The following is a 1153433-nucleotide window of genomic DNA, read 5'->3' on the forward strand; positions in this document are numbered from 1 at the left end:
TTTTCGACGTTTATTTTTCGGTAATTTTCAACCGTTCGGTACCCGAATCATTTGTCGGAGTTTTTTTAAATTTTGTAAAGTTCACTTGTAATTGGCCTACTTGAATGGAATTATTGAGAACTTGAAAATAAGATTTAATAGTTTCCATAGTTTCGAGGTCTCTGTTCAACACATTTATAATTTTCATAATAATAATTGAAGTGGTGTGATGTGTTGTTGAGTATGTAAAAATTGTTAATTAAAACGTACCTATAACATATAGATACATTCATGTTAGTATGAAGACCTTGGATTTAACGTTTTATATAAAAAAATAATATGAAAAAGATAAGTTAAATGTTTAGATCGTATTTTTGACAGTAGACGTTCATGTATGACATTGCATAGACGTAATATTTTAAAAATTTGATTTTTATTGTTCGATCGTAAACTTTTATTGATAATTATAATTTTTACAACAATGAGTAAAGTACCAACAGTCAAATTAAACAATGGTGTTGAAATGCCTGTGTTAGGTTTGGGAACGTATAAGGTAAATTTATTTTTCATTCAATTTAATTTTAATATTTATAATTTTTATAACAATGCTTAGAATTTTTAATTTGTTTTAAACTTAATAATTGATAACCTACTTAAGTATAAGTTCAATAACAATACTTAATCAATTTATTGTAATACACATTTATTTTTTTTAATATCTATTATGTTACAAATTTATTAGTTATCTGTTTAGACACTTTTTTTTATAAAATTTAATTGTTAATTTATTTCAATTTGTTGTTATCTGAATGTTGACTTTTTTATGTTTATACATAAAATTACTTTTTATGCAATTTTTTATGTTTTATCATTTATGCGATAATCAATAATATTATAACCCAGTGTATTTAAGATTTATTTTGATAAACATTTTCGAAAAGAATTCTCTTATTTATTATTCAATGAATTTAATAAATTTTGAAATTGTCATAAAAATTGTTTTTTAAAGTTTATTGTAAACTTAATACACTATAATTATTATGAAAATCTTTATAATCTGAAAATCTTTATTAAGTTTGCGTAGTCAAATGATAGTTTTTGTTATTTTTACCCACGTTAAAGTCGTAATATAAGTATAGACGAAGCCAACTAGTTAGAACAATTTCGATCTAGTTTTTATGCCCACCGCTATGTTGCGGTTGCTAAAACATGAATGTAAATGAGACTTTACATGATAATAAGTATTGCAAGTTTACATACTGGTTTTCATGAAATTAACTTGCCTATATTTTACGTTATTCGTTAGAAATAAGTAAACGGAAATACATAAGGGGAGAGACACTTAGAAATAATGATGGTAAAAACAAAGTACAAGTTTTCATTAAGTATACTCATTAATCTAATTTAGTGAACAAAAATAATGACTTAAGGTTTTGAGGCGCTACAGAAAGAAACACCATTAACTTTAAATTTTGAGAAATTGTTTTTAAAAATGTTAAGAAGTTACAGTTAAAGATTTAAAATTGTTAAAAAAAGAAGTTGCTTTTTATTTATTTATTATATAAAGAATAATATATCCTATTAAAAATATTAATGTTTTCTGAAAATTACAATATTAAGTATTTAGGAAAAAAAATGCAAGAGAAAATCGTAATTTTATTAATTCCCATAGACCTAAGTTAATTTATGGTAACTTATTATCTGAAAAACTTGCATAATTTTCAGACAATCTTTTGAAAAAAATAAACATGTTAATAAGAAAACAAAAACATTCCATACACGTGTTTGGAATCAACACGCTATTAATAACAAGTTTTTCTCTCTTTCTTTTTTTTTTTTTTTTAATATTTATTTTAAATAAAAAAATTCATACAGCTTTTTGTTTTTGAAAATTTGCATAGATGGAAAACATAATAATAAATTTTAATCACCCTTTTATAAATGAGTTTCAATGATCCGATCATTATTTAGATGCATAAATCCATCCACTTGACCTACTGAACGGTATTAACGATTTCCTGAATCAAAATAAATTACCTAATTATTTTTGAGGTTCTTTAGCCAATTGGCAAAAATGAAACCCTTATATATTCTTTTCTTAAACTACTCATAATAAATCCGTCATATATCGTACATTTTTTATGAAATTAGTGTCTTTACAAGGTATAAGACCTAAAAGCCCCAATTATTCCTTCTCTACCCACGTGACTTAGAGAGTTTCACTTCGGAATCTAACGGAATAAGCCGAATTTTTGTGCAAACCTTTATTTTGATAGTACAAATGCTGTCTCAAAATTCATATATGTTCACGTGTGCACGTCCTTAGATATTCAAGGTCAAAGGTCGCAAAGGTCGCGCGTTTTTTTGATAATATCTCGTTTCCTTTTCTTTCCATCGTATTTACACTTATTATAAAAGTTATACATGATTCTCTATAAATTTTCTTTGAAACCTTTTTTTTATACGTTGAACCGTTTTCGGAATATAGGGCGCAAAAAATGGATCGCTCAGTTTAACGTTCTTTAGTGCTTGGTCAATATTTATAAATATAAGGTATTAAATAATTATTCAGTAAATATTCGGAATTGAACGAACTGTTACGAACGAATGCCTCAATAATAAATGCCAAGGTAATTTTTTTTAATCATCTTTAGATTGACTTCTAGATCAACTTCTGGATAACATAATCTCTAGATCCACTTCTAGAGATCATCTTTAATATTAAAGTTTTAAAATAATGTTTTAAATCTTCGGCTTCGGCTTCGGTCAAAGGTTGTGGCGATAGCCGATTAATCGGCTTCGACTTCTTCCTCGGCCAAAAGTCGACCTTTGGTCGGACACTGGCTATAAGTTTAAATTAGAAACATTAGACAACAAAAAAATTAAACTAATGCATCGAATTAGACCATATACGCAATTATGGTCTTACTATTTAGATAAGTATTGAGGTAAACTGCCATAAATTTATAAATAATTGGGAAATATTTTATAAACTTCAAACTGGCATAACTAGGCCAAGTATTAAATTCGATCATACGTGCATTGTTCGACATGTTGTTTTTTTTTTTATCTACTTATTTCACAATGCATGTTATCAGCGAAAAATAATATTGTTTAATTCATACTACAAATCACAATTTCATTCCAAAAAAACGCTATTTCTCAGTTGATTAAACCTTAAAGAAAATTGAGCACTGTTCCATTGTACTTTCTTTTTTTTTTTTTGCGTAAACGCAATCAAGAAAGTCGAACTAAATTTAAAAGAGTTGGCTATAGACAAGTAGATAATTAAACGTAATCGATCCAAATGACTTCCTTAGCTGTTTGATCGAATTGCTGAATATTGTTAAGGTCGCTAGTTTATTTAAAAGACTAGACTGTTAATAGATGGGCTAATTCAGCTAGTTGGCTGCGACAAATATATATTGATTATTTATCACTTTGACTGTAATAATATTTGTTCTAAAATTAGAAATATTATATGAAAATATAATTTTGGCTTTTATTCAAATATTTAGTCACAGCCGAATGCAGTTACCAAAGCAGTAGAAGATGCTATTGATGCAGGATATCGACATTTTGATTGTGCTTTCTTTTATGATAATGAAAAGGAAGTAGGTGATGGAATACAAACTAAAATAAAGGAAGGAGTTGTTCAACGAAAGGATCTGTTCATCTGTTCAAAGGTAAGTTTGTTTCTTCCACTGTATATGTTTTGTGAAATATTTTTGTAATTTTTAACTCTAGTCATGCAGTTGGGTTTTTGGGGTGCTCTTTTGAATGTCAAAGTGTGTTTTATGGAAAACTTTTCCTTAGCCCGGAATTTGGACATAAATATAAATTTTTAGCCAAAATTTAATTACATATTTGGTAGATTTTTATATTCAATTTCTGTTTTTATTAGAAACAACTTCCTAATTTAAAGTTTTCTTTTATCTCTTACCTGTACCGAAATCTAATATGTCTTTAATTTACCTTCCTTTTTGCTGTATCTGACTTGCCTTGGAAGGAAGGCCTCATTAAAGAATGTTTAAACTGGGGCATACTGTATATGTTTTGGTTCATAACAGGATTTACATTTTAAAACAAATCTAATGATACTGGAGCTCGCTCGGCAAAACAAGAATTTTATTATGGCTGATTTTATGATATGTTGTTCTTCTTGCTCTTTCAGTTAGAGCTTGGGCCATCTGGCTGGCGGTAGTGGCTGCGTTTAGTACTTCGCAGTCTAAATGTACATAAAAATATTTATACAGCCTAAAAATATTTTAATATATCTGTAATTTTAACTTTATGTTATTTAAGTATACAAAACACAAAAAATAAATAATTAAAAAAAAATTCAATAGAATTATATAAGATAACAAAAAAAAAAAAATGCTGACTGCTGCTGGATTCGAACTCGAAACTAGTAATCATTAAAATAATACAAAAAATATTGGCGCCTTATCAACCGCAGCCATTTAACACACGTGAAGCATAACATAAGATCATCATTAGCATTGCAATATTTTTCATAACTTTTTCGCTTTTATTCAAGTTTTAGCAACCGAATTAACGTCTGGCAAATTAATTTTAGGTTTTTGTATACTTAAATAACATAATATTAAAATTACAGACATACTGAAATACTTTTAAAATTTAGGATTATTACTTATACATTTAGGCTGCGCAGTACTAGAGCAGCAACCACTACCGCCAACCAGATGGCCCAAGCTCTAACTGAAAGAGCAAGAAGAAGAACATATCATAAAATCAGCCATAATTAAATTCTCTCTCGAAAACGTTGCGAGCTCCTATACTATAATAGGAAAACTAAAAATATAATCTAAAGTTATTAATAATAATAATAAGTAATTGAATATGAATTAAAGTTGATTTAATATAATACAAGTTTATTTACTCATTAATAATTTATTTAATTTAAATCAGAAATTGTTGAGTATATACAGATTAACAAACACGTGTTTGATACCATTCATTCCAAAGGGATCGTCCAGTGGCGTAACCTTTGAAAATATGCTAAATGGAATTGGCAACAGAGGGAGAACCACCTCTCAAAGAAGATTGAGAAGGATAATAAATGCGAGAGCATGATTATTAATGCGCATGTTTTAATATACACTATAATATCTTGGCGCGTATTTACAACATAATTGCCATTTAATAAATAATATTATTTAATAATTCAACTTAACTAACCCTGTGATACATGTCTACTTTGAAATATTCTTTGCAAATAAAACAATATCTAATCATTTTTTAGAATTTTAACACATAATTAACTATTGAAGCAGATGATTTCCGCCAATACGAGCGAAAATGTACATACTTGGTACACGTTGGACCTATCTAGTGATAGGTGCTCTAAGGGCGTAACTAGTATAGGGCGTAATTTTGACTGTTAAAATTGATATTTTGATTTTATTCCAAAAATATAGTCAAATGTGATTTTTAAATATTAATATTTCACTATAAATGCAGAATATAAAATTGAAAAATTATTCTGTTAATAACAACATATGAAAAGTTTTTTTTTTTTATAATTTTTTATTTTATTGGAATTGATAATGTCATTTTCATGATTGTATTTGGGTCTTTATGTTTAATCGTTTGCGAAGATTGGACTTTGCACAGATGCTTTATCTTTAGCACCCGAGATCGTCCACAAACATGAGGGGGCCTTTCATGAAGGTGATTGACTCTAAAGAGGTGCCAAACATGGTCATAAACAATTCTTAAGAACTAATAAAAAAAAACTCTTATTTAGCAGGTTTTTGGATTTTGATTATTAATTTATTAAACACTTATTTTAATTTACAACTAATTGCTATTCAATTATACCTATACAAAATCGATTATGAATTTACCAATATTTTAAAATTGTTGTAAAATTAATTATGTCTATATAAAAATTATCAACCACTCCATACAAAATAAGAGTTTAAAAGTCAAGACCACGTTATACCCTTCAAATGCCTTGCCCTTAGTTATCCCACTACTATAACACTCGAAATAGGGGTAGGGATCGTTTTACACAAGTAAAATATATGTACAGATTTCAATATTTTTAAATGTTATATAGTCTTGATTCATTGGCCATGTATTAGATTCATTGTATTTCGTTCTACATTCTTTAGTATACCATCCTTCACACCCCCAGTTAAGACTGTAATAGTATTATGTTACTGCAAAATAAATAAATATTTATTTTGTGATATACTTATTATTTTTAAAAGCAGTTCAAATAACATTTAATTAATTAAAATTTTTTGAAACAATAATCAACTAAGTATTTGAATAGCTCTTGGCTGTAATTAAATTATACATTATTTTGATTCCTACTTTTTGATAAAAAAATAATGAATGTATACAATAATTAGTAGAGTCATTAACAAATTGTTGATAAATACTTATTTAATAACTGAAATTAAACACTGTATTATATTTACGTTGTTTTCTATTTTAAACATTATTCCAAAAATTCAAATCTTAAGATTCTTAAGTATTTATGTCTATTTTTAATTTTCCGTAAAAATAGATAATTTAACAGTTAAAATAAGTCCGAGCAGAATATGAAAATCGAAAAAAAAAAGAAAGACTGTCGTTGAAAAATAGCTATTTTAACGAAAAATTTTTAAAATCTCAAATAAAAAATTGTTTTTTGGTTTAATAAAAATACATGCTTGTTCTGCATTTTCAAGTTCATGAAAATTTTCGCATGAGAAAAAAAAATAAAAACGAAAAAAACACTTTTTCGCGATTTGCTCATGGAATTTGAGATTATGTTGAAAAAAGACCCCACAAAAGTTTTCCAATTTATTATTATCAAGAACTTTCCTGCTGAACATTTTCCGCTAAGAGGTCATTTTTTGCCCTAAATCGCAAAAAAAACTATTTCAACCCCTAAAATGAACCCCATTTCATAATTTCCAAGGGTCTCGAGTTTAATTGTTTTTTACTATGTTACTTACACCCAAAACTCACATTTCCACGTAGTCGCTACCTGTTAAAAATTTATTAAATTATGACAAAAAAAAATCTTAATTACACTACACTATTAAATAAAAGTTACGATCCGAAAGAAAGTTGCAAAGGATTGTTCAAAATTATTATGGAAAATATCCTTCGATCAAATTGGATGAAAATATTTGGTAAAACGTAGTTCTTAGCATGCTGCTTAAAATTGTCAATGAGTCGAAAGTGTTCCCAATGAACTGCATTCGAATTTTTTTCGGGCGTGGCCTGACGAGATGATAGGCTGCCAATCATTGAAGTGGTGAATAATTGTAACAAGAGCGGACTTATAAACTCGAACGAAGTTAATGTAAGAGTGATAATCTGCACGATTTTCACATACCATTTTAATATGAATATAGGGGTATTTATCTCTTACTGCACGATTTTCCGTGCAATGCATGACAATTTGTCAATTAATTACCTTACAAGCAGACACACGAAAGAAGCGATTAGCTATTTGTCGCATCATAACGAAACTTAAGTTAAAATTAGAAACGATAGCAATCAAAAAATCACTTTCTTCATCCAGATTAATTCGTTTGAGAATCGGGGAACCTTAAAACTTAGTGGAGAATTAATAAGCTTTAAAAGTCATGATAGTTGATGACGAAATTTTTTTTTTTTTGAATGTTGTAAAGTTATAATTGGCTTTAAATACTTTTCAAAAACTTGGAAGAAATTTCAGAAACAATCGGAAAATCTTTTAAATATTTTCCAAAAGGCCTTTAAACATAGAAGTACGGAATGCAACAAACAATTATATTATTATTGTTAATTCACTGATTATTTAAAAATTATTCAAGTAATTATGTTGACTTAGTATTAAATATTATAAAATTCTTAGAATATCTTATTTAACATTTTTTTTAAATAATTATTATTAATTTGATAACTATACCATAAGTAGAGCACATATATCAATCAGGAAAAAATTTCGGATTTGATTTCCTTGCATATTCCCATTTGAAAGATATTCCTTAGTAAAGTTCAACACTTGAAAATTTGCAGGAAGCTTCAACTAGTGTTCTTGTGAAACATTCTCGAAAAATGAACAAAACCACCTCTTTACTTATATGCTAAAAAGATTGGGTTTTTTTTGTATTCAACGCAAAATACCTGAAAAGTAGAAGCTTATGCGCAGTTGTAATGTTCAGGACTAACCAGCGCCCAAAACTATTAAATGATGTCAAAATCTGTGCACACACTTACAAAACATAAGGATCCTGTAATCACAGTAGCTCTGCAACCAAACGGAGTAAAAAATTATGGCTATAGTTTTCAACGCAGAGCTAAGGCCGAAGGAAGCCTTGGGGTCAATTGCCTTAAATGCAAATCAATAATTTTATAATTAGAAAAATAACCAGCGAAGCGGGTGTTTGCAGCTATAATACAAAATAACTGTTTAACTTAAAAAGTATTTATTTATATCTTCAACGGATAATTTTTCCAGAATTGTAATTACTTATTAATCGATGTTGCTGTAAACGTTTCGCAGAATTAATTTTGAATAATAAATACATAAATAAAATAAACAAGATGTCAACGATAGACATTGTTTAACAAACTGGTTGTATTACTTTATGGTTGTTATTTTGATAAAAAAAAACCTAAAGTTAAAATTTTTATTATTTACTCACTTGATTTGATAAATTGATATTTTATATTTATTATTTTCATTACTTGTAAATTATTCATTAGGTATAATTTTTCCATTCGTAAATAGAAAATTTATAATAAAATATAAAAATATTAATGAATTTTGAAGTTTATTTATACAGAGTGGTCTATTAAAAATGTAACGGTTTTTTACAGACGACTTTATAAGTTTCTGATACCGGTAACTTTTTGATTAAGTAAATTAAGCAATAACGGAAATTTATACACCGGGTTATTACTGTTTGATCTGAAGATTTTAAGAAAGTTTAAATCAATGGAGTTTTTTTGCTGATTTTCAGGGCGCTCAGAACCTATAATACGATTGATTAATTATATATATAGCAAATTACCGTCGTACGTAGTTTTGATCGGAGATTGCGTGCAGAGCAAGATCTATATAAACCAAAGTATAATTTTGTAGCATGTATATTTTGAAAGCAACATCGCAAAAAAGTTTTGTTCGCAAAACAGTTGAAAACATCGCAAAAGTTGAATCAAATTGCCTCTTCATTATTAGTTTTTTTTAAGGCAAGAATATACGGGCACTATAGTGTGTTTCGCGTGACTCTCACGTTAAAATAATTTGGAGTAGATAATTAGCGTCAACAGAAAATATTATCTAAGTTTTTCGAGGAAAAGTTAATCGTTTTTCCGTGTGATTACGTTCATTCACTGATCCAAAAAAGGTTGGTCATGCCTTTAATGGGGTCGAGCTAGCTCGGGTCTGCGGGTTTCTAGGCTTTTTGGTTAACATTATAATTAAACACAATGAGTTCAAAATTTTAATATTATTCTACTACACTTGGAGCAACCGAAATGGCTAAATTTAACCCTTTAGTGACTCTCAAATGCGTTAACAACATATAACATGACACCCGTAAAATATAATTAGTTAAAAATGGTATTACCTATATTTTTAAATAAATGGAAATTATTTTTTATAATGTGAAGTTGGTAAATTTCTTACCTCTGGCGAATATTAGATTCATGAAAATTAAAAAAATTGAAACAGTAACCTTCTGGAAATTTATATTTATTTATGTAAACATTTTACTATTATTATTTTTTTAATTTTCCTTTTGTGTGTCATGTTTTTATTTAGTGACTTACTTTTAAACACCACTCTGTGTAAAAGGCTTAGCATTCTTTTATGGAATACTTGTGAAGGTCGACTTTTATCCATTGGAATGTATTTTCCCACTACTTTTAATTATTCTATTTTATGTCGAGTAGGTACCATCGATTTATTAAACATATATGGTAGGGTAGTTGATAGCAGAAATTTTCGCACAATTTGAGTAAGGTTGAGAACAAATTTTGTCGATAGTGTTGACCCAATACATGAGTAACCTTGTGGTCTCCCAAACCGTATACGTTGCAGAGTCCGGGCGCGAGACCGAAATGCCAAAAAAAAACATTTTTTAATTTACAATTTTACCATAAATGAAACTTATTTTTAATGATTTCGCAGAATTAACTATACGAAATAACAATTTTGAGTAAAACTTTTCAGTCCGTTTTTGCCTAAACTGTACGGTTTGCGGGAAAATGTTTCGAACAATAAATTTTACTTTTTTAATCAATTCAATAACAACTTTCTAATTTAACGTGCTCATCTATCGATTACCAATTATTGAATAGAGTGAGCTTTTCATTGAGCTTGAAAACCTTGGTCAGGTTTAATGTCTGCGATAAAAGTTATTTTTCGGGTTTCAAGCATATTTTAACTTAAAAAATACACCCTATATATTATGTTCATCAGGACTCAAGCTACAAGCCACAATTTTCATGTTTTTTTAAAGTTCATTAATAAAATGCATATAATTTTCAGTTATGGAACAATACACATTCACAACAGTCAGTAGTTCCCGCATGCAGAAAGTCATTAGAATTATTACAAACAGACTACTTGGATTTATATTTAGTTCATTGGCCTGTTGGATTCAAAGTAAGTTATTAATGAATTAATTGTAAACCAGGCTTATTTGGCGTAATCGCAAGAAAACTTTTCGGTAAAAGTATACTTTAGAGAATACAACAAATTTAGAATTCAAAGATATAGAAAACCCTTTTAAAGAGCATTATTTTATCGTTTTTTTGTGTGCCCAAATGTAATCATTTTGAGTAGAATAAGAGTTGACTTCTATTTTTGTGTTGTGAAAATCCTAATCGTTTAATATCGAAAGTTCCCAACCAAGTGTGTGAGAATTGTCAGCTCCTATACTAGAGGTATAAATAAAACGGTCGCAGTGTATCTCAAAAAGGGTGCGAGAATAAAAAAATAAACTGACCTCGAAGAATTTTCTTACGAGTTCACCATCTCAGCTTGGCTCTGTTACTAACTATACTATTTAAATAATAAATTTAATTAAAATATTCTTGTATATAAAAGGAAGGCGATGAATTAACACCTAAAACAGAAGACGGCAAAGTTGCCACATCTGATATTGATTATATAGAGACATGGCGTGGAATGGAAGAATGTGCTCGTTTGGGTCTGGCTCGAGCCATTGGTGTGTCCAATTTTAATCATGAACAGCTAGAAAGAATTTTATCAGTAGCTGAAATTAAGCCAACAGTAAATCAAGTAGAATGTAATCCAAATATTAATCAAAAGAAATTGATTCAGTATTGTAAGGAACATGACATTGTCGTAACTGCATATTGTCCTTTGGGTAAAGCTGCTGAAGCGAGAACTAAACCAGGTGCACCAGTAGCATCAATGGAAGAACCAGGTGTCATTGAAATTGCAGCCAAGTACAAGAAAACTCCTGCTCAAGTTGTATTGAGGTATTTGGTAAGTAAAAATTCTAAATAATTACTTGGCAAGTTTTTAAATTCCTTACAAGAAGTATTTGATAAAACCTACAGTAATTAATTTTTCGAAAATCTGAAATGTTTTAAATTTTACTGATTAATTCTGAAAAAGTCTTACTCTTACTTTCACTAAATTTTCCAAGTGGTGAAAAATATCATTTTTCTATAAACATTTTCGGATAGTTTAAGACCCAAGTAAATAAAATTCGTGCAGTACATCGTTATGATTTCGAAATTATGGGAATTTTTTCGGATTAAAATTTGAGTAAATACATCACCAAGCCCCTTGCTCTATCTCAAAGACATTTAAATCGGATAGACATGAAATTAATACATACATTAATCAGATTTAATGTAGAAGTTCATACCTTTCAATAACGGTCTTACCCTGGTGGAAAAAATATTTGAAAAAATAATAAGTCTGAAAATCTCTGAAAAATTCTGAGGAACTCTGAATTTCTCAACGTTTTTGACTGCCTAATTCCAAAGTTCCTAAGAATTTTTCAGAGGCATAAGACTTATTAAGATTTAATAAGTTTGGATAACTTTGAATTAGACAGCCCAAAAACGTTGAGAAATTCAGAGTCATTCAGAGTTCCTAAGAATTTTTCAGAATTTAAAAACTTATTTTTTCTTCAAATATTTTTTCCACGATGGTATTATGTTAAATATTCATAAATTACTTTTTTGTTTTAGATTCAGCATGGAGTAGTTGTAATTCCAAAATCAATAACAAAATCACGTATTATTGAAAACATTGATTGTTTTGATTTTACATTGGATCAAAAGGAAATGGATTATTTCGATACTTTAAATAAAAATATTCGACTTGCTACATTCAAGGACTGTAAAGATCATAAATATTTTCCATTTAATCTAGAATATTGATCTTATTGTGTTTAAATAAAGGATTTTTCTAATAAATTTGTATTTTCTTTCAAAGAACCTTACTACGAATATCTATTTCTAAGATGGACTTATCAAGCATAAAATTGTCGTCCAGATATACTTAATTAACAAAAAAAATTAACAGACAGCTCATTCGAAACTTTCGAACAGTCAAGAAAGGTCTGGGAAATGATTACAAGTATTTTTGAAAATCAAATGCTTAAGAGTAATAATTTTGAAAATCAAATGTTCAAGAGTATGTACTATAATTTCCCTAACGTGTGGAATAAAATCTTTTGAGATTAAGCTATAGACAGTGTACGTCATTTTTGTAGTTAACCAATCAAAAAATAACTTAGACAACAGTTGCAGAGTTTGAGTGTGGACATCATGTTCTGACATTAGATTGGAGCTAGTTCTTCGGGTTAAATAGATTCGTTCGCAAAAACGCTCTGTGCAAACCTCAAATATTATTGTGTAGGAAGTCCAGGCTAGGGTACGATAAAAATTTGATAATTCTAGCTCTAAGGATACTTTGACTTCTCTTTCTGGCGTTACTATAGTTATTATTTATTAAACCATTTTAATACTGTATTGACTTATTTAGAAAAGTTTTATTCTTAGGAAATTTTAGTTTTAATTTTTACTTAAAACATGAATTTATTTATCTTTTAAATAGTTATTACAATAATTTGTAGAATAAATCAAAAATTTTTTGTTTCTTTCATTAATTAATATACAAAAATAATGTCAATTCCTACTGTAAAATTAAATAATGGATTGGAAATTCCAACAATGGGGCTTGGAACTTTAAGGGTATAATATTTTGCATTATAAAGGACTTGCGTCAAATAATATTATTACCTATACAACGAATTAGGTCCCACCAGAGCATGCAAAACAAATAATAATGGAAGCAATAGATATTGGTTATCGTTTATTTGATTGTGCTTATAGTTATCAAAATGAATTACAAATTGGCCAGGGCATTCGCGCTAAAATAGAAGATGGCACAGTTAAACGAGAAGAATTAACCATTGTGTCAAAGGTGAATTTCATTTTATCAAGAAACAACATATAAGGGGAATTGATTTCCCTACAGACAGCGTCTGTCTGTCTGTGGTATCGTAGCGCCTAAACGGATGAACCGGTTTCGATTTTTCTTGTTTCGTTTGAAAAGTAATTTAATGGAGAGTGTTCTTAGATTTGTTTCAAGTGCGAGTTTAGAGTTCCATAACTGAAAAATTTGTCGCGGTTTTTTTAATTCTGTAAATTTCACTTGTTTTTGTTAACCATATGATTTTAATCGGTGCTTATTTACTTAAAAGATAGTGCTTTTATAATAAACTATAACTAGCTCCATCCGTGCGGAATTCCGCTCCCGTAGTTACCGTAACCCGTTTCTAAAAACAACAAATTTCGTAGAAAAGTGGTGAAAAAATCATAAGTTCTTAAATTAATATTAAGAGAACATGTATTAAAAATAGTTATTATATGTCTAGAGCATTAGGAAAGCATCTGTTAAAACTAACATGTTTGCCCAATAAACTTATTATTTAAATTTATGATATTTTTTCGTTCAAATTATTTGCCGTGTGTTTCCTAAGCGGTACATTTTTGGACCGTGAATACATTTTTTGTCAAACCTAGGTCTAATAAGCTTGAAAATGAGAGGTGAATTATGAAATTTGATAAAGGAATAAGAAAGATAAGGGTAGGACAGAAAAAAATTCTAGAGTAATATTATATAAGATTCCTTTAGGTATGGAATACATTTCACAGTCAATCAGCTGTATATGAGAGTTGTCAGAAAGCTTTACAAGTGTTTGGCTTAACATATATTGATATCTACCTTATTCATTGGCCAATGGGCTTTAAGGTAAGATAAATATGACATTAAAAGTTCGTTTGAACAAAATTTACACAATCTTAATATGATCCGTAGAAGAAATTATAATATATTTGTAGGAAAATAAAGACCAAATTATTCCAATTGAGAAGGGAAATGTATTATTTTCTGACATTGATTACTTGGAAACATGGAGAGGTATGGAAAACTGTTTTAGAAACGGTTTAGTCAAAGCTATTGGTGTATCCAATTTTAATCAAGAACAACTATCACGTTTAATAGACAAATGTTTTATTTTACCTACAATAAATCAAATTGAATGTAATCCTCACATGAATCAAAGTGCTTTGAGAGCATTTTGTAAGGACTTTGGAATTGTAATAATGGCATATGCTCCATTAGAACGTGGTTTAAAAATTCAATTTGGAAAAATACCGTCTTTATTTGAGGAACCAATACTAAAGCAATTACAGAGAAAATATAAGAAAACATTATGTCAAATAATAATTCGTTATTTGGTAAGCAATTTTGAATGCTCTTATACTGCAGAAGTTCGAACGGTACCAGATATATCAAAATCTGGTCAAGGAACCAGTAAATCACAAATTATAAAAAACACTGCAGTTGGTCCTTTGTGTATTTTGCAGCCCTGGGGCTAATTGGAGAATTTTTTGTTTTTTGTGAATTATTGGCATCTTGACCAAAATTTGACCTCACAACTGGTTTCATTCGATTTGGCGTAAAAAATACATCACAGAAATGTTCAAAATAGATTCAGACCTACACGGGACCACTTACGATTTCGTAATCAACACTGGCTATACATGGTATTTCAACAATTAACTCAGTCAATTGTTTGTTTGCACTTGTTTAGATTCAATTAGGCACCATTCCAATACCAAAAACGATTAACAAAAGAAGACTTAAAGAAAATATTAACGTGTTTAATTTTAACCTCACGCGTATTGATATGGAAAAAATAGATACTCTAAACCATAATATAAGACATTATCTATTTTTGGAAGCTGAACAACACCAACATTATCCATTTGACATTTATTGGAATCGTCAGTAATTTCTTAGTCTATACATTTTTTGTGTATAGACTATTTATACATTTTGTGTGTAAATGCTGATATTTTGATTCAGAAGCATACACAAAATTTTAAGAAATACCTGATCTCTTAGCTGGAAACATCAAATAGATGTTTTCAACTCTCCTTTTTAATAAAAGGACTTGGGACAACTAAGTAATTTAGTCATCATGACCGAAAATTTGAGCCGATTAAAGAAATATATCTTAAATCAATAACATTTTTTTTTTTTAAATAATTTCCTTATGAAAATAAATATTTAACTGAATTCTTTACAAGTTTTTTTTACAAAATTCTAAACGTCTTATCCTAAGCTTTTATTATCAGATTGTGTATGCTAATTTTTATTAAATTTGGATAATTATTTTTTGAGAACTGATAAATGGTAAGTAACCTGGTAGTCTAAATTGGAACTACAGTAAACGGGCCGGGCCCATTTCCTGTTTTAATTAGTTCGAATTATTATCGCCAGTTGATGGGATTCTGATTTAAATTTGAATATCTTGATATGTCTTTAAAAATTGTAAGTACAAGTATTATTGCCATCTGGTAGTCTAAATTGAAATTACTGAAAACAGGCCCATTTCCTGTTTTAATTAATAGTCTCCCAGTTATCAATAGCTAATTTTGCTAAATTTACCTAGGAATCACATGGAAGTTGGATTAGGAGTTGTCCTGGATGACAGTCCAGCAGTATTACCGCTGATCCACCAGGCAGACAATTCAGTATAAATTTTTAGTATATCTAACGACGATTAAAATTTCATTATAAATGAAACTTAAGTATTTCGTGTCAATTCTTAAATTATGTTATTTGTTATACATTTAACTTATATTTTTCTTTTGAATCAATTATCTTCTAGATCTTAAATAGTTGCTTAGTTAAATTTAAAATTATATCCGGTTTTGAAATGATGTTCAGCTAAAGTACCTACTGTTGTCTATTTTAAGTATATTTTTAATTTATCTAGATATTTTGTCAATCAAATTTTCTATCATTAGGGAGAATATCTTTTGTTATAAACGATTGTAACAAAATTTTCGATGTGTAAAATGTCGATTATCTTGTTTTTAGTTATTCATATCATAAATAATAAAATATATCATTTTGTTAAATTATCACGATAATTTATCTGACTTGTTGATATAAATAGGAAGGAAATATGGACATTAAATACTAGATGTTACCCGTCATTACATTCGTGCCATACCCCATTATATTACCAGAAAGGTTAGGTAAAAAAATACCAGGAATCAAAAAATGCTGGGAATAGTCTATAATTAAAAATATGATCGTTTTTTTAATTGAAAAATAAAGAGAATATGGTGTCCGGAAGTAGGGTACTTCTGTTCCACCCTACAGGCGTAAATCGAAAAAGCACAAGTTCGCATGAATATGACTTTGTTAAGTACACGTGGCAAACATTTTCCACCGACTCCCATACAAATCGACTGGGGAGGAGTCGCTTCCTTGGTCAAATATTCCATTTCCTACTATAAAATGAATCACTTTGTATTTATAAAATATAAATCAAATATGCAGTGTATTGTAATTTAAATTTAGTAAATTACTAATTTATGTATGAATTACTAATATCTGTATTTAAACGAAAAATTTGATCAAATCAAATTCAGTATTTATTAAAAAATGTGTCGAAATAATCATTCTCGTGAAAATCGATTAATACGTTTAAATGAAATCATACGACCATTACATACATTATCAAAATTTTTTGGTTTGGCTCCATATCATTTAAATCTAAATTCAATTGAATCCATAACAATATTAAGTGTGGTCGCATTTTTAATACCTTTTTGTATAATATTTGGTATATTAATATTCATTGGCCATTATATGGAATCAAATTACACGGAAACAAATATTATTGGGTTGATATTACGTGTAGAATTTTATTTTGGATTAATAATGATGGCAACAAATATTATTTTTGCTGGAATCAGACAAAAAAGATTGCAATATACGTTAAATCAGTTGAAGGGCATTGATCAAGCATTTTCAAATTATGGTATACATTTATCTTATACTTATGCATTGCGTGTATCGTATATGGAAGTGGTTGTTATCATACTGATTTTTTGCATAATTGAAGGTTAGCCGGGTCAATAAACGGTGAAAATGATCCAAATCCTTTAATCCTGAAGAACAGTTTCCGTTTTTATGATTTTTTTTGGAATGCTTGTTTTTGTATGTTATATAAATAAAAATAACACGAAAAAATTATACCGAACTCGCAGCGACTGCATTTTAAACTACAATCCCATGCTAAAATCTTTTGGGTAAAATGACCTCCCAGGAATCATGTTAAAAAAGATGCCCCTATATGTAAAAGTAAGTTTAAGCACTAGCAAATATGTAAAGCGTTGCTGGAAACAATCTCTGAAGCGAATTACATAAACGTCGTACAGAAATAAATCACGCAGGGCTTCGAAAATTGACGAGATAAAAAACTTCCGTAACCGCTGCTTTTACACTGCACTAGGTTTCCCGTCATTTTTAGAAGGTTCTCCAACACACGGAAAAAATACTTCATCGTGACTTCTCATTTGTACCTGAGACGGCATAATTCTCACCTATATTCCTGGTGGGTCATTTTATCGATAAAATAATAGAAGATAAGTAAAAACCAGAATAATTGGCGGAAAATTTGTTGAGCTTCCGTGTGACCACCATCTCGAAAGTTTATTTTCTAATTTTATACCAATAAATAATAAAATACATTTATACTAATAAACTATTTGATCGATTCTGCCTAATGTATTAATTAGCTTATAAAAAATCGCTCTTTTCGAATGAAAAATATAAATTAAATTTTTCAAATAATAATATTTAAGGTTATTCAAATTAAGATAAGCATTTCTGTGGGCTGTATTATGCATTTTGTTAAAATATATCCCCTTCAGGACCCACATTAAAAATATTTAGCTAGATTTATTGTGGGTCCTTTTTTTCAATATATATTTTTTATGATCTGAGCAAAAAATAGCAAATATTTTCATTGATTTCCAAATGGAATAACTATTGTTTTTTAAGAAAATTCGTAGAATGTAAAAAAAGTGTTTACATTCTCTCTAAATCATTGAGAATTTTCTCAAAATTCGCTAAAACTTAGATACAAAGAAATTTATTATAACATTTCATAAAAATCATCTAAATTGGGAACTGTTCTTAAGAATCAAGAAAAAAAAACTTTTAAATTTTCTACTAGGTGTGATTCTATTAAACGACACATTAGACTATGTTCATATTTTGGTCAACAGTGCATTAAATTTAATTGAATTCTTAAATATCATTGTTGTCATACAATTTGTGAACAGTTCATTGCTGTTGTGGCAACGTTTTAAATGGCTAAACATGAAAGCGGATGACTTAAGAAATGCAGAAATCGATCTTTTTAAAAATGATAAATATTTAAATTTAGGGCCATCATCTATAATTGAATCGCAAAATAAAATTGAATTTGATAAACAGTATCATATTTTTATTATAAGTCAAATTCATGATAAATTATGTGATGTTTCCAAAAATTTTAATGGGGTTTATTCTGTACAGTTATTAATTTCAATGGCAGCACGATTTATAATAGTTACAGCTGAATTAATTAAAATGTATAAAATTTTCAATAATTTAAGTGATACAATTATCGTTTCATTAATATTGAGTTTAATTCGATTTTTATTACATACATCGAATATTTTTATGATTGCTAGTGCTTGTTCATTAACTGAGAATGAGGTAATTATGATCAAAATGTGGGTATATCTTACACAATAAATAAATTTTGGTCCAGTAGACCCAGAGTTTATCCGCTACATACACACATACACAAAAAAACAAACTTTTATCTCTTTATAATATTAGGGTAGATGGCGAATAATCCCGTTTGATCTTTTCTCGGTTGAAATATCAATGAAGCACATAATTAAATTTGCATAAATACTTATTATTTTTTTTTTAAAACAACTGATTTAACTTTAGGCAAAACAGACGGCAATTATTTTGCATAAGATATGGGATCAATCACAGAATTTAAAATCACAAGTAAGTTGTTTTCTATTTTCTATTCAGAAAATAGTAGAATTTAGCAAAAATTTATTCAAATCATCATCGATTTATTCTCGTCCTCCTGTATTTTTATAAAATTAAGATTTTTATTTCAGGTGAAGTTTTTTTCATTACAAGCACAACATCAATATGTGAAATATTCCGCTTGTGGATTTTTTAACTTGGATTATACTATCATATACGAAGTGAGTTGAATATATTTGGAAATAAGTTTTATATTTATTCAATAAGAAAAAATTATGCCATTTTTGAAATTTACGTATTCTGAAACACGCGAATATTTAATAAAATAAGGAACCTTAAAGCTCCCTAGAGTTATACACTCAAAACAATTATTACTGTAGGTACGGCTGCGGCCGATACGAAGGCAAATATTACTTTACAATAAACATATGCAAGTACAAAATAGTACGTCGGAAAATGAATGGACTGTGAAATCAATTTTAAGATAAAAAGATATTCATTTTTTAAAAGCAATTTTTGTTCAAAATTGTTTTTTCATAAACTCAATTGCTATAATTTCATACTAAAAGTCCTTTACGAACCTATACCATTTTTAAAATTTTATTTAAAAAACCAAAACAGCCAGAGTGATTTAACTTACTTGTTTTGAATAGAACTTTACTTAGAAGCTGTTTTATATTTTGATTTATCGTTATAACGAAATATTTTTAATTTACGTTTTTTTTTTTAAATTTATGAAATGTTTGATTTTCATTTTATTTGTAGATGTTGGGCGCTGTTACTACATATTTAATAATAGTCATACAGTTTGATTTATCCAGACAACAAAATGAAGAAACAATGTGCACTCAAATTTAAAAATCGTGACATTTTCACGTCCTATATTCAATGGTATTGAAAATACTTCTTAACAAGCGAAAACAAACAATTGACTGAGTTAATTGTTGAAATACCATGTATAGGCAGTGTTGATAATACATCTAGGCATATAAATATCGCGAGTATGACAAAGTACATGCGTTAAGCAATGCATCTAAGTAAGAGATATTATAGATGTTATATGAAATTGCAAAAAAAGACTTGTATCGTGGCTTCTATGTCTTTTCAGCTATACAACAGTTCTTCTGTTGTGTGCCTGCATAGAGTGGGAGAGAACACATGTATATAATACTGCTCACTTAGATGCATTATATAAAAATTTCAGCTTGATATGTTTTTTCGTTTTTGAGTTATCGTGATGACAGATGGACAGACAGACCGAAAATGGACTAATTTAATGATTTTATGAACACCTATACCTAAATTTTTTTCATAGCATCAAGATTTTTAAGCGTTACAAACTTGGGACAAAACTTAGTACACCTTGGTATATTTCATATACATAAACTAAAAACTAAAGTACATAAACAAAAAATCGAAAAAAATTTATGGTTTCTGATTTGAATGAAACTTAGTATATAAGGTAATTTTGACCCAAAAAATTCAAAAATCGTATTCATTTGGTGATTGGAAGCATAATTTTTGAATTATCACCCATTATCCCATATTTTGGCTCGATATCTCCGAAACTAGTTGCCTAACCGTTATATTAATACGATTTTTGAATTTTTTGGGTCAAAATTACCTTATAAACAGAGTTTTATCAAAATCAGAGACAAAAAAATTTTCTCGATTTTTTCGATTTTTTATAAAGGGGTACCCCTTAAAAAAATTCCAAAAAATCGAAAAAAATTTATGGTTTCTGATTTGGATAAAACTTAGTCTATAAGGTAATTTTGACCCAAAAAATTCAAAAATCGTATTCATTTGGTGATTGGAAGCATAATTTTTGAATTATCACCCATTATCCCATATTTTGGCTCGATATCTCCGAAACTAGTTGCCTAACCGTTATATTAATACGATTTTTGAATTTTTTGGGTCAAAATTACCTTATAAAATGAATTTTATCGAAATTGGAGACAAAAAAATTTTCTCGATTTTTTCGATTTTTTATAAAGGGTACCCCTTAAAAAAGTTCCAAAAAATCGAAAAAACCAATAATTGTAATTTTGGAATAATTAATAATTTTGTAGTAATAATTTTGAATGGAATATGCAAAGTAGAGCTGCCTATTCGTTTAAATAAATTTTAGTAATTTTTTTATTATTGAATAGTTTTAATATTTATGAAGAAACAAGTGAAAACAAACAATTGACTGAGTTAATTGTTGAAATACCATGCATAGTCAGTGTTGATTTCTTTATCACATTACACATACAAACATGTGACACATACATAACTGATAATCAAGTATAGTACATATTATAAAATTTCCGCCTAATTGGCGCCTGGCGCCCTCACGGGTAAACAGTGATGTTTACGAAAAAATGTTTCAAACAAAAGTTGTTTAATTTTTGATAAGGAACATTTTTTACATTTAAACTTTTGTTCTATCTCTATTGGTTTACAAGATGGGTCCTACGGACCCAAGACCCAATTGACCTATTATGCTCATTTACGAACTTGACCTCACTTTTTACGTCCTGAGTACGCTGTAAAAATTTCAGCTTGATATCTTTTTTTGTTTTTGAGTTATCGTGTCCACAGACGGACGGACGGACAACCGGAAATGGACTAATTAGGTGATTTTATGAACACCTATGACAAAATTTTATTCCTAGCATCATTATTTTTAAGCGTTACAAACTTGGGACTAAACTTAATATACTATGTATATATCATATATACATGGTATAACAAACTTGGGACTAAACTTAATATACTATGTATATTTCATATATACATGGTATAAAAAGCCAGTTCTTTTATATTTAAATAAATACAATATTGATATTTAAATAAGATGGCAATTATACTTACCATACTTTCAAAAATTTGCCTCTACTTTTCCGCCGAAATGATTTTTAAAACTCTTAATTTGAAACATTTTATTCAACTCCACTGTCTTGTTTAACCGCACATTAAGGCAACTTACTATCAAACCATGTTTCGTTCAGTTTTGGAATTCTTTTTCTGAATATAACATTAACAAGTGAAAACAATATTTAAAAAAACCCCGACAAATTTTTTGGATACGGAACCCTAAACTCGCACTTGAAACAATCTAAGAATATCCTCTATTAAATTATCTTTTTCTTTAAAGCCTTTTCCAAACTGAGCCGATTTTGAAAATCATCGTCAACTTTTAAGTTTTTTCAGGTACGGAACCCTAAACTCGCACTTGAAACATCGCTAAGAACACTCTAGGTTAAATTCACTTTCAAACGAAACAAATTCGGCGCTACAATGCCAGACAGACAGACACACACACATAGCGGTCAAATTTATAACACCCCCTTCTTTCGGGGCTTAAAAATAAGGACTTTTTTCTATTTCAATTAGAATATTCATTTATTTTTAAACAAAACATATAAAAAACAATTAAAATGGCTAATTTATGATACTATTCGACATTTGTAAACCATTAAATTGCCATCTACGTTCCATATTTGCACCAATACCAGATAATTCTTGTTTAAAAATGGTAGGGAATTTTGACATAATATTCTCAACATCAGATGGTTTTAAACTGGTTTCCATTTTTTGTAAATACGACCAAATATAATCAACACCAGCACCAAATGGATGAACATGTAAAAATATTGATATAAGACCAATTAATTTTGCTTCACGTTCAGAAATAGCTGGTGACACAGATGAAGTGACATTCGATAATTGAGATTCATCGGATTTGGTAGTAGGAGAATCAGAAGCGTCTAGATCAATTATAGTACATTCTTTATCTGGTGATTTTGACTCTAATTGAGCCTGTAAATCTTTGACTTTAGCATCATCCTCTGATTGTTTTTTCATTGAATCTAACAATTGTTTTTGCATTCCTTTCAATGTTTGTTGTAACATTTGAAGTTGTTTTTCTTTGACATCCAAACTTGACTGTAGATCTGAACGTACAAGATCTACTTCATTTTTGTAGGCTTCTAGCTGACATCGTAAACTATCATTTTCTTCTTTAAGATGATTTTTTTCATCAGAAGTTGTATCAGCAACTCTTTGTCGTTTACGTGACACAGTTTCATTTTCATCATTATCCGAAACATCCATTTCTTCGTCAGCTCGTTCGTTGAAAACATCTTCCAATTGAACAGATTTGATCTCCTGAAAATAATTACTTTGTAATATACGATTTAAAAATGAATATGATAAAAATTTATTTGGTTTAAATTACCAAAACAAAAAAGGAAACGATATTAATTTTATATTTAAAAAAAAAATCAATGCATTTCTGTTAATTACCGGTGCATTGAGATCTATGCTTTACAGGTTAATATATAAATTACAAACAAAATTTTAAAATTAATAAGATTTGACGATTACAACAAAACACGGACAATTAAGAATTCTGTTGAAAAAATGAAGACTGTGGTTTAACTAAAATTGCCAATATATTCAATGGTTTACTTGAATTACAGCGTGGAGTTATGGCGAATCTATATAGTCGTTAATTTTATGGTTTCAAAACTACAAATGTTTTGCAATAATATTGTTGAAAAAAGTTCCTTGGCACCTAGTCCCACCGAATTTACGTAAAAATCGATTATGACAAAAATTATTGCATCAACTTTTGTTCTTTTTGCTAATTTTGAATATTAGTGTTAAAAATTATAGCTTGAGGAGTGGAAACACTTTTTTTGATTTTATGATATAAAATCATTACCCATAAAAATGTAAAAGTAGACTTGATACCATAGAAAAATTTGAGAGTAAAATTAAAATTGATTAAAAAACGAAGAAGTTTTTTCTGCCCGTGTAGAGAGAATTTTCCATCTGAGTGATAAAAAATAAAATTTTAGTCATAATCTCAATTGAAGTCGAAAATAGGCATTATAATTGGAGGGTTCAAAAATAAGACTCGTGTCGCCTTTCGCTCTTATTTTGGAATATGTTTAGCCATGCAATGCCTGTCTTAATCATTTTATTGTTTTTATTACCATTCCGTATTTTATTCTAAGCAAGAAATCGTCTCCGCAATTACAACATTGTATCCAACATTGTAGAAAACGAGTTTGGAACACAATCTATGGCAAAGCAAAGTCTACTGAGGTTAGTAAAACTTAATCAAAAGATTTAATAATGTTGAACTCCTACGAGGATCGTACTTAAATAATTTGATATCAAAATAGAATATGTGGCAATAATAGCAAATCTGCACAGTAGTAATAATAAGAGAGCAACTCACCCTTATTCATATGGCCCAACAAAAACTTTTTTTGCAAACTCTTTTTATTCCAAAAATTAATGAAAATATGTGCCTAAAGATTACTCTAAACGGAAATGACTTCGCAGAAATTATGACAAAAACGCAACAAATACCATCGATCAACCACGACATTCAACAAATTTGGCCTATTTTACAGCATTTTGATAAAAAATCGAGTTGATAAAATCAAATTCGTTGAAGAAACAGTAGACTATATCGGGAAGCTTCTATAAATTGAATCAAATACAGGAAAAACGCTGATAAAATTTGATATCGTTGTGGTAATTTTGAATTAAATGAGGCACTTTGAGGGGTAAAAATAGAAATTAACGACTGGGCGCAAATTGTGTTTTATTTAATAACATTTTTTAGCACAGCAAGTCTCAAAGTTTTCAACATATTTCAAAAATATATTGATGGTTAATTCTCAACTTTTATGTCATATCTGTTTGGTCTATAATAATCTTTCACCAAATATTTCAAAAATCATATAAATTGCGAAGTTATCTTAACGTTATCGTTTATTGGGAGTGTTTAGAACACTTTTTAAAGGTGAGTTGCAATTTTGGAAAAACATGATTGTCATTTAGGAAAATGTGAAAATTATATTAAATTTTTTTGTTGACTGCATACCTTTAATGGAATGAAACACTTACCTTTCTAACGAAGAATAGATTTTAAGTAATGTTAATATAATTTTCACATTTTTTTCACTCTTTCCACAAACTTACCTGATTTTGTAAAATATTTATAAATTACAATAATTGAATTGAATTAGATTTTTTATTTGACTATACCGACCTCAGCATCAACTAAGATTACTTTTCTAGTCATACTTACAATATACCTACCCTATCACTAAATTTGTACATTTTTGAATACAGATCGATTGTAAATAAAATTATTTAATATAGTTATTACTAACATTGACTCTTTACTGTCATTTTTAAATATTTTAGATAAAAAAGGAAAAGGTGGGTCATTTTAATCTATAATAGCTAATAGCTCGTTTTGCAGTTAGGCAATCAAAAAATAACTTAAACGAAAGTGACAGAGCTTGATGGCGGACTTTCCTGAAGAAATGTTTGGGTGAGTAGATTAAAATGACTAACAACCATGTATGCCATTTACAATAATTTTTATATCAGATAATCTTATTTACAATGTATATCCAGTGATGGAGTTATGTTTCTATGCACTATTGGCCACTAGTTCTGTTTTTAGAATCTTTTTCATAAAATATCCAAACAATTTTTTGGTAGGAGTGATTACAGGTAATTTCTATGGTCAAAAAGAAAATATTTTAAAGAACATTGAAACAAGGGTTTGTAGCTCAGCCGAAAATAGTCCGTACGCTTAGTAGGCGACAGACACTAAAATAATGAAAAAACATAATATACATAGATAACCGTCATTAATCAGACAAAAAATTTCAACTCTTACTAAAAATCTGAATCTCGCATTTAAAAAAAATTTAAAATTACGAAGCTTAAAACAAAACTAATTTAGTGCCTATAAGTACCATCCAATGGAGATAGGTATTTCTCCAAGGATGGTCCGGTCGTAACGGAAAATCTCATCTTCTTGGTAGAAAATCTATGATCAAACAACATTTTTTGCGTAAAAACATAATACAGAAACCGATATAATCAGGCAAAAAAATTTCAACTCCTAAAAATCAAAGTTTCGAATTGAAGAAAAATGTAAAATTCAAAAGTGAAATGACAAGGAGTGAAAGACAAAATAAATTTAGTCCCCATAAGTAACACCCCCTGGAAATAGGTATTTCTCCAAGAATGGTTCCGGTAGTAATGGAAAAATTCATCTTCTCGGTGGAAAATCTATGGATAAACATTATTTTTCAACATTTATGATAATATTTCCAAATTTTTTTTCCGAAAATATATAAGATAAAAGGTTGCAGAAGGTTCAAATTGTTAGTTTATTGATCTTAACTAAAAGAAGATCTGATCTGACAATATAAAGTAAGTGGGTGCAACGATTTTAGACATTCTTTTCTGAGGGAAAAGAAAAACATTTTTTAGGTACGATCTTTAGAATCTATTATGTTTTGATCAACGTCAAAAACTAAGAAATTTTATGCGTTTTTCAAGTTTTATAATTCCAATTTCCTTTTAACGTGACTTGAATGGATATTTTATGACGAAAATAACAGAAAAAAGGCTCTGCGATTAATAATACGTACATAAAAAGAAAAAAAAGAAAGAAATTCGTTTAATATATTTTATTAACCATCACTGGATATAAAAAATGAAAATTTCAGGTCCTAAACCGATATTTTTTTAACTGCGAGTATATTAATATTGATACTCTGTTAAAAATAATTACCATATTAAAGAAAAATTTTCGTTTGTTGATCTCGATTGTGTCCTGTTGTTGAATTTTTTTAAACTGGTCTCCCAAAATTCGTCTATCATAATGCCAGTTAAAGTAGTACGATAACAGTAATTACTAAGGTAAATAACACTTTTCTTTCTAAGAACAAAGCGTACTAATTAATTTCAAAGTTTGAGGAATGTTTAAAATTTTTTAATTTTTAAATTAAAGATTTACGAGCACCAAGGCAATAGTAAAATGGTAGATGGATGATATGTTTTCATTGATTTCTCCAAAACTAGTCGGTGGAAATTAAAAAACAAACTATTTAAATTAAAGTTAAAACCTTAAATTATTGAAAATAAAAAAAAACCCGTTGTGTTCGACTAATTAGAGGGATGTATGAGCACGGTAGTAGAGACACAAATTTAAAATAAATATATTTTTTCAATTTTGATGGTGAATTATGTTAAAACTTGACAAATATAAGACGAAAAGTAAGAATAAGATTTTTCGATATCTAATTATTTAGCTTTCAATATTTTGAAAACAAAGGCAGATATCGAAAATTTTTATTCTTATTTTTCGTCTACATACATAAAGTTATAACAAAATTCAAAATCAAAGTTGAAAATAAGAAACAAATAATTTTAACCCTAAATCTATAATTGCCTCGGTGCTTACTTTTGCTACCTTAATAGAGAGTGCTTTTCAAAAAATCTTTTGACGTAAAGCACTAATTTTCTAACCTCAAACTTGGTTGTTCGATCAACTTTTAACCAATTTCAATTAGATCGGAACTAGTCGACATGTATTTTTATTATCTATAGATTATCCTATAACATACTGTCAGCAAAAATTAATATTTTTTAATTTTTTCCCGAAATCTTTATTCGCGCTATACCAAGAAGTTGTATGCTAAAAATGATCTATAAGTGTTTGCGATCAAAAATTTTTATTTATCGGGATAATAATAAAGTGTAATGTTCTCCGAAAGTGTTTGCTGGCTTAGACAGATAATAATTTTTTTATCCTACATAAGTAATTTTTTTCTTCACTATGTACTGTTATCGTTCTACTTTAACAATAAAAACGAAGTTTTCAAATTCAAAAGTCAGTCATAATATGATTAGTAAAATTTTAGAAATGTATTAAATCGAATAGCAAAGGACAGTTGAAATGTCATCAAAATTTAGTAATTGTTTCAAATATTAATCAACATGTACATTATTTAATAAAAATTTACTTGATGCAGTCCTTTACTTGATTACATACCTGCGTCTGCTTCTTCCACATGTCTATGTTCTTTCGCTGAGCTTTCGTGAAATGATCCCAAACCTTCTTGTGTGAGGCGGCCGCAAAAACACGTTCAATTTGTCCGACTGGTGTCGCAAAGATATGGTTACAGTTAATTAAAATTACTATTATAATTATATTACCCAATTTTGTCTCTCTTATTCCCACAAAAACGAAATGATTGGTTATCTGTCTGTTTCATTACCTTCTTATGCATTTAGCGTTTTTATTTTTGGATATACTTACTATCAAAATTAAAAATATGCTCTTTTTTAACAAAAATTTTGTATTTTGTATACTTTTGTCACCTTAATTTTTAAAGGAATCTAAGAGAAGACATTGACCGGTATGCATCAAAAGTAGTAAATGCTAAGAACAAGCGTAAGTTGGGTACGATATCTTATTGGCTATTATATATAGGGCGTCCCAATTAAATTGAAATTGAGCAATAATTCGATAAAAACTAAAAAAAAAATATTTTAAAAGAAATTGCCTAGCTACAAAATTTTTATTGAGGCAGTATTATGACGTTGACCTAAACTTACAAGATCTTCCATAGTTACCTCTATAATTGAGACAGCGAGTGAGTTTTATACGCATTAACCTCTGTAATTTTGAGCCTCAATGACCTCCAGTTTTAGTTTTGCTTTACATATCATACAAATGTTTATTTAAAAAATGTCGAAACGAAGGCTCAAATCGTTATCAGTACGTGAAAAATTGAAGTTAGTATCCGTTATGAAAGTGAGAAGACATGTAATGAAGTCTGTGTCGAATTTAATGTGCCAAAATCTACTCTTTGAAGAATAATTCATAATAAAGATGCAATTTAATCACAATGTTCTGAAGGAAAGAAAACTAAAACGTGCACGTTTATCAGAATATCCTGAATTTGAACAGTGTTAGCTAACATGGGTCAAACAACTTCGTAACAAAAACGTTCCGGTAAGTGGACCGATGACTAACGAAAAGAAAATGCATAAGATTTCGCGCGAAGGCTTGGTATTCATAATTTTTGTAGCAGCTATGGTTGGTTGAAAGTTTGAAACCCTCTGTAAATGAGACAGATATATAAATATCTGGATATCTGAGACACTAGGTAAGTAAAATATCTCAATAAGTGAGATACATTTGCAGGTCCCTTGATGTCTCAATTAACCACGTTTCACTGTATTTTGAACTTTTTATGCGAAAAAGTATGCATTTTAAAAGTACGAATCTTGAACTGGCCGTGAAAGACAAATAATACGAATTCGCCCAGTATAAGATCGTATCCGATTTACGCTTGATCCTAACTATACGTTTTTTTATATTAAGAGACAATTATGATTTTTTTAAACAAAGTCTAGTATGTTTCTGTAGCACATGAAAACCAATCGAAGGTCTACTGATGAAGGTTATAATATTTCCCGTCGCTACTGGTGTTCAATGTATTTCAGTCAGTCAATAGGGATATAAAAATGGGTTCACATTGCAAAAGGACATGGAATGTGATAAAAATATGGAGTATTTTAAGTCACAAACTCAGTTAATTTCATTTACATAATTTACTTAATTTGGCTCATTGAAATTTAACCAAGTTGCAAATAAATATTTTATTTATTCTAAAACTAGACAGTTACTAAAAGGACGAGGTAACACCAAACGAAGTCGAATTCTGAATTTCTTAATTGGTTTTTTATTATAACAATATCGTAGAAATTCAATTATTTACCTGCTTATAAACATTCCTACTGCATTGATTTGATAGTTTTAGAATAAATATATCATTTATTCTAAAAGTAGGCAGTTACTAAAAGGACGAGAGTAACACCAAACGAAGTCCAATTCTGATTTCTTAATTGTTTTTTTTTAAACAATATCGTAGAAATTCAATTCTTTACCTGCTTATAAACATTCTTACAGCATTGATTGGCTTGTTATTCAGTTATATTTTAGTACATTCAGGAAAAAAATACACATTTATCTTTAAGAAATAAACAATATTGTGCAGTCTGTATTGTGAATCAATGGATCGATTTCATTTTTTTTTTATCATGGTGAATAGAGAATTTTATGTTCTTTCAAATTATGTATATTGTAAAAGGGAAGGCATTCCAGTTGAAATTTCAAAGTTGGGGTTGAAACTTAAAATTTTCTAGGTATCATTTTTGAACTTTCCCCTCGATATCTAAATCGACGTGTTTTAACTCAAAACAATACTCACATCAAATCAAGAGTTATTAAGGGTGGATACTTTTTAAATGATCACACTGTATAAATTTGTGAATTGACTGTGGCTACAAGAATATAAGACTTATTTTAAAACGACTGATTTTAAACAGGAAAGTTGACTGTTAAATTTTTATACAGGGTAGCTGCTTATTGGTTTATCAGAACTACATCTAAAATATACTAGGTGAAAATAAAAATTTTAGCCAAGAAATGTTGGATATGAAACGGAGAAAAAATAACATTATCAATTTTCATTCAGAAACTCATCAATAATAAAAAAACTGGTAGCGAAATATATTTTCCCATAGACAAACCTTTAAAGACTAAAGAGTGCAATATGAATAAAATTACTGGAAACAACCGTACGCTAGCGACACTATTGAGAGTTACATGAATTTAAAATATTGATGATGTCATCTAAAAAATTTTTATGATGGATTAACTAAGATTTGAACTAGCTATCTTCAGAATCAGATGTTACATCATCTCGGCTATGTAAAGGATAGTCAGAAAAAGTGTATTTATGGAATAGTCAGAAAAGATGATCTTCAAAATAGTTCGTGTAACCCTCAAGAGATACGCTAGTGTCGCTCATTTCCATTTCATTATTATGATTGAATCGTTTTATCAATATTTGTCTATGATTTTTCCCTTCAAACAAAACTTGGAATCAATATTCTCAAAAATTCGATAATATAAAAATCTGATTTATAATTAATTGAAGCTTGTGATTTTAAGTAATTTTGAAACTGAAATACTGATGATAAATTGGAAACGGGACACCAAATGGAAAACGCAGAATTTGTACCATCCTTCTTGTATTCAGATTTCTAAAGATCGTGCGAAGGTTAACAATGATGTAAAAAAAATAAATATTGACAGTAATATCGACCAAGTAAAGGATGATATAGAAAGTTGGTGCGAACGAGATGCTAACAAGTCTTTTTGAATGAAAAAATATTTATTTCTAATCGTAGACTTTAAGAAGTTTCAATTTCAAAACTTTCGAAAGTAGGAGATACTACATTAGCATTTTCATGTAATCTTTTAATTTAAAATGCGAAATTAAAAACAAAATGAGTCAACTACCCTGCATTAAAATAGTTTTTATAATAGTTAAAATTTTTAAAACCATATACGGGAACACTTAACATAAAATTTTGATGAGAAAACTAAATAAATTTGTATCTACAAAAATAATTCTTATAAGAATTATTTCAACATGTTTTACCTTTTCTTTAAAAAAATTATCAAAATTTTTCATTAAAAAATATAAATACTCAAATGTGTGTTTTGTAGTAAAGAATCGATAATCCGTTCCGCATGTTTATAGTTTCAATGTAATACCTTATTTAATCAAGTACTAATTATGTTGTCGATCCGAGCATTTTTAAATACATGCAATACTTACATTGTATTAATAATCCTTGCATTCGCCCCTTCATAATTTCTTTTGCTTTTTGTAATTCTTCTTCGTATTGGGTTTTTTCAGCAAGTAATCGACGAACATGAGAATTTGTTGACTGGATCATTGAATAGAATGTATTTGAATTCCGTTTATTACAATCACCACGTTCGAGCCATGTTATGATCACCTGAAAATAATTGTATTTTCATAATTTTAAAGTATATTGGAACGGATCTAAATTGACCAGTTTTTTAAATTTAAATTATTCACGGTTCCAGAATACTGAGCTCGCTTCTACTGATTTAAACATGAAATGGAGAGGAGAGTGTAAACATTATCTTAGAACATAGAAAAACGCCATAATAAGGAAATTTCTATTATTAAATAGGGTATCCTACTATGTTTGAAAAAGTACTTAAAAATGTTGATTTTCCTAATAAAAAGTCACAAAAATATATATTTTGGCAAAATAAACACGCTTCCTGCCATAAAATTAAATTAAATTTTAAACCTTTTTTATTCTCGCATAAACGCTGTCAGCCATTTTGATGACGTTATATTGGTTAAAACAATAGTCGTGAATGTAATTATTATATGCATGAAGAATGTAGAACAGGAGAAAGATCGCTATGTACTAAAGCATTAGCGTACCTGTCCCTAAAAATTTGTAGAATTTATAGTTCATTTTCAGCCACCAGTCGCGCTGTCAACAAGAAGTTGTATCTGTGAAGTTAGCTGTTGTTGTTAGCATAATGTACAAATTGATATATCATTTGAAATTAGCGCACAACAGACCGCTTTTATTGATACTACATATTGATCGCAGCGCCTCACTTATTTTATACATATTTTGGGGACAATATTTTCTATAGCGATCGTTCTCCTGTTCTACATTCTTCATGATTATATGTGTACACAAAGTTGATGGTAACATAACCTACAATTACTATGAAAACCATCAACAAATTAGTAATTAATGCACATCATGGCGGATCGTGTTTTAGGTCACGTGATATGCAGATTAAAAATTACGACTTTTAATTTTAATATCATAAGAAAATAATGTGTTTTTTATGACTCAAAATTATAATATTTCTACATAAATTTTAATCAAATCATTTCACAATTTATTTTTCACTACCGAAAATACCCTATTGACTTGCGAGGTAGATTTGTAAATGATTATATGTTCTATAATTTTTTATCTGTTTATACCATGGAGATGATGTTTATACCTTCTTCAACAGCCATTAAATTGCCACTAAGTATAGAAAAATCTATGGAATTTTTCATTGTTTGAAAGTTCTGAAAACTAACTGAATTATAAAAAACGACTTTTCGTGAATAAAACAAGTTTAATCGAAAAATATCTAATGTCAAAACTTATCGAATGAGACATTTAGTGTTTAAATTGAAAACACTGTTGAAAATTGCCTTTATTGTGCTGCATCTTTTTGATCCCTAGCTAGTAAAGAGGGATGTTATAGGTTTAACGTGTCTTTGTACCTGTGTGTCTGACTGTGGTATCGTAGCTAATAAACGGATGAACCGATTTTGGGTTGTTTTTTTTCGTTTGAAAAAAATTGTTTTAGGATTCCGTGTCCGATAACTGGAAAAGAGGTGATGATCTTTAAACGGCAGAGCAAATTTTCTTGAAATATAGTTAAAAACTAATTCTGGTTTCTTTATGTGTAGTTAAAATTTACATCTAAGTACTGGCTATTTATTGAAATAAATTTTTGAAAATTTTCGTTGAAATGTACTAAATGTGAGCAGTCTACGAAATATAAAAAAGATATTCTTTTTTTTACAGACATAAATAAACCTTGATTTTGTTTCCAAAGTGAGAGCGTGTAAAGAATACTTACTTGTACAGCTTTGGGAAACGATTCATCTTGCTTAATTTTATCTGCAACTGTGGCAGCTTCGTGCTCAGTGTAATGTTGAACGGGAGGCGGTGAGGGTGGCCGTAGACGTTCTTCTTCCATTCGTTCACGATGACGTTGTTCACGCATTAATGCTCTTTGTTTACATTCCCATTCATATTGATCGTCACGAGCCTAAACATAATATAATTAATTATTTGAGAGTTTTTCTCAACATTTCGAGCACTTAAGATAACTGAATTATCATGTGATGCATGCAGGTGAATAACATGATTTGTCACACAGACATTAAACTGAGATATTTGTAATAAAAGGTTTCTAATTTAAATTTTACGCGAAATATATCAATTTCTAATTTTGTAATCTTGTTCTAGTAGTTTGGGCCAATCATTGGAGATTGGTTGGGTTAGAGTGGCTGTCCTGGGACGGGACACACTTAGATCAAAATTTTGAACATATAAAGAAGTAAATATTTATGTCTTTGGGATGAAAATATTGACAGAGGCAAGTTTTGGGACATCCTTTTATAATAATATTTACTTAACATTATAGACAACCGTAATAAAACTATTTTATTTTAGACTAATATCGAAGTCATTTACGACACTGGTTGATTTGTGTAAATAAACTTTTTTATTAACGTAAACAAAACCGTTAATTTTATTAATCGATTAGGTTGAAAAGCCTTGTTGCCTGATTATGTTGGTCTATATTAAAAGCCCGTTACCCTATGTTAAACTTCCGCTTTCAAACATTTTTAGCTATTTTAGCAAAGCTCTATGCCCGTTCTTTTCTAAAGACTCAAGAACGGCGATTAATCGAAATAAAATTTGCACGCAAATTTTAAACAGTCAAACAGTTTTAACGAATTATACAATTTTATCAAAAAATAATAAATTACCTGAGCATAATCCACGTGCAGTCGACCACTATTTGGAGGATCAGAATTGTTTCCAATGCGTATTCGATATCCAGATAAATAAATAGCTGCATCTACAGACGTTTCATACATAAATCGTATGTGACAAAAATTCTTCTTACTTAAGCGTAGTGTTGTAATTTCCCCACATTTTTCAAAAACTTCTGTTAATATCTCCTCCGTTATATTCTCTGGTAATCCTGAAATAATGAAACATTAACAATAAATAGTTTAATTTGTAAATAGGATAGGCAGCTTTTCAGTTGCTGACATGTTAGCATTCAGAAGTAATGTAACGCGTTATTTACTAAGTTTTCCGCCATGACAGGACTCACCTTTTAAGGTGATAGTTTTATCGAGGAGACACTTTAAAATAAACCAGCTTTGTCTGTGTTAATAATATCATCAACAGAATAATTGCGCAAAAGAACTGGCAGGTCTTCAATCCATTGGCTATATTTTTTACCATCTACAGCATTACTTTCTCTACAAATTGCTTTGAAAACTATATCTTTCTTTTTGAAACCTTGCAACCAGACATTGCTGTTACAAAAATTATGAATACCGAGCCTTCGCGTGAAACCTTATGCCTTTTCTTTAATCATCGGAGCTCTTACTAAAACTTTTTTGTTACGAATTGCTTGCCCCATGTTTGCAAGCACTGCTCAAGTTCAGGATACTCTGATAAACGTGCTCGTTTTAGCTTTACTTGTAATTCAGAGCATTGTGATTGAATTTTATCTTTATTCTGATTTATTCTACAAAGAGTAGATGATGGCACATTAAATTTGACACAGACTTCATCGCGTGTCTTCCCATCTTCATAAACAGATATTAACTTCAGTTTCTCACGTACTGATAACGATTTGAATCTTCGTTTCGGCATTTTTCAAATAAAAAACCGTATGATAGTAAAGCACAACTAAAACTGAAGGTTATTAAGGCTCAAAATTAGTTAAGTGCTCAGTTCTCATTTTCAGAGGTTAATGCATATAAAACTCACTCGCTGTTTCAGTTATAGAGGTAATTATTACGATAAAATTGAAAGAACGAATCTCAGATGTAAAGGTTTGCTTCGCCAGACTAACAGAGGTAATTCAGTGCCACCTAAGTGTTGACACCTCAGCACGAGTTCTAGTTATGGAGGTTTCTCACTTATCCAGGTTTCACTGTATATCGTTCCTCAAATATATTTCTTGTTTTACAATATAAAAGAGAAAGTTAATTAAAAAATTATTAAATAAAATACACACCTCCAACAAAAACTGTACGACAACCTGGTGGTCTCTCTCTTGTTGTGGGTACTGGTGCAGTGGGACTAGGTGGGTACAAAGTGCAGGATTTGCAATGAATAACTTCTTTAACCATCGGACCAGCCGGAGGTATCTACAAAAAAACAACAATTAAAATTTTCTGTTCCTCCACACACCTTTTTTCATTTGTTTTACCAATGGATCTATTGATGTGTCTGCTGGTAATAATGTTCCATCTGGTTGTATGATAGGTTGCATTAAAGTACCATAATTGTTCATTCCCATAATATTTGTGGGGTCCATAATCATTCCCATCATGGGATAGCCCATACCTAAATGAAAAATAATTTTAGAAAAAATCCAAACACTACATGCAAACTATTTCGAACGATTTAACCTAAGGTTAGTCATCATACGACATTTTACATTCAATGTCTAGAAATAGACAAAAACAAAATTGGTCTTTATATAAAACATTTGTTAAAAATTCAGAATAATCCTCAGAATTGCTAATTTGGTTTGAAACTTGTTTTTAAAAAACTGAATGAATTGTAATTATATTGTTTAGTTTTATATAAAATAATTACCCATTACACCGCTCCACATTCCGGGATTAATTGCAGCACTAGGCTCTGTTCCTCTTTGTAAATTCCCTGTTGTAGTGCTTGTTGGTGGATCTTCGCTGCTACCTCTACGACCATCTTTGTCTCTAGTACGATCACGCTCTCTCGAGTTTCGTCTGTCTTCTCTCCGATCTCTAAACACGTACCATAAAATAATAGGTTTATATTATATATCATCGATCTACATATAATAATAAACAAGTGAAAACAGTGCTTGCATTTTTTTTAATTGGAACCAACAAAATTACGCCATTTATTAGGTTTTCGAAAATTTTTGAAGGTAATTACTAAAAATTTTAAGACCACTTTATAAAGCTATCTGGAAATTTTCAATTACCTATCTTTTATAGTTTTGGAGAAAATGGATCTAATTTGTTTTAATCAGTGATGTTTACGAAAACAAGTGAAAACAAACAATTGACTGAGTTATTTGTTGAAATACCATGTATAGGCAGTGTTGATAACTCACATTTCACATTCATACATATCTGACATATTTAACTGATATTCTCATATAATGCGCAAGTGTTGATGCGCATTCGTTTGTTTTTTTGACGTCACGTAAATAACAAAAGATATTCACTTTGATATTCCTATATTATTAATACATACTATAAAATTTGCACCTAATTAACGCCCTCGTGTGTAAACAGTGATGTTTACAAAAAAATGTTTCAAACAAAAGTTTTATATTTTTTTATAAGCAACATTTTTTACATTTAAACTTTTGTTCTATCTCTAACGGTTTACAAGATGGGTACTACGGACCCATGACCCAATTGACCCATGTTGCTCATTTACGAACTTGACCTCACTTTTTACGTCCTAAGCACGCTGTAAAAATTTCAGCTTGATATCTCTTTTCGTTTTTGAGTAATCGTGTCCACAGACGGACGGACGGACGGACGGACAACCGGAAATGGATTAATTAGGTGATTTTATGAACACCTATACCAATTTTTTTTTTGTAGCATCAATATTTTTAGGCGTTACAAACTTGGGACTAAACTTATAATACTATGTATATTTCATATATACATGGTATAAAAATACTTTAATTAAAAGTTGTCTATTTTTTTATAGGGAATATTTATTACATTTAAACTTTTGTTCTATGTCTAACGATTTACAAGACTCAAATGACCTATTTTGCTCTTTTACGAACTTAAACTCCCTTTTTACGTCCTGAGCACGCTGTAAAAATTCCAGCGGAAATGGACTATGTTTAGTTCAAACTTGGGAATAAGCTATGACTACCACAGGGAAGATGGAGATTTTGAACGAAAAAATGTACTCCGCGAAGACTCAAAATATAGTGCGCTGGGATAAAAATTTACCCAATGAGATTAAACTTGCACAAAAATGTTTATTTTTAATACCTCCCATTATATCTGCCTATCGCTCGAATCAACAATAATATTTTTGAAAATATTTTAAAATATAATTACCGTTCACGTCTGTTATTTCTCCTGCCACGATCTCTTCGCATATCATTTTTGTTAGAATAATCATCATCACTGCCTGCACGATTTGCTGACGATTCTAAAGGCATTGGTGGATTGTTTTTATTCATATTAAACTCTAATGGACTATCATTCATTCCTGGTCCAGTAGGTAATATCATATTTCCTGTTGGTGGCTGATTTGTAATCATTGGATTCATAAAACTTTGTGGTCCTCCTGCCATCATGGGACCCGTTGGTCCCATTCCCAAATTTGACACTAAAATTATTATAATATAATGAATTTCAATTTAAACAGAAAATATAATTAAAACTTACTTATGGGAGTCATTGATGTTTGAGGTACACCACTATAATTATAGGACATCATTAAATTTTTACGAAATCAAATAATATAAAACTTTTACAAATTATTTATGTTCTGAAGTCACTCTGAAGGATAACAATTGATCATTTTATTTTTTAAACAATACTTTATTTTTATTTTTAACCGAGTGTTTTATTTATTTGTTCGATAAATATTTATAATTTCTATTACAAAATTATCAAATTAACAAATGTCAAGAAAAACTGACAATCGTCTCTTGCTACCCCTTAAAATTCACCAGCGCTAACTACCGAACCTAAACAAACTAAATCAGGTTACCAGCGTATCTCAAACATTTTTATGTACGTTGCGTACATTAGAAATTCTTTGTCCAATTTCTTTGATGAAATTAGTACAACTTGGATAATTTTAGATGGCAGTGTTTTCCATTTCAAGGGCGCTATAAACAAAAATATACTCATCAAAAGTATTAAAATTTTTACCAAAATTTCAAACAGCTGTTTCTCTCCGAAAAAAAATCTAATTTAAAACCGCAATAGCTTACATTTGAAAACTTTCTAGTTCTGGAATCTATTACTCAAAAATTGTAACCACTCCTTGTTGCTTTCTACGGTGGGTTTGATAGAAAGAGAAATGTTAAAAAAATGTTAAAACCTGTCCTTAAATTTTATATAAAGTTTTATGCACAAATCTGCTTGAAAGTTGTTTATTTAATGAGTTATAAACACAGCTCACAAAAGTTCAATTGTATACAATATATTTCTCACTTTTCCAACCCTCAACCCTAAACTATTCGTTTTACAAACAAATGTTTGCATATTTATAAAGAATAACTTTCTAATTTAAAACGTTCCTCTAATTTTTTGACAGTTATGAATCAAAGTGAAAGTAATATTTTTGCGCTTATATTTATATTTATATTTATATTTTTGAATATAAATTACATTATTATCTAAACAATAGATTCTGTTGATGTTAAATTTTCAAGAATTTCATTCATAGCACTAGGATTATCAGCAGGCACCATATGTCCAGAACGGCTTACCCAATAAAATGCAAAATTGTTATACTTTTCATAAAGCCCTCAATTATATCATTTACAATTAATGGATCTCGAGATGTTGATAACCAATTTTGTTTGTCTTTAAAATTCATGTCCATAACCCATTTGTATGTACCTTTTAAAAAACGAAAATAACTATTTTATTACAAAAAAAAATCACAAACAAAATATATGAAAATTAGTAATGATTGGACTTATAAAATTAATTGAAAAAATTAATTTTATTTTCTGCAATCCCTACGTATAGGTATATTATAAATGTGAAAGTAAGGATGCTTGTTTGTTTGTTTCCTTGCTTGTTTGTTACGCTTTCACGCAAAAACTATGAATGGATTTGAATAAAACTGAACAATAATGTAGCTTATACATCAAAATAACACATGAACTATAATTTATAAAGATATATTTAATCTGACATTTTACTACTTCTTCTATGGTTATCATTTTGAACCGTAAATTAAAGATTTCTGTAAAAACTTCTTGTTTTGGCACAAGGCTTCGCGTTGGCTAACGCCGGAAGTCGCTACTTAGTTTAATTTCAAAAAATTAAATACTGTTTTTTCACCCCCCCCCCCTTAAAATTAGATGTTACGTGTTTTCGTTTTTTTTTGATTTTTCATTCCGTTTTCTCAAGAAATTAGGAATCTAGCTTAAAATTTATAAACACTGCGAATTTAACCAATTCACGCTTACCTGGAGTGTCAACTATTAAATCCAACTGCCCAGATACGACATATACTTTTAGCGATGTTGTATTCAATACTTCTTCGACTAACATAAAACAGAAATGATTAGTAACAGATGTTTACCAGTATGGTAATAAGCTCGAAATTATTCACTAAGTCATTAACTAACAATATTTAAAACTTATTTCTCGAATCTTACCCAAATGAATAGCGGGTTTCATAAAATCTTCAGAAAACTCATGAAAGACTATCCGATTTGTTTCTTTCCAATCAACATGATCAGGGATATTTAAGGTATTCTTTACATCAGTATTCATCAATTCTGTTAAAGTTTTGGGCTTATTTAATTCAGATGGTAGATCTGAAAATTAATTCTTTTAATAACATATATTGTACTTAATTTTTATTTTTAATTAAAATAATTATAGCAAAATATTTCTTGGTTCAAACTCTTTTTGTATCCCAAATACCATTAAGAATTTAAGTTCAGCGCAGAATTTGAGAATTTAAGTCCTGGTTGATGTATAATTTTGAGTTAGTTGTAAGACATACTTTTGCAATTTCATATAACATCTATAATACCTCTTATTTAGATGCATTGCTTAACGCATGTACTCTGTCATACTCTTGGTACGTCTATGCCTAGATGTAAACTGAACGATTAGTATAGTTTCTTTAAAATACCAAAAGTGATTGGAATACACCCAATTTATAGGATTATTGTAGTCGTAAGTTGGTCAAGTTAAAATCTCTGGCGCGAGCTTTTTAAATGTAAATCTAAATGCAAATCCTCTACAATTTAATCATATAGAAGCTGAAAATAATTCGATAGCTATCCGTGTGCGCCAATAAAAAAAATTGTATACCTAGAAAATCTCCAAAGCTATTTAGTGACGTATTGATTTTTGATAAAATATTATAAAAATCAATATTACGGGTTATACGTTGTATAGTTATTTCAGTGGCTAACCATTGGTCTGTGGCTGCCTCAAATTTTCCTTCGTTTAAAAATTGTTTGCATAATTTTGCTTCTTTGTCGATTTGAATGAATCCATCATTATCAATACTTCCCTGTAGACATATTAAAAATAAAATTAGATTTAAAATCTTTTATCTTACGATTCTACGATTTCTAAAATTGTAATTAATTATTTTAATAATATCTACTTACCACTTGTAATAAAAATGATGCCCAAGTTGTTACATAATCAATTGGTGATATCCAAGAATCAATTAAAGCGACGCCCTTGATATTTGATTTGATTTGCCCTTGCTTAATTGCCTGTTATGTTAAAATTTTACTTAATAAATAATGCTTTTATAAGGTTTTCCATTAACAGTGACCTAACTTTAAACTTATTAAAATTTATTTTACGAAGTTCTAGCAATTATCAGATTAAAAAACATCCTGTATATCACAGAAAATGGCACGAAATACGCTTTCAAGTAAAATAATGTTTTAATGATATCTCGTAATAAAATTCGTTAACTTCCCAGTAAAGGAAGTAATTGTAATGGGCACGATTTTCGAAATCGAAAATTTCAACATATTTTTGCGTTTCATCGTAAGTACAAGACATTAACACCAATTTGGAGGAGAAATATGTGTGTGTGTGTGTACGTTCGTACGTCCGTAGTCATTTCGCCGTCGATATCGAGCGAACAAAATATGATATCGACTTCGTTGAGGTGCCGATCGAAGCGATCAATATGATCCGAGAAGAATTTCTTAATATTCGATCGAGTCGTTTCGAGTCGGGTGATTTTTTATTTTTTATTACGTTTTATTATGCTGAGAAGTTATTCATGTGGACCTCAATAGTCACACCAGACTCTACTGACGGCTTGTTTAAGTTTAAAGTTTGGATACTATTAATGAAAAACCTTTAACATTTATTAATTTAAATCACTTATACCTTATCTAAAAGTAATGCAAATTCGATAGCAATTTTTCCACCATATGATTGAGCAGTAATATAAACGGATGAATTTTGAAATTCTGGTAATTTCTTATAGAATCCACGTAAACATTCAATCAAATCTAGAGCGGCTTGTGTATTATTTTTAGTTAAAGCAGATTGATTCTTCACGTAACTGAATCCAGTTCCGACCGGACTGTCGATAAAGAGTACATTATATTGTTTTACCTAAAAAATTTCTGAATTAAGTTTTGTATACAAAAATTTGCAAAAATGAAAAAAACTTTATGTTATCAAAATTAATTGCAAAGAATTGAGAAACGAGATTTTGACTAAAATTCTAATATAATGTTTATATCTAAAATACCTGCGCCTAAGGTGGCCCTCGTTCAAAATCTCTATGTCATTTCAAATTTGAATAATTATATTACATTATACTTACCCAAGTACTATTTCTAGGGTTTAATTTTGAATCTAATGGTCCTAGTTCTTGAAAATTTCCTATCCCTGTTGAAGACCCACCTGGACCACCTTGCAACCATATTAATAATGGCTTTGATTCTGGTCTTGTAATATTTTCAGTGTTGTAATATAGCCACCAAAACATATGTGCATCTGGCCTTACTTCTACATAATCCCAATCTTGTTCACCAGGACCAAATCCTGTTTTACCTATTAATATTTTACATGTACGTGTTTTGTTAAGGTTGAAAGCCATTTATTTTATTTTAGATATTTTTGTTAGTTAATTTTTTTTTTGGTCTTTCATCTATTTAAAGCGTATTAACGAAAATATTATACATAAAAAATTTCATCATATTCGGTCAAGTCGTTTCGATTCGATCGAGTTTTAAGTCGCACCAGACTCAATTCACGTCTTAATAGCTAAAATTCACTTTTGTGTGAAATATCAGTATCAGGGCCCTACTATTTTCAAAACTTTTAAAGGATGGTTAAATTTGATCATAAATTCAAAAAGTATTACCCAAATTTAGAATAATTCCATACTTGGTTTTTTAAAATTAGATATAATTTGGATGTGATAGAACAAAATTCAATTTTTTGGGCTTTGATGGCGTCATAAAGTTAAAAAATCAATTTCTTTGCATAATTCACCCAAACTTTATCCCATCCGAATGCAATTCTTTTTGAAACCTACTAATTTTAGGTCAAACTTCATTTTAGATTCATTATTTAGCGTTAATTTACCCTTGTGCGAAATATCGGGTCCAGGTCCCTTCTATCTTCAAATCTTTTAGAGATAGGTTAAATTTGACCAGAAATTTGAGAAGTACGACCCAAAATTAATATAACTTCATACTTGGAATTATGGCGTCATAAGCTATAAATATTTCCGTTAGAATTTTAAGGATTTGAATTATTGTTGATTGTTTGAGGAGATTGCAGTTCTGTGGGGACTAATTTTTGCCTTTTATGGAATTTACACAAATAATGATTATTAATATAATTTTCAAGCTTGTTAATTAATTAATTGTAAAACAAAAATGTTCAACTTACATTCACAACAATAAATTATAACAAATAGCAGATAAAATATATTTAACAATAGCCGCATTGTTATCACTATAACTTTTTGTTTGCTAAGTTAAAATACCTGTATTTCAAATTTTCTTTAATAAATTGATAAGACTTGAGTAGAGTAGCTAAAAACGTTTTTGGATAGACTGGAAATTCCATATTTAAAAAAAAATTCCTACAAAAAAATTTAATTAAGCGTGTCCTAAGAATATCGGTAGACCGATAGCGTGTGTGGCTGCGATAGAAATTATTCAGTTACCATGGATTGCGTCGTATTAGTTAATTCGTTGTGGGAATTTGTCTAATATTTAATCATAATTTTGTGAACTATATTTTAGTAAATAATAAATAGCTATCAATAAAAAGATATTCCAAAAAATTAATATTCTAACGTTTTAAGCTGTGCAGCAGTTCAAATATATTGTGTTAGTAAAAGATTGCATTTAAAAACTATTTTTTACTTAAAACCTATTTATAATTTTATAATAAGACAATCTACTTTAAAAATAAAAATCATCACTCAGTGGGTCTCCCCCAAAAGCATAGCTCAGAGTAAAATTGTCTTAGGTAACGCAAAAATAACAATGACAAAAGAAAGACTTTTTGCTTGTTATATTTATATCCTTATACCTCCATTCAAAACGCATTTCTCTCAATAAATATTAGACTTACGTAACGGCACTACAGTCCAATGCAGGTGACCCCTTTACAATTAACCTCCAACGATGCCTATCCTTGATTCCTTGGCAGTAATCACAGTCGAATTGCCTTAGATGACACAAAGCAACGACTAAAGAATAACTTTTCGGTGGTTGATATATTGCATATCGTTGTACCTATATGAAATACAAGCCTGTCCTTGAGTGAGCACTATATCGTGATCTTTATTGCATGGAAATCATATACGATAATGCCGATCTAACGCATCTTTGGCCTTCATACCTTAATCATAGACTATAGCATTAGCAATTTTCTTCGGTATTCAGGATTCATTACTTCGTTTAAAATGTTTAAACCATTGGTTTTTGCGAAAGATGTGTTGAATCTGGTAATGTTATTGTTTTCTGGGTCATTTAATGAGGGTTTTTTAGATTTAAATTATTTCAGAATAGGTGAGAAGCCATTTCTTCTTTAAATTCTGCTTGTATTGTGACTTTTATAGACTGAGCTACATTATCGAAAATATACCCAAAATATTTGAATGAAAATACATAGGTTCTACTACTTTTCTTTATTTAAAAAAAAATATCTTTCTAGAGAATAGAGAAACAATGGAAGAGAAACCTGTAGACACCTACGGATCTTTTTAAAGACAAAAAACGTTTACAAATAAAAAATAAATATGTTAATTAAAAAAACAAAAATAGTAGCCACTCCTTCTAGTATAGATTCAACTCCATTGAGTGTTGCAGGTCATCAACTTTTGTCTAAAGTAATACTTGTATCCAGTTAAAAAAAAAAAAAAAAACTTAATATTTACTTATTTATTTATTTATTTAAACAGAAAAGAGTCATATATTACACTAACATTAAGGCCGTTTGATACAGGTAATATAATGAAATTTTTTAAGCATTTCGAAATTATCAGACTAATACCAGGCTTACAGGAATTTTTTACATTCAAAAATATTTGGCTTTACTAAACATTAGAAGATTTTCAGTGTGCAAACGAGGATAGCTCCAAATTTCTAACTTAGTGGACTAGAAACGTTTCAGCCTATAAAATGGATTTTCTTAGTTTTGGTATCTTAGACAACAAGTTAAAAAGAAGTTTTTCTTGTTATAACTTGAAAAGTTTACCTCTTACAATTTTATTCTGATAACGAATTGTTAAAGATGCGAAGCATACTTGCCTCTTGATAGACATGTAAACTCTATATGAAATTTCAGTGCATTTACACAAATTTGCATGCACAAATCGATTTGCAAATTTCATGAGTTTGTATTTCCAACCCAAACACTAATCATTTTTTAAATTTTTAAAGAGTCAAGTTAATCACTGGTATGGTACTACAAATTATCTTCTTACTCGTTTTTATCATAAATACATATCTCAAGAGTTTCTGCGAAAAGGGCTAACTTTGCAAGATGGATAAAATTTTTGTTAGTCTTTATGACTTTAGAGATGATTGGCGCAAAATTGATTATTTTCTTACATCACCCATTCTATGTAATTATCTGAACTATAATCGCAATTCTAACGACATTTTATTTTGAAAAATCAGTCTTGAGTTTGGGATAAAAAGTCATAATTGGTGGCATAATAATGCTCATAAAACCAGAAAAATTAAATGCTGCCGAAAATTTACGAACCTCGAGTTAGATTAACTTCAAAGTTTTTCATGTAACGTAGCTACATTTTGTACGCCATAGCCTTTGTTTTGCATTAACTTTGGACAAATGGAGATTTTTTCTAATTTTTAAATTCTGGTTCGTAATTGGACTATCAATCATTATTTTCCCAAAATTTCATTTGTTTATAAAAATTTGATATAAATAATTGATGCTACCGCTTTTGAACATTCCTTTTTCAAGATTCGGAATAAGTGGATAAAAAAAAAATAATAAGGAAAAGGAAAAGGGTACACCAAGCACGAAGCAAACCACCCTAAGCCATTGTATACTTAATGTCACAAAAAATGCTCGTTTTACATATAATATTATATGTAAAACGACCATTTTTTGTGACATTAAGTATACTATAAAAGACCGTATTGGATAGGATGGATAATAAGAAATTGCGTATTAAAATTGTTCACACAGAGATATATTAGACGCCTTTAAAAATACTTTACAGCAAATTTAATCTATGAAGAATGTTAAATTTTCAAGTATTTTAGCCATTGCATTGGGATTGTCTGCTGGAACCATATGACCAGACCGTAACACCCAATAAAGAGAAAAAGTGTTGTATCTCATATAATAAGCTTCTATGTAGTTATTAACAGTTACTGGATATCGTGTTGCGTTAAAAAAAATTTCCTTGTCCTTAAAATGCATATCCTTAACCCATTGATAAGTGCCTAAAGAAATAAAAAAAAAGAAATTGTAATTTATTTAGAAACATATTGCAGACTTTTGCAATACGCATGTCACAAGTCAAAAAAGTATTATTTTTCATTCGAGCTTGTTAAAGTTTTTATTTCGAAATGAGATATTTAACTCATGGAATTTTTGCACATTAAAAAAACCAGTTCTTAAATTGATAAATTGTTCAAATATTGCAACATTGTTATGAGTTTTGGCGAATAAAATTAGCAAATAGGCAACTTGTATTACGAATAAGTTAGTTGTTATATATGTATAATAATTTTTCGATTATTTGACAAACACTTACATTTACGTCACTCAAGTTGCCTATTTATTAATTTTTTTAGTCATATTTAACATTGATTGTTTCATTGAATTAACATTAAGTACAATTTTATTTTTCATCAATAAAATGCATGACTTTAAACTAGAATTAATCTCTTTCATAGAAGTAATGATTTTGTTTATTTAACTTCAGTGATTTTGTATTAATGAATTCATATTTTAAATTCAATCCCATTCTATTGTAGATACAGATATTTAGCTGTACTTGTTCCAATCGTTAGGAACTCGTTTGAAAGTATTTTTACTTTTTATCAATATGAAACGGCCAACTTCGGGTTTGAGGTTGTCATTCCTTACCTGGTGTATCAACAATTAAATCCAACACTCCAGAGACAACTTGTACTCTTATTGAGGTGGTATTCAGTACTTCTTCAACTGTTGAAAAATTTAAGTTTTATTTTTAATTTAAACTTAATTTATTAAGTTTTATGAATTATACAACCACTTACCAATTTGAACGACTGGTTTCATAAAGTCCTCGTTTAATGCATCAAATACTGCGTCTGAATCTTCCGACCATGTTACGTTGGATGTTAAGTTTAATGCTTTTTTTACATCGTTGTTCATTAGTGAATTTAATTTGTCTGATTCTTCAGTTAAAGATTATAATTTATATAAGAAAGAAAAGCAATTAAAAACAAGTGAAAATAAACAATTGACTGAGTTAATTGTTGAAATATTCTGTATAGAACGTGATGAATGTCAGTGGTTGATTGATTGATTTTTTTGTTTTTTTTTTTTAAATTAGAAGAGTTTAAAAACCAGCACAATTATGGAGGTCATTAATTTGGTTAAGTATTTTGTAGAATTTTTTGTTTCACAAGACCACTAGTGAAAGCTACCTGCAAATTTATAACTCCCTATCTTTTATAGTTTGGAGAAAAAATAGATTAAATGTTTATAGTAATTTGCGCCCTCACGTGCAAACTATTATGTTTACGAAAAAATGTTTCAAACAAAAGTTGATTATTTAAACTTTTGTTATATCTTTAATGATTTACAAGACAGGTCCTATGGACCCGAAACACAATTGACCAATCTTGCTCATTTACGAACTCAAACTTATTTTTTACGTCTTGAGCACGCTATAAAAATTTCAGCTTGACATCTCTTTTCGCAAGCGGAGTTGAATTAATTATAGGTTATTTTATGAATATATATACCAAAATTTTGTTTGCATTGTCAATATTAAGACCATAATTTAGTTATTTTTGGGGAATTAAAATAATAAAAATAATAATAAAAATAATTAAAAAAATATATAAAATTAAAAAAAAAATATAATCGATCTTTTAATTGTGTTATGTTTTTTTTCGGTTAGCTACAGCCTAATGTTAATAGTTACCTCAGATTAAAAAATTTCCTTAATTTGAGTTATTGTTCATTTAGTTGGCCTCGCAAGTAAAAGCAAACTTACCATCAGCTCGTAAAAAACAAAAATTTCTCTTTGTGGGAGATGCAGATACTTTTGTGATAATATTATATAAATCGATATTGTTAGTTACTATGACAATTTCTTTTTCAGTAAGTAACCACTGTTCCGTCGCTTCAGAGTACAAAGCTTCGTCGACGAATTTTGCACATTTTTGTGCTTCTTTATCAATCTTTTTAAAGCCATCGTCATTAATTAATCCCTAAAATAATTAAATTATTAGAAATGTAACAATTTCGACACTCTGAGAGTGTTTCATTCACACTAAAAATTTTTCATGATTTTAAGGACTTCGAAAGCTACTTAGTTATTATTATTATAATTTTTTTTTTCAATTTACTGATTTCCTATACATATAACATAGTATGTTTATATTTTAGTCAGATTTAAAACATAAATAACTTTTATTTTTCAAATGGCATATGTGGTTGAAACTTTGTCTATCTTCACATAATTTTATCAATTTTCGAATTATGAATTTTTTAGATTTTTTCAACCTATCTACAGTTTTTAAAAACATATTTTTTTCAAGTACTTTAGAAATTTTGAGAACTTCTCTCAAAACGAGAGTAAAGATGTAAGAAAAAAAACAAGTAAAACAAACAATTGACTGAGATAACTGTTGAAATACCATGTTTAGATAGTGTTGATTATACGCAATCGTTTCCACTCTTAGATAGCCACACATACATACATGTCACACAGTGTGTGAGGTTAATGAGCAACCCTGAGATCTTGAAACGTCAAAACGCCCCTGATAGCATAGGGTTGATTAGTATTTGAATATATTTTTCTCACAAATAGGCTTCAGACCATCATGTACCCATAAAGTTAAGAGTAGGTATTATGATTTTACACCTATATTGCTTTAAGATTTTTAAGTGAAATGTTTTTAAATTTCATAATTGTTTTCAACTGATAAGAATTTTTAATATTTCGGAAATAAATAGTAACACGGTATTATCACGTGATCTGTTATTTAAATAAGAAAATGTTTATTATGAATTATTTAAAAAATAATTTGATTAAAATATTATTACTTACAGCTCCTAATAAAAACGGTGCCCAAGTAAGTACCGAATCAACTGGCGAAATCCATGAATCAATCAGGCTTATTCCTTTAAAATTTGATTTGATTTTTCCTTGTTGAATTTCCTAAAAAAATATAACAATCTTTTGAGGAAAATTTTATCTCTACTGAAACAATGCATAGTTGGGAAAAGAAAATGGGAATTCAGCGGCGATTATATAGTGTTAAAATACATTCTCATTGAAAACCATTCTAAAATTTGAATGAAAATTAATCACAAAATATCTTTCAATTAGTTTTGATGATTTTCGATTCATTTTCATAAAAAATCTTAAAACGATTTTATTTTAATATTTAGTATCTAGTATTTTCTTTATATCCGGGTATTTTCAAGGTCAAAAAAGGTCTACTCTGTTTTTAAGAAGGCAGTATATATTATTTTACACAGTTTTATTCTTTGTCGAAAAAAGCAAGCTTTTGTTTGAACAATTTTTTCTCTAAGTTTCAATTTCCGGAACCTAATTTGAAGTATTCGATATTTGCTGGTTAAATAGTTTCCACCAAAACAATTTTTAACCCAGGAAATACACTAAATTTTGCACAGAATTTTTATCTTTTGTCGGAAAATTAATGTCTAGGATTTTAATTCACATATATTTAATTTTAAAATATTTGCGACTAGATAGGTCAGGCTTCTTAAAAAACAAGTAGGCCATGTCATTATATGAACAATTTTTTGCAATTGCATTGGCATTAATTAAACTATGAAAAAATAAAAATACATTTTAATAATTTTATGCAAATAGAGATTGCATTTCGAGAATTTTGTTTAATTTACCTTGTACAAAAGTAATGCGAATTCGATACCCATTTTCCCACCATACGATTCAGATGCTATGTAGAGAGGTGTGTTTTCAAATATAGGAATTTTTTTGTAAAAAGATCTTATACATTCCAGCAAATCTTTGGCTACTTGTGTATTGTTTGTAGCAAGTTGTGCATTTGAATTTGTATAACTGAATCCAGTCCCAACTGGGTTGTCAATAAAGATCACATTGTAATCCTTTACCTACAATAAGTGTATATATTTCTAATATTTAATTTATAAATTAATTATATGGTACCTCCCCTAGTAAAAAGGTCCCCTTCATTTCTTATTTAAATGAAACAGAAATCGATATGAATTGGAAACTGCGTTTCCGATTCAATCCTATTCAAACCCATTCATAATTTAGAATAAGTATAAATGGGACTCAACTACTTTAAATCAGAATGAATACGAAATTAAAATTTTCTATCTGATATTCCCATTAATTTTGATTAACTTCTGCCTTATTGATTGATTTCATTTGAATAGAAAATGACAAATTAATCAGACTTTTTACTAGGGAACCAAAATATGTTATTTTACCCAAGTATGATTTCTGGCATTTAAACTTAAATCTAATGGTCCCAATTCTTGAAAGTTTCCATACCCCGTTGACGATGAACCAGGACCTCCTTGTAACCATATTATTAGCGGTTCTTTTTGGGGATCTTCAATATTTCCAGTGGTGTAATATAACCACCAGAACATGTATGCTCCTGGTCTAACCTGAACGAAATCCCATTCTTGTTCACCAGGTCCAAATCCAACTTTGCCTAAAAAGTTTTATTCGCACATTTGAATCTTAAAAAGAAGAATATATCTTAAAAAAAGAATATATTTTACTTACACCAACAAAAGGAAATAATAAATAAAAATAATATGAGTAACTTCATATTTAAAACTCTGCAGTTAACTTTCTCAAGAAATAAAAACTTTTAATAATTGTTATTATATTGAATGATAAGAAAATTCATATCAATAGATTGATTTTAAGTGGTAAATGCATATTTCGTTTAAAGAATAAGAAAAAAATTATTCACTGGCAAAATTTAGCAATTCTTTCTTTAAGGTAAAATTCTTTCTTAAATTTATTAGGTAGTGTGGGAGTTGAGTTAATTTGAAGTTGCCTTTGCAATATTTTTAGTATTGTAAGAGACAAATCCCAAAAACTATTTAGAGAGAGCCTAATGAAATCTGTCAAAATGCTCTCGAGCATGTGCATGTTAATGTTACTCTAAAACGTAAGTATGCACAAGACTGCAGTCTTGTCTGATCAGTCCACCAAAATACTCCCTGATTAATCTAACTCAATTATATTTATCTGGCAATGGCATACACACATGTGTGTGATTTTCGAAATATCGAAAGCTAAATAAAGGCTGTATTTTTATATATTTTTGATCCATTGTTTACACTGTTATAACATAACAAAAATATAAATAAAATGCTGTAATAAAGTGTAAAAAAATATTTAAAATAGAGAATAATTTAGAGAGTTTGAACGCAGTCCTTTTGCGTTCTCTGTTGATGACGTATTAATATGTGTCCTGTCAGTTGGTGACAGTTCAATGTACTGTATATACAGGTGTAATACCCACGTATGTAGTAATTATAGTATATATCCATGGTAATACCATACAGAATATAAGTAATAAATACCATACAGTATGCCAACAAATCTGACAAGCCACATTCTATGACGTGACGTCCGTTTTAATATTTGAATTTCCGTTTTAGAAATTTGAATTTCTCTCACTGAACTTTTATTAATTATTTTTAAGTAATTAAACATATATTAATTACTAAAATAATGGTTTAGTTCAAATGTCCACTAAATAAACTTATGGAAAAAAAATATTTGAAACAAATTTAAATTTCATGAATATTCCGTATTAAGCAAAAATTTTCATTTTCGATATTTTGAGAATTACTCCTGATTTCGAAAAATTTTAGTCTTACATTTCGTCTTATATTATCAAGTTATAACATAATTCACCATCAAAAATACAAAAAAAAATATATATTTTTTAAATTTGTGTACCCACTATCGTGCTCATAGATCGTTAATTAGTCGGGCACAACAATTTTTTTTGTTTTCAATAATTTATTAAGGTTTTAACTTTAATTTAAGTATTTTTTTTTTCATTTCCAACGACTAGTTTTGGACAAATCTATGTAAACAGATCATCCATCTACCGTCTTACTATAAAAAATGTTAAATACGCATACTTCAGCTTACTTCCTTCCAAACATTTTCAGAATTGATTTAGTCTTAGTCAACTTATAAAAAAAATCAAGCTCTTTATTTAAAATTACCTTTGTGCTTGTACATCCTTAAATAAAAGTAAATAAATAATTTGTAAATATTGACACTGACTAATTTTTTTGTGTGTATTTTAATGAAATAGTTAAATTAGCCACTTAAAATCAATTGATATAAATTCTATATATAGATAAAATTTTTATCCATTATAAAAATATAAGTAAATACAGGTTTCCACATGTCGGAAAATTTTTTAAATTCTATTATAACCAGTCTCCAATCAGGTAAATCAATTATTGTGTAATAATTTAAAAAACAATCTTGCTCACCGGGGATATTAATGGAAGTTGTATATAAATATATTTTCATTTTATTATTATTGGAAATTGAATATTTTTATTTAAGCGCCCTTCTGAAGAAATTTGCACGGACGCCCATGCGACAATAAAATTAATATCTAATTTTTTTTTATAATTATTGAATTTGATATTTATAATAAATACTTAGGTAATAAAATCAATGTTCTTTGATTTATTTATCAGTTTCACCATAAAATAACTCATATGGAATTTAAGTACAAGGAAAACTAAAACTAAAATAAAGGGAAAAAACAATCAGGACATGCAGTACGCATTTTATAAATGATATTGTAATGGGTCTAGCGTCTAGTATTATATATATATATATATATATATATATATATATATATATATATATATATATATATATATATATATATATATATATATATATAATTTTGCATTAAAATTGCAATATTTAAAAAAATATATATCCGTAACTGGCGGAACTTTTTGAGTATGTTGCCAGTACCTAAAAAAAGTAACTTGGAAAGTGGAAAGCATTAATTTTAGTTCCCGTGGTAAATCAGTTTTTGTGCTGAATAAAACATAAAAAGAAAGGTACATGACTTTGTTTTCATTATAGCTTTGTTAATTTTATGCAAATTACTTGACTTGGCGAACTGTAACTGAAGTACAATAAAAGCTGGTCCCTTAAAAAGTCTTTTTTATTAACATTTTTATTACCCACATGAATGCTCTTTTTAGTTATAAACAAGTCTGCAACTAGTCTGTTTCATTGGTTTGTTGAGCATTAATTTTATTTAGATTGGCCAATTAATGATTATAAACTGGCTTGGGAATTAAGGTAAATAAAAAATTTTAATCATTTATTTTTTAAATAATTTATTTCATTATTTTGAAGTCAAATTTTCAAGTATTTTAGCCATTGCTGAAGGATTATCAGCTGCCACAAAATGGCCCGCACGATTCACCCAATAAAATTCAAATCCGTTATATTTTTTAACATAACCTTCGATATAATTATTAACTAACAATGGTTGTCGTTTCGCATTTAACCAATTTGTTTTATCCTTAAAATCCATTCCCATAATCCATTTATATGTACCTTTGAAATTTATTGTAAATTAATTTAATATTTTAAGAATATATTTTGTGTAAATAATACTGTACCTGGTGTATCAACAATTAAATCTAATTGTCCATTCACAACTTGCACTTTAATTGATGTTGTGTTCAAAACTTCTTCAACTGTTAAAATATTTTAATTTCATTAGATATACACCTAAGTTAATTAGTCGAGCTTTGGCGCATAGCTAGTTCTTTTCTTTTGGACCTAATTGTTATCTTTTTTATATTTTGAAGAATAGTTAAGTTTTCCCCGTACGGGAAATTTTTTGTGGGATTAATTTTTGATTAAGCTAACTAATTAGCAATTCTCATAGAAAAAATTCAACCGAAAACATTGTTGGTATTAAAAAATTTTTTATCTGCCGGATTTATTGTCGAAAACAACTTTTTTGTTTTTATACGGTGTGCCGCGTTTAAGTTGAAGACACTCTAATATTCATAGAGTGTCTAGTGCCATACAGGGTGATGAGGCACAATTTCAAAAGTTGCTTAGAATATATTTTAGATTTTCATGGTAAAATTCGCATTTTTAATTATTTCGTTATTTTGAATTTATCATGAAAATCGGTATATGAGTATAAACATATAATATAAGAAACTTTTTCTAGTAATTTTTTTCCTCCAACCATGTTTGGCGTTAGACAAAATATTAAGAATCGGCCCTTTGTCAATTTGTAAGAGGTTGAGTTTAAATAAAATTGAGCAATTTATTCCAAAAGAAGAAAACGTCGAATTATCTGCCAATTTGCTCGACTAATAAAAAAAGAATAATGGAACACGGGCTGGAATAACTTTCATGCTTACCAATATGAATGACTGGTTTCATAAAATCTTCACTCAAAGTTTCCATTACCTGGCCACCGGATTCATCCCAAAATGCACTGGATGGTAAATTTAATGCCTTTTTTACGTCATTATTCATTATAGAATCTAAACTAACTGCAGCCTGTCGAGATTCTTTAATAAACATTCGAAATGAAAAAAAAATGCTTACGCACGCAAGAAAATATATTGCATTAATACGATTGAAGTGTGTAAATGTAATTATATTTCTATTATTTACTATAATGAAATAGTTTGACTGTCAAGAATTAAAAACTATAATAATACTAGCTATTACTTATTTCAAGGTATACTCATTTTAATCCAAGTTAGTAATGCTTAGAAATGTTGATGATACGAACAAAATTTAGGTATTGGTGTTCAGCAAATCACGTAATTAATTCAATTTCGGCTTACCACCTGCCCGCGAGCCTGTCTGCGTCCGTATGTCTCTTCGTGATCACGATTACTCAAAAAAAGACAACTTTCGCAATTTTTTTCGTAAACCAAAATCATTGGCGGCCGAAATGTCGCCATAACTGTGTTTTAATTTATTGATCCTACGAAAATGCCTCAGCCCAATTTTGTTAAACAAGTTTTGATTGATTGGACGGAATTTGTTTTCGTGTAATTTGATTAGCAAAGGGCAGAACTGATTTTATTGAAATTTCGTGATACCTTGAATGGTGGATGAATTTATTCTATTTTTATAAGTCACAAAAGGAGTTAAATGGAATGAGAGTGGTCGAAAAAGTTTCCATTGTACATACTAAGTGAATACATTTCAAACAATTTGGTTGAAAATTTCTTCGGCGAAGTACTTTTGAAAAAAAAGATCCAGATAAAAGTTATCGTACTCGGATTGATTTGCAAGGATAAATTTAAGGTTTCGCTTAAAAATTGAAGTATGCTCATAACTAATAAGATATTTGAATACTTAATTATCTAGTTTAAGTTATTCTTCATAAAACAACCAAAAAAGCTTAGCTGGGAACATTTTTTCGTAAACCTTATTTATTTGGCAGAAGCCGAACGAGGAAATTTGTCATTACTCAAATGAAATTGTATGTTCGGAATTCTATTTTTTGGTAATGAAAAGACATAGAGGAAAACTTAAAATAATAAAGTTACCATTTTACCAACAACTTTCATAGAAAACATTATTTAGTTGATAAATAGTTGATAATATAATTTTTTAATTGATTAGCCTCCGTGGATATCTAATACAAAAAAAAGTACTTATGATAGATTTTTGCATTCGATTTCCGCTGATAATATTTACGATAAAATATTTCTATCATAAGTTGTTTGTTATTTTATACAAAATAACTTCTTAATTTTAAATTTTCTTCTACCTCTTATCAGTTATGAAAATGAGTTGGTTTTTATAGGACCTTGTCAGTATAGGACAAGTTGGCTATGGCGTTTATTAACTATGGTATAACCCGTAAAAATTCGTTGAGAAGTCATCATGGAATTTTGGGGTGGAAAATATAACTTCTAAATTACTACTAATATAGACGTTGTGTCCAAATTTTGTCAATCTGGATATTTAGTACTTTTGAAAAGTACTTACCAAGAGTGTCTAACAATTTCGATTTATTTCGTTCTTGTTCTTCTACTTCCATTTTTATAAGAATATTATAGAAATCTATGCTGTTGGTTACTGCGTCAATTTCGTCTTCAGTGAGTTCCCATTGATTCGATGCTTCAGAATATAATCCAGCGTCTAAAAGATCTTTACATTTTCTAGCTTGTTTCTCAATTCTATTATATCCTTCAATATCAATCATTCCCTAACAATAACAAAACGAGCTATATTTATTGTGATTTGTATCTAATAAAAAATTGTTGAGTACTATATTATGAAACTGTTGGTATGTCTGTTTGTTGAAGCTTCACGGAAAAACTACTGGACCAAATTTGATGAAATTGGATTTGTTTAAAATCTTATGGTTAGACTTGAAACTGGTATATATAAATTTAACGATACTCCAATTTATTCCAAATGATCGCATGTCTATACGAAATATCTACGAAAATATTCAAAATACGAAAGAAATTATCGGCAATTAATTTAAAGAATATATATATATATATATATATAAAGAATAAAATTGTACTATATTTATGTGGAGTATTTATTGGAAGTAATGCTCGGCGAAGTGGATGAGCCGCGGATTGTACTTGAAAAAAGAATCAAGTTCTTTTGAAGATAATCTTATTTACAATAAAGAGGATAATCTTATTTACAATTTGAAAGTATACAGATAGTCTCAATTCTATCAAAATCGGTTTTTAACCCCCGAACCAAAAAAAGTGGTGTTATAAGTTTGATCGCTATGTGTGTCTGTCTGCGACATTGTTGCGCCAAAACGGATGAACCAATTTGGATTTTTTTGTTTCGTTTGAAAAATAATTTAATAACGAGTGTTCTTAATTTTTAATCTTAATTTTTATGTGGGCTTTTTTGTCCCTAAAAACTAGACCAATATACCCAATTTTAGAAAAAAAGCATTTTTCGCTTGGAGGTAAATTATAAAAAATAATTTCAAAATTTAAGCAAGCAAGTATAAGCTGCCTCACCTGCCTTAAAGACCAAGCTAAGTTCATATATAAAAGTACTAGCTCAAAATCATTTGTCTCTTTATTCTGAAGTGCGTCCAGGTTCTAGTCGAATTATTAAGATTTGAAAAAACCTGGATTTCAACTATTAGAAAGATATTTGGTCTTTTTCGTACTTTTTTAACTATATTCAAACTTTTCATAGTTCAAGTTCTTTATTGAAACAGATTCCAATGAGAAAAATTTTAAATTTCGAATCATAAACTTAAACTATTCTTCGCAAGAGTACCATTTTTGTAGTACAAAACTTACTGAATCCAAATTCAATATTTTCAATCCTTTACATCCATAGGCGTAGAAATGTAGGTAGATGGAAATCTTAAAGTCCCATGGTCTACGTCAGTTAATTAATAATAAACTTAATTTTTATGTGAGCTTTTTTGTCCTAAAAACCAATGTCAATGTCAATACCCAATTTTAGCAAAGTAGCATTTTGCGCTAAAAGTTTAGTTATAAAAAAAAATTCAAAATTTCAACTTTAGGACCGTCAAACTCCCAAACGCAGCAAATTGGTATTGATTCAAATTTAGCTAAATAGACTTAATTTGAGTTGTCCTTTATCTGGTAGAGACCTTTTGAGCACCCAGTGTAATATAAAACTGAAAACTATAATAAATAATCTGTACTCACAGTTTGTAATAAATATGGTGCCCATGTTAGTACCGAATCAATTGGTGATATCCAAGAATCAATCAACGTTACACCTTTTAAATTTGATTTGATATTCCCTTGTTTAATTTCCTACAAAAATTATATTACAGTAAGTATAACACTCTTCTTTATAGCTATTTGCAAATACCTCATCTAAAATTTGTGCAAATTCGATCGCCATTTTTCCACCGTAAGATTCACCTGCAATATACAAAGGTGTCCCCTCAAATTTCGGTAATTTTTTATAGATTGATCGTAAACATTCTATCAAATCATTTGCTATTTGTGTATTGTTGGTTGTAAGCAATGAATCTGACTCAACATAACTGAATCCAGTTCCAACAGGATTATCAATAAATACAACATTGTAATCTTTTACCTAAGCAAAAAAATTATTTATTTACAGTTTTTTATGGTAGTGCTTGTATTCATTCGAGTCCAAATCTAAGGCATTCGAATCCAAATCAAATCTAATTCATAAAGTTTTGATTTGTCAGCCTATATCCAAGGCTTGGTATTAAGTTTAATAAATCAAGCATTGGCCAAGAAAAAAAAATCAAAAATTGTTCGCCAACCCTTGTAGAAATCTCAACTAATTAAATAAACCATGTCTAGATATGTCAATCGTTGCCCGACCATTTGCTTACGTTAAAAATTTAGTCTTAGATTGCCAGCTCTTGCCATGATCACAACTAAATTAAAACAAAAATTTTGATATTAAAATGTCATATAAATTAAGTCTTGGTTTGCTCCCAGCAAACACATCTTATGAATGGAGATATAAAAAGTCTAATTTACATCTAACAATCAAGCCTTATATTAATTTTATTATTAGACTGGTATTCCAGGCTCATATAGTTTAGCTTTCCCGGACAAAGCTGAGAAAATATTCCTTACGTTTGGCTTTGATAATATTAGTATAATCGCATACCCAAGTATGGTTTCTTGGATTTAAATTAGTATCCAGTGGACCTAATTCTTCAAAATTTCCAATTCCAGTTGAAGATGCACCTGGACCTCCTTGCAACCATATTATTAGCGGTTTTGATTCTGGAGTTTCTGCATTTGATGTAGTGTAATATAACCACCAGAACATATGTGCACCTTTTCTAACTTCTACATAATCCCAATCTTGTTCTCCAGGACCAAATCCTTTCTTGCCTAAAAAGTTCTTAATGAATTTATAAAAAATTAACATTCACAAAAATTAATAAGTTTATATTTAATTCCATTTTTTGTTTGTCTGTTTGTTTGTTCGGGTTTCCTGATGAAATTTCAGATGTATATCGGATGACAATACAATATTAAGACAAATACAAAAAACATATAGTGGAAAAATTTAAATAACGCAGCAAATGATTCTATACGAGGTTTTATTGATAATTTGGTTTTTGCAATTTTGAATCAATCGAAAAAAAAACCGGAATCAAATAAAATCATCAAAATTTTACTTTCGATTTGAATAAATAACAATATTAAAAATAAGTGAAAACAAACAATTGACTGAGTTAATTGTTGAAATACTATAGACAGTGTTGATTACGCAATCATTCGTTTTTTACGTCATGTAGGTAAAGAAATACTAGTAGAAAGACACAACTGTGTTACGAATATAAAATGTTTCTAACTTAATTTAAGATCTGACGGGTAAACAGTGATGTTTAGAAAAAAATATTTCAAACAAAAGTTGTTTGTTTTTTTATAAAAAACATTTTTTACATTTAAACTATTGTTCTATCTCTAATGGTTTACAAGATGAGTTCTACGCACCCAGGGCCTACGCACTTTTTACGTCCTGAGCACGCTATAAACATTTCAGCTTGATATATCTTTTCGCTTTTGAGTTAGGACAGACAACCGGAAATGGACTAATTAGACGATTTAATGAACATCTGTGGCAAAATTTTCTTCAAAGCTTCAATGTTTTTTCGCGTTACAAACTTGGTACTAACCTTAGTATACCTTGATATAAATCATATGTGTATGGTATAAAAAGCAAATTTACCAGCATTTACCGGATTAATCGATTTTGATGATGTAATCAAGCGCGTTCTAAATGAAATAATCTAGCATCTAAAGTTTGCATTATTCTATTATTACTAGTTTAGTATTAAGTATTAAGTATTTCGTATTGTAAAATGTGACGTCATCATGCTGGCCAGTATACTAACACTAATAAAAGAGCGCAAACAAAGTAAAGAAATTAGTGCCATTACAACAATTACAGCAATACTGCTGAAGTACATGCGATCGATTTAATTTACTTACACCAACAAATAGAAATTATTATAAATAGAGATAATATCACCAATTTCATGTTTTATACTTGTACACTTCACTATAAAAATGATGAGTACTTAGTTATTAATTAATTTATATAATGGTAGGTAGTCAATGTTTATGATAATGATAGTATGATGATTATATTTATTAATTTTTATGTTGCTATTTTATCACAAAATACACATTTCATAGATACTTACTACACGAAAATAATCAACCGAAAACAAATGACTTTAACAGTCGAATAAAAAAATTATTTAAAAAATATCAAAAAACCCGACTGAGTTAAAAATAAAATGAAAAGAAAAAAACAATTCCAGCAGTTTACATAGCGACTTTAACAGTCGAGACCCATTAAAATCTAAACCGACTCAAATATTCCCAATAATGGGTCCTGACTATTGAAGTCGCTGGATGTAAACTGCTGGACTTGTTTTTTTCTTTTCAGTTTATATTTAACTATTTTATTTTATTTTACTCTTTTTAGCTAGGATTTTCAAATACCTATTCAACGAAACCCCATTTCCCATAGTTTGACGATTTTTATTTTCAACCTGTGTATGTATGTATGTATGTTTGGTTCTTTGAGACCAAAAGCGTGAACAGATTTTAAAGATTATTACGTTAATCGATTTGTCTATTTAATAGCTATTCAATGATACCCCACTTGACGTAGTTGACATAATACAATATGGCGTCACATGTATATTCTTTTCAAAATATGGAGTCTGGTAGTCACCATATTGAATTTTCATCATTGTCATATCTTTAGTAGCACTTGAAAGGCTGAGACAAATTGATTGACGTCTGAATCATAAAAATTGGCCTATGCGTTTGGTCTCTAGTGTGCCACATAGGAATACACATTTTCACAATATGGTGTCTATTGGACGCCATACTGAATTTTCATTTTTGCAATAACTTCAGTAGCACTCGAAAGGTTAAGAAAAATCGATTGACGTCTGCATAATAAAAATCGGCCCACGAACACAAATATATAGCTGATAAACACATTACCACTCCTTTGCGTTGCTCAGTCGGGTAAAAATTATCTTTAATTATTTATTATTTCATCAAGTCAATTTAACTATTTCACAATATTAAATAATAATTTAAAAGTACCGTTTAGATCAGACGCTGGATGAATTTTGGTATACAAATATCGCGAACCGAAATATTCTTTTTAAGTTTTTTATATTGATTGCGTGCGTAGTCACGGTAGATAGAATCAGCTTGCTGCCAGCGCTTCCAGTGGATAATTTCGGCGATTAAGGATAGTTATGGAGATCCATGAGGGGCTGTTATTTGACTATTTTTCAATTGTTTACTTGTAAATGGTATAGTAAATATCAAATTAAAATTATTGAAAAATAACAATAACAACAAATAACAACGTACTGCATTAGAAAATAAAAATAAATTAACATAATTACTAATTTAAATTTGTTAGAAAATAGTATTAAATTTATTAAACCATATATACAATCCACAGAATTATATGTACATCCATACAATTACATTAGTAAAATAGTGTGTCGTTTCTATGGTATAATCCTGAAATAAAACTCAGGCACGGAGCCAATAAGAAACTCCATCTTCTCGGAATAAAATGTGTTCAGTTTGCATTCAACATATCTTATTAAGATAGTAACAACTACTTTTTTTAAATAACACTAAAACCTAATATTCGAAAACTGGAGTTCAAAGTTTTACAACTTTGGATAATTCTTTAAAGAAAATTTGTTCACTTTACAAAATAGGTGCTCCTTGTTCAGTTCTATAAATAGTGAGTGGAAAAAATACTTTTTAAAATTTCTGGCTCAAATAAAAATAGTTAGGATCGCACTTATTAAATCCACCCAGCGCTTATACTAAAGGAAACTTTAAGATAATTGTTAACTTTCTGAAAGAAAAATATTTTAGCCACTCCCAGAAAACCAAAAATTATATTTTATGAATTCTATACATTCGAAAAGTAGGAAATTCGAAATTTCACTACAAATAAACATTACAAATTTTGTGAGGGATGAAAATCGTAATAAAATCGTTTTGAAAATTTTACGAATTTTTTGTTCGAAAACTGGGGGGTTTACAGAAAAATGTCAAAGAATATTTCTTGTTAATTTTGATCCCGCTTAAATGATAATTATTTATTTGTTAAAAGTATTCATGCTCAATGACGGAATTTACCGGTCTAATTTGTCAAAGTTATTCTTGTTTTCGTAGGTGTAAGTAAACTAGAAATATTTATCATAAGCAAAGTTGTAGAAAATAAATTTTATTATAATTCATGAATGAATTTCCTCCTCCGAAAGTTATTGGTCAAGCTAAAGGGTCATAGTTATCAAGTCTGGTTTAACATTGCTTAATTATTGGTAAATTAAATCTAAAAAAAAATTTTATAATTCGAATTTTGAACTCCGTTCATCCTTGAAAAAAATAAGATGTTAATTACCTATACCATTTTTTGCTCCTTCAAGATAATAAAATTTGTATGAAATCATCTTTTAATCTGACAAAAATTATTTGAGAAATTAAACTGGTAAGTTTTCAAATAAACACTCAGTATCTTAGAAAAACCGACTAAACATTTACCGATTGTAAACTTTCTCGTTAGCCAAATAAAATATATGAAGTAAGAAGAGTTTTTATGGGTAGTCTTATGTATAAAACAAAGAATGTGTACTGTGTGTTACGATGCGTTATGTATAACTTCAAGTGTACAAGTATCCGGTAGTGTTTGTTACTTGAATGTATTATTACTTTATGCATGACAGCCATTAATAGGTCAAATAAAACGTGATTATTGAATGGTAAATGCAGATCACAGAGCTGGGCAACGGGACGTAATCGCAAGATTATTAAAATAATCTGTAACGCTAAATTATTTATTTTTTTATTTATGAGGGTTTTGTTTTTTATCCGATCCAAATTGCTACGATGCCCCTTCAAAGCTGCATGTTTGAATAACTTATCAAAAATGATTGGTTATAAAAAAATCAGTCAATAAAATAAAGCTAATAAATGGTCCTGCGATTACTAAAAACTTGTCAAAAAAGTAAACACAAACATTGTCTAAAAAGTAAACACAATGTCTCCTATAACTTAGAGTTTATTTTATACCATAATTAACTGTTGGGAGTATACAGAATGTTCGATTTACATCTAGGCATATAAATATCACGAGTATGACAGAATACATGCGTTAAGCAATGCATCTAAGTAAGAGGTATTATAGGTGTTATATGAAATTGCGAAAGTGACTTGTATCGTGGCTTATCTGTTGTACTAAGAAAGTACAAGCTTAGTTTAATAACTTCATCTATTCAACTAAGAAATTCCCACTCTCCAAGCGTCTTCATCACATGTGTATAATACCTCTCACTTAGATGCATTGCTTAACGCATGTATTCTGCCATACTCGTGATATTTATATGCCTAGATGTAAATCGAACATTCTGTATATTGGTATACTCTGCGTCACAAAATGTGCACGTGTTTTACCATTCTAACTGATATTAATATATAATATGTTATAGCTGTATCACTTAGAATGGTAAAACGTGTGCACATTTTGTGACGCATATTATACAAAAAGTGTACTGTACTAAAAAACTGTCTAGTTAAATTAATTGTGTGAAATTCTTAACTTAAGGTAGCACGAGCGCCAAGGCAAGTTTAGACTTGTGGTTGAAATGTTTTGTACCTTATTTATTTCAACTTTGATGATGAATTTTGCTATAACTTCATGAATATAGACGAAAAATTAGAATACAATTTTTCGATATCTACCTTGGTTTTCGAAATATTGAAAGCTAAATAATTAAACAAAATTTTCAATTTTTGTATTTTGAAAATTACTGCAGATATCGAAAAATTTTATTCTTATTTTTCGTCTTATATTGTCAAGTTATAACATAATTCACCATTAAAATTAAAAATATAAATTTTTTTAAATTTGTGTCTCCACTACCGTGCTCATACATCCTTAATTAGTCGGGCACAGCGGTTATTTATTAGTATTGGGAATGGGTATTTTAAATAATTTTTTTTTAAGTTCCGACGACTAGTTTTGGAGAAATCTATAAGAAACCATATTATAAGACCACTGTTAAATATGCCTACTTTTGAAGTAATTTATTTATCTAAATAATCGAGAAACCCCTAAAATTTTCAGAATTTATTGAGATTTAGTCCAATTTCATATGGAAAAACAAACCTTTTATAAAAAAATTACCCTGGCGCTGATACATCCTTAACCGAGATATCCTTATGTAAAAACAGTAAAAAAATTCAAACAATTGGCTAGGTGGAACATACTTATGTTACTAAAATGACATTGATTAAATATTATATTATTATTCTTTATAATAACAGATAATTATTTAGAAGTAACTATTCAACTGACTACATACTCAGTTGTGTGCGAATTTTTGTTAAATGAGCACGATATAGTTGATATTAAAATAACTTAAAAATGCAAAGGGCTTTGGTTCTCCTTAGTCAAAATCGAGACCTTACATTTTATTCTTTTACTTTTAAACGTTTTATTTGATAAGCTTATCAAATAAATAATAGTTTAATAAAACTAAAGAAAACACGATTTTGTAACTAACCAGCTGAACTAAAAAGTATAGAAAATAATTTATAGACCTTAAAAAGATACTGTGATTAAGAAAAAAATTTATCGTAAAAAAGCGGGGGATGTTTTTCAATTATTGTAAATATTTATTTACAGATATTGGTAAAAGTAAAGTTATTATAAAATATCTTAAAAAGCACCCCACGCTTTTTTATGATAAAATGATTTTTTTCATAAACACATTTTTTTTTTGAACTTTTGAACAGAAATCAATTCTACTTGTTAGTTTCTAGCTATAAAAGCGTGTTTTTTAGTTTTTTTAACAATCATTTGTTATTTATAAATTTGTATCGATTTTTTGCAATTTTTCCAAGAAATTCCAAAATCGAGTTTATTTGGCGATTGGCCGAGTAATTTTCGAATAAAACGATATTTCGGATCGATTTCCGGTATTATCTCGAGAATTATTCGCCCAATCGTTAAATGAAACCGATTTTTGTATTTTTTGGGTCAAAATTACCTTATATACAGAGTTTTATCGAAATTGGAGACGATAAATTTGTATCGATTTTTTGCAATTTTTTCAAGGGGTACCCCTTAGAAAAATTCGAAAAAATCGTAAAAAATTATTTGTTTCGGAATTTGATGAAACTCAGTTTATAAGGTAATTTTGACCCATGAAATTCAAAAATCGAGTTTATTTGGCGATTGGCCGAGTAATTTTCGAATAAAACGATATTTCGCATCGATTTCCGATCGATTTACCTATACCAAAATTTTTTTCGTATCATCAGTATTTTCAAGCGTTACAAACTTGGGACTAAACTTAATATACTATGTATATTTCATATATACATGGTATAAAAATATACCTAGTGCTCAGTTTACATCTAGACATAGACGTACCACGAGTATGATAGTACATGCGTTAAGTAATGCATCTAAGTAAGAGGTGTTTTAGACATGTATTGAAGCTTCGATACGCGTTGTGTTAGTTGTAAGACGCTTGGAGTTGTAAGACATACTTTTGCAATTTCATATAACATCTATAATACCTCTTATTTAGATGCATTGCTTAACGCATGTACTCTGTCATACTCGTGGTACGTCTATGCCTAGATGTAAACTGAACGATTAGTATATTTCACATTTGCAGTATTGACTCATATTTACACCCCAGTATCATGTTCCATAATTTGACCCTCATGAATGTGATATTAAAAACACACAATCGTATATTATTTTGGACTACTAAACTTATTTTTTAATTTAAATAAATGTTTTTTATTTTTAATTTAAATAATTTTTTTTTTTTTTTTAAATAATTTAATTATTATTACAGTTCGTATTTATATACAGAGCATTTATTGACATTCTGCATTGTATCAATTAATCAACACTTAAAGCATATAATTAAATATATTACCACATTTTAATTATTTATAGTTAAGAAAAACAAAATACTTTAAATTGGTATTGTCTAGTCAGCAAAAACTATTTTATAATAATTTTAATAATTATTTTATACTGTAAAACAAACCTTCGTTTGACCTTAATTATTCACTATAAAATATTTTAAAATGATTAACAAATTATACTGTAATTATACAACATTAAAGATACAGAAATAATAACGCTTGAGACAAGCATGTCATCTACGTCAACGTTTAAATTGATAAAATAAATTTAGAAAATATACAATTAGTTCTTAAACAATAAGCTACGAAATATTACTAGTGGTATATTTGTGATTTATTTGGTTTCCTTTCAGCAATATCGAAAATGGTTCCAACGATTTTCATGAAAATTACTATGCAGGGTTTTTTGGAGCGAAAAATCGATCTAGCTAAGTATAAACTTTTGTGCTTATGTTATTATTATTATTATAAATTATGGAAATGTTTTTTTTAGAAAATGTAATCAAAAATTGTTTAAACCTGTTTCGAAAATATAATTTAAGGCATTTATGCATGGTAAAATTATTTTCCCAACAAGTCGTTATATTTTTATAAAAGGTAACGTACCTACACGCTTTTTTAAAAATATGTACTAGTTATGAAAGTGGATTTATTAACGTTAGAAAAATCACCATTGTTGCCTTATTAATAAGACAACAAAGATGAGGAAATAGTAATAGAGGTAAATAAAAAAAATTTGGCTTAAATTTTTAATAACTTATTTTATTCAGTTGTAAGATTTTCAAGTATTTTAGCCATTGCATACGGATTATCAGCTGGCACCATATGACCAGAACGGCTCACCCAATAAAACTCAAACGTGCCATATTTCTTAACGAAACCTTCTATGTAACGATTGACTAACAATGGTTTTCGTTGTGCTTTTACCCAATGTCTTTTGTTCTTAAAATACATACCCATAACCCATTTATATGTTCCTGTGGACAAATATTCAGTCTTATTTTAATCTTTTAAGAATAAATGGCAGTAAATAATACATTACCTGGTGTATCAACAATTAAATCTAATTGTCCAGACACAACTTGTACTTTAATTGATGTTGTGTTCAAAACTTCTTCAACTATTAAAAGATTTTAATTTTAATTAAACAAGTTAAAATTTAATGTTAAGTTTAAATAAAATAAAATTATATTTACCAATGTGAATAACTGGCTTCATAAAATCTTCACTTAAGTTTGAAAATACCTGCTTATTAGATTCTGACCAATATACATTAGATGGCAGATTTAATGCCTGTTTTACTTCGTTGTTCATAATTGAATTCAAACTATCTGAGTCTTGTCGAGATTCTATTAATCATTCAAAAAGTGTTGAAGTCGAAACGATATTCAGTTGACTTTACAGTAAAATCAAATGCTACTTACCAAGACCGTCTACGAAGTTGGATTTATATCTTGTTTGGTATTTTACTTTTGTTAAGATATTATAGAAATCTATATTTTGCGTTACAGAGGTAGTTTCCGTTTCAGTTTGACCCCATTGATTCGTTGCTTCAGAATATCTGCCTGATTCTACCAGATCTTGGCATTTTCTTGCTTCTTTATCAATTTTCTCATAGCCATCAATATCAATCATTCCCTAAACAAACAGAAATTAATTAGTTAATATTATTTTTGGAAGTACAGCAATAATAAAAGTGGGCACTCAAGTATTTTTAAGAATAATACTATCTATGTATGCATATATAAATAACAGAGAAAGTTATAAATTTAAATTGTTTTCTCACCGTCACCAATAAAAATGGTGCCCAAGTTAGTACCGAATTAATTGGTGATATCCAAGAATCAATAAGAGTTACACCCTTTAAATTTGATTTGATTTTCCCTTCTTTAATTTCCTACAAAACGAATAAATGGAAATAATCTTATTAAATTTGTTCTTTTTAATTGATATTTGATGGCAATTACCTTATTTAAAAGTAACGCAAATTCAATATTCATTTTTCCACCATAAGACTCAGAAGTGATGTATAAAGGTGTGTTCTCAAACTGTGGTAATTTTTTATAAAATGATCGTAAACATTCTACCAAGTCTCTTGCTATTTGTGCGTTATTGGTGGTAAGAAGTGAAGTTGAGTCAACATAACTGAATCCGGTTCCAACAGGATTGTCAATGAATATAACATTGTAATCTTTTACCTGCGTAAAAAATATAGTTTTTTTTACCTGCGTAAAAATATAACATCTTTGGGAAAATTTTATTATGGATATTCATATTTTTATTTGTTTAATTGTTTAGATAAAATATAGTTTTCAGATTTTCGATATATAAAGAAGCATTCATATCATACCGCTTGTGAGAAGAATAATTATATTGTAAATATAATGTATATCAAAAAAACTTTAGTTGCAGTATAACATACGTTGATCTGAAATTATTTACATAGAGTTCCTATATACAAAATCCACATCCCCTTTTTAACCCCTTAGGAGATTAATTTCATAGGTCATTTAAGGAGCGTGTGACCAAAATTTCAGGCTGCTAGACTAAGCGGTGTAAGTATATATATATATATATAATACGGTTTTATTCTTAGTACAGTTTTTTTGGTTCATTCTATTAGAAAAATGAATTGTGACTGACATTACAGAACAAAGCGTGAATGATAATACCGTCACTTTGGATTGGAAAATAGTAATATCTTACGATCTTAGAAATATATTCCTGTGACTTGCGAATTCCTCAATGCTATAATCTCTTACCCAAGTATGATTTCTACGATTTAAATTAGAATCCAAAGGACCAAATTCTTCAAAATTTCCAATTCCAGTTGAAGAAACACCTGGCCCTCCTTGCAGCCATATTAGTAACGGTTTTGATTCCGGATTTTCTACATGTGCTGTGGTGTAGTATAACCACCAGAACATATGTGCACCTTTTCTAACTTCTGCATAATCCCATTCTTGTTCACCTGGACCGAACCCTTTTTTACCTAAAATGTTTTTAAAGTACGTATTCAAAACAATATAAACTACGAAAGATTTAATTTACTTACACCAACTAACAGAAATTATTAATAGAAATAATATCACTAATTTCATGTTTAAATAACACTTGCACATTTAACCATTTAACGTTTAGTAATGTTTAATCGTAAATCTATGTGTATTTATTGATTTTGTATTATTTATTGACATTAATAATCGAATATTATATTTAATTATTTGTTATTGTTTTATTTAAAATTTTTTATTTTTATATCAGTGTCGTATTAAATATCCAATGTAAATGAGTCAGTCAATCATACGCCCACATACGATATATCGATTTATGTGCCATACACATTTATTTCATGATATTGGGAGGTTGCAGGTTCGAATCCAGGCAGCGGCCGATCAGTTACAATTATAATTAATGGGGCAGTAAATTGGTCACAATGTGGTTGTTACACAAGAAGGTAATTGTTATATGTAGTTTAAAATAAAATAAAGATTAAGAATCATGTTGTAGGTGGCCTAATGTTTATAGTTGGATTTATAAAAACGGAGTTGAATGAACGAGGTTAAACTCCATTATTTATTATTATTGTAACTTAAAGAGTTGTCGTGGGACACTCGGTAGGAATTATGTTCCTATCGTATCTTCGTATATTATAAATGTAGCGCGTATTTTTTTGCTGGTTTGAATGATTGATTATGCACATGTTCAATTTTGTAACATCATTTTGTGTTTTTTTCTTCAGTCTATATTTTTTTTAAATATTTACTGTGACTTGTAGTCGATTTGCTATAAAAAAAACACAATTCCAAAAAAGAAAAATATACAATAAGATAAAAATTATTCGAAAATACAAATAACTGTATTAGTAATTAATTATTATCATTTTATGAATTAATTGTAATATTGGTTTAAAAAGGACATACTTCTTATTTAGTAGTCAACACAGTTTGTGCGTAAATTACCTTCATTTGCCTTGATCAAGATATTTATTATGACATAACATAGAATATCCTTGTACTTACTTTAAATTATCTCCATTATCTTTAACTTCTGATAAGTCACAACTCATTTTTTTGAAATGAAAAAACATAAATTTTAGACAAAAAATACAAATTGACAGATTGTAAGATATTTTTTCATAATCTCAAAATACAGTGCATGCTGAATCGATTAAAAAAGTTTTAGTTTCATAGGTAACGTACATGCCGGTCGTTTTTGGGTCGTTTTTATTTGTTGCACTTTTTTTGGTTTTACCTCCCAACCAGCAAACAAATTAGAACGTGCGAAAAGAAAAATAGTTCCAGGAAATACAGGATGTTCATATTCGCCACTGAGTGTATGTAAGTAAAAAATTAATTTTTCAAATAATTTACTAAAAAATATTTTGCGTAATGGCGATAAAAAACCCAAATAATTATAACCTACTTACATATTCATAAATTATTTTGAATGATAAAATACATTGTGTAATATAATTAGACAGACAACTTAAGTTTACTTCGTACATTGTGTATTTTGGATGTAGAGGAGTACATACCGGCCCACCTGCCGGGAAAAAATTTTGGGTTCAATTCCTATGTTTAAGGTCCAATAAACAGATACTTTATTCTCATTTTAAATCTTAAACCTCAAGCATAAATTTTACATTTACATAATACAGTTAATTTTTGTTGAAAATTTTTCGATAAAATCTGAGAAATCCTGTAATTCGAACGTCACTTTATAAGTTGTGAAAATGGTTTTTGGTGAAAACTTTTAATTGGAAAAAAATGTGATGATAAAGAAACTCTAATAATAAAGTAGCACTCATACGCGCAATTTTAAAACAAAAAAAATTATTAATTTTTTTTAATGCAAATGTGTTTGAATTGAATACACTTTTTCGATTTTGTGTGTTGCTTTGTGTGATTATGTGAAGTTGAATGAAATTTGTGTAACATTTTTTCAAAAGGGCAGCATAATCTCCCTTGTTCCCATAATATTATTACATAACCAATATAAGTTACTAGGGATGGAGGTAAAAATTAAAAAATTTTTAATTGAAGTTTTTAATAATTAATTTTTTTATTCATTTGTTAGATTTTCAAGTATTTTAGCCATTGCATACGGATTATCTGCTGGCACCATATGACCAGAACGGCTAACCCAATAAAACTCAAACGTGCCATATTTCTTAACATAACCTTCTATGTAACGATTGGCTAACAATGGTTTTCGTTTTGCATTCAACCAATTTCTTTTGTCCTTAAAATGCATATCCATAACCCATTTATATGTTCCTGTGAAAATTATTCATAATTTTTTTAATCGTTTATGAATGATGGGTATAAAATAATATTACCTGGTGTATCAACAATTAAATCTAATTGCCCAGACACAACTTGTACTTTAATTGATGTTGTATTCAAAACTTCTTCAACTATTAAAAGATTTTAATTTTAATTAAACAAGTTAAAATTTAATGTTAAGTTTAAATAAAATAATTTTATATTTACCAATGTGAATAACTGGCTTCATAAAATCTTCACCTAAAGTTGAAAATACCTGCCCATTGGATTCTGTCCAATATATATCAGATGACAGATTTAATGCCTTTTTTACTTCGTTGTTCATAATAGAATTCAGACTATCAGAGGCTTGTCGTAACTCTATTAAACATTCAAAAAGAAATAATTTGTGTATTCGAAACGATATTCAGCTGACTTTACAGTGAATTCAAATGCTACTTACGAAGGCCATGCACGAAGTTTGAATTATATCTTATTGGGTAACCTTTTACTTTTGTTAAAATATTATAGAAATCTATGTTCTGAGTTACAGAGAAAATTACTGTTTCAGTTTGACTCCATTGATTCGTTGCTTCAGTATATCTGCCTGAGTCTAAAAGATCTTGACATTTTCTTGCTTCTTTATCAATTCTCTCATATCCATCAATATCAATCATTCCCTAAACAAATAAATAAATTACTAAATATTCTTTGTAGAAGAACAACATAAGTAAAACTTTTTACATTTAAACATTTGTTATATCTCTAATTGTTTAACATAAGCAAAACTCAAAATTTTAACATTTCTGAAAATTATGTAAATTTTTCAAGCATCATATTTCAAAAAATATTAGACATACAGAGCTGTTGGTTGCCTTCAATTGTTTCTAATTTAATATACTTTCAAAATGACTGGCAATTAATGTTAAAAGCTCATCGTTTTTGAATTAAATTGCATAAACTGAAAAAAGTTTTGCAGTTTTTCCCGGATTCAAGTATTGGAAGGTTTCGTTATAGCTATTTGTGAATAAACCCGAGATGAAAACAAGTAGAAAGAATGCAAACTATGGATTTTTAAAAAATTTGTTGGAAAAAAAAATTAATCGCAAACGAATTTAAAGGAAAAAAAAGTATATTAAATTATGTTTGTGTTTTAACAATTTTCAGAAATATATTAGGAGTAGCTAATAGTTTTACTCACTGTTTCCAATAAAAATGGTGCCCATGTTAGTACTGAATCAATTGGTGATATCCAAGAATCAATCAGAGTTACACCTTTTAAATTTGATTTGATTTTCCCTTCTTTAATTTCCTGCAAAACGCATAAATAGAAGTAGTGTTGCTAAACTGATATCTATTTAGTATTACCTACCTGATCTAAAAGTAACGCAAATTCAATATCCATTTTTCCACCATAAGATTCAGAAGTGATGTATAAAGGTGTGCTCTCAAACTGTGGTAATTTTTTATAAAATGATCGTAAACATTCTACCAAGTCTCTTGCTATTTGTGCGTTATTGGTGGTAAGAAGTGAAGTTGAGTCAACATAACTGAATCCAGTTCCAACAGGATTGTCAATGAATATAACATTGTAATCTTTTACCTGCGTAAAAAAGGATATACATCTAATATTCTGCATAATCACAATTTTTATAATAAACAAGGCAATATGAAAGGAAACAAGGCGATATGAAAGGAATTCATTGTATGCTAATTCGCTTTATTTACTGTATCCTATCCAGAAGTAGTCACATGCAGTTTCTGCGATGACCAAATTGGTTATCATTGCCACTGGCCGTTGGATATAAATAGCCATGAGCAGCAGTGATTTCCTTTGAAAATTTTTATTAAATTACAGTAGAAAAAGAGCAAACTTCAATTATTCTTGATGTGTGCCTGTAGGTACACAAAAACCGTTTATTTTGAATATTAAAACTCAGGACTGAAATTGTTGCTGTTGTGTTTTTCTTCTGCTAAAAGTAATCACTTCCAGTGTTTTATATGCATGGAAAATTTTGTATTGCTAGATTGTAAAATGACAGATTAAGGTGCCTCAATTTCTTTCTTCTATCTAGAAAAAGCTGAAAATTATCTGTTTTCATTAGAATGAGAAAAAATTTTCGAAGTTCTTCATTATTTTGTGGCTTTGTCATAAGATCTGTAAACGGTCAAGTAAGATCAAGGACAAAATGAAAAGCTATTTTTATATACCATTTACGCGAAAGCTATGACCATTCTTGGTAGAAAGGATTTAAGTAAGACATCCAAACCGGTCACATTCCTACGTTCTATGTTTAGAAATATATTTCCGTGGGTTAGTGAATTCCTTCTGCCACACTTTACATATTAATACTTTAATCCCTTACCCAAGTATGATTTCTGGGATTCAAGTTAGAATCCAAGGGGCCTAGTTCTTCGAAATTTCCGTATCCTGTGGAAGAACCGCCTGGACCGCCTTGTAACCAGATTATTAATGGTTTTGATTCCGGTTTTTCCACATCTGCTGTGGTGTAATATAACCACCAGAACATATGTGCACCTTTTCTAACTTCTGCATAGTCCCAATCTTGTTCTCCAGGACCGAATCCTTGTTTGCCTAAAAAGTTTATAATGTACACAATAAAAAATTTGCTATATTATTGCAGATAAGATCGATTGAATTTACTTACACCAACAAACAGATATTATAAATAAAAATAGTATCACTAATTTCATGTTTAAATAACACTTGTACATTTGATTACTAAAATGATGAGAAAAGATAGCTCATTTATTTATATTTACTGATTTTGAAGTGGCAATTTTATCGGTAAATACATTTCGAAGATAGGTACCGAAAACAATTGACTTTAACAATCGAATATTATCTTTAATTATTTGATATTGTTTCAAATATTTTTTTGGTAAATCAGTGTCGGATTAAATTAGTAATATAAATCAGTCAATCAATCATACAAATGATCGATCAGAAAGCTAAATTCCATACACATTTATTTTTGTGATATAAGGCCATAAAGAACTACAATTTGCAAACCATCCTTACCCTGTAAAAAAATAAATAAACCTCTTTTAAAAATTCACATTAAACCATTTTCGGCTTTCGGCTCTTGGAAAATGAAATTTACTTATTTTTCAATATGAATCTACGCTGATTTCTGTGCCTTTTTAGTGTAGTATGCATCTACACCAAAAATGGTCAAACGTTTCCTCTTCCATATCACATTGTTTGCCCTAAATTTTATGGTGTAAAAATCTCGATCTATCTAAAAATTGTTAAAATTTCGTTTTAAACATTTTCCAGGTTTTTGGAAACTTTATTACTTTTCCGATATTCACTCGCTTCGCCTGCGGTGTACAAATGATCTAACATTTTATTTTATTCTTCTGCTTAAATTAAAGCTAATTGAATTTGCAATATCATCTTTTCTTATGATTTTATCCACAAAATGAGTATTTTTTCCGATATCAAAGTCGAAAATAGACCAAGTATTAAAATTTCACTTTGTTCGAAAAAATTGCCGATTTTCGGAGAGCTAGATCTCGGTAAGTATTGAAGGTACAGAGCTGGTTTTGATCTCAAATTGTAGCAATTTTCTTCTATTTAAAAAACTTAAAGAAAATATTTAAAAAAAAAACGCATAGTTTTGGACTTATATTGGGAAAACTAAAAAAAGGGCAAAAATTACTAAAGTAGTACATAATACATTACCTGGTAAATCAACAATTAAATCTAATTGTCCACCCACAACTTGTACTTTAATTGATGTTGTGTTCAAAACTTCTTCAACTGTTTAAAATATTTTAATTTTAATAAAACACGCAAATATTTTACACTCAACAGTAATAAATATTCATGTGAAAACTTATGCTAACGAGGCACATTTGAGTGAAATATCTTTTGGGGGTTGACTTACTTACCAATGTAAATTACTGGTTTCATAAAATCTTCACTTAAATATTCAAAAACCTGCGAGTTTATACTAGTCCAAGAAACATAAGATGGTATATTTAATGCCTTTTTTACCTCATTATTCATGAGAGAATCGAGCGAGTTATCGTTGTTTGGTTCTAGTTAACATGAATAATAAAAAAAAAACTATGTAATACAATATTTCTAGACCATAAGAAGAATAAAAAGCAAGATTAAGAGATTTAGATTAAATTTACCCAGGTCTAGTGAAAATTTTAATTTAGTCTTTCTCGTACTAAGCTCCGCTTTTATTAAAATGTTATAAAAATCTATATTTGAAGTTACTAACGTAATTTCATCTTCTGTTTTGGCCCATTGGTCCGTTGCCTCAGAATATAAGCCAGCGTCTACGAGATCTTTACATTTTTGAGCTTCTTTATCAATTCGCTTATATCCATCAATGTCAATAAGACCCTGCAAGTTCAAAATTATAAATTTTTTATAAAAAAAGAGCCTAAAATTATGTAAAATTGTTGACAATATAAAAGTGTTCTTTGAGAAGGTAAACATTTCGAAATGAAGCAATTGACATAAATTTTGAATGACTTCTGCTTGAAACATGTCCTCCAAGGTTAAATAGCTTTGTATCAGGAAAACTTGAGGTAGTAATAGCGCCAAGGCAAGAGTTTAGACTTGTGGTTGAAATTATTTGTACCTTATTTTCAACTTTGATGATGAATTTTGTTATAACTTCATGAATGTAGGCGAAAAAAAGAATAAAATTTTTCGATACCTGCCTTGGCTTTTGAATTATCGAAAGCTAAGTAATCATATTTTTAAAATTACTCCAGATATCGAAAATTTGTTTTTGATATCTTATTTTTCGTCTTATATTGTCAAGTTATAATATAGTTCAACATCAAAATTGAAAATATTAATTTTCTTTTAAATTTGTTAGGTTGTTAGAGTGCTGAGATGGTTATATAAGGTTTTGTTAGCCGCTTCTATTATTATACTCACAGTCTGAAACAGAAATGGTGCCCATGCCAAAACTGAATCAATTGGAGATATCCAAGAATCGATCAAACTTACTCCTTTTAAATTAGCTTTTATTTGCTTTTCTTTGATTTCCTATAATAAATAAATACATTATCAATAAACTAAAATATTCAAAATTTCATTTTTAAATGTATCTACCTTATCCAAATTAAGAGCAAATTCAATTGCCATTTTTCCACCATAAGATTCAGATGTGATGTATAAAGGTGTATCTTCAAACTGCGGTAATTTTTTGTAAATTGATCGTAAACATTCTATCAAATCCCTTGCTATTTGTGTATTGTTGGTTGTAAGCAGTGAATCTGAATCAACATAACTGAATCCAGTTCCAACAGGATTGTCAATAAAAATGACATTATAATCCTTCACCTGCAAAAATAATCATTTACATGTAGATCACAATTTAAAATTTTATAAGGCCAGCATTCACTGGCAAGCTAACGCGCTTCGTCAATGTGTGACAAACCGAGATTTTTCTGACGAGCCGTAATGTTGGTTGCATATAAAATGAAAACTTTTAAATATATTTTATATACCTGTCCCAAAATATGTCATTTTTTATGTACTCAAATATGCTTTATTTTAGTACACATTCAATTTTTTTGTGCAGCAGTTTTGCTTAAAAAAATTTTTAGCTTAATTTAATTCTTTTGTCAGTACTTATATATCTTAAAGAAAATGAAAGCAATAATATTTTTGAAGTGAAAACTTCTTTAGGCGCGTTGAGCACTTTTTTGGGTGAACAAAATTCATGGAACTCGCGTAATCGTCACGCTCCACAGTGAAAACATCGGTTTTCACCCAATCACTGAAGTAAAGCTACATTGAGCACACGTAGTTCTAGGATAGGTGACCGCTTGAAACACTGTGTGTTATTTCTGTTTTATTATCTATAATAGTTTATTATACACACGTTCATAATTTCAATTTACAAATTATGAAATTTTAATTATTTATAGGATAATTAATTTAAAAAAATCCAATTATTTTAAAGTTTTATGTTTTAATTTCCATCGACAGTCCCTATGACTGACTACCTTTTTTTATGTATCGATATTAGCACTAAATGTGCTTGATTTTAATACACTGTTCGATTTTGTGGGTAGGTACTGGAATTGTTGTGTTGGCTTAATAAACCCTGCAGAAAAATCAATTTTTAAAGAATACTATAATTTAAAGTGTATTAATTGGTTTATAACCCTGTCTTTTTCTGGTTTCAACAATTGATTGAGCTTTTCCTATTTGTTTTTAATTTAAATTTATAGAATATGGTTACATACCAAAGTGTAATTTCGTTCATTTAAATTAGGATCTAACGGACCAATTTCTTTAAAATTTCCTAGACCAGTTGAAGAACCACCTGGACCTCCTTGTAACCATATTAATAATGGTCTCGATTCTGGCTTTTTCTCATTTGCAGTAGTGTAAAACAGCCACCAAAACATATGTGCACCTGGTCTAACTTCTGCATAATCCCAATCTTGTTTGCCAGGACCGAATCCAGTTTTACCTATAATTTTTGAAATATGTTTTTACAATAACTCACTAATATTTTATGATTTACCATGCACACTTACAGTCATGGGGAGATAAAGTACATGAAATAAATAATAGCAACAACTTCATGCTTAAACTTCAAGTCAAATTATAAAATAAAAAATGAACCGATAAGTAGATTTATATTTATTCATTTGAAAATCTAATTTTATCAAAAATATTTGAAATATTTGTTTACAATTAACAGAGAGTCATAAGGTATAAATATCTCAAAATTTCGAAATCCAGGGTTAGTCAATGAATCTTTATAAAAACGAGTTCGTTTCATTGTTTAAAGTTTACTTAAAGAAGTGAAAAACAAAACTTTGTGCGATCTTGCCCAGGGAGAAAGAGTCACATCTTCTCGGGGGTGGAAAAATTTATGTTGAAAATGAATTCTAAGCAAAAAAGTCGTTCAAGCATATTTCAAAAAATCAATACTTTCTGAGTTATTAGCGATTGAAATTCGGAGTATTTAACTTCAAATAACTGAAAAATTTGCAGTTTTTTAAGCAAGTATATCATAAGCTTTTTAAATTACTTAAAAAACCATGAAAATGACAAAAATTTCAAGTAATTTGCACTAAAATTAACGGACTAATAATGAAAACAAAGTTTATCGTACCGATCTTTTCATGTTTTATTCGGCACGAATACTGATGAATTTACCACGGGAACTAAAATTAATAGTTGCCCTGTTCCAATTTACTCTAAGTATTTACCGGCAACATGCTCAAAAAGTTCTGGCAGTTGCTGATATATATTTTGTGTGTTAATATAATTAAAAGCAAAATTTTTTCCCCTAACTATTTTGTTGTAATTTTAATTATTTTTCGTGTTATGTAACGATAAATTACAATATTTCAAAAAATAAGTATGCGAAACTGCTTGAACTTTTTGAGAATGTTGCCAGTACCTAAATAAAATGAATTAAACAATGCAGTCAAACAGTTTTTATGAAGATTCATAAAAATCCCGAATTCCGAGGTTTAAATCTAACGGCTCTCCACTAAATAGGGTATTAATATTTTTTGATTAAAATTCAAGTTAATTATAGAGTAAAAATTTTTATAAAAATGTATATTTTGTTTGCAAAATTTTATCTATAAACATATTCTGGAAATGTAATTCTAATTTGCTACTAAAAATTTACAATAAATAATTGGCAGATAATGCCAGCGTAAATATTCCAGTGCATTTACGTAAATCATAGAGGGGTAACCCAAAAGTTTGTGACATTATATTTTTTATTCATTCATTCAATAGGGAGTTGTTTGGAGACCTTAAATCTGATTTGGCGTATTCATTAACTCTTTCCATTCGGGAATTAAGCCATAATGGCAAATGATTTTTTTTGCGTTTTGGCTCATATCTTGCGTTCTATTCATTAAAATTTGATAATTTTGGTGTCTCTGTCAAGAGATATTAAGCTGTAATAAGTGATTATAGCGCGTTTAGGTCGGTTGAAAAAAAAGAGCAAATTAAATATTTATTTTGGTTTTGAGCGGTTTTAACAAGTAAACTGATTGGATGAAAATCTGGTCACATGAAAAATTAAGTCTGAAAGTCATAAAAACAATAACTAATGAATATCATTCGCAATGTAGGAGGGGGCGGGTTAGTCAATCACTTAATCAACAAAATGCATGTAATAGGTGGTTCAAAGGACATACACATGCAAAATCCCCATACCGATAGATTATCACCAATTTTTTAAACGTGGGCTCTAGGTCTAAAAATTATATATTCAAACATATAGTTGAAAATAATTAAAATCATGTAAAAATTGTAATTAAGTCAAAAGCTAATTGCATGTAAAAGTCATAATTTCATAAATTAAAACAAATTATCAATTTTAAATTAGTTTATTTGAATTAATAATAGAATAGCACCATAAACAGGCAATGGTAGTGCGTCCAATGTATCTATGATATATAAACCGTAATAGATATTATCTTCGGTGTCCAGACCAATAACTTGATGATTATATAAATCATTGCATTCAATGATAAGTAAACTTTAAAAAATATTAAAAACACTTACCCTGTGCTCTTTGGTTACTGATGATGACATAATTACTGACACGAGAGGTGTCTAATGTGCTATTGCGAGTGCCCCAAAGAGCCCTATCATTAAGTTAAAGAAACACAAAAGGCTGTTAATTGCGAAACACTGATTATATTTTGTTAACATTAAACCAAGATAATTAAATAAAATACAAATATAATGGATGTGCAAAACATTAAAACTATAAAAAAATAGATAGCCAGTCACAGGGACTGTCGATGGAAGTTAAAACTTAAAACTTTGGAATAACTGTGTTTTAATTTTTTCGTAATTTCACTTCAAAAACCGTTCTTATCCTGGGAACTTCCATCAAATTATGGAAATTATTCGCTTTAAAGATTTTTTTACATCGCTGGCAACACTCAAGACCCCGTGCCTAAACCTCATTAATCGTGGCTTTTTGCTGAAAAATTTTTAAAATTGTATATACTTTGTTATCTCACTTTTTTTCTATGGAAAAGAGGCACTAATGTGCTGACCTGATGATATTCGTATTTCCCATTGATTTTTAGCAAGCTGAATTAGATCCGTGGCTACCATATCAGAATGTTACATTGGCTTTCTATTTCTTTATCATTATTGTTAGTATTTGATAATAACTTTAGATAAATTGCCAATTTCATACGGGAGAGTCTATACTCACACAAATAGTAACAATGCGGAGAGAATACCTACTTATTCCGCAATTGGAAATTTTGGTTTGTACTCTTTGAGGAATTATAGTTAATTCAACTTTATTTTAAACTAGATTGATACCCGTCCGTTTCACTGGGCTTAAAAGTAAAAACCACCGCTTTATAGCCTCCGTCCTCTCTTGATATACACCTTTTTCAATTTTCTTAAATGTATAATAGTCATAATTCATTGAGTATATCAGAATAGTTGGCCATGATTTGTTTGGCATTTGCTATTTTAAATTTTTACAGAATTGTTAATCATCATTTTAAACCAACCATAAACTAGAGATTTCAGTAAAAATTTAAAAGAATTTAAATGTCTAATTAAATTTTATTTTTTAACTTTTTTTTAACATATCTTTATAAATTATAGTTCATATGTTATTCTGATATATCAGCTATATTGCTATACAGTTTCATTAAAAACCATTAGCTAGTTTTAGCGTGGAAGCGTAACAAACAAACAAACATGCTTACTTTCACATTTATAATATAATATAGGGATATAGGAATAGGGATCAGTCATTCAAATATACAGTAAATTGATGTGATGTGAGAAGTTAGCCTAAAGGATAGTTAAATTATAATTTGAATTTCATCATGGTATTTAGAGATATGAATTAAATATTTAATATTTAATCAAATATCACTATTAAATTAATATTAGTGTGCATTATTACAAAAGAGTATTATAATTATCATCATATTTATTTATTCATTCCTCCTACAATATTTACATAGTCCAGAAGAAGCTGGCTTGCATTTTTATGTGAAAGTATTAACAACTAAATAATCGGTAAGCTATTTCCTCTACACTTGGCTGGAAACCCAGATTTTTTTCGATGTTGGGCCTTAAAAAGGAGAGTTTCAAAACTTTTTAAGTTAAACTCATTTAGCTTCGAATATATTTTGTAGTGGACGATGCCTCACTATGCGAAAAGAAAACGAGGGAAAACAGCAAACTGTGTATTATACTCTGTATATGAAATATATATTAAGGTATACTTTTGGCATACGTGTTCATAAAAACACCAAATTGGCCCATTTCCGTTTGTCGTTCTGGCCGCCCGTACGTCTCCAAGATAACTCAAAAACGAAAATATATCTCAAGCTGAAATTATTATAGCGTGTTCAAAACGTAAAAAGTAAGTTCGAGATCGTAAATGAGCAACATAGGTCAATTGGGTCTTGGACTTACCAACCATTAGAGATAGAACAAAAGTTTAAATGTAGAAAATGTCCCTTAAAAAAAAAAAATAAACAACTTTTGTTTGAAACATTTTTTCGTAATCATCATTGTATACTTGTGTGGATGCAAATTAAGACAAAACTTTGTTGTCCAGTTTCTCCTAATCTATAAACGATAGGGAGTTGAAAAATTGTAGGTTGTTTCAACAAATGTTTTGTGAAATAGTCTCGAAAAACGAAAAAAATTGTAGCAAATACTTTCGAAAATTTTTGAAATTTTCTAAAACCAAAATTTTCTAATTTATTAAAAAAACGCAAGCACTGACATTCAATACTTTCTATACAGGATGTTTCAATATTTAACTCAGCCAATTATGTGTTGTCAATTGTTTTTACAGTCACTTTAATCATTTAAACTAGCAGAGCAAATCTGCTTAGCCTTAAAATTTTTCAAAGAAAAATTTCAATCGATAATATAGTTAAAATCCTATCAGCAACCCTTAGTTGTAAACCACATAGAGGTGCAAATTCACATGAACATTAATGAATGGCTCATTATTACGTGATTATTTTCGATTTAGCAGTTAGGATATTATTTTAACCTCTCTTTTAAAATGTCCAATATCATGAAAACGGCGGAGTTTCAACAGTCTTATCTTATCGTCAACTACCAACTTACCAACCAGCAGACGACTAGTATTTTCACATAAAAATGTAGGGCAGCTTCTAGACTAATTATAATAGAACAATACATAGTGTCCCAAAAACATTTAGAATGAAATCATAGATGTAGAATTTGTTTAGTCAGCGGATATGTTCAAATTGATGTCCATTTCGATCCAAACATTGCTGTTAACGTAATAGAATCGCATAACTAACGAATAATTTCATTGGGAATTTCGTTGCGTTCTCTATAAATTGTCGACTTCAATTGATCGACTGTTGCCGGTTTCGATGAATAAACCTTATCTTTGATGAGTCTCCATAAAAAAAATCCAGTGCCGTGAGGACTGATTCGATGGTAATTTAATTGTGAAAAACTGCGCACGAATACTTGACATGATATTTTCCTGCAACAAATTCAAGTACACAGCACCAGTCACAGTTTTATCAAAAATAATATTCCAATTAAACCCCACGCTGAATCTACACCACACTATGTGGTAAATTTAAATTATGTTATTCTATAACATAAGGATTTTTGGGTGCCCAGTAGCTGCAATTGTGACAATTGATCGACCCGATTATGATCCGTCGGTGGATCTTCCTTCACTCTCTTCTTAGCCGTGTTTGCATTTTAACAACGTTCTCACAGTGACATGACGGTAGCACCTTAAAATAAAAGTACGTTTTTCAAAGTCTAGTCTAATATTAGCCATTATTTTAAATGGGTTGTACCTAGAAAAAAATAATAAATTAGAAAAAATGAGGTATTAAAGTGTGTATACATTTTTTTGGGACACTCCGTATCTATCCACAATAAACCAGGCACACTGATACGATATTGTGTAAAATAACAGCCAATAAATTTTGTTAATACAAATAAATCTATTCTGAATAATTGGTAAATGATTTATGTGTCAATTTGCAATATCATTGACACATATATACACAATAAATATCTGAGTGTAGTCTAGTACTTAACAAATAAGCCAATCATATTTAGAAACAAAAGAGGGACCGATGCGATGCAGTTATAATAATAATAATAATAATAATAATTATGATTATTATGATTATTATTATTATTGTTCGAGGATTTCTGTATTTGCAGCCAGTAACTGATAAGCATTCATAAAATATTTACATTTCCTATATGAAGTATAGCATACAATACGTGTAAATAAGGTACTGAATAATTAATCTAAATTGGTAACAGTACTTTACTAACCAGTAAAGATTAGATTATTTGAGGATCTGAATGTTACATTCAAATAGACACTTGGTTATCCAAAGAGCAGATTTAAAAGTAAACAATAATAAAGAAATAAAGAGCATAGAATGTTTGTCGTGTTCGAACAAAATATTGGTTAAAATCGCCACTACATTTCAATTCGATTCCAAGACTTTGTAATAGGGGGTAATTCTGATCTCGAATTGGCTATAGCACCAAATAAAAATGTAAAACTAGACTTGACAAAATTTGAAAATGAAACAGAAATTGATTAAAAACCGAAAATGTTATAAGCAATGAAAGATTGCATTCAAATGTTGCCTACCCCCTTTTAGCAAAACTAAGTTTCATATGTAATCTCTATGGCGATACCCACGTATGAATTCACTAGTTAGTATCTTTCTTTTTATTTAATTAGAAATTTTAAACGTTCATATCTTGCATACTACTTAGTAAAGTTTATTTTTAAAAACCAACTTCACTTTTCTATTCGTGAAGTGAGAATTCTTCATCTGAAGTGATAAAAAATATTTTTGTCCAATCCCCTATTAGTAAAAATACTATCTTAGTACACTAATTTGTGTTCAAAAAAAAAGCGAACTTACAATCTTTCTAATAGATCGTTTATAGAAGTCTTTCAAGTAGTAGGTCGTTTCAAAAGTTTTGTACGTTTTTATGAGTCTACTTTAAAGTGTAATATCCTAGTGAATACTCATTCAATTTATTCGAAAAAAGCGCCATTTTAATCTATGTACTTTTTCCAACGTAAGGTCGATTAATTTCGTAATAAAATTGGGTGCTCGGGATTCGATGAAGAGAAATTGCGGGTGCATTTCGTACCTACATTTAATCATAATAGGCCTCTGGTGTCATGATTTGGCCTCGTTGCAAAAAGTTATGATATACTCACTTTTCCAGATGACCTTTAAAATATTTTTAAACCATCAAAGAGGCAAAAAATTAAAATTTGGGACAAATTGAATAGCATCAGAATAGATCAGTATATACCACGTTACAGTTTGATCTGCAGTTTTCCTATTTGAAGAATTTAATCTGTTCTTCCTTTGTGACGCTTTTGAACTTGAGAACAGTTTTAAAATCGCCATTTCAACTAACACCAACTGTATAATGCTAAAAATTTCCATTGTATAATGTTTACAATCAGTGAGATGTTCATTGATAATAAAAATTACTTTGTGGTTTTTAAAACTCCTATAGCTTATGAAAATTTTGTATGTACAGTAAAATGTCCTGTATTTTTATTCGAGAAATTTACATTGCAGATTTTACTATTTTGATTATAAATGGTGAGAACAATAATTTATTGATCTCATGCCGTGCGACTTAAGCTACATATAATGCCTACATACATACTTGTTTTGTTATTTTACCATAGTTATATGACATAATGTATATTTATCAAATATAGTCCAATCCAACATCAGATTGGACCTAGTTCTTCGGGTTGCTTTAGTAGCCAATTTAGATTCTAAACGTTAGCTCTCGGAGGAAATGCGACTAAAAGTTCTTTTAAGATTACTCGACAAGATATTTATCTATATATAGTTTACGCTGTTAGTATCATAACAAAATCGTCAAATATAATCGAGAGACTTTGACGGTAAAAACATATTGTATACATGATTAAAGTAATCAACACAAATGAAAAAAGAAAAGAATTGCTTACTCACTGAAGTGGTTGAACTGAAAGAAGAACTAAATTTTCAAACATAGATGATGAGCTATCTTAGGAATCTAGTTGCCCAAGAAGACCCGTTATATGTATATAGAAACAAGAGAAAACAAAAAAATGACTGAGTTAATTGTTGAAATACCATATATAGATAGTGTTGATGATGCAGTCGTTTGTTTTTTGACGTCACGTAAATAAAAAAAGATATCCACTTTTAAAGAGCCACACATACACATAACTGATATTCCCATATTAATACATACTATAAAATTTGCACCTAATTTGAGCCCTTGTGGGTAAACAGTGATGTTTACAAAAAAATTTTTTAAACAAAAGTTGTTTATTTTTTTATAAGGAACACTTTTTACAGTTAAACTTTTGTGTTATCTCTAACGGTTTACAAGACCCAATTGACATATATTGCTCATTTACGAACTCGACCTCACTTTTTACGTCCTGCGTACGCTTTAAAAATTTCATCTTGATATCTATTTTCGTTTTTGAGTTATCGTGTTGACAGACAGACGAGCAGACGGACAGACGGATAGACGGACAGACAACGGGAAATGGCCTAATTAGGTGATTCTATGAACACCTATACCAAAATTTTTTTCGTAGCATCAATATTTTTAAGCGTTACAAACTTGGGACTAAACTTAATATACTATGTATATTTCATATATACACATGGTATAAAAAATCTGTGTAAAATTATATTTGATTGTGTTTTTTTATTAATAAGTACAAAAGTTCATTTATATTTATACCATGTATATATGAAATATACATAGTATGTTAAGTTTAGTCCCAAGTTTGTAATGCTTAAAAATACTGATGCTACGAAAAAAATTTTGGTATAGGTAAATCGATCGGAAATCGATCCGAAATATCGTTTTTTTCGAAAATTACTCGGCTAATCGCCAAATAAACTCGATTTTTGAATTTCTTGGGTCAAAATTACCTTATAAACTGAGTTTCATCAAATTCCGAAACAAATAATTTTTTACGATTTTTTCGAATTTTTCTAAGGGGTACCCCTTGAAAAAATTGCAAAAAATCGATACAAATTTATCGTCTCCAATTTCGATAAAACTCTGTATATAAGGTAATTTTGACCCAAAAAATACAAAAATCGGTTTCATTTAACGATTGGGCGAATAATTCTCGAGATAATACCGGAAAACGATCCGAAATATCGTTTTTTTTCGAAAATTACACGGCCAATAGGCAAATAAACGTGATTTTTGAATTTCTTGGGTCAAAATTACCTTATAAACTGAGTTTCATCAAATTCCGAAACAAATAATTTATTACGATTTTTTCGAATTTTTCTAAGGGGTACCCCTTGAAAAAATTGCAAAAAATCGATACAAATTTATCGTCTCCAATTTCGATAAAACTCTGTATATAAGGTAATTTTGACCCAAAAAATACAAAAATCGGTTTCATTTAACGATTGGGCGAATAATTCTCGAGATAATACCGGAAATCGATCCGAAATATCGTTTTTTTCGAAAATTACACTTCCAATCGGCAAATAAACTCGATTTTTGAATTTCTTGGGTCAAAATTACCTTATAAACTGAGTTTCATCAAATTCCGAAACAAATAATTTTTTACGATTTTTTCGAATTTTTCTAAGGGGTACCCCTTGAAAAAATTGCAAAAAATCGATACAAATTTATCGTCTCCAATTTCGATAAAACTCTGTATATAAGGTAATTTTGACCCAAAAAATACAAAAATCGGTTTCATTTAACGATTGGGCGAATAATTCTCGAGATAATACCGGAAATCGATCCGAAATATCGTTTTTTTCGAAAATTACACTTCCAATCGGCAAATAAACTCGATTTTTGAATTTCTTGGGTCAAAATTACCTTATAAACTGAGTTTCATCAAATTCCGAAACAAATAATTTTTTACGATTTTTTCGAATTTTTCTAAGGGGTACCCCTTGAAAAAATTGCAAAAAATCGATACAAATTTATCGTCTCCAATTTCGATAAAACTCTGTATATAAGGTAATTTTGACCCAAAAAATACAAAAATCGGTTTCATTTAACGATTGGGCGAATAATTCTCGAGATAATACCGGAAAACGATCCGAAATATCGTTTTTTTCGAAAATTACACGGCCAATAGGCAAATAAACGTGATTTTTGAATTTCTTGGGTCAAAATTACCTTATAAACTGAGTTTCATCAAATTCCGAAACAAAAAATGGTTTGATTTATGTCTGTACGGCATTTATTTAATTCGCTTAGATTACTTATACTGAGGTGAGACACCAAAGAGTGTGACATTCATATACTCACCTGTACTTTTATTTAAAGGAGCACCTTTTCAAACATGATTTTTGATGGGCCATTTCACCCGAACAATTCTTTCTTGGGCTTGTAGTCTATAACCTTTATAAACATATTTAAAAAAAATTTCTAATATGATTTTCGATAAAAAACAAGTAGTAAAATAAATTTGATGCAGTTAAATTGCTGAAAGGTAAAGGTAGAAAGTAGAACATAGAAAGAACGTTTCATTTATCTCTATATAGAAACTATTGTAAGACAAAACGTATGTATTATGAAAGCAACCATTTGTGTGTCGCAAACTAATAATGCATATTATTTTCTAATTATTTAAGAATACCTCACATATATACAGAGTGTTGTTTTTATAAGGATAATGGTAATGTCAACCAAACAAACAGATTACACTCGAAATATTTTCTCATGAATTGATAGTACTTGTACTCATACATTCCAAAGTACTTGTACGAACTCAAAACCGCTAAGCAAGTGCTTTGGGTTTGGGTCACAATCTTATATTAAAAGTTTGTCAACTTTATTTAAAAGTTTGTCCTATAATCGTCTTCAAAATGATACACTAGCTAATTACCTTCAATAATGCGATTTATTAGATATTTATAAATGTTATTTTCGATACAGTGTATCCACTGAAGTTGGCTCTATATAGAAATCGTTTTTGTTATAAGGTTTACGAAAAAAGTTATTCTTTATAAATAAAAATACGAAAATAGTAATACGCTAATAAAAAGTTAACCAAACCTATCGATCAGGGTATCAAAATGAAGGAAATTAAAAGTGGATCACAAAAATATATATGTTATATGTTTAAACTTACATATATTTTTATAATCCCCTTTCAATTTCATTTATTTTGATATCCTACTCGATAGAATTGCTTAATTTTTTCATTAACACGTTACTACTTCGTCCCAAAATCCACCAGTTTAAGAATAACACTTGAGTTTTTAAGACGAATGTTAACGATACCTTAACTGTCGAAATTCCCAGAGCTGTTTGGAAGATACGAGGTAATAAAAAAATTTACAAACAATTATACATACATACATACATTCATACAAGATACGCCCGAAAAACTTAACCACTGCTTGACAGTCGGGTAAAAAGTGATACACTTTTCTATGCAGAATTTTGGATAATTATTTTAGTTGGAAGACAAAAGTCTGAAAAGTCGTGATGGGCTCGCTAGAAAATGTACACATTAACGGTGCTTTAAGAGGTATTTTTGTCAACATGATTAAATAAATAATTTTCCAAAATAGTAGATTAAAAAAATTTGACCGGAATGTAAAACCCATATGAGTTTTTCATGGTTCATTATTGTCGGTTTATTTTCATTTAATTTACAATTTAATAATATATATTGAATATTTAATTGAAAATATTATGTCACAAATACAATTATTGTATTGTACATACATAGTGAGTGAGTGCATTGCATAGCATAGTCTACCCTCTACGGTTGAAGTAAATGTATATTTACAGTTGAATGAATTTGCATATTATTTGTATACAATATAAACTTAGAGACTACAGTTGGTTGGATGGTATACAAGCTACAAAATGTTGTTTTACCTACATAAATATACAAACCACCTTATACGTGAGATATTTTGGTAGAATATTATTATATACACTATAAGGTAATATGGTAGCATCCTTGAATATTGATCCTTATGAAAATGCTTAAAGGATTTTTTTTGACAATACCATTCAAAATTAAATTTCTATGAATTCGTCGAAGTGTTTTCGAAATAAAGTTGTTCTGCAGAAATTCGACATATTTATTAACCTCTAGATTATTGACCAATATTTTCTGACACATCCTGTATATTCCACTTGACTACCATAGACTTTTATTGGAGTTCTGTTGTTACTAATATACAATTTGTATCAATAAATACAATTTACTATAAATAAATGAAATTTTTGATTGATATCTAATCGGTTACCAATAAGCTTTGAAATATCAGTTCACGATTTTGGATTTGAAATTAACGAGTTCGGTCTATATTTGACTTATTTTACTGAGGACAACCTTGAAAAAAACAAAGTAGGACAAAAAGTAAGAATAAAATTTTTAGATATCTGGAGTAATTTTCAAAATATCAATATTTGAAAATTTTGTTTAATTATTTAACTTTCGATATTTCGAAAACCCAGGCAAATATCGAAAAGTTTTATTCTTATTTTTCGCCAATATTCATGAAGTTATAAGAAGATTCATAATCAAAGTTGAAAATAAGGTACAAATAATTTTAACCTTACTAATTTTAGTCTAAACTTGCCTTGGCGCTCGTACTACCTTAATTAGAAAATGAAAGGACCATATCGTTAGCCTCTTCATTATTTTAGATATTTGGCATGCAAAATCATACTTTTGTGAATCCTTTTCCGAGTTAATAGCTAGAAAGTTAAGTATGCTTAACTTTCTCCGAGTTAAGCATACGAAATGATCAACATTGGATGGAACTACTATATATATGATTTATCATTTTCTCAATTGAAGAAGAAAATACACAATGATACAAATAACAATGAACATATGTGCAAGTTATTCTATACGTTTATTATATTATTGAATATAATAAGTTTCCATATTTGTTGCAAGTAAACTATATTGTTTATCTCTATCAGACCATTATATAAAATTATTTTATTAACAATTATTCATTGATAAACTATTATTTTAAAAGCAATCGAGTTGGAATTCTACTCTATCAATATTGGAAATAACAATTAAGTCAAGCCTTGAAGGAGATTCTTATGGATTGGGCCAAGTCTGCAAAACAAGACTTGTCCAATCTTGATTTATCTCCGAGTGATAAAATCATGCCAAGATTTTCACTCATACTTGAAAGTTTAATCCAAGTCTGGTTATCTTGTTTTTGCTCAAGACTGGTTAGTCTACCAGACTAATATATGAGGATATGGTTTCGTGAATAACACTCTTATGAAACTTCGTGAGTGGCTTCATTTCAGTGTAACCTACAACGTTTACATTTACGAAAACTTTGGAAATTTGGGCGTTTTCATTGTGGAAAACGGAAAACATGTAAATTAAACAACCTTTTTTTATTTAATTTTTATTTGGCATGTAATACTAATCAAGTTATTCAATTCTTATAATGTAGGTTAGTAACAAAAAAAAAAAAGAAAAAAAAAAGAAGCTAAATTAGACGTCTCTACACTGCAGGGTGTCTAGCTAAGTCGGCTATATATGGAAACCTATTTTATTATACGGTTTACGAAATTCTGCTTTCAAAAATATTTACATCTACCTATTAACGTTTGAAATCGAAAACACAGAATATGCAAACTCAACCTACATGCTCCAACGGTACCTGGGCAGTCTTTGAGCAAGTGCGCGACCGATTCTATTCTCGGACACAATTTACAAAGCCTTTCCCCATTTACTTTTTTATTTTCCGAGGCTATGCAAATTTAACATCCAGCTAATTTTTACAGAAATGTTTAATAAATATTAGTAAAATTGAATGCTCATACTGGCCTAAAAATTTCATGAGTCGTCTTTTCAGACCTATGCCTATGCCTTAAACATGTCTGTTTAACGACTATATGTTTTATTAACGGCTATATAGTACATAGTTAGAGTAATATTTGTTGTTTAATTTGATTTTTAAACAAGATATTTTTACTATTAAACTTATTTAGAAACATAATTGTTTAGAATTTTACAATTTATAAATAAATAATTATAATTAATACTAAAGTTTCACTACTTGTTTATCATGGGAGATCTAGGTATTAACTCATCTATTTAGTAAAGTTTAATTTACTCATTTAAAATGTTTTAAAGTAACTTTAATTTATATTACCGGTGTACGAACTACAAATGATGTTCATATATGTTTATATTATATTAATTTTTTTTAACTTACTGTTGGAAAGTTTATGTTATTGTCTCGAAAAATGGAACGTTTTGTGTGACCATATTTGTCAAAATTCCTTAATGGAACTCACAATCCAAAAGTCAGTTCGAAATTATGCCTGACAGAATGAACCTATGTAGGCTTCGGCTGCAATAAATAAAGGGCTTTCAAATTAAATCTAAGACTAAATATTAAAAATCGTATACAACCTCATTTTGATTCTGCCTTCCTTTGAAGAAAATAAGTTAAAATATGAAGTAATAGTTTCAGTAAAAGAAGGGTTTTCTTGAAACAAAAGGTATATATTACACCGACGAAAAATCGTTCGAAAAACGAATAATTCCCGACTTAACCTTAGAGACTAGGTACTGAGACTAGTAGAATGATTGATCGAAATTAACTTTCATTAGAATTTCCAAAGACGCTACCAAATCATTCTCATGTGCTTCAGGGAAAATGGTTTGAAAACTCTATTTAACACAGCAGATTAATAGAATAAAAACATAAAATAAAATAGAAAAATAAAAATAAAAAAATGTAAAAAAAAATTAATAGTTATTAATACATTAGATTTTTTTCAATTCTGATAAGAAATAATTAGAAATGAATTTCTAAGTTTGAATCTTATTCAACTTCGAACTCACTTGCAGATTGAGTTGATTGTAGGTACTTGTATCCTAATGGGACCAGGATAAAATCCACTTTGTATAAAAATTTATACTATTTTAAACTTTTTAGGAACAATATTAATTTTTTCCAACTGAGAAATTGCTGTTCAGGCAATGCAATCGCTAATTACTGTGACTCCAAAGAATTTTAGTTTTTGTTGAATTTTCCATTTAATACATTAAAAGTGGTTTAATATTCTTAACATTATACCTTTATTTTATTAAGGTATCTGTCTCCTTTCCATATTAGTAGGGCACGACATCGCGACAGAATTGGTCTCCGAGGTATCTGGTGCCCAAAGTAAACGGTATGCCCCGTCGTCTCTTAAAGTTTTTCGGAAAATCTGTTATATAATCAGTCCAAACTCCTAACTCCTGTTTCTTTGTATAATAGGCTGTTTCTTTGTATAATAGGGGATCGGACTAAATTTTTTTTATCACTTCAGATGAAGAATTCTCACTTCACGAATAGAAAATGAAGTTGGTTTTTAAAATCTTTTCTAGTATGCAAGATGCGAACGATTAAAATTTCTAATTAAACAAATATTAAGATACTTTTTTACTTATTTAAGACCTGCTACTGACTTCATACGTGATTATCGCCATAGAGATTACATATAAAACTTTGTTTTGCTATAAAAGGAGATGGACGACCTTTGAATGCAATCTGTGATATTTTGTAACTTCCTCGTTTGTTAATCAATTTTAATTTCACTTTCAAATTTTGTCATGGTATCAAGTCTGGTCTAATATTATTATGGGTAATTAATTCGACATTAGGAGTATCCCTAAATGATTAATGATGCGATATCTATCTGTAACTTCCTTTAATGGTTCCATTTCGGACTTTCGGTATCATGGATATTATTAATAGGTAGATAGATATCTATAATATCAAATTGGTTGAGATACATATGTTATTTTGTTTATTTCCAAAATAACAATAATCATTAACTTCTAGTTATTTTAATGTTTAATGTTGTTGTATGCGTATAATTACATGGTAGTAATAATGTAATACATCCATCCCATATGATATGAAATTCATTAATTTATTTTTAACCTTTCTGAACTCGCGTATCGCACTATGTTAGTAAAAGTCGCAGATTTTGTCAAAACTTTTTTGGTGACAAGCAACTAAGACTAGCACTATTTATAGTCTAGCAACTATAGAAAAATTTACCATCCTTCTTTCCCAACAAGTGAAATTTACAAAATTTAAAAACCGTTCGACGAATGTTTCGGGTACGGAACTCCAAGCTCGCACATAAAACACAACTAAGAACACTCTCCATTAAATTACCTATTTCCTTATAGCTCTCCAAAAAAGGGAACCGATTTTGAAGGTCATATTGGTTCTAACCTATAACAACCCTTTTTTTGATTCATGGGTTAAAAAATAAATTAATAAAAAATCTGGTTTACACGGTGGAAAACCTCTATACGCAAAATGGTAAAAATTATTTGTATCTAATAACATTTAATTCATTTTTGTGCTCACTACATGTGCTTCAATAATCTACTGCTCACTTCAGGAGTCTATACTGTAATTAACTAATATTATAGTAATCAATTATTAGGTACATACTTTGTGTAAAAGGTCTACCAATAATAACTAAAGAAAAAACAACAATTTTATTTCTATGTTCACATAGGCAAAATTAAATTAGTAAACCACAATTAGTTTAGTTAACAAATATTTAATAATTGTATTTACTTTTGAATGTACTGACTAATTAGTCATGATAATCGTAAATTCACGAAATATTTACTGTGGGCAGTACATTTAAATTTATAACAATGTCAAATCGATCTATGGTACATGTTTTACAAAGTAATATAATTAATATATAATTTAAAAAAATAACTGAAACAAAAGTTGTAGAGTTTGGTGGACAGCCTGTTCTAACATTATATTGGACCTACTTCTTCAGATTTCTTTAAATGAGAAAGTTGATACTCATAGAAAAAAACCAACAATATGGGGATAATCCTGATGTCAAATTGGTCTTATTACCAATAAAAATGTAAAACTAGACTTGATAACAGTGAAATTTGAAAGTGAAATTAAAATTGATTTATTAAAAAGCGAAGAAGTTCTAAGCAATCAGAGTTTGTATTCAAATGTTGTCCACTTTCTTTTAGAAAAACAAAGTTTTATATGCAATTTCTAAGGCGATACTCAAGTATGACGTCACTAGCGGGTATCTTCCTCTTTGTTTAATTAGGAATTTTAGTCCTTAATACCTTGCATACTAGTAAAGATTTTAATAACCAACTGCATTTTTCATTGATAAAAAAATGTAGTCCGATCCCTTATTTTTGTTTAAAACATTTTTTTTTTCGAAAAACGTTAGCTTTCGGAGGAAATATGACTTAAAAATATGTCATTATTGCATTTAGTTGAAATAAAACACACTATCTACAAGGAAAAAGGCTTTCGTCAAAGGCAATAGAGGACATTCGTCTGTGTCCACGACTTTGACCTACAAAAATCGATAAACTTTAATCGTATTTTCTTTCGATTATATGCAAAAATGATATATTTTTAAGTCGCATTTCATCCGAAAAAATGTTTTAAACAAAAATCGTAAACTTTTTAACAAGGATCAACTTTCAAATTTAAAGTGTTATTCTATCTCTTACCGTAAGTGTATAAAAACTATTGATGGGTATTGATGTTGCTATGAACAACATGTTGTCTAGCGATGCTGTGGTTTCTTATTAAAAACAAGTGAGTATCTCTTATTTAGAAAACCCAATATAGTACAGTTAAAAATGTTACAAAAATCGGCTAATAAAGGAAAGTGACAGAAACCGCTCGCATTTTGTTAAAACCACATTGAATGTGTTTCTTAGGTATCAAATATCATTAGCAACGCCCGAGTTAATGGTGCAAATGTTTCTATTTGTTAATAAACAATAAATTGTTAATTCAATGAAACGATCAATGTTACAGTTGACTTTCAAAATTTATAAATTGGTAACTTGTAAGGACGTAAGTGTTTGTGAAGTAATCGAAAACTATTATACATGTATAACGTATACGTAATTCAAGTTGCCTATTTATCAATTTTGTCAGCTCGTTCCATTGAGTAAACAATTTATTGTTTATTAACAAATAGAAATATTTGCATCACTAACTCATGCCTTACTAACGCTATTTGACACCTAAGAAACACATTCCATGAGGTTTTAGCAAAATGCGAAAGGTTTCTTTCATTTTCCATTATTTGTAACATCTTTTACTGGATTAATACATTAACATAATACTAAACAATTTGTAAATAATTTTTGTTAAATGTGTAACAACAATGTGTTCGTTATACGCATTTATTGCCTGAAGCATCAAGTTAACTATCTGTTTAATATAACTTTCTTTGAATACTATATACGCCATAATAATAATACAGGTACAATATACCTACTCTCATTCTTAAGAAAAGGATTTCTTCTCATTAATGTTTTACCTAGAATAGTTTGTTGGTATTTAATCACGAAACATGTAAATCTTGAATTTAAACATTATTTTGAAATGTTGATTTAATTTATTGTAATCACGATTGTGTATTTACTGCGTAAAACATGTTTTATACAAATCGTAAAACTACACTAGTAGTGGTAAGAGTTTATTTTCAACGAAATTAAATCAGAATTTTATTGCTTCAATACACCTGAGAGGGATTATGTTTTACTTATTTGGTAAAGTAATTGCGTTATTACTTATTTATTTTTATACAAGTACCGAAAAAATGTAATGTAATTATATTTTAGCAAAAATCTCGTCATTATCTGAATTGTTCTTTGAACTTGCAGGTGATGAGCTTTAATGATTAGACTGGAATATCTTAAATAATTGTTAGTTGTGTAACAATGTAAAAGATTTTTTAATGCGAAACCTTAAACTTTTTGAAAATAAAAACAGACCATATTAAGTGCTGATAAAGTGCTGTATTCTGTATATGAAAGCATTTTTAAAATAGATTAAGTATTGGACTCTGAACTGAAAATGACACATAACCATAAAACACCATAAGAACGTCCATAGAAACTCTTCTTACTTCATATATTTTATATGGCTCATGAGATGGCTTACAATCGGTATACAGAATGTTCGATTTACATCTAGGCATATAAATATCACGAGTATGATAGAATACATGCGTTAAGTAATACATTTAAGTGAGAGGTATTATATGTATGTGTTGAAGCTTCGTTATGCGTTGAGATAGTTGTAAGACCCTTGGAGAGTGGGAGTTTCTTAGTTGAATAGATGAACTATAACAGATAAGCCACCATACAAGTCACTTTTGCAATTTCATATAACACCTATAAACGCAAGTATTCTGTCATACTCGTGATATTTATATGCCTAGATGTAAATCGAACATTCTGTATATGCCTACTATAAATTTAAAAAATGTATTTTAATGTTATCAAAGAGGATTCACAACGCTTATCTCTGGACAAATAATAAAGCCTTTTACTGTAGCTTTGTGGGGTAAATGAATGTTGGAGGAGATAATATAATTCACATACGCAAGGATGAAAAACACATGTATAATTCATACATAATATTTGAACATTATACCTGTACATTCGCATATAAAAATAATCATGTTATAAGTTAATTTTTAATTTAATATCAAATAAAACACGTTTAGAAACAAGTTGTTGAGAGCTCTGACGTTTATAATCTCGTTTTTTGTTTTTTTTTCTGCTGTACTGCTAAAATAATATTTCTATACGATGTCCAAAAATTGGATGGCGAATATTTCGTAATGCCTTTTAATATAAATATTCAATTAACATGAATGAAACTCAACACATGAACTTACTAACATTGTAAATATAAAAGTACTACCTTGATACCTGCCCGCTTCTTTGGACTTAAAAGTAAAAACCAACGCTTTTTAACCTGCACCTCTTTTGATCTCACTTATCAACGTTACATATCACTTGAAGGGATTGTTTTACACAGCTAAAAGATATGCATAGTTTTCAGTTTTTTAATATCTGTATCTTTTTAATTTATAGCTCATGTGTTATTCTGCATGATGCTTGAGCTCTATTGCTGTACAGTTTCAATAAAAACCATTCGCTAGTTTTCCGTGAAAACGTCACAAACAAACAAACATCCTTACTTTCACATTTATAATATATAGGAATAGGAATAGGGATAGGGATAGAGATAGATGTTGACATCTTTTAAGCAATTGTTACACGAAATTCGTGGTTTAAGTATCTACCTATGGCTTAATAAACACTTGGAAGATGGAATACAGAAAATTAGCAATTACTTAAAAAGCAATCCTTAGAAGTATGTCTTTTTTGAACTAATATTACAATTAATTCATACAGTAAAAACTGAAAGTAGCTATAAAATCAAATAGCTGATTATTTCAATCATTAAAGAGGCAGGAGATATACTATATATTTTTCTATCGCTAGATGGAGTCTTTCTTAGCATTAAAATCCAATAAGAGCAATTGAGCTCAACCTTAAATCGTATGAAATCGATATTTATTCCGATGAATAGATAAAGTTATTAAAATAACTAATATTTTCGTGGTACTTCCAGTATAAGCACAGAGACAATAACGAACATTACACTAATCTTATTAAATTACAACATCATACTAAAATGATATTTTGGACTCATGGGATCTGGTTTAATTCTCAATTTGACTACTCATCATTTCTCTCGCGAATACTATACTGGGTAGTGAATGGATGGTATGTATATAGTAATAATATTTAGTTGCAATTATAATTGAACAATACAATTTATGTTTGTATCAAGTGTGTATTGAAAACGTTTGCACTATGGTCAGATTTCCGCTTGAAGCCCGTATTTTAAGAAAATTTGAATTACCAGTTTTTAGTTTATTTAAGACTGTTCTATAAAAATTATTGATTGGCGCGATATGAGGTTTTAATTGGCGTGAAACTTAATAATTATTTTAAGAATCATTTTCACCACTCATTGGTGAATAAAAATTAAAAAAAAATCGGTTTTCCAGATAAGAATAGTTAAAGTTACAATTGAATTTCAAACACTGCGATTATACCCCTTACTCTATCGATTTGAAAGGATATGTTATAATTATTCATATTTTACCTGATCGGGGTACTTTTATTTTTTGAAAATCCTGTTAATTTTCCCAATTTTCATTGTTCACTTTCAGGTAATTTCTCGTTATGCGGCTGTGTCTGGATGTCAACAATGAAAATTGGGAAAATTAACAGAATTATCATTAGTCTTTAAGTGAGCAAAGTTTCGGCCGTTCTAAAATCACTTTCTTGGTGAAACAGAACTGACATTTTACTAGTTCAACCCTACAACTAGCATTGGGGACGACCAATTCAACCTGGATACATACGCTACTATTTTCTAATCTCTATGGTCCAAATCACCTCCACCCCACCTCTTTGCTTTGAGAATACAGAGTCCCACGGTACTACGGAAAAGCGGTACTAGCTAACAACTTCGAAAGTTCCTGCCGTTCTGAAATGACTCTTAAATATTGCGCTTGGGCATAGATCTAAAAGTGGATGGCATTTTTTAAGAAATTGATCTATGAAAATTGTGGATTAAGTGTTTTGTGTCATGCCTTAATGAGCACTTGGAATATACACGAAATGAGCAATTATATAAAAAGCAATTGAATATCAACTAAGTAGGTAGATAATAAAAAACTAAACTCAATATCAAGGGAATGAGGGAATAAAGTTTACTACCATTTATCATCCGACAATTTTTTCGCAATGTCTGTATATTATAAAACTTGAAACTTTTATTTCTCGTTTTTTATTTTAATTAAATTAATGTTCTTTGGTCAAAGTATGGGGCTAGTCTACATTTTATTCGATGTATATGTCTCGAAATATTCATTGGAATTTTTTTTAGCCTGAGGAAGGTAATGCAAGTAAAAACAAACAATTGAATGAGTTAATTGTTGAAATACCATGTATAGACAGTGTTGACTACGTAATCGTTTTTTTTTTCACCCAAATTCCACACAAATACAATACGTTTATACATACTATATGTTCCTAACCTAATTTGCGTCTTCATGGGTAAACAGTGATGTTTACGAAAAAATGTTTAAAAAAAAGTTGCTAATTTTTTCATAAAGCACAATTTTTACATTTTAAACTTTTTTCTACCCCTAAATGTTTACAAGATAGGTCCTACGGATCCAAGATCCAATTGACCCACGCATGCTATAAAAAATTTAGCTCGATATTTTGAGTTTCGTGGTGACAGACGGACAGACAGATAGACGGGCAGCCGTAATATCAATATTTTTAAGCGTCACAAACTTGGGACAAAACTTAGTATACCTTGATATATTCCATATATGTATACATGCTATTATAATACAGGAACTGAAACATAAGTTTGAAATTAATTGATTAAACTTTAGTTGTATGAAAGATTTGTAATACACAAAGTATACAATATCATAGAAACGATCGTTATACATGTAGTAAGGAAGGTTACTAACTATATGCTCACAGAATATTAAGTGTACCTACCTGAGTTTAACTGATGGCAGTTTACAGTAACGGTCGATTAAGTAAACTTGGACTATACTCTTTGATTTAGGCTAATAAGATACCTTTCATTTGGATGAAATAATTATATAATGTTATACATATGTATTGTGTAAATTATATTTATTGTTCCAAACCAAATAAATATTTTACAAAACTAAATATAAATTACTAATTGTGAACTATTCGCTTCGCTGGGAAACTTCAATTTTAAATACAAAGATTATTGTGTTACAACCTTCACTTCATATGCCGTCACTTGGTTCATAATTTCTTTTCATCTCTAAAACTATCAGCGTTTACTATACATGTATAATACATAAAAATCTTCCTCTTGAATCACTCTATCTTTAAGAAAATTGCATCAAATTCCGCTGCGTAGTTTTAAAGATTTAAGCATACATAGGGACATAAGAACTGCCAGTGGGAAGAGACTTTGTTTTATACTATGTATTGATATAATTTTTATAATTGGATATGAAAATCGAAATCATTCAAGTGACTACGAAAAAGTAGATAGTAATAAAATTATAGTTTGCAAATTTTTTAATAAAATAACTTTTTATTCCAATCAATATTCTGAATTACTGAAGTGTTAGTAGGCTACTTAACAGTATGCAAAATTTCAATATGTTTGTAACATCACAAATTTTAGGGCCTACCATATATTAAAAGTACTAATTTAGGATATGGTGCCTAAAAAAAATCTATGAACCCTAACTTTTTGCAGCGTGGTAAATAAGCTTCTTCAAAATTGTGTCATAGGACATATACATGACAGAGAGGGGGTTTTTCGCAAAGTTTGTATATTATAAAACTTGAAACTTTTATTTCTCGTTTTTATTTTAATTAAATTAATGTTCTTTGGTAAAATTATGGGGCTAGTCTCTATTTTATTCGATGTATATGTCTCGAAATATTCAATGTAATTTTTTATCTCAGAAAATTAAGATTTAAGGTTACTCAAACAAATTCCGATACATCAGCCGGGTTCCGTAGCGAGAGAACAACCTAAAATAAATTCCTTTTTCCATACAGTTTGTGTTAAAAATAAGATAAAAATGAGTAATGTACAGTGTTTATTCAAGTGCCAGGACCCGTCTGGGCAATTGTCCTCGGATTACTGACTGATATTCAAAATTTACCTTCAAACTGTTGTTCTAAGCGTAATATAAAAATATCAGCCACGTATTAGACCGTTGTTTTTATCGGATCAAACCTTCCACTTAGGGATGACTTAAATCTCAAGTGTCCCCAGATATCTGGCTGACGTTTTGGCAAACGTAACGACAAACTGTTTTTAACATTACTTTTAACATGCTCATAAATCAGCCACATATATGATCGTGGCAATTAAATTACAATGAAGATTTAAATGACGGTTAAAAGTAAAATTAATCAACTTACAAAGAATCATATTTATTATATATGACACAAGTGCTGGTTAAGGTTTAGAAGGTCCATAGGAGATTAGCCAGAAATCAAGCCAGAATTACTGGACGATAGTTTGTATCACATCTCATGATAAACTTTTGTTATTTCGCATAATGTGTTTGAAGAATTTGTGTGCATCCTATCCTCAGATTTTTTCAAGTTAGAAGCTTCATTCACAACCAAATGATGGCTTATTATCTTTTGATAAATCATTATTACAACTTTATAAAACCGTTGTGATTCTAGACGCCTCAGGAAACATCCTGTAGGTATATTTTATTGATGCATAAGTTAAAATGTGTAAACAAGTTTACATCTAAATGTATGTATAATAATTATTTTATGTTTATAATTATTATACATTAATTTCTATAAAATAGTAATTCCATAGTTGTTATTTTCATGTTTAATTGATGTTAAACTGTCAGTATCACCTGACGCCATATTATATGTGCATATATGTGTATATATATTACATATAACTACTATGGGTACCTACTATTAATAAATAAATAAATAGATCAATTACGTAAATCGACATGGGAAACACCAATCAAACAATCAACATATGTGCAAAATATATTCGTACAAATGAATGAATAAAATCTGTCTGTGAAAAAAAAACCAATTATTAATATACACTATCTGCATTTTTATGGCAAAAAACAACATGTACCTACACATGTAATAATCAAAATCCCAAAATATTCACAAGAGATTACAAATTGATCACTGTACATTTTATTTATTTCAATTCCATTGCTAGAATGTCAAATACCCTTAATAAAATATACTATATTTTGTATTTATTCTTTATCTTGAAAATCACTGTTATCTACCACAATTTTCCACCTTGAAACTTTTAATTAATTTACCAACGCCTATTAAAATTTTGTTTGTAACATAAATATTTTTAAGGAGATGTGCAAGGATTGGATAAAACTAGGGATTTCAATTAAATTTTATAAATAAATTTTTGATTAACAAAGTTTCCAAAAATCACAAGAAATTCCTAGGTCACCGGGCTTTTTATTATTATTTTATCGTTCAAAGTTGGCTGAAAAAATAATGCATCATGGTTATCCTTTTCAATTGGATATTTCTATATCAAAAAATCTAGATAGTGTGATAAAAAACTATCGAAAATATTTATACAATCTTGTAGTTTATAATAATACTATAAAAATATAAGATTGTCGATGATATAAAAACTAAATTGTAATTTAATTTTTAAAATTCGAAGATCCATCATTTGATGAACAGAGACGACTATAGATATATAGTTACAGTATTGATGATTGAAGAGCGATATCTATATTATCAAATTTATGAACACCTATACCATGGTATAAAAAATACATCTAATTATAATTGTGATTGCTTACTTTTAATATAAAATCATTATTTTAATTATTCATTTTATATTGCTAATATTTATATTCGTTATGTCTATCTTTAAATACACAATATTATTGTCAAACTCATTATTTTAATTATTGTTAATTAGAATTCTTACGTACAATAACTGTTCCATGGTTTATAGACGTACATTTGTAATTGTCTGACGTATATGGTGCTTTTCGATGAATGAATGAATATATCTTTATATTATGATTATCAGATATATTGCGTCTGTAGTAATAAATGGGCGAAGATTTATTTCAGAGCATTTTTTTGGAGTTTGTTCAGAAAATACTCATGTAATTTGAGTTGTTGAATAAAGAATAAGACGTAATTTTCTTTATTATATTATAAATATAATAAAGTATTGAGATCGAAAAAGAAATCGATATCGGGGTTTCAACGGAAATACACGTTTTCAGGTTCCCTGATTCCAAAAAAGTGGTTTTTAAAAAATGTTGCGTCCGTCGGTATGTCTGTTACAAATATTCATGCTTTTTCAGCGTAATAAGCTTGGGTGAACTTAGTATATAACAGTACACTTTCTAATCAATATGACTTTGTTTTGCACACTCATACGAACATTTTGAGCTGGGTGCCATAAAAACTCATATTGTCCCATAGAATTTGCAACCTGATGACCTTTTTCCGGCTTTATTTCTTACAGTAAATGTATATTGTACTTTACGTTCAATTTGCTCATTCAGTAAGTGTAAATATTTGTGGATGTGTACATATATGTATCTGTTGTATTCATTTTGATTATTAAAGATAATAAATCATCTTTTAGCTGTTTGGTATTTATCAAATATGTTTTACGTACATATCTACGTATACACACATACCTAAGTATGTACAATCAACCTTACAATTTTCATTCAAGCTAAATAACGAAATATGTCATTGTGTGTACCTATTTATATACCGGATGAGCCTATCTTTTATCCTAGAGAAAATTCTTATCGATGGAATTTATGTTCGATTATCATAGATTTGCCAAATATTTATTTGTCTGTGCTTGTCCAATCCTTAAACAATAGTAAAAGAACTTATATATTATTACTTCTAGCAGGTTCTATCCTTATCTTCCTTATTCCTTTATAAAATTCCATGATTCACCTCTCATTTTCAAGCTTATTATTTCTAGGTTTGACGAAAAATATACTCTTGGTCTAAAAATGTACCGCTTGGGAAAAAAACACGCTAGACAAATAATTTAAGCGAATAAAAATAATTGAAATAATAAGTTTATCAGGCAAATCTGTTAGTTTTTACAGATGCTCTCCTAATACTCTAGACATATAATTATATTTTTAATAATATTTTCTCCTAATATTATTAATTCAAGAACTTTTGATTTTTTCTCCACTTTTATACGAAATTTGTTGTTTGTTGTTTTTAGCCATGGGTACAGGGAAGTCACGGGTTACGATAGCTTTGGGAGCGGAATTCCGTACGGGTCGAGCTAGTTAAATCTTAATTTATTATTTTTTCTTGTTATTATAAGGGCACGGAAAATGATTGTGCGAGCGGAAGTGTTTCACATAAAGTACAGTGAGTCAAACACTGTTTATCAAATATACTAATAATCAGTATCAATATCAGATTATCAAAGGGATAATATATAAATAAACAAATAAATATGACACCACGAAAGCAGTTTCAAAAATTGTGTTTCACCGCCATTGTTAGACTTTTGTACAAAAAAACTGCATTATTTATAATTATAATTTATTATTATAATTACCTGCATTACTTGCAAAAGGGGTCTGGCTTCTTAACGAACTAAGGAAACCATTGAAGTGAACGACTTATCAAAGACAAATTTCAGTGATCTTGTGATAAATTACATGGTTTTTAACACAGATTAACGTAAGGAGTGCTGGCTTCCAAGTGAAGATCATCGGTCTAGCCCATAGTCCTTTAAATTCTCAGCATTGCAGCAGGTACCGCAGAGAATATATTGCTAATCTGTTTTTGTTACATTGAGATGCAGATTGATGAGATGACTCAAGCTATACAGAAAGGTCCATACATAAACCTTCGCTACATACCAACGAGATAAGCTGCGTCACGCCATCTTACCGAGCAAACTTACTCGATTGGGTTGTAAATAAAAAATAAATATCAATTTTTGTATTCTACGAATGAAAAACTAAAAACAGTTTTGCTATAAAACTTATAAGCGATCTTTCCATTTTTATCAGAAAAAAAAATTATGTTCAATAACTCAATTGGCGTTTGTCATAACAGAATTGCGTGGATTTAAAATATGCATTTTAAAGACTCATACTGTACATAAAATAAACTACTTCCCAAAAATTATAAGAGATATAGCCCTTTAATTTAACTATCATAAATCATTTTGATTGTTATTTATTAAAATATATAGAAGACCATTTTGAATCAAGTTGAAGGCAATTATATGTGTACACAGAAAAGTTTTAACTGATAATTGAACAAATTTGTTGAAAATAAAATTTGATAATGAACAAAAATATTCAATTTAAAGGTGATATGATAAGTCTTTTCAACATTGGTTTTGTATTTCATTGTCTGGTTTAAGACTTTGATTATTGATATTTTTGATTGTCTAAATTTTTATAAACTACTAGTTGCTAAACTAAAATTTAAATTTTTGTGAATTCATAAATCTTTCTATTTTTCCCATAGTTACATCTCCCGAATCAGGCCTCAGATCGAAATTTGGTATAGAGCTTTTCTATTTGTCTTGATAAGAATAATTTTCTGGTATAATTTTCTGCTATCGATAACATAAAACACTTTATACTGCGTGAATTACCAGTGGATTCAGTAGAGTCATGTCCCACTATTTTACACATGAATCTTTGGATTGACGACTTTAGCGAAAGAAAAATGAATGTTGACTATAATTATATTATCACAAACAGCTCTAAGCTAGCTTACATCATTCAGTTGAAAGTTATTTATCAAAGTATAATATAACAGCGATGGCTTTTATGTTTGATAAATTTGTACCTACATTGCAATGATAGATATTTGTATTAAATAGGTAAAATAGAACAATAGATAGGAATACAACATGTAAATAATACCACTACCAACTGTGAATTCGATGCAACTAGAGTACGTAGGTATACCTGGGTGGTCTCTTATTATTATTATGTGTACTATAGGTATTAAACACTTCACTTAACTATTCATACATGTATAATAATATGCACATAAGGTAATTAATTCAGTACATATGTCGAAAATAATATGTTGGTAATTTAATGACGATTAGGTTGGTAACAGTACCTACATATCAAACATAAGATACATACAGGATATGAGATATATGTCTGTATGGTAAGTCTAGATATGTATCTTGGTTTGTATTGTTTGTATATTCTGTATATTAGCCATCAAACAATAACCTAAATGACAACAATGTTTTAATCAATTGTTACATATAAAAGATGTTTTGTTTACTATTATCAGTACGAATTTGATATGGTATTTATCTACGTTTGCACTGGAATTTTAACAATTTAAAATTTTTAGAACGGTTTTTTGCATTTATTATCACCTTCAAGTTGGAGCAAGTTGGTAGAAAAATAATTGAACAAACTAAGCAAATATTATTACTAGCCATGTTCAATTAATTTTTTTTTTCATTTTAATCCATTGACAGGATAATATATTATGGTAAAAATATTGATATGAGTTCCTCAATAAAAGATACCTGTTAAAATAAAAACAAAGATTTAGAGGTGTCGTGTGACACCCGGTTGGAACTACTTTATAAATGTAGCGCTAACTTTTTTTATTTAAAAGATATTTTTCTGAAAATTTAAGAAATTAATTTCAGAAGTCAAATATTTGTTTGATTCTGTAAAAAATTTAATTTTATAGCTATTTTTAGTTTTCACTGCATGAAATATTTGTAGTATTAGTTTAAAAAAGACATACTTTTGATTTAGCTGTCAACTTTATATATCGTACATATACGTTTGGATAGATTAGGGTATTTATTATGACATAACATAAAAATTGCATTTTACTTACTTTAAATTATTTCCTTAACTTCTGATAACTTAAATCTCATTTTTTTTAAAGGATAAAACAAAATTTTGACAAAAAGTACAAATTCATCGTTATAAAAAGAATTTTTGCATTTTGTCAAAATTGATGGCAACCTGTATAGATTGCAAAAGTTTTAGTTTTCTAGGTAACCTAGATGTCGGTTTTTCGTGTCTGTTGCAGTTTTTTTGGTTTTAACTCCCAACCAGCAAACAAATATCTTGCGATAAGAAACAGAGTTCCAAAAATTAAATAGTCCGACAAAATAACATTGAAATTATAGTTGAGGAATTTCCTCTTATAAGCTTTTTGGCGAAAATATTTGTCTCAATCTATTGACTTGTGTGTTAATCTATTCCTTAATTATCGTTTTTAACAAAAGTTTTAAGTTTTTTAACAAAATAAAAAATTTATTTAAAATTGCAACAGACTAAATTAAAATAATTTTCTATTTTCCATTTTCTAAATGTAAATTGTTATTTGCTATCCAAAATGTGAATTCATCATTTATAACATACCTTTTTCTCTCAATTCCTGGCATTTGTTATTACAGATTACGTGAAACAAATTTAAATAACAAAGACAAAATAGATAGTGTTAACAATGTTAGATTAGACATATGAATATTTATACATCCGACAGAAACTAGATTATACAAAGGGACCAAGTTCACAGTTGGTTTAAGTGGCTTACTAGAAAAAACTGAAATTTATAAAATTTAAAAACCTCCTGGCTAATTTTTCGAGTGCAGAACTCTAAACTCGCATTTGAAATTTATCTAAGAACAATCTCTATTAAATTACCTTTTCCTTAGAGGTTTCTCGGTTCTAACGGAGCAACTATTACGAAGGCACGTGTAGCTAAATCGAATTATTTTGAGCTAAGCTTTATGTGGTACAGCGTTGTAAAGACCTTTTAGCGACATGCTGTATATTAGGATTTATATGTTTCCCACAAAAAAAAAAGCTTTAAATATGTCGCACATATAAAGAAAAAGAGCATATACCTTTGAAATTTCTATCCAAATTCATTTTCAAGTCGACCTTTTTAATACAATTTCACTTCTCCTGTGTTGGCTTAAAATAGCAATCCTTGTCATTCGCCACGGCTCAAGGTATGCCATTAAACATAAGAATCGGTCTAGAATAATTACTTTTGTATTCCCAATTTTAACATACTTTTTGTATTCCCAAAATTAAAATATTCCGTGGGAGTAAGTTGAATCAATTTGATCATAAGTTTGAGATCAGCGACTTTAAAAACTCCCGTACATGCCTTAAAAAGGATGAACCACCCAGCAAACAATTTTTTCGTCGGAATCAAAAATTTCTGTTCTTTTATTGTACTATATGCATTTTTCTCGAACTTGTTTACTTAAATCTCATGTGTTTCGTTATAATACTCTTACTATAGAGAAAAGCGAGGGTTTCTTGGATAATTTTAAGGTAATTTAACAAACAATAATTGTTAGATTATATTTTGATACTATTCATGATGCTAAGTAGAATTTACAATCAACACACACATAAGGATAGATGAATGATAGGAAAGATTAATTTATTTACCATATACTTCAAATCCTTTAAAATGAGATACAATTTGATTTAATAAATTTTAAACTCTGTTAAAAAACTTTTTGCATTTGATTATGGATTAAAATTTATTCCAAATATTTTGTTGCAAAATAATTCCATTATACTTAGAAATATTGAGTGTTTTTAGAACTGGATTATTTTTTAACTAAACTGAACGTGTTACAGCGTAACTATTATAAGAAACAGTAACATATTCGTTGTGTGCGTGGTCATGGTAGGGACAATAAAATCGATGCCAGCACTTCCAGTGAAAAATTTTGGCGATAAAGGACGCTGTTATGACTTATTTTCAGTTCTTTACATGTTAATGTTATAGAAAATGTCAAATTAAAATTATTGAAAAATACTAATTAATTAAACTTAATGCATTAAAAATTGTGAGAATATGAAATCAAATTGCACAAATATTATTTTTCAAATATAATTTATCATAATTATTCATTTAAATTTGTGAGACAATAATATTAAATTTTCAATGTAAGTCATAACTGCAATCCATACAATTATATATGCATCTATACAATTCTATAATTAAAATAGTGTATCGTTGTCATGGAAACGAAACTCGCGCACTTTGCGAATATTCTCATTAAATTTTTGTGCAACTACCTTAAGGAAATCTAGCTCGTATAATATTTACATTACTTAATTGTCATGCTCATAATATACATAAGATTTATGAAATAGGTAATTACGTAGATAAAATTCATTTCGTAAGCACTTGTAAATAAATGTAGTTTTGATCTAAATGTTTGTAAATAACACTTTACTTTGTGCAAACATATGTTTTAATGTACAGTAGGAAATCTGAATAAGATAACCCGTCTATCTACTTGTAGACAATATTTGATGGAGCTTTGTGTACTTGAAAACATATATTTGCTATTTGTACAATTTTTGTGTGTGTTATTTTCGATAGATTTATATGTTACTTCTATAAACTGATGAAATCATCACTACAACGAAAATAGATTTTGTTTGTTTGAATAAATTTTTATTTAACAAGTGAAAACAAACAATTGAATGAGTTAATTGTTGAAATACCATGCATAGACAGAATTGATTACTCTATCACATTACAAATACATATATGTCACACATACATAAGTGATATTCCCATATAATACATACTATAAAATTTACGCCCTCACAAGTAAACAGTGATTTTTACGAAAAAATGTATCAAACAAAAGTTGTTTTGTTTTTTACATTTTAACTTTTCTATTTCTAATGGTTTACAAAATTTACAAGATCCAATTGACCTATATAGCTCATTAACGAACTCGACCTCACTTTTTACGTCCTGAGTACGCTATAAAAATTTCACCTTGTTATCTTTTTTTTTTGAGTTATCGTATCCACAAACAGACGGACAGACAACCGGAAACGGATTAATTAGGTGATTTTTGAAAAAGTGAGGTTGAGTTCGTAGAGGAGCAACATAAGTCAATCTTCTAAACCGTGAGAGATAGAAGAAAAAAGTCTAAATGTTCCTTATAAAAAAATAAAAACTTTTGTTTGAAATTTTGTTGTTGACATCACTTTTAATTTATAAAAAAATAATACAAGCACTGACATTCAACCCTTTCAATACAGGGTACTTTCAACAATTAACTCAGTCAATTGTTTGTTTTCACTTGCTTGTTATAAATTCTATCTTTTCATTATATTCTTAACATATGCATTTTGTCAACCAAATCTTTCGTCATTTATGTAATAATATTGCCTATATATTTAAATGAATAATATTATCATTTGAAAATATAGGCAATATTATTACGCAAATGATAAAAATCGTTGGAAAAACTCATATTAATATTATAATGAAAAGATACAAAAGACGAATTTTGCGCGGTGCAAAATTCGGGCCTGGACGTAGCGGAATAGGTGACTCTGTATAAAAGCTTAAGGGCTACAATTTCTTTTAAATTTTTACCGCAATTAGAGCTTGTACTTTGAAAAGTATATTTTACTCAAATATTTTTTAGGGTTTTAAATGTGATGGCATGTTTGGAGCTAAGTTGTAACCTACCTGTCATACTTACGTGTTGTGGCCTTATTGTTTCAAACATTTGTACTGAAAAATAATTAAATAAATAAAATAATCAAGTATTATTTCAAATTTTTATTTACAATGACAATATTCCTTTTAATTACTGTTATAGTTAACATACAGGTAATAATTAATATTAATTATTAAATATTACAATAATATTAGTATTATGTACAGTTGTTATTGTTATTTCTTTTAAATTAAAACAATATAAATTTTAATTAATACATTTTTGGCAATGTTTTTTTTTTTTTATTGTTTTGTATATAAATAAACAAATAAATGTATATATAATAAATATATTATTATTTTATTTACAAATTTAAAAATGTCATCTAATAAAATTAAAGTAATTATTATCATAGATCAATACATGAATCGATAATAATAATACAAAAATTTTAAAATTTTTTATACTACTTATACCATTAGAGTAACTACTAATATTTTCATGTTCAATTACACTTTGTCCTCTGGCTGCTTCTGCAAGACCTGTAATTAAAAACATTCCATTAATTTTTAAACTACTATTCTGAAAATTTTAATAAATACTTCCTAAGAATATATTGACTATTACTAGTAAATGTGTGCAAAATTATCCAATATTAAATTTAATAAAAGCCCCATTAACTTTTTTTTATAGATCGATCATTGACCTCTTGAAAGAAGTCTTGATTCTGCTTATGTCCTTCGCAAAAAGCTCTTCACTATCCTTATATTATCCAGAATGGTCCAAGTTATAAAAGCAGAATTTCATCAAATAATACATACAAAAGTAGAAAAGTAAATAAGCGAAAAGTACAAAATTTTGTATTTTTTCAAAATAAAAAATATTTTTGTAATTTTTGATCAGTCTTAGGCAAAAAACTACTAATTTTTTCTCTGGGCGCTTAGTTTTTGAAATAAAAATTCTTGAAAAGTTAGAAATGTAATATTCGATTTTAAGAAAAATATTTTTTTTCCATCTCTAAGGAAATTCGCTTTGCTTACGCAGCTTCTGTGCTTTTGTTTTTTTGTTTTATTATCGGTGTTAGAAATGATAAATGTTTGAGCATAATTATTTTATTGTCAATATAAGTCAGCTTATGTTAGCATGGTAATATTGTCAATCGTGTCTTGATAAAAGGGTGTATCCCTAGAAAGGTTTTAACTCTATTTTTAACCCCTGAACCAAAAACCCAAAGGGTGTTATAAGTAGACCGCTATGTGTGCGTGCCTGTCTATTTATCGGTCTGTCTGTCTGTGGCATCGAAGCACTTAAAAGGATGAACCGATTTTGTTTTTTTTTTTTTTGAATTCTTTTGAATGGTAATTTGATGGTGAGTGTTTAGGGTTCTATACCCGGAACAACTAAAAAATAGGCCATGTTACTCAAAATCGGTTCGGTTTGGAGAAGGCTCTAAAGAAAAAGGAAATTTCATGGAGATTGCTCACAGATAAGTTTCAAGTGCGAGTTTAGGGTTCCGTACCCGAAAATTTGTCAGGGGTTTTTTAAATTTTGTATATTTCACTCATATATTTTACATCTATAAATATTATTATTATTATTTATTTATTTAAAGTCACTTTTTAACATCGAGGTCATTAACGACTACTATTTACAAAACATTAATTTGCTAAATTTTATCTAATAAATTTGCACTTTTAAGTAAGGCGATAGGTCGAAGACATTGTTCTTGCATCTATAAATAATATAGTAATGTTTTTTGTTTGATTTTAAAATGAGTTTAAAATAGAATATTAATATCAAGAAACAGCAGAAATAGCCTTGTAATAAAGTTAATAATTACAGTAAAATATCTTATTGTTTTTATAGTTATTTTCATCAAACATAAAAATAAAAAAAACCAAATAATAAACATTTATAGATTTTAATTAAAACATTACAATGTATAGGAAGTTTTTGTTTAATAAAATAAAATATATAACGATAGATATGCAATTAATAAAATATAAAATACCATCCTCAACGATGTGAAAACAAATTAATTATAAAATGCAGAAAATAATTCAATATTAATTATTTTTAAACGATCATACATAAAAACAGAGCTGATTCTAGTAAGAATGGCTCTTTAAAATATATGTAACTCGTTTATCCCCTTTCTGTAACACTCGAAATAATGGTAAGGATTGTTTTACACAGGTAAAATATATGTATGGTTTTCTATTTTTTTAAATTAATAATAGTCGTAATTATTCATTGAGTATATCAGAAAAGATGGCCGTGCAATATTTTATATTGACTATTTTTACAGAAATCTGTAATTTATGGTAATTTCAAATGACTACTTTTACAGAAATATGTAATTTATGGTAATGTCAAATAAAATTAATTTTTAATTTTTTTTTTTATTTCTTAATAAATTATAGTTCATGTGTTATTCTGAAGTATGAGCTCTATTGCTGTACAGTTTCATTAAAAACCATTCGCTTGTTTTAGCGTGAAAGCTAAACAAACAAACAAACATGCTTACTTTCTCATTTATAATATATAGAGATAGAGATAGAGATGTATCAGGATAAGGCTAGCTAACATAAAAGCTCATATTTTAGAAAATCTACTCTATAAACAAACAACATTCATGATGGGGCTTTTCATTAAATACATGTTATATGTGTATTATATCTGTACCGAGCACATAATTATGGAAAATGAAAATTATGCAATAAATGTATATTCATGTTTATTATTTTTTCTTTTGTAAAGTTTAATATTAAAAATATTTTATAACTTTATTGAAATTAAATCTTCTTTAAAATTCATATTTCAATTTATTTATAAACAATTGGTTAATGGAGGGGGGCAGGGTCGGAATTAGACTATCACAACTGTTATTGTTTCTGTTATTTTTTGAAAAACTGCTCAAATGTCAATAATACCCGACTGTAAATTTTTTCATACTTGGACAATTAATTTTATATTTGTATAAAAATTTCCTAGCGAGCGCCCTTTGGACACGTTCCTACTCTGACTTATTGATAATTCCTGTGGGAAGCTGCGGTTTCCGCAGCGGTGTGTTTCGGGGAAGGGTTAAACTGGGCTCCGTATTGTGATAATGGATCGGGCATTAACAATTTATTTATAAAAAACACATTACGGCATACTTTGGATTTGAGGGGGGGGGGTAGTGCGAGTGGTCTAAGTATCAAAAAATTAGCGTAACTCGAGAAATTTTTGAAGTGAACCGTCGCTGTGTTTGTAATTGAGCTAATTAAAAATGCGTAATTTTCCAGTTATAGTATCCACTCGACCTGCATTAACAAAAAAATTAACAAAAAGCATTACGATTTTTCATGAAAAGGGTCTATTGTGTATTCAGTTAATTAAATTTTCACTTCTATCGGTAGTCCCCAAAAACTGCCCGAATGTTTTTTTTACAGACATAGAAGGTCTGCTAAAACTTTTGATGAAGCTTTATAATACACAGTTTTAAAATTTAGCCAATTTGAATCAAAGTAACCAGTTAGGTCGCCTAGAGATTAGAGCACCTCTCTGTTACCGTCAGAGAATTTCCCTAGTAATTCAAACCAACACTTTTCAATATTCCTTGATGTGAAAAAAATATTGAACAGACTTCAGATCGGTTTATGCTAAGTAATGTCTTAGACAAATTTTAAAGATAAACGAAAGACATTACGGACAAATTTTAATGATGAATCTGTAGTCTTTGGAAATCTTTGTTTTTGTAGTAAAATACAGCGTAACCCAGCCAAACAGATAGAATAGCTTTGCAAAATTATATTTCTATTTTGAAGGTTTATTTTCTATATATATTTAAGAAATTAATTAATCAAACAATAGACTTGTTGAAAGCTAGTGTCTTTAAAATTATCAGTTTTGAAACTAACCCGGGAAACGACAGACATTACAGCTACTTAGAATTAATAAGTATCTAGCCAGTCAATTATTTATAACGAGACACCAGTATCAAAGAAGAAATAAATCCAACTGCATAATTGTATACTTTATTTATTTAATAAAAAATTATTTTGCTAAGAGCAAAATTTATTAATAACCATATAATAGTATACTTTGGCTTTCTTCAAGTAGATTGTGTTTCATTTAAAAAATATAGTCTTAACCCTTAGCGAACGGAAAATAATATCCTTAAAGTTTTCAATTTATTTTTTATTCCTTTATATAAATTTAATAAAAATTTTAAGTGTATAACGTATCTCGAAATGCTTTACTACTTGCAACCATTAGACAATAATATACACTGTTTGTTAAAATAATTTTTTGCTCCAAGATAAACAAATTAATCAAAACTATTATTAATACACTTAATAAGTCGGAAAATGTGAAAGATTCTTTTTTTTATGTGTTCCCTAGGCTTTTAGATACGTTCATCACCACTAATCTCTGCATTACTATAAAAATTGAGAAAATTAGAGTAGTTTTCCAACCCCGAAGGCACTCCAAATAGTACCAGTTACTAAAAAATTTTTAATTTCAAAATTTCACCTCTGAAATTGGCTTATCGCGAATCTGAGGTCAAAAAGCATCTTAGGATAGTTCTACTCCCAGAGATGACAAAGTGAGATAAAACAATTTTTTGAATTCAAAATTGCATCTCGGAAATTGCCTAGCGGGGATTTTAATATCTAACTGTATTCACACATATTCCGGGGCGAAATTTCAAATGTATTACATTTTGATGCCATGTGTAGGGGTGGTTTTAATGTGGTTCCAATTATTCTATTTCCGTGGTAAAATTTTAAATTTTTATCACTATTACTGTTTGGAGAGATTTGAGGGTGGGAAAACTACCCTAATTTTTCATAGTAATACAGATGTTAGTCGCGATGAATGTTTGTAATGATTTAGGGAACTACAAATGAGAATTTTTAAAATCGAAACTGTTCCGCAACTTTTACACATTTTATGGTATTTTCCGATTTATTTACTATATTATATTGTATTTCTTGGTCAAGTACATTATTTTTATAAATATCAAAATGAAAAATACAATTTTCACTTTTGTCTATTATCTGAAAAACGGTTTTTTCGAACACTCCTTCCTCCTTCTGTGATTTACATTTTATTAGACTTTACGCGACCTTAGTGCTCGATGAAAAAAGTTAACTAAAATAAGAAATCAAGAAATACAACTAAAAATTATACGGAAAAATTTGATCTAAATAGATATAAAATTTACGTAAAAATAGAATTTCCTTTTTTTCCGAGATCTGGTCCTCTATGGGTTAAGATATAGTATAGTTGTATAATATAATAGCGTATATTGTTATCTGCTGGTTTTATTTAATGATAAAATAAGAAACAGAGAGATATGGTTCTTCTTATTACCAATAAATTATGATTTAATAAAAAAGTTTTTTTATGAAAAATATAAATATATATATATACAGTTTTATTTCATATATGAAAAATCACGTGACAAAGGAGTATTAAGAGGCTTAGCGTATATTAAAGTCACACGTCAAATAATTGAAGATTTTAAGGGATTTTTAAATTTTTTCATAGTTTTAATAACGAGATAATAAGCTAGATGGTAAGTAACATTTTTTCTTGTAACGGATGATTGATTCTACGACTATGTAATGGCATTTTGTACACATGTACATCAGACTCCATAGTTAATTTTAGAAGACGGTGCTAGCCGGTTACTTCATGCACAGAGGTGGCGGTTTCTACCTAAAAAATTAGCCTTTCCCACAAATAGTTCAAAATCATGCATTAACTTTAAAAAATCTGTAGAGTTTCAAAAGTGTAGTTGCCATTATCAGGTACATTTTGTTTTCTTATACGACATTTTTAAATGTCGATTTTGGATATGGTTGTCGAAAACTGTACATTATATCGAAAAAAATGTAATGACAAAAAATAAAGGTAATAAAAAAAAGAAGATATCAGTGTGTGAGTTTCTGATACTTACGAAGTTATGGTTTAATTAATTGTTAACATATTATTGACTAAAACCGCTAAGGTATTCGAAATTAATCCTGCAGACATGATCCAGCAATGGCATGTGGTACAAATGTAAACTAGTCCCTTTGAACGTGATGCAGACTGATCAGTCCGTCCAGTCACGACGCAAAAGGTTTTAGTGGAGAGTTAGGGAACTTGTCCTTTTATTTTGTGATTAACCAATGGCATTACTTACACTTGCTCATCAGACACCAAAATCAATTTTAGGATGTGGTGTCAACCGATCAGACAATTTTTCGAGGTAGGATATTTGCCTATTTTAGAGCAGTAATTATTTGTAGCAGTAACTATCCGCTGACCTCTACATATTACTTCTTTGGATTTTAGCCTAGGCCAAAATTTATTTAACAAATTTTTAAAAATTATAAAAAAGTTAAAAAATTTACGGGGAAAAGGTAGAAATTGAAATTAAAAATGAAAAAATTATCCAGGCCAAATTTATTTATTTTCTGCAAATTATTCTTCTGAGCAGGGCCGGATTTAAATTTCTGCCGCCCTGGGGCACTTTAGAAAATGCCGCCCTATGACTGAAATTTTATTTTAATAGTTTTGATATCTTATTTAAAAAAAAATAGAATAACTAATTAATTGCAGAAAATTTATTATGTATTACATATTATTTATTACTGTTCTTTTAAATTAAAATTAATTAGTATTATTTGATAATTCTCCAATTTTAGGAAAATTCATTGATCGATTAAAGTTTCTGTTATCAAAAAGACATACATAATTTGAAAATATTTTTAATTCTTCAAAAAAAGTATATTAATTTATCAATTCCAGAAAATAAAAATATCAAATTTTATTTTTGCAAACCTTTATGGAAATAAATTAATTAACTATTTTAATAGTTTTCACTTAAATTTCCCATATTATAATATACAAAATTTTGATTTGATACATAATGCATAAATTATATTTCTTGAAAAATAAAATGTTTATTTAAAAGAATTAGTTAATTATATATTGTATAGAAAATATTTTCTCACATTCCAAATTTTGCCGCCCTAGAAAATTTGCCGCCCTGGGCACTAGCCCCGACTGCCCCTAGTGTAAATCCACCACTGCTTCTGAGTAATTTTGGGTAAAAAATTTAAGAAGGTGGGAACTTTCAGAAAATTTACCCCGTATAGGTTAGTAAAATGGAAATATTTTTTATAATTTATTGTTATTTCGCTATATCAACAGACAATATTTTTTAAATAAAAAATATTGTACTTATATTTTCCACAATGAACATTTGATCTGTATGTAAAATTGAAATCTTAGTGTAGAACCTGCATCATAAAATGGAAGCGTTATATTAGTTTTATATGTAAAATGTGTGACTATTATTAGTGTTCACTGAGGCGTTAGTTTAATCAATGTGTAAGATGTAATTTCCTTTGTTTAATGTAATGTGCTTTTGATTCACGTATAGGTGAAAATTGTTATGTATAAGTTGTATGTATGTATGCATGTATGTATATTAACGTCCGTCCGTCCATTTATATTTGTACCATATCTTAAATGAATAGCATCTACATATTTACACGATAACGTTTACGTAATAGTAAGTGTAACACATAATGCAATTCTTTTTTACTCGCTTGTACAAAGTCAAGAAACGCACACAAAAATTATGTCGAGTTTTATTGGAAAGGTCCATTTTCAACATGCTTGATTTTGTAATAGTTTCGGAATGAACAAATTTATGCATACGTAATTGTTTTACGAAATTTAACCCGTCAGCACTCCCATAATGATCATTTTGCTCGATTTAAAGTAGGACGAACGAGCCCCAAAGCCAAGTTTAGACTTTGTACCTTATTTTCAACTTTGATGATGAATTTTGTTATAACTACATGAATATAGACGAAAAATAATCATAAAATTGTTAATTTTCAATTTTCGATATTTTGAAAATTAATCCAGATATCGAAAAATTTTATTCTTACTTTTCGTATTATATTGTCAAGTTAAAATAGAATTCACCATCGAAATTGAAAAATATATTTTTAAATTTATGTCAATACTACCGAGCTCATACATCTATATTAGTCTTAGTTAATCTAGTTTTGGCGAATCTATGAAAAACTATCATCCATCTCACGTTTTCCCATTTATTTATTTAAATAATCGGGCAACTCCCCTTAAAATTTTCAGAATTGATGCATACTTAGTCCAACTTTACATTAAAAAAAATCAAGCCTTTTATCCAAAATTTCCCTGGTGCTCGTACATCCTTAAAACATTATTAATTTTTTAATTTTTCAAATAGTATATGTGATTGAAAATTTCTCATTTACATATAATTTTAGCTATTTTCGAATTATTATTTTTTCAGATTTTTGCAACCTATCGACAGTATTTAAAAATATACTTTTTTCAAGCCTTTTAGAAATTCTGAGTATTTCTCTCATGATGAAAGATGTAAACAAAAAAATATTACTTTCGGAAATTTGCATACTTCGTGGTTCGTGTACTTTCGTTACAATAAATATATTGTCTCTATTTATTCGTCCTAATTTATTCCTAAACCAAAATTCATAAATTTCTTTCTTTTACATGCTTGTAAAAAAGAGTCATTGAATATTTTGTGTGATTAAATTTAAAAAGGTTTCCAGCTTTCTCAAAAATGAGTTGGAATATCAAAAAACAGTAAAATGGGAGTCTTTTTATGTCCGGAAAGATCGAAACAAATGCGTCTAGTTTTACTTTACGAGGGCGCTTTCTGGGTCAAACGATAAGCAACTTAATTTTTTTAATTCGACTTAGGTACTATTCTTTAAAGCTACTTTTACATGGAATTTTTTTTCCCTAGACCTCAATTTTCGGTACCGTGTAAATAATAACGTTATATCTCTAACACTGATGCTGTCAGCATTCTAAAACCGTTTTACATTATAAGCGTAAATTTAACATACAATGGTGTAATAGTTGATCATATCGTTTTGATGTAGTTTTAGAGATGAGTAGTGTTTGAAACAGTGTTATTAAATCAAATTATAGTGCTGAAATAAGAATTGTTGTTAATTCGGCAAGTCAAATTTATTATTATTTTAATCTTATAATAAGTTTAGTCTCAAATTTGTAACGCTTAAAAATATTTCTACGAACAAATTTTGGTATAGGTGTTCATAAAATCACTTAAGTAATCCTAATGAAGTTAATTGGGTCTTAGAAATAAATCAGAAGTTAAAAGTAAAAAAAATTATCAACTTTTGCCTGAAAAATTTTTTGTAAACATCACTGTTTACTTTCGAGGGGTGCGGCACACAAATTGTCTAACGTATGTGTTGTACACAGTTTTATACGAAAGTGAGTCGACACGGCGCTTGTGTCTAGAGGAGATTTATTTTTGAAGTGGTTTTTAATGCTCAGCGTATTTTTTTGTAGGTGGAGATAAATACATATTACTGTATGGGTTAAATAAAGATTAATCTGACTGAAGCCCCCAGAATTGAATTCGAATCCCCCAAACTTCTTAGGTACCTTGAACGCTGCTGAATATGGTGTATCTAGTGATATCTTGAAAACGAAGGAAATTTTTTGTTTTGCTTGGATTTTTGTTATACAACCCCAATAATTCGAACCTCAAGGGAAATGCAAAAAATTTCGAGGTAATGATTTTTCGACTTAACAAGTAGTTCGAGATACAAAGGATTCAATTGCTAAAATATCGACTAAGAAAGGCGCAATTCTATTTTACTAAATACAACGCCATTATATTTTGCTAACTACGACTTGCGGAGTTTGCTTTTTGACATTCGAGTTACGGAGTATGTACTACCAATACATCGCAGGGATCGAGGTTCGAAGTATAAACAATTCGAGATACCGCGCACTTAAGAGTTCAGTGGTCAGGAAATAAATTTTTTTCGACATACACTGTATACAGACATATCTCGAGTTATCGAGCTTTCGCTGTATAAAAGGTTAAATATGGTGTATGGTTCATGATACAAAATGTTTTTTTTTCGGAATGATATCTATAAGTATGAAGCTTAGTTTCTTAAAAGACTTCGTTATGCCAAGACTTCCAACATTTTAATTTATGAGAATTATTGTAAGTGATATGTTCTCTTTCACGTGGAAACTTCACTTTGATGGATATCCGGTTTTTGTTATTTTATACTTCAATAGGCAGATAATTGAGTAGTAAATGTAATAATATAATTTTTCCGACACCTCTATTGCCAGTGACGAAAGTAAAAAAAAACGATTTTACATTAATTATACCATTAGTTTCCAAAAAGAAAAACAAAAAATCGGATAAACGTCGAAATGAAGCCACCATAATGCTTTTCATCCCGAAAGAAACATTTGGTCCCGAACTAATTACATTTCAATCTTCCTATTTCCGACATGTAATTTAGCGTAGAGCAAATGTTGGGTGATTGGACCTTGATATAATTTACTTTCCTTCTTTGGTTTTGAATTTGTTGAAAATCCATCAATATTTGTTGAAAATCATCCATCAATAAATTCATATAAAGTTATTAGTGTTTAAAAAAAATAGATAATTACTATTCGAGTGCATAAAATACATTTTTGATTATTGCAATAAATATGTTACATTAGAATAATATTTGTGTAAAACATATATAATTATGAAAATGAAAATTCAACAAGTGACCGGATGGTGTGCTTAATGTGAATGAGGGGTTTTAACTAAACTGTATTATACGTGCAATATAAAGTGTGTTCATTTATATTAAATAAAATATTAACAGTGAATTTTATATTGGCAAAATATGAAAAAAAGTTTTTAGAAACATTTCAGAATTCCATTTTTGTAACACTCCTTACTAGAACTTAATTTTATCATTTATCGCACCGCAATAATGCTCATGTGAAAGTAATATTTGTCTTTAATCGAGTATGGAAAACGTATATTTTTATTGTATTACAAAAAATTAAACTAGATAAGCAAAATTGGAGCACACGCTTCTATTTTTAAAGCACTCACATCAGTGCATACAATATGCTATTTTTAAGTATTGTTCTGAGAATTCAGAGTGAAAAATATTTATATTTTTAATTAATTGTAATAGTACAGGAGTCCAAGTAGGATCGATCTTCACACATCGTTTTGCTGAATGCAAGGCTTATTTTTATGTAAAACGCTTAGAAATATTCCTGTAATGGGTTGCTTAAATGTGGTCAAGATTACTTTTAATATCTGCTGCAAAAGTAATTTTTTTACCAATTTTTCGTAGAGAATCATACACCACTGTATTTGCAAGAAAATTATCTTTATTTTCATATGTGATTCAATGAATTAACAGATGAGTGTAATTACTATTATCAACTTAAATACATTCTGTGTACACTGGAAATCTTTCTTTCCAGTGTACACAGGATACAAAGTACTTCAAAAGTTACCCAGAGACATTCGGATGGAGCAGAAATTTTCTTAATTTAAACTAAAAATAAAAAAGTATTTTGTAGAATTAGTTACTTATGATCTCAATAAACTTCTTGAAATCTAATTTATGTACGACTGACTATTTGAATACCGATATTGGTCTTTTACAAATAAATTATTATTATTTTTTGTAAGGTTTGCGAAAAAAAGCCATTCTCTATACAAATCTCTGCTTTCAAAAATATTAACATTCAGTTATTCTCTTTTGACATCGAATGTGTAAAGTTCGATAGGAATGTCAATGGCTGTTTAGAAATGAAAACCATTTTGAACAGATAATAAGGGAAACGGTTTAAGGAATCGTTCCCGGGATATGTAATGTATGTAATGTGTGAAAAAAAGATGTTCTGTATTATTAATTAATTAGTTTGTGATGAAATAGAGCATTTGAAGTATGATGACTGCTTGATTAGGAGAACAGATAGCGTGTTTTATAAGTAGGATTTACAAAATTTAATTTAAAATTGAACTGGTCAAAACATTCCCATTGTTAACAATTCATTCCTAAACCTTTGCGTTCCATACAAGTTATCGTTCTTTGAAAATTTTTTTTAATTCACTCCTACATATCTCGTAAGTGATTTCTTGAACCATTTTATAACTGTTCTAAGAATGGCCAATATTTCAAAACGATCATTAACATTCCTAACGACCTTTTTCAATTTGTGGACACCCTGTATATTCAATGATCCAATGAATTGCTGAATGTCAATATTTTTGAAAACAGAGGTTTTTATAAATAATAACATTTTTTTCGTAAATACAAAAGCTTATAATACAAAAGCTTTTTGATATGGAGCCAACTTCAGTAGACACGCTGTATATTCGATAATAGTTAACGAAAAGAGGCAGGCTTATTATTTATGGTTTTTACTTTCGAGTAGACCATTTACCCAACCAGTCAGAGAAAAATTTAAAAAACTCTTCTGTTGGTATTTATATTAAAGGTAGTTTTGATCACATTTTTCTAGGCAACTCGTTGCAGAGGTGTTGTTTAACCTTTTATATTTCATAAAAAGTAAGGTCGAAGGTCGATCTTCATTTGGCTCTTAGACTATAATGGATTGCACATTTAGGATATATAATATTTATCGAAATAACAATTTAAATTTTTTTGAAAATTCATAGAATTTATCGAAATATGATATATCTAAATATACATAATAAAATAAAAGACTAGTTTTTCGTATTTTGAAACCAATGATTTAATACTATTTGTTTGAATTTTAAAACTTTGCTTTTTTTATGCTTTTTTATTAATACGATTTGTATTTGAATTAAACGCAACAAATATTAAAATTGTAATACAGGGTAGTAATTCGATTAGAACTAACCTCATAGGCATTCAAAGTTCAGTTTCGGAGAAAGCTCATCAATTTTTAACTTCCCAGTTAAGGAAGTTATTGTAATGGGTCCGATTTTCAAAATTTGCAACATATCTTAACGTTTAATGGTAAGGACAAGGCATAAACAGCAATTTGGAGAAAACGTATGTGTGTGTGACACTGTGGTGTGTGGGTGCGTGTGTCGTACGTAAGTACGTTCGTGGTCATTGTTTTTGAATCGTATTAACAGCAAAATGTTTCGAGTTAGTCAAGTTTTCTTTTAATTTTTTCCCGATAGATAACGCGAGAAGAAAAAATTATAATAGTATGAACGACAATATCATCCGAAAAGAATTTCATAGCATTCGGTCGAACTTTAACTTTTTTTTTAAATATTTATAACTATATTCATTATGCTAAGAAGTTATTCGTGTGGACCTCAAGCGTCGCACCAGACCCTGCTCACGGTGTTTTTTTTTTTTTTTTACAATTTGTTATGTTGCGAAGCTATTCCTGTGGACTTAAAGGATCGCACCCTACCCTACTCACGGCTTGTTTTATTATAAAAATAATGTATCGTCATGGGCGAGGAAAAACTGACGGTTTTTTATACTAATTGGCAGATTTAATCATGATTTTGACATGGAATTTTGTGTCCAATGGAATAGTGTCACCATACCCAATTTCAGCAAAACTGTGTTCTCCGTTTTCAAATGTGTTTAAAATAAGGATTTCAAAATTTCAACTTATGTCCGTCTAGATTCCAAACAGAGTAACTTTGTAAGCAAGTTTAACTAATTCAACTTATTTTGAGGTGTAATGTAGGGTGACTTCTAGTCATCTCTGAAAAATGTTTTTGTCTAGTCAAAATAAGTCAAAAATCTTATAGATCTAGATCATTTTTGATTCAATGCACTAGAATGAGATATGGCTCTGCTAATTTTTAATTTTCAGAATTCTGTGATTAATATTAGAAAATTTGAAATTTTTGTAATAAACAGAAAATAAGTTTCTGCTACATTTTATTACAGGAATTTTTTACTCCATACAATCGAAAACTTTCAGACACACAATTTAAAATCAATTGAAAATTTTATATTTTAGAAATTTGAGCGAAAATTTCTAGATGGTAAATTTTAAATTTAGAGAAAAAACCGTGTGAATTTGTTGTAAGATTGGCTTAAAACAAATTTGTTTCTTATAAAAACTTCGCTTTTTCTAATATTAAGCTAGAAATTCACAAAATTATGAATGAAGTCCTATTTCGTTCATGGTACATGAGATTGCAAATTTTAAAAGGGCTTTGGACTTAATGTGATTTGACGATTTTCGCGAAGTAAGCGTGAATTATGATTCACTCTGTGTACAAGTTAATGCCAATAGGAAAATCACAAAATTATGGAGGGTAAGTAAAACGATGCTGCTATTTTTATTCTCGAATACAAATATATTCTGATTTTTTGTTATTAATTTTTGGAGCTATTACTTGGAAAAAACTTTTTTTCATTTTTGTAAATAAAAACCTGCTTATAAAATATTTAATATGAACTGAAATACACATAATTCAATAATGGAATTACAGACGGTTCGATAAGTCAAAAGCCTAAATAAAATATTTGGTTGAAATAATTTGATGGCATCCTGTTCGAAATGTTTTTTTGTATAAAGTGTAAATATTACCAGTTGAAAATTTGGTCCAACTTAAGCCAGAAAAAGTTCTTAGCTATTTTCATAATGTTGAAATTAAGGTGAGTAAGGAAAATTAGCAGAATTTATCAAAATTTTGAGCAGAATCTTTTAAAAATATATTTTGGTGTTGTATAATTGCTGATATTATATGACATATTTCTAATTTTATTTTATACTTTTTTAACTGTTTAGAAATTAGACTGTCGTTAGAAACAATAGACAAGGTATAGAAGTTTTTCGTGATTATTTGAATATTCGAGCGATTTACCTTTAGAAAGTGTTTTGGGCAATTAATGGACATATTCTACAACCCTGTACAACTTTTTCAAAATTAAAAATTTTTATTTAGAAACACTTAGAAATTTTTTTAATATTATTTTCGAATTTTGAATATGTTCTGCGGAAACCCGTTGAAAATGTAGCTGTAGAAAAAACGTCATAAAGAATTTTTTTGTTTGTACCTAAAAATTTGTGAATGAAACTGAAAAAAAAGTTTAAACAATTGCACTTGACTACATTTCAATGGTAGGATTAAAGACTGCAACAAGGGCTTTTATATTATATACAATAATGCATTTCGAACAACATGCATAAAAAAACTCCATTCACGTTTTATTCAGGCTCATGATTGATTGGACCCGATCTGTATTGAATTAAATTAAATAATCTATTACATATTGTATTATATTTAATAAAAACAACTAATCTATATTTAGTGCCCAAAACTCACCTCCCAATATATTAACATGACTATCATCAGTTGTTTCATGTTGCACTCTTGTATAAACTTTAATTTCTGAAAATAAATAAAAATATAAAATGAAATCTAGAAATTTTTGTTGCATTTTTCTTATAATATTATGAGGTTTCAAGTCAATATTATACAATATTCAGGTATCGAAAACAGTTTCTTAACAATAACTTTATAAAAAGTTTTAAAAATTAACAAATTCGCGAAATGAATGAAATATATTTACAATAAATAACTTTTTTCATTAACTACATTCCAAAAATTTATTTTCCTCGAAGAAGGCTGACGTTCCTTTTAGATTATAGAATACCTACTTAGAATTCATAAGGTTTTTTCGTTTTTAAAGTTAAAATTATTTTCTTATTTATTTTTCAATGTATGAGGTTGAGTAAATTGTTCTATTAGAAAATGATGGTTCATCTTGTACTACTTTTTGCATTTCTTGTACCTGAAAAAATTGACCAATGTTCTTGATTGAAAACGCAAACTTTATAAGCCATTTTCATAATTAACTTTAAGAGACATTAATATAATGAGTGCTTCATTAATCTAAAATTTTTTGACGAATTTTACTAATTTAAAATCCTAATTTTTAATTCCTATTAATTACTTATCGTATTCCTATTTTAATTCTTCTAATTAAATTCCTTCCTGTTTCCTCAAAGCTCTTGCATATCAGCGACTGCCTATTGTTGATTATCTAATCATGAATTTAATCTTAGTCGTCTATATTGGTTTTACCCACAAGTTTGAAATTTTAGAATACCCTTTTTTTGCAATAAGCAGATTAAATAGTAATAAATGGAAAAACTATTTTGTTCGGCATTGAATTTAAGGATTTGATCGACATAAATTGTAATTTTCAAGATGCTGGTCAACGGACATCCCGTTTTATTGAATGTGGTACTATATAATTCTAGCATTTGCTATTCGATGACTTCCTGTTAAAATAACAAAAAAATTATATCTAACAATTTTATGCTTGTAGGCGTAATCAAAAATTTTTCGAGCCACATAAAAGAGAATGCCATACGAGCATTAAAAAAGTCTCAACAGTGAAGCAAGCACAAAGTTTTGTAAGTGTGGTCCTGTTATGTGTGAACTGATAGTTGTATTAACACCATACAGGGTGCTTTTTTACGTTGAACTAGACTTGAAACTTGAAAATTAAGTTTTATCGATAAAAATGTTTCAAGTAAAAATTGTTGGGTTTATAAGCGCACATCTTACGCAGATATTAAACTTGACGTAGGTGTCCAGGCAATATGAAAAACTGATTCTTTTCCATACCAGGTAATAGATAGACGAACACTTTAAATTAGAAAGTTGTTATTGATTAAAAAAGAAAAATTTTTTGTTCGAAAGATTTGTCCGTAACAGTCTAGGCAAAAATTGACTAATAAGTTTTACCCAAAAATTGTTTTTTTCGTATGCCTTCTGCAAAATCTAGACACTCTTCAAAAAAAATTTTCCCTTAAAAGTGGCTTGTTTTCTATAAAGGCCATTTTTGTCCAAATTGAATGAAGAAGCGAGCAAAAAGCTATGATATGCAGTTTCTTACAGGTTCTTATAGGGTATTTATGCTATCCATTACTGTCTAAACTATTCGGTTAACAAAAAAAATGTTTCAAACCAAAAATGTTTCCGATTTTAAAAAGAACCACTTTCTAATTTAATATGTTCATCTAATGTTTGCCACTTATGAATTAGATGAAGGTTTTAATTGCACCGGTAAACTTAGCTTGAATTCAATACCCGCAAAAGATGTGTGCCTTTGAAATTAACATTTTTGGTTTGAAAGATTTTCCTCAATTAAACATATTTTTCGAGTTTCTCGAGTATGACAAGACGCCCTGTATAAGCTTTCCACCACTTTTTTATTTTCATTAAAAAGGCCAGCAACAAAGTATCAACTTTCATTATATTTTAATAAAACATTTACTATTTACTATGATAATTAGATTCCACCTTCGGGTAAAGTAACTTTTATTTATAATGTTTTTAAATAGTCTAAGTAACGGGTGTTCCATTAAGAACACCGATTTTGGATTGCGCGCCATTTTAGAGTCATGGTTTTCCAAATAATGGCCGTTTTTTAGTACACAGATTAAGTAAAATGAAGCGCTACAATACAAAACAACGAATTCTCATAGAGAAGAAATATTATCAAAGTGGTAAAATCTTTTCGAAAAATACGTACAATAGAGAAGTTGCATGTTTTTTAATTTATTTTTATTCAAAAGTTTACTAAAAGTTTCTAAGAAAAATTTTTTTTTAAATTCATTTGATTTTTATGTGTTCTAGAATGGAATCAGAATGATAAATGGTTTGTCTAATTTAACGTAAATTACCATAGAAATAAACAGCAAAATTTAATTTAGCGTGATTCTGATTGGCTCACAGCCTCCAAAGGTGTCAATACGTCACTATAACCGTTCTTTTTATTAAAAAAATATAACTCTTTTTTATCAATAAATTAATAACAAAATGGAATTGTTAATTTAATGAACAAAATTACTTAAATATACTTTAGATGAATTATTCTTTCATGTAGGTACAAATGAATTTGTGGTAAAAAATAATTAATGCAAGTTCTCCAACAAGATTTGAAAAAATTGGGTCTGTAAATGCCATTGATTTTCTGTCTCTCGCCATTGACGACCGTCGACTACCTGCAAAATTGACTAAATCGTCATCCCATCTCGTTAGAAGATATCGTTTTCTTCTGGTAGTCTAGTTAACTACTTCAAATTTATGAAACATAGAAATAACGGTTATAAAAATACTTGATCCGGAATGATGTCTAGAAAAATGTGTCAGAAGCGCATATAAAATTGCAAAAGTTATAATCAATTAAATAGGAAAAAACGGTATTTCGTTTTTCGCCAATATGTCATAAAATATTTATATATAAGAAAGAGGACAGGTTAATATTTAAGAAATAAGAAGGAAATTTCTAATAAAAAACCCACACTCCTGGAAGTGTACCTACATCATTTATAATTTTAATTTAATGCTGAAAATAGGTCTTTTTGCGTAATTTTTAGATTGTTGTTATATCGTCAAAAACGCCTATCTCACATTAATAATTTTTTAAGATATTAAATATTAATTAAAAAAAATCATGGTGTATCCTGAACAATCTAAAGAATTTATTATCGTTGAAAATTTATCTTAAAAATAATTTTAAGTTAGACAATTTAGAAAATTTGTTGAAATTTTCGTTTCCATTGTAAATTTAAAAGAAATGTTTAAATAATTGGTATACAATTTTTTGGCTTCATGGAGCCCTTCTTATTTAAATATTTAACAAGAACACATCAAAAGAGTTTTAAGTGTTTTTGTAATTTTTTTTACATTTTTTGTTACCTTTCGATTAAAAAACTTTTATTTTTCAAATGGTATATGTAGTTCTAATTTCATATAATTTTATCTATTTTCGAGTTGTGTATTTTTCAGATTTTTTTAACCTATCTAAAGTTTTATGTTTTTTCAAGCCCTTCAGAAATTGTGACAATATCTCTCATCACGAGAGTAAAGGTGTAGGCAAAAATGCTAACTTCGAAAATTTTCGGGCCTGTTCGTGTAATTTTGTTAGTTTAATATAAATCGTACTCGTATGTAAATTAAAAATATTTTTAATAGAAATATGGTGAAATAAGTTAAATTGAATTTAATTATTTAGATTATTTTCCTGCTCTTATATTTTCACTCCCAAACATTGAACATGAATACATGAATAATCACATAATCCAACTAATTTAAACGCTGCTCGAACTCACTACTATTCTCATGTCACTGAATATATAAACACAACCTATGATATTTTGTGAGGGGTTGAATGAAGTCTGTGGTTTGGCACATAAGATCAGCTTAAGTATCGGATCTTGAAAGCTGCATCAACTATCATTCCCCTGAGGCTATAATTATGTTCTGTTAAAGTAATCCTAGCCGAAATGCAACATAATAAATCACATTTTTGGGTTAAAGTCAGAATTTTTGGTTACGATTAAGATGATCAAAGATAAGTTTAATTTTGAAAAGGCGGGATGCTACTGCGTGAGTTTTTTTTTTGTAGTAACTGCTACACTATTGATTTTAGCGAAAAAAGTGCAGAGAATATTTTTGTCGAGGATAACATTCTTTACAAAAATGATCCCACGTGTTTTTTGCGTAAATCACATATTTAACAATCTGCTGAAAAGTTAGTGCAATATTTGCGATTTCAGCATTTTCGGCGAAAAGAATGAAAAAAAAGTCTCAATGAAAGATATAGACAGTATATAACGGGCAATAACATTTAGTTAAGCAATTTTTTACTATGGCTCGTTGTTCTCGCCAGAGGTCACCAAAGTTGCGCACTCCCGAACAAATCACATACAGAGTTATTTAAAAGACGCTTATGCGCTTCTAAAACATTTTAAAACGCTATTTGAGAGTAAAATACAAATATTATATATTGTTGCTGTTATGTAATTATTGTGTTTATGTGAGCATCGTAAAATTTCAAATTATTTGTTTCCAATTTTGCACTAACTTTCCAGTAGATTGTTTAATATGTGACTCATCCAAAAAAATGTAAAGAGCCCTGCATACGCAATTTTTTGTTAAAATCTCACCCCCTTTAACCAAGATGGCAGCCTTTCCTATAAGGATGGCATCCCGCTTTTTCTATAATTTGAACTTATCTTAGACCATCCTAACCGTAACCGAAATATCTGGCTTTTACCTAAAAATGCGATTTAAAAATCTAGGATGACTGTGCTATCCTTCATTCTACTTGAGGCAATCTAAATAATGGATTACTTGAAGAAGAATCAAATCTGAATCGAAACTAGTAGCGACCAAGAAAGTGTAAATAATTAACATTAAAATACCCAATAAATCTGCTAAAAAACGTTTTATTAATGATGATATTCGGGAAGTATAAAAACAGTAAAAAAAAAAAAATGAAGATAATTTAAAAAATAAAATTTTATACATACCATAAAGCCGTAGCGTTCCATCTGCTCGTCCTAATGAGTTAGTTGACACACAGTTATAGGTGCCAATGTCATTGCTATTAAATGATCTAATTATTAGCCACATGAATACCTTATAACCAATCTTCTCTTCACGTATAGAATATTTAGGCCTGAAAAAAAAAGAAAATATATGACATAAATACAACGTAACTTTACATTAGTCTATTGTGCAACAAGTGACAATAACACAAGAATGTAATTGGAAAAGTATTGCATTCGAATGTGCAATCCCTCTATATTATAAATGCGAAAGTAAGCATGTTTGTTTCTTTGTTTGTTTGTTTGTTACGCTTTCACGCTAAAACTAGCGAATGGTTTTTAATGAAACTGTACAGGAAATATAGCTTACACTTCAGAATAACACATGAGATATAATTTATAAAGATATATTAATAAAAAAAAAAAAATTATTAATTAATTTAATTGGACATTTGATGTTACCATCAATTACAGATTTCTGGAAAAATAGTCAATATGAAATATTTCACGGCCATCTTCTTTGACATACTCAATGGATAATTACTATATATATAAAAAAAAATAGAAAGCTATACATGAATTATACCTGTGTAAAACAATCCTTTCCATTATTTCGAGTGTTATAGAAAGGGGATAAGCGAGAGCAATCTTTATATTTAAACCCAGCAAAGCGGGTGGGTACCACTTTAGTAGGTAATATTTTTTCATGTATGTAGGATTAGTTTTCTATGACTGCACAAATTACATGTGCCATAGCAAAAGTGTAACTGTTAATTGAGTGCGATCAATTTACTTGTCGCACAAGGTTCACGACTGCAATAGGTGATGAGCAATTTGTCGCATGGAAAATTGTGCGGAATGAGAGCATTTATTCTGCATGAATACAAAAAAATACCATGAAAAAATAAATTAATTATTTTTTATATTTTATATCCGGCTATGTTGTAAAAGGGACTTATGTTTTATATAAGTCGTTTTTTCACTTATTGTATATTACAAATGAACTAAAAAATATTAAAATATGTTTGTCTCTGTTAAATACCGAGTATTTTAAAATAATAGAGGCATGTATATTAAAAGAAAATCATCCTATAATTCCATAAAAATTGAAAAACAAAATATTTTTTTAAATTTTTGTCCCCACTATCGTGCTCATAACATTCTTAATTAGTCGCACAATGGTGTTTTTTTGTTCTCAATAATTTTGTTTTTATTTTCCACCGACTAGTTTTGGAGAAATCTATGAAAACATATCATTCATTTACAGTTTTACCATAAAACCAATGTTAAATATGCCTTCTTTTGAAGTCATTTATTTATTTAAATAATCGTGCATCCTCACTAAAATTTGCAAAATTTAGACTTAGTAAACTTTATATAAAATAAAACATCAAGCCATTTATATAAAATTTCCTTGGCGCTTGTACATCCTTAATATTAAACCGATGAATAATGATTAAAATTTTTAAATTCTTTGTAATATTTTTGTTTTCGACAACCTGGATAATTGAAAAATAACAGTCGAAAGCTTACATTAAAAATGCATAACGTATTTTATACATATTATTATATTCTACAGTTACACAACATTGAATATTAAAATAACTTCAATATAAACTACCATTATAAAAAAAAATAGACTTATAAAATATAATACTAGGTGTAGTAAATAGCGATTATGTAGAAGGTATAATGAAAAAATAATTTCCGTTGTTAATAAAAATATACGTGACAATTTGAAAAGACACACACACATTTTTTCAATATCTTTCAATATTATTTTTAAATGTTAAATAAAAAATTGAGACATAAATATTGACACCCTTCCACGCATTGCCTTTTACTTATACACGTTTTATAGTTAATTTCTTGAAAAAGATAAATTGTCATTTTTTGACCGCAATTTCTTCGAAGCGTTATACGGTTATCGAGTTATTCGGGAAAAACTATTTAAAGTTTGTTGTTTCGCGTTTGGTACAAAATAAAAAAATAATGAGAGTTTTCGTGGGGACTATATTCATTTCGTAGCTCGGTACAATAAGTACATTAAAAATATAGCGTTTACTTTTATTATTTATAAAAGATTTTCTGAAAAATTAAGGTATTAATTTTAGAAGTCAAATACTTGTTTGATTTTTTAAAGAATTTAATTTTATAGCTACTTTTTGTTTTTACTGTATGGATTAACTGTAATATTAGTTTAAAAAAGACATACTTCTGTTTTAGTAGTCAACCCAATATGTGCGTACATTACGTTTGGTTTGATCAGGATATTTATTATAATATAATTTCATTGTACTTGCTTTATATTATCTCTGTTATCTTTGACTTTCGATAACTTTCACAACTCAATTTTTGTAAATGATAAAATATAAAATTTTGACAAAAAATACAAATTGACAACTATAATCATATTTTTGTATTTTCTCAAAATTCATGGGAAGCTGAATAGATTGAAAAAGTTTTAGTTTCTTAGGTAACCTAGATGAAAATAGTCGGTTTTTGATATCGTTTTTTGTTTTGTAGTACTTTTTTTGGTTTTACCACCAACCAGCAAACAAATCAGAACGATCCTTATAAGTACTAAAACTTGGACAACTTTCATGTGTGTAGCTCGTTGCGACTTGTGGGTAGAAAATCCATCCCCACATCTTTCCCGGGGGTGGTATCATGGAGGGGGGGTGCGGAATCATGAATTGAAGAGTCGATGGTGGCACTCATCCGGATTAGCTTGACAATTTTCATTTGTGCCAAAATACTTTGAAGACAAATGGAAAAAGTTGCACAAACTATTAAAAGATGCTTGATCGCCGCACTCGATATTGTTAAATGCAGCTTGCCTGCTTTTAGGATGTATGAGCATGGCAACAATAATAGATTTAAATACTCAAAACTTATTTATGGGTAGATTTTTACTCAAATAATGTGTGGTTCAAATTTCAGCTTGGGTATCCATGTAAAATTTGTATTAAAAATGTCATTGAAAATCGATATAAAATAAATTGCTCTTATGGAGAAATTTCAAAAAACGACTTATTTTGAAAGTTTTTGATAATTTTCACTTGGATTGAATGAACATAAATTTTAAAAACACTTTTTAATAGAAAGTAAACATATAAGCAATGGCATAGAAAATAAAAAGCTAAGTGTCTTCGTTCATATAAGGATGTACGAGCAGGGTAGATTTAGGATTAAAATTATTTTTATCTTATTTTCAACTTTGATGATAGATTTTAGTATATCTTTACGAAAAATAAGAATATAATTCTACGATACTTGCCTTGGTTTACCAAATATCGAAAGTTGCATAATTAAACAAAATTTTCATGTTCGATATTTTGAAAAATACGCCAGATATCGAAAAGTTGTATTCTTACTTTTCGTCTTATATCGTCAAGTTATAACATATTGAAAAACATCAAAATTGAAAATTTCAATTTTTTAAATTTGTGTCCCCATAACCGGGCTCATACATCCTTAAAAGTATAAAATAATAAATTTCCATTCGCAATTGATTAGTTTTAAACCGTCGGATTGTAAAAAAAAAAAAAAATCTATCAAATTGTTACAATGTTATTATGTTAATGGTTTTATCAACGCCTAGAGGGGCTTAAGAAAAAAGTTTTTGAGAGATAATCTAAAATATTACATTACTTTTTTTCGATTCATATTTCATTTTTGACGAATCACCTTGTGTTACATTATAGCCTTATAGCAGCTACTCGATAATATAGTTATAGAATTATAACGTATGATAAAATATATTGAAGTTTCACATAAAATACATGTAGTAATCATTAATTTATGTATTTCATGTATAGGAACGATTCGAAGTTTGATTGATTATTGAAAATTAATGATTGATTATTTATTATATTGTCAACAACAATGTACAAGTGGGAACAACTTTCAAATAAATTAAATAATCGAATGTGAGCTGAAAATTATCTATATGATATTGTTATATCTAAAAATAGCATGTGAAAAGTATGTGAAAATTCAAATTTGTTTCTTTCCAATTATTATGATGTTATTTTATAAAAACTTAAAAAAAATTATTTCCTTTTATTAAAATTAATTTTTAACAAATTTTTCTCTCAAGGGTAATATCTATTGATTGTGAAGTCAGTTAAAAACAGCGACAACCCGTTGAGATTTTTTTTAGGATACAAAAATTCTGCAATAAAAGGTATTATGGCTTTTGGTATTTACATTCAGCATACGTAGCGTATTTCATTCAGCAGCGATACTGAATCAATTTTTAAAAAATAAGTCCTGTAATTTAATGCAAGAAAAAATTCTCTATTATCTGTATTATTATACACACACAAAGTATTAGTGGGGAGTAGCTTAAAACACCTGCTATATAGAACATACAACAACATTAAAACTAGATTAAAAATATAGCCAAGAAAATTTGAAATGATACAACAAGATGTTTTTATAACTTACAAGCTAATAAAACTAATAGAAATGTAAAGATACATTAAAATTTTTGTTTTTATTTCATCATAGCTGCTGAAAGATATTGTCATCATAGAAAATAACATATATATAGGTTCTGGGTAGGTAGATTGTATATTATATTAAAGTTTAAAAGCATAATAAAATTTTTTATTATTTTACGAAAAACATAAAATAATATACCTACTTCTCATTCTATGATATTTCTTAATAAACTGGGGCTAGAAAATTTTTCATTATATTTTTCTTATTCTATCCAGTATTTCTATTTCGTATATCTCACCTATATCCGAGTGGTTATTCCACCTAGATATCTTGCAAAAATAAGTTCTGTGAACTTATTTTTAGTTAGATAAGCGAATTTTCTCAGAAGATGATAAAATAACACATTTTTCTTAAAATCGAATATTGAATTTTTAATTTTTCAAGAATTTTTATTTCGAAAACTAAGCTTCTAGAGAAAAAATCACAAGAGTACTTTTTTTCTTAAAACTAATCAAAAATACAAAAAAAAATTTCATTTCGAAAAAAATTGTATATCTGTTGATTTTTCTCATAACGAACTTGACCTTTCATATACCAACACCCTTCTTGATACCAAATTTTTTAAAAACGGTCTTAAATTGCGACCGCTAGAGAGAGTAGGTACAGATAACACTGGTCAACACAATTTTGGCACAGAAGCATGACTTTACTTTTTGAAAAGTACTTGACTTGCTGAATATGATACTGAGCGCAAAATTGCTTCATCACGTCACGTTATCGAGAAATTCGTCCTTTAACATGAAAAAAACTTGTTCTTCTTCTTAATTCGAGGTCATATTTCACCGGTTAATAGTTTTTTCTCACGAAAAAATTTACGCCACATATATGGTGGTGTTACGGAATTTCGAATATAACAAAGAAATGAATTTTTTCCTCTTTTAGCTAAAAATATTTTGAAAACCTTACGTATTAGAGAAATTCTGAATTCAAATTCGAATTCAGCATCCTCAAAAACTATAAGAAATGTCTCTCGCATCAATGTGCCAAAAAAAAAAAAAACAAATTTTGTTAACCAGTGTAGTTAACTGAAATTAAAAGTCAATTAAGTTTTTTAATAGCTCCACCGCTTATGCATTTAACATTTTCTGATTTGATATTGTATTGCCATCAGAACCAAATAAATTCAACAGTTTGAAGCATGCATGCTCTTAACATAAATACATAAACTAGATACATAAATAAGTTAAATAAAAGTTGGTAATATAAAAAGAATAGATAGTTTATTTTACTAACCCATCTAGAAGCATTTCACTTTGACTTTTAACCCAGTAATTGATTGTGTTGGGAAAAGCTTCGACGTAACATTCTAATTGTACATCTGTGTTTAGTGGTGCTCCTAGGAGTTGATTTGGAACTTTGATTGTAGGTGCAACTGTAAAAAAAAGAAAAATTTTGTTAGCATTTGAAAATCATTAGATATACGTATTCAATGATTGTAAGCAGTGATTATAAATTACTCCAAAAACTTAACGTCGAATTCAAAATGCATTAGGACTTCCATTAGATGAACAACATGAACCCGTTAAAATCCGTCATTGAGCATGAATAATTTCCGTATGTAGTACAGGTTGCCGGTAGGTAGCCCGGTACGATATTTTTAAAACAAAAATTTTTTTAACAAATAAATAATATTGACTTAATTGCTTTGGAAAATATTTTATCATATAATTGGAGTCCAAATTAACAAAAAATGTTTTAAGAGGTGTTTTTCTAGAAACCCTCCAGTTTTCGAATAAAAATTCGTAAAATTTGAGACTTAAACGATTTTCATCCCTCAAAAAGTACGGATTTTCTATTCTACACATGCTAGAAAGATGGGATTTTCACCAATCGACTTGAAATAAAGTCAATTAACATTTTCGATAACGCAACCCCTCTCCCGACAAATAAAGTCGATTGGTGAAAATCCCATCTTTCTAGCATGTATAGAACAGAAAATCATTTTATTGGGTGGTTTTTCGCGTGCTCTTTTAACAATTAACAATCAAGCACTTAAAATCCAATTAGGTCAAAATTTTTTGTGGGATGTAGTTGAATACCCCTTACACTTCAAATAAAAACTTTATGCATACTAAAAATTTGATTTTTTCATTTCTAAGGGATGAAAATCGTAAAAATCGCGTTTTTCTAAATTTTACGAATTTTTTACTCGAAAACTGGAGGCTTTAGAGATGTCTAAGAACATTTTTTGTTACTTTTGACCATAAATATATGATAAAAGTTCAGATTCGGTCTATATTGTTTATTTGTTAAAAAAGTTACTTAAACAATATCCTACCCGATTACCCAGCCACCACCTGCACTTTTACGTTCAGAAGCATATTTTAAACGGAATCATGCTAAAATTTACCATGCGAAAATGAATCATGATCAATGACGGATTTCGCCATATCTAGACAGCATATTTGTAGTTTATTTGATGGATGCTTTAGTTGTAAAAAATTAGCTATGGCGCTCTGATTATATCCGCATTTAGCATATTTATTGTTGGTCAAATAATCACTCATTATAAATTTAAATAAAACGAAAATGTTCTGCATGATGATTTTTCAATTTACCCTTCCTCAAAACTTTCTCTTCAACATCAAACAACAACATTAAATGCTTAGAGTTATTTCAAATACTAAATAAATATATTTATTTTACAGTGTAATTATAAAATGAAAAATAATGTGCTTTTGGCAGTTATATTTGGTACAGAAAAAAAAAAAAAACGTGGACAAATTGTTACCGCTAACATGAGCCATTTATCTATTCACATTACCACACTTAGCGGCGTCCACTCTGGCGTTACTCATACTTTGTAAAAGTATTTTATCGAAACAATTTTGAAATACTAAAATAGGGCATCTGGCAAGTGGTGGTTGAAATCCCACCTGCCAACCTAAGACTTTTATTTAACAAATGAACAACTTTTACACAACGGACGGCATCTTATTAAAGTTAAAACTTTTAAGCAATAAACCTACAATTACTTAAAATTGAATTAACTTCTTAAATAGCTAAAGGCGATCAGTAGTAAAATGAGAGATTTGGAAAAATTGATGATGATGAACCGATTTTAAAAAATTTTTCACTTATAGAATGCTACAATGTCAGCAAATAATGTGGGCAAATAGCAATATTTTATTTTCTAAAAAATTGGTGTTCCGCACCAAATAATGTCCAGCGAACCAAACATAGCTGATAGATTGTACGAAGATCGCCGGGTCAGCTAGTTTATAATAAAAGAAATTTGTTTAGAAACTATGTAATTTTAGTTCGCACAGTTATTTTGAGCGAGATTTTGAAAAATTCTTTTTGATTTTGCCAGAAGAAATTAAACTACTTGTTTTGAATTATCAAATTATATACGTTTTTTTCTGATATTTTTGGTAAACTTTAATTGTGTACTATATTTAATCTCTAATATTTTAAAAATAATATAAGAAAATGTAAGCACGTTTGTATTCATATTATCCATTATTTCATAATAGATAAATGGCTAGACTTAACGGAAACAGCTGATATTAAATTTATTAATAAATTTTATTGATTGTGAAAATATTGTGTTTTTAAATTAGTAAAAACAAGTGATGTTTTCAATTTAGTAAAATATATACATTTTTTTTTTTGAGATAATATCAACAGTCATACCATTGACAAAATCAATACATACCTACCCATAGGTAGGTTCAAATAAACATATTCGAGTATTTATCGAGACTATGTAATGGTCCAAATTTTTAGGTTATTTATGTAAAAAATAATGAACCGGCTATAAATACAAAGTGTACTAAAAATTATGCGAAAGATGGAAATCATCTTGGAAATTTAAATGCAACGTTACAGAAAATAAATCTATAAAAAAATTGCCTTTTTTGAATTATAGAAGAAACTGATATACAGTTTAATATGACGTCCTCTTTTATAAATTACACGTAAGTAAATTCATGCTTTTTCGCATTTCGTTAGCGTTGGACGAAATCGTCTTTTTAAATGAAATAAAAGTTAATGTTTCTCAAACTTTTAAAGTTCCTTTTACAATTAATTATTATCAAGAACTTTTCTGTTGAATATTTTTCGCTAAGAGATCTGTTTTGCCCTAAATCGCAAAAAAAACTTTTTCAACCCTTCAATTAACCCTCATTTGGTAATTTCCAAGGGTCTCGAGTTTAATTGTTGTTTACTATGTTACTTACACCCCAAACTCACATTTTCACCTAGTCGCTACTTGTTAATAATTTTATAGCTCTCAAACCTAATTAAATTAGACAAACCGTGAATGTACTTGGTATCTTTACAGATACCAGAAGGTATCTAACTATTGACAAAGAACATTGTACGAAATGGCTAAATGGATGTTACAAATTTTGTTTTTATAACAAAGTCTGGAAAACGTTTTTTCAAATGTTAATAGAATTTTGTGTTTTGATCAGAGTGCAAATGCTATGGATGCCACTGAATCAAATTTTTCCACTTTAGATACTCAAATGTGGCTTGAGAATTAATGGACGGTAGACTTTCGATATTTTAACAACTTTATTTTTAATAAGCTTGGGTAATAAGCTTGTTGACTAAAATTTTATCACTTCAGGTGAAGAACTCTCACTGAACGGGCAGAAAAGTGAAGTTGATTTCTGAAAATCTTGAGAATTAAGCAAAATATGAATGTTTCAAATTCCTAATTAAACAACGAGGAAAATATAGGTTAGTGACGTCACTGTCACTGTATCACCATAAAGATACATAAAAAATACATATAAAACTTTGTTTTGCTAAAAGGAGATCTTTGATTGCTTATAACTTCTTCGATTTTCAATCAATTTTAATTTCACTTTCAGTTTTTGTCATGGTATCAAGTCTAGTTTTATATTTTATGCGTAATATGGCATCGCAAGCAACTACCGTTTATTTTGTAGAACTGTGTCATCTATGCCCAGTGGATTTTACGAATATTAATTTTATAGACTAGAGAATCAATGTTTTTCATTTATTTCAATTCTGATTTAATTAAATTGTCGAAAACATTGTATGTTTATTTTATGGTTAATATCCAACTGTAGCATAAAATATTTATTCGTTGTGTGCGTAGTTATGGTAGGGATAAAAAATCGATGCCAGCGCTTCCATTTTGGCGATAAAGGAGGCTGTTATAACTAATTTGCAGTTCTTTACATGTTAATGTTATAGAAAATGACAAATTAAAATTATTGAAAAACACTAATTAATTAAACTTAATGCATTAAAAATTGTGAAAATAAGAAATCAAATTGCACAAATATTATTTTTCAAATGTAAATTATCATAATTATTTATTTTAATTTTCGAGACAATAATATTAAATTTCCAATGTAAGTCATAAATGCAATCCATACAACTATATATGCATTCATAAAATTCTATAATTTATCGTTATCAAAGAAACGCCTTCAATAAAACTCACGCACGATGCAAATAGTTTTATAGCTAAAATTAAAAATAGTTTTGTTAAAATGGCTTATAGAGGTAACCTTGGTGAGATATTTTTGTAAGCTCATTTTGTTTAAAAAATGCATCAAAACAAACAGTTTTACAAATACCACAGCAGCTAATTGAATTTTATGTGGATATATACTGAGCGGCAAATGATGATCCAAGGATGAAAGTCTTTGGCGTTTGTCGACTTTACTCAACGTAAACGAAATACCGGGCTCTATTTTTTTTTTACCTTATTATATTATTTTAATTTTTGGAAATTTCTTAATTTATATGATCATTTCCCAGTATAAGGTAGTTCGTATAATCGTTACGAAAATCCACATAGAAATTTTCGATATATCTTTGTGTTTCATGGTCAAAACAATGTATTAACATCACTTTAAGATTGATAAGTATCTGGTTTTACGCTTGTGTATGTGTAAGGGGGATCTCGGATTTGTGTCAATGTGTAATAGTAGCAAAACGTGTGAAATTTGAGGGAGTTCGCCAGTGTCGTATTTTTATCATCTGAGAAATTGACTGCGTGGAGGATCATGAGGGTCGTACTTACATAAACAGCTTGTTTATATAAAAATTGTTTACAGCTAAATTAAAAATTTCAATTCAACTCATATTCATTGAGAACTTCCTAAAAATAAGAAATATAATTATCGTAGCCCATCCTGTAGCTTACGACTTTTGAGATCTCTTGTTTATCAATATATTTTTCATGCTCTGATTTGATTAAAGTATTTTATAGAGACGTCAGTATTTTTTTTATATTGCCTTCTGTAATTTTATGTATTTATTTTGGGTATTTATATACCTGTTTTTTTTAGTAGACAATAAAAGGCTTCGGTAACTCAAAGCATTTAAGGTAAAATTTTATCAATGGCTAAAACGTACCTGCGATATAAACACAAGCGAATTTCTGGAAAAATTCACAAAAAAGTGCTTTTTTGTGTACAGTTTTGTTTGAAAACGATTACAATACAGATGGTACAATTAACTGATAAAACTGTTATACTTACAATTAACGCTGAGTGATATTCGTTTGCTCACTGCTGGAGGAACATCATTGCTGGCAATGCATAAGTATGCACCCATTTGTCTGCGATCTAGTCGCCAAAAATGTAAACTACTGCCATTGTACGTGTCAACTGAAAAAAAATAATTAAGTATTACTTAAAATAGTATAAAACATTTATTTGAAATAAAAATTCACATAGTGTTTTGAGATGTTCTTAGAAAGCAAGATGTTTTCGAATTGTACTAAATCTTTGGCTTAAACTTTGCTCATAGTACATGTACACACTCGACAACGCAACAAAATTTTAATTGTCCGAAAATAAGAAGTCTAGAAACGTTTTGTACTATTGATAAATGGTAAGTAATCAAGCGGTCTAATTTGGAACTACTGAAAAAGTGGCCCTTTTCCTGTTTAATAGTACAAATTTTTATCACCAGTTGGTGGGATTTATGTGAATAAATTTGAATATTTTTATTGGCCTTAACAAATGGCAAGTACAAGTATTGAAATCTGGTAGTCAAACTAACTACTGAATTCGGATCTACCGCTGATTTTAATTAGTACGATTTTTTATCACCGAGTTGCAACTCCCAGTTATCAATTCAAATCTATTCATTAGTTTTTGCGTGAAAGCATAACAAACAAACAAACAAACAAACATTCTTACTTTCACATTTATAATATATAAGGATAAGGATAAAGCGAAATAAGATTTTGAATTACGTTTAGTCGGTTTAAAATATCAACAAAAAAAATGTTTGTTTCCCATTGAGAATAAATATTTCGTCCTACTTATAAAAATTTCAGTTTTGCAGTCTTTATGAAAAACTAAGAGATATCAGAGCAAACATATTCATAAAAAATGTATATAATATGGCATATTTTAGTGAAGTCACGTGGAAATCACAAACACATATCTTCCGTTCTATTAAGAGTAAATAAAAATCTTTTGTCAAAATCATCTCGATATAAACTTACATATTTATTAAGTTCCATATATTTATAATACTGTATGTATTATACAATACATAATATTTATTATAAAATATATACTTTGTATATGAAAACAAAGTATTAATCTTTAAGAAATAATATATAATAGAAATTTCCATATCGGATATACAATTTAATATTTTATTTATAACGGCATTGTTTATTTATTTCATATTACATGCAGTGAAAATCTTTTATTTCGATAACGTTTACAAGTATAAAATCAGATACTCCGCAAGTAGAAATACCAAAACTTGACGATTGCCATGTCCCAGCTGGGCCGAAATTGGGCAGTTGAATTCGCGTAAGGGATAAAGCATCAGTCAAGTTCCAAAAAAACAATTCTTGATATTTCAGCTTGGGCTAATGATTTCATCCTATTTTAAGAACCAATCCTTGTTTTTCAAGCTTTAACCCAAACTTTGATGAAGGATTATAAATTAAGTATTAAGTCATAAATCAAGTATTGGTTTTACTATCCTCTGCTTAAACCTCAACTAAACAAATTTTTGACAGCCTTTTCTGACTAGTTTATTGAACTTTTAGTAAGTGTATTATCTCGAGAATTATTCGCCCAATCGTTAAATGAAACCGATTTTTGTATTTTTTGGGTCAAAATTGCCTTATATACAGAGTTTTATCAAAATTGGAGACGATAAATTTGTATCGATTTTTTGCAATTTTTTCAAGGGGTACCCCTTAGAAAAATTCGAAAAAATCGTAAAAAATTATTTGTTTCGGAATTTGATGAAACTCAGTTTATAAGGTAATTTTGACCCAAGAAATTCACAAATCGAGTTTATTTGGCGATTGGCCGAGTAATTTTCGAAAAAAATGTTATTTCGGATTGATTTCCGGTATCATCTCGAGAATTATTCGCCCAATCGTTAAATGAAACCGATTTTTGTATTTTTTGGGTCAAAATTACCTTATATACAGAGTTTTATCAAAATTGGAGACGATAAATTTGTATCGATTTTTTGCAATTTTTTCAAGGGGTACCCCTTAGAAAAATTCGAAAAAATCGTAAAAAATTTTTTGTTTCGGAATTTGATGAAACTCAGAATATAAGGTAATTTTGACCCAAGAAATTCAAAAATCGAGTTTATTTGGCGATTGACCGAGTAATTTTCGAAAAAAACGATATTTCGGATCGATTTCCGGTATTATCTCGAGAATTATTCGCCCAATCGTTAAATGAAACCGATTTTTGGAAATAGTGGAAAGCAGTGATCCAGCAATGAAAGCCTTCAAATCTGCCTTAGTTGCATTAACTTGATGTCTACATATTTGGACACATTGTGATACCTACTGCCCGCTGGGTGAATTTAAGCTACTAATTTATTGTGAGCATATTACATGCACTACATCAGTTCATCACAATTATTTAACTTGTTTTTGCGTTCGCAGGAATTGATTTAATAATCCTGGGAAAATCGCATACGGTTATTGGTACACTTTAAGCAACTGAGTCATCTGGGAAAAGCTTTTGTTGCTATCAAACTCCGGATCTCTTGAGCAACTTCTGATGTATAGTAGCTAAAACAACAACTGTTTAAATGTAAAGACGTATAGAAAGAAGATGATAAATAGATTCGAACATTCATATTATTATTATTATTATAAGTATTATAAACATAAATTATATATTCAGTTGACGTTTAAGTTGTTGTACAATCGTAACTATAAAATAAAATTGATTGTATACATTTACTGATAAATTCAGATTGACTAAAACCGTACGTAAATCCAAAGGCAAGAGTATGTGAAAGCCAAGTCCAATAAGTTAGTCAATTTCGCTTTCCTTTTAAACAGCATTAAAGGTAATATATAGATATTGTTTGTATTATATACTTGATATCTTCTGAATGCAAGGTCACAGGTCAATTGAATGCTTGCGGTCAAATATATTTTCCTTTCTATTTTGATTGAATCTTTCTTAGAATTTTCATATTTGTTGCTGTAAAGTCTTTTTAACTTTCATTTTGTTGTTCTTAATTTCTAATATGAAGATATACTCAAAGAATCCTCACATTTTCAACTTTTTGGATAATTTTTTGAAAAATGAAGCAATTGAGTTGTAATTTTGGAAAAAGATATAACTTATGATCATAAAAAAAAGTGTGAATTTGGAATTTAGAAAAATTCATTTCAAGTTACTTTTACATTATTTGAGTGTACTTTTGAAAGTAGGCACAGTTGAATTTGGGTTATTCTTTATTTAGGATTTATTTTGATCTGAGGAATTATTTCCTGATACATAGGGCATGACTTTCCATTCCCTCTGTACAAAATAAGAATACCCCAAAATAAGGACACGCCAAACAAAAATGAATGCAGAAGGAAGAGATTTAGGGCATGGCAAACAAATTTCGAATAGAATCAAATTACTTCTACAACTTGAAATAACGATACAATTAATAAAAAGAAAATCTATAAGTCTAAATGCTATCTGCTCTGCTGAAAAAATCCTATTATAAGAAGCGAGAACTTTGTACTATTCTTATATGAATTTTTTGGTTGAATATTATCTAAGTATGTAGTTTATGTATAATAGTATGTTGTATATGAGAAACATAAAAGAGGCAAAGATAACAAAATATCTGTTCAAATAACACAAACAAAGGACGTCGCAGCATATCAAGATTACGAATCCACCGTATTTATTTATAAAGAAAAAGGAGAAGATATTACTACATATACACATAAGAAGTTTGTATCATAAGAATAGTATGTAGAATTACATCCAGTGCCACTAGATCGACTACACATATACCTCTAACACGAGAATTATAAAAGCTTCTGTTTGTTGTAGGACTAGTGAAGATAGAACACAATACAACAAGCAACAGCCACCATCCATGGCGCAGAAAAGCATCATGATATTTGAAATAAGAAATGTATTTGTTCAAAGGTGAGTGATATATATTCTCCCATGAAACATATGGTTTCATTTCTTTAAGGAATTCAAATTGTATTTTGTGTATATGTTTATGTATGGGTTTGTATATGCATTGTATAGTGGTATCGAAATATGCTATGTATACTTGGTGATCCAACGAAAACCTAATTTAAAAACAAAATTATTTAAAAATCAAAAAACCGACTAAGTGTTAGCGATTTTAACAGTTGGGACCTGACTGCTTAAGTCGCTATCTAAACCGCTGGACTTGTTTATTTCTTTTCAGTTTATAATTAACTCAGTCGATTTTTTTGATTTTTAAATAATTTTTTTTATTTTATCCTTTTCAATGATTATTACGTTAATCAATTTGTCTATTTAATAGCTATGAAATGATACCCCACTTGATATAGTTCGCCTACTTTCATTTTTTATTTTTCACAATATGACGTCTGGTGGTCGCTATATTTAATTTTCATTATTGCCATATCTTCAGTAGCACTCGCAAGGTTAAAACAGATTGACTGACGTAAGAATCATCAAAATTGGTCCACAAGTTTGGTCTATAGTGTGCCACACAGGAACATATATAGACTGATAAACACTGATTACCACTCCTTTGCCTTGCTCAATTGGATAAAAACGAATGCGCATCCATACACGAAATTCTCTGACATGATGCCTTGTAATTGCTATGAAAATAACTGTTTGTATATCTGCTCATTCAAAGACGTGTATAAATTGGTAATTAAAACCGGGTAATAGTTCGAAAGCTGATACTTAAGTTTCTGAATTAGTGGATCAAAATTGCATGTCCTCCCTTACTGCATTGTACGTTTGGAGGAAGATGCGATACAACAAATTTCAACAAGCGAAAAAAATATATCATAATCCATATTATTTAATGATTTATTCAATTTGAATGATATCCTTCGTCTCAATGGATCTTACGATAAACCAAAAAGCTTCTGTTTTGAAACAGACTTTTTAATTACACCTTCAGGAGCATTTTGCGCCAAATGCATCAACATTGACTACAAAATGAATACATTCATTTAATGAATTCGATATTTACTATATATTTATTTATTTAATCATATTGACAGATATATTTTATTAATAAATAGCAAATCTAATAGAAATTAAATCTTTAATTAAGTTATCATACAAACACCCCATCCCAAACACTTGTTGTTTTCATTCTAACAGTTTCATTCAATCAATGATAATGATTATATAAGTATACAGAATGATTCAACAAAAATATTTTAGAAAAAACGTGGAAAAACAACTGAGAAATACGTTGCTCATATTTAGTAGAACGAAGATTCAAGGATTCAATTATGTTTTGATTTTTCATATCACAATTTTTGTCAGCGAGTATATTTATTGCAAAACTTTTAAGTGTAAATATTTTATTATAGGAATCATTTTGTTGGTCCCTACAATCGATTCGACGTGTTTTTGGTACATCGAAAAATTTACTGGAAGTGTCTATTATGGCGAAGCCGTACATCTTTATAATATTCTATGTCTATAAAGTGACCTGTATAAAGGCTCCAATTAAAATCGTTAGATAGAGTGAGCCTTCCTTAGTAAGATTATTCCATTCTGGATTTTATACCTATTGTCATAAATATAACAATGAATTAATTTATCCGTCACTGACGACATTTTCGCTAGTGTGTGTGAAAGAGTACTTAAAAAATAATTACTTTTAAACATTGATGTTACTAAAAACAAACTTTCACAAACACAAATTAAATGCTATGGTACAGATTAAATTAAACGACATATTTTTTGTATGTCGTGATATAATTTTTTTTTTATCATTTGTGATATCCTAACCCTAATTAAGGTTTGAATTTATTAATATCATAACGACCTTATAATTATTAAAGTAAGTTGTAACTACACAATCTGATGTATCATCTCTACTACTAACTTTAGTTAATTTTAACATACAAAAAGTGTTGTCGTTTTATAAAATGTATTTTACCTTGAGAGGTAACAGACATAGACAGGTCCACAATTTATTACAGTTTCAAGTCATTAAAACCTAATAAATTAGAAACGATGTGCTATACATCTATCTATATCTGAATATGTGTTTATTATTCCTGTACCAATTTTCTAATGGTCATAAAATAAATCCCTATAACCGATGTTTTTACCTGTTCAAGCTGTTGCCATTGAAATAAGTCGTTGGAATATTAAAATTGCAACGAACAGTAAAAAAGCCAGCTTTTGGGCTAACAGACAGTGTTGTTGAAATAAGAAATAGGGGCTTTGTATTGTGAAAAAAGCATATATTCTTCAACGTTTACAAAATATTCAGAACTTAAAATCGAATGTTTTTATTTATATAAAAATGGAAACAGATTTAATTATCGATCAACGCTGAAAACGTTGAGTCTAGAAACATGAAATTTCACATAAACGCTTCTTTAATAACTTGAGTGTGCATTATGAGTATCAAAACGATAGTTTACTGTCAAAAAATGCATTCTTCACGGGGCTAAAGTAGAGTCGAAAGTTTTTATGAAACTTTGATAATTTTTTAAGTTAGAAATATACAAAAGTTTACTGCATTACTTTTTTATTTCATTTTTTAAGGGAGCGTAAGGAACTCTATGTTAAAGTTGATGTTTTTTAAAAGTTCTAAAAAATGGTTAGTAGTTGTTTTGTCTGCAAGGAATATTTGTATCACAGATTAGAACAGTTTAATTATTAAATAATATTTATTAAACGGCAATTATTATGTTGTAAACACGTGCCAGGATATTATGGTGTATAATAAGACATGCGCATTAATACTAATACTTTCGCATTTATTATCCTTTTAAATCTACCTTGAGACGTGGTTCTCACTCTGTTGCCGAGTAGTGTATTTTCAAAGGTATTAAGAGAGCATCTGTAAAAACTAACATTAACACGTTTGCCTAATAATGTTTTGAGTATTATTATATGTCTAGGGTATTATATGCCTAATAGACATATTATATACATTTATCTAGCGTGGTTTTTTCCTAAGCGTTACATTTTTAGACCGTGGGTATATTTTTCGTCAAACCAAGACATAATAAGCTTGAAAATGAGGGATGAATCATGGAATTTGATAAATTAATAAGGAAGATAAGGGTAGTACAGAAAAAACTTGCTAGAGTTATAATATATAAGATATTTTTTCTCAAAAACTTTCCTTTACTAAAATCGTATTCGCTCGAATATTAGTATTATTACTAATATATTAGCAAAATGTACCTTTTATACAATTAATTTTATAGTGTAATACTACTTTTCGAAATACACATAAAGAAAATAAATGCAATTTAAGATACATAACTTATAGTATAGTTACTTACTATGTTACAGTTAAATTTGATTAAGGTAGCAGGTTTGGTGTATATATCGTTTGGTTACAATGTTACTATATATGTCTGAAATTCAAGCCTTTTAATTTTACACATAAAATAAAGCTATTGAAGAACACAAAAAGCATTCATTCTATACTCACATATTTAAGTATAGTTCTCTACACATGCAAGTAAAATAATTTAATATTTTTGTCTATATACATACTAGTTCCTATTAGACCGGATTCAATCGGTCGTGAACTAGGTAAATTATTCGGGAGAAAGTTTTTTTTAGAGTCCTGTTCAAAGTGGAATACTGTTTATGTTCTGCTAAAAACATAGGCGTGCATTTTTTAACTTATTGTGTAATCTAAATTGCCTCCCTTTTAAAATCAAAAATTCGTATTACAGTAGCTAAGCGAATTCCCTCAGAGGGGCTAAGCGAATTTCCCTAAACTAAGCGTTTAGGAAAAAATCACAAAAGTACTTTTTTGCTTAAAACTGATCAAAAATATTTTTTATTTTGAAATAATTCAAAATTTGGTGTAAACCAGTATAATTTCGATTATTTAGAGTCAGCAAAATTAATATTTAATATTGTTCATTTTACGTCACAATGTTTAATATTTTGACCAAAAAGTTTATTTAAAGACTCGCTTAATGATCGGTAATTACACAAACCTAGTCATCAATATACAGTTATTATACAAACTTATACAGTAATTATACAACTTGAACCATACAGTTATTATGATACGATAATCCATATACTAAGACTTCAAAAGTTGAAAATTTATCATTAAGAATTACAAATTTAAAATAAACAACATATCAAGTATTAAACGAATATCAGTGTTTGTGTTTTGTATTTGCTTAACTATAAATTATCCTCAGGGGTTTTACCAGTCCTTTCCTTAAAAATATTCATAAAATATTCAAGACTGGTTGGTGGCAGCATTTCCCAGGACCCTTAACCAAGTGGGCATACAGCAATATTCAAATAAATATATATATACAAATTTTATTGATGGTCATTTTTGATATCTATTAGGTAGGATCGATGAACATTTGAAGGAATTTTTTCAAAACTCTATCATCAGTACAAAAACAATAGCTCCATTTCCTTCGGCAAGGAAATTTAAAAAACGAAAAAAGAACCACCTAAAATAATAGTTTATTATCACAAATCTTTTATTTTGTTTAAGAAAATGCCGAAGGTCAGGCCGTGGCCTGTCCAATAGATAGGAGTAAAATTTGTGTTTAATTGGATGGGTTTAGTAGGATGAGTATAACCGAATAGGTTAAGCGGGGTGGGTTAAGCGGAAAGGGTTTAACGTGATGGGTTTAGCGGGCAGGCATAGTATACATATTAATGAACTGGACTTAGGTTTTCATAAAACAACGTCTGTCGGGTCCACTAGAATATTGATTCAAGTATTTTTTGGAAAAATTTTTTTGGTTCAAGTATTTTTTTTTCTGTTTTGGTTAGAGAAAACTACGTAAAGGCACTCTCTGTTAGCTTTGGCTTAAAAATAGGGAATGTGGAAAAGGGTGACAACATGCACTTTTAGACACAGTAGTAAATTTCAAAAATTACTGATTGAACCCGGTCTATATAGTATCCACGTAGATGTTCTTTGCTTTATAAGAATATAAATCAAATTACTTCCTCAGAGTTGGACTAGACTATTTTTTTCATAAGAAGAAGTACTATAGATACAAACATAGTTCATTAAACATTTATTTCCATTTTTTGCATAAGTAAAGGAAGTTTGTATCCGATAAATTGTGAAAATCTTTTATACGGTACAAAAATTATATATACATATATACATTGTAGAATAATAAATTAGTTATACATTTTTAAAAGAAAATAGTTTTAGAAAATTAAAGTTAATCTACAGGAAGTTGAATTAAAAAAAAGTAGTCATTATTATTCAGAAGAGCATCCATATACTTCAGTTCAATGTGTACAACACGATTTTACTTTATAAAATAAAATTATTATTAACAGTAAACTTGTTTAGTTAAAGAACGTGGTTCTTCTTTTATATTCTATTTGTTTAAAATACAAAAAAGTTAAACTAAAAAAAAATCAATGTTTTCTTTTTTTAAATCATTTATATAAAATGTGAATCGATAATCTATCTATACCTGAAAATATATCTTTTATCCAACGATTTTCTTTTAACATTTTTCATTGTTTTTAAATGAATGGCATAGTTCGTTTGACAGTATATATGTTACCGGCAAAGTAATTAATTATGTGAAACACTTAGGCATATGACATTCTTTTTTTTAACTCCCAAATTACAAAAGGGTATGTTTGACCCCTGTGTTTGCCTGTCTGTCTATTTTTGTGGGGAGTGTTCTTAGCTATGTTTCGAACAACTAAAAACTAGGCGATGATCTTCAAAATCGATTCAGTTTGGAGAAGGCTCTAAAGAAAAAGGTAATTTAATGGAAAGTGTTATTAGATACGTTACAAGTGCGAGTTTAGGATATTCAGCGACATTAACACCATACCGAAAATATTTACGTGCTTCGGGATTTGATCCTTTTTTATGGCGTCCAAACCACGTCATATATCATAAAATGTTTGTGAATAACAGGCATTTTAAGGTATAAAACTGCACATACGGTTGTTGAGGGTTACGGCAGAATAACACAACTAACACGAAAAGTTCATGGGCAGTTCGTTGTATTATTAGGATTAACTTTCACAAAATTATTTCCTCTATGTAATATTGTATTAGCAAACAAATAATGTTAAACAATATACGTATATTATTAATAAATATATTATACTAGCGGCCCCGACGGACGTTGTCCCGTAAAAACGTAACTCCAATTCATGAATACCTATACTACGTTTAGCCTGTCCGCTAAACCCATCCCGCTAAACCCCAATTTAACTCCTATTTATTGGAGTGGCCTGACCTTCGACCTTTGGCCTGACCTTTGATAGTAGAGCTCGCTGCGCTCGCATATGGCTCTAATAAATGCCTATTGACAATACCTGAATACTATTAAAAATACATAGTACACATAGTATACATAATGTGATATGATTTATATGTGCTCCCACCATTTAATGAAATTTCATTTTTTTGGTACGGAGCCCTCAAAAACAGTTGTACTGGACCAAATTGTAAATCTAAATCATTCTCGAATCTCCACGAACACACACACAAAATTTCATCAAAATCGGTCCAGCCGTCTAGGAGGAGTTCAATTACATACACACGCACACAAGAAATATATATATTAAGATATATTATAATATATTAATAATATGAGAACATTAATAATTAAATAATATAATATATTTCAAATAATAAACAAATGATATTTCATAATATAATTCATTAAAAAATCTAGCTAATATTACACGATGAAATGCATTATTACATTCTGCAAGAAAAAAAATTAAAAAAATTTTGACGTGTTTTTCAAATAAAACAATAGTAAAAAACTGACTATCATTCAACACGAATAAATACGATCCGAAATATAAGTAAATCGGCCATGCCGTATTCTACATATTTTCAATTTGCGATTTAAATCGAAAGTGGCTTTATTAGACTCGCTCTCGTTACTCTCGCTCTCTACTTGTTGACCAAAAATTCAAGCTGCAGTAGAATTTGTTTTAATTCGCTCTCTGAATGTGAAAATAGGACTATGTCATCTGCAAACCGAATATTTGACTAATGAACCCCAGGTTTTAAAGTATTAGCTGATTTCATATATTTGTTTATACTAAGTATTGTGGTCAGGTTTTCTGTAAGATCTAAATACTAAGATCAATCTATGAGGAATGGTGTTTTCCAAAGTAATTTAGTTTGTTCCTTTCATATTTATTACTATGAAAAGTTAGGAAACAGTGATAGGGGAGGACAAAGTGCATATCTACATAATGTTACCTAAAGCGAGGATGATTTGATAAAAAGCGTTATGTGCTTTATAGGCGACCCTTAAGGAAAATTCATACTTTCGTACTAGTGTATTTATTGAATGTTTCATGCATTATGCTTGATATTGTATATTTCTACAATTGAGTATATTTTATTCAGTTTATAATGAATGGTACAAAAACATTTTCTGTGAAAGATGTTACCAAGTGATGAATAAAATTATGATATAATTTAATAAAATATAATAATATAATTTGTTAACCTTTTGTTACATCACGAGCACCACGTTTCAATAAAATTGCTTCTCCATCTTCACGCCGCCATGTTATTCTTGGTAACGGATGTCCTGTTGCATGGCACCATAATGTTGCATTCTCGCCTTCTGAAACGGCTATATCACCACTCGTATCGTCATATACAATGTCCGGTGGAACTGCAATAAAATAAAGTATTTTTATTAGCTACGAGTTTTTTTATTCGATTGTGTATTTAAATATTGTAAAAATTCTAAGGATACAAATTTAATTATTTGTGTATCATTAATTTAAGTTTTCACAGTAGCTACAAGTTCGCTAAAATAAACTGGAGGGCAGAAATATTTGGACCTAGAGCCAATATATAAAAAAAAATTTGGAAATACAACCTATTCATTTCCTATCCTGTGTAAAAAAAGGCCGTAACAATTTCTTTGAAGGAACTTCTTTTTAGCATGAAGCCATTGTAGTTTTGTGTGTTAAAATTTCTGAATAAATAATGACTGTGTGATAAAGTATTTCCAGTTAATTATGAAAAAGGTTAATTATAACAGAAATATAATCGTTTTCGAACCACTCGAGGTTTGTATGATTATTTAACACTGTATTATAATTGGTGCATAAACGAGTATAGCATTCATTTTAAATTAAAAATTGTTATTTTTCAGAAGATAATTTTATTACGAAAAACTTCCAGCTTAAAATCTTTAAATTTACATAGTAACCTTTGTACATACTAGGTTTTAAACACTCGTAGTATAGCCTCCAAATAAATTGACTTCAACTAATAACCTCTTCTCATCTAGTTAACTGCCATGCTATAAAGTTGAAGAGAGGAGATGGCTTGTTGCAGTTAGTTTGAATTTTATATTAATATTATTTAACTTTGCATATTTATAAGCCTTGATATTGGCTATTTCGTTTGAACAAACCATTTCCTTTTTTTTTCGTAAAAATGCCATAAGAGAAGTTACGTTCGTTTATGCAGTCATTTTGAATATAGTATTGAACAATCAAAAAATGCTAAAGGCTTGAATTTACAAGTAGTTGTAAAACGATTATATTTAGTTATTCCTTTTTTTTTTTTATTTAAGGCTGCTGGTTACTTTTTATTATGCAACCACTTTATAGATTTAATCAAAATACTATTAAAATGAGTGAAAGTTGGAAATAGTTCAAGCAATACTTTTTAAAGAATTATCAAAACCCTTTTTTCATATGATAAGAACTGCATTTGATTGGTCATAATATTAAATAGGAAATATTATTTTATAGCAATATAAAATTTGTTAAAGCTTATTAAAGAATACATTATACAGAGTGGTCAAGGCTTCAAAGAACTGCATAACGTTAAAATAATGTCGATTTTTCACTACCGGGAAAAGGATCATTTTTCAAATAAAAGGTTTCTAAATTTTGTATGAAAAGACGATTTTTTAACACGCTTTTATTAGCTTCATACGTATGTTAGCATGTAACGGGAACTTTGAACATGATTTTGATCCCCTTCAAACCGTCGGATTAACTCGAAATTTGGCATACTTATCCAGGATCGATGACAATACAATAATTTAATTAATTAAAGTTTTTTTTGTTTATCCTGATCAGTATTTTCATTAACGATTTCAATATCTGAAAATATATACATTTATTTGCGCTCCCACCATATTTATACTGAATTTTTGATAAATAAATAATAGTTTAACAAACTTAAAAACACGCTTTTGTAAAGAGCTGGCTTAAAAGGTAGAAAATAATTTCATGAAATTCAAAAAAATCATTTTATCGTAACAAAACGTGCAGTGCTCTTTAAGAGATTTTATAATGACTTTACTTTTACCAATATCTGGCTTTAAAATATTTACAATAATTGAAATTTTGCACCCAACGTTTTTTTACGATAAAATGTTTTAATAAAATGGAATAACCTATTTAATGCTGAAGACATTCTTAATGTTGGTTACCATAAATTTATAATGGATGTAGCTAAAAACTTGCGTTTTATTTCGATAAAAGAGACGTTTCAACAAGTGTTGATATTTTTTTTAGTGTGGTTATTATTTTCAGTAATATTATTCATGTTGCTAATATTTTTTATATTATTGTTATTCAAGTTATTGTTATCCATATTACTGTTATTCATACTGTTGTTATAGTTATTCATATAATTGTTATTATTGTGATTTTTATTACTGTTATTGTTATTCATTTTATTGTTATTATTATCCATTTCATTGTTACTTTTCGTAAAATTATTGTTATTGCTATTCATATTATTGCTATTGCAATTCATATTATTGTTATTATTGTTAACGTTATTTAATATTTTTGTTATTGTTATTCATATCATTGTTGCTTTTCTTATAATTATTTTTCTTTGTATTAATATGTTTCATTCTATTAATCCTTTTGGTTGCAGAAACTTATCAAAAAGTTCCATTAATTCTAAGTTGTATATTATTTTCATATCATCGTAAATTTTAGTTTCATAGCATCTTAACTTTAAGCATTATCAGAAATTTATAAGTTTATTAAGCTATATAAGTTTTTTTTTTTTTTCTACTTGTTATAATTTTTGTAAATATTTTGTTTTGTTTTTCTTGACTTGCTCATTAGAGCATATCATTAAACACCTACATACATGTTGCTAAAATGCTAAAATGCCTACTTAGGGACAATTCAAAACTTTACATCTTGATCAAAAATAATATTGAAATAACGGATAGGCAAATAAACAAAAAGAGTGTTAGAAGACATTTATGTTTGCAGTTTTAATGATCAAATGATTAATAACTAAAGTACCCGACTTAACTAAACATTACTAGTAAAATACACAAATCACATCAATTGCATTTATTGTCTCCGTGATGTCACGAACATCACATTTTACTAAACATTCACGTTTAGAACCATTTTAATACTTTTATATAGAAAATATTGAATGACAAACAATAAAAGCAAATAGTAATTGTCTCTTACAAAACAGTTGTTAACTTACATTAATATTACAAATAGAATTTCATTTTTCTTTTTTCGTTAGTATATATTATTGTTTTAGTATTCTATGTATACGATGGATAATATTATGGGTTTAGTATTTAGTCTTTCGGAAATAAGCATTGTACCTAAATACTTAATACGCCCAGTTCTTTTATTGAAACATGTATCAACAAATTGTTCTGTAATAAGGAAAATACGGAAGCTTGAGAAAGTGGCGCTACACTAGCTTATTTATTAAATGTGTACTACCCACAAGTATAAAACAAACTTTTAAAAAGCCACTAGCTCACTTTCAACAAGTGCACTTGTGACTTGTGGTATAATGGAAATGAATCTTTTTGAAGATGCCAGTCGGTGATGATCATCTTGTAATTAGACACTACCGAAACTATCTGGAATTATTAATAATTATTTGTCTAGATTTAATAATAATATGTTAATGTTTATAATTTGTCTTATGGAGTTAGTTCAAAATTTTCTTTAGTATTATTTAAAATATATAATGCTTTAATTTATGTTTTTCTTTTGCATCTGCACATTTCTAATTTCTAACCTTTAAAAGTATTATTAAATGTTTATTATGACGTTAAAATTAAAAATCTGCACATGACAAAATACCGACATCTTCAAAAAGGTTCGTTTCCATAATACCACAAGTCACAAGTGCACTTGTTGAAAGTGAACTTGTGAACTAGTGGCTTTTTAATAGTTGTCGCGTTGTCTCGCGAAATTATAACCCCAAAATGTTTTAAATAAAATAAAGTTCGAAAACTAAAACCCCGACAATTACAGAATCGCGCTCTTAAAAGTATGAAAACAAGAAAATGTTTTCATCTGAAATTGTGATGATCAGTAAAATCGCCATTACAGTCGGGGGACCTCTAAGATTATACAGTTTTCCACAGGACCGAAAAGCGCTCCCCCGACTGTAATGATGATGTTACTTATCATTACAATTTCAGATGAAAATGTTTTCCTGTTTTCATACTTTTAAGAGCGCGATTCTGTAATTGTAAGGGTTTTAGTTTTCGAACTTTATTTTATCGTTTTTTTGTATCACATAAAATTTTAAAAACCAAGCATTGTCGAAACTTTTAATAAATTTTATTACTTGATTTTCTAATATCTATTCTAGTGTCAAAAAATAAATAGACATAAAATAAATTTAGTGAAAATATTAGAGAATCAATTTTCTCAATGTATCGTAAAATATCATAATAAATTAATATATTCGCCAATATCGATAAGTTAAGTTTCCAATATTGAACAACATATGCTTCTTACATCATAAATATGTTCTGTAATGTGTATTTTCGAGTTTAATGTTCCATCTTAAAACTTCTCTTTGGAATTGGTCTTCGATGGTCGTTCACCGTCAACGATACTGTCTTATGGTGAAAGTATATAGTTCACCAAAACTTTATACTTTTAAAAAAGGGGCAACGTTCCCAATTGCTTAAAATGGTAATAAGGTGTCTAGACAAAATAGCTTAATGTGTACGTTTTGAACTGGTGTTTTTATTTTGCTTAGTTAACTCATGAGGATCAATTTAATCTTTGGTTTGTATGGAAATCATACACAAGGCTCCATCGTGTAAAACATAAATTTCCGCGTCTAATTTTTCTTTTCAAGATTAATGACTTCTTTATTAATAAAATTGTGTGTATGAACACATAAGTAAATAGTTTGTGTAGCAAATTTTATAAAATAGGTCCGACTTAGCTGCCCCTTTCTGACTACGCACAGAGTCAATAAGTTGCACAGAACAATGGATTAAGTATGACAAGAATAGTGGTTCGTAAAAGTACTCAAGTGCTCATGTATATATGCATACACATATGTATTTTGCGCTGGAACTTGGTGCCCAATATATCTTGAATAAACACATAATCATACCACAAACAGTTCAACCAAGTATGCAGTAGTACATTTGCAATGAATTCTATATTCAGCCTGTCTATTGACGGGTTCTCGTTATTCTACGACAGTGTTTCTCTGTGTTTGCTGTCGTTCGGAGAATATTTGCATACTTAAGTTTGTTTACTTTTACCATATAGCCAGCCAGAGCCATTCCAGTCCCTTAAATATAGTGTAACATTGTAAGCATATATGTGTACATCTGTGCTGTAGATAAGTTGTGTTTCATTTAATTTATCGTCAGATTGTCATCATAATTGATTTCTTCTACCATTATATTATATACGAAATAAAACACTTTTAGCTTCTATATTCACCACACAAAACAATACACAAAAGTGCTCTTATGAGGTTTTACTATATTTCATTTTGCATATAAGATGTTTAGTAGATTTACTATACAAGCTGATTTTAAAAAAAGTTCCACTCTTCTATTTCGGAAATGGATGGCAAGGAAAAAAAATGCCTATTAATAAAAAAATAAGTATAATCCTAAATGGATTTTATTCATTCCTCCTAAAAATGAACCGAAATGTGTTTTGAGTTTTTTTGTTTTCCAATCTGTTTTGGAAATACAAGGGCAGAAACTTAAAAAAAAATCATCTTGTAGGTGTATATGTGCTGATAGTCGTCTTTTATTTTGTTTGCCAATTTGAAAATTTTATGTCATGGTATAAAGTCCAGTTCACAACGGTTTAATATTTTTGGCAAGCAACGAAAATATTGATTCAGTAATTTACTCAATGATATAAAAATATACATGAAGCTTAAATTATTTGATATTGGATAAAATACTTTTCGAGATTGTATTTCGTAAAGTTTGTGTACAAATATTTGTGATTACGGTTTCCAATTTTGATGATAAATTGTACTTTTTAAAAAAATATTCATTGCCATGCTAATGATATTAAAACATCATTGTAATGATCTTCGAAGGAATTAAGAAGAGTAGTGAATCATGAAGAGTAATGAACCAGAAATGTACTAAAATTAAAAGTTCCTCCAATGATAAGAAATTTGCGTTTAAAATAGACAAATATCCAAGTAGACGAAATTTATTGTCGCAAAGAAATATTATTGCCTTAAAAAAGGGAGAAAGGTGTTTCTAAAAAACATGGAAGAATAGATCAAACTGATCCTTCTACAAAACTGATTTAAGGCTCCCAAATTTAAATATAATCCAACTTGAGAATCACTGTCTAAATAAGATACGTTTACTAGCAAAACAATCTTATATAAAATTATTAACTCTTTCTTTATTCATTTCTACATAATGCTTACTGTCTAAGATAAATCATTGCAGACATATTTTTTTACGTTTAATAAAAAAAAAACGATTTTTCTTTTCACTACACATTTTTTGCATTGTATAAAATATGATATTACCATAATGTTTTCGTGCAGAAAAAATAAATGTACTAAATTAAAATTTCAATTAAACGCTAAGAATACATTTTATTTATATAGGATGGTTCATAAAGCGACAAAAGGGATTAATCCTGATGTCGAATTGGCCATATTACCCGAAAAAATTTAAAATTTGACTTGATACCATGACAAAACTTGAAAGTGAAATTAAAATTGATTAAAAAAGAAAGAAGTTATAAGCAATCAAAAATTGTGTTCACAGGTTATCTCCTTTTAGCAAAACAAAGTTTTATGTGTAATCTCTATGGCAATACTGACATCACTAGTGGATACCTTTCTCTTTGTTTAATCAGGAATTTTAAGAGTTGGTTCAGATTGTTAAAAACCAAGTTGAATTTTCTATTCGTGAAAGGAGAAAGAATTCTTCATCTGTGATAAAAAAAATTTAGTCTGCTATTCTAAAAAATATATATCGAATAAATCAAAAGAATGCATTAAGGTTATTTCTCGCTATCTCATTGCTTCTCACAATCAAATCGACGCCAGCGCTTCCGGTGGACAACTTTGGCGTAAAAAGTGGCTGTTAAGACTAATTTTCAATTTTTTATATGCAAATGTCAAATAAATATTATTGAAAAATGACAATTAGTTATTTTTAAATTTTTGTTTAAATTTTCAATGTAATTCAAATGTAGAACGCATAACTCTAGTAGAGAAGTGTATCGTTACCATGGAAAACGTCACCGAGAATACTGATGCATGGTACGAATAGGGAAAAATTTTGTCGAAAAAAAATTACTGTCTTTTCGATAAAAAGTAAGAATATATACAAAAAATTATTGTCATGACAGTTTGTTAACGAGTAACGAAAATTGAGGCCTAGTAAAACAAATTTTCAAATAAAAGTGTTTGAGACAAGGAATTAGTATTTACCACAAAAAGTATGAAGTAATTGTAGTTTTCCGTCGTTTTTTAATATTTAAGCACATCTTTTTTTGAAAAAATTAGCTGGAAACTTTTTGAAGAATCAATCTATATACAGGGTGCTAAGTTGGCTACAAACTTTTTTTATTATAATGTTTACGAAAAAAATTTATTCGTTAACAAAAGCTCGGTTTTCAAAAATATTAACATTCAGCTAGTCACTTTTGACATCGAGTATACAGGGTGTCCACAAATTGAGAAATTTCGATAGGAATGTTAATGTTTAACGTTTAGAAATGTAGACCATTTAGAACAGATAATAAGGGAAACGGTTCAAGGAAGCACTCCCGATTTATGAAGGAGTGAATTTGTAGAAAACAGTTTTGTAGAAAAAAAAAAAACAATGTTGAGGCAAAATCGAACTGAAGATAACTAACTATTTTTACTTACGTCAACAATAATAATTGCAACGTAATGTATGAAAAATAAATGTTCTGTATTAATTATTTTGTTATAAATGTTTCAAATTTGCAAATAAACATTTTAAGTACGATGACTGGTTAATTTAGATAACAGATGACGTGTTTTATAAGTAAAATTTGCAGAATTTAATTTAAAATTGAAGTGGTAAAAACATCCCATTGTTAACAATTTATTCCTAAACAGTTACCTACAGTTCGTTTTGGCCTCAATGTAAAATTGTTTAAATACACTCCTACATATCCCGGGAATGATTTCTTGAACCGTTCCGCTTATTATCTGTTCAAAATGGTCTGCGTTTCTAAACGACCATGAAAAGCTGAATGTTAATAGATATTTTTGTAATCAAATTTTTTTATAAAGAATAATTATTTTTCGTAAACTTTTTTATAAAAAAGTTTTCCATATGTTGCCAACTTAGGTAGTAGCCAGCCTGTATATTAGTTCCTCAATTTATATATTTTAAGCATGGATCATCCTGTATGTATGTGTGTTTGAGATTAGATGTACAATAAGCAAAAATGTATATAAATAAATATTATATGAAATTTAAATATTGTTTATTCAATGTTGACTTTTGTGGATGAGATCGTAATATATAAAATGTATAATAAATACATGCATACATACATATACATAGTAATAATATAAAGTACTAGCTTTTACCCGCGACTTCGTCCCCATCAGTTTTTTTGTTTTCTCCCGGCTGTAAGTCCCCCTGCAACAATGTCCCACTAAATTTATAAGTAGTTACTAAATACTAAATTTTTAAGTAGTATAATAAATACTACTTATAAATTTCTACTTATAAATTTTAAAAATATAAAGAAATTTAAATTTAAAATAAATTTTATTCTTTAAAAAAATTTTATCTTACTTACTTAACTTAATTAGTTTTCTGCCTACTGCCTACGCCTTAAGTACGATAGCATGAATATTAATAGCCCATATCCTTTTCTAGGTTACTATCTATCACCTAACTAAATTTCATCAAAATCCGTTCAGCCGTTTAGGCATGATAGAGCAAAACTCCCAGCAAAAACCATAAAAAAATCACTAATTCAATTCAGTTTTCTGCCTACTTCCTACCCCCTAAGTACGATGACGTGATCATTTTGATCTTATATCCGTTTTTAGGTAACCATCTATTACCTTACTAAATTTCATCAAAATCTGTTCAGCCGTTTAGACGTGAAAGAGGAAAAGTCCCAACAAAAACGACTAAAAATCACTAACTCAATTTAGTTATCTGCCTACTGTCTACCCCCTAAGAACGATGGCGTGATTATTTATAGCCTATGACCATTTCTAGGTTATCATCTATCACCATACCAAATTTCATCAAAATCCGTTCAGCCGTTTAGGCGTGAAAGAGTAACAGAGAGACAGACAGACAGACAGAGTTACTTTCGCATTTATAATATTAGTATGGATATAACAATAATATGTATATAGGTTTGGTAGTTTATGAATTTATTACGCCCACAAAATAATAACTTTATGTGGTTTATTATAATCACTTATTTATGTACTAAAACTACTAAGTCCTTAACAATGTGAACATGTGAATTTGTTGTATGTTCTTTATTACATTTTTTTTTTAATGTGTGCTTGGGAATAATATATTTTATAGACTATGTTAGGAAAAACTTTTTGTTGTGGAAGTTGGTGCCAATATATTACGCGCCTTGAGAGATTAAAATTGGATATAATTTGGATGTCATCGAGCAAAATTCAATTTTATGGATTCTGATGACGTCATAATAAGTGACATAAAAATAAAGAGCTCGTTCGGTAACTTATTTTTATAAGTTACCGAACGAGCTCGGAAAAAATGCTTCTTTAGCCCACCGTGCTCTTAGGTTCATTTTCTACCCCTACTCACGCGGATTGTTACGTCGTACAGAAAGTACGACATTACAATACGCGTAATATTGTCAAAAAGAAAATTGGCGATTACAAAAATACCACATTAACTAGTTAGCTGAGAATAAATATGATCCTTACATCTCGCTAACTAGATGTTGAAAATGAACCTACGAGCACGGTGGGATAAATATAATCCTTACGTCTCGCAAAATAGGAGTAGAAAATGAACCTGCGAGCAATAAAAAAGCACTTTTTTCCGAGCTCGTTCGGTAATTTATTTTTATGTACTTTGTCACTAATTATGACCTCATCAAAATCCAAAAAATTGAATTTTGCATCACAACTAAATTATATCCAATCACATCTAAATTATATCCAATTTTAATATACCAAGTATGGAATTATACCAACTTTTGGTCATACTTTTCAAATTTGTGGTCTAATTTAACCTACTTCTAAAAGTTTTGAAGAAAGTAGGGCTCTCGTACCGATATATCCCACAAAAGTGAATGTAAGCTAAATTATGACATGAAAAATGAAAACTTTGTCCCAAAATTAGTACGTTTCAAAAATATTTCATACAGATCGGATAAAATTTGGGTGTGTTATGAAAACAATTGATTTTTTGAACTTCATGGCGTGCTCAAAATCCAAAAAATTTTGCTCTTTTACATCCAATTTATATCCAATTTTAACGTTCCAAGTATGGAATTATACTAATTTTTGGTCATATTTTTCAAATTTAACATACCTCTAAATGTTTTGAAGATAGATTCAAACTGATACCGATATTTTACACAAAGGTGAATGTTAGCTAAACAAGCTGGGGGTAGAGTCTGGTGAGACTAAAACTCGACCGAATCGAAACGATTAAACCGAATATGATGAAATTTTTTTCGTATCATATTGCCGTTAATACGCTTTAATCGACACCTCAACGAAGTCGTTATCATGTTTTGATCGCGTGATATTAATCTGCAAAAAAATTTAAAAAGTTCGTCCGAATCGAAACGACTTGACTGTTTCAAAATCACTCTTTACTCTGCTCCATCCTTTAACATTTTACCTAGAAATGGTCGATACTTGATAACATACATTATATTTGCATAAAATAGGTATGCATATAAGTACAATATCTACATCGAAAGCTGTTTCGTTCGGTAGTAAAACCATAAGACTACTGTATATTTCCAAATTTAATCTTCTTTGGCAAAGACTTTGTTCATAAATTAGATAAAATGTGAAAAGAATTTGGTAGTATTATTGGTTTTTTTGCTCTAATTATCTCTATTTTAAAAGTGATGATATAATATACATTATAACATTCATTGCTAGGGTTATATATTTTAATTAGTTTCTTTATAGTACTCGTTGATTTAAAGATAAGGTCTGTAAATCAAGTTAGAGAAGTTGATTTATAGTAATTACACTCAAAAATAGAGATAATTGAGCAAAACTTACAGTAACATGCTTCTTTTTATGAGTTCAAACGGACTATGATACATTTCGCTTACGGGAATACCGCTCTCACAGCCCTTTTATGGGGAAAGGGAGGCGAAGTACGACTTTTAAATAGAGGGGGGATTCAATGATGTCTCATTTGAAATGGCTTCTTGAACTGGTGATTCAAAAGAAGGTTTTAGTTATTTTTTGTTACGTTAAGGAAAAAAATACGCATAGCATACACAATAGAGGATAAGAGACAACACATAACCAAAAAATCACATTAATCATCATAAAATCTGGGAAAAAAGGCATGTATGTACATTTATGGTTATGTGTGTGTCATAGAAAGACAAAGACACGTGGTCGTCATTTACTATATTAATTTACTTTTAGCCCCCTCTTTATTTACTTTAAGCCCTCTCTAGTGTATGTGTGTTCTAAAGCAGTTATTTTTTATATTTGTTATTAGTTACGAATTTCCCAAGTAAATTTTCTGTTGTCTCCAATTTGACACTATATGTAAATAAATTCTCTAGTTTTGCTAATCATTGAGAATGTTAGGTAGGTACTCGATAATATTTGGGTAAAGAATGTAATAACTTTTTCCAGATTTCCATGTAATTGAGATAACTAAAACTATAACTACTTAATGATAACTGTAACTACTTGGGGGTAAAAGACTGGTACTCAACTTGCTCAACTTGCTTCTTAATTTCTTGAAGTTATTTAACATTTAAGGATGTACGAGTGCCAGAGCAATTATGGCTAAAAGGATTGATTTTTTTTATATGACTAAGGACTAAGTTTATATTAATTCTGAAAATTTCAAGGAAGGAGGGGGGAAGGACCGATTATTTAAATAATTAAATGTCTTCAAAAGTAGGCATATTAACATTGGTCTTATAGGAAAACGATTGCAATTTTTCGATATCTGGAGTAATTTTCAAAATATCGAAAATTTATTTAGTTTAAATATTGAACTTTCAATATTTCGAAAACCAAGGCAGATATGAAAAAATTTTATTTTATTTTCGTGTACATCCATGAAGTTATAACATAATTCAACTATAAGGATGCATTTTTGTTGACTTCGAGTTGAGACATATTTATTGAAATAAATACCACGTTATTCGAAATAAAATTGTATATTAGGAAATTCTAAAAAACATCTAAATTGAAAATAAGGTACAAATCTTAACTTGCCTTGGCGCTCGTACTACCTTAATTTCATAAATAACTATATATTCGTTATTTGCCGATTCTTTGATAGTATTGGTTAGGAAAATGGATTACAATGAGCTTTTACATTTTCTCGATGAGTCTGGTTTTTTCAACGAGAATCTCGCTTCATTTACAATTTAAACAAACAAAATATAAATAAATATAAATTAAACAAAATTTCTAGTCATTTCTTATCTAAATATTGCAACTTGCATTTAACAGAGTAAATAATAAACAATAGAAATTATAGTATGGGTTTACTGTTTTCTAATAATATTTTAAAATAGCTATTACATATTTTATAAGTTTCTTACAGTATCTTTGGTAGTTTATGCATCCAATTAATTAAAAACTATAGCTGTTACTCAACGCAGGGAAATTTCAATATTAAAAACAAGCCTTCATTTCCTTTGTCCTCACTTATCTCTTTTGTTATTAAGTATACGCAGATTTATAACTTTGAATTTTAATGGCCGAAGCTGTGAAATCGTACATGGACATATTGAAATTTATCGGAGGGTTTTTGGTTTCGCTGATCACGAAGCCAAGGTCAAAAAGTAACTTAGATGGTTGGATCCCCATAAAAACTACCCCTAGTAGTGTCAATAAAAAAAATTTTGAATTTCACCTTCAAAAATTTTTTTATTGACACTACTAGGGGTAGTTTTTATGGGGATCCAACCATCCAAGTTACTTTTTGACCTTGGCTTCGTGATCAGCGACCCCAAAATCCCTCCAAAAGACGATATTCAATTCAAAATAAAAGAATGTAATCCTACTAAATTTGGGCCATATTTTTCAAATTTATGATCAAAATTAACCTAGCTTTATTAGGTTTCAAGAATGTGGAGGCCTGGTGCCGGAATTAAGCTCATAAGTGATAACTAGCGAAAAACTGAGATCACAGCTGAAAAAAATGACCCAAAATTAGTGGGTTTCAAAAAAAATTCCATTAAGATCGGATCAAAATTACCTGTATTATTTAAAAAAATCGAATTTTTGAACTTGATGACGTCATCAAAATTCAAAATATTTAATTTTGCTCTATTACATCGAAATTTTATCCAATTTTGATAAACAAAGTATGTAATCCCACTAAATTTGGGCCATATTTTTCAAATTTATGATCAAAATTAACCTAGCTCTATTAGGTTTCAAGAATGTGGAGGCCTGGTCTCGGAATTAAGCACATAAGTGATAACTAGCGAAAAACTGACTTCACAGCTGAAAAGAATGACCCAAAATTAGTGGGTTTCAAAAAAAAATCCAATAAGATCGGATCAAAATTACCTGTGTTATTTAAAAAAATCGAATTTTTGAACTTGATGACGTCATCAAAATTCAAAATATTTAATTTTGATCTATTATATCGAAATTTTATCCAATTTTGACAAACAAAGTATGTAATCCTACTAAATTTAGGCCATATTTTTCAAATTTATGATCAAAATTAACCTAGCTCTATTAGGTTTCAAGAATGTGGAGGCCTGGTCCCGGAATTAAGCACATAAGTGATAACTAGCGAAAAACTGACATCACAGCTGAAAAGAATGACCCAAAATTAGTGGGTTTCAAAAAAAAATCCAATAAGATCGGATCAAAATTGCCTGTGTTATTAAAAAAATCGAATTTTTGAACTTGATGACGTCATCAAAATTCAAAATATTTAATTTTGCTCTATTAAATCGAAATTTTATCCAATTTTGATGAACAAAGTATGTAATCCTACTAAATTTTGGCCATATTTTTCAAATTTATGATCAAAATTAACCTAGCAATAATAGGTTTAAGAATGTGGAGGTCTGGTTTCAGGATTAAGCACATAAGTGATAACTAGCGAAAAACTGACATCACAGCTGAAAAGAATGACCCAAAATTAGTGGGTTTCAAAAAAAATTCCAATAAGATCGGATCAAAATTGAATGTGTTATTAAAAAAATCGAATTTTTGAACTTGATGACGTCATCAAAATTCAAAATATTTAATTTTGCTCTATTCAATCGAAATTTTATCCAATTTTGATAAACCAAGTATGTAATCCTACTAAATTTGCGCCATATTTTTCAAATTTATGATCAAAATTAACCTAGCTCTATTAGGTTTCAAGAATGTGGAGGCCTGGTCCCGGAATTAAGCACATACACATGAATAAAATCAAAATATAGATACAAGAAACATATTACAATAATAAATGTTTATTAATTTTAAAGTAAAGAACAATTATGTCAAGTGAATGATTTTAGATGTGTTATATTTAAATATTTACCGACAAATGAAACTGAGTGAAAAATAATTTTCAATTATGTACGTACGAACATCATGTAATATATGTTGTTAATATACATACATACGAATACAAATGTAATTTATTTTAGTGTATGGAATGCAACTAACTATTTATTCAATAAAACTCATCACATCAACATTCCCACAAATTTGTGTAACTTAGTTTACTGTAAAACATATACAAAACTTGTTCTTTTAACTACTTTATGTATGTAGAATTATATAATATACACAAATATCATTAATAAATACACTTTAGGTCATACAAATTGATATTATTTGAATAAAGTCCGATCATTTTAGTCAAAAAAAAAAAGATCAACCTTGGAATCTAATGGAATAAGCTGAATTTTTGAAAAACAAGTGAAAAAAAACAATTGACTGAGTTAATTGTTGAAATACCATGTATAGACAGTGTTGATTACACTGTCACATTACACATACATACAAGTCACACATGCGCCCAACACAGTTTGCGCCCTCGCGAGTAAACAGTAATGTTTATGAAAAAATGTTTCAAACAAAAGTTGTTTATATTATAATAAGAAACATTTTTTACATTTAAACTTTTGTTATATCTCTAACGGTTTACAAGATGGGTCCTACGGAGCCAAGACCTAATTGACCTATTTTGCTCATTTACGAACTCGACCTCACTTTTTACGTCCTGAGTACGCTGTAAGAATTTCAGCTTTATTTATTTTTTCGATTTTGAATTATCGTGTAAACAGACGGACGGACAACCGGAAATGGACCAATTAGGTGATTTTAAGAACACCTATACCAAAATTTTGTTCGTAGCCTCAATATTTTTAAGCTTTACAAACTTGGGACTAAACTTAGTATACTTTGCATATTACATATATGTATGGGGTAAAAAAATTGAAAAATTAAATTAAATTTACGGTAATGTCAAATTTAAAGGTATGTCAAATTTAAAAAAATTTTATTTTTACAAAAAATAGTCAATATAAAAATTGCAAGGCCATCTTTTCTGATATACTGAATTATGACTATTTTACATTTAAAAAAACAGAAAACCGTACAATATATATTTTACCTGTGTAAAACAATCCCTATCATTATTTCGAATGTTATAAAAATGAGATAAGTGAAAGCAAGAGAGGTGGAATCTATAACACGCTGCGCGCTGGTCTTTACCAATATTTACTTTTAAACCCAGCGAAGCGGGTAGGTATCACGCTAGTATATGACATTAAATGCATAATACAGCCCACATAAATGCTCATCTTAATTTGAATAATTTTTAATCGTGTCTTAAGAGAGAACTTTATGCCCACCTTCAAATAAAATATCACAAAAAAGGAGATGCCATTTGAAATTTCAAAGTTGAGGTGGATGGGTTGAAGGAATGAAACCTAAAATTTTCTAGGCATCATTTTTGAACTTAACCGTCGATATTAAAATTGACGGGTTTTCACTCAAAACAATAATCACATCAGGTCATGAGTTATAATGGGGGATACCTTCTATCTTCTGTGTAGCCTGTATTCTGAACCAATCGATCGATAACATTGTTTTTTTAATCAGGTCAAACTTATAACACCCATTTTAGGTTTGAGGGTTAAAAAACGGACTGATACAAATTTTATAGTTAGAACTGTACAAGTTCATCATATGTATTATATAAGTATAAGGTTTTTGTATGCATAATGAATTAATATTATTCCAATGTTTTGCTATTTACTTTAATATAACATAGGATTGTCTAGGTACGATTTAGAATAGTATTTGTACAGTTCTGCGGGCACATAAATGATTTACTTTGTTTCAAATTTTATTCATTTATTCTTAATAGCCTAACACTTACCATTATTTGTTATGTACTATTTTTGATTGACTACTAAATGGTTCGTATTAACATTCACGTCTAAAGATACTATTTATCCAACTGCACGTAACAAGAATTGTAACAACAATCATGTCATTTGAACTGCCTATTTTATGAGTTCAGTAGATTGATGATATAACCCAATTTTTAACCGACTTCAAACAAAAGCGAAGGAGGTTATCAATTCGACTGTATTTATGTGTGTTACCTGAGACCTTTTGACTGGGGAACCGATTCTTTATCTGTTTGATGATTCTTTATCTGTTTGAAAACTGGCACTTCTCGTTTGGTCTCATTTCATTTTGGTTCAGTTCTGACAACGGCCATGAGACAACCATAAAAGTCTTAAATTTGCAGCAAGTATGCACGACAAAAGGACGAATAACTCAATATCAAGCCAACCGATTTCGATGGTTCTTTTTATAGAGACAAATTAGTTAGTGTACGTCAGATTCACTAAAAATCACAAAATAAAAATAAAAAAAATATTAACAAAAAGAAAACCGACTTCAAAAGAAAAACTTTTCCAAAATAAATTAATATGCCCTAAAAAGTAAAAAATAACGATAATATATTGCAGTTAAAATTATTGTTATATTGTTATTTTATGAGTCGGTATCAGCCAAGCTAATGTAGCAAAGTGTTCTGCCAGAGTTGTTTCCTTGACTGACACCGACTCCAAAAATAACAATAATTTTAACTGCATTATATTATCGTTATTTTTTTACTTTTTAGGGCATATTAATTTATTTTGCAAAAGTTTTTCTTTTGTAGTCGGTTTTCTTTTTGTTAAAAGTTTTTTTTATGTTTTTCAAACGTATATGTCAATACAACTTGAGTTGTGGTATTCCGACAAGACAGATAAAAAGACAATATTGGACTTATCACAAGTTTATACCTTTTTTATCACATACATGGTACATAAAAGTCTCCCGTAAAACATATGTGTTCGCAACAAAGATACCAAAATCAGTCGGAAATCACTGCAAAACAAAATATTTGCAAAAAAGTTATGTAAAAAAAGTACTTCAAACAATTTTTGAAGTGTTAAATCCTTTAAATTCACTTAAATTTCCAAATTTTTCTACATCATGTCCCAAGAAATAAAGAAGACTGTCTAAAAATATACCTTTTTATGACACAAAACACAGTAGTGAGTTAAGTTGGTAAGTTGTGGCACAAATATGCTGTGACCAAGAATAACTCAGCTCAGAGGAAGAGTGTATTAAAACTCTGAACATGTTGATTGAAACCGCACATTCAATACATACCTACCTGTATAGTTTTAATATAAAATAAACACTTCATTGTTTTTAGTATTATCACAGTCAGTTTAACAATCAATCGTTAATTGAACAATTAATTTGATTTCCATGTTTTAAATAAAATTAGTATGTGTATAGTCAATAATGGTCGGATATTTTCAAAAACAATTATACTTATTTCTAATGGTTCTAAACCATATAATATCCGCAATAGGCAAAAAATGTTCAGTCAACGGACGAAACCGGTATTCGACTTAAGTTTTTATAGTTGCTTATAAATAAACAAAGAAATATCCTGTAATATGAAATCCTAACTAACTTTAAATAAAAACAAGTGAAAACAAACAACTGAATCAGTTATTTGTTGAAATACCATGCATAGGCAGTGTTGATTACTCTATCACATTACACATAAATACATGTCACACATACATAGCTAATATTCCCATCTAATACATATACTATAAAATTTACACCTAATTTGCGCCTTCACGGCTAAACAGTGATGTTTAAGAAAAAATGTTTCAAACAAAAGTTGGTTATTTTTTTATAAGGAATATTTTTTACATATAAATTTTTGTTCTATCTTTAACGGTTTACAAGATGGGTTCTACGGACCCGAGACTCAATTGACCTATGTTGCTCATTTACGAACTCGACCTCGAAATTTCAGCTTGATATCTTTTTTCGTTTTTGAGTTATCTTGTCCATAGACGGACGGGCGGACAACCGGAAATGGACTAATTAGGTGTATTTATGAACACGTATACCGAAATTTTAAGCGTAGCATCAATATTTTTAAGCGTTACAAACTTGGGACTAAACTTAGAATATATATTTGTCAAAAAATACAAATATACAGTTATAAAAAGATTTTTGCATTTTCACGGCAAAAATTCATGGCAACTTGAATCGATAGAAAAAGTTTTTGTTTCCTTTTTAACCAAGATGTGAGTTTTTGGTGTCTGTTGCAATTTTTTTGGTTTTAACTCCCATCTAACAAACAAATATCGAACATAGCAATAAGGAACATAGTTCCAAAATTTCTCAGTTCTGTAGCAACAGAACAACCTTAACAAAATTAATTGAACCATTACAATAATTTCTTGAACCATTACTAAAATTTCTTGAACAATCTCAAATCATTACAAAACATTTCTGCAAAAATACTGCTTAAGTTTTTTTAACTACTTGGTATATAGAAAAGTCATTGTAAGGAAGGGCAAAGTATTAATGAACACCGCTAGATTGGTATATGTATGACCGTTCGCCCGTAGACATTTTTTCGTTCATGGCTTCTCGTAAACGACAGGTGATGACGATCGCGAATTTGCGCAAATCGTTACGTTATCAGGATGAATTGAGAGAATGATAGAAACGTTAGGAATTAGAGTGATTTGATATGGCACGTTAGGAATTAGAGTGATTTGATATGGATTGATTTTTATGTGTTCGATTTAAAGAAAATAATCCATAGATCTTACATTACTTTCCAATAAACCCAATATATTGAGAATTCATATTATTTTTATGTGTATAATTTCGATTTAAAGTTTTTCCTTTTAATAAAAACAAACTTTGTTACAAACTTTAATTTATTTACAGCTGTTTGCAATGCAATAAGTGTAGGTGGTTTCAGTGATAGCTTAACAACATAGCAAGAGACATTTAAAATAAATCTTAATACAGTAGAACCTCGATAACTTAAACCTCGGTAACATAAAAACCTCTGTTACTTCAAAAAATACTATGTTCCCTTCCCATCAGAGCCCAAAACCTCTATAACTTAAAATACGCAACCTCTATAACTTAAATAAATAATCTCTGTATAGGCCCTCAGTAACTACATAGAAACATGTATACATACCTCTATATTAACTAGGGTACATAGAAACATGTACATACCTCTATATTAACCTTTACCTAACATAGACCCTTGATAACTTAAAACCTCTATAACTTAAAATATTTTGTGTTTCCCTTGGACTTTAACTTATCGAGGTTCTACTGTAATTAAGTCGGCTGATTGACTTAATTTAAAAGAATAAGATCTCATTTAGCTTAAATCGAAGACAATAAAACCAATAGCAGGTTCCTTGTTTTTGGCTCTACATAAAAATATTGTTAGTAAAATATGAAAATAAAATGAATGAAACAATTAATACCTCCATATTGTCGAATATACATATTAAAATTTATAATGCTATTTTAAAAATAAATGTTTTAAAAATAAATTATTCAATTAAAATATACAATTTTGCAATAATTTATTAATTTAAAATTGTTGTATTTATTTATGTATTTTAAATTTTATCTGTAACATTTAAATACTACCTACATATTTATAGGTGAATTTATGCAGAAAATGTAAAATATATTTTATTATACCTAGGATGATTCTTATTACTTAATTCTACTTTCATTGAAATTATTGTCATTAATTATCAAATTTACACTAGAGTTTAAATCTGTAGTTTTTTTTTATATACTTCACCTTAACTTCCTTAAATCTAAAATAAAGCAGGCGCTAGAAAGAGTTGAGTGAGCAAAAGTCAAGGACCCAATTTTGTCAATTGATTCTTGTTCAGAAAACCTTATAGATTATTGATCCAATTTGTATATATCACTTCCCCTCCATAAAAACACTCAAATGTCAATTTTTGAACCAAATAAAGCTACCTGAAGTTTTTTGAGTAATTTTACGTCAAAAAGGCTCTTGGTGATTTTTTCCTAAAATGAACCTTAGTTTTAGTTATTAACAGTTTAATGTTTGGAAAAACCCCAGTAAGGATATTTTCAATGCTGAAAAATAATAGAAATAAATTGAAATTTTGAGCTTTTCAAAATCTTAAAATCATTTTAGAATACATTTTATAAAGTTCTGAAGAGTAATTCTAGATTGTTTGGCTTTAAAGCCTCAATTTTAAATTGTTAAAAATTGTTTAACATAATGTTCGGATGCTCTTGTACGACACTTAAAAAGTAAATAAAATAAATACAACACAACTAAGAAGCCATTTTTCGAACACCATGTATTTTTATGAAATTCATTAGATATTAAATAAAGATATACAAAAAATTAAAAAAACTATTTTAGATTCAACTAATGAAACTTACATTTTAAATTAATTTATACTACATCGACAAATTTTTCACTAACATACAAACTAAGCAGATAACAATGTTTTCAGGTTGCGTGTTTCTAACATGATATTTTTATTTTAAAATTAAATTCTCTATTAAAAATTTTATTTTAGTACCTAACTAAATTTTTTTTTTTTTGCAACTTGTTGTTTTTAATATGGTTTAACAATTAGTGTTGGATAAAAATGTATAATTAGTTTATTTAGCTATAGTAAAAAATTAAATTACTCACGCGCGTTAATTTTCACTGCATTCTTGGAAATATTATTATTATTATTATCATTTTTATCTGATGCCAGAGCTTTATTATAATAATAACTATGGGAACAAATAATAGAGCGGAAAAAATGTTTATATGTACTCTACCATACACATCATATTTACATATTTTTGTTGAATATCCACTGCATTTCCTAATAGTGTTGAATACGACGCAGGCAGTTGAAATTTTCACAAGAACGTAGATTTTATCTTTTAATATAGTTAAATTATATTTTATCAAATTTGATCTTAAATTTGCCATAACGTTGTTTATATGTTTTTTGTTTTAACTATTTTACAAAAAAAATTTTAAGATTTTTCTCCTCTTTTAAAATAACCGCTTCTCTTGTTTTTAAATAAATTAATCAAATTTTTGTCGAATCCAATCTACTTTCAAAACAAATTTGTTTAAAGTTTTCATATTGTTTTACATAAAATCTGATCTTGTTAGAGTAAATACTATTTCAAACAAAAAACTCATGAATTTATTATTTTCGGCTAGGGTAACTTCAGTGTTTGTATCAGGCTTTTGAAAAACACTTTGGGACAAAAATTTCACATTTTCATACCCTGTATACATGTAATATTTATCACGGTACACTAAGTTTAGTCCCAAAGTTGAAACGCCAAAAAGTTTTGAAGCTTTACAAAATTTTGGTATAGCTGTTCATATTTGATATAGCTGTCCGTTTGTGGCAACGATAACTCAAAAACGAAAAGATATGTTCAGGTGAAATTTTTATAGCGAAGATACTCAGGACGTAAAAAGTGAGGCAAAGTTCGAAAATGAGCAACAAAGGTCTATTGGGTCTTGGGTCCGTAGAACCCATCTTGAAAACCGTTAGAGATAGAAAATAGTTTAAATGTAAAAAATATTCCTTATAAAAAATAAAAAAATTTTGTTTGAAAACACTTTTTTGTAAACGTCGCTCTTTATCCGTGACGGTGCAAATTAGGACAAAATTTGGTGTCCATTTTCTACAAAAATATAAAAGAGAATTAAAAATTTGTAGATTGCTCCAAATAGTGGTATTGTGAAACAACGACGAAAAATGAAAAAAAAGTCTAGAAAAAATGAGAAAATTTTCGAAATTTGCGAAAACTAAATGAATTTTGCCATAATTGCGTTGGTTTTTTAAACTCTTCTACCAATTCTAGACAGGGTATTTCAACAACTTACTCAGTCAATTGTTGTTTTATAATAGACAGAATTGAATCCTGTAATAAAAAATACCATGTTCTATTATTAGAAAAAATGCACTTCTAGTTTGATACTCCTATTTTCAGATCGAACACGTAGTCGAAAATTGCATCATTCAGAAGATTCTTTTAACTTTTTTGAAACAACCTTTTCCAAGGCATTCAAATGGGTGGTATTAGTGATCTAAGGTACTATTCAGCGACTTAGATTACGTGAAATAAAACCTGAAAGTGAATCTTATAAGCTTTTAAAGTGTAAGTTATAAAAAATTTAAATAACACATAAGATTTTTTTAAAAAATGTTTCTAACTTTTTTGAAACATTTTTTCCAAAATCTATACATTCAATCTGTGGGTTGAAAATCACCTTAAAAATTACTACAATAAATTTATATATAAACAGTTCAAACTGATACCCAAGTTTATGCAGGGAAAAATAGTCTTTTGTCGAACCAATTCCAATTTTTTTGTAAACTATTTTAAATTATTCTTCTAAAATCTGTAAATAAATATCTAAAAGATAAAATTTTCTTGCATATAAAAAATTACATATGTTCTCCCCATTGTAAAAATGTAGAAGTTATAGAAATAAGAACCCATTATAAATAAGGAACTATTTTCAATGGGTGTTTCATTTCGTATTTATTATAATATCCTTGTAGTAAACATGCCTAACATATTATAATAGTCAATGGAAATGGAAAATTAAATGGAAAACTTGAAAATGGCATTTAATTCAATTTCACAGTCTATTAAATATAAGTTTAAATTAAAAAAACCTTAGCATGCATATACACAATTATCATCTTGGGTGCAGTTTTAGTATTTCACTTCTTATGATACATTAAAATTTAAATACTCTACAACCTACTATTAAATGCTAATGTCTTACACTACAGTAAAATTATGGCAACATTGTTTTACAATTTTATTTTTAACTTTACATCGAATAGTTTCACTTCTATGTACAAACGGATTTAAATGATGGATACGGAACAAAATTCGTTACACAGTATTCGAGTAGCAGAATAAGTTTGCCAGGATCCTAACTATATATCGGATTAATTTATCAAACTGTAAACTAAACGATAAAATTGCAATATGCACTACTAACTTAATACCCACCCGCTTTCCTGGACTTAAAAGTAAAGACTACCGAAACGTTGAGAACAAGATAGCCTTCATCTATCTTGTTCTCAATTTTTTAAATGTAAAATAGTCATAATCCATTAGTTTTATCAGAATAGGTTGCCATAAATTTCATATCGTAAACTATTTTTACAGAAATATTTAATTTTGCTTCAAAATTATGTTCATAGATGGTGCAGTGAAATGTCAAAGACAAATATAATTTTTTTTAAATATATCTTTATAAATTATAGCTCATGTGTTATTCTGATGCATATTTTCATTCAAATCCATTCAGTAGTTTTTGCAGGAAATAGTAACAAAAAAATAAACAAGCAAACAAATGACTTCCACATTTATTATATATATATATATATATGGATAGGAATGTGATATATGTCACCGATTTTGGTAGTTTTACGCAACGTATAGTCACGTTACTGTTAACAAGATATTATAATTTTTTGAAGCGTTGCCTTCATAATTGTTCAAAGTTGAAAATAAAAAAGTAACCGTATAACTGCGTTGCTCAAATCGTGATCTAATGCAAAATTTAAAAATTTTATATCTTTCGAAAACAAAAATTAAATAGCGTAATTATTCAAAAAAAATAATCTTATGAACAAGACCATAAGTAACACGTACTCAAAAATAATGCCATATTTCAAACTAATACATTAAAACATGTTTGTGTTTTTAAATAAGTAATTAAAAAAATTACTCACTTAATGTTAAAATATATGTGTACATTGTTAAAACCCATTATTACTGTCCAGTTAAATTGAAGCATAATGATATAGTCAAGAGGGTAAAAAGTATTATACAAAAAATAAAAAAATAATTATCATAACTAGAACATAAATAAACCCTTAAACAATTTAAATGCGTTAAATTTTAAAAATTATGTTTCTTGTTTTTCAAGTACATTCTGTTTATAGTGAAGCATGATACTTTTCGTTCGGGGGATGTGCGGGAAACATCCACGCCATATGGCTGGGTCGAGATTTTAATCTAAGTCAAAGATAACGTCCTTCCTAACTGTTGCTTTAAGATTCAATCTTGAAGCCCATTCAGAAAGGTCACAGAAATCCTCTAAAATTGAAAAAGCTCCGTTGAAGCTTTTTCGACATGGCTGCATCGCAAAACACGTAGAGGCATGTGAAGATAGACCTATCTACCACTTGATACCAAATTTATTGAAACAGGAGATTTTTTGACAAACTTTATGGGCATAAATCTTCCCATTGACAGAAAAAAGGTAGGCGAAATTTGGTGCAAATTAGCAGATCAAGCATTTGAAATAGAATAAAAAGCCCCCCTGAACTTTGAGAGCTAATCTCATATGATTGGGGCAACGAGATTAAATCCTGGTGGCAAGTGACAGATAAGATGATATTTGTGACTGATGACGGCCATTTTGTACGGATTTTTCCCGTACATCCCCTGGACCATTATATTTCCTCAACGTTATTAATTTAGAAAATATCTTATTTATATTGTAATATTATGAAGGATTTATGTTATTAAAATTATAATTTTCTATGTCTACAAATATTTTGTGAAAGATGTAACAGAAACAATGATTATTTTAAGTCTTAATTTTCGTAATAATTGAGTAGATAAAGTGTAGTCGTTGATATGTTGTTTGTCTCATGTTATAGGGAAAAACAAAAGGATTTCCCTACCAAAGAACTACTAAATTGTATCAGTTAAAATATTCATTACAGTCGGGGGCCGTTCTGTAGAAATATCTCAAAGGTTTTAGTTCTTTTTGAGTAGGGCAGTCGTGTTTTTTTGCAGTTTTAATTATATATATTTATTTTGTACATTTAAGTGACAAGTTTTATTTTAAAACTTGTAAGTCCATACATAAACAATATTTACCATCATACACAAATCGGAAACGAACGATAAGAAACAGTTCCAAAATTTCACAGAATTATTATGGACCATTACTAAATAGAATTATTTTAATATTTTTTTTTTTTTTTAAATAGGCATTTCTGTTTCATCTTATATAAATGTTGAAAACAATTATAGAATGAATACCAGGAAGCAAAGAAGGGTTATAAATACATACATTAGAGTATCTTAATTCTGTGAATGGAAAAACATGTTTAAATATTTAACCCTTTAAGGATAAATGTCAATTAAATTGAATACGATAGATGTAATAATATTTTTGAGATAATTCCACAGAATGGATAGTAAATTAAAGTGGATACCCGTTAAAAACCTTCGAACTCATTTTTATCAAAAATTTTGACTCTGAATCAGATTTTATTTTATATTATACTCAGCGAATACCTGTGAATTAAAAAAGTTTTCATCCTTGCACATTGAAAACGGAATACAAAATGAAAATAAAATATCTAGTCTCTGTGTACGAGAAAATCTATAAGACCGCAAAGAAATCTACTCTGTTTTTTATGAAAGAGCTACATATGTATTAAAGTATGCTTGTCGAATTTTTTTCCTAAACCCAAATTAAATTTTTTTATCAACAAATTCTCAAAATAATAATTTTTATAAAATTATTCTTATAGTTTTTAATCTTTAAAAAAAAAAAAAGAAAATCTAGTCAAAATTGAAGTCTTGGAAAAAAAATTTTCAAACAAAAAGAAAAAAAATCTCATACATACAAGTGAAATTGACAAAATTGAAAAAATGCCGGACAAATTTTTCGCGTACGGAACTCTAAGCTCGCATTTGAAATATATCTAAGAACACTCTCCAATAAATTCATTTTTTTTGGAGCCTTTTCCAAGCTGAGCCGATTTTGAAAATCATCGCAAATTTTTTAGTTTTTTGGGTACGAAACCCTAAGCTAGTCCTTGAAACATAGCTAAGAACACTCTACATTAAATACCCTTTTAAAAGAAACCAAAAAATTAAAATCGGTTCCTTCGTTTAGGCGCTACAATGCCACAGACGGACATTCACACATACATAGCGTTCAAACTTATTGCACCCCTTTTTTAGGCCGGGGGTAAAAATACCTCCAACCGTAAAAAAAAATTGAATTGAAAGTAACTAATTTTTTTAAAGCTGCAATTTTATTCACAGTCTATCTGTCTGGTATCTTTCACTAAACTTTAATTTATCTTCTTAAGTTTTATGGAATTATGAACAAGAAGCAAGACAAAAATTTATATATTTAATTGTATTGACAAAATATTTCATAAAACCAATTGAAGAAATAATTATCTTTCAATTGGACATACAAAGCAAAACAACATTTTTTAAGTATTTAGTTCTTATGACAAAATATTGGATAAAACTAATTGAGGAAATAATGATCATGAAATCATTTAATGTCAGATTATAATCGTAATTTTTAGATTATAATGATGAGAAGGGTCTACTAAATAGGCTGTTATTATTAGATTACAATGAGAAGTATCTACTAAATAAAAGGACCCTACATTTAATTGTTTTTCGAATCTTTCGAAGCTAGAAGTATAAGACTTGAATTATTTTCTTTCGAATCAATGGCATATTTTTAAATCGCATTTCTTTTCCTGTAAAACCTAACAATTTTCGAAAAAAATGTTTAAAGTAAAAAATTTTAGGTTTTTGTATGGGGATCAACTTTCTTATTTAAAGTTTTATTCTATCTCTTACCTTTTAGAATTCAAATTGACCAATAAAGCAACACGGAGAATTAGGTCCATTCTGATGTCATTACAGAATGTAACTAATCAAACTTTGAAATTCGTATTCTTTTAGCATAAAATGTCTTCCATACGCTGTAAGTTCTTATTAAATCACCCTGTATTTATAATAATATTTTAATAATATTTAAAGATATTTTTTACACTAAGAAAACGTAACTCTGAACATGAAAAGAAACAAAAGCCTTATACGTGATTGGTAAGATACGTATTTTTAATGATAATAACTTTTCCTGATTTAAATATATCTTATTAATGCCATCTTTTTACTAATTTTTCCTTACCACATATCATAAAATATAAAATAATCTTTTATGTAGTCAAAAGAAAAACTTATTTATTGCGACAATAAAATTTGTACTATTAACTACAATTTGTATTTTAGGCACGAAACAAATTCATTTGGATCTTGAATATATTTATATTCGCACATGTAAATGGATTTATAATAGCGATGAACAAATGTAATAAATATTTGAGAAAAAAGTATACTATTTTTCGCAACGGCAATGCCACAATCATAATTTATTGAAAGACTGGAGCAGGTTTCATAGAATTGATAACTGATTACATAATTTAAGAACATGACACAGTGAAATAGCGCAAGAATTTTTCTATAACAACCCCATACATTGTTGAAAGCTTGTTTTGCCATCAAAATTGTGCTAGCAAAAAATATTTCTAATAAAATTACTAGTTACAATTGTTGATATATGCGTTAAGCATTCATATTATTTAATAACAAATACAAAAATAACTTTTTTCAATAAAATAAGCCCTTATTTCATATAACGAAAAAAAAAAAAACGAATAAATATTTAAGAAAAAATATTATTAATTTTCAAAACGGAGATGCAATAAACACACTATACTGAGTGACTGAGCTTATGATAGCAAAGCGAACCACGCCATGTGTAATTCCGCAAAGTCACTTTGTTTGATAAAATGAGCCCTTACCGGATTCGTCATGCCAATTCAATTTTCGAATCTGTTGCTCGGTACAGGCGAGCATAACACTAATTTATATTTTTCTAACAACCTATATATCTGACAAGTTTTTTACCGCATAGTTTCTAATATAATTATAAGTAGCTTTCGCTCGAAATGACTGAAGTTTGAATGCAATTATTGACATATGCCTTTAGTAGGAGTATATCTTCATAAAAATCACAAAAATAATTTTATTCGATAAAATAAGCACACTTTAAATAAACCAAAAAGTTATTTGATATTTCTTTTACTTATTTATGAGACTGTTTAAAAACAGTAATTGATTAATTACCACGTAACCACTAAATTTTAAATTTTCCTGATGCAGTGAAAAAAAACCACAATTTCTGTCAATGAAAAATACCCAGGCAACTTTTGCCAACGATTTAAAAAGGTATAAATTTATAATTTTATTTATAAAATTAAAATTAATTTAGTACAACTCCAAGTCTAGGGTACAAAATCTAATACTTGAATAGAGAAATCTGTATATTGGGTGATATTTCCACAGACTGTGTTGTGTAAATTGAATTTGTTGAAAATTCATAATCAAATCCATCAATTTTCTATAAAGTGGTAGAACGCATCAAATACAAAATATAGATCAAGTGTGTTGGTTTTGAGTAGGCAAAGTGTGCAGGAAAACATTCATATATGGTATGTTTTTATTAGAAAACCAAGTTTACATTTGTTTTCATTCTTTGTGATTACTTTCATCATGTATGGGTGTATCTTTCAAGGTCTTAAATCCGACATATTTCATTTTCTGAAATTCTTTTTTAATAATTAAAAATTCCAAACGAAGTTATTAGACCAAAAATTTATATTTCGGTGAATAAAAGAGACAACGCCAATATTGGATTTTGAATCGAAAAATCATCGTTTCATGGTCAAATGGCCATGAAACATGGCTAATTTTGAGACATTATGAGTAACTATAAATAAATATTAGTAGAAACCATTTATTAAAATCTTACATTCGTTTCAGTTAAGTGAATTTTATCTCGCCTCAAATATAAATACACAAATGATTTGAACGTATTAGTCTAACTAAAACTAACTTAGCAACTTGCAATTCTCATTACTGTACCTTCAGTACATTCGGTGTAAGAAATGAAAAATTATAGTGCATGCACTTAACTGCAAATTGGACACTTCATTAATTCGTTCTAGTAACTTAGTAACATTCGTTCTAGTTCTAGTAACAAGTGAAATTTACAAAATTTAAAAAATTCGAGTTCCCAAAACTTCTTCGTCCTCGGAACCCTAATCTCGCACTTGAAACTTATCTAAAAACAGTCTCCATTAAATTACCTTTTTCCTTAGAGCCTTCTCCAAACTGAACCGATTTTGAGGATGATCGCCTTTTTTGTTGTTGTTGTTCTGCGCACTTGAAACATGGCTAGGAGCACTTTTCATTAAATTACCTTCCAAACGAAACAAATCCAAACCGGTTCATCCGCTTAGGCACTACGATGTCACAGACAGACTCAGATAGCCGTCAAACTTATAACAACCCTGTTTTTGGTTGAAGGGTTAAAAAGAAATTCAATTTATTGCATCGGCTGTGGCTGTACAAAATCTGGTTCATAATTGAGGTAAATGTGATTTAACAGTAATCGATACGGAATGCTAATAAAAAGTTATTCCTTCGTGTGGCTCAAAACACATAATATATTTTTATTCAATATTTCCTTGTGAATATTTACAAAAATCAAATCATCGTTATGCATGTAGATTTTAAATTTAAGTTTGAGAACAACTGCCCTTCTGTGCTTTAACATATCCAGCTATAAAGTCTACTATATAGAGTTTTATTATACACAGTATACATTTTATTCATAAAGATTTAGTATATTTTTTGGATGATTCCCAAAATTTTGAATTAGTAGTTGTGAAACACTTTGCGGTGTTGAAAAGCATTCATGTTTAGTTCGCTTATATTGTTCTATATATTTTCAATTTGGGTAATAAAAGAAAATCAAAAGAAATTTCCATTGGATACATTTCATATATTCAATTCTTAATAAATAAAATAAATTTTTGGTTAAAATCAACAAAGGAAAAATCCGGTAGCCCATCTTAGAAAAGGGAACAGTGATAAGCATAAAAATATTTTGGATGCGGGAATTATACCGTTACCAGGAAGTCATAAACCAATCACTGAATAATCAGCCAGGAACCATGGCCAATAGCGTACTGCATATATCAGTGCTAATAAACCAAAACAAACGCTTACATAATAACATTTGATGAACTTACTGTAAAATTAACACTTTGGACAGAAAGGTCATATGCAAATTCCTATATCCCTAGTTCATACATCAGATAAACACATGAGCTATAATTTATAAACATATATTTTAAAAAAACATTTTATTAATTGTTTTGACATTTCATAGTACATGGTGAGGTGGATAAAATTTATGAACATCTTCAACCAAGGTTATCAGCCATACTTTTTACATTTAAAAGAAAAAAAATTGAAAATTGACTATTTGATACACATACTTTTATCTGTGTAAAACAATCGAAGAAATGTAAATTGTATCTGCTCCACACTGTTGGTTTCATATTACTTTATTTACTTGTAATTCATGGGAAAAAACGCCGACGAAACGCGGGTAAAAGCTAGTATAAAATATCCATGTTTATACGCCTCAAAATAATTTCAAAATATATGTTAACGTAAAATCTGCTAACGTAAACATATTGGAAAATTTTTACTGTTTTCATAGTTTCCGGTCGGTTTCTGTAGTTTAGACTTTTCATTTCTCTTGCAAACCGGTAATAGTATACTGATAAGCAAATATTCCCAAACAAACCAAAATTTGCAGCCATGTATGCCAGTCCTGAAAGAATAATATTTAGTGGAATGATTACGAATGTTAAAAAAGGCAGTATTTACTCAAGGGGAACTATATAGATTTATTGATAATATTTTTTGTGGAGTCGTGAATTGTTGTCTGGATGTTTTCCTGAATAGTAGACAGACTATAATAGGTGTATATTGTTGTATATATGTTATATGGAATATTCAAATATATTCTGATCAGAGAGAAGAGGAAATTTTTTTCTATGTGGTTGGTTTCACCTTGAATATAAAAATATTTTACAATTTATTCTAATCCTATGTATATCAGAATATACTACATACGTGGCAATATTCAAAAATTGACATAAATGACTTAGTGTACCGTAACGGAAATAGCAAGAATATTTTTTTATGCAAAGATTCACTTTTACTATACATTTCTGTTGTAAACATTCTTTCCGATTTAAAAAAACAACGCGAGAAAGATTCTCAATACAAAGGATAGATTATAAAGGATGATTCTTTTGTCTATATACGTTTATAGCACTTTTGATATTATTTAAGTTTTTTTTGTAAATTTCCATGCAGAAAATATAACTAGTTTTGTACCCATTTGTATTTATTAACCCCGGAACCAAAAAAAAGGAGTTATAAGTTTGATCGCTATATGTGTCCGTCTGTCTGTGTGTCTTTCTATGGCATCGTAGTGCCTAAACCTATGAACCGATTTTAGTTTTTTTTTTGTTTCGTGGGAAAGGTGATTAAATGAGGAATGTTCTTTTAAGTGCAAAATTTGGGGTTCCGTACCCGGAATAACTAAAAAATAGGTGTAGATCCTCAAAATCGGTTCAGTTTTGAGAAGGCTCTAAGGAAAAAGGTAATATAATGGAGAAGGTTCTTAGATACGTTTCAACTGCGAGTTTAAGATTCCGTATCCAAAAAATTTATCGGGTGTTTTTTTAATTTTGTAAATTTTACTTGTTTATGTAAACAAATGCTGCCTACGATTTATTGCCACAATTTTTTTTTTCAAGGCCGTAGCAAGGTATGTGGCATTCAATTCTCACCTGTACTCACTTGCACTTCGCAAAACTGACGCCATGGTTTTTAAACTTATTTTTATATAAAAGCGCATCTTTTTCTACACCATTAATGGTGGATTATTTAACCCGAAAAATTTAAGCATATTAGTAAGCTTGTAGTCCAAAATTGAAATTTTAGAAATCTAAAACTACCTTTACAAGACAAATATTTATTTAGCAGCGTTGTTTAACGTGTATAAAATAAAATTTTTATAAAATAAATAAGATATTTGAACTTCATTCATTTCTACAACATAATATTTATGAATATAAATTGGATGAAAAATACAATATAATTTGTAAATACAGAACATGTCATTAGATATGAAATATGGTCATTGAACCTTCATATTTATAATAATCATATAAGAATATTACAGAAAATATTTTATGTTGTGAAATATTAGAAGATGTAACAGGATATTATTTTATATAAAGCAAAGTATTTATATAGAGTGGTCGTTTTATTCAGTAGTAAATGTAATATTTCGATGGTTTTTAAACAACTTATGCTCGTGCTTCTCAGAATCCTTATATTTTCATAGCAATGCATGTATATCGTTTGTATACCACCTATTAAAAACAATTTTTAGCTCCTTTTTTTCCATACGTTTTTTTAATCATTATGTTGCCTAACTCAGAAAATCACGAATATCTAGACGATGTTGTATGATGCAGTTTTCCAGCAGATTGTTAATCTCTGTTCAAATCGTATAAGTTAGAGGACAAAACAAGTACATAAATGCAAGCAACATAACTGACAAAAGAGTGGCTCTTATAGTTTTTTAAAAATGGCATTGTGTATATCCTTCTATCTACTGTCCGTACCCTAAAAGCCCGAGTAAAAGTTGACGCAATACATATATTGAGATCCAATTGAACATGACTGGGACATCCCCAATAAGTCTCTTTCGATCGAAATCTGGTCGGGAACTTCTTCGGAATGTCCAATAAAAAATGATCTGAAACTAGTTTTTTCTAGGTGTGATCTAATTAAGGTATCCAAAATGTATGATATTTTATTATTTTTTCCACTCTGGGATCTAGTGAGGAATTTGTTGGAATAATCCATTACAAAAATATATTGATACCAGTTTTTCCCAATTGGGATTTGGCCAAAAACATTTTGGACTATATTCAAAAAAATTCCATTTTACATATTTAAATATTATAAGGTCAGTTAAGGCACTTTGGGACGTTTATGGGAAATAATTGAACATATCTGACGTTAGACTAATGTAATATTAAAATTAATAATATATATTTATTCCAGGTTAGCATCTGAGTGGGAGTATAGTGAGATAATCCACCACTAGAATAATTGAAAAATTATCGGTTTTACTTCATAATTAGATCTGTCTGGAAACTCTTTGAAACAACCGAATGTGAATTTTTTTTTAAAGTAAGCTCAATATTGCTGCACTGAGACCTACTCGATAATTCAATGAGAATTTGGGTTAATCCAATTCAAATAGTCTATAATTTTTGACGACCATAAACTGTAATTGTATAATTAGCAAGTTTGCATTGCTTTCCGATCATCGATAGTTCAAACACCTTGGTGGCCATTATCAAGATTAGATTTAGGAAAAATAAACCTAAAAAACTTTCTGTTATAGGGTCCCATTTTTAAACAAAAGGGCTAAGAACTTTAGAACCCAGCCAACTCCTATAGTTGACAAACTCAATCCAACCAACTCTTATTTACAATAATACTACGGGTCTATTAAATTTTTGGTCTATTTTTTCGGTCAATTTTTTTCGGTTCCGTTTTTTCCGATTACCATCAAGATTAATTAAATATTTTGTATTTTATATATGTATATCTAAAACAAAGTAGGTATTGACTAAGTAGCTTGAGAGCGTACCTTAGGTGGAGTCTGGATAGAAATAAATGGAATTTAATTTTGGTTCTTACTGGGAGTTGATCGGCATTTCTAGATCGGGACTCTACTGTTCATATCACTGGTATATAATGCTGTTTGACTCAAGGAACATGACTGGGCATCTTTTTCAAACTTTGCCTCCATAATACTCTACAAATGTTTTAAAAATGGCATAACTAATACCTTCCACAAACAACAATATAATAGATAGACTGCGATTTTAAAACACAATACTTACATTGTGGATAAATGAACAGTAAAAGCAAAATTTTCGTATTTATTTAAACACAAAATACAGAACCTATTGAATTTCTTGTTGCCTTATTTTTATTTTAATAAAATTTTTTCTGTACAACAGATTGTTAGTTCTGTTAAAGGTAGATGTGTAGATACATAAAATTTATATTTTAATGCTTTTACAACAATTAGGTAAATGTTGTGTATAATGCATGTGTATATATAAAGTTAAATGTTGTACCTTGAAGATAATATACTCAAGATCACTCTCTAGTTTTTTGAAAATGGTATCGATGAGACAGCAAATATTTGAAGTCAAAGCTTACTTGTTCGAAAGCAAGAAATGAAGTAATATTTGTCCGTGCTTTTGTTTTTAAGTAAAATATAATTTTTTAGTTTAAAAGGTTTCGTTCACTTTTTATATATTTACAAATCATATTCTATATAAATCACTACTTATATAGGAATTTATTTTTATTGTTAGGCCATATTTCAGTTGTAAAAATAGCGTAAAAGAGTTTTTAAAAACACAAGTACCACACAAATAGAAATATAAGAAAGTCTACGGACTGTCTAACAATTACTGGACGCTCAGAGAAGATGAGGTTGATATCAAAAACTTACATAGTGTCAATATTTCAATCTCGTACCTCCTATAATCCGTTCTTCAGAGTCAAATTAATCAAGACATATACAGATTCATTGAATGGGCCACTTTCAGTTACAAGTAAAATTTACAAATTTATAAAAACCCTCAACAAATTTTTCGGGAAAGGAACCCTTAGCTCACACTTGAAACAAATCTAGGAACACTCTCCAGGAAATTAGTTTTTTCCTTAGAGCCTTTTCCAAACTGAGCCAATTTTGAAGACCATCGCCTATTTTTTAGTTTTTTCGAGTACAGAACTCTTAACTTGCATTTGAACACTCTCCGTTAAATAACCTTTCAGACGAAAGAAAAAAATTACAATCGATTCCTCCGTATTGGCGCTACAATGCCACAGATAGACAGACAGACAGACATACTCACATAGCGGTCAAACTTATAACACCCTTTTTTTTAATTCGGGGGTTAATAAAATAGATTGGAAAACAAGTGTAAATATTGATTCAAGGTACGGTGCTTCCCCTATTATATTTTCCATATGTATATAAACTAGGTTAGATATATACCTTTATATACCTTTATAATACCCTCTTCATTAGAGAGTCTTTTCGATGGGCATACTTCATTGGAATAAATAGATAATACAAGTGTACTCCTAGATTTAATATCCTGTGTCTTATTTTAACATAATGACGCTTAAAGATTATTATTTTGAAAGGTCATTCAGAGCCTATTATATCAGAATTTTAATACCGACAAAGTAGCTTATGATGATGCTAAAAGATTGACATGATCACAATGTATAACAATGGCGGCCATGCTACAGTGATTTAAGTGATGTTAAAAAACAATGATAACTTGGTACGAGATTAAGTGGCAATTCAAAATAAAAATAGTACGAAAAATTATTGAAAATGGAAGGATGGTTGGCATATTTTAAAGTCTGCTTTAGACACAGTATCAAGGTTAGGTTAGGATAGAGTAGCTGGGTAGGGACACACTTAGACCATAAGGTCTGTTGTGATACCGAAAAAGGGTTGGCCATCCCCGGCCACTACTCCATGAACCATTTGGAGCTGTTTAAGAACAGCAGGAAAGCTTTGACGTCGACGGACTTTAGGTCACACAGTATCAAGAATATAATTGATTTTTAAGCTGCAAAGCTAGAAGTTTCTTATTGAGGAAATTCGCTTAGCTAACGTAGCTCCATGATGAAATAATACATTTGACCGTAATAAATGACTTTGAACAGCATGACGCTATTCGTGTCACGATTTTTATAATTTTGAGTGAATATTGGAATAAATTTATATTTCCCATAGGTAAATGAACTTGAGCTGAAATTTTAAAATGAAAGAAATATTCACAGATAAGTAATTCATTTTCGTCAACTTAGTAATAAATTACACTTCCACACTTTTTGAGACAGATATATTCTTGTTTAAATGAACACTTTGACTGTGAGCTCATAATGAAGCATAATATCCATGATTTTTTTGTTCGCGTTTTTGAGGATTGATAAACGTAAGTTTTCTTACCAAGAAATTTGAAGATTCTTTGTATTTTTGGAACTTTGTTCCTTATCGCACGATATTTATTTGCTGCTTGGGAGTTAAAAATCTAAAAAACTGCAACAGACACCAAAAACCGACATCTAGGCTACCTAGGAAACTAAAACTTTTTCAATCGATTCCGGTTGTCATGAATTTTGAGAAAATGGAAAAATCTTATTATAACTTTCAATTTGTATTTTTTGTCCAAATTCTTTGTTTTATCATTAAAAAAATTTATTTGTGAAAGTTATCGGAAGTTAAAGATAACAGAGATAATTTAAAATAAGTAATGCATTTTTATGTTATGTCATAATAAATATCTTAGTCAAACCAAACGTAATGTAATCATATATTGGATTGACTTCTTAACCAGAAGAATGTCTTCTAATACTACAATAATTTTATACAGTGAAAAGTAAAAGTAGCTATAAAATTAAATTCTTTAATGAATTAAACCAGTAATTGACTTCTAAAATTAATACCTCAAATTTCCAGAAAAATATCTTGTAATAAAAAAGTAAGTGCTACAATCATAATGTACCAAGGTACGAAAGGAATATAGTTCCTACCGGGTGTCCCATGACACCACTCGGATTTTTTGTGTTTTTTGATGACTTTTTATGTCTGCCGTATATATTAAAATAAAAGTTACTGACAACAGAATAAGTGGAAAATGGCAGAGAGTATATAAACTTCGAAAGGATTGGAAAATGAAGACCAATTCTAAAAAAAATAAAACAAGCTTTTTTCTCTATCCTTCCGACATAATCTACCTTTTTGTCACACACATTCTGTTGATAATACTTTCTCGTCAAAAAACATGAAAATTGAAAAAATTGATTACATTAAAAGATTACAATAAAAAAATTGTCGGATTTCGCTTATGATGGGCTCACGGTTGATACGTTTAACAGAATTTGGTTAAATATGGAGGTACTATCTACACAAACATTCAAACAGTTCTCTTGTCTTCTCTTTCGCAAGAGTAACATTAACAAAAAAGCATCCACGTATACATGTTGCTAGACGTGTTGTATCTGGCTGTGTGTTTGTGTGTGCACATGATCGAGATGTTCTATTTCCTACACTTGCTTGTCTTTTGGACTGCATTTCCTATAAGCACACAAACATGGATGGCAACTCTACACTATACTATTAGCCGCAGAAGCAAAGGAATGAAGTTCGAAAAGTTTGAACAATAAGTCGAATTTCAAGGTAGTTTTCGGTATTCGATTCGTTAGATCGTTGGGAAGTTTTGTGACCTAAATTGATTTATAAGAAATTTAAAATATGCAATTTGGATAAATAATATGCATTTTGTCAGAATGGGCCTTCGAGTTACCTGGTGCTAAGGGTAAACGATATGACCGTCTTCTCCTGGAGCTTTCGAAAAATTCGTTATATAATCGGTCCAAACTAATTAATCGGGAGTTTTTAAGCTCGTGTTTAGCGTTCCCAAAAAATTCCGAATAACGAATTTGGGCCGATAATAAAACAAATTTCCCGAAAACTCCACGAAACGACTGTAATACTATTTACCCTGGGCACCAGATACCTCGTCCCATTCTGACAAAATGAATGTTATATATGCAAATTGCATAGTTTTAATTTTTTATAAATTAATTAAAGTCACAAAATGACGCTATAAAGAATCGAATGCCGAAAACGGCATTCAAATCCGATTTACTGTTCAAATTTTTCAAACTTTGACCGTTTTTAGGGTTTTGTTTCTGCGACTATATGATGAAGCGGTAGTATTGGTACATTGTCACTATTCGATGAAGCCGGTAGATGTTATAATAAAATATTCCCATATGTAAGTTTTGCAAAAATATGCTGCAACATTCAATGCAGTATTACAATAAGCCTAGGTAATATACCTAATAAACATATATAAAAATATTTGAAAAAAAATTTGAGATCGTAATTGTTACCTTTCTTTTAGACATCTATCATGACCCCGCCTCGACGGGATTTTTTTTTTTTTGAATTTATATAACAATCCAGGTTACCATACCTTGTCGAAAGCTTGGCTGATAACAAGAAACGTTGCCGTAGAATATATTTTTTCTTTAAAAGCATTGTTAATGCCACTGAGAACTCTTTTTCAATTGTTGAATGTTTGGGTCTAAAACGGAATTGATGATCAGGAACAAGATTGGCTTCTTCCGAAATTGGTAAAAATCTCCTTAGAAATAATTTTTCGAATATTTAAGATATAGTCGGAAGGAGACTTCTTGGTCTGTAGAAGGTCACCTTGTTTATAGGTCTTCCTGGTTTTTATATCATTTGGTTTTTGTAACTTCGAGTGTAAGGAACTTTTCATAAAAGTTAACAGAGAGACTGCATCGAACAAATACGTTTCCATATAGTATTTTTAAGGATATCTTGATTGCACAATCAACCAAAATTACATATAATAAACATATACATTATACATATCTATATAGATAGATATATTATGTACAATATTTTCTATGAAAATAAACATTGAACAGCTGCTACCATCAAATACCATGGCAGCCAACCAGCGCAGCACCATGTATTATTTCAAGTAGTTTCTATGTTATAAGTTATACATTATTTATAAATTCTTCTTTTTTTTTCTTATTTTGTATTGTTTAATAATAAGTTTTATATAAGTGTTTATATATAAATATATATGATAAAGGCTGGTTCTTTAAAATTGTCGATAAAGTTTAAAGACCGGAACACATTCATTATTTGGCAACAATACTTTATACAGGGCTAAAAACTTGATATGTTTGTCGAAGAAAGGGCAAAATGATTTTAGAATTAATGATGAAATTACCTTCCTTTAAAAAACAAAACATTGATATCGTTAAACATGAATTTCATGCATGTGGCGCAATTCAAAATTTTTCGGGCATCTTGAAAGACAAGGTTTTCGTTATTAAAAAAGATCAAAAGGATCAAAAGGTCGTTTTAGTTGTAGATATTCGTATAATGCACACCGGGTGGTCGATCAACTGAGTTGATCGTAGCGCTCGATGCGGACAAAATTTCGTTAAATCATGCCCACGTTCAGAATTTAAATAAATTCAACACATATTAACTAATGTTCTAAGAGTATGATTTAATGTTGCCGTCAGATGTCATTTTCAACGCGCTCTCTATCAATTGTAATTTTTTATAAATGTTTTCTTGAATGCATACACCATTGCTGTATGCATTTAAAACTGCATTTAACATTAATACTGACCCCCCTCTTGGAATCAATAATTTTATGGCTGCAAAAAAATATCAAGGCCCCAAAATGATTCGAAAAATAATGGTTTTAGAAGTTACCACGAAATCCTAGAAAATCGCCGTCTAAGTCAAATTCAAGGTTATAACAACAACATTTTGAAGGATTTAACTTCTGTGAGTAACCTTGGGGTTCCAACTTTTTTACACCCCGTATACGCCCACATAAAAGTAAAAATAATCGAATATGTTCTTACTAAACACCCCTTTTATACTGACTTTTATTAATAAAATTGCGTTTTGTTGCTATCTCTTTTTGATATGGTACTTTTTTTGTTGGTTTGATTGATGAAATTTTTTATTTTTGTAATTTTTTTTTAAGCCAAAAAGGTTTTCACTTCAAAACATGCCTTCGAATTTAATTCGTTTTCTGTATGAAGACATGATTCGACTAACAACCTATTTTTTATTATTGTCTAATTCAATAAAGTTGTCTCACATTGAAAATATTTTTTATAAACAAACAGTTCCGTTGAAAACTGTCAAATGACTACACATTATTATGAACTTTCTGATCGAAATTTATTGTTTTCAACACGAAAATCCTCTAATGTTACAATAACTGGTTTTTAAAAAACTTTCTGTATGGTTCACTTTCTTACGCTATAAATGCTAAAAGTCGGAGCTTTGAAAAATAAAATAATTATTTTGAATCGGGGTTAAGATTTTTTCTCTTGGCTCACACTTGCTTCTTTCTCTCCTATAATTCTTTTCAAAAATGAAAAGAAAGTTGAGGTCTTTATCTTACCATAACAAAACCACGGATCTCGGTGATGTTTAAGAAGGAAAATCCAAATTTATCCACATGAGAAGTAGAACTATCGAAAAGTGAAGTGTTTCGAATAAAATGCTGTGTCAAAATTTCCCAAAACATGATAAATTTATCCAAACAACAGAAACGATACTATAGTGTACAAAGAATGTAATTTGATATGCATGCAACATGAAAATGTATGTACATCTTTCTAAAACTATCTAGATGTTTATTCATCATAAATATTACATCTTTTGGAGTGCTATCGTCACTTTCTTGTATGACGTTGATAAAATATGAAAAGGTATAAGGTTTATCTTTCCTGTAAGTACAATCAGTAAGATATCTATATTAGAATTTTGAAAATCATTCAACTTACTTATTCTATACATAAATCTATGGATAAAATATGCAATTTATGAAGGAAATGCTTGATTATGCATTATTTGAAACGAGTAATATATCACTGGAAATATCTATAAATGATCATTCACATGCAAATGTTTATAAAAAAACACTAACACAATAAATTACTTTTTATTCTAAGAGGACTGTTTATTGGGATGTTTTACAAACTATTGATCATAAAATTCATCGCGTTGTTTCGGTGTGAAGCGATTTATGGTTAAAATTATACTAAATTAGCGTTTCAAAAGGCTGGGTTATAATGAAAGAGCCAGGCCAAAAATAAATTCGTTGAAAATAAATTCGTTAAAGCTGATAATTTGACGATTGGTTATAGTAGTTGTGTACACACATATACTGCGGTCAGTCAAACGAACGATAGAACAGGGGTCAGATATATGCTATCGAAACCGTTAAGTTTTCCGTGGTACTAAAATAAATTTACTAAAGATGAACATTGTTATACATATTGTATAATGCATATAAATAACAGTCATGATTGTCAGGTTAGTACAGGGATGGTCAGTCAGCCCTTACTTATGAACAATAAATAAATAGATTCATTTATGATTTCCGTGGTATTAAAATGAATTTATTAAATGCTGAAAATTGTTATACAGCTTGTATATTGCATATAGATAACAGTTGTGGCATGCACAGTTTTCGATAAACCGCTTGACATGATGATTACTAAGAATTTTATTTAAGGTACAAAAGTTTAGACCCAATTATAATTAATGATTTTACCACATTTCACTCATTATTAATTCAATTGAAAAACATATACATTTGAATTGATATTTTATAAAACTGAAAATAATTATATGTACAGTTATGTATAGTTATGAATATCGAATGTCCGGATTTGATACATTTGATGAAAGTATCACAAAACTGAAATAGATACGAGAAACTCAGATTAATGGGACAAGAGTTTCTGGATATAATATGTCCAATGGTGAATAGTCATTTATTGGCTTATACTTCTAAAATTGAATAATTAAATATTTAAACCCGAAACTGCTAAAGTACTTCTAGGTGTCACATACGATTTGGAACATTTAAAAAATTGACCAAATTATTGGTTACCAAAGTACTTATATAATAAAAATAATAATGGGGTTTAACCTCCGTTTTTCTGACGTACACCTTATCACAGATGCGACTCACATCATTACTTGTTCATCTTTATTTATTAAATTACAAAAATGTTTACAATAACATTTATGATGTGGGTGGAATCGGTTACTTGGTTCTTATCCAAGAGACGACAATGTGATCAATTTTTTTTTTGGTTTGAAATCGAATAGGACATTAAAAAGTCTAAAATAAAATAAATAATTAAAAAACTGAAAAACCCGACTGCGTTAAATAAAATCTGAAAAGAAAGTAACAAGTCCCGTAGTTTACACAGCGACTTTAACAGTCGGGGAATTTGTTCTTTCTTTTCTTACTCTTAATTGTTTCATATTTTCAATTTTTATTTATATTTTTTTTGTTTTTTTGTTTTTTTTTGTTTGTTTTTTGTTTTTTCGTTCACAGGTAGTCAAATTCTAACTTCCTCGTTTTTCGCTAAAAATTTGATCAATTTTTCAACTGGCTTACCATCATATGTTTAATATTTACTATAAAATTAAACAAAAAAAAATATTCTAGAATAAAAAATAAAAATGTAAGAAAAATTTCCATAATTTGTGTGGTGTTAGCAGGCGTTCTAAACGTAATCCAACATAATATAATATTTATTATACTCGTATAGTACATTTCAATGACGTTATAAAAACTGATTTTATCATATTAAAAATGTCAAAGAAATGTACGAGTGAAAAGTTATTAAGTCAATTGAAAGTTTTATCATAAGATAATCTTTAGAATGTTTTACCATACATAATTTTTAGTTTAGTCGAGACACAAGAAAATTATTTTAGTAGAAATTGTGCATATTCAAAATGTAACTCTGTAATCGTATAATAAAAAGAAAATCTGGTATGAACATCACACTACCTCGGTATGTAAGTTTCCATGGCCGGTTAAGTTATTATATTTTAACAAGCCCTTCATTTTTTAAATTTATTCTTGAGTATCTGGAGCAAGGAACCGGATCGTGTTCATAGACGTTATGAAGGAGTAAATAACGAAAAAGTGATATTTGTTCCCCATTTCTGCTGACTGCTACGGCTTTACTATTCTTATCAAAATAATTTTTATTTTTACTTAATAACCTGTCAGCAAAGTACAACTTGGAATAGTTGGTGGGTAAATCTACCGTTTTTTGAAAATAAATTCGTAAAATTTTGCGAAATGACTAATTTTTTCCATAGGTTTCTTTAGTTGAAACAGTGAAAAGTAGTTTTCCGGTTCCGGAACGATCGGTACGACCGTCTGTACGCGTTTTAATCTCTGCATTCTTTTCTTTGGTGACGTTTTCTTGAATAGCTCTGCTTCTACTGATCAGATTGAGCCGAATGAAAAAAAATTGGTTGTTATGAATTTCTGAATCGACCTTGCCTATCGAACCCTGAACATAGCAAAATAACCTCAAAATCTCAAGAAAACCGCACTTCTCTAATATTTTCTACTTTCTCTGATAACATTTTGAAAAATGAAAGAATTGAGTTAAAATTCTGAAAAGATGTAGGTAACTTATGATCATAAAAAACTGTGGTAGATTTTAGCCTGATACATAACATCAATTTTCAGAAAAACAAACAGCTCGGACAGTTCAGGCAAACTTTTTTTTGACTTATCTTGACATTTTTTGGTTGTACCTCCCAAGCAGCAAACAAATTATAAAGTGCGATAAGCAACATAGTTCCAAAAGCCATTATTGGTTAACCAAATACTCCAAATTATATACTTTGATGCAGAGAGTACATATAGAGGTTAAAAGTAATTAAAGTTAGTGAAAGTGTTTGTTCTATATTTTTACATTTTGTATATGAGCGAAAACTTATACTTGGATTTTGAATTACCTTATTAAAAAATATTATTATATTGTCCATTCATGTGGTGTACATGATAATATTATCATTATCATCCCATTATTATCTTAAGTTTTACAAATTATTTCTGTAGGCTAGCATTCTTGAAATACAATGAACTAACAGATTGTTTTTTCACTGTATACCTAATTCTACAAATGTGCTAAAGCTCATTAAAACTTACTTTAAAAGCCATGAGTCTAACCATAACACTTTCTTTTTAATTTGAATACATGTACGAAAAAATCTGAATAAATCTTCATAAGAAAAAATTTATGAAAAAAGATTTTTCACGTTATTCCATAAATGTATTGAATTTAAAAAGAAAGTAACGAGATCAAACTAAACGATGTACGAATGTAAACCTTATGTCACTACAAAATATACATTTTTTGCAAAGAATATAACCAATTGGAAAAAAAGCACAACAGTGTAAAACATAATTTAAAAGTACCGACACCAATCAATAATGTCCTTATGAGCAATTACGCAATTAAAAACACAGGTAAGTCATTCATGGGGACTGTCGACGGAAGTGAAAACTATGGAATAACTGGCCTTTGGCGTGGCTTTCGGCTTTTGGCCTGGCTGGAGCCTTCGGTAGTGGAGCTCTTATAAATTCATATTTACAATACCTGAATAATAATGAATAATACCTCAATACTATTAATATTCAAATACCAGTTCACAATTCTAACTAGATATGGTGGGAGCGCAAATAAATACATTTGAATAGTAAGGTGTAATGTAATAAATTTTTTATATGCGTTTCCACCATTTATTTCATGGGGTTTTAATTTTTTGATGCGGAACTCTAAAAAACATTTTGTAGTGAAATGAATTGTGAATCTAAACCATCCTCGCATCCATTTGAAGACACACACAAAATTTCATCAAAATCGGTTCATCCGTTTAGGAAAAGTTCAATTACAAACACACGGGATGACGTTGACGGTGACGATGACGATAATTTTTTTTTTTGGTCACCCGAAAAGTGTTCCACGTGCCAAAAGTTTTACTTCAAAAATTTTAATTGAAAATTATTTGATTCAGGTTATTTCATGTCTTTATACTCAAGGCGCTGTTGAAATTGTTTGGAAATGGCTGGGACTCTAAGCATTAATCTAAATAATTTTGTTACTTTAGTAATAAAAATCCATTTGAAAAGTTTAGCGGTTTACCTTTTTGGGTGCAGAGACCTTATATTAAATTTTAAAGCAGTTCGTTTTACAAAAAGAAGTTGTTAAACGTCATTGTGTATTACCAAGTCCACAGATATATGAATATAATTTAATAAACTAGGTATGTGACAGACAAGTACACGATTCTGTTATCTATATGTCGCAGGCAACTAGCTTAATTAGCCGTTTAATTCGAGCCTTTCCTTTTTCTAAACGATGCCGTTTAACTAGCGGTCTGAATATATTCAACCATTCAATTAAACAGTTAGCCGAATGACTTGAATCGATAGCGTTTAACTAATAGCAAGCATGCTGTGAATCGGTGTGGTAATAATAGATGTGCTTGTTTTAAAAACAAAGTTATTTACGGAAATGCTATAGAAGTCTATATCCGTATCTGGAATTATTTTCAAAATAAATTTTTTTAATTAATTAGCTCTCAATATTTCGGTAGATATCGAAAAATTTTATTTTATTCATCATTAAAAAGGAAAATTAAAAACTCAGGCCGCTAGTGGAACGGCGCCATTTAATAAAAAAGCTTCATCCTCGTTTCCGGGTGACAAGTCGTTCTCCAGAAAGCCACAGAGTCACCCAGTAAAAAAGATAGACTATTGATTGAACTGCTAAATAAGCTAGGTAGCTGTGACATATATATAGTTACATATATATATATATATATATATATATATATCTATATATATATATATATATGTCACAGCTACTTAGCTTATTTAGCAGTTCAATCAATAGAATTGCAAAAAATCTACGCATTGGTATGACTTTGTACATTGCCTAACCAAAATTAAATTTTTCAGTCTATCATGTGAACTAAAGTAAAGTCTTTCGACTCTAACGGTAACACAAACACAACCCATGTCTTTTTAAAACTATTGTTACAATTCTCAAGCGATTACAATGGCAACAATCACTTGTGGCATGGTGAAACTATATACATATTTACTTTTATTTAAAATATATCGTATAAAATGTATGTGAAATGGGCTTTTACTCAAACATTGCAGTCATTTTTTGTAATGAAATAAAATACGTTTAAAGTTTATACAATAATGAAACATTATATTGCTTCATTTTCAGTCTATTCATATTATGTTTTAACGTTAATAAATTTAAAAAAATAACTCATCCACTTTTTTTAATATTTAAAAATTTGTTTCTTTGCGAGAACAACTTGAAACATACGTTATAATTTGTAGTCAATCTAATAAAACGTAACAGTACGCATCAAATTAGATTTTCTGTTAGAGTTAATTGAGTGTTGGTTGCATGAGCTATTCCATACAGAAAGTTTTACAAGTGTTGCCATGCATGATCTAGACGCAAGATGGTACTTGGTACTAAGGTCCAGTCGAATTAGCACCTGAGCATATCAAAACGACGAAAGTGGTATTTTCGATATATAAATGAGGAAGTTTTGCTGATAACGTGCGAGCTTGTAAACAACATAAAAACAATTAGTCTAATATACTCAGGTGATCGAATTTGGTATAGAAAAATTGATAAAATTATGCCGCTTTAAGCTATTGACAAATTTACTGATTTTCTTTAAATGATTCTTTTTGGTTTTTATTATTTCGCGAACGACTTATTCAATTGAAACACATCGAGAGGTTGAATATGTAGAAAGTACGGAGAAATAAAAGTTTTTCATTTTTAATGAAAACAGAAAATCGGAACTTTTCGGCTGTGTTGTTTTGGTCATAATACCTTCTTCTCTGCCTTACAAAACCGTGTGCAAAAAATTAAGGTTGGCATGAAAGCGGAGTTCATCGAACGAAGTAGATGCTATTTATAAGAATATGAAATAAATTTGATTTTTAAAACCATCTCTGAATGAATACAATAACTCTATTTGCCAGGAAGTTATCACACTGACCCCTAAAGGCCATAACCACATGGCTTGTTATAAACTCTGAGGTCAGATTTAATGTAAATGCAAGCAAATATTATACAGTGATGGGAAAAAATTTGGAAATCCATAAATTACCTTCAAACAATTGAAGGTAAATAATTGAAATTTATCCGAGCATTATAATAAGGATTGGAATCGTTTTAGCGATAATACCAATCACTTTTGAAAGACTTTTTAAGTGAGTAGAACGAATTTTGGAAAAATAACTATACAGTTTTAGTAGTTTTTTTGTTGCATTAAGCGCAAAATAGCACACTAGCACACACCAAAGGGAGCTTCGAGTTAATAATTATAGTGGAAATGCTGAGTCATGGTGTCCTTGTCTCTGCTATGACACAAATCCGTTGTATATAAAGAATTCTTACAAATGAGCCATCCCTCGACAGAGCGTTACATTTAAAAAGCCTCTTCCTGACTCCTTGGATGGTTGCGTGAAGGCTATTCATGAAAAGATCCATATTAAAGTCTTCTTGAACTGATTAAAATTTCAGGACTTCATCTTAAACCGATTAAAAGTAAATAAAGGATTGTTAAACTTTTTCTCATCGCTGTATAATAATGGTATTGACTCAAAGAATATATTATTCTTTTTCATATTTATAACTTGTATGTACCTACAGTAAGTTTCAGAGGTCGTAAGCAACTCTTTTCTGAGAAAAATGCTGTCTATTACCTTAAACAAGAAAAAATACTTCAAAGAAAAGTTCTAGAACCAGAGATGATAATCTTAAAGGTAACCTTGGTTCATATTAAAGTTTAGTTCGCAATTGGTAAGATTGATATTTATTCACAAGTAAGCAAAAATATAAAGCAGAAATTGAATAAAAAGCAGATAATTTTGTGTTCAAATCTTGTCGAAAATATCCATATTTTGAAAAAAAAATTCAATCCAAGAATGTACGATTTTGTACAATGAATATCTCTAAAATTTAAAGTCGAGTCAAGGTAGTTATCAATTGGTGACACGCGTAATACATATAATTTTTTCTTGCCGTAAATTACAGGAGTCTTATTTGAAAAAAATGCTTTCGTATCGCGTGATGAATGTAATGTACAAAATTCTCTGCTTTTTAACATGTATAAAATCCGAACAAATTTGGGTGGCGGAAAAACCGCTATTTTAAGGAAAATTGACTTATATATTTGTAACCGTGCAAAAATGATAATAACCTTTATCGTTAATTATGTCACTATCATTTATATGCATGCCTCTTTTTTATCAACCTTGCATCCGGTAGTGCAACGTTGAACGCGTTATGACTTCATAAATAATAATTGTGGAAAATTAAGTTTTAAGCAAGAGTTGTAGGAAACTTTTTGGTTAAAAAAGTTCAGTTCTTCAAATTTTATGGTTTAAAAAATAATTAGCAGAGATATCGGTCAAAAAAGCAATAACTTAATCTTCGTTAATAGGAGATAGTCGTTAAAAGGGGATAATCTTGATGCCGAATTGGTCATATTACACATAAAACGCATAGTTTATCAAAAACATATGTAATCTCTATTACCCATTTTGGCCGAAATCGTTTATCTTAAAATGGCAACTTTGTAAGGATTTTGCTTGGTTTTTTTTTTGATATTGAACACATTTATAAAAAAACTCCTGTAATTTAGTGCATTATGGACAAGGGTACCCGAGGTTGCTTATCACCTGTATTAGCCTTAAACTAAACTTTTGTTTGAAATACTTTTCTTTTATCTAACATATACTAAATATTTGTTATTACAGACTTGCTAAGGCCTAGGTACTAGAACATACTATATACCTACAGTAATAATTTAGTGTGGTTAAAATACATTTTAATAACATTCACCGTATCTTTAATATTAATTTAATAAATAATAATGTGTTGGTGTTGGTGTTGGTTGAATGGTTCGTTACGATACGATGATTATTTAATGTTTTATAATCCGAAAATGTATAAAACCACCTTTTATTAAAAACAATATTTATATAACTTTTATAATATACAGCATGTTTCATACATTCAAATAAATATTCTTAAATCTTTAATATCTTAGATAATATAATGCTTCGTTTTTGAGGATGATAAAACTTAATAACAAAATTTGATAATGATAAGTTAATTATGGTCTTCAGATTTTTAAGATATTCAATCATATAGATCGTATGCCTCGAAATTGAATAGCCTTTCAGCTTATTTTATTACGACTTTATACCATGTATATGAAATATATCATGGTATATTAGGTTTAGTTCCAAGTTTATATCGCTTGAAAATATTGATGCTACCAACAAAATTTTGGTACAGGTGCTCATAAAATCACCTAATTAGTCCGTTTTCGGTTGTCTGCCCGACTGTTTGTCAACACGATAACTCAAAAACAAAAATAGATATCAAGTTGAAATTTGTATAGCGTGCTTAGGACGTAAAAAGTAATGTTGAGTTCGTTAATAAGCAACATAGGTCAATTGAGTCTCGGGTCCGTTGGACCCATCTTGTAAACCGTTAGAGGCCGAACAAGAGTTTAAATGTAAGAAACGCTGTTTACCCGCGAGAGCGCAAATTAGGTTCTTTAGTATGTATTATATGGGAATATCAGTTACATGTGTGTGACTATCTATAAGAGTGGATATATTTCTTTATTTACATGATGTAAAAAAAACAAACGATTGGGTCATCAACACTGTCTATATATGGTATTTCAACAATTAACTCAGTCAATTGTTTGTTTTCACTTGTTTTTTTTTAGAATTTATCTCGAAAAGAAGCGTTTCAGTGTTCACATTTTGGAGTTTAATATGTTTTTTTATAACACCTACGACTTCTGCCAAGTTTGTCAGTGTATTTTTGAAACGCCCTATATATTTATATACAATAAAAATATAAAGTTGACTGGTCAATACCTGTTGAAAAAAAATTCTCAGTTTCATTACTTATTGATAACGGAGAACTAAATCAATTTCAATTTAATTCAATTTAATTATCTTTGTATAATTTATGACATTTTAGTATTTATTTTTGTTTTTTGAAAAACCTATTTCTGTCCGCTAGTGGCCATTACCTGAATGCAGAAAAATTTTCTGAGCTTTTCTCCCAATAGATAAAAGATAGAATGTTGAAAATTTGTATGTATATGGCTTAATTTGTTGGTCTATAATTTCTAATTTCATATCAACCTCATCTGATAATATTAAGAGTGTGCGTGCAAAGGGTTTATTTCTCCAAATGTCCAGAGGGTTTTAATGGAAATATAAATGAAACAAGGTTTCAAATTTGTGAGGAACTTCGAACAGTAGCTTTCTTAATTTTAATATCATCTGATAGTTTTAACGAAGTGAATAGAGGGCTCGAAGCAAATTATGTAACTGAAAACTCCAGTAAAGCATATTTTTAAATGTACATGTATTTGAATAATGACGACTCATCCTCAGATTTATTTCAAAATTTAATTAATTTAAATTTCAACAATCGTACATTGGATATACGACATTCAAGAATTTTATGTATAATACGTATAAATAAGCTAATGTAAATGAAGAGCCGAAAACTCAAATTCAACAATTTCCAATGTTACAAAATTTTGGCAAGGGGAGTGGTTTCACTGGCATATAGCCATTATATATTTGCAATAAACCCACGCTTTAAGTTCTTGCTACCAGTTACATAATCAGAATCAAGTTATTATTAAAGACACAGTAATAAAAAACAGATTATTTGTTAAACTTCTCATTTTCTGCAAACAATGATCAATTTTGGTGCCATGTAAAGTTTGAACAGTAGAAACCAATGAAATTTTCATCTCTAGCATAAGACCACCATTAAAATTTAGGACCTTTTCTGTCTAAAATAACTTAAATATCTCCTAATGTGAATTGGTTCTTCCAAGGTGAATTCAATCACAAATAATAAAAAGTTATGATAATTTAAATATTTTTTGCCGTTGGCTAGAAAACGTAAATTATTTTTTAGTAAATATTTATTCGTGGTGACTTATAAAATTCAACTCGGTAACACTAAAAGCAAATTTTTCTACAGTGAAATTTTTTATGTTTTCAAGACACTTTGTATGCCACGGTCGTACTGTTTAAAAAAACTAAGTTGCATCCAGCCTCTCAAAATAATTGAGAAGCTGACAAATGAAATTATCAGCGAAAAAGGTGGTAAAACATATATATGGTATCACAATGGGCTCTAAAGCCCACGATAATTATTTACTCTAAGTGTGTCCTTCGGTGACACCAAATATAACCCAACCTTTCTTAACCTATGGATAGATAGATTTTTGGATGTGAACTCTTGGACTAAAGGACAGTGTATATTGTATATATTGTTTACCATAATATTGCATATTTAATACTTAAACAAGATACGTTAGCGTAGACTTTAGAGGTATGGGTATGAGCTATCTGTTGTGATAGAGTTAATGCCAGAAAATGTTTAATGTTTGTGTGAGACTGTACAATAAATAATAAGCGTGAGAAAATGAAATAGAACAGATTCGTATACAGAATGAGTTATATATTTTTAGTTTAATCATCAATTTCTTCTTAATTTAAAACAGCTTTTAACTGTGGATAAATCGAAAATTGAGAGCTAAGAAGTGTACAACCGAACCCGGACTTCTTGGATTGGAGAAGTCCGGGTTCGAGTGTATTTTTTTTTCCATTCTCTTTAATTAAGATTACTATACAAGATATTTGTCAATATTTAATTTACGCCTGTAGGTAGCATATTACATTAAAAATAATCGAATAGACCATGATGTAAATATCGTGTGCATAATTATAAGTAAACAACAACAAGTAATAATAATAAATAAGTGGATAAACAAATTAAAAAATTCATTGAGTTGAAAAAATTGCATTCGTGTCTAGAACTCGAATAACCTAATTGGTAGGGCGCTTGACACGAATCCAAAAAGTCCGGGTTCGAGTGTATTTTTTTCAATTCTCTTTAATTAAAAACGTTTTTCCTATTTTTTTTAAATTGTAGAATTTTTAATTATCTTTCGATTTTATAATTAGTTGCATACCCGTAAAATGACTCCTTGATCCATATTTTTGAGAAAACGGAAAATTTAACACTTTCTAGAAATAAATGTTTGGGGGGTGTATGAACTGCCCTTGGGGGATGTTTTTTGCTTTAGCTTCAGAAAACAGCCAAAGGTTTTTTACAAAAACCAATTCCCTCCCCCACCCGCTTTCATATTTTTGCAAATTCAGAATTTTTATGACAAATACTGGGGTTTTAGGGGTCGCTGATCTCGAATTTCATTGTTCTAGATGACTAACAAGTCGAAATGTACATAAACAAAATATTTTGATTGACAAAATCTTAATTTTTTATTTTAGGCATATAAAAATGTATTTTATTAATACTAATAACTTCCACAAATTAACGCTCTCAAACTTAAATTTAAAAAAAACTTTTATAACATTTACCAGATCCGGAAGAGTTTTAAAGCGTCAAAATGGAAATGAAATATTAATGGAATATTAAAAAATATGAAATGAGATGAGGGTTGGGGTACTTTCTACTCATACTGTTCACTCTAGTGAACACTTCATAGAATTGCACTATCCTTTAAATATTATAATGAAAAATCCATGTTAAATTTTATAATTATTTCGACTCATTTCTCGTAAACCAAGAAAATAATTTTATGAATTCACCAGATTAGATTTCCTTTGTTACACGTTTACACTTTGTGACTGTTTACAACCTTTACGGTACAAGTTAAAATAACTATACAATTACTTTAAATTATTTAAAGAATTTTGAACAGATTCCTAAAGATAGTCTTTAGGGAATTATAAGAAGAAGGAAATACTTAACTTTCGTTTTCTTGTTTTTGGTGTATCTTATATAAATGAAGCTCCCTGTGTACCCTTATATAATATGTGTCTTACTATATGGCTGCATGGTTTTAAATAAAATGGTCGAGGGTACATAAATACATCCAACCTGTGATGTTACAGTAGATGGGGTAAGAATCCTAGTCGAGGATTTTTAATCAATTATGTTAAATACTAGTTTTTCGAAAAGGTAGATGATTATACTCTTTCAAAAATGTCTTTTTTAAATTCTTTTCACCTTGTTTTCATCATCGAAAAATTCGGTAATTGATTTTTCGAATGCAGAATTCTTATCGAAGTGAATTTTCCCAAAATCTTTTTAGGGTTGGAATAGATTTCAAATATTAATTTTTCCTCGATTTCCTAGATCAATTTTGTATTATATAAGTAGTATGAATTAGCTAATCGCAATTAATATTATAGTGTATGTTATTCGTAGCTAATTTTTGGACAATCAGAACCGTGGTGTCTTGGTGTGTATACAATTTATAATTTTCCTAATATATTGTGACGTAGGGTAATCAGTTCCGATCGGAGGATTTTACATCACAAAAATGATCATAAAGTCGAAAATTATAATTTAAAATTTTCAAAATCATTACCCAACTCAAGCTCATTGAATGCTTATGAAAGCTTCTACATTCATAAACTGAGAAAATGAAACAATGAAATACGGTAGTTACCTGATGTCGAATTTTTATAAAAATAAATACCATAATTGTGTTAAAAGCGAAGGCGTTATCAGCATTGTCGAATTGTTGTTCCATATCTTTTTAGCAAAATTTATCTCTATGGTGATACCGGTTAATGACATCAATATTCTAAATCATCGTCTTTGTTTAATTAAGAATTTTAATCGGACTTCATTTTTCTGTCCATTCAGTGAGAATTCTTTACCTGAAGGGACAAAAAAAATTTAATAAACATGCCTATTGGATATGGGATCTATTCGAAATTTGTATTTTGTAAAAATTTCGAAGTCAAAATTGAATTTATAGAATTAATAATGGATTTTGAAATTCAAAAATTATTTACTTTCATAATTTATTTTTGATTTGTTTTTTTTTTTTTTTAAATTTAGACTTTTAATTTGTATTGAACTTTGAAAATCATATGTTAAAATACTCGAATATTATTGGTCTAGAAACAGATCACGCTCATTGACCAAAAACTGATCATTTGATTGAAGCCGATTAGTCGACGTTCAAATGATATAAATTTGAAAATCTCTTTGGTGGCCAGGGCGGGTAATAGCTTATTATAATACAAAATGATATACTAATTCCTGTTTAAAAATAATCAATGTATGTTTTCAATGTATTGAAATATATAGAATAAATACAATGTTCCGATATATGTATAATCATACTAGACTCATTATACCAAAACTAGGAAGGCATGTTATTATATCGTATAGGAAATTCAAATCACCATCAACTCACGATTAAATCCGTATATATTGAATGCCATGATATCCAAGTTTACTGTAATTTATAAGTATTTTAAATTTTCATTTAGCTTTGTAAACCACTTGCATCTCTACTTGAATACGTCTCTTTCGAAACTTTTTTCGAAAAACGAACATATTCAATTGAATATAACATTATCTGTGTACACGTGAAATTTACAAAATTTGAAAAACCCACGAGAAATTTTTCGGGTACGAAACTCTAAACTTGTGTTTGAAACGTATCTTAGAAAACTCTCTATTTTATTATCTTCTTCTTTAGAGCCTTCTTTAAACTAAACTTATTTTGAGCATCGCCGATTTTTTAATTGTTACGGGTACGAAACCCTACACTCGCACTTGAAACATAGCTAAGAACACTCACCCACAACCCATTAAATTTCCTTTCAAATGAAATAAATTAAATCCAAATTGCTTCATCCGTTTAGGCACTACGATGCCAGAGACAGACACACAAAGAGACATAGCGGTCAAACTGATGACACCCTGTTTTTGATACGGCAGTTAAAAATATTACATAAAATTTCTAGCAGTTAGGTATTTTACGATTGAATTGTGCTGTTTCATTACATGAGCTATTTCAAAACTGACAATTTTTCTTAACACTATGAAATTGCGGCGAAATTCCTCGACTATAGGACACAAGGTTGTATTTGAAATGTTTCTATGTATATCGTCGTATATATTATATGTACAGGAAATGTTGAGTGACAATCCGTGTCACTAAACAATCTAACAATATGTTAAAACATATACAACTCGTTACATATCTCTCGCTTGCTTCTATGTTTGTTATGCTCTGGCAGGCTGGTTGCTTGCTTATACTCTCTTCTTTCGTTTGCCGGTTACTTGATGAATACGAAAGTATTACAACTCGACTACATGCATGCATGTTTTCAGTATTAGACCGTGAGCACATATTGATTCTTTTAATCTGGAATTTGAAAGAATGGTAGTAAAGGATTATTTTTTTTGAATGAAGTTTGACTAAGTCTAAATAAATTCTGAAAATTTTAGTGGGTGATGCCTTGCATGATTATTTAATTAAATAAATTATTTCAAAAGTAGGCTTACTTAACAATGGTCTTAGGGGAAAACGCAGACGGATGATGTTTTCATAAATTTCTCCAAAACTAATCGGTGGGAATTAAAAAAACAACTATTTAAATAGAGTTAAAACTTTATTATTTAAAAGACCCATATGTCCGACTAATTAAGGGTTTGTGAGCACGGTGTAAGGAACAAATTTGAAAAAGTAGATCTTTTCAATTTTGATGGTGAATTATTCTATAACTGGATATTATAAGATAAAGTAAGAATAAAATTTCAAAATATTGAAAATTAAAAATTTTGTTTAATTATTTAGCTTTCGCAATTTCAAAAACCAAAGCAAATACCGAATATTTTATTTTTCGTCTACATTCATGAAGTTAAGACAAAATTGAATCGTCAAAATTGTATAAAAGGTAAAAGTAATTTCAATCAAAAGTCTATACCTGCCTTGGCGCTTGTACTACCTTTGTAAGTTTGTAAATTTAGGCAAATCTAATTTTTCAATTAAATTTGCCTGTCGTTTGAAGAATAGCGTGCAAGTTTGTAAATTTTAAAATAATTTTCAAAACTTTTCGAAATTCACCATTTGTTTTGAAAAAATAGATTTTGAAAATAAAAGTTTTTTTTTGTGTAATAAAACTTATTATTATCAATTATGGGTTCCATTATGGGCTCACGGTCTATATTATAAATATGGGTGTGTATCATATATCCATCTGGATGTGGTGTATTCAATCTATTCGTCTGTCTGTCTGTCGGTCTGTCGGTCTGTTGTATTTTGTTTATTCATTTTTCCTTTTCTATGTTGGCATTGTTAAAAAATAAAATCAAACCAATGAAAATATTGTTATTATTATTACTATTTCTCCCCTGTTGTATATTCATGAATGGCATTGTAATATTGCAATGTTTGTAATGTCATATACAAATGAGTTACATATACAAACTTTCCAACAACTGTTTCATGACTACACATCCATGGCGAAAAAAATCACGTCGAAGAATTTGATTTCATAACCAAACAAATCAATTAGAGTATTAAATGGTGGAAAAAGTAAACGACGCAAACTTAAACCACATATTAATCACACCAATTTTGACTCCCATCCACCAACGCATTGTTTTCAGACTACCATCACAACACTGTTGAATGAATCCAACAGAAAAAGTTTCAAAATCTAGAATCGTTTTAAAATTAATTTCATATGTAAATTTTCTCAATGGTTGGGAAATATTCCATCATTCCAGTTCAATTTTTTCCCTGGAAAGATGTACATGTTAAACAATACACGAATGAATTGCTTAACTTTATGAAATTAATACATATGGTGGACGCGCAAATAACTACATAATACTTATCAAGAACTGATGTTTAGTATAACTTAACTGCGCGCCCACCATCTCTTAACTGCATCTATACAGAAATGTTTATTATATTCGCGACTCCAAAATACTGAGATGAGCTTTACTGATTTAAATATGAAATAGAGAGGAAGTTGTAAAAAATATTTTAGAACATAATTAAATGACATAAAAAGGGAAATTCTATTAATTGACTCAAGAACTAGATTTGTGAATGATATAAAATAAAATACATGTTCTATGGTATTTTTATTTGTTTATACCATGGAGAGAGATGTTTATGTCCACTTCAACCGTCACTACGGTGTCACCTATAAATTCTTCGCCAGTAACAATCTCGAGTAAAATTCACAAATTTCTTTCAAAAAGTTTAATGTTTTCAAAAATAAATAGGTACCTGATTTCTATGTTTACAAAAATTAAGGAATTACATTAGAAGTTTTTTGCCTTTTTATTATTATAAATTGTAATTACATATATATTTAAAATCAAGTTTTTTGGGTTGACTTCACAAGAAGCGTAATGTATTAGGATAGGATACAAATTTAAATTTAAGTTTTAAAACGAAATTTTTGGTTTCAGAATGTCAAAAATGATATCAACGTTTGTGAAAATTCATAAAATTGGGTCAGTGCTGGCATCTAAGGACTGAAATGAAAATAAATGCATTTGTATATTTAAAGAGAATGCCAGGAACAAAATAATAACTCTTTCAATTTTTATTCATCATACAGCATAATGAATTACAGTGTAGGTTGTTCATGCCCTTATGATGTAGTTTTTACTTCCTTGTAATAAGTATATTAAAGGAATTATTGCGATCGTAAAAATCTCAGAATCTATTTTGCATCATAGGAATTTGAAACGGTATTTTTAGGGTTTTAAAATGTAGAAATTTTTTATTTAGAAAGGTGCCTCTACTTATCATCATGCCTACTTTCTTGCACGTGAGAAAGGCGATTGTTTTCAATATTTTCTTGTTATCTTTTTCGATTATATCTAAGTTTATTGTCATAACTTTATAAGTGTACAAGGAAGTAATTTGGTGCCTTCATTAGATTTTCCTTTTTGGTTATGAAAAAACTTCTTATACCTTTTATATGAACCCCACAGCTACTATATACCAAAATATTGGGTAAAATAAATTCGTTTCACGTTATTTTTCATTTATGTACCGTATAATACTACTAAACTGAATATTTTTATAGTTCATAAAATTTTCTATAAAACATTCAGCAAGAGCATATTATTATCTATTTTTCAAATATTTTGTCAATATATTGTTTTTATGTTTTGTACGGTCTCTGTAGTTTGGTACCTATGTATGTGTACAATTACATTTGAAAAGCATCTGCGTTGAATTAACTTCCAAGTGTGAAAAAGTAATATATTTATTTTATACGGTATGAGCTAAAACCAACGAAAACCTACAATAAAATTGAAATTTCCAAATGTGTATTTTAAGTCGGCAATTTGGTGAAAAGATAAAGACATGTTTAGTGATAAAAAAGAGAAATGAAGTTTAAACTGTGATGAAGTGAAGGAATTGATACATAACCTATCCGATGGCAGAAAACGGTATTATTCTGGCCACTGAATGAAGTTACAATCAAGTAGTCGAAAATTATCCAGTTTCGATTGGTTCATTGGGAATTTAAAATCACATTTTTAATGCAGGTTATTTTAACATTTATTTTTTGTGAAATATGATTCAAAAACCATTTCATAACATTCAGACAGGCTGTTTCGAGTCGGGCGAGCTTTTTCTTAAATTTTATCTTTATCGATATGGCACGAACAAAAATGTTATCCACTTCGAACCGAACTCACGGCAGTATGATCCGATTCGATCGAATCGTTTCGAGTTTTTATTTTTTAACTTTTTATTATACAGGGAAGTTATTCGTGTGGAACTCAAGGATCGCACCAGATTCCATCCACGGCTTGTTGAAGGTAGTATTGAGTCTAAAACTGAATAAAAGTTTTTATGTTACACCCATTTATCAAAACACGGCAGTATGGACTGTCGGTCTTTTACATTATAATTTTCTACTGCATTTTAACTACATTCAGAAAGATGTATGTGGTTTTCATTGTATATTTTACATATAATATAGTTAGTTGCTTGATATCAGTTTTCTTCAGCTTTATTATTATAATAATAAAATATTATTATTATTTATTTACAAATTTATTCATATAATAGAATTTTATATACGAATAATATATCTATGTTGGTTTTTAAATGATCTACTCATATCATTATTAATATATGAACAATTTTATTATGTTATATAATATAATGATGCAATGCAATTGGTTCAATGTTGTTGCAAAGTTTATTCATCTAGTAAAAAACAGACTAGGATTTACATAAGAAAAAACTAAGGCAAAATGATTTTGGCACAAACGTCTACTCGATGCGCGCAGATCCGAATTTATCACCATAAATAATAATCACCGTAATTTTCAGACTATAGATTAAATTACAGGAATTTTTTTTTTATTTAAATAAGTTTAGTATCACATACTGAATGTAAATGCAAAAAATCCTTACATAAATAGAGGGGGGGGAGTGCATCTATTATAAGTAAGAACGTTTTGGGCTATATCTCCACAACCGTGCAGTTTAGACCAAAAGAAATTTTTTTTTGTAGATAATTAAATTTTCTGTCCATTTTTGCAACAATTTTTTTGTATCACTAACCGTTTATGATATCTACGGCTAGGACGATTTACATATTGACTATTTGACCGATATCTCTTCTAATGTTTGTTTAAACAATAAAATGCTAATAACTTAACTTTTAAATCTAAAAATTTGCTATTGTTAACTTGTTTTTCTAAAAAAATATTGTATGTTCGGATTCAATTTTCTGCTCCCATATCTCGAGAACAAATGGTAATATTGATATGAGACAGTTTCATTTAACGCATAATTATGTAACTTAGACCCTGATTAGGTTTTGAACAAAATCGGTCAGGCCATTTTTTGTACCGAATGAAAAATTGTATAATTGTCACTATTATCACTTATCATTTATATAGTTTTAACGTCATAGGGATGCAGAGGGTGAAACCCCCGCTGGGGGGTCCGCGGCAAAACGAAGGTTACAAAACTTTTTCTTAAAGTTTTTTGAAAAGGTCACAGAATTCTAAGTCAAAGTAAAAAAAACATTCTTGGTAGCAAACTTTATATTTCGATCATTTCGATCAAAAACCGTTCGAAATTTTCAGTTTGATTGTTTTAATGAGACACCCGGTATAAAATTATATAAGCCACAATTTTAATTGCAACTTTAAAAACAAAAAACAAGGCAAATTGCTTTTAATTTTTTTCAAAAATTTTAAGGGACATGCTTGAATGTTATGGTCTATAATAATTTAGGTTAGATAAAATAGATTTAAAGTACTTTGAAACATTTTGTAAGACTGGTGGTCTGTTTTATAGTTTCTCCTTAAAATCACCCTATTAACCACTGAGTTTAAAGGTTCATCTTCACCGAAATTTCAATGAAACTGGATACAAAACAAAATAAACATATATTTTGTCTTTTCTCTTAAAAAATAATACCTGGATATAGTTCCTATAAAAATACATAGTGTACAAGTTTAACATAAAACATTGTGTCATATTGTTGGAGCTATCCAAGAATTAATGGTGGTTACTTTTGAGCACATTAAAATGGATATTTTCATTTTGAATCAACGCCGAATTGGAAAATACAGATATCAACAAAAAGTGATTCTTCCAAGGTGGAAGTCAAGGAAGTAAAAAAAAATACATTTCTTAAAACGAAGAAGAAATATTATGTTGTCAGAATTTTACAGTCAGAAGTCAGAATAAAATGCCCTCAAACGAGTAATTTCGTATCAGCCAGAAAATTGAATTCGTAAACAAGGCTTAATTAAGTGTTTAACTTAACACTTCTTGAGGTATAGCAATTATTTTAAATTCCATACAAATGATTTTGAAATCAAAAATATCACGCTTGCTTTAATAACAATGTTACTAAAGATTATAAAATTATGACATTGAAAAAAATTCAAGTTCTTGCTTGCGATATGTTGTGACAACTTTGTTTAAATGGAGGTAGGTAAGTGTTTAAGTAATATGTGAATCTGCAGAAAAATAATAATTAACTAAATAATTTATTTTCTAATTAATATTTAAAATTAAAAAACTTTTTTTTATTAAATAATTCCGCACAGAAATTTCATGGATAGAAAAAAAATCCAATTGAATTTTGAACACATCACAAAATTCTTCTTCCTGGAGTTAAATGCGACCAAGAGGACTATACTTTTTGCTAGGAGACAAAGAAAAATACATTTTTCTTAAACCATTCAGATCTGTTGATTTTTTTACTATCAAGAAATGATATTGGATATAAACTGTAGAAAATTGTTAAATAAAACAAAAAGATTTAGAAGTAGCAACAATCGACAAAAATGTTGCTACAAAAGATAAAAATAATACTTTATCCACAGCGTTACTGCAGTTCTTACGCTGAAAGACTTAAATTTTAACATGGAATCTTCTTTAGTGTTGGACGCCGGATACAATTTTAGATAATAATAATTGCCCCTCCTTACAGAAGCGTCATTTCTATACGAAAATGGTGCTTTCAACAAAGACATAGAATTATTAAACATCCTATAAAAATAAATTTTTTCTTCTGCAAAGATTATACGAATGTAAAGTTATCTAGAGTTGTTTATTGATTATTAAATTTATTTCAAACCTATTTCAACAAACAATGTCCCTTGTGTGAAAACATTTCGCATAAGGTAATATAAAAGTAAATGTATTCGATTAAGTTGAACTTGTTTCAAACTATTTACGTGTTCGTGCAATACAACAGAAATCTTTTACATTTACTACTTGTATCGTATTGTATCGTAACGTAAAGTATTTATTTTTCATTCGTAGATTATTTTCAATCTGATTTTAAAATCATATAAATCTTTTTATACAGCAAACAGTACTTACAGAATTTTTAATCAGCAGGTGGAATTTCCACAAGTGTTGAAATGTATCATGTTTTATGTTTATATTCTATGTACATTTATATTATGAAACTATTTAAGAAATAAATTTAAAGGGTATAATGTTAAACCGCCTTCTCTAAAATACAAATGCATGAATCGAATTTTTTAAGACTGAAATTTATGTAATATTTAAAAATCATTTCAGGTTTGTTACTGATAAAATTTAGAATTATAATAAATTAGAATAACAGTAAATTGTTATTTTTTTTTCCACAAAAAATGTAATTTAACTTATAACAATAAAAATGGATTTTAATTTTTGGTGCGGGACCTTAACTTTTTTTAAAATAACATACAGCCCATGTTAATTTATAATAAAGTAGCATTCTATAGGTGAAATAATTTTTTAAATCGATAAAGTAGTGAACTCAAAAATGACGGTTTCATTTTTTTATGGAATTTTACTCTTGATGTGGAGTTTAAATTTTTTTGGAAATAAATAAAGCCCATATTTTTTGCTGATAATATTGCTTTCTATAGGTTAAATAATTTTTAAAATCGGTAAGGTAGAGAAATCAAAATGAATATTTGTATATATTCTCATTCATACTTTCATCCCCTATTTCACCCTTTAAGGGGATAAATATCGAAAAATTCTTTCTAAAATGACACCTACAGTATAAAATCAATATCCTCTCGATTTCAAATTTCTATCATTAGCGATTAGGGCTAGGTGTCGATATACCAGTCGCGACATTGCATTTTCCCCCTCCAGATAAATTCCCCCCTACGAAAGGTTTTTGATTTTAAATAATATATAAAAAGACACATTTTTTTTTTAAATAATCAAAATCGGAGCTGTTATTGAGGATTCTCTAAGAATGGCTATTTTATGTATTCCTTTATCCGACTATAAGATCTTATTAATCTTGAGAAAATGTGAAAGTCATTATTATCCATTTATTGACTTTTAACAATAATGGAATAACTTTATGTTCAAAATTTGTGATTTGTTTAATGTTTTGTTTACGATTTGATCAAGTATTTATACTAAATATGATATATTTCAACCACAAAATACATTGTTATTGTTATTATATGTCCATAATATTCAATAGTGTAAATCTTTTACGCTTTGTAAATTTGTAGCATTAATACTATAAGGTTATATAACTTTAAGTAAAGGAAACTAGTTGAATAATCAACTATTTAATTTCTAATTTATTAATATTTTAAATTTTAAGACAAGCAAAATTTCCATCTAGAATAGATAAAATTTACTAGGGTAGAAAAACTTTTCGAAGTAAGTCATGTTTTGGGCACAAAATAAACTCGAACCAGGACTTTTTGGATTCATATCAAGCGCCCTACCAATTAGGCCATTCGAGCATTTTGAATTTATATTTTCACTTTGCGTATTCACTATTACTTTTTGTTTTTGTTTAGTTTTAATCATGTATACGAAATTTATTTACATCATGATCTCAGGATTATAATTGACGATTTTTATATGATACATACAGCGTAAACTAAATATTGACAAATATCTTGTCTAGTAATCTTAATTAAAGAGAATTGAAAAAATTATGTATTTTAGTTGACTTCCTTTAATTCAACATTATTCCAACAAATGTCAATTTAAATAAACTTAAATTGAACATGAATTCATTTTTTATGTACAGTTTTTTTGAAATTTTATTGCAGCACTGAGGAGGGCGGGAAGTTACTTATGTTTTACATGTACCTGTTTGCTTGCTAATTCTAATAAAAGAACCTTTTTGTAAGCTTGTAAGGTATTGGAGGCGGTTGAAGGGAAGATAAAACAGTTTCCAATTTTTCTGCTATTTTAACCAATTGAATTTCAGACCTCGCATACTTCGCATAATATAACGATTGAAAATTCAGATAAGCCACACAATGCAGCTTACTTAATCCTTAAAATTTTTAATTAATGGAGTGTGGACATGTTCATCGGACATTTTGAGCATACACAAGCGAAATAAAGCCCCCTATATATACATATATATATAAATTGTGTTGGAATTGTAAATGTTGGTTTCTCAGTTTCGGTGAGGTATTCGTTCTGGTTGGATAATCCAGTGGTTCAACTACTTCTGTTTTGTGGTTAAAACTGAATTTAATATAAGCAGGATACGAACACAGATATCATAAATTAGAATATAGTTTTGTTTACAATTTAGATAAATTTTACAAAATGTACTTCGTTTATGAATATTTTATACCTTATAAGTTCTTCTTTAGTTGTCTTAAGAACTTTATATTATTTGTTTGTTTTGAACCATTTTTGTGGTGATTATACAGTAACACAACATACACCAGACCATTATGACTTTAATCTGCTTTTACCCGTGTTTGTTATGTATCTGAAATTTATTTTTGTTTGTCTAGTTTTAGAAATATAAACTTTTAGTCTATCATTTCAAAAGAAGTAGCAATTTATGAATAGAAAACATTCATGAAAAATAGAAAATTTAATAGCACTTTCATAGATCACTTTTAGTTTTATTATACAGGTTCTGCTATTTCACTTGACATTGAATTGTGAAAAGAAAAAACATTATTTTACAAAAAATACTAACTTTGATCAATGTTTCACGGTTAAACAATTGTAGTATGGAATCGGTTACTTGAACCTACAAACTCATTTAAGCTGTTTGGCTTGATACAGTATTGTAAATTTTGATTAATGCACGGTTAGAATATATAAGCTTATAGTGAAACAATGTATAATTTTTATCTCTACTAGTCTACTAGTGATTCTTAACTGTTTATCCTACAAGGATTTATTTAAAAATTATGTTAACATAGTTACCTCTCTTCGACCACAATCCTACAACTATAGTCGTTTCTCTTCAACAGTAAAATTCATTAACTTTTCGTGATTATATTTCAACAACGAAACAGTCAATAATTTTGGAATGATTTTGTTAATTCAGAAAAAATAAACCAATGTTCAGTTAGTTTTTTTTTTATAATTAAAAGATCCTCTTCCAAAGACTCTTCTCCTTTTTTCATACCCGCCAAAATGGAGAAATCCGCCAAATGGAGAAAAAAATTATTTTAAGACAGATCTTAAAATCGTAATAGAATAAACGCATGTTCATTTAAATCAAACAGATTAAAAGTAAAAATAATTTCAAACCAAAAAATGTTTCAAATTTAACTAAATAGTAGGTACCAAGAATAATTTTCTTGTGGGCTAGGCTCTGAAGTCGGCGCCAATTTTCAGCTAAGGATATAGCAGGCGTCGACTTAATCTAAATCGGCTCAAAACTTAATTGTTCTCAAGTAAATTATTGATAACATTGTTTACTTAATTTTTTTTTTTTTTGAAAATTTTTTTATCGGTTCAATTTTTTGCATAGCAAATTTCATTTTTTACAATTAAGACTGATCTAAGGATCTAGATTCGTTCGTTTTAATAACTGTAGTCACGTAAAAATGGAAACTTAATATAAAATTTTCATCCCGTTCCCTTAGTTTTTTATTCTCTACGCATCTGCTTTGTTTTTGTTTTTGTTTTTTTTTGAAGAGTAGTTTTTAAATGGGACTATTCCAAAAGCGTAGCGTATCCAATAGAAAAAGAATCATTATATTTGGTTAACAAATAGCGAAGATAACGTGTAATACACACACAAAACACAATCGAATTGATAATCTTCTTGTTTTTCGTCAGTGAAAAACAAAATCCAATTTTATCTCTTTAAAGTTTCATAAAGAAGAGTTCAAATCTTGTGGGACATATGATGATAAAAATATCACATATGTCTTTCGAGAAACTATACAGAGAACATTAATACAATAATAAAATATATTTTCATTTATAATACAGGAAAATAAGTTCAGAGCTAGAAATTACAAAAATAATGTCTAATATTCTTAAAAAAATGTAAAAAATGCACGTTTTATTAAAATTAAAAATAACATTTGGTTTGTGGATTGCTAAAATCCGCCATAGCCTTCTACTCTGAATCGAACTTTTATTTAATAGAAACACACTAAATTCTTACTCACATAATGTTTTTGTTTCTTACTCACATAATAGTTACTTGCACGCTTTGATGGGCAATTTCAACTTTAAAAACAAAGACGTTAAAAACAAATCACGTTATAGTTATAATCTTTCTTGCCATTACGTATGCCCCATCCATATCACTTGCAATGCAGACAATGCCATGTTTTAAGACTACGATTAAACCATCACAAGCTATTCTGCAACCCTCTTGCATTACTTTGTAACGGACTGGTGATTCTTATTTCTTTTTGATCGTATGCAAGATAAATGAGATCCATGGTTACCATCTCGTATATATTACTTTGGTTACACAAACAACCGATCGCCTTCAGAAAGTATATTTAAGACATCAATTAGTCGTTGTTATTTCTTCACCATTTCATATCTACGTCCTGCTTGAGAATGGTATTGATAAATTTAAATGCCGGATTCTTGATCAGCAACCAAAAAAAAAAACCCCGGGTGAAAATAAGGCAAAATGTTTATATATCAATTTTCGACCAAAAAGTCAGTTTTTTGACCAACAAAAAATTGAATCCCATACTAGAGTTTGGTATTGTAATTTAGGCATCGCAGTGACCAAAAAACCTTCCTTGAAGAAAATCTCGTAGCAAAACGTTATTTAAATTTTAGCCCAAAAATTAAGATTTTTAAACAAATATGACAATAATACCGTAGTAGTGTGTGGTATTGTTGAACTTAGAGGAGTTAAATCTCCCCTCAATTTTCATATGAAGGCAATTGTTAGTGGGGAATGTTCCATAAGTTCCAAAGAATGCGTTGTTGAAATAAAAGAATTTTGTAATCGGTGCTGCCCGACATATTTTTTCACAGTATTTTACGAACTATTTCCTCGACTAATAGGGCCTATTGATTATATAATATTCTTGACAATAGATAGTTGATATTTGTTGTTTGACTTGGTTGATGGCGATAAGATGATTAAATAACAATATTATTAAGATAATATTATCATATTATTGTTAGTTAATAATATATTATATTATGGAAAGCCTGTTGAAAAATTCCCGTATATCTTTTTTAAATATCAGGACCTAGATGACCGAGTTTTACTTCTTGGATTCGTGTCAAGTGCCCCACCAATTAGGCTATTCGAGTTCTAGACACGAATGCAATTTTTTCAACTCATTGAATTTTTTTAAGTTTGTTTACCCACTTATTTATTATTTTTACTTTTTGTTTTTTGTTTACTTTTAATCATGCATGAGTTATTACTATTTACATCATTATTATACAATTTGTGATAATTTTTAATAGATTCTTTATGAATTAGAACTTAGGAATCGGATTATGCCTTTCGTACATCGGACATTAATGACATACCTACCTGAAATGATAATTTTGGGCTATGAAACATACCTATTGTTAAATACAGAGGTTATTTAGTTGAAATTTATAAGATATTACTCATGGGGAACCAACGTTTATAATAAAGACAAATGGTACGACATAGACAACGTAAGCTAATATGGTAATTGTTATGAGAGATTTCATTAATTATGAAGAATGTTATTCTAACTATTACTACAGATTAATTCAAATGTGTGTTCAATGGCCAATAGAGGATAATTCTGATGTCGAATTGACCATATTATCCAAAAAAATGTAAAACTAGACTTGATACCATGGCAAAATTTGAAAGTGAAATTAAAATTGATTAAAAACGAAGAAGTTATGTAAGCAATCAAAGATTGGCCGTCTCTTTTAAGTAAAAACTTCACTTTTTTATCCGTGAAGTGAAAATGCTTGAATTGATAAAAAATTTAGTCCGATTCTCTATTATATAACAAGAGCCAAATCCGAAAAGCGTGAAACTAACTAAAAAATCAATTTTCAAATTAACTACTTTGGATATCCATTTTAGGGTTCTGTTTGGATTAAATTGATGTAATGCTGAACCTACACAAAGTCGTTAGTCGAAAAATTATCGTTCATTTTCCGATGCCTGGTTAACGATGGTTGGCCGATCACAAGCTCATTAACTGGGCCATATCTGGTGAATCATTGGCTATTCATCGGTATATACATTGGGGTGTTTATTATCATATCAAATTACGGCTCATCATTGGCCAATAAATGTTATTCAATCAACAGTCGTTAACTGGCCTAACTTGGGTAAAAGGTACCATCGAAGCATGGGCCTAGAATGTCAGCCAAGCATCGGTCTAGTATACCAGTCACACATGGGAATAAAATGCCATCAAAACACTTTCCTAGAAAAATTCTAGCCAAGTATAGGCCTAGAATACTTGACGTTTTTTAGGAAAAATATTTTACATTCTTGGTCCATTTCATTGTTTTGTTTTGTTTAACTTTTTGAAAGAAATTTTCACAAATAACATTTTTGCCCCAAAAAGAGATCGTAAATTAACGCGAAAATGGAGAGAATACATTATTTAACTTAAAACATGCCCTGGGTTTTTGGAAAATTCTCAAAATTATAAAATAGAAATTGTATAAAATATTAATTAAATTACTACAGATGGATTATTCTAAAAGAATAATTCAATGGTACATACATTTTCAGAAAATGAATTATTATAATAGGAGTGAAGTATTTATTATTGAATTTTCATTCAATAATAATAACAATATTTTCATTCAGTCTTTCTTCAAAATCCAAATCATGTTGTCTTCAAAATGGGTCAAGAATGAAAAAATCAGATGAACTTTTCACACATCATCCTTGTACGCTAACATTGGCGTATCCAGTCTTTGGTCAGAACGTGGTGCAAAATAGTATTCTTTGTGTTTAGGGGGGCAAATAAGGTATTTTTGAGCTTATATACAACAATATTTATCCCTTAATATACACTTAACTCAATACGCTCATGAAAAATATACTTGAATACATACTCTATAGATTTAGAGCTGGAAAAACGAGCTTTTTTTTGGATATGAAAAGCGGAGTGTTGCAAGCCCCAAATTGGAAGTTTTAAGATGGTAAAACATTAATTAATCCAAAATCCTAATATTTTACGGCTAAGAGCTCAATAATTTTTGCAAAATATTGAAAATTTTCAATATCGCTACATCAAAAAAAAAAAAAAAGGTTGCTGTCGGGGGACCGTCACTTGGAACGAAGTTCCTTACAAAGCTATACAGAAACAAATGCAACCTTTAAATAAATACATATAGATAATCTGTTTAGTCTATAAAATCAAGTAGGTAGGGTTGCAAGACGCATATAATAAAAGTACAAGGGTTTTGCCATGTTTGTGCTATTTACATCCAAAACTAGTTTAGCACATGTATCCATAACTAGTTTTGGATATAAATAGTTCAAAATGCAAAATTTGTATACTATAATAAAAAAAATAATACAAAGTACGATAACATATCGTGGTTATCATGGATATGGCACACACACAAAGCATATCTCATTTTGTTACGTGACGGTTTTTGCCAGTTTGCACACCATGGTAAGCCGCGTTAAGGAACATCGTTCCCAAAAAAACAATAGGTGATGTTCACAAATGGATTTCACCGTAGTCCCAACTACAAAATATCAACACTCTGCTACTTCAGGTTTGTAATTAATGCGACATTTTCGAAATCACTGCAAACATGTTAGTACCGTACATGATAATATTATATGTTATGGCGGGATACAAAATTCACACGGTACCTAAAACTTTCACGATGAAACTGTTAAAGATTAATTTATCGATGCAAAAAATGGATTTTTCATACTTTCTTTACTAAGTGCAAGGAAGTCAGAGGATAAATTATGTTATCTCAAATAAAGGGTTGTTCAATAACATGTTGCCACAAAATTTTATGAAATTTTGTATAAAAAACTGTTACTACTTAAACGGAGGAGATACTCTAAATAGTTAAAAAGATTTGTATTTTAATAATATTATATTATATTTATAGTCTGCAGGCCCACGGCCCAAAACTTTAACTTCTTTACCTACATTTTTAAAGTATACTCATTGAAATGTGTTATATCATTTTCTACAGCGTGCTTCTCCGATTTACGTGGAACATCTTTTTCGACAAAATTTCTCGCATTTACGTTGTGAAACATCTTATTGAACAACTCTGTACAATGATAGATTGTGTTTATATTTTATAGAAATTGTAACAATGTTTTGTTGTAATGTTGTATTACACTCTTTTCCGATATTAACGGAAAAAACATATATCAATATTTCTTGTATTTATCATTAAAATGTATAGTCAATTGTTCTGCTATACACCAGGTGTTCCATTTTAAACTATTGAACTGAATAATTAGAAAATAAATAATTTTAAAATATATATAATAAATAATGCTTTTGGGAAGAGAATATCTTGCTCAAATCTTGAATTTGTCATTGAAAAAAAATTTGATGACAGATCTTGAACACTATTGTTGATGGATTGGAGATTATGGCCGGATTAATATATTTGAAGAAAAGAGTTGTTTTTAACAAGTCGGTTGTTTTTAACAAATCTAGTCGGTTTTTTTTATAAAGTTTGAAAATTTAAAGTTTCACTCTATCTGCATACTGTTAAAAGTTTTTTCTTCTACCATAAAAAATAATTTTTAAAAATAAAAGCTTATATATACAATTAGTCCTATAAAACGTTTCTTTTTCTCAATATGCTCGATCTAGGTAAAAGGAACAGCGGGGTAATCGGTGACGCCTTTGAACAACAGAAGGTATTCACGATGGTACCTTTCACAACGTTGGGATTTATATATTTCAGACTTCTATTTTTTTATCTTCATAGATGTATTGAAAAACTAATTAAAAGCAAAGCAGTTTTTGTTCTTTATATAGATTCTGAATTTTAAATAAAAAAAATTCCGTTAATTACTCGAAAAACTATAACACAAATCAAAAAACTTGTTACTACTTCATTAGTTAATTTTAAAATATTTTTGCTCGTATTTAATGAAACAAATGTAACAAATATAATTTTTGATAAATTAATATTTTATTATTTTTATAAATTAGCCTGCAATGATTCCAATCAGTTTAAAAAAAATCAAATCTGTGATTATGCTATACCGAATAACTTTCCTAATCTAGGAAACAGCTCTTCTCAATTAAGAAACAACTTTAAATTCATTTCACATTGATAAGGTAATTAGATTAACTTTCAATTTTGCGAAGTCATTGGATTGATGGTTAAAAAACCATTTTCATGGTACACTCAATAACTAACAACAAGATTTATTGGAGAGATTCAATAAAAATTTACAAATAAACTTTGATTTGAATTCATTTTACGTTTTTATAACATACAGGTGGTCAATAATTTTTAACATTTTAATTCATATAGTAATAAAAATTGATTTAATGTTGGTTTAATGAAAGATAATCCAAGAAAGTTTTCTAATACAAGCGCCAAAGGATATTCAAAGATATGTTTACTTTCTGAATTTGTATTTAAGGCTAATCTGTATTTAATAAGTAGTACCAAGTTAGGTTTAAGAGCGAACCCACATATGCACGAGTCATTTTAATAGAGTTATCCTATTTGACAACCCAAATAAATTTTGGTTTTTCATAAACATTCCGAATAGTCATGTAAGATTTCATCGATTATTTTTATAATGCGAAACTTTAAATGTCCAAAATAATAATAATATCAAGCCGTGGATAGAGTCTGGTGCGATCCTTGAGGTCCACACGAATAAAAATAAAAACTCACCAACAGACTTGACTAAATGTAATGAAATTCTTTTCGGATCATATTTATGTTAATACGCTTCGATCGGCACCTCAACCATATGGTTTTTTGTTCGCGCGATATCGATCAGGATAAAATTTAATAAAAAGCTCGCCCGACGATATTGCCTTTAATACGCATCGATCGACACCTCAATGATGTCGATATCATTTTTTGTTCGTGCGATATTGATGACGAAAAACATGTCCACGGACTTACGTACGTAGGTACACAAACACACACACTCATATACAAACACATACTTCTTCTCCAAATTATTGCTAATGCCTTGTCCGCTTTACCATGAAAAGTAAAGATATGTTGAAATTTTCGATTTCGAAAATCGGACTCATTACAATAACTTCGTATAGTGGGAAGTTAATAATCACCTGTAATATATGATATATATTTATGAATTTGTTTGGAAATAATGTATAATTGAATATTTTAAATATATATATTTTATAGTTTACAAAATGAATAAATATTTTATATACGGATATTTTAAAATATATCCGTATCACGTAGATTTGCTGTAAATTCAGCACCATTCGCCCTCGAGTTAGACTATGTTTGCTCGTTTATAATATTGATAGTTGATTTTCCCGTACTGATAACAAATGACAGCAAAATGAAATATTACTGTAACGTATTGAGGTATAAATAAATATTTTCAAGTTAGTAGTAATACCACACACACTACTATATATTCTATGCTTTTTAAAATTTATTCTGCATTTATCTATATTTTGATTGTTATTTGAGTATGGCTGGCTAGTAAATAGATTGTATACGATTTCGTAGTATATTCTCATAGTATATGGATGATAATACAAGTTGTTTGAGTAATACGGTATATAATATACAGACAAATAATATTTTTTGAGCTAAATGGAGCATGATATCGATGCGGTTTTAAACAAGGGTATTCGAGTGCAGTAAAAGGAAATATATATTCATTAATTCTGTACTGTTATAGAATCGAATTGATTTCAGTACCCGTATTTTGTAATTATTTAACAATGTCATTCGGTTTCGTTTTTGGTAGAGACTTAGTTTTGACGGTAGCAGTTTTTACAATGTTTCTATCATGACAATTATCAAAATTAACATCACCGTCTAAATCAAATCTGAAGTCGTAAGATAAATTGAACCTTGTGCATAAAGCGTTGTTGGATAAAATATATTTGAATTATTCCATTGTTTTCGAATATAGGGAGAGTTTAGTACCGTGGATCAAAATTGATATAAATGTTCTCTTTACGACAATTATTTCTTTACAATGAGCATTTTTTGAGAATTTAAATATTAAACTGCTATCGACAAAAACGTGAGATCCATGGTAAAATATGATAATATATAACAATAATAATGGGGTTTAACCTCCGTTTCTCTGACATATACGCCTATAACAGAGGCCACCCACATCATTATTTGTTAATCTTTATTTATTTAACTACAAACATATTTACAATTATATTTTGATGAATTCTGCACTTCCATTAATTATAAATTGTTCACACTGCCGATGCCTGGATTCGAACCCGCAATCCAAGTCTAAATGGACAAACAGATAAGGATAAACGTCTTAGACCGCTCGGCCATTTAGGCTCTGATGATAATATATATTACACATCCTTATGAACCCAGAATCACTGCCATCGATTGCTCTTGAAGCCTCTCTCTTCAATACATAATATTTGCAGTTCATACAATGGGTTATGATGCGAGGTCAAAAAAACACTAACGAGTTTTTTTTGGGACGACCATTTATTTTACATAAATATAAAAAATGTTTACATATAGGACATTTCTTTAATTTTAAGATTCCGTTGTTCTATTTCAAAAATTTGATACGGTACTGCTTTTGTAGATCTCCTGGAGGTCCTCCAAAAAAGGTGTCCAGCGGTGAACACCATTATTCAGAAAATTTATTAAGTCGATAGATTATAAGAGGCATTAATCGAAGGAATAGTCAAAATTATAATTTTTGACATTTTTGGCTGTTTCGAAAAAAAAAAATAGTAAACTTTAAAGTGGTCTATTAATACCTGGAGAAAATATCTCAGTGAAAACTTAGCTTGTTTGTCTTCAAGGAAAGGCTCACAGCTGCACTGGCTTAAAATTACTATTTACAGACACTAATTCTAATCAAAAATTCGCTCTTAGCAGGTCACTGTTTATTATTTATAGATTAGTATTCTAGAAAGAAATTTTGGAGAAGGCTCCAACCAAAAAGGAAATTAAACGTAGAGTGTTCTTAGATATGTTTTAAGTGCGAGTTTAGGATCCCGTACTCGCAAAATTACTTTTATTAGACAATGATGAGCTTTGACTCAATGTTTTGGCTACCAATAAGTTTAGCCGCTACTCGGATATAGTGGCTAAATGCAAATTATATCCGGGGTGCCACACCTTACCCCTAACTATGAGAATACTTAAAATATATACTTACTATGGTACCATTAAATAATCGATTACATTTTTTATTTAATTTTTTTTTAAATTATTTATTACTTAATGTTTATAACCGGACATAAAAAAATACACGACAGCACGCTATAAATTATTTCATATACTTGTGTGTAATGGATATCACCCTGTTAAATGTTATAACAGATCGTAAATTATATTTGCGCTAATAATTATATATACGAACACCAAACAATCGCTTTAGGCACTGTTCATACTTATAAGTAATGATGAGCGGTTTTGTTGAGAATACATAGAAATTTCTAAGTGTAGATATCAACAATCTTATACGTTTATTTACCCAAGTCTAAATATAATTTGAAAATAATCATCTAATAATCCACAGATATCGCCTATCGATATCAAAGATATCGCCTTAACTGCCGGATTGCATCAAAACTGGATCTGGTTACGCCGGTCACGAAGAGTGAAATAATTTCTAGGAGACTTTAAATTTGGTTGCTTTGCGAAACATGGAAAGACAGGTAGTGATGGACCAATCAACCACACTTTAGACTAAAGTACGTTCACCTTCCTTCATTCAGATGTTAGAAACTACGTCATCGATTTTTGGTACAAAGGGCGAGTATGGCAACTTCTTTGATTGGTATTAAAATCAGGTATGAATGACTAGTAGCGGGTTCGATTCCCGCCGTCGCAACAAAATTAATTTAATTAATAGTTGTGATGGGCTGATGTAGTGCATGGTATATGCATGAAGTAGGTCCACTCAACCTCTGAAATTGAAGAACTGATAAATGAAATTATCAGCGGAAAGGTGGTAAAACACATATATTGTATCACAATGGGCTCTATAGCCTAAGTGTGTCCTTCGTGGACAGCCAATATAACCTAACCGAACCGAACCTAAGACCGAGACATTTCGGCTTGTTTTATAATGCCACAATTAATCACATAAACACATACCAAATTTTTGTAAAGGATGCAAGTATGTTTATAGCCTCAGACATTTACCACACTATTTTGTTTGATGATGTGTGCATTTTATTTTCATTTTATATAACAGAAAATTAAAATTTTGCATGTCCTCGTATTTGAAATAATTGCTATGGATTAAAATTACGCTACAGATAGTACGACTTTAACCACGAAAAATTTAGTTTTTTTTTCGTTGTTTTCTTTTTTTTTTTTAGTTAGAATTTTGAATGGGTATTTGAACTATTATATTCTATATATAATAGTAATAGTTTTTAGTATAACAAATTGGTGTGATGCCACGCAAACTCTATTAGTCGGATAAAGGAATACATAAAATGGCCATTCTTAGGGAGTCCTCAATAAAAGCTCCGATGTTTCAAAATGATGCTTTTTATATATTATTTAAAATCAGGAACATTTCAGGAGGGGGGGATAAATTTGAAGGGGAACTGGCAATGTCGCGACTGATAGATAGACTCACAGCCTGAATCGGTAATGATAGAAGTTTCAAATTTTGAGGAGATATTGATTTTATACTGTAGGTGTCACATAAGAACGGGTTTTTTGAAATTCATCTCCTAAAAGGGTGAAATTTTGTATGAAAGTATATAAAAATCTTCATTTTGAGTTCTCCAATCAACCGATTTTAAAAATTTCGTCGCCTATAAAATGCTTTATTATCAGCAAGTAACATGCGCTGTATTTTATTTTCAAAAAAATTAGAGTTCCACACCAAAATTAAAAATTCATTAAAATGTGAAACCTTCATTTTTGAGTTGACTACTTAACCGATTCTAAAAATTCTTTCACCCATGGAATGAATGCTACATTATCATCAATTAGTATGGGTTGTATTTAATTTTCAAAAAAGTTAGACTTAATAACAATAACTCGTAACTCGATTGGACGACACACTACATTTATTTAAAATTTCTGGACAAAAGTCAGAAAATTCAACTCTTTTGTTTTGCATTGAAAGTTGTTTTTTGGTATAGTCAGATAACTACTCACAAACAGGTCACTTGAGTTACCTCAACCGTGACTTATGTCACTAATTTTAGGCAAGCATAATTTGATTGGAAGTAATTTTTTATTTTCGTTCCAACACACAAGTACCTCTAAATTATTTATACGGAGGTAAAAGTTAGACACAGGCAGGAAGTAAATTTTCACTTAATTGTTTTCAGTCAATGCTAGGCGTGGAAGGTTGCTGATGATTTTATAATTACAAGCAACAATCACTCATCAAACAACATATTTTGGATATCATTAAAATTATTTTACCTGAACCTTTAAGTAAGTTGAAATGGTTCACCGGTGATGTAAACATAATAAATTATTTTTGATATCCTTATAATCAAAATGCAAGACGTTTAAGTTATAATTTTGATATAGCAAGTAAATACACGCTATTTAAATGATTAAACACTATTTATACTACAGTATTTAAATACTACAGTAAAAGATGTAACAAAAATCAGGTAAATAAGGAAAATCAAATAAATTGCTTACTTTTTGCTAAAACGTAGAGAAATGTGTTTGTAAGGTGTCAAATATCATTCGCAATGCGCAATAGTTTTTATTTGTTAATAAACAATAAATCGTTAATAAAATGCAAAGTCCACAAACAAGTTAAAAATTAATAAATAGGCAACTTTTATAAAGCATAGTACAAGTACAAAAGTTTTCAATTATTTGAAAAAAAGTCAGCCATAAAAACAAATTTTATACATGTATAACATTAACATAATACATATGGCCTATTTATTTACATAATACAGGCTCTCTGTTTTCAAAATTAACAGTTTCATTTAATTAACAATTTATAGTTTATTAATAAATAGATTCCCAGAAAAAAAATCGACCGAAAATTTTATAGAAAAGGAGTATTGTTGTAATTGGTTGGATTGATTTTGTCGATTTAGGGATATAGGTTGGGTTCCGAAGTTCTAGTCCCTGCGTTTAAAAATGGGACGCTATTGCAGAAATTTTTTTGGTCTATTTTTGTCGAGTCCATTTTTTCCTAAATCCTCTTACATCACGGCTACTAAATTTCTCACCTTATTTGACTTTAACCTTCTGTATTTCGATTATTTTTTAACATGTTTTGAGTATGAGAAGACTCATAAATAGTGACGTATAATTTTGAAACACTCTGTACAGTTATAAATATTACAAGTCTTGCAAGAGTAAGGTCACGAAACCTAACGGAGCTTCGTTGCACGTTTATAATTGAAATATATTTGATTTGATAGACTTACCAGTACACGAATAATTTAAAAAAAAAAAACTGGTACTTACCTAGAAAAAAGAAAAAGTACAATCAATAAAGCTCAACTATGAAAAAATATAGATAAATAGCCTTTGTTAACTCTATGAATTATATTTTCTGAAGCAGTAAATTAATATTAACACTTCTGGCGAAAAACTAAACAAGAAGAGATATTTAATAATCAAGTGATGGAAATGTTTGTGGATAGGCCACACATTAAGGAAACCTACGCCAGATATAATTCGTAAAAACTTTGACTTGAACACCCAAGTCAGTAGGAACAATAGTCAACTTTAAGATGGCAGCGTGTATAAGCCGGAGAAATTATAACCCTGACCTAGCCTACGAAGCCACACTGCTCGTATATGGTATGCATACACCTACATCTTTGTGGGTGTTTTACTGCCCTCAGAACCTCTAGAGGGGTTGGGGGGTTAGAAAATCTGACGCCATTAAGATATTACAAGTTCACAAGGTATAATCAAATTTCACTATAGTGATTAAAATAAACAGGTGAAAATAAACAATTGACTGAGTTAATTTTTGAAATACTCTGAATAGACAGTGTTTAATATCAATGTTTGTATTATTTCTATAAATATGATAGGTAAAAATAAAAGATTCAGGTGAAAAACATATTTTTTCTCTAAAAATCGAATGGATTTAATATGAAACTAGAATCAGCTGCCTAACTCTTATAGTTTTTGAGTAAATAGAAACAAAAGTTTGGCATAAAATTTCGACCTTCACGGGAAAGTAAAAATATTTACAAAAATAATTGCTAACAAAGCTGATTACTTTTTCATAAGAAACAGTTTTATATTTTAACTTGTGTTCTCTACGGTTTACAAGATGGGTAAACTTGATAAATGGCCAAAAGCCAATAGACCAATGTAGCTCATTTACGAACTCAAACTCACGTTTTACGTCCTGTGCTCACTATAAAAATTTCAATTCGATATCACTTATCATTTTTGAATAATCTTGAAGAATATCGGACAGGAAGACTAATGGGCAAACGAACATGGACTTATTAGGAGATTTTCATACAATGTTCGTAGCATCAATATTTCTAAAAATTATAAACTTGGGACCAAACTGAATATACATAAAAATTTTTCATGTAAAACGTATACAAATGGCAGTAAATAATTTTCTTCATATATACCAACTAGTGGGAATGAAACATTATTTTTACAAAAATTTTAATTTGAAATAAATTTTAGCGTCTCGGTAGTATAGTTTGCTTACCAACAAAATACAATGATAAATAATATGAAACAAAGTTGTTCATATATAACTCAGGAGAGCTGGATTTTGTAACCCACCATAACTTCACTCCTTTTCCAGTATAGTTTTAGTATTCAGTATGCCATTCAAAACATCAGAATGTTTTATCTTAATAAATTAAATACCATTTCAACCTACCACTTCAAGTTGACAGATTTCGAACCTGTGTCTTGCAAAATGCTACTAATTTTAACAGTAAACCATTTACTTACACGAAGATAATTTGCTGTCCCATATACCTTTATACACAATAGCATTATACTAAAATAATAACTTCAGATATTTCCACAAAAAATATACCTATTCTAGCCGTCTCAGTACATTGTAGCCGTACAGCTCAATCAAAAAATACGTACTCTGAACTTATTGAAAGTGTAGTTTATTGCCATTCGATTCCGCTTTGCACCGAGAGAGTTTTTGCTCACATTATTTTGCAATGGATTTTTAATAGAGCTTTTCTTGCATCCGAATAAAGATCATCCCGGTGAAAAAACTTCACTTTTGTTTTCCTGGGATATAAATAGAGAAGTATATTATATATATATAAATTAACATCAGTTATGATGACCGTTAAACACCTAATGAAAAATATAACTTGATTTCCAAAAACATTTAATATTTTATTAATATTGATATTGAACAATGATACAATATTACATTAATATAATTCCATAATATATATGTAACGTAATCATAGATAATACATAGATAGATGATATTAAATCCAATAATAATTGTATAAATTTTAATACGATAACATATAATGTAGTGTGTACCTATAATATAAATGATTATATTTTTACACTATCAAATTTTGGATAATATTTATGTACCATATCAGGTATTAAATAAAATGTTCAATATTCAATGTCGTAAAGCTGCATTTATTTAGTATTTGGTTATATTTTGATGCATATTTGTATAAAATATATTGGAATATTTAAACCATAATACTACAATTGTAATGTGTACAAATAGTGTAGAAAGTGAGGACTTTATGATGAGATATAAATATGTAGGATTAATCATCCGTTCACGAGTGTTACATTTTCTCTATTAACTATTAGTAGTTAATAGCTTAATGTAAATACTTCCAAAAGCAGGTCTTTTTATAAACAATAACTTTTTTTCGTAAACTTTATAGTAAAAAAGTTTTGAATATGTAGCCAACTTAAGTAGACAGCCTGTATAAACCAAACCATTCAAAGAGCCATTATAATTTTTAAATTCTAGGCTGTAATAACAAAAGATTCTCGACAAGGTTGCGCAATCTGAGGGTAAAAGCTGTAAATATTCAATAAACGAGGAATTTTGTTCTGCTTAGTAACTGTTTCAAATATTCATTGAGAATTTGGTTAATTCAATTCTGAAACGAGCAGTTTCTTATCGTTAAGTGGTAGTTTTTCAATATTTTAGAAATTTTCAGGTGTTGGCACTCCAACAGTACTTTGTTACAAAATATAAATCACATATTATATACGTCAATAAAAACAAGTTAACGAAGAAAAAATGAAAGTAAAATACTATAATTTTTTCCCCTGTGTTATAATGAATTTAATTACTTTTCGAGTTATTTATCGATAAAGGCTTTTTTTTGCGAAACATTTTTTTGTTTAAATTCCAATAATTCAAAAAATATAATTCCGAAACAGATAGGACTTTTTGAGCATATTGTCATTACCTAAATAAATTAATTTTAGTTCCCGTGGTAAATACATCAGTTTTTGCGTTGAATAAAACATTAAAAAAAAAGGTACGAGAAACTTTTTTTTCATTAAAACTCGTAAATTTTCGTAAAAATGACTTTAAATTTGGCTATTTGGTTATAAATTTGGCCGCTATGTGTATGTGTTTATCTGTGTATCTGTTTCTCTGTGGCATCGTAGCTCCTAAACGTATGAACCGATTTTGATTTTTTTTGGCTTTGTTTGCAAGGAAATTTAATAGAGAGTGTTCTTAGATACGTTTCAAGTTCGAATTTAGCGTTCCGTACTCGAAAATTTTGTCCAGGGTTTTTTAAATTTTGTTAATTTCACTTGGTATAGTACTTTAAAAGTGTATGATATAATTTTTTCAAAAAACGTTTGTTGTTCAAAAAAAATGTTCGGTTATTTAACGTTAAATACTCCGAACTTCAATTGTCAATAACTCGAAAAGTATTGAATTTTCGAAATATACTTTACTGACATTTTTTGCTAAAATTTCATCACTCGATTTCATCGATTCCCATTGCCAATTTACAACATATTTTTTTCCTTCCTCTAGAAGAGGTGGTTACCCCGTGGGCAAAAGCACCACTTGGTACCATATAACTTGTGATCTAGAGGGTGAACAAAAGTTTAATCCTAAATTTTCATCGAAATCGATGCTATAGGTAAAAATTTAGAGAATTCGTATTTTTTCTTCTCGTTTATTGGAGTAATAATAACATGAATGATGCTCACATGATCACATAGCCATCATCATTTTAAACAAATAAATTCCTAACATTTACATACATACAACACAACACAAGTACGTACAAATGTTTATTAAATTATATTGTAAACAACACACATTAATGTGTAAACCAAAGCTATATAATTTGGTTGAAATAAATCAGAACTGTATTTAATAGATTTTCAATAACCGACACTAATAGGAAATTATAGATGCAAATTGATATTTATAATACCTATATCTATCTACATTCACGTTATGTTTGGTTTCATGATAAGTTCGTTCGTTGTTATTTAATTCACATAAATGTATTATGTATGATGATGCATGGTTAGCATTCTGTTATTCATTCATTGATTGTAAGGTGGACAAAAGCAGTTATAAAGAACAATAAAAATAAATGTATACATATAGTTTTTTTTTGAAAAAGTAGAACTGACTCCAAAAAAATGTATTTGCAAAAAGTAAAAATTACTTTTAAAGTAGTCCAGCTGTTTGGGCAAGTACGATTAATTCACAGCAAACCAACATATACAGGAAACCAACACACACTGGAAGGTACATTAAATCAGGTTCCAAAAGCCCACCACCATAAAATCGCCCTATTTGTTCAGTTGGTTAAGGTATAATCAATTCCTTCCGGGGTATGCTAAGGATAGCGGGTTCGATTCCCGCCTCGCAACAAAATTAATTTAATTAATAGTGCATGGTATATGCATGAAAGAGGTGCACTCATCCTCTGAAATTGAGGAGCTGATAAATGAAATTATCAGCGAAAAGGTGGTAAAACACATATATAGTATCACAGTGGGCTCTATAGCGTAAGTGTGACCTTCGTGGATAGCCAATATAACCAAACCTAACCTATCCTAAACTAAAACTTCCAAGTGAACAGATTAATAAAAATACCATCCAGCAAGTCACAATATACAACGAATTTGATCCAAAAATAATCCGAGAATTAATGCAACAATATGATCCGAGAAACAAAATACAGAATACAAAGAAACAATTAAACAACGTTGACCAAGAACAGAACAGCATCGATAAGAAGAAATGGTGCAAACTTACATGTTTTCAACCATGCATCTACAAAGTAGCAAAAAAACTTGGAGAACATAACCTGAAAAAAGCTTCCATCAATAGAACTAAATTGAAACAATTACTTAGAAATCCGAAAGATAAAGTTAACAACGAACAACAGCACTTCCAGTGAAAAATTTTGGCGTTAAAGGAGGCTGTTATGACTAATTTGCAATTCTTTACATGTTAATATTATAGAAAATGTCAAATTAAAATTATTCAAAAACACTAATTAATTAAACTTGTGAAATGCCTTAAAAATAGTGAAAAAAAACCAAATTGCACAAATATTGTTTTTCAAATGTAAATTATCATAATTATTTATTTAAATTTGTGAGACAATAATATTAAATTTTCAAAGTAAATTATAAATGCAATCCATACAATTATATAATTAAAGTAGTGTATCGTTTCCATGGAAACGCCTCCAAAAAAACTCACGCACGGTCCGAATACAGACATTCAAACATTCATACAAACACACATACAAACATAAATACATATATGGTATATTTGTTTGAAAACACTACATGTGAACATATTTCAGTTCCAATATTACATAGATACTTGTCGAATTAATAACCTCCTTTTTTGAGTCGGTTAAAAACCATATTTGATAGAAGTCAACATCACGTACTGCACTTGCCATCGCGATGATGGCTGTGCTAAATCAGCCACCATTCTATATTCGAGTATAGATTGGTTATTGTCCTCTCACGTCACTCATGTTTCTAATTGGAGAAAATTCAATTCATCCAACGAACGCATCTATAGGGCTATTTTATTTATTTTAACAGTTTCTACCCTTATATTGCCAAAACGGAATGGCGAATATCAAAACGAAAACTCTTATTAGCTCATTTTTTGGTGATATTAAAAATCAAAATCCGGATTAAATTTTTTTTATATGTAGGGAAAACAAATTTTTTGTAGCAAATTCTCTCTTGTTTCTTGCTGCAGAAAGCAGCAGTAGACCTTAATTTTTGGCACACGGTTTGAGGTATTTTCAGTTTAAGAACTTTATACTAATATAATTTTTAATCAGTAAGCTATCAAAGTAATTCTTTTGACAAACTGATGATTTATTATCGAAATATTAGTAACTTCAAGAAAAGCGTCTAGACAGGTACTAGAAAAAAAGGTATTTCAACGAAATTTTTCGAGAAAATGGAGTGGAGGTGCAAGGATTGTATGATAGCGGTTTTTAAGGTAGTACGAGTGCCAAGGCAAGTTAAGACTTGTGGTTGAAATTATTTATACCTAACTAATTTTCAACCTTGATGGTGAATTTTGTTATAACTTCATGAATGTAAACGAACAATAAGAATAAAAATTTTCAATATCTGCCTTGGTTTTCGAAATATCGAAAGCTGAATAATTAAACAAAATTTTCAATTTTCGATATTTTGACAGTTACTTCATATATCGAAAAATTTTATCCTTATTTAGGTCTTATATTTATATTTTTTAAATTTGTGTCTCCATTACCGTGTTCATTCATTCTTAGTTAGTCGGGTACAATGTTTTTTTTTCCAATAATTTACTAAGATTTTTAAATTAAATAGTTTTTTTTCTTTTAATTTCCACCGAGTATTTTAGGAGAAATATATGAAAACAAATCATCCATCGAACGTTTCCCCATAAGACCAATGTTAAATATGGATACTTTGAAGTCATTCATTTATTTAAATAATCGGACAGCCCTCTTAAAATTTTCAAAATTGATTTAAGCTTATTGATTAAAAAACAAATCAAGCTATTATTCAAAATTGCCCTGGATGGCGCTCGTACATCCTTAATACGTGGTAGAGAAATGTCTTTTGGTAAAGAAATGTAATTTCTGACTGGAAAAATATGTCGATTGAACATATTTTTAAACAGTCCGAACGACAGTTACGTATCACAGAATAAATATCTTTCATTGTTGCTTGCCTCTTTGCATAATTCCTGGTACTTATGCCTCAGCCTTAAGCAAATGTAAGATACTTTTAGATAAACTTAGATTATATTTGAACCAAACAATTATTCAACACTAATTTTAAATATGTATTATAAATATATATATATATATATATATATATATATATATATATATATATATATATATATATATATATATATATATATATATATATGTATGTTAAACTATCGTTTAAATTCATTCTGCGTATAGTTTGCCAAGGGTAACAACAATATTCCCTCTAGCTATTTATTAAGATACTAACTCCATGAGTTCTAGATATTGAATATATAAGTATATATACATGTGATCGAAATATACAATTTTCTATAATGAATATTATTAGTCTATCGATAATAGAAGGTTTAAAGTAAATACAATATTATATTCTGTATTATTAATGAAGATATATATTATATGCATTATAAAATGGAGATTATATTGAATTTTATATTATTGATACTTTGTATTTGATTTTGTGTTTTATATTAGTTGAAACTCGTAAAATAATCGGTGGAAACTAATTTTTTTTGGAGCAAAGAATTTGTTTTGTCGAAATTTATAAAAATTATTTCAGTCAAAGAAGCAAGAATAATTTTTAATGGTTTCCGTAAACGAGTGAATCACCTACCGGTAGTAAACTAAAATTGGTCCATTTGAGTCCCAAATTAGCGGGTAATGATAACATCGTATTCACTTTCTCACAAAAGTATGACTCAAGCTTGTCTGAAAAACTTTCGAAAGTTTGAAATACATGCCCGCAACTTGAATATAGGCATCAAGTATATTTTTTGGTATATATAAAACAAGATTCGGTATCGGTATTAAGCGGTAGACTAAGGGCACTAAATCAATAGTAATCCATATCTCGCTGGTTCAAATCCGACTCAAAGAATCTGATTTATTTTTTTAATAAACCCAATAAACCTGCTCATGTGGTTGTGACAATCACATAGGTATTTTGTTATAATATTTATAAATGGTAATCAAAAAAAGATTGTTTAAAACTATGTTGCATTTCAAAACAACAATATTTAAAATTTGTTAGACAGTATATTACTTTCATACAAGCAACTCATGCGTTTGTGTCTTCATCACTCAACCCCGTCTGGTAGTTGTAGCACATTCGTGACATCATTCGCCATATTTGATCTCGCGATGAGCTTGAGACAACCTCATATCAGTTGGTATTAAGAATTTAGCTCCTTTTATTTGCACGACACTTCCAGGAAACTATAAAATAGTGAAACAACTGTATTTGCATTTTAAAACGCAAAATAAAGCCACAACAACAAATATGTAAAACAACTAATTATTTATTGATAAACTTGTTTTTAATTAATATAAATATATACAAACAACTTTGAAGGAAATACAGATTTTTTCAAAATAAATACTTACCTATTCATATACGTATAATATCCTGGCTGCTGTGTTATTTATTGTAAAGATAAACAAAAAACACAATGTACACCACCCCAGAGATACATATTATTATACAACACATCTTTTCATTTTTATAATGAAAATATAAGAATTGTATGATACATATAAAAACGATATTATGTTTATTTGAATAAAAATTCAATTCCTTTGATAATTAAATATAATATCTTTGTAAAATAATCCTGTGCAATACAGGTATACAATATGTTTCGAAAGTCCCGAAAATCCGTTACAAACCATCTAAAAATGTCGGGACTGAAAAGATCTTTCTCTTAGATTAGCCGGGTGCACGTGATTTTTGTGTAAGTTTTAAAAAAACCTTTATTATAAAAACAAAATAAAACTATTTTTGATTAAAAATGTAGTTTACTCAGAAACAAATTATTCAACACATTCTTGACATTTGTCAATTTCGGCGTGAAAATGCCGTGAAAACGACGAAGCAATATTGTTCATATTATTATCCTACATCATTTTAGCAAAATACCAGAAGAAAATCAGTCGAAAAAATTTTTGATAGCATATAAACTATTCGAGTATATTTTTAAGAAGCGCCGCGATAATTTCAATGTGTTACTATAATTAACAATCATAACTATGACGTTGGCGTACATCTTTATAATATTCTATGTCTTATAAAGTGACCTATTTAAAGGTTCATATTTAAAACGGCAGACAGAGTCTTTCTTAGTAGGATTGTCCTATACTCCTTCCTTTTTTGATGTCGGAAAACATAGACCAGGCAAAAGTTACTGATAATGCTACAAAAATTAATTGTCTAAAAAATTTCTCTGATACTATTTTTCAAAAGAACTATTTCTTGCATATTGCAATTTCAAAAGTAGGCCAAGACTAATTCTGCTACATAATAGGGCACAAATTCAATCACCTCTTATTTTACAAGCAATTGTAGTACAGTATAGTAACAAATTATAGATTATTGTACTACAATTGTATATACTCTTCCCATGCAAATAAACCAAAACTTTTTTTACAATATTGTTGAAAGACAAACACCTTAAGACATATTAAAAATTAGCACTGCCACTTTAATGTACACGAGAAACTATTATCAATAAGAAACTAAAGTTTTCTTTCAATTGACTCTGAAGTCCAATTTAATTAAAGTTAATTATAATATTAAAACACATTTTTAGCGGAACTATTTTTTTAAAACATATTCCTGTATTTAACTTACCATACAACATATGCCTTGGTTAATGGTGGTTAAGGACTTTTCAGACATACTCTATATGAAGAGTGGGATATGTGTAACTCTTAACATGTAGGTTATCGAAAGTGAATATGCAAGATAAACAAAATGTACCAAAGTACCTTAAACTGCTAACATGAAATTCTCTTGTCCCCGGAGCGAAATGGCTATCATTTTTATTATTTTTATAGATTCTAGCCTAGAAGTTCATATTCAATTTTTCAATTGGCGTGAGCTCTCGGTTACTCATAATTTCTTAAATACTGGCAGTACGAATTGTCATAGTTAGAGAGTTTTGGTTTAAATTTAAAATAAACACTTCCCTTTGTGATTGGTTCTCTTTAAAGCCACAAAGATTTTAATATTTTGCATTTGAAATTGTCTAGCTTCCATATTTGACATAAATTAACTCGACAACAAATTAACTCACCAACTCTCCCGGCTTTTAAATGAAAATTCGAAGTAGATTAGTAACAAAGTACCTGCAGCTGTACTTTTTTGTTCAACTATGGTGAGTCTTTAAATATTTATTTGTTGTTAAGAAATTTCTTAAAACTATGTGTTTCAAGAGGAAACGATATAGAGCGAAATTCGCAGGAGCTGCGTTAGCTGGGCGAATTCCTTCGGAGATTGAAAAAATAACACATTTTTTTTAAAATCGACATTTTGTTTTCCAATAATTTTTATTTCGAAAACTAATCGTCTATAGAAGAAATCACAAGAGTACTTTTTTGCTTAAAACTAACAAAAAAAATGATAAATATATATAAATCAATGATAAATGTATATAAACTTCCATTTGTGCAACGAAGCGAGCGAATAACGGCCAGTTTTGCTTCCGTTTTTTGTGGATATCCAATATTCTGTCAAATGTCACTATACATAAATGGGCATTTTAAATATGTAAAGCTTGTTTTTTTTAATTTTTGTGTCTCCTGTATGTTTGTTAAGCAAAACAAGCAAAACGTTTTCAATAGAGGTTACAAATAAACTACATAAAGACTTTTGTTTGTATGACATTCATCATAACATATGTAATGAAACATATAACATAACATACAAGTACTTTCATTATTCTTTATTTAAATTGTAATGCAATATTTGTATAATTCATTTCTCTATACAATGCGTTAGAAATAAATGTATGTGATACAAAGACAAAAAAATCGAGGAGTATCGTGGCACACTATAAATGTAGCGCTTACTTTTTTTAATTTAAGGTATTAATTTTAGATGTCAAATACTTGTTTAATTCTTTAAAGAATTTAATTTTATAGCTGCTTTTAGTTTTTACTGCATGAAATAACTGTTGCCTTAGTTTAAAAAAGACATACTTCTGATTTAGTAGTCAACTCATCATGTGAGTACATTACGTTTGGTTTGATTAGGATATTTATTATGACATAACATAAAAAGTGCATTCTACTTACTTTAAACTTAAAAAAAAAAAACCAAAAAAATTGCAACCAAATAAACGACACCAAAAAACGACATCTATTATAGGCTACCTAGGAAACTAAAATTTTTCAATCGATTCAGATTGCCATGAATTATAGAAAATGCAAAATATATTTATAACTGCCAATTTAAAAATCGAAATTTTATGTTTTGTCATTTATTTAAAAACCATGATATTACATGAGTGCATGAAATTGAATACAAATAAATACCATTACACATTTTAAAAAATTTGTTGTTTTTAAAAAATATCTATTTAAAAAGTTGTAAAAGTTATCAGAAGTTAAAGACAACAGAGATAATTTAAAGTAAGTACAATGGAATTTTTGTTATGTCATAATATTTAAATTAAAAGCTGTAAATTTTAAAGCCATTATATTACATAAAATTTTAGTTTAATTTATAGAAAAATTTGTTACTGGGTATTTATCCATATAAAAATTAATAAATGTCCAGATCGAACCCAACGTAATGTAGAAATATGCCTTTTTAAAACTAATACTACAATTTATTGATACAGTAAAAACTAGAAGTAGCTATAGAATTAAATTATTTAAAGAATCAAATAAGTAACTGTGAAAAATATCTGATAAATAAAAAAAATTAAGCGCTACATTTCTGATGTACCAAGGAACGAAAGGTATATAGTTCCTACTGGGTGTTCCATGACTGGGTGTTCCTCTCGTACTTTTATTCTTATAAAAAGTGAACTGAATTAATAACAAATAGAATAATAATTTTCTGCAATATCCGCTAGAATGAAGCCTCGTACAACCCCTTTTTTAAATTAATTACATATATTGAAAGTTTTCGTGTTGCTTTGAAAGACATTTTCATTAATAATTTATGCAGGTGGTAAAAAGAAGTGGATGCAATTAAAAAGCAGCAGGTCCTCTTCATGTTTGCATTTATACAAAGTGAGTTAGGAAGAGGATATTTAACCCCAAGCTGAGAGAAAAGTATTTAATTTCTAGATTTTACACTGGAAAATAATGTAAAAAAGCTCATATTGTTACTCGATTGTCTTTTTTTTCCAGTAACATATTTTTTAACTTAAATTAGAAATGACCGCTACATTAATTGTAGTAAATTTTATTGCCTGTAGCTTTACACATCATCAAAATTTCAATTTTCATTATATTAATTGAGAAATTCTCAAAATTCAAAATTTTGATTTTGAGCATTTTTCGATTACTAAGTTTCAGGAAAGTGAAGTTTAAAAATAAACAAAATTGGAGCTAATAAAATTTGAAACAATTTATTACCGTTCTTTTTCTCTTTAAATTTAATATTCACTGAATCATTTACATATTAGTACAGTTAAAGATGTTACAAATAAAGGAAAATGTAAGAAACCGCTCGCAATTTTACTAAAACCGCATGGATGTGTTTCTTAGATGTCAAATATCATTTGTAAGGCATGAGTTAGTTGCGCAAATGATTTTATTTGTTAATAAACAATAAATTGTTAATTAAATGAAACGGTCAATGCAAAAGTTTACTTAAAAATTAATAAATAGGCAACTTGTAATACATAAATGTTTGTGTTTGTTAAATACTCGGAAAACTGTTATGCATGTATAATTTATGCGTGATACAAGTTGCCTAGTTATCATGTTTTAATAAAACTTTTGCATTGACCGTTTCATTTAAATAAAAATTTATTGTTTATTAACAAATAGAAACATTTGCGCAACCAACTCATGCCTTACTAATAATATTTGACACGTAAGAAATACATTCCATGAGTTTTTAGCAAAATGGAAGCGGTTTCTTTCATTTTCTTTTATAAGCAGACTTTTGTAACATCATTTACTGTACTATATGTAATACTAAAATAAAAAATTATTGGACGTTTAAGGATGTTCCAGCATGGTATTTGCAGTTTCTATGTTAAAGCAATGGTACAATTTTTTTTTCGACAGAATATAACGAAAAATTAAATTTAAGAATTTAATAATGCTTACTATTAATTCCCAAAGTTTCAGAAATTTTGACCGTTTAAAATGGGAAATAATTATGCCAACGTCCCAATTTCGATCAATTTACGTCAAAATTAATATCTCGAAAGTGAAAATTAATTTCTAAATTTTTTTTTTAGAATTGTATTGTATAAACATTTTTTTCTACTTTTTCTTCAATATATAATAATATCATAAAAAATTGTTGGAGAGACCGGACATTTTACATGCTTTAAATGGGACATGACCCTCAAAATCGCGAACTTTGTCTTTAAATATCTCGCGATCTAAACGGTCAAAAATTATGAAATTTTAGGAATTCATAAATAAAGCTATTATAAACCCGAGAAAAAAAATTCGGCCAAATCTGTCGAAAAGTGATTTCATGCTGGTACTACCTTAAGTATATATAATATCTATAAAGTGTTTACTAGTATAATTTACAAAAACTTGTAAGTCATATTGTAACATTACAAAATGGATATCGCAATAAAAAGGAAAAAAAACCTTTAAATATCGATAAAACAAAACGCATTAAAATTTTTAAACATACATACGCACACTAAAAAGAATAAAAAAATGTAGAGATCAATATTTTTCGAGGTAAGTTAGAAGGTACCAAGGAAACTAAAATTCAATTTGAAATTTTTTTAATATGATAGTTGACATGAAAAAAACGAAGACGCATAAACAACTTTTTTATATCATTATACGTTGAGAGGTTAAGTGTGGAATAAAATGAAATCCGTGCATAATACAATAATTCATATGTCATTTACATCTGCAACAGTTTCGATCATGATTGCATGTTTTAAAGCTTTAATTACGGACATAGTAAAATATTTTCGAGTAAGAAATTGTAGATCCTGCTGTCTCATTTCATCAGCTCTCATTTTGTTACATATACGTGCAAGAAGTCTGAAAAGCATACCGTAATCCCTTATACCTTTCGTTTATCGATATTAAGTTTTATCACAGAATTCATTTAATTAACACTGAAGAGTGCTGAAAAGATTATATAAAAACAACCATTTTCAGGAAGTTTGAATGTAAGCCACGTGATCCTTCTGTCCAATTTTCCCCCCCAAAATAAACTCAGCTTTTAAGTTTTAACCATCGCCCAATTCTTTAATGAAAGAAAATGGCACAGCAACCTTAATCTTTTCACCGCCTAGGATATCTTACATGCACAGTGATAAAGTACACAAATAAAATTTACAAAATTAAAAAAAACTCCCAGGAAATTTTTCGGGTATGGAATATGCAACTAGCACTTGAAACATAGCTAAGAACAATCCCCATTAAATTACCTTTCAAATGAAACAAAAACAATCCAAATCAGTTTCAGCAATTAGGTGCTACGATGCCACAGACAGACACACAGACAGACAGATCCACATAGCGAGATAAATATAAAGCGGGATATAAACTTATAACACCTCTTTTTATGATTCGAGGGTTAAAAAGAAAGGTTTGTCTAAATTTGGCTGAATTCTAGGTTAAGATCTTGAACCGTTTTTGAAGAAAAATGCATTTTTTTTCGCTCTCCGTGATTTCAGCTCAATATTCACAGGAAAGGAAAACTGTACAAAATATTAATTCATTACCATTGAATAATAGAGTGAACAAAGATTTCGTTTATAGCTCACTTGGTTACGCGTTTAATGACGTGGTGACTTATAACTGACTAAACGGCTCTGCTTGTCATTACTCAACTAGATACTCTCTCCGACATATCTTTAGCTATAAACCGATTGTAAGCTATCTCCTTAGCCATATAAAATAAATGAAGTAGAGTTTTTATGGACGTTCTTATGTATAAAACGAAGAGGGAATGTGTACTGTGTGTTATGGTTATTTTTTACTGTATGTGATTGGTATTGTGTGTATATAACTTCATGAGATGGTCATGAGACCTTTTCGGTTCATGTATCTACATATTCAACCACTCTTTGTTTTATACATAAGAACGTCCGTAAGAACTCTATTTACTTGATATAATAGAAATGGCTCACGAAATTATTTACAAATTGTGTATTTGAAATTCACTACTTTCCTCGCCGCTCTGCATTACAGTGAATTAAAGATTTGTAAAATTAAAACGGAATCCTAGAAGAAGTAGATGGTAAATTGTAATATAGGTACCTTTTAGTTCATGTATACCATATTTTTTAGTAGTCTCTTGCAAGTAATTTACTCACTGATTGTGTTTTTCTTTCATACATCAAAGAACTTTGTTATACACTATATCTATAGTAAATAAAAAGTTACAAACTCTAATATTTTATTAACGGAGTTTATCCGTACGTGAATATAAGTATAGTTTTTAGTATTAGGTAGTTCACAGTACCGTGACTATAATATTTATTTATTTTATAAAAATAAAATTTATTTTATCATTTTATATTGTAAATATTAGTCGGGTGCTTTTAAATTTTTAACCTTGTAACGCGTCTATAAACAACTGATTTGAATAATTTTTGTTGTTGCTATATTACAAAAAAGCATACAAAAAGTTTATAGTGTATACTATTATACAGTGTGTCGCATTTAAGATTAAGACACCCGCACACTTAATTCATAGGAATCAGTCATTTATAGGAATGTCGATTTAAAAATTTGGGGGATGGGTCATACAGGGGGATGGGTCACATTTTTTGGGATATTTAACCGTAACCTGAACTTTAAACTCAACCTACTACAAATGGACAAATAGGGAAAATTCTTGAAATTTTGTCTAGCGCCAGAGATGGTAAGAGAAAATTACTCAAATATAAGAAAAAACTTTTAACAAAAAGAAAACCGACTTCAAAATAAAAATTTTTCCAAAACAAATTAATATGCACTAAAAAGTAAACAAATAACGATAATATAATGTAGTTAAAATTATTGTTATTTTTGGAGTCGGTGTCAGGGAAACAACTCTGACAGAACAGTTTGCTACATTAGCTTGGCTGACACCTACTCCAAAAATAACAATAATTTTAACTACATTATATTATCGTTATTTGTTTACTTTTTAGTGCATATTAATTTGTTTTGGAAAAATTTTTATTTTGAAGTCGGTTTTCTTTTTGTTAAAAGTTTTTTTTTTCTCTCAATATTTTTTTACTGATAAAACTAGTTTTAACAAACATAAGACAGGTACATACTTCTCAAAAGTTGTATCAAATGATTTTTTAAAGAACTCCTTAATATGAAAATTCTTCACAGTTATTTGAAAAAATCAGAAAATTTCTTTGACAGTTTTCGGAAAGGTTATAAAGCAGAGATGTAGTGTATAAAAAATAAAAATTTGCATCAAAATTTTTAACGATTTTTCCAGTTTTGCAGAATCAGTTTGACATTTTGGAAGTTAGTTGGTATGCTTAAAACATTTGAAAGTCCTGCTTGGAAAATAATTTGTATTTTAAGTTGAATTTAGATTTGAATGCTAAGGAGTGATTTGAGAGGAACTATACGAATTTTTATTCTTTTTAACATTCAAATCATTGACTCTTGTCTACTGAAAATACTTGTTTACCGAAATTGGTGTAACTAAAGTCAGACAATGAATGAAATCAGTTCTCTATGAGAGACTTTGAAGTAAATTATTTCTTACAATACAGAAAGATGATAAAATTGACAGAATTCAATTATTTTAAATTTGTTCAAAGTAAGTACGATCTGTTACAAATAATTTAATAGTATAGATAATATAAAAATATATTTTTCCCCATTTTCATTTCAACATTATGATTAAACCAATTTACAATAGATAATCTAAGTTTAAGCCATGTACTTGATATCATAGTGAGCAAACTTACTCACTAAATAGAAGAACTGATAGGAGAAGTATCAGCAGAGAAGTGTAGTATTGTGATGCAACTTACTTCATTCATATAATATAAAAACTAGATTATTTATTTAATAGGGTCACGTCTGCCCTATTTTTATTTTCTACTGAATCCGTTGAACACAGCATCATAGTATTACACAACACTGCCTACGTAGTATATGCTATATCTACACTACGATCTTCTTCCAAGCTTTCTTCTTCGTTTTTTCAATAGTTTATTTTTATGTCTATTATGCCAAGTCTTTACGCTATGTTTAACATTTTAAGATGTTTAGAGTATGTGTATGTTTTCTATACATTTTATTTTCATCTGTTTTTCCTTTAACATTACAAAAGTTTTCACAAATAAAGGTGTCACTTTGTGTACGTATATGATGTTACAAGAATTGCCTTGATGTAGGGTGTCTCGCAAGAAGTACTAATACCGAAACTGCAAAATTTTTTATAACTGTCAATATTTAATGACCAAAAACTCTCGAAATCGAATTTAGCATAGAAATTGAGTTAAGAAGAATTAATTGACTATTATACATAAGCGAAATACCAAAGAAAGCGATAACTACGTTGGTTTTTGCTATAATTAAATCCACTATGGTCTAAGAGAGGGTATAAGGTTGAACTTTACCCATCCGATAAACAGATGAGACATATTTTTATGAAGTTTTCTTGATTTATAAACACGCCTATCATAGTTTTTCAATCGTAAAGTGATCATGCCTATTTAAAATTATATTAATTCTATTCAATTATTTCCATGAACTGGTTTTTTCAATAAAGTCTATATCATTATTTTCGTGATTAAATCATCGTTCTTCTGATACCAATTTCGATTGATTAACCGATCGGTGTTCTTACCTATATTGACTTTCCTGTTCATATGGTATCAGAAGAAATACTGATCTGTTAACCGATCGAAACTGGAATCAAAAGAGAGATAATTTAATTACGAAAATAATGGTATATGCTCGCCTGAAAAAAATCCACAAATTGATTAATTTACTGAAAAATAGCCATGAATACTTTTAGATAGAAAAACTATAGAAGAGTGTTTAAAAATCAATAAAATTTCATTAAAAATATGTGGTTATCTGATGGATGGGTGATCAAGTTTTGTTCACATGAAGCTTTCGATTCTTGAAATAATTTTTCAAAGACTGTGGTCTAGTTGATATCCTCTGTTGCTTACACCTTTCTAAATGAACATTTATTTTGCGTTATTACGTTTATTTTAGTTTCACATTTTGTAATTACTCCGTAATTCTCTCTATTTCTTCTATAATATTTTTTTTTTTGTTTCCATAAGCTTTTTTGCTGAAACCATCACGTTTAGGTTTAGGTAATATTTATTTATATCAAATCTAAATCCTACGAAATAAATTTCAACCATCTAGCTTAAAAAGTGACGCAATTTCCTTACATATATCCTCCGTTTCAACCCCTTAAAGCTCTTTTTTCGCATTAAGTAAAGCAGCCGATGCCCTTTCTCAGGCTCTAGACTATCTTTGTGTCATTCAATTAAATCGGTTCAGTAGTTTAGGCGTGATTGCATCAACACATAGACAGATAGGCAGTCTGAGTTATTTTCGCATTTATAATATGGGTAAAGACTAGTACGGATTAATAAGGATAAAAAGGCGTGTTATTTTGGAGATCCATTCTGTATATTAATTACGTCATATACACAGATTTTAGTCAAAGTGTTTGTAGGCATGTTTTTAACAGTTTTTATTTTAAAATTTATAACAAGCTGAAGACCGTTAGAAAATGAAAATGAACAATATGATCAAGTATTTAAAGCTGCATTTAGATAAAAGAATAGATATCATTCACAAATTATAACGATAGTTACAGCAAATTTTCATTTCAAAACAAATTCTATTCCGTATTCCAACAAAATTATATTTTTTTGTATAAATATATGGTTCTCATAACGTTCAGTCATTGAATATATTTGTAATAATATAAATAGTATTCCATATAAAATTTCATTTCAAATTGTGTTAAAATTGGAACATAATTCATGGGTAATATACATAACATATATGACCAAATAAACTGTGTCACATATGTGTAAAAGATGTGCCATGGGGAAGGCTTTGTAGCTTTATGCCATCAAAAATATAATATTATCCAGAATGGATTGTATCTGGCTGGTTAATCTTTTTTCTTGCTAACTTTTACGAAAAGGAAGTTTATAATTTTCTGTTCTTCACTTATGCAGAATAAGTATCCTCTTACTGCACTGGTTTCTGTGTGACAGAATAATTATTACCACTGTGGTAAGCCAAGTTTACTTGTTGCAAAAAAAATGGTTAATTACCGAGGTAACTTACCAGTCTGAAAGTTCAAAAAACGTATCTCTTAAACAAGTGAAATTTACAAAATTAAGAAAACCCCGCCAAATTTTTCGGATCTGGAAACCTAAACTCGCATTTGAACCATATCTGAGAACCACTCTCCATTTTATTGCCTTTTTCCTTAAAACCATTTCCAAACTGAGCCGATTTGGAAAGTCTTTAGTTTTTTCGGGTACAAAACCCTAAATTTGTACTTGAAATATAAGTAAGAACACTCTCCATTAAATTACCTTTCAAACAAAACAAAAAAAAAAAAATAGTTCATCCGTTTATGCGTTACGATGCGACAGACAGACAGACAGATAGACTCACAGACAGACACACACACATAGCGGTCAAACCTATGACACCATTTTTTTTAGTTTGGGGTTAAAAGTAAATTTCTTCATCGAAATCAAACTACTTATTTTACTTCAGAATCGTTAAAATTTCTAGAATAATCAGATTTGAACATAGACTTCAATACTTATTTTATTGAGCTCTTTTTTTTTTAATATTTCTGTTTCTATTTCTAAAAAATTCCTCTTAGTTATAATAATGTTTTTTAAATGTAAATATTTGCATAGCTCAATATGTTATCAAATTAAGCCGGATTATGCGGATTATTTGATATTAAATCAATGCAATGTGTTTAATGAGGCTTTTTTCGAATGATATTTTTTGACATTCACATTTGCACAAAATTCAACATTCGTTCCATCACTAGTATACAATAATTATACTTAACAAACTTATCTTAACCTACTAATTTTAATATTTTAGCCTTCATAAGAAGCGCGACCCTATGGCTGTCGCAACCAAGGTCCAAAGTTAAAGTAAATGGTCAATTTAACACTTTCATTCCAACTCACACAGTATGTTAAAATCACACTGATATTCCTTGAAATGATGATACTTTTATAACAACAATCTTAGAAGAATATAAACTCATTATCATTACCCTCTCATGGCGATACTTATGGTATAATATTATATTTTGGGGTATAAATAAAAACAACATAAAATTCAAGTATAAAGCTTTGAATTTCATAAATAAACCATGAGCAAGAAAAAGTATTCTTTTTGTCGTGTTATTTTTTCTTCGTGCATTTGTTTATAGAAAAACATCTATTTAATACTTCAAACAAAATATTATTTTAATAAGAAGTTAGCAGATAGAAATGGATTCAGAAAAAGAGAGAACCGTTACCTCTAGAAATTTTTAACCCCTGTGTGTCTGTCTGTCTACATGTCTGTCTGCGGCATCGTAGCGCCTAAACGAATGAACAGATTTTGATTTTTTGGTTGCGTTTGAAAGGTTATTTAATGGAGAGAGTTTTTTGCTATGTTCCAAGTGCGATTTTAGTTTTCTGTACCCGACAAAACTAAAAAATTGGAGATTATTTTCAAAAGCGGCTTAATTAGGAAAAGGTTTTAAAGAAAAAGGTAATTTAATGGCTAGTGTCTTTAGATATGTTTCAAGTGCGAGCTTAGGGTTCCAAACCCGAAAAATTGTCTGAGGTCTTTTAAATTTGGAAACACTTGTTTCAAACTATACTATATCGGCTTTTACACTAAACCCTATTTTACGAGTCATTTGAGGTCAAGGCTAAGGCGAGCAAAGTGTGAGGTGCAATAAGGATGAAGTTATTTGTGTCAAAGTCTTCATGCAGACTGAGTGGAGTGTTAAGTAAGTGTTGCAGGCGGTCAATATTTATATCGAAGAAAATTAAAACATCAAAGATGATTCGGAGCGCTAAATTTTGACAAATGTTCATGTACGGGTAATTCAGTAAAAAAATTAATATTTTAATCAGACTCATAGTGGAAATTATTTGTACCTTTACCGCCCTTGGTTTTCCAAATGACGAAAGCTAAATAATTAAATCATATTTTCTATTTTCGATACTTCAAAAATTACTCCAGAAATCGAAAAATTTTATTTTTACCATTCGTCTTATATTGTCAAGTTATAACATAGTTCATCATCAAAATTGAAAATATACATTTTTTAAATTTGTGTCCCCACTACCGTGCTCATATATATCCTTAATTAGACGAACTATTTTTTTTGTTTTCAATAATTTATTAAAGTTTAAACTTTAATTAAAATAGTTTTTTTTTTTTTTTTTTTTAAATTTCCACCCACTTGTTTTCTAGAAATCTATGAAAACATATCATCCATCTACTGTTTTACCATAAAACCAATGTTAAATATGCCTACTTTTGAAGTCATTTATTTATTTAAATGGTGGGACAAACCCCTAACAACTTAGTCAAACTTCATATAAAACAAATCAAGCCTTTTATCCAAAATTGCCCTGGCGCTCGTACTTCATTAATTTTGTTAAAAGTAAAAAAAAATTTAACATAAAATCAAACTTTTAATAAAATCAAAAATTTATGTTTATTTATTTTAATATGATGATGTTACACAGTATGTTGCAGGTAGGAAACTAAATAAATTTTACTACATCGATAAGGGAAAATGGAATTGATAAAGGCATGATCATCATTATTGAAATAGTCTTATTTTAAGATGTATAATAAATATCTTTATTAGTGAATATAACCAGCCATCACTATTTTACTAACTTTACTAAATCTCACATAATCCATCATTCTACATGTATACCTTAGTGCCTTTCAAAGGGTCCAACGCACGTATCAATTCACAGAAGATTTGCTTTTATCGAACTATACTTCTACTTGTGTTTCGGTGCGTGTGATGCATTAACTAACATGTATTATTAGGCATTGTCAAATAGACGCAACAAGAAAACTTTATTTTCTTTTGTGATTTATGCTCCGTGTAAAATTCTATATTATTCGTTGAGTTTAAATATTTAGATTTTATATCTTATTCTTAACTCGATGATAAGTATTTTATTTAGGTTCATTTCATGGACTTGTTTTTCTGTTATAGTGTTATATTATAAATGTGAAAGTAAAATTCTATCGGCCTGTCTGTTTCCTGGCTTCAGAGCTAAACGAGAGAACCGATTTTGACTTCTGACTTCTGAGGTTGTTATGGTTATATATAGTTATATAGTATTTGTAAGGTCGCATTTAGACATATTTTTCTTTGGTGATTTGCCAATATTCGATCCACCATTGAAGTTGGATATTTTTATATATCAAAGAATTCTTTATATTAATTTCAAAAATTCTTTTGTTTTTTTTTTTTGCCTTTCTACATTTTTTTTTTTTAATGGGATTCTATCCTACGATAATTAATTGGTGGAACTGCAAATCAAGCTCTTCCACTTTTCTATTCATCGAAAACAAACAAAACATCGGCAATCATTATTACCTTCCCAGTAAATGAAGTAATTGTAATGGGTCCCATTTTTGAAATCAAAATTTTCAACATATCTTTACGTTTTATGGTTAGGGCAAGGTATTAACAATAATTTGGAGAAGAAATATGTATGTGTGTGTGTGTATTTGTGTGTGTGTGTGTGTGTGTGTGTGTGTGTGTGTGTGTGTGTGTGTGTGTGTGTGTGTGTGTGTGTGTGTGTGTGTGTGTATTTGTGTGTGTGTGTGTGTGTGTCTGTGTGTGTGTATTTGTGTGTGTGTGTGTGTGTGTGTGTGTGTGTGTGTGTGTGTGTGTATGTGTGTACGTACGTAATTAAACTTTTTTTTTGTCGTCGAGGTGTCCATCGAAGCATATTAACGTGCAATATGGCAATTAGGTCGGACGAGATTTTTCTTAAATATTTTTCTGCCGATATCGCACAGACAAAAAGTGATATCCACTCAAGGGTCGCACCAGACTCTACCCACGGCTTGATTTTGTATATATATAATTGCAGCAACAGCAACATCTTTACAAAAACAAAAGGACGAGTTCTAAGGGACTTTTATACCAAAATATTCTATCCTACTTGACTGCAGAAATGATGAACAAAAAACGCCTTCAGAAGTCGAAAATATATACAATTTGACTTAAAATTTTAAATGTAGGTTATTCAATACTTAACTGAAACTTTCAGTCAACTTTCTTGATATAACAAATAAAAATAAACATAAATTTTTTGTTAAAGTATTAAATCACAAAATATATAAAGGAAAAACACTCAGTTAAAGTATCTATAGGGGAAGGTGCTGTGCCTAGATTTAAACCGTGTAGCAATAGTAGACAATGTGGTTAATTCATGTCGATGATTGTTTTTTCAAGGTACAGGACCCTGCGTTGTTGAAACTTTACCTCCTCGAATGCCTCCTGCTTATGTAGTTGTTACAATCTCATAAGTATTTTGTAATAATATTTATAAGTGATCGAACCAATAAAAAAAAAAAAGATTGTTTAAAACAACCAATCAACTTCGTACGGTAGTTGTATCATATTCGTGGCACCATTCGACATTTTTGATCTCGTGATGAGGTTGAGACAACCTCATATCGGTTGATATTAAGAATATTTTTTACAGTACAGAATTATTCAAGGTACGTTATGCTCTAGGTACAACATCTCACCCTCTATATTTATATATTATTATTATTGAAGATGAAAAAGCATAGTAATAATAATAATAATAATAATAATAATAATGAAAATATATATTATCATTCAATAACACACAACAAAACAGTCTTTATATATTCAAGTATAACACTAACACAAATAAGGAAAGCAAGGCAAGTGCTTATTTCTAAGATAAATAATTGAAAGATGGGTAAAAATAATACTATGATGAATAATTCAAAAAAACATTCAATTGAATGGAAAACTTTGGTGTCAAATACTCTCATGACTTCAATCTACCAAAAGTTAACCACTGATAATTAATAATGACAGGCGACCTGGAAGTTAGGTCGCGAGTAAGTAATGTAATGTTTTTGATAAATATCAGATTATAAAATTTAAAAAAGTATCTATGTAAGTCTATTGGTGGCATCATGCTACAGCCCTGATTGTCCATCAATGCACTCATTCACTGACTATCATTCGATAACCAGTAGCCAATGATAATCAGTAGATATTAGTAAATTTTATAAGAGTAAATTTTATTTAATTTTATTCAACTAATTATCAATGCAATGATTGATAAATACACCCATAGGAATAGGGGATCGAAGTAAATTTTGTTTTATCACTTCAGATGAAGAATTCTCACTTCACTGATAGAAAAGTGAAGTTGGTATTTAAAAATCTTTACAAGTATGCCAGATATGAACGTTTAAAATTCCTAATTAAACAAAGAGGAAGGTATCAAATAATGACGTAATGCGTGGGTATCGCCATTGAGATTACATATAAAACCTAATTTTGCTAAAAGGAGATGGGCAACCTTTGAATGCAATTTTTGATACAATTTTAATTTCACTTTCGAATTTTGTGGTATGGTATCAAGTCTAGTTTTACATTTTTATGGATAATATGGCCAAACTCGACATAATCTCCTATTATAAAGCCAAGCCTAACAACATTTTGAAAATCTTGGAAATCTTGATCTTTCAAAAAAACTGTAATAGCTGTTACACTGTAATCTTATTAACTGTTATCAAATCTTTCTGTCATAACAATTATCTTTCTGTCAGAATACTAAATTCACCGAGCACGCAAAAATCTTCTGCGGGGCACATATCATTTAATAAAAAAACTTTTACAAAAACAACCGATTTCAAAAAAACTATTCCAAAACAAATTAATACCTATGCACTAAAAAGTAAAAAATAAGTGCGTATTCTTTTGATAACAAACAAGAATCAAAATATGTTTCAGATTTCTCCTAAGTAAAATGAAAAAAAAAAAAATTAGACTACTTAAAAGTCAATTCAATTATTACGATAATATAATGTAGTTACAATTATTTCTATTTTTGGAGTCGGTGTCAGCCAAGGGAACAACTGTAACAGAACAGTTTGCTACATTTACTTGGCTCCAAAAATAGCACTAATTGTATTAATGTAACTACATTATATTATTTTAACAATTTAATGGTCTTTTAAGTAGTCTAATATTTCTTCTTTTTCTTTTTAATTTATTTTTAGAGAACTCTTTTTGATTATTGTTCCGAAGGTTCGATACTATTAAAACACCAGAGAGTGAATTGTTATTTTTTACTTTTCGCACTACACTGTTATGTGAACTATCCATGTCAACGGTCCATAGTGAATATACGCCATTTCCATGGAAACCAGGTTAACTTTTTTTGTTATCCACGGCTACCCTTCTTTCGTTCCAAACTTAATTTCAATGGTTTCTAAAATATAGAAGTACATGAAATAAAAGAGAAATGGGACGCTACAGTAACAGATAAATATAAGGAAATACATTACTATTTAATGAAATATTATTATTATTATTATGATTATTATTATGTATAAAAGCAGAAGAACTCTTTTGATGATTGCACGAAAATATTGTATACAAGTATAGAATATTTCTAAAGTAAATAAATAATAAATGATTGATATTATTGATAATTGAATTGGAATTCTTTAATACAATATGAAATAATTTACATGAACTTTTAAATCAGTTTCTTTCACTTTTGTTGTGTATACATTTATTTGTGCTATTACCTACCTATCTACCTACAGCTACGTACATAACATTGGTATATAAATTATTGATAATAAAGTTATGATCGTCCTCATCATATTTTCTTTCTACTATTATATCATTCTTACTATTTCTTTTGATTTCAAGTATTTGATTTATTACACTTGAGAGCTAAAGAATACATAAACATACCAAGTGTCTTACGCTCTGATTCTGTAGTCACATAACGTTTTTAGAAAATAGTAGAATTAAAATAAGATTTGACTCAAAAAACATAAGCAGAACCAAAAATTCTGGTTTAAATATTGTGTGGATTTGCCTGTTGAACATACTTAAAATTTCCCAAAACTTTGCTACGGTTATATCTTGATAAAAGTGGGATATTGATATCAGTAAAATGAGTATATGAAAAAAAAATGCTATTGATTTATAGGATGTATTATGGGTACATATAAACGTCCAATAAGTTATGAGATATGAATATATAAAGCTTCAACAACGGCCAGAAATTTCACATGCAAAATTTGAAATGCATACAAATACTTAAAGTTTAATTTATATTTAATAGTCTGGAATGTTTAGCTGTGAATAATAAAAAAAGTACCTACATATTTTTAAAATCTTTTTTATAATTAAAAAACAAAACTTTAGATTTAATTACTGTTCCCTTTTTAGACCCGGTAAAATCCGTCTTTGAGAATGAATAATTTTCGATGGAAAATTTTTTGACGAAAAATTTTATTTTCGAAACTTTTCTGTTAATATGACTTTATTTCGCGTCGATTAGTGACAATCTCATTTTACTAGCATTTATATAAAAGAAAATCGATATTTTGGGTGTTTTTTTTTTTTTGGCGAGATGTTGTTGAGTAAGCTTTACACTACAAATAAAAGTATTATACAGATGAAAGTATTAGAGAGATGAAAATCATAAAAATCGCGATTTTTTCAAACTTTATTAATTTTTTGCTCGAAAACTGGAGAGTTTTTAGAAAAATATCTAGGGTTATTTTTTTTTTTGTTAATTTTGACCCCAATTATATGATAAAGAATATCCTACCAGATTACCCATAGGCAACCCGCACTTTTACGTTTAGGACCATTTATTAAACGGAATGGTTCCAAAATTTGCCATGCTAAATGACGGATTTTACCGAGACTATTTGATTTTAAAATTAAAAATTCCATCCAATTACAAATCTACAAATATCACAAGAAACAACTAATGAAGATCATTAAATAAGATAAAAAACATTTATTAACAGAATTCTTCGAACACACCACTAATTAGTGAATGCTTTAATTCCCAATAGATACCGAGATGATTTCGTTTAAATCCCAACATAGATTCGTACATAATCCTAATTCAAGATACACAGAACAAATACAAGAAGATAAAATTCTTTCTTAATGTATATGTATATACATTCTCAATGTGCTACACTGAATAGTTAAGGCAGACATATTTAAATCCAACTAACTTAAGTATAATTTGACTGCTATATTAAACAGAAAATTAGCATTCATTTCATGTAAATATTTGTCACTATATAAGAAATAAGAAATTTGATACAATTGGTAATAATAATTGCAATATTTTTAACAAAATATTCTGTAAATATTAAACTTAAAGGCCAAATGATCGGTTAATAAATATATGTTTATTTTTTTTTTTCAATACCGAATTCTATTTTATGCAGTATAGGTATTCGATAAGGCTGTTAGAGAGGCTGTAAGATTTAAAAGGTTCAAAATTATTTACTAATATTTCAGAAACTTCTTCCACTGGTTTCTATAAGGACAAAAAACTAACATATTTTGAAAAGACGTGTATATATGTGTGTATGAACGCAATCAAAATCAAAATTTGCATTTCGAATAATTTAGGAGAAAGTTCTGAGCTATATTTCAAGTGCAAATTTAGGGTTCCATAACCAAATTTATTACAAACTTTTTGTGTGTCATTATAAATAATAATTTATTGACTGGTTAACAATTTAAACCAACTTGGTGTTTTGTAAATTTTACTAAAAATGAAAAATATAAGTAGCTTTCCAATTTAAAAATATAATTAAAATTTAAATTATAAACACTCTTTATGTTGCAAAAGACTATAAAACATTTTATCGAAAACAATTATAGTTAGTCACTTTAACGAATGTTGCTTTGGCGACATAAAAATATTGCTTGGCGAGAATATTATGACATTCTCCATCAATTGATTGAAGGAGGATTTTCTGATCTTGAAAAATGTTGTCGGAGCGATAGGAAAGTATTTAGAGGTTTAATACTCGTTTACTGGAGTATTAGTTTCGTGTTACAAGGTTAAGATTTTATTGGATCCAATAATAGGGCATACGCTCGCTATTAACAAATGATAATTAATATTATCCGGTATAAAAGTTTCGAAAAAATATGGACGATTGTTTTCTTTATTATGTGCCGCAACCGAGTAAAACAATTGTTTGACGTTTATAATAAACATTGATTTATTTATACTTCTTACCTCAAAGTGTTATTACATGTTATTCTCTATACCAGTGGTATACATACGCCAAAGATTTTATTAATTTGAAAAGAAACATAGAAATACCATAATTGTTTCATTAATATTTTTTTATAACTGTAATAAATCTTCAAAAAAAAAGTAACATGAATTGTTCCCGTTTTTCTTTGTCCTACGTTTTGTGAAACTAACTTTGACAATTTTATTCGAAAAATGTTAATTTATATGTTTTTGTTATCGTTAATAATTTTCTTTCTTTGTAAAAGAAATTTTTTTTGATATATTATTTTTTTCATTTAGCAAATTTCGATATTCTATTCGCACGATTCATTAGGAGATATAATAATTTTTTATTTAACAGATGTAATTTATGTTTTATGAAGCAATTAACGAACAAAATCATTAACCAAACATTGAGAATGGTCTAAATTTCTAGCTATGGAAACTCACAGAGATCCATTGAAGATCGAAATTTATCGCTAGTTGAACTGTCTCACCGAGATATTTCGAAAATAGAACTCAAACCAAACAAATTTTAAAAAAAAAAGTAATTTCGTGATAAAGGTAAAATTTTATTGGCTTTATATATGCAAATCGATGTGACAGATCTTTCTGCCATAAGAGCTATCACACCAAATTTTCCCGCAAATAGATAAAATTTGTAATAAATAATGGTCTATAACAAATTAATTTCCATGAAAGTGCAAAAAATTTCTGAAAGGATAATCTCTGGCACACCTAATCTATTTTGTATCTATCGTTAAATAGCATTGATTCATATGCGAAATTTCTAAATCCGTGCTAGTGCATTTGAAACTTTGGTATTCTTCACAAGTACCTTTTGGTAGTGACATCTGATGGTAAAAATTCTAGCTATAGTAAAATTGCATGGGATGCTTTCAACACATAGGATTCATTCTATAAATTATAAAGAAAAACAATTAATTATTATCAAACTAGAATGGAAATAGTTCCACCAGACCTCTTCTGTTAGTTCAAAAGAAAATTAATGACGAAGTTAATAAATTTTTTAAATATTATTTATAGATGTTAAACTCCGAAAAAAAGTTAAAAGAGACAGTTTAATGGCTTTACTTACAAAATAGTAAAGCTGTCACAAAATGAAAAGTAAATGAATCACGACGCAAGAAACATTAATCGAAGTAAATAATATCATAACTGATACAAAACACATGTATTGTTTTCAAATTAGCAATCTAAAGGCAACGATATTTATCAACGCCTCTATATCGGTTGTCCATAAAGCTTCACTAAATTATGAAATACTTCCTACACAAAATCTTATAATAAAAAAAGTTTAAAATGATGATAATATTAACAATAAACTTACCATGAACATCCAAACATCCAATTTGTTTCTTCATAGTGCTCGTATTTATTTGGCACATGTAACAACCACGATCTGATTCCTTTAATTGTCTGATACGTAATTGCCATGTATGTAAATTATCATGTGTGACACTAATACGTGAATTGTGCGTGACAACGCGTGTATGTAATGTTAATATTGTTTGATCTTCTGCCTTTAACCATCCCACCTGTAACAATATAACAACATATTATATAATATAGAAGGTAAATAGATATTTCTAAAATGTAGCTATATTATACAATTCAAATACCAATAAAATGCGTACGCTATGATTTAATAAAAATGCACTCATCTGAAATGATTGGTTATCAACATCATTTTGAACATCTTATAAATTCATTGCAGACACTTTTTCGGAGAATTAATTTAAATAAAGGTTTATTTACATTTAGAAAGCCAGAAATGTAATTTCAAAGTTTGTTACGCGTGCGCTCAACAAAAGAAAATGAAAATTATATGAATCTCGTTGACAAATGTATTTAGAAAAAAAAATCTAATATGGATTATACATTGCTGATTTATGCATTGATACACCAGTGAAAATGAACTCAGGACTAGTAAAATAGTAAAAATGTATTTTCTATCGAATCCCGAAAAATTTCAACTTTTTAGGACTATGTATTGTATTTACATATCGTGCCAATTCATTACGGGAAGAAAAATTTTGCACAAAATTTTACTTAAATTTTAAACAGCTGTATCTCCGCGAGAAATTATTGAATTCCGAACTTCAATAGCTCATTTGAAAACTTGTACTTTCTAGTTTTGGAATCTATTGATCAAAAATTTATTACCCTTTGCCGCTTTAAACGCAGGGTTGAAAGGGTGAGAAATGTTTTCCCTAAATTTTATATAAAGATTAGAAGCATATCAAAATTTTAAAAATTATTTTACAAAAAAATCTATGTACGACGTCACTAGTAGGAATCTTCCTCTTAGTTTAATAAGGAATTTTAAACGTTCAAATCTTGCATACTAGTAAATATTTTTCAAACCAACTTTTCTATTCTTGAATTGGGAATTCTTCAATTGAAATGATAAAAAAATTTATTCCGATCCCCGATATTGGCGCTTCGACGCAATTATGACCAGGTTTATTATAGATGCGTAACTGCATAGGTCTATCGAACCATGAATGTTGGAAATTCAATGATAAAAGGAATTCCTTGCGAAGTTTCGTACAGGATTCTTTAACCTCTTTGATTAGGAGATGATCAGATTTTATGATCATGAGTCTTCCTTCCATGCATGTTGTATATTGAATATAATTAATTTAATTTAAGTTTTGAATACAATATCATTATCAAATTGTACCATGCATAGGAACAATAATATTATTCTGTATTCTAGGAGGTGTATGTGTAGGTACCATCATCCTGATCCCATATGGAGGTAGTACACTGAACCTACATGGAGGAAAATTGATGTAGATACAGACTATATTCTATTTCTAGGAATAATTTTGAATTGATATTTTAATTAAATTGAAATTTTGTGGTAGATACATGAAAATAGACATTAAAGGGAAACATATATGAGAGATAATTATTTATTTTATATTATGAAAATATTTTTAATTATCTATGTCAACCACAAACTAGCAGGTACAAGGAGTTTTTGAATAACTCAATAAATGAGTCATATTAATGTTACAAAGAAGCGGTATGAACATCGTCGGTCCTTGATACAAATCAAAAATTCATAACCATGTATGTGTAGAACTGTCATTATACAATTATACACTAGCAAAATATTTTTGACGGATGACCTTTGCGCCAACTCGTGTTTTATTTTTATACCATGTATATATGAACTATACATAGTATATTTAGTTTAGTCCCAAGTATATGTAACGCTTAAAAATATTGATGCTACGACAAAAATTTCAGGTGTTAATAGAATCATCTAATTAGTCCATTTTCGGTTGTCCCTCCGTCCGTCTGTGAACACGATAACTCAAAAACGAAAAAAGATATCACGCTGAAATTACAGCGCACTCAGGACGTAAAAAGTGAGGTCGAGTTCGTATATGATGAACATAGGTCAATTGGGTCTTGGGTCCGAAGGACCTATCTTGTAAACCGTTAGAGATAAAACAAAAGTTTAAATGTAAAAAAATTTTCCTTATCCAAAAATAAACAACTTTTGTATGGAACATTTGTTTGTAAACATCACTGTTTACTCACGTGGGCATACATTAGATGCAAATTTTATAGTATGTATTAATATGGTATTATTAGTTATGTATATGTGACATGTATAGGTGTATGTGTAATGTGATAGAGTAATCAACACTGTCTATACATGTTATTTCAACAACTAACTCAGTCAATTGTTTGTTTTCACTTGTTTTTAAGAAGTGTTTGGGCAGAAATAGAAGGAGAGCTTGTAGATATTTGTAGGTAGTTTGTAGCTTTCTGAAAAATCGCCAGATCCTAATCTCATAATATTGTAATACAAAAATGCAGACCTGGCTGTAGGATAGCGGTATCTTTAGAACCCTATATTATCAAACATATAGAATTTTTGTTTTCAAAAATATCTTTGTGGCAACTTGAAATTTTTTTTAAAAGTAAACTTAAATATTGAAAAATGAAGAAAATAAACAAGCCACAGCATTTGCGAGGGATTTTAACCCTGCAAGATGCTTGCAAAAGTTGGTTTTATACTTGTGGGTAGTTCACATTTAAAAAATGAGCTAGTGTAGCGCCACTTTCTCGTAAATTGATTGTGAGCCATTCAGGCTTCCGTAGTTTTTCCCGGAATCATTTTTCCTTTTTCTGTTGAAAGTGAACTAGTGGCTTTTTAAAAGTTGGTTTTATACTTGCGGGTAGTTCACATTTAAAAAATGAACTAGTGTAGCGCCACTTTCTCATAAATTAATTGTGAGCCATTCAGGCTTCCGTAGTTTTTCCCGGAATCATTTTTCCTTTTTCTGTTGAAAATTGCACATACTTCTTTCTAGTTATGAATAAGTTCAATATTCCAGATTAAATATTCAACAGCAGTGACTAGGAAAATGCATAGATTTTATAATGCTTATTTGATACGTACCTACAATATTGTTTATTCAGAATTTATTCTATACGTCAAACGTTCTATCGTAAATTAGTACGAATTAATTAGCAGAGCTTTGATGCGTAAACAAGTATGGATTACAAATTTATGTGTAAATCACTACACCAATAGCTAATTATGATTAAGCTGATAAGTATAAAAACATCGTTTATTAGAAATAACTAGGTTGTGCATAATATGAATGTTGCAAGGTTAAAAATGATTTATTTCTAGCTCTTATTTATACACGAATCTGGTTGAAAATTATCCACAAAAGTACTTTCAATTAAAAACAATATCATAATCTTGTTCTGCATGTCTAATATAATGGGATGGGGCTTTCTTTTGATTGGTAGTTGTAATATTAGTGTTCATACAAAACATATTACATAAATGTAATTTGCATCTAAAAAATTGCTATTAAAAAATGGTGGAAACAAATTTATTTATACATTTTATAGAAATTTATAAACAAACTAGCGGCCCCGACGGACGTTGTCCCGTAAAAACGTAACTCCAATTCATGAATACCTATACTACGTTTAGCCTGTCCGCTAAACCCATCCCGCTAAACCCCAATTTAACTCCTATTTATTGGAGTGGCCTGACCTTCGACCTTTGGCCTGACCTTTGATAGTAGAGCTCGCTGCGCTCGCATATGGCTCTAATAAATGCCTATTGACAATACCTGAATACTATTAAAAATACATAGTACACATAGTATACATAATGTGATATGATTTATATGCGCTCCCACCATTTAATGAAATTTCATTTTTTTGTTACGGAGCCCTCAAAAACAGTTGTACTGGACCGAATGGTAAATCTAAACCATTCTCCAATCCCCTTGAACTCACACAAAAAATTTCATCGAAATCGGTCCATCCGTCTAGGAGGAGTTCAGTCACATACACACGCACACAAGAAATATATATATTAAGATATGCATTCATACATACAAACCACTAAACATAATAAAACATACATACAAGATATGCGCGAAAAACATAACCAGTCCTGAACATTCGGGTAAAAATAATATCATCCAAACCAATTTTTAATAACGTTCTTGTTATCGTTTTTGTTTTTTTTTTTTTAAGTTTGAACCAGTTTTATTTTCGATTATTAGAAAATTTTAAATTCAATTATATTGAAGAAAATATATAAGAATTATTTTTGCCTGGTAATATATTGTAAGCGGCCCAATTCAATTATCGATTTTCCAACAAAATTCTAACACAGCTGTGTTTACATTCCACCTATGAAATATATAAGTATTTCTTTCCATAAATATTAATATGTGGAAAGCTCTACCACACCATACGAGTAACATGTATTTGAAAGAACATGAAAAGTATGATGATAAAAATTTAGTTTGTACGAGAAGTATATAGGTATGACTTTTTCAATTTATGAAGTTTAACATAGAATATGAAAGGTAATAACAGAGGTAATGATTAATGTTTTTACTATGAAATGATATTTGGAAAACTGTTAGAAAAGCTATTAATTTCAAATATATTAAGCTGCAACAAATATACAACTTTTAGCTTCTTACCGTGTGCATATGACTTTATACAGTGTCATTAAAAGTTCCCAAAACAAGCAACTATATTTTCATATTTATAAAAAACCAGTGAAAACAAACAATTGACTGAGTTAACTGTAGAAATACCTTGTAAAAACATTGTGAATTACGTAAACATTTGTTTTGACGCCACTTAAGTAAAGAAAGATATCCACTCTTAGATAGCCAGCCACTCTTAGATTTTTTTTTTCACTATTTTCTGCTATTTCGCCATGGTATTAAAAACAAAGTTGAGAGTAATTCCGATTAAATCGCAACCAATTCCGCATTTAAAAATTGAAAACACACTGATAGTCGAAAATACAAATTCTTTTTGTTATTAATTCCAAAATAAAATGTTATACGATGATCCCTTTTTGAATAGCACTGTATAACTAACTAGGAGTATACAATTAAATACAGGATGTTGTATTTAAAAGTTTTATTTTAAAAACTTTTAACGCCACTTCGAAACAAAATAGGTTAGGTATATTCATCTTCATTTTAAAAGTAATAAATAATATTATTTAACTGAAATGTTTCTTGTTGAAATAAAGAGTAAGGATTGGAAGTGTTTAGTTGTAACTTTTCAACAATGTATTGTTTACGATTTTTATAATTTATTAATTTTTTTGTTTCGAAAATATTTTAATTTCCTTTTATTAAGTGGAGAATATTTTTATCGACACTAAAATGAATATGCATTGAAAAATGAATAAAAAATTTGGAGTAAATAATTTTTATGAAAAAACTGTGTAGGTGTAAGCAGAAACACTTTTTATACCATGTATATATGTAATATATATCATAGTATATTCAGTTTAGTCCCAAGTTTGTAACGCTTATAAATATTGACGCTTATATATGTGTTCATAAAATCACCTAATTAGTCCATTTCCGGCTGTCTATCCGTCTGTCTGCCCGTCTGTCTGTCTGTCAACACGATAACTCAAAAACGAAAAGAGATATCAAGCTGAAATTTTCATGGCGTGCTCAGGACGTAAAAAGTGAAGTCGAATTCGTAAAAGAGCACCATAGGTCAATTGGGTCTTGGGTCCGTAGGGCCCATAGTATAAACCGTTAGAGATAGAACAAAAGTTTCAATGTAAAAAATGTTCCTAATTAAAAAATATATAAATCTTTTGTTTGAAACAATTTTTCGTAAGCATTTCGTATGGTTCATTAAATATTGCATTTTATTCGTCGACAAATGAAGTCAATTCATTCAACCTTTTTATTTTCATTTCTTATTGCAATATCGAGCTCGCAATCAACTGAAAGGCTTTGGTTGGTTATTAAAAGTTCATAAATAATTAAATATTTTGCACCTTTCACTATAAAAACCGATACTGGTTTGGAGTAAATGTATGAATATGGAAGTAACAATAAAATTGGCATATCTGATAATTTGTTATATAAATCAGTAACATAAACATGGCAAAAATGGTAAAACAATGTGTGGAGAAAAAATATTCATGTTTTTTATGTTTAAAGAAATATTTATGTTGGTATTTCATACTAAGGAATAGTTTGATAAAAACATGACCTGACTAAGGCATCTAAATTATTAGTTTTACGTTCATTAATATAAAAAAATAAATAAAAAAAAAACGAATATATAAACTGTACGAGCCGGCACTAGTTTCTTCAAATGCATTTTGATAGGTATACAAATAATTTTTATATAAACCATAGTTTTAGGTAACAAAATGATAACTTTTAATAAAGTAACTTTTAACAAAAAAAAAAGAAAAACAAACTTCAAAAAAAGTTCCAAAACAAATTAATATGTACTAAAAAGTAACAAATAACGATGATATAATGTAGTTACAATAATTGTTATTTTTGGAGTCGGAGTCAGTCAAGGAAACAACTGTGACAGAATAGTTTGCTACATTAACAACTTGGCTGACAACAACTCTAAAAATAACTGAATCTGAAGTATAATAACTAATTTGTCACTAAAAAAAGAATCATCGAAATCGGTTGGCGTGATATTGAGTTATTCGTCCATTTGTCGCGCCCACACTTAATGAAAATTTAAGACTTATATGGTTTTCTCATGGATGCCATTTTCAAAACTGAATCAAAGTGAAATGGGACCTCACGGGAAACACCAGCTGTCAAATCGGTTCAAATCATCAAAAGTTCGGAGGTAACAACAAAAAAAAAGTCGAATTAAGAACCTTCTGCTTGAAGTCGTTTAGAAATTGGTTACAAAAAGGAAAAATATTTTAGAAATAAGGTTCCAAAATCAATACTAAGTAATAATTCATAACTTCTTTGTTCAAAGAGCTTTTATTTGTATGTTGATGTTTATAAAATTAGTAAATATTTCTTGAGCGAACAATTTCAAGAATTCAAGAAAATAAGTATTTGACTAATTAAAAACTTGTATCAAGAAAATAATTACTTGCTACCATGTTAACATCAAGTGGAACTAATAATCTTTTGCAGCAATGATATTCGTAACTCCAAAATACTAACGTGGCCTTTACTGATTTAATTATAAAACCGCGAAGCAACGTGGCAACATTACTTAAGAGCATAAAAGAAAATTATAAAGTGTCCTTTTTTTGTTGAAGTCGGTTAAAAATGATTGCATGCCAAATCGTGTGTCATTCAAGACGCTATGATACTCTCCATTTTTTCCGAAGTAAATTTGAATTGGTTTTGAAAATGCAAAATACATAAAGCAAATAGTTTTTTTTTTCATAATAATTTTTCGGTGTAAATCAGATACTAATGTATCGTATAAACCCATTTACGTTTAGGACGAAAGCCTATTTTTACTAGTTGGCTTATGAAATAGGTTAAATGTTTTTTTGTTTATTTATCCCATGAGAAGAGATGATTATACCTCCATCAATGACTAAAACAGTACCACATATACCTTTTTGAATTCAAGTCATAACTTATTAAAGATGTCATAAAATTGCGAGTAATCACAATCATACCATCAAAACATTTATTCTGAATGATGAAAACTTTAAACGTACCTACAAAAACTATAAAATACCAAATCGAACGTATTTTATTTACAATTTATGACGATTTGAACACACAACGGACATAAGTTTTTAAAATATGGTTTTCTTGTTACAAAATGTATAAAAACAGATATTTCATTCAATAAAGATATAAATAGATATACGGAAATTGAATATTTGTATATATCCTATATGGTATGTCTTCCCATCGCACCTGGAAATGTTATAATAGGTAAGTATGGTATGTAAGGGAAATCGAGTCGGGATACTTCATTAAAGTTAGTTATAATAAATAAGTAAAGATTAATACCTAAGTAAAGATCACCTTTTCATATGAATGTCACACAATTGGCATTTGAATAATAATTTGTATATACCATGTATATCAGAATTGATGGTCAATATTCAGGAGATTGCGTTTCCAAAAAATGTATCTACTTAAAAGTGTTTGAGAATGTTGCATAAATTATAACTTTGCATATCCTTTCGAGTTTGTATACATTTGGCGTCTTAGCTCAAAGACCTTGTTGGCACCTAGACTAATCGAATTAAATCAAATATCAATAAATGAATAAATCCGAATATCTATAATTAATTGATAATACAGGTTTCCATCAGATTGTTTAATCAATCGACCCTACCCGTAATGTGTCAGTCCTAGTTAGTTTAGTAGATATACAAAAAAAAAATTAAACATTCAGGCGCGCGTCCATACACAATCTCTTAGGTTTTCGAAAAAATGTTTCATACAAAAGTGATTGGTATTTTCATAAAAACATTATTGGAATTTAAACTACCCTATCTTACTCTATCTCTTGCAACTTATGATAAATTTGCCACATACCTAAAATATATAAAATGCTCTGTTTTAACAAAGAGTTAGAGGTAAATCAAAACTCCAAAATAGAAAAATATTTCTAATAAAAGCACCAACAACTTTTGTTCAAAACAATTTTTCAGAAACAGAACAAATTTAGCACAAATTTTGAAAAAAAAGTCAAACTTCACAACAAAAGTCAAACAAAAAGTCTACAAAAAAGTCTGTAGCTACGAAGAGAGCCGCCTTCGCTTAACATAACATTCGCTTTTTCAAAACATATCATGAGACAATTATGTCGAGCGATTATTGAGTTATGATTAACAAACTCAACCTCTATTTCCATATATTCCCCATTCCTCTCGTACTCTTTATTTTACAGTCTACAAGCGGTTGCTATACTTTTGCCAATTTCTAGCGCCTACACAATAAATTCATTGAGTCCATGGTACCCCGGCTCCCCTATGTTTGTAACCGTTAGTATTACTCCAAAATTGTGTATGGTTTTGTACATTACATAGCATAATGTACGTGTATAATGCATTCATCGTTTACTTCACCGTCAACTGTTATATGATACTTTCTTCTAAGTTCTATGTATCGTTTTCTACCAATATTTTGTTGATATTTTGTTTCCATCACGTATGTTGGTTGAACGAAAGTACATATAAGTAGTCTAAAAGTTATCGTAATTAATCTAACTTTCTGTTTCGTTGAAATGAAAAATTATACACATCTGGGGTACGTTCTTATTACGTACTACGTGGTTCTCTTTGAAGAGAGTTGGCTTCTTGTCTTAAAAAGAAATGCTCTTCAGAGAACTTAAAATCCAATTATATAAAATGCTACATTTTCAACAAGTAACATGGGCTTTATTTTATTTTCAAAAAAGTTAACGTTCTGCACAAAAAGTTAAATCCATTTTTATTGTTAGTAAGTTAAAAGAATCATTTTGAAAAAAAAAATCATCAAAATCTGAGGACTCCTGAGTAAAAACATTCAATGATGCGACTATTTTATGAATAATCTAAAACCTCAAAATTTTAACATTATTTAAATCTTATCTCAACGAAAAATTTTAACAAAAAATAAAAAACACACATGAGTGTGATGGTGCTACTTATTTCACAGAAAATGTCACCTCTTTTTGTCATCTCTTATACTTCCAAGCCCTGCAGTACTTAGATATCCGAATACTAAAATTATAAAAATACATGAAAGTTTAACCACATTAGTTTTTATACTAATTATTGACTTTCTCAGTGGCGGGAAAGGACATCGTGAAACCAAATAATGCTTTTATATTTCTAAATATATCCTATCTAAGTATGACCTCAGAATCAACTCAGCTTTAGGAACTTGTTAAGATCTTAAGAGCTTACCTCAGTGTCAACTCAGCTTTAGGAACTTGTTAAGATCTTAAGAACTTAAGTAAAATGAACAAAATAAACGCTATATCGGCGAAACGATGGATGGGTAGATAAAACCTACATCCCGCCTATCTAGATGAGGCAGTCATCCACCCCCTCAGATGTTTACAACCTTAAGGCTATACTGACTGTATGCAAAGTTATCGGCGAGTGCAATTCTAATTTCGAATTAGATAGTATTGCTTTTACGAAAACATATAATTTTCTTTCTTCTTGCATATACAACCACGCTATTGTTTGTTTTTCTATAAAATGGGCATTTTTTGAGTTATTTAAGAAACGGTCCTCATCTTTAGAGCAAAGTAAATTAGTGGATTAGTATATAATGGTAGAAGCTTGTGAAACTTGTATATAAATAATAGGCACAGGATGTATACCTATTAGATATGTCTGTTGAAGGTTTTCATTTAAGCAAATTAAAAACCAAGATTGGTTTGAGCCTTACGGATAACCTCCAGACTAATATGCTTAGTTATAGTTATTATATTCAAGTATTCATGTCAATGTTTCATTTTCATCTTTGAAGTTCTAGTTTATATTTCTATCGTTTGTTATTTTGTATTTTATTTATGTCATACAAGTATGAAAATATATAGACTGTGAACAAAACTATTTCCATTAGTAACATATGTTAATATTATAGCAAGTATTGACTTTATTCATTTTTAAAAAACAGACAAAATGAGTGTTGAATGTCAATCTTTAATACAAAATCATTTTCGTCGCGTTATAAGTATAATAAATTATATTTAAAAACCCGCATCAGTTTTAGAAAGCCAAAAGAAAAAAGTGGATAGTAAATGAATAAAAACATGTTTTATTTGGGTTAGCTTAGGTTATGTTGGCTGTCCACGAAGGACACACTAAGGCTATAGAGCTCATTGTGATACCATATATGTGTTTTTCCACCTTTTCCGCTGATAATTTCATTTATTAGCTACTCAATAATTTTTAAAGGCTGATTGCACCTCCTTCATGCATATACCATGCCCATCACAACACCAGCCCATCATAACTATTAATTACGGACGGTTTTATTTAGCAGATAAGACTAGTATATGTCCAATCATGAAATTAATCGGATTTTTATACTTTTTGGATCAAAATTACCCCATTCACTGAGTTTCGTCAAATTTCCTTACAAAAAGTTTATTTGCTTTTTTCTCGATTTTTACAAAGGGGTACCCCTTAAAAAAATCGCAAAAAATCGAAAAATTTTTGTTGTCTCCAATTTCAATAAAACTCAGTATATAAGGTAATTTTGACCCAAAAAGTGCAAAAATCGGGTGCATTTGATGACTGGTCGAATAGTTTTTGAGATATGGACTAAAATATATCCAAATATTGCGATATCTCAGAAACTCTGCATCTAATCATTAAACTAACCGTATTTTTATACTTTTTGGATCAAAATTACCCCATTCACTGAGTTTCGTCAAATTTCCTTACAAAAATTTTTTTTGCTTTTTTCCCGATTTTTACAAAGGGGTACCCCTTAAAAAAATCGCAAAAAATCGAAAAATTTTTGTTGTCTCCAATTTCGATAAGACTCAGTATATAAGGTAATTTTGACCCAAAAAGTGCAAAAATAGGGGGCATTTGATGACTGGTCGAATAGTTTTTGAGATATGGACTAAAATCGATCCAAATATTTCGATATCTCTCTTCTAAATTAAAATTTTGCTTTTTCGTTTCATAACATAAGCCACTTATATTGAACGTAGCTATATTTTTCAACAAGTTAATGTCTAATTATTATACAATAATTACCAATAATGACAAACATGTACATTAGAACCAATTAGTTATACATAGAATTGAACATTATTATCGTTCAATGAACTAAGTCACCTCATACTAGACATCTGTGTTGACTATTTAAATAAAAAAAAATTAACATAATTATTACTGATTACAAGAAACAAATAATTGAATTAACTTAATTGGGTTCTTCGAAATGTGTCATTAACGTTTAATTGCCAATCATTATAATGAATATTACCCGATACCGATATACACAGTATTATAACTAATCATAACTAACTTTTATTGTTCAAGTGGTATCTGTCGATTATGGAAAAAATGGACTTGAAAAAATTGACCCGAAAAAATTTCTGTAATAATGTCCTTTTTTTGAACGCAAGGACTAAGAACTTCAAAACCCAACCAACTCGTCTATAGTCGTAAACTCAACACAACCAACTTGAAATAACAACAATACTTCGGGTGTATAAAATTATTTTGTCTATTTTTTCGGTCTCGTCAAATTATACAAAGACCACCTAGGCGTTTATCGATTACAGAAATATATTTTAGTTTTAGTATTATGATAAAAGTTTCTAGGTACACTTGCTTCCTGTAGTTATAACGAAATGTTTAGATTAAAACAATATTTGGAATTACGTACATAATTTTTTTGTATGTATTAAAACGTAGAAAATTCCAAATGTTTAAACAATAACAGTGATCAACTTTTAACAGAACCTGAAAAGTGGATAAAACACATCATTTATCAATGGAGATAATGATCGTTCCAGCTTAAGCTGCAGTACAAGTTCGAAGAATAATCTATGAAGGCTAAAAAGACCTTTTTTTAATCTTTTTTCCCTCTGGTAAGTTAGTAGTGTGGACTACAGGGGTCGCACCAACACGACTTCAGTACCACACCGACTATGTACTGCCAATTTATTTAAAATAAGTTTTGAGAAAAAAACTTAGACTAAAAAACTCTTATGTGACTAAATTTTATTATATATATTCATATTTTAAATTATTTAAAATATTTATATTTAAATTAATATTCAGTTGTTAGAAAATCATTACTATTCTACAAACAAATATTCTGTTTATCATCTTTATCGTAAAAAAAAGTAAATGTTTTATTCATAAAACCATTATTTTGTTGTTTATAGTCTATTTTATTTTTAAAAAAATAATAAAACTGTAAAAAATAATGACAAGTATGCATGTAAACACAACAAATTTTATTTAAAAAATGTAAAAAAAAGTACCTTAGCAATATTGTTAGAAATTACCCATAGAAGAAGTAAGTATTGATTCAAGCCTGGTTGGAGATTATTAAGCAGGGGGCTAAACGAGTCCAGTTTTGTATGAAAATCGAATGATATTTTCGTACATCTTGAGTCTATAGTATTGGCCCGAACCTGGTTTGAGACTTTCTCTCAAAAAAAAAAACAATTGTTAAAAAAAAAATTGTTAAAAAAAAAACTACTCGAGCCTAAATGGCCGAGCGGTCTAAGGCGTCAGTCTTTGAACGTTGAACTATTTAGCAGCATTCAAATTCAAAGTTCGTGTCAGTGCTCACCACTTGAACTATCTAGCTGCACGATAGTTCAGAAAACGAAAAATGACAAATATGTGAATGAAATACATAAATTTCTAGTATTTTTCATGTATTTCGAGGCCGTTACCCAATTCTGTATGCATTTTTTTAACTTTAAAGAAGAAAGTAAATTTTTTTATTATCAAAATACACAGTAACTTCCATGTTACAATTTATTTACTTACTGTTCGCTTTATACAAAAGTTTTCGACAATAAGGGAAAATGGCATAACTATAACATATAAATAGTAGTAGTAACACATACCGAGAGTTTATAAATTATTCAACGTATGGAATGGAATTCTACATTTAAAGATTCGTAATTTTAATAAATAAGCAAATAAAAAATTAAAGATTATTTATTAAATATAAGTATATGATACCCGCTTAATTTTGCACCAAAGATGCTGCAATATCCGCCAACGTAAAAGTGAATGTCCAATTATAATCACTAATACACCATGGGATACCATGGGTTTTTTTAAATGATAAATACATACTTGAAACTTAGTGATTGGCTTCCTTTTGACAAGTCTACTAAACTTTTCTCTACGATTATTTTAGGAAAAACTGCGTTTGCAAATGAGCATGATCATGTCATGTTTTTGTTATCGTTCTGAAAAAAACGCAGCAGGGAATTTGACACACACTAAACAATGAAATATTTTTCCCGACAAAAATACTGCAACCATGAGCTTTTATACCACCTCGAACATGACGTACTTAAGAATTTTTGTTTTTGAATACGTACATGGTTCACTTTTGCTGAATGGTTTAATAATTATAAATGTTATCAAGGGGTCATGGTGTCCGACAAATTCCCTCCTGCGTTTTTTCAAAAAGATAACTCAAATATGACGTCATCTTGCTCATTTGAAAACGGAGCTTTTTCCAAAAAACTTAGAGGAAAGTTTGGTCAAAAGAAAGCCACCCAGGAAGTTTCAAGTATATCATTTTATGTAATTGTTTTTATTTAACACTAAAAAATATAAGTATGCCAAATACAGAGGAAGCGATGGGAAGCCCATCGTAGGTTTGGACTCAGGTTATGCTTGCTGTAAAAATGCATTGTTATAGAAACAGAACCAATATGTCCAATTCCCACTCCGTACGATAAAAGCTTGAAAAACAGAAATTTGTCGTTTTCAATTTTATCTTATTTTCTGGAATTTAAAAACATTTTCAGTACATTAATTATCTTAGCTTATTTTATACATTTAGATAATTTAGATCTTTCTATTCAGAAAACTTTACTTTGAAGTGCTAATTAAAGTATTACCATAAAAGTCCGCAATTCAAAATTATTAAAAAAAAAAATTTAATTATGAAATATCTCGAATTATGTGTTATATGAAAAAACGAATGTTTTACAGAGAATTGTTACCAATATTAGTTAGTAATCAATATATCAATATCACACATCACATGTTATTGATGTACCAATATTAATTAGATAAACAAGTAAAAACAAACAATTGACTGATTTAATTGTTGAAATACCATGTATGTGTTGATGAGGCAATTGTTTGTTTTTTGACGACAGTTAAGTAAAGAAAAATATCCACTCTTAGACAGCCATACATTCATTACTGATATTCCGATATAATACATAATATAAAATTCCCACCTAATCTGCGCTCTCTTGGGTAAACAGTGATATTTACAAAAAAAAAAATGTTTCAAACAAAAGTTGTTTATTTTTTTATAAAAAAAAATTTTTGACATTTAAACTTTAGTTCTATCTCTAACGGTTTACAAGATGGATCCTACGGATGGAAGATCCAATTGATCTATGTTGCTCATTTACGCACTTAGCCTCACTTTTTACGTCCTCTGCACGATAAAAATTTTACCTTGACCCTTTTTTGTTTTTGAGGGATCGTGTCCATAGACAGAGGGTAGCATAAATATTTTTTAGCGTTACAAACTTGGGACTAAACTATATATACTATGATATATCTCATATAAACATTGTATAATATACAACTTGTCATGTTTAGGTTTAAAACGCGAGCGTTATTAATGAATAACGTATAGTTTAAAATCAAATACAAGATCAATAAAAATTTTTCAATATGATTAATAAAAATTGACAAACAATTATCTCCCACTGTCATTATTTATTAGCAATCTTAAGTTAAATGTTCATTATTTATGAGCTTCCTGGTACCTGGTATTGTAATAAAATGGTACCTATACTATACATTTAATATTCCATTTAAAGTATTATAGGTTTGAACTTGTGTGCTACTTCGAATATATAGAAACTTGGATAGTTAGTATCATTGATTGCCAAGTGTGTTTTCCTAATTTATGAACATTTTACTTAAACTTTCCTAATTATTGTTAAAATAGACACTAAGATGTATACACTATAACTATTATATAAAACTATATGAACGTCACCTTTACCTAACTTTTACCTGTGTTATATATTTCGTACGGTTTTTAAGATATATCCATACGAAAAGTTTTTAGTTTAATACTTTGACTTTAATTATTTCACTTAATATTACATGCATTAAAATTGGAGATAGGTAATGGCGCTGTATGCTAGTTCAAAAATATTTTATGTTATCATTTTTTAAATGGAAACTACCTTCATTTTTTGGTATTTTAATACAAGCATTACAGCCAACTATTCTTCAGGAGCTTCAAAAGTTCTTAAAAATCGGTGAAAATTGGATTATTGTATTGTAAAAAACAAGAAAAATTTGAAAAAAATGCATTGAAAAACCAGTTTTTCTAAAAAGATAATACAGTAAGCTTTAATTGAGAAAAAATTCATACAAAAGTTGTAGTTGACGTATTTGTGCACATTTTGAACTCACAATTTTTTAACTTCCTAGTGAAAAGTTATTGTAATGGGTCCGATTTAGCAAATTGACAATTTTGACATATCTCCACGTTTCAAGGCCCTGAGAGTCGAATAGTATGGTTTTTAAAAGTATGTCCGTGTGTGCACATGTATGTATGTATATTCGTATTCAATTTTCGGCTCGCGTATCTCGAGAATAAATAATGATATTGACATTGGACCAGTTTCATTTAACGCATAATTATGTAACTAAGACCTGATTAGATTTTGAGCAAAATCGGTCAAGCCGTTTTTTGTACCGAATGAAAAATTGTATAATTGTCATTATTATCACTTATTATTTATATAGTTTTAACGTCATCGGGGGTTGCAAGGGCCGAAGCCTCTGAGGGTGCAGTTTTGATTGAGAAGTATTCGATCAATTGTATGTATAAAAAGGTAGCACAATAATTTCTTTACGCAATGGTCTTTTATAAAATATAAATGTTATTTATCCCTCAAAATTTAAAACTCTAATAAAAATATAACGAAGATATAATGACATACTTGTCCATAGTTTATTTCCTGTAAATTATGCCGCCCAACGAGCGAGGGTTCACATAGAATTCAATTTAAAAATATGTAATTACACAATTCAATGTCTGTATCAAACAGGTAAAATAAAATACGATCTTTAAAGCTTTTACACAGTCGTGTAATTATTTAAAAATAAATAAATATATATTTTAAATTTATTTCCTTAAATATTGCATAACACATTAAAATATTTCATACGATTAGAGACTTTAAAAATTTGTATTTTAACTACTTCAGAGGAGATTATAAAGTTAGTTGTACCTTAGTATTATCATCAAAGGAAAATTTATTATTTATTTGTATGTTAAAAAAATTAAAAAGAAAAATGTTATAATTATTGATATTCCGGGAAAAGAACTTGTAACACTTCATAATTAGATATATCAAAAAAATAATAATTGAATTTTCTTATAAAAATATTGTGAAAAGCTTTCTTTGATATAAAAATATTCGATGAAATAATTTCTAATTAATTTGTGATACCAAGAAAAATTAGAAAGCTTTTAATCTTTTAATATTTTACCATTTTATTTTTACGAAATAATTTCTGTGCGAACAATATACTTTTAAAGGGCGTTTCTGGCCAGTTGGCCAGGGTAGTATGTTAGTGGATTGATATTAATTATAGTTGAAAAATGTAGGATATAAAAATTCTAAATCTAAAATACTCAAATTCGGGGATTTTCAAGGCAAAAAACTATGCGGAATTCCAAAAACTTACAAAATTTGATCTAAAGGAAATTATACATTAGAAAATAAATTACTGGCATTTTAATTAATTTCCCGACTCTTCAAGAAGTTACAAGTGCACTTATCAGCCCCCTCATCTTGGCGACGTCTATGATATTAACTGTAATGTATACTCATGTGTTTAACTAACCGTCCACATAACACTAAAAAATTTCCCACAATCAATCACTTAACACTGAAAAAGTGAACACTACCAATGAAATTAGGTAGTAATGGACTCTGAAACTCTTTTAATGGTAAATGGCTTTCGATCAAACTACAGTCAAAGACAAAATTAATCGACCACTCCACAATTGCAAATTTTTGAGTGGTTTTTGTAAGCTGCAACTTCGTTAAGAGTGGTCGTATCGGAATTAAAAGAAAAGCATTTACAAGCTTGCAATGTCTTATTTTGAAATCTTGTAAGAGACATTTTCAACGACCAAAAAAATAATTCATACATCACGCTTGGCGGTTTCAAAAAAAAATTGCCGCATTTACTTAGTTTTTTCATAGGAAAGAAAAGAGTTCTCCGTCTTACCGAAATAAATTTTGTAATTGAACTTTAAAAAAAAATTAATCTACGTACTGCAAATTAAGTAAAGAATAAATTTTTTTTATTGCTCAAAGTTGATAAGAATAATTGGTATAATTACTTTGTAATAGCTTCGAATTATCTAAGATAAGTTGTCATAAAGAAGTTTCGTCCAAACAAAATGATTTTCTTTTACACACAAAATGATTTTTGAAATAATTAGAAATTTTTTAAACTGATATCACACTGCTACATGGATCTTAAAAACTACCATAACGTAAACAAAACTTAAAAGTGTGCTCTAATGGTTACATTATTAAATAAATTTAACAAAGTTATTCGTCCAATTGCTTTAATGGAATTAGTACAACTTGCGTAGCTTTATATGACAGTATTTTATTGCAAATGATTATACTTTATTGCAAATTATTTGTCTATTATGTGACAGTCACAATTATCTGTTAGCTCCAAATGATTCTAACAGATGGCGATATCTGTTGACTGGATTGAGTAAGTATTCAATAGATAGCGCTATGTTAAAAATACAAGCGTGTCATATAAAATAACCACAACGTGTTGCTGAGGCTAAGGTATAGCCTAAATTTATTTTGTAATAATCGAAATACAGTGAAATTTAATTGTTCTAACTTTTTCAACTTTTGGTGTTGGTATAGACACACACGTGTCTCATGGTAAACATATAAATAGCATTTTTAATTTTAGCCATGTATTAGACTTTAAAATGATTAATTAGTCGTTGAATATATCGTATAATTTAATAATTTTAACTTTTATAGTGTAGAAAACAGCTCCATTACTTTTTTACCATTGTTAGATACTAAAATGTTTTACTCTGTACTTTAACTTATATCAATATTATTTATTTGTACATACAGAATGTATAAGAAGGAAAAACTGTCCATTATCTCATATTAAAGTCTCAACTCATATTAAAGTTTTATTTTGTAATTCAATAAGTTATAAAAAATATCACTTGAATTTTTATAGAGTAAAATTTAAGTTCATTTTGTTGTGTCAAATTACTATTTTTAATGGGTGACTCGTATTTTCGTGATATAACAATGGTTTAATAATACTGATATTCTAATATACGAGATTGCTTTTTTGAAATTTGCCAAAAATTCATATTTGCATAAAAAGCTCCGAAAGTGCCAAAAAAATGTATAGGTAATATTATTTTTATTTGAACATTTCTGTAACAAAAGCAAAGCTTCTTTTCTTCGAATTCTAAGCTGCCGCTACTTACTTGGTTTCTATAATATTTGTTCATATTGTGTTGATATGTGCACATATAATATTACATTTCGAACATGCGGTGCATTAAACAAAATGATCAAATGCCAAATAAATTATCTTCTTTGTGTGCTTTCAAGTGATAAAACAGATTTCTATTTGTCTGTATTATATCGAAAACTTCATATATATGGACATTGTCTCAACTCATTTGCAGTTTATTGGTGTCAAAGAATCAGTTATACAGGGTGAGTCATTTCAATCTATAATGTCTAATAGCTTGTTTTGTAGTTAACCAATCAAAAATAACTAAAATAAAAGTTGCAGAGTTTGATGGGGAACATCATGTTCTGGCATCAGATTGGACCTAGTTTTTCGGAATATCTAAAACGGTAAGATAGAATAACACTTTAAATTAAACAGGTGAATCATCCTACCAATCTCATAAAAAAAACTATCATTTTTTTATCAAGACGTCAGCTTTTGTAGGAAATGGGTCTTAAAAATATGTCACTAACGGTAACTACGGAAAAATGCTTAAGACAAAAATTGTCAAAAGAAATAGAGGACATTCGACTGTGACCATGGCTTTGACCTACAGTTTTCGATAAAATTTAAGCGTATTTGTTTTCGATTAAATTCAATAATGACAAATTTTTAAACAAAAACTGTTATTTAATGAAGATCAACTTTCTAATTTTAAGTGTTATTCTATCTCTTACCTTTGAGAACCTAATTGGCTATTAAAGCAACCGAGGAACTAGGTCCAATCTGATGCCAGAACATGATAGGTTTCACGTACACAATAGCTAGAGGGCGAGATCAAGAGGTATAAAATCTCCAATGAAGTGCTTAAAGTTATCCTAGATTTTTCCCAAACTTGCTAAGTTAGAGCAGTATGCAACAGTATATTCTGAATAGTTTTTACACAGAGATATTTTTGTGCTGTGTGGTTCTTTTATTCTAAATAAATTATTTCTGTCAACACTTTTGACTAACTAAATCATACCAGAATATGATGTCAACCATCAAACTCTACAATTTTTTTCAAGTTATTTTTTGATTGGTTAACTACAAAACGAGCTATTAGCCATTATAGATTAAAAAGACCCACCCTGTATACAAGACAATCAAAAGAATAATAATTTGACACATTACTCATTCATTTATACATACATGATTGGACAAAGTTCTAGAAATATGAGCAATTTTCAAGAAGAGTGTAATATATCAAATATTATTATTAATATATTTTTAAATACATTATTTACCATGAAGGTAATACATAAAGTAAGCCTAGATTGTATTTCATTGCTCTAGAATATTAGTTCTTAGTCAAATAATAATGAGATATACAGCAGAAAGAGAGTATATTATATAGGTTATCACGCATGAGAAAGACTCAATGGAAACTCAGGGAAATGAATGGTCAAATAAATCGGACTCAATTCATTTTGTAAAGTGAAATAGTAAAAAAAAAAAGGTAATCCAAAACAATGATTCAAAAGAAAAATTTGTCAAAAAAAAAAAGATAGCTCTCTAAGTATCCTTTTCATCTCATCTGATGTTCTTGAGCATCCCTTTGTTTCTCAGTGGCATCGTAGCCTTTAAACGGTCGAACCGCCTTGATTGAGAACATTTTATAGCTAAACCAAAAATTTTTTTAAATTTTGTAAATTTTAATTGTTAGCATAAAAATCCCTTCATTATATTTTGCCCGGAAATATGGCATAAATACTTCACTGTGCACCACTGTGTTCTCCGATGAAATAGAAGGATTTTAATTGTTCTTTATACATAAAGCATATTATACACAAAGTATATTTATTATATATGTTTTTTTTTTTTATAACATCGATAGAAAATTGCACACAATGTTATAAAAACAACAGTTTAATGTCGTGTTTTTGTCTGTAAAACAGCTATTATACCTAGTCGTATACTATTTATAAACATTATTTTCTAGTATCAAGTTTTCAGTTTTATTTTTATGGCTGTTTTGTAATAATACACTTTAATAACGACATACAGATCGTTCATAAACCGTCGCGTAGCGCTCTACGTCTTGTTAATCAAACGGTTGATTGTTTGTTGACAAAAATACGACCAATAAACCTTTTATGTTCCGGTAAATTTGCTAGGTGGTTAAATATGAACAGTATTACACTTCATCGATTTAGACTTTAGGCGAAAACGAACAGATTAATTTTCAAATATCAACCCGGCAAGACATTTTATCCCATTATAAAGTACCTATGAACAGAAAGGTCAATTTTCAAGCAAATGACTTGAAACTTTTTTTTTTATGGTTTTTTATATCTAGTAGGTACATTAAAAAGTTTGATACACTTTCCTCAAAATACTTGCAATTTTCAATTATTTGACGTTATATACTCCGAATGTCAATCACAAATAATTCGGAAAGTATAAACTTTTCGAAATATACTTGAATAACTTTTTTTGCTTAGAATTCACCCTTCTATTATTTACCCTTGTCATTTTTGGCAAAAATTTTTCCACCCCTAAGAAAAGGTGGCTTCCGTCCCCTGGACAAGATCGCACAAATTTCTGTTTTTAACTTCTTTAGGTAAGCCTTAAACAATGTAGTCAAACAGTTTTTATGAAGATTCATTGACTGGCCCTGGATTCCGAAGTATAAATCTTATGACTCTCCACTACATCGGATTTCGAGTGCAGTAATGTTTCTTTTTTTTACTGACTTCAAACAAAAAAGGAGGAGGCTATCAATTCGACTGTATTTTTTTTAATATTTGTTACCTCACAACTTTCGACGTGCTTCCCGTGTGGTCCCACTTCATTTTGGTCCAGTTCTGAATATAATGTAGTTAAAATTATTGTTATTTTTTGAGTCAGTGTCAGCCAAGTTAATGTAGCAGTCTTTTCTGTCACAGTTGTTTCCTTGGCTGACACCGACTCCAAAAATAACAATAATTTTAACAACATTATATTATCGTTATTTTTTTACTTTTTAGTGCATATTAATTTGTTTTGGAAAAGTTTTTCTTTTGAAGTCGGTTTATTAAAAGTTTTTTTAATTTTAACATTTTTGTTATTGAATTTTTCAATATAAATGTGCTATCTTTATTCGACTCATCAACTATATATACTAAATAAGTTGTTTTATTCAGCTAAAATAATATTTTTTAAGTTTAGATGAGATAATTTTTTTTTTATTATACATCTGAGATGTCATTACTACTCATCCACTTCTCTTCTATAAAGCCAGATAATTTCTTGAATTTTCACATTTTCTCTTAGTAAAATCTTTATATAATACATTAAAAAGAACTAGCTATATCAGTGCTGCATATATCTTGATAGAACTGAGTTCATTCAACCAAAACAAAACACATATTAACAGAAACCAATTCAACTAAGTTTAACTTATAAGTTGTAATATTTCGAAACAGAGAAAAAACATAGCTCTGGCATTTAAGAAAAAATTAGAAAAAATGAATAAAATTCATTATATTCCTAATATCGATTCGATTTGTAAAAAAAGCTAAGTCATCAACGTGAAGTACTACTGGGTAATAATTTTTATATTTTCTTTAAAATTCAGTTTTTCTCTAACATTTTTTCACTACATTTTATTTTCAATTTTTTTGGAATGATAGCTTTTTAACCAGAAAAAGAGTGATAAGATTTCATTTAATATTTATGTGTGTGTGATTTGAATTGATCGAAAATGATGACATTTGAATAATTGTTGAATTTTTCAAGTTGACAGACCTAGATTTCAATTTTGAACTTTTCATATTTTCCTTTGAAAGTATTGTAAAATTTTTCTGTAGAATTATTAGAAAAAACAGATGAGCTTTTGGATTAAAAATGAAATAATTTTAAAAATATAAATTGTCCTTTGAAAGGATCCCATACACGATCATTATGGGAAACGACTTCGGTTAAACTTTCTATATCTGTGAATTCTGATTAGTTCTTGATGTTGTTCATAAATCAATGCACTTAATATTAAAAATTTGAATTCAAGAGTGTAGACCTGGTGTATTTTTTACTGGATGAGGTAAGTTATTCTGTTTAGCGACCCCAAAAACTCCCGAGTAACGAGTTTGGATCGATTATATAACTAATTTCCCAAAAACTCCAGGAGACGACGGGATTATCATTCACCCTGGGCACCAGCTATTTTGGTGACCAATTCTGAGTCGATATTCTTGTTCAGCGACACCAAAACCTCAGAGTAACCAGTTTGGAATCACTATTAACCGAATTGTGAATTTAGTTTATTTACGGTCAATTTAAAATGCAATTATAAAATGCATATTACTTATGCAAATTACATATTTTAAATTTCTAATAAATCAATTTAGGTTACAAAACTTCTTGACTCTCTAATGAATTGAATGTAGAAAACCGCATTCAAATCCTTCTTCTTGTTCAAATTTTTCGAACTATGACTGTTTTTAGTATTTCGTTTCCGCGACTATCGAAAGGAATGTCTCATTAAAGAGACTTTATTTCAATCATTGAATTTATGTGTCAACAAAATATGTGTCGAATAGAACTATAACGTGTCATGACATTTCTTCTCTATGTGAAAATATATATCGATTTCAACTTAATTATAAAGCATACAGGAAATCATCTGGGATTTTTCAGAACAAATGGGTGGAAAAAAAATTTTTCACATAAAGTTGTCAAATAATGATATAAGGTTACCTTTTTTTTTCATCCTTTGAACGAGAAATAAAATCAAATAAAAATTGTACCCACATTTTAAGGAAAAATAGGATATATGTGTTTTCACATCTCTGTATATACACTGTGAATCGTGAATTGTGAATGGTAATGGTATAGGTCTACCATATGAAAATATTTTTCTAAGAAAAACGACGTGTGCTGTTTTGGTTTTTTTTTTTGTAGTATTTTTGACTGTATTTTTTATTAATTCATTCAAAACTAACTGCGTAGTGTTCATTTTACTTACAGCGTGCGTTAATTATATGAAAATCGTTCGAAATCTTATGATAGGCGTAAAATTTAAAGATATTAATTTTAGTCGCTAACAATTTTGTTCTAGACACAAACAAGCAGAAATTAATTTATTGTTATTACTTCGAAAAGACATTCCTTGTTTTACATTATATAGGCTTAAATTACCCTTTTTCGTATTAAGACTTGGGGGGGAGGGCAGGTTTACAAATACATTTTATGAGATTATGATATAGATGTAAATCTAATAACATAAAAAAAATTAATTTATACAAAAGTATAATTTGCTATGTTTGCGTTTAAATTATGAAATATAAATTATAAATACATTCAATTAAATAAATCAATAAATTTAATTTTTCATCGATTTTTATATCATAATCCCATAAAAATGAATAGGCTTTTGTCCACTAACAAAAAATTAGTTGAATAAAAGTTCCCAACGATTAATCATAATATGTAGATAACAAAACACAAAATTAATTTTAATAAAATTTAAGGATCATTAATATTTTTAGATACAAATTTTCATAAACTATGCAACCGGTCACGTAAACGCAGATCAGATATACTTTCATGGTACTACGTCACATCATATGAAAGATTGTGCAAGCTTACAAATGCAAACATAAATAACTCGCAAATACTTGTAAAGATTCATATACATAAATGATTACATGTCACGAAGTGGCATCATTCAAAAGACGCCATTACATTTTACACTGTGTAATACTTTCTTGGTGTAAATCAGATACCTACTAATGTAACATATGAACCAATTTTTCAAATTTAGGAAAAAAGCCTATTTGTACCCCCCCCCCCCCCCCCCGCCCAACGTCTTCAGAGGAAAGAAGCTTATTGAGCCACAATCATATAAAAAATAAATAAATCTTAATTTTTAACAGAAATTTTTTCATGTGGTTTTTGGGCTCTGCAAGAGCTCTAGCAACAGAGGACACCTGACACCCGAAATTTGTTGCGTCGCACAGGTACGGTCTCTTCCAAAATGGTCAACAAAAAGTATTTGCACAAAATGAAATTATATGCGGAAAATTATTAAGCCGACATATCAGTATTCGTACGTCAGTGATTAACTGTGGTTGAGAATTTTTAGCGATACTAAAGTTTCATTTATATTGCAACTGTTACACACCCTCTAACATGCTGTAGTGAAAAATAAGAATGTTTAAAATAAAATAAAATAAAATAAATGTAATTCAAAAAAGAAAAAATCTATTGTATAAAAAGAAAAAAAGATTAATGATTATTCATATTTATTGATTCATATTACTTGATTTAAATTTGAGAAGAAATTCTATTATTATCACAGTACTGTGTGAATACGTTCTTTTGTGTTGAAAAAAAATATATTCCAGTTATTTTTTTGACAAAATAATACCGAAAAGAATTTGAATTTAATAAATAAGATGAATTGTCACAGAAGAGAAAAGAGATTTTATATGTCAATTGGGTCGAAAAGATTCCACTCATTATTATTCTTTTACATTTAGAAATCTTTTTTATTACAAAAAAAATCTTTAAGTTAGTTAAATAGTTCTAAATGAAATTTTGTTGATGATTTAGAACAGAATGATCGACTTTCAAAATATTGTACGATATTTTCTATTTATAAGAAATTTTGAATCGATTTTAAAAATATTTATCTACTCTCATGCAACAAAACAAGGGATGTCTGTTATGGCATCGTATGGCTCTACGGATGAAATGAATTTGATTTAACTTCTTTTTTGTTTTTGAAAGGAAATTTCGTGGAGAAGGTTCTTAGCTATGTTTTAAGTTCAAGTATAGTGTTCGGTACGCAAAACAACAAGTAAAAACAAACAATTGACTGAGTGAATTATTATGTATAGACAGTGTTGATTACACGTACATACATGCCACACATTCATAACTGATATTCTCATATAATACATACTAAACAATTTACGCCCTCGCGGGTAAACAGTGATGTTTACGAATGACAGACAACCGAAAATGGACTAATTAGATGATTTTATGAACACCTATACCAAATTTTTTTCGTAGCATCAATATTTTTAAGCGTTACAAACTTGGGACTAATTTTAGCATACCTTGATATACATGACATATATACATGGTATACAATTGCGGTGCTCTTCAAAATCGGTTCAGTTTGGAAAGAGCTACAAGGAAAAAAAACACATTTTTCGGGTTGGTTTTCATATTTCAAACACACCTTTTTCGAGGTATGTAAGTGAACCAGTTCACAAAATCTTGATGGTGCAACATAAATCACTGGAACATCGACCAATGGTATACGAGTATATTACTTAAGCAGAGTGAATGATGTGTCCATAAGTTTTTTTGGTAATTCAATGATGGGCATCGATGCAGCAAGGGCATTAGGCTTGATTACAGCTTACTTGTATGACATCGTCGTTCATGGATGTTTGGCATCGTCGTCCCAAAATAACAAAAAACGTAGATTCTCCAGTTTTGGAAAAATTAAATAAAGATTATGATTTTTATTAAAATATAAATCTGAATTGTGAGTTCATGATATTACATGAGTGCATAAAATTGAATTAAATTGTTTGATATTATTTTCTAATAAAGTAACCTAGGTTTGGTTTAAATATATTTATTATGTAGATGCCTAGATTTCTATAAATACCACTACAAAGTAATTATTTGTTTATTTAACGGGATTTTTAATCAATGAATTCATATTTTCAATTCAATCTCATTCTATTGTAAACACAAATATTTAGTTGTATTTGTTCCAATCATGAGAAAATTGTTTGAAAGTATTTTTAATTTATTTCAATATGAAACGGCCGACTTTGGTGTGAGGTAGTCATTTTTTTTTTTTTTTTTTCAGTGTGCTTGACTGTAAAGGCCCAACTACTTCAAATTTTTGGCTAGCCGACCTGTGCATTAAAATAATTTCAATTAACAAATTTGTTATAATTACACAAAATGTGTTGATTCAAAATGATATAATTATGAATAAGAGGTGTGCTTTATAAAATACCTTTTTATTTGTTTATCGTAATAATGTTTAATGTTACAGTGGATAAGCTTAAAAAGATTTTTCACTAGAAAAGAGAAATAGGACTGACTATACCTACATTGTAACATTTATGTTTATTTTAATCTTATTATGTATGTATTTGTAGCATTTATGTACGTTAAGTAATATAATAATGGGTTATATTTAATTAACAACGATTTCAATTAAATATATTAATCTGTTAAATTTATTATTTAGCTACCATAAATTCTTTATAAATTCCTTCCAAAAAGTAAATCGTCATAGTCGTATAAGTCATAAACGGTTATTGATACAAAAAAAATTGTTGTACAAAAACGAAGGTAATTTTATTGTGTGTAATAAAGGCTATCACCATTTTTGGTTTTCTTTTAAAACGGTTTTCCTTAAAATGGAGGCACTTAGACCACCTATTTTTGGAAGGATTTTGTGAATTTGCATTCAGTTCGTGAAACTTCAGTACGTGATTTAATTAAAAAAATAACTCCTGTAATTGAATGCCGAAAAAAGTTCTCTGTAGTCTGATGTACCAGATGTTTTATCATTTTCTTTTTATCTGACTGTATTACATATTTAATTATATTTTAAAAAGCTTCTGACTTATGAAAAGAATGATTTTCCTAAACTATGTTCAACGAAATAGACCTTAATGAGACTTTAAGGGCAAATGAAATTTATAAAAACCCATGTCGCGTAAACATAAAGAACCTGTTAACATTACAAGATAATAAAATTTTTCGGAGACAAAGTTACAAGAAAGTATTTCCTGTAAATGTTCTTCTTCTATTACATTTATAACTGAATGACTGACTATATACATATATTTACCGTCATGTAAATAAAAGAGAGAAATATTGTTAGTGAACAATGGGATGTCAAGATAGAAAATGCACAAAATCAAACAACTTCCAAATGCTGATGCTAGTTTTAAGAATGTGATTTGTATGTAAAGTAACGCATGCATTTGACAATATGCTTAGATTTTTATATTTTTATACTACACTCATGCTCAATTTGTGTGCAAATCTTTTTATTTTCTGTTACTATAATTTCTAAGAATTTCACCAATTGCAAATTAATACATTTTGATACAAGATTAAACCCAGATTTGAAGCAAAACCGATGTCTTAGTTTTTTCAAATAGAAGATTTTCTCGTCTAAATTTAAAACGGATTCTTCCTCTGTTTGGTTTGAGCTTTATTTAGTAATTTTAACATTTGTACCTCAATCGATAGTGCCATGAATTAGATACAAGTTTACAACATTAGGTTTTTATTATTTTGATATATTTTAACCCCCGAACTAAAAAAAAGGGTTGTTTGACCACTATGCGTGTGTCTGTGTGCTTGTCTGTCTGTGGCATCGTAACGCCTGAACGGATGTACCGATTTTTATTTTTTTGGTTTCATTTGTAAAGGTAATTTAACGGAGAGTGTTTTTAGCTATGAGTGAGTGACTTTCAAGTGCGAGCTTAGGTCTCCGTACCCAAAAAATAAAACATTGGCGATGATCTTCAAAATCGATTCAGTTTGGAAAAGGCATGACGTATGAATAATTACTATGGAAATGAATGGTCAAATAAACCTGGTTCAATTCATTTCGATAAATTGTATTCTTATTTTTTCGTCTACATTCATAAAATTTTAACAAAATTCACCATCATGGTAAAATATGGTACAAATGCTTTCAACCACAAGTCTAAACTTACCTTGACGCTCGTACTACCTTAATGTAGCATTGACAGTTTCAATACTAGCGATGGCAAGTTTTTAATTTATCCCAACAGTATATTCGATCGCACATTGAAGTTTTGAAAACGAAATACTTTAGAATATTTTTAACAAAGCTGAAATTTTTATAAGTTATTAATAAAAAGCCGTTTACCTACCAAAAACCGTTATGCTTAGCCGTTACCGAAACTTTTTTTGTAAAATTACCATATAAACTTAAAACAATATATATACGTGAAATGATGCCGTAAACACTCGCTATATTTTGCAGTAATTTTTACAGTGATATATAACTAATTGTGAATGTAAAATAAAATTTAACAAGGGATGAGATGTAAAAATTAGTCCATACAGATGATAAAACGACTTTATTGATACCGCTTCCAAACATGAGTAAATAACACACAAAAGCTTTTAATAACATTATTCAAAACATAATAACATAGACAACGATATTAAATGGTATCAAAGTTAATTTGAAATGATTATACTATTAAATCCACCAATTTAATGTTGTCTTTCTATAAATTCTATCTCTAGAGAAAGGCTATGACTAGAATTATACCCACTCGCCATATCTAGTAAAGATGAAAAGCAGAAATAATACAGTCATTTAAAACAGATTATTCCTACAGCCTCTTTTTTTTTGTACACAAGGTAAAATTTTGGTGACATATTTGGGATCTTTTCTGCTCAGAGAAACTTCAATTTCCAAAGTAATATCTCTTTTTATGCGAATTCAAAGTTCCTCGATTTTTAAATCTTACTATTTTATGTTTTATTTTTTATGAGTATTTTTTGGGAAGTAATGCATTTTACATAAAAATAAATAACATATACATAGGACATTTCTTTAATTTTAAGATGCCGCTGTCCGATTTAAAAAATTTGAAGGAACTACTCCTGTAAGCGCTCTCCTGGCGGTCCTCCAAAACAGGTATCTGGCGGTAAACAACATATCTCTCGGATTTGAAGAAAAAACTTTCACTTTTACTCAAATCCTAAATTATGGAGTTCCATAAAGTAAAGATTCTCTCTACAATTAATCATATCTAAAGTTTGGATTATCCAAAATGAAAAAATCAACAAAATATCTTTTAAGAATAGATGAATACAAGTTTTAAACGAAGAAATAGTGAAAAATAGAATTTTTGACAAAATGGCGGCTTCCAAAAAAAAAATCAAACTTTTTCATAGTATATCCAACTTCAAAGTGGTCGAAATAGTTCATTCAGAAATGTTATTCCTTGAATTATAACCTGGAGAAAATATCTAAGAGCATTGTGTTAAAATTTGAAACCGATCGGTCGAGCCGTTGCGGAGTAATCTTGCTCACCGACTTTGAAAATGCTGTTCTGGGAATGTATTTAATATTTCAGAAAACGTTTACCCTCTGTTATCACTCCGTCCTCCTATCAGGTAAGTTCGAAGTATTACCGTTAAAAAAATTGTGTGATCATCGTTTATATAACCGTTCATAGCTTGGAAATGAAAATGCCCTATTCCAATACAAATTTTTCTGAGAAAAAAGAAACCAAATTTGTATCTAGAGATGTAAACTTTTTAATTGATCTCTACTCACCAAGCTCTGCAGGTCACCGAAATTCTGCCTTGTATGCAAAAAGTGAGAGGTTGTACTATAAACTATGGTTGTACTATAATACGAATAGAAAAGAGCCAACAACATATTCACTATTTCAAGTCACATTTCAAGAAAGTAGGTATTTTAGACTTATGTCTACGTCTATGTTTAGTGTCAGACATTCATCTTTGCTGAAGGAATTATATGCATATTGTATGTGTAAAAGGTGAATATGTCGTATCGTCTTCTTCTACCAGAGACAACGACAAAGTGTCATAGAATTAATCACATAACAAAATGCAACTTGAAAATGATTATATCCTACCCAAGATTGTAGAGAACATCATCATATATTCATACATCTGCAATTTTCTGCAATTTTGTTTACTTGATGTTTTCAATTTCATTTCTTATCATTTGTAGATTTACATCAGGTTGTTGTCTTACCTTGATTTTCATTACTTAGTTTTTGTAGAATACTGCATTGTTTTCAACTATTAGTTTGAAAATAGTTTGCTACATATTCTTGTTCTATTCTAAATTGTTTTTAAAACAAAATAAATTGTTTTTGTAAATAACCGAAGTTAAATTATATGTTCATTTGATAACTTATTGTATGATAAACACAACATCAAAGTTATCAGATTCAATTTTTAAAATTCATTAATTCAGAAATACAATTTAAAAAAATCATTAATCACAAAGATCATTATAATTTCTAAGACTTGTAATATTTGACCCCTGACCTCTGAAATTCACACACACTAGACAAAAGACAAGTTATATGCATTTTAACTTTATTATTTTTCGAAAGTTTACTATAAAAATTGCAAAGGAAAAAAAATTTTTTCTACAAATTAAAACACCAAGGATGTGAACACGTCGTTTTACAAAAACGCCGCCGCACCACAAAGAAATGAATACAGAATGATAAATTATTTGTATAATTAAACGTAATTTTCCAAAGTAACAAAATGAAAAACGTAAATTTAGCGTTATTTCGATTGGTCCACAGCTTCCACGGATGTAGATACGTTTTATTAAAAAAAAAAAAAAACTCTTTTTTATTAATAATTACGAACAAAATGAAATTATTAATTTAAAAAAAAAATTACTTAATATAGATTAGGTTAGGTAAGGTTATATTGGATGTCCACGAAGGACAGGCTTAGGCTATAGAGTCCATTTTGATACCATTTGTGTTTTACCAAGTTTTCTGCTTTTTCGTTTATCAGCTCCTCAATTTTTTTCAGAGGCTCAGTACACCTCCTTCATTCATATTCAATGCACTACACCAGTCCATCACAACTATTAATTAAATTAATTTTTGTTGTGACGGCGGGAATTGAACCCGCTAATCAAGGCATACCGGGAACAGAAATGGTTACCCCTTAACGAACTGAACCACTAGGGTTGACTACTTAAAAATACATTAGATGAATTATTATTTCGTTTGTATATGAATTTTTGATAAAGAAAAATATTAATGCAAGTTATCTATTATACTGTTAGTTTTCAAAAAATGTACTAGAGTGGAAAATTTTGATAGCATTGCTAAAATAGCATGTTACCACTTATATAGTGGTACGTAGTTTTTAATTTTTTTTTCAGAGTATATTAGTTTGTGTATTTAGCACCTATAAAAGATCAGGATTGTGCTTTCCTTCGAAATTCACAAGTTATTTTTGCTGAAATCTTCTTAATAAACTACAATTTTAGGAAAATTCATAATTCCAATAAAATAATATTAATTTTAAAAATATTGTATAGGCAGAGTCAATTGTTTGTTTTCACTTGTTTTATTTGATATCTGTAAGTATCAGGATTATCCTGTATTTTCTACTCATAATTTCGATACTTATCGCACACTTTTTATCTTTTTCAGTTTTTATAAAATCAACAGACGCTAACCAAATCATTGTTAATAACGCTTTTATTACACTTACAGTCAAACATTGTTACAGTCAAGAAGCATATAAACTAAAATCTTTCTATATTAATATTCTAGTATTAGAATATCTTGAATAAAACAAAGAGAAATGCACTTCATCGGTCATGTTTATCTTCCGAAAGTCGATTGGAAATAATAACAAAAGCGTTGATTGTCAATTGCAGTCAATTCTTAATCCAAAAATCATATTATTTAAGAATCATTTCAGTAAGGTGAATAGAAAATAGGATTTTGATTTTCTCAATTTCTATAGTCATAAAAATATTTATATAAAAAATCAACACATCAAGCTTTACGCCTCTCTCAAAACAGTAAAACCAACCAAAAATGTACGTAACATATATCTAGTAGTCTCTCTACCATATGAACTCGGAATTATGGACTGCATAGATGATAGCCAGTTTAATTTGGAGCACTACTTTTTTCGAAAATTTAAAACTAAAATCAATATATCCAAAAAAACCTAACTTCACCGTTTAACTGTAAATACTACATTCATGTAGTTGGTTCAAATAAGAAAATATTTGTACTAGAATATAATAACAAAGGTAGGTTAAATATTGTAATATTTCAATAAAAAAAAAGTAACCCAAATGTAAGTTGTTCATTCAACATTATATATAAAGCCATATTTTATAAAAATACTCCTTGAAACGATATTTACAAGGTAATTTATTGCGCATTACTTCCAGTACTTGAATCAGTTCATTAAACACGTCAAAAGTTTAAAATATAATACTTTTACGGTACGTATATAGTGTACCTGCTACTAACGTAGTAAGAAAGGTATTACAAATATTATATCGATAGTGAAAACATTCAGAAATATAGAAATTCTAGATCATATTTTCCATTTTCATAATAACATATACTTCCATTTATTTTAACAACCATTGAATATTCTTGAGGAAATATCGAAATTAAAACTAAAGTTATATTTGTAATAAAAATGAAAGACTTGTTTTTATAAAGTTACGAAATACGTTGCTAGTTGATTCGCTCAAACAAGACTTCCAGCGATAATAATAAAGTTAAAGATTTATCAAACGTTCACGCAAACTTGACAAGTGTATATGATCAATATTTCGGTGGAAAATACTTGACGGCATGTACGAAAATTTTGGTCAAGTATTTGTACCAACTTGCTTTGAACAAATAAAACTCAATGCGAGAATCAGAGACATGTAGGCTTGTACAAACTCTGGTTTTGTAGGAATGTTAAAACTTCTCTGAGGATCATATAATTCTATTTAATCAAAGATAATACCAGTAACAAAAGTTTCAATTCCTAGGTAATTCAATTCGTTAATTAAATTAATACTGCAATAGGTTTTTCTTCTCATTAACCGCTCTTTCCACTTGCCTTTCTTAGTTTCTTATGTTACCCATTAAGCTCTAGGCAAGGCTTGCTTGTATCATTAACATGGCCATCTTTATGCAAAAAATTTTAGACGAAAAAACTCATCAGCAAATATTTAAAATAAAAGGATCTTCAATGAGAATGCCTTCTATCATAGAAAGAAAGGGTACTAAAATAAAAACGCGAAGTGATGTATGTTTATCTTCTTAAGTGAAATCGAAAAACTAAATAAAAGTAATTTATTTATAAACAAAATTAGATCGCTCCAGGTCTTAATCAGCTACATTTATATGAGACTTTCATGTACCAATCAATCGGTTTATATGAACATATATGAATATCAATCATCCATTACACATATATCCATTACCACAAATTTTCGATTTTATATACTATCTCAGTATCTGGATTTTTAGCAATAAAGTTTAAGAATTCCCGACTTAGTTCTTTTAAGGGATTATATCCAGTTAGATTTATCAAAGAATCGATTTTTTGCATTTTCGGAATATATTTAAATATACCATTTGAAAATTTCAAGTTGATCCGGGAAATATTCACGAAGACAAACGCATCAAAAAAAGATAGTCATGGGTACTGTCGATGAATATGAAAGCTTAAAACTTTGAAATAACTGTTTGAATGAAAGTACACCCAAAAAAGGGTTTAACGCGCTTAAAGAAATTTTCACTACAAACATTTTAATTGAGTGTATAAACGTCTTTCAAAACTTTAAACAGGTTTTCAAAGTCGGTGAGAATTTCTCTGAAACGGCTCAAAAAACATAAAAAAGTTTTTTTTTTTTAATGATTTAATTTATTTTTATTTTACCGATTTAGATCATTTTACCGATTGAGAACATGTTGGTAAACAGTGCATTGAAAATGGAAGTATTGTGTGATGTTTCATATGAAATCTATACATTTTTTTCATCAACTTTGCACATTTATCACAAACATATTTATTATCAAGAGTGAGGTATGCTATCGTACATTTGTTTGTATGTTTGTTGTTGGTCATTCAACCAACTAATATTATATAATGTATTCAGCATTCATTCATTTCACCCCACCTGGCTTTCTACTATCATCCCTTGCAACCTTCACTCTTCACTCACTAGTTCACAACATACAGTCATCATAATATTTAAACAATGTAAAAATTTACTGTGTTTGATAGGCATATTCAGTGATCATGCAAAAAAGGGCTCAAGATCTCGATTTTTTTAATACCTTTTAGCATTGAGCTTAAAACAGTTTTACATAGTGGAAAACTTATGTGAACAAAAAATATTTAACCCCTTCCTGATTTCACAAATATCCGTATAGCAGAAGCTGGGTTAGCGAAGCGAATTCCCTCAGGAAATGAAAAAATAACACATTCGTCTTAAAATCGAATTTTGTGCATTTTAAATTTTTCAAGATTTTTTATTTCGAAAACATAGCGCCTAGAGATAAAATAACAAAAGTACTTTTTTTCTTAAACCTGATTAACAAATACAAAAATAATTTAAAATTTTGTACTTTGTGCAAAAATTTTAAATGGAAAAATTTCTTCAAATTTTCATCGATGCTACCTAATAGACGTCAAAAATGACCATCGTTAACATTTATATATTTGTTTATATATACATATGTATCCATACGTTTATATGTCTGTACCCTCTCTACCGGTTGCAATTTCAGGCCCATTTGAATAAAATTTGGTATCAAGAAGGGTTTTGGTATTTGAAGGTTCAAGTTAGTTAATGAAAAAAATCGACAGATAAACAAGGGGTGGGAAGGTACGCAAAGTACAAAATTTTGATTTTTTTCATTCAATATTTTTGTATTTTATGATCAGTTTTAAGCAAAAAAGTTCTCTTGTAATTTTTTTCTATTTTAAGAAAAATGTGTTATTTTCAATCTATGAGGTAATTCTCTTAGCTAATGCAGCTCTTGCGTTACGAATTTTTGAAACTTTGAATTGAATTGTTTTTCGAATTTTTTTATTTTATAATTTTTAAATTATATACTTTTAAAACAAAAAAACTTTTCTTTCTTTTCTTCTTAACATCCTTACTTTCCAGTTTTGTTTAAATTAACGCACTGGGCATTTTTTTTTGAATTGATAGGGATTCAGGGTTTATAACATCACGCAAGTAAATAAATATTTGTAAACTTGAACTTTGATAACGCATCTCCGTGCATTGGAAATATTATTTCGAAGGAACGCACATGCTTTAAACCAGTTCGTTGATAGTTATATATTTTTGTTGTTTTGTTGTTTGTTAATTTTCGGTTGATGATGGATGAGGCCTTTTAGGCGGTATTTTTTTAAAGCGTATTATTTAGTTGTATAATTTCATTTGATGACAAGTATATTTCAGGTTTGTTTTGTATTTTCAAATTTAGGGAATACTGGCATAAAATTTTGAATACTTTGATTCCCTTATTCCAATTTTAAAAATACGTTTAATAATGTTGTAATCTAAAACAATTATAATCACAAATTTCTGAAAAAATGCAAATAAAGTTTGCCCAATATTTGATATTAGTAGATAATTGGCATTCTAAGCATGTGCCTTTTTCACAAAAATAGGTAAATATGGTAAAAACTAGAAAATTTTCACTTTTTATACAGTTCACCTCCAGAATGCACATTTGTTGCAGATTTGCTTTGGTTGGGTTGGTTTTTATAAAATTTGGATTGGCTTTCAAATATGAGTAAATATGGTATCAATAAAGATTTTGTCCGTAGCATCAATATTTTTAAGCGTTACGAACTTGGGACAAAACTTATTATACCTTGATAAATATTTCATATATACAGAGTATAATAATAATATTATTCGTTGCGTAACCATATGATTTAAAAATATTGTTCGAACTGTTCTTTGTTGCTGAATGATGTTAAAATTAAAATGCCAAAATTTAATGAATACCATGCATATATGACATGTATCAAGGTATATTAAGTTTAGTCCCAAGTTTGTAGCGCTTAAAAATATTGATACTACTAACAAAATTTCATATAATAATTTGTTCATATAATCCATTTTCGTCTATCTGTCTTTTGTCTGTCTGTTAACACGATAACTCAAACCGGAAAGAGATAACAAGTTTTTATAGCGTTCTCAGTGCGTAAAAAGTGAGGCTATATTCGTAAATGAGCAATAAAGATCATAGGACCCATCTTGAAAACAAACTATTAGAGATAGAACAAAAGTTTTAACAAAAAAAATGTTCCTTATAAAAGAATAAACAACTTTTGTTGGAAACATTTTTTCGTTAACATCACTGTTTACCCGTGAGGGCACAAATTAGGTTAGAGTATTATACATGTATTACTGTATTGTATCAAGTATACATTTATTTTATGTATGCAGATATTTGTTAATTAATATTTCCACTGAGAAAGTGAGAAGAGAAATACTCTCATTACTTTCTGTGTAGCTGTGACCACATTTTTTTACTTACATGTCATAAAAAGCAAACGATTGCGTAATCATCACTGTCTGTATACATGGTATTTGAACAATTATTTCAGTCAATTGTTTGTCTTCACGTGTTTGATTTAAACAGTGTTAAATAAAGGTTGTCTTGAACAAACATATTTGATATTAAGATATTACAACGTTCATTTTCTTATGACGCAATTAATTATAACATTCGTAACAATAGTTCTCACGCACATGATCATCCACGTGACGAACAATGCCATACTTTATGTTATTATGTAATCAGATGAAAATACATAAACAAGTCATATAAAAATGTTCGTAATTATTAAAATAAATAATTAAAAAATCAGACAACCGATAACGTTAAATAAAGTTTGAAAAGAGAGAAACAAGTCCAGTAGTTTATAAAGCGACTTTAACAGTCGTGGACCATTATTGAGTGGCATTTTAAGAAAAAAAGGCATTCTTTATAAAAAATTTTGCTTATTCTGAAAAGTTTGTAGGAATATTTAAAACTTCTAAATGATGTACAGGGTAGCCAAAAATCTGGTATCACTATTTTTTTTATTTTTTTTTTTTGTAAACTACCCATGCTTTTTATAAGTTGACAAAATGTTACTAAGAAAAGTTGCTCGAAATTAACAATTATCACTCTATATAAAATTTCAAGAAGATCTTTCCAACTTTGACAATTTCATCTTTTTAATTTTCTAACTTAGTCCATAAAAAAAATACACTCTCGAATAGTACATGTTAATTGATTTCTTATTATTTTCTTTGACACGTTTTTTTGTAATTACAACTTTTGTTCAAATAAAAATTGCTTTAATTAAAGGACACGGATCATCTTGATAAAGGGTCATAATTGTTAATTGCGACCAACTTTTTTGAATAACATTTTGCCTATTTATAAAAAGGAAGGGTAGTTTACCAAAAAGAAAAATAGAAATTGTAATTTTTTGGCTACCCTGTACATTATTTAGAAGGTTTTAAATATGCCTACATACTTTTCAAAATAAGCAAACAATTTTATAAAGAATTTTGTTTTTTCTTAAAATGAAAAATAAGAATATTTACAAGTATTGTTACCTCTATCCGGGGACATGATAGTTTTAGGAGTTTCTAATGTGTTGTCGTAAATAAACACATTTTTGTATATAAAGACATTCTGTAGTATATTTAGTATCAGCACCCGTGCAAATTGGAAATTAAAATGACGGGTTGCTGGTAACAAATAAATCAAAAATTCGTAAACATTTATTTACAAAATGATCAGAGAATCATAGTCAGAAATTTCCCAGTTGCTCTTCTTTTATGTAAGATGATCGTTTACTAACTTGAGTTTAAAATTCTTTTAGTTGTATATTCTGTATTTGTAGCTTTCTCTTTCTTAGAACCTGGTGTTTCATGGAAACAAGCATTTTCAAAAATTTGCTGCCAAACATGGAAGTTAAATAAACTGATTGATTTATTTTGTTTTTGAGAGTACCTACTCATTACTATCATATTGAATTTAAATAATCGATTTTGGCTTATACAAACAACTAAATTGAGTTTATTTTACCTAGAATACTAATTATGGGAGAGAATGTAGTACCAGGAATCAATACTCGCACACTAATTTGTCTAGGATCAACCTCATCGATTTTACCTCTCAACATAAGATATTTACAATCCTCTTTTATGAAAAGCATCACATAGTGAATGTGATTGACACATTGAAAATCGCACCTGTTAAAGGCAACCTTTTCTCTGACTATTCAGCAAAGGCCTCAACTGATATTTGTAATGGCCGGAAGGAATCAGAATGCCTCTTTCCGCTTATATAAAGCCTACCAAAAATTCGTAACCCATGAAAAAGGACCTCATTATTGTAAAATTTAGTGCGATCTCTTATCATGTTTTATCATGTATCAGAGATATATTTTAGGTATTATTAGATTCAAGGTAGATGACTTTGAGACTTTTGTAACTTTACTCCCTCAACATTTTGAAGCTACGCTTGAAATTAAAATATGGTATAACAAAATACCCGCCACTAAGCAATAAGCTAGGCAAATTAAAATTTAAAACACATATAGCATTAGTCAACTTAATAAATTAAGAGTAACAAGTTAAACAAACAATTGACTGAGTAAACTGTTGAAATACCATGGGAATTATTTCATATAAGTAAAGAAATATAGTCACTCTTAAGTAGTCACAGTCGTGTATATACAACGAGACTCTTGGGTCACACATATACATAACTGCTAATATACCCATACAATACATACTACAGTAGAACCTCGATAACTTAAACCTCGGTAACATAAAAACCTCTGTTACTTCAAAAAATACTATGTTCCCTTCCCATCAGAGCCCAAAACCTCTATAACTTAAAATACGCAACCTCTATAACTTAAATAAATAATCTCTGTATAGGCCCTCAGTAACTACATAGAAACATGTACATACCTCTATATTAACTAGGGTACATAGAAACATGTACATACCTCTATATTAACCTTTACCTAACATAGACCCTTGATAACTTAAAACCTCTATAACTTAAAATATTTTATGTTTCCCTTGGACTTTAACTTATCGAGGTTCTACTGTATAATGTTCTAATCTAATTTGCGTCCTCGCGGGTAAACAGTGATGTTTACGTAAAAATGTATCAAACCAAAGTTGTTTATTTTTATATAAGGAACATTTTTTACAATTAAAATACTGCTCTTTCTCTAACAGTTTACAAGATGGGTAATTCAGACCCAAGATCCCATTGATATTTCTCTTCGTCTTTGAATTAGCGTGTTTACAGATGGACAGACGGACATACCAAAATTTTGTTCGCAGCATCAATATTTTGAAGCGTTACAAACTAAGGACTAAATTTAATATACCTTGATATATTTCATATATACGTGGTATAAAAACAAAATTTTTGTTTGCTTGCGTTCCAAAATTAAACTTTGCATTTAAATGGTGTTTCTCATTAATAGCGATATCTGGCAAGAAATTATTCAATGCTGCAAGGTAAAAGTTAGACAAAGCACTACACTTTACAATATTCGATTTAAATATATTTTATACATTCAATCAAATGCTTAAAATAAGCTGCAACAAATGAGGGCAGGTAGCGATTCTTCTGCTAATTAGTGTAATACTGATATATGATATACTTTATGCTTATTATGTATGATTTATACAACCTAAATCCACGTTTCGTCAGCAATTAGTCCAATTTATCTTCATTTCATTAGATCGATATAGACGAATTGAATTGAATAAACAAATGTTGAAAATATATCTTGCCATTTATATGTTCAACATCATGATAATTTGTAAGTTTAGAAATGAACCCATAATTATTCTTGTTTTTCTTTGCCTAATTGAAATTACAATGTCGGTACAAAAATCGATATTTTTTTCCAATTTTTCCAAATATTCTTTCTACTATCTTAAACTACATAAAAATCATTTAAGGCAATTATGTATTAAATAATACTAATTATGTTGCGTTTTTATACCATGTATATATGAAATATATCATAGTATATTAAGTTGAGTCCCAAGTTTGGAACGCTTAAAAATATTGATTCTACGAAATAAATTTTGGTATATGTGTTCATAGAATCACCTAATTAGTCCATTTCCTTTGGTTGTCTGTCTGTCGTCTGTCTATTGTGTGTCTGTCCATCTGTCATCATGTGTACTCAAAAACGAAAAGAGATATTGAAAGCGGGCTAAGGACGTGATAAGTGAGGTAAGTTCGTAAATGAGCAACGTAAGTCAATTGGGTCTTGGGTCCGTAGGACCCATCTTAAACCGTTAGAGATAGAATCAAAGTTTAAATGTAAAAATGTTCCTTATATAAAAATAAACAACTTTTGTTTGAACATCACTGTTTACCCGTGCAAGTGCAAATTATGCGCAAATTGTATAATATATATTATATGGGTATATCATATATATGTGTGACATGTTTGTATGTGTAATGTGACAGAGTAATCAACACTGTCTATACATTTCATCGATGAGCTCAGTCAATTGTTTGTTTTCACTTGTTTAATAAATTTTCTTGTGTTCCAATTATGTAAGTGAATTATTATTGGAAAGCATTAGGTCATTCGTTTCTTTCGTCTCTCTCGTTTTCCTTGTCTTTTATCCCATCACAGCTCGGGCTCAAACGTTTTTTGCCTAATTTCAACGTATTCAATATACAATATGTCCACGGATAGAGGTAACTATACTATGTTCTTATTAGGCGAAAAAAATCATTGTTTATTAAAAAAATTTTGCTCTTTCTGAAAAATATGTAGGCATATTTAAAACTTTTAAATAATGTACAGGGTTGCCAGAAATTTGGAATGACTGAATTTTGAATTTTTTTTTTTTATAAACTACCAATACTTTTTCTAATATTCTCTATACAAAATTTCAAGAAGATCTTTCTTTGACAATTCCATTCTTAGTGAAAAAAATATATAAAAAATTTAGGGTTTTGGTTGAAAAATATGTTATGGTAGGAGAAGAACATGTTATTTGATTTATTGTTATTTTATTTGTTACCTTTTTTAGTAATTTCAACTTTTTTTTCCAATAAAAATGATGTTTTAATTAAGTATTTAGTACCTAAACGGATCTTCTTGATATTTTTTATCGAGTCATAATTCTTAATTGCGAGCAACTTTTCAGAATAACATTTTGTCAATTTTCTTATTAACCTTTTCTCAACTTATAAAAAGGAAGGGAAGTTTAGGAAAGGTAGTTTAAGAAAAAATAGTGATTCCAAATTTATGGCTATCGTGTTCATTATTTAGAAATTTTAAATATGCCTACATACTTCACTATCACTACATAGTATAAAACAAAGTCGTTTTCTCTGTCCCTATGTCCCTATGTCCCTTTGTATGCTTAAATCTTTGAAACTTTGATGCGGTTTTTTTTAATAGATAGAGTGATTCAAGAGGAAGGTTTATATGTATAATAACAACCATTAAATAGTGGAGAAGTACTGTTATTTTTGAGGTTAATAGTTAAAAATGTAAAAAGTAAATAAGTAAAAATGTAGTGTATGAATTTAGATATTCCAAAGATAACAGGAAATCTTCATGGTATAGGGAAAGGGGGATTGTTTTACTCCAAATTTAACGCGTGCGGGCCACGGGCAGTAATGAATAAATCAAAACTACTGGATCGATTTTAATCACATAGGCTATATATTTTATACCCGTGCGAAGCCAGAGCGGGCCGCTATGTTTTTATATACAACGTTCACAGTTTTTCTGTAGTGTATTTAGTATCAGCATTGCACCCGTGCAAAGCCGGGGCGGGTAGCTAGTATAATATATAGGAATAGGGATGTGACACTTTAAAAAACAGGTATAAGCAGTTTATAAAGGTAAATTGGTTTCGAATAACTTAACACCCAGTACACACAGTGCATGAACAAACATTGTGATTAAAAACTTTGGTATTATTATTATTGTTTTATATGGTTCTATTCTTCTGCTAGTGACATAACATATAACATAGGTACATAATATATATATATATACATAACATTATTTATTAATAATGACACTTTAAAAGCGAATAATAATATTATTTTGAATTGATATTACAACAATGTTGTTATATTATTAAAATATATTATAATATTAAAAAACAAGAAATACATATATATATATATAGAACATTATAAATTATGACATTAAAAACACTAACGAACGAACCGAATGTTGTTATGTTACGTTGGTTGTGTTGATGACCAACAAACAACAACCATATTTAATTCATAAAACGACATTAAATTTTAATTATAATGCGTATGATTAAAAATTAAATAAACGTGAAATTAAAATGAGACAAGTAGTGTAGGAGTAATAGTATATAATATGGTATAAATGTTTATGTTATGTTTAGTCGCGAAAAAGGAACACAAAAAACAGTCAAAGATTGAAAATTTTAACAGTAAAGTGGATTTAAATGCGGTTTATGGCATTCGTTTCTCTAGAGCGTCAGAAAATTTTTTGTTTCATAAATTGATTTATAATGAATTAAAATTAAATTCGGTTAATAGCGATGAAAATGATTCCAAACTTCTTACCCGGGTGATTTTTGTGGTCAGTGAGCACGAGTTTCGCGAATTGGACTCCGAGGTACCTGGTGCCCTGGATAAACTATATTCCCGTCCTCTCCAGAATTTTTCGGGAAATTCATTATATAATCAGTCCAAACTCATTACTCGGGAGTTTTTGGGGTCGTTGAACACGAATATCGTAATAGATTTGGATTTGGCCTCCGAGTTACCTGGCGGAGATATCTTTCACTCCGGGAAACCCTGAACCTTGGTTAATATATATATATATATATATATTAACCAAGGTTCATAGGGCACCAGGTAATATCGGTAAATTCTTTCCCGATATTCGTGCTCAACGACCCCAAAAAATCACAATTAACCGAATTGTGAATTTATTATTTACGGTCAATTGAAAGTGCAATTATAAAATGCATATTATTTATGGAAATTGCATATTTTAAATTTCCTCTAATTCAAGATAGGTCACAAAATTTCCTGACGCTTTAACGAATCGAATGCATGCAATTTCGTCTTAGATTTCAAATTATCTAATTCAGAAGCTTCGTTTCCGCGGCTAGCTGTTGATGTTGTACGAATGGCTATGTACAAACTACATAACAGAGGTATTCTACATTTGTTTTTTATTATTTTAGAAAAAAATTATATGTTAAGAGTGTTTAAATCATTTAAACTTAATGGTTAAGTATTTTAGAAGCCTTCTCTCTGTACCCCCCGACACACTTCGCTGTAGGACATAATGGTTGCATGGGTGAACTGATTTTCATGTAACTAATGATTATAAATTCGTAAATGCGTTTGGTTGGCCCACGGGTCCAATAACTTAGTACTTCTGTAGGGAAATGTGTCGAAAACAATATATTTAAGATTATTTTATCTTTTTTTTTCATGATCAAACCAATCTTCATATGAAGAATGTAAACCAAAGATTCATTGAAAAATTTTGGTTTCCTACTTTCGTACGTAAAAAACGCTTCATATTTTTCTTGAACTTTCCGATTAAAATATGAGAAAATAGGCGGAATTGTTTACGCCTTAACCAACTGAGCTAATAGGGCGACTACTTACATATTGTTATTATCAATTTTTGAAATTAGAATGCAGTATAACGATTGACCAATAGCCAATGATTCACGTTCAGTTTACTTTATAAAACGATATGCAATTGGCAGCTTTTAAATGTACAGAAATATGAAAAAGATTTTCTTTTTTCAATTAAAAATTTAATTTGTCTTTTATTCGATAACAAAACCACAATGACAATCTGTCCTCAGTTAACCTGAATTGTTATAAAATACCTTAATTATTGTCAATAGTATGTACTATATATTACTTTAGTAAAGGTAGTGGTTAAATATTTATTTATAAAAAAGAAACGGAATTCTAGAAATTTCTATAAAATGAATATAAATTATATGACTTTTGAGTTGCAACATCCAGTGAGAGTTATGGATGAAGATTTATGTAAGAGTAAATATATTACACAGTGTTTTTTTTTTGTACTACACGTAAATCTCAAATGTATTTGAAATGTTTCATAAATTAAGTTTTTTTAATCAATTTTTTTGTCTTTACGTAGACTATGTCAAATAATTTCTGACATCAAACACATGAAAAACATGAAAAAACTCATTTAAAAAAAAATCTCTAATTATGTTGTATCTTATTCAGATTTACAATATTAAGCCCAAAATAAAATCCGGTAAAGCTTTTAGTGTAGGTAAACACAATGAGAAATATTTTTTTTTTATAGAAAATTATATATTTAAGTACACCGTGACTGCTTTATTTTATGAATTACATCATGCTAGCATAGTCTACGCTTTTCTCGATTTATATCAATAGACCTTTATATTTCCTACGTTATCAAGTATGTTTACCCTTGCTTGTTGCCAGACTCCAGACTTTTTGGTGCTCAGTGTGCAGACGGACCGATTTTGATGAAATTTTGTGTGTAGGTTCAAGTGGTTGTGAGGATGGTTTAGATTCACAATTCGATCCATTACAAAATGTTTTTGAGGGATCCGCACCAAAAAATTAATACCCATGAAATACATGGTGGAAACGCATATAAAAAATATATTACATTATATCTTACTATTCAAATTTATTTATTTGCGCTCCCACCTTATTCATATAGCCTTGTCAACAGCTATTTGAATAGTTTTCAGGTATTATTTATTATTATGTAGGTATTTTGAATAGGCATTTATTAGAACAAAAGCAAACGCAGTGAGCTCCACTGCTGCCAAATTCAGCCAGGACGAAGACTAGGTCAAAGGTAGGTTATTTCAAAGCTTTAAGTTTTCACTTCCGTCGACAGTCTCCATGACGACTATCTTTTTTTTACTACCTGTTGTGTTATTTTTATGTATGTTTGATTCCAGGAGTTCTGTGATTTCATCAGAATATAAGTTATAATGATAACTTCACCATTCTCACAAATGTAATGGCTATGGTTTATAGATTAATCTAATCCGTCCAGTACTTAAACTTTCATTGTTATTATTAATGTTTTTCAAAACCCACTAAATACCTATTTACTGCAAATGTACATAAAACATACACATAACAAAACCTCCTATTTAGCCCAGCATAAGACAACTCATATAGGTGTATATTTTCCATAACTACCCAATCTAGATTACAATCATTCATATACATTCTATTCATGGATAGATGATGTATGTGGGGTTTTTGCTGGCGTAGAAAATATTCCCATAAGAATTGGGTTTCTTTTCGTATTTTATCAATGATATGTCAATGATTTTGATTTTGCAATTATTTATTAGGATAGATACTCCTAGCAATGAGAACAATATGTTTCTCTAAAATCAAAAACAAAGATTTGGTCCCACTCATCATATAGGGTACATCAAAAATTTTTCCAGATTTAGAAAATACTTTTTTTTAGTTATCAAACTCAAAAACTAAGCAAGAATTCGAAATATTTAATTTTTATTGGGAACTTATTTCGTCGTGTTTCGTAAAGAATCAAGTTTTGCAAATCTCCTTTCACCTCCTTCAAATTGATCTTGGAATTTTCAAAAACTTTCAGTGTAATGAAATGACAAAAATCTGTTAGATTTACTTATCTTTCTGGCTCAGAAACCAGAAATATTTTCGGCAGGGCTACGGTGAATGTTAATTTGTTTGCTGTAAATGATAGTTCAAAGTCCCTTGATCACAATAAACACAGTTTTTGGGCCTCTTGCGTGGCAGGCCCAAATATATTTGTGGAAGAAATATCAATAATTTTAATTATACAAAAAATAATCGGTGAAAGAGCTTCAAAAAAGTTTTCATCAAAAAGAAAAATTATCACAGAGTCTTTTATGAAAAAAAAACAAAAAAAAAACATTATCATTTTTTACTTTGATTTAGAGCATTTTATTACATTTACGTAATACAATTTGCCTAGTTATATACACAGTTGACTACACAACAGCCGAACTACCTTAAATCAAGTACTCTCAGCTTTGTATTGGCATAAATGGCACGAAATTTAAAAAAAAAAGTTTTAAAGCGTTATATTTCGATGTAAACGTGATTAAAAGTTATCGAAGCTCATAAATTTTTTTGAGGGATTCTAACAATTAATGTGAGTGGTGTCTAGAGTCTTGCGGAGCTAGGTAGCACAGATAAACACTTTAATCTTATAACACTCCTTCTTTAATCAATATCAAAGTGATGCTCAAGGATATCAGATGAGATGAAAAGGATAATAAGAGAGCTATCTTTTTTCGGACAAATTTTTGGAAATATTTTCATTAAATTGAAATATTTGACTTTGTTCTTTTGAAGTATTGTTATGAATTGAGCCAGGTTTATTTGACCATTAATTTCCATAGTAATTATTTATAAGTTTAAAATTATATGTCATACCTTTTCCAAACTGAATCGATTTTGAAAATCATCGTCATTTTTTCATTTTTTTCGGGTACAAAACTCTAAGCTCGCACATGAAATATAGCTTAAGAATAAATTAAAATCAGTTCATCCGTTTAGGCGCTACGATGTCACAGACAGACAAACTCACAGACACACACACACATAACGGTCAACTTACACCCCTTTTCTTAGTTTGGGGATTAAAAAGAATACTCAATAGTTTTCAAAAGATCTTTGCCAACCTAGCTAACAATGCAGACATTACTTGTATGAGCTAAAATCATATAAAATATGTGTCATAAACACAATATTGGTATATATGGACGTTACAAATAATATCTGTTATATATGTTTTCAATATTATGATTATTATTATTATTATTTTCATTATAATTATTAATATTTATATTATGAGTGTTAAATTATCAAGTTGTTATCATTTTATATAAGTGTTTATTATTTATGGATACATCGACAACAATATAACGCCATTAGTGTGTTAATTATACCAAACATGAACAATATCGTTTATGTCTAATTGCAGTATTCTAATAAATAATTTAAACAAAAATTATTTTTATTATTTAATTATTAATGAAAGAAAAAATTTTAATATTTGATTTTTTTCATTATCCCACATTGTCATCCATTTTTTAGCAATATTCAAACTTCAAGTTTCTGTCTCATCAGGAAGTTAGTTTCTTCAAAAACTGTTTTTCTTAAATAATTATTTTTCTCGTCATCCGCTCATTATCATTTCTAACTTATCGAACACATACGAAATCAAATTAATAAAACTAGGTAAAATGTTGATCTCTATCTCTATCTCTAGATATTATAAATGCGAAAGTAAACATGTTTGTTTGTTTGTTTGTTTGTTTGTTACGCTTTCACGCTAAAACTAGCGAATGGCTTTTAATGAAACTGTACAGTAATATAGCTCATACTTCAGAATAAAACATGGGATATAATTTATAAAGATATATTAATAAAAAAAATAAAAAATAAAAAATTTAATTTGGCATTACTAAAAATTACAGATTTCTGTAAAAGTAGATATTTGGCATAAGCATAAATTACAGATTTCTGTAAAAATATAGTCAATATAAAATATTTCACGGCCATTTTTTCTGATATACTCAATGAATAATTACAACTATTATACATTTAAAAAAATTGAAAACCATACGATTATTTTACCTGTGTAAAACAATCCTTACCATTATTTCGAGTGTTATAGAAAGGGGATGAGCGAGACTCTTTATCAATCTTAACTTTTAAACCCAGCGAATTGGGTGGGTATCACTCTAGTATATAAATAAGTACTCGAGAAAAACGTCAATTACTAGACACTGTAATAAAAATGATAGGAGAGTTATAGTATATCGTGATTTTTCGTCGTTTTTATTTATCTAGTGTGATACCACATTTGTATTACAGCAATCTTTTTTGGCGGAATTAACTGACAATATAGTCACAGAAAATTTACTTCCAATCAAGAACATGTGAACTGTTTGATCAGTGATCAGTTTCGTTGATCCACACCGCTCTACTTGAATTCGTAACCGATGTTTCATTTCACTCGTTTAATTGAATATTTAGAATTGTTGAATATGTATAACAAATTTGATAATATGAACAATATTCATAACAAGTAACAACAGACAATTCACTGAGTTAATTGTTGAAATACCATGTATAGACAGTGTTGATTACTCTATCACATTACACATACAAACATGTAACACATACATAACTGATATTCCCGTATAAAACATATTATACAAGTTACGCCTAATTTGCGCCCTCACGGGTAAACAGTGATGTTTTTGAAAAAATGTTTCAAACAAAAGTTGGTTATTTTTTATAAAGAATATTTTTCACCCTTAAACTTTTGTTCTATCTCTAACGGTTTACAATTAACCTATGTTGCTCATTTACGAACTCGACCTCACTTTTACGACCTGAGTACGCTGTACAAATTTCAGCTTGATATCTTTTTTCGTTTTTGAGTTATCGAATTGACAGACGTGCGGACGTACGGACAACCGAAAATGGACTGATTAGGTGATTTTATGAACACCTATACCAAAATTGTGTTCGAAGCATCAATAAATATTTTTAAGCGTTACAAACTTGGGACTAAACTTAGAATACCTTGCATATTACATATATGCATGGTATAAAAATCAGATTGCAAAAATAATGATAAGCACTAGTTTATACGTAATTTAAGCAAACATATAAACATATATAAAATTGTTATAAACTATGAAATGTGGTTTTAAAATTTCACTATATATACACTACTGGCCATAATTCAAGAAGATATTTTCCAAAAGCCCATTACTTTTTTTATTCCTTTCTTACTTGTGCCGAGCGAGGATTTAGGTAAGGTTGAGTTAGGTTAGGTAAGGTTTTATTGGCTGTCCACGAAGGACACACTTAGGCTATAGAACCCATTGTGATACCATATATGTGTCTTTCCACCTTTACGCTGATAATTTCAATTATCCGCTCCTCAATTTCAGAGGCTGAGTGCACCTCCTTCATGCATATATCATGCAATACACCAGCCCATCACAACTATTAATTAAATTATTAAGCATACCGCGGACGGAATTGCTTACGCCTTAACCAACTGAGCTAATAGGGCGACGAGGATTTAAGAGAACAAAAATTTTCTCTACTTTTATGAATATAAAAAATTTGCCCCGGGGACATCAACAATTTTCCAAGAAAAATCCAATCCAAATCCGAAGCTTCTTATTTTCTCGGATCCAAATTTTATTTAGTTTTGAGTTTTTATTGAAAAAATGACTTTGATATGTAATAACGCGGTTAAAAAAGCGATACACAACATGAAGAGAAAATAACAAAGTATCGGATGTTGTCATTATATTTCTAATAAAATAATTTCAAGCGCGGAGTCCAAGCGCAAGCTTTTCAAGCCCATAAAAATAGCATATTTGATATGTTTTAAAAACGGAAATCAGAAAGGGATGACAAAATTTACCAAATTTAATAAAAAAGTTTGAAAGCACTTTCAGCTTTCGAATGAGAACAAGAGAGATTTCAGATAAATGAGTAGACTTAACTCAAAAATGTTATGTTGGCTTTGATATTAATAGCTTGGACGTCAGCAAACAAATGAAAATTTTGCAAAATAAAATAACAAGCTTTCGTGTGATTATATTAGAATTCTTACAAAATTCTTACATTTAAAGGTAAAATAAAACAAAAAGAAAATTTTCATAACAAAATTGTTCAAACAATTGAGGGAATGTTGTGCCATTTAAAAATATTTTATTTTCTAAGAAAAACTGTACCTAATGTACCTGTAATTGTTGCTAGTAGTGTACTTTTTGTTGTTAATTATTTTAACAGAGAATTGTTTATTAATAATTAGTATGTAAATTTTAATAAATGAATGAATAACTCTAGTGATAAATTTTAGGCACTTTATATTAAATATACAAATTTATAGTAATTGCCATTTTTTAATTATATTATTTTAAGTATTCATTAAAATATTAAAATAAAGTAGTCATGGTAGATTTTGCGATGCAAAACGTTGCCGCAATTTTAATCCACGATTTCTAAAACGAATCATACTAAGAAAATTTTTTTTGTTAACAAAAAACTAAACCTTTAATAGTATCAGATGGGTTTGTATGAAATAAAGCAGTGTAGACCAACTCAAAGTTACATACCAACCGGTAACCTGCTTTCTTAATTTGTCCAAAACTGCAAATTTCGAAAGAATCATTTGAATAAAAACACAATTTAGTGCATTCAGGTGCAACAATAAGAGACGCTTCTTTAATAGAGAAGCCCAAGCTATTGGCTTATTGTTCCTAATTTCGTATCAATTCGATTTGAAAATCTTAATGGGGTAGAATAATGTTATTTCTTCCTTAATATTATTAAATGGGGTTGGTATTAAAAATTAGACACTAAGGCCAAAAACGAGTAGCCACATATCAAATTTCAGTTTTCTATCTGTTATAGTTTCGGAAGTATCCAATTAAGACGCATTTTTTTATATCGCGAAAGAGGCAGCGTATCACTTGATGAATCATGTTTGCATAAAAAAATGTTTATTTTAATTATTAATTTCCCACTCATCAAATAAATTCGGATTAAAGCAGTACGAGCGCCAATGCAAGTTTTGACTTGTGGAAATTATTTGTACCTTAGTTTCAACTTTGATGAGGAATTTTGTTATAGCTTCATGAATGTAGACGAAAAATAAGAATAAAATTATTGCTCCCTTGGTTTTCAAACTATCGAAAGCTAAATAATAAAACAAAATTTTCAATTTTTGATACTCTGAAAATTACTCCAGATGTGGAAAAATTTTTCAATACTTTTTGTCTTATATTGTCAAGTAATAACAAAATTCACCATCAAGATTGAAAATATATATTTTTTTTAAATTTGTGTCCTCGCCGTGCTCATATATCCTTAATGAGTCGGACACAACGAGTTTTTTGTTTTCAATAATTTATTAATGTTTTAACTTTTATTTAAATAGTTCTTTTTGAATATCCGCCGACTAGTTTTGGAGAAATTTATGAAAACATCAACCATCTATACTATCGTTTCCTATAAGACCAAAGTTAAATACTTTGGATGTCATTTATTTATTTAAACAATCGGGAAAACCCCCTCCTTCCCCCTAAAATTTTCAGAATTGACTTAGACGTAGTCCAACTATACATTTAATAAAAATAGCAAGCCTTTTATCCAAAATAGCCCTGGCGTTCGTTCAAAAAATTTTCAAAAGTGGTTTAAATACAATCAATTGAATAAGACTAATAATAATTGAACCACAAATTTATGATCATATGTTCACCACCTACCTTGTTGTATTATGACGATATTTGAAGCTTCCAGTCGATATTATCAAGAACTACACTCGTATTTATGGAACAATAATTGCATTGTGGTTTCACTTAGATGATAATAATGATTTACAAATGCTATTCAATTCTATTGAGAAATTAGTATTAGGTCAAGTTTTAATACATAAACTATGAAATCAAATAGTTGATTTGACCTAAATATATCAACATTGCATTGTATTTATACTAAATTTCCGGACCAAAGTCAGAAAACTCAAATTCTTTTGTTTTTCATTAAAATTTTGTTTTTTGGTGTGGTTAGGCAACCATTCCATCAGAAACAGGTCCCTTGAGTTATCTCTATATTGAATACGAAGGTTGGTGCTTCAAATTCAAAATTTTACAGTTGTTCTAAAACTCTTTATAAACGAAATAATAAATTTTTTTAATAAAATACAAATTAAATTTTACGTTTTGAACAGATAAGTTATTCCCTAAAAATGGTTTGTTGTATAATAATAAATAGTACTTTACTCTTCCAAAATGTTTGTTTTATAGATTTTTTTAAATTTTTTCTTCGATCGCAATTCTAAAAGCAAGGGAATCTTGTTACAAAACAGAAAGTTCTTCTACGATAGTTGTCCATATTAATTTTGTTTTTACTTTTGATGAGACTACAAAACATTCAATTTCATTTTGACTGAGCTATATCTGATTGTGAGTAGTCGATTGAATAGCTTCTAAAATCTTTTCGAATACTTACTTATTCGAGTGTGGAATTTAATAATAGTCATATTTTAATTCTTGTAACCATTCAATTACCTGAAACAAATAATTTACTAAAATTAGAAACAAAGAAACAAATTAAACTTTTATAATCAAAAATATAAAAATTGTAAAAATTGAAACTACAAATTTTCCGCAAAAAACTTGAAACTATACCACATACATACAAGGATGTGGTGAGTCATTAAATTTGAACCATGTAAGTATATTGTATGTGGTATTTCGTTTTTCAAAATTAATGCATATATATATAATAATAAGAGGAATTCATGAATGTTGCATGAATGAACAACCTATTTTAATTAAAGTGTGCATCTAGCAACGTAAATATATATTCAAATTCAAAAAAACATGATCCTTTTCAATGTTTGGATATATAGGGTTCGCCTGGAAAAAAACAGACAAAATAATTTTAAGAGTTGGGTATAATCTAGCACGATTTTTGTTCGATAGAAAAATATATGTATCCCTAGCAGTTATTCAGACGTTTTGCTGCGCTGCGTTATTTAAATTTTAAATACATACAAATACAATAAATTCTGTTAAAAAATGTTTATGCAAAATTTAAATTAAATTGGGCCAAGGAATCACGCTGTTTCACGTTTGCCCTCGTTTTTCATCCTCTGAGGGGAAGAATTTTGGAAAATACTTTCTTATCGCATTGGTACGTCATACAAAGAATACTCTCTCAAGTTTCAGATCTCTACGATCAGCGGTTTAGGCTGTGCGTTGATCTGACAGACATTCAGGATAAAGCATTTTATAAGTATAGGTTAAATATAATATTGATTTCAGTTGTGATAAAGGCTTTCATCCTAATAATATCCATTTGCAGGATACGGACAGAGATAAAAAAATTCTAAGCCAACAATTGGACCAAGATTATAAGAGCCGAGCAAAAGCTGATGAATACAATAGAAAGGAATATAGAATGACGGCCCGGTTCCTTTAGTGTCACACTTTGATCAGCCATTTTTAACTTTATCTCTGAATTTAAATAATAATTACAAAGTCATGGGATCTATTTATTTTATGACGTACTAACAGAGCTTCAAATGGTTCAAGTAGTAATGGTTCAAAGTTCATGGACTTTAGATACTTTAACCTACACTACCGTTACCCAATCATAGCCTATCCATGATTATTCGTAGAGTTTGTTGTAAATAGTTGAAATTATTATTCAATCGTAGATTCGATATTTTTGTTCAATAAAGTATCATCACATGAAACTGTTAAACAGCATCTAGCCTAGCTGATCGTATACACTGCTGACTGCACTTCACTACATATAGACAGACACTTCTATCGCTCATATAACAGAGAATTATCATAATAACAACCAACTATGTTATATTAATTTATAATAATAATAATGGTTGAAACACTTCAAAATGACCAAGTGTTTTCAGGAGTGTTTCATTATCAGTTATAATATAGTACATGTTTACCATTTAGGGGTGGCATGGCGGTGGCATGTACGTATGTTGAAGTGTTTTGCAACCGCTAGATTTTAAGGACGTACCATAAACAACATATAACTAGGTACAATATATATTTATTAATGAATATGTGTATATTGTATACACACCGAACACCGAACTTGCATGCTTGTTTCGTTAAGTATTATATAGAGTGAGTCATTTTAATCTATAACGGCGAATAATTCATTTTGTAGTTAACCAAAGAAAAATTACTAAAAACTAAATTTGATAGGGTTATATAAGATATGGACTTAGGCATTACTCTCTTGCATCATTTGTTCTAATTGAATTTTTATTAATATTCTTCAAGCATTAAAAGAATGTTGCGATCAGTCATTTTATTTTGCTTTGCATACAATTGACGCTTCAGAAGAAACAGTCAAGTACACGTAAGACGCTGTCGTCAGCCGCATCATAGAAATCATACCTTAAAGGTTAATTAATCTCTCAACAGTCAACACACAACATTGGTATACATTTTGACACCAAAATCTTACTTACAAACCCTCTACTATAAGCATGGACGAGTTATTTTAAGTCGAAGTCACCATTGTTTTAACTTTTTTTGTGTGTCATAAACTTTATTGCATCTCTCTTTATCCAAGTCCGCATTGCTCATAGCGAGACGAGTATACGACTCTTCTACCTATCTCAGTTTCTCTAATAGTAATGACATAGGTAGAAAAAAAAATGATGTCCCTCTGTCTTGCTCGTATTTTAGTATACCGCTGGTTGGGTTGTCACTGTCTTACTCGTACTTTAAGTCCGAGAGACATCTGTAAGTCCCATTTGCCCATGCCTGCTCTAGTAACATAATACGTGTCTTGAAAGTGAACAATACCAACTATATCTGTTACTTGTTATATATTTTGAGTGAAATATATTTGAAAAATGGAAAGAATGATGCTTTGAAAAATATTTCATTATCACAGCATAAATTTTTGATTAATTTGCCATCAAATAATATTCTATAAAAACTCTTACCACAAATTAAACGAAACAACGGTAGAGAGTAACAAGGAATTCTATTAAAATCCAAATGAATAATTTGAATATTAATTCACATCAAAGTGACATTCCCATTTTTTAAATAAAAAATTAAAAAAATGTATTTATTTCTTCAAGAAATTAACGATATAAAAATATTTGTCAAAAGAGAATTTAAAAAGTTTTTCTACAATTTATTTATTTGACACAATATACAAACAAAAAAATTTTAAACATAAAAAGAATATATAAGAAAATCACACAAAAAATAAACGAAAAACAATAACCTAAATGAAATTATTTTCTTTTAATATATATGCTGTGAGTCAGTCTAAATGAAATTTTGGTTAATTGATTAGTTTCAGAGTCGTATGGCTCACCCTTTTATTGGTCTTTTGTGAAAAATTCGTATCGATTCTCTGTACGATTTATGAGATATGGTATATATGATAATAATCTTTATTTTTTGTTATTTTGATTACGTCATCAAGTTCAAAATTTCGATTTTTTTAATAACACAGGCAATTTTGATCCGATCTTATTGGAATTTTTTTTGAAACCCACTAATTTTGGGTCATTCTTTTCAGCTGTGATGTCAGTTTTTCGCTAGTTATCACTTATGTGCTTCATTCCGAAACCAGACCTCCACATTCTTAAACCTATTAGTGCTAGGTTAATTTTGATCATAAATTTGAAAAATATGGCCTAAATTTAGTAGGATTGCATACTTTGTTTATCAAAATTGGATAAAATTTCGATGTAATAGAGCAAAATTAAATATTTTGAATTTTGATGACGTCATCAAGTTCAAAAATTCGATTATTTTAAATAACACAGGCAATTTTGATCCGATCTTATTGGAATTTTTTTTGAAACCCACTAATTTTGGGTCATTATTTTCAGCTGTGATGTCAGTTTTTCGCTAGTTATCACTTATGTGCTTATTTCCGAAACCAGACCTCCACATTCTTGAAACATTTTAGTGCTAGGTTAATTTTGACCACAAGTTTGAAAAGTATGGCCTAAATTTAGTAGAATTACATACTTTGTTTGTCAAAATTGGATAAAATTTCGATGTAATAGAGCAAAATTAAATATTTTGAATTTTGATGACGTCATCAAGTTGAAAAATTCGATTTTTTTAATAACACAGGCAATTTTGATCCGATCTTATTGGAATTTTTTTTGAAACCCACTAATTTTGGGTCATTCATTTCAGCTGTGATGTCAGTTTTTCGCTAGTTATCACTAATGTGCTTATTTCCGAAACCAGACCTCCACATTCTTGAAACCTATTAGTGCTAGGTTAATTTTAACCAAAAATTTGAAAAGAATGGCCCAAATTTATTAGAATTACATACTTGTTTTGTTAAAATTGGATAAAATTTCGATGTAATAGAGCAAAATTAAATATTTTGAATTTTGTTATAACTTCATGAATGTAGGCGAATAATTAAACAAAATTTTCAATTTTCGTCATTTTGAAAAATACTTGAGATATCGAAAAATTTTATTCTTACTTTCCACTCCCCTAAAATTTTCGGAATTGATTATGATTCAGTCCAACTTCATATAAAAAAATCAAGCCTTTTTTCCGAAGTTGTCCTGGTGCTCGTACATTTAAAACAGATTTTTGACAGTCAAACAACTTGGTCGACATGGTACGTAATGAAATACTATCTATAAATCGAAAATTTAGTAAGGTACACTAATTTCATCTGTATACGATGTCGAATACATATTTCTTTGTGTAAAGTAGTTGGAAATTCTCCAACCATATGAAAATAAAATAATTAATTATAAAATTAAATTAAAGAAGAAAATGTATTTTGATTTAATACTCTAAGTTGTGGAAATTGTTACAATCAAGCAGCAAAATTAATTTGATTATTTAAGATTAGCTATGGATAAAAACGTTAGACCGACTTCTTAAAATTACGCATTCTGGATGAACTTTTTGCACTATTTATAGTTCATGAACCTGAAAAATATTATAAAACACAAAACATTTAATGAAATATCTAAATTTATATTATGGTTACAACACAATATAAAATATACCATAATATAATATAACATACATATAGCAAAGTATAAAGCTTTTAACAATCTAAAGCTCTAAAGAGAATGGTGTACACGAGCTGTATAGCTGGTATTATAAGCAAGCAATAGTAAATAATACATAAAATATAGAGGAGAAAATGAAGTACCAGGGAACATTAAATTAACAATGTACATAGTGTCTGTTTATAGCAGCACTATTGCACATTTTTTGATAATTTACATTTTAAACAGACACCGATAAAAACAATGATGCAAGGTGTGAGACCATGATAAAAGATGATAATGTACAATAAGCCTCACCTTAGTGAACCAAGAATCATCTTCACCGGTTATATCTGAATGCGTTCTATAGAAGATATATGTGTTACAGTTCAGTCTCTCAGGGACCAATAACATCATTTAATATTTCACGTACAATGTAATTGAAGAATTGACAAGTTTTTCTTTCACGAAATTTCTTGCCTTAGTGACTAGTAACAGAAATATAAAAATAAAATAACAAATTCCTAAATACATAGCAATCTTTAGGGATTAATAAAAGTACAAATTCAGTGAGAGAAATTCAAATTTTAAAATGGACATGACGTCCATAGTATGCTTCTTGTCCAAAGAGGTTATATATAATGTTATTACTTATATGGGCTTGTCAGACTTGTTAACATACAGTATGGTATTAATTATTTATATTTTGTATGATATTACCATGGATATATACTATAATTACTACATCCGTGGGTATTAGACCTGTAATAAAAAGGACATTGAACAGTCAAATACTGACAGATCGTATGTTACTACGTGATCAACAGGGAGCGCCAAAAGGACTTAGTTTAAACATCTCAAAATTATGCTCTATTTTAAATATTTTTTACAGCATTTTAAAACATTATTTATATTTTTACTATGTTAAAACGGTGTAACCATTGAATTAAAAATATAAATAAATACAAGAATATTCCCTATTACCTATAAAATGATTCAAGGTAAATTATATCCAGGGTAAAACACCTTACCATATAAAATAAACGTATATATTATGTACATTATATACGTTTAGTAGAGACATACTGTGACAGTTAAAAGAATTGTTTTCTCTATAATAATTAATTGATTTTGTATTATTTACATTGTATGAAATTACTTTTTAAAATTTTCAATTAATGAAAATGACATCATTGATAATAACACAATAATAAACTTTTTAAAACTTATTTCATTTTTCATTAGATATTTATAATAGGGGGTATAGATACCTAGTGGGTATATGGAATCTATTTAAGGAAAAAAAAAAGATTTTGATGGCTTGGATACAGTTTTATGTAGCAATGTTCTGCTGCTAAAAGCATTTTATTATTATTATTATTATCATTGTGTCTTTATTTTTATTATTTCTGTTATTATTATAATAAACATACATATAAAAAATTATCCATATCTGTGATTTACTTGAAGGATAGTAAATATTTTAATGGAATTTTTCTATAAGTTACACATTTTTTTTCAAATAATGCATGTCAACTTCATATATACAAAGTGTTCAAAAAGGTTCGAGACCCCCTAAATTTTAGAAAATAATGGTTGAAAAAAAAATTGACCAAGGTAAAAGTTGAAGAATAACGCTCGTATAATCTAATGGTGGCCTTGCATTTGATGTTAACCGGGCAAAGTCAAGTCGACTTTTTAAAATGATTATTCAGTTCTTGATTATTATAAGGGAGGCATAGAATTTTTTATGAAATTATTAAAAAAGCAATTCGTAGTGCACCAGTACAAAAGTTCGATGCGAAAAGTGATCTAAACTGTCTGATAGTTAAATTTATTTGGTTTTTTTAACTGACTTCAAACAAAAAAAGGAGAAGGTTCTCAATTCGACTGTACTTGTTTGTAAATGGTTGTTACCACAGAACTTTTGACTGTGTCTCATTTCAATTTTCCAGTTCTGACAATGGCACCTATGAAAAAACCATATAAGTCTTAAATTTTCATTAAGTATGTGCGCGACAAATGGACGAATAACTGAATATCTCGCCAACAAATTTCGATGATTCTTTTTTTAGTGACGAATTTGTTATAGTGTACTTAAGATTCACTAAAGATATAAAAATAAAAAAAATAAAAAAACTTTTAACAAACAAAAAACCGACTTCAAAAAATAAAAAAATAAAATTGCACTAAAAAGTAAAAAAATAACGATAATATAATGTAATTTTAATTATTGTTATTTTTGCAGTCGATGTCAGCCAAGGAAACAATTGTAACAGAATAGTTTGCTACATTAACTTACCTGACATCGAAAAGTAACAATAGCTGTAACTACATTATATTATCGTTATTTTTTCTTTTTAGTGCCTTTTTAATTTTTATGCCAACGTTTTTCTTTTCATTATTTTCTCCAATGCAGGGGGGAGGGCTAGAGGTTTAATATTTTAATAAACCGTAAACAAGTTTGTACTTTATTGATCAGAAAATTTTTTTGTTTGGATTACTTTTCAAAATTCTTCACGAAATTAAACGATCCGTCCTTGACATATTGCCATGATTTAAAGTTCCAAGAGTTATTTTTGGACTTTCGGTTTGTAACTTTTGATATATAAGTGTATCCTGAATCGCTCCCGATGCTAATGCCTGATACAGACTACAGGACAGTTGAAACAAGCATATGACGTTTAAAATCATTCCCCAAAATAATTTAATCCAAGACATTAAAGTGCCCAAGATGGTTTTCAATTATTCACAATACATCGTGAAATTTTTGTTGCAGTAAAATTATTAAAGTTAGCCATTAAAAATGTTTTTTTACATTTTTACGCAATTTTGTAATCTTTTTAGTATTTGGGAATAGTTTGAGTAATTCCATAATATGGTTTTATAATTCCCTTCTGTATTTTACATTTTCGTGGAAATTAATATCGCATATAATAACATATGTTCACATAATATGGTAGGTATATCATATTATAAAATACACATTCGAAATATAATTAATATGTAAATATTATGATTATTTTAAATCTGTGTTACGAATTTCAACAAAATATTTAATACTATACAGATTTCATCAACAAAATGTTTATTGTGTTTATATTTTAACACACAAAAATACGTTTCCTGTGATCACTGTACATATGTGTGAGTGAAAATAGAGGCTGCCCCACATTTTGAATCGGTAAGCTAGTGGTTATTTAGGCACTGGGAACTCTATGGCTGTGTAAAAAGTCAAAAATTCAGAATTCTATTTCCGATGAGGAAAAATAATCGATATACGCTCAATTAATATTATGAAATATTGAAAACTTGTTATTGAAAATATGAAAATATTGTAAACACTGACAGCAGCAGAACTACATTAATCGAGTTGGAGTCCAAGACGGCGAGGAAATATTTATATTAATCACTAAAGAACAAGTGAGGCTTTTGAGAAAGCAATTAAGGGGCTTTATCCAGTTAGAATTTTTAAAGAATCGATTTTTTATATTTTCGGAATGTACATTTATTAAAGTATATTCTTGAAAAATTTCAAGTTGATCCGAAGTGCTAATATATGTGAATAAATAATATTCACGAAGCTAAACGAATAAAAAAAATTAAACTGACTGTAAACGTCTTTTAAAACAATAAACGCGTTTTACTCGAAATAGCATTTTTGAAGTTGAGTAAGATTTCTCCGAAACGGCTTGGCCGATCGATTTTGAATTTTTACACAATCTTCTTAGATATTTTCCCCAAACAATGATCGAAGGAATAATATTTCTAAAAATTATTTCGATTTTTTAGACCACTTTAAAGTTTTGAATTTTTTTTTAGGCGTCGTTTTGTCAAAATTATAATTTTCACTATCCCTTCAATTAATGACTGTATTCATCTATCGGCTAAAGAAATTTTCTGAATTTTTTCATATTAGATAAACCAAACCAGAAATATGGTACTCACCGCCAGACACCTTTTTTGCAAGACCTCGAGGAGATGCCTATAGGAGTAGTATCATATCATATTTTTGATATCAGATAACAGGATCTTAAAATTAAAGAAATGTATACTATATGTAAATAATGATCTTCACGAAAAAAAAAAAAAAAATTCATAAAAATTGCGCTCGTAACTGGATATGGCTCCTTTAGTTAAGTGGAGGCTCAAACCTTTTAAAATATACTAAAAATTGGGTTGTTAGAATGACCTACACCTTATTCAAGCGAGGTCATTATTTGAATAAAATATTATTCCGTTTGCAGCCGGGTAATTTACTCTTAAAAATAAGAAAACTTTTAAAAAAGCTATTAGTGGTTAATAAAAAACTATTCGTTATGTTACATTATCTTTTCGGAAACCAACTTGATTCCGCAAAAATCGAAGATAAAACCACTATTAGAAATACAAATCATAATTTAACACTTAAATATCTTATTTCTACGGAATCTATTCAACTTCTCTAATTTCTAATACATTTATGATGAAATATTCACAATACACTTTTTTCCGAGCAAAGTTATTCGTACGTCATTGTTATACATCTATGGTTAAGGGCTAAAGGCTAAATAAGGACTTATGGAACATAGTGTATGTATGCATTATTTATACATATGCTTTTTCAAAATATTACAATCCCTACCATTTGTGTTTGTTCGTTTGTTTTGTTTGTTTGTTTGCTTTTTTTGAAGCCTTAAACAATTTTAGATCTGAATTAATACCTTTATATTTAAATTCATATATTCAAATAAATTAAATGTAAAATCCTAAATATGACTAAAATTTTATTTGATGTACGAAAGAAGTGTTTTATGAATTATAGTGCTCTATAAATATCTAAAATAACTACTGTGTGTCCCATTTCAATTCTATTCTGTAGGAGTTAATATATCCACAAGAAAATTTGTTGTTATCGCCACAGATTAATTTTTGTTATTGAATAAGCTTATTAAAATTAAAAATTATTATTTGTAGAAATATTATTTTAATATTGACTCCAAAGAATCAATACTACTACACATTAATGACTCATTTTATCTTAAATAAACACAAGTTGTTGTAAAAATTATTTTGACACTTGTTTATTTACAAGTAGATGCCATTTTTGCGTTATTTTATAGATGCGCAGAAAAATTACCTGTTTTAGTTGGAATTTAATTGGTTTTTTTAGTTTGAATTCAATTGTTGATGCGATGGGCAGATGGGCATCATCGACACTTTATAAAATGTAACCTTGCCTTTTTAGAATTGCGTATAATAATGATATTCTAAGATATTGTTCGATTATTAGATTGGTTAATGGATTCCGCCGATTTAAATAGAAAATTGGCTTTCTGTGAAACTTTTTCAAACCAACATCAAAATGTTTTTCCTTATCAGAAGCTATCACAAATTTTTTTGAGTATTGTTTCATATGTATAGGTTTAATACCCCGTCTCGGAAATTGCTCGTCAACAATTTTTTTGCCCGTGAGAGGTCTTGATCAAAACGATACGAATAATATTTGGGGGCGCTTGAAAAAGTTCACAAATCAATAATTTTCTAGTAGACTTGATATATTAAAAATCCGCAGTTAACCGCTTTTATATTACTTTTCTGCCGTAGCATTTTTTTTTTTTTGCTTAGTCTGCTCAAATCTAAGAAATAACCATTTTTATTATATATATTTGATTTTTTTATGAAACATATTTGAGTATTTTTCACATAAAAAAAGCTCGTAACCGACTTAAATAAAAAAGAAGGAGGTTCGAAATTCGACTATATTTTTTTAATGTTTGTTCCTCAGAACTTTCGAACCGATTCGAGGACCGATTTCGAAGATTCTTATTATTTTTGGAAGCTGAGCCAAGCTAATGTAGCAAACTGTGCTGTCATAGTTGTGTCCTAGGATGACACCGACTCCAAAAATTACAATAATTGCAACTACATTTTATATTATCGTAATATTTTGTACTTTTTAGTGCATACTAATTTGTTTTGGAATAGTTCCATTTTTGCGATGTAATTTGAATCACAGGAGGTCATGATATGATTACTGCAACTTAACTAGATCTAATAGGTCTCTTCAAATTGCTTTTATTATGAAAAAATTACTGAAATCGCTGTCTCGTTTCCATAATGTGAGGGTAATTAAAACTTGATAGCCTGTATATAAAAAAAACGGGCCTCCCTGTATACAAATAAAATACAACATATATAAATGTTATTATATTTCTACAATAAACACACAGTTTTGTATATAATTTGTGGCTATATTCTCTTGTTATATATATATATATTATTCACAGGAAGCATTTACTGAAAAACCTTTTTAATATTCAAATGTCATAAGTCGTATTTCAACAAACCAAAAAGTTATGTATGCCGTTAATATGTTCTTATTTTATTTCCATATGTACTTAAATATATTATGTATTATCAAGAATTCTAAAAATTTTACCATGTCAAATTTTTACTTCATATCAACGTTAACTTAAACAGCTCCTGGATGACCGAGCTTTGCTCGATATTTTTTTAGTTAAAAAGCCACAAATTTTATCACTAACATAAGAACCGTTTAAAATATCTCCACACAAATACCAATTTGAATGTCCCGCTAATGTACTTTATTTGGTTAACTACAATAAACACCAATAGAAGTCAGAAAGAGTTGTATTTTGCAGTTTGTTTTAGTTTTCAGTTTGTTTCAGTTAATTAATGAAATTCGCTATATGAAATGAATAATTTAATATAAAGGCAATTTGTATTACTTATTTATGGTTATTCAACCAAATATTACAAACTTTGGTATACAGGGTCGCTTGTTTTGGGTCGCTGAATATGATCCTGAACAGAAAATGGAAAAATTGGCGGATGTCGGTCGGAAAAATAGGATTTTCTGACTGAAAATTTAGTCTATGTTATTTTTTGTTAAGATTTAAATGATGATTAAATATATGATTCATAATAAAGATAAAATATGATATTCTAAGTTTGGATATTTTCTTCTATTATTAATCTGAACGATGTGCATTTATCAAATTCGTTCAATCAAGCATATCTAATTATTCAGTCTATATTTCAAAATAATTGTTCATTGCAAAACCGAATTTGATACATTCAATTTTTGTTTTATTTTTATGATGCAATAGAAATTTTTATTAAACAAGTTTGAAACATTTTTTTTATTCATTGATATTAAAATAGAAAGACTCCAACGTAATTTCCAGTGTACATGCATACACAACAATAGTTGTAGTATGGATGCATTTATTAGAATAGCATTTATTTTCTACGTGAAACGACAACAAATTTTGAGCTTCTGTCCTACATTTTCCATGTGTATACACGTAGCAAGAGTGTTGTTATTAAAAATCCTTACATATATTATAAATACGAAAATAAATCATTTAACTAATACTCATTTTTCGAAATTTATGATATTGAAAATGCATCGAGTATCAAGGGTTTTGAAGAAATTACAATAAATAATATGAATTGAGCATTCTTTAACGAACAATAAACGGAATCAGTAATCATAATGTTGTCTATGTGTACATTTTTGTAATTTCTAGATGACTTCTACATTTCAATAGCAGTGTTACTTTCGAAAAAAATTAATTTGTGATTAACTAAAACTCTAGAGAATAGAATGACTTACTACTGCCTCGCAGTTGTAATATCGTTGAAGTCAGCTTTATACCTTTGGGCATATTTTGATATTCCTAATTTTAAACTATTATTATGAAATAAATATATAGCCATGCTTAAACCTATTCAAGTGTATGTCAGTATCATTATAAATAAAAGAGTATAGAATGCCCTTTGAAAAATTCAACTGTAAGCACCAATTGAAAAACTTAGCCGAAAAATTATTTAGCCCTAATCCCGAAATTAATGTTCAATGATTTATTACCCACACGCATACACAAAACCCGTGTTTTGTTATGCGAGTGTTAATCTTTATCAAATCATCTCATTCTGATTTTTGAGTTGTAAATCATACAAAAGACGTCATATGCCCAAGACCATCTGTCTTACGAGGTTGTCTTATAATATGTACAAATTGAATCTTAATTTGTAACCACTCGACTACCAATTTTCAAAATTAGGGTTTCCCAATTGGAATCCTAAATGTAACGGAGATAGGTACTTGGATCCCAATTGGTCCTCGATTAAGAAATCTCACTTATCTCTTAACAAAAAATGAAAGCCCAAATGGAACTGGGCAAGTCCAATATCGAATTATGGATTACAAGGGATTGTAGCCAAATCAGATTGCCTAACGGGGCATATCCCATGAGTACCTAATTGGGTTCCAATGTGTACTTTGGGCCAATTTCTCTCTGGGAAAATATTCATAATATACATCTTATGTAGAAACAGCTAGCATGTAAATACCGAACGGATTGGAGAATTATTTTGAAAAATCGACAAATTACATTCCACTTTTCAATTATTTCGACAGCGGCAAACTTTTTACCCATTTTTTTAACTAAAAAAGAGGGGTGTTAGAAGTTTGACCGCTACGTGTGTGTCCGTCTGTCTGTGGCATCGTAGAGCCTAAAAGGATAAACCGATTTTGATTTTTGGTTTTGTTTGAAAGGTTATTTAATGGAGAGTGTTCTTAGCAATGTTTCAAGTGCGAATTAAGGGTTTCGTACCCAAAAAAACTAAAAATTGGCTATGATTCTCCAAACCGACTCAGTTTGGAAAAGGCTTAAAAGAAAAAGGCAATTTAATGGAGAGTGTTCTTATATATGTTACAAATCTGAGTTTATTGTTCCGTACCCGTAAAATTACTCGGAGGTTTTTCAAATTTTGTAAATTTCACTTGTTCTTTATAAAAACAAACTGACCTTTATCATTCCTCCAAGGGGCAGACAAAAATTAAAAGAATTTCGAGTAATTATGGATTCACAGTCGAATATGTGAGAAAATCGGATCGAGAGTATCACACCGAGAATATTCTAAATATAATGTTAATGATATTTGTACATCACAACAGTCAGTCAGTGTGGTAGTTATATGGATTGTGTCATGATGGTACGACCTACTAACAAGAATCACATAACACACATGCCGTGATTTATTTATGAATTTCATGAATTTTAAAGAAATTTTTATTTGAAATGTTAGTTCCACAGCTTTCCAATACGCTTGAATTAAATATATTTTATATGTATTTATATTTTTCACCTCTATACATTTATTTCTCTAAATATCATGGATGACTTTTTTCCAAATATTTTTTACGCAAAAGAAATTTTCACCATTTGTTTTTTGTCGAGACAGAAAAAGTAAAAATTATGACATTGAAAATCCGTGAAACTGTTCCTTGCAGAAAGAAGTGTGTAATAAAAACAACCCAAGAATGTGTTCTAAAAGCAGTTCGTTCTGCAGCTTATTTCAATCAATAAAGACCATATGAACTGTTATAAAGGAATACAAGCCTTTACGTTGCTCAAACCTTAAACAGTTAAAATATGGGGCAACAAATCATGAATATTTAAGGTAGTACGAACGCCTAAGCAAGTTAGGAAATGTGGTTGAGATTATTTGTACCTTATTCTCTACTTTGATGGTGATAACTACATGAATGTAGACGGAAACTAATAATATATAACATAAAGGCTTAAAAGCATAGGAAAATTCATCCTTTGCCTCGTAGCCTATCAAAGCGCTATATTAATATTTTGAATTATTGTATAAACACGTGAATGTCTGTGTATTTCATAAAGGTAATATAAGATAGACGAAAACAGCTATAATCGTACTTTTTTTAGGTCTCTCGCTATAACCGTTTTGAGGCCACATTACGGTTTATGTTATTAATTCTATGGTAAAAACAAACAAGCGCTACTTATGGGTGTTGTGTGGCGTGTATGTAAAATATAACTTTAAAAATAAACTGTGTATGGAGAGTGTATGGAGTTTACACAAGATTGTTTTTTTATCAAAACTTCCTGTTTTAAATATTTTTCACATTCATTGAATTTTATAGTCAATACGTACTAACGTTTTATTTCTATACAAATTATAATTGTGAATGTATTTTTTTATATGTAAATATATTTGGAATAATATAAATGTCGTTGCAAATTACGAGATACATAAAAGTTTTTTTATTTCTGTTTATCATGTTTCCTGTTACTATTCAATTCTAGTTTCAGAAAGCAATGAAAGTTGTAATTGTAAGAGAAAACTTATTGGTTTATTTGTACTATTGACTTTTAGTATTGACTATGCATTACTTTAGAAACATATTCAATGAAAAGTGTTTATTAAAAAATTTCTAAAAGAAAATTTGTTTTGATTATTAGTTTTGGTTTAAATTACGCAGATAAATGATGCCTAAACCCATGAGTCAGTGATTTGAACGTAATAATTAAATCCTTGATAGAGAGATTATTAAATTTATTAATTATGTAAATTAAGTATTTCATTTAACTTGAAAAATGTATCAAATAAAATTTATATACATCTTCAGCTGACAAAAATCCCGTTAATATTATTGTATCGATTCGCCATGATATTGTATTTATAGTATAATGTTTAGTTTTACGAAGATCAAACCTTTACTAAACTGATATTTGCCATGACCGGAGTTTTAGTATAGGCTTGCTTTAAGTTAAAATCCAACAGTTAAACATAACCAAAACCTGAGAAAGGGCTGGCAAAGCACTCATAAGCTTTGACCAACGCGTGAAACAATCAAGACTTATAAGGTTTGATCACTGCTTGGGAAGGCATAATAAACAAAACCCCGAATAATTATCCTGAACATAATTTAAGGATAGCGCGGGCTTATCAAACCACTCTAACTTTACCATTCCCTTTATAAATTTTTGACATCGGTACCAGATAGGGGTTAGGCTATCCACGAAGCACACTTAGGCTAGAGATAGATAGGGATTTAATGCTAAAAAATCTCTATTTAGAAGATTTGAGAATTAAATTTTCACTTTCGACTCTTGACGCAAAAATTTTGAATAACGCAAAAATTTGTTTTTATTGACATATATTCCATGCATTTTGTTTAAATATATTTAAAACTTTATTGTGGGTCCCAAAGAGGAAATATTTTTACAAAATGCATAGTAAAGCCTATAGAAATGCTTATCTTACTTTGAATAGTTAATGTATTTCGTATTTTAAAAAACAAACGGTAAAATGATTAAGTTGACACCCTATAAAAAATATATACTACTACTACATACTCGTGCATTTTCTTATATAATTGTTGTAGGAGTGAAAACTACCTCAGGTTTTCCTCTTTAATAGAACATTAAACTTCAAAGAAAATACTTATGTATTCCACGTTTCATGTATGTGAAAATTAATAATACGTTTAGTTATTATAATTATTATTATGAACTTGGAATAAAATAGGGGAAGATGTAAAGAAATCAAAATTTAGATTAATGCATTTTGTAAAGGCAGACATTAAAATATCACATACATGGAAATCGTCTCTGTTGAAACAAATGCATTAGGCCAATAAAATTACGGGTTGTACGTGTTGTTCTTGGTTACAGGTCAGAAGTGGTTTTGTCTGTGGAGGGGGGTACTCACATTATGGACCTGCCGAGTCCGCTCGCCCGGCACCTGGGAACTGGAGTTATTCAGCAAGAGGTCTATTTTTTAAATATGTCTTTGCGAAGCAAATTTTCTAAACCGCATCCCGTTAAGTTGAAAATTCGTTGAGAAAATTAAGTTTGCAACTAAGGAATTTTCGCCATTTTTTTAACCGCTGTTCTCATAAAATAACCTAATTTCTATACAAATTTCTATATTAATATCTGCACGAAACACGTTTTAAGATATATTTGATTCTAGGAACCACATCTTACCCTATATGTATTAAATATTTTCGTCCTCTGTCCTCTCCAGACATTTTATATAAAACTGTTTGTCTCTTAAATACCACAGCAATAAAGCTATTAAAACAGCAAAATATGAAACAGAAAAAATGCTTCAAGAAGAAGATCTAAGAATAAATGTAAGAGAAACATGTGAACATTTTTAGTTTATTTTTTTTTCTACCATAAATTCTACAACATGTTTCACATCTTGTTTAACATACTGTTTAACAAGGAATAACTTGTATATTTGCAACCACGTATATAAGAGAGGTTTTGATTATTTCATTATTTTGTTTATAGTACTTATTTATGGTGGTTTTAAAGAAGTTCTAAATTATTTATCTGGAAGAGTCTGGGCTGCAATTGATAAACTAAAAGTTTTGAATATGTTCTTTCAAGTATTTGATAATTGTCGGTCTTAAATGTTTCTACCACATGTAAAATTGAACTTTTTAACTTCCTGCAATAGGGTAATGTTGTTGTAGTGGGTCTGGTCCAAGGGTCAGAGGTAAGAATGTTTTAACACCACTTTTAGATGCATTTGTGGATATGTGAGTATATATTCTTATGCTCTTTTTTTTCCTACTCTATTTTTCGGGAACGAAATATTATCGAATGTAAGAGCTTGCATTATTTTTAATAAGTTATAAAAGTTTTTCATTCGCTTTCGTTTTCGAAAATTTAAAAAGAAAAAAGATTTTCGAAAGTATTTCCTAGAACTTTTTGACAGTAAGCTATATTAGAGTAGTAAATAAGCCGGAAAATACCATCAAATGTGGTAAGGTAATTTTGATCCGATCTTATTGGAATTTTATTAAAAAGCCACTAATTTTGGGTCATTCTTTTCAGCTGTGATGTCAGTTTTTCGCTAGTTATCACTGATGTGCTTAATTCCGAAACCAGACCTCCACATTCTTGAAATCTAATAGAGCTAGGTTAATTTTGATCATAAATTTGAAAAATATGCCCCAAATTTAGTAGGATTACATACTTTGTTTATCAAAATTGGATAAAATTTCGATGAAATAGAGCAAAATTAAATATTATGAATTTTGATGACGTCATCAAGTTCAAAAATTCGATTTTTTTAATAACACAGGCAATTTTGATCCGATCTTATTGGAATTTTTTTTTGAAGCCCACTAATTTTGGGTCATTCTTTTCTGCTGTGATGTCAGTTTTTCGCTAGTTATCACTTATGTGCTTAATTCCGAAACCAGACTTCCACATTCTTGAAACCTATTAGTGCTAGGTTAATTTTGAACACAAATTTGAAAAGTATGGCCCAAATTTAGTAGTAGTAGCAAAATTAAATATTTTGAATTTCGATGAACTCGAAAGAATAATTTGGTAAATAAGATACCAGTGATCTAAGACTGGAGATTTATTTCAATTTGAACTTCAAAAATTCGAACCTCAACTTTTAACCTATTCCTATTTGTATAGAATTTCAATCATTTTCTCACTCATATTTAAAAAGTTTAAGATGTTTTCATGTGAAAAATAATACATAAACCCACTAAAATCCATTTCACAATATCGTTATTCTTTATTTCTGTGTTGATAATAATAATTTTGACTTGATCTTAATACATAATATTATTATTTTGAATAAATTCAATAACATACAAATTGATTTACATATGAAAATTTTCAGTAATGTATGAGTTGTCATATGTTACAGGAAGACGGAAGGTAGTGGAAATGAAAGAAAACGAATGAGTAAGTTTTGATGATATGTAAATATATCTTACAAATAAATTTACAATGTACATACATATACATATATAAAGGATGATTTTTAAAAAAGTCTCCATCCTTATATTACGAAAACGAACTGTAAAATTCCGGGAAATTTGAGGTGAAAAACTGTATTTAGTTTTTTATTCTTCGAAAGTCTAGATGGTTATCATGTGGTTAATTTGGATTTATTTGGTTTTTTCAATGGAACTTTTCTTGATGGATCTGAAAGACCTTGATAATGGTGCTAAAAATTAAGCTAAAGAAAAAAATTTTTCAAACAAAAGTTGCAAAAAATATTTTTTTCAGACAAAAAATAGCAATCTACTACATAAAATATGTATAAATCCCTTACGTAGTCATTAAGTATGAAAAGGGCTCAATATTTATACTGTGACTATAAACGAGGGTGGAAGTTTCTTAAAAAATCACCATGAATACACACAGTGTTCATGGGTATCACAGGATGGCCATTATTCTTAACATTTTATGCCTGCATCTCAAGAAACAAATTAAAAATGGTTAATAGTGTAACATGTAGTGGCGTCCGAGTGTGGAAAATTTCCCTGCGAAACTCAACCCGTTTTTAGGTCACGTTTTCTCCCCTAGTTTTTATAGGGAAGTGAAAAAAAAAACGTTGTTTTGGCCTAAAAATGTGTATACGTGAACCATTAATTTATTCAAAAAGGGACCAGATTTTATTTTACTCAAAAATAGAAAATAATGTTTTTTACTTTTCAAAAGCGTTCAAGGAATATTTCTTTGTAAGTATTGAGACAGTTACTCGTGTGTGTCACCCAATGTATCTGAGTATCTTTTGGTTTGGTTATATGGGTACTATTATGTATATATTCAGTGAATTTAATCTCTATTTGTTGCATTGCAGTATTAAATATATGTGAAGATATGGGTCTATACTACTTTTAGAATATTAGTCTTATAAGGAACAAAATGTGGAACACTTCATGTGTAAATGACTATCCCTATACATTCTGTATCTAGTACCTACATATTATCATGTATGCATACATTTATTACATTAAAGCCATGATTTTTTAAAAGGTTTCCATCAAATTATGAAAATATAATATTCAGAAAATTTCTATATTATTGAAAAAAAACTACGTAGTTTTTATTGCAGAGGCTTGTACTTGACCTCAAAAGAGTGGTTAAAAAATTTCCTAGATCATTTTCACTTTTATATACGGCGAACAGTGCCACGAATGTGATACAACTACCATACGGTGTTGAGGGGTGAAGTAGAACAAACGCATGAGTTGTTTGTGTGAAAGTAATAAACTGTATAATAAATTTCAAATTATTAATAAAATATAATGTATTATAATAAAATACTGATGTGATTGTCACAACTACACGAGCAGGTAAAAAAAATAAAAGGTTTATACCTGCTAATAGGTTTATTTAAAAAAAAAATTGATTTCGGATTTAAACCAGCGATATATGGATTACTATTGATATTAGTGTCCTAAGTTTAGAGAATAACACACTGTGCAATGGATGCTTGTTACATAATTATCAAAAAAATATAATAAATGTTATAAGAATGATCAATATGTTTATTTCTCTGTTAACAAGTAACAAAAATCTTCATAAAGTTGCTTCAATCACATATGGACTAGACATGATAGATATGTTTTCGTACTAACCTAATTCTACATTTAAAGCAAACGTAAAAATATGGTATTTTAAGTTGTATTAAATTTCAAAAACGAAAATTTTTTTATGGCTTCGATATCGATAAAACTCATTATATAAGATAATTTTGACCCAAAAAGTCCAAAAATCGGGTTTGTTTATTGATTGGATTAATGGCTTTTAGGATATAATCCAAAATTGGATCCAAATAGCGATTTTCTCAGAAATTATGCATCCAATCGATCCATAAACCTGATTTTTGCATTTTTTGGGTCAAAATTACCTTATATACCGAGTTTTATCGAAATCGGAGAAAATCATTTTTTCTCGATTTTTTCGATTTTTTCTAAGGGGTACCCCTTGAAAAAATTTCAAAAAATCGAAAATTTTTTTATGGCTTCCATATCGATAAAACTCATTATATAAGATAATTTTGACCCAAAAAGTCCAAAAATCGGGTTTGTTTATTGATTGGATTAATGGCTTTTAGGATATAATCCAAAATTGGATCCAAATAGCGATTTTCTCAAAAATTATGCATCCAATCGATCCATAAACCTGATTTTTGTATTTTTTGGGTCAAAATTACCTTATATACCGAGTTTTATCGAAATCGGAGAAAATCATTTTTTCTCGATTTTTTCTAAGGGGTACCCCTTGAAAAAATTTCAAAAAATCGAAAATTTTTTTATGGCTTCCATATCGATAAAACTCATTATATAAGATAATTTTGACCCAAAAAGTCCAAAAATCGGGTTTGTTTATTGATTGGATTAATGGCTTTTAGGATATAATCCAAAATTGAATCCAAATAGCGATTTTCTCAGAAATTATGCATCCAATCGATCCATAAACCTGATTTTTGTATTTTTTGGGTCAAAATTACCTTATATACCGAGTTTTATCGAAATCGGAGAAAATCATTTTTTCTCGATTTTTTCGATTTTTTCTAAGGGGTACCCCTTGAAAAAATTTCAAAAAATCGAAAATTTTTTTATGGCTTCCATATCGATAAAACTCATTATATAAGATAATTTTGACCCAAAAAGTCCAAAAATCGGGTTTGTTTATTGATTGGATTAATGGCTTTTAGGATATAATCCAAAATTGAATCCAAATAGCGATTTTCTCAGAAATTATGCATCCAATCGATCAATAAACCTAATTTTTATTTTTTGGGTCAAAATTACCTTATATACCGAATTGTATCGAAATTGGAAATAAAAACTTTTTCCCGATTTTGTCTAAGGGGTACTTCTTAAGAAAATTGCTAAAAATCGAGACCCAGTTCACCTTACGTAACTTGACTTCACTTGTACGTATTAACGACGTTATGAAAATTGCCGCTCTATATCTTTTTTCGTTTCTAAGACAGACAAAATTTTGTTGAAAGCATTAATATTTTTAAGCGTTACGAACTTGGAATACTGTATTTCTTCAAACATGAGCCAAAAGGTGTTTTCGCGTCTTATGATTTTCTAATCCATTCTCGAAATATACGAGTGGAAACTTTAAAAAAAATTGCCTTATATATATAATACCAAGACAATAAATTTGTTTTGTGCGCCTTTGGTATCTTAAATACTGTACACAAAAATCCATAAAAACAATAAAAGAAAATGGAGCGAATATGTGTGTAATATTGAGGACATAAAATACTGAAAAATATTAGGATTATAATTCATAAATAAACACCTGTAGCAAAGCTTTGCATGATAATTTAAAGAAATATTAGCTGATATGTGTTTTTAAAAATATGAGTGAGACATTAGTCGATTCTAATTTTTAAAAATATGAGTGAGACATTAGTCGATTCTTCGTTTTCTTAGCGAAATTAAATATACCATAAAGCATAATATTCTTTAAATATTTTGTGGAATTAATAATTAGTGTAAAACTTTTATAATTAGACTTAAAAAAGCAACGCATCTGCATATTCTAGAATCCAAAACTAATCAAAGTTGGACAAATCTTTTTGTATATTAAATATATTTATTTAAACTAAAATGAAATATAATGAAGTGGTTATTTAGCCACACTACTCAAGGTTCGTACGTATTATGATGAAAACACTGCAACGCATAAAAGTGACGCACTTAATAAATTTTGAATTTTCTCGAAATTTCAATCCGAAATATCTCCGCGAATAGTGGTGCGATACAAATGATTGACAGTTTAATATGAAAAGTTTCGTATTAAGATCAATATAAGCGCATTTTAAAGAAAAATACACAAGCTTTCGAAAACACATACTCAGTTTCTTGTATAAATTCTTATGCACCTTTTCCATTTCACGCGTGCATTTACTTTTTTAATAAATTTCTTAAGCGTTCCAGTCCTGCGCATTAGATATTAAGTTATGATAACAATGTTTAAGATATTGATTCAAAAACTAGAAATTATTAGCTATCGGGTGATATATATTTCATTCAGAACAAATAACTTTTCTCCTGTTATAATATTTTATCCCCTTATATTTATAGTCTGTTTAAGCTGTTCATGTAAGTGCGACCCTTATGGTCCACAAATAATTTCCAGATGAACAATTTTCTCTAACAGCCTAAAAATACTGCCATATTAATTCTTGTATGACATCACAGATGTGAAGCTTAAGGGAAAATCTGCGCTTGTTATGGCAATACGAACTGAAATCCACACCCGGTCTCGGTTGAATTTTTTTATATTATTCAAGTTAAGAAAATCATATATTGTAAAGGGAAAAAATAAACCTGATGTCATCGTTTTAAGGGATTTTCTCCAACTTTATTAACTTTTAAATTTACAGTTTCTTAATATTAACAGAAAAATTGCAAGTTTAAGTACCCTCCTGATCATACCCAAATCTCGTCGCACTGCTCTTGGCGCGTTGATGTCTTTTCAGCACATATTGATGTTATTAATTAACGATTGCTTTTCACACATGCATACACACAGACATCAAACTTAAAGTGATGTTAACACATTGAATTGGCCATGAAAAATAAAGATATGCGGAAATTTTACTATGGATTTTCGCACATAATACAAGAAATTTCCTATATTGAATATTATCATTTAACGTTATAAAATATGGAAGAGATGTTCTATGAAGGATGAAAAACAAAGAAAAAGAAACTTTTGATAATAATTGAGTCTTTTTAAGAATTTTCACAAAGGAATGAAAGTATAAAGTAGATTATGTTAGCTACTATCTCAACGTAAAACCATATCTGTATACAAAAAGCTTGTCGATCGATGGTTCTATTTTGGCGTTGAAAATAAATCAAGTAATTAACATTGAGATATATTAAGGAAAATTGAAACGTTTTGATTATGAGTAATATTGTAAATAAGGGAACTATTTTCGCTGACCATTCCATATATACCATTTTATATTATTATTCTAATCAAAATCATTCATAAACAGGAATTTTATAGAATAAAAAAATATCTTTTATAAAATAACAAACATATTTATCAAGGTTCTTGAAATTATCCTATGAAGCATAAAAAATTCAACATCATAAACAGAAACTGTTTTCTAATTTAAAAATGGTGGGAAAATGAAGGGTTAACATTTGTTTTCTAAAAGGAAATATTCCAAACAAAAACATTATTTAAATTGTTATATTACAAGACAATTCCCTTAGGGATGATATTGTTTTCAACCCTTAATAATAAGTTATATATACGTTGGGCGTTTTCCAAGCAATCTAAATGCTGATAAGCAACTGCTTTAAAATTAAACTTGGTAATGCATAATGTTACTACAAGTATTATATATTGTGTAGTCCCGTATATCTAGAGTACGATTGCCTAAAAGTACATATTGTTCAAGAGAAATGCACTGGGGTTAAAATAAAATCCATAATTATATAGACGCGATATGGCAATATAAACTAATTGAGGCTTTAATAATTACGAAAATATTATTACAAAACTGGTTTATAAACTTTGTACAAGTTTATATGGTTAATTGGTTGTTATAATTGTTTCAAATCAGCACAATATTTTCATAGATAAAAGGATATTCTACTTTGTTTGAAAAAGTACTTAAAAAATGTTGATTTTCCTAATAAAAAGCCACAAGAATTATATTCTGGCAAAATTAACACGCTTTCATGCCATAAAATTAAATTAAATCTTAAACCTTTTTTATTCTGCCAAAATCGGTGCCATTAATTTTGGTGACGTAATATTGATAAAATAAACAATCATTACCTCAAAAATTTTGAAGTAGTAATTCTTCCCATAGCGGAACTCGTACCATAATCCATTTCTATGTTGGTTCTTGCTCCCTTTTTCTGCGTTTCTAATATTTATGTCATTAAAAAAATGCGCTATTTGTTTCAAAAATTTATCACAATCATTCCTTTTGTTACTACACATTAGGTAATGTAATGATAGCATATCTATAAATTTTTTTGCTCACGAGCTACTTTTTTTCTCACGAGCGTAGATAAAATATTTTTTCCGACAATAATATTACACCGATGTGTTTGTCTACCACCTCGAACATGACGAACATGGTTCACTTGTGCTTGTTAAATAATTATTAATTTTGTCAATTCGGTATAGTATCCACCAAATTCCATGCTGCGTTTTTTCATACCCATAGCTTAAATTATCATGCCACTCACGAAGTTTCAAGTATGTATATGCAATTAACAAAGCCTTGATATAAAAGACAATTTTTCGAATACACGTTTTTGAAACTAATGTTAGATATTATGAAAAGTACACTATGGCTTGCCGGCTCCGATTTCCAATCGAAGTATACTTTTCATAACGGCTAACATTGATGTTAAAATAACGAGTAACATTGATGTGAAAAGTGTCCAAATTTCCTATCCTATATTTACTCTAATTTCAAATTAAAGTAAATTCTAGTTACCTCGTATAGCACTCGCACTTCATAACTATAAACTAACAATGAATGATAAGAAGTTAGTATACAAAGAAAAATATGTATAACAGTTGAAAAATAATGAATATACGGTAGTCTAGCTGGAACACCTCTGGCCCGTGAGGCTTCGATCCTCGCTTGAAATGTAATTTTTATACATCAGACTTTTACTTTAAAAATATTAAAAAACTGTTTTCGATAAGTGTGTGAAAATGATTTTTGAATTTGGAAATTAAATCAATATTGACGATAGCCAACCTGGATGAAAAAAACATTGGCCTGAAAGAATAAATGTTATTCCGTGACTCAATTTTTCAGTACCTTGTTGAACTATGACCAGTTTCTAGGAAATAATTTCTCGTTTCTTTAAGCATGATACCAGTTAGTACGATCTCATACATATTTACCTATTTCCCATTTACTACGATCAGATCTCCTTCGATAAAACAAATAAACAAGGCGTATTCTAAGGCAATATTACTATATTTTATACATGTACTATGTATAAAACCAAAACAGTGTAGTAGTTGTTATTTAATTCTTTGTAGCGGATAGACGTTTAAAATATAAATGTGGTAAACATTGATATATAAATAACTACTATTTGCTCGAAATATATAATGAAATATTTATATCTTCTAGGCAAATCATTTGAAACTATTTTATTAGAAAAATAATAAAATATGAATCGGATATTAATATGTTGAAACATAATATATTACTATTTTAAGGAAATATATAATACTTTATTTTAAGGAAATATATAATACTTTATTTTTGAAGATGAAATACCACTTTAAACATACTTAAGATAAGACACGTTAAATATTAAGTACAGAATTTCAAAATAATTAAGTAGAGAATAAACAGTGAAGGTATGCAAAAGTTTTTTTTCAACATAATGCATAATGTTTGTTTCAAAAGTTCTTAGACACCTCTAATGTGTCGATAAAGCTTGTAGAGTTTTAGACCCGTGCTGTTACTGAGTTTAGAACTATATTCATTATCGCACGTTATGATTTGTTTGCTGATTGTTAGGTAAAACCAAAAAAAATGCAACATAAAAAACGACACCCAAAACCGACTATTTTCATCTAGGTTTACCTAAAAATTTTATTTAAATTGTCAATTTGTATTTTTTGTCAAAATTTTATGTTTTATCATTTGAAAAATTGAGTTGTGAAAGTTATCAGAAGTTAAAGATTACAGAGATAATTTAAAGTACGTAAAATGAAATTTGTATGTTATATCATAATAAATATCCTGATCAAACCAATGTACTCACATATTGTGTTCATTACTAAATCAGAAGTATGTCTTTTTTAAAATATGACTACAATTAATTTATACAGTAAAAACTAAAAGTAGCTATAAAATTAAATTCTTTAAAAAATCAAACAAGTTTATGACTTCTAAAATTAATCTAAAGTTTTTAGAAAAATCTCTTGTAAATAAAAAAAGTAAGCACTACATTTTTAATGTACTAAGGTACGACAGCAATATAGTTCCTACCGGGTGTCCCACGACATCTCTCGTTTCGTTTCATATCAATAATATTAAAAAAGAACACTATTATGACGCGAAATACAAAAAGAAAACTCGGAGGAAATCGTTAAACTCAACGAAAATTATTGAATTTCAAGAATAAATACAAAAACATTTATTCCTGTTTATTTTGACGTTCTTCCACAATGTTTTCAAGTACAAACAATGTTCACACGACGTTATAATAGACAATTTTTTTATTATAGCTAGTTGAATAGGATATATTTACTTATTTACACAATATAAAACTTTTCAATAAATGTACGTTCCTAAAGTGTATTCTTCGGTTTATAATATAACCTATAATAGCTTATTGACATTGTCATAAAACTAAGAAAAGTTTTTTTGTTATACTTAATCTATCTAGTGTTGTTTTTTCATGTGTTTTATTAATAATAAAATTCTAATAGTTAAAATAATGGAATTCGACTTTTTATGCCTACTAATGTACAGTACAAATCAATTTTTCTTGGAAAAAGTAAAAGAACCAACAATTCAGTTACCTTTTTTTATTTAGTTTTTATGAGTTATTGTCATGACGGTCTCCCAGACGGCCGAATTTGTGGAAATGGAGTTACTTGATGATATTATGTACACCATCAAGGAATTTTGTTATACTTTGTTATTCAACAAAATATACAGTACAACAAAAAACCAGCGAAAAGAAAAAAGGAATTTCTGCTTCGTTATTGACTCACGTTTAATACCATTACCTGCACCATAGTTATAAATTCAAAAAAAAAAAAAAAATTAACAGCGGTCGTCACATAAAAGATGAAAATAAAATATAAATAAAAATTAATTTCATGTTATTTTATAAAAACAAATAATAACATATCTAATTAGAAATATATTACGGTTACCCGTATATACCGTATTATATAAAAAAGAAACTCGTGAGCAATATAGCTCCATCACTAAAGTCGTATTTTCCCCTCCTTACGTACCTCATTTTATACTATTATTTTCTTTGAAATACGATTTATTCATTTAGAGAGAGTGTATACACTGAGCCTACAAAATCTCGAAAAAACATAAGTATAAAAATGGCGAAAGTTGGTCGGAAAATTGACACACTCTTAAAACACCTATGTTACACTAACCAAATTTACATATTAATTACTAACCCTCTAGTTCAATTTTGAAAAGATATACAGACGACCAAAGTCATAAAACCACCAAAAACGAAGTATTTCGATATAATAGGTAGACGGGGCATTGAAAAGTAAAATTTTTTACCGTAACCTAATCTACATTCCAATTTTTAACCCTCTAGTACCTTCCGTTTTTATAACACCAATCCGGTTGATAAAAAAAGTTATCAATCCGATTTGAGTTCAAAAGCACCGCTGAAGATGCCCAAAAATAGCGAGATGAAAAGAAAACCATAAATTGCGTTTGTTCTTGGAGCCATAAAACGAATTTATAACACACCCATACAGTGCATAAGTCTATATTTTGGAAAAAAATATTACCTAAAATAAAATTACACAAAAGAAATTCTTATAACGGTTCAGACATATAAAACAAAGAGTATGGACGCCACACATCGTCTATGTGTCAAATTCTAAATCATTTGAATTTGCACTACTCCTTAAATTTTTTGATAAGAGTCTATTCTTCCGAAAAAATATACTACACTATCTCGGCTACAAGTGCTCTTAAGATGACAAAATGGTGTGTCTACATATTGTTTTGTACCCTTCGGTTATAAGGGTAAAGCTGCCACCACAGAAGCCTAATTATATGGAGATTTGGAATGGTTTATTGTTGGAATCAAATTTGATAAAAAACGCTTCTTTACGAGTCAATGAAATATATTTAATGGAAAATAGTTTGTAAGTACAATAAAAATTTTTAAAATCAAGTTAAATTAAACGTTGAACATGCTGTGAGTTTGATACAATGTTTCAATCTGATCTTAATTGTGAATAATTACTGTATCTTGTTGTTCTAAGCTTGTATAATCACTGAAAAATAGCAAAATTATATAATAATCAAATTTCATATCCATTCCCAATATTTGTAATTTTTTATGCAATGCAAATTACATATTTGATGTAATATTGTGAAGAAGTTGTCTCATGCACGGATGAAAATGATAAAAATTCAAAAAACTGAATAATTGAAGGAAAATTTATAATTTTATACCCTGCATATTTCATACACATGGTATAACAATGAACAACGTAACGATCGGCTCATTCAGTTGAGAGTTGCTGCCATAGACATATACCAGATTTATTTGGTGTATCACAACAAATGATTATCAACATTTGATTGGCTAATAGGATGTCAAAACTTTCTACTTTTTTTGTGAAAAGTTATAAATCCAATAAATTCTCATGGCCGGTTTTCGAGATTGCACTAAAATATTTGTATAAACTTTTTTGATGAATGTATACATGGATGTGGGACGGTAAATACATTTATTATTAGGTAAAGTAAATATACATATATAAATGAATACGTGATAGTACTTAAAATATTAAAAACCATTGATACGGGAGCCTAGAAAGCTATAGGTACAATTACCAAAATTTCGGTTCTTTTATCGTTATTTTATTAGAGCATTATCACGTGAGACGAATAATATATATTAAATAAAATAAAAAAAACGTGTAGAGAAATAATAATAAATTTATTATTTATTAAACTTTGGTATACAATACTTATTCCTATAATACACATGTATCAGACAATATTTAAAATATATATTCTTATTATTTATTTCTGCATCGTTTTTCAAATTTGTTTTACAAGTAACTTTATATATACTTTAATGAACCGATGCGAGAGCATGCCTTACTTTTATTCATAATTTACAACTTAATAGCGTTTGTAAGACCTGGATTGTTGTAAACTTAAGCAGATTTTAAAATATCATTCGATCGTTTTCCAGCAGATTTATTTTGTATGGACTGATATTCAACACATAGCAATATTACATGCCTATAAATTATAAATGTGAAAGTAAGGATGCTTGTCGGTTTGTTTGTTTGTTTATTACGCTTTCACGCAAAAACTACCAAACGGATTTGAATGAAACTGCACAAGAATATAATTCGTACATCAGAATAAAACATGATCTATAATTTATAAAGATAAATTAAAAAAATTTTAATTATAAATATTAAATTTAATCTGGCATTTTACGACTTCATCTATGATCATCACTTTGAACCATAAATTAAAGGTTTCTGTAAAAATTTAAAATAGTAAATGTCAAACAATTCATGGCTATCTTTTATGATAGACTATGTATATATTTTAACAGTAAAACAAAAGAGGTGGGGGCTATTAAGCGGTGGTTTTTACTTTTAAGCACAGTAAAGTGGGCGGGTATCACGCTAGTAATTTATATATAAGCTGCGTAATCTATAAATGTGAAAATATATTGTCGCGCTTTCTATAATTCAGGAACAAAACGCATTCGGAAAATTTTATTAAGGAATTTTTGATATAAATTATTAAGGTAGTAAAATATATTAAGTTTCTTATAATTCTTTAGATTTATTAATTAGTGAGTGCAATATCGAACGAATTTTCCCAAAAATGCGAAATGTTGGGAAAAATTAAAATATACAGAAAGGTTGGAAGCTTTATACTTAACAACATTTACTAGAAGTAGTTGTTTTTTTTTTTTTTTAAATGAACAATTTTTAAGAACATCTTGAACAATGAAAAAAAATGAAAAATTTTTAAGAAAATCTTATCTTGTCTTATGGTCCCAATTTTGTTTGTTATACTAAACTGTTTTTGCTAAAATAAAAACTTATAAAAAGGTTATTTGAGTACTATAAACAGAAATCTCACTTTCAATGTCATACAATCAAAAAAGAAAATGGTTGAAAAAATAAAATATGGAATTTTATAAAAGTAATAAGGATTTTGTGCACTCTTCTTATATATCGAGAACGCCAAACACTAGAATATCTTTTTTTAAATGTGTGATAAAGAAATTGACAGATATTGTATTTCAGAAGAGATTCTCTTTTTCACAAATAAAGGATTTGTCGATACTACAAAATGTATCAAAATTTTGTGTTAAATTTTAACGATAGGTTTTAGGTTTGGGTTTAAGAGTCTATATTCATTCTTGAGTAAAGGTAGTTAAAAAAACTGTTATCCTTTATACTTTAGAAAACTGTTGTCTTGTTGTTTTATTTTCGATCATCATTTTTGAAATTTGAGCAAAATTATAAAACTTTACGATTTGCATGTGGTCAATGAATTCGAAAGGCGAAGTGAGATGGAACACAGAATACGCAGGGACTATCTTCTACCTAATTTTATTAAAATAGTTCATATTTTACAATGAGTACGTGTTTATGGTAAAGTCAGGTGTAGCTCCGTTACAGGTTAGTATTTATATGTGGATATCAATTCATCGAAGCTTTAAACTATAACTATATAACTTTTTATACCATGTATATGAAATATATCAAGGTATACTTAGTTTAGTTCTTAGTTTGTAACGCTTAAAAATATTGATGCTTCGAAAATATTTTGGTATCGATGTTCATAAAATTGCCTAATTAGTCCATTTCCAGTTGTCTGTCTGTCAACATGATAATTAAAAAACGGAAAGAATTATCATGCGTTTAAAGCGCGGTAAGGAGGTAAAAAGTGTATTCGAGTTTGTAAATGGACAGTATAGGAATATTGGGTCTTGGTTCCGTAGGACCCATCATCATCTTCATCTTCATTGCATCAAGTATACATGTTTTGTATATATGTATGTGTTTGTTTATGACTATGTAGGGGAGCGTGGGGTAATTGGCACCATCTAAGGAATTTTGTTAATAAAACTCATAATTTCTATAATTTAAATTTGTACTTTGCATGAACCTAAGTTGTACTTATATGGTTACCAAAAAATCATAAAAAAATCTTAATCTTCAATCTTAACAATAATCTTCTCGTACAACTGAATGAGTGCAACTAACTCATTGTGCGTTTTAGGCTAGCTCTATCAACCATAAACAAAACAATCGAACTTCACTTACATAATTACGGGCATTAGGGAAATCGATTTTGGAATCGCGTCCTTTACCCGCGGGCTCTCATTACCCCATGTTCTCCTACACTAAGGAAGTTAGAAGAAAGGTACTCTTATTACTTTGCGTATAATAGTGCACATTTTTCTTTACTTACATGAAAACAAATGATTACATAATCAACACTGTCTACATAGAGTATTTCATCAATTAACTCAGCATACGGTTTAATTTCACTTTTTAAATACACTGTATAGAGCTACTATACATATGTGTGTGTAATGACATAGCATACACTCACATACGCATGCTTTTTTCACACATGAGTGACTTCAATAGATATAATTTACAATAGCAGTTAAAGAACCGATTTATTGAAATTGAATGTGGTAATTGTGATCAGTTCTTATACAAATAAATAATACTAAGAAGTGATAAATTATTTGCTAGTTCATCATTTGATTTCAGTAATACGCATTTGTAAATAACCAATAATGCATGGTAATAAATTAAAAATTCATCATGAAAAGTCAAATCTACACAACTATTATCCTAACTTCTTATAAGGTAGGTATAATATCGCAATTAAATCGTATCACGATCACTTGAAATTAATATTTTTAGTACAGTCAAAGATGTTACAAATAAAGGAAAATGATAGGAACCGCTCCCATTTTGCTAAAACCTCATGGAATTTTTTTCTTAGGTATAAATATCATTAGCAAGGCATGAGGTATGGGTGCAAATGTTTCTATTTGTTAATAATCAATTAATTGGTAATTAATGATTCGCTATATGAAATTAACTTAATTGCTAATTTTTTTTCCGTTAGAATTTCTACAAAATATTAAAATTTCAATTTTTTTTCCCCAATAGGTCGAAATGTCAGGTTATTTTTTAAGCCCCTGGTTTTCTAGTCTATACTTAACTAACTAGAATTATGGAGGACAGTATTAATAATGGTTTCTAAACTTAAAAATAATATTTTTTCTAATAATTCGCTGATTATATGAAGTTAATGATACAATTATAATGATATTATGATAAATGAAAGCAGCGATAATGCTTTTGTATATTACCAATAGAAATAGAGGGCCAAATGGAAGGGGCAATCTTTTATTGTTGATATTATCTCAGGTATGTCGATTTATTAATTCTTAATTATATTCATTTTGATTATTATTTAAATGTATATTTGATTACGAAGATTTGGAAAACGGAGGCAATCAAGGAGTCAGAACTATAAAGAAATAATTTCTGCAGCATAAGACTTGGAGTTTGAGCCAAGTTTACTGATAGTTAAGTTAATGATAAAAGTATACACATTCTTTTATCCTTTATAATAAAAACGATTAAGAAAATTAATAAACTCTTATCATATTTAGTTCCTTCTTTTCCTAGTATGAAGTTAGTTGTTTGTTAATTTAGAACAATCACGCATGATTCATTCCATTATGGATAAATTTATTTTACGTTCATACACTCTTGTCTATAATGTTTCCACCATGTTTAACAATACTGTTAGAATAACACTAAGTAAAAATGAAGTATTGTTCGACAAAGTTTAGTATTATACAGAGAAAACAACTTTACTACTTACAATAAATGTTATCTAGGTCGATGATCTTTGGACCATTGTGAATTATGTATTCATAATACTGGGGGGTCAGTTTTGAACGTTACACCTCTTTTCTTTTTCTAAGAGTACGTATTTTTGAAAATTCACAAATACAAGTTTATCAATTTTTATCTAGTTAATTTTAAGCGAAAACTTATATTGTCGTTATTTTTTTACTTTTTAGCGTGAATTAATTTCTTTTGGAATAGTTTTTTTTGAAGTCAGTTTTTTTAATTTTTTTAAAAAAATTTTTTTATTTTGTCATTTTTAGTAAATCTGAAGTATACAAACTAATTTGTCACTAAAAAATAATCGTCGAAATTGGTTGGCGTGCATAATTATTGCAAATTTAAGACTTATATGGTTTTCTCATGTCATTAAAATCGGTTCACCCAACCGAAAATTCTCAGGTAACAAACATTAAAAAAAATACAGTTGAATTGAGAACCTCCTCCTTTTTTGAATTATTTTTAAAAGTAATTATTCAAACTGCACTCTATGCACGCGTAGGCCTTAGGCCTGAAATTACACGTTCGAAAAATAGTGCATTGGAGTCCGGAGACCAAAGTGGCTACTGGATTGATCTATGTGTTTCTACTACTACTTTCTTTGGTAATGACTTAACGTGGCTTGCCTTAACGTGGTAAGCTGAATCAGTTACTTGCATATTTAAAAATGCCATAACTCCCGAAAAATATAAGAAATTTGGAGAAAACAAAATTTTTTTGTACAGTGGCTCAAGTACTTTTAAATTTTCAAAATAAAATTTAAAGATACATTTTTAAATCAAAAATTGGATGCTTTATTTCCTAACATCAACAAAAAAATAACTGTATTTTATTTTTTCAAGACCACTTGAGGAAAAAAAGGGGTGGAGAGTTTAAAACACGCCATCCGGTATATTTTACATTAATAGACGTGCCTAGTTTAAGTTTCTAATAAATCTTATATTATTTCTAAAGTTCGAATGTTATGAATTCTCCACTTTGTATCTTTAATACCACATCTTAATTGAATAAAATTTAGCGAGTTTCTAAAAAAATAGGATCAGAAGTATGTAGATTTATTGGATTTTGGACAACAATGTGCCGTTGTTCAGTTGTTTTATTTTTCGAATTTCTTAACAAAATATGAAAAAAACCGTAAGCGAGATGGCAAAATGTGAAATTAAAATAAAAATCGGCCAAGAAATACGAATGATATAAGTAAGCATTATAAAAGCAGGTATTAAACAGAGAGATCCGATAAGAACAATGACGTTAGTATGACTGTTAGCAATATGCTACTCTATGTTAAATTCTGTTTTGCTAGAATGAGATAAAAACAAACTTTGATGGCTTTTATCTTGATTGTTTTTATAGTTATTCAAAAAAAAATTTTTTCTCGGCTGTTTGTTACATGAATCAACTTTATATTTGTTTATATTTTTTATTGTCTGGAAAATTGCGCCCATACATCAGAAGATACAATTTGTCGATCACGAATTTTGAAATATTTTAATTCATGCAACAAATATATTACAAATTATCCTCTTCGTATAAAAGTATTTTTCTTAAAAATAAATTTTTTCAGAGAATCTATACATACATATCATCAGAGAGCAACAGACTATCTGTATAAAATGAAAGATAAATTTATTTATTTAGAAACATGGTGGAAAGAGTAGAACCAAATGTGCATACCACCCACAATTCCTTTTTTTCGTATTTTGTGTTTAAATTCGAAAATTTAATAAATTACAATATAAATTTTATTATGAGTAAATGACAAATATAAATATAGCAAAAACTGTATACGTTGTGCAATTTCATAAATATTGTCGTATAAATTCAATGTAGGGTAGTACAAGATGATTTACTTATTTACTGACAAACATTTAGAACGACTTTTTTGCATCAACAGGGACATAAAAGTTCGTATGGATACTAGTTTACATTTTCGACATACATGGGGAAAGTTTAAAAAAAACCACTATTATTTTGGTTACTTAATTATTTGTTTGAAATTCCTTGTATACAAATCACAAAAAATTTCATTGTTACAAAACTTTATGATGGAGTTTCTAAAAAATGTTAATGGACAACAGTCGTTTTTTACGTAGATTTAAAAAAAAAACTTTGAATTAATCTCTTAAATACCATAAAAAACACCTGCGAACAGAACATCAAAAGAGTATATCTGCAAACTCCATAAGGAACTTTCGGCATAATAAATTATAAAATTTGATAAATTATGAAATTTGATAAAAATTAAAATTTATGTAGAAATATACTTAAATATTCTGATTTTGAGTCATGAAAGCACATAATTGTTTTATTATGTTAAAATTACAAATTGTAAGTTTTAAACTGTATATCATGTGACCTAAAACACCAACGAGCCTTGAAGTGATGTCATATAGGCAAAAACTATCAGTTTAGTGAAAGCAGCTGGGTACATATCTGTCTAATTTAACAGTGTCCTTTTGCAGTGCATTTCATTTGTATCTATTTATTTATTAACATGCAAATAATAATCACTAAGGACATGATAAAAAAGAAGGTAAAAACTGGTGAAGGCAAAAGTATTGATACAGTGACATTTGTGGTAGAAGATTTTTTTACAGAATCAAAAAAAAGAAAAATTACTAATGTCAATACTTAAAACATTTTGTTTGCAAAAAAATTCATTACATTACCTAATGAGTAGTAAAAAAAGCAATGATTGTGATGAATTTTTGGAACAAATAGTACATTTTTTTAATGACATAAATATTAGAAATGCAGAAAAAGAGACCAAGAACCAACATAGAAGTGGACTATGGTACGAGTACCACTATGGGGAGAATTAGTGCTTCGAAATGTGTTGAAGTAATAACTGTTGATTTTGCCAATTATACGTCACCAAAATGAATGACAGCATTTTTAACAGTAGAAAAATTTTTAAAATTTAATTTAATTTTATGGCAAGAAAGCGTGTTAATTTTGCCAGAATATAAATTTTTTGTGTCTTTTTAGTAGGAAAAACATCATTTTGAACTTTTTCAAACATTGTAGAATACCTTAGTGTAACTAGGAAATGAGCTAATGTAGCCGAAAAGCTGGAGATGGAACGACATCATTTTTTATGATTGCAAAAGGCACTGCAGTATATCAGGTATAGTTACTGATGGTTTATTCTGTATCCAAGTAGGTAAATATTGCAGTGTAATGGTTAATACAATAGGTTCCGTGTATTCCAATGGTTTTCAGATCAAATATTTGATCAAAACCATATCGTCAATTTTGTTGATGCTTTGATAGCCAAATTTTAGCCTAAAAATGCGAACTATTTCTTATTACATTCAATTAATTTTGAATTTTTACATTTAATTTATTGTGAACCTCAAAAATTGACTCTTAAGTTTAGATCAAAAGTAAATATTTTTTTCGAAATATATCAAAGCTTTGAATAAATAATATGATTAAAATGAAAGCGATCACACCGTTCATTTTCAAGACCTTTATAAGTATTTGTACAGAGTTGATAAATTTCGTTTAAAAAAGGGAAATAAAAAATAAAGATGTAATAGAAAAAGTCTTGATGTGAATTACTTACAACTACTACATAACATAATAATTCTTAGTTTTATTTTTATTCAACGCAAGTTTGTCGAATAATAAAAGACATTTTTACATTTAAGTATAAAAATAGGGACGTTGTAAGATATACATTTGTTATTGAATGAAATGGGTGTGCAAGTACGGAAGCCTGAATGGATCACTGTCAATTTATGAGAAAGTGGCGCTACACCAACTTATTTTTAAATGTGTACTACCCACAAGTACAAAACCAACATTTAAAAAAGTCACTAGTAGTTCACTTTCAACAAGTGCACTTGTGACTTGTGGCTTTATGGAAATGAACCTTTTTAAAGATGTCAGTCTATGATGACTATCCTTTAATTAGACACTACCGAAACTGTCTGGAATTATTAATAATTATATGTCTGGATTTAATAATAATATGATAATGTTTAAAATTTGTCTAATGTAGTTAATTAAAAATTTTCTTAGTATTATTTAAAAAATATAATGCTTTAATTGTTGATGTTTTTCTTTTGTATCTGCTCATTTCTAATTTCTAACCTTTAAAAGTAGTATTAAGTATTTATTATGATGTTTATTAGAAATCTGCACATGACAAAATACCTCCATCTTCAAAAAGGTTCGTTTCCATAATGCCACTTTTTTTAAAGTTGGTTTTATACTTGTGGATAGTACATATTTAAAAAATAAGCTAGTGTAACGCCCCTTTCTCATAAATTGACAGTGATCCATTCAGGCTTCCGTACGCAAGAGCAAGTTCACAAGTTCTCGGATCGAGAAGCTTTAGTTGATGTATTATATACTATATACATATAACTAAATTGACTCAGGAATCGATACGAATTCAATTTAAATTATTCTTATACATATACCTACAAATTCATTTAATTTTAGGGAAGTAAAAAAGTAGTTTAGATAATAAAAATGAAATGAATTGTAAATAAATTGAAATGTATTTTTTTGTTACATATAAAACGAAGAAACACATGGGTTATTTTTCTTTTTACATGTCAGTCAGTTTTCTTCGGTTTCGTTTTTGATATATTCTTCTTAAATTTTGATCAAAATATCATGCTGAATTCAATAAATAAAGTTTATAGGTATAAAGCTATAGTTTATTTTGGAACTATGTTTCTTATATCACGTTATTGTTATGATTTGTTTGCTAGTTGGAAGGTAAAACCACAGATTATATGTTATTTCATAAATAGATAGGCAAGTCTACTAAACATGAAATGTTGTTCAAAAAGCCCCCTGGAGCAAGACACTTACAGTGCACTATTTTTTTCTTTTTAAATTTCGGGAATTAGGTACTATTTGAATTATTTCTATTCAGTTTAACATTTTTTATAATTTTTTTGCATTTATTTGTCTTATAAAGTATTTTTGTCTCTTATTGTATTTGTATTTTATTTGTCTTATAAAGTTTGTAAAATAAAATAACAAGTATAAATAAAATAATAATTTATTGTTATATTTGAAATCAAATTTCATTAGTTTTCTTATTGACATTATTATTAACAATTATTTACTAGTTTGATGTAAGTTAAATGCAACGTCTAACCAGTTAATTCGTTAATAGTCAATAAAATTAATAAGACCTAAGCACTAAAATAACCTCTGTACATACAAAACTACTGAATATGTACGTTTTGCAACCAATCAGATTGTTGCACTCATTTAATAAAGTCAATATACGAAAAATAAATCTTCCTTGCTAATGGGTAACTATCTATTTAATATCAATAGTATTAATAATTGGTAATCATGTGTTTCAGTCAAGTGGAATATGTATTTCCTAGATATAATTATTTATTGGCACAAGATATGCTTTCTACTATTCAATTATGACTAAGGTAGTGGAACCATTTAAGGCCCATTTAACTTCAAAACATCATAAATTCTCAAAAATAATATTTTTTTTAATTGCTTTGAGTTAAATAATTTTTAATGTTCACTGGTAATACAAAATCTATAAAACTTGTCATATTTAAGTCATTCTAGAAGTGTAAAAAAAAAACTAAATTTAAAAAGAAGTGGTGATGAGCTATTTTTGGAATATAGTTGCCCAAGGAGGCTCGTTAAAATCAGAAAAAAAAAACTATGGAAAATTATCATTTGATTGCGTTTTTTTATTCATACATAAAACATAATTTTTTTTCTTAAAATAAAAATACCACATATGAAAAGATCTATCATATTCATTTATAACAAAATACGAGCCGTGGGATAGGTCTGATGCGACCCTTGAGGTCTCCTCGAATAACTTCCCAGTATAATAAAGGGTAATAAACATTTTTTGTTCTGAATCACCTGGCACTGAACAACACAGTCAGGCTGATCTGGGTACCGGGTCACTTTGGCGTTAAAAGGAAAGAAGCAGCAGGCTCGTTGGCACGAGAGAGGTCGTATTCCGATAGCATGATGCTCTGTAATTTACCGAATCAAAGAATGGCTACGAAAAAAACTAGAGCACAGATAAGAAGGGTGGTGGGACTCTTGACAGGACACTGTCGATTGAACTATCACCATCATAATATGGGGATCTCTAATGATCTCATTTGTAGAGCCTGTATGGAGGATGACGAAACCTCCATACAAGTTTTTTGCACCCGCAGAAAACTGCAGGACATTCGATTCAGAATGTTCGGGTTCGAAATCTTGGATCCATCTTTCCTGTGAGAGATCCGGACAGAGAAGCTGTGTTCTGTGTTGCAACTGGCCTATAGCTTCATCTGAATTTAATGGCGCCTCCTACCCGAAGACGCCTTGTTTTCGGATGGCAGTCATTCTCAAGGAGGGCACAGAAAACTTTTGGTCTAGGCCCTAGGAACCCACTTGCGGTCCCCCTCTTGCGTTTTATAATTATTAACATTTTTGGTTCAAGCGATATCGATCTGGGAAAGAGAATCGTCTTTTAAAAAAATCGCTCATCCCTTGCAATGTATCGCCGTTACAGCAGCTTTAATAATATCACGATAAGTTCTATTTACCAAAGAAATTAAAAATATACATATTTTCTTAAAAGTAAAATAATTCCAGTTGTGTACTTGATGGATATGAAGAAGTAACTATTATCACAGGAGTCGCTAGGCCTTTTTTTTCACAACATAAAATAAGTACACATACACGAATGGTATTAAGTAGAGTAGAATGATAAACATTTTAGAGTTTTAGGTAACGAAGAATGTATGTATGATGTAGGTACTACATCATACTCTGTACCCTTTAGTTCTAAAATTTAACAACCGATATCAGATAAATTTCTATCTATGCCCCAATTTCCAAGATAAATTTTGTCTATTATATACATACGTATTTCGACTGTCAAGTAGTCATCATCAATATGAATTACCTAATCGTAATTACTCTTACTGTGTATGTTACTCGTTGCTAATTTGGTGGCGGAGTGCGAGCAACGAGTAACATACGATTAGCTAATCCATACTGATGATGACTACTTGGCAATTTAAATACGTATTTATATAATAAAAAAAATTGATTTAGGAAATTTGTACAGAAATCAAAATGTATTTGGAAATATCAGAGTTCTCATTTATTATCTTTGATAATTTTTATAAACCGAAATCATGACAAATAATTTTTTATACGAGTGATATTATTCAGTTTCCAGCTAATTTAAAAAAAACGGCTTGGAGTATCAGAAATCGGTAAAATACTGGTCTTTTTTATTTTCGTGGTACTTTGAATATTTCTGCTTTCAAAAAATTCTATTTTCAAATAATTCTACTTAATTTCTGTCAATATAAATTATCATTCTTTTCCGCGGTTTTTGTAATAGCTTGGTGGTTTTTCTTATTTTCGAAAAGGTTGCGATGGAAAAATTTACGTTTATTTATTTATTTGCGAATTTTTGAAAGAAATGGAGCCATTGTTTTGGAGCTACTGATGATGGAATTTTGAAAAAAGTTTTTCAAAAAATCATCGAGCCCACCGAATAGATGTCAGAAATGACTATCGTTAAAATGTTAAAATTTATAACAAAATCACAATCACAATTTTAGTCCGATTGGAATAAAATTTGGTATCAAGAAGGGTTTTGGTATTTGAAAGGGCAAGTTCGTTATTGAGAAAATTCGATAGATAAATAAAGAGTGGAAGGTTGGTACAAAATACAAAATTTTGAATTTTTTCAAAATAAAAAGTATATTATTTACTTATATTTTTTTATCAATTTTAAGCAAATAGTACTCTGTGATTTTTCTTCCAGGCGCTAAGTTTTCGAAATAAATATTCTTAAAAAAATTAAAAATATTCGATTTTATGAAAAAAGTGTAATTTTTCCAATCTCTTATGTGAATCGAATTTTTTATATTTAGACTTACGCATATAATTTATGATTATTTTTATAATTTTTAGAGACTGTGTTACCTATATGTTTGCAAATAGCTTTTATGGCACATATTGTCTTGGATGACAAACACTATTGAAAGTTGTCTTAAAGTTTGGATCATTTTTATCGAACTCAATTGCGTCGTGTTCTAAATAAGTATAGTTGTGTATAGTCAAAGAAAATCCCATCTTAGTTAAAATTGTACATATGTTTTAGATGATAATATGTTAAGTATAAGATAAATAAGAATATGTGTGCAATGTTGGTATATGCCGTTGTTGTACAAGTAAGCCTATTTAACTATGTCTCTGACATTTAAGGCTATTAACTTTTAGAAGGTTGTGTGTGTTAGCATGAATACTTGTGTCTGTTTCGTTTACTTTTTTTCTTTTTGGCTGAATACCAAAGATCCTTTGAGACTTAAAAATGTAAACTTTAAAATTATGTATATGATATTTTCTTAATAAAAGTTTTCGAATGTGTATGATCTCAAAACTTTAATATTATAAAATTGTTTATTGTTTAGTTATGTGATAATATTTCGGGCTCTGAGTAAGGTAAAGTTGTCTAGCTAGTATTACTGAATTTGAGATATAGAAAGGCAGAGAGACGAAAGCAAGAATCTCTAGTTACCGAAAAATAACAATATGAAAGACGATATACCTACATGGCAATTGTTTTTGTCGTAAATGTAATAAAGAAATTTAAAGTTTTTTATACAATTTACAGATGAACTCATTTGAAACTGAAAACTTGAGCCATTTATGTGAAGCTAGACAAAAACCTGATATGTGACTGTAATTTTAACCAATCTGTGATGAGATCCAACAGATATGATTCAATGGGGGCACTGGAGTTAATATTATGTATCTTTAATCAGTCGCCTATTTTACGTATTTTTAACACGCTTTTATTAACTTCAAACGCATGTTAGTTTGTTAGTACATATGCTTGTATGTGACGGAATCTTTAAACATGAATTTTCAATTTTCATTAATTTTGAAAACTACTCCAGATATCGAAAAATTTTATTATTATTTTTCGTCACATATTGTCAAGTTATTACTTCATTCATCATCAAAATTAAAAATATATTTATTTCTTTAATTAGTGTTCCCAGTACTGTGCTCATACTTATTTAGTCGATCACAATGGTTTTTTTTTTGTTTTCAAAAATTAATTAATGTTTTTACTTCAATTTTTAATATTATTTTTTTATTTCCACCGACTATAATTTTGAGAAATATATGGAAACATATCATCCATCTACCGTTCCCATAACACCAATTTTAAATTTACCTACTTTTGAAGCCATTTATTTATTTAATTAATTGAGCAGCTCCCTCTGAAATTTTCAGAATGGATTAGGACTTAGCCCAACTTCATATAAAAAAAATTAAGCCTTTTATCCCAAATTGCCCTAGCGCTCGCACATCTTTAATACAAAAGATTTCCTCCTTTCATATATTTGATAAAATTGAAGATTTGGTATAAATATCCCAGTATCCCATATTACATTCTTTTATTTACATTTAATTTGTGAAGTAATGGAATTTTTCGATAAATAATTAATATTTGTTCATATTTATTTTAAGAAAAAATTAATTACTTCATAAACTTTTTTAATAAAATAAGGCATGAAGTATTTAGATAAATAAAAATTTCTTTATTTCAGTAAAATTAATTGGTTTCCACTGTATTTTTTTTTTTCGCTAAAACTTTGCCAATAAATATTTACCACATACTTAAATAAAAAAAATTATTAATATTTTTAGATGAAATAAATTAAATATTTTTAACAAACTTCAATATTTGTACAAATAAATGTTGTCTACAGAACCAATAAACGTCTTGAAAACTCATCGCTTAAAGACAGAAAAAGCGTGTGACAAATGAAACGCATCGTAGGTCAAAGTAGAAAATCTTGCATATGAGTCCGATTATGTTTGATGTTCGGCGTACCACACGCTAAACAGACAATTAGGTGAGGGTGGGGAGCACAGAGACATAAGATATTACATCGTGGATACACGACGCCATATGCCATGATATGTAAGTAGCATATGTATAACTTACAAGTAAGCGTGATACAAGTAGCATATTTATTGTTTTTTAAGAAAACTTTTGCCTTAACCGTTTCATTTAATTACAATTTTATTGTTTATTAATAAATAGACACATTTGCACAACTAACTCATGCGTTATTAATGATAATTTCGTCAATTTGTATCATAATTATCTACTCAATTCAATTTTTTTCTCCGAACTCGGAATTAAAAAATTCAAAAAGTTAATTTGATCACACTATACTATTTGTCCATCTATTTGCCTGTCAAAGCAAGTGCTCATAACGTAAAAGGTGAGTTTGAGTTTAAAAATAAGCAACAAAGGTCAATTGGGTCTTGGGTCCGTAGGACTCATCTCGTAAGGACCTATCTCGTTAAAGATAGAACAAACAATTTATTGCAAAACTTTGGAGTTCATTTTCTCCAAAATCATAAAAGATAGGTAGTTGAAAAATTCCAGGTAGCTTCAACTAGTGTTCTTGTCAAAGATACTCAAAAGACGAAAACAATTCTAAATAATACTTTCGAAAATTTTCGAAAACCAAAACAAATGCGGCCAAAAGCACTGACATTCTACACTTTCTATACAGGCCATTTCAACAACTCCATTGTTTGTTTTCATGTGTAATTGCAACATATTTTATTTGGTAACTTTTTCTTAAAGTAAAAAATTTTAGCTTAACGGTCGTCTTGCATTCAAACGAGGCAATGCTTTAATAAAGTCGCAGAACGTTGTAAAACAAGTTTTAGATTCACGCTATACGTTTAGCACAATTAAAATAGAAAATAAGCTTTCTCTTTTACATTTCCTGCACTCTTAGTAAAGATTTTTGCGCAAAGTGCATTTGAACACAAAAATTTTCTGCAGTTAAATTATTCAGATTAGTTTGAAATTGTGTTTTTTCACAAACACATTGTATTGGACCTAACAACTGCATGATATTCTTTCTACCTTTGAAAGTTACTTTTTTTTTCCAAACTACATAAATTATAGTTTACTACGTAGTGTAATTTTTTTCTGGTATAAAAAAATATACATTTTTTTATTATTATTCCAGTACATATTACCTGTAGTAGGTAGTAGTAATAGTCAGACAGCAGTATATACGAGTTTATTGTTGAAAATGATGCCTGAAAACTTGTTCACTACATTTTATATCTGGCCTGTTTGTTGTTATCATCTCCACTCCACATACCCATGTAAAAGTAAATATAGACTTTATTATACATAATGTTCCATAATAGTTCATTATTGCCGCATCAATGAATGTTTTAACTCAGGAGTCCTCAATAACAGCTTCGATTTATATGATTTTTTTAAAAATGATTCTTTTTGTATATTATTTAAAATCAGAAACATTTCAAAGAGGAGAATAGGCAATACTGCGATGGATATATCGACGCTCAACCTAAACCTTGATTTTATAAAAATCTTTAGAAGTACGCAAAGTATGAACGTTTAAAACACTTAATTAATGAAAGAGAGATCCAAAGTTCCTGTTTAGTTCGTTAGTTTAGAGACACTTTGTTACAGAATATTTATAGCATACACTGTATACAGAATATTTAAAGCATACACTATGTTTCTTGTTTTGGTCTGATTTTTACTATTTTTGATACGCCGTTCTGTCTAGTGTAGTTTTTTATAACATTTTTCGATAATGGTTTGAATTACATGGAAAATCTAGAATTAAGTTACGTTAAAACTAACCGCTCAATAGATAGTAACATTTATGAACTGTATTTTAGGTTGGCATGAATCGTAGGTAGTTAAATAAAATATGCTTTTTTTTTAGGTTCTGAGTTTTATCGTGATCAGGATGAAAAAGATGAATTGCAGTCGTCCACAGAAAGAGCCTGTTCAACATATTCGTTAAATAATTGTTCTCGTTGTAGAAACTTTCGAAAACTACATATATATCTGATTTTTTTTAATACAAGAAAAACGTCTGAATATGTAATTATTAACTTCAAATAATTTTTATGCAGGGTTGTTCAAAAAAATGTTACCGATTATTCACGTTTTATTTAAGGGGTAACCATGATAACTATAAACTAATTTATTTACCATTTACATATGTACGATTGAAAATTAGTCATTATTATAAGCGCTGCGATCAGTTGAGATTGTGAAAATAAATGATTTAAATAATTTGATTAAATCATTCCAATCAACATTTTTCCATACTCAGTTTTTCGATCAGTATGAGTATTTAAGTGTGATTAGATTTGTTCAAAAGTCGATTTTTTTGTTCATATTTTAGTTCTAGAGGCTCTGTTATTTTTTAAAATTAAAAACGTGTTTCTTATTTTTTGATTAAAATAAAAAGCTCCCGGAATTACGTACTACCACGTAATAATGTACATTTACCTTTGGTGGTTTTGAAATTATTTTAAAATTTTTTTATGATCCTCTCTTGGAACCATTAATTATTTTGCTTGTTTCTGAAAACGCTTAAATACGTATTTCAGCGCTTTTGGAAATTCACAGTCTTTGAATAGAAAGGCGATGTTAAAGTTGGCACAACAAAAAATACTGAGGCCTCGCTAAATATTTCGGATAGTTCTTCTTCCATGAAACATTTTATAAAATAATAATATATATTTTATTGAACATATTTTCCAGAATTTATCATTCATGTTAAAGCGATTAATTTGAAAACAAAAAACAAAATTCAAAAGCTAAAACAATACCACATTAAAAAAAATAAAAAATAAAAAACTAAATAAACCGTATTTTAATAATGTTATCATTGAATTTTATTATTATAATTTAAACGATTTAAAAATATTTAAAATTGAAACGAGAGATGTTCATTTATTTTATTAAAATATAAATTAAATTATTAAATAAATAAAATTACCGGTTGAAAAGTATATATAAAGTCAGAAATATAAAAATTTAATATTTAGAGCTTTTTATATCGGGCATGTCTTAACATATCACATTTCACTTGAGTGATTCTTAGTAATAAATTATTTGTATTGGAATGTGATCTTAGGCCTTTCATGTTGTTGAACACAGAAATATTTACATAAAAGGGTAGGAAGTTTTCAACCCTCTACCTCAATTCCCAGAGTTTGTGGAGATACACAAAACCTTACAAATAGCAAAAATTTATGATATTTTACCAGTAAAATTAAAATGGTGGGTTACGAAATTAACTCCCACAAATGTAATTGTTCTTGTTGTAAAAGTAAGCTATGTACCGATTTCCAACCGTCCAGCTCAATTTTAAGGAGCTGCACTGGTTTTTTTCCTTAGTAATTTGCTTGAAGCTGCTAAAATCGGCCCCAGCTTTAATAGCAATATATAGGATACGCCAAAGTAACGGATCCATTCAGCTTAAAAACATTAACTTTGAAAAATGTTAAACATTTTTATTTAAATGTTTTATGTAAAATTTTTTGGATAGGAATGTGAGCGAAAAATGATAGGGATACACGTGATCCTAAACGTGGATTTAATTGTCCTTTCCCGATTTTAACGTTTTCTGTAATTCTACTTAATAGAATTATAAGTAATTAATTTTACTTATGATGTTCGAGTACATTCAACATCGAACATTTACATATAAACTGAAATTTAAAAAAAATGATATAATTAAATATATTTGGGCATTTTGAAATTTTATGTGGGTGCTTTAAAAATGAGCATAAACGCCGCACTCCATCTATATCTACTTACTATATGTGTACATTGGGCTTCATATTAGATTAAAGATCGTGAGCTCATAACGAAGCGAAAATTAATTCAATTGTTTTATCTTAATTACGGAGAGTTATTTTAGATTTTCCTGCTTTGCTTTTCTTATTCATTTTTGTTTCATTATATTCAAGGACTATGCACTGAAAAAAAATCTTAATACCAGCCGATATGAGGGTGTCTCAACTACCGTACGAGGTTGAGTGATGAAGTTGGCACAAACACATGAGTTGTTTGTATGAAAGTTGTATATTATCTAACAAATTTAAAATATTGTTGTTTTGAAATTCAACATAGTTTTAAATAATCTTTTTTGATTGGTTCTACCACTTATAAATATTATAACAAAATACTTATGTGATTGTCACAACCACATGGGAAGGTTAGTTAAGTATATTTAAAAAAATTAAATTGCTTCGAGTCGGATTTGAACCTCTGCCTATTAAATATTATAACAAAATAGTGATGTGATTGGCACAACCACATGGGCAGGTTTATTGGGTTTATTTAAAAAATATTAGATTGCTTCGAGTCCGGCTTGAACCAGGGACCTATGGATTACTATTGATTAAGGTGCCTTAAGTCCATCGCTGTACCAACTGGGCTAGCGATTGTTGGTTTATATGTATTAAAATATGGCATATATAATAAAATGATCAATAAGTTAATTTCAAACTCTCTATTAGTTAGTAACAACAATCTCCATGTAATTGAGACAACCACGTATAGACAAATATGTGTTCGTAATAAGCAAATCCTCTATTTAAAGCAAAAGAAAAGAAATTTTTTAATTCATCAATTCGCTTTATTTACTCGATAATATATTCTAACTTAGTACAATTTTATTTTCCATCAATAAAATGCATGACTTTAAACTAAAATCAATCTCTTTCATAGAAGTAATGATTTTGTTTATTTTACTTTAGTGATTGTGTATCAATGAATTCATATTTTAAATTCAATCATTCGATTGCAAATATAAATATTTAGTTGTACTTGTTTCAATCATTGGGAAATGGTTTGAAAGAATTTTTACTTTATTTCATTATGAAAAAGCCAACTTCAGGATGAGGTTGTCATTTTTAAAAATTTTTTTCAGTGCACTCAAGAATAACATGGTATAAAGTTATTTAAAAATTATATTTATTTGCGGCTAAAGTTTCAAGCCGCATTCTCTTCTTTTGTCAACATAAATCATCTTGAAACTAGGGTAGAAAACAAATTTATCTTCTCGGAAAATGCAAACATTTCTTTTATATTATATCTTGCCTTTAATTGTAAAGTATCGATTTTTATTTGGCGATTAGCGTACAATATAACGTGTGAATTTTAACATATATATAACGTTACAAACCGTGCATATAGAGGTAATAAATATTTTAAAACAAACACACACAAAAAAAAACAACTAAAATGGCATAAAAATGGGGTTTATTATAAATGTATATAAAAATTATTATGCAAATATAATAATAAAACATTATATTCAAATAGTGTGGTGCGCGAAAGTATGTACAATAGGTATATGAATTTAAATAAACGGAAAATGGCAAAGGGAATCACACTGAAAATACAATGAGTTTTCAAAATATTTACGCAAGAAATAAAATTCGTTAGTTCAAATCGAAATGTGTGTGTGTACGTACGCCAGTAAACATTTTTTTCATCGTCGATATCTTGCGAACAAAAAATGATATCGACTTCAATGCGTATTACAGGTAATATGATCCGAAAAGAATTTCAAAACATTCGATCGAGATGTTTCGAGCCGGGCGAGATTTTCTACGAAATTTGTTGTGGTTTTTTAATCACGATCACAGGGCATGCATGTCGAGCTACAACATATAATTCTGCTCTAGAGTAAACCAATCTCGTATAAATCTATTAAAAACAAACATATCAGTCTCTAAAAAGCAAAATTCAGTTTTTTTTTAATTTGAGGTTAGTTTATTGCAATTTGCCTAACATGCAAATTTAACAGTGATTAAAAAGTGATATTAAATATGAGTAAAGTACATATTAGAGAAGTTTGGGGTTATTTTGCAATTTATGATACAAAATGATGATGATTTTTTGTCAAAAACATTCGCAAAACGTTCGAAATTAAAATTAAAAAATACGTGAATATTCGCGAATGTGAATATTCACCCCATCACTAGTGCTGATCATTTTCTCAGTCAGAGCGTTATGAATTTGGTAACTTCCAGTACAAAACTTTTAAAAACTGAATCTAATTTCCACTTCAATATTCTGTAAACTTTCTCTATGTGAATGATATTATATTATTAAAACTGTATGTTGTTGTGTCATGAATGTATTGTTACCATGCAAAATTTTATAATTTGATTTTAAAATTTATTTGATAATTTAATAAATTAATTATGAAGGCTTATAAATGTTTTACATAACTAACTGCTATTATTATTTTATACACATATACTCATTTATTTGTTTAATGTAGATATTATCAAAAAATTATATTAATCAGGGGCAATTAAAACAACGTTTAATTCATTTTATTATTTATGTTCATGATATTCATTTGGGTGCTCTTAACCTACTATTGTTTGTTATTCTTAACATATTTTTAAAGTATCGTTATATTAATATGTTCTTAGTACCTAAGTACTTATTATGAAAATTATAATTGAAGTTTTCATACAAATATGATTTCAAATCCATACCAATGCGATCAGACATTTAGACAGGGTGGGCAGAAATTTTTAAAAGCTACTAATCAAAAATACTGCATGTTGGTTTTGGTTCACCGTCATGGTGAGTAAATAATGATGTAGGTATTTGCATCCAAAAATATCGATAGATTGGTTGATCTTTAAAGATTAGAATTAAATAACTATTTAAAGATGGTGGTGTGAGTATACAGATTTTTTTCCAAAGGTATGATACTTAAGGGAAGTGTTTTTCAGATTGATCGTGTTTTTTGCTTTTGTAGAAAAATTATGAACATTGTTGCAATCGTTCCAGATGGTTTTATTGTTGGCAAATAGTAGACAAGAGAAACAAAACAACTGATTGCTGATCAGACCGTTTTGAATTTACAATTGACTTTATCTTTAGTTTGTATAAATTGCAAATCCGGTGTACAACAACCTTTCACGATCACTTGTTTTTGTGTTCGAAAGATAGTTTTGAAAAAGCATAATTTTTTTTTTTATATATACACACCATCTGAATAAGTTTGTCAGTGAATTATATCCATTTTTCTCTATTATTAACGTTAAAATCTTAAGGTAGTACCAGCATGAAATCACTTTTCGACAGATTTGGCCGAATTTTTTTTCTCGGGTTTATAATAGCTTTATTTATGAATTCCTAAAATTTCATAATTTTTGACCGTTTAGATCGCGAGATATTTAAAGACAAAGTTCGCGATTTTGAGGTTCATGTCCCATTTAAAGCATGTAAAATGTCCGGTCTCTCCAACTATTTTTTATGATATTATTATATTTTGAAGAAAAAGTAGAAAAAAATGTTTATACAATACAATTCTAAAAAAAAATTTAGAAATTAATTTTCACTTTCGAGATATTAATTTTGACGTAAATTGATCGAAATTGGGACGTTGGCATAATTATTTCCCATTTTAAACGGTCAAAATTTCTGAAACTTTGTGAATTAATAGTAAGCATTATTAAATTCTTAAATTTAATTTTTCGTTAAATTCTGTCGAAAAAAAAATTGTACCATTGCTTTAACATAGAAACTGCAAATACCATGCTGGAACATCCTTAAACCCCTGATAAAATAACCACAATCAAACCAAAACAATCAATATTGGACTCGACTCAGCATAAAAAGAATAAAATGAAAAAGTAATAGTGTGTTTATATGCATAGATCACTAATCGTTATAAATTATGGAGATCAACTCACAACTGATCAATCAAATACTTGTAGTGTGGGTGTATTTAAATGAATAAGAAACGAAGCTACTTCGGTACATGTCGTAGATTGTCGTGTTTTAAAAGACACTGTCTTAAGTCTGTCTTTCCATGCGTTCGAATGTGTTATTATTGTATTAATACGAACACACGCACGTACGATTATGACTGAACACATATAAACATTCAGGCAAAAATAGTTCGTGTCTTTGCCTAGAGGCACTCAGAAGCGTTAGTGCAGTGTAATGCGAAGTTACTTAACATTGAATGTATGCCGTATAGAATTATAGATGATACCTGTTAATTAAGATGATGTGTTTATTGATAGTACTCGTAGATAAATAATATTAGATATTAGAACAAGATTATGCATATTTGTCTGAATTATGTAGAGTAGACAGTGCCTTCCTGTCTATATGTAATGCACACCACATACTTCAAAATAACACATAGGCTATAATTTATAATTTAAGCCTCATCAACCTGCATCACAACATTATAATTGTTACTAAAGGTTAATCCGGAAAAAAATTGTAAAAGTGAATTAGCAAAAAACATAATTAATTAGATTTGGTTGAGGCTTTGTCTAGAGCTGGTGAAACAAGAATTGATTCAGTGGTCTCGACCATGGTTTGGGTATGGTCTGGCAAACTAATACTTGATTTTTTATCTTGACTAAGTTTAAACAAATCCAAACTTGATTTATTGAGGCTTTCAAAAGGACTGGCAAATCAAAACTTGATTTATTTTCCTTGATCCATGTTTGGGCAAGAACTTTGAATTTTTTTGAGGCCTGACCAAAGGCAGAAATACAAATGAAATACTGGATTCTGCAATGCCAGCAGTTTATCAATCGCGATTTTATCGGTAAACTTGGTATTCTATAGTTAAATAATAAGAAATTGCAAACATCATATTTGAAATGGTATAAAAACATAAAATTAATATTATTTTAATAAACATGTCATATGTTTATATTCACACTTCATGTGAAATAAATTTTGGCATGAATTTATGATATATAACAGAAAAAGAAAGAAAAAAGAAACTAATATTAACCAAACAACTTCTTATATTCATCACTTCATATATCACAAACAAAAAGTAATTGATGAATTTCGAATGTTCGATGTTGAATTATAAATAAAATAATATGTATACTATATTATATTTTTGATATCCTTTTGTGTACTCATGCATATCGCCTACATTTTCCATCCAAACGTGATAAGCTTTACATTTTATTTTGATATATTATTCTTATATTTTTCGATATTTCCGAATGTGTTTATTTTCTATGTACATTTAGTGAAATTATCAAATTCATAAATATAATATTTTCTGTTCGTAATGATATTTATTAATATTATATCTTAATAGATAACTTTATGACCACATCAATAACCAAAAAATTGAATTTTGCTCTATCATATCCAAATTATATCCAGTTTTAATGATCTAAGATGGAATTATACTAAATTTGGGTCACACTTTTCAAAATATTGGTCAAATTTAACCTACTCCTAAATGTTTGAAAAATGTACGGCCCTGGTACCAATATTTCGCACAACAGTGAATGTTAAAACTAAAAAGTTTGACGCAAAACTTGTCGATTTCAAAAAATTTCATTCAGATGGGATGAAATTAGTGTGTATTATTAAAGAAATTGATTTTTGAACTTAAAGACGTCATCAAAATCCAAAGAAAATTGCTCTTACAGGCAAATTATATTCAATTTTCATGAACCAAGTATGAAATTAGACTAAATTTGGGTCATACTTTTTAAATTTGTGGTTAAATTTAACCTACCTCTAAAAGTTTTGAAAATAGTAGGGCCGTAATATCGATATTCCACACAAAGGTAAATGTTAGCTAAAAGACGACATCAAAAATAAAAAGATTGAACCAAAAATGTCGGTTTCAAAAAAAATTTCTTTGAGTTTGGATAAAATGTAGGTGTATTATGGAAAATTTTGATTTTTGTACTTAATGACGTCATCAAAGAAAAAATAATCAAGTATGTAGTAATATTAAATTTGGGTCATACTTTTCAAATTTGTGGTCAAACTTAACCTATCTCTAAAAGTTTTGAAGATAGTAGGGCCCTGGTACCATTATTTTGCACAAAGAGTGTTATTTAAAAGAAAAGTTCAAAAAAGAAAACGTCAAAAATGAAAAGTTTTACCCAAAATTAAATTTGGGTGTATTAAACAAATTGATTTTTGAAATGAATGACGACATCAAAATCCAAACAATTGCGTTCTATTACATTTAAATTATATTCAATTGAATTTGAACCTACCTCTAAAATTTTTGAAGATAGTGGAGTCTTGATATCGCTATTTCGTACAAAGGTGAATGTTAGCTAAAAGATAACATCAAAAATGAAAAGTTTGACCCAAAATTATTGGGCTTCAAAAAAAAATTAGTTCCTAAATTGTTTGTTAAAACCTTACAAATAGTAATAAAATTGTAACCTACGTTCATTCATTATTAACAACGGTGAATAAAACAGTAAAGTATTGAAATATACTCCCACTTTGTTTCAGTTTTACATTTAATTATATGTTCGTTATCGTGAACGTTATCGTACGTTACTACAGAACAAAATCACCGGAGGCATATTCACTTTTCAAAGTCAGAGATCAAAATGTTAAAGAAGTTATATATTATTTTATACAGTTACAGTTTATATGTACGAAGTGTCACACAAATTACATTGATCAAAAATTTTATAATTCGAGTGAAAGAGAACTGCCTACACTGCAAAAAAAAAATTAATACCAAGCAATATGAAGTCTCAACCTCATCGCGAGATCATATATGGCGAATGGAGCCAAGAATGTGATACATTTACTGTTCGGGGTTGAGTGGTGAAGTTTACACAAACGCATGAGTTGTTTGTATGAGAGCAACAAATACTATCTAACAAACAAATATTGTTGTTTTGAAATGTAACATAGTTGTAAACAATCCTTTTTTTGATTGGTTCTATCACTTGTAAATATTATAACAAAATACTGATGTGAATGTCACAACAACACGAGCAGGTAAAAAAAACTTAAAAAAAATTAGATTTCTTAAAGTTGGATTTGAAATAGTGACGTATGGATTATTCATATTGATTATTGGTACAGGAGCTCGCAACGTCGGCAAAAAAAAGAATTTTATTATTGCTGATTTTATGATATGTTGTTCTCCTTGCTCTTTTTGTTAGAGCTTGGGCGGTCTGGCTGCCGGAAGTGGCTGCGTTTAGTACTGCGCAGCCTAAATGTACAGGTCATAATACTAAATTTTAAAAGAATTTTATTATGTCTGTAATTTTAATATTATGATATTTAAGTATACAAAAACCTTAAATTTATTTGCCAGACGCTAATTCGGTTGCTAAACCTTGAAAAAAAGCGAAAAAGTTATGAAAAATAAATGCCATTTGTTAAATATATATCTTATTTTATGTTTTTTTCAAGTGTGGTAAATTGCTGTGGTCGATTAGGCAGGCGCTAGCATTTTGTAATTATTTTAGTGATTACTAGTTCCGAGTTCGAATCCAGCAGCAGTAACAATTTTTTTTTTCAATTTATTATCTTATGTAATTCTTTAAATTTTTTAATTTTTTTAATTTGTATTGTATTGAAGGTTTCATATTTTATTTTATGATAACTCTGTATCGTCTTAGTTACGAAGTTTTAATTATTAGGTTGAATTTGTTCAATAGAGGAATTGGTTGAGTTTAGTAGTTTTTATCCTTTGCGTTCAAAATGGGACACCATGATTTTTTAAAGAAAGAAGAATGGGTCGATTTTTATTGTTTGTAGTATTTTATTTTAAAATTTGAAAATCTAAAAATAAAAATTAGATACGGCGTACATTAATCTAAAACTCCTTTAAAATTTAAATATTTGCATAGCAAAATCTAACATGTTGCCTTATTTCGTGATAAACCGAACCAAATTCTTTACGGTGGGTGGGAAAATTCTCACATTCGGTCGGCTCTTCTAAATTTTATGTATTTTATATTTACATAAATAGGTTTCACTACTGATTTAGTAATAAAGCAATCAAATGAAATTAAACGTACCTACATATTTAACTTATAAAACATACACATTATGCGCAAAGGGTAATAAGGAGAATTCGTCTGTAAAAAGAAAGATTAGACATTTCAGGTATAAAAAAGAAATTCCACTATTATGGGACTAGTCGCATTAAAATAGCCATTATTATTTTGTTTATCAGAAACATCAAGGGGCAGTGAAATTTGGCCGGCCAAACTAGATTTTAGACTAAACTAGTTCATTAAAAGAATAAAATAAAAATAATTCATTTATCGAAATTGATTTAAGCCATAATCACGATATTCATCAAGCAACTATAAGTAGTCCTCAGTGCATAGGGTGAATTCTTATGATTTTTGGTGACGCTTAATCGAATAAGACCTGCGTGGGGGCTGATATGTGTACGAGAAGCCAGAATTTTCCAAAATTTTGTGCCCCACTCTAACTCCTTTTGGAAATTTGTTGGTGTTAACACAGTGTATTTATTACACTTACTGAATGGAATAGATATGATCCGAAGACATATCTTGACCAAGTAAATATAAATAAATAAAATAAGGAATAAATTATAAAGGCAGCATTTTGACTTAAATTACGAAGATGAATATTGCTAGTGGTTCAGGGAATAACGCCATTCGAATCATTATAAAAAATTACGTTAGAAATATCCATAAAATCAAAAAATTAACAAAATAGACTAGAATATGATCCGAAAACTATACGTTTTATGTAATTTACTGATTAAATAAATTAATTACTGATTCCTAGATCTTATTTCTTCATTGAGACCGGATGTATTCGATTGAGCGTAAAAAAATTAAAAATATATTCTTAAAACTATCAAAATTAATAGAAAAAAAAACATTAAACTGCATTAGGATCGCAATGCCTACGCATTAGACTTAATAACGGATTCTTTTTCTGATTTTTAAAGCTATATAAATCTACGTATAATATGTATACCTTGATGAACTTCTTCTGATTAACAATCTTCTTACTTAGGTAAATATAATCAAAATACATTATTAATTTATGTTAATTACGTTTGTATGTAGTCAATTTCTTTATTTGTTCAATATAATTATTACATTTTCAACTAAAGCTTAACTAAATATATTATTATACTCTCTTATGCAAAATTTAAGAGTAAATTCTCTACAGTGCCCTACATCTTAGTAAAAAAGTAATTCCAATTTAGTTGGTCGCAGTGTAACAGACGTTGTTTTCATTACTCCGACTAATTAAATGAACTCATACTCCTTTTTACTTGTTCCTTTCTACGGTCAATAACCTCTAAATTAACATACAAAGGGCCGTTTTATAGGTTCAATTTTTTACTGCCCGATTATTTGAATAAATAAATTGGCAGTACATAGTCGGTGTGGTACTGAAGTCATGTAAGTGCGACCCCTGTAGTCCACACGACTTACTTCCCAAAGGGGGAAAAACATTAAAAAACAGGTCTTGTTAGCCTTCATAGATTATTCTTCGGACATGAACTGCAGCTTAAGCTGGAACGATAATTATCTCCATAGATAAGTGATGTGATTTATCCACTTTTCAGATTCTGTTTATTCAGTTTTTTACATTTTTTTTATTACCATTAAAAAACGGCTCAACTAATGCTTCCGAAACTCTGTCAGTCCTTAAATACGCGCTTACGCGTTGAATAAGCCCAGTCACGTGTTCATGTCATAAATGGTTCGCGAGATAACCGAGGCGAAAGAATTCGAACGAAAATACACACACACACACACACACACACACACACACACACGACAAATAAAAGAATTAACAATAAGCTTATATGTCAGTATGTCATGGTTTTATTTGTATAATAAAATGAAACGGTTTACCCTATATTGCGGTTTAACGTCTTTAAATATGTATGCATAAAGACACGACGTTGCCGTTAACATTATCAAAATATTATTATTATTTATCATAATGATATCATTCATATTATTTATAATTTCAACGATTGGTTGTACTTTTCGTGACGATAAAATACTAGATCATAAATTAAACACGCAAACAAGACGGAAATTCGATAATATATAATACAAAAAGATACAAATATTTTTCTAAAAGCATACATACATAAAATTTTTCTGTGCAGGCATTTGTATAGGTTGCCTCTAAAGCTTCAATTTTTATTAAATAATTAATTAATTAATATAATAGGGGATCGTTCTAAATTTTTAACCGACTTCAAAAAAGGAGAATGTTCTCAATTCGACGGTATTTTTTTATGTTTCTTACCTCAGAACTTTTGACAGGGAACCGATTTTGATTATTATTATTTTTTTAAAGCTGGTGCTTCCCGTCTGGTCCCATTTCAATTTGGACCAATTTTGACAATGGAATTGAGAAAACCAGATGAGTATTCAATTTGCATTAAGTATATTCGCGACAAATAGACGAATACCTCAATATCACGCCAACCGATTTTGATGTTTTATTTATTTATTTTTTTTTTTTAAATGACAAATTAGTTAGTTTACTACTTCAGATTCACTAAAAATCACAAAATAAAAAAATGTTGTTACTATTATTGTTATTTTTGGAGTCGGTGTCAGACGTTAATGTCGGTGTGTTAATGGAGCAAACTGTTCTGTCACAGTTGTTTCCCTGGCTGACACTGACTCCAAAAATAATAGTAATTGTAACTACATTATTTTTTACACTTTCGTGCATATTAGTTTGTTTTGGAATAGTATTTTTTTTAAGCCGGTTTTTTTTTTTGTTGTTAATTATTTTTATTTTTATCACTTCATATGAAGAATTCTCACTGGAAGTACAGAAAAGTTGATTTTTAAAAATCTTTACTAATATGCAAGATATGAACTTTGAAAATTCCTGATTAAACAAAGAAGAAGATACCCACTAGTGACGTCATACGTGAGTATCGTCATAGAGATTGCATATAAAACTTTGTTTTCCTAAAAGAAGATGGGGGCAACCTTTGAATGCAATCTTTGATTGCTTATAACTTGTTCGTTTTTTAATCAATTTTAATATCACCTTTAAATTTTGTGATGGTATCAAGTCTAGTTTTACATTTTTATGGTACCTATTATAATTTAGTTTAATTATTAACAATTTTCGCCCCAATATGAATAATTAATGCTGTTTAAGATATCATTAAGATGTGAATCAGCAATTATAAAGATATTTCAAATGAAACTATTTTAAAAACATGCTCTCCTAATATTGATTTAATAACTTTTGATTTTTTTCGACACCTTTCTACGAAATTTGTTGTTGTATTTTAGTCACGAGTACAGGATAGCCACGGAAGCGGAATTCCGCACGAGTCGAGCTAGTATTTAATATTATATTTGTTTACATATTCTTATTATGATTGAAAAGTTTTCCATATGATTTGAATAATAATAAAAGTCAAGGTTTAAAAAACTAAGTATACAGGATGTTTTTATAAAATGTCCCTAAAAATTCTTTCTATATTCGTCCTAACTTTCTATATTCATCTCTGGACGCCAAGTCTCGAAGACCTGCTTTTCTCAAAATATAAAACACGGCATTCTTTATGGTAAAATAACGTTTCAAGCAAGCGATGAAAAATATTTTATTTAATGTCACTCAAAGAACGGCATCTACAGTTTGGCGGACATTAACGCGAGTATGTTTATCCAACACGTGGGCTTAATTACACATATATGTCTGTCTGTCGACTATGTTTGTACACAGCACAGCATGGGCTATAATACAGCATTGCTATGCTGTATATATAACCACACATTAATAGTGGAAGTGACTATCTATTTTAGTTTGTATTAGCTACAGAGGCCGATACACATTTATCGTTTCAATTTTTTAAATTCAATAAGGGAGATTTAGGAGTTGACCAGATGGCTTCGATACATCTGAATTGCCACTGTGTTGGCAACATTGGAAAGTCCGAGTTTGCTTTCGGGGTAACGATCCGCCAAGTGAGTTGTATAGTTAAATTTAGGAACATTAAGACTTATTATTAATTAACACCTTCTAATTTAAAATAATATAATAATAATAGCCTTTCTTTTCCGAATTGTAGGTCATTTCTTAAAAGTTTATATAACATCTCTCAATTCGATGTGCCTTTTGACATAGGCCTCCTCCAACTGTCTCCACTGTATTCTGCCTTCTGCAACCCTTGTCCAGTAAGGTTCCAAAATGAGGCGTATTTCATCATCCCATCTTCTTATTGGGCGACCATGTCTTTTCTTACTGTCTCTTGGGTAACATAAAGTAACCTGTTTGCTCCACTTATTTTCATTACACCGTTACATTTGGCCGGTCCAACCCCATTTTTGGTGATCAATACGGTATAGTATATTGGATACTTTTTTCTGTTCCTTATTTCGAATGTCTAATCGTGTCCTTGAGCTTTACTCCAGATATACCTCTCTGCATAGCTCGTTAGCAACTTACTAGCTTCAGGCGATGCTTTTCAGTGAGTGTCCAAGACATATACCCATACGTTATGCAAGGAACAATACACTTGTCAAATGTTTTTCTATTAATTCTACTGCTTAGTTTTTCGCTATACATTATTTTCTTAAGTGCCCAGAACTTTCTCTAACCACTTGCTATTCGTTTGTCGACTTCCTTCATATCAGTGGGAGCAATTATTTGTCCTAGATAAGTATACTCCTGAACACATTCAAAACTAATATCATCCTTTTTTATGTCCACCATTATGGAGTTAATCATATGTCTATCATTATGGAGTTAATTTTGTTTTACTAGGGTTTATTTCTAGGCCGACCTCTATACTTTTCATTTCAAGTAATTGAATCATTTGCTCTTGTATCTTGGGATCTCCCTCAATTAATATTATTATTATTATTTTCTAATATAAAATATTGTCTCTCAAAATTTGATTGTTATCGAGTAATCTATTTTAGACCATCCTATAGCAAAAAGAATAAACACAAAACATTTACTATTATTTAAGAAAGTACATAGAAAAACTGTTTATTTTACTTGTCAACTATGTTTAACTGACAGTTTTAATTTAAAATAAAAAAATAAAAAAAAACTTATTTGATTTCTTATCTTTTTTCATACCCATTTTAAAATAAAAGAAAAAAAAGGGTTATGCAAACTTCGGTTGGATATGTGCGTGCTTAAAAATATATATTGTTTAACAAACCATATATTTTAACTAAATAATCTCTATAATACATATAATTCACCTTAAACAAAACCTGAAGGTGAAAATTTAACTTGTATTTAATTGAATACAGTCGTTTGTTTTCTATTAAGTTTTTAGTCACATCATCTCCGAAAAGAAAGACATATATACTTGTATCAAAAGTGAACAGAGATTGATAAGTGTGCGTTATGAATCAGTTGTACAACCCTTCTCTGTATATTATAAATGTGAAAGTAAGGATGTTTGTTTGTTTGTTTGTTTTGTCGAGGGGTTTGGACTTAAAATTCCGATTATTTTTTTCTTTCAGATAAGCCAATCAGTAGAAATCGTATAGGAAGTTAGCGTCTTTTTTTGAGGCGGGTATCTTCAGGAGTGGTACAACATCCATTCCAATGAAGACTTTTCTTTGAAATTTTTATAACATAGTTTTAGAATAAAAATAAATAAATGATAAAAACTTCAAAATATCTTTTCATTATTCGTCAAAAAAATGTTAAAAAAATGGGCTGTCGCACTGGGCGATCCCCTTAAGTTTTTACATTGTAAGTAATTGAATGATTAACTAATTAAGAAAATTGTTTTAACAGATTTTGAGTTTTTACTGAAGATATCACAAGCCATATTTCGATTAATATCGAAAGTGACACCCATTTTAATTAAGAAAGGAGAACGTTAGATTCGCGTAAAAAAAAGAGTTCTCAACGTCCAGAGATAAAAGCGTATGCATATCTTAACTAATTTATTAATAACTAGCTCGGCTTGTGCGGAATTCCGCTCCCGTAGTAACCGTAACCTGTGACTACCCTGTACCGATGGCTAAAAACAACAAACATCAAATTGGCAAACTGGCATGTTTGCCTAATAAACTTATTATTTAAATTTATTATATAAATTTATGATATTTTTTCCTCAAAATTATTTGTCCAGCGTGTTTTTTCCTAAGCGGTATATTTTTAGACTGTGAGTATATTTTTCGCCAAACCTAGACATAAAAGGCTTGAAAATGAGGGGTGAATCATAGAATTTGAGAGTGGAATAAGGAGGATAAGGATAAGACAGAAAAAAAACTTGCTATATAAGATGTGGATGTAAAACTTGCTTATTATATTATTATTATATATTTTTATTCCCACAAATTCGAGAAGAAACTATTAAAGCAAAAATAAATTCGATGAATATATTTATTTCAAAATAAACAAATAACAGAAACATTATATTTGTACTGAATCTATTACAAACTTATTCCTCAGAGACATATTGAAAACTTTTGTTCTAATAACTATTTTGGAAACTAAAATTTAGATACCAGTTCGATCCAACGGTAAATATTTGAACAATGTACAGTACACTATACTTTTGATCGCGATAGTACCTACAAACAACAGTTTTATATTATTAACACAATAAAATTCTTACAAATAGAAAATCAATAAGTTATTTTTCATGGCATGCGACACAAAAACAAAACATATTTGTAAACATAATGTTCTGTACGTTTATAGTTTTGTGAAATAATATCCTATGAAACAGATTAACGAAGGGCCCAAGTTCTCGGTTTACTAAATTCATATAACTCACCGTATCATTCTCTCGGATAAAAAAAAATCAACCCATAACTTACTATAATATATCCCTATATATTATAAATGTAAAAGTAAGGTTGTTTGTTTATATGTTTGTTTGTTTGTTACGCTTTCACACAAAACTATCGAATGGATTTGAATGAAACTGAACAATAATATAGCTCATACATCAGAATAACACATGAGTTATAATAAAAGACTCGGGGAGCCAATATAGCACAGCACCTTAAGATGTATAATGAAGTAGGCATCTTTAGCTTTTTTATTCAATGAAAAAATCAGCTGAGTGTTTAAAGTATGGTTTACACTTTTTTTTCACTCGTGGTAGCGTGCTGACATCTTATCGTTAAAATCGAATAATCAAATTGGCATACATACATTTTTCTAAAAGCTGTTATAAAGCACTCCCGTACTTCAGTGGGTATACTTGTGTGTGTGTGTGATGTATAGACATAATATTTTTAATTTTATGTTGTAAGAAAAAAGTCAGAAAACAAACAATTCACATTCATTGAACATTATTATAGAAATTGTATGATAGAAACTTTCTGCTTTTATTATGTACTATCTACATGGTTATTGTTTTGTCCATTCTTTTGTTTCATTCAATTGTTAGAAACAAAAGCTTCAGAAAATTGTAACAATAATACACATGTTGTGTTTCATTCGAAGAGAATTTTAATATAATAGAAAAATAATTTGAAGTTAAATTGATAAAAAATAAAGTTTTTATTAATATAAAAAATTCTTTTAATTCGTTCAAAAGAATAAAATAATTTGTACAATCGTTTGGCAAAAAAAAAATTGACTTGTTGGAAAAACGTTAAAAATGAATTTAGGATAAACAAGTTGGGCCATTATAATCTACGTATCTGAATATCTCGCCAGAGGCACCACCTATTATAAAATGACTTGAAAATAACTGTAGGGTTTGATGGGGGCATCATGACATCAAATTTGACCTACCTTTTAAAGTTTCTCTAATAGATTTAGATCTTAAACGGTAAAAAACACAATACTACTTTAAATTAGAAAGTTGATCCTCATAAAAAATTAACAATTTTTGTATAAAATATTCTTTCAAAATCGTCAGCTTTCGGAGGAAATGAGACTTAAAAACATGTCATTACTGCATTTAATCGAAAGAAAACACACTTACTACGGAAAATGCTTTAGCAAAAACTTTCTAATTTAAAGTTTTATTCTATCTCTTACCGTTTAGAATCTAAATCTCGTTTACTGGTAAATTTTTTTGCAAATTAGACGTACCCTCCGTCAAATAGGGCATCCATAAAATTAAAGAGCAAATGTAATGTATAATTTACCTAACGACAAATGAATTTCTGTGAATCTCTTAACTAAGAACAGGAATTTCTATGAATATCGTAAAAGTCGACACATCACTTCTCCATAACATGATTACAGTCATATCCTTTCAAAAGATGCAATTAACTTTAAATCCACCTGATGCAGAAAATAACTAGAATTCATATTCTCATAATTTTATAATCTTTGATATAAATATTATATATTTATATAGGTATTTAATGAAACTATACTTACCACCAAAGAATTTGGCTCGAATATTATCAAAAATATAAACAGTATCTCCAAGCAAAATGATCGGATTGGGATCACAAACAGCAATTTCGAAACATGCTCTTTCATGTTTTTATCACCCAATGACACTTTGTGTCAAGGGTTTGAAGAGTGATAAAAATTAGCTTTTAATTTTTATAGTTTAAGATGTCTAAAGGGAGTGAAATGATAATTTTTACAAATATTCAATAAAAATCCGAAAGCTTATTTTTATCTCTTTGAAAAGCGCTATCATTATTTCAAACTTTAATGTTTGGCTTTCTATAAAAATTTCTTCGTTTGTTAGGGTGGTTTAAACTTTTGATCCCTGGTCCATGAAATATGTTGCATAGTCACACTCTAATGTTCCTAAACTGATTGTACCTAAAACTGCCCTCTTCAAAATGTAATCCTACCTTTCCACTTAGTCGCTACCTGTTAAAAATTATATTGCTCTCAAAACCTAATTACGTTAGAGTATTCGTTGTGCGCGTAGTTATGGTAGGGAAAAATTTTGGCGATAAAGGAGGCTGTTATGACTAATTTGCAATTCTTTGCATGTTAAATTAAATGTCAAATTAAAATTATTGATAAACACTTATTAAATAAAATTAATCCATAAAAAATTGTGAAAATAAGAAATCAAATTGACAAATATTATTTTTCAAATGTAAATTATCATAATTATTCATTTAAATTTTTGAGACAATAATATTTAATTTTCAATGTAAGTCATAAATGCAATCCAAACAATTGTATATGCATCCATACAATTCTATAATTAAAGTAATGTATCGTTACCATGGAAACGCCCTTTATAAAACCCACGCACGGTGCGAATATGTTTAAACACAGACATCAGACAAAAAACATCTAACTGAGAACTTTACACTTTCATCGTAAATATATGAAACAAAACAAAACACTTAACTTATAAATTATCTTTGTGGTTGACATTATTTTTTTAAAGTCATTTATCAAATCTGACATAATGCAATTTTCCTAAACTGTTTTTTTTTCTTTTTTTAATTTTTTATTTTTAAGTATCAAAATAAATACTTTTCTATAGTACCATTATTTTTAAATTTATACTTGCACACTAGTTTAGAAAATATATTAAACTTTTAAGTAGTAATTCTATAGGGTAAGGTGTGGTACCTCGAGTCATGTGTATCTTAGATTCTTAGTTTCTTGAAAGATTTTCCTATTTTTGAGTCTGTAACTCTTTATCGAGACAGAACGTCCTATTTTTGAACGCAAGGGCTTAAAGCTTAAGAACTCAACCAACTCCTCTATAGTCGAAAAATTCCACCCAACCAACTTCGGACCTACAAAATTTTCTTACATTTGATATTTCAATTACATGACGGGGGTTTTCGGGGTAATCAGAATTTCTATAAAATCTCCCTCTCTTGGGGTAATTTACCTCGCTGGTTCAAAATTGCAATATTCTGTAAATATTCAACAAAATTTATAAAAAAAAGTATACTCAGGGGTTTATGGGATCACTGATCACGATTCTGAAGTAAAAATGGGGATATTATCCCCCCTTCTTGGTTTTTTTCGTCTCACGTTGACCTAACACTGCAATTTTCTGAAAATATTCATTTTGGACCAGCGGGGTGAATTACCCCAGGAAAGGGGGAGTATATCGAAATTCTGATTTCAGAATAGTGATCAACGATATCGAAACCCCCAAATGTACGTTTCTGGCCCCTTTTGTTGCATATTTTCAAGGTTTTGAAATTTTCAAAAAATCACTTATTACAATAATGGGCTTTTTAGTCCCATAGCAATGGCCAAACTTTCTAGCGGCAAGAAGTTAGATGTAGATTTTGATATATGGACCTTCCTGAAAATTAAAAAAAAAAACTTGCTTTATGGGTGGAGGTACATAAAAATTCTTCATTTTAGCTTTTTTTTATCTAAAATGATTCGTCTATAGGTAATTAGCGTAAACTAATAGCAAATAAAATGTATTTTTTTTATTAAAATGAGTTTTTCGCTACATTTATACTGTAAGAGTTAAATTTTAAATGTATTTTGATACAAGACGTTCTTTTGTTTTTAATAATAAAAGAGATTGTTTATATAAATATAGGTTTTGATTCCAGGTACTTAACACTCCCTTTTATACTATTATATGCAAATACCATCTACAAGTGACTCTTTCTAGTTGTTTCTAACTATTTGCTCGTTATAAAACTATATTAATACAAAGTTAGCAACGAAACTATGACAACGATGATGATACTGATGATGATGATTAAAATGTTGATAACTACTCTAATTTTACGATAGTAGCATGAATACGTCATTTAATAGAAAATTCTATGAAATATGTTAAACAATTTCTTTTTCTTTGTAAATTTTGTAATAAATAATTCATAGAATCATAAAACGAATAAAATTATAGAGAAATTAAAATACTCCGTTTGAAAAACAGATTCAAGGGATAAGTTCTGCAAAAAGAGGTTGGTGAGTGGCCTTTAACAGCAATTGTGAAAGAAATGGGGTAAAATATCATAGTTCAAAAACTTGAACTTGACTACGACATTTTGTTTTTTGAACAAAAACCAGGTAAAGCGAAGCAATTTATTCTTGTTTTTAAAAATAATACGGTATTGCGATCAACGTGGGGACATAGACATCTGTGATACTAAATAATTTCAAACATAACAGGGTAAAAAATGAAAACTAAAACCATCGTAACAACTGAATTAATTGGAAATAGGTGGTGTATATTGAACATCCTATGGGTTGTACAAAGGTCGTTTAGAAATATAATTAATTGTTTTGAAAAGATGACACCAATTAGCAAAACAAAATCGAGTAAACATGATTTTCTTATTACAACATACATAGGGTTTTGAAAATATTGAGAGTTAAGAAAGTTTTTATCATATTTAGTAAATTATATGCTACTTGAAAAAATTTGGGTGATCGTTTCTTCTGTTAGTACAACAGTGAAATTAGTACAAAAGTATACACCGTGTTCTGTTATTGACTGCAAAAATAAAGCTTACCAAAATAAGCTCATCAAGAGCAAAAAAAAAAATTATTTTCCAAATTTGGATCTGAGGCCTAATTTGGAAGATACGAGTAAAGCAAAAATTGGTAAATTCTGGTAGAGTATAACTGAAATCCAGTTATTGGAACCCAGTGCCTCAGTTGGTTAAAGCGAAACCAACTCCGTACGCGATATACAAAGGTAGTGGCGTTGGATGACGTTACAACAAAAATTAATATAATGAACTTGTATGCATGAAGCCTCTCATCTAAGTACACTTCCGGAGCCGAACTTATGAGCAAAAAGTTGGTAACACATAATGGTATCAAAATGGGTCCTATAGTCTAAGTGCGTCTTCCGTGGACAGCCAATATTACCTAACCTAACATAACCGTTGATTTCATTAAACATTTATTAAAGGAAATAATCACGCAGCTGAAAGACACTAAAATTCAAAGCGGGATACCATTTTGTGGTCTCTTTAAATTCCTTTTCCATATTCTACATCATATTATATGTTAATGATTATAAAAAAATTAACAAAATTCTATTTATATTTAAAATTTCATAACAAATTTTTGTGGATTAATTTTTATCAAAATTCATTAACCATTTACTATTGTTTTTATAAATAAATTATTTGGATTTACTCTTTTTCATTTACTATTATTTTACTCGATAACTTTTTTAATTGGACCAATTAAACTTTATATGAATACTATACAGGATGTTACAAGATATGCAGCGGCCTATGTTGTATCGGATTTTACAGATAAGAAAAAAAATGTGCAAAAACTTATTTCTGCTTAATATATCCTATCTGACATTTTGTTTTTTCAGAGAAATGTAATATTTTATAAAATCCTCAAAGCAAATCTCTTACAAAATAAGTAGATCTCTAAAAAAAAATTCTTTTTTTCCAAATCCAGACAAACTTTCAAATAGCAGCCTTTTAAATATTTTTAAATCGACTCGTTTTAATGTTTAGAATTCGACACTGAATAATCCGTTACGTATTTTTGTAACTGCTTCTATATACACAAAGCTGGCTTATAAAAATTGGGCTTAAAATACATATCAAGATATTTTTAAAAAAAAGGCTGCTTATTGTGTGTCACAAGCCTGTGTGAAAATTTTTAAATGGAAAATTCAGAATATTATCTAAGTTAGCAAATTTTGTGTTGAAAGTAGCATATAACATAAACACAAATTTTGGTTTTATACTGGACTTTTGACACAATAATACATCCATTAGTGCAAGCAGTACCTACATACTCTCATCTCACACGTAACTTCAGGTGACAAAAAGCATGTGAAAGAAATACGTCATCTACCAAAATCAATTTTTAAAATAATTTGTGAACTTTGGAATATAGGAAGCCATGAATATAGGGTGTTCACAGAGAAATCATAAAATAAAATAGTGAGAATGTTAAGACTTTAAAAGTTAGATAGTTTTCACTCACTATTTTTAAAAATGTTTAACACTCAGTATTTCACTAATTCTCATTACTCAGCAAACATAAAATAAATAAATTTATACATACATATAAGGTAAGGTGTAATACTCCGTCTATAGTAGAATAACAGATATCGATATCTGTGAGACAACAACTATAGCAAGACAGGGTTAATTTGCTAGAAGACAAGCAACCGAGAGAATGACTGAATGAGAATTTTCGTTTTTGAGTTACCGTGTTGGCAGACAGCGGATAGACAACTGAAAATGGACTAATTAGGTGATTTTATGAACACCTATACCAAAATTTTCATAGCATCAATATTTTTAAGCGTTACAAACTTGGAACTAAACTTAGTATACCTTGCATATTACATATCTGCATGGTATAAAAATGGCTTTGAAAAACGGAAGTGTAAAATTTGATACATGGTCCTACAGTATCTCCTACTGTCTTTAAACTATTTCGTAATGTTATATCCTTGATTTATGTAAAGATATATTCGAATGTACACAAGTGCGTGTTATTGATAATCTCTGAGAATCTCTACCTATTCGTGAGTATTATAAATAGTTATGTAATATTATGGGTAGGTACCGTTGCTCATAAAATATGGTCTTAGAGTTTAATACCAATGATTTATATTAAATGAAAATATTTTGTTATATATTTCAAAAAGTCATGTGAATAACTTCAAATTCGAAAGATTTACAATAGAAGTATTTATATTTTCCTAAGTTTCGACCTCTCCCCTCGGAAAAAATTGCGATAAAAAATCATTATTTGGTTATTGGAACTGGAAGCGATCTTATCCCTTCTCAGCCCTTAAGAAATATCGCACAGCGGAAAATATCACATATGTGGAAAAATGAAACAATATTGTTTTAAAAACCAACATTTGACTTTGCTAGAAGCAATTTTCTCCTCTATCAATTTTCATTTTTATAACATATCAAAACACCATTTTGTCATCTTTTTTATAGTTATCTTGTTGGCTATCTTGTCGGCATTTTGTTATTATTTTGAGTGTTACTGGCAACTTACAAAAATTTTAACTTAGAGTAAATAGCTTAGTTTTGACACTTTCAAATGTGTCTACCTTGGATTGGGGTCGTTCCAAGTGTCTATCATCCAGCAATCGAATAGCATTAAGACTATATCGGGCAATGTAAGTTTTAAATACTTTTTCGAACTACCGTCGAGCTAATGATTATTCATCTTTTATCAGTAATTCAAGTGTTTCATAGAAATAATATACGTGGTTATTGTTTGAAAATAATTAAAAAACTCTTACCTTGTATTTTCCTAAATTTCTAACTGAACATGATAGGACAGCTTCTCGACCCACTGGAGTTGTTAAATTTCCTATTGGTGATTCAAATTCTGGTTCTTCAGTTAGTATTTTTGTAGTTATCCCATCATCTGAAAATATTTAAAAAAACAAAATTAAAAAAATTAAATTTACAAAACAAAAAAACAAACAAAAATTCGGTTAAGAGTGGTGTCCTTCTCACGCCTCTATTTTGGAGAAGGCTGAAAATAATACCTCTTAAAATAATACCAGACTAATAAATTAGTCTCTAACCTCAAGCGTGATAGTTTTTCTTTTTTTGGAGTAATTTTAACAATTGATTTCAATGAGTCAGAGTTTTGATCCATTGGTACCACCCTATAAAAAGGACGCGAAAAGTAGTAAATGTGGGAGCAGTCAGCGTGGCTATCATTATACAGAACATCTGAGATTTTGTAGGCACAGTGACCGAATACGCGCACGGTTTCAATCAAATATCATCACATTCTCATTAAAGCTCAAAGAATGTTTAGAAAAATCTTCCACCACTTTGACTCTCTATTTATTAATTTAACATTTATGTTGATCACTTGAACTGGAGTTTCAAAATAACGAAACACACCTTTCAAAAGTTATCATAATGTAACGTATCTAGTATAGTGGGCGGTTAAAAAAAATTGAACATGGCTTTCATAGAAACGACAAACATGAGCGATTGTAATTCTGGATTTGCTATGAAAATAGCAAATCAATTCACAATAGTCAGTTGATATGGAAAAATAGACGATTGATACTTCGAACTACCAAAAAACGAACTATCTAAATAACAAGAAAAGTGCGAAAAGTGGTTGCTGAACTCATAGGTATGAGTTGAGAATATATTTGGAAAATCTATTGCAAATTGAATTTGTGGAAGAATATGTATCTTTGCAATAAATTCTCAAATAATCCAAAGTTTTAACAGAACTAACTAATTACAAACAAAGTTGCAATATAATATAATAGAAAAAACAAATCTTTTTTCATAACTGTGACGTAACAATGATTAACTAACTAAGATATTTTCTTAAAATTTATTTTTAAAAAACACAACAATTTGGACACACGTTGAACCATTATATTAAAATTAAATTTTTATTTGAATCCCTTAAGATATGTTGATACAACACATCTGTCCTTTTACCTCTAAACGTAAATAGTACTGTCTGACTTGAATAAGTTTGTGACGGCAACAACGTCGTTTTATTTCTTTATTATGTTCATTACTTCTGTAAAACTTAATTTCATTATTAGCATTGGGGAATTAAGAAGTGGATTCTTTCAAGTATAGTACACTTATATATATATACAAATTTAAGGAATAACATCCCTTAGTGACTGTTATGATAATAACCATAATTAGTTATTGACGTTTAGGTAGAACAGATAAAAATAAAAACTGGAATTAATAATGTATATTGTTCTTGTAATAGGTACACTTGCAAATTTGCATAATGTCTCAAGTATTTTTATATTAAGGATGTACGAGCACCAGGGCAAATTTGGATAAAAGACTTAATTCTTTTTATATGAAGTTGGACTAGGTCTAAATAAATTTTGAAAATTTAGATTACTTAAATAAATAAATGACTTCAAAAGTAGGTATGTTTAACATTGGTATTATGTGAAAACGGTAGATATATTACATGTTTTCATACATTTCTCCAAAACTAGTTGATGGAAATTAAAAAAAAACTATTTAAATTAAAGTTTAAACTTTAATAAATTATTGAACTCAAGAAAAATCGATGTGCCTGACTAACTAAGGATGTATGGGCACGGTAGTTGGAACACAAATTTAACAAAATATAAATTTTCATTTTTAATGATGAATTTTGTTATAACTTGACAATGAAAGACAAAAGGTAAATTTAAAATTTTTCGATATCTGGAGTAATTTTCAAAATATCGAAAATTGAAATTTTTTTAAAATTATTTAGCTCTCAATATTTCGGAAACCAAGGCCGACATCGAAAAATTTTATTGTTTTTCGTCTACGTTTAGGAAATTATAATAAAATTCATCATCAAAGTTGAAAATAAGGTACAAATAATTTCAACCAAATGTTTTTATATACAACGTTCACAGTTTTTCTGTAGTGTATTTAGTATCAGCATTGCACCCGTGCGAAGCTGGGGCGGGTCGCTAGTACTCTTATAATCGTCTAGTCATTCCAGAGACTACTGATATTTTTGTGAATTTAAGCCTGCTTATGATTGTCATTAAAACATTAATTTGAGCATTAAAACTTCCATTTCGTTTTTAATGCTAGTTCTTTGTTCATTAAATAGAGTAAAGCAGTTTCGGTTATAACCAAAATTTTATAATCTGAGTGGTTTGTGAATAAATAAATAATATACGAAGATACAAAAGATTCTAACTTGATGATTTTAAAATTATAAATGATGATGAACCTTTATAATTCTATATTATTTTATATAATACGATATGTATATATATAAAAGAATACTTGCTGACTGACTAACATATCAACGCATAGCCCAAAACTTCTGAGACCAGAATTCAGAAAATTAGCATGCTGATGTTCCTTGACACTGAAGGGAATTTTTGTAAATTTAACTTCTAATTGGGTGAAAGAGGGGCTGAAAGTATGAAAATCATTTTTGTTATATTATTTCACCTATAGAAAGCTACATAAGTAGCGAAAGGTGTTCATAAAATCACTTAATTAGTCCATTTCCATTTAAGCACGAAACCTTAAAAACGAAAAGAGTATCATGCTTAAATTTTTATAGCGAATTTAGTATTGGGTCAGTAGGATCCATCTTATAAACCGTTAGAGATAGAACGAAAGTTTACTGTTTAAACGTGAGGGCACAAGTTAGGCGTAATTTCGTGTAGTACGTGTTACATGGAAACACTTCAGATTTGGGTGTGTGACTAGTATGTATGTGTGACTATCTACGAGTGGCTGTTTTTTTTTACATACATGACGATTCCGTAATCAACACTGTCTATAAATGGTATTTTAACAACTTACTCATTCAATTGTTTATTTCTATTTCTTTTTTTTAAATAATTGTTCCTCAGCCAAAAATTAAAATCTATGAAATGTTGAACAAAATAAGTGACCGGAACGGAAGTAAGGGCTATAATGAGGTGGTTTTTGTTTTTAATACTGTATGTGACCAATTCGGAAGGATTTTTGGAAATATGACTCCTAAGGTGCCGAAAAAGAGGATAAAAGTTTGACGAATATACGTGAAATTTTTGAATCCAAGGTAGTTTAATTAAGTATAGATACTAGATAATTAAGAATAACTCTAGCTACTTTCTATTCAAGAAAAATAACAAGGATTGAAAAATAATGCCCATTAAATTCGGAAGAAAAGGGGGGTGATTAATGAGAGCAAGGGAAGTAATGTAAAGGGCGAAACGCGTTAGTTATTTTTTTTTTTTTAAAGTTGAAACATCCAGCGCGGCGGGTGGGCATCTGCTAGTAAATATATAAAATATTATAATGGTATAAAGATGAATACTTATACTATTAAAGACCAAATACCCATTTTAGTCAGTGGGCTATGAATTATTTAATAAAATACATATTAAAATATATCTCTAAGGAAAGTAAATATAAAATACGTACCTTTTCAAAAAGTTTTTGGTGTATTTATCATGTATCAAAATGTCAAAACAGTTATTATTTTAATCGTATTTGTAATTCGTTAGAGCTTATGAGATAAAAATTTTTATCAACTTATATAATCAAAAATGTCTTATTATACTCACTATATTATAAGTATATGTCAACTTTCTTATATAGAATTAAAATTTTATTCTATGTATTATTCTAATTAACATACAAGCAGATGCTTGTAGAGTAAACGATGAAATTATTATTCAAATAAGGAAGACTCCATAGCGAAATGTATTTCAAAATAAATATTTTACCACGTCAAGTTCAGCCCAAAGTAAGCATATTTAACCAAACATATTTGGTTCAACAAGGCTCTGTTAATACTAATTTAAAACTATAGGATCGCCCAGTACCCAAACGGAGTAACTTGACTAAGTTTGACTACATCGGCTTATTTCGCTTGAATTGTACGTCGTAGAGAGTTATAAAGGTCTTTTAGGTCACAAACACTGTAAATATAATGTTTCCAAGGGTCGTCAACAACATCTTTTACTATACCATGAACGGTCAAAAATTATTGTGGATGTCATTATGTGAGAATCTGTGTGAATGCCATACTGATTTGACCATTAAAGGAATAATAACCTTAGCAAGTTATGGCCGATAATAACATTAGTTATGGCGGGTGAGTTAATGCAGTAAGGGCGTTAAGCACATTATTTTGTGTAAAAAGTTTGACCGCTACGTGTGTCCGTCTCTGGCATCGTAGCACCTAAACGGATGAACCGGATTTCTTTTGTTTTGGATTTTTTTTTGTTTCGTTTTTTGTTTCGTTTGAAAGGTAACTTAATGGAAAGTGTTATTTGTAATGTCTGAAGTGCGAGTTTAGGGTTCTGGACCTGGAACAACTGATAAATAGGCAATGATCCAGAAATTCGGTTCAGTTTGGAGAAGGCTCTAAGAAAAAAGGTAATTTAATGGATAGTGTTCTTAGATACATTCCAAGTGCGACTTTACGACTCACTCGCTACACTTTTAGTAAAACTGGCTCGACCCGTGCGGAATTCCGCTCTCGTAGTTACCGTTATCCTTGGCTACCCTGTACCCGTGGCTAAAAACAACAAACAACAAATATCGTAGAAAAATCAAAAGTTCTTAACTTAATATTAGGAGAACATGTATTAAAAATAGTAATTATATGTCTAAAGTATTAGGAGAGCATCTGTAAAAACTAACATGTTTGCCTAATAAGCTTATTATTATTACTAAAATTTATGATATTTTTTCGATTCAATTATTTGTGAAACGTGTTTTTTCGTAAGCGGTACATTTTTAGATCGTGAGTATATTTTTCGTCAAACCTAGGCATAATAAGCTTGAAAATGAGAGGTGAATCATGGAATTTGATAAAGAAATAAGATAAGATAAGGGTAGGACAGAAAAAAAACTTGCTAGAGTAATAATATATAAGATTTTCGGGCTTTGCTAGACGATAATGGAAGAAAATAATATTAAAAAGACAGTTCTTCGCGAATGAGGTGAGCGTATATTCTGGAAATTCCACCAGATGTCCTTGTAATCGACGATACCACTTTCAACGAAAAATGTTTACCAAACATCACAGAAAGAATTCGGGGACAAGAAACAGAGAAACTGCATCAAGTTTCAAGGATCTTGATACCACTTTTACTCTGTAATAGATAATGTAATATATTATATATTTGAAAGAAGAATAGAAACAAGTGAAAACAAACAATTGACTGAGTTACTTGTTGAAATACCATGTATAGACAGTGTTGCTTACTCTATCACATTACACATATACTTATACATGTCACACATACATAACTGATAATCCCACATTAATATACTATAAAATTTGCATCTAATGTGTGCCTCGTGAGTAAACAGTGATGCTTACAAAAAAATGTTTCAAACAAAAATTGTTTATTTTTTGATAAGGAACATTTTTACATTTAATTTTTTGTTCTATCTCTAACGGTTTACAAGGTCGAATTGACCATGTGGCTCATTTACGAACTCGACTTCACTTTTTACGTTCTGAGTGTGCTAAAAATTTCAGCTTAATATCTTCTTTCGTGTTTGAGTTATCGTGTTCACAGACGGACGGACGAACAACCGAAAATGGACTTATTAGATGATTCTATGAACACCTATACCAAAATTTTGTTCGTAGCATCAATATTTTTAATCGTTACAAACTTGGGACTAAACTTAATTTACTATGTATCTTTCATATATACATGGTATAAAAACATATACTTTAAATGTTGTTTTGAATTGTTTAATGTAGAATTATTTGATAATACCATGATAATATTGTATTGTTGAACAGTATAAAAGTATAAATTCCTTGATGAAAGAATTTGTGTTTCATTATCACATGAAGTTTGCAAGTTAGTATTAACAATTTCATAAAAGTATTTTGCTCACTTCTAATTTTGAGTTTTCTACACAACAAAATAAAACTGAAAGTTAAGGATTATTCTAGCTTGTTGTTAAATTACTAATAAAATAACAAGAACGCATGTATGAGGCACCAGTTTTATAGTTTTATAGCAAATAGCGAGGTCGAAACATTGCATTGTTATTTATGAACAACTGAAAACAATGACATTTGAATTATCAAAAATAGAGATTACATATAAAACTTTGTTTTTTCAAAAGCAGATGGAAAACCTTTTCATACAATATTTTATTGCTTATAACTTCTTCGTTTTTTAATCAATTTTACTTTCACTTTCAAATTTTGTCATGGTATCAAGTCTAGTTTTACATTTTTATGGGTAATGTGGCCAATTCGACATCAGAATTATCCCCTATTCTGCTAAATAATTGTAACTACATTATATTATCGTTATTTTTTTTACTTTTTAGTGCATATGAATTTGTTTTAGAACATTTTTTTTAAGTCGGTTCTTTTTGTTAAAAGCACCTGGAATAATTGCATACAATTTTTTTTTGCTTTCAATTATTGTAAATTTAAAGTTAAACAAGTGAAGATAACTGAGTCTTATCCCCTCAAAACCGATCATTTTTATAGTAAACAACTGTTTTTTCACGAAAATGCTTTAATTATTGCATTAGCGTAGAAAATTTGAGATTTTTATTTACTGATACAACCACATTTTACGCAAACGAATTTATGTTAATTATGATTTTGAAGATGACTTTGATTTTCTGGCAAATTTTAGTAGCACCTCGTATTTGAAATGAAAAAATAATTTCTATTAAATATGATTTCTCTTTCATTGTTTACATCTTATTGATATAGTAAATATCAAACAAAAATTATTGAATAATAAAAATTAATTTAACATGCAGTAGACGTAAAAATTTAATCTCTTGGGAATGAACGAAAGTTCGAAAAATTTTCAGCTAAAATAAAAAAAAACTTGTACTCATCCAAACACCAATAATAAAAATAGTTATTATTATTTTTTAATTATTGATTGTATTATAGTATATACCACCAAAAACCTAATATAAATTCAATTAGTAAAAATAAAAGATAAAATTGCGTAAGTAAAATTTTATAATGTAAATTAACATAATAACGTGAGATATTACTAAAACTACTTCAATAAAACTCATGCACGGTGTGAATATAAATAATAGATGCTTGGAGTAGAAAAATTTAAAGAATATTTTGATTGACCACCAGTATACAGAATGTTCGATTTACATCTAGGCATATAAATATTACGAGTATGACAGAATACATGCGTTAAGCAATGTTTCTAAGTGAGAGGTATTATATACATGTGTTAAAGCTTCGATATGCGTTGAGAAAGTTATAAGACGCTTGGAGAGTGAGAATTTCATAGTTGAATAGATGAACTACCACAGATAAGCTACGATACAAGTCACTTTTGCAATTTCATATAACATCTATACCTCTTACTTAGATGCATTGCTTATACTCTGTCATACTCGTGATATTTATATGCCTAGATATAAATCGAACATTCTGTATATACACAAGTATTTAAAAAAAAATTATAACAAACCCTATTTGAATAATAATATTAGTGACTTAGTGTGAAGTTGCACTCAGCGAATACTGTAGCTGTAACTTTACAATTTGATGCGTTGTTTTGACCTTCGAATTCGCTGCAAACAACAGATCCTGTATATGCAAAATGTATTACACATTCATTTATGTATGTATAGTAGTAATGACAATGGTAGATGGCCTACGTACTTCCTGGTAAGCTGCATGTTTAAATCATTAATCAGTATGCTATTGTTCTAATATTAATGATGTGGAGTAGATATTATTATCCCAAACTATTGTAAATTTAGTTCGGTTTTCAAATTGAAATGCTGCTGATTTTCATGCCTAACCATAATTTTGTAATAAACTTCTACGTATTATAATAACAATGTACATACTATTAGAATCAATGTAAAATTAATACTACTCACAATATGCATACTTTACAGAAAATGTATGTTGTATATGTATACGGGATGGTGCGAGTTTTAATTCTGTTTTTAACTCCCAAAACCAAGGCCTGTGTGCCTGTCTGTGGCAGCGCCTAAACTGATGAACCAATTTGGATTTTTTTGTTTCGTTTGACAGGTAATTTAATGAGGAGTGTTAATAGCAATGTTTCAAGTGCAAATTTAGGATTCCGTATCCTGAGCAACTAAAAAAATAGGCGATGATCGTCAAAATCGGTTCAGTTTACAGAAGAATCCAATGAAAAAAGTAATTTAATGGAGAGAATTCTTGGATAAGATTCAAGTGCGAGTTTAGGGCTCTGTAACTAAAAAATTCCACGGAGTTTTTTAAATTTTGTAAATTTCACATGTTCAATTAAGATTTCAGAGCCATAATGTCACAAATATTAACTATCATCCAAGTAAATTTTATTGAATTCGATTTTAAGATCACATATTACAGTTTTTAATTTAAAACAGATCTGCAACTCAACAACAAAAATTTTAACTATTTTAGTTCTCTGAAGGTGTCTTACTCTAGGTGGCTCTATATGTTATAATCGTGTAGGCCCATCTATTAGTTTGGATAATAATTTACCTATTTCAATCGTTATTGGGGAAAAAATATTTTATATATTTTTAAATAAATACCTAAACAATACGCCTATCAAAATTCATTTGCATGTCGTTAAAATTCTTTAATATTCTTTGTGTGTATTCTCAATTGATTGCGTTTATTAACATTTTGTGGACCATTTGTGTAGTGATTTATTTAAGTGTTTAGGCCGTTTTCATTGTACCCCTAGCGTTATTTAGTTTAGGTCGTTTTAGATGTGTTTATATTATTTTCTGATTTTTTTGAGGTATGTACTGATTTTCATTTGGTCTTAAGGTCTTATTAATCGCATTAATTATCTTTACGTCGTGTTTATTTGTGATTATTATTGAATATTAACAAGTATTTACATCAAACTAGTAAATAATTGTTCATAATAATATTAATATTAAAACTAATGCTATTTTGTTTCAAATATTTCAAAAAATAATTATTTTGTTAATACTTACTATTTAAAAAACTTCACTTTATTTTATAAAGAAGACAAATAAAACAAAAAAATTTTTAAAAATGATAAACTGAATGGAAATAATTCAAATAGCAATTAATTCCCGCCATTTGTTTAAAAAATAGTTAACTGTAAGTGCCTTTGCCCTCCAGGGGGCTTTGTGAATAAGATTTCATATTCAGTAGAGTTGCTTATCTACTTATGTAATAAATTATAATCTGTGTTTAAGATCAAAAAGCAATTGCATATGTTATTTTAACACCATAGAAACAAAGTAAAAAAAATTTAAAATTATTAATATAATGATGTATATTGATGCTGTTGTTAACAACAGCAGGTGTTTAGCGACAACGTTTGTCCTTATTTAAAACGGTAAACAGAGTATTTTTAAATTTGAAAGTCAAATAGACACGCTTGGAAAGTTTTTGAGGGATTTAATTATGAACAAGCATATTAATTTTGGTGTATAATGCATCGTTTTCAAAAAACAGACTTGGAAAACGAGATATTTAATAAGATATTTTCATAGGAAATTCACAAATTAAACAAAAAATTGTTAGAAAAAAGGCTAGCTTCTCAACATTTTTGAAAAATATTAGCCTGTAGCTCCAAAAGATGCCGCTGTCAGCATCCTTATTTCGACATACCACTTTGAACACACAGCATACTACAAAGGCTCTTTTCTTCAATATAAAATGGTACTATCAATTCTTCTAAATATATCCTCTTCGTCCTGAATTAGGACGAACTTATTATTTGAATTCATTTAGGACGACATCCTATACATATATTGTCTATATGTTATACATAATATGTGTTAAAATAACAGTTGCTAAATAATACCTTACATAGGCTGTTTATATTAATTTGCACACGTGTTAATCTTATTTAATATCGAAACCCTTTAAAAGATTCAATTCAACTAACAATATAGATAAATATTATGATTAGGCAACTATGTATGTGTAAAGGGATGAATATATATTAGTATTAGATCAAATTCTGTTAGTGGTATAGTACAAAGAGTTTAGTGAACCTTCAAAGTTAAATTATTTCAATGAGTTTACTCATTACATAACGCCATCCAAAAGATATGTCACATAGTCTACCAGTTCCTAGTTTACAAACTATCCTTTGCCCAAGCAGTCTAAGTATACAACTAGATAATAATTTTTCTAAAGCCTATGACCTACAACAGTAAACATCTAAAATAAAATAGAATTTTTAGCATTACCATTTTTCTTCCAAATCTTTTATTTATGGATTTAAACTACAATTAAAAAAAGCTCATGAGGTGTATCAATACACCCGGTAGGCACAAAGCATTCTTCGGTAAGTATTATTGATTAACTAACAGGAACTATTTAATAATTTTCATTAAAAAAGTTACGAAATAACTATATACAAACTCACAGGATTAGTATGATATATATGTAACATCCAACACAGCGCTAAAAAGTTTCGTGTCGTTAAATATGTTTCTTTTTCTAGCCAAATGTGTAACGTGCGATCAAAATCATCGTTCCTAAAATTAACATTTTTCAAAAATAATTCAAATTTTTTAATTAGGACTTAAAGCGCAAAAACAAAAGTTCAAGAAAAATGAAAAAATTCAAAGAAAATATGAATTGAAATAAATTTTATTTTCTACAAGTTATTTTCTATAATAGAGAACTTGCGTTCATTTTTTTTTTTGACATACACATTCATTCATATAAATGAAAGAATAATTCATCTAAATTCTAAAGTATATTTAAGTACCTTTTTTTAAATTTATAATTAAATTTTTTTATTAATTATTAATTAAAAATAGTTATACTTTTGAATAAACAAAACGTAAGTTACGTGTTTACAACCTTTGACGCTTTGAGTTAATCGGTTTTTATGGAAATATGCATTATTATATAGTAAAAGACAGTTAAGGGACAAGCCATTTATCATTATTCATATTATTTTATCATTTATCCGTGCGAAGGCGTTACGACAGCGAAGTGTTGACGTCACTGCTGTTTGAATTAATAGTTTAGAAAAACCATTTTCAATTGTAAATTTACATGAAAAATTAATTTTTTTTAAAACTAACAGTATTTTTATTAATAATAAAAAAAAAGTATTTTTAGTTAACTTTCGAAAAAAAAAAACATGCAACTTCGATTCTTCGAAACTAATCGCAACTTATTGCGATTAGATTTCAAATCTTCATGTTAAAAAACTTCAAAATAATCTTTGCGAAAATTTTATTTTATCTAGATAACATCTAATCGTTAGAAACTACGGATCTAATTTCGAATATATGGAATGGTAACCCTTCTTTCAATTTTTTTTAAACTTTAAACAACTGATACAGATTATGATGTTTGCTTGTTTACTTGAAATAGTATTTATAATTAATAAATAGTATGGATTATAACCAAAAACTTTTTGGAAATAATGATTTCGAGGAAAAAGGTTTTATTTAAAATTTGTTAGTATAATGAGTTCGTTATAATTTTCGACCGTATATATATAGTTATAATAATTTGAGATAGATTTTATATAAAATAGAAATGACGTTTAAAAGAGCATTAGAAATAATAATTAGTCTTAATTCATCAAGGCTTAAAATTTATAGATGATTTTACCTATTTCTGAAGAGTTTGAAAATTTTTCGATTCTTGAACTAATGATTCGTTACTAAAATGAAGTTTTGTTAGTCTCGAAAAGAAAATGGACTAATTAGGTTACTTTATGAATTTTATAAATTGATGCAAACGATCAATTTCTTTTCAAGCAACAATGATCCTTCTTTGCCAACTATATATATATATATGGTATGCTCATCGAAAACAAACTTTACATATGAACACATTAAATAAAACCTTAACTGTACATTCGAAGACGTTCTAAAAGCATAATAACTTAAATGGGGTTTCTTTTAATGGTAGCTATTTTATAAAACGCAATGTAACGCACCTGTGTTATTAAAGTGTTTTCAAATAAAATTGTAAATATTGTTACTAACTGTATCTTAACATTGTTATGGGTATAACAATTTTTATTTAACTTTTTATTTAACTTTTAACATTAAAAAAAATATATGATCCAAACAACTCATTCTCCTGTTCGTTTGCACACACAAAAAAAGTTTAATTAAAGTATAAAAAACCCAAATAATGAAATTTAATAGAACATATTTTGTATGGAGTATAATAAATAAGTACCGACTTACATACGCTATATATTTAATTTTTTGTATTTTTGTTTTTTCAACCTAATGGTATGCATTTTACTATAAAATTTTAAGTTGTGAAACAGTATTTTAATGTTGATACTGTATACAATTTAAATATTTCACAAACTTTACTTCCGTTATATATTCGAGAGAAATTTATTTGTACGAATCACCTTAATTACAATCATACTTTTTATTCATTTCGATATAGTCTAATCAATGAATGTTTTTACTCAGGAGTTCTCAAAAACAGCACCGATTTTGATAATCTTTTTTTCAAAATGACTTTTTTTTTGTATATTATTTAAAATCAGAAACATTTCATAGGGGGAAATAATCTTGAGGAGGAAAAGGCAATGCCCCGACTGATATATCCAAGTACAGCCTAAATCGCTAATGATAGAAGTTCGAAATTTCGAGAGGATAATAATTTTATACTGTTAGACTTATTTGAGAAAGGATTTTTCGAAATTTATCTCCTAATGGAATGAAATATAGGATGCAAGTTTGTATGAAAATGAATACAAACCGTCAGTACACTACTTAATCGATTTTAAAAATTCTTTCACCTATAGAATGCTACATTATCAGCAAGTAACATGGGCTATATTTTATTTTAAAAGAAAAATTAGGACCCTGCACCGAAAATAAAAATCCATTAAATAGTGAAACCGGCATTTTTGAGTTAATTTCGTAACCGATTTTAAAAATTCTTTCATCAATAGAATGCTACATTATCAGTAAGTGGCATGGTTGTATTTTTGTCCAAAATAATTAGGGATTCGCACTAAAAGTTAAAAAAATGTATTTTAACTTAATAACAATAAAATGAATTATTACTTTTGATGTGGAACCCTAACTTTTTTGAAAATAAAATACAACCCAGGCTTAAAGGTGGTATTGCAGTATTCTATAGGTGAAAGAATTTTTAAAATCGATTAAGTAGTGAACTCACTACTGAACTGTGAACCTTTTAAAATTAATTTGATTAAAAATAGGCGTGAACATTTTTCGATAAGGAGTGTTAAAAAATCAATAAAATTGCATAAAAATATATCTTAGGTATATGGTTATCAGAACGATGAAGATCGAACTGCTTTTAGCAGAGTCAAATTCTATTGTAATTTTTTTTTAAACTGGATTTAAAACACATAAATGTTAATTGAATTCAGGTACTACACACTCTCCTAAATTAAATGTCTCAGTCTCATTAGGTACAGTATAGGTACTTATGTCAAATAAAGTGTTCGTATGTATGTTCGCAATACTTTTATAAACCTGGCTGTTACGTACGAACTACCTTAAACAAATGAAGTGGAAATTTCCCACAATTTACATAAGATGGAAGTTTGTACGATGATATATTGTATTAGTCGCGGTATATTATGTATATTTATAGGTTTGAGTACAAAATATTTTATCTAAAAGTAGTATAGTTGGCTCGCAATGTAGTGTAGACAGAGCAAGAGGTGTGAACGCCATAAAAATGAAAACAAAACAATTTTTTTATGGGATATTTTAATCCACATTTCATCAAACATAAAATAAATACATGTTCTATGATGAATTTTTTTATTATGTGTTTATGTTTAAAATACGATAGGGTAGGAATTTATTGTTCCAATAATGTAACAAAAAAAAATTTTTTTTTAAATTTTTTATTGGAAGTTTTAAATTTTTATCTTAGATATGTAAATTTTTAATTTCAATATTTGATTACAGTTGAAAATTGGGAAATTTTAAATTAATTTAAAGCAGCAGTTTTCTTAATGATTTGGGAGGTGCATGAGAAAAATCAGTTTAGGGATTGAAATATCAGCCAAAGATATCATCGTACCTGCCTTTTTGACTCCCGAATTATAAGTTTCACCGCTATGTGTGTGTGTCTGCCTGTCTGTCTGTCTAATTGCCTGCTTGTTGCATCGGACCACCTAAATGGATGAACCGATTTTGAATTTTTTCGTTTCGTTTAAAAGATGATTTAATGAAGAGTGTTCTTAGCTATATTTCAAGTGGAAGTTTAGGGTTCAGTATCCAAAAGACTAAAAAATTTGCAATGATCTTAAAAATTGGCTTTGTTTGCAAAAGGACAAAGATAATTTAATGGAGAAGGTCTTAGATATGCTTCAAGTGCGAGAAAAGAATTTCCTACCCGAAAAATTTTTCGGGGGCTTTTTACATTTTGTAAATTTTACTTGTAACTTTAAATAAGGAGCAAAGTTTCCACATATTCAACATCGCTGCAAGTTCAATTAAAAAAGCTGAAATGATTCTGGGGAAACTTAAGATGGCTTTGTTGCAAAACATCGACAGATGAGTAGCAATATGCCAATCACCACTTTGTAACAAATTTCGAAAACATACCTTCTTGATATTTTTTCTCTCTCTGATTGAAGATAGATGACTTGTATAAAGTGGCATGTAGGTCTATCGCTAACTATCTAACCACCTATCTCAAAGCAGTTATCTTGTACGGATTTGCACTTCCTGTATCATATAATCTCGTCGCAAATATCAATTCATGATCAGATTAACTAAACACTGACGCTGTTTTTATGCAAATTTATGTTCTAATGCACTTAAATATTACTTAGGACGCCATACAGTCAATATATTACATATCAAAAATCTTAAATCTTAAAAAAAAGTTAAAAATTTCAAATTTTGGAATTAAAAAAAAAAATTTCTTCAATTGTTTATCGATTCTACCTAAGCAAAAGTTCCATTTCCTTCGGAAATTCAGTAAAAAAAACAGCGGAGAGCTTTCGAATGAGTAGATCGTTGTTTTCGAAGTTCAAAGCACGAACGTTTTTTAATAATATATGCTTAACATTTTATTTTGTTGTTTATGGTGAATATAAAAAAGCATAAATTATTTACAATAAAATATTATATACATCATTTTTGAATGACACTAATAGGATTAAATTCTAGATGATTCGACTACTTTTTTTTTATCTAAATTGGGTTGCTGACACAACATATAGTCAATATGTAATAAATGTTGGTTAAGTTTGAATAGTTATTAGTTACTGGTGTAAAAGTGAGTGCGTGTGTTAGTGTGATAGTATATGAAATATCATGGCCGGTCTAATATATTCTATTCTCTGTCAAAATATATCTTCAATCATATAAAATTAAAAAAATTTATATCTGCAGGTTGATAATTAATTCTTTTAAAAGATCATCACGATGAAACATATTTTAACACCCTTATATATGAAATACATATCGAGGTATATTAAATTTAGTCCCAAGTTTGTAACGCTTTGAAATACTGATACTACAAACAAAATTTTGGTATAGGTGTTCTTAAAATCACCAAATTTGTTCGTGTATACATGCGTCCGTAGTTCCGTCTATGGGGGAGCATGACAATTTTAAAAAGAAAAGAGTAACTTATGAGAACTTACATTTCCCATTTTCTCAAAAACTATAAAAGATAGAAAGTTTAAAATTTGTTGATAGCTTCAAATAGTCAAGTAAATTGATTCCAATTTCATATTAAACCTATGTGATAATATTATAGGGGTCAAAATTGTCTATTTTGTGGTAAAATGATTTTATTACTTTTTGTTTTTGTTTACTTTTATTCATGTATACGATATCTATTTACATCCTGGTCTCTCGATTATAATTGATGATTTTTAATATGATACAATGGCCTAATTGTTGTCTTCGGAGGTACCAATTTCAGTTGGGAATTTTACTACCTGAACCAAATGTTGGTGTCAAAGACTTGAATATCGATATCCAGGCAGTGGAAAAAGTGGTTCAGATTTACCGGCGATTTATTAATGGTAGGATATCAACTGTTATAAATGAATACCGGATGGCCGAACGGAAAACCGCATGTGCTAACAATTCCATCCGACCAGAGTCGGTAGCTCATCTCATCGAAGCATGCGACCACTATTTGTATCCTAATATAAAAATGTTCTTACAGTTACTGACTACTCTTCCGGTGAGTCTAACTATCGTAGAAAGATCTTTTTCTATACTTTGCGGGGTAAAATGTTGGTTGCGTACCTCAATAGGACTAGACAGAATATTCGAATTAACTCTCCTAAACATTTGGATATCGATGACATTATCAGCTCTTTCGCAAAAAAAAAACGAAAACTTGAATTTGTTATTTAAAAAATGTGTACTAGCATTTAATTTTATTTCAAGACATTTCATCAAAATTTGTTCAGTAGTTTAGAGTCTAAATGTGACGATATATTGATGTGCAAACATTTACTATCGTAATTTTTGTGAGCTAAGAAATTAATATCCTACAGGTTGATTAATTTACTAGCGTTTGCCCCACAAGGACTGTACAAAATCGTGGTCAAGGCGTTATATATTTTGTAAACATCTCCTTTGTAGAAATGTACTATATCGATAATGAGCGAGTTCATAATCCGACTCGCATTTGACAATTTTCGAGTGGCTGTGCCGTTACCATCACCTGTTCTGAGTGCTGCATCCCCGCATGCTATACAATGCATTAGTCTATATTTTCGGAGAAAATATAACTAGAAAATCGTTTATAAATATGATCATTATAGTTGGCATTATCTCAAAACATTGTGCCTACATACATGGTTGATGAAATATTATAAACTTAAAATTATTATAAAATACAATCTTTAACGTGTATTTAAAGTATATAATAAAGCTTCAACTTATATCATATATCATGCATTTACTTTCATCACTTCTTTTGAAATTGTTGAGTGAAAGGAAATCGCATGACATAACAGAAATGTGAAAAAAAATTTCTTTTTACAAGAATTTATTTCAATACCAAACGACAATCCTTCTTGATTTTTATTTTGATACATTTTCTATGAACGATGGATATAGTAGAGTTTACAGTGTCCACCATTAAAATCTATACGTATCACCATCAAGTGACATCACAATACTGAATTATTATTTATATTTATTTTGTTTTGTGTATAAAATGTCAACATATACTTAATTAATATTAATAGTTAGTTCAGTTAAAAGTTAAAATTAATATACAGTGATGGGAGACAGTTTCGTAACCCTCAAATTACTTTCAAACAATTCTAGATAAAGTGCTCAAATTTATTTTAGCTAATGGAACGGGTAGTAGAGCAATGTCTCAGTTGAAAGGATTTTCAAGATGAAAACAACAGATTATGGAAAACAGGTGGTATGACATTCTTCGTGAACACGATAATTTAAAAGTGGCAAATTTTGTAGTTTTTGTTACATTTAGCGCAAAATAAACCACATGTCAGAAGGTGTTTATTGTAAATACGTAGAAAAGACGAGCCATTTAGTACTAGAGCTATGACATAAATACTAATCCACGCGTATTATTTATGGGGCTTTATTTAACTATTAATGTCATTTTTAACTACCGGACTAAAAAAAGGCGTATTATAAGTTTGATCGCTATGTGTATTTGTCTGTCGCATCATATCACCTGAACGGATAAACCAGAATTTAATTAGTTTGAAAGTTAATTTAATGGCGAGTGTTCTTAGCTTTGTTTCAAGTGCAAGTTTATGGTTCCGTAGTTACCCGGAACAACTAGAAAATAGGCGATGATTCTCGCCTATTTGGGTATAATTTAATGCAGAGTGTTCTTAGATACGTTTCAAGTGCGAGTTAATGGTTCCGTACCCGAAAAATTTATCGGAGTATTTTTAATTTTGTAAATTTTTCTTGCCATGTTATGTATTGAATCTATGAACACTATATGGCGGCCAAGCGCGTTATTTTTTTTGCGCTTAATATAAAAAAAAATTTCCGGAACCAACTTCTATTAAATCATTGTCCGCGAAAAAAGTCACACCGAATCGGTTAATGTTTTAGAAATACGTTGTATATTTCTTGAAAAACTATTTCAAACAGTCCATCACTCGATCCCATGTTTCATTTAAAAATTCTGCGTGATCTGTATTTTTGTTCAGCGATCCGCATTATAGTTCTCTTGAAAATTTCAAGCCTTTTCTTGTACCACTTGAAAGTAACTTAAGGGTTGTCAAATTCGTTCCCATTACTGTATATTTGGAGCTAGTTTCACAATAATTAATGTCTACCATAAATTATTATAAATAACATTTGCTTATGAAACAAAATATAGGTTTATATTCCGATGAAAGATAATAAAAACCATATCAATTCATAAAAATATTTTTTAGCTTAAATAATTTTTAGGACATATCGGTGGGTACGATGCTTACATACTGGACTAATACCTGGTATTTTTTCTTTTAAATTAAGGCTGTTATTTCGCTATGGACACCGTGCCAGAAAGTTTTTTTATACTGATAAAGAATTTTTGTAATAAAATTACCATAATAATTGGAAGTTGACTGAGCGTCTCTAACTCAAGATAAACTTAACTAAAATTTAGATAATAAACATGGAGAGCATAGGAGAGTTGTTAATAAATTTTGTTATCCTAGATTTAATATATTTTCAAAAAACTAACTGAACATAAATACATTTGTTCAAAGCTTAAAAAAATAAAACCAAAATAATTGACCATTTCATTATTGAGATGTAATAACGCAAGGATAATCAATTTTATTGTTGAACAGAAACGACAATAGGTAGAATATTTGTGGTTGAAGAAAGATGTCCATATTAACACAGTACTTGTTTTACAATAATTATTATGACAACTCGTCGCGCAGTACATTGGAGTTAAAGATATCGCATTGTTTGACTATTACCGTGCATATAAAACAGAACATTTTTACATAAATCGAATAAATAATGCTTTGATAAATATGTAATAAAAACTATATTTGTAAGTTTTGCTACAGATAAATATTTCCAATTAATAGAATCCAATAAATTACAAGTCTTGTAAGTAATAAATAATTATCTTTATAAATTAGTCTTAAAGGAAATATGATAATTTTGAAAGCTACTTTTGTTTTATTTTGCTGTTATAAAACTTGATCGCAGACACTGTATTATAACGTGAAGTTTTATTATAAAATTGAGTGAGCTATTTGATTATTTTTCAAATATTTTTGACATTTCATGGATTATATTTTCATGTTGAAATAAACTGTAATCCTACACACATACGTCATTGTTTCTCATATTGTTGAAATGATGATTTAATTGTTTTCATTTTGTAACAATAAAAGTTAAGGCTTGGTTGAAGCAGAGAAAAATGACATGTTGTAAAAAAATATAAATAGTTTTCATTTATATGAGATTTATAGATATGTATATACAAAATTTTTTATTGAAATAACAAACACACTACAGGCAAAAGGAGCGCTTTTGGAAAATACTCAATATTTGCATTTATATTACTCTAGGAGAAGATAAGTGATCTCTTATTTTCTGGACGGTATCAAAATAAACATTTGTTATGAAATTTATGATATTTGATATGAAGGTTGTTCTCATTTTTTCCCTCTATATGTTTTTTTCCACTTACCCTCTAGTAGAATGTCAAATATTAATATTCAAAGAAGTCAGCTTTTTTTCCACGCGTACCTCGTTGCACATGTATTTTTTTTTACAATTAAGGATGCACGAATGCCAGGGCAATTTTGGATAAAATGTGTGGTTTTTTTTTGTTATATGAAGTTGGACTAAATGTAAATCAACTCTGAAAATTTTAAATAACTAAATCACTTCAAAAGTAGGCATATTAAATATTGGTATTATGGTAAAACGGTAAGTAGATGATATGTTTTCATATATTTCTCCAAAATCAGCCCGTGGAAATTGAAAATAAATACTTAAATTAAAGCTAAAACCTTAATAAACTATTGAAAAAAAAAAAAAAACCGTTGTTCTCGACTAATTAACGATGTATGAGCATGGTAGTGGTAACATGGTAGTGGGGACATAATTCATGGTAGTGAATTATGTTGTTACAATTGAAAATACAGTAGAACCTCGATAAGTTAAAGTCCAAGGGAAACACAAAATATTTTAAGTTATAGAGGTTTTAAGTTATTAAGGGTCTATGTTAGGTAAAGGTTAATATAGAGGTATGTACATGTTTCTATGTAGCTACTGAGGGCCTATACAGAGATTATTTATTTAAGTTATAGAGGTTGCGTATTTTAAGTTATAGAGGTTTTGGGCTCTGATGGGAAGGGAACATAGTATTTTTTGAAGTAACAGAGGTTTTTATGTTACCGAGGTTTAAGTTATCGAGGTTCTACTGTATAAGACAAAAAGTACGAATAAAATTTTTTGATATCTGGAGTACCTAATTTTCAAAATCGAAAATTGAAAATTTTGTTTAATTATCTAGCTTTCAATATTTCGAAAAACAGAGCAGAAATCGAAATATTTTATTGGTATTTTTCGTCTGCAGAAGTTATAACAAAATTCATCATCAAAGTTGCAAATAAAGTACAAATAATTTCAAACACAAGGCTAAACTTGCCTTGGCGCTCGTACTACCTTAAGTGATTTTTTTTTCAATAGCTTAATATAACATCTGTATATATAAAAATAAATTGCTGTGCGTTAGTCTCGCTAAAACTCAAAAACGGCTGGACGGATTTTCAAAATTTTTTTGTTTTGTTCGCTATAGTTCGGGGATGGTTTAGAAAAAAAATCATTTTCATTTTAAAAATTGATTACCTTTTGTTTCGGACAGTTTCTCAAAAAACTAATGTAATAAAATGAATAACAAATATCTTGGGTCTTTGTCCAACTTATTACTGTGTGTCCGAAACAGTAATGAATCGTAATTGAAATGAAAAGGACAATTTCGGAATAATTAGATTCAATGCGGAATAATTTCAGAGACTGAACGGAATGAAAATATCCCGAAAATTACTCATTTAATGGTCAAATAAACACGATTTTTGTAATTTTCGGGTCAAAATTACCTTATAAACTTAGTTTTATCGAAATCGGAAACAAAAACTTTTTTTACACTTTTTGCAATTTGTAAAAATCGAAAAAATCATAAAAAATTAAAAAATCACAATTTTTGTAATTTTTGGTTGGGTTGGGTTGGGTTGGGTTGGGTTAGGTTGGGTTAGGTTGGGTTAGGTTGGGTTAGGCTGGGTTAGGCTGGGTTAGGCTGGGTTAGGTTGGGTTGGGTTGGGATGGGTTGGGTTGCGTTGGTTTGAGTGTGGGAGTGGGAGTGGGAGTGGGAGTGGGAGTGGGAGTGGGAGTGGGAGTGGGAGTGGGTGTGGGTGTGGGTGTGGGTGTGGGTGTGGGTGTGGGTGTGGGTGTGGGTGTGGGAGTGGGTGTGAGTGTGGGTGTGGGTGTGGATGTGGGTGTGGGTTGAGTTGGGTTTTTTTTTCAATTTTATTGATCTGTATATATAAAAATAAATTGCTGTGGGTTAGTCTCGCTAAAACTCAAAAACGGCTGGACCGATTTTCAAAAACCGATTTTTTGTTTGTTTAAAGGTTGTCATAATCACGAACCAAAAGTTGTAAAAAAAAAAAGTTGCAGGTGATACGAAGTTCACCGGGTCAGCTAGTTTAATATTAAAATTGCATGTAAACAACGCAAGACTAAGTTCTAAATCAAGAGGTTTTTCTTTTGCAGAACCACACCTGTGCCGATGAAAAGTTTTTATAAAAGGGGGCTTTTTATTTAGGGGGCTATTTGAAAGATGTTTTTGCGATTCTTTAAATTTATTTCAAAAAATGAACACCGGACATCCCCTGTATACGTAATTAACTTACACAACAGACAACATTAATTATGAAGTCATGAAGCAGCATACCCACCACACCAGTGTTACATTAATTAATCATCATAAAGTAACAATGTAGAAGAACAAACTGTATAAGAATCTGAAATTATATCATTTCTCTGTAAGTATAAACTATTGAATTGTAAATAGAAAAAGATATAATACCCTCACGAAATATTGCAGTGAATATTATTGAAATAAATCTGAAAATAACTAAGCCACTTATGAATAAGGTGTCAACCCTCTAATCGATATCTTGCAAGTGGAGAGAGTAGTCTTGTTGTATACATACCTACATGAGTGAATGAATGTCACAAAAACACATTATCCAATAAAATTCAAGTTATGAAAACGTATAACACAATAAACTGAAATTGATTACAGGAAATTGTTTTTTAAAAAGACAATCTATTTCTGTTTTCAGTACCTTTTTTATAATACCTCAAGCTATATCTAATAATATAAAATCTATAGTGTTTTCAACGAAACATCATTCTGATACATTCTAAGGTATTTTTATGAGATTAGTTTTAAATAAATAAATATGTGAACATATTAAATTGGTAGCAGTAGCACGATTACATAATTTTACTTTTCCAGGTTTTTATTCCCTGTATATATGAAATACTAGAGTGATACCCACCCGCTTCGCTGGGCTTAAAAGTAAAGATTGATAAAGATTGCTCTCGCTTATCCCCTTTTTATAACACTCGAAATAATGATAAGGATTGTTTTATACAGGTAATGTATGGTTTTCTATTTTTTTAAATGTAGAATAGTCGTAATTATTCATTGAGTTTATCAGAAAAGATGGCCGTGAAATATTTTATATTGACTACTTTACAGAAATCTATAATTTACGGTAATGTCGAATGACTACTACTACAGAAATCTGTAATTTATGGTAAATTTAATTAAATAAATTAAACAGTCGAAAAAATTAAATGCAAAAAAAAGTTTTTTGAGAAATAAACAATTTTTGAAATAAATTAACCTATGCGTATTGTAATTCCAAACCCAACCATTCCATAGTGAAAGGTGTTTATTTTTAGGGGGCACATTTTTGGTAAGAACGTTATCTCAAAGTAGATAGATTCCAAGTTGTGTTTGCCGAATTTTACACTATGAGATCAAATAAACATATTTATTTCTTCCCAATAAGTAAGCCGTTCTGATTTCTTCATCAATTTAACTATGATATTCCTAAATCTACATTAGTGTCTATTCGAAACCTGATACATGAAGTAGAAATCATCGTAAGGAAACGTACTTGGATATAATACTCTTTCATTTATATTTACTTGTTCGTAAATGATTGCTTAGCTACACATACCACCTGTCTTATTAATTATAAAATTTAGAGGAATAAACATCTAACCACCTCTTTCAAAGTAACGAATTTCACGGGAAATTCCGAACTGTAAAAGACTCGAAAATCTGGAACAAATTTCACCTTATACGTCTATTAACCTGAAATTTGGTCACTGTAAATTCGATTGAATTCAGTTTTATCTACTAAGAGTAAATGGTTAATTTTAATTTCATGGTGATACAATCTTACTGGCTTTTGCAGCCCTTCCAAAAGCAAGACTTATTTTGGTCATCATTAATGCGTATTCCGAATTATACGTACGGTAGATTACGTCGAAACAAGCATTCTAGTATAAAAAAGAAGTTTCTGGAAACAATCTTTTTCGAAGATACGTGCTTCAAATTTTAACGTACCACTTTGGGTTTGTTTTCGAATACGTTGCTTGCTTATTGAATATTTATTCGGTGATATAAGCATATTTTTCCCTCTCGTTTTCAATTCAATATTGCATTTTTTTAGTGGCAAAATAACGAAATTTAAAGATAAACCAAAAGTTCAATGAAAGACGAAACCCAACGGATTTGACGGAAATTTAAAATTTGTTGGAAAGTTTACACCGACTCCAAAAATAACAATAATTTTAACTACATTATATTATCGTTATTTTGTTATTTTTAGTGCATATTAATTTGTTTCGGAAAAGTTTTTATTTTGAAGTCGGTTTTCTTTTTTTAAAAGTTTTTTTTTTAGTCAAACATTTTAATTATCGATAAAACTCAAAACACTCTCATGTTAATGAGAATATTAAATTAGAAAAATATTCAATAAAAGTACTCAAATCCAACAAGAACTACGAAACGATAATAGAGGCGAATTTCTCTAGAGTGTTTCACTTTCAGTTTATATCCACCCATTCAACAATAGATTTCTTACAATGTCAATAATGTTTAAATTGAGAGAAAACAAAAGTGGTTTATTCAATATAATACTCGATGTATATAAACCTCTAGATTATATGAAAAGCACATTAAATGACCCTATGAATGAAACATGAATGAAAAGTTTGAGTTTCCGTTTTTCACACTTACGAAATTTACATAAAACTATTTTGTTTATATTGTATATTTTACCTAAATTTTTATTTAACCAACACTATTTTCATGGTTCGTTATTATTAAAATGTCACGAATGGATTGGCAGTGGTGGGTTTATATCTAACGGATATTATTAATATTAAATCTGAAGAAATATTTATATAGTTATATATTCGTTGTGTGCGTAGTCATGGTAGGGACAATAAAACCGATGACAGCGCTTCCAGTGAAAAATATTGTCGTTAAAGGAGGCTGTTATGATTAATTTGCAATTTTTTACATGTTAATGTTATAGGAAATGTCAAATTAAAAAAATTGAAAAACACTAATTAATTAAACTTCATGCATTAAAAATTGTGAAAATAAGATCATAATTATTTATTTAAATTTGTGAGACAATAATATTAAAATTTGAATGTAAGTCATAAATGCAATCCATACAATTATATATGCATCCATACAATTCTATAATTAAAGTAGTGTATTGTTACCATGGAAACGCTTCCAAAAAAACTTACGCAGGGTGTGAATAGACAATTTTCAATGGTAGTAAAAGAACTGCGTTTGGCACTTGATATTTTTTAGAGGTAAATAGCAATTCAATTTTTTTTAAAATTTGTTGTCAAGCATCAAATTGATACATATTAGTATTAATCTGATATGTGACCATCTGATAATTAAAACTTTGAGAGTAGCGGGTGAGTTTTATGACATTTTAAATTACCTAACAAAATTTAGATGGACCGTTAATTCATCCTGTAAAAGTTGAATTATAAAATATCATTGACATTTGATAAAGTACATTTACATTTTACTCTATCCAATGCGGAATGAAGTAATTTGTAAAATATACATAGTATATTTATAGCATTCCGTAACGTTAGCAAAAACGTAACTCTTATTGTTTCGGTATTTTATTCAGCTCCTATTGTAATATCCTTAAACTCATATAAATCCGCCAAGATATAGAAACATCTCAATCATGTGATTTAGCAATCTGGACAAAATAAAGATAATATAATACTCCAAGGATTTTCATACAAAAATATTTTGAATATATGACGCTTATTCGAAGCAAAAAAGGCTTTTCTTGTAGTATTATATTTTTTTAAGGTTGAATATCAGGTCTCTCCTCAGAGGAAAGAAAATTTATACAAAAAAATACTAGAAATAGTCCTTCTAAGAAGAGTATTTTAAACGGGAAGCATTAATTTGGAATGAAAAGAGGTATAATCAAAGATCATCAGAGTATTATTTTATCTGAGTTGAAGCCACATAAAATGTTTAACCCATTTTTAAATTTATAGCATGAGTTGGTGCCAGAAAAATTTCTACATGTTAATGATGAATGAAGTAAGTATAATTTAAACAATTGAAAACAAACAATTGACTGAGTTAATTATTGAATACCATGTATAGACAGTGTTGATGACGAAATCGTTTGTTTTTTGACGACACGTAATTAAAGAAAGATATTCACTTTTAGATTGTAATATTCATAACTGATATATTCCCATATAATACATAGGTACTATAAAATTTACATTAATTTGCGTCCTAGTGAGTAAACAAAAAAATGTTTCAAACAAAAGTTATTTACTCTTCCTCTAATGGTTTACAAGATAAGTCCTACGGACCCAAGATCCAATTATCCTATGTTGATCATTCACGAACTTTTTACGCCCTGAGCACGCTGTAAAAATTTCAACTTAAAATCTGTTTTCGTTTTTGAGTTATCGTGATGACAGACGGACAGACGACAGACAGATAGACAACCGGAAATGGACTAATTGGTGATTTTATAAACATCTATACAAAATTTTGTTTGAAGCATCAATATTTTTAAGCGTTTCAAACTTGGGAAAAACTTATTATACCTTGATAAATTTCATATACATGGTATAAAAATGTTGTTAAAAACAGTTTGTTTGAACAAAGTTTTTTATAAATTTTTCACCAGAATGTATTGATTGTACAAAAATCAGACTGTAATGGTGACTAGTAAAATAAGTGAGCAGAAATAAACGTGTATGATACACATAAACACATACACACAAACCTGAACCTGATGCTGCTGCCTACATCAGGTATTTTATTTTAAAACATTGGAATAGAAACAAAGAGTAATGTTGCATTGCAGTTTTTATAGTTCACATTTTCTACAATTACTTTAATGTAATTATTACTTGTAGGTGTGTACGTATATGTGTGTGGTATAGTCTGTACTCAGTACCGTCATCGCATAAAAATGATTTCCAATTCCTACAAATCAAACTAGCCGTTGGGCGGGCTTATATATAATACTTTTTAGAGCACAAGCTTTTATTGCACTAATAAATAGAAAATAATTTTTTCTATGCGTCACTTATACATGACTATTCGTAAAAGCCTAAGGCGCTCAATATAAATCTAAGTTGCAATATTCAACCCGAACAAACATAGCTACATGCATACATACATGTGCTCCGATTCATTTTTGATATTTTAGATTGAGTTTTTACGAATAGTCATGTATGACTGACTCATAGAGAAATTATTTTCTACTTCTTAGCTTGTGTTAAAAAAAAATTTTATCTTAACTTTTTTAACTTCCCAGAGGAAGTTAATGTAATGGGACCGATTTTGAAAATCTCCAGTTTTACATATTTCCGCGGTTTCAAGGCTGCAATATCCGAATCAAACCTTTTTAATGTGATGTCTGTCTTTGTGTGTATGTGTGTGTGTGTAATATTTACTATTGAATTGATTGGTCAAATAAATCTGGCCATTCATTTCGAAAAGTGAAATGGTAAAATAAAAAGGTAATTCAAAAGAACAAAGTCTACTCAAATATTTCAATTTCAATTAAAATATTTCCAAAAATTTGTCCCAAAAAATGATAGTTCTCTAAGTATCCTTTTTATCTCACCTGATGTCCTTGACCATCACTTTGATATTGATTTAAGGAGTGTTATAAGTTTAAAGTGTCTAATTGTGCGTTTGTGTGTTTCTCAGTCGCATCGTACCAAACGGTCGAACCGACTTGATTTAGAACATTTTATAGCTAAGTTTCCAAAAATTGGTTTACAAGGAATAAATTCCATTTGTCGGGGTTTTTTTAAATTTTGTAAATTTCAATTGTATTAGTTCGGGTTTAAAAACACTCTTCTTCATAACTGGAAAGAGATAGAATTATTTTTTATGAGAAAAGCTCTTTAAAAAAACATACATACGAAAAAGAAAATAATATTTGAACAGAAAATCATTTAGATTCAGAAATATGTATATGATGTTTACTGTACACTACACACAGAGACAATGATGCTTACCAACCAATATTTTACTTTAATACTGGGCAATGTTTTCAGCAACGATACGGGTCGCTGACGCTACAGAAGATGATATTAAATTTTTAACGAATAAGTTCATCATCTATCCTTGTCGTCTTTCTTCATGCTGTATGCATTCAAGAAAAATATCTATGGGGAAAAAACATTGTATCGTGATTTTTAATACATGTTCCAAGAAGAAAAAAACTTGTTTTCTTTCACTTATTCTTAATGAGAAATAGGAAATTCAAGATTTTTTTAATTAGAAAAAATATGTAGATCATAATGATACAAGAATTATTTTCTAACATATTTTTGATGTTTTTTTCTTACATGCAATGGAGTTCTCGACACTTCCTTAAGAAAAACACTTTTTTTTAGAGAATAAACACCTGTCTCAACTAATTAATGAAATGAACACCGAACTAAATATTTTTATTGGTAATGTTTTAATATTATTTTATTTTATTCGTTTTAAAAGTTTGGGCAATTTTAATTTTATTTATTAAACGAGGTACTTTAAAAAAATTATTTTTATTATGCCGTCTGTCGGTTGCCATTTTGAATTTTCAATACTGCAAAATCTTCAGTGGTATTCGCAAGAATAAGATAAACCGATTGACGGCTGAATCATCAGAATCGGCCCACTCGTTTGGTCTCTTGTGTGCCATATATAGACTGACTCCTATGCGTTGCTCAGTCGTGTAAAAATAATACCTTTCAGATTTAATTTCAGTATTGCATATATAGTTTGTGTGGCTATATAATTTAATTTCATGTTAAAACATATTTAATAAGAATTAAACGAAAATTAAGCGTAGTCGTATAAAATGTTTGATGAGATTATTATTAAATTATATAATATGTTGTAACAAAATTTAAAAATATTATATAATATTCAAAAAGTAAATATGTGTAAAATTATGTAAATTTAAAACCTTACTCATTTTACATACTGCACAAAACAGTAGCAGTATTAAATAAAAAAAATAAAACATTTATGTAAATAAATAATATTTGATTACTGTAAACATTATTTTATAAAACACTGTTTTGTAATTAGCTTTCGAATTGGCAATAAAATTAAATTGTGTACACATTTTGTATGGTTTTTTTTTTTTCAAAAATAATAGATTTACATCGACTTGTTACATCTACGAGTAGAATACGATAACGTCGTTTCGTTAATAATACCTTTTCTATACGGAATGTAAAATTTATTATTTGCCTATGTTCCAACGTGACACGATGATCTGTGCTTTGGCTACTCAATTTTGGGACAGATGTATTTAAAAAAACATTTTTGATAAAATCATCTCAATCATAAAAAATTTATTTTATCAAATTTTTCCCCCGGTACGGAAGGAAAAGAAGCACAGTGAATTTATTCAAATTTTTGGTGTTCTAAAAACAAAATATTCAATCTTTGTATAGCTTTCAGGTAAAATATTTAAAGTACTCCTCTCGTATAAAATTCTGTATGATAACAAAAATTTCGTTGTTTCACAGTGCCCTATCAGCACTTTTGTTGTGGAATAATCGTCGAATACTATTGATGTTTGAATAGGTGTACTTTCCTATGATGAGCATTATGAAAATACAACCAATAACTAGAAAAATACGAGCATTCAACGCAGGTGAAAAATTTTTTAATAAAAATGAAAATATAAAATTGAAAAATTCTTAATAGTTTCAGCATAATTGAACAATACACTCATCAAAGAATAAAATAAAGAATTAAAAAATTAAAAACGTGGCTGCGTTGAAGTCGCTACGTAAACTACTGGCCTAGTTTCTTTGTTTTCAGATTTTAACTAACGCTAATAACGGTTTGTTAATGCTTTAATTATTAATGTTATTTTATACCTTTTCGTGTCCCGGCACTAAAACAACCCTCTTATTATACTGTATTAAAACTTTTTAATCCAATTTTTTATTCCTAATTTACTATATTTTTTTTCACATAACATATATATATATATATATATATATATATATATATATATATATATATATATATATATATATATATATATATATATATATATATTTGTAATCCCCTTTTATTTTCCTTTATTTTGATACCTTACTCGATAGGTTTGGTAAATTTTTTTTATAAACGTATTAATATTTCGCGCCAAAAATCCGCCGTTTTTCAAACACCTATCTAAAAACACTTGGGTATTTAAGACAAATATAAAGATACCTTAATTGTCGAAATCCATCGAGCCGTTTGGAAGATACGAGGTAATAAAGAAATTTACAAATAAATATACATACCTACATGCATACAAGATACGCGCGAAAAACATAACCACTCCTTGATAGTCGGGTAAAAAGGAATATACTAAGAGTACAGTAAAATGAAGACCTGAACTCATTATAAATCAGTGTAATTATATCGTTCCAAAATTACTCTTGGAAAAAGATACTCTTAGAATAAGTTATAAGTTTAACATTTACATTCTTAACTACAAAATAAAACTAATTTTCTTTTTTAGAATATTGAAAGCTTCCACATGAAAAGTAAAGAACTGTCTTATTAATAAATAAGTGAATTTTAAAACGAAAATTTCGTAAATGGTAGATACATTAACACGAAAAACTTCTGTGCACTTTTCAACTTAAAATTGTATGATTGAATTTTCTGAATCGGGTCATTGCATATCACTTCAAACACAGGCATTCAAACACTAATAATATAGGTTTGCCACACATTCTGTATTAGCAGGCGTGGTTCATATATAGAGGTTGTGTGGGTGTTTACGAAAGATTTAACATATAGATAGAAATTTGTATTTATTTGTTTGTGGTGGCAATTCATGAGTAAACATACAATGAATAAGCTCAAGTTAGAATTTGATACACAGTGTGATCATTTCAAAAGTGTCCACTCTTAATAACTCTTGACCTGATGTAGTTATTGTTTTCAGTGAAAGCACGTCGTTTTATATATCGAAGAGGAAGTTAAAAATGATACCTAGAAATTCACCCCTTTGCTCCTATTCAACCCAAATTTTAAATTTCAAACGACTATCCCTACAAAGTTATACATCATTTGAGAGAACATAACAATATCTATTCACCACGATAAAAAGAATGAAATCAATCGATTGGTTTTCAAGAAAGACTACTTTGAAGATGGAAGGTATCCATCCACCCTTAACTACTCCTGACCTAATGTGATTATTGTTTTGAGTGAAGACATTTCAATTTAGGTATCGACGAGAAAATTCAAAAATGGTACCTAGAAACTTTTATATTTCATTCCATCACCCCACCCACCTCAATTTTAAAAATTTCAAATGCACTTCCTACTTTATAATACCTCATGTGAAAGGGCGTACAGACTAACACGGAAGATATGAATTCTTCTGAGCAGTTTATCTAATCGATCGTTTTCATTTTTTATCATGGTAACAGAGAGAATTTTATGCCCTTTCAAATGAGGTATCAGAATGTAGGAAGTGCCATTTGAAATTTCAAATATGAGGCAGGTATTGGTGAAAGAATGAAACCTGAAATTTTTTAGGTACCATTTTTAAACTTTCCCGTCTATATCTAAATTGACGTGTTTTCACTCAAAACAATAATCACATTAGGTCAAGAGTTATTAAGGATGGATACTTCTGAAACGATTGCACTGTACAAACATTTCCATTACGACATGTAGCAATTTTTAGCAAAAGTATAATGATTGCCTCCAGAATACGATGACTCGAATATAGTTAGAGTCGAGCATTATACACATGCGTATTATTCGTTGCGTGCAGAATTGAATTTAGCGCCGCATGTTATGTAAGAATATAACTCATATGTTTATACAACCCAAGGACAAAGTTAATCGCCCAAAACAGTTTTGCAAAATTTTGATAGACTTCTTTGATAATAATCTTATCAAGGCGGAAAAAAGAATTTTTAACATCATGTTCGGTTGCTCTAAAAACAAAATTGTGCAAAGAAAAAAGAGATATCAACCTGAAATTTTTAGAGCTCAGGACATAAAAAGTGAAATTGAGCTCGTAAAAGAGCAACATGGGTTAATTGGGTCTTGGGTTCGTAGGGACCCAGCTTATAAACCGTTATAGATAGAACAAAATTTAAAGTGTAAAAAATGTTCCTTATAAAAAAATTTAAAACTTTGTTTGAAATTTTTTTTCGTAAATATCACTGTTTACCCGTGAGGACGCAAATTATATAATATGCATTAAATTGAAATATCAGTTATGTGTGTGTGACTTGTATGTATGTGTGACAATCTAAGAGTGGCTATCTTTATTTACTTACATTAAATAAAAAAAACAAACGATTGCGAAACCAACACTGCCTATACATGGAATTTGAACAATGAACATGTCAATTGTTTGTTTTCCATTGTTTTTTTTTTTAATTTTTCAAATTTGTCCTTAGAGTAAAAACATTCCTATTCACCCAATTCTGGGATCACTTAGTTTGAGTCTATTGTGTTGATATATGTTTTTAAAGTGGAAATGATTCAAGCGAAGTGGACGGGTTACGCCTAATTTTACTATATTACTTTCAACCATAAAAAAAGTCTGTTTATTTCTTCACAATACCTTTCTTCTAAAGACATTCTTTGATATCTATTAAAAAATATCCATGTCGAAAACATACAGACACGATAATAAGCATATTTTGATTGTGATTCACTGGTTCATGTTTATTGCGTTCGACTATACCATGTAATAATAAATTATTTTTATATATTATGAAACAACTCGAATTGGTATTTAAAGCAATAAAATAGAGTTTTAGTACGAAAAATATTGTATGTATGTTTGAAATATATATCATGAAAATAATAATATTTTATATTATATAAAAAACTATAATGTAAAACATACATAAAAAGTCTGTATATATTTATATAGGTACGGTGAAGGATACTCGTAGAAAAATCTTAAATATAGCTTAATTTTGACATAATATTTTGTTACAGATCGTGCCATATCTGTAAACCGTGATTAGTAAGCATAGTCTTAAGATATCCGCTATCATTACTATGAGGCAATCCTACTAAGGAAGACTCTATCTACCGATTTTAATTGGAACTTTTTATAGGTCACTTTAAAGACAAACAGATGTACGGCTTTGCCATAATTATGGTAACACATTGAAACTAAAAATAGAAAATTTATAAGAAACACACAACACACACGATCAAATAGTAATAAGTACAAAATTTGTATAAAGCTGTATCCAAATACACAAAATAGTAATATCAAAAGTATTTTCAAAAACACAATAAGCAATATTTTTAAATAACGAAAAGAATCGCCTTTCAAAACTCAAAAGCACGCTTTCAACAGAATAATAAAAAATTTCTACAAAATAAATAAACATATCAACGCATTCTACAATCGTTGCTGTAATCATTTAATTCAATGAAAACGATCAGCTGGGTGACCGAATGAAAAGTTCTACTATTGCGGCGTTGAAATTAAAAAATATACTCGAATAACTGTGAAAAATTCCCGGTAATTCTTTTTTGTAAGATAGCTCGCTTTTTGATTAAGATTATGAACAAAATTTTTTAAAAGCCAGTAATAACTTCAATGAAAAAAAAATCGGGGATTTAAAATCTTCGAGAAAAAAATATGCATTTGAAAAGCAAATATTGATATTTATGGTTCTATTATGGTTCTATTATTTATGAGGTAAAAAAAGATTTTATAAGGGCATAATTTTTATAGTTTTACTCAACAGTCCACAATTCTTTTATGTGGGCAAAACTATTCTAACCTGTTTTTATTTATTCCCTTAATTTATTTGACTTACCCCCTAAATATATTTCCATTCCTAAGATTAACGGATACCGCCCTTTCAAAATAAATAATCCAATATCGGGGTGTATGGTTACTAGTCTTTGATGCAACAATTGATTTCACTTTCCAATCAGATTAATATCTCGATTAATGCAAATTTTGTATCAATACACGAAGAAAGTTTCAAAATTGATCTTCAACGATTGTTGTAAATATAAGAGTCCCAGGGCAATTTTTGATAAGAGGCTTGATTAATTTTTATATGATGTTGGACTAAGTCGTAATTAATTCGGAAAATTTAAAGAGTGGGCGGGTTGCCCGATTATTTAAATAGATAAATAACTTCAAAAGTGGACATATTTAACATTGTTATCATATGGGAAAACGGTAGATGGATGATATGTTTTCATAGATTTCTCCAAAACTAGCCGGAGGAAATTAAATTAATATACATTATAATTAAAGATAAAATCTTAAAAAATTATTTAAAACAAAAAAATCTGTTGTTCCCGACTAATTAAGGATGTATGTGCCCGGAAGTGGGGACATAAATTAAAAAAAATATATTTTTTCAATTTTGATGGTGTATTATGTTATAACTTGACAATATAAGCCTAAGGGTAAGAAAAAAAATTTCAAAATACGGAGTAATTTTCAAATAACGCAAATTGAAAATTTTGTTTAGTTATTTAGCTTTCGATATTTCTAAAATCAAGGCAGATATCGAAAAATTTAATTCTTACTTTTCATCTACATTCATGAAGTTGTCACAAAATTCATCGTCAATTTGAAAATAAGGTAAAAATAATTAATTACTACCTTAATTAACACATGTGTAGAGGTTCTTAACTATTGAAACTAACTTTAAAAATATTTTAATATAGAGGGAGGATGTTGATGCATATTCAAGTAAATGATTATACACGTAAGGACTGGATGGGCTTTGCTTATGTGTATAACGTTGTATTATTACAATGAAAATCAATAAAAAATTTTTAAGTATTTTTTAATCTATAGTATGTTAGCTCATGTAGATAGTAAGTACTATGATTTGTGTGCTAAGGACTTAAAAGCAGAACTATGTTTTTTACTAGACTTATAAACTTTTTAAAAGCATTTTAAAATATAATAATGTTCTTTTATTTAGCAATCAAATATTTCAATATAAGTTATTTAATTCTCTGATGGTCGGTATGTTGTATCCGTTCTTATAATTATTACACGATTGCATTATGAACTTATTTTCCCAACAAAATATTATACAAGCTGTCCCTTAAAGATCTGCACAATGTTTACCAGATATATCAATGTTGAAATTATGAATCTAATTTTAAATCTTCAAACCAAAAAAGGGATGTTATAAGTTTGACCGCTATGTGTGCTAGTTTGTCTGTGGTATCGTAGCGCTTAAACGGATGAAACCAACCCGTCTTTCGAATTTTTAACATATTATGGTCAATGGTTTTGACAGTAATATACTAAGCCTCAAATATTTTACTTCTTACAACTAGAATTCATTTTATAAAAACGTGTATTTTGGATGTAATTTTCTTCATTATATAAAAATTTACTTCAACGAAAGTTTCGACTAAAATTTTTATTTCGTCTAATCATATTTTTCTTTATTAAAAAATATAAATATAAATATAAACAATTTTACTTTGTATGTAAATCAAATAATTTTCATAAACAAAATTTTATACACAGAACTTCCAATTTATTTTTATTGATTTCAAAAGAACATACACTGATGAACTGGTGAATAAGTTTTAGGTATATATATTTGTTTAGTTATATAGAAAAAAAAGTACGTAGAAGAAAATCAGCACGTCTAGCTTAGTCTGTAGTAATGGTTAGAAAAATATGATTATATGATTTGTATGAACAATAAAGACAAATGTACAAAATATTTATTTCTTGGGTAGTTACAGCTGTATACACAGATAAGGCCAGATTTGCATAACGCCTCTTGGGGTATTGCAAATGTATTATCAAAGTTGAAATTGAAATATTTCAAAATTTCTAAAGAATATGCAAAATAATATTTTCGTTTCGAGAAAGAATTATCAACATTCAATATAAAAATTGACAATGATAAGGAAGCCTGAATGTTTCACTGTCAATTAATGAAAAAGTGACGCTACACTAGCTTATTTTTTAAATGTGTACTACCCACGAATATAAAACCAACTTTTAAGAAAGTCACTAATTCACTTTCAACAAGTGCACTTGTGACTTGTGGCATTAGAGAAACGAACCTTTTTGAAGATCCCGGTATTTTGTCATGTGCAGATTTCTAATTAAGCGTCAAAATAAACACAATTAATAATAATTTTAAAGGTTAGAAATATCCAGATGCAAAAAAAAACATAAACAATTAAAGCATTATATTTTTTATATAATATAACATTATAAACATTATCATATTATTATTAAATCCTTATATATAATTATTAATAATTCCAGACAGTTTTGTCTAATTATGGGATGTTTATCACCAATTGACATCTTGAAAAAGGTTCGTTTCCATAATGCCAGAAGTCACAAGTGCACTTGTTGAAATTGAACTAGTGACTTTTTTAAGAGTTGATTTTATACTTGTGGGTAGTACACATTTAAAAAATAAGCTAGTGTAGCGCCACTTTCTCATAAATTGACAGTGAGACATTCATTCCGTACAATGAAATTATGACAATTATCGAGGTTTAAAATTTGTACAATGCTATTTCATAGTATAAACATATAGAATACGTCATTGTCTTGTCAAAGTTTTACAATTTCTTGCTTTTTAAGAATTCATGTGCAGTTTACTCTTGGAAAAAATAAAAATAATGACATATCGTTAATGAGAAGCTATTTTCTTGAATATCAGATAATGTTAGCCCGGTTTTTGCGACTTAATAGAAAATATTCATTTGAAGCAGTTTAGCCCGGTTAAAAAAAAGGGAAACGAGAGAGACGTGACATTTGTTGTTTTACTTCATACAGAAATCACATTTTGAAAGAGAAAGAAGTATATTGTAAATTTTTCACATTTCTTGATTTTATTTTGAAATGACTTTTCTATCAATGTATACAATTTTATATAACTCTTGAAAGTGAATTTATTTTAAATTTAAATTAGTTTGGGGATACAAATGCATTTGATTTACAAAATGTTATTTATTTTTTGTAACATGTTTTTAAATTGACAATACTAGACATGGAAATTGAAGCCGCGATCAAATACACATTCATCATTAAAGTAAAGACGATTATAATCATGCGTTCCCCACAAACATAGGAGCTACGGTCTTTTAAATTTTAAAACTTGATAAAGAAAAGTTTTATTAAATAGGAAAAGTATGTTGGATGTATAGCCCTTTTGTCATATATTTGGTCAATTTTCATCGAAAGTTAATTAATATTAATTTTATATTTTAATCAAATAATAAGTTCCAGGCAAGAAAAGTATGAATGTTTGAATATTCAATTTTCTACTCCCCATATATGTCATGTAATATAAACGATAGTCACAGGATCCTATCTTGCATTTTGTTCACAAGGTTCGTTTATAAAACAAGGAAAATTGTTTGCGCCGAGATGTGAAAATCAGACAAAGCCGTTTGTTTTAGTTGCAAATTAACCTGGCACAATTCCTCTTGAAGATCAAGGCTGCTCGTTCATGAACATTGTGAATGTTTTTTATCTTATTTTTTTATCTTTTTTAAGCGGAAATCTAAATTAAATTTTAATAAACGAACCTCCATAGCGGTTTGAAATACCCCGGCTTTTGATAAAATCTTATCTCTATATATTATAAATGCGAAAGTTAGCATGTTTGTTTATTTGTTTATTTGTTTGTTTGTTTGTTACGCTTTCCCGTTTTAACTAGCGAATGGTTTTTAATAAAACTGAACAGCAATTAAACAGGCAATTAAATTTTACTCCTCTGACTACTTCCGTTAAAACAAAACCTCTCTGGAAGTTCATGATTCCTGCAATGTTTTTTGTTCAAGATAGAAGCTGGAAAAAACAAAAACTATCAAGAGATAAAATTATTTAATTTTGCACAATTCGTTAAAATTTTTTCCTAAAAATGGTTCGTGGCTATTGTTCCTTTCCAAACAAAATTCTTCGAACTATGTCTTATTAATATAGGATAGGAGGATCGCACATTTTAATATACGTTTCAACGTAAGTATATTTCCACTTTGACCTCTTTTTAAGCCGTTTAACGTTAAAACTGTTATGTTTATTTTTTATAAAATAATAAGTACATACAAATACAAAAACAATCAAATAAGACTATATATCAAAGGAAATGAATGCTGATATTTTATTTGAAAATATTTTCGAACGTATTTATTTGTAGGTAACTACACGAAAAGGAAATAGGATTACAAACAAAAAACAACGTTTGAATTTTATTACTAATATATGTTGTTTTTGTTAATACTAATATTATTTTTCTTTTGTGGTTAATTGGATTTTTTTCAATGTACATTTACATAAAGATATGAAAGAGAATTCTGCGTTAAAAACATTTCTAGCTTTTGCCATTCTCGATTGAACATATTTCCATGTTTGTGATGGAAATCTTTGTATGTTTCCATCTTTTTCCATTGAATGCGATATCTAAAAATAAAGTTTTATATAAAATTCCTGCCTACCGTAATAAATAAGACCGAGGCCACGATTAAACTTGGGTTTTGGAGATATATTGAGTGTTTAATGAAGCTGTTTACGTAGACATAAATGTCCACACACTTCAGGGCTCTATTTAACACTATGGAGGTAATTTTAACCAATATGTGTCTAAATCGACACTAGTCTAAGCTAAACCCAAGTTAACATTTTATAACTTCCCTTTTCTGATTGGATTGTACTAAGAAGTCGAAAATACTAATTAATTCTGAGTCACTCATACTGCTTTTATAAGCATCTAATTCGCTAAAATTGTATACTGATTCTAGAATACCGTTTTAAGTTCGATTTGTTAATTTTATCATGATTAGCTTCAATATCCTCAATTAATAACTGTAAAAGGTTAACTTAATTTTAAATCAGCCACTGCATTCTAAGCTGTTCAAGCGTGCTAATAAACACAAAAAAGTTATCGAGTTGATACAGTCCCTACCCAAATAACCAAATGGAGATAAATTGGACGATCGAAATGGGTGTTGAACAGGTGCAAAAACTAAACTTCTTATTATAAACATTTTTTTATTTTATGTTTTAGAGCACATAATAGTGCCTTGCATTTTTTAAACAACTTGTAAATAGCACAAAGTTACAAAATACTGTACCAAAATATTTACTTTTTGCTTTTTAAATAAAAGTTCAGTTTTAAATAAACCATTAATTAAAACTATTTTAAATTTAATAAATGAACAAACCAGTAATTCATTTAGAAATAAATCATATGAATAAAAACCGTATTATTACAACTTCAAAAACATTAATTTTCTTCTTAAAAACTTCTCGCTAAAAAGGATTTTGATTAAATTTAATTTGTTTTTATTTTAACAAAACTTAAACTCATTTATTTCACAACTAAAAACTTCACCTACTAATAAGAAAGAAAAAGACAGATATACGAACTGTCTCGTAATCGTAGCAAATGGATAAAAAACACAAAGTACAAAAAAAAAATTATCTGTTTAAACGTCGTAGTTTGTAGCAAAATGAAAAAACAAATGAAAAAGAAAAACATGCAGTCTTTTTATTGGTGACCTAAATTATTCTCTTTCGAATATTTAAATGTATTTAAAAAATGCAATTAAAATAAGTCGTGCAAGGACTATTTAGTTCCTTAAAAATGCATGGATATTTATTCCTTGTATCCTATGACATTTAATTGTTCAAATAACAAAAATTGAATCAATAGATATTTAACTTTCTTTAACAAATGCAATTTTTCCTAATAGTTGAGTATAAGGTGTTTCAGTCATTGCTTCGTTGTGATTTCATATTTCAAGAGTCCGTGGCCGTGGGACCGTGGGACAGAAAGTGTGCTTTGTAAACTGATTAATACATACTTGAAATTTCATGAGTTCTGTTGGCGAGTCTACTAAATTTCTCTCTACTACTTTTTTTCGTAAGCACTGCGTTCTCAAATAAGCATGATGGCGTCATAATTAAGCTACCGGTCTGAAAAATGCAGCAGCAAATTTTTCGTACACTATACACTAATTATTTAAAACTTCAGCAAAAATAAACTACGTATGTAATGAAAGGCAAAATATTTTCATCGGAAAAAAAATAAATTTTTGATTAATAAGTATTATAGTTAACAAGTGCTCATAGTGGCCGACAAATTTCTTCCTGCGTTTTTTCAGACCGATAGCTTAAATAAGACGTTATTGTGCTCATTTGAGAACATAGTACTTTTGAAAAAAGTCGTAAAGGGAAGTCTACCAAACTTCTCACCAAAAGGGAGCAACACACGAAATTTAAAGTATAATAGTATTAATCATTTTACAAAGCACCGTTTCTGAACATTACCAAACAATTGGCGCGAGTGCTGACGGGTTAAAATTAACATGTACAATAGTTTTTTTATTTCAAAACCCTAAGGGTAATCTTCCATCATATATGGTATTTTTAAAATGAATTATAATGATTTTTAAAACGAAGAAAACAAACTTTAAGATAATCCCTAAAACGTCTAGTATCAACTAAAGTATTGTATGTGATCTTCAACTATTGCAGTACATATCGATGTTGTGTCACGTTGTTGTATCGAAAAGATGGGAACAAAGGAGATTTAAAAAGACACGTATTGCCCATTACTTTGTCTCTATGGAAATAAAATTGGTAGAATTTGTAAAAAAAAAATCTTCGACTAACCTTCTTTATATGTTGTATATAATACATATATATATCTACGTTGCACAACTTTTGTATGTATACGTCGTGCTCTCTTAGTGAAGTTGTGCTTTTGAAGATCAAAATGAATGTATTCACCTATTGTCAATAAAATACATAATTTAAAAAAATCAGAGACCCGACTGTGTTAACGTAGTGCTATCGGTAGTTTAATGTTGCAATTACCGGGTGCAAAATTAATGAAAAAGAAGTATACATAGCTTAATGATAAATATTCAATAAATATATGGAAAATTTTAGCGTTAGTTAAGTAAATATCATTTTCTTGTTTAAGGTAGTACCAGCATGAAATCACTTTTCGACAGATTTGGCCGAATTTTTTTTCTCGGGTTTATAATAGCTTTATTTATGAATTCCTAAAATTTCATAATTTTTGACCGTTTAGATCGCGAGATATTTAAAGACAAAGTTCGCGATTTTGAGGGTCATGTCCCATTTAAAGCATGTAAAATGTCCGGTCTCTCCAACTATTTTTTATGATATTATTATATATTGAAGAAAAAGTAGAAAAAAATGTTTATACAATACAATTCTAAAAAAAAAATTTAGAAATTAATTTTCACTTTCGAGATATTAATTTTGACGTAAATTGATCGAAATTGGGACGTTGTCATAATTATTTCCCATTTTAAACGGTCAAAATTTCTGAAACTTTGGGAATTAATAGTAAGCATTATTAAATTCTTAAATTTAATTTTTCGTTAAATTCTGTCGAAAAAAAAATTGTACCATTGCTTTAACATAGAAACTGCAAATACCATGCTGGTACTACCTTAAACAAATATTAGACATATCGGTAAAATAGTCAATAAGTAAATCGTCATAGTCGTATAAGTGATAAACGGCTAGTGATACAAAAAATAGTCAGTTTACATAAAAGATAATCAATTTAATTTTCTACAGTAAATGTTTTTACAATTTTTGGTCTAAAGTACACAGTTATGGAGATATAGCCTAAAACGGTTTTCCTTAAAATGGAGGCACTTTCCCGCCTATTTTTGTAAGATTTTGTGCATTTACATTCAGTACATGATATTGAAGCTATTTAAATAAAACAAATAACTCCTGTAATTTAATGCAGAAAAAATCGTATGTAGTCTGAAGTAATTTGAAAGCATCCCAAACAGTACCTACAGTAAAATTAAAATACTCCTGATTTATATAAATGCAGGAAATAAATATTGTGTTACGTAAACACTCTGTTATAAAAATTTATAATTCTTAAAAGAGAAATTGAAATAAATGAGACATTTTCTATTTAAATAATTAGCATAATGTTAAACATTTCGTGAAAAGATTCTTTTTTTAACTTTGATATAAGATTAAATAAAATCTTTTCACGTTATAATTTTAATGATAAATAACGACAGTCTTTGTATATTAGTAATATAATATTTACGCAAATTTAAGAAAAGTTAAAACGAATGGCAATAAAAAATTATTTTGAAAACAAAATTATATCACGATATAATTTAAATTAAATTAATAATTTTGTCTTTATAATATAATAATTTTGATTGTTTTGCAATATTTCTGTAAAAGCTCATAATAATAAGCGGTTTTATATTCAATCTCATCAAAATAAATATTACCAAGTGTACAAAAAGTTATTGAATTCTTGTATGCCACTCACAATAAGAAAAACACACATTAATTTTATACCATGTTTATATGAAAATATCAAAGTATACTATGTTTAGTCTCAAGTTTGTATCGCTTAAAAATATTAATGCTGCAAACAAAATTTTGGTTACCGTTTTAAAATTTTTACAGAAATCTTTAATTTATGGCTCAAAATGATGATCAGTCTGCTCCATCTGTGATCATCATTTTGAACCATAAATTAAAGAGTGTTATTCTGATGTATGAGCTATATTGCTGACAAGTTTCATTATAAACCATTCGCTAGTTTTTGCGTGAAAGCGTAACAAACAAACAAACATGCTTACTTTCACATTTATAATATATAGGGATATTAATATACCGGTATAGTTTATAGTTCAAATTTATACGTTACATATATTATGTACGTGTTTGTTTGTTAATATTCCTTTACTTACATGAGGTAAAAAAAGAAACCAATGCATAATCAACACTGTCTATACATAGGCAATAGGTGAAAACCACGTTTAAAGATCCCAATTCGTAGATACGTGAATATAGAGATACAATGGATACATACCAAGCTAATAAAAGCGTGTTATAAAATTATTGGCCGATGAAAATGATTTTATACTTCAAATTACTATTTCATTTTCTATTTCAATTATAATGAATATAAGTACACTAACAATGATTTGACTTAACAATGATTAGAACTTTTGGAATACATTGTATGCAAATATTCTCTGTATAAAACACATAAGAAAATATACTTTTCCAATGTCATATCATTTTATAAAAGACAACATAAGTTCAAAAGTTTTTAGAAAAGTTATTTAGCATCTGATCGCCTTTATAGTTAATTATCTTATCAAATTTGTTGACATAGACTATATAAGAAGAATATATATATACTATAAATATGACAGTAAAGAAGAAAGAATACGTCATGTAATAAACTTTACAAAAGTTTTATTAAAATACACTTCATTAACCCTTATAATAATTATATCCTGAATGTATAACATACATATATATATACTTAATATATGTACATGCATTTTATACTCACATTTATACATGTATATGCCTTGGCATAAGTACAGTGTTCGTTATTCTGTAATATGATATAATGATTACTTTTAGTTTGAAAAATGAAGTAATTAAACTGTAACTGACTAAAAAATCTGTTGGAAATACTAACCAAATAAGAAAAAATACTCTACTGTCTATATGATGGATAGGAAGAAAGTGCAATAAAAATTTCAGAACAAACTTACATATTTTAAAATTTTCTCGCTTTCGTTTAAAATATATTTAAATAATTTGAAATTATGTTTGTTATTTGTGTGAAATGAAAGACGAAAACAAATTAGCGATAAAGTAGATGTATGTGGGCTACTTTCTTAAGAACCTATTATTAATTGAAAAAATCCAACGCCTGGCTGTGAATTTCGTGTTATGGGTGCACTTTTTTTACATTCTTGATACATTTTAAAAAAAATAGCGTTTTAGAAATACCGCGCTTTTCTTTTCGAGGGCTGAAAATATAGAATTTTACTATAGCATCCTCCACTCAAAAATTACTGGAGAAACCTATACGAAGTATAGGGATTCAAGCTAGTCTTACATAAAGAAAAATTGGCTTGTAAATGCCTGCTTCCAGTTAAATCTACACATCCTATCCCGTAAAAATACAAACCTATTATTAGTTTCAATTACAAACTTAAAGATGAAAACTTTTTTTCAGTCATTGAAACAATCTATATGAGGAATAAATCAATTTAAAAAGTTCACGAAAAATCGAAAACGATACTATCCTGATTTACAAACTTAGTGGGTGAGCTTTAAATTAATTTAAAAATTCCAAAGGTAACGTGTATCAGAAAAAGTTTAAAAAAAAAGTATTACCAATTTACCAAACAAACAAAAAATTTCATTGCATTTTTAATTACCCATAACTCAAATTACTTAGTTATTGTCACAAAAATGAGTTCATTATTCAAAAGAGCAAAAAAATATTATACACTGAAAACTAATTACGATGTTTATCTAACTGAGAAAAAAAAATCATTTAAGATAATTGCTTTTGTGTATATAACAATTGTAAAAATTTCCATATATAACTACATAATAATGCAAAAAAAAAAAAAATTCACTACATACAATAGTAGAGGAATTTATCGGAAGCCGTTGTCGGATGTAACTAGGAAATGAACATTATCCATCTTCCTTTTCTATTCACAATTACGCTTTTCAATGTCCTTTATATATCATCATCATCATCATCATCACATTCAAGTTTCAGTGATGATGGTGCTGATGATAGAATGAATGCTTTTACGCCTATTGAGAGGCATAAATGTCAAAGTGTCGCTTTTTATTTTTTCATTTTTATTTTTTTTTGTCTTCTATTATGTAGTTGTTATATTAATGGAAATTTCTCAATAACAATCGTTGTATACCTGTCAATTAACAATCGTACCATTTAGACTAGGTGGGATAGGCACTGTTTTTTATACAAGGTGGGTCATTTTAATATGTTATAGCTAAAAAGCTCATTTACAGTTGCAGTTAACTGCAATGAAAAAAAAGCTTTTTGATGGAGATCATCATATTCTGATATCGGATTGGATCAAATTCTTCGGATTTCTTTAATAACCAATTTACATCAAATTCCCTATCCCAAAGAGACTGTACTGAGGTTAAAAACCGTCGAAAAAATCGGTAGAGTCCCGAAAATCCAGTAAAAATTTTAAAAATTGGTCCGATTTCATATCATCAGTCCGCTTTATATACAACTCTGCATACGGAGTTTCAGCTAATTTCAATTGACGGGGCTCGTTGAACCCATAAATTATCTTCAGGAGTCTGGAAGGTTTCAAGTCGATGTTAATGTTTTCGTTTTAGGGGACCAAACATTTCGACACGTCGGAGAAGCGCATATAGTTAATATGCAATCGAACGCACAGCTTTTACAGTTTTGTCGCCACGGATTGTTTCATTGATCTTGTGTTGAGTGTAGGTACGTTAGTTTTACAAAAGTTAATTTAACACTAAAAATTGTTTCTTAATTTCAAATAAATTATTCATTTTAAGTAACGTCAGGTAAAGAAAGGTTGTAGTTTATCTGTTAAAACATTGAAAACAAATGCCCTCTGTCTATTCAACTAATTTGTTAGAAGAATATTTTCTGAAGCTCAAATGATGAAGCTTAAATTGTTAAAGATGTGCGAAAGTTTGACGCCTGTTTAAATAAAGTGAGCTGTTGATAGATAAGAGCTACTTATAAAAATTACTCGTGTGGACTTTAAGGGTTGCATGATGCCCACCCCACGACTTGTTTCATTCTGTTTTAATGTAATGCAATATTTTAAAAGAATATCATATATTTATCAATTAAAATTATCTCTTTTGAAATTAATAAAATTAAATCAGACCCTCCATAAATATTATTTACATAATTATAATACTAATTTGTGTTAAATTCATTAACATTTTAATTAATTAATTTAATTAAAATATTAATTAAAATTTATTGATTACGTTTAATAATTAACTCTATATGTGTAGTAAGTATTATATTCTCTTTTATTACATTCTCTTTTATATTTACTCAATTTTTTTTCTTGAATACGTCATTAATATTTTATGCCATCATCAAAGAAACTCATAAAATACATTTCTTTTTTTCAAATAATATTTTCGATAATAATTATTTGAATGAATTTAATAAATGTTGAAAATACAAACTACCTAAAAATATGTTTTATATAATAGCTTACACTCTTACGTTACCTACTACAAGAAAGAAAGATATTTTTTATTCGATACATTTTCCGTGAATATAAAGAAAGAAGTTTGATAATACGGAATGTTAAGACTTTGTTTTTACATTCGATTTCCGTCAATTTTTTTTAATTTTAATAAATTTTCCTCTATTTCTTAGCAGTTACGAATATCTGCAAATTTTAAGCATTTTGCGCTTAGTAGGCAGAGTCGAAATTGGAAGCTAGTGCCATTCAACACATTTTTTTTTTAATTGCATTGTTGTAAAGCAGAGCTTTTGACTTGTAGAATAAGGATTTACATACGTACCGAAACAAAAAAATTTCTGCAGTGTTTGACAATTTACCCAAAAACTGTGCTTTCTTTGAGAAAAACACTTTCTTTCAAATAAGTAGGACATAAAACTTTCTGCCATAAAATTTCAAAATATCGTCACTAGATTGCGTAAAAGAAACATAAGTAGGTATAACTATTTAAAAATATCTTAATATGATAAATATCTTGATATGATACTAATCGTTCAGTTTAGATCTAGGCATAGACGTTTACCACGAGTATGACAGTGTACATGCGTTAAGCAATGCATCTTAGTAAGAGGTATTATAGATCTTATATGAAATTGTAAAAGTATATATTAAAACTCCAAGCGTCTTACAACTAACTCAACGCGTATCTGTGCTTCAACACTTGTCTATAACACCTCCTTCTTAGATGCATTGCTTAACGCATGTATTTCGTCATACTCTTGGTAGGCCCATGCCTAGATGTCAACTGAACACTAGGTATATACAACACAATGTTTCTTTTGCGAGCTCTAAAAAAACGAAAAATCACCATTATCTTCTTGCATAGTTGTTCCCAACTAAGCATATATGGCGTTGCTATTTTTAACTTTCTCAATTTACACCTAGTTCGGACGGAGTAAATAGTACAACTTTCTAAAATATTATCATGTTTAAATTATTTCGTAACGAGAAATATTACTGTCTTGTTGTTTATTCGCATTTATAAATATTTTTATGAATATGAAATATGTTTATTTGTACATTTGTTCGTTTGTTTGTTTATCAAAAATATTTTATAAAGATTTAAGGATGTTCCAGCATGGTATTTGCAGTTTCTATGTTAAAGCAATGGTACAATTTTTTTTTCGACAGAATTTAACGAAAAATTAAATTTAAGAATTTAATAATGCTTACTATTAATTCCCAAAGTTTCAGAAATTTTGACCGTTTAAAATGGGAAATAATTATGCCAACGTCCCAATTTCGATCAATTTACGTCAAAATTAATATCTCGAAAGTGAAAATTAATTTCTAAATTTTTTTTTTAGAATTGTATTGTATAAACATTTTTTTCTACTTTTTCTTCAATATATAATAATATCATAAAAATTGTTGGAGAGACCGGACATTTTACATGCTTTAAATGGGACATGACCCTCAAAATCGCGAACTTTGTCTTTAAATATCTCGCGATCTAAACGGTCAAAAATTATGAAATTTTAGGAATTCATAAATAAAGCTATTATAAACCCGAGAAAAAAAATTCGGCCAAATCTGTCGAAAAGTGATTTCATGCTGGTACTACCTTAACTTCAATTTTATTTTATTTCATTAAATTAAAATTTTGTTATTTTCAATTTTAATGGTACAAAAGTTAATTTTGACAGAAATATACAGAGAAAGTCTAATGGTATGTAATGAAAATGTATTCTGGGCTATCAAAAACTTTTTTTAACTCAAGAAAAAAGTATTATGTAGAATGTTCGATGCAGAATTATAGCATCATTTTTTTTTGAACAAAAGTTGTAATTATAAAAAAACGTAACAAAGAAAATAATAATAAATCAATGAACATGTACTATTCAAGAGTGCATTTTTTTGTGTACTAGGCTAGAAAATTAAATAGATTTTCTCGGATAAACATTAACTAGGAATGGAACTGTCAAAGTTGGAAAGATCTTCTTGAAATTTTGTATAGAGTCATAATTGTTAATTTCGAGTAACATTTTGTCAACTTATAAAAAGGAAGGGTAGTTTACCAAAAAAAAAAAAAAAATAGTGATACCAAATTTTTGGCTACCGTGTACATTTTTAAGAAGTTTTAAATATACCTACATACTTTTCATAATAAGCAAAACTTCTTATAAACAACGACTTTTTTTCTTAAAATGCAAAATAAGAAAATTTACAAGTATAGTTAACTCTATCCGGGGACACACTGTATATACATGCCTATGAACATGACTGGGCACCGAGTGTCAAAAACAATTTACTAGGATTATAATTAGATATTAAAAAGCTAAAACTGACCACTGATGTGAGATTAGCTAGAAAATTAAACCAGGATACAAGGTAGGTAACTGGGTAGTTCGAAAGACAGTTTTACTAGAGACTAAAGCTCATACGAGCTCCTTTTATACTGCTCTTACTGTATAATTTAGAATCGTTCATAACATAATAATTCTCTTCATTTTATGAACAATACTTTTTGGTTTTATTCCCTTTATCTATCATACTACACATACAACAAGCACACACCACTCAGTTTTGAAATTAGTTTTAATGAGCTTTGTGGTTTTTTTGGGGTTATAATTTATATATTCTAGAATGAGATAAAAACATTGATATGGTTTATTTTTTGTTGCCGAATAAAATTATTCACATATAATATATAATCTTAATTAAAATTTATGTGTAAATAAAAGTGAAAATATTGCGTTTTTTAATTTGCAATTAGATGCGGGAAATTAACTTTTCTATTTCAAATATAACCAACATATACATAACATTTTTGTGCGAAGTTTTTCAGATGAGTTATGATGGATTTTGTTCCTTCATCAATTAACAAACCATTCCAGTTATTAATTTTTATACCATTTGTATAATGGTATAATTACCGGGTAATATTATTCGAGTTTTTGCGTAAAATCAGTTTTCCAAAATATTTTAAAAGTAAATTTAATATCAGTTAATTAAATTCTAATCAATTTTAAGTGAAAAACAACAATGGTTGAAATACTTACTCATAAATCGTATACCTTTTTAATTTTTATCCAAATAGATCGAAGAAGAAAAGAGTACACCCTCATATCTTATGGCAAAGAGAACGAGGTACGCTGTATGTTTCATATTATAATCGTCAATTATAATCGAGATACTTTGATGTAAATAAATATCGTATACATGATTAAAAAAAAGTAAACAACACAAAAAATAATAATAAAAAATTAGGAAACAAACGTAAAAATACAAATTGGATGAGTTGAAAAAATTTAACTATGTGGCAAGTATCCAAGAAGTCCGGGTTCGAGTCCTGGTTCGAGTGTATTTTTTTTCAATTCTCTTTAATTGAGGTCTATTAACCTTTTTTCTATGCAACAAACCTATCGCGGTATCTGGTGCCCGATTTTGTCGTGATATTCGTGTTCAGCAACCCCAAAAACCATCGAGTAACGAGTATGGACCGATTATTTAACGAATTTCCTGACAACTCTTGGAGATGCCGAGAATACCGTTTACCATGGGCACAAGATACCTCGGAGACCAATTCTGATACAATATTTGTGTTCAGCGATCCCGATACCTTCCGAGTAACAAATTTGGAATTATTTCCATCACTATTCACCGAATTGTGAATTTAGTATATTTGCGGTTAATTTAAAATGCAATTATAAAATGCATATTATTTATACAAATTGCATATTTTTAATTTCTAAAAAATTAATTTAGGTAATACATTCCCTGAGGCTCTAACGAATTGAATGCCAAAAACCGCATTCAAATCTAACTTATTACTGTTCAAATTTTTCGAACTTTGCCAGTTTTTAGTGTTTCGTTTTTGCGACAACTTATTTAAGTTAAATAATTAATTATGAAAATATATAACTTTGGGACAAATAAACAACGATGGACACTTAAACTTCAGGGAAAATTTTTGCCTTTGTATTTTAACTACAGTATAAAGAGCATCGTCTTGTTAGAGATATTAGAGTAGCTGATACGTATTTAATTACTTATATAATATAACGATGAAACTAAAGAAGAATACATCTTATTCAGAATATTGTTACAGTCCCGAAACTTCATTATATTGCATTCAGTACATATTAGAATGGATATTTACTTACATATTAAAGTTTCTGAATAACTTTCGGATTATGGTATATTTATTCATTGTTCGATAGAAACTTAATATATGGTAAAAGTTCATGTATGTAAGGTATTTGTGTTACCTATTTACTTCAAAATACAATAGATTTACATCAGAATGTCTGTATAATTTTAAGATTTTGGCTTGATGTAATATTGTAGAAGATATTGCGTTATTCTATACAGAATTTTTACCATCCACCGTCTGGTAAATACGTTTTTTGGTCACTTGAGAGAATTTTTTCCAGTCATATACAGTATGTTTTACTATAAGGATAACCGTTCATGTATTTTGGAGTAAAGATAATGATTTAAATTAGTTTTTGTGTGTAATATTTACTATTCGAGGAGACGTATCGGATGCTGGAGTTTAGCTCTAAGAGATTAACTGGATCGATCATTTCGTGTCTTCGAATAATTCGAGTAGCATGGTATAAATCAAGTAAGTTCATTAAGTTACTTAAATACTCTAATTTGAAATACCATATAAAAATTATTGGCCACATATTTCTCAAACTTTTAAAAGAAGTGAAAACTTCTTTTGCCACGTTGGACACTTTTTGGATGATCAAAAATCATGGGACTCACGTCATCGCGTATTTGTTATTTCACCTAAACGGAAGGGGCCGATTTTGATGAAATTGTGTGTGTATGTTCAAGTGGATGCGGCAATAGTAAGATTCACAATTAAAACTCATGAAATAAACCTTGGAAACGCATGTAAATACTATATTACATTACATCTTACTATTTAAATGTATTTATTTGCGCCCCCGCCATATCCATCTAGAAGGCCAGTTATTCCAAAGTTTTAAGTTTTCAGTTTTTTTACACTTTTGACTCTAAATCTTTTCCGTTCACTGCAAATGGTGAGAGTACATTGTCTTTCGAAATATCTCCCACGATCTTACTAAAATACACCATTCGGTCGTGCATACATGAGGTTCAATTTAAGCGCATTCTAAGTGTTCGATTACAAAATTAATCAATATAGATAATTAAAAAATTAGTTCCGCTAGGTTTGTTAACTTAACTAACCTTGAGCAGTTAGTTCTTCAAATTAAAAAATGGTTACAGCAATAAAATGTCATGCATTCTACATCACTACATAGTATACAACTATGACGCCTCCCGCTGTCTGTCCCTATGTATTCTTAGATCTTTAAAACTACGCAACGGATTTTGATGCAGATAGATATTTTTTTGATAGATAGAGTGACTCAAGAGGAAGGTTTATATGTACAATACATGTACAATAAAGTAGAGAAATACTGCTAATTTTAGAGTTTCTAATGTGATGATGTAAATAAACACATTCTGTAGTATATTTAGCATCAACATTGCGTGCAAAATCGGGGTGGATCGCTAGTTTACAAAAAAAAAACATTGATGCTAGTGCAGGGTTTGATTGTGTTACTCTGGTATATCATCGGACAGTATCTTAATATTGGAAAAAATGGCCAAATGAAAGTACAATATGATAGACATAGTTCATACATGATTTACCCATTTCAAGGTTATGTGTAATAGTTTACGGAGCTATATTTACCAATATCTGGAATTTTTTAGAAGCTATATTGTGAATATAACATAAATTATCCTACCACATAAAATTCTAGAGTTCCAAATATTGTGAGATAAGTTATAAAACGATTTTAATGTACTGAAATTTTATCTACGTCTCCACAAAATGCATTAGTAATAAGTAAGAAAACTAAATTAAAAAAAAAATAGACTATTTCTATTTGATTTATAAGGAAGTTATAAAACTACCATCTCTCGAATACGGTTTACGATGCACATCGTAATGGTTTTATATATTGATCCATTAGCACCTGTTATATTTCGTTAGTCTTTTTATCCATTTATTTTCCACAATTTAGATTCAATTTAAAATAATTTTTACATACACGTAAAGTATCTTTTTTCCTTGTATGTTGGGTTTTCACTTTATCACTCCACATATATATTTATAAAAGTTAACAGGGTTTTGCAAATAAAGCGGAACAATTGATTGTTTCGAAGTAGAAAATTTTAGTATAATAGATAGGAAAAAAGACTCCAAAATAGCAAACAAGTGTTTAATTTTAAATTCTTTCTTCGGTGTAAACGCAAATTTGTGAATTTAAATTTATCGCTCATGCATTTTTTTTAAATTATAGAGATAGAATATGAAAAGATCAAAAAGGACTGTTAAATTATGCGGCTATGCAAGATAAGTATCAGTCCGAGTTCAGACCAATATCAGTCCGAAAATAGTGATCCTGGATTCAAGAGTTCGATAAGTGTTCGAGCAAAAATGAATTATGAGTAATTCAATGACATCAACCCTAGTAGGTCAGTTGGTTAAGGCGTATCCAATTCCGTTCGCGGTATTTCTAGGATGTGGGTTCGATTCCCGCTGTCAAAAAATTTTTTTGTTAATAGTTGTGATGGGCTGGTGTAGTGTATGGTATATGCATGAAGGAGGTGCACTCAGCCTCTGAAAATAATTAAGAAGCTGGCAAATGTAATTATCAGCGGGAAAGGTTGTAATACACATATATGGTATTACAATTAGCGCTATAGCCTACGTATGTCCTTCGTGGACAGCCAATTAAATTAATCTAACGCAACGTAATTCAATGATATAAATTAAATTTTAAATTATATTACCCTTAGTACCTTAGTCATTATTACCGCTCTTGCTCTTACTTATTCCTCTTACACAACATTGAAAATAGGGATAGGGACAAAGGTAAAAGTATATGGACAGGTTTCATTTTTTTTTACATGTAAAATAGTCAGAATGCATTGAGTATATCAGAAAACCTTGGTTAAACAGATGGCTTAAACTTGTATCTCGTTCACCCCTTTTGACAGGAAACTTTAATTAATGATCTTAATGATCAGTCAACTTTTACATCAATCTTTGCCTTTTCGACTCTTTTTTATACTTCTTGGCCACTCACAAACCGACTAAAGAAAGTCGTCTTCTTGTTTTTTCGCCAAGTCTCCAGTGAGTTAAAATCTCTTAGGTATTTTATCACAGGTATTTTTAACTGTTTTACCTAAAATTATATTTTAATGTGTGTGCCAGACTAATAGTGTAATTAAAAAACGTTTAAAAATAGTATTCTTCTTCGAATGTTTCGTGACTCTTACCCAACCCTGTATAAATATACACATATATAAATTTATATGCTAAAACCATTATCGTTTGAGAGTAATCTATTACCCTAGAATTCAATTTGCAGATGAATGTGTACGTGTTTGAAAGGTGTATTAATATTTTAGTATCATTACTGTTTTGTAATATTATCCAATTGTAATTTGGTTTTTACCGATATTGTATGTATTTCTCATATGATATCACATAAAAAATAACAAAAGTACAAAATTTTGAATGGTTCCAAAATAAAAAATTCGTAGCGCAGGAGATGCGTTAACTAAGGCAAAATGGCGACCGCTATATAGAGTTTACAGGCACATAAACATGTAGAAATACATGTATATATATATATATATATATATATATATATATATATATATATATATATATATATGTATATATATATGTATATATATATGTATATATATGTATATAAATTACAGAGTTACACATTAAACATTTAGGTACTCAGAAAAAATAACCTTGAATTTTTTTATAATTAATGTTCCGAGTAACTTCTAATTTTGTGCTTTTCATCTCAACCCTTCTTTCTGCTGCCCTCTGATTTTGCTAGCGACTTTCATGTGTATATATCAACTATCTTGTTACTAACCTCAAAACGTACAGGTATTATAAAATTTTATAATTTCTCTTTTCGAGACTACAAAAATAGCTAGTGTTGGCATAAAAAGCTAGTATTAATGAATTGGAATTCGAAGAGTCTGTTAAAAAAACTAAACAAATAAAAATAAAAATTAAAAAATGAATAATCACTGGAAAAATTTACAGTTTTGAATTTTGCGATATAAATCGTTTTGATGATAAAAATAACACTCAATTAATTTTTATCAAAATATTTTTATCAAACAAATAATAAAAAATATTTTAAAATTAATCTCTCTATATCAAATATAATCAATGTGTTATATCAAATACATTTAGACATTGTCGGATAGGAGGATCTACGAATTGAATATCGTTGAAAAATAAATTTACTGAAAATGAATATGTCAAACCATTCCTGAAATGAATCACCACCCACCTCATATATTTTCTTCGATACTATCCGATAAGGCTGCTAATGGTATCGATATATCATAATGTTGATAGTAATGTTGCCAGCAAAAATTTCAATTCTAAAGGATAATTTTTGAAATTTAAAAAAAATTGTGCTAAAATTGAACTTTACAAAAGGGTACAAGTACCATCATGTATGCAACAATTCCAATTCGATGACGTAGATTTACGTAACTTTTAATATGTACTTCTAAACACATTCATTCAATTAAAAAATGCATTTATATAACTTTTAATTTGTGTTTGTAATACATCCAATACGCATGCTAATTATATGAAAAGGTGGACAAGTTAGGTTTGGTAAGTTTATATTGACTGCCCATGAAGGACACACTCAGGCTTTAGATCCCATTGCAATACCATATATGTGTTTTACCACCTTCTCCGCTGATAATTTCATTTATCAACACCCCAATTATTTTCATAGGCTTAGAGCACCTCTTTCATTATACTATGCAATAAACCAGCCCATCACAACTATTAATTAAATTAATTTTTGTTATGACAGTTGTTGTGACGGAATTGCTTACGCCTTAACCAACTGAGATACTAGGGTTCATAAATAGTAGATTTACATGCGTGGGAGTGAAGGGTAACCATTTCGAGCTATGTATATTTTATACGTACGTATGCAAAAATATGTTCTCTACTTTTGCTTTATGACTCGTTCATCTAATGTAGGTTTACGGTCAATACAATTAACTGAAAATAATATTCAAACAACAAATAAAAACTGTGGAAATCATAATCATTAAAAAATTTTATTTAAAAATAATCATCGTCAGTAGCCTATGTAACCTGACACAACGAAACAAAACCAAAAAAGTTTACAACCAATGTATAATACAAAAAAAAAAAAAAAGAATTATTTTATTTGTAAACATCATTAATAGAGCGGTATAAATGCACGTAAAGCCATATCAATGAAGCGGATATTTGATTCAGTCAGTAAAATGAATATAATTCGATCGCTTAAAGATACCTGATTTTATCATTGTTTTATGAAGCCTGGAACCAAAAATCGAATGTTACAAGCCTGACCGCTATGTGTGTCTCTATCTGTGTGTCTACCTGTGGCATCGTAGCGCCGAAACGGATGAATTTAACGGGGAGTTGAAGGTGTTTGTAGCTATGTTTCAAGTACGAGTTTAGGGTTTTATATCCGGAACAACTAAAAAATAGGGGATGGTTCTCAAAATCGATTCAGTTTGCAAAAGGCTTTAAGGAAAAAGATAGTATATTATATTTTGTAGATCAATTTTTAAGTTTGTTTCAAGTTTTCTAGAAGAGTATTTTAAAGGAAGCGAGAACTTAGGCCTATTTTACATTTATCATAGCCGTTGAATGGGATATAAATAACAGTACGAAGCATACATTTATTGTATTGATTGATAGTAATGCAATTACGAGTTTGACAACTAAAATAAAACAGTACATACCAAATGGTATTATTAAAAAGTTTATAAAACTATCAAATTTTTTTATATTGTTCTAATGAATATGTATATCCCTCTGGGCATCCAATTTAATATGAAAATAAAATCGATATTCTCGAATAAAACTTTTTTTTTATAACCATTGCCCGTCAAAATAAAACGAACATTAAAATATAGGTTTTAACAAATATATTTATTAACTGTACAACATGATTTATTAGAACACCGATATATTTTACTGGATGAAAGTTGAAAGATTGATAGCCATGGTCCATATACATTTGTCGCTCAACAAAATTTAATGAGTTGGAACCAATAATCGGTACAAAAAGTAAAATATTATTTGAACTGTCACAGAATCGATACGCCAAGTTACAACGGATGATTTATCTCCGACCGCATTACTCACTAAAAACCCATAAGAAGTTATGGTATTCACGTTTGTAAAGAATAAGCACTTATATGTCAAATTGTATAGTTTAAAGTGTTGTTCCAGGAAAAAATAGATCCAAGTTGAGGCAATAACGAATTTGAATGAGGAAAAAGTACTAAGTTCGCGTGAACTTGCTTGATGGATCAGTAGATCGCTGCTGGATTACCATTCAAAAAATCTGCGGAACCCAACCCAATCGAAATATTTGTTTATTATTTATATTACTTGTTTATAATTTCAATTATTTCAATAATTTTATCACGTTCATAATTTAAATTTATAAATTATAATATATATATTAATTTTGTCACGTTCATAATTTAAATTTATAAATTATGCAATTTTAATTAATTTAAAAATACAAAAAAACATAGAGTTGTTGCGAAGTTTTCAGTTCTGTCAACAGTCTCCATGACTAATTTTCGTTTTTTAATTGCTTAAATTTTGCGATTGCCTCAACTTGGGTCATTAATCCAGGCAATCGTCTTTTTCCTTGAATAACACTTGGATGGTATTGGACCTCTATATGCAAATCTCAAAAATAGATCAACAGTTTTAAATTTTATCGATCAGTGATTATATAGGTCCAAATTGCTTTTTGTTTTTTGAATAATATGTTTTTTTGTTTGTTAGTTCACTAGCAATAGTTCAGCTAGTTAAACCGCATAGATATATAAATTATTATGTATTCAACAACTTAAATATTTTTGCAAAATAATTAATACTTAGCGCGCTTTAAATACCAAAACAATCTAAAATTTTAAATTTTTCAATTAGGGACTATTAATATCCACTGAAAATTAAAAAAAATAACGATAATATAATGTAGTTAAAATTATTGTTATTTTTTTACTTTTCCGTGCATATTAATTTGGTTTGGAAAATTTTTTTTTTTGAAGTCTGTTTTCTTTTTGTTAAAAGTATTTAAACAAAGGAAATTACAATTTTAATTTTCGTGTGATGAAAGTCCAAAGAAAAAAGGTGGTTCGAAAAAGCCCTAGAGCAAGATCAAATTTGGGGGTTCCATTCAAAAATCACTCGTTAAAATGATAATATTATAAATATTTAAAATAAATGGGTATGTGCATAGATTTAGATACATATTTGACGTATATCAATTGAAGTGAAGTTTGAAGTAATTAATATAGCAAACGCTAGGGGCGCTAAATTTAAATTTAATCTACAGCATTGCCAGCCAATAATTTTGTGCATCAAAATAAAATTGGTAAAAATTATTTTGCTCACAATTACTGAACTCTAACTAAAATATTACATGTAGGCGCTCACCCTTTCTATTAAAAATTACTAAAAACATTTTTTTACAATTAAACGTTCATTCATATCAATAAATATATATAATTACTTGTGTTAGTGTTTGCAAAATCAATAAAAGTCTCCATGAATACAGAAAATTAAATTAAATTATTTATTAAATATTTGCTTTCATTTGTTATGTAATAATTAATATATTCATAAATTTTAGTTTATTGAGCTTATTATTCATCTTTTTGAATTAAATATAAAAATATTATTAGTTATAATACTGGAAAAACACTAATAATACATTTTTTTTGAGATTTATGAAAGGCTGTTCTTCAGAAATACAAATAATTTCGAAAATCTGAGTGATTAAATTAATACTTGATTTATTTGAAAAGCAATTAAAACAAACTGATTAAAGATAATTTTATTGTGCCACATTTGTATTCAAATTATTAGTCATTTCAAAAATTTTCTGAAAAGTTTGACCATAATAGTTATATATTTGAACTAAGTGTCTTGATTAACTCTATTGCTAATATTATAATTTTTTGCTCATTATTAGCTATTCGAGTTTGTTTAGCTTTCCTTTATAATTGCTGTTTATTTCGCCCATAGAAAATTAAATGAGAATTTTATCAATCTTAAGTTATATGTTTAAACGTAGTAGAACTGTTTGTTTCTGCGTTTTTGTCTTTTCTTTGCCATTTTTTTAAACCAAGTATATGAAATATACCAAGGTTTACTAAGTTTAGTCCCAAGTTTGTAACGCTTAAAAATAATTATGCTACGAACAAAATTTTGGTATAGGTATTCATAAAATCACCTAATTAGTCTATTTACGGTTCTGCCTGCCTGTCTATGTCTGTTGTCTGCCTGCCCGTCTGTCATCATGATTACTCAAAACGAAAAGAGATATCAAGCTGAAATTCTTATAGCTTAGGACGTAAAAAGCGAGGTCGACTTTGTAAATGATCAACATAGGTCAATTGGGTCTTGTGTTCGTAGGATCCATCTGGTAAACCGTAGGAGATAGAACAAAAGTTTAAATGTAAAAAATTTTCCTTATAAAAAATAAACAACTTTAGTTTGAAACATTTTTTTGTAAACATCACGCTCTCACTGTTTACTCGTGAGATATACGCAAATTGTATAGTATGTTTTATATGGGAATATCAGTTATATATGTGTGACATGTATGTATGTGTAATGTGTCAATTGATTGTTTTCACTTGTTTTAAATAAATAATAGGAGCGGATCACAGGTATACTTCTGAACATCTTATATATGGCAAAATTTTCGTTAAATTACTAGTTACATTATGAGCACACACACATCTATCGACGATGGAATATTAAATTTTTGAGAAACCATCTTTTTTTTACTTTTAAAACGTAAATCAATAACAAATAAATAATGATTTACCCAAAATTTACTTTTATTGTTTAAGTTTAATATATTTTTATTGATTAATTTGTTTCATAGTGTATAATCCAAATATTTTTATTTGAAAACAATCATTTCATTGAATTAAAACAATTATAAATTATGCCAAAATTTAGCCGAGTAAAACCTTCATAATAAGTTTTAGTGGCTTTAGCTTCATTAGACAACTTTATTAATATAATGGGTATAGTTGGTATTTTGAACCATCGGTACTTCGAACTATACAGTAATAAAGGGTAACTTCTATCTATTGAGAACCAACTAATAAGAGGGATCAAAACGATGTTAACAAGCAGTGGGTAGGGTCCAGCATAATAAATAGTTACAAATAAAAAACTCGACCGACTCAAAACGACTCGACCGAATGCTGTGTTGTGTATTTTTTTATAAAGAACATTTTTTACATTTCAACTTCTGTTCTAACTCTAATGGTTTACAAGATGGGTCCTACGGACCCAAGACCCAAGACCTATGTTGCTCATTTACGAACTTGACCTCAATTTTTATGTCCTAAGCACGCTATAAAAATTCAGCTTGATATCTCTTTTCGTTTTTGAATAATCGTGATGACAGAAGACGGGCAGGCAGACGACAGACAGGCAGGCAACCGGAAATGGACTAATTAGGTGATTTTATGAACACCTGTACGAAAATTTTGAAAATTGCACGCTTTAATTAGCAGATCCAACATTATTTATTAATCATTAGTACAAATGAAATATATTATACCATAATAATCCCACCTTTACCATATGTAAATTATACATATATAAAAGTAATAACATTCGCATATAAAAGTTCCTTTACAAATGTTCACTGTATTAATAATATAATATTGCTTTTTCATTTCACAGTTCATGTGCATGGGTTTATAATAATAATATTTAAAACACGCACATCTGCTGCTTTATGCTGCGGTTATTATGATTTCCTTGCTCAACTGCAAAGCACGTAATATTTATTGATAATGTATTTCTATTCAGTTTTACAGTATGGCTCAAGGATAGTTTTTTATATATGCAGAAATAACTATTTACATATTCTGAGGGTTTTCATTTTAGATAAGAAATATTACGTGATGACCTTCCAATTTTGCTTTCTTGTATAGAAAATTTTTTTTTCTATACAAGAAAACCGAACTACTAATTAGCCAAAGGTATACTTTCTGTTTTCTAGACCTCCTTTCACTCTTCGACATTTTTAAAGACCTGTAATTACATGTTGTTAGATACAGTTGCAAGTTAGATACAGAGCGCATTATTATGAAATTTAAAATGCGCTTATCCCAAAAATCTGTTTTTCGACCCACAAACTCAATTTCAAAGTATTACCAATGGAAATCGACTGCCGTATAATGTCTACAATAGTGGATTAAGAACCAGGCCAAAAAAAATTCGTTGAATTTACTAAAGCTGATCATTTGAGGATTGGCTATAGTAGATGTGTACACAGTTACACACACATACTGTGGTTAGTCAAGCGAACGATAGAACATAGGTCAAATATATGCTATCGAAACGGTAAAGTTTTACGTGGTACTAAAATGAATTTACTAAACCTGCAAATTTTTATACCGATTGTATATCGCATATTCATTTAGGATTTCCGTTATATTTAAATGAATTTGTTAAAGCTGAAAATTGTAATATAGTTTGTATATTGCATATAGATAACAGTTATGACAGTCCGTTAGTGAAATAATAGAACAGGTCTGGTCAGTCAGCATAGGGGCTGACTGACCAGCTCTGTTCTAACACCTAACTGACTGACGTGTTGTTAGGTGTTAAATGTTATTTATATGCAATATACAATCTGCATAACAATTTTCAGCTTTAGTAAATTCATTTTAGTACCACGTTAAACTTAACGGTTTCGATAGCATATATCTGACCCCTGTTCTATCGTTCGCTGGAATGACCACAGTATGTGTGTGTACACAAATACTATAGTCAATCCTCAAATGATCAGCTTTAGTAAATTCAACGAATTTTTTTTTTGGCCTGGCTCTTCCATTATAGAATGTCATGTCTATTTTTGGATCTTTCTGTAACTAGTTCATAGCTTTTCTATGTTTTGTCCTATCATTCGAATATGATGGTTATTATTATGATATGTAGTATATTATATATTATAGAGTTGTTGATCGTCATTTTGCCTTGACTCGACTGTAGTAATATAATGTGTTATTTAGTTATATACATCTTTGTTGTTTTAATTTAGTTAGTCATGAGTTAGTCATATCATCGTCATATTCTATATATGAGACTATGCTTATACTATATACATGTATATCTAACCGTATAATATAATCCCACGAAGCGAACTGTTTCGTTTATCCGTCATCCGTCATTGACGTGTAACGTGTTTATTAAAGATGGTGTCGGCCTGTGCCTATCTTCTGTCGTTGTCGATTATATACAATGTGATTTATTGTATCATGGGAAAATCTATTTCGAATTATAATTATTTGTAACACCATTTTAAGATTATATACCGCATAAATGCATATATCATAAAATATGTTTGCATAAATAGCATGCATGTGCTTGTATAAACTATATTACAAAACTTAAAAACAATACATTATAGAGCGAAGATAAGCCAAACTTTATATAGGTTCTGAAGTAAATTTTAAGAAGTTAGGTAGAATAGAGTTTATCACACACAAAAAAGTATATCGCGCAAGTCAAAAAGGTAGATTTGATTCAAAACATCAAAAAGACAATAGTCCACTATTACTTGGCTTATGGTGTTTTACACAGAACTGACTTTAAGCAATAATTTCCTTGCGAGCAATTCCGCTTTGAACTTAACTGACTATCCTTAACTAAAACACTCTTTGGCGTCGACTTCATAGAGTAATTGCCCACAAGGAAATTTTTGATTGGAACTTTAAAATTGGTTTTTACTTTTCTGTGCATTTTTTGTCTATTATATATTTTGCACAACATTTTTACTTTATACTTTTAGTGAGTTTTTATCTGATTTTTTACCTAATACAAAGTCAAATGCACGTATTAGTTCATACCTCAAAATTTACGAACCGATTTTGATAAAAAAAATTATGGAATCACTTGAAGAGTATACTCTTTTAAACAAATTTTTTGAAATCAATTCATAGATGAAAATTTAGTGTACAAACAATCAATCGTGCTCTATTTTTCTATCCTTAGCGGTGAAATTTTTTCAAATGTAGGACTTTGAAGTATACCCTATTCAATAAAAAAATAATTACCGAAATGAGACTACTCTGTAAAAATTTATGCGTGACCCTAGAGTAATATGTAATCAAGAAAGTTAATTCAAAAGCAATACCCAACGATGAGTAAAATTTAAGGAGTGTACAGGAACAATGTTTTAACTAACGTGTGCAGGCCGGTTCTTAATAGTTAACCCGGAGACCAGAAACCAAGCCTTGCATTCCAATAAGTAGGACTTCAAATATAACTCTTCAAATCCATTCGGTCTTTGCGTGAAAGCGTAACAAACAAACAAACAAACATCCTTTCTTTCACATTTATAATATATAGAGATTGAATTATTTAAAGAAAACTTTATCCTGTTTTAATAATTCGATCAAATATTTTTTTTTTTAAATAATTTTAATAATTGCCGGATTATACCCTAGAAACTTGGCTGCCATTGCGATTGTTTTATACGTTACAATTGATCATACTTTAAACTGTTGTTGATATATAAAAGCTGAAATATGAAAAAAATATCAAGGCATTTCATGACTATTAAACATTGTATATCACTTAGTATATTTATTTTATGTATACCGTGACGTGTTGCAAACAAGATTTTCTTCGCCATTTAAACATATATCCATAAAAAAATTATAAACGACAGAAGTATATTTTAAGTTGATTATATTAGAAATTTACACGAAATATTAAAAAATATGATTTAAATATTAATTCGTCAGGAATTTGTACCAAAAAAAAAATCAAATTTCTTCGACATAAATAAAATATAATTTTTCAAACGTGTATACTGATTGTCCCATAATAAAGTGAAATGACGAAAAATGCTGTGAAAAGTTATTAGTCGTTTTTGAATCGGATGTACCGTTACAGTGATAATACTATTAGTGTATACCATAGCCTCCTTTTTTATAAGTGATTACAAACAGACTGAAATATCTAGTGAGGTTTCGTTTTGTCGCTTCTAAAAATTAAAGACAATATTGTTTAAAAAAGTCGGGAGATGTCACATAAGTTTGAAATACTCCACTTTCCGCGTTTAATTCGCCTTAAATGAAAATTATTCCCTTTAAGAGTGTATTATTAATCTAATAATATCCATGTAAATTGTAACATTAACTTAAGAGTTGTAGGAAATAAATAGAGATAGAGATAGAGATAGAGATAGAGAATTTTATTGTGGGAGTAAGAGTTACTTTCCCTTTGTTGGTTCTAATTGAGCAACCTTATTGAACATCGGATAGCAAAGAAAATAAAAAATAAGTAAAAAAAAATGAAATTTTTACTTAAAAATTATATTTTATCGAATCCTTAGCTCTTAATATTAATTTTACACTTACCCGCTGTTACTACTTTTATTTTATTCCCATGAGCTTACTTTCGTTATTAATATGAGAGTTTAAGATGTTGTTGGAGGCTATGTGTAATATTTTAATACTTAAAAAATTGTTTTTGAACAAAATTTAAAAAAAAAAATCATGGAAACAATTTCATTTATTGTATGATGGGTGATATCTCTTCATACATATCTTAAATCTAGCTTTTAACAATTCCAAGATGAAGATATATATAAGTTAAAACTCTGATGTAAGTAGACACAGGTTAGATAAGGTTAGGTTATATGTTGCTGTCCAAGAAGAATATACTTAGGCCATAGAGCCCATTATGATACCATATATGTGTTTCACTACCTTTTTCGCTGATAATTTCATTCATCAGTTCCTCAATTATTTTCAGTGTACACCTATTGATTAAACCAAAGACTGAAGCTACAAATTAAAAATGAAAAAAGAGGAAAATTTTTTACAAATTTTTATTTATATAAAAGAGCTTAAATTTATTTACACAATGTTTTAATCAAGGAATATAAAAGCGAAATTATTCATTGTTGAAGTTATTTGGTTAAAAAATGTTTAATCGACAAGTAAAATCCATTGAGGTTTTTTTTTTTTTTATATTCTATATTTTAATTTTGTGTATTTGAAAGCCATCATGTAATGAGGGGTTGGTTGTATAATACTTTTGCGTTTCATGTAATTATGTTGAACTGATGATATAAATAATTTTTGACACATCATCTATCTACATCGAACTGTTAACACACGGTATGTGTGTACTTCAGTGTGGAGACGCTCTTTTGGGAAAGTTACCCTCGTTCTCAAACTAAATAAATTTTTAACACCTCTCACAGAGAAAAGTTTTTTTGTCTACCATCAAAATTACACTCTAATATGTACCAATCTTAACTATAGAATTTAAAAATATTTAATCTCGTTAAAATTTTGGTTACAGGTTTTATTAAAGTAGGAATATTCAAGAAAATTAAACCACTTTGAAAAATAAAAGTTAGCCGCCTAAAGCCATTATGAAGTCTCTTAAAGGAAGCCTAGATAGAGAATCTTACAAAAGGTTTACCAGCAACAAAAATAGAAAATTTTTATTAAATTGTGATTGGAACTTATTTTTATGCTACATATTAAAGGTTCAAAGAACCATTAACAAACTTGGAAGTAAAAATTCATTTTTCAGGGTTATAAAAACGCAAAATTTATTAAAAATTGAATAAAGAACTTTAAGAAATATTTCAATAAATCATTTTATACCGACTAAAATTGATAAAAATAATAGTTTTTCGTTTCATTGGAGCTCTGAGCTTCAGTTACACTAGCAATAGTGGAGCCCAAAGACACTGCAGGTTGATGGAAATTTTTGTAATTTCATGCCGTGTAAAAATTCATGAACAAGCCTTGAAGATCATTTTTGACTAGAAAATAATAATCAGTTTGAGGACAAAGTCCAGTTTAATTTAAGAATATTAAATTTTATCCTTTTTAAATTTAAATTCAGCGTCAAATTTTTGAACGTTAGAATCATCCTCAGTAGGCGCTATAAATCTGAATCTGAAATATAAATCTGACTCTGGATTTTATAAGCTTACAAGAATTCAGCTGATTAAATTTCAATGGGTATAAAATGACTTCATACTTTAAAAATTTTTGCATGGCATTCTTTTAAAGCTTTTGTAAAAAAATTTAAATAATTCTAATGAATTAAAAATTTTATTTAAATTGTATAACGACAGTCTGAAAATGTCTGTCTCACCCAATAACCAGAATCCAGAATGCTACGTTTTCTATCGAGTATAATCTATATATTATAAATGCGAAAGTAAGCATGTTTATTTGTTTGTTTGTTTGTTTGTTAGTTTGTTTGTTTGTTACGCTTTCTGTACTGAACTACAGCTAAACTGTACACCAATATAGCTCATACTTCAGAATAACACATGAGATATAATTTATAACGATACATTAAAAAATAAATAAAATTTTAAATTAATTTAATTTGACATTACCGTAAATTACAGGTTTCTGTAAAAATAGTCAATATAAAATATTTCACGGTCATCTTTTTTGGTATACTCAATGAATCATTACGACTATTATACATTTAAAAAATTAGAAAACCATACATATATTTTACCTGTGTAAAACAATTCTTACGATTATTTCGAATGTTATAGAGGGAAGGGGATAAGCTAGAGCAATCTTTATCAATCTTCACTTTTAAACCCAGCGAAGCTGTTGGGTATCACTCTAGTTATATATCGCTGTCGGACTTATATGCACAAAAGTATCCATCCATAGGCATCGTCAAATACACTGTATTCTGTTAGATATGCAAATATTTTATATTGTACAATGTGAATAATATAAATCTCATTGTTAATATCATTCGATTAACATTTTAAATTTTTTTATCACGTCTTTTTTACAGACGAATTTTGTTAAAATTCACTAAAAAGTGTTCTCTTAACATATAGTAACGATAAGGATTATGAAACCTGGCATTAAACGTAATGGCTGTATAGCAAACTATTTTGAAAATATGTGGTGTTTCTACTTTAAATAATATAATAATGGGGTTAAACCTCTGTTCTTCAGACTGATACGTCTATAATAGAGACCACCCACATACTAGAGATTTCAATAAAACTTTATAAATACATTTTTTGATTAACAAAGTTTCCAAAAATCACAATAAGTATAAGTAGTTATTGTAAAATATTTATACATATCTTTGCGTTTAATGGTTAGGACGAGACTTAGGACAGCAATTTGGAGAAGAAGTATGTATGTGTGTGTGTGTGCGTACGTTCGTGGTCATTTTTTTCGCCATCGATATCGCGCGAACAAAAAGTGATATCAACATCGTTGGGATGTCGGTCGAAGTGTAGCAACAGAAATATGATCCAAAAAGAATATCATAGCATTCAATCGATTATTTTTTTATAACTATTTATCAAGTTATTCGTGTGGCTTGTTTAAAATTTTTTTCTACTAAATATAGGTATACAGTATATGTTTCCACAAAGTTTGAATTTTATGGAAGTTTGTGAATAATACTGTTCTAAATTAGTGTATTAAAATACCTTATTGCAAGAGGTATAATTTGAGAAGTTTTTCTTTCCATCTAAAAAACATGAATTGTAAAGATTCCAAGACTAAGGTAACGTATGATACAAGAAACCATCGACCGAAGCAGAAACGTACAGTTGTCCTCAAACAATATAATTAACATTATACAAGTGAGATAAAAACAACTTACATAGATAAATCTAAATTTAGTGAAGACATTAAAAAGAAGAGCAGATTTCATTATAGGATACCGACAACATTTTCCTATGTAGGGTATGGTATTATGTATTTCATTTGTTTTAGAATTCGTTACCATCATCATCATTTTCGTCTCTATGTTTTATTTAATTGTTTCAACATTCCTATTTCTGTTTTATAAAAGTTAAAACATATATATTTTGCTGAATGCGTGATTCTGATTACATTTGTATATTGTATTCGATAAGGAAGTGTACCATCGTGAAATATTACCTGGAAAGATAAGATTTGTTAAAAAGTTTCAACATGCAAGTTGAGCTTTAAATTTACTTAATGAAATTCAATTATATAGAGTGAACCACTTATTTGAAATATTTTTGCCTATATAAGTGTTTTAATTTAGAAATAATGCTTTCTCAATAAGATTTCAACGGAATCTTAAGTTTTAAAGACATCCTTATTCCAAAAGTAACAACTTTGGACGGTCAGATACCTGTCTCTGAATTAATAAAATGGACAACTGTTAAAGGTCAAGCCATAAAACAATTCTCGTCAGCTATAGCAAACTTGGACACACCCATCTCACAAACGATACCGAATTTTAGATATAAATTGAGTTCGATAGAAGAATTTGCCAAACCCACTAAATAAGTTGTTGTGAAATGTTTATAAAAAGTTTGGTGGCATTGAGAAATTTTTTCTTCAAATTTGTGATAATTTTTGTATTTTTATTTTTGTTAATCATTACTGTAATTGTTGGTAATGTTTTGTTTATTTATTTTTAATTTTGTGTAAAATGTTTGTAATGTGTTATACGAATAAATTTTGCTACTGACGATGATTGCGTTAGTATTTTTTAAATCGAATTTCTTAATATACAATTTTATCGTGGTATTTATTTCAATAACTAATTAGGATGAATTTCAAAGAAATTGGCTATGAAACCTAAAACCTTGTATTCAAAGTAATTAATATCCTTGTTGAATAATGCATTCATTATTATACACTCACAGTTGTAATGCTTGAAGGTTAACGTTAACACCAATTAAATATTGATTTACAGTCATGCTTTTAACGGATGCTATGTTGCTATTCGAATCAATAACGTAAAGCGAAATTTTATGTTTTCAGCAATTAATTTCTTTTGTAATTCTAAAACTGATGTATTTTATGTTGTACGTTATTTTTTATCGTGAAGTTTCTCTTAGAAATTGTAGGTAGTGGGTTTAGAAAATGTGATGTTTTTATGAAGCTAGTGGTACAGACGCCCACGATTTGATCCATACAGCTTTCAGCATGCTTGTGAAAGGGCGAAATCAAAATACGTAGGTACAAAGGGATTAAAGCAGAAGAAAAATTTTCAAAATTTTTCGTTTTATTTAGGTTATTTAATTTCTCAAGGCAAATAATTTTCTTAAAATTTTTGAATAATATTGTGTGTGTATTTTTTAGGAGTGAATCACCAAAGAATAAGGTTTCGAAACGTAAAAGTGAAGCTAAACTTTGAGGGTAGAGCAATAACTTTTAACAATATCTAATACAGAAATTAATGTAACACATTATATATAATAGAACGGACAGGTAATATTCATTTCTCTTGTCTAAAATCCCATACACATGTACAAAAATATATCTATCTGTACACTTGAAAGCGTCACATTTTTACGTCTATGTATAGACTCATGGCTCATGTTGTATAGCCCGGAATTAAAATGGTAAATGTTACGTTTTTATGACGCTGAATAGAATGAAATCGATTTCGAGGATGAAATATGATCGAGTAGTCAATAATTTACAAAATATATCAAAACTGATTACATTTTTTTCACGTTGGGTCGGATAAACTATTTGAGGAAATATGTCCATTTTTAAATTTTTTCAATAATTCCTGCCGTGACCATGATTCAGACAAGAGATCTAGTTTCAATCGATTTAGTATCCAAAAAATTATCAGAAAAGCTTTCGAGATTTATTTTTTTTTAGATAAAAACTGGTTAAAGTAGGATCCAAAATACACTTAATTTTGGTAGAATTTTTCAAATTGCTTTAAGACTCCATTTGGGCTCGGATCAGACAATAATAAATAAATGCTTACAAATTTCCAAAAAGGGTTAGAATAGGACGCTAATTGCATTCCAACGCCATAAAATACACACGGAGCTCTCTATTGCTACCACTGAATTAAATTATTATTTGTAAATGAATTTTAAAAGACGGTTTCAGGGACCATGCAGATTCGCAAATGAATTTCATATGAAAATCATGTAGTTATTCCATATTTTTCAATAAATCTTCATGTAAAATAATCCAAACCGTTTTTGAATAAAAATATATATTTCAATTCCAGGTTTCAATTATATTTGTAATTTTTTCTCAAAATTTTTCACTTTATATACAGGAATTATCCTAGGAAATTTAAATATATTCAAACTAATACAAAGAAATACATCTTTGACTCTAATTACCTAAAAAATTGTTCTTTGAAAGGTTTTCGTACCATTGACATTTTTCATCTGCTTAATAAATTGCATCTTTTGAATTTTACTAAATTTTGAAAACCTTTTTTCACAAGCATTCTTCTCTAATCCCTTGTTAGAATTTCTATTGTTTTCTCTAGTCTTTATACAGAAGTCCTGTGGCATTCAGGTGAATTTTTAAATAGACATTATAAAAGCAAACTGAACTAAAATGAGATTATAAATATTTTTATACCATGTATATATGAAATATACATAGTATATTAAGTTTAGTCCCAAGTTTGTAACGCTTAAAAATAATGATGCTAGGAAAAAAATTTTGTCATAGGTGTTCATAAAATCACCTAATTAGTCCATTTCCGATTGTCCGTCCGCCCGTCTGTGGACACGATAACTCAAAAACGAAAAAAGATATCGAGCTGAAATTTACAGCGTACTCAGGACGTAAAAAGTGAGGTCAAGTTCGTAAATGAGCATCATAGGTCAATTGGGTCTTGGGTCCGTAGGACCCATCTTGTAAACCGATAAAGATAGAACAAAAGTTTAAATGTAAAAAATGTTCCTTATTAAATATTAAACAACTTTTGTTTGAAATATTTTTTCGTAAACATCACTGTTTACCCGTGAGGGCGCCAATTAGACGGAAATTTTATAATATGTACTATACATGATTATCAGTTATGTATGTGTCACATGTTTGTATGTGTAATGTGATAAAGAAATCAACACTGACTATGCATGGTATCTCAACAATTAACTCAGTCAATTGTTTGTTTTCACTTGTTTATTCATAAATATTTAAACTATTCAATAATAAAAAAATTACTAAAATTTATTTAAACGAATAGGTAGCTCTACTTTGCGTATTCCATTCAAAATTATTACTACAAAATTATTAATTATTCCAAAATTACAAGTGTTGTTTTTTTCGATTTTTGGAATTTTTTTAAGGGGTACCCCTTTATAAAAAATCGAAAAAATCGAGAAAATTTTTTTGTCTCTGATTTTGATAAAACTCTGTTTATAAGGTAATTTTGACCCAAAAAATTCAAAAATTGTATTAATATAACGGTTAGGCAACTAGTTTCGGAGATATCGAGCCAAAATATGGAATAATGGGTGATATTTCAAAAACTATGCTTCCAATCATCAAATGAATACGATTTTTGAATTTTTTGGGTCAAAATTACCTTATATACTACGTTTCATTCAAATCAGAACCAATAAATTTTTTTCGATTTTTTGGAATTTTTTTAAGGGGTACCCCTTTACAGAAATCGAAAAAATCGAAAAAAAAATGTTGGCTCCGATTTCGATAAAACTCTGTTTATAAGGTCATTTTGACCCATAATTTACAAAAATCGTATTTATATAACGATTAGGAAACTAGTTTCGGAGATATCGAGCCAAAATATGGGATAATGGGTGATATTTCAAAAACTATGCTTCCAATAATCAAATGAATACGATTTTTGAATTTTTTGGGTCAAAATTACCTTATATACTACGTTTCATTCAAATCAGAACCAATAAATTTTTTTCGATTTTTTGGAATTTTTTTAAGGGGTACCCCTTTACAGAAATCGAAAAAATCGAAAAAAAAATGTTGGCTCCGATTTCGATAAAACTCTGTTTATAAGGTCATTTTGACCCATAATTTACAAAAATCGTATTTATATAACGATTAGGAAACTAGTTTCGGAGATATCGAGCCAAAATATGGGATAATGGGTGATATTTCAAAAACTATGCTTCCAATAATCAAATGAATACGATTTTTGAATTTTTTGGGTCAAAATTACCTTATATACTACGTTTCATTCAAATCAGAACCAATAAATTTTTTTCGATTTTTTGGAATTTTTTTAAGGGGTACCCCTTTACAGAAACCGAAAAAATCGAAAAAAAAATGTTGGCTCCGATTTCGATAAAACTCTGTTTATAAGGTCATTTTGACCCATAATTTACAAAAATCGTATTTACATAACGATTAGGAAACTAGTTTCGGAGATACCGAGCCAAAATATGAGAAAATGGGTGATATTTCAAAAACTATGCTTCCAATAATCAAATGAATACGATTTTTGAATTTTTTGGGTCAAAATTACCTTATATACTACGTTTCATTCAAATCAGAACCAATAAATTTTTTTCGATTTTTTGGAATTTTTTTAAGGGGTACCCCTTTACAGAAACCGAAAAAATCGAAAAAAAAATGTTGGCTCCGATTTCGATAAAACTCTGTTTATAAGGTCATTTTGACCCATAATTTACAAAAATCGTATTTACATAACGATTAGGAAACTAGTTTCGGAGATACCGAGCCAAAATATGAGAAAATGGGTGATATTTCAAAAACTATGCTTCCAATCATCAAATGAATACGATTTTTGAAATTTTTGGGTCAAAATTACCTTATATACTACGTTTCATTCAAATCAGAACCAATAAATTTTTTTCGATTTTTTTGAATTTTTTTAAGGGGTACCCCTTTACAGAAACCGAAAAAATCGAAAAAAAAATGTTGGCTCCGATTTCGATAAAACTCTGTTTATAAGGTCATTTTGACCCATAATTTACAAAAATCGTATTTACATAACGATTAGGAAACTAGTTTCGGAGATACCGAGCCAAAATATGAGAAAATGGGTGATATTTCAAAAACTATGCTTCCAATCATCAAATGAATACGATTTTTGAATTTTTTGGGTCAAAATTACCTTATATACTACGTTTCATTCAAATCAGAACCAATAAATTTTTTTCGATTTTTTGTTTATGTACTTTAGTTTATGTATATGAAATATACCAAGGTATACTAAGTTTAGCCCCAAGTTTGTAACGCTTAAAAATATTGATGCTATGAACAAAATTTAGGTATAGGTGTTCATAAAATCATTAAATTAGTCCATTTTCGGTCTGTCTGTCTGTCGTCTGTCCATCTGTCATCACGATAACTCAAAAACGAAAAAACATATCAAGCTGAAATTTTTATATAATGCATCTAAGTGAGCAGTATTATTTACATGTGTTCTCTCCCACTCTATGCAGGCACACAACAGAAGAACTGTTGTATAGCTGAAAAGACATCGAAGCCACGATACAAGTCTTTTTTCAATTTCATATAACATCTATAATATCTCTTATTTAGATGCATTGCTTAACGCATATACTTTGTCATACTCGCGATATGTATGTGGCTAGATGTAAATCGAACTAGTGGTATATGTGTGACATGTATGTATGTGTAATGTGAAAGAGTAATCAACTCTGCCTATACATGGTATTTCAACAATTAACTCAGTCAATTGTTTGTTTTCACTTGTCTTATTTAAAAATTGATGACGGTAGTACATGACAGACAAACGGATAGACTCTTAAACTTAGTGATTAAAGCTGTATAATATAATATGTTGGTTTATATAACATCACAATACTACTGGTATTCCGATATTCCTTTTCATGCATATAAAATTAGTTTTATTAGAAAATAGTAATAGCTTAAAGAAAAACGTAGACAACTTAAAATTTTTTATGGTTTCCATAATAATTTATTTTCTGTTTAATATACAATTTTTACGGATTGTTAACTTTTATTTAAATTATGAGAAATGATTCTCGTTGAAAAACCAACAGTCCAAAAGTATTTAAGTAGGTAAGATTGAAAAAATGATAGTAACTCTGAAGTTTTCGATGTAGATAATTTTCAAAATGACTTGAATATGAGGTCCTTCTTTTTTTTTATAAAATAAGAAGGAAACATTTCCAATTTTGTCTAGAAAAGGTCAAATAATCATAGGGGTCATATCGAAAGCAAATTCTTTGCGAATCAAAGAAAATTAACTTCAAGAGACCTTGAAGACACCTCTAGAGTCAAATTCTGGGTCACCTTGTTGTAGGCAACCACTACAATTTCAATACTAGTCAATTTTCTCTAGATATGGCCGATGAAGAGTTAATCGACGAAACTAAAGCCTATTTTGAGGCCAGAAAAATCTAACATACTACTTGCGAGAAGATAGTAAGAATCCCTTTTGTAGATATTATAAGCCCTATGAAGTTCAGAAAACCTTAGTTACATTCACATTCTAGTAAACATTGGCCAATATTTGTCCTTAAAATTATTTACATGGGGGTTCCAACAAACTATAATTTCCTTTTTTACCTTTCTCAGAGTTGGGGGTAGAAGAGCGAAAAATACTTTATGACCTATTCTCATACCTATCGAATGTACAAAATTTCAATAAAATCGGCCAAGCCGTTGCGTCGAAGTTGAAACACAAACACCGTGACACGAGATTTTTATATATTAGAAGATGGTAGTAACAAATTAAAAGATCATTAGGCTTTTTGATACCTTTAAAAAAGAGCTTAATTTCTTCCGTATAAGTTGTTAGTATAGAGTAAAACGATTGGTAAAATTATATTATTATAACTGTTTTATTTTATTCATAAATTTATTTAATAAGCATTTCACTATGTTGACAACAAAATTATCATTAATATCTACTCAGATTATATTAATATGTTATTATCCCGATTATCCCGTCCGAAAATGTTTTTATAAATATTAATTTAAAATATATATACACAATATATTTATTATTCATAGAAAATTTATATATTATTTTGTTGTTTTCAATTTTACCAAATAATAATAATCAGCTTATTATCTGTTGATTGATGAAAATTGCAGATTTTCAATTTTATTATACAGCATACTTTGAGGACCTTACAGCTACATACCAGGAAAAAGGCTACATAATAGGGTAAGATGTACTTCCAAATGTATTTGGAATTTATTTGTGTGGTTCCCAAATTAATCCAACTTTTCTCAAATTATTTCTGTTTCTTAATTAGGTACACTTTCACTAACTGAGTACACCTTCTTCATGCATATACCATGCATATCTTCTACATGCATATCAAGTTCTGGTATAGATAGGTTCATGAGTAATTGTATGCTCTGAAGGATCAGACAGGCAATTGGACAACTTAATCGTCACATTCATCAACACCTTGAATCATAGAATGTAATTGACGTTGTAGAGAGAACCAAAAAACGAAATTTGTTTCTTGAACTTAAAAATTTTAAAAAACAACCAAAAATTAGAATTTGATATATATCGCACACCAACACTCACAGATAAAACTAACTACTCCACCTGCTTACTTGTCTTGGTAATTGTCAATTTTAGTTCTTTTTAAAACGAGGTTCTTTGACGCGGCTTGCCATGGTGAGCTAACTGGCAAAAACCGACCCGTAACAAAATGAGATGCTTTGTGCGACACAATATGTTATCCTACTTTGTATTATTTTTATTTATTATAGTACACTAATTTTGCCTTTTTTGTACAATTTATATCCAAAACTAGTTATGGATACATATGCATAACTACTTTTAAATATTAATAGTTCAAAAATGGCAAAATTAATTAATACTATAATTATGAGCGTCTTGGAACTCCGCCTACTTGACACTAGAAATGTATTTATTTAACGTTTACATTTGTGTATATATAGCTTCGTAAGGAACTTCATTTTTAGCGGGGATCCCAATGCCGCAATAAATTTTTTTTATGTACATATTATCAGAATTCATTGAAGTTTAAAAGTTTCTTCCTAAATGTGCTAATAATTGGACAACAAAGATATTGCCTTCAAACCACTGCCCTAAAAGAAATATTAAAAATTTCAATTTCAACGTTGATGTGGCGTCAGTTAACCCTGACGAGGGCGTACCCAATAAAAATATAATAATTTTTTATAACAAACGATAAAAGATAAGCTGTTTTTCTTAATGATATTTACAATAAGCTATAAAATTCCGTAATTTTTAAACACCTGTATACAGTACTTACGTATAAGTGTATATAAAAATAATCGCTTTTTTATTTCTTTGATGCACTGCTTCAAATAAATAAGTAAGCATATAATATATAAATTGAGTTTCTCGTATAGACGTGACAAACAGAGATAACAAAAACAACATAAGAAGATACGAACGGGAAAATTGATAGAAATCGCACATGAGTTTTTCAAGAGAACGAATATTATTGTAGTAGAAAGGAATACTACTTCGACTACTCGTTGTTATTTATTTGTTTGCTTTTATATGTATAATGTCTTCTGTATGTATGTCCATATTTTGAAAACCAAGAGATAACTTTCGTCATTACATTCTGTGCTTTACTGTGCTTTATAGTAGGTACGTACTCAACTAAGTTTTTTTTTATATATAGTTTAGTTCGTTGTACAGGATGTCGGGGCCCTTAAAAATATAACTTAGCGAGAGAGCCACCTCGTGTTGAGGAGTATCTACATTGGATTTCAACGGTCTATAAACCATGCTCGGCACATGTCAATTCGATAAGCGTTACAAACGTTTCTGATATATTTTTGGGTAAATTATTTATAGCGAAGTCGTGTGTTAACGCGAATGGAATCATTTTATTACCCCTTTGCTGTTATGGAAACGCGATATAATACTAAATTTGAATTTCTCTCAAAGTTTACTCTTAAAAAAGCACTAAAGAACTCAATTTGAATATTTCAGAAAAATTTATCCCCATCATTTTCATACTCGTTTCACGGTTTGTTTGGCAACATTCGGGTAGTGCGGCAATAAATGTTACTGAATATATTTTGAGTTTACTAGAAGCGGTTAATAATTGACTACACTATGTGAGTGTACAGTGAATTTTTTTGGCTTGTCTCTTAATCCATTATGCCAAATGAATGTTTGAAATATAGGTATTAATAACAACAAAACTATGATAGGCATGTTTAAAAATCAATAAAATTTCATAAAAAATATGTCTCATCTGGTTATCAGATTGGTAAAGATCGACCTTATGCCGTCTCTTAGACCATATACACCATTTTTTTTTTAAGTTTTGGGCAAAATTTCTCGAAAACTGAGAACTGTTGAGCCTTTGATGTTTGCGAGGAACCTTGTCAATACACCCAATACCTACATTGAATGTAATTAGATAATGTTTAGAATCATTTTGATAAAGAATAAGTTTCTGCATTAAAAAGAATAAGTGTCAAACGGTAATTGAAGGATGTTCACCTAGAACGTTCTGTAATCATCTTAGATCTACCAGTAGAATATGAATGCACGGTTTATATACTTAGTGAATAGTAGGTAATACACAACACTGTTTTTTTTTCTTTTTTACTTTATAAAATCTCTTGTTAGTTTAGTTGTTTTTGTTGTTGTTCTTGTATATTTGTTTGTCAAACTTTTCCAGAATTTTCACAAAACAATAAATTGGTCGTGGTTTACAAGTTGTGAATCTTTCCAGTTGTAAATTTACGTAAAGTCTATTATCTATACAATGAATAATGTGTGAAAATGTGAAAAGTATATTAAAAATATCAAAATTACAATAATAAAATAACAACAATAAAATAAAGATGACAAATTTTTCTTTTTCATGTTTTCTTTTCATAACGTATAACTTGTTTTTGTAAGCGGATTTCATTATTACTTTCTTGTGTGAAAAGTTTCTTTTATTTCATGTTTCAATGAGGAAGTTTAAATTAAACTTCCAATTTTGCGTTAACATACACTCATTTTAAAATACTTGACATTTTGAAAGAGAAATCAAAATATTTCGTTTCTAAGAATCGATGTACCTATGAACTATTCACAATTGTCGTAAAGCGTGGTAAGTGTTGGTAACGAGTAAAGATCAATAATTTAAATGATTTTGGAAGAATCTTGCATATAAGATAAGAAAATGACTTTCTGTGAAACTTTTTCTAACCTACATCAAAATGTTCTTTGGATCATTCTGATCTAAAGGTTTCACGGACTTTCACGGGCGAACGAAACATTAAAAATCATTTCTACTACGCATTTTATTTTCTCCCAAAAATTGTAATAGTCCGGGTGCTAAACAGAACAAATTTGTAGAAGATGACTTCATGGAGTTTTTAATACCAATCAGAACTATTTCTCTCTTAGCCGTTTTTTACCAAGACCCGATCTCGTAGTCACAGTCAGGGGATACGATGAATCTCCGATACTTTTCGATTTGCTTGCGAAACATAGACAGATACAGAGTCACACACGGCAATTCGTATATGCTCGAGGTGCTCCGAATCATTGTTGATATTATATATTCAGTGCCTCAAGCGTCATCACATGTGGAAGCGATGGGGAAATCAGGTTAGTGCCATTCAAATGCAATGTAATCCGAACTAAACCTTTATACAAAATTTCAGCTCAATCGGTTGAAGATATCTACTTCAAAATTAAGTTGCAAGATCCTACCCGAAGAAACATAGTAACATACATACAATGTAATAAGTGAAATAAAGTTAAAGATAAGTTAAATAAAAGCCTATAACAAATGATGGCGATTTTCGGGATAAAAGGAAAAATTTTCCATCAATGTATAATAATAAAATTGATTATTTGTTTTGTCTTGTCATAAATGTCGAGTAGTAACATAAGAATAATTTTAATAATGATAGTAATAATGTAAATACAATTACAATAGAAAACAGAACAAATTTTTATTTATTAATATGGTAACCTACAATATTTATGAATTTATTTTGTATGTTCAAGTGTATAAAAGGAAGTTTAGGATTGTTTGACGTGGAAACCAATTTTATTTTGAAGTACGGATATGTATTAGACTGTTGGTTTTCATCCCATCAGAAAAATATTAAAAATATAATTAACCACGTAACTTCTGTGTTTCTCAAGCAAAAGAGGTTTCTCATATCATTATTTTTATAAACATCACAAGGTTATTAAAGTACAGTTAAAGATGTTACAAACAAAGGAAATTGAAACAAATCACTCGCATTTTACTAAAACCTCATGGAATGTGTTTCTTAAGTGACAAATATCCTTAGTAACGCTTGAGTTAGTGGTGTAAATGTTTCTATCTGTTAATCAACAATAAATTGTTAATTAAACGAAACGGTTAATTTTAAAGTTGACTTACAAGATTAATAAATAGACAACTTGAATTACGTATACGTTATGCATGTTATATATGTATAATAGTTTTCGATTATTTGACAAACGCTTTACAGACAACGCCATACAAGTTGCATTACTAATTTTTTAAGTGAACTTTAACATTGATCGTTTCATTAAAATTAAAAATTTACCGTTTATAAAAAAATAAAAATATTTGCGCCACTAAATCATGCATTACTAATGATATTTTTTACCTAAGATACATTCCATGAAGGTGTTTTAGCAAAATGCGAGCGGTTTCTTTTATTTTCCTTTATCAGTCGATTTTTGTATTATCCTTTACTGCGCTATTATTAGTATTCTGAAAAACATAAAACATAGTTCTTTGACTTTACGTATTAAATAGGGAAGTGTGTGCTTATATTTGATAAATTTTATTGGTATTCTATTGCTTCATTTTGGCGTGAATGAAAGGCAAACAAAAGCAATAAGTAAACTGACATTGAGCAATATTAATGTAGATTAAGACAAGAGCTTTTTCTACCTTTGATGTTTAACAAACTTTCTTTACACCTGTGTATATTTTGTGTTTGCAAAAAAATAATAATACAATATAATCGAAATGTATATATTTGTAACTTTGTAAATAAATATATACAAAAATACAAAAAAAAAAAGGAAAAATACATTTAAACACAACAATGGGTACATTGTATTGTTCCAGTATAAATTATTGATATTAAAAAGATTCGGAACTGAAATACAATAAATTATTTATCGTATAGCATTTGTAACATTAATTCTGAGATAAAATCTTATTTTAAGCAAGCAACCAACCATTCATGAACAATTTACACCATAAATTTTCTTTTTCTTTTCAGAATTTTGTTCCTACGGTAAGGCACTACTATTACTTGTACAAATAATGCAGTTGTCAGTCCTCTATACTTTGACCTTAGTCCAACTAGGCCTTATTTGGACTATGAGCTAGTGTCCGCCAAACTTACGCTATTTGAGCAAATCGTATATCATAGTCAATTAATCTCTTATAACAGCTGCCATGCATGACGTGGGGATAGATTATCCTAAACGGTGGTACTTATTGATGCCGCCAAGTAAGAATGGCATAAAACCAACATTATAGAAGCAGAAAGAAGGTACACTTTAAAAAGTTCGTAAATATTTTGGGCTATTTTAACTAAGCAGAACTACTATACGTCTTTAATAATATTACTAGGTTATACAAGGTGGTGTCCCAGAAATTTTTAACGATTTTGTACACTCATAGTTAAATATATAAATATGGACCTTTTTAGGAATTTTTTTTGGTAAATGGATTTACTTAAACAACTTGATCAAAATTTTGCCATATATTTTGTTGTGTTTCTCGAAAACGATTAAAAAAATGTGTTAAGTATGGCTAGTCTGATTTATAGCATTTGTTAATGAAAATTGTTCAAAATGTGCACAAATTCTCTTTTTTGGTCTGTTTTCTTTGTATATGCATCTGATAAGATCTTAAATTATGCCAAGCACTTTTTTTGCCGTGATACACCTTGCTACGGTATCTTTAGTTTTTCAACGATTGTTTCATGTGGTAGCATATTATATAAAACGACCTACCTATATGTTCTATAGTAAATACTACCTACGTATGTATACCACAAAGTAGTTACTAACGGTATATGCCAAGTATATTTATACGAAGGCTTTCTTATTGCACAATATTTAATGTTTTTTTTTATAAGGATTCTGTATTTTCATATCAAGTTTATAGTATATAGAATCATAAATATTTTTTGGCACAAAATAGCTACAGCAAAATTAGTATCCTAAAAATTTCAAATAAAACAACGCATCATTTACCTAATTAAAATTACTCCTCAAAAATTATCAAATTATTTTTTGAAAGATAGTTTTTATTTATTGATTTTGAGCATACTTCATTATAAAACATATTCATTTAAAAAAATTTATTTTAAGGTAGTACGAGCGCCAAGGCAATTTTAGCCTTGTGGTTGAAATTATTTGTACCCTATTTTTAAATTTGATTATAAATTTTGCTATAACTTTATGAATTTTTCGATATCTGCCTTGGTTTTCGAAATATTGAAAGCTAAATAATTAAACAAAATTTTCTAAATATTACTCAAGATATCGAAAAATTGTATTCTGACTTTTTGTTTTATATTGTCAAGTTCTAACATAATTTACAATCAAAATTGAAAATATATATTTATTTAATTTATGTTTCCACTACCATGCTCATACATCCTTAATAAGTCGGGCACAATAGTTTTTTTTTTTTTTTTTTTTTTCAATAATTTATTAAGGTTTTAACTTTAATTTAAATAGTTTTTTATGTTTTACCGACTAATTTTGGAGAAATCTACTTCTTTTGATATAATTTATTTATTTAAATAATCGGGCAAAAAAATCAAGGCTTTTATCAAAAAAAAAAAAAACACTTTGTGAACAGAAATTAAGGATGTACGAACGCAAAATTATACACCAACTCTGCGTTCGTACATCCTTAATTTTTGTTCACAAAGTGTTTTTTCAAAGTTTAATAAAAAAATATTAAAGAAAAGCAACTTCTTTCTCTTTCAAAAAACCAATATTTTATATTCCTTAAAAATTTTTACTATTTCATTTTATCTTCAAAATAGCCGAAACGTTTCGAGTGCACAATTAATTTTGTTGAGAATGATGAAAAATAAAAACTTATGCTTCAAATAGATTATTACGTATAGAGAAGGTATATGAACCCTTGAGTTACGTTCTTGACCATATGTAGGTTCTTTAGCATTATACACCAACAATATACGAGAAATTTTCTCCATTAATAAATTCTTTGGTTACAGGTCATGGAGTATGGTAAAAAGAATATATTCTAAAACTTATTTTGTATGGAATTCAATGTAACTAACTTATTTAAAAAAAAAATTCTTTCAAATTACATATCGTACTTAAAATAAAATCGAATTATTTTTCAAAAATTTTCCAGGTGAAAACACAAACTTTCTATAAAAAAGGTAATAATTTCACTTGATTATTATCTGTATCAAATACTCGATAGCTATGAGAATAAAAGAAAATAAACGAATTACTCCGGAAATATATAATAATGTATGTAGGTATATGTTTTTTATTTCTAATAAATGATATGTACTAATTTGTTTTCCCTTGAGAGAGATACATCCAAGTTGAGATTTCTTGTAAAGGTATACTACATACATTATAAATATTAAAATATTCTCCATTCATTATTTATTTATAAAAGACAGTCCTGATGTTGTTGCCTAAAACAAAACGAACAATTATTAGCTTTTCTGATTTTCGTTACAAACAAACAAAACATCCGTAGGCAGAAAGATATTCAAAAAGATATACATATGCTTTTAGCTGCTAATAACGTTACTAACAGCAACTAATGGAATTAATTCTCGAAAAGTAATAAAATAATATTTAACTTCGTAAGAAATTAATGAAATAACTGATAGAGCCTTATTAATAACGCCAGTTTACCTATTTGTCCCTGGCCATTTTATAAGAGAAATTACACAACTCATATTTTACCAATGCCTCGTGTAAAATTCTCTAGACTTATGCTTGCTTTTTATCAATAAAAAATCGGGGAAGTTGTTCAAAAAAGTTAATGAAAATAATAATATTTAACAGTATTGGTCCATGATTTAGCTTAGCATAAGGGTCGTAAGAAATACGCGGTACATCCTGTAAGTTGTAGATTAAAACTAAACGTTTCCCATAAAAGTCCAGATAGTAGTAATTCTATATTTATAGAGCACCATGCATTACATTTTATTATTCAGGACTTTTAGCAACATCCATTTTCTTCGTTTTAAAATAAAATGTAAGTCTTAGTGTGATATTATTTTTAAAATATCTATAATTTTTTAAAACTTTCACCGACTCAGTTCTCTTGAGAGTTTCGATATCATATCTTTTATGGTATACATTACATATGTCATTCTGTACGCCATTACATATCGATTTTAGTTGGTAACTTTGAATCATGAAAACGTCCAAAATAAATGTTTTCGATTCGTTCTTTAAGTTAATTCCACTCAAACTTGAATGATGTGTGTACATCAGATCATTATCTTTTAAGGTCTCCTGATTCGTAAAATACCATTTTAATCATTTTTTAACCGTTATGACTATCTATATCCCTAACTCCACATTTGATATACCAAAAACTCTAAATATATTTCCTTCGAGTCAGTTGCTTTTTACTATATTTTATAAGGACCCTACACTTGTTTAAATATTTAACCAATGAAGTTACGACCAATTTATTAACGACCAACTATTTATAAGATTTGATGTCAAGCACCCCAAGGTTTTACACAGTGTGTCGCATTTCAGATACAGACACCTTCATATTTTCGTAATTTATAAAAATATCGATTTGAAATTTTGTACAGTCATACAGTGCGATGGGTCACATTTTTAAAAGGCACTTAACGAAAATCAGAACTTTAAACTCAACCTACTAAAAATTGACAAATAGAAGCGATTCTGAATATTTCGCATAAAAACTATAAGACAAAGTTATCGCTATTAAATTATCAATTTGTCCAGTTTTTACATTCCATAGCACACTAGCTATAAAATTTTATTTTTAAAATTTATAACTAGTATGCTAAGGAATGTAAAACTGGACAAATTGATAATTTAATAGTGTTATGCATTCAAGTATTCAACTTGTTAAAATTTTGAGTATAAACCAAAAACATTAAAAAAAAATAGTGAAATGTCAAAGACAAATTTAATTTTCATATGTTGGACTGATGTATGAGCAATATTTTTGGTCAAGTTTCATTCACAATCCATTCAGTAGTTTTTGCGTGCAAGCGTAACAAACAAACACAAAATAATTATTTTAAGTTTAATTATCATTTATTAAACTACTTCAATTTTATTAAATTGGTTCAGTAGTTTTTGTGAGAATAAGTTCCAAACATACAAAATAAAACTTATAATAAAATTAGGATTCTACCAATAAATCTTATTTAGGAATAAAGAGAATTAAGTTTTGTGTTACAAAAAAATTATCTTGAAAATTTTAACTGCTGTAAGCTAATGATATAATTGTCTCTATACTTTTTTAAACAGAATTTCTTTTGTACGTTAACGTACAAATTCATCGTCAATTGACAATGACAAGGATATCACTGATTGTGTTTCAATGCTCTCTTATATATTAATAGTCGCAGAAACGTAGCAAGGAACCTAAATTGATTTATAAGAAATTAAAACTATGCAATTCGCATAAATAAATGCATTTTATAATTACAATTTAAATTAACCGTAAATATACTAAATTTATAATTCGGTTAATAGCGATGAAAAAGATTCCAAACTTGTTACTCGGGTCTTTTGTAGTCGCTAAACACGAACATAGCGAAAGAATAGGGTCTCAGTACCTAGTAGATAAATTCTGTCACAATATTTGTGTACACTGACCCCAAAAATCCTCGATTAACAAGTTTGGATCACTATTAACCGAATTGTGAATTTAGTATATTCACGGTTAATTTAAAATGCAATTATAAAATGCATTTTATTTATGCAAATCGAATAGTTTTAATTTCTTACAAATCAATTCCTGGCCTTCTAACGAATCGAATGTCGAAAACCGCATTCAAATCCGACTTACTGTTCAAATTTTTCCAAACTTTGACCGTTTTCAATGTCTCGTTTCTACGACTATAAAGTAAAATTGTAGAGCGAACAAACATTTATCTTTAAAACAGTATGTAAAACCTTAAAAAAATTAAATTTCTTCCAAGCATCCTTATGATATGTTTATGTACAATATATAGGGTTTTTAAAAAGTATTGGAACTCCCTCTGATCTCAAAAAATTGCGAACTCTCGATAAAAAGTTCCAAGGCTAAAAATATTATACACAAAAAGGTCAAATAATTCTAGCCATTAATTCGACCTTGAAAATTAGGCTTATTAAAAAACTTGATTGTATCACTTTTTTTTAAACTTAATAGAATCCACGACAGAAATTGATTCCAAAATAGTCTTTAATTTTATTTTGTCATTAGTTTTCTATGGAGTCAAGTTAGTTTTAGAAAGAGTGCTTTTAATAAAAATTAGCCTTATATCCAGGAGGGGTCCAATATTTTTTGAAAACCTTGTATATAAAAGATATACAATCATCTATACCAATATGTTAAGAATGACTGGAATGTTCGTTATATGAAACAAATTGCAAATACTATAACAATTCGGAACGAATTTATTTACTATAGAAAGTTAAAGTTTTTTTCGCGTTAAGAATGTTATACAGAAACCATGGAATATGATAAGACTATTTAACAGCAAATCTAAAAATGTATAGTTTATGTTGCAATTCTCAGATAAGACATCGAACAGATTTAAGAAACATTTTGTTTCTGTAAACTTCTTGAGCTAAATTGAAAAAAATCTTCATACTCCTCACTTTTACATTAATTGAATTAACTTCTGATAGTGAAGACATTATCAGAATGATAAATATTTAAGAACTATATTATCTAATATTTAAGAACTATCTTATTTTCAAAACGGACATGTGTCCAAATTTTACGAGATTTTGGGATATTCTTGTCTATTAAGCAAGGAAAGTTTTTCCAGCAGTTCTTTACTCCTAGAGGAAAACAAAATTCAAGATAAACGAACATCGTCTTACTTTTATAAAGAAACGAATCAATAGGAAATTTCAAGTCGTTTCCTATTACTAGTGCCTCCACACACTACACGGTTAAAGAAGAGAGTAGAATATTCTGGAACGAATGATCCAATTTTGAACTAAGATATCGTACTAAGCCACAGTATTGTAGAGGGAATAATACCACAGAGACGCAGACAAATAGACTTTTTGTGAGGGAAAGAAAGGAATAGTTATTCCGCCGCAATCAACTTTAAAGATACAATTTTAACCTTTGGAACAGTTATAGTGTGAAATATGATTACTAGAGATATAACTAATACAAATGACTGGACACGATTTTCAAAGCTTATACTTCAAGCTTTCATTATGATAATTTATCCTCACCTACAACGCCCATAATTTATAAAATGGCACAAATCTGAGATTTCTGTCACATTTCATTCACTAAAAATTGTCAACGATAAAATGTCCCTAAATACAAATACATAAGGGCGTACACTCAGACTTCCATCTGAAAGTGATGTTAATACAATGTCCTGATCATGAAACATAAAGATATGTCGAATGTTTCTATTTGGATGTTCGAACCAATTACAAGAACTTTCTTAAGCTGCGAAGTTAAAAATACTAGTTTTTTTTTTGAGACCCAAATTTTGATATACACTAACTCGCACTCTTCACTAAGAGGATGAGTCTGAAAAGACAGGTAGATAGGCATATGAAAGCTACAAATAGCCATACGAAGTTAAATAGAAGCTTGTTAAAGAATATGAAACCTTAAAACTACATTTTATTAGAAACAAAGAATAATACAAAAACAAAATGTAGGTGTTGTTTTGATGTCACTGATTATTTGGCATAAAATAAAAATAAAAATGAAACACCACAATGTGATGATATTCTTCATGTTTTTAGAAGAATCAAAACATTGTCTCTCTAGACAATAGATGGTCGACATCAGTGTATCGTTATGCGAGATTTAAAACTAATAAAAACACCAAATGATAAGAAATATATTTCCACAAAGCTTCGAACCTAGAGAAAAAAATTTTTACTGATATAATCATTTTTTATTTCAATCTTATCGATCCATAAAGTGTACATAATATATAATAAAATTGTAGTTTTGACGGACCTTTCTGTTTGTTTAGTCTTGACGAAGATGTTGCAAACTTAAAAAAAAAATGTTTTTTGTTTATTTCCTTAATTTTTCGAACATTATTTTTTCATTGTCGAAATTACCATTTTCTTTGTTTATATAATACGCTATCAATTGTTATAGCTTTGTTAATAATAATCCACTGACTTATGTATCTCGGAATAGCCAGTATATTGGAGTTCAACAGTGAGGTTTTGTATGCATGTACATACAACAAAAGGATTTATTGAAATTCTTCTCGATTATATGAGTCGAATATTTTTCAAAATTGTGCGTGAGGCCATATAAGTGCTTTTTTCATTCTCCTATTGTGGGGGATTGTAAAAAGTAATTATTTTACACTAAAACTATAACCCAGTTTTGCATTGTACTGTACAATGTTATGCACTTTCTATTTTACATTTTTATTAACGTATTATATGTAGCGGGCGGAAATCACCTAGTTCAAAAATGAAAACAACTTAAATAAGAACGACAGATGTCACGGAATACCCGGTTAGAACTATGTTCCTTTCGATATAAATTATGAGTAACAAACACAATGAAGGAATGGCAATAGAACAGTATTAATAAATTTTTTAAAGTTTTCGTTTATTAAGATATGAAAATGGACATTTTCTAATTAATTATTATTTTAAAAGTATAAATAAATCATAAAATTAATCATGTTTTAAATGTATTATCAGAAACGCTAACTATAAACAGTATTAAGAAATTTCCAGAGATCAGAATCACATAGTTAACAGTTAATTGTACAGTTTTAATTATTCTTGCATAGATGTCGTCTTTTTTGTTGAAAAAGTTTTATTTTCCCAGGTTACGGTGTTACGTTTTTTTGTAATTGTTACACATTGTTTTGTTATTATTATTATTTTTTGTTTGTTTAACTCCCTCGGTAAATTATTAAAAGAAAAAAACAGCTTAAAGACCCACTTCGGTGTTTGTTAAGCTATGTCATTGGATGTCATTATATATACCTACATAGTGTAGAGCGTCGAAAGCAGACGCCCTGATATTAGTTAGACTGTAGGCCTTCGATTACATGGCTACCTGAAAACCGGATTTCGGCTTTTTTTAGTAATTTAAAATTTTTATTAAAGATATTTTGGAACTATGCGATTTATTTTATTTCAATGTACCTACAGATATTATGAAAACTCATGCTAGCAATTTATTTTGTATTTTGACTTGTATTACTACAAGAACAATATAATTAAAACTAGAAAATCAAGTACGCTCAATTAAGTGCTGCAATATGTCTACAATTTATCGAATATAAGTAAAATTTCCATTTACATATATAGTAACAATAGATCTATCTATAAGAGAAATATGTACATTCAATAAATTAATAATCCAACTGATTTTATTGTACAACAATGTTTCTTCAACCACTTAATCAAATGGTTGAAATGTCTCTTCATTTATGAATAACATTGTGAAGATCTATGAAACCAAACATTGTATATAATAAATTGTATTACTCAAATAGAATTATTCGCACAATGTATTTAAAAATGAATGTTTTGTGGGAATATTGACATAACTACGTTAAAAATTAACAAAAATTAATAAAATTTGCGAGAAAATGTTCATAAACGTATTCTCTATAATATTGCTCTCACCTAAATTTATGATAAAATGACAAGAAAAAAAGGGCGCCAACCCCACAAACTTGGGGTTAAGCCCCCCCCCCCCTACATGTCCCACAAATAAAATCGCGTCCTCCAGAAAATGTTCAGTCAATGTAACATTTCAATGGACTAATTGTAAAGTAGTCATAATTTATTGAGTAAATCAGAAAAGGTATTCATGAATTGTGACATTTACTATTTTGAATTTTTATAGAAATCTTTAATTTATGATTGAAAATGATTATTATAACTCCATCTGTGATCATCATTTGAACCATAAATTAAAAATTTCTGTAAAAATTTTAAATAGTAAATGTCAATTTGTTTTTTTAGTATCTATATTTTTTTAATTTATAGCTAATTAAAAACCATTCGCTAGTTTTTGCGTGAAAGTGTAACAAACAGACAAACAAACAAACATCCTTACTTTCATATTTATAATACAAACCGGTCCAGTGGCCGAGCTCGCTAGGGCGTCTTAGCTTGCTATGATCACTGGCTGGGAGGTTGCGGGTTCGAACCTAGGCAGCGGCAGTGTGAACAAAAATAGTTAATGGGGTGGTAAATTGATCACACTGTCGTCGCTTGGGTAAGAACGAAGTAACCGACTCCACCCACATCATGAAAATGTAATTGTATATATTCGAATGTATTGGAAATAAATAAAGATTAAAACATAATGATGTGGGTGGCCTCTGTTAGAGACATAAATGTCTGATGAACGGAGGTAAAACCCCATTATTATTATTATTATTATTATTATTATTATTATTATTATTATTATTATTATTATTATTATTATTATTATTATTATTATATTTATAATACATAGGGATTATTCAAAAAGAATTTAAGTAAATTCACAACTATCATGAAACCCTGATAGATCAAATACAAATGGTTCCTAATATATTATTTATTATTTTTTAACAGATACATACCACTGCTAGTTCACACAAAGTAAAAAATGTTGGAAACATTTATTGTATCACATAAAATCAACAAGTTACATATAAAATTATTACTTTATCTTTGACAGCAAAATCTGTGTCTCATCAAAATAATTAAATAGAACATAAATTTTGAGCACAGGGTAAAATTTAGTTTCAAAAGTGTATGTTGTTATGTATTTTGTAGGTAGTAAAACACATTGGTAAAAGCAATAGAAACAGCAGGCACATATTTATATGTAGTAGGATGGTCTGGTCTGGTCTGGTCGATCGTTCGTTTCATATAATATAAAATAAAATAATATAATAAGTTAGTTGGAATACATTATAAGTCCACTTTTGCACCAACGATGATGGGTTTGGTATGGAATATGTTCAATAGTTTTATGTTTCATATCGAACAGAGTTTTATGTTACACAGAAAGGTTCAATGAAAAGGTGCAACTTCTTAAAAGCAAGAATGATATCTCTTTTTATATGTGGATCTGAATAAAGGAGGATGTTGGAGAAGGGAGTTTTAAGAGTATCTATTAGCTACCATTAAAAATTCCCTGAACTTTACCCAGAGCCCGAAATTTCCACGCTTGGTTTTTTATTACAAGCTGTTAACAATTAACGTGAATTTTTAAGGGCTGATTTCTGCGGGACGCTTTTTATGCCAAAAACTATTAGGCCATATGCAAATGGCATATAGTTTGTATATGCATTGCGATACTTTGGCCGCTAGGCAATTTTCGAATATTAGATTGCTTTAAATCGAACAAGAGTAGGCTCAAACTTTATTCCTCTAAACAAATATCATTGAGGTATTTTTCAATTTTACCATTTCATTTTTGTTGACCACTTTGTATATGTCGAAGGAGAAGTATGTTCTACTTTCTTCTTTCTATATGTTGTACCATATAAGTGATGTTGTACTACGTAGTTTGGGGTATGGTGATTTCCGATAAGGAAGTACACCCGAATCTGGAAATACCAGATGTGTTCTCTTTTGGTACAGTATATAGTTATACTGAACTGATATAAACATACATATCTCTAGTTTAACACAAAATAAATGCACATATAAAGTTCAAATCGTATAGTTTGTACAATTTTCCAATACACTGTCATTGCAACTTCCATGTTATTCCCAAAATTCGATTTATCTATCAAAATACGCCAATCGACTCGTGTAAAGCAGAACCAGACAAATCAGAGATATCGACCACTTTGTGTTTGGCCGTCTCAAAAAATCTTCCATGAACATTAAGTTAATATATTAATTTAACTTGTTTTAATTTTTCTACAAAATTAATGAAGTTTTTTATATATTTTTGGAAATAAAGTTACAAGTTACTTGGACATAAAGTATACTTCAATGCATCTTTATATAGGGTAAGTTTGCTAGCTAAAGGTATACAATTTTGTTTAATTCCTGTATTCAGGGATTAAATTAGAATTAAAAATCACACAAACTCACACAAACTCACCATAAAACGACAGTTTATCTGCTAAAAGCCTTAAAAATATGACACAGGAATCCGAATTAATTTTATTGGAAATGGTGCTCGATCAAACTTGCTCATTATTAAATATTTTGTAGGACTTGGCATCAGGATCAAAAGTGAGTACTTAAATGCAAACGTTTCTGAACTATGGGCGTTTGACTGAAATTTTTTTGAAACCCCCTAATTTTGGGCCAAACTTTTCATTTTTGATGTAATTATTTAACTTACCTTTGTGGGAAGTATCAGTACTAAGGCCCTATTTTCTTCAAAATTTTTGGAGGTAGGTTAAATTTGATTCCAAGTATGATCAAAAGATAGTATAACTCCATACTTACCTAAAAATTGGATATCATTTCGATGTGTGATAGAGAAAAATTCAATTGTTTTGATTTTGATAAGTCATTAAGTTAAAAAAAAAAAAAAACTTTTTTCATAATGCACCCAAATTTTATCCGATCTGAATGAAATTTTTTTTAAACCCACTAATTTTTGGTCTAATTTTACATTTTGGATGTTATATGCTATAGCTAACATTTAATTTATAAAAAAAATAATGCAAGCATTGATATTCAACACATTATATACAGGGCATTTCAACAATTAACCCAGTCTTTTTATTTAATCTCTTGAGAATGAATGAAAGTTCGAAAAATTTTGAGATAATATAATAAAACTTGTAGTCATACACCAATAATAAAATTTTTTGTTAATTATTTATTGTACTATAGCACGTACTACCAAAAACCAAATATAAATTCAATAAATAATTATTTTGTTTTCAATATCCCAATAATATATACAATATGGAAGTTAAAAAGTATAACTAACCAATGTAGGTAGGTAGATAGGTACATGATGACTGTACCTACTAACAACGTATAGTATATAATAACATTAGTTTTGTTATCAATACGATGATGATATTACCGTAGAATACCGGTGGTAAGTATTGTTTTAGATAAAATTAATATTAATCTTGATTAATAGTGTTGTACAAATGTTTTGAATTATTATTTATTTAATAATAATATAGTTTATATTTGTTTTAAATCAAATGGATATTAATTCAATCGATTTAACTTATTTTTATTATACAAACTAAAACAAAGGGAAGTCATTATTTATCTCTACATCATTCAATAATAATGGGATACGAATAAATTATGATGTTCACTTTGTTGTATTAATCTAGGTATTGTATTTATATGTTAGTTTGGACATAAATGTACAAATAATTAAATAAGTAATGTTATTAGTCTATATTAATAGTCTATAGTACAGAAGGGGTATGATTTCGTGACTAAAAAACTCACGAAATTTCGTGAGTGGCTTCATTTCAGTGTAACGTAAAACATTTGGACTTACGAAAACTTTGAAAATTGGGGCAACAACTGACAAGTTCAAGACGTAGATCTGAGAAAACAGCTCATGAAATATGTAGGCCCGTATGTACACTTTTTTTTAATGAATACTATAAGAGAGAATAATAGTGGCCTACAAAAATATTGGGCTGTTTGGTTTGACCTTCACCCCCAACATGACGGAAAACGGGGTTATGAAAATTTATGAATAACTGGCTAATTTTTAATAAATTTACGTATAATTAAATGTACATACTGACTTACATGTTTCATGAGCCGTTACCTCAGACCTACGCCTTAAACATGTCTGTTTAACGACAATATCTTTTATGAAATGCTTACGCCCCAATTTCCAAAGTTTTCGTAAATAAAAATGCTGTAGGTTACACTGAAATGAAGCCATTCACGAAGTTTCGTCAGTGTGAGAGTCACGAAATCATACCCCCTCCACCCCATTTTTACTGTAGAATGAAGGCCTTGAAAAAAAATTCCAGAAATTCATAAACCAGATATCGAAATAAAAATTGAGTATGTACAAACTCATTTCTTTGTTTCTGTTTTTGATTTTCTTTTATTGAAGAAAAGTTTGTGGAAAAGGAGTGTTGTGGTTATAAATCTGTCAATGATATAAATCAATGATTTTCAATTGATGAATAAGCAAAGTAACCTTTATGGTCATTAACTTACACACCATGTTATCAAAGCTCTCACACATAAAGCTATTAATTACATACAATATCAATCAGTATTAATTAACGTTAATAATTGATGGTTACTAGAATGTTAGTGGTTCAAATTTATTATTAAAAGTATTAATACGAAATGAAACGTGTTGAAAATAAATATTAAATTAGTAATCATTTTCGACAAACTGGGTCTTTGTAATTTTACACGGAGCACTAAAAATCGTTTCGGGGATGATCTTAAAATCATTATCTTATACATTTACCAGAAATCCGTAGCCTAAAATCGTACCCGGAAAGCTGTAGTTCATCTGACAAATTTGGTGAATTGAATTGTTTGAAAAATTTTTTGAGGGCATTTACTATACAAAAATTTTTTGTTTATATCTTTTATTCATGATTTCCGCCGACAGATACTAAAAAAATACACGATACTTCCTTATTATAAAAGCGGCATAGATGCGGCTACGATAATTATCATCCTGTGAGTCATGGCCCCCAGGCACTTAATAATTTGAATAAAATAATTTGAACGGGCAACGGATATCAGGGTAATTCATCGATTCACAATATTTTACATGAGAAAATGATACTGTAGCCAGTTATATTGAAATAAAGTCAAATTAGCAAAGATCCTATTTTACAATGTGATCATTTCAAAAGTATCCACCCTTAATAACTCTTGAACAGGTGTGATTATTGTTTTGAGTGAAAACACGCCGGTTTAGATATCAAGGGGAAGTTCAAAAGTGACATCTAGAGAATTTGGAGTCTCACCCGTTCGCCGTTAGCCACCTCAACTTTGAAATTTCACATGGCACCCTTTACCTTGTTATACATCATTAGAAAGGCCATAAAATTATCTTTTTATCTTAAGACTACACAGAAGCAGTGTCGGAATAAGCTAGTGCGGGTCCTGTAGCAAATTCTGTCAAGGGGCCCTTGGTATGCTTTAGATTCTCATTTTAGGGTATTAAATAAAACAAAACTGATACAAATAAACTTTTCTGGATTGAATATGGGCAAATTTAGAGATTAACAATTTCAATATCGACTTCTTTAAACAAATCATGCTGTATATTCAACAAAGTGAAATGATTAAGATGTTCTTATCCCATCGTGTTCCCTAATTCATATTTAATACATTTTTATGTTGAAGAAGAACGTTCAACTCTGCAGTAAGTGATCATAAGAGATAAGTACATGCGCACGACAATTTATAAGTTTGGGAAAATGATTATAAAGAATTATTTAATGAAAATTTATAATTTTCTGTTCCAGAGGTTTCTGTTTCTTGCTGTCAATAACAGTTGTCATGTCTGTTTTCAGCATCTCTGCGAACTGCAATAATTCGCCACCTAGGCTGTTCTAAAAAAATCATTTTTTTTTTTTTACTGTCAGACAGGCGTTGGAGTGTGAGGCCCCCAAATTCGCGGAGCCCGTAGCATTTGCTACTCTTGCTACGTGGCTGATCCAGCACTGCACAGAATATGCAATTCATACTTTTCATCTTCTGTGTAGAGTATCTTAAGAACCAATCGATCGATTTTATTTTTTGTGCCATGGTTGAAGAGAAAATTTTAAAGGAGGTATCACAAAAAATTTCAAACTTGGGATGGATAAGGGCGACTCAAAACAATATTCACATCAAGTCAAGACTTATAAATGGTGGATACTTTTGAAATGATCACATTGTATAGTTAAGGTAAAATAGGTTAGCAGTATAAAATTTATACACTCTACAATAGTTACTAATGTAATGTAGTTAAATAGTGGAGCATTGGGTTACACAAAAGAGTTGGTAACTAAGTAGGTATATCAGAGAAGTTAGCAGAGATTTCCTATTCAATCGTACATCCTATTGGTAATTAAATAAAAAGCCTTGAAATACCTGTAGTGTTTCAGAATTTTAGACGTAAACATTTTCGTATATTTTAAATCCAACGAAGAAAATCCTATTTTATGAAATAGCGTTTCAGTGAATACCGCCTCATTCTCTGCTTTTAAAGTGTCATCTTCCAAATTTTCATTGAAAACAAATAAAATCTTGAAATAAAAATTATTTTAAAAAAATTATGCATGTGAAATATCGAAACTATTTTGTAAAATAAAAAAAACTTTTAACAAAAAAAAAATTGACTTCAAAAAAAAAACTTTTCAAAAAATTTTAATGCACTAAATTAGAGTAGATAAATATTTTCTCGAATATTTATCCGTTAAGAAATACCAAGTTTAAACCATAAAACGATTGGTGTGGTTAATTTTTTAGAATCGTCATTTTACTTAAATTTTAGTATTTATTACTTATTTATTTCCCCCTAATTCTTAGTAAAAGTTTTCCAAATTTCATATTTCATTTATACTCCACAATAAAACCGAAAAAATCGCATACAGACTTATCTATTAAACGTAGATACTTATTTTATTACTTTACCTTTTTCATACTAATAATTAGTTATAAAATTGTCACTTTTTTGTCACTTTTAAATTTATATTCTTTAAAATTATTCTTCATTTATTTCACTAATTTATGTAATGATATGACACTGTAAATTACAGCATACAGCAGACAAACTTACAAAAAGTATGGCTAATTTACATTTATAAAATTTTATAAATACAGGATGAAAAACACCTAAGGGGTCATTTTTTTACTAAATATAATTTACCGTCACTTATATAATCCAATAAAATATAGCTCCGCTTTCCTCCCAAAATGGTGAAAATAGTTTATTTTGTAATAAAGTTTCATTTTGATTTTAAGCAAAGCTTCTGTGTGAATACGGGACTAGCCAGGTATAAATCTGGTAGAAACATTCTAAGTTAATTTTCACTTTGAATAATCTAGGAAAATGATAGCTGAATTCTGAAAGATGCTTTGAGAAAAATTAGGTGTATAAAATGGTATGTGAATAATTTGGTGTCACAGAACAAGGGTATCATTAAGAATAAAATTTGTAACATAGGGATAACTGTTCCTTTTAGATTATAAAAAATTTGACATCACTTGCTCATTCTCCAAAACTCAGAGAATAGAGAATATAATGTATTTTTTAATATTTTAATTTATTGTTGACACCATTAGGTATAACATAGTAAAAAATATAAATACTGTTTAAAAATGCTGTAATTTAGGGTAAAAAAATATTTAAAATTGAGAATAATTTTGAGATGTTTAAACGTAGTCCTTTTGGCGCTCTATGTTGATGACGTATTAATATGTGATCTGTCAGTTGGTAACAGTTCAATGTACTGTTTACTACAGGTATAATATCCAATAATCTAGTAATTATAGCATATATCCATGGTAATACCATACAAAATATAAGTAATTAATACCATACGTTATGCCAACAAATCTGACAAGCCACAAACTATGACATCAAGTTCGTATTAGAAATTTGAATTTCTCTTACTGAATTTGTACTTTTATTAATTAATTTTAAGTAATTAAAAAGATATTAATTGCAATGGGTTAGTTCAAATGTCCACCCAATAATGTTATGGAAAAAATAAAAATTAAATTTCATGAATATTTCCTATTCTTATTTGGACTAAAACAAACTCACTTTTCCATAACGCATTAGTATTTTCTAACCTTGCCGTATTTTGAAACTTGATGATTGCGTGGATTTTTTAAAACTAGTCAAAATTGTCCTATCTGCTATTTTGTTTCAAGATAGGACCTCATATTCCCAATCAGAGAAGAGATGCTAACTCCAAAACTGAATTAGTTCCGAAGAAGTTCTTGCAACAAGGATGATTTGTGAAACTTGTAATTTCATGTACTCACTCTCAATCAGATAGGAAATATACGCCCCAAAAGTTTTAACAAAAATTTTGGAGTTTATAAAAGCAGAAATACAAGAAAAGACGCCGTTTGGCCCAAAGTGGATGAATAGTTCATTGCTACAAATCTGACTATAGATGCAACCATGTCGAAAATGTCAGCCCGGAATTGTAACAATTTTGGGGGATGTTTTCAGTTATGAGATCGAGTCTTGGTGCAAAACATTAAATAAAACGATATCTTTAACTTATCTTAAAATCTGCACGCAGCATTTCTTAGCATAAACTTATTATTATTCTCTCTCTTATACCATTCCCAACCTGTATTCATATATAAACATGAAGAATTAAATAAACATGAATACATCAAGAACTTTTGACGTATCTAAATTAAATTAAAAATTAATATAACCCTCATTTAGTTTTATAATTTCATTTTTTTTATACATATTTTTATTTTGTAAATGTTTTCTAGTTTTCATTAAAATTGTTATTTTAAATATAAATTTAAATAAATATATGTATAATAATAAACTAAAAAAAAAACTTATTTCAATTAAAACTTAGCATACAGAGCTGCAATACAAAACGCAAAATAAATAAACTTTCAAAAATAGGAAAAAAATTTTTAATCAAGAACGCTTTTGTGGTTGTGCAATTATAGTATATAAATATTTTTTTATATACTTTTTGTTTTTCAAATATATTTTATATAGTATTTAAATAATTTTCTACATTAATTTCACGAAGTTCTGTTTATTGTGACCTACTTTTTAGTTGGTGCATCACTTTTGATAGTTTTTGTTTGTAATTTTGTTTAAAGACAAATATCAAAAATTTTTTTATTATACAATTGTATTATTTAGTTTAAATTAAATTTTTGGTGAGCAATATCACAGGATGAACTGTTTTAAGGACCTAAATATGGTACGCTGAGCTGTTGTAGCGTTGAGTACTCATTAACAAAATATTTTTGAGATAAAAAAATCGTGCCGCAGGAGCCGCGTTAGAGTTTCTCAGAGATTGAGAAAACGTATTTTTCTAAAATCGAATTTTTAATTTTCAAAAAATTTTATTTCAAAAACTAAGCGTCTAGAGAGAAAATAACAAGATAACTTCTTTGATTAAAACTGATAAAAAAATACAAAAAGATTTTTATTTTGAAAAAATTCAAAATTTTGTAGTTTGCACTTTCTGGAAGATAGGACAAATAAATCCATATTGGCTTTTTTCTCAGGGATTGCAAATATTGATATTTTCTCTTTACTTAATATTAAGCCCAAAGAAATTGATGCCGTTTAAGAAATTTGTTAACCTTTATACAAAAAATTTAATCATTGATTGTAGCTCCTACTCAAAAATTTTAATAAAAAATTTTTAATTAGTATTATTTCCTTACCCAAATGCTGAAAATGTCCCATGAAATGTTATAGTAACGAAAAAAATCATACCTGCAAAAAAAAAGAAAAATATAATTTTTTTAAATTTTTACCATTGAAATAGGATTATTGATTTACAAATATTAAAAGCTAAGAACAAGGACAATCGAGAGAAATTTCATTTTGTAATAGGTAGCTAGAGTCTTTTTCCTGATAACATTCCTTTTATGAAGAGGCCAATAACTTTTATATATTAACTTTAACGAAAATCTTTGTAAGCAGAAAGTCAACACCAAAAACTTGAAAACTGATAATTCAGTAATAGACCCAACTGAAAATATCCTGCCAAGAAAACCAACTGATATTACTTTCACAAAATGAACTTTGTAAAAGTATATATTTCTATCGAAAGTTCAATTTCTGATTAGTAAAAATATGAAAGAACTTTCAAACGTTTGTCGAACATTTTTATGGGATTAGTCTTTTCTGGCCAATTACCACAGCAACGGCTGAAAGGTCATTTTCGTCACTCAGACGTCTGAAAACCTAAGTAAAATGGGAGAGGATATAGGCTAGCAAGATTGGCTTTGATGGCCATTGAAAGACAAAAAACAGCTGAGCTGATATCAGATGTAAGACTCGATATGTTGGTCGAAAAAGTTGCTATGCATGTTAGAAGAATTGATTTAAAATAAGATGGGCAGATTTATTATTATTACTATTGCTATAATTAAAAAAAAGTTGTATTTTTATTTTTCTTATTATTATTATAAATTAAACAAAAGACTTTTATTAGCAGAAGATTTTTTAAAGAAAATGCTGTTTCCTGTAATTCTGGTACAATTTTAGAAAAAGATGATGTTTTTTGTATTTTTAACAATTATTATGATTTTTAAGCATGGCAAATTTTTTTATATTATTATTTTCATTATAATTTTAAAAAATGCCTATTTTTTATTGTTGTCGTAAAATAAATACTTAAAATTTATAAAATGTATATTTAACTACATGTTTTTTTTTTTCAATTAACTATCCATTTTTTCTATTGATGCCCCCCCCCCTCTCAAATAATTTGATCAAGAATATTAAATTTTGAAATCGAAACTAGGTATGAGTTAAAAATAGTGTAAATGAATTAATAAAAATTCAAATACTTCCTAAAATACAGTTGTATTTTTCGAAATATTGATATTTTAAAACGTCCTACTATTATAGCAGATAGTTTAATATTGATTTACAGTTCATAATATTTTTTGAATAAACAATTCATATATAATGGATGTTATAATCTACTGCGCTCAAAACTTTTCCTTCAAAATTAATATTTAATTTTCTATAGGTATGTATGTATTCCGAAAACAATGGTCTGTGTTATTTTGCTTATTTATCTTTAAATCAATAACAATGTAATACCGCATATTATATAAATAACTTTCTATTGAAAAATCATTTCGTTCTGGTAGTGTTTTATGCTAAAATAAATAAAGTATGAAAATAACAAACATATGTTTATTTGTCTAAAAGCATGTAAACAGAAATCCAGCTTTCCCGTTATTCCAAATATTTATTCATTATATTTTACTTTAATTAAGAAGAAAATTACTTGTATCAAACTGTTTCTAGCTTTCGAATTAATTTTTGGTCTTAGAAATATCATGTTCAAGTTTATTTCATTCTTCAATAATTAGGGAATCAGATTACTATACTGTGGTGCCCGAAATCGAAAATGAAACGGTGTTTGACGATAGCAAAGAATTTATTATATTTTTACATCTATAGAAATAGCTACCTTTATAACGTTTGTTCTTTGTTTTCCTTTTTTTGAAACTACGTTCCTTATCGCACGATATTTGTTTCCTGGTTGGTAGTTAAAACCCAAATAAAAAAAACTTTTACCAAAAATAAAACCGACTTCAAAAGAAAAACTTTTCCAAAACAAATTTATTTGCACTAAAAAATAAAAAAAATAACGATAATATAATGTAGTTAAAATTATTGTTATTTTTGGATTCGGTGTCAGCCAAGGAAACAACTCTGATAGAACAGCTTGCTACATTAGCTTGGCTGACACCGACTCCAAAAATAACAATAATTTTAACTACATTATACTATCGTCATTTTTTTATTTTTTAGTGCATATTTATTTGTTTTGGAAAAGTTTTCTTTTGACGTCGGTTTTATTTTTGTTAATTTTTTTTGATTTTGTGATTTTTAGTGAATCTGAAGTACCTACACTAACTAATTTGTTAGCGGGAAGCTAACAAATTAGTTAGCTATATATATATATATACTAGCGGCCCCGACTCCAATTCATGAATACCTATACTACGTTTAGCCTGTCCGCTAAACCCATCCCGCTAAACCCCAATTTAACTCCTATTTATTGGAGTGGCCTGACCTTCGACCTTTGGCCTGACCTTTGATAGTAGAGCTCGCTGCCCTCGCATATGGCTCTAATAAATGCCTATTGACAATACCTGAATACTATTAAAAATACATAGTACACATAGTATACATAATGTGATATGATTTATATGCGCTCCCACCATTTAATGAAATTTCATTTTTTTGGTACGGAGCCCTCAAAAACAGTTGTACTGGACCAAATTGTAAATCTAAACCATCCTCGAATCCCCTTGAACTCACACAAAAAATTTCATCAAAATCGGTCCAGCCGTCTAGGAGGAGTTCAGTCACATACACACGCACACAAGAAATATATATATTAAGATATATATATATATATATATATATATATATATATATATATATATATATATATATATATATGTATATATATATATATATATATATATATGTATATATATATATATATATATATATATATATATATATATGTATGTATGTGTTTTGTATACGTTTATGTACGTGTAAAATTCTCCACCGGTCGCAATTTAAATGTGATTTGAATAAAATTTGGTATCAATAAGGGTTAAGGTAATTTTTGACATCTATTAGGTAGGCTCGATAGACATTTGAAAATTTTTTTCCATAATTCCACCATCAGTACAAAAGTAATAGATCTATTTTCTTCGGCAATTCGCTAAAAGGAGGCAACGAATAAAACTTCCTACGAGTATAGCGAGCTTGATAGCTGAAGAAGGCAAGAAAAATAAACGAGAATTCTCCAACGAGACGACCGGCAATGGCTAGTAAAACATTAATCATGTGATTTCAGTATCAATTAAACCTACGTACATTTTTTACATTTTTTGGTTAGATATCGTTAAATCTAATCATCTTCATTGATTTTTATGCGTCATATAGGAAACACAAGATTAGTATTAAATGGAATCAGTATAATCACTTTATTCTAAGAAAATTAATTGGTGTTTGACATGCTAAATTGTAATTATAATAAAATTGAACTCTGCATTAATATCATTTTATATTGAGTTATTCCTATTCTAGTTTTTTCTTGTGAACAACATTTTCTTATAAACGTTATATGCATTGTGTAGTTTTTATTATTCAACCCACAAATATTTTTTTATACCATGCATATATGTAATATGCAAGGTATATTAAGTTTAGTCCCAAGTATGTAACGCTTAAAATATTAATAACCCACGATAACTCAAAAACGAAGAAAGATATCAAGCTATATTTGCATATCAATGCATAAGAGCATCGTTGGTTCAGTGGTAGAATGTTCGCCTGCCACGCGGGCGGTCCGGGTTCGATTCCCGGACGATTGATTAATATTTTTTAATGGATTTCTAATCTTTGGAGAAAGGCGGAATCATTTTATCAATGGGCGGAATTTAAAATAATAATGTGTGGGTTCTTCGATAGAGAGAGGGAGTGGCTTGTTCGACCATGAGACGTACCCAACTCTTAACTATCCAGCCCGGTTTTCTGAATCAGATAGCGTAGTTTATCTTCCTCTGTAAGATTATTTAAGTTGGAATATTCTATTTCCACGTTAACATTGGCGAGAGTGCGCAACTTTTTATACCATGCATATATGTAATATGCAAGGTATACTAAATTAAGTCCCAAGTTTGTAACGTTTAAAAATATTGATGCTATGAACAAAATTTTGGTTTAGGTGTTCACAAAATTACCTAATTAGTCCATTTCTGGTTGTCCATCCGTCCGCCTGTGGGCACGACAACTCAAAAACGAAAAAAGATATCAAGCTGAAATTTTTACAGCGTACTCAGGACGTAAAAATTGAGGACAAGTTCGTAAATGAGCAATATAAGTCAATTGGGTCTTGACCTATGGGTCCGTAGGATCCATCCCGTAAACCGTTATAGATACAACAAAAGTTTAAATGTAAAAAATCTTCCTTATCAAAAAATAAACAACTTTTGCTTGAAACATTTTTTCGTAAACATCACTGTTTACCCGTGAGGGCGCAAATAAGGCGTAAATTATATAGTATGTATTATTATATGGGGATATCAGTTACGTATGTGTGACATGTATGTATGTGTAATGCGATGGATAATCAACACTGTCTATGCATAGTATTTCAACAATTAACTCAGTCAATTGTTTGTTTTCACTTGTTATCTCATCAATTTGTACGATTCTACCGAATTTAATCGACAAAATAAATATGAAACTATAATTTCATTAATTTAAAAAAGGAGGCGAGGGACTCCAAGTAGGAGTCCCACGACACTATGTTTCTTTCGTACAAATAAAACTCTATTAGTAATTAATTATAAATATTAGTTTTGTGGTACGCCAACTCGCAGGTTTGGTGTAATTACTTTCTTAATTGTCTTTTTTTCTCTCGATACTTTTTGCATTTCTGTACGTTGGTAATTTTAGGTTTAATTGATTTTTTTTTTTTAATTTTAGTTGCACAGCTTTCTAGCCGATAACCGCCTTTGCTGGCCAACTTCAATTTACATAGAATAAATACCACATTAGTATTTATTTAACGTTTAAATTTCTTATTGTACAGGTTTTATAAGGAACGTTCCTAACGGGGGTTCCACGACCGCAATCTTTTTTTTTCTATTATACGTTTTGTCGTTAAATTATTGGTAGGTAGGATCATAGTTATAGAAAAGTATAATTAATGTTTTAGTTGTTAAAACGAAAAGCTACACCTATTTAAAGACTATCAAATATTGTTGAAACTAAAATTTAAACTCCAATATTATGACCAACAACTATAATCATTAAATATAACGGTAAACATAAAATGCTCTCACATAAAATGTATCATACTTTAATCAGAAAATGTTTCACACCATTTTTAAGTGTTAGTTTAACACATAGTCAAACGATATGATCCATAAAATTGGCATTAAATATATTGGCTTTAGAATTGAAACAAACTATAGGATGTTTTTTTTTGTAACTAAACATATGTTAGGTTATATTGGCTGTCCACGAAGGACACACTAAGGCTATAGGGTCAATTGTGATACCGTACATGTGTTTTACCACCTCCGCTGATAATTTTATTTATCAGCTCTTCAATTAAATTATGAGGCTGAGTGCACATTCTTCATGCATGTACCATGCACTGATCCAGCCCATCACGACTGTGAATTAAAAAAGTTATTGTTGTGACGGCGGGAATCAAACCCGCTACCCTAGACACACTTCGAACGGAATTAGTTAAGCCTTAACCAACTGAGCTACCCCGGTAGACAAAACATATGTTAAAAACTTGAAAAATAAGTTAATTTTGGATCGGAATTATACCTAAGCTTCGATCCTTAAATAAAATTTCACTCTGATCGTAATTGATAAGAGATAGAAGAACACATCATTCTTAATATATATTGAATGTTAAATTATTATAATTGAATGCGAAAGACACCTTCAGGCGCGTTTATAATTCAATTTATAAAAAAAGTAACAAATAAAGAAAAAATTTATGTAACAAACAACTTTTATTAGAAAAAGCAGTTTTTGCGTTAAGTAAACTATTAAAAAACAAGTAAAAACGGATACAACCTAAAACTATAGACAAATTAGTAGAAAAGAAAATAGAAAAATTAGTTTTAAAGCATGGTTACAGTATAAATGATACAAACAAAGAAAACAATTGGGCTTTTCTACCGTATACAAGTTTTGGATCGCACATTGGGCCATTTTAAAAAATATATAATTACAACATTATATTATAATCGCTTCTCCACATAGCAACAGCTGTAACTAAAATTTTTATTTGCTCGGGGTGAACAAGATTCCATTTTTTTCTATTTAAATTAATTGAAATTAATTGATTTGATTTTTTTAAATTCAATTAATAAATAGTTGATTGATTTTTAGAATTTTTATATATTTAAAAAAAAAAATAAATAAATAAATATATATTAAAATGTTAAAGCACGATTCCCGCGAATAAAACTATTTAATATGAACTAGGTAATTTAAATTGAATATTTCACTCACATTTTTTAAATGTATTCCATTGATAAAAAAAAAAAAAGCACAATAAAACAAACCAAAAAATACGCCAATACGACAACAAACTGTCGTTACATCAAAATTAGTATTCTATTTTCAAAATTAGTTTTTTTAAAAGCTTTGTTTTATTTTTTTTGTTTTAATTTCCGTGCATGATATTTTTTTAAATAAAATTATTTTGTATGCAAATGGAGTTTTTTTTATAAATGATAACAAAATAATTTGTTTATTTAATCACGATTAAAATCAAGTGAATTATATGAAATCGTCGTTCATTGGAAACTACATAAACCTGAATTAATACATTGAAATAAATAACAAAATAATTCAATTTCAATCTCTCTCTGCTTACTGAGTGTCGTAGTTTAACGGACCAACATAATAAAATTTTTCAAAGAATTTTTACCCACACCGTAAGTAATAAATGTATTATTTTACTACTATAAAGTGTAATTCCAACTAAATATTAATAATAATTATGTTTTACGTAAAATCAATCACACGTGTGAAATTGAAAAAAAGAATAGATCCTTCGAAAAGAATACTGGTACATGTGCTACAGCCGCTAAAATTTTAATCTTCAGTTAAAGTTTTCCAAGAGATTATTCGTCAGTTTTACAGACAAAATAAAAAAGAAGAGCCGAGATTTAACAGATATTAACCACCCAATATTTTGAATTTTATATTAAAACTAGTTGACACGGTTAACTTCGTACCAGTCGATTCTTTTTTTTAAATACTTATTATCCTAAATTGCCAGCAAAGCGAGTTCTCAGACCAAAATCACGCTAATACTTTCTTATTTATCTTCCTGCATACCTTTTTTTAAGGATATAACCACTCAGGGTACTTTATACCAAGCCTCTAAATTGATATATTTCGTTGTTTCACTTTAGATTGATATCACGATCCATAAAAATTCTGAGGTTGGCGGACGAAGTCAAAAGTCAAATTGGGCTACTTTTGGACATCTTTTGGAGATGGAAGTATATATAACATATTTCAAGCGAGGCGAGTTCAGGTTTCGAACTGGTACATTTTCTGGATATCCAACGGACAAACGGCAGAATATTATATTTTAGTTTTATTTATAATTTTTGTATAAATACAAACTGTATAAATTATAGGCAAATTGTAATATTATAAAAGTTTGTTGTAATTTTACATGTCAAGTAAGCATAAGATAGGATTACATTTGCTATGAACATATAATGTACCTTCATGATAAAAAGAAAGATATACTAACTTTTAGAAATAAAAGTTCTGACGCAACAATTTTTAATGAATAGTACTTATTTTTCTTGTGATTTTACGTAATTATAAAAGTTTTCGGAATAAATTTTCTGAAGTAAAATTACCAATGTTTTGCATATAAATATTTAATGTTACAAAATATTTTCGAAAGTATTACTGAATCTGTCCAAAAATATAAACTCGTGTAGTTATAGGACAAAATTGAATGTAAATATCAGCTAGTTTCTTTTTCTATTGGACAATAATTCGAGATTAAATACTAGTAAGTAGACGTTTATGTTACTGTTTATTGGTAAACAACAGCAGAAGACACACATGCGAATTCCACCATAAAAAACGGTTTAAATGAAACTCATTTAAGAACATTTTTTTATTAAGGGTAATTAATTTTTAACCTGACATTACAAAACATGTTGACTTTTTGAACAAAATATTGTATGAAAAGAAGTTTGGTTTTTGAAAGTATTACTTTTGCAAAAATTAGCGTTTAATATACTATAAAGGTTGATTATTGAGCTGGGATTTTTTTCCCGAAAATTCGTACAATGTGATAGTAGCAATGTATAACAAAATCATCCCGTATATGAAGGAAGTTAACATTCTTATATTATTTAAATTAACATAAGAAAGAAAGAAAGTATTTTCTGCTATGCTAAAACATTTTTAAAATGTAGTTAATTACAAATTAATTGATATGTCCTTAACAAGGAAATTTTCAACACGCAATATTAATTTTCAAACACATATTAAATGAAACCGATTTTTAAAAACAATGACATGTAACATGTAAAGGTTATTTATCCACAAAAATAATATGTCAATGTCATTATTTTTTATTTTTTTGCTAATGAGTAGACTTCATGAAGTAGTCAAAACAATCATGTGTATGGTAGCTTTTTGCTCTCTATCTTGGATCACACTATTTATATATTTTTAAATGTCATTCGTAATTTTGTTGTGTTGATAAATATATTGAGAAAAAAAATTAAGTTCTGAAACATCTCTTCGTTAAGACTCGGACGTCTTCGTTTTCTCTGAAATGAAGTCATTAAGACAATTTAAAAACTTTTAAAGTCCGGTTGTGAAAACAATTACAGCCTTTTCCAGTAAAAATGTTCTCTCTTAATCATGCAAGCTGCAAAAACTCAACGAATCCTCTTAAAAATAAAACCTTATACTGTCCCAAGATTGTTTTAAACTCTGAACCAAAAAGACAGGTGTTATAAATTGACCGCTATGTGTGTGTGTGTGTGTGTGCTTACCTATGACTATGCGAATTTTGGTTTGATACTTACTATCGATATTCCTAAAAAAACAAAAATATGAGGGTGTCTTCATCTTAAATGCGACTCACTGTAGAATCAAAAGATTCAAGGGAAATAAAATAATTTGATAGATCAAAACATAAAAAAGCTACCACCGTTCATTGACTTTTTTAAATCAGCGCTTATATGGTTAATAAGTTGATAGATCAAGATATGTTCCTTACATAAGAAAGTAACCATTGTTCATTGATTTTTTATGGTTAAATATTAACATGCTTATTTTCAAACAAGGGTATACTTCATCAGGATATTTTTCATAGATACGTCATCATCTTGTATTGATTCATTAACGTTAGCTCATAAATAGTTAAATATTAACATGCCATTTTTTCTATTTTTTTGTAGATTAAAAAAAATGTTTTTTTTAATAAAATTTTCATTTTAAAAGTTTTACAAATATTAAAAACGCAAAGCAGTCAGTAAGTACTTTGAATAGCAAGCAAGCAGTATAACGATAGAAGCTTCTTTTTCTTGCTTATAAAGTGTATTTCACATACAAGCAACATTTAAAAGACAAGATGCTATATAGATGTGTGGCATGGTATTATAAACAATAATATTCCACTTGCTAGTATAATCACTTCTTATATTACTTTAAGTTTATATTGCGTGGAAACGTGCAAAGCATATTGTGTTTAAAACAAAATAATAGAACAACGTCAACACAACATGTACGTAAAATGCTGCATCGTTTTATTCGACTGCATCCTATCTTGTATGTGCTGGTAGAGCTGCTAATGCTTGCATCTACCATATGTTTTACCAAACATGGAAATAACTGGCAGGGTGTGAAACGACGTTATAAACGCCAAAAACGGTGAAGAACCTATCAGTGGACTTTTAAGTTAGGCGAGGATGACAGCCCATTTGGAATGCTCTTCATTGTTGACCTGGGAAAAGGACGATAGAGGTAAATCTAGATAATATTATTTCGATTGGTACATGCACTTGCTCATACTGATAACGATCAGGTTATTCCTTGCTATACGAATATTTTCAAGGAACTTAAAACAAAAACAAATGAAAAAAAAAACAATTGACTGAGTTAATTGTTGAAATGCCATGTATAGACAGTGTTGATAACGCAATCGTTTGTTTTTTTACGTCATCTAAGTAAAAAACGATAGTCACGTGTGTAAACACTACTGTGGTGTCAGACACACATAACTGGTATTCGCAATATATTAGCGCTTAGCGGCCTAAAACAAAAACTTAACTGGAATAAAATAACGAAGAATAAGGTGAACCAGATATGTAGAATAGATAATTGATAATGAATAATAGATCCATGCAAGAAGATTTTTAACTCTCAACAATGGGTTATAAGAGTTCGTGAGATTCTAGACACAAATGGATAGGCAAATGTGGAATAATGGAGGTTAAGGGTAAGGCTACGATTTAGTAAAATAGCTGCTAGCTTAAAGGAATGACATCACAATTTTTGTTACATCAAAGTGTCTTTCTTTTTTAGTCACCCTATTAGCTCAGTCGGTTAAGGCGTAACCAATTCCGACTGCGGTATGCTTAGGGTAGCGGGTTCGATTCCCGCCGTCGCAACAAAATTAATTTAATAGTTGTGATGGGCTGATGTAGTGCATGGTATATGAATGAAGGAATTCGTATATTCACTCAGCCTCTGAAACTGAGGAGCTGATAAATGAAATTATCAGCGGAAAGGTAGTAAAACACATATATGATATCACAATGGGCTCTATAGCCTAAGTGTGTCCTTCGTGGACAGCCAATATAACCTAACCTAAGTGTCTTTTTGATACATGAAAAAAAGATTCAATTTTTTTCTTAATTGCTAGTTTTGAATATCTGCTTAAGATGCCTCCTTTTGATATTCAGTTTTTGCTTACCTATGTAAGGAGATGTTTATCAATAAACTTGGCTAAGGAATGATAATTTGTGACATATGTTCTCTAATGACATAAGATTACGAAATATATATTTGTTGGTAAGTCAAATTCATCAATATTAACATATACAATTCGTCGGTCTTCGCACTGCTTGTCATAAACGACTACCTCGTCACAAAAATCTTGCTTCATATGTTTGGGGTAAACCAGTTACCAATAAAGTGCAAAAAACTATAATTTATTCCAATAAAATGAACGACATCAACATAACAAATTTTGTTAATCTTTTTTGGATAAGGAAAAAAAATTAATTAATTATAATAAAATGTGCAAGCTAATATCCTTTTTTATAGGAGTTAGTTCATGTAACAGAAAATACAAAAAACTAAAGTGCAAGAACTTTTGTCGTGAAATTTACGTTTGCAGTTAACACGGTCTTCCGACATTTGTAATATTTTTGTACCCTTTAAAACTCTCAAACCATATAAACATAGAGGAAGTTACTGCTAGTCTAGTAATAAATGTTAGGGTGCAAGAGGCTACGTACAAACACACACACAATCTACATTATATGTATGGCAGGCTAAACATTGAATCTGTAATATCTTGATATAACTGCACATTTCAATAAACAACATAAAGTGATTTTCTCTAGACTCTGTTAAAAAACGTATTGTATCCCTCATTTTTCATAAGAGTACCTGATTATATAGCCGTTTTCAACCTTAATATTTAACGATATCGATCAACCTAGTATCGATATTACATACAAAGTTGAACGTTAGCTAAAAGATAACATCAAAATTGAAAGTTTGGCCCAAAATCAGTGGGTTTCAAATAAATTTCTTTCAGATCGGATAAAATTTGGTTGTAGGAACCTATTATGAAATATTTTTTTTTTAATTTATGATGTCATCACAATCCAAAAAATGTTACCGAAATAATAACATCAAAATTGGAAATCTGACCCAAAATAAGTGGGTTTCAAAAAACTTTTCATTCAAATCATACACAATTTGGGTGTATTATGAGAAAAATTGATTTTTTTTAACTTTATGACGTCATCAAAATTGTGGTACCGATATTTCGAACAAAGATGAATGTTAGTTTAAACATAACACCAAAAATGATAAGTTTGACCCAAAATTAGTACGTTCAAAAAAAAATCATTCAGATCGAATAAAAATGGGGTTTATTATGAAAAAAAAAAAGTTTAAAAAACCTAAAAAATTTAATTTTGCTCTATCACTTTCAAATTATATCCAATTTTAATAAACCAAGTATGATATTATGCTAATGGGTCATAATTTTAAAATTTGTGGTCAAATTTACCCTTATTCTAAAAGTTTTGAAGAAAGTGGACTTCTGATACCGATATTTCGCACAAAGGTGAATGGTACCTAAAAGCAAAAATAAAAAGTTTGACCCAAAATGAGTGGGTTGTGATACATATTATAATGTGGTGGATTTTACAATAGTTATGTGCGAGTGTGGAGTGTATGAGCATGTGAGTACAACCAATGTAAAACAGCACCGCATTATCAACTGTCTGACTAAACCAACCACTATATTTAAACAAAATAAAAAATAATAATAATGAAATTTATGCATTTAAAAGATAATTTAGACTGATTAACATGAAATTGCAAACAAGCACAATAAACAATGCTTCCCCATTCACACACGGTTATTATAACATGAAAATATATACATCTGAGACAACAAATATTTGGATATTGCATGTTAAATATGTAGGTCTGAAACAGGGTTCTATGTTAATAACTTTTCTTGGCCTACAATACACAACAATCATAAAGAAGCGAGAATCCCGTGACAGTAAAACTGCACTTACACGGATTTCAAAATTTCGCATATGAATCAATACTATTGAACGATAGGTGCGATATGGACTAGGCCTGCCAGGGTTTATCCTGGCAGAAATATTTTTTATAAATATTTATATTTTGAATAATTGTACCTACTTTCATGGAAATTAATATGTAAGAGACCATTTTATTGCAAATTTTATCATTTTCCAGGAAAAGGTGTGGTAGCTCTTATCGTGGCAGAAAGGTCTGTCACACCGATTTTAAATAATTTGTTCGTTTTGAGTTCTACTTTCGAAATATATTGGTGTGAGAGCACAAAACTTGACCAAAATATCTGTCACGACAATAAAAAATAAAAAAATCCTGGCAAAAATATTTCCCGGGTACATCTAATCCATATTGTGCGAAATTTTGAAACTCGTGTAAGTGCAGTTTTACTGTCACGGGGAGCAGGGCTAAGATGTCTTGTTGAGGAATATGTTTTTAAAAGCCAGTGTTTTTCAATATTATTCTAAAACCTCAACAATAAATTTGCAACCGAGAAAGATGATGCCGGGACTTTTAAACTAATATTACAATTATTCCATACAGTAAAAAATTGAAGAAGTTATAAAATTAAATTCTTTAAAGAATCAAACCAGTATTCGACTTTTAAAATTAATACCTTTTTCAGAAAAATATCTTGTAAATAAAAAGAGGAAGTGGTACATTGATAATGTACCAAAGTACGAAAGGAATATAGTTCCTACCGGGTGCTCACAACACCTCTCGATCTTTTTTTGAATTTATATAGGATGTTTTATTTCAAATGACCCAGATACTTTGCTTCGCAAATTTCCCTCTTCAAAAGTAAAAGAAAGAAGAAATGTGTTACGCAAATCAGATTCTTTTTTATTGAAGACTTTCGAAGTGAAATGAAGGTCAAATGCTTTTTTCAAAAGGGAACCCCATACTTATTACAGCAGGCTTTTTTCGTTTGTTTTGAAATATGAAAGTTTTGTTTGATTTTTTTTCTTTAGGCTTCAGTTTTTGGCATGAGAGTGCCAAATAATTTCATTTTAACGAGTTTTTACAAAATAAAGTGAAAAATTAGAACAAAAATGTTACCAAAAAAGTATTATATTTTTGCAAATCAAAGTTCTAAGTTCTAAGAATACCAACTACAACCTGACTGCAAACGATTGAAAAGTACTAAACCTTTGTACTTTTTTTTGCTCTGTTGTTAAGGAGTATACAAACAACCTCGTAATAGTTTAATATTCTTTATGTACCTACTTAGATACAAGTAAAATACACAAAGTTTCCCAGTATAGAGGTAAGAACACCTTTCTAGAAAATAATATTATATGAACCAGACGAAAACACTTGAATAAATTGAAAATTAAAAATATAAATAATAATATAAAATTAAATAAAAAGATCAACATAGTTACCTGCATTTAAAAAATTAATGAAACATTCCGTGGTGGATAAAACGTTTAGAAGTAACGACACGAATTTCTTACCAAACAAATTTTTAATAATGCCATTATTGTTGGTTTCTAATTTTGAAGTACTTCCGATAACCATAACCTTACAGAACTTCACTATTTAAAATTGTTCGTCAAAATTTCAAATTGTTAGTATTATTTGTTCAAATATTGCTATCTTTTAGGTAGATCGGAACGAAAATTCGTTGTGTGGAGCTTTGGACAAAATGATTTTTGCATTCGATTTTGATATGCTTTCTTACTAGAACAACAAAAGAAACAATATTATTCATTTTTAAGTTTTTTTGTCGGAACTGCATTCGGAACTTGTGCTTAAAATCAGTTATTCTAGGAATATCCCTGCAACTATACTAGTGGGCTATGCCTACGCAATTTTTTTACTTGCTGCACATAATTTCAAAATAAGGTTGCTGGCTGTTTACCTATTGAAAATAACGTATAATTTTATATTTTATTATTCGGGGTGAAAAAATACTTTTATGTTAGAAAGTTAAAAAGTATTATTAAATTAAATACTATATTCTGCATTTTTAAAGTGTTATTTAAAATTCCACAATTATTACTTAAATACGAAAAAGACAAACATAATTAAATTAAAAAGCATTACATTTGTATTTCATTGTATAATAATTAAATAAATAATACTATTAATGTAAATAATATGCAAGTGCAAATACTTTCTATATAAATACTAGCAGTGTCCTGCCTGTTTCACTTGATAATTCCGTTATATTTTCCTGGACACCGCAACATAAATGTCAACAAAACAAAAATATTCATGAATATAGAGAAGTAAAATTTAATATCTATGAACACCTTAAGCTTTCGATGTTGCTTCGATTGAAGGAATTATTTTGTGGTTGATCCTCCTTGCTATTGTAAGTCGATCATATCAATCGATAAGTTCTCGAAGAGGGCTTTCTTTTCACAAAAATATGAAAATATGGTAAATTATTGTAATCTTAAAACCAACGTAGCAGCATTCTAGCCGCCATGTTTATGAAAAGAAATCTTGCGTGAAATTCCACCTTTTCTTTTAAGACTAAAATAAGGATAGAGACTAAGATAGCTTAAGTCAAAAGTGAAAAAAAATTCCAAAATCACCTAACTAAGAAACAAAAGCAAGCGTAGATAAGAAAAAAAGTGGTTCAGTTTGAATAAAAAAAAAAAAAAATTAAACAAATTGAAGAAGATAATGAAATAACTGACTTTGAAGATTAATATGATGAAGACGAATATAACAACAAAAAATATTTTTATTATTGTCAAATTAAAGGAACATTTGCATCTAAATAATCTTTTGAATCAACTTTGAAAATTTGATGTAAATACTTCGCTGTGTCATCCAAGAACACCTGATGTATCAAAAACGGATCATTAATTTTGGAGATAACTCTCTATCTACAGTCAAAAAACAAACGAACAAACAAATAAATTTGATCTGTTTGTAATATTAGTGTAAATAAATAGTACAAAGCTCTACTTAGTTTGTGAATGTTATGACTTCCATATTGTTTATATTTTTATGTGAACTATTTATATTCAATTTAAGTGTCTACGTACAAAATGTTGTTAGGGAAAATGTTCTCTTTATACTAATAAAAGCGTGCATTTCATTCGTTAACATATTCTTTTAGTCAAGCAAGCTATTCAAGTTTAAACCGGAATGCACGAGGTTGGTTTTTTATTGTTTTGCATGATACAAAAAAATTAAGGTTTGCATGATTTAATATTTTGGGCAAATTATACAATTTTCGTTAGAAGGATTATTTTCATCCGATCTTCCCGCTAATGCCCCATTTTTTAAAATTAGAAATTGTCTGTGATAATTTGAAGTCTGGCAGTGGACGTAGAACTGGAAAATATGGTTTAATATGATGAATTTTTCTGCCGCTTCATCTTTCGAAAAATGCATTTCGAAAAATATTAGTGTCATCAATTTTTTGTAACTATGTATCTATTGCACATTGACGTTCTGATTTGCTGGTTGGAAGTAAAACCAACAAAAAAAGTGCAACAAAAAAAAGACACCAAAAATCAACCATTTTCATCTAGGTTACCTAAGAAACTTAAAACTTTTTCAATCGATTCAGCTTGCCATGAATTTTGAGAAAATGCAAAAATATTTGTTTCATGTGTCAATCTATATTTTTGTCAATATTTATATTTTTTGTTTTATCATTGAAACAAATTGAGTTGTGAAAGTTATCAGAAGTTAAAGCTTACAGAGATAATTTAAAGTAAGTACAAGAAAATTTTTATGTTATGCCATAATAAATATCCTGGTTAAACCAAACATAATGTACGCACATATTGGGTTGACTACTAAATCAGAAGTATGCCTTTTTTAAATTAATATTACAATTAATTCATGTCGTAAAAAGTAACAGTATTTACAAAATCAAATTCTTTAAAGAATCAAACAAGTATTTATCTTCTAAAACTAAAACCTTAAATTTTCAGGAAAATATCTTGTAAATAAAAAAAACTAACTGCTACATTTATAATGTATCAAGATGTGAACGGTTTTTTTTTTTATAAATATGAATTGAGATCGCCTTCCAATTAGTAATCAGTTTGATATTTGAGAGCTCTAAACTATTTATTATTTTCTTCTCAATCTTACATTCAAATTTTTGGATTTCTTTGCCCCACTTTTCAATTGAACCGAACATCTATGAATTTTAAATATTATCAAAGATAATTTATGAGTTGTAATCAATTTAACGTTGTTGAAATATATTGTTTTAGGCCTGACTAAGACAATTTATTTTCGAAAGTGATAATTTAAGAGCTGATGACACATTTGGTTTTTTGTAACCTAACCTATTTAACATAGACTATTAGAAGGACTCCAATGACGCCTTCTAAAATTAGTTCAGGCGTTTGTAACCCACACAGACCACACACTACAACCATATGAGTTAGAAAGTTGAAATAAATATATCTGTTCGATGTATAATAAAACTTCCAAGAATTCAATTATTTTACAATGGCCATTTAGAAGTAGATTTTACAACGAATGGACAAAAGGATTAATTGTTGGTATAATTATAGTACTGTATTGAATGTACTTTGTACTTACGTTTGTATGCGCCTAATCATTGTATTTAAATTGTATTGTATTTATAGTAGAATAATAGAGATTTAAATAATTGGTTGAACATTAATATCTTAATGAAAGATTACAACAAAGTGTGGTCGATTTAATCAATTAATTTAGGAAATATCTATGCATTTGTTCAATGTATTGATTTCTATTTAGTGGATATAGAAAATACCCATAGAAACAGATCAAATCATTATCAATAATTCCGTAATTAAGCCATAGGCGTACAGGATACACTACAAATATGTTTAACTTCGGTAAAAAATGCCTGCTTTTGCAGATCCCAGATTTTGGAGATCCCTCAACAAATGCTTCGGGAGATGTATAGAAATTTGTGCGAAATGGCAGCTTGAGATTTTAATAGCCTTGAGATTTTTAAAATATCGTTACTTCCACTATCGCTATTACTTCCATTTTTTCTCGCACAGTCTCTTCTAATAGAGCTAGTAGTGGATTGTTTCTCCATTTAAATTTTATTGAAGGGATCTTAGCAAATAAAGTTAACATATTATGTTACTTCACCGTTACAAAATAATTCATTATAGAGAAGAAAAAGCGAACTAATTATTTTGTTTATAAGCTCCAACAGACTCAGTAATTATTTTCATTTGAGATAAATATATCAATAACGTAAATAAAAATTTTTCCAACGAAGTCAGAAATATGAAATAATTGACATGAGATTGGTTAGTTACATGGGTATAATATATCCGGCTACAACGGCTATGTACTGTTTTGTCGCCGTGTTAAGTTAGGTTTACTTGGACGACAAATAATTTTACTACACACTCTGTAGATGAAGCTTGTTACACACGGATTATACTTAATAATCTGTTCTAAGAAGGAGCTAAAAACCATTCTGATTAAATATTTAATTTTTCTCCAAAGCATTTTATTCTTCGAATAAAAAACACTACCTTGAAATCGAGCTATCCATTTGAAAGCTTTGATACCACCCAAGGATAGACAGACAGACAGACACATCAAACAGGTATAACACTCCTTATTTAATTGAGAATTACAAATAAGTATGTTGAACTTACTAAACCCACCAACCGGATTTAACTCATACTTCAGTTTTAACTTTTTAATTGGAATTAATGATGCACTTAATGATCAATTTACCTCATTTTATAATTTTAAAAGCAGTTTATTGCTATTTATAAATATAATTTACCACAGTGTTTAAATTAAAATTGATATTGCTCATTAACTGAATACACATGAGATAAAGAAAATTGCTAGAAAAGTTTAGTAGTTTTATACAATTTTACTTCACTTTATATTTTATGGTATACATTGCTTTTAACTATGCACTTTATAAATTCTTATTAGTAGTTTTATCAACCGCTAAACATAAAATCGAGAAATATATTAAGTATGATACAGAGACGTATACAAAGTACATTTATTTAATATCGTAAAATTTTATTTAAGGTTTGATAAATTTCTTCTTTTTAACCCCCAGCCTAAAAAAGGGGTGTTATAAGTTTGACCGCTATGTGTGTGCGTCTGTCTGTCTGCCTCTCTGTGGCAACGTAGTGCCTAAACGGATGAACCGATTTTGATTTCTTTGGTTTTGTTTGAAAGATATTTTAATGGAGAGTATTCCTAGATATGTTTCAAGTGCAAGTTTAGCGTTCCGTACCCGAAAAAATTGTCGGAGGTTTTCTTAATTTCCTAAATTTCACTTGTTATAGCATTAATTTGTTTTGTTTAGAAACTGATTTATTTAATATTCGTTTTCAAGATCATGCATTGCTCAACAATCATTCAAGATTAAGAACCAATACGAAAAACGGCAAATTTGTGCTAACCTAGTACAACCAGTTGATATTTCTTTTAAAAATACAGCATGTTTATTTTCTAATCCGCTTGATGAAGAAAAATTTATGGTTTGTATAAAAAGATGTTGTTTTTACAAAACTTTGATTTGGCTGATTATACAAAAAGCACAAAGAGATACATCAAAATGATTCGCTACGAAAATATATTCTTGGATCCATTATTATAAAATTTAAAAAATTCACAATTTTTTCCTCGAACGTCGCCCGTTAGAAAAGTTTCTCTGATGATTTAATATACAAATATCAAAAAGTAGACATTAAAAAGATAAATCGAATGAGATTCAGCTAAAAAAGATTCACGTATATTTTTCGAAAAAAATCGACAAAAACCGCCTACAAGCTTTTTCCAAAACAGATTCTAATTAATAATAATATTAAATCTTTTTCTGGGGTGTCTTTTATACCCTGTATATATGAAATATTTATCAAGGTATACTAATGTTAGTCGCAATTTTGAATCACTTAGAAATATTGTTACTCCAGTCCTCATAAAAAGATAAACAACTTTTGTTGGAAACATTTTTTCGTAAACATCACTGTTTACCCGTGAAGGCGCAAATTAGTCGTAAATTGTATAGTATGTATCTATTATATGGGAATATCAGTTATATATGTGTGACATGTATGTATTTGAAATGCGATAGAGTAATCAACACTGTCAATGCATGATATTTTTACAGTTAACTCAGTCAATTGTTTGTTTTCACTTGTTATCTAACATTATATTAATTTCGTTGTTTTGTTTTATTTTTCTTCGTTTTTTTCCATCGAGAACAGTTTCAAATAAAAACAGAAAAAAGAATATTGACACAGAAAAATATAATATTCTCCAACGACGTACCTGATTTCAAATGAAAAATAAAAAACTAAAGTGTATAACAATTCTCCTTGTTTATTATTACGCGAATATGAACTGATGGCGTTCCAGAGTCATGATTTTCTTTTGTCTAACCAACAATTACATTATAAAATTATTCTACCAACTCAAATAACTTTTTAAATAACATTTAACTTCTTATAAAACTTTGGGGAATAGAAAATATGTATTGTAATTGAAGTAACTAGATATGTATTTGAACAAAACAGATCACCACTACTACATCTCATGTTGTTATTGTAGATACTTTTATATGTAAAGAAAAATCTAGGCGATAGACAAGTCGATTATAAAGTTAAAAAACTTAAAAACATCATGAGATGTAAACGTAGGAATAAAAGCAAACAAAAATTATTTTTTAAATATCTTGTTAGAACATACAATTACTAACTACTTACGTTCTTAATACCTGGTTTAACACAAGCTAACAATAAAATAAATAATTTAAAAAATCAAAAACCCAATTGCATTAAATAAAATCTGAAAAGAAAGAAAGAAGTCAGTACATATCGACTTGAAACAGTCGGGGCCCATTATTGGAATGATATAAGCCGATATTAATTTTAAGAGACCCCGATTGTTAAAGTTAAACTTCATTTTACTAAATTAAAATTTTGTAAACCAATTTTTAATTTATAAAATTAAAACATATAGGTATATAATTTATTAATTTTTTCTTTACTTTGATATCCTACTCGATAGGCAGGGATAACTATTTCAAGCCAAAAATCCACCATTTTGTGTTTTTCTCTTTTCAAACACTTGTCAAAGGACGCTTCGGTTCTTAAGACGAATATCACGATACCTTAACTGTCGAAATCCATTGAGCCGTTAGGAAGAAACGAGGTAATAAAGAAATTGACAAACAAATATTCATACTTACACACATATAAGATACGCGCAAATAATATAATCACTCCTTGACAGTCGGGTAAAAAGAGAAAAAGTCGAACATCAATTCCTAAAGTATCATCATCTCTACTTCTAAGTAGTTTATCTAGTGAAAACTGTTTTCCTATTTTTACACTCTCTTTCATTAAGTTTCGTGACCTTATGAGACTCCACCAAAATACTTATTACCACTCAAAATTTAAAAAATATATAAAAATTGCCTCATTATACTAACAAAAAAACCCGCGGAGATGTTAATGTTATAAAAAGGCAAGATTTTCTAGGAAGATTTTGGATTTTAAATATTATTTTTAATAAAATAGTCATGACAAACTATGTACGTTTTAGTAGTCAAGCAAGAGGAAGATCGGATTCCATTTGAGAGAAACTGAACATTTCTTTGAATCCTTGCGTATTTCAATAATCTTAGAAATTATTCTAATAATTGACGAACTTTATAACTATCCTGTTTGTTTATGTTTTAATATTGATACTATGGTATTGGCAATTTTTCATATAATATATTTTTATTGGTTTCATAGATAACATATAGTTTGGTTACGTTTTTATTACTTTTATAACACCAAACGTTGTAAAATAGTTTTGCACTGATTAAATACAAAAAAATGTCATTCACATTTCTGACAATGGCTCTCTCATACCTGTCGTGCATGATTTAGTCTGATCAATAATAGTCTGACTGATGATTTCAGAATAGTCTGACTAAAAGTGTTCCAATTTGAAGGGTGTAAAAAATTTAGTTAATAGTGCAAAAATATTTTGCAACAGCCATGAAATTCAGCTTTATTAAATATGAAAGTCACAGCAAAACGTGTTTTAGCTAGTATGTTAATTATTTCCATTTTTAAAGTATGAAATTTTTTTATTATGCATAAGATAAATATCGAGAGTTTATTTGAGAATTTATTGTTGCAGGTGATTCAATTTGCGGATGAAATGGTAGCGGGAAAATTATCGTGTGGTGATTTATTTTGCAATACAACTCTTTTTAAAGGTAAGTGACGACCTATATTTACTAAATTATAACTGATCTATTTAATACATGCAAACATTAAGTTCATTCGGACGAATATAAATTATCGTATATGCCAAAATTAGATATTTATAGCAGCTATGAATATTAATAAACATATAGGTACAAATGTATCGCCATAAATACTTAATAGATATAATTAATAATTAATTTGACATTCAATATGTTTCCCAGTTCATGGTTATCATTTTAGCAGCAATGCTGCTTTTAAATTCATTTATCTTTTCTATTAAAACTATTGATTAAGTCTTTCTGTATTTTTTAAGAGTTGCGTTGATATAATTGTATTTTGTTCGAGCTATTCGTAGAGAGCACATCGCATGTTCGATCAACTTAGTCGATCATAGCGCTCGATGCGGACCAAACTTTCTACTTTTTTAATATATAATTGGCATCCAACACATATTAACTAGATTTAATGTTGCCGTTAGATTTCATTTTCATCGTGTTCTCTACGAATACTGTAACGTTCATCGTGTTCTTCCTATTTTGAGAGGACTCAATAATATTTCATTGTTGAATAAAAACTGGAGAATTTCATTGCTAAATAAATTGTGTATCACAAATTACGTTTTTCAGGGATTTATGAATTGAACATGGCTCGACAAACTACAAGATCTTGGAAATAAAATAAAGCCACTATCATTATTCCTTTTAAGGCTACGTATATCATTAAATAATGATTGTTTGGTCTTTAATGTAAAGATTAATAATTATTCACTTACATTGATTGAATGGTAGTATATTATATTTATTATTGAATGGAACGAAATTTTTCTATATTCAATTATAAGAAAAATACACAATAAAAAGGAAATATGGTGAGATTTATAACGTAAATGATATGTGTAAATTTACAGGGTGCTACAATTTACAATATAAATGTATACAAGATAACAAAAAAAAGAAAGTATAATAAGTATTACAATGAGTCTAGAGCAGGCATGGACAAATGTGTCTCATTACTTTTAAAGAAACTGAGATAAGTAGAAGATTCGTATACCCGTCTCGCTCCCTTCTCTATGTGCAATGTAGACTTGCATAAAGAGACACAAAATAAAGTTTATGGCACTCAATAAAGCTAGAACAATGGTGACTTTGACTTAAAATAACTCGCCCATACCTGGTCTAGAGGATATATAAAATAAATAATAACCATGAAGTACGGATAAATATTTACAAAGAACTTTAGAGAAATTTCAAATCCAGTTCCCATTTACAACAAGCTTTTTGTTGACGTGGATAAACCTATGTTTTTGTTTGTAATAGGGATCATTTCGTGAACAGGAGCTCAGCCAATAAGGCCCACAAATTGCTTTGAATAAGTGAACGAAGTAAACATAATATTCTACTAATATATTGAAAATAAGCGGTGGGTGAAAAGTTCCATCTGCCGGTGTATTAGTGAATGAAGTCGGTAGGAATAAGATCTACTATATTGACAATTAGCGGCGGTCGAAAATTAATTAAAGAATTAACTAAGTATACTCCCGGAAATAAATTTTAGTAAGCAAACAAAAATGATAAATAAATAAGTTACTGTAGACTAATCAATAAAAATTTAATTCGATGAGTTGAAAAAATAACACTCTGTGTCTGGATCCTTGGCATGAATCCAAGGGATTCGAGTTCAACTCGTGGTGCGAGTGTATTTTTTTAACCCCGAAATAAAAATAGGGGTTTTATAAGTTTGACCACTATAAAGCTTTAAGGCAAACGGTAATTTATCTAAGAGTGTTTTTAGATATGTTTCAGGTTCAACTTTTGAGTTTTGTAGCCGATAAATTTGGCGGAGGTTTTTAAAATTTTGTAAATTAATTTCACTTGTTAATTATCTTTCATTAAAAATGCATGAGTATTACACATGATATCTCGAGTTCCAATGATCCGATTTACTTGAAATTTGGTACAGATCGCCCCTACTATCTTCTCAAAATTCTGTGCTTAAGGTAATATTTAGAAAATAATTTAAAATGAAATATTTTCTCAGTTACTATTTGGTGAAAAAAATTTTTTACCTAGATCTATAATAACAGCCTTTTTGCTACGCATGGTAATTCAACCCAACTATTTCATCGCCTAGATCAGAGATCCAATCCATTTTTAACTATATTTCGAACGTTTTTTATTCACTTCCAATGAATTAGTGTACCCGGTTAAAAAAATCATTTGCTGGAACTTTTTGTATATAACATACAGTTTGCTTCAGCTTTAAATTGACTTTTAGAACGTATTATTATTGTTATAATTGTGTGAGTTTTTCTTTTGTGTGTTTGCCAATATTCTGAAGTGAATTCATTTTTTATTCAAGTTTTTGATCGAAAAGATTCTAGTTATTTTTCTATAGTCGTATAGTACTGAAATAAAACTAGCAAATACTTTTTTTTGTGTGTGTAAAATTTAAGCATTGTAATAAGTTATATGAAATTATATACGCATTAATGGTAGAAAGGTTTAGTTGATTTCCGATCTTTTGTTAACGATCCATATAGTTATAACTTTGTCGGTAGGTACATACATATTGTACGATATCAATTTATCGTTTAAATTTCACTGATTAAACAAATAGAAAGTTCAAACTGTTATCTACATTCTGTATCGTTTATGTTTAAATTAATGGCATTCGAAATGATCAAATGGCTTTTAGAAAATAAATAGAAACCGATATGCACAATATGCGCGTTTATATAACGACCATTTTTATCAGATTCGACTTTTTGTTTTCCGAAATTGATTTTATTGACTCAATTTGCATTATGAACCACAAGACAACAATTTTTAACCCAAATCTTTAGTCGCGTGATGAGAGATTTATTCACGCATTCTGCAATGCGGCAAATATTCTTTAACTTTTTAAATCATAACCTCTACATAATTTTATATCAATTTATTTTTTAATGGTCTAGCCAATTCAAAATAGTTTGATTAGGTGATTATTGAATGATTATTCAAATAAAGGTGTACATGCCTGTACCCTTCAGCTCAAAGCGGCTCAAAACGAATGCTTAACGATTTTGTTATAGATACTTATACTTAAACAAATGTAATTAACAACTATTATATAATACAACGTTAAAAAGATTAAATTCTCCTCTTTTTCTCATCTGTTACAAACATAAGCATTTTTTATCCACTGTTTGAACGGGCTTCTCCTTCGATTTTTTGTATTTTCTCGTGAAAGTTTTGGTATATAGTAGTATTAGAAGAAAAATCAGGTATGATTTCAGTGGCGTAGCTCGCCTTGGAGGGGCCCCGTATCAAAATTATTTGGGGGGCCCAAATGAAGGGTGAAGATTTCTCACAAAAGAAACAAAATTGCTTGCATTAATCTAAAATAAATATTTATTGATTGATTATAAGTTATCACTTCCTCCTAGAAATTGACCTAGCCAAACAATTCAAATTAAACATACACTTTTCTTGCCTTTTTTCGGTAAATTGATTTATTGAAACATGTAAAGCTGAGGACGATTTCAGTTTGCTTGCAAATGTAAGGGGCCTCTGTAGCTCGGGGGCCCCGAATCATTGATACGGCTGATACGGCGGTAACTACGCCCCTGTATGATTTATCAAAAACCCCAAGAAAAAAAATATTGCTACAAATATCACCTGACACACAAGGAAAAGATATCTTTGAAAAAAAGTTTAACCCAAGAAACAAACAGTTTTGGGCTGCTATTTTCGAAAAATAGCAGTCGTTACATAGCATATTTTTACAGACCCATTGGTATATTCATTAGTAAGACCTAGTAGTATATTTAACATAATAATGGCGCTAAAACAATTAACTGCCCGCTGCATTTTATTTCTTCCCATTTTTGAACGGTAGGAGAAATTACTAGCGACCGCCAATAAATATACCTATACGCCATTATAATCATTTTCCGAAACAACGCCACGTATTTCGTTCTTAACATACAATTTATTTAAATACGAAAAATAGTCTCACAATTTAAAGCAGATTTAAGTATATTTTAAAAATACTTCAATATTTGTCTTAAATTTATCTTTTTAGAAATATAAATGGTTTGAGAGAGGGTATAAAATGCGTGTTAACACTTATATTTTATGCATGTACTACTTATAAGAAACAGCAAAAAGCTTTCTCATATATCATCACCTAGAAATTCTCAAACATAGAACATTGAATATCTAAGTGGTTAAAAATTATAACTAATATATTAAATTATCGTCAATTTAAGAAATACATCCATGTGCTCTCTTCTCGATGTCGTTTTGGATTGTTTTGGTAAATAGTAAAAACAATCAAATTCAAACGAACCACTCTAATAAAATATTCAAAAATATGAACTTTCAATTTTAAAACATGATAAAAGAACAATAAAAAGTTTCTATCACATGTAAAACAGGTAATTACTTTCAGATTAAATAATAAAGAAAACCTATTATTCTACAATACCTATTTAACTTTGTCATCAACCAATCACAACTTACCTTGAATTCCTCCTCACAATAATTTACTAATGCTAATCTCAATATATTATAAATGCGAAAGTAAGCATGCTTGTTTGTTTATTTGTTTGTTACGCTTTCACGCTAAAACTAGCGAATGGTTTTTAGTGAAACTGTACAGCAATATAGCTCATACTTAAGAATAACACATGGGATATAATTTATAAAGATATATTAATAAAAAAAAATTAAAATTAATTTAATTTGACGTTACCATAAATTACAGATTTCTGTAAAAATAATCATTTGACGTAAGCATAAATTACAGATTCCTGTAAAAATAGTCAATATAAAATATTTCTCGGTCATCTTTTCTGATATAATCAATGAATAATTAAGACTATTATACATTTATGTAAATAGAAAACCATACATATATTTTACTTGTGTAAAACAATCCTAACCATTATTTCGAGTGTTATAGAAGAGGGATAAACGAGAGCAATCTTTGTCAATCTCTACTTTTAAACCCAGCGAAGCGGGTGGTATCACTCTAGTGATTAATAAACGCAAAATGACGGGTTATCTAAATCAACTCAGGCCAAACACCCGCACATTTATGGTCTCGTTTTTTTAAACTCCCACCACAAACAACATGCAGCATAAGAGATGGTAGAAACGAATATCTTTGAGCCTTTGGAGTAAAATACATAGGCCACAAATATAAAAGTTTCGTAAAAATTTTTAGAGCTAAATAACTGTTGCATAAAGAAGTCATATATGATTTAATAAGTTAAGAGTAAATAACATTAAATTATGATATTTGTGGAAAGTCAAATAGCTGAATTGAGCACAAAGTAAATAAATATTAAATAAAACAAGAACTATATACACAAGAAGATATATTCTGTCTAAATTTATTGGCATATATAATTTTGTACTAACTAGTCTAAGAGGCAATACTAAACAGCTGCAGCCTTATACAAAAATGGATGTAATTACCAAGTTGTTGCAGTTGCAAAATAATTTCATTTACCTTAAATATTTTGCTTGTTAAATCTTATCATAATTTTAACCTGCCTCATGGCTTATTAAGTTTCAGTAAAGTTCTGATAGTCTTGTATGTCAGCAAATGGACAGTGGTTCCAAGATTTTCAAAAATCGATAGTTGAATTCTATGTCATTCTAATATCTAGAAAGTTCAGATTTCATGAAAATATGAATTAAAAGTCCTAATTTTGTTCTTCTTATTGTCTTTTCCTTCCTGATTGTTTTCAGTCATAAAATGAAAAATGCAGACATTATATTATCCGTCGTAAATTATCAATTACTTAAACAACTATCTAGGTGAATTTTGCTGATTTTGCTCGGAAATACATGAGTAATGAGTAATTTCTTTTTTAACTTTCCAGAGGAAGTAAATGTAATGGGGCCGATTTTGAAAATTTCCAGTTTTACATATTTCCGCGGTTTCAAGGCCGCAATATCCGAATCAAACCTTTTCAATGTGATGTCTGCGCATGTGTGTGTACATATGTACGTATGTTCGTTCGGATTTTTCGCCTCGATTATCTCGCGAACCAGTTATGACATTAACACGTGATTGGGCTTATCCGATGCGTTATCGCGTATTTAAGAACTTTTCAACATAATTAGTGAAGCCGTTTTCTAATGGTACCAAAAGACTGAAACAAACTGAATAAACAGAATTTGAAAAGTGGATAAAACACATCATTTATGTATGGAGATAGTGATCGTTTCAGCATAAGCTGCAGTACATGTTCGAAGAATAATCTATGAAGGCTAACAAGACCTTTTTTTTAATGTTTTTCCTCCTCTGGGAAGTTAGTCGTGTGGACTACAGGGGTCGCACTCACACGACTTCAATACCACACCGATTATGCACTGCCAATTTATTTGCAGTAAATATTGAGGGCTTATGTGTGTAAGTATATACTTCCCACGAACAAAAGAAAATGTTTTTATTAGCGAATTTCCGAAGGGAATGAATCTATTTCTTTTGTACTGATGAAGGAATTTTGAAAAAATTTCTCAAATGTTCATCGATCCTAACTAGTAGATGTCAAAAATGACTATCATTGGTATTTGAAAGACCCCATTGATTTCTTATTCGGTTTAATTACTCGTTAGCAACTGTTATTTGTATGAACCTTCAGAAATTCCACTACAAATTTATTTATTGTGCACAGGCAGATATACCCATCATTAGCACACCCTAGTAACTTTCCTACAGTCTGTATATTTCCTTACCTATTATCTTCCACTTTCTTTCCTTTCAGCTATACACATGTTGTCCATTTGTTAAAATCCTCAAAAAAGCTAATGAAATACTTTAAGGTAGCTTTTTTCTTCTATATTCGATTAGTCACTGTTATATTACTTAAAATCGGCACGAATCTCCGAAGAAACCGTATAGCTTTAAAAGAACGATTTCGCCACATGAACATTCTGAAACTTTTTTCTAGCCGACATCAATTTTTATTATTATGAACGCCTCTCAGACTACATGAATTTCATGTTGATTACAATAACCCTGATTGACGCGTTACTTTAATACTGTTAAGTAGTATCTACGTATTTAATTATATATTGCAGTAGATAATATTTACCATTAGAGTAGCTGTTAGTAGCATAGCTCTTTCACTTTAACATTGATGTTATCAACATCAATATTGCAGATAGAAATTAGATATTCTTGTACATCGTTATATTCATTATATTTACGACATGCAATATTATGGAACACGGAGAGAAACACAAGAAGCATCATCATTGAGGTTGTTGCTATTTAAATTGTTCATCAGTGTCTATACTGTTTAAAAGTGTATAAATAACGTTAATAATATTATGACAATGAACATAATTGAACGTTAAGCTTTAAAATGATCTCATTATTATTATTTATAATATTAGTATTATTATTATTATTGTTATAAACCAGCTTTTCCCCGGGTCATTATTAACTTCCTGGTATAGGGAACTTCTTGTAACCAATCCAAAAATCCAAATCGAAATTTTCAATATTTCTTTACGTTTCATGGTCTGTGCACGTATGCGGATGCATTAGTGTAAGTTCGGGAACATTTTTTCGTTCACAATTTTTCATGAATGAAAATAATCATAATTCATTGAGTATATCAGAAAAATTGGCCAAAATTTTGACATTTAGTATTTTAAATTTTTACAGAATTCTTTCATTTATGATTCAAAATGATGTCATAACTCTGATCCATCTATAATCACCATTTTGAACCTTGAATCTTGACTGCATTAAAGATTTCTGTAAAAATTTGAAAAATGATAAATGTCAGATGAAAGTCAATGAAAGCGTAACAAACAGACAAATAAACATGCTCACTTTCACTTTTATATTATATAGGGATAGGAATTGTAAATTAATGATATTCCATAAATTAGGTAGTTCTTTTATTTAAAATTAAATTACGAGCTTTAAACAGAAAACTATATAGTCATCAATTTTATATCGAAAAGATAACAAGCAACGGACACAAAGGTACCTTCAGCCTATACTTCATGTTATTAATATTATTATATCTTAAATAAAATATTTTTGTATATTATTATGAATGTACGTAGAGTTTTAATTGTCATTAAAATGATAAAAAGCACGCAATTTGATCGTAAATGTTTTATTGTTCACTTTATAAAAGTACATAATAAAATTGTACAGTAAATTAAATTCAGACAATGTGAATACATAGAAATAATTCTAGTTCAAGTCGATAAACAAAACTTTCGAAAATTTATTATTGTTATAAAAAAATTACTTTTACTAAACGTTAGTTAGTTTTTTATACTTCTTTGCGTGGCCTGTAGATAAATATTTAATATCCATTATAATAAATAACTTATGTACCGAATGTTATGTTTTCTAGCAAGGACAAGTTTTGTGTCAACAGCAAATCATCAACCTGTGATTGTTTTCATTATTTCTACCTCGATTGTTTTTACTGTCGAAAGATTTGTTTATAATAAACAATCCTGTTTTCCTTACAATATTAGTTCATTTAATAAACTTTAAAAAAACACATGTATTAAATCGGATGGCATTAAAATGTTCAGACATAAATAAAAGAAACTTTTAACCAAAAGAAAACCGACTTCAAAAGAAAAACTTTTCCAAAACAAATTAATATGCACTAAAAAGTAAAAAAATAACGATAATATAATGTAGTTAAAATAACTGTTATTTTTGGACTTTTTAGTTTCGTGAGCTTTGACATAATTTAGTTCTGTAACTATAAATTTACGACATTTATCTAGAAGCAAGCTTTTTTAAGCACCATATGTTTGATAATAATCTGGCCTAGAACTTGCTTAGAACTGAACCCTCGGTTTATCGGTAAAGTACTTAAACGAATGCTTGGCGAATTACTTTTTTATACCAAATGAAGTTTTTTTACTATTCTAAGTCTAAGGCATTTAATTAAAATTATAAACGACTGTTTTTAATAATATGATTTTGTGTTTTATGTGTGTGTGTTTTTTCCAGTTTTTGTATGTTACTTGTGTGTATTATACTTTTCTTTGTAACTATAAAATACTTAAACTCCTCTGGGAATTTATAAACATTACCTTCTTGAAAAGAACAAAAAAGTCTTCATGGTATAAATTTATTTCACAGCGAGAATTTATTATGATTCATCAACAGCATAATAATTTTATTTCATCTTTTACAATAAAAATTACATTTTTTAATTTATATGTGGTCTATGCTGTCCTGTATATAACAGCGGAGCAGCCAGAACATAGTGCACCAAAACAATATTTTGGTCGTTATCAGGTCGTTATCGTTAACTTAATAGTCGAAAGGTTAAACTCGATTCAGCTTTAACTCGCTCAGCCACTTAGCCTCTAATATAAGTAATATATCAATAAACATGCACTGCTAATGGATTTATGAATCAAATTCGAATCTGTTTCATACGGGACCATCGAGAGACCAGCCAACTGCCTTCATGGAATAAGGATTAATAAGAATTTTTATCATAAAATGAACAAAGATGTGCCCTCATCACTTTAAATCAACTATAAATATCAGAAAACATTATGAATTACTCGATTAGATAAAAACTGCGCAATATCATCATTTGTTACTCCTCAGGAAAACCACCCTTGGGAACTTTTATATGTTTACTCTTAAGTTTATTACCTATTTTACTTTTTTCTAGTTTTCTAAGAACATTTTGTTTATTTTAATCCATACTGAACTGCTCATTTTCCCGAGGCACAATGGAGTATTTATATCAAATTTCTGGACAATAGTCAGAAAACTCAACTCTATAGTTTTATATTGAAAGGGGCTTTTGGTGTAGTAAGATAACCACTCCATCTTAAGCAAATCGCTTGAGTTATCTCAAACTCACCTCCCGCCTGATTTGTAAGCAGCAATCTACCTGCTCATATGGATGCATGTTATCGTGTCATTCAATTTACGTTTATTGTGTTTGCTAGTACAATAAATGAGGAATTTTTATTATATTGAAGACGAAAGTTTGTGCTTTATTTATTAGTATTTAATGTTACTGTTTCTATAAATATAATTAAATATTTGTGATTTATCTAGCTGTTAAAAAAGGAAATTTTTTTCATTAAATTTATCATACTCAAAGCTTTTTGTTTATGTGTCAGGCGCCTTTTCTCTTCAGACTAAGGTAAGGATAGAGATTAAGATATCTTAAGGCAAAAGTCAAAAAAAGGAACAAGCAGTTTTCCAATGCAACTTTGTATCTTATAATTCCAAAATCACCTTGCGTGGAAACAAAAGCAAACTTAGATAAGAAAAACAGTGGCTCAGCAGCAAAAAAAATTTAAGAAAAAATTTTTAAAATTTAAAAAAACGAGGAAATTATTATTACCAAAAAAGTCACCCTATTTTATGTGAATATTACCTAGTAATAATAAAAATATATGATTATATATAAATTTTAAGAAGAATATAAATTAATAAAGTTGATTCTGTTAGTGAAACAAATGTCGTGTTAATTGAAAAAGACCACCACTCAAACGCAAAAGTAACAACACACACATATAATACATTGAGATAGACCGACATATACCTACAACATAACGAACAGAATTCATTTAAAGTGAAATTATGAACACCCAAACATCAAACGAGCTGTGGTGATTAGTGCTTTAAAATGAACGTTAAAAACATACTAGCAAAAACAAATGACAGTATTTCAGCACAGCAAAAACGTTTTAATAAAGTTGGCGTTGACAACTAAATATAATACTGTTTGGTGTTTAATAACGTATCGTATGCGTTAGAATTTAATTGATATTCTTACGGTTTAATTTGTTTTAGATAAATCTACGTAATATACTTTCTTTGTTTGTGTTTTTAATGGCATAATTAAGTTGTTAAAAAAAAAATTAAAGGTTTATTAAGTAGGTATATAGATTATCCCTTTGCTATAAAAGGATTAAAGTTTTTTTTTCTGGGCCAATTTCATATGTTTGATCACTGAGATTAAGGCTGTAAACACATATGACTGATAATAAAGTATAAGTAATCAACTCTGATGGAATTTTCAATACCGCAAAGTACCAACTACGATAAGTGATAGTCTGTATCTTGAACACACATTATGTATGCAGCGTGTTTCAGAATAGCTAGTCTAAGGCGTTTTTAAAGGAGGGGCCATAATATAACATAAAACTATTTTTTAATAGTATTTTTACATTGGAATGTGTAAGAAACAAATTTCATGTTTATACAAGCTAATTATTTTTTTGCAAATAATAATAATAATGTAAATAATAAATTTTATAAATTAAGTATTGAAATAAAAATATTATCCATCCGCTTTCTAATATTTTTGTTTTCAATTCTAAATTTCTACAATGATTCTATCAGCAACAAAATAATTACCTTGTATAAACATGGAATTTCTTTTTTACACATTCCAATGTAAATATATCATTAAAAATATAGTTTTATGTTATCTTTCGACTCCTTAAAAAACGCCTCAGGCTATCTATGCTGAAAAACTCCGTACAACATGAATTTCGCTTTGTGGTTTTTCCAAATTTGTCACAACATATCATAGACATCATAGACAAGTGTCATAGGACGAATTTCAAGAAGTGGATGTTTTAAATAAAACTGCAAACACTTGGCGAGCTATTCCCTCGCTTTCCTAGCGTTTTCAGTATTAATATTAAAACATAATGGTTTTGAATACAAGAGAAGACTCTATCTAGCGATAATAATAGAAACTATAGTTTGCAACGCCCAAAGACCGCCCATATAACTTAACAGAAATTTTTGTTTAAAAGCTTGCAAATCATTTGCATATAAACATAGAAAAGATGCTAACGCAACAATTTTTAACTCTAAAATTTTGTTACAGAAGAAGATATTAATGCAACAATTTTGTTAGAGTAAATGGTGAGTTAATTTTCATAAATTTCCATATTGTTGTCTGGAAATAAAAATTTCACACACAACTATAAAATTAAGACTAAAAATGTACATGAAACTATTTAACCTAAAAGTTAAATGTTCAAAATGTAAATCAAAAATGAAATTCCTCCTAAATTTGTATGAAAGAATTATATGTAAAAAATTCATATAACAAAACAAACTATAAAGTTTATATAAGAAAGTGGAAAAACTTATCAAATACTCGGGGAGGAAATATGGCACAGCACATTAAGATGTATAATGAAGTAGGCATCATTAGTCTTTTTATTCAATAAAAAAATCATCTGAGTGTTTGAAGTATGGTTTATATCTATTTTTACTACTACATAAAATATTTTGAAAGCAGCATCGATTCCAAATATGGCTTGAAAATAATGCATTTATCAGTTAATCTTTAGATTAAAGTTTTTAAGATTTGAATATTCTTTCCTGGCTTGTAATCTAAAACAAAAATTGTTTTTTATCAGTAAAAAATTTTTTTGTACCATATTGCATGAAAATTATTAGTTGGATGTATTAACAGTTTGGAGTGTATAAAAAGTTATAATAAGTTTTATATATATCGGAGAAAAACATATCAAAGTTTGTTATACAATCTATTTTTATAAAATTGGAGAATATGCAATTGATATTGGATGAAAATCAATGGACCTACATAACATACACACACACACATATCCGTACATGCTCAAGTGTTTTACAAACTTTAGCGTTGTTCTTCGTGATAACGATTTATACAATTTTTTTGTGTCTGCTAATAAACAAAAAAAAGTACTGAAAAACTTGTATCCCTTTAAAATTGAACGAAAAAGAATACGTGTAATACTGATTGGCAAACACGATTAAATTTTTTTTTTTTTTTTTGAATATACAAATAATTTTCTTTGATATTTTATTTTATACACGTGACTAGACCATTCTTTTTATAAATATTATCGTGTTTGTTTTGTTCCTAAGGGCGGATATTATATGTCATATAAATAAATGTTTAACGATTAATTATCCTGTTATACACCGTATTCATACAAGAGACGAAAAAAAAATTTTAATAGCGTAGTGTAAAATGTTCGTTTGCTTCATATATTTTTCATAGATATTGTAATCGGTGTCACAGAATCTCAAGATACCCAAACCGCATAAAAAAACTCTTTTTTTAACCCCCAACTAAAAAAAGAGTTGTTATAAGTTTGGCCACTATGTGTGTATGTCTGTCTGTGGCATTAAAGCGCCCAAACGGATGAACAGATTTTTTTTTTTTTCGTTTGAAAGGCAATTTAATGGAAAGTGTTATTATACCTAGGTCTCAAGAGCAAGTTTAGGGTTCCGTTCGCGATATTACTAAAAAAATTGGCGATGATCTTCAAAATCGGCTCAGTTTGGAAAAGGTATTAGGGAAAAAGATAATTAAATGGAGAGTGTTCCTAGTTTTGGTTCAAGTGCGAGTTTATAACTCCGTATCCGAAAAATTTGTCGGTTTTCTTTTTTAATTTTCCAAATTTCACTTTTTACAATACTTTAGAGATTAGAAATCGAGACAAAAACTTTAAAAATAAAATTATTTTATTATAGACAAAATAAAGAAATCTCTAGTCTGCTACATGCAGTAAATGTATTACTCTCAAAGTTTATTTGAATCCCCCCCCCCCCATTGTAAATAATATAAAAGAAATATAAATCTTCTTATTAACTGTTCATTACACAGTTTTTGTTAGTGTCGCGTTGTTTTCGCTCTTTCTGAATATTTTTATTTAGCTCATATAATGTTCTATCAGCCTATCTATTCATACTATTTATTTATTATGAGGTATATTTCTTTCTGTACGAAATTATAAAGTTATATAATTAGAAAATTAACCTCCGACAAAATAAATAAAACTTTAAGAAAACTAAAAAACACGCTTTTGTAACTTGTTCACAAAAAAAAAAAAAAATCGTTATAACAGTCGGGGGTCCTCTAAGATTAAACAGTTTTCCATAGGACCGCAAATAAGTCTCCCGACTGTAATGACGGTTTTACTTATCATAACAATTTCAGATGAAAATATTTTCTTGTTTTCATACTTTGTAAGATTACACGGTTCTGTGAGAGCGTCGGGGTTTTAATTTTTGAACCTTATTTTATGTATGCTATTTTGGTAAAGTTTGGACATAAAGTATTACATTATATAATAAAACTATTTTGCAGTTATAATCTTGTGATAAAGTATAACACTATACAACGTGTTTTCTTATTGACGACAGAAACTTAATTTCCCAAAATAAGCTCATCAAGAAATGAAATTTACAAATATCTACTGATTATCATTGGCTACTGGTTATCGAATGATGGTCAGTGAATGAACAAATTTATAAATTTTTACCATATCCGTATCTCCCAAATTAGACCTTAGATCCAAATTTGGAATAGATTTTTTGTTGCTCTTGATGAGCTTATTTTGGGAAGTTAGGTTTCTGAAGTCAATAACAGAACACGTTGCATATATTTTTGAAAAGTGCAAATTACACTTCATTTGATACCTAACACGCTATCATTAAACCGAAATTTGTTTTTTGATCATAATTATATGTTCGCCATATTCAATTTAATGTGATGTCACATAGCCTATACCCAGCGGATGATAAGACGCTTTTAGCGATACCTCATAGGTCAAATTATGATAAAAAATTAAGAAGATACGAGGGAACAGATGAACAACATACATGCATACCGGTCAAACACACAACTCTCGCCATAGTATATACTATATAGTCCTAGTCGGGGTAAAAGTGATAGATTGTGTGAATACTATATTTGCAATACGAGTTTGTTTTATTGCCACTGTGTCACTGAGATATTCACTTAAAGAACCCAATAACACATCCACATTTGCAGGTGTAAGAATTAACTTTAAATTAAACTAAATTTCATTTATGCATAATATAGAACTTTTCTACAATAATTGTCAAAATGATAAACGTTTATTTAAAGGTGACATATTGTATAGTTTGATCAATTTTATAGTGGAAAATGTCAGAGTTATCATCGTATGTCTAACGTAGCTGGATACCATAGTCGTTTTATTTCTATACCTACATGGGTATCCATACATATAAATATATATTATAATACACGTAAAGTGTTACTCTAGTTGGATGCAAGTCAGCTTTTATTGGTTATAACAGCCAAACCATTTACCATTTCAATTCCATAGGGTAATGTATTGCCTGGAGCATTCTGCCACAACAATTTAAAGCTATTTTATACTATCAAATTCAAATAGGATTAAAAAAAGATGGTGAAAAGATTGGATTTTTTTTTTATTTTATACTCTTCCAATGAAATATTATTCCATATAATAAATGTCATAAACGTATTTTAAAGCTTTATTGGGCAGATATAACAAAAAAAGTATCGTAATATTCAAAACAAACTTGTATGTTATAAAACTTTATTAAAAATATAATTAAAATTTTTGGTGGAAACCAACGTAAAACCTCTATACACAGGAAAAAAGTTTATCCGTAACGGTTGAAAGAAAGAGTCAGATTTTTTATTTTCTTTAAATAGTATATATTATTACTCTGGGAAGTTTTTTTTCTGCCCTACCCTTATCTTTCTTATTTTTTTATCAAATTTCATGATTTACATCTCATTTTCAAGCTTATTATGTCTTGGTTTGACGAAAAATATACGCCTACCATGTAAAAATATACCGCTTAGAAAAAAAATCACTAGACAAATAATTCGTACGAAAAAATATCATAAATTTAAATAACAAGTTTATTAAGCAAAAATGTTGTTAATTTTAACTGATACTCTTCTTACTCCTAGACATAAATACTCAAACATTATTAGGAAAACATGTTAGTTTTGACAAATGCTCTCATAACACTCTACACAATTACTGTTTTTAATACATATTCTCCTAATATTATTTTTAGAATATATATATATATATATATATATTTTTTATAATAGGGTGGCCATTGGTTACGGTAACTACAGGATCGGAAAAATAGAAAAATAATTTCTATTGATTAAAAAGTATGGGCAATGTTAGTAAATAAAAGGAAAAAAACTGTTTAGATATTCATAATAAGTTATTATAATATATTACTGATTTAATTGTAGTCTACAGTAAAGAGGAGGGTATGGTTTCGTAAATAACACTCTTACGAAATCTCGTGAATGGCTTCATTTCAGTGTAACCTACAACGTTTACATTGACGAAACTTTGAAAATTGGTGCGTTTTCAATGTGGAAAACGGAAAACATGTCCTGTTGAAAAAATATAAACAACTATTTGCTTTTTTCTTGAATGCAAGATAATTGAATATAATAAAAGAGAATCATAGTGGCCTACAAAAATATTCCACATTCAACATGGCGGAAAAACGAAGAATGAAAATTTATGAACAACCGGCTAATTTTTACAGATTTGTTTAATAAACATTAGTAAAATTAAATGCTCATACATGGCCTACAAATTTCATGACCTACAGATTTCTTAGACCTACGCTTTATACATATGTCAATTTAATGACTATATGTTTTATTAATAAAATTACCTTACCTTAAATAAAATAAATAAATAAATAAAAATATAAAAACTTCAGATTCAGATTTAATCTATTCTTGGACGTTTGAACGATCTGAAACTTTGAAAAACGAATTAGAGCCGATGAAAGGGGTAGTATCATATCCCAGATAATATTTTATACAAAAACTTTTTGTTGTTATGGTGAATTACCATATATATTGAAGTAATTGAATGTAAAAAAATGTTCCAATAAAGAATTTTAGATACATACGTACTCAGGGTAAGCATTACCAGTGTTTTTCAATTTATTTAAATAAAAGGAGTGTCTACGACCTACGTCAAATTTGTTCTGAAGTTTAATGGTAATGAATGAACAGAAGGAATATAAATACAAAATGTAAAAATTGCTAAATTAATTTTTGCTTTAACTAATGGACCAATTGGAAGGGCCTAAATAGATAAAATGTAAACCTATATCAAAGTTGGACATCTCAGAACAGGATTTGTTTGATATATTCCAACCCTGGGAAAGCTTGTGGAAATTGTAAATCGGTAATTTACATTGGGGATTTCTCAAACCAACTCTGTTCTTAAAAACCTCTTTCTCAAAAACAATATTTTTGTAGCAATTTATGCTGTTGTAACTTTTGTAGACTTTGAGCAAAATTTTTAATAAAGTTAAGAAGTTTTTTGGACATTTTCTGATATTTTTCAGGTTCCTGAGCTCCCAGGGATGTGAGTCGAAGCCCCTTATGTTACGAACAAAAAAGAAAATATATCATATTAGGTAATTATTTTGTGCAATAAATCAAACTTCTGTAGAGTATTTAACTTACTAGGACACGCATAACCGGAGCACTATTTCATATATATAGAACTTTGATTTAAAAACCAACACGAGATTTTACATGAAAAGTTAGGTTTTTGTTCGTAACTTAACATCCCTCTCAAACCCCTGATAGCTCAGGTACATGAAATTCATCTTTAGAAGGGTCAAATTTATCTTATAATATTTCTTAAAAATGCTATCGATACATCACATTTAATTTCACTACAAAGTCACATGTAGTTGTATACGTCCTTGTTTTTTTGTTTAAAGTTTTTTACTGTTTCTGTATAAAAAACAGTTGGTTGTTTTTAAAACTTTTATTAATGCTGGTCTAAAAAAGTAACAAAAAATATCAGCAGTTTACTCAGAACATTTTTTAACGAAGAGGCGTCCTAGAAGTGAAAGGTTGTTGTCAAATTAAATCAAAATTGCATGGTACTATTTCAAACACAGCACTACTGACGGTTTATTTTTCTTTAGTCAGATGTTAATCAAGTGCGAAATCAAATAGCCTTAGAGGTTTAAGTTTTAGAACAAGAATTGAATATTGTTACTTGTTTGACACAAGATCTTCTTTTATTTTCAATTTTTTTTGAAAATAGAAAAGTTTGACAAAGCATATCGTGGAAGCAGCAAAAACTATAAAAAAATGTCCTGCTGTTTTGTTCTTTCTTTAGTTCTTAAGAGGAAACATTCTTCATTTCAGAGGAAACAAAACGGCGGCTACTCTACATAACTATTTCGAATGTTATATTGCTAAATAAAAATATCCCATGTCTTAGTAATAAATCTATCCCGAACATGGATTTTCAGACAATTTTTTTTGAACTGTTATTTTGTTTATTTTGAGTAAGAGAACACTCTATATGATCTGCAATTTTACTGAAAATATCATGATATACATCTTTGCATCCTTTTCTTTGATGTTCCGTTTGTGGAAATATTTGATAAAGAAATTTCTTAATTTACAAATTCTTAAAATTTTTTTAAATTATTTTCCTAAAATAATATTTTATACTTGTAAGGAACAGTGTTGTACCTTAATAATAATGGGTCTAAAATGATTTGGCATGTACGGAACAGCAAATATATGGAAACAGAGTTGAGCTATTTAGTAGGCAGCAACCGATGGTTGTTCATTTAATTTTGTTTTGTAGTAAAATAAGAATATAATGTTTTGGCGAAAATATTAAAACTTCTGCTTGAACGGTTGGTTGATCTATGAACAAGTTATTTTCTTCGAAGTTTTCGAAGTTCGAAATCAATATCTGCTTAATCTACTATCTTAACATAACGTAGACTATTGGGGTGGTAAAGTTTGAAATGACACACGATGTTGCACCTTCATCAAATCAATATCTTCAATGAACAGTCAGTGCTTAGTTCATATTGATAGGTACTCAATTAATTCAGTGCTTAATTAACATCAGTAGTTACAGTTGTAACTAGACTCTCATGGAAGGGGGTCCCTAAAACATACTATACTTGTAAGCTTTTTAATGTGTCAATTACCTCTTTCATGAATTATAATCACCTTTCAAACAAAACAACAGAATCAAAATCTGTTCATCCGTTTAGGCGCTACGATGCCAAGACAGACAGACACACACACATAGCGGTAAAACTTATAACACCCCGTTCACAAAAAAAGTTAAAAAGTTAATAGCACATCGAATTTTAAACTTGGACCAATTCGGTCAAAAATTGTTATACCAGTTTGAAGTTTCTATAAATTTTTCCGTTGGAAACTAAGATGGCATTTGATGATGTTTTTTACCGTGCTTCTTTAAAGAATGAAATAAAAGTGTGATACAGCATACTTTTTTCTCAAAGCATGAGCACATAAATCAATTTATACAATCCTACCTTTAAAAATGACAAAGTTTCATATGAAGTTTCACCTCCTACTTTAGCCCCTTTGACCAATGACCTTTGAACAATGAATTTTTCGAAAATGAATTTAAAAAAAAAACTAAAGTAACATGACAAACATGCATACGTTGATCTATATTTGTCTATAAAATTATTAACATGGGTCAATCGGATTTAACCAATTCGGTCAAAAATTGTTATACCAGTTTGAAGTTTCTATAAATTTTTCAAGTTTTAGTGAAAAAATCAATCTTTTTAATTTTCAAGAATTGGGTATACTTTTCCTCCTAGTTGAAGTTTGAACGCAAACGTAAGGACGCGTTTATTAAATTATTAGTCTAGCTCATATTTTGCATGTTTTTGAAAGTGCGCTTGCAATCCACATTAACTTTTGCAAAGGACTTACCTTTCATGTGTATTTTGGCAGTGTAGACACCATTTCACCTTTTATGAGCAGTTGTCTAAGCACATTTTTGTCTTGAAACCGTTAACTAACGTAACTACTATCAAGTATACGAAATTTTGACTCGTTAATATAATAAACCCTTTGTAAAAGTCATTCGTAGCCGTATTTTATATGTAAAAAAAAAATAATATAAATTTACTGTGTTAATAAAAGGAATCAGACGTTATATATTTGTTGTATTTCATCTGAAAATAACTTGTATAATCATTGTTGTCATAAAATATCCAAGATTATTATACACTTTAACGGTCACTAGAACTGCCAGTTACGAAAATCAACCAACAGCAGTGTGTATTTATTACGATAGTTTATTAACATGGGCTATATATAATTAAGGTTTTTTTTGTTTCTTGATTTTATTAATTCTTTTCGTAGGGTGGATGAGTGAAATAAGTATTATGATGTGAATGGTTATAATATATAAAACTAGCTTTTGCCCTCGGCTTCGCTCGTGATAATGATTCATTTCAATGTATTCCATAAATGATTCATTTAATGAATCGTTGATTCATTTAGAGAATCAATTTTAAAGACTTAGAGAACAGACTTTAATTACATCCCCTTGGAAAACGACGTCCCATTCGTCCATCATTGATTCATTAGTGAATCAGATCCAACCTTTACCTTACTTATCACCTCTTTATACTGCAATATACACAAGGTCAACTTTGAAGACAAAAATGCTACCCTTCAATCCGCTTAACCCGCTTGTCTTCGCTTAGTCCGCTCCCTAAGGGTTAGCTTTACTTACATCCCGTTGGAAACTAAGACGGCATTTGATGATGTTTTTTACTGTGCTTCTTTAAAGAATGAAATAAAAGTGTGATACAGCATACTTTTTTCTCAAAGCATGAGCACATAAATCAATTTATACAATCCTATCTTTAAAAATGACAAAGTTTCATATCAAGTTTCACCTCCTACTTTAGCCCCTTGAACAATGAATTTTTCGAAAATGAATTTAAAAAAAAAAACTAAAGTAACATGACAAACATGCATACGTTGATCTATATTTGTCTATAAAATTATTAACATGGGTTTTCCATAAACAAAATTCGAATCCCCTTTTTACCCCCTTAAGGGGTGAATTTTGGAAAATTCTCTCTTATCGGATGCCTATGTCATACAAAGAACATACTCTCCAAGTTTCAGGTTTCTACGATTAGTGGTTTAGGCTGTGCAATGATTCGTCAGTCATTCAGGACAAAGAATTTTATAGATATAGATTGTGACTTTGTTTTTATTATTAAACAATCTCGGTTATATAACCAACAAGGTTGATTTCTTACTGCCTTGCCTCACTGTTGATAAAAATAACTGTTTTATTAAAAAAGTAATAAGGGGTAATAAAATATAAAACAAAATTATTTTTAGCGAATTACCAAAGGAAATGGAGTTATTGCTTTTGTACTAATGATGGGATATTGAAAAAATTTCTTCAAATGTTCATCGATCCTACTTAATAGATGTCAAAAATGACCATCGTTTAAATTTACGTATCTAGACATTTATGTATCTGTACGTACCATCTCTAGCGGTCGCAATTTAAGTCCGATTTGCATATTATTGGATATCAAAAAGGGTTTTGATATTTGAAAAGTCAAGATCGTTAATGACAAAGATCGACAGATAAACAGGGGTTGTGGGTGAGCAGAGTATAAAATTTTTAATTTGGTCAAGATAATTTTTTTTAATCAGTTTTAAGTAAAAGAGAATTCTTGTGATTTTCAAGACGCTTAGTTTTCGAAATAAAAATTCTTGGAAAATTAAAATGCAATTTTCGATTTTAAGAACAATGTGTTATATTTTCAATTTATGTTCTGAGGGAATATCAATGAAAAATCCAAGTCAAAAATTATTTATCCAGAGATCTGATCATGTTATTATCAATATTTTATATTTTATTACAATTGAGCTCTTAAACTTTATTGTTATTTACGAATGAATAAATAACAAAAATGAATTGAACATTTTTCATGAACTGTCACACACGAATGAATTTTTGTAAGTTTAAAATACTTGAATGTACACAAGTAACCGAAAATTTTCACTGTACCCATCATTACAATAAAATGTGTGCAAAACAAAAGATGAAGTGTGTAGAACGCACAATTTTCTGTATAAGTATGTGTGTATCTACGTTTAGGGATAAGAACAGAATAACAATTCTATTATTTGATAAGTAAAATATACACTTTTGTACAGTGTGCATGAGGTGAGAAATAAAAGTGAAATTTATAAAATTTAAAACACCCCCGAGAATTTTTTCGGATACGTAACCCTAAATTCGCACTTGAAACGTATTTAAGAACACTCTCCATAAAATTTCCGTTTAACTTAACCCATTTTGGCGATCATCGCCTATTTTGTAGTTGTTCCAGGTACGGAAACCTAAATTTGTACTTGAAACATAGCTAAGAACACTCCCCATTAATTTACCTTTCAATCGAATCAAAAAAAAATCAAAATCGGTTCATTCGTTTAGGCGCTACGATACCACAGACAGACAGATACACAGCAAGACACACACACACACACACACAGCCCTCGTCGATCGACATTCAAAAATAGGCTCTTTTCAAATGTCCATCGAAATACTTCAGTTGCCAACAATGGTTCTGTGACCATGAAGAGATTGACAAGGGATTATATTCTACGTTTTTGACTCGCAGAACCGATTATGAATGGTTTCAGCACGGGTCGTCTGGTCTGGTTGATCCAAATATTTTCTTCTTAGGGTTTGCACACCCTTCGTGCGGTTAATAGTAATTCTTATACGTTAAAAAACATTTAACATTGATTTATGTCCAAATTAACTAACGCATTTTGTACATAGGTAGAGTACTAAAAAATACAGAATAAATAAAAGAACACTTTATGTAATTAAAATGTGAGCTCATTTTGCCTAAATTACAAAGTTTTTCAATTATTGCTTGTGTTTAAATCTGTAATGTTAATAACTTTGTTAATAACTCTTTTAACTTTTAAGTTTAAAGTGGTACAAGGGGGATGATTTTGGGTTTAGGAATGATGATAACAGATAATTAAATGTAAGCTCCTTTTTTTTAATGTATTTATTTTCAAAAACATACATGCAGCTTATTTTAATGACAAGTCTTTTTTAACAAGTATTTGATATTTTGACTTATAAATACAATTAAGAATTTCGTGAGCACTTTTTTAAGATACCTTGTTGATTCAACGCACTTGTTCATTTAATAAGGGTTGTGGAGGTGCTCAAAGCCTTAGATACCGTCAAAGAACGTAAATTTATGGTATTATCATGAAATTTATAAAAATTTAAAAAAAAATACTCAAACAATTTTTCGGGTACATAACCTCAAACTCGCACATTGAACATATCTAAGAATATATGGTATCACAATGGGCTCTATAGCCTAACTGTGTCCTTCGTAGACAGTCAATATAACCTAACCTAACCTAACCTGTATACCAAAACTAAATACAATACAATTTTTTTTTTAAACTTTGTGCAAATCACTAAGTTTATAGGAGGACAAAAACAGGGAGTGAAAAGAACAGACGCTATGAACTATAAACACGTATGGGAAAAATTTTAGCACGACAAAAAGTTATGTTTCACAATCTCTTTTAATATTAATTAACATTAAACAAAAGATTGTAAGACAACATGATGAGAAGACTTGTTTATAAATAATTAATCAAAGTATGAATCTTTCAATGTGATCTAACACCTACTTTACATACATGAACAATGTGCTTTATTCATCATAGTATTTATAAGCAAAGTCATCTACAGTTGCAACTCCAAGTGAATGAAGAGGTTCAGATATCTAATTCGTGTGAAGTTTAAAATTACAGAAATCTTCAAACTACTTGGCTTCTAGCAAAATTAAAATGCCCCAAGATTTTGTTCACATAAGTACTTGTATATTTGATACTTGAACTCGAAAGGCATATCGTTGTGGGTGTAAAAAATAAAAAATAAACAAGTTTAAGACAATAAAAGTTGTTTATTTTTGATAGTTGTGTACAGAAAGTGACTCGAAGTTACCGTTTACGACTATTATTTGTTTTTGAGTTGTATTGACTGAACCTATTCTGGCGGTTGCAACTATCTGCCAAAGGAGTTGGTCATACGCTCAATAATCGTCTGGTAGATACTTGCAACCGTCAGAATAGGTTAAATCACGTTAACTCTTAAAGGAAAAGAGCGTAAACAGCAGCTTTGAGTTTGTGAAGTGTCTGTCAGACGATCATCCAGCGTCATGGCCATAACATCGTTCTCTGGCTGACCCTATTGGTATAAGAGCTATTAGAAACAAATAACTAATAAAAAAATTAAAAAAAAGGGTTAAAAAAAAACAAAATACAAAATTTTGTTAATTCGTCCGAACAAAATACAAAATTGTTAGGTATTCGAAGGAGGGCTATGGGGACACTTCAATTGGATGAATTTCTGTCAAACGAGAAACTCACCTTTGCACAGTACGAGGTAAAATGTGCCCTGAACATCGAATTCGCAACAAAAATTATACGGTTGACGAGAAAGAAGAAAAAGTTGTCGATGTCAAATGTTTTGATTATTTAATTATTTTTGCTGTTTTGAAGTAGTGTTCGGGAACATAGGCACAAAACACTGTCATAGCCGGTTTATTTCATTCGCAACCCGTATATATATAATAATTAGTCAAAGTCAACTAACGAACTGACGTCACAGCGCCATTCGTATAACTTCGTGAGTTTCCGGATCGTTTTCGAATTTTCATGATTTCGAGACATTTACTTTCTTTTAAAAGAAAAGAACAAAAATGTGATAAAGGTCTATGCAGCTTTGAAAGAAAAAGTATACTCATGTGAACATAATTTATCCAAACTATAGGTAGCTATAAAACATATTACTATGTGCAAGCATATTTAATTAATTCTGGTTAATGAATTACTTAACTGGGTACTGTGTAATAACACAATTATAAATACTATGCGTGAAAGAATAAAAATAAAAAACAACTAAAACTAAACATAAGTGTTAGTGTATTAATCTTTTCATATTTAGTGTGATAATATGAGGAAGTCAAAATCATTATAATAATGTATATAAACTAACTAGTAAAACGTATGTTTAATCGCAATAACGTATAATGAAAAATAAACACACATAGCACGTACCTACCTACTGTACTGTAGGTTAAAACAAACATTCATCATTAAACTTTATTCATAAGTGTAATTTTGCATATCATACGTTATAATCATTATTGCTATGAATAGTATACCACACAAAAATATTTCTAATATAAAAATTAATTTGAAATTTTACTACAATCATTTAGCGTTCCCGTTAATTATCCTGGATAATATACTAAACAGTTAAATAAATTAAGAAATAAAATTTAAAAATCTTAATAGAAGATATTTTAAATATTTATGCCCATTTGTAGTGCTTTGAAATAGGAGTTGGACTCGGCATCAGTGACATCATTATTCAAAATCGAATTCTTACCTATATCTAACAAAAATGTGTCGTATGAACTTAGACTGTCATGGATAAACATTTTTTAAGAGCATTTTTTATGTGAACAAATATAATGCAACTCGCGTCATCGTTATCGTAATCGTCATCGCGTTTGTAATTGAACCCCTTCTAAATCGATGAACCGATTTTGATGATTTTTTTTTGTATGTGTTCAAGTGGATGCGAAAATGGTTTAGATTCACAATTTGGTCCACTATTAAATGGTTCCGCACCAAAAAACTAAAACTCGCACGAAATAAATAGTGGAAACGCATGTAAGTAATACATTACATTACATCTTACTATTCAAATGTATTTATCTGCGCTTCTACCATATTTTATTTATTATTGATGTATTATTTATTATTATTCTGGTATTGTGAATAGGTATTTATTAGAGTTATATGCGAGCGCAGCAAACTCTTCTGTCGAAGACTCCAGCCAGGCTGGAGGTCAGGTCGAAAATCAGGCCAAGGGCCGAAGGTCAGTTATTTCAAGATTTTAAGTTTTCACTTCTGCCGACAGCTCCCATGACTGATTATCTTTTTTTGTTCAACGCCAACGTTACTTTTGCATCCAAATTTTCTTTACATGGGTGTAAAAACTATTTGCATGCGACTATTTTTATATGAATGAATATTTATGTAATCAATTGTAACAAAAATGACAAAAAAAATTCCCCATCACACCAAGGGTAAAAGTTGTAGTGCACAATAATTTGACATTAACAAGAAAACCTCGAATTGATCCCAAAAAATTCTAAATAAGCTGCAACAAAATTCCATTGTATTTGGATATTATGATAAAATTGTAAAAATAATGATACAATGTCAGTAGTTTTCGGAGTGTGGAAAGGAGAAAATCACGCTTTTCTTTTATTATTTCTCCAAGGTCCAAATCATAATACAATTGTTAAAATGTGCTACAACTTGAAAAATCGTAGAAATTTTTTACTATTTTGTTAGAAAGTTACTCCTTTCCGTTTTAGAAAGTAATTTTGACATACTTAGTATTTAACAACTACAACAGAAAATATAAAAAACAAAGTTATGTCTGCGTGTTAATCGGATACTAACCAGAATCTAATGATGAAGTTAAAAACCGTTTGATAGATTTATGTATTTGGCTTGAAAAGTTTTTGCATCATGTAGTCTGTACTCATAAGTATGTATATACTCGTAAACGTAGGTAGTCTTACTTTGTAGGTATAATATAAAGGTTAATAATGTAAGTCATGAAGAAGTTTCGCCCGCCACAAACATATACACCACCGTGGTGTGGTTACATAATGATCACCTTTTACGATAATTATTTTCAAACTTAAAATGATTAATATTTTGGAGGTGAAGAGCTGCTTGTTAATATACTGACATAAATTTAAATGTTGCTAAATTATTTTATTTAAGTTCATAACGTTGGGCTAAGATTTTCGTAATAAAATATATTTTTTTGGTAAAATTCGATTTTATTGTTCAACATATTTGCCTTCCAGGGCGATACAGCGATTATAACGGTCATACAATTTTTCGATACCATTTTTATAGTACGATTTGTCTGACTTCAAAGTAGACTTCAGTTTCGCTATTGTCAATTCATCAGCACCAAATCTCTTTCCAGCGATCATTCTTTTGAGGTCTGAGAATAGAAAAAAGTCGCTGAGCCTCAGATCTGGAAAATACGGTGGATGCGGAAGCAATTCGAAACCCAATTCATGCAATTTTGTCATAGTTTTCATTGATTTATGATACGGTGCATTGTTTTTGCAAGTTCTTCATTCAAAATGATATCTCTCACAAGTTGATAGTACGACAGCTGTCAAATTTATACACATGTCTTTTGAAGGTTAGGATTAACTAAAAATCATATGGACCATGAAGGTTATAAAGAAGGAGAACGATCGCTACGTGTTAAAGCATTAGCGCGTCTGTCCCTGAAAATTTGTAGAATTTATAGTTCATTTTTCAGACACCAGCCGATCTGTCATCAAGAAGTAGTATCTGCGAAGTTAGCTGTTTATGAGTACAAGTAGATGAAGTTAGTTGCATAATGTACAGATTGATATATCATTTCAAATTAGCGCACAACAGCCCGCTTTTATTGATACTACTTAGCGGTCGCAGCGCCTCACTTATTTTATCCATATTTCGGGGACAATATTTTCTATATCGTTCTCCTTCTTATAACCTTCATGATATGGACTTAACACTAGTAGCGCCACCTATGTGTCAGCCAAATAACTTATCAGCCCACCTAATATAATCATTTTATGTATTTTATTACGGCGTATATAATTTTGTAGAGAATTTGCAATCATGTAATTCCCTTACTTTTTTTGTAAATTTTGTATATGTACATTTATGTAATCACGAATATGGTTTTTGTAATCTAACAATACGTCATGACAAAACTCATCAAATATCACGCATCAAACAAAGCGTGTAACTTATTTGTGGTATATAAATAATATTGATACTCTTTTCCGCATTTTATATTACCTACAAAATTAGTTACAGAATATCAAATTGCAAATACATAAATTGACAAAGATCTTTATCAAAATTATTGTCTATTAATTAATTTTATTTAAAAAAATTAATTTGATTTAATAATTAACCGAGACTTTCAAATTTGGTGCTTCAAGCTTCATATAAGCCCCTTATGTAAACGCCCCCGATTTTATTATTTTCAATAATCCAAGTATAAATAATACGTCGAACTAGTCACTCTGTATAGTAATAATAATAAAGGGGTTTAACCTAATTTTCTCTGACATATACGCCTATAACAGAGGCCACACACATCATTATTTGTTAATCTTTATTTATTAAACTTAAATTTATGATGTAGGTGGAGTCGGTTACTTCGTTCTTTTCCAAGCGACGACAATGTGATAAATTCTACCGCCCTAATAATTATAATTGCTCACGATGCCGCTGCCTGGATTCGAACCCGAAAATTAAGTCTAAGTAGCTTTAGGTAACTCAGCCACTTAGGCTATCACTCAAACACTCTGTATAGTGTCGTTATAGTATAAACAACAAAAATTAATAACTCCTTGCAGGGACAACTTATTTTTAGATTTTGTTGCACCCTACCAAATATTTCCTCTGATAACGTATGTTAGCTATGTGAATATTATACGACAAAACTTTTCTCTTAATGTTATAACTAACTTTGAACTAATACATGTTACCAAAAAAAGAAAAAAATTTATCCTAAAAGTCAACTTGAAAAAGAAAAACCTCTCTAAAACATAAACGGACAAAAAGTCATTGGGGAGACGAAAGTTTGTTTTTTTTATTTCTGTTTTTTCTTTACTTCCAATAATAAAACTCACATTAAAGATAAAAAATATTGATAATGTTTAGAATATTGACTTTATCGTTAAATACTGAAATAATTTACGTAAGGGCTTTTATTACAAAGAAAAAAGATTATTGAGTACATTTATATCATGTGGATATCAAGCTAGTGTACATTTCTTAGAGTTATTTGAAACTACAAGTCTGTGTGGGCATGGCTTTAGTGAAGCTTTTCGGATTCTCACCCACTATTTTGAAATTTCTAGAACTTTTTATTTGCTTGTTTTTCGAAATCCACTGTTTTGAAACGAATTCTTAAACAAAATATTTTTCTCTGAAAATTTACTATTTTGACCGCCTCATTATTATACACTGTGCTTGGTATAAAATTTAATTCAATAGACTCACTATTTTAATATACCTTTTATCTTCCATGGGTTTGGAGAAAATGCAAGCTTGGAGAATTTTGCCCTAAATTGAATCCTTAAGGGTGCACAAAAGTTGGTTATAATTTTTTTCAAGATCATTTTTTATATTTAAAATTTTCTTCTAGCTTTTTATCTGCCATGATCTAATGAATTTTTCTATGTGTACGTTGTTATATTCTGGTAAATGCTTTTGTTTATCGTGTTTAAAAATTTGAAGATAAAAAATACGATACAGTTCCTGTATTTAAATCCTTCCCCGTAAAGGAAATTACAATCGGGTCGATATAAGTTCAAGTTGGATTGGAATATTATATAAATATCATTCAACCAATGCTAGGCATACCTCGATTCTATCATCATGTATCGATGGCATTTCCTATTTGGATTATACCATTTGACAATTTTAAATTGTTCGAATTATATTGGAAGTACAATATCTCATACCAAAAATATATTTATGAAAAAAAAAATAAGAGAAAATTTTAATCAAAGATACAAAAAATATGAAAATATAAAAATGTATAAGCAAGCACTTACCTTGAAAACCAGCATTTGTAGGTGTTAAACAAATACACAGAATCAACAAAATATTTAGTATTATTACTTTTACGATAATTTTATTAAAGTATGTATTAACCATTATCGATTATATTTCAATTATTATATAATATTCTTTTAGCTCAATGGATGGTTTAACGTTTGGTCAAATTGTATTACTTTTTTTTTAAATGGACACTAATATACTTATCATCGTTATTTTTTATTTATTATAATGGTTTTTAATCTTTTTTGAAGCACCCACTTTAGTAATGTTTATGTAATCACTCATTGATGGCCGGTTGGGTATAACTTGTGTTTTTATTCTACATAAATCGATAATTTATTATTTATGTGAATTTGTTTAAGTGTATTTAGGTATGAAGAATATTTTGATCTAAAATGCAGTAGCGTTGACAGGCTCTTTTGATCTAAAAGTCGGACAGATATAAAACAAATTTATTAAAAACCTACTGAAGTCGAACATTCAATTAGGATTTTTGCCATATTTGAACAAATGCCATATTTGAACAAAACTTTGAACGGCATAAGGTCGATCTTCACTCATCTGATGACAAGATGATGAGACCAAAGATATTTTTTATGAAATTTTATTGATTTTTAAACATGTCGACCATAGTTCTTCTATCGAAAAGTGTTCATGGCTGTTTTTAAATAAATTAATTTTTTCCATGAACGCTGTTTTCAGGCAAGCTTATACCATTAATTTCATCAAGTTACCTCATCAAGTATGAACTGATAAGTCATACTTGAAAGTGATCATATGCAGTCGAGTAGATTGCGATATATTCCAACGAAGGAACAAAACTTTCATTGCTTTTAAGGTTTAACTTAATGATATTAATGAATGCTAAAGATTAATTAATTAACTAAATGTATGACTAATTAAAGTTACAATAAACAGATGTTAATTTTGAAATCATTTTTTAAGTAAAGGAACAAAATGATATTTCCTATTTATCGAAACAATACGTGAACTCTTTTAGACTAAAAAGAACGGTCTATCTACGCTACTGTGTTCCATATGATTACAAAAATATAAGTAATTTTTGTTTATTTATAAAACATAAAGTGTATTACAATTTATTCACTAAAATGTGTGTCGTTTGTAATGTTATCAAAACATTTTCTTTTAATATTATTTTAAAGATCAAACATTGAAAAAATAATAATATTCTTCAGACCTAGTCGTTAATTTTCATACCTTACACAGGATACTTCAGAAAATATCTGAAAAAAAAGAAAATGCGATTAGTTTATGGAATATTATGAAAAATTACAAAATTTGAAATAATAAAAATTATTATTTTTTTAAACAAATAGAAAGAAATAAAAAAATTGCACAAAAATCGAAACTCGAATCCTGATTCTCTAAATATTCTGTCTGAGTGACAAAATTATATGTAACGTCTTCGCAGCCTTATTCTATTTGTACGTTTATCAATTACTTTGTTTATCAAAATTGGATAAAATTTCGATGTAATAGAGCAAAATTAAATATGTTGAATTTTGATGACGTCATCAAGTTCAAAAATTCGATTTTTTTAAATAATACTGGCAATTTTGATCCGATCTTATTGGAATTTTTTTTGAAACCCACTAATTTTGGGTCATTCTTTTCAGCTATGATGTCAGTTTTTCGCTAGTTATCACTTATGTGCTTAATTCCGAAACCAGATCTCCATATTCTTGAAACCTATTAGTGCTAGGTTCATTTTGACCACAAATTTGAAAAGTATGTCCCAAATTTAGTAGGATTACATTCTTTGTTTATCAAAATTGGATAAAATTTCGATGTTATAGAGCGAAATTAAATATTTTGAATTTTGATGACGTCATCAAGTTCAAAAATTCCATTTTTTTAATAACACAGGCAATTTTGATCCGATCCTATTAGAATTTTTTTTGAAACCCACTAATTTTGGGCCACTCTTTTCAGCTGTGATGTCAGTTTTTCGCTAGTTATCACTAATGTGCTTACTTCCGAAACCAAACCTCCGAATCCTTGTAACCTATTAGTGCTAGGTTAATTTTGACCACAAATTTGAAAAGTATGGCCCAAATTTAGTAGGATTACATACTTTGTTGATCAAAATTGGATAAAATTTCGATGTTATAGATCGAAATTAAATATTTTGAATTTTGATGACGTCATCAAGTTCAAAAATTCCATTTTTTTAATAACACAGGCAATTTTGATCCGATCCTATTAGAATTTTTTTTGAAACCCACTAATTTTGGGCCACTCTTTTCAGCTGTGATGTCAGTTTTTCGCTAGTTATCACTTATGTGCTTAATTCCGGGATCAGACCTCCACATTCTTGAAACCTATTAGTGCTAGGTTAATTTTGACCACAAATTTGAAAAGTATGGCCCAAATTTAGTAGGATTACATACTTTGTTGATCAAAATTGGATAAAATTGCGATGTAATAGAGCAAAATTAAATATTTTGAATTTTGATGACGTCATCAAGTTCAAAAATTTTATACGTTAGAAAAATTATTTTATACTTTTTAGTACAATAAATGCTTGTGCTTGTAAAAAGAATTTTTTATTTAAATTTTTAATTTAAGACTAAAAACCAAGCATGTATATCAAATATGGTGGAAGCGCTGAGAAAATCAGGATGCCGCTTACTTTACCATGTATTGCTGCTTCAAAATTGAGTTGCAGTATTCCGACCGGACAAACATCCGTTCATACGTTCATACATACATACATTGCAAGTTAAATAAAATCTTGTAAAACGTAATTTTGTCTTCAAATAATTGCCATTTCCTATGTAATAACATTTTTCGAGAAACCAAGGGTGGTTGCCAACAGATGACAAGACTTTTGTCAACGTGTAATAAAAACTAAATTAAAATAAAATAAGTATTAAAAACTAAATTAAAATTATAGATTGTTGTTTATTGTTCGTAAAATATAATTAAGGATGGATCGTGAATGTAAAAATTGTTAACACTGTATGTTGTCATTTATTTGAAATGCTAAACTTAGTGTGAAATTAGAAATGTTTTGAGTAAGACAATTACCTATTCAACGTTTGGTAATTTTATAAATTATAGTAATTTACATATAAACATTTATTTATTTCTACAGTTTGATTTACTTTAGTTTAAGCAAAATATATCTCACCAAAAACATAATTAACATATAATAAGCTGTAGTTGTCACAGAATCCTCATAAGCTCAATAACGTCAGCCCAAAAGGATATAAAATGTCATAGCGAGATATTCTTAGTCAAAAAAAAAATTAATAAGACTGATTTAAATTTATTGAGTAACTTTTCCGTAATGAAGCACTTAAGTAATACGAAAGAAAATTTTCGGAGACACATCCCCATCCAATTCTTTATAACCTACTCCTTCCTCACAACCCTCTAATAATATGACGTAAGAAGTTCTTCATAACTTTCATTAAACATCAAAATTTAAATTTAAGAAATGAAATTTTCCTATTTTTCTTTCAAAATCTTGGAATTTGGAAGTTTTCCTGGGGTATGATTTCGATCTAATATATTTTAGCGAAAATTGTAGGTTTCCAGAATTTCTAATTTTTGTTCTAGGTTTATGTCCGTGAAAGACTTTTCTTAGGCGTGATCGATTTTTGAAGCGTCATTGCTTGTATGAAATTGTAGTTTTCAGAACCATAACTTAGTGACAGTTTTTCAAATCTCCCCCTGGGGGGGGATATGACACATAGAAATTCGAGGAACCTTACAGGGCCTTATTTAAGGCTCAGTAGATGGTTACCATAACCATCAGTAAATCATATGTACATCTCTCTAACTATACATTATGATATAACATAGAAATGGCATTGTATCAAAATTCATGGCAACCTGAATCGAATGTATTAGTTTCCTAGGTAACCTAGGTATGGGTTTTATGTGTCTGTTACAGTTTTTTTATTTTAACTTCCAACCAGCCAAAAAATATAGTGCGATAGGGAACACAGTTCCAAAAAGAATATAATTCGTTTATAATACGTTTTATTTAAAATGATAAATGACATAATATGAATTTTATTATTGCACAAAGTATTACTTTAACTATTTTTATCGATTTTACATTTATATGCAGATAATCATCTCATGCTAGATCTATAAAATAAAGCTCTTAAAATTCTAATCATATCAACTTGTACATAAAATTTATGGTTTGAAATGTTGTATATAAAATATATAAATGGTAAGAGACCATATAGAATAGTGGTTTTAATAGCAGTAGTGTAGCATCAACAACGAATATATCAGCAGCAAACAAAATCTGTAAAGTGTTACGAAAGGTGATGGTTACCTTTTGTTTTTAGCGAATTTCCTCTTTAAAGAAAATATGAGTTATTGTTTTGTGTAATATCGAGTTTACAAAGGTGCTACGACAGTGATTGAAGCATAATTTTTTGAATTTTTGGATAGAACTATCTAACTACAATTTAAATTTTATTTATTTATCATCTGACCATTTGCCGTTAAGTAATGAAAAGGAATGAATCGTTTAATTAAACATTATACATTTATTAAAAATTGATTATATACATTGGTCCTTATTCGTTGCGTGTAGAACGGAATTTAGCGGAAATATTTATAACTTCACGATATATTCATTAAATTAGTTAGTTTGGCAAACTTTTATTATTATTTATTTAAATAATATGCCTTTTGTTTAATATCCCAATTTCCCTTTGTGTTGTTTTCCATTGATAGTGTATTTTTTAAACGTAATTTGTAAAAATTGTTCTATTTATACATATAATTGAAATTTCGCTTGCCAACAAATTCATAATATGTTATTGTAAGCCTGAATCTTGAATCTATGAGTTTCAGTAATGATATTGCCTTGAGGCAGTTATTTTAAGTACCATAAAGTTAGTAAAGTTGATCTACGTTCTGATGCCAATCCAGTTCTGCATCTAACATTCTACACTATAATTTTCTGGTTGTGACATTGAACTATTAATCAATTCTTCAAGAATATGCTTTGTTCTCCTTTTCTTTAAGTTTAGATATTATAATTAATTTTTAAAATTTCTCAACAAGTTACAATACTATTTATAACCCGCAAGTATACACCTGCAGCGCCGGACGCTTCTAATCCTAATGAATATTGAGCTCTTAACTATCTTCACCACTGTGACACTCCACTCAATTCTCTCCTGTGACAGAACTGTTCCATCTCGTTTTTTCGCTATATATCACCTACTAGATTGATAACCGCCTGTTTATGGGTTTAAAAGTAAAGAGTGGTAAAGACCGTGCTGTAGCCTTCACCTCCCTAGCTTTCACTTACACCCCTCCCTCGTTACATAACACGCGAATAAGAGATAGGAATTGTTTTACAAAGTTAACAGCTTTCAGTTTTTTAAATGTTAAATAGTCATAATTCATAAACTAAATCGGAATAGATGATCGTGAATTGTATTTTTACAATTTTTACTAAAACTTTTATCTTATGGTTCAAACCAATGCTCATAGATGGCGCAGTTAAATGTCAGAGTAAATTTAATTATTTTTATTTTTTTTGCTTTTTTAATACATATTTATAAATTGTAGCTCATGTGTTCTTCTGATGTATGAGCTATATTCTTGTTCAGTAACAAACACTAAACAAACATCCTTACTTTTACAATATATATAGAAATATTAAATTATCAACACGCATTTAATTGATTAGCGAAAAAAGTACAAATACAGCCTTCAACTCTATCAATTTCAAGTTTAGTTAAATAATCTCAAGTTTTTTAGTTTCAATTGTACAATTTTATTATATTACAAATCTTTTTCATACCTTTTACTCTAATTCAACTGTTAAAGTTTCAAGATTTCAAGAAAACAAAATAGCCGTTTTATAGACAGGAATCAAAGTATCTGCGTACCAAATTTTGATCAAAATTGGTTCGGACGTTTAGCTTTAAAAACCAAACAGATAGCCACATAAAGCTACTTTTGAATTTATAATATTAGTAAGAAATATTCAATAAAGTGAATTCTCTTAGTTTCCTCATCTCTAACATGATTATTTTTTTGTTACAATATACTCAAGCTTATAGTCTAGTTTTGTAGCCAACTCTATCTAGTACAAGTAATAAGCATCCACATAAATATATGGCTAGTATAGAGAAAAGTTGCTTTGTACTACGTTGGATAACAGAAATATATTTGACATAAAAAGTAATGGATAAGTATCGTTCGTACACAAGCAACTTTAAAAGTTTATTTTTGTTTTTAATATAAATTGGATATAAATACACTAATAATGTTTTTCCTCTGCTTATATAATAAATTGTACCACCATAATAAATTTTATCCAAATTGAAAAACTTGTTTTCTTTACGAAAAAATTATTATTATTATTTTTTCTTTTTGTTTGAGTGAAAAATCAATTGTGTAATGTATTTTTAAATGAACATTCAAGAAGGGATAAACAACTAATAAACAATTCTGGTGGTAATAAATTAAAAATGTCGATTATGTTTTGTAATCGATAACAAATGTTTAATCTAATTTAAATTTCAAATATAATATGTAAAATGGAGTAAATACATGTTTCTATTGTATTGCTTATATCAGAATCATTTATTTGAGCGAGGAAGTAAAAAAAGCTTGTGAGCATATTTTCATTTTGTTTTGTTAAAAAGATCCTCAAGGTACATTATTACTATCCACGACTATCAGTAACTCGTTTGGTAATTTTGTATATACATATTTATTTTGAATTATTTGCAACAAGTCCAAATTTTGTTGCAGTAGGGAAAAAATTTTCTAACGTAGTCCAACAACAACAAAAAATATGGCTTTTTAAATTACAAATATATATATAAAAAAACGAGAGGAGTCGTGGACACTTGGTACGCATCTATATTCCTTTCGAACCTTGGTAGATTATAAATGAAGCGCTTACTTTTTTTATTTACAAGATATTTTTTTTCAGAAGTCAAATATACTTGTTTGAATTTGTAAGGAATTTAATTGTATGGCTACTACTTTTGGTTTTTACTGTATGCATTAATTGTAGTATTAGTTTTAAAGAGACATACTTTTGATTTAGTAGTCAACCTAATATGCGCGCACATAACGTTTGGTTTGATCAGAATATTTATTATGACATAACATAAAAATTTCATTGTACTTTAATTTATTTCTGTTATCTTTAACTTCTGATAACTTTCACAATTCAAAAACAAAGCGTCTGTCTAGAGAAAAATTACCGGAGTACTTTTTTGCTTAAAACTGATTATAAAATACAAAATAATAGCCTGATTTCAAATTAAATCTGTCTACTTGACTTAGAAATTTCTCTTGTAATAATATACGAAAATTACATTTGTTCCACTATACCCCGTGTTCTACTGTGTCCCACCTTCTAATATTACGTTTGTTCCACTATACTCCGTGTTCTACTGTATCCTACTTTCTCCTGTATCCCGTAGAGTTTCTGTCTAATTCGTGTTTTTTTTTCTAGAGAATTATTTTGTTTTAAATTTATAATGTGTTTATATATTTACAAATTAGAAGGTCACTGGATGCAGGCTTTGTTATAATAAAAAGGACGCGTTAGTCAGATTAAAGAGATACCGTTAAACTCCTATAGAGTTTTCGATTTCAGACCATGAATATGTAACTGTATTTTGTATAAAAAATATTTTTCATACTACATTATTTAAGTCTAGATTTAAATTAAAAATTAATAAAATACCCAAGAGAAATCGGACCCCTACACTGTCCGATACTGAAAACCATTTTTTATATTAAAATACAAAGTACCCATCTGTACGAACCACCATGTTTACATGTGTATAAATTTGCTTACTAAACGGTTGGCTGGTTTTTATGGTTTTCTAGCTTTTATGGTAGATATACATTACAAAAAAAATAACATTACATTTAAACTCTACGAAATTGTGTGTTAAACGTTATTACACGAACTACATCGACTATCGGAATTGGTAATATTGACATTAAATAGAAAATGCATTTTAAGTATTATTGGAAAGTAATTATTGGTCAACATGAGACAAAAGGAAACTTATTCTACAAAGTTAGATTCAAATTATACTGAAAAGATCAAAATTTTTGAAACTTTGTTCTTTATCGCTCGTTATGATTTGTTTGCTGGTTAGGAGGTAAAACCAAAAAAAGTTCAACAAATAAAAACGACCCCAAAATCCAACATGTAGGTTACCTAGCAAACTTGCTTTCAGCTTGCCATGAATTTTGAGAATATGCAAAAATATTTGACAATCTGTCTTCAGATTTCGGTTAAGTATTTTAAAAAATGTGACTCATCACCCAGTATGACTGTGCAAAATTTCAAATCTTCTGAAACATTTTCGAAAAACTAATAAATATTCTAGAAATTACTGAATGAACTAATCATGTTCGAAATAATTTTTGTTAAAATGAAACATGATTGAAATGAGCTAAAATAGAAGCCTTAGAACGAACCTATAATGAAAGTATATTATTATAAGAAAGTATATTATAAAGTATTTATATAATAAAGAATGACGCCCACCTATTTTATTAAACTTAGAACTAATTTTAAATTAATTTTACTCAAATCAAAGTTGTACTGGCTTCGCTCTTTTGCACAGAGCGCAATATTATTGATTGTATAAATTAAAAATTGCTTTATTTGCGTGGAAATATTTCACCTAACCAAAACGAACTTAACGGGAATGGCGTACTCCACTACACAAGAATTGGAGATAAATGTTAGTCCATGCGGAAACAGATAAAATTTTTGTGTATATAAACGTTATTTATAAAATTTGTGTATAATCTTTTTTTCGACAAGCGTATAGGTAAAATTGGGATAGAAATGTCCATTATTCTAACAATAAAATTGTCAAAGAATAACATTATGTAGATACATATGGGGAAACTTGGTAGAGTCATCATCCTATAAAGAGTTCGAATCGAACCTTACAAAGATTTACTTACAATAAATGATTTGATAGGCATTTGCCTCGAATAAATACTTGAATAAAATAACTCATACATATATACAGTGAATAAAATTATGTGGATTAAATGTTTAACCAAAATTACAAAATTTGAACACGACTTGGTTTTTTTCTTTAGGGTTATTTATTAGTCGGATCAATAAATACAAGCACTTGTCGATTTTAGCAAGTTAAAGGGTCTTCAAAGGGTGAAAGAAATATGTTTAATCTACGCTCGTAAGATACTTACCCACTCATTATGTGAGGGATAAATAGTCTATTTTCGCATGGTTTTTTATTACCACGCACATTTTCATTCAATCGAAATCTAAACTAATATCAAGGTACTTATATAATTAATAATTTAATATATATACATAATTTAAAATATAATAGGGGATAACCCTGATGATCAATTGGCCATATTACGTATAAAAATGTAAAGCTGGACTTAATACCATGACAAATTTGAAAATTCCATTAATAATGATTAAAACACGAAGAAGTTATAAGCAATCAAAGATTGCCTTCAAGTTTTTCCATCTCTTTTTAGCAAAACAAAGTTTTATATCTAATGTCTATGACAATACCCACGTTTGAAGTCACTAGTGGGTATCTTCTTCGATCTTTGATTAATTAGTAATTTTAACGTTCATATCTTGGAGATGTTAGATGATTAAAGGACGTAATATGTTGAGTGTTTCATATAGAATGTGAGCATTGTAAAAGAAATTAACATTTGTTTAATGTAAAGTTTTGTATATGCAAACATTCAATACATGAATTTTAAATTTAATTTTTAAAGTCAGTTTGAAACGTTCAGTGAAGCGAATAACTTTTAGTTTGTAATATTTGCGATTGTTAAATTATGAACCGGATTTAAAAAAAAAAAAAAAAGAATTATAAATCATGATAATTAAATGTAAAGTATTGCCATCGGGTATTTGGATACTTACTTCTTTGTGATGCATTCATCAAAGTATGCGTTTGATACATATACAGATTAATTTTTATTACAAATAGTTTTAGAGAAGTCTTCTAAATATATGTTATTACTTTTTACTTTTTAATCTAGTTTTTTTTTAATTGTTTTTTGGATTTATAAACTCAGTTACAAAAAATGGGAAAATTAAAACGAATAAATGAACCCAATACGATGTTGCAGCTTCTTTGAACTAAGGGAACCGCAATAAGGATTTGGGCGGGGTTAGGTTTAAGAAAATCAAAATTTGAAGTTTATTAAATACGTAAAAAAATTATATGTATTTTTTTTTAATAAAATTATGTTAATACCTATATTTTATACGATAATTTGCATAATAATAATAATAATCTGCATTTGGAAATAATAACGTGTGCTATTTGGTCCCAGTCTTCCCCTATTAGTATGTAATACAAACATTATATAGATACAATCACAAAAAACATGAAACCATTAATTTTATTTCGCTTTTATAAGGGTAGTTTTGCTGACTAATATTCAAATGATCAGATTGTTTTAACGAGATTTTAAGTATTCTAAATGACTTGTCATTTTATGCAATAATAGTGATAACTACTCCATTAAATTAGATGTATTTTTATCAAATTTACGAGGAAAAAAAACCTTGTTGAAATATCAACGTTACTTGATTATAAACAAAAAACTAAAATAAGAAATTCTTAATTTGGTTTTATTTTTTGTACGTATTTAGTGCAATATTTTCATAAGCGTGATTATGAAACGATTTTAATAAATTCGGTTTTTTAGTTTTTACTAAACTGTATATTGGATTGAGTACTAAATACTTCTGATTTAGTAGTCAACCCAATATGTTTGGTTTGATTAGAATATTTACTATGGCATAACATAAAAATTGCATTGTCCTTACTTAAAATTATCTATGTTTTCTTTAACTACAGATAACTTTCACAACTCAATTTTTTTAAATGATAAAACATAAAACTTTGACAAAAAATACAAATTGGCAGTTATAAAAAGATTTTTTAATTTTGTCAAAATTCATGGCAAACTGAATCGAATGAAAAAGTTTTAGTTTCCTAGGTAACCTACATTATTTGTGTCAGTTGCAGTTTTTTTGGTTTTAACTACCAACCGCCAAACAAATATCGTGCGATAAGGAACATAGTTCCAAAACCAATTGAAAAGGGGGGCATTTACAATCTTAGAATTACATGTTGGATTTGAATAAAAAAAAAAAACAAGATTTACAATAGTCATTATTTATTATAAGCATAGTCATAAATATTTTTTTATTAGAATTATGTTTAAATATATCACAGTCAATAGATAACATAAAAATGAATGATGCGTTCACCTGCTCGCCTAAGTATGAATCAATTTTTTACCACGCAAATGTAACCATCAAAGCAGCCGTAATTCAATTTTCAATGTATAGGTACATATGTATAATTTAATAGCAATACAACACGCAAATCTTAAAATATGTAGCTACATGTTGAATATTATAACGTGGTTTAAAATAAGTCTACCGTTATATTTTCGAGCAAATAATAGCGATAAATCCGGAAAGTTAGAAAAACTATTATATCAATGTTAGAAGAAAATATGAAGAATTTATTATCACTGATCATTTCAGATTAACCCAACGTAGTTATCATATGGATGTGAACTGAGTTTACATTTTTTTGCACTAGCAGAGAGCATAGTAGGTGGGGGGGGGGGGGCAACTATACGAAGTTATTTAAAAAAATTTACTTTAAATACTGCGTCTTATTTAGAAATATGACTATTTACTTGTAAATGGTATAGCAAATATCAAATTACCTTAATTTATTGAAAAATTACAATTAATTATCTTGTTGAATTAGAAATGATGAAAATAAGAAACCAATTGCATTGATAGTGTTCTTATCTTATATTATGTATTTGGTTTTCTGTGCGTCTGTCGTTACGATAACTCAAAACAAGAAAAAAGGGATATCTTGCAAAAATTTGTAAATCGTGCTCAGGACGTAAAAAGTGAGACTAAGTTCTTAAATGAGCAATAATGAGGTCAATTGGGTCTTGGGTTTCTCAGGACCCATCTTATAAACCGTCGGCGATAGAACTAAAGTTAAAATGTGAAAAATGGAAACTTATAAAAAATTAAGCAACTTTTGTTTGGAACATTTTTTCCTAAACTGTTTACCCGTGAGGGCAGAAATAAGGTGCAAATATAAATATGTAGTAAATATATATTATATGAGAATGAGTTATGTGTGTATGTGACATTCATGTATGTGTGGCTATCTATGAGAGGCCATCTTTCTTTAGTTATATAACATAAAAAAAACTATTCCGTTATCAACGCTGACTATACATGGTATTGCAACAAGTAATTCAGGCAATTGTTTGTTTTCACTTGTTTAAATGTAAATTAACATAATTACTTATGAAATTTGTTAGCAAATAATATTAAATATTCAATGTGAATCCCATATGCAATCTATAGAATTATATTTCCATCCAAACAATTATATTAGTAAAGTAGTGTATCGTAACCATGGAAAACGTCTGATATAAAACTAATGAACGGTACCCTTCCTCTGTTTTTCCATCTAATAGTGTGAGTAGTTTATTACATTGTCGGTGCGATGTTTTTGTATACGTATGTATTTCATCAAAATTGTTAAAATTATTCAGTTATAGTACTTAATATCTGCTTTAGTAGAAAAAAGTACTTTACATCTGCTTTAGTAAAGATATAAAAATTTTAAGTAAAATTTCATACTAGAATCACGATTGAGCCAAACCACTAATACTTCAAACATATTCTTACTAATGATTGCACGCGTTTTAATGAATAAAATGTACACATGATTCACGACATTTATTTTTTTAACAACAAATTAAGTATTAAAAGTTTTGTCCAAGTGTAAGTTTGTATAATACGAGTAAATCAGTGCCACGGTACCAAAAGTATTATGTTTTTAATAAATTGAATGGTTTTAAATAAGAGAATTATGATTCACCGTAAGTTATAGGTTTCTTTCAGAATATTTTATATCATACCTTCTGATCGTCTTTGCTTACTCGTTATGATCGCTGTTGGCCATGATTAACGCGTTGAATGCATAAATGGAACACCATTTTTGTTAACAAAAGTTGTTAATTATGCCTTTGCCATCCTTGTCGATCGTTGACAATGTGGAGAATATCTGAACTTGATTTTTTGGAATTTAAGGCAAGGATTTTCCGGAAAAGGGTTTCTCTTGATAATATGATACAATAGTTATTTTGGCTAAATCATAGTGCCTTAAACAATTCATCTAAACATTACGATCTTAATAATCTCATTATTATTTTTTTAGATATCTCAATCTGCTACAGCCTATTAAGCCAAACCTATTTCTAGTTTTCTAATCAAATAACATCACTTGCGATAAAAAAATATTTAGAAAATCTCAGTTTCAAAAAAGTTCCGTGTAGGTATTCATTGCCTGCGTGGTAGGTGGAATAAAAATTTGATACTAAGTAAGCTAAAATGTGGTAATTAGAGTACAATGTACCTTGAATCACACTGTAGTTCCTGGAGATATTGCTACATTACATTTCTTTACTGGACCGCACTTGCATTGGCAAAAATGTATTTTGCCAGAATGCAGGCAGGTTGAATGTTGGACTTTTTCTCCCTCTCATAGGATTTTTCTTTTCTTGCTTTCTATCCCCTCATAATTTTTTTTTTTTTTTAATAAACTGAACAGATAATTTTTTTTCAAAAAAGAATAAATTTTTGATTCTTTTTACTGTCTACTCTTACTGCATATAGTTTTTTAAATCCTATTCAACGTAAATTTTTGGTAATTGGTAAGTTCCAGTTTAAGTTTAAAAATTAAATGAATTTGAGAAAGTAAATTTTCAATTATATGCAAAGTGATGTACCTGAAGTTTAATAACATTGTTACATTGTTTGCACTAAATTTTACAATTATCTTCTTGTTTATTATGGATTATCAAGTGTAAGTGGAAAAAAGAAGACTCTTTCACCAGAGTATTAAATATAACTATGAAAGCTGCAATAATGGATGCTTTTAAGAGAAACGTGCAAGGTTTTCCATGTTTCAATGATCTATATTTTGTTGTTGTTTCCCAGCTTTCCCAGAGTATAAAGATTACATATGGAAAAGAGCGCATGCAAAATGTAAAAAATTAAAACAATGAAAATCTCATCCCGAAGTTGGTCGTTTCATTTTGAAATAAAGTACAAATACTTTCAAACAATTTTCTAATGATTGGAACAAGTACAGCTAAATATTTGAATTCACAATAGAAGGGGATTGAATTTAAAATATGAATTCATTGATTGAAAATCACTGAAGTTAAATAAACAAAATCATTACTTCTATGAAAAAGCATTGATTTTAGTTTAAATTCATCCATTTTCTTGATGGAAAATAAAATTGTATTTAGTAGGAATATACAACAGTGTAAATAGAGTGAATCGATTAAAAGAAAATTTCTTTGAGTTTGCTTTAAATATAGAATTTGGCTATTACGAATTCATAGATGTTATGTCTAGTTCGTATGTGATTGTGCCAACTACAAGGTTGTAGTTACTAACTTACTTGCATTTCAAGACAACAATATTTACTTTCATACAAACAACTCATGCGATTGTGTCAACTTCACCACTCAACTTCGTACGGTATTTGTATCACTTTCGTCGCCCCATTCGCCATATTTGATCTTGCGATGAGGTTGAGACAACCTCATATCGGTTGATAATGAACTTTTGTTTCAGTACATGTACATTCAGTGATTGTGATCTCAGGTACATTAGAGTTGCGTTTCAGAGAAAATTATCATATTGTACCATGGATATTGCACCCTTTTATTGATAATAGTTTAGTATTTATAGTATCGAAAAATAACTTAGTTTGAGGAATAACATTGTTGTAAACAAAGACAATTCATATTGTTTAAAAACTATTCTATGTAGTTTTTAAAAAATCATTTATTCTTAATTTATAACTAGCAGAAACGAACGGTCGATTGGTGAAAAGTTTTTGGTAGAGTATTTTTGGTGTTCTAATTTTTGTCCACAATTTTTTTGTAATTTCTATATTTTCATACATAGGTACTGACAATCCAATTGTGTTCGAGGTAGAAAATGTCATTTTCCAGTTCTCAGTCAGAGTTGCTACCACACAACACAAAGTTACTTAAGGACATGTAACTACTTTATTATGAAACATTGGTAATATGATTCTCAAAAAGATAAAAAGATAAAATTTTGTTTCACTTTGTAGTGCATATTACGTAGAAAAAACGATAAAGAAATACCTATATAACATAATATTCTTGCTTCATCTTTAGTCGCCTGACACTTGTAGTTTTTCAAATCATTTCACAGGCAGCTTGAATTCTTTTATAAAATTCTTCACAAAAAGTGTTTCCTTTTTATTTATTATCACATACACATAGATACATACCTATGATGTAAAAAGGGGTAGCGTACTACTGTAAAAGCACAGAAGCACATTATGAAACTAACCATAGCTATAAGAGTGTATGGCCTCAAAGGAACAGACCAACAGCCTCCTGGAAGTATAATTTTTGTATATTAACTTTACAATTCTTCAGCGATTGCATTTAAGTCGAATTTGAATATAATTTGGTATCAAAAAGGACTTTGGCATTTGAAAGGTCAAGTTTGTTAATGAGAAAAATCGACAGATAAACAAGGGTTGGGAGGGGCTATGCGCAAAGTACAGAAATTTGAATTTTGCATCATAAAATATATTTTTGCTTTTTTTTATCAAAATAACTCCAACGCTAGGAAGTTTTTTGTTTAGGTTTTTTCTGCATTCCTATCCAACTTAACAAATTTTATCAATTTGTTTTAGTGTTACGACTTGTGTCTTTAATTTTTACAATTTTCTACGAGAAATAGTTTATTATAAACCAGGAAATTATAAATTTCATGCCAATAAAAAAAAATTTTTGAGTCTTCCTAATTTAATTGCCAATCGATGTCACTCAGATTCCAAGTTAAACTTGAAAAATGATTGAATTATTCGTATTGGAGCTAATTTAGCATCAAACGGACACAAGCATATATTTTCGCATGATGAATACCTCAAATCTATGGAGTGTAGAGGGAAGGAAGCACAATCTCACCTGGCTGTATGACTCAAAAAGTGTCACAAAATGGCATTGAATAAAATGGCTAGAATGGCGCTCGTGTAGCGTAGTGTACGACCTGAACTGAACTGTATGTTTAAGTATGCATGGATCTCGGGAACATCTTAATTTAATTTGAGGGACGCTTTTTTAACACAGAGAATGAGCTCCTTTAGCTATACACTCCATACTCAAACCTTAAAGCTTTATTAACTGTTTTCTTTTCGGGATGAAAATAACATTTTCCAGATAGGCAGTTAATAAATATGTTATAGTTTTGGATATGTATAGAGGACGACTAGAACTTGACTAGAGCTTTATGTTTTCTTCTCATTTATCCCCTGTATGTTGTAAAGTGGTATTTATTTGATAAACGGCTTTATATTTTATATGTAGTACGCGATCAAGCTGAAAACCACAACCTATCAAATGCATACATACCTATACACGATACGTCATGTACCTCTCTCTATACCTTACTTATACTTTTACAACTGTTACTTGTATCGTAATATCATCATCAACAAACGACGATTTTATAATGTTATGTGAAAAACTTGTTTTCAGCAAATTAATAGTTTCCTTAACGGTATGTATGACAGAATATTACCTTTCTATTCAAGTTTATTTTGCATTAAATTAAATATATACTTATACTGTAAGTTTATGAAGCTCTAGATACGGATTTCATAAAATATTCAAGGGAGTTAAATGTTTTACCCTTAGAAATACAAATATATAAATAGGAAAATAAACCTACGCAAATGTATACAATAATGTTTTATTAAATGCTCTCTTTAAGGAAAGTAAGACGCTATAAGTATTGTATCGATGATAAAATTTTGCGTTTCTTTAAATATCCATTGATTCTATCAAGCGTATATTGACAATCACCTACGTAAAAATTTTCTTATATGGAATATTTTATAAACATAAAAGGCCTCAATTATATATAGTCCGATCAGAATGTAATTGAGTACTTTTTCTGCGTTTGGTAAATATAGAGCAGCCAAGATCGTTAATTCAACGAATCGGTGTGTATATAAAGAAGATAAAAAAAGAGGTAGATTTTTAAGTCCTCAAGCTTTCTTTAAGTTTCTAGTTTAAGCAAAGCTATAAGTTTTCATATCAATACGAAAAAAAAATTTATATAAACATGTTATAACAGAAGATATTATAACAGAACATTTTCGAGATATTCGAGATCATAAAGCCTTTAGATTTTTGTTTCAAAATTTAATGCTTAAATTTTCATATAAAGAATCATAACCAAATAGTTCATTTAGCATTTTTGTCAGCATGTAAAATTATATATTTAAATTTTTAATAATATTGGAGCTGATGTTCAATCCCCTAACATACGCGTTAGATTTCTTAGAAAAAAAAATTTTTTATATGGCCTACAAAGTAATTACCTGTTTATATAACTATATATAGCTATTTATATAACTACTTACAAAATGAAAGCATTTTTTTCTCTAGATAAATAGTTTTGCATGCAAAGTGTATACTTTGAATAGAAATAACACTTGCACGATTATAAATAGCGTGTTTTACAAGTAAGATCTGCAAAATTTAATCTAAAATTGAATGCTGATCATTGCGAAAGCAGAGATTTTTATGAATAAAATAAGTTAAGTAAAGGGTAGCGGATTCGATTCACACCGTCGCGTCGCAACAAAATTAATTTAATTAATAGTTGTGATGGGCTGGTGTAGTGAATGGTATATGCATGAAAGAGGTGCATCAGGTGCAATCAGCCTCTGAAATTGAGTAGCTGGTAAAAGAAATTATCAGCGGAAAGGTAGTAAAACAAATATATGGTATCACAATGGGCTCTATAGCCTAAGTGTGTCCCTCATAGACAGCCAATGTAACCTAACCTACAATTTATATTTTAGCGAATATTTCGAATTTATGGTCATATTGCTATTGTTCTGATGATGGAATTTCGGAAAAATATCTCAATATCTGAGGGAATTTGCTTAGCTAATACAGCTCCTGCGCTACGAATTTTGATGTGTGTGAAGTTGTAAAATTTGGTATGACTCTAATTGGATAGAATGCTGCCTGTATAAAAATGTTTTACAGCGTCACTTCAGAATAGATAATAAATTTTAAAGCATAAATATATATATTGTGAAAATAACTTTTATAATATGATAAAAAAATGTACGATATTCGTAATAAATATAATAAAATAAAACTTCCAAAAGAACGCTTAAAAACAGATATGTGTGTAATAAAACTTCTTGTTCGATAAAAAGTTGAAATATAGTGTTCCATAAAAAATATTATCGCTAATTGCAAAAGTAAAAAAGAAAAGAAAATAAAAGCGAGAAAACTATTCGAAATTTATTGTGGAATATTTTGATAGCTATGCGATGAACACAATTCGTTGTGTGCGTAGTCATGGTAGGGACAAAAAAATCGATGCAAGCGCTTCCAATGAAACATTTTGTCGGTAAATGAGGGTGTTATGAGGGATTTTCAATTCTTTGCATGTTAATGTTATAAAAAATGTCAAATTAAAATTATTGAAAAACACTAATTACTAATAACTTAATGCGTTGAAAATTGTGCAAATAAGAAATCAAATTGCACAAATATTATTTTTCAAATGTAAATTTTCATAATTATTTATTTAAATTTGTGAGACAATAATATTAAATTTTCAATGTAAGTCATAAATGCAATCCATACAATTATATATGCATCCATATAATTCTATAATTAAAGTAGTGTATCGTGAACCATGGAAACGCCTCCAATAAAACTCACACACGGTGCGAATACTTAATAAATCATTGGCTTAAAATGTACATATTCAAAAGCTTACAAATTTTTATTCCTAGTATAAATCGTCTGTGCTTAACTGGGGTATTAATAAATATTGACGTTTGGTTGATTATTCAGGCCACTACTTCGATTTAAAATCTTCGTTGACATTTTACATTTGAAACTAGAAGAACCAATCTTTGGGTTCAAAGAAATAACAAGTTAATAAATATTCTCGAATATTTCAAAATCTTCTTGTATTTAAATGTTTAGGTAACACTATCAATATTGATAGGGAATCAAAGTATATGGAAACCTTTAAGATCCTTAACGACACTATGTAGGTAATCCGTTTAAACTAATGTCTATCTTAAAATTCTAAATCAAAACATTCTTAAGTCTTGTTTTCTATTTATTTTATAGTAGATAAATTAATATATTTAACAAGATTTATTTGTGTAACAAGATACATATAGAACATGTAATACCTACTCGTTTTATTGAACAAATGTTGTATTCGAAATTTCAATCCGAAGTTCTAAAATTATCAGAAGGCATTAAATTATTCTATGGAATGATAGATACAAAACAATTTTTAACAAAAGTAATGCTTAATCCTCCCATCAGACGGTATTATATTTTATAATTTTGGAAAAAAAAATCGTTGAGTTGAAAAAATTATACATTGTGTCTAGAGCACGGGTACTTATTAAACAACCCTATAAAATGAAATCAGGATCGAAGAATAGGTTGATTGATCGTTGAGGGGACCTTGTAAGTTGATGAAGGGAGAGACTTAACACGATGAAAATTGGCATCTTATCTTACAAGACAAAATAGTTTGAAAATGACTTTGTAAAGCTAACTTTAACTCTGATTTTTGAGCATTTTCTTTACGATGGAAATTTTACAATATTTCGAGAATATTTTGTGACAATTGTTATACTCATTGGGTCATTAATAAATTATTATTTAAAAACAAAACTACAAAACTAATACTTAACGAATAAATTACATCTTTGCTACGATTCATACCAAAGATTTGTGGGGCCACTAGGAAAATTTGTTCTACACGAAATAATTTAGAATTTACAAAAAAAGCACTAACGAAAAACAATAAATTATTATTGAAAATAAAAACACAATGAACAAAGTAAATGAATAAAAAATATCTTTTAAAACATTAAATATAATTTCCACAGATAATGTTCTGCTTCCTAACATAACGGTATTCTTTCCAAATGCACAATATAAAATGAACACCCACTCCCACATATACAATTTATGTGTAAAAAAAGTTCATGTGGTAAGGTATTCAAGGTTTTATGTATTCTAGTATGTGTTTTGAAAATATTAAAGGTGTTAAGTTGACTTATTTCTTCAATTTATATGTTACTAGAGTGATACCCACCCGCTTCGCTGGGTTTAAAATTAAAGATTGATAAAGATTGCTCCCGCTTATTCCCTTTTTATAACACTCGAAATAATGGCAAGGATTGTTTTACACAGGTAAAATATATGTATGGTTTTTCCATTTTTTAAAATATATAATAGTCGTAATTATTCACTGAGTATATCAGAAAAGAATGCTGTGAAATATTTTATATTGACTATTTTTACAGAAATCTGTAACTTATGGTAATGTCAAATGACAACTTTAACAGAAATCTCAAATTAAATTAATTTTTAAATTTTTTTTTTTATTTTTTTTTAAATATATTTTTATAAATTATATCTCATGTTTTATTCTGAAGTATGAGGTATATTGCTGTACAGATTAACATTAGACATTAAAAACCATACGCTAGTTTTAGCGTGAAACCGTAACAAACAAACAAACAAACATGCTTACTTTCGCATTTATAATATATATATATAGAGATAGAGATACTATTTGCTTATTTTATATGAATATTAGAAAACGATTGTCTTTTATACTTTCGGGAATCTTCGCTTTTACTGCATTATACGAAGGAAAGAACTAAACTATGGAGTGAGGAAGCCGTATGATAGTTTTATGTTAACATACCAGGTATATTTCTACTAAACTAATTATTCTTTAATTCAATTCTATATAAAATATTCGATGATAAATCCATCCCTATTATATAACTTTCATAAAATATTTTTTAGAAAATTATCTATAAGCAACACCGATGTTTGAAATCATACGAATAAATATTTCATTTTAGTTCAAAAAATAATCCATGAGTGGGAATTTATTATCTGATATCTAATATTTGATGTATATTATAGTCGTAAAAGTTTGAATGGATGTTTTGCTACTCAATCACGCCAAAACGGCTGAACATATCTCGATGAAATTTATCCCGGTAAAATGTTTGGTTCCCGTTTGATAGATCAGTTTTAATTTTCCGTAGACCAAATGATCAACATGATTTTTTCCATAATTAGTGGTAGTTTGGGGGTCAGGCAATAACAAATATCACGGTAAAATGATCTCTTGCTACCGGATAGCATACAGGAACCGTATTTTTTAAATGGTTTATTATTTTATAAAGATTTTAATTACATTTTTCTCAAGAAGGCTTGGTTTGGTTAATTTACACAGTATCTAACGATAAAAACTCTCAAAAACTCTTTTAATCGCGGGTAACACCGCGGGATGCAGCTAGTTATTAATATTTTTTAATAGTTTTATCCTACTAAAGAATTTGAAGTGAAAACAAAGAATTAACTGAGTGATTTGTTGAAATACCATGTATAGACTGTGTTGATTATACTGTCACATTACACATGCATACATGTCACACATACATAACTGATATTCTCATATCATACATACTATATAATTTGCGCAGACAGACAGGCAACCGAAAATGGACTAATAAGGTGATTTTATAAACACCCTGGCGTTACAAATTTGTGACTAAACTTAATATACTATGATATATTTCATATATACATGGTATAAAAATTATAAGAAACTAATTACACTAAACCTACAAGGTATCGTACCACAAAACTAATATTTATAATTAATTACTAATACAGTTATTTGCATTTTCAAATAACTTTTATCCTGTTGTATATTTTCATTTTTGAAGAAATTGTGTTTTCTTTTATATCGCTGAATATTTACCAAATATAGATAGAAAAAAAAGCACAAAATTATTACATAATTGAAAATGTGTATAATCAATCATTCAAACCAGCAAAAAAGTTAAAGCAAATTTGAGTACAAATGTAAGTGCTACATTTATAATGTACGAAGAGACCATAGGAACATAGTTCTTACCGGGTGTCCCACGTCACTTTTTTAAAAATCCATATCACGTGTAAAAATAGAATTAAAATTCAAAAAATTTTTATTCTAATAATAATACAGTTCACGTAAGCGCCTACAAACTACTGGCATGTATTGCTGTTGCTGTGAATAATAACAGTTTTTTTTAGAGACAATGTGTTTTCTTGTTTAAAACGATAGACAGAATATCTCTTAGTTGGAAAACCCAAAAAATATTGCAAATTTCCTCGCTTTTTTGCAAGTTAAAACGTAAGCAGTCATGGAATTTTCAAAAACCTTCTGTACGTATATCCTTCACATAAGGTAATATAACAAGTGGTTCGTTGTTCATACACTATTTTTACGTTCCAACGTCGCTTCCCGTTGATGCTGGTTGCTATTCGAGCGAAAATATAATAAAACAAAATACATAAATGTGTAAAAACTTTTGATTGTATAAGTTTTTTTTTTCGTTACTTTGTCTTTTTATGTCGTTGATTTTTATCCAGATGGTTAGTTCTTTTTTTTTATTTAAGAATACTATTTTAAACGTTGGCATTATATAAATGTCACATAGCTTATCCTACTTTAAATTATTTCTGTTTTTCTTTGGAAATGACATAACTTACTTTGATTTATATTATATAATATTATGTGATATGAGAAGATGTGTTAAAAAAAGTAAATATTAATAGTTTTTACTCAAGTGTTTAACTTGGCTCGGCTCTCACATAACCTTTAAGTAGCACAATAGCATTGTGTACTACCTTTTGTACCGTTTCTGATTTTAGTCAGGAGGTTAGGGACTCTTAAACTGGTATAAAAAAATAATGCTATTGGGTTTTTCATTGATATTTTAGCGCCATAATGTCATAAACATAAACCATCGTCGTTCCTAAAGCAGCTATTTCTTGTTTACGAAATTTTGTTCGTCTGGTCAAGAACTCACTGAGAGCCCACTGCAAAATGACTTGACTCAAACTTTGTAAAAGCTCGATAATCAAACCTGAAAAACAATTGGATATGACAACCCCACCAGGCCTGCTGCAAAAATGAAGAAGTGAGGGGGGAATATATAAAACAAGGCTTGCCATACTTTATCGACTACGTGGATCTGGCAAACTATTATTTCTTGAAAAGGTAGATTGAAACCTTATGGCTCAATTTTGTATTGAAAATTGCTATAATTCTATTGTTTTTACGGGCGTATTGCCGCCTTATTACAAAGTTTGAGTCGGATACCGATGGGCCAAGTGATTTTGTAGTCCCCTCTCGGACATTTAGATGGAAAATCGGTTAGCTTGTATACTTGAGTGCTGTAGACAAAGGAACTAAAGTTTGAAACTGATAGTAACGTGACGTGACGTGACATCTATTGTTTGAAACTATCAATAACCTCACGTACACGGCCCATTATGCAACACTCAAGGGGTTAACTCCATTTGTGCTTCGTAACTGACAAATCCATTTATTCTATAATTAATACTTAAACAACAATGACAGATTCCTTACAATTTCGCAAAAACTTCAAAATTATTATCATTTTTATTTGCCGGAGGTTAAAAACAGAAAATACAGTCATTTTGTGCTAATTACATTCCTCTTTGAAACGCTTTCAATTTTAACTTTGTTTATATTACCTGAAAGTATCATTCTTGTTTCAAAAAAAGTATTTCTATTTTCTGTACCTCACGGACTAATGTGTGTTTGCTTGTAAGTAGAGTATTATCGTTTTATGTTCTCATGGTCTAAGTGAATTTATAATTGAGTGTTATGTAGTAGTTTTTCCAAGAGCAAGAGCTGCAACATATACGATATACAACTACTATTCATTAGTTTTAGTCAAAAGAAAACTTGAATTATACAACAAATGCTACTATTATTTAATATAAGTAGAATACTTATCTTAAAGATATAATGAAATCAAGTTTACTGTCAAATGTATAATATGGCAGTGTCATATCTGTAAGCAGTTAATTATATTTGTATGTTTTAAACGATTAAAAAATGTAATTATTTTGTATTAATATTTTATCCATAATATAAACATGGATAACAAAAAAAAGTGAAAGAAATCTTCCTGTTTCTCATATGTTTTTTAAAAGTTGCGTAAGCTAAGCGAAATTCCTCAGAGATTGTAAAAATAGCACATTTTTCTTTAAATCGAATATTGCATTTTTAATTTTTCAAGAATTTTTATTTAGAAAGTGTCTAGAGGAAAAATCACAAGAGTACTTTTTTGCTTCAAAAAATACAATAATATTTTATTATTTTGTACTTTAGTACCCCCCCCCCCCACCACTTGCTTATTGGTCCCCCCATGGAAACCACCGTTAGGCATTACTTACATTATTACGAGGAGAGGTTTCATCTATCGTTCTTGCTGTTTGTGTGTGTGTGTGTGTGTGTGTGTGTGTGTGTGTGTGTGTGTGTGTGTGTGTGTGTGTGTCTGTCTGTCTGTCTGTCTGTCCGTGGCATCGTAGCGCTTAACGGATGAACCAATTTTTTTTTCTTTAGCTTGAAAGGTAAGTTAATGGAGAGTATTCTCAGCTTAGTTTTAAGTGCGAGTTCAGGGTTCCGTACCGGGAACAAATAAAATACCTACAGGTGATGATCCTCTAAATCGGTTCAGTTTGGAGAAGTCTCTATGGAAAAAGGTAATTTAGCGGAGAGTGTTTTTAGGTACGTTTCAAGTGCGAGTTTAGGGTTCCGTACCGGGAGATCTTTAAATTTTGTAAGTCTTATTTTCCACCGTTTATCATCTAAGCTTAAGTCTACATAACTAAAGCCTCGATTAATATGTTCCTATTTTTGTAGTTTGTTTATATTTTCTACTTTATTTACAAGATTGGCGGCAAAATAATACTTCCACACGGTCAGACAAATATCAAACACCGTCTCTGGATTCTTCTGTTTTGAGTTTTCAATATAATCTCTTTCATTTTAATAATACATTATGTTTACTCATGTTACTATTGCATTTATGTTTTTTGAATCCGACGTAAGTAATACTTTCTACAAAATAAAATGAATGTTTTATTAAAGAAAATAATTTATATTGTTAATAAAAAGTCTGAAGTAATTACTGCATGTAATGTATTTTTTTTACAGAGTATGTGTTTCAAGTGAACTTTTTTAGTCATTTTGATTCTGAAAATATAGACTTATGCTCCGCATTAAAAGACAATTGTACGATTTAGGAGGATTTTTGAAGCTGTTATTATTGTTTGTTTACACTTTTAGTTCAAATGAGCTTAAATTTGATATGCATAGGGTTGTATATCAGGACGAACGGGATATAGAAAGTTTGGTGGTCGATTCCAGCAGTTTATAGCATTTTTTATTCGATTAAAACTTCTTTTCGACGTTTTTATAGTTTGACTTGTCTGTTCAACGTTTCTAAATTTATCAAATTATATATATTGTTCCAAAAGTCAAGGCGAGGCGATCCCACCCCACTTAAATTTTATTTAATATTTTAGGAAAAATATTTATTTATTAAAAATTATGTAAAAAATACTAAATAAATTATAAATGATACAAAAATTAATCAGAAATCCAGAAAATTATTTAATTACTTTTTGTTTTATAATTTAATAAAATAACGTAAATTTAGTTATTACAATATTATCATATTATAACATAATAATATTTATAGAAGTTGAAATAAGAATTGTTGTTTATTGTCATAATCTCAACATCTCATCCAAAAGATAACAGTCGTATACATGGGTGTGCTTGATACTTTTATTTTGTAAGGCCAATTGGTTTTTTAATTTACTGTTTTCATTCCAGGAGTCATAAAAATTTATTTAAAATTGCTGTTAAAATTTTTTCTAGCGAGTTTTTTTAACCATATTACATGAATTCATGAATATTAAGTTAAAGATGGTGAAAATTTTACTATCTTTTATTTAGGTGAGGCCGAGGTCAAGGCGAGGGTCCTTATAAAAAATACGAGGCGAGGCGACGTGATACCAAAACCTTACCTCGCCTCATACCTCTTAAAACACTAGTTAAGACCGTAAAAGATAAAATTCTATTTCAAGAAAAATCATCTCGTAGTAAAAATCAGCTAAAGAAGAGAAAATATGACCTTTGTAATAGAGCTCTGCTGCTTACGGGCTTTTTTTTTTAATACAAAACATGCTTATTAAGTATAAAAGTTTTCATGTATTATAAATTTTATCACCGCCGGTAATACATATATAGTACTTTTATTAGAAAATGTAAAAAAGATCAGTGAGGGAATGGGAATGATATTTTTTTCCATCTAAATATATAATCATGAGTTATTTTATGGTTGTACTTTTTAAATTTTTGTCAGCGAAAGTACTAACTCCTTGAATATCCTGAAGGTATAAAATGAAAAATATTTATGTTGCAGTAGGTATTGTTAGAACCACGTGGCTTATACGAGATAAGTTTAAATGTTTAACAGTATCCATTCTAAAAACATTATCCATATTTGTTGTTTCCTTATTGTAAGAAATTTGGTGAGTGTGCGCACAGTACAAAATTTAGAATTTTTTCTAAATAAAAAACTAAAAATGCAATATTCGATTTTAAGAAAAATGTGTTATTTTTTTCAATCTCTGAAGGAATTCGCTTAGCTAACGCAGCTCCTGCTTCACGAATTTTTTTAGTTTCCATAGAAACATGCCAATAATTCAACGTTAACAAATGACAATACATGTTATTTCAATGGTAGACTTTAAAAGTCGATTACTCTCATAACCTAAGCCGAAAGGTGAAAATTGGTACTCGTTATTTTTGATTTGTTTTACTATGTAGAACAATATTCCATTGTCAAATTTAATCACCACGAACGAATATCATAATAATTCCGAAATCTTTATTCAAATCAAGAGAGTTTATTCATATTCCATTCCCAAACTTCCAATGTTAGTACGAGTTCAATAATTATACAATTTTTAGAAAAAAATTGACTCACATTTTCTTATCATTTATTATAAATTATTATCATTCATTATAAATAATTGTAAAGAAAAGCATTAAAAGCCTTTATCGAGTTTTTGTACCTTCAAAAAAAGTGCAAATTTTCGCCCAAGGAAACGTAAAACAATAGAAAATATCTCGAAGTTTTATAATTATCTTTGTACTAAATATGAAAATTTCTGCGAAAATTACAAAAACAATATTGAAATTTTTAACAATACTCTTCTAATTCGCCATATTGTGTATAAGGAAGGCAAGGAAATCTCTATTTTACACCAGAAAGTGTAAAATATTAAATTGTTATTTGGTAGTACTATAGAAAGTATAGAAAGTTTATTTTCATCTTTTAGTACTCTAACGACTGGTCTAAAATTGTGTAATAGAAATGGTAGTGTTGGTAAGATATTATATTCCCTTTTAAGCAAATGTCCCGGAACGGAAGAAAAGGACTAAAAATGTTTTTTATCAAAAGACAATGGATAAAAGAAATGTGTATGTTTTTATATACGGTAATAGAAAAAGGAAAATTAGTATGTAATTATAGTGAACACATATTCAATTATAAAAGGATGTTTCTGAAATGATTGTTAAATTAATTTTAATACTCTTGCTAAAAACAGAATAAATTCAGTGTTTTATCTGGTGTAAACCATAAAAACCTAGAATATCTAAATAAATAGTTATTTAGATACTCTAGGTTTTGAATAGGAAGTTTTTGAATAGAAATTTATTTTCGACTTGAAATAGTAGTATTGATCAGAAATAAATTTTAAATTTTTCGTTTGGGAATAATTTAATTTGTACTAGTCTTAACTTGTAAGTTTATATTTAGGCTTTGATTTACTATTTGTAATGTACATAATTGATTTGCAGTTTTCATCGCTTAGTCGGTGAAATGTGTTTTATTTATTTATAAAACTGGCAACTTTTTGAGTCATCCAAACATGAGGCTTGAGTCAAAGACCACATTCAATACCCAAAGGATTTTAAATTGAGCATTTCAAACTTTGGCATACTCTCTACAGAGGTCATTTGGATAGATAAATGTAAAAATCTCCAGCTATAAGAATACGATGCAGAAAAAATTATTCGAAGAGAGTGTTTGTATTCTGACCTTGAATTTATTGTAAGTCTTCGGGGCTATTTAATAGTGTTTTGACTTGAATTCACTATGATTGAATAGTCAGAGTATCTTCAAATTAGATTTTTTGTCAGATTTAATGTAATAGAGTATCGCTTTCAAACTCAATAATTTTTGTATGAACTAGATAGCTGGTGTATCTTCTAACTGAAGATTTTTGAATATATTAATAGACGAAGAAACGAGGGAATAAAGTTCGAAAAATTTGAGCAGTAAGTCGGATTTGAATGCAGTTTTCAGCATTCAATTCGCTAGACCGTCTGGAAATTTTGTAACCTAGTTTGATTTTTAAAAGTATGCATTAGCATAATTAATTTGCATTTTACTGTGCAACAGTATCCCCTTCACCTCCGGGAGTTTTCGAGAAATTCGTCAAATAATCAATCCAAATTCTTTACAAGGGTGTTTTGGGATCACTGAACATGAATTTCGTGACAGAATTTGTCACAGAGGTACCTAGAGCAACGGTATTCCCGTCGCCTCCTGGATCATTTTTTGTGCTTCGTTTTTTCGTCTATAACGTTACCTTGTTCAATCTATTACCTATGTGTTAATGTAAGGGAGACATGAAAAACATAACTATTTGATTTTTAGAGCAAGTCTCTAAGACAGAGCAATAAAAGCGTTTTTTCTCGACAGTTTAATTCTCCACTTTATCAGATATACTTTCGTTTTGAAATAGAAGATATGTGCCAAAGATACAAATAGACAAGAAAGCAGACAAATGTAAATTTTGCAAAGAATGTTCAGTCATATAAGGTTCTGTGCATTTTTTTTATAGTGACAAACATTTCTCTATTTCGAAATAGATTTCTATTTATTTATTATTTACAATATTTATTATTGAAAGTTCCAAAAGTCAGATATTTTTTCTTGTCGACTCATTTAAATTTCTTCAATTTTCTTACTCAAAATAAAATTGATTGAATCGGCACACATAATGATATCATTCTTGATCAATAATAGTCTTCTATATGCCAACGAAAAGAAAAACATTAATATTACTGTTGACATCACTTGCATGAACGTATCATTAATTTTCTATTACATATACAAAATATTCAAGAAAGTTTTTCATTTATTCGGAAAAACTTTAAAAAAGCTTGCAGAAGTTTATTATTAAAACCACGTAATGCCTATATTCTATACACAAAACATTGCGTCTTTGTGAGGTTACATTCGCTCTATGTATACATGGTACCTAGAATTATATTATATGCAAAATATGGTGTGAGCTCCGCACGACCTCAATACATAGTCCAGACACATAATACTTTTATATTTCATATTTTTAGAGTAATACGAACACAGGTTAGTTATGATGTAAGTATTTCAATCATTTACGTAATTCGAATTTTTTCGAGAATCTTTAGACACTGTGTATTTTTTGAAAAAAAAAAAAGTAAATTTTTTAGTTGATGAATTCTTTTAAAGTTTGTTTTTAAGATTTTTACTATAGTATGTACCATTTTACTTTAAATGACACAAAAAGCAATTACAAATTTTTTTATTGCTTTTAAGAAAACGAAAAACCAATCTCATTCCTTGTTTTATAAGCTTTATTTTGTGATCGTCTTAAAAAAGTAAAACTTTCTATAATTATTATTAAAGGCATTTTTGAAATAAACAACTTTTATTTGAACAAGCTTTTCCAAATATCACTTTTTTTGTTGTTGAAAAAATAGAAAAAATTCGATTCATCGTACCCTTCCCAGCAACAAACTTTTAAGAATCGTGAATTTAGTAGGTACTCTTCTAATCAACACCTTAACCTAGTTTAAAACTTGAAATTTTTTATGTTTTTTATAACATTAATTATTTTAAATATTTTTATATGCTATATTTAATTTCTGTTGCCATTTTTCCCTCGTTCGGTAGGAAATGTACCGAAAATTGCCTCAGCGGCAACCTCAGCGGAACTGGTTAACAGAGGAGATCCGATCATGATTCATGACAACCCTCGTTGAGCGCCGAAGTTTTACCTCATCCATCCATAGTCCCCAGACCTCTCGGAAATCGACTACCATTTTCTCAAGTACTTCGAAAACTTTCTCACCGGCAGAACCTTTGCCAATCAAAATCAGGTCGTCGTCGACTTCATCGAATACCGAACAGCCAATTTTATGAAAAAAAGTGGACTGATTCAAATGGCTTAAGTATTCACTGAGATATTGCAATTTAAAGTAGACTCATAAAAACGGACAAAAATTTTGAAACAACGTAATACAAAATAGTTCGCATCTGCATTCTTTATTGCAGTGTTTTGTATTCCTGTCTTCTCATGTGAGACTGTTTCACATATTACGATTTTGAACCACATTTCTCCGATCTCTCTTAACTGTTCTTCGTGTATATAGAGAATTTTAGAGACTGGCCGAAGCTTTACAAACCACCACTATATCTTCGCGATAGGTTCTATCTCTGTACAACGATGGCAATGGTGGTAATATAATGTTTATTTTTACATTTTACATATATTTAGATTTACATTTTTATTACATTGTGAATTATTAACAAAACATTAAACATTGCCATTATTATTTTAATATAATAGCAATGTTCAGATTATTTATATTTATTTACATATATACACACCATACAATATCGAAAAAAGAACCCAGCAGGGTTATTATTTTATTCAATCTAGAATGAAGTATGTCTCACAAATTTAAAAGTTTTAAAAATAATCATCAAAAACATATATAAATTTATTTATTAAAATTTATACGGTATAATTGAGGGACCTAATGGAATAATGGCGTAATTTTCCTGGGCTTCCTTTTGCTCCAATTTTTTTTTTTTTTAGATTATTGTTGTTTGCCTGCCTTAATAATTTCATTATGGTATGACTGAAATTGTATCTGAATGCGCACATACACCCTTCCATTGATTCTCTGTATGACGCCTTATTACATTACAAGTGAAACATATGAAATTTAAAAGATCTCTGAGCATTTTTTCGGGTACAGAACCCTAAACTCGCACTTGAAACGTATCTAAAACCACTCTCCATTAAGTTACCTTTTTTTCTTAGAGCCTTCTCCACACTGAACGGATTTTGAGAACCATCGGCTATTTCTTAGTTGATCCGGGTACGAAACTATAAACTCGCACTTGAAACATAGCTAAACACACTCCCCATTAAATTTCTTTTCAAACGACACAAAAAAAATCAAAATCGGTTGACCCATCAGGCACACATAGCGGTCAAACATATAACACCCTTTTTTTGGTTCGGAGGTTAATAAAATACTGGCTATTCATTGGCTCACGGTTGGCCTAAAATAACTATTTTTAGATGCTAATTATTTATATTAAAACTTAGCTCATAGCTGTCCATATATTTTTCGCCTCTCTGTTTCCAACTAATAATTAATAATCAAAAATCAGTAAATAGTGAAAGAACGAAATGGTTCTGTATATACCATGAAGGGCTCCTAATCCGTAGAATGATTCAAGTCCATTTACCGTTAATATAATTGAAGCAAAGTATAATTAATTGTAGTTATAATTGTATCGAAAAGGCAATTTTGAATTATTAAAAGTTGAATTGTGCACAAGGAGAGTGGAATATTTAAAAATTTTCTTCCTTCGAGTCATGACACACTCAAGTTTTTAGCAAAATATTGGTCACTTTTTGTAGTCATTTAGCCAAACTAGACAAAACAGTATAATAGTGAGACATGATTTGTTACTTAAATTACGCAATGATGAGGTTTGATCTAAATTTATTAGCTAATCGCTGGCTAGCACTGCAATTCTACTATAATACGCGACTAATACGAATAATACAAGATCATCTTACTCCAAATGAGTGGTCAAACTCGGAATCTAACGGAATAATCTGAATTTCTGTACAAACCGATAGTACCAATGATATCCCAAAAGTCACACATAGTCACGCGTGCGCGTCGTTAGATATTACAGGTCAAAGGTCTCGAAAATCAGTTTTTTGTGAATATCTCGTTTCTTCTGCCTACAATCGTATTCATATTTTTATAAAAGTTGTAGATGATAAAATTTTCTACAAATATTGCCTGAAACTTTTTTTTGTATTTTGAAGCGTTTTTGAAATAGAGGGCGCACCTTTGCGTAGAGTCAATATTTATAAATATAAGGTATATCATAATTATTTAAGTAGTATTTAATCGATAATTAAGTGAAAAAACCGTTTAATAGACAGAGTAAATCGTGAATCCTCGCACCATCTTCAGAGCCCTCTATTTCAAAAACGACTCAACGTACAAAAAAAAGTTTCAAACAAAATTTGTAGATAATTTTATCTTCTACAACTTATAATGGGTGTTAATACAATTCAAGGCAAAAGAAACGAGATGTTCACAAAAAATTGATTTTCGAGACCTGGGACCATTAATATCTTTTGAGACAACATTTGTACTTTCAAAATAAAGATTTTTACAAAAATTCAGCTTATTCCTTTAGATTCCGAGGTGAAACCCTAATATAGTTGGATTAATAAAGTATAGTTATTTATAACAAAATGCTTGATCAGTACCTATTATCAACATCAATCGAACATTCGTTTTGAAAAATATTTAAAAAATTGTGTTTCTTTACACACATCATTCGATTTTTTTATCCAGAGGGCATACTTTTGAATCAATGTGTATTATATGATATAGGCTATATTATAATCGTAAAAGCGTCGTGCATATATTTGTATGTTTTATTTAAATACTATCGCCTGTTGTTTTTCATATGGATGGCGTTGTACAGTTTATTTAAAATAATACTTAAAACAAGAATACATTATGTTTTTATTTTGTATATGTACATATTTATTGTAAAGCCTTTACAATCGATTCATTAATTTGCTAATGGATAATAAAATTTCAGTTTTGAATAACAGAAATAAAATCGATTCCAAAGTTTAACTTTATGTTGTATTTATAAATATAGATATTTATTATTCAATGAGTAAATTTTTCCTCCACTATAGGTATGCGGGGAACTATACCTTTTAAAAAAAGGTTGGTTACTGAGCGATTATTGTTTGCTTCAGAGATCAATCAAACCATAACCTACACGAAGCCATATGCTCCCAAAATTATAAGCTTAGTCCCTTCTGTCCTCTAAGTAACGAATTGCGATTTTGAGGAATTATTTTCCTTGAACATCTTAACTAGTATTATCAAATTGAATGAACTAAAAAAATTTTTTTAACCATTTTTATTAAACTTTTTTTTAAAATTTCATATTTTTTTCATGAAATGGCATATTTTTTATAGAACAATATTATCTTTATAAAGATAATATGAGTTCGGGATTAGTTTTGGGTGTGATACCAAAAAAACCTTTTTCTGACGAATCACTTCCATCCAATGATTATTTTTAAATACTGTTTAAAAAATATTTTCCTTCGTTTTTTTTTTCTGCAATTAGACCCTACTGCTAAACGTGTAAGATGAACGCTTTCCCAAAATCTTTGCGCTTTTCGGAAAATCTCTTAAATAGAAAAACATATTTTATTTGTGAGGACAATAATACACGCGATCAAATGAAAAAAAGTCTGTACTGAATCAAAATTTACGAGGCTGAATTTCAGATATTGATATTATTATCAAACAGAAATAGGAATGAAGTATGACATTTACCTCAGATCAGTTACGTCAATTGACGCTTGAAGCGCGCAGTAAAGCTACCGAATTTCTGCCTGACAAATTGACATTACATTCTTGAATTATAAAACTGAATTACATTAAAATTTCCGATACACTTGAATGATTTAATTTTATTTTTCATAATTACCAGAATAATATCTTGGTGTTACCTACAACGGCAGTTATAATATTGCTAAAAAAAACTTGAAAAATGACATTGAGAAATGGCTCAAAGTAATTTAAGTTAACAATTTGACAACTTTTACAGTAATATGCGCTTGTAAACGCAATAAACGCTATCATCCTCACATGCCAGGCCCATTTCTCCCTTGTCTAATTTCTAAGAAAAGAAAAATCTAAAATTAAAACGACTTAAAATTTCATTGCCAAAACTTTTTCATTGCCATCTCTTATACCAATAATATTAAATGAAGGATAGTAATTTAAAACGAAGAAAGACAAAAACTGCTTTAAATATACGAAAATAAGCGTAATTATGTAGTTTAATTATGAATGTTAATAGTGTTAAAATAAAAATAAATAAAACTAATTTATTCTCAATTGTACATACGAGTATGAGACTTGTTTATAGGATAGATTTACAGAACACATTTCATGTGTAAATTTACAGTCATCAAAACTGATCCTACCCAAATAAGAGACTTAAAGGAAAAAGCATTCTACTTTGTACTTATTGGGGCTTTCAGAGTTACAATTTTACATACAACTTATCAAAATATAAAAATATCCTGTTCAAGTTCCCAACTATCTCAAAACAGAAACATCTCAGTATTTTTAACTTCTCAGTGGGATAGTTATTGTAGTGGGCCCGATTTTGAAAATTGCAAATTTAGACATATCTCCACGTTTCAAGGCCTTTAGAGTCGAATAGTATGGTTTTTAAAAGGATGTCCGTGTGTGCACATGTATGTATGTATGTATGTGTGTATGTTCGGATTCAATTTTCGTCTGGCATATCTCGAGAACAAATGATGATATTGACATGGGACCCGTTTCATTTAACGCATAATTATGTAACTTAGATAGATTAGTTTTTGAACAAAATCGATTAGGCAGTTTTTATGTACCAAATGAAAAGTTGTATAATTGTCACTATTATCGCTTATCATTTATATAGTTTTAACGTCATGAGAGTTTAGGAGCGAAGCCCCCGCTGGGGGCGCAAGGGGCGAAGCTAGGGGGCAAATCCCCCGCTAAGGGGCCCACGGAAAAATGAAAAAAAAAATTTTACAAAGAAAGTTATAAATATTAAAACATATGATATTTTTTTTTACTTTCCACTGGGAAGTTAGTCGTGTAGACCTTTCGGGTCGCACCTAGACCGCTTTTTTATTCTCTAATATAATACAATAGTTGTTGGATTATGATGAAGTGATTGGTTTGAGTATTATTTTGAAATTTCCAAAATAATAATAATAATCTGGGGTATTAAAGCTTTGTCGAAAAGACAACAGGAAGATTTGGTAAATTAAACTAATTCTGAAAATTTCTTCTTTCTATTTATTGAACTGCACAAGTACCAAACGTCAATCTACACGATGTAATCGAGGCTGGACAATCTTTAGATATTCCAGTATTGTGATTTTTTAAATAACTAACAGTAAATATTTCACTTATTGACCTAACCTTTTCGAAATCTAAGACACGAACCCTTGGTTGGAATTTCGATCGATCTTTTGCCATGTACACCACCACCTGTCTAAGCCTTGGCTAAGATGTTATATTAGAGAATTATTGCCAGAGGAAATTACCCTTGTAAGTACACAAAATATATAAGGATACATCGCGGTTTGGTTGTAGATATTCTCCCATAAATTGTCTGTTCAATTATTGTAAATTGATGTGTACGCGTTGTACGTACATCTGTTTAGCAATAGTTGGTTAGTGTGTACTATGTGGTGTATTATTATAGTTTGCTGTGTGAATTTACAACATGTGTATATACAAGAGGAAAAATAGTGCAAATAAATCTCTTTTTAATGCATTTAGAACATCAATACATACATTTCCCAACACCTACCCACGTATCACTCACTCCCCACACCATGTTGTAATATACAGGTTGAAGCAAATGTTGTAAATCTTTTGATAGAATTCATTTATAGTACAATAATTAGTTTTTTTTCGAAAAAAAGATAAAATTTTAACGGTCGAAGATGGTTTTGTTTTAAATTGGAGGTGGCTCCGAATTACTTCACTTAAGTTTTCCTCATACAAATATAAAGGTCATGTCAATGTTTAATTTAAGGAAGTTTTTTGACCTGAAAAATTATTTGAAGACTAAAATAGGCTAGGTTAATTTAATGTGGCTGTCCACGAGTGGCACACTTAGGATATAAGGCTTATGTGATACGATACATGTGCTTTATCACTTTTATTGCTGCTAGTTTTTTTATCAGCTCCTCAATTATTTTGAGTGGGTGAATACACATCCTACTAGCATATATTATTCACCATTGTGCAAAATATCGGTTCCGGGGAACTGCAATCTGCGAAACTTTCAAGATATGTTAAATTTGAACAGTATGGCCACAAATTTGAAAAGTATGGCCCAAAGTTAGTAAAATTCAATACTTGATTTATTAAAATGGTATATAATATGGATGTGATAGAGCAAAATTCAATTTTTTGGATTTTGGTGACGTCATAAAGTTTAAAATTTCAATTTTTTTCGTCTTGTTGGCAGATTTTGATATTTTTGCATAATAGACCCAAATTTTATCCGATTTGAATGATATTTTTTTGATACCCACTAATATTGGGTCAAACATCAGTTTTGATGCCATGTTTCAGATAACATTCACCTTTTTGCAAAATATCGGTACCAGGACTCCACATTCTCAAAACTTTTAGTTAGAGGTAGGTCAAATTTGAAAAGTAAATATGACTCAAAATAATATAATTTGGGTGTGATTTGTGAAAATCAAAATTTAAATAGGATTTCAAACTAAAAATAGGGTAACTACATACTTGAATATAACTAAGAACCGCATGAGATTTATTTTTTATTTTTTACACAAATTCGGATTCTTTTAAATTATGGCGTTAGTATTGCAAAGCAAGTGTTTAAGCCCGTTTTTCCGTCATACTGTATAAAGTTTATATGATTATACAATATTATGCTGTAGAGTGGCAGCAGTATGGTGATGTTTTTATTTATACATTTATTCAATATAACAGGATGGTCTCTCAAAAATATTATTTTTTTTCATCATTCTGATAATTTCGGTCAACGCACATTGTCAGAATGCATATGTTGAAAGCTGTAACATATTACAAACAGTTTTTACATAATACAAACTAAAATTAAAACACGGTCAAATAATGCCCTTCCATGAATTTGAATCTGTACAATTATTTCATAACTTTAAAATCCGATACAGTCAAGACCTACAGTCTCACTCAATCGCCCAGCTGTACTTATGTGTTAAGCTTTTTTTAATATATGATTGTCAAATATACCACCAGAATAAATTCATTCAGTCATAGCTTTTGTCATGGGTAGATCCAGGTCAAAAAATACAAAATACAAAATAACAAACAAAATTTAAGGATTTTATTCATTTTTCAAATGGTAGAAAAATACGTGGGTACTAATGGCTAAGACCATGTTTCATATCGGGTCAAAATGAGAGAAGATTTTATTCGAGTAGACAGTAGACAAATTTCTCTAATCTTTTCTTTCTCTAGTTAACCAACCTACGACTGATTCCTAAGATATTTCATTAGAATATACATATGCACAACATTTTTCTCATTTTTTATAAGAAAATATTATCCCACTATACTTCTGTCATTTTACTTCAGCTAACATAAAATATAATTACCTAAGCAAACCCACGCTTTACCATTAAACTGTTAAAAGCAACGACGTTATATTGTAAATAATACAATTTTTATTTGCGTATAATCCTTGAAGACAAGCAAACATATTCAAAATGAGAAGCGATATACTAGTTTCAAAGTACTACGAGCGCCAAGGCAACTTTAAGCTCGTGGTTGAAATTATTTGTTTATTTTGTTCTTATTATCAAAAACGAAAAATAAGAATACAATTTTTCGATCTGCCTTGGTTTTCGGAATATCGAACATATTTCAGATATCGAAAAATTTAATCTTTCTTTTCGTCTTAAATTCCATCCCCACTATCGTGCTCAAACACCTTAAAAAACCAACCTTAATTAGTCGGGCATAAGGTTTTTTTTTTTTAATTATTCATTAAGGTTTTAACTTTGATTTGAATAGTTTTATTTTTTTTTTTAATTTCCACGTACAAGTTTGGGAGAAATCTGCGAAAACATACCCATCTTCCGCTTTCCCATAAGACCAATGTTAAAAATGCCTACTATTGTCATAAGTCATTTATTTATTTAAATAGTCAGGCAACTTCATACACAAAAATTAAGCCTTTTATCCAAAATTGTCCTTTCGCTCGTACATCTTTAACACAATGATAAAGTGAAATCACATTTACATGCAAAATTATCATTAATGACGCTTTTTTGATGGCCCTCTCCTGGAATCTTCGAATTCCAACATACTTAGGTCAGTGTTCGTTTATCCCTGAATCTCTCAAAACCTTGGTCTTCATTACTAACTTATTGAAGCTTCCTACAAAATTGAATGCAAAACACAGTTGAAAATCAATATGTTTCAAATTAAGAACATTTTATCTTCTATTTTAAGCTTTAAATGTTAATTCGCTAAATTCAATTCCATTAGAATATTGCCCTGTCTCTTGAACCATTTACTGACTCTCCACCTCATAGTTTGTGTATAATTTATATTATTCTGTATGCAAGCAAGCTTCACACCTTTTCACCTCAAAGCAGTTAATCACTGGTATTGATGGCTTTTCTATAGTAAGGTGGAAGTGAATTATTTAACAGTTTATTTTAAGAAATCAATACATTACGATTTTAAAAGCATTATAGTATTATATTGTTGTGTATTGGTTTTAGTGTTGAATTTAATTTATTATTTTAGCGTTGGCTTTATTTGGCAAATAAATATCGAATACATTTTTATCAGTGACTGTTTATACAAAGACTTCAACTTGCAGAAACAACACTTGATATCAGGAAAACTGTGAGTCAAGAGAGCTGTCAACAAGCTTAAATATTCGTTTTATGTGGAATTAAACACAAAATGAGCATTAGTTATAGAGCTGGTCATATGATTTACTGATGGTCATGGTTATGGTGTGCTGAAACTTAAATATGATAGTAGGTAAAACACAAGTCTCCCTTCAAGGTTACTGATCACTTGGTTACTGATCAGTGATAGTAGACTGGAAACTGTCTTCTTGTTTGATAATTCATTAGATTTAATTTTGAACAGTCATCTTGTAAAGTTTGAGCGCAACAAGTGGTCCCAATCCGGAATTATGCTGAAAAAATCGAAACTGCTACTAAGTGATGGTTCTGGAAACTGTCTGTTTGATTGATTATTCATCGGATGTGATTCTGAACAGTCATTATGCAAAGTTTGATTTCAGCAAGGGATCCCAATCCGGAGTTATGTCGAAAAAAACAAAAAATTGACATTTTCGGTTATTTCGGCCGAGCTCCAGATTGGGACCACTGGCTGCACTTTGCAGAATAACTGTAAAGAATCACATCTCATTAATTATCAATCAAGTGGACAGTTTAGGACAGCTTTTCAAACTCCCCTCTGGGGGAAATAATCCACCTAGAAATTCTTGGACCTTCATAAGGCGACTTGGGGCATTACCTACTATCATATTAAAGACTCAGCAGGCCGTAACCATAACCATCAGTAAATCATATGGCCAGCTCTCTCACTAATATACGATATAGTGCCTCGACTCAAACGTACTTTAATAATCTGTAGTTTTTCGGCAGACATCGTTATTCGCTGAATAGTAATTGTACTGAAACCAAGATATTTTTTGAGTACGCAAGTAAACAATAGACTGACTAATAGCCAATGAAGTTTTGTTTTCAAATAATTATATTTTTTGCGAAAAATGTAAAATATTTTGAATTTTCTGGATGTTTATTTACATGGTGACCCTTTCTTTTTGTTTTATAAATTATACTAAACATAAATCCTTTTGGCATTGATGAGTAAATTGTTATAATATATGCAAGTTAAACATAATGATATATTTTGAGGTAATTAAATTTCAAATATACCTTGAATCTAACAACCTGATGTACCTTTAATATACCATTGCTAATGTGTCTTATTGGTTCCCAAGTATAGATTAGCAAAGTAAAAGTGTAAAAAGAAATCTCATGTATCCGAAGTAATTGTAAATAAAATTTTAAGTTGTTGTTGGATGCTCAGAGAAGTGGATGCTTATAAGAGAAACGTGTAGAATTTTCTATGTTTCAATTACACATTATACGATGCTTTTTCCTAGAATAAATTATAATGGTCTCATGTTAAAAAAAGCGCCTTTAGTTAAAGTAAGTGGGAGTGGTTCTAGGTACACAAGAAGTAAATATAGAGGAAAAGTTTAAAATAGAAGTTATTTTTTTTTTAAATAACTAACAGTAAATATAATTACGAACCTTAAGTAATTTAAAGGCAAAAATTTATGGATTATTTTTTTTCAATCATATAATAAAATTTTAGTACCCCGACTGTATTGACGATTTGACTTATTTAAACAATTTCAGATGAAAATATTTTCTTGTTTTCATACTTTTTAGAGCGTGATTTTGTAATTGGCGAGGTTTAAGTTTTTGAAATATGACACGAGCATTTTGCTTGGTGATCCAAAAATCATTCAATCATTCGTATTTTTAAAAAAGTATAACCGAACTGGAGAAAATCAATAATATTTGAAAAATGGTACGATATTAGCTACTTTACTCAGTATTCATTCCATGCAATATCTTAAATTTTAAAGTTTAATTTAATTAAATATTGAAAATAAAGTGTATTATTTAATCTGAATTAAATTGTTCGAATTCAATTAGTTATGAAATTTTTGAAATATTAACATACTAATTTTTCTTCGACATCTTCTGAAACAATGAACGGAAAAACCTAAATCATATTATACACTTTCAGTTCTGTTAAAACTTTAGTTGAGAACGGAATCGGTAGACACACACACATATATAGTTTATTCAATATAACTTGTACAAAACAGAGTAGTTTTGAAACAATGATTAAAATGGAAACAATAGACGAATGTTGTCCCATGTTATCTGAAGTAAAATAACAAGTTGCTTATAATCGCTTCTATGTATTATCAGATGATATAGAAGTTACTACCAGCTTGAAGGGTTAAGTGTTGTAGCTTTGAATGGATCAAGTGTTAGTTTCTTAAAAGATATTGCTATCTAAGAGGCAGCAACTTCTTGACTATAAAGTATACCTTAACTATCAAAAAAGTGTTCGCGCCCTTTTGTTCTCAAGTAAAATAAAATGAGAAATGTAAAAATTTTTCTTTTACTATATTTATTTACAAGTTGAATATTTCCTTAATTTTTATACCATAAACATATTAAATATATCAAGGAACACTAAGTTAAGTCCCAAGTCTCTATCGCCTAAAAATGATGATCCTACGTACTAACTTTTGGTATAGATGTTCATAAAATCATCTAATTAGCTCATTTCCAGTTGTCCGTCTGTCAAAATCATTTATCGATTTTCATGACAAATTCGCTTTTATAATTTTTTCATGATTTTGGTCTCAAAATTATTATAAGTTTATTGAAATTTTTGTATACATAACTTTATATTAAATTATCAATTTGTCCAGTTTTTACATTCCATAACAAACGAGATATAAAAGTTTAATTTTTAGCTAGTGTGTTATGGAATGTAAAAACTGCACAAATTGATAATTTAATAGTGTTATATAGTGAAATATTTCAATAAACTGGTATTAATTATGAGTGTGGACCAAAATAATTGAAAATACGAACTTTATTATGAAAATCAGTATTTAGACATTAAAAACTATGCTATGCTTTTTTAAATAATTTTTTTCGATATCTCCAACCATCTCCTCTCTTTGACTCTAGTCAAAATATTAAGAATCGGCCCTATATTTGTCAATTTGCAGTAGGCTGTAGAGTTTAAATATCAAATTTCGGTTAAGGTTGTTAAAAAATGTATTCATCGCTCTGTATGACTGTGCAACATTTCAAATCGATATTCCTTTAAATAACGAAAATATGAAGGTGTCTTCATCTTAAATGCGATACATCGTATAAATGTAAGTTGTGATTCAAGGTACGACACTCTTGTCACAAATATATATTAGTATTAGTAGGTATTTGTTTCTCATGACCTGTATTCTCAGCTCGGTCAATACAATTATACATTAGTTTTAATGTATATCTACCTACATTTTATATCACGTGTTTTACCATATATTTCAAGGAATGAAGAAGATGAACCATGGCAACGAGAAAATATCTTCAAGAAAATAATAGATTCTCAAATATACGAATATATATAAAATTCTGTTGAGATGAAATCAACTAAAAAATAATAATTTTGAATGAATACGATATAGCAATTAATTAACTGTACGCGTGGTATAAGATAAACAAAATAATTTTGCCTTTTAAATACAAGTTGATATTGATTAAGAAAATACACTAGAAAAATGGCCTCTTTTAACAAAATTCGAATATTTTTTATGTATCTAACCAAGTAAAATGGTCTAATTGAGATAATTCACAACTCGTTCGGTTAAAATTTTAAGTTTTTGACTACCAAAGTGAACTTTTCTTATCAACTGCCATCACTTTGAAACCATACACGGAAGGAAAAAATTATTTTGCAAGATATGCAATAACTGCAATCGAAAGCTTACATCTCTGTGTAAAGTTTGCTTGAACGCAATCTAGTGACCAAGTTACAATTGTACTTGTTGTCAAATTTAGAGCTACGAATTCAAAAACGGAAATAAGCTGAATGAAATTGTCCCAATTAGACCATTTAACATGAAGGGCTATTTAAAAATTCGCAAATAGTTTTTTTTTAAAGGATCGATTTTTTAATGGAAAGTGTGTTTGAAATTTATTATTATTATTGTATTATTAACTCATATCACTTATGATACGAGTCTTTTAACCATAAAGTATACGAAAGCGGAAATATGCCATTCGTGCCGTTGTTTATTCGTCATCAGCACAACTATCAAAATGGAAAAAAATGACCAAAAAATATACTTTGATATACGTGACACGATGTGATATATTTATTAAAATATCCTTTTTAAAAAATTATCGTCTCCAATTTCGATAAAACTCTGTATATAAGGTAATTTTGACCCTAACAATACAAAAATCGGTTTCATTTAACGATTGGGCGAATAATTCTCGAGATAATAACGGAAATCGATCTGAAATATCGTTTCTTTCGAAAATTACTCGGCCAATCGCCAAATAAACTGGATTTTTTAATTTCTTGGGTCAAAATTACCTTATAAACTGAGTTTCATCAAATTCCGAAACAAATATTTTTTTACGATTTTTTCGAATTTTTCTAAGGGGTACCCCTTGAAAAAATTGCAAAAAATCGATACAAATTTATCATCTCCAATTTCGATAAAACTCTGTATATAAGGTAATTTTGACCCAAAAAATACAAAAATCGGTTTCATTTAACGATTGGGCGAATAATTCTCGAGATAATAACGGAAATCGATCCGAAATATCGTTTCTTTCGAAAATTACTCGGCCAATCGCCAAATAAACTGGATTTTTTAATTTCTTGGGTCAAAATTACCTTATAAACTGAGTTTCATCAAATTCCGAAACAAATAATTTTTTTCGATTTTTTCGAATTTTTCTAAGGGGTACCCCTTGAAAAAATTGCAAAAAATCGATACAAATTTATTGTCTCCAATTTCGATAAAACTCTGTATATAAGGTAATTTTGACCCAAAAAATACAAAAATCGGTTTCATTTAACGATTGGGCGAATAATTCTCGAGATAATAACGGAAATCGATCCGAAATATCGTTTCTTTCGAAAATTACTCGGCCAATCGCCAAATAAACTGGATTTTTTAATTTCTTGGGTCAAAATTACCTTATAAACTGAGTTTCATCAAATTCCGAAACAAATATTTTTTTACGATTTTTTCGAATTTTTCTAAGGGGTACCCCTTGAAAAAATTGCAAAAAATCGATACAAATTTATCATCTCCAATTTCGATAAAACTCTGTATATAAGGTAATTTTGACCCAAAAAATACAAAAATCGGTTTCATTTAACGATTGGGCGAATAATTCTCGAGATAATAACGGAAATCGATCCGAAATATCGTTTCTTTCGAAAATTACTCGGCCAATCGCCAAATAAACTGGATTTTTTAATTTCTTGGGTCAAAATTACCTTATAAACTGAGTTTCATCAAATTCCGAAACAAATAATTTTTTTCGATTTTTTCGAATTTTTCTAAGGGGTACCCCTTGAAAAAATTGCAAAAAATCGATACAAATTTATTGTCTCCAATTTCGATAAAACTCTGTATATAAGGTAATTTTGACCCAAAAAATACAAAAATCGGTTTCATTTAACGATTGGGCGAATAATTCTCGAGATAATAACGGAAATCGATCCGAAATATCGTTTCTTTCGAAAATTACTCGGCCAATCGCCAAATAAACTAGATTTATGAATTTCTTGGGTCAAAATTACCTTATAAACTGAGTTTCATCAAATTCCGAAACAAATAATTTTTTACGATTTTTTCGAATTTTTCTAAGGGGTACCCCTTGAAAAAATTGCAAAAAATCGATACAAATTTATCGTCTCCAATTTCGATAAAACTCTGTATATAAGGTAATTTTGACCCAAAAAATACAAAAATCGGTTTCATTTAACGATTGGGCGAATAATTCTCGAGATAATAACGGAAATCGATCCGAAATATCGTTTCTTTCGAAAATTACTCGGCCAATCGCCAAATAAACTCGATTTTTTAATTTCTTGGGTCAAAATTACCTTATAAACTGAGTTTCATCAAATTCCGAAACAAATAATTTTTTTCGATTTTTTCGAATTTTTCTAAGGGGTACCCCTTGAAAAAATTGCAAAAAATCGATACAAATTTATTGTCTCCAATTTCGATAAAACTCTGTATATAAGGTAATTTTGACCCAAAAAATACAAAAATCGGTTTCATTTAACGATTGGGCGAATAATTCTCGAGATAATAACGGAAATCGATCCGAAATATCGTTTCTTTCGAAAATTACTCGGCCAATCGCCAAATAAACTAGATTTTTGAATTTCTTGGGTCAAAATTACCTTATAAACTGAGTTTCATCAAATTCCGAAACAAATAATTTTTTACGATTTTTTCGAACTTTTCTAAGGGGTACCCCTTGAAAAAATTGCAAAAAATCGATACAAATTTATCGTCTCCAATTTCGATAAAACCGTTTTTTCATAAGATGAATGTAAAATAAACCTACTTTTTAAGTCATTTATTTATTTAAATAATCGGACAACCCCCATTCCTATCCTTATAAAAATTTCAGAATTGATTAAGACTTTGTCAAACTTTATATTTAAAAAAAAAAAATGAAGCAAGTTCTATCCAAAATTGTCCTAGCACTCGAACATCTTTTAAGTTAAAAGTTCAATGTTTTTACTCAGATAGTAAGATTTCATTTCCATGAAATGGATGACATACGACTATCGCATGAAACTACATTGAAACTGAATTCTTATTTACATTGTTATTTTGTTAGTTTTTTCGTCTTCAGAGAACGAGAAAAAGTTTTTTGTAGTTGTTTGTTGACGATGAAAGTACACTCGAAACGAACGAAATGATAAAACCATTAGGAGGAATTGTTCTTATTCGTAGCACAATTGATTATCACTTTCTTATGTATGAGTGTATGTGTATATGTATGCGGTTGATTACTAACAGACATAAAATACACAAGAAGAGGTTAGGTTGCTTTCTACAATCCCCGAACTAACCCGTATAATATACTAACAATACAAAACTAGCAAACATTTATTTTTATCATGCGTTGTGTTTTTTAGTATTGTAATTATTTTATCATAATAGAATGCTTGCTTGTATGTGAAATGATAATGTCTTATCAATGTCAAACACGTACACAATACTTTGTTAACAAGCTGTTCATGTGAGTCGAACCCCTGGTGGTTCACAAATTCAACTTCCCAGTTGATGACACTAACTTTCTATAACTGCTTAAAACATTTCAATATTATTTATTGTATTTCTAAAAAGATTTGTAGACCAGACTATTGCACTTGGAACCTTTTTTTTAAAATGTTATCCTAAACTTGATGTCCCGGTGAACTAACTTTCACCTACAATTCATTTAATTGTAACTATTGATAAGCGATTATTAATCTTAATTGAACTGCAGCTCCAATTCATTACTTGCTATACTATGCTTTGCCCACCCTCTGGATCAGCTGAGCCTATCCTCAACCCCGCCCTCTGCTTAGCCTGACCGCTAAATATAAATTTTACTACTATCTCTTGGACAGGCCTTCGTTGAATAGGTATTTATTAGAGCTGTTATCCACTCGCTGCGCTCGCATATAACTCTAATGAATACCTATTCACAATACCTGAATAATAAAAATAATACCTTAATACTATTCAAATACCTGTTTACAATTCTAGAATATGGTGGGATTGCAAGTAAATACGTTAGTATATAGTAAAATAATATAATGCATTATTTATATGCGTTTCCACTCAATTTAATGCTGGTAAAAATTAACACAACAAAAAAGGACTATCGACATGATATATATAAATATTATTAATAAATATCTATTATTATTATTATTATTATACGGGGTGTTCCAAACCACCCGTCCAGGCTGATTATTCTGAATAGTTTTTAAAAAAAATTGAAACGAAAAAACACGTATCAAATATTTTTTGAAACTCTATCTAACCATACCAAAAACACCCTCCACCCTCAACCCCTGTTAGGGGTAGGGGGTGTAACTTGAAAAAATCAAATGGAAACCCCTATTTTTTTCTGCAGATTTGGATTCTTCAGAAGAAAAGACAAACATTTTGTCTAAGAAATTTTTTCCGATTTTCGGTAGATCGCGCTACAATCGACAAAAATCGTTCTTTTAGATTTGGCATAAGAATTGCGCCGTTCAATGACAAAAATCAAAACGAGTAAAAATAAAAATAAAAACACAAACACACAGAACCAAAACAAAAACAAAACAAAAGCAACACAAAAGTTAGAAATTCAACGAAAATAAAAGAGAAGCGAAAATGTCGAATTGCGGTAATTGAGGTAAACCACTAGACAATTGGGAGGATGCTAAATAAAGCTCTTAGAAAGAATTAGATATGAATCATTTTAGATTTAATTTTTTTTCAGACTTTCCAAAATAAAAAAAAACATTTTTACAAAAATAATTTTTCTAAATCATAATAAAATATGAAAAACAAAAACAGAATAGTCTTTTCTTCAAAAAAACAAAAACAAAATTGAAAATAACTATTCTCGACTCAAAAAACTTTTCTCGCCTTCACTTGAACTGCAATTCTAATGCCAAATCTAAAAGAACGATTTTTGTCGATTGTAGCGTGATCTACCGAAAATCGGGAAAAATTTCTTAGACAAAATGTTTGTCTTTTCTTCTGAAGAATCCAAATCTGCAGAAAAAAATAGGGGTTTCCATTTGATTTTTTCAAGTTACACCCCCTACCCCTAACAGGGGTTGAGGGTGGAGGGTGTTTTTGGTATGGTTAGATAGAGTTTCAAAAAATATTTGATACGTGTTTTTTCGTTTCAATTTTTTTTGAAAACTATTCAGAATAATCAGCCTGGACGGGTGGTTTGGAACACCCCGTATATTATTAGATTATTATTTTAAAAAAAAACTCTGAAATCAAATAAAGTAAATTAAATGTTGAAGCAATTTGAAAAACAAATCCAAATAAAATCTCTTATTAAAAACATAAATAAAATAAAAAATTTTATATTGTTGTAAATAGATTAAGAGCGAGTGGAAAATTGTATTTTTCCCATAATGCGTGCAATTTACATGCTGACATTGTAAAAAAAGAGAGTTATTTGCAAGAAAATGGATGTGGCTTTAAGCTTTATTTAATTATGGATGAGGTATTTTACTCGAGTTTGCGACGCAAAAGATTGGTAATGTATTAATAACTCTATCAACGTATTTGTGACGAAACGCATGGACCAATTTTGATGAATCTTACGTCAATCGATTTGTCTTTGCTACTTAAAATATAGAAGTAATGAAAATGCAATACTTTGACCAACAGAGGTCTTATTGTGAAACAGAGAAAAATGAAAGGCAGAAAAAAAAATATTTAGTGGGGTTTACTATTAAATATGCAAATCAATTGAATTTTATTTATCAACTTGTTTAAAATAATTTGTTAAAATTGAAATCTTATTTAGGTATTTTATAGTCGCCCTATTAGCTCAGTTGGTTAAGGCGTAACAAATTCCGTCCGCGGTATGCTTATGACAGTGGGTTCGATTCCGTCGCAACAAAATTTATTAATAGTTGTGATGGGCTGGTGTAATGTAGTGCATGGTATATGCATGAAGGAGGTGCACTCAGCCTCTGAAATTGAGGAGCTGATAAATGAAATTATCAGCGGAAAGGTGGTAGTTAAACACATTTATGGTATCATAATGGGCTCTATAGCCTTAGTGTGACCTTCGTGGACAACCCATATAACCTAACCTATGTATTTTATGTAAACCAAAGAATTCAATAAATTAATTTTATGTGCCAAGTCATTTTCATGAAAATGTCCAATTAATGTTTCACACTGAGACACTTATCTCACAATTTTTGTTTATTAATATGTATTTATAATGCATTGTTTCACTATAATAAAATAAAAGGTTTTTTGATGCTTAAAACTTTTTTCCGAGAAAAGACAAAATAACAAAAATTACTGAAAGATGCTGACTCGTAATAAATATTGAATAAACATGATTTTTTCAAGCTCTAAAAAGAGAGTTCGATTCTATAACATTTTGCTTACTTTGATGGATCCTATTAATGCTAAGTCCTTTTGCAAAAAGTAGCCTTTACACAGTCTAACAACTAACAATTTGACTGCATTAGTTTGTTTTGTACCAGAAATGTTTGTTATAACCACCTTAAAGATAATAATATAGATAAAACAAATTTTATACCAGCTCTTAAACTATAATGTCTTTTTTAATGTTTTGAAATTCATTTAACAAATTTATTTCTTCGTATATTGTAATTATATTATATGAAATTGAAACATGCAATATTTATAATTATTTTACTATACCCAGCAATTACAATATTCAGAAGGGTAATATATAGTACCTAGGGTTCAATATACCGTGAATCATTATGTGTTTCTAAGCAAATATTAACTGAACAGCATTTTTATTAAAATGAGAATAATTAAAATACTCTAATATTTTAAAATTACAAATTCTTACGAGAAAAACAACAAATTTTTGTTCATCAGACCTTCCATTTGACTTAAAATTTGACCATTGTTTATTGTTTTATAAATCATACACATCGAAAATCATTGGTTATTGGTATCATTTTTTTGGTGTTATACTACATTCCAGTGTTAAACATGATGTTAAATTTTGAAAAAGTAAAGTTGCAAAAACGCAAAGTGGTGTACCTTGAAGCTAATAATATAATGTGCATTGGATTCCTACGTGGTGGTATATACGCACTCTATTTTACAATTATATTCTTGTTTTTTATGTATAGGTAAGTTATAATCAAGTATAGGTAAGAGAAATATAAATAGGGAACGAAATCTCATTCAGTCCTAATTATTAAAAATACGAGTTGAAACTGTTCCTGGATTCTCAAAGTAGTGGATGCCAATGAGAGAAACATGTATGGTTTTCAATGATTCAATTACATATATTCTATGGGACACCTTTAGGAAGAATGGAAGTGATTTTATGTAGATTAGAATGTGAACCATGGTACATTATGATGTTTTACAGTAGTTCACAATCAATGGACATGTTTTTATCGGCATTTAAATTATAAAAAAAATTCATAATGCTGACCAAAAATAGTGCTATAAATGAAACAATTTATCTTGTGATATTTTTAACCCCCGAACCAATAAAGGGGTGTTTAAGTTTGATCGCTATATGTGTGTGTCTGTCTGTCTGTCTGTGACATCGTAGCTCGGAAACGGATGAACCGTTTTCATATTTTTTGTGTTTTAAGGGTTCCGTACCCAGTACAACTAAAACATAGGTGAGGAGGCTTAAAATCGATATAGTTTGGAGAAAGCTCTATGGAAGAAGGCTATCTTAGATATGCTTCAAGTGCAAGTTTAGAGTTCCGTCCCCGAAAAATTTGCAGGAAATTTTTTTAAATTTTATACATTCCACTTGTTATGCATTAATGTATGAAACAATTGTAAATTTTGTATCTAGGTATTACAGCTTTACCTATAGTAATAATAATAACAATATTTGAAAATTGTACTTAATTGGTACATAAATAAGTGTTCATTTATATTATTATTATTTTAAAATGTATTTATTTGAAAATAGTAGGTATCAATGCAAGCATATACTCATTTTCGAATTCAATTTGATTATTATTATTTTTATTCTACGTAGAACCATGCACAAGCAGTATGATTTTAAAGTTTTATTTTAAGTATGACTTTTCCTCGCTATTTTTGAAAAAGTACGAAACAAAAATCTCACATTGTATAAACATTATCGACTTTGCCTCGGTCGACGAATCATTTATATAAGGAAGTACTCGTTGCAAATAATTTTAAAATAAATTGGTATCATTTTTATTTACTAAATTTATTCTTAGCTGCGTTAGCAAAGCGAATTCCCTGAGAGATTAAAAAAATAAAACATTTTTCTTAAAATCGAATTTAAGCTCGCCCGGCTAGTTTTGTCTGAGTCCGACATACCACGCCGTAAAACTATCCGGGCGAGCTTTTTCCTAAATTTTATCCTGATTGATATCGCGGGAACAAAAAATCATATCTACTTCGTTGAGGTGTCGATCGAACCGTATTAACAGCACTATGATTCGAAAAGAATTTCATAATCGATCGATTCATTCAATCGAGTCGGTTGAGTTATTTTTTTTTTAACTTTTATAACTTTTTTTATACTGGGAAGTTCTTTGTGTGGACCTCAAGGGGCGCACCAGAATACTATCCACGGCTTGTTCATTTAGTTTTTTTTACTCATAAAAATAAAACAATGCATTATAATACATTCATGTTTTTTTTTTATTTAAACAAAGAGGTGTTCATTACAAAAATAAATACTCTTTGATGTATCAAACTAATAAATAAATCGAAATCGATAAGTAGAAAGAGATGTCAACATTACAAAATATGACATATTACTAATTGAAATAAACAATAAAAAATATCATCAAATATTAAAAATGATATCAGATGTACACAGATATACTATAATGTGTCACTAGGTATATCACGGTTGTAGATATATAAATACTGCAGTTATTTTCGATTATGACATTCATTTTTTTCTGAAATTCCGTACCATATATCACGTTCCATAACAAAAATCGAAAGAAATTTTTTAGAACCATGACAAAATCATTATCTGAGAAATTTTGACTCTAATAGAACCATAGAACCTTTTTTTTTTTTAATATTGGTAAAGAAAAAATCCCTCAGAATTGTCCTCGTAGGATTATTTACTGAATTCTTAACACTTATCAATACGTTAGATCACTCAGCAGAGTGACAAATTATCGACAAGAAGGTAGAAACTCTCTACTAAATTTGTAATTTTGATATGTTATACAGTATGGCAAATGATAGCTTGAGGCTTTTTAAATTGTATGTGAGTTGAAAATCAAGACGAAAAGTAACATTACCTTCGATATACAAACAGTGTTCCAAGTAGTAACAGCAAGTCTTCATCAAATGGTAAGTAAATTACAATTAAATAATGACAATTTTTAAATACACCTATTGATAACTGGGAGGGCAACAAACTCATACTAATTAAAATCAGAAGTAGACCCGATTTCAGTAGTTACAATTTTTACTAACAGAGAGCTTGCAGCTTGTACTTATTCTAATGACATTTTGATGATTCGAATGATAAGTATTATATTCGTATGAGGTTAAGGATGGTAATTAGGGTTCTTAGCACAAAGGTCTTTTAAGGAGGGAACAGGTTAAAGAAAAAGGGAAATATTGTGTGATGGTATTTGTTTATTAATCTGTAATGTACCCAGCGAAGTGAACTGGCTACGACTAGTTTAAAATTAAATTTCAACTTTTTAAAGGTATTGATAAAGTTTTATTCCATTTATTATCAATATGCAAACGAAACCATATTGATCATAGAATTCCCATTGAACGCTCGAACATTTTTATTTAAAATAAAAACTATATATGTAGGTATACTCACTGTCAAAAAAATGCCACAGTTAAAACATTCTAAGCGTACTCATCATATGTTATGTTATAATAGTAACACTTAGAATGTTTTAAAACGAGAATTTTTTTTGACATTGAGTATACGTATAATATGTTCATATTCCAAAATATTTTATATTATTTTTGAATGATTGAAAAATGCTGTTTAGTTAATAATCATTGCTTTGACATTTATTGTTATTGAGAGAAAATTAGATTATGTATTGTTTTTAACTAAGTTAGCCAATTTAATCTTCCTGGAATTGTACCATATAAAGTTTACTTTGATGATTATCTGTAATTACAACCAATTATCAATTATATATTTTTATGAATCAGAATTTTAGACACAAGTAAATGTTGACACAAGTAGCAATTTATCCAATATAATTTTCCTGTCATGATATATCCATAATCCTATATGAAAAGAATGATATTGAAGTGAACATTTAACGATAAAACCGGAGAATATTTGTATTAATCAATTAAAGGGTTCCGTACTAGTAAGACAAACAATGCAATCCTATCTAAGACTCCGCTGTTTATCTCCCTATCTATCAGCGAGCTGTATCTCATAAACCGCAATGGTAAGACAGATGAAATTTTAGAGAGGATGTGCATTACTTATGCTGCTAAAACAAGAAATAATAAAAAATTATAAAAATAGCAAATTTATAAACTAAAACCAGGGAAAATTAAAATTTACGAGTAGTTTTTATTTATAACAATAAAATAATAATATCCGCATTACGAAAATCGGATTTCTCTATAATTATAGAGGGTGGTAGGTAATAGTTTTTGTATAATTAAATTTACAATCATATTTTTTGTCTATAATCATGAATGGCTTTACAATGATAGTTTTATATACTAAAAAAAAAACAATTTTGTGTATATATGTAACGCTGTCTAAATGATTTGTTTGAATATAAAACTCCTGGAATTACAAAATAAAAATCAGATTAAGTACGTGTTTAGGATTCCGCACCAGAGAGGTATGGTCCTTTTTTTCTTTTACAAACTATATTTAATAAAAATTACATGTTATGTCTTGTACGATGGTACGGAACCCGTCGTTTACGATTCCGATTAGAACTTGAACAAATTATTTGGTACAATTTGGTAACCGACCTTAAATATAACTCAGAAATTATAATTGTGTTAGTAATGTTTGGTTTTTGGGTTTCTGTAGGTGTTCATGTAGGTTACATTTATGTTACGAGACCTTTTGTCAAAACAATTTCTTAGATAGGTGTTTGAAAACAAAATAGCGGATTTTTGGAGCGAAATCGTAACACGTTAGTGAAAAAATGTTAACAAAACCGAGTAGAATCGAGTGTGGTATCAAAATAAACGAAATTTTTAGGGGGATTACAAAAATTTATATGTTATTTATATGTTAAGAGAAGTCACTCAGACTTCTGTATCTAATATACGAGTAAGACAGTGATACCCTTACCAGTGTCAACCAATAATACGAGTAAGACAGAGAGACAATATTTTCATTACTATTAGAGAAACTGAGATAGGTAGAAGAGTAGTATACTGTTTCGTTTTCTCCTCTATGAGCAATATGGACTTGCATAAAGAAACACACAATAAGCTTTATGGCACGCAATAAACTTATAACAACGGTGGCCTTAGCTTAAAATAACTCACCCACGCCTGCTTTAAAGTTTTAATATAATATAATAAGAGGGTTTTTTTAGTGCTGGGCCACTAAAAAGTCTAAAATAAAATAAAAAATAAAAAAACCCGACTGTGTTAAATATAATATGAAAAGAAAGAAACAAGTCCAGTAGTTTACATAGCCGCTTTAACAGCCGGGACCCATTAAAATCTAGACCGACTCAAATCTTCCCAATCATGGACCTCGACTTCAATTCGCTATGTAAACTACTGAAATTGTTTCATTCTTTCCATATTTTATTCAACACAGTCGGGTTTTTTTATTTTGTTGTTAATTATTTACTTTATTTAATAATTTGTTGAACATTGTAGAATGCCATCTTATTCAATATAATTCATATAATTTTTGTTGTTTGAAACTTAAATTTTAACATTAAATATAAATAATTTTTCCTGTAATTATTTAATTTTATATAGGTAAACCTCTAATGTTACATGAAAGACAAATTTAGTATTTCCTGTAAACCAGACATTCAACAAAATTTATAGTAATAAATGAATAAAATTATGTTTTAGTGTTTTGGTATGTACGTGTATGTATATATGTATGTATTTATGTATATAAGTATGTACAGAGAGCTTTTAAAATATGACATGTAAGTTATATCTAACTTTCAGGGGAAAACTAAGAACTATTTAACCACCAAAGAACTAAAATCAAGTAAATCAAATCATCATGCAATCTGTGAATTGCACAACTATACAACAACCAATGTTGTGTTAACTTGACGTTATTGGTGTGACATTTAATATATGCTATTCTATTTCAAAAAGCATATGCAGAGTTGATTGTCTTAGATGAACTCGATATGTTATGTGCGATGTTAAATATAACTTTAAGGTGGGTGCACAACAAGTGAAATTTACTAAATTTTAAAAAACCGCACAAATTTTTTGGGAACGGAATCCTACAGTCGCCTTTGAAATATATCTAAGAGCACTCTTCATTTTACTAACTTTTTCCACAAAGCCTTCTCCAAACTGAACCGATTTTGAACGGATCATGGCCTATTGACCGGATCATGACATATTTTTTAGTGGTTCTGGGTTTGGAACCCTAAACTCGACATAGCTAAAAACTCTCTGCATTAAATTTTCATTGAAACGACAAAAAACAAATCAAAATCGGTTCATTAGGCGCTACGATGCCATAGATATACAGACAGACACAAACACAAATTGACTCACTTGTCTCTCCGTTTGTTCACAATTTCAAAGGTTTTAATTTGTTGGTGCAGAACCCTTATTTTTTAGAAAATAAAATCAATGTTATATAAAATTAAGACTACTGCATTATAACCTTTACTTCCCATGCCCTCACTATGTCATGGATTTTAATTTTCTGATGCGGAACCCTAAATTTTTTGCTGCCATGGTAGCATTATATAGGCGAAAGAAATTAATTTTCAATTTAAGAATTTAAACGAATATATATAAATATTATGTTTGTTTGTGTATTGCTTATGGACTCAAAAATGTCTCCATCGATTGATCTCGAAGTTTTACCCAATATACAATCTGCTTCGAGGATGGTTTTTATCTATATTAGATTGTTGTAATATTGTAAAAAACGAGTATTTCACACTAAATATTTTTTTTAAAGTATTAAATATTAATTTAAAAATTTGAAAAAATTATGGTGTCTTCGAAATACTTTAAGGAATTTATTACCTATAGAAATTTATCTTGAAGTTAATTTTGAGATCTTTCTAAGATTGGCTATTTTACCTATTAATAATTCATGCAACTAGGTAGGTTTAGTATTATTATATAATTATGAATACGTGATAAGTTTAGGTTTTATGCAGTATTTTCTATACAATGGCAAATTTTATATGCGATAAGTAAATTTTGTGCTCCCAATGTATAATTAACTATTTATTGCTACAGAAATGTATAATTAAAACAGTGGGGTAGTAGAGATATTAGAAAAAATATTAATTATTTTTCTAGTAAAACACTAGTAAGTTAAACGTAGATATTATGTCGTTTCTCTTTTTTTATACCATGTATATAGGAAATATATTAAGCTATACTAAGTTTAAAATATAAAGTTAGATTTTGGGACTAAGTGTAGTCCCAAGTTTGTTACGCTTAAGAATATTGATGCTTGCTATTGGTGTATGTGTTCATAAAATTACTTAATTAGTAATTACTTTATTTTCGGTTGCCTGTCTGTCTGTCCGTCTGCCGTGCCTGTTAATCCAAAAGGATAATCCAAAAGGAAAAGAGATGTCCAATTTTTATAGAGTCCTCAAGACGTAAAAAGTGAGGTCGAGTTCGTAAATGAGCAACCTAGGTCAGTTGAGTCTTGGGTCCGTAGGACCCATCTTGTAAACCATTTGAGATGGAACAAATTTTGAATATAAAAAAGGGCCTTATAAAAAAATAATCTTTTGTTTAACACTTTTTTTCGTAAACCTCACTGTTTACCCGTGAGGGTGCAAACTAGCCGCAAATTATATAGTATGTATTATATATATTAATATCAGTTATGTATGTTAGAGTGGCTATCTTTCTTTACTTATATGGCATAAAAATATAAACGATTTCGTTACCAACACTGCCTCTATATGGTTTTTCAACAAATAACTCAGTCAATTGTTTGTTTTCACTTGTTTTTTACTAATTTAGTCGTCGTCATTATTTAATAAACTCTGTATACACTAGAAGTATACTTCGTAAACTATATGGTTTAGAATCAAAAGTTATTACATGATATACTTTATGTAGTTTAATTTAAGGTAAATTCTAAATATTACCACGTAATAAAATGAAGTGCTTACTTGATTAGGTAACATAAGAATGAATGAAAGATGAGAGTCTTTTCCTATACTAAAACCTTCTATTATGATCCATCTATATGTGGAGAAGACTTGTAAGATTAAACAAAAACCACTTCAAAGTACAATCTGCCTTCTTAATAAATAAATTACTGCAATTATGTTTATTATCTTAGAAAGTAAAATGAGCTCACGGTTTTTGAATCAAAGTTATGCTGAATTTGACGCATATGGATTATATTTATAATATTAAACTAACATTTCTTTCAGGAGCAATAAAAATTTGATAATAAATGATATTATTGAACACTAGAAATCGATTACAAAACTCGTTTTTCTTAAAATTAAAAACGCGTTTTTCTGGCAATTTTTCAACACGGTTGGCATGATTTCTCAAGTTTTAATGAACCGATCTATTTGAAATTAAGTACCTTTTATTATATATTTGACAAAAAAAAAAAAAAATTATAAAAGACTTCTTGCTTTAGATAAAAAAAAAACTTTGAACAAAAAGAAAATCGTCTTCAAAAGAAAAATTTTTCCAAAACAAATTAATATGCACTAAAAAGTAAAAAATAACGATAATATAATGTAGTTAAAATTATTGTTATTTTTGGAGTCGGTGTCAGCCAAGCTAATGTAGCAAACTGTTCTGTCAGAGTTCTTTCCTTGGCTGACACCGATTCCAAAAATAACAATAATTTTAACTACATTATATTATCGTTATTTTTTTACTTTTTAGTGCATATAAATTTCTTTTGGAAAAGTTTTTCTTTTGAAGTCGGTTTTCTTTTTGTTCAAAGTTATTTTATTTTTGGATTTTTAGTGAATCTGAAGTACACGAACTAATTTGTCACTAAAAAAAGAATCATCCAAATCGGTTAGCGTGATATTAAGTTATTCGTCCTCTTGTCATGCATACTTAATGCAAATTTAAGACTTTTATGGTTTTCTAATCGATGACGTTGCCAGAACTGGACCAAAATGAAATGAGATCACGCGGGAAGCTCCAGCTTTCAAATAGATAATGAATGATCAAAAACGGTTCACCCAGTCGAAAGTTCTGAGTTAACATACATTATAAAAAAATACAGTCGAATTGATAACCTACTCCGTTTTTGTTTGAAGTCGGTTAATTATGTCATACAAGACACCCTTTTGTATTATCTCCACTTTTTTTTTTATGGATACTAATAATTTTTTTAAAAATTTTCCATTTGAAAATGGATAATTTTTTTTTATTAAATTCAAATACTAAATATTAAAATGAAATACGATCGCGATTTGTTGAAATTTATTTGACATTATTCAACTATTATACATTTAAAAAAGGACGGAATTAATAAAAATACATTTGATTAATTATGGATAATTTTTATTGTTATTAAACAAACTTGACTTTTTGATATTACTCCTATAATAAAATTTAAACTATGATAGATAATGTTGATAATATGAAAATAAAATAAATAAATAAATAAAATAAAAAAGTATTCGAAAAGAAACATTTAAAAAATTACATGTTCTATGTTTATTTACTTTATTATTTATAATCTGATACAAATATCTGAACACGCAACTTTAAATTGCTTTCTATTTCTACTATATTTAGTTACCGTTAGTCGATCTATCTACATTTTTATTTAACCTCATGTTCCAAGATGATATTTTCTAGTCAATCAAATGTAATACCATCTATTTTCTTTAGATATTTTGATTTTTAACACGATTTTTATTTTAACAAGTGAAAATAAATTCAATACCAGTACTTCCATTATTTTTTGTAAATTTCATAAATTTAAAAAACACACAAAAAATTATGTAGAGAATGTAGAATTTTGCGAAGTATACAACGTTCTCCTATCTTTATAGTTTTGAAGAAAATGAAAACTGAAAATTTGCCATACTTTTTTTTTCACTCTTTATTTTCTCAGAAAGAACTTTGTCTGTATTTATACTTTTACGGTTTAAAAAAGGGGTATTTCGGAACTGCGTTTTTACAAACTCTAAGGCACTTTTTACTTCGTGAAAACGCTATAAAATTTGCAGCTGTGTTTACTTACAAACGGCTGTAAAGGATAATGGGGCATGAACTGATTTCAAAGCGATACGAATTTGCTTGTAAACTTGAGATAATCCGAAAAATTTTGAGAAAATCAAAAACTTGTAGTCATACATCAATAATAAATTTTTTTTTTCTTAAATATATTATTATTTTCAATTATTAATTATATATTTTTTTGTGGATAGAGGGTGTAACATTTTTCTAGATCAGTAACTTTGCAAATTATATTTAGTCCTGAACATCAAACACTATGTTCCCACAAATTTTAAATTGCAGTAAAAGAATAGTGGCAACCTACTCATCAGAATATGTTAATCACATTAATCAAAACATTTCTATAAAAGCTTTTCTAAAAACTTTTTTTTATCTAAAACATGTATAGAAAATTTTTTTAATTAAGTTTGTGACTGAATTTGAATGCACTGTTCATTTTCCAGAATTACATTTCATGAAATTATATTTTTATTATGAAAGCTTTTAAAAACAACTGAAAAACAAATTCTTGAAATGCAATTTCTTGGAATAATCGTGTGAAAGGTTTTTGAATTATTACAGTGTTTTTTAACTTATCAAACAAAGAATGCTTGAACCAAAAAGAGGTTGGAATTACCAAGCTTATCATAAGCGGTCAGAAATTCGACCTGGGTTTTCAGGTTCAATGAAGAGTTAACTTTGTTTGATAACTGTCGGGAGGTATAGGAACACTTAAAAATAGAAATTCTTTATAAAAACTCCAACAAATAGGTATTGTCTGAAACTTTGTTAAAGCCGATTAGTTTAGACAAAAAATTGAAAAACATAATAAACTAATTCATACAGAAACGTTTTCTATTCGTAAATGGTAGTGTAGTGCAAGCAAATTAATTAACAAACATAAAGTGCTTTTAACCTATTTATATAATCAATAATTACAAGGCCAATACAAATTGTACCAATTCTTATTTAAATATTTAACTTCTTTAAATATATTATTTCACACAAAACCCATAACATACCAAGATAATAAGAGATAAAAGTAATAATGAAAAAAAGGTTTTTACGAAATCTCTTTCTAGATGATGTTTGATTTATTTTCGTTATAGTAAAACTTATGTTGTGAAATTTCCTCTGACCACATAGGTTTGGGCAAATAAGAAAAGGCATGTTCTGTCGCCATAGAATTTCGGAGTCGAGTAAATATTAATATTAAACGAACCAGATAGGTGTCAGTTGTTCGTGCTTTTGACTAAGGATACAAAGTACCTCAGTTCGTATCAAAAGCGGGATCCCTGGTAAATTAAGAAAAAAAATTCATAAACACCAACTTTACAAATTTTTTTGTCATAATTTAAAAAAAACGAACCCAATTGTAATGCAATTTTACCGTTAATCTAAGTCAGCTAAGGACCAATTGAGCAAAAATCAAATTTACATTCTATTTTTTTGTTGTTATTTCCAACGGCGGTGTGGTAGGCTTGGTAGAGTGTTGGACTTCTATTCCATAGGTTTAAGGTTCAAAGCTCATGCAAGTCGATCACCGTCAATGGTTCAATCAATACACAATATATGATCTGGAAGTGGTTATCTGAGGAACGCATTACTAAGGGCACTGATGGCACAGTTCCGATTCGTCTCGACGGTAGTACAAGTACGCTAAGAATAACCCGCATCAGATCATTCTGTGGCCAGATTGAACAGCTGTATTGAAGAACAATTGAAGAGCCGTTTAAGCGACTGTCTGATGGTGATAACCTCATCATCACATACAGTTTTTGTTTAATTTTTTGAAAAAATTTAACAAACGAACCAGATAGGTGTCAGTTGTTCGTGGTTTTGACTAAGGATACAAAGTACCTCAGATCGTATCAAAAGCGGGATCCCTGGTAAATTTAAAAAAAAAAAAATAGGTCAACCGTTTTCCAAATTTATTTATATAGAAATATCGAAATGAAAACGATAACCTGTATGATTCATCATTTTTTCAGCCAACTTTAAAAGATAAAATAATAATCCTTGTCCAACGTCCAACGACCTTGCAATTTTTTGTGATTTTTGGAAACTTTGTTAATCAAAAAATGTATTTATTAAGTTGAATTCCCTTGTATTATTCAATCCTACCATATCTCCTTAGTTTTCTAGGTAACAAATTAAATGAATAAAAAATTTTGTTTATGACGATAATTAAATTTATATTCTATATGTATTTGACTATTCTGAATATTTATGTAAAATTATCAGCTTGTGTTACGTTATGTGTGTACACGACGACATGTTTGGATATTTGTTCTAGACACATAATTTATAAATTAAAACACCCTTGGGGTGTTAAATTTTTTTTTTTTTTTAATATTCTGTAGCTTGGTGTACATACAATACATATATATACAAAATGTTAATAGCTAAACATAATTTATAACGTAAAACATAATTACTTAATTTTTTTTGTATATAAAAATCCATTTATATGGTAATTAAATTAAATCAAAGTAATTACAATTAATCATAAGAATAACAAGGACGTAACGTGAAAAGAAAGGAAGGAGAAGAATATACATTATATACAATTTTATAATATTATAGAATACAATTTTAATTACTTTATTCTAATTGAAATAATCAATTCAAAACTGACATAATTTTACTTTTTTTTTTATTATTGCGTTTATAACTTTTATAATTCTATTTATGTAATATATCTGTAGAGAATATAATTTTTTAATATGCCCCAACATGTTGGAGGAAAACATCTGTGATACTGTTAGTATTATTATCATTATTCGAGTTGATCATAGTAATTCCTTCCCGTAGCCCAAGAAAATACGAACGGAACTACAAACGGAACTTATTACAGAAATAATAAAATGGTGGCTTTTAATAGTTTTAATAGAAGAAAAAAGTTGATTTTTCAGCTTTTAACCAGTACCTACATAGCCAGGATTTTGATAGAATAAAAATTTGTACAAAACTTATGTACAATCGTCTAGAGTTTTTAAATGCTTGTTTCGGCAGGCAAGGTAAACTTTTGGTTACAGAGTTTAATGGCAATATAAAACTACATCTATAACGTAAATCCAACAAAAGACCTCTAATTCTAGTAATTTTTAAAAACATTCGTTTTATCGAATTAAATCAAATTCAGTTAAGAATAATTAATAAGACACAAATAAATGATAAAACAAGTGAAATTTACAAAATTTAAAAAACCCCCGACAAATGTGATTTATTCTTTGTGAACCGATTTTTGTAAAACTTAACTATAAAAAGTTTTCAATCAAGTCGGTTTGACCGTTTAGGGGCTACGATGCCACTGAAAAACACACAGGCCTAGACGCACAGATAAACACTTTAAACTTATAACTCTCCTTAAATCAATATCAAAGTGATGGTCAAGGACATCAGATGTGATAAAAAGGATACTTAGAAAGCTATCATTTTTTGGGACAAATTTTTGTGAATATTTTAATTGTAATTGAAATATTTGAGTTGACTTTGTTCCTTTGAACTATTGCTTTGAATTACCTTATTATTTAACCATTTCACTTTTCGAAATGAATTAATCCAGGATTACTTGACCATTCATTTCCATAGTAATTATTTACATGTTAAAATTATATGTCATGCCTTTTCCAAACTGAATCGACTTTGAAGATCGTCGTCAATTTTTTAGGTTTTTGGGTTCAGAAACCCTAACGCGCACTTAAAACATAGCTAAAAACACTCTCCGTTAAATTGTCTTTCAAATGAAACAAAAAAAATCGGTTCATCCGTTCAGGCTCTACGATATCACAGACCGACACACACACACACATAGCGGTCTAACTTATAATACCCCTTTTTTGAGTTTGGAGGTAAAAATGGCGAATTTAATACCTTTAATAGAAGAAAAGAGTTGATTTTTCGGTTTTTAACCAGTGCCTCCTAAGCCAGGATTTTGATAAACTAAACCTTTGCACAAAACTTATGTACAATCTAATCGTATTGGGTTTTCACATGCCTCTTTCGACAGACAAGGTAAACTTTTGGTTACACATAGAGTTCGATGAGCAGAACGCAATATAAAACTACTACTTGTTATTAAAATGCAGTCGTTTTACCGATTTAAATCAGATAAGAATAATAAATAAAATCACAAATAAACGATTAAACAAAATAAAATAGGATAAATTCTAGGATATATCACATAAATAAAATCCATGAACCCTAACTTGTCGCTTGGAAAAAGAGCTCCTGAGTCGATGTGGAGCATTTTCTCTCATAGGACGTACATATGGCAGAATGGCCATTTTTGTGATAAAGGGAAAGGGAGAAATAAAATGAATAAAAATTGAAAAAAGGTTTTGCTTCTTGCCAAAAAAAAGTTCCCTAATGACCGCACAAATGTTACATAATGCTAGGAGACATATCCCTCTTTCTCTTCCCGACTAATGTCAATCAAACCTTTCCCGGGCGTTTGGAAAGAGGGAGACAGTGTCTGCCTGCAGTATGAAACGTTTGTGCGTATCGTAAGGGAGCTTTTTTGGTTAGGGGTAGAAATTTTTCTTAATTTTTACTAATTCTACTTCCTTCTTCTCCTCTATCTCGAAAATGGCCGCTTTGCTAAATATGTCCTATGTGAGAAAATGTTCCACATCGACTGAGGAACTTATTTACCACGTGACAAAAAGTTAGGATTCATTAATTTTTTTCGTATTTTATCCTAAGTTCATTAAATTAATCAAACTTTCGTGTTACTAGGGAGGATTTACTATGATCAGCACTCCTAGTTTTTTTTACAATTGATAAGTTCGCACTTTATTATTATGAAAATATTATATGAAAAATATTTAAAACAACTGTTTGCAATAAAAAAACTGTGTGTATTAAAATAAATATTATCATTATTAGGAATATGTATATATATATATATATATATATATATATATACATATATATATATATATTTATATTTTTTTTTTAATTATTCTTACCATATAATTATGAATTTAATATTTTTGCATAATTTTGTAGACCCTTAAAACACGAGCTACCGCCATAATTGCTTTAGAAATTTTCACCTATATCTTGAAGGCTTGAGGCGCTTAATATCAAGGATGAATCGAAAAATAATTTGGCATGGGGAGTAGATGAGACGTTCCGAATCATTTTTGATATTTTAAATTAACCGCTTCAAGCTTTTACAAATAGTCGGGTATGAGTGACTTATAGATAACATTATTTTCTACTTTTTAGTGCAATAAAAGCTTGTCCCTTAAAAAGTATTTTTTATTAAAATTTGTTTCCCTGTATTTTTAGTTTCCGAGCCATAAGCTTTCATCACACTTTTGGATAAAATTTTCACAAATTTTGAATGTCGTATTTATTTATATCTAACCAGAACCCTAAATAAATTTATTCAAGCTTCTAGCTTTAAATATGACGTAATTCCCATACAAACTAGCAGTCCCTATTTCAACCCCTTACAGTCTTTTTTCGCAATAAAAACTAGCTTATGTCCATTATCAGGTTCCAGACTATTTTTGCACCAAATTTCATTTAAATCGGTACAGTATTTTAAACGTGATTTCGTAACACACAGACAGACAGGCAAAGTTATTTTCGCATTTATAATATTAGAAAAGATTGTTTTGTTTTATTCGTTAATAAATTTTACTGGATCGTGAATTATTATGTCATAATTATGGACTTTTATAAATAATTTTATTTTTAAAAGCACTTATTTAACCTGTTACAAACAACACATTAATTTTTCAACGAGATTGTTTGATAATTGTAAAAATAATTTTAATTAATTTTAGCGTATATGTTTCTTTGGTTAAGTTTCCCAACTCTTGCTGTTTTTTGCTCAATAGATGCCAGAAATACTAAACGAGTCCGTAGAATTTCAGCAAAGTTAAAGAGAAACAACAAAGAAATTCTAAGGTTTTGGTTTTAATACTTGAGACACAGAACCGTAAAAATAAAAACTCTTATAAATGTAAAAATAAAAAAAAACTTTTAACAAATAGAAATCGACTTCAAAAGAAAAATGTCCTAAAAAGTAACAAAATAACGATAATATAATGTAGTTAAAATTATTGTTATTTTTTGAGTCGGTGTCAGCCAAGGAAAGAAACTCTGATAGAACAGTTTGCTACATTAGCTTGGCTGACACCGACTCCAACAATAATAATATTTTTAACAACATTATATTATCGTAATTGTTTTACTATTTAGTGCATATTAATTTGTTTTGGAAAAGTTTTTCTTTTGAAGTCGGTTTTCTTTTTGTTAATAGTTTTTTATTTTTTGTGTTTTTAGTGAATCTAAAGTACACTAACTAATTTGTCAGTACAAAAGAATCATCGAAATCGGTTGGTGTGATGTTGAGTTATTCGTTCTCTTGTCATGCATACTGAATGCAAATTTCAGACTATTATGGTTTTCTCAAGGATGCCGTTGTCAGAACTGGACTAAAATAAAATGGGAAGCATCAGCTTTCAAATAGATAAAGAATCATCAAAATCGGTTCACCCAGTCGAAAGTTCTGAGGTAACATTTAAAAAAATACAGTCGAATTGATAACCTCCTCCGTTTTTGTTTGCAGTCAGTTAAAAAAAATATCACAAAAAACAGTGTATTTCTAGTCAAGGAAAACATTATTTTCTGATAATGACGGTAGGCGTAGATTTCACATCAATATTGACTAAATGTATAATCACCGAATATTAATCATTTGAAGCGAAGGTTTTATTTTCAACAGAAAGGCCATCCGATTATACACTCTAATTAATTAATATATTATTCAATCAATTCAAGTATCGATTCTTTTGCTCTTTTTGTCGAAAAATAGCTGAAATTTCTTTTTTGGCGTAATCTTTATTCGGAGGAATTAAGATACTAATACAGGCTAAGTTTTTCTTGCATTAAATTACAGAAGTAATGTTTTTTTTATTTATTTAGGTTCAGTATCACGTACTGAATGTATAAATGCACAAAATCCTTATAAATTTGGAGGGAAGGCCCGGCACTTTCCATGTATTCGTGCAGTTAATTTTTTTTTTTTTGTATCTTAAAGTTATGTACTGCTAATGTTGTCACAATCAACAAGTTACATTTTTTGGTAAGACTAATGGTTTTTAAGAAAATTCGATTCAAAAAGTTGTAACGTACAGTATCCTTAACAGTATCTATGTTTCGTATATTTCTTACTAAACGCTTAATTCAGTAGCGGTATACAGATCGATGAGAAATTTTCCGAAGTGGAATGTTTTTTCCTCTATATTAACTGATATTCTTAGTATATTTAAAATTAAGAGTAAGTTGTCAGTCGTTCAAGTACCGAAATATATTTCACATCAAAAACTATCCTATTACACCCAGTAAAACGTTGTTTATACGATTTTTATAATCAAGTAAGTACATATATAAAAAATGGGAACAAACATATATAGATATATAAGTTAAATAGATATACATGTATGCCAAAAAATAAAGGTGACAAAAAAGATTGCAACAGATGGATGGCGTGGTATCATCACATTAATGTCGGTCGTCATGACTGAACACCGAAAATTTCCAAGTATAATAGCATATTTAGCAAAATATATCTATCTATATATCTATCTATCTATCCATATGTATGATTGTATAAATGTGTGTGATATGTGTTGGAATAATAAGAGAGTAAAATAGGAATAGCTCACAACAGAGTTATAGAGAGTAGTGCAATATGTCACCACACATAAACTTAATAATATAGTGTGGTGTTTGTTGTTGTGATTCAACCAAGGCAGCAAAACACACGACTGATTAATTATATTGGATAGAATTAGTCAACCGAAATTAATGTAATTTTCATCTTGTTCGCGACTATATATGTATAACTGTTACGGTGATTTCTTTGTACGTATATGTACAGGCTGTTTCAGGTACAGCAATATTCAAATAAATGGTAATCTGGAGTTTAGAAATAGTAATAGGTGATTCCATTATTGAAGAGCAAACATTTAGATACATTTAAAAATGGATATTTTCTAAATTTTATTTAAGTATTTTTTTGTGTGCTATAGTTTACTCTGTGGTTGCTAGATTGCTTCATGAAGTTAGTGAAAATTCATGTAATCTGTCGATTGGGTCTATATAAAAAATGAAAAGAGCATGCGATTCCCCGATTGTAATTAAAGGCAAATCAACTGCAATAGGAACAAATTCTTTTATAACTTTGTTTTTTTAATCTATCTCATCCGTCAATAACCTTTCTGGCAATTTCAAAAAAAAAAAAAACTTATTTGGTAAATAATTTTGAGCGCTCCAACTTTCAACGGACCATTTTTATGTAGGTCAACAAGTTTTTGGGTTGAAAAACGGTTTGTACGGTAATTTTGGTGTTAAACTGTCGAGAAACCGATATAATTTTCCTATTCTAAGTTATATTTATTTATTAGTGTGGTGTTTGTTGTAATAACTCGCCCATTTTGCTGGACGATTTCACTTACAAACTCCCCCCCCCCCTCATGAATAACACTCGAAATGCATGTAGCTTTTGAGTTATTCTGATTTATGATCTATATTATTATAAAGTTTCAATAAAATCCATTTATTAGTTTTTGAAACCATCCAGCGAAGCCGACGGGTAACTGCTTGATCTTAAAAGATTCAGGTCTCCCTAAAATAAAATGTAATTTAAATCAAAAGCACAAGGAGGAGCATGCATATAAACTTCGATGTAAATCCTCCCCAAAATATCTTTCTACTCCTTTTTAACTCCGATAGGCGATGAGTTTCAACAAAATACGAAACATGTCCTTCATCAATGCTGTTCAAATATGTTTATGCAAATTTTGAAGTTGGTAGGACCAAGGTATCACAAACTTTGCCCCCGTTTTTCACCCCTTTAGTAGTAAAAAAGTAGTAAACTAATTTTTTTTCATTAATACACATAATCTAAAATGTAGTAATACATACATATACGCACTTTCTATAAAGTAATCTCAAATAAAAACTAATGAAAATTAATATGCAAATATAAGTATTGAAAATCACTCAAATAGTTGTTATATGCACTTGTTAATTACAATTTCACTCTGCCCAAATATTTACCATACTTTACTACTGACACACGCTGTTTATTTACACTTCATCTCACTTCCTTATTTCAATGATTGCTTCAACTATATTAATAACAATTGTAACAGCAAATCTGAAGTAAATAATACTCAATGTTAAATATAATCCAAAATATTTAATAGCCCTTAAAGGCGTTCTAGAATATTCCTTTGTCACCAAATATTGATAGAAGGATATTTATATTTGATATAAAATTAATAATAATCATTTCTCATGCCTGAGTAGGAAAGTTGTTAAATATATTAGAAATCGTTCGAGAAATCTCAACGGTCGAATTAATTTTATTTTGTATGGTTGCAAAAATTCCTTTTTTTTAAGATACACATACGATGCTCTTTGAGACAAATTGATTATTGCTAATTAGTTATTAAGTAATTTTTTTCCTTACTTAATCTCCTCTGCTTTATTTAAGAAAATCTATCAGACCTATGAACCAATTTTCTATTCTATTTTAAAATCTCTCATAAGTTGGTTTCGTACTTATTTTGTAGTAAAAATCATTATTCTAGCGTCATCAAACAGCTTTTAAATTTAACCCACCAGCACTCGCGTCATGAGCACAAATGTGGTTGAAACTTTTTCTATCTTCATATAATTTATTTTTTTTTAGAATTTTTCAGATTTTTTCAATCAATCTAAACTTTTTTTTATATATTTTTTTAAAGTCCTTTAGAAATTGCAAGAATGTCTCTTATCACGAGAGTGAAGTTGAACCTAAGAAAAAAATATTACTTTCGGAAATATCCGTGCACTTTCGTTAGTTAAATAATAAAATTTTTGATAGAAATATGGTAAAATTAGTTAAAATGAATTAATTAATTTATATAATTTCTCTGATCTAATACTTTCCCTCTCAAACATGATTCAATAATCGCGTAATCAAACTATTTTTAAACAGCTAGTGCATTAAAAACTAAAATTATTTAGAGGTTTTCGAAATATTTGTCGCATGTGCGAAACGCTAGCGTGAGCAAATCTTTCATCATTCAACTAAAGATTACCGAACGGTTGACGCGAGTTCTGACGTATTGAAGAATATAATTATAAAGCTTGTAAGAACTTGCTCTTACATTTAAATGCTGGAATACGGAGAAGAAATAACAACAATCATTTGACGTCTTAAAATCCACTTTTCTGGGAACAATTGGTTGTTTGTGTAACCAAAGTAATATGGACGAGATGGCAACCATGGATCTCATTGATCTAGCATACGATCAATAAGAAACAAGAATCACCAGCCCGTTACAAGCTCTATGACTCAAAAGCTGATGTTTCATTTCGTCAAGTTTTATCTATGGTGTGACCATACAGAAGATAGATTTACCTAGACCACAATTATTTCTTTTCCTCTACTTTAACCATGCTTCATTCTTCCATTTTACCAAATAAACTTGATACGTTCATCTATTAAACTTAGGGGAGAGTGTCGTACCTAAATTGAAACATTGCACATACCGTTTACTACACTATCTGCCTTGACCGACTCTTACATTTGTTAAGCAACCAGTGAATGCTCCAATTATTTTTTCTTACCTATAACAAAGAAAAAAATTGGTTAAAAAGTTGTATAACTAACTCGATTATTCCAAATGGATGTAGTTTGGGTAAAATAAGGATATTTTTCCTTATACTTTAGAGAATTTGTCGTTATATTTTAGGGAATTTTTCCTTATATTATATTTTTAGTAATCATAATCTGAAATCGATAGTTATACTTATCGTTTCATAAGCTTTATATATTTTCATTTAATATTTCATACGTTTTATTTTTATACCATGCATATATGAAATATACATAGTATATATAGTTTATTACCAAGTTTGTAACGCCTAAAAATATTGATTGCTACGAGCGGTTGAACCGTTTTTGATTTCTTTTGTTCCATTGCAAGGTTATTTAATGGAGAGTGTTCTTAGCTATGTTCCAAGCGCGAGTTTAGGGTTCCGTACCCGGAACAACTTACAAATGGGCGATGATCTTCCAAATCGGATCAGCTAGGAAAAGGCTCTGAGGAAAAAAGTAACTTCATGGAGCGTGTTCTTATATATGTTTCAAGTGCGAGTTTAGGGTTCCGTATCCGTAAAATTTTGTCGGGGGTTTTTATAAATTTTATGAATTTCACTTCTTAGTTTTTGCACTCAATGACTAAGCATTCTCTTTGTAACTTACACTTACAGTCGGTAAGGACACTAGCCTTATACAGAGTAGCGTTCTCAAGGATACAAATATCTTTTATGAAATTGAAGAATGATTCAAAGACATTCTTCCCATGATACAACACTTTACCTTATTTGTACGGTCAACATTAGAGAAGCAAGAGAGCTTACACTCGAAATATTTCAAAAGGTAAGTACCTACATACAGTAACGAACTCTGTATTCTACAATACTATATATTTTGATTTTCTACCCATACAAATCACACTTATAAATCAATCTATTAACCTAAGTAAAGATATTTTTTAGCATTTTCTTTTTATCCAATACATATACAGTTTGGTACATTTATATATCGACGTCACATGTATTTGGCTTTTTTACAGATTATATAACTTTATTTCCGCATATATACATATAATATACACACAAGAGAGTAGAAGGTAGTTTATAAAGGACAAAACTTCTGTTTTCGGATGTAGTTTACTTGTTTGACTCTTAATTTTCTTCTTCTTTTATTATACTTTAATCATATTGTTAATGAATTTGTTGAACAAAAAGGATGATTGGGATTTGATATCAAAATCCAGGTTGATTTATGAACTTTATTTCTGTTGTGTATTACAACTAAGAGATGGAGACGAGTTTTGCTCGTAATCTGCAGTCCTTCCAATGTTGCTGTCGTTATGTAAAGAGAGTGCGAGGGTTAAGGTGAAAATCTGCTCGTGATATGTAATATTGCCGCCTTTTTTTCATTGGAAGGATTACAGATCACGAGTAAAACTCGTCTCTATATCTTCGTCCATTATGAGTTTCTTGATGAAGAACCTCTAAAAAATTGCTAATGTAAGAGTTATACCATGCGTTTAATTTGCATCTTGGAATAGGCATCTCCCACGAGTATGACAGAATACATGCGTTAAGCAATGCGTGTACGAAAGAGGTGTTATTGGTGTTATATGTTTCTTGCAAGTGTTGTAGCTTCGGTTCCCTTTAAGCTGTACGATGGTTCTATTGCTGCTGTGTGGACTGTGTACAATTCAATGCGTATCGAAGCTAAATTCAACTAATAGAAAGAAAACATGCCTACAACACTTCTTTCTTGTACACATGGCTTATTGTGTACATACGTACTCTCTCATACTCGTGGAAGATGTACTATGGCAAGATGTAAATTAAACAACCAGTATATTCGTAGCTTAGGAGTCTTAGCTAATTTTCTTTAAGTTTGTAAGGTTTTTTTTTATAGTTAATTATCATATCGGGGATTATTGTAACATTGTGGATTATTAATATTTGGAGAAAATCTGCGATTTAATATTATTTGTGAAATTAATCACGATCTGAAATATAAATTTTTCAGGGTCATGTTGCAAAGTTTCGAAAATAGTTTTAAATGAAGATTTAAAAAAAAGAAAAAATAAAGTGTTTGGTCTATCTCCAACCGTTCACAAAATCAAATTTGAAGATGCCACTTGGAATGGTACGAGGTATATAGCAAAAGCACCAAATGAAATGAATGTCTCATTTCATTTTTAGAGTTTCGTTGGCAGATTACAAAAAATTAATGAATAAAGCAAGAGCACGGTAGTTCTGAAACTTACTAGAAGACCAAAGGTGCATTGCGATATCCCCTGCGTGTTTTTCCACTTTCCCATTTTTTAATGCCGTTGATTATTTTAACAGGCTAAGTTCATCTTCTTCATGTATATTGTATATAATATAATCATGCACAATAGTAGCTCATTAAAACTGTTAATTAGACAATTTTTTCTTGTGACAACGAGGATCGAAACAGATACCCTAGAAGTCCGGTATTTAGAATTATTATTTCATTTTGCATAAGATTTAGTATAAATTTTCGTTGAAGCGCACCCTATTCTATAGTTTATAGATAGATTTTCCAAAAATAAATAAAAAATGTCCAATAACAAGAATTTTGTGCATAAATCATTCATTCCATGTGTAGAGGAGCATATTTAAATATTTTGAGAGTTTACGTGAAATATTCACCGAAGGAGAAAACTCAAAATTTTTATGCATTTTTTATGAGCTGCAAAGTTGTTTTGCCAATCAAAGATGCTTTTTTTATTTTATTTGATTCAGGTGAATGAAAATTACCTACAATTACTATTCATCATGTCATCTCGTTAAATAACCTTTTCAAATGTGCATCAAATGACGTAAGATAATTTTAATGGAAAAAACTTCAAAACGTCAATGTTAATTATTTTCACAAAAACTGTTTATTTATATAAATGAAACAAATCAAGTGCAACAACGTTTCAATTTTTATAAATATTTATCATTATACTTACGCAATACTGTTAGTTTACATTATACAGTTTATATCTAAATAAAATTCCATACGTGCCATCTTTCGGTACAAAAGCATAGCTAACACCGGATATGTCATTTGATCATACAAGAATAAATATATTTCCTTTTTACTACCCTGACAAAATACATGTATTTTTAATTCTTCCACGAATTCTGCGGATCTCTAACAAACATAATAAAATACATAGAAAGAAATTTAAAAATATTATCCCATGAACATACTACAGCTCAAAAGTACTTGTACAGAGGCATGTGGGGCATAATGGAAAAACATTTGTCTCATTTATCCCAAGAAAATTTCCCCTTTACATCCTTGACCTTATAAGTCTACTGCCATAATGAGTTTTGTTAAGCTCAGTTTAGCCAATAATTATTTAAATTTGTTATTTTCTGTAAACAAAAAATTTGAGTTTAACCATTACAAAAACTTCTTATATTGATTTAACTACCCAATATAAGAAGGTATTGTAATGGGTCCGATTTTCGAAATCAAAATTTTCAACATATCTTTACGTTTCATGGTTAGGACGAGGTTTTAACACCAATTTTGTGAAGAAGTATATATGTGTGTGTGTGTGTACGTACGTACGTCCGTAGACATTTTTTCATCGTCCGGAAGGAATTTCATATCATTCGGGCAAATCGTTTCGAGTCGGGCGAGTTTTTAAAAAATTATTTCCTCATTGATACCGCGCGATCGAAAAATGATATCAACTGCTTGAGGTGTCGATCGAAGCGTATTGACGGCAATATCGAGTCTTTTAGAGTCGATCGAGTTTTTTTTATAACTATTTATTTTTCTGGGAAGTTATTCGGGTGACCACCTCAGGGGTCGCAGACCCTATCCACACTTGTTTATCGGAGAAGAAAGCCTTTTAAGTAAAAATTTTCATACTTTCGATTGATTCTTACTATAAACTTTTTAAAAATTATGTAAGGAGATATTTAAAAAATCGCTACATAATTACAAAATGGACGACTTTAAAAAATAGATTGTTATTTAAGACATGGTCAGAGATTTATTGTCTATTTTAGTGGATTCAATGAATGTTTCTGTAGTAAAAACCTGTGTTTATCCCACTTTTTATGAATAATCCTGTACAATGGTGCTCGTTATAGAAATGGATATGTTAGAGTAGTGTATTGTCCGATTTTAAAAGACCTCTTCTTGTTTCGTTTTCCTGACAAAGATAAATATGTATACATTTTTATAATTTGTTTTGTTTTTAATATTTTTTTTAACATACATATATATTACTTAACTACACATTAATCGTTAATAAAATTGCAACAGTGGAATGATCAAACAACTACCCTACGGGAAGCGAATTGCTCACAATTATAAAAGTCCTGTTTGTTTAGTTTCCATGATAATGATAAATGTATCATTGTTCATACCATTTGTTTTGTTATAGTTTTTATGCGGAAAGGGTGTAGCAAAAAAATATGGTATGTTATTTGAACAGAAAAAAAAACAAATTAGAAAAATATTAAATTCTGTTGAAACAGTGTGCCAACTTTCAAAAATTTCTGCCAAATATGAAATGAATTTTGTCTTTATGAATTACGGATTACCATCCCAAGTGTATTGCCCAACAAACTGGATATCAATACACTATTACAGACTTCTGAATTATGGTACATTATTCCATACTATTTTTAACCCCCGAACTAAAAAAAAGGGGTATTTCTTATATTTTATCCTAATCGTTATCGCGTGAGAAAAAAAATGATATCGACTTCATCGAAGTATCGATCAAAGCGTATTAACGACAATATGAACGGCAAGAAAATTATTTTATAACTTTTTATTATACCAGGAAAGTCGCATCAGACTTATCCACGGCTTGTTTTCTTTTTCTTTTTTGATATTAAAAATATTTCAGGTTTAGAATTTTGTATAAGAAAATGATCTACCAAAGCCTATATGTTAATCGTTGCTTGATTAAAAATATCCTCAATCTTAAAACGTTGTTTACCAAATTGACAAGAAACGTATCCATCTGTAGAGCAAAATGTCTTAAGAATAATTATTATTAGCTATATCCTACTTATAGATTATTACATTATCGCTGAAATACGTAATTGATATTTTGCAGTTTCGATTTGCCTTCAATTTTCTATAAGAAAACTTTTCTATTCCCTATCCATTGCTTAGCAAATTATTTTGAAGTTCTGCCTATGTATATGCATATGTATAAATAAATGATCATATTATGACAACAAGTTGCATGTGTTATTATGACAGCTCACATAAATTGACATATAAAGGGAAATTAATCAATCTAATTTTTAAATCCATTTATTATAACAATGAAAAATGTATGTTTTTGCAGTATTGTTGTATGTAGGTTTTGATATAATGTATATTTCTAATTTATAGTGACGCAAAAATAAAGCAGCCTATATCACTCAAAAAATCTAAATAAATATTCTAAAAGTAAGAAAAACTTAAAGTTCTAAAAATTTATTCTGTGAAATACTCTTAACCTCATGGAATAGTACCAATTTAAATATAAATAAAAGTAAAGATGAGTAAATTTTTTAAAGAATCACAGGCATATGCTTTATGATAGTTGAAATTATCTTCTATTACAAAAATCTCTCTCCTCTGGAAATTTATCAGTGACAAATTGCAGACTTATCATTAGTATGGAAATACTTCCAACTTCCGTGCTCAGACTTTTTTAACTCAGACTTTACCATCATACCGACTTTGGTTTGCACTGATTTATTGCGCAGACAAAATTCTATAGACGTCTGCGTGAAGTTGGTATCGTGTGGACCTACCATTATGGTGGGTCCACACGATATAGACTATTGTTTGTACAGACTGAAAGTCTGATTAAAAATGTTCATGTAAGACTTTACCATCATACCGACTTTTGTTTGCACTGTGTGAAGTTGGTATCGTGTGGACCTACCGTTACATTAACATTTTTACTCAGACTTTCAGTCGGTACAAACAAACTAGTCTTTGTCGTGTGGATCCACCATTAAAAACTTAGGATTAAATTTAATATGCTCCTGATTTATTACATTAAATTTAGGATATCATAAAATAAAAGAATTGGAAAAATTATAAAGAATGTTTTAGCAGAATTTGTGAAATATTCAATTAAATAATTTTTTTATAAATGTATAATTAGAAAATTGGTTTGTATTACATTGCTATAGTATTAATATGTTACGTAAAGATGTAAATTTTAAAGCGTTCCTATCATTTCAAACAGTTGAACTAATAAACATTCCTGTGCTCTATCGGACTTAAAAAATTCAACTACCATCTTTTTATTTTATCTGTATATAAAAGGCACGCTCAAAGGGAATAATCGATGGATAACCATTAGGTCTTACATGTCACACATATATAACAGATATTCCCATATAATATATATACTATACAATTTGCGCTCTCATGGGTAAACAGTGATGTTTACGAAAAAATGTTTAAAAAAAGTTGTCTATTTTTGTATAAGCAAAATTTTTAAAATTTAAACTTCTTTCTTTCTTTAACGATTTACAAGATGGGTCCTACCGACCAAGGCCCTATTGACCTATGTTGCTAATTTACGAACTCTACTAAAATTTCAGCTTGATATTTCTTTTCGTTTTTGAGTAATCTTGATGACAGATGGGCAGACGACAGGCGACAGACAGACAGGCTATCGGAAATGTACTAATTAGGTGATTTTTTGAACACCTATACCAAAATTTTGTTCATAGTATCAATATTTTTAAGCGTTACAAACTTGGGACTAAACTTAGTATACCTTGGTATATTTCATATACATGGTATAATAAATATTATGTATCTCGAGAGTAAAATTAAATTGATTTCGATTCTGCACTTACCGATTATTTTATAGTAGTCGATCTCAGCATATATTTTTATGATTATTATTTACTTTTCTCGTAACATTTACACCAAATACAAAACATGTTAGGTGGGTGAAGCAACCAATATTCCAAGCATCTGAAATACTGATTCGTTTTTCGTTTTTATATTTTACATTGAATGAACGTAACGAAAAACCGTTGAAAATTTGAAAATAATATTCTTAATTTCATAAAATTTGAATATTTGTTTTTCAATTGAAATATTATCTTAATACAATCAACGGTTAACAAATCGAAATTAGTTAAATAATTAATTATCAACTCTCTAGTATTCGTTGTGTGAAAAATTTTGGCGATAAAGGAGGCTGTATAACTAATTTGCAATTATTTACATGTTAATGTTATAGAAAATGTCAAATCAAAATTATAGAAAAACACTAATTAATTAAACTTAATGCATTCAAAATTGTGAAAATAAGAAATCAAATTGCACAAATATTATTTTTCAAATGTAAATTATCATAATTATTTATTTAAATTTGTGATACAATAATATTAAATTTTCAATGTCATAAATGCAATCCACTCAATTATATATGCATCCATATAATTCTATAATTAAAGTAGTGTATCGTTACCATGGAAACGCCTCCAATAAAACTCACACACGTTGCGAAATAAGTTATTGTATTGGGTCCGGTTTTCGAAATTTTCAACACATCTTTAAGTTTCATGGCTAAAGCAAGGGATAACCATCAATTTTGAGAAGAAGTATGTGTGCGTGTGTCCTTGGTAGTTCTTCAGTTCATTTCATTGATGGATTATTTTTGTACAAAACATCAAAATAGTGACCCCTAGATAAAACCGCTTGGCAGAAAGATTAGTAACCGACTACACGGCTTATTGACATGGAATGCATCAATTAGTAAGTTTTCTAAAAATTTTTGCAATATTTCTGCGATCATACTGTATAAGGAAAATAAAAAATAAAAAACCCTTCACTTAAACTAAATCCATCAATTTTATTTTATTTCATTATACGGTTTTAAAAGTATTATTTATTTAAAAAGGCCTCTACATACCGGGTGTATTATACGGTTTTAAATGTATTATTTATTTAAAAAGGCCTCTACATACCGGGTGTGTCGTTTTAAGCTAAAATTAATGTCTTATCGAGCATTAGAGATGCATTAAAAATGATCAATTAAAATTAAGTTCAAAGTGAGGCATCCTAGATAGTCAATTTGTCACCTGAATCTATTTGATTTGGGAAAATAGGTGCTGGTTTTTTTTGTAGGAGTATACCTTCTTTTTTAAAGTGTTAGTCGTTTTTTTGGCACTTACGAGCCAGAATAAAAAAAAAAAAATCACTGCGATAATTTCTCGAAAAGATACTGGATTTAAAATACAAAAGTTTACTTGGATAGTAAATATTTTGATCCGCACGAGAAGTTCTTATTTTCAAGAAAAAAAAACAAGCTTTCAAACAGTTCTTACAAATTTGTTTTAAACTAACTTTTAAAATTTTGGTAAGCTTCTTAAATTCAAATACAATTTAGGGATAACATTTTCATCGTTAAGTTCCTCAGTGCAAAGCGGTAGGGGTAATAAAAACTTTTATCGCTCATTATCAAGAAAAATAAACAAACTTTCGAGTGGTTTCAACAAATTTTTTGTCAAGTAAATTTTAAAATTCTAGTACGCTTCTAAATTTTATTCTTTACCTTTAAAATTTGTAATGGAGCCCAAAATGATCAAGAAGTAAAAAAAATTACGAGCCCGCAAATGTCGTGCAATTTTAGCGAAGGAAAAAGTTGTTTTACCAATTATAGATTTATAGATTGAAATGGTACACTCTGTATAAATTTTACTTGTAGGTATATAAGTAAACAAAACGTATACCTTTATATTACACTCACCTAAACAGTAAAATTTGATAAATGATTGTTTGAAAAAGTGTTTTAAAATGTAAAACATGGCTAAGTGTAAGTAATATTAAAATGGATTTTATAGATTTTTAAACTATACGTGTGGGAAATAATACTTGAATAATATTAATGTATTTCCATGACCAATACTATGTATAAGTACTAAATCAATCTTTTTGCAGGTAGGTACTACCTATCATCATATGGGAAATAATATTTTACATTACTTGGTTAAACGATAAAAAAAAGTGTCATCATCAACAGAAAATATTTTGTTTGATAATACGTTTAAATGTTACATTTAGAATACTAGTCGAAAATCTTGGCAACGAATCATAGTTACATTGAGATTTATAGTATTTTTAGATAAAAATCTGAATTTTTAACATGTAGTAAATAGTTAAAACAACACATAAAATTTAATTTTAGAGACTTGACACATTGTTATATAATAATAAATAGAATTTTAGTAGTGAAGCATACATTATTCTCCAAATAACAAATGCAAATAAAAAGAAAGTGAGTTGTCATAGGAAATCCGGTTGGAACTATGTTCCTATCGTCCTTCGTATATTAAAAATTTAACGTATATTATTTATAAATTTTTACTAAGATTTGCTTTGATTTTTTTGCTGATATAAATGATTGATTATGCACATTTTGTAAGATCATTATTGTTTATAGAATTAGATATCGTAGCTACTTTAACTCAGTTGCAAAATTTATTCGTATAACACATTACAAACGTTTTACACAAAATTAAAAATAAATAAGCAAAACATTACCAACAATTGCAGTAACGATTTACAAAAATAAAATACAATAATTATCACAAGTTCTCAAGACCACCAAACTTTTTGTAAGCATTTCACAACAAATTATTTAGTCAGTTTGAAAAACTATTTTATCGACGTCAATTTATATCTAAAATTTGGTATCATTTGTGAAATGGATGTGTCCAAGTTCGCTATAACTGACAAGAGTTGTTTTATGGCTTGACCTTTAACAGTTTTCCATTTTATCAATTCAGAGTCAGATGTCTAACAGATATAATAAACTTGGCAGGTAGAATTTTGTGCACTGTGTTTAGAACATGATCCGCAATGCAAGATTTCTCGATTCGATGATTCTTGACATCGCTTATATTTTCTTTATCGCGAATTGACACCTGTTGTTTGGTTTGCCGCAAACAAATTTTAGGACAATTCGAGCAAGAAATTTGGTAGATACCCGATTTCTGTGCGTCTGGAATTGGATCCTTGGTTTGACCCAAGGAGTGTTGTAATTTCTGAGATGCAAACCCAACTGAAATTCTTGTTAAAAATTCTATCTATCATGTTATTACAATGATGGTTAAATATAACTCTAGCCCACTTACTCTTTTCGGAAACTTTCTCAAAGGAGGTTGTATCCCTAATTCCTTTACGTCATTGGGATTTTCGGAATATAGAATCTTAAACATCGGTTGAGTAACCATTAAAAACGGCAACGTTTTTAATGTATTAATACTTACTTTTTTATAAAGACAAACAGCTTTTGTTAAAAAGTTCTTACAATCAATAGTTATAAAAATATTTGACTGAATTATTTTTCTTTTCGCTTGCAATATTTTGAAAGTCATATTTTCCTCCTGTCATGAGAAAAATACTGATTTAAATTTTGTGAAAGTAAAATTTTTTTTATACTCCTCTCGTTTGTTGAAAGATGGTTATATAAGAATATCAAATCATTTTCGTTTAGAACTATTTTATTATACCAACATTTTTTCAAAATGATAAAATAAAATTGTGAAAAGTAGTAAGGAAATCTTAGAAACACAGAAATAAACTAACTAATCTAATTTAAGGTGTTTTTCTATCTTTTAGCAGTTATGAAACAGAAAGGCCTTTTAGTTAAATTTGACCTAGGTCAATTTATTATCTGAGAAGAGGGGCATCTTTGCATCCAGAATTCTTTTGAAGAATTTTTCGGGATAAAACTTTTTTGCGAGTTTCTAACATATGTCAACTCAAACAATACCATTCTGTATAGCATAGACTAAAATTGTTTTAAACATATCATTGTAGACATAAATCTATTTCCAGTGTGTTCACATTTTGAATGACATTTTGTCTTTTGATATAAATGAATCAGATGTCAGTTTTTAAACACATATTCGTCGTGATGTATGTTTAAAAAAAATAAAAAAGAAAGGAGTCAAACAATTGATTTTAATCAATTCTTTAAACACCCCTATGTGTGTTATGTTTTGTTGATCAGGAAATGTGTTTTTTTCTACAAATTGATGAATTACACGACACGCAAGAATAAAGTGGACAGAAGAGCTCCATCATTAAGGTCATATTTCCCGTTCATTAAAGTTTTCTTCTTATCAGATACTTATTCTTGAAATGGAATTTTTTTCTTTTCAGGACATTAAATTCAAGGGCCCTATTTAAGATTAACTCAATTCACTTTCAAATTTATAATGCAACTGTAACACTAAACCCTTGGCAGAAAGCAATGGTATGTGAAGTCTTAAAAACTGCGTAAAATCATACGAAACTAGCTCAACGTACAATTTTCAGCCTTCTTCCACCTCTAATTTCCTCTCTTCCCTCCAAGTTGCTGAAATCGAATCCCACGGTTGTAACATTGATACGCGAAGTATACAAACCTACACAGGAACATCGAATAACTGCTCTTGTTGATTAAAAAGGGCTATATCGTACATTCTCAGAAATCGTGTTCAATGGACTAGAAAACGGGTGTTAAAATGCACCCTTGCTCTTCTCTTTGGATCTTCGATATAATTAATGAGTGTATATTGTTTGAGAAAATATGATTAACAAGTGAAAACAAAGAACTGACGCAGTTAATTGTTGAAATACCAGTTAGAGACAGTGTTCTGTGTCAGTTTATTTTATGACCAGATAAATGTAAAATATTTATACTCAACAATTTGATTAAAAATAACGCTAACTTTTTGTGACATTATTATGACAGAAGGAAATAAAATTCTTGATAATAGCTACGAGTATTTCATCAAAAACTTAAAAATTATTCGTTTTAGCCTACATTGTACAAGTAAGTATTATACAGTGATGGGAAAAAATTTGGAAATCTTCAAAATAAATGGCTGATTATTTTCAAATTCAAAAGTTCAAGCGATTATCACTCATACACCCCTTCACCGGTCTCACAACTTCGAATATCGGCAAGACAGGCAGATACAAAGTTCCCCCAAAGTGGATCCCATCCCCGTTATATTTTACTAAAACGAAATGAAATCGAAAGGATTATTTATTTGATCGAGTTTTTGGGAGAATACATTAGATTTTTAAAACTTTTTAGAAGTTTTTGTTGCATCAAGCGCAACAAAAACAGATTCAAGCATTACAGGGAGGAGCTTAAAGTTAATAAATTACGTTGAAATGATATTTATAATTACTAAGCCGCCAAAAATATCGAGTGTATTAGTGACAAGAGCAAAGAAAAGAACTTCATGCCCTTTATCTTAAGATGTTTGATAGTAATTTGAGGATTGTCGAACTTTTTTCCGTCTGTGTATATTGAAAAGTATACACTTATTATAAACTATAATATTTCACAGCTTATATGTCAAAAACAGAGTAACATGATAGCCTTAAGGTAAATTCGAAATTGTATACAAAATACAGTTGTTGGTTGTTACATAGAACTGTTACAAAGAAATACAGTTTCTATTAAAACTTAAAATAAGGAAAATGTCTTACATACCATAATAGAATTTCTATATACAAGTTGATTTCAAACGAATGAAAATATAACTTCAATTATATTTATATGTAGTGAGAATTTTATACAATCGAAAAAATAATACAATGATCGATTGACTACACCAATTTCTTTTTAAACAGGTGAGAATAATAAAATGATATTTTTCTAGTTGATTTTTAATCGACATTCAAAAACGGTCGTTTTGATTTCTTTTTTATTTCATTCATTACAAAACTGTAGATTCAATAATTTATTGATTGTAAAAAGAGATACAAAAAATCAAAAGATTCTTAAACTTCTATTAAAAGTCCTTAAAGGATTTATTTCTGCTTCTAATCTAATATAATTTAAATATGATGTTGATTTACATATCTTTCAAAACGACATGAGACCGTTTAAGAGAGCTTGTAGATTGGTGTATCCATTTGTACGCATGCATATACAGTCTCTCTTAATATTCGGTCTCAATTCGAAAATTCTAAGTTTGATTAGGTTATGTTGTATTATTGTGTTCTCTAAATTGAAACTGAAATAAATCTTCTTTTAGTTACGGTATGCATAATTTATTTTAATTATTAGATTGTAAAAATAACATACAGTCTCGCTTATATGCTATGTAGTATAATGTATTAATATGACAAAAGCTATGACTTTGACTTATATAAAAACAAAGTGCACTTCGTGGTGTTGCCCTCATTTAAAAGAGAGTGATGTTACACGCGATTAAAATAAATTTAGAAAGTTTTTAAAAATTCATTTCACGATCTTTTACAAAACCCTTTAAAAACACGGCTTCTGTATGCTATCCCATCGAAAACGAGCATTTTTCCGGAATAAAAACTAGCCCATGTTATTTTCCTAAACTGCCACTAACTATGCAAAAAATCATATCGATCCTTTGCTCTCTGAAAAAATAAAACAAATTTATCCCACGACAAAAATATATTTTATCGGAATAAAAAAGAGCTTATATGCTATTCCAGACTATAATTTATCTATGTGACAAATTTTATCAAAATCCGTTAGGTAGTTTTTGCGTGAAAGAGTAACAAACATCCACCCATCCATCCAAACTTTCACGATTACAATACAGTGTGTTACTTTCAAAAGTATCCACCCTCAATAACTCTTGACCTAATGTGATTATTGTTTTGAGTGAAAACACGTGTCAATTTAGGTATGGAGGGGGAAGTTCAAAAAAGGTACCTATAGAATTTTAGGTTTCACCCCTTCGCTCCTACCACTCCAACTTCAAATGGCATCCCCTACCTTGTTACTCCTCATTTGAAAAGGCATAAAATTTTCTACTCATCCATGGTATCAAAATGAAATCGATCGATTGGTTCTTAAGATAGAATGCACAGAAGATGGAAGAATTCCACCCTTTATAACTCTTGGCCTAGTTTGATTATTGTTTTGAGTGAAAAAATGCCGATTTCAGGTTTCCCCCAACCAGAATATGGATTTCATAACTTCTTCCTTCAGTGAAGTTTATCTTAAGAATCAATCGATCAATTTTATTTTTTTTTACCATGGTTGAATAGATAATATTATGCCCCTTTAAATGAGGTATCGCAAAGTAGGAGATGCTATTTGAAATTTCAAAGTCGGGGCGGGTGCGAGTGAAGGGATACGACTTAAACTTTTCTAGGTCCAACTTTAGAACTTCCCGTTCAATTTATAAATTGACGTGTTTTTACTCAAAACAATAATCACATCAAGTCAAGAGTTATTAAGGGTGGATACTTTTGAAATGAACGTATATGTCAGATTCACAAAAATTTGAAACAAATGTACATTTGTTTTATATATAAAAGTCTTTGCTTAATCATTTTGTTCGCAATTATCAATGAAACGTTCTGTATCTTTGTCCTAAAATACTTTGTTGTAGATACCAACGGACAGTAGGTACTACATTTCTGCATAAAAAGATCATAATAAATATATTTTTTGGTTTTATTTTTACAATCTTATAATGAAAATGAATTATGCATACAGTAAATAAAGAAAGATACAAATAGGTTGGATAGTATGGCATAGCAAATAAGCATTGTGTACCCAACAAGGTATTGTCAAATTTTCGGTAATATTATGCAAATATTCTCATATATATCTCATGTGAGACATCTGTATTTTAGTATGTATATATGTAGAACTTATTATTATGAACAAGTAAATATATTACAAGAGATCACACAGTGACGAAGGATTTTCAAAGGGGTCTGCTAAAAATATTTACTAGATATATGCACATAAGCATCAAAATATTTTAGTATTTTACTTACTGTGTGGTTAGGAAATGTATTATTATTGCCACAACTTTTCTTCTTCGTACATAAATATGACAAGTACATTACAACTACAAATACGACTAGCCTAGTACTCGGCCATTTCACTGGGCTTAAAAGTGATAATCAACGCTTAATAGCCTCCTCTTTATCTCATTTATCCCCTTTCCATAACACTCGAAGGGATTGTTTTACACAGCTAAAAAAATTGAACAGTTTTCAATTTTTTTAAGTGTAAAATAATCACAATTCATTGAGTATATCAGAAAATATTGAATTTTTGCAGAAATCTTTAATTCATGGTTCGCAATGATGATCATAGATAGAGCAGTAAAGTGTCAGATTCAATTTAATTTGTTTTTTTTTTTATAAATATGTTTTTATAGATTATTGCTCATGTGTTATAGTGGTGTATTAGCTATATTTTTGTACAGTTTCATTCAACTCTATTGGTAAGTTTTTGCGCAAAAGCGTAACAAACAAACAAACATCTTTACTTTCATATTTGTAATATATAGGGATAATATTTTGAATAATGAATATTTTTTACATATTTCTAACATCGCAATTTTGTCAAGACAATAATGCCAGTAGGCAGGGAATAATGTCACTACTGACCGTAATGCATTTGCATATAGAGCAGCAATTTATGTTTAAATGAAAAAGGGGTTGGGCATTTAAGTTTCAACGCCTATCGGATAAATGAGCAGTTTTACTGTCTCTCGAATAACAGAAACCATAAATTTGATTTGAGTGTCTGATTCGCATCCTTTTACGAAGAATGCACTCTCGAAATAAATTATTGCAGAAAAAAATATGCCTAAAAATAATAAATTTTTATTTTTGCTTCGAATCTTTGAACATATCGATTACAACACGGTTTTCAAATACCCCACTTTTTTAAATACCCACAGCTTATTATCGTCCTATTGTAATAAAAAAATTAGGGAATTACCTGAAACTGATACAAGTGAAAGAAATCATTGACTCAGTTACTTGCTGAAATACCATGTATAGACAGTATGGATTACGCAATCGTTAATTTTTTTTTTCGTTTGTAAGTAAAAAACGATAGTCACTCTTAGATAGTCACAGTCGTGTATATATAACAAGATTACGATGTAATACACACATAAATGATATTCCCGGTATACGGAAAAAATAGACCCGGAAAAAATAAACCAAAAATGAGACCGAAAATTTTATGGACCCAGAGTATTGATGTAATCAGCAACTCTACTAGGAGTTGTTTGGGTGGAGTTATTCGACTATAGGCGGGTTGGTTGGGTTCCGTAGTTCTTAGACCTCGCGTTTATAAATGAAACACTATTTCAGAAATTTGTTTCAGACCCAAGATCTAATTGGCTTATGTTGCTCAATTACGGACTCAACCTTGCTTACGTCCTGAGCACCCTACAAAAATTTCAGCTCGATATCACTTTGGGTTTTCAGTTATCATGATCACAGACGTACAGAGAGACGCACAGAGAGACAAACAACCGGAAACGAACTCTTTATAGGTGATTTTATGAACTTCTATACCAAAATTTTGTTGGAAGCATCAATATTTTTTAGCGTTACATACTTGGGACTAATAGTAGGTTTACCTTGATATATTTCATATATTCATAAAAATTTTGTCTATGAAATTTTATTATTACAGAACTATATTGAAATTGTGCAAAAGTTCAAATTGCATAAATTCGTTTTTAGAGAATATATGGAAATAAGTTCAAAAATTATTTTCTCATTATAATAATTATTTATTCTTGAAGAAATTGCGATTTTTTCTTTGACCCGAATATTTCAATCAGTCATTAAAATCATAAAACCTAATTTTTACATAATGGTTGAAAAAGGGTTCTTGCTTACAAATGTATATATCTTATTTTAAGGACTGCAAATGATTGCTTTATACGATATCAAGCAAACAATAACGAGATATATATAATCATGAACATCTTGAATGTACGTTTCTTAAGTATCCACTGTCTTCTGTGCTCTATATCCAATATACATTATAGAAGACAATATAATCCAATCGTATTTCAAAAACAGTAAAATGTCTGAGTAAATTAAACTTTTTTAATATATCTTTCTAAATTATAGCTCATGTGTTATTCTGATGTATAAACTACATTGTTGTTCAGTTTCATTCTAATCCATTCATTAGTTTTTGCGTGAAAGCGTAACAAACAAACAAACAAATAAATAAACATCCTTACTTTCACATTTATAATATATAGGGAGAACGTAAAATTTCATTAGAGTAATTTAGTTTGACTCTTACACGCATAATAACTTCCTTACTGCGTAGTTCTAGAAAAGCCGGATTAAGTATATTGTTAATTTTTCAACGATTTTAACTTCATGTATTTATGCAAAAGAGATATATTACATGTATAATGTTATCCATGTACCTTTATGTTATTACCTACCACAGCTATCATTTTAACAAAATTATTTAATCATATATTACTTTTACTTATAAATAATATATACGGGCTGATTTCTAAATAGGCGGTTTGAAAAGTTATGTGTTATCTTTTCACCACCACGTCCTCATTCACCAGGTTATGCATGCATTTAAAATTCTAATTGTGACTTTATACGTAATATTTAGTTGGCAAACACACGGTGTACCTTTAGGTCATACGTGTTCTAACATTTATTTAAATATTACCAAAAACTTTTTATTTAAAAAATATTAATGGAAAGTATAGCGATTACAAAAGCAACTGCGTCGTTGGGTGGGTGCTTGAATGTTATTAATTTCATTTAAAACTTAGAATGACAAGATGATCGTTCTGCTTAAGGGTACACGTTCACTTGGAAACCATAGTGTCGACAATGTGGTTCTGTCAATGACATATTACCATTGAACCAAAATTAGTGGGTTTTAAAAAAAACTTCATTCAGAACGGAAAAAATTTGCATGTATTCTGAAACAAATAGATTTTATACTAACTATATGACGTCATTAAAATCCAAAAAATTGAATATCACACACAAATGCTCAGTCAGTTACACATAAATTATATCAATTTTAATGATCTTAGTACGAAATTATACTACTTTTGAGTCAAACTTCTAATATTTGTGGTCAAATTTAGCCTACCATTTAAATTTGTGAAGAAAGTAGGGCTCTGGTACCGATATTTCTCACAAAGGTGAATGAAAGCTAAATAATTAGATCACAAATAAAAAAATGGCCAAAATTAGTGGGTTTAAAAGAAAATTTCTTCCAGATCGCATAAAATTTGGGTGCATTATGCAAAAATTGATTTTTTGAACTTTATGACGCGTGATATTGAACAGGAAAAAAAATTTTAAAAAATTCGCCCTACTCGACTAAATTTTATGAAATTCTTTTCGGATCATGTTGCTGTTAATACCCTTCCATCGACATCTCAACGAAGTCGATGTCATTTATTGTTCGCGCGATATCGACAACGAAAAAATTGACTACATACGTACACACACACACATACTTCTTCTCCAAATTGTTGTTAATGCCTTGTCCAAACCATGAAACGCTAAGATATGTTGAAAATTTCAATTTCGAAAATCGAACTCGATACAATAATTTATTTTACAAAGAAGTTAATAAAGTTGTGAAAAGGCCTCCGAAAATCTCATAGAAACGCCACCAAAGAACTAATGCACGGTGCGAATAAAACCAATAATATTTCGCATACAATCTATGTTAACAATACAATACCTTAAGTTGCTGTGTTTTCGAAAACTATAAAAGGATCTAGCATGATCTTGAATCAACCATCGATCTATGATTTCTATGAGCAAAAAGAAATATGTTCAAATTTCAAGTAGCAGCTTTCGGACTACAGCTCTTTTTAAATTCCACTTTTCTATGTGTAAGAAATAACGACGCAAATAAATGTGATGTTGAAATATTGTTAGATTGGTGGCTTCTAGAAGAATCGCAGATTGGGGTAGTAAGCAAAATGTAAGTGAGTAAAATATAGAATTTGTGCGAATATAGTAAGACAGTCGTTTATATATTATATACTCCCAAAAATAGTTTCCCATGCTCAAATTATTCTGTACACTCTGTAGACACATGGTAAGATTATTTTGTAAACATTATGAAAATATTCCTTTGTTTAAAAAAAATAACATAAATTTTGAGTATTTATTACTTTGTTGTTCATCTAAGACGTTTTATGTTTAACACACATATCAACGGAATGGTTATAAAACATAAAAAAATGGATGAATGCTGTAAACAATTCACTGTCAACAATTCAGTTTTTAAAGGGTTTGTCATTTTGATCAAACTTTATGTTTAATTTGTATCCGAGCTTTCAAAAAATGTTGTTTTGATTTGGAAGAGTATTTTATGGCAATTTCATTGCATTTATAAAGAGTATAGACAGAAATCAATACTCTATTACTGTAGGTGCAAGTCAATATATACCCTAATTTTTTTTAAATATAACCACTTGCTAACATTAATAATTATTAAACACTTTTGGGAAAGTCGTAGAGAGAAGTTTGGCAGACTGGCCAAAAAAAAAAAACCACTCATAAAATTTCAAGAATGTATTAATAATTTTACAAAGCACCCTTTCTGTCTCACGGTCTATTAGTAGTTGTTATTTCGTAAATATAATTGGAGAGAAAATTTTTATATTATTTTCGTTTAAAAATGAAAATGTTTAGATAATTTTATGAAGAAATTTTTTTTATATAAGCCTGTATAAGCATTTCAAAGAAAACAAAGTAATTTGTGGGAAATTAATTGTTGAGAGCTTTTAAAATTTTCAGTAGTAACTTAAAAATACCACTTAGATCTTATGAATTCTCATGAGACCTTCTTAAACACCCCATGTTAAAAGAACGAGTGTTATATATATACTGATGTAACAAATACTAGGTACATACACCACCTCGTTACAATAAATAGATTTCACATGAACGATACGCCCACACTTATACGTTACATAAACACATAAACTGTTTTAGTTTAGTACCAGATATGGAGATGTTATACAGTGTAACCTGGGTAAGAGAAACATAACGGGTCCTGCAAATTTATCTCACTTATAGAGGAAATTACACGTATCCAGTGTCTCAGAAATCCAGATATAAATAAATATCTATCTTGTTTACTGAGGGTTTCATTAAAAGAGGTTAGAATACATGTTATTTCAGTGATAGAGGTGCGATTGTTAAATAAATAACGTATTATCACGTATTCAGGTATTATTGCAATTGTTGAGGATGCCTAGATTCATTGCATGCAACTTACTTGTCGCATTCGCCTATAGATGCACGAGTTTAAAGTGGTTTAGCTCGAGCATATTATTGTGAGTAGTACAATTGTCAACAAACATCAACATTTTTTGTTTCTGGGCGTTCATTTGTTGATTCACATTCTCCAAAAATCGGATAAAATAGTATATGTAAAATATGCTTTTTTATTATTTTGGTAGTTCACAGACAAAGTTGAACACCTTTCAAACATCTTCAAGTTATCCGATTAAAAGGATAGGCAGCTTTTCAGTTCTTGACATGTTAACACTCAGAAGTCTTACTAAGTTTTCCACCATGACAGGATTCTTTAAGATGAAAGTTTTATCGGACAGACACTCATAAAATAAACTCGCTTGAATCATGATACAAAATATTGTTTAAGTTCAGGATATTCTGATAAACGTACACGTTTTGGTATATTAAATTCGACACAGACTTCATCGCGTGTCTTCCCACTATCACAGACGGATATTAACGCACAACAAACAAAACGATGTTATCTCAATTCTCAGTTACAATTTACTAGCTGTTTTCGTTTTAAGGGTAGCTATAAAATTGAAAGAACTAATCCCAGATATAGAGAGATGTGCTTCGTCCCACTAACAGAGGTAATTCAGTGCCAAAGTGTTGGGACCTCAGCATGAGTTCCAGTTAAAGAGGTTTCTCACTTACCCAGGTCCCATTTAAACAAGTTGCACTGTAATATAGCCATACGATTTGTCTTATAGGTAATAGTACGACCTAGGTTGTGATAAAATATATGTACTATGTAAACGTATGATTAAAACACTATCGATGCACCTGAGGTCAGAAAAGGTAGGTTATATACCAAGCGTACACACTTGAATAATATTTCATTGTGATATATGTCAGATAGTGGGAACATGATTTGTATGAAACGTAACACATCATGACAATTTTTGATCGGTCATGTGTTAAATAACTCTCTACCCAAATAATATATGGTTTATTTTAGGTATTACGGACACATGCCGTTCTGAAGGTTCTTAAATTTGTACAAAGTATTATTATAGTATAATCGATTATTTAAATTTGCTTAGATTTTTTTTAACGAATATTGGATTGGTTATATTATTTGTATAGGCAAAGGAAATATTGATACTTATCACCATCATTATAAATATATTTTACGTACAATTTATAAAGGGTGCACGCTCTTATTCGAAACTTTTTGGATTTTTTTTCAATATCGGAGTTTTTTTATTTCAATCAAAGCCCAAAACCAATTAGACTGATTTCGCAAACCATTGGATTATTATACCATGTAAATATGAAACGTATCAAGGTATATTAAGTTTAATCTCAAGTTTGTTAAGCTTCAAAATGTTGATGCTGCGACCAAATTCTAGTATAAGTGTTCATAAAATCACCTAATTAGTCCATTTCCGGCTGTCCGCCTGTCTGTCTGACAAAACAATAACTCAAAAACAAAAAATAACTGAGTGTTTTACAACGTGCTCAGGATGTGAAAAGTGAGATCGAAATCGTAAATGAGCAATATAGGTCAAGTAGGTCTTGGGTCCATAGGACTCATCTTGTAAACCGTTCGAGATAGATAGAACAAAAGTTTAAATATTAAAAATGTTCCTTATAAAAAAATAAACAACCTTTTTTGGAGCATTTTTTCGCAAACATCACTGTTTATCAGTGAGCGCGCAAATTACATAGCGTGTATTATATGAGAATATCAGTTATGCATGTGACATGTATATAAAAGTGATTATCTCTCTTTGCTTACATGACGTAAAATAACAAACGATTGTAAAATCTACATTGTCTATACATGGTATTTCAACAGTTAGCTCAGTTAATTGTTTGTTTTCTTTCAGTTTAGATGAAAATAAAGTGTATGCTAAATAAAGACCTAGACTAGAAATCTAGACGATAGAACTTATTATATGTGTGAAAAAATATTTAGCCATTTAAATGCATGCCTATAAAACGAAGTGTTGTGGACATATTATTATTCATATACCGGGTGGGTCATTTTAATATACAATTGTTAGTAGCTCGTTTAGTAGTTTACCAATCAAAAAATAACTTAAACAAAAGTTGCAGAGTTTGATGGGGGGACATATGTTTCGTTAACTATAACATACAAAAAATTTTGATCGTTATCCATTAATTAATTTTTTCTTTGACTGCCGAGGGATCGCGGATTTAAAATAAATAAATATGTAATTGTAATTTTCCTTGAAATAACAATATTTAAAATAAAAAATAAAAACAAGTAAAATACTTCAATAAGCAATAACATCTAATTATAGCATCATTACGATCAATTCTCGGAAATGAAACGAATATAATAATGTTAATGCCTTCTATGGAACTAAATAACACCAAATAATGACGTTAATTGGATAGATAAAATTATATTTTCGGAAATAATAAAAAACTAAATAAAAACAAAATGAGTCTAAAATCTAAAAGGTCTGAATTAATCAAATGAACATTGTATTTGTGTAATCAGAAAATCTATTACGTATACAACTATAATTAACAAAAGTTACATAATTAATAATAAAGTAAGTGTTCAATAATTAATTGCGATTCAATTGAATAATATTCCTAAATCCTTCGGTATAAACTGAAACAACATAGTAAACTTATTAAACAAATTATACAAGTACAACAAAAACTATTTCACATACAGGATAAGAAAAGCTATGATTTTGGGTTTTTTTTTTTGAAAAGGGTGATTTTTTTAACTATTTTGACAGCTCGCGCACGTTTATGTTTTGTGTCATTGTCAAATATCTTCAGTTTGGTCATTATTTTACCATGAATCGTCGTACAAACGAACATCTCTTGCAAATCATTGAATTTTATTATCAAAATGCGTGCTCTGTTAAGAAAATTCGTCGCGCGCTTCTTCCATTTTATGGTCAGCTTAATCAACCTACTGAAGCGGCTATTTGGGCTATTGTAATTACCATTTTTATTAACATTTGTTTAAGTTTTGCTACTCGTAAATAGACTCTTACCCTGTAATAACTGACCGTTTCAATACAGAATTATTATTATTATTAAAGTCAATTATTTGACACAAAATACAACTTTCTGGTTGATTAGTTAATTAGTTGTAAGGTTTTGTAAATCATAAATTAAAACACAAAAAAATATATAGCCAATATGATTAGAGTACTCATCTAAGTTCTAGGAATCCTCTTCTATTCTAGTAAATTTCAATAATATATAACCATAATTAAAATTTAAATGGGCATATAATGCATTTATATGTATAATATACATAGATGCATATTACATTATATACATATCGGAGAATATCTAGTAGTATAATAATAAAAGTAGAGCTTCATTGAGTGTGCTTTGACCGTATAATATTCTCATAAAACATACATGAATACGGTGTATATGCATACGTGTAGGTATGAAATAAATGTATGTGAGTGTCCTAAAATTAAGGTAGTACGAGCATCAAGGCAAGTTTAGACTTGTGGTTGCAATTATTTGTACCAGATTTTCAACTTTGATGATTAATTTTATTATAACTTCATGAATGTAGACGAAAAATAAGAATACAATTTTGCGATATCTGCCTTAGTTTTCCAAATATCGAAAGATAAATAATTAAACAAAATTTTCAATTTTAAATATTTTAGTTACTCCAGATATCGAAAAATTTTATTCTTACTTTTTGTATTATATTTTTTTTAATTTGTGTCTCCACTACCGTACTCATACACCCTTAATTAGTCGGAAACAACGGTAATTTGTTTTTGTTTTTAATAAATTATTAAGTTATTTTAATACCCACCCTTTCCGAATCCCTTTTTCGGGAATTCGACTTTTATGCAAATAAATTCGGGAATTCGACATTTACGGAATTATTCCCGAAATGTATTAAAAATGATAAATGAGGATGAATGTTCCAATCTTGGGTGGTTTTTGGGCTCGCTGAATTCAAATCTTACCATAAAAATGTGAAAATTACTACTAGATTAAAACAAATATATCAACAAAATATCAACAAAATATTTTTATTATTCTAACCCACTTCTGGAGGTTTTCGAAGTCTCTGAATTCTTATCAGATGTTTAAAAGTTTTAAAACCCAAAATGGTGGTCGGAAAATTAGGTTATTAGACAAAAATACCCTTTTTTGCCAATAATGATAAAAAAATTACAAAATGAATATATCACTAAAATGGTATCTATAAGTGATTTTCGTGGTCGCTATATTCAAATCTGGGCTTATAAAATATGAAAATTCAAAATAGTGGCCTGATTTAGTTTTTCGAAAAAAAAAACATACTTTGAACCATCAAAACATAAAATTAAATTAATTTGGCACTAAAATTTAAAAAAAATATTACACGAGTTTTTCAAGATAACAAAAGTAACATTTAGTGTAAAGAAGGTGAAAAGTCTTAATGAAATTTTTTTTAAATTTTTTATGATTATTTTAATGAACTTTTTTAATTTTTTATTACACGCTTAAGTTTAATGTTTTATATGCAATAAGACTACAAAATGAAAAAATATAATAATCATGACGTAAATAAAAATTAAAGCAAGCAAAAGTTATAAGAATAATAAATTTTAATTATTGATTTATTTATTATTAAAAATGAAATAGTTTTATTTAAATCACTCTAATCACTATCTCTGTCGCTTAGAACGACAGAATATTGCAAAAAAATGTATTTCTAGAAAAGGATAAATTTTGAAAGACTTTAATTACAAAACCATTGGGTCTACAGAGACAATTATAGCAAATTTAGTTTACTTGAAAAAAGTCTTATCAAAAACGAGTTCTTTAGGATTATAGTCGCCAAAATCTGGAAAAAAAAACAAAATTTTCACGATTTTTTCGATGATTGGAAAAGTTTTGTTCTGCACTTGGAGTCACAAACTTGGATTATTCATTGGGCCAGCATCATACAGAAGATTGCAAAAAATCAGAACTAAAAATATCAGATTTGACGCAGACTGTAATGTATAAAGTTATATATGTACGAATAAAAAATATAAAATTACAACCAGGTATAATTATTTTCATTCCTCGGTTATACCAACCCAGGTATGAATTCGTAAGATACGATATTCCTATAAGATGGTTAAGAATATTTTTAGGACATTGGTATTTTTGTCTGCAGACAGATTGGTATTTTTGTTTATAAAAATTGCTCAAGTCTCTGATTTGGACAACACTTCAAATCAATTAGAAAAAAGCCTCCAAAAATTCTTTTAGCCAACTCCGATAAATTTCAATCACCACATTTATGAAAAAGGTTCATGCATTTGATTTAAATTGAATTTTTCTTGAAAGTTTATCTCGTTCTTAAATATGTAAAATCTTGACGACATTATTCGTTTTGTATGAGTTTTTCATCTTCTATCGATAGTGTAAGAGTCAAGATCCATCTTTTTGGGTAGCAAAAAAAACCATTCTTATTTTACATAAATTCATTAAAGAAGACTTGATTGAGAAGTAATAATTATTTTAAAATGGATTCTAACAACTTACAAATGGCTTCAAGATCATAGTCTCGATCCATTTTTCGAGTTAAATACCAGTTCATTATAAATTAACGGAAATTTTCGAACACCCGATATATAGGAAAAGTAATCAGACATTTATGGAGAATTTATAAAACCCAACAGTCGGATTAAAGAGAACGATAATTGGGTAGGTTCAATTATATAAAAGAGTCGAACAGGGATGAGTAGGATACTCGACTGGTGTTATACTTTACATGCTTGCTATTATATTATTATTACATATATAGTTCAGGGTTATTTACATGATACTATTTAAAACTTCTCTTGTTAATTTTGTATTATGGGTAACCGAATTTAAATTAATTTCATATTAACAATTTCAGATTAAACTATATCTTTTACTTTAATAACTATATTCTAGAAACTATAATGATTCCTAGCATCCAATTTATCGCAAGAGCATTGACATCTGACGAACATAGTTTTTCAACAGGAATGTATTTTACAACGTTACATTTTTATTATCAAACCAAAACTTCATTTGTTTCAAATTTTTGTGTGCTTTGCATAAATCAAAGACCCTCTTATAGCTTTTTCCATATTAACACACTGTATCACATAATATATGAGGATAGGTCCAGACACTTTAATGGATCAACGCATATTTCGTATTTTAATTTAAATAAAGACGATGAAACGAAAATATTTCGCAAGAACTGGGACTCGAACCTGAGTTAGATAATCGATTTGGGATGTTGCCCCCTCTTCCCTCTCCCATATTGTCTCTCCCCTACTGTTGTTATACGTAACTTCGTTACTCTAGAATTGTAATAACTTCTTGTCCACAGTTTCCAATTATTGATTTTTTTTAAGCTTGTAACAGCAATGACGATTAACAATGGTGTTTTGTCGGAATCTTTTTGGAAATTAAGTCGAAAATTAATGATATAAGACTATGTACATTCTAATAGATTAGTAATACTAATTAGAAAAATTCACCTATAGAAATCTAAATTATCAGCGAATAACATAAGCGGTATTTAAACCGTTCAAATTATGAACAAAGCGGGGAATAAGTGAGGGTAAAGGAGCCTATAGCACAATTGTCTTTGTATTCGAAGTTGAAGTAGCTAAATAATACCTGGTAATATACTTTAATTAAGACACTTAAAATATATATTCGCTTATCATTCGCCATTTTGTGTCCAATAGTAAATAAATTATATAATTTGTATCCAAAAATATTTGTGTCCAATAATAAATAATAGTAGATATAGTTTTTTATATAAAGATGTGTTGTAGGTCGTTAACACGATTAAGGTTTGAATTTTCCATAGCATATTCATAGATTTCAGCAGACCTTCATGTACGTTCTTAAAAAAACATGTTACATTTGTCTGTTTCAAATTTTGTATAATATCTTTTTTTATGTTTTAATTCTTCAATATCATAATCCTTAAAAAACATTTCCCGCTTTTCCCCCCAAAATATTGTTTTTTTCTCAAATGTAACATTGTAATATTATATTTTTATACCAAAAAATTTTTCTAGACAAAAGCCAAAAAAAGAAGAAACCCTCACCTCCATATAGAAAAAAAAAATCAATCATGGGGACTGTCGACGGAAGTAAAAACTTTGGAATAAATGTGTTTTTTTTTTTAATTTTTGAATTAATTACAGTATAAATAATTAAAATTCCATAATTTGTAAATTGAAATTATAAACTTAAATAAAAATAAAAATAAAAAGCTAGCTTCGCCTCCTCCTAATGAAAAGACGTTCTTCGTTGATTTGTACGAAATGAATTTGAACCAATTCGTGGAAAACGAATTTATTTCTTTCTAGTAAGAAATATTCATTTTCATAAAAAAGAAATTCGGTATATTATATAAAAATATTAAACAACGATTATTAATTAATGTTTTGTACTAATTATAAATATTGAAAAAGTAATTTTTTATCTTACATAAGTAATATTCTCCCGCAGCTTTTATCGGCAAAAGTAAGAAAATATTGAGCTCCCCCCTCCCAAGCCTATTTATGTAATACTTGAATGGCTAAAATGGCGAATGAAACACCTACGGTTTTAGATATTTCCATAATGTTGATTGTGTTCCACGAGATAACAGATACCTACTTTAATTTTTAATATCTGGATGACCGAGCTTCGCTCGGTTATTCGCCAATAGATGTCAGCACGAGTCATATTTTTCACTTTAGACTACTCAAACGCCTCCTTTTTGTTATGTTATAATTTGCATTGTATATCATTAACTACATTATACACCAATAGATTCTGATGAATTTTTCATGAAAAGACGGATAAAACGACATTTCTGATAAATGAAACCTAGCTAGATCGACTTATCGCCCCAAAAAACCCCTACATACTCATTTTCATGAAAATCGTTGGAGCCATTTCCAAGATCGTTGATATATATATATATATATATATATTTATATATATACAAGAATTGCTCGTTTAAATATATAAGATAATAAGTTTCACTTTAAATACATTTTTCTTAAACACCTAAACTTGTAAAATAACTTTCGTTCTATAGTTCGTTCTATAGTGACCATTGAAAAAATAACTTAAACAAAAGTTGCAGAGTTTAATGTTCTGACATCAAATTGGATCTCTGATTTCTTTATAGCCAATTTCGATCCTAAAAGGTGAGAGTTCTGTTTAATATTTAAATTAGAAAGTTGATTCTCATAAAAAAAATAAAATTTTTTCGAAAAACGTTAGCTTTCGAAGCAAATGTGGCATAAAAATATGTCATTGTTGCATTGTGGTGAAGAAAAATTCAGAAATAAAAACATCAAATAACGTTCTTAATTAAATCAAAAGAGTGAAGTCAAAAAATTACCGGGATTTAATACCTTTATGATAATGTTTAATTAAAAGCATAAACATTAAAGATAAAAGTAAATCTGCTCATTTTCAAGTTATTTTATAAAAATTAATTAATCGTAAGAAAATTATCAGTGATTAGTAATAAAATAACGATTTCAATAAAAGAAAGTAGTACAATGGGTTCAAATGTTGAAAAAGCAAATTTTAATAACTTAAATCGACAAACACAGTATAGCAACAGGTAATGTTACTTTTCTTACACGTGAAGGATTTTAAAAACGCAAATGTTGAAGACTATTTAATTGTACTAAAGCTTATTAGCAAATTGCCGAAGGAAATGGAGCTATTGCTTTTGTACTGATGATAGATTTGAATAAAATTGGGCATCAAGAAGAGTTTTGGTATTTGAAAGGTCAAGTTCAGACAGAAAAACTCTTATGATTTTTTTTTACGCGCTTAGTTTTCGAAATAAAAATTCTTGGAAAACTATAAATTCAATACTCGACTTTAAGAAAACTGTGTTATTTTTTTACTTTATTATATTATAAATATAATAAAGTATTGTAATCGAAAAAAAATCGATATCGGGGTTTCAACGGAAATACACGTTTTGAGGGTCCCTGATTCCAAAAAAGTGGTTTTTAAAAAATGTTGCGTCCGTCGGTATGTCGGTAAGTCTGTTACCAAGCTGGAGCCTTCAATTTTCAACCTATTTTTCTCAAACTCGGTACATAGGTTCAGTTTGTCCATAATTCCAGACCATTTTTTCCCTAGGCCTTTTTTAAGGGTACTTCCCTCTACGCCAAAACAGGATTTTTGGGGTTTTCTCAAAAATGGCTCAAACGATTTCGATTAAACTGGGCACAAGGCGACACCTTAAAGTGTTCCTAGAATTGGTACAAGAAACATATCCGGGAAAATTCACGAAGGCCCACATCCTTGGGAAAAACTTTTTTTTTGGGGTTTTCTCAAAAACGGCTCAAACGATTTCGATTAATCTAGGCACAAGGGTAGACCTTAAGGTGTTCCTAGGATTGGTATAAGCCACATATCCGGGAAAATTCGAGAAGGTCCACACTCTTGGGAAAATTTTTTTTTGGGTTTTCTCAAAGACGGCTCTAACGATTTCGATTAAACTGGGGACAAGGCTAAACAATTAGGTGTTTCTAGGATTGGTAAAAGCCACATATCCGGGAAAATTCGTCACACCCTAGGGAAACATTTCAAAAAATGGGATTTTCTAGGGATAGACTGAGGGGGCGGCAGTGAAAGGTCCTAGGTTTGATATAACTACCCTCTGGGACCCCGTCCCCTGGAGCCGTGTAGCTGGAGGGAATGAAATCGTCAAATGTGGTCAAATCAACTATACCCAAAATTGATAAAATATTATTAAAAATGTTTTTTTAAGTAACTTTTGTAATTTGCTAATCTTTGCTTAACCTCACCCTTACCAAACTACATCCTTCTAAATATTATATTACCCATTATATTACACGAATAATATATCAAAAATATATCAATTTTATAATATAATAATGTCTTGTCCGATGTTTCGGACCGTTTATTTAATCTCTGAAGGAATTTGCTTAGCTAACTCAACTCCTGCGCTACGATTTTTTTATCAAGGCGGGCTGTTATTTCGCAAAACTGAAAAGTCTTTGCTCATAGTTTTGTTATTTTTTTTTTCATATTTCTGAGTGTATGAAATCAAACTTATACCCCAGAAAAGAAAAATCTATCATATTTGAAAATTGAAGTGTTAGATCACTCAGTAATGTATAAAACCAGACGAAAATACTTTACATTTATTTGAAAATGAAAATTAGATATTTTAAAATAATTGGAGTCATTTTACTAGACCATTACTGGGCATTAGTGATGCTCAATTGATCTAATTTCAAATCTCTTTTTCTATTCATTCGCAAATAAAGATGACCATAAATGGTCTGTTTAATGGTCTTGATTGTACACACGATTCAGTTTTTAAATGACTTACTTTTTAAAGAGCCATTGCAATGTAAAGTATTTTAACCATTTCATGTCACTGACAGATAATAATTGTTTTCAACCCGAAATTCGAAATAGTAATTTTTATAATGTCTTCTGTCTAGAGACGTTCCAACTAATGCACATACAATTAAAAAATGTATATGTTGGAAAAATTTCGCATTTTTTCAGTGAAGTTAGGATTAGAAAGAAATATAGAATGTTTCGTTTAGCAATAATCAAGTGGAAATTTGGAAAAGCAAACTTGTAAAAAATAAATATTAAAACAAAATTATGAAGAATTCATCAATAGGATTGCATTTGGTATTGGGTTCAGTTTGTCACTAAATTAGCAACCAGTAACATGTACAATTATTGGCCCTATTGGCTCACTTAGTAGCGGGCTCGATTACCGCCGTTGCAACAAAATTAATTTAAGTAATAGTTTGATGGGTTGATGTATGTGCATGGTATATGCATGAAGGAGGTGCACTCAGCCTTTGAAATCGAGGAGCTGATAAACGAAATTCAGCGGAAAGGTGGTAAAACACATATATAGTTTCACAATGGGCTCTGTAGCTTAAGTATGTCCTTCGTGGACAGCCAATATAACATAAGCTAGCATGCACAATAAGAGTTATTACGATAAGCTAATTCATACTGATGAGGACTACTTCGTAGTCGAAATACTTATTAGAAAAGAGTTAAGTGAAAATAATTATTGTGAATTGTGGTTAAATATAATTTTGAATTTGAAAATGAAGGTAGTATATTGCTCAAGGAGATATAGAGGAAAAAAATTACAGACTGTGTGTAAATCAGAGATAATATAATAAAATGACATTAAAACAAATTAATTCCGGTGTAAGAGAAAACTCGGCTGATTATTTCTTCCCCATCGATTCCACCATATTTTGTTCAAATACACGTTTCAGTTTTTAATGAAAAATTTTTTTTATTTTTTACAGCAAACATATTTCATTACACTGAAAAATAAAGTTTTCTAATCAAGCTCACTAAACACATGACTGCAGTTAAAGGTTGACCCTCAATTGAAAAAATACGGAAGTCTTCAAGCTTTTACATATAGAAATAATAGGTGGCTCCATTAAACAACTATTTACTTTTTAGTGCATTAAAAGTATTATATTTATTTTTAATTAAATTTCTTTCCTGTAAGTTTATTATTGACAGCAGTACTTGCAATTCAAGTACATCTAAGCGTTTATAATATTTTGAGAAAAGTATGTCGTAGGTCACAAATATTCTTTGCAGGTACATACAAAAATGCAATGCTAGGCTTTACAAAATTTGCAAATACATTAGTGAATATAAGAAAATAATTTTCCGAAAAATAATTGATCTGACCTGTAAAGGTCATATGTAATATAGCTTTTTTTTATTATTCGTATTGAAGATATATCCTTGTACGATCTCAAAGGATTTGTACTGACAAAAACGAATATATTTTTATATGATAAACAGATTTCGATGTAGCTTTTGAATTTAACCCTACATGATCACAAAACATGTTATTTTTCTCTTAAAAATATATATTAAAGAGGTTATAAATTTTGAAAGACACTGTACAATGTAAATTAAACTTTGAGTATGATACAGCTGTGTAAAAAAAATTATGCCTGCAATTTAAAAAAAAATAAAAAACGGAAATTACTTCCCACAATTTTAGAAAAAAATAATATATAAAGAAAACAAAGTAAAAAATGAGAACTTGTTGAAAAAATAATCATAATTTAATACTGAAAAGGCTTTCAGTTTTTATTATTTTTCATCTTTCTTTTTATATTAAATTGCGGTAGCCTAAAAATAATACAAAATGTTAATATACAAAGGCAACACACAACGATACTTAAATATTCTCTTTTTATAAAATTACCCAAAAAATACCTATGTATTTACTTATTTATTTATTTTTTGTATTCCTTAAATGAAAATTGTGAGTCGTTAGTTTAATAAAATATACATTTATAACTAGAAAAGAATAATTACCTCAGAATAAAAAGTTTGTGTTAATTTATATATCAAAATAATTTTCACATTTTTTTAATTTTTTTTTTACTTTGCATAAAACCTTTTTACAAGCACGAAACACGATAATAATAAAAAAAACAAAAAACACTCACTGACAAATATAACACGCGCGAAATACAAATGTATGTGTATGCAATCAAGAACCACGCCGTCACAATCGTATAAATATATTTATTCTCGATGGCACAAGGTTGATACTCGTACGGTATGATCGTCGAATGATAACTAAAAGCTTCCCTTAAAACTGTGTCCGTTTGATGCTCTCTTACCCAGCTGCTGAAAGCTAAAGTTTTCATATAACCATTAATGTAATGTGTTCTAACCAGACATGCGTATAATCGAATTTCGTATTACAAACAAGTGTAGCACTATACTATAGTGTAGAAATATCTATGTATAGTGTTAGTGAAATTATGACTGCATTTATAAGGTGAGAGTATGTGTTTTGTGAAATACCACACACACATACAATATCGAAAAATATCGTTCAATTGTTTTTACCATTTTATTTTATGTAAAAAGACAATAACAACAACAAAACCTTGGCTATAAAACCATTCTCGTTTTTTTTTTTCAACTTCCTGTTAGGAAACTATTGTTTTCATCTGGTAACAAAATATAATTTTATGACATCTTTACGTTTTAACGTGTTTCGATACCAAAACGCAAATGTTACCAAAAAAAAATCAAAATTTGTTTTCCAATCAATGAGTATTTATTACGTTTTCTGTATAAATTTCAAGTCAATTCTCTGTACAGTTTACGATTTAATTATTAAAAACAGCCCTTTTTACATGGTGGTATTTGAATAACTCTTAATAAATATTGATTTTTTTTCAGGTTTTAAGCTTTAAAATCATACCATAAATAAATAATATAACTGTGCATATAAATGAAAAACTTTTTTTGGTAAAAACACTGACTTTGATAGTTAATTTCTCCTAAACCATACAGAGAATCGATATGAATTTTTCATAAAAGTAGAATAAAAAAAAAAGATTAATTTCTCTCTATATATATTATAAATGCGAAAGTAAGCAAGTTTGTTTGTTTGTTTATTTGTTTGTTACGCTTTCACGCTAAAAATAGCGAATGATTTTTAATGAAACTGCAGCAATATAGCTCATACTTCAGAATAACACTTGAGATATAATTAATAAAGATATATTAATAAAAAAATTATAAATTAATTAAATTTGATAACATTACCATAAATTACAGATTTCTGTAAAAGCAGTCATTTGACATTACCATAAATTAAAGATTTCTGTAAAAATATTTAATATAAAATATTTCACGGACATCTTTTCTGATATACTCAATGAATAATTACATGTGACTATTATACATTTAAAAAATAGAAAACCATACATATATTTTACCTGTGTAAGACAATCCTTACCATTATTTCGAGTGTTATAGAAAGGGGATAAGCGAGAGCAATCTTTACTTATTTTTACTTTTAAACCCAGCGAAGCGGGTGGGTATCACTCTAGTTGATAAATAAAATAAAGTCTTTGGTATCATTTTCATTTTTCGAATATCGAAATACCTTAAAAAAACTATACCATTTAAGTTTATCCGAGTGGTAGGTCCTTTACATTTTAGGTAAAATTGATAAGCAGTAAAATCAGAAACTTTTGAAGGAGTAAACGCAAAACTTGAATCACTTTATCGAATTGAAATTTTAAAGGTTTAAGTTTTTGATAATTTTTTTATGTTTATCATTTTCTGCTATATTGAGAATTTAAGAAAAAAGTGGAAATTTGGAATTTATCATTATTAGGAAATTGTACTCATACATTCAAATACAAATTCTAAATTCTAGATTCAAATTCTATTCATTTGCAATATTTTACGTCTGTAAAAGTTGTTAAAATAAATATTTAACTTGAAACAAAACGGTATTAAATATCAATATCAATATTTGCTTAATTTTAGTTGTTGTTTCATGTTATGTTTATTCAAAAAATGATTTATGAAGCGACTTCAAACAAAAAAAGAGGACTTTTGACTGGGTGAACCGATTTTGATATATTTAAAATTTCTAACACTTACTAAGGGTCGAATACACAAAAATAATTTTATAAGTTTTAAAACTAATAAATTTAATAAATTAAAAAAACTTGAAAAACACGCTTTTGTAACTACTTTAACTAAAAAGTAGAAAATAACTTCAGATAAAAATTGACTGATTACGAAAATAATAATTTTATCGTAAAAAGGCGTGGGGTGCTGTTTTTTTAGATATTTTTTAATGACTTTCCTTTAATGTAGTACAAGCACCAGGGCAATATTATATTTAGGGTTGAAATTATTTGTACTTTTAACAAAATGATGAATTTTGTTATAACTTCATGAATGTAGACGAAAAATTAGAATACATTTTTTCGATATCTTCCTTGGTTTTCGAAATATTTAAAGCTAAATAATTGAACAGAATTTTCAATATTTGACAGCCTTGAAAATGATTTCATACTAGAGTGATACAGACCCGCTTCGCTCGGTCAAAAGGAAAGATTGATAAAGAGCACTGTGTTATAGCTTCTACCTCTCTTGCTCTCACTTACCCCCTGTCTGTAACACTCGAAATAATAGTGGGGATTGTTTTACACATGTAATATATATGTACGGCTTTCTATTTTTGAAAATTTTAAATAGGTATAATTCATTGAGTATATTAGAAAAGATGGCCATGATACGTTTTATATTGACCATTTTTACAGAAATCTGTAATTAATGGTATTATTAAATTTAATTTAATTTTTTTTTAAATATATCTTTAAAAATTATAGCTTATGTGTTATTATCATATAAGTATGAGCTATTGTATAAGTTTTCTCAAATCTATTCATTTTTTTCGTGAAAGCGTAACAAACAAACAAACATCCTTACTTTCATATTTATAATAATTGAAATCTAGCACTGCACGCTGTTTTTACTGTATTTGTATTTCCATAGAGATAACATGTAAAACTTTGTTTTCCTAAAAGAAGATAGGAAACCTTTGAACTTCTTCGTTTTTTAATCAATTTTAATTTCTTATTTAAATTTTGTAATGATATTAAATCTAATTTTACATTTTTATGGGTAATATGGTCAATTCAACACCAGAATTATCCCCTATTGTTTTGAAGATAGCAGATTATTGATGAGGCTCCTACAGATCATAGACAACACGAGTGGATATTTTGTTGGTGATACATTTAATTATATATAAAAAGGATATCAAATACCTTACGAACAGGATAGATTCATTAATATTTATAGAGCAGTACCTATGTAGACAAAACGTTTTGTCTTCTTCAAAGATTACCATCTACAGACATAGAATAAGAAATTCGTATACTGTAAAACTGTTGAATATCTGTATTTCTTATCACGTTTTCTTTCCCAATTCAGCTACATAAATGTTCAATCTGTAATTTATTGACTGTTAATTTATACTTTAAATGATTTTAAAACCGACAAAAATTTTATTTTGTTTTTATATGGCCAAATTAAAAGTTTGCAAAAAATTATACCTATAGTTCGATTAAATTATATCTTCCATGAATGTTAAGTATTGTGCGTTAGGTTATAGATTTTTTAAAGTATAAGCTAATTTATAAAAGCTTATGACATTAATCGCATAAAAACCTAGTTTCGGTTTAAGTAGTGCTAAAATTTAAAAAAAAAACGATAGGTGGCGTGGGACACCCGGAAGGAACTATATTCTTTCGTACCTTGGTCCATCATAAATGTAGCGATTACTTTTTTTAATTTTTCTGAAAATTGAAGGTATCAATTCTAGAAGTCAAATACTTGTTTCATTCTTTAAAGAATTTAAATTTTATAGCTACTTTTAGTTTTTACTGTATGAATTAATTGTAAAATTGTTTCTGTTATTAGCTTTAAGTTCTGATAACTTTCACAACTCAATTTTTTAAATTATAATACATAAAATTTTGACAAAAAATACAAATTGACAGTTATAACAATATTTTTGCATTTTCTCAAAATTAATTACTGAAAAAGGTTTTTTTAGTTTCCTAGGTAAGCCACATGTCGGTTTTTGGTGTGGTTTTTTTTGTTACACTTTTTTTTTTGGTTTTACCTCCCAACCATCAAATAAATCAGAATGATAACGTGGGATAAGGAACATAATTCCAAAACATTTACCTCCATAATAATTTTAATAATATTTTCCTTTGGGTACAAATACACCCATTCTTATTTTCTCTAAACTTGTCTTAGTATCAAGTAACTTCAGTTGGGAGCAAGGTGGTACTCCCATACTACACGCGGTAGTCATATACAATAACTACCTATAATATATTCAGTGGATCGCATTTAAGATGAAGACACCATCACATTTTGGTTATTTATAGGAATATCGATTTGAAATTTTGCACAGTCATAAAGAACGAGTAATTTTGCACTGACATTTTTTAAGATAATAAGAAATATACCAAGGTATATTAAGTTTAGTCCCAAGTTTGTAACGCTTAAAAATATTTATGTTATGAACAAAATTTTGTCATAGGTGTTCATAAAATCACCTAATTAGTCCGTTTCCGGTTGTCTGTCGGTCTGTCGTCTGTCGTCTGCATCATTTTCGTAAGCATCACTGTTTACCCGTGAGAGCGCATATTATGCGCAAATTGTAGTATTATATAGGTATATTAGTTATATGTGTCTGACATGTATGCGTGTACAATATCACAGAGTAATCAACACTGTCTATACATGGTATTTTAACAATTAACTCAGTCACTTGTTTGTTTTCACTTGTTAATATTTGCCCTAGCGTCAGAGATGGTTTGAGGTATAGGAAAAATTATCATAAGTATACCGTTGTTCACAACAAAATTCACATTTTAATTTTTTCATTATTTTGGTCTTACTCAAAATAATTACACCTGTGTTGAATCAAATATTTTCATCCGCTTAAAACAAAATTTAACAAATTTTTCTGTATACTTACAGTACGAAACATAACATATTTAACAAAAGGTGTGAATATTCAGTCTAAAGTAAATATTTTTGATAATTTTACACTAAGAATTTTCATATAATTGTATACTATTTTAATAAAACAATTTGTATGATATTTAACCACAAGCCAAAACACATATGCTGACCATTTTTGTTTTGAATGTTTTCATATATTCCATGTATGTGTATGTTCAATTATGTAAATTTAAATAAATATATTAAATCTAATCAGTTTTGTCACTGAATCGAAACAGTTTTGTAAATTATAAATAAATTCCACATATATGTAGGTATATTTATTGTTCGAGTAAATTGTTTAAAACATTTTTATAATTAAAAAATTGTGCATCCATAAAATTTATGTCTTTATTAAATAATATTATTTAATAACAAAAACAAAAACAAATCCCATGTGATAGTCATCCAACCTCTGTATGGAATAGTCAGTCTACTGCTAAAGTATCTAAATGAAAATAATATACATACTTTGTATTTTAAATATTTTATTTTAGCAAAGATTATTGTATAAGGTTTTCCGATTAGTGATTGCAATTTTGGAGCAAGCAACTAAGTCGTCTCTTTCCTTGTTTTCCCGTGACATTTTCAAAAATTGATTTTTTTTCGCACATTTTACATTTTTCAGTTTTTTTTTTTTTTTTTTTTTTTTTTAAATCAGAAAAGAAAGTCAGTAGTTTATTGGGAAGATTTGAATCAGCATATATTATTTTGTCCAACTTTCAAATAAACATTATTGCCCTTTGACCGAAACTTTGAAAATAGCAAGTTTTTAGTGTCAGTTAACGGAGTCGAGACATCTCAAGGGTGGTATAATCAGTATGCTTTTAGGCTTGCGTCTATGAAATATAAAATACCATCTTTAATGAAAATATACAACGAAAGATCACTAAAATTTCCTCGATGGTTGGAAAATTAAAAAATTTGAATTGCAATTGCATTTGGACAATTCAGGAAATCACATGATTTCATTTTAAGCGGAAAACTGAGGAAATATAGGAAGTACATACATATTGCAATGCATAACAGGTGTTCTGTTTTTGACTGCAGAACGTGGACCTACAGAATAAGCTCATAAAGACGAAGGAAAAAATTACTTACCAATTTTGGATCTGAGGCCCACTTTGCGAGATAATTAACAAAATAAATTAATATAATATTAATTATCAGTAAATAGCTTTCTCGAATCAGTCTTCAATAAAATATTGAAGGCTGGTAGGAGGTTGTCCTACATTCTATTTACATGCATAAAATAAAAACACGTATAAAATAAAATAATCAACATAGCAGGTCTGAATCAGTTTAGTTTATTGTAGGCATATTGATATTATATAGTAGTGGGAATGGTTGTATTTATGTTCAATGTAACACACCTACTGTCCTACTTATTCTTCTTCTATAATACCAGCCTTCAATATTTTATTGAACTGTGATTCGATAAAGTTATTTACTTTTTATTAATATTATATTAATTTATTTTGTTTTTTATCTCGCAAAGTAGGCCTGAGATTCAAAAATTTGCCTTCGTTTTTATGAGCTTATTCTGTATGCTCACGTTTTGCAGTCAATAACAGAACACCCTGTATGTACTGTCGTTACCATCTCGCTTTTTAAATTTTTTAATGTATTTTAAAAGGTTTTGTTTGTTATATACGTAGTTATAATATTTGCGTTAAAATTATTGATCGGTGGGGAAAAAATTTTGATTATCACTGAGACAAAAGTTTATTGTTTTCTCTTTAAGCATCAATGTAGCTCCCATATGTGTGTTAATTGAGTTAAAAATAGCGTGCTTTTTGTGTTTCATAACAGTGATGAAAACTATATGTCTTTATCTTAAATTACACAATTCATACATTAAATACACAACGTTGACGTCTATACATGGAGGTAAAAACTTGTTTACCATTTAGAGTATATAATATGAAAAATTTTTGTCTTTTTTGTTCTGAATATGCAATATAAAAAGAAAGCCAAATACAAAGTCATTCAAAAATTTTATAGTTTGAAATTGAAATAGAATTTTACTTTTGGGCAATTAAATTTCATTCCAGTTTGTTCTAACGTGTGGAATAAAGAGGCCTGTTTCAACACAGCTACTAAACTATACTTTATAGGTACATTCGAATATTTAGTCGGATATAGGAATACATAAAATGCCATTCTTTGGGAGTCTTCAATGACAGCTCCGATTTTGATCATTTTTTTTTTTTATAAAATGATTCTTTTTGTATATTATTTAAAGTCAGAAACATTTCAGTTGAGGGAAACAAACTGTAGGGGTAATAGGCAATGTAGCGACTGTTATATCGAGGCCCAGCCTGGATCGCTAATGATTTAGAATTACGAGAAGATATTGATTTTATACTTTATGTGTCCCACATGAAAGGATTTTTCGAAATTCATCCCCTAAAAGGCTGAAATAGAGGATGTAAGTTTGTATGAAAATATATATAAACCAAGTCATTTTTGAGTTCACCACTTGACCGATTTTAAAAATTCTTTCATCTATAGAATGCTTTACACATATATTTTATTAAATATATTTTTATACAAACTTTCATCCCCCATTTCACCCTTTCAGGGAATGAATTTCGAAAAATCCTTTCTTATAAACCTCCAGAATATTTCCCCATCTGAAATATTTATGATTTTAAATAATATACAAAAAGAATCATTTTGAAAAAAATCATCAAAATCGGAGCTGTCATTGAGGACTCCCGACTGAAAACATTCATTGATTGTACTAATGCGACTTATTAGTACAACAGGGGAGTTGCTGTATTTAAACAAATACAGTTTCAGCCAAGAAATAAAATTATGCTCCCTATGCAATAAACATATTGAAGAAGATTCCATTTTATTTGTATCTGCCCTTGCTTGCGAGAAATAAGAGATATAGATATACTTTCATTCAGGAATTTAATAACTAGAAGTGAAGATTTGATTTAATTGTTTTTTTTTACTATTTCCTTATAGCTCTTGATTTTTTTTGATTGTTATTATTGATTATTTTTGTGATTGCTCTGATAACCTATGATCGTTGTTATTTATTTATATTTTAATATTTACTTTTAAATTGTTACTTTTTTATTTATATTCAGGCATTATGTTATTATTGCTCTGATGCCCTATGATTGTTATTATTTATTTAATAGTTACTTTTAATTGTTATATCCTTTTTTATTTATGCTTGGATAATGTTATCATTGCTCTGATGCCCGATTATTGTTGTTACTTATTTAATTTTTACTTTGAATTTATACTTTTTTTATTAATGCTCTGGCAACTTCTCAGACGGTCATTTGACCATTGGGTATCTTTTATTTTGTTATTATTGTTTTATTATTACAGCAGCAGTCAATCAATAAAAATCAATTAAAATAGTAAATTTCGAACAAATCATATGCTCAATGAATTATGACTGTTTTACAATTAACAAAATTCAAAACTGTGTATATCAAGAGAGGGTGGAGCCTATAAAGCGGTGGTTCCAACTTTTAAGCCCAGTGAAGCGGGCGGGTATCAATTTAGTTATTATTATATTAGTACATCTTGATTTTAAGCTAAAAAATTACGTGACAAACTTGGTGACGCTATATCATAGAATACAAGGAAAATTAACATCAACAAACCAGTTATACTCATATAAATTGTTTCTTCTACTCCGTCAGTTTTAGCGAACATCAATGTACTTCGAACGAAATAGTTTTCTAGAATTTTGCTATTTTATCCTTAGTTATATGACATAGATAGTTATAGTTGTAGTGTATATGTGATAATCAGGCTAGTTTCAAACACAGAAAGTATGCATTGTTTCAGTAGTGAAATTGTAATTTTAATTAAATTTTATTACTCTTATCATCATAATCACATTACTTTGTTTGTTACCTTTTTATTCGATGGATAGTGACCTCTACAAAATTGTCACTATAGAAATAAATACTTTTGTGTGCACGTATAGATTTTTTATACAATGCAATTATATTTAATTTAATTTTTTTTAAATTCTTCAAGAACTGTTATTTTTTGAAGAGTCGAACAAAAGTCTCAATGGGGTCAAAGGTAAAAATTCTTACTTATTCAGATATATTTTACCTAGAAGTTTGGATGACATAATTATATTATATGAAGAAAATTACTATTAAGTTTTGAGATTACTTGTAAAGCACAGATCTTTTTCATCAAACTTTTGAAAACTAAGAAGGATTCGTGGGGCTAGTTAAATAATTGGGTAAGTTGTGAAATCAGAAGTCAAAGTAAAATAATATTATTTTATTTTTCATTGAATTAGTAAATTGTACGGATAACTTGTAAATTTAATCGCTGTTGAAATTCCCCCTCTTTATTTAACCCATGAGTAACTGCAGTTTTACAATTTCAATTTTTGTAGATAAATTCGTGGTGGGGAATGTTCAGCGATTTTGAATAGAGTTACTTATTTGAGTTTTTATAATTTTGAGAATTTTTATTTAACTTTAAGATGAAAATCTTTAAAATGAAATCATGAAAGAAAATCAACCAAGAGCTCTGCTACTAGACTTTAGTCACTTCTGATATTTGCAAAAACTTCAACGGATACAATTTTTTTTCTTTTTATTTAAATAACTGTTAATGTGTCAAAGTTGAACATAATAGCTCAATAACTAGTATTAAATGTTATTATAGTATTTAATGTCAGCTCCAACCATCGTCACTTTCTATAAAACTAGAAGAGATATTCGATCGAATATCGAATACATATACAAAATTAGTGTCTCATAATATCCCAAAAGCCACTTTGCTTTTAGATCGCTGTAATTTTTGCTCTACTCTTTTAAAACTGCCCTAAGTCTGGACTAACAATTTGACCGGAAAATTCCGATTAACTGTAGAAACAATTCAAGTAGCCAAGAGTAGCCCTTTTTTCATTTTCACAAATATTTAATTGAATGGAATCTCCGCTAAGTAAGAGAATGAGAAATGTTGGAGTTTTGCTTAAAATTTCTAATACAGACAGTCGGTGTATTTGAGTTCTTTCAAATTCGCAATTCCCTACCTTTTTTTCGAAATTTTAATTTTGATATTATATGTTTCGATATATTGATATAAAATGGATATTGCTTATGAATAGTAGGTGGAGTATGCCCAAAATTAAAATCCCAAAATGAAAAGATTTAAAATTTGATTTTCAAATGTCCGCTGCTATGAAATTTCACAAATTTTTATTGAGATTTGCCTGAGATGTTCGGTTTTTTTGCACATGGTATACATGGTATAAAAAATTAATCATGGTGATGACAGAACGATGATATGAGGGTTGCTCGAATACAGAATACAAATTCAAGACTGTAATTATTTTGAAAAGTTTTAAATCCGTTCTATTTTTTTCCAAAAAAATTATCAATAATAATACTAAAATGTTTCAAACATAAGCATTCATGCATTAGTTGTGGAATGTCTAAACAATTAACTCCTTTGGTTGTTATTTTCATTGGTTTAATATACATTTAATAAAAACATTAAAAAGCTATCCCTATGGTCTATTTTAAAATGTATTGTGAGTAGACAATTTGGTATCTAGCCTACAAATATAAACGCGTTTGTTCAATTTCGTTTTTATTACATACGAATGAAAGCGCAAAATAATACTCGCTCACGGGCTTGTGAGTCCACTTGGTTTTGTTTCGATAAAGTTGTCAAACGCATAAATAAGAAGAAGAAAAATCAATATTATATAAAAATAGGTTTTCCGATCAGGTACATATTTTGAACAACATTATTTTCATTCACGAATCGTGCCTACTGTTTTTAACAACTTTCATGTAGGTTTTAGGTTATATGAAGTTTATCAGGTCATAAAACATAGTAAAGTATTGAAAATACCAATTAACAAAATTAACTGTTTAAATACTGTGCACTTAATGAAATTATTTAACAAATTTATAGTTATTAAGATTAATCATGAATTTTGTTTCTATAAGACAAAATTTTAGACTTTTACCATTTTATACTATTTTGTTGTAAATATTTTTTTTATTAAATTCTTTGAATTCTCTTGAAGTCGCTTTTTGGACACACAGGGTGGTCCCGATTTCATAGTCGGACTTTAGCACATGATAGATAATGTTAAAATAATGATTATTTTTCAATATACTTAAAGCCGGGAAAATTCCAATCTTGGCACAGAGTTTCGAAATTTTGAAAGAAATCATTTTTAGTATATTTCCAAACCGGGTGCTCAGAAAAATTACAATTTTGGTACACAGTATGACCTAAGGATCCTTCATGATAAAGAGCTTGGATGTGCCATAAGTTCTCTTTTGAAAAATCGCTAAACAACTGGTTTCATTGAAAATGAAAGAATACTTAATTGTATTCGTTATGAAGTCAGTGGCGTAAGAGGTTTTTTCGAAATTGGGAAACACCCATATCTCCATTGCAGTCTTTGGTTATTTTATAATTAAGGGTCCTCTTGAGTGCAAATTTTCCAATTTTTCTAAACAGCCACTTTATTTACTTCTTATTTACTTAAATTTTTCTTTTTTTTTAATTCCACACCCTGTATCTAGATATGGTGGCTTTCGGCTTTCGACTGTAAGTTTGTTGAGACACATGATTGTTTTAACGTTTCCTACTATTTACTGAAGTCCTACTGTCGTAAATTGGACCAACTCGTATAACAAGTTATTAAAATTTCAACCTTCAACCTCTTCTAATATTAAAGATTAGGCAATCTAATTTTAGCATAGATAGTTATCCTGGATAGTTGACGGCAAATAAATTGTTTGTATGAAAGCAAAATGGCATATTTACCTGAAAAAACCAAGAAAAAATGTGTATCAAGATATAATTTTTGAAAATATATCAATAAAAGTTACAAGTTCCCTCAGATCTTGTGAGCTGTTGAATTTATACTAATCGAGAATTATAACTTTGGTGAAACATTTAAAGATATGATAGATCAATTCCGTAAATAATTATATATTTCCACTTTCATGTAGTCATCATCAGTATGCAATAGCTAATCGTTATAGGTGCAGTCCGCCACAAACTAGCAACGAATGACAAAGATGCAGGCTAATTAAATTAGCAATGAGTAAGATCCACTCTTTATAAGTGTTATTACTATTAGGAAATTCATACTGATGAAGTATATTGTAGCCGAAATATGTATTAAATATTATAAAATTAATATGGGTTTATTAGTTTGAAATATCTTAGAGTTCTGATTTATTATCTTTGATAATACTTATATGGTACATGAAAGTGATATGTGAGTGTGTTATAAGTGAGCCTAAAAATTTTTTCCCTCCAATAACCCTCAACGCTAGTGTTTCTAACCACAAAATGTCAAACCATATTATGTATATAAAAAATGATGAATATACAAAGTTTTTATACCCATATATACAATATACAGTATGTTCCAGAAGTATCTTAGCCAACCTTTAATGAGAAACAAGACGAATAAGTTAAACGCAAAAAAATGTTTCAAAGGTTAAAAGGACTACATTAAAAAAATTTTTCCTTTAAAACAACCTTATATTTCTTAGAAAAACTTTGATAAAAAACCAAAAAGTGAAATAAAAATATAGGTAGGTACAAGAATTTTGGTTTCCAATTTTGCCGAATATGTTCTTATATGGAAAAAGAGATAAAATTTATTAAGTATTATCCATTTTTCTTTAAGTATTTTATTTATTTAAGTATTTTTCTATTATCCATAGCCCGCCCAAGTTAATTTTACCCTGAAGGAAAAAACATTCGTGGCTCGTGTAAGATATCACTCCGCCCTCTTTTAAATTCAATGTTTTTTTCTTTTTAACGAAACTTGTAAGTTTTATTAATAAAAAAAACATTTCAATGCCTTATAAAGACAAAAATTCGACCTTTGCTTTCGAGTTCGATAAAAAGCTGTTCTGCCTCATAACTGGTAAGAATTAGAATAACACATATGTAAGAAAGATGTTTCACCTTAAAAAGGTAACGTTTTGTGTTCAACAAAACATTTTTACAAAACCTGTTTAGACAAAAAATGACTGCAAAAACAAAAACTGACTGCTCTATATCTTACTTTTTCAAAAACTGAATGAAAAAAAAACAAACAAAAAGTTTGATTTTTGCATTTAGTTCCTGTCCAAACTATTGGTCTTACAAAAAAATGTTTCAATCATAAAAATGTTAGTTTAAAGCTTTTTGGAAAGAAAAACTTTCTTATTACAAGCGCTGTGCTATCTTTTAACATTTATGAATAAAAATGAAACTTTGCTTGAACTTAAAAGCTTTGATCGAGTTCAATTCCCGCCAAAAATAATTTTTGAGCCTTATATTTCTTGTTCCAAGCTTGATTTTGGCTTAAATTTATTTTTCGAGTTTCACGCAACTATTAATTAAAAAAACACCCTCTATCACAAAACAAAGTAATAATAGACTTGTCCTAAAATAAAAATGAACTCCTATCGTAGAATTATTACGTCATATAGAAACCAGTGCTCTGTATGGGTACAAGTATATATTGTGTATAATAAAAGTTGTGTGATCTGATCATGAACGCCCGAAGGAAAAGGTCAAATTTTCCTCCACAGTTAACCCTTCATATATGACCATATATACACTCAACTCTCATGAATTCTGATATTGTACAATATACCTTCTCTTATCAATAAATTTTCATAACACCTATTTTTTGCACTTTGTATAAAAATATCTTCTGGAGACATCAATAAATAAATAAATTTCATGTTAAAACAAACATAAAGTGATTATTTACAATAAAATAAAATTTTGGTGACATAACATCATGTGCGTACCACCTACCTCTCTCTAACATATTATTGACCCAAAAATATATTAACTTTTGCAACTACTGAACCAATGTTCCTTAACGAACGTTGTCGTTCTGATTTGTTTGCTGTTTGGGAGGTAAAACCAAAAAAGTGCAAAAAAAAAGACCACACCAAAAACCGACGTTTTTCATCTAGATAGAACTAAATCTTTTTCAATTGATTCAGCTTGCCATGATTTTTGAGAAAATATTTTTATAATTTTTCAATTTTTATTTTTTGTCTAAATATTTTTAAAAATTGATTTGTGAAAGTTATCAGAAGTTGTAGATGGCAGAGATAATTTAAAGTAAGTACAACGAAATTTTTATATTCTCATAATAAATATCCTGATCAAACCAATAGTAATGTACGCCCATATTGGATTGACTACTTAATCAGAAGTAGAACTTTTTTAAACTACTATTACAATTAAATACAGTAAAAACTAAAAGTCGCTATAAAATTAAATAACTTCTAACATTAAAACCTTAAATTTTCTGAAAAATATCTTGTAAATATAAAAACTACGGGTACGAAAGGAATGTAGTTAATACCGGGTGTTCCACGATACCTCACGATCCTTTTATTTGTTTATTGGATGCCTGTACAGAAAAGAAGATAATTTTCGATGGTTTTACTGAAAAATGTATAAGGAGGTTCACGACCTATACAAAGATTCAAAAGTGTGATAACCAATAAAAATATCATTTATATTGAGGACTAGAAGAGTGAAAAAGAGCTTCGACTTCCAAAGAATCACGATATGATATACAAAACAATTGTAGGCTTGTAATCGAATTTAAACCTACAGTGTTTTTTCCCAGACAGGGTAGGTACATTGTTTCGACTGTGTGCATGTTGTAACAAACAAACTTTTTCTTGTATATCCTTTATGATATTTTCTAATTAAAACATATTTACATTATCTTTTCTTGCATTTTGTAAAGCACATAGAGGGAAGAAACGGGAACGCTGACTCTTTGTTTAAATAAAATTTTAGTCGAGTGTAATAAGATTATTACATTTGTACTTTTGTAAATCGATTTTTGATTATTATTTTTACATAAATTTAATCAATTCTTTTTTACTGATGCGTTTTATATAAAGGATGTTTTTAAGTCATAAAATTTTGCATATTAAGTGCATTTGGTGCTTTAGTGAGAGATTTGACAAATGACAGACAATACAGCGATATTTGCAATGATAATAATAATATTCGCTTTTTCGAAATTTTAAAAACCCGTTGTGGCTAGTCCTTAGACTAAAGAGCGTACGGGCGATTCATTGTAACAAACGTCAAAGTAACTCTGCTTTCAATATGTTATGGACATAAATAGAACTGTATTTTTCTTTAGTATTAGAGGAATTTCAAGTAACAACAGTTTTTGGAAGACTTCTACATTCATCCGCAAATAGCTACGATAATCTTTTAACTCTACTAGTAATAGTGTATCAGTGTATTCATTTCTCTTTAATCTCTCAATCCTTACCAAACTATTTGTTTTGTCTTATTCACAGCCCAAAAAAATCTATATACTAAGTTATTTACTATATAAGTAAATCTGTATCTTTTTACTTCAACAAGTGAAATTTACAAAAATTAGAAAACCCCCGACAAATTTTTCGGGTATGGAAACCTAAGCAGGCATTTGAAACGTATCAATGAACACTTTCCATTATATTGCTTTTTTCCTTAGAGCTTTCTCCAAACAGAACCGATTTCGAAAATCATAGTTTTTTTGAAATTTTTCGGGTATGGAACCCTAAGCTCGCACTTGAAACATAGCTAAGAACTCTCCCCATTAAATTACCTTCCCCAAAAAATTCAGGTCGGTTTTATTTTTATTTATTTTAGCTGTCAAATTTATATCACCCCTTTTTTGGGTTCAGGAGTTAATAAAATTAGATTTTGTCAATGTGTAGGACCAATTTTTCAGAAATATTTCGTGGTCACAATTTTATCGACGTGTTACTCTTTACTTTCGAATATTTAGTAAAACGGGTAACTTATTCGAATTTGTTCTAAAAAAGTATAAAAAACGGAATTGCTTTGGTATTTCTTATGTTTAATATTCCCAGACTACTAATATTTTCATTATCGTCGTCTACACGGTTCCACTTAATTGTATAAATATATAAGTGGCGTAAAAAAACCTTTCCAAATCTAATTAAATTTGTTTTTCTTTCTTTTTTTTTTTTACAAACAAGGTACATTATATAATTAAAAGTATTAAAATTTTTGAATAAAATCTTAGATTTGTGTTTGTATAAACACATGTACATGACAACCACAGGGATTAATATTTTTCTTAAAACGAAAGGAGTTTTTTAAAGTGTATTAATTTAAATATTTTCCGAAATAATTGAACAGTTTTACTAGCAATATTAGGCATTTTGAAGATTTTGATATCAACATGATAAGTAAATAGATAGATACTATAGGTACTTTCAATAAGATCTTTTAGTGAATATCTTCCTAAGGGTCTTTCCTTTAAGGTAGTACAGGCGCCAATGCAAGTTTAGACTTGTGTTTGGAATATTTTATACCTTATTTTCAACCATCATGATGAATTTTGTTATAACTTCATGAATGTAGACGAAAAATGGGAATAAAATTTTTCGATATCTGCCTTGGTTTTTAAAATATCAAAAGCTATATAATTAAACAAAATTCAAAATTCTTCCTTTTCATCTCATATTGTCATGTTATAACATAATTCACTATCAAAATTAAAAATATTTATTTCTTAAAATTTTTGTCCCCACTACCGTGCTCATATATCTTAATTAGTCGGACACATTTAACTTTAATTTAAATGGTTTTTTTTTTTTCAAAACATATCATCCATCTACCGTTAACCCATAAGACCAATGTTAAATATGCCTTATTTTGAAGTCAGTTACTTATTTGAGTAGTCGGGCAACTCCGCCTACAATATTCAGAATTGATTTAGACTTGGTCCAACTTTTATGAAGAAAACAACAAAGGCTTTTATCGCACTTAAGTTTATCCGGTTAGAATCCACTTTTCGTTGCTTTCAGGCGATTAGGGTCAACTTTTTCCCCCAGTTTTTTACACCCCACTCTATCTCGAAAGCACCCGATCTGCCATATATATGTATTTTGAGAAAAATGGCCTACATCGACTCAGAAGCTTATTTAATATGTGATAGAAAGTTAGTGTTCATGGATTTTTTTACGCCACATCCTAGAATATATATGATTTGGCTAAAAATAAAAATACGTAAAGTTTTTAACAATCAAACTAGAAGTTAACAAATTTTATGATGCCATCCATCATCGTATTTTGTGGGATTGCCAGCTTGTTAAAAAACGAATCCAAAATCGATTATTTTCACTTTACCACGACTCGCCTATAAAGTTAATGATTGTTTGGTTATAAAAATGAAGTTTCTTGCGACAACACTATTAGTTGTCGATGTCATATTTGAACTTATGATATAACAAACTAGAAAAACAAAGTTTATTTCCCGTACTCATTAATATAAATAACTATGTTGAAAAACTATTTTTTTTGTAATGTTTTGAAGAAAGTTTTTTATTTTTTTATTTAAAAAATAAATAAAAAATATTCACACCAATTATTACTTGAACAAACTATAAAAATGTGTGAAGTTCATAACACAATACAAAGAAAAACAACATAACAAGAAACTTTAAATCAACATTCTCATATTACTTACTTACTTCACTGTAGATAATCATATTATGATGGTAGAGTATAAAAAGTTATGTGAAAAGCGTAAATTGTAAATGGGGAAAATATGAATGAATAAATGCAGGACGACCACACTTGAATTGCAAATTGTAAAAACCACATAAAGAAAAACTTGAGAGAAGAGTTAGTCTTAAAAATCTGATTCATTACAGATACAGAATCAATAAACTAGCGTAGTGTGCAAACCTGTAATTAAGATTTATTGAGATATCTTTCCGTCTGTCGACACGTATAACGATACCTAAACTGTCGAAATCCATTGAGTCAAATGGATGATACGAGGTTATAAATAAATTTACAAACAAACAAGATACGTGCGAGAAACATGACCACTTCTACGGCAACAAATCGCTTCTCTGCAACAATTAAAAACCCTAAATTCCGACATGTAGGCTACCTAGGATATCTACTTAAATTTTTTTTCCCATTCAGCTTGCCATGTATTTTAAGAATATGCAAAAATATTTCATTTGTATTTTTGTCCAAAATTTATAAAAAAATGAGTTGTGAGTTATCAGAAGTTAAACACAATAGAGATAATTTATGGTTAGTACAAGTAAATTTTATGTTATGTCATATTAAATATCCTGATCAAACAAACTGTGGGTACTGTAAGCACATATTGGGTTGACTACTAATCAGAATTATGTATCTTTTAAACTAATATTACAATGTATTCATAAAGAATAGAGTTAAAGTAGCTATAATATTAAATTCTTTAAACAATAAAACAAGTAATTGACTTCTTAAATTTATACATTAAATTTTCAGAATTTCCAATGCACAGATATGCTGTCGTGCAAGAATATATGAAAAGAAAAAAATTAAACCTAAAATTTTTTTAAATCACACTTTAGTGTTCAAATCGCTGGCCACGATAAAACAACTCAAGTATAAATTTATAAAAAACCAAGATATGATAGGAACATAGTTTCCACCGGGTATACCACGACACCCCTCGTTCTTTTTTGTTTGAGGTTATAATGATTTTTATGTCTTTAAAAGTCAAGAATTTTGAGAAAATTTCGTATAATGAGTTATTGAGTGCACTAAATGCTCACTTCCGACATCGAATGGATATTTTTGAAAAAAATAAACGGATAAAGTTACCGTGACAAAAATTCCCTTTTCACCAACAAATTGTGGCAAATAATTGCTTTGGACGTAAATTTAAAATACATGCTGCCGATGGATCCTGGCTTCAAAGAATTATAGAAATCAGTTTTAATGAATCTAGTAAAATTTATTTTTATTTTCTTATTATAAATTTATTCTTCTATAACCTTGCTCATCGCATATACTACCATTTGACTAATATTAATCGAAAAATTCTACTTCTTTCAGTCCTTCAACATCACAACGCATCTTTTTTTTCGGAAATGTTTTCCCTTAAACAAACTTAATGCTAAAAGAATTCCATTTCTTGTTCAAAATTAAATGAGCCACCCAATACAACAATGTCTCGGTATATTGTTGTCAATACAGTAAGAGATCATATTTTAGCTACATATTGATTTTTAAAAGTATAATGTGTTTTTCTTTCTTGTGGAATAAAAGAAAACTTTTTAAGTAAACGAAAAAAGAAAAGAACACTAAATTATTATTTCCTATTATATGTAGTAGAACAAGTGTCAGGTTTTCAGTGTTATACCAACCAAAAGTATATGAGTTGGATTTGAAAAGTATATATGAATGTTGTAAAAATGAAAATATTCAAATTTATTATAAAAAAAGGAGTAAGTCAACCATGAAAATTCATATGGCTTGTGTTCCACATCATAAACGAAGCATTAGAAAATGAAGGGGCTAAACGAGCCAAATTACGATTTTAAATATAGTTTTTTATTTTTTCTTGAAGTTTTTTTATAATAAGATTCATAATTTTTATAGCATTCATAATAAAAAATTATATATAAAGAAAACTACCCCTTAAATAACACGAGGGTTTTACAACAACCAAGTGATTCAATAATTAATAATTATATTCTATCTATTGTTTAATTTATTATTCTTTGTCTGTTTTAATTTATTCATACAAAAAAACTTTCGGTTTATGTTGTTTTACAATATATACAGACCTTAAACCTTCATTTTATTTCTTATTTTTCGACATACCAGAATGGCTGAATCAACAAATTTTTGTAAATACATCTTCAATACCCATTATTTTCGAACGAAGTAAAAGTTGAAAAAATAGGTCCTGTGCAATCACTCGTTTTGTAAAAAAAGTATAATAAACGAACCTTTTTTCTTCGAAAAAATTGTTTGCTGGATGTATTGACTTGAGATTTTATGCATTGGCTTCAAAAAATCATCCTAAAAAAAGTCGAATGGTTTAATCCGGAAATTTTAATTTTTAACCCCTGTGCTATCTGGATCAAGGGTGTTTAAATCGTAAAGTAAATCAGATTTCACAAGATTTTAGAAAGGTCAAAATGCTAAAGTAACCCGAAATTTAAAATATTTTTATCCATAAACTCATGCACCTCCCTCCCATCTCTCGGGGGTCTCAAAGACTCTTAAAATAAAAAAGACCATTTTTTTTTTGCAAATTAAGACTTTTAATGACGTAAAAGGGGGTTTTTGAAGTCATGGATCTCGAATTTTCAGTCAAAATGTTTAGGTTGTCACCTCTTCAACTCTTTTAGCTTACCTAGGTGGACCTCCGAAATAAAAATTACCTTTTTTTCAAAATTTAAGCTTTTCTAGGCATGTAAGGGAGTTTTTTGATAATGAATTAGTGATCAAATTTATTCAATTTTCTTTTACTTTACGATTTAAACACTATCACCCCAATGGCGTGGGGGTTAAAGCTTAAAAGTTCCGCTTTAAACCATATATACTTTTTTTAGTATAATATTCCGAAGCCAATGCAAAAAAACACAAGACGATAACCCAGCAACAATTTTTCAAAGAAATAAAAAATTCTAGGTTCGTTCATTATACTAAAAGTGAGGAAAATTATAATTTAAGGGGCATTTATTTAGTTAATTATAATGAAGCAAAAGTTTCAATATTCGTTTTTAGTTTTTCTTCTTTATAGCATCAATTATGTTTTATGTCATTTTTTTGTTTTGCATTTCATTCAAAAATGTCAGAATCTCTGCCAGATTCTTATTATTGTATGGTCATTTGGCTTTAATGAATATCTAATTATGACTGCTTTTTTTAATAGTACCTGGAATATTATTCTTGGGAAAATAAACTCTTGGGAAACCTATTAGGATACGGTCAGACTATTCTTTATTATTTCTCAATGAATATTAATTAGATTGAAAAGTTGTACAATAAAATTTATTACATTTTCTAGTTGATATTGTTTCTTTCATATGGAAAGTTCTAAAATAAGACTATGAAGCAAATATAAAACTATCCACTTAAAAGAAAAAAGTGTAAAATATTATCATAAAAATTTTAATTTGACTATAATTAATGCAAAAATTCTCAAAATTGCAAGTAAAATGCGCTATATCGTATCTTTAAACAGAAGAACATATTTCTGCTTTGAATTGTATTCTTTATATTACTTTCTCGACTCTTCTAAAATTCTCATATATTCACAAATTAACTTTTATTTCTATATGCTGCATTTAACAATATATTTTAATTAAGTATGTGGTATATGCATCTTCAATTCTTCTTGCTTGAATAGGTAGGTACTAGTTTTTACAAGCTTTTATTAAGTTTCACCTGTCCCGTTGTCTGTCTGTAAACAAATTTTGCAAGTCAAATTTGATCCATTTACCGGTTTCCGATTGAGCTAAAATTTTGCATGCACATTTAGTTTGGATGACAATGCATGGTAGTAGTAGAAATTAATTTTATTTATGAGTCACTCATACCTGAATAAATGTAAATGATTGAGGCGCTTATTATCAAGAATGAATCGAAGAATAATTAGGCATGTGGAGTAGATGAGGCGTTTCGATTCATTTTTGATATTTTTAATTGAGCGCCTCAAGCTTTTACAAATAGTCGAGTATGAGTGACTCATAGACAAAATTATTTTTTACTTTTTAGTACAATAAAAGCTTGTCCATTAAAAAATATTTTTTATTAATAATAATGGGAGTTTAACCTCTGTTTAGACATACACCTTATCACAGAAGCCACCCACATCATTATTTGTTAATCTTTATCTATTAAATTACATACATATCTACAAATACATTTATGATGTGGGTGGAATCGGTTACTTCGTTCTTATCCAAGCAATGTGATCAATTCTGCACCTCCATTAATTATAAATTATTAATATAACTACATTTTTTACAAAATTACATGATGAGATAACTAAAACAAAATCACCCTTTCACAATGTTTTAAACATCCTAACATAGTTTTTTAAATAATGAATGTAAAAATTTATCATTCAAAGCTCGTATTTGAATACATATAAATAAATAGAAATTGATGCGTCTAGTGTGAAATGGTGTGTTGATATTTTATTACATTTTATATATGTATTTAGGAAATCGAAAAGAACAATTCGATATGTATAAACTGTTCCGCCACATAAAATTATTACATAGAAAAAATACATCGTTTGTTGGCACAAACTGTTTCGTGTAATATACAATTAGTGTGTAAGAAATTTTGTTTATTATATGTAATAATCATATACACACACAAAAATATGTCTCAATCAAGTTTTAGTATGTGCCAATTGGAATTGTAAATTTTCTAATAAAAAATCTTGTCACGCTACGATTTATACAATTTTAATGTACACTTATTACGGTCTCATTTTTGCTAGTTGTACCCGGCATGCGTTACAATACCACATAGTAAAAGAATGTTTGATATTTTATTTACAAAAGTACTTTTTGATACACATTATTTTTAACCCCCGACCTAAAAAAAGGGGTGTCATAAGTTTGACCTTGTGATGTGTGTGTGTGTCTATTTGTGTGTCTGCCTGTCTGTCTGTCTGTCTGTCTGTCTGTGTCATCGTAGCGCCTTAGCTGATGAACCGAATTTAATTTTTTTGGTTTCGTTTGGTAGGTAATTGAATAGAGAGTGTTCTTAGATATGTTTCAAGTGCAAGCTTAGGGTTCTGTACCCGAAAAATTTGTCGGGTGTTTTTTAAATTTTGTAAATTTTACTTGTTGGTTTTTCTGTCTTGTGGAAACACGGGACAAGTAAGTCAGACGGTTTTCCGACTGGTAAGCAATTAAACTCAATTTTATGGACTGATGACGTCATAAAGTTGTAATCCACTAATTTTGAGTCAAACTTTTCATTTTTGATGTTATCTTTTTGCAAACATTCACCTTTGTGCGAAATATCCATACCAAGGCTCCACTATATTCAAAACTTTTGGAGGTAGGTTAAATTGGACCACAAATTTTAAAAGTATGACCCAAAATGAGTATATTGCCATACTTGCGGTATCAAAATTGGATATTATTTGGATTTAATAAAGCAAAATTAAATTATCTCAATGACGTGATACAGTTAAGAAATCATTTTTTCGCAATTTTGAATGTATCTTTACGTTTCATGGTTAGGACATGGCATTAACACCAATTTGTAGAAGAAGTATGTGCGTGTGTGTGTGTTTAAGTACGTGCATACATCCGTAGGCATTTTTTTCGACGTCAATATCGCGCGAACAAAAAGTAATATCGACTTTGATGGGGTGTCGATCGAAACATATTAACGGTAATATGATCCGAAAAGAGTTTCATAACAATCGAGCCGGTCAAGTTTTTTTTTTTTTTTTTTTAAATATTTATAACTATTTATTATGCTCGAGTGTTATTCGTGTGGACGTGAGTGGTCGCACTAGAACCCACCCACCGCTTGTTTTAATTGTGGTACATGTGTATGTCTAAATTAATCCAGAGAATTAATCCTTGCTTATTGGAACTAAAGTTTTTTCCCTCGTGTATGTAAATATTGTCACATCCTTTTTTATATAATAATTATGTAGCCACCACAAATATATGAAAATATAATTATAAAAAATAATAAATATTCATCCCATTTTCTTTCTTGTTTTCTACAAGTTTTTTATATGTATTCAAAATTTATCGAAATCAATCATAAATCATTCTTCTTTGTTTAATTTCGTAAGAATGATGGTGGGTGCTGTTCATTGTTTTTTACTCAATATTGCTAACATCTTATTAAAAAAAAAATTATGATTATTTTAATTTAAATAACAAAAGAAAAAATGATTTTATTTTCTGATCACACAATCTTTATTCTTGAAAAAACAATTACATAGGAATAATATTAATTTTAAACATTAATTGTTAAAATTTTGACATTTGAATGAAGTATGTTTGAAATGAAAAATTATGACTGCCACTCAAAAGATTTGTGGTAATGAAACATATATACCGAGTGTCGAGAAATCGCTTATATATCTCGATGAAAGCACTTTTTTGATTCGTGTTATACGCGATAAAGTTTATGTCAGATCTTTACCTCACGTAAGCAATTACAATAATGTCCTTTCGTCCAAATTTATGTAAATTTGAGTAATTTTAATACTTAACGAATAGAATAAATCAGAATTACCAAAAAGCTCAAAAGCTAGAATATTTTACCAAGAAATTGAGAATAACTTACAATATTATATACATGTTCCCAATCAAAAAGTGTAGTGATTATTTTAAGTAAAAATCATAATATTTATTTTTTAACTTTTAGGCAAACTATCTGGAAAACAAAAGAGTCGTAACGCAGGAGATGGGTTAGCGAAGTGAATTCCCTCATTGATTGAATCAAAAAATTTTATTTCGAAAACTTAGCGTATAGAGAAAAAACAGAAGTGCATTTTTTTGCCTAAAACTGATCAAAAAATATTTTTATTTTCGAAAAAATTCTAAATTTTGTACTTGACGCAATTTCCTTGTTTATCTGTCGATAAATAATACCTGTTTCTAATCTGATTTCTACTCCATAGGTTAAGGATTTACGTCTAATCCATAGGTTTAGGGTTCAAAGCTCCTGCAAGCCGGTCCCTCTTACTTGTTCAATAAATATCCAACGTGATATGAAAGTGGTTTTCTGGAGAACGCATAACTAAGGGCACTGGTGCAATCCGCATCAGATCATTCTGTGGCCAGATTGAACAGCTGATTTGAATAACAATTGGCGAGCCGTTGAAATAACTGTCTGATGTTGATGACCTCACCATTACAAACAGTTTTTTTTTTTTTTTTTAAATAATTATTTGAAATATTTTTAAGCATGAGCCAGATAGGTGTCAGTTGTTTGCGCTTATGACTACGGATAAAAAGCACCCTAGCTTGTATCAAAAGCAGGGTCTCTGGTAATTTTTTTTAAAAAAAGTTCATAAACATTAAATTTAAAAAATTTTGGGCTATAATTTAAAAAAGGCAACTTAATTGTAACGCTAATCTAATTCAGCAGTACACCAATTGAAAAAAATCAAATTTAAATCAAAATCAAAAAAACCAAAAACCTTTTTGATACCAAATTTTATTCAAATCGGACTTAAATTGCTACATCGCTAAAAACAAGTAATCTCTGCGGCCATCAAGCTTTTTATAATTTTCATAAATTTTTCTCAAAATTTGACCAAATGCTATACCCAATGAAAATGGTGCGAGACGTTTCGCACTGTTAAATTGTTCTTTTTTTCAAAATTTTAAAAACATGCATTAAAAAACAATGTTTGCTGTCATAACGATATCCAACGCATCGTCTTTCCCAGTGTAACGGGGATTGAGCTTTGTTGAATGATTGCTACAGCTTAAAACATTTAACAACTTAAAAATGTTGAACTATTTTTTTGTTTTTCTCGAATTTGTCCTCCGATTCCAAACTTTATGGACACGGTGTATGATATGTGTATAACAGTACACAATATTTGACGATAACCACAGTGAAGAAAAGTTCTTTCACAATCAATTAATACAAGTTTTATTTAAACATTTAATAAAATGTTTTAATGTATCATTTTCAGGAAATGTTTTATGATAGAGAAAATATTGATAAAGTTTTTATACAATTCAATTGGTAATGGCAAACAATTGTTAGTGGTTGGGAAAGTAAAACTTTTGTTTGTATAAAGTACGAAGAAATTCTCAAATCTTTATACATTGCATTTTATACATACACACAAAATTTTAACCGTCATTTTACTAAATATGTAATTATTTCAATCAATAGTAATATGAAGGCACATTACAACTAATAAATGTACAAATAATTGTTAACAATTACTTAAATTGTTGAGTTACTCAAATCAGATCATTGAGATTTAGTTCTAAAAAACTTTGACTTATTATTTAAATTATAAAAAATTATTTAATTGAGATGTTTTCACTAGGCCAACTGTTTTTTGGTAGTTCCCTCCATATAACAAAATGCATTCCTACCACGCAAACTGATTTTCTGTGCCTAGTAAATGGTTTTCCAAGAAAAATATTACGGATGTTAGGCTTCAGATCGAAATTTGGTAAAGCGCTATTTCCTACATTTTTATAAGCTTATTTAGAAAGTGTATAGTTCTGCAGTCAATCATAGAACACCTGTTTATAATAAATATATTTTCATATGCAACCAACATTTATTTGCATTTTGTTGTAGTTGGAGTACATACCACGCAATGTGTTTCGTGCAACGAATGGTAAAACCTGGTTTGTGCAACGAATGGTATAAGCACATACTTTATAACATTGATAAGTATTGAAAGATAGATTAATTTACATAATTTACACCCCTAATATTGTAAAACTCTGCAAATGCAAATCTTTCGTAAATATACAAACAAATAAATTGAATTTTCGTTAGCTACTTATGATGTATATATGTACTTACACTTCACTTTTTTTTACTTCCCATTTTAATTTGTTAAAACTTTACTTATTAACTTTTTGAAGGCGAATAGAGAAAAATTTTTTAAAATAACTCATAAACTTTTTTAATATTATCAGAAAAAAAAATTTAATGGATGAATGAATTATATTACGTATTGTGTGATAAGTTTGTATAAAATATTTATGGAAAATGCTTTATACATATAGGGTAGCTTACAAAAAAAAACAAAAAACATAACTTTTAGGCTTTAAGGAATGTATAGTCAAAAAAACCTTTCACTATATCAATTAAGGAGCTATAACTATAAGCAAAATTAACTTTAATAGTAAATGTGGTATGTAATACAAATTCGAGGCAAATAATCTTCTGTTATAGGTTTTCAATTTGAAGAGCAAAAAATGATTTGCGGCACTAATAGGTCAGGCGTAGTTTTAGTGTGTCATTGGTCTCATCACGGTGCCAAAGATGTAGCGTCTGTCTCAAGTTTGAACTGATTTCAGAGAGCATAGAAACAGTTTCAATAAACAGATATTCCAAAAAAAGTTTGATCGATCTGGGACTGCCCACAATGGCTGTGGGGTGAATGAGACGATTCCGTGTCATCATTAATTAATTTCAGAATGTCTGAAAATGTACCCACACGAAATCTAAAAGCCCAAAAGTCCTGTCGTTCACAATGTGTGCGAAAAATTAAATTTTTTTGTATTTGCGGATTGAATCCCCCCCCCCCCTCACCTACATTGCACACGATATGATTACGATTCAAGAAAATCATCGGTTTTTTCTGATCTTGTGCCATGGGCCAGCGCAAATCGTAACTGTATTTACCTCTGCTTAACCTCTCCAAACAGTATATTTTTTAAAATTCATCAAAAACTTGTTTCTTGAAAAATTGTGTCCTATTAAAAAGTCTATACCTCCTGATATATTGGTGGAAACATTGTAGGAATCTGGATATATCAAAATATCAGAATTACTTCATATCTATGCTCATAAATTAGAGCTCTTTAAATAAGACTTTTTGAGATACTTTATAATTTCTATATCATTTATACAACTCGTACCTCCTTAGTTTGCGATTTTACTATTTATACGTGAATCACCCAGTATTACTGTATACTTGTAGGTTGAGCATGAATGAGGGGGGGGGGTTATTTGTTACTGTCTATATTTGATGAAACCGTGTTTGTCAATTTATGGTTTTCAAATATTTTAACAGTAAAACTATACAGAATATAGTATATGATTTGCTTACAAAGCTATATAATCTGCATATTAGGCTCATTTAATGAAATTATACATTTCATGGAGAGAATGGACTGTTAGTAAGTTTATGTAATTTCACCAGTTTCCACTATCTGAAATAATATTTCGCGAAGAGATGCATCGTAAAGATCTGACGCATGGACAGAACGCTTGAGCAAATCTCTCATCACGTGACTAAGGATTACAGAAATATTTACGGGAGTGCTGACGTGTTGCAAGATGGGTTCTCTACGTACCCTAGACCCAATTAACCTGTGTTGCTCATTTACGAACTCGATATCCCTTTTTATGTTAAGCATACTATAATTTTTCAACTTGGTATCTCTTTTCGTATTTGAGACAGTTGGAGTTCACCAAAAATTTGTTCATGGCATCAATATTTTTAAGCGTTACAAACTTCGGACTAAACTTAGTATACCTGGATGTATTTCATATATTCGTGGTATAAAAATATTTCATGACACTTTATAAAATGTTTATTTCAATCTTAAAATATTATTATTTATAATTATTATTTTTCTACGTGAATAAAATTTGATGTATCAATTTTTGTGTACAGAGTAAAAAAATGATATACTTTTAATTTAATATATTTCAAACGGTCTGTCTGATACAACGCTAACGCAGTTAATAATGGCACGTTTAGTTTATTACAAATATTTAAGTATCATCACTACATAGTATAAAACAAAGTCGCTTTCTCTGTCCCTATGTCCCTATGTCCCTTTGTATGCTTAAATCTTTGAAACTACGCAACGGATTTTGATGCGGTTTTTTTTAATAGATAGAGTGATTCAAGAGGAAGGTTTATATGTATAATAACATCCATTAAATAGTGGAGAAGTACTGCTATTTTTGAGGTTAATAGTTAAAAATGTAAAAAGTAAATAAGTAAAAATGTAGTGTATGAATTTAGATATTCCAAAGATAGCAGGAAATCTTCATGGTATAGAGAAAGGGGGATTGTTTTACTCCAAATTTAACGCGTGCGGGCCACAGGCAGTAATGAATAAATCAAAACTACTGGATCGATTTTAATCACATAGGCTATATATTTTATACCCGTGCGAAGCCAGAGCGGGCCGCTATGTTTTTATATACAACGTTCACAGTTTTTCTGTAGTGTATTTAGTATCAGCATTGCACCCGTGCAAAGCCGGGGCGGGTCGCTAGTATATATTAAATTTATTCAAATCTTAATGAAAGACGGCAGAACTACATGCTGTTTTATATAATAGTGAATTTTCTAAAAACGATATGCCAGGATAGATTTGAATTCCTCGAAAATATGAGCCTCCCCCTCTCATTCTAAGCAGCTCGGTATTCTAAGACATGTAGTATTATATTCGGGAGTATCCTAAATACAGCGGCTATATAAAATCTTATTTAGTTGCCTGTTTAAGTTAGTCTCTATCTTTCGAAAAGAAATTGTTACTATCCAAAGTGAAAATTAATATATTACGACCCTAAGCAGCTCGGGATTCTAAGACATGTAGTATTATATTCGGGAGTATCCTAAATACAGCGGCTATATAAAATCTTATTTAGTTGCCTGTTTAAGTTAGTCTCTATCTTTCGAAAAGAAATTGTTACTATCCAAAGTGAAAATTAATATATTACGACCCTAGGCTAGAGAGACGAATATACTGGCGTATGTTATCGTAAAGATGACGACCAATAAACTTTTGAATTTTATCTAAAATTAATACTTCTATACAAAAAACTTTCGCACCGTATCATAATAATATATTCACAGTACTTTTAGCACTCTTTAAACGCATTTCTTGAAATAAAAGTTGCTGTAGGAAGTTGCTGTATATTCGTCAGCTTTAGTATGACATATTTATCTGATTTATGTTATCAGACTTTCTTGAATATGTATAGTCACAATCGCGACAATCTCGATGGAACGAAGGTCCCGCTATTCTCATCTTTCCAAGAAATTCAGATCTCTACCATAACTTTGCTATCTTCTCGTTGGGGAGCAAATGGTTCAATGGGGCAGCAAAAACTTTGGTTGTCTAAAATACCGAAAGTATTTAAAAAAAAAAAAAAAAAAAAAAAAAAAAAAAAAAACTCCTCCAGATATAAAAAAACACCTCTTTGATTAGGAATCTATAACGTTAAGGTAGCACCATCAATTATCTAAATCGATTTTCAGTGCCTTTACATGATGAACTATTTAAAAAAAAAAAATACCAATAAATTTTTCATTTCTTCAAAAAATTCAAAACCTTTTTCTCTCTATTTGGTCTTAATAATTGGCATTGAACATTTTCAAAGCCAAATTTCGATGACTTAAAGCCCAGAAATATTTTATAAAAAAGTTTTAAAGTTAACTTTTTCACGAACTCCGAATTGACATCAGAACTCTTAAAGTCGGAAATTTTTAAAGTCGATTTTCGGTGTCTTAATGGAATGAAATGCTTTTAAAAACTATAAAGATCTCATTCTATTCTTCTCAAGACTGATTTTTTTAGCGTAAGGTTGACACCACCAATTTCAAAGTCAATTTTCAATCTTTTTATGACCGCAACTATTTTTAACGACTATCATGGACTCTCCTTTTCTCCTAAGGGGCTTATCATGGTGGTTATCATCATCTTGAAGTAGAATGTACGGCCTCAAACTTCGATATCTGTTAAACCAGTAGTCGTTCATTTTTACCAGTTGTGGGTGGTTCATTTCTTGTCTTGGTATTTATTTTTATTTCATTGTACGGGATAAAAGAAGGGTTGTCCATAGAATGTTGAAATTTCAGATTAAGGACTCTTGTAACATCAAGGAAAGGGCGAGCTAAAACTTTTTTTAGCAAAAAACTATATGAAAGAGCATGAAAGGGTTTTAAAACACTTTAACACAAATCGAGAACTCTTCGGTTTTAATTGGCAAAATTGAATTTTTACTTTAAGTAGAAAAAATAATGATTACTACAGTTTAAAATCTAATCATTTGTTCTCAAAGTATAAATTTTACTTGCTCATAAAAAAGTAATGTAGCCGTTTCGATACTCGAAAAATAATCTAGAATGAAATATACACAATGATTTTTGTGGGTAATTTACATTTATAGTCAAAATAATTATATGATTAAGAAACGTAAGCGTGATAACAGACATTTCCAATTTAAAATAGGCAGTTTTAATTCTTGTTTTGTTTTAAAACATTCTTTGTTTTCGTTTTAATATCATTTTTTGTGTGTGCATCCATCATAACAGAACATAAAAATGAACAAAGTTGTGATTAAATTTTATCCGATTATTATTTTATATAATATTTGACAGGACAATGTTTCTCTTGTGAATAATTTACATCAATGTTGACGATGAACAAACATACAGTATTTAAAATATATAAATATCGATTTGTGCTTCATACAATTTTAACGTTTTATCAACATATTATATAAATGATGGAAAAATATATTGAGAGAGTTTTTAGAACAGACCAAAATTTAATTAGAAGCCTTATCGAATATAAAACAGATTTCTCGAAAACAAGTAAATATATTATTCAAAAGAATTTTATTCTGTTTTTTAATTATGTGATATAGAGGGAATCGATGGAACCTGATTTTGTGTCGGGGAAACAGATTTCATCCAAATCTGTTCCGTAGTTATGGCGTGAAAAAGTAACAAACATCCCTCCATCCAAACTTTCACTCGTCAATTAACTAATTATAGCTGCTAACTCATAATTATATATTTTAAACATACAAGACATGTCGCATTTGAGAGTTACAATTAATCGGCTATTTTTCTTTAAATGCTGAACTATTTTTTTTAAATCCCGATTATATACTGGCTATGCTTGCCTCTATACATAATTTAACGGCCTCCATACATAATTAACAATATAGCTCATACGTCAAAATAACACATGAGCTTTAATTTATAAAGATATATTTTTAAAAAAATAATAATAATTTAATCTGACATTTTACTGCTCCATCTATGATCGTCATTTGGAACCACAAATTGAAGATTTCTGTAAAAATTTAAAATAATAAATGAATTCAAATAAATTCATGGCCATTTTTTCTGATATACTTAATGAATTAGGTATGACTATTTTCATTTTCAATAATTGAAAACTGTGCGTATATTTTAGCTGAGTAAAACAATCCCTTCGAATTTTATGGAAGGGGGATAAGTAAGGTCAAGAAAGCTGAAGCGGTGGTTGTTACTTTTAATCCCAGTGAAGCAGACGGGTATCAAGCTAGTTAAATATATCCTTCTCGGCAATATATGATAAATTTTCATTTTGGTGCTTGTATTGTTATGAGTATTATGAATGCTAGTTATTTTTTAAAACTAGTAGACTACGCATTGTATGTGTAAAAGTGATGGGCCTACCCAATCTAGGTACTTGACTCCTTGCACTCGGGATAAGACGGTCCATTATTGGGATACTTATATACCCTTTCTTTAAGATACTCCATATCTATTTTAAAATATATTTTACTACGTGTAATTACAATAGAATTTAAATTAATTTTTTTTATTGTTATTTAAATAAATCAATGGCATAACTCTACAGAAATATATTATTACTTTGTTCGTATTTTTTAATATATCAAACACAAAGGTTCATAATTTCATTAATAATCAAAATCAAAGGCAGATAAAATTGTTATACCTATGTGATTTATCTTAGACATTGTAATTACAAATAATTAAGATTAGATAAATTACAGACTAGAATATGCAAAAGACATTATTTGAGTTATATCAAAATGAAAATACAATGTGGATTATATAAAGGACTCATGTATTAGTACGAAGTTAAGTTGAAGATGAGGTATTAATGCGTCAAATAATAATAATTATAATAATAACCCTTATTGGGCAAAAGGACTCCTTCAACAACTCCCACTTCTTTCTTTCTTGAGCCTTTCGCAACTATGGGCCACCAACATATTTCACCAATTCATCCTTGCACATGATTTTCAGGGGTCCACACCGTACTACGTTATGTCCATATTCCATCCTCAATTCTCATGAGTCCATCACTTTGCCTTCCAGGCAGGGACTGATGTTGCTTTTAAATATTTTTTTTTTTGAGCGTCAAATAACCAATACTAAATTCAAATGTATAAAATTATATATTCAATTTGTTACATGTAGATCTGAGCTGACGTAGAGAAATCATTTTTTGAAATCAACAGATCCTTAAGAATATAAGATTACCTTTTAATTATTTTAGTCATAAAATGGGGAAATGTCGATTTGTTTCATTGTCCGTTTTCGATTCATCTTACTGAGAAACATTGTCTTTACTGTTGTAAAGAGTACAATTGAAGACAATATACTCAGCATAACTAAAACTCTACATTTTTTCCATCATCAAGTTGAACACATACTAAGAAGTTGGTACGAATAATTTCACTTTTCTTCGTTAAAAATACACAAATTTTGAATACTAGTAATATTTTTGATCTTGATTCAGGTTTTTAATCTCTGGGAATCATTTAAAAAACGAATAAATATATCGCGAAGGCAATCGGAAGTTAAAATTCGAAATAACTGCTGGATGTTGCATGGGCTCATAAGACACACATCGAACTAGAAGGGAAAATAGAGGTTTTGAAAAGAGCTAGAATATTTTTAAGGGATGAGGGTTACGTTACGGCAAAAATTGTTCTCAAATACTCTTGAATTTTCGATAATATATAAGTATCAGTAAATAAAAATATCCTTAGAAGAACTACAAAGATTCAAAGGATTCAAAATTTCTGATTCCTTGAATTATTTTTTTTATCTTGGAGTATACGCACTAATAAAACTCGAGCAGATTTTTACAAAAAAAAAAATTTTTTAAAGTTTATTAAAAGATTTTTATAAATTCAGAGTGCATTTTTTCTTAAGATTAAAAAACTGCACTATAAAAAATAGTTACTCTCGTAACAAAAAAAACAATGTAAGTACTTACTTCAAAAACGTACCTTTGCCAAAGAACATTAATGATCTAGTCTGATATTAAATGTTGCATACAATATTTTTGAAGCAGTATTTAATGTGATCAACTTAGTCGTTACACAAAGTATTCAAGCCGATGTGGTTATGATCTATAGACGCCATTTCAATAGCTTTATGATCAAGTAAATTACGATAATCTTTGTACGAATATAAGGATATCTCATATGCAACTGACTAATAATGGTTTGTTGATGTTATAATACGATTTCGAAACATTCTTGTCATATAAACTATCTCATAAAATGGTGTATAAAACGACAAATACCCGAATTTGACTCGATCACGCCTATCGCGTATTTTTGAGGTATTACTATACTATAGTGATTTATGGTTTATTGAATTGATGAACGACAACCAATTGATTTAAGTTTAATTTTTTTGTTTGGTTTTTTTTTTTATAAGATGAGACGGACGAGTTCGGTTCATACTTTTTTTTTCAATTAGCCTTAGTTTTCGTTCAAATAGCAAAGCCGGTTCCTTCGATTAATATGTTTAATTTCGCAAAGTGAAAAATTTTGAAAGTTTTAAGCAAAAAAGCCCTGTAATTTTTTCTTTACACGCTTAGCTTTCGAAATATAAATTTTTTGGAAAAACATGCAATATTCGGTTTTAGGAACATGTAACATTTTTTCATTCTCTGAGGGAATTCGTATAGCTTACGCAGCTACTGAGCTTCGAATTTTTATACATTTATTTTTGTACTTAATTGATACATGAAGTATTTGAAATTTTTCATTTTCTATTAATAACTCACTATAAAAGAAGAAGTGGGAGCATTTTGGTAATTTACGCATAAAAAAAAGGTGCATTTAAAATTTTTGTTTTTTAAATCTACTTATCTGATGCAAAAAATTGCTACTTGAGATTGATGTCAAACTGCAGTTTTTTTCAACAGCATTCCGTCCGGGCTGTAATTTTGGTTGGGTATTATTATATCTATTTGTTAATATTGTAGACTCAAAACGTAAAAATAAAGTTTATTTAATAATTTATTATTTTGATTTCAGGATGAAAAACCACAACTTTTTGTCAGTTAAGTTAATAACAGCTAGGTAGGTGTAAGTAGGTACATATTCACATAAAAAATAATTGGTTGAAATAGTTAAAGCACACGAGTAATTAACTAATGAGAATAACAATTTCAGATAAATAATATAATATCAAATACCACATTTATTGTAATGATTACGAGTCTAATTTGTTTAAATAAACGGTAAGACATTTTCACAGTTGAACTGGATGGAAAATCATCCAACCATCTCTCGTTGTTTTCACATTGAAGAACATGAAGTAAAGTATTTGGATATAGAGATGAACGGTAAGTGAAGAGAGAAGGGTGCGAGGAACTAGTACCAGACAATATATTATTATACTTGTAAAATATATTATTAAACTAGCAGAGAAGAGGTAAAATATACAGGGTGTTCTGGAGAGATCTATTTAACACTCAATTTAACTAATCATACTTCTGTTGAAATTCATGGGGTAAGGTATCTGGATGCTAGAATGAACTAAATATCTTATTAACGATAATTGAACAATAATCTGAGATTTTCAAAATATTTGGAATATCATAACATAAATGTTTATACTTAAATTTTAGAGGTGTTGAAACATACTGTTAGTCTATAAACATCAAGTAACCTTTGAGAGTAATCCAGTATCTTCGCTATTTAGTAGTATAAGAAAATAAATAATTAGAATAATAAAAACCCCGACTGCGTTATATAAAATATTTTTTTATAAGAAATTATAAGAAATATTGTTGAATATTGATTTGTTTAAACGGTAAAAAAAATTATAATAATTCAAACGGGCAACGTTTTCTTTAGTAAAGTCTAGCTAAATTTGTTGATATTGTATCTCGAAAAATTTAAAACATATTTTTATTTTTTTTAAATTTATTCTTTACTACATAATTAGACTGATTGTTGAGATAAACTAAATCATAGTGTAAATTTTTAGCTAGCATAAATTGCACTTAATTAACAAATTAAAAATAAACAATAAACTAAACAAACTATACTTGCACAGCTATTATTATGTCTTTAATTAAATAAAAAATAATTAATTAGTAAAATTAAATCAACAAAATTTCTAGTACGCTTAGATAACTAAACAAATCATAATTAAAGAATCAACTTATCCAATAATCAAAGAAATCAAATGTTAATTCAGAGCTTTTTTCTTATAAGTATGCTTTCAGAAATATAAGAGCATTAACAGCATCATCTGATAAGCTGGTTCTTATTTTATTAACAATGTTTCCCGATAACGAGTAAACACGCTCATTCTCCGTTGATGTTAGCTTAATTGTCATTGCAGCTTTGTAAATTTTTTTTAGAGTACTCAAACTGACATTATCTTTTTATTAAATTTTTAGTGATGTGGGTGTCATTGGTTTTTTCAGTAATTTCAGCAGTCTCAATGGATTGTTTAACTGAAGTTCGAATACTTCATTGGCAAGTTTCAGGTTTTCTTTATTGTCTTGGTTTACGTAGGAAACTTCGGTGGAACCAGAATTAGAATCTGGATATAATCTATTATATAATTCTTCGTTATATTTAAGCAAAGTCGTTTTCTAGTGTTTTAGTTACCTAGCGAACGGAATTTATTTCTCGAGTTCTCGAGGTATTGAGTTTTTTTACATCTTGACTGTTGTCAAATTTATCGAGATTTCTCGAGGCGATAATTCTCGAGGAGAAACCCTATACAGAACTATCAGAGACACCCTTTCTATGTCTGTATGTATATATGTTTGTATGTATTACCAACTAAGCAATAGGAGTAATAGTAGAATAACTTTTTCCACAAGACCTAAAATTCACATGTCAAATTACCTTGTTCAAATATAGTAGAATAATAAAGTCATTTTTAACTAACTTTTGAACGTCTAGGGAAACATAAATTCTCATACACGGTATAAATTACGTAAAAGTCATCGTAAAGTGTGACGAAGAAAATTACGTTAACCAAACAATGAAAAATTAGTAAGTAAAAAAAAAATTGCTTGTTATTTGGTTGGTAAAGACTTTACGAAAATTTTTTCTTCGTTTTCTCTTTTGTATTATTTTGTTATTACCAGGTATTCAACATACGTTATTGCAGTTCTATTAGTTTTATTTATTCCGTTTTATTGAATTAAATTTTTTAAAATAATTTACACCCCCCGTGTGATTTGATTCGATAAAATAGAGACTAAAAAATATTTAGGGAAGAGCACAAATTAATTTATTTTAGATTAAAACTGTTTTAATTATTTGTTAATTAAAAAGAATAATTTGAAACAATCATGAGTATTTTAATATGCAAAGCGACCTTCCTAGGTTAACCTAGTCCGTTAACTGAGTTAAGTTAACGTAATGATCGACTTTTCTATTTCGAATTTTCCATCTTCCATGCAAATAATTTTCCGCTCATAATCCGTACATTTAACTTTACTTACATAAATTTAACTTTATACTAAGTTAGAGGACCACTATCTGTATGGGGTCTTTTACAACAGAGGCGGGAAGAAGTACAGAGCAACGAAGACTAATAAAAAAATTCAGGGATCTGCTTTAATAATAAATACAGACGTTACTAATAATAAATAGAGAATTAAGAATAAAATTAAACATATCAATAAGGATGAAAATGTAAGATTAAACCAATTTCATTCAGTTGTTTAATATAATTCTATACTATTACTTGTAAAAAGTTTTTTTGAACAGGTTTAGCTGTATGTAAATAAAAAATTGTTACAAAGGAAAATATTAATATAATACTCAAAGACTACAATTGATATTATAATTAATGTATTTATATATTATTATATATAGCCACAAGCGTTTTGAAGAAATTTTCACGTCAGCAGTACCACAAATGAAAAAATATCCTGGTAAAAACTATACTTATTAAAATTTGCTTATAAATTCAAAGATCTTTATAAAAAATAAGTAAAGAAGTTTTGAGAAAAGAGAAAAAAACATGGACTTTTTTCGCATTTTTGAGAATAAGCGCTTTAAACATGGGAGGTAGAAGTTCTCGTTGTTAATCAAGAACATAATTAAGAAGGTGCTGGTAAAGTGGATAAAAGAATATTTGCGTGGAATATTTCGAAGTAAATCTTAAAGTAAAAAGTAAAGTAAAAAATACTACGTTTAAATTTTTAAAACAAAATTACTAATTGGTAATTTACCATCACCAGAAGTATTTTTAAATTAACTAGTTCTATTTTACGTTATCCATTTTCAAATTTATTATTATTGTTTTTTATAAAGTTGAAGGAATACACATAAATTCCATAACAGAAATTTCCAACAAAAGGCAAAAAAAAAACTATCGAGTAATTCAAATAATGCATAGACTCGTTTTGGATAAATCCAATATATGTTTTCCAGAGAAACTTTTTTTTTATACTAAATTGTAGTATACATGAAAATCAAACATGAATTTAGAATATTTTCCTAACTTTACTATCTACTATAATAATAACACCCCTTTTGCGCTCACTCCCCATATTTATTAAATCAACAACAACAAAAAAAACAATTTTTGCAACCACCGTATAATGAAATGAACTGTAGTAATATGGGCAGAAAAAACAGAACAAACAAATGAATTGGTAACACTGCTGCAATGCGATACACAATAGTTACCTAATAAATACAATAACCATCCATACATAGGTATGATAGAGAGAGTGTTACGATAAATACAGACATAAATATACAAAGAGTTGAATGATATGGTTCATATAGAAATACATTGCTTGAAAGTTATCGGCTGATGCTTACCGAAAGTTTATAATTCATCGATGAATTCAAGTTTTCTCTTAAAGTGCTAAATTAATAAACGCTAGGGGTATTGTAAATCGAAGGTGTAAAATCTAAGAAATCTTCATAAAGCATGACGACATTGTGTAATCGTGTGATGAATCTTTCAAGAACATTATTGTAAAGTAATACTACAGTAAATAAGCCGGAAAATACCATCAAATGTGGAAAAGTGGTGGAACAGCTCCGATTTCAAAAATTTTTTGTGTACGTGTTTCTTAGACCTCTAGGAACATTCAGCCGCACTAACCTTGGCATTGGAAAAAAAACTGAGAAAGTTAGGGTAGTTTTCCCATCCCCAAATAGTAACAGTGAAAACCAATCAATATTTCACCTCAAAAATCGTCTTCCGAGGGTTTTCGAGGTCACTGATCATGAATTCAAGGTTTAAAAACAACTGAAAATGGTTGCAACCCCATTAAAACTACCCCTAGAAGTGTCAATATTTAAAAAATTTTGAACATTTTGAATTTGACCTCAGAAATTGTCTTTCTGCGGTTTTTGAAGTCGTTGATAATGAATTTGAGGGTAAGAAGCAACTGAATGTAGTTCCAAGCCACCCCTAAAAGCCACCCCTAGAAGAAACAGAGATAAAATTTTAAATTTTTTATCGAATATCGTCTTTCGGGGGGTTTATGGCATCGCTGATCACGAATTCAAGGTCAAAAAGTAACTTGGATGGTTGCAACCTCATAAAACTACCCGTTGAAGTGTCAATGATAAACAAGTTTAGAAAATTCTGAATTTCACCTCAGAAATGGCCTCTTTGTGGTTTTCGTAGTCGCTGATCATGAATTTGAGTCAAAAAGCTACCGAATGTCGCTCCATTCCCATTAAAACCACCCTTATAAGTGAAAGAAAAAAAATTTTAAATTTAAAATTTCTCTTCGGTTATCGTCTTTTGAGGGATTTTTGGCGTCGCTGATCACGAATTCGGGGATAAAAAGTAATTGAAGAGGGTTGCAACTTCATTGAGACCAACCCTAGAAGCGACAATGAAGTTATTTTAGAAAATTCTAAATTTCATCTCGAAATCGTGTCTTGCTGGTTTTCGGGTCCGTTGAATCAAAACACTACATTGAATCAAAAAATCTCACGCAAATCATATTGGACGTTGAAATTTTTCAAATTATACCCCGGATTCGTGATCAGCGACCCCGAAAACCCTCAAGAGACGCTTTTCAAGGCAAAATTTTAAATTTTTTTAAATGTTTAACATTTTCACATCTGGGGGTAGTTTTTTTGGGGTTGCAACCCTCTTCAGCTACTTTTTGACCTTGAATTCGTAATCAGCGCCCCCAAAATTACCCGAAAGTCGATATTCGAGGAGAGAATTCAAATTTAAAATTTTATCTCTGTCACTTCTAGGGGAGGTTTTAATAAGGATGCTGTGACATTCAGTTACTTTTTGACCTCAAATTCATGATCAGCGACTCTTAAAACCGCAGAGAGGCAATTTCTGTGGTGAAATTCAGTTTTTTTCAAAATTTATTTATCATTGACATTTCTAGGGGTAGTTTTAATGGGGTTGCAACCATCCAAGTTACTTTTTGACCTTGGATTCGCGATCAGCGGCCCCTTAAACCCCCCGAAAGACGATATTCGAGGAACAATTTTAAATTTTTTCTCTGTAACTTCTAGGGGTGGCCTTTAGGGGTGGCTTGGGACTACATTCAGTTGCTTCTTGCCCTCAAATTCATTATCAATGACTTCTAAAACCAGAGAGAGACAATTTCTGAGGTGAAATTCAGAATTTTCAATTTTTTTTTATCATTGACACTTCTAAGGGTACTTTTGATGGGGTTGAAACAATCCTCAATTGCTTTTTGACCTTAAATTTTTGAACATCTTACCTAAAAACTCCACGAGACACGATTTCTGAGGCAAAATTTTGAATTTAATAAAGTTTTTGTCTCTATCACTTTAAGGGTAATTTTAATGGGGTTGAAACCATATTCAGTTGCTTTTTAACCTTGAATTCATGATCAACGACCTCAAAAACCCTCGGAAGACGATTTTTGAGTTAAAATATTGATTTGTTTTCACTGCTACTATTTAGAGAGTTTTGGGGATGGGAAAACTACCCTAACTTTCTCAGTTTTTTTTCCAATGCCAAGGTTAGTGCGGCTGAATGTTCCTAGAGGTCTAAGGAATACGTACACAAAAAATTTTTGAAATCGGAGCTGTTCCACCACTTTTCCACATTTTCCGGCTTATTTATTGCACTATAAGTCAGATTACTAAATATATTTGATAAGCTTTCATTCAAGTTATATAAATTAAATTCTTGATTACGAATATAACAACGTCTAGATAAAAAGAGTTTAAAAACCAACACTAATATGGTGGCCTCTTGTCCGCCATTTATTTGGCTTTCGAATATTTTCAAAAGTATTTTCTACAATTTTTTTTTCGTTTTTCGAGAATTTTTCACCAGACCACTAGTGGAACCTACCCGCAAATTTTCAATTTTCTATCTTTCATAGTTTTGGAGAAAACGAACACCAAAGTTTTGTCCCACATGTCATCAAAATAATTTGCGCCCTGTCGCATGAACAATGACGAAAACATGTTTTAAACAAAAGTTGTTAATTTTTTGATAAGGAATATTTTTTACATTTGAACTTTTGTTCTATCTCTAACGGTTTGCAAAATGGGTCCTTGGGTCCTACCCAAGACCCAAATGACTTATGTTTCTCATTAAAGAACCTAACGTCACTTTTTACGACCTGAACACGCTATAATAATTTCAGCTTAATGTCTGATTTCGTTTTTGATTTATCGTGTCTCCAGACAGACGGACGGACAAAAAAGTGAAATATCAAAAATTTGTTCGTAGCATCAATATTTTTAAGCGTTACAAACTTGCGTCTAAACTTAAAAAGTATACTTGATATATATTACATATGTACAGAGTGTAAAAATCTGACTGCTAAATAGTGAACATAGTATAAAGTTTCTGTTTATACAGTGGTTAGTACCTAATCCAATACCATTATCTAAAAAGGAAAACATTTTCACGTGATGATAATACCACGTTATAGACAACAACAAAAAAGCTACTACTTAACGAATTTCTCCTCATTTTACAATTCATGGGAACTTATTAAACCAAAGTTCAACTTTTTTATTGATTTGTTAAATATAGGATACCACTCATAATTGAATTGCCAAGTTATAAATGAATGTTGTACCTAATGGCAGGAATATATTTAGACGGTATAATAGCTAAGAGAAAGAAGCGATTGGTATGAAAGTGGTTCAACTTCTTTTTCTTTTTTGATTACATATTATGTTGCCCCTTCATTAAAAATACTATCAGTTTAATTTGTTAATATAACACAATTTCATGCAATTTGAGTAGCTGGCTGAGAATTTCAATAAATGTTCTTTTTTTGAGTATTTTAACTTAATTTGTTATTTAAAATTGGCTTTCATATATTTTATGACAGGAATTTACACTAACTAAAAGCCAATGTCTTCAAAATCGCATTGAAAAAAATCTATGTATTAATGTTATTGAGACTCCAAAACAACTTTTGTTGATATTTCTGAATCTGGTATAATAACAAGAAGTGGATACGAATGTAACAAGCGAATGGGTAGGTACCTACCTACACAAATATCTACCTTACTTATATTTACAATACACACACATATATTTATTTTCCTTTGTTCCGTACAAATTCACCCTCTTCAAGTCAGTGATGTATCAAACTCTCCACTCTTATTCTTCTTCTTGATAAATAAACAATTTCGAATCGATTTTTCTGCGGCTAAAATATTGACATATGTCGATCACCTGAGAATCCGGTTATATAGAACAATTCTTCCAATTTTTACTGTCTAGGATAGAGTACGTACAATGATTGAAACCCATTGAAAATCAAATACATTATTTTAGATAAGAACTTTCAGCTATCGAGGAAACCGACTTAATTGCAAGAAGATTCTTAAGTTACATTGAAGGCCTGTGGGTTGTACCGCCTCAAGAAGGTATATTTAAAAGTTGATCACCTTGTTGCATATAGTCTTGTTTTCAGAATAAATGTTTTATGATTTCTTTTTTTGACACAAAAATTTTGTAATGGGTCTCGATAAAAGTAAAGGCTACAATATATATATGCTTGTGTAATTCATTTATTGGGATATTGATAATTTGGAGTTGTCAGTCAAACAGGAAGCAGATCCGTTTTCAGTAGTTCCAAATTAGGCTACCAGATGGCAACAATTGTACTTAACAATTTTAAAGGCTAATACAATAATTCAAACTCAAATCAGATAAAACCCACCAACTGGCGATAATAATTCGTATTAATTATTAAAACAGTGGCTCCAATGTAGACTTTCAGGTTACTTACCATTTATCAATAGCATTACATATTCATAATTGACTGTTCGTTATGCCAGTTAAAACAGGTTAAGGAAATTATATTCATATTCAATAAGCAGGTTTCAAGTCAATCTGCTTTTTTGTACAGTTTTTGGGCCGCCCCGTTACTTTTATCTATATAAATTACTGTTCAAACTTCTTGAATTACTATTAGACACGGTGCACATCAGCATGAGTTGCCATTGATAAAATGAATATGCAGGTGAAGGGACTATTTTTAACATCCTTGGATACTTTTTGAAGACGTTTATGAGCATCGGACAGTGAATGTACTATTGAATTAGACAATATATATGATACCTTATACTTATATCTGCACTGTTATATTTCTATAACAACAGCAAAAAAGAAATTATTCCAATCATGTCACTCTCTTTTATTTACTACCAGCAACCTTTCTTGCATTACATTTTGAAAGTTTTCAATCTTTTAAGAATTATTATCTTATATATTATTTCCCTAGCCTGTTTTTCCCTAGGTCGGTACTATCTTACTTGTTATCAAACTCCATTTAAAGCTTATTTAAAAAAATCATTTTAAAGTTCATCTTGTAAAGTAATCCACCGTTTTATAGCCTCCACCTCTTTTGATCTCACTTATCCTCCTTCCATAACACACAAAGGAGTTGTTTTACACAGCTAAAATACATGCAAAATTTTCAATTTTTTAAAGTGTAAAACAGTCATAATTTTTTAAGTTTTCCAGAAAAGATGGCCATGAATTGTTTTACATATAAGTTTCTAGTCTAGTTTTTCATTATCTTAACTTATCTTACATGATCCTTTATTTAAAGTGCGATTTATTTTCTACTATATTTGGATTTTATGAATGTTTTTCAAAAAAGAAACTGATACAGGAAATAACAATCCCCAAACTCCAAAGTAAAAATACACTTTCTAAATCATAGACACTTAAGGGTATATAATTTGAATTGTCTCGCGTAATCGTATGCTTTCTTTTTTCCCAGTGCATATTTAATGATAAATTGAATTGTTTGTATTTCATCTACAAAAAAAATTAAAACTTTTGTTGAAGGAAGTAAAATTATGTTCCTAAATAATTTATTCAATGTCAAACCTGTTCTCTAATTTGATAAATAATACCACTTTCTGTCAATCTTCGCACAAGTTGATTATATTTAAGTAAAAATGGAGAACTCTTACGAAAAATAGCATGACTCGCTGAGTTAAAAATTTCTTGATCCATCAATTGTAATGCTTTAATGCCCTGTTTAGATATATAATCAGGAATTTTATAACTACCTAAAATTATAAAATATTTGGTGATTACTGCGAAGCAAATACCTGGAAAATATAACATAAACATGGAAAGTAGGCTATATAGATAATAGCCAAGGATCGATCTTTCGAACAATCAGAGTCTATGTACCAAAATATCTATGGTAGGGTGGTGGAAGACCAAGGGATGTCCAATGAGAATACAGACTTGTAAATCAGCCACAGATTTTACCCCAAATGGCAATTAGTAAACGTACAAGTTTTCAAACAAAATATTGTTCATTTTGGAAATGGCCAATCTTGCACGATTCTTATTCACAACCTTGAAATTTCACCAATTTCATCGATTGAATATCTTTAATAAATCAATCAGCCAAAAGGTATTTTGTAATTACCAAAATAAATACAAAAACATAGTTTTTGGTTGCAATAAAGTTTATAAAATCTGCAAAATTATGTGAAAAAGGTCCAATACCTCATGGAAACCTTTGAAAACATTACTTAAAGTTGTACATATTTTCATTGGGTCTGTTATTTTTTTGGAAGCTTGAAGATTTATCGGAAATCTGAATTAGTAAACTAAAAATAATAAATTATTAATTATCCAATAAAATAATAAATTATAAATTATACAAATATCTTTAGGCTCACTGATTTACCATAGATAATCAGTCAATAACATTGACGAAGTTTCAAAGTATAAGTAAAGGAAAAAATTTCAAGATTGCGCATTGCCAAAATGAATATCACTTTGTTTGACGAAAAAGCCATGACGAAGAGTCAAAAAAGAATAATAACAAAGAGACAATAATGTTCCATGAAATCAGAAACAGAGGCTTGTTTAGGCTGTGAGAAAAGCTAAAAAAGTGGATTCAGGAAAAAAGCTATTATTATTATATCAAAAATTTGCTACATACAATCAAAATCCGAAATTTCAACATTTTACGGTTAAATATACAGATGTCACGCGGAAACTATTAAAAAAAAAGAGTCAGGGTATAATGAAAGTTACAATGAAGATTGTCGTTAAAACGCCATCACCGAATTTTTTTTCGCGGCTACAACGCACCCTTTTCTTTATATAAAAGGAAACAAAATAACATTTTATGATAACAAAAAAGTCATACGTACCATCACTGAGGGCCACTACAATATATGCAAATGTTCGAGGAGGTAAATTTCGTAATTTCTCATCATCATATACTCTGCATGTTTTTAATAAGATGTTAATTTGGGACTGTGGAAGAAAGAAATAATTTTACTACTTCACTTATTTGAGATTAAACTGTAATTAAAAAAAAAAAGAAGTTTTTAACAAAATTGCAGAGCCTAAAAAGCTGTACCGAATCGAGGCTGACCTTACACTATCATTCAAATTCAAAAGCCAACCCTTGCGCAAAACAGATAACATTGAGGCATATTTTAAATTTTCCTGCTGATCTTCAAATCAAAGCCTACTAAATCAGAATTTTTTGTTCGAAAAATGAACACATTCATTAGAAATCTAAAGAAAACTGATGGTACTAACTTATTTTTACCGAGGTCCTTTTATATGTGAACAGAACACATGCTCTTGTTTTATTAAAATATTCGAGTATTTGTGTAAAATAAATACCAAAGAATCAAATAAAGAATAATTTTTCTTTCGATTTGTTATAATTGTATTAGTTTTTTAATAATATTTCAATCAAAACTATTTTTGTTTTAAGGCTTTGTTATGAGTTTCAGCAAAGAGCTAGGTATGCCTTTTAAAATACTTCAACTGAAACTCATCATGCTGTCACAGTACAAATATTTAAATCTAAAATTTCTTCTATATTTTTTTTTTCGAATTGCAGCTCAAAATTTAATAAGGACACCTTATATATAAAATATTATTAAGAAAAATTTTTTTACAATTACTCACATGATTTGAGTTAGCAATCGGATAAATATAAGCCATATCGTGTGTTCCCCATTCCATTTTACTATCGATCAAATCTTGTCGAGTTCGTATTGGTTGCTCATATTGTGGTAATGTCAGAATTGCTGCTAAGCCTCCTATATAAGCTGCGCTTATCAGTAAGGTGTGAAAGAAACTTAACGCATAGAAAATACGATTCGAAAGTTTTGGAATCATAAACTTTTTCGATATAGGTTGTAATAAAGTTAAGTAACAGATGATTAACAAAGATTTACTGCAACCATTTGAAACTTCGCTGAGAAATTTATTTATACCAATAAATGATACGTTTTGTTTATTAAGTCTTGTGTGGTTTTCATCGAATAATTGTGCTTTATGCGTTAAGAAACTAAGCGTTATTGTTAAAGTTATTATTGAACATATTATTGCCAACCATAATGATAAAGTAAACGGGAAAAACACAAGTAGAAATTTATTTACATTCCTAGAAGAAAAATTTGTAATTAATTTTATTATTGTGAAGGACGACGCACGTAGTAGCTACATGTAATTTTATATACTCGTCAAATTTGCAAAAAATTTATGGATACGAAAATGCTCGACGAAATCATATCAAACATTGTACAAGACACCAACAAATTCTGTGAACTGCTGGAGGTCAAAAGGTTTTTTGCAATTTCCTACTGAACAGATTCCCTTATTCTTACATCTTCAAGGGTGTGCCCCGAATATAAATCCAAATTGGCAGTGGTGGAAAGAGGCTTAAGCATCAGCGGCCATATTTGAAAACACGTTTTACCAAATATCTTGTGAACCGTGCATTGTACCGCAAAAATAGTGGAGACAAATTTCGTAAATAAAATTTGCTATAACTTTTATTTAAAACTTTTTTTCTGTATAATGCATAGGTTTATACTTAATATTTTTTCAATGTGGTTCTTGCTAAGTATATAAGACTAATTTTACTAAGTAGCTGCAGACTAACCCATTATTTTAGCCTTCTCAATAAGAGCATATTATCGCATCGACATGATATGAAGTAAGAATCAATAAATTCGGAATAATAAACATTCATTAAACTTTCATAGTTTTGGGAAAAAACGTCTAGAATTCTCTAAATTCTTGAAAGATGATTCATTTACATCGATGTCTTGGAAAGTATAACAGCTAGGAAAATGAAAATTTGGACAATATTACATCGAAATGATATCAAGACGATCATATTATGTTCCAGTTATGTACATTTTTGAAAAGAAGCGCTTTTTTGACCCCATATTGTTCTTAATATCATGGAGTCAAGCAGGATTGCAAATTAAAATTAATAAACTATGTGCATTGAAACGCGAATCCTCCAAATAATTAGGGTAAGAGCTAAGGTATAGTAAAAATGAGAACGAAAAACAAGAATCGGTGCTTTAAGACCAATTCAAATCGAGTTGCCCACTACTGTAAACATTAATCATAAAAATTATTCAATATGTGTCTGAATAAATAATTCACAAATCCACTTTTCTTACCTAGGGATTGGCACAAGACAAATGATACGACTATCAATTTCCGCATTTGCATATTCAACGAATTCAACAGCCCTTGCCGAAAAAGTCATTGCTCCTAATTGAAAAAAGACAAAATTAAATTAGACAGCTTGTTTATAAACTTAAATACAATTAGTTTACCTATAGCAGCATTAAATCTACTTTCTATTACATCGGCATATACACCGTCACCTGTGCGATTTGTATATATTTTGCCCCATGCATTTTCGTTAATTGTAAAATTTAATATAATGTTATATCGATTAGCATATTCACGAAAAATTTGTACTTCAATCCCATCAACAATCGTTGCAGGTTCTTTGTTTGGATATACAATTACGTTTTCTGTTTAAATAGAAAATAATGCATCACAAATTGTTTTTCAAAGTTATTAAAAACTCACTTTCGATAATTGAATATGGTGGGAAAATTGGTATTGACGACACATTTAATGTCGTTCTTTGTAAATTTTTTATTTTAAAATTGAATAAATTAGCATCGTATAAAAATGATTGATTATTTGTAAACCATAAATCCAACAAAACAAATTTTGGATCATCCATTTCACATGTGATTATTTTATAGGCTTCTTCATCACACATTGTAGATTGAGTGCCATCAAACAAATTACGATGACTTCTGTTTGTATTTAATTCGTCCGGATAAATTATAATAAAATCTGGTATATATTTAATTACATATGATTTTAAAATATCATTGATTATTTTCAGGTCTATCTCATTGTAATTAAATATGAAAATCAATTTTCGATTATAAATTTTCTGAGCTGTTATTTGTACATTAATGTTGAAACTGACAAGAAAATCATAAACATTCGAATTATAAACAATAAATGAATCACATCCAGAGTCAAGAGATTTTAAAATTAATTCTTGGAATTTAAGATAATTTGTAGTCGTTTGATTCGAATATATTGGTGTTGTTTTAATTGTAATTATAGGCACAATAAAATTAAAGTTTAAATCATTATTTGAAATAAAAACAGTACAGTACGTTTGATTTACCATGTATGTTCGAATGATTGTATTTAATAATATATGTAAGTTGTACATTTTTAACCGACTTCAAAAAAGGAGAAGGTTCTCAATTTGTCTGTATTTTTTTTAATGTTTGACCTCAGAACTTTTATCTGGGTAAATCGATTTTGATTCTTTTTTTATTTGTAAGCTGGTGCTTCCCGTGTGGTCTCATTTCAATTTGCTTCAGTTCCAACATTGGTATCCATAAGAAAACCATATAACTTAAATTTACATTCAGTATGTGCGCGAAAAATGAATGAATAAGTCAATAGCACGCCGACCAATTTCGATGATTCTTTTTTTAATGACAAATTAGTTAATGTACTTCAGAATCACTAAAAATCACAAAATAAAAAAAGTTTGAAAAAAAAAAAACCGACTTCAAAAACTATTCCAAAACAAATAATATGCACTAAAAAGTAAAAAAAATAACGATATATAATATAGTTACAATTAATGCTATTTTTTGAGTCGGTGTCAGCCAAGTTAATGCCGTAAACTTTTCTGTCACAGTTGTTTCCTTGGCTGACACTTACTCCAAAAATAACAATAATTGTAACTACATTAAAGTATCGTAATTTTTTTACTTTTTAGTGCAATAGTGTAATTAATAGTTTTTTAAGCCGGTTTTTTTTGAGATATATGTTCGTTGAGATATGTACGAGTTATTTTTTTGAGAGATATTAAAAATAAATAAATAATTTTTTTTTGTAGAAGGTTTTTTTTTTTTTTTTTAATGTTTTTTATATTATACAGAGCTCATAATTTAATAATTCAGTATCGAAACACCAGAAGTGTTAATTAAAAATATTATTTTCTCTTTTAATACAAGATTTCATTCGAAGGTATCTCAATAATTTGTGCATTTTACTAAATTGTAATTTCTGCGACTGCTTAACTTGCGTTTTAAAATAAAATTTAAATTTGAGCTAATTATCAAGTAAATGCAAAACTACGCGATACGCACTAATTCTTAATATACTCTTTAGTTATCTTGAGTAAAAATCTAAACAAAATGATCGGCCTTCATTCGATAACCAAGTTTTTGTCGCATTACGTTTTACGATGAAAACCAATTTATTATCATAATTATAAATTGTGTTATTACAGTGTTAGTCCAAGGAATTATCATACTAATAAGAACAAAATCGTACAAGCACGCAGAGATTTGTGTGAGAAGAATACTTTTAAGAACGATTTAAGCAATAGTCATTAGGCAAAATACCACCCAGAAGGTTTTCGAGGTCACTTAAAGTGCATCGTTTGAACATAAAAAAATGTAAAAAAAAAATTACGAAAATAATATTGTCCTGAGAGTCTGTTTAGAGGATGTAGATAGCCTCCCGGAAATTTTTTCGTAAAGAGGTGGGAACACCGAAAAGTTTTATTATTTCGAATGTGTCTTTGTTTTTGTTTTTTCTAATGAAATGCACATTTTCGTAGCAGGTATATTCTTTGCCTTTGTTCTTTAGGCCAAGAAAAAATCATTTTCAAACTTTTGTTGATTTTCTTAAGACAAATAATATCCTACTATAAACTTGGAAGCTCTCCCCTCTCAACTATAAGTTTTCCACAAAATAAGCACTGCTCAATGAATGAACCATCCAAAACGCTGCATCCTTACGCCAGTTTGTCTGAAAATTTTATATCTATTGGACTATATATCATTATATATAATTATAAACATATTACTATAATGTTGATTTACCATTATCAAACAAATTATAATAATAAATTGTCTTAAATGTTTTCAATAAAACATCGGGGTTCGAAAAATTGAACGTAATGTAATGCCATTTCAAAAAAAAGTTTTATCAAAAAAATTCTACAACATAAACGTGTTCCCTGATCGCTTATCTATAAATAATTGAAAATCATAAATTCAGTTAGAGCTTTCATCGCAAGGTGTAGGTCAATTTTTTTTGTTTACCGCTCACGAATCCAGGTGCTAAGTTTAACAATACCACACTAGTACCGGGTTATTCATCAAAGACCAATAAATAATACAATTTATTCCAATAGGAATAGTTTATTCTTATTACTTTATTCAAATTTGACAAAATTGGTACCTAAATTTGTTTTGATGTGTTCAAATTTTTAGATATGTTCAAATTAACTATTCAATATTTCTTAAAAAGGATCGTTTTGGCCGACCTTGTAAGGAAAGTGGGTAAAATGATCCCATTGCATTTTTTATCAAACATTTAACATAATATTAACTGTTCTTTTACATTGCATCAACGATTAGTATGAAAACAAAAATAACTATCAATTTCATCTAAATCAACTGTCTTACCATAAGTTATAAGCAGTAAAATTAATATATTTGCTATGAAACACAAACAAGCTTATACATCACCATAAGTCTTTGTTGAACGATTAATTTGATCGCGCGGAAAATATCTTTTGATAAATATACTGGAAGGCTTTAATGGTTTACTTAAAGCAACGAGGGATCATTTTACACAGAGGGATCATTTTAGACCTAACCTTTAGTCAAGTTTTTAGTTTAAACGAATTTCATCTATTCTTCAGGACAAAATGGCAACCCTTTGCTTTTGTATCCCAAGTAATATTGCTTGGTCATATTTTGCAAAAAGTTTGTTGGTGCATTGATCGGGGTTGATGGTACGTATTGTACATCTTTAAATAATTAAAAGCTGCTTCTACTTTATACATAATATTAAAACTATTATTACTGTTATATACATCGTCACTCTTATTTGGATGAGGAGAATTTTCATCAAAACATTAAATGAGATGAAGTTAGCAGCTGCTAGTTTCACAGAATATGAAAAACATGGTTTTGTTCATGTAATGTGTATATGATAGTGATGGCGATGCAATGCTTTTGCAACACTCACTTTAATGTCACAACATCACCTCTATAGTTACTACATATATCTATCCTAAGCTTTATTTTAAGTAAAGTTTGTATACTAGCTTATACCGATGGTGTTTTATTACGAGTCCCTTTTTTCACATGCAGAACAACCGGCGAAAAATTTCCAGACAGCACCCTTATATTTACTCACTTTAGTTTTCGAATGAAAAGAATATTTAATTCAAGGTAATGCATAGTTAGCAGCCTGCAGCAGAGAAAATTTTTAATTTCAACCTCATCCATCAGCATTCCTACAGAAAGGAAGTTTTTAAATATTAACGTGGCTATACCCTGATTTTACAGCCAAGGAAAATCAGGGGTCTAGTATTTTCAACAGCGATCCGGCTACAAATCATCGAACAGTGAGGAACTTTATCTACAAATGTTTATAAATTTCTTACCTATAATATTTTAATACCATTAAAATTTTCCACGTAGAAGAGATCAATAACGAATGTCTCTAAAAGATTGGTGATATAAACTTTGTGTAATTAAAGTTGTATGTTTTTGAAATATGTTAGAATCGATTAGAACTGATGATCATGGAAGAAGCTTTCAAAGTGTAGCTTATTATAATTTATTATATTTTGAAATTTAATATATTGACCTAGTGTTATTATTTAATAACTTTTGCTTTCAAATGTAAAAAAGTTTTCTTATAAACCATTTAAATTCAAAAATTATAAAAAAAAGTCAATACCTTTAAACATTTTCACGAAGATTTTTTATTATCTTTTATTTTCTTTTATTTTAATTTTTACCTTGAAAAAAGCTTCAGCAAATGATTTGTTAAGTTAAAACATTTATTGTCATACCTCAAGCTCGATTTGTAGTTAACCAATTAAAAAATTTTATGTTTCCTTTTGCTAGGTGTTGTAACTATTGTTTGGTTACCAGTTTGAGTTTGATCCGTATGGAGTCCTAGTTGTTCTAACATTGCTCGTGCATAATGAGTTTTTGCATAACAGCTAGTAAAACAGTAAAACTATTTTCTGAGTTGCTTACTATCTGGTAAATAAAATTTGCCTTCACGATCTTCATGTTACAACCTAGATCAAAGAGGTACAATATTATACCCTATAATGTAATTTAATAATAATAATAATAATAATTGTTATTTATTATTATTTATTTACATTAGTTTGTTGGGGCTAGGTTGGCATTTACTGATTTAATGTTGACATTTTTTCGTTGACAAGTCATGGATACTTAAAAATCTAGGTTAACGTCATTATTATTATATTAGGGTTTACCTATCATATATAAATTGAGCATACAGAAATAATTAACTACCCTACCTCAATACAGGCAATTAATTACCATATTAAAATATGGGAAGATCAGTTCAGGCATAGTTTTGTATTTTGGAAATACCTTTTGTTTCAGAAAAAAATTTCAAAAATCTAACACATATTATTTCAAAGGTCTAGAAGAAAGAAATCTCGCTAATTGATTAAATAAAAATGACTAAAAGTAAAATTTAAAAACTTATGTACACAAAATTCAAAAAATGCACACACAAAAAATTCGAAATACTTTCGATATAAATTTTCTAACGAGCAGTTACGTTTGAATGGTTACGAACGAATCGATTTTTCGCAAAGCATAATAAATAAATAATAAATATTGGTTAGTTACATAAATCTCAACTTTCAACTTGACAGTCCGTATCATTGTGTACTAAAACAACATGTCCGAAGATAACTTTTATAAAGTGTTGCTGCGATAGCAAGAATGGAAAATTTTGAGTGAAAAACGATTTCTACTCTGGAAAACATTAAAATAACCTTTGAGAGACGCACATACTTGAGGTGTGTATATATATATACTTTTGAGGTTTTCTAAGTAAACTACCTATAGCTGAAACAAAATACTCCACCGATAAAAGTTAATTAATTTTATCGTCATTAGACAGAAAACCTATTCTGAGAATATTGACGCCCAATAGGGGAGCGTGTAGTTCCTCGGGTTATTTGAACCATTTCATAGAAACTTCATTGACATTGATATACCTGCAAAATTCACTTTCCAGAAGACGGAAGACAAGCAACCAGTGGAGTAAATGTACATTTGCTTTCAAGTAAAATAGTTTAAAATTTTTAAGTGCAAAAAAAGTTTTGCTGTTACTGTTTAGTTTTACAAGCTGACTATTGTGTTTCATGTTTTAGAATGTAATATCTACTTGATAAACAGCTTAAATGCAGGTTTTTTGTTCTGCCATATTTCTGCCTTATGCATAATTATGGGGTAACAATATGATTGTTACCATCATACACGGTTTAGCATGGTAACAGTAGAAAGAAGATGCAAATATCAGATGCAGTAGAAAGAAAATGCGATAAAAGCAAATTATGGGTTTTGCAATCACATATACATTAACTGTAGCTCTTGAAGAGTGTTTTGGGCTTGGGGCTCTATCCATGGTACTTTATGATATTGTTCCATGGATCGCGAGTTAGTAAAATATAAATGTGATTTTTATCCATAAATGTTTAATAATTAAATTCGCAAAAACGTAAAACGTCTAGGCACTACACTTTCATCTATATGCTTTTTTCCTACAGTACAAAACATGTACATGTCAATAAAAATCATTATTATTCAAAATAAAAAGACAAGGTATTATTTTCATACAAGTGAAAACCCGTTAAAAAATTAGACAATGAATTTTTATGGCAAGCATGATGAAAATTTAATATTGTTTTTATTACCAAAATCCTCGTCGAATTTATTAAATTTTTTGGCAACAAATTTGTAGTTTGCTGCTCTCTAGATATAAAACTTCCGGTTTCTACCTGATCTCCTTGGAATAAAAACTGCGTACGCTCATGTTAAATATCTCTATAGATTCTTGAATTTTTTATACTCTGAATGGATACCCCTTGCTTAATGGGAAAATTGTGATATCAATTACCGAAAAAAAGTTGTATGGAAAAATGGAAAGATATATTTAGACAGGGAGCAGAGAATTATTTCAAAAATTCATTCACACGATGTAAATTATTACTGATAAATTATTCTAAAATATTAAAATTTATATAGATGACTGAATACGAAATAGATATTATTGAATTATTAATTTTGAAGGTAAATCAATAATATAAAAAATTGTCAAATAATACTGTCATCGAGTAATGTGTTTTTCGATGTCTAAATATATAACATAACTTTTTTGATATTCAAAAGGAGACAACTATAAAGTTGTATGAATGGAAGAAGACACTTTCAAGTGTCCACTACCCATAAAAGAAGTAGTAACTGGACAAATATTGATTCAAACAGGATGATTTCTAAGCACGGGGCTAGCCTTAGAAACCAACACTTTAACTTTTACCCGGTCCTTACCCATACCAAAATAAGATTACAACTAAACTCGACTCGTTCTATCGGGATTGATCTCTTTGATAATCCAATGATTGTTGTCTACAGTTAGATGTGATGTTTTAGTATATTTAATATAACGAATTAGTCATAACCTGAATTTGAACCAAGCTGTTAATGTTTTAGCTGATAATGTCAACCAACAGCTAAAACCATAAATATTAATTCCTTTATGGGTAAAAGCAAAGTAGGCAGTCGCTAAATAAAGTTATCAAATGTTTAAACCATAAGTTCGCAGAATAATAGCTTAAAGGCACTTGATTATTGTCTACGGATTCCAAAAATTACTTTATCAAATGAATTAATCAATTTTATTGAATGTTATTTTAATCGTACTATTTAGGAAATAAAAAAATTTTGGGAAATGATATTAATTATATTCATTTATTAAACATGTTTTACAAAAGTTATTTATTTAATTATTTTATTCAATTTAATTTTACAATTTTATCGACATGAATAACAGTGCCGTACCTATCAGGAGGAGAGTATAGGAAACATCTGACCAAAAGTAAGGGAAAATTTTCTACCTAAAGGAAATTAAAATTGTTCGACAAATTTACCTACCGAAAGTAGAATGTCATTTATCATGCAAATATCATACTTACAATTGACTATTAAACCGTGTCGAAGCCAAAACAAAATAGGAGGTATTGTATTAACTTCAGAACCATTGTGTCGTAGAAAGCTGCAAGTAATCTCACAGAACTGACAAATAGCGGCATTATGAAATAGGCACACATAATGAACCTAATACAAGTGAAATTTACAAAATTTTAAAAACCCCGGCGAATTTTTCGAATACGGAACCCTAAACTCGCACTTGAAACATATCTAAGAACACTCTCCATTAAATTGCCGTTTTTCCTTAGATCTTCTAGAAACTAAACGCGATTTTGCGGATCATCGCCTATTTTTAAGTTGTTCCGAATACTCAAACTTGCACATTTTTATAGAGTTTAATTTAATCTGATATCATAATTTTCACATTAAGAACGAGTTATCCATTAAGAGTATCAGACATTGAAGAAGCTATAAAGCTATATAACATGGGCGTACACAGTTTTTATCCCAAAATCGGTTCACCCGTTTAAGTGCTACGATGCCATAGACAGACAGACAGGCAGACACACATACATAGCGGTGAAACTAATAACACGCCTTTTTTATGGTTCGGAGGTCAAAAATAAGAAAACTTCACAGTTTCTTTTCAAATTTTATCTCGCGCAATTTACATAATTCCCACTAACTTTGTTTACACAATTTGAATTATTATAACAGTTTTTCTCTAGAAGTCTTCTGTCAATGTCTTTTGAAACCACATAATTAAATTGGACGAAAACGAATAAAAAAATATACATAAACAGACATTTATTATAGCAAAAGACTACAATTCTTGCAACGAACGAAGTCTCAACCCATTTTTAAGATTGTAATACTAATTTAGGTTAGTTACACACTGAAATGTTAAACAAAATTCAGTGATGCATAACAAAATCAAATCAAAATAAACGAGATAGTTTGTAAAAATATTTCACAAAACAAGAGAGAAAAGTATTAACTTTGAATATTCAAAAGTCAGGCGCGGGTACAAACAAATTCAAATTCGTGGATTCAATCTGATATGAAAAGCAATTTGATTTCATGAAATATAAAATATTAACGAAAAATGTTAATCTAATTACGTGTGTTGAAACCGTTTTTACAGACATCCATGTATAATAAACAAAAAACTTCATTCTGCCCTTGGAAACGCATCCTTTACTCAAGGCTAGGAGTAAGTTGTACGAAAGTCTGAAACATTGATTTTTCAAGTCATGTATCCGGCCCGTACTCACGTATACGCGGCCCCAATCTGGCCAAATATTGCTCCTTCGCAGCAACGTTTCGAAAGTCCCGCTACGATATCCGGCTGAAGGTCTCCACAGAGAAACTGGGCACCTCACAATCAAAACCTTCTTCCAAATAAACCATTTCAAAATCCTATCTAGGAAACTAAAACTTTATAATACAAAAAACTTTTTATAACTGTCAATTTGAATTTTTTGTCAAAATTTTATGTTTTATCATTTTAAAAGATTAAGTTGTGAAAGTTATCAGAAGTTGAAGAAAACAGAGATAACTTAAGTAGAATGAAATTTTTATGTTATGTCATAATAAATATCCTTATCAAATCCAACGTAATGTACGCAAATATTGTGTTGACGATCGGAATAAATCGGAAGTAAGCTATAGAAACACTTATAGAAAGAAGTGTTTGACTAAATACCTTAAATTTTATGAAAAATATTTTGTAAATTAATAAAGTATGCGTTATATTTATAATGTACCAAGGTACGAAAGGAATATAGTTCCTACCGAGTGTCCTACGACCCTCCCCTTTTGGTATTTAAGTTGATTTAATTCGTCGAGAAATTCGTACATACCAATTAATTCACTCGGCAGAGTGGCTAGTGTTCCTGGCGTCCAGATAAAGAGTTCATCGGTAAAAATCTAGTACTTTTCTCCAAATTTGTAACCCCCATAAAAAATGTCGTCCCAATAAAATTTTCTGAACAAACCTATACTAGTATTGTAGATATTTTAGTTAGACTTGATTCAACATTATTGAATGAAACTGTATTTCGCAATGTACTACGGGTAATTTTAACTGTAGAAGAAAACATTATTTTTACTAGATATTTTTTACAAACGGCAGCACACACAAATTTCTTTGATATATAAACATTTTCAAATGCATTCATGTTTGGCTAATTCACAAAGTTTTCACTATATTATGTTTTTGATGATGATTATTATTATTATTATAACTACATATTATCAAAGCATTAAAGTCAGTTGTTTGTAATCCTATAGCGATAATGAACTGAAAATTGTTTATATTTTAATGTTGGTGGCGGTACTTTAATATGGTACACTGAATAAGGACGATGGATAGATAGAGGTAACATCCTCTTCTCATACTTTTTAAGCATAACTCAGATATTTTACATTCCTGTTTCGTGCAATGGTTTACTTTTACCAATGGTAATTAAAAGCACAATCCTTCAAGGAACAAATATCAAAAAGAAATATACTGAATATATACTTTTAAATACTTAAATAGAAAATATAATGCACATGACTTCTGACTTATTTGTATCATTTAAAATTAGCCAAACAATGGATAATCAAAAATTGATATCTAAAAATTTACGATATCGCCACCTACAAAATAGAATTAACAGTTGAATTAATTATCAAATAGCGTTATTATTAAATTGGTTCAAAATATTCATAAATGCGAACAGAAAATAAGGAAAATTTATAACCTATAACTAGGCTTTATAAAAATTGAAAAAATTGTGTTGAAATCTCTCTCTGAACAGTCTGAATCTCTTTTGTATACGTTTCCAAGAAATAAAGCAGTGCAAAACTATTTATTATCGTGTTAAACTCAAAATTTCAACAATTATTACTTACGGTTTTCGAATTATGCGTTCAAAAAAATTGTTATTCTTAATACACATGAAATAATGTATTCTTATTTTAGACACACTTAGAAATATTGATAATTCGAACAAAAATTTGTTAAATGTGTTCATAAAATTACCTTATTAGCCCAGTTCCATCTATCCGTTAGCCAGCCCGCCCGTAAGTTTCAGTTCGTAAATGAGCAACATAGGTCCATGGGTTCTTGGGTTCGAAAAGCAAGTAAATGACCATAGTTTTAATGATTTTTTAAACTTATCTAATTTTTTTTTAAAGAATGCAAGCGTTTACATTCAACACTTTCTATACAGGGTATTTCAACAAATAACTCAGGCACTTGTTTGTTTTCACTGGTTTCCTATAAGTTACTATAATAATCAAGGCATGAAAGATTTGTATTAAGATTCATCCACCCATGATAACTTACTAAATAGAGAAATTGCATGTTTTTTAATTTAATTTTTTTTTCCAAAAGTTTACTAAAAATTATTAAGAAAAAAAAAAACTAAAATTAAAAATGGTTTTTTTGAAATATAAATTCAAACGAGAGTGACGTCAACACATAGATTCCGATTGGCTCACTGCCTCAACGGGTGTAAATACGTCACTACTGTGTTTTTTATTCGAAAATGTATCAATTTTTTATTAAATTGAATTAAAAAAATGGAATATTAATTTAAAAAAAAGTTACTTAAATAAACTTTAGATGAATTATTCTTTCATTTCTATATGAATTAGTGACAAAAATTAATGAAAATTCTCTATTGTTTCGAGCGCTGTACTTGCAGTTCCAGGAGTTGCGGGTTCTATGCCTGCTCATGTGTATATTATCTAGCATTGATGTTTAAATTTTGAAAATTCCTTATGATTATTAATATATGACGCTTAACTGACGCTAGTTAGTTTTGAGAATGTAAATACTCAGTCTTATCAAAATTTTCCCTAATTACTTATCATTGCATTCATTCCTTTTTGAAGGAGTCAAGAGAATGGATAAAACTTATCCAATTAGGCTACCGATAGTTCTCAGTCCTAATATGAGGTCAGTGTCCTAGAGGGCGAAAAGTTGTAAATAACATGTATTTACAATAATTCTGAGGGAATTTCTACCTAAAAAATTGTAATATTGAACTGTTTTAAAACTTTGAAGAAAAAATATTTAATTGTATTTTACTTAAAAAAATAAAGCATATAAATAGCAATTTCTCAAAGAACCTGAAGGCTAATTCAAGAGACAGCGCATCAAGGTACATCACTTTATCCTATTGCATTATACATTATATATGTTTTTGTTAGAAATAAAATTAGTGATTAAAAATTTCATATACATAATACATTTTTTATAATTTCTGTTCTAATCCACTAAATTAATCTTTCATAATGATTAAAAAAGAATGTTTTTTACATAAAATAAAAAATTAACATTAGTCCCTTTGAAACTTTTTAATCATAAAAAAGAAAGGGGATTAAACAAAAAAAAAATTGTACATCACCAGTATATAAATAAAACATTGTTGGACATTTTTTATATTTTTTTTTTATTAATTATTTATATCTAGTACTGAAAGAATTATAATTTTCTTTACTGTCACTTATTGTTTATAAACACATCTGTAAAAAAAATGTGAAAGGCATTTATTATCCTTGGTTCATAAAATAGTCCGGAATTCATTTCTTTTTAAATTCATATTTTTAAATATTAAACTTTCATTAGTCTCTTAAACATTATTTTAAAAAGAATATTTCTATACCATGTATATGAAATATACCAAGGTATACTAAGTTTAGTCCCAAGTTTGTAACGCTTAAAAATATTGATACTATCAACAAAGTTTTGGTTTAGGTGTTCATAAAAACACTTAATTAGTCCTTTTTCGGTTGTCTGTTTGTCTGTCGCCTGTCGCCTGTCATCACGATTACTCAAAAACGAAAAGAGATATCTGAAAATTTTATAGCGTGTTTAGGACGTAAAAAGTGAGGTCGAGTTTGTAAATGAGCAAATAGGTCAATTAGGCCTTGGGTCTGTAAGACACACCTTGTAAACCGTTAGTGATAAAACAAAAGTTTAAATGTAAAAAACGTTCCTCATAAAAAAATAATAACTTTTGTTTGAAACATTTTTTTGTAAACATCACTGCTTATCTATGAGGGTAAAAATTTTATAGTATATATTATATGGGAATATCAGTTACGAATGTGTGGCTATCTAAGAGTGGATATCTTTATTTACTTACGAGACGTCAAAAAACAAACGATTGAATCATGAACACTGTCTATACGCGGTATTTCAACAAAAAACTCAGTGAATTGTTTTTTTTTTCACTTGTTATAAATCACTGTTTACAAGAGTTATAACATAAATGAACTGTGAAACTGTTGAATGAACTGAAATTTTTAGAAAAAATTGTAAAATGGTGCATAAGTCTCTGTATAGAAAGCTAATTAAAAATTTTTCTAAATAGTATGTAGGAATCAAAATTTGCTGATAAATAAATTTGAATGAAAACAAAACATATTATCCAATGGAATAATATTATTGATACTGATTACACAAATTCCTCTCAAACCAAAAATTTATTCTACATAATTGTTATTTAGATAAATTGAGTCTCTAATACATATATTATTGTAGGTATTGTGTTTGTATGAAAAACAATATCAAATACATGTATATCTATCTATATACGTTATTATAAAGTGATAGCCGGTTTAATCTTTGTGCGTTAAACACTTTGATCACTTTGTTGGAGAATTATAATCAAACTATTTCCAAAACCTCTAGAAATTAATTCATGAATGATAATCCCTCTGTCACGAATACCTTCAATTTTAATTTTAAAAAAGTCGATGCTCAGGAGTTGCGTTAGCAAAGCGAGTTCTCTCAAAGATTGAAAATTAACAAATATTTCTTAAAATCGAACATTGCATTTTTAATTTTTGAATAATTTATATTTCGAAAACTAAGCGTCTAGACAGAACATCACAGAAAACTTTTAGCGAATTGTCAAAGGAAATGGAACTATTGCTTTTGTACTGATGATGGAATTTTGACAAAAATCGACCGATCAGCAGGGGGGTTGGGTATCAGTTATGTGACATGTATGTACGTGTAATGTGATAGAGTAATCAACGCTGTCTATGCATGGTATTTCAACAATTAACTCAATCAATTGTTTGTTTTCACTTGTTATGAATAAATTCAATTTTGAACACCTAATTTTTTCTCTTAATAAGGCTTATAATAGTAAAAGGTAGATACTGAAAATTAATGATTAGGTAACAAAATATTGCTTTTTTTCCACAGAGATTAATATTGGCTTAAACTTTTGATGAAATACACTCTGTAAGTATTTGTAAATAGAAGCCCGGTTCATCTGTTAATTTACTATATCTATTTATATACCTATTTCAATTAATATTTTAAGACTGATATTAAATGGCAATAAGACCAAAGGTTCATGGAAGAAGACAGAGTGAACAGAACAGAGAATGTATAAGGTAGAAGTAGGCACAGAAAAAATTCTTATAAAACAGTAATGTTAGAAATTCACTTACGAAGTAGCGGGCATCAGCTATTTTTCAATCCATACGAGTACTGTCAGTCTATTTTACACATTGGTGAATACAATAATTATTGAATCGGAACAAACCAAATGGAATGTATGAGAAACACATAAATTTTCACATTATCCATCATCAATAGACCTCTTTATATTGTTTTTGTTTGACTCTATCTGCTTCCATTTATTTTATATTATATGTATATTACATATTTATTTGTGATACATTCATAGATATTTTTTCATAAATAAGTAAATTGAAAATTCACTCATCATGGATTTACAATCAACGTATTATTATTAATATTAATTTTATTTATATTGTTTAGATAAATACATATACATTCGACAATTTAAAAATAAGTGAAAATAAATAATTTACTGTTAATTGTTGAAATACCCAATAAAAACAGTGTTGAATATCAGAGTTTGTATTATTTTCATTAATATGATAAGGTTAAAAGAACAAAAATATTAAAAAAAAGATGAAAATATTTTTATAGGAATTTTATTATCGAATGGATTTAATATGAATTTAGAATCAATACTCAATATTCCCAAGTTTCCTACAATTTTCAACTTGCCATCTTTTGTAGTTTTTAAGAAAAAACAACTTAAGTTTTGTCCTTATTTTAATTCACGAGGGAAAACGAAGATATTTACGAAAAAAAAATTTTAAAAAAATAATTATTCTAGATGATAGAGTGCAAATGTCAATGGATTTTAAGTTCCACAAAGCAATACCACTGTAAAATTGACATCTTAAAAAAACAAAAATATTGACCCATAGAGAAATCAAATCCTTTTACGTGTTGAAAATATCATTTATGTTAGTACTTATTATCGATAAAATATATAAAATAAAATAAGGTTAAATATGTCAATTCTTAAACTGATTTACATTTTTGATAGAGATAAATGAAATTTTTTGGATTCTGATAACGTGATAAGTTCAAAAATTCGATTTTTTTGATAACACAAGCAATTTTTATCCGATCTTATTGGAATTTTTTTTGAAACCAACTAATTTTGGGTCATTCTTTTCAGCTGTGATATCAATTTTTCGCTAGCTATCACATATGTGCTTAATTCCGGGACCAGGCCTCCACATTCTTGAAACCCAATAGAACTAGGTTAATTCTGATCATAAATCTGAAAAGTATGGCCCAAATTTAGTAGGATTACATACTTGGTTTATCAAAATTGGATAAAATTTGGATGTGATAAGGCAAAATGAAATTTTTTGGATTCTGATGACGTCATAAAGTTCAAAAATTCGATTTTTTTGATAACACAAGCAATTTTTATCCGATCTTATTGGAATTTTTTTTGAAACCCACTAATTTTGGGTCATTCTTTTCAGCTGTGATATCAATTTTTCGCTAGCTATCACATATGTGCTTAATTCCGGGACCAGGCCTCCACATTCTTGAAACCCAATAAAACTAGGTTAATTCTGATCATAAATCTGAAAAGTATGGCCCAAATTTAGTAGGATTCCATACTTGGTTCATCAAAATTGGATAAAATTTGGATGTGATAGAGAAAAATGAAATTTTTTGGATTCTGATGACGTCATAAAGTTCAAAAATTCGATTTTTTTGATAACACAAGCAATTTTTATCCGATCTTATTGGAATTTTTTTTGAAACCCACTAATTTTGGGCCATTCTTTTCAGCTGTGATATCAATTTTTCGCTAGCTATCATATATGTGCTCAATTCCGGGACCAGGCCTCCACATTCTTGAAACCCAATAGAGCTAGGTTAATTCTGATCATAAATCTGAAAAGTATGGCCCAAATTTAGTAGGATTACATACTTGGTTTATCAAAATTGGATAAAATTTGGATGTGATAGAGCAAAATGAAATTTTTTGGATTCTGATGACGTCATAAAGTTCAAAAATTCCATTTTTTGATAACACAAGCAATTTTTATCCGATCTCATTGGAATTTTTTTTGAAACCCACTAATTTTGGGTCATTCTTTTCAGCTGTGATATCAATTTATCGCTAGCTATCACATATGTGCTTAATTCCGGGACCAGGCCTCCACATTCTTGAAACCCAATAGAACTAGGTTAATTCTGATCATAAATCTGAAAAGTATGGCCCAAATTTAGTAGGATTACATACTTGGTTTATCAAAATTGGATAAAATTTGGATGTGATAAGGCAAAATGAAATTTTTTGGATTCTGATGACGTCATAAAGTTCAAAAATTCGATTTTTTTGATAACACAAGCAATTTTTATCCGATCTTATTGGAATTTTTTTTGAAACCCACTAATTTTGGGTCATTCTTTTCAGCTGTGATATCAATTTTTCGCTAGCTATCACATATGTGCTTAATTCCGGGACCAGGCCTCCACATTCTTGAAACCCAATAGAACTAGGTTAATTCTGATCATAAATCTGAAAAGTATGGCCCAAATTTAGTAGGATTCCATACTTGGTTCATCAAAATTGGATAAAATTTGGATGTGATAGAGAAAAATGAAATTTTTTGGATTCTGATGACGTCATAAAGTTCAAAAATTCGATTTTTTTGATAACACAAGCAATGTTTATCCGATCTTATTGGAATTTTTTTTGAAACCCACTAATTTTGGGTCATTCTTTTCAGCTGTGATATCAATTTTTCGCTAGCTATCACATATGTGCTTAATTCCGGGACCAGGCCTCCACATTCTTGAAACCCAATAGAACTAGGTTAATTCTGATCATAAATCTGAAAAGTATGGCCCAAATTTAGTAGGATTCCATACTTGGTTCATCAAAATTGGATAAAATTTGGATGTGATAGAGAAAAATGAATTTTTTTGGATTCTGATGACGTCATAAAGTTCAAAAATTCGATTTTTTTGATAACACAAGCAATTTTTATCCGATCTTATTGGAATTTTTTTTGAAACCCACTAATTTTGGGTCATTCTTTTCAGCTGTGATATCAATTTATCGCTAGCTATCACATATGTGCTTAATTCCGGGACCAGGCCTCCACATTCTTGAAACCCAATAGAACTAGGTTAATTCTGATCATAAATCTGAAAAGTATGGCCCAAATTTAGTAGGATTGCATACTTGGTTTATCAAAATTGGATAAATTTGGATGTGATAGAGCAAAATAATTTGGAAAACGGTTGACCCTGCAAGTCATCCCTGTAACTTCCCGCTAAGTCTTGACTGATATTTTTTAAATTTTCAAATCGCGATAACTTTAGAATGAATAAACCGATTTTCACGCGGTTGGTGACATTCGACGCAGTTTTTGAAGCTTCATGAAGAATCTGTAAGTTTCAATTGATAGAACAAAAAATTTTGAGGTTATTCCGAAAAAACGCTTTTTTGGGTTTTCTTTCGTCAACGATAATTCACGAACGAATCAACCGATTTTGACCGGACTGGTGGTGATCGACGTGGTTTTTTGATTTTGTTTTTTGGAATTGATCGATACAGCCGTTTAAAAGTTATTAAAAAAAAAACCACTTGTTATTCAAAAATTTTTTTTGCAGTTTTTTTGAGATTTCTCGAATCGATGCAACTAGGCCTCAAAATCTAAGTTTGGGCAAGCCCTTTCGAATGGCACCAACCGCGATGTTATTCGAATGGCACCAAAGTTATGAGAGGTTTACATACTCACACACACACACACACACTCATACATACATACAGCCATACAGTCACCCTCGCGTAAGTAGTCAGGGTAGCTTCCTGACACCTTAAAACGTCGAGATCTGATGAAAACTCGATTTTGGCAAAACGGGGTGAAAACAATAACTTCCCTATTTTCTTAGCGCAAATGTCAATGGATTTTAAGTTCTACAAAGCAATACCACTGTAAAATTGACATCTTAAATTAACAAAAATATTGACCCAGAGAGATATCAAAAATTTACGTGTTGAAAATATCATTTAGTACTTATTATCGATAAAATATATAAAATAAAATAAGGTTAAATATGTTAATTCTTAAACTGATTTACATTTTTCAAAAATTAACCCTAAATACCACATAATGCCGGAAGTTTAGCTATTAACGAAAGATGTTGTGTTGTTTTATATACATAGGATACCATACACACAGTTCGACCAAATTCAAAACTTATCTGCATAGCGGGCTAGGTGCTAAAGTAAAGATTAGAGTTGTAACGAATATCCGCTGTTGGAACTTTTAAATACACCTTACCCCCAGGAATACCTCTTAGTTACGAAATGTCTTAATACTACTTGATGTACCTGGGGACTAAATTATCCTGGTTACAGAGCTCATTCCCAAGATTTTTCACAAAATTTTTGATACAAGCATATTTATTATTTTTAATCTTGAAAAACCCCGAGTACCGATTTTGGGTGTATATCGTGGCTATTTGTGAAAAACTTTGGAGACGAGGGAACTACAACCCCAAGGTACACTAGGAAGCATTTTAAACATCATGTACGTGATCAACGACCTCGCTAACTTCCTGGTAATCAAAAACTCCCGGAAAACAAAATTTTAAATATTTACCAAGTAATTTTTGCACTTAAGAAAATTCATAATGGCGATGCCAAAAAAAATTTCATGGATAAGCCAAATTTTGTAATTGACTTCCCTAATCGAATGGAAAAATTCGCACCTCGATCTGTCTTGCCCAAAAAAGAATTCGATCTCAAATGATTTATCGTCTCGCCTACTTTCTATCGCCCAATCTCGTTAGTTCTATCTAAATCTTGGAAAAATATAAGAAAAAAAACATTTTGTCTTATCCGGTCATATTAAATTTGAGTGAAGGTACAAAAACACCATCAAACTTGCTTACCGTTCCGCTGAAAATCCCGAAAAACTCGTTTTTTGTACTTTTGATCCATCGAAAATTTATTGATGGTGCTTTGATCAATCCTACCAAATTTCAGCCAAGTGAGAATTTTTGTACCTTCGTTTGTTTAAATTGATCGGATAACTGTTCAAGTAAAGAAGAACTACATTTTTTTCATACGACCTGATGTTATATGGCTCATATGAATTTGCTTTAAGCACTGTTTACCTGTTGACTCAATATTTTATTATTCTGGTTGCATAATGTTGTTAACATTAAGACCCTTCCCAAATTTGTTATTTTCAACTGTCTTTCGAATATTTATCGAAAATCAGAATTTTTTAGAGCTGTCCCGTCTTGCAATTACGTCTCGTGCATGTAACGTCGCTGAAGGTGAGTTGCAATCACTTGAAAGCGATCAAACAACTGGTGTAAATTCGTTGCAACCCTATTGTACAGTACAAACAGGTACAAGTAGAGGAAATACAGTACAACATGTTTACACAGTTCCTGGTCAGGTATATAAATGTATGTACATGAAGATTTTCATATAATAATAGTAACACAATACTGCATAACATACTTAGTTTCCATGACAGTAATGAATTATCCAACAATCTTCTAAACAAGTTTACTTTGTTATATACTTAACGTCATATAGTAGGTATAGTGCCTAGGTGTATATACCTATATCTACCTGAGTTATATATAGTAAATATATGTAGTTTAAACATTCAACAACCTGGGAATATAATATGAATTATAACGGAACTAAGAAATAAACATAGACGCTTGTCTTTCGACAATAACTTACAACGAGAATATTGAATTTTGTTTATATAACTTACGTGAGCTTATAATCGTATAATGATTCTAATTCCTGTTACTTACATCTTACATGTACCTAGAAGTCATATCATAAAATAACTTTATTGTATATCCTCTATCCACTATGCTCTATTCAACGACCTCTATATATGATGTCCATTATTGCACACAGAATATTTCGCAACTTTAGGTGGAAACAAAAATAATGCGCATAAAAAGGAGGTATGCCGCTCAAATAACGTTAAATGCATTTACTCTTTCAGAAAAGAAACACATTTTGCATCTCATTTGCAAAGATTTGTCTAATAATATCCCACGCAATTGGGTGGTGAAAGTAAATTTACAAAATTTAAAAACCCCAGACAAAGTTTTCGGGTACGGAACTCTAAACTAGCAATTCAAACATATCCTAGAACAATCTTCATTAGATAACCTTTTTCCTTAAAGCCTTTTCCAAACTGAACCGATTTTGAAGATCATCGGAAATTTTTTAATGTTTTTGGATACAAAACCCTAAACTCGAACTTGAACAAAAAGAAATGGTTCATCCGTTTAGGCGCTACGATGTCACATACAGACAGATACACACACATAGCGGTTAAACTTATCACACCACCTTTTTTATTTCGTGGGTTAAAAACTATTGCTCGTCGCGTCGCTGATAATGATAGTCCGTTTCTCTGCATTCAATTAACATATTGTATCGGAATTTGCAATCGGTATATGAGTTTTATGGAATTTTTCAACATCATCTTTGGGGTAGTACACTGTACTTCATTATCAAGAAATTTTTTTTTATGAAAAAAGCAAAATAGTTTTGACTGTTAAAATTATTCTACAAAACTCCGTAAACGTAGCAAGGACGAACTATTATTTTTACATTAATTTTCAGGAAGCCTCAACGTCAGAAAAAAATTTCCTTTGAGATATCTGTTCATTTAATAATCTACTTTTCTTTAAAATATACCTTAATCGGAGTCTATAATTGACCCAATATATATTTTATAGGGTAATTGTGAAAAAATTTGAACAACAACTTTACTGGAGACATATTACGGTTAAAACCTTTCAAGCACTATTACTTGTATAAGTAATGCACATCGTTCACTTGCCTAAGGCTTAAATAATAAAACAGTGCTTGAATAGTTGTCAACCATTTGATTTGTAGAATGTTCTGAAGAAATAGTAAAACTAAGATCATATATAATAAGGACATGAAACGCCTTATAAGATATAGGCCATTATTGATTACTCTTATCATGCCAGACACCAGATAGACGCCAGAGAGGTCTCTCGAACGAGAGAAAAAACAGACATGATGCGCAGTACAAAGTACGCAAAGAGGTAGGCTCCTTTTTTCCTGCTACCACTCTAATTATACGTCCTTAATATATGTGTTCTTGAGTGAAAATACGTAATATGTATTCTGAATACCATTAAGTAATTGGAGTAGCAAAATCAAAGATAATTTTACCAACGAGTTTCAATGAATATTGTAATGTGCAATGCTAAGTCACTCTATTATTGAAGCATTCAATACAAACATGTCATTTTAAATTTTAGGACCCTTTACTTATGCAGTTCCTTGTAAATATGTCTTAGTAAAGATTAAATTGTTAAGTTTGTATTACATTAAACATTTTAAAATGAGATTATCACTCAATAGCTGTTTTGCTTCATAAATTGACTCTTCTGAAATGTTTTACAAATATCAAGAATTCTGATAAAAGCAGTAAAAACAAATGAAAACAAACAATTGATGAGTTAATTGTTGAAATACACTGTATAGAAAGTGTTGAATGTCAGTGCTTCCATTATGGTTAAATAAATTATAAGAGTTTAAAAAAACAATATAAGTATGGCAGGCTGCCGGACTTTCCGCATTTGTTTTGGTTTTCGAAAATTTGTTACTGTACTTTTTTGAAATTTTCTTCATTTTTTAGGAATCTTTTACAATTCGACTGGTTAAATTTACTTGCAAATTTTTAACTTCCGATCCTTTATAGTTTTAGAACAAAATCGACACCAAATTTTTATCCGAATTTGCATCCACACGGATAAATCATGATGTTTACGAAAAAATTTTACTAGGTGAATTTTGTACAGTTAATCTTTTCCTCTATCTTCAATGGTTTAGAAGATTGGCCCTACGGACCCAAGACCAAATTGACCTATGTGGCTTATTTATGTACTCAAACTCCCTTTTTACGTTCTGAGCACGCTATAAATAAAATTTTAGCTTCAATTTCTTTTCGATTTTGAATTATCGTGTTGACGGACGGCCGGACAGGCGGACAACCGAAACTGAACTAATTACATGATTTTATGAACACCTATACCGAAATTTTTTTCCTATAATCAATATTTCTAAGCGTTACAAAACAAAACTAGTATACCTCGATATATATTTTATATATACAGGGTATAACTTATTTGAACATTTTTTTTTATGACAAGTAGGTTTTGGATTGCTACTTATTTGTTTTTACTCTGTCAGTTTTTAAAACTCAGACAGATCCAAAAACACTTTTTGCAACCATATTCTACCAGTTTAATAATAAGCATGGCTAAGAAACTTTTTTTTAATTTTCAGGAAAAATTAATACCGTCTATCAACAAATTTTGCATTCCCTGTAGCTAGATGGAAAAAAAGAAGATTTTACCCTACGTAATAAAGTATCTTTATTGTTATGACTTGCATATTAAGAAATTATTTAGTAGATAAAATCACCCTTCCAAAACATTTATCGTTTTTCTTTTTTTAAATATTGATGAACCATAAAAAAAATATTTATATTGAATACTTTATTATTTTTATCAATTATTTATGATTTGTGTTCAACACCAATCTTGATGTATAAAACTTTTTGCTTAGGTACTTCCTTCACCCCAAATGTACAATATGAGTTTATTTACAAAATATGAATAGTAAAAAAGCTCTAGACAACATCATCATAGAATATACGTGATTGTAACATTGAAAACCCCCAGAAACAGCTTTAAGTAGTACATTTAATAAATCGGGTTGAATGAGACCTCTTTTTTATTATCATGTATCAGTGATACATTATGTTGTTAAATTCAAGGTATACCACTTTTGTGTAAATTTTATATCTATAATTTTATATATTTTATACATAATTTTATATTTCATATTATAAACTTTATATTCTCAAAATTTAAAACTGCTTGCTTGTCACGATCTAATAATTTATAATAATAATAATCGGGTTTTACCTCCGTTTCTCCGGCATATACGCCAATAACAGAGGTCACCCACCTCATTATTTTTTATTTGTTTGTATTATTATCAATTTCAATAAAAGAAATACTAAAATTTATAATAGTTATTTTTGAGAAAGGGCCTTGTGTAAGTTCAAATGGGTGAAGCCGTATGGCGATCGGTAAAAAATATTTAACAATTTCATGAAATAAATTTATTTATAATAGTCTTTTATTTCATTTCCTTCAAAAGACAAATTTCGATTCATATCCAGGCGTTGATCGATTACCTCACACTACTAAATAATTCCAGTTCAAGGAGGAATTTTTATTGAAGAATTGAACATTGAGAATTTTATTTAAATAAAATTACGCAGATCCGGCCAACCTGCAGAATTTTCAAAATCGAAAATGTTTTATCAATTATTCTCCAACCGACCTACGGGATAATAAAATTTTCCCATTTCAATACAAATGCTGCCCAATATTATATAGCACTATCTGTCGAAAAAGTATTGAAAGATTCATTGTATTCTAACTTCTACATCTTACCAAACTTTATAATCAGCTTTTTTGAAAGTTTAAGAGTATTTTTTATTTAAATAACGTTTAGATTATATCTATTCTGTAAATATATATTTGGACTATATGCAATAATTTATTTTATTTATACAGAGAGCACGTTTTTTGGTCATAAACAATAACATTGTATATTTAAATAATCTTTAAAAAATATATCTTTGATTGCAGAATGGGAGACAGGAGACAGAACTTTTTCAAAATTGGAATGCAATTTTTTTTGTAACCCACTAATTTGGGGCCAAACTTTTCATTTTTGATGTTTTATCTAACATTCACCTTAGTGCCAAATGTCGATTCCAGGGCCCTGCTCTCTTCAAAACGTTTAGAGGTAGGTTAAATTTGAAAATAATGACACAAATTTAGTAAAATATACCATATCCATACTTGGTTTATTAAAATTGAATATAATTTGGATGTAATAGAGCAAAATTCACTTTTTTGTATTTTGATGACCTCATAAAGTTCAAATAATCAATCCATTGTTTTGAAAATCTCCAATTTTGCGTCAAATTTTCCATGTTTGTTGTTGTGTTACAGCTAACATTCACCTTAGTGGAAATATCGGTACCAGGGCCCTTCTATCTTCAAAAATTTTAGAGGAATATTATATTTGATTACAAATTTGAAAATAATCCAATTCGAATTAAATTAACCAACCGGAATGAAATTTTTTTTGAAACCCACGAATATTTGATCAAAGTTTTCAATTGTTTTTGTAAATATTTAGCTTACATTCCCTTTTTGCGAAATATCGAAACCAGGGCTCTATTTTCTTCAAAACTTTTAGAATTTTTTTTAATTGTTATTCTTTCCATTTGTTATATCAATGCATTGTCATTCACTTCTGAGCTTTGGTGCAAATATCAAATCTCTAGTTCATAGGGAAGTTAGTATAAAATCAATTACGAAAATCCACCAGGACATACAAAAAGGGAGGTTATAAAAACATGTGAAATTTTTTATGACATTTCCATACTATTCATCATGTTATGAAAATATAGATTTATGTTGGATTCTAAATACCGTAAGTATAAAGGAAAGTTGTTAAAATATATTCAAAATATCTTATTTTAATCTTAAGTGGCAAATATCATTTTATTCGAAAAGTAAATATGCCAACTTAAAAAAAAACTAACATAAAATATTGTTTTCGTGAAACGTTATAAAAATTATATAACCGTAAAAAAATGGAGACTACTTTTTCTAGTGTCGTTTATTCTGAAATATAAGTGACATGTCCTTTTTTATGTTTAAATAATGCTTGGACTTAAAGAGATAACGGTTAAGGGACACTTTAAAATAGTTTGCGAAGAAAATTAATTGTGCATGTAAACGAAATTGGTTAATGTTATTATATATATTATGACTGTTGAATACTAGTGAAAACACACATTATTCTTATTTCGTACATACCTAGATCTCAAAAATATTAAAATACGAGTTACCTTTACCTTGAAAAGCTATTCGACAAAACTATTTTATTTTAATCGAGTACTCCTACTTCTAAGAGAAGTACGGCTAAGCACTTACTAGAATGTAGTTATCTCGTGGAATATTATTTATCCAAATTCATTATCATTAATTATTAATTTCAAGTAGATACTTATAGGTATATTACAGTACAATTTGGCTGCTACAGGCAAGCGTTGGTATATTGCTGTGAAGGTCACATCTAACAACATGTTCTCTACGAAATTTTGCACAGTCGGCCGGAGATTTTTGAATTATAAGGGAAGAGGATTGTTGTATTCGCACTGTTCAGGAGTTTAATTGGAGGAGTTTCCAAGGAAAAGATACACTACTTTAATAAAATAATTGTATGGATTGCATTTATAATTGTGAGGATTGCATTTATAGCTTATATTGAAAATTTAATATTATTGTCTTACAAATTTAAATAAATAATTATGATAATTTACGTTTAAAAAACAATTTTTGTGCAATTTGTTTTCATATTTTCAACATTTTTAATGCATTATGTTTTATTAATTATTGTTTTTCAATAATTTTAATTTGACATTTACTATAACATTTACATGTAAAAAATTGCAAATTAATCATAACAGCCTCCTTTAACGCAGAAATTTTTCACTGGAAGCGCTGTCATTGTCACATGTCAAAAGAAAAAAGAATTGGAGAAATCTGTAAGCCCTAATTGATAATTTTTAAGGTAGTTCGACCGCCAAGGCATTTTTAGACTTAGAGTTGAAATTATTTGTAGCTTATTTTTAACTTTGATAATGAATTTTGTTATACCTTCATGAATGTAAACGACAAATAATAAAAACAAATTTCGTTTTTTGCCTTGAGATTCGAAATATTGAAAGATAAATAATTAAATTAAATTTTCGATTTTCAATATTTTGAAAATTACTCCATATATCAACAAATTTTATTCTGACTTCTCGTCTCATATTATTGTCTTCAAGTTATATCGTAATTCACCATCAAAATAGAAAAAAAAATATTTTTTAAATTTGTGTCCCAACTACCGGGCTCATCCTTAATTGTTCGGACACAACGGTCTTTTTTTCAATAATACATTAAAGTTTTAACTATAATTTAAATAATTTTTTTTTTTAATTTCCACTGACTAGTTTTGGAGAAATCTATGAAAAAATATCATTCATCTACTGTCTTTCCATAAAACCAATGTTAAATAAGCCAACTTTTGAAGTTATTTATTAATTGAAATAATCAGGAAAACCCTCCCCCCTTCCTTTCCTAAAATTTTCAGAATAGATTTAGACTAAGTACAACTTCATATAAACAAATCAAGCCTTTTATCGAAAATTGCCCTGGCACCCGTATATCCTTAGACACTAGTTTGGAGTATAAACTTTACCCAAGCTTAAAGAAATAAAATAATTTGAATAACTTCCCGTAATATCCGTATATCATTTACAGTGGATTTAAATTGCTCGAACTATTCCAACATACTTCTCTTATTATATTTTTCTTGTATAAGTTTTTTTTTGTATTATAAAAATAATGTTTTGTAGAGTATAAAAAAAAAATGTCAAACGACTTCAAACTGATAGTCTATATAAAAGAATATTTCAATATATATACATTCAATATTGCTGAAAACTATTTGAAACCAAGACATTCGAACGTTACACAACATTCAATAATGATTTTATCGATAAAAACTCAAGCAGCTGCAACTGTTCATCGCAAAACAACTTGCTGCACAATTCACAACAACACAAGCTTACTTCAAACATTTCAGATGGTGTACTATGAAGCAGTATCCTCCTCTTAGCATTTAATTTTATTTTTCGACCAAGATTTTTATTCAAATAAGAAAACAAATTTTTTTTTTAAATGCCGTTTTATGAGAAGCCCCCTTTAAAAATAGTCAGCTTTGTAAAAACGTTCACGGCCATCTTTTCTGATATAATCAATGAATAATGACGACTATTATACATTAAAAAAAAATAGAAAACCATACATATATTTTACTTGTGTAAAACAATCCTTACCATTATTTCGAGTGTTATAGATAGGGGATAAGTGAGAGCAATCTTTACTTATATTTACTTTAAACCCAGCGAAGCGGGTGGGTATCACTCTAATCATACACATATATTTCAAAAGAATCCACCCTTAATAACTATTCATGTGATGTGATATTGCTTTGAGTAAAAACACGTCGATGTAGATTTCGAGGGGAAAGTTTGAAAATAGTACCTAGAAAATTTCAAGCTTTACCTCTGCTACCCCAACTCCAATTGCACCCTCTACCTTGTTATCCATCATTTGAAAGGGTATAAAATTATCAATGTGCTATAATAAAAAAATGAAATCGATTAATTAATTTTCGTCTGGATAGACTAGACAGAATATGGAAGGTATCCACTCTTAATAACACTTGATCTCATGTAATTATTGTTTTGAGTGAAGTTAAAAAATAGTACCTAGAAAATTTTATGTTTCATACCTTCACCCCCACCCTCACCAACTTTGAAAATTCAAATGGCACTTCTTTCTCTGTGATACAGCATTTGAATGGGCATAAAATTTTCTCTTTTACCACGATAAAAATAAAAAAAATCTATCGATTGGTTCTCAAGACATCGAAGATGAAGGGTTTGAATTCAATTTTCTGAGTAGTCTATTTGCAGATCGGTTTTTTCTTTTCAACTTTGGAATTTCCTATACACTAGAAAGAATCCAAATTCTCGATAATGATTAAACTTTATTGCTTGTTAATCATATAAACATATATTTTGACTTAATACACTAACACACACTAAGCTTATTTAATTCGTAAATGTTTAAGTTGAAGATTTACATAGAAATTTTCGATTTGGCGAAGGAAGGAGCTGTCACTATCACCGGTAATAGATCCCAATGAATTCTGTGAAAGATGAATAATGGTACTGCTCAATAGATACATATATTTTCTCATAATATACTCTATATTTGTATAGGTTATAGTATTTAATACGTACTTATTTCTCTAACATTATATGATGTTTTTATTTTTAAATGGCAAATTGTATATTGCGATTTTCTTATTCATAGCCACGCCCGGTTCAGACTATTGAATTTCTTTATATATATATGCAATATATTAAGAGATAGAATGAGTTTCCTATAGAAGTAGTTCATTTCCTAAAAGTAATTATCAACGTTTATAATGTAAGTAATAAATGTATAGACAGCATATACCTTTTATTTGTAAATTCACAATTAACTATTAAAGTACTCACAAAAGTCTCCCCAGTCCCGCTGAAAATATGTTTTTTTAATCCAAGCACAAAGTAAATGAATTTTTTAGAATTTTTCGTTAATCTCCTTAGTCAGATAAAAAATTTTGTCAGAGTATTCCTTATCTAAAATTATAAAATTATTTTGTTTTTGTAAAAATTAATCAAAATTAATAGTTAATCAAAAGACCAATTAATAATTTTGAAAAATATTATTTTTCGAAACAAGAACTGACTTTAAATCCTCTCATAATCAGTACATTCTTATAGAAACTATTCTGGTATAGTAAGGGCTAAAACCATTTTATATATTATAATAAAGGATTGAACAATCCCTATATATTATAAATGTGAAAGTAATATTGTTTGTTAGTCTGGTTGTATTAGCTTTTACGCAAAAACTGCTGAATGGATTTAAAGGAAACTAGACAATAATATAGCTCATACATCAGACAAAAAATATAAATATGAGGATATTTTTCAAAAACAATTAGTTTCTAAAATATGTCAAAACCTTGTTCACTGCACAACTTTGCACCCATTGAAACTTTTAATCAGCATGTTAAGAGCTACTTTACTTACACCAAATTTTTAGCCAATTTAACCAAAAGTCAATTCGCATAAGAATTCTGCAGTCTTCTTTCTCTGTTAAAATTAAACTTACCCTTTTTGTAAAAACTCAGGTGTTTTTAATATTGATAGAGAAATTATTTAAATTAAAAGCGACAACTGATCGCCCTATCAAAAAACTCCAAACTGATTTTTAGAATTTCGAAAGGAATTCACAATTTCTGTTTGGCCCGGTCATTTACAGCACCCAGTATTTATGTAAAAACGATTAAAAAAGGCCAGTGTAAAAATTTCGATTTTCTTTAGCGTTTGTTTGAAAAGACTTTACCACCAATATATAATATATGATGCAAAGTTTGAAAGTTTGAATGATCTTTACGTCAATAAAAAAAAAAGGTGCCATTGTTTTTGCACTTGAATTGACACAAAATTCATAGTCGCTCTTATTTATCGAAAGAATCAACGAAAAGAAAATTGACTAAGTGCCCATTTCATATTGTTTTCGTTGGTATATTATTAAATAGTCTGTCTCCTTTTCTGAGTATCCACACATCTGTTTGTACTCACCAACAAATATAGACTGAGAAAGCTTTCCAAATATGAAATATTATTTTATATTTTACACCCATTTTTTATGAACAAAATCAATGTTTAGATATGTATGGTCTAGATATGGGTGATTGTGCATCTTTATACAAAAAGTTTTATGATCGAAAAATGCTCATGACAATGAAACTTAATTGCTTAATTTTATACCACAAGAGGGTAAAATCATAAACTATTCGTTAACATTTATTGTCTAAATTTTTTTTACTATTTTGTTATAATACTAAGATAAAAGGCGTTATAATTCAGAACAAAACTACGTCTTCAGTTTCCACGAGAAATTTCTATGTCGACGAACTCGAATTTTTGGAAATACCGTTAGTTGTATTTCACACTCTCATGTTCAGAGAAAATTATGACGAAGAAGATAGTATATTATAAAACCTGCTAGAAGCAGGGGACTATCATCAAGGTTGTATTTCACCCTCATTAGATGCTTCTTATTATTAATTGCTTCATTAGCATATTTATATTTAGAATCTTTTGGTTTCATGTTTTTGGCAAAATGATCCTTTTTTCTGCTTTAAAAGTCATATTGTATTGATAATATTAGTTGTAATATAGATACTATTATTTATATAAATACGTTAATAAATAATTTATTTAAATATATATAAATAAATAATTTATTTTAAAGCCAATATTTTTGTTTTAAAACTAGAATTTAATTAAAAAAATTAAATAGACTATTTTTGTTGCTTTCGTTATGCTCTAATTTTTTATTATATATTTTAGGAGTTTGTAACGTTAAAGTCTGTCTAATAACTTGCATTCCAATGAAAAAATGGATTTGGTTTTACCAACCATAGGTACAAAAGAGCCAAATTTATTTTTAAACGTCAAAGTCTTTAACGTTATAATTTATGTTTATTTGTGATACAATGGCGTAAACTATAAGACAAATAAATTTGCCGTGATATCTTAATTAAAAAGAATTGAAAAATTACACTCACGCCCGGACTCGAACAAAAATCTCATGTCAAAGATTCATGCCAAGTACATAATCCAATTGGGCTATACGAGTTCTAGACACAGAATGTAATTTTTTCAACTGATCGAACTTTTATTTTTGCTTGTTTGTCAACAATTAGCTTTATTCTTATTTACAATTATTTTTGATTACTAGTTTGCATACAATTTTTAAACGTCCAAGTCTTGAAGATTATATTTTAAGTTCATTTACGATACAATATCTTTGCCGTGTAATCTAAATTAATGAGAATTGAAAAAATTAATTATTAAATAATTCATAGATTGTAAAATATAGAAATTTAAAAAGCTAAAAACGAGGCATCGCTATTCTTCTCTGCCGCCTGATAACGCTCTTCAGAAATCAGAAACAAATCTGGTGCATTATTTTCTATTATTATATACTTATTGTATTCAAAATATTTATTAAAAATATGAAAATGTAGTTAATGTTAGCCTTATATACAATGAAATAATTGCCAATTAAACGGAAAATTAATTCAGTAAAATAAAAAAGCTAATTATCTGTTTTTTAATGCATTATTATTGAACGTTAGAATAAAACAGTCTGAAATATAGCTTACAATTATATTCCTTATATTACACCGAAACTTTTTTGAAACATCGCCTTAAATATTCCATGATAGGTCTTACGAACAAATAAAATTGAGACTTGTCAATTGTTTATTTATTAAAAACGGAATCTCATTGGATGAGGTTTATTTCGCACATAATTTATTTTACATACTATAAAAGTCCATTTATTTTAATAAACTTTTTTTGTAGTATCAAATAAATTTTGTTTTATATTAGTTTTAACTACTCACTGGTTTTTTCTAGCACCATTCTGTTTTAAGTATTTCTTTTTTGTATATTAGCTTACCTACATGCAAAGCATTTGGTGTACCAGAGCTCTTATTAGTTCATTGATAACGAGCTTAAATTAAACATAGAAAAAACACAATACATACATCAAATTTGGAACATGCGGAGCAAAAGATAGCACATTATCTCTTCCAACTTTTAGAAATATTACATTTTACACATCAAGTTTCAAGTCAAGTTTCTGGGTGTAATTATTGGCAAAGACTTAAATTGTCTGACCGTCTGTGATTACGGTAGTAAAACGTTAACGTTTTTCGGTTTTCAAAGTCGAGACTAAAATTAGTACACCCCGATATATTTCATAATTACAGGGTACAACAAAGTTTTATAGTAATAATTTAGATAAAATTTTAATTAACATTAAAAAGACAAACAGAGAGTCAATTAGAAAATATTAATGGAATATTCTCGAAAATTTTCTAACTTTCTCAGGGAACGTAGGTTATTACAGCTGGTAGGTTCATAATTCCATAATAATTTCTCCTACTCTCCGATTTTATGATCACTGATAGATACACAAATGTGCGTTTTAAAAATTAGAATAAATTTTTCATTTTCATTATTTGTTATAATTAATAAATGGTTTACTGGTTTAGTATTGTTGTGTTGATATAAAAAAAATCACAATAAACCACAACTAACATTGGGTAAAATGAATTTCAATTAGTAAATATCAACCCCAGCTAAATAAATTGGTGTCAAAAAGTGTTTTTCATGTAAATGACTTAAAATAACACATAGACAAAAAATTTTGTATGTGTATTAATAGAGTGTGTAACAAAAAACGAAAACACAAACACTTTAATAGACTTTATCGAAGTAACGAAAAAACACTTACATATATGGCATAAAATCATGAAGGTGCTAAATTTGCTTCGAAGATTTTTAACTCAGTATAATTACTTATTTCTAAAATGTGTTGTGAGTTATGTAGCCACATTATTCATGTAAACTTATTTTAGTCTGACGTCTGACGAAATTTTAAATTATTTGTTGGAAGTAATTCACGAATACCTTTGAAACGTCTCCAAACTATGGAAAACAACAGCTGTATTAAATAGTAATTATTAAAAGGTGTTTACTCATTTAGATTATTTTACTTTAAATTGAAAATTTTCTGAATCGAAACAATTTTATTTTGTCAGAAAACCGAGTTGATAGTGTGTCTGTCAGTTTATACGTCATTTCGTAGAACGCAGAGATTTTTAAATACAAAATTCTCAGCTGAATACAAGTGATAGCGCTAGAGGAAACATTTTTTACGTTTAAACTTTTGTTCTCTCTCTAACGAATTACAAGATGGTTATTACGCATTCAAGATTAAATTGACTTATGTTGCTCATTTACGAACCAAAATTCACTTTTTAAGTTCTGAACACGCAATGGAAATTCCAGCTTGATATCTCTTTTCGTTTTTGAGTCAACGTGTTGACGAACGGACGGGCAGACGGACAAGCAACCGGGAATGGACTTCTTAGGTGATTTTATAAACACCTATTCCAAAATTCTGTTCGTTTCATCAATATTTCTAAGCGTTACAAACTTGGCAACAAAACTAAGTATACTTTAATGTATATATTTCATACATACAGGATATACGTATACATTTCTTGATGGAAAACCCTGTATTTAATTTATTTGTATATGTGTGTCTTATATATGAAAGGAATTACTCACGTGTTTTTATTTTCTTATCACTCTCCACTTATGGATTGATTTCTACACACCCAATATATTTGTTTTACACATGCATTAACATGTTGTTTGTGTATCCACCCCCGGATGAGTACCTAATTATAAATCATCACACAATACACTTCCATAAAATATAAAAAACAATATTTTAATTTTTAATTGAAAACATTTCTGATCATTTCATTGAATTGATTGTTTATTTACTAGTACTCTACACTTAGTAGAGTGAAATTACGCCTTGTGTATGGATTAAAAGTTCGAGCAACGAAACTTTGGGGTTTTTCTTTTCACATCAAAATAAGTATTTTTTGAAATTTTTTACTTTCCCGGAGTGGTGCAACATGTTTAAAAAACAAAATGGCGTCAAAAATGAAATTTTTTTCAGAAATTTTATCATTTTTATTTTATATTCGCAAAAGGAGGCATCGGTGCATATCCAAATTTGGTAGGTTTGTAGTCCATGTTAAGAACTACTCCTCATAATTTTTTGGTGGGGTTTCGTCCCTTCCCCTCCCAGTTATATATATATGTATACATACATACGGTAAAACAGTTCATTTGACTATAACTTGAAAAATATTCGATTGATTTTAATGAAACTAATATCAATAGTAGGTTTTATTACTTACAACTTTTGGTTAAAATTTTAGCGAAATCCGTTAAATAGTTCGGCCAAAATTTCCAATTTAGGAAATTGTTTAAAATGGCTGCCATTTTATGCCATTTTGTCCTACGAGGTTAAATTTTTTTTTAAATTATAGCATTTTTTATTATCTTTCGATTTTATAATAAGTGGCTTAAACGTAAAATGACTCCTTGATCCATATTTTTGCGAAAAACGGAAAATTTAGCATTTTCTGGAAATAATTGTTTGGGGGGTGTATGGACTGGCTTTGGGGGGTGTTTTTTGCTTTGGCATGAGAAAACTATTTTTAAAAGAGGTCTATATGGTTTAAAGCAAAATTTTTAAGTTTTAACCCCCGCGCTGTAAGGGGGAAGGGGTGTATGAAATAAATGTGTCTTAAAAGATTTTAAAAAGAGGTCAAAATAGTTTAAAATGCTAAAGTAACCCAAAATTTTAGATGCTTTTATTAATATAGCACTTTTTACAACATCCATCCCTTCCCCTCCCGCTTTCATATTTTTTGCAAATTCAAAATTTTTATGACGTATAAAGAGGTTTTGGGGGTCGCTGATCTCGAACTTTTGGCCCAAATAAGTACACCCCCTAAAAATATTACAATTGTTTTTGATAATCTATTGCAAAATTCGAGATCAGCGACACCAAAAACCCCATTATACGTCATAAAAATTTTGAATTTGCAAAAAATATGAAAGCGGGAGGGGAACGGGAGGATGTTGTAAAAAGTGCTATATTAATAAAAGCAACTAAAATTTTGGGTTACTTTAGCATTTTAAACTATTTTGACCTCTTTTTAAAATCTTTTAAGACACATTTATTTCATACACCCCTTCCCCCTTACAGCGCGGGGGTTAAAACTTAAAAATTTTGCTTTAAACCATATAGACCTCTTTTAAAAATAGTTTTCTCATGCCAAAGCAAAAAACACCCCCCAAAGCCAGTCCATACACCCCCCAAACAATTATTTCCAGAAAATGCTAAATTTTCCGTTTTTCGCAAAAATATGGATCAAGGAGTCATTTTACGTTTAAGCCACTTATTATAAAATCGAAAGATAATAAAAAATGCTATAATTTAAAAAAAAATTTAACCTCGTAGGACAAAATGGCATAAAATGGCAGCCATTTTAAACAATTTCCTAAATTGGAAATTTTGGCCGAACTATTTAACGGATTTCGCTAAAATTTTAACCAAAAGTTGTAAGTAATAAAACCTACTATTGATATTAGTTTCATTAAAATCAATCGAATATTTTTCAAGTTATAGTCAAATGAACTGTTTTACCGTATGTATGTATACATATATATATAACTGGGAGGGGAAGGGACGAAACCCCACCAAAAAATTATGAGGAGTAGTTCTTAACATGGACTACAAACCTACCAAATTTGGATATGCACCGATGCCTCCTTTTGCGAATATAAAATAAAAATGATAAAATTTCTGAAAAAAATTTCATTTTTGACGCCATTTTGTTTTTTAAACATGTTGCACCACTCCAGGAAAGTAAAAAATTTCAAAAAATACTTATTTTGATGTGAAAAGAAAAACCCCAAAGTTTCGTTGCTCGAACTTTTAATCCATATAACAGCCTTTTTTTGCTTAGATTTACTCCAGTAACTACACGAACAATATTTGAAGTTTATTAATTTTGAACTCATATTTGACGCATACATTTATATGTTCATTAGGTACGTACCGCATAATATGACAACTGACAAGTGGGCGTTCAGTATATAGTCACGACTGACCATAAATTTTTGTACCTTTAGGCAATTTTACTATGACGTAGACTAAAGTAGAGATTTTTAATGTTTACTACATTTTCAAGTACACCCATTTGAAATTTGATAATATTGTACTTCCGTTCAAACGAGTTTTGCATAAGAATACAAATTGTTGTCAAATTAAAAATATTTTCTGCTTATAAAAAAAAAAAGCGACAGCCCCATAGCTCTTTATCGGAAATGTTGATAGATAATCCTTCCAGGTGTACACATAAACGAAAAATGTTCATTTATGAAAAAATGTATATATTTAACGTATATCTCTTGTGAATATAATACAATATTACGATAGAAATAATTCATGTTGTAGCTTATGTACGGTAAATTCAAACATGCACAATTTCTTTGTAATGTGATACAGCTAATACATAAAAATTTCAAACTTTCTGATAAAAACAGCTTAAAAATTATAAGGTTATTAAATTATAATATCCTTTATAAGTATAAACAAAATTGGAATTTTCTAACACTATACCCAGAGAGAGACAACTTGATCCTCTTTACAGAAAAATTTTGATAATCGATTTTATGATAAAATATTAGAAAGTTATTTACGCTACAAGTGGAATAATAGGACGTGGGATAATAACGTATTTCGACGAAATTTGCACAATCAGTGCGTAGCATGAGCGTAGCATTTTAATCACACGTATATCGTACAAAACTTTATTTACGCCTCTAAAAGTGAAAATAAACAGTAATTATACCATGTATATATGAAATATACATAGTATATTAAGGTAAGTTCCAAGTTTGTAACGCTTAAAAATATTGCTGTTGTCTGTCTGTCTGTCGTCTGTCGTCTGGCTGTCGTCTGTCTGCCCGTCCTTTATAGCGCGCTGAGTTCGTAAAAGTTCGCAAATGAGCAGCATAGGTCAATCGGGTCTTGGATCCGTAGGAGCCATCTTATAAACCGTAAGAGATAGAACAAAACTTTAAATCCAAAAAATGTCCCTTATAAAAAATTAAACAACTTTCCTTTGAAACATTTTTTCGTAAACATCACTGTTTACTCGTGGGAGTGCAAGTTATGCGCAAATTGTATAGTATGCATGTTAGGGCTATATCAGTTATATATGTGTGACATGCATGTATGTGTAATGTGGCAGAGTAATCTACACTTTCTATACATGGTATTTCAATAATTAACTCAGTCAATTGTTTGTTTTCACTTGTTATTATTTAAAATTTGTCATGGTTTATTAAGAAAAATAGAAAATTAAAAAAATCACTATAGTAACTGAATTAATTACCGCCCTGATGTTGTGGAATGAGTTCATTATCACACTTGAATTGAACTATTTTTCCACGCATACTATTTTTCCCATGCATACTGAGCCAAAAAAGTATTTATTTCAGTGTCAGATGTTGTTCTCAGTACTTCTTGCATAAAAAATGGGTATTTAAGCTTTGAGCTACACATCTCTGTTTTAATAGAATAATTAATTATGCAGTGTGTACGTCAATTAAGGAAAGCTATTTCATAATCGTTATTTCCTAACTTCATTCTCTGAATAAATTTTTTAATTTCATTCTATTTTAACAGTATTACACTTTTTTCTTCTATATTTTAGAAACTTATTTGAGTAATTCAATGATAATCCATTTACAAAAAGTTTAAATGCTGTCATTAGGAATCGAATTAATAATAATTTATGTTAAACATTTCATTGATGTTAATGTTGAAAATTTTATCAACCATCCATGAAAATATCAAATTGATTGAAACATTTTGACACATATTACGTGTCATTAGTTAGTGTGCTAGTGAAACCATATCAATATATTTTTATGAATGAAGGTCCATCCTCTGTTAGATTTTCTCAAATTTTTCGTATTTCTAAGTATCTTAGTACTAACAAGTGAAAACAAACAATTGACTGAGTTAATTGTTAAAATACCATGTATAGACTGTGTTGATTACACTGTCACATTTCATATAGATACATGTCACACAAACATAGCTGATATTCCCATATAATGCATACTATATAAGTTGCGCCTAATTTGCGCTCTCACGGGTAAACAGTGATGTTTACGAACAAATGTTTCAAACAATAGTTGTTGATTTTTCTATAAGGAATATTTTTTACATTTAAATTTTTGTTCTATCTTTAACGGTTTACAAAATGGGACAAGACCCATTTGACCTATGTTGCCCATTTACGAACTCGACGTCACTTTTGTAAAGCACGCTGTAAAAATTTCACCTTGAAATCATTTTTCTTTTTTGAGTTATCGTGTTGACAGACGGACGGACGGACGGGCAACCGGACATGGACTAAAAAGATGATTCTATGAACACCCATACCAAAAGTTTTTTCGTAGCATCAATATTTTTAATCGTTATAAAAATGAAAGCATATGTTCTTAAGGCATTTTTTTTTTATTAAAAGCTTATACGAACATAAATGCGTAATCGCATTCGTTTCAAGATGCACGATGAATAAAAGTAAAAACATTTTTTTGTCAAAATGTGTGTAAATAATAATAAAACAATTTTTTTTATAACTTTACTACCTTATTTCTTGGAAGCAAAGCGTTTGCAGACATATGTTAAGATGAACTTGTCTTCAAAAATTTGGCTCAAGAATATGTTCTTAACTTTTTTTACTTAGAAAACAGACTGTATAAAAGCATTCTACGACACTACAAACAGCAAATCAATGTTTCAACCGGTTTCGTATAATATTAAATAATTAATGTATGATAAATTTAAACTATTTACCTATAATTATTTGATAAATATGGGTAAGGTTTTGAAAAAAAAAATTATATGCAGGTATATTATTAATTGAAACGTAATTATACAATATACATACAGCTTCACGAATTAATAACTGGAAAAAAAGTTAATTAACAATTACCATGTTTAATTATATTTTAGAGATATAATTATTTAATAGGTTTATTTTAAAATAATAGACTGCCCGATAGTGAGAGAACAACATGATCAATTTTTAACAGTCTGCCAGTATGTGGGACATATATACAGCCTCTAAAAACAGAAAAATGAATTAAAAATCATGCAAAACATATTAATGCATAGTAAAAATTAACATCTGTTTGTAAAACAAAGAGAGCACATTTTTACAGCCTGCTATTCATTCTAATAAAAGGCGACCTTATCGAGTACAAACTTTATCATAACAATATTAGTTAGTAAAAAAAAAAAAAAGCGTAGAGTAGGGCTTGGTGTGAACCTTGAGGTTCACACAAAGGTTCTTTTACGATCTTATTGCTGTTTGTATGCTTCGATCGATACGTTAACGAAGTTGATATAATTTTTTGTTCGTGCGATAGCTATTAGGATAAAATTAAAAAGAAAACTAGACCGACTCGAAAAGACTCGACCAAATGTTATGAAATTCTTTTCAGATCATAACGGCAGTACGGCATCATACGCTTCGATCAACAACTCAACGAACCTGATATCATTTTTTGTTCGCACGATACCGATAAGGAAAAAATTACCACGAACGTGCTTATACACACCCACATACTTTTTCTCCTTGGTGTTAATGCCTTGTCTTAACCATGAAAGTCAAAGATATGTTCAACATTTCGATTTTGAAAATCGGACCCATTACAAAAACTTTCTTTACTGGAAAGTTAAAAATATTTTTATGTAAAAGTTTGTTCAAAAATATAAACTATTAATTATAAACAAAATTATAAACTTTTGTTCTATCTCTAACGGTTTACAAGATGGGTCATACGGACCCAAGACCCAAATGACCCATATTGCTCATTTACGAACTCGATCTAACTTTTTACGTCCTGAGTACGGTATAAAAATTTCATCTTGATATCTCTTTTCGTTCTTGAGTTATCATGTTGACAGACAGACGGACAAACAACCGGAAATGGACTAATTACCAAAACCTATACCAAATTTTTTTCATAGCATCAATATGTTTAAGTGTTACAAACTTTGGACTAAACTTAATATACTATGTATATTTCATATATACATGGTATAAAAATTGAAAACTGGAGGGTATTAAGCGGTGGTTTTTACTTTGAAGCCTAGTGAAGCGGGCGGATATTAAGCTAGTTTTTTTCATAAAATTAAATAATTTTATTTTTTATACATACTCTAAGAAAATAAAATTTATTTCAGACTCATTTAACAAGGATAAAATAAAAACCAGATACAGATGATATTTGTACGATAATAATAATTTTTATATATATTTTTTTTTGGTGAATGAAATTGTTTTTATAAATCCTTTGTTGTGTCTCAAATAATATAATTAAAATTATTTTTATTCACATACTTTTATTGTTGCATAATACTTTGTTATAACATAAACTAACTAAATGCGATAAAATTTAAGGACATTCTAGAAAAAAGAAATCTAATGCAGTTTCGAAAGTGTGGTCAGGGTTGTCATATGTCTTTAATTTCATTTACTTTTTTTTTAAAGTTGTCCTTTTAAATTATATCTCATGTGTTAGTTTGATGTATGAGCTGTATTGTTGTACAGTTTCATTCAAACACATTCAGTTGTTTTTGCCTGAGAGAGTAACGGACAAACAAACAAACATGCAAGCAACCTTACTTTCACATTTATAATATATAGGAATAGGGAAAGGGATTATTACATCAGAATTAAAATCCATCCAAATAAAGCGTAAAAGCGTTTAAAACTGTAAGGCTCACCGTTCAGCTAAGCATCCAGCGATGAACGCAGATGAGAAACCCAAGCTTGGGTTACGATCTTACTTGTAAGATGGGCATTGATTATCGTTCTATGATAATTCAAGACTGTGTCTGTCTTAGTTAACAAGCATGGCTCAATCCACAACAATCTCTTCCTAGGTTAGAAACAATGTTGGCTTCTTTTTATGCATGGCAGGCATAACAGAATAAATGATAAAAATATATGATTTATTGAAATAACGTCAATCCACCAACTACCGTCTCTTAAAATATTAGCTCCATATTCCTTAAACCTTAGAATCCTCAATAATTTCACCACCCCTATGCATACTGCGTATCTTATAATATATTTCACAACTTAAGAAAATGTATAAATAATTTTCGTATATTATAATAATCATCAAATGTTTTTTTATATTTATAAAATATGTCTGTAACATTTAAGCACTACAGTACGGAAGCCTGAGTGTCTCACTGTCAATTTATGAGAAAGTGGCGCTACACTAAATTATTTTTGAAATGTATACTACCCACAAGTATAAAACCGACTTTTAAAAAGTCACTAGTTCACTTTCAACAAGTGCACTTGTGACTTGTGGCATTATGGAAACGAACATTTTTGAAGATGTCAGTCGGTGATGACTATCCTTTAATTAGATACTGCCAAAACTGTCAGGAATTATTAATAATCTCCGGAATTAATAATAATATGATAATGTTTATAATTTGTCTTATGTAGTTAGTTAAAAATTTTCTTTAGTATTATTTAAAAAATATAATACTTTAATTTTTGATGTTTTTCTTTTGCATCTGCACATTTCTAATTTCTAACCTTTAAAAGTATTATTAAGTGTTTATTATGACGTTTAATTAGAAATTTGCACATGACAAAATACCGACACCTTCAAAGAGGTTCGTTTCCATAATGCCACAAGTCACAAGTGCACTTTTTGAAAGTGAAGTAGTGACTTTTTTAACACTTGGTTTTATACTTGTGGGTAGTACACATTTAAAAAATAAGCTAGTGTAGCGCCACTTTCTCATAAATTGATGAGTCATTCAGGCTTCCGTAATGTAGTGCTTAAATGTTGTTTGTAACTCCGAGTTTATTTTACTCTTGATATACAAAACTCCCTATGACCGGTGTATTAAAACACCTGTGACACACTTTTGTACCAATTACGTTGTGTAACTTGTATAATAATAATACATCTATTATATCAACATTACTACGTAATCACTGGATATATATATATATATATTTTTTTTTTAAGAAAATTGTTTTTCATATAATATTTTTCATATATTACATAAATTGTTTTCTTTTTTCTTTATCGTTGTTGCAATATTTAAAAAAAATTATTCCTGCTTAAAAATTTAATTACGTTTTCTTGTAAACATAATCGACCATTTTTTATGTGACTGGTGAAGGTCATTTATTTTTCTTAATGTAATTCGCTTTACACTTTACGAATACATGTTTTCACCTGCTATTGAAAGAGTTTGAAAAAGTACCTAGAAGAAAAAATAATCTGACAGAATGTATAAGAACTATTTTATCACAATTTTTTCATTTTTGAGATATTTACCCAAATTTATGTAAAAATATACTTAAATATTTTAAGTCATAAAAGCACATTATTGTTTTATTATATTAAAATCGTAATTCGGAAACTGTTTTTGATGTGACCTAAAACACGAACAAGCCCTGATGTGATGTATATAGGCAATAACTGTCAGTTCAGTGTAAATAGCTGGGTACATACCTGTCAAATTTAAATTAAAATTCGTAATTTTTAAACTGTATGTCACGTGACCTAAAACGCGGGCAGGCCCCGCTGTGATATCATATCGGTATGAGCCATAGACCATCAGTTAGTTCAGAGTAGACAGCTGGGTATAATATATCCATAGATAATAAGTATTTATATTTATTATTTTTTGACAGTTTAAAAAAGGATTAAAATTTAATTTAAGTTTTTGAAAACGTGTGTATTTTTCCGAAATAAATTTTTGGCGGCTTTTTATTAGCAAAATAAACATTTTGAGGTACTTTTTCAAAAATAGTAGAATACCCTATACAGAATCAATCTCCTTATATACAACATAATTTATGTTGTTTTTTTTTTTTCGTTTGTTTGTTATTGTTGTTTTTTTTAACAAACTAAACATTTGCAAGGAAGCTTTCATAGTTGAGGAGCAACCCTTGATCAAAGGAAAAATTTTAATAATATTCAATTTGTAAAAAAAAAAAAGTTATGAAGAAAATAAAGTTATTTTTCTTTCAATTTAATAAAAACAAGTATGGTTTTTAGTGCGTAAATATATTTTACGAAGAAATACATTTTATAAATCTTTGGATAAATATGCATTTTATGACAACGTAAGCCGCAATTGTATGAATTATTTAACAATTGTATACATAAATTAACATTAATTTTATGTAAATAAAAAAAAAATGTTTACCATCTTTTATATTTAAACATAGTAGACCATGAGTGTATCATGAAAAAAAAGTATGATTCTTTTGACTGCCATCTGGAGAATCAATATTGTTTTATGTCGCCAAAAGTTTCTTTTGATGCACTTGCTTTTAAAAAAATCACCTTTTTTAAAAATATTTTTTCGAAGTTTTAAAAAGCTTAAAGTAAAATTGTCGACTAGGAATTATATTCTCATATAATTAAAGCTGCTTCTAATTTTGAAACATGAACCTGAAAAATTTAATCATCCCCTACCGAGGCTTAAAATAATGACAAAATTTATTTTGTAATTTTCGAAGATATCTAAATGATTAGTCTCCAAAATGGTAGATAAAAGTAATCATAGAAATTCCGCTTCATTATGGGCTCATGGTCTATTATGCAAATATTTTATGTAACAATGGCATCCAGTCACAATTTATACCCCTTTTTGTTATTAAAAAATTAATTGAAGTTTTTAACGTAATATGATATCAATTATACATTTTTTCAAATCGAATGATAATAAATAACTGTAAGATGCAATTTTGTCTAATGAAAATCTAACCCATCAATATCAAGTTTTCAAACAAATATATAAAATTATTAAAGGGATATAACTAAGATCCGACATTAAAAAAATACACCCTCATCTGTTAATTGACAAAAATAGCATTGAAATTGAATAGGTTTATTAAAATATAAAGAAATTAGATCCCTAAAGAATTATATCATTGGACAATATAAATAACTAATTGTGAATATTTATATGCAAGAAGATATGTTTGTCTTTTCATGTTGGGGATAAAATAAGTCATAATTTTGGTAAATCACTTTCTAGCATATCAATTTTTGAATCAACTTTCTAAAAAATCAGTGTGCAAAAGTAGTTTAACTCTATAGGATAGATATACTGATAAATTTTTATTATTTTTGGATTTTCGACGTGTAAACCTGACACAAGTGCACAAGGTGTCGTAGTATACCCGGTAGGAATTAAATAAAGTAACAATATACATTCGTTCAAATATATACGAATATAAAGTATAACAATATATTCGTTTTGTGCCGATTTTGTCTTCACTTCAAGAACCATTGTAAGTCGTTCCAGCTTTTCAAATCAACGTGTATATATGTGCACATACATTTATTTGCAAGCATGTTTCAGACGACATTCCATTGCTTTGCAAATTCATTTATTATCTATGTGAAAATAATATCTACCTAGCTAAAACAGTATATAAGACTGGGAGATGGTGACAGTTTTGGCTGGAATAAATATGATATTGATTGACATAAGCCCTTAAAAAGGCCAAAGGATTGTAATGATATAAAATAATATTGTTTTCATATTTTTATTTGTTTGGCTACACAATTTTTGACACAAGTGACTTACAAATTACTTACAATTTATATTAGGGTCAGATTTATATGTACTCGATTTTGAATGTTGTCAGCTGCATGAGATATTTTTACTAAATTATATGTTTTAGAATGCGCTGATTTCAGAAAGGATGGCCATTTTTTTCTATCACGTAAGATTTTTTGAAAATTCAACAAAAAAATTGGTAAAAGCACTCGTTTATTAAAAATTATACAGTAGCCTGCAAGCCTAATGACATCCGATCTTCCTTGGTACCGTCTCTCGATATCGCGGACATCCTGGTGAAACTGCTCCCTCTGTTCTTCACTGTCAGCTCCCAGGTTTTCATGAAAATTGTCTATGTGGGAGTGTAAAATATAGACCTTCAGGCTTATCTTGCAGCCTTGAGCTTCGTATACTGATAGTTGAACAATGGTTTTGTATTCAGCATCCTTAGTATTTCCTAAAAACTTCCGCACTACAAACTTAAACAATACCCCAATAATAAGTTTTTTCTTCTTTCTCATTCATACTATCCTACCTATGGTTATTTATAAGGTTTTCATAAAGCTTATACTGGGATAGTTTCCAACAAAACCAGGCATGGTTGTACATATACCTCCCTTATCTCTTCATTTGTCATATCCTATTGTTATGATGTTTAATAATATAAAGGACATATCAAATGCAAGTCTTAAGCCAATCGGTTTGCTATGATCTTGTGTATTCCAAACATCAAAAAAATAATATAGGCGAGATCAATTCGTTAAGATAGTCATTTTCAGGGCCAAAATATTTTTGAGGTGTATAGAAGCAGGTAATACATGACACTGGCCTGGAGGAACTGGCGCCGTGAGGAGTAATAAATAATAGTGCCTAATTGAGTGACAATCCCTTATTCAGTATCAAAATAGGTCTTCTGAGTGAGTTCAGAAGGATATAAGTTAGGAAACGGGCATGATAAACTCTTCATCTCCTAGTTTATGCAAACAACATTTATATTTTACTATAAATGTTGATGAGAGTAGGAACTACATTATTTGCTTATATATATGTTTGTTTGTTTGTATAATCTTTGCTTCTAAATATTATTATTTCATTATATTATTTAATAATAAAATAAAATAAAATAAAATATGTTTCCAGTGAGAAATGTTCACTTTAATTTAATTTAACATGATTATATAAAAAGTTTTGTAGGTTTTAAGATGATGTTGTTGAATTTAAAATTTGTTTATTATAATTAGATTAGCTGATGTTATCCGCTATGCTTACATGAACCGAGACATGCAGATTATTTGGCAAAATGATTTGCATTTTAGAGAGAAATTTGAACAAAAACTTTTGAACTTAATATATCAAGAGATTTTTACAAGTACTCCTTAATTCTGAATGCGAAATTCCACGTACTTGTAGTATTGTAGTATCGTGGAAGCGACAAAGTTTCTAATCATCGTAAGTGATGAAATATAGAAGAAATTATACATTAAAACGTCATTCAAGTAACCAACAACATTTGCCCGAAATATTTTTCCATAAATTAAAAAACGGAAGTATAATTTTACATTCAATTTCCGTCGCATTTATTAACCTTACCCAAAAATGTTTCGAACAAAAGCTGTTGGTTTTTCTTTTATAGAAAATAGCCTTCTACTGTTAATTTTCCTTTACCGGTTACAAATACGAGCTTCCCTTGTATTTTGCAACTTTCCTGCATATTAATATACCTATAACCGAAAAAAATTTCGCATTTGGTATTAAGAAATCTCTGTTTTGAGTATTTAAAAGAGCAGACAGTTTTCTGTCATCCCATTTTATCCATTAAAATCGCTCGATCTATGAAAATTTTTATATTGATGATCATAAATTTGAAAGTTTACACGAGGCTTTGCTATTATTACTTTAAGAGTTTTCATTCTAGAAAGTTACGAAAATGATATTTTCACCGATTTGTAAAGTGTCGAGTAAATTCAGATTTGGTCAATAAAAGTTCTATGCTCTCCTTGAAATAAAAGACATTTTCAATAATTTTCCCAATTTGAAAATACTTTTATAGGTAGAAAGTCCTTGAATCTTCATATAAAGTTTTAAATGTATACTATTAAAAAAAATATATATTAATAGTTTTATTTTGTTGAAAGGATTACATTTAGTATTTTTAAAATTAATAGTAATAACTTACTCTACAAATTCCCAAATTTATTTGTTCTTATTTTCATTCCAGGTGTATGAGAAAGTTATTTGAAACTAAGAGACTTACATATCGTTATATTAACTAGAATTTGCATATGTATTTATGAATCTAGTGCGTACCGAAGCTTCAAAAATGCGATAAATATACTATTTTATGAGTGGCATATTTTTTATTTTATACCTATTTACTTCTTGGCGACTCTAGTAACCTAAAATATTGTTATTTATGCATAACAAGTGAATACTGTTTTTTTACTTTAATGAAGCTTGAATATGATTGAATATTGAACTATTAATAATTATTGACATTCTCAAATTTCAAAAAATACATTCGTATAGAAAATAATAACATCGAAAGTTGACATTACCGTCGAAGTAACTTCAATTTTTAATAAGATAAATAATATATTTTTACATCCGTCCTATTTGTAAATTCGCCCTGAAGCCAAACCTTATAGTTCCTACAGTTGTTACAAACAAAGGAAAATGGAAGAAACCACTCGCATTTTGCTTAAACATCATGGAATGTGTCTAAATGTTTCAAATATTATAAGTAACTCATGAGTTAGTGGCGCAAATGATTCTATTTGTTAATAAACAATAAATTGTTCAATGGAACGGTTAATGTTAAAGTTGACTTACAAAATTAATAAATAGGTCACTTGAATTACGTATACGTTGTACATGTATAATAGTTTTCGATTACTTGACAAACACTTAACATTTACGTCATACAAGTTGCCTAATTACTAATTTTTGTTTATGTGAACTTTAAAATTAATCGTTTCATTGAATTAAAAATTTATTATTTTTATTTATTTTTGATTTTTGACACCTAAGGAACACATGTCAGGAGGTTTAAGAAAACTGCCAGCGGTTTGTTTGATTTTCCTTTATTAGCCGATTTTTGTAACATCTTTTACTGTACTGTTATACTTAAATTAGTAAGAAATAAATTTTTATTTTACTAGATGAAAAACTACTTAATATTATTCTGTATTGTCTAAAAATGAAAATGTCGTTCTTTTCTCTGAACAACTTTTAATAATTTTTGTAAAATATGTACAAATATTCATTATACCTATATGTATTCATAAATGTATATATATATATATATATATTTGCTCCTGTAGCGTGAACACAACACGTCAAACTGTTTCCGTGTTATGTTTCGAAACAACTTCTAGTGTAGATATGTATATTTTGTTTTCTAGTATGCATTCCAACATTTAACTAAATAGTTACAAAAGAATTAAAATAGTATTTTCATTTATAATAATAATATGGCTCACATATACATAGGTGCATAATCCCTATGTATGTATATTTATAATAAATATATGTATAAAGTAACCACATCTTCCATTACGAGTACAGTAAGAGCTAAATATAAATGACAAACCTTCAAATATTTGGCACCCAACCTTGTTCAGGTACATCCCATTAATTTTATATCACACCAAAGAATATTATTCGCTTAATTTTCTTCCCAAATACTGTTCCTTTTAATAATAGAAATGTGTAATCTATTAATTATTGATGTCAAAAAGTTGACATATTTAACATTGATGCCAAAAATTGCGATATTACCTACTGTGGAGTTGCAGCAAATATTTTGCAAAAAAAGGGAACCAAATTAAGCATAATTCACATTAGGTTTGCAGCTACTTATGTATTGAACTCCACATCAATTAATTGATTTTTAACCCCCGAACTAAAAAAAGGAGTTATAAGTTTGACCTCTATGTGTGTGTGTGTGTGTGTCTGTCGGCCTGTGGCGTAAACGGATAGCGCCTAAACGGATAAACCAATTTTAATTTTTTTTTAGTTTCGTTTGAAAGGTAATTTAACGGAGAGTGTTCTTATGTTTCAAACGCGAGTTTAGGGTTGCGTACCCGAAAAAAAATGAAAAATTGGCGACGATTTTCAAAATGCTTAAACAGTCGAATTATTTAATTACATTTCTTCTTTTAATTACTTTTGTACTTAAAGTCTTACTACTTAAAGACTGGAAATAATTTTAAAAATAGCCAGATTTTGAAATTTTTTTTCTCGAAACAGCATTGTCAAGATTTCTCTGAAACGGCTCGACCAATTTATTTCAAATTATTACACAATCTTCTTAGATATGTTCCCCAGGTAATAATCGAAGGTATAAGATTTCTGAAAATTATTTGGATATTTTAGATCACTTTGAAATTGGAAATTTTATGAAGAATTTAGAATTTTTTTTTCCGCTATTTTGTCAAAAGTCAATTTCCTAGTATTCCTTCGATTATTAGCTGTATTCATCTATCGGCTAAAGAAATTTTCTTTTTTTTTTTCATTTTGTATAATCCAAACCAGAAATATGATGCTCATCGCCAGACACTTTTTTTTGGAGGACATGGATAGCCGCAAAACTAATGAATCTATAACGAATGTAACTAATAAATTCTACTAATAGAGCCGCAAAATGAGTCATTTTATAACGAATGTAACTAATGAATTCCCCTTACCTTCAGAACTAAAGCCAATATACGAGGCTGAAGCAACATTTCAATCGCGTCTGTAAACCATCATTCTCGTGTATTACAATTTGTCCATGATTTCAAGTGACACGTATAAGTACCACAAGTTTTTAGGCCGGGAAGCTGATTCTACAAATTCTCACAATATTATAAAATATTTTGTATTATAAGTAAAACTGCAATTTCTACAAAATACACGAGACCATATACTGATTTATTAATCACTACAGAGCGATTTACTACCGAGTGAGTCGACGAATGTCATGGGACCATAACACCAGAAAACGCCTACAGGAGCAGTACTCTCGCAACTAGAAATAACCCCTTAAACATTGATTTCAATAATTTTTCCTATCGAACCTCTTTATATTGAATTATAGTAATAATAATGTAAAGGATTATATTGGGCACAGACTTTATAAATTGCCTGTACTATAATACGTGTGCTGAAAGAATTGAAATTTTATGTATGTCTGTTCGTATATGTATGAACTGGGTAGGTACGCTTCTATTATTTTAAGGATTTATTATTCCAATTTTCCTGAAGAAAGATACATTTAGTACATTTCATTTGAAAAAAATGAAATGTATAAAATAAGAAACCACATTTATATTATATTTAAGTTAGATCAAGTTTTTATCTTCAGAGGATGACATCTTTCGTTCATAATGCAAATGAACCTCTCATATATCTCAAAATTTAAAGATATCTAAACACACAAAGTTCCAAAATTATGGAAAAATCTGTATAAGTATAGTATATTATTAATCGTTAAACTATTTGTTGCAAGAAATTTAACTGTATACAATTGATTTCTGGAACATTCGTTTCAAAAAAGTAATCAATCAATAAAATGAACATTTAAAGAAAGCCTTTTCCCAGAGAAAATTGTTTTTCTGAAGAACATTATTTTTCCCAACTTAAATTCTTCTAACCTACTTCAACAAAAAGGATCAACCTTTCAACAGACCTTTCGACTGTGCGAATCTATTTTGACGATTCTTTTTCTATTTGAAAGCTGGTGCTTCCCTGTGGTCCAATTTGGCCCAGTTATGACAATGAAATCCATGAGAAAGTCATATAGCTAAGTCTTAAATTTGCAATAAGTATGTGTCCGACAAATGGACGAATAACTCCATATAACGCCAACTGATTTCGATGAACCTTTTTTAGTGACAAATTAGTGAATGTACTTCAGATTCACCAAAAATAAAACAATAAAAAATATTTTAACAAAACGAAACCGACCTTGGAGAAAAAAACAATTCCAAATTAATATGCACTAAAAAGTAAAAAATGACGACGATAATATAATGTAGCTACAATTATTTTTATTTTTGGAGTCGGTGTCAGCCAAGTTAATATGCAAACTGTTCTGTCATAGTTGTTTTCTTGGCTGACACCGACCCCAAAAATAACAATAATTGTAACTACATTATATTATGGTTATTTTAATTTTTTATTGCATATTCATTTGTTTTGGAATAGTTTTTTTCTTTAAAGTCGGTTTCCTTTTTGTTAAAAGTTTTTTATAAAGCCTTTACACAGAAAACTGACTTTAGTCTTTAACAAAAGTTAATGAGATAAAATCTACAGCTGGAAGATAATTGTGGATAGCTAAAAGGTTATTCACTTTGGCCCTCAAAAAATGAATACAAAAAAAATGTTGTCTGTTCTTTCAAAAGTACACATAAAAATGAAAATATAATTTTTACTAAACGGAGTATAAATCTACAAATAAAGGGCAATGAAAGTCGAATGAAGATTTTATTATTTCATGGAATTTTTTTTATATGTTACATTTTACTAAAACTTATAGTGTCGCTTATTTATGAATACATCGTAAAATGTAATTGTTTTAAATCTTTTCTAAACATAAAAGAAAATGACGCTTTTCTATGCATATAAAAGGAATAATTGTGTAAGGCTTGAGTTTCAAAGTTTATATTTAATTAAAATTTTACAAGCAAGAAAGATAGTATGTTTGTAAAAAATCTAATTATCTATCAAACGACAACTTGAATCAATAAAATTATACAAAAGAAAAGAAGGTTTTTTTAAAAATATTTTATAAAAACTAGAAGGATATCTTATTCGTGTTTCGTTTTAAATATGTGTCTGTAATATTTTATCCATTGATATTTAAAATATTTCGTGGCTCATATGTCAAAGCAAAAAATAACATTGACTCAGGGTGGCGGAGATAACATATTCACGAAAATATGATTTCATAAATACGGATATAAATAGAGAGAATGAAATATGTCAAGGTATACTAAGTTTAGTCCAAGTTTGATTGTTAAGTACATCCCGATTGTTGATGTACTCAACAATCAAAAGTAAACTCACTGCGAGAAGTCGGTAGATGTACATGATTTTGACCACAGTTCATTGACACCTTACAGTCTTCTTTGTATCCTGCCGAAGAGGGTAGCAAAGATGTATAGGGACCATCGAATATAATTGGGATGTTTTATCTTAAATATATTTTTTAATGACATCTGAAATAAGCATGTTGACTTAATTTTTTTTATCACTTCAGGTTGTCTGTCATAAAGATAAATATAAAACTTTTTTTTGCTAAATGGAGATGGGTAACCATCTTTGAATGCTTATAACTTTTTCATTTTCTTCAATTTTAATTTCAATTGGAAATTTTGCCATGGAATCAAGTCTAGTTTTATTAACTTCCCAGAGGAAGTTAATGTAGGCCGATTTCCAGTTTTACATATTTCTACGGCTTCAAGGCCGCATTATCCGAATCAAACCTTTTCAACCGAATCAACAATCGGCAATATATTGCATTGTCAAAATTGGATGTCAAAATTGTTCAAAGAAATGTGTAGGCCAAAGTAGAAGACAAATTATCACAAGATTCAAGTTTTGAATTAAAATAACCGTTTTTGTTTGGTTGAAAATTTAATTGTTTTAATGAGTTTATCACACAATTATAAACAGTGGCGTAGCTACGATTTAGAGTGCCCTCGTTTCGACTTATTAGAAGGAGTCCCTCGAAAATAAATTAAAATACAATAATTATACGAGTTCTTTGAATGCCACGATTATAGTGCGTGTAAGTATTTCATTTTTCAAATTAACTTGCGTCGAACTTTCGTTTCGGCAAAAGTATCAATTAATTGTTCAAGTTCATTTCTCAAACTTTTTGCTATTTTATGTTCGATTGAAAGGAAACTCAATTGTCGTGACTGGTAGAGTTAAAATAACAAAAAGGCAGTACAAACATCAGGAAAACTTGTTAACAACACAGAATATTTAACAAGGACAAGATTGGTAAACTCCTTGATAGATTTAGATTTCGTTATTTCTTTTTTCAGTGCTGATTTCAACTGGCTCACCTGTTGAGGAAATTCTTCACTGATGTCTTCGTTATACTTGATAATCAACGGTTGCGTCTCGTTGAACAATTGTTGATCATTCATTTAAGCTAACTCCTAGGAATGAATAATGCAAAAGTTTTGAACGAATGAACAATTTTGGACAATATTGACTATTAACTCTGCGTTTGTTCATTTTAGAATAGTTAGAAAGAAGTTTGTCAATCTTTGAAAAATCTGTAGAAAATTTAAAATGAACAAGTTTTAATTTTGAAATGAATAAACAAGTTTTAACGCCCCTGCGTAGCGGCTCCCAGGTGAAGTAAGCCCCTCAGACCGGTAGTAGCTACGGCACAGAATGTAAAATTACAACGTTAATATCTAATATAAAGGTCATGTTAAATTATTTTACACGTGCGTGATTTGTATATAATATTGCCCATTTCCGGGAATAATGTTAATATGAATATATTTGTATAGGTTATAATGTTATATGGTGTTGTTTTCAAATTGTAACAATAATTTTCACATTATTATTGTGAAGAATTTATAGCATTATAAATTAATTTACCGTTCATGTGTTGTTATAGGTAGGCAGGGATATAGAACTATTATAATTATTGCTATAAATTATAAATTGTTATTATTCTCTTTGATAATATAAATAACATACATTTTTTAAACCCGCTAGTTATTTAAAGTTGTAAAAGTAAATAATATTGTTTTATTTAAAATCAATAATTAAATTTAATGTTTGTTTAGTATTTAAAACACTTTATATTTTAAATGATATTATAGTTTCAATATTAATTAGTTTATTTTAAAATTATTCGATTATGTTTTTCAAAATAATAATAAAGTATTAATAACTACTTTTAAAACGTTTTTAAAATATCTCTTTATAAAAAGTTTTTCATTTGATAGTGATAGAACTTAAAGTATTTTTAATTTAAAAGAAAATAGTATAGTAACTTGTATGATACCTACCATATAAACATATATTTTAATAAATATAAGCGAAGAAATATATTTTTCGATTAAACGACCGCATAGTACTTTGGAAACCGATTCTGTTGTGATATTCGTGTTCAGCGACTCCAAAAACCTCCGAGTAACGAGCTGGGACCGATTATATAACGAATTTCCCGAAAACTCCTCGAGGATATCGTTTACCCTGGACACCACGTACGTTGAAACCCAATTTCGGCAAAATATTCGAGTTCAGCGACCCCAAAAACTTTTAACCAAATTGCGAATTTAGTTTATTTACAGTTAATTGTAAGATCGAACAAGCCCGCCGAAGGCGGGCGAAGCTCGATCATAATTATATTAATAGTTTTGTTCAAAGAGATTACTGTGTAGTAATGCCCTTGTACGCTTATTGAATACCACATAGTTTAACTGTAAATTAAAATTAAGTTAGTATCTATGGCGACGTGCTTATTTATTCTTCATTCAGTTCAGATTTGCATAGTTTAGGTAGAAGAGGTCACTGGGAGGGTGACATATTGGGGACATATTGGGTGAGAGTGATCTCTTCGAACGAAACGAAATTATGATCGAACTTCACCCGCCTTCGGCGGGCTCGCTTGATCTTACAATTATATTTCAAGTTTCGTTCTCGAGATCACTGTGTAGATGTTCAGAGCTGTGATGAACATATTTAATATATTAAATATTGCTTAGGGTTGATAAATATTGTCACTTGAGCTGCACTTTTCGTTTTTTTTTTTAATAAAGTTAGTAACTAAGCATAAACAATAGCATGTTTACGACTTTTATTAAATTGCAGTTTAAAAGCCCATTCAGGAAGAAAAAGTGAGTCAGAGTGATACAGAGAATTGATCTAAGCGTTTCAGTTAACCGTTAATCCAAACTTTTTCTTGTGTCATGGAAATTTCGATTTTCACACCAATTATTTGAACTTCGCTGTTTAATAAATAGTACATAAATATAATAACCATATTTTCCAAGCAATTTTTCCAAGTGTTAGGGAAATATACATGAATCACATTCGATAAGAACAAGTGATTATATTTTATATACTTCATCTACACAAATTATTATCACCATCGTAATAAAATTATTTCAGACAATTTATCGAACACAAATAATAACTGTAACTGCACTAAAGAACATATACTGAAATAGGTTTTATACGGGGATACATAAATTATTGAATACAACATTTATTCTAAATTTGTTCGAGCTTTTGTTTATTAAAGTTGCTTTTTTACATAAAACAAACTGAGTAGATTGCGAGTTGGGGCAATTCATAAAAAAAGAGAGCGTTGTGGGATTTCGGGTTATTTCGTTATAAAATGCATCATTAAATAACAAGCACAATGAAGGAATGGTAATAAAATTGTATTTAATAATTCAGAAACGATCTTTTAAGAAATTTTTAAAATACATTTCTACATATCTCGAGAGCTTTTCCCATACTATCTGTTCTAAATGGTATACATTTCTAAACGACCATTAACATTACTATCGAACTTTTTCAATTTGTGTGTTCACCCTATACATTAGCTTAATTTTAATATTTTCCAAAGCAGAGATTTATATCTTTTTCAATTTGTGTTCGATAAAAAGAAGAGAAGTGTCATGGGACACCCGGTTGTAATTATGTTCCTATCTAAACCTTCTTTATTATAAATGAAACACTTATTTTTTACTCAGATTTGCTATGATTTTTATGCTGGGTTTAATAATTTATTATACACATGTTCAATTTTGTATGAGCATTTTGTGCAATGTGTGGCGATTATTTTTTAAATATTCAGTGTGACTTGTAGTTGATTTGCTATAAAAAACACAATTCCAAAAAAATGAAAAATATACCACAAGACTATTTGAAAATACAACTGTAGGAGTGCAGGTTACGCTACCTTGCAGGTTTAGTGTAATTAGTTTCTTGTAAATGGTTTTTTTTTCTCTCACGATACTGTATGCGTTTCTGTGCATTGATAATTACTGTTTGCGCTTCTGTGCATTGGTAATTATATGTGAAATTTTTTCTTTCTTTTTTCACTCACAATACTGTTTGCATATCTGTGCATTGGTAATTCTGAAAATATAAAGTATTTAAGAAATCAAATACTTGTTTTATTGTTTAAAGAAATATTAAAGCTATTTTAACTCTATACTTTATGAATTAATTGAAATATTAGTTTAAAAAAGACATACTTCTGATTTAGTAGCCAACCCAAAATGTGCGTCTAAACTTCATTTGGTTTGATTAAGTTATTTATTCTGACATAATATAAAATTTCTTTGTTCTTACTTTAAATTATCTCTATTTTGTTTAACTTCTTCTGATTGAATGAAAAACATAAACTTTGGACAAAAAATATCAATTGACAGACAATTAGTTAATTATTTTCATAATATTCTCAAAATTCATTGCAAGCTGAATCGATTAAAAAAGTTTTAGTTTCTTAGGTATCACAACGTCGGATTTTGGGGTCGTTTTAAATTGTTGCACATTTTTTACCTCCCAACCAGCAAACAAATTATAACGTGCGATAAGAAACATATTTCCAAAAAATTTTCCACATGGAGCCAACTTAAATAGACACGATATTTATAGGTTAAGTAGACACGATATTTATATGATTCAAGATTGAGATAAACATCCATTAAATTATTGAAATATATTTTTACTTTCAATATTTTAAAGACTTTCAGTACATTACAATATTGGATAATAATATCCAATCAATTTTTATTTTCCATATAAGAAAAACATTCAACATATATGATTATTATATTTATATGTATGAAAAGAAAAAAGTGTCTAGAAACAAAACGCTGCTTAGTTGTTATTTTGAGTTGTTTCTAGCTAGAACGACACTTAAAACGGGACATTCACACACATATAATAAGTATACTAGAATTTCCATTTTCTTATATTTATGTTTTATATATATTATCATTGTCATATTGTTTGCTATTGTCTGTTATGATATCCCCATGCCAGATGTTTGTTACCATACCGTTATTACAATAATATCAACAAATTGGGAACAAAACGAACAGAAAACAAACATTTTATTCCCCCTTTCTTTTTCTTAGTATATTTTTCTGTACACAAAAATATTATGTGTTATCACAAAATGTTCCCGCTTTTTCGTCTAGTTTTTTTTTTTCTTTTTTTTTTTTTTTTTGTATAAATATTTTGTGATGTGAAGTTATTGAAGCTTGTGAAAACAAAAATCATATGATAAAAGTTTTTCGAATATTTATATATTGAAGATACGTTTAAAATGTCCATGTTCTATATTTTATCCATGTTATCCATTTAATATCATGAAAAACCAAAACAAATATGATATTTTTTATGCAAATATCCATTCCATAAGATTCTATGCTAAGAAAATATTAGTCGAAAGTTATTTTGTATAGGCATCTGTTGGTAATTTAAGGAAATAATTTATTTCTTTATAGTGTAATAAAATCGTTTACTAAAATATTTTTGGCTTAAATTTTTAATTTAAGAAATTATAAATTCAAATTAACTTTTCAGCTTTAACTTTTTTGACTTTTAAAAAACCCCCGACAAGTTTTTGCGGGTACGGAATTCCAAACTCAGACTTGAAACATATCTGAGAACCCTCTCCATTAAATTGCTTTTTTCCTCAAAGCCTATTCCTAACTGAGCCAACTTTGAAGATCATCGCCAAATTTTTAGGCTTTTCGGGTAGGGAAACCTAAACTTGAAACATAACTAAGAACACTCTCCATTAAATTACCTTTCAAACGAAACAACAAAAATCAAAATCGGTTCATCCGTTTAGGCTCTGCGATGCAGACAGACGGACAGATACACACGCATAGCAGTCAAACTTATAACACCCCGTTTTTTCTTAGTTTGGGGGTTAAAAACCGACTTTTTGCAGCCTGGGAAGTCACGAGAGAGGATTTTTCTATAGGCTTTTGTTTAGAAGGTATGTTTAATAACTTCCATGTGTAACACAACGATTTGAAAAAAGTTTTAGTTTTTTGTATTTCATTTCTATAATACTTAAGATTTTATGTATTGAACTTATTGATTTTATTTGTTCTATTCTTGGAGACTTTCCACACAATATTAAAAATTTAATTTCAAATTGATAGAAATGAGTCAAAATTTTAACAAGTTTTCATTGAAAGTTGCTGCTTTATTTATTCGTAAATTATTTTCCGGTTAAATTGTACCGGAAATTAGTAAAGCAACCAAAAACTTCCTATCAGAAATTTTCAAAATAACATATTATTATTTCAATTTCTGCAATAAAATGTGGTATTTTTCGTCAAAATGTCGCGAATTCTGAGCTAGAGGATGGTATTGTTGAATTTAGCTCCCAGACTTGTGATCAAGACAAAAAACAACCTCCTATTGTCAACTCTGAATCAAAAATTTCATCTTATAAACTATTTTTTGTTGAAGTGGGTTGAGGATTGGGTTATAACTTAACCAATTTTCGAATGAATGTAGAGGCTAGTTGCTAGTGGTAATAAATGTTCCTAGTAAGGTATAAAAAACCCGATGAAAAAAAACAACTTTTAAATCGATGATATTCGACGGATTTTCTGGTATATTTACTATCATTATAATATATGAAAGAGTTCTTTGTAAGTGTCTTTCTTATAAGGCTTTATTTATTACTAAAACTAAAGGTGTTACACCCATTACTCAAATAATTTTGTATTTGATACTGGTGTATTTTTTTGAACCACATTGAAGAGTGTAAGTTATACCATAATAAAATATATAATACACAAATTGTATTGCGAAATAAAATTAATTCATAAGTTCCACGCCGTTTTTCTTGTTCTTAAATTACAAAATAAAAATGTATTGTTTTTTCTTGCATTATTTATTTGAATCATTATAAACATTTAAAACATTTTTTGTTTGATGCAATAAACAAAAAATATAAGAGAAAAAGGTCATACTGTAAAGTATATAATGCTTATAAATTTAATAAATTTATGAAAAGCTCTTAGTCTGACAGCAACAGTTTTTAATATTGAAGCTTTTTTTATTATTGATATGAATAGGCTATCAAGTGTAATGTGCTTTATACCTCACATGCATAGTTGAAGATAGTAAAACTATACGTTTTGCTCAAAAGGTATAGACAAGGATAACGGACGATACACAGAATAAATTTATCTAGAAATGTACTTCTCTAGCTAGGGTATGAAGAATAAACAACGATTTTCCTACGTATGAAACATTTCTCACGTATGTATAACGTTTTTCTATTATTTTTGTTGTGTGACGCCCGGTAATCTCTTTTCAGAATTAGATACAGAAAAGTATACTCCTAGTTAATTATTTTAATCGACAATGGAAAAAAATCTTGCATTATATAAAAGTAAGAAGCTTTCGCACTAGCAAATATATTTGTTTTAATTGACAAGGTTTTATATCAACAAAAATTTTATCAGTGTAATTACATTTGTACTTCACACGTGAATCACAGTCCTTTTACAGCCCTTTTAAGGAAACAAAGCTTTAGTATTAGCAAAATAACTATTTTATTTAAGTTTTCCGTCTGCTAATAGTAAAAAAAGAACAGTTACCATGAAAATGTCAATTTTGCTACCAGACTATCTAGACTTTAAAGCGAGGGCAAATACCTACAAAATAAAATATTTCTATAAGATAATCTTATTTTTTAATTTCGTATATAGAATGACATAAACATTTTGTTTCAAGGTTGGCTGGTGTTGTGAAAGGAATCTTATTTATTTTTAAAGCATCGAATATTTTTATTAGAAATATTATATTTTTGTTACCAAAGATCCCATAAATATAATATTCTATTCTTTTCGTCACTTTATATATTATACTTATTGTGTTAAAAAAAAATCTCGCTTTCGAAGATAAATAAATAATGTATTTGTGAAGAAAAGAAATTTTGTTTTAATATTGTGGTACATCCACAAGCCAATATTTCTTTTAATCATTCCGAACGGAAAAGAAATTGAATAAAAAATAACAATAAAATTTAATATAAATTTTTTATATTTGTTTTGTTAGATTCACAATTTTTGTTCATTAGTGCTGCCTTGCTAGTCAAATTAAAAGTTAAATCGAAGAATAAATTTACGGGGCCCTGTATTTTATTTGAAAATTCAATTACATTTCTATGCTAACAAGGAGCTAAAAATTTGCAGAACTTGTGTGAACTAGACGATATTACAATATTAAAGAAGAGGAAATAGAAATATGATAGTGCTGTAATATGGGATTGATATTAGAACTCTTTTTATGCTGAAACAACTAAAAATTTAAGAAAATACAGTGGACCCTGGTAATCCGGCCCCTGGCTAATCCGGCACCCCTTGTATCCGAATTTTTTTTAAAGAGGGTAAATTGTAATAAAATAATCATTCACAAGTTGTGTAATTTAAGTAAAGAGTTCTATCATTTAAAGTGGATAACCCTTTAAAGAAAAGAGAAGAAAAGAATAAATGCAATAATACTAATAAATAAATGTATATATATTTTAATTTAAAAGTATGATAATAAATAAATTATAGTTGCATATGTTACAGCATATTTAAGTCGATAATAATATGCATAAATATTCTATGAAGCAACAGTTTTAACATAAAGTTGTTGCCAAATCTGGTGGTGCTCCATAGGTGGTCTACTTGGTTGAATGAAATTTGTTACATGTGCAATTTTATTACAATTTAATATTTCAACATATATAACTGCTGGAAAAATATACACTGTATTCATGCTAATGTAAGGTATCATATGTAAACTATTGCTACATACTTGCCAAAACTTTACCGCAACGATGATTTGAATCTTTTAAAAATAATAAACATAAATATTTGGTATATGATTAGAAATATAAATTATACAATCGTAAAAATATACCATTAAAATAAAAATTGTGTCAGATCACTCTTTTTTCATGGGTTCATATAAAAGGTTTAAGATTTTGTCTAGCCAAGTCATTCGGATGTTTTACTTTTAAAGTGAAGACTTCTTTAGGCGCGATAGACTTTTTTTGGTAGGGTAACATCATCGTCAACAAAATGCTATGAATATAGCTACAGATATAGTACCGTTACCTAGGAAACTTAAACTTTTTTTCAATCTATATAATAATACTTAAAGCTGTACAGTTAACTTATAACTAAGTGATTCTGATCTTTGATAACTTTTAATTACTTTTCATAGATGGTGATAATAATGATATGTTTGTATTTTTTATACACACGTTAATAATTTCAATTTACAAAGTATGAAATTTTGATTATTCATGCTATAATTAAAAATTCGACAAATCTCAAAAATTATAAAAATAATTATGAATTTTAATATAATTAATTAATCATTTAAATTTATTAAAAAATTAAAAAAAAAATTATACCTTGCCTCCGTTAACAGGTCCCACGACTGTCTACGCTTTTGTACTATTCATTTTATTACAGATTATGAAACTTTTGTTCCAGCTCAAATAATATTTTATTGAGTTGCTGAACAGGTGGAACGCTTTTGACAAAGACATGCCCAGAATTGTCTTCTTAAAATACTTGGAACAGCCTTTTCCAACTCAAACAAAATAATTAAGAAATCGTATAAATTTAATTCTCCCTCCATAACATTATTTAACAAATAATTTTTTTTATTTATTTAATAATCGCAATAAAAATAACAAAAGATAAAACGTAAAAACGCAGTCAATAAAAAAAAAAAGACGTTTGAAATAATAAATATAATGCAATAATACAAAAATGTCGTAGCAAATCGTCACACAAATGTTATAGAAAAATAAAAAAATAGATATAGAATTCTATACGATGGATGGTTTCTCATAAAAATATCATCTGTACACACAGATACACCTCACATAAATGGTGAAGCAGAGTGGTGCTCGATTTAAAAAAAAAGAGGCTTTTTAAATAAATGTCAAAAACAAATCCCATTTAAGATGAAGTCTGAATAGGTTTATAGAGTATCTCTGCTATCTATTGACAAAAAAAGGAGACATGGAAAGCTTAAAACAAATGTCAAAATTTATGTCCAAATTATTATTTGTTAATATTTCTTTTAAGTGCAATCAAAAACTTGGTAATAAATGTTCGAATTATACACAATGGGCTAAAAATTATTAGATTTCAATAATTAGAAAGACTCTAGCGATTGTAAAAAAACTAGTATGCAACGCCCATAGATACATAATATTTAAAGGAAATGATTTGCAATCTTGTATAAAATACACATATAAATAAAACAGTACATAACATAAAAATGTATAAAAATTGGCAGTACATAGTCGGTGTGGTACTGAAGTCGTGTGAGTGCGACCACTGTAGTCCAAACGACTAACTTCCCAGACGGGGGAAAACAATAAAAAAAAAAATGTCTTGTTAGCCTTCATAGATTATTCTTCGAACATATACTGCAGCTTATGCTGGAACGATCATTATTTATATAGATAAATGATGTGTTTTATCCGCTTTTGAAATTCTGTTTATTCAGTTATTTCAAATTTTTTTAATTACTATTAAAAACGGCTCCACTAATTCTGCTAAAAACTCGTCCAGTTCTTAAATACGCGATTTCACGTGGAATAAGCTCCGTCACGTGTTAATGTCATAACTGGTTCGCGAAATAATTGAGACGAAAGAATCCGAACGAACATACGAACATACACCCACACGAACAAACGCACATACGTACACACACACACACACAGACATCACATTGAATAGGTTTGGCTCTGATATTGCAGCCTTGAAACCGCGGAAATATGTAAAACTAGAGATTTCCAAAATCGGCTCCATTACATTGACTGGGAAGTTAATAAAGTAAGAATTTTTTGCCTTTTGATTCTATGCAAAAATTGGCTGAGTTGTGTAATTAAGTTTGGTTTACATTTCTTTCATTCGTGACGCTGACATCTTAACGTTAAAATCGAAACATTTATTTTCTATTACACTTGTAGGCACCAGAAGCGTTGAATGAAATTGCTTTTTTGATCAGGTAAAACCAGATGGTATGGCAGTCGAAAAAATAGAGTATTGAAGAAAATATTTTCTTTTTTTTTGTAAATGGTAGTATATAAAAAGTTTTTTAAATTACATTACAACCAAATATTTAAACTGAGAAATTCCAAACTACTAATTTCATTCGTTTAGAAATGCTACAACATGTGACGAGAAATCAAATAAATCGCTTGAATGAATACCTACGCTTAGGCAGATATGATTTTTATAAGAATCAAATCTATATAAAAACTAGCGGCCCCGACGGACGTTGTCCCGTAAAAACGTAACTCCAATTCATGAATACCTATACTACGTTTAGCCTGTCCGCTAAACCCATCCCGCTAAACCCCAATTTAACTCCTATTTATTGGAGTGGCCTGACCTTCGACCTTTGGCCTGACCTTTGATAGTAGAGCTCGCTGCGCTCGCATATGGCTCTAATAAATGCCTATTGACAATACCTGAATACTATTAAAAATACATAGTACACATAGTATACATAATGTGATATGATTTATATGCGCTCCCACCATTTAATGAAATTTCATTTTTTTGGTACGGAGCCCTCAAAAACAGTTGTACTGGACCAAATTGTAAATCTAAACCATTCTCGAATCTCCACGAACACACACAAAAAATTTCATCAAAATCGGTCCAGCCGTCTAGGAGGAGTTCAGTCACGTACACACGCACACAAGAAATATATATATTAAGATTAAACGTCATTTTGAAAAACTGATGGGATTTTTTTAAACGCGTTTTCAAAATTATATGCTACTGTGCCCCACTCTGTACACAAAATGTTGTTTACTGACTGTTAGAACTCGACTGTTCGGAACGTATAATATAGAATAAGAGACCTACGTTTATAATAGTCGTCATGTTTCTTCATAAAAATATGTAATAAAGAAATAATAAAATAGTAATGTTAAGCAATATTTTAATCTTTTCAGAAAATAAATATATAAAGATAATAAAAAAAGGATACATATAGATATTTTATTATTTACTCTAATACTCGTTCTTGTGCAACAGATGATTTCATAATTAAATACCAATTTTTTTTTTTAGTTTTTCATTAAAATGTTATAATTATTGGTTTTATAATAAATTAAATGCTACAAATAGTTTATACCAAGATGTCTACATGAAAATATTGAATCATTGAACTGTTCCCGAGAACACGTTGCACCCAGTTATTTATAAGTAGATTTATAGTAAGTTAGACCGATTGTCACAGATAATACAAGTCGTCAGTTACTTTCACCATACGCAAATTTTGTCACATAATTTTGCCATCTCTGTGTGTTAAATGAAAAAAAAAATTCGTAGCACAGGCACTGTGTTAGCTAAGCGAATTCCCTCAGAGATTGGAAAAATAACACATTTTTGTAAAAATCGAATATTGCAGTTTTATTTTTCAAGAATTTTTATTTTAAAAGCAAAACGTCTAGAGAAAAAATCACAACAGTACTTTTTTGCTTAAAACTGATATTTTGCTTAAACAAAAATATTTTTTACTTTGAAAAAAATCAAAATTTTGTAGGTAATTTGCAGACCACCCCCCTACCCTTGTTTACCGGTCGATTTCTCTCATTTATGAACTTGACCTTTCAAATTCCAAAACCCTTTTTGAAACCGAGAAAATTAAATTACGACCGAGAGAGAGTAGAGACAGACACATAAACGTATATATAGATACATATGAATATACATACAAAAATATATATGTAAATTTGGTTACCGTAAATTTTTACGATGGTCATTTTTGACATCTAGTAGGTAAGATCGGTGAACATTTGAAGAAAATTTTTCCAAAATTTCACCATCAGTACAAAAGCAATAGCTCCATTTCCTTCGGCAAATCGCTAATATTGTTAAATCACGCACAAAAATTTGTGTCGTTAAAAAATTAAGCATTATAAATAAAATTGAAATTAAATTGTTCACACGAATTATTTTCATTTGTATTTTTATTAATTTTTATTTGTTACAAAAAATAAAAAAGCTGAAGATAAATAAAATGTAAAAATTTTTTATTTTCTTTACAATTGAGAAAAACCCCCGTCTTTACTTCTTAATACAATTAATCAAATATATTTCATACTTACTTCACTTTTAAAAATAAAATAAAAATGAAAACGTATTAATTGATTTCCAAACAAAATATATTGTTAAAAGTAAAAATTTGCATGACTAACTTCATTTTAAAATTTAATTAAAAAGTTTTTATATTTGAATATTGTTTGCGCGTCCGTGACCGCTGTATGCATGTACCCACGAATGTCATGGTATGCGTAGGTACAGATAAATTCTATTGACTATTGAGAGTATTTTTAAGCCAAGTAAAGTACAAGTGTTGATTTAAAGATTAAAACAATTTGGTGAGAATGTCACAAGTCGTCTATATACTAAAAAATATTATTACTTTATTGCTCTTTCATTCCAGCTATAAAGTTGTTTTTGTCGCGTTTTTGCAATAACGTATAATGAATGATGATGTCTCAAAAATAATAGACTTACGTAATTATGTAATACGTTTTTACCGTCATATAGACTCATAATAATATGATCATTATACGCCTTTATCGATTCGCATTACGAAAACAGGGTAATTAAATTCAACAAATTTATAAAATGTATTATTTTATTGCAGGTGAGACTTGAAGTTAATCAGTCCATGCCGCAACAGTGCTTAAATATTGTTTCGATAAAAATCTTTCACAAGGTAAGTGCAATAGGGATCGGAGTAAATTTTTGTTATCACTTCTAATGACGAAGTCTCACATTACGAATAGAAAAGTGAAGTTGGTTGTTAAAAATATTTACTAGTATGCAAGATATCAACGTTTAAAATTTCTAATTAAACAAAGAAGAAGGTATCCACTAGTGAGGTCACACGTGGGTGTCGCCATAGAAATTACATGTAAAACTTTGTTTTGCTAAAACGAGATGGTTGAATGCAATCTTTGATTGCCTATAATTTCTTTATTTTTTATCAATTTTAATTTCTCTTTCAAATTTTATCATGTTATCAAGTCTAGTTTTACATTTTTATGGGTAATATGGCCAATTTGACATCATGATTATACACCCTATTCCAGTCGGATGAGAACACAATAATTTATCGTCAAAACTTAATTTTCTAAAATTCTTTTTTATACACAGTTTAAGCTTGTAAAAATATTATCTAAAAAAATAATGAGATTTCTTTTAATGACATTCCCGAAATCGAACACTTCTCTGAAATACTTTTTGCACAATTTTTAAGTACAAGCAGGTTTTTAAGGTCGCGCAGACTTGTTCCCACTACCGTTTGTTTATTCACAGGACATAAACACATTGACTATTTCCCTTGAATTTGAAATTGATATTTGTTTATTATGTATAATATTATTGTCATGTTAGAAAAAAAAACAACATATATTTATGTACAATCTTGTGGTGAGAGCAAATCATAATGGTTAGTGTAGTTATGTGCTCCGTTCACGTATTCAGAAAATGGACATTCTATGAAAATGTTTTTCTTTTCCTTTTGTATGTGTATTTTTAAACCTTTTCTTATGTATTGAAGAATGAAGTGACCTCCATAAATAAAAATAAAATTGTTTATTTTCGTCGTATACTTATATATTGAATTTATTTATATATTCAGAGTATATCACATATTTTGGTGTATAAATATATTCGACCAGCAATACCAAACATACCATTTTGTCCCAAATTTGCAAGGTACATAACGTGTGACACATATATTTAATGTGGTTTCCAAGGGTTTATATGTAAGTAAATCGTAATTTAAAAATAATTTTTACGAGGTTTGAAACATTTAACTTACATCCAAGAAAAAAAAACCTTAAATACTGAATACTCACACCTTCAATCGGATAACTTTAAACATACTAATCGAAATTTGTAAATTTTTCATAAAATTGGGTGCCTTGGATGTTGGACGAAAATTTGTCTATGAAGTTTTTTCCCATTTTTTGGAATCTACCTTCTAAAAACCCTGTTATGGTATCTACTATATTAAAACTTATTTTAAACCTGTATTGTACCTACTCTATTAAAACTTATTTTAAATTTATTTATTAATCCAATTTGGTATTCCTAATTAAATTTAAACATATAACTAATATATATATTTTTAATCTCCTTTTAATTTCCTATGTTTTGATACCCTCTGTGGTCTTAACAATTAACCCGGCAATATGAATAATGGCACACAATACAGTACAACTAGAATCTCTAGACAATTGCAAAAAAAAAAAAACAATTTGGTTTTATAGTAAAATATATGCAATAGAACATACGTGACAGTTTTAGAATTTGCTAGATTGTTGATTTTAACTATATAAACGGAGCATAGTGTGCGATACCGACAAATTACAGTACAACAGATTTTAATAAGTGAGATTACAATACGGACTCTTCAGGTTAACTACAGAACGAGTGAAGTGAAGAACTCATCTATCATAATAACAATAAAATAAAAGTGTTGTGTATTTTATTTTATTTGTATGTAGTAAAGAAGTTTAACAATAAAAATTCGTATAATTATTTGAGTATAGACAGTTCAATTTTATTAGACAAATTCGATTACGTCTCTTCACCTCTTCGATAGGTTTAGCTATTTTTTTTTTATTAACGTATTACTATTTCGTGCCGAAAATCCGTGATTTTGTCTTTTTTTCATCAAACCCCTTTCTAAGGACTCTAGAGTTTTTAGAACGAATATAAAGATACATTAACGGTCGAAATAAATTAACAAACAAATATACATATATGCATACGTGCTTCATTCAAGATACCCATGAAAAACAAAAGAACTCCTTAACTGTCGGATCAAAATATAAGCAAGCTTTTTTAACACTAAAAAATTGATTCTTTAATTTAAGTGCAATACAAAATTTGAACAGTATTTCAAATGACAATTTGGTCTTAGCAGAAAATTTAACAATTTTATGTGAAGCGATTAGACGAAATACTTCATTCGTAGAGAAAATAACTAATTTCACGGGAAAATGACTATTATTTTGAAAATTTCTAGCTGACAAATGTAAATTCATGGTCAATTTGCCATAATTATTCAAAAAATAAAATATAAATAAAAAAGTATATACATTATTAATTGATCGTTAATGAACACAAATACAAAAGCATCAAAACAAAACATGTTTTTTTGGTTTTTTGTTTAAAAAATAATTATGTAAAATTAACAATAACATACAGATGGCACTACATATGGTTGGTTATGTAATGCTAACAATGGGAAAAACTGTCACCCATAGTTCTCACATATACAGGTTGATCAGCCAAAATTCAACAAAAAATGAAATCGTAATTGAAGTAAATAAATATTCTTTTCTCCTCGAGAAAACGTTACAACGTTATAGTAAAATTTGGCGCCATCTAATTTTGAAATCCATACTTGCTTTCATTGATTCTATTTCAATAGTCGCAACAATACTTAATCGTGTGTAACGAAAATTTCATAAATTTCCTATTTGTGTATATTTATAAAAGGGCAAATACGGTTTTTTTTTAATGTTAAGATGTTTTATTTGCGCTCCCACCATATTTATACTGAATTTTTGATAAATAACTAAAATACTAAAAAACACAAAATAAATAATAGTTTAAAACAACTAAAAAACACGCTTATGCAACTAGTTAAAAGGTAGAATATAAATTCTTTAAATTCAGAAAATCATTTTATCATAAAAAAAACGTGGGGTGCTTTTTAAGATATTTTAAAATAACTTTACTTTTACCAATAATGTCCATAAAATATTTACAATAATTGAAATTTAGCACTCCACGCTTTTTAACGATAAAATGATTTTTTTGAATTTAAAGAAATTATTTTCTATCTTTAGTTCAGCTAGTTACAAAAGCGTGTTTTTTAGTTTTATTAAACTTCTATTTATTTGGATATATAGCAACCTGTATTTGCAACATAAAGGGATATCTATATATCATTGATAAATTATTGCGTATTTAGATTGTGTATAAAGAGCATTAGTTTTATTTTCTATCCAACTAGTAGCATGCAGTATATAATGTAGGTACTCAGTATATCAACAGTGAAAACCATCGATCAATTCATATATTAAAGTACATTAGTTGTTACCAAACCATACTTTACACACCATAATAATAGAGGTGTGATCATTTTAATACCGGATGAAATAAACAAAACCCAAATATAATTGTAATGAATGTAGATGTTAACCAGGAACACAAATGACTTAACGAGTTAAGTGATGCAGAATTTATTAATAACTCAAGATTGAACGATATTCTTAATGTGATTTTTTTTAAATCTTAGGATCGTCTCTTTGTCCACGTTTTTGTTTAGACAATAAACCCTAATAAAACAGTTAACAACAACAAAACTCAAATAATATTACCTGAAAGATGATTTTAGGATTTGGATAAGCTAAATTTATTTTTAAAAACAATAAAATGTTTATAACTCAAAAACGATGAACTTTAAGAAAAATACACAGCATTATTTAATTAAGCATTAGATCACATTTTTTAACAATTTTCTCAAAAGATATTTCTTCTATCCATGGTATGTTCACCGGACGTATTTTGTATCGTGGATAGTGGTTTTTAATTTGTGGAGTATTAGAACACAATGTAGGTATATGCAGAAGTTAAGGTCAGTTTTTTTGATGATAGAAAAGGTCATCGGAAAAGAAAAACAAGTTCATATAAACATATCATGTTTTGCCCATATAACCTAAGTGTGAATAATGGTTACAACGTATGTATCTGTTTGAACTATAATAAAAATTGTTAGAAAATGATAACAGGAAAAGAAATATCTCAACAATTTATTGTAAACGTATCCCTTACTACATCAAGTAAAAAATTCAAACAAAAAACAGCGTGTACAAAAATGTTTCCGTTGTTCTTATGTATTGGAATTTCAAGAGCCTTGAATATTAACGATGTTTCTAGACCCTTTGATATTCAACTAAGTGTATTGATATTAAACTACGTGAATATTTCATTTCAAAAACAAAATTGACGACAGCGTTTTTGATCTTCACACAAGCATAGAAACACTAAAATCACTTCACAAAATTAACATAAAATTAAAGCTTTAATAAAACAAAATGTTTTTTTGGAATAAAGTGAAAATTCCTTTATTATAAACTAAGCGCACGATGCGAACGAAAATTTTCGCCCAGCTATAAAAAATATCAAGACGATTTAAAAATTGGCTCAATGAAAAACTTTTAATTCGAGAGATTTTCCATTCTTATCAGATATTAGTACTTTTGTAAGTGAAAATCGTATTTTTGTAAAAACTAATATACAAAACTTTTATACAAATAAAAACATTTTTGACAATTCAATTCCGTTATACTCGATTTCTGTCAAAATACAAGAATTTTTGTATGAATCAATATTTTTTTTATACTTTTCGTTTTTGCATATTTATATAGTTGTTTGAAGATGGTCGGATTTTTTCACCTAACCAAAAACACTCTTATGTTGATGATAAATCAAATTAGAGGAGAATAATTTCCCAAGGAACATGAAGGTCGGTTTTCACAAATGCATCGTTCTAAAACTACGCGAATGTTCTGACAGGACATTGTGCTTAAATTATTTTAATGGAGCACCTAATGAATATTTATATCATAATACTGACATATTTTCCAATCAAATCCATCTTTCTGTCTTGTCACTCACTCACACCCCTGAACAGATACTGAGATACATAACAAGCCGCAAATTTACTTCTTCTTAAAGTCTTCCAAATGCACTCACGAGTACAAAACCATTAGCTGCCATTATATTTATAACATAAAAATTAAGCAAACAATTTTTGTTTTTTATTTTATGTCAATTTTCCTCATAATTGCATTCCAAAAGAAAGAGATTTAATAACTAGAAGTATTGTGTTGTATAAATGCATATTTTACTGAGGGCTTATTCTGAACTCTGGGAGGACTCCATATTCAAATTTCTAACCCTAAGCAGGCCTCTTTTGCCATATTTTTGCTACAGTTTGATGCCATATTTGTTTCAAAAATTCAAATTATTCTTGTAATTTTTATTAAAAGGCCGAAGTCTCTTTTTTAACGGATGTGGAGCCCCATGTCAAAGGTTCGGAAATTCTTCGCATCTGACTTAATATATTTCATTATTTTTCATAAGATATGTATGATACAATATGAAATTACACTATATGAGAGAAAAGACACATCACTAGCACCCCATAAATTCAAAACTCTCACATCCCCGTAATGCAAGAAAAACATCAGATGAATAACAGGAGGCTATTCAATTCAATTCCGTGTCTCGTGTGTACCTACGTTGTAAGTTTCTCCCCTTATAATATTCACAAATAATCAAATAACATATATTCTGAAATGAAAAATAACACATTAGTATGACAGCGTGTTGTTTCTATACGAACGAAAGTAATATATGTATGTCTATTATAACGTACATCTTTATTTTATATCTTGAATACAATATTGCGAGATCATTTAAAAAATGTGGAAAATTATATTTATAAATGAATAATAATTGTTATCATGTCGATAAATGTTCAAAAAAAATTTAAATAGACAATCTTGACACAGTCATACAAGTTTTCATCAGTTGTGATTCCAAAATTCATACCTTTGAAAAGTAAAAGCTTAAGGCGGTACGAATCATATATTATTATAGTAATCCCTATTGAGTTCTTAAAATGAAATTTTCCTTAACTTCTGTTGAAAAAAATTAATTTTACCATACTATAAGCGTAGGAACTGCAAATATCATGCTGGAAATAATTAATGTTCCTTAGTATTAATTTAAAATGATTTAATAGATTTGTCAATCAAGCCTAAATTGTAAGCGCTTGTTTTCATCTGAGAAAGTCCAAAAGAAAGTCACGTCGACTGAAAAAAAACGACCAATCTCCAAATTTAAACCACACTACTGAAGAATTCTTTAGCTTCATCTTTTCTTGTAAATACATGTTATTAAAATAATAAATAAAGTTTATTAGATTTTTGAGTAATAAAAACAAAACAAAAATTTTTCAATGACATGCATATTTTTATGTTGTTAAAACTTAATTCTCCCTCTTTCTACCTTTCTATCTTCGTTAACTTATATCTCCCTCTCAACTTGATAACACTTTTTGTAACAAGCTTGATCTCACAATTTCGTACCATTCTGATCATACATTCCCCAGTTTACGCCCCAAATCCAGCGTGCCTGAGGAAGTTTAACTTCAAAAGAACTAAGATTTGCTTAACTGAATAAAATTGGTATATATTTTTCTATTCAGTTTTACTTTAGCCCGTCTCTTTATCGTTTATATTTTATAACATGTAAAAATTTAGAGTATTATGAATAGCGAATATTTTGAAATGGTTTCTATAATGAAAAGTACATTATCTCACTTATTATTGTAAAATACATTAGGTATGAAAACTGATGAACAAATATAATATTATGATGGGAGCTGGTTCAACAAGCAACATACATACCTACAGATGATCATTATACATAAATATTTGAAGATGTATATTAAAAATGATAACGGCAACCATCAGCCGATGTTGTTGGTAGATACCTACCTATTACCTACCTAACTACCCTAGGTATGTGTTTATCTAATGGTGTAATGATGACAGATTATTAAAAGCGTGAATGAATTGAGTAATGAATTATAGTATGTACTTCGTATATTATATAATTATATTATGGTGTTCAGTGTTTGTTATGACAATATTATAAAAAAAATGTTCTGTGGTGGATTTGACTTTTAGGGGTCAGTTCAGAAATGCCAAGCTTGATGGTGAAATCTATGTGGGGCAGAATAGGGCAATTAATCCTGTATCCATGCCTCCACTAAATCTAAATCTTCAGCATTTGTTCGTCAAATCAAGCCTTGTTAATTGTACTACGAAAAATGTATTAATCTAAATTGGATACACAATCTTGGACCAATATATTTTCAGTCTTAATTTTCAGACTGAGTTGTTATTTTCTTCATGGGATCATCTCATGTCATTTTCTACCCTCCGGGTGGAAAGTGTAACCTTTCATAATGCTGTGCTAAATGAAGTAGTCGCTTTCCACCTTCGTCGAGCAGAAAATAGTATACACACCACGGAAGCAAGTAAAATATATCTCAAATCTCAGGTTCATTGTCACCCGAGGCTAATAGATTTTTAAATCAAGAATTTAAATATATGCTGAATTAAAAATAAATTATAACATTTGTTCACCTCATTTTATATATTTAATAAATTATAGATATTTATTTAAAAATCTCAGAGGAAAAAATTTTCTCGCATTTGGGTTTTCTGAAAATAAATGTGAAAATTATAGTTGTCTCATGTAGAAACCATTACACGTTTAAAAATTTTATATTTTAAATCAATGAAAAAAATCTATTTAAAAAAAAGAAAAACACACTCAAAAATTATTAATGGCATATACATATTTATTTTTACCCACACATTCAAATAAATGTAAACTATATATAAACATTTTCTTTTACTTACATTTTATTATACTTACTATAATTTTCGTTCTATTTTCCCTTTACTTCCACAAATATTTTCTTTAAATGAATCATTTCCAATTTCCAAACAAAACAGGTTAATGTTAGTTTCAGTTCTTGTTCCTAGATTGTTTATTAGGATAACGATTCCCGTGAAATTAATGTAATTTATACCGTCTAAAAACTGCTAATAATATTAATGATAATTTGTTATGTCTGGCAAATTAACAGGCTTTGATTTACCAAAAACTAAGATATTTATCCAAAAAAAATTAAACCTAATCAAATTGAGGTGTTACAAAGGTCGTTATCCAACTGCTTTCGTACATTTACTTTTGGCCTGCCTTACTTTTTATTAACTGACATTATTTGAGTATTTTAAACATCTGAAAGGGTGAAAAAATCATAATTTTTATTTTATTTTTCGGGGTAAAATAATAACTTACTATAAACAAGTAAAAAAAAAGGTTTGCTTCTTACTAACAGATACATTTCCAACTAGAAGATATATTACTATGGAATGTAGATTAAAATTAATTTGATTTACATGTTAAATTATATTTTTGGCATGTCCATTAATGCGTAAATACAAGGATAGGTGTTCAACATCAATCAAAAAATATTTACTTTTTACAAAAAATCTTGTATATTCTACTAATTGAGAAGCCCTTATCTCAATACAGACCATTCTCTATGGATATAATTAAGTTTTATTTAATTTAATTAACAAAGGTATTTAAAGTTAATCAATTTTTAAGGCATTTTTGTGTACGTGTAATGAAATATTACAATAGAAGGGTAATGATGATTATAATTAGAATGTCCAATTATTATCCCTACAAAATAATTTTAAACTCACGTTCTAAATTGAAAAGAGATATACCAAATTTGTCCTAGAAAGTTTTCTATAAAATATCAAAAGCCATTGAATTTTTTTATTTTACTTTACTCGATAGGTTTCGTTTATTCTTATTTATTAACAAACACCAATCTAAGAGGACTTTCAAGACGAATATAACGATACCTTAACTGTCCAAATGCGTCAAACCGTTTGGAAGACACGAGGTAATAAAGAAATTTACATACAATTATACTAACAAACTAGTAGCCGAGCGAACTGGTAAAGGCGTCATAACTTGCTTTCATTACTGACTGGGAGGTGTGAACAAAAGAGTTGATGGGGAGGTAAGTTGATCACACGGATGTCGTTTGGATAAGAACGAAATGACTAACTCCACCCCTATCATAAAATGTATTCGGTAGATAAACAAATAAATAAAGTAAAAATAGTAATGATGTAGGTGGCCTCCGATATAGGCATGGTCTGCGAAATGGAGGTTAAACTCCATTATAATTATTAATATATTATACAAATATACATGATACTCGCGAAAAATATAACCACTCCTTGACAGTAGGGAAAAAATATAGTGGAAAGAGCAATGAAAATTGGAAGTTTTATTTCTTCAAATCCTAATAATGGAGTTCCACAAAGTTAAGTTCTCAAGAATTAATAACTTACAGCTTTTACTTAAAAAAAAAAAGTCGTTTGGTATTTTAAAACTTTCTAACTGAAAAATTTTAGCGATCTTAAAGGTCAAGGTCGAAGGTCAAATAATTTTTACTTAGGTTATTTTTTCCGAAAACGTTTTGGTACAGAAATATTCAATTTGGGTGATTTAAATTTTGATAAAACCTTATACATCATAAACAAAACATTTTTTAAATAACTATCGGGTTTTTTAACATTAAAAATAAAATTTTTCATTAAAAATAAAAAAATAAAAAGTCTAGCGAGCCGTCTATGTTAAATAAAAAAGCCTTTCATTCATAAGATTATAATTTAGGCTTTTCACTAAATAATATGCACTTATTACACTTAAAAACTGTACATTAAATAATAATTAATTTAAATGTCTATAAAAGCGAGGTAAATTTATAAAAAATGTAAAACGGTAAACGGAATATATTTTACACATTAATGACAAATAAATAATTCAAATTATTTTCTATCATTTATGTAGGTACGAATCTGATCTGGTTAGTTTGTACGAAGTTTTGCATACAAAGAGTATTGAAATTATCAATCAACCGAAGTGGCCCTGTTAGTTAAAGTGGACCCAATTCTGTATGTGATATGCCTAGGGTAGCTATTCCTACCGTCCCAACATCTTAACTGAATTAATTATTAACTGATGGTTGTGAAGGGCTAGTATATTGCCTGATATTAGTATGAACGAGGTGTTCTTAGCCTCTGAAGATAATTGAGAAGCTGGAATTATCAACAGAAAAGGTGAAAATTTACGTATATATGGCATGACGAGTTCGTAAATGAGCAACATTGGTCAATTGAATCTTGGGTCCGTAGAACCAATCTTGTAAACCATTAGAGATAGAACAAAAGTTTTAATATCAAAAATGTTCCTTATAAAATAATAAATAACTTTTGTTTGAAACATTTTATCACTGTTTACCCACGAGGGCGCAAATTAAATACAAATTTTATTGAATTATTTATGTATATGGGAATACCAGTAATGAATATGTCTATCTAAAAGGGGATATCTTTCGTTACTTACGTGTCATCAAAAAACAAACGATTGCATCATCAACACTGTCTATACATGGTATTTCAATAAGTAACTCAGTCAATTGTTTGCTTCCACTTGTTTTAATTATGAAACATAGTGTTAAAAGGTTGTGTACAAATGTACTTGATGTAATTTACAACGAACATATGTATTACGAAATAAACAATTGTTTCCAACGCATCGAGATTATTTTTTTAATGAATGCAATATTTTACAAACTCCCTTTATAATAAAGTCTCCCTTCGCATCACTAACTATATATATATATTTATATGTATTACCTTTATCAGACAAAATTGAGGAAAACTTCTATTGGTTTCATTCGGGTGATGAGGGTCATTTCTGCTATACACATAAATACACACATACATAAATGTATATATAAAATGTCTATATATATATATTCGTATATTGTACTTAGAATGCCTATATGTAGGCAATATAGGTACATTCAAATCGATGTAATTAATTTACCTCCATAAAATCACTGATGAAGTATTATTTTAATCCATTTGTTAAATAAAAAAATACGTTTTTTGGAAAAATACGTATGTCCAATTTACCTATTACACTTACAAGCAAAAAAATTGATTGAAATTTTCTATAAATTTGGAATAATAAAGAGCCAATAAATTACTCGTTTCTTTTATGTCATTGGTTGCACAAAATAGTTGAAATTCCACAATAATACACTTTTCATACACACGAATTACAAATTAGCAACCTGAGGGGCGGGTAGAATTGCAAGCCATTTAAAAATTTTAACCGACCTCAAAAAAGGAGTAGGTTCTCAATTCAAATGTTTTTTTTTTGTTTTTTTTACCTCAGAGCTTTCGACTGGGTGAACTGGGTGAAAGATGTTTCTTAATGATACAAATTCATAAAATTCAATATTCGTAAATATTGCTAAAAAAGTTATTTTTACAGAAAAATTAAACCGGTTATAAATTATTGCTTAATTACTTTTGTGCAATTTTACTGATTATCAAAAAGTTTCTTTCTATTTACAGAAAAATTCCAAGTTTTATTTTACTCCTACCCCTTACGCTCCAATTTTTACGCGCCACTCTAAAGTAATCACTTTTTGCTCACGAAAAACCATGATCAAAACATGTAGCCATCGAATCCATACACTTGCGTACACACAGACATCAATCTAAATATGGTGCTGATAGCTATTACAAGAACTTTTCTATGGGAAATGTTTAATACAAATAAAAAATAAAAATTTTACCAGATTTATATGAATTTCAGTCGGACACATATTCAAAGCGCAAAGCATACTCCAAAACCATCAATCTCGAATTTTTAGGGCAAAAAAAATTGTCTTTGCAATAGAGAATAGCTATGGTAGCAGATCTGACGACGTCTCAATGAGTACTTTAAAATGCTGATATCATCCGTATTTCCTGGCCGATTTAAATTTGTCGAAAATTGATTCGACTTTCTTGCCTTTCACTGTATTTATATTTATATATCCTACCTGTACATACAAGTAATTACAATTGCTAATGAGTTTAAGAGTGGAATGAGGAACATATAAAATATACATTACTATAAATTCTCATAAAATAAATTTGATACTTGTATTTGGATTACTTTCCCCTTCCCAAAAAACTAAATTAAATTTAAAATATTTTAATCAAAATTAATTTTATTCACATATTTCAATAAAAAGTATTCGAATGGTGAAATAAAAAGAATATTTACAAATTTAATGAATAATGTCTATATTCTAGTTTGATTACCAAATTTATAAATGAAAATTAAACTAACTACATTAACGATTTTTTGCCACAATTGCTAGGGAGTTAATGAAGTATCTCTGTCATCTATTTATTTAAATTATTTTTAAAATTATCAAACAATCTCTTTAAGTTAATGAGATTGTTCTAACATTCTAACAAGTTAAATTTCATGTTTTTAAGAAAAACAGTATCTATAAATGTACAAATTTATGTTCTAGCAATTCAAAATCCATTAGTTATAACTCTTCAATATTTTTAACTCTTCAATGAATAAAAATACAACAAAACACTTAAACTATATACTAGCACCTTAAACTATCGTAATGTTTCAAAATGGTACACTAAAATATTTTAATAAAAATATAAATCAAAGATGTCATTATTGTATTTAATCGAAACAAAATACGCTTAAAGTAAATCGATAATTGTAGGTCAAAGTTATGGACACAGGTGAATGTCCTATGCCCCCCTGGACAATTTTTAGCCAAAGCATTTTGCCGTAGTTAGGGTGTTTTTCTTTTGATTAAATGCAATAAATGACATATTTTTAAGTCCCATTTCATACGAAAGCTTACGATTTTTGAAAAAAATTATATAAATGAAAAATGTTATTTTTTTAAGTGAATCCATTTCCTAATTTAAAGTGTTATTTCATCTCTTACCGTTTAGAACTATTAACAAAACCCGAAGAACTAGGTACAATCTGATGTCAGAACAAGATGTTCCCCATCAAACTCTGCAAGTTTTGCTTAGGTTATTTTTTGATTGGTGAACTACAAATCGAGATATTACCCATTATACATTAAAATGACCCACCCTGTATATATTCAAGCACTTAATTATTTATTAAAATAGAAGGACTTAAGATATAATAATAGGCTAAAACGCTATGGATTTTTGTTAAGGGATGTGTGAAAAATATTTAAGAACTTTGTCAACATTAAATTTTTTTGTTTTTTTTATTATTTTTCAGGATTTAGAGTGGCTATTTTCACATTTTATCGAACTTAAAATATATATTATCTCTTAACCTGAAGACAAATCTTCCATTTTCGTACTTTTTTTAACTTTCAATAATTCATATTTCTGAAATGAAGGTTTAGAGAAGATTAGAAAATTAGCAATATACCTTTTTTGTTTTAAATTTTCCAAATAATATTAAAAATATTTTTCTGGGGCATATTAAACAATTTTCGCAATTTTATTGAGGAAAATTATTTTAAAGTTTTCTGACCACTCAGCTCGGATACCAAGTGATAGGAAGTAAGTAGCTTGTATTCAATAAAATACAACTTGATATTTTTTACACTTGGCGTTCATAAAATACAATTTAAAAGTTATACAACTATAATTTTATACGGTTATAAGGTTTTATATTTTGTAGTTTAAAAGTATTTCCTGATCAACATTTATCAGGTGTATGTGTATGAGAAAAGAATTTAGTAAAAGGACACCCAACATTTTCTCCATGTAGAACAAAACATGTCAAACCATTTCGAATAACATGATTTTTTTATTTTTAGTCATATTTTTCCCGAACATTATAAACTTATGCACTATATGGAAAATCAGCGAAGTGGGTTTGAGTGTGCTATAAATCCGTTCCATGACTCTGTAACGGACGCTACAACAATAGATTGTCTATTAATTATCAAGGAAAGTGATAGTTAAATTGTATACATATGCTTAAGAGCTTTGTAGTAAATTATTCTTCGAGCACAAATTTTTTTCAATACAAAGCATTGTTCAATAAGAAACACTAGCTTGATCCGTGCGAAATCCGCTCCCACGTCCCCGTAGTTACCGTAGTACTCGTGGCCAAAAACAACTAAAAAAGTGGCTAAAAATTTGGTAGAAACGTGATGAAAAAAATTTTAAGTTCGTAAATTAATATTAAGAGAACGTGTATTAAAAATAGTAATTAATTATATGATTAGAGTTTTAGGAAGAAATCTGTAAAAACTAACATGTTTGCCTACTAATGTTTGGAGTATTAGGTATATGTCTAGACTTCTAGAGTATTAGGAAAGCATCAGTGGAAACTAAAATGTTTCCTTTATGAGCTTATTTCTTAAATTTATTTCAATTAATGATATTTGTTCGTTCAAATTATTTTTCTAGCGGGTTTTTTCCTAAGTGGTACATTTTTAGACCGTGAGTATAATTTTCTTGAAACCTTGACATAATAAGCTTGAAAATGATGGCTGAATCATGGAATTTAATAAAGGAATAGGGAAGATAAAGGTAAAAATCTTGCTAGAGTAATAATATATAAGATTACTAGCGGCCCCGACGAACGTTGTCCCCTAAAAACGTAACTCCAATTCATGAATACCTATACTACGTTTAGCCTGTCCGCTAAACCCATCCCGCTAAACCCCAATTTAACTCCTATTTATTGGAGTGGCCTGACCTTCGACCTTTGGCCTGACCTTTGATAGTAGAGCTCGCTGCGCTCGCATATGGCTCTAATAAATGCCTATTATAAATGACAATACTTGAATACTATTAAATATACATAGTACACATAGTATACATAATGTGATATGATTTATATGCGCTCCCACCATTTAATGAAATTTCATTTTTTTGGTACGGAGCCCTCAAAAACAGTTGTACTGGACCAAATTGTAAATCTAAACCATTCTCGAATCTCCACGAACACACACAAAATATTTCATCAAAATCGGTCCAGCCGTCTAGGAGGAGTTCAATTACATACACACGCACACAAGAAATATATATATTAAGATATGAGACGGAAATATGACTTTAGTGCTGGAGCTCTGCTGCGCACGAGCTTTTTTTTTATTCCCATTTATATTTTGTATACATCTATATAAACCTACATGTATGTCCTTTATATTCTACTTTAGTTGTCTACAAATGCAACTAAAATGTTTTATTTCAACAACATTCGTGGGAAACTTGTCTGCTTGCAATATAAAACATCAACCATCATCAGATCAGATATTTCCACAAAATCAATACGTTAGCGTTTTTTGAAAGAAAAAAATGTACAATCAATAATGGGTAAAATTCAACTCGTTCCTCAAATAAACAAATTACGTGTAGGCTAATTTAAAAACGAAATGTTTAAAAACTAATAGTGATAATGGAGTTTTATCTCCATTTGTCTATCAAATTTTTTGTTTAATTGAATAGTCTATACCCATACTTATCATAAAATGCATAATGTGAGAAAAGGAAAAGAGTGAGAGATTAATAGGAATTGGTAGGTGTATCTTCTGCAGCTGAATTTGATAGAAACCATGCTGTTTGTGACTGCAAAACTACAGTTAAATAAATTAACCACCTTGATTAACACAACACCGCTAAAATCTATCATATTTTGGTGAGAAATAAGACAACAAAACTTTCCTAATGACGATTACAAAGCGTCTCCTAGTATTAACCTTTTCATATCTTTCCATATTTCTTGGAAGCACAAATCATCCGAAAAAGATCACTATTCAAGATTAAAAAGTTTTATTCAGGACAGAAAGGAGGTCTTCCGACTGTAATGACGAATTTACTTGAACAAATTTCAGATGAAAATATTTTCTTGTTTTCATACTTTTTATAGCGTGATTTTGTAGTCGTTGGGGTTTTATATTTTGAATTTTATTTTAACTATTATGAACAAAGTTTATTTTAAAGTAAAAAAGTTCTCGTCCAATCACGGAGGGTCAACAACATGGAGCACAGTCAGTACTTGAATGGGTGACCCGGTGGTAACACTGTGAGCGGTTGCCTTTTAATAATGTAATTTAAAATTTAAATTTAATAATAATTTTGATTTATGTCAAATAAAGTTAAATATTATACATTTTTGAAAAGTACTACTTACGCCTTTTCATTCGATATCATTAAAATGAAATTTGTTTTTATTTCACGAGTTGATGTCCTATAGCGGGATATATTCTATAAAATTTGACGTCTTATAGCTTATAACCAGCGGACAATCTAGACGCTTTGAACAACATCTCATTTTTAAAACTATGAAGTAGTTTAGAAGCTATGATACAACAGATGAACATACATACATTTATGTATGGGGCTGTAATAACTATTTGAGGGCTATACTTTCGTGATAAAGTATAACAGTATATATTTTTTTGAAAAGTGCTAATTACGCCCTTATATTTGATACCTACTTAACAGGGTATTATTAAATTAAAATTTGTTCATGACTTATTGTCCTCTAGAGGGCGCCATATTCAATCTAATGTGACGTCACACAGCCTATAGCCAAATTATGATAAGTAGTTTAAAAGTTCTGAGGGAACAGACGAACATACATATATACATAACGGTAAATAACAACAGCGTTGCCCGGGTAAAAAAAAACAATTTCAATTATCAATAAATTACGTTTTAGTTAGTGTCTTAGATGTTGAAGCTATGTTGTGCAGATAATCATTATTCACTTCATATTCACTGTTCAAATATTTTAGAAATAGCACAATGAAAAGAAAATAATAATAAATTCAAAGAAAATAGTATAATTAATTCAAATGCAATTTTATTAAAGAATAAACAAACAAAAATACGAATGGAATCCTTTTAAAGAAGTCGTGGTTGATATTTGATATTTATAAGATATTTTGTTCACAACAAAACTTGAATGTCTAGGTTTCAAAATAAAGTACACTTTCAGTATCATTCTTATTGAAAGACCTTATTATTATTTTCAGAATAAATAAGTTTTGTAGTACATATCTTTTACATTAAAGTGGTCCGGCCGTCACGTGACTAATCAACTAGTCAACTAGGCATTTTCTATGACGTAAATATAACAAAATGCTCTTAAAAATCGTAAACTAGGCAATTTGTATAACTTAAATGTAATAAAATGCTCTAAAAATATCGTAAAAGCATCAAAAACCAAAGTTTTTTATGTTTTCTTTTTGGAAAGCGGTGTAAGGTATGGTTTATTTTGCATAAACAGAATCTGTGATACATTTTCTTTATGATGAAAATTTTTTGAAGCTCAATCATTGTGAGTTCTTCCATAAGGTATTGTTTTAAAAATCACAATTTTAAAATGAAATAATTCAAAATTTTGCCCCACAAGAGGCCCTAAAACAGTGGTTATTGTAATCAAGGGACTTAGAACTATCGTTTACTGCAAACAAAAAAATGAACATTTACCGTACTTGATCAAACAGCCGGACTACCTTAAACAAGTTACAATTATAAGTATTTGTTTGATCTTTTATAATTTACATAGTCTTTAGTTAAAATTTGTTTATAAATAGAGGAAGATAATTTATATTTTAAGTACGTTGTTTTTCAAAATGATAAATATAATATTATTGTTTATTTGTGAAATTTATAGAATACTTTTACACGTTCGTATCGTTTTAGTTTTTTTAATTTCTTTTATGACTGTAAGTATTATATACAAAGTATTTTTCTGCATTATGAAGTACAAAAATCCATCTGGTGTCTTTTTCATTATTACCGTACCTAGATCTTTGCGATATTTTGCATTAAAAATAGTTACATGTCGATTTCGATATGGGTTGAATGTTAATAGGTATTTTTAAGTTCATCTTATTAAACTTTACCTTCTTAAAAATGAATGTTAAACCTGACATATGGCATAAAAAATGTCCACCAATAATAAATTGCTTTGGATAAAGCTTGATTAAAACAACAAATATAATAAATATAATAAAACACGAAAATTGATTCAAACCGGAATGTATTCAGTTCTTTCGTTAAACCTACCACCCTCTAACTAAAAAACTGCCACTCGGCTGTATATCAACTATTATTTATCAGACAGAAGGCTGTGAAAATTCGTTTAAATGTCACCATATCTTTTAGAATAATTTTGATTGAAATTTCTTTTTTGTATAAGTAAATTTGAGGGTTGTTGATTTCAATAACTATAATATACCGCCACTATAATTTATGTTCGATAGATATTTTTTTTTCAGTAAATATACGTTTCTACACGTAATGACAAGTTTTTCAAATAAAAGCTTTATTTATTTTCAAAAAATGGAAAATCAAAACTTAAAACAAACCTATTGAGCAAATTTTTGAAAAAAGTTGGTTTTTTTAAAAAAGCAAGTGAAAACAAACAATTTACTGAGTTACTTGTTAAAATAGCATGTATAGACTGTGTTGATTACACTGTCACATTACACATATGTGCATGTCACACATACATAAGTGATATTCTCATATAATACATTCTGTATAAGTTGCGCCTAATTTGCCCCCTCACGGATAAACACTGATATTTACGAAAAAATGTTTCATATAAAAGTTGTTTATTTTTTTATAAGGAACATTTTTTACTTAACTCGCAGACTTAACTTAATGAATTCTACAGGAGACGGGCTTAAATAATAAAGGAAGTTCCATTTCACTATGGGCGTACGGTCTATCATTTAATTTCTATAGATGATAATAATTATTGCATCGTATGTTTTAATTATTATTTACTACAAACATGTCGTTTCAAATCCGAGAAAGAATCATAAATATTTTCCGGTGAACACAGATTATGAATAAAAAACATTTTCTGGCGATAGATACGTACATGATATTCTCATGAGAGTGGGTTGATGTTTTTTCTACCTTATTTATTAAACATGTTTCTTTTCATTTGCAATACAGATTTTTCTGTCGTTATATTATCTTCGCTTGAAATGGTGTACTAAATACCCAGAGAATGCATATAAAAAAGTAAATAAGTTTTACAAACTGTATTATGTAAAAAAAAAATCTCAGCATGTATTTATTAGTTTTTTTTCTTTCTAATTTTATTCTTTTTCTAAATTTTCTCGATAATCGATTTATTCCAATAACATGTGTTTTCTTTCAATAATGCAATAATAAATTCATGTTGATTTTCAATTTTATATGAAAAGAAGTTTTCTTAATATTCTCAAGTGATGCTTTATGTTCAAAATATTTTATATCGTGTTTTAAACTGATACACTTGTGCAAGTATGACAAGTTCATATGCCGATCATAAACTAGTTAATGCCAAATTTTAATATTTAACCAGGGCGTTTAATATATTCTACTGTAAATTGTAGTATCGATCACACCAATTTTCAAAACTTCAATTATCAGGTTTTTAAATATCGGTCACTGGTTTTTTGTTTTTGAATCAACTTAAGATTTTTAAAAATATTGTCCACGAATATTTTACAGTAGGTATTAACCCCAATCTTAATATTCATGTAAGTTCAGATATCATGTAGTAATATTTAAACTGCTACTAGTAGGACCAAAATTTATATTTTTAAACTAATCCAAGCTACATTTATACAAATGTCAGTTCGTTAAAAGTATAATGTAGATTTTAGTTGAATGTCCAATAGCCAATGTGCGGTTTCAAATAATTGTTTATCCAAATCCGACCCTAGTGGTTCATTAAGTTATAGCGTTACCGATTCTATAAGTGATATGCCTAGGGTAGCAGATACAATTCCCGCTGCCACAACAACAATTCTACGGATATACTGGCCTTCAACTTACTTACCGAAATTATATCAAGTACAAGCGGATGTAAACAAAAGATAAAACTGTGAATTAAAAAAGTGATCACAAACAATTGACTGAGATAATTGCTGAAATACCATGTATAGATATGTAAGTAAAAAAAGACAGTCACTCTTAGATAGCCACATATACATACATGTCAAACATATATAACTATTATTCCCATATAACACATACTATTTAATAACTTGCGCCCTCACGGGTAAACAGTGATGTTTACGACAAAATGATTCAAACAAAAGGCTTTTATTTTCTTTAAAAGGAACATTTTTTTACATTTAAACTTTTGTTCTATCTCTAACGGTTTACAAAATGGATCCTATAGACCCAAGATCTAATTGACCTATATTAGTCATTTAGAAAATCGACCTCACTTTTTACACCCTAAGCATGCTATAAAAATTTCTTGATATCTCTTTTAATTTTTTATTTTTCGTGTTGACAGACGGACAGACAGCCGGAAATGGACAAATTAGCTGATTTTATGAACTATACCAAAATTTGGTACGTAGTATCAATATTTTTAATCGTTACTTTAATACTAAACTTGGTATACCTTGATATATTTCAGACATAAATGGTATAAAAATGGAGATTCTCATTAAGTAATGATCAACTTTTTTTTCTAAAAAATCGAAAACTCAATGTGTTGTTTGGGGTTTAAAAGTTTAAGACAGGGTTACTATGGTACGGATACCTCCTTGATAATTGATCATTTGTTCTGATGATATATTGATGAGAGTAGCATCGGTTCTTCAACAGGATGTAACTAATACGAACACACAAAAATATATAAAATAATTTGTTCGAAAATAAATTTCAATTCCATCTAAAATGTAATTCGTATTACTTTACAATGAAAACGAAATATACATACATTCATACATACATACATGCATACATACATACTTACACGCATACATTCATATACAAATACATAGAACAAGATTCAACGTTTATTTCACTCTGATTTTCTTCTCAAATGGTCTGTCTAATAGAAAAACAGCAACGAATACAACACATAGCAGTTGTCAGAAGTCTAGATTCATGAACTTGTCGCAAAATGAACTATTACACTAATATTCTTTTAGTGTTATAAAGATAGAATTGAGAGCATACGTAGTACTAGTACCTACGTAGTACGTACAAACGAATGAATAACCATCTATTCATGTTTCCGTTTCTGCACATAATTCTAATATTTTATCTTTTTAATATAGAAAATGTCAACGTATCGAGTTCGTTGGTTGGTTTGTCTGCTGTTACCTTCTACATTTCCTTTTACACCACTCTCTCACAAGCCAAACCAATTTTCAATTATTTTAAAAATCCTTTTTTTTTTTTACTATTGCATACCTTCATGTTATTTGTATGGTAAATTCACTATCAGCGAATCACATACATGCCTTCACTGCTTCATGAACTTTAATAGTATAAAATTATTCAAATCATTTTATTAAGTTTTTACTTAAAAATGATAATTTTTATTCTAAAGCATGCCATAAGAAATAATAGTGATCTTATTTTCGAATGGCAGTTGATAATTTTAAAATAAATCCAAATCTAAACCTTCATGGTTTTGCCAGTTTACACTAGAAAGTTATTTCAAAGATTATTTTACGATCAAATAGTAATATGTATTATAGTCCAATTAATAAGCTGAAAAAAAGTGACGAAAGTGGAAAAGTGGGGAAACAGCACCGATTTTAATGAAAGTTTTTTTAAATGTGTTTATTGGACCCCATGAAACATTCAGCCAACTAAACCTAGTCAAAAAAGAGCATAGGGTCCCAGCGGGGGCATATGTAATATGTAGTTTCTTTCAAATGCTTATTTTGACTTAAAATTGTCATCTAGTAAACTGAAACTAAAGTCATTTTACGAATTTTGTCACATATTCCAAAAATCGTGCTTAATATATACTGATAAATGAAAAATCTGGGAAGTATTTCTGATAACCGAATCTAATGCCACATAAACGGATTCTGTTACGTGTTCCAAAAACTGTCCCATTGTTTGCCAATAATTTCACTTTTTTGGCATAAAAACGGCAAACCAAGTATTTATTATCTAAACTTTGCTATACCAAGAATTTTCTGTCGCTGATTACGACGAATCCTATATCCGATTACATGGATTCTGCATATATTCCCAAAATTGTGCCATTTTTGGCCAAGAATTATATTTTTTTGGCCCAAAAACGCCAAGCTAAGTGTTTATAAAAAATGACATGGTTTTTGGAAGGCGTCATAGCATTCGTGTCGGACATCGGATTCGTAAACAGCGGCCAAAAATACATCCTAAAAACTGTTGGGGCGAGAAATTCTTTCCTTGCCGTTTTTGTACCCAAAAAATGAAATTCTTCGCTAAAAATGGAACGATTTTCGGAATACGTTACAGAATTCGTTAATATCATTAAAACAAGTTCATAGGTTTGAAAAAAGTGAAATATCTTTCCGTGCAACATATTTTTATCAATTTATATTAAGTATCAAAATACTTCTTCAAAAACATTGTGCGCAGAAAGTGCACAGATTTGATATTCAAGTAATGTAGTAATTACTCTCACCCACGTTTACATTACTACTATATAAGCTTTTTTATTCATTTCGAAAATAAACCGCAATAACAACAAATGAAATTACCACACACATCTAAAATGATTAAAATTTCATTTATCTGATAGAATTTATACACACATAATATATGTATAACGTAGATGCCTGCAGTCAAGCTACCTACTATCTAGAAATCAGGTGTTGATTTTTAAACTAAGTGGATTCAGAACTAACAAGGAAATAGATCCCAATTTATTCTATAAACACACACGTACATGTTATGAACCCTCTAGACAATTCGTTTATATATATATATAGAGGATGCTTTAAAAATTTGTGATTTACTTTGAAAAACAAACATTTGATTTCACAAAATCGGTATCTAATTTTTTTTAACCCCCGAATTAAAAAAATGGGTTTTATAAGTTTGACCGCTATATGTGTGTATGTGTGTGTGTGTCTTAAATATCTTTCAAGTGCGAGTTTAGGGTTCTATATCCGATAATTTGTAAATTTCACTAGTATTTTTATTTAATTTATTTTGGCGTCCGCTTTCGGAAAAGATTATCATCTTAGAAATATTTTCACCATCGTGGAGTTTACCGTTAAAACTTTAAGTTTAGCGTACATCCTTACTATTACATAAAGTTCGGTGTCTAGAATGATCCATAAATTGATAAAGTACTAGAATGGTCCATAAATTGATAAATATTGGGCAATCCGGCTAAGAAAAATTCTCTTAACTATTACTTTACCTAAATAATAAATCTTTTCCAATATTTGTTGTTTTGTTTCTATGTTCTCTAAATTAAATTTTAAGAATTTAAACTATTAATTCTACCACGTAACGTGGCGTGAAACGCGTAATAAGGTATTTAATATTTACTACACCACAAAATCTGTTCAAAAAAGAAAACTTGAAATAGCAAAAATGTTTCTCAGGAAATTATAAACACCTTTTGTTTTGAACAATTTTTCGATTACGCAACGTATTCGACAGAAATTAACTGACTCTTACTCGCAGCAGTATCAATTTTCGTTCTTAATAGGCCAAATTACCAACGAGAGTTTCTTTAATCATCCCCTGTTCTCCCATTCCGAAAGTCTCTTTGATTCACCCTTCTATAATAGTTTGGAGAAATCAGGTCAAAGGGATCCTTCTCATCACACGTTTTTTACCTCACTTTCCGATTGTAGTCATTGAGTTTTAAAAATCCCGAACTATATATATATATACTAGCTGTTACCTGCCCGCTTTGCTGGGCAACATCCCCACTTGCACCCCTCCCTCCACATTTCCTTGCGTTGGATAACAGTTTTGTAATGTACACGTCATGCTCTTTTATTTGATACCCCACTTAGGTATATTTGTAAATATTCGATATTTCCTTCCCACTTTCTCGCTACACCTTTCTACCCTCCGAAGGTTAAAAAAATTTCTAAATGTAATTTAAAACATTCTGACCAAGTTTTGAACTATTAAAAGCCATAATTGAAAAATATGAATTTTTTATTCATGAATACCCCCGCAACCCCCCTTGTGGGTGGAATTTCGTAAAATCCGTTCTTCTCCGACCACTACTTGGCAAAAGGAATATTCCTCCCAAATTTCAAGTCTCTAGGTCTTATAGTTCCAGAGATATCGTGATGAGTGACTATCTATCTATCTATCTATCTATCTATATCTATAGAAAGTCTCCTATATATTTATAGATATATTCGGGAGTTTTAAAACTTATCAAGAGAACAAAATGGGATCTTATATAAAATTCAGGTCGTTTCGATTCGGTCGCGTTTTTTGTTTTTATTTTTTTTATAACTCTCTATACTGGGAAATTATTCATGTGGACCTCAAGGGTCGCACCAGAGAATGTTTTGAGAGAATGGTGCCCCGATTAAGAACGAGAGAAAAATTAGTTTTATTTTTGTGTAAGCACCCTGTATATTAACTACCCAATATTGTACATCTTCATTTCCAGTAAGTATATATTATATAGAAATAGCAACAGACAATTTGCAATATTTTCCCTCTTATATTACAACAAGGGAGTAACAACATGGGTACTTTCAATCAATCGATCTTTCTTAAACTACGTACTTCTTACTACTTACTAATACCACATAAATATACATACGAATATTATCATAGCCTACCCCCAAAAGTACCCAACTACCATCAGCAAAGGTATTCGTCGTATACATCAAACAATGTTTATATGTTGTCATTCAAAGAATCTTTATGTAAAATATTTCCAACTACTTATACTTACTTTGAATATGGAACAATTTATTATTTTGAAATAGTGACATCTTAGTTTGATGATAATGAAAATACTAACAAACAAACATTGACGACGTAGTGACTCACGGACTGTGTTTAAAATAATCATTTTCTAATGAAAATGTTTTCATAGTAATAATAATTATTATTTATTTAATTTTCTTGAATGTCCCTGATAACCATATTCCATTTTGATATAATATTATTTTCGTCTTCAGGAAACTGTCAGTCATGAAATAACCTTCATAAACCTACTTCCTAGGAACATTCAGATTCTAGGATAGTAACTCAGACTACAGAGAATTTATTTCTGCATTAAATTTCCATTTTGTAGATAATTAAATTTCCTATCTTTTAAGTCAATTTTTTTTTTAATGAAAAAAAATTTCAAGGGGTGATTGCAACATTAAGCGCGTTATAACTTAATAAATATTAATTTTAGAAAAACAAGTTTAAAGTAAACGTTTTAGGAAATTTGTGGATTTAAAGATTAATTGTATATCATTTTATTGTTTAAACAAATATTACAAAAGATATAGGTCAAATAGTAAACAGTGATGTTAACTCGTGAGGGCGCCAATTAGGCGGAAATTTTATAATATGTACTATACTTGATTATTAGTTATGTATGTGTCACATGTATGTATGTGTTATGTGATAAAGAAATAAACACTGACTATGCATGGTATCTGAACAATTAACTCAGTCAACTGTTTGTATGACTCATCTGGTAAACCGTTAGAGATAGAACAAAAATTTAAATGTAAAAAATGTTTCTTATAAGAAAATAGACAACTTTTGTTTGAAACATTTTGTTTTTTGAACATCACTGTTTACCCACGAGGGCGCAAGCTATGTGCAAATTTTAGTATGTATTATATGGGAATATCAGTTGGGAATGTATGGCTATCTAAGAGTGGATATGTTTTTTTTACTTACGGGACGTCAAAAAACAAACCATTGCGTCAGCAACACTGTCTATACATGGTATTTCAACAATTTATTGAGTCAATTGTATGTTTTCACGTTTTTATTTCGACCAGAAAATGGCATTGTCGATTTTTTAACGGTTTTTTTCTGTCATGTAAGCAATAATAATAATAATTAATGTTGACTTTGATAAATTTATTAACAAGTATATAGATCCTACATGCGAGAATCTTGTGATTGACACGTGTAGTGTGTATACAAATCAAAATATTTGGCATATATATCACGGCCCCGAAAAGTACCATGCACATGACTGGAACTTGCAAACTTTCTTAATAAGAATTTCGAATACTTCAACTTAGTGTGCACAACGATATATCAATCACCTATCTAATGAGGACTGATTTGAGACTAATTTGGAAAAATAAAAAAATATTTATAAAGATGATTATACAGTGTGTCCCCGGATAGAGGTATACTTGTAAATTTTCTTATTTTGCATTTGAAGAAAAAAAGTCATTCTTTATAAAAAGTTTTGCTTATTCTGAAAAGTATGTAGGCATTTTTAAAACTTCTAAATAACGGAATTTATTTCTTGTAATTGAAACGAAACTATACCAAAATTTTGTTTGTATCATCAATATTTCTAAGCGTTACAAACTTGGGGCTAAAATTAGTATACCTTGATATACATATATTTCAAAAATACAAGGTATAGTAAGAATGGGTCATCTTGGCGTCTTATACAAAAGTTAGTCCGAAATCCTGGTAACAAATAAAATCTTACAATAAAGTTTTAAAGTGAAGAAATCAAAAAGTATGGTGAAAAAAGTAAATAAAATAAAATACAAATAAATTATATAACAGTACTATTCAAAATGATTTGAAAATCAATTATAAACATTTTTGAAATATAAATTCTATTATGTACATTATTAATCATGCGCGCATATTCCAATTTCCATTTGTTTGTAAAGGAATGTTTACTCTAATAATATTATTATATGTATATGAATGAGTGTGCTAGTAAAAGGGAAAGCCAGGGTTGGAATATGGTAGAGTACCTATATACAAACACAGTATTATAGCCCCCCGATATTATTTTCAACATTGAATAAAATAGAATCATAAATACAAAAGTTTATGCAATACGTTCTACACATCTTTTAGTAAGATACATTTCCTTGTATACATATTATGTATTTTTATAAAATGATTATATTCAGGAATAGTACGCTTGTTTTTGGAGAAAGTGATTATTGATATTGAGCGTCTCAAGCTTTTACAATAGTCGTGTATGAGTGACTCATAGAAATTTAATTTATATATATATATATATATATATATATATCAAAAGCGGTGGAAGCGATGGGAAAATCAGGACGCTACAGCCTTACCATGCATCCAAACTTAGCGTGCATGCAATATTTTCGCCCACTAGAACAAACTAACATACATAAATACATTGCAAGTTAAATAAAAGCTTAAATAAAAGCTTAAAATATCAACGTAACACGATCACGCAAAATTTGAAAACAAGCATAAAATGTTGATAAATTAAAAAAAATGTCCCTCTACTACTAACAGCAGTATTGGTCCGAGATCTTGCTAATAGAAGTTGAATTTCAAACTTTCTGTACATGTCAAGCTTGCAATCAGCTTTTGAGTAGTCGAGGTTTAAGTGTTTAAATACTATGTATATACAGTGTGTCGCATTTAAGATGAAGACAACCTCACTCTTTCGTCATTAATAGGAATATCGATTTGATAATTTGCACAGTTATATAGGGAGATGTGTTACAACTACAAATTAACGTGCAAATTTTCAAATCGATATTCCTATAAATGACTAAAGTTTGAAGGTGTCTTCATCTTAAATGCGACACACTGTATACAAAAACTTTTAATTTCCTGAACTTCTATAACGATTATCCCACGTTTGACTATGATATATAAGTGTAAGTATTAAAATACACAATGTGTATAAGCTGTGCACTCCTAGAATGGATATTATAGTGAGAGTTTATGGAGCTAGTACGTTCATTTCCCTTCATCGTCTGTCTTATTTTATTTATTTTTCAATTTGTTTCCATTATTTGTTAATTGTTTTATAAGGTAATTGCATACATATTTTATTATTCTATATGTTCTATATCCTCTATTGTGGGTATTTCTTATATTTGTCGAACATAAATATTAATTTCCAAAAAATTTAATTCATTTAAATTTCAAATGTGAATGATTTTTCTGTATTTTCAAATAGATTATATTTTATTACAAACAAATAACATACTTTTATTTATGTTATTATGTTTTGAGTATCTCGATGAAGGGTTTATTTTTATAGTTTCTTGAAAATAAAAACAAAAAAGTCGTAGTAGCTTTGTTTAAAAATGCAAATTATTGGATTAATAACAAGCAAAATATTAGGGAATTGCCGAAGGAAATGAAGCTATTGCTTTTGTACTGATAGTGGAATTTTTGAAAAATTTCTTCAAATGTTCATCGATCCTATCTACTAGATGTGAATGATATATAGGGCGTTCTGTTATTAACTGCAGATTGGTGGCCTACAGAATAAGCTCATAAAGACGAAGAAAAAAGTTATTTACCAATTTTGGATCTGATCCCTAATTTGGGCGCAACAGGTTGATAAATTTGTTCATTCACTGACTATCATTCAATAACCAGCAGCCAATAATAATCAGTAGATATTAGTAAATTTCATTTAATAATATTCAACTAAAGAAGGGATATAAACTGATTTCTTTGGATTATATTATTTTGAAAAAAGCATTTAAAAAAAACTATAAAATTATTTCATTGGTTTTGGTCAAATCCCACTTTTTATATTTTTATTATATTTTTACGAAAAAACATTAGATTATTAGTTTAAAAAAAATTACGACACAATGGGTGTGGCTTGTTTGTTTACGTTCAGTTAAAATCAATACGTTTATGTGTCGGCAAACTCTCTAGCGGCTGCAATTTCAGTCCGATTCGACTAAAATTTGGTATCAAGAAGGGTTTTGGTATTTGAAAGGTCAAGTTCGTTAAAGAGAAAAATTGACTGATGAACAAGGGGTGAGTTCCGCAAAGTACAAAATTTTTAATTTTTTTAAATAAACAATATTTTTTAATCAGTTTTAAGCAAAAAAGTACTCTTATACTACATATACAATAAAGTTATTTTCTCCTTAGTTTTTGTTACTATTGGTAAATGTACTGATAGTCATAAATAATGATAAGGTAACTGCAATTGATCAATAAAAATTGTCTATCATTAATATTCGCACACTATATTTATTTTTATTGACAATCTATTTAGTTCGATAATATTTCATTGCTATACAATTAGATAGAAGAATTACAGCAACAATTCTTGTGAGTGTAGAATCTAATTGTATATCAATGAAATATTATCGAAATAAGATTGTCAATCCTTTCCTCAGGCAATTTTTATTGTCACTATAAGTCGCATAAAGGAATATATAAAATAGCCACAAAGGTATCGAGTTTAAGAATTGGAGTCAGGTTTGGCAAGCTCCTCATTAGAACAATCTGAACAGCTGCATTTTTCTTCAGAAAATTCATTAAAACCGATTATATTTGTCTTAAGTTTTTGAGACGAATTAAAACATATTTGAGTTTATTCAGTATTTTATTATAATAATCATAATTAGTATACATATTGATATTATAATAATTTATTATAATATTTCTATAAGAAACAAGTATGTATAATGTGATTTAATTTCCTAATTAAAGAATATAAGCCCCTTCCTCAACACACTTTCGTGGAGGCAAAAAAGAAAAACAGGATTTATTTATAAAACGAAAATCTTTTATCTATATAAAAATAAAAATTAATTGCCAAAAATGTTTGTTCTAGCTTCGCTCCGCTTCAAAGTGGCAGCACCTATTTGAGTAATTATTTTTTTGTTGTATTTGTATAATTATACGAAAGAAAATATTTGAAAAAGTCAAAAAAGCAGTTATACTTTTATTACAATTATTAAATTTGTTAAAATGTGTGTAAAAATTGGTTGTAGTGTGTGAGAATTGCGAGCGCAGCGACACATTGGGCCGAAGACTCAAACCAAGCTTAGCCAAAGGTCGTTTTATTGTCCCAGAAATACTAGTAATAATAATATTTATTCGTTATTTTTTTTACAATACATTGTTGTTCAGAACATGTCATACTTTGGTATAGAAAATAGGAAAGTAAGGTGTGCAGGCTGCCTTTAAATGAAACTATCCCGGTATTTACCTAAATGCAATACACACAGTTAACCATAGTAAACCAGGGGTAGTCGGTATCCAATTCAAACGGTTAGAAACCTGCCGAATATCACAGAAGGTTATTCGGTTTTGGACAAAGAATAAAATAATATAAAGGAAGTACAAATAAAATACATCCTACTTATTACAAATATAGATGAAATAACATATTATTTAAAATTTACAGAAGTATAATTAAACATCGGGTTTTTTCTTCAGTTGAGTATAGATATAAGTATGCTTAAATTAAATAACAAATAACAATAACAAAAAAGAAAACCTTCAACTGAGATGTCAGTTAATAATAAATAAATAACAGTTATAAAAAAATAATAACAAAAAAAATCCCCTCAACTGAAATTCCAAATACTAAAACACAAAAATAATTATAAATACGATAAATAAAATCCGTACAAACACTAAAGTCGCAAATCATGAGCGATTAGTGACCGCATATTGTGCTAGAGTCTTAGAGAAGAACATCATCCCTAGAGTATGGGTATTTGTTAATCAGATACATTTTTACGGCCATCACAAAAGTCACTCCGTCCTTTTTCATGAATTTCCAAATAGAAGTATAAAATCGAACCTACATTAACTATAATCAGTTATGTTACACTTATCGGCATAAAGACAATTTAATTCACTATTTATAAAATTAAGTTTACAATAAATGTAAATCAATCGCTCTGTACAAATTATAATTTCGAAATAATACTTTTTCTTTGTTTACGAGATGTAATCCTATAAAGTAGAAATAAGTAGTAAGCCAATTATTATGTTTCATTGTACAAAATATTATATAGAATTTCTAGAATATTATACGTCGAAAATAATACAACACAATAAAATAATTACTATGTTGTTTATAGTGGAAATAAATGTACAATATACCTACAAGTATTGCGCTTGTAAGAGAATGGGATATTCACAAAATCTTTTAAAATTATGAATGTTGATGATTATTATATGAAATGATGAATTTTAATATATATCAAGTATTCTGTACGAATTATTTTAACATGCAAGCCTCCGTCATTTCAAACTAAAGTTACATAAAACCGGGAAAATATTGGTATGAGAACAACGTTTTCGAGAGTTCTTTCTTACGGATATAAATATATATTTCTTTACTTATTGAACTAAGGTGGTGTAAAGTACAGCGTTCTACTACAAATTAAAACAATATTATTTAATTATAAAACTAAATCAGTTTAAAATTACATTCAAAACTATCCTTTTTTTATTGGATATCGTGTCTTATATGTATTATTATTATAACGTTTCCTTTACATGTAGTTAACAAAGACTGAATCAAGCACAATTTACTAATCCAAGGTCAACATTGGTCAGCCATGGCCAAAGCTTATAAATCGAGCCTTTAATTTTCAACATGGCTTGATTTGCCAGCCCTTGTCCAAGATTGTGCCAAAACTGTTTTGTCAAGCTTGGAGCAATGCTAATGAACCTTTGTTGTTAGTTTATACCATTGTTTAGTTTATACCAGTACCAATGTCGGGGCTAGTATACAGTAAGCAAAGACACCGGCATTATAACAGTTCGATAATCAAAATAACTGCAGAGAAGGTTCTATTTGGAGTTTTATCTTAGTGTCTATATTACCTTTTATTTACAGCTAAAATTCCACTGACACACGCTCATAAAAAGCGTTAATTTTTGGACCTAGTCTAAAACGATTATATTATAAATTATGGAAAACAAACAAAACCCGCTATACCTGACTAATTAAGGATTGGTGAGCACTGTAGTGGGACACAAATTTCAAAAAGTATTTTTTTCTATTTTGATGGTGAATTATGGTTTAACTTGAAAATAGTAAGACAAAAAGTAAGACAAAAATTTTTCGATATCTGGAGTAATTTTCAAAATATTACAAATTGAAAATTTTGTTTAATTATTTAGCTTTCGATACTTAAAAAACCAAGGCAGATTTCAGAAAATTTTATTCATTGTTTTCGTCCACATTCATGAAGTTATAACAAACTATATTATCAACGTTAAAATAAAATCGAATAATTTCAACCACAAGTCTAAACTTGCCTTGGCGCTCGTACTACCCCAATTATTTACAGTGATAATTTAATTTTCAACATTTCAAAAAGAACACATTTAAAAATTCTCAATGGCGATGTAATTAGTGAATTTTAAGCCGAGGGGCTTGCGTACTCTAGATAATTTCTATTTCAAAACTATCATTATTCTGCATTATCGACCAAAAATTTAATTACTAATTTAGGAATACAAGGCTGATGAGAACATTATTTTCAGTCATGCACAGGTGTATACACTTAGTTATATGATTTCATCCATGATGATTATAATGGCACTACTGCAAGCGTACGTCAGGAAATTCATTTCTACGAATAATAAATAAACAGCCAAACAGCGCGGCATCAGCAAGCTTAATGCAAAATTAAATTTTATAAAATTAACACTAGTTGCAACGCTATGTGAATCTTATACAAGGTGATTCAAGTGTTTTTCAAACAAAAATAAATAAGTAATTACACAAATAGTGCTTCACATTTTGGACATTGTATATGGTTTCTTCTAGTACGAAATGAAATTTTAGACAATGTAGCCAAAAATAGCCTCAAAACAAACTAAACGATAGAAATTAAACAAAAATTGACGATCGAAATAATTTAATGGTGAATCAAATAAAACCATAACAGGCTAAATGTGACTGGAATTTTCCATTTTTTGGGTAAATCATAACTTTTGGAGAAAATTGAAAATAATTCGAAATCTGTGATTTGAGAAACTATTCAGTTTTTTTATAACGGAATAGAATTATTACTTATTCATAAAAGAGAAAATTATCTACGCTTCCACCATTAAATATTTTTAGTCAATCCTGAAAATCTTGATCAGGATATTCGGAAAAGTTATTGTATTGCCATTGATAAGTGTACATTGAAAGATTTCGTTAAAATGGATAACATTCAAAGATTCCGTTACATAGATACACAAATACATATCAAATAAAGTTCCAAAACTGAAACCCTGACAATTATAGAATCGCGCTCTTAAATGCATGAAAACAAGAAAATATTTTCGTCGACGTTGTTATGATAAGTAAAATCGTCATTACAGTCGGGGGACTTCTTTTCGGTCCTGTGGAAAACGGTTTAATCTTAGAGGTCCCCCGACTGTATTGACGATTTTACTTATCATATGACGATTTTACTTATCAACAATTTCAGATGAAAATATTTTATTGTTTTCATACTTTTAAGATAGCGATTCTGTAATTGTCACGATTTTAGTTTTCAAACATTATTTTATTTAAACCATTTTGGGGATATAATTTCGTCAGAAAGTATAAAAACATATATATATTTAAAAAGTGCTATCATAACGATACCTCATGTGTCAAATTATGAGAAGTAGCTTAGAAGCTCGGAGGGAACAGACGAAAATATATACATTTTAAACTATTTTGCGGCTATAATTCCATTATTAATAACATAAGAAATTTCCATGAAATCAACTATTTTGTGACATATATTATAGGAAATTATTGCTAATATTGAAACGTATACACAACTTTAAAAAAAATTAAATTTGTATAATTCGAATAAAATTTTTTTCGGTAGATTGAATTGATTCATCCTGTACACAAAAATTAGGCTAGATAAAATAATAGTATAACATACAAAGAACAAAAAGAGTATATTAAAAATAAAACAGGAAGTAACTTTCCGAGCGTAAATGATATTCAATTATTTTGTTGATGCCTGAGTGTTATATAGAATGTCGCTATTTTATATATTATATATTTTATAAATGTTCTGTTTCACTCAACAGCTTAGGCTTTTAAAAAAATATCTACATTATTTTTATTATCATTATTAACAAGGGAATTCGTAAAGTGTAATACTGTCGATAAATTGATTATAATATTTCGTCATACTTCATATTTTTCGAATGACATACTATTTTGTGGAAATACATTTTTACTTCTTTATACTCATTTCAAAAAATTTTGAAACCACGAAAAAATTCGATGTAGTTTCGTATTAAATTATGCATGCAGTGCATCCATGAGTTCATTTTGTTTATTTTCATCATGACGTAGTTCTAAGCACGTAAGTAGATATATATGTATTTCCGTAACTGAAAGATCATTAGCCGAAGAATGTTAAATTTTGGTTTCAAGATTACTATAATATCTTAACATGTTGTAACAGTAACGCTTGTTCACTTCCAGGTAAGTAGCGATATCGGAAATTTACTAGCAAATGCTTTTGTTTAGACCTATAATTTTTGTTTTAGGGCTAGAATAACATGTTTAATCTGACCACAACCAACGAGCTCCTCACTTTTGTCTACCGTACATCAAACTCTTACGCCAACTAGAAACAATAACAACCTATATATGAAAGACCAAGCTAGTCCAAAATTTCTGTAATGGTTTTTGATTGACTGTTTTTAACTTCGTTTCTAATGGTCGTACCAAAAAAAAGCATTTTTAACCTTGAAATGTAAATTATTGAAAATTGAAAAGAAAAATATTTAAAGCATAAATTCTAGAAAATGCAATAAAAATTTTCGAAATTATCGAAAGTAGTTCCTAGCGACTTTACGGATAAACATTGATGTTTACAAAAAAATGTTTCAAATAAAAGTTGACTATGTTTTTATAAGAAACTTTTTCAATTGATTAAATGATCGAAAATGCACTATTTTAAAATTGACATATCTCGATCAATTTTGAAGCCAGAAAGTCGAAAATGTGGCCATTTATATCAGCTAAAACTTTTATTTCAATTTTTTATTGATTTTATGGTTTCAATATTTTATGCAACTAACTAACTGCATAGTTTCTTGTTTGTTTTTTTTTAATTTGTTAAAAACTGATTAAAATCCGCAACTATCCCACAAAAAAGGTACAATTTTTTCGTACGAAGGTTTTACAACCTCTAAATAACTGTGGAAAATTACAAAGATGCAACACCTTTTTTCTTTTAGATATTTAGACAACTTTAGATATTTAACATTATTCGAACAATTAATTATAGTTCAATATAATTAATTTGAGTCAAATTTAATTGCCAGTCTAATGAGATAGATGATTCATCTTAGATCGGTTTCAAAATTCTTGAAAATATCAAGTTTATTAAGTATTCTTTCAAGAGCTATCGCAAGAGAAACATTTGGCATTTCATTTTTTCCTAAATTTTCACAGCTCTAAACGTAATGGTATTTTAATATTTACAATTTCGGAGTAACTTTGGTGACTTTCTATTAGGAAGCTAATAAAAATACCTATCCAAAAAAAAAACAATCGATTGAACGCAAAATGTAAACGCAATAATAAAAATTACTTACAAAACATTTCTCGTAAATTGAAACTAGGCTATAAGAAAAACTTCCAGTTGTATAATAGCAATATAGCCCAGGAGCTGTCAATCTAAAAAGTTCCCTCATACCGTGCATATATTTTTTTTAAAGAAAATAGATGGTTTAAAACTATAGGAATTCGAAACGGTAGGTTTGCGTGGTTTTGCAAAGCCGAAAAAATGTTTAAAAAAATTAATTATTAAAAAAATCGATAAATGTTTGTCTCTCATGTTGTGAAATGGTTTGCCTAAAGTATATTCTACAGAAAATTTCATTATCTTTCAGAAAAAATTTACGCAAACCAATTTTTTTAGCCGGGAGAGTCAGGCAAGCCTTTTAAAGTGTGTGATGAGGGAGGAAATTTCTCCCTCATTACGTAACATGATTTTTTTATTTTTATTTTGTTCCTTGCAGTATCTACTTTAAGATTATCTTGGTTTGCGGGCTCAGAAACGGCCGGAAATGTCCAGCAAACCAGCTTAAAGTTCATCTACTCTGAACTCATTTTCAATAAATATAATAGATAAACACATACAAACTTGTATAGACAATAAACACATTCAAACATGTATAGACACTTGTGGTATTTCTTCTATCCTCTGCATTTATAAACTGACTTTATTTTTATTAAATTATTAAATCCATCCAAAATGAAAATTTCCTATTATTCCTTTAATTATATTTACCCTTTCATTATTTCAAATCGTAAAAACAACAAGACGTCATATCCAGGGCCGGATTTAAATTTCTGCCGCCCTGGGGCACTTTAGAAAATGCCGCCCTATGACTGAAATTTTATTTTAATAGTTTTGATATCTTATTTTTTAAAAATTAGAATAACTAATTAATTGCAGAAAATTTATTATGTATTACATATTATTTATTACTGTTCTTTTAAATTAAAATTAATTAGTATTATTTGATAATTCTCCAATTTTAGGAAAATTCATTGATCAATTAAAGTTTCTGTTATCAAAAAGACATACATAATTTGAAAATATTTTTAATTCTTCAAAAAAAGTATATTAATTTATCAATTCCAGAAAATAAAAATATCAAATTTTATTTTTGCAAACCTTTATGGAAATAAATTAATTAAACTATTTTAATAGTTTTCACTTAAATTTCCCATATTATAATATACAAAATTTTGATTTGATACATAATGCATAAATTATATTTCTTGAAAAATAAAATGTTTATTTAAAAGAATTAGTTAATTATATATTGTATAGAAAATATTTTCTCACATTCCAAATTTTGCCGCCCTAGAAAATTTGCCGCCCTGGACACTAGCCCCGACTGCCCCTAGTGTAAATCCACCACTGGTCATATCCTATATGAAATTCGTACTAAAGCATATCAAAAGAAAATATAGAAAAGTAATTTTATAAAATAAAAGTATTTAATAGAAAATAAAAAATAAAAATCACCATAAAACAATAGTAATTTTACAACGAAACATTTTTCTAGTTTATATTTATTGAAAATGAGTTCAGAGTAGATGAACTTTAAGCTGGTTTGCTGGACATTTCCGGCCGTTTCTGAGCCCGCAAACCAAGATAATCTTAAAGTAGACACTGCAAGGAACAAAATAAAAATAAAAAAATCATGTTACGTAATGAGGGAGAAATTTCCTCCCTCATCACACACTTTAAAAGGCTTGCCTGACTCTCCCGGCTAAAAAAATTGGTTTGCGTAAATTTTTTCTGAAAGATAATGAAATTTTCTGTAGAATATACTTTAGGCAAACCATTTCACAACATGAGAGACAAACATTTATCGATTTTTTTAATAATTAATTTTTTTAAACATTTTTTCGGCTTTGCAAAACCACGCAAACCTACCGTTTCGAATTCCTATAGTTTTAAACTATCTATTTTCTTTAAAAAAAATATATGCACGTATGAGGGAACTTTTTAGATTGACAGCTCCTGGACTAATAGAACAGTATCCGTAAAGAGTAGTTTATTGTAGTTGATATGTTTCACGATGTTCTGCACTGTTAATATTCAAAGTTGGAGTTTTATTAAATGTATGTATAGTACACTACTCCTATAGTAATAACATTGTATGCATAGTATGTATAGACGTGAATCTAATTGCTATCACATTTGTAAAACAACAAATATCGTTACCATGCCATACTTTTATACATTATTTTGTACATCGTTCGAATCAACCCACCACAACATCACCATTCAATGTAAAAAATTCACAATACAGGAGCTACGTAAGCTAAACGAAGTTTGTTCAAAAAAATTTATTTACCATATAACTTTATGACAAGCTCTCACTACAACAGAATTTAGTGCTTGTTGTTAGAAATAACTACACACTATTCAATGTGTACTTATTATTTGCCTCAAATTACTAAATCGATTGTTGATATGTATTGTCAATGCCAAATAATGGACTAAGAGATAGAGACGTGTTCTGCTCGTGATTTGTAGTCCTTCCAATTTTGTTGTCATTATGTAAAGGGGGTGTGGGGGAACCTTTTTTGGTAATGGCAGATAAAATCACTGATGCGGGGGTGGAGGATGCGAGGGTGAAAGTGAAAAACTGATCATGATTTGTAATATGCCCGCCCTTCTTTGCCAATGTAATTTGCGTCACCTGAGAAGTAAAAATTGAAGAGGGCGGATGACTAGGTCTTGCCTTAGGAGTGGAAAAATAGAAATTAAAAAAATCTTATTTTTTGTTTTGCTATGTCATAAATTAAGATGAAGGAGTAAAATTCATGGGATAAAAAAAAAACGGTCAAATGATAACTTAAATAAAATGTATTTTTTACAACTTTGCTCCGAACTTGAATACCAAAATGAACCAAATACTAAGTGATAGATATATGAAGAAAATAACCATTAGTTACATTGTCTCTCAGAAGAAAATTCACAATAACCTAACACAAGTACTTTTAGCGTATCTACTTTTCACACATCCATGTACAAACACGTACATACAAATAAAATAACAGAGAAACCATAAAAAAGCTTATAGAAAAATTCAATTTACTACAGCAAATTACTTTTCTATGTGTTTCAGTTATAGAAAATTCTTGAACGTTTGAGCATTCTATTTTTTAGTTCAAAAAGCTATTACATATAATAAATTACAATAATTGTCAAATGCATTCCATTTTTAATTATTATTTCATATTACATATTCCATATTATTTATTAAATTGTAAACTTGTTTTGTAATCTAGGGTACAATCAGTCGAAATAAAGAAGGTGCTAGTAAATGAATTTATGATTTTTTTAAATATAAAGAAGAAGGTCGTTGAAAAATCAAGGTCGCCCTATTAGCTCAGTTGGCTAAGGCGTAACCAATTACGTCTGCGGTATGCGGTATTAAAGTAAAAATAAAATAACGGACAACCGAATGGATATTCTTTCAGATGAAGAAATTTTTAAAAAAGAAACTTTTAGTTGGGAATTTACCGGTAACCCTAATTATGTTAGCACTCAAGGATGTTTGAAAATAATTTTTATATAGTTTTTTGCGGGTGACCTTGACACCTTTACTTGCAATGCCTCAAGCTCAGTCATTTTTTATTTCCATCGGTTGAAAATATAAAATCAATAGACAAGTTGTTCAATAAACCCAAAAAATAAATTATAAAGAAACATTTTGGATCAATAAAGATGGGTAGTATTTCAATCAAAAAATCAAATAAAAATGTTAAATAGTAATATGTTACACAAACCAAAATGAAAATCGAAAGAAAAATAGATAAAAACCACCACACACAATATAAACATTAGAATATATCACAAATGTTTATACTAAACCTAAACTGCCATCAGCGGTCAAGTGTGTCGTACCGATTATCCTGATGCGTTACTATTCTATACTTTGAGCCACTCGTTATGGATATTTATTGCATTCATATTCCTATTTTTCATTTGTTGAACACAAGCATTCAGTTTTCAAATCAGTATACGTAGAGAGCGCGATAAAAACGACTGACAACATAAAATCAGGCTATAGAACGTTAGTTAATATGAATTGGAAGCCAATTATTTACTTAAAAAGTTGAACTTAAAGTAAAAAATATATTATTTCTATAAATAAAAGTTGCAATATAGGTTGAATTAAATTTTTTCTTTTAATCAGCTGAAAAAAAAGTTAGTAGAATAAACACAATCTTAGGTGAACTATCAAATTGACAGATTTAATCTGTTAAAAAATGTTATTGTTAAAGTTATTAAATATTTATTGTCTTTATTTAATCTTTCAAATATAAAGTGATTTAAGGAAATTTTGTCCGCCCCGAGCACTATGATGTTCTCAGTTGGTCCACCATACGATGTGCTCTCTAGGAATAAGCATGTTATCTTCCTGGTAATGTTGCAAAATAAATTTAAATGACATTCGCCGATTTATAAAATGGCATTGCTCAGCAGTGGAAGCAAACATCGAAAGTCGTCACCTGATCTTGTTTGCGTCTCTTACTTCGTTGAAAATTATGTTTGCGAAGCATAATTATTTTTTAATTAACCAAGCGAAGTAATTGCTCATGTTAGTAGTAAATTAGCAATCTTTGATTAAACTAGACATCTATGACTACGTACACAGTTAACGTTGTTTTGTACACAAACAAAAGGGCTCTTTTTGTTTCTAAAAGGTGTATCTTTTCTATCAAAAATTTTGTAGATCAATTAAAAAAATTTTCCAGCATCATTTGATTGCGTTCCAAATTGGAAAATCTCCTAAGCAAAATAATTTAAAAGTCACAGAAATTCACGTTACTGTTAAGACATAGAAATATAATTTAGATTAGAGAGTTGTTTCTTATCAATAAACTAACATCTTTTGCTTGATTCTCTGCAGTACTTAATAATAATAATCAGATGTCAAAAAATTTTTCGACATGCTTTGTTTATTTTGTAAACACCAACGATCTTAGTCAACCTTCCGAATATCTCTTACTAGTATCAGAAATTTAAAGTTGTCAAAATGTCACTACTTTCATTTATTGTTAGATTTTTACAATCAATCTTTTCCTAATTTATTCAATTTACAAAAAATGTTTCGGGTAAAAGATGTAAGGTATCTTAATCTAATTAAATTATTTGTTTTATATCTTAGCAGTAACGAGTCCATGCTAAAAGCTGTTGATATCTACATTTTTTATTTTTAACCCCTGAACTAAAAAAAGGGGGTGTGATAAGTTTGATTAGTTTAACGGAGAGTGTTTTTAGCTATGTTTCAAGTGCGAGTTTAGGGTTCCGTAACAGAAAAATTTTTCGGTTGTTTATTTAATTCTGGAAATTTCACTTGCTGTAATTTTCTTTGTATTTCAGTCACCCAACAAGATTTTTCAACTTATCGTTTAAAATGTCTCACTCTATATACCGTATATAGTATAGTCCTGTATAAAGTATATAAACATACAGACACATGGGTGATTTTACACGTTATGTCAGTTCTACAAATATAATGTTTAATCCCAATTGAATGTTTATTAAGAATAAAAAAAGAAACTAATATTTGTTTTGGTGTTTTTATTATTTTTACATTAGCGTGATTTGATTTTGTTAGTTAACTACCGCATGGTATGACGTCTGTTTATCTATAGTAAATTACGTAGGCAGCAATTGCACGAACTTCGATTAAAAAATCGATTTCTTTTTCATTTTGTTGAATTAAATATGACACGCGAATTATGATGTAATGTAGACACATTGATTTCTCATTCAGCTTTTAAAAATGAAAGTTCGACACTTTACAACTTTTAATTTTAATTATTTTTCATATGTTGATGGATGTTTTCATGTTAATACCATTCATGTGTTGACGGATAATTAAACCATGCTAATCCGCCAGTGAATGTAGGCCCTTAACAAAAGTGGTGGGATTTTTTTCTATAAGTGAATTTGAGAATAAACTTTCGAATAAATAAAAAAAAATGTTGGATCAAGTTTAAGGCGTTTCGAAACGAAAACGAAATTGTTACCAAAAAACTGAAATTTTGTGTGTCAATTAATGAGTCTTTAATGCGCCTTCTGAATAAATTTCAGCTCGATTCGCTGTACGACTCACGTGACATGAATTATTAAAAATATTACATTTTTACAAGATGGTATTCATTGTGTGCATAGTGTAACATTTTGACCTTAAAGGAGGCTGTTATCACTAATTTGCAATTCTTTACTTAAATGTTATAGTTAATGTCAAATTAAAATTATCGAAAAATAACAATTAATTAAACTTGTTGCATTAAAAATTGTGAAAATGAGAGACCAAATTGCACAAGTATTATTTTTTAATTGTAAATTATCATAATTACTTATTTAAATTTTTTAGATAATAATATTATACTTTCAATGTTAGCCATAAATGCAATTCACACAATTATATATGCATCTATACAATTATATTAATAAAGTGATGTATCGTTATGATGGAAACGTCTTCAATAAAACTCTTGCACGTTGCGAATATGAAAAGTGGTAATAATGATGATAAATGTTTTATTAGTCAATAAGTACTTTTAAAAATGTTACCACTTACACAGAAAACTTATATGAATATTGATGAAGTTTTAAGCTTTAAAATCATACCAAAATTAAGAACCGTACATAAAAATGAAAATTTTTTTGGTAAAAACACTGATTTTGATAGTTAATTTTTCCTAAACGTTAAAAAGAATTAACATGAATTTTTCACGAAAGACTTATAAAAGAATGATTAATTGATTAATAAAATTTCAAATTTTTTGTATCATTTTCAATTTTCGGTATTGAAGTACCTTAAAGATTTTGGAATGAAAATGATAAACATAAATTAAAAATTTTATTTATCAATCAAACACCCTTGTATATGTCTTTTGTGAAAAATTAATATCGATTCTCTGTACGATTTATGAAAAATGTATCCTTTTTCTTGGTAAAAAAAAACTGGCCTTAATAGTTAACTGCACATAAACCGTTCACAGCATCGATATAAATTTTTCACAAAAGACGTATAAAAGGAGGATTAATTGAAAATTTCAAATTTTTTAGATCAATTTCATTTTTTCGTTATCTAAATGCCTTAGATGATTTAACTATGAAACCACCTTAAGCCATTCTTTATTAATAACAATATATTTATTTTACCAAACCTAAAACTACGTGTCAAAATTATCATCACATCAACGATAAATGGATAATTTTAAAATATTCAAAGGGTTGTATTATGTTAAATATAAATCACTAACTATTACAAATACCCAGTATCTATTTAATAGTACACCCTCATGTATACAATATAATAAACATATCATCCCTTCTATACAAACCACTACCCCCAAAACATTATTATCATCATCAGAGTAGAACAGTGCTCTTTCATAGAACATCTACTATACTGGGATGGATATATACAACTATGGAGATGATAGTTACTATTAGATAGTAACATATTACTGATTAGACATTTAAATTTAATTGGTTCCTAATAATAATTGAATATCTTCTCGAAAACAGTTGAATAGCAACTAATCGAATTAGGATTGAATATTAGTATCTAGTTATAATACAATACTACCGTCACAAAGTTTGGACACTGTAAATTATTATTTATTTATACAAACACAATACCAAAATGTAATCTGTTCGCTATATTAAATTTGATTGGAAATATATTAAAATCTATGTTCAAAAAGTTTTTACCATTCAAATTTACTTAGCCAATAGAATTACGAAGATATTACTGATTATTTTCCCAACTGCGACTAGGCCAAAGTTGAAGACTAGATCCTATAACATACTTCATGAAATATGTAGTAGATAGCGTTCGTTACCTTAGAAAAATAACAATAAAGCATAGTAAATACTATTTTAAGGTTCTTAGCTTCTGTTAGTGGACAAAGGTCAGTGAACATCCTGTGAGGCTGTAATTCCAACTCCTGTCTACTGCATCTAATTCTCCGTGGAATATTTAACTCACGTTTATTATAGTTTTTACCGCCTGGATATACATATTAGTATAGGTAAAAAATTCAGTGTGCGATAACTAAACCTTCGCCTATTTACCAGCCTGATTTTCCATACAACCACTTATTTTTATCGCACTCTTACAGCACCGTATCCACTCATTGTAACAAACACAGACGTTGCCTAGATTGAGTCAGGCAGTTGTTGGAATATGTCCAGGAAGCCTTAGCTTTCCCGGTGTTCATCAGCATACAATTTTCATAAATATATAAATACACTACTCTAGAAATCGATGTGTGACTTAATTATGCTTAGTTAAACAAGTTTCATAAATAATAAAATGGGGCGTTCCCTTTCATGCAGCTTGATCGAGCACAGAAACATCACTTTGACGGACATCTGTTTCTTTATTTTAATTGTAATATATATGAATAATAAATGCAAAAAATTATTTGTCCGACACAAGAATTAGCTTCGATAAACAATTTATTCCACAAAGCATAATTAAGCGTATTTAACAATAAGAATGTATGCTGATGGGACCTGTACTTATAGTTTTTCACAAAGAGCGACGCATTGGAACAGGTCGTGGAGCAATAATGACCCAACATATCATTATGTGGCATAACGCGACTAAATTGGATAAATTTTCTAAAACCGATAAACGCTTTTAAAATTTGGAGTAAAATAAAACAGAGTGAACAGAGCATACATATTTCAAAAACCATTGAGGCTTAAAATTCTGTAGTTTTAGCTAGATATATTTCATTATCGTTCATGGAATAAAACTTTATATCATATCTCTCCAATTTTCTCCAAGTCAACCCTGGTAGCTCAGTTCAACAAAAATTCATTTAATTAATAGTTGTGATGGGCTGGTGTAGTTCCATAGTATATGCATGAAAGAGGTGCACTCAGCCTCTGAAAATAATTGAGGAGCTGATAAATGAAATTATCAGCGGAAAAGGTGGCAAAACACATAAGATATCAGAATGGGTTCCATAGCCTAAGTGTGTCCTTCGTGGACAGCCAATATAACCTAACCTAGTAAAATCATAAAAGCTATCAAACATAATAAAAAAATTCTTATAATTGCGCCATTTCTGCTTCTCTTAAAAAATCAATTTATATAAATCTCACAAAGCTACATGTCAGTTGTTGTTCAATTTTGATAAATAGTTTTACCATTTAATTGCTCTGTGAAAGAAAAAACAAGTTTAAAGCTTACTTTTTTCTGAAATGAACATGCTTCAGATATTAATATCCAACTGATACAAAAATTGTGCTTGAACAAGGAAATAGTCGCATTTGAAATTTCAAAAAAAAAACCAAGATATCACGTTAGCACCCACAAAAATTTACAGTTTGGTGTGTGCTTGTGGTTCACGTTTCATTTGATCGTATATCTGAACATGAAAATAGCATTCTTATTCTTCTACGTTTTCGTTTTTATTCCAATTTAAATGTATAATCGCTTCTTTATTTCATCCACTAGTTACAAAACTGCACTACTTTAACATTTTGAAACTAATGTGAGCTTCAATTCAAATGTTATGAAAAGAGGCTTATTAAAATTTTACTCTAGATCCTCAATTTAGGCTCTTGCTTTATCATTATCAGCGTGTTTTCATGCGTTTTCTAACTTTGTTGTGCTGGTGTATGCATGTATATATAGCTTATAGGAGTTACATAACATAGATAAGATAGATATTTTGTAATCTACTATCTAACTGCCTTAATGGAATTTACCAGTGTAATAATTAGTCTTCTATTGCTGCGCGAATGGATAGATAGTAGGTAGTATGTACCTAGGTAGGTAGCTGGTAGATAGTATACCTACATGGACGGTTTACTGTTATATTGTGTATTATTAATTTCCAATACAATTAGAAATTGTTAGTACTTAATGTGTAGAATGTACTACATATAACAAAACCGAAATCAATTGTTTTATATTTCATAAATCGTTTTAATAATAAAAAATCCTTTACTTATTTCAGGGGTTAATAAAAATCAATTTTTATATATTATTTCAGTACGTTTAATACATACCTTCTTATTTATTATTATACTTTTTGCCGTAATATTATTGAACTTTTGAGTTTAAAGCTACTGACAAGACACTTTTATTCATTATTAGTTATTTATGTTTATCATTTAGTTTTAATGGGAAAAAAAGAGTAAAAACATCGAAATGCTAACTTGAGGTTCAATTTTTCAAACCACTCTATATATCTTCTTATATTATCCATTATATCTTCGAATTTTTTCTTAACGCAGTTTATATTTTAAAATTGTAGGTAACATTCAAATTTTTATAAAAACATAAAAATAAGAAAATCTTTGCATATTATAAATGCGAAAGTAAGCATATTTGTTTGTTTGTTTGTTTGTTTGTTGGTTACGCTCTCACGCTAAAACTAGCGAATGCTTCTTAATGAAACTGTACAATATAGCTGATATATCAGAATAACACATGAGATATAATTTATAAAAATATTCATAAAAAAATTAAAAAATTTAAATATTAATTTAATTTGACATTACCATAAATTACAGATTTCTGTTAGTCATTATTACCATAAATTTTAGTTTTCTGTAAAAATAGTCAATAAAATATTCCACGGCCATCTTCTCTGATATACTCAATGCATAATTACTATTATACATTTTAAAAAATAAAAAACCATACATATATTTTACCTGTGTAAAACAATTCTTACCATTATTTCGAGTGTTATAGAAAGGGGATAAGCGAGAGCGATCCTTATCAATCTTTACTTTTAAACCCAGCGAAGCGGGTGAGTCACTCTATTAAAGCATTTATATTTGAAAATATAACTCATTCCCTAAGCAAAGAAAAATTCAGAGAAATAAAGTCAACACCCAGAAACCATTTTAGTAAATATTAACTAATTTTAGTAGGTTTTATGGAGTTGAAAAATCTAAAGGTCACCACCTGCACTGCCCTTTGAAGTTTACTATTTTGTAAGCTTTTTTCTACGCATGGGTTTCTTTAAAAACCTCATGGGATGGATGTATTAGTAAAAATCTCTAAAATAAATATAATTTATAAAAAAATTAAATTTTAAACTGAAGGTGTCATAAGCGGTTTCAATAAAAGATTTAACATTTAAGTAATTAAATAGCGATTAATTATATAAACTAACTTTTCTCCATCGGGTTTTTCCCTTATTTGAATTTTAATTTTAAATCCTACACATATATTATAACTAATAAAAATACAAACATAGATAATAAAAATAAAAGTATGTAATCCATGTTTCATAGTAAGTATCTACCTACCTATATTTCAACAGCATTTAATGAAGACATTGTTTTTTATTGTTTGAATATTGATTAAAGTTTTCCACAGCAACTAATTAACTAGTCTCTGAACACAGATATAAATAAATAAGTTAATGAACTAAAAAATGTATTATATTAGTAAACTCATGTTTAACTTAAATTTGCATTTGAAGTTAGTTTGGATTATATTATGAATGAATAAATTATTACTTTACCATAGTCAACCAAACTAGCGGTCTATGGATACATAATGCTGAGTAATTTAACTAATTTTATACATCAAACAATAAATAAAATCCCTTCAATGTAAGTATATCCTTATCTACCCAAACTTGATTTGTGCTTAAAGCTTTCTTAAACAAATAAAAACGTTTGTGCTTAAAGCTTTCTTAAACAAATAAAAACGTATGTATTAAAAAACATAATTTTTGAATTTTTCGTAAAAATTATTTACTTGTGACAGTTGATCAAGATGATAAAAATTACTAGTAGGTTTAATTTTGATAACAAATTAAACCTACAGATAATATATTTTAGTATAATATTTTTATTAAATATTTTAATACAATAATATTAAAATTTCACCCCCAATAAACTATAATCGATATTATACAAATAAAAAAAATCAATCCAAACTTTCTAAAAAATTAAATATCGGCGAACTTTGAAAATTCATTTGGTCGTTTAAAATTAAATCCGATATATTCCAAAATTTATAAGTTTCTCTGTTATTTTATCTTTTTGTAAATTATTAATTTGACGACTAATTACCTGAATTCAACAAAATTTTAGTAAAGATAAGATTAATTTGTAAATTAAGTTGTTATTTTCATGATTTATAAATCCAAGAAGAGATTGTGAACTCGAAACTGAAATTTTATTTCATCAAGACATCGCACCGTATCACAAGTCAATCAAAACAATAGCAAAACTACATGAATTGAATTGTACTATCACTTCAAATGGGAAATTTTTTAATTTTTTTGCCTTGAACTTTTTTAGAAAAACGTTTGCTATTTGATGACATTCAAGTATACGAATTTTAGTGTAACCATCCTTTATTATACAAGTGTCATGCTGTTACTCCTGTCATTTGGTCACATTCGTTTATATAAAGTTATAGATCACAAGCTCATGCTGATACTTTTCGAGTGAAACGACCCACCAGGAAGCATGATAAAACGATGCTTCTGTATGTTAAAGTAAGTTGAAGCACCATGACGTCAGTTATGCGCAATATAGATGAGTACACGTGAAAATATGGATGTAAAACCCCTTGGTATCTCACCATGGTGCTTAAACTTACTTTAACAAATAGGAGCTTTTTCAACATGTTTCTGGGGGGTCGATTCACCCGAAAAATTTCAGCATGGGCTTGTGGTCTATAAACTATAATGATGGTTTAACTTTACATTTGCCTATACAAGTAATAATTTTTTCTATAGAATATCCAAAGCAAAAATGTTTATTCATACTAGAGTTATAATATCATTATATTCGTAAACTCTAACGATCGTACAATTGAATGACCAATCTCTAATTGGTCATTAGAAATATCGAATATGATTTGGTTTAATACGAATATAGAAAAATATGTATATAATAGTAATAAAAAAATTGTCTTCTACAGTTTGAACCAAAACCGTTTAAAATATAAATGTACAAGTTGATACCGATAAAGTGCCCTAAAATAAAAATAATACCACGGATTAATACCCGAGACAGATAAGGATGAAACAATACTATCACTATATTTTAAGTAATACTGACAGAAAGAAGAGAAGCTAATGCATAATCACTATGAGGCACTGACCATTATTTTGATAAATTATACGAGCAATTCGCGTAAATGCTAATAATTTAGAAATGCTGGTCTCTTTAGCCACCCAAAAGTAAGTAGCCTCCCTCACATCATGTAAGTAAAGAAATATACACAATCTTCAAATTTTTCGGTTTCGTAACCCCAAACTCGCATTTGAAACATATATAGGAACGCTTTCCATTAAATTACCTTTTTCCTTAAAGTATTTTGAAAATCGCCGCCACTTTTTAAATTTTTTTCGGGTATGGATTCTTAAACTTGTACTTGAAAGCTAGCTAAACTATAGATAAGAACACTGTACGTTAAATTACCTTTCAAACCAAACCAAAAAAATTAAAATCGGTTCATCCGTTTAGGCACTACGATGCCACAGACCCACACACATAGCGATTAAGCTTATAACACCCTTTTTTTTAGTTTGGGGGTTAAAAAGTAGTAATAAAGATTCTTTATTACGTTCTATATGAGTGTTTTAAGTTCAGGCCTTTCGTGTTCGTCACTATATTGTTTTTTTTTTTTTCAAAATTTTTCGCACAATGTATGCATGAATTGAAGTGACAACATTATTTACAGAAAAATCTTTTCCATAAATATGTTATTACAACAACCTTTTTGTGATACGATTAATTATTCTTAACGGTATATAAAACGTAAAGAGGTGGTATAGTCGACACTTGGTATCGTAAATGTTTATCATTGTGTTTTGAATACTAAAATATCTGTTGTTTGTTTGTATGGAATACTTCACGTAAAATTTACATAAATGAAACGAGACATTTGTATACGTATGTCAGTTAGTATAATAATAATATGAAGGATACCTAACAAACGCAAAACTTTTAATAATGAACATCTGCAGGTGTTTCTTTTTTTTGTGTTTGGTATTTTAGTCCAAGAGTTTATGACGAGTTTTGATTTATCGTAAAATATCCGCACTTAAAACTGTTGTATGCACATTTTTAGTCGCCCTATTAGCTCAGTTGTTTAAGGTGTAGCCTATTCCGCCCGCGGTATGCTTAGGGTATTGGGTTCGATTTTCGCTGTCGCAACAAAATTATTTAATTAAAAGTTGTGATGGGCTGGTGGAGTGCAAGGTATATGTATGAAGGAGGTGCACTCAGCCTCTGAAATTGAGGAGCTGCTAAATGAAATTATCAGCGGAATGGTGGTAAAACACATATATGGTATCACAATGGGCTCTATAACCTGAGTGTGTTTTTCGTGGACAACCAATATAACCTAACATAACCTAGACACATTTTTGATTGGTTTGAAATTTTATAACTTTTTTAAGAATCCTTTTAAATATTCATTGGTGGAGATTAAAATTTATTAAAACTAGTGGTTTTCCAGATAAGAATGGTTAAATTTACAATTGAATTTCAAGCCCTGCGATAATATCCTTAACTCTATCGATTTAAAATAAAGATATGTTATTGGTATTCATATTCTACCTGCCTTGGTTACTTTTCGAAATTCCTGTTAATTTTCCCAATTGTTCACATTCGGGTACAGTGGAATAAGAAAAAGAACTTGGGTGTAAACAATGAAAATTGGGAAAATTAACAGAATTTTTGAAAAATAAAAGTAACCAGGGCAGGTAGAATATGAATACCTAGAACATATCCAAATTTCAAATCGATAAAGTAAAGGGTATAATCACAGCGCTTGAACCGCTTTTGTTGATAATTTTTTTTTCCCACCAATGAATATTCAAGAGAATTCTCAAAAGATTATAAAGTTTCACGCCAATGAATGAATGATTTCACGCTTATCAAAAATGTTTACAGAATAGCCTTAATAAACGCACCACTTTCCATTTCAATCGACCCGAAAGCTGTTTGAGTTTTGCAACACTAATTAAACTTAGGTCAGCTGGGGGCCACTAGGCCAGCAAATTCCAGTTCTTTCCAAACTCCCACCAAATTTTCACAAAACCTTGGTTTTTGAGCCAGCCGGTTTTAAAAGCTCTTAACTCAAGTTTTGATCTATAATCTCTTCCTCAGTCTTTACCAAAATTAATAAGCCAAGTATTGGGTTGCAAATTTCCAAGACTTAGTTTCAGCTAATAAATAATATCTAGGCTTGGTAATATGACTGTATTAGGGCGGATTAGCCATGTAGCCAGAGCAGAAAATACTACTGGCCCCGCGCTTTTGGGGCTTCAACGCATTATAGAAAAAAAAGTGTACAAAAAAAAATTGTAACTACAAGGAGCACTCTTGGCGGGGACAGAAAAAGAACAGAGAAGTGGAATGAAGGAGGCAAGTTTTTGCCAAAAGTCTTCGCCGTTGGAGTCTCCGAGTATAGCTACGAGGATTAAAATAACGACAATAAAAACACCAACAACACACACAACCCCGATTCTTAATCCGGTTCCTCTAGTTGAATCCTTTTCTGCTGTTTTCATAAATAGTTCGAACTAGGTTAATACTACGTTAGATGTATTTATTTGCAATAAGGCTCACAATATTAAGGTAGTACCAGCATGAAATCACTTTTCGACAGATTTGGCCGAATTTTTTTTCTCGGGTTTATAATAGCTTTATTTATGAATTCCTAAAATTTCATAATTTTTGACCGTTTAGATCGCGAGATATTTAAAGACAAAGTTCGCGATTTTGAGGGTCATGTCCCATTTAAAGCATGTAAAATGTCCGGTCTCTCCAACTATTTTTTATGATATTATTATATATTGAAGAAAAAGTAGAAAAAAATGTTTATACAATACAATTCTAAAAAAAAAATTTAGAAATTAATTTTCACTTTCGAGATATTAATTTTGACGTAAATTGATCGAAATTGGGACGTTGGCATAATTATTTCCCATTTTAAACGGTCAAAATTTCTGAAACTTTGGGAATTAATAGTAAGCATTATTAAATTCTTAAATTTAATTTTTCGTTAAATTCTGTCGAAAAACAAATTGTACCATTGCTTTAACATAGAAACTGCAAATACCATGCTGGAACATCGTTAATTTACTTTTGTAAATTTTTTTGACATGGTTGTTTCGATCATTAATTGTTAACTCATGATTATTGCACTATTGTATCCCGTACTATTAGATATTTACAAATAAATATGTTTGAGAAAAATACTTATTGTGAATCCCATTTTAAAGCATGTTTGTGTATCAAACATGACATTTTAAAAGGACAGTTGTGGATATGTACCATACGAATTATAAATAGGTAACGTAAATTTTCCGAAGCAAAAATATGTATGGAAAAACCCTGAATAAAATACATAATTAAGCTTGCACATTAGTTTTAATTTTCCTGATAAGCGGGTAGATAGGAGAAAGAAAATTGAAGTGATGTGTGAATTCATATGTTTTTTTTTTTTTTAGTTTTATACAAAGAGTTAAATAGAACCGTCTTATCATTAGTTTAAAGAAAAGAAAAAAGGTGTATGTTCATAAAACTGTGCTTGTCACTTCTATTCAGAAAGTTCACGAAAACTATGTCGTAAAGTATTATGCAGGGAAGTCAAAAGATAGAATTAACTAATTGAACAAGTCAAAACAAACAATTGACTGAGTTAAAATACCCTGTATAGAAAGTGTTCAATGTCATTGCTTGCAATTATTTTCAATAAATTAAAAAAGTTCGGCTACCATTTGTTTCGGTATTCCAAGACTTTCATTTTCGAAAGTATTGTCTAGAATATTTTTCGTTTTTCGAGCATCTTTCATTAGATTACTAGTTGAAACTTCCTGCAAATTCTTCAATTTCTCATATTTTATGGTTTTGGAGAAAATCGAAGGAGACATCATTCCTGCAATTTGGCAGGGATTCCTACAGCCTTTGCAACCTTTCAAGTTAAACAATTGAAGTTGAATATTACGCACAAAAGCAGTGACTTTTGCGCATATTTATTTCCCTTCACTCTTTTTATATAGCATAGTATGTTTTTGATGGCTTAAGGCTTTGCAAACCTCCAGGGAACCTCCAAGTTGAGCTGGAAGATTGAAAATCAGTATGAAAATGGAGTTAATGTACAGCATTTCCCTTTTGGTGATCAACTTTCCAGCCCTCTTTTACCCTTTTTAGGTCAGTATTTAATTATTAAAAAATCCATTGAAAAAAAACCATGTTTTTCGCGATTTTATTTCAATTAACACTAATAATAAGACACATTAAATGACGAGGAGATATTATTTCAATAATGGTAAGTTTGTCTGCTTATTCCAGTTGTTCTTTATTACTGTGACATCTTTTGTATTTTAATGAAACCAATAACTAAACAGAAAACACATAGTAGAGATAACAACCACTTTAGTTAGTTCTGGAAAATGATACCTACAGTGTAGTAGTTCATTAAACTTGTTTTAATCGGTTTGTTTTCCTAATAAAGCTGTAAATTACAATGTAAAGTTTTAGACTTTTCATTAATCATTAGTAATTTTTAATATAGGTGAAAGTATAATCTCTACAACAATATTTTATATGTGGCAAGATTAACTTATGTATGTATACTATTTTATAAGGAGTATTATTTTGAATTTAGAATTACATAAATGGGTGCAATCGGATATCAAGGGCTTTAATCAAAATGCGAAGAAAAATATAGACTAATAATTAAGTGAACGTAAAATTCTCTAGTGCTTATATAATGTGTCGTGTATTTTGTTAAGCGAATCGTTAGTTCTTTTGTACCATTGTTTCATACTTAATGCGCTAATGCCTCAAGAATGCATATACACATATCTCGAGAATGAGTATCCACATATTCCAAAAATCATACTGCTATGACACGCTCATAAAGTTGGAGAAAATATAGTTTTTAAAGAGCATAACATATTTCATAAAAGAGGAGTGACTTTGAACTTTTTTCGTAGGTCTTAGAGAATTTCATTTTAAAAAAGCCTCCATAATGCTCACAAGGGTAACACAGTAACCTGCAAGGATTGTATTCTAATTTTTATTCACGGATTTGCCAGCGCTAATAAATATTTTTCAATCAATACAACTTTTTCAGTCGACACCGAAAGCAATAAAACAAAAATCATTAACTAATTTAAATCTGGTTGTTGGTCAACACAGATAGATATTAAATATTTACAAAAGAAACATACTGCAAATGATTCCACAAAAATTTCTATTCCCGTTTTGCATTAACATTTCGGACAAAAATAAAACAATCTTATCTTCTTTCTTTGATAGCTTTAATTTCGAATGCGTCAATTAGTAAAACCCTAAAAAATCAATAGAATGGAGCGTTATATACTTACCTTGCCCATCAATAGCACTCACAATATAGACAAAATTAACTTTAAAAATAAATCCACCATACGCTATCTTTCAAATCGCTCACACCCGCTTAGTCCACTCCCTCAGACATCAACTTTTAAAGTTTTATATCTTAGACAATTAGGCGGCTGGTGATTTCGAAGGCCCCTCGATTCCATTACCAGCCATCGACCTTGACTCATCACAGACAAAATCATATGAGCAAAATTCTAAACTTGACGATTTTTACCATCCGTTTCATGGAATTTCGAGTCGAATGCAAGAAGTCGCATTTTTCTAGCGTGTATGGAAGGAAAATGGTGGAAAATTGTCCGGGTTCTGCTATAGTTTGACTTTATTACGCTTACAATGCAAAAATCCCTAACAAACAAGCAAAGTCAACTTTTCATTTATAATTTGCTAGAATTTTTAAGGAAATATAACGTTATTTATTTTGTCTTTGTGTGTTTGTGACTTCGTGGATTTCAATTAACTAGAAAAATTTATGTAAGTAATTGGAAGGTAAGTACATATCTTATCAAACGTATGTCCGCGGCTCTGTTTTAGTATAAAATACTTGTTATACATAATGGAGTCATTGTGTGACACCCTATAAAAGATAGTTTTAATAAACATTCAACAATGATCGTATTGTTAAACAGTTTACAAGAATTTGATTCCATTTAACCTTCTTTTTTATTTAAAATTTTTATATAATGTAAAACGTTTAATTTTTCAGTAGAAATTTAGACAAATATATGAGGAATATTTATGTTCTACGCACGTGTGGTACAATGTGAACAATTATGCTTTAATGAACTTCACCTATTTTTCTAACTTCATTATAAGATGTAGGAAAAAACATTCGACAAAAATATATAAATAGAAGTTCATTAGTTTTAAAGTGTGTTTATTACACATGTCGTTCAAAGTTTATTGTGAAAATGGTGAAAAACACATCGGTGGAAATTTTGAGCCTTTAATTTGATCGCCATTTATACCAATAAAAAACTGAAAGTGCTTGATAAATGACGTGCGGGTAAACATTGAATTTAATCTATCAAATTCACTTTACTTTGAATTTGATTGGAGTTTTAGAAAGGGTCGGAATTCTTATCTTTAAGAAAACCATTTCGTTTCATAGTCGTTTTATAATTTATTCTGGAATAATACATCGTAACGAGTCTGATAGGCTGAGAATGTCGTTTCTACAAAAATTCAAATAGATTTGGCATCTAATGTGACTCTTGAATGACGGATTCTATTAAAGTGCAGTGTTAAACTTTCGAAATTAACCTGACAGATCGGAATAAGTAAGAAATGTATTTTTAAGGAATCCAGATTGCGTCAAGATGAGAGTTCCAAACTATTTATATATGTGTCCATAATCTATCTTTAAGACGCAATCGCGACCGAGCATTTCGGCTGTCCAAAAATATAGTTTGAAGTTTGAATAATAACTATGACGATGTAGTTTACAGTTTGAATAACAAATATGACGTTGAGAACCTATATATTGCTCTAGCAAGGATTGAGTCGGAGTAGAATTCTACAGTATATGAATCGGTCACATGAACTATCTATCCGAGTCTTAAAAGATTGAACCCTCTAATTTAATTGAAATATGTTGCTATCTTATCGCTCCTTGAGTTGAACCTCAGATCCAATAGGCACGGTAGTTGAACTCCGGAACTGGACAAGAAGTTCAAAAAAGATCCTACTCGTTTTTAATTTATCAAGATTTTCATTAGATTTTCTATAAATAAGTATATAACTTCTTATACCATGTATATATAAAATATATCAAGGTATACTAAGTTTAGTCCCAAGTATGTAACGCTTTAAAAATATTGATTCTACGAACGAAATTTTGGTATATTATATTAGAACAGAGATGTATAAGTTAAAGATTAAATACATGCTTTCTACACAATAGTTACTGATATAAATATACGGCTCCGTGAATTTTTTTTTTAAATTTTATATACAAAATAAAATCAATTATTGTAAATATTTCTGTAAGGATTAGTTTGACAGCAAAAATGATCAAGGGATAAATTATTGTTTAAACATATATATTGTTTAAATAAATGTCTAGTTTCTTACTGTTAACCGAAAAGTGTCAATCACACCAAAATGCTACAATTTCTACGGGCAAGTTTTGGCAATCTTTTCAACTCATGTTGATATTATGACGCAACGATTGACACAAATGCTAGAACTCTTATACTTTTCATTCACGAAAAATCGACACACACAAAAGTACACACAGAGTGATCTAAAAGTGGTGTTTATAGATTGTCCTGATAAAGTTATGCTGAAATTTCTATTTGCATTTTCGATTACAATAACTTTCCTATACTGGAAGTTGTTAAAAATTAGATAATGATAATGAAAACATATATTTGCTAATAAAAAGTGCAATATATCCTTTAAATAAGATATTATTAGAAAATTATGAATATCGATAATAATTATTAAGCAATAAATTCATTTAATATTGATTTGTACTATTAATAAGAAAATATGTTAATATTTTGTAAAGAGTTGATTGATTTGAAATCCTACAAGCGCAATTAATTACGTTATGTAAATGAAATCGTTCTCAAAGAATTTATAGAAATTCATTATGACAATAGTAATCACACACATAAACATATCTCATACTCAACTCTTAAATGGCTCTCCTATACTACTTATTTTTTTAGCAAAATAGTACAGTTACTGGGTGATTTCAATCAAGCTAATTCAATTGGATTTTAATGCTAAGACGTCAGCGCAACATGTATATAAAATGTAAACCAAAATTGAGAGCAGTTACTCAACCACACCTAAAAGAACATCATCATACTTGTTGACACTGCGTATATGACCAACCTAAAGTTATTACACTCAAATGATTTTTTCACTGAATGAAAATATGAAAGATATACAAAATTAAATTTGTTTTGGTATGGAACCCTAAATTTGTCTGGAAACATATCTATAATCACTCTGGAAATAAACACTCTGGAAACACACTGCATATAATCCAGATCAGATTGATTTGAAATAAGGCACAATAAACCAATAACTTGAAACCAATCCATTCTAGACAATTGAAAAATAATGAATAAATAAAGCAGAATACAAATTCGACGTTTTAGGAGGTCTGAAAAAAAAGTATCAAAACGTGAATTATAATGCATTGCAAAATATAATCGAAATTATATTACATATTTATGTAAATTTTGGGACCACACACAATCTTTTGTACGGTGATGTAATTTCAATATGAAAGAGTTTAGGAAAAAAAATACCTTTCAGCATTTACAGTCAATGAACAAATACTGACTTCATAAATTCCAAGCCCATGTTTATTACTATTTATGAATACATAATAAAAGTAATAAATTTTTAACAGACAGTTTGTCGCATAATTTATTAGATGAATCATTTTATAAATAATATATCTACTACTAGAGTGATACCCACCCGTTTCGCTGGGTTTAAAAGTAAAGATTGATAAAGATTACTCTCGCTTATTCCCTTTCTATAACACTCGAAATAATGGTAAGTATTGTTTTACACAGGTAAAATATATGTATGGTTTTCTATTTTTTTAAATGTATAATAGTAGTAATTATTCATTGAGTATATCTATATATTTTTAAAGAACTCTGTAATTTATGGTACTGTCGAATTAAATTAATTTTTATTTTATTAATTTATCTTTATAAAGTATATCTCATATGTTATTCTGAAGCATAAGCTATATTGCTGCACAGTTTTATTAAAAACCATTCGCTAGTTTTAGCGTGAAAGCGTAACAAACAAACAAACAAACAAACAAACATGCTTATTTTCGCATCTATAATATGTAGAGATAGAGATAATAAATTTTACTAGCCAGATCCGTGCGAAATTCTGCTCCCGTAGTTACCGTAACTCGTGGCTACCCTGTACCCGTGGCTAAAAACAAACTAAGATAAGAATAGGACAGAAAAAAACTTGCTACAGTAATAAAATATAAGATTATTCATCTAAAATCTTCGAAATAAAATTGTATATAAAAACTTTTTAAAAATAAAATTAAGAAACCTATAACATTTCGCTAAATATCGATATTTATATTGCAACACCATCATCGCCAGGAGCTAAATTTATTCTTATAACACATGAATCCTAACTTTCTGCCGCGTCGTAGATAAGTTCCTGAGTCGATGTGGAGCATGGAGTATTTAATCTAATAAGACATAAATATGGCAGATTGGCCATTTTCGAAATAGAGGAGGTGTAAAAATCTAGGGAAAAAGTGGACCCTAGCCGCGTCAACGGTAAGTCAAAGGATCCATTTTTAATAAAACGGAAATTATCAGACCAAACCTTTTCGGCGATTTCGGAGAAGAGTGTGGTTGGATAAATCGGATAAAAGTAGATCCCAACCGGATAAACTCGAGTTTTCTTGTTACATCATTTACTTGTATGGAAGAATAGTGGTAGATGAATAAATTTACCAACTGACGATGACTGCATTGAGAAATATCTTGCTATTTAGCGTGTGTTGTTTAGTCGGCTGCTTGTTCTTTATTACATCTTTATCACGAGCGAGGTCGTGAGCAAAAGCTAATAGATGGTAAAGACGTTTATAAATATAGGGGTCTATAAGTGTTTCAAAACGTCGTTTTTACCCGTGCTATAAGTTGAACACCTCCCTATATAATTCAACTTTTGGTTTGCGATTATCAATCGAAAAATAAATTACCTGATGATCTAATTTGTGAAAAACATCACCTAGACAGATTCCATTGTAATTACGTTACTTGTTAGTATCTGTTAATGAAGCAAATTTTTGAAGCCAAATTTTCCTTCAGCTTCTTGTTACACATTATACAAAACAATATTACTGAATTTGAATCAGTTTCTGGGCTTATAAAGATTAAATGGCTTTTACAAAAAACAAACGACGAAATAAACATATTTGACATTGAAAATAATATATGTAGGTGAAAAATATTTTTTATTTTTACAAAATAAAATAATCAAACATGTAGGGTGTTCTAAAAGTTCGAAACCCTCCTGAATCTTAGAATATAATTACTAAAAAATAAATTATCAACACAAAAGTTGTAATGCTACATTGAAGAATAAAAGTACTAAATTTAAGTACATCACTTTTTAATTTCAAGGTTTCATTTTCTTAATTCAGTAGTATATATTTCGATCTTAAATATTATTTCTCTAACATGTTTTAGCCGCGAGTACCGCGCTGCGGAATTACGCACGGGTCGAGCTAGTTAATATTTTCCACTTTTCTAAGATAGAATATACTTTAAACATTTCCAAACTTACTTAACTTTTATACATATTTATATAAAGCTCTGAAACTTTTCAAAGAGGTATTAATATTATATCCATTATCTTAATGCATAAAAGAGCAACTGACTGGCTGATCGATCACCGCAAAGATGAAACCGCAAGCATGAAATTTTGTTTAAACGTTCCTACAATTACGTAAGTGTGCACTAAGAAGGTATTTTTGAAAGTTTGTCCCTTAAAGGATTGGAATTTGGGTTGAAAGTATGTATGAAACTTGGTCAATTTTGAAGTTGCGAAAATTCATTCTTTAAGGAGGCAAAATAGGGTTTGAAATTTTGTACTTGTGATTATCAATAAAATTCTGTAGTGTTATTTATGCTAGTCTAATGAAATACTGCACTAATGAGAGTTCTGTAACTCTAATTATATTCTGTGAAAAACTTCAAATACGTATATCTCAAAATAATGTCACCATTCTTAAAACTGCCCCTCTTTGTCCTTTTCTAGTTAATAAATAGTTTCCCTGAGAAAAAAATAGGAAAAAGTTTACCAAACTGTGCAAAAATCTGACTACGCAAACTACGCAAATACTTCAAATATAGATCAGTAGAAAATTCTGATTTCAACTGAAAGCTTATGAGTTAAAAATAGTTGTAGTCAGCGACCTTTTTTCATAATTGAAAAAATATGGGCTTCCGACAAAAATTTTTAAATTAAAATAGAATAAAATTTTTAATATTTTTCTATATTTCATGTATTTTATACTTGTTTTAATCTTTTGAAATGTCGGGTTTTAGTTGTTTACTTTTATTTTATTTAAACTACTAATTCGGTAATGTATGTATGTATGGGTTCAGAAACATTATTAGGTATCACTGTATAGGTATAAATATGGTAGAAATATTTATTAACCGACTTCATAAGTAATTTCCGTTCCTTAAATGAGTCGTTCCTTTAAACTTCTTCCGAACAGTTGTCGACACCGAACCTATCAAAAATAGTATCCGAAAAAATTATCAAGACAAAATTACTGGTTTTGTTAAAAATAACCAATAATGTTTTTAATAATAATACTGTACAAAGATTATTATATTGAGAATTTGTTAGCTAAAATCTTTCTTGATGAAAACTCCCTAACCTGAAAATACCTGAAATTAATCAGATCAAATCTCTCCCTCCCCATCACCGACTGTAACCGGAATTTATCCGGATTTAACCGGAAAAAAGATATAGAGCTGAAATTTTTACAGCGCACTCAGGACGTAAAAAGCGAGTCTTTCTTCTTGTAAACCGTTAGAGATAGGACAAAAGTATAAATGTAAAAAATGTTCCTAATCAAGAAAGAAACAACTTTTCTTTAAAACATTTTTTGTAAACATCACTGTATTCTCACGAGGGCATACATTAGATGCTAATTTAATAGTATGTATTAATATGGGATTATCAGTTATGTATGTACGACAGGTATATGTGTGATGTGATACAGTAATCAACACTGTCTATACATGGTATTTCAACAATTAACTCAGTCAATTGTTTGTTTTCACTTGTTTTCTTCTAAAAATCATTTATATGCACAAACAAAATTTGTTTCTTAATTTTTAATCCCATACCTCGCTGTTTGTGTAAGTTTTTTTTTTTGCTTAAAAGTTTTGAAATAATCGAACCAATTTATAAATACAAAAAACGAAAACAATTGTACACAACAAGTTGTTTATTTGAAGTTAGTTTAACCACCTCTGTAGGTAGCACTTCAAATATTCAAATAGTTGAAATGAATGAAAATTATGGAACCAAGTTGATAAATTAATAATTGTCTATACAGGCCAAAGTGAAAGTCTGAGTAGCAGTGAGGTAACTATGATTAATTTGTATTTCTCGAGCTCTGTAGGATACGTTCCTAAAACTTCCAAAATAAAATTTTTGAGATTATTGCTTATGCTTTCAAAATAATATTGGTGCGTTTTTTCATTGTTGCATTTAAACTATTATGGTAAAGAGATATTCATAAGAACTGTTAAGCCGCCCGATCATTAAATTTTCACCAAATTTCGCGGTTTAGCAATAATGTCTATAACATATAAAAAATCAATAATTTTTATTAACTTGCCTGGCAGTAAGGAAACCGGGTACAAAAGTAACGGCCGCGGCAGCTCGAAAGTAAAAAATGCTCTGTAGGTTTATCTAACAGTCGAAAAACCGCTTCACTGCCGTCAAATAATAGCCGGTGGCGGCCTCTTTATTTGAAAGGACAATCAATGATTTGGAAGTCAAAAGTAGGATTTTTGAAGTTTACTTATTTGATATTTACGTCGAATTAATAGCCCTGATCTGACTTTTGTACCCGGTCTCCCCTAATTGCAGATTTAACATTTTATACATTTAATAAAACAATTATATCATTAATAAATATTTAATAAAATACTTTCTCTTAAAGAAAATTTATTTTGTCCTCAAAATTCTACCTATAATAAAATATAACATTTTTCAACAACCTAATTTGTTTTTCTGAGTGTTTATAATTTAAATAATTGCAAATATAGTTTTCAGAGAATCTAATTATTTTCAGAACATAGGTAAAATGGAAAGAAAATATTTGCCTAAGAATTATTCCACAGATGTTTGTTTATATATGTCATAATTATTCACATGTTTATAGGTATGTGGGTGATGATATTACTTACAATAATATAAATGATATAACGCAACGCTTCGAGTTTTGTGCTATACTTGTTACATCATTTATTATATAAAAACAAAACATTCGTCGTTAGCTAAGCGAATTCCCTCAGATATTGAAAAAATTACACTTTTTTCGTAAAATCGAATATTACATTATTAATTTTCCCAGAATTTATAAAAAAATCACCATCAAATCTATGTGATTTAATCCCCTGAAGGTTATAGATTAATTGGTATTTTATTAGTACCTCTAAAATTTGCCATTCAAGGTTTTCAGTCAAAATCATCTTCAATCATTTTTCGACAGGCTCAGTCAAGATAGCGGGAAAAATTCCCAGTTATGGTTTAAATCATGGATCACTATATTTATTCATACAAACATAATTATCAAATGCCTATGCGTTACACCGCGAACACAATTTATGAATGACTTAAGAGAATATTAGAATGAATATACAATAATAATTGACTTATATAATAGTTATACAATATATAATAATTAACAATTCTTGGAATCAATAGCCACCAATTAAAGGCAAATGTATTTATTATGTACTGCAGTTACAAAATTTACAAATAATTGGATTGATTGATTATTTGTTTATATTATTTATTATTTGTAAGTAAGTAAGTCTTAACATCGAGGTCATTAAGGAGTACTATTATCAAAACTTTAATAATTACAAACAATCTATTTAAAAAGTGATTTAATTTTCAAAAAACATACCAATCAATAAGCAATCTAATTTTTAGTCAATTTGTATTTTTCTGCTCATAACTTCAGATTGTTGGATTAAATTTGAAATATATATTAGATTACATATTTTGGGTTTAAATTTACTGAAGGGTACAAGTCGAAGGCGTATTAGGGTTCACGGGAGAGATAAGTGGGATATAATTTATATATGATGAGCAAATTGCATGATCGCACTCTTTTTAAGTTGGAATCGTCCAGCGAAGCAGGAGGGCAGTTTAATATATTGAATGTCTTAGACCACATATGCCCTTGAATATGAAATGTTCAACCTTTTTTTTTCGAACTGGAAGTGGCTTACTCAGACTCGCTCTCGAAACTTATAGAGCATCACACTAAAATAGAAACTTATTTTTTATGAACTAACAAAACTTTAGGAGACATTTTTTCAAAAGGCGGCATTTGACAGAAACAAATTACAGGAAAAGTTTATAAGACTTTTTTTTTCATTCTTTCTAATATTGTATAGGTAACAGCTTCGTTATTTAAAGTGTTCCTCTATCTGTTTCCAGTTAAAAGAATGAACAAAGCTACATGAGGGTAGAAGCGGAAGGACAAAATATATTCAATCAATCAGGCATGGTTCATATGTTTGATAGATTTTAAGTTCTACATTCAACGATATGATTTTGAGCAACAAGAGATCGAGCTCTGAGACACACGGTATATTTTTTATTTCCAAGATTAAAACGTTTGTTTTTTAATACCGAAATTCAAAATCATAATAAAATTATCGATATTACGTCGAATCATAAAATAATTAAGTTTGACTAATGAGCAAAACAAATATTTAATTTATATTTGTTTAAAGCTTCAGGTCCTATTTGTTAATTGATTTAAAAATTCAAAGGAAATGTTAGTAGAATATTTAAATAAAACAAAGACACATATAATTTCAGTTTTAAATTATTTAATATATCTCTTAACTCGTAAGCACTCGCGTTATGAACGTTTTGCTCACGCTCGATTTAAAACAAAATAACTTTTATTTTTCTAATTGTATAAGTGATTGATAATTTTTCAATCCTCAAATAAATTTTATCGATATTTGATTTTGAATTTTTCAACTTATCTAAAATTTTTAAAAGTGTCCTTCAGAATTTGTGAGAATTACTCTCGTCACGAGTAAAAGTATAAGAGAAATGGTTATAATTTCGGATTTTCATGCCTGTTTATTTAGTTTTGTTTGTTTAATCACTTCGAGTTTACAAAATTTTAAACCCTTCGACAAATTTTCTGGATACGAAACCCTAAGATCACTCTTGAAACATATCTAAGAAGACTCTCCATTAAATTCGCCCTATTAGCTCAGCTGTATAAGACGTAACCAATTCCGTCCGCGGAATGCTTAGGGTAGCGGGTTCGATTCCCGCCTTCGTAACAAAATTAATTTAATTGATAGTTGTGATGGATATGGTACATGCATGAAGGAGGTGCACTCAGCCTCTGAAATTGAGGAGCTGATACATGAAATTATCAGTGGAAAGGTAGTAAAACACATATATGGAATCACAATGGGCTCTATAGCCTAAATGTGTCCTTCGTGGACAGCCAATATACTCTAACCTAACCTAACCTCTATTAAATTACCGTTTTCCTTAATACCTTTTCCAAACTGAACCGATTTTAAAGATCATTGTCAATTTGTTCGTTTTTTCGGGTACGGAACCCTAAACTCGTACTTGAAACATAGCTAAAAACACTCTCCATTAAATTACTTTTCAAACGATGCCACAGGCAGACAGGCAGACAAACACACATGCACATACATAGCAGTCAAACTTATGACAACCCTTTTTTTTTTGTTCGGGGGTTAAAAAAATAAACTTGCACAAACAAATTTTAATGTCGACACAGGTAGAAATACAACACCTATATAGATATGGGTATGATATTTTATGAAATATAGCATGATACTTCCTACGTATAAACGGAAATTGCTTTCTCAATAGTCATTGGATAATTTTAAAATAAATTCGTTTTTATTGTGTTATTGTTATTAAATATTATGGTACTTATCTACTTACCTTTTTCAATTTAAAGCTTGTCATATGAAGAACGTACTGTGGGATAATAAATTTATACCTACCTATACGTTAAGAGCTATAATTTTATACATATGGAGAGTACCAAACGTACTAATCTTTATTCATCTCTCTTTTAAGTATTTGCTGTTATGTAGGTGTTATTTTTTATACCAAGGAATACTAAGTTGAGTCCCAAGTTTGTAACGCTTAAAATATTGAAACTATGAACAAAATTTTGGTATAGGTGTAAAATCACCTAAGTCCATTTCCGGTTATCTGTCTGTCTGTCGTTTGTCGTTTGTCTGTCATCTGTCCGTCTGTCCTCACGATTACTCAAAAACGAAAAGAGATATCAAGCTGGAATTTTATAGCGTTTAGGACGTAAAAAGTGAGATCAAGTTCGTAAATGAGCAACATAGGTCAATTGAGTCTTGGGTCCGTAAGTCCCATCTTGCAAACCGTTAGAGATAGAATAAAAGTTTAAATATAAGAAAATTCCTTATAAAAAATTAACAACTTTTGTTTGAAACATTTTTTCGTAAGCATCACCGTTTACCCGTGTGAGCGCAAATTATGCGCAAATTGTATAATATGTATTATATGGGAATACCAGTTATATATGTGTGACATGTAGATATGTATGTGCAATGTGATAGAGTAATCAACACGGTCTATATATGGTATTTCAACAGTTCACTCAGTCAATTGTTTGTTTTCACTTGTCAGATTTATTGAAAATTTTATGTATTTAATTTAGTAGAGAGCTTTAATTTGACGAAATCCATTATTTTCATCAAAACAAGAATATTTTATATTATAATCATTGTTGTTCTTGAATTAATAATTATTTCGAGTATTTAGCATATTTTATATATTTAACATAACAGTTTTATGTCAAAATTAATAATAATAAGTTTAACTTGACAAAAACCCTTCAGAACAAAACAGACCCTTACCAGACCACAACACAATATCCTTGGGCATGTCTTACTTGTTTGAGAAAATTTTTATACATATTTTTTTAAGTCTCCCAAATTTTTTCAAAAATCATTCATTATACAAATTTTTTAAATTGTTTTCTTTTCACGCTAAACACTCAAAGAACTAAAATCCATTTGTGTTAAAAATTTAAGTTCCCAATTTAAAAGATGAAGTTGACCTCCGTTTTTTCTTTAAAGTGGTCTTCATGATCATATCCAGTGTGACATATTACTCTCAAGAATGAATCAACAGTACCCATACTTTTGAAACACAATATATAATATGTACCCAAAAATCGAATAAATTCAAATATATAACCATACCACTTTGAATTTTTAAACAAGGATCCGTATAAACATGAAAAGTAGTAGTAGATATTATATACAAATACTTACTTTTTAATGATTTATGTAAACAATATCAAAAATTTTTAAACAAAAGAAACATTTACGTGAGAAATTACTTTTTTGAAAGAAAGTAACTTTTTTCCCCAATACGAGCAAAACTTATTGGTATAAATACGAAATTCTATTGATAATATCATCTAGTTGATCCATTTCCGGTTGTCTGTCCGTCTGTCGTCTGTCGTTTGTCTGTCCGTCTGTCATCACGATTACTCAAAAATGAAAATAGATATCAAGATGAAACTTGGGACGTATAAAGTGAGGTCAAGTTCGTAAATAAGCAACGTTGGTCAATTGGGTCTTGGGTCCACAGGACCCATTTAGTAAACCGTTAGAGATAGAACAAAACTTGATTTTTTTTTTAACTTACACATTTCTATTGCTCTCCGAAAATTCGCCATTTTTTTTTGTTCTTAGATCTTTTTGGTTTTTGAGACAAATATAATGATACCTTAAATGTTGAAATCTATTGAGTCGTTTGGAAGATACGGGATAACGAAATTTACAAACAAATATGCATAATTAAAAAGATACGCGCGAAAAACATAATCACTCCTTGACAGTCGGGTCAAGGGAAAAACCAAGCGAAGCTGGTGAGTAACTGCTAATATTTAATAAATGGACAATATTTAATGTTTTAAGTAAATTTTACTCAAATCAATAAAATATACAATACCTTTATTGTATTATTCAATATCTAACCAATAAAATTTTAAGTACTACTTAATATCTCATACGTTTCACATAACAGATATCTTTTGTATTATAACTAAAAGTTCAAAACATGCTCAACATCGGACATTATCACATGATAATGGTGGGGTGCAATGAAATGATAATTCTCACCTGTTGCAGTGGCGCTAAGATGTATCAAGGGAGGAGCTAAATGAGGGGCAATATATAAGTATATTTACATGCACGAGAATTGTATATACGTATATACACGTAATATACGTAAAAACTATATGTATATATACATAAATAATATATAGTTATAGATTATATAAATCATTGAACACGGAATATGATTTTTCATTGAATCTCAGTAATTTCTCACTTACATACTTGTTGAAAAACGTTTTATCATTATGACTTTTTTTCTCCAAGTGATCAACTATATTGTTTTGGCTAATTGTTTCGCTATATAATTCGAGAATAATTTTTTTTAGTTTAGTAGTGATTGTGAAATATATATTTTGTGTGTTTGACTTTTGGAAAGACAACAAATTTACTAAAATTAGTCTGACGAACAAGTAAGTGAAAATTAATTATCGGAATAAATCCACTTTGTGAAAGGCTGGCGGATTACTTTCTACTCAATTGTATTTTAGTTTTTACTTGAGTTAGATTCTTCAATACTGAGTCCGAGATATCACAAATCCCAAATTGTGTGTTAATTCGTTAAAGTCAATTTAATTTTAATAGTCAGTTGCTCAGCTTTTTATCAATTTAATTTTCCTAGTCTGTTTCTCCGAAATGTATCCTGTAAGGTATTTAAGAACTATACGCATTTAAGATGAAGACAGCCTAATATTTTTGTTATTTATTGGAATATCTATTTGAAATTTTGCAGTCATACAGGGTGACGGGTCACATATTTTAAGATATTTATCCGAAATCAGAACTCTTGTGAAACTCAGCCTACTACAAATTGACATATAAGTCAGATTCTTCACATTTTGACTATCGCCAGAGATGGTTAGGGGAAATATTCTAAGCAACTTTTTCCAATAGTTTTTTGGATATCTCTAACCATCTCTGACGCTAGACAAAATCTGAAGAATCTGCCCTATTTGTCAATTTTTCGTAGGCTGAATTTTAAGTTCTGATATCGGTAAAATATCTTAAATGTGACCCATCACCCTTTATGATTGTGCAAAATTTGAAGTCAATAATCCTATATATAACGAAAATATGAGGGTGTCTTCTCCTTAAATGTGACACACTGTATATAAAAATGGACGTATGTCCCTATATTTCACTTTTTAGCCAAAACTACCCCATGCGGTTGTGGCCTTAATGTTCCAATGTGTCACTATGGTAATTGTATGGAAATAGTTCTAGGAGTGTAAAAGATACGATGGTTGAAAATGTATTTTTCGATAAAATGTTTCTATATTATTCGTCTGAATTATTCTACACTGATCTAGGACGTTCTACATTAGTCTGGACATTTCTAAAATAATCTGAAATATTGCGGACCGAACCATAAACTTACGAGAATAATCTGGAAAGATCTAAAATATATTAAAATTTTTTAAATGAATTAACAATGTTATGGTTGATAAAATATTCTGGATAGTTTTAGAAACTTTAATTATGATACAGATTGCTCTAAAGTACCTATATTGAAATGTTTTAAATGAAGTAAAAAAATAAATTAATAAATACTCAAAAAATCCGACTGAAAATAAAAACCAGTCGTTTTGTACAGCGACTTTAACAGTCTGGGTCCATTACTTGTTTTTATTAAACACAGAATTTACTTATCTCAGTTTTTTTTAACGCAGTCGGATTTTATAATATTTTTTATTTTTTGGCGTCCCGACACATTCTTAGTATATTATATTAAAACTTTTTATAACTAATTTATTATTTCTAATTAAATTAATTTACTCAAAAATGTCGGTTTCACTATTTAATGCAATTTTACTTTTTTTGCGGAACCTTAATTTTTTGAAAATAAAATATAGACCATTTTACTTTCTGATAATGTAGCATCCTATAGGTGAAAGAATTTTAAAATCAATTAAGTAATGAACTCAAAAATGACGGCTTGTATATATATATTCTTATACCAATACAAATTTCAAAAAATCGTTTATTATGTGGCACCCAAAGTATGAAATCAATATCTTTTCGAAATTTCAAACTTCTATCATTAGCAAGTTAGGCTGGGCGTCGAATAATATACAAAAAGAATCATTTTGAAAAAATTATCATCAAAACCTTAGTTGTTATTGACGACTCCCGAGTAATAAACATTCATTGACGCGACTAAATGATCTGGAAAGCTATAAAATTCATTAAATTGTTTTATATTAATTAAAAATGATTTGATTGAATCTAGAATACTCTCGATGGTTTAAGAAATTTGAAAACCTCTAAATTATATTTATATTTTTCAAATAATTGATTATAATTCTAATCGGTCTATGAATTAGTTGAGAATGTTAATCAGTCTAGAGCGATCCGATTTGCAATGCCATAGAAAATATTAAATTTTTAGTTAAACGAAAATAATTGATAATGTCCTTAAATACAAATCCATAATTGTATAGTTAGAAAAAAACTTGCGAAGCGGATGCAATCAGCTGGTTATTACTTTATTTAAAAAGGTTTTTATTACACTAAAATAGATAATATTTTAGTTGCGAAATTTTTCTCGGGCGAATTTCAATAGTAAGAACTGTGTAAATACTTCATTCTAAAACTTTCACAACGAATTGTATATTATATAAGCTAAAAATATTATCATTACTTAGTTCAAGACTTTCTGGAAAAATCGATCAAAGTTATTTTAACTCACGTGTTTAGATAATAATGTGTTGGTTAGACTTGCACTCTAAGTACTGTTAGCTAGCCCCCGTCTTTCTGTTCAGACAAATTTCCGAGAAATAATTATGTTCAATGTTCTCGACAAGATTCAATGTCATATCAAATGCAAAATGAAGAAAGTCATGGTGGATATCGCCTCTGGAAAACAGATCAATAAACTCGAAGGTATTATATGTTTAATAGCGTTCTATATTTGCTAAATAATATACTATAAATGTGATATTAGCAGTAGTTTGTTTTTTGTTTGTTACGCTTTCACGAAAAAGCTAGCGAATGGATTTGAATGAAACTGTACAACAATATAGCTCATACATCAGAATAACACATGAGCTATAATTTATAAAGACATTAATGCCCCATTTATGATCATCATTTTAAACCATTGAAATTTCTGTAAAAATTTAAAATAGTAAATGTCAAACAATTCATGGTCTTCTTTTCTAATAAACTCAAGGAATTATGACTATTCTACACTTAAAAATTGAAAATTGTGAAAATATTTTAGCTGTGTAAAACAATTCCTTCGAGTGTCATGGACGGAGAATAAGTGAGAGGGGAGAGAGGTGAAGGCAATAAAGCGGTGGTTTTTACTTTTAAGCCCAGTGAAGCGGGCGGGTATCAAGCTAGTACCTTTGTAAAGGTACAAGGTCAGGAATTATCACATCTACTGACAATAATTTACTGAACCAGAAGTTAATTGTTCTCAACATGACTTGTATCCTTATGCATTTGACAGGATATTTATTTAATTGTTCACTTCGAGAACCTTGCACATAATTATTTCTCGGAAAATGCATCAGAATTATGTAAATCGACAGGAATTTATGATTTTCCGATGTTTGTTGCATAAAATATTATTGCATAAAACATTTCTTGGATTTAATCAACTAAACATTTCTTGGATTTAATCAACTTTCAAACCTACGCAAAAAAAGCATGTACCAAACCAATCGATAGAGGTTTAGAAAAAAATTTTTGAACAAATGTTTTTGGGGTATTTTTATGCAAAAAGTTTTTGTTAATTATTATCTATGTTTCAAGTTTTAGTTTAATTTTTACCATATTTCAAATAGTTTGAAATATAATATTAAATATATTTTTTAATAATTAATTAGTGACTAAAAAAATAAACATTCGATTGATAAACGTATATTCTAATATTCGAATATATTTAATAATAATAATAATAATAATAATAATATATTCGAATTTCTGCGTCAAAATATTAAAGAGTGTCATTGTTAAGTTGATGAAACACGATGTATCATCGAAATACCTGATAATTGCGAATTAACAGAAATTAAAATACGGACTTTATTATCTATGTGGTTGGGCAGTATTTCTTTCGTACTCTGATTCCGAAGTACGTGAAAGAGGAATTAATTCTCTAGTACATTTATCAAATGCAAGCTCTGACAGCACAGATGTAATAAATCCTGGCCACTTAAAGCATCTTAGTGAGGCAGTTTATAAACTTCTGAAAAAAAAGCCCAAGAAGTTTTCACTAGCTATGGAAAATCATCATTGCATGTGCAGAATGTTCATAAGCTTTTAACAAGAATTATTCAAGAATGCTGTTAAACATTCACTTTCCTGAATGACACAAAATACGCGATAAAGTTTTGTAGAAATTCTTTTCCTTACGGCTTCACATTTTTGCTAAAGAACGGTGCAACCAGAGAACCAAAATCTTGTTGTTTTAAGTTTTGGAAGTGCATATATGCGTACGTACTTCTACAAAGACTGTTCCCAAATAAATTGTTTAAATTTTGGCAAAAATATTATAATATTATAACAACCTGTTTTTTTAATTGATATTAATAATTTACTTATTCTCAGTGCTAAGAATACTTTAGATATCCATAAAATATAATAAAAATATTTATAATTATTAATTTTTTTGTGGGAGTTATGAGAGTTAGCATGAAAGTACTTTAGTTGACAGTTAATATGCCAAACGCTGGACACATTTCCCATCATGCATTGCAGAATTGGAATGCCCATCTTGTATATTGTCCTAGTTTGTATAAAATAAAATAAGTTTCGATCTCATTTAGATTTAACTATTTCCAAACTAATAGTGAAAGCAATTAAAAAAAAACTTTATTTTCGCAATATACAAATTCGAAAAAATTTTTTACGTAGGGAGTGCGTTTCCAGACGCATATACTTTATTAAACCTTGCTTTGACAAAACTGCACGACTCTGAACTATGAAGATTATTCTATACAGGCAGTGTTAAATGATATCCATCCCAAATATGTACTGAGTTATTGTGTTTATTATTATGCCTCGGGTCTTAGGTATTTATAACTTTCCGTATGGAATAATTAAATCGATCTGGCATAAATAATTGATTTCATTCAAGATGGTTATATCATGATCTATTTATTTAAACGCAATGTCTATTTATACGTAAAAACAGTATCCATGATATAATTATTGTTTTGAAAATAGCGTAAAAATAATATATGTAGCACCAAATCAATGGGCAAAAAAAATTATAAAATAATTTTCAACGAGAGTGGAAAACCATGTTTTCTTTGTTATTTTTGTATCAATTTTTAACCGCCAAAGTAAAGAAAGTAGTGTTGTATGGCTGTGTGTTTGTCTGTCTGTGGCATCGCAGCGCCTTAACGGATGAACCGATTTTAAATTTTTTGGTTTCATTTGAAAGGTGATTTAAAATGACTTTACGTTTCCCAAAATCTGTCTTTAAAATATTTAAAACAATTGAAATTTAGCACCCCAAGGTTTTTGTCGATAAGATAATTTTTTTCAATTTAAAGAAATTTTTTTCTACCTTTTAGTTCCACTAGTTACAAAAGCGTGTTTTTAAGTTTTTTTAATTATTTTTTTGGAAGTTTACCGACAAAAAAAAATTTGTTGGTAGAATCACACTGATCGACATTCATGAACTTCACAGGTATTTACACAAAATAATTTTTCTAAATGTGGTATATCATTCTATTAACCTAAAAATATCATATCATTTTTAATTTCAACGATCGCGCAGGAGGAAGACCATAACTTTCTAAATAACGAAAAAGGCTTTCTTCAAAATATCCGACTCTTAAATATCAGCTGTTCTTTAAATGTTTAAAGAAATCATCTTTTGTTGTTATGAACTACGGATTTCCACTGCAAAGAATTTGTTATTTGTTTTGCAGTTGTTGTAATGATGAATATAGTACTTTCCACGTTTTTCTCAATTAAAAAAAGGCATTATTTAGAAACATTAGTCATATGAATTTTTTTCTTTTATTTAATAATATTTTAAATAATATTATTCAAAGTTTATTTACAAATAAACGTACATTATTATTAATTATTCTTGTCTTTTTTTTAATTAATATTCTTTGACCTATGATGAATACATAATATATTATCATGATAGTACATTGCATAAATAAATTTAAGATTATCGCAATACAATGAAATAGTCTCAGTACAATAATTTTAAATATTAGCAAAGTACAGAAAGTTCAACATTCATTATTGGTCTTTTTGGAAATAACGATATCGTTTTATCGAAGCATTATATTATCATTAATTCGTAAAATAAATTTCATGTACAAATGCCAGTCTGATAGGCATAGACTAATAAATAGGGAAGAGTTCCCTTTTTGCGTGCCAGTGATTAAATACTATCTGGTGGTTTTCTCATAACTATGTCATCATTTTTCGAAATGTGACGATCAATTTATAATATTATTAAAAAATCGGTAACATAGGTTAGGTTAGGTTAGGTTATATTGGTTGTCCACGAAGGACACATTTAGGCTATAGCTAATTTCATTTATTAGCTACTCAATTTCAGAGGCAAAGTTCACTTTCTTCATGGATATACCATGCACTACACCAGCCCATCACAACTATTAATTAAATTAATTTTTGTGGCGACGGCGGGAATAGAGCCCGCTACCCTGATCATACCGCGGACGAAAAAATCCAATATTTTACCATTTTGGTTTTGCTGTTAAAATATTACTCTATTGCTATTATTAACCCCAAGCTCGAGCAGAGATAGGTGTTATGAATTTAATAAATGTATGTAGTATTTGTTTGTATAGCTGACTCATAAACTGATGTCCAATATCGGGTCAGTTTGGAGAATATCTCCAGGAAATCGACGTTATCAAAGCAATTCGTCCAAATAAAAGCTACAATCCTTTCAAATAAAATAAACTTTCAAAATTTGTATGTAAGTTCAGATCATGTCTAAAAAGTGCCTAATGTTTATAATTTTTTACTTCCTAAATGATTTTCTTTGGTATCGTGTGTTTCCTTAAATTTTGAAATTAATATTGATCTAAACAGACTAAAATTTAACAGGACATATAAAAATCGTGAAAAATATCGGCATCGATATTTTAGTCAATTTATCATCGTCAATTTAGCAACAAAATAAAAAGCTCAAAATCAAAACAAACACACTACTCCAATCTCTACACACGAGCTTTTAGTGCTCCAATCTCTATTTTTAAAACACCTCGTTTTCATCATACTTAACAAAATACAAACTGCATATATAATTATCATACACCGTCTATCATGACGTCTTTAAGAGTTATTGTATTTTAATTAGATTTCATTTGACGTGAAAGACCATAAAATCATTAACAGTAAAATCGGATATCATGCCTAAATCATTAGACCACTGCCAAAAATAACACTAAATTGATTTTTTTTATTTTCTTATCAATCAACAAAAATTCAATTTAATAAACAAATTTTTTATTTGCCACCAAACGAAGATTTCATTGACCTTAAACTTTAGGTTAAAATTATGTCATAAAATATTTTTGTCACGTATAATCACGTATTACCGACCAAAAGTACAAATTTGATACCAATATTTTTAGTCAACGATTGATAACACAACATTTCCTAACTTAAAAACAAACTAACTTTTCCTAGTCTGCTTTATTAAATAAGTTTGGTAAAAGAAACAGTTAAAATTTACGCCGTTTTTATGAATTTTTTAGTAACCAATTTTGAACAGTTATCGTAAACTTTTAAAAATTGTCAATAGGTCTCTGTCCTGATGTCGATTTTAATGAAACTTTCATTAAAAATTTAAAATGTTCGAAATAGATGAAAAATCTGAGGTAAAAATTAAAATCGAATGGTAAACATGATAGATATAAGTAGTTTTATCTATCTCTTTCTTGCAAAACAACTTTCGATATGTAGTCTCTATGACAATCGCAAGTTATGACGTCTCCACGTGCCATTTTCTCTATTTCTATTAGTAAATTTAAATCTTTCATATTTTCATGGTTTTTATGTTATCAAAAAACTATAATAAGTAAGAAGCTGTATTCTGTAGATATTTTGAATGGGAAAAAATTGAAATTAAGGGCTTAAATACCAAAATTTGAATTGGACGATGGTAGTGAAATTTTTTCTACGCAACAGACAAATACATGTTTCATAATAATAAAATATTTATAATAATAAGTCAATTATTTATTTCTAACAAAAATAGGTGAGATGCAATATACTACTATCTCAATAAAAATCAAGACTCAAGTTGCAAAAAATTCAGTTATTGTTATGCATGACTTCCAGTCAAAGATTTACTACTTACACATTTGCATTATTACAACATTTGCAATCCATAATTGTTAAAAGACGTCCAAATGTCTAACCAGCCAATAAATAAAATACATATGTTATCACATAAAGTATTATCAATTAATTTATGATAGACTTGAGTAGCCCGCAAAACTATTACTTGATAAACTTTAGACACATTAATTAAAGACTACAAAAGATTACAATATTTATTGAAATTTTTTTTTATTGCTTTAAACTTACTTATTATTATATACAACAAAATTAAACTTCGATTTAAAAACTTAGTGTTTCAAGGCTTTAAGTTAAAAAATATAAATAAAAGTTCGATTTTATTTCATACAGACAGCTTAGATCCAGCATAGGTATACTATTCATATTTCGCTTTATAGGGTAAAAACTCAACTAAGTTAAAAAGTCTATAAATGTGGAAACGCGTACAAACTACATCATTTTATATAAGAATAAAACTGCTGTCATTCTGGTACTATTTTAGTTCAAACCGACCCTTGTTCACGCAATGATCACAAGAACATATTTATGAAGAAAATACGTCCCACTGCTCTTGCGAACTACGTCCTTTTTATGTGACAAATAATAACTAAAACAGCAACAGGATGAAAACGAAAATCCGCTTTAGAACAACATTACAGTGAACACACTGTACATTGACTGATTTACTCTAATGTAGGGATTTTGGGAGACTTTAGATATGTTTATTTAGGTATTTCTGTCTGACTAGACTTCAAATGATTTTCAAGACATCACAGGATTCATTTTACGATACGGGTAATATACAATCCACTCATTATATTATTATTATTCCATTATTATTCCTAGTACTACAATATAAGTGCATTTTCCCAATAATTTTCTGTTCATTACCTATTTTACTTGAATACATTTGACGAAGTAAATAACAAAATTCCCAAACATTTTTATAGATACGTATAATAAAATATTCCAATCAAAATAATAAATAATTAAATAAGTGCAAAAGTTAAATACCTAGAAGATAAACACAAAAACATTGATCACATTTAAATCAATAAAATAGAACCAAGGCAAATAAAGTACATTGACTTTTTACATGCATGAATAATAATTTTAATGAAATCAATATGAAACGCAAATTCTATTTTCTTGGTATTTTTCCCATAAAACCTTCAAAAAAAAATCAGAATGATCCTCTTGTGTCAAGTCTTACTTTTTGATAAATTTATCACTTTAGGATGCTGTATAAAGAAATTATTTGTTTGGGTAATTTAAGCTAATATATCAATTACACTTCAATAATTTTATTCTGCTTTCAATTTTTCTGAAGCTTTACATAAACTTTTACAAATTTTAAACTAACATTTTAATTAGAACTCATTTCTTTAACACGTAGTAAAATGTTAAAGGTTCAATTTTTTCAGCGTACGCACTGACACATAACATGTGAATACATTTCACACTTCATAATTTTATCAAATCTTAGTTTCAATATAATTGTTAAGAATTAAATGTTAAAATGTTAGATAAGAAGCATAACTTATCAATGATTTCCTTTCTCATTAATTAATATTTTTTTAAGTAAAAACATTACGAAGAGTTCATTTATGATAGGCTGTTGCAAAATGAAATTTTATTTCATAGAATTGAGATGTCAAACAACAAGTTTTATAAATCAGTCCTAAATATTGATAAAATATTAACTCTTTAATTGTAATATGTGCCAATAGCTTAGAGACAATTTTTATACCATGTATATATGAAATATACATAGTATATTAAGATTAGTCCTAAGTTTGTAACGCTAAGAAATATTGATGCTACGAAAGAAGATTTTGGTATAGGTGTTCATAGAATCATGTAATTAGTCCATTTTCAGTTGTCCGTCCGTCTGTGAACACGATAACTCAAAAACAAAAAAAAGATCTCAAGCTGAAATTTTTACAGCGCACTCAGGACGTAAAAAGTGAGGTCGAGTTCGTAAATGAGCAACGTGTCAATTGGGTCTTGGGTCCGTATGACCCATCTTGTAAACCGTTAGAGATAGAAAAGAAAAATTGGCATTCCGAAGTGAGAGATGAACTTATTGAATTAAGTTATTCTTAAAAGAGCTGAGTACAATTGCAGGCGCTCCGAAGATCCTATATTACTTCCAAAGGCCTCTGTTCCCAAAGTTGTTGCGGCTATTACAGGACACTGGTTGAGTGACAGGCATGCTGAATGCCTGGGCCTGGCTTTTTTGGAATCACAAGCCACTCTAACCTAACTTAACCTAAAAAGAGCTTTAGACAAATTTAAACGACATCTTAAAACGACAAACGAAAGAGATGTTACAGCTCAAGCGTTTGCATAACAACATTATCAATTCATTGTCAATCAGAAATTTTGATCCAGAAAAGTTACAATAACTTCCAATGTATTTTGAAAAATAATTTTGGATAATTTAAATAATATATGTCTAGAACCATCGCAAACTTGTAGATGAACAGGTTTCTTCATAAAATAAATACAAAAATAATACTTTCTTTAATTGTATTATATTGCTGTTGGATTTGAATATGACGATTTGCTAAATTAAATCTTCCGTTAAATGTGTCGTTACAAGTCGTTACCTTTTCTGATCTCTTCATGTCATATAACTACTCAAAGAGTAATTATATATCGCTTTATATCGATTATAATTCACATTACAATATTAATATACTTATGTATTCATGGCTTTTGGCATATATACTTACTATCATTTTATACATAAATTTGTTCTTTTTGCCTGGATCTAATACACAAAGTGTAAGTAAAGAAGGATAGTGCTATTTCAGTACAAGGAGAAACTTTTTTTTACTTAAAATAAGTGTAATTAATGTATACGTACTCTATAGTACAAAAAGAACATAAAAGATATATTATATGAATAAGTACATAAATTATTATGAATGTAAAGAAGTTTTTTTAGTATTTTTTTTTTCAATGAACTCATTTTTGTAATGATTACTGATTGGAATATAATAAATAGGTTGTAAATAGTACGCGCAGTTTTCATTTAAGTAAAATCAGAATATGAGTAACTTACTGGCTACAATTAATAGTTTTCAATTAAAAAATAAAGAAATACATATAAACGTAACGTGATTATTGTAAATAAAAATAATTGTTAAATATCAATCGATTCTTATATTAAAAGTTAATCAAGTTTTTTTTAAATAGTTAATATTTATTAGCCGATTTCTATAGTTTAATTTTTGTTTTTTAACTAATTATTAAACAAGAAATTATTTATAAATTATTTAAATTAATTGTGCTTTTGTAAAGTGCGTTGAAGTACTTATCGAGAAAATTTCACGGATATCTTTAGGAATATTTTTAAGAAAAACATTGGTAAGTAAAAAGGAGCTTTAAACATAACTGAACATATTAATAAAAATTTTAATCCTGATTCTTTTAAAGACACTAGAATATTAGAAAGCCACTAGAAGTAGAAAATAGTATACTAGTAAATATATGCTGGAATGGTATAGAGACGAATACTATAGTATCTCTATTAGCATTAGTAATGTTATAGTATTAAATAGGGCTATCCACCAGTATATTGGGTATCGCCAACCAATATAGGCCAAACGCCCATACTGCATTAACTTGTCCGCAATGACTATTGCTAATGTTACTATTTCCTCAATACAGTACACAGTATGGCATTCATACCGATACTCACAAAAAATTTCTTATCAGGAAGAACAAGTAAAGAATGTCTCAGACCTCATATATTAAGCATGAGATCTGAGATAGCCTTTACTTGCTTCCATTGTGTATTTACTATATTTTTGTTCGATGGGAGTAGAAAGCGGCAACTTGTTGCAAATCCACAGTGATTGTTTTTCCCATCGAAATTTTTAGTATAATATCCAAAAAGCCAATATTAGCAAAATTAGCGACACCTCAATGAGGATAAGTTAATAATAATCAATCATAATGCTACGTTTTTCGGTGTTTTCCTTTAAATATTACGTTTTTCGATGTAAATGAAGATTGATTAACTATGAAAGCAGAGAAATGTAATATTTTTTCGTCTGTTATCAGATAGAAACAATTAATCAACTAAATAAACTGCTCATTTGTAGCAAGCATACTAACATCAAAGGTCGAATTCCACTATGCAAATAATTGAAATACTAATTATGTATTGTTAACAGCTAATACTAGCTCGACTCTTGAGGAATTTCGCTCCCTTAGTTACCGTAACCCGTAGCTACCCTGTACCCGTGACTAAAACTACAAATTTCTAAGAAAAGTAGTGAAAAAAGAAAATCATTAGGAGAGCATTTCTAAAAACAAACATGTTTGCCTAATAAACTAATTATTTAAATTTATGACATTTTTTTGTTCAAATTATTTGCCTAGCGTGTTTTTTCCAAAGCGGTACATTTTTTGAACGTGGTTATATTTTTCATCAAACCTAGACATAATAAGCTTGAAAATGAGGATTGAATCATGGAATTTGATAAAGAAATAAGGAAGATAAGGATGGGACCAAAAAAAAAATTGCTCGAGTAATAATATATAAGATCAGAACCAATGATATGTGCAGAAATTAAGATTGATAAGTTTGATTGAAAAGTTACATTTTAAGCACCTCTTTCGGTATCACAACGGACCCTATGGTCTAAGTGTGTCCCACCCACAGGACAGCCACTCTAACCTAGCCTAACCTACATTTTAAGCAAAAGCTTGTTAAAACCATAATTTTAAGCCATTTTAATAAAAAAACTTGTAAAGAAAAAGCAACCATAATTGTGCTTTTGTAAATTATCTATATTAGGTCATTGCAATTTCTTAACTTGATCTTGGCAACACTCAAGTGTAAAATTGCATAAATGAATGAAGGGTATTATTTTATATTCTGCCAGCCACGCGTGAATAATTATATATATAAGGTCATAGAAGTTACTCGAACTTCATATGTGAAAGTAAACATTTGAAAAGAAAAACATACTGTTATCACCGATTGTTTTGAAAAATATCAGCGCAAAAACAAACAAACGAAAAATTATCAAAACTATTTCTCAATCAAAGATCAATCAAATACTTAATCAAACTTAACTATCGATTAGTTTTGGAGTTATAGAATAATAGTTTTTGTTTCGGTACAAAAGAACTTTAATCTAATAGATAATTTAAAATAATGAACTTTTATAATAAATTAAAAGATTTATAAATTTTGTTTTTCGGTTAAAAAAATTTATAAAATTTTCCATTTGCAATGATGTAAAATTATATTTCACCCATGTAAAAAGTTCATCAGAGAAAAGAGATATTTCAAATCTCAAAGATTGCTTGAATATTTGTTTTTAATTTATGACATCCTTATTATTTAAGTTACTTCAATAGTTTGAAAAATAATCAATTGTATAAAAAAAATAGATAAAGATAAAGTATAATATTGTGAATTAAATTATATTTTTATTTTATTTTTTTCTAGAAAGCTTTCCCTCTTTATTAATGTTCATCCAGTCATAAAATAAATTCTCAGTAGTGTAATTTTAAAAACAAATATAACGCATAATATAATCTTAAACCTCCCTCCTCTTGCTCTACTACACAATGCAGTTATCTCGCCCTGCTAACACTTTGTGGACAATAAAGCTACTCTCGGTTTAATTGGGGTTTCGACTTCAGAGCTGCCTTCCCTCGCAATAGAGTGAAGTATGAAAAAATATAGTTTTATTATCCTATTTCGAAATCCGGCCATCATATTGAGATAAATATTCACTTAAAATAATGGGCATGCTCAATTTTAAGCCCAAGGGTAGAGTACTAAAACGGAAGCTTGATCTACTTAAGGACAAATCTGAAATTTGTTTTCCTAAAAATTTCATAAATTCGACAGTATTTTGTCATACACATACTTAGCCAACGAAATCAAAGGAAGTTCTAGGTCAAGTGTGCGAATAGCAGCCTTGACCTGCCACCCGTTCGGTACACCTATGAGTCTAATCATAATTTTATAAAATATTTCAATTTCATCAAAATCAGTCCAAAACTTTTTGAGTGATACTTGAGCGTGCAAGCAGACAGACACCCGTTTGATAAAAGTGTGGATAAATATAGATAGTTTTCGAATTTTCGAACGTACTGTTTTAATTTACCGGTCTATGAATTGAATCCCTTCAAATTTAAAATTTGAACATTCCTACCAAAAACGATAGATTCGATTAAATGAAGGTAATGTTACATATCTAAATATATGAGATGTGGTTAACCAATGAAATATTTCCTGTACGTAATTTGAAAAACCCCTACTTTAAAATCAAGGAAAAGTTTTGTTGATATTCCATTTAACATATAAGTAGTTTGACAAATATTTTCCATGCTATTAAAAAAAATTTTAGATACTTAGCATGTGATAAAACCAAAGGAATATTTCCTGTATCTTATTTGAAAAAGTTTGCTCCCACTAATTTTTTTTTATATTGAAACGTATGAAGACTTTTATGTGAGGCGACTTTTTGTATTTACAAATATAGCAATAGCTCATTATTGATAAGCACGATATAAAAACTTATACCAAAGGTTTATTATTATAAATTCATACTTAATAAGTTAATAATAAACCAGCAGCCTGATTTTACCTATTCCTTACTGTTATTTAACAAATACCTGTAAATTTTAAATACTTTTTTGTTTACAGCAGAATGAAAGTACAAAACTGGTGCAATACTGTATGGAAATCACAGTTTGTCATTGTTTTCCTGTTGGTACTATGTGGATTTAGTAAAGCAGCACCTAAAATTATGTATGGCATGCGAGATAACTTCGAAGAAGATAATTCATACGTATCATTCGAAGTAAGTTTTTTTATTATTCAAATCAAATTGTTTTCCCAGTTTCATTTCTCCAGAAATTTCATTTCATAATAAATCTAGCATAAATTACATAATAAATTTTTGTAAAGAGTGAATGATCCTTTTTATAAAAGCTATGTTGTAATAAAGTATTAACGGATATCAAAATCTGTATGGGAATGTGTTCTCAATCAGCAAATTTCAATGCTTTTCAATTTCTTTCATAGTTTCCTTTTAAGGGAGAATTTCAAAATTCTATGCACATTGTTTTATTATATAATAATAATAGTAATAATACTGGGGTTTAACCTCCTTTTCTCTATAACAAGAGGCCCCTCACATCATTTTTATTTTTTTAACTTTTTTTTTATCTTTTTAATTTATTTGTTAGTTGTTGTATTATCATTTGAAGTTTATATGAGAGGAAATACATCAACTAAATGTTTGAAAGAAAAATAATTCACAAAAAAGACATGCCATAGAATTATCTCAAGTATTGTTCTTGTTACAGGATTTACCGAACTACGATGTACCTAAATTGCATCAATTGCAATTAAGTCCTTTAAATATTCCACAATCGGAATTATTTAATGAATATATGCATATGCAACTTCCTGATCCTAATTATGATTTGGATCTACCAAATGAAAGTCCACCAAAACATCCCGGGAAAAAACGATGTAAGTAGTTTGTTGTGATAAATATTATCTGTGTTGTATATTTCTTTTGTCGAATATTTCAAATTGATTTCTTTTAATTTAAATTTTATTTATTTTTTATTATTTTTCTATTTGTTTTTCTTTATTTTTATTTCGGTTCTTCTATTTTATTTTTCAGCACCAACGCATAAAAGGCCAAGTAAGTTTTAACATCATGTTTGGCATGTATATCTCTCATTCTGGGACATTTTTTAAACGGTAAACTTAACACATTTATTAGATTTCAAAGCTCATTTTCTGACTAATATGATTCATTTTTTGTTTCGTTGGCACAATTAGAAATTAATTTCATTGATTTCAATAAAGTTTCAAACTACATTAATTTATTAAGGACAGCAAGTGAACTAATTATTTTCATTGATTTGCCTTCCATCTATCTACGCTGTTTCTTTTAAGGAACCCACTGCTTTTATTAAAGTTTCATTCCATTTTTAAGTTGTGTAATAATAATTTAATTCTGTCTAGATTATTTACTTTAATAAACTTGCTAACTTGTAAATTCTTAATTAGTTTTTATCGAAAGATAGATATCCAAAAAATGTGAGGCAGGAAAAATTGTATTTCCAATCTTATAGATCTAGAGCTAAACGTAGTATTTTCAGTAATTTTAGATTTTAAAAGGACTGGAAATTTAAAAAGTTCTTGCCAAGGTCGTGATTAATAACTTGTTCCCTTGTAATTTTCTTAGGGCGTAGCAATCTTATAATTGATGATGATACATTTAGGAAAAATCATTTTGTTTGACACTCAACAATGGATATTTCCGTGAAAATAGCACCTCCAAATACGGTTTTACATAAAATTCTCATTTGATTCTTCTGTTTATTCGTTTGTTCATCATTGATCCACATTTACCCGTCATAAATTTTCGTTAGTCTACCCTCTAATTGAAAGTTATCACACCATTAAAAATTATAACATCAACACACCCAGATGCAAATTTTCCTAAAATGCAGGAGTGTCTACATTTTTGCTTGTCCATTCTTCAATTTTTAATTTTGAGAAAAAATGAAATAGATCCTAAAATCCCAATTTTCACAAAATGCAAAAGCTATTCGTTAGGCAAAGATTTCTCCACGTTTATCCAACCAAAATTTTTGTTTGTTAATTTTAAATGTTAAGGAAATTAAAATTTTACATCAGCAGCCCCCAAATGAGAATTTTTACGAAATGCAAATTCCATTCGTTTGGCAAAAAATTTTACTCCAGCTTCAAATGTAAATTTTTCTTCATTGGAGTCACGAATCTCACAGCATTGGATATCTTTCGTCCAAAATCCGAAAGAGAAGTTCTTGGCTGTGAAAATTTTCATACAGGAAAAAGTATTAAGGATTGACCTTGCTAACAATTTCTCAAATTTCCGGTAGTTCAGAAATAATTGTCAAATGCTACGATCTCACTCAATCTAAAAATAATGTGGAAATCTGGGACACTCTTTAAAATTTGCGTCATAATATACATTCTGTGTGGTTGTAAGATTGAATTAAGAGTAACGTCATTTTCCTAGAAAATATCGTTGAACATATTATACCTATATATAAACAATATTAATTAACTTTATTGTTTGTGTATTTATTAACAGTAATAATTATTTTTCTTGTATACAATACCTATACATAATACATATATTTGAATAATTGTCAATTATAAATTAAATGTTCGTTCGCTCACACATTTATTACAACAACGCAATTAAATATAACTGTCAACCAACACTCAATAGTATAACAAGTGAGAAATATAGTGATTAATTAATTATTGTTATTATAATATTACTTATAAAATATTGTTATGCTTCAAAGTCAAATGACAAATAACTAATCGTTTATGCAATTTTACTTTAATAGTGCATGATACCACAAATATGTACTTTGCTTTTGGAATTAAGGCTGGTTTCGTAAGCGGTAATGTTATCACGTTTAATGTCATAGTTATAAAAAATTAACCGCGGCTATGTGCACAGTTTAGTATTTATTCCAAATTTACGGACAAAATATAATGTAGGGATTTTTATGCTCAAAATTGATTCAAAATACTATTTAGAGCAAGAGTACCTTTTATTTGGCAATAATAATAAAAAAATTAACCCAGTGAATATTCCATTTTCTTCTTCAATTTTTTTAATTTTTTTTTACTTCTTAGTCACTTTTTCTATCTATGCTTGCTTTTGTTTCAACGTAAGGTGATTTTTGAATTATAATTTACAAATTTTCACTAGAAAACTCCTTGCTTTTTTTTACTTTTGACTTAAGCTATTTTAATCCTTATCTAGTCTTAAAAGAAAAGACGCAAGTTCGCGCAAGATTTTCTTTGATAATTAAAAAATTATTGAAAATACTCCAAACCTTGCTGAAAATCAAACTGTTACCAAATCTTGCACACCTTGTTGAATGTCAAAATAATCATTTCCCAGAATTCTCATATTTGTTTCCATATTTGTGTCATTATAAAGTATAGTAAAATACTATGTGGCGATCCAGAGAGCGACTATCTACTTAAGACAAATGGAAAGGCTCTTTACCAAATATCGGTCTGAGGCCTAGTTCGGGAAATGTGACTATGATAAAAATAGATTGATGATAGATGTGGCTATCTATTTTTTGTTTTCTTTGTAAATAAACCCAATTAAATCAATTTACAATCAATGATTATTTTATGATAATCCTTTCTATATTCTAAAGTGACACCCACTACATTTGATAAGTTTGATTGGTCTGTGAATACACAAATCTTTCTATTTTTCCGACAGTCACATCTCCCAAACTATGCCTCAGATCGACATTTGGTTAAGAGCTTTTCCATTTGGCTTGATAAGCTTAATTTACTAGTATAATTTTCTGCTATCAATAACAGAATCGCCTGTATAGGACACTTAGGAATACCACATGGTATTTGGCTATACAACACCTACACTCCAATTTATTTCAATTGTACATCTAATAAAATCGTAAATCATTTCAATATTTTAAAGCTATATAAAATATAACTGACTATGTTTTTGTTTTATTTTCAGGGATTCAACTATGTCATTTCAAACTATGCAACTTGGGACGAAAGAGAGCGACTCGTTATTTAGAACAGATTGCTACAATAGATAATAGAAAAAAATGATTGGAATCAACAGCCGTCATCAATCATTAAATCCCTCATAAAAAAAAATGATAACAAAAGAAAGTATATAAAAAACATATCTCTACGTATATATACTTACTTTTTTTAATAATTTTCTCCTATTGTCTGTCAGTCCGTTTTATCGTACGATTTTACCTACCAACGTTACCAACACAATTAGTATTTTTTTTAGTCTCTAGATATAGAAAAATAAAACTATATGTATGTGTACACCTCCTACATTTGCTTAAAATACTCTATTATTGTTGATTGGACGCAAAATAAACAAAAATATCTCTGAGTATGCTTTGATATATGTTTACGATCACGGTACCTTCTTGGTATATCCTATTGCCTACGAACGATAAAAAAGATTATGTAAACAGGGTGGGGGATTTTAATATATTATGGCTAATAACTCGTTTTGTGTTTAACCAATCAAAAACTAACTTGAGTAAAAGTTTCAGAGTTTGATATGGGAGACATTATGTTCTGACAACAGTTGGTATCTAGTTTCCCGGGTTGTTTTAATAGTCGATTTAGATACTAAGCGATAAGAGTTAGAATATCACTTTCAATTTGAAAGTTGATTTTAATAAAAAAAATAGTTATTTCAAAAAAGCTAGCAGCCATAATAGATTAAAATGGGCCAACCTGTATAACTTTTTCATACAAGCAAATTGCATGCAAATATTTCGAACTCATATCATATCACGGATATCGTTGATATTGGTTAAATGTAGCCCTACCAACGAGGCAACGAGTTATTTTCACAGTGACTTGTTGTCTTGAGTGACTCGCTAGAAAAACATAATGCTCACCTTGTTAAACTTAAATTTAAGGAATATATTAATCAAATATACCAATTTAAGAAATGTTAGATGCCGTGATCGTTCTACCTTTATATTATATTTATTGTTTAGTTGGTATGCGTGGTAGACGACGTTATGAATACAACTCAAATCAAACACAATTATTGTTTCACCCTTAAGTATTCAAGGTAAACCAATTAAAACACAGATATTTTTTAATTATAATTATTGACCAGAGCAATAGATTTCATGTGAAAAGCATTGAAACTAAAAAAAAATGTTTGAAATATATGTTAAGAGATTTCGCAGTCAAAATGTCCCAAACTTTGACCAACAAACCCTAAAATTTACATCTTTTAGTACTTCTGTGGAGGATTCTAGAAGTCCTGTTTCTCACACGTATGCTTCGAGGTTCGAAAAAAATTTTTGTTCCCTAACAATTTTTTGTTTTAATATGTTGTCTTTTTAATTCAAAGTTCTCTAGTTTGATAAATTTCCGTAACTATCACATGCAAAAAGAAAATTTTACCTTTATTTAAGCAAAGGCGAGGAATACTTAAGGATCATATTTAGTAAATTAAGAGTTCAAATCATAACGTTTGCGTTTTACTCAGATTCTAGAATCACAAAAAAACTCTCCTCCATGCTTTCGCAGACTTTGTGAGAACATTGAAAGTTTTATTTGAGATATAAGTTATTTCCTACATTTTTTGATCTTTAGAATCAATTTTTCAAACTCATCCGTCAGGCATTTTTCCTCCATTCGTATTTTTTTTATGTTTTTATTTTTGTGTGTCGCATTTAAGATGAAGACACCCTCATATTGGAATATCAATTTGAAATTTTTGCACAGTCATACAGGGCGATGGGTTAACTAACTGCAAATGGACAATTACTACATATAAAGTAAACAAAAAAAGTAAAATAAATTAAACTACTACAAATAGACAATTAGATCCGATTCTTCATAAATTGCCTAGCGTTAAAGATGGTTAGAGATATCGAGAAAAAAAAACTATTCGAAAAAGTTGCTTACGATATCTTTAACCATCTCTGGCGCTAGGAAAAATATTAAGAATCGGCCATATTTGTGAATTTGTAGTAGGCTGAGTTTAAAATTATGATTTCGATTAAGTATCTTAAGAAATGTGACCCATCCATCACTCAGTATGTCCGTCCAAAATTTCAACTCGACATTCCAATAAATAACGAAAATATGAGAGTGTCTTAATCTTAAATGCTACTCACTTTATAAAATTGCCCCTCTGGATAATCTTGAACAAAATAAAATCGATTCGATGAGTTACAAATGTGAAAATGATCTCAATGGAAACTTTCAATGTCCACAGAACGTTTTTCATGCGTCTTTATTACTCCTATTAATTACCACATCAATATTTCACTTTAAATAAAGTATTTAAATTACAAATTGTCAAATAGTATAGAGAATTGTTATTGTAAAATACAAATAAATATTATTAAAAATATTAATTTTTGGTGGATTCAAAAAAAAATATATATACATTTTGTTGTATGTAATTGTATATTGTTTACAAGTTTTAATTTTTCTTTTTTATAAAAATACCAAAACATTTCAGTATTAATTTCTACCTGATTAAAATTTTTTTGAGTTAATTTAAAAAGATTAAATTAATTATAAATCCTTTCATTTGTGTTTTATGTTTTTGTTTTTAATTTTTCTTTTTGTAAAAGAATTCGAAGAATTATTGTGGTTTAATTTTTTGTGTTATTTTTAATTTATGTTTTACAAATAAATTTTATATTTTATTTAAATATATTTTGTTATTTCTGATTGTTTATTAATTGTTAATCATAATCAGTGCCCGATCTAGGGGGGGGGGGCGAGCTGGGCAATCGCTCAAAGCAGCAACAATTTAGGGCGGCAAATCCTTAAAATATTATATACAGTAATCTCGGTAATCGATAAGAAGAGTTTTATATGCATATAAAATATACATATAAAATGCTTTGTCCTGAATGACTGACTGATCAACGCACAGCGTAAGCCGCTGATCTTTGAGACCTGAAACTTGTGGAGGATGTGTTCTTGGTATGACGTAGGCATCCGATAAGAAGAGATTGTATGAGACAACGTGATTCCTTGATCCAATCTACTTCAAATTTTACATAAACATTCTTTATCATAATTGAAAGAAGTTGTGTTTCGTATTTTATTGAAACTCGTTGATATTCGTCATTTTTGAATTAACCGATTTGAAAATTATTTGACTTGTAGAGAGTTACATTATCAGCGAGTATCATAGGCTTTTTATTTACAAACAAACTGAAAGCCATACAATTGTGAACAAAAAGGAGGATAAGTGCCATCAAGTAAAATGAGAGCTGTAACACGATAATTTTTTTAAGTTGAAATTACCTAGCAAAGCGGGCAGGTATCTGCTAGTAAGAATTAAAATAATAAATTCATTTTATTTTAAATTTATTAGAATAATAGTATAAAAATTCAAAAACAAATAAATCTTGGCTTGTCAATAGTTGACAATTTAAATAATTGTTTAGAATTTCAAACAATGCCTAATTAATAAAATATTCGTATAACCTATATCTATAGAATTATAAATGGTAGGTATAGTCTAGCATGTGTTGGACGAAAATCAAACATTTTATAAAAAAAATTTTTTAGTTAACATTTGTTGTTAATTTACCTACATCAATGTTTTGGCATGTAGCAACAAATTTCGTCTGTTCGATCGAGCAAAATATGTAATTTAATACCTAAATACTCCAAAAATAGTGGTAAGTAATCAATTGGTCGCATTTTGAGCCGACAACATATGAACATTTCTTCGGAGATGCATATAGAAAATTCATGGAATAAAAAATTGTATGGTTGATTACGCCGATGCTGGTCGGACTAATGACTTTAAAACTATTAAAAATATGCTAATTTTTTTATTACAGTGAAAACAGCATAAATATGATTAAACGATAAAATTAAAATCCTTTTTTAAATACTACTCCTGGCACACCTTTCCTGTTCAATTTTTTTTTTTTTTTTATTATTATTAATTCTTAGTAAGTTAATAAAATGTTTCAACTAATAAAAAAATTTCATTTTTTTAAGAATAATGTAAAATTAATTTTTACTCATATTTTTCACTGTCTCCAAGCTGGCAGTGTGTTATAATTCTATTTCGGGATTCCCTAGCGACCCTCTTTTGTGCAAACGAGATGAAATTTGGTTTGCAGAGTTTTTTACTACGCGGCTTGATTTTATAAATTGTGGGGGGACTTTTTTGATGTTTTTATGACTTTAAACAATCCTTTTGATGAAACATGTTTCATCTGTGGGTAGAGCCTCCTCAAATTGAGCTATAGAGTGTTGAAAAGCAGTACAGTGAACCCGCAGTAATCCGACAAACGTTTTGCAAAGTGGTGTCGAATTATCGAATTTGTCGGACTATCGAGTACTGCTACAAACCCCTTGTAGTCCGGAACTTTTTGAAAAAGAATACCTTGTAATCCGACAAATTACATATCGAAGTGAAAAGATTTCAATCATTTTCTAATTTCATTCACGAAGAATTCCGATATTTATAATAAATCTGCTTTGTTATTACTGTTATAGTCATGTCGGATTACAAGGGATGCCGGATTATGAAGGGGCCGGATTACCGCGGGTCTACTGTATACAGTTTGAAGTGTCTTTTAGAGGTGTCACCTTTCTATTCCTCTAACCCCTTTTTGATGTCGAAGTAATGTGTTTTTTCACGGTTTTTATGCCTACAAACTTCAGTACAGCCTAAATAAATTGAACTAGAAAGTTAAAAACCGGCATTTATTTGCTGGGATCAGACTTTAAAAACAACCTGCTTCAAGTAAAATAACACATAAGTAAAAGCGGTTGCTTCTTTGACAGTTTTCATTGTAAAAATATTTATTAAAATTTATTTATTCAAATCAGCCACTTAGGTATCAGTATGTTGTTTTGACAATGCAGATGATATAATATATTAAGGCAAAGTTGAAGGTTATACCTGAATGATATCTGCCTTCTTAACATGGAATTCATAAGCGTAGCCAGGATTGCAATAGAGGGGTGCATCTGCATCTGTACTTGAGTGGGTGAAAGCAATTGACATTTTTCTTTTACTTTCGATACCGAAACTAAAGTTTAAAGCTTACATATCGATTTTCAAAGTTTTTATCAATTACCTTAGAAAATACAATTTTAAATCTTTCATTTTTGGAAATATATCTAAAAAATTCGAGTTTTCGAAAGATTTTCAAACTATTTCGACTTTTAAAGGCTACTTAAAGTATATCCCACATAATAGAATATAAGATATGAAATATTAAAAGAAATCTAGTGTGGAACTTTGTTTGAATAGAATTGATAAGTTTTTTGTTGGTCGTTCAAATTTGCAACTTGAAAGTAAGGTAGTCAATTCGTACAAATTAAATCGAATTTTAGGAGATTAATTTTGATTAATTAAATATTAAGTTTTTCAATTAATATAAGGTAATTGTACAACCAAATACCACCATAATTTAAATATTTGTGATGCTTATTACAAGTTAGACGTTTATAATATAGATGGTAGTCACATACATATCTTAGTCGATATTGTTGGGCCATCTATTAACAAGAGCTAGAACAGAATAACGAAATTACATTAATTTGACATTACCGATAAAATTGTCAATTATGTCATACAAATATATATATTTTAAATAATATTTCAATTAATCATATTGGAAATAATGAATTAATATAAAAATTTATTGAGAAATTGTTCGATGCAATATAACTGATCAGGGGATATTTTTTTAAAAAGATTCTATTGATAAAATATTGATTTCCTAAGTATCCGGAATTGTTCCATATATACGTTAATTATGAATTGACAATTTGACATTTGTTCATGACTTTTTAGTTGATTGATAATATTATATTTGAATATAACACGTGTAATTCTTAAAGTTAGTTTTAGTTAATTAGTAAAATTGTATTTTTTATTGAAACTGTGGAAAAAAGTATCCGTTGATATATTTGAAGGTTTGTTTCAAATTTTACAATATTTCAAATAAAATTTTACTTTGTTTTGTTTATAACATATTGTTTTTAGTAATTATTCTTTATTTAAATATTTGCAAATAAGATCTTATTAAATTTTATGCTCTTAGTATTTTCAATTATTATTGTACGTATCAACATGCGTTAGTCAATTTTTTATTAACGACAGTCTCTTGTTTTTGAAATTAAAAGTATAGGTTAGGTAGGCTTATTTTATGTTTTTTTCTTCTGTGTATCGAAAGTCTTTAAGTATTAAATTAAAGTGAAATTTCTACGATTCTTTGCCTTTCCTACTATCTGAAGAAATTAGCAATACACTAAAATTTAACAGTGAATCGAGTACTAAACTTATGAATACGGGATTTTCTCGATTTTCATGGTTTTTTTTCGTATTACGACACGGTTATTTTATTTGGGCTGCTGTAGGTATGTGTCGTAGAATGTTAAACCGTTTCCATTTTTCAACCGTTTCGATAGGGTGCATACTTTCTACTAATTTGATGTCAATGATTTTATTTGTTCATATTATTTGTCTAGCATGTTTTTTCATTTTTAGATCGTGAGTATATCTTTCGTCAAACCTAGACATAATTAGCTTGAAAATGAGGGGTAAATCATGGAATTTGATAAAGGAATAGGGAAGATAAGGGTATGACAGAAAAAACTTGCTAGAGTTATAATATATATGATAGATAGAAAGTTCCGAATGAAAGAAATATTAAGTTCTGAGGACAAAAGGAGAAACAAAATGTTTTCGTGTTTTTACAACAAATTTTTTTCGAAGCATTTTAATAGTTTATTATAGACCTTTTCATTTTAAAAGGTGATTACCTTTTTTTTCGGACAGTTTGTTAAAAAACAAGTGTGTTAAAATGAATAACAAATATCTTTATCCAACTTATTACTGTCTATACGAAATAATAATGAGACGTAATTGAAATGAAAAGGTCGAAAACATTCGTTAAAGCAAATAATTATTATTCGATATAAAAAAAGGCTAAAAGAAATTTACATGAACATGTCTAGCAACAATTGTTTGTCCCTTGATATTTTTATAAAACAATTAAATAATGTTGGTGTGGTCGTGCTGCGTGCGTGATTCAATTTAAACACGAAATTGGATAATGATAATAATTATTATATACCTATCTCTATCTATGAAAGCTTTCAGAATTTTATTTCTATGATTACCTGCTGTTTCATGCATTATTGTTTCTGCGATAGTGCAGTATAAAACGGTGTATTATTAAGAATATTGGCAGAGAGTATAGTAGGTAGAAGGAGTGGATAAATTGATTGCAGCGCTGTTATCTTGTAAAATTTGCAATAAATCATGTTTTTATTTAAAATATGACTAATTTTCAATTGTTTACATGTAAAAGTCAAATTAAAAATGTTGAAAAATAATACCAATTAATTAATTCTGTTTTTTACACCTTTTTCATTGGCGTGAAATCATGCTTTGATGAGCGTGAAACCTTATAATTTTTTTAAGAATCCTCTTAAAAATTCATTGGTGAGAAAACAATTTATAAAGAAAAGCGGTTTTTCAGATAAGAATGGTTAAAATTACAATTGAATTTCAAGCACTACGGTTAGTTTATTTGGCGATTGGCCGAGTAATTTTCGAAAAAAACGATATTTCGGATCGATTTCGGGTATTATCTCGAGAATTATTCGCCCAATCGTTAAATGAAACCGATTTTTGTATCTTTTGGGTCAAAATTACCTTATATACAGAGTTTTATCGAAATTGGAGACGATAAATTTGTATCGATTTTTTGCAATTTTTTCAAGGGGTACCCCTTAGAAAAATTCGAAAAAATCGTAAAAAATTATTTGTTTCGGAATTTGATGAAACTCAGTTTATAAGGTAATTTTGACCCAAGAAATTCAAAAATCGAGTTTATTTGGCGATTGGCCGAGTAATTTTCGAAAAAAACGATATTTCGGATCGATTTCGGGTATTATCTCGAGAATTATTCGCCCAATCGTTAAATGAAACCGATTTTTGTATCTTTTGGGTCAAAATTACCTTATATACAGAGTTTTATCGAAATTGGAGACGATAAATTTGTATCGATTTTTTGCAATTTTTTCAAGGGGTACCCCTTAGAAAAATTCGAAAAAATCGTAAAAAATTATTTGTTTCGGAATTTGATGAAACTCAGTTTATAAGGTAATTTTGACCCAAGAAATTCAAAAATCGAGTTTATTTGGCGATTGGCCGAGTAATTTTCGAAAAAAACGATATTTCGGATCGATTTCGGGTATTATCTCGAGAATTATTCGCCCAATCGTTAAATGAAACCGATTTTTGTATCTTTTGGGTCAAAATTACCTTATATACAGAGTTTTATCGAAATTGGAGACGATAAATTTGTATCGATTTTTTGCAATTTTTTCAAGGGGTACCCTTTAGAAAAATTCGAAAAAATCGTAAAAAATTATTTGTTTCGGAATTTGATGAAACTCAGTTTATAAGGCTTTATTTGGCGATTGGCGGAGTAATTTTCGAAAAAAGCGATATTTCGGATCGATTTACCTATACCAAAATTTTTTTCCTAGCATCATTATTTTTAAGCGTTACAAACTTGGGGCTAAACTTAATATACTATGTATATTCCATATATACATGGTATAAAAACTTCTAATGGCTTCTCTGCTCACAATTTTTTTTATGAAAATCATTGTATTATTCAATGCAGTCATTAAAGATTATTCTCTAAATGTAAAAGGTTTTAATAAATTTCAGATTTACTAAAACCTTCTTTGAATCATTTTTCGATCTTTCATGGCATGTAAATACTCGACTAAGAATATTATTATTTTTATATTTATTATTATCATAATATTTTATTATAATCATATTTCAAAAAGTTTGTGTTATGATTATTCCTATGTCTTTATTCATTTGGGACTTTATCCATTTATATGTGCTTGTGTCACAAAGAATAAAATACACTGATTTTTATACTTTTGTATTATTTATGATGGATTTTAAATCAGTGTATCAGTTGATAGACGATTCGAAAATGGGCACAATGATCTCAAAATGTCAAAGTTTTAAAATTATGTATTGGCGTTGGAATGCGAATAACCCGCTAATTATTATGACGTAAGCATTCGCTAAAAACGGGTCTTTTGAACAGAAATGTACGTATAGGGGGTTCCAAATTAGTATGGAAAAATCATGAGACGTATCCTATCAACAAATAAATTAACACGTACTTCGTGCTTTTTTTTTATAAACGTTCCTTTCAGGGGGTGAAAAGTTGAACAGTCTAAAAAATGCATACGGATGTCATTTTCATAATTTGTTGGATCGATGAGACGTAAATGTCATGAATTTTGTAATTTGTTACACATGGACAACAAAAAATTCGATACAGTTCTTATTTCTATTCGACTATATTCTTTGAATCTAAAATTCAGACGGTACAATTAGAACGCTGAAACTTATTATTACAGGTGACGGTATAAGGTTGAACTTCACCCATCCGATAACCAGCTGAAACCAGATGAGAAGAAAATAATGATATAGGCTGACTTGTTAAAAATCGTCCATAGAAAAAGTTGATTAAAATTAATTTAATTAAAAATAGCCATTTAAATTTTACGATAGACTGATAAGAGTGTTTATATAAATCAATAAAATTTCATAAAAATATGTCTCGATCTGGTTATCACATGGGTGAAGATCGACCTTATACTACCGTCTCTTATACTAAATCAAAAGCTAGTAATCTTTAATTAATCAAGTAGGGCATGTATTTAAAAGGTTAATTTATAAAATTACTGTAACACTGACCTAAATTTATTACAATGAAAGAAAGATACATTAAATTTTCTGCATGAATTTTCTGACGAACATCATATAATAAATTAAAACACTGAAGAAAAATATACTATGTATTATCCTTGAATAGAAAATAAATATATGTGCATATATATACTTAATTGTATATTTTCCGGTGTATTGTCATAGTAAATAAACATTTTCATTTATTTTCCCATTTTTCTCAACCAATAATAAAAATTGTTTATTTTGTGTCTCTGCCTACATAGTGTTTTTTAAAATGTGCCATAATAAAGATTATTTTCTTAAACGCTGTCCTGAATACACTTTAGCTCTCTATTAACTAATTTTAAATTTGTTAAATTTACTTATATGACTTTAATTTTTGACATTTGTAAGTTTGCCAACAATCACTATTGTTGTTAGCTAATGTTGCTGTTTTTCAATAAACATATTCGCGAAGGAGTGAGGTATTATCTTAAAATACAAATTTCCTTGTACTTTAAATTATCTCTGTTATCTTTAACTTCTGATAACTTTCACAACTCAATTTTTTTCAACGATAAAACATAAAATTTATACAAAAAATACAAATTGACAAATTATAAAATATTTTTGCATTTTTTCAAACTTCATTACAAGCTGAAAGCTGGAGAAAGTTTTGTTTCCTAAGTAACCTAGATGAAAATGGTCGACTTTTGGTGTTACACTTTTTTTAGTTTTACCTCCCAATCAGCAAACAAATCAGAACTATAGCGTGTGATAAGGAACATAGCTCCAAAAAGAAAATTTCTTTTTCCTTTGTGGCATTATGTAAAATTATATAATGTTTGTGTTTTTTTTTTATTCTGATAAGAATTTTCCGAAAAAAATTAAGATATTTTCATGAGATTAAGATTGAAGGGGCATTTACTACTATCAGCCAACTATCATACTCTGAGCGAATAATATGACGATTTATTCGCGGTTCTAAGAACTCATAAATGGCATACTGATCACAGTTTCATAGCGTGATTATAGAGAATTTATTACATTATTGAGTGATTTATTATATTAAAATTATGTAATAGTTGATAAAATCAACCTCGGTGTTTTGTTAATATTGATTGTGTAAATAGCAAGAGAGCCGGTTAGTATAAGCCGTTCAAATCGAAATAAAACTCTTCGGAAGAGAGATTGTAGATTTATGTGCAAATATGTACACATATTACGTATATACCTACATCTAAACTCTTTATTATTCGGGACCATTTAGTTTTGATCGGCCTATATTTTGAACCTATTTTTGGAATCGCGAATTGTTCTTTTGCTTTGTTGCATTATATAAAATTCCATATTCTTACTTTATTATAAGAAAATAAATCCTTTCAGAATTTGGTATTGATTAATGAAATTTCAGAATGAAATGTAACAAGCAGCTAAATACCTGCCACGATTTAGGCCACTCTTCAATTAGAACCTCCAGTTCTCTCTATATATGAATATCACGTCAATCCGATTGATGTTGAGGAATGTTATTCAAGAATTCAACACCTGTTTAGAAACACCCAGTCTAGCCCCATATACACATGCATATAATATTTTTAACCTAATTTTACATTTCCTTAAATGTTGTCACAATACAAATCGATAATCGATGATGTGTTAAATGTTGAAAATGAAGTTTTTAACAAAACAATTTATTAAGTATAAGGTAAGATGCAGTACCTAGTGTCACATGTGTCTTGAATAATTCTATGTTTCGCGGCGCATACAGTAATTATATCGAAATGGGATGTACTTTATCAGATAGGCTGAAGAATGGTTGTCAAAGGGGTTTTCTTTTAGAATAAACAAGAAATAACTGTTTTTTTTTTGCCAAAATTTAGAAATTTGTTTTGATTGTGTATTTACATGTTGGTGGTCATTGCATATTGTTTCATAAGTCCTACATAACGTAAACCGATTGGTATTAGTGAGTAAGTTGAAGAGGTAAATTCTCACACACGCGTGTTGTACCCTTAATCCAATAACATGATGTATGTACCTTGATAATTTGGTTGATGCATAGTAATCTGTATATGGACCTACTAAATTTCACAATTAACTGTTATTTTTTTGTTTACTTGAGTTACCAAGTGCAGGTTAAGGAATAAGTACCTGGATGATCGAGTTTTGCTTGGTTTTTTTTTGAATAAATGATGTCTTTTGGAAATTTAATTTAGATACGAATTTACTACCGGCAATATGAACGTTTTTCACCTAGATAGATGGATTTTTCACCCCAGAAATCCTTTACATAGATACTAAATTTCATGAAAATCGTTGGAGCCGTTTCCAAGACTAAAGTTTCCGTGATAAAACGATGTTTTGAAACCAAGCTTGATCGATTTTTCGACCAAAAAAAAACCCTGCATACTAAATTTCATGAAAATGTTGGAGCCGTTTCCGAGATTCCAAATATATAAATGAATTGTTCGTTAAAATATATAAAATAAGCAGGAAAACGAAATCTCATTCACCTCGGGTCATTAAAAATTTTATTTGAAGCTCTTGCTCGACTCTCAAAGTAGTGGATGCCTGTAAGAGGATTGTGTAGGGTTTTCAATGATTGAATCGCATACAATGCTGTTCCCTAGAACATTTATAGAGAGCGCATTGAGGTACAATCGGTTAGGGTGATACTAGGTTACATTAGAGTAAAAGCTATGGTACATATGATTTTGTACCATTGTTCTCACGTTTTTATCGATAGTCATTTAATATTTTAATTAAAAACACACAATGTTAAGAAATAATAGTGCTATAAACAGATACAATTTCCCATTCTGATATTTTAAAAACACTTTAATTATTATTCCAGGTACTACACCTTCCTATTATACTATAAATTACATATTGGACTCATTTTCTAATAAACTTTCAATGGTATTCAATTTGTCCTAAATACTATCCGAACTACCGATTTAATCTAAAATTACTTATTTGCATAGAAAATATATAGCATAAATTCATCATAGAAAATGGTAAAAATTTTAAAACTATGCAAATAATTTTGATTGAAATGTCGATTTCTGTATTCATTTTTATCAAAGAACCATGTAAATGTGATTTCGTTTTGTGGTTTTCAATAAAATCATAAAATTTTTTTTTACAAAATAACATTGGTTTAATTAATACAAGGAAACATACCAAAAAGAAAATTAATTTTTCAATAATTTTAATTTGACATTCACTATAACATTTACATGTAAACAATTACAAATTAGTCATAACAGCCTCCTTTAACGCCAAAATTTTACACTGAAAGCGCTGGCATCGATTTTATTGTCCCTACCATGACTACGCACACAACTAATAGTGTAAAATCCATTCACATTCCTTTTTACAAGATGATGGCCACGGGACATGGGTTGCGACTCCACAAACATAGAGTTTACTTTAAACTAACCCCCTCTCGACAATCAAAATATTAAATTATATTCTTTGAGTTTTGCAACTTTAAATGTAACTTTTCAATGGACTATAGATATTTTATAAAAATGTATTCATATATATTATATTAGGTATTACACTGAGAAATGTATGAAAATAAATAGTATTTGTTTAACACAATATTTACATTTAATATGCATGCACCCCTTACGTATTATAATTTATGCATTTTTAATTATTAAATCTAAATAATAAATTATATTTCTAAAATTAAACAAAACAAATATTTTCTTTTTTTATCATAATTAAATTCAAGTTTAAAACAATGTTTAATAAAAATGTATGCTCAATTAAGAGTTATTTTCATTTTATAACTTTCAACACGATACATTTGATACAATGAAGTTTGTTTTTTAATTCGTATCTTTGCGGGAATCTTTCTCGTATCCTATGAAGGTCAAGAACCTGAAGTATCTTAGAATCCTTTTTATACCATGCATATATGTAATATGCAAGTCCCAAGTTTCGAAAGCTTATAAATATTGATGCTATGCACAATGCATATCCGTTTTTCTCATTACAGCAGAAAGATCATTAGGGTAACAATTGGAAAAATATATTTTCCTGATATTCAATGAAAAAGGAGTGTCCGTTGTCCGACGGTCGAATTGTCAATTAACGGACATCCCGTTTTATCGAATCATTTCATTCGTTATTCATGAATCTGCTTTTTAGAGGAAAAGAACCGGATATCCATGAATTTCAAACATAAAGAGAAAGACAAAAATTTTTCTGGTCCCGTAACCGATAATTTGAATACGAAAAAGTTATCCAATAAGACATAACCAATACATACATAGGTTTGTCTCAACCATGAGGTTGAGACAAACCTTTGTATGTTTGGGCCCGTGGCTTAATAACTGTTCGTATATAAGCCTACTCAATTCGATACAATTTTGCTTCGATTGAAAATTGATTACCTGTTATACACGTGTCAGTTATTTTACTAAAAATATTTCTTTTTTTAATGCAATACTATTGATTGCATTTATGGATTGTTAACTAGGGGTGTGTCAACATCGTGTTAAAACATTATTGTCTCATAATAGTACAGTAAAAAAGTCTAAAAAAGGGAAATGAAAGCAACCGCTCACATTTTGCTAAATCCTCATGCAATGTGTTTCTTTTGTGTCAAATATAATTAGTTAATAAACAATAAATTTTTAATTCAAACTTTAACATTGAAACGATCAATGTTAAAGTTCACATAAAAAATAAGTAATTAGACAACTTGTATGACGTAAATGTTAAGTGTTTGTTAAATAATCAAAAACTATGATACATGTTTAACGTATACGTAATTCAAGTTGCCTGTTTATCAATTTTGTGAGTCAATTTTAACGTTAACCATTCCATTAGATTTTAGCAAAATGCGAACGGTTTCTTTCAGTTTCCTTTATTTGTAACATCTTTAACTGTACTATTAATATAAAACTGATGCATAAAATTCTAATATCTATAATTCTCAATATATTACAGAGCTAATGCAAAAGCGTTGAATAAGTACGTGACTTTTAGATTTTAAAAGCGGGAAATCTTTTAACATTACTAAGAGTTTCAAACAAAAATTTCAGGCAGAAAATACCTAGGAGGAAGAATACTGATCATACCCTTTGCGTGTATTAAAATAGGCAGTTGTCATTTCTGACGCGCAACCACAAAACGTTTTTTTTGCACATTAAAGTGTTATACGATCTATAATTGGGGATCAGTTTTCAGGTAATTTATGAAAGCTAGAGCTATATTTTCTTTGTAAAAAAATAATTTTGCAAGAACTACATATAAAGTAACGAAATTAAAAAAGAGATGCAAAAGTTATGTTGACGTGATGTGATGTATATTGTCCTTGAATGTCCATTATACAAAAATAATTCACAGAAACTATTTATATCCGGGATAATTGAACAATACAAAGTTGCTAATTGCATGAATCACTGATAACACGGTTGTGCTGAAAATGCAATTTAAAGTACTAAACAAAGTGTAAACTCCATAAAATTTTAAAATACATTTTTTATTCACTCTTGTCGTCTTTGGCTTCGGTATGGTACGATTTAAAAGATAGTTTTTTTACAGCAAAATCTATGCTCCCTTTCAATTTTTAGCTATATTGGTTGAAGGTCGAATAAGGGAAGTTTAACAATTCATTAGTCAGAGTAAACCGTGATTGAAGAATTAAAGAATATGTAGGGCGGATTTACATGCTCAACATTGCTTCAATGAACAAATTAACATTATTTTTGGAAATTAATATTGATAAAGAAATAGTGTTTGGTCGAAACTATCGATGGGCATGCTTTTTATTTACAATTGGGGTTGTTTAAAAGTGTTTTGTATAAAAAACATAATAAGTTTTTGAATAGATTTTATTTTTAACATAATGATTTGTAACAGGAAAATTGTTTTCTATTAATATTTTATTTTGATTCAAAAACAAAGAACCATCATTAATGCTGTCTATTATTCTAACCACTTATGCATGCCTCTTACCCAAAAATAAAATTAAAAATATATTAGATTTATCGTTTGTTTTAATAATAGATTACCTGTTTTCTAATCTGTCTACACAATTTATTGAAATATATAGGGAGGCCAAGTTAAAACAGTAGGACTTCATAAAATGATATCTAATATTAAAATAATTCCTCAGCACTTTTGTAACTCGGAATACGTCCTTTTCTAGAAACAGGGGGTTAAAATTTTAGATAAAAAGAAGATTATTATAATAAAGCCAATAATAATTCTTAAAAAAATTAGACTGTGTCTCAAACATGAGACTATTTTCAATAATGTCAGTGGTGCTAGAGATTATGTTCCTCGAAACGGATATCTTTACCGCTGGTTGTCATATTTAATCATTATAAGCCTTAATAAAATTTGACTGATCCTTAGCTCATACTGTAAAAATATCAGTTTTTTAAGCAGATGCTTCTTACCGAATGTCAACATCCTGTATTGCAATTCATTTAACGTCTACCATTTGATGAAAAACTGCCGATACAACTTGAACCACCCTGTATATAAGTGTATGTAAATTATATTATCTTTTCATCGATGGTCTAAGTTTCTAATAGTTCTATTATAAAAATTCTCAGAATATCACGATCGTTTATACATTATTTTCGTGCCCCATATTTTTTGTCTTGCGTTCTAAAGAAGGCGAACCGATTTTTAAACAAATAGTACCAAATTAGTTAATTTCTGCTCAAATAAATGATTGGAGAGCTATTAGGCTGAGAAAACACACCTGCTTTAACTTAGTTGGAAATATGCAAAAACTTTAGTTTAGTTGGTCTCAACAAAATAATGGTCTGTATTGTTAGGGAGTGGCGATGGAGTAAGCATCATGAGCTTTTTAAAACAAGGTACAAAGGAAAATTTTAAACAAAGGTCGAATAAGCCGCAATAAAAGTTTAAGAATATTTCAACAACAAAAATTGGTATCCCTTTTCTACTTACCTAATGTCTAAGAAATTTTCTTTTCATTATTACAATCAACTGATGCTGAAAATTTGAGCTTTATTAAAATGAGTAAAAATTGATTATATTATGTCATTTTTTATATTCGTATTTTTCTGCTTTATTGCAATAAAAGAAAAGCAATTTATATTTCACACTATCTTAGAAAATTTGATAAGACTACGCAGGTTTTGCACGGTGAATTTTTTTTATAATAACTAAATCAAAACCCTGAACACATTAATGATAGTACATTATGTAAAACTTAAAAAGTTTTTCCTAATATAAAATTATCAAACATCAAAAAATTTAAAAACCTTGGTAATATGAAAGCATAATTTTGTGATACACAGTAAAACAACCGTCTGAATATAGCTCCATCCAATGTATACATATTTTCATGGCATCACAACACAATAAACGAGCATGTAGTGACGCACGGCATCCGAGCTTTATAATAAAACATAACAACCCTGGCGCTTCTGCAACCCTCATTGTGTGTAAAATAATAATGGCGGTGAAATGTCAAACGATAAAATACAATTATTTCGTTTATTAAATTTGTGTGGATTTATATAAAAAAAAAAAGAATGTTTATTAAAATAATTTCTCATAATATTCCATCCATGTTGTTGAAGTGTTTTCTGTGTTCTGTCGTTAGTTTTTATTTATTAAATATTTAAGTTTCAATTAAATGGTTTCTTTAATTGATGATGGTTCCAAAGGGGAATATACACCTTGATTATTCATGTTTAAGGGATCATTTAAATATCTAATGTGTAATATGTGCCTTAAATGCATCATTTTCTAAACTAATTTTTAATTGTTCAATAAGTGAGTTTGTGTTTTAAATTTAAATTTTTTTAAGTGTTTTTTGTTGATAATTTTATTTTATTAAATAAATAAATATATAAAAATGAAAAATTTAAAAAAGCTTAAACTTCCTAGAAAAAGTATTAAATTAAAAACGTTGAATTGTAAAACAATATTTTCATGTGTATAGTACATTTTACATTTGTGGAAGAAAATTAAATGGATAATATACCGATGAAAAATTTTAAAAATTTCCAATTAAATATTATTCATCATCATCACCCCTTGTTTATTTATTTTCTCTTCTTTCAATCATTAGAAACAATAAATAACAATTATGTTGAACGAGCCAACTGGCAATACAAAATTATGCTCCACAAATCAAATCAGTAATATTACCGGTCCACCAGAATATCGAAAGTGGCGTAGAACAAACGGTCTACAATTACCATTAAATCCACAACAAGTAATTGGTTGGTTGGCACTTGGATTTTCAGCAGCCACATCATTTTTTGTATTAATACCAACAATCAAAACTCCATTACAAACAATCTTGCTAGCAATTTTTTCAATATTGTATTTATTTCATATTGTAACGCATATAATTGCCTTAACATTAGATCCAGCTGATCCTGCACTCAGAAAATTAAAACAAAAGAAACCGATACCAGAATTTGATCGAACAAAACACACACATGTAATTGAAAATGGAAGATGTCATTTATGCAATATACAGACATCAACTCCACGGACGAAACATTGTAGTGTTTGTAATAAATGTGTTGGACATTTTGACCATCACTGTAAATGGTTAAATCATTGTATTGGAAGAAGGAATTATGTTCCATTTTTAATGTGTGTTACAACTGCGGTTATCACCGCAATTGCGGTACTGATTGTATGTTTAAGTGAAATAGTTTTATATTATGTGAATCCAGAATGGTTGACATTGAATTGGTCAAATAATGCAACGCAACCAAATCAAAATGCTTCAGCCACAAGTGGTAATGAAGCTGGTACTTCTGCATCGGAGATATCATCATCTGGATCAACACAACCATTTGCCACAAGTGATATTGCATTTTTAGTCATCGTTGGTGCTTTAGGTGTATTAGCTGCAATTACTGCTGGTCTTTTATTACATTTATGTTTTTTCCATGTATATATTTCATTTTTGGGCTTAACCACTTACGAATATATACGAACATACCGTCCAAATTTAATGTCAACAGCTCCACCTAATAACACAACCCAACAAGTACCATCTTCAACAAACTCAACAACAAATATTCCTTCCAGTAATAATCAAATTCCATTCCATAATTTAAACCCATCCACGTTACGACAAAGACCGTCTAGTTTACATTGCTGTGATAGACAAAACGTTAACGACTCACAACTAAATAATACGACAAACAATATGGCATCAAACTTTTATAATAATGTTTTAAAAGATTTTGATTGTTTTAATAACACAAATTTTAATTTTGGTCCGAAATTCTCTTGTTGTTCGAATAGTGACGATGTGAACAAAGTACATAATCGTGATAGTAATAGTGGTGTTTCGCAATTTGTTTCGCCACCCCAACCGGAGGATTGTAAATGTTGTGGTATTGTATTAGCTGCAAATTATAGTAGTTCCGAAAGTGATATTGTGTCCACAGAGAAAAGTCCATCGAAAAAACATCGGACAACCACAAATAAATGGAATTGTTGTTCATCTGTACCAGACAGTCCTGACGATCCAGTATTAAGTCCACATTCAAAGGAGTGTGCCTTTGGTTTATGTAAAATACGATCAAAATCTAAAGTGAACACATTAGAAACTGTATCAATTCATACTGAAAACACATCATCATCAGCAAATATGGCTACATCGTTAGAACGAAATCGCACAAATTCAACAAGTCGACCAAATCGTGCTGCAATACGCATTAGATTATTATTTCGTGTTATAAGTAATCTTCGCTCGAGACACCGTCGAAACACTTCTTCAAATACAACAGAAATTCCAACAATTTCTGCATCTTCATCAACTAATTCTTCTACTCGACATAATCAAGTTGTGCCTTTAAATGATCATCAGATGATCACAAACTCAACACCAACAACGTCTAGTCAACAGAACGACGAAAGGCAGGTATTGCATCCACCTGCAGCCCCAATTTCAATGCGCCGTAGGTTTGGTGTAAACGCACCTAGAGCTAATGGTACTACAAATGGTACAATTTTAACACAAAAATTGACTGACACACCGACAAATTTCTTAGAAATACGTGATCAAAATATGACAAGTTTATTTGATCGTTTAAATAGTAACGCATTTTCGTCAGTTATCATGCCAAATATTTCAGAAAGTAATAGTATTAGACGTTATAGACGCCGACGACGTCATACGATATTACATAATCGACCAAAATCTCCTACGTTAAGTCCAATACACGAAAGTGGTTTGTCTAATCCCACTTCACCAATTCCATGTAGACATAATTCTTTTATGTCTATAGCGGATGCTGATACATTAACGTCTTCTTCTGTGTATAGTATTACTAATAAAAAATTAACTGATAGTTCCGATACTGCGGCATGTTTTAGTACAAATTCAACGACCATGGAATATAAAATTAATTCGCAAACTTTAGAATTAACCACTAAAGAAAATCATACAATTGAAATTGCAGGGGTTAGATGGATTGAGGAAAAGTAGCTTTAATTAATTGTATGTACTTTTTTGACCATTCATTAATTTATGTGTGTGAAAATGGCATTTTTATTTATATTTTATTGACGGTTTTGAAAAGATTGCCTATATCATTTTATTCAGTTTAATTTAAAATAAGTTAGTTAAATTTCCGAGCGAAGTGTATTGTCCGAGAGCACCTAGAAGTGATAAAAAATGATAAGGTTTGGCTATTTTTTAACTTGATACAAAAGCTTTTTTTTTAAACTATTTACAGTTTTTTTTAGATTCTTCTTATACATATAGTGAGTGATTGGGAGATTTTCGGTATTTAAACAATCTCTATTTTAATACTCTGATACCGATCATACATGAATACGGGTTTTATTATACTGACCAGCCAGCGGTTCCCATAGAGTAATTCAGTGTAAAACTTTGACCGAGTTTAACGTTCTAGTATCAAATTTGCACTTTGGAAATTTTACTATTCAAAATATCAGTGGTATGAAGACACTTTAAGGGACACAAAAAGTCTCAAAAAATAAAGAATTTTACATAACTGAAATGTATATTATTTCTTGTTAATAATAAAAAATAAAACAGATTGTGTATGAACAAACGGTTAATAATCCAGAGTGTCGTGAGTATACCGAAGAAAGCATTTTGGTATAAGGAACATGTGGCCGAAAACGTCCTCTTTCAAAGTTATAGCTACAAGTAGTTAACAGTAATAAGTTATGGCTACTTATTACTGTTAGAGATAGAAAATTTTAAATTAGAAATATCTTTTAACAATTTCGAAACATTATTTGCTATTATTTTATTCGAAACAGTATCAAAAGTCCGAAGGATTCGTCTCAAATTCCATATTACAGAGGCTAATGTCTCTACAGGGGATGTTATGGGACACGGTATTTATATCCAAAAGCTTGTTTCGGTGCAGTTTGCCATCCTCTTGATTATTAATGGCTACCCACTAAAACGTTGACGTCGGTTTAAACTTTGCTATTTATTTTACTTTCGCGATTCTGGGCGGCAGGTGAAAGTCAGAAAAAGTGATAATAATTCAGGTTTGTAAACCGACTATAAGTATGCCGATCCAATGGTTCAAAACTAAATGTATTTACTTAAAAATTATTCAAAATCGTTCCTGGTTTATGTAAATCAGTAGTGACGTACCCGTTTCTAACTCCATTTTAACATATAAATTATTTTTTTAAAGAAGATGGAAACAAATTTTTTTTATCTACAGCCAATGTTTTAAAAACTTTCTCTTTACTATAAGGGTATTACGAGTCTTAGAAATTTATTGAGTCAAACGCTTATATTCTCAACTATTAATTAATGATTTTACTAAAGTATTATATGAATAGTAAACATTGTCTTGTTATTTAATTAGTGAAACAATTCCCTCGAATTTACTTAGTTGAAGCAAACTTGTCTGTTAAATAAGGTTACAGTATTCAGTATGACCTAAAATGGATAATGCATTTGTTTTGTTATCTTATTCAAATTAAGATACAAGATTAAAAAATCTGCGGCAGATGACATTTACAAATTTTCCAAACTTAATTACTAGAACAAAAAATAATAAACGTCGGAATTAATTATTAACGGAGTATGATAACTTATTACGAAGAACAAATACAAAACTTTATTTATGTAGTTACCTAGGTCATATTGAGTGTAAAGTCACATTAGGGTATTAGCATTTCGAAAACAGTTTTAAATATTGAGATAGTTTTTTCTCCAACTTGTAAAATACAAGAGATCTTTTTTTACTACAATCGATTGAATAAACAGGGGTTTTCAGCATAGCTAATCTAAGGCCTTTTTTTAAGGAGGAGTCGTAAGATAAAAAAAACTATATTTTTAATAATATATTCACATTTGAAAGTGTAAAAAACATATTTCATGTTTATACAAGCTAATTATTTTGTTGTCAATAAAATCATTGCATAAATTTACTATGAAAAAATAAAAAAATAAAAAAAATATATACAGAATATTTTTTTGTGGATGTAGATTATTAAATTGATATTATATCCACAAAATTATATTTTCTATCCCTTCTCTAATGTTTCTTTTCAATACTAAATTTATGTAATGATTTTATTTAAAACAAAATAATGCTTAATAAGCTTGTATAAACATGAAATTTTTTACACATTCCAATGTAAATATATTATTAAAAATATGGTTTTATGTTATCTTATGATTCGGCCTTAAAAAGATACCTCAGACTAGCTATGCTGAACCCTGTATATTATGGTTGGGATATGTACAAAAATATGCATATCGAAAAAACACTTTTTTCGGGAAGGAAGACCCTCCCCCCCAATTTGATGGTACTTTCTCCTAAAATCCTATTGAAAAATATCGTTTCCTAATTTATGAGATAATAGTTATATTTTTTTTAATTATTGATCTCTTATTGATTGTGTGATTATTAATATTTATTTGTTAATATATTTTATTAAGAGTTTATGTAATATTAATATTTTTGTTATTGTCCTTGTTATGTATATATATTTTAATTGAAGTATCTTGTACAAAAAGATTTTACTGTTATTATGTTGTTAAATCTTAAAATGAAAACTTAAACAACGAAAGTAATTTTATAATCAAATTTGGCCAAAATTATTGGCTATTTAATTTATAAGCGAAAATCGATTGTGCTTTTTTCGTAAAATATTTAACAATTACGTTGTGATTGCTGCCCTATGCTCAAAAGAAAGGCCGGCCAATAATAACCAAGAGAGCCTTTTCAAAGTATGCCTGTTTCAAAAAACTCGAAATTCCGTCTCAAAATTCGGGTAGCCAATCACTTCATAATATTAGCTGTATACAAAGTTAAACTTTGGTGTGTGTACAAAATTGTCGTCAATTTGTTACTGCTATAATATTGGACGAATATTCAAATTTACAAATGTATTTATCAAAATATTTAGTTTGTTCATTTTTTTATTTATTTGTATGACAGATAAGGCTAAAAAACTGACTTAAAATACATAATTTTTTGATTAAAATGGTTGAAAAAGTGTTGAATGAAACTTTTTTTAATATTTCATTCTTTTAATTCAGTGGGTAGAAGCCCTTGAAGACATGTAAGATCTATGCAACCAAGTGGCATGGTATGAGCCGCCGTGGCGTAGCAATCTTTGTTTGAGCAGTTATGATTGCATTTTTATCTTTAATAACCTTTGATCCCACATTCCATTTTCAATAATCACCAAAGGCTAGTGCACATAAAATTAATCGCGGTGATCATCTGGTAGCTTCGACCCAAACTTGTCGCTCTCAGATGCCAATGGAAGCCAAATTTAAAAAAATGGACCTCCTTGTTTAAAAAATAACATGTTAAGAAAAGGTAAAGTCAGGGCCGGATTTAAAATTTTGCCGCCCTTGGGCAGTCGAATAAATGCCGCCCCATCACTGAAATTTCACTCAAAGTTATATAGATTTGATAGCTTATTTAAAAAAAATTAAAATATTTAATGAATTGCAAATAATTTATTATGCTTATTATATACTCAATAGAATGTAAGAAAATATGTTTTTGTTCTTAGAACTACAAATTTTGCACTAAGCTTGACTCATAATTATATAACAATAATTTTTTTCACAGACAAACACGTCTGACTTTTTGATTTGCAAATTGGTCGATTAAATCATCACAATTCAAACGTTGAAGTACGTCCGATTCGATGCATAGAATAGCTAAGCTATTGAGTCTATTTGCACTCATTGTAGAACGCAAGTAGTTTTTAACTCTTTTTAAACAAGAAAAAGATCGTTCTGCGCTACAGTTTGTTACAGCTAAAGTAATGAAAATTCGAAATGCAATTTCTACGTTCGGAAACTCAGTGTAAAGGTCGTTTGCTCGTAAAAGTTTCAGAATATCAGAAGGTGAATTTCGTTCCACCTGTTTTTCAGTGCAATAAGCATGGAAGTGCACAAACTCATCATCTAATGAGGACTCAAGATCTGAAGAATAAATATTTTTTAAATGTTCAAAGCTCGGTCATCCAGATATTTTTTTTCTTAAACATAGAATAACCCAAAAACGTCGTTAATTTTTCAAAAAGAAAATCCGAATTAAAATTTTTAGATTCCAAAAAAAGAAAAAATCAAATATTACTATATCAAATCTTCAAGAAAATAAATTAATTCAATTATTTCGAAGATTAATTTTTACTTAAGGTGCCAAAATTATAATTTACCCACTTTCGATTTGACAAATAATGTATAAGTTGAATTTCTTAAATTATCCCCTAAATAATAAATGATTAATTGAAAGAATAAAAAATTCCTATAGAGAACTTTTGATGACTATAAAAGAAATTTTTTTCCACTTTCCAAATTTTGCCGCCCTAGAAAATTTGCCGCCCTGGGCACTAGCCCCGAAAGCCCCTAGTGTAAATCCACCACTGGGTAAAGTAGTCTAGACCAATAATCACCATACATAAACGTTATCGCGACGCTGCTCAAATCGAGACTATATCTTGCTACCACGGTACTCGATTGATCCGGCACCGCGATTACGTTTATATTAACTGGCCTCTGGTGTTTATTAAAAGAGGAATGCTGGATTAAATGGTATTTAAGATAAGAATGCAAGCATAAATACCCAAACAGAGATTGCTGCGCTACGAGGACTCCCGAGCCGAAATCTGGCAATTTATACCATGTCACTTGAATGCATTGATCTTAAATTTCAGCCGGTTATGTTTATATACACTGAAAAAAATTATTAATACCAACCGATATTAGGTTGTCTCAGCCTCATCGTGAGATCAAATATGGCGAACGTGGCCACAAATGTGATACAACTACCGTACGGGGTTGAGTGGTAAAGTTGACACAAACAAATGAGTTGTTTGTATGAAAGTAATATACAAATTTCAAATATTGTTGTTTTGAAATGCAACATAGTTTCAAACAATCTTTTTTTGATTGGTTCTACCACTTATAAATGTTATAACCAAATACTGGTGTGATTGTCACAACCACATGAGTAGGTAAAAAAAAGGTTTATACCTGCTAATAGGTTTGTTTAAAACAATTAAATTTGTTCTAGTCAAATTTGAATCAGCAACATATTGATTACTATTGATTTTAGTGTTCGAAGTCTACAACAAACCTCTCTGTAAGTTAGGAACAACAATCTTCATGTAGTTGGCTCAATCACATATGGTCTAGTCATGTGATCATAACTAATCCCATTCTATTGTAAATTCTATTTATTTGTTTACAGTGTCTAATCTGATACCTATTTCAACATATTTTCAATTAAGTAATTCAAATTCACTATTATTTTTACGACACCAAAACCGCCTAGTACACATAATTCATATGGTTTTCGAGTATATATGTTTGTGGTAATGGAAGATAAATTCATTAATTTGTTTTTCTCCTGTAACGTTGCAGAAGTAATTTGTGTAGAATTTTAATGTACATAATTTATTACCCTTAGTTTGATTTGTATTTGTGGTCTGCAAGTAATCTTATACAAACTTTGTTTCAAAGTTATTTAACTTTGTTTATAACAAATAATACTCTTGGTGACCGTTTTACTATAATGGCATTTATGTATCTGTTTGACATTATTAGTGTCCTTTCTTTAACATTTGTTGTTGTTTTTATAAGCACATAAATCTATTATTGTTGTTAATGAAGATTGATTATAGTTTTTCTTTTCAGTATTATCACTATCAGGGGATGTATTATGACTTTTTGCTTTATTTAATATTTAACATTTGAATGGATGAATTTTAAACTGTACTTTAATTCAAGAAAGAGTTCAGACAATGAAAAATTTTAAGCGTAAGTCTTAGACCTGGACGTAACACTAGTAGTACGAGCGCCAAGGCAAGTTTAGACTTGTGGTTTTACTTAGTTGTACCTTATTATTTCAACTTTGATGATGAATTTTGTTATAACTTGATGATGAATGTAGACGAAAAATAAAAATTATATTTTTCGTTATCTGCCTTGGTTTTCGAAATATCGAAAGCTAAATAATTAAACATAATTTTCAATTTTTGATATTTTGAAAAGTACTTCAATTATCGAAAAATTTAACTCTTACTTTTCGTTTTATATTGTCAAGTTATAACATAATTCTCCATCCAAATTGAAAATATATATTTTTTTAAATTTGTACTCCCACTACCGTGATCATACATCATTAGACGTACAACGCACAACGGGATTTTTTTTTCAATAGTTTATTTATTACTTTTGAAGAAATCTATGAAAACATATCATCCATCTACCGTTTTACAATAAGACCAATGCTAAATATGCCTACTTTTGAAGTCATTTATTTATTTAAATAATCGGGCAACCTCCTATCCAAGATTGATTTTTAAATGGAACTACATGTTTGTTATAGCAGATTTTATGCCACAAAAATCGACTTCTGTGTTTCCCTCTACTATTGTTACAGTATTTAGTCCTAAAAAGCCTACAATTTGGTACAAAAATTGAGGTCCAGTAAAAAATTGTTCAAACCTAAAATGTTTGCGACATAGAACAAGAATCGGTTAGATAAAATATGAACTTCCATTAAAAAAAAAAAGCTGACCCTTGTTTGTCCGTGAAAACTACTTCGTATAAAAAATTGAATACTGTATTTTCATCCCTGATTCACGATTTCACGATTTCGAAATGTGTATAAGGTGGAAACTTCTTTAAAAAATTAGCCTATATATTACTCAACAGTTTAAAATTAATTTTTTAATTAACTTAATTTAGAAATAACCAACTGTTATAACACAATATTTTTGTATAATTTTTTTTTTTTAAATTGCACAATTTTATTTAGGTTATGTGATGGCTTTAAAAAACTTAGCATAAGTCGTTCGTTCTTACCTATAAAATAAATAACCCAGAAATAACAGGATTGACCTACTTTAATTATGAAAAGTTTAATTTATTTATTGTATAATTTTGTGCCAACAAATATAATAATTCTATTATTTTCAATTGGCAATACATACTCATGTATGTTTATCTTCTCTGAAACGGGAAGAATAAGAAAAATTATATAATTATTAAATATATAAATTATCACAACTTTAATATGTAAAATTTATTGCTGAAAAGAAGGCAAATTGTGTTGTATTTATTGCTGAAAAGAAGACAAAAATAGTTAATTATCAAAGTAGGGATATTTATTTCGTTCAAAATTTGTTTACCTTCGTGGAATTTACTATTGAAAATTAGGAAATCCTTTTTACTTTTTATTGAGTAGCTGAGAAATTCATTATGTAATTTTTGTGTTAAGATTTTTTTTTTATTTATAGTTATCTTTTAATAAATTTTGTTAGACTGGGCAGTTAGATAGGGCTCCTATCAAGTAATTCCGGGTTATTAATTTATTTTTTATTTGATTGTTTAGTTCGTCATATGCAAATAGCTGCTAAAAATGATTGCTCAGTCAAAGTTAATTTTTCGATAGTTGTCATACTATAGTTTATATTTTTTCATTTTTGTCTGCTTTTAAAGTCCCTGGGTGCTTTGTAATATGTCGTTTAAAAGACTATATTACTTTAAATTTATCAGAACCAAATTTTAGAATATTGCGTAAACAATTTATTTAAAAAGAAGTCGAATACAGGCTTTTTTATTTGTATAGAAAATGCAATTTGTACCATAAAAAATCTCAAGAAAGTGTGAATGCACATAATATATTTTAAAACAAAAAATAAAAAAATTTGTAAATATTAAAAAAATATAAAGACAAAACATTTTAAATATAGAAATTATTATAATCAATGTTATTTATTAAAAAATACTCGATAAACATTCATATTCTAAAAGTTTATATATCACTAGGTGTCAAACCACTTTTCGTAGCCAATGCTACAACCAATTTTCGAAAATGTAAGTCTAAAGATGTGGCACTAATTTATGTAAACAATTATTTTAAACAAATAAAAAAATTAAATTTTTTGACTTGGAAAATAGTTTTTAAGCATAAATATGGAAATTGAAAAAACTAAATTTTACGCTTTAAAATATTTTCAATAATCAGACAGGTCTCTATCGATATCAAATTTTATTCATCAGGAACATTTTACATAAGAACAAATACATTAGAAAACCTGGTTGCTGGCATGGGAAACTTTCTGCTATAAAGTTGAGCTTGGCGCCTAGACTATTTTTTTTTTGAATTATCAAAAATTGTGTTTTTTATATTAAAAATTTAATGGTTATTATTGATTTTATACTGTTTTAAAATGTAAATTTATAAACATTGTATAATAATTATTTATTATTAAAAATTATTTAAATATTTATTTGTTTAAAAATAAATTATTCTTTGTAATAAAAAATTCGTTTAGTTTTTGTTTACTCAATACAATTGAGAATTCCTAATTAGCCGAAAATTACCACATGTATAGAGAATCATACCGTGTGTTACTAAAAATGAGTGCCCTACAACATATCCATTTGAACTTGAAATACGCAAAAATGTTAGATTGGGCTGTACCAACAAAGAAAATGGCCAGTGTAGCTAAAGTTTAGCGGTGTGGTGGGAATTAATGGAGATTTTTAATGAAAAAGAAAAGAATTCATAATATGCAAATTTCATTGATTTCGTGACTCAATCTATCATTGATAGTCACCATTGTTTGAGTACTTCTTGAATTCTTAGATAGATGCATTTAAGAATAGGTAAGTATAGTAAAATTATTGAAGCCCACAAAGAACTACCAGCCTCACAAGTGTGCTTGCCAATGGTATAAACTTGAAATCTTTTAAATGGTGTAAAACTGAAAGCTTGTAAATTTTTACGTTTAGCTTTTGTGTCTGCTTAATGATACTTGGAGAGTATCCAAATTTGTGTTGCTAACTTCGTTCTCTGTTGACGAATGTTAATAAAATTTTATTTTCCCAAATAAAATTACAGATTCGAAATTAGAAGTAGTAAAACAGAAAAACGTTTTAATAAAATGTTGATGGTAGAGGATTTTATAAATAATTTAACTTATAAAAATGCTAATAGTAACCTTTTCTATTTATTTACAGAAAATAGCAATGCAAAAGAAGAAAAAAGGATTTGAATTTTGGAAAGATGTATTAGGTGGGCCAGAGTTAATTGTTGCACCAATGGTTGACGCAAGTGAATTGGCTTGGCGAAGTTTATGTCGCCGACATGGGGCACAGTTATGTTACACACCCATGTTACATAGTTCTGTATTTTGTCGGGATCCAAAATATAGAAAAGAAGCTTTGGTCACGTGCCCAGATGATCGACCTTTAATAGTACAGGTAAAACAAGTTTTTTCAATTACGGTACTCGAAGTTAGGTATAAAAAAATATTTAGTAAGTTTAAGGTAGTACGAGCGCCAAGCAAGTTTAGGCTTGTAATTGAAAATATTTTTACCTTATTTTAAAACTTTTATGTTGAATTTTGTTATAACTTCATAAATAAAGGCGTAAAGTAAGTATAAAATTTTTCGATATTTGCCTTAGATTTCAAAATATTGAAAGGTAAATATTTAAACAAAATTTTCAATTTTCAGAACTTGGAAAGTTACTCCAGCTATCGAAAAATTTTATTTTGACTTCGTCTTATATTGTCAAGTTATAACATAATTCACCATCAAAATTGAAAAAATTTATTTTTTTTAATTTGTGTTCCCACTACCGTGCTCATACATCCTTAATTAGTTGGTTTTTTTTTATACCATGTATATATGAAATATACATAGTATATTAAGTTTAGTCCCAAGTTTGTAACGCTTAAAAATAATGATGCTAGGAAAAAATTTTTGTCATAGGTGTTCATAAAATCACCTAATTAGTCCATTTCCGGTTGTCCGACCGTCCGTCCGTCCGTCTGTGGACATGATAACTCAAAAACGAAAAAAGATATCAAGCTGAAATTTTTACAGCGTACTCAGGACGTAAAAAGTGAGGTCAAATTCGTAAATGAGCATAATAGGTCAATTGGGTCTTGGGTCCGTAGGACCCATCTTGTAAACCGATAGAGATAGAACAAAAGTTTAAATGTAAAAAATGTTCCTTATCAAAAATTAACTTTGCGTATTCCACTCAAAATTATTAATTATTCCAAAATTACAAGTATTGGTTTTTTCGATTTTTTTGAATTTTTTAAGGGGTACCCCTTTATACAAAATCGAAAAAATCGAAAAAAAAATGTTGGCTCCGATTTCGATAAAACTCTGTTTATAAGGTAATTTTGACCCATAATTTATAAAAATCGTATTTATATAACGATTAGGAAACTAGTTTCGGAGATATCGAGCCAAAATATGGGATAATGGGTGATATTTCAAAAACTATGCTTCCAATCATCAAATGAATACGATTTTTGAATTTTTTGGGTCAAAATTACCTTATATACTAAGTTTTATCCAAATCAGAAACCATAAATTTTTTTCGATTTTTTGGAATTTTTTTAAGGGGTACCCCTTTACTAAAATCGAAAAAATCGAATGAAAAATGTTGGCTCCGATTTCGATAAAACTCTGTTTATAAGGTAATTTTGACCCATAATTTACAAAAATCGTATTTATATAACGATTAGGAAACTAGTTTCGGAGATATCGAGCCAAAATATGGGATAATGGGTGATATTTCAAAAACTATGCTTCCCATCATCAAATGAATACGATTTTTGAATTTTTTGGGTCAAAATTACCTTATATACTAAGTTTTATCCAAATCAGAAGCCATAAATTTTTTTCGATTTTTTGGAATTTTTTTAAGGGGTACCCCTTTACAAAAATCGAAAAAATCGAAAAAAAAATGTTGGCTCCGATTTCGATAAAACTCTGTTTATAAGGTAATTTTGACCCATAATTTACAAAAATCGTATTTATATAACGATTAGGAAACTAGTTTCGGAGATATCGAGCCAAAATATGGGATAATGGGTGATATTTCAAAAACCATGCTTCCAATCATCAAATGAATACGATTTTTGAATTTTTTGGGTCAAAATTACCTTATATACTAAGTTTTATCCAAATCAGAAGCCATAAATTTTTTTCGATTTTTTGGAATTTTTTTATTTATTTATTAAGGTTTTTACTTTAATTTGAATACATTTTTTTTATATTTCTACGGATTTGTTTTGGAGAAATCTTTGAAAACATAACATCCATCTACCAATGTTAAATATACTTACATTTGAAGTATTTATTTATTTAAATAATCGAGCAACCCCTCCTAAAATTTTCAGTATTGATTTAGACTTAGTCCAACTACATATAAGAAAAATCATGCCTTTTATCCAACGTTGCCCTGGCGCTCGTACATCCTTAACAATTAATTAACATTGTATTGAAAATAATGTATAGAAGAGATCTTGCGTTCGATTCATAATTTCATCATTTTATTATATATTTTTTATTTCATTGTTTAATCGAAACGTATTTACTGTAATTAAAATGTAGTGCTAAATAAGTTGTATACTATTAATTAAATTATAATTAATATTTTCGCTAAGATGTGCTATATTTGACTCTGTATTGAATAATAATTAAATTATAAATATTTATAACATAATCCATCAAACACAACAAAATTTTAGTCAAGTATTATATTACAAAATTTTCTACTTAACTTTTTCTTTTGTTGCAGTTTTGTGGAAACGATCCAAAAATTCTATTAGAAGCGGCATTATTAGCAGAAGATTATTGTGATGCTATCGATATCAATTTAGGTTGTCCGCAGGCAATTGCTCGAAGGGGGCATTATGGTTCATTTTTACAAGACGAATGGAATTTATTAGCGGATATAGTAAGTACATTAAATAAGGAATTAAAAGTGCCTATTACTTGCAAAGTTCGAGTATTTGAAGATATAGAGCGCACTGTGAAATATGCACAAATGCTTGAATCAGCTGGATGCACACTATTGACCGTTCATGGAAGAACACGGGAACAGAAGGGACCACTGACTGGATTAGCCGATTGGAATTACATAAAAGCAGTACGGTAAATATTTAATCTTTTTATGGCCACAATATTTTATATCTAATTATGGCTTTTAATTATAGTGAGGCTGTCAAAATCCCAGTATTTGCAAATGGAAATATCCAGACATTACAAGATGCTCGTCGATGTATATTAGAGACAGGCGTAGTTGGTGTAATGTCAGCGGAAGGAAATTTATACAATCCTTTTATATTTGAGGGAAGAAATCCCCCTTCTTGGGAACCAGCTCTTGAATATTTGGATCTCGTTGAAACGTACCCATGTCCAAATGCCTATATACGTGGTCATTTATTTAAAATATTTCATCATGTGTACGTGCCAAATATAATCATTGAATGAAATATTTATAAAAAAAAACATTAATAAGTTTCTTATGATATAGATTAGCTCTACCAGAAAATTCTACAGAAAGAAGCAATCTAGGAACAGCGAGTACTTTGGAAGATTTTCGAGAAGTATGTTTGAGTATTAAAAGTAAATATGAAAAATATCATGAAGGAATAGAAAAATGGGAATCATCTGATTATACGTTATCTTTTCCACCTTGGATTTGTTATTCATATGTACGACTATCGCCTGAGGCTCATGTTAAAAAAATAGAGGAAAGGAACCAAATTGCTGAAAATTGTCGAGTAAGTAGGTTTCGTATTTTTTTATTACAAAAAATGTTTAACACATTCAATAAATACTTTAATTTTTTCTTAAGCAAAGCGATGATTCTGATGTTATTGGTAAAAGACCTCGTTATGAAGATTCGGAAGGCAATGAAATTACAAGGAAACGTATGAAAAAATTGCGACGAATCCAAAGAAGACCCGGGCGAGGAACACTAGAAGATATCATTGCGAATGCACACAGCAGAAAAGGAGCAGAGTTATGTGAAATGTGCCCTAATCCAATGGTAATATACAGCTTTAAATTTATGCAAAATGACGATAAAGTAAACTTGTTTTGTTTTAGGGTACAAAATGTGACTATAAGTTATGTAAGCAATGTTGTCGGAACAAATGTTATTATGAAAATTTAGATTGTCCAGGACATAAAATACAAATTAAAACACGCAGAGAAGTGGCATCAAAATTTTCTAAAAAAGGAGTTAAATGTACCGAAGATGGTAAATTAAATGAAGGTGTTGAACTTATATCAAGTAATTGATAAAAATTAGTAAATATAGTTTAGCTAATGACGAAATATTTTATTAAAATACTGTACAAAAAGTGTAAACAAAACAAAACTATTTTGTTAATAAAAATTAATTTTATGAATACTTTCCAACAACAAAAATTATTCCACAAACCAATATGCGAAACATGTTATTGCTTTTCCCCAAAAATATTAGTCTCGTCTACGAAACATACAAAGCGATATGCCTAAGGTATTTAGTTCTCCGTTTATCATTAAATTTAATTACGTCAACGAAAATTATAAAGTATGAAATTTATGGAACAAGTTTGTACCCATTTCTTTTTCTAAAAAGCAATCAAATAAGACTCACACATAACAATAATACTCAAAAAAGTAAAAATCAAAAATAACGACATTATGCTTGTATTTAAATTTCTATTATTCGTTTATTCGAAAACATGTGCTGCCTCTCTTGATGAAAATTCTGAATTAAATGCTTGCATTGAATTTTCATATGGTACATATTTTTCTTGTTTTTCAATTAAACTACAAACCTTACTTCTTTTGCTGTCTGTATAGGTGTCTCTAGTAAAATGTTTTTCACGTTCTATCCAAAAGAACATAATAATTTTTTTTTATTCCTTTAAGGAGTTAAAATAAATTTATTTTTGAATAATAATTGATTTAACTAAGGACTAAAAAGAAAAATTAGATCTAGACGATAAGCATTTCAGTTTGTCTCAAATTATCAATGTATTGACACTATCTCTAACTCAAAATCCTCCTTCGAAATTGGCAAAGTGTGTTACCAGCTATTAAACTATAAAGCTTCAAATTTTATTTAAAGTAAAGGAAATCAATTGGTTGCTAATTAATTAGACCTGTTAACCATCTGTAACTATTTTCACTTAATTAAGGCTCGATCGCATAGACCGAGTTGAAATTGAATATTCCACACTATAACAAAAGTTATAGTGTGGACCAACGCATGCAAGTGGTCGAACTCCCTTTTAAAAATGATCGTTCAGTTTAAACTAATTATCGTGTACTACATGATTTTTTTTTTTTATAAAAAAATAATTTGAGTCGAATATTTGTTGTTTGGGGTAAGCAAACGGCTTTGATGTCAAGGCTTATCTATTTTTTGCATTCGCGTTGTCTAGAGAAACTATTTTTGGGTGGTATTATACAGATTGTTACACAAATACACAGCAGAATATGTGCAGAAACGATACTGGTTTTAAGGATTATAAAATGGTCAGTAAAAAAAGGATATTTCTAAAAAAAAATTCTGATTACGTATAAACAAAGACGATATGGGCTTGCTCGGCATAAATTGTGCATTATGTGAGCGTTACCGCACAGGCCATTAATATTTTATATACATCAATTAGGTAAAAGCAAGACTTTGAGGACTTTTAAAGGAAAACTTTTTACATTCAAAATCATTATTTGGTATTTATTTATAATTTCTACTTACCTATAAATCATTGGCAGGTTAAATATACACTTAAACTTTAAATGCTATCTTTGCACAGTTGAAAAATGATCAAAACACCAAATGAAGCCCATCAAGGGTTCGGCCAATGGACTTCATAAGTTTCCCTCTATAGAAATCCCTTTTGTTTGATAGAAGTTTGCTTGCTGTTTGAGTGAATATTTATAAGATGGTTTTATTGATTAACCCTCGACGCAAAAACAGAGGTGTTATAAGTTTGACCGCTATATGTCTATATGTGCGTGTGTGTCTGTCTGTCTGTGGCATGGAATCCCCTAAAGTGTTGAACCGATTTTGATTTTTTTTTAAGGAAATTTAATCGATGTTGTTCTTTGCTATGTTTCAAAAAATCTGTTCAGTTTGGGTACAACAAAAAAACTGCATTTGTGAGGGATTTTTTAAATTTTCCAAATGTAACTGGTTATAATTTATTACAATAATGACTACTATCATAAATATTTGAATATTAAAATGGAGATAGGTATACTTCCAAGTATTATTTTCTTAACCCTTGAACTTACTTAGTAAATAATTTTTAGTTCAAGCTGCAAGGCATAGGTAGGTATTATGCTGTAAAAGTAATATAGAAAGATCAAATATACCTACTTTGTAAGAGAATGAAAATTTACATATTATTTATTTGCATTTCATCCTACATTTCACTAATGGCTATAGTCAACTCATTAATAAGCAAATTGTTCAATAATAGTTTGTTTATACAGACTTAATATGTTTGTCAAACAATTTCTTGCATGTAATTTCGAATATTGTTAAGATATTCAAAATATTTCTATAATGAAATGACTATGCAATTATCAAACACATATTTTGTAGATAGTAGTACGTACATAAAGGCTTCTGTATATTAATATCGAAAGCAACGAGGTAAGATAAAAAACGTCAAGAGTCAAAAAGTCTTTAGAATTGTCTTAAATATAAAGTCATATAGTTTTCCAATCAAATTTTTGACCAGAATCATAAAATAATCTTTATTTTGCGCCAATTACAAATTTTTGGCAAAAACCCGTTTTTTTTCAGACTCTTGTATACCGAAAACGGTGAGATTAGGTAAATGCCAAGAGTCATAAAATGTTTAGAATTGGCCAAAATAAAAATTCATATAGTTTTACATCAAATTTTTTACCAAAACCAAAAAACAATCTTACCGAAACCACAAAAAATCTTTATTTGAGTGTTAGGCAAAAATCCGTATTGAAATATACATAGTATGAAATATACTTAGTATATTAAAAATTTTGGTATAGGTGTTCATAGAATCATCAATAAGTCCATTTTCGGTTTCCGTCCGTCCGTCTGTCAACACGATAACTCAAAAACGAAAAAAGATATCAAGCTAAAATTTTTACTTTCTAATTTTTTTGAGGCCGCATTCGTAAATGAGTAACATAGGTCATATGGGTCTTGGATCCGTAGAACCCATCTTGTAGAGATAGAACAAAAGTTTAAATGTAAAAAATGGTCTTAACGTAGTTCCAGCATGGTATTTGCAGTTTCTATGTTAAAGCAATGGTACAATTTTTTTTTCGACAGAATTTAACGAAAAATTAAATTTAATAATTTAATAATGCTTACTATTAATTCCCAAAGTTTCAGAAATTTTGACCGTTTAAAATGGGAAATAATTATGCCAACGTCCCAATTTCGATCAATTTACGTCAAAATTGATAACTCGAAAGTGAAAATTAATTTCTAAATTTTTTTTTTAGAATTGTATTGTATAAACATTTTTTTCTACTTTTTCTTCAATATATAATAATATCATAAAAAATAGTTGGAGAGACCGGACATTTTACATGCTTTAAATGGGACATGACCCTCAAAATCGCGAACTTTGTCTTTAAATATCTCGCGATCTAAACGGTCAAAAATTATGAAATTTTAGGAATTCATAAATAAAGCTATTATAAACCCGAGAAAAAAAATTCGGCCAAATCTGTCGAAAAGTGATTTCATGCTGGTACTACCTTAATCAAAAAATAAACAACTTATGTTTGAAATATTTTTTTGTAAACATCACTCCCGAGGGCACACATTAGATGCAAATTTTACAGAATGTATTAATATGGGATTATCAGTTATGTATGTGTGACATGTATAGGTAGGTATATGTGTAATGTGATAGAGTAATCAACACTGTCTATACATGGTATTTCAACAATTAATTTAGTCAATTGTTTGTTTTCACATTCGCATAAATATGATTATGTTGAGTACACTCAGGCAAACATTTTCCACTGGCTCCCATAAAAATTACTGACGAGCACTCGATTGCTGGGTCAAATGCTTCGTTTCGTACAGTATATATGGTTTATTTGTCTACAATGTATATTAAAAAAACATTATTAATTTTGTAAACGAACAGACTATGATTACAAATTGTAATGGTAGGTACTAGCAAATGTACAGAATAATGTAATAATTATTGTTTTATTAAATTATAAAGCATGGTTCAAAATATTTTAAATAATTGAATAGCATACACAAAAAGACATTTATTAATAATTTAATATTTTAAACTAGATACCGGAAATAAAATTATATACATTTATGAAAAGTTATATTATTATTCGTAATACGGTATATGACGTTTCAGCCAGATATACGAAATAGTTATTTAGAAAAGTGATAATATAGGGGAAATATGTATACAACATAGTAACAAAGTAGATACGTATATACCTACTTTCTATTACTACTGTAGTGTCTGTTTTAGGGATTAACACGATCAAACACGAAGTTTATTATGAATCTTCCTATTAAAACCGTTAAAACATCTATGCGAATGGGGAGTATTTCAAAAAAGCTCTTTACTTTTCACTACCGTTTACTTTATTTTTATTCTTAAATCGAAAAATTCTAGACAGATTAGGTCGATTTGGATTCATACCAAAAAAAAAAAAATCTAATTCGTTAGATCAACAGTAGATTTAACATCATAAAAGATTTATATTTACAATATAAACTATGCCTAGAAAAGAAATTAAAACTATATTTTTAAAGGTATCGTTCCGGGGTAATTACTCTGCCGCCCGCATTGTTAGTTTATTTTTGAACTTTCAGGCGTGTTTTTTGAAAATATGTTATAGCCTCGCTAGACAACAGCATACATTCATAAATACACCTCTAGAAATGGGTTATAATTACATCCCATACATCTATATTAGTACAGTCAAAGATGTAACAAATAAAGAAAAATGAAATAAACCGCTCGCAATTTGCTAAAACCTGATGGAATGTGTTTTATATGTGTCAAACATCATTTTTAACGCTTGAGCTAGTGGTGCATATATTTCTATTTGTTAATAAATAATTAATTGTTAATTACTGAAATACGAAATATGAAACTAACAGAAACAATTTCATAAGTAGCCAACTTGTATTACTTATATGCTATAGACAGCCCATATACGCTTTAGAAACTAAAATATATCAGCTGTTATTTAATCAAATTAAGAAATTTGGTATCTAGAGATTTTGTGGGTCACTAAACACGATCAGGTACCGGAAATAAAAAATTCCAAGATGGCGGTTGAGGAAATTAGATTTTTTTGGTTCTTAAAAATATAAATTTCTTTGTTACTTCCTCTCATTTTGCCATGGTAAAATCAATATAAGTTTGAAACAATTTCAGGAATCAAAATTGTCGCGTCCAAAATTACTTTTTATTAATCCAATTACTTTCCCCGATTGAATAAAATTTATTGGGAATTATACTACGTATAATACGTTGTAGCAATTAAATATACGTAACAAGTAACTTATTTATAGTTTTCATGGAGTAATCAAATAGACGTCATATCTAAAAATAATTCAATTTTGTTGTATACCTTCTCACATTTGTTAGTCTCTATTCACATGTTTAGTTGTATTCATATTGAACAAAGAGATTTATTCGATTTGCGACTTAAATTTTATGTATATGGATTTGTATTATTTTTACGCTGAATAAAACCTTATTAAAATATTTGCTAGCCTTTTGAAAAACATTTTTTGTTAGTTGGAGTTGAGACTTTTTGACGCTAGGATACTTTTTAGCCCTAGCGAAACAATCGGAAATCAATTTTGTCACTGAGAAAAAAGATATTTCGAGTCAAATGATTTTCTGTTGTCTTAACTGCGCGGCAGAGTTGGATACGGCGAAGCCCGCATAGACGCTTACTCAATTCCCTGACGAAGTTCGTTTAAAAGAAGCTACATAGTTACTTTGATTCCGATAGACTGTATGAATCATAATTCTATTGACTCAACTTCGGATTTGTCAACTACGCGCGGGGTTGTCTCGGTTTCATAATTTTTTCTCATTGTGGGGAATAATTAGAAACAATAATTCAAATAAGAACTTCGAGTTGTCTTTATAAATGCCAATTTTTAAATAGTACATTATTAGTACAGACGGTTTTCGTATGTTCTCAGCGAAAACAAAAAAGCCATGATTCTCGATGATTCGAAATTTTCTCGATTAATAACCTACGGAATGGTGTCTAGCCTATATCATTCGAAAGGTTTTTTTTTATTCCTGCAATTTTGTCTTTTAAATTTTTGCTGTAAACTGCTTTGCTTTTTAAACAAGTAGAAAAATGGAAATAAATAAAGTCAAATCTTACAAAATTCGCCATTCTTCTTTTTGAAAATCTTAGAAACAAGGTTTACGAATTTCATATGCACGGTGTTTAGCTAAGTCTCCTACATATGGAAAACTTTTATTATAAGGTTTACGAAAAAATTTTTTCTTTATAAAAAGTTCTGCTTTCAAAAATACTAACATTCAGCTAATCAATTTTGACTTCGAATATACAGGGTGCCCACAAGTTGAGAAAGATCGATAGAAATTATTTGGAACAGATAATAAGGGAAACGGTTCAATAAATCAGTCCTGAGATATGCAGAAGTGTATTTAAACAATTTTGTAAAAGAAAAGTTACATGTATGGAACGTCAAGAAGACGTTCTCTCGTTTTTCGTATACTTTATTGTAAAAAACTTTTCCACATGCAGCCATCTTAAGACGTCCTGTATATTGAAATCAATAAAACAATTCCTGTATTAGTGTTGCTTAATCTAACAATACAATTCAACATTCAAATATTTAAAAGTCTATTGGTCTTTATTGTTCAACTATTTATAAGCAGAAATTGTTTGATCATTTAAAATAATAATCAAACTTTTTCAGCCTAATTAAATGTGTAAATAGGTTAAATATATATAAAACTAGCCGATTCCCGCCCGCTTCGCTGAGCACACTAACCATTTGGATGTGAATCTATACGTCTTTTATTAACGAAACTTTTAATTTTGATTTGATATTTATTTAAATAGGAAAATATAGTGCCAGTCAGTGAATACACAGATTTTCACATCACCCAGGAGGTACTGTATATTGGAATGCGTTCCCGTTGTTGGGATAGGAATTCCGTAAAATCCGTTCTTAGAGGACGTCTATGTCACGAAAGAGGAAGGAAGTAGAATAGTATAGTGCTATTACAGCGTTACAAAACTGTCATTTTGTTCTTATTCTAGGTATCAAAGATGCTTAAAATAATAGAGAAGAGAAAGCTCAAATGAAGAGCAGTTGTACAGACAGCAATGTTTTTCTTTGTTTAAAAAGAATGGTGTGAAGTTGGTTCTTCCGTCTACTAGCAAATTATGATTTATCTGCCGCACCTCCCATAGTACCAATGTAAAATCAAATTACCGAATACCTACAAACAAATTGATTCGAGCATTCGACTTCAGTTGAGCGAACTACATATTAAAAATGCAAAAAAAAAAAAAATTTTAATTGAGGACGAAATTGCATCTATTTTATTAAAAGAAAGATTTTCGTAGCCAAATACTACTAAATAATTAATTACTTATCGTTGTAAAATTAGTAATTGTTTTAGACACATGTTGTGTACATATAACAGTTTTACATTTTAATTTGTAAACAAAATCTACGCTGTGATAATCTTCTAAATTTAGCGACTTATTAATACAGCTGGTGTAATGTTTATTGTCATTTGCTTTATCATGATGTATGATGACTTGATACGTATTTTAATTTGTTATAGTCTAAGTTATCTTGACAAGTTTTCTTGCGCCACAAGATAAGTTATTTTCCTCAAGCTTTTACATATAAATAAACAAATGAAAATATTCTAAATTTATAATTGCTTGGTCAGTTGTAACTTTTGTGTAATGAAATGTGCTTTCAGTTTTGCATATATAAAGAATGGATGCAGGCAAGCTGCATCTTATTTGTTCCTGAAGAGCTAGAAAATAGTGGTTTTGGAGCTATTGGAAAAAACATGTCTATCTATACAAATAAAATACAGAAATAGGCGATTCTGAACAAAAAAATTCCTTTCTTGCTATGTTATTTGGACCCCTTTTGCAAGCCAAAAAAGTTATACTACCTGCGTAATGCGAGAAAAACTGGAAAATTTTCAAAAACTTTTTTCAGTTTTTGTAGTCCAATTCAAAAACTTTGTGATTTTGACATTAGTTGCTACTATCATTTGGAAATTAAATTTGAAACTATTGAAGCCGACCTTCAGCTCCGTATGTCTAACAGTTTTTGAGATATTTTTGAGATATGCGTGAAAAATTTGCATGGTTTCCAGAAATGATAAGGACAATTTTATTATTTAGCAAAACAACCACAGATAGAAAAAATGTTCTTTAACAAACAAGATTTAAATGTTTGAAACAAACGTATAGAATAGCTCAAAATAAGTCGATGTAGCTAAACTTGTCTTGGTACCAAATTGCGTCGTTCGGTAGCTTAAAGTTGAAGTTTTTTTTTTTTTTTTTTTTTAACCTAACAAAGTTTAACGAAACGCAAAATGCTAAAATTTACTAAAAGTGTATATGCTTAAATTGTTTTATATAGGACTAAAAACCCAGATACAAATTGAGTTTATTATCAATACACTGGCGTAGAACATGAAGTTTTTATAATTTAAATACCTGTATTTTTAGGCTCATGGTTATATAGAATAGAAAATGTTGAATTTAGATTCAATAATTTTAGTACTACAAAAAAGGTACCTATATGACACAAATTTGATCAGATCGTCCATCCTTATGGTTAATTGCAAATTTGCAATTTAAAAAATTGGAATCAGTTTCAGAAGTATGAACAATTGTGTTCAATTGCTTCAAATGTTCATTACATTTAACAATATCGTTAATAGAATACTGAGAAACCAAAGCCCATACATTAAAATCCTAGTTCAAGATCTCATACTTCTCATGATTCTGAAATGCACCTAGTCTTAGTCGAATTGTTAAATATTGAAAATTATGGATTTCAACTATTTTATGGGCATAGTATGGTCTCATAGATGTTCCGAACATTTGAAATAACTGAATGAAATTTTTTGTAGTTTTTAACTTTTTTTTTTTTTGTTGAAAATCATCCCAGTTAGATCAAATGTGAATTTCTGGGAAACCAAAAGAATAAACGATTCTTACCAAAGGTATCTGTTTTGTGCCCTACTATTTACTGTATCTAAATCCAATTTCCTCTATCCTTAACCTCCATGAGTGCAGAAAAGCGAAAGATTTGTTTGTAAAAAATTCCACGTTCCACACCAATGGATTCATGATAATCTTAATTTTATTATGCGTTTTTTGTTTTAAAAATAAATGTAACTGATATTTAATGTTCTTCATAATTGTGATAGGCGTTGTATTCATCTGTTTTTCCATAATCTGAAGTGTGTTCGACGATAAAAGAGCGATTTTGGTTGACTCCTGGACTATATAGAATCAAATTTAACTACGTAGCTACATGGTGTTATTTTTACAAAAAACTACGTTTTACTTTTCTTTTTTTTTAAATTACTGAGACAATATAAAATGGTAGTTAAATCAACTATTTGGTAAAAACTTTCCAAAATGGTATTTGAAATCCTTTGTTACCTAAAAATAGAAATTCTTTTTAATTACCAAATTGTTCGAAAATGTACATATTTCGTCACAAATATTATTTGAAACTATCCTATTTTTATAACACCCGTAGTCTTGAATATAACAGTACTAAAGAAAATCTTAAAACGAATAAAAATATTTTACCACCCACGGTATGTAGAAAGATAATGACAATTTTATTTAGAGGGCGTGAAGTTGAATGTACATTCATACAGGTGAGATTAAATCTGTACTAAAGTATGTCTATACACGCCCGTATGTCATGCCAAACAAAGTCATTGTCTGCAATTTAAAAAAAAGAAAAAGTGTACCCTACCTCAAAATTCCATTACTCTTTAGTCATAATCTAAATTTTTGTATGACTCCAGTTGGTGGAATCTTGAAATTTGATTATAGTTTGATTTAAGTACTCCATACATACTGTCTCGCACTTATACTAGAAATGAATACACATATGTACTGGCACTGCGCGCCAGTGCCCTTGTAGTGTAATATACCATTTCACTAAACCCATTACTGTAATAGGTCCGATTTAGGAAATCGAAATTTTAAACATACCTTTACGTTTTATGGTCAGGACATACATTAATATCAATTTGGAGAAGAAGGGTGTTCGAGTCGTTTCAAGTCGGGCGAGCTTCTTCGAGAAAATTTTTCCTGATCGATATCGCGTGAACAATAATATAAAATAGCATATCGACTACGTTGAGGTGTCCATTGAAGCGTATTATAAACGGCAATATGATATGAAAAGAATTTCATCATATTCGGCCAATTCGCAAGTCATTTCGATGAGGTTGCTTAGCTAACATTCACCTTTGTGCAAAATATCGGTACTAGGGCCCTACTATCTACAAAACTTTTAGAGGAAGGTTAAATTTGACCACAAATTTGAAAATTAAGACCAAAAATTAGCATAATTCCATACTTGGTGTATTAACATTAAATATAATTTAGATGTAATAGAGCGATATTCAATTTTTTGGATTTTAATGACGTCATAAAATTCAAAAAATCAATTTTTCCATAATAAATGCAAATTTTATCCGATCCGAACGAAATTTTTTTTGAAACCTACTTGGTCAAACTTTTCAGTTTTGATGTTATTATTTAGCTAACATTCACCTTTGAGCGAAATATCGGTAACATGGCCCTAATATCTTCAAAACTTTTAGAGATAGGTTAAATTTGACCACAAATTTGAAAAGTCTGACCATAAATTAGTATAATTCCATACTTGGTGTATTATAATTGGATATAACTTGGATGTGAGAGAGCAAAATTCAATTTTTTGAATTTTGATGACTTTAAAGTTCAAAAAATCCATTTTTTTTGATAATATACCCATATTTTATTCGATCTGACTGTCATATCGTTGTATGCTTATGTCAAACCAGCGCTGCCGTGTTCCGATAAGAGGGCGTATTCTTATTGTTTAAGGTTTTTCTTATTTGTCATGATAATACACAGATATAAGATCTTTAATAGAACAAAGTAACCTTTTTGAGATAGACCGTTTAATCATAACACTAGAGTGCACTAAGTTTCCTATTCTGGCATGCATCTTACTTTGCGGTTGTTTGTCCCATTCTAACTTCTGCTTTTAGAAGAGAATTGTTCTATTAATTGATACTGTAAAAGGCAACAAAGTAGTGAACTATACATTGAATTGATTTTACGCAAGTTGTATATTTCATTGAATAGGATTTACTATTATCACAGACATTAATTTATAAGATAATCATTAGTATTATCACTATATCACTATTTAAAATTTATTTGAAGCTGCAAAACAGTAGCGTAGTTTTGAGAAATAAGTAGGTATTCCGTTATAATAATGTTCCAGGTTTTTTACTCAAGATCAAACTGTCGTGAAGAGCGCAACCTGATCGAAAGCTGCCAATATGTGTGTAGTGCACCCTTTATGAATGAAATTAAGCATACTAATCGATTTGTATCAATTAACCTCACTTAACCTTTCTCGCTTTTCCCATGTACTCATCTCTTTAATGTGGTAAAGCTAAATCAATTCTTCTGCATTTTAATAAGGATTTGACTTTAATAAATTGATATTTTAGATAAGTTAGCCGAATCTGATCTGATATTTAAAATTTAAACTCTAAATACATACAAAATTTACCCATTTTTGTTTCGCCTGCTTAGTATTTCATCCTCCTACATCAGATGGGTTTGATCTAAAATGAGACTCAATAAACCAATTGCTCAAATACCTACGAATTTTTATCTGCTGTCTATGTCTTACAATTTCGAATAGATTCTCTATAAAATAAAATTTATGGTAAAAATTTGACAAATAAACTATTTTATATATTATAACTCTAGCAAGTTTTTTTCTGCCCTACCCATATCTTCCTTTTTTCTTTATCAAATTTTATGATTAACCCCTCATTTTCAAGCTTATTATGTCTAGGTTTAACGAAAAATATACTCACGATCTAAAAATGTACCACTTAGGAAAAAAACATGCTAGACAAAGTTTAGTAGGCAAACATATTAGTTTTTACATAGGCTCTTCAAATACTCCAGACATTTAATTACAATTTTTATACAATGTCTCCTAATATTAATTTAAGAACTTGGGATTTTTTACCACGTTCGTACGAAATTTGTTGTTTGTGTTTTTTTAGCCACGGGTTACGGTAACTATGGGAGTGGAATTCCGTACGAGTCGAACTAGTATACATTTAGTTCATAGCCTAAATTCGTCTTTTAAGGGGTTAACAGTTAAAAATGATGTTATACAAGACCAGCCTTTTAGAGCACTGTCTAGTTAGTACAGTAAAAGGCGTTATAAAAATCGGCTAATAAAGGAAAATGAAAGAAACTGCTCGCATTTAGCTAAAACCTCATTGAATGTGTTTTAAGTTGTCAAATATTAATAGTAATGCGTGAGTTAGTGACGCAAATGTTTCTATTTGTTAATAAACAACAAATTTCAATGAAAACATAAATGTTAAAGTTCATTTAAAAAATTAGTAATTAGACAACTTGCATGACGTAAATGTTAATTGTTTGTCAAATAATCGAAAACTATTATACATATATGTATAACATATATGTATAACATATATGTATACATATATGTATTACGTATATGTATAACATATACGTAATTCAAGTTCTCTATTTATAAATTTTGTAAGTCAACTTTAACATTAACCGTTCCATTAAATTAGCAATTAATTTTTTATTAACAAACAGAACCATTTGCGCTCCTATCTTTTGCCTTACTAATGACATTTGACACATAACAAACACATTCCATGTGGCTTTAGCAAAGTGCGAGCGGTTTCTTTCATTTTCCTTTATTTGTATCAGTTTTAACTGTACTAATTTGTATACTTAATTCATACAAAATAACATCTAATTTCCAATATTGTATATATGTTTGTAATTGGGGTTAAAACTATATTACGTTAGTAAACTACACATATAATAAATAATACATAGGTACATATTATGTGGTTACTCATTGCAATATTGAACTTTGTCGTAGTAATACACAAGTTCTTTGATCTTAACGGTAGGAAGATTTTCTAAAACAATTATATTTCGTTGAATATGGTATAAGCGTTTACATAATAAACATACGTTTAAGACAATCCATATTATCTTCTCAACAATATTCTCTATTTACTACTAATCTATTTAGGCGTTTGCAAGCTAGAGACAAACAAATTCGAATTTAATAAGATTTGCAGTATAATGTTTACGAAACAAGTGAAATTTCCAAAATTTAACAAAACCCCGTCAAATTTTTCGGGAACAGAACCCTAAACTTGCAACTTTAAACATATCTGAGAACACTTTCCATTACACTACCTTTTTCCTTAGACCATTCTTAAATCCGAGCCCATTTTAAAGATCATCACCTTCTATTTTAGTTGTACTCCATGTAGGGAACCCTAAACTCGCTCTTAAAACATAGCTAATAACACTCTCCATTAAGTTACCTTTCGAATTAACACACACAGACACACACACACATACATAGCAGTCAAACTGATTACACTCTGTTTTTCGGGGGTTAAAAATCATAAAAATTTACCATTTAATTTCAAAGTCCGGGCTTGCACATGGGACCACCCACAGTTGCTATTGGATTATGGAGTAAAAAGTATATTTAAATACCTAAGGAAAATTTTCCATACTTATGAAATCAGTACAAATTCTAAGTTTCCTAAGGTTTAAAGTTTCAAAGGTTTGTTAAAAATAGTTTTAAATTTTACATGTATGTCACCAAATATATTCTAGAGAAAAAAGTATGGCACCTATTCTACATTTGCTCTGTGCAAATTTTGTGACGCAGAGATACTCTGATATATTTCATACACCAGTTAATTAAAATATTAAATTATTAGCCCACTAAAGGTAGAAAAATAGTAGAAAAAAACCACTAGTTTTAGTGGTAAAACTACTAAGTTGACAACACTGGACACTGTATAAATTTTTTGGTATACTTTGTATGAGTTTAGCTAGTTATTCTCTAATAACATCATTTTATGCAATATTACTTATAAACAAAAGTTAAAACCAACAAATAATCATTCAATGATTGATGATTCAACAATAGAAAGAAATAAGAATTAACGATTATCGCATACTAGATAAAAGTAAAAGCCGCCCTAGTGAAAGGTATCTTCACAGGAAGATTAAAAATAATATTTCTTAAATTATATGTTTATTTTGGATATTTTTTTTTATAATATCAAAGTAATTAAGATTTATTTTTAAAATTTTTGTTTATTTTATAAACACTTCAATAGAAAATACATGTGGCACAAATATATTTTATATATATTTACACTTATTTCATCCAGAAGTGTTCAAATATAAAGAACCAAACCAAAGAACCATTGACAAATATCAAATCACTGGTTCGTTTTTATTTTATGTTTGGTTAAATTCAGATAGTTTATAAAAAGCGACCGATCCATAACATACGTCATTTTGTGTAACAAAGCTTAATGAACATGTCGCCCTGGCAGCTCAGTTGGTTAAGGCGTAACCAATATAGCTTAAGTATGTGTTCGTAAACATCCAATATAACTGGAAGTTTATAGCCTTTTATCTATATCTATTTTACTTTTTTCCCAGAAATTTCAGGGGTAGGTTAGGTAAGGTTATATTGGCCTTCCACGACGGATACGCTAAGACTATAGAGCCCATTGTGACACCATATATGTGCTTTACCATCTTTCCGCTGATAATTTCATTTATCAGCTCCTCAATTTCAGAGGTTGAGTGAACCTCCTTCATGCATATAGCATGCACTACACCAACCCATCACAACTTTTAATGAAATTAATTTTTGTTGCAACGGCGGGAAACGAACCAGCTACCCTAAGTAACCAACTGAGCTAACCTAGGGTGACTTCAGGGGTATCAATTACTAATAAAATATATCTTTTATTTAAAAAGTTATGTTAAATAACTAAAACACATTCGTCAATGCTTGCTTAGAAAGTTTCTTTTATATAGGTGGTTCTTTAAATTTTCGAGATTTCTCTAGAACTTGATCTACAAATGGTTAGTTAAATTGTAAATACATCACATACATAAGCAAACATAATTTTCTGAGATTTTAGGACAAATTATTAATATTTCTTAATAAAATTTTGTTTTATTTCATTTAAGTATAAATTGTATATAATAATACTTTTGAGAAATTAATTAGTTTATTAGTAACAAATAAAAAAATATATCATGATTCATTATATTTTTGGCACTTTTTAGTTTTTTCTTCCACGAAGCAAAATAAATGTGTTTTGGCTGTATTCCAAGTTTTTTGATTCAATAGATTGAGAGGAGAGTTTGGCTTGCTTGTACACTGAACTTGTGTGCATTTATAAGTCTAGTATTCAACTAACGCTTAACATAGAAAGATATTTCTTATTATTTTTTGTTGTATTTTTTCTTTTGTTTTTGTATTTACCAGTTGTTCTTTTCTACGTTCTGAAAATCTCATTTGAAGTAGTGATTTGTGTTTAAAACGTTCAGTGTATAGTTAAAAATATTGTACTAATTTTTCAATATCGTTTTCTTTTGTTATTTGTTGGAAGGTACGAATGTTTCTATATAACATAATATAGAAAATTTAATTTCATAATTTTTCACTTTAATTTAATCCTCAACCCCATATTAATTTTGAAATAAGAATACCATTTGTTTTAGTGTGTTTTGTTTAGGTACAGAGATTGTGGATAATATTTGAGGGGAATTTTTTTTTTTTAATACAGATAATTTTTCTTACTTCTTATTTTGGAAATAAATTGTAGCGAGATTTATTTTAAAAATTTTATTGTACAAGATCAGAAATAAGGTCGACTTTCACCCATTTATTTACTAATGTAAAATGCTTACAAATGCCCATGTAGTGGGTTGCCTAATGATCAAGACAACTTTTAATAAAAATATCAAAACTTGGAAAGCTTGTATACTTTATTTTTTGACTGAAATTTTGTGAACAATCATATAGCACCGTATTTGCAATAAAATTATCTTTATTTAGATATAGGAGTCAATGAATTAACATATGAACGTAAATGCTATTCACAACCTGTATAATTGCGATAATATTGAACGAAAAGAGGCAGACAACATAGCTGCTGCATATTCTTTATGACTTTTACGTTCGGCTAGATCAAAATTCGTTAGATATACAAGTCAGTGAAAAATTTCAAAAAATTTTACTCTTGATATTTTCACTAAAAGTAGTCTTGACCATATCTATTTAGGCAACCCATTGCAGGGATATTTGTTAACATTTTATATTTCATAAAAAATAACATTCATTCGGTAAACAGATGGGTGAAGGTCGATCCTAATTGGGATCTTAGACTATTAATATTATTTAAAGTTTTTTTATATTGAAGACTGCCGAGCAGTTGAATAAATGGTTTAATTCCTGGTTCTCAATTTGACTGTAATTTTTTAAGTTTAACATTAAATTTAATATCCCAAAATTAAGTGACACTTTAAATTACGCATTATGTTTCAACGTGATGACGCAGCCTGTCACACTGGAAACGAAACGTTGGGGTGATCGACGTTTATATCGATATCACGATATTAATCGTGATATATCGTCGTGATTCTCTGGGATTAGAGGAAGGGAGAGTAAATGCCTCTTATCTACATGCCATTCCGGTAGTCAAAAAGCAGAAAAGGCGTACCTTTACTGTAAAATTGTATTGGATTTTCATATTTTGCTCATTCAAATGTGAAAGTCTGCTAACAAAGTCAAAGCATATTTTATCGAGTTTTCCTTACATAACTTCCTTTTTGGTTCGAAAACGTTCATTCTTTAAAAAAAGAAATAATCGTTTTATGAATAAATTAAATTGTCATTTAGTTTGGAGATATACTGCATAGAAAGTATAGTTCCAAAAAAAAGTTTGTTTAAAACATTGTTTACGTCATTTTTATGGCCAAAATACTAAAATCTCTCCACATTTTAAATTCAAACACTCTGTATACGATTATCCACAAAATAATAATTTAAATTTATTTTCAATTATGAGCCAAGAATATTAGGTTCAATGTCATGACGTCCATTTTACAATTTTTTTTTTATATAACCAGGTAACAAACGAAAATGGGACAAGCTCAAAGTTATGACTTAAAAGATCAAAATCACGAAGATCAAGATCCTTGGTGGAGTCCACAATCTGAAGAAACAAACCATGCAATCGAAACTAAAAGTGGATCGTATCAATCTACAGTCGACTTCGGACAACATACAAATTCTTCAAATCAAAACAATGAATGTACAATCAACACTGAAGACAATTTAGACAATGACAGTCAACAGTTTAATGGTTATTCAAGGACATTAGATTCACGTGAAAAATTGGAAATATTTAAGAAACATTTAGAAGAGAAACGTTTAGAACGGCAATCAATTTTATCTGCGAAAAAACGTGAATTTGATCAATTACGTACTGATTTAGAGCAACAAAAAATTCAGAATAGAATATTAAGTGAAAAATTAAAAGAATTAGCTAGTGGAAATTCTGTAACAATAGATAATAATGAGATATCGAAAGTGGTTCTGCTTGAATCTAATGTGGAAGAATTAGCAAAAGAAAACGAAAGATTAAAATCTCAATTACAAACGTTTATAGAAGAAAAACAAAATACTGAAGAGATTTTAAAGAAAAATAAGGAATTACAGGTATTTGAGAATTTTTAAATTTATAAATCGTATATTTTTATTTATTGTGACGATTCTATTGTCTGTGAACAAAAGCTTTTATAGCTGGTCACACGATAACCGATCTCAATTTATTGAAAAACTGCCAATGTGCATTGATTAATTTACAAAAATTTAAATGGCAAATTACTAGATAATGTTTTATGCGCTTTTCAATTCGAAACAATTCAATTTATTTCAAATAATTTTGATTTTTCAAACTCGAATCTTTTGTTATATACAGTCGATCACAATAATAACTATTGAATTTATGTACTAAAATACACCGGTATTTACTCTGAAAAAATGAATCCACCTCCGATTCGAACGTTATTCATAAAAATATTGTTGAAATTCCTTTAAGCAGGTTTCCTTCGAGAAATAAATGGCTTATGGATTTATAAATGGCTTATGGGTTATTTTGTCCTGAAATTAAAAGTAATTTAAAAAAAATTTCCGAGTTTTGATTTACATAGAATTTTATTTAGTATTCCGACTTTCTCTTATTCTTTATAGTCAATGTAAAGGTAAGCGGATCTAATTTCGTAGAAAAAACATTAAATCGTTATTTCTCAAAGAAACGTCAACGATACTTATAGAAGAAGACTAGAATTATAATACAAAATGTTTTTTTAAATTACTTTTTTAATAATGAAAACCTTTCAATGCTAATGACTGAATTTTTAACCCCCGGCTAAAAAGAGGGGTGGTATAAGTTTATCGTGTCTCTGCATCTAAAAGATGAAGCGATTTTGAATTTTTTTGTTTGAAAGGTAATTTTTTATTTAAATATTAACAATTAATTATATAAGGTGTGCATGAAATGAATTGTAAATTTTGTAACGCCTAGAAGCATTGATAGGGAAACGTAATTTTAGTTTAGATGTTCATTAAAATCACGAATTGATTATTTTACGAATCCGTTCGTTCGGAAGCTCGTCTGTCTATCCCATGTCACAATTACTCAAAACCGAAATAAAATAACGGGATGAAATTTTAACAGTGTGTTCTTTACAAGTAAGTTCATGGATTAGTAAAATAGGACTATTCATGAAACTATGAGACACACAAAAATGTGAACAGCAAGAGTTGCAAGAATGAATCTTAAAACAAAAATTGTTCGCTGTTTTTAAATTGAACAGTAATAAACTTTATGGATTTGTGGAAGTATATCAATATTATAAATACTGGTTTCTATACCATGTATATATAAAATATATGAAGATATACTAAGTTTAGTCCCAAGTTTGTATCGCTTAAAAATATTGACGCTACGAACAAAATTTTGGTATAGCTGTTCATAAAATCACCTAATTAGTCCGTCTGTGTACACGATAACTCAAAAACGAAAAAAGATATCAAGCTGAAATTTTTATAGTAAGCTCAGGGCGTAAAAAGTGAGGTCGAGTTTGTAAATGAGCAACATTGGTCAATTGGGTCTTGGGTCCGTAAGACCCAACTTATAAACCGTTAGAGATAGAAAGTTTAAATGTAACCAAACAAGTTTAAATGTAAAAAATGTTCTTTAAAAAAAAATAATAATAAACAACTGTTGTTTGAAACATTTTGTCGTAAAAGTGACTGTTTACCCGTGAGGGCGCAAATTAGGCGCAAAATGTATAGTATGTTTGATATGGTAATACCAGTTATGTATGTGCGTGTAATGTGCCAGTGTAATTAACACTGCCTATACATGGTATTTGAACAATTAACTCAGTAAATTGTTTATTTTCATTTGTTCAATGTTAATATTAATCAAGTAAGTTAACAATCTAAATAAAGTAAATAATCATACGCAATTAAATATTGATACCAAAGTTATAAATGCACAAGGTATTTGAACAATTAATTATGTTCGATGTTTTTCATTTGTTTATTCTAAATTTAGTTAAACATTTTCTAATTTCCCGTTTATCATCTTAGGATCTGTTTTCCCAATCAGTTTCCGCCTAATACTTTTTATAACCACTGTCAACTTATAATTTCAAATGTTGGGAAATATCTAACTTTGTTTTACTGTTAGTTAATTGACATTCGTATAAATATTTTCATTACTCGTCGAGTCGATACCGTACGGTATGGTAAATTTATTGTCGAATAACTTTGAAAAATCATTACGAAAACATCGTTTTTAACTATGTGGAAGAGTATTGTACCTTGAATCTGAAAGGTTTCTCTGAACGCTTATAGTTAACGATGTCTGTACGAGATGTCTTATTGATTTTTCAATGTTTCAATCACATCCATTATAGCTGCGATTTCCTACAAAAGAGTGTGTGCATTACATGGGATCTTTTACAGTTTGGAAACCATTTCTTTAGATTTAAAATATATGAAGTAAGAAGAGTTTTTATGGACGTTCTTATGTATAAGACAAAGAAAGAATCTTTCGACAATGTATTGTGTGTGATGCGCATGCAATCATATCATTTGATTTAGGCGGGAGTCTTGTTCACACACTGATTGACAATAACACACGCATCACCTACAATATATTGTCTGAAGACTCTTTTTTTGTCTTATACATAAGAACGTCCATAAAAACTCTTTATAAATTTTAAATGGCTACTGTTTATACTTTATTTCTCAAAAAAAGACTACATGACATGTAGAAATTTTAGTTCTATAAACAGAGACTATTTACATTGCTATTTGTATGTGTTTGTCTGTCCGTCTTTCAGTTGCCTTGTAGCGACTATATACATGAAGGAGGTGCACTCAGCCTCTGAAATTGAGGAGCTGATAAATGAAATTATCAGCGGAAAGGTTGTAAAACACATATATGGTATCACAATGGGCTCTATAGCCTAAGTGTGTCCTTCGTGTATAGCCAATATAACCTAACCTAACCTAACTTGCCTTCTTGGTACTATACTCTACCCTACCAGGATACATCCCTCTTTTATAAAATATGTAAATGTATTTTAAATATACAGAATTATTAAGATCTCTTCTAACATCTCCTCTTATTAAAACAAACTATTATATTCTTGGTATAATATAAATAATAAAGGTGTATCCATCTATAGATAGGTAGTTAGTTATTATTATTATTATTTGAATCTATTTATTATAAAATTATTCAATATACAACTACCACTGTACCATTAATTTGAATATTATATATTTATACATCTTCTTACTTTTAGTTATTATATAAAATATTATATATAACTGTTATTAATATTTTGTACAAATATTGTTTTATTTCACAATAACACTGCAACTTTAAACACTAAAAACTAATTTACATTTTTGTTTTATTCCTACCTATAGGAACCTATCTATCTAGATACCTACCAACACAATAACTTATATTCAGAGAGCACTAGGAGATACCTTTGTAAATAGAATATAAAAAAATATAAAGATTATTTTAACAAGCATAAATATTTAATAAAAATATTTAAATGAAATTTATGTTTGAAGTGCATATGAAATCTATATTATTATAAAACGGTAACGATTTTTTACTGTGTGCGTACATCACTGGAAAACAGTTAAAGCTATGAAACTGGGGTTATTATATGAGTTCAAGGTGTATTAAGAAACAAATAGTAAAAATTATTCAAAATTAAGTTAACTTCTATCTTCAGACTTCAATTGTATACTAATCAAAGTTAAGTTAAGTGTTTTTCAAGTGTTAATCAAGTTTAATAGTATTTTATTGATAGAAATAATAACAGATATATTAAATATATTTAATTTCTGCGATTTTTCATTTTTAAGATATTGAATGTTTTTGTAAATTGCATTGCATAATATAGGTTCACTTTTCTATAGAGAAGTTCACGTTCTTTTGAGGATGTACGAGCACCAGGGCGATTTTGGATATAAGGCTTGCTTTTTTTAAATATGAAGTTGGACTAAATCTAAATCAATTCTGAAAATCTTAGAGGGGTTCTTCGATTATTAAAATAAATAAATGATTTCAAAAGTAGGCATATTAAACATTGGTCTAATGGGAAAACGGTAGATGGATGATTATTTTTCATAGTTTGTCCAACACTAGTCGGTGGAAATTAAAAAATTAACCATACAATATCATATACAGGTTTACTTTAAATCGGCAAGTCAAGTACTTTTTCAATTTCAAATTTTTTTGAAGAATTGGCAAGCAAAGTTTCTCGGAATAGAAAATTTACAAAATTTTATGTTGGGCACACGTTACAGATTTCAACTTTTTTTTTGGTTGAATTATACTCATTTAACTGTTGGAATTTGTCTTAAATAATTGATTATGCGGTGACATTATTGGTTGATCAGTAATTTATATCTGAATAATCACGTTTTTTAAATCGACAAAGTAAGTTTGTTTTTTCAAATTGTTTTGATGAAATTGGTAAGCAATGTTTCCCGGAACAGAAAATGCACAAAATTTTATGTTTGCCCACGCTAGAGATTCCAACTTTTTTTTTGTTGGATTCTACTCATTAATGGTTGGAATCTGTTTTAAATAATTGATATTGCGGTGACATGATTGGTGGATTTATCAGTAATTTATGTATGAATAATTAGCAATTTATGAGAGTTGAGCGACCGAGCGACCTACAAAGACAAATATCTTCTTTCATGTTAAGGGATGGAAGATCGTATTCCTTATATATAATCATTCTTGGCTATAGTATTGAAAATTATGCTTGAAAAAAATTGTTATAATCTAGCGATGCGAGCACGGGCAACGGTTAGTACGGAAATAAAGAAATTGAATATTGTAGTTATTATTCACTTTTATGTTTTACATGTACAAGAAGTTTTTAAAATATTGAATGTTGAATCTCCAATGAAACCCTACCTGATGGAAAATATCTTTCTACATTATATCTGCTATATTATGCATGTATTATACATGAAAACCTTTCTGTTGAGTCGCTCTATCTATTAGAAAAACCGCAACAAAATTTTTTGCGTAGTTTTAAAGGTCTAAACAAATATAGGGACGTAGGGATACAGCGGGAAGCGACTTTGTTTTATACTGTATTGCTATAGGCAACACAACTTTACCATCAAAATTGTATAAATTTTCTGTATTTGTACAAAGTGATGTTTTTCACAGTACAGATATATTATATTTGTTGCCGGAGAACAAATGAAAAACTCATATATATTAATTAATTCTTTCAGAATATTTTATTAAAGCGTTCATTCATTTATTTAAAAATATTCTTTTGTTGGCAGAAGTGTTGTATTCCATACAGTTTTGTTACAAGAGGTAGACGACAAGCTTGTGAAATTGTATGAACAAACTATTTGGTAAATTTTTTAAAGAAAATGATATTTATGTAGAATGTTTGATAATTCGATGGCCACCTTATAGGAGCTTATCCTAGAACTCATTTGCAACAAATTTTGCCAGTTAACATTAGTCTGAAAATGCACACCACTCCAGTTAGATTAATATATTGAAATGACATGCATTTTTAAATGAGGACCTTTAAAATTGGACTTATAAATGAAAGGAATATAAATGATGGTTAAAAGAATTTCGAAGTTCGAAAATATCACTAAATATTTCGGATTTCAATCGAGGTATTTCGGTTTTGTGTAATGTTTAAGAGCCTTAAGCTGAATTTTGCCTCCAGGTTAATTACAAAAGCATTTGTTTCCAACCAAATGCTTTTGTAATTCTGATTGTTTTTACCCGCCTGTCAAGCAGTGGTGATGTATCTTGTATGTATATTTGTTTGTAAACTTAATGGATCTCAACATTCAAAATTTCAACATGGTTCTTTGATAAGTGTTTGAAAAAACAAAACAAAATGGCGGATTTTGGGAGCCAAATAATAATAAGTTAGTAAAAAAATTAACAAAACCTATCGAGTTGGGTATCAAAATAAAAGAAATTAAATTGCAAAAACATATAAGATAAATGTTGAAATTTAATTAGGAATAATAAATTGGTTTTAAAGTTTTAATATAGAATAATAAGAGGATTTTTTAAGTGCTGGTACACTAAACAGTCTAAAGTAAAATAAATAATTAAAAAAATGAAAAACCCGACTGCATTAGATAAAATCTGAAAAGAACGAATCAAGTCCATTAGTTTTCATAGGGACTTTAACAGACGAGCTTATTAAAATTTATATTTTTTCATATTTTTTCTAACGCAGTCGCGTTTTTCATTTTTTAAATTATTTTTAATGTTATTGTCATTAATATAGTTAACTAATCAATAGGACTAAATTTCGAAAATAGAATTTTACTACCAAAAACTAGAATAACGGCAGATAGAAAAGTGATTTTCCCTTAAAAAATGGCTTACCTTGCAAATGGGAAAGGTCCCTCTGTTTGTTAAATCAAAAATTTCTTTGTCAAAAATGTTTTTATGTTTGTGGAAATATTTGATTAATAATAATAATTATGGCTTTTCGTTGATGAGTGTAAGCCCAGAGCTAACTTTTCTTTCATATGTTGTGCGCCGCAGTCTTTTACTTTCTTGTTTTAAATACCAAATGTCAACATACTATACTTATAATGTACTTTGTGTCTGGTGTCTATCTATTATTTTATATATTATGGTACCGAATTTCTTGTATATTTATATTTAAAATAATTATTTTTAGATTGAACAAGCCTCTTTACAACATGAACTACAATCGTTGAATAAACAAATCAGTGAATCGGAACAACAAAAAGAAGAATATATAAAACATATTGCTGCGTTAAAAGACATTATAAAAATATCAAAACAGATGATTTTAATACGGGAAGGAGAATTGAAAGAGGTATGGTATAGAAAAATCATTTTTATAAAAATAGATTTTACTCAGCACAAATTAGCGGATATTTAATACCGTTATATCCTGTATCTCAAGTTGGGAGACAGGAAGTTATAATCAATGCGGTTTTATTATTTTGGTCAAGTTTTGTTCTTTGTTTTGTCTTATCGGTCTATCAATCGATCTCTCAGTGCTTCGATCGATTAAATTTATTTATTATTTATTTTCTTAAATATTCCCTATGCACTAGAACATAAATTGTCCCGATTTAGTCATTAGAGACTGTATCAGGTTAGATTATAAATGGTGTTGAATTTATAAAAACAACCTTAAGGTATTATTATTTTGTTCTCTGTTTGTAGTTGAAATTAAAAGTTGCATTAATTGAAACCACATTAGCTGATCGTGAGGCACAAGTAATGTCAAATGATTTACGTGAAGAATATGAAAGGCAGTTACAAAATATTCGAAATTTGCGAACATTGTATGAAGAAAGATCAAGAATAAGCCGAATTGAATTACAAAATGTAAAAGATCAATTAACAGATACGCAACAGAAATTAGAAAGCGAAACGACTAAAAGCAGGTATGAATTGCAAATCTTTTTTTTTAAACTAACACAATTCCAAAGCTTGCGTGACAACCTCATCTTAACTTATTTTTTTTATTTTTAAACATGGATTTCTTGGCGTAGGTGCAATATGTTTATATTCTCTCTGGCATTCGTGAAAGTACACGTCAGAAACCCTCACATGCATTGCTAAGATATATTGAGCGCCTCCGGGTACTCGGCTGGTTGGTTGATATTAAGCTTTTCGAGTTTAGATTAAAAGTTTACAGTTTTTTTGTGGTTAATTTTGAGTATATAGGGCTACTAATAATAATTTATATAACGTTTATGTAAGTTTTTTTAAATGTGTATTCACCTTAATACTAAAACTAAAGATTTTCGTTCGAATCTTGGTTCATTTAGTTCGACTGAAGTGTTATTTTTGGTTTTAGTCGAGCAAAAAAAGTTTGCATTTATATTTAATTCTGAATTTCTTGTTAGAATAAGAAAAGAACGCATATGCACCAATTTTAAGATGGTATCTACAACTACGCTTGCATTAACTTTTGGGTTATGGCAAATAATTCAAAAAATTTAAGCTGGATTTTTACCCATTTTTGCAAACGGAACAGCAATGTAAAAGGCATTCTAAATTCCCAAATTTTTAAATAAATAGCATTGAACCTACTCACCACTGGCTGGATAGCGAAACATGGACAGATCAAAAATATTGGACCAACACGCCACTCTGCTTTAAGTTTAGCCCACCTATTCTTTATCAGAGAGGAGATATATCTTAGACTGAATTCTCTTCTCCTCTTTATTTTTAGTCAGTTTTTAATTATAAATATCATCATGTGTATTAAAATTGTTTTCAATAAAATTAAGTAGTACAATGGAACAACCAACGCACGCCATATGTATTTTATTAACTTAATTAGTATAATAATTTTTCGTAATTAAAGAAAACTATTTTATGATTATTATTATTTCTCTTGTTTTCTTACAATGTTGCTCATTCCCAAATACAAATGTTATTTAAAATAAATCAAGTCCGTATCAAGTAAAAGTCTTTCGGATATGTTTACTAAGCATAATGTGTTGGCGTACTGTTTGTGTAGCAAATCAATGGTGCCTTCAGTATAATAATTATTAAGTGACCATTCTAGCTAAAACAAAGTTAAATGAAACTGTTTATTCTTAAGATAGTTGTGTTTTAATTTGTTCTTTGTTTTAAACTAGATTGATAAAACCATTCGCTTGTTTTCGAGTGAAAGAGTAAAGAACAAACAAACATCGTTACTTTCACATTTATAATATATAGGGATTGTACTCCAATTGAAAAATGAAGGGTATTAGTTAATCCAAAAATATGCAAATAATTCGAATATAGGATAGCAAATCTCGATTAATGAATTCATTAATATCAAGAGGTGGTGCAATAATGAAATCACCTCCTATGTTTGTGAAGATTGTGAAGATGTTTTCGCATACAAATGTTGGCATTCTTAAAAATATTTACTGCAGTCGCAGAGCCTTAAAATTTCTTACCTTAAGAGCTAGTTAACTACGTCAAGCTTTATTTAACAACATGAAATAAACACACCGTACTAATCAAAGTAAAAAGCAAGTTTTAAAAATAGTGTTCCATAATTATGGTCTAATACTAAACAACAGTAATTGTATAAAACTGTTTACTCTAGATATGTATTATATTCGTGAAATTATATTTTATACTATTATAAAAAATAATTATTATTTTTTCTTTTGTAACCATTTCAATGTACTTATATCTATTTTTCTTACAGTGAATTAGAACAAAGAATAAATGAATTAGAAACTGATGTCTCGCAGAAATATGATAACATCAGTAGTCTGGAATCAAATTTAGGGTTGTCAAAGGCAGAATGTCGTGGTTTAAAGCATGAAATGGCTGTTATCAATCAAGTAAGCATAAATGTTAAAATAGTATAGTAGCTGTTTTACCATTCAAATATCAATCTCCTCGAGCGAGTAACATTCCCAGAATTTTTTTAAGATTATATTTTTGGAGTCTTTTCTACTTAATGCAGAAAGGTTTTTATTCCAAATCGCGATTTTATGTAGCATTTTGTCTCTAAAATAAAATCTTAATCACCAGTGTAAAATGTTTATTCCTATTTTTAACCCCCGAATCAAAAAAAGGTGTTATAAGTATGACCGCTATGTGTGTCTGTCTGTCTGTGGCATCGTAGCGCCTAAATGGATCTACCGATTTTGATTTTTGTTTCGGTTTTTTTTAAGGTAATTTAATGAAGAGTGTTCTTAGTTATGTTTTAAGTGCGAGTTTAGAGTTCCGTACCGGGAACAACTGAAAAATATGATCCTCAAAATCGCTACTTCTTTTCAGATCTAGGGTCTAAGGAATAAAGTAATTTAATGAAGAGTGTTCTTAGATACTTGTCAGGGTTTTTTAAATTTTATAAATTTCACTTGTTCAAATAAAATTTTAATACTTTCTTGAAAGAGATGCTATCGTTCGTATGAGATACCGTTTATCCACTTGCCAAATCTTAAATGTTAATTACATTTTCTGTGGAACAAATAACCTAAATTATTAATAATATAGATTTTTATTGGGATTATATTTATTAGCAGAGTTTTAATTTTATTATTTGCTTACAGTTATTTGCCCAGTTTTTGCTGGGATTTAATTCTCCAACACAAGACGTGAATTTGGACAAACTAGTTCAGTTATTAGAAGAAAATCATGATCTTTTAACAGATATAACCGTGAAAGACGATTCAGACGAGACTGCCTTACCTCGATTATTATTACATCTAGTCAATGAAACAGATAAAAGCACAGAACATGTAAATAATGAAAATTTACAACAAGAAGAAAATTCAGTTCCTGAAGGGACTAATACTAAAATTCAAAATGAAGAAGTTGATACAGGTAATAGCTTTTTATTTTCTTCATTCTTTATATGGAATTCATATTCAGTCTTCTATTCAGGGCAAGGTAATATCACTGGGAATCAATTTAACTCACCAGAAGAAATTGTTACAAATCTTCCAAAAGTATGGAGAGTATTAATGGAATTGTTGAGCCATCAAGTTGCTCAACCTGTTGAGATAGATGAAAGTTGTACAACACCAACAACAGACGCTAGTAATCCATGTTATAAATCAGTAGAAACACCTGGTGGAACTCGTTACGTGTTAAGCGTTAGTAAAACTTATATTCGACTTAAGGTAAAAAAAAGCAATTAAGTTCTCATGATAATTCAATAATAATGTAAATTTCTCCTTTAGGATTTAATAATGGAAAAGAAATATTTACAGAAAGAAATGTTGAAAATGAAAACATTAAATACGCGTTTAGAAAGTCGACTTCACGAACAAGAATCTCGATTACATATTGTTACGAAGGAGCTTAGTAAAACTTGGCATATTGTAAGTATATAAGCCTGGTTTAAAAGTACAAAAATGAGTGCCCCATAAGAACTGTATAATGTTGATTAAATCCAAAGCATTTTGGTTTATTTCTTGGAATTACTTGAAAACGGCCCATTCTCGGTCTTTGGACCCTTCGAGATATTTTTCACAAAGTTTCAAAAAATTCAACATAAGTGACATGAAATGCCCCAAACCAATTTGAAATAATTTTATTTTTTTGTCAATGCCAACACTCGTTGCAAATTCAAGACATAAATTGAACCAGCTTAGTCAATAGGGCTTTTCATTTTAAAATCACGACTCACATTTGTTTCTTACTAAATGATTTATAACCAATGTGATAAAATGCATAACAAATATCTTCTATCTTAGTCCTACTTATTGCTGTCAGTACGAAAAAATAAACTCTGCACTTGCGCATGTGACATGATGAAAAGGTCTATAGATAGATGTCCAATAGTCCACTTTTCATATGGTTTATGTAATGACTTCAATACATAGTATAGAACAAAGTCACTGCCCACTGTCTGTCTCTATGTCCATATGCCCACATGTATGCTTTGACCTTTAAAACTACGCAACGGATTATGATGCGGTTTTTTAATGGATAGAGTGATTTAAGAGGAAGGTTTTTATGGATAATATATGCATAGTAGTAGAAACATACATAGTAGGAAAACACTGATAATTTTAGAAGTTAAAATAAAAGGAGGGTAAGTGACGGCATATGAATTGAAGCTTATAATACAATAATCTTTGAATTAAAAAATTGAAGTTGCCCAGCGAAGTGGGTAGTTCACGGCTAGTATATCATAAACCATAGACTAAATTTAATTCCTGAATTATTTTTTTTTATTGTAGGTTGGTAGATTGCAACGCCAGCATGAACAGTTACACACAAATGAACAGATTTTATGTTACGAATTACGACAGAAACGAAAAATGCTAAATGAACTCAAAGAAGAACTAGAACTTTGTAAAGGTAAATGGAAAAGTGCTCGTGAAAAGAATAAAGAATCTGAACATGAATGCCGTAAATTGAGATCAGAATTTGCATCTAGGCGTAGTATGGCCATATTAGAAAGTGGTAATAATAGTGCTGAAAGTGGTTACAGTGACGAACAAGAAGAGCTTGATAGTGAAGATGATGATTTGGATGATTCTGAAATACAAAGTAAAAAAGAACTTGAAGAGCGTTTTTTTATTACTGACAATTCTAAACCGTCTGAGATAAACTGTGATAATGCAAATGCTATAACAGAAGATGAAAGTACTGAAGTGTCATCTATCTCTGAAGAAAGTATTTCAGAAAACGTGCCTTGTTCCAATATTACTGATAACAGTATTTTACCGACAGATGAAACAAATGAAATACCTAAAATAGTAACAGAATGTCAAGAAGTAAGCCAATCCATAAGCGAGAATTGCGATGAATCAAATACAGATTTTGACAAACAATCAAACTCAAGTGAAAATTTAAGGCTGAAAGAAGAAATGCATGTACATTTTGATGAGAACGTTGAAATATTTAGTTCCAATTCTAGTGAAAAGCTTCTTGAAGGGCCATCTACTTGTATTGAGAACAGCACACCCCTAAGCAGAGCTAGAGAATCCATCATCAAATCAGAAAATGCAGCAAAGCAACGGGAAGAGAGATTTAAAAGACTAGAAGAACATTGCCAACAATTAAAACAAACATATACCAATCAAACTCAAAGAGGAACTGACTTAAGTTTACGATTAGATAATCTTCATCAACAATTTAGTGGCGAGTCAAGTTATAATACTGCTTCAGGTACTAATTCAAATGTAGAAGAAAACACATTAACCCTTGACGGTGAGGAATCAACGACTACATTATCCATAAAAGAGGAAGCCACTTTACCAATTTCTGTTAACCAAGAAAACACTCAACAGGAAGAGCCTACACCTAGTACTTCCACAAGGAATCCTACAGATAGGGAAGAACGTTTTAAGCGATTAGAAGAACAGTGTAGACAATTAAAACAAAAATATTCTAAACAAACTAAAACGGGAACAGAACTATGTTCAAAATTAGATAACATTCATCAGCAGTTTTCACCTGGATCATCTTCAAACGGTAATACAAGCGACAATACAACTGGGAGTAGTATTAGCAGTAATATAACAACAACGAGTAACGAATCTGAAACATTGAAAATAATTCCCAACATAAATACTGCAATGGAACAAACTGATGTTGAATCATTAAATAATCAAACGACTACTACACAAAATACTACCAACACTAATAAAAGTAACAACGATGAAAATTAAATGAAACTAATGTTTATAAGGTTATTGTCATAAGAAGAATTATGATGAAATGTATTGCCTCAGGTGCATTTGATTAAGCTTTTATTGAATGATGATTCATTAAATGTAATTTAATTTATTATAACACATTAATGTTGAAATGAAAGTCATATATATACAATGGTTATCATAATTTATTATACAATGTTTCAAATTTATTATCATAAATTCATATTATACCAACAGATTTTGTAAAATCAATGAGGTAGACATATGTATGTTTTATACAAACAATAATTGTATGTATAAATCTGAACACTAGCAGCCGGGACCGATTGATTTAAATGGTGTGTATTGGCGCTACGTTCCTTATCACAAGTAATCGTTCTGATTTGTTTGTTAGTTGGAAGGTAAAGCCAAAAACAGTTCAACAATAAAACGATACCAAAAACCAACATGTAGATTACCTAGGAAACTAAATTTTTTTCAATCGATTCAGCTTGCCATGAATTTTGAAAAAATGCAACAATATTATTATAATTGTCAATTTGTATTTTTTGTCAAAATTTTATGTTTTATCATTTAAAAAAATTGAGCTGTGAAAGTTATCAGAAGTTAAAGATAACAGAGATAATTTAAAGTAGGTACAATGAAAATTTTGTGTTATGCCATAATAAATATCTTGATCAAACGAAACGTAACGGGTTAGCTACTAAATTAGAAGTATGCCATCTTTAAACTATTATTACAATTAATTCATACGGTAGAAACTAAAAGAGGCTATACAATTAAATTCTTTATAGAAACAAACAAGTATTTGACTTCAAAAACTAATACCTTAAATTTTATGAAAAATATCTTGTAAATAACAAAAGTAAGCGATACATTTATAATGTACTAAGGTACGATAGGAATATATTGCCTACCGAGTGTCCCACGATATCTATAGTTCTTTTTTTGTTGTTGTCTTTTTTAGGTCGCTATATAAATATTTCTGTGGCCTTTCGTCGATCCAAGTTTTTATTGGTTTTCGACTTATCTACACAAATTTGAATAAAACAATTTTTTCTTGAAATAAGGTACTATTATTTAATCAACTTGTCTTTTTTCCAAGAACTAAATAAATAAACAGGTATCTTTGGTATTAGACTGGAAAAATTATTCGGTATAACTTTTAGTTAAAGAACATAAGACTCTTGAATGAAACACCTTAATACTTGTTTTAAGAAAAATTGCTCCCTTGGTTTCTTGATCTATTTCTATCATTTAAAGTGTTCTTAAATGCTAACATCAAGATTGAAGAGGTTTAATACTTAAATTGATTACCTATTTTATTATATTTATCAAATTTTATTAAATAAGAATACACCATCTGTTTTTAATATATTTATTCATAATTTAACAATTTAATTTTGTATTACGTCTTTTTTTTATTTACCCAAAAAAGATAATGCTATTTTAATAAAACTGTGACCAAAAGTGCTTGGACTAGGTTTTTAATTTTCTTAAACCAAGAACATCAAGTTTAAGAGAACTATTTTCTTAAGTGGTGTAATTGTCTCTTCATTTCAGTATTTTTCGTTGAAGTAAATATTATTTTATTCAGGTTGATTTTTAACTGTTCATATTTTATAAATAACATTGTTTTTACTGAACAAAATTTGGTAAATCGTTTTCTTTAGTGGCTCTACCTTTTCCTTACATAAATTGTAAATTGGTTGGTAATTTTTTGTTATTCCATAAATTATTAATATAATCGCACAATCAAGATTAGTATTCTATTGTAAAATTTACTGTAAAATGGTGTTCAAAATTCGAATAATATGTTAGATTTTGTGTTAATATTTTATTTTTAAAATCATACAATTGCTAAAATTTCAAACATTGTATAAAAATTTAAATAAAACATCTATTATAGAAGTATTTTTTTATATTTAAGTAATGTTTGTATTTGTATAAAGATTTATATTCTTTTATGAACATATTTACAGGTTTTCTTTAAAAAATAATTTTGTAAATAAATATTTGCAAGAAAAAACGTTCACTTTAATTCATAATATATTTATTCCTTTGCAGCTGTAAGAATTGATATCATCACCCATGTTCAAAATAGGCATTTTCTATCTCAATACAATTCTAATAATCTTAACTTACAAGGGCGATGAAGTGTGCAGAGAGCTTTACCAAAATTGAGTTGTTTTCGGTATATTGCATCTAATATTTGTTTGCTTGTTAATTTTACGTGATAAAAATTTTCGAATGGGATTAAACATTATTTGACATATCATTGATTTCTCGGCAGGACGCGAACCTCTTATTTCCATTTGAGATTAGTTCAGTGAATTGTTGGTTGTCATAATTTTAAAAACAAGTTTTTTTGTCAAATCTTAAAAAGTAATTTTCTAATTTTGCTAAATACCACAATATAGAAAGTGTACATTTTGATTTTTGAATTTGATAACATTCTTTTCAAAAAATATTTTAATACCGTTTTCATGAGAAAACATAGTAAAAGTATGGTACTTACACCCAGACTTGTTTTGAATTTACTAGTAAACATTTATTTTAGGTTAGTATATAAAAATATAAAATTTTCAACATAAACAAAATGAGAATTAGCAAAAAATATAAAGTTGAAGAGTAAATATTAATTAAAAGGGTGTGTATGGAGTTACCAATTTTTTTTTCAACACACAAACATGTTGTTTAATTTTCAATCTGAGAGGTGTTCATTATTCGTGGAATCTATTTAAATATTTTTTCTTTGTTTATTCATTGAAATTCATGTCTATCATACGTGCTTGCTAGTGGACTTCTGTGGTTTTTTCGATATAATCTGAAAAAAATAATAAAAATGTTCTGTTAAAAAAAGTGTATTTCACAAAAGGTATAGGTAGGGAAAGAGAGCTTTGTATATACAGGGTTTTCAAAAAGTACGGGAACGCTAGAAGGACCGCACGCAAAACACGTTTTTTTTTTGATAAACAATAAAAATTCTGTGCCAGTATAATTAAAAAATCTATTGAATAAAATGAAAATCGAGCCCCTAAGTTTTTCTTCTGAGTTGAGGTATAAAACAACATAATGGACCCCGCAAGATTAGATAGGTAAATGATTTTCTGTAAAACTTTTTTTAACCCGCAATTAAATGATCTTAGAAATGGATTATTCTAATCAAAAGTTTGCATGACCACAAAAATTTATAACTAGTAGTTTTCGTGCTACGGGTGATCAAAGCGAATATTTTTCGTTTTGGTATTCGACTAGGAAAATGGTTTTCTGTGAAAGTTTTCGCCAAGAAAGCATCAAATGGTGCTTTTCTAGATGTAGGATGTTACTTACCACGACTCTGAATATTGCCAACACGGCCGAATAGAAAAATTGAAATCTTGGTATATAATACCCCATCAATGGGGGTAATGCATAATATTATTGTATTTGAAATAAAGTCAGTGGTGCCTACTAGAGATTTTTTTCTTGAAGCAGAGCGAGAGCGCTTCCATATCTCTCCTAGTGGTTTTTGTAATTTATCACCATAACGCTGAAATCATGAAGGATCCTTAGCCCCTTATTCAAATTTTCAATTTTTCTAAGCCAAAATTATTTATAAAAATATGCTTTTTGTTCTAAAATTTCCCCTTGCCACGAAAAGGACACTTTCCCAGAATTGTCATTATTTTAACGCTACCTATCATTTCACGAAGTCCTGCTGCTATAACTTGGACCACCCTGTATACGCATATTGACAAAATGTATACGCATACTGTTTGTTAATAAACATAGGTGATAATTATAAGCTTATGTTTCTAGAAGGGTTGAGAGTTTTTTTAATATATATTTCTTTGAAATACATGATTTATTGATAACAAAATATTATCTTGGCTATAAAGCATCTCGTTATTTCAGTTAGCGAAATAGATTTATCATTTTTGTAATATTATATTTGTAATTTATTCTATTTGTAATATATTCTAATCACTTAATTATTTATTATACCATGTATATGAAATATATCAAGGTGTACTAAGTTTAGTCTGTAGTTTGTAACGCTTAAAAATTTTGATGAAGTTTTTTAAAACTATTATTTGTTTAATATCACCAATGGCCCAGTTGGCCTATAATTATGTTTATGAATTCAAAGTCACTTTTTGAGTTATCGTGCACATAGATAGACAGGCTGACATATGAAAATGGTCTAATTTTTTTACCATGAATATTTTTACGCGTTACAAACTTGGGAGTGAAATTAATATACTCGGATATATTTCATATATAGGGAATTAGTCAAGAAAAGTAAGTTTATTTCAATTTAGAATGTTTACTATTCGAGTTTGCCTGCGCATATTTTATCGTACGGATATTTTACCGTTCAGATATTTATTTCGGAAATCTTTTAGATGTACTACTTTATGGCGCTCATGTTCAGATTATACGAAAATCACTATATTACCTGTATACAGTAGAGTTTTTATTAAAAATGACTTGCTGTAGGTATTATAAATTATATTCCATGCATAGTCGAGTAGCTTTTATGAATGTGATGAGTGAGTATATGATGACGAACAACAACAACAACACAACTTCAATATATAAAGAAAAGACCTCTCACAGCATTAGGGAAGAAATTATTAACTATAATAGAAAGTACACAAAGACGTTGTTGGCTAGTTGTGAAGTAAGAATGATTCTTTCATAAATATTATATGAACTTGTTTTTTGTTGATTTTCAAGGCAAAAAAATTATCAAAAAAAAAAAAAATGTATAAAAGCAATGTGTTGTCATTATAATATGCAATTTTTAACAGCTTTTCAACTTTAATACCTTTTATTTTAACACTTTTGGACTGTCAAATGTATTTTATTTTGACTAGTTTTATTTAATAATTTTTTTAATGGATATTTAGGTAATAAATTTTACTTTGTTAAAAAATTTACTTATATTATAGTTATTATCTTTCTATTAAATGTGTTTGTATACACGGTAAGAAATTTGTTGTGGATATCACTATGTCAGTATTGGAGTGTACGCCATTGAGGGAATATCAACATTAGCAATAGTTAAAACGGACGAGTCAATGCAGTCCTGGCGACATGCTCATACTTGTTGGCGATATGATTATACTTCGGGTAGATAGCTCTATTCAATATTGTAATATTACTTATGCTAACATAGATACTATAGTATCTGCCTTTATACCATACCAGCATTGTAGTAAACGCTATACATTTCTTACCATGGTTGGTAAGTCATGTAGCAACTTTATTGCTTTATTTATAGTCAGCTTTACTTAATTAAGTAAGTAAGTATAATAAATATTTCCATAAAGCATAGTTGTTTTATGTAATGAGTCGGGCTAACCACGGCGAAGCTACCACGAGCCGGGCTCATTGCATGGTGTTTAATATCATATAACGCGTAAAACGAACATAGACAAGTGTGTTATGGTATGTTCGTTGTCTGTTTGAACACACTTTGTTGGTTGTGTAACTTTATATTCGTCACATATCTGGGAGAAATTTATATTCATAATTTTCGACTCTCTATATTTTTGACGAAAATATTAAGTAACACTAACTTCAGCTGAAGAAGGGCCATATTAAGAGCTGCCCTCTGTAAGTAACGGAAGCTCCCTCAATATCGCACTTGCTCAGAATTTTTGGGCTACGTCGTTTAAAGTTAAAAAAAATATACACAACCTTTATACCTACATGGAAATAGTAATAAAAATAATAACACCTCCGAATGAATTTCACCCTCTGAATGTATTTATGCACTAAATCTCAGTATTTTAATGTTGAAGGCAAACAAAACTTTTCATACTCTGTTTTAAGATGAGATTTGTCACGGTAAAACACGGGCACAGTGAATCAATCGAAGTATTTGTAATATTGCATATCATATTAGTCTATGATAGGCTTCCATTTAGTTACTGTGGTTACCGCTTGCCGAGGTTGTCGCGCTAAGGGAGTGTGCTATTGCTACTAATCTTTCAAATAGGAATAGGAGGAAAATATTTATAGGCCACAATTACATGACATGTAAGCAGCACGACAGAAGTGGCTTGTTCAACAACTGACTGATTTTAAATAATATGACTCTGTGTCATGTTTATGTCAGTAAACGAATATGAAATGCTAATCTGTAGGGACATACATCATCAAACCAATCTAATCTTTACCTCTCAGTGAACTCAGTTTTGTTGTTATAATAATTTTACAAACATGATTTTATGTTTGTATACCTAGATTTAAATGCATTTTCTTAACTCGACATAATGCTAATGTATAGTATTGTCAAATATTTTAAGAAAAAGGAAAAAAATATGACCATAATCATATATCATCTCAATGAGCTTACCAGACAAATTACACCACTGAAATTTTTATACCATGTATATGAAATATATCAAGATATTCTAAGTTTGGTACCAAGTTTGTAACGCTTAAAAATATTGATGCTATGAACAAAATTTTGGTATAGGTGTTCATAAAATCACCTAATTTCCGGTTGTTTGTCTATCTGTCGTCTGTCTGTCTGTCTGTCTGTCATCACGTTACTCATAAACGAAAAGAGATATCAAGCTTAAATTTTTATAGCGTGCTGAAGATGTAAAAAGTGAGGACGAGTTCGTAAATGAGCAACATAGGTCAATTGAGTCTTGGGTGCGTAAGACCCATCTTGTAATTCGTTAAAGATAGAACAAAAGTTTAAATATAAAAAATGGTCCTTATAAAAAATGAAACAACTTTTGTTAGAAACATTTTTTCGTAAACATCACCGTTTACCCGTGAGAGCGCAAATTATGCACAAACTGTATAGTATGTATTATATGGGTACATCAGTTATATGTGTGTGACATATATGTATGTATAATGTGACAAAGTAATCAACACTGTCTATAATTGGTACTTCAACAATTAACTTAGTCCATTATTTGTTTTCACTTTGCTAATTACTAAATTTTTCATTCTATTTGATAGCAGAAATCTTATCAGGGGATTGCAGCCCCATTGAAATACACGTTATTCGTGCTTTCTTGGGTTGACATCTTTATTTGTTGGTAAATCATGTTACACAATTATTAACAGTATTTCAATATTACAAGATTATGTTTTAATGATTGATTTTCGTGCAGAAATTGAAAAGTTTTTCTTCTGACATGGTGGATATTTATTTATTTACCATCGCAGTTCAAAAACAAAGATTTAATATAAATTTAATTATTTATATAAAATTTAATAAAAATAAAGATTTAAATATAAATGGTTGACATGATTTTCATGACAACAATGTAAGAAAAAGACTTTGAATCTCTGCAAAGAAAGTCTCAAACCACAGAAAAGGTAAATCGCTGTTTATACTTTGCTTACACCCTGTTTGAAATTTGAAAATTAACTCCAGCAGAGTTAATAAAAATGAAAAATTTAAGAATTGATTTAACATCATTTCTTTAAAATCCACGAAAAAAAAACTTTTATTATTACTTTTATTTAATCAGAAAAATAATGTTTTTTTGAAAATCTTTAGTATAAATTTTTTGTTCAGTTTAGTAAGCTCTATATACAAAAGTAGAAATATAATTTCGTTTATAAAGACCCCCTGATGAAAATGGATAAAATAAAAATTACATATTTTATGTAATGAACTAATTTTTTTGAAGAAAAGTTTTTGTTTATTTCATCGTAAAAATTATGTGAATCGATATGTTGTACCTTAAATAATACTAAGGCGATTCTTATAAACTCACGCAGGAAAATTCTGCATTATCTTGCGATTAAAAATAATTATTAAGTAAGACAGAAAACTTACGATTAGTAGTTATCCATAGAAGAATTGATTGATACACACACTTTTGATACACAAATGTGTTGGATTTAGACCTGTTTAATTCATATTGCCTCTTTCAGGTATTCTTTTAATTTGGAAAGTTTTGTGTTGTCGTTAGCGAGTTTTATAGCTTTCTTGGTAATCTGTGCTTGTGCCGTGATTGTTGTAGCGATTTTAAAATATGTGTGAATTGTATTCTATTTTCGACTTTATACCGTATTCTATTTTGGGCGTTGTATGTTGTTGTTAAAGTCTTCCGGTCAGATCCTGTATTTTTGTTGCATATAATTTCTAAGATATTTAATTTTGGTAATAGTTCTGCTTTAAGTATGTTAATATGTGATTTCCAAGTCACTTTTTCATCATAAGTTAATCATGTTTTTGTTTCGGAGAATACGCAGAATTATTAAATAAATTCCTGAATTTTGTTTATACCATTCTCTGAAGTCATTAGAGTTATTTGGACATCATATCATATCAAAGAATACTATGAGCGTCAGTTCCCGAAAGCCGTATATTTTTTATGTTCACTGATGTCACATATCACTCACATACCTACATCAATAAAGTAGTAAAGAAATGATACCAAGATAATTACTATTTTCTAAGGGTTAAGTTATAATCTAAGATTATTTGCTTCATAAATTGTATCACATATATTGTCATTTATATATATTTTCTGTAAAATAGAAATAAGAATTTTGTTTCTTCTATTAATTTCTTTTTATAAATAATGACTCATCACTTTTCGAATGATTTATTAATAGCTCGAATAAAATACAAGATAAACTAGCTAAATATAAACAGAAAAAAATCTATAACTACATAAATGGAACTGATCAAAATTATTACCTCTAGGTATGAAATAAAATGTCAGTAAAGTTGGAATGATTTAAAGTAGGAAAAATTTGACGAATGAGTACGGAACCTATTTTGTGAGTGGAATCGGTGGAATCCGAAATTAATGATATAAATTAAAATTTGATGAAACATGACTTTGTAAAGGAAATTAAAGTTTTTATGCAGGATGTTTCATAAATATACCGATAAATCCTTCCAAAGATCATAGGAATCATCCAAAGATTATAGGAACCACCAAAAATGTTGGTAACAAAACGCCGTATGATAATAATAAGAAAACTATTTGTTTGAGATTCTTTATATTACTGTATTATAAGTAATTCACTCTATTATAATATAATATTATAATTATTATGTAATACTAGATGACCCGATGAACTTCGTATCACCTACAATTTATTTAATTGTAACTATTGTACATCGATTATTAATATTAATGATCTGTAGTTCTAATTCATTAACAGCTGTACCATACTTAGCCCGCCTGCCTGGCTTACGCAGTGGAGCTCGCTACACTCGGATATAGCTCTAATAAAAACCTATTCACAACATATGAATAATAATAAATATTATCTCAATACTATTCAAATACCTGTTCACAATTATTGATGAATATGGTGGGAGCGCAAATAAATACATAAGTACATACTAAGGTAATATAATATAACTAGAGTGACACCCACCCGCTTCCCTGGGTTTAAAAGTAAAGATTGATAAAGATTGCTCTCGCTTATCCTCTTTCTATAACACTCGAAATAATGTTAAGGATTGTTTTACACAGGTAAAATATACGTACGATTTTCTATTTTTTTAAATGTATAATAGTAATTCATTCATTGAGTATATCAGAGAAGATGGCCGTGAAATAATTTATATTGACTATTTTTACAGAAATCTGTAATTTATGTTAATGTCAAATACATATTAATTTTTAAATTTTATTTTTATTAATATATCTTCTAAATCATATCTTATGTGTTATTCGGATATAAACTGAAACAAACAAACAAACAAACATGCTTGCTTTCGCATTTATAATATATAGAGATACCTAGAGATAAAGATAGAGATTTATATGTGCTTCCACCATTTATTGCACTTTATATTTTGTCTTAAATTTTCTTATTCCGCTCAACTTCCTTAATTTTTTCTTTAATAAAAACTTTCTCCTGACAATAAATAACATAATAAAAAAAAATAGCTCAAGATATAGCGTGACCAGGAGAAATAGGAGGTCAATCTTACCTCTACAAGTTTGTCGCTATATTACACCCTATAAAGCCAAACTTGAACCAAGGTTTTTATTAATAGCATAAACGGCGTCAGAATCCATTTGCTTAGCCAAAAAAAGAAAAAGCAGTGAAATCGTTATCTTTCGGAGTAAACGTGTTGAAATTATCGGAACTATACACGTTTTTTTTTGAAGGATTATAACTTTTGATGTGAGCTTTCAGATCAGAGCTCCGTAGAATCATTTATCGGGCTAGGGGCTGGTCTATAACATCCAAGTTATAAATTTAAAAATTTCAAGAAATGTTGAACGCTCAAAAAAACATGATAGCTTTATAGAACTTACACATAGTTTTGTATTAGATGTTCGTTTATAATCAACAGATTATTCATTCACAAATGGATATAGCAGTGTGAGCTTGAACAAACATTTTTTATTTTTTTTCTTGATATTTTTTGTGTCGCTAAAAAACTTTTCTTACACATTAATAACTCCAAAGATGTTTTTCTATATTTAACTGGTTAATAAATTATGATGTGTAGTTTTTAATCAGATAATTATGTGTAAAACGTGGATATTCACTTTGACGTTGCATAGAAACTTAGATAATTTGAAATAATCTACATGTTGAAATTGATGGTACTTTTGGACATATATATAATAAAAATTATATAAACTTTATCGTATATGGTTGTATAAGATTCATCACGGTTTCAACCATTGCTAATTAGATTAATTTGGAGTAGCGGATCAAACATGATCTTATTTTTAGAAAATTTTGAGGTAGATTTAAATGTGTCTGAAGCATAATTATCAAGAAAGAAATATTTTAATATCAACGGAAAACATCGAATATTTTGGTAAAGTGTGAGTCTGACGCGTACTTGGAGGGCTCCATACCATCGTACAAGAAACACTATGTACTAATTATTAAATATTACTTATGAACGAGAAAAAAGTACGGAGCCCTAAGCTCGCCTTAAACCGCTTTTTATTATACAAAACAATGTATGTTTTATTAAATACTTATATTAAAGAAAGAAGGCTGATTAGGGTTCTGTAGTGTCAATCTGTGTCTCATAAATCGCCATAGTAAGACATTTGAAGACAGGAGTGTGTATTAGTAATGTTGTTATAAAAACAAATTAATAATAATAATAACGGAGTTTTACCTCCGTTTCTCAGACCGTATCTATAACAGGGGCCACCCACATTATTATTTTTAATTTTTATTTATTTGTTAAACTACATCCGATTATATAATTAATTTTATAATTTGGGTGGAGTCGAGTTCTTTGTTCTTATACAAGTTCACACTGTCTGCTGCCTGGATTCAAACCCTCAACACCCCAGCCAGTGGGCAAAGCAAATAAAGGTGCCTTAATCGTATTGTATACACATTAGTATTCTAAGTTTGCATTATACTTTTTTATGGCGGCATTCGCAATACACACTCTTGTCAAATCTCAGCTGCTGATAGATAGGCAGACTGACAGCGAAAGGTTATCCTTCAGGTATGGATAACGTTAAAGAACTTTTTCAACATTTTTAGTCAGTGGCACGAGTTTGAATGATCGAACATGTAAGTAAAAAGTTAAATTAGATGAGTCAAATATACAATATACCTTTTGGAAACCATCTCGTTAGACATTTATAATAAATGAAGTAAGAAGTGTTTTATAGACGACCGTATGTATAAAACAAAGAGGAAATGAACTGTGTGTGGTGCCCGTTGTATCGTATGTGTACAACTTCAAGTGATGTACAAGTGATACAACTTCATGTTTGCACATATACAACTACGATCAAATGATATGAGTCACGCGCATCATACACAGTACAATCCCTCTTTGTTTTATACATAAGAACACTCATAAAAACTCCTTTTTACTTCATGTATTATAAATCCCTAACGGAATGGTTGCCAAACTGTACACAATTTAATTACATCGTTTCCATATAAAAACCACGGACAGTATTTATTCGAAACAATAGATTTGATATATCAAAGATTTTAATACCTTTCTTGCGTGAGAAGAACATCTTTATCTCATATAATACAAAATGAAGGTGAATATATAATTTCTTAAGTAAATTTATTGATGCCATTAATAAAATGTTTGATGTTCGTTCAATATGCTAAGTTCATGGATCACATATAACCACATATAATTTTATTAATTAAATTCATTATTTCTAAATTGAAAAACTTCATTAAAATAATTAAAATTGGGTCGATAAAAAATTCTTAGTATATCAAGGACCGGAAAAAAGTTTAAAACAGTGAATATCACGAAAGCAGGCGTAACATCAAAAAACAAAATTGTTTTTCAAAACTTTAGAGTATACCAAAAATAGTTTCAACTTTGAGCAAAATTTCACGTTATTTACGATACTTGCACATACAATACAATTTCTTCCCTTAGAATCTGATTTATTAGTAATAGTAAGTTTTCATGAGTGAAAGCGAATCCTATGAATTAATTTTTTAATATCGGAGCAAAGTCACTTTAAAACACAAAAGTTTTTCGAAAAACTTTGAACATCTAGGTTAGGTTAGGTTATATTGGCTGTCCACGAAGGATACACTTAGAAATTGATAACTTCATTTATCAGCTCCTCCATTTCAGACGTAGAGTGCGCCTCCTTCATGCATATACTATGCACTAAACCAGCCCATCACAACTTTTAATTAAAAAATTTTGTTGCGACGGCGGGAATCCAGCCCGCTACCCTAAGCATACCGAGAGCGGAATTGGTTACGCCTTAACTAACTGAACTAATAGGGCGACAACATCTTAATTGAATATCTAAATCAAAAACAAATCAGGAAAATATGTCTTGTTCCCATTCAGAAAATTCTGAATGACACAATATGTTCATAGAACAAGTAGCTAATGAAATTTGAATTCAATATCCAGTTTGAATCCATAATTTCATTTTAATCATGTTGAAAATTAGAAAAGGTAAGTAATAAAACAAAGGCGATTACCTGTACGTTATAGCAGTACAGAAAGGCAATCGCTCCTCGGATACATGTGAAAAAGTTATTTAAGGATGACAATAAATTGAAACAAATCATTTGGAAAAGTTGGTATAAGCATCCTAATGATTGAAAATTTAAAGCTAAAAGCAAAGAGTGTGTATTGCAAAAAGAGCATATTTATTTTTAGTTATTAACATGTTAATAACATAAAATAACAAAAACGTTATTAACATAATTACTGGCTAATAGCTTGACTAAAACATTTTATAAGTTTTAGCTTTTATTTTTATAAATCATGATTGTATAGTTTCAAAATATATAAACTTATACATGTAATGGTATAGTTCAGTCAGTTATTGACAATCTTTACAATTTTGTCAGTTTGAAATGTTTGAATTTTTGATATTTCCTATTCGGAAATTAATCGACATCATATCGCACAATATGGTATCCAAGCTCATCTTTCTAGCAAGTGTAGAACTGGTATAGAAAGTTAGAAATGGGATATAAACCTCACGGAGTTGATCTTCCGCTTTTAAATTTGATAGATTCCTTTCGGTTGAGGATTAATATTTTGTATGAAATGCAATGGGATCGAATTTTTCATCTATTTTTACAACATGTCTAACTTAATCCTTTTCGAGAAGTAATGGCTAATTCAATAAAGATGAATAAATCTAAAAAAGAATGAAATTTTTACATTATACATATCTCGAATAGTTTGACTATAGTATACCTTTTTCCAAAAAATCGTCTCCTGCGTGAGTTTTCCATCATTAAAAGACTTCCTGAAGAATATATGGAAGGACTGTGTTGACCGGAACTGACTGCAGCAAGAACTAAGGTGAACGTAAATGACCTTACTAGCATAATAACTATATTGGGTTTATATGTGCATATTGAGTATAACTATACTGGTTTATATAAACTTACCTAAATAACTAGCAACGAAGCCATACATTAGAATGTAAACATCAAAATACCTAGGCGATACGATATAGTATGTGGTAGCAATTATAGTAAGAGGGTACTTCTAATGGACTACGATGGATATTTTAAATTCTTCTCTATTGAAATCAATTTACTAAAATTCTTCTTTTCGTAAAAATACTAGGTGCGGATTTCGATGTTTCATTTGAGGGACAATCGATTATAGATAATATTTTGAATTATATCTAGTGTATACCTAGAAGAAAAACTTGTTGATTTTCAATGTCATTATGCATATGAATAAAACTATGTGATTAAATGTGAAATTTACAAAATTTAAAAAAAACTCTTAAAGAAATAAAAAATTTAAAAAAATGTGATTAAATGTGAAATTTTTCGAGTACGGAAATAAAAATTATATTTTTCCTAATCAAACATAGCTGAAAACACTCTCCATTTAATTACCATTCAAACGAAACAAAAAAATCAAAATCGGTTCATCTCCTTATTCGCTAGAATGCCACAGATAGACAGATAGACAGACACACAGACAGACACATACACATAGCGGTCAAACTTATAACACCCCTTTTTTAGTTGAGTGGTTAAAAAATCATCTAAATTATACTGTGCTGTTTCATAGTCTGTACCTGTTAATGGTGCACCTTGAAGAGGGAGTTGGTGTGTTGTACAGAGTACATCACCATGTTGTACAATTGAGTCCACATGTTGTACCATGGATCGCCAATTGTTATTGACACTTGTTTAATATTTAAACTCTCTAAAAAAATATATGAAGTGTAGGAATATTAGTGCTTTAAGAAAAGGAAATTTGACGTAATGAAATGCACCCCCATTGAAATTTAGGTATAAAAGTATTCTTGCAAACTTTGTAAAGCTTCCAAGTGCCACGGCCATGGTTATATGTATAAACTATAATTTACTAAATGTACTATACTATAAATTATTTAAGGTAAACATTCCAGGAATGCTATCGTTAATTTTTGTACAGTTTCTTTTTCCTTTTTTTTATATCTTATTCGAAGAAAAATTCGATATTTCATTCCATAATGTCTAGCCAAATTTGTAAACAAAATATTTGTATAATAAAACAAAATAATATGTTCATTTTAATTTGTTTATAATAAAGAGACGAGTTTAAGAGAATGGTGTTTAATTCAGCTTTAAGTAATAAATCGGAAAATTATGCTTAAATTAAATGCTTAGTGAAAAAATAGCCTGAATTCTAAACTTTAACTTCTATATGTTATAATGAATATTTCAATTTCCTAGTTTTAAAAAAACAACAAATTTCAAAATCGTTTACACAGCCGCAAGTCTTTTCATAATGTTTTTTCTTGCGTTGACTAGTTTTCGGGTATCCTGTATTTTTACCCTATTTTATATGACCTTTCATGCATAAAAAGTTCGCTTTTAAAATAACTTTCAATATACTTAACTTGTATGATCAATTTTAATTTGGTAATTTAAACAAGATACAGGTAATAATTTTTTCACAATTCAGTGTTTGGATAAATTAGATAACTCTCTACTACTAAATGAAATGTTAATTTTTGTAAAATTGAATGAATGAGATGCAATTCAATAGTTTTTTATGGTATAATTACATTCAGTTGATTTAACAAACAGTGTTTTTATACCATGTATATATGAAATATACATAGTATATTAAACTTAGTCCCAAGTTTGTAACGCTTAAAAATATTGAATGCTACGAAAAATTTTAGTATAGGTGTTTATAGAATCATTTTATTTTTTCTTTTAGTCAATTTTCGGTTGCCCGTCCGTCCGTCCGTCTGTGTAAGCGATAACTCAGGCTGCGAACTCAGGACTGCGCACTCAGGACGTAAAGAATCAGGTCGAGTTCGTAAATGAGCAACATAGGTCTGTTGGGTCGTGGGTCCGTACTACGCATCTAGTAAACCGTTACAGATAGAACAAAACTTGAAATGTGAAAAATGTTCCTTATAAAAAAATAAACAACTTTGGTTTGAAACATTTTTTTTTTAAAGTCACTGTTTACTCACGATGGCACACACTAGATGCAAATTTTATAGTATTTATTAATATGGGATAATCAGTTATATGTGTGTGACATGTATGTATGTGTAATGTTATAGAGTAATCAACACTGTCTATACATGGTATTTCAACAGTTAACTTAGTCAATTGTTTGTTTTCACTTGTTTGTAGTTCATTTAAAAAAAAATGAAGGAAACTGCTATTCGATAAATTAATGGCCATTCAACACACACGTGATAATTACCATAAAATTTAGTTATTTGCCCAATAATCTATTAACTTGATCGTGTGTTCAGTTTCAATTTTGTATACAATTTAGAATTTTTTTTAATTTTTGGGGTCTTTCTTCTGATTTTTCCTAAATATTTTTATACGAGCACGTCGGTTAATTTATTGGCTTATCGAATTCTGTTAAAATGTGTCCAAAGTTTTCATTATTTATTACGTATTAGTAAGTGCTAGTTATCGTCCGTCGTCTATTACTCTTAGAATTTCGGAAACTGTATCACTTCGAATGTGGAAGTAACAGAAGAATTGACATATTTGAATATTTGTGTTACCAATTGACCAGCCATAGCAGGCAGAATCTTATCGAAGCCAGCGTTTCTAAAGGACAATTTGGGGGGAAAAAGCAGGCTGGTATGAGTTATTTTCTATTGTTTACATTAAAATATAGTGAATATCAAATTAATATTTTTGAAAAATAACAATTAATTAAATTTGTTGCATAATGAATTGTAAATAAGAGACGAAATTGCATGAATAATATTTTTAAATGTTAATTAACTTATCAAAATTTGTTAGAAAATAGTGTTAAATTTTCAATGTAAACCATACATACAATTTTTAGACCACATATCCAGCCATATAATTATATCTTAATATTTATGAAATAACAATTTAGTAATATATTCTTTGTCAAAGGCATCTTAATTATTAGTTTTAGGGCCATTCATTTAATTTCTTTTTACGATACGAGCTAATCTTTACGACCCAACATTAGTTAAGTGGAATTTTTATAGCTACCAAAACGAATTCTTAAAGTAACCATTTCTCCGTGTTATTTTAATAACTAATATGAAAAGGTGGGAAGTGTGTTTGTCTGGTTGAACGCGATAGTCTCGGAAACTATTGGTTCGAATTGAAAAAAATATTTATTGTTGGTTAGCCAATTTATCGAAGAATGCTACAGGCTATATAACATCACGCGCTAGCTGCTATTCACCCGCTTCACTGGATGATTTCGGAAATTACTATATTTATTTTTATGAAACTTTACAGTAATATAGTTTATAAATCAGAATATCACATACGCTGTAGTTCATATCGATAACAGTTACCCAACCGCTTCACAGAACGCAGACGAAGTTGCGCGGATCAGCTAGTTTGATTTAAGGTGCTAATACACACCCTTAGTTTTAAATATCAGCTCTTTTACTTTCAAAGTTTAGCAATAATAAGCTGTGATGGTCCCATTATTATTGACATCTTTTATTTTGCATATAGATAAATGACAATGATTTCTCTTCAAGTGTTGTAAAACAATCTAATTTTCGCCTTCTAAATACTCAAAATATAAAATTACAATCTGTTATTACAGTTAAATGAACGTATAATATGTTTTATTCAAAACGCATGTATGTTTTCATTTGCATGTATGTTTTCATGTTTGTGTACACTTAAAATTCAACAATATTCTCTCTGTATGTTTTGTGTATATGATGCTGTTGAAAATATATCCAGGCAGTTTAGAGCTTTAGGGTGAACAATCATATATTAATGTCAGACCATTCTGTTAGGTGTCTCACTAGTGATGGTCCATTAGTGTAGATATGTGTGTGTAATGTGTATGTATCTAACATATAACATATATATATATATATATATATATATAATGTCAACAAAAATGGGATGAGTTAAAGGGGATTATGCTCTTTAATACTGTAGGAATGGTGGTGCAGTTTGTGATGAGTAAGGATACATTGTATTTATACATTATATGAAGGGGTTAGGTGTAATATTATAGTGTTGAAGGATTCTATTCGTTTATTTCGAAACGTTCGTTACATTTTATATCAGGTGTCTCAGACCAACCGTATCTCTAATCAGATGTAAGTGTTTCGTATACAAAAACAATAATACTACAGTCATTTCAAATGTACTATTCTATAAAAGTCTCAAATCATTCGAACAAGGTGATTAATAGAATCTAATAATAAAATTTTACATCCCTAACATGAACTCAACTAAAGAATTGCAGTAGTTATACTCAATAAAAAATTATGGAAAATTGGAATTAAAATATCTTTTGTCTTCAACTTTATAAAAAGTTTATTTTGCTTTTAGTCATTTTCAACAGTCATTGATCTATAACTCTAATTTAAAATTATTTTTAAATGTCTGATTTTAAATAAAATACAACTCTGAAACACTAACAGTAAATTTTTCTGTATTAAAAATTTAAAAAATTGTGGGTTCAATTACATTCAAAAGAAAGCCTTGCTGCGCTCCTTTAATTTCATTTATGTTTCCTTCCGGTGACACTTTTCTTTTTCAAAATATGACGTTTTTTCTTTAAATGGGTATCTTAACTAGACAGTCTTTCACACTTACAATCCTTCAACCGTGTTTTTTTTTCGGATATAAATTTTTTGAAAAAGCATATTTTTTTTATAGAGAGTTTTTCTTCTTTTAGATCAGTAACAAAACTTATGATTTTGAATCATTTCGGATATATTTGCAATCAAAGTTTTCTGGGTAAAAAATCTCAAAATTTTTATGTTTTGCTCACGTTAATAAACAAATATACCCTTTTCGAATGACTTCATAGGGAGAATATGATTGATATTGTTCCCTGAATAATTCTCAAGTATGACAAATTCGACATATCGATGATATGTCTCGTGGCTAAGTAGTTAAAGCATTCACTCAGAATGTGGGAGGTACGTGGTTCGAATCCTGAATAATTCGTTATATGTAAAACTACAAATATCGTATTAGTAAATCTGCCCAACATTTGTAAGATTTTGAAATTGGCTTATTCAGACTCATTCTTATCACTACTAAAAGATAGGCACATTAAAAAGTTAACGAAAAATTTTGATCTTAAGAGAAACTGTCTAGAACACCAGTGCTTACACCAAAGTATTTTAATTGATAGACAAACACTTTATATTAAAATGTTGTTCACTATGAAATAACAAAAAAAAATTACTAAGAAATTCATTCTCGAGAAACGAATAACATTTCTTACCTTTTACCCGAAATAGGGGTTACCTTTTACCAGAAATAGTTTTAATAAGCGAATGAATTAGTGCTGGAGAAAAGTTCAAACAAATTTATTGGTGCGTTTTGTTGTGGGTTCAAAAAAATCAACATTTTAAATTTGAAACATTACTTCATTTAATTAAACATCAAATTAATTCCGAAGAAATTGAATTTTAAAATATATCTGTCAGATATATCAGAAATTTTTATAACTGTTTATAGCTAATCTGCCCTCCTTCCAGACTTTTTCTTTGTAAACTTATCGTAGTTATAAAAATAAGAAAGTATGTCTTACTTAAGTATGCCTCCTTTTGAGCTCAATAGTTATGGATTCACAACTGTTTCTCTGAGACCTACAGTTTCAAAGATATTTGAAGTGCTGTAACTGGATCACTCTATATAGGTATTCATTCGTTGTTAGTAGGTAGGTATGCGCCACCTGGGTGATGTTCGTATGTCTCTGTATATTGTAGATCCATGTCACCTGTATCATGATTTATAGTCCAGTCACCATGTAACCAAACAACCATAGTTACTAACTAATGATATTAAAAGATATATTAAAAAGACATGTATTATTCTATAACAGACAAAACATTAAATATATCTATATAGGTATAATATAACCTCACAATTTATAGAGTGCTTATATTGTGGTTTCATGAAACTAAAATTTTTTCAATTAATTTATTTTTAAATTTTTATAAAATAAAAACAAACTCATATAAATGCAATTAAGTGATATAAATGTAAAACTTGGTGCATCATTTATAGGGTTTATCATTAATTTTAAACGCAATTTTTTGTATAAAAAAGTGCATATTGAGCTTTCCAGCTTAGAAATATTCTAGATAGATTTTATAAGAACCCACTTCGTCGCTTAACAACTGTTGTTTACAACATCAATACACATCAGTGGTTTTAAGCTTCGTTTATTCCGTTATGTTTCGATAAAAATTTTTTGTTTTTCGACAAGATAATAAGGGTTGTTTATAATTGAAATAATTGAAATTTGGGAGCAAAAAAAATACATAAACGAGTAACATTTACAAAATTTAAAAAAGCCCCGATAAACTTTTCGGGTACTTCACAATAAACTCGGGCTTGAAACATATATAAGAATACTCTCCATTAAATTACCTTTTCATTAAAGCAATTTTTTATCGGTCACGGAACCCGCACTTGAAACATAGCTAAGAATACTCTCCGTTAAATTACCTAACAAACGAAACCAAAAAAAATAAAATCGGTTCATTCGTTTGGCGCAACGATGCCACAGACAGACAGACACACACACATAACGGTCAAAGGTCAACTTAGTCTATCAGTTCGGGGTTTAATGAATTAAGTAATAATTTTTAGTTATTAATTAAACGCATTGTATTTGCTTAAAATCCACTTTATCTACGATTGTGTCAATCAAAATATTTTGTTTATGCACATTTCGACTTGTTAGTCATCTTCAGAACAATAGAATTTTAAACAAACAACGTACTTATTATACCATGTATATATGAAATATACATAGTATATTAAGTTTAGTCCCAAGTTTGTAACGCTTAAAAATAATGATGCTAGGAAAAAAATTTTGTCATAGGTGTTCATAAAATCACCTAATTAGTCCATTTCCGGTTGTCCGTCCGTCCGTCTGTGGACACGATAATTCAAAAACGAAAAAAGATATCAAGCTGAAATTTTTACAGTGTACTCAGGACGTAAAAAGTGAGGTCAAGTTCGTAAATGAGCATCATAGGTCAATTGGGTCTTGGGTCCGTAGGACCCATCTTGTAAACCGATAGAGATAGAACAAAAGTTTAAATGTAAAAAATGTTCCTTATCAAAAATTTAACAACTTTTGTTTGTAACATTTTTTCGTAAACATCACTGTTTACCCGTGAGGGGGCTAATTAGGCGGAATTTTTATAATATGTACTATACTTGATTATCAGTTATGTATGTGTCACATGTTTGTATGTGTAATGTGATAAAGAAATCAACACTGACTATGCATGGTATTTCAACAATTAACTCAGTCAACTGTTTGTTTTCATTTGTTTATTCATAAATATTTAAACTATTCAATAATAAAAAAATTACTAAAATTTATTTAACGAATAGGCAGCTCTACTTTGCGTATTCCATTCAAAATTATTAATTATTCCAAAATTACAAGTATTGGTTTTTTCGATTTTTTGGAATTTTTTTAAGGGGTACCCCTTTACAAAAATCGAAAAAATCGAAAAAAAAATGTTGGCTCCGATTTCGATAAAACTCTGTTTATAAGGTAATTTCGACCCATAATTTACAAAAATCGTATTTATATAACGATTAGGAAACTAGTTTCGGAGATATCGAGCCAAAATATGGGATAATGGGTAATATTTCAAAAACTATGCTTCCAATCATCAAATGAATACGATTTTTGAATTTTTTGGGTCAAAATTACCTTATATACTAAGTTTTATCCAAATCAGAAACCATAAATTTTTTTTCGATTTTTTGGAATTTTTTTAAGGGGTACCCCTTTACAAAAATCGAAAAAATCGAAAAAAAAATGTTGGCTCCGATTTCGATAAAACTCTGTTTATAAGGTAATTTTGACCCATAATTTACAAAAATCGTATTTATATAACGATTAGGAAACTAGTTTCGGAGATATCGAGCCAAAATATGGGATAATGGGTGATATTTCAAAAAATATGCTTCCAATCATCAAATGAATACGATTTTTGAATTTTTTGGGTCAAAATTAACTTATATACTAAGTTTTATCCAAATCAGAAACCATAAATTTTTTTCGATTTTTTGGAATTTTTTTAAGGGGTACCCCTTTACAAAAATCGAAAAAATCGAAAAAAAAATGTTGGCTCCGATTTCGATAAAACTCTGTTTATAAGCTAATTTTGACCCATAATTTACAAAAATCGTATTTATATAACGATTAGGAAACTAGTTTCGGAGAAAGATTCTCGATTGATAAAAAATTACACATAATAAATAAAAATAAATAAATAAAAATTTTCTTTTTCAGGAAAATGGTTAAAAAGTTAAAAAATAAATTAATAAACAATTATGATATGTATATCATACGTCAAAATACATAAAATATAAAATAATTAAATATAAAATGAAACTAATGGTAATTTCACTAAAAGGAATTTTTTCTACAATTGAGAAAATAAAGTTGAACCAGAGAGAACCATTTAATCGTTTAGAACTAAGAAACCATCCCTGCTATGTTTATGGATTTTCAACGCCTCTAGTAGATTCATTCTTCAACCAAATTGGGCAAAATGTAAAATTTCCATGGAGTTTTTAGGTTTATGATCTGAATTTACTAGGTGTTTTGCAAAGGTGGAATCATCATTGTTGTTTAATCAAATAAAATGTTTTTAATTAAGTTCATAACTTACCGCTCTCAAACTTAAATTTTTACTTACCTACTTTTTTTTTACTTTTAATATTCAGTTTTTTTAGTTTAGTACCTATTATTATTAGTATTTGTTTTGATTTGAAATTTACATGATCTTTAATTAAAATTATGTTTAATTGATATATTAAATTTTATCCAAAATTGTTTAAATATATTAATTAAATTATATATTATATAGTATACATATCACATAAATTAATATAACAATAATAATTGGAATATTTAATTTTCGTAATGTATAATGTTTTGTGTAATAAAATTATTGAAATTTTTCTATTGTTATTTTTTTTGAATAGAAATCATTTCATTGAACTTTATACGCATAACGTGTGTATTATTTAGTAGGTACCACAGTACTATTATTACCAAATTCAATAAGCTAATGTCTATGTTATATACATATGTAATTAAATAGATCAATTAAATTTATTTTATGAATATTGAATATTATTTATTGCCAGTAAGTTAAATTTCAGTTGAATATATATTGAGTTCACCTTAAAATAGGTAGGTATATTTAGAATAAATAAGTTTTAAAAACAAATAAATAAAGTTTATATATACACGGTGTTCTGTTATTGACTGCAGATCATGGGCCTACAGAATAAGCTCATTAAGACGATGGAAAAAGTTATTTGCCAATTTTGGATCTGAGCCCTAATTTGGGCGCTACAGGTATGACAAAAATTGATAAATTTGTTCATTCACTGAATATCATTCGATAACCAGCAGCCAAGGATTATCAGTAGATATTAGTGAATTTGATTTAATATAATATTCAACTTAAGAAGGGATATCAATAGATTTCATTCGATTATATTATTTTGAAAAACATTAAAAAAAGTTATTTCATTGGTTTTTGTCAAATCCCTCCTTTTTATATTTTCATTATATTTTTGCAAAAAAACATAAGATTATTAGTAAAAAACAAATTACGTCACACAAGGCGTGTCTTCAATTTAACGTCCCTTTTAATGGGATTGTAACTTTTAGTGCGAATCCCTAATAATTTGGAAAAGCAAATATGGCCATGTCACTTACTAATAATGTAGCATTCTATCGGTGAAAGAACTTTTAAACTCTGTTAAGTAGTGAACTCAAAAATGACGGTTTATATATATTTTCATACAAACTTTCATCCCCTATTTCACCCTTTTAGGGGATAAATTTCAAAAAATCCTATATTATGTAACACCTAAAGTATAAAATCAATATATTCTCGAAATTCCAAACTTCTATCATTAGCGATTCAGGCTGGACGTCGATATATCAGTATTGACATTGCCTATTCCCCCTCCAGATTATTTTCCTCATTTAAAATGTTTTTGATTTTAAATAATATACAAAAATAATTACTTTGAAAAAAAAAAAAACATCTAAATAGTAGCTGTCATTGAGGAATCCCGGCCAAAAACATTCATTGATGCGACTATTAATAATAAAAAAAATTGCTAAAATTTGAACGAATAGGCAGCTCCACCTTGCTTCTATGGCGTCACTGTGCATTTTCCATTAATTACTAATAACAACCAATTATTGCTAGTAATAACCATGGTTATATACAATGTGTATAAGATAATAATAGTAGGTTACGTGATTTTAATATCATATTGGACCACATTTGTTAAAATTAAATTTTAATCTTATTTAGTTATTTTATGTACATCAAAGAATTTATTAAATGAATTTTATGTGCAAAATTTTCATTGAAAATATCCAATTTATCGCTAGTTGCATAAAAAAGAATTTTTATACTATTCAATAGATCAATAGTTTAAAATGACCTTATGAAGAATAGATTACATTTAATAGAAAACTATTTTAAAATTATGATTGTGTTGTGTATTTTCATACTTAGAAATTACGCATTCTAAAAGCTTGCAAAATTGCAATTTAGGTTTGATATAATGTTAAAATTGCGGCTACTTATTAAGTTTCATACAAAATTGTCAAAAATTCTTCTCAATTTCTACTTTTCTATATTTATTTAATTATTTTCATAGGAAAGCCAAGCTTATACAGCTAATACATTTCAAATAGATAGTCTCTCTAATCTACAGTATGGAATTAATCCCGTTTTGATGCATATTACCCACCTTGTAGGGTCATTTTAACTTAGATCCTAAACAGTGATGATATGATAACACTTTAAATTACAAAGTTGATCCTCATAAAAAAACTACACTATTTTTGTTTTAAATTTTTTTTCGGAAAACGTTAGCTTTTGGAGGAAATGTGACTTAACAATATTACATATATTAAGTATAATTGCTGGACGGATACTTTGGATAATGCCGCTATTTTTAGCCAATAAGTTTGGTATCTATGGCAGTATAAAAAGCAGACTTTATATAGCCGAACAAAAATTAAATTGATTGACTCAATTCTCCCTTGAGTAACAACTTTTATATTTACAAATTTTTTACTTCGGTATAAAATTCCGCCAATCAAACGTAAGCAGGAAAAAAGTTTTCAATTTTTTTTCTACTACTATATTTGATGTCAGATTACCTACAGCTAATTTATTTTAAAACCCATAATCTGTGCAGATATTAATATTTATGACAATATTTTCAATTCTGTCAAATATGAGATTAAAACGATAGAAAATTACATTCTCATATGCTTTTCATTATAGTATAGATTCAGGCCATTAAAATGAATTTCCCTGTACAAAGAATTAAAACGATTTTTCCACTCGATTTTTTACTCTTCAACCCGTCAAAATCAACATTTAAAGGTTAATTAAAATTTTTTAAAAACCCGATTTTTATCTCACCTCATTTCAAAAATTCCTTAGTTTAAATTTCAAGAACTTTACTTTATTTAAATGTGCCCATACTAGATCTATAAGTATTGATTTTAGCTAACAAAATGTATACGAACAGAAAACTTTTTCAAAATGTTAATTTTGCGATAAACTAACTTTATACTATACATTTCCTTAATCAATTTTTAAACGTTATGGTTATTTCATTTACTTTTGTTATATAGGTATATCAATAGTAAGTAAACCTACACAAAAAATTATGTATACATAGTAAATGATAAAAATAATTATTTTCAAAGATCGCTATTTTCATTTTACAGAAACGAAAAATATAAAGTTTATGCAATTAATGCTTTTTTTTGTAAATTTTATAAATTCAAATATATAAATATTCATACTTTTCGACCATGCTATGAGCAAAAAAAAAAAACCTTAAAAGTTTAAATATAATTTTTTTTATTAAGAAGTTATATAAAAGATAAAAAGAAGATTATTTTTATATAATATTTTCCAATGGTTTTTTTCTCAATTCATTCGCTTTTAGTAATACATTATGTATAAGCTGCGATCAAAGACCGAAAGCGCTGAATCAACGAAAAAAATGATCACAGCACGTTTTGGTTTATGAAAAACATGGAAAGTTGCGCCATCATTGCAATATATGAATTTCGGCACTCAAAAGCACCTATAATAAAGAAGTTTTTTAATGGGATTTTTGATTCCACCCTGTATTAAAATAAGTTAAGTTAATAAATAGTTTGACGGGCAATTCTTGAGGTCGAACACGATGAAAGAAAAAAATGAATGAAAACGCTATAATAAAGAAATTAGATGAAAGGTTTATAATGGGATTTTTGATCGTAATAAATAAGTGACGGGCAGTTTAGTTTTAAAATAAGAGAATCACTTTTACATACGTTCAATACACAAAAATAAATATCTAAGAACAAGTTTACCGGATCATTTTTTAAATGAATAAATAGTTTGAGGTCGAATACCATGAAAGAAATTTGAATGTTCGTTTCTGGCCTTTTTGTTTGCCACAATAATTCCTGGTCCCTTTAATTAGTGCCATAACACATATTTAAAGAATATTCGCTTTTTTTAGTCAGTGTCAGTTTTCGGTCTTTGAGCCTAACATTTATATACGTAACTGGTTTTTTTTTGATGATTCAGATTTTTGATCATTCGTTTCTGTTAATTCAGATAATCTCCTAATATATTTTTAGGGATTATTTTACAAACTCCGTGGTTTTAATATATTTTCTGTTAGTACCTACAATTTTTTTTAATGTGTTTTGCTTAGCATTTTTAAGTGTTATGAATCTTTTTATTTTTATTTATTTTTTATTATTATTATGTTTATGTATATTGCAGATTATTTGAATTACGTTCCCATTTCAATACAAACTTTAGTTTGTATACAATTTTATTTTTTAGTATCTAGTAGAAAGTTATTGGTTTTTATCTCAAAAAGAAATTGAGCTGGTAAAATTCGTTTCACCTAAAATTTTTTTGATTATTACTCTTAATCGACGATCCCGTTCCAATTTATTAATAGCTATACTATGCTTGGTCCCGCTTCGCCCAACCTCTAAAAACAAACTTCCATTTTTGGGTTAATAAAACGATCTTCGTTCAAAATTACCGATTTTAATTTTATTTTAACAAAAATTTGCAAAATAGGTGCAGCCACTTTGAATTGCTGAACATTGAGCCCTGGGTTTCTCCAAAATTTTCTGCTCTGCATACACATTATTATTAAACATTAAATGTGTAAAGTTAAATGTATTCTGCTACAATTACCCATTCATATGATTATTTAATACAGAAATATGCAATTTGATTTCTGACTATTTTGAGGGTTGCCATTCCGAAAGGAATGCTTTTATAAGGTTCCGTTCATTTGTTCGGATCAATATCATTCTGTATCAAGACTTTCATTACATTTTTGCCAAAAATCAAAAACAATGTTAAATGCACGGGATTTTTTAATATCTGGTTTACTTTTTGTAAGCCTAGTAATCAAAACATCTATCGTAGGAGAGAAATTTAAATTGTTACCATTTTTATGTTCTAAGGCAACAAATTTTTGTTTTATATAAAGTATTTTTTAGCCTTTACCTGTCTTCTTGATGGACAATACCAACTTGAATACAAATATCTATACATAATATTCTTCATTCATTCCTTGCCTTCACGTCAGTTTTCACACTGATATTTTGGCATGTAAATTTTGTGTAAATTCTAAGAGTATAGAAAGACGCTTATATTGTTATATTTTGTTGCGAGGTTTTTTTTTTCAAATTTTCAAGAAAATTATCTTTCATCAAATATTTTACCTTTGATTTTAGATTAAATATTCAAAAGTAAATATAACAATTGACCTAATTAGGAAATTGATCTGGCCTCTAATAGTCATATACATCACAGTTTATCTTTTAATGTATTGTTATTTTATAAGTGTGAATTTTATGTCTTTATTATTATGCTTAATTGTATGATTTTATATTCAAATCGACTTTTAAATTTAAAACTACTTTTAAACATTAACGATAGTTTCTTCTCCAAATTTCAATAGTGCTTGAAAACAAACCAAAAGCCAAATTAAATGTAAAATATGTGGTTTTCTTATGCCAAAATATTTATTATAATTCAAGTTAACAATTTTTTTAAACTATCTTCCTTATCGCACAATATTTATTTGCTGGCTGGGAGTTAAAACAAAAAATACTGCATCAAAAACCGACATCGAGGTTTCCTAGGAAAGTAAAACTATTTTAATCGATTATTGCCATGAATTTGGAGAAAATGCAGAAATCTTCTTATAACTGTCAATTTGTATTTTTTTTCAAAATTTTATGTTCTATTATTTAAGAAAATTGAGTTGTGAAAATTACCAGAAGTTAAAGAAAACAGAGATAATTTAAAGTAAGTAGAATAAAATTTTTATCTTATCTCATAATAAATATTCTAATTTAACCAAACGAAATGTACTCACATATTTTATTGTCTGCTAAATCAGAATTATGTCTTTTTTTTTAACTAATACTACAATTATAAGTACAGTAAAAATTAAAAGTAGCTAAAAAATTAAATTCTTTAAAGAATCAAACAAGTATTTGATTGCTAAAATAAATAACTTAAATTTTCAGAAAAATATCTTTTAAATAAAAAAAGGAAGCGGTAGATTTATAATGTACCAACGAACGAAAGGAATATAGGCTAGGTTAGGTTGTATTGGTTGTCCACAAAGGACACACGTACGCTATAGAGCCCATTGTGATACCATATGTGTTTTTCCACCTTTCCGCTGATAATTTCATTTATCAGCTCCTCAATTTCAGAGGCTGTTACGCCTTAACCAACTGAGCAAATAGAGAGACAAAAGGAATATAGCTCCTACTGGTTAGCTCACGACACCTCTTGATATTTTTTTTGCAAAGGTAGGGATACAAATATAGAAATATAAGTTTCTGTGGAATAATTTGCATTGTTTTTTTTAAAGGAATACGTATTTTAGTATATTTTATAGAAAGACAATTATCGGAGTAGACAGAAAACGGATGATAAAATCCACTTTAATTAATGTACCTACATATACGTATTTGAATTAATAACACACAGGCACAGTCAGAGTATCATCATCTCATATATATCCATTTTGTATTATACTAATTATTTCCTCGTCAATATATGTCCCAATCTATATTATCTATACTTAAATAGAGAGATATTGGACAATACTATATGTATGAGTAGACTATGTTTGATGTATTAGGGAAATTGAAATACCTTTGAGGTTAACTGAATATCAGATTAGATTTGGAAAATCAACATCATATTCATGTGTTTTCTTGCTGCATGTGCATTTTTGCTAATAATAAAAAAGCTCATGAACAACAGAGCTCCATAATACATATTTGAGCTTTGTTCTTTATCGCGCACGTTATCGTTCTAATTTGTTTGCTGTTTGGGAGGTAAAACAAAAAAAAATGCAACAAAAAAAATCGACACAAAATATCGACTTATAGGTTTCTTAGGAAAGTAAAACTTTTTCAATCGATTCAGGTTGCCATAAATTTTGGGAAATATTTGTTACTGTCAATTTGTATTTTTTTTCGAAAACTTATGTTTTATCATTTAAAATTTGAGTTGTGAAAGCTATTAGAAATAAAATCTAGCAGAGATAATTTAAATTAAGTATGAAATATTTATGTTATGTCATAATAATTATCCTGATCAAGCCAAACGTAATGTACGCGCATAATGGGTTGACTACTAAATCAGAAGTATGTCTTTTTAAAACTAATACTACAATTAATTCACACAGTAAAAACTAAAAGTAGCTATAAAATTCTTTAAAGAATGAAACAAGTTTCTTACTTCTTAAATTAATACCGTAAATTTTCAGAAAAGTATCTTGTAAATAAAAAAAATAAGCGCTAGTTACATTTATAATGTACCAAGGTACGAAAAGAATACTGGGTGTCCCACGGCACCTCCCGTTCTTTTTTTCTACTAATTAGATGCTTTTTTTTATTGAAATAGGACTTTTATCTTATCACGTTTTGAAACACATGAAATATTTACATAGAAGAGAACGAAGGAGGGTAAGTTAACACAACCAAAAAGCACTTACTTTACATTAATTTCTCCTTCATCAGGAGAATAATTCCTTGGTTGTTTTTTTTACTTTTTTTTTTAGGAAATGCCTTGTTGTAGTTTGGTTATGGTTATTTGAAGCTGATCGCGTGGACTTAATATCACTTAAGCTCATATTCAACTTTATTGAAGATATGGGAATTAACACACTGTATATTAGTTCCATTTAATAATGCTTTTATAATCACTAACTACTTAGTAACAGCAGTGATTACCTATTTGTATTTCAAAAACCAATTTTGTTTATTGTCTTTTTGAATATATATAATTATTAGGTACTTCATTAACAACAACATTGTTATACCATGTATATATGAAATATACATAGTATATTAAGTTTAGTCCCAAGTTTGTAACGCTTAAAAATAATGATGCTGGGAAAAAAAATTTGTCATAGGTGTTCATAAAATCACCTAATTAGTCCATTTCCGGTTGTCCGTCCGTCCGTCCGTCTGTGGACACGATAACTCAAAAACGAAAAAAGATATCAAGCTGAAATTTTTACAGCGTACTCAGGACGTAAAAAGTGAGGTCAAGTTCGTAAATGAGCATCTTAGGTAAATTGGGTCTTGGGTCCGTAGGACCCATCTTGTAAACCGATAGATCTAGAACAAAAGTTTAAATGTAAAAAATGTTCCTTATCAAAAATTAACTTTGCGTATTCCATTCAAAATTATTAATTATTCCAAAATTACAAGTATTGGTTTTTTCGATTTTTTGGAATTTTTTTAAGAGGTACCCCTTTACAAAAATCGAAAAAATCGAAAAAAAAAATGTTGGCTCCGATTTCGATAAAACTCTGTTTATAAGGTAATTTTGACCCATAATTTACAAAAATCGCATTTATATAACGAATAGGAAACTAGTTTCGGAGATATCGAGCCAAAATATGGGATAATGGGTGATATTTCAAAAACTATGCTTCCAATCATCAAATAAATACGATTTTTGAATTTTTTGAGTCAAAATTACCTTATATACTAAGCTTTATCCAAATCAGAAACCATAAATTTTTTTCGATTTTTTGGAATTTTTTTAAGGGGTACCCCTTTACAAAAATCGAAAAAATCGAAAAAAAAATGTTGGCTCCGATTTCGATAAAACTCTGTTTATAAGGTAATTTTGACCCATAATTTACAAAAATCGCATTTATATAACGAATAGGAAACTAGTTTCGGAGATATCGAGCCAAAATATGGGATAATGGGTGATATTTCAAAAACTATGCTTCCAATCATCAAATAAATACGATTTTTGAATTTTTTGAGTCAAAATTACCTTATATACTTAGCTTTATCCAAATCAGAAACCATAAATTTTTTTCGATTTTTTGGAATTTTTTTAAGGGGTACCCCTTTACAAAAATCGAAAAAATCGAAAAAAAAAATGTTGGCTCCGATTTCGATAAAACTCTGTTTATAAGGTAATTTTGACCCATAATTTACAAAAATCGCATTTATATAACGAATAGGAAACTAGTTTCGGAGATATCGAGCCAAAATATGGGATAATGGGTGATATTTCAAAAACTATGCTTCCAATCATCAAATAAATACGATTTTTGAATTTTTTGAGTCAAAATTACCTTATATACTAAGTTTTATCCAAATCAGAAACCATAAATTTTTTTCGATTTTTCGGAATTTTTTTAAGGGGTACCCCTTTACAAAAATCGAAAAAATCGAAAAAAAAATATTGGCTCCGATTTCGATAAAACTCTGTTTATAAGGTAATTTTGACCCATAATTTACAAAAATCGTATTTATATAACAATTAGGAAACTAGTTTCGGAGATATCGAGCCAAAATATGGGATAATGGGTGATATTTCAAAAACTATGCTGCCAATCATCAAATGAATACGATTGTTGAATTTTTTGGATCAAAATTACCTTATATACTAAGTTTTATCCAAATCAGAAACCATAAATTTTTTTCGATTTTTCGGAATTTTTTTATGGTATCCAGTCTCTCAGTCGTTGATATAGTTTCAGCATTTAATTTGGTTATTATTCATGTTTTACTGTTTCAGATTTATTTGCTTTCTGAAAACAAGTAGGATTAAATATAATGTACTTCCTGTACGCGGATAAAGTAATATCCATTTATTATATACACATTTCAAAGTGTGTGTGTGTGTGTACAAAAAGACTCAGACACTTTAAGAACTCATTAAATAATAAATCTTTGTGATAGACATTTAATCCGAAGGACTATGTATTTTTATCTGTCCAGACGTTTAATTAATACAAAATGAACGATGCTAAACATACCACTACTACATGTATGGTTCGTAAGAAATATGCAATGAAAAAAAAAAGGAAATAAAAGCGACATATTACATCTTGACTTCATTATTATAACGATTATATAATAAAGACTTTTTATTTTTATATAAAAAAATATTTTCTATCATAAAAATAAAATTTGGTTAGGTTGGTTAGTCGTTTTATTTGATTTCCCTTACGATTCATTATAACTTTTTATTAAAAAGTTTTCTTCACCTTTGATTATTTGAAATACTCTACTGTGTATTCAATATTTGGTTTTGTGGGATACTCTTTTTAAAACAATAGACGATTAAAGTTTATATCGGTAATAGTTTTTAATCTGTAGGTACATATATGAAACAGTATATAGAATGTTTAGAAAACGTTAAATACTGAAATTGTGAGCCATTTGTATATACTAAAGTCTACTATTATTGTAAGTGGTATTCATTTGTTTGTAGGTTTTTTTAGAATAACAATTCATAAAATTTTTTTCCAAAACAAATTAATATGCACTAAAAAGTAAAAAATAATGATAATACAATGTAGTTAAAATTATTGTTATTTTTGGAGTTGGTGTCAGCCAAGGAAGAACTTTGACAGAACAGTTTGCTACATTAGCTTGGCTGACACCGACTCCAAAAATAACAATAATTTTAACTACATTATATTTTCGTAATTTTTTACTTTTTAGTGCATGTTAATTTGTTTTGGAAAAGTTTTTCTTTTGAAGCCGGTTCTTAAAAGTTTTTTTTTTTAATTTTGTGATTTTTAGTGAAGCTGAAGTACACTAACTAATTTGTCACTAAAAAAAGAATCATCGAAATCGGTTGGCGTTACATTGAGTTATTCGCATTGTCGTGCATACTTAATGCAAATTTAAGACTTTTATAGTTTCTCATGTATGCCGTTATCAGAACTGTACCAAAATGAAATGGGACCACACGGGAAGCACCAGCTTTCAAATAGATAAAGAATGAACAAAATCGGTTTACCCAGTCCAAAGTTCTGAGGTAACACACATTAAAAAAAATACAGTCGCATTGATAACCTCCTCCTTTTTTTTTTGAAGTCGGTTAAAAACAAATTCCAAACATGGCTCAGAACTGAGTGATAATGCCATATAATATCAAAAAATTAAAAATTTTTTGAAATACGTTTTTAAAACAAACTAAAATGAATAAAATTATTTAATTATTTAATTGTAATAAAATATTAAATAAACATAAGGTGTTTGCAGTTAAGCACTCCATCCTTTTTAATATTATTTTTACATTATAATTATTTAATGCCTGTCAGTCTGCCTTTTTCGTTTTCACAAATAAATTGCTGAACTGATTTTGATAAAATTCGGTATAGAGATATATGGGATGCGAGAGGCATAGGCTACTTTTTTCACGAAAATAAAACTTAAAAGAGGATGAAAGTTTTTGTATGGAATAAGGCCATAGCTCTGGTTATAATATCGTTTTTTGTTTAAAGATGGCAGTACATGTAACAAAGTAAATAATTCGTTTCGTTTGACATTCATAATCCCCTATTTCATCTTTTTTTAATCAATCCATTCAATCAACTGGCTGATAGCCGAGCTTGTTAAGGCATCTTAACTTGCTTTGACTACTGGCTGTAAGGTTGCGAGTTCGAATCCAGAGGGGCGGTAAACTGATCAAACTGTCGTTGCTTGGATAAGAACGAAGTAACCGACTCCACACTCATCAATTAATTGTATATTCGGATGTAGTTTAACAAATAAATAAAGATTAAAAATAATGATGTGGGTGGCCTCTGTTATAGGCATGGTCTGAGAAAAGGAGGTTAAACCTTATTATTTTCAAGTATCTTACCCTTTTATCAAAAATTCGCATCCTTCATTTTGTATTTAACAAATTACCCCCCTTCATGTAATTATTCCCAATATCCAATGAAATCGAAAATTCGATACGAAATGAGAAAATGGGTTTTATTTATTGGGTATATAAAGTACTATTTTGAAAAACGTGGATTGCTTAAGATCTGTTTAATCAGTTCAGGCCTTTTCATATTTAGTATAACATTATAATGAAAATTATTTTGTACTTTATAGCCCACATCGTTTGAAACCATGTTCTTTTATTTTACATTTTTATTAATAATAATTAAAAAATGAATCTTTATCTACGGACCTTGAAAAAAATGTGAAAAAAAAAACAAACAAACAAACATGAATACTTATATAATCCTCTTTCAAAAAATAAAAACTTAATCAATCAGTCTGTTCGATCTTCATAGATTTTAATTAGAAAACATTTATGTAAAAAAATTACTAAGAACGTAAATCTTTCAATTAAAATGTGTACACGTATCACAATGTATAAAAGAAGAATTGAGTAATTAAAATGTATGGAGAGGAACAAATAACAACTACATAAATATCTGGGTTATAAATATATAAGTGTCATTTTTCATTAATACAGAGTTTGACATGTAGCCCAAACTGAGAATCTGTCTGTATTCAATTTACAAAACAGACACAAAAAAATAGAGGATAAGTTTATTCTAACTGGGTTTGATTTAGTTTGGTTTGTTTGGTAGTCTACATTTGGTTCGCTTGGTATTTAAAATATGTTATATCTACATGGATTAAGATTCAGAAAATATTGAAGTAATTTACTTCTTCACAAATTATGAATAATGTTCTATCGCTCTATCTAGCGAAAAAAAAGAACTTTAGCTTGCAACGCTCATAAATTCATAATATTTAACGAAAATGTTTGTTTACAATCTTGGAAAACCATACGCACATATCATACACATTTAAACAACATATAAAGATGTATTAAAAAGCAGGTTTCTTTTGCCTTTTGAGTTAATGAAAAAATCAGTTTAATTGTTTAAGTATGGTTTAAATTTTCTTTACTCAAGTCGCTGACATCTTAGCGTTAAAATCGAATAGAGCGTGAGATCATATTAAAGCAAAATTTTCCAATGCTCAGAGGGTTGAAAAAACAAACTATTTATCCAGCTCTTTCAACATTACCAACCTTTTGCCATTATTCAAATTTCAAAAATTATCTTTGCACCTAAAAGTAAGACAAAATAATTTTTGGATTCATATCGGGCTCACGGTCTAATATGTGCTTCCAGATCTTCAGAGTAATTCCAAAATTTTGTGTTTAAGCAAGGGAAATCATCGTAGCCTTTTTTCATGGTGTATATATGTATAACTTGTAGCTTAATCTTACTTGGCCAATCGTTTGAGCAACTATTATTATTTTTTGGGCCTATACCCTAAAAGTTCGTTTGTGTCTTCTACCTTAAAAATAGTTTTTCGATGCTACCTAGGTTCCAGGTTCAGTGTACCTACATGTCAGAAGCAGCAAAATAGGATAGAAGATGTTGAGCTGCACAGTCTAAGCTGTTGAACATCTCTTCTCTTTAAAAGCTTAAGATGAGACATACATACAATTGTTGCAAAGTACATTTTCAAAATTGCGTTTCACAATTTTTTTCGGCTATAAACTCTTTTTTCTGACAGAACTCTGCATTTAGCAACTGTCTAAAAAAATTTTTTCAGTAACTATCGCTGGTCGACAACAAATCAACATCAACCAGAAATCGTGTTTACGTTACGTGTTAAAGAATGTTATACTTATTTTATGGAATTGGGAAATAGGACAGTAATTATAAGCGGATAGATAAAAATCTTCCTATTTCAACATATATTTCGTTACAAGATTGATATCCGCCCGCTACACTGGGCTTAAAAGTAAAAACCACCGATTTATAGCTTCCATCCTCTTTTGATATACACAGTTTTAAATTTTGTTAAATGTAAAATAGTCATAATTCATTGAGTAAATCAGCATAATTGGTCATGATTTGTTTGACATTTACTATTTTCAATTTTTACAGAATTATTCAATTTATGGTTCAAAATGATGATCATAGATCTACTCCGTCTATAATCATCATTTTAAACCATAAATTAAAGATTTCTGTAAAAATTTAAAAAATGGTAAATGTTAAATTTAATTTAATTTTTTTTTTTAATGTATCTTACTAAATTATACTTCATGTGAAAGCGTAACAAACGCTTATACATAGACATAGGGATAGGGATAGTCAGTTAAATCTGTTTAGTGTAACATTTCAAATCATTAGGACTCAATTTACTAAAATTTTCATGGGTAAAATATCGCTAAATTGCATTTAAAGTGCACTGATCAATTTCTCGAGTACAAAATGCGTAATAACCCTTGAATAGGAGTGAAGACTATTCAAGAGATGGATCTATCTTCAATAATATCCTAACTCTCTCTAGACATAAATAAATACATTCATACAATACTATACGATACACACGTGCTTTATAAGCAATTATAGAAGTTCGATTTGCTATTTATCTTTATTTTATACTATTTGCTATAAAATATTGTGCTCCAATAATGTATATACGTATATACATATAAATTGTAAATTTATGGCTAGTATCCTACTGCATCACATTCCGATTTTGTTACTTAACGGTGATTGCTCTTGTTACTTGACGAATGTAATCGTTCTGGCAAATCTGACATTTAGTTTATTCAAGTGAATAAGCTAGAAAAATTGTGGTCATGCAATAAAAAAAAATTATACTTGCGATAAGCAACCTACCTAACATAAGTATATGTCATAAGAAAATACACAAATAATTCAAAGTGTTTTAGTTTGTTTTACTGGATTTTTTTAGGAAAGTCTCTATTGGCAAAACAAGATCAAAATATTTAATGGCCAAAAAAGTAAGGCTCATTTGAGCTTGATTTGGATTGATTGAAGTATTTTACTATGGGTAATTGTAGCGGTGTTGTTTTATTAACGGTGTTTTATTAAGTAGTGAATATCAATTTTAAATAAAAAGTCTTATAAGTAGTGGAAAGCCGTAAGAAATTTACCTCAGAATCCAAGAACAGTCTTTGAATCTTTATAAAAACTATGCGACTGCGTTGTTTAAAGATTACTTAAAAAAGTCAAAAATATAAATTTGTGCTATCTTGAACAGGGGGTTTCAATGAGACTCTTTGGTCAGAATTCATTCCTATATCGATCCCCGTTGTCATTTTCAGCATAAATTTTTTCACCCCAAAGAAGGGTTGGCTCCCACCCCCTGAGCAAGATCGCATACATTTTTGCTTTTAACTTCCTTAAGTAAGCTTTAAACAATGCAGCCGCACAGTTTTTATAAGGATTCGTTGACTTTCCCTGGCTTCCGAAATTTTATGATATTAATACCTTACGGCTCTCTGTTAAACATATAAAAATTAAAGAAATATCTCAAAAAGTCTTTGATGTTGGTAAATGTCGTGAAGAGAATTTGAAGGCGAAAAGGAAGTCGAAATTTGAAGAAATATCCAAAAACACAGAACGAGTACATCAAATCTACAGCAGGAACGACCGCTAAGAAAGGATCGAAGTATTGGGTCCTCGTTGTTATTATTTTATTTTACACCAAATATAATTATGCCTTATATTTACACTCTTATTTACTGTAAAATTTTATTATTTTTGACACAGCTTTTTAACTAATGGGGACAGTATGTACCTGCAATAAGAGAGGAAAAAAAATGTAGTATGCGCCTTTTACCATGCATCCGTGGTACAGCGTTCCTTGGTCTAGGGTACATGACGGTTCGTCTTTTTCAACTTTACTTTCCCAACGTTTTACGTTATGCTTATAACTGAAATATGACTATTTATAATTTATAAGTTTACAATTCTCTCGGTAATAAAAAATCACTAAAAGAATCATTACCGAATATTTTAAAAAAAAGTTTTTTTTTTGTTAGAAAATGTTAGCATAATAAATGAGAGAAACAAGACACAAAAAGAATTAAAATTAGACGAACCTCCTCTTGTGTAGATAATTACCATAGACACAGACTCCTCATTAAATGTCTACCTACTACTGCTATACTACTGAATATAAAATATATAGATGTGTTACGTTATATAACTTTATACTGTTAATGCTTATATTATAACAGAACATCAGTTGATGCACATAAAAATGATGTACATTCGTCCTCATAAAATTTTAGTATACCAGAAAGTAAAAAAAATGTGAAATGAGTTATGGATTTTTATTAGACTGTAGTGCTAGACTATGAGTTAAATCCAAAGGACTATAGAGTTGTTTCTTAAGGCCAGGTCTAAGCCAGTGAGATCATAATAATACGTTCTTCATGCACACAAAAATACTTTGATTTTTTTTAGACAATAAGCTTATAAAGAAGGTAATCAAAATGGGACTGAGTTGAGGCGAGATGGAGTGCGAAACGTATACGAAAGTTACATTGATCAATCAAAACATTTGCTTAGCGTCGAATCACAGAGGGTAAACAAAAACAGTTAACGATGAAATGAAAAAGTTTCATTGTTTTGTTGCTGCTTGACATAAAGATAAATAAGGAGATCATCAGAGATAAAGGTTGCAAAAAAAAAATAGCGTTAGAAAGAGAAGTGTGCGATTTGCAAAAAGCTGCAAAACTTAAATCTACCAATTTTTCATCATTTTAAACTAGACGAAAAATACAAATATTCAAGAAAATTACATTGATGATATTTTCCAGTTAATTATAAAATGTATTATTAATTACATTAAGTAACTTGCAATAACTTAAATCGTAAAAATAAAAAAAAAAGAACGAGAGATTTCGTGAGCACCCGGTAGGAAGTATATTTCTTTCGTACCTTAGTACATTATACATGTAGCGCTTACTTTTTTATTTACAAGATATTTTTCTAAAAATGTGTATGTATTAATTTTAGTACATTACTCTGAGTTTGATTAGGATATTTACTATAAAACTACATAATATAAAAATTGCATTGTACTTACTTTAAATTATTTCTGTTTTCGTTAACTTCTGATAACTTTCACAGCTTAATTTTTTATGTGATAAAACATAAAATTTTGACAAAAAGACAAAAAATACAAATTGACAGATATAAAAAGATTTTTGCATTTGCTCAAAATAAATGGCAACCTAAATCGATTGAAAAAGTTGTAGTTTCTTATGTATACTAGATATCGGTATTTGTGCCTGTTGCAGTTTTTTTTGGGTTTAGCTCCCAAACTGTAAGAAATATCGTATCGATAAGGACCATAGTTTAAAAAAGCATCGAAGAAAATTAACAATGCTTTTTATATCTTTTAAGATGGTAAAAAGTTTATCTGAAAAATTGTCGGATTCTTGTTTTACAGCATTTTTAAAGTCGCACATTTCTATAATTATATTATCAAATATAATAAATGACAACTCTAATATACTCTAGCATGTTTCGACACTTCTCTCAAACTATTAACGCTAGCTGTATATTATCAAAATATATTGTTCTATCGTTCTACAGTAAGGAACGGTGCGTCAATTTTTATGATTAGAACATTGGTGTTGCCATGGCGGGAATAGAGGACATATCTGCTAGACTTGTATGAGTAATAGTTTACTCGTATTATCTGTCCCACATATATAGCTGGTTTGTGTTGCCGAATAGTTTCTTTATTCTTGGATGATGAGATGAGAGAAAACCTAAGAGTGAATATATATATATATATATATATATATATATATATATATATATATATGAATAACATCATAGTATAATCATTTTATTATATAAATTATAGCAGAAGGAAGTCGATGGTGTGTGTTACTTGCCGTTTTATGTTTTTAAGCATAGTATTACACAGCACAGTAGCGTATGATGATGACGATTTCTATTTCCATACGACTTTACAACTTTATTATAGTAATTAAATTCAGTTTAACTCTTCTTTTTCGCATTTAAAATTTTTACATATTATGACAAAATGTTTCGTTTTTTTTTTTTTTGTGTAGTTAAATTTATTACATTTTCATTATAGTTTTTATTATATTTAGATTTTTTAATGCTATAATTTAGCAGATTTTAATCTTTTTTGTGAGTATTAATAATACTTGAAATAAAAGGTGTTGAATGTAATACTCAAAATCTTTACTTTGAAAATAGAAAAGTAGATCAGTTTAAAAAAATTAAACGTTTTTATTTTTAAATGGCACAGCAAAAAAAAATTATTAAATAATTAATAGAAAAACTGTTTCGTTTCTATTTTAAGCTAAAGTAACATTCTCGCAACCTAGCAGAATATTGCACCTTACGCTGTTACATACTTCCGCCACTTTCATTTATAATTACCGATTTTTGTATTCAAATCCTATATGTACAAGATTCGAGTCTCGCTCATCGGAATTCGTCCTGTTTCTCCTCAACTATTCATTTTGACAATCATTTCTTTTCAAAATTTCAGTGTGGCGTATGTGTTTATATTGTACAACTCAAAAACTGTCATAAAATTAAAATTTTCTGTATGTTATTATAATGACGTTCTTAATAAAGAAAAGCTATTTCGAAAATTATCGCCTTTCATGTCTCAATGTTAGTATTGAAGTGAAAAGTTCTTTTGGTACGTTGAGCACTTTTTGGGTGAACTAAAATCATGGAACCCACGTCGTTGGTGTTTGTAATTGAATTCCTCTTAAACCGATCTTGATGTAATTTTGTGTGTGGGTTCAAATGGATGCCAAAATGGTATTACTATTCAAGTGTATTTATTTGCGCTTCCACCATATTTATTTAGAACTGTATACAGCTGTTTGAATAGTATTGGTGTATTATTTAATATTATTCAGGTATTGTAAATAGGTATTTATTAGAGCTCTATGCGAGCGCAGCTAGCTCCACTGCCGACAGCTCCAGCCAGGTCAAAGACTAGGTATTTCAAACTTTTAAGTTTTCTTTTCCATGGAGAGTCTTTTTTATTTATTTTGATCGTATTACATTTTTTAAAAAAATTGTTAAAGTATCATAAATCTTCAAATTAATTACTTTTTTATAGTAAATTGGTAATTTATTTTAATTTTGTGGTCTTAAGACTTATTATAATATAAAGGCTCTTTACCCGAATAAAAATACTCGGCAATTTAATGAATTTGTTCGCAGTTGAACTCTAAAATATGTAGGCTATAATTATTTCTATTGACTTCATTAGTTTAAAATCGAATTTAAATTATACTTATTTCCTTAAAATGGTTTTCATTAGTGTTGAAGTAGACACATTTATTTAAAGCAAATAGTGGATTTTATTCTACTTATATTATGTAGGGTTGTATCATAAAGTGAATCGCTACAATCTGTGAAATCAATTACAAGAAAACAATATACTTAAAACGTGCGTTGCAACTTAATGTATATAAGTATATAATATGTCCGCCCTCTACACCAGCTAATGTAGTAAATGTATCGTCATTGCTTCCTACTTTACCACATACTCTAAATTCTTTCATTTGTGTTTAATTCAATTTATTGGTCATTCCGTTGTTGTTGTCAAATTTTCCCTGAAAATATAGACTGATGCACTAAATCAAAGGTCAACAAGGAGAGATGAAACTATTTTACCAATCTGTTTTATATCCAAGAAAACACGATATATAAAGTTTTTGGGATATCTGATATATAACCATTCATTTGGTCACCCTCTTTGGTCAAATGAGTAATTCCGTATGTATAGTTGTTTACTGGAAACAAAGAATTTTTAAAAGTGTAGGTTGTTTTCAGAAATTTAGAGGGGATTCTCAGTTGGAAAATTGTTTTTCCCAACTTTGTTTTTAAATATGTACTAATTTCTACAAAAACTTGCCCATGGAGGGTGTCAAATTTTCTCTCACAATAGTAATATTAATCATGAAGTTTTTTTTTTATTTCTTAAAAGAAATTTTTTAAAGAAAAAAACAAGCATTTGCCTTCTAAAATTTGTATCTTAATTTTTCAGAAAAACATCTCGTAAATATAAAAGTTAGCGCTAAATTTGTAATGTACGAGAGTACGAAATGAACATAGTTTCTACCAGGTGCCCCACGACACCTCTCTTTTTTTTATAGTTCTTCGAAAAATTTTTTTTGCTGCCATTAATAACCACATAATTTCGCCATTCAAAAACAATTAAACAATTAAATACAAAAATAATTTTATATTAGAAAATATTAAATTATAAGAAGCATCTAATGAGGGGGAATTATAATCTTATTGGTAAAGCTCTGCTGCTCTCGAGCTTTGATTTTTTTTTATATAATATGTGTTGTATAATATTCGAAACATTACGACGCTGATGTGAGTGTATGTGAATTAAATTTATAGCCAATACAATACTATAGTGTTCTAATTTAAAGTTAATTTCAAGTAATTTAAGTTAAAATTACTGTAATTTGAAGAAATACATTGTAAAAATAATTACTGTTTTTCATTTTTTGAGATCTAATATTGTTTAACCTGTATAGGTTAATTTAATCGATTTAAAAACATATTTTTTTATTTTTAATATAAAATATTAAAATAATAATAAATAGAAAATATTGGTATGTTTGCATAAATTTCTTTTTTTTAAATGTACTCAAAATATTAATCTTATATATATTATAATCGTGAAAGTTTAGATGGATGGATTATATTCTCTTTAACGAGAAAAAAGGGTTGTAAGGGGTTGAAATAGGATATGAAAGGGGTGTGCTACAAAAACATAAAAAGTTGCGTCGATTAAGCTCAAATTTAGACACGGTATAAAAACAGCTTCAATGATTGTTTTTATATATTCTTAATCTTCTGGGGGGTGAAAAGGTAGAGCAAGAAATTGGGGATGAGCAATCAAATGTTTTTTAATATAACCAATTGGGGTATCAAATAAGAGAGCGTGCACATTACAAAACTGTAACTCCGTTGCAAGGGGATATGAGGGGAGGAGTGGAAGTGGGGATGAAAGATGATGTTGCTCAACAAAGTGGGTTGTTCATAGGTAGTAATTCATTAAAATTCAAAAATCATTAAAGGCATTTTGAGACCATTTACTTATCTATCTAGGAGATTAAATGAAATTTTATATTTCTTAAACTGGCAACATTTTTCTGTATTAGTTTAAGAAAACAGTGATTCGCCTTTGGATATTCCGTCTATCAGCCAAACCTCAACAAACTTTGTTGTCATTTTCGCTTTTTGGAATTCAATATTCAGTGTTACATCACTCATGGGAATGTAAGCGTTCCACATAAAAAAGTTAATTTAATTCGACTCTTCAAATAATAACAAAAAAAGAAAGAAACATTCTGTAAGCATAAATAAGCTTGTAAAAATTATAGTTTGAAAACTTTATCATGTTCATTATAGTTGTAAATTAAACTTTAAAAAAACTAATACTGTATGTTTTTATACTTGTAATTATTTTCTCATATTACCGTAATAAACCAAAGAGTTTTGTCGATAAATAAAAAACTACGTGTTTAGTTTTTCTGTAAATAATAAAACTGAATGATATAATACTGCATCCATTAAAGAAGCAATATAAAACCTTGTTTTAATGAACTACCTACTATTTTTGAAATAGGTAAATTTGAAATCATGAAAACAATTTCGAACTTTATTTACAATAATATACATGGTGTAAAAAGAAAAAAAATTTAGTTAATTGCTGAAATACCCTGTGTAGTCAATGTTGATTATTATTACTGTTTGTATTATTATACCATGTATACAGGCTGTCTACCTAAGTTGGCTACATAGGGAAAACTTTTTATTATAAGGTTTACGAAAAAAATTTATTCTCTATAAGAAGCTCTGCTTTCAAAAATATTAGCTATTCAAAGCTGTATATGTAATATTTATCAAGGCATACTAAGTTTAGTCCAAAGTTTTGAACGCTTAAAAATATTGATGCTAAGAATAAAATTTTGGTAATTTGGGTCTCAGGGCGTAAAAAGTGAGTTTGAGCTCGTAAATGAGCAACATAGGCCAATTTGGTCTTGCAAACAGTTAGAGATACAACAAAAATTGTATAGTAGGCTCAAATTGTATAGTATGTGTTGTATGGGAATACCAGTTATGTATGTGTGACATATATGTATGTGTAATGTAACAGTGTTAACACTGTCTATACATGGTTTTTCAACAATTCACTCAGTCAATTGTTTGATTCTATTTGTTTTTTATATTTTTTTTAGTAAAAAACAGTTTGTGAGCGTTATGTTAATATATAATATAACGCGAAGTGTTTTTTAAAAGCGGGTGAGCCGTGCTATCATAGGCGCCTAATGAGCCTTATTTTATGACGCACGAATGATGTTATGTAGGTATTATATTTATCGTGAATAGTTTTGAAAACTGAGCTCAGCGCACTTTTTAAGCTGTAGGTCACATAGGATTCGTAAGACTTATGTAATCATAATGTAAAACATAATACGAGCCGTGCCTGTTTACTTTAACAGTCTTGGAAGCATTTAATTCTTAATATCCTCTAATTTTACATAAACATTAGTTTGAAAGGTGGTTTCATTTTTTTCTCAAATAATGAAACGAATAGACATTTTCGTGAACATACCTAATATATTTTCTAATAGTTTTAAAAGTGAAATGAACAGACAATTATTTCTTCTAGTGTTTCAAACAGTACATATAGTAGACGATATCTTTTAGTTCGTTTTTAATTTATGTATTTAATTACAACAAATAAACAAGATTTGTACTTTATTTTCAAGAGTATACCTTTTAAGAATGTTAGACTGAAATAGTGTATCGTTCAAGTACTTTCCCGGCTAGATATGCAGTAGCCCATTTCAGAAAACAAATTTTCAGTACATTTTTAATGATTAGAGCCGCTGTTAAGTTTTTACTTCAGTTAGTTACTTTAATTATCTCTGGATGATTGTCATAACATTTTTAAGAACAATAGAGTACTTTCGGTAGTGAAAAATAAATTATGAAATTTGAAACAAGTCAAAATTTATGTAAAAATATACTTAAATATTCTGATTTCGAGTCATTGAAGCACATTTTTCTTTTATAGTATTCAAATTAAAAATCGTAATTTTTAAAATGTATATCACGTGACCTAAAACGCGGGAAAGCCCTGATGTGATGTCATATCGGTATGAACCATAGACTATCAGTTAGTTCAGTGTAGACAGCTAGGTATAATATATCCATAGATAATAAATTTTCATATTTATTATAATCAGTTGTCTATGAATATATCTGTCAAACTTATTTGTGTTATTTCGTATAAAGATACCGATATTACGTCACCAAATTAGATGCCCGCGTTTTTGACAGTTTAAAAAAGGTTTAAAATTTAATTTAAGTTTTTGGCAAGAAAGAGTGTGTATTTGAACGAAAAAAATTTTTGGTGTTTTTTTTATTAGCAAAATCAACATTTTGAAGTACTTTTTCAAATATAGTAGAATACTTTATTAACGATTTTCAATTCGTCTCAACCTTTATTAGCTTAAAAATTTAGATATATGAAACTTTAAAAATAAAAAAAATTGCTTTCATGTTGAAGGATTTATTATTATGTCTTTACGAACTTTTAAAAGAAGAAACATGTTATAAAATAACAACTATTCTCAAATGATAAACCAAGTTGATACGAATGAAATGAATTTTAGGTCTACACTTATAATTTTCAAATACAATTATTCATAACTATAATAAAAGCAACCGCAAACATACCTAACATGTAATATATATATTTATATTAATTAATAAACAATACAAATATTGTCATTAATATTTATAATAATTTAAACAATAATTGATATTTATAGAGAAATATGTAACAATAGTATAACAACTGTTGGGTTGTATGTAAGTAGATAGGGTGGTAAATAGTAGGGGCCTAGATATTACGAACGCATACTATTGTGAATGGTGTTGGGTGTTAGTGTTTTCCCTTAAACTTTGTTATTTTGTTATGAATATGCCTCTAGTGATTTTCATCCATATGTTTTCATGCTGTTTATTAGAACTCTTCTACCCAAATCACATACATTTGGGAATTTTATTTTCTCCAAACAGTCATAAATTTTATAATTATTTGTAATTTAACCTTATAAGTATTACTATCTATAATATATGTATATATTTATATATTATGTGGCTCGTTTCAAACATTATTTTATGTTTTATTACTAATATAGGTATAATATTATTAGTTTTGGGTAAAATAATAACTGGAAGTGATTCTTCGTTTTTATTTTAATAATAAGAGCCGAAATTACGTTAAAAATGTTAAACACTAAATCTAAGTAGTGGTTGTTTTGTAGCTATTTACACCTTAATGGTCCAAGAGCCCATAACACATTTTTAAGCACGGATTTCACTAATCTCTAAGTTTTATGAATGTGAACGGAAAGTTGTTCGTTTGTTTGTTTGTCTTTTTGTTATGCTTTCACGTAAAATCTACTGAATGGATTTGAAAGAAGCTTGACAATAATATAGCTCATACATCAGAATAACACATGGGCTATAATTGGACATATAAAACATAAAAAAAAAATTCGTGAAAAAAATGGCCTCGACTTTATTCTACATGAATCTTTCATTTTATTAAGCTTATCTTATTTATAAAACTGATACAAACACTGATAGTAAACATTGTCTTTATAGGGTATTTCAATAATTAACTCAGTCCATTGTTTATTTTAACTTGTTTGATATTCTAATTTGTCTTTACAAAATTTTCTGGAAACTAAAAAAAATTACCGTGTACAAATTTCTCTACTAATATGAATTCTCTGTTTTCTGCATAACATATAAAATAATATATATGTATTCTTCATTTAATCCAAGTGTTTAATATGCTTCTTTAAAAACACACAACAATTTTGGTAGATATCACAATTAAAGTCGTTATTGTTACCACATTATCTACTCGACAGAATATATTTAACCACGTCTTTAAAAATAAAATTTATAATAGGTAGTCGGTAAATTCAAAAAACCTGGGGTGTAATCAACCATTTAGGTTAATAACAGTAATAGATCTACAACTACACTACTTAATTTTTGGTAACAATAATATTTACAAAATATATCACCACTTTATTACCCCATACTATTTTGGTCGGCAAATTTAAAAGAAGTGTTGGATTACACGTTAACGAGTTGAGAGAAGTTAGTGTTGAATTAATTCTTATAGCACAGAAAAATGGGTTAGAAAAATTTACATTGAAAAATCAGTTTTTTCAAATAAATAAAACAGTATGCTTCAACCTGGCACAACTTTTGTACAAAAGTTGTGGCTGAAATTGTAGTTTTGTTGGACAACGGACATCTCATTTAATTACGAGTCGGAGAGCACGATTTTTTTAACACAATTTTATTTGCTTCATATGTATGTAACGGGAACTTTAAACATGATTTTGACCTCCTTCAAAACATCGGATTAACTTGAAATTTGGCATACTTATTAAGTACCGATGACAATAAACAATAATTTAATAATTTTATTTGATTAAACTGATCAGGATTTTCAGGATTAATGATTTCCATACCTGAAAATAGATAGATATTTATTTGCGCTCCCACCTTATTGTATATTGAATTTTTGATAAATAAATGAAATTCTTAAAAACTAAAAAACACAAAATAAATAACAGTTTAAAAAAACAAAAAAACACACTTTTGTACTAGCTGAACTAAAGGTTAGTTCAGCTAGTACAAACAGCGCTTCTTGACAAATATAGAAGATATGTGATATGTCTTTACTTAAACTGATTTTGACATCTGTCCCTAAAAAAAAGGGTCTCAGTTAAATTTTTTTGATAAAAATATAAAGATATACAATAATTTGCAATAGCAGCTTTCACGCAAGCCCAATTCTCAATGGATAAATGCGGATTTTCTCATACTTCATGGAACTATTGGTATGTTAGCGTGTAAATAGTAACAGCCAAATTTAAAATAACACAAACAATAAATTTGGTTTTAGGTATCTACATTATATATTTTATAAAGGTAGCTACATACCATACCATACCTATCTACTTACTACGTCTAGTTAGCTAACTAGACGTAGGCAGGATAATAATACTCTTGCATTGTTACATGATTCTCACTTATAAAGTATAGTAATTATAAACTTCTATAAAACAATAAAGTGAGATAACACCTATAATATGTTTTTACTACATACCAACAAGTGTGTATATTTGTTATATTACATTTTATTGTACTTCAAAGCAGGCACCAAGCAAACGCACCCACCATTCATTATATTACACAAAATATATAAATTTTATCAGATAAATAAACAACATTATTTATTATAAACTTTTAAATAGATTTGATATTTTCAAATAAGTTTGACTCAAATTGCGCGAAAAATTCTAAAAAAATACTAGAAATATGCGTATTTCTATGAAGAGTATGATTTCAACAGTTGGCAAAATGGTCCATAAGCTTCGTGCGCATCGTATTTTATTCACTTTCGAAACTTACTTTGTACAGCAATACAATACAAAAGAATAAATAAGGGTTATAAATAAAATACATCCAAAATATTATTTGGTGATTCACTGATAGGCAATGCTCCAATTAAAAAATATTTTTCGTAATTACTTTTCTATAAGGACTCTATAAGGATTTGTGGATCGTATAGTGGGTGCACCACCGACACCGTGATATGCCCACTTATAAAATTCGACGCTGTGATATATCTACACACACAACTTAAAGTGAAGGTAAATGTAAGTGATTGATTTACGTGAACGTAATAATATTTAAATATGAATAAAGAAGTTATGTAAATGATCAATTACTTGCTGGCAAAAAAAAAAAGAGAAAAAAAATTTGTATTATAAATGATATGAAAAGTAATGAAAGACGTCTGAATGTCAAATATTGTATTTGTTACTTGAAAATAAGAATAATAATTGGTAGGTTCTAAAATTTCTCTCGTTAAAACTTATCATATTGAATAAAATACAAATTGAATATATATATTTTATTCTCCTTTAACAACACAATCTGTCATTTTATTCATATTATACTCTTATTCCGTTTGCTTCCTTTCTACCCTATGTCTGCAACAATTCAGTTCTGAATGCTTTTAACAGGGTGTGTTTAAATATCTCTATAACAAACTCAAAATTGGGCAGTTTAGTTAGACTTGAATTAGTTGCTCTGCTTGGGCGTCAGGGTTGAAATTAGGAAATCCTATTTTTAAAGGAACTGGAAACAAAGATAAAAATTTATAGTTATATCAAAAATATTAAATTATAAATTAAATCAACTATAATACAACCTTTTTATAGACACTCTATATGTGTTGATGTGTTGTATCAGAAACACAAAGTCGGTTCGTTTTTATAATGGTAAAAAGTATATGGAATATAAAGCAAACTAATATAATAACCACAACAAATACTTACATTATGAAGAACAGGATCTATTGATTGATTCGTATATCTGAGAATCTCAGAAACCCGTAAGTTGTCACCTTGAAAGGTCTTACAAGACTGACAATACACGAAAATATAGTTTTTTTCCTATTGTCCAAATTTTTTTCTTTCTCTGCCTCACGAAAGTTTGAAATACGAAACACACTGGAACATCCATGATGGCGGATATGTTAAATTTACCTTGAAATGGACATATCAGTTGTTGGTAGAAAATAGAATGATCTAATCAGATTCTATTAAGTTATGTGCGTGTTTCTCATATGAAATGTTCAAGGAGACTATAAGCGAAAAGTTTCTGTATTAGTTCGATATAGATTACGAGATTACGGTACTATGGTAATCCACTTTCAGTTCCTTGTGATTGATAACATATTTAACTTAAAAATAATGAAACATAACTTTAAGTATAATAATAAAAGCTATCTATTAATTAATAAACAAAAAATACTTAGAAAAGACACCATATTCTCATTATGTCATGTATATTTGATTTTAATATACCTAGTTAATGAATCATCAACACATTCATTACATTCAAAAACCAACTGCATACTTAGAGAAATACGTACAGAGTATTTGGAACTAAATTAATATTACATTGCAGTCTTTCGGTTTTGCCAATGCAACTGGCTCAGTTAGTAAAAACGTACCAAATTCCACGTGCGATGACGCATTGTATATGCAAGAATATAATGGACACAAAAATGGGCTCAAAAGCCGGTCAAAATAAATGAGCAGCAGAAATAATTGGCGGAAAGACGCTTACCGCAATATACCATATGGCCTTAAAATGTCCCTTGTTGATAGCCGCTATAACCAAACCTTTTCAACTTTCTAAATAGAGAGATGAAAATGGGATAGAAAGCTACTAATTGAATGTTAATATTATATTATTAAATAAAAAATAAAAAAAATATTGTGAAAATGTACCAATATTTTTTGTTGTTATTGTATATCTTTTATATTACTTTTCTAGTCTGTGTTTCTGTGGCTCCGCGATAACTTTCTTGGACCTTTATCATGATTTACCCCTAATTTTAAAGCTTATCGTGCTGTCTAATGACGAAAATTAGACTCACTCAAAAATATACTGCACCGATTTGGTTATTAAGAAATAATTCGTTTCAGTATGTATAACATAAATATAATAAAATTTCCCATACACATTAAAAGGAAAGTAAATTATTTTTTATCACGTATATATATTATTTTTCTAGCCTGTTTTTAGCCACAGATACCGCACTGAGTATTTTATTATTTGTGTAATTTCAACTAAAAAAATTGAATTGTCTTACAGCTCCATAAAGAGAGCCAATAGGTTTTAGATCAATTATGACAAATAATCACCCCGTGTAGTGTATCTTCCGAACAAATTATTCGATAAATTTGTAATTTTTATTACTCCATAAATATTTACAAATTGGAAATATTTAGTTTTCTAGCCATTTTTACATTCTAACAAAGTCCAAGTCTAACATCCATGTTGTCCCAGATAGCTACGGACAGAATAATTACAGCAATTCTTCATCGAATATCCATAAACATACTTTGGAATTATTGAATCCGATAATCTATTTACGAGATACGATTTTCTTATTGAACGTTAAAGGTGTCAGCAAATAAAATTGTTGTAAATTCAGTTCAAATCAACTATAAATATTTATTTCCCAGAAAAGACTCTAGACGTGATATGGTTTTTGATTTTGTATGCAAATTGCAGACGTAGAGAGGACATTTATGGGTAAAAATTAGATGGTAAATGACAATTATGGATGTGCTACCTATTGTGATGTTTACCTTAAGTATTAAAAGAAGATTGATCCTGAATATCAAGGTAATCAAAATTTAAATGGGCTGCGGGGGAGGAAAAATTAACTCCGGACACAAAAGTTAACATACAGCACATTATTTTGTACCGAGCTAATTAAATAAGGGTTTGCTTCCCACCCCCCATTTTTATCTTTTCCCCAGTAAATTCTGGAACAATTCTTGCTGTCTTTCAAATTGCAGTACAAGAAAAGCGGGGGCCTCTGTGAAGTTGGCCTCCATATGTATAAAATTGCATATCTCGAAAATGGCTCGATACAAAATACTGAAATTCAAGAACAATCCTTATCATAAAACTTTAAGGAATATTTATATACCCGAGTGTGTCAAATTTTTGTTGTCTCACATGCTAGTTTGTCAAGCAACTTTTTTATTGACCTCGAAATATTTGCGCTACTAATCCTAAGGGAAAAAAAATTTAAATGTTATCTTTTCCGAACGCAAACTACTCTATCTGTACATTTATGAATGTTTGAATGATAAAATGAGTTATGTGCTTGCAAGCTGCATATAGAGATTCTATGTTCTCTGAATGTTATTTATAATTTGATATATGGCTCTTATAACAAACGTTGTTCAGTATGTATTTCAATGAATTCAGTCATAGAGATTCCTGTATTTACCAAAATGTATAACAACACACTGCTTACTAACAAACAAACTATACTTGATGTACATTTGTGTGACAAATGCGTTGAATGATGTTATTTTAGTTTCAAATAGATAATAATATACAAGAATAATCACAATGTGGTTTTCTGTAAAGATAATAAGGTTTACATGTTAAATATACTAGATAATAATATAAATAGTGCGTCCCAGTTAACTAGAGGCTGAGCTGTAATTCGAAAATAAAAAGATAGTCAGAGACTGTCGATGGAAGTGAAAACTTAAAACTTTGGAATAACTGGCCTTTGGCCTATCTGGAACCTTTGACTGTGGAGCTCGCGTCGCTCGCATGTGGCTCTGATAAATACATATTTACAATATCTGAATAATAATAAATAAAACCTCAATACTATTCAAATAGCTGTTCACAATCATAGATAAATATAGTGGGAGTCCAAATAAATACATTTGAATAGTAAGATGTAATAAAATATATTATTTATATGCGTTTCCACCACCTATTATGGGATTTAATTTTATATTGCGGAACCCTCAAAAAATGTTTGAAGTGGACCGAATTGTGAATCAATACCATACTTCCATCTACTTGATCATAAACAACAAATTTCATCAAAATTGATCCACTTGTTTAAAATGCTGAACGTGCCAAATGAAATTTTCACTTAAAAGGTTTTATTGCCATAAATTGTAGTGCAAAAAATTGTAGAGCATTTTGTACGTATTCAGTACTTTATAGTCTATCTGAATTTACGACTGTTTTTAAAATCAACCCTTTCCTTACGCATAACAGATAAAGGCATACTTAAAGCTATAAAGTTGTTTTTAAAAACATAGCCTACAGCTTTCGTTAGAAATAATGTTTTCGAGAAACGAATACATTCAGTTCAGTGGATTTCTAGAGCAAAATTCTTTAGATTCTTATTAGAAAAGTAGCTGCTTGTGTTAGTTTAATTTATATTTTTGGCCTTTTTTTATTGTCATTCGGAAATTTGTAATAAACTATCATATTTTAATGAGAAGGTTTAATTTTTTAAAAACGTATTCGATTATTTGAGATCCATAAAACAAAAAAAAAAAAATAAATAATAAAAAGATCAGACGTAATAAACGTCAAAATTTGCACATATTTCTGCTAACTGTAATCGTTTTTCGAAAAAAACGTTTCGAACAAAGTAACTAAATTTTAGACTTTTTTGAGCAGTATAACTCGTTTTTTACTTTTAAATTTTTGTTTAAAACTTTTTACTGTAAGTTCTTTTATTTTCGAGCTATGGTTCAGTCTCAAATTGTTCCCTGTATATTAGAATACCCTTTAATTTATTTAAGTTAGCCTAGGTTACAGAAGCCTTCCATAGGTTACACTTAGAAATAGGATCGATGAATACTAGAAGAAATTTTTTCAAAATTACATAATCAGTACAAAAGCAAAAGCTCCATTTTATTCGACATATCACTAATACTAATTTGGATAATATATTGAACCACTCAGTTATTCAATAATGAATTATTTAAGTATAAAAAACACTTTTAAGCATTTTAGTTTCCTTTCAATTTTCTGCACAATTTAAAATGTACAAGAAATTGTTCTATTTCTTATCTAAACAATTACTTGTAACAAGACTTTGTACAATGTAATACGGCCATTAGCTAAGTAAATCTATTTATATAACGAATTATACCATTTATATGAGAGTGCATAACACATTTTGTATCATACTGTATTTATCTTAAACATGCTCTATCTATTTACATTGCCAAGTGATACATTTCCATTAAAATGTAATACATAGGAGACAATAATGACCATGTTATAAGTATTTATTTATACAACAGGGTTGTAGAATGAAAAGTGAATAAAAGATGTTCATTATTAAAAATTTAAATTGGGTTAATATATACGTAAAAGAATTACTTGAATAACTAAATAGTATATCAATTTAAAAAATAAAAATCTTGAGTTGATTATTCCATACTGTTACCAATATATAGCAAAATCTAACAATATAATAATAATAGTAATGGGGATTAATCTCCGTTCTTCAGACATATACGTCTATAACAGAGGCCATCCACATCATTATTTTTAATCATCATTCATTTAATTTACATTCGGATACATTCATATATACAGGGCGTTCTGACTGCAGATCGTTGGCCTACAGAATAAGCTCATAAAGACGAAGAAAAAAATTTTTACCAATTTTGGATCTTAGGCCTATTTTGCGAATATAACTCGACCTCTCTTTAAAAATCATACTTCACTCTCCCCCCTCTGCTCCCCATATGGAGGCTGCTCGAGTGGTACAGCCACTAATCGATCCGTATTAAAGTCCGCTTAAATTTATAAAAAATTTCTCTTTTATTGATCCGTTGGAAGTAATTTAAGAGTTTCACAAACTTTTTCCATCCCTGTATTTGATTCTTTAATCTTTATATTTTGTAAAGTTTTGTGATTTAGTTTATATACTAAGTGCTTTGTATTTGTTAAATCGCCACCCTGCTAGAGAACGCATATAAGGTACGATTAAAAGGAATAATATTTGTTTATCTATTTACCATTTGTGTTTATTTATCATTTAAATATATTTCCAGTATAATTTTTAATAAATAAAACAATGCATTGGTAGTTTATTGCATACCTGATTTTACTTATTAGAAGAGGTACAATTTTAGAGATGATTGTTTACCTTTTACTACAATGGACTACCGTTTAGGTGAGTGGTTATTTCAATTTATGACCCCGGTTGCCAAATTATGACGCATCTCTATGTACCAATTATCAATCGAATGAATATGTTTTCTAATTTTGTTTATGTTATTGCTTGTTTTCTTGAAATCTAATTATCAATAGAAATTATTTAATGTACTTCAGTGCAAAATAACTAAATCCAATATCCAGAGAAGTGCTCGCTTAGAAGACTTTAAGTCAATTTTCAGGATATTTAGTACCCAAGAGAAGCTCTAGATGTCAGAAAAAAAGTTCGGGGGTTAAAAACAACTTTTTTCGATTATATACTGGCGTAAACAAGTACGCCCTATTTTTACTAGCTCTTTATGTCGAGTGCCACAAAAAATCAAGGAGCAAAAGATCTATTTAGTGAACATATGTATTTGTGTGGTCATGGTATGAAGGCCAATTTCAAAATTTCAAATAGAACTCTCCCCATTTTATTTGGATTTTCTGATTGATTCGATCAGGAGGATAAAATTTTCTTCCTACATCAAAATAACAAGTGTCTATCATCGTCAAAGAATGCAAATCAAAAACTGGTATAATCGAGTTAAGGACAACTAACAGACATTTCATAAGAGTCTTCCATTTGATACCTGTGAAATTAATAAATTCTACTTTGGAATGATAGTCTAGACATGTAACAACATCATAAAATCGACAATCTATCCGACGCGACGTCACAAATATATGAATGTATAGTGTAAAATCAAGAAACTATACTATATTAAACTAACGCTATACAACATGGTAACTCGAAGTAGTCGGGTCATATTGCTTCGTGATGTTTGCCGGTTTGATATAAAACCACATGGGGTTTAAATAGGTTTACCAACAATCTATTTTCTCCGCATTGAGAAAAACATGAATACTTCGTTAGTAATGGTATTACATAAGATTGTTATAATAGTATATAGTGGACCAACCAAGACATAACCAATTGTGTTGCATGTATATTGTACATGTACAGCAAGTCCAAAAATAAGTGTGCCGTAGTTTAAGCACAGGTAACTGAAAAAAATCAATAATAGAGATTAGTGATGGACAAAGACAGTCCTCCTTTCGCAATATTTGCAAAATTTTTATTATTTGAACCTTTATTCTGAATTTAAAAACAATGGTACTCGAACACGAGTAACGATTAGTTGTTGAATTTAACTGACACTCTGATCGGATTAGATTTCGAGATATGAGGATCGTAAACAGTTATTCAAACTAACCTATTGATTTATTTCATTCGAATTTATAATAACAAATAAGTAATATATCACTGAGAGTTAACATTAAAAAGAAAAAGTTAATAATTTTTAAAAGACTTCTGTTTCTTGAACTATGCCATATTTTTCCATACATTCTGTATGGAAAACCTTGTAAGCTAACAGAACATGTTAAATTATTAGAGAAAGTACATGATTTTCCTCCTAAGGTAAATAAATATATACATCATTTTCAATATAGTGAGTGTGTGGAAAGTTTTCCATTTTCTGGTTGCATAACCAGGCTCACAATTAGAGAGAGAGTAGGATGTAACCAACAGAAATAAGATAGATAACATGAAAGTCAATTATTTAGGTACAATTAAATGAATGTTTTAACCATTGAAAATTATCTACTTATAAGTATTTATCAGTTCGATCTTTACAACTTAAATGTTTTCAAATTTAAAATTCAATGAGGTGTTTTCCATATTTATATCTTAATTTACCTAAAATGTTTGAATTGTAATACTTATTTCGTTTGTTTTTTCGAATTGGTTTCCTAAATATAACTAGGATGTAAACAATTTTTTTTTTTTTAGAATTTTTGCACAAATGTCGCGTGAGTTGATCCAAATACACAGCCTTTTGTTTGGCATGTCCTTAAAGTTGTAGTTTCGACATTTTAAGCATTAAAAAAAAGATTTGACGTAATTTGTTTAGTTTCATTTTTGTAAACATATTGCAGAATTTGGTGAAAATTACAAATTTAGAGTGAATCGTATAAAAGGAATTCAGTCTCACCAGATGTACGTTACAAACAATTTGTTTCATTTTAATTTAAGGCTTAAAAGGTTTGGCGCCATTTGGAGAGGATATCCATATATTATTCAGTATATTCTGAGCTCATTTAAGACTTTTTCATACAAATTTTGTAAAGAGAGTCACCACCATTCGTTATTTGCAACATTTTAGAAGTACTTTGGTTTAAAACCAGTATATTTTTTTTAAGCAATTAATTATTTTTTATTTGAGTATTTTCTTATATAATTTTTGAAATAAAAATATTTATTATTTATTTGATTTTTTTTATTTCTTTGCGAATTTTTACCCAATAGGTTATTTAAAGAAAATTATAAGTCTATTGATTAGGTATAAAAAACAGGGCAATAAGGATCTAAGGCGTTCACAAGTTTTTCTTGCAGGAAGTGTTCAATGGATTATCAAAGAAGAAAAAATTGCGGTGTACTTTTAAATGAAAGGGTGGAAATTGAAGATAGGGGTGAAAAAGCATCCTTTTTGGGTTTTTCCAAATATCTCGGAAACTAAGCAAAATTTCAAGAAATTTGATATAAAAGTAGAGAATTAAATTTTATATTCGGATTAGTAATTTCTAAAAATAAAAAAAAATTTGAATGCCAAAACTGTTGAAACAAACAGGAAAAAAACGACAAAATTTTAATTTTTTGTGGATTTATGCTTTTTGCTGTATCGTTTTTTTCAAAAGAATTTCATTTCAATCAGGCTTTTTTTTTCGCATTTCATATTTGTTTGCATTTTACTGTAAAAATTATTGTTTTAGTCAATGAAAAAAGATATTTAACGTTTATTCTTTAGGAATATATAACAATTACAACTAGGTTTTAAGAATGGTGCCACAACATTTCCTCAATAATGTTCTAAAACGTGATATATATCTCATCTATATCTTCAATAATGTCGTCTTCGACAATATTACCTTCTTTTACACAACAATTAATCCACATGCAAATTTTGTGACAATTAATTTCCATCCATTCTTTGCAAAAAATTGAACAACTGATTTGTAATTTTCTATAACTATACATGCCATGGCAGCCTGTAGTGCAACCGCAAGCAACTGTTTTAAGCAAGATCTGTGGTGCTGATCACGGTTAGTCTACACTTCGATCTTATCCTTCCCAAAATCAGAAGCTCCAAGTAATTTCCTTTCCATTGTTTGTTTAAGAAGTAAGTCCTCAAGCCCTGTTATTTGATGGCATGGCCTGCAGGTGGTAATTTTCTCTACAAATATATTTTTCTCACAAAAGAAACAATTTGCCATTTTCCAATATAAATTCCATGACAGAGGTCATTGAACATGAGAAATAACTGATAACGAACACGAGAAATAATGGTTGCTATGGTGGCTGTAATTGCCTATTAGTTGTTAAATTTTTTGTAAAGGAATGATGAGGATTATTATAAAAGAAGCTGACATTATTGATTAAATGTTTTAGCACCATTCTTCACACCGTTTTGTAATTATCATATATTCTTAAATAATTAACGTAAAATACCTTTTTTCATTGAGAAAAATTACAATAAAATGCAAAGAAGGTATGAAATGCAAAAAAAAAAGTTGGGTTGAAATGGCTATATCTTGGTCAATTTTTAACCAAAGACATTTTTCAGTATATCTTTTAAAATACTTTCTTGCCTGTTGCATTCCCTATATCTATATCTGTCCAAAAAACACTTGTAATAATTTCTACGTAATTTTACAAATAAAAATATCTTTTATAGCAAATATTTTGTATAAATAATTTTATGCAAATATTTTAAAATATTTAAAATAGTTTTATTTATAATACATAGTTATTTAATATTAAGTATATGTACAAAACTTAGTACAAATATCCTTCCTGTAACATAAAATATCATAGGTTCAAAATAACATATATATATGCATGCATTTTCATTATATAAGTAGAAAATCTTTCATAATTTTCACATAAATTACATAAGGAATTATGCTTTATTAAGATATTGTTCATTAATATACAGCACAGCATAAATTAATGCAATATATATTCTGGCAGTAGTAAGATTACATTATTTGAGTAAAATTACTTACTGAATCATACTTCAATTTTAATAGCATATGTGTTGTTCCCTAAAGGTAAGTTGGATTATAATTTAATAAACAACATTTATGATGGTATCAAATGACTATGTATACAATAATAATATAGGACATAATATTACAGCGAGGGTCATTAATAATGTCATTCCATAACCATACGGACGTTGAGTCTATAAGCAATTAGATGTAGGCTAATAGAGTTACAGATTGTACGTGTTATTTTCGGTAATCTCAGGAGGGGGGTACTCACACAATGGACCTGCCACTTATCCGGAACACGGGGAACTGAAATTCGATCGGAGCGCATTTTTATGAAATATTGAACCTGTCTGGGGTTAAATTTGTCCTGACTGTTAAAGTCGCTATGTAAACTACTGGACTTGGGGGGTTTTGAAGTTTTAAAGTCTTTATTTTATTATTGGAAAAGAGTCTGCCGAAGTATTCTATAAACACCGAAAATCGCGAGTAAATAATGTATTTTTATGCTTCGGTCTGTTAAATTTCACGACAAAAAGTTAAATTAAATAGTTAAATTTTTATTAGAGTTAGCTAATAAAAAGTTGACCGTGACTAACTAAGATCAATAAAATAATTAAATACCTTATCACTTTATAGACCGGTATGTAGACAGACAAAATGGCTCGCATTCTTGTGTCGAGATCCCCGACCACTTGACCTCTTCCATAGATGAAATTCCTTCAAGCAATAACTCAGGCTAACTTCATTCACATTCAATTTCATCATAACGTTTTGATTTTTGAATGAGAATCTGATTGTCATACTTACATATTAATATAGAACGTTACAAGTTCTTGAAGAAAAGAATTTAAAAAATGAATCGGAGAGGACCCCAGACACTTATCATTGGGTTAAAGTTTCAGTTATTTTGAACCAAAAGCCCAAATCTAATATTAAATGTACAGCTTTGAATTACCTAGACTTTTATCGGTTTTAAAATTTGGCTGACCTACCTATTTTCCGAATAAATACTCGTCTATTACTAGGTTCTGGTTGATCTACCTATTTTCCGAATAAATACTCGTCTATTACAAGGTTTTATTTTAAATTAGCTACATAAAATAAGTACCTAATTAAAAAACAAATTTTGTATGGAAAACTTGTTGAGAACAACACTTTATATTCAATAATAATAATAATTATAATGCATATTGTTTATAAAAAAGTAAAGTTTTCCAATATGAAAATTTATTTTACATGTTCAATATGAGAAACCATAATATTGTATATACTGCAAATTAACTATACGATTTAAACAATTTTATAACCACAAACATACAATACAACTTCATTAATATCACATTGAATACGGAGAGTAAAATGCTTTTCGTAAAAGTGAAAATTAAATAATAAAATGAAAACTTATTTTAAAGAAGTGAAAACAAACAATTAACTGACTTAATTGTTGAAATACCATGTATAGACAGTGTTGATGACGCAATCGTTTGTGTTTTGACGTTTTGACTGTTAAATAGCCACACACACATAATTGATATTCCCATATTAATACATACTATAAAATTTGCAAATGTTTCGAACCAAAGTTGTCTATTTTTTATAAAAGACATCTTTTACATTTAAATTTTTGTTATATATGCTCATTTACGAACTCGACCTCACTTTTTACGTCCTAGCACGCTATAAAAATTTCAGCTTGATATCTCTTTTCGTTTTTGAGTTATCTTGCTTAAGACAGACAGATGGACAGACGGGCAGACAACCGGAAATGGAATAATTAGGTGATTCTATTAACACCTATACCAAATTTTTTTCGTAGCATCAATATTTTTAAGACTTACAAACTTGGGACCAAACTTAGATACTATGTATATTTCATAAATACACGGTATAAATACGTAGAAGTAGGGATAAGATGTAGTACCTAGAGTTTAAATGAATCATTCGTAATATCATTGCAGGTATTGATATTTGCTGTACAACATGTATATTAAAACACGTGAAAACAAAGAATTGACTGAGTTAATTGTTGAAATACCATGTATAGACAGTGTTGATTGCGCAATAATTCGTTTTGTTACCTCATGTAAGTTAAAAGATAGCCACTCTTGGAAAGCCACACATACATACATGTGACACACATATAACTGATATTACCATATAACACGTAGTATAGTATAATTGGCGCCTAATTTGCGTCCTGACGAGTAAACAGTGATGTTTACGAAAAAATCTTACATACAAAAGTTGTTAATTTTTCTAAAAGGAACATTTTTTACAGTGAAACTTTTGTTCTAGCTCTAACGACCATGCACTACACCAGCCCATCACAACTATCAATTAAATTAATTTTGTTGCGACGGCGGGAATCGAACCCGCTACCCTAAGCATACCGCGGACGGAATTGGTTACACCCTAATAGGGCGACAATTGAAATCTAAAATAGATATGTATCAAATATAGTTGAATAGATGGAAAAATTGGATAATGTTTACCATAAAAATGCATTGTGATTCAATTTTTCGTACGCATGCAAAATTTCAAATCAATCGATTGGAGATATCTGCTTCAAAATTGAGTTGCAATATTGAAACTTAAATAAAAGCTTGTAAAATACATTTTGTTGAGGAATAAAAGTGGCTATAAGCAAACATAATTTTCTTGATTTTTTACAAAAAAACATAGTAAATGTAAATTTTGATTCTAGGTACTACAGCATCCCCTTCTTCTTTTACGTACGTCATACTTAGTGTTGTTTTTTATTATATTTTATTTAATTTTTTTTCGTCTTTTTGTAATTAAATATTATTTAAAAAGTTTTTATTTTTACTTATAATTTTTTAGAATTATTTATTTAGTAGAACATAATCTTTTCATCCTTGTTTTTTTCTTATATTATTAATTCATAATTTTTGTTACGTTGTCTTTAACTTTCTTTTTAAATTGTCTTATAATAGCTCTGTTTACATACAAGTTGATATAACACTTATGATAATACAATGTCTAAAAAAATCACAAAATTCGTTAAAAATTATAAAATACGTTAAGGAATGAAAACAAATGACTTTTTATTTCATACGTTAAGGAATGAAAACAAATGACTTTTTATTTCAGCAAACAATATATGATTTTGTAACGTTACCTCTATACAATATTTTCAGTAATGTTTTCAATTTCAATTCTTATAATCTTAAAAAATAAAAATAAAAACGCTTTCATAACATGCATCATAATACTACATCTATGACTAATTTACATATACTTTACATATAAAATACAACCATCAAGGTATATGGTCACACCAACCAACGTTAGGTACGACCATCGATTTACTAGTGTATATAATTTTAACACAATCTTAATCATAAACTGAAAGAAAAGGTGTTTTTTCAAGAAAAAATACTTAACATAAATTGGCTGTGTGGTTTGAATACCCATTTATTAAATTGTTAGTCTTAACAACTGAATTGTTTATTTATAAGTTTCTTTTTTTAAACAATAAAGCTGATTTCAAAATCAATTGACTATCAATAGTATATTGCACATGTAGAGCGCAAAAGAAAATAATATTTGTAGAGCGCAAAAGAAAAACACAAGTGTTCGGAGATATGTTTTTGAAAATACAAAAAAAAGACTGACTTTTGTATAATAAGTATAATAAGAGTAATTTAGTGCTGGGACACTAAAAAGTCTCGAATAAAATTTAAAAAAAAAGACAAGAAAAGTTGTTTACACAGCGACTTTAACAGCCGGGGCCCATTAAAAACTACACCTACTTAAATCTTCCCAATAATAAGCACCGACTGTTAAGTCACTATGTAAACTACTGGACTTGTTTCTTTCTTTTCAGATTTTATTTAACGCAGTTGTTATTTTTATTATTTTAATTTCTTTTTTTGTAAGAAATTCACAGTAAATTGTGAGCATGGGAGTGAATTTTGTTTGAATTGTACACTGTATATGTAATAAAATTAATTTTAGTTTAATAATATTAAATACCTTTAATTTTTGGAAATTTCATGTCAGTAACAAACACCCTTTAGTTATAAATTACTCGTTGATAACAATCACAAGATTATGTTTCTTACTTATTACATTTAATACACGTAGCTACCAACCATACGTATTACAGTATTACAAAATAATATAGGGATTATTACAACATATAATTTTCTTGAACTTCATATGAACCAACAACATATCAATTTCAGGGAAATTTTAATTACTTTTTTTTTACAGCAAATGGGTACACTGGTTTTTATTTTTTTACTTTTATGCTTTGTTTGAGATAAGCACGCATATAATAAATATATTTAACAAAAACATTTATAATAAATAATTCATTAAGACAAACGGGTAGTAAATTTGGCAATCATTTGCATTAAAAATTTTTTTTATACCGTGTATATGAAATATACAAGGTATACTAAATTTAGTCCCAAGTTTGTAACGCTTAAAACTATTGATATCCGAACAAAATTTTGGTATAGGTGTTCATATAATCAACTAATTAGTCCATTTCCAGTTGTCTGTGTGTCTGTCTGTCGTCTGCCTATCTATCATTCGTCTGTCTGTATGGCATCACGATTACTCAAAAACGAAAAGAGATATAAAGCTGAAATTTTTATAGCGTGCCTAGGACGTTACAAGTGAGGTCGAGTTCGTAAATGAGCAAAATAGGTCAATTGGGTTTAGAGGCCGTAGGACCCATCTTGTAAACCGTTAGAAATACAACAAAAGTTTAAATGTAAAAAATGTTCCTTATAAAAAAATAAACAACTTTTGTGTGAAATATTTTTTTCGTAAACATCACTGCTTACCCGTGAGAGCGAAAATTATGCGCAAATTGTATAGTATGTATTCATATGGGATTATCAGTTATGTATATGTGACATGTATAGGTATACGTGTACTGTGATAGAGTAATCAACACTGTCTATACATGGTATCTCAACAGGTAACTCTATCAATTGTTTGTTTTCACTTGTATTGAATTAATATAGTGTTAACGATCCTTGGCAGGTAGATCAATAACATTTTATTTAAAGAAAATAAATGCTATTGATCAATATTGTAAAAATACTAATTTAGGACCGAAATACGAAAGTGGTTTTCACTTTCTAACTTTTGGCATGTATCTCCGAGGATATCGAATGATGTGTTAACCAAGTTTTGATGATTTTTATTTTTTGATTATTTGCAACGAGAATTTTAACTTAAGTATTTTTGTAATTTTTTTTTCTCACTCTGGTTATCATTTTAAAAAATCTCATGAGTTTTTTCTGCAATAGCTAGGATAAGTGTATAATGAAATTTTTGTGTAAGCATATAGATTTTAAAGTGTAAATGCAATAGTTTTTTAATGTTTGTATAAAAAGTAATTTTCCTAGTTACAGTCGGTTATTCTGAAATCTGATTTCTATTTTAATAACAAAATTTTGGTATTCATAAAAAAACCTAATTACTAGTCCATTTCATACCGTCCGTAAACACGATAAATAGAAAACGTAAAGAGATATCAAGCTGAAATTTTTATAACGTGTTTAGGATGTTAAAAGTAAGTTTAAGTTCGTAAATGAAGAACATAGGTCGATTGGATCTGTAAACAGTTAGAGATAAAACAAAAGTTTTAATACAAAAAATGTTCCTTATAAAAAGCTAAACATTTTTCGTTTGCGGCATTTTTTAGTAAACATGACTGTCTAACCATGTTTAAGTTAGAATAAAACTTTGGTGTCTATTTTTCGAACTCTATGGCAGATAGACTTAAAAGACTAATGGAAGCACTGACATTCAATACTTTCATACAGGGTATTTCAATAATAATCTCAGTCAGTTATTTGTTTTTACTTATTAAATTTGGTGTCTGTGTGTATGCATGTGAGTGCGTGGGTTCGGGAAACTATTTTTTTCACGACTTCTAGTGAATGCAAGGTGGTATCGATCTCGGAATTGCACCAACCGTTATATTATTAAATAATATCTTTTAATTTTAAAAACAAAAAATTTTGAAAATTGAAAAAGTATAAGAAAATATCACTTACTCAATAAATTTATCAACTGACCATTTTTTCTGTAAAACTAATATTTACAGAAATATTTACAATAAATGATTTTATGCAGTTGCATAGCATTAAGAAATATTATTGCAAGTGCTGGTTGTTGATCAGTACACTCATATAGTAAACGCATATTTAATCTCCAAGCTGCACAAATCTGCCCAATACAAAAATTAATACTACAGTGTTTTAGGAAGTTTAGCAAAGTTTTTTTCATCATGTGGACATGAAAAATCGTGTGGTCACATAAGGGTCGCACATACATGAACAGTCTTGTTCATTTGCCAATTCAACTGGCAAACTTATGGTTAAAAATCAAATTTTACGACAAATATATCTTACACCATTGATTGTGTTGTTAATATCACTTAGATTCAGTTATAACGTGTTACATTGCATAATGATGAGATGTGAATTCACTAGATGCAAATGATAGTGTAATAATAATAGGAGCCACTTAGATTCGAAGTATTAGAAACCTTGAGGGCTATTCGTCGTAGATATAAGTTCGTATACGTATATAATATAGTATTATGTAATAATAATATGTCGCTGTTACAGAGATGGTGTGTAAGCTGTGATGTGTATGTCCCAACTGAATACCCATTCAAACTAACAGCTAATTAGAATATATCTAGTTATTGTGACCAAACGCTATTGTCAAGCAAATATGCAACGGTGCTTAAAGAACATGACATATTAATTTACATTGTTCAGAAAAAGTGTGATTACATGGATTTCTGTTGTGATTTGTGGTGAAATTCCAAGAAGCTTCATGGAACTTTTGTGCGGTAGTTCTTTTTAAATACTTTTTGCGGATTTATTCACTTTGATAGCAACTCGAGCATTAGTACAGTAAAAGATGTTAAAAAAATCGACTAATGAAGGAAAATGAAAGAAACTGCTCGTATTTTGCTAAAACCTCATGGCACGCGTTTTTTCTTAGGTGTCAATGAAACAATAAATGTTAAAGTTCACTTAAAAATTAGTAAACTTGTATGACGTAAAAGATAAGACAACCTGTATTAACAAATGCCAACATTTGCTCCACTAATTGAAACCTAAGAAACACATTCCATGAGGTTTTAGCAAAATGCGAACGGTTTCTTTCATTTTCTTTTATTTTAACCATTTATCCTGTATTTTTTTTTAAAAATAGCTATGTATGAGTGACTAAAGGAACAAAATTATGCTTAGTAGAGTTAAAGCTTGCCCTTTAAAAAGTTTTATTATTTATTTATTTATTTTCCAGGAATGATAGCAAAGCTTCTTAACCTTTCTCCGAATTCCTCTTTACTATCTAGAATTTACGAATTGTTGAATTGATAGAATCGGTTATGTTAATCGGTAAAGTCTTAAAACTACAAAATTAATTCTAGATAATTGCCATGGTTAGATACTATTTGTTATAATATCTTCCTTAAGCTTCATGAATGTACAACCTAATTTTTGATATACACAGTGAATAAATAGTATAGTATACATGAGAGCAGGACATGAATATTATATTTACTTACATAATATCTAATATTATCTGATACATTTATAAAAGCAAACGTCTATCTGGATATTTGTTCGTTTGTTCGCTTAAAACTGTAAGTATAATCAGTGGTACGAAAGTACATGGTTTTTCTAAAATAAAATTCATGGGTTTTCAGTACCTACAGGTGAATGGTTGAATGGTTGAGGGGCTAGGTGTAGGACAGGTTAGGAAAAAAGGACTTAGTTTATGTATTTCGTTAAATTATAATAGAAATTAAATTTTATTAGCCCAGAACCAAAAAAAGGATTTGTGTTTGTCTGCTTGTATCTCTTTCTGTTTGTGGCATCGTAGCCACAAAGCAGATGAACTGATTTAGATTTTTTTACTTCGTTTGAATGGTAATTTAATGGAGAGGGTTTTTAGCCATTTTTCAATTACGAGTTTAGGGTCCCATTCTCGAAAATTTTGTTAGTGCTTTTTAAAATTTTGTAAATTTCACTTGTTTTAGTTGGAGTAGACCAGCAAAGCGGATGAGTAACAGTTAGTATCTATATAATACTTCTACGTTATTCTATATTATATAAGATAGAAACAAATTTACTTACGTATGTAACACAAAATAAATAATGGACCATGTAATTATACAGTTATTGCTTAATGTATTAATTGAAAATTTATGTGTGAGTCACACAATGTGCAACTAAACATGATTAATTTAATGTTGTTATAATATACGTTTATTATTATTATTATATTGTATGTAGTGTAGTTATATTAATAATAATCTGAACATGAAGTTCTCTTTGAATGTTACATTACAAGAATAAAAAAAAAAACTTTATCAAACTAGTGGTAATCTTCTTAACAAAACTTTAAAAGCCATTGTTTTGTAGTATAATTAATTTTCTATACTGAAAACTTTTGAATATGATGGGATTATTGATGAAGAAGCAAACAGGATGCATTTTATGCTTTTCCTGATAAACTTATTTGAATACTAAATTCCAAAAAAGCAATATATTTTACAAAAATAAATTACATAAGTTTTTCTTAATCATTAATTTTATTTAAAATTTACAGTTCGATAATATCGAACACAATAAAATGGTTATTGGAAAATCCCCAACCCAAAATTCTTATCATCATTTATTACTTACTAAGCTTTTACACATAATTATTTATAGATTTAATAGATGTAGCTATTAAGGATAACTTAGTGCTTGAAAAACTATATTCTCTTTTTATTTTGACTCAAAAAAGCTTGCAAATTGAAATCATCTGCATAGCGCTTCTACTATATTGTTTTTTAAAATTAGTTATATATTTTTATATTAGGTTAACTGTTGTACCTTGACAAGAAGGTCTCTTATTTTTCAAACACAACGTTGATTCTCGCATATTTCATTTGATTTAACTAATGTCATTAAATTATGATTTTCTCTGTATTGGTGATTTATATGTAGTATTTTGTTGTCGTCTTAATTTATAACAAAATAGTTTTTTTAGCATTGCCTACCCAATTAAATAAATTATTGTTTTATGATAGTCCCCTCTATATTCTAAAGTGACACCTACTATAACATTCATTTTGTTTGTTTTTTTTTTTTTTGTCAAAATTATTTGTTTTATCGTTTAAAAAAATTGTGATTAAATCAGAAATTAAAGCAAACAGAGATAATTTAAAGTAAGCATACAGTGCAATTCTTATATTATGTCATAATAAATATCCTGATCAAACTAAACGTAATGTACGCATATATTGGGTTGACTACTAAATCAGACATATATCTTTTTGAAACTAATATTACATTACAATATCACATTCAAGTAACGGAATATATTAAAATATAACTAAATAAAAAAAGTTTTCAGTACACTGTTGTTGGTGGTGGTTTCAACAGGTTATATTCATTCAACTTGGTACTGATTTGAAGGGAATGCTTTTGATATTTTATGTAGTTCATTATAATATCCTCAAGCAAAGAAACTTGTAAAGTTTAATATACGTATACGACGGTATAGTTACATAGTTGGGTAAGATGTAGTACCGAGAGTACATTTGATTCACCTTGAATCATTCGGTAATTTCTCGATAGACATTGGCTATTTGCTGGACTGCACTTCAATTGAAGGCATTTTATCATAAGGCGGGTAGTCTAAAGTCGGGTTGTCAATATGGTTCTGTTTTTGAATAAACGTTGGTTGTTTATTTACAAGTTGGCCATTTCAATTTGTTTTATAAACTATTAGAATGCAACGTAAATCTGTGGTAATTGATGTGTAAGTTTTTATACCATATTCCATTTTTAAACACATCAATAAATGTTGAGGAGGTAAATTTTCCAATACGCAAATAATTTAACCTTTACTTTAAATATCAAGCCTTTTACCTTTTGGCTAAATGGCTTGATAATTTTAAATGAAGTTGAACCAAGTCTTGATCAATTCTGAAAATTGAAGGGGGGTTGCCTGATTATTTAAAGAAATAAGGACTTAAAAAGTAGGCATATACATTGGTCTTATGAGAAAACGGTAGATGGATGATATGTTTTCATAGATTTCTCCAAAATTAGTCGGTGGAAATTGAAAAAAAATTAAAACCTTAATAAATTATTGAACACAATAAAAGCGTGTTGTGCCTTACTATTTAAGGATGTATGAGCACGGTAGCGGGACACAAATTATGTGAGTTATGTTACAACTTGACAATATAAGACGAAAAGTAAGAAAACAATTTTTCAATATTTGGAGTTTTTTTCAAAATATTGAAAATTTGTTTAGTTATTAATTTTTGGATATTTCGAAAGTCAAGGCAGATATCAAAAAATTTGAATGAAGTTATAACAAAATTCAGCTTCAAAGTTCAAAATAAGGCACAAATGATTTCAACCACAATTGTTAATTTCCCCTAGCGCTCGTACTACCTAAATCTAACAACAAAATCTATCATTGATACATTGTAATATGTTGCAATTTTTATACTTATACCATTTGAAGTCGGTTGTAAAGACAGACGCTCGATTAGATGTTTAAGAGCACCATCCGGTACAATCGAAGGCAGTCATCCTCAGTATTTGGGCTATGTTTCATGGTAGTTTTCATGTTTCATAGGGGGTGTTCCTCAGCACTTGGGAATGGTTTCGATAGTTTTTTAATAATTAAATTCTCAAAAAAGTTCAAAAAAGTTGAGGAACAGTACTGTAAAGAGGGACTATCTCCTTTTTGATTTATAGAAAATAGCTTTAAAAAGCTAGATTATAGGTACTACATGTTCCCCTAGTAATGGTCAACGTTAAACTGTTTTTAGTTGAGATTTCTACGTTTAATCTTGCTTTGTGTATGTACTTAAATATGTTTATCGTCCATTCTATTCCTTTGGCCAGTGGACGTGTTGTGCAACTTTTCAACTTTGAGACCATACAATGTAGTTTCTCAATTTTTTTTTTAAATTGCAAACAAAAATAATAACATTGTGTTGTATACAGAAGTTAGGAAACCTATTAAATCCGAAAATGTACTTAGAACATTTACACTAAGTCTACTATTAAACAATCTAACAAGTACACTCAGTGTCACAAAATATGCACGGATAACATATAGTAATATATGCAGTCTGTGTTTTTTTTTGTGAAACAGAGTGTCTAAATCTTAAAACTGTGCTTAGAAAGGGAGAATTAACTTGAAACTGTGGGAATGGAATCTTTTATCATGGAATAAAATTAACATTTATGCGTTTTGTATGACCGTTTTTCTCTTATAGTGTCTCATTCCAACACACTTTTTATATCCTGTATATATGTAACCAGGTTTTGCCCACAGCTTCGCTCGTGATAATGATTCACTTCAATGCATTTCTTACATGATTCATTAAATGAATGATTGATGCATTTAGACAACCAATTTTAAAGACCCACATTCTATCTTTCGACCCGCTTTTCCTCTTTTAACCCGCCCTCTAAACATCAACTTCACTTACATCCCTTTGGAAAATAACGCTGAATTTGACCTTGGAGTCTAGACCCAAGTTTTAAACGCTTAAAAATATTGATGCTACGAACAAATTTTTGATATATGTGTTCATAAAATCACCTAATTAGTCCACTTCCTGTTGTCCACCCGTTTGTCCGTCTACCTGTGGATACGATAACTCAAAAACAAAATAAGATATGAAGCTGAAATTTTTATATCGTGTTCAGGACGTAAAAAGTGACGCCAAATTCGTAAATGCCTGACATAGGTCAATTGAGTCAAGGCCAAATAGAAGTTTGACATCCATATTTACTTTAGAATTTATATAATTAGTAAGAGTTTAAGCACTATAAAAATAGTTTAGATACTATAAAACAAAACACCTAGCTCCCTGTAATTCCATAGTAAGTATATTTCAAAACATGATTATGACATATATTTATTTATAAACAAATAAATTAATAGTTTTATTATTTCCTGATATTTATTTTTAAATTATGCTATTAATAAATGTTTAACAAAGAAAATAAATAAGGTTTTAATAATAAAAAAATAATATAATAAAATAAAAAATATGTGCATTAAAAGAGTCATAATAAATTTAATTAAAAATTAAATTAAAATAACTAAAATTAATCATTGTAATTATCTTTTTCATGCAATGTAATTCAAACAATAACTGAGACAAAGGAACAAAAAATGTTATTATAAAGGAAGGCTGCCTTCTATAGTTAGTAAAGTCTTAGTAGCATAGCACAAATACATATTATAATCTAATATAGAATTTTCTAATGTTTGCCAGAATATACCTTTTTTATTTTTGATATTTTGAGGATCTTACTCGGCTTCTATTTAAATTATTCAATGGTTTGATTCTATATTTTTTTTTATAAAAAAAACCGTTGTGGAAATATTCTGAAATAAAAATTTTTTGTGTACCCTAAAATAGGATTCAATTGGCAATCGCATTGATTCCCAAAAGGAAATGTGACGTAAATACTTACTTTAATCCCAACCGGGATAATCCAACCATTTACTGGTTGGGTCATCCCAATCAGTTCCCAATTGGGCTATTCTAATCAGCTCCTTAAAAAATAGAAAATGCAATTATTTTGAAATATACCTTTACATTGGGGTATTCTAAGCAGGTTTCCATCCAGGGCCCAACTGAGATTGCCCAACTACGCATGCCCCATCGATTACCATTTGTTTATCAATTTCGGAATGCTGCTCCAATGATGAAGCAGATTAAGTATCTTGTTTTTAATGTCTACAAAATTGTATTTTATCATACTTATTATTTAATTTGCCTTCTAGTTTGTTTATTTATTCGGTACTAAGTTTGTATTTGAAAATACAGGTTCCAAGTGACAGAGGGTTGCACTTCGCTTAATTTCCTCTATTTTGTCTACTTTTTACAGAGATTCTTACAATTTTATAAGTTGCTTGTAACAACTGGGAAGCCGAGAGAATGGATCATGAAAGTTACATATTAGAACCTGATTTTCTAGTTTGTCATTTAATTCAATCAACTAAAATACCTAAACCAATGCTTGCAAACATTGTTCTAGAAAGAATATTGACACCAGTAGTCTTAAATTGAAACAATTTAAACGTAAGCCTACATAATTTATTTGTATACATGGAAGTAATTTGAGCACATAACTTTATCCATATCCGAGATTTTATTTTTTTATCAATGGGAGATGTTGTTAAAAAAATACTGTGCAATTGTACAATGTTTATGGCATATATTATATTTTATTTAACCATAGAGAGAGTTTCATTAAAAACAAATTGCCAATCTCTTTTTATAAACTACTATTGTTGAAAAAACCATATGTTTATTTTCACATAATAGTGTGTTTGTAACAACATTTGAGTCTACACCAAACTCGGGATATATATATACACCATACGTACGAGCTATATAAGTGTGCGCAACGAAACAGCGAGGCGATGGCTATTGTAGATTTTATTTGTATATAATTTTTTTCTATTGCTGATGTACATATAATAGGCTTGTGTCCCAAAATTCGAATAAAAATTTTTTAGATTCAAATGACAATTCAATCGCTATGATATTGGCTATATTAGAATATTTGTTCTATATCATTTATGTTTAAAAATAATTTTGGTCTACGAGTTCCATGACTTGTTAGTATGAAGCGTTACTGGCAATATCACGGCATATGTTGAACTACAGGTAGTTTTATGCCTGTAATTTATCATCTAGCGACTTGACAAACTCACCGAAATAATCCACGTATAACAGCACCAATTATGTTTTTTTCACATTTTAGGAGCGTTATTCTTGCGAAGATATGTAAACTTAGCACAAAACATAGCAGACTGCTTTCAAAATTTGCATGCTAAATATTCACTGTTTTCTATATTTCATAACTACTTCTCAGTATAGGCATTTATTTTAATGAGTCCGATTTTAAAAATCGAAATTTTCAACCTATCATTACGGATCATGGTCAGGACAAGGAATTGTCCATGGTCAGGCAAGAACGAGCAACACGCACGTACAAACGTACGTACTATGTGTATGCAATAACATTAGGTCGAGTCGTTTCAAGTCGGTGGAGCAATTTTTTATATTTTTTCCTGATCGATATCGCGAGAAAATGATATTGACGTCGTTGAGGTGTCGAGTCGGTCGAGTTTTTTTAAAATATTTTTTATAACTCTTTATTATACTGGGAAGTTATTCGTGTTGACCTCTTGGGTCTCAATATAGTGTTGCTTTTATTGTGTAAAATTCATTCGAAATATGTTGTATTATAGAAAAAAAGAAGTAATTAAAATTCGAAACAGTAGATTTTATTTGAAGAAACATAAATTTCAACTGAATCATGACAGACTGAATGGCAGAAATTATCGCAATAACAACTAGACAAGATGAATAATCTAGTCAAAATTACCAACATTTCGAGGGTGATTTTGTAAACTCTGCTGCCAAATAAAAAGAAAATATATAAGGCAATTAAGGCCATAATATTAATATTTGTTCCAGATATGGAAACGATGACATATAGGTACCAATAAAAAATCTGAAGGGGTTTCAATATGAAATGAATGTTCCTAGAATGTCTTTTTAATAATACCTTAAAAATTTCCAATATTATGCCTATTCATTACGATAAAATAAAATATGACTCTTAAAAACTTATTTTTGGTATACCGGATATTATACATTCGAAGAGTGTTTGTAATTGCGAGTGACGCGATGGTAAATGTGGTTTTACACACAACTCTTTAATACGTATAAACATATATATAGGGGTCAGTTTAAAGTTGGCATTGACTTAAAACTCGATAAACAAATTTAATCGAGCCAAATACTTCAACCGAAAAATGTTAGTTTCAAAGGCACATATCTTATATAGGCATCGAATTCGATCTAAGTTTTGCAAATTCAATTAAAACTTCACTATGATTCCTAACTTACAAACATTAGATGAACGATTTTTAGAAAGTTGTTCTTTATAAATACGCAAACATTTTTGTTTGAAATATTTTTTTGTAAAGTGAAATAATATCTAGATTTTGCAGAAACAATTATACGAAAAAATAATTTTGATAGAAAAAACCAAAACTAAATTGTTTCGAACAAAAATTGCTGCTTCTTTAATGAATAACAATTTTCTATTTTAAAGTGTTCATATATCGATAACAAGTTAGGACCAGTCAGGAGTATGAGTGAGCTATTCATTGACGTTGAAAAACTGGGTCAAGTTTAATGTCTGCGTAAGATGTGCGTTTACACACCAAACTTTTCCGCTTGAAGCATTTTTATCGGTAAAAGTTATTTTTCGAGTTTCAATCCTTTATCAACTTGTAAAAGCACCCTCTATAATATACATATAGTACAATTACATATATAATAAAAATGTTTATAGTTGCCGTTAATCTGTTTTGCAAACGGATCAAATTAATATATTAACAATATTTGAAGTATGTATCTATTACGATCATAAATGTAATTGTATTACCAGTGAAAAAGCAGTTGATTGTCAAGATTTTGTATCGTTTTGTAGTAACATCTCTCGGATAACATGAGGTCACTTAGATAATTAGTATGCAGTTATTGAAATTTGATACAAATAAGACACAAATTTTAATCTAAACCGTAATTATTTTATGATCATGTGATCGAAGAAAATATTTAAACATAATAGAGGGTTTCAACAAAATTTACATTATCTCTGAAATATTATGCAGTCGCTGTGAAAACAAATTGACTTGTATTTGCTCAATTAGGCAAATTTCATGATAGATTCGTCAACATGGTGTAATCTTGCCTTTATATTCCAGTCTTTACCCTCAACTGAATCTATATGCCAAACCAGGGATAATTAATCAAGTATATCAAATCAAAAAACGCTCTGAGCCCTTATGCATAAGCTTTGCACCCCAAATGAGCTAAGTCATTTTATGTCGACCTACGTGCTTACCTTATTAGTAATTAATGGTATTAATAAAGTTGCACGGTTTTATTATCACAAATGACTCTTAATTCCTTTTATTAATTTTCCTTTTCCAAAATAAACTACCTGTTATAATCCTGTAGAATGAAGAATGAATATGATTCAAATATATATTTCTTCTACAAACTATGAATCTGGGCCGCCTTTTTTTGTGTGAAAAAAGATAAATATTCCTGCATACCATAATGTTTCTTTCATTTTTTTAAGTTTAGACATTAAACAAGTCAAGTGATTTGCTAGTTACATTTGGCAACTTGACATTTTTCACACATTATAGGTCTTTTATTCGTTTATAACAATTATAATCTATACTTTCAGTAAAACCAAAGAGATTATATATATAGAGTGCACATTCTAAAAATTCTTGTTCCAATATTAGAAAGAGATACAAAGAAAGTCACGGTATAGTTTTTTCGGTCATATGTCTATGATCACCGGCACAGTGGAAAAAAGATAACTCTTCCTCAGATTCAGAGGCTGTCTCTATTAAAGTTGGCGCAATTTTTCAACACAGAAAGTATATGAATCGTGCAGTCTAGTATTACTATGTCTATGAGTAAAACAGAGTTTCTGTTAACACACCACTATTTCTAAGCGACGTTGCCGGATATAAAGGCGTTAGAGTACTGGAAGTACAAAATTATCAAAATGTGTAAAGATATAGAATTCGTAGCAATACACTGCCGTTCAAATTTGTCTTAGCCCTTATATGATTTAAACTTTTTCAATCTTGAAAAAAAATCGTAAATTTCAATTTTTATGATTCAATTGTCCTCTTCTTTTAAAATTGAAGTTTCTGCATACAAAAAAACGTGGTGATGAATTACTTTTCCTTTACGTTAAGAAAAACTGTTTCTTCAGCATGGTTTTTGTATGCAGTAACTATAATTTATATTCCCACTTATTATCGAAATGTAATAACAATCGGTATTAATAAAAGTTGTACAGTTTTATTATCACAAATGAGTATTAATTCCCATTTTTCTTTGTCAAAATCTGGATGCAAGAAGCAAAAAACAAATTGTCTGCAACAAAATGTGCTTGTCTGAAGAAATACTTTGCACAATCTGTCTTGAACTAAACACTATTATTTGATTTTAATAAGTAATCTATAACAGAACCATTATACTCAAATAAAATATATTTGTTATTAAATGACATAGTATATGTATACCTACTTATAATAATTGTAATTATAAACAACACTAAATTACTTGGATTGGTCATTAATATTAATAATAATTCGTAGAATTGTAACTATAGGTATAGTTTTGTAAATAGTATGTATTGTATACGTATATATTTAGTCAGTAACGTACCCTTTTTCTATTCGTAAAGTGTCAAATTAATTTTAGATTAATTATCGTGAGCTACTATTATTTTATTGTTAAATTTATAACATGTACTACCATTTTACATTTAAACATAACAAATAGTAGATATATTTAATAATAACATGTCTATGGTATGCTATACTGTTTTATGTACTTTGTTATAATGGATGTATTCAATATTATAAAAGTTGTCCATAAATGGTACGGCATAGTTATTAACATAGCAACAAATACAATGCCTGAGCTATAAACCAAAACTCGTAATCGTTCTATTATAAACAATTGAAATTTTGTAAATATACTCCAAAACAAAAGTTTATCCAAAAATTTTTACGTATCTCACCCGATATGACATTTTTTGAACATATCTTGCTATTTTGTTGCAAAACATGTCTTCCGAGTTTATGCTTTCGAAACGGTAGCTCCAAATGATGCCAGGTCACATTTTGTGATTAACAAATGTGTCGATTTAGGACCACGAACCAGGCAATTCGCCTACTTATATAATAAATTTATAAGTTGTGAATCAATAATTTCTATAATGGAGAAAGATGGATCGATTTTTGTAACTGCAGTAAAAAAGTATTTGTTGATTATTTGTCCATATTCTCTAGACGAAACGTTGCTTTGAGCCTTAGACAAGAATTTTCTTGCTTTTGAAATTGTTAGTACTTCTCTTATTAGATGACTTACAAATTGCTTTGTAAATTGTATTAATATATGTATGAATGTATTATGCTTGTACGGGAATCATGATACTCAATTTTGAAGTAGTTATCGTCAACCAATTAAGCTGAAATTTTGTCTGCACGGTATATATATATATATATATATATATATATATATATATATATATATATATATATATATATATATATATATATATATATATATATATATATATATATATATATATATATATATTGAAGCAGTTAGCCTCAACCAATGTGCGTACAAGTATAGTTTTAATGACATTGCATGATAAGGTATGATAAAGTGCTATCAAGTGGTCATAGTGTCGGAAAAATTCCTTGCTGTGTTTTTTCAGACCATTTAAAAAAAATATGATGTCATCATGCTCATTTGAAAACGCAGACCTTTAGAAAAAAGTCGTAGGGAAAATTTGGCAGCCTCGCCAAAAGAAAGTCACTCACGAAATTTCAAGTATGTATTAATCATCTGACAAAGCACCCTTTCTGTATCAAGATCTATAAATCATTCATTATTAAAAAATTTTTAAGAAGAACATACTTTTTAATGGTAATTTGTCATTTTTAAAGATCCAACGGATCTGAAAGTAGACAAAGCTTAAACGTACCAAATATATATTTTCTCACTTCAATTCTTTTTAAAATAATTGAATTTCACGACGCTTACACTATTTATTGTACCTAAACGGCCTGTTTAATGGTTGCCCTGGTAAATGAAGCTCAGAATAAGCCAAATTAGATTAATATCGTAGTACAAAGTTTCCATATACAAAATTACAAAATTATTTTCCCCATTTTAACCCTCAAAAAAGCTTTTCTAAAAATTTCTTCTTAAATCACGCACCTATAAAAAAATTGACCTTCAAAATTTCACGTTTCTATCATAACGGTATGACCTGGAGAATGGGTCTATATCGGGACATTACCATTTATGGGTATACATAAATACCTATATATAATAGTTATTGGTTTCTTACATTAATGAAACGGTATACTATAAGCTTAAAAAATTCGAAGAAAACAAAATTGTTTATTTTTTTGATGACGTTTTTTTATACTTCAAAAATAAATTGAAATTATAGTTGACCATATATTTTCTTTTATATCATGTTCGTGTATGTTGTTATACATCCCATGTAGAATTGACTGAACGGTTGCTTGATTAGGATAGTTATAGGCTGTTACTTTCAGAACAAAGTAATGACGATAGTAGCTTGTGTATCTACAAAGTAAAGTTTTCCTGATACAAGTTTGGTTTGAAGATATAGGGTACAAAAATTTTTTAAGTCTGTTATGTAAAAATTTTAAAACATTATTTGATTGGAGTGAAACTTTAAAATGTTTTTTTAAGAATCCTCTTAAATATTCATTAGTGGAAAATAAAGTTAAAAAGAAAAGCGGTTTTCCTGATAAGAAAGGTTGGAGTTACAATTGAATTTCAAGCACTGCAATTGTACCCTTTACTCTGTCGATTTGAAATTTGGATATGTTATATGTATTCAATTAGCCTTAGGTACTTTTATTTTTCGTAAATCCGGTTAATTTTCCCAGTTTTCATTTTTTACACCCAGGTACAGTTCATAAATAAAGATATAAACTCTAAAAATTTATTAAATAATTAACGTTTTTAAATTGTTGCTCTTTTGACAGCTAACATAATAGTAATGCCTATGGTTGGTGTCAAGTAGGTGAACATATTGTGACTGCCATGGATATGACACACACACACAGCATACCTACCACGGTTTCGTGACGATATCTACCAGTTAGATCACCATATGGCAATCCGCGTTTATAAAATTCGGTCCAATAATGCAATTATGGGAATCACTGGCTTACATTAGCGGTTACAACTTATACAGGTATATACTTTTTACTTGGCACAACACAAAATGTGCGACAAATATATACCGAACGGTGAATGAGTAAGCATGCAGAAGGCTGAAGGTGGATGATGTTGACGATGATGATGATGATCGTAAGTTGGTTTTCAGATATCCATGTCACGCAATTCTCGTGACAATAGCCAACTGTCGTAAATAAAATGTTATTACCCGCACTGTCTAACTCAAGTGTTCTATTCTCTCACAAAACTATAATACATTTCTGAATATTACTGCTGTTGTTTGTTTGACCACCAACCATACATACTATATCTACTATCTATCTAGCAAACAAGCTACTAGAACTAGATAGTACTAGTAGCTGACACATTCGTTGTTCTTGTAATATACTACATAATATTTTAACAATGGTCAATGTGTCTTATCTGTCCGTTTTCCATTTTATTATTGATGAATAAAAATTTGTCTACAGAGTGAAACACGTTATAGTATTTCATACCTCGATGATTGACTGATTTGAGTCTCCAAAAGTTATTTTAAAGTACGACCGAAAAAAATGAAACTATTTACATAGAAAAAAAATCAAATATCAAAGAAAATAGACAATAATAATTGCGGAAATTTCAGCTAGGGATACTACTGAAATAGTGATTTAGCATTGGAACAAATAGGATAAGAGGAGGGGTAACTTACTTGACTTATTTCCTTTGTCTCTTGTGGGAGCATAGGGCATCCGGAAGAGCTCTTCACCCGTCTCTGTCTCCAGGAAGCGCCTACAGCTCACTACAAGTCTTCCTCACTTAGTTCGCTTCTCTTTTAATCGTCTTCCTTTCCTTCTTCCTACTTGCGGATTCAAATCTAAGGCCCTCCTTTTCACGGCTGCTTAAGACTTTCTCAAAGTATGCGCTAACTGCCTCCATTGCTTTTCCCGAATCGGCAATTTAATTTGTGGATGATTTTTCATGCAAAAAGTCGTTTCTATTGATCCAGTCAGGTTGGCTCTTCTTTCAGTTTCTGTATTGGGTTTTTTAAAGAACAGGGGTTATAAGCCCACCTATCCTGATTCGGACTTGGGGGCTGCTGCCGCTTTTCTGTCAGAACTCTGTTCAAACCACAAGAGAGTGGTTTTTATTCATTTTACCCTAGCTCCGTCGTACCAAACCTCTTTACCGACAGCTCCGCCGTAGCAGAGATCTTCTTGCCAAGGGTCCCGATACACAGTACTACCATCCGGGACAGTTGGATCTTGGTTTTTCTATGCGTGGTAAATACACCTCCAGCTTCTCCTCCCCGTCTCTAGAGATGAGTCCCATGCTATAAGAGGAGTGTAAGCTAGAAATAACATGAAAGGCTAGCACTGGCGGTGCCACTTGAATGTAAATTGATCCTTAAGAACAGGTTTCTGATATATTTCGTCCGCAAGTTTTATGTGTGTATCTTAAGGATTTAATTAAATAAAATGTACGAGAGATAATAATCGACCTCACAAATAATCATAAAATCTTAATAATTTATTCTTTTTAAGGGATTCATGGCACTCCCTGTGTAAAGCCTGTCCGATTATATTTTATAAAATAAATATAATTTTATCTGTGTATGCATGCACACAATTGTATTCAAATACAAAGCGAGAGTCATATAAATATTTTCAGTTGTACACGTTTAAATTTTTCTCTCATGTTACCAATCGAACGCAAAATATACTTCTATTAACCATTTTTTGGCTATAACCTTTTTTTTAATGGTTTATGGCTTTTTAAATTAAAATAATTTTATAGAGCTGTTAGTACAGATTGGATTTTCATTGTATCATTTATTCAGAAATTTTTCATTTGTTCTAAAAATAGAACAAATATGTGTAAACAAATTTTTTGATTTTGTTTAAAAAATTGTTCGATTGGTATATGCCTTTTGTGTAATAGTAATATGCCATTTTCAAAATAATTTCACATGAATGGCTTTTCAATTTTAGTGTATATCTTTGTCATAAAGTAAGTATAAAGATGAAAAGGGAAAACAAACGAATAGCATAAATTTATTGTACTATAAGTAAAATTAGCTTGAAATTTTCAATATTTTGATATAACTGTTAACATTAAACGTTTATCTATTCCAATTTGATTCGAATGATTAATCAATTCAGCATTTGTAATATAAAATATATTCCAATTATCAATGTTATTTAAAGTCCCAATGGGATTGATTTAAAGTAAATTCACAAAAATATCCTGTAAAATTTTTTGGCTTAGTGTAGCCTCTTATATATATATACTTAACAATATTACGTCAAAAGAGTTAAAAAAATTTTAATACTTAGTTTATAATAACTGTTTTTTTTTTTTTAATAAAGTTTACCAATCATGAATAAAAAAAAAATGCATTCAAAAAAATTCTTGTGAACTAAGTTTAAAATTTTTTGGCAAGATCTTGTTAAGTATAGGATATATAAAAAGGGCTCCACGAAGCCAAAAAATTTTTCGACAATTCGAAAACGAAAATTCGGGAATTTTCTTAAATAAACAATTGTATAACTTGTTGAAAAATTAACTTTCAGACAAATTTCCAACTGTAATAAATTCTTTAAAGTGTTCAGCCATAAATTCTTAAATTAATACTTAATACATAAAAAAAATTAGTAAGTGTGGGATACTCGTTTTTGACTTCATTTGGCTATCAATCCGGGATGGTTATCAATTGCATCACTAAGGAGGGGGTAATTTTTATTTGAAACTTCCTCTTAAAGAATATTTTTTTCAAATTGCATAATTATTAATAGTTTACGAAATAATGGCAAAAAAGGAAAAAATTTTTTGTTAAACTTTAATTGTTTAACTTTTGCAATTTTTTTTTAATACGTTTCTGGCACTTTTTTTAGACATTATTCCGAATAAATCAAGCTATCGCACGTATTTTTACAACCATTATTTCTCTATTTCACGAATTTGAACTTGTTGACTACACTTATCAATAGATAATATCAGGATATTATATCAGGATATACATCAGTTTTTATAAAGAGCTTTACTCGGAGTTCTTATTATAGTCTAACAGTTTTAAAATCATTATATTTTTAGAGAAATAGGAGTAAATTCTACAAAAAATCCAAACAAAAAATATAGTAAACTTTTATTGGTAATTATATGTCAATAAATTGAATGTGACAGAATCGGTAACTTTTTATTTAACAATAATAAATACCGATGCCATGTATATAGTGTATTCTAGGTGACAACAAATAAGTAATTCTTGATATTTCCAAAAAAAAAACCAACGGAAAAATCTCTAAAATAAACAGGAAATGTCGAAAAATAGCCTACACATTAGTTACCTTTCCATTTTATATTGATAATCTAAAATTGTTTAAATCCATTTATAAAATCATAAATATCAATTTGAAATAAAATTTGTATCGACTCTATTGGTTGTGTTTTGTATGTATACTTCTTCGTGTGTATTTATTTGTCTTTGGCAAATGTTTTGTAACAAAAATGAAGAAACCATAATATCCGTTGAATTTCATAGTCCGGTGGATTATGTAGGAAAAATTTAATTTTTTTTATTTTTGGGTTAAGACCGCACCTATTAGTAATTACATATATAATTTCTTACTAAAAATTTGGGAAAAAGGATAGCATTGAAAATATACTGAATGAAGACAATTCCATTTTTTGGAACTTAGTTTAAAATCTTTGTTGTTATAAAATCGAATCCTGGCGTTTTTTTTACGATTTAAAGGGAACTACATTAGAATTGACATTTGTTCTGTACTAATCAGTTGAGATCGTAGAGCTATAGCTCTCTTCAGATTTGATAAAAACAAACTGACGAAAATGTAAAGATACCTTTAATAGAGATAACAGTGTGTAGGGGTGACCTCTTGATTTAGAAATAACCACTCAAGGTATATTGTATGCGTGCCTGTAAAAAAACTAGAATTTACTTGGGACCCGATACAAAATTTAAAACGTCTGATTTCTAAACCCAATAGCGGATCGTCTATTCGCGATTTGGTAAGGGCGCAGAGCTCTCTTTATTTCCATAAATCCCGCTAGACCAAATCAAACATGTTAGAGTATAGATTCCTTTAACGTGACCTTTGAATCTAGCTAGAACAACGTTGAATATTTCGGACCTAATGAATATTTTGTCTGGACTATTTTCAACGTACATATTCATAGTTATTTTCTGTGTTCCTTTGTCCTTATTTTGTTGTTCATGGTGAGTATAGTACAGTCAAAGCATCCATAGACATTCTGTGCTGTTGTCATCGTACACCAGCAATATACATTTATGTTCAACTTGTGATTATGTTGTCTTCTACTGTATATGAACTTATGTTGTAGTATAAAACACAAACATACATACATACATACCAACAGATTATACATAACGAGAAACCAACCTTAAGAAACACACTGAATTCAAGTTATTTTATAATCCCTCGACTTATAATTCCCTAGCATCAAACATTGGTTTGAATTTCTGTAACTGACATAACATTCATCTTACTGGAAAATTTAACTTTTGAAGAATTATGATTATATTTCATGTTTATATACCTTCTTGGTAGTGTACTGTCTATGTTCTGTATCTACCACCTAGGTAGCAAGAGCAACCAAGAAGCACAAGGACAACACAATAATATTATGAACTCAAACGTATTTTATTACCATTTTCTGCCAAATCAGTTCTTCTATGTTAAGATGCCTTAAAAGGTTTTGAATATTGTTCCAATAAATGTATTCATGATTTTCGTTTGTCTTCTGATAACAATGATCATAATAATTGTCTAGGAATAGAAATGATATTAATGAAGAAGGTATATAATAAGGTAATAAAATCAACCATTTTTGCATATTCCAAGATACCTCGATTTACCTTACAAGGAAGGTACAGCTTAATAAAGTTTTTACTATTCGTTAAAACTGAGCAATTTAAGTACAGGCATAGCATTGATGTTACAGTTATAGACTAGTGTCAAACGATTTTAAGCAAGCCAACATCTGAGGTAATTGCTTAGGTCCAACCATTGTAGATTCATAAGAAAAAAATGTGAAGTGATACGTGATCAGCATTTTTTTTAAGTCCAAAAGCGAAAAAGTTCAGTGAAATCACGATGTTTTATGTAAAAAATTTTTGATATGAAAATTTGACATTCAATGTATATGTTTTTGAAATGTATTTTTTGTTATAAATATCCCTAGCTGACCAAAGCAATACCTCAGATGTTTGGCACGTTTCTCACTGTACGGAAAGATAGGCGATGCTAAGTCTATATGAAACTGTAAAGTCAATGAGGCACAGGCAATTTGCACCAATTCTTGACCTGAGATTTCAAGGATGTTTGAAAATTAATGCAAACTCTTGTTCATAATTGGCTGGAGATAAAAGAAATTCCTAAATTCGAAGTCTATCCTCCACAATATATCATATTTTATTAAACTATATACTAAATCAATAAAATTATGGTCACCCTGTATATAATATATCTAAAGTATGTTCCTTATTCAGCAAGTTAAATGAATCGAAACGGAGTTCCGCACCAAAAACTTAAAACCTATTAAATTGTGATGGCTATAAGGCGGTCTTTGTTTTTAAAGTCCTACAAAGTCTACGTAGGTATTTATATGGAATTAATCCAAATTTTTTATTACTACGTCAAAACACATATTTTTCCTTTCCTTTTATATCTGCAATATTTACTAGTTCCTACCCAAATTTCTACGCACACCCTGAAAAAGTCAAGTTGACGTACTTCGTATTTAAATATTTTGAAAAAGAAACTCACTCGATTTATTTTAGTACTTGGGCATATTAGTATTTGTCTACTAGCCAGATTCAGCCGTAAAGCTTAGCCAGATACTATCGACTATCCACATCCATCCGTAAATTTTACTTTCGGGACACAACTATTTGACTTTATGTACATTTTGTGATTATATGTATTAGATTTTGAGCTTTGCACGACTGTCTTTACATCCCAAATTTTTGTTAGTTTTTTAAGACTTTATGTAGATGCGAAGGTAACCTATTTTGTGAGTTTAAAGTTTAAAATTAGGACTGTATTAATTTTAAAAATAACTGCTATATGCATTTACTTACAGTTAAAAAAAGCAGGATACAAACGGAACATCAAGACAAAAAACGAAACGAAAACAAAAACAGCTTTCAAGTAAACAGAACGAAGTAAGATAATAGATTCAGAGTCTCAATGTAAAAACTTTTTCTTATTCTTACAAATATTCTAGGCATTTACTACAGGTAATTAAACTGAAAAATGAATTATATAACAATGTATTGAAAGCAAGAAAGTCACGACAAGGTGAAAGTATGGAAAAAAAACGTGATTTTAATTGTATGAATTATTACAAATTTAATTAACTATAACATCAAAAATGAAAGTAAAATTTGTCACGTGAAAAATGTAAAAAATATAAAAATAAAAATTTAATAAATCACAATTTTTTTGTTTTTGAATATTATATAGGATTATGTAGTTTTAATACTTATGGTATATGTGGCATATGTTTCGCGTTTTTTTTAATATTATGTGCACGCACATTGTTGAACACCAAACCAACACCTAATCGAAATTTTATCGTTTTAATATTCACTTCAAATCTCATAGCTGACTAGTTGATTTGCGTTCTTCAATAAAAGCTATGTACCAGACACCCAATATAAGTCAATTTGCAAAGAGAACCTTAAAACATGTTGCTCGGGTGAGAGAAATGCTTATAATACACATAATTTATTTCTTGGTCGTATAGATTCAACAATATTTTTTGTAAGAAGTAGAAATTATAAAATACAGGTTTCATTCCGAAGTTAGAAAAATGTCTCAAGAAAAAGTTCTGTTCAAAGGTAGGCATGTTAAGGAGGTATATATTTCACCTGAGTTTTCAGGTTCAATAAAAAGCTTCCACTATCATATCTCTCTATCATACCACTCTCATAAACAAAAACTTAAAATTAAAAAAGTGTTTTTTCGTATGCCCTTTGCGGAATCTAGGTTTTTCGAAGAAATTTTTCTAGTAAAAAAATACATTTGCCTGCCTTTTTTAATACAGAACAACTTTTTTTCCTTTTTTAATAAAGAACAACTATGAATACAATAATTGCATCTTTATCTATATCTGGATCGCTGGTCGAGTACTGCTGGAGTTTGGAACGATAAAGCGATATCTAGAACGGTTGTAAAAAAGGGAGGAGGAAAGACTTTTTTAGTGTAGTTAGGGCTTAAAACTATATATTTAAAATTTTAATTGTTATAAAATTTAACGAATAACATTGTAGGGATACATTTTCATAAAAAATATTGTTTTCTATTTTGGAATGTTGTAAGTATGACCTTCGAGTATTATCTTCTCTACATATTATACAGCCCAAAATAATTGTAGAAAAAAATTTATTTCTGCCTACAAAACAGGAGTCTCTCTTGATAGTGGGTTTCCAATAATAATTTGTTGATGGGCGAAGAAAAATTGCTACCTCTATCATATCACATCTAAATTTTTTAGTAGTGATTTATGCATCCCTTATAGATGCAAACATGGGAAAAGTTCAATTACAACAGCAACTTTTGATATCATAAAAAATTGCGATTGAGATTCATCGTCGGAGTTAAAATTTGTTCCTTAGCAATAATTACTGGCTTCTCCAATAAAAAATTGCGATTGAGATTCATCGTCGGAGTTAAAATTTGTTCCTTAGCAATAATTACTGGCTTCTCCAATTTCATATCGATTATCACTTTTCTGTTGTAATTGAGTACAACGAAGTTATAAAATGGTATACTAAGGATGGTATACCATTTTGTGGAATACTTCGTCAAGTTTTCTCAAGTGGAATAATAGATAGATAATTTCGTCTATCTATCTATCTATCTATTATTGTTATGTTCTATATTGTTTATGGACTCAAAAAATACGGCATCGTTTGACCTCTGGCTGGAAGAGTGGAGGGTGGAACAGAGAATGAAATTTTGTGAAGTTTTTTAAATTTCATAAAATTTACTAGATATTTCTTATCTATTTCCATGCAACCACAATGTCCCACGGTGACGGGTGGCTGGATACAGCTAGTATTAAATATAATTCGAACTCTTGTCGCTTATTCGTGTATTTATTAATACATTGGATAAGCAAATTATTCTTTAAAAAAAAAATAGTAATAGTAAAAATCTTTTGTAAAATATTATCAACTGGAAATTGGAATTAAACATAAATCCGCTCTTAATATTTGAACCGTGCACTGCTGTTGCTTTATAGGCAAAAAATAATAAATAATAATAATAATATTTTTTATCAAAACTTATCATCCAACTACAAATAATCTGTAAAGTTTATCCTCGTTTTCGCTTTGATTATAAAACTTAGCATTTTTGAAAAATATCTGAATAGTATGAACTTTTTCCTGGAGTTTTTCGGCAGACCAACGATCACAGTCCAAAGTTAAATTACAGTAAAAATCCAATTCACCTCGTGGTGAGCTTACTTTTAAAGAGATAGTGAAAAGAGAAGATACAATGTTTCCTTCAAGTAGTAACTATAATATTCTCTTTAAAGTAGAGACTTTAAAATTAAAATATAATATTCATTCAAACTTTAAAATGAGTATCCATATAAATTCTGAAATATGCGAAGGCTCGTGAAATTTGTATTGCTTGAAGTTGAATGGATTTTTATGATATGTATGTATATGACGTGGAATTCAATTTGTTTTGATGCCATTACAAATTGTATAGATTGTTTATCATTCATAAATATAATTATAAAATAATAAATTATCTATATGTTTAATTAATGTACAAGGTAAATAAATTTTGATACGTTAATTACTGGTCAATAGTTTGTAATCAATATAAGCAATCCACGTTCAACTCATGTGTTATGAAATATTTAACAATAATATTACATGTTATGAATATTGTATTGGTTAGAAACCTGTTAGAAAATTAACGACACTGTTCATTTTTATGCCATGTATATATGAAATATATCAAGTTATAATTAGGTTAGTCCCAAGTTTGTAACGCTTTAAAATATTGACGCTAAGACAAAATTTTGGTATAAGTGTTCATAAAATCACTTTATTAGCCCATTTCCGGTGGTTTGTCTATCTGTCTGTCTGTGAAAAGAGATAGAGGTGAAATAGTTTAAATATTTTTTTTATTGTGAATTAAGATTAATGTTTATTTAAATTTGTTTATAAAATATTGTTAAATTTTCAATGTAAACGAAATATACTATCCAAAGACTTGTATGTCCATCCATAAAATTATATTATTAAAATGTCTCCTTACCATAGAAACGATTGAAAAAAAAATACACGGAACAGTTTACTTAAGTTTCTCCTTCTACCAGTCTAAATTATTGATTTTACTTGAATAACGATCATGGCAAAAATCGTTGAGAACTATAGAAGCCCATAATAAGACGAACGTCAACTAATAAATAAGCAAAATTTCTGTTCTTTTTGTTTTTGGGGGCCAGTTAAAGTTATAGTTTGGCACGAAGGAAAAATGTCACCAATGCGTCAAATAAATGAAAAACAACTCGAATTCCATACATTTTACGGGACCATTCCATTTGATTTTTCAAACGAGTGACAATGGAAAAGTTATTTTTTTTACTACTTAACTAATCCACACCAGTCCTTCAAAGAGTAATCAAAAAAAACTCACACAAACTTCTTTAATAAAGTGATGATTGGATTTTTGATTGTTTGTTTTGTTTTTGTGATTTACTCATGTATTGTATTGATTTATATATCAAATATACTAAAATTGAAATTAATAAAGTGATAGTTAAGTTAGGTTATATTGGCTGTCCACGAAGGACATACTTAGGCTATAAAGCGCATTGTGATTCCATATATATGTTTTACCACTTTTTCCGCTGATTCATACATATACCAAGCACAACACACCAGCCCATCACAACTATTAATTAAATTAATTTTTTTGTGACGGCGGGAATCGATCTCGCTACCCTAGGCATACCGCGAACGGAATTGGTTACACTATAACCAACTGAGCTACTAGGGTTGACGTGATGGTCTATGTCCATTTAGAGGTGATGGTCGACAAGAATATTAATCTAACTTATCAAAAACGATAATTTTCTCTGTATATTGAATCCCAATGTGGTACAACCTTAACCCCATCAACCTACGGTTTCAATTCCCACAATTACATATGATAAGTAATCAGCAGAGTTGTTAATGATTTAAAACATTAGAAAATCTATGGTTTTAGAAATGAAGTAAAATTATGTGTACGGTAATATTGTCTAAAATGAAGCCCACCATAACCAATCATGATAGTCATAAATCTGGATTGATTTCGAAGAACGAATACTGCTTTTAAATTATTTTCTATTCGTAGAAATAGTAAGCAGCTTTAGATATATTTATATAGATATAATAAGTATAAATTTAAAACTCATTTTATTTTAATTTTATTATTGGACGATTTTCTATTTTCAACGTAAAAAGCTGGATTGATTTTCTTGAAAGGTTTATGCATCGCATTATTATTTATGTACTTATAATACAACATACAATGCGATGCAATAAAGTAAAGTAAATGGTAACCATTAAATGTGTATGAAAGTCTCTTGCTATCTAGAATGGCAAAAAACCCTTAAAATCGACGGTGAAATAAAAAAAATTGAGATGCAAAGTTGATTGAAAAGCTACAGTTGAAGTTTTTTTTTATCATTTTGGAGTTCAATTTGAGACAGTAAGCTTATAGTTATACTCGTAACATTTTCAGTTACCGTTATACAAGTAAATATCAGCAAATATCGCCTCATATCAGCTGTGGTATATGTGCCTCATATCAGAGGACAAAACTATTTTGACCTCTTTTTAAAATCTTTTATGATACATTTTTTCCATACACCCCTTCCCTCCGCTAGCGCGGGGGTTAAAACTTAAAAATTTTGCTTTAAACCATATAGACCTCTTTTAAAAATAGTTTTCTGAAGCCAAAGCAAAAAACACTCCCCAAAGCCAGTCCACACACCCCCCAAACAATTATTTCCAGAAAGTGTTAAATTTTCCGTTTTTCGCAAAAATTGGAATCAAGGAGTCATTTTACGGATAGGCCACTCATTATTAAATCAAAAGATAATAAAATGCTATAATTAAAAAAAAAATTTTACCTCGTAGGACAAAATGGCAGCCATTTTAAACAATTCACTAAATTGGAAATTTTTTCCGAACTATTTAACGGATTTTGCTTAAATTTTAACCGAAAGCATTAAGTAATAAAACCTACTATTGATATTAGTTTCATTAAAATCAATCAAATATTTTTTAAGTTCCAGTCAAATGAACTGTTTTACCATATGTATGTATACATATATTTATAACTGGGAGGGGAAGGGACGACCCCCCCACGTATGAAGAGTAGTTCTTAACATTGACTACAAACCTACCAAATTTAGATATGTACCGATGTCTCCTTTTGCGAATATAAAATAAAAATGATAAGATTTCTGAAAAAAATTCCATTTTTGATCCCTTTTGTTGGTTAAACATGTTGCACCACTCCGGGAAAGTAAAAAATTTCAAAAAATACTTATTTTGATGTAAAAGAAAAACCCCAAAGTTTCGTTGCCCGCACTTTTAATCCATATAACCGCCTTTTTTTGCTTAGTTTTACTCCAATAAACTAGTTTTAACGATCGAATAACTGAATTTCCATAAATTAAACGCACGTGTCCCGATTAAAATTTCATTTTCAAACTTATCTTTATCAAGTCTGTAAATGGTAGATAAAATCATGAGAATTTCTCTTGATTATGAACTTTCGACTTTTTATTTACGACTGCTGTATATGAGTACCGCTTAGGACAAACGATCTTTTACGGATTAACCTAAAATAATGAATTATACGCATTTACTCTATAACGGTTTTGTTATTTGTAGGGTAATATTTATTTACCAATCAGTGATGTTATTTGTATGTATCTATTAGCATGTTTATAAGCACTGATCGATCGATCGATCCAACTGATTGAAGCTGGGTAATTGCGCGCTATTAATAATTGTTAATTACAATTACATTACTACTGTAACTACTGTAATACTGCTATAGGCATTGCTTATAACATATACACATACATTTAACCTAACCTAACTCTACCCACCCTTTATGATATGGTTGATAATATGTAGTGCAGCATAAATTTTACTGATGGAAAGAGTTGGTTGCGTGGTATAAATAGTTGTTGTTTACCACACCATCTATAACCATATAGGTTCCTACATTACCAACATATATTATTAATGTATACGTGGAAGGTGTTTATATACGTAATGAATTTTGTACACATTTTATATAGTTCATGTTTTTTTGCAATTATTATTTTTTATTTGATTTTGTTTTTACAATTTTAAAGTGATTTATAAAATATACTCATAATTTCACATGTGAAATGGGTAAAGGTGCATATGAGTCATGTGAGTAATATTCACACAATAACTAGACAATGAATGAAAATTAAAATTATGCTAAAAATAAACTGAACTCAAAAAATTCAAAAGTATTGCGTTTTTATTATCATGTAACAGTGTTTCAGCAAATCGATTGATTCAAGATACATGAAGGTCCACTTTTTTATAACTTTAGATACTTCTTAAATATTATACCTTGGATATGGATATTTACCAAGGTATACTTAGTTTAATCCGAAGTTTGTGATGCTTAAAAATATTGATACTATGAACGAAATTTTGGTATAGTTTTGGTGTTCATAAAATCACCTAATAAGTCTATTTCCGGTTGTTTGTCTGTCCGTCTGGCATCACGATTACTCAAAAACGAAAAGAGTTATTAAAATTTTGTGTATGATGATGATGATTGTGTCATCTCTCCCTTGTTGTCTGTTATAGGTATTAAGTATCATTTCCTCTGTACTAAGCGATTTTAGAGGAAGATTTCGAATGAAGCTTGTACGAATTCTGCCTCTTCCTCTTTCTCCATCTAATTTTCAAATTAATAATACGCTTTGGCGTAGTCAAGAAAGCAAAGATATCTTTTTGTACTTCCATTCCTCGTTCTATTAGTCTTCACAGTGTAAATAAGGTATTTCGAGTTCCAACTCCCTTTTTGTAACCCATTTGTTATGCACCGATACTAGCTTTACGTTTATTTTTTACACTTTCTGCAATAATTTTTGTAAATATTTTCATGCTGTGGTTTATAAGACTCGATTTATTAAAAATGCGCTTGTTTATTTACTAAAGTCTTCCTCCAAGTGTTATGAAGTATGAGAACAGACTTATCGAAAAAATCAATGTCATACAAGCATTCATACCTGTAAAACACAGAACCTCCTTATTTATAGCTAATTAATGAAGTTTGAATGCTACGAGTTGATTTACTACTGCATGATTTAGTACGACAACATTTCCTATTATCTTATTTATAATATTAAAGCTTTAGTAAGCTTTGGATAAATATAATGACTATGTATAAAAATTTGAAGTCAATAATTATGCTTATGAACAAAGTATGATTCAAAATACCAGCATTACTCTATAAAAAATTCAAATGAAAATAAAATTAAGTTGTAGTTTATAAAAATAATTAAAATTTCCAATACCAGACTTGAAAATGCATATTTTATAGCCAGCATAAAGTCTGTAAGCCAATAAATGTTGAAGTAATTATATTATTATTTAGAGTTGGCGAAAGATATTTCGCTGAAGTGCTAATCACGATTATCTAGAGAAAACCACGATTATCTAGAAAATATTTCAGTGCTACTGGAGCGCCATTAGGACAATCAATGGACACTTTGGGTCATTTGAGAAAAGCTTCCTTCCCTATAACGGGCTCAAGTTTGAGCCCGTAAGATAAAAATCGCGGATGAAATTTTAATAACATTTTTCAACTTTTTCGATATGATCAAAATTCATGCAATTTATTGGCACATATTGTGTTATCAAGGGCTTTCCTTTAACGTTTACGGTGTGCTAATAGCAAAACTAAAGTAGAAATTTGACTATGATATGGGTTCACGGTATAAAAAAACAAAATTAACCAAAATTATCAGCGAGAAAAACGTTTTATACACCCGAATACAAAGGTAATATTACAAGTATACTTTTTAGTATTGAACACGTAAGTCATTTGCGTACAGAAAGAAAAGTTTTTCAAAATAATCCTGTATATTATTGAGCATCATGAACTCAACACACTGTATATTGTGCATGCAGTACCTATTAAAAATTTTGCAATAAATTGCATTTAAATGACTGTATGCATATATAACATATACCATGTTTATGATACTGATTTTTCGATGTACTTTTTTTAAGTTTGATATCATTATAAATATTGTCAACTTTATCTCATATATCTTTGCTTGTTAAGTAAGTGTAGCGACTGAGAAATAAATGAAGATTACCCTATAGCACAGCATCCAACTAATTAATTAGACATAGTAATCTTTAATAATCTTTGTTCTAATTTTGTTATTCATGCAAAGTTGACAGAGAATAGAAAACTGCTGACTTTTATAAAATCTTATTTGATTTATTATTATGCATACATTTACTATATGTGAATAGTGGATGCTGTTGCAATGTACTTCGGCTAGCTTTAAAAACAGTAGGAAAAATCTAACTAAAAAAAATTTGTCTTTTTTATTCTATTAAATGAATTGTCTTTTTCATACTCTTAATTTACTAAATTGATGAATGTCTGGTGGTTTAATTATTATTTGTTCATATAAAATGTTAATTGCAATTTATAATCTGCATGGTTTTTTTTAAAGATTTTCAGCATTTTAAAATGAGTAAAATACAATAAAATAAAAAATTCAAAAAATAAAAAATCCGACTGTGTAAAATAAAATCTGAAATTATTGGGAAGATTTTAGTCGGTCTAGATTTTAATGGGCCCCGACTGTTGAACTCGCTATGTAAACTACTGGATTTGTTTCTTCCTTTTTAGATTTTATTTTACACTGTCGGGTTTTTACTATTCTTAGTATCCCAGCACTAACAAAACCCTCTCATTATACTATATTAAAACTTTTATTCTTCCTAATTATATTTAAACATGTAGGTAAGTCATTTACATTTTTGTAATCCCCCCTTAATTTTTTTTATTTTGATACCCTAATCGTTTTTGATAACCTAAAGGTTTTGTTAGCTTTTTGTAATTAACGTATTACTATTTCGCTTCAAAAATCCGCCATACTGTTTTGTATTTTCAAAAACCTATCTAAGAACACTTGTGTTTTTGAGACAAATATAACGATATCTTAATGAAGAACAAACAAACAAATATTCATACATACATACAAGATACGCGCGAAAAACATAATCACTCCTTGACAGTCGTGTAAAAACACTAAACAAAACATTTAAAAATATTATTGATTTAAACATCAACATAAACATAAAATCAATTATCGTATCGATTACTGAAATAGTTTTACACTAATAATTTCTCTCCACGCCTCAATTTCGGCAATCCACTTTTAACTGTCGCACGTGTTGATGTTATGACGGAACGATTTTCACAAACTTGAGATTTTATTACCTCTAATTCTCGATAAATTGAGAAGAAGAATTCATCAGCGAAAAAATGTCCAAAAAACGCACACACATCCATCTAAAAGTGATGTTAATACATTGTCCTGACCATAAAACATTAAGATATGCTGAAAATTTCTGTTTGAATTTTCGAACCGATTACAAGAATTTATCTACATTGGGACGTTAAAAGAATTATTGTATGTGATATAAAATATATACGAATTTTTTTTCATGACAAATCGATTTTTTAATAAAAATTGTTTTGATAAATATAATTTATTAAGTAAAACATTCTAAAATACTGTACAAATATTATCGTTAAATTGTGTAACGGGAACAATGAATTGCAAAGTTTTTGAATAAATTATTCAAATCATTTTATATTTTTAAGAATAATAATAAAAATTCAAAAACATCATTTTTATCTATTTTTCAGATCAAACATTATTCATTTTTGTACAAGCACATGTAAGAATTGGATCAATCCGTTTTGACCAAATTTCTATTTAAATAGAGATTGTGTATATTAAATAAAACTTTCAGGCATATACATATTCAAAAAGATGATTTATAACATCGTTCAGGCGTATAACATATGGACTTAACCAAGTTAAATGAAAAGGCTATTGATTTATTTCATTATTTTAATATCATAGCAAAAAATTTGAGTTGGTAAATACTGAAGCCGTTCTGGGCGCATAAAAAAAACGAGGGATCGATTGTAGGGAATTTTTACAGAATTAATATTAATTAATTAAAATCCCACCCAAAATCTGCACAGAAATGAAAAATTAGATTGGAATGGCAGACAAATAAAATTCATTAAGAATGGCTGAACATCGAATTTGCAGGTGATCTTTTTAAGAAAAAGGGTTTTTGCTTAAATATGAAAAAAAATTCATTGTCATTTACGCGGAGGATAAGATGATGAAGTAGACGGTTAAAAAATTCAACTTCGGATGCAAAACAATAACGAAGCTCTAAAATTTCTTCAGACCTTTGATTAATACGGAACTAAAAGAAGCGTAGGGAATTCACAGTCTTCCTTACGGCCAGAGGTATGCTGAAACAATTAGGCTGGCTTGATTTGTAAAAAAAATATTGCGTTGAAAACATATTAATAAAGATAATGAATTGAAAAAATGAATTACAATTTTTAATTATGTAGTCTTCAACTAAAAAGTGATTTTTTTACACTTTTTAGTTGAAGATACACTTTCATATAAAAATCAATCATTTAGATAACTGAACTAAATTAACGATTATAACTAACTTAATACCCGTACGCTTTGTTAGGATTAAAAGTAAAAACTAGTGAAGACCACCACGTTACAGCCTTCACCTCTCTTGTACTCACTTTCCCCCTTGCATCACACTGAAAATGTGGATAGGGATTGTTCTACACATTTACAATATATGTACAGTTTTAAGTTTTTTTAAATGTAAAATAAACATAATTAATTGAGTATATCAGAAAAATGGACATGAATTCTATTTGGTTTACCATTTTTACAGAAATCTTTAATTTATGGTTCCAAGTAGTGCTCACAGAGTAAAATACACGCCGTAAAATGTCAGATTAAAATTAATTTTTTAATTTTTTTCAAATATATCTTTATAAATTACCTATAGCTCATGTGTTATTCTGATTAATTGTTTATATTGTTGTAGACTTTCATTCAAATCCATTCAGTAGTTTTTGCGTGAAAGCGTACTAAAAAACAAACAAACAGTTTTACTATCACATTTATAATATTAATAATAGACCGTTAGTTAGAGGTAGCCAGTGCCTTATATACACATTTTGAAGTATTAAATGATTTTAATAATCTAACAAAATTGGTAAGATTAGTAATCTAAGCTTAATTGTTTAATTGTGGCAGCGTGGGACTTCCTTAAATAAATAAAATATTTACGTCAATAAAATTACAAATAATATAAATCTCTTATGTTCATTTATTATATTTATTGAAATGAAATATTTTTATACCTATTGTTAAGCAACAATTATTGCGGTATGTAGGGTATTATAGCTATACCGACTTTTAAACTACTTACCAAGTAATTGGTATCATTTCAAATATAAATATTTCAGGAATAGAACAGTTCCTTGGATATAAATTTGGTTTCATTCGAAAAACATCAGAAAAATTATAAATATTGTCAAAAATTATAAAGGAGAACTCGACAGAAGATATTTCGAATTATACAATATCATGCTCCGAAAATCTAAGATGCGGCTATTATTTTGGCTTACTTTGAGTGAATTCTTCCCTACCAACCATTAAAATTTATCAGCAAATCGGATTTAACGCAAGCCTCGATGCCATCATATATTCGCAGATTATTCTTGACTCATCTTTGAACATTAATGATTTAGCCTTCGATATTTAGTCAAATTTCCATTAGTATTTTCTTATAAACTGCAAGTTGTAAGAACTCTGACATTCTTTCAAAATCATTATTGGCATTCAACTAGTCCATCGCATCAAACATGCTACGTAAACCTAGCTCTGGAACTTGTTTTTATTACTTTAACTGTTTGATTAGATGGCAAACACTTTTTTCAGATTTAATTGACAAGGAAGTGTTTTTTTTAACGAAAGAACCGTAGTATCAAAAAATGAAAGAAAAATGCATGATATTCATACTGTCTTAGTGTAAGTAAAGTGATATCAATTAAAAACAGTTATTTCTGTTTTTGCTTCTTCAAAATAACCTTAAGTATAAAATATGAAGTGAATAGTCGAATAAAATAAAGATTTTAAATGGTTTGAGTAGTTTTTACCCACATTTATAATAAAGTGGTGTTGGATAGGTAGTCAGTATAATAAGTAGTAGTAGGAGATGATATTGGTATTCTTCTTCACCTCCATCATACCACCATATTACCTAACTATATTCATATAAAAAATTCGTTATGTAGAAGCAACGTAAGCTGAATAAATTTCCACTTAAAAGTAATTATAAATAAAATTATTACTTGTTGAGAAATCCTTAAAAATTAATTATTATAAACAACTTGATTTTTTTAACGAGAGTGTGTGAAATTCTTGTTCATTTATAAACTAGTAAAAATGGATTCAGTGATGATCAGAAAGGATATTTTTGAAATATAATCGCTATGTACAAGATTGTAAAGGTATGTTAAAAGCAGGGGCGTACAACTGGATCAGTCCCAAATCTAAAATTCCATATTTCTCCGACTAATGATTCAGCTTTTTCAAGGTTTTTAGGTTCGTAGATATTTGTATATGCCAGGCCAAAATAATTAAGACATGCATAAAATGGATATTTCGGTTGGAAACAAAAATTTTCGCGAATAACAAAAAAAAAAACAAAACAAAACAAAATTAAATGGGTAAGATTTAGGATCGAACTCTAGAATATCTCTTTGAGAGTCTATTGTCATAAAAAACAACTATTTTAGTGTTCAGCTTAACGACTCACTGTTTTACTTGGTTAGTCAGCAGGAACGCTGAAAGATTGAGCTTATCAGTGCACCACAACTACTTCCGGAACTGTTAGTTTAGGATGTTCGAAGAAACGATGTCTCATCTTCTCTGCCAAGACTCTAATACAAACAACTCTCCGATCTAAAGTCCGTTCACTTTAAAAAACTGTAGGTGTTCTTAACCAGCTCCAAATGACTAATGCAGTAGTGGTTGACGATGGGCCAACCCTTTTTCGTATCACAACACTTTGGTCTAAGTTCGTGGCATCTACTGTTCGAGAAATTCCAAAAAATTTTAATTGAGTATTCCTTTTACCCAGTACTTTATACAAATGTAGGTTAGCTTACCTTATATTGGCTGTCCACGAAGGACACACTTAGACAATACAAATGTAACTTTATATAAATGAATAGGCTCGTACTTTATATAAATGTAGGTTAGGTTAGCTTATATTGGCTGTCCACGAAGGACACACTTAGGCAATATGAATGTAATTTTATATGAATGTATAGGCTCGTTGGACATTTGATGAAATCTTTGCAATATTCCATCAACGATACAAAACCAATAACTTATTTTCTTCGAATAGGAGATTCATTAAAACATATTACGAACGTCGCCATGCCAGCCAGCCTTCATGATGGGTGTTTTGCGTGTTTCACGACTTGATGTGTATACACTATATATACATAGTACATAATATACAAACGTCAGTTAGGGTAGCATTTGATCGTTTCGATTAAGTTTCATTGCACTTAACTCTATATCATTTACGTTGTTACAATTAAATATTATTTCTTTTAAAATAATATACTTACACAACACATATACATACATACATACGTAAATATAATGCTATATTGAGTTGAGGAAAATATGAAATGTATGTTAAATATTTATAATTACAGGGAATTTGTAAATTAATTTTATGTAAAAATTGCATTTTAATTTGCTTTATAATAACAAAATTATTCATAAATTTTATGTTATGTTTTTTTTTTTTTATATATTATTTTTTTATATGAGTATGTATGTCCAATGTAATTGATTTTTTCCCAACTGTTGAGGAGCAAGGCTACGTGTATCGGGTAAAAAAAGCACATCGTTTTATTTTTACTTATTTGCCCTAGAACAAAATTTGTTTTAAAAGTTGTCTTTGGGTAGCTTTTCAACAAGGTAGGGCGATATAAAGTGACGTTCTATTATAAATTCTTGGTCGAAAATTTGTTCTAAATTTTAAATTACACTTACAGGTTAAAATTAATGAATATTTTATTTTTTTCTTTATTCAAATTAGTAGATTTATGACTCTCAACAAACCGACGTGTTCGTATTCTGCTATCTAACAGACACGCCACTTTGTTGGATGTCGGGCTAAAGTCGACAATATCGGGGACTCATGTTTTTTTTTATTAACGTAAAAGAGCAAATATTGTTAAATTTTAAGATACAAAAATTTCCCGCTCCTTAAATATGATACTCCTACTAATATTGCCCCTGCTCAGTGTTGTAAGATCACATTAGAGTCACGTTTCTATAAATTTTTAGCTTCGTACTAGTAATGGGCACTAAGTAACTTGCACGTCGGTTTTGATCCTTTTGTCTAGCATACTGGATGTACAAGGCTTGCATGGCCAAGACTAATGTTTAAGAGGAAGATGCTAAATTGATTACACTAAATTCGTAAAACTAAGATAGTCAAATTCAGTCTTGGTTCCTACAAACAAGTCCAAAAAAACAAGTCCAATTTTGATGAGGAACGTTGTTATTAATTATTTTGTGTTCTAAATGATTAAAATTTCTGAATCTTCGACATTTAATTCTATCCATTCTTAAAAATTCTCTAAAAAAATTGGTTAAATTTAAGGTTTTACAGTAGTCACCACGCTGGAACTTTCTTAACAACGGAAGTACAGTTTTTCAATTGAAATTGTGATTTAAATTTTACTTTAATTATTGTTTATAAAAACAATTTTTTTTACTTAAACACGAATTTATTAATATCATACATTAGTTCGTATGTTTGTACGTTAGTATGTAGCGGAAACTTTGAACATAGTTTTAACCCCCTTCAAAAAGTCGAATAAACTCGAAGTTTGGCATATTTATCAAGGATCGATGGCCATACAATAATTTAATTAGTTAATTTGATTATCCAGATCAGAATTTTCAGGATTAACGACTTTCATATCTGAAAATATACACATTTACATGCGCTCCCACCATATTTATACTGAATTTTTGATTTTGAACTATTATTTTTAACATCAAAATTAGGTAAAGTTGTATACCTTTTAAAATTACTTCACCAGTTATTAAATTTTTTCGCAATTATTCAAAAATAAACTCATCTTATTTAATTAAAAATCATTTGTACTAATTGTAATTCAAATTAATAGTTTTTTCTATTCTTTAGACAATAACTATATAAATAAATATATACTTTCGCGATGTCATTGTTTAAATACTAAAGCTTGAGATAGGAAGTAATAAAATAATTGTTTTCTGCCCTTAAGCAAATGAAGGAAACAAATGTAAAAGCAAATGGAAAGAAATTCTGAATAATATATTTGTAGGCAAAAGTAAAGTAAATGTATATACGTAGAAAGTACTATACAAAAACAAAAAGAATCAGTAGTATTAAGGAAGACATAAACTAAGTAATCGTTTACGAGTTCGGGTGAATTTAAAAAGTAGGTTAAGTGATTTAATTTTTTATGACCATGTATGGTATGGTATGCATTTGTATAGCTATTATACACATACAGTTTCGAAAATGCTGCAGTTTTTCAGATTCCATTTTTTTTTTTTGAGGTTTATTTATAAGCTGAATGAAAAGCGTTGAACAATCAACAGTATGCCAGCATATTTTTATAATATGGTGATATTTTACTGTAAGAAATTCTATATTTAACCCACGAACCAAAAAAAGAGGTGTTAATAGTTTGACCGCTATGTGTGTGTCTGTCTGTGGCATTGTAGCGTCTAAACGGGTGAACCGATTTTGATTTTTTGTTTCTTTTGAAAAATAACTTAATGGAGAATGTTTTTAGCTATGTTTCATGTTCGAGTTTAGGGTTCCGTACCCGAAATAACTAAGGAATAGGCGATGATCTTCAATATTGGTTCAACTTCGAGAAAGCTTAACGGAAAAAAGTAATTTATTAGAGAGTGTTCTTAGGTAAGTTTCAAGTACGAGCTTAGGGTTCCGCACCCGAAGAAATTATCGGAGATTTTTTAAATTTCAGTTGTATTTCCAATCACTCGAATATATTTTCGCAAGAAACAAATTCTTCATTCACAGACATGACGGAAGATTTTTACACCTTTACAAAGTTAGTCCATAAGCTCATGAATTTTGATAATGCCTTGAGAATAAATAATTCGCCTTATCGACTTTTGATCCTATGGTTGGGTGTTTTCATAAATTTTTTACAACGAGTTTACGACAAATTAAAAATCATATGTTTTAAGTTAAAAAAACATTTTGTCGAAAACATTTTTCTGCGATATTCCACGTATCATTTGCCAAACTGAATCCTTTCCAATTTTCTTGTTTTGAACTTTTATAACGCTTAATTGAAAAAACTCCTTCAACAAGCATTCAGTTGAATACTTTCAAAAATGGTATAATGAGAATTATTTTTATTAAATAATTTGTGTTTAATTTCAATTCTTTCAATGAATACAAAACGTTTCTAATTGCTTTATAAAAAGTTATCCAAATCAATTAGTATTATCGATAATTATTTTTTCGAAAATAGCATGTTTTAAATTCTGTAAGAGTTAACAATGACAATTAGTTCCAGTCTAGTTGACCTAAGTAACATAACATTTTAATACGTATCGTAGATACCACATTACTTTAAATTAAATTGTATTATAAGGTAAAAAAATTTCATTAGTTAAGCTGAATATTATATGGTGTCTCCAGTAATAATAGTCAGTTATCCGTCCATCGTTATGTCCAGTTTCAAACACAAACATGATACATTTTCCGATCTGTATTATATAATATGTGCTGATTCATCGAATGTTACAATAACCTTGCAAAGTTAGTTTGTGGTTGGTGCCTTTTACTACACGAGACGAGAAACTAATGTGACTGGCATTTCATGTTTAAAAAAAAAAAAAAAAATTATGAAAAAAATACTAAAAAACATTTCTCGACACTCTGTCAATTTGTCGATTTATTTACTCCGTAATTGACGTGAATAATGGTTAAACACAAATCTACATACTTATTTTATACGAGAGTAAGCTGTTTGTTATTAGATTTTATGTTATTTTTCAATTTGAATTGTGTCTCGTCTACTTTATGTAATATGGTATAAGTCAATAAATAGACATACCATAGTTTCCGAGAAAAATGTATTTTATTTTGTAGCTGCATGATCAACAATAATTTTTGTAAAAAAATTTTTTTTGTTCATGACGATGCTTTAGTTAATATAATCTACGTATATTTTGACGAAAGTTGTACGTTTCTGCTGTTTAAAATAATCTGTCTAAAGCAAATTAATTTTAAAATTACGGTTTGAAATACCCGTGTGACGATTCCAACGTCCAACGCATCTTATGGTTGTAATTTTGACCCAAAAATACATCGAAGTTGCAATGACTTTTTTTGTCTGCCATAAAATTAAGTTTATTAATAAAGAAAATGAATTTTAATCGAAATTCTAATGTCGACTTTATGCTAATCGAATTTATCGATTCTAGTGTAATCGCCAGAAGTTTGAAACTCTTGAGGAGTAGAAAAATCTTTTCAAAAACGAAAATTTAACTTCATTGTTCAACCTACATCTTGCAATTTCCCTTCTTTTGATGCTGTAGCATTAGGAATGCTTGAAGTTATTGCTTTTTTATTTTTAAGTTTAATTTAAAAAAAACCCATGGGATGGGTATGAAAAGTTAAATTAGACTTCCGAGGGTTGTGACATTGTGATGTTCTAAATCAATAAAAATATAGTTTCTAAGGGAAACTTTTGTTCGAAATTGAATTTCAAAATCTAGAAATTTTAAGCTTGTATCTCTACAAAAACAAGTAAAATCAAGCAATGAATGGGCGTATATTGCTAACAATTCCAATTCATTTTCAATTTGATTTATCGACACGTTTTTTGAAAAAGTTATCGAAACGTTTGCTTCCAACAATAGTTTTTAATGAACAACTTTCTAAAAAACGGAAATTCTAATTTAAAAATGGCAGTGATATCATTGTCTTGTCTATTTGAGAAATTTTACGAATAAGTACAAATATTGAAATTGATAGGAATTTTTTTTAGATCCGGATCAAAGATAAGTCCTACCAAAAAATTCTTATATTTGGTACGTAAACTTGTCTTTTTGACTTCAATTTTATCAAATCAACTTACAGATAAGTTTATATATTAGTTAGTAAATATTAGTTAGTAAATTTTGTTTTAATCGAATACGTTAAGCTTCATATGAAACGCATTTAGTCTAGCTGGCCACTACGCCAATCAAAAACTATCAACCTTCACCTGGAATTTAATTTTCGCATACAAACTGTAGAATGAATATTCAGAATATCGTTGTAATTTTAATAGAAACACATGTGTCAAGAGCTCATTTACTAAATGGTGTTTCTCTTACATATTTCATTAGTAACCTCATTATAACGATCTACGACCATTCAAGGTTGTTAGAAAAACCATCGTATCATGTAATAAAAACACCGCCCATAATAAATGTACAGAAAGTAACAATTTAGCCCATAATAAATGTACTGAAAGTAACAATTTAAAAATCATTTTTACTAACACGTTTATATAAACTTGGATTGTAACTAATGTAATAAAATTTTGACTTCCGGAAACCTGGATTACTTGACCATTCATTTCCATAGTAATTATTTTTATTTTAAAATTATATGTCATGCTTTTTTCAAACTGAATCGATTTTGAAGATCATCGCAAGTTTTTTTAGCTTTTTCTTATACAAAACTCTAAACTCGCACACTCTCCGTTAAATTACCTTTCAAATTAAAACAAAAAAACTAAAATCGGTTTATTCGTTTAGGCGCTACGATGCCACAGACAGAGAAACACACAGACACACACACATTGTGGTCAAACTTATAATACCCCTTTTTTTGGTTCAAGGGTTAATAAAATCAGTTAGTTTAATGAATGAATGTAGGAATCACTACACGCGCTGAATTTAATTACAAATGAACTTATCATTCAACTTTTGTTGCAGTTGAGCGTTTAATTTGAAACTTAAATTCTTTCTGTGTAATAAATGTTTGCAATGGTTTGTCATTTTGTACTTTTTACCCATATCGATGTAAATATCATTGTTCAATTATCGATATGAATACAATGTATACTGGAAGCTAATTGATTATGTGGAGATTTAGAAATTAGAAAAATAAATAAATGACTAAACTAATTTCAAGTGTTTTGAGATTTTATCTCCCTTAGTTCTTCGATACTTGGCTATTCGATGAATCAAATATTCTAAACACAAATATCATACATGAATTTCAAAACAAAAAATCTGAAAATAATAAATGCTATGCAAGAATTCTGCAAAACGTTTACAGTAACTTATAGCCTAGTCAACTAGTTCAAATGTAGAAATAATGGTAGTAAAAATACGTGTAATAGAGCGTTGGATTCGGAATGACGTTTAGAAGAAAGTGCTAGTAGTGTTTTTTCAGCACTTAAAAAACTCCCATTCCGGGAAGTCTGTCTACATTATTTAAAATCTTTAATCTGAAAAACACTTCTGGCACATTTTTCTCGACATCATAATCCAACGAGATATCACACGTATTTTTACTACCATTATTTCTATATTTCACCAATTTGAACTTGTCGAGTAGATTATTGTAGAAAAGACCACTTATACATTTTTTTCTAATGAATGATATTGTAATGTAAAACTGAACTTTTTAACTAAATTTTAAATCTCCATGCACGTCAATGGAAGTTCTATGTGCGAGTTTATAAGGTATGTAGAGTAGGACGAACTTGTTTCATGTAAGTTTTTTACTTCAAGACGAAGCCGATAAGTTTCAAAATAGAAAGTGCTGAGCGTTAAAACTGACAGTTCGATTGATACCTGGTCGTTATAGCTGATATGCTGTTTTATCCGATGTTCTTAATAGTTTTTCAAACAATTTATTTCGAAAAATCTTAGAGTTCTCATTTATTATCTTCGATAATATATTTATATAATACTCACCCTGTATCTATACACTTATGTTTCTAGCAAGAACACATTCATTTTAAAAGTGTTATATATATTTTTTCGGCGATAATTATCATATCATGCGGCAGGGTAGACATCACAACACTTAATATATTACAATACAAAATATAAATATTATACCTTACTTACAATAAAACAATAGTAAATTAGCTTAAAGTTGAATGGTTGTGTTGTTTTTTTTATATTGTTTAGGTTTCAGACACATTTTGTTGCTTATCTTTAAATCCTTAAAACAATACAACCACCATCATAGCAGTTAAACAATATATTATTTAGATAGGTAGGTAGGATAGGTAGGAGCTACCAAGTAGGATATAATAAACCTGTACAAAGTGTTTATTATAAATATATTTTATCTTTTGTTACGTTTGCTAATTGTTCTTCATTCATTTTTAATGCAATTGTGTATTTACTGAGTTTAATTCTTTGAGTAGGAATATTCTACTTATTAAACTTTTATATGTCGTTGTCTGATGTTGCTTTTCTGAAATATCTGCACTTGGAGAATGCTACTCTTAAGGATGTACGAATGAAGTTGGATTAAATTCAAATCAATTCTGAAAATTTTAAGGGGAGGGAGGTTGCAGGATTGTTTAAATAGATAAATGACTTCAAAAGTAGGCATATTGAACACTGGTCTTATGGAAAATCGCTCGATGAATGTTTTCATTCATTTCTCCAAAAACTAGTGGGTATAAATTTTAAAAAAAAAAACTACACATATTAAAAAAAAAAAATTTGGAAAACAAAAACTGTATGTGATGGTGAGGTTATCACCATCAGACAGTCGCTTAAACGGCTCTTCAATTGTTCTTCAATACAGCTGTTCAATCTGGCCACAGAATGATCTGATGCGGGTTATTCTTAGCGTACTTGTACTACCGTCGAGACGAATCGGAACTGTGCCATCAGTGCCCTTAGTAATGCGTTCCTCAGATAACCACTTCCAGATCATATGTTGTGTATTGATTGAACAATTGACGGTGATTGACTTGCATGAGCTTTGAACCTTAAACCTATGGAATAGAAGTCGTACACTCTACCAAGCCTACCACACCGCCGTTGGAAATGACAACAAAAAAATAGAATGTAAATTTGATTTTTGCTCAATTGGTCTTTAGCTGACTTAGATTAACGGTAAAATTGCACTACAATTGGGTTCGTTTTTTTTTTAAATTGTGACAAGTATGGCAGGGCACAGATAGTTTAATATAAACGTCCATCAGTTTTACATAATAGTATAAAAAATTTCAAAACACCGAGTCCGGTATAACTGTTTATTGGTAAATATTAGACTTGAAAAATATTTTCAGATTCTTAATTGTAATATAACTTTTCTAAAATCTTACTGATGATTAAAATTTCCAGTTAATATTAACAGAATACTATGTTCTCTCTTCTACTCCTCATCTTTCTACTCTTAACACGCTCGTTTGTGAGTTCTGACGGCACATTTAAGCGATATTATAAGTGCATATACGTTGACAAAAATATGTCTACATTCATGTCAATGCGCACATGTAAGAACATGTAAAACATTTTTAGACTGCGAAATTAATAATACTTGCTAATTAGTAAGATGTGTGTTAAACAAATTTCTGCCGAAATAAAGAGAATTTACTGTCCCATTTTTGCCCCATTAACGGAATACATTTTAGGTGAATGGAAGGCAGGGAATTATCTTGGCTTCCTATCACAGGCATCGCATTAGGACAAGTTAATGTTTGAATAAGTTGATTAAGTAAATAGGCAATATACTATAGTCTACTATATTGAATATCGTTAGTCTTACGTAAGTAGTAAGTGCTCTTGATGCACAAGAAGACATTTGCACATGCTATTGTAACATTCTTGATGGTATCGTACAAAGCTAAATATCCTTCTATATGTTGAATAGGCATGGAAGTAAGAAGGGGGCGCAATATACTAGAACTTCGTAAACACATATTGAATTAATATACAATTCGCTTATAAATATATAGCCTACCTCTCTCTGATGGTGGTTCCATAAGTAATATGGTTAACATAATCACGCTAACATTACTAAACACAATCTTAGTCACGTGACTAATATATATCATACTGGTTTTGTATATGTTTATAGCAAAGACCTACCTACCTAGTAGGTAGATATATATGTGACGCTGTTGCTTCACAAGGTTAGTTTTGTGAGTAATAAAAATAAAATTTATATATTCAGATTAAATATAAAAAGAATATAAAATACAAAATTTTTTATTATTTTATTTATTTATATTTAAATATAAATATTGCGTTTTTAAAATCTAAACGAACGGAATGTTAAGTCTGTTGTTAAAACGGATTATTAAAAAATAAAAAATTTAAATTAATACAAAATATTCCTGACTTCTTCAGTGCGTATAGTGATAGCTCATCACTTTATTTTTATTAAGTTTCCGCTCGAAACTAAAAACAAATAAAAAAACCCTCCTTTTAGTTTTCAAGTACTCGGTACATCATTACTTCTTTTGTTGTTACTAGTTGGAACACACTGAATAATGATTCTCAAGTCAAACCTGAATTAACTTGGGCTGAATAAAAATTATGCTGATAAAGCCTGCAAATGAGACCCGAGTAAGCTCAAGCTATGTTAATCTGATCAACTTAGTTACAAAGGAAAATTTTTTGCCATGAATCAACATTCAGCGATTGTTGTTTTTTTTTAAATCATATTTCCAGGGACCTGTGGATTGAAAATTTAAGAGTATTATTGTCAGTAGGCTCAGTCCGAGTTAGAAAATTCGAAATTTTTTTATAGTTGTTTTACAATGAGTTTTTGTTTCAAACAAATCGTTTTAGTAATTATAATTAAAAACTGTACGAGTAATATTATTATGATATGTTAGGCGCTAAGCGCGCAAACGTACGGAGGTCATGCTTAAATGCTCATTGAGCAGAACGGGTGTTTCTCTCTTAGTTTTGTATTGGAACATCTACAACATATTATAATTCAAGAATAGTTATTGTTTTGTATCTTAAGCCGAGTTTTAAATATTCTAGGAGCGCAAATAAATGTATTCTTATGATAAGCATATTACATGTTCTGCATTTATTTGCACTCCCACCATATTTATTACATCGACTCGTTTGGCAGGGAAACTAAATTAATATGAAATTTTATACAGTGCAACCTTAATATAACGAACCTCAATATAACGAATTCCTCGATTTAACAAATTTTTCGCAATCCCCTTGAATTGTCCATAAGAGTCAATATAAAATATACCTCTACATTACGAATATTTTTTGCGAACAGCCTCTTTATAACGAATTTTCAACTACATAAAAAATTTAAATACCTCTAAATAACGAAATTCGTCAATTCAAAACCTTTATATAACGTATAAAGTCCCACCAATATATGACAGTTAGTATACTCCATAGTATGTAATTCATGTCGCGAAAGGTTCCGACACTTTTTTCCTCTTTATAACGAATTTTAGACCAACTTAACCTGAATATAACAAACCTCAGTTTAACGAATTACTTGATATAACGAATATTTACTGGTTCCCTTCAGATTCGTTATATCGAGGTTGCACTGTATATAAACGGTTGGAGTGTCATTCACTTAAGATAATAATGATACCAGATGGCATGGAAATTGAAAAAATTGACAGTTTCTTAGAATATTTTGAACGAATGTTCTTAAAATTAAAAATATCAGCTTCAGCTTTTTAGCTCTCCTATGTATTCAATGCAAAATATTAAAACACATAACCTCTGCTTGTTTTTTATTTCATTTTATGTAATCTATTAAGATAACTATGTTCTATTTTGGTTAGTAAATTGAAACTAAGGTTTTGTAAATGGTGCTTACCTGCGAGAATCGGCACAACTAGTTACTTGAGCTGTAGATTGAGTTCAAGCAAAAAGACATATATATTTATTACTTATTATTGTTGTTCACATTTTAATTATGCACACAATATTTACATCATGGTCCGTTCGACTAATTTTGATATATAATATGTTACATTCAATCGTAAACTAATTATTGACAAATGCTTGTCTAGTAATCTTAATTAAAGAGAATTGAAAAAATACACTCGAACCAGGACTCGAACCCGGACTTCTTGGATTCATGTCAAGCGCCCTACCAATTAGGCTATTCGAGTTCTAGACACGAATGCAATTTTTTCAACTCAATGAATTTTTTACTTTGTTTATCCACTTTATTTATTATTATTACTTATTATTGTTGTTCACATTTTAATTATGCACACAATATTTACATCATGGTCCGTTCGACTAATTTTGATATATAATATGTTACATTCAATCGTAAACTAATTATTGACAAATGCTTGTCTAGTAATCTTAATTAAAGAGAATTGAAAAAATACACTCGAACCAGGACTCGAACCCGGACTTCTTGGATTCATGTCAAGCGCCCTACCAATTAGGCTATTCGAGTTCTAAACACGAATGCAATTTTTTCAACTCAATGAATTTTTACTTTGTTTATCCACTTTATTTATTATTATTACTTATTATTGTTGTTCACATTTTAATGATGCACACAATATTTACATCATGGTCCGTTCGACTAATTTTGATATATAATATGTTACATTCAATCGTAAACTAACATATATATTTTCTTCTTGGCATATCCAACAGATTTCCCAAAAAATATAAAATAAAAATCATGATATCATATTGGGAATTTTTAATCACAAAAATGAGGCCCGCTAGTCTCTTCACTGAAGCACTAATATTTTTTTTTAAATATTAATTTATAATTGTGAACTATTTCTTATTCCCATATCAACAGTATTATAATTCTTATACACATGCATTCTTATAGAAGCTCATACTTTGTATACATACATATAAAAAACTAAATTTAATATTGCAAAACCATACCTTTGAGGGCTCGTAAAGTACCCATATACCCAAGTAATGTATTTTCTAAATATTTAATAATCAACTATAACATTAAGTGTATAAAATTTGAACCTAGAGATAAATATTCAAACAGACATAAGGATTACGCATAAGTTTATTATAAGGCTAACAAAAGGTACAAATAGAAATTTTAGTGGTATGTATTTTTTTAACACAAAGAAAGAAAGTATTAGTTTTTATCTCGAAATCAATAATTTAAACGTGCATAAAATGCGGTATGTGTTTCAATTTTTTAATAAAAAAAATAAGTATATGAGATACTAGAGTGATACCCACCCGTTTTGCTTGGTTGAAAAGTAAAGATTGATAAAGATTGCTCCCGCTTATCCCTTTTCTATAAAATTCGAAATAATGGTGGGGATTGTTTTACACAGGTAAAATATATTATTTTTTTAAATGTATATTAGTAATGAGAAGATGGCCTTGAAATATTTTATATTGACTATGTTTACAGAAATCTGTAATTTATGGTAATTTCAAATTTCAAATTAAATTAAATTTTTTTGAATATATCTTTATAAATTATATCTCATGTGTTATTCTAATATATTAGCTATATTGCTGTACAGTTTCATTGAAAACCATTCGCTAGTTTAAGCGCGAAAGCGTAACAAACAAATAAACAAACAAACATGCTTACTTTTGCATTTATAATATATAGAGATAGAGATTTATTGAATAATCTGAATAATGTTGAAAATAATTCTTGAAGTTTCTAAGAACTTGAATATTAGTAATCAGAAGTGAAACATCATATCCATTCCTGCCATGATTCTCTGTACCAGGAAAAAGAGAGAAAATTTATGCCGTTAATGGATGCCTCCACTTAAAAACAGAAATAAAACAACGGTAACGGCAGCTTTTATAGAAACTTATAGCCTTTTATAGAAACTTGAAACAAGAGCCATTGAAAGTTGGTCCAGGGTACTGAGTATACTTACAGGGTACTAAGATTGACGAAGAACGAAAAAGGTGAAATATTTACAGTCTTATATAGTCTTTTTATATATAGTTCTCTATATGCAAAGCGATTCGATCAATACAATTATTAATTTAATCAGAAAGCCGATTTGAACTCAAAAATGATACATACTGCGGCTTTTTTCAATACAGAAAACTTAACTTTTAGTTTATTATTTCATTTCATCATATGTTGTGTTATGTTTGTTTCTTAGGGAAAAAACTTCTGATAATTTATTGAGTGTAAAAAATGTTTATAAAGAGAATATCATATTAACTTATTTTTCTCTACAGGTATTTTCATTACGAAAACGATACAAGTTTTGACATCGCAACGTATAGGGAACGGTGTAATGCCAGGAATCAAAATTAATATGCATGTGTTTGTTAAGTTATAACTCTGGAAATAGTCTATCCTGGCGGAATTATTTTCCTATGCTATGTATTTTTTTGTAATTTAAATACTGTATTCAAATATGCTTTGTCTGTCTTTCTTGCTACACCATCATAACGTTCCATGGAAGGCATTTTGACGTTCCCATGATAGCCCCATTGATTGTATCTGAAGCCGCTTCCTGAAAAAAGTAATAGTTACAGTTCTCCCTAGAGCATCATAGAGTATATATATGATTGAAAATTGACATGTTTTTTTACTTTTACAGGAATCCGTTACTTCGAGTATCCAGCAACTGCTTCAACTAGTGTTTTTAATGACTACTATAAAATTAGATGCAGAGTTACATAACACTGAGTAATTGAAACTTTTTTCCTCAAAATTTAACGTTTTGTTTAAAACTTAAAAATGATATAACAAAAATAAGAAATTATCTACGTTGAGTAAAATTTATAAAACAGCTACCTTTTTCAAGCGCTTGTGCTCTCGATAATGAATAATTTCAATTAATTAATTCAATGAATCATTGAGTGAATCATTGATTTATTTGAAGAATCAATGATTCACATAAAGAACGTTTTTTATCTTATCCCTCTATTCCTCTATTCAAATCCACCCATGCTATTTTGTAACCTCCAGCTCTTGCTTCCGCTTAACCCACTCCCTCAACACCAACTTTAGAACATAAAGAACGTTTTTTATCTTATTCCTCCATTTTCCACTCGCATTATAGAAAATACAAACTTCAAAGCAAATCCACCCATGCTATTTTGTAATCTCTAGTTCTTGCTTCCGCTTACCCCACTCCCATAACACCAACTTTAGAAAATAAAGTAAGTGTACTTAGAGCACGCAGATCACTGAGCTTGTAATTGCTCGAAAGCAGGATTCCCCGGCAGCCACGGTCACTCATTACAGGACCATACTGTTTATGGTGTAAAAAACAAATTAGAAACCAAAAAATTTTTCTGTCCCTCCCGGTTGTTTTAGGTTCATGCTTTTGATTTTTACCATTTCATTTATAGAATTTCTTGACAAAAGCAAATAATCACATATTTCTAGCATATATAGAAGAAAATATGTAAAATATGAAAATATGCGACGTTGTTTTTATAATTGAAAAAAATGTTATTTTTAAGCTGATTCGAAAACAAAACCACATTTACCCACCAGTCTTCTGCCCACTTGCATTTTGATAAAATACTCTCCATTTTATAAAATTTTGTCCTGTTAATAGGATTTTTACGGAGACCTGATTCTTTGACTCCAGGTACTGCATCTTACCTTATAAATTGTAATCTTTACTTAAGTTTATTCAAGTGTGAAAATACTTAAAAATTCTTTTTTAATATAAAGGGAGTTGAAAAACAAAACACTGTGTATATATTGTGTATTTATATACATTGAGAATACTTATCTATACAGCTCCCACTTTGACATGACGGGGTCCTATGACGATGTTGTTGTGTGTGTCCGTTTTGAAGGTATAATGTAAGTTGGTAGTTAGGTTCTTTACTAGCTAGCATGGTGATATGTATTTTCTTGTTTATAAAACTGTCGGCCGGTAAGTTAGTGAGCTTGCCCCCTCTTTCATAGTATCAAGAGGGCTCTTTTGCCTTCAGTTGTAGGCCATTCTAATATTAACATAGCCATTTATATCCATAGCACATACGCTATATTTACAGGGTAGCCCACCAATGAAGACAATGATGCATTATTTTTGGAGATTTTTTTGAGTGGTCTTTCGAATCACCACCTCTTCATCATTTCGGCTTTCAATTTCACAGTACACATGAACTACATACTCGTGGAAAAATATCCCAAAAAAACTCAAATTCTCAAATCTAATTAATGTATTTTTTTATTCGTTTCCTAAGGTTTACGGTCCCCTTCCTGTTCACTGAGTTTCGAGATTAATTGTTTAAGTCTTAATTATACACGTAAATTTTTTTGTATTTTATTTAATGCACTGGTTCTCTAGGTAGCTTCGTTGACGCGTCCACGAACCAACATCTAGAAAATAAAAAGTAAATGCCATGAACAAGTGTGCATTAACTATATAACTCTAGTTTGCCAGAATTGAAGCGAGGAAAATTAGTTTTCATAAATCTGTTGATTATTGTTTAAAAATGTATTAATTCGTAATGATTGGTTTTAGAAGTTGATTAATATGAAAGTTCAAATGTTCTAATTAATAAATGTGACTACATTTTTTCACAATTTATTTTAATTAACTAATTTGTGGTTCAACACACCCCATGCGACCACTTATATGGCTTCAGGGCATCTAATTAAGACTTAATGAGAAATCAACACCATAATATAGACCAAAGTTCAGAAAATGTGAGAAAATGGAAAACGGAAACCTACACAGTTCACTAAAAATCAATTCAGGATACTATATATAGGCTAATGATAGTGTACGTAAGACTATCAGTGTTGCTCCGAATGAAATGTTACTGTTAAAATTCGAGTTGGAAGTGTTTCGATCAAATAAATATACGGTGATTGTAGGTTGTTTTTTTGATATTTTATTAGAATCCTCGTAATGCCTGACGTTTCTTAATAAGAATTTGTTTACGAAAACCAAGCGTACGTATACGCTTGAGCGTGAATATAACGTAAAATATCGCCTTTGTACCCCTCTCCCAGCATTTGAAATTTACGTCAGTTTGAGACAGTCGGGTATCCGCTTAATGTAACAAGGAACGCATATACCAAGGGCATAATTTTTTAAATAAAATGCAATGATCAAAGATCTCAAGCTGTTGCAATCACTCTTCAACTCAGGCACTCTTAAACTTTTTTGATGAGCAGAAATGAAGTTAAGATAAGTTTAGATGCTACAATAAATTTTTGGTAAATATTTCGCAATTTTTTTTCATCTTCTAAAATTTTTTTTTTTAATTTTGTGCGTATTATTTATTTAGTAGACCATCCTGTATGTGTGTGTATAAATAGTGCATTAATAATTTATTCATGGGTAAAATATGGATAAAATTACTCACGTAAATCAAGAGTCGATAGCAAAGCATGCACGACACATAATGTAGAGAGAAATAGAGAACCAGAACAAATGTTAAATAAACTATAGGGTTGGCAATCGAATCTTAACAACAAAAGTGTTTGGACTTGAAAAGAGTTGAAAAAATGCAATTGTTTAAAGGATAACTTACGAAATTTTTTACAGAATCTAGAAAGCAAGTCATAAATAATTAGTTTTATAATATCAAATATCATTTTTAAACTCAAAGTATAGATCGGCAATAAATCAGTTTCGATAAAAATGAAAATAACCTGCTTTCTTATTTTTAGAAAATTTTGTCAAATTCATGAGTTTTTTTTGTCTGTTTTTGTGTTCATTAGCAGTAAGTGATATTCAATTGTCAAATAGATTTGCTGTGACCCTATTTCCACACCTTTTTCGCCCAGTAAATAATCTTTTAAAATCATGTACTCTTTAAAGTTGGGACACAGACGTACTATGACGTTCTATTTATTTTTTATAAGCGGCCAATAAAAATCCTAAAAATTTCCATTGAAAGGACTTTAATAAATCAAGTTTCGGATACAAGATACTAGCTGACCTCCAATAAATGTCAAAAGTAACTGTCAATAATTATTTTATTCGCTGAACAATTTCAACTATTAAATTAAAATTACCCCGCTGTAGCCTTCACCTGTCTCTCATGGGTTTTAATTTTTGGGTACGGAATCCTAATTCTCTTAGAAAATAAAAAGTCCAAGCTATTGGCTGACAAAGTACCATGCTACAGGCAAAATAATTTTTAAACTGGGTAAAGTAGTAGATTTAAAAATGACCAATTTATCATGCAAGCCCTTTTTTAGTCGGGGTTGCGATAGGAGGTTGGAAAATACTTTACGACTTGTTCCTATACCGTTCAAATAAACATGCAAAAAATTTATTAAAATCGTTTTGGAGGAGTGCGACCAAAAGCACCTTCACACTAAAGTTTTATATACCACATTATTATATTTTCATGTAAATAGATCTGCTCATGTCATTGAAAGCCGAAATATCAATGGAGTCGGATTTTTTATCAGTCTAGGATTCAGTGAAATTCATTAAAGTCGATTATAATTACTATTGGCCTATAAGAGAAACATAGTAGAAATAAGAAAATTAACTATCAAGAGATAAATTCTAAGAGGGCAAATATAACATGTAAGAAGTAGTCATAACCATTGACAAAGGCACAATTAAATTATTTTAAGGCGATTAAAAACATACATTATTATGTCTTATAAACAAATCTTATTTATACCCTTACTTTGTACAATTAAATAAAATTTGACTAACTTAATATAATTTATAAAGTAACTTATATATATTTTATTAAACATAAAATAAAATGTAGAAAAAAAAAATTTTTTTGCTTACAAAAATTTAAAAAAAGTATATTCAGGTTTTTTTTTTGTTCCGAAATTTAATATTTGAAAACAAAGGAAAATATGTAAATAGATTAGTAATAAAAAACATTCAGTCTTTTTTCAATCTCTTATTTGAGATAATTTTTAGAGCATACACAAAGTGTATAGTAGATACTTACATAAAGAAGATAGATGTTTAACGAACCCACAATAAATAACTTATTTCATTTTCAAATCAGTCACCACCATAATACTACCCTACAATCATCACCAACCAAACAAGGAACTTCTTTGGTTCTTTTTATTATTAGAAAAATATATTCTGTTTCAAAATACCTTTATAAAATGTTTATTGTGCGAGAGCATTTCAAACATTTGTGTTCTGTTGTTTTATGCACTTATTTTTTACAAGTATTGTATAAAGAGAATGTGTACCATATAAAATTTATATTGAAGAAAATATTCTCCAGATTATTGGTAACCAGTTTATTTTGAACATCATTTGGCGTTGAATTGCTGTGGGATCATCTTCTTAGTTATCATTAACAAAGGATTCTGATATTCAATCAGCAAGGGTGGAGTTTAATATTAAAAGAAAGGTATTTTCTTTAATATTAGAAGAAAAGTAGTTTAATATTAAAAGAAAGGTACTTTCCAATGATGATTACCTTTATATTTCGAGTAGTATACAATTGATTATACAACAAGTTAAAATTTTTGATTTGATGTTGATGAACAAAAATCATGGACCTCGCGTCATCGTTACCGTTACCGTAATTGCGTGTGTTTGTATTTGAACTCCTCCTTAACGAATGGGCCGATGGAATTTATTGTGTATGTGCAAGTGGATGCGAGGATGGTTTCACAATTCGATTAAACACAAAATTTTTTTGAGGGTTCTGCATAAAAAAAATAAAAGGCAAAGGTACATTTAAGGGTCCTTTAAGGTTGCAAATACCGTTTTGGTGGTTTATTTAAATATATTATTCAATTTGTTATATTTACAAAAAAATACGTAAAATAAATTGTAGTATATATTTTTTATGGACTCTATACTACCTTATAATCTGAAATGATTTCCATAAACCATTCAAATACCCTGTTGACACCCTTTCTCTTTTATATTTAACTTACAAAAAAGGAATATTAGAAAATAATATAAGTATAGGAAATAAATTTAATATTTATTCAATTTTTGTAATATTTTGGTAAAAGCCAGTTCCGTTTCAGTCCAAGCAGCGTTACTCAATCGGTATAAATTGATTCGGTGCGCCATATTCAATTCAGTTCGTTAACAGGTAGCGAATCTCAACAGTTTTGGATGACGGTCCTACCCAGTGCAAGTACGTTTACTTTTTCTCAATACTCATTTTCATTATTATTTTTTGTGTTGTTTACTTTTAATCATGTATACGATATTTATTTACATCAAAGTCTTTTGATAATAATCGACGATTTTTATATTATACATACAGCGTAAACTAAATATTGACAAATATCTTGTCTAGTAATCTTAATTAAAGAGAATTGAAAAAAAATACACTCAATGATAAAAAATAAGTCAATAAACAAAGTAAAAATAAAACTTCGATGAGTTGAAAAAATTGCACTCTGTGTCTATAGCTTGATTGCTATAGACACAGAGTAGTCTATAGCAATAGACCTACTTGGGAGGGCGCTCGACATGAATCCAAAAAGTCCGGGTTCGAGTCCTGGTTCGAGTGTATTTTTTTCAATTCTCTTTGACTCTAATTTATGTTTTTTTGAGAGAAAACGAAAAATCACTTAGTATGTACTCTTTTTACATATGTACATACATTTTTATGGATATGTATATTATGAATAAGTGGGGTGTGGAATACATGATTCGTGCAGTGTGTATATAGTGTAATAGTATACATACTATATAGATATATTCTACGTACTATACAGTTCGTAAATATAACATGGATGAATATAGCACGTGTCGTTTTTGCTGTCACTTGTTTTATAGCTAAAATATATTGTAGCTGATATACATATGTATGTTTATGATACAACTATACTATACAGTATACAGGACTAATGGGCACCGATAACTCTATTTACTCGGTAAGCTCTGCAGAAAGTTTACGTATCCTCCTAAGAGAGTATCCAAGAGAGGTATCTTCTGAGATTATACTTAATCTGTGTTAATTCAGACTGAACTTCTTTTTATAGACTGAACAGCAATGGCTTTTTATGTATATATTAAATTTTCCATAGTATATTATGTTTAGTAAAAGGTTTGTAACGCTTAAAAATATTGATGCTACGAACAAAATTTTGGAAAAAGTGTTCATAAAATCACTTAATTAGTCCATTTCCGACTATCCGCCCGTCTGTTTGCCTATCTGTCTATCTGTTTGTCCGTCTTCCTGTGGACACGAGAACTTAAAAACGACAAGAGATATCAAGTTGAAATTTTTAAAGCGTGTACAGGGCGTAAAAATTGAGGCTAAGTTCGTAAATAAGCAACATAGGTCAATTGGGTCTTGGAAACCGTTACAGTGAGAACAGAGAGAGAAGTTTAAATGTAAAAATGTTCCTTATAAAAAATAAACAACTTTTGTTTGAAATATTTTTTTGTAAACATCACTGTTTACTCACGGGAGCAAATTAGGTGCAGAATATCAGTTATGAATATGTCGCTATTTAAGAGTGAAAATCTTTCTTTACTTACGTGACGTCGAAAAACAAACTATTGCCTCATCAACACTGTCTATACATGGTATTTCAACAATGAACTCAGTCGATTGTTTGTTTTCACTTGTTCCATTATTAAAATCAGTTACCAAAAAAACAAGTACTTTTTACTTTTTCAATTCAAACAAGCCCTCAAAGAGATTCAGAAATGAATGAATAACAAACAAAACTATCTCCAAAATCATTGTTCCCACCCCCAAACCTTATCTTCGGTAGATGTATAGTAAATTAAAATTTCTCTTGTAATCCTTTTAACAACAGTTTAATATTTTTTGTTAAGATTCTAAACAGGTAAGCACTCTGTATTTAAACAATTTTTATCACTTCGGGACAAATCTTTCTTGTTAAAAGTCGTAAAAAGTAAACCAAAGTCAAAGCCTGCCCAGCTATTCACTATACTATACAGTATACACATGTATACATAATATATATATCACGCACACATATATATTTTATAAGTATAAATTGTACCTATTAAAGATAAGAAAAATTGAAATTAGGGGGAATCAAATGTAATTTATCAGTCTCTACTTTATAAATATTTAAAACAACAATATTTTAATTGAATACATGTGTGTAATCAATTAAAATATTTTAGTATTAAAAATTTAGTATTAAATTAAAGGTATTTCTTGATCCAATATATACGTAAAATTGATGGGCATCAACTTACCTAAGCACCTGTCACGAATCGACTCACGAGTAGATGAATAATTTGCCGCTGATTAGTCGTGAATTGGTTGTGAAAATACCGATTTTGTCGTATTCTTTTGTTGGGTGATTTGGTAATTTTGCTACGACTTTATATCAAGTTAGCACAGCACCCTAAAAAACGAAGAAAAAAATTGATTTTAGAAATAATTCCTTCACAACTAATTAGGAGCAAATTCCATTCTTCTACGAAAACCCTAAAGTCATTCTATATTGATGCACATGTAAAATTGAAATTAATACGAACCTGAGTAGAATTCAAACTCATCGCAAGCCGGGCATAAACTAATAAATCAGTCTCGAAACTGGACATTGTCTAATGAAAGTAACTAAGTACGACGTCATATAATGTTGTTTTTGAAATTGGTTGATTGATGGAATTGGGAAGTACGACTGATTAAATAATTAATATTAAAACACTAAAAACACACTTGTAACTAGAACCAATCCCTAAATGAGGGATTAGACAACAAATAATTTTGTTGTAAAAATTCATGGGGGCTAGATTTTAAATATTTTATTGATAGTAATGGGTATAAGTAAAGTCATTATAAAATATCTTAAAAACCACCCCATGCTTGTTTTTCAACCTATAGAAATTATTTCCTACATTTTTGATCATCTACTTATAAAAGCGTGAATTTTAGTTTTTTGAACTATTATTTATTATTATTGTGGAATGTTATCTGCACTTCCACCAGAATTATATGAATAAAACGATAAATATTTGAGGGTCCTAGGCTAGGATTAGTTTTTAATCCTAAAAAAGGTGGATGATCAAAGCAACCTGCAGCCTGCAAGCAACTTACGATTGCTTAATGTTTTTTTTTTTACAAACATGAATCTCTACAAATACTATATCATGCGCACAGTATAAGCAACTGATTATTGGTTAGTTAGAATTATATTGCGTGTATCAGGTATGGTCATTATCCAGATATGGTTCTGAAAATTCGCTCATTCAGAATATCGGTTTTTAGAAGTTTTCCATACCATGTCGAATTTTTACCTACTGCGTTCAGTTTGATTTGAGATATCTCTCACAATCTGTTAAAGATAGAGTAAAACCTTACATAACAAAGATGTATCTTGTAATACTAACTTCTTTTGTTATAAACAATTTTTCAAGAGATTAGGCAAAAATTTGAGACAGTAAGTATACATTTGTAAGGTAAGTCACTCTGTGGAGCTGTGGAGATTCTCGTTTCTGCAAATATGTTTCCAGTATTAAAATGCTTATTTTTGTGTAGCTTATCACTAGTTATATTATTGACTATGTATCCTGATACACTTAGTGTATTATGTTATAATAAAATATCAAAAAAATACTCATAATAAAAAAAACTAATAAAATTTTCTATTGTATTTTGTACACTCCTATATTTATTACCGTGTGTTATTTATGTTTATTTATTCCTTACATTATTTCTGAAAAACATCAAAAACTTATGTGTTGTTTATATATTATTATTGCACAGGGTGGTTATTAACAATTTTCGGCTAATTATTTCATTATAATAGTTTGTATATAACATTATAAATAATGTTTCTTAAGACAGTACGTCCGTTACTATTTATAAGTTGATAATATAATTTTGTTTATCTTTTCAATAAATTGATCCAATATGTTTTTTTTTTTAAATTTTAGTAGATATGATTTTTGTTAGCATTTTTGTATAAAAATGATTTCGTGAACGCAATTTTCTTGGATGCAAACATACCTAATAAACTGGATTCTTAAGTTCAAAGCGCCAATTTAGCTTTTTTACGAAACCATTTAACATAAAATGAGCTCCTTCGATTTTTTCGTGAAATAATTCTTGCATTTGAAGATAAACAATTTCGAAGACTCGCTAAATCTATAAATGTTCTCTAAATCTATTCATCGTTTATTTGAAAATGAAATTAGCCTTCGTTTTTTTTTTTGCAAAAGGCGTTTATTTAATTATATTAAATCATTGTAAAGTAAAAATTACAAGATCTAATGAATATACTTATGTATTATATTACTCTTAAATTATTTGACTTTATTAGCGAATATTTATTTTACCAAACTGGCAAAAAAATATTCATTATTAGTTCCTAATTTTCAAACATTTATCTTAACATAAAAAAGTGTGCCTACGGGCATACTGCCTTAAATTGAAGTAAAATATATTATTTCTTAACAATCTTTATGTCAATCCTATTAGAGAGAAAAAAATAGTATTTTTTAAGGTATTTAAACGGCCTTATAAATGTTTGGTTCACTCTTTATACATTATTATTGCCATTAATTACATTTTTTACAACATATGATTGCTCGGCAAAACTAGATTTATCAATTGCCGTATATTTTTATTTAGCTTTCAATACTTGGGATTCATCGTTTAATTTAAATGATTTTAAAGTGACATAATAAAACGGGAAATAGGGAGAAAGCCGTAAAGTTAAAATTTATTTTGATATATAACACATGAGACACATGAAACATGTAATTTAATTTGTAATAAATATTTTTATTTTTTTATTTTTGTTTGATAATTTTAATAAAAATGTATGCGTCAGTCCAAAACTAACAGCGTCAAAAGTGAAACATTTTATGTAATTCAAAAACTGTCAATGAGTGTACAAAAAAATACATTGCAGCAAAGAAAAATTGACTGGAAATTATAATAAAAATGATTTATAATAAAAATCAAGAAAAATCTACAGACTATCCCGAATTAATTACTACGGAAGTTTCACTCGTACGTACTATTATTTACATATACATAAAACTATATACATATACGTACAAGTGAAACTTCCGTAGTAATTAATTCGGGATAGTCTGTAGATTTTTCTTGATTTTTATTATAAATCATTTTTATTATAATTTCCAGTCAATTTTTCTTTGCTGCAATGTATTTTTTTGTACACTCATTGACAGTTTTTGAATTACATAAAATGTTTCACTTTTGACGCTGTTAGTTTTGGACTGACGCATACATTTTTTGTATCTTCATTGACAATAACTGAGAATAAAAACAATATTAAAAAATTTTTAATATGAAATAATTTAATACACATATACATATATATATATATATATATATATATATATATATATATATATATATATATATATATATATATATATATATATATATATATATATATATATATATATATATATATATATTACATATACATAAACATTCTACATTAAGAAAAGAACTATAGATGAACGACTGAAATTGAAGTTTTTTGTCCATTCATTTTCATTTATCAAAAAATAATTTTAAATTACAATTACAAAAAAAATATTTCCATAAATAAAGCAACACTAGTTACAACGACTTTCTCTGATGAACTGAGACTTACTTGCTCTTCTACGTACGTAAGATTGTACAAGTCTAAACTAGTCCTAAATTTTATATAAATAAATAACATCAATACTCATATGACTCATATACAGAACATATATTGATATATATGTATATATAATTTTTTCCGCCTCTCTCACTCTGCTAGAGTAAATGGTAATAAGAAAGAGACAAGGAGTTTAACAGTTTTGTTAGCTCGACGAGTTAACTCTCATGACAAAACGCTAGTGTCCCATAAAAAGTTTCACTTTAATAAGTTAAATAAAAAATAATTTAATAATAAGTTAAATATACGCCCATTTGTTTTAAATCTTCTAAGTCTGTTGTTTTTCTCAATAGATATGGTGGCTATACTTTATAAGTCTATAGATAGTACATTTGAATCTATAATGTGTAAGGTGTAAACTACTTAGTACAACTAATACGTGTGAATATTACATAATGTACTTACTAATAAATACTACAATATTGATTTTGCTTCTTACATCGAATACTGCTTAATATTTCATTTCGATATTTTAGTATGTATGTTTTGATAGTTATGTATGTGTTGGCGAAGTTATTGTGTAATTTACAGAGAAAAAAAAGAAAATAAAATATATAATACTCTTTATAGTCTATAAATTATTAACGTCTAGTAGTATTCATAGTAGACATAATAGTCCGAGAAACGAGTTTGGTATTTATTTTTGCGGAAAAAATAAGTAAAACTAATAAAAAAATTTATCGTTTGCATTTTTAATTTATTTATTTCTACTACGAGACTCCCTTTTCTCTCATTTTGCGGTATAGAAAACAACCTTTTATGGCTTAAAAAATTAAATATAAATTCACCTTGATTAGCTTTGTAATATTGGCTCGGAAAATCATCTTCATAAGTCCGCATCAGAAAATAACTTCCAACTTTCATATTTCCAAGTATTCTCTGTTTGTCCTATTACTTTTTATAAAAACAGAAGTGTTCATGTTTTAAATATTCAAGGTATTGAATCGTCATTTAATGTTAATTATTTTCCCTGTTTAATTAGCCAAACTAGATATCTAGGAGAAAAAAATAACAGTTTAACCTATTTTGTTATATTTTTTATTGATTTACAGTACCTAAAATAATTATTAAATATTTTTAAAATTAAATTAAAAACAAATTTTGAAAAATATTTAATATAATTGAATGAATCATTTTAATTTTATTATTTATTTTTATCATAAATATTTAAAATATTTAACAATAAATTTTCGATACCGTGAAGCATTAAAAAAATAGTTAGATATTTCCGAAACCATTTATCCCTAGGATTTTGTGACTTTACAAGTTGATATCTTTGAAGATATCATTTTCGCAAGCAAGTTATTGCTTAAGTTGCGAGTCCTTAATATATAATTTCAATTTAGTTTCACCGAAAACACCTTGTATAATGCTTTTCTTAATGCCTCTCTGAATTTTCGAATAAACTATGGTAATGTGGTCATTGAGTACGATTAAACAAACATTCGTAAAAAAATGTTCTTATTTAAAAACGTTAAAATACTTAAACTGATAACAAAATATTTCCCAAATAATTGTATTAGTTGTTAGATGGTAGAATTGCTTTGAAAGTTTATATTTAAAATTTCAAATAGCGTTGAATTTTTTTTCGAGTGCTGCAATGCATAAACCATTTACAGACTAATGTCATCGTTTCCTGCGTACGCCCGTACTGCTAATGTTTTTGAAAATTTGCCATTTTTTGTTGTTTTGCCATCTTAATTTTTCAATTTGGCCGCTTTTTAACACCTGTAGAATTTTAAATTTAAAATCTTCAGACACTCTATATTTTTTTTGTATTTGTAGAAACTTCGTGTGAGTTATACCTTTATATCTTGAACTATGATCCATTTTGACGTACATCAATTAAATTTGTATGATGAAATACGTAGACATGTATAAAGCAAAAAAATTTTACAATAACAAAACAAAAGCTATTGATATTGATATACAGGCTATAATTTGTCTGTCTATATTGCGTGTTTAATTACTAACGAATAGAAGAAATTATATAAAGAATTATTGTATCGATCAAATGTGGTCTATGTAAAACTGTTGTATTTAACAAACTGGGAATGCTAATCCATCTAATTTTTGATTAAAAAACATACATTATATTTTTGGTTTTTAGGCTCGGTGTAGGAAATTGAGATGAAAGTAGTAAAAGTTATTGTATTACAGTGTAAAAAGACTACCCCTCTCAACTTATAGTCCTAGTCAATAGTGTTTACACTATTGTACTCATATAGATCATACATGAAAGATTCTGAAAAAAATTGAGAAAGCTTACCTGCATTACGAATTTTTGCAATATATTTATTGAAGCAAAATTCACGCAATAATAGTTTAGTTAATAATAGTGGCGTTAAAATAGTTAATATCAATTGAAAAATTATTCCATGAAAATATTTAATATAACTATAGCGCCTTTCATATCTTCATTGCAAATTCTATAAATAAATAAATTTATTTAACATCTGTTGTATGCTTCTTTTACAAAAGACCGTGCGAAACATAAGAATACAACTGAGAAGTAGTAATTGTACAAAGCATCTCGCAAGAAGAAGATAATTGCATCGATCTACTATTTGAATAGTAAAAAGTTTTTCCATAAAAAATTTATCTACTCCCGTGGATAATACTTTGTACATGGAAACTACACGTATAAATATCAATTTGAAAGAAAAAATATTCTATTCTTTAGGTACTTCTTCTATTTAAAACTTTCAACTGATATTAGAAAATTATTCACACTGAAACATTTTAATACACATTTTTTAAATAATCTGAATACAAATGTAGTAAGAAACAAACATACATAAACAACGGTTTACAAGATTGGTCCTACGGACCCAAGACCCAATTGAAATATGTTGCCAATTTACGAACTCGACCTAAATTTTTACGTTCTGAGTACTTCAGCTTGATATCTGAATTTCAGCTTAATATCTTTTTTCGATTTTGAGTTATCGTGTTCACAGACGGTCGGGCGGAGAGACGGACAACAACTAATTAGGTGATTTTATGAACACCTATACCAAATTTTTTTTTTCAGCATCAAAATTTTTAAGCTTTACAAACGTTGGACCAAACTAAGTATACCTTGATAGATATTACATATATACATAGTATACAAACTTAGTATACCTTGATTTATATATTACATATATCAATGGTATAAAAATTGCATTTACATTCAACAGTTAAAAACATCCCACCTTATGCTTTTACGCATTAAGCCATCAAGAACTTTCTTGTTACATAAGAGACAGACAAAGCATAGTCGTCGATATATGAAAATCGGAGCACAGAAATCCAAAAACTCGATTTCTCTAAATTTTCCACTAAAATTGCCATCAAAAAAATTTTACAATAGTTGAGGATAACATTCAATAATCATCATGAAAGCTCCGCTAAGGTGATAAAAAAACATTTGCTTATTTGAAGTTTTAAAATAAGATTTTATATCAAAAGTGGTTTGTCTAAGAAGTGATTTGCTCGATGATAAAATTTATTGTTTAAATAATAACACACGAAAAACTTAACACACCTCGAATTGAGATGAACTTAGGGAACAATTATTGCGGAATATTGGAATTACATTTAATAAATTTGGATCATATAGGACAAAAATTATTATTTGTCATAGATTAAACTTTACCTATATCGTTGGTATACTTCCAACATAGAGGAAGTAATCTTCAATTGCTTATATATAATGTATTACTTATTATATATGTATATATTTTATGTATGTGTGCATGCAAAATCAATAGAGTTGTCGTGTTTATGTAACACAAGAACGATAATAAATAACCCCAGAGTATCCTTCTTATAATAATAATATTTCGTTATCAATAAAAATGTAAATTTGAAATGCTGACCTTTAGAATAATAATGTCGTCTTGTGAATATTATTATAATAAAAGACATTGTTTATTTCATAATAAGTTTATTACAATATTACATATTGGTAAATATTAGAGGTTGAACTTTTAGTATCACTCTTATCCAGATTTTAAAACTACCCTCTATAATAAAAACATCATAATATTTTATTCGTGGTTTAACTCATCTAGACCTAATAAAAAAAAACAAAAAGACAACCAACTTCAAAAGAAAAGCTTTTCAAAACAAATTAATATGCACTAAAAAGTAAAAAAATAACGAGAATGTAATATAGTTAAAATTATTGTTATTTTTGGAATCGGTGCCAGTCAAGGAAACAACTCTGACAAAATAGTTGCTACATTAGCTTGGCTGACACCGACTCCAAAAATAACAATAATTTTAACTACATTACATTCTCGTTATTTTTTTAACTTTTTAGTGCATTTTAATTTGTTTTGGAAAAATTTTTCTTTTGAAGTTGGTTTTCGTTTTGTTAAACTTTTTTTTGTGTATGTGTTTTTTAGTGAATCTGAAGTAACTAATTGGTCACTAAAAAAAATCGAAATTGGTTGGCGTGATATTGAATTATTCGTCCTCTTGTCGTGCATACTACATGCAAATTTAAGACTTTTATGGTTTACTCATGGATGCCGTTGTCAGAACTGGACCAAAATGAAATGGGACCACATAGGACCCACACCAGCTTTCAAATAGATAAAGAATCATCAAAATCGGTTCACCCAGTCGAAAGTTCTGAGGTAACACACATAAAAAAAACAGTCGAATTGATAACCTCCTCCTTTTTTGTTTGAAGTCAGTTAAAAATGAGATAATAGTTCCAATTAATCCTTTCGGATAGTTTTTTTGTAGTCTTTAAAAAAGAAAGTTTTATGTCCTAGAAATGGGTTGAAATACATTTCAGTATTATTATCCCCAGAAACATCTAATTCAGTTGGATTTGAAGAAACTACTACTGTACATACTGTCAGATAATTCACGGAGATATTTTCATTTGGAATAACACTTCTTATATTTTGATTTCAGATTCTCTTAGCGTAAGCCTATATTAGTTTTTGGTGCTAAATTGATTTATTTCGGACTATACTGAACAAGGTGTAGGATTTATTTCTTCATTCACTTGTTTGATAAGGTGAAGAAAATTATGCCCTTTAAATCACCGCCGAATTCCACTTTTGCCTTTCCAATAACATTTTACGAAACAAATGGCGTAAATTTTAGGTTAATCATCTCTTGTTCACCGATTAATCACTTGATTAATTATTTAAAAAAATAATTTTTAAATGAAAGTTTATTTTCTAATTAATCTTAAATATTTCTGTCCATATTAAAATTATAGAAATAATGATTTATATAAATGAAAAAAAAAAATTTTATTATTATTTATATTCTACAGTTTGGTCATCGAAAATTGTAATTGTTATTGACTGAAAACTTGAATTCAAAAGTAATTTTAGTTCCAAGTTTGTAACGCTTTAAAACCTATAAAATAGTTGCTGATAATAACAGCAAAATTTTGGTCTAAGTGTTCATAAAATTACCTTATTAGTATATTTCCGCATGCCCATTTTTCAGAACGATATTTGAAAAACGAAAATAGATATCGATCTAAAATGAGTTTACAGCGTGTTTAGGACACAAAAAGTGAGTTTGAGTTCTTTTACGAACATAAAAGAGATGAAAGTTTAAATGGAAAAATTGTTACTTATAAAAAATAAACAACTTTTTGTCATTCTTATTTCATTATTTCATTCTATTGTTAATATCGTTTATATAACTTAGTGGTCTTTCGAAAAACGCAAAACAAATTATAGAATTTATTTTCGAAAATTTTCGAAAACAAAACAATTGGCTCCACCATTGCGTTGGTTTTTTAACCTTACTAACTCTTATTTATTAAAAAATAATGAAAACATTGACATATAAAAATTTGTATACAGGGTTTTTCAACAATTAATTCAGTCAATTGTTTCTTATCACTGGTTTATGAGTCGCTTTTGGAAATTTTTTCTTGACGTTCTTTTTCAACGATTATCTGATTATCTGATGACGCGAACAAACATACGCCAATCTTACAGTTATATTAAAACATTGCCCTGACCTTCAAACGTAGGCATATCTAGAATTTTTCAATGTAGATTTTTGATAAATTTCTTTCAATTACTTTCACATACCAGGAGGCTAAATAACTGAATTATTATAACCAAAAAGTCCAACATCTAACATTATTATTCAGTTTTCACTATAATTAATATTTATTTCATCGGCTGTAGAAGTGAATGGAATAAAATAATTGTGAATATAGGAGAATTCAATTAAAACGTTTCAATAAACTACTTTCTATAGCTATAGACCACCTAGAAACAAAAGGGTATTATGAAAATTTTTTTGGTAAAAAAGTGTATCTGTACTTTGCAAACATAAATGAAGAGTTTTATATTAAAATACAATACACATGTATATTTTTTAATCAATAGCTTTTTGTGTTTCACTCTTCACATTTAAAAATTAGCGAAGCAGTAACGCGTGTAAAAATACCAAATACAAAATACATTGAGTTAAAAATCCTTACTAAATGGTTATTCATTACACGGCTTAATTGATTAACTAACGTTGTATTTATTTTTTTATTTGTAATTTACTGTATATTTTACATTAAATTTTTTTATTTATCTTTTATGCTGAATTTGATTTTGTGTGTTATTTGAAGATTGTACCGTTAGAAAGGAGCTGACATGTATTTTTAACTTCCTAGAGGTGGTTAATGTATTGGTAATGGTTAAAAGTATGTGTTACGAACTCCAATTTTGAGTCTAAATTTCAAATAATTTTCTTTAAATTTTTATTCAACAGTTTCCAAGGTAATAATACTAACGTCAAACAATTTTATAAAACCATGGTATTCATTTTGATATATTTATTATAAACAAATTTTGTATACAGAAGCCAGTTTACAAAAAAAAAAAAAAAAAAAAAAATTCTATAAAATCTCTTGATGAACGCAAGTTCGAAAAATTTTGAGAACAAATAAAAAAACTTGTAGTCATACACTAGTAATAAAAGTATTTTTTATTATTTTTATTATTTATTATAATATAGTATGTACTTCCAAACACCTAATATAAATTTAATTTACAAATTTATGTTTTAATATAATTTTGGATCCAATACTTTCTAATCTGAGGCATAATTTCTGAAATACCGATTTGCAAATTTCCAATACTTGCGAAACCAATGTAGAAATGAAAAAATCGCGTATGACATTTACACAGTAATTATAACCGAGTAATTGTCGTTAAAATATTATTATTTAAAAAACAAATTTGTTGTTTGTTTTCCAATACAACAATCGTAAATAATATAATTTTGATGATTTATTCCAGACAATACTTACATATATATTTATTATTCATGTATATCATATATTAGCTACATTATAAAAAAAAACAAACAACCAACAAACAAACAAACAATAATAATGCTTCATAATTACTTTTTCAATTAGCATCCATTATTAATTTGCATGTTTTAGACTGACTCCCTGTAAAACCAGTGGTAGAAATGACGTTCTACAAACTATACTGCTACCTAACGGTTGAGTACGTACAACATCGTGCGTCTAAATAGAATCTAACTGAAAAAAAAAAAACGTTTTTTCTTAGGCGAAAATGAACCCTGAACCACGTATCAGTTTTTAGCGCATCGTCGAAGGAAATGGAGCTATTACTTTTGTACTGATGATGGAATTTTGAAAAATTTCTTCAAATGTTCATCGGTAATACCTAGATGTCAAAATGACCATTGTAAAAATTTATATATATATATATATATATATATATATATATATATATATATATATATATGCGGCCCCGACGGACGTTGTCCCGTAAAAACGTAACTCCAATTCATGAATACCTATACTACGTTTAGCCTGTCCGCTAAACCCCAATTTAACTCCTATTTATTGGAGTGGCCTGACCTTCGACCTTTGGCCTGACCTTTGATAGTAGAGCTCGCTGCGCTCGCATATGGCTCTAATAAATGCCTATTGACAATACCTGAATACTCTTAAAAATACATAGTACACATAGTATACATAATGTGATATGATTTATATGCGCTCCCACCATTTAATGAAATTTCATTTTTTTGGTACGGAGCCCTCAAAAACAGTTGTACTGGACCAAATTGTGAATCTAAACCATTCTCGAATCTCCACGAACACACACAAAAAATTTCATCAAAATCGGTCCAGCCGTCTAGGAGGAGTTCAATTACATACACACGCACACAAGAAATATATATATTAAGATATATATATATTTATATGTGGAGTATCGGAAATAACACATCCTGTTGAAATAAAAAATCCAAAATTTGCGAAAATATTATAAATTTATTTTTTACTTCTTATGTGAATTTAATTACTTAGCAAAAATAAGCAATTTATTTCTTGTATAAATAAAATCATTTGAATCAATTTTTTTCAGATCTAATTAAGTTCTACATACAAATTTAGTAAGTTCTCAGAAAATATTCGTATGTCAAGTTCAAATTATGTCATTGTATAGGTTAAAAGGAAGAAAAAACGATCTGTCAGACACAGGGTGGACCATTTTACGGTCACGGTCTATTTCTGAAAACCAGAAACTTATTGATACAGTTTGAAGTAAATAAAATGTTAATACAAACGATTTATTTTCAAGTTTTTAGTTAAACAAATTTTTAACTTGAATATTCAACTTTTAAGATTGCGAGAGTACATTTTATAGAACTATACACAGGTTAGTAGGTACTAGGTAGTATAATTCAGTCAGCTAGCCACTAGACAAAGCAGTTTGTATTTATGTATGGATGTAAAGAATGAAGTATAATACCTATTTAACATCATATAAAAGGTAATATATATACAGTGTGTCCAATTAAGTCTGCACCATATACAAAACTTTTTTACTGATTGTTGATACAAAAGACAAAAATGATTATTGATAAAAGGTTCTGCATGGCCTTAATCGCAAAATGAAATAACCAGATATCAATTTTTTGCATTTATAAACAGGGTATGTCGAAAAATATTTTTTCTCAGGAATAAAGTATCTTTAGTTTTTACAATATCGGCAATATTTATTAAGAAAAATCGATTCTAGTTTAAAAGTGCGTTCAAATATCCAATATCTGTACGTTAAGGTATCCATTAACCATGAAAAAACATATTTTTAGGATGCACTGACGAAATCTGTTTAGAATAAATAGGGTACTTTCGGTAGTGAAAAATAAATTATGAAATTAGATATAAATTTAAATTTATGTATAGAGAGTCTTAAAAGCATATAAATGTTTTATTTTATTAAAAATTCGTAATTTTAAACTGTAAATCATGTGACCTAAAACACGTGTTAGTTCTGATGCAATGTCAGGAAGTATTTAACTATAAAATAGTATGCATAGATAACGCGAGGGATATGCAAGCCTGTAAGTGGATGCGATATAATGAGAAGAGAGAGAAGACTGCCAGTTAGGTCCTATTTGTCCTTGTTATAGTCATATGGTGCAATATTTAGCCAATGACAAATAGATTAGACAAGGACACATAGGAACTAACTGGCATCTTTCTCATTCATTATATCGCAAATTTCGGGCCATGGCGTTCTTTATGTATAACATTCTATGGCATTAACTATCAGTTCAGTGTAAACAGCTGGGTACATATCTGTCAAATTTAACTGTGTTATTCCTTCATTTTTGTTTGCATAAAAATTAATATGCTCACATTATATACTGTGTAGTGAAAAAAGCAAAGATTGTGATAAATTGAAACAAATAGCATATTTCTTTAATGGCATAAATATTATAAACGCAGAAAAAAGAAAACAAGAATCAAGATAGAAATGTATTATGATTGTTGATATTTTGCCAGAATATAATTTGTTGTGGCTTTATTAAGAAAATCAACATTTTGAAGTACTTTTTCAAACATAATAGAATACCTTATTGGTCTAAACATCGACATTCAATCTAGGATGCACTGAAAAAGAATAAATAATGTATATGTTACAAGTATCAACTTAGTCAATTTATACAGCCACTAACTCATTGAAAAAAATTAAAATTATTTCTTAAAGCGTTCTCGGCCATGCAGAACTTTTATCAAGAATTACTTTTTGTCATAAAACAAACAATAAAAAACTTGCTCATATGGTGCCAACTTTATTGGATACCCTGTATAAAATTAATATATATATATTTGTACAATCGTTGACAAAGATTGTGTAGTCTAGTCAGTGATTATCATACATTTTCATTTTCATATAATAGAAGGATTTAACGTTCTACAAGTATCTAGTAAGTATTATGAAGAATTATTACTAAGATCGACACTAATTTCGAATTACAAATTTCTATACATATGTCACAAGATAATTTATTTTGTATACCCTATACACAAAATATAAAGATATAATTGAAAACCCTTTTTGTTAATGTATGTAATCTATGTTTTCAGTTAAATAAAATGGGGAAAAAAAAAGTAACAAAAATTAATTGTTTTTTTAATCGTTATTAAATGCATACCACGTAAATGTCTAAAAAATATTGAGTGGTATTGATGTTCTTGTGAACAGCTGGTTGTTTTTCGACGATATCTTACCTGGAAAACGAAATAGGTGTGATTTTTGTGTCTTGTTGTTGCTATTTTAAATCGATATCGTTTTTCTCTATCGAAATAATTTTTCCGAAAACACAAATGCTGTTTAGAGAAATATTCTAATTTAATGTAAAAATTCAAAAATAATTTTGATAAATTGAAAACACATTTTTTTTCAGAAAATTTTATGTTCTTAAATCACTTCCCAAGAGCTTTTATTTTAATTTAAAGATAAGGTTGAAAAATAGCTTTTGATTAAGCTTATGTGAAAGATATTTTGTTTCCTTTTGGTACATTTTTGTAAGAGATTGTTAACATGGAAATATAATTGATATAGGTGTAAATTGAACAAGATTATTGAACTTTTTGTCTAATAAAATTAAATAGAATATCATGGTAATAAAGAAAAAATTAATTCATCTTTGAAATTTTTCTACAGTTGTTCATTTGGTTCTAACCACTTTGTAAGAAAACTCGACCTTTCAGGGCAGCACCTAACCCGCCTTTTTGGAGGTAGTTGAGGGTTTTAATTAGTTTTTTACAAATTCCAAAAAAAACATTCACAAATAAAAAAAATTCAATTGAAAGATCTAGCTGAAGTATTTGTGCACAATTTCGTTCTTTTTCGACTTTCTAGCTTCAAAATTGACGGAAATATAACAATTTGAAAATGAAATTTTTTTACTTATTCAATCAAATGAAAAAAATCTTGTAAACCAATAGAGATTGAAATTTTCACTATCTCAAGAAACGTTAATTTTTAGTCTAGTTTACGGTTTACTTTGGTTAAAAGAAACGGATACAAAATATTTTTCGATAAAAGAAATTTTTCTTAATCACTATATTTTTTTTTAACTTATAGAAAGTATTTTTTTTTACTTTTTAGCTCAGCAAGTAACAAAATCGTGTTTTTTTTAGTTTTCTAAACTTTTAGTTCTTTTCTCTTTTTAAGTTCAGTTAGCTACAAAAGCGTGCTTTTTAGTTCTTTAAACTATTATTTATTAATATTATGGAATAATATCTGCGTCATCATCAATGATTTTCCAGTTAGTATTAATTCTGAAGATTCTGTTCAGAATAATCGAACTTATTTGAGGCGGGTGAAAATCTCGTTAAAAGATAGAATACATATATACATAACGAGCTGATAAAAGCGAGTTAAATATAAATAGCTTTGCATGAAAATTAATTAAGCTGCCGTGAGGGTAAATCAAGATAGCTTATATATTTGATATAATTGCTGTCGGTAGTATTTCGTCAAATTCCATCCTGTGTAGTCTGCCATATTGGACGACATATATTTCAGGCCTACTATTGTATTCATTACATTATAAAATCTCTTTGTAGTATTTTCGTTTAAGTGATGTACATATAGTGATATACAGCGTGTTTTAAAGAACTTTAATTTAATATTCTTCAATTTGGGAATAAACAAAATTGAAAACACACAAATTTTAGTTGTAAATTTCGATGTCTACATTTTCCAAGCATTATTCAGAAAATGTATAAAAAATGAATCATTTTACCAAACAGTAGGTATGGTATGATATATTCTTGTCTCCGACTACAAGGATAATTGTTCATCGAAGTTGAGTTTTTTTAATGTTATTTACAAAAGTTAACATAGCAGCATATTTATATTTCTGAATACTCAAATTGATCATCATAATTTCCTCAATCATATAAAGCGTTTTCCAAGCTATTTCTTCGATTGTTTTACTGGATACCCCGTTACTCAATAAAAAAAAAGCGTACTTCTTGGACAATTTTAAGTGGAAAGTGCCTTATATACGTTTGTCAACAACTCAATAGTTAAGGAATTATAGGCACTATTGAATTTAACCAAGACATCAAGGTGCAACTCAAAATTTGTATTTTGATTCTATTGGTCTTACGTATTCAAAATAAAGTGGGATTATTATAAGTTTATTGAAATATTTGAATACATAACACTATTAAATTATCAATTTGTCCAGTTTTTACATTCCATAGCACAATAGTTATAAAATTAAATAAATAAACTTTTATAAATGATGTGCTATCAAATATTTCAATATTTCAATAAATTTGTAATAGTTTTGAGTAAAGACCAAAATAATGACAAAATTACAAATATGAATTTTGTCATGAAAATCGGTAAAAAAAATATTCTAAGCTACTTTTTCTAATAATTTTTTTTTTTCGATGTCTCTAACCATCTCTGACGCTAGACAAAATTTTCGTCCCTGTTTGTCAATTTGTAGTAGACTGAGTTTAAAGTTCAGATTTCGGTTAAAGTATCTTTACAAATCTGACTCATCACCATGTATAAGACATTCATGATGAATAACATATATAGTCTATATAGGCACAAAAGTCGCTTTCATGAGAGTTACATGCGACCCGTTGTTAAGGAGCTACAAATAGCTTCTTAGAGAAGTTTCGAAGAAAATTTTCTGTTTATTTCTTTTCCGCATACTAGGACCTAATCCATTTCCCAGAGAGACAGCGTGAACTATGATACACTCAGTAATACTACATTTTATATTTAACGTATAACAAAATCATTTCAAAAATATTTATTAAACTATTATACATGACAGAGAAACCACATGTATACACTTAAAATATTATACAATGCATTATTACAAAGACCTAGGCTGCTACAATAGTATAGGTAAGTACATAATATTATATGAAACTAAACATTTATACATATATGAGTAGGTATATATATATATAAGTATAAATATTATTTTAATGTGAGCTTGCCTTTAGCACACAATGATTGCAAACGTCAACTACACTAGATAGCCCTGTAGACAGTTAAACACAATAATAATTGTTCTAGGTAATAGAAACAGTAATAACAATAGTAACAACATAAGGCTTATTTTATCGTTTTTGCATTATTTAATTAAATAATAATTTACACGCATTTTAACCTTTAAACCATATAATCTAACTCTATGAAAATGCTTGTTCTATGTTTGTCTGACTGCATGTATTGCCCATATAACAATCGCTGCTGTTATTAAAAATTTATGAAACAACCATGTACATATGAAATATATCAAAGTATACGAAGTTTAGTCCCGAGTTTGTAACGCTTAAAAAAATTGATGCAACGAACACAATTTTGATATATGTGTTCATAAAATCACCTAATTAACCCCTTTGCGGTTGTCTGTGCGTCTGTCTATCGACACGATAACTCAAAAATGAAAAATATTCCAAGCTGAAATCTAAACAGCGTGCACAGGACGTAAAAAGTAAATCCGAGCTCATAAATGAGTATCATAGGTCAATTGGGGTCTATGGGTCTATAGAACGCATCTTGTAAACCGTTAGAGAAAGAACAAAAACTTAAATGTAAAACATGTTCCTGATAAAAATAAACAACTTTTGTTTGAAACATTTTTTCGTAAACATCAACGTTTACCCGCGAGGGCGGAAATTAGGTGAAAATTACATGGTATTTCATAGAATCTGGGAATTTCAGTATGTGTGGCTATCTAATAGTTACTATCTTTCTTTACTTACATGACGTAAAAAAACAAACGATTGTGAATCAACACTATCTATACATGGTATTTCAACAATTAACTCAATCAATTGTTTGTTTTCACATGTTAAAGAAAGTATTTGTTTTAAATGCAGTCCTGAACGTATTGAAAAAAAAAGTTGGGAGCCTCAAGCTTTAAAATTTGAATTCATTTGAAAAATTTTAACAATCTTTGCTTTAGATTAGTCATTATGAAAAAACTAGTAAGTACAGTAATTACAAATAACAAGTGAAGACAGCAATTGATTGAGTTAATTCTTACACACAAAGTAATAAAATTATCTTTCTTCGCACTTCCTCAGTGGAAATATAAACAAACAATTACCTGGATACATAAAATAAATGTATACTTGATACAAACTTGATACAATACAATACATGTATATTGCTCTAACCTAATTTAACGGTTTACAGGATGGGTCTTACGGTCCCAAAACCCATTTGATCTTTAATGCTCATTTTTTTTTATCCTGAGCACGCTTTAAAAATTTCAGCTTGAAATCTCTCTTCGTTTTTTGAGGTATCGTGTTGACACACACCTATACCAAAATTTTGTTCGTAGCATCAATATTTTTGAGTGTTACATAGTTACGCTAAAAGTAACGACTAAACTAAGTATATCTTGATATATTTCATATATCCATGGTATAAAAATATATGCTGTACATAGAACAACACCACCTATCCTTCATACATGAGTAACACATTTGCTCTTCATTTAGCTCATTTAGCTCATTAAATATTTAACTCTAGTTGTTTTCAGTCCGGTTATCGAATAATTCGCTTTTATTTTTATGCTCTTCTCATTTACTATCATTTTTCTTCGATTATTAGGAAATTCTACTTAAGAAGAAAAACGACTGCTTTGGCGGTGATGTCATGGTGAATGATATTATTTTTAAATTAATTAAAACATTTATTAAAACATAAAAAATGCGTACGTCCCTGTTTTGTTATATAAATGTTCAATCAATATCTTTATATTAAATATACTGATTTTTTATTGTTTGGCAAAAATTATTAATTTTTGTCACATAAATAATTTTTATTTTCCATTTCACTCGTTCATAAAATTGTAATCTCGTTGAACAGACAAATTAATTTAAAATTATTATAGCAATTATCAGCTTATTTAAAAATGGTTTAAAATTGATAACGGAGGGTGTCAGAGACCGTTATATAGATAATTATGTAGATAAACTCTAAATGTATTGACATTTTATCAATAAATATAAATACAAATCATTCTCATTCCTATTCAAAATATACCTAACAACAGTTTTGGGGTATTTTAGCTCTGTTCGTTTGACTTCCTTGTACAGCGTAGAGGAAGTTTATTAATTGTGTTACAATGTTCACATTTTGTACGGTTATGTATCTAGTTTGTCACCTTTTTGAACTTTCTTAGAAAATACTTTAAAATTTAAAATACGTGCGATATTGAATATTTATCGATACTTCACATGATACAAAACTGTATGCAGCAGGATTAATAATTGAAAATTATGGATTATTGTAACCTGCATTTTCAATATTCTTGTGTGCACTTACTTTTTGGTCCATTTGTAGAAAATTTTCGATATCTTGCTTAACTAAAAACATTGAGCGATATTCATTTTGGGCAGTGAATATATGAATATATTTCATTTTGACTAGTTAAGTAATGTACAAGGAAGTCATGTGCCCTTTTCAGATAATTATACATAGCAATTAAACACTTAAATTATAATCCGTGTGCCTAAAATGTGAAGTGAGAAGGTAAATTTGTTAAAAAATAATGTATACGAGGAAAAAAAAATCTCTAAATTTTGACTTTTTTGTTCCAGGTACGGAAAATTAAACTCGCCCTTTAAAAATAGATAAAAACACTCTCCTTTAATTTAACGAAACAAAAAATCCAAATTGGTTCATCCGTTTATCGCTACGATGAGACAGACAGGCACACAGACATACACTTCAAATACCATGATTCTGCAGAACGCCCGTCCTGTAAAGGACACACAGAAGACGCAGAAGCCGTATACTTTGCGTGTCCCCGTTTCAGCTTGCAACGCAGCGACCTGGAAGAGATCCTTCAACAACCGGTCCAACCAGGTACACTTGTGGGTTTTACCACGGAGGTCCTCAGCCACATGCGTTCCTTCGAAAGAAAGAGAGGTAAGGGAAACCAAAACTAGGAATTTCCTACCCTACATGAAGAAAGAGCGATAACTGAATCCTCTCCCCACAAAGTGATGTTTAACGGTGATTTTCGTGGGGAATAAGAGGTCAAAGACAGAGGAGGTTTTTAGTTGGTATTAAACATCTGAGTCCGACATACCAGGTCGAACGACTAGGACTGACGATACGTAAAAGTATTTTCCTACCCCTAAAAAAAAACAAACAGACAGACAGACATACATAGTGGTCAAGCTTATTACACCCCTTTTTTGATTCGGAGTCAGAAAGGGAAAATTAGTGTACTCTTTTATTCGTGCGATATTTATTGAAATATTATTGCCAGGGCTAACCTTTTTCAGTTCCCTGGATCAGGAAAAGTTTTTACAATCCCACAAATTTAAAATTGATGTGTTCCTTGCTGAGTGTTGTCAGACAACCAGCCACCCACATTCACACAAATTTTAAATTGTTAAAACAATAAGTAACAAAATGCACGTTTCCTATATGCATATAGAATAGACATGTATTTGTAGATAGTGTTTTTAAAGATCTTTCGAAGAAGGCAGTATTCTAACAATACACAAATTAATTATTCGTTTAATAAGTTTTGTACTATTAGAATAATAATCATTAAAACTTACTTGATATTTGCATTAAAATTTATTTCTTTAAATGAAATAAATATATTCTCTAATAAAGTAAACACACCATCGTCATTATAACCATTTTCGCATTCAATAACAATACACACTAAATGATGAAATTTTCATAAAAGCATTTTATTTATATTTGCTTGTAAAAATGAATTTTTATAATATATTTTGTTTCCGTAAAATTGTTTATTTTAAGGGCACACACATCTATATACATACACCAAAAACAAGCTGCGGTGGTTATGATCTTCAGGAGCTATGTCAATAACTTTGTGATTAAATTAAGTTATGATTTTCAATCTTTATTTCGGTTAAACTTGCTACAACTTATAGCTATAGGTCTGGGAGATTCACGGCTTGTGAGATGACGGTTTGGAGATTTAAATAGCAACCTATCTACCGTTTTTGTTCCAAGCCTCGATTTTGTAGCCCCAATCATGCCAAGGATATAATTTCCATAAAAATAATTTTGAATAGTCTCTTTCAGTAGGTTTGGAAAGCTTAAAATGATTGAAAATTCAATAAAATTCACCAAATGTTATTTGCACACCCGAGGAATCTTAAAAGATGAAATTTTCAAGTTGTATGACGACGCGCCTTCTGTTATGTTTATTGCCAGATACAATAATTTTAAATACTTAATAAATACTTTCTTAATGTGAAATATTATCTGCCATGTTATGAATAGTTTCCATACAGGCACTCTAAAATTAAAAAAGAACGAGAACTATCGTGGGATACCCAGTAGGAACTATCTTCCTTTCGTTCCTTGGTACATTATCAATGTAACGCTTATTTTTGTATTTTCAAGATTTTTTCTGAAAATTAAAAAATTCAAATACTTGTTTAAAGAATTTAATTTAATAGCTACTTTTAGTTTTTACTGTATAAATTAATTGTAATATAAGTTCAAAAAAGACATACTTCTGCCTTTGTAGTCAACCCAATATGTGCGTACATAACGTTTGGTTTGAACAGGATATTTATTATGATATAACATAAAAATTGTAATTCACTTACTATAAATTATCTCTGCTATCTTTAACTTCTGATAACTTTCAAAACTCAATTTTTATAAATGATAAAACATAAAATTTTGAAAAAAAATACAAATTGACAGTTATAATAATATTTTTCCATTTTCTCAAAATTCGTGGCAATCTGAATCGATTGTAAAAGTTTTTGTTTTCTAGATAACTTAGATGAAAAATGTCGCAATTTTTTTGGTTTTGCCTCCCAACCAGCAAACAAATCAGAACGATAACGTGCGATAAGGAACATAGTTCTAATAGTTATCGTGCTGAAAATAAGTAATATCTTTCAGAAAGTTGAAAAAATAATATTGTTGAGAAGATAACAGCATCCAACCTTATGATATAGTATAGTACTACACTATAGTCATCATTTATTTTAATAAATTCAATTTCAAGAAGCTTATGAATATTAGATTCTATGCGTACGAATATGTAAATTTGAAACAATATATATTTCTGTTAAAAAAAAAGATATCTTTTGTCGAACGCTGGTGAATATTCTAAGTATTTATTTTGAGTACACATCTATGGATTTTTTATTTGTTTTTTATTTATGAATATATTTTTTTGGTTGCTTAAAAAAAGATCTTGAATTATATGAATATTATATTCTAGTACTTAACTATGCATATTTTTTTGAACACATAACCGTTAGATGTAACAACAAGACGAAGTCAAGTCAAACCATTAAACAGTCAAGATATCTTGAAAATATTTAAATGAGAAAATGATTTATTTTATACGCATTTCATTTTAATTTCCGTATTGCTTTTAGCTATATATGTAATATTATATATTGTAAGAATTGTGATTTTCGAAGATTCGTCTCCATTCGCCTACATATATAAGAAAAACATTTTTTACTTACTCGAATTTCGCATATAAATAGTTTTTCGTCTTAAAGGATAGTAGCATATGTTATACATTTCCGGTGATTTTTTTTTCGGATAATGTAACTGTTTGAAAATATGCTTTATAGAATTTTTTCATAGTATTTCTTTGGTAGGATGTATAATTTTCACGTATATTAATTTTGTTTACACTGTGAAAGTGATATACAGGGATACTATAAATGATGAACAACGGTTTGATGTTCTATTATTTCAAAAGCATAAGGCTTAGAAATCATATTGTATATTTCAGTATAAGGTTGAATATATTATTTCCTTGCAGACTTTGCTTTGAAAACAGTACATCTTAAAATATTCAACCAACTAAAGGAAATTCCGGATGTCTGGGAGAAATTAAAGGTGAGTCAGTGTATAAGATGAAACAGTCAGTTTTCTCATATTAAAACACAAAAAATGATTCTTTTGTTGCCTATTATTGATTTTTTACTGTAGTCACACCAACATTGTATCTGTATGGTTATAAAATTGTAGGATTCTATTGTAGAAATCCCGTATTTGTTTTTTCGAACAATATCGTGTTTCTGTTATACTCTATGGAAGGTAGAATAACAAAAAATGTCTTCGGTTCAGTAAATTGTAGTATTCATGGATTCTAAAATTAGACGTTTATGATAAAATGAATCGAGGTATAATCCAAATCTTAGCTTAGGTATAAATCCTAAGGGGGGAATTTTTTTTTTTTTTTTTTTTTTTGAGTATAAGCCACATAGAAAGAATGACAAATTAATAAAATTAATTTACATTTTCTGAGCTTAGATAATATTTCCTACATTCCTACTGGAGATTTGCAATTCAATAGAATCAATTTTACGGAACGATGAAGAATTTGGCCACAGGCGGATGATAAGTCGTATACACATAGCTGAATACATTTGTAAAGTGATACTTTCTCATTTTAGTTAAGTACCTTTCATCCTAAAGATATCATGAAATTTTCTGTTACAAATGTAAGACTTTTTGGCTTTCTGCTCTGTACTGCATTTCATTTTTATTTATTAAACATTATTCCCTATTTGTATGAATTAATGACAGGTTTGAACCAAGCAAATCGAACGAAATGATGAGCATAATTTTTATATAAAATGACTTTGCCAAGGTTCTTTGAATGATAAATTCACAACCAATATTCCAACGTTAGTTACGAGAACTTGCTTGTTTCCTTCTTTACTTAGAAATTTTGCTCGTAAAAGTATGTTTTAAAGTTTTGAATCAGCGACGTGCTAAATCTGGTTAGAGTTTTTTTAGACTAATAATTGCAAATAGTTGTTTTTCTTTCAGCTTTTATACCTATTTGTCTCAAACGATGGGGGTAAATATCCTATAAATTAAGTGTCAAAACCTATTAAGATTTTCGTATTTGATTTCCAATAAGTTCCCCTTCCAAACTGTAGCTCGCTCCGTGCGGTCAAGTGTCTCGGTTTATGAGGGTCTTTTACAAAATCTGTTCAATAGCAAAACCAAGGGGTGATATTTATTTCAATCGATAACGAAGTACATTCCGAAATGTTTCAACTTTTATTTAAACAAAAAAACTCAACAAGTGCAAACTATATTTTAAAAGTAAAAATTTATTTTTATGAAAAATTTTATGAAACATTGTAAAACATACTCAATACCCAGCTTAGTTTTAAAACCCAATATTCAGATTTTTTTAAACGATTATGAATGAAAAACTATCTACTCTTGTGTGATGATTGAAAACTCTTATTCGGTAAATAAGATTTTTTTCCAGAAAAAAAAAACATTTTGATAAAATATGTGTGAGCTTGGAAAGTTGATTTATAAAATATATTTCAAACATATAATTCAAAAAAAGGTTTAAAAGAGATTTAAATCATTGAACGTATCCTATATATCAGTTAACAACTGTTGAAAGTTTTTCAATAGAAAATGCATTAATAACGTCCAGATTTTAACGAATTGGTTTGTGTTTATTAATATTCGTTTAAATATATCATACTTAGAAAGTAGTAGATGCTCAATAAAATCCAACTTTTTCAAGTCATTTCATTATATCATTACCTTGTTTTCATACAATTTTATCATTCTTGTAATAGTTTTGCTATACATATTTAAGTAACAGTATTACTTAAAATATATCAAATAATTTATAACACCAATGTGTGAAAATTCCCATTGATAGTATAATGAGAAGGTATATTTACTTAAAATTAAATATTTCTTGTGTATGAAAAGGGTATGAGGTTGTATTTTTAAAGTTATACCATGTTTCTGTACCTGTTACTCATATCTGTAGGTGTGGAATCATAACTAGTATAAATGTTACTTTTTTTTTGTTACACTTTAACGCAAAAACTATTAGGCGGATTTTGATGACTCTTCTCAGTAGTTACCATAGGTCATACATCAGAATAGGAGACAGGACAAATAATTTTTATAAAATCTATATCAGAATCTACAGGCAATAAGGAAAACACCCCTGAAACTATCTTTTTCTTCTATACATGCTAGATAAAGTTTTTGGAATTCGACGGGAAATACCATTAAACTTATGTTTAAGATCGAAAACTTTAAAATTATCTTAAAACTTTCAAACTCCACGAATTAAATGTGGACTCATCCTATATATGTGAAAATGTGATTTATATATATCATAGTTTAACATAAGTTTCAAAATAATATTTTGGGAATCGAAGAATCCTTAATAGAATTTTTTATTCTTGAATTGTAAAACAACAGTCTCAAAGAAAAAAGTACCAAACGTTTAGATGCAGGTACTAAAACTTCCTTTTCGAACCACTTTTGATAAATTTACAAAAAAGAGCAACCAGTGGTAACTTAACTGGGGTATGTTTTAAATAGACCACAATTCAAAGAGACCCTAAAATCATAAAAAACAACAATTTCGAAATTCTAACTCTGGAATCATATGCTATGAGAGTACAGTGGGGTACTTTGACATCTTCTTTATTAGACTGTCAGCTAATAAAGAGCAAGAGAAAAATGTATAAAATAACATGCATAACGAATTATAGTTATGTTAAAGTTTGTACACGAGAAAACCGTCTGCCAATAAGTATTTAGCATTGAACAATCTGGCCTTTTATTCAAATAAGTGTACGACTGTAAAAAATTGTTCTCTTTAAAACAAAAGTTTTTAAAAATGCAAAAATTCGTTATGCATGTTATTTTAAACATTTTTCTGTCGCTTAAGGGCGTAAATATGGTTTCTATCATTGTCAGACTGTAAATTGATTATATATTTCTATTACTCACTGACAGACTATTTGAGACATGGAAAACTGTACATGGTTTATTCAAGAAAACTACGTTTGTAATAGAACTATATATATATTTTTTTAGATTCAAAATGAAATTTTAACATTCAGTTCAAAAATACTTACAATTTCATACACCCACATATACTATACTGAACATACATTACACATAATATATTGACATATGAAAATACAATTAAGTTACAAAACTTGCTTATTTTGCAAAATTTACCTTTACAAATTGAATAGAAATAATCATTTTTAAAGTGTTCTATTTCATTTTGTGTGATCATATCAAGTATACTTCAATAATATGAACTGAACATATTGTCATCTCATTCTAGTATAATGTGAAAACAGGCTGTATTCTTTAGAACTAAATATATTTAAAACATAAATAAGATCAACTGAATACAGATTCGCCACTCAAAGATACCATAGATAGCACTGTAATAGCGGTTAAAGAGTGTGAAAACATCTCTCAGTGGAGAGTTTATACCAAATTTCCAGACAGAAGTCAGAAAAATCAACTCTTTTATTTTACATTGAAAATTGTGTTTTGGGGTAGTTAGATAACCACTTCATCACAAACGGGTCACTTGTGATATCTCAACCTCGCCCCTCCCCCCGGGTTTTTTAAGCCGCAATGTACCTGCTCTTACGAATGCATGTTATTATTGTAGTTCCTCTCGACTTACCGTGTCATTCAATTTACGATGTCTGTATTTGTTAGTGCAAATAAGTAAGATTTTTTTTTTACATTACATATGACGGTTTGTGTTTTATTTATTAGTATTTATTGCTAATGTTTCTATTAATATAATTAAATATTTGTGATTCATATTTGCTGGTAAAAAAGTAATTTTTTTTCATTTAATTTGTCATACTCAAAGCTTTTTGTTCATATGTCAAGGTTTGTCGGGCAAAATGTTTTCTAATAAGGCAAAGTATTCTTTAATATTATTATGAAAAAACTTGAACGATCTTGAGTCTTTTCTTTTAAAACTAAGGTAAGGAGAGAGATTAAGATAGCTGAACGGAAAAATAAAGAAGATTGAGCAAGTAGTTTTCTAGTGATACTTTGTAACTATTTCCAAAATCACCTTCTGTGGAATCGAAATGAAAGAAAATAAACAAATTGGTTTGAGGACTAAAAAATTTTTTATTGCCAAATAAAAGGTATTTTTACATTTAAATAGTCTTTTGAATCAATTTTGAGAATAAAAAATGTAGGTAATCAAGGAAACAAAAATTTTTCAAATCGATTCAACCTCCATGAATTTTTTTGCAAAAATATTTTACAATCCGTCAATTTGTATTTTTGTCCAAAATTTATGTTTTTCATTCAAAAAAATGAGTTGTGAGATATCATAAGTTAAAGATAATAGAGATAATTTAAAGTTAATACAAAGAAATTTTATTTTATGTCATAATAAATAGCTTGATCCAGCCAAATGCAGGTAAAGCACGAATATATGTTGGGTTGACTACTAAATAAGAAGTTTGTCTTTTTTAAATTTATATTTTATTTAATTCACAAATTATAATGTGAGTTAAAGTAGTTATAATATTATATTCTTTAAACAATTAAACAAGTATTTATCTTCTGAAATTAATACATTATTTAAAAGAAAAATAAACAACAAATAAACCTAAAATTACCTATGTACAGAAATGTAAACAGTATCGTGAGAAAAAAAAACATTTACAAGAAACTAATTTATATAATTAATTACTAATACAGTTGTTTGTATTTTCAAATAATTTATATCTTGTTGTATATTTTTCATTTTTTTAGAATTGACTTTTTTTTATAGCAAATCGACTTCAAGTCTCACTGAATATTTAACAAAATATAGACAGAAAAAAGAACAAAATGATCTTACAAAATTGAACATGCGCATAATCAAATATTAAAACCAGCAAAAAAAATAGAGCCAAATCTGAGTAAAAACTTAAGCGCTACATTTAACGGTAAGGTACGGTAGAAACATAGTTCCTACCGAGTGTCTCATAACACCTCTCGCTTTTCATTCTTATTTTAGGATGCCATATCTTATTTGAAAGGCTATATACAGTTCATTAAATACATTCTGTATATTATAATATGTGTGTAGGTACATTTACTATTTCAACACGAATGCAGGGCAGACAACACCACAGATCAATTGAGAAGCATGTTCTTGTAACCGCATAAACACTCTCAATATCATCTCTAACAATGCTGAATATTGTTTAACCATCAAACAGGTGAGGGTTGATGTACTAACTAATGTGGACAATATGTGTTTATAAGAGAATTGTTAAAAGATAAAGGAATGACGGGAAGCAATGAAATGATGACTGACCATTTAGATCAAGCATTTTATTTCATGAAACAACTTTCAAATTGAAAACAAATCACTTATCCGAAATTATAAAAAAAATTTTAATTGTAAATATTTTTTGAAATCTTTTATTTTATGTATCCGAAAAATGTATATGAAAAAATTTTTCGATATCTGCTTTTATTTTCGAAATATCGATAGCCAAATAATTAAATTAAATTTTCAATTTTTGAAAATTACTCCAGATATCGAAAAATTTTTTCATACCTTTCGTCTTATATTGTCAAATTATAACATAATAATATCAAAATTGAATATATATTTTTTTTGTGTTTCCGCTACCGTGCTCAAAAATCCTTATTTAGTCAGGCACAACGGCTTTTTTTTGTTTTCAATAATTTATTAAGATTTTACTTTAAATAGTTTTTTGTTTAGTAGCCACCGACTAGTTTTAGAGAAATCTATGAAAACATATCATCTATTTAACGTTTTTTTGAACCGAGCTAATTTGAATTGTTGCAATTAGTCTGCACGGCAGCAGTCTTGATGTTAAATGATTATAACTTACTTGAAACTTCCTCAGTGACTTTCTGTTGGTGAGTTTACCAAATTTTCTACGACTTTTTTCGAAAATGTTGTGTTTTCAAATGAGCATGATACCGTCATATTTAAGCTTTCGGTCTGAAAAACTCAGCAGAGAATGTCTCGGACACTATGACCACTCGATAATATTAATAATTATTAAACAATAAATTATTTTTTCCGACAAAAATATTGCATCGATGTGCTTGTCTATCACCTTGAACATATCGTGCTTGAGCATTTTTGTTTTTTAATACTTACATAGTTTACTTTTGCTGACTTGTTTAATAAATTTTATCAAGTGGTCATACTGAAAAATTACCTGCGTCATGTTTTAGATCGATACCTGAAATATGACGTTACCATGCCAAAAAGGGTTCCGCGTGCAAAATAAATCAGTTGTTTTCACAGTCATACAAATAATTAAATTTTTCAAAAATAAGCTTCTAATTTTTTCATATTTTTGACAAGATAACGCCAGATAAATCATATAATGTAAAATAAGAAAACCTTGAGTGATTGCTAGTAATACTATATATTTTTCATATAACATATTGTAGTCAATTAAAATCCTTTTCTGCATAATTAACTAATTGCGTCTAGGTACATGCTTCTAGATACAAAACTATATTCTCAATTAATTGAAGCACTAAAAATACTTTCGCTATCGGGTAAAATATTTGTAGGGTTACAAGTTTACTAATACAAATATTAGTTAATCCTTACAAAATTCCTTTGTATAACTACACCGTTAGTACATATGTAAAATAGTGAGTATTTATAGTCCAGTTTCTATGTTATTCAAGATTTCAATTGTGGCATTTGAATTATAGTAATTGAATTTATATTTGGTTTTTGTTAGTACATACTATATTATAAATAAATAATTAAAAATGACCACAAGTTTTTTTATTTGATCTCAAAAATTTTCGAACTTGCGTTCATTCTCAAGAGATTCAATTTAATTTATACAAAATTTGTTTAAATAAATAAATGTAACAAAATGAATATCATGGTTCTATCAAATTTGTTGACATTAAAATTTAAATTAAATTTCGACTCAAAATAGGAGTTTGTAACACCTTCTTTTTATCGTTACATGTTGTTTTTGAATTATTTCATATTTTTAACCCTTCTAAAACGTTCATAAGCTTCCCTTTCTCGCATGTGTGTAAAATTTTGAATGTGTCATCAAATTTATGGGCATTTAGAACGAAATGGTCTGAAAAAGCTGTTGCACCAATGTTTTTTTGATACACTATGTTCTTCTATTCTTTCTGCGTGGCCCGATTGTCCCACATACGTAACGAAACATTCTACACAAACTGAATTATACTAAATTATAGTACAAACCTTACGGTATATAAGGCTTACGGTAATATATCCACTACTACAAATGTATTCGCAGATGATACTGTGGCTTATCGAGAACAACTTATAGTATAAAACAGAGAAAATAAAATATTGCAATCAAACTCATTTTTAATTATAGTTTTGTAACATTTACTTTGAGAAGGAAGAAATGTGAGATAATTTGACCAGACTAATATAGTTTTAATGTACTAATATAAGTTTTAAGATATTGATTTTTACAGAATAAAACGAACTTCAGTAAAAAATTTTTCCTAGGAGCAAATTTTGATAATTTTTTAAGTAAACTTTCACTTGTTTATAAATTTGAAAGCTTCTCTTTTGGAATTTACTACTCCCGATGAAATTTACAATATATTTTAAGTGGAAAGGATAATACTTTTTAAAAATCCGTTAAGTTTTCTATCCGATAAAATAATTTATGATTACAGTCTTTTATACAAAAAAAATACAAACTTTTCCAAAACAAATAATATGCACTAAAAAGTAATAACGATAATATAATGTAGTTAAAATTATTATTTTTGGAGTCGGTGTTAGCCCAGGCAACAATTCTGACAGAACAGTTTGCTACATTAACTTAAGGCTGACACCAACTCCAAAAATAACAATACTTTTAACTACATTATATTATCGTTCTTTTTTTACTTTTTAGTGCATATAATTTGTTTTGGAAAAATTTTTCTTTAGAAGTCGGTTTTCTTTTTGTGAAAAGTTTTTTTTTGTTTTGTGTTTTTTAGTGAATCTCAAGTACACTAACTAATTTGTCACTAAAAAAAGAATCATCGAAATCGGATGGCGTGAGATTGAGTTATTCGTCCTCCTTTCGTGCATACTTGATGCAAATTTAAGACTTTTATGGTTTTCTCATGGTTCACCCAGCCGAAAGTTCTGAGGTAACAAACATAAAATCAAAAAATACAGTCGAATTGAGAACCTCCTTTTTTTGTTTGAAATCGGTTAAAAAAACTGGATTTCACCAATCTCAAGGACTACATATTTTGATCCACACTTTAGCTGTAGGTATAAATTGTAGAGTTTTATAAATGATGTTTCCATCTTAATTATTTCATTATAACATGTAAAATAATATACATTTTGAAACAATGTTTGTTTAGGATACAGCGTCTAAATGATATCGGTATAATTTACAAGAGATTAATTAATATTTTATATTTTATTTAATTGGTAAATTGGTCCACTGACCGGAAATAAATAATATACAATTTTTTCTCTGAATTTTTATTCTTTATTTTTAAATATTTTTATTTATATAAAAAAAATGTAAACGTATATGAAGTATAATCCTTAATAATTAAATCAAAACTGAATTTGTAAAATGTTAATTGCGATAATTTGTATTGTTGGATTTACAAACGACAAATCAGTTGTGCAATATCATCCCCTATTATTATTATTTCATTTTTTAAAAGGATTAAAATAATAATCCTGCTAAAAAATATAAACGAGGTATAACTAATTGATCATAGACTTATAATGAGTACGTATATGTTATACTAGATAATTTATCTCCAAGATACTGTATAGCCAGTTTAACCAGTCGTACTCGTGTTATGAGCATTTCGCTCACGTTTAATTCAAACATAAATAACTATTAATTTTCAAATGGTTGAATTTTTTTCTATCTTCACATAATTTTATTTATTTATGAATTATAAATTTTTCACAATCTTTCAACCAATGTACGGTCTTTTTTTTCATTACGCGCATAAACGCAGTAAAAAAGTATTATCTTCGCATATTTTCGGGCCTATTTAGCCGAGGAAAAATTGTCCAGACAAAAGTTGTTGTTTTGCGGCAAAGAACCAGAATCTGTTATAAAAAGAAAGTAGTTCCAACAAAAAAAGTTAAGTTGATGCCTGTTTAACACGGAAGGCCTTATAGTTTTTTTGATATTCCAATCTGTGTTTGAAAATATTAATTGGAAAATTGTTACAAATTCATCCTGTATATTCCGACGCTAAGTTAGTATAATGGTGACTGCGACTTGCGATAATTACTGAAATAAAAATCGTGATTAAAATTAGTTACATTGAGATTTCGAGAGAACAACGTAAGTAAATGCTAAGACACAAATCTTTGGTGTTAATTATAACGTTATATATACGGTATTTAGTGAGGTGTTCTTTTTGTTATAATAGCTATGATATTTAGAGAGACTTAGCTCTCGTTTTAATAGCAAGAACATCATAGTTACATTAAATACAATGGAATTACTAAAAAACTATTGTAACTATATGAATAGACTGGCGCATTTTAATAATAATAATAAAAGTATATTTTTATATAATAATTTATTATTAATATAGTAATAATCTCTTGCTTGTTATCCAAATGCAATGAGAAATATATAACAAAACAAATTTCATATAATTATTTATTAAATTTTAATTAAATTAAACTATAATTTGTTATAAAACCTAGCTAAACTTCAATCAAATTTTTCTAAAATTGTTAATGAGCATTACCAGAGTGATTATTTACTTTGGCTGTCGAAATTATGATTCAATGGGCACTTATTTTAAGAATTACCAGCTATGATCTTGGATAGAACACTGCTTATAACTTTAATGATATTATTTTGCTTTTTATCAAAAATGACAAAAAGCAAAATATATTTTTATGAAAATGAAGATACTTGGCAGATGTTTGATATTTTGGAAAAGCTATGAGTAGGAATTATCAGGATCGTCATTTAAAGAAAATGAAAATTTATTTCATATGTCTTGCCTTTCTCAGATTAATTTGTATGAATCTAAACTAAATATATGCTTTTATTGGGAAAATCATTTTGCCATGTTAAATAGATATTCCCATTGACGCAATACTCCGACCTAAGTTAAAATCACAATTTGTATTGTTACAAAACTTATTTTCAATCCCTTAAAAAGTGATAAAAACAAACTACATATGGTCTTATGATCTACTTCTTTATATTGTGGACACATTGTATTGAGTTCGGATTGTTCGAAAAGTATATATATATAATATTTCTTTATATATTTAGTCAGTGGTAGTAGTGGTAGAAAATACTTGTGTTCGAAAATGAAGAAAAGATTGTTTTCTACAAGAATATTTCTCCTCAGTGGATGAATTTGATGAATATTGAAATAGAATGAATAACTACTAGTTGTATTTATCTTAGTATAAAAGAGGATGAGGTATATATGTATTAAACGTGTTAGAATACTAACGAGACATTTGCTACGTTATACGAATGCCAAAATTGTAAAGATCGCGATTCGAATTTATAAAAGGCGGTATGATGTTTCTTCTGTGTTCATATTATACTATTCTATATACACATAAACGGTATATGTGAGTGTATATAAATTCGTCTCAAGAGCGCTGCGTAAACTAAGTAAATTATCTCCTATGAATATAATTAAAATGCGGGCAACTCTACTGAACATGAAATGTCCAAAAAGCCCCCTAGGGGCGAGTAAAGCACTTACAGTGAACTGTTTTTCTATTGAGTTAATCATTTTTTTGTATTTGTCTTCTAATAAAATAAAGTTAAGTTTTTTAGATAAAAATAAAATTGCAGATCTGTTTTAAATTAAAAACTATAATCTGTGAATGAAATTGTTGTTTGTTTTAAAATTATAAAAAAAAGGTATAACCTGCAACTAACTTGACTTAGAAGAACGGACAGGAAAAACGCAATTTTAGTATTGGTAAATTTTTTGTAAGGTTGTGGTGAGAACATCATTGGTATGATGACTTGGTATCGAGCACCAGTCTGTCTATTTGAAATGTCGTTGAGAAACCAGAGAAGGAGATATACAAAATAAGTACCGAAGGAGGATTATATAAAATGTGTTTGTTAAACTAACAACTCTTTTTCCATCCATTAGATGTTCGAAGAAAATTTTACAGAATTCCATTATCGGTACAAAACAATAGCTCATATAACTTGAGTAGGAAATTAGGGAATATGCCGTTTAGTTCTATATCGATTTAAAAGTAGAATTGTACTAGTGTTGTTTGACTCTTTTTATTTCACTTCAATACATCGCGTACTGTTACGGTTTTTAGAGTTCGCTTTTTCTTCTTCTTTTTTTTTTGGCACACATTTTGGTATTCGATGTGACTGCATATTATATGGAGGGATACAACGGGTATATCTATGCACATACCTAATATCTTTAGGCCATTATTCACTATATACCTACGTATGTCCACTTTTCTTTTACCTAAATTTGTGCTGTAGTATAAAATGATAATCAAATTCATTTTTGTGATTCTATTTACAAAATATTTTGTTCAATTTTATTGTTGAGATATCTCTTTAAATGTCAGAAATTTTACTTATTTATCAAGGTTTTTGAATCACAATATCGCAGTATCAGACAATCTATCGCAACTTACGAACTAAAACTATATAGTCCTTACGAATTAAAAGTATTGAAAAAGAGTAAATTGGTTAATTAACCGACTTCAAACAAAAAGGGAGAGGTTATCAATTCTTCTGTATTTTTTACATTTAAAAAAAACCGACTTCAAAAGAAAAAGTTTTCGAAAACAAATTAATATGTACTAAAAAGTAAAAAACTAACGAAAATATAATGTAGTTAAAATTATTGTTATTTTTGGAGTCGGTGTCAGCCAAGGAAACAACTATGGCAGAACAGTTTGCTATATTAGCTTGGCTGACAACGACTCCAAAAATAATAGCAATCATATGCATTGAGCTAAGAAATTGTCTTTTGATTTGATTGTGTAAAATCATGTAATGATGAGTGAAAAATATGAAAATTGTGAGATAACTCTGCTACTTAACAATTTTGTTAATTAAACACATCAGTTTGTAGTTCTACCATCAAAAGATTTTATGTTGTAATCATTTCGAGCATAGAATCTATATTATCCCAGATGGTCACGTCTTTTAGAATCATAGGTTCAAAATTGACGTGAGGTTCTCATTCTCTACCAATTTCGAAGATTTCTCCCTGCTTCGCCTTAGAGCAAACTTTTTAAAAACTTCGCTTAAATACTTTGTTATATTCATTTTTGGCCTAAAATCTATTTTAACCTAGGCAGATGGTTCGACTTTCAGAATCAAAGGTTCAAAATTTACGTGAAATGCTCTCCAGCCATTTTCTATAAATTTCGAAGGTTGGATTTTCGAAGAGAAACTCCATTCTTATATTCAAGGTTTTTTTTTTTTTTAGTTTACAATTAGAAAGAGAAGCTTAAGAAATTGAAAATATTTGAACCAACATTATAGTAGCAGTAAACTTTTAGAACATCAAGTCAGTATGTAATTGAGATAGTGTACCTTTCAACAAATAATTATAGCAATTCGAGTTTGACTCTAGTTAAGTAAAGCACGTAGTCTCAATTTAATTAGAAATAAGAAAATAACTTGTGTGGTTTAATTGAAGGAAATTAAAATTTCGTAGAAAGAATATATAAAATATAATGTTCTTTCGATATTAAATATAGCCCGTATCGTTTTTACTACCTATAATAAAAATAAGGGAATTATATAATCTTTTATTTGATTGATAGATTAACGTGATATTAAATATTAAACCATAAATGTATTCTTTGTTTCAATAGACGAGATGCATTTTCATTTCGTTTTATGAATCTAGTAAATTATTTAATTTTTTAAATAGACATAAGCCAGCCTTTAAGCCAAAAATGGTAATAACCTTTTTTGTAGATAAATAAATTTCCTACCTTTTAACTTATTTTTTTTTAATCTTTAAAAAAATTTCAAGGGGTGGTCGCTGCTTTTGCAGGTAATGAGGAAAATTATTTATTACTAATTTTGTCACTAACGTTTACATTTTTGATATATTTATTAAATTCTATATAACCTGTATTACTAGATTCTATATAACCTGTATTATAATGCATTAGTATATTATTTATTTAATTATTTTATGCTAAAGTAATTTTTAAGCGAAAATTTTTCAACTGGATTTTTTTTCGAAGCGTTTAAATAAAGTTTTATTCCATGAATTCAAAATAAATTAAAAACAAACAATTTTGTCTAAAATAATACAAAAACTGTGTAGTATTTTTAAAGTTTGCTTGTTCAGCATAGAATTTAATTTATATATAAATGTAATACTAAAATTGAAGTCTTTTAAATCTTTTTTCATACAAATTCAGATAAGATAAAAATTTCAATTTGGCTAATGTATCAGAAAAAACTATAGACAAGGCGAGGTTTGTTTTAATGCCCCAGTTTTTTCAACATAAAAAATATTTTTAACAACGAAATCTAATTATGTTTACCATTTGCACACCCTGTTTAATTTATAAAAATGTATTATTTTACTTTTCTGTCATAATATTAGATTACCAGTCAATATACACATCTCCTGCCATTCTTAACTTTATTCTCATTGAAAATTACCTTCCTAAATTTCCAAATACAAGTTTTGAACCGAAAAGACAAAAATAATTCTGCTGTTGACGTTCATATATCAAGTAAATATTTTCTTGAGTCAACGATAGCAATACTTTATTAAAGAAAATAAGTTTATGAATGCTTAAAAATTTGACTCAAATTTTATTTTCTTGAATCAAGAACTTTTTTATTGTAATAAAGTCAAGTTATTCTAACGATAGATATTATTTTGAGTAATTTTATTTACTTTGTCCAAGTACTTTTACATCAAATCCCCAGCTTTATGTGTATCTAAAAATGAGTTAATAGAGGCAACGTTAGTAATGATCCTTTGTGGTCTTTATTCCAAGAAAATAGTCTGGGAATTTTGATCACGCCCTGTATTGATAAAACCAGATGATGCTGAACTACAATATTGCATTGTTATTTGGAGAACCAATAAAAATAGAAAGAAAATAATAATAAAATATGAAAAAATGTGGAGCATTTTTTCACATAGGACATATATATGACAGAGCGGTCATTTTTGAGATAGGGGAAAGGGAAAAACACGAATTAATCTTAGTTGAAAAAAGTTTCTGCTCCTTGTCAAGCAAGTTTCCTAACGACCGCACAATGTTTCGTAACGCTAGCAGACATATACTCACTTTCCTTCCCGACTATATCAATCAAACCTCGTTAAAATGTCTGATAGATGAACTATAGGATGGTCCATTGCAAAATCATGTGCGCAAAAAAAAAAATTCAAGGTCAAAGATCGTGAAAATAGGCCTTTGTGAAATAACTCGCAAACTAATTAGTTTATTGCAGTTTTAGTAGCTATTACAAAATTTGTTCGCGGGTTAATTTTACACAAAAAAGGTTCTGGACCATTGAAATTTCTTACATCCAAATAAACATTATCCCGATGAAAAAACTTCACTTGGATTTTTGAAGCAAATCGACTTATTCATTTTCTTATTTTTCTGAGTTACTAGAATAATACACACAATAAATCGTAGAATTGAAAATCATAAGATCAAGTGAACATGATAGAACTAAATGATAGAGATGGAGTAAAAATTATAATAATAACAAGTACATTCATACATATGAATATAATCGTAATAATATCATTACTATATTGATAGTTGACATAGATTGACATTGTATATGACATTATGACAAAATCAGATGTGACGTTCCCTTCATATACAAATATATTGAACTATTTAAATAAATTATTATGTGTTATTTTAATGTACATTTTAGGGGGAAATATTCAAAAATTATGTATTATATATGTTTAATTCACCCTTATAGATTCATATACTATTTCGCTGGAATGAATTAGATGAAATTGCTCTATTCTGTATAGTGATTTTATCTAATTTTTCTTAATTTGGGATATGTCAATCGAAATTATATTAATTGTAAATGATTTGATTTCAATAAAAAATTGAAAGCTTTTATCGTTATTAGGGAATCTTTTCAACCTATTGGACAAACAAGTTGGAGCAGACAAGAGTGCGCTGTATAACAAAAAAAACGCTGTATAACAAAAATTCATTAATTTTTCCAAATCGGTATTTTACCATCTTAAAATACTACATTGAGAAAAATTTAAGATATTATACCAACTATTTTCCAAGTTTATAAATTATTCCATAGCACAATAGTTATAAAATTAAAAAACAAACTTTTATAACTAGTGTGCTATGGAATGTAAAAACTGGACAAATTGATAATTTTATAGTGTTATGAATTAAAATATTTAAATAAACTTTTGATCTTTACTTAAACCGCTATAACTATGAGTAAAGACCAAAATAATGAAAAAATTAAAAAAGCGAATTTTGTCATGTAAATCGGTATATGGGTAAAAAAAATATTCTAAGCAACTTTTTTTTATTAGTATTCTTATCATATCTCTAACCCTCTTTGACGTTAAGCAAAATATTAAGAATCGACCCTATTTGTCAATTTGTAGTGGGCTGAGTTTAAAATTCTGATTTCGGCATCTTAAAAAATGTAACTCTTCACCCTATATGACTGTGAAATATTTCAAATCGATATTCATATAAATAACGAAAAAATGAGGGTGTCTTCATCTTAAATGCGACACACTGTATATAAACTTTTTTCCTATCTGTAACGGTTCAACAGATGGATTCGTGCGATGCAAGAATGATCTCATATTCCTTGTATTGTAAGAAATGAAGCATATAAATTTGATATTGCCGTCATTAATAATCACTTTTGAAATTTATAATTAATTACAAAAAAACTACTTACATGCTTTAAAATTGCTTCGACTTACTAGCTTTAAAATTGACCGAGATATTAAATTTTAAAATGCATTTTTGCTGATTCAATCATATTGAAAAGGACCATTCTAGTAAACCATTGGAGATATAATAAAAGTTTTAATGTAAAATTTATTCCTTATAAAACAATAAACAACTTTTACTTGGAGCATTTTTTGTAAACATCAGAATTATGTGAAGCAAAACAGTGCAAATTGGGATACAAACAACATTGAAGATCATTTCCTCCAAAACTAAAATTGGTCTAGTATTTGTAAGTAGAACTTAAATCTCTAATGTAAAATTAAACAATTTTATTAGGTGAAAATTCGCGAAAAAGATAATTTGCTAGGCTGAAAATTAAACATTTGACATTTTTATTGTGGTTTGTATATATAATTAAAAAATCAAACATAAATTTAAAAGCGTGAAAAGATATATACATTATCAAAGTATAAAAATTTTCTCCTTTCCAGATTTTAAATTTTAAATTGAAATTGTAGGACAATTATGGACACAGTTGTTTGTCAATCATTGAATATCAACCTACTCGATATTTTAACACATCCTGCACAGAATTACTGTTTCATTAGAGTTAACAATTTCGTAGACACTCGGTATGATAAGATAATCTGAACCATTTCCATCAATTCTAAATAAATTGTGTTTCCAAGAATGAAAAACAATATCACTTTATATAGTTGGTATACCAACCTATCAATTATATTGAATGGTGAACAAATAGTAAGAATTCAGCGTTTTTTATTTTCACATTTAATAAATTTGAAAAAAGTAATTTTTATAAAATGTCTAGCTAGCATGAGGTAGATACAAAAATATTATTCTCTATGCTTACAGATGGTTAGTTTATTTTTGATGTTGTTGAGTTGGGTTTGGTGGTTACGAATGTCTTCAAATCATAATACAAATCATCATTTTTTCTCATAAAACATACATAATAGTTCATACTTCATGATGACATTTACTTAAGAAATGATAAAATATGAGTAGATTCACGATATGACGTAATGAAGTGTAATGGCGACATCTGATCATGTCATTTACAAATGCATTCCTACAAACGCAAGTCAACACGAATATTATTATCAACATTATAACAGATATATCGACAAAAAGGTGAAGATACACTAAATAGTAGTGTTTTTTGCGACATAGTTCAAGATGAGAAGACCAATTAAAGTAAAATAATAGTTGAAAACTGTAACTCAACTACATAAAAGATAAAAACAAGCATAAAATATAGAGGAACATCAAAATTATAATTTCGTTTCAAAGGTTTTACAATAAAATGATTGTAACATTTCTTAAAAATTTCAAAAGGAGAAAGAGTTGCTTTCTCTCTATAAAATAGTCAGTTATTTTTAATCCCAAACCTTTTAAATGGAATCAGGATTTATCCAGCCGTACCCTATATTTTATGCTTCTTTCCTAATTATTCGAAGTCAGATTTAGTTTTCATCTTTTATACTATTTTGCACTTAGAGAAAATGCTAAAATATATAAAATATATTCCATTTGTTCAATCAGCCGTATTTTCGCTATTTAACATAACTCAAAAAACATTTCTCATTGAATGTTCGATTAAGGAAATAAAGCACAGCTGTTGGAGTTGTTTAAATAGTGCTAAGGGTCGATAATTTTCCGTTACATTTTGTTTTATTAACCCCCGTACTAAAAATGGGGTGTTATATTTGGATTTTTTTTTGTTTCATTTGAAAGGTAATTTAATTGAGTGTTCTTAGATATGTTTCAAGTGCAAGTTTAGGGTTCCGTACCCGGAAAAACTAAAAAATAGGCGATCATCCTCAAAATTGGTTCAGTTTGGAGAAGGATGTAAGGAAAAGGAAAATAATGGAGAGTGTTTTGAGATATGTTTCAAGGGCGAGTTTAGAGTTCCGTACAAAAAAATTTCTCGGGCGATTCTTAAATTTTGCAAATTTCATTTGTTATCTTTCTCATTTAATGGAAGCGGGTTGTTTTTCTAGATAAAATCGAAACATTTTCGTGGTTGACTATCGAGATTGTAAAAAGTTTTCCAGCACTTTACATAGCGACTTATTGGGAAGATTTGAACCGGTCTAGATTTTAATGAGCCCCGACTGTTAAAGTCGCTGTGTAAAATACTAGACTTGTTTCTTTCTTTTCAGATTTTATATGACGCAGTTGAGTTTTTGAATTTTTTAATATGTATCTTATTTTAGACTTTTTAGTGTCGTGGCACTAAAACTACTCTCTTATTATTTATACCATATTAAAATATTTTAAACCAATTTATTATTCTTGATTAAATTTAAACATATAGATTATATGGATTTTTGTGATTCCCCTTTTAATTTCCTCTATTTTGATGCCCTACTCGACAGGGTTGGACTTATCTAAAGACACTTGGGTTTTTAAGACGAATATAACAATATTTTAATGTCGAAATGCATTAAATGCATTAAATTAAATGCATTATGAAATTTACAAACAAATATACATGCACACATACAAGATAAAAGAACATAACCACTCCTTGACAGTCGGGTAAAAAGCTATGAAAATGAAAATTTTATGAAAAAAAAAAAAATACGTATAATATTCAAATTTGTGTAACTAGTCCAAATAATACGCGATGTAAAATGCCAGTACCTACTTATAAAGGAAACATGTTTACAGTTAGATGTTACACAGTTCCTGTCGAAATCCTTCCGTAATTATTATTCAACTTTACAAGAATCTTTGCTATTCAATTGCTATTGTATTCACACACATAATTCTGACTTGATGACAATAAACTAAATTCACAACCATTAAATAGGCCTTTTAATAGATGTGTGTTTATATTATAGTTTAATTGCGTAGTTAATCTCAAACACATTACAATGTAATATTATTCACAAGTATCATCATATGTGCGCCCTACATATTTCTACTAATCTTATACGGTTCGTTGCATGTCAAAAATTCCTATTAATTCAGAGGCTCACGCCTCAAAACTTACTGATGAGATATTGGAGTCTTGTATATTCTATTAGACAATGTCTTATATAGAAATATTCTCGGGTACTTTCTCTTTACTGAACCTATCAAATTATTTTTCAGGTCAAACTGATGGATATCGATAGTAACTTATTATGTAGGGTTTGACATTCAATACTAGTAACTTTACAATATTTAAAAAAAAAAAAACCCCGACAAAATTTTTCGGGCACAGAAACCTATAGCACTTGTCTGTGGCATCGTAGCGTTTAAACAGATGAACCAATTTCGATTTTTTTTTTCGTTTGAATGCAAATTGGATGGAGAATCCAGACAAACAAACAGACACACACACACATAGCGGTGAAACTAAAACACCCCCTTTTTGGTTGGGGGTTAAAAATAATAGGCCGTTTAAGGATATTTGACTCCAAAAATAACAATAATTTTAGCTACATTATATTATCGTTATTTTTTTACTTTTTAGTGCATAAAAATTTGTTTTAGAAAAGTTTTTCTTTTGTAGTCGGTTTTCTTTTTGTTAATATAAAAGTTTTTTTTGTTTTGTGATTTTTAGTGACTCTGAAGTACACTTACTAATTTGTCCCTTAAAAAAATAATCATCAAAATCGTTTGGCGTGATATTGAGTTATTCGTCCTCTTGTCGTGCATACTTAATGCAAATTTAAGACTTTTATAGTTTTCTCATGGATGCCGTTGCCAGTAAAAAACATAAAAAATTAATAATACAGTCGAATTGAGAACCTCCTTTTTTATGTGAAGTTGGTTAGAAATGAGTTTTTCAATGCTGAAATTTTCTTGAACCATGGAAATGTTTACTTGCTATCATGTTAAAAACATATTTTATTGAAACTACTATTTTATTTTACAGTGTAGAATTCATGAAAATAGCCCCATTAAACTTGCATAGTATTTTAAAATTTAAAATAAAGATAAAAAAATAATATTTCACAATTGGAATAAATATTCATGACTTTTTTTAAGCAATGATCTAATAAACTCATTTTTAACATGCGAAATTTTAAATCTTGCTTGTCATTAAAGAGAACATAAACCTTAATAAATGATTTCTTTACGACAAACCAAGAAAAAAAATGGTAGAGACGATTTTTATTGTTGATGCAAATGTTATTTGTACTGTAAAGCATTGTTAAAACTTTGAAAATTTCATTAAATCTGTTGAGACTCAAACACGATCTCTAGACACAAATATAAATGGTGTAGACACACATCTGTAGTAAATGTATATTATACTGTCAAATTTATTTTACTTGGGACAAAAAGACGATGTAAATGTTTATACTAAAAATAAGCTTTTACAAAATAAAATAGTAAATTGATGAAATTTTATCGGGTCGTGCCAAAAGGGTTTTGCTCTGATAATAAAAAGAAATAAACACTAATTTTATACTCTTGTATATAAGCATGCTATAGATACACCGTTTTTATACCTTGTATATAAAAAATATATCAAGGTATGTTAAGTTTAATCCTAAGATTGTAATGCTTAGATATATCGGTGGTACTAAAAATTACCTAAAGGTGTTCATAAAATCGCGTAATTAGTCCATTGCCGTTTATTTATTAGTTAACACGATAACTACTACAAAGTAAAGAAAGATCAGGCTGGAATTTTTAAAGCCTGCTTAGTACGTAAAAAGTGACTTTGATTTCATAAACGTTCAATATAGGTCAATTGAGTCATGGTTTCGTAAGACCCATCTCTTAAACCGTAACAGATAGCACATAAGTCAAAAATGAAAAATAAACATCTTTTGTTTGAAACATTTTTTCGTAAATACTATTGTTTTGTGTTAAGTGTGTATATATTTCCATTCTTCATAACAAATTCTTTAATTTGATGTAAAGTCCTCAATGTGTCTAAAGAAGTTTTCACTTCAAAAAACTTACTTTTCACTTCTATCTAGACACTTTTACATTCTGCAGTAAAACTTACTAAAGAACAAGTGAAAACAAACAATTGACTGAGTTAATTGTTGAAATACCATGTATAGGCAGTGTTGATTACTCTTTCACATTACACATACATACATGTCACACATATACCACTAGTTCGATTTACATCTAGGCATATGAATATCGCGATCAAGACAAAGTACATGCGTTAAGCAATGCATCTAAGTAAGAGATATTATAGATGTTATATGAAATTGCAAAAAAAGACTTGTATCGTGGCTTCGATGTCTTTTCAGCTATACAACAGTTCTTCTGTTGTGTGCCTGCATAGAGTGGGAGAGAACACATGTATATAATACTGCTCACTTAGATGCATTATATAAAAATTTCAGCTTGATATGTTTTTTGTTTTTGAGTTATCGTGATGACAGATGAACAGACGACAGACAGACAGACGAAAATGGACTAATTTAATGATTTTATGAACACCTATACCTAAATTTTGTTCATAGCATCAATATTTTTAAGCGTTACAAACTTGGGACAAAACTTAGTATACCTTGGTATATTTCATATACATAAACTAAAGTACATAAACAAAAAATCGAAAAAATTTATGGTTTCTGATTTCAATGCAACTTAGTATATAAGGTAATTTTGACCCAAAAAATTCAAAAATCGTATTCATTTGTTGATTGGAAGCATAGTTTTAGAAATATCATCCATTTTCTCATATTTTGGCTCGATATCTCCGAAATTAGTTGCCTAACCGTTATATTAATACCATTTTTGTAATTTATGGGTCATAATTACCTTATAAACTGACTTTTATCGAAATTGGAGAGAAAAAAATTTCCTTGATTTTTTCGATTTTTTTAAAGGGGTACCCCTTAAAAAAATTGCAAAAAATCGAAAAAATTTATGGTGTCTGATTTGGATAAAACTTAGTATATAAGGTAATTTTGACCCAAAAAATTCAAAAATCGTATTCATTTGATGATTGGAAGCATAGTTTTTGAAATATCAGCCATTATCCCATATTTTGGCACGATATCTCCGAAACTAGTTTCCTAATCGTTATATAAATACGATTTTTGTAAATTATGGGTCAAAATTACCTTATAAACAGAGTTTTATCGAAATCGGAGCCAACATTTTTTTTTCGATTTTTTCGATTTTTTTAAAGGGGTACCCCTTAAAAAAATTCAAAAAAATCGAAAAAAATTTATGGTTTCTGATTTGGATAAAACTTAGTATATAAGGTAATTTTGACCCAAAAAATTCAAAAATCGTATTCATTTGATGATTGGAAGCGTAGTTTTTGAAATATCACCCATTATCCCATATTTTGGCTCGATATCTCCGAAACTAGTTTCCTAATCGTTATATAAATACGATTTTTGTAAATTATGGGTCAAAATTACCTTATAAACAGAGTTTTATCGAAATCGGAGCCAACATTTTTTTTTCGATTTTTTCGATTTTTTTAAAGGGGTACCCCTTAAAAAAATTCAAAAAAATCGAAAAAAATTTATGGTTTCTGATTTGGATAAAACTTAGTATATAAGGTAATTTTGACCCAAAAAATTCAAAAATCGTATTCATTTGATGATTGGAAGCATAGTTTTTGAAATATCACCCATTATCCCATATTTTGGCTCGATATCTCCGAAACTAGTTTCCTAATCGTTATATAAATACGATTTTTGTAAATTATGGGTCAAAATTACCTTATAAACAGAGTTTTATCGAAATCGGAGCCAACATTTTTTTTTCGATTTGGATAAAACTTAGTATATAAGGTAATTTTGACCCAAAAAATTCAAAAATCGTATTCATTTGATGATTGGAAGCATAGTTTTTGAAATATCACCCATTATCCCATATTTTTACTCGATATCTCCGAAACTAGTTTCCTAATCGTTATATAAATACGATTTTTGTAAATTATGGGTCAAAATTACCTTAAAAACAGAGTTTTATCGAAATCGGAGCCAACATTTTTTTTTCGATTTTTTCGATTTTTGTAAAGGGGTACCCCTTAAAAAAATCCCCTTATATAGGATTACCTTAAATAGGCCCCTTTGCTTTGTAGAGCTTATAAACTTAAAACAACATTTTCACAGTTTCCTTCAAACAACAGTATCGTGTGCATTCCCTTTATAATATTTTCATAAAGTAAAAGAAAGTCATATTTCTCATACCTCCCACCATATTAAAGGATACATAAACACATTCATATATGTAGTATGTGGTGTAGTAATGCATATACTGCACTTATATACAGCATGACTCATAATTCAATATATTCCTCGCAATGGGCATCATATAAAAGCGGTGTATTATAACAATCAGGACTAAGAAACAATTGAATAACTATTCTGGTTTGGAAGTATTAGTAAACAATAGATATTTATTCTTTGAAGTTTTCTTACTGGGTATTTGACTGTTTTTAATCAACCCGATGTTTGAATTCTACTTATTAAATGGTAGTATTTTCAAGATAATTTGAAATAAATTCGATCCTTGATAATTTCTCATCGAAAAATAGTCAACTTCGGTTACAGTTTATTTTAAACTTTCGAGTAAAAGAAATAATGTTGAAAAATTAGTAATCTGTTTCAGGCCGATTGTGAAATGACTCTAATAACCTAATCTCCTCTAATAATCTAATTATATTATTAGATTTTATTCAGAATAATTTCAGTGACCCAAAGGAATAAAAAAAGCTGCGCTCTGCTGGCTGCCCTGGTATGCACTCCTAAGAAAGGAACCAAGTACTCACGCCGCAAAGAGAAAACTTCAAGTCTTTTGTACACATACTTAACAGTAATTTATCTGTGTATCTTTCGATATGTGAACTTAATGAAAACAAGTTTTGACGGATCACGTCAATCAATCTACCAAAAGCAAGGCCGTATATTCGACATTTAAATATTATCTAAGGTGTCTCATAAATTTAGAACCAGCCTGTAAATAATTATTATTATGTATAGAACACTACACTAAACTAACCTACAGTAGTATAGTATATACTTTATAATCTTGATGTGAAAATGTTTCAATGTTCATTACTCTTCTTTTACAGTTGAATGTAAACACTATCATAACAATATTTTTATATGTAATATATTTTTTGTAAGTAATAAATTAAAAATGTCTTTCAAAAAATTGTAGTCACTACAAATAAAAAGTATATTTCTTATCTATTTATATGGTTTCTTCGAATATTATTTATCATATACTACTACTATATTTATTGTATATATGTGTGTATAGTGATCGATGAAAACCTATTTGAAATTATTTTATACGGAGTGAAACAGTTTTGTTATAAATTTTTATCATTAAAAAAAATATATTTCGAGAACTCACAGTTACATTAAGCATTTACCTGAAAAGGCAAAATTGTACATAGCTACGCAAACTACTGCCTTTAGTCTCAAGCAGGAATATTTAAAAGCGAAAAAATAAAAAATAGTTTAAGAAAGACTTACAAAAAACACGCTTTTGTAAATTAAAAAAATTTGTATGTACCATGTTTTATAACGGACTTAAAAGTATAAAATAATAAATAGCTATTAAAATACTTTTAAGACTAGAATCGAAAAACAGGGGGCGCCATTAAAACTTTTTTATTTATTTTATCCTGCTTTTATTGTCATCCACTGAGCTATTGTTCAAATTCCAAGTCTTTGGCTCATCGGGAAGTCAGTCAAAAATCAATTGAAAATTTCCATCGGAACCCTAAAAGACATCAAGACATACAAAAAACTAGTTAATAAAAACATGTTAAAAAAATCATGCTGTGGTGAAAAACCGTGCTAGATTTCAATTATTGTAAATATTTTATTAACAGATATTGGTAAAAGAAAAGTCGTTATAAAATATCATAGAAACACCCGACGCTTTTTACGATACAATGATTTTTTCATTATAAATTTTTATAAAAATTATTTTCTACATTTTAGTCCAGATAGTAACAAATTCGCGGTTTTTAGATAAACTATTATTTATTGATTACTCTTTGGTTCAGTTAGCTAAAAAAGCTTGTTTTTTATTTTTTAAACTATAATTTATTAATATCAATGATCTTGAAGATCCTGATCAATATAATGGGAAACATTAGTTACATAGAAACATTGATACTTACATACCAAGGTAGTCAAAGCGTGTTAACAACCAAATATTGCATTTTAATACAGGTCTGTGCTTTAAAGATATTATAGTCTGTATGTAAATTATGGAATTAGCATTTTACCTATTCTTTTGTAGATATTTAAGCACTAAAAATGAGATTATATACATGCATTGTGTTAATTATAATGCGTTGCAAAAGGGCTTCCAATACCTCAAAAATGTTTCCAATCATGTAATAACACTTTACTTACAATATTTCTAAAAACTATATTAAATACTCAAAGAAAATTGAAAAACATAACAAGTTACTCACATGCCAAAGAAATATGAAAAAAACATCTAAAACATCTTTTTTAGCTTTCAAAACATCTGAAATATCAAGAAACTTAGTTAAATTTTATTTTAAAGAGTGAATATATGATTGACATTAAGGATGACATTATGGTAAGACAAAATTGAAGAGAAAACATTTCATGGTCTTTATTGATTATTTGCTATAAGAATGATATTACGTAAGTATAACATGATTAAAATAACAATATTAAAAAAAAAATATTTAACCAAATAATTTTATTTTAATAATCATTGTACAACAATTATAAAAATAATAAAATTATACGAATATACAAAATTGAATACTAATTTCGAAATAATAACATTTATACAACAAATATTTTTTTATTTAACCTTACTTCTATTGAATAAATTTTTAATAAAAATATTACACGGACGAGAAAATAATGCTCGTTGAAAATTAAGAAGACCTACATTATATACCGTCAGCCTCAGTCTCCTATTAATTTTTTGATTATCTTCACTGCCGAACCAAATGTTTCATTCTGCTTCAAAGGGTTCTGTATTTGTATAAACTAGATTGAAGTGTATTTTCAAATTGAAAGGGGTAATTCCTGCAAATAAAGATCGGAAATGAGTATAAAAAATTACTAGGAAATACTTGAAGGACAAAATGGAACATCCCAACGAGAGAAATTTAAATTTTGATTTAACGTTTTTAATATTTTTGAATTCCGAACATTTGGTTGTTTCGAAATGCCTTGGACGAATTTGTTGAAGTATTCATGGTTTTGCTTCATGTTTTAAGCTTCGTGTAAAACTACTTGCACCCGATAAATGAACAGTTTCAAAATAAAACTTGTTTTAATTGATCACAATAAGTAAATTCCTTTGTCAAGGAAATGAAATTTGAGAAAAAATTTTAAGCTGTCAAAAATTCAGAATTAAGTATTGTTAATTGTAAGTTTTCTTGAATTAAGTGTTGAAATTGTTTACTCAAGAAAAAATTTAATTGTTATAAGAATGCAAAAAATTTCAACACATTAGCATAAGCGCTTACTTCAATTCAGTTCAGTATTCTTTTACGGTTTATGGTAGATATCTGGATGTAGTTTTCTTTATACATGGAAAAAGAGGAACATATTTTTTAACCCCCGAACTACAAAAAAGGGGTGATATAAGTTCGACCACGCCTAAATGGAAAAATCGATTTGAATTTTCATTTGAAAGGTAAATTATCGGAGAGTGTGCGAGTGTTCCAAGTGCGAGTTTAGGATTCCGTACTCGAATCATTTGTCGGAGGTTTTTAAGTTTCCTAAATTCCACTTGTATCAGATACAATACGAAGTGACTATTGTCCAACATTCTTTAAAATTCCGAAAATCACAGAAAATATGCAGACAATTTTCAGAAATATAACGCCTAACTTACGATAATTTTTGTAGAATAATAATTAAAGTAAGCCATACCAATATTTTATACTATTATCAATGGCATATTAATATGCTGGCCGATATCTAGTCTATTAGTTTTGAGTTTTAACTAGAAAATTTTATTAGATTTTGGATAGAGAACATTCAAGAAACATAATACTTATAATAATATTGGAACAAACTACCATCCCAAACAACCGGTAAGGTATTCGCAAAAATGTATTGTTAACAACAAGAATAAATATAATAATACTAGAATATGAGAACTTTCTAGATGTATTTCTATATCTGTATGTTGTTGGTTTATTATAAATACATGTATATTTTTATATTTATATATGTTAGTTTAGTTGTAGTTTTGCGGTAGAAATGAGAGAAAAAAAAACCTTCAGTCAGAGCAAAGTTGGCGCGCCAGAAATGAAATAGACAAATGTAATGTCATACATATCTGATAGTGAATTTTCTTCGTTTCTTATATCATATATGTATATAGTATATTATATATAAAATACGTATTATATGTACACATCATAGTGCCACTACATAACTGATAACTGTGTAACATACAATGATATTTCACGACGCAACGCAATGTGGTGAAAAGAAACAATTGGGATTTTAAACCAGATATTTTTTTGACGAAAATTAGAAAGATCATATATAAGTTTTACAAAAAATTGTTCTTATTTTTTATTTTTTCATGATAATTTTAAAGTTTTAGACAGTCTTTTAAAACTTTTCAAAATAGAAACGAAAACGTACAACAACAAAAAAATGTTCATAAAACATCGTTGTGACGTTCTAATGTTAATTGAATAATATACAATGCTTACAATTATTAATTAACATTATGACGTTTCACGCAAAAAATTCAATTTTTTTGGATTTTGATTGGGTGATAAAATTCAAAAATTCCATTTTTTTTACTTTATTCATAATACATCCAATTTTATCTGATTTGAATGAATTTATTATGAAATCCACTAATTTTGAGACAATTTTGATGTTTACATGAATTTGGAGAAGAAGTATGTGTGTGTGTGTGTGTTTTGGATTTTGATGACGTCATAAAGTTTTCATTCAATTTTTTTCACAAATCAATTTTTTTCTTGGTACATCTATATTTTATTCGATTTGAATGAAATTTTTTTTGAAACCCACTAACTTTGGGTCAAACGTTTCATTTTTCATGTTAAAATTTAGCGTTTAAACGTTTCATGTTATAATTTAGCTAACATTCGCTTTTGTGCGAAATATTGGTACCAAGACCCCATTATCATTAAAACTTGTAGAGGTAGGTTAAATTTGAAAAGTATGACCACAAATTAGTATAACTTCATACTTGGTTTACTAAAATCGAGTATAATTTGGATGTGATAGAGTAAAATTGTCTTAAATTTTGATGACGTCATAAAATTCAAAAAATCAATTTTTTTCATAGTATATCCAAATTTTATCCGATTTGAATGAAACTTTTTTTGAAACCCACTCATTTTTTATGTTATTATTTAGCTAACATTTACCTTTGTGTGAAATATCACTACCAGTGCACTACTATCTTCAAAAATTTTAAAATTTTAGGGGTAGATTAAATTTCACCACAAATTTGAAAAGTATGACCAAAAATTAGAAGAAATTTTCACATATCGGAAGTCATGGAAACTATTTTTCCATTCATTTATTTTGGTGTGTATTAGAAACATGTCACATGAAATGAACTGAAATAACAATGTTTTGTATATTTATTTTATTTCAAACCATTTCAGTGTGGGTTTACACAATAACAATACTCTACTTTAATATACCATGTACACAGCCATACAAACACACATATACACACAATATACAGTATTTTACTTCATTTTTTTTTTCAATTCATTTTTGTTAATGCTTTTATACTTTTTTTAATCCATTAAAAATCTCAAAGTCATGTGCGATTGGAATTAAATTAAGTACACATATACAACGTATGATGACATATACCTATATGGTTCCACCCCCCAGGTTATGGTGGTTGCGTTAGCATTGTTGATCTAATGTTTTTAAATTTTTTTATATTGACGAATTGATAGAAATTACGTCAAACACAGTGTTTGTATTTTTTTTTTTTTACTTTTTGTCTAACATAATACCTTTACTCTTGCATTTCAGATTTATTGAGTATATCAAATTTATTTCAATAAATGAAAGTTTAATAAATAACCTATGTTTTAACGTAATACTTTATTTCGAATTGTGTAAAACAATTTATTAATAGTTAAAATTCTTGAAGTAACTAATAGAAAAAATTTCTGAAGGAAACTTTTTTGAGATACATACTTCAAGACCATGGTGGAAGGTTTCGGAATGTTATCAAAAACAAAATCCAAAAAAGGTTTTATGGGAAAAATATTAAATTTCACTGATAACTTTGACTGGAAAAGTTAAAGATAATTCAAAAATACGTAATTTAATCAAAAACTCGACCCTGTATCATTGTATTACACTCTCTATTTATAAGCAATTGCAGGCGGGGAGTTGAGATAATAGTAGAATGAAAAATTAGTACTTATGATTTGCTATTTGTGATATTTTTTTCGTATTATTCGACCGCCGCCGACAATTGAGGGAGTTAACGACTAAAATGAGCCCCCTCAGGTCAAAGAATGACTAAATATCTTCAAAATATTAAATTTTTGACTATCTTGCCTGACAGAAATATTAAAATTTTTGGGCATTTAACCCTCTTTGGCCTATGTACGTTCAGAAGGAAACAGTATTTAAATTTTAAATAATTTAAAAATGAATAGAAAATTTTTATACCTTTTCCAATTTTGAAACCAAAAACGAATTCAATAGAAATACGTCGTATACTTAGGTTTAGTTATAAGCATATTTAAAAGGAAGAAGGAGCAATCCAAAATGCGATTGTACCTTTCGTATGTTTTGACACACTAATACCTCACAGCTTAATTGATATAAAGCCACAGCAAAAAATAAGCTAAAATTTTCACCGCTCTGCCTAATAAAAAATCCTATATATAGTAAATTAGCCTATTTTAACTATAAAAAAACTAAAATTTTTTGTGTCAATTAATGAATATTTAAAATGCCTTCTATATAAATTTCGATTCTCTCTATGGTTAACGATAAATTAATTATTAAAAACAGGCCTTTTAACATGGTGGTATATGAAGGAGTCGTAAAAAATGTTGGTTTTTAAGTCAATAAGTGCTTTTAGAAATGTTACCAGTTACATAAAAAAAATTTTTATTATACCATTAACGAGATACGGCATTGTTCATTATCGTTTGTAATTTTGAGAAATTCGCGATTAATACTAAGCACATTAAAATTTTTATTAAATAAAATTTGTAATCCATTTTGAGTTTTTCTCGTGTAATATTCGTAAAATTATAATTCTATAAGTAAATAAAATTTGCAAAAAATATTTGTAAATAGAATAAAAAAAACTTTTAACAAAAAGAAAATCGAAGAAAAACTTTTCCAAAACAAATTAATATGCACTAATAAGTAAAAAAATTACGATACTATAATGTAGTTACAATTATTGTTATTTTTGGAGTCAGTGCCAGCCAACGAAGCAGCTCTGACAGAACAGTTTGCTACATAAGCTTGGACACCGACTCCAAAAATAACAATAATTGTAACTACATTATAGTATCGTAATTTTTTTACTTTTTAGTGCATATTAATTTGTTTTGGAAAAGTTTTTTTTTTGAAGTTGGTTTTCTTTTTGTTAAAAGTTTTATTTTTTTTATTCTGTGATTTTTAGTGAGTCCGAAGTACACTAACTAATTTGTCACTAAAAAAGAATAATCGAAATCGGTGGGCGTGATATTGAGTTATTCGTCCCCTTGTCGTGCATTCTTAATGCAAATTTAATACTTTTATGGTTTTCTCGTGGATGCGGTTGTCAGAACTTCCTTTTTTGTTTGTAGTCAGTTAAAAAAGCGGGTAATGCAAACTTGAAATCCACCATCAAAATTTTAAGCATTAGCTAACTTGAAAGAAAAATAAACTGTTTAATCAATATAGTGGTTTCATTTTAGCACACATTGCCCATCTTATACTTTTATTGCAAGTAGTTTATTTTGTAATTATTTTATGTACATGGATTCAGAATACAAAAAACAAAATAGAATATACTATGGAATATGTATAACGTTACACTACAGTGTATCTCTATGTAAACAATAGTTATATAACCGTAAGCTATTTCTTTTTCCTCTGAATGAAACTTTTATAGTTGACAACCGTATTATTATATTACATTTATATAAATATTATAAAGTCATTATTATGTCAACATCATCTTCACTATGTGTGAGTGCTAACAGAGATACGATCACACCAAATAAATTATCATCTCAACGTATATCATCAAAATTTGTGTATGGGAATTAATTAACTCATTATTAACAAACGAAATATGTCATGTTGTGACAAAAAAAAAAAAAAAAAAGATTCAAATAAAAATAATTCAAAAAGCATATACAACTGTAAATGAAATAGTTTCATATTTATTATACCTTTTGTTCCACATTAAGATATTAAATTCTTTTTGTTCATACAATCAGGGCACTAAATTATTTAAAAATGCCCAAAGCATATTTTTGTACAAACATAAGGTTTCTTAAGTTATATGGAGCCTATTCTTATATCCTAAGCTCAAAAATCGAATTTGTAGAAATTATTAACATTTCGGTGTGGTTGTGATTTAGATCTGATGGTATTTGAGCGAGTTAAATGCTTTTAAAATAGTTCTAGTAAACAACTTGTAAACATTTTTCGTTTTTACTTAGATATTTCTAAGAGAAAAAGTTTTAATCAACAACTCAAGTAGAAAGTGTTATGATTGACGAAAGAATCGACGTTGAGCCTGCATTCAGGAATCACGTATTAGTTTTCTGATCCTTATCGAAGTTTCAACACAATCTATTAAACTGTCTTGGTTTACTAGTTTTTAACCCTTGTCCAAGCTACTAACAAGCGGTTTAAATATAACCCATCCACCAGGCCAATGCTTGGTCCTTACGAGACCTTGCCTTTCCAAACGATTTGAAGGATCAAATTTCTTTACTTTCAATTTAAATCAGGCTTGGGCGAAAGATCCTTTTGACCATATACCTGGGCATGAAACCAAAGCTACACTAATATCAATTTCGAGAAAATTCAAACTATGGTCCAGCAAAACAAATATTGTTAAGTTAGGTACATTTAATTTCTCACTATCTATGTTTTTGATAAATTTTTTTGATAACAAAGTTTCTAATGGAAATTTAGTAAAAATAGAATAAAAAACCCATTTTATGTATGTATCAATGCTTTTTATAAAAAAGAAAGATTCTTCATAAATGAATTTTATGTGTGTGATCTGAAATCACGCCTTAAGTCAATTTAGAAAACTAATGCTACAAATTTAATGATCCAGATCAAAATTTAAAAAATTTCAATGCAGCGTTTTATTTTACTCTGTGCTTTTTAGTTTTATCTAAAAAAATAATAATTCGCCGTCTAGATTGAACACTCGATAGCATATTAACTCTGTTGTGATTGTAATTATATGTCATTTATCTGTTAGAATCGTTTGGAAGCTAACAGATAATTGTGACTTTCAAATAATAGACAAATAATTTGCAATAAAATAATATTGCGACTATAAATTGAAATGTAAGTTACCTTACCTTTCAAGTTGGATCAAATTGCACTCGGTGTGCAAATCAAATTTAAAATCGTTTCAGTAGTTTAGGTGTTCACAGCGGTCAAACAACGTGACACCTTATTTTTATATATACAGACGGATTACCTAGAACTTGGGTAGATAATTCTTATCATCTTGAATTACTCGTTGTGGCTTAGAAAAAAACTTAGCACGAACAAAAACGATTACCCATTATATGAAAAATACACTTCGTTTGCTCAATTAGCATGCATGTAAGCTAATAACAAAGTGCCCAAATAAGCAGCAACTTCTATATGTATGTTTTATATTTGAAAAACTAATTTTTATTAAAAACGTTATGCAGTTGTGCAAGAAGGTAGTTGTATTTTACTTTTTACTTGATAAAAATAGAAATTGTGTTTACTTTTGATTATAAAAAAGTCTGTTGGGTTATATTTATTACACTTCTTATACTATGTTTTAATATTTGGAACAACCAAGTAAAAATTATAACAAACTAGTATAAATAAACTTTTTGAATAAAAGTGTTTAACTTGAATAAATGAAGAAAAGTACGGAAAATGGAATTTTTATCTGTCCAATGTTCTAATGAGCGGTCCAAAAATCGAAATTTTCAACATGTTTTAACAATAGATATCACAATACATTACAGAACATTTAGATTGACTTCTTCGTGTACGCATTTGTGTGCGTGTGTGTGCTCGGAGACACTTTTTATACCATGTATATATGAAATATACATAGTTATATTAAGTTTAGTCCCAAGTTTGTAACGCTTAAAAATATTGACGTTACGAAAAACACTTTAGTATAGGTGTTCATAGAATCTTCTAATTAATCCATTTTCGGTTGTCAAGCTGAAATTTTAACAGCGTACTCAGGACGTAAAAAATGAAGTCGAGTTCGTAAATGAGCAACATAGGGCAATTTAGTCTTGGGTCCGTAGGACCCATTTTGTAAACCGTTAGAGATAGAACAAAAGGTTAAAGGTAAAAAAATGTTCCTTTTAAAAAATAAACAACTTTTGTTTGAAATATTTTTTCGTAAACATCACTGTTTACCCGTGAGAGCACAAATTAAGCGCAAATTTTATAGTATATATTATCTGGGAATATCAGTTATGTATGTATGACATGTATGTATATGTAATGTGATAGAGTAATCAACAGTGTCTACACAAGGTAAATTCAACAATAGACTCAGTCATTTGTGTTTTTTACTTGTTTGTTTAAAAGATTGTGGATGAAAGGCGATAGCGATTTTGAATGGGCGGTATTCGTTCATTTTTTTCAAAACTTCTTACGAATAATTTAGAAGTTTTATTTGATCTATCAACAAAAGTGAATAGACCAGACAATCGAGTATTTAATTATCGATCTTTTTTATTGAAAGTATTATCCCTGCCTTGGCATATTGATTAGATTAGACAAATAATAAGGAAATAAGGTTCTCCGTTTTAGAACTATTCGAAATTTGTGTATATTTAACTTCTTCTATGACATTTCTATTTATAAAAACACTGTTCATATACCTGTAAAATATGAAACTTCTTCATTTTATTCTTTTTTAACTAAAAAAAACCTTATATCCTAGTAACAATTTATGACTGTTTCTAGTCTTGTTTTCATTTGTTTCTCGTGCATTATGAATACAGTGTTCAAGGAATGTATATAATCTAACTGATAGTTATGCAGTATGGTAATACTAATTCATTTCATTCTATTTCTATTTGAATTCATCGTAATACGTACTTTAACCAGTAAAAATCTCTAAGAATCCTTCTAAGGGAAAACAGCTCATGGCTTATTATTAAAATCATTGAATTTTATTTATTAAAAAATGATATTTGCAAGTGACAACATCTGTATAATAACATATTAATTAAGCTGATAAAGGTATCATTTTCTTATCCGACGATGGGGAAAAATATGTGAAAAATATGACATATCGGTGGATGAGATTAACGTTTTCTCATTGCAGATCAAAAAGGCCCAAATGATCTTAACTGGTGCGTATCGTAAAAATTTAGTTTTAAGTCCGACGTCTATAGTGTCGGACACGTACAAAACAACAAATATGATTAAAGCCACATTTGAAATAATTCGTCAACAGAAGTAGCAAACTTTTGGCCAAGTAATTGAATCAAGTACGGTACTTCTTTTACATGTTGTATGAAACATAACAACATTTCCATTATTAAGATAAACTGACTTCTTAAGCAACTTACAGTCAGGCACGGTTGAAAATAGTACTAGGTATTCGTACGTTAAACAAGTATGTATACATACATTTTTTGTTTATATAAATATTTTTCATAATATTTTTTTCTTTTTTTATTTGTTCCAAATATAAATTTACGTCTTGTAGTAGTCGACTGAGCCAGTATATAGTTTGAATAGTCTAGTACAACTTACATCGTAAAGGATGGAAGGAAATTTTGTTCGAAACTTCGTATATCATGAGAAAAATCCGATCGATTTCTTAGGAAAAAAGCGGTCTAGGTGCGACCCAAAAGGTCCACACGACTAACTTCCCAGTGGAAAAGATAAAAAAATATCAAATAAATTAAATATTTTTTATATTATTATTATATATACTTTTATTATTTTATATAGTTTTTTTTTCTTCATTTTTTCATAATTCCATTAGGACGGCTTTAAAGTATATTTATAAGAAATCTTTCAAGAGACAGTTTGATTTTCCGGTGACAATTTTTCATCAATAAATATTTATACCGTGTTTCAAGCTTTAACTAAAATTGCCTCAATTCTACAAATAAACTAATTGTTCAACAAATTGGAACAGTGAATACGTGTTATTAACTATATTTCAATTGACCTTATGTCTTAAGTGAGAGTCTCTTGCAGAGCCAATATGACCGAATCAAACTATATTATAGATAATCGTTTCAAAACGTTTGTATGCGCAAAACATTTTATTAGAATCAACCAGCCTATGAGTATCATTTATTTTGTGGGGAATTTTTGTTATTTGTTTCCCTTGTATCCTGTAGAGATACTTTTTTATGCATCATATCTTATACGATAAGAAATAAAACACTGTAATAAAATAAATAATTCGTATACGATATGCATAAAGCAGATTTCTAAAATGGTTTCTTGGTTTTTATAAATCAAATCTAAGTAATATACTCAATTTTTTGTATAACCTTACATTTGTATCACATAATTTATGCAATAACTATTCACAATTTATTTTATTTATTTATATAATTGTTAGGATAAGGATAATTAAATGTTTTTTCTATCTAGTAAAATGGGGTGAGTACTGTTATTGTTAATACAAGAATTAGAACTGTTCGTAGTAAGGGTCGCTGACAATTACAGTGTAATTTTTATTTTATACATCTAGGCAAGGCAAAAGGTTTTCTGTAACATACAAGTTCTAAAAAGGAAACAATGAATGATAAAAACTTTCTTTGCCTCTACATATTTTTTATACCAAGGAGTTTAACAAAAAAAAAATTTTAATTTTTTTTACAGAAAAAATCTTAAGGATAGCTTAACGATCTCATGTTCAGATTAGATAATTTCTGAAGGTGGAAATTATGTATTTTTGATATAAAAATTAATCAAGACCCGTAAGGTTTATACCTCAGAATCCAAGAACACCCAATGAATCTTTTTAAAAACTGTGCGACTGCATTGTTTAAAGTTGCCTAGGGGATGAGAGCCACTCCTTTTCGAGAGTGGAACAATTTATCCTGAAAATAACAACGGAAATCGATATAGGAAGCAATTCTAAGCAAAAAGTGTAACAAACACATATTTCGAAAAGTAAATACTTTCCGAGTTATTGGCGTTCATTGAAAAGCGGCAAGCATTAATTTTAGTTCCCGTGGTAAATTTATCTGTTTTTGTACTGATTGAAACATACAAAGAAAGGTCCAATAAACTTTGTTTTCATCATAACTCCGTCAATTTTCATGCAAATGACTTGAAATTTCTTTTTTTTTTTCATGAGCTTTTATAGTCCATTAAAAGGTGTCCGATATAATTTTTTCAAAAAACGTCGAATTTTTCTATTATTGGACGTCAAAAATTCCGAATAAATTTTAGAAATATGTTTCAATGCCACTTTTTGCTTAAAATTCATTCTTATATCAATTTCCGTTGTCATTTTAACATTAACTTACCCTTTGAGTTCCACAAATGTTCAAATTTTAAATTGATCATTTTAATTAAAAGTAAAACTCGAAAGGTTGATTTTAGTTTAAATAAAAATAAAGATTTGCTTTCATTTCATTTAATTGTCAAATACAAAAAAACACGAACGTAAATTGAAAATTAGTTGAGTATGTATCTACACATCTACAACAGTTGAAGTGATTGAATATATTTATATTTTTCTGTTAAATTATTCAACTTACATTAGAAGGGATTTATTTGGAATAAATTACAATTTAATTGCTTTTAACTAATTTATCGTCTCATTAAATCAGTATTAGTGGTAGAGATGTTTGTTGATGTTTTAATTTACTTAATTGAGAGGTCTCTTGCAAATGTATGATGTAAATGTATTGTTACAAGGTAATTGTTTTGTGTAGGTTTTCTTTACCTACATTACCAAAACTAACCATTTACAATTCAACATTGTTAAAACATACAGACGGTGATTCAAGTATGGTATCAAATAAAAGTGATGACGTGTATATTACAAAACTGTAGCCCTGACGCAAGAGGAAATTGAGGGATCTGGAAGTGGGAATGAACAACCGAATATTTTCATATATACTCAAGTGGAGTATCAAATAAAAGGCAATGACTTGTGCATAACAAAACTGTAAGTTATATGAAAACCTGTTCAGCCGCTTAAAAGTTGTGAACTCTTTTATCGGGAATTTTATAAAATTTGCAGCTAGTTCAGAATTAAATTTGTTAATCATTTACGAAAAAATTTAAGTCGGGCAAACAAAATTTTCATATTTTTAACCAAACAATACGAATCTGCTAAAAAATGTGAGTTTTTGACACTTAATTATAAATTGAATTATAAAAATCCTGATATCAGGAATAACTTCCTTTTCCAATGAGGAAACTTTATGAAGCATTTAATAAAAAAGCAGCTTACAGGAAAAAACAAGTGGTTCGATTAAAATGGATCACCCTGTATATATAGATATTATGCATAAGAAGGGAATATCAGGTTTATCCCCTATCAAATACAGGCATAATACTTGTCTTAGCTTTTCGGTATCATAGCTCGCTTGGCTCGAAAATTTATTCAGAATTGTTTGTATCTACCTTAGAGATGATTCTCATATATCTAGAGGCAGTAATTGCACTATAGTAATTTTAAAACATATTTCCCCGATTTTATATCCCCAAAGAATCAAAATTTTTGAAGTACCCGAATTTGGCTTTTTCGATATCTGAGAACGCTTTGATAAGAACTAATTAAAAAACATCTTTGATATTGCAATCACTCATTTTGTCTGAAACAAAGTCATAGTCTTGGTGATAAACGGAAACGTGGTAAATAAGATGATTTCATCGTGTTTCATTCTATCTGCTATTTTGCACCGATATTTAGTTTCGTAGTTTAAGACTCGACTGCTTGATTGGTGTAACGTATGAATATGTTCTTCACAATACAAATATTGTATAGAACATGTCGTAAAATGGAGGTTTGTAGCTATGGCTGGCTTCGTTAGGAAGTATCTCAATAATAACACTTGTGTAAGTCTAATGAAAAACCATGGAAAATCATAGATAGGAATTAAACCTGGTACTAAAAGTCCAATGCCTCACGAGTATCACTCATAACGCAATTTGGTTAAGGATATGGAAAAAAAATTTTATATGCATTTTTAAAGTGTAATTTAATTTTAATATTTTACTATTAAATTTTACTATGCATGCAATTATAAAGTATTTTTAAGCTTTTTAATAAATACATGAACGGATGGACAACTTAATTAAAAAGTCAATATTCACTTTAGTAATTAATAAACTAGTAATATTGAATCAAATACATGACATATCATATAACATGATCAGTGGGAATATTATAAATTAATACAATTTGGTCAACTCCACTTAAACGTTATTAAATATGTAAACGACCCAGATAATTTCTCATACACAAATATCATATTACACGTATATATAATATTATAACATTTAGCTAATATATTGAAGTAATATAGTAGCGTTAAGCAGCTAATGTATAGAAGCAAATCATATAAAATTCAACATCAACATCATCATATTGATATAAAATATATTTTATAAATTATCACTTTTATTAATTAATATTCGATAATTGATCTTATTACTTATTTATTGCTTTAAATTTGAAATTTGGTATGGGCAACAAGTGCGAAAAATTGCGTACTTGTTACCACGCTTTTAGTAGCTTCATACGTTTGTTAATATGTTGGTATGCTAGTATGTTATGGTAACTTTTAACATTATTTTGATCCCCATTAAAACGTCGGATAAACTCGAAATTTGAAATACTTATCTAGAACCAATGACAATACAATAATCTAACAAGTTTATTTGAATGTCCGGATCAGTATTTTTAGGATTAACGATTTCCATATCTGAAAAATATACATTTATTTGCGTTCTTACCATATTTATGCTGAAAGTAAATAAAAGTATAAAAAAACTAAAAGGTACAAAATAATTTCTTGAACTTCAATAAAATCATTTTACCGTAAAGAAGCATGGGGTGCTTTTTAAGATATTTCATAATGACTTTACTTTTATCAATATGTGTCCATAAAATATTTACAATATTTTAAATTTAGCACCCAACGCTTTTTTACAATAAAATGGTTTTTTTAAAATTTACAGAAATTATGTTTTACTTTTTAGTTTTTTTAAACTATTATTTATGTCACTATTTTTCTTTTCAGATGTGCGACTAGTAACCTCTTTCGATACGATATTCCCTGAAATGACAGGTATCTATTTAATACCCTGGTCAGAGTACCCTTCAGCACGAGAGTACTCACTCTCTACGAGTACTCATTTTTCATCCAACAAGTTTTATTCTTATGCACGAAGTTTTAGGTCTACGACTAAATATAGTTTTGAGAATCATCTGTTGTGAAAATATTTTTAATTAATATGCCAATGACAATTATTATTTATGCATTCATTGGTCTGTTTGTAGTTGCGTAAACTCTAAACTACTTGATCACTTGTGACCAAATTTAGACAATATATTTTTGTATTGACGATGGTTCTTTCCTATATATGAGTCATTTTTATCATTCTTCCCCGATACCGATATGGTATTATTATAACGAGGGATGAGAGGTCTGAGCCGAAGTCGAAGCCTGAAGGACGAGGCCTGGCTGAAGACTGAAACTAGGCTAACACTTTGTAGATACACCTCTCTCGCCTTAACTATTATTCTTGGGGCTTGGTATTATAAATTATCGTTGCAAAAGGAAACCTTTTTAAGGAAATTAGTCGTAGTATATTGTTCTAAAAATTATAAATTCAAATTGAAATTTCAATTGCCACAACAAGAACACTAGAGAAGTAGGGAAGAGTTTTCAAGATAAGCTACCAAACTGATTACAAGACTTCGTCAAGTTTTATTATAATATTAGTATTTAATTGTTCTTAATTCCAGGACGAAAGCAATTCAAAAAGATGAACTGCATGAACATTTGCAGGATAAGTGTATAATATTGTCCCATGAATTTCGTAAAATTTGATTAACTTCTGTTTGATTTACAAAATTACTTCTGTGACAAAAATAAGTCTGGTGGTTACACAAAATCAATTCGTTATAAAAAAATAATATGGGCCCTATGCAAATGCTAATAAAAATGATAATTATTAAATGTAAACTGAATAAAGCCTACAAATGTAGAAATTATTCAAAAAAGTTTCAATTCAAATTTTTATTTTAACTCTTTTTTTAACTCATAACTAGTTTGTCTTCTAGAAATAAATTAATACAAGAGGCAACACTGAATTTTATGCCCAATGTCATTTTTATGTTTAATCAGATCTGCTATATTCTATAAATAGAAATGGCACTTAGTAAAAGTAGAACTTTCAATATTTCAAATTTTGTTCTATGTTTTGACTTAGCAAATATTTTAAAATAAAATGCTTACTATACATTTTATACATTTACATATTCATTTTTATATACAAGTATCTTTAATTAAAATGGTTATTATACATTTTATACATTTTCATACACGTTTCTTATAGTAAGAAACGTTAAAAAGAGTGAAAAATTTTTTTGATATGTACACACAATCTAGGAGCAAAAAATTATCGTTCGTTTTTCTCTTATATGATTTTTGAAAGGCTTTAACTTGAACTGAATTATATAACATTTTTGTGGGAATTAAGCTCGATGATTTAATAAAAATTGCGAACATAAAAGAAATTTAAATTAATTTCTTTAATTTTAAAAAGGATTCATAAGCCTTCAGGCTTTTCTGGCCTTTCAATTCTAGGTTTATTTAGTTTTCTGGCCTTTCAATGCTAGATTTATTTAACCAGTTTATTAATACTTTTTGGTAAATTTTTATTTTTTATACGAAGTGAGTATAATAATTATATTGTCTATTCAAACGAACAAAAATTAAAACGTAATTAAATTGTATAATTAAAACATTTAATTTTTTATGTTATACTTAATTAATTTTTTCTGTATCATCAATGACATTAGAATTCAAATACAATATATTTTTAATGTGTATTTTAAATAATCGTTAATTTCTTTTCATTATTATTGCCCCGTTTTTATTTGTCTTGAACATAATTTATTTTATGACTTTTATAACTTTATGAATGGCAAGTAAGAAAGAGATTTTGTGTTTAACTGTAGGACCACCACACTTTGAAGATTGTTATTGATATTATTAGTTTACATGTTTCCAAACGGGAAATTCCAAACAACTACCAACATACACGAAAAAAAATTTGTGTTCACTTCGTTTCGATGGAAAAATTATATGATTAAACTTGATGCTGTGATAATACTCGTGTCAGAATTCAAACCAGTGCGACCGTATTGCGAGTTTAACGTATTTCACATTATTATGTGGATAATTTTTAAATTAATCACTTTTTAGTAGTTATGTTGGAAAAGTACAGATTTTGATAGAAGAAAAAATCTATAGATCAGCTACTATGACAATTGTTTATTCGACAATTTTTACAGAAATCTTTAATTTATGATTCAAAATGAAAATCATAGATGGAGCAGTAAAATGTCACATTAAATATTAAATTTTTAACTTTTATTTCTTTAATGTATCTATAAATTGTAAGCAATATGTGTTATTCTGTATATGTGTTATTCTGATGTATGAGCTATATTGTTGTACAGTTTCATTCAAATCCATTCGATAGTTTTTGCGTTAAAGCGTAACAAACAAACAAACAAACAAACAAACAAATATCCTTACATTTAAAATATATACGGATAAGGATAGGGATAGGGATTGTATGAACGAACAAATGCTACCTAAACTTGTATACTATAATGTTAATTTTTAATAACTAACACGTTGCCAAGATAATTAAGTACCCTTTGATTATGTACCAAAATTACAAACCTAATTATATTAATTATGAAAACTATAGTATTTACAGTTGTGTTATTTTAATATCCTGGAGATTTTGTAGAATAGAACAACACGTAATTGTGGTTAAAGAATGTTTGTGAAACATTTTTAAACAATAACAATTTAATTTTTTTTCTCTGCAGTTTTAAACTTTGTATCAAATTGGTAAAGTTGCAAAACAAAATAAAATTGAATGTTTTCTCTTGGGATTAGTAAATAATAACCGGACTATTTAACGAAAAAAAAAAAAATGATTTTCGTTTCTTTACTCAATGTGTACAATATTATGGTAAACATTTTTGTCACATTTTTGTAGGAGTGTTAATCCAATTTACAAATATATCTTGCTTCTATTATTTTTGTAGCCTGTTTTTTCCTTCCCACACGATATCTTCCTGATTCCTTTGATTATTACTAGCCACGGGTTCCGCACTGCGTAGTTCCGATATGATCACTCAAAAACGAAAAAAAATATCAACCTGAAATTTTTATAGCGTGCCCAAACGTAAGAAGTGAGTCTGTATTCGTAAATAAGCATCATAAGTGTAATGAATTTTTAGTTCGTTGAATCCATCATGTTAATCGTTGGATATAGAACAAAACTTTCAATACAGAAAATGTTTCTTATTACAGGAAGAAACAGCTTAAAACATTTTTTCGTAAACATTGTTTACCTAAGAAAGTGCAAACTAGGACAATACTTTGGTGACTATTTTCTCCTAAGCTATAAAAGAAAGGTTGAAAAGATGAAAATTTGCAGCTAGCTTCTTTTAGTGGTCTTGTGGCAGCTTCTCTGCAACAAACATGTTGGATTTATATAATTGTGTTGGTTTTTTAAAAACGAAGGGCAGTTATTGAGCTCGGCTTCAGAATTTAAAATTTTTTTGTTCTTTAAATTCATAAATTATTTAATTTAGTTTATCACAAAATAGCAGGAAATCTACCTTGATACGAAAAAAAAAAATTAATTTGGTTTCACGTGTCATAGAATATTAGATTAATGTTAGAGTATATGTTCATCTGTTCTGCCATAACTTCTAAACTTTTGACAAATTAGTAATTTCAAATGAAGATATTTTCTTGTTAAAAGTGAATTATATTAACTTCTCAGAGGAAGTTAATGTAATGGGGTCGATTTTGAAAATCTCTCGTTTTACAAATTTCTTCGGTTTCAACGCCGCAATATCCAAATCAAACCTTTTCAATGTGATGTGTGTGTGTGTGTGTGTGTGTGTGTGTGTGTGTGTGTGTGTGTGTGTGTGTGTACGCGTGTGTGTGTGTGTGTACGTATGTTCGTTCGGATTATTTCACCTCGATTATCTCGCGAATCAATTATGGCATTAACACGTGACTGAGCTTATTCGACCTGTAATCGCGTATTTAAGAACTGAAAGAGTTTCCTGCAAAATTAGTTGAGCCGTTTTTTAATGGTAATAAAAAAAATGGATAAACAGAATCTGAAAAGTGGATAAAACACATCATTTATCTATGGAGAAGGATCGTTCCAGCATAAGCTGTAGTATATGTTCCAAGAATAATCTATGAAGGCTTTTTTTAAAATTTTTCCATCCTCTGGGAAGTTAGTCGTGTGAACTACAGGGGTCGCACTCACACGACTTCAGTACTACACCGACTATGTACTGCTAATTTTTTTAATGATATTTCTCTGATATCTCTCACAGAAATTGTTCATGCATAAAGTTCAATCAGTTTAAATGGAAAATCCTATACACACGTAACATTATTACGTCATTAGTCTGAAAAATTATACAAATAAAATAAAAACTACTTTGCTACTGTAAAAAAAAACATTGTTTTTTATATTTTTGAACCAAAAAATAAAATTTGAAGTAAATGAAAATGTAGCCTTTAGTATTACAATAATTTAGTTATTTTTATTTTCATTATATTGTGACAACCAATTACAAAAGTTAACAAACAACTTTCAAACCAAAACAGGAAAATGGGTTTACTCATAACACGTATACCTATATGGTCTGAATCATTATTATTTACGAACATTTCCACACATAACACAGGAGTAGAAACAATGGTGTGAATACATGGTAGGCATAAATATACAATGTTGGTTTAAAAATGTTTATAATGCATTTGATATTTAGTTGTAGTATAATATGACGTTCTTACATTATAATCGTTCTTACAACGATATACATTATCACAGCCAAAAAGTTGGGCAATCAATAATCACGGAAAAAACCAAGGCTATGTCAAATACACAAAATAATCTTGAATTGAAGTTAGATGGGAAATCAAAAATGTTAGTTCATTTACGTATCTGAGACAAATTATTTCGTTTGAAGATCTAGGATCCTCAGAAATACAGGTACGAATAGTTCATGCCTGAAAACGCTTCTGGAGTTTGAAACTTATATTAAAAAGTATCATTAGTATTAAAATAAAAGCAAATCTTCTTGCCGATCTTGACATACGGTTGTCAAACATCAGCACACAGCCAAGGTGAATATCGAAAGTTACGAACATGTCAGCGTGCAATGGAAAGATCATTGCTTAATAAACATCTATCACAAATAATAAAATGCACCAAAAAAAAAAAAAAAATTAAAGATGCCACTGTTAGCATTAATGTTTGAAATGGATGTGGAAAGGACACATTGCCAGGTTCAAAGACGATCGATGGATACTAAATAGTTCTATATGGACACCGTATAGCAATACAAGGAATTGAGGGAGGCCGCTCAAACGATGGCGGGAAGAGTTTGTCATAATTACGGGTAAAGCACGGACGAGAAAAGCTCAGAATTGCAATCTCTGGAAATCTTTAGAGAAGGCCTTTGCCCAACAATTGGGATGTTAGGCTTTATTATTATTATTATTTAAAATGACGGTCTTATAAAAATGTTTTCAATGTCTGTATTTACAAGAAATAAATTCTGAAAATGTCTCACTTATTGCATTCATTATTGTTCGTTGGCCAGCAGGAATTAATAAGGAACAGAAATTTTGTTTTAATCGAATCGCGTAAGCTCTTCAAGATATTTTTATAATGGTTCCACTATACTCAATCGCGACATTAGGACCAATTTGTTTTTCCATATTCATATATTCCTACAATTTCATTAACTGGCGTATGCTATAGGAAAGTTAGCGACTTATCAATTTTCGAGAATCATATTTTTAATATTGTGTTATAAATAATTTCATTCAACGTAATCAGTTGACAAAAAAAATTAATAGAAAGTCCTGTCCTTAGTCTGTGAAAAACACTGGAAATACCTTATGGAACATAAACTTCTTCTTATTACACTAAAAAAAGTAAATAAGCCAAAGATCTGAAGAAAAACTTTTCAACCAAATATTTATCAAGAAAAAAAGTCGGTTTTTGACAATATCCGTGTATTAAGCTTCTTATTTTCTTAAATACTTCAAGCCTACAGTATTGTTTTTTGCGTCAAGTATAAATTTAATAATAGTTTTCTCAACCCCTCTCATCTTAAGTAGAGTAATATTAAAAATGCAAAAGTCTCTCAGTCTGTTAGAAAAGGGCAGTCCTACAGTTTGTGGTAAAAAGCTCAATAAACTGCCATCTAAACTATGTTCATATGGAAAAGATATACGGTACGCATAATACCTTTTAACTACAATCATTTCAAATCACTCGTTTTTTCGATATACAATGTTTATATACAAATCACTTATACACTTTGCTAACGGAACTCATTTTATTTAAAATGAAAATAAAGACGTTAAATCCCACCTTTACTATATTCTTATATAGACAGATAAAGTACAATAGAAAGATTATATTAAACTTATATACCTACGGTTATTTTATTTAATAAAGCAAAACGTATATATATTCTTCGTATGTACGAATACATTTATAATCCAGTGAATAAAGATTTTTAATCTCTACTTAGACTCAAAGCTTTTTTTTTTTTCTTTTTGCACAACAAGGTTCCTTAGGCTACTGAAAACTTATTAAAAACTAATCATAATTACGCTGTTTTACGACGGATTCAGGTAATTTCAAATTTCGGCTCTTCGTATTTTTCTAGATCAAAATTCAAGAAATCGATTATTGGGAAGGATTTAAAATGATAGAGATATCTGTAGCAGTAAAAGTTTTATCTAAAAAGCTTAATATAGAATGTTTTAAAGCACAAAATATTGCCGAGAATAAACAATTTGTTTCTATATCTCTATCTCTATATATTATAAATGCGAAATTAAGCATGTTTGTTTGTCTCGCTTTCACGCTAAAACGAAGCGAATGGATTTTAATGAAACTGTACAGCAATACAGCTCATACTTATGAGAATAACACATGATCTATAATTTATAAAGATATATTTAAAAAAAATTAAAAATCATCATTTTGGACCATAAATTAAAGATTTCTGTAAAAATTTAAAATAGTAAATGTCAAACAATTCGTGGCCATCTTTTCTGATATGTTTAATTCTCATCTTTTCTCATATACTCAAAAAATGATGACTTTTTTATACTTTAAAAAAATTGAAAACCGTGCATATATTTTAGCTGTGTAAAACAATCCGTTCGAGTGTTATGGAAGGGGGATACATAAGATCAGGAGAGGTGGAGGCTATAAAGCAAGTTTATTTCTTTTTAAGCCCAGTGAAACAAGCGGGTATCAAGCTAGTGTTTTATAAAAGTTGATCAAGTTGCACTCTGTTGCAAGTTGTAACTATAATGAATTTTCTTTTTCTTCGAATTTACGAATTTTTCTTCGAATTGGGTGTCTTTGTACTTAAGGCACAAATTACCTTTTTGACGCTTTTTTTTATACATTGAAAATTTATCATCAAACTTCTATATTAAAGAATTAAATTTAAGAAATATATCAATAAAATCGAAACCAGTATAAAAAAAATATCTTTTTTGACATTTTTTAATGCTTATAACACCAAAGTAGTTTTTGTGTTTCTACTAATTCAATCTCATGATGACTGGGTCCAAAATACAAAGAACTAGATATCTAATCTAGCTTATGTAGGAACGTTGGCTCTAGTTTAAATGTAAGCGACTAAGATATTAGGACCGTCAAATGGAAAGAAGTGACAACAGTCAATTTTAACGAAAATTGGGAATTTAGCAAGTTGATTCCTATCCAAAATTTTCCTTTCATCTCCATATACTGAAATGTTTCAATTGCTGTCTATAGGCCGTATTCCGTATAAGTTTTTACTTTATTTCTATAAAGAAGCTTGCTGTAAGGTTCGAGCGCGAGTGTGGAGATACCTGTTTTTTTTTCCTTACATTTATTGGTGTAATATATACATAGATAAATACATATAATATGGTTACGATCATAATATATACGTTACGTACGTACGAAGAAGCAAGAAATACACTTAATAAAACTCTCTACATGAAGTATTTTAATTTTAAAAAATAAAGAAATAAAAACAAACTTTATTGGTTTAGTTTATTATATATAATTTTATAACAAGTTGATATTATTATATAATATAATATTATATTATTATTATATTATATTATATTATATTGTATAACCTCAAACGATAATAAAAACAGTTGTTAAATACATATATATATATATATATCTACGTTTGTATATGTTTATAGCAATGTATAAGGTTTGGAGGGGAATTGTGGTAAAATAATTATATGAGCGAGTTAGATTATATGAGGATAATAAGGTTCAAAATTGTAATAGTTATTTTTGAGCAAGCGAAATTATGATTAGTCTTTAAGTGAATTATTATCTTTACATCATGGATCGTGAGCCCATAGCCAAGCGAAATGTCTATGAGTTTTTTGTCTGCCTCATTATAACCATGCTTTAATCATGGCCTTGGTAAAATTTATGGAAAGAAAGTTGGTCGATTTATGTTAAAAGAAATGCTTGAAAACATTATTTGTAGAAACAAAAAGGCAGGATGGACCTTCTTTTAATACAAAAGATATAGAAAAAAAAATATCGTCTTATTAACATCTAAAAATAATAGTAATTTTGGATTTAATAGAAAATTTTCGCAGAAAATGTAATATTTTACACTCAAATTTTAAAACAATAGTATTTTTAACAATATTTATCATATCTATTAAATGATTCCTCACTATTTCTCACTAGTTGAGTGAAAAAATTCTAGTAAATATATTATAAATGTGAATGTAAGGATATTTGTTTGTTTGTTACGCTTTCACGCAAAAACTAGCAACTGGATTTGAATGAAACTGTACAACAATATTGCTCAAATATCAGAATAACCCATGAGCTATAAGATATATTTAAAAAAAAAAATAAATTTATTCTGTCATTTTACTGCCCCATCTGCGATCATAATTTTAAACCATAAATTGCAGATTTCCGTAAAAATTTATAATAATAAATGTCAAACAAATCATGGCCTTCTTTTCCGGCATACCCAATGAACTATGACTCTTTTACACAAAAAATTGAAAACTGTGCAAATATTTTAGCTGTGTAAAACAATTCTTTCGAGTGTCATGGAAGGGGAATAAGTGAGATCAAGAAAAGTGGACGCTATAAAGCGATGGTTTTTACTTTTAAGCCCAGCAAAGCGGGCGGGTAAAAGCTAGTACGTTTATAAAATAAAGACCTCTTATAGAAACAGCTAACAAGGAAATTTTGATTATTATTTTGATTTTGTCACCATATCAAATTTCATTTCACTGCGGTCTGCATCATCGGTGTCTCTTTGAGCACGTTTGAAGTGAGCAAACCAACGTTTGATTGTTGTTTCTGATGGAGCGGAGTCCCCATAACACTTTTCCAGCCATTGCTTTGCTGGAACGGTATTTTTTCCCATCAAGAAGCAGTGTAAAATTAAAACACGAAATTGTTTTTGATCCATTGTTTTGAAAATGACAAAAGTAGCGTCACTCTTAGCACAATAACTCACAAACTAATGAATAGAATATCATGAAATTTTAACAGCTGTCTTTCGAAGGTACGTATTAACTGAGAAAAAGGTGAATGCAATGAAACTAGCGCCATCTATGTGTTAGGCCCGAGACTTTTCGGCCCATGTAGTATCAATATATTAAATCTAATAGATCAATTTCTTTTTCTATAAATTATACACTTTTTTTATCGATAATGGGAAACTTACAGTTTATATTATGTATAGTAGATGATGTAATGTTGGTGTTTTTGTGTGAATTGAAGAAGAGGTTTTAAATGATCACATGCACACATACAGTTCTAAACATAATATACTACTTTATGGTAAAAGTAATTCGCTCCACTTGCACATATTATAATTACAAAAGACGACATTCAACCAATTGCTAATATAGCGTTACTCTCAGAACAAATTATTCCTCCCTGGTCGGCTCGTCTGGTTTGGTTTGGTCTGGTCTGGTCTGGTCTGTTGGAGTCAGTCTGTTTGTCTAGGCTTTTGTAAACTAGCTCTTGTTGTTCTTGTTGTTGTTGTTGTTGTTGTTAATAAAACTATATTCTGTTGTATTTGGTTGATGGTGACTTAAAGCATCGTTAACATTCTCTTGTTGGACTATAATTAGCGTTGCGATACTTTAGTATACAATACAAAACTATGTTTTAAAATAAAGTAACTCAACAACAAAACGAACGATCATATTGTATAAAACATTATATAATAAATAACAACTATTCCAAAACTTATTATAACATGGTATGCTATCAAATAACAAAATTTGAAAGATATTCTTTACAATTTTATATTTACCACACACGATGCAAAAATTTCTACATAAACTCATTAATAAAGATTTTTATTGTTAATAAATTATTATCTACTCATAGTTTTCCTTATTTAGGTAATCAATGCTGAATAAGTGAAAACAAACAGTTGACTGAGTTAATTGTTGAAGTACCATGTAAAGACAGTATTGGTAAAGTAATCGTTTTTTTAACGTCTTTTAAGTAAAAAACTATAGTCACTCTTACACACAAAGTAATAGGTTTTCACTATCTCAGTGTAAATGTTTTATACATGGTACCTACTATTAAAATATCGGTCGAATTTGACACTAATTTGAACCTTCAATTTGAACACCAATTTGAATTCGACAGTTTGAAATGTTTGACTCCTTGTTGATCCTAGAAAGCTTGTAACGTTATATATAGATCATTCTCATTCAGATTTTCATGACTTGTTTGGATCACTATTAGCACTTATTTACAAAGAACAAATTTTTGTAATTTTTTGTTCAATTGAAATTAAACGGAGGAGATTCTTCACTGCGATCTGCTAAAATCTGAAAAGTCTTTGCAGCAAAAAAGAGCACCGGAAAAGAAATGAAATTTTTTATTAATTCGTCTTGTAAAGAAATTATTTTTCTTCATAAATTTTATCAATAAAATTTTTTTTTTTGCGGATTTCAGAAATATAACTCAGGATATTTGCTTGGTTAAGTCAATTTATCACTCACCTAATTGTTTTCTATATTGCATTCAATGTAGGTAATATCCTCAAGATTTGACGTCTCATGGATAATTTTTAATTTTATTTTATATCATTTAATTCATTTTTGAGCCGGGGATAATTTTAAATATACCGATTAGACAGACTAAATATTGTCTTTGAAAGAATGATAAGAATATAAAAAATATCGATAAACATAATACTTAATTAGATAAAATTAAAAGAAAATTCGAAACGAATACAGAAAATATAAAAAGAAAAAGTATTTTATTAATTACGTAAAATAAATATCTGGATAACGGCTATTTATTACAAAAGAACAACATATAGTATATAGGTTTGGTTTTTATAATAAATTATTAAATAAAGATAGCTCTATATTTATAATCTTTATTGTATGATTCAAATCAAGAATTGGGTACATAATATGATATGATATGAAACCTGTGTATTAAATTTATATATTAGGGATCAACTGGCCGTTACCATGTTTCTGGTAAAATCTTTTGACATTTCTTGATCCCTCCTTTACAGTTCTTGACCCTCCATACCTCTTAGACTTATTTTTACATTTTTTACAGTCAATCATTTTACCCGCTTTACTTTCATTTCGATCGCAATGTTAGATTTCCATTACTTTGTAAAAATTATTTTATCACGCATCACTTACATACCTAGCCCAGAAAAGCTTGCTAAGTACTTCCTTTTCAGTACATCTAACAAACTCAATTCACGTTGATTAAAATTTTTGAGACATTTTTTCGGTGGTCTCAACATGGTTGGGTATATTTAATTTTGACCATCAGGTTTGAGATTCCGAGAATTCAAATTAAAGATTTCATCAATCCTTGCTGCAACAGAATCCCAATTATCTAGGGTGTTAATATAATTTAGTTTTAATATAAGCGGCCATAGATTAATTAATTTATCTCAATGTTTCCTGATTCATCTTTTCGACTTTTCGAGAATATTCAATGGATTTTCTAGTGTTTATTGAGAGTGAGAGTGCGACATTGACAATGTTTTGAAAATGATGTAATAATTGTATTTTGTAAATATATTCAAGAAAATAGCTTACAATTAATAAATAGATCACATTCCCTTTTAAAGCCACTCAAATAAATTACTAAGAGTTATTTAACAGTTCTAAGAGTGCTTATTAGAATTGCGGTCATTGAATTACAGAAATAATACAAAATAGGAATAAAATTAAGATATGACGCCTGGATTTCACACAATTTAAGGTGGCACACTAAACCATAATTTGAGGTGGCACTATTAAACCAAAGTCTATGTACAAAAACATTTTTGAAATTTTAGGTAAAGTTTTGTATTACTTTAAAAGCAAGAAAAGTTTGACGTTATGAGAGTGGTGGTGAGGGTCAAAGTTCTCCAAATGAAAATGATATTTATAATGTATCAAATCAGCAGCTTAAGTGACGGAAGTCACATTTAATGGGTTTTTCTAAGATTGTAACGTCGTGAATATGTAAAAATTCAATTGTATAAACTGCCTCTCCTCAATATACAGAGTACCTATTGACATTAACCTGGGACCTCCTTCCACATAAAATCACACACGTCATCCTACCAAACTGTGTTTTTTTTTTGCGCTAAATAGCTTTTGCAGTGCCCTAGTCGAAAATAAAATAGTTAAGGGTGACATATCATTTGTAAATTTTATTTGATTTTATTTATTTTGTAGACACAGTATTTAATGTTTGTTGCCTTTTTTTGTGTGTATTGTTTCGTTATAAAATAAAGTATGTAAGATTTTCAATAACAGTTATTCATTTATTTCACTTATAATTGATTGTTATTGTATTTTCGTTTCTTTATTCACTAATATTTAGTCTAAAAGGAAGACGAAAATTTACACCATAAACCATCTATATAAAACACGTATCGAACGATGGATGGATGAATGGTATGTTGTACCCATATAGATTTTCGTGATTCCAGCTAAACCAACACATGAACGATCACTATACACACACACACACACACACACACACACACACACACACAAACACACTCATACAAACGCACACACATAGAAAGTAGAAACATTAAGGGTGGCTTTGTTCCTCGTATGTAATCAATTAGTTTTCAAACAAGAAAAGAATGAAAAAAGGTGTGACGTAAAGTAATTATATTTATGATCATTTATTTGGTTTATTGTTTTTTTTTTTCGGTTTGCCTGACTCGGATATATTTTTCGTTGTTCTATTTTTCTATTCGACATTTGTGTATATTATGAAATGTTAATTAAAAAAATGTCATTTTATTCTCTTATTTTCTGTATGAAAAAAAAAATATTTTTTGTTTTTTCCTGGCTAATTAATTTATTTACTTTATGATAATATGTTTGAAGTAAGATCAAAGGAATGTTTAATTAATTACAATCTGGTAAAAAACTTGATGTGATGTCTTGATGTGCCTTAGAATTATATCTAATAAAGTTCTTTGTTAAGGAAATTGTATAAATGTTAGTTAGAATAATGAAATACACCAACCATTGATAAATATAAAGTTGATTATTAAAAAATCATTCTTAGCTATAAATTCGATTCCATAACTAAATATCCATGAAAAAAGAACAATGTTAAAAATACGTCAAAATTAATCTTATTCTCGTACATTACTAATATAAAAAAGCAATGAATTTTATTTTTATTTTTTTTTTTAGATTGCGTCATTCTAAAAAATATTCCAAAATTAATTAATTAGTTGCATGCCTCTATTTTAAATCGCCGAAAATAATTGTCTTCTTATGACATGCACGGGTGCCAGGGAAATTTTGGATAAAGGCCTTAATTTTTTGTTATATCAAGTTGAACTAAGTCTAAATCACTTCTAAAAATTTTATGCTTGGTTGGCCGGTTAATTAAAAATAGGCATATTTAACTTTGGTCTTATGGGAAAACGGTAGATGGATGATATGTTTTCATAGATATCTCCATAAGTAGCCGGTGGAAATTTAAAACAAACTATTTAAATTAAAGTTAAAATCTTAATAAATTATTGAAAATAAAAAAAAACCCGATGTGCCAGAGTAATTATGGATATATGAGCACGATAGTTAACACAATTTAAAAAACATATACCTATATTATCAATTTTGATGGCAAAAGATGTGATAACTTGGCAATAAAAGACGAAAAGTAAGAATAAAATTTTGGATACATATAGAGTAATTTTCATTATATTGAAAATTTTCTTTAATTAATGATATTTGTGTTATATGTGTATGATAATTTCATTCTTATTGTCGTCTACATTCATGAAGTTATAACAAAAGTTATTATCACAGTTGAAAATAAGGTACAATTAATTTCAACCACGAGTCTAAGCTTGCCTTGGCGCTCATACTACCTTAGTATAACTTCTAAAATGAAATCCCGAAAACTAAAACTGTTGAAAAAACAGTGGTTGTTAGTGCAGGCGCTGAATGGAGTTGAGTGGGCAAAATGAGGACCGCATTTTGTCAATTGATTTTTGTTCATAAAAGCTTCTAGATATATATTCTGGATGTTGCCATATTGTAATTACAAGTTATATTAATTCTAAAGTCTCAAATGTGTTGTTATTGTAAGATTTTATTAAAGACTGAAATTTTTAATATTTCTGATAGCAATTTGAAAAATATGTCTGAATTTGAAAAAGAATACATTGAACAATCTTCTAAGCTCTCATGTTATGAATGATCTGTAATGTGTTTATTCTAAATATCTTTAAATACAATTATTCCATTTTGAAAATTTATATTTTAAATATTCTTAAAAATTATTGCAGTATTCAAATATGAAATAACCAAATTATTCAAATACTTCTCAATAAATGTTGAATGTGATGTTATTTTAAACTTTTGTATAGATAGGTACTGTCAATAAGTGAAATTCTAGCTACAAAACGTTTCAAAGATGAGATGTCAGTGTTTTAATGTTTCTACTTAGCTAAACTACTATTTTGACAGGTATAATACTCGATACTGGAACGAAGCAGTAGAAACTGCATGGAAAAATCATGGGAAAATCATCAACTGACTTAAAAATTTTGTAAAAAAAAAAGTATTTAAAAAGCTTATCAAAAGTATTGACCCAAAGTTTTCAAGTGAACAGTGACTCACTTTTGGATGCAGACGCTCACTAAGAACGGATTTTTTGATATTCAATTCTTAAGGTGATGAAAAAGGGCAAAATCAACTATATTTCATTATTATCAAGTAAAAAGCTCTATTTGATTGTCAAAAAATTAAGGTTCCGCAACCAAAAATATATACTTTTCCTTACCAGTCCCCTCCCGGAAATCATATAATTTTCTTAGAACACTTACTTTTATGCTTGAACTTATAATATCTAAGAAAATTATCTGATTTCAGGGAGAAGACTGGTAAGGAAAAACTCGGTACACGAATGGGGCTCTGAGGTAAAAGCCAGGCAGAATGGCTTCATAGAATTTATGGATAATGAGAGCTAAGGAATTTCAAAAAAATTTCTACTATCGATTCGCGTTGGTAACTGTTCGTTGAGATCCTTTGTTATATGTTACGACTCTTAAAGTAAAGATGTTATATTTTTGAGATATCCTATCTATATTGAATGCGCTAACAGTATGTAAAATTATCATATACTAAAATAACATAAGATCTGTGAAAATTTTATTAAAATTACACATGCGAAAACAATAACAATATGATATTCATGTAGTATTTCTCAAAAGACTATTATTCTTATGTCGAAGTATATCAAATATATTCCTCAATTCATAAAATTGTCCATCGATTCGTAGGTTCAATTTCAAATATAAAAATTTAATGTGATTTTATATACGCACCCTTGACATTTACATCAATCTGGTTTTGTCACTTATACTATTTTTTTTATTAGCGATGGTTTTTTCATGGCGAGTGATCTCAATGACCCGCTTCAGCTAGTTTCACTTGTATGAGATTAAATCTAAAAGTCACGAAACAGTTTTCAATGTTATTAATTTAACAATTAAATAGTTTCTACGATTGCATGTTAAATTGGTAATGAAAATATGTGAAAATGATGTTATCAAACAAATATTAAAAATCATTTATTTACATTAGTCTTCACCAGAAAAAGATACAAAAATTATTTATATCAATTAGTACCTACTACATCCATGCATGAATTTAAAACATGCAATGCATTATGAAACTGATTTTATTCGATTTTTAGTTGATATTTATCATGGGTATTTCTACGAACGTTTCCTTCACTCAAATATATTTTGTATTCAATAACTAGGCTTACAGGTTTATATATTACTAGCTGTTACCCGCCCGCTTTGCGTGGCGTAAAATATACCCGCTTTGCTGGGCAACATCCCCACTTGCACCCCTCCCTCCACATTTCCTTGCGTTGGATAACAGTTTTGTAATGTACACGTCATGCTCTTTTATTTGATACCCCACTTAGGTATATTTGTAAATATTCGATATTTCCTTCCCACTTTCTCGCTACAACTTTCTACCCTCCGAAGGTAAAAAAAATTTCTAAATGTAATTTAAAACATTCTGACCAAGTTTTGAACTATTAAAAGCCATAATTTAAAAATATGAATTTTTTAGTCATGAACACCCCCGCAACCCCTCTTGTGGGTGGAATTTCGTAAAATCCGTTCTTAGCTGACCTCTACTTGGCAAAAGAAATATTCTTGCCAAATTTCAAGTCTCTAGGTCTTATAGTTCCAGAGATATCGTGATGAGTGACTATCTATCTATATCTATAGAAAGTCTCCTATATATATAAGATTAAGATTTGACTCCTAACACTCAACTATGTTTCAAACTGTAGACCTACCTAAATCACCCACCCCAACTATAAAATATAAAATTACACCCCCTACCTTGTGAAACCTTCTTTAAAACAGCATATATTGTCTCTTCAATCACGATAAAAAAATGAAATCGATCGATTGGTTCTTAAGACTAGATGGAAAATAAGGACGATTAAGATGGAATTCATACCTTCTATCTTCTGTGTATTTTCTCTTAAGAACCAATCGATCGATTTCATTTTTTCATTGTTGAAGAGAGAATTGTATGCCCTTTCAAATGAGGTATCACAATTTGATATAAGATAGTTGGGGTAAAGGGGTGAAACTTAAAATTTTCTAGGTATCATTTTTGAGCTTTCCCGCGATATCTAAATTCACGTGTTTTGACTCCAAGCAATAATCACATTAGGTCAAGAGTTATTAAAGGTGGATAAAAAGGGCTAATTTTTATGTTTATTAAACAAAGTTTTCAATGCTAATAGATATTGTTAAAGCATGCATGTTAAAAAAAAAATTGAAATAAAGTAAATTAGCAATACATGTTATTTTGTAAAAATTATATTCTAACAAAAGAATTTATAATGATTACAATAACAATCATTATGAACTCCAGTGCTCCACATCGCCTCATTATTATTATTATTATTATTATTATTTTTATCTAAATGAAAAATAAATGAATTACAAAATACAATAACACACATAATAATGAAATGTAATAAGTAAAGCAAACCAATTGAAAAGACATCAATAAATCGTTTGTAATTTGTGTTCAATCGTTTATAAATCCTCTCATTTATTAAGAATGTTGTTTGAACATTGCTCTGCTGAAGAAGAGAAATGCTGACCACGGCCAACTGAGACGACACACGATTTATTATAACGCTTCATTGATCATTCGAGAACCACTACCATCATGTTTATATGCTCTCACTTGCTTCTATACTTGTTCACTGGGTTTTAACTATATATAATACTTTCTTTCTATTTTCTATACTCTCATCCATGTGCAATATACAGATTGTTTTCGATGGAATATTGCTTATGACTGAAACTAACCTATTGTACAAGAAAGTAAAAAATTAATGTTTTCCTTTCTCATAGGGATCATCGTAGTTTTATATTTATTGTAATTATAATCGACACAAAAATCTCTGTTTTTAACTTAATATTATAAGATAGTTCTTGTAGTTGATTTGAACATTCAAATCGAAATTTTCAACATACCTTTACGTTTCATGGTCAGAACAATGTATTAACCCCCCTTTGAGATTTTTGGAACTATGTTTCTTATCCCACGTTATGATTTTAGGAAGTTTGCTGGTATAGAGGTAACATAAAAAAATGCAACAAATAAAAACGATCCCAAAATCCGACATGTAGGTTACCTAGGAAAATAAAATTTCTTTATTGATTCACCTTTCCATCAATTTTGAGAATAAGAAAAAAATTTTAGAATCTGTCAATTTGTAGTTTTGTTCCAAATTATTAAAAAAAAATGAGTTGAGAGTTATCAGAAGTTAAATAAAATATAGATAATTTAAAGTAGGCTAGGTTAGTTAAAGTTATATTGGCTGTCCATGAAGGACACGTTTAAGCTATAGAGCCAAGTGTGATACCATATATGTGTTTTACCACCTTTCCGTTGATAATTCCGTTGATAATAAAACAGTATCGTGCAAGAAAAAAAAATTAAACCTAAAATTACAAACGAACAGAAATGCAAAAAATATCGAGAGAGAAAAACAAAACAATTAAAAGAAACTAATTATACGAAACCTTCAAGGTAGCGTACCACAAAACTAATATTTAGAATTAATTACTAATACAGTTATTTGAACTTTCAAATAATTTTTATTTTTCTGGAATTGTGTTTTATATATATATATATATATATATATATATATATATATATATATATATATATATATATATACGGTAGAAAAAAGGACCAACTGATCTTACAAAATTGAACATTTACATAGTCAATCATTCAAATCAGCAAAAAAATCAAAGCAAATCTGAATACAAACTAGGAGCTACATTTATTATGTACGAAGATACGATAGGAACGTAGTTCCTACCGAATGGTCTACGACACTTCTCTCGTATTTTCGTAAGTGTACATGTGCGAGCGTTCGGGGACATTTATATTTCACTGAGACATTTTTTATTTGCAAAGCTTTCACCAAATTTCTAAAAATTGATCTTCATAATATAATGAGAAACACGTAATAGGACATTATGTTAACTTTTAGCTTTAAATTATCTTTTACCAGGAGACTTAACGAAACCACTCACCAATAACAATTGAATATTAACTATTCAATTTTTAAACGGATCAATTACAGTCAACATCCTATATAATATGAATGAAACCACTATATATAATAATATTATTACCACACATTGGAAAATAATACATATATGCTCATATGCTTGCTATGTAGGATCTAAGTTTGGAACATCATGAGATCGTGTGCAATGGTTTTAGCGGTGATATGCACTTGAATATTACATATTAGAAGATGCTGTATTCTTGAATAAAGTGTATTAGAATATGAATGCACGATATTCAATATTGTATTATACAAGTCGTTTTTCAATTTGTGATATTACATAGCAATTTTTATATCAGGTATGTAAGAAAAAAAAATATCGGATTGTAATATATATCGGAAATAATAAAATATCGGAATATAAAATTCCTTTATTACCTTGATACATTATAAATGTAGGACTTATTCTTGTATTTTATAGATTTTTTCTGAAAATTCTTGTTTGACTTTTATTTTATAATTTTATGAAAGAATTAAATTTTATAGCTACTTTTAGTTTTTAATGTATGAAATAATTGTAATATTAGTTTAAAAAAGGCATACTTCTGATTAAGTAGTCAACCCAATATGTCAGTATATAACATTTGCTTTGGTTAATGACATAACATAAAAATTGCTTTTTACTTATTTTAAATTATCTTTGTTTTTTTTTTTAACTTCTGATAACTTTCACAACTCAATTTTTAAAATGATAAAACATAAAATTTTGACAAATACTACAAATTGACAGTCATAAAAAGATTTTTGAATCCTCTCAAAATTCATGGCCATCTTAATCGATTGAAAAAGTTTTAGTTTCCTAGCTTAAGATGTCGGTTTTAATAATTTCCCCTGTTGTAGAAAATTTGGTATTGGCAGGACCATAAAACTTTTGCTTTAAAAAGACCTTTCGATTTTAAACTATTGGTTAGTTTTTAAAGTTATTAGTTACATTCTGCATTACGTAATAATAACTATTCACGAACACATTGTATTGTTTCATAATTCATAAATTTAATAAAAAATTTAAGCTAAACAATTTTATCTTACTCGAGCAATAGTTCACTGTACGACATTTATTGTCTTATTCAACAAGAAACTTTTTATCTTTTGTAATAATTCCCATAAAAAAGTTAAAACTTAATTATCGATATTTTATTGAAGAATATCAATAAATAGCAACAGTTTACAACATTTTTGTTGACATTTACTTTAATAGAATTTACTTCATTGGCAAAGAGCAGGTTTTACAATTTTATATCATGAATAAAAATTTGCTTTGATTTATAAAATTTGCTTTGAGATTAGTTGTTCATATCTTTTCCATAATAAGTATCTTTAAGTTTAATAATAATAATAATTTTATTGAAAAAGACTTCTACAACATACAAATGTCAAAGAGTGCAATTAGAAAAGTAAATGGTATGGTTTAATTTTAAACGGATTTAGTCTAACCTCTGATTGGATTTCTTTCGGTAATTTTTAATACAGTTTGTAACCCGTATACACCGGTTTTCTTTCAAAGAAACCAGTTTTGTGAGCAAAATTATAGTTAAGAGTCAATCTTGTGTCATAAACCTTATCTGTATTATTATCATTTTCTAAGTATTTATTTTCTTTCATATATACTAACAATTCATATACATATATAAATAAGTTAAAATCTTATGTTTTATAAACAGTTTCTTGCAAGTACTTGTACTGCTAATCCGAAAGATATTCCTTATAATCCGCTTTTGGGCTACAAAGATTCTATTTGATTAATTACTTCGTCTCCACATTTGAATGCCGTATTTAATGTGTGAAAATACATTTGTATAATAAAAAAACAGACGCTGTTGGTCTAAATACGATCTTTAAACTCTAATTTGAAAGCAAATTTCGTTGAAATCTGAAAGCCATCTTTATTTCGTAATATTATTTTCTTGATAAACAAAGATTATAAGAGTTTTGTATTTTTTCGACCATTAAAGTTTTTGTTAAAAACCTGAGCACCTGCTTATCAAAGATTAGTGTTTGATGTCAAATTTAGAAAAATTATTCAGTTACTTGGACGACTAGAGCATAATTGTACATAAAAAATGTATACATTAAGATGTAATGAAAACATAATCGTTCGCTAGCTTGAAGTGATATAAAAGAGTACCAACATAATTTGCTAGTTTAAAGCCTAAATTCAATGTCTCTTCTTAATATTTATTCAACGTCTCTCTAAATTTACTGTGAGATAATATTTTACTCAATAGCGGTAAATAACAATAATTCAAATTCATTTTATTGTGCGTCATGTATTTCACGTTTCAATATTTTACAATAACCCTAATCAATAAAATATTTTGAAAAAAATTGTGGATAGAAAGCATAATGTTATAGTTTTCACTTTATTTAAATCATAAAGGCTCATAAAGAGGGATAGAAAATATATGATATATAGATATAGTTCGATATTTTTAAAGAAATAGTGGTTTTGAGTTATGTTAATAATGAGTTATTAAAAATAATATTATTCAAATTAAGATGAGCATTTCTGTGGGCTGTACTATGCTGGTTCCAAAAAATAATAAACAGGCTTTTTTAACAAGCTAAACTAAAAGGTAGAAAATATTATCTTTTTAATTCAAAAAAAATAATCATTCTCTTCTTCAAAAACCAGATTATCAGAGCAAAATATAGCACATTTATATCTTATTAGATAAAATCATTATAATATGTAAAAAAATATTTTGAATAAATTATGATATATAAGTATAATAAAATATATTTCATTTGGAGAATGCTAATTACATTTAATATACACACGTTATATGACAAATGATAGTATTATGATGATGATTATTATTTTATATTATTTTGATTTAAACATAAATTTAACAAGTGAAAACAAACAATTGACTGAGTTAATTGTTGAAATACCATGCATAGACAGTTGCTAATTGCGTTTACATTTTACCCAGAATTGCTTTAATCTAAGATCCCACTTTCCCAAATGAAAGCTTACCCTGATAAAAAATAGAAAGAGTATTAAGTCTGTTTGAGTCTTGAATCACTTTTGTAAGATACTTGAACTATGTGAGGCGTGCCATTGAATTACACAAGAAAAATTTAATTAAGATAAAAATCAAAGTATCAAAATATTTGGAAGAAATAAGAAAGATATCTAGGACATATCGACAAAGAAATTGAATTTGAAAGAAAAAAAAAAAAAAAAAAAGAGTCTAGTAATCAGATTAAAGTAATTATCTTGTAATAAAATTAAAAAATTGTTTAACTGTTGAAAACAATACGTATTACACCGCCAGTATGCCTCTGCCCCGTAGAACAGTCATGCACAATGCCAACGGTGGTCGATCGACGTGCTATGAGTGAAAGTAAATAATTTTGTTAAGACCTACTGTGTTGAAGCCGGCTCAACTCGACTCGGCTCCTATTTATAAATTCATGATATTCATAATTACATATTTTGTTTCAAGTATTAAATAATGCCCTTAATTTATTACATGTACTGCAACTCTGCAAGTCATTTTATTTAATATCAAGTATTTTATAACGCAATTTTACTGTAATTACCTGTGAATGACATCGGTAAAGATCGATTTAACACGATCTTAAGAATTCAGTGCAAATTTTAAATAAAAAAATAATAAAAAGTTTAAAGCTTGTTTCTTTCTTGACAATCGAAGATACAAATAGGGTTTTTTATTTCGCATTTTATACTATTTTACGCATATAGGGACTGATTAATCTAGTTGGGAAAAATGTTCTGGGAACATGAATTCTGGATATACAGGGTACAACATTTTAATCTATTATGGCTAAAATAGTTCGTTCAGATTGAAGCTAGTTTTTGGGGTTGCTTTATTAATCAATTTTAATCCTAAAATGTAAGAGATAGCATAACACATTAAATTAGGAAATTGGTTGAAAATATTCTTTCGAAAATTGTAAGATTTGGGAGGAAATACGACGAAATACGAAAAATATATCATTGTTGCATTGAATCGAAAGAAAAAAAAAACGCAAGATACAGAAAAATGCTTAAGCAAAAGTTGTCCAAATGTTAAAATAATAAAATAATATTTGCAACTAATTTAACAGCACTTAGAATCGATATCCTAAGCCAATATTTATTTTCTAGTGATCAATTAATAAATTATTAATTTATAAAGAAATAAAAAGCACAAATTTTATTACAAATTTTATATTTTCCGGCATTGAAACTTTATGATACCTTCAAATATAATTTATATGAAACAAAATATTGAATCACGAAAACCATTGAATCTTGTTGAGTTGGATAAATGTTGTTTTGGATGACTTATTTACAAGAAACATAAAACAAATACTCACGTGTGCTGTTAAGTCTGTTGTTTGTTTAAATGTTTGTTGATATTATTTATATTCGAAGGGTATACTTGAAATTTTGGCAGATCGTTGCATTTTTAGCCAAGATTGTCATTTGTAACCCAAAATTCTCACTGCAAAAGAAAGGCATTATAAAAGAAATTTGTATCCGTTTCCACACTACCATTGAGGTAGGATACATCAGCGCGTTTTTTTTTACGTGGTATCCCCTATAGGCCTAATCCACGATCTTTTCCTTCTATTTAAGTGCATCCGGTTACATTTAAACAGAAGAAAAAGATAAATAATCATCCAATTTGTCGTGACCGGAACATGACAAATTGGATAACATTATCGCAATTCCTAAAAAAACAAAATCACAATCCCCAAATACTATCAGCCTAAATTTGACATCACTTAATATAATTACAGGACAGGTATTCCTAAAATATAAGAAAGAGATAAAAAAAAACATAAATATCCCTGGAAAAAAATTCAATTATTTCAAAAAGAAAAGGAATAAATAAAAATTGCTTATTTTACAATAACCTTTATGCATAAATATTTCTGAAGGTCCATTTGAATTAACCATATCAACCTAGTTATAAGTAGACTTACCCCAGAATGAAACCAATCCAAAATATCACAGGCTATAACACAGGCGAAAAATCCATGTAATCAAGATCATTTTTTCCGTACATTATCTGTCTAGATATACCTAACTCATTTTAAGTGATGACTGCTCACGTTGCAGATGAGACTGAACGACATCATGAGTTGATACAGTCCCCTATCGAGGCGCTTGGCTTATAGACAGACATAACGAGAAAAAATTGATTTTTGACTACACAATTTCTCATAGCGTTATAACACATGCAACAAATCGAACGAGTTTTTCCTGAGAAACATCATACTAACCTTAGTTAGTCAACGTCGCTTCTCAGGATATAGGGCAGACCGATTTTACAAATTTAAATTAATGAACTGATATTTAGAGTAAAATAAATTGAAAAAAACCAAAAATATCTCTGGGCATAAAAGTTAAAAATTGCTTAATTTTCAATAATATTTATGCATAAACAATTAAAGAAAGTTCTAGGATAGGATATGATAAAAAAAGATAATTCTAGGATAGGATATGAATTTTACAAGTCACAAACACAGAATTATACAAATGACAATGTCGGAGATGAAAAAGCATAAATATCTCTGGAAAAAAATTCAATTATTTTAAAAAGAAAAGGAATAAATAAAAATTGCTTAATTTACAATAACCTTTATGCATAAATATTTCTGAAGGTCCATTTGAATTAACCATATCAACCTAGTTATAAGTAGACTTACCCCAGAATGAAACCAATCCAAAATATCACAGGCTATAACACAGGCGAAAAATCCATGTAATCAAGATCATTTTATCCGTACATTATCTGTCTAGATATACCTAACTCATTTTAAGTGATGACTGCTCACGTTGCAGATGAGACTGAACGACATCATGAGTTGATACAGTCCCCTATCGAGGCGCTTGGCTTATAGACAGACATAACGAGAAAAAATTGATTTTTGACTACACAATTTCTCATAGTGTTATAACACATGCAACAAATCGAACGAGTTTTTCCTGAGAAACATCATACTAACCTTAGTTAGTCAACGTCGCTTCTCAGAATTTAGGGCAGACCGAATTTACAAATTTAAAATAATATATTTAAAAAATAAAATAAAAAAAATTTAAAAAGAAAAATAAGGCAATTTTTCAACCCAGTTATAAGTAGACTTACCCCAGAATGAAACCAATCCAATATATCACAGGCTATAACACAGGCGAAAAATCCATGTAATCAAGATCATTTTTTCCGTACATTATCTGTCTAGATATACCTAACTCATTTTAAGTGATGACTGCTCACGTTGCAGATGAGACTGAACGACATCATGAGTTGATACAGTCCCCTATCGAGGCGCTTGGCTTATAGACAGACATAACGAGAAAAAATTGATTTTTGACTACACAATTTCTCATAGTGTTATAACACATGCAACAAATCGAACGAGTTTTTCCTAAGAAACATCATACTAACCTTAGTTAGTCAACGTCGCTTCTCAGGATATAGGGCAGACCGATTTTACAAATTTAAATTAATGAACTGATATTTAGAGTAAAATAAATTGAAAAAAACCAAAAATATCTCTGGGCATAAAAGTTAAAAATTGCTTAATTTTCAATAATATTTATGCATAAACAATTAAAGAAAGTTCTAGGATAGGATATGATAAAAAAAGATAATTCTAGGATAGGATATGAATTTTACAAGTCACAAACACAGAATTATACAAATGACAATGTCGGAGATGAAAAAGCATAAATATCTCTGGAAAAAAATTCAATTATTTTAAAAAGAAAAGGAATAAATAAAAATTGCTTAATTTACAATAACCTTTATGCATAAATATTTCTGAAGGTCCATTTGAATTAACCATATCAACCTAGTTATAAGTAGACTTACCCCAGAATGAAACCAATCCAAAATATCACAGGCTATAACACAGGCGAAAAATCCATGTAATCAAGATCATTTTATCCGTACATTATCTGTCTAGATATACCTAACTCATTTTAAGTGATGACTGCTCACGTTGCAGATGAGACTGAACGACATCATGAGTTGATACAGTCCCCTATCGAGGCGCTTGGCTTATAGACAGACATAACGAGAAAAAATTGATTTTTGACTACACAATTTCTCATAGTGTTATAACACATGCAACAAATCGAACGAGTTTTTCCTGAGAAACATCATACTAACCTTAGTTAGTCAACGTCGCTTCTCAGAATTTAGGGCAGACCGAATTTACAAATTTAAAATAATATATTTAAAAAATAAAATAAAAAAAATTTAAAAAGAAAAATTAGGCAATTTTTCAACCCAGTTATAAGTAGACTTACCCCAGAATGAAACCAATCCAATATATCACAGGCTATAACACAGGCGAAAAATCCATGTAATCAAGATCATTTTTTCCGTACATTATCTGTCTAGATATACCTAACTCATTTTAAGTGATGACTGCTCACGTTGCAGATGAGACTGAACGACATCATGAGTTGATACAGTCCCCTATCGAGGCGCTTGGCTTGTAGACAGACATAACGAGAAAAAATTGATTTTTGACTACACAATTTCTCATAGTGTTATAACACATGCAACAAATCGAACGAGTTTTTCCTGAGAAACATCATACTAACCTTAGTTAGTCAACGTCGCTTCTCAGGATATAGGGCAGACCGATTTTACAAATTTAAATTAATTAACTGATATTTAGAGTAAAATAAATTGAAAAAAACCAAAAATATCTCTGGGCATAAAAGTTAAAAATTGCTTAATTTTCAATAATATTTATGCATAAACAATTAAAGAAAGTTCTAGGATAGGATATGATAAAAAAAGATAATTCTAGGATAGGATATGAATTTTACAAGTCACAAACACAGAATTATACAAATGACAATGTCGGAGATGAAAAAGCATAAATATCTCTGGAAAAAAATTCAATTATTTTAAAAAGAAAAGGAATAAATAAAAATTGCTTAATTTACAATAACCTTTATGCATAAATATTTCTGAAGGTCCATTTGAATTAACCATATCAACCTAGTTATAAGTAGACTTACCCCAGAATGAAACCAATCCAAAATATCACAGGCTATAACACAGGCGAAAAATCCATGTAATCAAGATCATTTTATCCGTACATTATCTGTCTAGATATACCTAACTCATTTTAAGTGATGACTGCTCACGTTGCAGATGAGACTGAACGACATCATGAGTTGATACAGTCCCCTATCGAGGCGCTTGGCTTATAGACAGACATAACGAGAAAAAATTGATTTTTGACTACACAATTTCGCATAGTGTTATAACACATGCAACAAATCGAACGAGTTTTTCCTGAGAAACATCATACTAACCTTAGTTAGTCAACGTCGCTTCTCAGAATTTAGGGCAGACCGAATTTACAAATTTAAAATAATATATTTAAAAAATAAAATAAAAAAAATTTAAAAAGAAAAATTAGGCAATTTTTCAACCCAGTTATAAGTAGACTTACCCCAGAATGAAACCAATCCAATATATCACAGGCTATAACACAGGCGAAAAATCCATGTAATCAAGATCATTTTTTCCGTACATTATCTGTCTAGATATACCTAACTCATTTTAAGTGATGACTGCTCACGTTGCAGATGAGACTGAACGACATCATGAGTTGATACAGTCCCCTATCGAGGCGCTTGGCTTATAGACAGACATAACGAGAAAAAATTGATTTTTGACTACACAATTTCTCATAGTGTTATAACACATGCAACAAATCGAACGAGTTTTTCCTAAGAAACATCATACTAACCTTAGTTAGTCAACGTCGCTTCTCAGGATATAGGGCAGACCGATTTTACAAATTTAAATTAATGAACTGATATTTAGAGTAAAATAAATTGAAAAAAACCAAAAATATCTCTGGGCATAAAAGTTAAAAATTGCTTAATTTTCAATAATATTTATGCATAAACAATTAAAGATGGCTCATTTAATCTTAATTTACCTTTATTAACATAAACTTACTTAGAAACAAACCCGAAAATGAAATTTAAGATTTGGAATTCAAATGAAGGGAATAGATAAATGTCAAATAAATAAGCTATTCATAGTGAATAGTAAAACACACACTCAAATTAATTATATTACTTAGAATAAATTATCATATGATATTTAGAAAATAAAAATAAAAATTTTACTTACCTGGATTTTGAACTCCATACCTGTGTAAGAGGACTCGCTATACTCTCTGCCACACGACTTGATGCTTGTTACAATTTAAACGGCCATAATCGGTGGTAAAACTGGACCAACCTAATGAATAAATATATTTTAGTGATAAATAATTAAAATAATTAAAAATAATTTTATTATTAGTGTATGTACAAATATCAGCCAATTGATTCTCTATAGGTATATGTTCAATTTTTAAATTATCTTTTTTTAATTCTGATCGAATGAAATGGTATTTAATGCCAATATGTTTACTTCTTTTACTTTCCCAATTCTTAACTTATTGAATACTTGATTGATTATCCTCAAAAATTACTGGTTTAACGATAATATTAAAACATTCATTTTACAAACCGCAGCTAGTTAATGCAACAATATTCTGTTTTTTAGATTTTCAAAATATATTATTTCCAAATAATTGAAGGGCGTACATGCGTCAACGATAATAGTAGAGAAATAAAAAACAATATGGTAATGCGATAGTTTAAATGATTTTCTATGATTTAAGACAAGAAAAATAACCTGTTATCGAATTATTTTCATTGAATTTTAAGTTTAAAAAATTGACTAAAAGTAAGATTTAATATGGGACTAAATGGAAAATATAAATACGATATTTTTCTAAAATTATATCGATACCAATACTTTTTTTTACAAGCTTTTACCAGGTAATAAGTATTTAAACTTTTAATAGAATTTCAAAAAAATTTCTATTAATTTAAAATTCTTTAAAATTTACATACTGTTTCCCTATGAACGCACGTAGCAAAACAGGCTCACGCATGTACGTGAACTTAAATAACATTTCATTCGATCAGAATTAAAAAAAAAATTGATTATATACCTACAAAAAATGAACTGGCTGATATTTGTACCAAAGGTTTATCAAATCAAAAATTTCACAAATTTGCTAAGTCCATAGAAATCTGTTTTGTTTGAATTGAGCGGAGTGTTGAAATCAATTGAATACAAATTTAGTTTTATTTATTATTTTGATAGAATTTTTTTCGATATTTAGTAACGGAGTTGTTGATTAAAACAATAATATTAAAACGTTTCATTAATATTATGAATGTTCAAGTGATGTAGAGTTATTTAGTTATTCATTTAAGGACGTACATTCATGAGACTTGTAAGTAGACAAATAAAAATAATTATGATGATAAAAAAGTTTAAATGATTTTGAATGATTTAAGAAAGAAAAAATATACAATTATATAAATTAATCGAAACGTAATTAATGTTAAATTTTAAATTCAAAAAGTGACAAAAATAAATCTTTAACATAGGTTTAAATGGAAAATATAAATCGATATTTCTCAAAAATTATATCGATAACTATACTTGAAACTTTTATCAATTAGTAATTATTAAAAATTTTAATAAAATTTCAAAATTATTTCAAATTTAAATACTGTTTCCATATAAACGCACATAGCAAAACAGGTTGATGAATGAACGTCTTTAAATAAAAATTATAATTATTAATATTAAAACTGTGTGTTTATTAGTAAACTCTACATCTAAAATAACACTAACGTCAAAAAATTTTATCGAACCATAGTACATATTCATTTTGTTATATTTATTATAAATAAATTTTGTATAAATGAGATTGAATCTCTTGGGAATAAACGCAAGCTCGAAAAATTTTGAAATCAAATAAAAATACTTGTAGTCAATCACTAATAATAAAACAACTAATTCTAGAATGTGATTTCAATTGGAAAAAATAGACAAATGATTCAAACATAATTTTTTTTAATTAATATTAAAAGTTTTGTGTAAAAAAGTATTTGGACAAAATGTGAAACAAATTAAATGTAATATAGAATTTTACAATGTACAAAAAAAGAATTAGAAAAATGCAAATTAAAACAAAAACTTACTCAGAAACAAATTCGAAAATGAAATTTGACGTTTGGAAGTCAAATGAAGGTGAAACACAAAGCACAAATGTAACCAACTGTCCACTATGAACGATGAAACACTACTGACCTAATGAATAATTTTGATTGACCACACCCGAAAAAAGCGCGGAAATTTAACACGCATTTAAATTAATGAAATTAATTTGAATAAATCAGAACATGAAATGTAGAGAAAAAATTTAAAATTTTTATTTGCCCGAGCTTTGAACCATAGACCTTCGATCTACGAGTCGCACCCGCTTAACACCGAGCTGCGACACCTCTTATATGATGAAACAATATCAAGAGACATTATCGGTGATACAGCTGTACAAACCTAATGAAAAACTTTGAGTGACTAAAACACCTGTGGGATTGTTACACAAACTTAAATTAATAACGTAGGTGAAAAAAAAATTTTTTACCTAGTGGGTTTCGAACCCACGATCTTAGTACTACGAGTCGGACTCGCTCACCACTTCGCCATATGACCCGATATATATACATACAAATTACACAAGGAATATCAGTGAGAAAATTATATTAACCTAATGAATAAATAAATTTAACTTATTCCAAAATAAATGCGTATTCAAATTAATTTAATTGATTTGCAAAAAATCATATTAATAAATTCATTAAAAAAAAAATTAAAGTTTATACTTATCCGAGATTTGAGTGAGAAAACCGAATAAGTATAAACCGAAAACACATGCTTCTAAACCGAAACACATTAAGTCATTCGGATACAGTGTAGTAATAACTATTCATAGACCCTATTTATTAAGAATTTTTGGCTTCTATTATAAAATGTTCTATTACAAATATCAGGTTTTTCCTCGGTTTTTTTACTACATTTATGTTGTAGTTAATCTCTTATACGAAAAGTTTTTTTTACAGATTTCACATGATTAATGCTTTTTTTTCCACTGTAAATGATTAACATAATGATTATCATTAAAATTTTTCGATATGTGGAGTAATTTTTAAAATATCGAAAATTGAAAATTTTGTTTAATTATTTAGCTTTCGATATTTCGATAACCAAGACAAATAACGAAAAATTTCGTATTTTCATGATCAAAGTTGAAAATAAAGAACAAATAATTTCAACCACGAATCTCAACTTGATATTACTATGGGCCATTTTAGGAACCGGACTCTCTTAGGTCAAGGAAAATCCCAAATCGTTAGAAATATTTTCTAAATCGATATTAATGTATTATTTATGTATTTTTATTTATTCATATTCCAAAGTATTTTTCTTATTTTAAATACACAGTTCGTTAAAAACTTTTCCTTCATTCAATTTTTTTTTCTTGATACAATTAGAAAGAAAACCAATTATTTGTGCACTTCATTAAAAGGGATGACTTTCTCCAGATTACGTACCTACACTAAGATCAAAGTAATCAAAAACAATATAAAAGAAAAAAACTCAATTTTCAATTACTTAATATTTTTAAGCGTTACAAACTTGGGACTAAACTTGGTATATTTCATATACATGTTATAAAAGGTTTTTTGTTTTTTACTTGCAACCATTTTACTTGATGTTGATGATTTTATAATAAAAAAAAACAAGTGAAAACAAACACTGAGTTAATTATATTAATACATACTATAAAATGTGCACCTAATTAACGCCCTCGTGGGTAAACAGTGATGTTTACAAAAAAATGTTTCAAACAAAAGTTTTTTATTTTTTTATAAGGAACATTTTTTACATTTAAACTTTTGTTCTATCTCTAACGGTTTACAAGATGGGTTCTACGGACCCAAGACCCAATTGACCCATGATGCTCATTTACGAACTTGACCTCACTTTTTACGTCCTGAGTACGCTGTAAAAATTTCAGCTCGATATTTTTTTTCTTTTTTGAGTTATCGTGTCCACAGACGGACGGACGGACGGACGGACGGACGGACAACCGGAAATGGATTAATTAGGTGATTCTATGAACACCTATACCAAAATTTTTTTCCTAGTATCATTATTTTTAAGCGTTACAAACTTGGGACGAAACTTAATATACTATGCATATTTCATATATACATGGTATAAAAATACAGCTTCAAGCAACAGATGTGTATGTACTATAAATGTATGTATATGTATGAATGTATATTATATAAATACGTTATTACATTTATTATGTATGATGTTGTTACCAACCTCAACTATGCTAACTTTAGAGTGTTTCAAAAACCATTCTATACTTTAATCCTCAAGTCTTCTAGTGCGTAAAAATTTTGGAGGCTATTGGTTTATTTAAGTTAATTTAACAAAATAAGTAGTGTCCGACCGAAGCTTCGGCTTCGGCTTCGGCTTCGGCCACCTTCGGCCAAAAAAACCACCTTCGGTCAAACATTCGGCTTCGGCCTGAATTCAGGCCTTTACACCTTTTTAAGCATTTTTTTTATTCTAAATGCAAAAAATTCCATCTGTTTTTTGGGGAATAATAGTTCCAAGTGAAAATAATCTATTGACTTTGCAATAAATATTTTTTTAAGGTAGCAGCCTAAAATATGAAAGTTGTTTTTCATACTAATTCTAAGCAGTAATAGCCTAAATAATACCGCATTGCTTGGGGTAGCTCGATTTTTAAAATTTTTGATAACTTGAAAACTAAAACAATGTATGTAATGTATTCATAGCAAACATTAACATATTACATGCCATTTTTGAAACATTTTGTATTGATACATTTACATACTGAAACGTTAGTAGGTACATATTAGTTAGTAGTAGGTACCACCTCGGAACACACGTAGGTACGTGTATCTACGTTGTTAGTAGGCTGTACCTAACCTACCCATTTACAATATAGAGGTACAAAACATTTATTATCTACATAAATGTTAATATAATTTTATATACAAGTGATTCTATCAGAAGGTTTTTAAATATTGTTAAATAGTTGTTACTTATTTTTACCAACTTTGAGTATACCAATGCAGAGATAAAGTAACCATCAAAAAGTTTAAACATAACGTGCTTAACATGTATTTCTTTTCAGGAACCCCAATATATATATATATACTAGCGGCCCCGACGGACGTTGTCCCGTAAAAACGTAACTCCAATTCATGAATACCTATACTACGTTTAGCCTGTCCGCTAAACCCATCCCGCTAAACCCCAATTTAACTCCTATTTATTGGAGTGGCCTGACCTTCGACCTTTGGCCTGACCTTTGATAGTAGAGCTCGCTGCGCTCGCATATGGCTCTAATAAATGCCTATTGACAATACCTGAATACTAAAAATACATAGTACACATAGTATACATAATGTGATATGATTTATATGCGCTCCCACCATTTAATGAAATTTCATTTTTTTGGTACGGAGCCCTCAAAAACAGTTGTACTGGACCGAATGGTAAATCTATACCATTCTCCAATCCCCTTGAACTCACACAAAAAATTTCATCGAAATCGGTCCAGCCGTCTAGGAGGAGTTCAGTCACATACACACGCACACAAGAAATATATATATTAAGATATATATATATATATATATATATATATATATATATATATATATATATATATATATATATATATATATATATATATATACCCGCTTGTATAATCAATTAATAAAAAATAACATATTTTTTATTATTAAAAATATTTTTCAGTTTTAAGTTTTTTTGATTGTTAATTCAAGTTCAATATTTATCCAGTAACATTGACAAGAGACCCCACTACACAAGGTGAGTACAGGATATAAAATAAAACAACTGTATAAACAATATAGCCAAACCATACGTAAAAATCAAATGAAACCTTCACGTCACTTCTGTACATAAACTTTCTATAAGGTAGTTTCCAAATTTCTAAGAATTATTTCAATATTTTAAAATATTAATATAATTATACCATGTATATATGTAATATATATCAAGGTATGTTAAGTTTATTCCCAAGTTTTTAACGCATAAAAATATTGATACTATCAACAAAATTTGGTATAGGCGTTTATAAAATCACCTAATTAGTCCATTTCCGATTGTCCGTCCGTCTGTGAACACGATGAAATTCTTACAGCGTACTCAGGATGTAAAAAGTAAGAACGAGTTAGTAAATGAGCTACATAGTTGAGTTAGTAATTGAGTCATTTTGTAAACCGTTTGAAATAAACCAAGTTTAAGCGTAAAAAGTGTTCCTTATAAAAACATTTACAAATTTTGTTGAAACATTTTTTCGTAAACATCACTGTTTACCTGTGAGTGTGCAAATTAGGGGCAAATTGTATAATATGTTTTATATGGGAATATCAGTTAGGTATTTGTAACATGTATGTGTGTGTAATGTGACAATGTAATCAACACTGTTTTTCAATGATATTTCAACAGATAACTCAGTCAATTGTTTGTTTTCAATTTTTTTTTTATAAGAGAAGAAATGTTTGGAAAGAATTTTCCAAACATTGTTTTAGTTTTCAAGTTATCGAAAATTTTAAAAATCGAGCTACCCCAAGCAATGCGCTATTATTTAAGCTATTACTGCTTAGAATTAGTATTAAAAACCAATTTGTGGGACCTCACCACCTTACAAACTGGATACGAACTTTCGTGAAGCTCATTATTTTCGTATAAAATTTCATTTCGTGTAGGTAATTCGTGCAATTCATGATTTTTGACAGTGGAAATTCTCATGGGTCAGTTTTATGAAGAAAAAAAAACTTAAATATGTTTGTAATGAAGCTTTTGGAAGATGGCGATGAATAATTTTCCATAACTGCCTTAAACACTGCAATTAATTAGTAAGTGTACAAACGTGTAAAGCTTTGAGGTTAAAAACGCATTTTCTATTTAAGAAGTACTGGAATAAATGAAGTTATTAGTTTTACAGAAATTCTAGAAATTCTGTAAATATTAGTTTTACAGAAAAGATGATTAGGGGTTTAATCAGGGGTTTTAATCAGAGTAGGGGTTTTTCTCCTTCCCTCCAATTGCTTATCTTGAACGCAACAATTGCCATTATCTGCCATTAATGTGAAATCGCAAAACGAAAAATTATAAGAACTCCTACCTACTGGACGATAAAAAACAAATTTCTTCAATGTAAAAAATGTTTAAGAAGTTCGAGGTAAGGCATATTTTCAGTGTTAATTGATACTATACTATAAATACTATACTATATAACCCATACTATAAATAATATGTTACGCTGGTCTTTATACAGCTTATGTATATGGAGGTAGTCAACATTATATATCATACCAATAGCAATGTGATATAACACATTATAACCAAAAATAACAATTAGAAAGAAAATTAATTTGAAATAATTAATATTAAAATGAAATATTACTTATTTTTATAAAAGGCTATAATAACAATAATAATGTAACATCAGGTGTACCTATGTAAAACACATAAAATATATGCATGTGTTGTAGCAACATTACCTCCGACCGTGTGCCCATAATGAAGCGAAATTTCCTTTCTTTGCGATTTTATACAAAAATTTGAACTACGTCTTATATTACAGCTCCAATTGATTAATAGCTATACTTAGCCCGAACGTAAGGCCAGGTTTGCCCACAACATTTAGTCCAATCTAATAGTTACCAAAGCAAAAAAAAAACATATTATAATATTAATCTTTTACCTTAGAGTAGAACCAAAACTATTCGGTATCCTTTAGCCAATTTGAAAAAGAAAATTTCAAACTTTCTTTTAACATAAACGGAAAACGCCAATACCATCAAATATCCATTATCAATCATCAAAAAGATAGACAAAGAGAATCATCAAAATTTCGCTTCATTGTAGCTCACGATACATTTAGGTAATTCATTACAAGTGTTCACTTGTTTACACACATTTCGGAAATAGCAAAAATCACACATTTTTAAGGAACTTAATTAATTTACGAGAAACAGATATGTTAATAATGTTCAATTTACGAACTTAGTGACCTAACCAAATAAAAATAAGCGCATTCGCTAATGGACTTAAAAAAAAACAAGATTTTTTTTTTTTTTAACTTGGCAATATGTTTGAAACTCGGAAAGGAAATTACATCCAGAATGTTCGACATAGAATTTAAGGCTTTATTTTTTACAGAAAACCATTTTCCTAGTCATATACTAAAACTGTAATATATTTGTAGCTTCGATCGGCCATCGCTCGAAAACTACTCGTTAAAAATTTTTGTGGCCGTGATAGCTTTTGATGAGAATGATCAAAAGAACATTTTAGAGTGTATCACAAAAATTTTCACCAAAAGCCATCGTCCTATCTAATATTGTGGAATCCTTTGTTACTATTTGTTAAAAGACCATTTCAGTAATTCTTGAACATCATTGAAATAAATTTGCTTCACTATATAATTCGAATTACTTGTCATTGTATTGTCATTGTAATTTAATAATGATAAGAAGGCGCCAAGTAAGCATAGAGTAAATGATCTTTGACATTTATAGGAACATAAATGACTTTAATTAGTTCGACGTTAGATTTAATACCGAAAGATCTGGGGTCGAAACTGTTGTTAATTATACCGTTTCATTTAATTCAATTATTATGAACTATACTTCATGAGGCTGTTAACAATGATTTATTATTAGAAATTTGAGAATTATCATTTATGGTTACTGTTTATATAATGCATATCTTGAAATATATATCGTGGATATCTATATCGATCATGATAAGCAGTACGAAGAGCATTTACATCGCTAAAGCAACTACAGTTTCCAACATACCAATCATAAATACTAACAGACATAAATATAATCATTATATCTTTAGAGTTAGGCCAGTCGTTTGAGCATTTTTATTATATGCATATATAATATAAGATTAATAACGAGCTCTTGCGAAATCCACATACGGTGCGAAGTTTAACCTGTAAATGTTAGCTGTTCCATAAGAGCTGTTGATCTTGGTCTTGATATTGCTAATTTTGAGGACCAGAGCCAGAACTGATTTGCTCTTCACTAGCGAAAGAAGGTTATCAAAGTATCACTCGTCTTAAAGATCAGATATTTTTAACACAAATTTTTTAAATCATATTTCAAAAATTCGACACTAATTGGCATAACTTATTTTGTGTTAGAAAAATGATTATGCACTCAAGTCCATACTGTCATTATGAGGTGAAATTATATTATAAATTAAATTCAGTATAACTGCCAGAAATATATATCAATTTATAAATTATAAAATGCACTATAAATGTATATTGGACAAAATTCGGAGAAAAATAGCAAAAATAATTAAAATATTAATATACTTTATTTAATATAAAATATTATATTAACCCCACGGCTTTTGTATATAAGCGCGTTCACCGCAGCAGCTGACTCTATCTTTTCGGTAGTAAGAACTACCTGCATCAGATCGAAAATTTATCTAATTTACTCTGCGAGTAAAACAAACAATAAATCGCCTTGTCAAGGGAGTTTAAGTAAATATATAGTATATATTCGCTCTTTGAGAATAAGACACAAAAAGTAACTGGCGTCTCCCAAATGCATTTGAGCCCACTATGAAAATACAAAATGCTGATTAACGTTTCATTGGGAAAAACAAAAATTTTATAATTTAAAAAGTGTTAGTATCTTTGAGGCTTCAATCTCACTTGTCAGGTGCTTTCGTTTCTGCTTCGAAAAGTAGTTTTAAAACTGTGTAACTTTATCTTAAAATTATCTTGAAAGAAATAATAAATAAAAACAGTTTTGTTGTAAAACAAATATATAGTCTTTCCCTTTTTGTCAAAAAAAAAAAAAAAAAAAATTGGATCAACATTCCAATTGATATTTACAATTATATTTTAAAAGTCAAATATCTGGGAAGTCAAAAAATTCAATAATCTATCAATATCTGACTGGGTTTTTTTCCATAATGACTGGCCTAAATTGATATATTAGAGATAGCTACCTGCGTACATTCCTATTTGTATTGAAATATTTCAATACGTCGTTTCTCATATTTAATGATTAATCACATTTCGACCAAACTCGATCATACAGAATGATTATCAATCATTTTTTTTAATTAAAAAAAATTATCGATATATTAATGTGTGTGTGTTGATTACTTATATAACTACATGGATGGTTGACAGGTATCATGGAACAGGGAAAGCACCTTCATATATACCTTTAATATATCTAAATTATAACTATATTTGATCATATATAAATAACAAGCGGTGGTAGATACGATGCGGTGGTAAATAAATTTTGGCGAAAGATCAATAACTTTTTGGTTCACTAAATTATTCTATCAATTGGGGATAATTCTAATGTCGAATTGGCCTAACAAACACCAACGAAACAAAGTTCTTAGGTATTTGTATCGACAGCAACCCAAGATTAAGAGCAAATAGATCATTTGTGTAAAAAGCTCAACAAAATATATTCCCAATTACGCATATTAAAAAGTCATGAAGAGTTGATTATATTTTTCTATGCTCACGTTTTTTTCTGCATAAAGTATGGTATCACCATTTGGGGGTAGGTGTATTGGAAATGACCGGGTATTTATAGCTCAAAAGCTCATCGTTCGATTATTGCTGAACATGAAATACAGAGACACATGCGTGGGAAGTTTTCGCAAAAATAAACTATTTACCATTTACGCAATTTATGCTTATGAGATATTGATATACATACATTCGATAAATTCACTGGAAACAGATTAAGCATCAATGGGTCAATATTATACGCGAACAGAAGTAAAATATGACTTATATCATCGTTCTATGAGCGTAGTCCCTTATGTTCGGGATGTAAAATATTTCAAAACTTATCAAAAATTATACAGCGAGAATAGTCAAACGCAAAGTTCAAACAACAACTAAAAAAGTATATCTTTTGAAAGTTGAACCGTATAATTACAATGAATTATTAATAGACTTTAATCATTAAAGTGTAATATGTGACTTGTATACCACAGTTATGGTCTTCTTCAAATAAAAATATTATTATTATTATTATTATTATTATTACCCATAAAAATGTAAAACTAAATTTGATGACAACCATGACAAAATTTGAAAGTAAAATTATATTTGATTAAAAAACGAAGAAGGTATAAGCAATCAAAGATTGCATTCAAAGCTTGTCCATCTCCTTTTAGTAAAACAAAGTTTTATATGTAATCTCTATGGCATTACCCACGTATGACGTCACTAGTGGATATCTTCCTTTTTGTTTCATTAGGAATTTTAAACGTTTTTTTTGCATACTAATGAAGATTTTTAAAAACCAACTTCACTTTTCTATCAGTAGAGGTCCACACGAATTACTTCTCAGCATAATAAATAGTCATAAAAGATATAAAATCGATAGACTCGAATGTTTTGATATTTTTTTCGAATCATAGTGCTGCTGACAACTCAACGTAGCCGATATCAAGTTTAAATTAATTTCTTTAAAGTTTAAATAATTATTGACGTAAAAGTAAGCTACTTAATGGAAAAGTTTCAAGTAGGTATGGTTGTCGATATTATTTCTGAGAAATATTGATTTATATTTTCAATTTAGTCCACTGTTAAACTTTGCTTTTTGTCACTTTTTCAAAAAGCTTAAAATTCAACGAAATTAATTCGATAACATTATATTTTCTCTTTCTTTCATTCAATCATTCAAAATATCATTCAAAATATGACTTTTTAATTATTATAATTTTTTAATTTGTCTATTACATTTGTCTCATGGAAGTACATCCATTAGAAAACGGTCAACTACAAATCCTGCTATATTTATTCATGCCCGTCATGGATAGAGTTTGCACACTCAAACAAGAGTTTGCATAAGGATTTTCGGGGTGAAAATGACAACATTTTATCAGAAATTTAATGTTTTTATGTGTCGAAATTCTTAATTATTAACGATATATTAGGATTTTTTCACATAATTAACCATTAATTTTATTTTTATTTCGATTGATTAATTCTTCATCTGTGTGTAAGATGGTACACACCACACCACTTCAGTCTTTACATTTTATCTGAAACGAAATTCGATTACAGATGTTTCATTATTATCCAAATTTACCTAAACAACTCCAAACATTATAAATTTTCATTCAAACATTTTTAAACAAGTTGTGGGTTGGGTCTGGTGTGAACTCAGAGATCCACAAGAATAACTTATCATAACACGAAAAACCCAACATAATAAGTTATTTGCGCTATATTGATCAGGCAAAAATATTAAAAAAAAAACTCGCCCAATCTAAGCGACTCAACCGAATATTATGAAATTCTTTTCGAATCATATTGCCGTTAATACTTTTCGATCATACATACTTCTTCTCAAAGTCTTGTCGAAATGTTCGATTCCGAAAATCGAACCCATTACAATAACTTTCTCTACTGGGAAGTTAATAATAAATGCTTCAATGGGCTTTTAAACTTTCTAAAATGTTTTTGAAAAATTCCACTTTTCAAAATTCAAATTCAGTTCACCTTAATATCGAAAATTTCGGTCGAGTCGAAATTTTTTTTCATATATCTCTTTATTTCTGGGATGTTAGTTGTATGGATCTCAAGGTTTGCACCCACTTCAGAGCTTGTTAAAAAACCCACCTACAGCAATGTAAAAATACATCTAGCCCGTGTTACTGCCTGATATGCATGAACCTTCGAAAACAGATTGAATCAAATATTTTCTTTTTATAATATTAGTTTAGATTTATTTATATTTTTAATTATCCGGTATTAAAAACTTCTTATCCGACGAAAAAATGAGCTTCCATCAAAAATTGAAAGCTCGGTACATATCTGACCATTTCCTGGTAACAATTCATTACTGTTAGAGTGTCTACATAAGCACTGGATTCATCAATAACAATACATTACTTATAGTCAAACTTTTAAATAGACAAACAAAAAAATAATATTAAAAATATTTGTATTTATTTTCTTTCCTAATCAAATTTCCATTCATTATTATTTGCTTAAACGTATTGAATATCACGAAATGAAAATGTCTACAAGTAGGTAACATAAATAGATTGAAATAAAAATAATAGACGTATAAAAAATAATACAAAAACTTTACGTATAAGTGTTATAATATCAATTTAAAACTTAGTATATTTTATTACATAATTTATAAAACAAATAAATTGTTTAAATATTTGTCTTTCTATGTATAAAATACGCTTCCATTCTGAAAAATTGAACAGGTTCGAACTTTTATACTTATTAAAAAAGTTATTGAAAGTTGAGATGAAAAAGTAAATGCCTTAGAGGTCTAAATCTAGATTCTAGTCCTCAATTCAGAATTTCAAAATTACACGAATCATTATAAAGGATGTCCCAGCAGTAGTGTTATAAATAATTTTAAAATTTTTGAATCTTTTAACTAAAAGTTGTTAGTTTTTCATATATTCGTTAAGAAGGTAGTACAAGATTATCTTGAGAACAGAATATTGTGTAAAATTCTTAAGCTTTTATTACGTAAAACTCTTAAGATCTTCCCCATTTTTTTTTTTAAAATTTATATAGCATTTTTTTAAAATGTGGCTGAATTTGATTAATAGTTTCCAATTTTCTCCCTTAAGAATTAAGTATTCTCGAGCTGGTTGTCATATGCCCTGGACTTTAAAGTATACCAACGAAAAAATCCAAATGTGGTAAATCTTTGGGCTGTCATTTATTGGCTAAATATATACTAGAACTTTATCGTGATGTCAATTTCCATGTACCTTTCGTTAAAACTTGAAAATGTGCGGGAATGGATGATAAAATTTCAGATGAAAATATTTTCTTGTTTTCATACTTTTCAGAGCACGATTTTGAAGAGCGCCAGGTTTTTAGTTTTTAAACTTTATTTTATCAGTTGATAAATAGATTGCTATCCAATTTTTCCCAACTATAGTTTTTAATTCAAGGAACATTGTTTTCGAGCCCTGAGTGTACTTACATACACCTTACTTATAACAATAATAATAATAAAGAAATGTGAATAATGAAAAATATTACACATAGACAATGTGGAACGCAATGTAACCAAATAATATATTTAAACAGGAAAGAAACAATAAGTGGTCTTACCATGGAAGTAGTTTTTCAAATGGACAGGTAATTCATCATTTTATATTTATTTTTATTTTTTATGAACGATAATATGACATATATACGATAATAAAGAAAACCACAGTTTTAACTACTTTCTGGTAGAAAGTTCTTGTTTTCATCTCGAAAAAATAATCAAAGTTTTTACATTACCATATAAGGTAGGCCATCGTTTGGCTATTGAAAATATAGTTGAAAAGAATCTAAGTTAATAAGATGATTAAAAGTAAGAGACTGTTGGTTTTACGGAAATTAGAATTCGGCATTCGGAGGGGGGAGGTGTGTGTTTGTGTGTGAAATTATAAGGTACTAAAATGCAAATATCAATCAGTGTAGGTCAAATATATTACTAGAATTCTATTACACGGCCAGTTTTTGAAAATAACAACAAATTTTATTTTTACTTGCATGGATATTTTTTTATTTTTTCCAAAATTTTTCTTCCATAAAGTATTAGTTACAATTTACTATGCATATGAAATATGCCAGATTATATTCAATTTAGTAGATTATATTTAAATTTGTAGTGATGAACCCCAAGACCAAAACGGGGCTTATTTGACTGGCCTTATCTTACAAACTCAGGCTCGAATTTTGCTTTGAACTTCTTTGCTTTTTTTTTTGAACTTCTTGTAATAAACTGCTTCTGTCAAGCATACTTGACGTCGTAATTTGATTTTGCTATTACACATTTAGAAGACCAAATAAGATTTGCAAGACCAATACCAATAGGTAAGACAAAGATGCTAAACCCATTACGCTAAATTTTTAAAACAAATACAGTCTTGATTTTGATTACAATCTTGAAGTTTGTAATGCTTATTAGTAAATATTGATGGTACAACTTAATTTTGGTAGAGGTGTCCATAAAATCACCGAATTCATTCATTACGTTGAACCGTCTGTCTGATCACCTGTCCGTCGTCGCAATCACTTAAAAGCAAAAAGACATATTGAGCTAAAATTTTAATAGTGTAAACATTGCAGATTTTTATTAAAACCTTAATTAAAGAAAAAAAGTTATACCAGCAATTATACTAAGCTTTACAATATATACGCATGATATAAAATTAGGATATCAAAAGTACAAGTAAACTTTAAAAGACCCCCGAAAAATTTCTAGGGCACGAAACCCTAAGCTCACACTTAAAGCTCACATAGCTTAACATAAACCTAAGAATACTCTCCGTTAAATTACCTACCAAATAAAATCAAAAATATTAAAATCGGTTCATCCGTTTACGCGCTACGATGCCACAGACAGACACACACAAATAGCGTACAAACTTATAACACCCTTTTTATTTATTTTGGGGGTTAAAAATGGATATATTAGGAAAGAAAGAGAGCCCGTAATCCCAATACCCACAGTTTATCTGGCTTTTTGTCTGGCTTTTTGAGGAATACCGTTATTAACAATAAATTAAGAGAGAAAACAAATGACAGATCTATAAGAATAACATAATTTATTAAGAAATACATTAATTTATTTATTCAGAATGTTATTGATCTGGTCCCTGTAGGCCAAACTCAAACGGGTTATATTTTCTGTGCGTGTTGTGTATGCTTACAAGCTCAGTGTAAAATTATATTTCTTAGAATTAACCTATAATACCAACATATTTTATTTATTAATATACATATTCCAGTAAAAGTATTGTTTGTTATTAATACAACAACAACATTGTTTTATCATAATTTTATTCTTTTTGTGGACAGAATGAACAATTTTGTTAATTTTGAATTATTATCCTTTCAACTAATGTATTAAATGGTCAAAGAACTGATTACTCATTCAAAAAATCAAATTTTTAATAATATGTCCAATTTCATATTGTTAGAATCACGCAAAGTCAAAGAGTAATAGTAGACGAATAATATTTTAGAAAATACCTGGAAATATTAATAGCAATATTTTTAGACAAACAATTTTAATAACTTAACTGATTAAACGGCTTAAGTCCGACTATAAACAAATTGTACCCAGAAATTTTCACCTTGATGTTTTAACTATCTACTTTTAGAATGGCATGGTTTCCAGTACCATGCGGGAGACAACACTACCATGTGGGTTGAATCGAGATCGATACCCCGTTACTGTATTAAATTGGTTGTTATATTTTCTTCAATGTTTAAAAAGCAGATTATAAATAGAGACATAAGGCTTCAATTTATGCAACAGCAGCGCATAAAAAGTTCTTAAAACATATTAATGACTTAGAGTTTAACTCCATTCGGAACGTTATCATGTTAAGATTATGAACGGCAAATTTCAATATATTTGGTTTTTTTTGAGTAACTTATTCGTAAATTTTCCATTATCTTTTAAATTTGCTCATGTAAACATTTGCCTGTTATTCAATTAGAAAGTGCTATATAATCTATAATATTTCTAGTTAGAAACGATTCCCCCAATTTTTAAGTTGTTGGACAACGGACATTGTTTTCATTTAGTGTCGGATAATGATTTTTGCATTTTTAATAATATAATATGTTATTAACAACATTCAATAAATCTCAAGGCTATCTGCATTTATTATATCTTTTCGAACTTTTTTTTCAGAAAACATTGCGTTTGACCTTCAGCCATGCCTTGTGTAATTATTATTAGAGTACCAGCTGTGTTTTTTTTTAATAAGTAAGTCACGTTTATCGTGTAAATGAGCTTGCGATGATATAATTTTACGTTTACCAACTCAACGTTTTCTATTTAAATTGATCTTTTTGTTTTCAATTGAAATTCGTTAAATCTTAACATAAAAAAAATTTCATTTTGGAGTGAAATAAATTTTTCAATACGCACACGCCTAGTTAATTTTTCCGCAAATGCCAAGAATATTTGAATTTAAACAAAACTGCTGGTATGTTTTATGAAAAACGACGCCAATACGGCCAAGATTACACCAACATTTTGGTATCATCTATATTGATGGTCTGATATACGTTAATTATTAAAATTTGAAAGTAAAATCTTCTCCACTTTCTAAACGTTATCGGATGGGAGATTTTAGGGGAAGTATCTAAGAGCGGTTGACTTTTGTGATATTCAGCTAAATGAATATCATAAAAGTCTTTATCGTAAACAATATGCAAGAGGTAATTTCCTCTCAAGTGAAATTCAACGTTTCTTAGATTAGAAAATCCTTAAAACTCTTTTGGTAGTTACAGTTATTTCCAGACATAATTTCAAAATTAATTATATATTTAGGAAAAAAACAAAACAAAAACAAATGAAAAATTATTAAATGTAATTATTAAATTATTTGGAAAATTATTAAATTGTCCTCATAAAAGTATTAGTTAAAATTGCAATTCTTATGAATAACAAACAATAATCAAAATATTTTTTCCTCTCCTAAGTAAAATGAAATAAATATTAGACTACTTAAAAGTCAATCAAATTATTAATATAATATAAGTACGATTATATTGATATTTTTGGAGTCGGTGTCAGCCAAGGAAACAACAGTGACAGAACAGTTTGGTACATTGACTTGGCTGACACCGACTCCAAAAATAGCAATAATTATAAGTACATTAAATTATCATAATAATTTGATTGGCTTTTAAGTAGTCTTATATTTATTTCATTTTTCTGCACAGTTATGAGATAATTATGTGTTAAGGCAGAACTCTTAGTGGTGAGCACTGAGATATGCATAGTGACTACGCTCAATTCTGTAAGACGTCATATAATTAGTGAAATGATAAATTGAAAGGTTTTGAATGTAGCAACTGAATGAAGTAGGCATAGGACAGGGATCTAGGGTGGACAATAAGAGTGGCCTTTGCAGAATTACTGGAAATGTATTTGATGGAGATAAAGCTCATCGAACTATCCATCGAAAGAAAACACATACAGTAATTTGAGGTTGTTCCGAACCGGCTTGATGATATTTTTGACTACAGTATTCTTTCTCACTTTTGTTGTATTGCGAAAGTTATACAATCGTCAAAACTAGAAAATATCCAAAATGGTAATTTTTATACAGAGAACAGGGTAGTCATATTTACATATATTTCCCAATTCATCTTTTTACATCCATGAAAATAACCTTATTTTAATTAAATATAAAATATTGTTTGTAATTAACTTTTACGCGCTCGTTGTACTCCAACCTGTTTGTGTGTTATTTTTTCTTTAATAGGAATACAAGAAGTATAAAATGTCTCAAGCATCATATCCCCCGAACCATACCCATAATAAGTAACCTACTTTATCACATAATACTTATCGTTTAAAATAAATACGTTTCATGTAAAATATCTATTTTATATGGAAATATACAAACTGAAAAATATAATTTTTGTATCTTATTTTACATTTTTTTAAATTGATTTATTACAAGTAAGTTAAGTGTATAAAAACATATACTGTATACATCTAGGAGGCATGTCTACATAGGTAAAATGTTAGAAAATGTAGATAGGTAGTATTACTGCAGGCGTCTGGTGACTATTTAAGCAGGTTGCTTTAACTATTTCAAATCGTTATTTATAGACTTCTACACGGTCGAGAGAAATAATATGGTATAATGGTTAAACAGCTGAATTTTTAACCAGTCTCTATTCAATTAAATGAAGAAATTTTCAATTTTAAATATCGATCTCACACACTTAATTTTATTTGGGTAACCTTCTTAAAATTCTAAGTTACGGGCGATATTTTCATCCTACTCAAATTTTCTAAAAATTGGAACTTTCCAAAACCATTTAATTCGGAATTTAAGTTCTTTAAATAGCCAAAAAGTGGATTTCGTATTTCTATATTAATTTAAACAAATACATTTTTGTGTGAAATATAAGCTAATGCTTTATGTTCAATAATAACGAATATAGTGCCAAAAATAGTCTCAAATCATTAATTTAACGGTGAATTATTATCCTTCAAAAGACAAAAATTAATTTTACGTATTTTAACATAAATATGGAGATAAATTTTTACTAAACGAGTGTTTATCGGCTGAATGCATCCAAATCAAATCGATTTGGATAGAACCGCTTCCAATTGAGAAAAATGTAACAAGTGAAATTTTCAAAATTTAAAAAACCACCGACAAATTTTTCGGATACGGAACCCTAAACTCGCACTTGAAACATAGCTAAGAACATCCTCCGTTATATTATTACCTGTCAAACGAAACCACTACGATGCTACCTAAAAAACTAAAAAATTGGCGATGATCTTCAAAATCGATTCAGTTTGCAAAAGGCATGACCTATAATTTTAACCTATAAATAATTACTATGGAAATGAATGGTCAAATAAACCTGGCTCAATTCATTTCGAAAAGTGAAATGGTAAAATAATTAGATAATTTAAAACAATAATTCAAAAGAACAAAGTCAACTCAAATATTTCAATTTCAATTAATATATTTCCAAAAATTTGTCCTAAAAAATGATAGCTCTCTAAGTATTCTTTTCATATCATCTGATGTCCTTTACCATCACTTTGATATTGTTTTAACAAGGAGTTTTATAAGTTTAAAGTGTTTATCTGTGCGTCTGTATGTTTGTCAGTGGCATAGTAGCCCCTTAACGGACGAATCGACTTGATTGAGAACATTTTATAGCTAAATTTCCAAAAATTTGTTTACAAGGAATAAATTGCATTTGTTGAGGTTTTTTTTTTTAATATTGTAAATTTCACTTGTACTATATACTGTTTAAATTATTGAACAATTTTAAATTCGTTAACAACAGAAGCAACCGTTGAAAATTATTTCGGTGTATTTTTCCATTGTAATACATGGATGCTAAGCAGTTTAGAGTTAAGTAGTTACACTTCATTCTTCAGGATAGCTCAAAAATAGTTTTTTTTTTTTACTTTAAACTTTGACAAGAAACCCAAACACCAATCAACGTCCATTTAAGCAACAAGATTTAGACGACTTCCCTATACAGGTACGTGGTTAACTTCTCTTAACCACTCCTTAAAAAATTTTCTTCAGATTTTTCATATTCAAATCAATTAAGCGCCTGCTCTATATAGTTAGATAGGTACACCTCTGCATTTATATAAATAAATATATAAACTATTCTTTTTGTGTCTAGATTTTATTTTTATTTTTATAATTTAATTTTTTTTCTCTTTACTGTTTTATTCTCAGTTTATTTATTAGATTTATACAGAAAAAATGAAAAATAACTTATTTAAATTGTAGTATTCAATTTTTAAAATAAGTTTTTGTTCTAAAATGTTTAATAATATGAAATCGATGGTATTTTTCGCACTAAAATGTATTTTAGTAGTCACAACTTTTATTATGTAGAAAAAAGTGTTTATAAAAATTTTTCTATATTCAACAAGTTAATTTAATAATTAAATTAGTTTTTTTTATTATCTCTAAGTTCATGACCTCTTTATTTATCTTTATTTAAATTACAATTTTTCCTTCCCCTGCAGTATATAGAAACATACTCCTTTCTCCCGGACTTTTGAAACAATGCGCTTGTATTTCTAAAGTCATACTCGCTAGACCTTTTTGAATATATCAAAAAACATTTATACGCTTCTACCTATGACAAGGTTGAATAGCGGTTTTTTTTAGAGAAAATAACAAGTTTGGCGATGGTTTTATCGTAAAAATAATTAGAAATTCTTTTCCCATCCTTTCCATGCTCGTCCTAAACCGGTTGAGGACTCTAATAACTTTTAAGCTATGATTGAACTACGGTCTAGATCGAGTCATTATTCGTGAGGATACAGATGCCAGAAATTACTTTTTTTTATAATTCTATTATGACGTAATTCAATGTCAGTGAGTGGATTTCCAAAAGTTATCAAACGTAAATGATAATTATTAGATTAGACATTTTGGTTCATATCGGATCTTCGACTTCTATCAAGAGACGAAGAATGAAATTGAGATGAAGGTCTCTTTAATAAATCAATAGTAAGAAGTGAGAAATATTACTGCAATTTTTTATTAAATTAATTTTTCTTATAGAATACACACAGTTTTGTATTTTATAAAGGAAAATAAGACATCAAAGTGGATTTGTATGTTAAAAACTAATAAATAGACGAGAGGGCGTTCCAAAAAGGTGTAAAGAACCAAGAAACTATTTTGTACGCATCAATATTACTATTATATATTTATATATATATATATTTAACAACGACTGTCGAGTTTCCTTCTTGAACAATTTTTTCAATGAAAGGAATGGTAGGAGACTGTTGTATTATCCGACAGTCTCTCTATAATGTACCCCATGAGAATTCAACTGATCCCCATCCACAAAATGATGACTTCTACTACAGTAGAATAAGTTTACATAACTGTATGTACCGACGTATTTGAACGATGTATAACCACTGGAAAAAAGATAGACAATATCAACATTTTATACATCTTTCTCGATACAAGAATACTAAGCCTATTAAAAAAATTGTCGAAGATAAAAGTGTCACTACATCGTTGTTACATTTTTCTGTTCTATACGCTAGTAAAGTAGAATGCAATCTCGTGTTTTATTTTGTGGTTTTCGTTTCTCTCCAATTCAATATCCAGAAAAACGGTAAAATTCCAATTCTGGATTATTACTGGACATGTTTTTATAAATAACAACACAACTTATTCGATTCGATCGTTTTTTATTCATTTTATTGAATATTGACGTTTTACCCCATGAGCTGATAGACATTTTTGGGAAGGTGTTTTAGGCATTTTGAAAATTCATCAGGTCTAATATGCTTCTTCCATAATATCCTAACACAAAAATGCAAGAATGATCGGAGGATAGCGGTATCTTTAGAATTCCTATATTATCAAACATATAAAATTTGTGGTTGCAAAAAATTTGAGGCAACTTGTACTTTTTATTGAAAAATGAGGAAATTAAACAAGCAAGGTCATTTGGAAGAGATTTTAACCCAGCAAAATGTTTGCAAAACTTTTTTTGTTATTTTTTTGATCACCTGGCAGGTCGAAAATTCCACTAATATAACCTCTAAACAATACCCTATAAAAATTTCAACTTGCCTCAAATATATTGGTACCTCCTACGTTATTATTTGACAGGACTCAAGATTGACTACACAGAAGATGAAAGATATCCACCCTTAATAACTCTTGAACTGATGTGATTATTGTTTTGAGTGAAAACACGTCTTGAAAGTTCAAAAATGGTACCTTGAAAAGTTTTTGAAAGGGTTTGAAATTATCTCTCTAACCATGGAAAAAAAATGAAATCAATCCATTGTTTCTTATATTAAACTACCCAGAAGAATGAACTCATACCCTCCATCTTCTGTATAGTATATTTTAAGAACCAATCAATCGATTTCTTTTTTTTTTATCATGGCTAAAGACAGAATCAATGTTTGCATGTCAATAGATTTTTTTTTTTAATTGTACTTTGTTGAATAACTATTCTGATTTTTCGTAAATTCTGATTACTGTTCATATATGGTTTTTGACATAAAAGTGAATTACACTACAAATAATTTATTTTAATCAATTCTTCAAAATTTCGGTTGTAAACAATCGCAACTTATTTCTTCTACATGAGTTAAGGGTATGTTAATATCAAAAATTTAAAAAATTCACTTACACAATGAATATACATAATACCACAGATTGTTTTACCTATAATAAAAATTAATACTAATAGTGAACAAATAATTGTGTTGCAACAAACCATTCCAAACATTTCAAGCATTCTTTAACAATTTTTCTTATGTAAGTAAGTATGCAGCAGTGAATAGTCTGGACGTGAATCACGTGAAGTCTTAAGACCAACAACAGTTGTACCTACGTATTTAAGTAGTACATACTGCAGTCTTTTAAACTGTTTATTTAGCAAATATCTACAAAAAAAAAAATTAAAGATCATAAGAACAATTATGGTTGGATCAGTAGAATTCCGCACATCTACTAGGTAAATAACCAGAATATTAATTGGAATAATAACCAATTTTGGTTTTTCTTCAAAGAAAATGTTGTGTTCTCACCAAAAACTGTTTTTGTAATTTTGTTATGATAGTTCAGTTCAGTTCAGTTGAACCACTATTCCCATTGTGCAAAGTTATTTTTAATCCTTAATTAGTAAATTATTTGTAAAAATTTATTTTCGATTGTACGAAGAAGTCAAGTAAAAAACATTCCATAAGCATGAACATAATATTGAAAAAAGTTTAAAACTAAATTGAATGCCAGGAATAAAACCTGATTTTTCAACAAATCAGTAAATCATTTATTTTTGAGTTGAAAAATGAAGCATGAATCAAAATTGAGTTTCATAACAAGTGAAAACAAACAATTGACTGAGTTAATTGTTGAAATACCATGTATAGACATGTCACACATACATAACTGATATTTCCACATAATACATTCTATACAATTATACATAAATATATACCTAAACTGGCACTTGAAACACAGCTAAGAACACTCTCCATTAAATTACCTTTCAAACGAAATCAAAAAAATCAAAGGTGGTTTATTCGTTTTGGCGTTACGAATCTACAGACATGCAGACAGACACACAAACAGACAAGCACTCACACATATGGGGGTCAAACTTATAACAACCCCTTTATAATAAATTTGTTACAAAGAAAACCAACCACCGTTCTTTTCTAGCCTTTATATATTTTTTGTCAAGTACAAAACCATAACGAATGTAGTAATATATTTATGCATGCATGTATGAGTAAGTTTTTTTTTTTTGTTCCCTGCTAGATACTACTAATTCTGAGTGTAAGTAAAAAAGGATAAAATTGTATACTACTGTAAAAGCACTATCCTTTTTTATTTACACTTAGTATAGTACATCAATTCAAGAAGAAGAAACTATATGTATGCTATACACCTAGGTAGATAGCTCACTGTGAAAAAGGTATGAGTTTTTATGGTAATAGAACAGACTAGCCAGAGCTAGTAGTCTTTATATGTGTTGTGTGCATATATATGTACTGTTTTATGCATGGCCCACTTAGACGAGAATAAAATATCACTGTTTATAGTATAGAGTCTTTATTTATGGTAGACATAAGGTACAAAGTGATTCAATATTTTATATTTTATATCTATCTATCTACATGTACACATAAAAGTCAGTTGTCCTCTTTAAAAAAGTAAGTCAGCAAAACGAAATAATATGTAATCCAAGTGTACTAAATAATATGGTTAGGCAAAACATTTCTTTAAACATAAATAAATTGTATATTATATATTATTTTCTTCTATTTTCTTTTTTTTTTTCTTCATAACTTTGTACTTTCGAGAAAAAGTAGACAAAAATCTAAAAATTAGAAAAAAAGCATACATGATTTGTTTAAATGAAAATTTTATATGAAATTATTTAAATATTTTAATCAAAATTAGTTTTAAACTTTAAATAACCTATTCAATTTCATGTCATTCGAGAAAAAAGACTCTATTATAGAAATAAGTTTAAAAAAATTGCACTTTTATATTCAATTGAAAATTTTATAGAATTCATTATTACACCCCCCCCCCCCCCTAATTAATATGATTATGAATTTTTTATTTACCCGAGAGTAAATGCTTCAAGAACACATACCCTTCAAGAAGGGTTTGCTTATATTATCCCAATGATTCCTATTTGTTTTAAAATATACATTTCTTAATTTATATTCATGCTTAATAATTGCAGTTAATTAACATTAAATAAAATAGTTATATTTTCTGTTCAAAAGTACACTAATAATTAACATAACAGATAGTATCAGAAGTTATTATAATAAAGATGGCTAAAAAATTGCTTATACTTATAAGGTACAAATACTTCTGCGGCTTGACACTAAGTCTGGTTCAGCAAGCAACGAAAACAGTTTTATTAGTTGTGACCAAGCAGCAATGTCCAATAAAAGACTAGACTTTTCCATAAATCTAATTTAGAATAGGTTTATGGTATCAGACCGAAATTGTGTGTAAGTCAATGCAAATGTTATATAATTGGTGATATCATTTTTTACACACTTAAGTGCATTGGAACTACACAGTTCTAAACACTTTTTTGTCGATTGCAAAAGTTGAATAGTTCGTAATATATTGAATATACTCTGAGATTTCATTTGTGAAAACAAAAATCATATCCAAGATAACTAAAAATAAGCTCCAATTGATTGTAAACAGGAAAATGACCATACACGTATGGAAAAGTTACCCAATTCTACATTTAAAAAAAGTTTAACTACAACTTTCAACAAATACATTTTTTGGACTCCGAAAAATTGTGTGTAGATGTTAGTCACTGAACTCTTCCTAAACGGATGGATCGATTTTGATGATATTTTATAGGTATTTGTGTTCAAGTGGATCCGACGATGGCTCAGATTCAAAATTTGGTTCACTTGAACTGTTTTTCAGGGTATGCACCAAAAAAATTAAATTTCATTAAATGGTGGGAGGCATATAAATAATATATTTCCTTATTATTACATCTTATTATGTACTATGTATTTTTAATAGTATTGAGGTATTATTTATAGTTATTCAGGTATTGTGAAAATAGATTTATTTTTGAGATATATGCGATCGCAGCGTTCTCCTCTGCCAAAGGCTTCATCCATCCAAATTTTAGTAAAGTAAAATTTGAGTCCAATTGATATGAATTAAAATTTGTGTTTAGCGAGATGGGCTTAGTGAGATTGGTTAAGTAGGCTCAGTATAGGGAGGTGGAATAAGCGGGTAGGCTAACGTTAGTATAGGTATTAATAAATTGCAGTTACGTTTCGACAGGACAACATTTGACGGGCCCACTAGTTTTATTATACAACTAAAGATTAATATTAAGTAATGAATGCAAGAGAACAATTTTATTTTTCTGTGTTATTATATAAATTATATTTGACAAGCAGAAACATTATATACGATTATAATTTTAAATAGTAGTGTATATATTTGAGTTAAATTTAAAACTTCACTCAAACTTGAATTTTAAACGTTTCCTTCTGATTCAATAATTGTATTGCTAAACTGTAAATATGTAGGTTATGTTCCGTTCATAGGCAAGTTTTTCTACCATGCTCCCCCTAGCAAATAATAATTATGTAAATAAAATGAAAATAACAGAAAGGTAAAAGCGGTATTATGGGTCCTATTTTCTGAATTTATTACTATTTTGAGTAATTCATAATTATTATGACTCTAAACTGCTATTATGAAACATAATATGTTGGAATTTACTATTTGTGAATCCATACTTATCTATATCTACTAATATTACAAAGAGATAAAGTTTGCTTAGTTGTCTGTAAGAGTTAAAACCAGAAACTAATAGATCGATTTTGATGAAATGTAATGCTTCTTACTATTGGTATTAAAATAGGCTGTACGGTGTCCCAGTTAAAAAATTATTATCATCAGACTTTAACCTTTGTTTTTGAGACAGCAAATATTGTAAGCAAATTTGCCATAAAAGATATATCACGTACTATAATATATAGTTCAAATTTAAGCCAAAATTTTTATAGAGAAAATCTGTTAAGAAATCGATTGAAGCTAGCTGTTAAAAGAAGAGAGTAGGGTACAGTACAGTGACACTAGCGGGAAACGGATTGCCATTTTTATATATCTACATTCAATAATTTGTTTGTAGATTTTTCAAAATTAATGTAAAACCTGTTATCACAGTGATTTACGACCTTTCTAGGTGCAATAATAATAAGAATAAAAAGTCATCGTTAAATATTTAGCCCAATTATTCTACCTTTACCCATCCTATCCATATTAATTTAAAGTTTGTAGTTAAACAGTTGAATACTATTTTTAACATTTTAAATTCTCGTATACATTATTTGAATGTGTCAAAATAGAACCAAACAAAAATTCAGTGTTATGACGAAAAAATTATATAACAATTTACTTTTCAAATTTCAAAAAATTAAGGAAAAAAGTTCAGTTGATAATATTTTTGAATTGAACAATAGTTGATTGTTCAAGGCATTGAAAAGATTATAAATATCGGTATATTGACAAAATTTTCGAAGGGAAACGAAAATTTTCTGCTAACAATTTAATTCCATCTATTATTCAAATATCGAGGCAAATGTACGCATTTATGACAAGTTCAATTCAATTTAAAAAATTTAATTTTATTTTGTAATTTTTGGCGTTTGTTACTTACTTCCCAAATTTTAGTTATTATTAGTAATAATTATTGTTTTGTTACCTTAGTGTAGGTGTGACCATTGACTGAATAGAATTTATAAAATTGTTTTATGTGTTCGAGTTTTATTTATAAAATTTTATGATTTTTAGTTGATTTTGCCTGGTCTAGAAGAATATTTTATGTTTTGGATTCATTTGTCTGAGTTTAACTACCTTAATAAATTAAAAATTTTAAACATTTTAGTTTTTTTTTTTTAAATATCAAAATTTTGATATATATCGGATATATATCAAAAATATCCGATATTTTGATATTTATAATAAATATCGGATATTTTCGAACCCTGAGCATAAAGCAAAATGGCATAGGTCATAGTTAGAAAATGAATAATTTATATTTCAGAGACATAAATAACGTTTTTCATAATGAAATTGTTTCACGAGAGACAATGATTTTTCACTGAAAAGTTTAGAGAGAAATAAGAAAGAAATTAAAAAGTTTTATGAATGATTTTTATCTTTTTTTATTTATTAAAATGATATATTATTTATGTTGGATAAACCTATGCTCAAATAATCTTCTTAAATAATACCACGAAAACAAAAACGTAAAAAAAGTGGTAGATATGGCTGGTAAAGATATTATTTCAAAGTAAATATACTTATTATAATAATAATTTGTTCGGTTAAGAAAAGAACTTTTTTGGTAAGGTTAGGTAATTTAACTATATGACTTGAAAGTAATTTAAACATAATACTTTTTGAAAATATATTTATATGCTCTTTTATATACGTATACGTTAAAAATAGATAACAATAGAAAATACGACTTGGTTTTAACTTGTTATACAAAATACTTCTTATAATGTGAAATTTTTGTTCAAGCTATTCTATTGAAATACTTGCAATAGATTTTTTTCAAAGATAGTATTATTTGATGACTTCTTATCGTGTGGTGAAGTAGTATGTACTGTTTTTTACTTAGGTGAGCTGAAGAGATACGAAATGGTAAGGTAATGCCACTCACATCATCATTTTTAATCTTTATTTTATTTAAACTGCAACCGCTTATACAGCCAGGGTTTTTTATTAAAGTTTTTAAATTTTAAGCATAATAAGTGCTTATTTCTTGTAAGCTTTTATAAATTTTTTTTTTCTTAAATATATATTTTCAATAAATAGATGAAAATAGCATTTCTAAATTTTACTAATCCCTTCTTTTATACTTTAATTTTTGAAAAGATTTCTAGCAGTTTTAAAAACGAAATTATTTTCATACTTTATCGACACTTTTAATATTAATTTGGTGCACTTAAATTAAAAATATCTCGCAATCAATTGAAAAATTTGGTTTTAACAAATAAAATACACCTAGATTAATGGTACGTTTTTATACCATGTATATATGAAATATATCAAGGTATATTAAGTTTAGTCCCAAATTTTAACCCTTCAAAATATTGATGCTATAACCAAAATTTAATACTTTATGTTTGTGTTTTTTTGTTTATTACTATATCCACTCAGGTAGTGAGAGGAAAATTCTTCTTATAATTTAGTGTGTAAGAGTGACTATCTTTCTTTACTTACATTCCGTAACCACCACTGTCTGTACATGGTTTTTCAACAATTAACTCAGTCAATTGTTTGTTTTTACTAGTAATTTATCAAATTCTTTTAACAAATTTAACGATTAAATTTAAGGTAGAAATGAAAATTGCGACTTTGATGACCATCCTATAAGTAGTTTTAATTATTTTCTTTCAAATTCCTCGTCATCGTATTTATTCCTAGCAAGTCTATATTTTATTGGTGCGATTCTTCCCCACCTTTATGTTGTATTTATACGGATACTGATATCTTTGTACAATGTTTTGGTATCTTCTTTTAGGTTAATATAAACATACTACTATGTACTACACTACTATATACCTACCTATAAGAACAGGTCGCTTACAATTTATTTATATGTAATTCTCAAATACGTGTGTACATACATAGAGACTTGGTAGGTAAAAAGTATATACTACCTATCAAAGTATATACATACATACGTATAACTATGCACGGTGGAACATGACAATTGTAGTATTGTGTTATTTACGTGTGTATGGTTAGTGTCACAATGAGTCCAGTAGTTTTAAGTTTGTGTCTTTCAGTATTTTGTTACTGGCGTATAACGAATGTATTATTATTTGTATGCACTTGATGACTAAAGCTCGGATTCAACGACGTAATAAACATTGAATTTATGTAATTTTAGTATATTCTTAAAATTGAACCAAATATTCTGAATATATTTACCAAAATTCTTACAAATTATAACCATAAATCTTACGAATTATATACATTCACTTGAAGGTAGTGATTTTTATACAAGTACTACTTTTAGCCAAAAAAATTGATACTCTAATCAACTAATTCATTTTTATCGAATTTTTTTAATTTATACTCATATTCTTGTTTTTAGTCATAAAATTATTTGAACTACATAATAAAGTTAAAAATTTATCATTATTTATAAAATCCAAAATTTTCCAAAACTTAAACAGGATCAGTTATAAAAATAAGAATAATAATGCCCTTGTATCCTGAATTGCTTTCGTTCCTTAAATATGTCGGTATAAAAAGTCTCTCAATTCAGTGTACTTTATAGCAAAGGCCGCCTCATTAACATTTTCCATTGAACTCTGTCACGAGCCACTCTTCTGAGGTCCGCTGTAAGCTTTAGCTCGTCCATCCATCTCCTTACTTGGTTCCCCTGCTCCTTTTACTAGTTCTTGGGTTCCAGTCTGTCACTATTTATCTCCATTTTCTCAACATATGGCCGGTCCATCTCCAAATTTGTTGGTCGATACTGGTCAAGATATCTTTGACTCGGTTATTGACCTAATTTGTTTTTTCCGCATATGCTCTGCTTTCTTTATTCTCATCATGCTTCTCTACATTACTCTTTAGGAATATTGCGGAGTGTTTCTGTGATGTTTGATGAGTACCCATGTTTTACACTGATATGTAATGCAGGGCAATATGCAGGTGTTGAAAACTTTCTTTGTAATTTCATTTTTGTGTTAATTTCTTTAGTTTGTTTGGTCTTTAGGTGATATCGTTTGCCCTAGATACGTGTACTCATCTACTTATTCTTATGCTTTTGCGTCTACATTAATGGCTACTTTTTTAAAGTTGGTTAGCAGTTTTGTTTTTTTTTTTTTTTTGTGTTCATGTATTATTCTACAGAGGCACTTTCTTTGCTCAGAGGTTTGATCATGGCTTCCAGGTAGCTTGGGTTTTCTTTACATTAAAGGATAAATGTGGGGTTTTTTCTTGGTCGCCTTAATGATTATGCAGTGAAATTATTGTAGACGCAAGTAATATGAGTTTCTCTCTCGGAATATATTTGTGTGACAATATGTAAAAATATAAAATAACTTCACTAGTTTTTCGTATGTGAAAGCGTTACTTCTTATTTTTTTGTTTATAGTTTTCTTTTTATTTATACATGTTGTTTTATTAGAAATTATTATATTTACTTTAAGACAGGATCGATTTATTCTAACACTAAACAACGAATATATTGGTTACTTTCATTGTCGTGCTGAAAAAGCAATGGTATATTTGTTCATAAAGTTGTAGATTTGTCACTTTTTAAATTTGTCTCGAAATATTTACGATTGAATTTTATTTCTTCTTTTGAGACAAAAATGCGCGGTGTTTGAATGAGTTTAAAAGAAAGAAAATTTGCTAGTCATATCGATGCTATAAATATAATATTTGTATCGCCCGTAGCTCGCTAAAAAGTTTTGTGATCATGAGAGTTTTTGATCAGAACAATCTGCAAAACATATTTGGGGGCGTTCAGATTCCTCGATTCAAAAAGTACAAATATTGAGTTAATTATTGCATTCTTATATAATGCATCTTTTATAATGAAAAATACTGAATTATAATGATAGAAGAGAAAGTGTCTATTATGCAATCTGATCCTTAAACTTCAACGTATAGTATATTTCAACGCTTTTCATTCATTTCAGTAGAATGGTATGCTGCTGTCTACTTCATGAAAATCATCTCATAGACAGCTATCAATGACAAATGAAATGTACAAAATTTAAAAAACCCGCGACAAATTTTTCGGGTACGAAACCCTAAACTCGCACTTGAAACATATCTCAGAACGCTCTCCATTAAATAATCTGTTTCTTTAGAGCCTTTTCCAAACTGAACCGGTTTTGTTGATCATGAACTATTTTTAGTTGTTCCGAGTACAGAGCCCTAAACTCGCCGATTTGTTCCGAGTACAGAACCCTAAATTACCTTTCAAACGAAAAGAAAAGTCAAAATGGGTTCACCTCGTTAGGCGCTACGAGGCCACAGACAGGCACAAACATAGTGGTCAAACTTATAACACCCCTTTTTTTGGTTTGGGGATTAATCATTTTCACCATCAGCAGAAAATAATACTTCGTGATTTTATTATCTGTTATTACTTTTAAATGCACTTTCCTACAATAAATTATAAGAACAAGTTTCGAATTTATGATGCATATTCTTAAGCTGCAATCGAATTGCGTGCAGAAAAAAGTAAGGAATATACGCTTGTTTACGATCCCCATGACACCTACTGTCTCACGAGAATCATAAACGAAAGTATCTCATGCTTGTACATTCTCCTTATATAACACAAACATATTGGTAATACCTACAGTTTTACCTCTATTATTTTGATACCGGCTCATGTTCTATTATACTTTGTTTCACATTTCATAATGTATATTCGACAATGCCATTCATTTATTTGGTCATATTTTTCGAAACTAATTACTGCTAGTGCAATTTTTTTATACGTTAATTAATTTTTATTGTACAAATACGAATTTTTTTACTGGACGTCTATCTCAATGCTTAGATAAAAGACAGATAATGTCAAATATAGAATTATCTATGTATTAAATCCAGAAAACTTAATTGCATGTTTTTTAATTTTGTTTTCTTTCGAAAGCTTACTAAAAATTACTAAGAAAAATTTCGTATTATTAATTTTACGACTGAAAATGATTTTTGTAAACTAAAAATTCAAAAGTTAATGACGTCAACACATCGTTTAAGTAACGCCACTGCACGTAATACGATGATAAAATAATATGCAAAATAATACATGGTTTGTCTCTCAACTTGCTTTCAATATATTACAACATTATTTTCAACGGGTAAGTAAATACGGCCCAACCAATAACAAGTTTATTTTTCAAAAATATTACAATTTATTTAAAAAAAAAATTATTTTATTATATATGAGATGAATTACTCATTCATTTATACGCACCGTGCGCGAGTTTCGTTTCCATGACAACGATACACTACTCTAATTATAGAATTGTATGGATGCATATATAATTGTATGGATTGCAGTTATGACTTACATTGAAAATTTAATATTATTGTCTCACAAATTTTAATAAATAATTATGATATTTGAAAAATAATATTTGTACAATTTGATTTCTTATTTTCAAATTAGTCATAACAGCGTCCTTTATCGCCAAAATTTTTCACTGGAAACGCTTGCATCGATTTTATTGTCCCTACTATGACTACGCAACAACGAATATATGAATTTCTGTCCAAACAAAAATTAATGAAACTTGATAGAAGATAAACTTACTAAAGCTTGACCCTTAACTCAAAACCTAAAAAAAATCGTGTATACTGTTTGTAAACCATATCGTTTGCCATTTAAATTATATGAAGTAAGAAAAGCTCTTGCGGACATTCTTATGTATAAACAAAGAGGGATTGTATGTGTGTATATAATATATATACATAATTTCAGCTGGTCAGACTCATCACTTGAAATTGTTCACATATAATAACAATCACACACAGTAACAAATAACCATAACACATATTTCGTCTTTGATTTAAAACAAGAACATATATAAAAACTCTTCTTTCTTCATACATTTTATGTGGCTATATTCTTTCCTCAAGAACTAGTTTTACCCAGCCAGATAATGTACTATGAATGGAAAACTTTTTATTATCTGTGTCAATGGACGAATGCAACTGATTTTTAATTTCGAAGAAATATAATATTTTAGAGTACACCCTATATTCATCATAGCGAAGTAGTCTATATTTTATGACCATATACATACACTTTCATGAAACATAAATGATTTTACCATAAAACTGTCTACAATAAATATTAAAATAACAATTTTATTTTGTTGGTTCGACATATAAATAATTTACTTGTATTGATAAAACAATTTGTTTTTCAACAATGATTTTCATAACAATGTGGGTTTTTTTTTTGGTTGCTATTGTGTATTTGTTGTCGATATCACTTTTTTGTTAACATTTTATAAACCTCACCAAACAATGAATAAAATACATTATAAAGTTTTTTTTTTTTTTTTTCGTTACTTGTTGCTATTAGATTATTTACTGTACAAACGATTTCAATTTTGTGTTTATTTAATGCGTTTTTCAGTGTATAAAGTTGTATCAAGGTATTCTATTGTAGATGAAATAATTCTCTATGGGGAAGTGCTCTATAAATAAATTAGTATTATGAATTTTAAAGTGTATTCTTATGTTTTATTTCTTATACGTTGTGGTTGTATATAAATTCACAACTCTTGCTATTAAAGTTCTTCTCCATTCCAAAATTGAGAAGAAAAGTTGTAACGAAATTTTATTTGTTTCTTAATATTGTTTAATGAAAATTGATCTGCTTTTGTTAAAAAAAAAATTAATTAAATAATTTTTAAGGTTTTCGATTGGATTTAACGAAATAGTACGTTCAACGGCGTATGTACCCCTAAAACTTCAGAATAAGTCATGGATGATAATGTTTTAAGATACGGTCGGATATTGAAAAGTGTCAAATATACAAACATTCGAATGTAGGCTTTACCGTGATATACAGTATTCCTTTTTCCCTCCAGACGACGTAATACATTTAAGTTAATTAAATCCCCAGTATTACAGTGTGTAGTTTTCAAAAAACGTCAAATTTTTCTATTACATAAAATACTCGGAGTTTCAATCGCCAATAACCCGGCAAGTATTGCCTTCCGAAATATGTTTCAATGTCACTTGTTGCTTCGAATTCATTCCTATATTGATTCTCGTTGTCATTTTCAGCATAAACAAAAAAAAAAAATATTCCACCCCCGAGAAGGAATGGCTCAAACCCCCTCGACAAATTTAAAGCCGATGGTACAAATTTTTGTTTTTCATTTCTTTAAGTAAGATTTAAACAATGTAGTCACACAGTCTTTATAAAAAGTACTTGACTTTCCCTGAATTCCGCAATTCTAAGATATTTATACCTAATGGCGCTTTGTTAAATGTTGCCAAGCAAATCTATGTCTAGAACTCGTATGGACGAACTAAATATTTCGCTTGGGATGACTTCAAGAAGTCTCTCAATAACTCAACTCTCTTAAATTAATAAAAAAAACTTTATTTCGGTAAATAGACGGATAAATATAGAATTTAATTCGTATCTTAGACTGTCAGTTTGCTATTTAATTTTGACTGATTCAATAATTTCATAATAAATAAAATGGTTGACTCGTCATTCACATAAAATGATCGTCATCATAAGTTTCTGATTTATATTTATTAATATAATAATTTTATCTGTAATATGTTTATAAATATTATGAAGTTAAACTCTTGTATTTAACTAAAATGACCAATGTTGCAAATATAACTATTTCATTTACATTCCACATAAAATGATAGAATACATAATATGTACATTGATAAAGGAATAACAGTGTCTTCCATTTACCTATTAGTATTCATAACAATTTCATTTCGTCAAGAACGTTGATTTTTTTTTTTTTTTTTTGGTAAATAGTGGCGGTATTACAAACTAACGTATTTAAGGTTATATTTTTTAATAAATCCGTATGTAGATAACAAGTATAATGTCAATTTTTACAGCCTTTGGCTCGTGGTCGGTTTCCACCAATTTTTGTACAGTTTTACGAAACATATTATTTTTTGAATGCTTTTAATTTCTTTTATTTGGTGCTGACCACAAAGACACAGGCAAGTAGAAAGCGGAAGGGATACATTTTCATTGAGAATCTGTCTTTTAAAATCGTAAAACGGACTTCTTTTCAACCTGCAACTTTAGAATTGCACAGTGAAGCGGATTGGTAGCAGACAAATTTACAAGCGTGTGACAAATAGAGGGGATAAATGAGTCTAACAATGTGAAGTTGATTCATTCCTTATTTGACCGCCACAATTTACCCGAGCGATAACGTGTGACCACGTCTGTATGTTCAAGTGACTTGTTTTATTTATGTGCTTTAATATAATCTATATGTCATAAGAATAGCGTCCATATTGGTTTGAACATTTTCTCAATGTCCCTTTCCTGGATCTTATGTCTTTAATAAAAGCTTATATTCCGTTATATGTGTTTATAAAAAGCTCTAAATAAAGCATCTTACCAAAATCAGAATAGATGTATTTGACATCAGTGAGAATGTTTACTCTGATGGAGGATGCCACTGTAAATGTATTCCCCAAACTAATTTATTTTAGTATCGTTAGAGTAGTTTGAAAAGTTTATTTATCCATATCCCTATATCATTTAAATATACGTAATTTTAGATCCAACTAATTTTAATTAATAAGTTTTATAAAAAGAGGTACAAGTGTATTTTTGCTGAATTTAATATATTTGTTTATTATTTATCCTTTATCAAGGATAGTTTGAGACCACGCATTGGTTGGAAGTTGGAAAAACCATAAATTCATGATAGTTGATAGTCATCGAGTATGGCTATCGCAAAGAGAAATGTTTTAAGCGATATGTCTTTCCTAGTTTTCAATGGTAATTATAAGATGAACTCGAGAAACAAAAGTTATATGAAGCCCAGTGGTGCAGGGGGTGGTTCCCACCCTTATAGGAGGTGAAAAAATATGTGGTAAAAATGACAGGAATAGAATAGTGAATTCTAAGCAAAATGTGTCATTCAAGTATATTTCGGAAATTCAATACTTTCCGAGTTATTTTCGACTGAAATTCGGAGTATTTAAAGTCAAACACCAGAAAATTTGAGGTTTTTAGAAAAGAGTATAGTTTTGAAAGGAGAACTTGGGTACTAATTAATTTATTTACGCTTATCTTGTTACAAGGCTTTTGAGTTTTTAATCGACTTCAACCAAAAAAGGAGGAGGTGATCAATTCGACTGTATTTTTTTATTTTATGTGTGTTACCTCAGAACTTTCGACTGGGTGAACCGGTTTTGATGATTCTTTATCTATTTGAAAGCTGGTGTTTCCCGTGTGGTCTTATTTCATTTTATCCAGTTCTGACCACGGCATAAATAAGAAAACCATAAAAGTCTTTTTGCATTAAGTATGCACGACAAGAGGACGACTAACTCAAAACCACGCCAAGCGATTTCGATGATCCTTTTTTTAGTGACAAATTAGTAAGTGTACTTTAGATTCACTAAAAATCACAAAAAAAAAAGTTTAACAAAAAGAAAACCGACTTTACAAGAAAAACTTTTCTAAAACAAATTAATATGCACTTAAGAGTGAAAAATAACGAAAATATAATGTAGTTAAAATTATTGTTATTTTTGGAGTCGGTGTCAGCCAAGCTAATGCAGCAAGCAAACTGTTCTATCAGAATTGTTTCCTTGGCTGACACCGTCTCCAAAAATAACAATAATTTTAACTAAATTATATTTTCGTTATTTTTAGCGTATATTTATTTGTTTTGGAAAAGTTTTTCTTTTGAAGTCGATTTTCTTTTTGTTTTGAAGAAAAGTTTCTTTTTTTGGATTTACAAGGCTGTTTATTTTGTTTTATATTTCGATTGAAGATTTTAACTTTAGATAGTTTTAATGACCCAATTTGAATATTGAAAAAAATTTTGCACTAAATGGTAAAAAATAGATAATTAGATGAATAAATAAGCATTTGAATCGGATATTGTTAACCATGCAACTTCTCATTAGAACGTCATTAAAAAATTATTTCACTTAGTACTTCTCTTTTATAACTTTTATATTAATAGAACTCTTTGTAAAAATGCCTGAATAGGTTGTAATATAAATATACTTTTCATTACGCTTATAATGACGAATGTAAAAGTACAATTTCAATATTTACAGAATACACACATAATCATCAACTCATATTATTTATCCTTTGGTGTATACCTTGAACTTTTATTTTCTCTTTATACAAAACCTGTAAAATAATTATGGGGTAAAAATGCAATAAGTGAACATATATATTTTATTATCTAACACGAAGTGTAAATGGCTCGTGAAATGAGAGAAAATGTAAAAGTTTTTGTTTTATGAACATCTATTATTTTTCGTAAAGTCAAAGATGAAAATTAGAAGTAATATACGTAAGACAGCTGAATTGGATCATCCATTTATTATTCGATAAGAAAGTTAATGCAGCGCTAGCTAAGCGAATTTCCTCAGAGATTGAAAAGATAAAACATTTTTTTATTTTCCTTAAAATCGAATATTGCATTTTTAATTATTCGAAATATTTTATTTCGAAAACTAAGCGCCTATAGAAAAAAGTACAAAAGTACTTTTTTACTTAAAACTTAAAATATTTTTTATTTTGTACACTCCCCCCTTGTTTATCTGTCAACCTTTCAAATACCAAAATCCTTCTTGATACCAAATTTTATTCAAATCGGACTTAAATTGCTCGTAACACTTTTGATTGAAACCGTTGAATAATTTCATGTTACTGTTGCTAGTAGTTCCCTATACTTAAATCTCATCAAGTCCACACAGGGTTTAGAATTGTTTTATAAACTAGCACTTTATTGTCTAATGAAAACTTAGATTTATGTCCTAACAGCCAGTAAAGTTTTGAGAATTTTAAATTTAAATGTTTTCTCTTAGACCAGATGTGTTTGCGCCAAGTAAACCTTCTGTCTAAGTGAATTCGTATTTCACTTCGTTTTCCTGTGGAAAACTGACATTGTTCATTTTTAAAGCTGGACACGTTACTTTAACTGATGATATTTGTTCATTTACTTGAATATGCCACATTTGTAATCAGTTTTGTATTTAATTTATACTATTTTGTAGCCTATGAGAAGCTACTTTTTCGTCCACGTCTATGGATAATATAGCAGTATCATCTGCAAAAGTAGCTTTGAAACTTTTTCCGTCGGCTGGTAAGTCAGAGATATATATGAAGCAGAGAATTGGGCCCAGAACGTTGCCCTGCGGTACAACATATTGAATAAGAAACAAGTCAGATAACTCCTTCTTTGACCTGGAAATGCCGATCTTCTAGATATTATTTAAAAATACAGTAATATGTACTCGGAATTTGTTGTTTTAATTTGTAGAGCAAGCCGGGGATCCATTCTTTATCCAACGCCCAACTGACGTCTAGAAATGTAGCTGTAAAATATTTTTAAAAACATATGAATGTTAACTGTGACCTCGGGTACGCTATTTTCCCTTAAATAACACCAACCAAAATATACTTTTTCTTAATCGAAGAGTTATAAATTTAACCTCAAAGGCATTATCCAGTACGGCTTGGATTGTATTATTAAATATTGATTATATACAATAACAATAACGATTATATAATACAATAAAACTTTTGCATCGATCAATGCTCGAATTCACACAACAATTCTCTAATAACATACAAGTAATTGATTATCAATAACGTGCATATTATATATATTCATACACTTCATAATAAAATTCAATTATTTAGCTCTGATATAATAAACAACACAATTATTTAATGACTATAAATATATTATATTATACATAACATATTATACGTAAAGGATCCCAGACCACCTGTAGCACGTATTTTAAAACACGAGGAAAAAAAATTCATAAATGATAAAAAATATATCGAAAATCATCTGTCTTTTTCCTCTGTTTAAAACTGGAATCAAGTCTTTTTTCGTAAAAATCATAAATGTATTTCGTTATAAATCAGATACGCTCTGTTAATTAGAGTTATTTTCAAATGCATGCTCTAGACGGAATAGTCAACAATACAGAAGGGGTATGACTTCATGATTAACACACTTACGAAACTTCGTGAGTGGCTTCATTTCAGTGTAACCTACAACATTTTATTTACGAGAGCTTTTGAAATTGGGGTGTTAGCATAATAAAACGTATACTCGTTAAACTAACATGTTTTAGACGTAGGTCTGACAAAACGGCTCATGAAATATGGCCAGTGTGTACACTTATTTTTTTTATGAATATAAAAAGAGAGAATAATAGTGGCCTTCAAAAATATTGGCCCATTTGGTGTGACCTCTACCCACAACATGTCGGAAAAACGGGAGTATGAAAATTTATGCACAGCTGGCTAATTTTTACACAAGTATTTAATAAACATAAGTTAAGTTAAATGTTTATATGTTTTATTATGCTAACGCCTAAATTTCCAAAGTTTTCGTAAATAAAAATGTTGTAGGTTACACTGAAATCAAACCACTCACGAAATTTCGTGAGTATATTAGTCACGAAGTCATACCCCCGTCTGTACTGAAGGCTAGAAATAGGATATTTGGACTGAAACATCCTATAGTCTAGTTTCCTACATTCAAAAACTCAGGCACCGATAAGTGAAATGGATAAAATTTAAAAAACCCCTGACAAATTTTCCGGGAACGGAACCCTAACAGAAATTTTTTAAGAAACTTCTTTACTTACGCTATTCTATTTTTAAAATAATTGCTATGGGAAGTTTAACTGTGACTGTATGTTTAAAATATATCCCTTCAACTTGATTTTAGAGAAAACTGTTTATATTTTTTTCGAATAGATTTCTGGTAACAAAAGTTTCAAGATTTAAAATGGGTGATTCGGGTGGTCTGAAACACCAATGTGCAATCTACCTTATAGTATTCATTGTATTTTAAATGAAATATTGTATATGGAACATTTTTGCGCGTATATTGTTTTGAGAATTCCAACAGCTGGTGTATATTAAAACCACACACATTTGTTGTGAATTGAAATTTAATCATAAAATTATATGATTTTTATTTAAGTCCAGGATGAAATGCCGCTCCAGTTCTTGAATCTCGGTACTGAAATTTTCTTTGTATGTTATTATTATTAGCTAAAGATAAGCAGCAGATATATAGGTCAAAAACTTACCGATCTTTGCACTATGTTAGAAATGCTCTAAGCCAAAAAAATAGAAGGTATTACGAATGCAGATTAAGTAAAAATAACGGTAGTAGATACACTACACTATCGGTCCCAAATCCTAAGAATTGTGTTTCTAAGGGACCAAAACCTTAAATCGAAGCGGGGAATTTTGCCAATACAAATTTTCGTTCTGGTACATAATCGGGTTTAACCTCCGTTTCAGAGAGCGTCTGTGGCAGATTCCACCCACATCATTATTTCGAAACTTTAATTTACTTGTAAAACTAAATCCGAATAAACAATTAATTTTATGATATGGATAGAGTCGGTTACTTTGTTCTTATCCAAACGACGCCAATGTGATTAATTTACCGCCCCATTAACTATTTGTTCACACTACCGTTGCCTGGATTGAAACTCACAACTTCCCAGCCACTAGTCAAAGAAAGTTAAGACGCCTTAACAAGATCGGCTACAAGCTGGTTTGTTCGGGTACATAACTATCTCCAAAAACACAGTCTTTACGAAAAGAACGGTTAGACAATTTTTGAGAAACAACTTTCTAACAACTTTTGTTTAAGCTTTTTTCTCAAATTTTGAATAAATAAAATTTGGAAAGGTGGAATAATAAATTATTTCAATTTTACACCGATACTGTCACTGGTCTCATCAGTGACAGAATTTTTGTGGAGTTTTCCTGTCACCAGTGACAGTAAAAGAAAAAAGGTATGCAGCTATTTTTCTATACCTGTGAAAAATATTCGAAAAACAGTTGTACACATGGTTAATCGTTGAAATTTTGTATGAAATCGTTTTTGACATAAAAACCAAATTTACCGAATTAATAGTCTTTCTTTAAAATTATACATGCCACCTCCTGGGGTTCTATTTAGTGACCATTTTCCATTAGTGAGCCATTTCCCGGGGCTTCAACTTAGAGAAAACTTCGATGCATGAATTTGCTATACTTATAAGATAAAAATTTGTCTTAAGAGAATAATTTTACACTACTTATTAAGTTTTTAGTAGCCGTAACAACTAAAGCACATATGCCGAGATATACCAAGTTAAGTGTATTTTATAAGTATAGCTAGTAGGACATGTTTTGTATATTATTTAATCGTTTATTATTACCATAACCAATTATATTATACAAATTAGGTTTTTTAAAACAAAACAAAAAATAAATGGCAAATATCTGTGGTTAAATCAATATTGGTACATTATTGGTGTGGATATAAATCGTGCCATTTATAATTTATGAGGTTTTATATAGAGATCTCAATGATTTTTAGTGGTCTCGATAGGAATGAACCAACATGGTCAATATTGTCATGAACACAAGTTTGCTGAGGGTCATTATGAGATAATTACCTGTTTTTTCTTTTGTATTCGCCACATATAAGGTTATTATCTAAGTAGTTTTTCATACCTATGAATATTCCTGACTATAAGGAGATACTTTATTCAATTACTCAAAACGGCTACTACCAAGTTGAATTTTATTGTGAGTGAAAATCGTTTGTGAAATCGAATCGAGTCCTTGATAAATAAATGATACAGAGAATTGGACATTGGAAAATATTCAATAAATTAAGTGCCTTATTGTGGAGTCTACTATTAAAGTATCTAATTTTCATGTTTTTGAGGTTTTAAACAAAAAATGTTCAAACTGTTTATAAATTCGTTGTATAATAAATCACAAAATCGAACTTAAACAAGTGAAAATAAACAATTGACAGATTAAATTCTTGAAATACTTATAAAGACAGCGTTGAATATCAGTACTTTTATTATTTTTAATTCCTATAAATATGAAATATATATCAAGGCATACTTATTTAAGTTCCAAGTTTGTAACGCTTAGAAATATTGATGCTACAAAATTTTGGTAAAGGTGTTCATAAAAGCACTCATGAGTCAGTTTCCGGTTGTCCGTTTGTGAGCAACATAGATCAATTGGATCTTAGGAATACAATTGGATGAGAATCCCATCTTGCAAACCATAAGAGATGGAACAAAAGTTTAAATGTCAAAAAAGTGCCCTATAAAAAAATAAACAGCTTTTGTTTGAAAGATTTTTTAAATATGATGGTTTACCTGCGAAGGTGCGATGTTTAAAAATTTTGCAAAACAAATCACTTGAAACTTTATAAAAATAGCAAAAATTATCGTAAAATCGTCATTTATGTGGAAAATAAAAATAAAAATATAAAAAATTTATTGTAAAAAAATTACAATGTGCCACCATGATCATTCGTTTATTTCTATACATTTAAACAATACATTTCCTATGGAATGATCTATTGTTAAATGAGAAATGTATTATTTTAATACAATATTGACTTCCCAGAATGCGGAAGTTTTTGTAATGCGTTCGTAAATTCAATTAAACATTTTCAGCATATCTTTAGGTTTGAAGTTCAGGACATACATTAACGTTTACTTTTAGATTCATGTATGTGTTTACGCAAGTGTATGTGTTCATCATGATTTCTCGCGTATAAAAGATAAGGGCTACCTCAAATTTGCGCTAATCGTTGCCCAGTAACAATAAGTGTTTGGGCAGGACAAAAATTTCAATAGAAATTTTGTTGTTAATATTAAGGACCTGGAAGTTTAATTGCTGTGGCACTTAAACAAAAGTTTTTGCGTCTAGAATCAGAAGGAAATATTTTTATCTTATATAAATTTTCACAAAGCAATTTCATCATTTATGTAATAATATTGCCTCCATTTTTATTAACCCCCGAACTAGAAAAGGGGTGTTATAATTTTGACCGCTATGTGTGTGTGTCTGTGTGTTTGTCTGCCAGTGGCATCGTAGCGCCTGAACGGATGAACGTTTTTTAATTTTTTTGGTTTTCATTTGAAACGTTTCCTTGAGCTTAGGTTTCCGTACCCAAAAAAACTTAAACATTGGCGATGATCTTCACAATCGATTCAGTTTGAAAAAGCCATGACATATAATTTTAACATATAAAAGATAACTATGGAAATGAATGGTCAAATAAACCTGATTCAATTCATTTCGAAAAATAAAATGGTAAAATCATTAGGTAATTTAAAACAATAATTCAAAAGAACAAAGTCAACTCAAATATTTCATTCATGTTCTGCTATTAAATACTATCTGTACAGGATATTTCCACAATTAAATGGAAATTTCTTTTAAATTCATTTTAAGAGAAAACGTTCACAGCTCGTAAGCTACGAGTTTGTATGAAATCCCTAATGTAACCCATATATTTTTGCCATTTATTTCTTTTTCAATTCAATAAACACTGATAATAATTATTATAATAGTGTTACGGGTTAGGTACTCTCCCATATACCTATTAACATAATCTTATTATATAATCGTTTTGAAGGATAAACTAAATAGATCATAACATATAATTTCATTACAAGTAGATAAATGTACTTACTATACTGTTTGTTATACTACTGTAACAACAATGTGAAGTCATTAAAAACAATATAAAATTGTATCTTACCTATATAAAACAATTTTGAATGAATATGAAAATGTAATGTTGTTTATCAAAACCAAACAATACAACCACATAACTAAACAAACCGTGGTAAATACGATCCTTAGAGGCTGTGCTTATAATTACCTGATTGACTTAAGTTATTATTTTCATTAGTAAATTATTGCAAACTTGCTATTCTGATTGTGACAAATATTTCTAATTCAAACTTATACTGACAGTCAGAAATGGATACTATTGTAAAAGGGAAAAAAAGATTAAATTAAAAATGACGACAACTACACCGAAATTCTGTAGTATATTTTTGTTATTGTCTTTTTCATTATTATTAATTTTAAAATTAAAAGTACTGAACTGATTAATTTTTACTTTTAAAAACGCATAAAATGAGGTAAGATCATCGTTGTCCGAAAAACACATAATTTAAAACAAATTTTCGGCTCAAAACAGGAATTTTTAAAATTGTCTCCCTCTTCCATAAGGCATACGACTTAGGAACTTCAGAAGAAAAACTCAAATTTTTAAATGATCAGAAAAAAGTGTTTATGGAACTCTGAAAACGTAGTAATCTCACAACCATCTAAGAACTGATGGCCTTAACCAAACGTAGTGTCGTAAACATGCCAAAAGATTTATGCTTACATTATTAATGAAAGTTATAATTTTTCTTGAGAACTTGGACCGTAATAATCTGGATGTTACATTTTCCAAATTTTCAATTTTTAAAATGTTACATATATATTATTTTCGTCCAAGTTCCCAAGAAAAATTATAACTTTCATTAATAATGTAAGCATAAATCTATTGGCATGTTTACAACACTACGTTCGGTTAAGGCCATCAGTATTAAGAGGCCATGAGGTATTAAGATTGGTCTATTATTAATATTTCGCTAGAATAGTAACCGCATATAAATTTTTTCGAGTCTCGCTCCAAAAATGATCAGTGAAAGTGTCAAACACATGAATTTGATTCAAGAAAGAAGAGGGTCTGTCGAAACGAAAGTGAATTTCTGGAGCCCACGGCAGGGGAAGTCGCTGCGCTCGCATATAGCTCTAATAAATACCTATTCACAATACCTAAATAATAATGAATAATACCTCAATACTATTCAAATACCTGTTCACAAGACTCGATAAATATGGTGGAAGCGCAAATAAATATATTTAAATAATAAGATATATTGTAATTATATCAATTTTTTGCGTTTCCACCATTTATATTATGGGTTTTAATTTTTTGGTGCGGAACCCCCAAGAACGGTTTGTAGTGGACCAGAGTGTGAATTTAAACCATTCTCGCATCTACTTGCAAAAAGTGCTCCACGTGCCAAAAGAAGTTTTCAATTCTAAAACTACAAGGGCTTTTGTGTGCAACATAATAAATTTACAAAAAAAAACTTTTAAAATTGTAAAATTTATAATAATTATTGATTATTGAGCATCAAAAACTGTTAGCATTATTTTTTGCATATACTTTTGGATAAAATATAAGAAAGATCGTAGAAAAATTATATACAAGAAAGAGCTTTAAAAAACCAAAGTTAACTGAATGGCTTTTCACTTAATTTAGTTGTACCAATATAGTAACGTCAAATATAAGACAGAGAAGTTTTATTTCAAATTTCGGAGTAAATATAATAATTTCATATCCGGAAATTATTACATATATATCTAAACAAGAAGAACAACAACACAACTGAAATTCCATGTACATTCACATTCATGATAAAAAAATGAATTCCATTTTTTTCTAAATGTATTGTCATTATTTCAGTTGTTTTTGTCGCTTTTTCCATTAGAGTGCGAAATAAATATAAATATATTCATTGTAAAATAGTTTTTTTTTCATGCTCCTGCTTCTCCACGTACATTGGTATTGAGAGTAAGTGTACGTCATATACCAAAGAGAATCTTCTATCATCGTCATATTTCTACGTTCATACCGAATACTTTTCTAGGTACAATCTACCATTAGTACCTAGTACTCCTCTAACAGTAGTACCAACTGTAGAATAAGTGTATGTATGTATATATTTTGTATAAATGTTTTGTATATACGTATAATATTTTATTCATGGTTTTAAAGATTTATTTTGCTTTCTCATATCATTTATTTCTAATGTGACTGTTTTTTCTCTTTCTATGTAAAAAAGCGAACCCTGAGAATTTCACTGAAAAAATATATATCATTTATATAATGTACATATTTTTGTTGTTAGACCCATAAGATAAATATATGTATATGAAGGAATGCTCTCATAGACTTACCAAAGTAAGTTTTAAAAAAAATTATAGTTTTAATCGCCAGCCCAAAATATATCTGAGTAAATTTGGAAAAAATTTAATAAAACTTGAACATCTGAAAAACTGAATTTAATCTTCAAAGTTGTTTCAAAACCAACTGATATTCATAAATAGTAAGATGAAGACAAAAAGTAGTACGAGCACCAAGGCAATTTTAGATTTAGAGTTAAAATTATGTGTACCTTATTTTCAATTTTGATGATGAATTTTGTTGTAAGTTCATGTATGTAGAAGAATAAGAATAATATTTTCCATATCTGCCTTGGTTTTCGAAATTATAAATTAAATGAAATTTCCATTTTTCAAACTAAAGATATCGAAAAATTTTGTTCTTACTTTTCGTCTTTAGGCAGAAATGGCACAATGCCGGACACAAGCTTCAATAAATATCCGGGAGTTCACTTTGCTAACTGCAAGTTGCTCCTCAAAGATGATATCTTAAAAAGGGCCAATCTTAGGTGGAGAGAGAAACTAACTTGTGTTACAACAAGACATATATGATCTGAGTACAATCACAGGCTCCGAAGATCTTATATCACTTCCATGAGCCTCTGTTCGCAAAGTAATTGCGGCTATTACAGAACACTGGTTGAGCGGCATTATGACTACTGCAGGAGCTGTCACAGTGGTGAGCAGGAGGAGACAATCTCCTCTTTCACTGCCCAACTCATGTCATGAGGATGCGGGCTTACTTGAGCCAGCCTGTTTTTGACGATCTCTCCGACCTAAAGCCCTTCGACGTCAAAGCTCGCCTGCTGTTCCTAAACAGCTTAAAATGATTCATGGAGTAGTGGCCGAGGAGGGGCCAACCCTTTTTTGGTATCACAACGGACACTATGGTCTAAGTGTGTCCCACCCCAGTACAGCTACTCTAACCTAACCTTACCTAACCAGGCATGTAATGTGACCAGTTGCGTTCAGATGATGGTTCGTAAGTAAATGACAAACTTTACACTTTCATTTAATAAAAATTTTGGATGTCTTTGATATTTACAAAATACAGTAGTAACACAACTTTTGCATTGAGTATATTGTATGTAAACGTAAAAATCCTCGCAAAGACATACATACAACTCTCAAAACTGTTTGTTTGTTGTTTTTTTCTGTTTGTTGTGAAATATTACTTAAAATTATTATGAAAATGAAATGAATGTGATATACAAATAACAATAATCACATAGAAAGTGTTTTTTTTTCTGTTCAGTTTCAAAAACAAATCTTATTTACATATACTACTTACTTTTCAGTCACATTGTGTTTTCATTATTTTTATGTGACACAACGTAAAACGTGAAAAAAAATTGAATGAATTTTAAGTAGATTGAGATGAGACTACCTTTTTATATAAATTCATTTCTGTTTATAATGTGTCGTTGGTTATTTTTCACAACAATTGTTTAATAAATTTATTGTTGTTTGTATTTTAAAAATGATATGATTGTATGTTTTATAAAATTATTAGTCGTACAGAATGTGTAATATAACGTGGAAAATCTTTATAAAATTAGCTGAAATTTATTAAAACTTTTTAATTTTGTTTTTTGTTTTTTAGGTATATGTTTCCTGGTAAAAAGAGTTTACCAGGAGGATTTAGCTCTTATACCTTTCAAGTACAGCTGATTACAAATGAGAAAAAAAGTTAAGGATTCCCTATAACGTATTAACTTTACTATTGACATCAATACTCGACCCAAGCGAAAAATTTTAATTTCAGTTATCTCTTCTTGTTTTTGAGTTATCATGTCAACAGACAGGCGGACAGACAGAAGGGCAGATGGAGAAACATCCAGACGGACAACCGGAAATAGGGCAGAATCAGGATTTGTCCACATTTATATACTTCAGACTACAGATAATTTTTTTCTGAATTAACTTACTGGAGTTATTTTATATAGATACTGAATACGAACTGAATGTTAATGCACAAAGGCGGGGAAGTGCTTCCATTTTAAGGAAAACTGCTTTTCGTTATATCTCCATAACCGTGCACTTTAGATCAAAAATGGTTATAACCTTTCTTTGAAGATAATTAAATTTCTGATAATGATGATTCTTTTTTGATACTGAACCTATTTAAATAATCAAATAACTCCTGTAATCAAATAACTCCCAATTTTTCTTTCTTTTGACTTACTAATTACTTTACTCTAGTTTGTAATTTTTTGAATTTCTTATGTTACTGGACTTCGGATAATAAATAATAGATTGAAATTTAATTGGTTTCAATCTTGAACCAATGCTCTGCAATGTCTTCTTAAGCTTGAAATAATACTGGTGAGTTTGTATCTTTCTTAGGGTTTTAGAGTTTAAATCACAAATTTCGATTTGTCCTCATTACAAGTAAACTTTCTATACGATTTCCGCACATACGGATATGATACTCACATATAGGATACAAACAAAAAAACAACCAAAATAAAATTGTTATGTATGAGTTCGTTATGCATTGTGTTGTTTATTATTGAATAAATATAATCGGAAATTAAATTTTCTAACAATAATAAATAAAATAATTATTTTTATCGCAATTTTAAATCCTTTATTCCTTATGGTTTTTCGTAGAGTAAAAATTCAAAAAAGTTGTGGTTAACAATTTTTCTTTCTTATTGGTGGAAGAAAAGCAGTAAAACCTAATGCCGGTATTCACTAAACGTACAGTTGAGTTTTTGTTGATTTTTTGTTGAAAAGACAAAACTGAAACTGTAATGATCATTACATTGCCAATCTTCAAAAGGTTTGTAAAAAGTAGCAGTTTTGTTTTTTCGACACGAGTTTCTGTTTTGTTTTTGTTTGTCCGTTTAGTGGAAAACCTGCATTAAATATCTTCATTTGAAAGAAAGTTGAATAACAATTTTTTAAACGTTTAATTTGCGAACTATTTGAAAATACCATTCATTAAATTTTGGGGCAGTCACAACTTTACGTGTTTTACGTGTTTATAAGAGGGGTACCTACCGCAAGTGGGTCTCTAGCATCTAGACCAAGAGTCTCCTGTGCCCACATGTTTATACTACAATACCTTATAACTTCTGTTTCTGTTCAGCTTTGATGAAATTTTAAAGGAAAGCTTCTATTGTGAACGGAAATATAGTTGTAGGTATTTGCTTGGTCGGCATTCACCGAAATTTTTAAATTTTTAATAATTATTATTTTTTTATTCCAGTGATATTAAAAAGATCATAATCGGAATAAAAGATTCAGAGAAATACGTGGAAACGTACATACAAACAAACATACATTACAAACATACACTTATAAAATTTTGTATATTTGTTTGAAAGCCATAATATAGGTATTATCATATGTGAATATGTTGTAGTTCTAATAATATTACATACCTATCGAACTGAGCTCCCCCCTCCTTTTGAAGTCGGTCAAAAAGGGTCTTAAGGCATTATCAGCTGAAACAAAGACTTACTTTTTTTTAAATACTTAACTATGTAATCTTCAGGCACAACCACAATTTTGTGCAATGTACCGATAGAATTCAGCATAACATCATTTATAAGAATAAGATATGTAAGCGTTTAAGGCAGCTCAGCGGTATTCACTTACAAATTAAAATGAGATATACGTTATAATATCGTTTTAGAGTATAGTTAAAAATGTTACAAATAAAGGAAAATGAAATGTGTTTATTTTATGTCAAATATTATTAGTAAAGCATGTATTAGTAGGCAACTTGAATCACGTATACATTCAACATGTATAATCTTTTCGATTATTTGACAAACGCTTAACATTTACGTCATACAACTTGCCTAATTACTAATTTTTTAAGTGAACTTTAACTTTTTATCTCCATTAACCATTGAATTATTGTTTATTTACACAATTTATTATTATTTTAACAATTTAGAAAAAAATTTACAAATAGAAACATTTGCGCCGCTAACTATAATGATATTTTACACCTAAAAAACTCATTTCAGAAAGTTTTAGCAAAATGGGAGCGATTCCTTTCATTTTCCTTTACATATCCAATCAAATATTTTAAATTTTTTCTAGAAATCAGCGATGTACAATTAGCGATACATGTTAAACTAATACATAAATGGAAAATTTATAAAAAAAATTTGTTCTGTAACTACGCACACCTTTTTTTTTGAAAATCTGTATGTTGATCACGCAAAAAAAACTTTAGTATCAAAGCCCCATATATCACCATCCAAACTTATTATCAAAAGTTAGTGCTTTTAGAAATAACTTATAGAGTTTAAATTGTAGGATTTCTACAACATAGAGATTTGACAAATCGATAAACTAAGGAAATAGTGGAACTATAATAATATTGTCCTTATTCAAATATTCTTTTCTATAAATGTATTTTTGATACCCATACACCAAGAAAATGATGTTTTCATAACCTTAACTAGTTTGTAATCCTTCAATGTGTGACATGGTGACATTTCACAAATTTAGGTAACAAATGATAGATGTATCCCACCTACCTACACAAATACTTTATTCTACTCATATATAATTTTGTCATAGCAGTACTTTTTTGAAATATAAATTTTATATAAATTTAATTGAATTTAACATGAATTTTATTTAGTACTTGTTGTCAATATAGTTTGAATTAAAAACAGAAAGAAAACAGGAAACTTTTTAATCGTTTTAATAGAAAACATTTTACTAATTTTTTTGCCACAAATTCGTATATCAATGAAAAAATAATTGATCAAAAGTATATTTACGTAAATTAATTTTAAATTAATTATTCCTTTTTTTTTTTATTAATTATTAATAACAAGAGTTATATTTTTGAATTTAACAAACGGTAGAGACGTATTAACACCCGTGAAGGCTGTGAGCCAGTCGGAATCACACTTAATTTACATTCTTCAGTTTGTTGCTATAGAAATTTACGTTTAATTAGACAAACCATCAATGGATTAAAAGCCAGACCAAAAAAAATTTTGTTGAATTTACTAAAGCTGAAAATTTGAGGATTGGTTATGGTAAATGTTTACACACATATACTGCGGTCAGTCAAGCGAACGATAGAACAAGGGTAAGATATATGCTATCGATACGGTACAGTTTTATGTGGTTACTGAAGCTGATAATTGTTATACAGCTTGTATATAGCATAACAGTTATGACAGTCAGTCAGTTAAATGTTAGACCAGGGCTGGTCAGTCAGCCCTTATATGTGAAAAATCAATAAATTTGATTCATTTATGATTAGTATACTTTTTTTTAGATTAACGTGGTTTTTAAATGAATTTATTGCAGTTAAAAATTGTTATACAGCATGTTTACAATTTTCAACTTTAGTGAATTCATTTAAATACCAAGGAAATCATAAAAGAGTCTTATTTATTTATTGTTCATAAATAAGTGCTGACATACAAGTTCTCTATTATAAGTCGATATTTCATACATTCAAAATTAATTCAAATTAATTGCAATTCGTTCATACCCCAAGGTTTAGTAAACTCATAAGCTTTTTTTCAATTTATTTAAAACTCAAAAAATTTCAAAATAATAATTTGTGTATGTAATTGATATTAGTTGACAATTGACATTGTGACCATGTACTTTTTTCATAAATAATAACCCAGGAAAATAAAGGTTTTTCTGCTAAAAAAATCCGAGTTAAATTTTTTTCACCGGGATTACCTTTATTCGGGCGCAAGAACTGCTCT

At 28.8% G+C, this 1153433-nt stretch overlaps 15 protein-coding genes across 19 annotated transcripts; 7 read left to right on the forward strand and 8 right to left on the reverse strand.

Moving 5' to 3' along the window:
• The first annotated feature begins 350 nt into the window (after positions 1-350).
• Positions 351-12396, forward strand: LOC123297251 (1,5-anhydro-D-fructose reductase-like). Its single transcript, XM_044878840.1, has 5 exons — positions 351-532; positions 3498-3665; positions 10487-10603; positions 11048-11452; positions 12169-12396. Exons 1-5 carry the CDS (start codon positions 461-463, stop codon positions 12358-12360), a joined length of 954 nt encoding a protein of 317 aa, XP_044734775.1. The 5' UTR covers positions 351-460; the 3' UTR covers positions 12361-12396.
• An 874-nt stretch (positions 12397-13270) lies between these two features.
• On the forward strand, positions 13271-15284 carry LOC123297856 (1,5-anhydro-D-fructose reductase-like). Its single transcript, XM_044879665.1, has 4 exons — positions 13271-13408; positions 14123-14239; positions 14329-14727; positions 15084-15284. Exons 1-4 carry the CDS (start codon positions 13271-13273, stop codon positions 15282-15284), a joined length of 855 nt encoding a protein of 284 aa, XP_044735600.1.
• A 1667-nt stretch (positions 15285-16951) lies between these two features.
• On the forward strand, positions 16952-20209 carry LOC123297858 (putative gustatory receptor 28a). Its single transcript, XM_044879666.1, has 5 exons — positions 16952-17330; positions 18531-19057; positions 19301-19363; positions 19483-19572; positions 20117-20209. The coding sequence occupies exons 1-5, from the start codon at positions 16952-16954 to the stop codon at positions 20207-20209; spliced, it is 1152 nt and encodes a 383-aa protein (XP_044735601.1).
• A 2574-nt stretch (positions 20210-22783) lies between these two features.
• Positions 22784-38514, reverse strand: LOC123297859 (ecto-NOX disulfide-thiol exchanger 2). The gene is made up of 10 exons (XM_044879667.1): positions 38329-38514; positions 37996-38269; positions 36512-36681; positions 36120-36256; positions 35925-36057; positions 34654-34871; positions 33735-33926; positions 31870-32053; positions 28224-28330; positions 22784-23509 (listed from the first exon to the last, which is right to left on the reverse strand). The coding sequence occupies exons 1-10, from the start codon at positions 38378-38380 to the stop codon at positions 22784-22786; spliced, it is 2193 nt and encodes a 730-aa protein (XP_044735602.1). The 5' UTR covers positions 38381-38514.
• A 761-nt stretch (positions 38515-39275) lies between these two features.
• Positions 39276-43632, reverse strand: LOC123298347 (retinoid-inducible serine carboxypeptidase-like). Its single transcript, XM_044880330.1, has 8 exons — positions 43525-43632; positions 42449-42678; positions 42004-42234; positions 41259-41369; positions 40954-41158; positions 40287-40448; positions 40095-40172; positions 39276-39516 (listed from the first exon to the last, which is right to left on the reverse strand). The coding sequence occupies exons 1-8, from the start codon at positions 43580-43582 to the stop codon at positions 39380-39382; spliced, it is 1212 nt and encodes a 403-aa protein (XP_044736265.1). The 5' UTR covers positions 43583-43632; the 3' UTR covers positions 39276-39379.
• A 2691-nt stretch (positions 43633-46323) lies between these two features.
• LOC123297920 (retinoid-inducible serine carboxypeptidase-like) lies at positions 46324-60453 on the reverse strand. Of its 2 annotated transcripts, none has more exons than XM_044879750.1 (8): positions 60331-60453; positions 58994-59223; positions 58211-58441; positions 58042-58152; positions 56363-56582; positions 47370-47510; positions 47218-47295; positions 46324-46568 (listed from the first exon to the last, which is right to left on the reverse strand). In XM_044879750.1, the coding sequence occupies exons 1-8, from the start codon at positions 60377-60379 to the stop codon at positions 46348-46350; spliced, it is 1281 nt and encodes a 426-aa protein (XP_044735685.1). In that variant the 5' UTR covers positions 60380-60453; the 3' UTR covers positions 46324-46347. The 2 variants fall into 2 exon arrangements, with proteins under 2 accessions (XP_044735685.1, XP_044735686.1); XM_044879751.1 differs by lacking the exons at positions 56363-56582; positions 58042-58152; positions 58211-58441; positions 58994-59223; positions 60331-60453 and adding exons at positions 48338-48554; positions 49397-49507; positions 50221-50451; positions 50794-51023; positions 51098-51150.
• Positions 60454-67092: 6639 nt separating this feature from the next.
• On the reverse strand, positions 67093-69543 carry LOC123297918 (retinoid-inducible serine carboxypeptidase-like). Its single transcript, XM_044879749.1, has 8 exons — positions 69401-69543; positions 69108-69337; positions 68313-68543; positions 68132-68242; positions 67770-67983; positions 67542-67694; positions 67388-67465; positions 67093-67322 (listed from the first exon to the last, which is right to left on the reverse strand). The coding sequence occupies exons 1-8, from the start codon at positions 69465-69467 to the stop codon at positions 67108-67110; spliced, it is 1299 nt and encodes a 432-aa protein (XP_044735684.1). The 5' UTR covers positions 69468-69543; the 3' UTR covers positions 67093-67107.
• A 1846-nt stretch (positions 69544-71389) lies between these two features.
• Positions 71390-74355, reverse strand: LOC123297638 (retinoid-inducible serine carboxypeptidase-like). The gene is made up of 8 exons (XM_044879383.1): positions 74282-74355; positions 73979-74208; positions 72985-73215; positions 72814-72924; positions 72076-72292; positions 71841-71993; positions 71687-71764; positions 71390-71624 (listed from the first exon to the last, which is right to left on the reverse strand). The coding sequence occupies exons 1-8, from the start codon at positions 74346-74348 to the stop codon at positions 71410-71412; spliced, it is 1302 nt and encodes a 433-aa protein (XP_044735318.1). The 5' UTR covers positions 74349-74355; the 3' UTR covers positions 71390-71409.
• Positions 74356-75262: 907 nt separating this feature from the next.
• On the reverse strand, positions 75263-78213 carry LOC123297860 (retinoid-inducible serine carboxypeptidase-like). Its single transcript, XM_044879668.1, has 8 exons — positions 78159-78213; positions 77862-78091; positions 76720-76950; positions 76543-76653; positions 75780-75996; positions 75531-75680; positions 75322-75399; positions 75263-75276 (listed from the first exon to the last, which is right to left on the reverse strand). The coding sequence occupies exons 1-8, from the start codon at positions 78205-78207 to the stop codon at positions 75263-75265; spliced, it is 1080 nt and encodes a 359-aa protein (XP_044735603.1). The 5' UTR covers positions 78208-78213.
• A 5219-nt stretch (positions 78214-83432) lies between these two features.
• LOC123297861 (lachesin-like) lies at positions 83433-631190 on the reverse strand. Its single transcript, XM_044879670.1, has 13 exons — positions 630953-631190; positions 530375-530400; positions 529150-529475; positions 380728-380855; positions 259365-259572; positions 153151-153321; positions 141725-141853; positions 136488-136626; positions 130728-130876; positions 125722-125787; positions 111041-111106; positions 110607-110638; positions 83433-83447 (listed from the first exon to the last, which is right to left on the reverse strand). Exons 3-13 carry the CDS (start codon positions 529250-529252, stop codon positions 83433-83435), a joined length of 1206 nt encoding a protein of 401 aa, XP_044735605.1. The 5' UTR covers positions 529253-529475; positions 530375-530400; positions 630953-631190.
• Positions 631191-674380: 43190 nt separating this feature from the next.
• On the reverse strand, positions 674381-679062 carry LOC123297863. Its single transcript, XM_044879672.1, has 8 exons — positions 679001-679062; positions 678864-678919; positions 678602-678805; positions 678443-678536; positions 676929-677409; positions 676154-676259; positions 674862-675046; positions 674381-674422 (listed from the first exon to the last, which is right to left on the reverse strand). The coding sequence occupies exons 1-8, from the start codon at positions 679060-679062 to the stop codon at positions 674381-674383; spliced, it is 1230 nt and encodes a 409-aa protein (XP_044735607.1).
• A 130885-nt stretch (positions 679063-809947) lies between these two features.
• On the forward strand, positions 809948-830940 carry LOC123297391. Of its 4 annotated transcripts, none has more exons than XM_044879037.1 (5): positions 809948-810144; positions 824706-824862; positions 825371-825539; positions 825697-825776; positions 828592-830940. In XM_044879037.1, exons 2-4 carry the CDS (start codon positions 824710-824712, stop codon positions 825726-825728), a joined length of 354 nt encoding a protein of 117 aa, XP_044734972.1. In that variant the 5' UTR covers positions 809948-810144; positions 824706-824709; the 3' UTR covers positions 825729-825776; positions 828592-830940. The 4 variants fall into 4 exon arrangements, with proteins under 4 accessions (XP_044734972.1, XP_044734971.1, XP_044734968.1 ...); XM_044879033.1 differs by having other exon boundaries at positions 809951-810144; positions 825697-825717; XM_044879035.1 differs by lacking the exon at positions 809948-810144 and adding an exon at positions 821323-821398 and having other exon boundaries at positions 825697-825717.
• A 3450-nt stretch (positions 830941-834390) lies between these two features.
• On the forward strand, positions 834391-861965 carry LOC123297337 (tRNA-dihydrouridine(16/17) synthase [NAD(P)(+)]-like). The gene is made up of 7 exons (XM_044878953.1): positions 834391-834542; positions 857825-858067; positions 860409-860764; positions 860827-861075; positions 861147-861396; positions 861471-861665; positions 861725-861965. Exons 2-7 carry the CDS (start codon positions 857834-857836, stop codon positions 861917-861919), a joined length of 1479 nt encoding a protein of 492 aa, XP_044734888.1. The 5' UTR covers positions 834391-834542; positions 857825-857833; the 3' UTR covers positions 861920-861965.
• LOC123297864 (protein S-acyltransferase 21) lies at positions 846443-848812 on the forward strand. Its single transcript, XM_044879673.1, has 3 exons — positions 846443-847112; positions 847161-847549; positions 847700-848812. The coding sequence occupies exons 1-3, from the start codon at positions 846443-846445 to the stop codon at positions 848810-848812; spliced, it is 2172 nt and encodes a 723-aa protein (XP_044735608.1).
• A 15261-nt stretch (positions 861966-877226) lies between the features above and the next one.
• Positions 877227-893060, forward strand: LOC123297459 (myosin-10-like). The gene is made up of 9 exons (XM_044879126.1): positions 877227-877404; positions 878927-879518; positions 886100-886261; positions 886618-886841; positions 888614-888752; positions 889470-889743; positions 889804-890042; positions 890103-890243; positions 891108-893060. Exons 2-9 carry the CDS (start codon positions 878940-878942, stop codon positions 892542-892544), a joined length of 3195 nt encoding a protein of 1064 aa, XP_044735061.1. The 5' UTR covers positions 877227-877404; positions 878927-878939; the 3' UTR covers positions 892545-893060.
• Positions 893061-1153433: the final 260373 nt, after the last annotated feature.

This window comes from Chrysoperla carnea, chromosome 4 (assembly GCF_905475395.1).
Source record: "Chrysoperla carnea chromosome 4, inChrCarn1.1, whole genome shotgun sequence".
NCBI classification, from domain to species: Eukaryota; Metazoa; Arthropoda; class Insecta; order Neuroptera; family Chrysopidae; genus Chrysoperla; species Chrysoperla carnea.

What these genes read in the sequence shown, in the direction of transcription:
- LOC123297251 (XM_044878840.1), top strand. Translation starts at nt 461, where the DNA reads ATGAGTAAAGTACCAACAGTCAAATTAAACAATGGTGTTGAAATGCCT. An exon ending in ATCTGTTCATCTGTTCAAAG is followed by an intron (nt 3,666 to 10,486) that starts GTAAGTTTGTTT and finishes TATAATTTTCAG; the next exon opens with TTATGGAACAATACACATTC. An exon ending in AAGTTGTATTGAGGTATTTG is followed by an intron (nt 11,453 to 12,168) that starts GTAAGTAAAAAT and finishes TTTTTGTTTTAG; the next exon opens with ATTCAGCATGGAGTAGTTGT.
- LOC123297856 (XM_044879665.1), top strand. Translation starts at nt 13,271, where the DNA reads ATGGAAGCAATAGATATTGGTTATCGTTTATTTGATTGTGCTTATAGT. An exon ending in AATTAACCATTGTGTCAAAG is followed by an intron (nt 13,409 to 14,122) that starts GTGAATTTCATT and finishes AGATTCCTTTAG; the next exon opens with GTATGGAATACATTTCACAG. An exon ending in AAATAATAATTCGTTATTTG is followed by an intron (nt 14,728 to 15,083) that starts GTAAGCAATTTT and finishes GCACTTGTTTAG; the next exon opens with ATTCAATTAGGCACCATTCC.
- LOC123297858 (XM_044879666.1), top strand. Translation starts at nt 16,952, where the DNA reads ATGTGTCGAAATAATCATTCTCGTGAAAATCGATTAATACGTTTAAAT. An exon ending in TCAAGCATTTTCAAATTATG is followed by an intron (nt 17,331 to 18,530) that starts GTATACATTTAT and finishes ATTTTCTACTAG; the next exon opens with GTGTGATTCTATTAAACGAC. An exon ending in CACAGAATTTAAAATCACAA is followed by an intron (nt 19,364 to 19,482) that starts GTAAGTTGTTTT and finishes TTTTTATTTCAG; the next exon opens with GTGAAGTTTTTTTCATTACA.
- LOC123297859 (XM_044879667.1), bottom strand. Translation starts at nt 38,380, where the DNA reads ATGATGTCCTATAATTATAGTGGTGTACCTCAAACATCAATGACTCCC. An exon ending in AATGTGGAGCGGTGTAATGG is followed by an intron (nt 36,257 to 36,511) that starts GTAATTATTTTA and finishes TTTTTCATTTAG; the next exon opens with GTATGGGCTATCCCATGATG. An exon ending in ACACATCAATAGATCCATTG is followed by an intron (nt 36,058 to 36,119) that starts GTAAAACAAATG and finishes GTTTTTTTGTAG; the next exon opens with ATACCTCCGGCTGGTCCGAT.
- LOC123298347 (XM_044880330.1), bottom strand. Translation starts at nt 43,582, where the DNA reads ATGCGGCTATTGTTAAATATATTTTATCTGCTATTTGTTATAATTTAT. An exon ending in TTGCATTACTTTTAGATAAG is followed by an intron (nt 41,370 to 42,003) that starts GTATAAGTGATT and finishes TTAACATAACAG; the next exon opens with GCAATTAAGCAAGGGCAAAT. An exon ending in GAAACCCGCTATTCATTTGG is followed by an intron (nt 40,173 to 40,286) that starts GTAAGATTCGAG and finishes GTTTTATGTTAG; the next exon opens with TCGAAGAAGTATTGAATACA.
- LOC123297920 (XM_044879750.1), bottom strand. Translation starts at nt 60,379, where the DNA reads ATGAAATTGGTGATATTATCTCTATTTATAATAATTTCTATTTGTTGG. An exon ending in TTGCACAAATTTTAGATGAG is followed by an intron (nt 58,153 to 58,210) that starts GTATTTGCAAAT and finishes TAATTTTTGTAG; the next exon opens with GAAATTAAACAAGGGAATAT. An exon ending in TTTAATTGTTGATACACCAG is followed by an intron (nt 46,569 to 47,217) that starts GTAAGGAATGAC and finishes TTATTTCTTTAG; the next exon opens with GCACTTATCAATGGGTTAAG.
- LOC123297918 (XM_044879749.1), bottom strand. Translation starts at nt 69,467, where the DNA reads ATGTGCAAGTGTTATTTAAACATGAAATTAGTGATATTATTTCTATTA. An exon ending in AATAATTTCTGTTAGTTGGT is followed by an intron (nt 69,338 to 69,400) that starts GTAAGTAAATTA and finishes AAAACATTTTAG; the next exon opens with GTAAAAAAGGGTTCGGTCCA. An exon ending in GAAGCCAGTTATTCACATTG is followed by an intron (nt 67,466 to 67,541) that starts GTAAATATAATT and finishes ATCTTTTAATAG; the next exon opens with TTGAAGAAGTTTTGAACACA.
- LOC123297638 (XM_044879383.1), bottom strand. Translation starts at nt 74,348, where the DNA reads ATGTACAAGTGTTATTTAAACATGAAATTAGTGATACTATTTTTATTT. An exon ending in TATAATATCTGTTTGTTGGT is followed by an intron (nt 74,209 to 74,281) that starts GTAAGTAAATTC and finishes TAAACTTTTTAG; the next exon opens with GCAAACAAGGATTCGGTCCT. An exon ending in ATCCCAGAAATCATACTTGG is followed by an intron (nt 73,216 to 73,978) that starts GTAAGGGATTAA and finishes TTTTTTACGCAG; the next exon opens with GTAAAAGATTACAATGTTAT.
- LOC123297860 (XM_044879668.1), bottom strand. Translation starts at nt 78,207, where the DNA reads ATGAAGTTGTTGCTATTATTTATTTCATGTACTTTATCTCCCCATGAC. An exon ending in TTGCTCTTAATTTGGATAAG is followed by an intron (nt 76,654 to 76,719) that starts GTAGATACATTT and finishes TATTTATTATAG; the next exon opens with GAAATCAAAGAAAAGCAAAT. An exon ending in CACCATTTCTGTTTCAGACT is followed by an intron (nt 75,997 to 76,542) that starts GTGAGTATAATA and finishes TTGAACTTGCAG; the next exon opens with GGTCTTATTGACATTGATGG.
- LOC123297861 (XM_044879670.1), bottom strand. Translation starts at nt 529,252, where the DNA reads ATGGTTAATACATACTTTAATAAAATTATCGTAAAAGTAATAATACTA. An exon ending in GAAATTTAGGAAAATACAAG is followed by an intron (nt 259,573 to 380,727) that starts GTAAGAGTTTTT and finishes ATATTGTTACAG; the next exon opens with GTGGGATGGTTAAAGGCAGA. An exon ending in AATATCACTCAGCGTTAATT is followed by an intron (nt 136,627 to 141,724) that starts GTAAGTATAACA and finishes TTTTTTTTACAG; the next exon opens with TTGCACCTACAATCAAAGTT.
- LOC123297863 (XM_044879672.1), bottom strand. Translation starts at nt 679,062, where the DNA reads ATGTGTGATGAAGAAGCCTATAAAATAATCACATGTGAAATGGATGAT. An exon ending in ACCATATTCAATTATCGAAA is followed by an intron (nt 678,806 to 678,863) that starts GTGAGTTTTTAA and finishes CTATTTAAACAG; the next exon opens with AAAACGTAATTGTATATCCA. An exon ending in TGTCTTGTGCCAATCCCTAG is followed by an intron (nt 677,410 to 678,442) that starts GTAAGAAAAGTG and finishes TTTTTCTTCTAG; the next exon opens with GAATGTAAATAAATTTCTAC.
- LOC123297391 (XM_044879033.1), top strand. Translation starts at nt 824,710, where the DNA reads ATGAAAGTACAAAACTGGTGCAATACTGTATGGAAATCACAGTTTGTC. An exon ending in ACATCCCGGGAAAAAACGAT is followed by an intron (nt 825,540 to 825,696) that starts GTAAGTAGTTTG and finishes TTTATTTTTCAG; the next exon opens with CACCAACGCATAAAAGGCCA. An exon ending in ACCAACGCATAAAAGGCCAA is followed by an intron (nt 825,718 to 828,591) that starts GTAAGTTTTAAC and finishes TTTTATTTTCAG; the next exon opens with GGATTCAACTATGTCATTTC.
- LOC123297864 (XM_044879673.1), top strand. Translation starts at nt 846,443, where the DNA reads ATGTTGAACGAGCCAACTGGCAATACAAAATTATGCTCCACAAATCAA. An exon ending in TGCTTCAGCCACAAGTGGTA is followed by an intron (nt 847,113 to 847,160) that starts ATGAAGCTGGTA and finishes CTGGATCAACAC; the next exon opens with AACCATTTGCCACAAGTGAT. An exon ending in CATCAAACTTTTATAATAAT is followed by an intron (nt 847,550 to 847,699) that starts GTTTTAAAAGAT and finishes CCCCAACCGGAG; the next exon opens with GATTGTAAATGTTGTGGTAT.
- LOC123297337 (XM_044878953.1), top strand. Translation starts at nt 857,834, where the DNA reads ATGCAAAAGAAGAAAAAAGGATTTGAATTTTGGAAAGATGTATTAGGT. An exon ending in TTTAAAATATTTCATCATGT is followed by an intron (nt 861,076 to 861,146) that starts GTACGTGCCAAA and finishes CTTATGATATAG; the next exon opens with ATTAGCTCTACCAGAAAATT. An exon ending in AAATTGCTGAAAATTGTCGA is followed by an intron (nt 861,397 to 861,470) that starts GTAAGTAGGTTT and finishes TTTTTTCTTAAG; the next exon opens with CAAAGCGATGATTCTGATGT.
- LOC123297459 (XM_044879126.1), top strand. Translation starts at nt 878,940, where the DNA reads ATGGGACAAGCTCAAAGTTATGACTTAAAAGATCAAAATCACGAAGAT. An exon ending in AAATGGCTGTTATCAATCAA is followed by an intron (nt 888,753 to 889,469) that starts GTAAGCATAAAT and finishes ATTTGCTTACAG; the next exon opens with TTATTTGCCCAGTTTTTGCT. An exon ending in AAACTTATATTCGACTTAAG is followed by an intron (nt 890,043 to 890,102) that starts GTAAAAAAAAGC and finishes TTTCTCCTTTAG; the next exon opens with GATTTAATAATGGAAAAGAA.